Source organism: Cyrtonyx montezumae, unplaced genomic scaffold (genome assembly GCF_038088225.1).
Source record: "Cyrtonyx montezumae isolate F1298 unplaced genomic scaffold, pur_monq_1.0 scaffold_3, whole genome shotgun sequence".
In the NCBI taxonomy this organism is placed as follows: Eukaryota; Metazoa; Chordata; class Aves; order Galliformes; family Odontophoridae; genus Cyrtonyx; species Cyrtonyx montezumae.
Window position 1 is genome coordinate 43429011 of NW_027072034.1, and position 1138830 is coordinate 44567840.

Genomic DNA, 1138830 nt, shown 5'->3' on the forward strand with positions numbered 1-1138830 from the left:
AATCATCTTTGTATTCTTCTATTAGATTCTTACCTGCATGTCCAAGTATCACTTATACTATATTCCCAGAATGAGACCCAGTACTCCAGGTGTGGCCTCACCACTGATGAGTAGAGAGGAAGGATCACTTCTCTTGACCTGCTGTTGATGCTTTGCCTAGTGTAGCCTAGTAGCATAGAATCACAGAATCATAGATTGGCTTAGGTTGGAAGGGACCTCAAAGCCCACTTAGTTCCAACTCCCAGCCATGGGTAGGGTTGCCAGTCACTAGATCAGTCTACCCAGGTCTCCATCCAACCCAGTCTTGAATGTTTCCAGGGATGGGGCATCCACATTCTTAGCCTTCTTCATGGCAAGGGTACGTTTCTTGTCTCATGTTCACCTTGGTGTCCACCAGGACTCCCAGATCTTTTTGTAGCCAGGTGGCCCGGGTTTGGAACCAGAAGCATTACAGGGAAGGTTTGCTGTTACCAGTTTTATGAATGGTGGCCTATACTGCAGCAGGGCCATCTTGAATTTTCTTCCATGGCTGTGTTCCTTTCAGTTTTGGGGGCTACTCCAGTGTTTGAATGCTAGTCAAGAGCCAGGCAGAAAATTGTAATAACACTGAGGGCAGAGATTGAACTGCTGGAGTAGAACTGCTGTGACAGCAGAGAAATTTCCTTATAAGCTGTTGTCAAGTCTAGACATCTCAGAGAGCATTTATCAGCTACTCAGACTCATTAACTGACCAATCTTATACTGTATATCTTATACTGTAAGAATTAAGGAGTACAGTGACTTGGGGATCTGTTAAAAATGTAAATAGCAAGAGCACTTGACCTGACATTGACAGGATAGTCGTTTCCATCACATGGTGATTCTAATAGAAAGTAGGAAATTAGATACTGACCTCTATTTCTTGCATTGCTCTGCACGAAGTATATATATGTAACATCTAAATGCATGGCTCTGTTAAACTGATGCAAAATTGTATGAAGAATATTATTTTGCAAATGTGTTATTTTTGTGCTGCTCTACTGATTTAGAGATAATCCAAAATAAATCACCCCTAAAGCTGTTGGCTAATTATTAACCATCTAGAGCATTTAATGTATTACAATTTCCCTTTGATAAGAGAAAGTCATATTAAACACTGTTTAATTTGTAGCAGTTTTTCAACTATAATGCAAGATCTTTGGATTAAAACAAATCCTACTTAGGTTTAGCTCTCGTATAATCTGAATTCAAAATTTGTTTTACTTAAGTTTTCTGAGACAGGAAATGACAGGCTAAGAAAGCAAAGCAGAGAGAACTAGAAACATCTTAAACTGGCCAAGAAAGTGTATACTGGAGTTGGTCTTCTGGAATAAATGTCATCGCTCATCCAGATTTAGATGTGATTAATCACCTTCTTCTTTTGTGCCTGCTGCCTCACTGTGTGTGAATACAAGTTAATGAATTAATAGTTAGCAGCCCCTCTGAAGACTTTCCCCACTGGGTTATGGACTAGTATTCCTTTTGCCAGGTCTGTACACTTAGAATGCATCAGCGATGTATACAGTTGAGGTGATCACTCTTCGGTGGCTGTTATAGCCATTGGAAAAGAGCATTAATACTTTTAAAGTAGTGCTCATATCTGATGTCTGTTGGATATTTACTTTGGGATTAAGTAAATCACACCTCAAAAGTGCTTATTTCTTCCACTGACTTTCAAAAAAGCCTGACATGGTTCTCACAAGGTTCTGGTGTTGCAGCTGTTTATGTTTAGCCATGTAAATCCCTTTGAGAAAAACTATGAAAGTGCAAAAAGTTAAATTTGGTGATTGTGATTATTACCATTTTACAATGCTGTAACCAAAAGATGGCAGCATTGTAAAATGGTAATACACAACCTTCTGCTTTATGCAGCAGTGCTGGGATCTCAACTGTTTTCTCTGATGGAGTAAAAGATTTGCTAAGTAGGCAGGTGTGTAGCTCTGTCTTGCTAAAATATGCTGTCTTCTTTTAGCTTCAGATGGCACAAGGTCCCTCTTTTTCTTGAAGGCTAGCAAGGGGACCTGTGCCATCCATATTTTCAGAGCCTGAAAGACAAAAATGAACTGAGCACTTAGTTCTTAAATTTCTATTTCTGGAGCCGTAACACTGGAACATTTGGCATAGCAGCTTCTGATGATTTAGATCAGAATTTTATGTGTTAATTTTATGCACACAATAAAACACTGTAACATTACATTTTATAGTTGATTCAAATTTTATCCTGATGGTCTTTGGTCATCAGGTCTATTTTATGTGTCTTTGTTAATCTTTCCATTATTATACAACAGCAGCATATAATGATTTTAATTAGGAAGAGCAGATGACATTGTGCTGTTTCTTCTGTACAGAAAAAATATATATATTATTTCACATGTCATCAGTTACTTTTCTTTCAGAAAACCCTCTAGTGACATTTTAAATGTCCAATCAGTGCCTTGATTGGATCAGGGGAGAATTGTACAGCTGGATGGCTGTGACTACAGTGGTGAGGGAAGGTACTGAGTCTGCTGTATGGTTTTAAACTGAGAGAGGGGAGATTTAGATTGGATATAAGGAAGATGTTGTTTATGATGAGGACAATGAGATGCTGGAACAGTCTGCTCAGAAAAGCTGTGAATTCTGTATCACTGCAAGTGTTCAGGGCCATGGTTTGTTGGACTAGATAATCTTAGTAGTCTTTCCAACTTCAATGGTTCTATGAAATAATTACTGAATAATATTCAGCATTTTAGTGTAGACTTTTTATTTTTTTCTCCGCTTTGACAAATATTGCATAACAGAGATACAGCTAAGTTCTAAAAGTAAATTTTGTGCTTTTGCTGCTTTTATTTGTGTGTTGAATTCCTTCATTGGTCTCTGAAATATGATTAATTGCCTAGGAGGTACGGGTACAAAATTTCTACCAAAATTAATAGGTTCTATGTCTGGAAAGTGTTTGTGGAAATCCTACAACTTGGGATCAGGTTTATTTTACATATTTGAATTTCTTCCTAACCTTAATAATCAACTTTTGAATAGTCTACCTTTGATTTACTAAAGATTAGTCATAGAAGTGTTGAATAACATTTGAAATTCAGTTAGAGACAGTTACAGACTTTGTCAGGCCTTGTAGCTGCTTGATTTATTATCATTGCCTTACACCATCTTTCTTCTTTTCTTCCTTTCTTCCTCTGTTATTTTTTGGGCCTACCTGTTGTGCCTATGGTTCTTTAAGCTGGCTGTTTGTAAGCCACAGCTGTCTTTCAGCTGTTAATGCAGGCTGCCTCACTGATGATGCTTCCATGACCTTTTGAATTTCCACAACTATAAATGGTTGTTGTGCACAGTACAGTAGGTGAAAATAATTATGCCCATAGCTGCATCTACATCCCAAGACAGACTGTAGAAAGTATTAACTGATCTTTCTGCTGAAAGAGGGCTTTGAGGAAGCAAAAGTCTTTGTCTGTGTTCCCTCTGTCCTCTGTTACAATTTCTTTGAACTGAGGCTAGAAGTGCACTGAGGAGCAGTGCAGAATATAGAACAGGTGTGTACATATGTTGACCTATATGTCCATATGTCCCAAACAAGAGAAGTTTGCCTGATCCTTCAAACGCATTGCTTTGTCTCTGTATGATTGAGAATTGTGAGAGAAGAACTGCAGAAATTTCTGTGCACTGCAGAAAGTTCAATGTGCAAAGGCAAGAGATGGCAATGAATCCATGCTGGGTCAGAGTCGAGCTAGGTGCATGAGTGGATTAACCCCAGCAACATTGCAAAGTCACTTTCCGTTGCTTCTTTCAGCAGCCAAGAATTTAGACACCCCACCAGCTGTATGACCAGTACAAACCTGCTGTAAGACGTCTGTCTTTGATGGCAGGGCCACATCTGGACCATTCACAAATCTCTAATGGTTCAGGAGCAACACATGGTTCTTTTGTTCCTTAGGGGTTAAAGTAAGTCTGTGAAACTCATGACTGACTCAGGAGTGGACTAAAAGAGGGAAGAGGAAAAAAGGGTGGTAAAGAAGGGTGTAAGTTCATGACTCTTAGATGGTTAATGCACAAGACAGGATCTGAAGCTGAAAGCTGTGTCTGGCATTTTCTTTTCAACTGAGGAAGACATTTGGATGCTCCAGAATAGTTATCTGAAAATATCTGTACTGGCACCTGTGTTTGTTTTACCAACTTTATGCATCCAGGTGAAGAATCCATACTTCCATTAGGCTCAGTGAAGACATGGAAGCTCTCTGAAAATATCTGCCCCCATTGACATTAGAGACCAGAGAGAATCTTAGGTATTTCTGCTATGTAGTCTAGGGAAGGCAAAAAGATGGAGAAATCATAATGTGAAGACATCTTTACCTGTAACTGTTCTGTCAGAAAATGATGCATGTCTTTCTTGTTTTAGGTGGCAATGAAAAGTCTTGATGAATGTGCTCCCTCCCTTTGAATGCTGAGTACATCACTTAGAAAGTGAGAGCTTGGGTTAAATTATCTCCTAAACCTCAGGGGCTTAATACTTTACCTTCAGGAGAACAAACAAACCACTTACCTCTCACTGACCTTGAAAGCCTGACCTCTGTTTATAGGCCACCATCAAAATTTTATTTTTCATTGCCGTGTTTATGTTTCCACAGACATAACTTGGCAAGCCATTCAGCTGGCTTTGCTGGAGATATTGCTATGTTCAGCACGCAAGTATTTTGGCCAATGTAAAGAAAGAAAAAAAAAAAGGCAGTCAGAATGACTTGAAATTTAGTGAGACAAAGAAATATTTGTTGCAGTAGGAATGAGTAACCATGAAAAAAGGATTAGGTGGGCCCATAAATTTTGAATATTTTGAGCATCAACAGCTCATTTTATTTGTCTGATCATGAATTGGTCTCAGTTTCTCTGTTTAATTACCATCGTCATGTTAATTCAATGAGAATGCTCTTCTGGATCGAAGTTTTTGTGGAAGCGTTCACTGTTGTTCTCCATGTAGTTTCCTATGGGGGCAGAGGAAGGGAAGCAATTTTCCTCAATTAAGTTTGTGTGAACACTGAGGGAGGTGTCATGTAGTCTTTGCCATTAGTGTATTCTCAGTTCTCACCAATGGGATCTGGCTGTTGGTGATATATCAGAAGCTGATTTCTGCTTCTGAGCAGGAGAGGTAAAATTTGAGTATTGGAATGTCAGACAGAAGTGTCTGTACGTTGTATAGTAAATACAGAGCCAGGTCTGTGCTATTGAAAAATGTAGGACCTACTGCTTATGAGGATATGCATACGTAAAGAAAAACCAACACATCTTGGAGATGGGAGATTTTACTTCTACATAAAATATACTACTTCTTCAGCAACACTGGTCTGGAGGTTGCAGAGCACGTACTGTTGAGATATGTGCAGGCAACAAAGCCTCTGGAACTTATTCCCATATACCAATCCAGAAATCCCACACAAATGGACATAATCCTAAGATCTTCTTGACAGAAAATACCCAAATCAGAAAAAAATGAGTTCTCCAGAGGAACCCAGCAGCATGCAAACCCAGAGAAATGGCCTATATACAACATGTAATTACTGATGGTCTAGGGGATAGAAATTCCTGCAGAGCATCAAATTATGAAAACCTTGCTATTTTTAGTTCCCAGTCCTGGTTTACAAACAGATGTAAGTTGAATAAGAACTTCAGGATATGGCAAACATCAATAATGACTAGTATTGGAAACTCCCAAAATATTTTTGGTAAATTTAAATAAAAAATAGACTTGAATTTAAATGAATCAGTATTTGTACAGAAACTCTCTATGCATCATTGAAAGGAAACATTTTCCTTTGACATTTCATTAATTGTTGCTTCTGGGTTTTGTTATTGCTAGGTTATACTTGACTGAGATATTCTAGCTGGAAGTCTCAGCTAGATTCTGAGAATCCTGAAAGGCACAAAGATGTCAGCTTTGAAGTGAGGTTTTCAAAGAAGCTGGGCACATGTCCTGCTGAGTTGGCTCCTTTGGAGCCTATGTGTTTTTAGGTTTTTTGCCACCTGAATAATTTTGGTGTTGTTTCTTTGCTGTCTTTGATAAACTTCTCATGCAGAGGCTGGGCCTCTCTCAGGATCAGGGCTTCAGTGCCCAGAAGCCTGATATACCCAGCAGCAGGGCTGATCCTGAGCATTCCTTGAATGCCAATTCTCACATTTTCCCAGAGCTCAGACTGTGAGGCTATAATAGCTTTGTAAGAGGTATGTGGAAGGTGAAGCAAGTAGAGGCAGTGTGTGAATCCACATACACCCATGTTCCAGTTTTCTCCTTACTCTGGACCTGTCCTTGAGCTTGAGGTGCCCAGAACCCTCTTCTTGCAGACATGATATTCCACTGCCATCAGGGTCTCTGTTCAGGCATTTAGCTAGCACTCCATTTCCTTTCTTGGCCTCACCTGTGCTCTCTCCTTAGATAGAAGTGCTCTATGTCAATTAAACATTTCATCATCCTTGACAGATGATCCAAATTCCCACTAGATGATCCCCTGCTCAGTTACTTCCTCTTGAAATTTAGGTTTAAGAAAGCAAGTGCCAGTGTGACAATGAATTCTTTGTCCCATGATATTTCCATGTGATGATGACAAAAAAAATAAAGACTAGAAGAGATGACTGGTGCATCCTGACTCCCTCTTTCCTAAAGGTAGCCTGGAGATTGAGAGACAGCCTTAAGTGAGCTGGGCAGATTGCTCTGGTATCTCACAACCTGTTTCTTACTAGTTCTCTCCTGAGGATTCAGCTGTTTTTTCTATCACAAGGCTGCAGTATTTATTCCAGGTGGCATGCTTAGGGCCTTTTTGCTGTGGCTAGAGATATGCACGTGAAGTCCTTAAGTAGACTTGGTGTGAGTGTGCGTAGTCCCACCACGTGGCCAGATGTGATGTGCACACAGTGACCATCAGAGAGGGAAGCCCTTGCTGTGTTCTGAAGTGCTCCATGTGTGTGATTATATGGGTGAGAAGGGTAGTGGCGAGTGGCTGCTGAATGCCTCTGTAACAGGTTATGTGGCATGTACTATGAGAAAGATGGCATCCCTGCACAACTGTCAGCCCTGAAACACCACTGGGATTAGGAATTTCAATCCAACATAAAAACAAGGAGAGAACACAGCCAATGGAGAGAATAGACGTACTCCATAATTGAAGATACAGTCTTTATAAACACAAAACTCACAGCATCAATCTGTTTTTAAACTGTGCATGGAGAGATTCCACAAAGCATCACACAATCCCTTACAGCCAGTCACGCTGAATTCATAGGCACAAACTCTGACAGTTCTGGTTTTTTTTTTTTTTTCCTCAAGATGACAAGCATTTAGTTTATTACTGATGTCATCCTTTGCACAATTTTTAGCTGAGATGTCAGTGCAGGACTAAACACCCGACTTTATCAGTTGTACTGGAATGGACTGGGCCAGCATTCAGTAATGACCCTGAAAAGACTGTAAAAGGCATACAAGTGCACGTACTGCCTTTGCACATACTTGATGATAAATTGAGGTGGCATTCATTCCCAAATCATTAATTATGAATTGTTCATCCATTCTCTGTTAATTTAAATGTTCTTTGTGGTTTTTATCTTCCCAGTTTGGTATTCTATGATTTACAATTGAAGCATCTCCCTGTTCGATGAGAGCTTGCTATTTCCAGGGAGACTCTTTATAGAATGAATAATGAAGCACTTTTTATTAAACGATTCTGCAAAGCAAAATCTCACTACTGCTATTTCCTGAAAGGTTTATCTTACAGGGAGATGCACATGGAGTTGTACCAGCATGGCAAGAAATCTTCAGGAGTAGGGATGATAATCCACTTTTACAAAATGAGAGAAATTCTGGTGTGATAAATAATGTTCACTTGCAAAATCAAATGCAATATTTACTTGTTGAATCTCCCAGGCATGTGTATACACAGAACATTGCCAGACAAGCCAGAAAATATTTAAGTTCTGCTATTTTGTGTTATACTTACTATATGTTGCTTTCTGAGACACAGGACAAGCTGTGGTATTCACTATACAGGTACCAGATACACAAATCAACAAATTTGCTAGCACAGAAATGAATATGAATGCAATCCTATTGTGGGAAAGGAGTCGGAGATTGTTGTTTGTATTGTAAGTAGCTGGAAGGTGTTCAAATGCTCTTGTAATGAATACAATGCGACATAACTGGATAGATACAGAGGTGGTTCCAGAGATTTATTGCTGAGAACATAATTCCTTTCTTATACATCAGTATTTTGTGACACACTCGATAACGACAACAAAAAAGCTTGTACATTTCCATTGTTATTTTAGAGGTTTATGACAGCATTGTAAAATGCTTTAGTAGAGAATTTTTTTTTTGTTGTTGCTATTTTGATATACTATTCCTAGGAAGCAATAATTAATTTATGAGAATAAACACTGAAAATCCTTCTCAGAATCCTTCTGGCCAGCTAAGCTTGTACAGACTTACCAAGGCCTGTAATATTTCTATTTATTTAATGGTGTTAGATTTTCAGAAGAGATTCTCATGAACTATTTGCTAGTTTTTAATATTTTCTTCTGAATGCCTATGACCTGTCATTACCTTGAACAAAAACGGTCCTCATCTAAGAACATTCTAGTTTCCGTAGAGTCTTTGTAGTACTGAGTTTGGCTCTGTCTGAGACAGTAGTTAAGATACCCTGAACTTAGACCAATTACCTCAGTGAAAATGCTCACTTACTTCAGAAATTGTCTGTTCAAGCTAATGCTGAGGTTCAGGCATGAGACAGCAAGAGGAGAGACATGTTACTTGCAAGTGTGACAAAGCAGTGGTGTGACAGCAGTATTTGTAGGGAGGTAGCTACATTTGGTGCATCTGGCACCAAGACTTTGACTGTGTGTCAAGGGTCTGAGTTATGTGAGTATGGGGATAATTGCTAGAACAGTTTGCTTTACCACATGCAGTTGCTGGCTTGAGCATAAATAATTTTTGATGTGTCACTCTAGTGCCAGCCCTGTGGGTTGTTAACAGAATACTGTATGCTCTACATACTTTCATTAACTTCGCATCCAGAGGTTTCAGGAGTTGTGCATCCTCAGGGTACCTCTAATCACTTTGTTGCCTAGAGGAAAGACTGCCATTTGGTGCACTTCCACACTAAGACCAAGGGTTCTTGAGGTGCTGCTCTTACTGCTCACTAGGTGCTTTCTTCCAACCCTTCCCTGATGTTGTGGCTTGCTTTTATAAGTAAAAAGAGGGTTGTATGGCACACAGTAGCATCTGCACACAGTAGCATCTTCTTAAAGGGAAAGTAGATAATCAAAGCAGTCATGGTGAGGAAGCCAACAGGAGAAATAAAAATGTGCAAATCCCACAAAAAAGATGCTTGTGAAAACAAAACAAAACAAAACTTGCAGGCGAAGCTTTGTATCATGAAGATCTAAAAGCTGAACTCCTTTCCCTTTCAGACCATTCCTGTCATTTATCTAATTACCATCCTCATTGCTTAAGAATTTACAGAAATCTGTAATAGGATATTTTTCATTTTGATGTAGGGCTCCTTGCCATTTCTTGGCATCAAAATACTATTCAAAATTCATTGTGTTAGATTGTCTGAGCATGTCTCATAGAATGTTACATTTTTCAAACTCTCAAGACATATAGCTTTCAAATATTTTAGTTTAGGTTAATTTTGGCTCTTTTTATCTTCCTGGAATAGATTTAATGGAGTTCTCAGTGTCTTCATTATCTCTTAACGGTTATGGAAATCATTTAGTATATTTATGCAAGTTAAAGCCTTTGACACATTTAAAAGGTTGTCAGCTAATTAGATGTGGTTTTCACATGTATAATTGTCAACGGTTTACGGGCAGGTTCGGCCCGGTTCCGTAACGATTGGTGCGGGGGACCCACGGACCCACGCCCCAGGAAAGGGGAAGGGAGAAAGGGAAAAGGGAGATGGGCACAAGGGATAATTATGAAACCGCAGCCAGGCAATGTATGGATCACCTGGGCAAAGCAAACTGGGCAACAAGATTTTTGTTTGGCTTTACAATCAGCTACCTCTCCATTCCGAACCTGTCTGATCGGTGTCCCGTTAAATTTTCCATTAGACCTTCCTCTGTTCCGGGGTTACGTGTCCAATCTCACTCGTGAGTCGCTATTTAGAGACACCCCGGCTAATACCATGAGGTGTCTCATACAGCTCTTGAATATGACTTCCCTACGGTTTCCACAGGAATTACAATTGCTTGGGTCAGAAGGGGTACCTGATGCCCAAGAGACATGCATCGGTTTTGCAGGGTTTAGGACAGATGGACAATTAGGGAGGCTTGATGTATGGTGGCGGTTGAACGGAAAGACAAACCCATACTGGGACAAACAAAAGGGGCTCCCCACCGCTTATGAATTAGTTAATCCAAGGGACATATATACATTCTCATGGGAAGGTTCTTATTGTGGATACACAGCAGAGGTAACATGGAACGGTTTCCCAAATAGTATGAACAGGAGTGATGAAGAATGCCATGCATGTGCACCAAGGCAACAGACTTGCATACCAACCACCTGGAGCTGTTGCTGCAATTATACCAGACGGTGGGAGCAATATGGGTGGGGATATCCATACCATCCATACAGTATTAGTGAGGGTCCAAGATACAAAGAAATATTATGGGCAAATGTAAGTAGGGTATTACCCCCGGGAGTGTTCTTGATTTGTGGAGATCAAGCGTGGCAAGGAATTCCAGAAAAGGCGATTGGGGGGCCGTGTTACCTGGAAAAGTTAACTATTCTATCGCCACAGATGAGGGACTGGATGAACATAGCCCAGAGTTTCACACAGCGACGGAGCAGAAGGTCAATGCACACATCGAAGGAGGACTGTGGTGACGAGGTATGACTATGGGGACCTACTGCTCAGATTTTTGCCTCCATTATCACCCCAATTGGCACAGCCCATGCCCCGAAAGAAATTGAGAGACTGGCGTGTTGGTCAGCGAAGCAAGCAAACATCACCTCGCAGCTTCTGACGGATCTTCTAACGGACGTCGACAGTATCAGACATGCCATACTGCAAAACAGAGCTGCAATCGACTTCCTGCTTTTGGCTCAAGGTCATGGTTGTACAGACTTAGAGGGAGTGTGCTGCTTCAATCATAGCGACCACTCAGCATCGTTGCATAAACGGTTGGACTGGTTGAAGCAACACATGCAAAAGATAACAGTTCAAAACGACCCGATTGGGGACTGGCTGAGGAACATCTTTGGGAACTGGGCTAGTTGGTTATCCCCTGTATTCAAGTGGCTAGGAGGCGCCCTCCTGACACTTGCCATATTGTTGCTGATCATTCCATGCATATTCTGATGCACACAGAATTGCTTGCAGAATGCACTAGATCGCGCTTTTGATCAGAGAATAGATTATCATAGGGTCAAAGAAAGCTTGTAGATTAAGGTACAAAGTAGCCATTAGATAAAAGGGTGTAGGATTGGGAAAATTGTGTTTGCGGTGTAACAGGGCAAGGCTTACATGGCTTACTCGAGAGGACAATAGTATGTATAGGTGCAATGCGTAGATTTCGGGTTGTACGCGATAGGGTCCTCTTGAGTTGTATTAGACTTGCTTTGGCAAAAAGGTGGGGAGATGTTGCAGGCACAGCACAAGATCTCGCGAGAAGAGATAATTCCTTGCTTTTGCCAAGTTGCTTCTAGAAAGTTTTAGAAGGTAGAATGCTGCGTCACTTAGGAGTAGTAATGCGCACGCACGATCCTAACTTATATAGGGATGCTACTGCTGACAATAAACGCCATTTGCTGCTCACCACATTGGTGTGAAGTGCAGTCATTTGGCTCCAGCCAGGCAGGTTGGTTGCACAGACGCTAGCAAGGCTGGATCCGTAGGCCACTAACTCCTGGAATGGGCAACAGCTGGCTCATGCCTAGCTGCTTCTCACCCACCAGGACCCCAAGTCCTTCTCTGCAGGGCTGCCCTCGAGGAGTTCTTCCCCCAGTTTCTAAAAATACCTGGGATTGCCCTGGCCCAAGTGCAACACCTTGCACTTGGCTTTGTTGAACCTCATGAGGTTCACCTGGGCCCACTTCTCCAGCCTGTCCAGGTCCCTCTGGATGGCTTCCCTTCCCTACAGTATATTGACTGCACCGCTCAGCTTGGTACCGTCAGGAAACTTGCTGAGAGTACACTCTTTTCACTTCTTAGCCAGGATTTTGGAGTTTATGTTATTTTATTATTTTATTATTGTTATTATTAAATAATATAAATATTTCAGCTCAGCTTTTTCCTCTTGTTCTTCTATCAGCTGCACTCCTGAAGATAAAACGCTCTTATTCTCCTCCACGTCTCACTAGAAAAAGGAGAGTCTTAAGTTGTGACTGAGTAATTTTCACCTCCAGCAGACTTTGAGAGGAAAAGAGAAAAGCTGCTTCCTCTCTAGAGCCCTCCAACACAAGCAAGCTACAACTGTGACCGCAGCAACAGCAAAGGCAGTAGTGCCGATACCTCTCTGCAGGCTCAAGCAGCCGGAACTCGTAAATTGTGACCTCTGTGTGACAGCGCATGAGGATGGCCACCGCGTGGCACAGGAAGGGCTCGAACACACTCTGCTGCATGGACACACTGCAGCGCAGGATGTAGAGGATGTGTGGCACCTGAAAGTAGGGGAGAAGGAACAGCTTGCTGCAGCCTAGACTCCGCAGGACCTCAGCATGGACATACAGCACGTGAGCAATGCTGGCTCCCTTGACAAGCTGCCAAAGCCCAAGACTAAATTTCACGCCAGACACCCTATCAAAGCCCCGGCTCTGCGCTCAGGCTGTGCTTCTTTAGCACAAGAGGCAAACAGCACAAGGCATAATGCAACAGCCAGAAAAAGAAGAGCCCATGTCACGTGGAAGAAAGCCTCTTACGTCCTGACAGATGTCCTTTCCGTGCATCTGCAGAAAGGTGATCAGCCACTTCCCCGTAGCACGCAAACGTGTTCCTGTGGCTTGCTGTAAGGTCTTCCTGATGGCCATCACGAAGTCTATGGTGTCTTCCAAGGGGAAGATTCTGCAAACCATCTGCAGAGAAATGAGAAGCAGGGTAGATCCCATCACCGCTCTGTGGCAGCTCTTCAAAACACATAGCAGTCTCAAGGGCATTCTCAGTTCAGCAGCTTTCCGGTCATTCAGGCAGCAATCATGATGCTCCTACCGTCCGTTCCCCGCTATTTATACATAAGGTGATTGAGCCTTCTCTCAGCTTCTTCTCCCATGGTGTTTGCTTACATGGAAAGCCTACCTCCTGACAGCCGCCATCACACACGCACACACAAACACACATCACGGCATCGGCTCCTTGCGCCAAGCATCTGAAGGCCAGACCTAGCTCAGCACCCCCTGGTACTTGCACGCTATGAGATCCCAACACTGCTTTTTGGGTCCACTTACCCGTGCTATTTTTGACGAGGCCTGGAGCTGAGATATGGTGCTGCAGGAATTCAGCCCCACACACAGGCTCCCAATGTCTCCCATCTCCATGACGCTGTTGGTTGCCTTGGCTGGAAAGAGCACGGGGAGAAAAGGGAAGTCATGCTTCTGGAAACAAGCACTTTCCATTGGGGAGAGACAGTGGACAGGGTGGGAAAAAGAAGAGAGCTGCGCATGGTCCTTCCTGTAAACAGGGCCCGACCCATGGGGTCCTGGTAGTGCTGCAGAGAGCAGAGGACTATCGCACACCCACTCTACTCACCCTGGATTCGGAGAAGGGAGCTCAGACAGGATGCAGCCAGCTGGCGGGATGTGGGCATGGGGTCACAAGTTAGAGGTGCAAGCAATCCCACCAGGAAGCCAAAGTGCTCACAGGTGTGTCCTCTCTGCATGGGTAAGAAGCAGGAAAAAGGCTGAAGGCAGTCCCCAGTTCTCCCTTACTTCTCCCACCTGTGCCTTCCCCACACCATGACAGGGCTCCCAACTCCAGGTGCACAGGTGGGCAGAGCTCCCCTTCCAGCTCAGGGGTGCTGGGGAGGGAGAAGGGGATATGCAATGGGGCTCTTTACTCACTTGAAGCTCTTCAAGAATGGCCAGCAGCTGGAAGCAGACCTGCAGGGCCCTTTTGCGCTCCCACATGTTGTCAGAGGTCATTGAATTCAGAAGGACCTGAGGCAGAGCGTCTGTCTTACCGGAGACATCATTTCTTTCCCTTCCTGTCATCCCTCTCCCTCCTTTCCTGCCATCCCTCTCCCTCTCCCTTCTTTCCTGACACTTGCCCTCAGGCCCTGCCCTGTGGCTCCACAAGGCCCCACACCCCACTGAGCTCCAGCACTGCTGCCCCCATTCTCTGCAGGCAAGCCTGTGTCAAAACCCAGGAGCTGGCTCCTGCCTTTCCCCCTTTTGTCAGCCCATTTCCGAGCTCACAGTGAGCTGGCACATCAGTGGGAGATTTCTCCCCTGCTGCTTGTCCTCTTAAACTCCAGATCTCTGTCCTTGCTATCAACATGAGAGATGCTTTCTCCCTTGCCCTAGACATACTCACATAGATTATGTTCTGGAAGAAGCCACCGGTGGGCTCTATCTCAAGCAGGACTGCCAGGAGCCGGCCCAGAGCTTTCACAGATGTTTGCAGCAACTGGAAGCAGAAGAGGGGATGGAGATGTGGCATTACGGCTGCTGTCAGGGCATAGGTTGTGCTGAGGTAGGGTTGCGACTGAGAGGTGGCCAGGAAAGTTATGGCAGGTTACCTGCAGGTACTGAGCTGCTCGCTGTGACTTCCTGATCTTCAGCATCATCTCTGCTGAAGGGTGTGTCACAATATTCTTCCAGCAAAGATTCAGCAGGCGAAGCATGTCTTTGCTTTCTAAAGAGGGCTTCACCTGGCTAGCAGGAGGAAAAAAGGAAGAGAAAGCAGAAAAGGCCTTTACCAGTGCTCTCAAGCCTGCTTCAGAGGACTTCTGAGTTTTTCCTTATCGACAGCTGCAAAGCCAACACCCTGGCCTGGGAGCTATCCAAACCATCCTGCTTTGCCACCCCAGAGGCTCCCCAGCCTTACCTCAACTGCTCCAGGGCCAGAACCACCTTGAGGGGCACTGGGGATACATAGATGTCAAAGTAATACTCCTGCAGCAAGCCCTGCAAGTCCCAGAGAGATAGTGTCAGAGGAGGCAAGGGGCACAAGAGTGAGAACTCTTCCGCTCAGTCTAGAGACAGACTCAGCTGCCAGATTCTGGCCCCATCACTCCCACATTTCCCACAGAGGCACTGCAGGACACAGCAGCTCCTCAGCTGCCTGCCAGCACCCAAGTTCCCCACCAGCTGGAGACATGTAGCTGAGGGAGACCTGTATGCCTCCAGGGAAGCGAGCCTCACGGCACAGCCCACCGCTCCCCTGCAGACAGCCCTAGCTCTAGGCACTCACTATCAAGATCTTCAGCAGTGTGTGCTTCAAGGAGGTGTTAAAGCAGCCAGAGTCACCCACAGCTTGGAAGGCAGAGCAGAAGTCGGTGATGCTCTGCACAAGCGCAAGCTTGTTCTGCAAGTCCTGAGGCACAAGAGAGAAGAACATTCTTTGAACTGTGGGAAGGGCCAAGGGTTGCGAGGGGAACATGTGGGGACAACCCAAAGGGATGGGCTTGGACCTTCATCTGGGCACAAACCGTTCCTCAAGGGACCTTTGGAAAGACAGGGCCCATCTCAGCAACCCTGCACGTGAAGGGGCTGCAGCTGGACGCTGAGACATGCTGGCACAGCCCGAGCTCTTACCTGGCAGCTGCAGCTGTAGAGCAGCAGGATGTTGTCCACGATGTCCACCTCCAGGCGGGCGAGATGTTCCTTGGAGGCACACAGAGCCAGGCTGCCATGGGCGAGTATGAGAGCGCTGCATTTGGCATGAGCTCTCGTGCTGTCCAGCTCCATCTGTGGAGGGAGAAACGCCTTGAGTCATTGGCTCAATGGCTGCCAGCGCCCCGTGATACACCTGGGCTCCCAAGACAGGAGCTGCCATGAAAATCAAACAAAGGAAAGCCAAGATGAAAACCTGTAACACTTCACCTTCTTGTGTTTGGAAATCATTGCATTCTGGTCTTTGCACATCCTGGACACAAACACGGTGAGTGTGTCCAACACGAGGTGGAAGTTGCTCTCAGCAGCGTGGCTGAGAAGAGAAATCATTTCCTGCACAAAAGAGCAAGGGGCAGTTGGCGCAGGCCTGAACCTTCCGGCGTGACCAGCCACAGTGGCCGGGCCGGACCCGTCCTGAGGGAAACAGCAGCAGCGAGGAGATCGAAAGGCCTGGAGTGGGGCCAGGAGAAGCCCTCTGCCTGAGGGACAGGGCGGGGATGCCTGCAGAAGCAGGATGAGAGGAGGCCTCACCTGGACCTCAGACGACCTCTCTGTGTTTGTTTCCTCCAGGTGTTGCAGCAGCTGCTCTTGGACATGGAGGACATCCTTACAAGCTCCTAAGGCTGTCCCAAGGGCCTTGTAGAGGAAAGACTGCTCGGGAAGAGGAAGGGGAAGAGAAGGAAGAACTTGAGATGTGGCTGCAGCACAACCTGCTAGGAGATGGCTGTGTGGGAAGGACCCCCTCTCCCTTGGAGTTGCTGAGAGCAGCTGCAGGGCTTTAGCTCCCAGGCAGTTGTCAGGGAAAAGCCCTGTGGGGACCACAGGTTGGGAAAGCAGCGTGAGCAGTCCGCATGGGCAGAGCACCAGCCGCAGCCCCAGCCCCAGTTGGGCGTCCGTAGCTGCACTTCTGGGTAGAGCCAGGGGTAACCCACCTTTTCTCCAGAGCTGCTAGGTGATCTGTCCAGCCAGTGGCTCAGCTCACAGCTTAGGCGCTTGGTCCAGGCCTCATCCTCCATGGTCTCCAGCGACGCTCTCAGAAACTGTTGAAGAACAGGAAAAGCCTATGTTCCCTCGCCCTTTGCCTCTTCCCACATTCCCAAGTTGCTGCAGCCTTCTGGGGAGAGCTACCTGGAAGAGCTGTCCCTCTCCCAGCTCCCAGCTTGCCCCACAGCATCCGCTCCCTTAAAGCTGCCTGCCACTTTTCTGCCAAGACCCCCCTTGGGCTTGGGACAAAGAGGAAGAGGCAGTGCCTCGATGGGGTGCGGCCACTCTGCAGTGGCAATAGAGGCTGTTCCTGTCCCATGGTGGCTCATTTGGGAGTGGGGCTCCTTGAGGCAGGCAAGCAGCTCTGTGCACTGTAGCTCCCAGCAGGTCTGTACCTTTAGCAGTCGGTGCTCCCACTCTGCAGAGTCTGTGAAGCTCTCGTCTGTCCCTGTGGAGCAATAGGAAACAAAAGACCATTGCTTGAGATCCATCCACAAAAGATGAGCTGCTGCAAACCAGGCTTGGCGTGCGCACTTGGCACTGCGGGAACAGCAGCAGGGCAAGTGCTGGGCCACAGGTAATGCTTCCCCTCTGCCGCAGTGCAGAGCTGCGTTTTCACTCCCCCCCCACCCTGCTTCCTCCTCTCCCTCCCCACCACTGCTTTACCTTGGAGGCACTGCAGCAGCAGGGGGATCTCAGCAGCCCACATAGCCCCCACAGCTCCGTGGATCTTGCTGTGGAGGTTTTGCATGAGCAGCAAGGCAGCGGCTTGGAGTTCGCTGCCTGCAAAAGGGCTCCCTGCCACTACCTGAGCGAGAGCAAGGAGAACGAGGGTCACTTCTGCAGCTAAAGCAGCAACTTCTCCCAGGAGAGAAGCAGCTTGGCTCTTCCCTGGTGGGCCAGGAGCAGCCAGCAGCATTGCTTGTGGAACTGTAAGCCCGGGAAGAGGCACCGCTTCCTCCTCGGGGCTCATGGCATTGGCCTCTGGAGCATGTACTCACCAACAGGCGCACCAGTAGTGTCTGGGGAGTCAGCAGAGAGCCTGTGGGGAGAAAGAAGTGCTGAGTGAAATGCCAGGACACGGAGTGTGTGCCCTGCCACACACACCTTCGCTGTCCCTTCTGGGTGCTAATACAGGATTGAGCAGAGCTCACTGGAGGAGCTCTGCTCCTACCTTGAAAGAGGGAGCTGAGGAAATGAGGATCCAGTTCTTCTATCTCACACTCTGCCATGCCCTCTCCCTCTGCCAGGGCTTGGATGCAGCGGGAGACTGGGATCAGCATGCCCGTGTACTGGGCTGGCCCCACGTACAGCATCAGCTGCGGCCACAGGAGCTGCAAGGAACGAGGCAGTTGAGCATGTCAGCATTCCTGCCTCAGCTCAGACATGAAGGGGGCTCTGTGCACCTCCCTGAGTCTTGTGTGTTTCAGAGCTCATTGGAGGGGAGAACTGGGGTGCTGGAAGGGGACGAGGAATGTGAGGTGTGAAGGCAGGAAGCGGCAGCAGGTCACAGTGTGACTGACTTACTTTGGTCATCCCTCTCACAGAGACATCCAGTGAGCCCAGGATGTTCATGCACAGCTCCTGGAGAGCTCCTTCTTCCCGGGCTTCCTGGGCAGAAAGATCTCCAGCCGCGGGCAGAACAGAGTGCTGGGGAAACAGCAATTCCTCTCAGTTCTCAGGAGCCTCTCAGGAGGCTCAAGTGTGGCCCCCACGGGTGCTTCTGCAGCAGCCTTTGAGCAGCACGGCTCTCCCAAAGGAAGATGCTGCCCGCTGTCCTTACCCTTCTTCTTGTGGTGCGGCTGAACTCACTGAAGATGTGCCCCACCACGTCCCAGGCTGAGCAGTTCTGGGCGTCAACGCTGAGCAGATCCTTGATGAAATGTAGAAGGGCCTTCCTCACCTGCCAGGGGCCAATTGTGGTTTTGATTATTCTTTATGCTCTTCAAGCACACACAGAAACACCAGGTGCAGAAGAGAAGCTGTGACTCCTGAGGTGAAGGCCAGGCCTTAGCACCAGGCTGTGCGCTTTCCATGCAGTGCACGGGGACCTGCCCACTCCACTCTGCCTGCTCTCCCCAGCAGGAGCCATTGCGAGCAAGTGGGCAATACTTCAGCAACTCCCTGGGCACCTCAGCCCTGCCCGTGCTGGCGGCAGCTTCACCTCTTGCCTGGGGCTCCCAAAAGTCACAAAGGAGCAGGGTAATACTTCTCTAGGTGTCTGAGTCCTTCTGGTACAGCCTCATCAGGCTCTGCCTCAAGGGAAAGGGACTCTCTACTACCCCAACAGCGCTTTCCTTTCTCAAACCAACTCACCTGGATCCTGGGGTCCTTGCACAGTCTCTGCGCAGCCTCCACAACCTGGGGCAGCTTCTCTGTCATTGCGGGCTCTGCAAGAGATGAGCAGAAGCATGTGTGAGGGCACAACCCAGGTGGCAGAAGGGATCCCTGGAAGTCCCAACCCATGGTACTGACCATCAGAGCGAGCCAGAGCACCAAGCAGACCCAGGGCTGCCACACATCTGGCCTCCCGCTCATCACCCAGCTGCGACTGCAGGAACAGGACCACTTCCTCAGGGTGTAATTGGGCTGTGGGGAAGAAATTCCATGCTGTGTTAGCAAGCAACTCATGCCCATTGATGAGGTTTCGAGGAGAGGCTTTTGCCAGGGGACTGCCGGGCATCGCCAGATCTCCTCTCCTTACCCTGCAGCAGGATGCAGTGGGTCAGCTCTGTGCTATCGGCCTCGCTGTGCTGTTTGGTATCATCAGAGAGCTGTGGGAACAAGGTCCATTTGAGAAAATCACATTGGCATTGAGGACTGAAAAGAAACTGTGCTGCTGCCAGCTCTCATCTTCCTTGGCACTCTCGGGAAGAGGATATGCAGGCAAAACACAGCCTGCCCCACAGCGACCCCAGGGAACATACACAGCTCTGCAGCAGCCACGGGCATGCAGGAGCTAAGGCTGAGCAGCCGTCAGAGGCTCGGAGCTCCGCAGTCCAGAGACTTGGCCAAGAGGGAAACTGCTGTGGGTGCAAGGATAGGCTCCCCTTACCTGGTAGAACACGGCACTGGTGATGGCCAGAAACTTGTCCTTGGGGATACCGGGCTGAACTCCTTTCAAGGCCTCCAGGAAGACAATGAGTCTCTGCAAGAGACCAGGAGAGAAAGAAAGAGCTGAAGCCATGTCTAGTCACATGGGAGCAAAGAAACAGTTTCCAGTGACTTGTCTGCTGGGCTCCTGCTCAGGCCTTCTTGTTTGTCTTCCCCTCCCAGCAGCACCAGGAGGGTCTCTCTGCTCTGATAAGCCCTATCTGGGCATGGATTGCAAGCATTTCCCACCCAGCAGCCCTCTTCTCCCTCATCAGGTGCAACTAGATGTGGTCCCCCTGGTTGTTAGCGCAGAGCTCCTCAGGCACTCAGAGCCGCGCAATGGTGGTGGTGAAGCCTCACATCGCCAGGAGATGGGCCCCGGTGATGCTTTGCTCCCTCCTGGCCCTGTCTGGGTTGCTCTTTCCCTGCTTTGGACCTTCTTTGTTTTTTTCTGTGGTTCTTTCTTTGCCCAGGAGCTCCTTGCCTCCTCCCTGCATCCCACTGGGCCCTCGTGGCACTCGCACAGACCCCATGGGGCCTGCACTGAGCCCTGCACAACATCTCACCTTGGTCAGCCCAGAGGTGTCTTGGACCTCTTGATACTGATGCGTGAGCCAGAGGAGCTGCTCCCAGATGTGTTCTCGGTGCAGCTTCTCTTCCAGGAGGACAGACATCATGGCAGTCACAGCCCCGAGGACGGACTGTTTGTCCTGAAGAGGGATGGCAGAGGCCCAGAGTCAGAGACTGAATGAGGGTCTGCCCTTCCTATGGAGAGGGCTTTCTCTTTCCCTTCCACTTCCCCACACCCACCAGGAGATGGGCTCGCTCTGGAGGACAATGAGGTTTTCCACACAGCCTCATCCCCAGCTCTCTCTGCCACAGTGCTGTGACATGAGGCTGCTTCCTGGGAGGGAGATCCAGCCCTGAGCACAGAGCCAGTTTGGGACCCTTTGCAGAGCCAGCCCACTCCCTCTCATCACCCCTCTGCTCTCAGCCCGCTGGGCAAGGGCAGAGCTGACAACGTGGATGTCCCCACTGCCATCCCAGGCTGGGTATGCAGTGGCGCTCACCTCCTCCTTGCAGTCCTGACAGTTCCTCACCACAGAGCAGAAGAACTGGTAAAGGTTCTCGTAGATCTGCTCTTTCTCTGTGGCAGGCCAGGGGCGTTGCTTTCCTGAGGACAAGTGAACCTTGATTCCTTCCAAACATTGTTTCGCAACTGAGAAAAAGAAAAGGAACATACATAAAAATTAAAAAGAAAAGTGCCACGAGAAAAGGGAGGCTGTGAGAGTGTGCAGCCAGGCGAGGTGTGAGGGATGTCCCGAGCCCCCGTGCTCTGGGGCAGGCACTCACCAGCACAAGCGAAGCGCAGGATCCGGCCGCTCCTCACCTGGCTCACCACGCTGCACAGGCTGGCCAGCGTCAGCCACACAAAGGGGATGCACTGCAGAGCTGCAGATGGGAAGGAAAGGGCCACGGTCAGAGCCCCAGCAGCAAGGGAGGCCCTCAGCACAGGTCACAGAGGGGAGAGACCCCTTTCCCTGGTTGTCACAGACGTCAGGAGGCTGAGGGTGCCGTACCGTAGGTGCTGAACAGTCTGCTCAGGGTGATGAGCACAAACTCCTTGAACTCCCCCACGGCCTTCAGGAGGCCCTGGAGCTCGACCATCACCAAGCTGAAGTGCGACTGGGCCAGAGCCACCAGGACGTTGCTGACAGCTCTCTTCACGTTTTCCGCCACGCCCTGAAAAAGAGTCACTGGTGACACAGGGCACAGAAGACTGCCTGAGGCCCTCGGAAGGCCTAAGCCACCGCCGCCCACCGGCAGAACGGCAGCACGGACAGGCGGTTCCGTTTGCCTTCGAGAGTGACCGCTCACCTGGGCCGCCATCAGGTCCTGGGACAGCTCTGCCAGCAGCCGGTTCACCACACCGCAGGGCGGGCAGCTGACCTCTTTGCACAGGACGCTCTCCAGCTCGCAGTACACCTGCGCTCGGTCGCCCTGGAGACAGAGATTGGTCACTCTCACTTTGCCCTTGTTCCCAGGGAGCCACCTGCTGCCACCCATCGGTGTGCTGATGTGCTGCTGGGGCCAGGCAGGCGTGAGGGCGGCACCAAACCTCGGGCTGTGGGCCTGGCACCCACGGCACCATGGCACTGGTCCAGGGTGAGGACTGACAGTTGGATGTCTCCAGCTCACCTCCTTGTCCTGCAGGCGTTGCAGCAGCAAAGACACGGCACAGGGAAGGACAGAGCTTGACACCCTGCCTCTGCCCCCGCGACACATACGTCTGGGCACGCAGCCCACACAGGCAAAGAGATCTGGAAGAAAGGAGCAGAGCAGCTGCTGCTGGTGTTGCTTGGAGCAGGCTCCAAGCCCCATCATGGTGAGCATTGGGCCAGCTCGGGGAGAAATGCTCCTCCAGCTCCACAGCACTGGGTGGGTTGTGCTGGCTCATGTACACTCAGCAGGGAATGGGGAGAGAGTCTTTCCCTTGCTGGGATCTCTGCTGGGGAGCCCACAGTGGGCAGCTGCACTCAGCAGAGCAAGGACAGTGCTGCTGGCACGTCCTAAATAGACCCTTGTGGCACTCATGTGCTTGGGCAGCGTCACAGTGTCCGGAGAGGTGGAGGGTCCTCACCTCGAAGGGCTCTCAGCCACTTCATTGCAGCAGGATAGACACAGTACTCTCTCTGGGTCCTCCTCCTGCGACTGGGCTACCTCTCCCACTGTTGGTCCCAAAAGCGACTGGGCTACCTCTCCAACTGCTACAGCCACTGTGACATCACAGTGAGGAGTTCCATTTCACAGAGGAGCCTCCAGTTGTCCAGTATGGTCTTGAGAGGACTCCTCAGAGAAGATAACATTCTACAGAGTCCGGCTTAAACCTTCTTGTATCCCTCTAGGGATACCCGCCCCCACTGTTTCCCTGCAGTGTCTGTATACCGCACACCGCATGGGGAATAAACAGGAAGGATTAGAAATCTGTGTGTGCTTGATGTGATCTCATTGCGATCACGGAGACATGGTGGGACAGTTCACATGACCTTACTGCTGTCGTGGACAGCACTATGCTCTTTAGGAAAGACAGGCTAGCAAGGCGAGGTGGTGGAGCTGCTCTTTCTATGAGAGAGCAACTAGAATGTATAGAGCTTCACTGGGGGGGGGAATGACGAACAAGTGGATAGCTTGTGGGTAAGAATTAAGGGGCAGGCTAACGTAGCTGATGTTGCTGGGGGCGTGTGCTACTGTCAACGGTTTACGGGCAGGTTCGGCCCGGTTCCGTGACGATTGGTGCGGGGGACCCACGGACTCACGCCCCAGGAAAGGGGAAGCAGAAGGTAGACAAACTTTTTCAAGAAAAGAGGAATGTGACCCTGATTTAAAATGTTAGATAACTTTGGAAGGATGTTGCCAGCTCTTGCTATTGCTATTGAAATAATAGCTTTCTAAGTTATCATCAAATCTCTTGCTACAGATTTTAACAACAACTGAACTTATACAGTGGTTTAATCTCTTTAGGCTGGTCTTCTCACCACAGACTCCTTGTACTTTCCTAAAAATATACATTATAGGCTATTATAGGTGAAAGCCAAAACATCTGACAACTCACAGAGACAAGAGAAACATTTCAGCTGTGATACTAATTCACACAAATTATTGTTTGACCCTGAAGTAAGAATAGTTATAAGATATGTCAGCTGTTGACATAGCATTCACAAGAACAACAGGATTATCATTACCATGCTTTATAACATGACAAATGAGCTGAACTGGAACTACAAGGAATAATGACATCAGAGAAGGACAACTGTAGGAAATTCTTTCTTTTCCAAAGCCTAATAACATTTAACCTTCTATTAAACTGTTTTAAAACGTTGTAATGGGTAGCTAACATTGCAATACCTTTCACCTGAGCCTTTTCTAGGAAATGCCTCAGTATTCTCTCACAAAGAGAAAAAAAAATTTAAGGCAATTTTGCACCTAACTAGTTAGTGGGAAAGTTTCATAAAATACCAGTGGGAACAGCTTTCAGACTGGCTAATGGGAGGAAAACATTTATGCAATCATCATTTCATTCCTTGTGTATCATGCCTTCCGGTTTCCAAAGGGCTTTTTCTGCAGTAAGGATATTATCAAGGCAGAATCAATAAAGTCTATCTGTTTCAGAGCAAACACTGGGAATTTCTCCCTTAAAGGCGCTTTTTTTCCTTTCTTTTTTTTTTTCAGTAATGATATTCAGATTAAGATGGTGTGATTCCTTTTTGTAGATAAAAGCCCATAGCATTTAGAATTTTTTTAGATGATTATGGTTGCTGGCAAAGAAATACTGTGGTTTTATTTTTTTTTTTGTATTTCAGTCAGGTGTAATCAGGCACTGCAGCAAACATTTGCATGATAGTCTGCTCTACAGAAGTAAGATGAGGCAGGAATCCCCCCATCAGAATACTGAGCAACACAACCCGTTTTACTGGTGTTGCCTACAGTAACGGCTACAGCTCATTTAGAAATGCAGTCTGGAAGAGGAGCTACATTGGATATCAAATGCTGAAAAACCTGTGTTATTTCTAAGTACTGCAGTGCAGACTAATTCCTCCGGCTATGGTGTGTCAAGGTCTGTTTTTTACTTTTGTTTATAATGGGTGATTGTTTAAAAGAAAATTGACTCTATGTAAGTATACCACTGCTCCTGAAAAGCTAAAGTTTTTCGCCCAAGGAGGCAATCTACTTCTTAAATATTTGATTTACTTTGGCAAACATTTAAATGCCAATCCCTCTACTTCTACAGCATCTATAGAAAGTGCAAGCAGCTCAGGGCTTGTTTTTCTCTTATGTCCCCTCCTGGATCTGTCCCACTTTTTTATGTGTTCCTACCTTGCTTCTATTAGTAATAATGGCTGGCTCCCCAGAAAATCAGGCTTATTCTTCAGATGCTTCTCCCTGCACGTTAAAGAAGGAAGAGAAGGCACTGTCCAGCACAATATACAGCATCCTCCTGTGCAAAGTGACTTGAGCACAAACTGTCCCCTGCAGTACGGTGACGTTTGAGAACAGAGGTGCTAAGAGCACAACTTAGAGTTTATGTGGGAGTGCAAACACTGACAGGAGTCAAGATCAGGCTCTAGGAAGGAATAAAGCCAATGTCCACAAGTAATTAAGTCCCCACTTTTGAATCTTGTGTTGCCACAGAAGTATGTGTAAGACCTTAGGGTATTGACTTTCTTCTTACCAGTTCTGGTGGAGATGTGGAAATCAGTCAGTTCTTCATTACATTAACATATCAGGTAAGTCATTTTGTTCTCAGGCATTTTTTTTGGCTATGTTTTGTGTTAATTACAATAAGATGAAGATGGTGGGAAAATTTGCCAGAGGTGTTTTTCTCCCTCTCTTTTTCTCATTCTCTTTATTAAGCACATTTCTGCAAATGTAGCATGCTGTATGGTGAATGTTAAACACTCAAGGAAAGGCATATTTAGTATGGGAAATATCAATATAACAGTATTTATGTGTCAGGGTAATGAATGTGTACCTGTTCAATAAACACTTAACCACAGGTCCCAGCTCCATGGGCCAGAGGGATGATGGTAGAGTAACTAAAACTTCAAAAATCAGAAAGACCCTCTGAAGACCTTAAAATAGCTTTTGAAAGTCAAGAATTGTTTTCTCCCCACCTTCCCACAAGAACTCTGAGAATAGTATTAACCTTAATAAAGCATTTCTCTAAAAAAACAGTTTGAGAGAGAATGTGATGAGCTGTGCTTACCCACTGTGCATTTATTTTAATAGTGTTTTAGTTCTCCCAAGAGTACTGAAGTAAATGATTCTTCCTGGCATTGGATTTCATTTTGTCTACAAGAGGGAGTTAAAATTTATCCTAATCACATTCTGACTGGAGGACTTCATATGGAGTCCAAAGTACTTTGTGTTCTCAAGAGCTGATCTGAAATCCAAGTCAGCTAAATGAAATAAAACATAACCGTAAAAATATTCTTGCTTTATTTTTTTGTTTTGTTTTGTTTTTACTTCATTTCTTGTAGTAGGTCTGACCACTTTGCCAGAAATCGTGGAGTTGGGCCCAGCACCAAGTGCAGCCAGTGTCTTGTGCTGTCAGCTGTCAGCATGGGTCTACGAAACTCAGGAATTTCCTGCCCTGTTCAAGGCTCTTTCTTTTGTACATCCAAATCCAAGTTCACCAGTTCTATTCTACTTTGATAGCTTTCTTAGAGATTGTTGAAGTAAGAGAATAATTAATTCTTCTACATCTTTTAAAGCATCTTCAAGACATACTGATGGAGTCTATCTTTAATTCACCAGTGGTATCTTAGTTCCCAATTTATGAGAATGCTGCAAAACTTTTTTTTTTGTTTTGTTTTTCTTCTCTGGTAATGGGAAGGCTGAAAGAAACATCATTTCTTTATGCCATCGTTTGTTAGAAAAACCTTCTATTTAGGCTATCTTTTTTTTAGCACTGATTAGGCCCTTCCATTGCAGGATGAGTTTCCTCTTATAACTTTAAATAAATAATGGCACTCAGTGGCCTATCATTGTTAAACATTCTTCATAGCAGGTCACGAGCTCCATACTGGCCTCATTAGAGCTGTGAAAATTCCATCAGTGCAATGTTTCTGTGTAATGATTTAATTGAATTTTCTTATTGCTGGAACTTGTCATTATGCCAATGATTTTCATGCTGGCCTTCTAAACTCACAGCATTTTTGCTCAAGTCTAAATAATCCAAAATTGTTTTATCAGTATGTAGTCTGCTGGCAATGTACAAGGCTTGAATGAGCAAGCTCTTAATTGGAGGACTGGGGAATTTGCTGAGTTTCCTCTTTTTGCTTAAGTACTTAATTTTCAACTCCTCTTTCCATTTTTTTTCCTCATTTAAATGGAACACACAGTAGACTTTCCAACCTGCAACATAAGGCTTAGGAACATCTTTCTGTGAAAACAAAAGGAGAATATATTCATTAGTATATACTAGGTAAAGCTTATTTTTTTTGAAAGAAAGAAAAAAGAGAAAAGAAAAGAAAAGAAAAGAAAAGAAAAGAAAAGAAAAGAAAAGAAAAGAAAAGAAAAGAAAAGAAAAGAAAAGAAAAGAAAAGAAAAGAAAAGAAAAGAAAAGAAAAGAAAAGAAAAGAAAAGAAAAGAAAAGAAAAGAAAAGAAAAGAAAAGAAAAGAAGAGAAAAGAAAAGAAAAGATGTAACAAGAAGTTAGGCAATGTGGAAATGTTAAGCTCTAATCTAACACTGTTCTGGGTAGGCACAAACCTATTCAAGACACAGTAACTCTTCTACATAAACAGAAGATTGTGGCTGAGAATTTAAATGCTGCAAAGCCTGAGAATTTCCCACAACAATCACATTTCAGGCCTCTGTAGCGCAGAAGATTAATTTTAGTCTGGGCAATGTTTTTGCATGATAAACCCATTAAAAGCTTTGATGAAGAAAGGCAGCCATAAGGTGGATGAATTGCATGACTTGATGGTAACTTCTGAGAAGCAGAGATCACAGGCACAGTATAATGACACTGAGATGTGTATGACTTGGCACAAAATAGGCATTGATGAGGAAATGGGCATGGCTGGGGGGGCAAATAAGTGAGGTTGAAACATCTAGCCAGAAGATATCCCACTTTGTTTTATAACTTGGTGTATCAGCCCCTGTATTTTGACTGGCTCTGCATAATGACCAGTTTTTCATTTTATCCAACTCAGCTGTTTTATACTGCTTCAGACAGCAGTGGTGCCATATAATTGATACAGGAATAAATACTAAATGTGAGTCATCTTATAGTTGTGACTTAATGTTTGTTGGTAATTTACTCTTGTCACGAGCTCATAATTTGAATTTCATGGTTTTGTTACTATAAGTTGTAGCCTTTTCCCTAAAAGTGCACTTGCTAGTTTTTGAGGGTAAAGCATTCATCTCTCAAGTTAAAACACTAAGTGTTAGAAGATTTTGCACAATTCTGCCTAGCCTTTTAGTAGTTAGCTCTTATTGACCTCAAGAGCTGGTGGAAACCTACTCTATTTTGTTAGAATGCCCAAAATAACTCCCTCACATCCAAGTTTGAATGTGAATAAGAATTTTCTCGAGAACTGCACGTATCTTAAAGTCTGTTCTTAATTTTGATTTTTCAGTGAGTAAAAAATAATTCCAAAACACTGGAAAATTCAGAAGATTCTTTGGTCATGGATCATATGGTATCATAACAACGTTCAGTTGAATCATTTATGTTAATTCCCTTCCTATCTCTATGTCAGTGTTTTGTTCATGGCAAGACATTGTGTGAATACCTGTAAAATGCCTTTAAGACAGGAATAATAACCATATCTTTTGTCTGTCTGTCTGTCTCTCCTTGTGTACAAGTCCTGGGGACAGCAGTCCTTCAACCAAGAGGAGAAAAGTTCTAGGAACAATGCAGTGGAAAGCGAATTTAAGAGGACTGATACTGTAAGGTCACATTTTGCATGTTGTTCACCTTGAAGAAAAGGGTTGTGGATCTCATAGTCTTCTCTTTTTGGCATCCCAAACTAAGTGCTCCGAATTATTTTATTATTGGTGCTTGCTGTGGTCAGGCATCTGATTTTGAGATGTTCAGCACTTGTGTTAGGCAAATAAAATAGGCAATTTGAATAGATGTAATTGTGCCAGAGGACTGCAGGGAGAGCAAGTGCCAAATTTAAGACTATATTATACACACAGAATGCTTATTGCTGCTGTCTAGCTCAGCAAGCCAATTTAGAGCCAATCCCTTGAGCCAAAAGTGAACCAGGTCTACTTATTTCTAATTCTGAGTCCAAGCACAGAAGGCAAGTAATTTGTTTTGGACTTGGAATTGCAGACAGGAAAACCAGTGTACTTCATCTGGATGTTTACCTTGCATATTTGTGGTTTTATTTATGGAAAGTCATGGAGTCTGAAAAACCATCTGCTTGCAATACTTGAATTTTATCTGAGTACTGAAGTGTGGGTTTCAGCATGCCCCCTTTTCTGTTTACTTTGTTTTGATTTATTCTATAAGAAGTTCTGTTTGCCTATCCTGTTGAACTGTGCATTTGAAATTGGTTTGGGATACTTTTGGTGTTAACCTTTTGTTTTCTTACTTGTGTACTTCTGAGTTCCAGTGCCATCTGTGGAAGCAAGCTAGTTCCATCAGAATTGAACTGACTTCTTTCTGCCTCCATGTGCTTGACTCTTTTAGGAAACAGGACATAGGTGAAGTGGGAAAGTAAGGTGGAACACATAATAATAACTTCAATGACTTGAACTCCATTTCCCTTCTGAATCCCTTTTAGCCAGATCTCAGATAATCTTTGGGAAAGGCCACATGCTTTTGAGTAAAATGGACACTGTAAGAGAAAGCATCTTTTATGAAACGTGGGAATGCTGCAGTCTGAGCTCAGCTCTAGATTCAGTTCCATGAAGTTGAAACCTGTCTGGAGGTGACAGCTTCAGGTTTTTTTGTATTTCTTTTTCCCTCTGTAGTACTTTCTCTCCTATACAGAACGGTTCAAGCTTTCCAGACCAAAGACTCAGTTTTGGTTCCTGTGTGCAACAGGTCTTTATCCTTGTGCAAATGTTCTTTCACTTTGTAGGTCAGACAAGTCAGCATTTTATTTTCTTGGAGAAAGCAGCAGTGGCATGAGGGTAATTTGGAGCTGCAGCATGAGCTCCATGTGGAAACACAGCCACATGCTTGCAAAGGTGGGCCAGCAGGAGAACCCTCCAAAACCAGAGGGTGCTTCAAAAAGGAAGATACATCTTCTAGAATTGTGAGATTTCATTTTGATACAAGCCAACAACAATTGCATGAATCATACTGGTAGAAGCTGGTTTTTTTTTTTCCTGGTGCAGTCAATTCTTCATTTACATGGGCACAGTATCACTGAAATATGCTGTTAGAAGATGTATCCTATCCAGGAGCCTCTCTGCCAGTTTGAGCTGAAGGTTTGGCACACGGAACTGACAACTGAATTTGCAAGCCTGAATGAAGTGCTAGCATTCAGGCAGCAAAACTTTGAAGGACAAACCAGGTCTCCAAGATAATGAAGACATTATTTTCAAATAGAAGAACTGTATAATGTTTTTTTAAAGGGTTCTCTGTAAAAAACAATCTTTAACAACTTTCTTGATGAAGTTAAAATAAAATCTTGACATTAAAATTTACACTTGAATTATTGCAAAAGAATTTGGGTTGAAACTTGGTGGAATCAATGGCTGAGCATTGTATTGGTTTTAGTACTTTCTATGCAATAATTTGAAACTCAAGGGGAGAGGAGGTTTGTCATGTGGTTACTTGGCTCGGCTGCCTTTCTAATTTGCTGTTGTGGGAACACAGAATTGCTTGTCCAGTATGTCACTCAGTATATAGCAAGTAGCTCGAAATTACTTGTGTTGAAAAAGCAATTACGACTCCTGCAGCAAAAAAGGCATGTATTTACCATGTCTTTTTTTCTAGGAAGGCTGCTTAATGACACAGGACATGCACATAAAAAAGTAATAAGTCTATTTTACAGCTTTGTTACATACTGGACTTTTCACATTTCAAGATTTGTACTCCTGAGGAGCTTTTGCCTGTGTGTGGGTGTATGTGTGTGGGTGTGAGTGAGAATAAAGGGAACACGGTGTCCTTAGCTTTAATAGTTTATTTTATGTTATTGCTTTGTGTTTTGCAGTCCCTCCAGCCTATCTACATTTATGAACTGAAGAGAATAGGAGCCAAGGGCCTAATATTAAACTAAATTAGGTACTGAAATTCTACTCGAGAGATTTAGTTTTGAATTTAGCCTTTTTCCTAACTAGTTAATATACAGAGAGATATAATATTGGGAGTTAGGAGTCTTCCCTCTTTCCTCAGCAACAAGAAGATGGTAGTCAAGGAGCAAGGAAGAATGTTTCCCTTCTAAATAGCCTTTGGTCTGTGCTTTGGAGATGTTTCTCAGGCCTTTATAGGGCTAGCCTTGGACATTCAATGGTCCTGTTGCTATGGCTACTGGGATTTTTAATTATGAATAGAACCTGAACAGAATTTCTGTCCCTAGAGAGAAAGAAAGTGCTGATGTGCTTTTTGGACCCATGTGGAGTAAGCAGCTGTTTATGTTAACAGTTTAAAAAAAACCTATTCTTTGATAATTTTATTTTCTACTGCTGCTGAAAGCAAACTGGGTTAGCAAATGGGAGATGCATAGAATTTACCTTTCCCCATTTCATGAATTATGAGACACTTTGTGTTGGAAATTGATCAGATTAGGCTGCTTCTGTTCCTTTTTCAGTGAATGTATAACATATTTATGGTCCTGAATTTATTCAGATTTCTAGGAATGCTGCATTTTTCAAAGGAAGGAAAATTATACTCTTTGCAGAGGAGTATCAGACTAACACCCAGATTCACTACTCTTGTTTGTTCAGTAATATTATGCATCCAAACTTCAAATATTCACAATAAGTTTTCATGCATATTTCACAAAAAACCTTACAGCTTATTATCTTCTCCACTGCAGTCACCCCTATTTCTGAAGTCTCATCAACAGGAGTTTTAACTGTATGCAGCATACTGGAACTGTAGAACTTGCAGGGGTGATCCATGAGCTTGGTTAAAAAGATACTATGGCCTCATGTAACTGCAGAGGCTTCTGGGTAAGGAACACTGAGGAATACAGCCCAAAGGTGAAAGCTAGCAGCCTTCTTACCTCACATGAGCACAGGTTGCCCGGCTGGGAGATTTCCCCAGGAGCTGCCTAAGAAATCATCCTGGAATTTCAGAGAACATATTGAGCACTGTGGGATATATGGCAATTTCCTTCTTTCTAGTAGGCTTACCTTGGTAAGGCTTTCTGTTATGGTATGTATTTCCCTGTTCTGAAGCCATATTATTTTCTGTTAGCCTCTGTGAACAATGGCATCATATATGAGACTGGCAATCTGAAGGAGTTTCCTCATGGTGATGTTACAGCCACAGTTATTTTAATCAAATATGGAAGGCATCAATAAAATGGACTGAGTTGGTCAGCTGATGCTGAAACTGATGCTTTTTATACTAGATATCAGTATCTCACTGTCAACTCACATGTTTTTATTTATTTTTTTCCATGCAACACCTTCTGTTACCTAAGTTTCTTCTTTTGAAGCAAGAACCATGTTGTTTCATTATGTGCATGGAGGTTTTATTTCTCCTACTCAACAGGCTGTTTAAATTGTCATAAGATTATAAATCTGTTGTCATACCTGAAAATTAATGCCATATATTTCAGTAAAACTGAGGAAATAAATTACCTGGTGAGAATCGTCTTGACTGCAGCTGAAAAGTACTGGGGCTTTGTAGTGAATTCTTTACTCTGGGGTAAAACATAAACCATCTTCACATATTTTTGCAAAGAAGGTAAGCTATATGCTGAGCTGCTTTTAAGTTGAATGTGGCCAGAAGTTGTTATCCCCCTCTACTCAGCATTAGTGATGCTGCCACTACAACACTGTATTTATTTTCAGACCTCTCTAGTTTAGGATGGGTTTATACAAACTGAAGAAGGTCAGTGAAAAGGTCACCAAGATGGGTGGGAGCTGAAGCATGTGCTACATGAGGTGAAACTAAGAAGGTATCAAATAGTGGTCAGCAGCTTGCAGTGCTATACCAAGTGGTAAGAGCCACAAGGTATGACAGTAGACATTCAGGTTGGACATTAGGAAGAGCTAGGAGGGCAGAGCAGCACAGAACAAATAGATTTTACAGTATTGATCCTTGGAAGTTTTTAAGAAACAGGACAAAGTTGTGGATGACCTGAATGAGTGTCAAGCAGGAGGTGCATGGGATGACTTCCAGGTCTCTTTGAGTCAACACTTTTGCAGATCTCTGACTTTGCATCTATATTTACATTCTGGCAAGGATCTAATCCTGAAAACCCAGCATACTCTTTAAACCTAGTACCTGACATTCACAATGTACTGTAATGCCAGGCTGTCTGCAAGGATAGTCTGTCTTGGGACAGTTGACTTCTGAGACTTTGTATGGAGACCCTCTCTTCTGCCTGACATTGGCCATATGAAACCTCTGAAAAGGCAGAAGGAGTCTGTAAATGGTGTGCCAGAGTCTGCTCAAGTTGCAGAGAATTACAGTGCTAACTGAAATCATGGGGAGTATTTGGGTTCTCTTTTCAATGGATATCAGCTGGATGGCTCACCCACAAAGGTCACAGAGAACATTAACTAGAATTATCAGACGCATGAAACTTCTGTATGACTACACAGAGGCGAATATTCAGCCTGAAAAAGATAAGACTATAATCTTTGGAGAGAAGATGGAAGTCCATAACATCTAAGCGTCATGGGTAAGGTGAACATGTAATTAATGCCTCCTGTTTTATGATGTTGGCTCATGACATCAGAGGCAGGTGGTGGTATGACAATAGAGGTTGAATTTCCCACCAATATCCCGTTACATGTTGTTGCTGTGTGACAGATGGCAGCAGAGGGGCACTCTGACAAAATGGCATCTGACATGGAAGTGTGGATGAAATGAAGGGGTGGAGAAAATGGTGCTCAATGACATTCATAGATACTTGCTGAATGTTGATGGAGACCAAGCAGTGTATGTGAGCACAATTGGTGTTGAGTGGTGTGTTTTAGCAGCAGTGACAGTGACAGTGGCAGTGAGTCACCTTCAATGGAGCAGATTTTTATGAGTGCAACATGCAGGCTCTTGTTCATTGCTGGTGAAAATGCATAGCATAGGTGACTACATTGAAAAATAGTGTTTTGTAGCTGAGAATTTGCTCAGTTGAACAACATTATTATGCTCTTTGTATCAATTGTAGTCTTCATTGGAATAAATAGGAGGCATTACTTTCAGAGCGACCCTGTGATAATTCCTGTTCACTCTGTGTGGCCCAGGAAAGCCAAAAGGTTGGACACTTATACTATAAGCTGTTCTACAGGCACAGGAAGTTACAAAGCTGAGGAAAGGGATGTAGAAACTTAAGTATATGCATTGAATAATGGATGGGTTGATACTTGAACAACAACATTCAATAAAATAAGCTTCTAGGTGTTTATATGACTACTCATTGCTTATGAGGAAAGGAAGGAAGAAGAGAGCCAGAGTGATCCCAGTGCTGCATCTCTAGTGATGATGCTATTTCAGTGAGTAGAATGTGAGGGAAATTGAACAACTCTTTTTTAAGCAGAGGAATGGCTGTGGAGGCTCTGCTGACTGTTCAAGACTCAAATGTAAGTATATGCACTGCCTTAATAGCTTCTGTAGTTTTGAATGCAGCCTGAATCAAACACCTATTGCAGCATTTTACTCACTCACTATCCCTGACATTGTTTCATTAGCTTTTTAATTCAGCTGAGATGAACCAGCTCATCCAAGATGTCAGTGGACTGAGACCAACCCCATTCTGAGCAGGCAGACTGTCTAATTTTCTGCTTGTATTGGTGAATTCAGGAAGATTTTCCAGGTTTGTACCAACCTCTCCCCACTCAAACCACTCAGTCCTTCTGTGGAAGTGTGACGAACTCTGAATGGTAAGGTATAACTTGTACTGACATAACCTGCGAAAGTAAATTCATAAGAAGAAAGAAATTGTTCCCACAGAAGTCCTTCTCCCACGATCAGTTTTGGAGGAAGCTGAAGCCTGTCCCTGAGACAAGCAGCTGAAGACATGTATGCACCTCTTGCAGTAGAGTAGCACCACTGCACTGCTCTCTCACTCCCCCTTCTCAGCAGGACAAAGCAAGAAAATGCAATGAAAAAATCCTCATGAGCTGAGATAAGGACAGGGAGACCACTTTCCAGTTGGAAGCAAAATGGATTCAGCATGGATTCATGTAACTTATTGTGCAGGGAAATGGGGAATGGGGGCTCCAGTCAGCCCTTAATGCTTCATCTCTGCTGCTCCTCCACAGGCTGTGCCTTCTGCTGGCCTCATGCACCACTGCCCCATGGGCTCCTCTGTGGATACATGTGCAGATCTCCTCTGCACAGTGCCCATGGGCTGCAGAGGAAAGGCCTGCTCCTCCACGGGCCTCTCCCGGGATGCAGGGATCTGCTGCACCTGCCTGGAGCATCTCCTGCCCTCCTGCTGCGTTGACCTTGATGTCTGCAGAGCTGCTTCTCTCACATCTCTCCCTCCTCTCTCTCTCAGCTGCTGTTGCACAGAAGTATTTTTCTTCCTTAAATCTTCTCTCCCAGAGGCACAACAAGCCACTAGTCCCTTTTGGAGCAGACAAAGCTGGCTCTGTGGCCCTCCACCTTGTCATGTAATGCCAGTACAGAAGCCAAACTCTGCATCCATGCTGCTTCTCTCAGCCAGAGGGTGGCAAGGGACACCACTGGAGGACAAAGATTTCTAAATGGAAGGACTGCATCAAATTATCCAAATAGCCCTCAGTAGTGACCAGGAGTTTTGAAGGACAGTCTTAACTGGACAGTTCAGAAAGAGATGAAACCTGGGGCACATTTGTTAGATCTTCACAGAGGAGTGGTGAGAGGAAAATAAAAAAAAGTATTGAACTCCTCAGAGCTGCCTAATTTTATTCCAGACATAAACACAGGGGCAGACACAAACTAGTTGCTTTTTTGAATCTCACTCTGGGAGGCACTCATCTGTGCATGGCTGCCTTGTATGGCTTTCTTTTAATTTTTTATGTCATTTAAATATTTGTGTTTTAGTTCATTACAATTCTTAAAGCATGTTTTATAAAGAAAAAAGAGCTGTTCTTTTTTTTTTTTTTTTGATGACCTAAAATATATATTTTTGCTGTCTGTCAAGACATTTTGTTTATTAAATTAATGATTAGAATAGCCCAGTAATGAAAACGTTTCATAAAATAGAAGATGATAATTTCTGAAAAATTCAGACCAAAGATGCTTACACTGCTACTCAGGAACAAAGAGGCCATTTGTGTTGTGGGCTGCACTGATTTCAATCACTGTGCATAGTGCATCCACCCTGTAAGCCTGCTTGTTGCTTCTGCAGCTGTACGACTCCTGTGTGTGGATCCTGCTGACTGCTGTGGGAGAGGACCACCACTGGCCTCTGTCTCTCCTCCTGTGCCCTGTCAGAGTATGTCTGCATCTTCCAACCCTCCCTGGCCCTGAGATGAAGGAAACAGTGGGTTATGTTCATGCACAGGCCCACAGGGGATGGATGCAGCAATGCTGGAAGGCAGCAGCTTTTCTACCAGCATGAGCTCTGGCTCACTCTGCAACAAACGGGTTTCCTCTGGCCCCTGGCGGAGTGCTGCATATGCTTGGGCACGCTCCCAGCACCTCTGCTTGGAGTGGTCCAAGGCCATCTGTGCTGTTTCTGTGCTGTTAAGGGTTCTGCAGCCGGCCATGTCAGCTGTGTCTGCTCTAATAAATGAAGTGGTGCCAGGGCACATCACTGGACTTGATTATTTATATTGTTAAATTATTGAAATGCCCCCTGGCTTGCTTTTGGCCAAATAGTACTCTCCCAGATGATTCCAAGGCACAGCTTAGAAGTTAGCCTAGGCCAGGGATTGTTCCCAAGCGTGGTGTAGCTGCAGCTGCCTTATGTTATAGGCTAAGGGAGTGTAATAGTACGAGCACAAACTGTTCCATGACACTTGGCCCCAGTGTCAGGGAGCAGCTTTGGGAATGCTTCATTCAGGCATAGCTTTTGGGTCGAAACCTCATTCATGCCATCACAATGGCATGAGATTAAAAATCCAGTCCTGAAAAATAAATCCATCTCATACAAACAACTGCATTTTTGTCTTCTGCTTTGCCTGTTGCTCAAATATGTGTTCTGTTCACTGTTGGAACATGCTCTTTTTTAAAAAAATTATTTCTCTAGGCGTTCATGTTATGCTTTTTCTAAGAGTCACACAGAGGCATTAGATTTTAATCTCAATGCTTTAGAGGACCGCTTCTTGGAGAGAAAAGGAAGGGCTAAAGCTGAAAAAAAGATGTTATGCATCTTTACCCAGTTTGGTAGAAGATCTCATAGCGTGCTCCAAACACATTATGTATCTGTACACCCGCATCAGGTATACATGCACACCACACAACAATCAATAATTTATTTTCCTTTAAAGATGAAAAACATCTAATGATATCAGTATTGCAATGAGCACCTTAATGTTCTTACAAATTGTCACAGCTCTGAGTTTTTCATGGATTTCCTCCTGGTTTTTTTTTTTTTTTTCCACTGTTAATTTCTTTTTCCAGTGGATTAAAGATTTCTGAGCAACACAGACTTTTTAATGAACATTAAATTTAATTTATTCTCAGTGGAAATAACCCAAATATCCAAGCTTTGCTTTTTTTGGTTACCGTTTCAAGTGTAATATTAACTGTGAAAACAGAAGACTTAACACCTGCTGTTTCTTGGACCAACTTATTATCTTCCTGTATTCTGATCCAGGGACTACAAAGTAAGAGAAAGCTGCTCTGTTTGTATGCTTACTCCCAGCTGGAGTCCCAAAAAGCATGAATTTCATGGCTGTAAGCATTTTGATGGGAATTTATCCTTATTTTAGGCATCCATTTAAAAAACATTCAGCATCAGGAGACTCAAACCATATCATACAATGCTGTAGGTATTCCTGTCTTCCTCCTTCTGCCCCGTCTCCCAAAAATGTTTTGTATCAAAAGTACCAATGGAACCAGCAAATGACAAGCTCAGTTCCACTTTGCTACATTCCCACAGAAGAAAGATGGGTCTGAATAACAACCATGAGATAGAAAAAGACACTTTGTTATTCGCTTGTATTTTACCAGGGTTCTGATTAGAAGAGAAAGGCTTTTGAACCTACGCTCTTACTCTTTGAGTTCACCAGCAGCTAGCAGTAAGGGTTTCCAACTTTGTCATGAAGAATTATGATGTCATACATCATACTTTCATGATGACACTAATGTATGAAAACTTCAGGAATTACTCAGCCCTGTAGACATGGACTTCTCTCACAGTGCTGCTGCTTTTGGCAGTGGTAGTGGTGGAGGGCCACATGAAGGGGAAGATGAGAGATTTTGGCAGCAGTGTTGAGCTCGAGAAGCAGGTTCCATGCAGCTTACAAGAAAAAAATGAAGATACAATTCTCCTTTATAGTGCACCAGAGAAGGACAAAAAATATATAATGAAACAAGACAGAGCTTACATTTGAACAAGCAGCTGGGTATATAATGGAGTGATGGGGAAAAAAAAACAACAGAAGTTCACTGCAAATTTTAATTCAGATTGAAGAAAAAAGATGTGTATTGACAAAGGATAGGAAAAAGGCATAAGGCAGAACAGAGTGTTAGAAGGAAGTCATGCTTAACAGAAACCAGTGAAGTCAAATCACAGAGTAAATTTCATGTTATCTTTAGATGGTCTGAAAAACTTCACTTCTGAAAGCTGTCTAATACACTTAGTTATTGCCTCAGCTGCAAACAGGGTGAAGAGTTTCATAATCTAACAAAGGTTTGATTCTACGGTCTCTAGAACACTTAGTTTAGCTGCAACCAATTAACATCTTCTGAGCTCAGTGAAAATTAAAGTTCACAGTAAAAAATATTTTAACTTTTTTAGCAATGAGAAAGAGAAGTGTTTTTTTACCTAATGTATGATATTTCAGAATTTTATCTTTTAATCAAGAGCATAGCCTCCCTTACCTTGATAACAAAAATACATGCATTACATTAGTTTATCTTATAAGAAAAATATAATGAAAAAAAATATAACTGAAGTTTATTGGAAATGATGGAAAGACAAAGAAAGTTAAACTGGTAGATTAAAAACAGAAAAGTAGTTAGGTTTTGCTGATGCTGCATAGCAAGGCATTATGTTACCTGCTCCCTGTCCAGTCCACTCCAATCCTGTCAAATCCATCCAGCTAGTCCACCCCAGTGGTCATGGGTAGGCAAATCTCAGTCTGTGGTCGTCAATGTCTAAAAAATGTTATTTTAAGCACTGTTGTAACGATGAACTCCCTGACCTTCATTCTCTTCTGAACTCCCTGTGGCCATGTAGGTCTTGCTTTTGAGCTCCTGGTTATGAATACCTGCCTGAGGTACCCCCTGACTCCTAGCTAGTGTGGTACATATGCAGCTCAGACATAGCCAGTGTGAGTGGTGTGGTTATTAGAGGGGGTCACATAAGGGTTTAGACACAACATATTTTATAGAACTGGTGGGATAGCAGCCATTTCTCTCTTTCCTCTACTCTGAGTTTCATTAAAATGAATAGTGAAAGGATCAAGGTGGATTGAAGTGTGATCAGAGGGATGCTGACACCTTCATTAGCAGAGTTACTCTCCACTATGTGATGGAGGATGGCCAAAGTGTTCTCACAATCCTTATTCAAGTAGTGACTGCAGCCAGAGTTGACTCAAGACTTTCAGTTCTACGGAGAAAGCTTGGTTCTAGGACTTCAACATTTGCACTGCGGGCTCCAGGAGGGTAAAGAGAAGAGAAGGAGAAAGAGGAAATACTGCAACTTTAGGTAATGCTGAATGCGTCCAGATATATGGATAATGTAGATTTGGAGAAAGCAGTAGAGTTTTGGGGAGACTTAGAGAAAAAACTGTAGTCTTGAAATGCAGAGGTGAAGGCAGAAGCCTGTGGTTTCTTTTCCCCTTCTCCCATTTACGCCTGGGATATGGGACTTCCATCACCCGAGTCATGTCAGGCAGCAGAGGATCCCCTTACATCATGGAGGTGACCTGTTTCCCCTCCAGCCTCCTTGGAGGCAGCTTGCACTACTTGTGTTTCTATGACCTTGGTCCTCTGGAGTGGGAAATGTTGGGACCAAGGAGAGATTCTAGAGGTGGGATCAGGAAATCAAGGGTTTTTTGTTCCATCTCCTCACCCCTAACTCTTCCCAGAGCGTCATCGGGGATGTTTAACCTGCAGCAACTCCATGCCAATTTCCCTGCCAGCAGCTGAGTCATTGTTGTCTCTGGCAAAATCTACCACCTCTCTATGGTTCTTTTTTTTTGTCCATCAGCAAGAGTTTGGCTGTAGTTTAGTGCTCAGGTGTTAACGATTTATTTTTCTCTTTGAATAATTAGATACAAGTTTCAGAAAAAAGCAGAATATGTACAACAGAAAACATTGTGCTTATTTCTTAAGGATCAGCAGAAGTAACTTACCAGGGTGCTTTTGAGACTTGGAGTCATTTTTCTGTCCACAGAAAAATGAAAGAACATGTTGGCAGTACCAGAAGCCAGAGAATGTACTGCTTTTCACTGCTTCCCTTATTGCTTTTCTTTTACTGTAAATTTTTACTGCTTCCCTCTTTTGTATTTGTAAGATGACAGAAACTATGACTCTTGGAGACAATGACCTAACACAGTTAGCCTTGCATCAAAGACAAGATAAAGCTTCTAATGGTATTTCTAGCCCCTGCAACATGGATCTGGAAATCCTTTGTATTTGATTTGACAGATAGCTAGAAAATAATTCATCACTCTGTGCACAAAATGTGCCCACCCTAATATAGTTTTGACTCTTGAAATTCTGACTTCAGCATTATTGCTATCTTTAGGTAAAATGCCATTTTCCAATTGTCTTTAATAGCTTCCAAGACTCCAGCATCACAAAAGATGCCTGTTTGGTCATTGCTCATGGGGCCACTTTGATTTCTGTTATGACAAAGGACCTCCTGGTAGTAAGCTACACAATTAAAGGTAATATGAGGCAGTAATTTGTCATGTAGTATTTCTAAGCTTCTACAGAATACATAGCTGCCCTTCTTGCCATTTGGTTCTGCTTCTCTGCTGAAAGAAGTAACATTATTTCATTTGTTCTTTAACAGGATTCTGAAACTCTTTCATCTGAGATCTAAGAGCCACATTGTTATTGGTATCAGAAACGGACCAAGGTCCCTTTGTGCACGATGAGTTGCAGAGACACACAAGCTCCTGCTCCCAAAAGTTTATAACCCAAGCATAACAGGAAGGACAACATTTTAGTTGATTCTGTACTTTCATAAGGCACACAAAGTTGTAGCTTCCTAATCAACTATTGTAATGAGTTGTTAAGGAAATTAAACCTTTAACTGAATCTGGCTTTTGATTGCATAATGGCTTCACAGAGTACAGTGTGTTGTGCACTTATGCCATGTGATTAAGGCTGCATTTGTTGTTTAACTGAAACAGAAAGTATTTCAGAGTGATAACTACATTTTTCTCTCAATTAGTACTCTTAGTACAACCTGTAACACAAAAGGAAGCACAATTTAACAGATCACTCAGGTAAGATAATGCAAGATATAGCCTACTCGTACAAGATTTGTTCATTTGAATTTTTTCAGGATGGTCTATGCATAAATGATCTTTGATAAAAAGCTGCTGTTTGTTACATATTAACCTCTGACAACATAAATGTGAACTGAAGAGTAACAGTCACATATTCAGGGCGGCAAAAGAAGACATCAGCTATTTTTCAGAGAAAGGCAATGGCCAGGCTGATTTCTCTAAGGCATAATTATGACAAAGACATCATAGTCAATCACATTAGTTGGCTGAGTGTTCATTGCTGTTTGTAGTTTTGGTAAAATTCCCTTAAGAATTATGTCATCTGCTCTGGCTTGGCACTTAGCTTGTGCTGCATGCTTCAGGTACTTGCAGACCAAAAGTAGCCAAAGATAATAAATGCACAACAGCTGCAATGCATGCATGGCAAAATGAAATCTTATACCCTCTAATAACTAGCAAATATGACTCCTGTGGGGAAGTATCCGAGAACCAAAATAAAATGCTTTAAACAACAACAGATTGTAACATTTTAATTTGATGGTCTAGGAAAAAAGTCCGGCATAAATGTAAAAAGATTTGTGATAGATATCCTATAAAGTTTCTATTAACTGGAGGGAAAGGAATGATTTTGTGCTTATATAGATTTAGTGGCAAACTTAGAGTGATGTTTTCAATGAAACACACAACTGTTTAAGCATGATCAAAGAAAATAGACATAACCCTAGTATTTTTGTGTACGTAGTGATTTTTGTTAGCATAGTTATGGGGTTGACACCTCTCAAATTAAAGATCCTGAATAAATTACCCAGGTCTATGGAAATGATGTCCAAATAGCAACATTTTTAGCTTTATTTTTCTTTATCTGAAACTTTTTGGAAGCAAACAATAATTTTTGAGAGCTTGAGTTTGTCCTGAATAAAGCCTGTATTGTAACAGAACAAAGAAACGCTGTGAGTTTGTACTGATGGTGTTTTGTCAGACATGTACATAACATGGTGACCAATTAATGCTGCAACACACATTAGAGCTATAAAAAATAGGATATTTGAGCTCAAGACACAAGATTTGGTTAATTGTCACTATGGTTTTTTTGGAGAATAGAAGTCATAAAAGCAAGGGGAAAACTATTTATGAGTGTGTAGATACTCAGATTTGCTAATTAGCCTGGGTGTATTCTAGTTGCTGCGCTTGTCTTGCGATTTACAGAAACAAGAGGAACAGCAGGCAGATTTCATGCTTTCTATTCCATAGAATCATAGAATGGCTTATGTTGGAGGGGAATTTGAAGGCTATCCAGTTCCAACCCCCTGCCATGGACAGAGCTGCCACCCACTAGATCAGACTATGCAGGGCCCCACATAACCCGGCCTTGAATTTGCATGCTTCCATTTTCACGTTATGAGCAGAGACTATGAAGAAAATATAGTTCACTGATATTTTTGGGGACATATCACAACTGAAACAAAAATCAACAAGAAACCAAATCTCCTCTGTGCCTTTGGTCTGTGTGGTGCTTTTGAAGAGCGGAGAGGAAAGATTTTATGTCTGAACAGTCAGCTGTGTGTTACTCAATGCTGCAGATCTGAAGCCTTCACTGAAGGAGACTTCAGAGAGAAAAAGGGAAGCACCAATAATTTATGAATCAAGACTGAAGAACACTACCCAGAGTGCTTATAAAAATATGCTTATTCAGTTCCTTACCAGGGGAGCTCTTATTTTGGGTCAAGACCTTAGAGAATTCCAGTTCACTTAAACTTCTGAAATTCTGTGTCACTATACATCAGAACAAGACAGTCATTGGAGTTCTTTATTGTAGGGAATGGCTTGAGGAAAGCTCTAACAGAGACAAAAGTCCAGTGATTTGTCTCTTCATTTCAGATGTGCCAGCTCCATGTAAGTTAATCTGGATGCATTCTGACCTGTTCAGAAGTGTTCACAGCAATGACTTCAGCTGTTGGTGAGTGCTTATTCCTGAGGCTGGTGTCTCTGAAATGCTTCAATGGGAAATCCCATCCTGGTCTAAAAAAATACTTCTGTGAAATTCCCATGTTGACTGTGTTCTGCAAAGACTTGACTTTGCTTAACACTCCTCAAATTGATGGCAAGAAATATGGGTTTCCCGAACAGGTTCCCTTCTTCTGATAACTTTCTATCTGTATGGTAAAAGTGTTCTCCCGAGGGCATAGAGTGTGAAATCTACTCTACTGAACTGAACTGGATAAGGTACCTGAAAGTACATGACACACAGATGTTCCCTGCATCCTTCAGTAGCTGGTGTTGAAGCACTCATTTATCTAGGAATGAACTAAATAAGAAACAAGAGTGAATCTTTGCTCATTACTTTATAGCAGTTGAAGCTCACTTTACTAATAAATTAAATCTGATTAAGTGTTAATAGTTTACAAGGAAGGCAAGAGCAGAGAATGACAAGCAACTGTGAAGGCTAGTGAGGAAATGTGTTTACCTACTGAAAGTGGAATGGAACAGCCAAAATCTACTGTGGAAAAATTTGTGACTTTAAGGCAACAGTCTCTTTTGTCTGTGCGAACTCTTCTATATAAACTATATCATCCTCTTTGAATACTCCTCTTGACTTTTTAAAAATCAGAACATGTGTTCCTCTTCCCTCAGCAAGTCAGTCCCAGCCAAAATGAAATGATGCAAGAGGCAACATCCCTTAATACTTTCCTTTGAGAAATACTGTGGTTAGAGAATTTCTCCCCCTCAGTTCCTGCTTTTCCCACCAGATCTCTCAGACAGTTCACTGTGGTCCCCAGCCCCTGGATCCACACAACCGAGGGGCTGCATGGCACAGAGGGTGTAGGATTTCATTACAGTGCTATTTGTCCCAGTGGTCTGTAAAACTCAAAGTCTTAGTTCCCTCAGTCCCCTTTCTTAGGGTATCTGGCACTTGAAAGAATACTGAAGAGCTCTGCCTGGGATAGAGGTTAAAGTTCAATACCACTTTTATTCGTTATTCTTTCAGGCTGTCTGCAACTTCAGTGTTGTACTTGGTACTGTCTATTTGCAGTGTCCTGGCTGCTCAGGAATGCCTCAGGTCTCCTTTATGCTTATGTCTTAATGTCTACTTCATGCTCACTTCAGAAACACAGCTGTCGGAGGGCTCAGTGGAGAGCTGAGATGTCCATGAGCCTCATCTTAGACCGAGTGAAATACAGACATGAAGGATGTGTATAGAAGCGGTGTACCACATCACAGACCCATAACACAGATTGAATGTCCATTACATTTAATTAAACCAAATTTGAAAGATAGGTCTAATTAGGAAAGCTCTCAATTAAATCTATTTACGATTCTAGTCTGCTCCTTAGTAGATGTGATATATAAGAATTCTAGAATTCCCCAGATTACATTTGGAGACAGGTGTGCCTGGTATCTCTCTGGACTTAGCTGTCTGCTTCTAGAACTATTTACCAAGAAAATCTTTTCATAGTAGTTTGTGGGTAGTTAAGACATTCTGCAGCTGAGAAATATGAAAAGGAGCATGTGACCTTTCAAATACATAAATACATGTGTACATACATATATAAAAAGATCATACATATATATATCCATAATGATGTAAATGATGCAACTGCAGGGAATGAGTGAAGAACAGTTAAATGAGTGCCAGGAAGAAGATAATTTAAAGCACGTGAACTTAGGGACAATAAGTAATAGATGCTTATTATTTTGTTTGTGATCTCTTCATCTTGGTAAGAAATGATTTCAGAGTCTCTGTTGCCTTTTTTTCCTAGATATCCAGAAAAAGGCTCTGCATATTTTTTATGCTAAAATGACAACTGAAGAAGATGTCAGAAAAGTTAATAACTCTCTTCAGATTTTTGGTAGACATTTAAAAGTCTTTAGTTGAAGGATAAATAGAAGAAAATGCCAAGACCTATAATATGAGCTTTACATTTCAGTTGTCTTAATAGTTGCCTGAAAGAGAGGATTTCTGATTATAAAGAAGCTTTTTTAATGTGAACGGTTCCAGCGCGGACATAATTGGTTGATTTGGAGCAATACCAATATTAAGAATAAAATTTGGACATTTCCATTGATATAGGTGTTATACTTAGCAATTCTGGTATTAACAATAGCATTATTGTAGTACTAAAACACATGATAAGCTCTTTGTGTTCATGCTACAGCATCTGATGTGGAGATTGTCCTTGTAAAGGCAAAAGTAAAAATTTAAATACTGACAAGGCAATTTGACTAATATGACCGAAGAGATGGATATACCTTTTGCAGTAGATGTAAGTGTTTACTAACAAACAATATAAAATACTCTTTAAATTGAGGTATGTTTGTAAAAATTTGTACAACAGTAAGCAATCTCTGCTCCCATCCTAAATCTACTGGATTATTTTTACCAGTGGAAGAATGAATGCTTTATAACTGCACTTAAAATTATCTCTGTAAAAATTCATTTACGATATGCTAAAGAACTGAACATGCTTTATAATGTTAAAAAGTTTTTTTTTCTTTTAAGAGTATATAATTTTAGAAGTTGTCTATGGTATTTCTAGTTGTACTTTTGTTACTGTTATTTTTTGTGTGTGTGTGTGGACATTGGTGTAACCTAGTCAGATTTCCCCATTTTTTGGTCATTAACAAAAGGAGGACATAAGTGTTATTTTTTCAATTTCTCATGGCTTGAGAGGTATGAAAATGGTAGCAAAGACAAAAAAAAAAAAAAAAAAAAAAAAAAAGGTTGCTGTAGAAATGTATTCCTTACAAGAATTAGATTTGGGTACTGATTTGACTTATGCACACAGGAAAGAAAGATTCTTTCTAGCAAAGAAAGAATCAACTGGATGCTGTAGCATAAGACTACCCATTTTTTTCTTGATGTAGATGCAGCCTAAGTAACCATCTTCTATATATGAAGAAGTACAATGTCAACCTGTTACTGAAGTAAGCGCAAATGCTATCTCAAGATAATAAGTAAGCAAATTTTGAGAAAAAGTAGAGTGCAAATGTCTATAAATTCAAATGTCTATAAATTTTAGATATCTATGTGAAAAAGGATGGTCTGTTCCTCACATAATCATATTCTGTTATAATGTAATATAACTCTAAAATGTAGAATATAAGCCAGTTATAATGGAAAGAACAAAAAGTTCTATAAAATATGTTTGTAAGAATAAAGATGCAGCAATAAGAAAAGCAGACAATTTTAGTATATAAGAATTGCCTGTTTTTTACTAATATACTGTATGTACCTCTTATGTACCTCTTATCATGAAACTGATACAGTATAATGCTAGCCACGTGTGTCTTTGGCTTACAATATGGATAGATTTCTTTCAGTAGAAGATCCAAAACTGTTCTTCAGAAAGCCTTAAACGTGCATACCATAAATTCTACATTTCAGATCTTTTCTCTATGTGCATTTTCTCATTCAAATATCCAGGGCATTTTTGTTTGTGGAAGCAGAGCTGATGTAGATAAGTTGAGATGAAAGAGCAGGAACTGGAAGGGAAAATAACTTCAAATATTTAAATTCACATTAATATCAAGAAGGGGAAATAAATATGACATTGTCTATTGCTTTAGAACACGTGAAGAATCTCCAGATATTACAGAAATAAATTGCTGCAGTGTAATTTGTCACAATTTCTGACCTTCCTTTTCCTCTGCAATTAATAAACTTAGGAAGAAGAAAAGGGTCCCAGAGAAGGCAATTTCTCCATCTTTGAAAACTGTTAAACTGAAGAGTCCTGTTAGACACATTTTAAGGGATTTTCCTTCTTGAAAATCTGCTTTGTAAGCTGACAAAACTTTGATAGCTAGGAAGATTAGGAATATGTTTAAACTAAGGGTCAGTGGTATTTTCTATTGTAAACCCCTGTATTTGTTCAGTACTGGCTTTTTTTTTCTTTCTCTGTTTCCCTATGCAAATGTGGTCATCTTACCCACAAAACTAATCATCAACTCCCAGCTTAAAACCTGCAGGGCACCAGAGGGCCATGATGCAGCACCAGAGATGTTTACACTAACAAAACAAAAAAGAAGGAGATAGTTTTCAAAAATCTCTACATGTCTCTGTACTGAAAACACCTATCTGAAGGATATCATTAGTGGCATCAGCAACAATTTCCTACTGTATGTCTCTCTAGATTTTTTTTTTATCTACTGACCTGTCCCGGGGGGAGTAGATGGTACTCACGTGAGATTTATTGCTCACATGAGCTCTATTTATGGTGTGGACTTCATATAGTTTTGAAGAGAGCATTGGGAAAACAGAGCTTCTGAACATTGGTCACACCAAGAGATGGATTCACTGGGGATAGCATGATGCTGTGAGGGCTTATGAGAGAAAAATCAGAGGTTGTTGTGAGGGGAAAAATGCACACTGAGCAGGCAAGCATAACTGTAATTTACCATAATTCAGAAAAGGAGGCTAGATGGTATGAAACTGTGGCAGCCATGACTGTAGGGTAAATGGGGCAAGGGAGCAAAGCACTCTAGGAAGAGTTCTGAGAGACTTAACAGGGGAAGGACACTAAGGAAAAATATTAGTGTTACTTGTGAAAATAAGATAGGCTAAATAATGTTTGTAGATGAAGGAAAATGCTAATGGAGCCACTGAAATTAAATTATTTGAATACATGAGCCTTAGGTTCCTTTCTGAGGGAGACCCCTCTTGTCTACTTTTGGTTGTGGTAGTGAATCTTAGCAGTAACAAACTCACATATGCTCTAAACAAATACAAAAATAATTGTGGTGAAGGATCAGAATTTCATTTTGTGAGTTTCACTCACTAGGAAATAGAAGAGGAAATAGAAGGCACAAAATGCTACTGTTCTCTGCAGTATGCTTTCCTCTATAAGGACGAAGAATTTGGTAGATCTGAACTGTAAAGATGGCATGTGCCTGAAATAACACTTTGTTGTCAGACCCATGTATCTCTTGTCTGCTGGTAATCACAAACGCAGAAAGCAAAAGAGGTGTGTAAGAAATGGGAGTGGCTTGGCTAAGAAAAGGCATTACTTTACAAGGAAACAGAGGAATTTCTTTCTCGTTTCGAGAAAGGAATTATTTTTGAGGTATAGTTGATACTGTATGTCACAGTTGTCCCTTCAAACTCTGACTCTGTTAGAGTATAACATGTAGAAACTAAGACATTGTAGGTGGTACTGCTATTCCAGAGTGTCTGAAAACCCAGTGGTGTTTCTCCAGCATGAACTCTCACTTTGATTTAGTCACAAATTTTTGTCACTGTGACCTCTCCTGATGTACAACTCTGGTGTGAGCTTTAATGGCTGAAACAGCTCTTATGTTAAGCTCCTCTTCCATTTCAAATATTTATACAACATCTCTTGGATGAATTTGTTCATGCTGTCTCAGGCAGCATCTCTAGCTCATCAGCAATGGCTGTCTATGAAAAGTCTCTCCTTGGGGAAGAATCCCCAATGCTGAGGAGCTCCCACTGCAGATTTTACTTCATTTATTACATGGATTTGATCCCTCTCCTGTGCAATGGCTGTCGTGATCAGGAATGCCTTTGTGAATACTTTTCATGCTGAGCTGTTTTATCTGATTCTTCCTTGGGGAGTGCTTCTGCTGCTCCTCTGAGCTATATTCACTCTGACAGTCTTGCCAGTACCGTACCTTGGGGAATGTTAATTTTCAATTGCCTTGATAATGTGTTTATGTGTTAATTCCTTGAGCATTTCCTCTTGTAGATCCTTGTCCTTCTCACGTAGCGTATGCACCCAGCAAAGAACCAAGATTTGCATCATGTGCCAGAAAAAAATCTCAGAAGAACTGCAAAAACTTACACATTCTAAAATCCCCCTTCAAACCCTGCTCACCCACCTCCCAAATCCACATAGGCTCTGCTGCTGCTCCAAATACTCCAAAAGAAATCAGCAGAGCAGTCTCCAGATGAGATACGAAGAAACAGACTCTGCTTTCAGATGAAGTCTCCTGGAGAAAAAAGGATAGTTATTACTTGAAAATACTTATGATCATTAAAAAAGCAGTGGGGGCAACTTGAGTCTGGATTGCACTGAGCAACCATTAAAGGGCTGATTTTGATAACAGGACAAGAATTACAGAGCAGATGCAGGACAGGTTCCTTTGTGTCTGTAGAAGGAGTAAAGGGTGTGTGAACCTAATGTGTTGTAAAATCTTGGACAGTGACTTTCTGATACTGTATTAACTTTTAGCCTCTAAAACGTTTACTTGAGCTTTCATTGTCAGTGGAGGAAACATTTAGGAAAACTGAATCAAGAGTTCAAACTATAAATGTCCAAGACCTGGATGAATCCCACTTTCTGTAACTGTGCAAGAAGCTGGAACAATTTTTGGCTCAAAGCTCTTCTCCGATAATTGGATTGATACAAACTATTACCTGAAGAGAGTTTACCTTTGTCTAAAAAATAAAAAGCTCATCCTAACAATGAAATAACCCATGTATCTTTATCTCTGTAAAGAACTGAGAGAATGAATCTGTTCCCTGGATTTTTATTGTCACTTTTGTGCATGAATAGTCATCTGCCAAACTTTGAGTGATTACTCAAGCATTTAAAAGAACAGTTTATGGAAAATGAGATGCTCAGAGGAAGAATACCCTCAGGTTAGAGAACTGACATATTCAAAGTGAGCAGGCAGCCTGCATCAGATTTATCAAGCTGTTCTGGCCCCATTTGACCCTACAGGGCTGTGAAACTTGGGGTCAAGATACCTACGGCCTTGGGTTGCTAACCAAGCCTAAATGAAGGGGAAATGGTGTGTAAGAACCAGGAGTCCAATTAACTATAACAGATTTGCTACTGATACATGCACAGGATTCAAGGGTTTGTTCAGACCCACTTTCACTCATTTTCCAAACTTGAACATTAGGCTGAAATCTTAGTTCCTTAACACTTTACCCTTTGCTATTATTGACTCCCATTTTGCTCACCTTTCTTTCTTTGTCCCTCAGCTCGCCATTTCCTTACCCTGGTACAGATAGGTCATGGTGGAGTAGAACAGATGGAAATAGTCTCAGCTTCTCTTGTCTGTTCACTCCTTTCATGGCTTACAAAAACTGGTTGTTAGATTTCTTGAGCTGACATAGAGCGCTCATCAAAGCCAGGTTAATCTTGAAGTTCAGGTAGACCCCTGACTACACCTCTCTGCTCATACCAAACCCTGCAATGTGTTGGATATCCACCTGTGAACTGTCTGCTCCCAACACAGGATGTTTGTGCCAAGTAGCCACGGGATCCTGTGCTCACACATCTTGCCTTTCTACAGTCTCCACTGCTGGACACAGCCTTGGCAGATGTCACAAGAGTGATTATCAAGTAATCTCTATTTGTGGTTGTCCAAGTTAAAACTGTCACCTTTGGTATAGCTGTCAAAATTCAGCAGATGATGAGAAGACAACAACGACTGCCTTAAACATAATGGGACAAACCCATAAGATGATTTTTCATTTCCTTAAAATTTTTTTTTTTTATTTTTGTCTTTTTCATTTCTCTAAGTGAACGTAGTGGAAACTTTAGTCAATCTGTATTTTTTAAAACCAGGTAACTTTATTTTAGCCTGTAGACACACAAGCTTAAAAACTTGGCCTCATAGTGTGAATTATCTACCTTTCTGCATTCAATAAAATGATCTCACTGACTTCTTTTTTTAAGATAATTTATGAAAGTATGAGATACGTATAAAAGCCATACTGAAGTTAAAATTGTTATATAAAAACTTCATGCAGCACGGGGAGTTACTTTAGAAAAATCATCCTGCGTTTTATTGGATTTGAATAAGCTCAAGGAAAGTGAATTTTCTCCACTTTGGGAGACATAGCCTAGTAGATGTTAGCTTCAGGCAATCTTTTCTTTGTATTTTTCTTGATTTTCTTGCTTCTTTCTGTGTAACTCCTCTTTAAACTGTTCTGTCTTTTTGTAGTCCTCTTGATCTTTAATACATTTTAATGTAAAAATATTGTTTGGTCTGATCTCAAGAAACACATATCTTAAAAAAAATTTCCAGTGCTTGTCAAGATATTCTCAAAATCGTATCTCCATATATAACACACACTTGCTGCTTCCTTCCTTTCAATATTGTTCCTTCCCTCTGGAGCTCTAATCCTTTTTGACCTGTTTCTCTGAATAACCTCTCATTTCACGAACTTTTCTCTGTAATAAAATGGATGCTACTGAAAGCTGAGAGATGCTGGAAGACAAAACCCTACCCCTGCCGCACTGAGGCATAGTTCAGAATTATTCTACCTATTTTTGCTGCTGCTTGTTCTTACATCAAATTCAAATCCCCTGAATGACAGAAATCTGCTGATGATTTCTGTGCTTTACCTTTCCCAGGACAGTTCCATTCTGGATGTTATTTCCCCACAGATTTACATTTCTAAGATACAAGAGCTGATCCCTTATGGTATCTGCAGCATCAACACTGGGAGAAAGCTCTATCTGACTTTGCTCAGGTGCTTTCCACTCTCATCTTTCCTACCTTGCATTGTTTTGCAGCTCTCCTCTGCTGCTGACTTGGAAACATACTACCTTTTTTCATCCATAGCAAGAAAGGGGAACAGAAGTGATTAGCTCAGTTGGCTGAAGTTTGATTCCTCTTAAGTACAGAGGGAAAAACACTGCTCTGCTTGAAAGGAAAGTGCTTAAAATTTGCCCCTTAATAGGCTGGAGGGATTCAGCTGACCAAATAATGTCTTCAGCGCTTCTCTAATCTTCTTTTATGGCCAAGAGAGAAAAACAGGCAATTGTCCTAGCCCTAAAGGAAGAATCTGAAAGAGGTGATGAAGAGCACTGAGTATAACCTGTGCTGATATATGGAGTTAGGTGAGATTATCTCATCTCACTGTCCTGATCCATCTTACAGAGGAGCTGCATCTTATAGGAGAGTGTTTTTAAACATAACTTCAGCAGCATTTTCCAGATGTAAATTCATTCTCTGTGTTGCTCACCATCCAGAAGAGGTTTTTGCTTCTCCTCCCCATGCATAAAGTTCATTTCCCTAGCCCTCACTGTGAACTTCGTCCATATCAAATAAGAGTGCTATCTGCTTCAGGCTCAACATCCACGGTTCCTCTGGGAATGGTCAAAGTTTGCTCAAAATGTGACACTTCAGAAATTCTTACAGAAATTACCAAACTAGTATGAGGCACTTGCCTCTAGGTTAAAACTTAAAGCTCGTGTTATATCAGAGTCTTTCAGACAGTTGCTTCCATGTAATGATGTTTGCTGAGGAGGGCATCAGAGGCACCAGAGGAGGGAAGGAGCTGAACCACAATCTCCCCTGATGGACTAAGAAGTGCCATTGATTTCATATGATTTTAGCAGGGCTTAACTGAATGCTGCAGGCAGTAGCGTGTTCCCCAAGTGGATAAGTAAAATCGGGTTCAGCTCTCCCTTTTTTAGATGAAGAGACAGTAGGAATAAACTATAATGATTGGAGGGAAAAGAAAACACATGCAAACATTGGTTATACTTTTGCCTCAGAAGTTGAAGCAAGGCACTCTGTGTTTGTCATTCCTATTGCTCAGAGTCCCCTGTAATTAATCTGCTGTCATAGAAATCCATTTTTCTGTTGCTAGGCACAAAGAGCATCTATAGGGAGCCACTAAAGTAGCACCTGTGTTCCCGGCAAAGATTGGAGCCGGCAAGAAATACATCTTGCAACTCATCTGCTGACGTTCTGGGCACCCATGGGGAAATGGAGCTGAAGAGAGGTTAAGAAGGGATAAAAAACATTTGCAAAGAATTTGAGAGCAGTGTTAATGCTAATTGTTTGCAGGCTGCTAGATGACCTGTGTCTTTGTCTGCCTCCTGCTCTCAGCCTGTCACTGCATTGTGGGTGATTGTCTTAGTTTCATCTGAGACAGAATTGTTTTCTTCGGAGTGTCTGGTATGATGATCTGTTTTGGTTATTCTAGGAGAAAAAAAATGACAATAAGGCACCAATGCCTATAGGTGCTGCTAAGCAGTGCTGTACAGAGCCAAGGCCATTTGTGGTGGAGGACCCAAGGAGCTGTGAGAGAACAGAATTAGGACAAATGACTTAAAGCAAAGGGATATTCCATGACACATAGCATCAAGCAGATGGAGTATTGAGGGGAGTGGGCGTTAATCTCTCTCTCTTCCACCCGCTGGGGGCCAGCTGGACATCACTTGATATATACATTCACATATATTTATACATACTGCCATAACTATTATTCTTTTCTCTATCTTAGTAAGTAGTTTTGTCTCAGCTCACAGAGTTCTACTTTTTTCACTGCTGAGCACTATAGGTCTATTCTTTTTTTTTTCTGGCAGGAATTAGGAGGAGTTGTATATTTTATCATATTGCCACATATGTGGTAGTTCCAGACACATTATCCTGCAAACACAGGATGGCTGTACTTGTGCAGAGGCAGCAAAGCCAGCACTGCAGAAGACTTCAGGCACAGCCATCAGGCACAAGCTGTGAGGCTGCTGGGCCTAAAATCCCCACCTCCTAAGGCATAGTTCACTGTGTATCCACAGATCATCTATATAATAGCAAAGACACTGTGAACAGACTACCATTGCAGATGTCATCCTCAGCTATGTTACCTGAGGTACTGTCCTCAGAACAGGATGCACTGAAGCACCTCTTCTCACTCATAATTTGAGCATTCTTATTTCTAGAAACTACAGGGTGGCAATTAGCATTGTTAACAGTACTGTGTGTGGTCTGGAATACATGGATATTTACATTGGAATACAGATTCCAGTGGAATTACTGATGGTATTTGTCCAGTTTGCTCACCTGCCTTGTATGGGTAAGTATTTCTCCCCTCCCCTCCCCTCCCCTCCCCTCCCCTCCCCTCCCCTCCCCTCCCCTCCCCTCCCCTCCCCTCCCCTCCCCTCCCCTCCCCTCCCCTCCCCTCCCCTCCCCTCCCCTCCCCTCCCCTCCCCTCCCCTCCCCTCCCCTCCCCTCCCCTCCCCTCCCCTCCCCTCCCCTTTGTGTTGGTAAAACTTATAATGTTAGTTTTTGGAAAATCTTAGCACCTTCACACTTGTTTTAATTCAGAATCAAACAAAAAAGTCACTGGTAAGCTTCCCACAGAATGCAAAAAAAAAATTTTTTTGAACCATTTAATTGTTTCATTCTGATAACATCTAGATATAATAGAAAATATATTATTGCAACATAATAGAATGGTAGTTTGCATGTATTATACAGCTAAGCAAAGTGAGTCAACACAAAGCAAACTTGATTTTAATCATGTTTGAAACAATATTCTCTAACATCAGAAAGTAATGGAAAACTAAAATGATTCAAAGTAATTTATGCTTTTCCCCATCAGATTATTTTAATTGGCATATTTTTCCCCCATTAATTCCATTCTAGTTAAATTGCCTTTCTTAATGTAAATTCTGACCAGTGACAACAAGTTCCTTATTGACTGGCAGAATTAATTGCAGTGAAAGTCACATGACAGTCAGCCCCTTTCTTTGTAATCTTTTGTCACAGGCTATATGTAAAGGCCAATTTAAGTCATCTCTCTAGACTTGTTCCCATCTACTAAGATTTTTTTTCAGGGATTTTAAGCCCTGGAGGTATTTAATGAATGTTTAGACATTGTGCTGAGGAATGTGGTTTAGTAAGAACAATTGGTGATAGGTGGGCAGTTGGACTGGATGATCTTGTAGGTCTTTTCCAATGCTGGTGATTCTATGATTTTATGAAAATCAATGATGACATGCAATAAATAAAGATTCCAGAGCATGGTCTAGACAACATATGTGCAGTGCGTCCATCCTTGCAGCAAAGCTGTACTACACACAACTTATCTACAATAAATATAATTGTTTATGAAAATGTTGGCAGAACCACACAGGGCTATCTAGCATGCATGCATCTATTTTCTATGACAAATTCTGATTTTATCATAGCTTGGGTGGTCTGTAGCCATCTCCAGCATTTCCTGCTTGAGACACTCATCACATCAGACATACAGAAAGCAGATCAAATGCCTTCACACTGGTTTTTAGGACCATTCAACATGGTCCAGCATGTATGAGACGTTCATAGGGTCTGGCAGATATAGCATAGGACACATGGGAGATCTTTGTCCATCCAAGAAAACAGCTGGAGGACATATGGGATACCTCAGGATGGCTAAAATACCAATAGACACCTACAAGAAGTGACAGAAAACATTTCCATCAGGAACACAAGTGTTTATATATGTATAAATATAAATTCATGTATATATATGTATATACACCTATGTATGTATTTATACCTCTATCTATGTATACCTATACGTAAGTATAGTTGTATAGGTAGCTATAAATATTTAAGTACATATGGAATTTAAATCTGCTGTGACAAAACTTCTGGGGAAAAATAGGATAATATCTGGGGAAAGGAAAATGTGTGGGTCTAAAGGATATGCGCTTAAATATTCTGGAAAACATGTGAGTTGTTCTTTCTATATTTTTCCTTTAGATGACAAAATCTCAACAGAAATACCGGCTCTCCTAGTTTCCAAAGATGTAACATGTCAGAATACCACTCTGGGAAATTTCTAGAGACCTATCTACTTTTCAGTGAGAGGATCCAGAACAGTCAGATGGTTTTAGGACTGTGTAAATCCAGATTAGCTGGGGATTCGAATTGTGCTTTAAGTTAACAAAGGTCCAGATTCAAAAAAACCCAAATCCTTGCACTTTGTGTCACCTCTTTTAGTGATCACGGATCATAGCATACCAGACTAAGCACAGTGCTAAAACGTTATGTTGCTTGTTGTCTCCATAACATTAATTACTGAAAACCCTTAATGTTTTATTGCTCCTCTAAATTTAGGTTACTGTTTCCAACTGACACTAGGATGTTGGATGACTGTTGCAATAGAACATGTAGGTTGTTACCCAAATCTACTACTGATTTTTGTCTGAGCATTTTAATGGCTTATCTTGAAAGACAATAAATTCTCACAGCAATTAGTTGCTGGAAAAGTTCATTAATGAATCAAGACAGTAATGTCTATAGTATGTGAGCAACTGAGAAAAGCCTGACAGAAGGTCTCATTTTATGCAGTGCTGAGGTTCTGTGCTTTTATCAGTATTATGATTTAAAATTTTTACTGTCTAGTGAAACCTAGTGGTACAAAGCTGCCATCACACATTGCTATAAAATACCCCTGTACATCATTATGTGTTTGAATCACTCTCTGGACACTTTTGAAAATGAATAAAAAATAAATAAATTAGTAGCTAAAGATTTGATAGAGTTTGGGTGTTAGGAAGAATGCTGTAGAAGTCCAAAATTCAAAAAGATTTATCTAAATGTTGCCCAAAGAGAAAGTTTTAAAGCATCATTACCTGCTAATCTGGTGTTTTGCCATAAAAGCCACAATGAGACCTTTTCAGGTGCCAAAGCAACTTCAAGGACTTGGAGCCTTATTGTTCACAGGGCACAGCAGTAAAGTTGGCAAAGGCAACTTGAGACCTGTAGTAGTTATTTCTGAGAACTGCTGGAAGTTGAGGAGGCTCTCAAAAAGTCACCAACAGCACCTCTGTCTTCAGAAAATGTAGCAACAGGCTGGCTGGTTTAACCTTCTTCTTGGGGATAAGCACTTAACTTGGTCATATCTTGTTCTTGTAATAGACTTATAAAGAAACTAGGACACTCAGAATTAGCTAAAACTACTGTAAAGTTCTTCAGTGTCTTGATTCTTTGCATGTTTTCATTAATGTCTTAATGAGAGAAAAGAATAGAAATGAAACAAGTGAAAGAAAAGGTATACTTAGCAGGTACAGCAATCACAGTGAAGCATAGAATCAAAATTATCTTAACGAATTAAGGAAAGGACCCCAAAAATGCATGGTGAATCTGATTGTAAAAATTACAGTGCTTCTAAAACTTAAAAAATATGCCCCATAATTTTGGTAGGAAAATTCATTTGAATAAATGCAATGTGGTGGAACACTTTGAACTCTATAAAGTTTAGATGGGAAACACTAATGTAGAAAATGACCTAGAAATGTAGTGTCTTATATGGTGAAAACAAGTTAGCAAGGCTTTTCAGCTGTGAACAAGATTAGATATTATATATATTATTTATATATATATATATATATAAAGAATACAGTCTGAGATACATAATTCTGTTCATTCAACACAGTGCTGATCCTTAGCTTAGTAACCAATACCAATTCTTAGCACTCTGCTTCAGGTAAGACTTCTGCATGGAGATAACTTTACTAGCTGATCTCCAGAGGCCCCTTCCAACTGCTACAAAAGCAATGGCTGAAATACCTTGGACATAAAATATTCAGGGAATATTGAAGGAATACAGATTATACATTTATGGAAGAAAAATAAGGATTACAACTTTCAAGCATATGAAAGGTATTACCTAAAAAGGAAGGGAACAAACTCTCAACAGCACTTAGTTAATTGCACAATTGTAATTGTAATATGTTGCTGTGAAATCTCCATCACTGGCATTTCTCAAAAAGATGCTGGACATATGTCTGAATGAAAGACTTGTGATCTTGATTTTTGGAGTAGTTTTGGACCAGACTGGATGATACCTTGAGGTATTGTCATGCCCTGTTTTTCTTCTGGCTTCTGTGAATTCCACTTGATACCAACTGAGGATAATGAGTGTTCACTGTGTAAATGAGTAACATGAGTGTAAATCCTTCAAGGGAAATGTTTCTCCTTAAAGGAAAAATAAACAAAAATGAAACTGTAGGGAGGCCAACACTCAAACGTTTAAAAACATCCAGCTTGGGGTCCTGGAATCTGCAGCAGAAACATTTTGTACATTATCTTCAGGCAGCAGAGAGGAATTTGAACATGTAACATTTAGACTATGTTCTCTGTCTGTGGATCTGCTGGTCAGAGAACACAAATGATCGCACCTGTGAGAAGTCACAGACCAGATTTTGTGCCCTGATTTGGGCAGTACTGTTAGTTGAGAGCTGAAGAACTTAGCATGGAGTCTTTGCTGGAAGTTCTGGATGGAGCTCAGCTCATGGGTTAAGGGAGAAGAACTTCCCTCCCAGGCAGGGTTTAGCACAGGGGTAATGTGCTAGCTGTGTTTTCTGTAGTTTTCAGAGTGTGGGAGACCCAAGGTATGCCTAATAAGGATGAGGTTTTGATGAAATTTTTCTCATTTTGTGGTGAAATATAAAATATCAAAAATAATTCTTCTCTCTCTGGTGCTTTAAGAAGGGCAGGTTTGCTTAAGAAGTGGTTCTAGAATATTTAAAATGTCAGTAATGATGGAGTTTAAAATACTTAGAATTTTAAATTCAAAGTTCTAGAAGATTTCTGTATTACCATCTTTCAACAGCAAAAATTTCATTATCAGAGTGCTTCGGAGTCAGCTCTTTCAGTACTTCTAATGAAACCTCTCATGTCAGAATAGTCAAACATGAGTAAATTTATTTATTTATTTATTTTCTGGAAGGAGAACTGTAGCAACTTCACAGATGTACAGTTTTTAATCCCCCCTACTCTGCCCTGGTGAGGTCACATCTGGAGCACTGTACCCAGTTCCAGGCTCCCCAGTTCAAGAAAGACAGGGAACTTCAGGAGAGAACCCCGTCGAGAGCCACAGGGATAATGAGGGGGCTGGAGCATCTCCTGTGTGAGGAAAGGCTGAGAGACCTGGGGCTGAGGGGGAGTCTGATCAATGCTTATAATTGCCTGAAGTGCAGGAGCCAAATTGCTGGGACCAGGCTTATTTCAGTGGTTGGAACAAGGGAAAAAGGGCAGTGGACATAAACTGGAACACAGGATTTTCCATGTGAACATGAGGAAGAAATTCTTGACTGTGAGGGTGACGGTGCAGAGAGGCTGTGGAGTCTCCTCTAGAGATATTCAAGACTCATTTGGATGTGGATGCTCTTTAGAAAAGAGCTGGAATAGATGATCTCCAAAAGTTCCTTCCAACTCCTCAGATTCTGTGAATATTGCAGTGAAATGCCCATGCAGGAGAATAAAACTTCACTTGTACAAAGGGCTATCTCAGTGCAATGAACATTATATTAAACAAAAAATGTATTTGTGGACTCATCAATGTAACTCATCCAGATGGAGTGCGCTTTCCAAAAGTGTTACATGGAGGCTTTTGATGCTGCAGACTTGGAATAAGTTGGGCAGTGTGCTTTGAGGGGAATCAAAACATGAACATGAAACAACAGCAAATGTTTGAAGACAAAGGACATAATTTATTCCAGATGATACCCTATTGGCTTCAAAACTCATTCTGACGTATTCTGATATAGAGGTGGGAGTAGGCATGGACAGATTGCAGGATGCTTTACTGAGATAGGGACCTTCTGCGGGCTGTTTACTCTTTCATTGTGGAGTCCCTCTGTGAACACTGGCAGGTTTTTCATGGTAATAAATGATTGAATTTTCTCTCTTTTAATTCTCTAGAATATTGTAACAATTTCTGTGTGACAGGATTTTCAAAAGCAAATATGTAGTTACTCAAATACAAAAAGACTGGGATATAATAGAATCATAGAATCCTCAGAGTTGGAAGAGACCTCTGAAGGTCATCTTGTCCAACTCCCCTGCAATGAACAGGGACATCCACAGCTATATCAGGTTGCTCAGGGACTGATTAAGCCTCGCCTTCAGTGTCACCAGGAACTGGGCATCAGCCACAACTCTGGTCAATCTTTTCCAGTGACTTACCTTACCTTCACTGTAAAAAACTTGTTCCTTGTATTTAACATAAATCCATCCTCTTTAATCTTGAAATCATTTCCCCTTACTCTACTACAACAGATTCTGCTAAAGGGTCTCTCCCCTTTGTTCCTGTAGCTCCACTTTAGATACTGAGAGGCTGCTATCTAGTCTTGGAACCTTCTATTTTCCAGGCTGAACAGCCCAACTCTCTCAGCCTGTCCTCGCAGGAGAGGTGCTACATCCCTTAGATCATTTTTGTGACCCTCATCTGGATGTGCTCCAACAGGTCCGTGTCTCTTCTATACTGAGGACTCCATATCTGGACACAGTACTTCAGGTGAGGTGTCACCAGTGCAGAGTAGAGGGCAAGATCACCTCCCTCATCCTGCTGGCCACGCTTCTTTGGATGCAGCCCAGGATATGGTTGGCTCTCTCGGCTGCAAGGGCACATTGCTAGCTCATGTTCAGCTTCCCATCCACTAGTAGTCCCAGGTCCTTTTTGGTAGCGCTGTGCTCAATCCTTTCATTCCCCAGGTTGTATTGTTAGTGGATTGGTAGTGGATGCTGCCTCAACCCAGGAGCCAGACCATGCAGTTGGCTTTGCTGAACCTCACAAAATTCTCCCAGGCCTGCCAGCGAAGCCTGTCTAGGTCCCTCTGGATCGCATACTGTCCCTCTGGTGTGCTGACCACACCTCACAGCTTGGTGTCATCTGCAGACTTGCTGAGGGTGCACTTGACCCTACTGTCAATGTAATTAGTGATGATATTAAAGAGTATTGATCTGAGGACTCACCCCTGGGTGACACCACTCATCACTGATTTCCATCCAGATCCTGAGCCTTTGACCAACACTCTTTGGACTTGATCCTTCAGCCAATTCCTTGTCCATCAAACAGTCTACCCATCAAAGCCTTATCTTTTCAGTTTGTACAGAAGGATTTTGTGGGATAGCATGTCAAAGGCCTTACTGAAGTCAGACAGACGTCATCAGTGACTCTTCCCATGTCCACTGATGGAGTGACATCATCATAAAAGACCTCTAGGTTGGTCAAGCATGATTTTTCCTTGATGAAGCCCTGCTGGTACTCCCATATCACTTCCCTTTCTTCCACATTCCTTAGCATAATTTCCAGGAGGATTTGTTCCATGAACTTTCTCAGCATAGATGTGAGACTGAGAAGTTCCTTCCTGGAAGTTCCTGGAATATTTCTGGGGTCATTCTTTTTACCCTTATAAAAAATGAGTGCAACACCTTTTTTCCTGTCATCAGGGACCTGCTTGCCACGACTTTTCAAATGTTATTGAGATTACTTCGGTAACTACATCATCTGAATCCCACGGGACTCTGGGATGCACCTCATTGGGACCCATGGACCCAAGGATGTTAAGGTGCCTCAGGTGGTCGTGAATCTGATCTTCACTTACAATAGGAGGGACATTGCTTCCCCAGTCCCTTCTTACCAAACTGAACATTTGAGGGCTGTGTGTTGAGCAGCTATTGGAGAAGACAGAGGCAAAAAAAGGTGTTAAGTACCTCAGACTTCTCCTTGTCTGTTGTTAACAAATAGCCTGTGTCACTCACCAGTGGGGGTACAACTTCCTGGCTTATTATCAGAGGTTATTATCAGATATATTATACTATGTTTACTTCCATTTCATTTTTTAATGGTTTAGACATATTTTTACTGTCATGTTTTGTAGGTTTATTCAGAAACACTTTGCACCTCATAGATATGTGAAATTATATAGATTAATTATATATGAATATTTAAATAATTTAAACTGTTACAAAATGTCATTAAAAAGGAGGGGAAAATGTGTAAACCACTAATGAAAAGCATGAAAAAAAAGAAAAAAAAAAAACATCTCTGCTATCTTTCCAGTGTTCTTTGATTCATATATGTTCTAGGTTCAGCAAGCAAAAGAAACAGCAAGGTAAATACACGGGCACTGTTTTAAGCTATCTCTGCTCTTCCAGCATCATTAAGATGCCAGGTATTCCCCTCATGGTAAAGCAGGGAATTATACATTTTATGTATATGGTGGGTTTTGTGGGTTCTTAGCAGGCAATTTTGTGTCTTTTACATGTATTTTGCAATTCAGTGATGCAAACAGAGTTCGAAGTCTTGTGAGTATGAGCTCACAGAATATTTATCTAAAGAATATACAAGTAGGTGAACGCCCATAGAGATTTTCTGCCAAATAGAATGGAGAGATTTCCCTTTCCAGTTAATCACTGCTGTTTTCCAGCAATTTCCATCTACTGCTTGATAGTGCCGGTATCTCCCTATTCATTTCCATAATTAGAACTTTATTTCTAACTGATCCATCTGAAATCTAACTGTCACCACCTATGTGCATGCTATGGATGATTTTTTTTATGATTTTCCAACATGAAATTATTTCCTTCTGAGAGATTGCATGTTTCAGTCTCTGTATATCTGAATACATTGTGGATCTTGTAACGTGGTCAAAAAGCACTTCTGATATTACAAAAAAAATGTCTTTAAACCAGCATCTTTCATACTATAGAAGACACTGATGAATTTTGGATGCAGTATAGTAAAAATGTTTCACTTCAAGAACTGAACTTGAATCCACTGGAAAATGCAGTACAAATATTTCTAAATTTGTAAAAATGAAAAGTTATGTTTTTGCTGAGTTATTGGGTAATTTTAAGCTCTATTCAGTGTCTCTGACAAGGCACATAAACTAAAAGTAAAATATAATTCCCAAAGGAAACATGATTTCCCAAGGTTGTCAGAAATATTTATATCTATAAAGAGGAATGTGCAGAGACCGAAGTTTTCCAGAGTGAGAATTAAATCCATACATTTCAAAGAATTCTGTGATTGCATGACATGCTCTTCCACATTATGAGAAAGACTATTTGTTTTGGAAAGCTGCCTCTGAGGACTTTTTTCTGTGGAAGTGATGATGTTGCTTGGGTTGACTCAACGTCCCATACTGGTTGAACTGTAGAAATAGTATCATGTGAGTCATTTAAGATGAACTGCCATGATTTAGTGGTTACTGTTAAGAAACTATGCTTGCATCCATCATGCTTTGAAAGTAATTGCTTACTTTACATAAATATTAATGCTAATTATATTTCTGAAGTTAACATGACAAGCTATTTGTTACTCTTGCAGATATGAAGAGGAAAGTTCAGTACACTGAGTGGTAGCATTTTCTGATGTACTTGACAAAGGCAGCAATTCTTGATTTATCTTCACAATTCTGTAGATGATTTAGGTAGCATTTTGCTTCTTAGTATTTTGGCATGACCTTTGATGGTTGAAGCATGTTCAAGTATTAGGTAATGAACAATGAATAGAGTGCCTTCATTAGAAGCCTGTATTGTTTAACTCCTTTATTAAGTTTGATTTTCAGTGAGATTAGATTTGTTTTGTTCTCACTTCACTTTCAAAGACACAGTTGCTCCTGAAACTGAAAGCAAATTCCATAAAACGATAGTGTCCGCAATTTCCCCATTTTCAGTGAAGTTTTATATAGAAAAAATGCTTAGACTTTGAAGCTTTGTGATGACTGATCTATTAGCCACAAATTAATTCCATTCTATAGAATTAAACAGCAGTTCCTGTTCCTTTTTCTCCTTTTCATGGCTAACTTGCTAAATGTACTTATGCATATCTGCATATATGGTTTAAAGCCAGTCATGGTATGCCTCTGCAGGACTGATGTGAAGACTGGAGATTTAGAACATATGGGAATCTTTATTGCCTCGAACTCCAGAGGCTGAATTCTCTGCACGTCACTTTGTTTACAGTGAACAGATGGTGCTTTGGGATGTAAGGTTCTCATATGAATGTGCCAGACATAGGAAAGAAATTTGAGAGCATAATATTATAATGCCAGTGTGAGTAATATCCATGACTCTACAAGTAATGCTAGGAAATAATCTGTTTATAAAAAAGCTAAGGTAGTCTATAAAAGTGAATGCAGTCCTAGTCAACTAGTTTCTCCAGTTTTCTAAATATCAGAGAGATTCAAATTATTCTTAAGGAGATTAATGATCTTGTGGGAAATAAGAATGGCTCCGAAGCCTGGATGCATGTTGACAATCATTGAGATTACAGATAGAAAAGTTTCAAAGCCCTCTGATAACAGATGTATATGACTGCACACGAGATCATATGAAACACACATCTGATGGCAAAAATAGGTTCATAGGTTCATAGGTTCATAAGGTTGGAAAGGACCTACAAGATCATCTAGTCCAACCATCCTCCTATCACTATCCCTACCCAACTACTACTAAATCAAATCCCTTAGCACCTCATCTAAACGCTTCTTGAACAGCGCTAGGGATGGTGCCTCAACCACCTCCCTAGGCAGGCCATTCCAGTGCCTGACCACTCTTTCAGAGAAAAAATGTTTCCTCAGGTCTAATCTAAATCTTCCCCGGCACAACTTGTGGCCATTCCCTCTCGTCCTGTCATTATTATCAGGGAGAAGAGGCCCACCCCCTCCTCATCACAACCCCCCTTCAGGAAGTGGTAGAGTGCAATAAGGTCTCCTCTGAGCCTCCTCTTCTCCAGACTAAACAATCCCAGCTCCCTCAGCCTCTCCTCATAAGACTTGTGCTCCAGACCCCTCACCAGTTTTGTTGCCCTTCTCTGAACACGCTCCAGGGCCTCAATGTCCTTCTTGTAGTGAGGGGCCCAAAACTGAACACAGTACTTGAAGTGCAGCTGTACCAGAGCTGAGTACAGGGGGATGATCACCTCCCTGCTCCTGCTGGCTACACTATTTCTAATATAGGCCAGGATGCTGTTGGCCTTCTTAGCCACCTGGGCACACTGCCGGCTCATGTTAAGCTGAGCATCAACCAACACCCCCAGGTCCTTTTCCTCTCTACATTCTTCAAGCCATTCTGCCCCAAGCCTATAGCATTGCATGGGGTTATTGTGGCCAAAGTGCAGGACCCGGCACTTGGTCTTATTGAACCTCATCCCATTGAGCTCAGCCCAGCTGTTCAGCCTATCCAAATCCCTCTGAAGGGCCTCCCTACCCTCAGGCAGTTTGACACAGTATGTGACCAAAGAAAAATTTCCAGCATCTGTAGAATTATATTTATTTTTTCTATTCACTCATTGGAATATGTGTATATTTATGCATATTTATATATATATATAAAATACCTCTCATCTTAAAGCACATCTTTACTAAAATATATTGTAAGGAATAATGCAGATTTGGCCTCTCTTAAGTTTAAACAATCAACCTAGGGCAGTTCAGCTGGAAAAAATTCATATTTTGATCTAAAACATAGTGAAGCACCTATCACAGACTGCTCGCTGCAATGTATGTCATTGCAGTGGGTTCAGTCCTGAAATTGTAAATAGGTTTTTCATTTTTATTTTTATTTTTTAATCAGAACAGCACCTTGTTGTGAAATTGGTTATTGGCTTCAGTGAAAATATAGACTTTTCACAAAAAGTCTTTTAGCAGCTGATTTCATTGTATAGCAAACATAATGCTATGCTGTTTTGCACCTTTCTATACTGGCCAGATGACTTATGTGAAATGGGAAAATTTCAGTGCCACAAAAGTATTTGTATTATATACCTTTTAGAGCACTGTATCTCCAAACTGTACCCTCAATATGCCAAGTCTACGCAGGCCAATAAATAAATAAATAAATAAATAAATAAATAAATAAATAAATAGAAGAGACAAAGTAGATGTCATTCTTATTTTAGAGACATTTCAAGTGGCCTTCAATTTTGTTTTGGGCTAAGAAATGCAGGTGCAACTCCCTACATTAGCTCCCTGAAATCAAGCAGAACCAGTGAACCCGGTGTCCACTGAAATGTCTGTACCAAAATCAGTGGTGGCCTATTGGTACTGTCTACCACATGAACTGGAAAAATGCTCTGCAAGAGCTTCACACTGTGTATGGCCAATTATAAAGTAAAACCTCCAGAAGCTCTGAATTTGTCGAGCACTGTTCTGGTATGCTGCAGAAGGAGCTGAGTCAGTGTACAGTGTCTATTAACAGTGAACAAAGGAACATATTCCAATAAGAGTGCTATGAGAACTACTGAAGAAATGATATTGCATCCAGCAGCTTTTTAAAGTTTTAATTTTAATATTATTTCATGTAATGACATATGCTATTAAGTTATTTTAGGATATTGGTTGTGATGGCAGCTGGCACTGTATGTCACATTATATCACATCAGGTGGCAACATAAGGTAAATGCTTAGTTTGAGCTTTGTTTTCAATTTCAGCAGTTAGGGCTATCCAGGTAAATGAAGTGAAAAGGGTAAGAAATGAACAAACCACCAAGTGCCTATCAAAAATGTAGCAAACTCAACAGCCATTGAGGGTTAGATGCTTCCCCTGCACCTTCTGGCAATGTCCCAGCACTTTCACCACATTCCTTTTAGGTCTGGGCTTTGTACCAGTTAAGTGTAATTCTAACTCTCTCCCAAGATAAAACCAACTTTACTTTCCTCTGGGGAGCTTTTCTGGAAGTTAGGAACCCTTTTGCTCTGGGGAAGAAAAGTCAAGTTGTGCTTTGAGCTTTGGAGGCTGAAAACTCAGTATAGCCCCTTCCTATCCCCCAGTTATGGGCACTGCATCTCATTTGGATGGGTTCAGCAATTTTTGGCACCCATGTCTGGGGGTGGGAGCTTGCTCGGAAGCCTGGGACTTAAGGAGAAAAGCATCCTTACCTTACTTGTATTCTGGTTAGAGAATGGCAAAAGGGCGAATTTGGTCTTCAATACCAGGGTATTTCTCAGAATCACAGAATGGCTAAGGTTGGGAGAAAACATGCTCAGGCTGCCCAGGGCCCCATACAACCTGGCCTTGAGTGCCTCCAGGGATAGGGCACCACAGTTTCTCTGGGGAACTGTGCCAGCACCTCACGGCCCTCTGAGTAAAAAATTTCCCCCTTAACATCTAACCTGAATCTCCCTTCTACTAGTTTAGAGCAGTTCTCTCTTGTCTATTTCACCATCTGCACATGTAAAAAGTCAATCTCCCTCCTGTTTATATAAGCTCCCCTCAAATACTGGAAGGTTGTAATGAGGTCTCCCCTGAGCCTTCTCCAGGCTGAACAAGTCCAGCCCCCTCAGCATTTCTTCGTAAGAGAAGTGCTCCAGTCCTCTGTTCATCTTTGTGAGCCTCCTCTGGACCCACTCCAATAGCTCCACATCTTTCTTGTGCTGGGGATGCCAGAGATGCCCTAATAACTAACACAGGCACAAAGTGGGAAGTAGATTTGGGAGTCCAGTATTGCTCCTTCACTGGTCAGGTTCCCTCTCACCTGTATACTTTGCTGCTTCTGACTATTTGATTTCTTGTCTGTTCAGCTTCCTACTTCCAGCCACTGGGTGAGCAACTACTTATCTTTATGCTCTCCTTCCTGAGCAGGCACTGACAGTCTGGCTACAAGGAACTTTCCTGGAATAATTGCTAAGGCTCCAACCATGCTTGACATAGCTTAAATTTAAAAAATAAAAAATTCATTCCCTTGGTGGCCAAATGCTCTAGGCTCTATCCTGCCATGCAGGAGCAACAAAAACTTCATAAAAACAGCAACAAAGATATTAAGCAGGTTTAAACTTAAAGAAGTACAGGAATTTTGCTTCTCTGATTGAGTTCCTATACCTTTAACTAAGAGGAGCAGACTATCACTTTGGTGGCCTGAGTTACCTTCTGTATATCTTCACAGGTACCTAAAGCTCTTTGTTTCCTTTACAAGAAGATAAAGATTTTTTCCCCCGTTTATATATATTATTTATTTACCAAATAATCCTCTAACTGCTCTCAATGCCTAATTTAAACTCAGTAGATATATATGAGGTTTTGAATGGACAAGTAGTGAAACAGTGGCAAGAGGTGAAATATCTCATTTCCTAGGTCATCAGCTGAGTAAGAAAGAGGTCCTTGTTTCTGACTGCGTTCCCAGTTTACTAACTTGCTTTCTCTTCAGCACTTGGTGACTTGTTTTAGTCAAGACATGCCATTCTTGCCCATCTATCAGGCAACCCATATATATTGCAGTCAGCCATATAGAAGAAATGATATTCAGATCAAATAAGTGACAGAAAACTGATCCACCATTCTGTCCTAGCTGGGAGACAAAACCAGAGTCTCTGCAGTCCTTCAGTCTCTGCAGCCTCCTGCATTTTTTTAATTCTGTATTCCTCGTGTCAGACCTAGCTGAAGTCAGAACTGCCACACTGTTGTCCAGGCAGATGAATTTCTGTTAATGCAAAAGAGCTGAAGGAGGGACAGACCCTGAGCAAGTGATCAGGTTTATTAAATCTCTGAGAAAACATACTCTGGATTTCAGCTGCAGTTAAATGCTTCTACCAAGACTCCTCAGCTCATGCACTCTTCAGTTTATGTCTCCATGTAGGTCTCTGGAGATCAGGTACAAGGTATATCACTGACATTACCATCGATGCCATATGTGAAATGTTTTGCTTGCAGATGATGACGTGGATCTGCCAATGGCTCCCCAGATAGAAGCAAAAGACTTTTTGTTTCCAAGCTGCTAACAGTCACAACTCTCAGTGCTGACATTTTCATTCCTGTGTATACAGGATCTATGAGTAAATGTAGGCTTGCAATTAGGCAGCAATCAGAGGCAGAGGCCCTGCAACAGCACTGCAATAAGAATAATGTGAGTGAATGAGCTAATTGCTTCTCAGATGGATCACAGCAGGAAAAGGGTTTGGTTACTGTGATCAGTGTATTTCCTTCTAGTGCTGTGTTTCCTTCTCTGAGAGGGAAAGAGATTTTTGCCAATTCTCATTTTTAAAACTATTTGTGTCTCATGAGTTCTCAGTGCAATGTTTATGTTATAGACTGTCAAAATCCTCCCATCCTTAGTTTTCACCTAAGTGTGCCGATGCTTCCTATTTAGTTTAATCTGCCCAGTTGGGCTCAGATGCCACTTTCATTTATATTGGCTAAGTTGCTTTCAAGAGCTAATGGTCCACTAATGCCATCCTATAATTTCCTCTATGAGTCCAGAAAGATGAATGTGTTCCCAAACTGTCCTGACTGAAAGATCAGAGTAGCTCAGCATAATGTGGCATTAAGAACCACAGGAGCTGTCCACAGATCTAAAAAGATACATGAATAAGCGGAGTACCAGAGAAAGTCCATTAAATTAATTGTGACTTTGTAGTGTGATTAAAATCTCTTGGACAAGGATAATCCATCTACGCTGATGCAAGATAACTATTCCTGTGAGTTAATGGTGTGTTAAAGAACATGCAGCATTTTCGTCTTCTAAGAACATAAGAACATTTCGTTCAGACAAAAGGGCTGTCTACTTCTGTACGTTGCCTTTGACAGCATCCAGCAGTGGTTACATAGGACAAGGAGAAAGAAGGATCCTGGGCTTGCCCCAGGGGTAAGAACTTTAGCTGTTGTCATAGGAAGTGTGGATATCTCTGGTGAACCAAAGAGAGAAACAGCTGAGCTGAGTTCCAGTATTCAAGTTAATGGGGAATGCAGATTTCCATGGGACTGGGATTTCAAAATAAATTTTCTCCCTTTGAATTTTTCACAGCATATATGTCTGTTTCTATTAGATCCATGAGAATCAAAAGCTACTTATTTTTATCCTGCTAGGCTTTGCTCTCCTATTAAGAAAAGCACCGGTGCCAGTAGTGCCAAGACTGTACAGATCTATGGGCTCAAGATGTCAGTATATAAAACAGCCTGAAGCTATTAGTGCCACTGTGGTGGGGTGACCTGCTGATCACCAAGTGCCCACTGAGTTTCCCTCTCCTTCCCCCTGCTCAGCAGTAGAAATAGTGTGAGAAAGCTCTTGGGTTGAGATAAGTACAGGTAGATGGCTCACCGCCACAGGAAAAAACGACTAACCATAAGAGAGATAATGAAATCTATTGCCTACTGATAACAGAATAGGGCAGTGAGAATTAAAAGCAAACTAAAAACACCTTCCTTTCCCACCTGCTTTCTTCTAACACTTCCTCGTGAGCAGAACAGGGAAATAGGCAATGGGGGCTGTGGTCAGTCTGTAATGCTCTGTTTCTGTTGTTGTACATGACCACTCAGCCCGTGCTCCACATGGGTCCCTTTCACAACAGCATCCTTCCCAAACCAGTCTCCATTTGTGGGGACCAAATTGTGAAGAATAAACACTTCAGCAGAGGTTGAGGTGAAACATTATATTCAATGGCATCATTAATTCTTTCCATCTACTGTATTGCCTGGATTAATGTTTATAATAATATCTGTGGCTTCAATTCCTTTTGAAAAGCATGACAGTCTTCACCATCAAACTAGTCCTAGATCATAATCAGGCTTCTGATCTGATTCTCCAGTGGCTGACACATATATTTAGGGTTAAAATATGCATCAGTCTTTACATATCAAGGTACAGTGGGTGGTGTTGGGCTGCATTCACAGTGCATGGAACTGTTTGTTTATTTTATTTAACAAAGTATGTTATTAATTTTATTAATAAAACAATTTGTTTTATATAATGTGTGTTCACCTTATGGGTAGGCAATTCTACCATGCTGTACCTTTTGCAGGCAGTAATAGTTACAGGTAAAGATGAAAAATGAATGAGTACATCTAAGCGACAATATATCTAACTCAGCTGACAAATGGAAGGATTCTGTATCTCTTCAGCCCAACACATGCTGAATGGAGGAACAAAAAAAGGTACAGTTCTGTGATTCTATATGTTCTGTAATTCATACTTGTATCTTCATGCCGAGTACCTGTAAGATCAATATTGCAGGAGGGTGAAATATGAACAAAGGTTTCTTTTTTTGTACCATTAAATACAAACTTTGTCTTTTACCATCTGTATTCCAACTCATTAGCTACTCATGTAAAAAAGAGTGACTCAGAAGCAGATTTTACGGATTTTTTCCTGTTTCATATTTAGATAAGGGATATTTGGACCTACCAGAGGAGAAGGCAGTTCTTTTATCTAGCTGTGAAAAAAATCTTTGTATCTATATTTTTTACTTTGTCCACATCAGAACTATTGGTGATTAATGTGGGTGATGCTTTCAGACCATGTCTTTAATAACATTACATACCAGAGAGATCTTAAAGCAAGAAAGAAGAAGAGAATGGCTCATTATAGATTGTTACACAAGTGTTCTTGGGGAAGGGAGATGGTAATGATTTACCAGCACAAAGGCAGGCACAGAACTCTCATTATAATTTCTAAAATTTTCAAGGTCTTTACAGACTTCTCGCATTGCCTATAACTAGAATAAACAAAAAACATGCTGAGGGTTGTTGTAATCTACAATGTGGTAATATCTTACTGGCATAGACTGAGACAATAAGTTTCCAGCATTTCCTAAGTAGTAAAACAAAACAAAATCGAGGCTGAAAAATAGAAGAGGAATGCTTTGTGTTGAAAAGAAGGCTTTTTACCTTGGTTTGTCTTCCATGGCTTTCAGAAATAAATAATGCTTGTTAATTTGGGCAACAATGTAGTCAAAACACTTGTACCTAAATGCGAGACTCTGAAATGCAGCAACTTGATGCACACTGAACCATTCTCAAGCTAGTAAGTGTTTCCAAACAAAGAGCATCAGATTAGCTTCACATATGCAGAATTTAAATTCTGAAATTGCCATTCAGCAAGACCTGGACAGGCTGGAGAGTTGGGCAGAAAGGAAATGGTTGAGGTTTAACAAGAATAAGTGTAGGGAGGAATAACCACATGCACCGGTACAGGCTGGGGGATGACCTGCTGGAGAGGAGCTCTGAGGAGAGGGACCTGGGTGTCCTGGTGGATGACAGGTTGACCAGAAGCCAGCAGTGTGCCTTGGTGTTCAAGAAGACCAGCAGTATCCTGGGGTGCATTAAGAAGAGCATAGTCAGCAGGTGGAGGGAGGTGAGCTTCCCCCTCTATTCTGCCCTGGTGAGGCCTCATCTGGAGTATGGTGTCCATTTTTGGGCTCCCCAATACAAAAAGACAGGGTTCTCCTCGAAAGAGTCCAGTGGAGGGCTACAGAGATGATAAAGTGCATGGAAAAACTCCCTTATGAGGAAAGGCTGAGAGAACTGGGTGTGTTCACTCTTGAGAAAAGAGGACTCAGAGGGGATCTGATCCACATCTGTAAATATCTAAAGAGTGGGAGGCAAAGGGATGAGACTGGACTCTTCTCTGCAGTGTGTGGTGATAGAATGAGGGGAAATAACTACAAACTGAAATATAGGAAGTTCTGCACAAATGTGTGTGGGAACTTCTTCACAGTGCAGTGGCAGAGCAGTGGCACAGCTGCACAGAGAGGTGGTGGAGTCTCCTCTGGAGATGTTCAAGACCCACCTGGACGCCTACCTGTGCAACCTGGGCTAGGGAGCTGCTTTGGCAGGGGGTTGGACTCGATGATCTCTAGAGGTCCCTTCCAACCCCTACAGTTCTGTGATTCTGTGAACTTGCACTTTGGGGCCTGAGAGAGATCCTGAGACACCTGCATGTCCAAGATGACAACAAAAGTGGGAGGCAATTGAAACAGAGTTCGAAAAGTCTCAGTCAAATTAAAAATGCTGAATGGAAATGAATGGTTGTATTTCTGAGGACCAACCTTCAGGTTAAATGCATAGTAACCGCCTTCAGTTTGAAGAATTCAAAGTTGTTTTTTATACTCTGCAGTGTAAGATCTTTTATAACCATTGGTTATACTTGTAACTTCTGAAGAGCATTGGGCCAGTTCTGGCCCTGGTTAGACTGAATACAGAAGTCTGACTTAGGTGGGAGTTTCATTCTTTTTCCCCAAAAGATTTAAAATTACTGTTTAATATGCTTTCTGACATTTTAGACTCTTCTGTCCTGTAAAAGCAAGAGGATCCATACATCAGAGAGCCTTCCCAGCCCTGGCGTGCCCCAGTGATCACTTTCTACCATGCTCATTCATTGGTATCTAGGGAATAATATGCCTCTATGTAGTAGGTAGATTTGATTTTCCAAAATAAAACATTACAGATTCAGATGTGGGAAGAAATAAGGAGGCATTTATTATTGATGGCTTTTTGAAAATATTTATGAAGAGCCATAACTTTGGCTGGTATTTTAAGTATAGTAGTTAGAAATTTATTTATCTTTCACTTCTTTTGGAGTATTAATACAGATGTACTTTCATGGGCTTTGAGTTAGCTGTCTTAACTCCACATTAGCATCAATTACATTTCTCCAGAGTAAATTTGGGGCATGATTCAGCTGGACATTTACATCTTTTTGTAACATGGTGCGTTGCTATGATGAGATCTAATGAACCTCTGGGTATTGCACATGTTTCCAGCTGGTTCAGGTCAAGGCTTCCTAAGGATACAGTTCTCCACATCTTCTTTTACCAAACAAACATAATGATAATACCAAGTAATAAAAGGCAATGAAGTAGAGTTTCAAATTTTGTTAAGCATTCTCGTTATTTCACAGTATCCTTTTGCTTATACAGGCAGAGCAGTCTGTAGAGTCTGTGAGATATTCAGCTACCCAGATACAGGATGAACTGAACTACTCTTCAGGCTCCAGTTGTCTTGATTAGGTCTATGCAGAGTGTAATGTGAGCTTAGCTCATATTTGGAAAGTATAGAACGCAAGCCAAACCCACTCAAAATGTTCAATGTTATCTTTCAGAACTGGCTTGGGTGCTCACACATAGGTGTCAGGTATAACGTGCAGTTTGAAATATCCCATGTTGTGATATTTAAGAACAGCAGCCATTACAGAAAGGTAGAATACTTTTAGAGGTCCTGTTCTGTATCATTCAGCCATTGTTCTTATGGCATTAGATGCCTGCATTCAGATACACAAATTCTGCTTTCAAACTCTCTGCTTATTATGCAGCTTTGGCAGCATATCTCCTTGAAGTAGATGCTGCTCTTCAATTACTCAACACAGAATAAATATGTACATTATATTTGGCAGCATTTTCATAATAAATAACTTCCTACTAAAGTATGTCTGATTTTTCATAGTTTGTCTTATGGGTCACTTAATAATGTATTCACTTTGAACCTGTTCCTGCCTTCACTGTTTGGTGTTTTCCTTCACTTTATATATATCATGGCTATTTGTTTTGTAACTAATAGCAGGAGCATATTTCTAAAACCAGGCACAAGATATGTTCATTTTATTTTATTTTTTATAACCATTAATCTTTGAAATGTGTTTGGGTTTTGTGCCAATTTTACTATAGCTGTTTACTTAGCATGATGCATTTCATTCCAGTAATAACCACTCTCTTACAAGATGAGCTAATTTTGCATAAATGAGTGTGTAATTATGGATTCTCTTCAAAAACAGGGAAAATCGCTTCACTTTTAGAAAAGTTATTAAACTGTGTTGATTGCTTACATTTTATGCATAAAATGTAATTGGACTATTCATATTTATTATTCCAGGGCAGCAGAACAGACAGAAAATTATTGTAATTATCCAGTAGTATAAAGTAAGTCCACAGTTTCTTTTAGCTTTGGTGCAGAACTTCTTGTAAGTTTTTGGGGTGAGGACACTATCACTTATTTCTCAGGAACTTTTCTGAAGGACATGGAGGAAAATTTCTATTATGGCAGAATTTTATCTAGTCTCTCATGATCTAAAAGAACTACATGTATTTCCTTAATATCTGAGAATTATGTATCTCCCTGTTATGATTTTCATACGCACTGTTATCTTCCTTTAATCTGAATATTATTTAGGTGCCTGATACAAGTTTTCCTGATGGATCTGTTTTTGTTGGATTATTTCTCTTGCACATAACCAGCCACTGCTGTTATGATCAGCTTTGTGCATGACCTGTTGATTCAGTCCTTCTAAAATGCATACTAAGTCAGTTTTTTCCATGGGTCATTGATGGCATTTTGGAGAACAACACAGCTGACTGATTGTTCTGTAGTGTGAGACTGCTAACTTCAGTCACAAGAAGATTATCTCTCATACACAAGAGAAACAGTGTTTGTTGTGGATTAGGCTTTACTTACATTTAGTGGAGAAGAGCACAGGCCTTATGTGGAGCGGCTGAGGGAGCTGGGATTGTTAAGTCTGGAGGAGAGGAGGCTCAGAGAAGACTTTATTGCTCTCTATAACTACCTGAAGGGAGGTTGTAGTGAGCTGGAGGTTGGTCTCCTTTCTCTTGTAACTAGTTGATAGGATGAGAGGGAATGGCTTCAAGTTGTGCCAGGGGAGATTCAGACTGGATGTTAGGAAATACTCCTCTGAAAGAGTGGTAAAGCACTGGAATGGGCTGCCCAGGGAGGTGATGGACTCATCGACCCTTGAGGTATTCAAGGAGTGTTTAGACATTATGTTGAGGAACATGGATTAGTGAGAACTATTGGTAATAGGTGGACCATTGGACTGGATGATCCTGTAGGTCTTTTCCAACCATGGTGATTCTAAGATGTGCTGGGGTCAATAGTAAGCATTCTGGAAATGGTGATTATAACAAAAGGCTGAATTTAAAGCACTGTGATATTTTGTTCTCAAATTTCATAGGTCATTGAGGAACAATTTCTCCCATATACTGGATTCAAACTCATCTCATTTTCTTTAGCAAGAACTCCAAGTCGAATAGAAGATACCTCATCATTAAAAACATTGCTTCTTCTTTAATGATCTAATTAGTTTTTCCTGCCAGGGTCAGCATCATTGGTTTTGATTAAAAGAAAAAGAAAAGACCTGTCAGGTGACCTACTTCTCAAGGTACTTGATAAGATCAGGGTTGGAGCAGCAAAATATTTTAATGAGCATATTTCTGTTTGCCATAAGTATAGCTATTACTAATTTCATATTTCTCTGAAAAAGAAGAGACAAATTATGCTAGAGGATATTTCATGTTTTGTCTTTAACAAATCAACAAAACCTAGAGTGACCTGCTTTTTTTCTCTTGTATTTACACTTGAAACAGATTAGATCATTAGGGAAACAGTAATGATCTAATTATTCAGACCACTCTTAATTCAAATTGTAGAAGTAGATGAACTTGCCTAACGATAAATAATAAAATGCCTTTATCTACATAATAGGAGAATATATACAAGGAGTCAAACTATGGCCAAGAACAGTATTATTAATTTATATATCACTTCACAAGTACCATCTAACAGTAGATTGAATGGGAATACCAGAATTCAGAAAAAAAATATCTTTCAGGTCAGACTTAGTAATAAGTGAACTCTTTTCTCTTTGAAGGGAGATAAACCACCAAATCCTTTCAAATGATGCGTGATGAGCATCACAATTTCTGAAATGGTTGTCTAAAGGTCATCTTGAAGGTCTGTTAAGCAAACAACACTTGTTGCTTGGACAGATACTGCAATAAGGATTGTTTTTGTGACAGCTACATCTATACAGTAAAACAGAAGAAGTTGCAAGTGACTCTGAGCACTGGACCCCTATTTGCTTTGGACCATTCCAACTGGCTCTTTCTGAGACCAAATTTCTGTAGGTGTTTGCAGTGTGGCTATGAGCTACCCACTGATATTTGGTATTGGTAGCTGCAATTGTACCTTAACCTTTTCTAGTAGGGACATGGTCAGCTGGCTTACAATTGGAGCCCAGGCTTACTAAAAAAGCACTATAATTTTCTCACCAATAGACTGTTCTTGCTTCACTGTCATAGCAGTGTCAGTAGAGGGCAACAATGAATTTTTTGGATAAGGAGCTTTGGGGCTAAGCTTATAGCCCCTGTATGGTGATCAGCTCAGTCGTTGCTGGGAACTTTCTTATGTTTCTAGTTTCATTAAACTAAAGGCTGCTTGCCTCAGTGAGCTTAGTGTAATAGTTTAATAGAGGAATGCATGTTACTCTATGCTGGTGATTTTCTAGCCTTTAAATGCATTATTTTTCTATTTTTACCTTGAGCTTTTTGTAAGTCCTCTAGCACGATATCATTAGCCTTAACCAAGAAGCTTGTATTGTACTGCATCAGAGGCCCCTGAAAGGCACCTACTGTATTCCTTTCTGAAGTGTAGAAACAGGTTTTATTTTTTTCTAATTCTTGCTTGTAAGACTAGCTGCCTAAAATGACTGAAGTAATCTTATTTAGGTAGCCAAACAATCATGCTTTGAATGACTATTTTGCAGGAAAAATCTAATCTGTTTCTGATGATAAATGCTAGTAAATTTCCCACCATTTATTTGTATTTGTATAAAGTACTATATTTTGTCAGGCTTTCCACTTCAGCTCTTATATGTGGCTTTACAGGTCCCTAATGGTTTTACACATTTTATTAAGTCTTTCCTACATCCATTTCAGTTCAGCTGCAAAAATCTCAAGCAAACTTTTAATGCAGTATTTCTTCTTGTAAGTTACTCAGAAATCTGTTCAGACACTGTTTTGATTGCAAAACCTTCACATTTTTTGTTACAGTGCTGCAGCCAGGGTTAGACCAATGACTTGGTAATTATAAAGCTGAATTTTTAAGATTATACTTCGTTGGATCAGTCTGATAAACTCACTTTCACCGGAGCAAAAGAAAGCAGTTGTGTCAATGAACAAGAGAGAACTTACCTTTTTTTTTTTTTGGTTTTTACACCAGTAATGACAAATGGTAGCTTACCGATGCCTCTTGTTACTGTATGCTCCAAAAATCTATGTGTATGACTGCAGTATCAGTTACAAAATAGGCTAGGCAGATGCCCTGCACTTCATTTTTTTTTGAGATGTGAGATCTAGTTAGGCAACTTTGATAACAGTCATGGAAAATTAGTGCATTTTAAAGTCAGATGGCTAGTACTTTTTGGTGGACATCTTGAGTTTCTGCTTAATAAATAAAATAAAAGAAAAGAAAAAACAACTTCATAAAATAAAGCCTAGTATTCAAAGCACATATGCTGTGGTTTCTACAGTAAGACACTAAATTTCTACAGTAACCATGGTATCTATTAGGATGGTGTTAACATGCTGGTGCACCTATATTGATAATTGCTGGTGTAGCTGTCTGCATCAGGTGTTTAGTAACTGAGGGCTGTTTCCTACATGGAATACTAGCAAGGAAGCTCTAACAGCTCTTGTATGGGAACTCACTGAAGAACTCACAAGGAATTTGAAAAAAAGACAGGAACAATTAGCTGCAAAAGAAAAGGAATAATTAGATGCAAATAGCCTAAAAAATAATGTAATCTACTTAGCAATCTACTCAGTAATCTACTCAGTAACACAATAAAAAATATGAATGGTACAATAATTGGCAAAAAGAAAAACCTCTTCTGCAATTGCTGTTCATGTCCAGGATGGCTTCTTCACTTCTTGTGAAGTGCAAAAATTTTTGTCCTTAAAGGGACAGTAGATATTTTGAAATTTTTGACTAGCTATTCTTCACTGTGCCATTCTCCTGTATACTGTTTGCTACCAGCCTGTGTCAGTGTGCCAATGCGTGACAATGAGCTAAGTCAAAGAAGTAGACTTATTCTCAACGAGCGTTTAATTTTACATTTACAGCTCATATTTTAAGTTCCTTCTGGGACTTAAAATTAACCCCTCATGAAGTATTTTAACAGTTCAGGACCTATTTGTTAGCCCAATGAAATGTCTTTATTTCAAGTTCATAAAATGAATACTACAATTAAAGTTCACACTGTGGCTATATATTGTCATTTTGCTATGATTCAAATAACAACTCCTCTTAGAACTTCTGAGGGGTCTTAAACGTGTACACAGGTAAACATCAGATTGAACTGAATATGAAGTAGTTATCACATTCTTGTAAGAAGACTCTGAACATTCCTTTCTTAATGTTGAATAGTTTAACGATGCCCTGTATGTGAAACTTTAGGGCCACATTCTGGAACCCGAGGTGATAAATATAGTTGCTCCTGTCTTCCTGCTACTGTTACTGTCTTTGCTGTAGGAAAGCAGTTTGCCATGCCCACCAAAATCTCTCTCTATAGTATGTGCTTGTCTTGGAACCCATGTTGTCATGGAAGTAGATCGGTAGGGAGCACTTCCAAAGTAGGAACATTCAGTATTTGGGTATGGATTGTAGCAGAGAAGAGATTTCTCTCCTTTTATTCCCTCAACAACATGAGGGATGTGAAAAGCTCCAGGGAATGCTGTCTGGTTGAGTGTTTGGCTTTCAGTTGTTTCTATTTTTCTATCTATCACAGAACTCTGCAGCAACTTATTCATCCCTTCCTTCAACTCTTTCACCCAGAAAATGCAACAGAACCTTATAACACTACAAAATAGCCCATCTGTAGCACTGTTCCACTGCCCTCCCTACAAAACAGTGTGAGGAGTTCACAAGCTTACATAGAAAATAGATCCTATGTGCAGGTGAGGTGGTTTGTGTAAAGGCACAGCATCACTGAGAGATTTGATCCCAGGCAGAGAGGAGAGTAGGGTTGTGGGAAACTGCTTGGGCACAGGGGAATGGCCTGTCTGCCCAGCACAAGCTACTGAGGATTCTGACTGGAGCTAGGTGGTCAGCCCTGAGCTCAGGACTAGTCTAGGAAACCTCAGAACGTTGAGGAAACAAAAGTTGGGATCAAAATAGATGGACACAGAATGGGATAAAAACAAAAACAAAAACAAAACAACAACAACAACAAAAACAAAAAAGCCACGGATCTTCTGCTGGGTTTGGTTCTCAGCTCTCCCAAAAGTGAGAACCAAAGCACAGATTCACCAGATCCTCAGAAACTGCACAGTTCATTTTGGACATGCAAAGGTCCTTGGGCTTACCCCAATAGGCTTCACTGGTCATTGTTCACCTACATGAAAGGTGGTATCCAGCTCCTGTAGGAGCTCCTTTTAGGGTCCTTTTGTTCCCCACTTATCTTTCCTGGAAGTAGTGTGGGCTGACTAGAAATGAGATCTGTAACTGATTTCTAAACAATAAGCTAGTTCTCTTTTAACAAAGCTAAAATATTAGAAGAATGTTGACAAAAACATTTGAACAGTGTTTGTTTTTCTTAGGTAGCATAGAACAATGGGAGAAGAGATTAATAAAATCATCTTTAAATTATTTCAACTTACACTGTGATCAATATTAATTCTCTTATGGCTATGTGCTTCTTGCAGCTTAATGAATGCCGGTGGTCAGATTTATCCTTGTCAAGCCATGCCATTCAATTATCATTAGAGTTTCCAAACTTTTCACCACCTTTCTGACACCTTCATGAGCTTGGTTTCTCCATTATCTGCTAGTACTAGCATTCATTATATTAAAACCTCATTTCACCTTTCCATAAACAACAGTAGACAGAAATATAACTTTATTTCTGATGGCAGATGACAATTTGCTAGAGTCCTCAAGTCACATCACTTTTGGTTTTCAGCGTCTAACTGAAGTAAAATGATTTATTTTTTATTTGCAACTGGAGGAAAAAGTACTCCATCAAATTGTGTCTTTCAACAACAAAAATTAAGATATCTACACTTTTTAATTTTAACATTTAAAGCCTGAGAGTTTGAAGTTATCTTTCAGCAGAAGTCAGGTTCTCATTTAGCCAACTACACTCTGAGTCAGTCTTTTCCTGGACAAGATCTGTGATGTAAAAAGGGATGGCATTGTTTCAGGTTCAGCTATTTCTGGAATATCTATTTTATGGCAATCTATTTTTTTTCTTCATTAGTTCTGTGGCTATGGAAGTTAGTAGCTCATGATCAGACTGTAAACCAGGATGGTAAAGTACCTAAAATGCCGGCTGTGAAACCTAGTTCAGTGAAGAGAATAACTAATCTTTTTGACTACTACAGAACATGATGAATTTCCTGAAAAAATGAGGATACAAAATAAGATTCAGTAGCACATAGACTGGGCTTGCTGCTGTACAATCAGAATTTATAATTTATAAATAAAACTGCATAAATTGACCATGTTTTTTATTTGACTTATGAAGATGAAATGTGTTATCCAAACTTCTCAAGACATTTTCCGAGTCTTCTAGGTGATTTGATTTTTACCAGATAAACAACATCAAGCCATTTTTGTCTTTAAAAATATACTGACTTTTTTTATCAACATGATGTTTACTTCATCAGAGTAGAAGTTAATTACATTTTTGATAAACAGATTCAGTGAAATACACTCAGACAAGCATGGAATTACCATTCTGAATATGTGGTTTACAAAAGTTTATGCGAATACTTTCATTGTCAGGAAAGTCATTGCTTTGCTGATTCAGCTTGCAAATTAAATCTCACATCACAAATAAATGATTAGAGTGATCTCTTCTTGCACCTGCTGGAACATTGTCAGCCATTGTACTTTTGAATTTCTTCTAACTTTCCTTGGGAAAATGATCAGTTTGAACAAAAGTTGTTTAGAAATTCCAGTCACACAAGTGGAGGTTGGAAGGTAGGTGCCGACATCAATTCCATTAGTTTTGCAATTTGAATGGCATGTCAGTGTCATTCATAAGTCTCATATTCAGAGACTGCACATGAGATTGAATAGCTGAGGAAAGGAACACTAATTTCATAGTTTGTGCCATCAGTTGCAGAAAGCAGCACTTCTTTTGTCTACTCTTCAAAACCTTGTTTTTTAATGTGTGCTGCCAACAAGAGGTGAATACTCTTCAATTTTTCTTCCAACAATTGTTTCTTGTACCTCTCCAGAATTTGTATATGGTGGAATATATTTTGTTAATCATGCAGTCAATAGACAAGTGAGTATGTCCACCCCTTTCAATTCTTCTTGGTCACTTAACAGACAAACAAGTCTTCTGTGTTTTATTGTCAGCAGTTGTGCCATTATTAAAAATGTACTTACACTGTTTTTCAGATCAGTAATTTGGGAGTTCATGCAGTGTGAAGTGTTGATTATAGTGCATGACATCTTCATTATCTAGCCCTGTATTCAGCCAAGTTAGTTCTTGATTTGTACTTTGGTTTCTGCCTCCTTTTCTTTTCTTGTATTTGTGTATACAATAGGAAGATGAAGAATGTTAGGTCTTAATGATCAAAATTATGCAGATTTTATTTTTCTAGTAGATAGAATTACACATGAAATAGTCTCACCCAGTGCTTTTGGCAATCCTAGTGGCTTTATCTATGAATACTTTTATGTATGTTCAGAGGTGTAGATGTGTATGGAGGACTTAGAGCATTATGTATATGAGGGCCTAGAACTATTCCCAGGCTAGTGCTTGACAGATCCATGAGATAACAAGAAAGCTGTAGTGTGAGGTTCTTGTCTGGGGAATGTATGGTAGTGGATGTAGATAGATGGTGAGTCTTAAGGCAAAAGTCAATATCTGACCATTGCATGCCTCTGTTCAACTTGGTACTGAAAGAAAATCAGTTATGCATATGTGCTCTTTGCACTTGTAGAGAAGAGATGTCTGATACTGAGAGTGTGAAAACAATGGCACAGACAGAGGGAGAGGGGTGCCTCTATCAAAGAATGAAACTTGCTGGAGGCAGTTTTGGAAACCAGGAGTATATTTAATAGTTGCATGGAGGGGGTTAGGATTACTTCCAGCTCAGCTGTGACTACAGCTAAGGAGATTATGGAGGCTACCCGTTTTCTCCTTTCTTAGTTAATCCCTTTGAGTCAGTCCTGGTAATTTGGTTGGGTGTTTACACTGCTGCTGTTTCAACCCTACTTTGTATGTGGGAAAAGTTTCTATATTTACTCTGGATCTAATATATGAACAGCAGGACCTCTCCAAATGACAATGTACCCTGAGAACACGGAGGAGCTCAGTGGCTCTGTTCATACTGATAAATAAAGGAAACTGAGACAAATCATGATTTCATGAAATGTCCAGCATTCATATGGCTTAGAGTTTGTCCCTCATGGATGAACCAGCTGTAAACAAGCATACCTCAGATTTCCTCTGGGAGACAGTGAATGTCCATGAAATATAATAAATATTTTGTATGTGGGAAGGTGGGTTTCAGTTCAAAATTTCTGAAACAGTGTGAAGTTTGTCTTGTAGTTGGATAGAATGGAAATCTTTCAGCATGAAACTGAAGATATATCTGGTGTGATTTGGAATATAGCATAAGCTGTGTATTCTAAGGTGCCAAACTAGTTGAAAAAATATTAGTGGAGGTTGGAGGAGCCCACATGTGGAAAGTCTGGAAGAAGGTTCAGGAAACAGAGATAAATGGCCCCTCATGTCCTCTTGTTGATTTTCCAGACCATGATTGCCCCTTTTTATGTCCCTTCTTTTTCCCACTACTAGAGACATCTTAAACATCCAGTCCTTCCCAGTACGCATTCACATGTATTATTCAATAGCTTCTATAGGAGAATTTGAGCTCCATCTGAAATTTCAGCTATGCTCTTATTTTTTTTTTAAAGCCCTTCCTCCAAAGCCCTTGGTAGAGAAGATTGCATCAAAACATTTGTCTTTCTTTCTTCAGCTTTCAAAGGCTGGGTGTGAATTGATGATAGCAGGATAAGAGGTAGTTGCACTGAATGCTGATCAGACTCAGAGTCAACACAGTTCCTATAAAAGACCTCACATTCAAATGTTTGAATGACCTTTCATCTTCACAGTATGAGTTTAAAGTGTGATCTCTTCCATTAGTGAGCACTGGTGAGAATTGTGTTTTCTCTTTTCCCTCTGGGTGTTGGTGACATAAAAGCCACACAGTTCTAACAAACAAAAAAAAAGTTAAAATTGCTTTAGAGATAGTGACCCATGGGTTAATCTCAGATGCAAGCAAAACAAATGGGTCACACTTGACAATTTAAAGAAAAGCATTTTGGTTTTCCTTGAATTTGTTATTTTTTTTCCTGCCGAAAGTCATGTTTGCTTTGTTCAGATACACCCAGATCTGAAACACTGATCCTAGTCACACATTCATGTAAATTTTAAAACACTTAGATGAGGAGGGACAGCGAGTGCACTTTTAATTCCAGTACAAATAGCACTCAGCTGTAAAATTAAGCAGGAAAGAGGGTTATTGGAAGTACACCTTACTTTTAGTACAGATATTCTTCTCAATCCAGGACACTTCTAAATAGATTTTAATAGATTTCTTATCAAAATTATGACAACATATTAATTAAGAAACTTTTGTTTAATCAATCTCGGAATCCTTTAAACAATTAAAACCCTCTTTAATGAGTTCTTTTTCTGTCTCAAAATATCTTTGTTGGCTTGTTTCAAGGATGCAGACCTGGCTAGTATGAAGGTAGGAGGCCAGATCTCTCAGCATCTGCATAGCTGCAGCTTCTTACAGCCAGGGCAGATCCTAAACCTGCTGTGGGGAACTGCCTGTCACAGCCACATCTCCTATTCCAATCTCTCTCTGTCTGCTATGGTAAATTATCTCTATGTATTTATGTGTTCAACATGCTCTCACCTTGAATTTCATGCCCGTGTAAACAAAGTTGAAGGAAGTCGCTACCATCGATGGCAGCATTAACACTTAAGACTCTCGATGTTGTGGCAAAGCACCTACTTTTACAGCAGTCAGAGAGATGTCTGGTGACTCTAACAACTACTTTATAAGCACAAGAGATACAGCATTGATATTCCTCCCATATGCAGTCATGGATAAAAGAAATCATTCAGTTGATAACCAACTAACCCCAGGTACTTTTTCAGTAGTGTAAAACAGCAACAGTGTTGGAATATGGATATATTCACATTAAATACAGGTTATATTCTGTTCTCTCTTTTACAGGAAGAAGTGTCATTTGATTGTAACACAGTGATATGCTTCAACTGAAATATCCTAGATAGCGACTGCTGAAATAGGGCTGCATTCATTATATTTATCCAGGGACCTTGCTACCCTATACACATAATTAAGAGTTGCAGTGCCAGGCCTTTGGGAGGAAAGCTGGGAGGCAAGACAGGAATGCATTTAATAAAGAAGATAAGCTACCAGAAATAGGTTTTTCATCTTGCATAGTACATGAGATTTTTTTTCTGTGGGCAGTGAAGGACACCATCTTACAGCTTCCTTAGTATTTTTCCCATATATTGCTTTATATTACATTGAAATAGATTGCATTATTTTACATTCTTTTAGGGAAATGACATGTTGGATTTCATTTGGCATGATCCACTGAAAACTGTACCTGATAGATGGCAGATTTCACATTTTCAAAAGGCTTCAAGGTTTTAAAAGAGGACTGTTGGTGTATTCAGCTTCAGAGAACAAATTACTCGTAGTATAATTACAAAGACATTAAAATGTGCTGGATCACCTGTTTCCCTTAAATTCCTTTTTTATGTACTGGGCCTTCCTGTTATCATGTTAAAGTTTATATTCCTGCCACATTTGAAAGGATTTTAAGGAGATACCATACCAAGTAGGACAGTCCAAGATTTCAGCCACCTGGAGTTCTGCTTCAAAGCCCATCTCCAGACATCGTATAATTGGGTTAACAAAACTTATTTTCTTCATCTGCTTGTGTATTTCTTCACAACTAAATCTATGCTATTACACAGAAAAAGAACTTTTATCCTTTCTTTCCATTTTCCCAGGAAACATTAGAGAAAATCACATGTAGCTGTTATAAAGCTCTGAAAGGAGAGAAGCACTACAGAACAATTAACGCTCAAACATTTATTTTTAGTGTAACAAATCAAATCACAAAGTATAGGACTCTTTTTTAAGTTACCTTACATACAAAGGAAGCAAGCAGAGGTATTATTTTGAGAACTCTCTCCACAATGCTAGCGTTTGGATGAATCATACAGAACAAACATCACCTGTGACACCTGCATTACTAATGTGACTTTTCAGTGGGATTTTTCAATTCTTTTATTTTGCCTCATTCCTTAGGCTGTGAGGTGACCTAGTGGATAATATAAATCATATGATTCTTCAGAAGTGAGAACGTAATGCCTTGCAGCCAGATTAAGTTTTGCCATATGAATATTCAAAAGACCTGAGTCCTGTTACCCAGATGATCTGAACCTACCTGCTCCTCATGGCTTGTTCTCTTCCTCGCATCTTTTCTTGTCCTTTTGTTTTCTCTCACAGAGGAAAACCCAATTGGAACTTCCATCTTGACCAGGGACAGATTATAAACCAGCAACTTATAGGGAAAAAAAATTACAGGAAGACTATGATTACCCATCTATTTTCGGATTAAGTAAAACTCATTCTGAAAACAGCTGGCTTTTAGCTTGATTTCTGAAGGAAATAAAGCCTGTAAAGTTACATGCTATACCTATATTCCTGTGCCTGTCAGTACCCCTATTAACTTTTGAACAATGTTTTGCCAATTTCAACCAGATTGACAAAAACTGGAAAAAGCAATGTACTGAATTACTGTGAATGCCATACGATTCTGTAACATGCAGAAGGGTACAGACCCACTCAGTGTTACTGCAGGGAGGAAACTGATCATCTTTCATTAGACAGTAGAGAACCACAGAGTGGTTTTGTTGTAAGGTGCAAATCAGTTAGAAACTGGATAGACTGCTGCTTCTGCTGCCTAAAAAAGTATTTTTTTTCTTACTCTTTTTTTTTTTTTTTTCCCTCTTATATATGCATGGATTTGTTGGAAACAACTTGGGTAGATTAATCTGCAGTCTTTTTTACATTTAACAGACTTTAAGATACTTTTCTACAGCTCATCCTGGAGGAAACCACCTGGAGGAGAGTGCAGAACTTTACTGCAGCTCCTGGTTACCACATGACCACATGAATGTGCTCTCCTTCTCTAGTCATTTCCTCTCTTTTTCTTTTTGTTATGTACATAAAATGTATATCTTTATGTTTCTAAATGGATTTTATTGGCTCTCGGGTTTATTAATCATCATTTGTTGTTGTTGTTGTTGTTTAGCATTGGCTAAAGGCAAATTCATCGTTATCTTCTGAGAACTGCCTTCTCTTAGATACCTCCCACCTCTTCTACTTGGAGATTTTGAAACTCTCTTCATATAACAAAAAAAGAAGAGGAAAATTACATTATTGAAAATGGTAAGTGTCCTTGGTCTGGAAATTGTTATGTCGTTCACTGATCTCAGTTAAAAAAGATACTCTGTGCTATGGGAAATAATGGGCAAAAACGCATACAACCATAGAGGTAGGTGACTTCAGAAATATCTGACCTTAGAGAGAAGACAGGTAACTAAGGGGGTGGGAGTCTGCTTTTGCTTGAAAGCAGTCAAGTTTGTGGCAACCAGCAGAGAAATACCAGGGAAATAATCCCTCTGTGGGAAGCAAATTCGTTAGGGGATTGTTGTGATAAAATCCTACATCTGCTGCATATAAGGATTCAGTTATGTGTCTTAGCTGTAAACGAGTAGTAATACAGGTGAAAAGTAGGAACATTCCCTTCTCAACACCCAAACAGAAGAGATGTAACTTTTCTTTTTATATTTTTTTCTTCTCTTTGATTGGATTAGTGATTCTTCTCTTATATTAAATAGTGATGAAAGTAGCTGGCCATCTTGGGGACAGAAAGCAGACAAGCACATCAATAGTGTGAGTAACTTTGAGACATTCCCAATATTTAAACAGAACCAGAACAAGTTAGGCAACTTTCAAATTCTGTGTCTTTGAATCAATGTTGCTCAAGTGTTACTTCTCTTCCCACACAAGCCTGAACAAACCAACATATGGCTCCCTCTCCCTCAGACCCCATTTCTAAAATGGAAGAACCTCTGTTCCTGGATGCAGGTAACCCCCATTGGTTTCAGTAATAACTGCCTATGTATGTTTCTGGGAAGTACCTGGCTCCTAATGAGAACACAGTGAAGCAGATCATGTCTGTTCTCCTCTCTGACTCAGTGGCTAAAATATACAGAGTTTTCCAATTTGCTATGTACCTTACCAAGTGATTTTCTTAGAATATGAAGAAGAATCTCTCAAAAATAATCTTGTCTGCTTCTGTGAGCTGTTGCAGTGAATGAATGAAAGTATTTCAGTTATCTTGAGTGGAAAAGTACTTGCTATTACCAAATTTGATTGGATGGAAAATCCACAGAGCAAATTGTCGTACATTTTATTTTAACATATGAGTTTATCAAAGAAGAAACAGTCTGCGTGTGTTGGAAGAATGCAAACGACCATTTGCTGTGTCTGACTTTTTGTATAATCACATCCAGTTTATCTGCTGTCTATGCTCAAGCAGTACCATCTGTCAGAGCAGCAATGAGGCATGTGTTTATATCACAACAGAGATATCATTATAGTTTTTCTTTAATCTTAAACAAAATGGAGAGAAAAAAAAACAGCTTATTGCTTGTCTTATCATCCTGTCTAAGCCAAAAAAGGCCTATCATCTCTGTCTAACTGTCCCTTCCCAAGTGCCAGACCTTAGCTTGGGGAGTCTGTCCTAAAGCATCACAATTTCCACTGTTTCTCCAGAAATTGTGGAACTCAAATAATGTTTAGCAGCTTTGTTATCATCTTTCAGAACAAATAGGTATCCAAGACAGTCTTTATTTTGAATAACAGCTTCTGAGCTCTCCTTTCCTTTGAGTGATGAGAGCTAGGAACTGATGCATGTAGTGGGACCAGCCCTCCTGGTAGCTTCTGACACCACCTGGGCTGTGGTGGGTGATCAAATTATAATATATAACACTGAGCACTGAGCTTTCAGAGCCATAACTAAATTAATTCCTGATTTTTTTTTTTTTGCATCCCTGTTATTCAGACCCAAGATTACTTGCCCACATGAACTGCATGGTTTGAGTTTAATTTAATTATTTGTTACTGAATATATATTTACTAAATCTGTCAAGATATTTTCCTTCTTACCCCTTTGGCCTTCTGGAGAAAGATCTTCTATGTCATAAGAAGCTGAAAAATTTTCTTCCTAAGGGTCTTCCCTGGCAGATGAGGAGTTCAAAATTAGAGCTGGACTGATACAATTTGTTAAATTCATCACTAGGCTCACAATCTGGAAATAATAGAACTGTATGTTGCAGTATCTTGTTCGGATCATAAGCTTACAAAAACATTTTATTGCCTAAGCTTAAGATCTTTTCCATGGCTGCTTCTAGAACAAGATTGCTGCAGGGAACAAAGGGATAACTGCTTCTGATAATATACAGAGAAAAAGCTCCAGAGTGGCAGGAAGAATGAGGCATGCATAGGGGCACTGGCACATTAAATAGGTAGAGTACTACACTGTATTTAGGATCACAGGGTCTTTCTGTGTCTCAATCAGATGAATTTTCAGCAGAAGGAAGAATATTTCCACACCTTATTATTCAGTAAAATGCTACAAAGTATTTTGGAGAATGGTGAAGCACAAAAGTTTTCTGCAAGGAAATGATCATCAATAAAACATCAAATCCTTTTGGCTACATTGAAACTGCTCAGTTAAAAAGTCTTTCAGTTCGTAATGCATGATATGAAAAGCTAGTCCAAGGCATGTGAGACAGAAACCACATGATGTGGCAGACAGAGCATCATCTTCTCCCTCGCCATTTGCTTCCCTCTGGTCTTTGCCTTTGGTGAGTTCAGCTGGCTGATGGAGAGGCAAGCAGATAGCATAGCTCTTTCTCCTAAAAGTAATGGGGTCACTGCAGCTGTGTCCAAAGCCACCAGAGAGCTGGAGGAGGCCCTCCTCCCACCCACAAGTACCTCCTGCAACCACCTGTGTAATCACCACCCTCTGGTAACAATGGAGTGTGCAGCAGGCCTCCTGTTCTCCCAGGAAAGTCATCAGTAACTGCCATGCTGGTGTTTAGTCTCTCTAGTGGGACTGTGAAATGGCATCAGTCAGCAGCCTTTTCTGTGATAATGCTGAGCACGCAGGCTAGTCTTCCCCTCAAGACTTCCTGTTTCTACTACTGCTCTTACAGTTTCACTGTAAGAACACGGCTCCTGCTCACTCTAGCTGGCAACTTCTTTCTCAAGGCTTTTGAAGACGTTCTACGTTTCAGTTGCATTGCCTTGCAAAAGGCGTACTGGACTTTAACAAAATTTTATTGAACTGTGTTTTTTCATAATTATGTAAGTCAGGCACATTCCAGCTACATTCCAGTCACTTCTTAACATCACAGTGAAGAACTCCTGAGACCTTAAAATTGCAGAAACATTTTGCAAAACTATTTTCTGTGTTGACTGAGTTGTGGCTACCTTGGGAAAAATCTCTGAAACCTTGAAAAGAAGCAGTTTATTGTCAGCTCAACGTGACACTTTTAAAAAGACTATTAGGAAATTATTTCATTAAAAAGGTAAAGAAGTTTAACTGAAACTTTAAGATATGTCAAATCCCTATTGACAAGACCTTTCACTTAGTACAAACGAGTTAAATGAAAACATCGATGTCATTAGGTAAGCAACTAAACTGAAAGAGTGTGAAGAGTCAAAGGACCTACTGGGAACAGAAGAACATTTCTTCAGTGGGCTGAAGAAATGAAGAACATTCTTCAAATGGACACTTAATTAGAATCTTAAAAGGCCAGGCCTTTATGCTGTTATAATTTATGCATATCTCCTGCTAGTAGGACAAAATGATATAGAAAACTTAGTCATGTTTTGCTAGAGGAATAGAAGACTCAGCCTCTTATGTGTAAAAACTCAAAATAATTTTACCTTGATTGCCTAATGTTATCAAATATGAATAAGTGGACAGAGGTGCACAGTTTAGAATTGGAAGTGTCCTTACTAATTAGCAGTAGCAGCAGAAACTCAAAAATCCCATCTAAAATTAGCACGTGGCCTTGTGTTTCTTAGCATCCTATAAAGAGGAAAGCATAAAGATGAAGTTTTCAACATCTTCCTTCCTGTGGGGGGTCCGAAGTAATTTTTATCTGGTCTCTTCAGCTTTTCTTTCAATTTCAATTATCACACACATAATATCATCATGATTAATGAAGACATCATCATGCACTAAAAATGTTTCACTTGACAAGCGCTCTAGTTAATGCATCAAATGCTATGCTCAATTCAAATTCCCTAAACCTATGAAGTTCACTCAAAAGCAAAATCCTTCTTTTGGGTAATGTTCCCAGCTTTCATAGAACTTTCATGCTCACTTTAATGTAGAGGAGAATCAATCACCCCACAGCTGCCGTATATATGGAAACAAGAAAACGTACTTTTAGATTTATTGTGCAATACTGGTGACGTCTGATTAGTGTCTAATCTAATCCTGAACTCATTTCCCTGTCTGATATCCCAAAGAATGAATGGACTGTTGACAGGCCATGCTGAAAATTATATTGGAAGACCAAGTTGCCATTGGGCTGCAGTACAAATTCTGTTTTCCTGTTTTTACCGAGTTTTAAACTACGACTCCATGTGTTGGTAATAGAAACTGTGACCATTTGTGATTGCAAATCACTCATGTGAAACTTAAAGCACATGATCTTGTCATTTGCTTTATTGCTTTTTTCTAGGTTTTGAAATACATGGAAAAGATAGACGATGAACACAGGCAATGTTAGTTCTCAGCCAACATTTTCACAATCTTCTTTCTTCTGTGTTCTTACCAATATGCCAATTTTGTCCTTGGCTTACTGCCAGCCATTCATGTAGCTGCTCTCTTACTACTTCCCTCAAGTATGGAGGGAAAAAGCTTGGAGAGAACATGGAGAGAAAAAGCTTGTGGGTCAAGGTAAGGGTGAGGAGATCGCTCATCAGTTAGCACACAGGGCAAGACAGTCCTAAATTGGGGAAGAGTAGTTTAATTTACTGATGATTAAAAAAATAGAGTAGGATGGTGAGAAACAAAGACAAAACTAAAAATATCCTCCTATAACCCTTCACCAGCTTCTTCCCAGGATCAACTTAATTCCTGTAGTTCTACTGTTTCTATCTCTTCCTCTCTGTGTGGCTTGAGGCATGGGAATGATAGTTGTAGCGAGTTCATAACATTTTGACTCTGCTGCTCCTTCCTCATTCTTCCCTTGCTTCAGTGTAGGATTGCTCCCATGACATACAGTTCTTCATGAGCAACTCCAAGATGGGTCTTTCACATAGGCTGTATTTTTTTAAGAATTATTCCTTTCTATTTCTAATACTCTTACAGACCCCTCTTGCTACCAAAACCTTGCCACATAAGCCCAATACAACATGTAAAATGTTATATAAGGGGTCTGAAAATCTTACTGTATATGCTAATACTGAAAACCTGATGCTGTCAATACAAAATTCTTCTTAATGTTAGTAGAACACGTGACTAATTTTCCCTTCACTTATCTCAAATTCTTTATGTATTGCTTTGTTATGAAGAACCATATTATTGTCTCTGTATTCTTAATGCATGCAGTCACTTGTGTTTTCAATCGTAACTTAACCCAAGCTCAATTACAATCACATAAGTAGTAACAGTGGGAAGCTAGAATATACCCCCTTCTAAGAGATATGTATAGCTAATAATGGTGATAAATGTAAACACACTTGTGCTTGTGCCCTGTGATGATTTCTGGCCTTATTTTTCCTGCAGGTTCTGGTAATTTGGATAGGCCTTCCTCAGTTGTGTCTGGGTGTAGGTTAGAAAAAAGTATTCTGTATCTGATGGTTACTGAGAGTGTTTAATTCTGGAGGTTCTTGAACGTTATGGTGCTCTTCAAGTCTGTGTTGGCGTCTGCGAGAAAGACTCTTTCCATACAGCATGACTATGAGCATTCCCAATTTTCTAGGCTTTCCCAGTGCTTGCTGAATGAAAGCCCCTCTGTGAATTTGCCTATTTGCTCACTGCTCACAAGAGTGGAGGGCCTTTTTGCATGTCATCTCATTCAGAGTGGGCTTTTTAACAGATGAGATGTAGGGATCACTTGGCTTTACTCTGTCAAGTGAAAAGAAGGTTTTTGCAATTTTAAAAACAAAACACAGAACAATAAAATTAATTATTATCAGTGCTCTTATATTTTGACTCATACTTCTGTCAGGTGTTCTTGAGACATAATTTGCCAATTGGTCTGAGGGTAAACCTTTGCATCCTTGTCCATTTGTGCAAGCCTCTGAAAATCTCTTTGTTTAGTCTATGACCTTTATTTATTTCCTTCATGCCTTCTTGGATTTTCTCTCCTGTCCCTTCTACCTCAATTTTTAATCAATAGGAATACTTTTTTTTTTTTTAATTTTAATGAACAATGGGACATGGGGAATCCATCTCTTGGTTCCTAAACTCAGCTACTTTGCCTGGCTCATTCTGAATGTATAAATTAAAACATATATACTAAAACTGATGAGTCTGCTGATGAGTTTCAGTGATCAAGTTTTCCCATTCTTTTCTCAGTATAGTGCATTTGTTCATTCCGTGATATCAGCTTCACTATAAGCTACTGCAACGTGTTTTTGCTGCCCAGCTTGTCAGAGACACTTCTGCTCAACCCAGGTAGCATTATAAGCCATGTGCTAATTCAGCAAGGTTTTTTGTTGCCTAGCTGCACTAATATTATGCTTTATAATCCTTTCTGAATAATATAAATATGAAAAATTAACTACACAGTGACATCTGTACACTGAGCCTGAGAATTCTCCCCTATCCTTTGTATTTTCACTTAGCATACACAGCAATAGAGAACAATTTGTCAGAAGGGTTGAATCCACACCTTTCTTTTTCTGTTCTACAAGTGGCAGGCTAGAATTTTTTGCTATTAGAGTGCAAGCCTCTAAGTAGAACTAACATTTATTTATATTCCAATTACGATCAAAGAGGCACAACAGCCTCCTCTAATATTGCTTCCAACATAGCTGTATAGATTGTCACTAGAAACAGCATTTCAGCAGTCATCAGAAAAAAAAAATGCTTCGTATTCTTAAGAGTTTGTTTTACAAGTGAAAATTGTGTGGAAATAGAATTGCATATGCAAAGGACAGCAGTAGATGTGATGATTTTATTATTTATTGTTCTGCTTGAAGATAAATTGGGTTCAGGTCTAGCTTTTGCGTGTTTTCAGCAGCCATGAAGTAGTGAGTGAGGGTGGAGGTCAAGATGTGTCTGGTGCTTCTCCTTCTGATGCAGGGCCCAGATTCTAAAGACAGTGATGGAAATTGTGTCTACATTAATAAATGTAAGTGGGCTGGGCCTCTCTCAGCTTCTGGGGCCAATGGCAGGGCTTGTGCACATGTGCTGAAGTCTCTGTCGAAATGCAGTGGCCTCACCCATGTGGTTTGCTAGCTATGATGTGGATAGGAGCTCTCTTGTGTCCTTGCTTTCCTGTGAAAAATTCTTGGGTACTTTATCTAGGTGGGAGCTAGCTGATGCAGGACAAATCTTTGTCAGATGTGTTTTCAAGTTCCTTCTATGGGCATAGCCCCTGGGACTTGCAATGACCCCCCAGACTTTTTGTGGTATTGGCAAGGGAGGAGGGATGGGGAGCACAAGCATGGAGTCAGTGGCCTTTGTGCTGTAAATGCTGGATAAGCATCACTGAATGAATAGTACCCTCTTGAATACAGGTTGAAGATGATTGAAAAGCTTTCCTTGCCCAACTCAGTTAATTCTGAATATTCTCTTACTGAAGAGAACAATAAGAAATACAAACATTGCAGGAAACCTCGACAATTCACGGGTGTGCCAGCCAAGACAGGATGCAGCAATGTGGCCTCACAGTGGGGGTGCAAAGGGTAATGAAGTAGCTAGCCATGAGAAGACAGGTTACACTTTGCCACTTAATCAGTCTTTTTCCTTCCTGCTGCTCTGAGTGGCACTGGGCTGTGGGCCTCGTTTGTTTACCCTGGGGAGATAGATCATTTAATGCAGAGAGATCAGCAGAGCCCTTTCTCTAGCAGAGTTGTGTGAGCAAATGTTTAATTTTCTTTGTTTGGAAATATGAATTTGTATCCCCAGCCGCCTTGGTGGTTAGCTTCCTCTATAATTAACAAGTGTTTATATTTTCCCCATGGGGTGCAAGTACAAGTCAATCTTGACTGCCTTTCCAGTACGTGGAGTATATTTTTTGCCAAGGCTGAAATGCTTTTTAATGCAGTACATTCCATCTTTTTCCTAAAATCAATGTTTCAAAACACAATTAGCAGTTCTGTAATAGATCACAAAATATCGCAAAGGAGCTGTGAGCTAGAGGGCTCCAAGATACCACTAATAGCCTAGATAAGAATATGTCAGCTCTACTGTTGGAGAAATAAGATGAATTCTGAGCTTTTCATCATTCAGTCAGATAAAGGATCTCAAATACTATATACTATATGAATTGTTTACATAATTACTACTGCCATGGACCTAAGCTGCTTTTTCACATTGTCAAAAGAAAATATATTAACCTTGATGATATAAAAATATTTTTCTTTCCCTTCTAAAAGAAATATTTGTCTGTTTTATTTGAATGCAAGTAATTTATTTCAGAAATTTTAGTTCTATCTTATAAACTTTTATGACCTTTAGTAAGTAAAAAAAAAAAAGCAAAAATAGGTGCTACTGACTGCAGAAAAGGTTTCTGTCAACTGTCAAAAAGATTCTAGTACATTTAATCTGATGACATTGTAGGCTGTTTGCTTCCCAGTTTCTTCCATGAGCCCTACATCACAGGTTTGGCAGAAAGTCTAATAAAAATGCTAGTATGATAGAGATGGCAAGGGAACTGCAAGCCTCCTCCTAGGTCATATGAAAATGCCTATCATCTCTCACTTACATCTTAGAGAAAGGGGCGTAGAGCATCTTAGGAGTCACACTGTGAAAATCCCGTCCAGGTTCATGAGGTGCCTTTCAGGGGACTGGAACTCTGCAGTTCTAAATGGCAAAAGGATGTGTACGTTGTTAATTAAACAAGTCTACCTTCTGCTAATATTCTTAGCTCCTAAATCCATATGCCTAATAATAGGCTACCTGGATTTAAAGTAAAAATTGAACAAAAATGAAAACCCAGAATACTTAGAAACTCTTTTTTTATTTCACAGTAGCTGCAGAATATGCAGACCTTTCACTAGCAATGCTATGCATCAGGATATGGCTATAAAAGCAGAAATATGGCATCTATTTGAAAAAAAAAAAGAAAGAAAAAAAATGTGGTGAGAAAGCTTTGTGCATATTTTGCTAGATTTTCTAGACACTCCTGCCAATGTAATAAACCACCAAAATAATCCTGACAATTCACTGAAGTTGCCAAGAATCTAAGTCACTATTGATTTTTTTCTTTAAATAACTTTCATAAAAATATTTCTAATTTGCTATGAGCAATGAAATGGAATCACCACCTTGCAAAGGCAGAAACCTCTCTCCTATAGCTGGGGTATTGCTAAAAAGCAAAAGAAGAATCGCAACAGTCCATTGATTTCAGGGAGCTGTTAGAAAAACTTGTGATTGCTGTAGTAAGGTAGATTAATGCCAGACAGTTCATAAATTTTCTCACCTTCCCTTTATCAGCACTTTAAACATAACCCTCTATCCTTACTCTGAAAAAATAATGAAGTTAACTAATTCAGGAAATTGTACATGTGCAAGCAAATATTTGCAAATGCAATTTAGGAACACTGTATTCAGTTTGTATATTTGAGAAGGAAAGACCACATATATTAATAGCTTACAGCTCATAAACTGAGCTTACAATAACAGCTATGGAATTGGATGTATGGCTTTTCCTTTGTGCTTGACAAGCTTGTATATTTTAGTATTGTTTGATACATATTGTAAAGAGTTCTGGTCCTGCTGAGAAGCCCCCGTGTGCTGCTGTCATCCAAATGGATCACTGTAATGTGGTATACATCTTCAGTCATCCATAGGAAACACGAGTGAGTAGTCCAAAAGTCACGCATCAGTCACATCAAGTAGTGATGTGAATAAAGTATACTCACTTCGAGCAAATTTCCCTGTAAGGTTCCCCAGATACTGCTGTAAACTTCTATAAGATGTGTCCTTTTCTGAACATTAGGCTATTTTCTTTTTTCTGAATGATTTAAACTGCTGTGGCTTTCCTCAGTGCCCAAACCTTTGCAGTGCTTAGGGGCTTTGCTTTGCAACTCCGCAGCCCTCCTTTTGTACTATTGCTGGCTGCCTTTCACTTGTGGCTGGGTGAGCTGTCACAGCAGGGCTGCGACAACAGAGCTTTTCCTTCTCTCTTCTTGAGCTAATATTTGTCATCTTGAATCTGAAGATCCTGGAGTGCTGTTATGTGAAGGTAACCTTAACCACTGGAGGACTCTACACCTCTATCTGCTATGGATGCAAATAAATCTTTAAGTCCATCATAGTATTTTTTAAGAAACAGAAATTGAATCAAAATAGATATTTGCCTTTAATAAAATAATTAACTGATGGAGTTTTTGAACAAAGCATTGTTTGGGTCAAGTGTTTGAAAATCTATACAGAAGACAGATGAAAAATAGTGCTGTCCACACAGCTGCAAAATAAGATTTCTAAAAGAGAACATGAACATGAAACAACAATTTTCAGTGTAGGCTTAGGCAGTGGTTTCTTCAGTGATTTTTTTTTTTCATTACTGTTCATTATGGAGTTTCTCTGAAGATATTGCTCCTGGCAAGTACAAGAAAGAAAATACTAAAATGATAATTTCATAGAAAATGTTACAATAGAAAACAAAAATGAGACTGAATTGCAAAATTCAAAACGGGATCAAAACTATGAGAACATGGTTGTTTATGTGGTCTTCATTAAACACAAATTGCATTTACCCTAATTGCAGAGGTGAATGTTCTAATAAGTAAATGAAGTTGCCATTGTCTCTTGGGTTCAGAGAATCTTGAAGCACTTTCACAGGAATAGTTAACTTTGCCAAATGTCAAGAGAAAGCTTCTTCATAAAGGCAATTAAAAACAGCCATTTATAAAACTTTTTAAGTAATACAAGACCGATCTTAAAATGTCTGCTCTGGGAGGGCCTTTAACCTGATAGTCAAGTGTTGGCAGGATGATGAGAATTATAAGGGTATAATTAGATATTAAAACATGGAGGGATGTTTCTCACCTTTTTTTTACTGGACAGGAACCTAGAGTGCTGAAACTTCTTTTTATAGATTCCCACTATGAAGTAACTCAGCTTATTTATGACATAGCTGCCTGCTTCTTTTTTGAAGAGATTAAGTCTTCCATGTGAACGTGATCCTGAAGGCTTCTGTGAGTTGTGGGATGTTTTCAGTTACCCATTACTTCAATAGGGCTTGACTGCATTGAACACCTCATAGGAGCTGTTTCCATTGCATCAGTTCTCGTAGTTACAGAGTGCAGAAAGTGGTAACAGAGCACCATGAAGTGTTGACAACTGGCTCAATTATATACCAGCATTTGAGTGTGCAATGGATTAGGCACTCTTGTTTTCACTGAATCTTAAAAGAACTGGATAAAAAACACTGCTTCTACATAGTCACTCATTTATGTTACAAGGACGAGTTGCCTCGCTTTGAGTTAATTAATAGACATTTATGTAGCATTTTTCACATCAACGAAAGTAAAATAGTTGAGTGATATTCCGTAAACCCTGAGGGAATCCAGAATAAGAGGTATAAACAAACAAAACAGTCTATCCATGGTTGAAATATAAAAGCAATTAGATGAGCAAAATGCAAACCAAGGTTAAATTTTAAAAAGACAAGTTAGAATTCTTCACACTACTAGGGTGAAAATAGCATAGCCAATTATTTCTGAAGAAGCTAGATCTTCAGTGGTTATAATAGTTAATAAAAGGTAATTTGGCACCATCACATTGTGAAGCATTAACAGTAATGCGGGCTTTCCAGTAATAAAGCACAGCTGATAATAAGCATTGGTGTTACAGCTGTGGTCATTCATTTCTATCCAATTCTTCTGTCTCAGTGCCTGAAGCTGTTCAGCAAAACTGAAACATTAGCCTCTTTATTATTTATAACTTTTTTTTTCTTTTTCCTGATAAAACCACAATACCGTAAACACTGTTTCCATGGAAACTCAAGCAGGAGCTAATTACCATGGGTATTTGTGATTTATACCTCTAGGAATGTATGTATCCAAAGTTTCAACCTGTCTCTGATAACGAGAAAATACAGAAGTAAATGATATTTTTAATTACTGGATAATATTGGATAAGTTGGGGAATATCTTGACTTGCAGTGTAGTGTGCCATAATCATGCTATCCAATTGCATGTCATGCTTTTCATTGAATTTATTTTCTCTGAAAACTGTTCTTTAGAAAATGCAATTAATAAGAGTTCCTTCTTTCTCTAGACTTTGGTAATGCTAAATTGTGCATTGCATTTATATGCTGTAGAGTAATAGCCTTTAAGGACTCAGCAAGCAAAAGTGTCTGGGTTTTGTAATGCAGATGGAGAAATCTGAGGCTGTATGAGAAAGGAAAAAAAAAAGGAAGTGAAGTGAGCAGTGGAGGTCATCCACAGGTTACCTAAGGTGTAAATGAAAAGGAAAATATTTCCTTTGAGTTAATAGCTGGCTAGAAGTGTGAAGAACTTCATAGGAATTTCAGTGTCCCTTTGCTTCATTTTGAATTACTTGATCAAACCATGGGCTCTGTAATTCTGTAGTCTAATATACAAACATAAAAAGGGCCAAAAGAACAGTTGTAGCAATACCAGAAAGTAGTAGGTAAAGATGTCTGCTCCCATTTTATGCAGAATATCAGATAACTCTAAGTCTGCCTTTTTCCCATTGTCCAAAACCAAAACTTCCGAAGGACTGGATGATCAACTCTGATCACTCATATGATAGAGTTAAGTGTTTTAAGGGACGTGATGCAGATTAATGGGTAAAACAAACAATCTGTTTTTCAAAAAACAAACCATGATGGACTAGAAACATGGATGGACTAGTCGACAGCAATTGCACAAGACCTTTAATTATTTATGCAAGGTGGAATATTAAAAAGAGAGACTAAGAGCACTGCACTTTGTTGTAGATTTTGTTAATTTATTTTGTTTTACACAACATACTTTCCATTCTGTTATGTCTTTTGAAAACAAATCAAACATATACAAGACTGGGATCCAGTTTCCTAAACAAAGGAGTCTAGCATTGTTTTTGATGGTCTGGGATATCTGAAACATCCTCATAGTTTTAGTAGATATACTGAAGAATGTATAGGAGGCCAGTGCTCTTCTGGATTAGCAACTGAGTCTGTGCTGTCTGTATGGCGTATGACCAGTCTGCAACGTGATCTGTACAACTCTTTCTCATTCACTCACTAAATGAGATGCACAGAGTGTTAGGAAAGGAAAGGAAAGGAAAGGAAAGGAAAGGAAAGGGAAGGGAAGGGAAGGGAAGGGAAGGGAAGGGAAGGGAAGGGAAGGGAAGGGAAGGGAAGGGAAGGGAAGGGAAGGGAAGGGAAGGGAAGGGAAGGGAAGGGAAGGGAAGGGAAGGGAAGGGAAGGGAAGGGAAGGGAAGGGAAGGGAAGGGAAGGGAAGGGAAGGGAAGGGAAGGGAAGGGAAGGGAAGGGAAGGGAAGGGAAGGGAAGGGAAGGGAAGGGAAGGGAAGGGAAGGGAAGGGAAGGGAAGGGAAGGGAAGGGAAGGGAAGGGAAGGGAAGGGAAAGGAAAGGAAAGGAAAGGAAAGGAAAGGAAAGGAAAGGAAAGGAAAGGAAAGGAAAGGAAAGGAAAGGAAAGGAAAGGAAAGGAAAGGAAAGGAAAGGAAAGGAAAGGAAAGGAAAGGAAAGGAAAGGAAAGGAAAAGAAGCAATGTGTCTATGGGCTGTGACATTATGTGATAAGGTCAAAAATTCTATATATGGTAGATAAAGACTGCAGTACCACTTCTAATTTTTGGGAATGAACCTTAGAAATACACGCATAATCCTCATACTGGAATTGCTCTATTACTACTAAACCAATATGCCTAGGACTCTCCTCCAGCCCTGGGGCTAACTGGTGTGCAAAAATTCCTGTTCATGCTGATGAAGACTTTCAGTTGCTTGCAAAATGTAGGTACACACAACTGTTCATTGACAATATATGCAGGTGTGTGCTGTCTTCCCAGATGTGCCCATGAATGATTTGTCAGACTGCTAGCTAGAACAGTTCAAAACTATGACAAGGGCTGTTCTAATAGCTGAGATGACCTAGTTCAGCTCTCCAGAAACATTCCCTGCAATTGTGTTGCTTACTGGCATAAATGTAGCCTAGGATTTCATCAACCCATTCCTATGTTCAAGTTAAATCAGAAAATAATTCAAGAGCAAAGGGACTTCTGAAGTCCACATGGCCCAATCTCCCTTTCAGAGTCACCTCCAAGATTAGAACAATGTGCCTGGAGCCTTCTTCATTAAACTTCTGAAAATATCTGAGTGGAGACTTCAGACTTTGTATGGCCAACCTGATCCAGTGCTTGATAACTCACAGTGAATGTCCAAGTAGGTACAGGTCACTTTTGTCTTTTATGCATCCTACGGATTCTTTGAGACGTCCCTCTCCAAGCAATTCACTGTTGCAAATTATTGCCTGAATTTTGCATTGTGGAGGTATAGTTATGATTTACTGTTTTTTGTAGGAGTAGGGCTATGCATGTTATCTCAACCCAGCCCAGCTGAGATAGGTTAGACCAGGTAGACCAGAGAGGTTAGACCTGATAGACTTAAGCACTGCTAATGGGGAATAACACAAAGGCGAATAGAACAAAAATCTGGGGACTCTCCCAAGCCTTTCTGTTTCCTTCCTTTCTGTATCCCTTTATTTTTTCTTCTTCTTCTTCTTTTTTTTTTTTTAGCTTGTAGCTATTTGCATTGCATCATTGCATACCTTTGGCATTTTTTCATGACTTCTCAGACATGGGAGAGACATTTGCTAAAGTCTGGGAAAGAAATAACCTGAAACAAATAACCTGACAAACTAGCGAAGAAGTGTGGATGAAGGTCTCCTTGTTTCACACTACAGCCGTGTTCAGGAAAGCAACCTTGATATACATCATTCTGTGTTAAGCTGACATGTTGTGGCAGATCACTCCAGCAAGTCTTACATTCTTTGTTTTTTAATTCTCACTTTTAATCATGTATGCTTTATTGTCATCTTGCCATCAAATCATGAGCTGGATACTGAAAAGAGGGTTTCTTCCATTACCTTCTGTGAAAACAAATTTCTTTTAGAGGAAGGAATTTCATAAACATCAGGCTGTGCAATAAGCTGGATTGCATTGCTGCTGCTCAGTAAGCTGGACTGCATTGTTTCCAGCAAACAGAAACAGAGGATTTTAATCACTTCCTCATTTGATTACATTAGAAAAAAGACTAATGAAGGAAATCTCAGTCCAGCCTTATCATTTCAGCTCCTTGTTCCTTCATACTCACCATCCATCCCTGCACCAGCAGCCCCATTAAGGCCCCAGCAGTGGCAGGGAGGAGGTCATGTTGAAGTGAAGCCAGGTGTTGGGTCAGGGGTCATGGCTCCGGGCTTTGACAGGCTCCAGGCTCAGGCAGATGCTGAAGCACATTTCTTGGTGGTGGCAGGGGCATCCTGGGGTGGCTTTCTCCACAGTGCTGCCTCAGCCTTGAGGCTCTGGGCAGTGAACTCAGTGCCATTGGGCCTGGTGTGGCATTGCACTGCTGCCGTCTATATGCCGTCTATATTCTTTGATGTTCTCCGTCCTCTGCACTAGGTCCCCTCACAAGCACACATAGTGCCAAGTTCCCTCCAAAGAGGCAGCAGTGCCCACAGAAACAAAAAAAGTGAAAGAACCACTCTTACACAGAAAATGTGCATATGCAAAAAGACAGCTTGCCATTAATTTATTTGTGATGCATCATGTTTTCACTCCCTAATATTTCCTTTCTATAGCAATGGCTTCTTTGGTTTCATGTTAATGTGGTTTCAGATATCTCTGTGGAAATGATTTAAATGTTTTTCTATCCATAGAGAAGGTCAAAGAGTAGCTTCATTGCCTGTTATTTTGTTTTGTTTCATTTTTAGGCTGCTCAATAAAGCTTTATGTTACAAGATTAAATCATACTGGAGATTATGATACCTCATTGTGTTAGCCTTCATTATTCAGATTAAATAAAATATTATGTGACTAGGGATTGTTTTGTTTTCCATAAATTGATTTTCATTTATACTGTGTATCCTCTAACTTGTTATATTTCAGTACTTCTCTATTTATACGCGGTGAATAATATGTTACTTCCTACGGGAGAATGAAGTTAGAGGTAGGATAGTAAAAGTATTTAAGTAATATTTTGAGATATTCAAAGAAGTTGCAGAGAGAAAAAAAAAGGTGAATTCTTTCTCATAACATTGCTTAAAATTTAAAATCCTCAAGATTTTATGGAATTTTTAGACAGTTATGACAAATCATTTTGATATACAAATTATCATTTACTTCTTGTCATCTTGTTCCCTTATTACAGATAAAACAAGACAGTTTTCAGTGAAAAGACACCTGATGGATTTAGTACACATCTTGAGGATGGTCTGTATAGTATTATTTCATTTAAGCCATTAAATTTTCTCACAGCTTTCAGAATCTTTTCAGAATGTGGAATCTCCTTCTCTGGAGATATTCAAGACCTGCCTAGATGCCTACCTGTGCAACGTGGTGTAGGGAACCTGCTTTGGCAAGGGGTTGGACTTGATGGTCTCTTGAGGTCCCTTCCAACCCCTATGATTCTATGATTCTATGATATACAACTATAAATATTACTGAATAAATAGCATAGCACTTCCAAAAAGGTATGATCAACTGGCAAATATTTAAAGAAGAACCAGAGATCTGGTTGAAATTATGGTATATGTTCCACATAAAGATTGTCTTAGTATTCTAGGTCTTTCCAACATGTAAAATAGGTTACTGCTATATATCTTTAATCGCAAAACATAGAAGGCCTCAAGTCAAGGTAAAAAAAAAAACACTGCCCAAAATAAATCAAGTAAGGTGTCTCTTTTGGGCAACAGATAGACTTGGAGAACTCTTTGCTAAGGCATTCTACAGTTCTGAACAGTTTGCAAAGGAAACTGAGGATAAATAAACTAATAACTCTCATACATCATTCAGGAAATGCCTGGGCTGAACATACCAGGAAACTGGTAGAGTCAGTGAAATTCTGATGTGTACTTGATCTGTTCTTATTCTCCCACAGGCATTTGTTATACCTACTGTAGAAGATAATATTTACAGTCAGATAAATCTTGGATCTGCTCAGTACAGGCATTCTTATCTTCCCAGTTACAGGTCTTGTGAATTGGTCATTCTTTATTTTCTCAAGTGTCCTTGTATGGCAGAATGAATGACTAGGGTTGCTTTGGTCACAGTATCTCAAGATTATTAAATACATAGTTCTATTTTTTTTCTGAACATGTGTGAAAATTATATATTTTCTTTACCCCAACTAAATTTTGTCACACTTTTCTTTTGCCTCTGCTTCTGGTACTCTTATAAAACCTGAAATTAATTTCTGAAATGCTTTCTCTATGACAAATAAGGAAGCTTTATAATCTGGGCAGCACTACTGTCAGGGAAAAGCTTTCCTTACATTCTTTTTCTGTAATTGCTTTTCTCCTTGTTTTCACACAGCTTCCCTCCCAGCTCTCCTTTATTCAGGATTCTTGAGGTGTGCAAAAGTCCTTAAATAATGTGCACAGAGTGCACCCCTCTTTATTCCATCCTACTCCACTGTGGATAGCTTGAGTCTTTGAGGGTCATCCTATCTGCCTTGCGTTGAATTGCTGTTACAGTAGACTTGTATGTTCAGTGTGATATGATTCAAAGAGGCTGAACAGTGCTGCCAGCATTTTATAGGCTCTAGATAGTTAGCATGCATGATGGACGGGAAGCCTTCCTGTTTCATTGACCCCAAATACACATAGGGTAGAAACAGGTCTCGTGTCAGCTGTGTAAAAGGCAGTGATTTTTCCACCTGTAATCTGAGGGTCCCTGGAGGTGAGTGAAAAATTGAAGAAAGAAGTGTAAATTCATAACACAGAGTAATACCCTTTCCAGTAAAACAGGGCTTCACAGTTTCTAGACAAGTTGAGAATCACTGAAATGGTCAGTCTGTGGTTGGAAGTGAGTTTCCCACAGCCCGCCCAGGCATATGCACTTCTAGGACTCTTTCACAGCATTCTTCTGTCCTTTCATACCCTTTGAGAACTTCTTTGCAGGGAAATGTGAGAAGGACCAGAAAAAATGAAGAAAATTAGTGTACATTAAATAAATAGTGGAAGCAGAGATCTTTGTTGAGAAGGGAAATATATATCTTGTTGATTTAGATTATGTTTAATGACATTTGGTTATTCAAAATTCAGGAGAGTAGAATTTAGAATAAAATATGTTTTATATTCATTATCATGACATCTGTCTTCCCCTCCCTGCTTCCCCTTTGAGGCCGTATGCACTTTGTTTAATAATAGAAATTTTGATAAGTTTTCTGGGAGAGCAAAGCCACTGAGAGCACAGTTCATTCATAGCTATAACTGCTCTCTGAGTGCAGTGCTTTTTATTAATTCTTTGAAGCAGCAATCAATTATTGAGTCTTCAGATGTCTTTCCTCTTTGTCAAAGGGCCATTGGAAGGCAGTGTATAAAGCGTCCCCTCTAACAATAAAGATATCTGAGCCACTCTATCAGAAGGGTTCTGTATCCAATTACTTGTAACCTCCTTGCAGACAAGATTCTGTGGAGTAAATGGAAACATACTTCACTCATTCTCTGAGCTGATAGTAATTTAATAAAAATAAAAAGCGATTGATTTTTTTGTTAACTGTGCTAAAAGGCCACTGTAATATTGGCTTCAGTCTGCTGGTGGCAGAGCATACACCTTGTAGATTTTTTACTTTTCCTGGAGCACCATATATTAAATGCCTTCTTAATGTGTAAAGATGATTAGTTTAGCTGAAGTGGGCTAAGATTTATAATACCTTCCTGTTATTTAACTTCTCTTAGTCAGTTCAGATTTTAGCAGCATTTGCAGAGATTTATCTTCTGTACTTTGCAATTTTTTTTTCCCTTCAATTTCTTAAGCCAAATGGTTCACTGAAATTCCTCAGCCAGGACTTTGTGGGCTGTATCTACTTTTGATATAAAAAATAATATCCTACTTGTTGACTGTTATTGTAATAACAACTCTGGGATGCTAATATCTATCTTGGGTGGGAGAGGAATGTCACTTAGACTGTATTTTAAACCTCAACTCGAATAAGAGATGAAATCGGTAAAGGTGGATTAATGTAACATGATTTTATCTGTTTAAATGTGTGGCTCTACTGCCAACTAGCTACTACTCTCCTACAATTATTTGAAAGATTCTGAGCTGCTACTCAGGATCAGAGAGTCCATCTTTATTTCCATCCAAGATATATTTTCCAAAGCTATAATTAGAGAGGAAGTCCACAGCTGACCTAGGCGTCTGGACTCCTATTGTAGTCAATGAAAGTTTAGCTGCTAAAATCTACAGAGACCAAAACTGTAACTGTTTACTTCAGAGTGGGTGAAATTCCGCTTCGGACTCCACTGACTAGATCTGCCTGACTATACTGAAAACTTAGATACACATCTCTTTTGTAAGTAGATACAGTGTGATTCTGTACTGTATCTAGCAACCTTTAACACATTAGTTACACTCACATGGAAATGGCAGAAAATACATGCATTATTTATGCAGAATACAGAATCACAGAATCACAAGTGTGAGAAAGACCTCCATGATCATTCAGTCCAACTGTCCACTGACCACCAACACTACCCACCAAACCATATCCCCAAGTACCATATCCATCCCTCCCTTAAACACATCCATGGATGGTGACTCCACCACTTCCCTGGGCAGCCTGTTCCAATGCTAACCACTCCCTCTTAGAAGAAATTCCTCCCAATATCCAGTCTGAATCTGCCCTGTCACAACCTGAGGACACTCCCTCCTGTCCTATGGCTGTTACTTGGGAGATGAGACTGACATTCACCTTGTCACAACCTCCATTAAGGGAATTGTAGAGATCAATAACATCTCCCTGTGCAGAGCCCTACACATTGGCCCCAGGCCATCAACCCAGCCCATCCAAATCCCTCTGCTGGACCTTTCCACCCTCAAGCTGATTGACACTTCCCCAAGCTTGGTGCCATCTGCAAATTTACCGAGTTTGCACTCAATTCCTTTGTCCAAATCATCAATGAAGATATTAAACAGGATGGGCCCCAATACTGACTCCTTGTGGACACCACTCATGACCAGTTACCAGCTGGATTTAAGTCCATTCACCACTACTCGGGGCCTTGCCTTCCAGCCAGTTCTTTACCTAGTACAGAGTGCATCTGTCCAAGTCATGGACTACCAGCTTTTCCATGAGAATACTATGAGAGACAGTGTCAAAGGCTTTGTTGAAGGCTAGGTCGACTACACCAGCAGCCTTTCCCTCATCTGTCAAGCAGATCACTAGAACATAGAAGGAGATGAGGTTGGTCACCTTTGTGATCCCATGCAGGCTGGGCCTGATCCCCCAGTTATCTCACATATGTCATGTGATTGCACTCAAGATGATCTGTTCCATAACCTTCCCTAGGACCATGTTCATGTTGACAGACCTGTAGTTCCCCAGATCCTCCTTACAATACTTCATAGAGACTCGTGTCACATTACCAAGTCTCCAGTCACCTCTCTGGTTGACCAGGGCCACTGCTGGATGGCAGAAGGTGGCTTGGCAACCACTTTTACCATCTCTCTCAGTGCCCTTGGGTGGATCCTATCTGTCCCAATGGACTTGTGGCAGTCCAGATGGAGTAGTAGGTCTCTGTTTCCACCTGAATCGTTGGAGTTTTATTCTTTTCACTCCAGACTTCCAGATCAGGAGACCAAGTTGTCCAAGGTTAACTGGTCTGACTATTAAAGACAGATATAAAGAAGGCATTGAGAACCTCAGCCTTTTTCTTACCCTCTGTGGTCACATTCCTTGCTTGTTCATCCAGTAAAGGACGGAGATTCTCCTCAGTTCTCCTCTTACTGTTAATATATATATAAGAACTTTTTTTTGTTGTTGTTGATGTCTTTTACTACAGTGGCCAGGTTGAACTTGGGCTCTAGCCCACGACAATGCTCACGTAACTCAATTATATTCTGAATTGAGATGAATATAAGTAGAAAAAAATCAAATTAAAAATATATCTTGCTTGTGTTTTTTGAGAACTACTAATTTATGTGATTTTACTGGCAATGATCCAAAGTTTTCTGAGCCACCTCTGCACTAGGAATACTCATTACCAAAGCAACACAGTGAGGCAGCATTACAATAATCTGATGCACTTTGATGGTTCTTAGCAGATGCATTTTGTCTGTGAAGTTCTCGTGGCAAAGGTAGAGACATTTGGAGTAAACCCTTGGCCTCCAAATGCCCAAATGTGTCAAATGTGTCTGCAAGAGAAGTGGATGACGTAATTTGGTGTTTGTGTCTTAGTGAGATCCTGTCCAGGGGTATGGTAAAATAATGCAGGTGCAATAAAAATGCAGAAGTGATAGTAAAACTAGACCATCCCTAATGATTAAGAGGATAACAGTCCTACTATAAATGAAGAATTAAGGAAGATTATAAGAGTATGTAACTGAATTTCTTCATACATAAAACTGGAAATAGTGACAGGTCTCAGCATTACCCTGCACAGCTCCAGCAGAGGCAGGATATGTAGTTGTTTTTGCTGCTCAGACAGTGAAGAAATAGCTCCAGTTATAATAGCTGATTCACAGTTGACATTTCTATCTGTCTTCTTGCACATGTTTAAGGAACTGTATATACTAAGTTGATGGGGAACTGCATTGTTCGCTGAGGCAGAAAGAAGTCTCTCAACTGTAACTAAAAATGTGCCAGTAAATCCTAGAGTAGCTATAAAATTATTTTGTGTTGATATTGAACCCAGCAGCAAATGGCAAAGGTCACATCTACAGTGTCACATGATAGATCTGAAGGCAGACCTTCCAAATTGGGTCTACTTCAGTGCAGCCGCTGCCCTCACAGCTGAGTCTGACACATCTCACTAATCAACAGTCCGTAGAATTTCAAGCAAAGGAATAGGTACATCTAGTAAGATCAAGGAAATGTATCCAGTCATCCCATCATAATCAGGAAGCATCTGGTCATCTCTGGCTCCACTGTTTCCCTGTCCAACTGTGGCATAGCAGTTTGCTGTGACAATTACTGTGATGAGTTACATAAATTCCTATATTTAGGAGGACCTGAATTGACATCACCCATGTAGCCACTCATATTCCTCTATTGAGAAATGTGACACGCCCAACATCATATGGTTGTCAAAAACCCCATCCACTGTTCTCTGAAAGAAGCCAAAAGTATTGTACTCATAAAAAGTACCTTTATTGTCAGCATTTGGAATATGAGCAATCACAATGCAATTTATGCACACAGAAAATGGACATGCATATCATGTCTGTACATTTTAGAAGCTGGACATTTTCCTCCAGAAACTTAGGAGCACCCATTTCCAACTGTGTTATTGATAGCAGTGGAGCAAATGTGTACATACAATTCTGCCAGGGTGTGTATATCCTATGATGACTGCATCCCCAACAAAAAGTTCAGTTATAGCTCAGTTCCAGGTAGTTATCCATAAATACATCCCATAGTTTCACCCCTCTTACAGAAGTAAGGATACTGTTGTGACACATGGAAAGCAGTCCAAGGGCTAGTTGCTATGGGTGTTGCTAGAGAACAGAAGGATCTGATGGACAGTCAAAAATGTTGGAAGAGATGAGAATCATTTGTTCTGACAGTAAAATGATATGAACACCATTCTCAGCTTTTCTGGAGAAAAACAATACAAAACAAGAGCCACCAGCATACCAGATAAATTTTGTACCAGAATCAGAAATAGTGCAATATTTTGCAGGTACGGTGATTCAATATCAAGTTATGCTCTGGCCCTTCTACTGTCATATAGATCTAAGTATGGGTCACATTTGCTATTTTTTACTCCCTTTAACATTGCCAGTTTTAAGGAAGAAAAACAGTGAAGGTTTTCATAAATAATACGCCAGTGTTCAAATAATAAACTTTATACTCACTTTGATCAAAAACACAACCGCTTTTGTAAAGAGCAACTTTGATCCCTAAAAATGCTTTAAAAATATAAGAAGTGGTTAGAACCTTTCCTGAGGCATTTTAAATAGAAAGCAGCATTTTCTTTTAACTCACTTATTTCTGCTGTCTGTTTGTTGAGGCAGGATACAGTTTTTATGAATGACATATAAATAAGCATCCGTGATCGCTACTGTTCAGTAGTAATGGTATGACAGCTTTTTGTTTTGCCTTCTTACCATGAGAAAAACTGTGAGAACCATCAAATTGGTAATGAATGATATACTTTCCAGCAGCCTGTAACTGTGAAAAGAAAGCCTTTCCAATTACTGCTCAAATTCACTGTCTATCTTTGCTTCAACTTAATTTTCTTATTACTCTGGTCCTTCTTGCTGCACAGTGTATTTTTATAGCTCATCCCTAGCTGGGAGAGTGCTTGTGTCTTACCCTGACCTTCTTTACTGTTCAATGTTTTTCTCAGCAATTTTCCTTTGATTGCATCCAGTAATCTGCCAGCAGCACCCTGCTTTGGTCTATTCTCCTTTCATTGCATGCACCTATTATGTAGCCTAAAGGCTTTTAAAATAAAAAGCTTAGTTATTGTTCAAACTTCATTCAAGTTCTACTTATTAGCTTTTAGCTGTAATCAGGATAGATCGCTATTGCAAAATTTCTGACCCAAAAGTAAATGCTGTATTTTGATAACCAGTCACTGAAAGCAAGTCATACCCCTTTAGAGAATGTATTAAGAATGTTTGCTTTGTTTAGAGTATCTCACTTTTATTTAAAACTATATAATCTGGTGAATATTATTTTTTCACTATTAATGAAACAATTTATGCTATTTTTACACCCTTCTCCTCAGAATGAGAAGGAGCCTAACTATGTTTCAGAAGTGTAGTTAACTAGATCAAAGGTCTCCCCATACATCTCCCATCAAACTCTATGGTGAGAAATAGGCTCATCTGACTTATTTTAGGCTTCTCCTTCGGAATAGAGTGAATCACATTGAAGTGGCTCTTTCTCCATGTTGATTACAAAAGACACTTAGAGCAACTTGCTTAGTCAAATTTGATCTTCCTATCCATGTTGAGCTTTATAGGCAGTTGGCACGATTATAATTTACCACTAACTCAACATCTGAACTCAGCATTTGACTGCCAGTGTCCAAAATGGAAGAGTGGAGAAAAATTTAGCTTAATGTTTTTGTTTCTGAATACACAGATAAGACAATTAGCTTTAACATGGATAATTATATCTTTAAACATAAACGTTCTTTTATATACATTAAGCAGCTATACATCCTTCAGAAATCATAAGGAAGTGCACATGACCAATAGCTTTGATAATTGGATCATATATTTGTAGACATAGATGTTAGAGTAGTAGATGAACAAAACACTGCATCTTGAAAATCATAACAAGATTTTTCATTAGCAATTAACTAAAAAGGAAAAAAAAAGACTATGTTGAGGGCACTCAATAGAAAAAAGAAAGATATTTCCTTCTTGGAACAATCTTGAAGTGTTTTGCACCTAGAAAGACAATATTGGGAAAATTAGTCAAAGTTCTGAAACATTTTTTTCTCCAGTGAAATTTAGTGGCTGTTGAGCTTCAAGAAAGCAAAATGGATAGAAAATGCCTGCACTGTTGCTAAAGATGCAAGAGTAAATTATACATTTTTAGAATGAGCCATATTAGCAAATTTTACCTGGCTTTGGAGTTGAAAGAAAACATATAATCTGCCCTTCCGTGAAGTAAAATATTTTTGTGCAATCACAGACTCTCTTTATTAATTTGTTTAATTTTAAAATATAAATCATAAACAGGGAGAGAAACTCCCAAATCATATGTGATAACTGTTAGTTCAGAGATCATTGCAGTGATCTTGAAATATAAAGAACATGACAGAATTTCACAGTACAGAGGACATATCAGTGATCAAGATTTCCCATAAATGTTTCTCAAAATGCATAAAGAATCTTGTTCAAACAGAGCAATAACAAATCTGAAAGGTTTATTATGCAGTCTTCTAGCCCTAGGCGCTGACATACTGGCCAGTTTATTCAGCAACTCATTTCTAAACATAGGCAGGTTATAGACATGAAAAATTCATTTGGGATAGTGTCAGTGAAAGTGCCTGTGGTTGTTGCACACAGGCATAATTCACTTTTTAGTCGTTACTGTGCTCAGTGGCCATTGCATGAAATGGCAACACTTCTTGTGAACCTAGTTTCTGCTTCAGTTAGTCAAGTATAATTCTTTTGTGGATGGTTCTACTTGGAAAATTATAATGCTAAACACTCATCTTAGTGCTACTGTTCTCCTGATTCCATATTGCTTCTCCTGCCTCCACATCTCTTTCCACACAGATTACTACTGGCTTCTTTGACTAGAAATCTGGATGAAGAACTGGCTGCAGGACTGAGTCCGGAGAGAGTTGGTCAAAGGCTCAACATCAGAGACAGGTGGTGTCACTGTCCCAGTGCTGAGACTGATACTCTTTAATATCTTCATAACTGACATTGACAGCGGGGTTGAGTGTACCTTCAGCAAGTTTGTGGATGACACCAAGCTGTGGGGTGTGGTCAGCACACCAATGGGATGGAATGCCATCCAGAGGGACCTAGTAAGGCTTGAGCAGTGAGCCCAGGAAAACCTCATGAGATTCAACAAAGCCACGTGCAAGGTCTTGAACCTGATTTGAAGCAACATCCACTACCTATTCGAGCTGGGGACAGCACTGATGAAAAAGACCTTGGAGTGCTGGTGAATGGGAAGCTGAAAATGATTCAGATCAGAAAGCCCAACCAGAAAGCCAACTGTACACTGGGCTGCATCAAAAGTATTGTGGCCAGCAAGTTGAGGGAGCTGATCCTCTCCCTCTACTCTGCACTGGTGAGACCTCACCTAGAGTACTGTGTTTAGATCTAGAGTCCTCAGTACAGGAGAGATGCAGACCTAGAGAGAGGATCCAGAGGAGGGCCACAAAAATGACCCAAGGTCTGAAACACATCTCCTGCGAGGACAGGTTGAAAGAGCTGGGGCTGCTCAGCCTGGAGAAGAGAAGGCTCTGATGTGACCTGATAGTGGTCTTTCAATTTCTAAATGGGAGCTACAGGAAGAAAGGGGAGAAACTCTTTAGCAGGGTCTGTTGTGATAGGACAAAGGGAAATGGTTTCAAGCTTAAAGAGAATGGATTTAGGTAAGATACAAGGAAAAAGTTACTTACAGTGAAGGTGGGTTAAGGCACTGGAAAAGATTGCCCAGAGATGTGGTTGATGCCATGTCCCCGGTGACTTTCAAGGAGAGGTGCTGGATGAAGCCCTGGGCAACCTGATCTAGCTGTAGATATCCCTCATCATTGCAGGGGATTTGGACTATATTACCTATAAAGGTCCATCCCAACTCTAAGGATTCTATGATTCTATTATAAAAGACACTATACACACTCTCTTTCTTGGCTTTGATTTCTGCCTCTTGCCATCGATCCTTTTTTCTTTCCTCCCGTCACTTATATAAACATCTAATTTGTTTTTCTCTATTTTGTTTCCAAATAATCTTCCAGTATATTTGGATGGCTTTTTTGACCTCAGTTTGCCCTGTTTCTTACAATGAGGAAGCCCACCCATGTCCCCTCCTTCCCACTATCCTTCTAACGTCTTCGCAGGCATTACTTTCTTGCCATTCCTAAACTTATTGGTATTCTAAACTCTCATCTGATTTCATCAAGTCTACAATCCTCCATCCTCCATCCTTGACATATCTCTAAAATTTCTCTCACTGAAGTCTTTGATGACTGCAGCTGAATCTCAGATCCACATCAGTTGGATTATCTTTTTCAAATTATCAGACACCTGCCTCACATTTAGCCAGACTTTGCTTACTGAATTCCTGCTCTTCTTCAGAGATTCTCTCTGAGCTTTTCTCATTATTCTTTAACAGTTTTTTTCCTTTTTTTTTTTTCCTTTTTTTTTTGTTTGTTTGTTTTTTTGTTTATTTTGGGGGGTTGGGGAGTAGAAGCAAGATAATTCCTTTAACTTCCTATGGGTTTTGGATAAATGCTTTATGATTCTATCTGCATGCAATATCTTTGGATAATTTTGTCAGAAAACAAAGTCAACTCCAGATTCTAAAAAGACATAGGCAGAGAAGCAGATTAAAACTTGTTTTTCTCTCTTTGGCACTCTCTTCCAAACATTCAACAGTCTACTCTGTTTAGCTGTGACTAAAGGTAAACTCATTTTCTCTTGTCCACCTGGCAGCTTCATGTCCTGTTTGTTCAGTCCTTAGTCACTGAGGTTATGCCCTGCGACTAGAGTGCTGCAGCAGTGTAATGACTGGAATAACAAACAGTCACTGAGTTGAATTAGATAGAAATAAGTCAGTTTTGAAATGAATGTCACATTAGCTTGGAGAACACTTACATGAGGATTTATTGTCATTAAAAAACTGTTCAGCATTTGCATGGTGCAAGGCCTGAATTCAGTGCTCTGGAAAAGTTTCTGTTCTTTGGCATATAGGAGGTCTGGATCCTGTTCTTCGCTGCCCTGGTAATTCTTGGTTCTGCTGGAACATCTCTTGTGCCTGGAGCTGGCTCTCCATCTAGCTCCATCTAGATCTTCAGATGATGTTCACATTGTTCTCACTAATGTTAAATGACTGTTTACTATCTGAAGAGCTGAATAACATTAATGATAAGGAAAAATATTCAACAAATATGCTCCAAATAGCAATTTGGAACATCAATGTTTTTGTGTTCTGTTTAGAAAAATAAGCATAAAGAAAAAAGGTTTTGGTGATGTGACATGAAAATAAACTGCACAAATATAGACCAGCAGTAACAGAAGATATACATGCTAGGTGTTGAATATGACTTGGAAACCAAACTACTGAGTAAGTCTTATTTTGTTTGATTTATTTTTGCTATTCTCCTGGAGAATCAGGAAGCCTGTAGATGTAAATCAGAGATACATCACAGGGATACTGAATCAAGGTGATGAACATGTATCTAATTGTTTTTTTCATAATTACAATAATTAATTGATATTAACATGATGATTACTCTCTTCCTAGCTTAATGTATATTAACACTAAATTTGAAAATGGCATACTAATAAATAGGGCTTGTAAAAGTGTGTTGGTAAAACTGTACTTTTATCTACTTGTTTTTTGTTGTAATGTCAATATACTGAAAACATTTGTAAATGGTCAAGTAATTGTGAGGGGATAAAACAACATATGAGGTTCTAATGACCATGTTAGGTAAAACATAGCATTATCGGTCTTCATTGTTGTTTTTTTTCCTTCCAATTACTTGATAGTCCAGGAAATTTTTCACAGCTGAGCCATTATGTTTTCTTTGGAAGTTAGAAATAAGATTGGCAGATTTATGTCCGTACCCAGTCATGCAGTTAAGTACTGGAAGAAGAACTGCATTATTTCATCCCACTCTTCTGTGATTTTCTATTATTTACCATGTAAGAACAGCTTCTTGGTAATGTCTTCCCTGTAGAAAAATGACATATTTATCTTTATTGCCAACCTCTGATTTCCAGTGTATGCTGGAAATAGTTGATGGATGAAGGAATGCTGGCTGGTTTTATGCTAAAAATAAAAGCCTCCACTAGTTCACATTTAGTAAAGTACACTTTTCTTTGGTAGATGGTCTGTTGGTTTCTCAGATCTTCTTACATAACATGAAGGAACACTTTGTTGTTTGAATTTCTGTAGCTGCCTATTTCCTGTGTGCAAAGGAATAGATTCCCTTAAATATGGTATATTTTTAATTGGATAATATAATTCAGTGTAATAACATAAAAACAAGCTTCTGTGTTGGTGATTTGAAATAAAGTTTTTTATTCATTAGAAATATTATAAATGTAATAATACAATTTGGTATGTAGTTCTTATCTGAATAGTAAATGTTGAGTAGAAAAGAAAATTTCACTTACGTTTAATTGCATGTTTTAAACAAGTTTTAATAACATATCCGCCATTTTAAATATCTCTCAATACTGTATGCTATTATTGTCCTTAGAACCACTGGATGTCCTTGTTTTTCTGGTTCAAAGCCTGTGAAAAGTCTTTATGTGGAAGAATATAACAACTGAGATTTTTTATTTGTATATGATAACACATTAAATTCTATCACCTTTAATTAACTTGATGTCATAATTCACTGCTACAGATCTTAATATAAAGATTGCTGGGGCAATGCTTTCAGGGCCAAAACTTCATCTAGACTGTTATGTGTTTTGAAGGAATTACGCAGATACTTAATATTTGAGGGTCTAGCTTTTGGCTGTCATCTTATAAAGTCATTACTTTCTGTGGACTTCCTGGCATTCACCTTAATCAAGAGTTGGTAAGAGATAAAAGCACTTCGCTGATCTCATATCTGCTATTTTCTTCAGCAGTGTTTTATCTCTGTAGTAACTATCATCTTTACTCAAACACTGTAAAATAATTTCATTCATGCTGATTAAAATGATGCAATAATATGTCAACTTTTGGAAGGTCATAGAATCTTAAAATGGCTTAGAAGGGACCTCACAGCCCACCCAGCCCCAACCCATTCCGTGGGCAGGGCTGCCCCCCCACCAGCTCAGGCTGCCCAGGGCCCCATCCAACCTGGCCTTGAGTGCCTCCAGGGATGGGGCACCAGAGCTTCTCCAGGCAGCTGTGCCAGTGCCTCACTGCCCTCTGAGTAAAGAAGTTCTTCTTAACATCTAACCTAAATTTCACATTTTTAAATTTAAAAAGATTTCCCCCTGTCCTATTACAAACAGATTGCAGAAAGTCAGTTCTCTTCCCACTTTGTAAGTTCCCTTCAAGTACTGGAAGGGTGCAATGAGGCCTTCCCAGAGCCTTCTCTTCTCCAAGCTAAACAAGCACAGCTCCCTCCAGCCCTCTGATCATCTCCATGGCCACCTCTGGACCTGCTTCAACAGCTCCATATCCTTACTGTATTGGGAACTCAAGGCCTTTCTTTTGATGCAACCCAGAATGTGGTTGGCCTTCTGGGCTGCAAGTGCACACTGCTGGGTCATGTCCAGCTTTTGGTCCATCAAGATCCCCAAGTCCTTCAATGCAGGACTACTCCCTGTGAGTTCTTCTTCCAGTCTGTAGTTGTACCTGAGATTGCCTTGACTCAGGTGCATCTCCGTGTTGTACCTCATTAGATTCTTGTGGGGCTGATTTTCAAGCATACCCAGGTCCCTCTGGAAGGCATCCTTCTCTTCTATTTTGTCAACTGCACTACTCAGCTTGGTGTCATCAGAAAAAATGCGGAGGGTACACTTGATTCCCCTGTCTACATCATTGATAAAGATGTTGAAGAGCACTAATCCCAAGTTGGACACTTGGGGGGACACCATTTGATCTTTATATGATGTTGTTCGCATTGCCCTCACTAATGTTAAAGATCTATATTCTGTCTGAAGAGCTGAATAAAATTGCAGATATGTAAAAAAAACACACCAATTGCTACAATTATGAGCATCGACATTTTTGTGTTCCAATCAGTTTTTTAGAGAGAATAATGTAGCAACGTAAAGCTACAAAGCACAGAGGAAACAGTCTTTCAGTGTTTTGCTGTTGACTTATACCACACTTTAGCTCTCACAGTTCTAAATCTAGAACATTTTTTTTTTTGTGTGTGTCATCAGGCACGAAGCAGGTAGAATCAGGTAGTATCATCAGATCCCATGTGTCTTTTTTTTTTTTTAACCTGGTAGAGATATTTTGAAGAGCTCGTAGCCATAGTAACCAAATACGTCTTAAAGGCTGCAAAAGGTTCAGCTGTCTGTAGAACTGACAAAATGGCATGCTGCAGACAGCAGCAAAATGAATTGTATGCCTTTTGGGACTGCTACATGGAAGGATGGACAGTTTTTGTTTCAGACACTTTCAAGCATGAATATGGAAATATTTTTTTCTTCTAGATGTGAGTATGAAATAAAGTGTCTCTAATAGTAAAACTAAATGACTGCTGCTGTGAATGACATTGTAAACAATATTGTGAGCCTTAGTTTTGAATTACTGTGATCTTTGCTTTGGATGTGTTTGAGCTGTCAGGGAGAGTGTGCTCAGATAGGTGGAGACCACCCTGAAAACAGCTTGCTCTCCCACTAGCAAGGGTGCAATTGCATCTCACAGGTTGCACAGATGAGTTCAGACCATGAATGCACACAGTGTTCCTTGCACTCACTGGTTGGCTGTTACTGGAGGAGCTGGGTGCAGTACATATTGTCTTTCTTTTTGTTCCACCTACAATGTATTTAGATATGTTATGAATGTGAGTGATCAGTAAACCCTAACTCCTTGAGGTATTGTGATCCTGAGATTTTCTGGTCTGCAAATTTCCATGATTGCTTTTATCTACTTGAATGGGAGTATTTCAGGGAGAGTTTTAAGTCTAGTTGGTCTTCTTTCCCTTTTCCTGGCTAGTATTTGTATTTTTCCTAATATCCTAACTAAAATCCAATATTTCTACCATATTTTTCCTTTTCTTTATTTTGGATTAACTCCTCTTTTTGACTGTAGTTCACCAATGAAAACTTCCCTGGAAGCACAGAGGCGGGTTTAAGTTCTGGGTCACTGAGCCCACTTTGTTTCTGGTGAAATAGCATATGGTAAATGTAGTGTTGCAATCAAAAGATGCTTAATAAAAGTCTGTTTGGTCCATTGCTTTCATGTCCAAAGGGAATCTCATCCTTATTTTATTTTATATCTCAGGCTAAAAATCAGATTCTCTTCTTGCTTGCAGAAACCAGAAGGAAAGTGGAGGTGCAAGAAAATTAATATAATACCTACATTGTCAATTAACCCTCCTCAGCTTTTTCTCAATTCCACTCTTACCCCCAAGTAACAGTGTGTAGAGGGCAATATGTTTTCAAGTGTAAGAGGTTGAGTGCCCCACAAGATTTGTGTTCATATGTCATTTGTAGATGGGGCCTGTGTGGGTTGAACATACCGCAGTCTAGGTTCCCAGCAGACACTGTGAGCTCAGCTCTTCCCTGGCCTGTTAGGGCTGCAGTGGACCCAATTTCATGTTGGATAAAACTCAGCGTCCTGACTGAGAAGTGCCCAGGACATGAAAACAGTATGCTTACATGTACTTCTGAAGTTGGTAGTTTATATATATGTAACTTAACTTATAAGTATATATAACTAAGATTTTCCAGCACATGTTCACTGTAGTTGGGAATTATTTGGGACAAACACAAAAGCCTGGCAAACTGTAGCATTGTGGAATAAAGAGAAATCCTGCAGTAGACCAACTGAAACAGAGGCAACTAAGCAAAGAATGAATCACTTTATTGTACTTTTCTATCATTCGTTTTCTTGAAATCAAGAAGAAAGAACTAAAGAAAAGAATTAAGGATGAACATCATTAAAATATCACTAAGAATTTCTGTTCTAAAAGTAACCTAGAGAAGGAGTCAATAAGTACTTACGGTTAGAGGAATGTGGAATCCTGATCTATTTTTCTTGAGTATATTCAACAGTTTATTTAAATAAGAAATTGACATAATCTCTGTGTTTATGCTTGTGTGTGCATAGAAGTATATTTGGAGATGCTCAGATAGTAGAAAATGGTGGGCCAGTAACTCAACCCCTCCATTATAGCAAGAAAGAATTTTAGAACATCCCTATATATTAATATATATAACATTTTATATTATATATAATATTATAATTATATATATAATAGGAATAGTTCCTAGTCAAAAATGGATTTTTTTGCTCGTCAATCCTTTCAAGTATTCAATTCAATATATGCATTTGTATGTATATAAATGTAAATATAGATAGTTGCAGGTACTTCTGTCTCAGCTCAGGATTGAGGACTCTATGTCCATAAGGCTTCCAAAAGTTGATGCAGGTGATCTTTTCCCTCACTGTCATCCCACTGCCTGCTCTTCCTTAGGTTTGCAGCTCTACTCCACGTTTACAACAGGAGTGTACTCTCATGGACTTGGAGCTCATCCAAAAAAATCTGGGCTGGAATATAAACATAAGATACAAGCTATCTTAACATAGTAGGTACAGCAAATACAATCTATGCAAATACATTCCGGCTGCGTTCTTAGAAGTTTTAGTCTTTCATTATTGTCTACTTTTGCTTCAATCCTGTCTGCAATGGCTTTGTACCAGCTATTTGCCATTCAGCTGACTTCTTGCAAAACACCCTAGTATCCTGATAGTACTGATGAAATCAAGGCTGTTCTCAGAAGATAGATCAATTGCCTGCCACCTATTCATAATTAGTTCTTGAGTCTACAACTGCCTGCAAGCATAAGGAGAGCACAAGAGGACATTAAAAGAAGTGGATTTTAACAGCCACAGACAGAGCAATAAATTTCTCTGGTCTGGTGTCAACAGATGGAACATTCATTACAAGCTGAAGAAAATCCTGCAAAACTGTGTGGAACAAACTGAGAGCGCAGCAAATTAAATGGATGCATCAATATCAGATGAATGTATGTATTTCTCAAAATTTCCATCTTTTTATATAATAATATAGATGGCTATGCTTACCATGTCTTTAGTACACTTCAAATACTTTGATTCCAATATGTTCTGACATTCTTGTCAGAGCCAACTAGGAGTACAAATCACCTCACTTGACATTAAACCCGTAACAGTTAAGTGTGAAGTTTAAGCTGGCTGCAGATCAGGTTTGTCTGCTATGGACATTATTAGTGCATTTACAGAGGAAGCTTAATTTTTCCCATCCCAGATAGCTGTCTTAAAAAGGGATGGATTGCTATCCTTAATCACTCTTTCCTCTTTCCTGAATGTATAGGTAATCTAAATATTGATTTAAGATGATACATCTGATTTTTAGATGTCTGATTCTAGAGAAGAGGAATTCTGCTTCAGAGAGGCACACAAATCCTTCCATGTGGTACTGTTCTAATAGATATCTTGTAGTTAATAGTGTGTAGCTCTTCTAGGCCTGGGATGTAGGTATTTTATGTATTCTGAGGAAGATAACAATTTAACTGCTCTGTCCTGTAGTCTTGGTGTATCTGCTTGGTGCTTTGGGGGTACTAGTCCCTTAGGATCCCAGCATGAAAAGTACTTAGTGTCTATAAGGTATCATTTGAAATGCTGTTTATTAGATCCAATGCTACGAGGATGGAATAATACATAACTAATTTCCCTTTAGATGCACACTAATTTATGCAGCATGGAAGGAGCCTCTGATCCGTGCACAGAATTGTGCAGACTCCCTCATTTGAAGAGTTACTCCCATTTTGATAATTTCTCAACATGCCAACTTTTTGCTGTACTTCTAGATAAAGGCGAGGTCACTCAAGTGGCATAATCACTGGTACCAAATGGGAACTGCCTGCAGGCTCCTCTGGTACAGTGAAGCAGCTGAGTTCATCCTATGGACAAGGATTTGTGCAAAACAGCACAGACTGAAGGCCAGGTGGGACATGTAGCACAAGAATGTCCCATGAAGTTTAACTGTTGAGTGGATCACTAACTGCTCATGCATAATGATCTTCCAGTCAGGACTGTGACTGTATTTTCAGAGCATTTTTTTAACAGGTAGTCTAATCTGCTTTTTGAGGAAGCTTTGTGAAGTTCATTAGCCACAAACGTGCATTATTCAAGAGCACTTCTGTTCAAGCTCCTCATTCCCTTGCTGTATGTCCTAGGCTCCTTACTTAACAGTTGCTTTTCTGCAACAAGTCAGTGCCTCCTAAACTGAGGCATTACTGAAGCCCCAAACATGGAGTTTTTATGAAGGAAACTTAAAACACTGCAATACTGAATCAACAGGTGAGAGTGATGGACAGAGCAGAGATCCACGACCATTCAAGCATAGCATAGCATAAAAAAATCATGTTCACTTGTAACCTCTAATGTCAGGAAAGGAATTCAGCACTGAGCTGTGTACACTCTGCTTACCTGAGAGTCTCAGTGTCACTTATTGAGTCAAGCTGACATCTCTTCCTGGAAGGCAGGTTCCATCTTAGATGCTTTTGTGGCTCACACACTCCAGATTACACTCATGCACACTGAAAGGTTGTGAATGAATGACTCTGGGTTTTTTGGAATGCTACTTTCCTACCTATCTACTTCAACAAGTAAATAGTTTTGTGTCAAATGAAAGATCAGATTGCATTATTATACATGATTGTATCTGTGGCTTGGAGACAATCATTATGGCAGATTTCCTGCTCTGAAGAGTACTGCTATGGCATTTATCTAAGAAACAGAAATTTTATTGAAAAAACAGTCCTCTTTTGTTACTGAGGCTTATTGTATAGAAGTGCTTTTTTGGGAGAGCAATTTAAAGGAAATCATCCTGAGGTCTCTAGACATTTCTCACTGTAGACAGAGCTGTGTGGATCTGTTTTTGACCAACACAGAGCCAACAAGAAAGCTACTGCACCTCTGAAAGTGTCTCACTTACCGATGATGGGGCAAGGCCAGGAGCCTAATCCCTAATCCCTGTCAAGGAAGAAGTAGTGCTGCACTTGTATTTTCCAGAAGAGGTGAGAGGCTTTGGCAGTGTGACATCTGGGATGCCAGCAAGTCATCAAGTCAGGCTGGCCCTAAGTAAAAGCGAAAAAATAATCTGGATGTAAATATTGCCTTCAGAATCTGGGATTCCCTTATTGCATCTGTTTGCAGAAGGACTGGGCTTTTTCTTGGTGATAGGATGATAAGCTAGTGAAGAAGATTCAGTATAGATCAGTTAGATGTATTTGGAACTGCAGGTCTCAGCAGCAGTTTGAAAGGCCTAGACAGTGTCATCCTATGAACTCAGAAGGCCTAGGATACATTACAGTCATACATGAATTCATGGAGTACTGTAAAAGGCTCACAGTAGGGGTTGCATAGTCAAGGTATTTAGCTTTTGGTCTCAAATGTGCTGCATTTAACACATTATTCAAACTGATAGCTTGGGGCCAAAGCAGTGAAAACCTGTGCCCTAATATGCAATTAAGTCATACTATAGGCCTTGCAAACAAATTTAATGTAAATAGAAAGATCACAGTTCCCCTTCTCCTACTAGAAGCTGTTAATTGACAAGGAAACAAGGCTTAAAATCATACTTTTTTTTTTTGTTTGTTATTCAGAAGAGAATATCAGTGTACAGCATGGCAAATGCAGCTGAACCAAAGGATTTTCATTTGTTATTGGCTTGAAGTTAATTGCTCTTCTACTAGGATTTAATCTCTACCAAGATTTAATAGTAATCAGGGGTCTGAGGAACTGAGGAGGCTGCCTATGCTCTTTAGTTGGAGTAGCATGTGCAGCTACTATTTATTGTAGGTACAATCTGTGTCCTCTATCTCAAAGCCCTGGGCATTGCCCTGCCTTTAAACTACATTTCTGGCTTTTCATCTGATATTCCTACCCTACATATCCTTGATGTTATCTCAGTAATCCATTTTGGCTTGAAACATTATTCTGGACTAGGAACTTTAATCTCTTACTAGGTTTACAAGAAGGAAAGCATGGTTTTAAGGTTGCTCAAAGAACGCTTGGTGGTGATTATGTCAGGGCATTTTAGAACTCAAAGTTTTAATTACATCTCTGATTCTGTTTTCTGTATCGTTTGCCATCTCTGTCTTGATGTTTGGTGGCACAGTTAACTTCATCTCCATAGAGTCAGCCACTCATTCATAATTTTAATGCTTGCCTGAATCTCAACTGTATTTAGTCCTCTCTATGCTTTACCCTCAGATTTGGTCATTCCTTCCTCCTTTTTTTCTATACATTTATTAAATTGCAAACTTTTCCATGTAGTCCTTGTTTTCCCTTGGTGCCGACAGTACAATCTCTGCTTCATACTGAGTTGATGAGATTTCTTGCCACACTGATTCCATTTGAACCAGAATTTTCTTGTTGTTTATGGGATTTTTAAAACTTTCCCAAGTATGCTTTTCAAGTGATTCCATTCTCTTGAGGTTACCTTTGCAAGATCAAGGTTCTCAGAATTCTTTTGTGCCTATTCATTATGGATAAGAAATAATATTTTGCAGCTGTAAACTGAATACATGCTCAGATTGCTAAATAAACATACTACAGCAAATGGCAAGGAGGCTAAGCCTTTAAAATCACCTTCATTTGCTGTGATTTGTGGCTTTTTTATTTTATTTTTGGAGTTTCATAGGACTTGAAACTAACCCACTTATCCCATGTCATTTGCTCAGATGTTGTACAGTTCAGAGCAGGTATGCATTTGCACATTTGAGATTTGATGTAGTTTGAGTCTAGCTTTAATATATTGATTCAGTGTATGAAAAACTGATTCAACCTTGATCTTATTATTAAACTGCGTTAGATGAAGACCTTGACTGCAGGTTGCCCAGCTATGAACCTGGTCTTCGTGAACACTAGGTGCTACCCCTGGAAAGCTGATAAAAAAAAAACTTATATCGAGGAGTCTGTTAAATTAACTAATTTTTAGCAGACTGACTTGCTTAAATACAAAAGTCTTCATTATTCTATGGAAAATGCCTTTCAGAATTGAGGAAGGGTGTGTGAAAAGGAAATACAAGTAAAATTTGGGTTTCCTTTTACTATGGGATACTGAGAACAATGTAGCAATTACAGTTTGTATGATAGTAATGTAAAATAAGATGAATTTTCTTTTTTATATCAGAAATGATATAGATGTTATTGTGAAATAGAATAGTGACTGTGAGTGACATGCTTTTTTACCCACACAACAAGCAGAAAAAGATTCTCTATTATTTAGAATATTTCAAATAGAATGAGAAAAAAACATTTTACGTAAGCAAGAATGAATTTGCTATTCCAAGCGCTATCATTCATTATGGAAAAGTCTCAGTGCTCGTGTACCATAGAAATTGACAGGGGTACTTACAAATACATGCACTTAGGTACAAGACATAAGAATAATATTTGCAAACTAATGAAGATCACTTAGTTCAGACACTGAAACCTAGCAAAAAGCTATTAAATAAACCTTAATGAAATAAAATAACCCCACAGTTATCAACAGTCAGGATTCGAATAGGCTTTAATAACAAGTCTTTGTCTTGGATACCAAACATATTTGGAAAATACAGATGAGGGGCTATCTGTCTCATTTTGTGAGGACAGTCAAAATGTGCTATGAAAAGAAATATCCTCCTGTAGGACCTGATGCACTGAAGTCCAAGCTGCACTTCATTTCAGATGTGTTGCTAAGCTTGTTAATGGCATATTGAGTCAGCTTTTCACTATCTGAAACTGATCATTAATGATACAAAAGGTCCAAATAACTTTCATTGCTTTCAAATACCTGTATACTGAGCAAACTCAATTATATAGATTTGAATTCTCTTTATTCTTTACAAATAATCTGATAGGGAAATGCTTGAGTTAGCTAAAATGATCCCCTTCACCCCTGCTAGTGTAGGTGTTACTATCCACATTTCTTAAATAATATCAGATTTCTGTAAATTTAATGGTTATTCAGGATAAGACAGCTTTTAAATCCCTCAAACTAGCTCATACTGCACTGTATACCTAAACATTTTCGAAACATTGCCCGTATCTCTGCTGACAGCACTTCCATATCTTCAAGATTAGCCTTCTATTGAGAACAGTGGTACCATGGTTTTCATATTACTTTACCTCAATCTATGCAAATCTGATTGCTAATGGGTCCTTCCTTGTGTAGGTTTGATTTCACACATTTGTATCTGCCTGTATTAACTTGTATAAAATCTTTTGCTTGGAGAGTAATGACTTTACCTCATAAAGAACAGAAATATTCCTTCCTTCCTTCCTCCCTCCCTCCCTCCCTCCCTCAGTTACTTCTTTGGCTTATTTGGAAATGCAAAACTCCTAGAGATCTTATTTCAAGTGTTTCAAATGTTCTCTACAATACTTGTCATTAATTTATGTTATTGCTTTTTTGCCCATATTCTATTTATTATAAGGAGCTGGCCTCAGTACGAACCTTGAGAGATTGCCATCCAGAAGCATTAAAGAGATTTATATCCCTTAATGTTCAATGCTTTAAAAACTATTTTATGATATGGCAATTAAAAATGACATGCAGAGGAGAGTAACAGGATCCCACAGAGTATGTTACAGGTATGGCTCAGCAGAAAATGAACAGTATGTCCAATATTTCCCCTTGGCCTCCCCTTATCTCATAAAAATTAGAACTTTCAGAAGATAAAGGAAGCAATACAGATCTCTACCAGGTTGAAGGATGATATTTTGTTGCAGGATGGAAAGCTACAAGTTATTAGAAAACAATGACCATTGAAAGTGGTCTATTTCTGGTGCAGGAAATTTAATTTCTGGGACTCTGTGTGTGTGTGCGAATGTTCTCGCTTCCTAATTCCTGATAATAGGGCTACAAACTTAAACAGTACTGCTAGGTCTGTCATAATTGATCTCAAAGTTCAGATCTTCTTTCTGACTTGTTTGTATAGTTCATTTGAGATAGTTATAGCAATGATCATGGCATTCTGTTTGGGAGGAAGGGCAGCAGCTGCAGCAGGTGAAGGACAAGAGAAAATGGGACAGCTTTTGCCCCCTTGCTACTTTGTTCTCTACCGCATGGAGAATTGCTTAATGCATTTCCCTTACCAGTTGGTCTAAAACTCTGATTAAATGGAATAGAAATTTGAAGGAAAATATAGAAGCTGATGTTCTCTGGGCAAGCATACATGCCAAATTCACCTCTAGCAGAAAGAGATGTGATTTCTTAGAACTCCAGAGAGATGTACCTGCATATATACTACAGGTATATTTGATGAGCTTGCATTCCCCTTCTGTTGAATCAAACATCTGGGCTAAGAAGGGTGTTAACATGTAGGGAAAGAAGAAAATAGAACACGGTCCCATTAATGCTTACTTGGGAAATGTTAGGTCTCTCTAAAAGTACAATTCAGCCATGAACCTTTTTGGCCAAAAGAAAAAAAAAAAGAACAAAACAAACACCACTGCAGAACTAGATATTCTCCATGTATTTACTTGTATCTAGTGCCAGAAATAGATGATGGCAATTGTATTTAATTTATATCATCAATATACAGTTAACAAGTGAGCAGCTGACATACAAATGAGTCTTCTTATTTTGGAATGTTTTCATATATTTCTTGTTCATCTTTAAATATTAAAGATTTATAATAGTTACAAATTGCATCTATCTTTCTTCATCATCAAGGAATATTATTCCAATAGCTATTAAGCTGTTGCAAATTGATCTTATCTGAGCTCTGCTTTATATATATATATATTTAAATCTGAACTGCATTTTATGCATTTATTTATGTATCTCTTATTTTTACCTTGCCTCAAGTTGGAAAGCACTTTAAGAAAACAATCTAAAAAAACCTCTCCATATCTCTATTTAGTATGAATGCTCACCTCAGTTTGAATTGTAGTGAGTGCATATCTTCAGTTCATCTGTATTGGATAACATGGCAGAATGGCTTTGCTCTTTCCAAAAACAGTATGCCCTTTCAGAAAGCACTTCACTGACAGTTGAAGTTGTTCCTGTTTTTTCAAATGTGAGGGGCTAAGAAATGCCACGTGGAAGCTGCAGCTGTGTGGATTGCATCTCCTCTGCTGTCTGGGGGAACATCTGATAAAACTGCCCATCTTGCACCTTATCTGTGTCTCCAGTGGAATGTGTAGCAAGGCAGAAGCAGAAGTCTTGAACTTTGCAGTTGGGAAAAAGAAACAGAAAACAAGACAATCACTCACAGATTGAGATAAAAGTGACAGATGTGAATAATAAAAAACTCAACGTAATATCTAACCTTTTTCCTCAGAGATTCACTGTTAGGCTGCTTCAGACACTGATCTCATGTTATCACACAACTGAAGCAACAACTGTGTTTTCTTACTGCTTAAAGGGAGTCTGCTGGGGTAAATGTGTGCAAGAAGAGTTCATATGTTTACTTCTAGTGTACAAGAAGAGTTAGCAGTTTTCAAATGCACTGTGATATAGGATGAGTTCAAGGGAACAGACTTGCTGGGGGGGGGCAGATTTATTTACAGCTCTATAGGAAACCTGAGATCTTAGTGCAGAGCTCTATACTAAAACTTCTGTAGTAAAATCTGTACCAGAGGTAAATACTTCCAGTTTCTGATTTTTGTGAAGTTTTTTACTCCCTACTAATGAAATTAAAAATTGTATTATTGAAAATTATATGTTTGATTATTTTGTTCCAACTAAACTAGTTTTAATATTTACATTCCTGACTACCCAGACACTTGAGTAATTTTTATTTGCTACAATATCATGTAGCTCCTCCCTTTAACATACAGACTGGTGTAGGTTATTATCAACTTGATAGTAGGAGAAATAGGTAGTGCACATATTTTTTTCCTATTCTACATTATTTCATATTTGGGCTGCTGCTTGGGATCTGCTTGGGAGCACAGGTTATCTTAGATACTTATGATCCTGAAAGATGAAAGTAAGAATGAAAATAGTGTGGATTTTAACATTATCTGTTGGGTAATCAAGGAGATAAAAAAAGATCTGAAATATTTTAAGGAAGACTGATTAGTAGGGATCACATTGGTTGCAGTGTATCTTCTTCCCTTCACACATCGAATTTGTTAATACAGAAAGGATACTTTAATATCATGGGAAGGTGATCAATTTCAACTAAACCGTATCTTTACAGACTTTTTTCTCTTTTCATGAAGTCATTTAAAATGTTTTACAGAAGACTGCAACATTTAAGAGGAAGTGTGAGATTCAATTTCCAGTTAATTACTTTCCTAAACATAGGTATCTTTAGGTAGGTGTCCATGTGGGACCTAGGAACTTGACTTGGTTTCCCACACAAAAGTACCTGATGACAGTTGAGATGCCCTAAGGTGCTACTTTTTTCTTGCTGCTGGTACAAATGAGTCACTGAAGCTGCTTGACACATTCAATAAACAAATAGGCCCAGAACAAAGAGAGGGACTTCCATTCCAGGCAGATTCTGCTGATGAAATGCTCATCATAGAGCTATCTCATGCTCACCAGTGAGAAAACGTCCACAGGAGCAGAGTTGAAAGCCTCATGGCCAGGGACTTTCCCTGAAAGGGATATAATGTGGCTTCAATTCTTACTCTGAAAACTCAACAATTTATTTAATTATTATTTGTAGTAGAAGCAGCTACGTAGGCTTACAACCTGTAGAGGCTCCAGGAATGCCTTCTGTTTATACGATTTTTTTTTCTCCTCAATCTCTGAATGGCTTCTTCATTTGTTCACATAAGGAAAAAAGAACAGGAGTAGTAAGGTGTGAATTGAGCATGTGTATGTACTTCTACATCCTCTTTCTCCCATTCTCAAAGCCCTGTGCTTAGCATGCTCTATCAGGAGGTAGGTGACCTGGGTGTAAACTATAAGGCTATGGGGGAAACTCAGATACATCCCTTCTCCCTGGAAAGTACTCTATCTGTAGATTTTGCAGGAAGAATAAGAGGCATAAACATTGCCTTCAGAAATAATACTTCAAACATTTCTTGACATCACTGTTTCCTGGTTGTAAGTGAGACTGGGAGAAAAAGTCTTTTTTTTTTTTTTTGGTAGAACATAAATGCAATGACTTAATGAAATCAAATGAAAGAGTTTTCTGCAGTGGAAGAATACGTCTTTTTGCTGAAGACTGTTTAAAATATCTTGAGCCAGCAACATTCTCCTATCTGTTTAGTTTTACACAAATTCACAAATTAATTTGTTCTAAGTCTCCAAAGAATGTAAGATCCTGGCCAAAAGGAACAGCTGTGCACTGCAGTAGAACTTATTTATCCATAAAGATAGAGACCCGGGGAACTACAGGCCTGTCAGCCTGACCTCGGTATCAGGGAAAGTTATGGAACAGATGATCTTGAGGGAAATCACACAACACGTGCATGGCAATAAAGGGATCAGACCCAGCCAGCACGGGTTCACCAGGGGCAGGTCGTGCTTGTCCAACCTCATCTCCTTCTATGACTGGGTGACCAGACAGGTAGATGAGGGAAAGGCTGTTGATGTAGTCTACCTGGACTTCAGCAAGGCCTTTGACACGGTCTCCCACAGTATTCTCCTAAGGAAACTGGCAGCCCGTGGTGTGGACAGGTTCACTCTTCTTTGGGTGGAGAACTGGCTGGAGGGCCGTGCCCAGAGGGTAGTGGTTAATGGAGTTAAGTCCAGCTGGCATCCTGTTACGAGTGGTGTCCCCCAAGGGTCAGTTTTGGGGCCCATCTTGTTTAATATCTTTATTGATGACCTAGACGAGGGAATTGAGTGTACCCTCAGTAAGTTTGCAGATGACACAAAGTTGGGAGGATGTGTCAAACTGCCTGAGGGTAGGGAGGCCCTTCAGAGGGATTTGGATAGGCTGAACAGCTGGGCTGAGCTCAATGGGATGAGGTTCAATAAGACCAAGTGCCGGGTCCTGCACTTTGGCCACAATAACCCCATGCAATGCTATAGGCTTGGGGCAGAATGGCTTGAAGAATGTAGAGAGGAAAAGGACCTGGGGGTGTTGGTTGATGCTCGGCTCAACATGAGCCGGCAGTGTGCCCAGGTGGCCAAGAAGGCCAACAGCATCCTGGCCTGTATTAGAAATAGTGTAGCCAGCAGGAGCAGGGAGGTGATCATCCCCCTGTACTCAGCTCTGGTACGGCCACACCTCGAGTACTGTGTTCAGTTTTGGGCCCCTCACTACAAGAAGGACATTGAGGCCCTGGAGCGTGTTCAGAGAAGGGCAACAAAACTGGTGAGGGGTCTGGAGCACAAGTGTTATGAGGAGCGGCTGAGGGAGCTGGGATTGTTTAGTCTGGAGAAGAGGAGGCTCAGAGGAGACCTTATTGCACTCTACCACTTCCTGAAGGGGGGTTGTGGTGAGGAGGGGGTGGGCCTCTTCTCCCTGATAAATAACGACAGGACGAGAGGGAATGGCCACAAGTTGATCCGGGGAAGATTTAGATTAGACCTGAGGAAGCATTTCTTTTCTGAAAGAGTGGTCAGGCACTGGAATGGCCTGCCTAGGGAGGTGGTTGAGGCACCATCCCTAGCGCTGTTCAAGAAGCGTTTAGATGAGGTGCTAAAGGATTTAATTTAGTAGTTGGGTAGAGATAGTGATAGGAGGATGGTTGGACTAGATGATCTTATAGGTTTTTTCCAACCTTATGAACCTATGAACTTATGAACTTATAAATCCAGATTTCTCACCTAAAAAACTAGAACAGACAAATGCACTTCAGAAACTTCTAAGTGAAGTAAGAGAGCCCTATAACATCCAATTCTCCAAATTTACTATTTGCATAATTAGTCTCTAGACTACTGTTTCTAGAATGCCAACAATAATAATTAGAGATCTGTACTACAACTGATGAGGCAAGGTGTAGCAATTCATCAGACAGAAGCCACTCTTCTGTCAGAGGTGGATTGTATCCCATCTGTAAGAGAAGAAGATATATTAAGCCGGTTAGTTTAATCAGAATGTCAGTGGTTAAAAAGATGCTTTTCAAGGTTTCCCTGAACAGAACTGTGAATGGGAGATATATATGAACTCAGAAATATTTAAGAATACAAAGGATATATTAGGATTTGATGTGTACAAAGCATCACTAAAATGTTATTTCTAGTATTTTATGTTCTCATATTGGGACAAACTTTGAGTTCAGAGTTTCACTGCTAACTGTAATGTCAGAACCTTGAGAAACATATAAGGACTCAATAAATTATCAATAGAATTATGCTCTTTTTTAATATAGCTCTCTCTCCTCCTTCATGATATCAGAGAAGGGACAGTACGTATTAGTGCTTAATCGGTAGGTTCTCCGACTTGGTCTTGAAGTCTCAGTTCTTAATCTTCCTTACCTTGTAAAATGAAGATATTGGAATTTGATATAATACCTTTGTATGAGAGGTATAGTCCTACTCTCAGTATCTGCCCCAGGAGATGCTTGCTCATCAATCACAGCGTAGCGTATTTACATTATCCTGACAGAAGACTCAAAGGTAAATTCAGAAGTTTTCTGTTCATTTTCTTCAACTTTAAATACATTAATTGTCATTCATTTAACTTAAACCTGGGTTTCAAGAAAATGTCACCAATAAAACCTAGTTAGGAGAAACACGTGAAGAAATCTTTCATGATGTCTCTGCTAAAAATTTTCAAATTATAAAGGTGAATGAAATCCTACATTTTTGAACTTCTGTCAGAAATATCTAAGCATTTTCCTCCCTACCCCAATATACCTTAACTCAGAGATGGCAGTTAAGCATTTGATATCATACAAAAAGATGTTGTGTATGAACTGAGAAATCTGTCAATTTCTAATGACATTTCTGTAAGCCTTGTGGTGAAAGCGGTTAACACAGATGAAAGGCAAGTAGGCTGATATATTAAATGATCATTCTTCACATCAAGTAGCAATTTCATGCACTTTGGATCCAAGTATTAGAGCCTCCTCTTGTTTTGTAACTTGCTTATGGCACAGTAATTCCTAAGCTAATTTCTTAAAAGGCTCATCTGTAGTCTTAGCTGACTGTCCTCCTACAGTGAAATTTTCAGGATGGAAAGCAGCAGCAAATATACACCACTGATCTAAGTGAGGGTTTGATTTGGAAATGTCTTGGCCTGATGCAAGTGAAAAAATCAGGAAATAATTTTTGCTACTGTATCTTCAGTTAATGAGCAGGTGTAGCTTGTGAGCTCACAAGGCCTAATCAGATAGCATTCAGGAAAAGCAGCATTTCCTTTAGAGTGAGGCTGGAACCACTGATGTGATTAAGTTCTTAAGTATGGTGTAAACTTCTTAAAGTAAACTCGAAATTGAATGAATATATCTTTACATAAAAACAAACAAACAAACAGAAAAGATGCTTAATTGCTTATAACAACAGTCTTGAAAAATAAAGCTCTCTTGATGTTAGATTCTTATAGTCTATTAGGGAAAGAAATGGTGTGATTACTAATGATTAGATTTGGGAGCATCCAAAGGTATAAAAAGAATAATTTCAGATAATTTCAATTGGAATCACAGAATCAGTGATTCTGGAAGGGCATCTTTGGAGATTTTCTAGTTCAGTGCTTTCTCAGTAGGGTAAGCTGTAGCAGATTGCTCAGAGCTATGTCCAGTTGGGCTTGAGCACCTCCAGAAATGCCATCACCTCTCTGGGCAATCTATTCCAGTGTTTGACTACCCTTGGAGTAAAACTGTTGTTTTTTTTCCTGTTCATATAGACTTTCACATGTGTTCACTTTGTGTCCATCACTTCTTAACCTGTCACTGGGCAGAATCTGGCTCCCTCTTCTTCATTCCTTTCTATTCAGGTATTTATATCCATCAACAAGATCCCCCTAAGCCTCTTCTTTTCCAGGCTGAACTGTCTCAGTTCTTTCAGCTTCTCTTTCATGTCAGATAATCCACTTCCTTTGTTATTTTTTTGCCCTCTCACTGAATTTACTCCAGTAGCTCCCTGTCTCATACCAGTAAGCTCAGAGCTCCAGATGTATCACACCAGGACTGAGTACAGGAGAAGGAACTCCTTTGCTGACCTGATGTCAATATTTTGCCTAACACAACTCTGGAGGCTGTTGACCTTCTTTGCTATGAAGGCACATTGCTGGCATGTGGTCAGCTTTTTGTCCTTCAGAACCCAGATTCCCTTTTGTAGTGCTGCTTTCCATCCTCTTGTTTGTTCTCAGCATGTACTGGTACCTGGGAGTCATTCCTTGACAGACACAGGACTTTGCATTTCTCCTTGCTGGATATCACAGGATATCTTTCAGCCCAATTCTGTAGTCAATCCAGATCCTCCTGAGTGGCAGCACACTCAACTGGTGCATCAACAGCAATGTTGTACCAACTTCAAACTTGATGAAAGTGCATTTTGTCCAAACATTCAGGTCGTTAATGAAGATAGACAATATTGACCCTCATATTGCCCCCCTGGCACACCTGTTGTGGTTTTATGATTTCTGTTACTGGTATTCCACATCATAACATCATGTAGTGCACAGGGAGTCAATGCTTTAGTTCTGTGGACTGTTGATAGTTCCTGGTACATTTCACAGAAAGAGCAAGCTGCATCTTGTGGAAGACTTTGCTGTTCCATTTCCATTTTCTGCTTAGAGGGAAAGATAATATCGTTTGGGAACTCATGAGACTTCCTTTTCTGCTTGTCTCTGTGATATGTGGACCCTAGCTGTCTCACCTTCATCATTAGAGTAAGGCCTTTGGTTTTAAAACTGTCTCTTGTGTATTTGATTAATTAGCTTAAATACCAATTATATTGTATTATGTTGTATTATCTTGCATTCTGTTGTCATATTTAGTAAATTAGTTTTTTTCCCTTAGCTTATCACTGATGTTTTGTTTTTAGGCCCATTTCAGGGAGTGGGTCTGTGGGTCTCCCTTCCCCATTTAGTCACGAAACCAGGCAGAACCAGGCCAGAACTGTGACATTGCTTTATCTACATAAATATGTAAGAGACACTTAGTAAACTAAGTAGGACTCCTGCTCCACCATACATTTTCCTTGAGTTTGTAATATAGTGTTGATTTTATTGAAATGGAGCTTAATTGTAACTTTCCTAAAATCAGAATGCTGCAATGTCACAATTCCAAAGATGTTCTTTGTATAGTTCCCATTTACAAGTATTTATAACTGACCTACTGTTACTGAACCCTAGATAATTTGGTATTTATTCTTAAAAATGTACAACTGTTAGGTGAGAAGATGAAAAATTTATTGTACTCTGCAGAGAAGAAAGAACATTTTTTTTTGTATGAATGACAGAAGAGCACCATGGCAAGATTTGTAGGGTGAAGTAATACCTTTTTCTGGACTAACTGAAAAAGCATAGAGAAGACATGAAATCTCCTTGCAGTTCTGAAACAGACAGGGGATGCGTGGCAGAATAATTAATATTGACCTTCAAAGGTAAATACAGACTGAGAGTAATTGTAATAACTGCAACTGCACAATGTTACCCAGTTAAGGAAAAATTTAATGTGATGCAGTGGAGAAAAGGGGAAAGAAATGAAGCTTTACCGCTCAGATCATACTGAGCCAATATTTTCCGTGTATCACGTGTGAAATGCTTCTGCCAAGTGAAAAAGTATCATTGATTTTACCCAAACAGACTAACGGCAGACATGAGAAGAAGCACCATAAATTTCTACCAAACAGTATGCTCTCTTCATCACATTTTTCTTCACTCTCAGTCAAGGCTAGTGAGCCAAAAATCCTCAACAAGGAAAAATCCAGGGCAAAAGTACTAAAAGAATCTGCTAGGAAAAGGTGAAAGGGAATTGGATAGTGCTGTCTACAAGAGTGGATGTGATGATGCCCTGTGTAACTACAAACAATGTATTTTGAGTTTGATGTTGGCAGCAATATTTTCTTTGTGTCACCCACTCCATGGTATGAGTGGTGAGAGGCAGTCGGAAAGCTCATCTGGCTGCCTGCTAAGCAGGGATCACAAGGAACCTCTATTTAAATGGAGAAAAAACTGGTAAATATGTGATGTCTGATACCAGTCAGTTTGGCTATATGATTTTTTGGGAAGAATGATGGAACTGCAGAGACAGCTGTTCATTAGAGAATCTGGCCTTCTAGTTGTACCTGAAAAGGAGCTTATGCTACCATGGCACTGACTGCTCTATGACTCAAATATGTGGAATGAAACACTCTGGAAAGGGAGAAGCTTCCTGCTTTGATTCCTCAGAAGTAGTAGTTGGATACTCATGCAAATGTTACTGCAATTTATATTAAAATTATCTGTTCAACACTTAAAGATCAAAGGCATTCCCTCCATGCAGTCAAATAGTCTCAAGGGGGAAGAGGCAGCAATGTCAAGCTGAGGAGGAAGAATGATAAAGAGGACGGAAATAATTTCACTGTCTAGGACAGGAACCCTAGAGTTAGATGTCTCTAAAATGGAGCGAGTGTTCTTATGAAGATTGTAAGAGTATGGGCAGAGGAAGAAGATACTGATGGGTACACAGAATGGGTACAATAATACTGGCGAGAGCAGCCAGAAAGCAAAGGAGAAATGGAGAGAGGAATCTGAATAAATAAGGCACAGAAAACTATAAAAAAAATGAGAGATTCATTCTCTCTGTCAACATGGTGCTAGCAGGATCCATTGCTTTGGTGGTCATTTACATCCCTTAATGCCCATGTCACAAAAGCAGTCAGCAAAGCACCAAGGCACACTGATATTGATGATGTCTTGAGAAGAAAGGGAATCCTGGCACACTTTGTGTGACTGATTTCTCAGTACTGGTATGCTTTCTTTCATGTTTTGGTCTTTTCCTTTTGTAGAAATTACTGACCTTCACACAATTATTCACCCATATTCTATTCTCATAAAAGTTAATATAACCACAAGCTTTAGGCTTCTTTTTAGCTTTACTGTTTCTCGTGTATCATAGATGAGCTGCATTTAAGCTACAGCCAACAGTATCTCCTTCCAGGTCCATGTACTGGAGAAAATAGAAATAGTCCATGCACTGGTCCTTTCTGGGACAAAGGAGAACAAAGATGCAAGGGAATGACAGAGCTGAAAAGAAGTACAATAATAGAGTTTGGCAAACTTTTTTCATAGGACAATAATCACTTTTCTCTCTTCTATTTATGAATCTTCTGGAAGTGGGCTTTGCTGCAGTGTTTGCTGTCTCTGAGTTGCTTTTGAATTAATTTCTATAACTGTAAGACTTACTATTAATATGTGATGTGTAATAATCCAAATCACCTGTGTTATATCCTCTCTTTGGTTCAAAGATTCATTAATTCCACAAATGGCGTTCAAGATAAATGTGAATACATGTTTATGTGACTTTCTGTTCACAAATTCATGTTCAGAGAAAGGAAGTAGCCCTATCTTTAATTTACTTTTTATTTATTTTTTATTTATTTTATTTTATTTTATTTTTGTGCTTAAAGCTGCCACAGAGTTCACATAACATGAAGAAAAATGAACAATTTATTGAAGGAGCATTTACAGATATACAAATATCACTGTGCAATACTCACTTTTCGCTAACTGTCAAAATTTTACACAGGATGTTTTCTAAAAGCTTTACAACTGACTGGGAAATAAGTCCTCAGTTAGATGGAACCTGACCTTTGAAAACCAAAATATTGGTTAAAGTAAAGCAAAATAACAGTATGCAATAATGCAACAGTAATTAAATAACTTTTCTGGGGGGAAGATTTCATAAAGTATTTTTCATCGGCTCACAACTGTTCAAGAAGAGTCCATTCCGTAAAATAGAGCTTGGATAATTTCAGTACTTTCAGCTGAAGATATATATCATAAATTTGAAATGCCAGGAGGTGCCTTATGATACCATCTACTCCATCAGTGCCTAGCAAGACATGATAAACCAGAAATATATCATTCTTTACCACTGTTGGTCTAACTTGTTATTGAAACTCTCAGATGATGGAGATCCCATCTGTTGAACCAACAGCGCATTTATCATCTCTGCCTTATTTTTCATCATGTTTGCTTGGATTCTTCTATGCATCAGTTTAAACCATGTTTTGTTTTATTGTCTATGTATTTATGTAATATTTATACATATGTATGATGCCATGGGCTTCTCCTGCCCTATTCCCTACCAGACTTTCTTCTCTCTGCTGTATAAACCAGTTGTGAAGATTCTCTTTAAATTCTAATGATTATTATTTTTCTTTTTCATCCTTATTATTTTGTCAGTCTTCAAGAAACTGAGAAAATGACAACATGGCATAGAACTAGTGGCTTAAACTCTCTTCTAACAGCTGTCACTAAAACAGTCAGCTGTACAGTATCTGAAACAATTCCTGAATGTTCATCTTTCTCCATTTTTTGTCTTAGAACAGATGATGGCTGTACCAGGAGATACAATGGACCTGAACACCTGTGTACAAGGAAAGATGAATTGAAGTTCACACTTCTTTGGGCACTGTGAACAATGCAAGGCAAAAAGCTATTACCGTCCCAAAGGCCCTTTGTTGGACACACCACTGATGAATCATCAAATATCCAGTGTGGAATCCTGCAGATATCAATAAGGCATGCCAATTAACAGAGTAATGAAGTTCTTAATCATAATAACCCATTAATTTACTGGAAACTCATAATACAAATAAGACAGTAGCTATCCAAGGATCCCAATCACCTAAGTTTCATGTAGTAGTTTCCCTCTGAAGATTTTCTTCCCACTGGGCAATTATCCTCATGGGTTTTTGTAAAACCACTTTTCTTGTCTTTCATAGCCTCTCTGCTTCCATTCATTTTTCTAGCCTTCTTCCCATGTTTCTTCTGAGAATGTCAATAGGAAAAATAGAGCAACAATAAAGCCAACAAGACTTTTTGCTTCCCTATGAAAAACAAAGAATAACAGATGCAGAAAATCCCTCTTACCTATCCCCGAAGAATAAAACTGTAGATCCAAAGTTAGATGAAAGGTTGCTTTCCTCAGTTCCTCTTAAAAAAAAGGTAAAATATACAAAGCATTAGTGATAGAGTCCCACTTGGCCACTTAATGCATTCTCAAAATCATGCTATTGTTGCTAGGTGTAATATAGCCCCTGTGGATTTTGTAACAACTGTATCCTTGAGAAGACTCCTCCAGGGGCATCCCAAGCAGATATTAATGCAAAGAATAGAAGTACTGGACGCAGAATATCACATGTGCTGCAGAGTTTACAACCACATAGTACTACAGGCAAAGACATGAAGAAAGAAATACAGCAAATGTAGAAGTTTCTTGTGAGATTTGGAAGTGGCAGGGGTGAGGTGTAGACAGACTCAAATGTTACTTCAGGCCTTTCTTTGGGTACATACTGACTGACCATCATGTGTTTCTGCAGAGCAAAAATGTCAGGCTCTGAGATTTGTCTATGCATGTAGAAGCCCAGCCAGAGTAGAAATGAGGATCCTGTTGCAAAGATAAGATAAAACACCTGTAATCCTCATCTCCTCTTTTACCAGACCACCACTAGATTAATTCCGATGTCTTGCTGACAGGTTTACAAATTACCTCATTAGTTCCTGTGAGTTCTTTCACTCAGCATGTGAGAATGAATGAGCAAAGGCAAAAGCAAAAACAAAAATCACAGCAGGCTGGAATTCCTACACAAAGTACATGTCAGGCAACACAGCAATTTGATAAACAGAATTCTAATGACAAAACTAAACCAAACCCAAACCCAATAAAAAATGCCTTGGTGAAGAAGTTTAGCCAGCCATAGAAAGAAGTTTTCTGGTTCAGCTTGTCATTGGAGTAATATATTGATGAGCCTTATCATTTTCCTGGAACTCAGCACTCAAACTTTACCCACAGACCTTCTGTGTTGCTGCTAGCTGCCCCTGAAATGCTTTTTTATTTTTCTGTCAGAATTTTCTGTCAGAATTTTGTTTCTACTAACAAACTCCAGCATTATACAAACATTTTAGTAAGTAGTATATCGTAGATACATATATATATAATATATTTTAAATTTAAAACAATGAGCATAATTATGCATGTGTTTTCAAAGTGATAAAATTGACCCTTTTCATTTATAGAAATATTTGAATATTACCTATTTATTGACTACTTATTTCTAGGTGAACAAAACTGTTTTTGGAATGAGTTGTTGTATGTGTCTTTTTGAAAAGCTAGAAACTATTCAGTGCTTCATTAAGTCATACAAGTCTTACAGTCCATGCTTGCAGTATCTATCTAGTTTTGAGACATATGGTTTTTAAAGCTCAACTCCTTAATGCCAAGTATGTGCCAAGTTTTCAGCTTGGCTTCCAGACTAGGATTCTCTGCAAAGCAATGTGCACAAAAGCTCTGTTTGTTCCTTTTTTGCTTTTATTTTTGTTTGATTTTCTTTGTTCTGCCAGATATGAATGGCTAAAGTCCTAGCAAAATGTCTGAAGAATTCGTTTCCAATAGCAGTTAGCCACTCACATGGAAATCAGTGGACACTTGTGAAATACACAGACCACTTTTTAAGAGTTTAACTTGGCTTTTTCGGCTTTTTTCTTCTTCTCTCTCTCTCTCTCTCTCTTTCTTTCTTTTCTTTTATTTGAGGGTACAGACTTGAACTGGAAGTCCAAGAGATAAAGTGGGTGAAGTAAGACTAAAAAAGACTGTGCCCAGCTTAGAAATTAGGTGGAAGGCAGATTTTAGGACTCTACTAACAGTACCCAAATTACATAGGAATGGTGGAGAATAGAAACTCATGGAACAGAGGCTGAATAAACTACAGAAAATATCAGATGCTCTAACTGTAATAAGATGCGTATGTGTGGAAATTTCAGGACTAAATAAGTAAGCAGTGCATGAAAGCCATGTGACCGAATGCCTCTTCATCCAAGTGATACCAGTGACTGTGGAGAGCCAGTGACCATGAGATGCTACCACACAACAATCTGATTGGAAGGGGGATTCAGGAGGTCTCTGTCCCATCATAGGAGCAGCTCTGAGGTCAGGCCAGGTTGTTCAGGGATTTGTTCATCTGAGTCTGTAAAGCCACAAATGATAGAGATAACAACACAAGTCAGGGCAATCTGCTCCACTTCTACAGGATAATTGAGAGGCCTTGCCATGAGCCTCTCTACGTGTATCCCATCAAGTTCCTTGGGCTCAGGTCCTGTTTCGTCCAAATGCATCCTAACCTGATTGTCCTCTGCTAATGATAAGTCTTGTTTTTTGGCTTCAGATATTCCCTCTAGTCTCAGGAATCAGGAATTCCTAAACACCAGTCTTACCAGGAAAGGCTGAAGTAAGAAAGGCAGTGAATACCTCAGACTTTTCAGTGTTTTTCAGAGGGTTCCTTCGTCATTCAGCATTGGGCCCATATTTTCCTTAAATTTAATTTTTCTGGCTGTATACCTGTAGAAATGTTTCCTGTTGCCTTTTATGTCCCTCACCAGATTCACCTCCAGGTAGGTTTTGGTTTGAATAATGACTCTGTATTTGTCCTAGGTCACCTGTTGCTGTTTATGTTTGAGTTTAGTCAGGATGTCTACACTTGATCTCTTGATCACCTGTGTTGGGATCATCAGTGCACTCCAGAATTATTTGTGCTAGATGACATTGTCTCTTTAGCAGATATCAGGGTGTGCAAACAAGAAGTTTCTTCCAGTTATCTAATAGGCTGTAATTATGTGAGTTATTCCACTGCATTCTGATGAAGTCATAGCCCTTCTACTGCATACAGGCCTCAATTTTCTCCTCTTGTTCCAATGATGTAGGCACTATTATAGAGCACTTCAGCTTTAAGTCACCCAGATGTGCTGATTCCCCAGAAAGGATGTGAAAGCCTCCCCTGTGTGCTGAGGAGACCTTTTCAATGGACTGAGGTAAAGAAGAAAACAGATCAATAGTATCAGGTATTTGTAACTTCCCTAGTCCATTTTTAATTCAGAAAAGTTATATTACTATGATGTACCTGATATTTATTCAAATAGCATTACTTCTACTCCTTAGAGCACATTGTCCTGCAGTCAAAAAAACAGCTCCTGATTTAATTATATAATCACGTAATTGTTTGAGTTGGAAGGGACCTTTGAAGGACATCTTGTCCAACACCCCTGCAATGAGCAGGGATATCTACAGATAGATCAGATGCTCAGTGCCCCATCCAGCCCAACTTTGAATGTCTACACGGGTGGGGCATCTACCACCTCTCTGGGCATCACCTTCCAGTGCCATACTATCTTTATTGTAAAAAGCTTTTTCCTTATATGCAACGTATATATCTCCTTTTAGTTTAAAACCATTTCCCCTTGTCCTATCAAAATAGACTCTCTAAAGAATCTGTCCTCTTCTTTCTTATTGATACTGAAAGGCCACTACCTGTTGTCCCTGGAGCCTTGACTTGCTGAGAGTGTACTTGATTCCACTGTTGATGTAACTGATAGTAACCCGAGGGACACCACTTGTCACTGATCTCCATCCAGACACTGAGCCGTTGACCACCACTCTATGAGTACAATCTCACATCCAGTTCCTCATGCATCGAACAGTCCATTCATCAAATCTGTATCTAACCAGTTTGGAGAGAAGGTTGTTTTGGTGGATGTGAAGTCCACATAGATGACATCAGTGGCTTTCTGTTCTCCGCTGACGCAGTTACACTGTCATAGAAGGCCACTGGTCAGGAAGGACCTACCCTTGGTGAAGCCCTGATGGTTCTCCTGTATCCCAGTCTTCCATGTGCCTTAGCAAAGTTTATAGGAAGATCTATTTCATGATCTTCCCCACTACAGAAAAGAGGCTGACTATGGTTAATGTACAAGGACCAATGCCAAAACTGGCATGGTGTGGCCTTGAAGTGAAAAAAAACCAACAACTGAAAACTGTTGCTAAGAGCATAAAAACATTGCAAACAGCATAGAGATTGCTTGCTGGCTCAAACTAATCTGTTCTGACAGAGTTAATTTGTACCACAAACTGATATTTTAGAATAAGTTTATCATAAATCAGAAAAAATCTCGATCTTCAAAAAGAAAAATCATATGTTAAAAGAACAGATGAAACGAGGATTCTGAACGTCTGCTCAGATGAAGAAAGTAGAAATAAACATGAACACTGGGAAGTTAAATGTTAATTCATAGCAAAGAAAGCCAAAGAGTTATTGATGAGAAAATTGCTAAAAACATATAAATTATTGATAATAAAAAGATTTTAAAAAGCACACTGGACACAGGAAGGCTCCCAGAGACACATAGTGCTGATACCTGGCTTAAGTATTGAAAAATTACTCAAGGGCAATAAAACCTGAGGGGAAAAATGCATGAATTGTCTTCATAAGTTTCTGTTATTTGAATAGTCAGGAGTATTCCTAAACTGCTTATATTATTTATTGGGAAGAACTAATATCAATGGCATATGCTTTAAAAATGTGAGAAATATTAGTAAAATATTGCTTGAACAACATGATATTTATTTACACAGTATTTTGGAAGAAGTTCAGATACAGAATAGCTGGATTTCAGTGGATAGCAGTATATTACCTCCAGCCAAATAATCTTTTGTAACTGACTAATGAGGGACAAAAATGGTAGTAGTATGCTTATAAAGGGTCTAAGAATGTTCTAAAGAATTATTTATTTGAAAAGAAGATGCTTATGTCTATTAGCTTAGTAAAACCGATAGCAAAAAAATGCATAGGCAAATATAAATATAATGATGAGAACTGAGAATTTTGTACAATAATGTAATGTTTTTCAAAATCTTCAGAGCTTTGGAAAACTTAAGAGGTACAACAAAAAAAGATGGTCTGGTTTATCTACTACTGCCTGTGAAAGTTTTTGCATAGTCTGCTTCAAGAGGCTCTTAAAGAAATGAAATAGAAAGAGAGGGAAATGAGCTAAGAAGTGCTAAAAATCAAGAAAACAATGAAAAAATAAATAAATGGGTAACTTTCTGAGGAAAAAGAAAGGTGGAGTATTAGGTTCCACTCTGATCAGTCCCACTTAACATTTTTATAAATGACTGGAAAAAGGCCACGAGGATGTGAGAAAATCTGATGGCAGTATAAAACTTTTCAGCATAACAAAAATTATTACAGCTGAATTACCTTGCAACACTGGGATTTGCAATGATACAGTGTTAGATAATATGTCTGTGCAAAGAGGCTGATGAGAATGGCAGTTAGTCCTATTATCAGTTTAATCATGCTAATTATTAGTTAATTAATAGTTAATTTGTCTTGTCATAAATTTAAAGATGAATCAGACTGAACATTAGGAATCCTTCTGTGTTCCTTACCTGTATTATGCTAGCACTTTTACTCAGTGGAGCACTGTGGAAACCAACCAAGAAAAGAATATTCTTTCTTTCTTTCCAGTAACTATAAATTAAAGACCAATCAATCAATTTGTTTTGCTATTCTTGGGATATTTGTTGCCAAATTAGATGATTGTTATCTGGACCTGGATCCGTGTTTGATTTTTATCTATTTGTTGTTGTTGTTGTTTTTGGTTTCTTTTTTTTTCCTTGAAAGCATCAGTTTGTGAGCTCTTCTGTGAGAATTTTCCCTTCTCGTAGCAAGCTGGGGGGAATTTTCTTGCCCTTCTCAAAACTCACTGGCCCTGAAGTGTGATAGCTATGGGCTGGAGTATCATCTGGCATGCTTGGGTCAGTATAGATTCTACTTTACTGAGCATAAATGTTAGCATCCTTGATGAAGGAGGAAGGCATCTGCCTGGAGGCATGTACTGATACAAATAAAAAGTTCACTCTTACAAAACCTTTGACATTACGGATAACCTGAAAATGGCTTTCATTGACATCTGAGAGCAACATGCCAGAAAAATGCAGACTTGGCATTCATGGAGAAAGAAAAAATCAGGTATAGTTCTTTTTCATAATATCCAAACATTCCCGTGTCTTTTCCTCTAGCACCAACAAAACTGGTTTAGCATATTCACATCAGCAGTAAGTTTCATTAGGTAAGTTTAATAATGTTTAAGAACCTTATGGCACAGTATTATCAAACTGTATTTCACATATCAGAGACTTTCAATAAAATTAAAATATAATAACCATTTCTTTTGTCAGTCTAGCAGCTAGCACATAGTTACTGTTTACCTTTTCTACATGAAGGGAGACATGTCTGTGAAGAGATTAGTTGTCTTCAAATGCTTTTTAGCAGCAGGTGACATAGAGCGTTCAGGGATTAAGCAAGTACTCTTGTCCAAAAAAACCTAATGGCCTTGCTATGTTCTGCCCTCAGAATGGATGTATACCTGTTCTGCAAAGTGGAAGGCTGCACTGGAGTTCTCAAAACAGCTTTGCAACTGTCATTTGTCAAAAACCACCGATCCCTAAGAAGCTGATAAAGCAAAGTTGAAAGTTAATTCTATTGCTTTGTCTCTGTCTGAATTATACATACTCTGTTTACATATAAAACTGGTAAATTTCACAGACATAGCTATCTTATAGAGGGTATGAGGACTTTGGGGAGCCAGATTTGTAATGTTATGACCTGACAGATGGGAAAAATTCTACCAATTTATTTAAATAATAGACATAATTATCTATTATGTCCATCCCAGGAAACCAAACTTTGTGTGATATTAAGCTTTCAACAACACTAAAATTACATTTGAACTATAGTTTGTTGCCAGTTGTGTGGACTTCTCATTTAATGTCACTTTTGATACTACTAGAAAGCAACCACCCTTTATCTCTGGGTTTTGAGCAGGGAGCCAGGACAGTACCTTCTTGATTTGTGTATACACATTTCAGACCATGGATGAATGCTCTGTAATAGTCATAACAATTACTAAAAGGAACAGAAGAGAGCTAAATTCTCACTTTTTGTCACACAGAATACCATCTGACATTGCTGATTTAGTGCCTTTCAGAAATGTTGTTTACTAGGATCCCTGCCTTATTTGCAATTTTATCCTTGCTTCTTATATCCCAATATTGTGGGTATTTTGAGATGTAGAAATGTAGAAATGCACCACCAGACTAAACTCAGGTCACCACAAAGTGGCCCAACCCAGATCAAGAGTGGCATCCAAATTTGTCATTTAAGAGTAGATGTTTGAACATGGTAGGAGTAATAAGGGAATCTTAGACAACCTGGGCAGTTTTTGTAGGGTTTCCTTTTACAGAGAGACATCTCCTGTCTTTCTGTATCTTCTCTGGGAATGTGCTCTGCGTGAATCTAAATGAGGCTAGTTTGGTCCAAAGGGGAAATAGAAAAAAATTACCTTTCATGCATAGTCTAGCTCTTAATATATGTAAGAATACAGGAAGAAATTCTAAATATTTCAAGAATCCATGAAGGAAAAGGAAGCAATCAAATTTTATCTACTGTCAGAATAGCAGCAAATAACAGAATGTCTCTATCCCTACATTTTCCTACCTCTGACTATCTAATCTACTGAAAAGAGCAGTGATATAGCTTTAAACATAACCTTAGAGACAAGGCCTAACTGGAGATTAAACTCAGGATATTATTACAATGAAACTGAGCAACAGTGAGAACTCTAAAGAGGGATTCTTTGAGGAAACAATTTTAAAGATTAATTTGTAAAATGATGGCATAATTTCTGAAGCTCTCACTAAAAATTCCCAAAATAAAACAGAACATAAAAAACAACAACCAAACATAAACAAAAAATAGCAACAAAGAACACGCAAAAAAAAAGCCACCTAGTGAAGATGCTGAAAATAAAAATAAAGGAGTTTTGTTTCCAGCTGAGGGAATATCTGGGGAGAAACATTTGCTAGTTGTTACCTGAAACATATGCACTTATTTGTGCAGATTAAAAAAAGAAATGGGAGGATCTGTGGATTTCACCACTCAGAGAGCTTATCTGTAATGAAACTTCTGAATATTTATATCCTATTTGTAATGCTGAGGAAATGATCTTCATTATCTTTAACTTGATTTAGTGCCTGATAGTGTTTGGGAACTCTGTGGCATGGGGGTTAGAACTAGAGCATCTCTGAGGTCCCTTCCAACCCAAACCATTCTGTGATTCTGTGACTATGAAAACAGGACATTCAGGATTCTTCTAAACAGGTGAATAAGATTGGATTAGAGAACTAGCTAGGAAGAAGAATTACTGTACTTTGAGGGTCCAGTTTTCTCCAGACTTAAAACTACTCAAAGCTAGAAAAAATTATTTTGCCTTTAATGAGATTTAAATGGTATGAAACAGGTCACAGTTTCACTCAAAGTAAAACTAGACATGCAGGAGTTGAAATGGTCTTCTGAATAGTACTAAGTCCTACCACCATCTCAAAGAAGTACACCAATACTTTTGTGTCTGCCAGGCATTACAATAGGACGCAATCAAGAACTGGTGTTCACACACTGGTACATCTGTATTTACATATCTCATGTCTGTGTGTCCAGTGGGATCACAGCTGTCACACAGAATGAGAGTATCAAAGCTGATTTAGGTTTAGGTTGGATTTGTTCTACTCCCACTCATACTGTGGTACATTTTGGGAGATGTGCCTTAGTGAAGTCCCTTAACTTGTAAGAAACACAATTTTTTTTCTCAGTTAGTTTGGATGAAGAGCTAATTGAGCATGATATTATTCAGCAGAAGCAAGCGTGGCAGAATCTGTCCATGATATGTTATAAGGACATTGTGTCCTTTTTTTTTTATTATTATTATTTTCTCCTTTTGAGAAGTACAACAGAATAAGCAGGGAAATTGAGACTGATAATTATCGGCCTGGTGAGTTATTGAGACATCAGCTCACTAATTAGAACTCCTTACACTTGTTTTGTGTTTTGTTCCTGTGCTCACAGTTCTGTGAAGTGTTTGATATATTCTGTAGAATGGAAGAATAAAATAGTGTAGTGACCGTGATTACCATTAAGAGTAATTAAGTTACACTCAGGGATCTCTGGCATTAATCATCCCCTCAAAATTCCCCTTTCCTGACAATTTAAGGGGCCACTGGAGTAGTGTCATTATTCTTAGCGATTTACATAGGAACAGAGCTAGCCCCTTGTTTTCTTTTCAAGGAGGTTCCTTTCCCACTAGCTCTGTGCAGATGCAGATAAGTGTGGGGAGCAGTCTAGGGAAAATATAAGGCTAAGAAATTGGTTGTTCCTCCCTGATTCAGAGTTGTTAAGCTAATCTGGCAGAGTGGCCTATAGAGAACCCTATTACATAGAAAAAACTAATCTTAGAAAATTTACATCTTGAGCAGCAGAAGCATATCTCAGCTTCCCTTTCTTTCATCCACATATTGCCTCCAGGATTCCCAGGGCTTTTCACTGGTACTTCAGGCATATGGAAGGAGATGAAATACCTTCTCACAAGTTTCTGCTGCTGTAGTATTTTTCTAAGCAGAAACCTGCATTGAAGTTTTCTGGTTTCTCTGAGCCCATATTGTATGTTCAAGAGGTAGAGAAATATCAGTAGATATATAAATACAGGAAATTAAGGCTTTTACCATATTATTTTTTTCAAGATTTTGTTTTATTCTTTCTTTGTTTAAACGTGGATATATGTTAGATTTAAAAAAAACCTAAGTTTCGATGTACAAAGGTAAAAGTGGCAGATCATGTCCTGGTTGCGAAAAGCTATGAGAGGTGCTGAGTATTTCACATTACTCTAACAAATCTGGGACTTTTCTCTCCCATTCCTGTGCCTTACTTGAGTGATGCTTTAGTTTTCCTGTTTTGAACTTCTAAGAGTGGTCCACAGTTGCTTAAATAAAAATGAGGTCTGATTAACTGAGCCATTACTAACAACTGGAATCAAAAATGCTTTTTCCTCATGATGGACACGTCAGTCTTGATCTTTCTTTCCATCCCACAGCCTCTCTGGCCCTGTGCCTTCCTACAGATTAGCAGCCTTCCTCTTCCAGCAATCAGATACTGACCTCACAATGTTGTTCTTTTGCCTAAGCTGGTTACCTTTCTGGTCTCATTCACTTTGCACCCTTCCTCTTCTTCAGCTCTTGATTGCCTCTTCTGCTTCTGCTGAGGTTTTATGCTGTGGAGAAAATGACATGCTTGAGGCTGTTTCTGTCCCCTGTGCTTGGGAGGAACTGTGCTGTTACATGTGGTACCTGCAGCTGCTAAGGTGGTTATCCAGGGACATAAGAGTAAATAGGGCTGTGTCAGAAGGCATAGCATTAAGTGTCTGATCACAGAGAAGCTGTGGTGCCCCATCCCTGCAGGTGCTCAAGGCCAGGTTGGAAGGGGCCCTGGGCAGCCTGAGCTGGTGGGGGGCAGCCCTGCCCATGGCAGGTCTGGAGCTGGGTGGGCTTTGAGGTTCTCTCCAACCCAAACCATTCTGTGATTCTGTGATTATATGATTCCAGCTTCCAGTTTCCAACATCTCTACTATTCATGGGTTTCCAGTAGTGGAAGAGTGACAACAGAACTTCCTCTTTCTTTTCTGTGGTCATAAACTCTTGCTATATGTGCCCAAGGTTTCGAGACTCCTTTCCTTCAAGTGTGGGACTGGGAGGCTGGCTTTGGCAGGGCAACACAACAAAATTCTTGTCTGTATACCAGTAGAGGTGGGAACAAGGGACATAGCTGTTATAACTGCATAAAATAAAACAGAACAAAACTAAAGCTACTTCTGTGCCAGATAAATGTCACAGAGATCACATTTTTTTTACTGCTTTAAGACTGTACTATCCCACTACAGTGTAAAACAAATACCCTTGTGGGCCTGTGAATCAATCTTGCCCTTATTTCAATATAGGGGTTTGTACTTATGTATCTGAGTGTAATAACTTGTCCTTGACTGAAGGAGCTCTGTGATTTTTCTTGCTCTTTGTTAAATTTATTTCTGTGTGGAACACTTGCTGCTATTTTGATGCTTTTATGTGTCTGCAAATTCTTTTTTTAGCATTGTGCTGAATTCAACCTGATACCAGTGAGAGCCCTAGGCAGAAGACACTAATTTTATGATTGTATGGTAGGCTTATGACACCTGAGTAGAATTTCCTAATTTGCTATTGCTAGTGCCATACACTGCTTCAAATGAGCAGAAGTACTTTGGATGTTTATTGTGAAGTCTTATTAATAAGATCTTCCTGCATCTGAGCCCTTGCAAATCATACAGTTATCAGTAGGATATAAAAGGAAATATCAGAAAGGCATATTCTTATGTAAGATCTATGAGGTTATAAGAAGTTTACTCACTAAGAAGACAGACCATACATTTGGTAAATTACTAGGTTTTTTTTTTCCCCGTGTTCAAAAGTTTTTATTAAAAATAAACAAAATAAACCTGAAGACAAACAGCAAAGAGAGTACTCTTCTTTCCCACTGGAGATAGTTCATCTTTTGATTATCACTTTTCAAATATTGCTAGCCATGGCCATGGCAAAAAGTCAGAATCCTACACTGCACACATTAATGAAAAACCTATGGAAAAGTCTGGTGATTATGTGCAGTGATGAAAGTAACTGCTGCCAGAACTAGGCCCCAGGTATGTCCCCTATTTTCATCTTGTGGGCACTGTTAATTTGTGAAGGCAACCACAAGCATGGGTTTCTCCTTCAGGTGCATACTAGAACCAGAGAATTATATAGGATGTAAGGGACCTATGGAGGTCATAATCTAATGTCTTATTTGAAGTCAGCTATAGGTTAAATCTGGTTGCTCAAGACCTTAGCCAGTCAAATTCTGAGAATCTTCAAGGATGGATGTATCACAACCTTTATGAAAGAACCTGTTCTAGATTTTGATTGCAGTTTCTTTTACAAGACTTTTTTTTCTAATATAATTCCCCTCTTCAACCAGAGTCTCTTGTCCTTCATCTTTTTCACTATCTATCTTCAAGAAGTGATGGCTCCACTGTTCTTGTAGCCTACCGCAAGCCAATTCAAGATACGATCTGGCCTCCCTCCATCTTTTTAGTCTCTCATCTCAACACTGAACAAACAGTTATGTCAACTTTTCCTCCATGTAGACAATGACATAAAAAATAAAAGGGATTTTGAAAATATGGTGGAAGGAAGAAAGGTCATTGATGGGCTGTCGAATATTAGATGAGATACAACCATAAATAGTATTTTCTCAGACACTAAAAATGTAAACAACTGTGGAGTGCAGGTTTAATTTTTCATTTGTTAAAAGTCTGTATAAAAGAGAGGCCAAAGTGTAACCCAAATGGAATACATATTTTCATGTCTCCTAGTGTGTGTTCTTATCTTACAGGTACAAAGACAGGGGAGAATTAATAGATCACATTAATGGTTTTCTGCTCTCAGCAGCTTTTTACATAACAGAACCATCAAATCACCTCCTCTTCTTTTGTCTTCTCAAAAATTCTTCATAGGCATATCCTTCATAGACATTTCTTTTGCAGAAATGTTTGGATATGTGTGCAATTTGGTAGCTGGTTTTTGTCATCATGATATACAGATGATTTGAACCTTTCAGTATGTGATGAGGCTACCTGTTCCCACAATCACAGTGTCTATGTATCGATATTGCACTGCAATCAGATTGTTACTTTCATCTTCAGGCACAAATTTGAATATTTTAACCCTACATATTTTAAATATTCCACAAAAGTGAATAGTTATGTTTTGAATTATTCTCCCTACAGACATCAGTTTACATATTAAAAATCTAACCTCTTTTTGCTTTCATTTCTCAATCTTCTAGATTCCTTTTCCTTCTATTTCATTAGTGACTACAATGCTTTCTATTTGAACAGAACTTGCAGCATGCTATTGACTCTTTCATTAAGTTATGGAAGACGTCAAACAATTGCACAGGTTTTTTTGTACTCAACAAGAATATGCCTTTGCACTGTACTGTTCTATAATGTTATCCTTCCAATAATCCTCCTCTCTGCTTATAGCCCTTCACTTAGTTCATTATTGTTCTAATCTGCTATTCCTTGCAAAACAAACTTAAATAAATTTCACTCTTCAACTATTAACCTGTATTCTTACAGAGAGAAACTTTTTGAACTGCATCCTACAGGAACTCATATAGATTAAGAATAGCATATCAGCAGAAATGAGCTCATAAAAGTATAAGGAAATATTCTCAAGAAGCTAGGAATTAATGTTAAAGCATTAAATCTACTCTCCAGATTGATGCAGCTATATCACACTTTAAGCATCAGCACAGCATATGAAAAACACCATCTTCAAATAACTTGTTTATACATATATATATACATATATATATATATATTCATGCATATATAAAATATCTTAATAAGCTCAGCCATTTCTATCTTTGCTCTGAATGCTTTTGAGAAATATATGTAATTTTCCATAGTATGATGAATACCTTTTCAAATTAAGAGTCCATAAAAAGGTAGATTCACCAAAGAAGGGCCATCAAATGCTATCCAGACAAAATGGTGAATGACTGCATTTCTTTGTACATGTTACTTCTTTCCTGTTTTTCAAGATACCTTGCTGTCTGTTTAAAAAACCCACAAGAATAGTTTTTTTTTTTTTTCTGGTAAACAAAAAGAAACATCCATACTGGATTGGACAGAAGATGCCTCAGGGCTAAGTCTTTATCATCTTTTCAGGGAAGCTTTAAAGCTACCTTACAGTCAGTGCACTACTCCACATGGGCTTGTTCGTGCTCAGCCACAGGCACCTCACACATCAGCCTTTCTGGGACATGCAAACAAACTGCTAGCATGCCTCTGATACTACTCACTAATTTAGAACAGGCTTTGGGATCTAAAGATGTGTAAAGCAATTGGTATCCCATCTCTTACACAGTTGGATGTTAGATGCTTCAAAGGAAGGTTCCTGACTACTAATGGTGAAGAGATTTGAAATCAATTAGAATCACTGAATAATTTAGATTGAAAGAGACCTCTGTACCAAATATTCAACAACTCCAAGGCTGGAGATCCCAAGAGCTGTCTGAACACATTCCAGTATTTGACTACCCTTATAATAAAAATATTTTCCTTATATCTGATTTGAATTTCCCATGTTCCAAATTGTGCCCACAGCCTTTTTCCCCTGTTGTTCTGCACATCTGTTATGAATTTGGCTCAGCCTGGATCCACCTGTTCTGAATCTTCTGTGCAGGAACCAACTTGGTTGTTCCTCCTAATCTAGTGTTGTCCTCAGATTTGATGAAAAAGCATATTGTCCTGCCATATATCCCTGCCATGGGGAAAATAATGAAGACATTAAACAGTATGAACTTCAGTGTAAGTTTGTAAGTTCAGGGAGCATACAAACCTCATAGACAATATATGCAGATAAATAAAAAATACCACAGATTTATTGGCTCTAAAAGCAAATTGGGTTAGCAAATTAATGGACTTGAAACTATTTCTTTCAATTGTTGCTCCTGAATATCAGCCAGTATCAGTTTCTAGACGTTATACTTCTCACTAACACATCTTTATTAGGTCCCTACCGAATACCTTGTGATCTTCTCTCATCTTGCCAAATGAAATAATTTCCAGCCATCTGCAAGATTAATTGACTGACTGACTCACTGTTAACATTTTTTTCTCAATGATTGTACTCGTACAAAACACATGGGATTCTATCAGACATTGGTCCTATCATGTTCCCTGAGATGTTTTAAAAGACTGTTCTTAAAATACTATTTTTATAAAATTTTTACAAGATTAATTGATATTGAAATAGAACTCTGTGATCTGTGATTCTTTAGTTCCCCACCTCTTTCTTTCTTTCTTTCTTTCTTTCTTTCTTTCTTTCTTTCTTTCTTTCTTTCTTTCTTTCTTTCTTTCTTTCTTTCTTTCTTTCTTTCTTTCTTTCTTTCTTTCTTTCTTTCTTTCTTTCTTTCTTTCTTTCTTTCTTTCTTTCTTTCTTTCTTTCTTTCTTTCTTTCTTTCTTTCTTTCTTTCTTTCTTTTCTTTCTTTCTTTCTTTCTATAGCTGGAACAGTTGTTACACTGCAGGTCTCTAGGGTAGCAGCTGATTTTAAGCAGAGATGTCATATTTTGATAGCTGTTAAGTCCTTTCTCTCTTTCAGCACCTGCAGAGCTTTTGGATAAGTACCAGCTAGTTCTAGTGAGTGGCTGTTCAATTTGCCAGTTTATACCGCCCTTTATCTTGTACTTTTCATCTTTAGTCTCTAATTGTGGCCTATCTTCTTTACTTGAAATTACTGATCCTGGATTAGTGAATGTATAGTTCTGTTGTGACATAGTGGGTCGGGATTATTCAAAGAATTCTTTATTTACATTTTTATTGTCTTTTAGTTTGTGCAATTATTCCCCAAATCCCCACTTCTATCTTCTTTTCTGCATACTGTCATTGACGATTTTCCATTTTCTTGTTGATTTCTCTTGGGTCAATTTTCTTTCTTCTGAATGAGACTATGAGACAAGAATGAGTTAAAATAAAAATTAAGAATTGGCAAAAGGGGGGAAAGGAACAGACCTTGTGCAAGAAAAATAAGGAGTGCGCTGATAGTGAGAAACACCCTGATAGATCACTGCACTGGAACAAGCTGATACCAGAGAACTGAAGATATCAACCAGAAGAAGCTGGAGCAGCATCTCCAACTGCAGCATGGTGAAAAGCTCACAGTGAGGAAGATCTGTGGCCTTCATCTTCAGGACACCTGCCCACAAGCACTGAGAGACACTTCACATGTTCAAACCAAAGAAATTCAAGGTCAGGCTTATGAAAATGACTTCTTGGAGTTAATTGTACTAATCTGCCTCAGTTCTCAGAGGTGTAATGAATATCACAGAATCACAGAATTGTAGGGGTTGGAAAGGACCTCTAGAGAACATCGAGTCCAACCCCCTGCCAAAGCAGCTCTCTAGCCCAGGTTGCACAGGTAGGCGTCCAGGTGGGTCTTGAATGTCTCCAGAGGTGGAGACTCCACCACCTCTCTGTGCAGCCTGTGCCAGTACTCTGTCACCCTCCCTGTGAAGAAGTTCCCACACACATTTGTGCAGAAATTCCTATGCATCAGTTTGTGGCCATTTTCCCTCGTCCTATTGCCACACACCACTGTGAAGAGTCCAGCCTTGTCCCTTTGCTACCCACTTTTTAGGTATTTATAGACATGGATCAGATCTGCTCTGAGTCTTCTTTTTTCAAGGCTGAACAGACCCAGGTCTCTCAGCCTTTCCTCATAAGGAAGGTGTTTCATGCACTTTATCATCTCTGTAGCCCTCCACTGGACTCTTTCAGTGTCTTTGATGAAGATGTTGAACAGAACCAGACCCAGCACCAACTCCTGAGGAACACCGCTAGGTACAGGCCTCCAACAGGACTCTGTACCACAACCCTTTGAGCTCTGCCAGTCAGTCAGTTCTCAACCCATCTTACTGTCCACTCATCTATTCCACACTTTCTCAACTTTGTTATAAAAATGTTGTGGGATACAGTGCCAAATGCCTTGCTGAAATCACGGTAGACTTCTCACATCCACCCAGCCAGTAATGACATCATAGAAGGCCATCAGGTTGATCAAGCATGACCTCTCCCTGGTGAACCCATGTTGACTACTCCTGAGAACTCTCTTCTCTTCCAACTGCCTGGAGGCAGCATCCAGGACAAACTGTTCCAACACCTTTCCAAGGATGGAGGTGAGGCTGACTGGTCTCACAAATCCTCCTTCTTGCCCTTTTTGAAGACTGGAGTGACAATGGCTATCCTCCAGCCTTCAGGCACTTCTCTTGTTTTTCAAGACCTCTCAAAGATGATAGAGAGCAGTTCTGCAATCAACTCTGCCAACTCCTGCAGTATACACGGATGCATCCCATCTGGACCCATGAGTCTATGTACATTGATGTTGCCTAGACACTTTCAGATCATCTCCTCCCTCACCAAAGGGGACCTTTCCATTCCCCAGACCACTTATCCCCACAGTCCAGGAGTCCCGAGGGGGAGTTCCCACAGTGAAGACAGAAGCAAAGAAGGCATTCAGTATCTCTGCCTTCTCTATATCCCCTGATATTAGAACACCCCCCTCATTTAGTAGGGGACCCACATTTTCTCTAGTCTTTCTTTTACTGTTGACATACTTAAAAAAACCTTTCTTATTATCTTTTATCTCCTTAGCCAAATTCAATTCCTGGTTGGCTTTGACCTTCCTTGAATATGTATGCTTTATGCTCTTAAAAATGTAGTTGCTTCTCCCTTCAGTTTGCAAACTAGCCAGGGCTACCCCGCTTGCACCTGACATGTGTCCACAGCACCAAATAAACACGCCTGCTTTATAACTGAACTCTGGGTTATAGAGTTTTTTTCCGCAAGTCAACTATGTGCACTTCAGTAGATTTTTAACTTTTTTTACTTATCTAGTCAATTTCCTCAGCTATTGGCTTATACTCTATATTAATCTTTCTTTTATATATAAATCTATCTATATATATAATTCATTGCATCATTTTTCCCATAAGGTAAAACTTCTAAGATGCTTTCATTATTACACAAAAAATTCACCTTTAAATAATGTTCAGTGGAAAACCCAACTAATCATGAAATCTTTAGCTGTCAAGAAACCATGTTGCTCAGTCCAATAAAATTACCTCTGTTAATTAAGGATCAGTATTCACTTCATCAATGGAGTCTGTAGTTTAAATGTCAAAAGATGAGGAAATTAGAGATTTCCAGCAAGAAAAATTTAAAGCAGTAACCCTGAAGTCAGCTTTAAAAATACCTAGAGACAGCAAAAATTTCAAAGCACTTGACAGTGGACTATAAGGTGAAGGATGAATAATGAGGGAGGAAAAAACAAACCACACACATGTAAAAACAGGTTTTGGATTTATAGATTGCTACAGGGTACTAAAGGTGCTTATGTTCTTCAATTTCTATAAATCTTTCTGTGAACTTGTTCATCCAGATGGAGATTCATTGAAGGTACTGATTTTGCAATCTGTAGAGTTGTAGATTACTTTCCTAAAGATTACTTATGAACTTTTGTTGTAAATTCACAGAGAAACCCATATATTCGTGATTTCCCAAGAGAGCCAAGGGAGATGAAAGCTGGCAGCAATACAGTTTCTTTTCAGTTTTCAATGACAATGTAGTTTTCTCAAATGGATCTTGTTCCCACAGCTCTCTGATGACACCAAAATGATCAGCGAGGCTGATCATGCAGACCTGATGCACTGTATCCCGCTGCAGGGTAAGGAGAGGAGATTTGTAATGTTTGGTGGAGCCCTGGCCAAAACCTCTACCCCAAACCTCAGGAATGGGCATGGTTTGCCTGCTAACACAGAGTAGGATTTTCTTCCCACAGTCTGAAACTACCCAGAGGAAATGGTTTTGTTCCTGCAGTCTCAGCTGGGTGATGAGAGAAAGGCCAGATGCATGACAACCCTGGATCTGCTCGGTGCTCTGGCTCACTCTGACAGTCAGAGTGGGTTGGGACTTTCAGGGATCCATCTGGGTTGTGCCTCCTCACGTGCTTCTGCGCATCTCTTGCAGAGCCTGAGATGACAGAGAAGCTGCCCCAGGTTACAAAGACTGTGCAGTGTCTGTACATGGACCCCAGGATCCAGGTGAGCTCGTTTGGGAAGACACCACACTGTTGGGGTGGTAGAGCAGCCCTTTCCCTCAAGGCAGAGCCTGGTGAGGCTGTACTGAAAGATTCAGACCTAGAGAAGTTTTTCCTTGCTCCTCTGTGTCTTCCAGGAGCCTGGTGGCAAGAGATGCCGCAGCTGCCAGCACAGGCAAGGATGGGGCCCAGGGAGGTGATGGCACACTGCCCACTAGGTTGTGACATCTCCTGGGGAGAGCAGGCAGAGTAAAGCAGGCAGGTTCCCAGGAGGTGCATGGAAAGCACACAACCTGGCCTGGCCTTCACCCCAGAAATCAAGGCTTCTCCTTTGCTCTCAGTACCTCTGTGCATGCCCAAAGGGAGAAAAAATAACAACAAACAAACAAAAAAGAAACACAACTGACCCCTGGCAGGTGAGGAGCGCCCTTCTACATCTCCTCACGGATCTGCTCAGTGCTGATGCCTGGAGCTGCTCAGCCTGGGATGTGGTGGGGCACGTTTTCAGTGAGTTCAGCATTACCATGAGAAGAAGGATAAGGACAGTGGGCAGCATCTTCCTTTGGGAGACCCGTGCTGCTCAGAGGCTGCCACAGAAGTACTGGTGGGGCCACACCTGAGCCTCTTGAGAGGCTCCTGGGAACTGAGAGTAACCAGCATTGCCCAAAATTGTTGTGCAGGCAGCCAGAGACCTTTCTGCCCAGGAAGCACAGGAAGAAGGAGCTCTCTAAGAGCTGTGCAAAGACATCCTGAGGTCAATGGATGTCTCTGTGAGAGGCATGACTAAAGGAAAGCTAATTTACTAAATAAGATACCAGAATGCAAAATGACACAGTGTAATACATTATAATTGGAATTGAAAGTAATAGATAAGATGAGAGAGAGGGTGTCCAAAAACTGGAAGCCTTACACTAATGCTGAAGGTGAGATGACTAGCGAGCACAAACACTGCTGGGACAAGCAGAAAGGGAAAAGAGCAGTTGTCTCATGACATGCAAACAGTTTTATATTTCCCTCTGAATGAAAAATGGAAATGCTAAGTCCTCTGGGGTATGTTGTCCTTCTTCTCTTCTGAGACAGGTATACCCAGAATTATTGACAATCCAGGGAGCTGGAGCATTAACTCCTTAACTCCCACTGAACTATATGATATTATGGTGTGGAATGCCAATAACAAAAATCATAAAACCATGACAACTATCCTACAACAGTTTCAAGTACGTAACAAGTAAGCCAGACTTAGGAAGGAAATGCATTTACAATGAAATGAAATTGCCAATAGAGTTCTGAAAACTAAACAAGCAATCACTTTCTTTCTTTCCCCAGTTCCATCACAGTATGATGAATCATAAATCAAGTTATCTTTAAATTCTTTTGGAAAAGCTTTTTGCAGCTACAAAAGCAAGTGCCTATAACATGAAGACAGCTCATTCCTCCTACTAGTCTTTAATTCAGTTGACACCTATGCCACTGGGTCTCACATAAAAAATATATTTTTGTAGTGAAAATTACAGAGATCTTGTCCATTTCTAACTTACCAATAAAAATTAACTTTTTACACTAATAATCATCAGTGAATGAGCTTTTTTGTCCATTTGCTTTCTTTTTAGTCAGTCAGAATTCTGAAATGCTGTAGATTTTCAACAAGCAGTGTCACTCATTAAATGCTTTGAACGTGCCATGAACCACAGCTTGGGCCTCAGGGCTTTACCTAGCTGTGTTCTGGTGTGCAGTTTTCCCAACATATCCATACTATGCTGACACTGGCCAATGTTAGACTATAGTACACCTGTAATGCCCTGGTCTGCAAAAGTGAGTAGAGTAGGAGCTAAATCCTTTCACAGGAAGTCAGAATGGCTGCTGCTCAGAAAGAATGAAAACTCCAATACTCATCATGTTGTATCCTGAGTCCTCATCACATTTGTGCAAGATGCCATCTGTACTCATGAGAACATAGAGGCTCTGTGAGTATCCAGACACTGTCCATGATTCACAGTGTGGGAACCTACTTTCCACTCTGGGTCCCTTGGATAGATCCTTTCCCTCTGGAAAGTGTTTTTTCTAATGACAGTTTTGCTTATTCTAGAGCAAGTAGAAATGGAGACACAATCAAAAAGAGAATCCAGGTAGTGCTTTTTTTTTTTTTCTTTTCAAAATAAAATTGGAAAATTTCCTGTAGAACTGTTTTCACCAGTTTTCTTGCTGATGTTTTTAGAATGATATTGGCCACAAGTGTGAGTCAATTCTGATAAGTTTTCACACTGGAAGAAGTGTTTCAATAAAAGTTTATAATAGAAGCCTTCCTGCTTCTACATTTCAAAATGAAAAATTACATTATTCATTTTGTAATAGCAGTAGCTTATGCATGAACATTAAAAGTGCAATCTGAATGAGAATCTTCAGTTTGTTTTTTTTTTCCCCAAATTACTGGCTCATTGAAATTATGCATTTTGAGCTTTTCTTATTTCCAATCAAGAAACAACTCACGTTTCTTTCCAGATATCTTATTTCTTCTCTTTTATTGGTGGAATCACACAGCTCTCCTTTCCAGCCTCTGCAGTCTGATATGTGCATGAGAGAACAAGCAGAACATTTTCTATGCTTCAGATAAAATTACTAGGATGGCTGAAATGAATGATGATTACTAGGATTTTCGTTGTGAAGTCAAACGAGCAGAAAATACTACAGTAGCAAGAATCCTTCAAGCTAACCCGAGTGCTGGAACCATAGCTTTTAAAGGTGCCTCTTTTATTTTCTAATTATGCAACCACAGCAGTAATAACATTTTTTATGGATTTAATGGTCTAAGGCTGTGAAATGCTAAAAGGTACCTATGAAATATCTTTTAGTGTGTCTTAAATAACTAATTCAGAACCATGTTTCTTCAGAAACAGCATGGTGTTCCTATGCAGTGTAACATCACCGGAGACCTGAAGTAACTGTAGTCAAGTGGAAGAACAGTCAGCTGAGATTTTTGTGGAAAGAAGAGATGAGGAAATGAGCCTGCTAGAGCAGGCAGATGCCGCGTCCTTCTACAAGCATTCGTTGAATGAGCATATGTTTCTTCATTAAAACCTTCCAGACTCTGAATATTTTTTATCAGACACGTACTGTCTATTTTTTTAATTATTTATTTTTAAATATTTCCATAAAGTATTTCAAATCAGCTTGTCTTTGTGTCTATGACTCAGTAAGGGCTATATACATGCCAGCTTTGAGTATAAAATGAAGGCTTTCATACCATTCTTAAAGGGGACATTCAAAAAAAGAAGGGAAATATTTTAAAGTATTCTTAGTGCTTCATAGCTTTAATTTTGAAAATTAAAAATGATTATTAATTAATTAATTAATTAATCTCCTATTAAAAATGGCTATTTAGTTTTTAATTTGGAAAATTTGTAACTGGAGATGAGTGAAGTCAAGATCCCTCCCCTCCAAAGGCATTTTCCCCATGGCATTTAATTGCAGGCATTTCTACTGTAGACTTGTTCTGACGACTTGTCTTCTGAATGACCAAAATTAGCAGGCTAGTTCACATTACCATCTGTTGTTTAAGATGCTGTGTCCACTCCTCCTAAGAAACAGGGTAGCTAGTACAGTCTGTCAGGAGGAATTCCCCAGACTCTTACATGCATCTTGAAAATTGATTATTTTATTGATTCATCATTCCCTGAATGTGAAACACTTTCTGCAAAGGGCAAAAAGCAGAATATACTATTATCTCTTGGAAGTTAGAGGGAATTTCCTGCCATATAGTATTTACTCATTCACCCCAAATAATTTATAAGCCTCAAAGTGAAAACATTTATGACAGTGATGATTGAAGTTTCTCTGATGATATTTATGATAAATAGGATTAAAGTGAATCACATGTGCTAGAAATATTATTGTTGTTTTACCAATGTTTTATTACTTTCCATCTTTTGATTCCAGAGGTTTTGAATTCAGAAGCTGTAGCGCCTTTTACTTTTTCTGCCTCACCACTCTTATTGAGAAGAAATGTCTCCTGTTATTCAAAATGAACCTCCCCTGGTGCAACTTGAGGCCATTCCCTCTTGTCCTATCACTGTTACCTGGGAGAAAGGTCTGACTCCCACCTTGCCACAGTGTTCTTTTAGATGTGGTATAGATAAGAAATCTGCAAGTAAAAGACCTCAGTAGTGATATCCTGGCCTTCTTGTATTTTCATTGATGTAATTTAACAAAAATCTCATCCTGACTTACAGTGAATTCTGGCTAACATTTTAAAACAACACAACAACAAACCTTAAAAAAAAAAAAGGATGAATCTTAAGAAAAAATAGAAGGTTTGGTCTGAGCTGGCATTGCATGCTGAATCTTCTTTTCAGAGAAAATGATGCTAGCCAAAAGAAAGCTGACATAGTTGCTAGTTATTTGCTTTTTCTACAAAATGGATCAACCTGCACATACAGAAATGAAGCCAAAAACATTAACAAACCTGTACTGAGCCATTCTACCCATTTCAAATTCCAAATGTTTTCCTATTTAGTAAAAATCATCATAGAGAACATGCTATTAAAAATCAAGTCAAAATTAATGCTGATAAATGTGTGATCAGAGAAAGACAGAGTCCCCAGATAAAAAATTAATATGGCTGAATGCTCTTAACATATTTTCTTTGATTCATGGGAGCATGGCAATAGCACAGGGAAATGCCATTGCTTTCAGATGAAACAAATGGCTCTGTATTGACTACTGAAAGCAACAGATGTTCTGCAAACCAGTACTTCCACAAAGGGACAGTCTTGGAACTATTTTGTAAACAACCTAGCTTAAATTTAATACATGCACTTTGAGGATGGCTATGTGACAGAAGCTTGTACAGATGGGTCCAGGAAGCTGTGCAATGCAAAGGGCATCAAAATGAATTTGGAAGGCCTCAAGCAGCCTCATTTGTTGTTTGAAAGTCTGAGTGCACTTGGCTATGCTTGTATATTTGCATATGTGTGCAATTCTCTCTAGCTCTTTCTCTTTCTCCACATGAGAAAATGAAATTTTTTCTTCAAAATATTTGAAAATAGCAGTTATTGATTAGTGTGTACATATAAATTCATATATATGTGCTCTATACTTTCTGAAACATTTTTCTCCATTTGACTGTGTTTATTTACATTAAGATATATATTTATGAATGGGTATTTAAAGAAAACATGGTTGAAAAGCAGCTGGAAAACTCCACTGTGCAAAGGATGGAAACTGATTTCCTTTCTTTTGTCTCAAAGCTTGCGTTGTAAGGCCTTTTCTGGTGATAAGACTCTGGCTGATAACTGCTGATTATCTAGATGGGTGTAATGGTGCTTCTTGTCTCTGCTTATGGTTGTAAAGATAAGCAAAAATAGGGGCAAATAGTCTTTTCTGGGGGGAGTATGGCTTGGAGAAGCTGACCACCACAAAAAGACAACAATGCTTCTACATGGCAATGAAGGTGACATCCACTTCTGGCTTATCTGTTGGACCAGACATGTCACACAAACAAAGAGAAGAAAAAAAACCTGAGAAATGGGGAATAAAAAGGCCTTCACCGAACCAAGAACTCACAAAGAAAAGATCTTTGACAGAGAACTCTTGAAGAGGAAAAACCTTTGGCGGAGAATTCCCTGAGGGGAAATCTCTTTGGAAGAACCCCTTGGTCTGGTTGCTGCGTTCTCTCATCCCCTGCGGTGACCAGACAAGTTCCTGAAATCAAGGGATCTAATATGAACCTCGCTGGATCCACGGTTGTGATTATATCTCTCTTGCTTTCTGCAAAGACTCCTTGCTTTTTATCTCTTTTCTATCTCTCACCTTCCCTTCCCCATATCTCTAAGCAACTAGTATTTGTAATAAACTGGTTGGACTAACATTTGACCCGTTGTGTCTTAATTACATGCCGGGTATACACATAATCAAAGAACCTCGTCTCTCTCCTTTATATTGGAGCATGACACAGTGGTACTGTGAAGCCATTTGTATCAATGTCCTCAGCATCTGTCACTCAGCTGTACTTCCCACCCTCTGCAGCTTGCTAAGATGCATCAAAGCATCACAAGATCCTTTCCAAGTGAGCATTTTCTGATAGCTCATAATGAGAACTGAAAGAGGGGTGCTATTTCAGAGAAAATAGCTTTGAAGAATGGATGTCCAGTATGCAACAGATATACGTGCATCTGAGGCACCTTCTTGCCAGCTCTGCTTGCTTGCTTTCAGGGTACCAAGAGGACTGTCTGACTCCAGAGCAATGGGAAGCTGAATGTGCAAAGCTCTCAATGGTAGTGGACAACCCTACAGGGTCTACAGCAGGTTGGGCAGAGCCAGGTGCTGGTAACAGGGTCATCAAGACAATGAGCCAGGACCAGGATCCAGCCATCAGCAAAAGGAGATGGGATCAGAGACAGAGCTGGAGGCTGTCACTGCAGTGACATCACAGGAGCATGGATGAACAGCTCTGAGTTGAGGTGAAAAGGGAGCTCATGGGGGTGGTGGCAGTGATGGAGAACAGGTACTAAGGCCTTGCTGGTGTCTTCAGGGCCCTGAATTTAGCAGTACCACCATTTGCTTTTGGAAATCCAAGAGTTGTAACAAGATGGTTGTTGACTAACAGAAATCAGTATCACTGGACATACTTCTAATATGTTCTCTTAGAATTTTAAAACTGTGATCAGAACTGTAAATAAATTTGTAGTGAAGCTTCTACATTTTTTCCTTTCTCCATTCTCTTACCTGTGCAGAGTGGAAAAGGCCCCAGCCTATGCTGCAGCAAGACCACATTCCCTTTAAGTCTGCTGAAGTACACATCCCTCAGGCTGCTGAGTTAGTAGGGCATACTGGCATGTCCCCAGGAGAGCTGGCAACTTCATATCTTAAGGATCTTAGCGACTACTTATCTTATGTATCATAAGTCATTATCATTCAGAAGAATTTCCACCTGGCATAGAGCATTAAGAGGAAAAATGTTTAAACCCTTTTAAGATACCTTTTTCCAAAATCTATCCCAGTGAAGAATACAATAAATCTCTTCTGGAGAAGGCAGCTATTTTTTGTGTACTTTTCAGATTTTGTTTTGACTTTTCATTTGCAAGGGTAAAGATCAGAGAAAGGCTGAATGTTCTGAAGTTTTACAAAGACTATTTCTCCTTTTGTGAAACAAAAAAAAATATTGGCTTTTAAAGACAGTCTTTGAATTTGCTTATTTCAGCAGTTAGCATCACGGAGAGTCACAGTTTCAGACAATATCTGCTTTTCTGGGACAAATATGACCCAGGTCAACATTTAGCAGTGGTTTTAGACCAGTTTTAATGAGAAATAGTCCGTTAATTGAGACTATATGAAAATATATGCATTTATCTAGACTTGGAGTTAATGCTTTCTTTAATAACATAAATAATACTTTTAATTTCACTGAATAAGTGGGATTTAAGAAGGTACCTATGTGTCTTTTCAGATCTCCCCAGAGCAAAAGCCTTTAAGAATTAATGTTACTGACTTAGAGCCCCAGAAAAAGGCAAAGTCCTATTTATCTGTCACTTCAGAGGTAGGTGGATGAAAAACACCTAGCTGTTTTAGGGAACAATTAAATTTCCGCAGTGAAAGTAGGATGTATGAAAAATTGATTGTTTACCATTATAAAAATGGTTGTTGATGTGAACCTGGCTATGATCTCATACGACACTGATTGAAAGGCAGCAAAGTAATGTACAGGTTAAAAAAACACACAGAACAAAAAGGAGAAAGTTAGATCAATGCTGTAAAATATTTTTCATATTTCCAGATAATTTTTGAAGTATATTTGTGTGGATCAAGAAAGGTACTGCCATAGCCCCTAGGTAACACGTGCATAACCTCCAGGGAGAGTTCTAACAGTTTCTGTGCTAGAGACCATCTCTTTCAAAGGCAATAGTTTGCATTGGATTTATATAAGGTTGCATCCTAAATGCAAATATGACCATAAAGGAAGGGACAGACATAGCGGTTCACTAGTATAGCTATACTGTAAAATTCATTAGGTTTAGAGGGAGGTCCTGACATATATAGCTTGTCATCTTGAATAGCACTAATGACAAAAAAGAGGACAAAAAGTCATTGATAAACTGTTGCCACCCCAATGCCCTTGCAATACATTAGCCTGAAATAGCACATTGACAGTATATAAACCTGTGTGGTTACAATGGAGAAAGAGAAAGGATACAAAAGCATATCCAAGGGCATTTCCATTATGCAACACATTACTGTGAGTCAATAGACGTTATACATTATGCCACTGTCTGATAATTAAAAGGGAAGGGTTACTAAAGATTTTTGACTTCATTGATTTATCAAGGAGTCAATGGAAACATTAGCATATTAAGAGTTCTGAGACAAAGAATTACTCATCTTAACACAGCAATGGTTCAGTTTTGCAGACTGTTCCAGATTCTGTTGAAATCAATGTCAAAATTCCTGCAGATTCTCTAGAGAGCTTTCGTGGGATGACATTGAGGTTGGCATCATTACCTACTTGTTTCCTCTCCTAAGGATGAACGACCTTAATTCTGGGCTGGGAATTCTAGCACTCATCCAAACAATGCTTCTAGCCACTACCCTAAATCTTGCCCAATAGCTTCAAGAAGAGCCCTTGTCTTTGTCCTGGTAATTCCTGGTACCAGGACTCCTTGTAGTGCCCATCAACATTATCCTTGCCCAGCCTGGGGATCTGCTTTGAGCTCACTGACCAGTATGAATCTAAATCTTAATTCTGTGAGTGAGAAGCTTGGACTTATGCCATCCACAGCCACTTAAGGAAGGCACTGCTGTCATCAAAGCTGCTTTTGATGGCCTGGTCTGCTTTAGTGATTTCTTCAGCAGGCATGAACATGAGGTCTAGATTTGGCTGTGGTTGCTGCCAGCCTTTTGAAGTGAATGGAGAATGAGCAGACTGTGGAGGCAATGAGCTCAACAGCAGGCCTTGGTGCCAGGTTGATGTGGGGTTTTGGCTTGAGCAATCTGAGAGTTTGGTATGAGTAAGAAATTAGCTGCAGGCCCTAGCAGATATCATGTATTTTATTAATAGCAGTTAAAATTAGTAATGGTAAATATAGCAGCTTTAGTATTAAACATTTTAAATTTTAAACTAAAATGAAATTTAGTTTAAAATAAAATCCTACAGAAGCTAATGAGCTTTTATACAACTAATTAAGTAATTCTGTAAGAACAAGGACTTACAAATGCAGCCTCAAGAGCACACTTAATTCAGTGTTTTCTGTGTGTTATTTGTTTTCCCTCTGGGTACATGTAATTAGTAGCTCTGTAACACCGAGAATCTGATTTTCCTAATTTAATAATTATTATTTATTTTTATTTTTTTAGCTGCCATGTATCTTTCACTCTATAGCTCTGACCAAGAACATACTGCACAGGATGAGCTGTGATAGTAGGCAAACGCTGGGGCTGACTTTGTTTGTCATTTATGCCTCTGTTGTTTTTGTTTTTCCTTCAGTAACAGAAGGCCTGTTCTGGCACATCTTGATAGTTTGGGCAGTATCCCAGTGGAATTTCACTAGTTGCGTAACCGAAGTGGACACCATTTGGTTCAGTCAAATGCATGTGTGCATTCAACATTAAATCTAAAAGTTCACCATTACAGTATATGCCTGACCTTAAAAGTTCTGGGAACTGAGACAATGAGCTCTCCAGCCTATTCTGTGTTTTGCATCAGCTTGCATTCACAACTTTGCTAGTTCTGAGTAAGGAAACATCTTGGAATAGTATCAACTTCATAGACAGCATCAGCTTTCCTTATTCTTCTCTTGAACTGGGTTGTCCTGCCAACAGCAATAAAAGAATCCACGTAACAGACAGTTTTCTAAGTGTGTTCTTGCTAATGCTCACAAATGAATACAGATCAAGTCAGACAGACATTCTAAAACTCATTGAATGCCGTGCCATCACTATGCGGAAGTGAGATATACAAAATGCAAGCTGAAAAACAAAGGGTTAATCCTACTGATTTACACAAGAGCTTACTTAAGAAAGTTCAGAATCATCCATATTCAGAGACAGTGAAACTTTTTTGTCTAAGGGCATCCAAATTCTTTTTCTTTGAAGTCAGTTAAAATTGTATCATAACTTTTCTCTGCTGAAGCTGTAACTCATTTTAATATCAGTATTTCACTTTTCTATGTGTCCCCTCCTCTTCTATCAGCACTTGCTTTTCTCATGTTTTATGGACATGGCTTTTCTACTCCTGTTCTACATTTCATTTCAGACCCTCCATGTGCATAATGATTGCTGAAACTTCTTCACAGAATATGGACAGAAGTCATTCAGAACTGTAAGACGCAGAACTGTGAAGACTTCACCATCCATAGTGCTATACGTTGCAACAAGAGGTCTCAAATGGTTTCTCTGTTTCCGGCCCCTATGAGAGATTGACAACTGTTCAGTGTGCTCCTCACTTCTTTAACATGAGGTCAGGGAGAAAGGAGAGGCAGATATTCTCCAGTTTCAGAACAGTTAAGTATGACAAATTCAGTGTGTCTCCAGGAAGGTGGACTTCTGCTTCTTTTTCTAAAACACATTCCAAACAAATAAAGCATTTTCTATTTAATGATGATTCTATGTCCAACACTATTCTATGTTATATTTCAATTTTCAGATGAATTGATCACCTTGTGGCAGAAGCTGCCATTGTTGGATGCTTTCTGGCAGACCAAGCAGCACCAGCCATCATGGAAAACAATTGCTTATGATAGTTCTGAAAGAGGGACTGAATGCATGGCCTCAAATTATTGCATGGAGATCTGTGGATGTTTTCAAGGAGAAGATGAGGCCTAGAAGTGGAAAGCTGACTTCAGGAAGTAGGTTTAGAGAAAGAATGAAAGGGAGAAGTAGTCTGTTACAAACTTGCAAGTGGAGATCAACATGAGTTTTGTCATTCAGTGGAGAGTCAAGGTGTGATAGGAGAGAAGGTATTGCAGGAGGAGAGGCGCTCAGAAAGACTCCTTTACCACAGGACAAGGCAAGGACAAGAGGAGGCACAAAAAAAAACAGCTCTCTGAAGAGCTAGGTTTCTAAACACTAACCTTCATGATCCACGAGATTTGATTTGTCTGGCTTCCTTTAGAAAACGGAAAGAGGACCAGTACAGACGAAACATGGAGAAAAATAGGGCCTATTAATTTGTTACAGACATGTAGTGCTGAGGAATAGTTTGCAAAGGAGCACCACAAGAGCTCAGCAGGACAAAGCCCTCTGGCCCTTGGGGCATGATATCTCTACTATAGTTATGCACAGATGCTTTCCCTGGCATTCAGGCTGGAAAAGTCAGACAGCAGGCCTGGCATATGTACAAGCACCCGTGCTCTGTTTATTTAAATATATACTTAGAGATGTTTTGTGTACTGAAGGATGCAAACCTACTCTGTGCTACCACGGTGTTTGGAATCATCTTGTCAATATCCCAGTGTACTTGCAGGCTTGCTATGCCCCTGGGAGCTCTGCAGATGGCCCTTCTCATCTGTGAGGACACAAACCAGCTCCCAAGCACAAACGTAATGCTGGCTCTGTCTTTTCCCTGGGATGCTGAGTTCCTGATGGGGAGCAGGTTCAGTATGGTTCAGTTGTCATGAGATTTTGCAGCTCATTTAAACCAAGAGACTGCATGCATGTACAGGGGCCTAGATGTTGAATTTCTCTTCTTTTTAGCTCACCAATCTGTCTAAAATAGAGGAGTCACTATGCTTTTATGCTTTACATTCCTGTGCATACAGCTATGCTTGCAAATGTATTCATGCCTATAATGGACAGAAAATACAGCTTAGAGGTAATTATTCTTGCTGGCCTTCATTTAATTAAGAGGAAGAATATACATTAAATGACAAAATGTGTGGAAAATAAAGTAGGATTCTATGATGAAAATACCACTCTCAAGGAAGAAGCACTGCAGTTATCGTATGCAATATTTCATAATCCAGAAGAAACTCACAGATCTCAGTTTATCCTTCATCTCTCAAAATATTGTACATGTAAATCATCTGCTTGAGATATGTGTTGAACTTGTTCCTTACCTTGTCACTTGCAGTATGGACAGATTCCAGAGAAACAAATATATTCCAAAGCAGATATTCCACAAATAGTCAGACTCTGATGTGCTGAAATTTGACATTATTTCTACTGTTTATAAGAATAAGCATAGAAAGCACATTCTATATATGTCAATCAGACATCAACTCCTGAACGACTAAGTCTTCTTTGATGCATCTCATAAGCATGTTTCATTTGAAACGGCGTGTTGCACAACTTGAGCAAACAAGCAGACTGAGTTTTGATTCTGAAAAAAAAAAAAACCAACAAAACAAACAAAACAACAACAACAAAAAAAACCCCGAATAAATGGATTTCAGCCATCACTTTGGGATTAGAATTTCAAACCAAGACTTTATGTGATTTTGCAGAAGTCCTCCTTGACTGAGGATTAGAGACCATGACATTGAATCTGTTCTCTTGACAATGCAAGAACTTTCTCTGTGGTCAGAAAGCTGTTAACTATATTGAGAACATGGTAGAAACCATATTACTTGGAAAGCATCTGCCATATCCTATTACGAGTACTTATAAATTGAGCATTTGGGATCAAGCTGAAAGGCAGAACAGTAATCAAAATAAATCTTGAGATAGTGAATTTATATGTAGATCATCTTATTTCTTGCATTTCAAAGAATACGTGCTTGAGAAATGTATGATTACAAAAGTCAGTTGGAGGAGTGGGAAGTGGGGAGCAGGCAGATCTTCCCTAACCAAGTATCCCCTTGAGCATATGCATGATTCTTTGCTTAAGCTATTTTGAGGAATACAAAGCTCCAGGTACTATAATGTGTCTTTCTAAACAAATAACCTGAGAAAATCTATCAGTATTGTAGGATCCTGGGAGTGTAAGTGTGCATTCCTGTATGAGAATTTCTGTTTGTTTGTCAAAAATATGCATAAGGATTATCAAGACTATGAAAGAGAACAAAGATCATCTTTCATCTATGCAAATTGATTTCAATTAATCCAATTAATTTGTATATCCCATTGTTTCTGGCAGTAATGAATACAAAATTATGCCAAGAGTGTACTATGAATCTGATGCAAAAAGATTTGGCAGCTTCACATTCAATAATTCACAGCAACATGCTGAACCCCAAGAATATGATGTTGTGGTGTAAATTAAAAAGATAAACTGGCATTAACTGGATTGGATAAATGAGTCCATTACTGATGGTTTAGTTCACTGTCGTTTTGAGATGACAATTAGACAAAAGATCTGTACTTTATTTGATATTAGGAATAAGTCATCATTCCAGAACTTTACAAGCAGATTTGCCTTTTGAATGAATTATTTCCTCATTCCCATTTCCTTAGGGAAACACTTTACAAACTGTTATCAACAGAGGCACAAAGAAAGAGGATGCCTGTGATGTGGAAGGAGTTCATCACAAGGTCTTGACTATCCATAAATACTCCCTTCCGATTTATTTCTTTATTTGTCTAGAAAGACTATTTGTGTAGAATCCACAGAATTAATAATAGATTATCTTTAAGGTCTCTTCCAACCCTAACATGTGACATTCAACAAATCATATAAGGAAGGTTTTCAAAAATGGGTGTCACTATGCCATCATCACCTTGTTACGTATCAGAGATATATAGAAAAATCTTATCATCTCCTTCATTTTCATGTCAGCAATTGCTATTCAGATGGTCTGTGACCAAACATGAAGGGTTCATGCCTCGTGGAAATCCACTGTGAAAATGTTATGTTAGCTGGGATTAAAAGAAATATCTGAACTTCTCCTCCGGAGGGAGCCTAAGTCCTGAGTCACGGGTTTATTTGTTTGTTTTGTTTTTTTTCTAGTGAAAGAGAGGCCAGTCTTTCTAATTACCTAATTCCCAGGATAATTTCTGGAATCAAAAAGGAAAAACTACTCTTAAGCTGACCAAGGCAGTGTTGCCTGACTTAAACACATCAGATACTCAATTTCCAAGGCAGCTGTCAATATGCACACTGTCTCTCAACACCATGGACACACACAGACTCAAAGCTGTTACAATTGATGGGTGAGCAAGAGCACCTCAAACAATAAAATGATTGCACTGCAGATGGGGAAAGAAGAACAAATTCTTCAAATGGAAGAAACTACCAGCATATGCAGCCATATAACATGTAGGGTCCCTGGAATTCACTGTAAAATCTCTGATTACTTACCACAGTGAAGAGTTCCTCACCTTTCATGTATCTTTATATAGTTTATCGTCAAACTTGGATGGAGCAGTTGTATCTCATCTTTTTTTAATCATCAGTATTGAAAAATTTCCAAAGGATAATTAAATTTTAACTACTCATTTTTTCCAGGTCTCATGGGCTCTTTTTTTTTGGATGTTTCTCAGAATGCTCATTAAATCTTTTGACCCTGAATCATCTTTCTAAAAACCAATGGTAGCCAGGACTATACCTGAGCTGCAGGCATTGTGACTGAACCTTTAATCCACACATTCCACAGCTACAGCAGAGTTCAAGAACACACTTGAAATTCACCTCCAATGTGCTCCCATGACTCCCTATAAACAAATCAATCACCTGCTTACCTTTCCCTTGAAACTGCAGTCGCTACTGAAAGAAAAAGAGTGTGCATAGATTAGATGTTTTTTGGAGCTTGGTTTTATTATCCTGACAAGAACATACTGTTTCAGGCTGTCATTTCTTGCACATTCAGCTGTAGATGTATTTCCTAAAGGTCAAGTTATCTCATCCCAAACAATATCAGAATGGATTGAAAAGCATATAATAGTGTAACTGGTGCAGTTCTCAAGTGAGACAACAAGGCTGACTGAAGCAGAATTCAGAGGTCATTTTCTTCTGGTCACAAAAGTATATTAAAGCAGAAACCTGTAAAGCAATGATATGGTGCAAGGCACTAATCCTTCCACAGTGTTATGCACTGGAATTAGGTTCTGGATAAATTGCTAAGTTCAGAGAGAAATACAGCAGTGTTCAGCAGAAATCATGGAGGATCCTTGTCTCAGTTTTGTATCTCTAACAGAACATCTGCTCGAGTGTACCTGCAACTATGGTTCTTCAAAGCTCTGTTATCACTGAGCATCTATCTATTCCCACTTTTTGCAGAACTGCAAAGAAACAAGATTTTGCTGCTTGTTATCTATATCCTTACACAAGAGCATAATGAGGCTGAACGCACATGTTCAGCCACTATTGATGGAAGTTTTTTCAAACCTTCAGAGAGTGCTATAGTCCCTGAAGAATAAGCATCCAAGTGGCACTAGGAAGTGGAAAAGTTTGTTTTTTGTATATGCTTCTAATATGGACTTACTATCACTGACTCCACACAAAAAGGTATGTAATATCTCCATACATCACTACTACCTCTGAGATCTGAAAGCTCTCTTTGACAGATCAAGATATATTGTTCTAAGAATCATAGATCAACTCAATTGTCTATGTTCAAGCCCTAAATGAGAAGTTTTGTCTACTTGAAAGGTGATCAGCAAAAGAAATATTTCTAATTGTACAACTATAGTCAGTGGAAACAGCCAGCTTCTGAGAGAGATCTTTGAAGTTCACAAGTGGGAATAAAAAGCAATGATGATGAAGAAAAGTATGTAAATAAACATTTGCCCCAGAATTCAACCCACTCTGCTGCTTTTTTGTTCTATCAATACAAAGAAGAATTCTCACAGGTAGTACAATCATTGTATTATGTTCTCCATTGGTTTCTGTCAGTACTGTCTTTGACCTAAGAGCATGTCAGATAATGGGCTGAACGAAGATGTTACTGAGCTGCAGACTGTTCTGGCTCCTGTTACCTGTGAAGAAAACCATAAGGAGATGACATTCACAGATGTCAGTGTTCTGTCCATGTTAGGGATGCCCAAGAGTTCAGCAAGAATATCTTCTCATTTTTCTCCAAGACTAAAGGGCAGCAAACAATCTTGTTTTTCACAGGAAACCTCTCAGCTCTCTGTGTTGACTATCCAACACGCAGCAGGACATAAGACAAATTCAAAGGTTCTGGGAATCTTGGAAGAATCTGGCATTTAAAAAGAGCATGGAACCTGCCTGATTGTTCTTCCAATAATGATTTATTGAAGATTATTTTAGGTATAGATTCTATGTAGCTATGACCACATTCTTCCTCTTAGGCAATTGACCATCATGAGTCATTTGACATTAAGATGTCTAAATCTATCAATCTATTTTGTTTATACTGGATGATTCTCCAATAATTATACCAAATTCTGTGTAAAACCATAAATGTATAATTTCTCTATATAATGTTGTACAATGTATTATTTACCCTTTGCACTTCTTTTGTTGCTGTTTGTTTTTATCCCACACAACAATTTAAAGCTGTGAAACAGGAAATTCTTGCTTTCTTCTTTCAGGAGTTCAGCAGTGATTCAGTGGTGGACCAAATAAATGAAGATTAAGTCCCCTGAGCAAATGATAACAAGTTGTCACTGTATATGGTACAACAGCAATTAAGCTACAAAGCAAAATCCAAGACTGTTTTCAAAGCAGGAAAGGCTGCATAGAAAGGAAAATACTTTCTTTTTCAAAGTGTTTTGAAATGATATATTAGAGTATTTAGATTTTAAGTAAAGATAAAAACCAAGAAATTTAGTAATTATTATATTATTGTAAGAAAGTCAGGATCACAGAAAACAAACTCCCATTTTATAAAAGGCTATTCAGAAACCTTGTCTGGAGTAAAGCCTTTCGGAGTAGCAGCTGGTGTCTAGACTGCCTCTGCTCTCTCATACCTTTCTGTTGAATATTGGAACCTTATTGATATAACTCCTCCTAGGCTGATTTACTTAGGAGAGCTGAAAAGAGAATTTTGTCAAGTTCATATTTTTACAGATTTCTATGATCCAGAGGTCAGTAGGCCTGAAGGTAAACTTGTGATAGCATCATTTTTTTTTCTGAACTAAGGCTGATGAAACCACATACTATGGTTAGTTTCCAACTTCTGTCAATTTTACCTGCATTTTTAAACCTAAAATACAGTCTGTAACAACATTCCATAAATGCCAGATAGCTGCCAGGCTGTACCACGTTATGCAACTTTCTGTCTGCAAACAAGCACAGAATATGTTTTGGGAATCATTTGGGACAAGTTTCATACAGATTTAATTGAAAGTGCATGTTCCTCCACAGACAACAGGTTTGATATTTGTTACTCATCATTCTTTAGCTTAATATCTTGGAATAAGAACAATACCTTATGAATCAGGTTATCTGCCAGATGACAGAAGCTGTCAATCATGTTGGAACACCATTTGAGAGAACTCAGTTCTAAACTTTATGAAAATCTGGCTTAAATAAGCAAATCCTTAACTCTGAAGGGATCTGTCCTATTTTCATGCTTTATGTATTTCTGAAAGGCTGTTCTACTCCATGATCTAATGTAAGACTTAAACGATCTTAATCTCTTTGGATGATGCATATCTGAAAAAGAGCACAGAGAAGCAAGGCACTTGCAGTATGTTGAGAAAAACCTGCCCTAGTCCTGCAGGATCATCCAGCATGTTACATATTCTATGCGACTGATTAGACAAAAGGCTAATGAGTACTTAAATACTTTTTTAAGTCTCTTCTTCGTCATAGTGCTCTTGGATGCAAATGGAACTTTAGAATAAGGGCAGATTACTTTTGCACGCTTTTTAAAGAAAATTAAACCCTATGAGAAATTGAAAGTGTCAAGCACCCTTCAGATTTTGCTTCCCTTCCATGTTCTTTCTCCTGTTTCTCATTGTCACTTTAGCCTTAAGACAACAAATTTATGCAGTTCCATGTACAGATCATTTAATAAGTTTAGAAATCCACAAAGGAAATTGCAAAGGGCCCAGAAAATTCAGAGATCAGTAAAATAACAGTAGCGCTCTTGTATAACTCATGTTGTAGCACAGCAGGGAGTGCAGTCACATGAAACCCAAGTTCTTTGGAATGATGATGGAAGACAGGTTTTATCATGTGCATTCTTCTCAAATGCAAATACAGATCTCCATAATTCATAGCTTAGTGTTCTTTTAAGATTTATTTTTTACTCTCTGTACAGTTGTGCAGACATGCTGTCTGAGTAATTGCAACAGTGGAGCTTGTGTTTGGAAAAGACATCTGCATTATTCTGTGAGGGTTCTAATAAGCGTTGCACACTGTGAGCATTTCAACTGCTTCCATTTCCAATCACCACATGGAGAACTTTCATAAACAACTTATTTCCCAAAATCAAACACCTTAGATAGCTGTCGTATTTTTTTATTCACACCAAGGATGGGCAAATCTGCTTAAGCAAAAGAAAGATCTGCAAGAAGTGTATATCAGATAATCTCAGTCAGCTCAGCATATAACCAGTTGAGAGATAGAAGAATGTCAGTCCTTCCAGTAAAATTGCTTATGAATACCTCATAAATCAAATGTGGAAGAAAGCTGTGGCCATTAAATGGGACCAGGCTGTTTTAGCCACATACTGGAACAAGAAATTTGAAGAAAGAAATACTTCAGGATAAGTGCTCTCAGAAAAATGCTGGTGATCTCAGAAAATGAAGTCAGTAGGAAAATCACACAAAACTTCTTCTTGTGACACTATCCATGGGATTTCTAAGAAAAAAAAGCACCTTTTGAAAGCATGTAAAACTGAAGAATTATACTGCAAATTTGTGGGAGGGATTTTTTTTACAATAAAATGAGTATCTCTTTCTTGCCTTTCTTAGTAGCATAGAACAAGTCAGATGGAAATTCATTTTCTTTCATTAGAGCTACTATTCTCTTGCAGCCCCAATAATCTACCTTTCTGTCTATAAGTAATGTGGGGAGTGAGTGTAATGTGAGTAATGTTTATCTCTTGAGTGATAAATAAATCCACCTTCTCTGCAGGGTCGTGTACACTTCCTTGTGATAACAAATCTTTTCTTTGGAAAGGAGAATACTGTTTGACGAAGAAATGCCTCTCAGAAACAATGATGTGAAATAAAAGCTGACCTTGAAACTAACAAGAACATTTACAGTTTCCAATGATGAGACAGTACATGAAAGTTGGAGAGGGTGCCATGAAAAATGTCAATATGTTATGGAATGGCTCATACATCCTCTCTGGAAAGCAGTTCTTGAAGGCTAGCAGCTCACTTGAATTTTGGAGGGGTATGGAACTGTTCAAAAGCCTCTTTAGACATTCATTGTGTTGGAAAAGATTTTCTATTTATGTGTGGCCCCTGGTTCACATTTGGCTATGATGCATGGATTAGTTCACTATGAGGAAGACATCAAGACTTCCTTGACCCTCATCCCAGCTTTTTACAGCCCTCAGGGGCCGCCATCATCATGAACTTGATGTGCTATGATCAGGAAAGCCTTTTCCTGAATAATTCATTTACAAGATATGTTCTACTTTTGACTTCAGTGGTAGACATGGAGGGGCAGTGGAATCCATTTCAAGAGAGTAGCTTCAGCATTTTAGGGAGGCAACCACAGTGGTTTGGTCTATTCAAGAAAAAATTGGTAGTCTTCAGAGGCAGACAGTGCCCCTGCCAAATGTCCTGTGCCTCTACCTCCACTACCTTCATGTCTTAGAAGTACTGGGAGAATACAAAACAACAGGTATCCCACTGAGCTGTCAGTGCACACATTTACTCAAGACACCTGATGACTTGACCCGAGGAGAAACAGAACCTCATTATCTTTTTGAAAGACTTAAGCTGGCTATGATTACATATCTCTACTGACAATTCTTGCTGCAGTTTGAGGGGAACTGATGACTATCTCTGCCCATGTCCCTGTCAGACAGACCCCTGATCTGAGCTGATCTGGGAGGAACACTCACCATGAGCTCAGCTGTCATTTGACTCCACATGCTATTACCATTTCCAGCATTATTTGCTATCTTCTTTCCCAATGGCTCATGTATTAAAGAAGATAACTTGGCATTGCTGGAATAAATATAGTGCACAGCACTCCTGTCAGGGTGCTTACTTCATTAGTCAAAGTAAAAAAAATTTCTTATAGTCTTGCTCCTTGTAATTTTCCTGGAAGTTTTTCTGCTGGAGGCCTTGTATATGTAGTCAGCCATAATACATTTTGTCTAAAACAATTTTTGAGCTCTCTGTAAGTAACCCTTTCAGCCACATTACTTATTTCAAGAGAAGAAAGGAGTGATATAGTTCTCTACAAGTGCCTGAAAGGAGACTGTGGAAAGGTGAGGGTCAGCCTCTTCTCCCGGGTAGCAGCTATAGGACAAAAAGAAACGGCCTCCAGTTGTACCAGGGGAGGTTCAGGTTGGATATAAGGAAAAATTTATTCTCAGAGTGTAGAGGCATTGGAACAGGATGCCGAGGGAGGTGGTAGAGTCACCATCCCAGGTGATAGATGTTCAAGAACCACAAAGATGTAGCACTGAGAGACATGATTAGTAGGCATTATTGTGATGAGTTGGACTAGATGTTTTTAGTGGTATTTTCCAACCTTCATGGTTCTACAGTTCTATGATATTAGGAGGATTGACAGCTGAATGGTGCATGGTCCTTCCACACAGTGTTCAGTTGGAAGGACATTCACATAAGATTTTGAGTTAGCTGACTGAATTTTGGGTGCAGAAATAATGCAACAGGATTCAGACAACAATCTTTCTTTCTTCCTCTCTTCCTTTCTGTCCCATTTTCATTTCCCACTAGAAATATAGACATTGTCTACCCTTCTTTTCCCAGAGAATTCTACAGATGACTGAAGAATTAACGAGTATATATCATCATAAACACAAAAGCAGTGAAAAGTGAGAAATAAAGAGCACAAGGCTTATAGGTAGGTTGCATATAACTCTTTCTCTCATCTTTATTTTTTTTTTGGCTACTCTTTATTAAACAGCTTCCAGACAAAGCATGAGAAAACTCCAAAAACTCCACAAGCTGCTTTCATAGTAATCTAAGAACACAGAAATAAATAAGGAATGAAATAAATCTAATCCATGTTCTCCACTTTTTTATACAGAGTTAAGTGGAAAGCAACAGAACAACCTCTTTTTCTTTTTTTCTTTTTTTTTTCTTTCTTTTCCTTTTATTTTTCTTTTATTTTTCTTCTCTTTTTCTTTTTCTTTTTCTTTTTCTTTTTCTTTTTCTTTTTCTTTTTCTTTTTCTTTTTCTTTTTCTTTTTCTTTTTCTTTTTCTTTTTCTTTTTCTTTTTCTTTTTCTTTTTCTTTTTCTTTTTCTTTTTCTTTTTCTTTTTCTTTTTCTTTTTCTTTTTCTTTTTCTTTTTCTTTTTCTTTTTCTTTTTCCTTTCCTTTTTCTTTTTCTTTTTCTTTTTTCTTTTTCTTTTTTCTTTTTCTTTTTCTTTTTCTTTTTCTTTTTCTTTTTCTTTTTCTTTTTCTTTTTCTTTTTCTTTTTCTTTTTCTTTTTCTTTTTCTTTTTCTTTTTCTTTTTCTTTTTCTTTTTCTTTTTCTTTTTCTTTTTCTTTTTTTTTCCTCTTCTTTTTATGGATAAACTGTAATTTGTGATCAGTGTCCTACATATCATGCTTAACCAGCTGTTCTATCTCTTCTAAATAAGTCTTAAAATGTCCTTTCTTTCTCCTGTTCTGGGAGGTTTGGCCTGTCTCTGTTTGAATGGTTGATTTCTGAGCCCAGACAAAGAAATTTTCTTGATGCTAATGGAAGAGGGCAGAAGATAGTACAAGAATCCAATTTGGAGGATAATGAGTTTGCTCTCCACTTCCCAGAGCTGGCAGGCTGTTTTCAAATAGAGTATACACTTTGCCAAATGGTACAGATTGCAAGAGGTCTGGGACATATCCAGGGCGTTGGAGTAGGTGTCAGGTGGAATTTTCTCTCACAGTAGATAACATTGCCAGAGGAGAGGAGAGAAGAGGAGAGGAGAGGAAAGGAAAAAGATGAAACATCTATCTTGTTTTCTTTTTTTTTTCTTTTCTGTTATTGAGTGCCCCACAGTCAGCTTCATGGGAAGTTTAGCATAGATTTTTTTGAGCTAAACTCTGCATTCATATCTGGTTTGCTGCCAGTTCATATTCTGTCACAAGTCTGTCCCCCATATAGCAATCAAGTTCTATTTTTGTTCAGTTTCCAGCAACTCTTTCAGAGATTAGTCTAGCAAATTGCTGGGTATCCAAGGATGTAACGGATGTATTTGATTAACTTCTTATGTGAAAAACTAGATGTTCACATTACAGACTGCTGACATACAATTGGCTTTGTGCATTACTTACACTAAGATGTCACAACACTTGCTGTGCCAAATAATTAGTTATGCTTTTTATTCAGCTCCACCTGACTGAGCTGTGATAACATGTAGCAGGGACTACTGGTAAAAGGAGAATATGTAGATTAAGGAGATGCTGAGGTTTGAAAACATATATAAACAGTGATGGTTAGAAAAGCCCTCAAAAGCCCTCAGAAGCCCTGAGTTAAGTAGGCAACTTGTTTGAAAATTCAGGAAACATTGACTTCTCCCTTGTGGAGTAACAGCTTAAAAACACTCATAAAAAGGCAAAAATGTACTACCAAACAAAGCGTAGTTTTATGAGGAGAATCAGGGTAGCTTTTTCTGTCATTGTGATTATGACTGCAAAAAGAGCTCTGTGCTCTGATTTCTCACTTCACAGGGGGGAAATACTTGTTCTCATGGCAGATATGATCTGTGATCTAAGGAGGAACTGGAAGGTTTGTTAACATTGGACTGAAGGATAAAGAAGACATCTTATGTCTTCTCTCCTCATGGGGTAATGCAATGTGCTCTGCAAATCTTTGCTAGTGCCAGTTCTGTGACAATCATACTCCTGTAAATGGACATCTTGTGGAGAGCCATAGATGTCTGTTCTTTGCTGTAGGACTAGAATTGATGTGAGGCTTTGAGGCATCTTCACATCTGAGGTTCCAGCAGAGTGGGTTACCAAGTGGATTCTCTCTTTAATTAGAAAGCATTTCCTTACATGGAGGAACTTCAGAGGAAGTTGTGTAAAGCTGAGTTCTCCTGACATAAAATGTTCTCCTACTCCTGTTTGAGGCATGTCAACACCCCAGTGGAGAAGTCACAGAATGGGTTAAATCAAAAAGTCTGAGTAGCTGTGCATGCAAGGAGAGCAGTGTTCCAACTCAGGCAGTGAAGCTCTTTGAAGTTAGGTAGGGACAACAGCCTTTCAACTCTCTTTCTAAGAAGGAATTTCTTCATGTCTGCATGTGCTTCTATAGCAATATTATTCTAAAGCAATATAATACTAAATGTAACACTTGGAATTATGTGAACATATATAATTGCAGAATTACCAAGGTTGGAAAAGACCTCCATGATCACCCAGTCCAACCATCCACCTATCACCAGTATTTTCCACTAAACCATGTAACTCACAACAATGTCTAAATGTAACTTGAACACCTTCAAGGCCACTGACTCCACAGCCTCCCTGGGCAGCCCATTCCAGTGCCTGACCACACTTTCAGGGAAGTTTTTCCTGACATCTAACCTGAATCTCCCCTGGTGCAACTTGAGGCCATTCCCTCCAGTCCTGATGCTAGTTACGTGAGCAAGAGGTTGACCCCCACCTCACAACAACCTCCTTTCAAGAAGTTGTAGAGAACAACAAGGGTTCCCCTGATCCGGTTTATTACAAATACTAGTTGCTTAGGGATATGGGGAAAGAAAGGTGGGCGATAGAAAAGAGATGCAAAGCAAGGAGTCTTGGCAGAAAGCAAGAGAGATATAATCACTACTGTGGATCCAGCAAGGTTTGTAGTAGGTCTGTTGATCTCAGTAACATGTCTGGTCACCGCAGGGGATGGGAGATGGCAGCAAGCAGGCCTCAGGGTCCGTCCTAAGTCTCTTCGGGAGTTCTCCTCAAAGATTTTTTCTTTGGGAGTTCTTCTCCAAAGTTCAATTCTGAAAGTTCTTCTCCCCAAAATCCTTAGTTCAGTGAAGGCCTTTTATCCCCCATTTCTCAGGTGTTTTTTCCTTTTCTCTTTGTTTGTGTGACATGTCTGGCCCAACAGATAAGCCAGCAGCGGTTGTCACCTTCATTGCCATGTAGAAGCACTGTTGTCTTTTCTGTGGTGGTCAGTTTCTCCAAGCCATACCCCCCCAGAAAAGACTATTTGCCCCTATTTCTGCTTATCTTTACAACCATAAGCAGAGACAAGAGGGACCATGACACCCATCTAGATAACTGGCAGTTATCAGTCAAAGTCTTTACACCAGAAAAGGCCTTATGAAGCAAACTTTGAGACAAAAGAAAAGGAAAACAGTTTCTGTCTTTCATAGGGTGCACTCAATGCCCTCATCCAGGTCACCAATAAAGATAATGAAGAAGACAGGTCTCTCTACTGACCCATATGGAACACCACTCGTGATGGGTTGCCAACTGGATTGATTTAACTCAGCTCACCACCACCTTCTGGGCCCGGCCCTCCAGCCAGTTCCTTACCCAGCAAAGAGTGCACCTGTCCAAGCCATGGGCTGCCAGCTTCTCCAGGAGAATTTCAAAGGCTTTGCTGAAGTCTAGGTAGACCACATCAACAGGCTTTCCCTCATCTACCAGATGAGTGTCTAGATCGTAGAATAAGATAAGGCTGTCAGGCAGGACCTGCCCTTCACAAACCCATGCAGGCTAGGCCTGATCCCCCAGTCATCCTGCACATGCCATGTCATATCTCTCAAGACAAACTTCTCCGTAACTTTCCCTGGCATTGAGGTCAGGCTAACAGGCCAGTAGTTCTCCGGATGCTCCTTACAGCCCTTCTTGTATATGGGAGTCACTTTGGCAAGCCTCCAGTCTTCTAGGACCTCACCAGTCAACTAGGAGCACTGATAGATGATGGAAAGTGGCTTGGCTATCACCTCCATCCTTCAGCACTCTCAGGTGAATCTCATTTGGCCTCATGTACTTATATAGTATATATCTCGTATAACTAGAAGTATAACTAGGTATAGCTAGAATATACAAGTATACTAGTACAACTAGGTATAGCTAGAAGTGGTAGCTGCAAAAAAATGAGGTGAATTAGTGGGGGATTTCAGCAAGAATTATTAAATCAGAAATGGATAGTTCTAGACAGCTGATGAAAGGTTTCAACAAACAATCCACCTCATCTCATGTTTAATGGTTGGGCTCTGGAGGTAGCATAAATTTTCTTTCTATGTCTAACAATTATTTTATTAATACTGAGATCATATTGCAGTCATGTTTCTGAATCTTCCATCCAAATCCTTGTTTAATATCATAGGCAGGGTTTCAGCCAGGTTTTCTCAAGAGAGCAGATCTATTTTGTGAAACAATTAAATTTAAATTTGCTTGGTGACCTAAAAGTCCTCAACTGCATTTCAAGCTTATAAACACAGTGGGAAGAAAATGATTCCTGAGAAATGAGAACAGTCAAGTTGGGGATAAATACACTAAATTGTAATCTTGGCCACAAATCCTGTTTCAGGAGCAGATAGAATGCAGGCAGGGTGGTGATACAGACTGACAAGAAATGAAGCTGGCAGTAGTGGTTTATGAAAACTAGTGCAAGTTAATCAAAGTCAGTGAAGGAAAATAGGAATTGCTGGACTAAAGTGATAAAAACAGATAGCAAAATCTGATTTGCTAAAACTATCTGTAAGAGGCAAAAATTCATCGTAGGGAGCAAGCTCAAAAAAAGATGTAGGGTCCTGTACTCACACTGAAGCAAAGAACTGTGTAACAGTAAGTGATAAAATCAATACTATATAGGAATAAACAAAAAGAATATGTGCCAGCAATGAGTCCTTTCATTCTGTTTGAACTCCAGAAAACTGTGGGGACTGCACTGGAATTTGAATGCTAATTGCATTACAACTCTTTTCAGTTTAAACATAGGGATCACTACTAGACTCACTGTCTGATATTCCCATTACATTCACATCAGTGCATACAAAAGCAATTATGCAAGATAAGAGATGCCTGAATCACAGGAACATATAGTCATTAAAAGGTTTGGAAAAGACCACTAGAATTATCTAGTCCAACCATTCACCTACCACCAGTTAAACTATTTTTGCATATTATGTTTTAGAAGAGCCTTAGTCAATGTCTTACTAGTTCGTACTTGCCTTCTGCAACACTTTTTGAACAAAAAGTTTAATAAAACATTCTGATGATCAGATATAGCTCTAGTCTTCTCTGGAACTACATCTGACATTTTTCTTAACTTGCTAGCAATACCTTGCTCCCATCTCTTATACTTACCCTACCAGGCTTTCTCCCTCCTCTGATCCAAAGCATTTTCTGTCGTACGTGGCCCAAATCTTGGTCTTCAGCAAAACCTGTATTTCTGTGTAAATGCTCACTGTTCTAATTGGCCAGTTCGATGGAAAGGATGACTAGGTTCAACTGAAAACAGATTTATATATTTTTTTATATGTCATATTCTGGCCCATGGAAAGGACAGAACAAGATAGGTTTGCTCTCGGTGCAGATCCACTGCCACACTTCTGCTGCTCTGGAGTTGTATCAGCGGAGAGATGCTGCCACAGTGAGGCCAGGTGTGAAGGGCACTTGCCAATGCAGTGGTTGCTTCCTGAATGCAGATCCTGTGAAGATGGGAAAAAGATTGAGAAGGATCAGACCTGACTGTGAATTCTTCTTCTATTATTATTTTCTATCTGCTATAACTTTTATTTTTGGATGTAAATGTTCTTACTAAAACCACTGTCAGGAAACAATTGACAGCTTTAGGTAAGTGGTAATACTTGGCTGAGAGTATAAAAGGGAAAACCTAACATCAGCTAGAGAAAGCAGGAAGCCTGGGACAGGGAGGCAGGGGAGCACCAAAGATTTTCCTGTTGGAATTAGCAGGCTTCATGCACTTCTCTTTCTGCTCCCTTTTCATTGAATGGGAGGCAGAGAACCTCTCCCCAGATATCCTTTGGTGCCTTCTGACATGTCCTGTGCATCACCTCTGAAATATGGCAGTCCCTGCAGATGGGGAGGGTTGTCCTTCCATGCTTTCCTGGGGATGTTTGAGCAGATTGCATTCTTCAGGGTGGTTAGCTTTTGTCCTCAATTACAGAGAACAGCTTTACAAGGTTACTCAGACAGTGGTCTATCCAGATGAAATCATGTGTAACTTGTGACCTGATGGCATTGTGACTGACTCAAATAGATTTTGAATGTTCACATATGGTGTTACTGAATCTGGCTTTTGTTGTCCAATACAGTTTCATTTCAACATGGGCAGAGTGTTGAAATGTTTCTTCAGTACACTGCATCAGTAACATCACACAGGAAAACAAGAACATTATAGCTCCCCTGTTCAAATTCATGACAATGATTTAAATATCACAAAAAAAAAAAAAAAAACCATCAAAAGAAGCAGGATTTTTTTTTCTTATATAGATATAAAAAAGTTTTTTTGTCCCTGTTTACAGCCTTTAAATTTATGACTACCGTGGGTTGACTCCAAGTGACAGTTAAGTCCCCGCTCAGTTTCTTGCTCCTTACCTGCAATACTTGGGAGGAAAAAAATGGAAGAGCAAGAAAAGATGGTGGCTCAGGACAAGGAGAAAATATTGGAAAAGCAAGAGTAAGAAAGGATTGTGGTTCAAGGCAAAAACAGTGTATGTATCCCTAGCTTTTATGATTGAGAATAACACCATATGATATGGAATATCCTTTTGGTCAACTGGGGTCAGCTGTTCTCTCCCAGCTTCTTGTGCAGCCACAGCATCCTCACTGGCAGGGAAGTATAGGATGTTAAAAGTCCATGACTTGGTGTAAGCACTGCTCAGCAGCAATCAAAACATCGATGTGCTATCAATATTATTTTCATCCCAAATTCAAAACACAGCACCACCCCAACTACTATGAAGAATATTAATTCTATGCTAGCTGAAACCAGAACACCTCCCAACCTTTTAGTGTCTCTCCAGACTTCTTTCTCTGGGTCCAGAAAGATCAAAAAAACAAGATATATACTGTGCAAGTGTTGCTCAGCAAAAGCTAAAACACTAGTTTGTTATCACTACTCTCTTGGCCACCTTTTTAAAGCAGAGCCCCATAGGGACTATTATGAATTCCACCCTAGACAGAGTCAGTGCAATCTCTGTCCCCTATTCCAAGCCATTTACATCACAGCCAGTAATGCCCCGCTGCCTAATACCTCCTTGTTAACCGTATCTCTCAACCTCAACATTGGTACATCTACGCATATATAGTATCTTGTAAAACATCTGTACATATGTACAGCAAACATGCACTGAGTTCATTTAGGTCATTACTTATTTCTCCATCTGTTATGACTGTTGCTAAGGACAGGAAAAAACATGTATTTTGAGAAGTCATTCAGTACTAAAGCCAAGTCAGGCCAAGTCACTGTGGCACTGGCATGGTTCCTTGCAAAGCTTGTCCTTCAGTGATGTGGGTGTTTCTGATTCAGTATTTCTATTCAGATTATAAAGATGTAAAAATTACCATGAGACTAATGATGAGCTTTCTAGGTATTTCACAGGGCTGGAATGCCTGGGCCCTCAGGGCACCCCCAGGCCTGCCCATCCATGGCCACTCCAGGGTCTTCCCTGACCTGCCCATGCCCAGACCCCCACACCATCCCGGGGCTACTAGTCACTTCCCCAGCAAGACTAGAGCAGGGCCATGTAGAGTAGACCATGTAGACTAGAGCAGGGCCAACCATACCAGGCCATGACCTTTGCCCAGCTGAGCCTGCTTGTGGGCCCAAACCCATCCCATCTTTGGCCAGTCCCCAACCCAAGGAGACTTACTATCCCAGGTCTGCACCGTCCCTGATTGCCTTCCCATGGCTGGGAACATAGGATGGGATCAGGTTGCCAGGGCTTATCCTGTGCTCTCCATGTGCAGCCCCCAACACTCTTGTCTCACAGGGTACCCCCGGCCCATCTTCCCATGCCATGTCACTGTTTGGTTGAGGCTTCTTTCATGCTTTTCTTTTTTTAGTATTTCAGCTTTTGCTTGTTTTCTACTTTCTACATCCAAGCTGCGTTTCTCTTGCCCTAACATGAACCTTTGAGATGGATCTTTCAAAACAATAGAAAATAAAACCATACTTCATAGCAGAATTGTGTTTACACTTATGAATATGTTGACAAAAAGGCCAACTTTCAAGAAAGGAAGAAATTGAAGGAAACACAAAAGACACAGGAAGAGTATTTAGAGAGAAATATGGAATATATTTATGTGTGAATGGGAAAATACTTATTCTAAGTATTATCTATTCAGTCTGAGCTGAATGTTGCTCAGTTTTCTTACTGCTATTAACAGACAAGAAGCATGCTCTGTTTCTCATTTGAATTAACTATTAAAGAAGGGGCATTCTCTTCCTACTGATGGCAAACAAATCCAAAGAGAAAGATACAATAGAATTGACAAAGCAGAATGAAGTAGGAAGAAAGAGAGCTCTGACACCGATGACACAAAACTAGGAAATACTCCAGATTTTAAAGCAAACATAATTTGAAAACTGGTGAAATCATAGGAGTATATTTGCACATTCAGCAAAAAATACAGTTCTTGACAAGCTGGTGATTCAATGGATACTTGATTAGTATTACCTGCATTCATAGTGGTACATAGCTTGAGGAAATGAATTTCAAAGTACAAAGCTAAATGTTTTCATAATTTGCTATTATAGGATTAATGTAGTACAACATGAGATCTAGAAAATTAGTCCTCCAGAAACACAGTCCATCACTTCTCTTACATTTTGGCTCATTGAAGAATACAGGTAAGATTATATGTTTCAATGATCACAGGAGCACATATTTTACATAAAATGTCTATTTAAATTTAAAAAATATTTTAGTAGTTTTTTCAGCACGGGCTTCATATGAAAAGATATTATACTGTTTTGTGGATATCATTTATTCACACTTTTATATGCCACTGATTTCAATTCCTAAGTGTATTAATTCTCTCTTTAGCAGCTTCATCTGCAGGAAAGAAAGTCCTGCACAAGAGCCATCCTATTTGCAGATTTTGCAAAGAACAAAATTTGTAGAGTAAATTCTGGAACACATTTTAATACAGTTTTCCTTGCGCAACATCCAGTATTACTAAAGGCAGTGTTTTCCTCCTATTTCTAGAGATCCATTTACAGTATCAAGGAAACAACAGCTACACTTTCTATCCCTTGTAATTTTTATTCCTTAATTGAAGTTGCTGTTATATAGCTTTGCTTCTCCTGGAAGCTGTCAGCACTGTCTCTGGTCTCCACCAACATAATGATTTGGAAGGTATGACATTTTTGGCTTAATCAAATGAAAGTACATGTAGGACACTTCTATATAATGACAGTATTTGGTTACAGGATGGCACCCTTTGGCACAGAGCAGATGGGTATGATTTAGAAAGAATTATGCTGAGGCATCTCCAGACAGTGTGGGAAATTCAGTTCACAAAAGGGCTTAGAAACGAAGGATGTGTATTACCATTTCCTTTTACTGTTGCTTTGCTTTTTCTTGGCAATGTGTAAGTATGAAACAGTTAATGAAAAAAAAAACAACCTGCAGATAATGTTCCTGCAAACAAAGTATGCTCATGTTAGTCATGAAATTTTCACCTTGGAAATCAATAAGTAGAATTCTGGCGCTTATGCATGAATGTCTAGTACTATTTTAGATGCCTTGGGTCACCTGAAACATTTAAAGGCTTGCAGACAAGCCATGGATCCTACAGAAGATATGTATCTTTTTGAAGAGAAAGTTGTAGGCACAGAGGAAAGCAAGGGAGGCTTAATTGCTCTGTGTTTATTTGAAAGATGCCTATCTACTTTGCTTCTCAAGTGAGTGCACTGTGTCTGAAAGGAAAGGGCAGAGAGTAGAGAAGGGAGATTCATAGGTTCATAGGTTCATTAGGTTGGAAAGGGCCTACAAGATCATCTAGTCCAACCATCCTCCTATCACTATCCCTACCCAACTACTAAATCAAATCCCTTAGCACCTCATCTAAACGCTTCTTGAACAGCGCTAGGGATGGTGCCTCAACCACCTCCCTAGGCAGGCCATTCCAGTGCCTGACCACTCTTTCAGAAAAAAAATGTTTCCTCAGGTCTAATCTAAATCTTCCCCGGCGCAACTTGTGGCCATTCCCTCTCGTCCTGTCATTATTTATCAGGGAGAAGAGGCCCACCCCCTCCTCACCACAACCCCCCTTCAGGAAGTGGTAGAGTGCAATAAGGTCTCCTCTGAGCCTCCTCTTCTCCAGACTGAACAATCCCAGCTCCCTCAGCCGCTCCTCATAAGACTTGTGCTCCAGACCCCTCACCAGTTTTGTTGCCCTTCTCTGAACACGCTTCAGGGCCTCAATGTCCTTCTTGTAGTGAGGGGCCCAAAACTGAACACAGTAAAATACATGTATATGTATTATAGAACATAGACTGTAGATAAGTTGGCTCTTATCTCTACCACCACTGCTAATAAGAGAACTCATTTTGCTTCATATAGCATCGTATGACTGTGTCTTTCAGCACATGTATTATTCTTACCATGATTGTTCTGAAATCTAGCCCCTTGCCTACATGACAAGGAGAAGAAGATTGAGCTCATAATGGCACCAGTACTTGGTTTGTGAGCTCGTATATAGGTAAATGTTAGCTTTCAGAACTGCTGGGCATTATTTTCCCAGGTCAAGAGGTATTGCTTAAAATAGAGATTGTTTATGTTACCTGAAAGCAAGTAAACTGTGTTACAAATATTGATGAAATGATTTAATCTTGTTTATTCATAAAAATACAGTAAAACACATTTTTCTCTACTCTTCCCTCTAATTTTCACACAGACACAGAGTCAATGGGACACTGGTTATTCTGGGGTTTGCTATCTGATAGAAAAAACAACAACAAAAAGGAATTATTCATTACAGAATGGTTTACGGTCAATTAAGTTTTTATTACCTCATCTCTTATAGCTGTATGATATTCTCATGAGAAAATTCAAGTGCATCCATTTTATTTCTCTTTAGGGAATAAAAAAAGTTGTTGCAGTTTTTGTTTGGACATGTGCTAAGTTTTCTTCCCGATCTAGGACAACATGGTTTGGAAATGGCTTTTACAGAGTGCTCTGGGAACTGTTCCCAACTAATGAACGCTATTAGGTAGCCAGATCTAGTTCAAGGATGATGGCTTTGGTAATTCTGTGTAGAGCAACATGCTGGTTTTGCTTTGCAGTATAATTAGTCTCTGGATGAGGCACACCTGCTTTTATTTTAAATGTAAAATATATGCACAGTTTATGAAAACCAAACATCTGCCACAGAGACACTAAAATATATTCCTTAAAATATCTTCTGCTAATATACTGCTAAGTACCCTAAGGCAAATTAACAGCAATCCAAACTGATGTTTTAACACTGAAATTACAGTTATCTGTCACTTAAATCATATCTCTTCTCAGTAACTATATTTCTGATATACAGAATTTACTTGCTTTAAAAATAAATATTCTGTAGTTCTGAGTCGCCTTTTTGTCTGTTGACCACAGGACTTGCTTCACTTTCAGAATGAGCAGATCTCATATATTTATCTGCTTAATTGTACTTGGATTTATTCCTTTTTATTATTGCTTAATGATGCTTATCCTAGAAAAATGTGGGATCAGTTTATCACCTGTCAAATGCTAGCAGAATAAGAGACACTGATGGAACGATGACTTAAATCTCCCCACATATGCTAAAACTGCCTGGTGTTTGCAAGAAAACAATACTAAAATATATCAATAAAGAAAGTGATGATGAAGGGCAGACTGACTTCTCTGCTGATGGTTTTCACTACAAAAAACTTAACTCCCCAACTGGTAATACCTTTTACTAATGAAAAGCATCATTATCCAATGTCTCTCCTAACAGCATATTAAGCTTACTTGAAGTTTTAGCTTTCTCTCTGCTACTAATTGAGACTAGAAAACACAGTAAATACAATGACAAGTTACTTCATGGAAACTCTGTTATACTACTTCAGCTTGTGTTAAAACCAGCGACCTGCTGAGGAAAGTTGGTATATTTTCATCATTCTGTTGTAAAAAGGGCAAACTTGGAAAAAAACTAAAACACGCATGGTGGCTTTCTGTCACTGAATAGAATTTAGTAAAAAGCTGAATGCTTACACAGATTTAAAGTTTTGAAGAACAGAAAGCTTTGAGGTTTTGAAAGAGAGGGAGGCAGGTTTTCCAAAGTTGGCACTAAAATTCTCTGGTAAGGGCTGCACTTAAAGACATGGCCGTTGAAAACAGAAATTATTTCTTTTAGAAGTCAGAGTTGTAGTTCATGGGGGGAACTACTTTTAAAATCATCTGCTGCCTGAATAGTGCTTGGATAGCTGGATAAGTTAATGGTACAAATTAAGTTTCTGCATTTACAATTCAGTTTTATTTATGTATTTATTTACTTACTTACTTAGTATGCTTTTCAGGGAGGAAAATGCAGTAGGACAAGAATAGCTGTCTTAACATCAGTCTATGAAAAATAACCACCAAATTATTGCAATAAAGTGTTCATCTTGCCCACTGAGCAGCACTATGGAATCAGAAAATATATATTCTTAAATCCAGAGCATTTCCCAAGGATAACTTTAAGAAAGCTTGGAAAATAAGTTTGTTCCAACTTCATTTAGAATAAAAAATGTGTGCATTTTTTTATGCTACATATTAATGGTAAACTTGAATTGCACACAGAATTAACATACTTGCATATGTATAATAAGACACTGTGCAAATAAATCAACTTTTTAAAAATAAATAGATTAATTTTCACTGAGGGGACTCTGAGTCTTCATTCTGTGGAAAATTATGGCCCTCATTTCAGATTTTAATTGTAAAGTCTCTTCCAGAAGAAAAACAATGAACTGTTTGACAGTAGATGAAGTTCTGTGACAGATGGAGTTGTTACCTAGAAAGGGAAATATTCTATAACCTTAGAAGTCTAGTTTCCTTCTGTTCACATATTTGGAAGCTTTAAATAAAAGGCATTAACCAGTAGTGTTAAACTCCAGAAGCCAGTGGTTCTGCCTGATACAATACAGTTCTAATGTTAAAAAAGAGATGGAGAGAGAAAAAAGATTAATCAAGGACAAGCTGTTCATTTTTGCTATCCTACTGCCTCTTTTAGTGCATAAATTAAAACATAGTTCTATTTTGTCTTAGCCATTTGTCAAGCAAAGAGGAAAAGTTTATACTTGTGCTTCTTATTCTTGAAAAAGCAGCAAGCAACTAGTGCATGATGTAGTAACCTTTTCATCTAAGCAGCATTTCAGTGCTTGTGTATGTTTGCAGAAAATAACACTTTTTTTTTCCTAGCATCTGTCTGTAATGCCATCTGCTACTATGCTTCAGGCAGCTTCGACTGTGTAAACTTAGCTTTCCAGTTTGCCAAATGTAGAGCTTCTGAAGTTGTATCCTCATTCATCCCCTACTAAGATCTTCAGTGGTGTTCAGCAGAAGCAGTGCAGAATGTACAAACTTCAGCTATACTTACACCTTGCTTCCTTGCTTGTGACTTCACACATCTCCGACAGCAGTATGAGCACTGGGGACAGATAACAGTATTCTGCCTGTCACTGCATATTTAAATTAAATGTACACGCATAATCTCTTTTAATTCCATTATTGAGTATACCACCTGGTTCTACAATATAACATCTTTTTGTTGTTACTTAATTTTGTCATCACTACTGAAAGATAAGTTAGTCCCATAATAACAAGATCCACAGTTGCCAACAACCACACATTCTTCTATGTTATATTGATCTGAGAAAAATTGTTTTGCCTTTTTCTGAACTACTATGTAACCATTTGTTAAGCTGTACTTGTATTTTTGTGTGTCTGTTCCTCTGTTAAATAACTTAGACTTAATCATGTAAATTATCCCCTGCCTGTTGCCATTACTACTTGCACTATGTATGGAGTCAGCCTGCCTGTACCCATGTGATACTTGATAGGCTGTTGTGCAGAATCAGTACTTCTGGGCTGTATTCCTAGGTGTTTAATGATACACACAGCTGAGTCTTTCTGAGAATTTTCATGGTATGTTCTTGGCAAATTCTTTTTATCCATCTTTCTTCTTAAAACAATAACAACAACAAAAAACTACTCCCAGGTCAGAACATCCATCTTAAAAACATTTTTTAGCCCAATATCATTACTTTATTTACATGCACCTTATTTTGATATGCTTGTACCACTCTTAATGTCCTCAGAGACTGAACCAGACCAGTCATGCCAGTCAGCCATGTGAAGTTGTGTAAATATCGTGTTATTGAAAGACTTTAGGGTTTTATGGAGGCAAAGTTTGATAATATTGGCCAAAACACCAGGAGTTTTGGACACATCACTGCCTCCTGAGTTCTGAATGGAACAGCATCATACTTCATACTTCACAAAGAATGAAGTAAACTTCATTCTTCAAGCTAAGAGCAATCTGGCAAAGATTGAATTTAAGTAAACTATGTAAATCCAGAATAAAATTTGAGAGGAAAAGATGATTAATACCTTTGGAATGCTGAGTGATTTTAGAAAGGGAAGAAAATTTGAGAATTTTAAGTCATTATGACATAGTAATTATCACCAATGGAAGTGAGAGTTTACCAAAGACGAGAGTAGAAGTAAAGAGTAGCACACCAAAATAATCTTTTTATGTCTGTCATTTTCTGTATCCATTGAAATTCTGAACTGTTTCCATTTTCATCCTCTGGGGCTTAATTGTCAGCTGTTCTTGTGACTCAGAAGTGAAAAATGAGAGACTGGCCAGTTTTGAAAAGCATTTCCTCTCATTAGTAGCTTGGGAATATGGCACTTCACTGGTCATATGAGTTCATCCTCATGAGTATAATGTCCTTATTACCATGACCAAAGAAGGTATCTTCAACTAGCACAGTTCCATATTGGATAAAAGACAAGTGGCAGCAGAAGTGCTTACATACCTAGGAAGCCAAACATGGCCAGTAGCCCAGGTGTCACCAATCCTGACAAATGAGCATAACGTTTTTCGTCTGGATGGGAAGGTGGGAAGAATTTGAATGTGAGTTTTCTGAAATGCAGATTTATTCCTAATGTGAAAACTAGCAACTTATCTTTCTACTTTGTACCTTCATAGAACACAGAAGTGTCTTTTCTTGGCTCACAGCATGTGTCAAGTCTGTTACTATACTGGTCTAAGTATTCTGCAAATATATAAATAAAATTTGTGCTGTAAGAGCTTCCCAAGAATGGTGTAAATCACAAGACATCTTGTTGTGGCAATTTCAGTGTATTTCAGACTTTCTTCTGATATGACAAAGAAAAAAATTTAGTATATTCCCATTTCAGAGAGTCTGATTTATGCACTTTTAGTTGCTACTATGAAAAACAATGGAGAAGATGTGAAAGTGAGAAAAGATCTAGGAGCTGATGGAATCAATACATAGATTGGAGTGTAGAAAAGCTCATTTAACTCTGATGAGTGAACATGATTTTAAATTTAGATGTTTTTGAATCTTAATAAAGCACCAAATTTCAGCTTTTGAGAGAGGAGCAAAATAAATATGTACATACATATTGATGCAAAATGGATCTTTTAAAAGTCTGTAATGAATTCCATGGGAAAAGGGAAGTTACCAAAAATTTGCCATTTGAAAGAGATAGCTCAAGTGTAAAAAGAGGGAACACAAGAATTCTTGTTAGCACTAAGAGCTATGGTAGCTGACGTTAGTGTTTCCTTGGACCTGTTGTTCCTGGGAACAATTGCACTGGATGTCTTGAAGCATTGTTCTATACAGAGAGGAAAAATCACAAGTTCTGATCAAATGGAGCTGGATGTGTCCTTCAGAGGTGATTGTATAGCCTGAGACAGCTGAGTGAAAGGAATGGTAATCTCACATAACCAAAGAATTAAATTCCTTTCAAACCTGACCACAATACTATTACTCTAAACACTGGTAGGAGGAATTGCCACTTTTCATCATGGAGAGTTCTAATCTTGCTCTGGATTAAAAATGTGAAATGAAGTATTATGGCATAGTCAGACATTAATACTCTAATTTCAGGAAGCCTTTCCAATCGGCTGTTAAATGACTACATTTGCTAGAGTTTTACAATATCATATAGAAGTAATTTTGAATTTCTGATCCTTCAGTGCACTGTGGAGGAAGGATCTGTTACCATACATGCAGAATATTAGTAACACATCAGAACTTTTAATGAGTATAACTAATGGAGAAAAACTACCCACAGCCATATACATATATGAAGAACATGGCTGAAGCTGCAGTGCATGGCTAGGAAGACAAGGTAGCAGCAATTCATTTTCTGTATCAGAACAGATGGGTTCTAAGTATAAAATACAAATCCTCTCTTAGGTAGAGCTACAACAATAACAGCTGTCAATATGAGGCATGAGAGACATTGGATTGGAAGGTAGATACTGATTCAGCTCAGTTTAGCTTTAAATGTGAAGAAAATTTCCTGGAGTTGTCGAGCAAAACTTGCCTTTGGTGTTAGAGAAGCAGAAACATAGAAGGACTTCTAAGAATAAACAAGCCTCTAACGGTCCTGGTACCTCCATGGAAACTTGTCTCCTGGGAGTTTCAGTTTCTCTGGGAGCTGTTCTTAGCACATGCACACTTCATTTCATGTCCCTGAATAAACAGTCCTCTGCTGTTTTTAGAAAAAAAAAGTTTATTCTATAATGTTAGGAGAGCCCAGACACAAAAGGCAGGAATTCAGTGATTTTCTGTGTTTCCAGATAATGATGGGACTGACTTGGAGTCCTTTATGTTGGATTGGGAGGTGAGGGGACTAGGGCAAATTTTCTTATATTTTCCCCATGTTAATTGAAGATTCTACTTGGAAATTTGCAGATTGAAAAGTAAAACATGAAATAATTAGAGGTACATCTAACTCTGAGATACAGTCTCATACCATAAAGTAGAGGGATCAGATTTCACATTAGCTTAAAAACATTAAATGGTGCTCTTGTCTGAAAGGGATTAAGCAGCATTTCCATATATACAAAAGTATGACATCTGGGTATCAACTTAATGGATTACTCTTTTCTGGAAATTAAAGGAACTGCAGTTGGAAGAATGTAGGACTATAGATATTCAAGATCAAAGTCACCATTTATCCAACATCACTAGAATAATCTACCTTCTGCTTGATCATGCCAGAATGTCACAAAGCATTCTGAATTATCCTGGAGGTAGAAGCAGCAGATGGTGCCATGCACAGAGCTGGCAGTTGGACCTCTGGTCCTTCTGTAATGGATGGGATCTGGACTTGCTTCTCATTCCCAAAGGCATGTACCATCTCAGTTGAGAACTTGGACTTTTTAAAACGGAAAATCAAAATATTTTCTTCTCAAAGTTACTGGCTTCTTTCTCCTGCAGTCAGACTGTTTCTACTCTTACGCATTTAACTAGTCTTTTATTGTGATAAAGAATAACATCTCCTCCTTATAATTACAGATTTTAGAAGCTAAGAAGTATGAAGGCTTATAGGTTAATTCAAGCTCATAGAGGTGTTTTATCAGTAAAGAATTAGTGCAACAGATGCTCTGTGATCCCTTTTGTACTTAATGGTTTTTGACACTTATGGAACTGTCCTTGCTGTTGATGACCACATCAGCCCTTCTAGTGCTGAGTTCCTGTGAGTTTCACTGGGATGTAGCTCATGGCAACAGAGTGAATAACTTGGATAAAAAAATATTTTAATGTGCATTATCTGTGATGACTTACACCATTCCTTTTCTTTCCAAAGAAGAAATCCTGTATCAAATTGATATACTTGTGTAAATTTTTATTTGATTCCATTAGAGTTAATAACATCCTAATCTAGCATCATATTTACTGATGTTATTTATCCATGATTCTCTTCAGTTTTGGTGATAATTTAGAACCAACCATTGTTTTTCAAAGTGAAATATTCTTCAGAGTCACCTGTGTTGTAGGTTATAAGAATGAATTATATTGAATCATCGTTATGATAAATTCTCCCTCTTATATTTATTTAAAACTCACTCTTCTTCCAACACAGAACAAATTAAATGATTTCCCTTGGTATGAAACCCAGATTAGTCAGATGTGAGAACAAAGAAGAGATCTTCAGGATAACTGCTAGAAGTTATGTCCAGCTGTTCAGTATTTACCAGGAACATTAAAGCTATGCCAAGTGAATTCTAGCTATCTGGCTAATTGTAGTCGAGGTAGCAGTTGCAATTGACACAAATCACTGTATTAAATGAAACTAGTTGGATGCCTCTGTGGTCAGCACAGTCGACATAATATTTTAGAAGATGTCTGAAATGTAGAGGAGTCAAAATCTTACTGGATTTAGAGATTATCTCCTGATTAAAGATAGGTATGTTCTTGGCAGAATTTTACAAGAGAGAGTAAAGTAAAATTCTCTTCTAACCATGGATCCATGAAGCTGCTGACCTTCAATACAGATAAGAGAATACTGAGAAATATGTCATTTATACTGATCAAAGATGGCTTCAGAGATTAGTTCAGCTGCGATATAGGATGATTTATCCTTTTATCTTCCAGATTCTCCATATCAGGAAGAGTGGTCTTGTTTTTGAGTTAAATACAACAAAACTAATGGGTAGAAAAAAAAAACCTAAATGTAAATGCAAGATAATTCTAGTGTGCACTGTTAAACTATGTAACTTTGGTAGCTGCTGCATTTTGTGTAAAATGGTCAGCAAAAACTTAAACGTGACTGAATTTATTCAGATCAAAGAAAATGGATTAATGCCTTATTCTTCTGACTTTGGACACTTCCCTGCCTAGGTAACCTCTGTACGTAATGTGATCTATGTTTTAGTTACCTCAAAGGATCTCTACCAGTCCTGGTTAATCTTGTTCATTCCTAGCCCCTTGAGTCTCTGTAAAATTTTAGACCTCTCAGTTTTTTTAATAAAAGCCTCCTCATCTGAGCTACCATTTATGTGAAAATTAACCATTCACTCCCTCTATGCCATAGTTGTGTATATTCCACTCAGATATCCTATTATATGCTGAAGAAATCTAACTTAAAAAATCTTTTTCATGTACTAACTATTGCATATTTTTGATCACTCTTCTCAAAAGGCACCCCTTTACGTGATGGACCTGGAGAAAGACCAGGACTGTGCACCAAGGACACCATGCAAGTACAAAGAGGCAAGCTAGTGTCTTTTCCTCCCTCCCTCCCTCCCTCCCTCCCTCCCTCCCTCCCTCCCTCCTTCTCTCCCTCTCTCCCTCTCTCCCTCCCTCCTTCTCTCCCTCTCTCCCTCTCTCCCTCCTTCCCTCTCTCCCTTCTTCCCTCCCTCCCTCTTTCCCTCCTTCCCTCTCTCCCTCCTTCCCTCTCTCCCTCCTTCCCTCTCTCTCCCTCTCACAGGCATCTCTTGAGTATAGAATTCAGTACACTGAATTTCATTTACTATTTTATTTGCCATCACTTTATTTTATAAGATTCTTTGTCCAATCTCGACATTTAATGCAAATCTTTGGCAACACTGACCAGTCTTTGTAAATTTTTGTTATATCTGCTTAGAGTGTGTTAATGGGTGCCCATGTTTGGTGTCAAACAGTGGTAGCTGGGTAGTAGGTGCCCTTTAGAAAAAGGCATTTCACAGTGGATGAAAGTATGTGGCAGAGCAGTGCCAAATTTCTTCCCACGCTTGGCTGGGTGTTGTCACTTTTTGTATGATAACCAGTCAGTTTCTCTGCCTGTGATGGTGAAAGCTGGGTTGGAGATTAAAGATCTGGTGAAATTCTGTTGCCCTACTGTGCTCAGGAAACAGAGGCTGTTGCAGGAAAAGTGTCTCTACCTGTTTACAGTGTTCTGAAATTCTTCCTTCTGTTTGCTTGTTTTCATCATCGTGACTAAGCTCTGGAAAGGTGCTGTAAGTGAATTTAAGGACCTTTGATTTCAACACATCCAAGAATCAATAGGTCCTTGAACATTAAGTGATTTCTTTGCATTTTTTTCGCAAACATTTTAATACCCATTACTGTAGCTATCACGGAGAAGATAAGACAGAAAAATAACCTTCCAAATGGCAAATCAACATGCTCATGTTTCAGCCTTAAATATTCATGAATATTATCCCCCTTGCTTCTTTGAAGAGTTTTGACATTTACTTAAGTAATTACTGTCACTTCTAAATAGCTGCCCATATTTTGTCCTTTTGTAAATCCTTCTCCTGTTTTATTTATGCCTTTGTTTCGTCTTAGCTCTTTGAGCCAAGCTTTATCAGGTCTGCCAGGTGTACTGTGCACACATATTCTGAATTAATCTCTCTACTCTGTAAGAGTGTAAGGAAGTTCATTTATTCAAAGGAGATGAGAGGAATGAGGGGAATTCAGCCTGAAATACTCTGGTCTTCGTTGTCTTTGTAAGTTCCTCACACTGAGCAAAATGCTACTTCCTATGAGAACAGTAAAAATAATGTTAAACTTGAGCAGCCTGAAGTAAAATCCTTTGCCATCCATGTGCCTCAAAACAGGATGACTGATTCTTCAAAATCTTTTATTCCAAGAGCTTTACTGCACTATATACGTGGCCATCATGTAAATCCCATAGCAATGTTCTTTCCCATCTCAAGTCAAATGGAAGCCCTGTTACTGCAGCTAGGCACTTTGGTCTGCAACCCATCTAATATCTGCATAAGAAATGTTTCCTGAAGGAAATGTAATGTCTGGTTTCCACACTTGGATAAGCAGATCTGTGGGTACAAAATGATGCTTTCCTTTGTAGGGATGGTGCTACAATTATGTTCTGCAACTCCAACTGTCTGGAAAAGATTGAGGGTGTCATGCGGAAACTAAGGATATCGCTGATTAACTGGGAACTCACCCCTGACACACTGATGTTAAGCATTTGATATTCATATTTAAAAAATCAAGAGCATGGAATAAAGTTGACAAGGTGATGAAAGGAAAATTGGAAATTCTTTCAATCCAAGGCAGACTCATCCACATTCAGTGACTATCCAGGTGATTTGGAAGAAACTGGCTATTAAATTAGAACAAAGAGTGCCTCTGAGTGACTTTTTTCTACCTGGAAACGAGAGGCAAAAACAACCAGGAGGGAACCAATTATGAGTTCATGCTGAATAAACCTAAGTTACTGCTTCAGTTTAAAAACTGTTGAAGAAATTTGTGAACCAAAACTGCTTGCACAAACTGTTGAAGACAATCCTGAACAGATTTCATCAGTTCACTGTTGAGGCTGTATAAAATACCTTAAATCCTGCTGATAAAGGAAGTCTGTGGAAATTCTTCAACAGTGGCTAATAAATACAGTCAGAAATCAGCAACTTGGAGATGCTAGGAAAGCCCTAGGAAGTGCTGAGAAGAATCACCCTGGATATCCATTATCACAGGCTTCATCTTTGGCCAAAGCATGGCCAGAGATGGAAGCCTGTTTAAAGATAATAATAATAATAAAGTTACTTCTTATTTTTTGTGATGACAAAGATTATTCAAGTTAGCTGTTAAAAAGTTTATCTCTTCTTCCTTGTTGATGCTAGGCCACTCTATCAGATTCTCAGTTGAGAAAATAAACAGAACAGTGATCGTGGAGAAATGAATGAGTAAACTTGTGACAAGTCAAAGTTCCCATTTATTAAAAGCTGTATATGAGTCACATTGTTCCTAAAAGTCTGTAAAATGATGTGTCTAACCTTTTAATGCCAATCTGTAGCTTTGTAATACCTGTTTACAAGAAAATAGTTTTGTTATTTCTTACACTCTTAAATTCCTAGTCTGCTTGCTGGACGAAGTTGACTTGGTGAGTTTTATTCTGTGTTTATGCTTTGAGTTTTGCCTTTCTGCTTGTGTCTCTGCAAATTTTATGTTTTCAGAGTGACTGGAAAGCTGTGCAGAGGAAAAGGATCTGGGGGTGTTAGTTGATAGCTGACTGAACACAAGCTAGTGGTGTGCCCAGGTGGCCAAGAAATACTGCTGCCAGCAGTGGCAGGGAGTCAGTCATCCCTCTGTACTCAGCACTAGTGAGGCCACACCTCAAGGACTGCGTTCAGTTTTGGGCTCCTCACTACAAGAAATATATTAAGGCCTTGTAGCGTGTCCAGAGAAGGGTAGCTAAGCTGGTGGGGAGTCTGGAACACAAGTCCTAGTGGGGCAGCTAAAGGAATTAGAATTGTTCAGTCTGGAAAAGGGGAGTCTTAGGGGAGATCTTGTCATTCTCTACTACTACCTGAAAAGAGGTTGTGGTGAGGTGGGTGTAGCCTATTCTTTCAGGTAACAGTAATAGGATGAGAAAAAATGGCCTCAAGTTGCTCCAGGGTAGGTCCAGGTTAGATATTAGAAAAAAAAATTCTCGAAAAGCATTGTGAGTGATTAGAACAGATTGCCCAGGGAGGTGGTAGAGTCACTGTCTCTGCATGTGTTCAAGAACTGTGTAGATGTGTCACTGAGGGACATGGCTAGTGGGCATGGTGTGATGGACTGATGGCTGGACTAGATGATCTTTGTAGTCTTCTCCAAACTAAATCATTCTGTGACTCTGACCTCAGTGAGACTCCTGCCTGGTCTACTGGCAGGCAGTGCTGCAGACTCTGAGCCACCTTAGTGCTTGAGGATTGATCTGAGATCATGAGGTCTCGGTGTGCTGGTTTTGCTGTGCTCCCTTCTAAAAGAGAAGAGCAGCCTGGCCTCAACTGTCTGGCCTGGGGCAGAAAGAAGGATGAAAAGTGAATATTGTCACAAGAGAAAACCTTGAACAACTCCCTGGTGTTGAACTGATGGCAAAAATATCTATAGGCCTGTGGAGCAAGAGAAAAGATTTATTTCTATTTATACATGCAATACAAAGAAAACAAGTTACATGAGTAAGTAACATAGCATAGTCCCTGGGAAAGACACTGTGCAACTTTTGTTTTTTCTCTGCAAATTGCAACAGAGAAAATCATTTAAAAATTTCCCAGTATTCTTGTATTACCAGTGGTGAATCTATGCATCTCATTTTCCACCTTGCAATTGTCAGTATTTTCCTTGTTCTTCGTTTCCTATTGTGAATAGCAAACTTGCATTTAGAAAATACAGAAAGAAAATTATAGCTTGATTTCTTCTGTTGTGGTGCCTGAATACATTGAGTAGGTGTAAGTTAATTCCTTTATTTATTTTTTAATATTTTCCTACCGCGTGCCTTCAAGTAGGTCATGGGAAGGTACTGAAGGAAATAAACTAATACAAGTATATACTGAGATCTCTTGGTTCTGAATTTGTAATTCCTGAAAAAAAAATCTTCTAATCTTTTTGTTTTCCCTTCCTGTAGATACACTTAATTATTTTTTTTCTGTCATAGGCATTTATAGAAAATGAAATTAAAACATACTTGCTTAAGCATTCACTTAAAGCAGTTTTAAACTCTCTCTCCGTAAGCAATTTTCTCATCAGATAATCATCAAGCTTGGCATCTCTGTTCCCTGAAATGTTATGATCTGTTGACTCATAAGCCTGCCCCCATGGCACAACTGTGCTCAGACCTCTGGGTTTATTTACCAAACAGACTGAACACAGATTTCCTTCTTTATGCTGCAGAGTTCATATCTGATCCCATACAGCAAGTTAACAGATATTGTGTGCAAGAAGAGAGAGGACTGTTTTTATATTTTGCTATTCTATGTTAAGGACATGCAGCTGCTGCCATCTTCAAAAGATCAAGGCAATTTGTGAGCTAATAGACCAGACATGATTGCACTAAAGCAATTTCAGTCTGAGTTTATGGAAGTAAGCTGTAGTGGCAGGTTTATGAATCAACAGATCATAAAGTTGCAGCGAACGGAGGTTGAAAGCTTGGTATTTCTGTGCTGAGAAAATTAGCCAGCTTCCAGAGGAACAGATTATATATATTATATCCATGACACCTTTGTTGCTTTTGTTATGCATGTTCTTCTCACTGACGTAGGCCCTGAGTCTTTAGGGTTCATAGATAGAAGTGCCTTTAAATATTTGCTGTGTCAGTTTTGGACTGGGCCATGCCTTAGAGAAAAAATAGCCTAATTCCACTCCCTCTCCTCAATTTTGTATGCAGTGCACAGCAGTGGAAGAGCCTCTCCAGAGAACTTGATCATGTTGTAGGCTCTTGATCTGTGCATAAGAAGCAACCAAAAAATGTGCCAGAACATTCAGGTACATCTCATGGTGCTACCATAATAACTAAGTGCTGTTCCTGGGCCACCAACTGGACCTCTGCTTTTTCTTCATGCTTTCCTGCAAAATACAGCAAAACATATGGCCTTTGTATGTGAATAAAACAATTATACTCTGGGGTACTGTGTCCAGTTCTGGGCTCCCCAGTACAAAAAAGACAGGTATCTCTTGGAAAGAGTCTAGCGCAGGGCCACAAAGATGGTGAAGGGCCTGGAGGATCTCCCCTATGAAGAAAGGCTAAGTGAACTGGGTCTCTTTAGCCTTGAGAAAAGAAGACTGAGAGGGGACCTGATCCAGGTTTATAAATATCTGAGGTGTGGGGGACAAAGTGGCGAGGCCAGACTCTTTTCAACAGTGTGTGGAGACAGGACAAGGGGGAACGGACAGAAGCTGCAGCACAGGAGGTTCTGCACGAATGTGCGCAAGAATTTCCTTATGGTGAGGGTGACGGAGCACTGGCACAGGCTGCACATGTGGGTTATGGAGTCTCCTTCTCTGGAGATATTCAAGACCCGCCTGGACACCTACCTGTGTGACCTGGTGTAGGGAACCTGCTTTGGCAGGGGGTTGGACTCGATGATCTCTTGAGGTCCCTTCCAACCCCTATGATTCTATGATTCTATGATTCTGTGATTCTATGACTCTATGATTCTATGATTCTATGGCTCTGCTCCAGTGTGAGAAATGCTACTTGCTGGGGCTATCTTTTGAATTTATTCTGTCTTCATAATGTTCTGGTGAGGACAAACACCTGCAAGCCTGTCTAATCAAGCATGGCCAGCAGCTGCTTTGTGATTCTGGAAGACTGTAAACCAACTGGATCTGGCTAGAGACTGAAGCATACTAGCTGTGAGAGATGCATGGTCATGCATCCTAATTCCACCCTTAGATGTGTACCCCATCTGCTTCTGGTGAGGGCAGTCTCTTCCACCCTCTGTCTATATGTGGTGTTCTGCATGTAAACATGCTCCTGGCAACTTCCAAAGTTAGAGTAAGGGCCAGGGAGAAAGCAACAGAGTGTGAATGTTGGACATATTTGTGTCTTCTTGGTTAGTGTGATGCTGCTTAAAGTCTTCTTAATACACACAACTGTAATACAACTCCTAGCTGTGATAGCTATAGCTCTGTTCTTACCATGCCTGCTTTTAGTTATTCTTTCATTGCTGGTGTAAAAAAGTTGCACTTAGGAAGGTAATGGGCTACTGTGGTTACTTGTTTATCTTGGTCTACACTTATTTCTATAATTGTTGATATACATTTCAGTCTGTTTCCAAAATAATGCAGATTTAGAAGTGTTGACATTTTTTTCAAGCAAAAATTTCACTTTTACACACACACACATACACACACACAAATCATGATAAGAGATCTGAACTTTTCAAACTGAAAGTAACTCCATAATGTCTCATGGAGGTTGCAGTTTGGTTTCTTCAATATCTATTTCTCCATTTTCTGGTTAAATATATCCACAAACAAGAGTTAACCCTCTGTGAGAAAAGGTCATCATGGATACTGATGACTCTAAGACAAAGTTGAATGAGTGAAGGTGGCCAGTGAGGGAGAATGTGGCAGGAGACAATTGGAATACAATTTTCAGATTGCTCAGCACAAATATCTAAAAGAAAATAAGTGTAATCAGTAGAGCTCTCTCAGTATTTGTTAGATTGTTGAATGATTGTTTTAAATAAGATAGAAATTTAAAAATAAGCATTTCAGGTACTGCTAATCATTATTTTCATGTCTTTGAGAGAGAAGTTCAGTGAAAAAAAGATTATGCTTTAAAACTGTCAAATATTTAATATTAAATAACCTGTATCAAGCACAAGCATTATAAATTAGCTATCATTTCCTAATTTGTAAACTCCTAAATATTTCTGAATTTGCTGCCAAGATTAGTAGAGCTTATGCTAGGAGATAAATATCTCTTCGTCCATCTGAGCTGTCAACAGAGATATTTCTGAATTTTGAATTAGTGTCAGCCACTCATTGAGGAACCACCTACAGCTTAAACATGGTTCAGATTCTCTCAGTGGTACTTATGCTTGACTCCACAACTGAGGAGCCTCCAAATTTAAGGCATCTACAGCAACTACATTTGATGATCTAAATTAAGGTACCTAAATCTAGAGCTGAACTTCACAGCTACTGGTTTGAAAGACTAAAAAGTATTTTTTCCTACAGGAAATCCAAAATGAGCCTCTTGAGCCATTAAGATGCTTTCAATGGAAGTCTCAGTTTCTTTTGTAGAAATAAATTGAAGCAAAAAGAAAAAAAAAACTGGTATTTCAGTGGATAAGCTGCGGCAGTTCCTAACCTAACACACAATATGGAAAACCCTCCTTAGGTTTTTCATTTCTTTCACTGTTGTTTTGTGCAGAACTGTCTGCATCCAAATAACATGAAGTAGATGAGATGAAGGGGGTCTGAGAATTACGTACAATGAACTAGGCAAAGTAATAAAACCAACATTGTATTTCTGATTTCTGCTGTTTAATTTCTGGCAGTATTCAGCATGGAGTTATCTCCACCAGAAGAAGAAAAAATCATTCCAGCCTCTCCTCAACTTCATGATGGAGTTTCTGAAAGGAATCAGGAACCTTAAGGGTCCCTCCAGTCACATCACTACATTTATATTTATCTTGACAATATTTAAACTTCTGATTTGTATGGATTTATGATTCCGAAAGATGCCAAAGGGAGTTAATGTCACATGGAAGCAAAATTTTAAAATGTACATCTGTAAGTTTGAGACATAATTTTTTGACTCAGATACAGGTTGCACTTACAGAACTTCTGAAGCCTCTTTAAATGTCATTGTGTTATATGTGATATCCTTTACAGACTGTGACTGCCTGCCTTAAATGATTTCATTTTATCATGCTGTGAAGCATTTGCTGACAAAAGAGCCTCAGAATTACTTTTGGCAGTAGCTTGCATGAGAAATTCTTGATGCTACACTTCACTGGGAACTTTTATTCTTAATCTGTGTTTTCATGGCTCTTCAGTGAGTTGTAAAAGTAGCTATAGTTATAGTAACTATGATATAGTTAAAAGAAAGGTGAATGGACAAAGCCAAAGGAATTAATTTATGAGGAACTGTAAAAATTGTAGAGGTATAAACAAAGAAAAAAGCAAGGAAAATATTTATTTTTTCTTTTTATCCTGCTACTTTTCAGCACTTAATACCATAAGCACCTAACAGACAGACTTCTAAGTATTTGCTACCTCCTTTGAGGGATATATCTTCAATAAAACACTCAGAGGTGTCATGGTTTTATGATTTTTGTTATTAGTATTCTACATCATAACATCATTTAAGGCACAGGGAGTTAAAGAGTTAATGCTCCAGTTCTGTAGGCTGCCAAATTTCTGGGGACCTGGCTCTCAGAAGAGAAGAACCCAGAAGACTTAGTGTTCAGATTTCCTGAACTCTGAATGTGAGGAGATGCTATAATTTTTCTAAATAGTTATCTGAATCTGGGATTTCAAAGAAAATTTGAAGGACTTATTACAAGTAGAAAACAAAATGAAGTGAAGTGAATTATTTAGATGAATTTTAGATATGCATTATTTGTCCCTACTGTATGAAAAAATGGGCACAAAAATAAAAGCTGGCCAAATACTTCGACACTTCACAATTACTTTGAAATTTTGTAGTAATTCAAACTCAGTTAAAGGCAGTAGTAGAGACAAGACTTTATATCACCTGTATTCCTATGAAAGAATAACTACATTTAGAAACATAATATTGTTTTATTTGGCACAAATTCTTCCAAAATGAATGGAAGAAATTTAAAAGGAAGCATACAGTAAATCATTTTATTTAGATAATGATAACTCCAGGCAAGCTTGGAATCAGTCTTCTCATTCACCAATCTTGTCCTTTCTGCTATTACACAGTAGACCATATTTGATGATAATGTGAAATATGTAGTTTTGCTGAGTGCTGTTTGCTGACTCATCTTTGAGTTTGACTTTACAACCCCCTGAGGAGCGGTTGGTATAAGATGGGTGTGTGCAGGGCTGTAGAAGTGTAGGACAGGCTGAGAAGGAGGAGGAATGGCCTCATCCTTATTCCAGGTGGCTGTCACACTGCTGGCTTGCTTTCAAGCACAGGAACTCTGTTTTTGTGTGTTCATCTTTACAGATTTAAAATTCCTCAAGGCAAAAGGTCTTTGTCTTCTTTATGGCCCTTTTTACTCTATGCTGTTTCATATGGAGCCAGTAAATCTGGAAAGAAATGTGATCATCTTACTCTGCCTATGACCAAAGAGAGGAGAAAGTATTCTGGTCAGACCTACTGGGTCTGTGAAATATAGAAGTGTTTTTTTGGTGTTGTTAGCCTCAGAAATTAACAGAGGAGAGAAAGGCCAGGTCTTAAGGGCCAAGTTTCTTCCTGTGGTGGGTATCTACTAAAATTCTCCACAGCAGCCCAGAACATGTCTTCATTAGTGTGGCCTTTCAGCCATTTTATGTCTTCCAAATAATTCTGAAAAGTGTGTGATGACATTATATACATTCACATATAAGAGAGCTGCTCCAAAGGTAGTGTCTCCTATTTTACGCTGTTGGCCCACGATGTCAGAGGTTGGCTGGGGATATGGAAGTGGAGGGAGGCTGAACTTTCCCACCAATATCTCATTACACTTTCCTGACATGTGACAGATGGCAGCTGTGGGCAGTCTGACAAAAGGGCATCTGACATGGAAGGGTGGATGAAGCAAAGGTTTATCATTAAATTCCTCCATGAAGAAAAAATGGCACTCACTGATGCTTGCTGCATGTTGATGGAGACTAAACAGTGGATGCAAACACAGTGAGGCAGTGGGTTGCAGTGGCAACTGTGACAGCATGTCACCTCTACTGCTGTAGATTTTTAGAAGTGGGCCATGCAGGCTTTTGCTCATCACTGGCAAAAATGCATAGTTCATGGTGGTGAGTATGTTGAAAAATTGTGTTTCATAGCTGAGAATTTGCTCTATCAAATAGTGTTATTGGTTTGTCTAGAGTCAAATAAATTATGTTTGTCTTAGGAAAGAATTCTGAGTTTCTGGGTTTCTGGGTTTAGTTCTAGTCTAACAGGTCTTCCTATAATGCTCCCTTTTGTCCGCTAGACTTTGTTTTCAAACTTTCTGTTCTTATTATGAGAAATGGCTGATAAAATGGTTTGCTTGAACCAAACTTGCTTGAGTCTTGGAAGTGTTCATTAGGATGAATACTGGCACTTTCATTTGAGAGATGAAAGTGTACATTAATCCTCATTTCATCATGGTAAGGAGAATGGGTTCAATCCAGGTTCAAGAATACAGGTACTACCCATAAACATCTGCCTTTTGCCTTCTTTGATTCTTGAGGAGCAAGAGGAGGAACAATGATTTGAAAAGTAGGAGATCTGATTTTAGTCATATTTGCAATACAAATGCTTAAGGATGATTCTGTGTGTGAGAAAAGGCTACTCTTGGATATTAATTTATCAATACTTTCAAAAACAACAAAAACTACAACAACAGCAAAGAAAACATGGCACATTTTTTTCTTTCTGTAGCACACTAGGATATGGGAACTAAAGGAAAGATATAAGTAATCCATCTAAGGCTTCTCAGCACAGAATTTCACAATGACAATTGCCCAGTATAGAAGGAAGAAGAGCTCTTTGAAGGCTGAAATATCAATGTTTAGCACATGGGTTAAATCTATAGGATCTTCTTTCTCCTGCAAAAAAACTGTGCTACAAAAAATTGAATTTCTTTGTTGATTTTAAATAAGCCTTTGAGTCATCTGCTGGTGACAAAAGGCTGCCTGTTTAGGTGAACAAGCAATATTTTGTAATAGAGAGAAAGAGGAGTGCAGACACTTGCTCTGCCATCCTGATGTAATCTGAGGACCAGGCTGCTACATAAATAACTCAGAAAAGCAGGGATATTACTGTTGTTTTGAGCTGCCTGTCATCAGATACAAAGAATTATTCTGATAGATATGCAGCTACAGTACGATGACAGCTCCTACACTTCTTGCTGAAGGAAGGGTATGGGAGATCCTTGTGGTCCATAGATCTTCAGCTGCACAGTTAATTGGGCTTCCTGGAGAAATAGCATGTGTGTTAGAGAGAGAGCAATTAGGAACTCCTATAGATTATATGATTTATAGATTTAGAGTTTTAGTGTCAATGTACAGTAGTTTAAAACCTCCCCAGCAAATTCTGTGTGGAAAAAAAGAACTTATCATGCAGTTATCTGAAAGCAATGGCTATTGATCAACAGCTTCTGTTTGTTCTTTTTAAGAGCTCTCTCTCCAATAAATGTCTCTGAAAACTCCTCTTTCCTCTATTTCACCAGCTAAACATATTCAGCTTCAGTAATTAGAAAAATACAATTAGAAATACAAGCCACATTCCACTTGAATTTTCTGTCAGCAAGTTGGATATTTCTCTTTGAGACAACAGAAAGATATATCACCTAGTGGCTTTGAGTGCTCAGCCATTATATGGTCAGTTTGAGTACTGACAAAGATGAAAAAATCTAGGTCAAAACACCACTGAGTTAAAATAACTTTATGAGGAAAATACTTCCATGGAAATGAGATTCTGGAGCAGAAGCTCTTCTGGGGGAACTATCACTGAACAAGCAATCTCCTACGATCTGACCTGAGTGGGGTCTTTTCTTTAGGTGATTGCATTTTTCCATATGATGTCATCCTTCTTCCCATCTGTAGCTTGAGCTTTTCTTGCCAAAACCTGAAAAGAATATTAAATTTTTAGCATTAGGAGTTTCCTTTGAATGGAAAATGCTTTTGCTATGAAGGAGCATGCCTTGGACTGCAGTAAATGCAAAGTAGGCATTGCAGTAATGACATAAATGCTTGAAAATAACCTAAAGGGGACTCCAAATTTGCCTTTAAGCTAAGGCACTATGGAAATGTTGTGTAGGCTATAACAAGCAGGTCTGTGAACTACATAGAGAGTGCTTGCTATAGCTAAGCTGCCACATGATAAAATGAAGCATTCAGTTTCCACCTCCCACTTGGGAAAAGCATCTGCAATTAGACTTTCACAAAGTGACTGAGATAACAGAAGGCAACTTTTTGAAGTATGATGCTGATGGTGTTCGAACAGCATGAGAGTCTGAAAACTCAGCCCAAGGTTGGGGACTGATAATGCAGAACAAAGGGGTTAGTGTCTTAGCAAGTCAAAAGGAAGGTGAAACAAGTGAGAGTGCTGTGGGTCAGGTAGATGGCTGTCTGCCTACTTATCAGAGTTAATTTGTCATAGCAGCTTGCTGTTTCAGTCTTTATTGCAGATAAAGGCTTATGCTGTCCTTAAATTATCTTTTTTTTGTGTGAAAGGATGGTGTGTTTAGCAGTCAAAAAGCTTTTTTCTCTATCTTTCTCTTTTTTCCTATAGATAATATCTTTTAATCCAAATCATGTTTAATAGCAACCCCTAGAATATGCAAAATCAGGGAGCCCTGAGGCTGTATCAAACTCTAGTTAGCCTGAAAAGCACATATATCTATTGTGCTACAGGCTGAGGATTCTTTCAGTTAAGTTGATTAAACGGAACCTTTCTGTTTGAAACTGTTTGTATCTTCTGTGATATGACTTAATGGGACATGCCTGAGTGGACAAGGTCGTGAAGGGTTGATGGTTGGACTGGACAATCTTAGTGGTCTTTTCCAGCCTTAAGGATTATATGATGAAAATTAAGCATGTTGTACTGTAGTATCAAAACAATATAGTAGGAGATCCTGATATTGCTACTCTGTAGTGCAATGCAAAGAAATCTGCTAGAGAAAACTGCAGGAATACCTGTTTTTATTGTAATGAGAATTGGACTGGGTAGTGGTATTGTTTGCAGTCTGTTGAAATTTTAATGTGACATTGTGAGTACACGTGGAATATACATATGTGTAAATTCACAGCAGGAAAAATCTTAACAGTTGTGGGAATAGCACTGAAATGAATCAATGGATTTCAGAATAATTTTAATTCAAAATCCTTCATTTATTCAAAATGTCACTTTATTTCTTTTTAGCACATCCAGATCAGGATTGTGCTGTTGTGTTGTTCTGGCACGTGTAGGGTATGTGTGCTTCGGCTTCTGTATAAGGCACAAAGAAGAACCTTTTTCTTAGCAAGAAACCAATTTAAGAAAAGAAAGTATGAGCTGATAAAAGTAAGGCTGTTCAAGCAAGATGTTACTTAGAGGAGGATTATTGATATGCTCAGCTGACCACACTGGGTCTGTTCAGGAACAGAGAAGTTCTAAGAAATGCACCCTGATCATGAAAACCCTTTATTTCTTACTGTTCATCTTTGCTTTCCCTTAGAGTGCAGAGATTTGCATAATGTGTGGCTGCCAGCTAGAAATGAACGATAGGTGCAGGCAGACAACTTACTAACTCATCCAGATGGAAGCAAACGTGTCTTTTGTAAATCAGATGGCAATGGTGTGCTGTAAGCCAATTTTATGAAAAATGGTGAACTCCCACTCCTAGAAACATTCCCTTCCTCTGGCACAAGCGAAAACCCATTATAGAAATGAATTCCTCCAAATGTCCTGTTGGTCAAGAAGCTAATCAGCTCATGGCTGGCCACATCTGGGAGATGATCTGAACAATATATGAAACTGTCACTGAGAAAATTCACTCCAAGTATTTTATGGTGGTGCAGAAGGCTGAAGGTAGAGTGTAATTAACAGGAAATGGAGAGGAGACTACTTCTCAAAATTATGTATTTTAATAGGATAAACAGGTGTGAATGCATGGTTCTGCAATGTGGTATTTCTCAAACCAATCAGGGTCAAAGGTGTGAGGAGTCTATGAAGCTTATGAAGTAAAGTGTTTGCTGGATTATTGTCTCAATCCCAGATTATGATCATAGAATCATAGAATCATAGGGGTTGGAAGGGACCTAAAGAGGTCATTTAGTCCAACCCCCCTGCCAAAGCAGGTTCCCTACATCAGGTAGGGATAATGATAGAGGAAGTTTTATTTAGCAGGATGGTATTCAATTAAAAGAAGAACTGAGTGCTTCTCTCCTAATGGGTAAATATTGGTTACTCTTTTTTTTTTTTTTATTCTGCTGCAAATAACAAATACATGAGAATTATTTCCTTAGAAATAACCAAGAGGGAAGAAAATATGCAATAGATCTATATAGGTTGCTCTGCAAGTAATTTCTTCCATTTATTTCCATGGAAATTGCAACAGATACAAAGAACACAACAACACTATTTCATAGAGCAAATTCCCAGCTACAAAAAAGGTTTTTCAACATAGTCACCACCATGAGCTATGCATTTTTGCCAGTGATGAACAAGAGCCTGCAGCAGCAGAGGTGACACACTGTTGCTGTTGCCATTGCAACCCAATGCCTTATTGTGTTTGCATCCACTGTTTGAGCTCCATCAGTGTCCAGCAAGCATGAATGAATGTCACTGTATGCTAATTTTATCTCTTGGAGGAATTTAATGATACCCCTTTGCTTCATCCACCCTTCCATGTCAGACACCATTGTCTCAGACTGCCCCTCTGCTGCCGCTTGTCACACTGCAGCAAAATAGGTTCATAGGTTCATAGGTTCATAAGGTTGGAAAGGACCTACAAGATCATCTAGTCCAACCATCCTCCTATCACTATCCCTACCCAACTACTAAATCAAATCCCTTAGCACCTCATCTAAACGCTTCTTGAACAGCACTAGGGATGGTGCCTCAACCACCTCCCTAGGCAGGCCGTTCCAGTGCCTGACCACTCTTTCAGAAAAAAAATGTTTCCTCAGGTCTAATCTAAATCTTCCCCGGCGCAACTTGTGGCCATTCCCTCTCGTCCTGTCATTACTTATCAGGGAGAAGAGGCCCACCCCCTCCTCACCACAACCCCCCTTCAGGAAGTGGTAGAGTGCAATAAGGTCTCCTCTGAGCCTCCTCTTCTCCAGACTAAACAATCCCAGCTCCCTCAGCCGCTCCTCATAAGACTTGTGCTCCAGACCCCTCACCAGTTTTGTTGCCCTTCTCTGAACACGCTCCAGGGCCTCAATGTCCTTCTTGTAGTGAGGGGCCCAAAACTGAACACAGTACTCGAGGTGCGGCCGTACCAGAGCTGAGTACAGGGGGATGATCACCTCCCTGCTCCTGCTGGCTACACTATTTCTAATACAGGCCAGGATGCTGTTGGCCTTCTTGGCCACCTGGGCACACTGCCGGCTCATGTTAAGTTGAGCATCAACCAACACCCCCAGGTCCTTTTCCTCTCTACATTCTTCAAGCCATTCTGCCCCAAGCCTATAGTATTTCATGGGGTTATTGTGGCCAAAGTGCAGGACCCGGCACTTGGTCTTATTGAACCTCATCCCATTGAGCTCAGCCCAGCTGTTCAGCCTATCCAAATCCCTCTGAAGGGCCTCCCTACCCTCAGGCAGTTTGACACATCCTCCCAACTTGGTGTCATCTGCAAACTTACTGAGGGTACACTCAATTCCCTCATCTAGGTCATCAATAAAGATATTAAACAAGATGGGCCCCAAAACTGACCCTTGGGGGACACCACTCGTAACAGGACGCCAGCTGGACTTAACTCCATTAACCACTACCCTCTGGGCACGGCCCTCCAGCCAGTTCTCCACCCAGAGAAGAGTGAACCTGTCCACACCACGGGCTGCCAGTTTCTTCAGGAGAATACTGTGGGAGGCCATGTCGAAGGCCTTGCTGAAGTCCAGGTAGACTACATCAACAGCCTTTCCCTCATCTACCTGTCTGGTCACCCAGTCATAGAAGGAGATGAGGTTGGAATGGGATATTGGTGGGAGGGTTCAGCCTCTACTGCCTTGCTACCAACATCCATCTCTGACATTGGTGGCCAACATCATAAAACAGGTGGCATTACTTTCAGAGCAACTCTCATAATTCTCAGTATCTGACAGTGGAATGTGTATGGAGTGAGATTCACCCAGGTAAGCAGTGCTGTTGTCTACTATGGAATTGATGGTTCAACTAGCATAAATCAGGCTTAATGAGCCTTGGGAAAATGAACTGCAGAGGTGCAGGAACAATGCATTTTGAAGAACAAAAAAGGAAATTGCTTCCACACAGGGAATTTAAATCTTCTTTATCCACAGAGATGTTACTAATGTCTTCCATGTTCAACACATCAAATTCTAGATGTGTTATGAGTATACTCAGTGATTGATAACCAAGCTAACAAGAAGTGTGATATTTCCTTAAAAACATGTTAATATATAGAACGTACATGTGTAATACTTTAGGTCTAGTGGCTCACCCCTTATTTGCTGTTATTTAAAGCAGCAGTTCTGGAAACAAACTTCGTATGCTTGTCTTCACCACTGTCATATCCAGTTCGTTCATATGTGGGAAAGCCAAGGATTAATGCTACAGAGAGTTCAGGCCATTTGACATTACGTGTAACTCATGGCAGATCGAGCACTCATTACCACATTTTTATTCTAAGATACATACTTTAATAACTGATGCAAAGTATGCACTGCTACCACAGTTCACTGTTTAATTACTTTTCTGATCAAACACTTTAATAAAGGAAAGACTAATAAATCATGCAAGAGCACAATGAAGCACTCAGTTAATATGTGTTTTATTGATTAATGGTAATATAAAACCCCAGTGATCTTGAAACAGTGATTGTATGCCACCATGTACAATTACAAGGGCACCTTCAAATAAATCTCTTAAAAACAAAAAAGAAAAGCAACATGAGATTCTCTTAAAAGTGAATTCCTGGAACATTTTTTAATTTGGTTTGAGTTCCAGGTTGCAGCTAGAATGAATTAGTTATTTTAAAATCCTAGTAAATACTAGATTTCTTTGGCTACATGATTGTGGAGTGGTGGGATGGAGACTCCATAGGACATTCCTCTCAGTAGTCAGGAATTTTGTGGTGAGAGTAGTTGTCAATTTTGATAATGGGAGATTTTATATCTCTTCCTGCTCTTGGAGTGTATATCATGAACCGTAATTTTACTAGCCCCTATTGTTACTACTATTCAATTGATCATTCTGAGCTTAGAGTCTCCTGGATGTTTTGTGATACTATCAAAATACCGTGATTGGAAGCAAAAGTTTAAAGTAAAAGTGAACAACAATAACATAAAAACAACATGAAGGAGTGAATGTAAAAATTATGGGCAGGTGATCAACAATGAGGCCATCACCACTTATATACACTGGGTTCAGTGCTTGTGAAGTGGGAAAACAAGACTTCTTGAGCATGGAGGGGCATATTGAGATATTAATTTAGCTTCAGTATTCAACTTATAAGTAACAGAATCACAGAACCAGAATTGTAGGGGTTAGAAGGGACCTCTAGAGATCATTGGGTCCAACCTCCCTGCCAAAGAAGCTCCCTAGCCCAGGTTGCACAGGTAGGCGTCCAGGCGGGTCTTGAACATCTCCATAGAAGGACACTCCACCTACACTTCACTACACTCTGTGCAGCCTGTGCCAGTACTCCGTCATTGCACTGTGAAGAAGTTCACACACACTTCCATGCAGAACTTCCTATGCTTCAGTTTGTGGCCATTACCCCTTGTCCTATCACCATGCACTGCTGAAAAGAGTCCAGCCTCATTCCTTTGACCCCTGCATCTTAGATATTTATAGAAGTGGATCAGATACCCTCTGAGTCTTCATTTTTCAAGTCTGAACAGACCCAGATCTCTCAGACTTTCTTCGTAAAAGAGGTATTCCAGACCCCTTATCATCTTTGTAGCCCTCTACTGGACTCTTTTGAGGAGATCCGTGTCTTTGTTTTGTACCAGGGAGCCCAGAACTGAAGACACTGATATCTACTCAAGAACCACATTTCTTCTTGTGCTGATCCCTCCCTCACTCCTTGCGGTGACTGATAGTACTTCTTGAAATCTTCTCAATCCATCTTCTCATGCCACAGCACACAAAGTTTGTGGTAATGGGCTCAGAAGAGGAACATGATGGAGAAAGCTACTTTGCAGGAGCTGCTGCAGTTTTCCCAGTTGCCTGGACTCTACATCAAAGGAAGGTTTCTAAGACCAGCTCTTTCATGCTTGACTCAGGGCATTTCTGGGTACCTAATGGTCAGATAATCAGTCCAATTTGCAAGCACTGAGGTACTAGAAGAACCACATGGGTGCTTCATATCTGCTTACTGGAAATCCCTAAGTTGTTCCAGTGTTTTTTTTATAATTCCACTGGCCTCTGATTTCATCTTTATGTGCTGAAATAGTTGGAACAATTTTGCACTACACAGCTTCCTCCATGTCCCACTGCTGGGGTGTGTTACAGCAAAAGCTCTTCCTCAGCCCACACTCACCAGCAATACAAACCTTTGCCTTGACTTTGTTTGCATTTTATCCCTAAGGGCTTACATCCTGAAATAGATGCTTTCTTTCCCTTTCCTTGTATGGCATCAGTGGAGATTCCCCCACAAACTGCTATGATTATTGCATACACAAACAGATTCCTCCCAGAGAACCATTCCTTTTGATTTCTGAACACACAACAGAAAAAGAATGGAACAAGTTGTTCACCTGCCAGAGGAACTGAGGGAGCTGACCTGGTTTCCCTCCGATACAGTCGTAACTGTGAAGGAGAGAGGCATCAAGAATATGAGTTTGGTTGGCTGAGCCTTCACAAACATTTAATTCATGCTTTGCTAGCTTCAGTACCTTCCAGCTAAGAGAAAAGTAAGGTTACAGTTTTCTTCTGGCAGAACATCTTCCTATGCATCCTAAAGGAACTTCTCTGCAATAGCTCCTTTGAAGCTGATATCTCATGAGAAGAAACCAATTGTTTAAAAGATCTGTGGACAGGGCAAGAAGCCCAAATTAGATTCAGGATCCTGTTGCTGGATCATCTCCAAACAGGGAATTTCATAGTCACATTATCAAATATAAGATGTTTTGAGATGCTTAAAAATGCTCATGGGTAGTAGAGGAAAATCAGAAAAGAGTGAAGACAATCGTTCTAGACTGGATATAATTGACTGAGTATATTTTAATGAGGTAGGACAGAACAGATCTAATAATCTTTTGATTGACAAGGATGACAATCTTTCTCATTTGAAGAATGAAAGTTAAAACATGCAGCCTGACAAAATTACATAATGAGAGAGGAAAAGAACAGGGCATGCTGGAAAGGAAATTGAAGAAATTCCATAAGCAGATCATTTTTAGCTTTGTGTTCAAGTTTATATTTATTACATTTGGTAGGATTTCTCTTTTAGAAAACATCTTGTAATTAAATAGAGACTGACTTGGAAATAGTAACAGACTGGTTCTTTGCTAGCTGAATCAGCTGATCTGCATTCTTATCTTCTTATAGCTACTAGAGACCTTTCCTTTGCAAATGTTATTGAGAATAGGCTTAGAACATTAATTTCTAGCTTCATGTTGTCATTGCAGGTTGAGTCATTGTTTAGATTTAATGGAGATAAAAGACATCACATTCCTCAGAAATGAACAGAAATGAACAGGAGCAGTAATGAGATGCAGAAATAGAATGAGGGAGTTTTTACTTTAGTGTATTTTAGCAGTGACTTTTGGTTGAGTAACAAAAAATAAACCAAGTAAAACTAAATGGCTTAGATCTTCTGTCTGTAGTCCCAGACTGACTAGGATGCAAATAACATCACACAAGACATGGACAGACGAGGGAGCTGAGCAAAGAGGAATTGGATGAGATTCATCAAGAACCTGGAGAGGAATAACCACATGCATCAGTACAAGTTAGGTTCTGACCTTCTGGAGCTCTGCAGGGAAAGACTTGGGTGTCCTTGTGGACAACAGGGTGACCATGAGCCAGCAATGTGCCTTTGTGGCCAAGAAGGCCAAAAGTGTCTTGGGATCCATTAGAAAGAGTATGTCTAGCAGGTTGAGGAAGGTGGTCCTCCCACTCTGCTATGCACTGGTAAGGCTACATCTGGAGTGGTGTGTCCAATTCTGAGCTCCTCTGACCAAAAAAGACAGGTATCTCCTAGAAAGAGTCCAGCAGAGAGCCACAAAAATGATTAAGGGCCTGGAATAGCTCCCATATGAGGAAAGGTTGAGAGACACAGGATTCTTCAGTCTAGAGAAGGGAAAACTGAGAGGGGATCTCGTAACTTTTTATAAATATGTAAAGTGCGGGAGTCAAATTGTTGGAGGCAGATTCTTTTTGGTAGCAAGTGACAATAGAACAAGGGGCAATAGGGAGAAGCTAGAAAACAGAAAGGAAGAACTTCTTTACTATCAGAGGGATGCTGCATTGGAACAAGCTGCCTAGAGAGGTTGTGCAGACTCCTTTGAAGATATTCAAGACCCACCTGGATGCTTTCCTCTACAGAACTCACATTAGCAAGAGTTTGAACCAGATGACCTCTAGAGAACTCTTCCAACCTCTACAATTCCATGATTCTGCGACCTCAGATTACCTTTTTTTCCTGAGATGGTGAAATAATTTTAAATATGTTTCCTTTAAATATATAAAGTAGTAACTGCAATTCAAGGAGAAAGATTAATTCTGATTGGTTAATAATATTAGAGAGGCTTTGGTCACATTCAAAAACAGAATTTTCAGAGATGTTTTCCTCAATTAATCAAGTGAGAAGCAGAGTTTTATTCCCTTTCTACAACAAACCCTTCAGTCTGAGGTCTGAGAAGAAATCCTTGCATCAACACTTCTTCCTTCATGGTCACAAAAATATGCGTATAGAAATGTCTCATGAGAAGTGGTGCAAAGAAACAGATGTCTGTGGAAATTGTTTTCCACTGCTTTTACTAGTTTTACTCATTATTTCCACACCTTCATTAACTAAAAGGTTGTCTTCTTGTTTATTTTTGTCTCAAAAGCCTTTCTGGGACCTTACTCCATCCTTAATCACAAAGGTACCAGATTACTCTGTGGTCAAGTCACCAATTTATATATCAATTAGGAAAAAAATGAAGTGTGTACAGGGAGAGTTCAGTGTGAAGTTCAATGGAGTCTGAAAAATTAATGGCTGTGTTATAAACAAGCAAATAAAAGCACTTGCTAGAGGTACAAGGTCTGAACAAAAGACAAATACAGCTTGTGAGAACAGGGTCCAAGTCACCCATCTCCCAGTCTACGCATATCATGTCTGAGTAGGACATGATATGTCTGAGTAGGACATGATATGCTCTTAGGAGCAATTGCTCTTAGGAGCAATTCCAACAGGTGGTTGTTGTTAAGGTACATTCCTGCTCACCCACCTTAAGTGATGGGAACAGCTTCCTGTGCCTTCAGCTCCTACATGGTTTGAGGTGAGCTCTGCGAGAGATGAATGGAGAGAATGTTACCCCCTGAACAGGAGACAGTTTCTCTTTTTTCATAATGGAAGATGATTGTCCAAAAACCTTGTTTTGCTTACACACCATCAAAAGGATTGCTTGAACAGTCTTCCTGAAGACTGAGGCACCACAGAGTGTGCATGTTTCTTGTGTACAGGGGTCTTAGATCTCTTAGTAAATACAGTATGTCATGAGATACCATGAGATATGAAATCTATTGCAGTCAGATATCTGAGTTGTGATTTCAACAATGACTGTTCCTTATTCTTCACCTATTTTATTAAACTTGGGAGGTACAGTCATACAAGAGAGTCGTGGTACGTGATGGTTTCTTACTAGATTATAGGTGGTGACATCTGATGTATACTGCTTGGATAAAAGACAACAGAGAACTCTTGCAAACTTCAGCTGTTTGCTCCTGTCTGACTGGAGCAATAAAGAGCTGATACACTGCAGACTCTTGAAATAAATTTTAAAAATACAGATTATGATTCAACACATGCATTGTTTTGGGACACCTCAATAACTATGTATATAAAACACCTTGAGATTATTATAAGCAACAACTGAAAAAATTAATTTAATATGCTATAAGGCTAAAACAGGACCTGGCCTAATGCCCACAGGGTGAAAGAAACTGGAGAAGGTCACACTTCATTATTTTCTCTGACACTCCCTCCAGTCCTTGCTTCAAAGTCTAGCATATCCAAAGCTAGTTCAAGCCCTTGCTATGTGGTCTGTAAGCTGAGTGATGTGCGACTCTCAGAAGAGATCAAGCAGAGTTTTGCTGTCACAGGGACTATGTCTGGCTGTATGATAGGTCCTACATGCAGAGCAAATGGAGTTGCCTGCTAAGATGAGCAAAGAGGGATTGCAATGCTTGCAAATAAATTAGAAAGTGTAATCCATGAGAAATTAATAGCACAATGATCCCAGAGTTAGTGTATGTTTCAAGCAAGGCAACCCTGAACAGTGCATAAAGTGACACTGCTATAAATATGAAAAGGAGTAAACCAGAGATCAGCTCTCACATGAAGTAATGCTTTTAAATCAAAGTCTATGTGGATGAGCTACAAAATCTTGTGTTTAACTGTCTGGGTAGACTGCACATTCGACTACAGCTCTAACCACTATTACCAACTTATTTCTGCACGAAGTAAAACTTTTTTGATGCTCATCACCTTCACTTAAACTGGATTTGTTTTGTGCATATTCAGATCAAGTATGGTAATGACGTAGTTATATGTGAACCTTTTGTCTTGTTTTTTTTTTTTTTTTTTTTTATGGCCCTTCCATTTATGTTAGCCTCAGTATCTATAGGCTATTTATCTCCTCACTCTCAGACAGAGTGAGGGATCTACAGAGGTGTACCAAAGATGCCATATTTTGTGGATGCTTTTCAGTGACTGAATGTTCCAAAGCTTTTATTGTGGTATCAGTCCTTTAGTTGTATGATAATCTTCATTTCAATATTTTTTCTCCAAGGACTTGAAAGAATTTCACCTGCAGTGAACTGAGGATTTCTTTTTTTTGAGAATTGTACAAGCATAGCAAGTACTGTCATTGGCTTGTTATCAGTGGGAAGGCAGCAGCATCAGTTCCAAGTAATGGAACTGCTGTCTGAACCCCACTGCTGTTCTCATATGTACTTCTCCATAGTGCTTAGATCTGCCCTCTTTCTGGGATAAAAAGACGAAGTTAAGATTATTTGATGGTAATCTTTAGGGTTTCAAATTCTGCAAGTTGTGAGGATCTCTTTTGTTTGAGATTCTCTAATCAATAAATGCAGGTCATCTTGTGTCCAGCAGTGCTGGTCTGGCTCATGGAAATGAATTTATCAGCTTTTGACTTAAAGATCAAGGACTGTATTTGTTAAGATGTTATGCTTTTACCTGGAATGATGATACTGAACACTGACTTATCATCTTTGTCCTAACACAAAAATCACATTAGGAAAAACAGTATAGCAAAACAAACAAACAAACAAACAAAACTTAAAATGGGATTAGACTCTCATCACAGTATGAACAAAATCCATCTTGATTATACAAAAGTTTCCAGATTTTAAAGACAAATTTATAGTGCCACAGCACTGATGAATACAAACACATAAGTAAACATCACTATCCCTATCACAGCCAGTAAGGAAAAGATATACAGATACTAGTGATGAATATTTATGGAATATTTGTAAATGTGCTGGCTGCATTTTATTTTGAATAGAAAAAAACATTAGAAGAATCTGACCAAAGAGGGATAATTATATACTGTTATTGTTAATTGAAAAACCTTTGAAGAAAGAGTTTTCTGGCCATGCAAAGAGTTTTCTGGCCATGCACACACACTCACAGGGTACATACACACACATGTATACAGTGCTGACAATATAGCATTATCATAAAGCAGTACATTATATAGCATAATAAAAAAACACTGGGAAAAATCATCTAGGATTGGAAGGGACCCACAAGAATTATCAAATCCAACTCTTGGCTCCACTCAGGACTACCTAAAAATTCAACCATATGTCTGAGAGCATTGTTCAAGTGCTGGCAGGCCCTAGGGAGCCTTCTCTGTAAAGGATTTTTTCCTAAAATCCACTCTGAACTTCTTATGCAGCTTCATTCTTCTCCCTTTGATCCTAATGTTAATGTTTAACTTCTGTTTCAACATGGCTGAAAACTTTTGTTTTGATGACAACAGAAGATTAGTGTTTGACTAGTTTGTTGTATTATAATGGTTACACCCAGTAGACTACACATTAGTGGTGTGGTGACATCCTCTTCACTACCAGAGACGAGACAGGGATGAGCTCTTTGGGGACTTTTCCATTGCTTCATGACAAGAAAAGTGTGCTACAGCTGCTGGATTATCCTCATCCACAATTTTGCCAGGAATCTGCTGTCCTAGTTTAGCATTCAGTATGTTGAATACTGTGTATTGTTACTTGAGGTCATCAGAATGAATTGCTTCAGTCTTATCAGAAGACATTTGGGGCTGTATACTTTACTGGCTGTGTTATGATATCAGATCTTCTATTTCAAGACTCATTTAGCAATTCCAAAAGATTTTGTCCTGCAAATGAACTTTCATCAGAAATCAGACTTGCTAGTCAGTGTGATAATTCACCTGGTTTTTCCTGTAGAATAATTCCTATAGAAAATGATTACATGGACTGTGGCTAAACTTACCCCTCTTGGTGCACTCTGTCCCCACTACTTCCTTCTCTCCTTCCACGCAAATACACTGACATATTGCATTTAACTCAACACTCCTTCCAAAAAGTCTGACTTTTTAAAAATTGGTGAATAGATCCACTTCAGCTTAAGAGAGTGCTGTTTATTTGTAAAAGCAAAGATTCTGCTCTACCAGGATTAGCCTCTGGGGTGATTTTTCTCATACGTTATGTAAAATTATGAAATTAAAAGTGAAATTAATTTCTTGCTCTATGATCGTTACAGTGGATGAAATCCAACTTGGTCACAGCATAAAATATACAATTAAATACTTTGTTAATAAATCTGATGTATTTCAGGATTATGTAAGTAGCCATAAGTAAAACAAAACTGAAACAGAGCAAAGGAACAAAACCCATATCCCAATCAAAGCCAATTTTGAAAAGCCTGCAGATTTACTTATTTTCATATAGATGCAAGTACTTCACTGCAGACTGACATTTTTGTTAAGGGTTGTGGCTGGAACTTTCCTGAATAATACTCTGAATTATGCTGCCAACAGCAAATTTAAATGTTGTTTGCATATGGCACATTAACATTTGTTTGTGCTTTGTTCCATTCTCAAATCACACTGCAGACACTAAGGCAAGCTGTCATGCTGCAGGAACTAAAATAAATGTAACAGGCAACAAACTCATGCTATGTCTTACTAAGGTGTCTTTAGGGCAATTTGCAATAAAGCTTAAAATCATTTAAACACTTACTCCAAACAAGGGGTTTCAGTGGTATTTCTTTTTCCAGCAGATCATTATAGACAGACCTTTTTTTATTCAATACTAAAATTGTCTGAAGAGATGAAAGGATGAATTGTTTGGTCTGGTTACCTGTTCTTGCTTGGTCTTGGAAAAGAGACATTGCTGCTGCTTGTAGCCATCTAAGGCATAGCAGCTTTCATTAACTGGACACAGATTTATGCAAAAGCATGTATACTGTTTCCAAATCCAAGCTAGTAAATCTGAGTGGATCTACACTATGGGGATCACAGCTGAGGTTACTGCTCATAAGTTCTCAAGTTCCCTTCTGTGTAGAACCTGACATAGTTCACAGGTTGATACCTAGTAGTGGGCTGCTGCTTTTGAGCTCAGAAATTGCGCTATCAGTGGGAAATCTTGAGTATCTAAGACACATATACACACAGAAAGAGTTTACTTAAAAATAATAATAATAATTAAAAAAAAGAAAAAAGGAAGAGTTTAGTTTAAATTCAGATAAATGGGTGGGAAAATGGTGAGAAACCATTGCAACAAGAGAACAATGGTTCCATAGCATCCAGAGATCTTCTGGGCAATGTGAGATTCTGGGAAATGAGTTTTGTTCATTACCTGTCCCTTCTGCACCACTTGGTACATAATCCTAAAAATAATAATAGGATAAAAATTGCCCAAAAATGAGCCTCAACTCGATTAAGTAGAAGAAATAAATTAATTGGGAAAGCAGTGAGGATATGAAACAGAGTGGCAAGTGAGGCATGGCAGTATGAAATAGAGAATCTTTACTGTGTTAGTACTTACAATGAGAATTTTGTTGTAGAGCACATGGACAGGGAGAAGAGTGTAAGGCTGCTTAGTTATCCTATGCTGGCTGGCACAGCCTGGTCAAAATTTGAAGTTGTTGGAGAGAAGAATCCGTTTCCCTTAAGAGCTGCTGGCCTGATTCAGTTGAAAGAAGATTTCAGAGCCAACATGAGGTAGGTAGGTTTGGAAAAGGAAGAGTTGACAGTAAACCTGCAGCATGGACACATATTATAAGAAAGAAACACTTTAGATGTTTTCTATAGGGAATGGACTGATGGACAGGCCTCAAAGATTGTGGAAGAAAGAGATTTGGATGCCAGAGAAGCCATAAAATTTTTACTGGTTGGGAAAACAGGATTAGAGAGAAGGATCTTTCCTCTGTGAGCTGGCTGTAGACTTGTCTGCAAATTTTAGGGTTTGAATTTTCCACTTTCAAGGGGCATCTGGTCATAAACTTCTGTGGATCTCGCATGCCTTGTCGGATGCTCTGAAGAGACAGTTTTTCTACTCCAGAGCTCTGGTATCAGAGAAAATCAGACTGGTTTCAGTATCAGGAGAAAAACTCACACTCTTTCTAAAATGATGACAGGTTAGTTCAGTAAAATTCAATAAAATTAGTTCAATAAAATATGCAGTTGCTATATTCTGGATGAAGATGAATGTTGTGATCTTGGGGCTATGGCCATGGTGTTATTCATTAATTAAGGAGGTAGGTTAAGTGGATTTGGACGTGATTCACTCTGAATACTTGCTGCTTTGATTTCAGTACTAGAGATGTTTTTTAGTAGTAGAGATCATGATATATCTGAGTGTAGGAAAACAAACAACTCCCTACTCGCTTGTGGAAAAAAATTAATAGGACAGCCTGTTACATCCTTGAAAAACATTAGAGCTGAGGTTTGAAAATAGGAATGTAATTAAAGCATGAGCCATTTGATCATTTTCTCGGTTAGCCAGAGAAAAGGCATAACTGCCAAGCAGTTTGCCAGACCATCTGTGTATTTTTGGTTTACGAAAATCTCAATACTTTTCACACTCAGTGCTTTTATGAGACTGCTGCTTTTCAGTTCTTAAATAAAAAAGTGTTAATTGTGTTATTTTAAAAATTGATCATTCTAGTTCATCAAATATCAGTAAAGTAGGACAGAAAATGTAGTAACACGTAGGATTTTAATGCCTAAAAGTGTTAGATGGAAGCATGGTCTTTCAGTCAGAACAGAGCTACGACTGCAACCTGGTCCTGAGAGTTTTAGCCAAGCTGCATACCTATGTGACACTGCTCATACACAGTTGTATGAGACTGAGGCCTTTGGATAGCCTCTTGTACTACCAGGCTGTCTGCTGCTGGACACTGACAATAGATACAGGAGCATTGCTCTCTGTCATTCACAAGACTAGATTCAAGTTACAATGACTTTCATGACTGTCTGAACTTTCTCACCAAGAGCAGGATCTCCTTGCAATTAGCTGCCTTCACACCTGTTGGGATAGAGCTTTCACATACCTGTGAAAGAGGCTCTACCCCAACAACCTGGAAATCTTATTAAAGGGAGAGAGATGGGGTGACTGTTCAAGGGTATGCTTCATATTGGAGGAAGACGTGAAAAGAATTAAATCTTTCTGTTCCTGAGCTCTGAACACTACACTAGGTGCCCAGGCCTACTTGTTGAATCTTACTGTGTGCAGTTTTGGTCACCACAGTATGACCAATAGTACATAAAACTATTAGAGAGTGTCCAAAGGAAGGCTACAAAGATAGTGAAGGGTCTAGAGGGCAAGATGTAGGAGGAGCAGTTCAAGTCCTTTGTTTTCATAGAATAATAGAATCATTTGAGATGGAAGGGGTCTTTAAAAAAGTCATCTAATCCAACTCAGTGTATTGAACAGGGGCACCTACAGATAGATCATGGTGCTCAGAGTCTTGTCCAGCCTAGCCTTGAATGTCTTCAGGGATAGGGCACATCTTCCCTGGGCAACCTATTCCAGTGCCTCACCACTCTTATTATAAAAAAACTTATTCCTTATTTCCAATCTAAATATCCACTCTTTTAGTTTGGAGCCATTTCTCCTTTTTCTATCACAACAGACCCTGCTAAATAGTCTGTCCCCTTCCTTCTCATAGCCCTCCTTTACTGACAGGTCACTCTCCTGTCCCCTCAGAGCCTTCTCTTTTCAAGGTTGAACAGCCTCAGCTCTGACAGTCTGTCAACAAAGGGGAGGTTTCCATCCCTTAGATCACTTTTGTGACCCTGCTCTGGACGAGCTCCAACAGCTCCATATCTCTCCTGTACTGAGGACTCTACATCTGGATGTAGCACTCCTAGCAAGGTCTCATCAGCCCAGGTGATGCTTCATCAGCACAGATTGGAGGAGCAGTATCACCTCCCTTGATCTGTTGTCTATGCTTCTTTTTATGCAGCCCAGGATACTGCTAGCCTTCAACGTGGTGATGGCACATCATTGGCTCATGTCAAGCTTACCATGCACCAGGACCCCCAGGTCTTCTTTGGTAGGGCTGTTGTCAGTCCTTTCATCCTACATCTTGTATTGATAGCAGGGGTTGCCATGACCCAAGTGCAAGATCTTGCACTTGGCTTTGTTGAATCTCATGAGGTTCTCTTGGGCCCACTGTTTGAGCTGGTGTAGGTCTCTGAATGGCATCCCATTCCTTGGGTGTCTTGACTGCAACACACAGCTTGGTGTCATTCACAAATGTGCTGAGGGTGCAATTGATCCTACTGTCAATGTCACTGATGAAGATGTTAAGGAGCACTGGTCCAAGTACCAGTCCCTAAGGAACACCACTTGTCACTGATCTCCATCCAGATATTGAGCAATAGACTATGACTCTCTGGGTACAATCTCTCAACCAGTTCCTCTTCCAAAGAACAGTCCACCTATCAAATCCATTTCATTCCCATTTAGAAAGAAGGATTTTACAGGGACTATGTCAAAGGCCTCACTGAAGTGCAGATAGATGATTGATTTGTTCAGCCCAGGGAAGAGGAGGCTGAGGGGAGGCCTCATGAGGGCCTGCAGCTGAGGGGAGGAGTAGTGCTGAGTTCTGCTATCTGGTGACAGTAACATAATCCGAGGGAACAGCAGGGAGCTGTGTCAGAGAGGGTCAGGTTGGGGGTTAGGAAAAAATTCTTCCCCAAAGGGTGGTGGGTGTGGAACAGGCTGCCCAAGGCGATGGGCACAGCTCCAAGTGCCTGAGTTTGGGGTGTGTTTGGAAAACACTAGCAGATGTAGGGTTTCATTTGGGATGGTGCTATGTGGAGCCAGGGTTTGGACTTGATGATCGTTGTGGGTCCCTTCCAACTCAGGATAGTCTACGACACTATGATTGCAGGGAAAGAGGTAAAATATCATAGACAAAGGGGATCCAGAGGGCTTTGGGCAGGGTGCTAAGTCATCAGGGAATTGCTCTTGGAGCAAATTCCACACTCACATCAGCTCTGTTAACAGCAAGGAGTCCAGAAGTTAAAATGCAGAGCAGTTCCACATCTTTGTACAATAGTCCTATCAAAAACTTCTAGGAGTCTATGTGAAACAGCAGTGCAGAGAAGGAATAATCTTTCCTGTTGTATGCGTACTGTAGTGAAAACAGATGGCAATGTACCAGTTTATGAGGATTATGAAGTAGCAATTAATCTGTCCTCAGACACGGATGAATGCCTCCTTCACTCAGTGCATTGCAGGAGGACAGGTGCTCACCGAGCTCAGTACCTGCTTACCAGAAGGTGGTGCTGGCAGGTCACCCTGCCTGCCATCAGTAATTAAAAGGATTAGTCCAGGTTAACTTGTAGTCTTGGGATGCAATATTGCAGCAATTTATTATTATATTATTATATCCCAAATACCTGTACCGCAGCTGCTGCACAGTACTGTTCAAATAGCATTCTAGTGACTGGAAAAAAAGAGCAGTACTTGAAAGCTAGAAATCATATTAAGCCAAATGTCCAGTTTTATGTTAAAAGTGAGAAAAACCTACAAGTGTTTGCAGACAAATGTAAATTATTTCAGAGGAAGAGTTGATGCTGATGGAACTCAGCTGCTTAAATTGGAAATACAAATGATAGATCTAGCACAAGCTGGAAACTCTCTTGACATTGCTGCAATGTGAGGGACAAGTCATTTCGTGCTTCCTTGCTCCTACAAAATGTGTAAGCAAATTGTTACTGAAAGGTAAGATACTGGGGTGGTCATGTGAATGCCAGAAGGCATTTATTTGTAGTTAATGTATGGCACAACATTTCCCTTTGTACCTCTAATATGAACTCAGATGTAAAGTGTCAGTAGTGGAAAGAAGTTTGTTTTTGTCAATAGACAATCTATACAAGGGATTTTTTTTCTCAGTAGAAATCTTAAAATCAGTAGAACATTAAATACAGTGAGTTATGCAGGCTGTGCTTATACTGGGCATCTTTCCCAGAAGAACAAATTGTGTTCCTTGTAGTATAAGGCAGAAGAAATTTATTCTGAGGGTAAGTAGAGAAAATCCTTGAGACAAGAGACCACTGGTCAGTAAACTGACATTTTTTAAATTTCTTGAAATAGCTTGCCTCTGTAGAACTCAAACTAATAATTTTCATCCGCAGAACAACATTCTTTCTATTAGTGACACAAAGAAAAGTTTTAATTATTAAGTAGCAGCATGGCATTATTTGGACAACAAGCAGTAGATTCTTCATCTAAAAAATCTCAGCATTTAGAAAATAACACAGATAAAAAATATAAATCCATTGAAACTGAAATTCATTATGGCATTTTTTAGAATTCACTGATAATTATGCCATCCATAATTGTACCCTTTTCTACATGTTTTTTTTTAATACATTTTTGTCTGTATGTGTGAAACTTTCATAATTAGAAAACTAAGGAGGCCTGTGGTGTTAATCATCTTTTCTAGCTTGTTGTTCAATTTAATTATTGTGCATTTAATTTGATAAATTAGAAAACATTATTAAATGCTTACATACTCTAAACAAACTAAATTTATATGCTCCAGTCATTCTTGATCTCATATATTGCAGATATCCTTTGAATTCCAGAACTGTATTTCTAGAAATACTTTTTTTTCCACTTTCTGTTTGGTATAAAGTTTATAGGGGCAGGTGACTAGCAAACAAAATCTGACTACTTATGAAAAAGACATACAAATATAATGAAATACAAAGAAAACATTTAAACTGAAAGAGAATCAAGGAATATATGATTTCCTTAAAAAAAAAAGTAAAGTCACGAAATATTTTGTACTAAGTAAACAACAGGTAAGAAACAGACAAGATCTTATCAGCTTTCATCCACCTTATCAAAGACTAACCTTTGTATCTACGCTATCGAAAGATTTTCACAGGAATTGAGAACCTGGAAAAACAAGACCAGTCTTTGAAGACCAGGCACCAAGATCCTCCTTTTTTTTTTTCATCTACATATGTTCTTTGCTGTATTCTCTGTTCTTCATCTAGCAGCTACTTTTAGAGCCTGTTTTTGGTGCTCTTTCTCACCTTCAGAAGCTGGTGAGAAACAAGTGTTGAACTGCCCTTTCCATGTAAACTCAGTGTTTCTTTTGCATGGTGCTTCTTTTCCTTGCATTTAGGAAGGTTTGAATGGTTCAAGACCATAAGAAAGTTTACAATTACAAAAATAATTTTAAAAAGCAACTATAATGAAATGTCTTCAATTAAGCAAGTTTTATTTGGCCAACCCATGCACAGCATTATTTCTGTTATCCAAGCCTGGTGTAATACTCTGAATCATTTTGTCTTGTTTCAGAAGTTTGTTGCATTTGTTTTCAGACAGTTTACAGTACATCATTACCATGTACATTTCTTTCTGAAACAGCTCCAGTTTTGCTGTGAAACATCTGTCCTTCAGTCCTGTTTTCCATAATCTTGAACAGTTTCATCTCCTTGGCTCACAAGTGTGAGTCTAACCACAGTGTGCTGATATTACCACAGTCCCATTAAAAGTAATTGCAGGCAGTGATGCAGACAATTATTTCTGACTGACCAATTTTTTGATCTTTTCAGTTCAAAAATATAAAACGAAGATCTTCTGTCCTTTTTTTCCTATCTTGTCCTGTTAAATTGACTGGCCAGTGTTACAATTTATTGCAGATTGCAATATCTTGTCAGAAAATGTTTTGAATTCTGAATATGTTCTTATGTTTTTTGCTGCAAAGGTTAATTAACACTTCTTTTTGCTAATATCAGAAACAGAAATGTGAAGGAAATAAGAAACTGGCATAAATGGAAATATGCCAGTTATACTCTGCAAACGTGATGCTAAATATTGTTTGGTAAAAAAAAAAAGAAATTTATCATCTGTTTGTAGAAAATGTTTTCCCACATTTCAAGTCAGTATGTATTGGTAAATCCTAAGCATAATATTTCTTTACCTCTCTTTTTTCAGTACAGAAGTCATTTTCACCTTTTCAGGTATCCACAATTCTTATTTTCCTGTTATTTCTGTTTTATATTGGTAATGCTTCCCTGAAATGCTTCTAGTGTATGCTCCTTTTATTTTCCAATATTCTGCCTCTGTGAAAGCCCTCATCTTTCCTTAATGATATCTCATCCATGTTATGGCAATTATTTTTGTGGTCTTCCTAAGTTCCTCTAAGTTTTCAAACAGAAAATCTACCTTCAAATAACTCCAGAAGATCCATATTTATATCAAGAACCAATTAAAAAGTCAATTTCCATAAAATTCATTCACATCCTCCCACTATCCCTTCCTGCAACTTCCCATGAGAAAAAGAAGTGCTTTAGAGGCCTTTTTGAATCCATACTATGCATGGAGGTAAGTGTGAGTTCCCAAAAAACCATCTATAATAGTGTAATAGTGGATGCCCCCCATTGTAGTTGGCTCAAGGCAGAAGGTCATACTGGTTGAGCAAGCGCTTCTCCTCCATATTTTTCCCCAAGGGTTTCAAGCAGGATAACTTTTTAGTATAACCCAGAATTGAGCTAAGAAGAGAAAATCATGGGAAGGATACAGAGGTCATCATTCCTTATCTCCACTGTGTTTGTGTCAGTCTTTCTCTCTTGACTTCCTCTCTATAAAATAGTTTTATGAATTGAAATCTGTTTTCCCTCCCAAACTGAATTGTTCTCTGATTTTATGTCATTTCTCTTCTCTACCTATGTAAGCCCCAACATGGCTGTAGGACCAGTTTCCCAAGTGAAAAGTTAATTTTATGTAAGTGAGGCATTCCACAAACTCTTATTTAGACTTGGAGTATGGGAGCACTCTCAAAAGACATCCTTGAGGGAAACACATTGTTCATGGTTCACTAAGGAGAGGCAAATTGTGAGAACTTCATAGTCGTATATGTTCTATTAAAAGGTATGTACTTAAAAAAAAATAAAAGAAAAGAGAATAAAACAACAGGGAAATATGTTGCTAGGAAAGAGGGAAATGACGAGAAATGAGTCTACAGGAGTCAGGTTTCAGGAGGAAGAACTGGGACCTAAAATCAAGATCATATTTGTAGAAACTGTAGAAAATCAACAATTTTATCTTTGGTATGAACTTTAGTCTAATATGAGAAAGGTTGCAGGCAACTCTCCTCAATTTAGTAATTTCATCCTCGTCCCAGACAGACCTTTTTTATTTTTACAGAATACCCTCGATGTACTCTTCCTTGAACAAACCAGAATGTAGGAAAAAATATTTAATTTCCTTTAGAACTTATTGCTCTTTCTGGCATGTAAAATGGGGAAATATCTTTTTCTTTAATGCTTACAGTGAACCTTATCTATTTTTTTTTTTAAACTAAACATAGATACTGCACCAAATTGGGATCTATTAGAGCAGGGTATGATAGGTTAATTGGGTCATTACTGTAGGATGATACAATGCAATTATCACCACTGATTCTGAGATAATATGGAAGTTTAGGCTCACAGTATATTACAACTTGCTGTAAAATCTCATGACTGGTATGAAATTATCTATATTCAACATTTTAATTAGCAATAAATAAATATATCTTAGTAGCACTAGTGCTGGCACACCTCCAGTTCCTCAAAAATATCAAAACTGTGCCTCATAAATTCAGTATTCTGCAAAATAAAAGTAAACACATTCCAGTTGAATCTATTTGGGAGTGAATTATAATTTAACAAAAGATAGAATATTAATGATAGGACTACTCTGAAGAGCTACTCCAATACACATCAAACTTGGAAACAGAAAATTCTGAAATTACATTATTGGTAACGATTTCAATAAAGTACAGGAAACAATAGCAGTTTAAAGAAATCTAAATGCATTAAGATGGCCATCAAACACTTGAAAGGAAGAAAGATCAATCCCTTTCTGAAAGACTAGATAGAAAGTTTTCAATTTTGTCATTTTTAACTGACATTTACTTTGCTTACAGCCAAATCCAAGCCATTACAATTCTTAACTTGAGAAGTAAAATGAAAAGCTTAAATTCCTAAGTAATCTTTAACCCACACAGATATTATCCAACTAGAAAAAATTCTCATACACTTTCTGTTCTTATTACAAGGCTGAAAATCCCCATAGTTGAACACCCACTTTCCACAGTGTTCTTAGTATTTACCCTACATACATTATTAAAAGGAACTGGAAGACAGTAAGGAAACCTTTTTGGGTGTTTCATGGCAGCTTTGTGTACTATTGTCAAGTCTCCCAAGTTACAAACTACAATCTAGCTGACCAATAAGCTTGTTGTAATTACTGGTCACATTTTTTGCTTGTGTGGAGAAAAGTTACACAGCTAAGACAAAACCTGTATCATCTCTATTGGATGTAATCACATTTAATGCTTTGGACAGGGGAAGCTAGGAGAGTTCCTGGAGTACTTTCTGTCAGGTGCATGCAGGTCTGATCAGTGTTTGAAACTCCTTTAGCCATTCTTATTAATCAAGCAAAATGTCTGGAAACTAGGAATTCCCCAGAATGCCAGCTGTTACATAAAATAAATTGCTAATAAATATTTATTGGAAATGGGGCTGCAGGAGACAAGGGAGAGACAAAACACATCTATAAACTTGTTACTAAAAAGCTGTAATGCTTTGGGAACATAATTCACTGGTCACTGAATCTACTTGCTGGGGATGTGGTCTTTGGTTTAAAGATACAGACACTGTGAGATTTATTCAGAAAAACAATTAACCCCAACTACACTGATTTCAAACACAGTTTCCACAGATTGTTTGATTCCTACCAATCTCACAATAGCTCTTCGATAATTTTTCTGTGTGTATCTGTGTCTAGTGCCGTTCCTCCAGACATTAATCTGAAAATGCGTGTATGTATCCACATATAAGGATTATGAAAGATGTCTGTTCTTTTGGCGGAAGGGGCAGTGGGATTTCAGTTACTAGAGATTCAGGATTAAAACAGAAGGAGATGGAGTAATGATCATAGAAAAGACAACACAAATCATGATGAATACTTCTGTCTTCCAGAAAGAGCAAATAATTAGTGTCCTGAGGGATTTGAGCAACGTGAGGAAATCTGTTCCTGCATCCAAATACACTTATTAGCAACTTTTTCATGAAGTCCAAACCAAAAACTTCTTTGATGTAATTTAAGCCAATTACATTTTGTTCTGACTCCAAGGCTTATAATGAAGAGGTAATTTGTTTTTGGAGCTACCTTTTCTATAGATGAAAACAGCTGTACATCTTGATCTCCTTTTTCCTACACTAAAACCTGCATTTATTCAGTCTACAGATGTCTCGACATTTGATCACGCTTCCTAGAATCACAGAAGCATAGAATCACAGAATCTTAAAATATTTTCTATTGGACCTTTAAACATCTAGTTCAATCCACTTCTGCCATGGGAAGGTACCCACTCCACTGGATCAGGTTACCCAAACCACACCTCCAGGGATGAGACACCCTCAGCTTCTCTGGGTCACCTGTTCTACTACCTCACCATCCTCACAGTGATGAAATTCTTCCTCATATCTAAATCTACCTCCTTTCAGTTTAAACCCATTACCTCTTGTCCTGTTACTATACTCTCCAATAGAGTCTCTCCTCATCTTTACTGTGAGCCCCTTTTAAATATTAGAAGGCCCCAATCAGGTTTCCCTGGAGTCTTTTTTACTCAGCCTGAACAACCCCAAATTTCTCAATCCATTTTTATAGGAGAGGTACTCCAGCCTTCTGATTATCTTTGCGGTTGCCCTTTGGATTTTCTCCAGTAGCACCACATCTTTCTTGTGCTAGGTGACCCAGAGCTAAATGCAATACTCCAGAAAGGCAGAAGAGAGGGTGAGAATCATCACTGTCAGCCTGCTAGCCATGTTTCCTATTCAGCCCAGGATATGATTACATTTCTCAGCTGCAAGTGCATGCTGCTGGCTCATGTCCAATTTTCATCCATCAGTATCCCTAAGTCCTTCTCCCTGTAGCTGCTCTCTCATTCCACAGTCTGTACAGAGATGGGATTGCCCAGGTTGTTTCCTTTGGACCTTCTCATTAGTTTGCAGACCTCAGAAAAACAATGCTCCAGCCTGGACCCAGCCTTTCAGGGGAGCACTTGCCAGTGCTGAACAGAATGGAATGATCATTTCAGCTTTTTAGCAATGAGGTTCCTCTTTGTAGTTCATGATAGAATTTTACCTTTTTAGAAACATCATAGTATCAGTGAAACAACTTTTCCTTGTTAGCCTTTTGAAGTGCTGTCCTCATTTTGAAAGACTATAAGTATTTTTTTTATTAGCACAATGCAGTTATTATATCTTTTGGTGAGATACATCTCTCAGCAGCAGCAGTCAGAAATTAGAGGAAATGGATGGAATTCTGTGGTACTCAGAAGGGCCATGTTTCAGAGAAAAATGTGATCATGGACTGTCATATATGACTCCATGTCCTAGTTAAATATATGGCCTTGTCTGAAGGGGAAGCAGCATATTTGTAGCCATATAATAATATCTTAGCATGTATTTTCAGTTAATTGTTGGAAATGCTGAATGTTGTTTTGTCATGTTTTCAGAAAGAAAAGCAAACTATTTTAAATAACTTAATCAATGCAGGGAATTCAAAGGAAAATGAGGTTCCTGTAACAGGTTGGATTTCATTATTATTTACAGTACTTTTATGCTGCAATTTTCATGTTTCATGGAGCTAAACAAAATAATTAATAGTAATATTCTAAGGGATATCTAGAAATAATGAGGAAGTCTTGAAATTTTCCTTTCCCTCCTAAGAAAATGCTACCACTTAAATGAGTGCTTCTAGGAATGCCTCAGGAATACTATACAGAGAATGGTTTAAAGTAATGATGCCTCATGGAAAACTTCTTTAGCTCTTTCTACTTCAAACTGTGTTAAAAACAGTAAAATATTGGCTTTCAAATCTATTAGTAGTCATTGGATGCTTTCCTCCATGCGTAAAACTGAGACCAGGGGGAATTGTGAGGCCAGGCTGCAAGAAATCTATGTCAGAACTGGCCACATATAATGAATTCTGGTCTGAAAGGAGTACAGCTATTATTCGGCCAAAGAAGTGAAGGACAGAAAGTGATTAAAAAGCTAACTGAAACATGCCACACAATATTATGTTTGGGCACATGCTGTTACTAAGGTGTACAGATGAAGTAAGCTATGTGAAGAATGGGAAAGTCGTCAAATGGCCCGAGTGCAGGTATTGTGCACATCCTACTGAAATGTGAGGCAGAAGTACAGATTCCATCTTATGATGGTCCTCAGAGTCCTTGATTATATTACTGCCAGCTCTCACTTTCATGGACTACTGGGCATTCTTTGTCTCAAACTTTTAAATGAGAACACTTCTTTTTTGTGTCTGTTTCACAGACACCACTGGGCTGTGGATTGAAATTGTGTAGTCATTCATAGAGACTTAATCACAAAGATCTTGCTGTTTCTTATGTGTATAGAAGGCCAACTAAAATTTTTATCTGAACAAATGTGCTGAAATGTTGGCGTTTTCCAGTATCTGTGCCAGCAGTTTGGATAAGATAATTTCCAGGACTTATGACCAAATAAAATGGGTGTTATAACTGTAGTTTAGTTTATGTTATTGAGGTTTATTTTATTTGTGCACAGAAATAAATACTGATCATTCCAAGCTGTAAGATCCAAAATCTAGTGCAAATGATTTTTTTTTTTACCTCCTGAGTGTTGACTGATTCATATGACCAGCTCTGACCAGCTCTTCCTGCAGTGTTAAGCACTTAGCAGTTAGAGAGCATTTCTGGGTCCAGGTGAAAGAAGGGCCAGCATTCTGATATCAGGTGTCTGATTCTGAGCTATGCTCATGGGGAGAGTAAGCCAGCAATTGCTACTGGGGATTATCTCTGAGATGCAATTGGATTGGCCAAAGAGAAAAGAGGGGAAAAGAGAGAGCCCAGGAGCCAGGAGGTGAAGCTGAATGCCTCACCCAAAGAAGACCTTAGAGGGAACATCACAGCAAATTGGTGTGCAGGTGGGGGACATACTAAAACACCTCATCAGGACAGTCATCTTCTCTTCTTTGATTTCATTCCTTGATGTTGTTTATTGACAGAGAATGATATTTGGTCTTTAAGTTAGTATTTTGAGAATGTGGATTTGGCAATGTCATTAGCCAAATACATATGCAGATTGATCAAGTAGTGGGCATGGAACAGAAGAAAAAAGGAGCACAAAACCCATCAGAAATGAAATGCTGGTATACCTAGTATTCTGATTTTGAAAAATGAACATTATTCTTTGAGAAACAGAAAGCTTTAATGTATTAACACTGCCATGCTACTTTTTAAACACACACACACTTATATGTATATATCATCCACTGGTTTAAAAAATTCACCTGTGCTGAATGTGGAAATTCCATCTTTCATTAAATAAAGTATGGAGCTACAAAGCTGCTTAATTTATCTCTCTTATATGAAGCCAGATGCCTATTGCTTATTGTTTTCCTCACTGCCTCTACAGTTCTTTTTATATTCTAATGAAAAACAGGTATGTGATCTACGTGGCCTATGATTCCCAGACAGAATTGAGGTTTGCTTTGCTGTTGTAGAGATATCGTGAAGAGCCAAAAAAAAAAAAATCATTTGATGGGTGAAATCATTGTTGACAAGTTGTAATATTACTGATTATATAGCCCTCCCCTTTTTGAAAGTATTGTAAGGATCACTGAGATGTCTGCCTGAAACTAGATAGACTACATATGAAATTTTGCAGCTTGCTTCCTGTTTTCTTTCAGAATAATGAGTGCTAATCTTTAAAAATGAAAATGAGGTTCTATGGAGCAGGAAAAATAATGTTCTCTTTAATAATCAGCGATCTAAATTCTCTTTAATTATCTACAATGTTCACATGGAACCTTGCCACCTCCTGCTCCGAAGGCAGTATTAAATCCCCCCTCTCCAATTCTAAGAGACACTTTATTAAATGATGTTAAACTGAACAAAGTAGAACAGGCAAATACCTCCAAAATATTGCCAGTATATGTCAGCTTCTGTAAAAAAAAAATAAAAGCACTATGAATAAAAAATTGATTAAGCTTTAAAAGAATGTTTTATTTTTATAACTCTATAGAAAATTCAACAAATCTAGAATCTATTTTATGTTATGTATCATTTTTCATCTCATTCCTATCATTTCCATGGAGACTTAGACCTGCATTTCACTGTTAGTCAGAGTGAATGAGTTAGGTAGTTGACTCAGGGAATCATAGCTGATAACCTAGAAGGACAGAAGACCCAGAAAGACATGTTAGACTAACTTTAGATCCTAGAGAAGTCTTAGATAAGATTATTCTGGGTGGTATTGACATAAAAAAGCTATAATCAGGAACAGTCAGCAAAGTCAACAAAAGAAAGTCCTTTCTTAGTAACTTGATAACCTTCTATGATAAGGTCAGTTGCTCAGTAGATGAGGGAAAGGTGGTGGATGTGATCTTTTCTGGACTTTAGTAAGGCCTTTGATATTGTTTCTCACAATATCCTTCTGGACAAACAGTTCAGCTGCAAGTTGAAGAGATATATGATGTGCTGGAAGAAGAACAGGAGGAAAGGCAGAACTCAAAGTATGGCAGTGAATGGGGTTATACTTGTCTGGTGGCTAATCACAAGCAATATTCTTAGGTCTCAGTCGTTGGACCTGTTCTGTTCACACCTTCATCAGTGATCTGGATGCAGGAATGGGATGCATATTTCATAAGTTTCCTGATGACATTAAACTGGGAGGTGCTTTTGGCTTCCTGAAGGGATAATAAGCTTTGAAGAGGCATCTAGATACATCAGAGCATTGGGCAATCAACAGTATAACATTCAGCAAAGATTACTGCTGGGTGCTGAACTGGGGATGGAACAAAGCTGGGCACAGGAATAGACTGGGAGACATGTGGCTGGACAAAAATGCACCTGGATTTGCTGGTGACAGAAGGCTCATCAGCAGGCAGGAGTGTGTCCTGTCAGGCAAGTGAAAAACCACATTTTGGGGTGACTTAAATACAGCACAGCCATCCAGTTAAAGCAGATGATGTTCCTGCTATATTTAGTGTTGATACAGCCTCACTTTGAGTACTGTGTGCAGTTCTGGGCTCTAAAATATAACAAGACATTAAGGTCCTTGAAAGTATCCTAAGAGCAAAAAAGCTGGTAGCAGGGCTGAAGACATGTCCTGTGAGAAGAGGTTGAGGACTTTGTGCTGCTCAGTTTGGAGGAGGGGAGGCTGAGAGGTACCTCACTGCTTTCTGCAGTACCTTGAGGAGGGGAAGCAAATGGAGGTGCCATGTTCTGCTCCTGGGAACTGATAGCAGGGTGGGAATGGCACAGAGCTGCCAAGGGAAGATCAGACTGGCCAATAGAAGATCCTTTTTTATCATGAGGGAGGTCAGAGACTGGAACAGGCTTCCTAGAGAGGTGGTTGATGCCCCATGCCTGTCAGAGCTTAGGAATAATTTGGTCAATGCCATCAGTGCCGTGCTCTGGTAATTTTTGGTTAGCCCTGATGTGGTCAGGCTGTTGGACTTTGTGATCTTTAAAGATCTCTTCCTCTGAACTTTTCTAATTCTCTTTCTTCAGATGTCTCCAGTGACTTGAGTGTATTCCTCACATAAGTGAAATTCTAATGGGAATGACTACAGGTGGACTGTCAGTTATTCAATACAACATGTAATCTATTAATATAGTGATAAAGGAGAGGTATTTCATCAGTCCCACAAGATGAAGATACACGGGATATTGTAGTTGTAGCTAAGTTTAAAATGATGTGTGGGAGAAAGAAAATCCAGAATATGTCTGAAATAAAACCAGGCATTTCTAAACAACAACAACAAAATATTTCCTTTGTTTTCTCTTTAGTTCTAGAAGCTGATTATTAAGAATAATTCCCAACAAGTGAGACTCACAGCTGGGGATATTAATGGGCTCCAAAATCTCTGCATGTTCTTCTGGTGCCAGGCTAATATGAACTTTGATTGTCTAATAATTGAGCACCTTGTTTTTTCCTGTGCAATCAGAACAGCTATTGAGAATGTCATACTGTAGTGGCTATGATATTGTATAGTTTTTAGGTGACACATGAAAGCTTTGTGTGATGCAAATACATGATTACAAATGTCTGGATTCTTGAACCTCTTGATCGTCTGGAATCATACAAAAGGTATTATTTTTGTATGCCTAACTTTGTTTCATACATATGTGATATGAGATTATATATAACTTTGCCAAGCAGCTCTAGACAACAGATTCTCAAAATGAGGATCAATAGATTTATTGATCAATATATCAAAAGAATTATTATGGGAATCAGCCACATCCTCTGTCAAGTATTGATGATCTTGTTCTACTGAGTGATATCTAGGAATATTCTGAATTTGTCCATTTAAGAGTGAAATGTTCTCCAGTTCCTCCTGCTCTTCAGCTTGTTTAACAAAGATGATGGACATGCTGCTTGCTAGCTTTTCAGTTGCACTACTGTAATAAGTACTCTTGGTAACACCCTCTACATCCATGTGCATTTAGTACAAGGTAGGAATGCATGAAAGAGGGGGACATAGTAGTACCTATTCCCTGTTTAAAATGCATTTCTTTTGACCTACAAGAAAAGGTGAAATGCAGCTTTACTGGTTTAAAAAGAGAAACATAGCTTTTATCAGATGGTTATCAGATAGTTTGTTGTTGTTTGTTTTCCTCTGGAAGGAATGCTCAACAGGGAGATAATGTGGGTTTTTTTTGTTTTTTTTTTTTAATAACTTTAGGTGAACTTTCAGGGTTCAGAGTCAGCTCTATAGTAACTGAAGGGACTTCAGTGACTCTCAAACATTACGGACACAAGTTTGGATTTTTCAGTATTCCCAGGCAGCTGCCCTAGAGTAAGATTTGTGTTAGAGACAAATAGCCCTGAAGCCTTACTTATCAGTTGATTTTTTTGCTCAAAATTAGCAATGACATCACATGAATAATACTTGCAGACGATTAATACAAGTATTTATCTATGCCTACATGATGTACTGCATAAAAATGATACTAAAATACTATCTGAACAGGAATACTCCCTTCTAGCCTAGATACTGTCTTCATTTATCATCTTTATATTTTCTTCTAGAATATGTCTGGGTTTGTCTTCATGGAGAGTCATCCTAAAACATATCTTGTAGTTCTGCACTGGGCAAAGGATGTTTTTTTCAGATATTAAAAATATCTGCCATTTGTTGATATCACTTGTTGATATCACAATTCAGTAATTCTTAAATTTTTTAGTGGGGCAGGTAACTAAGATGAAGTTTGTGGGCATGCAGTAATTGGGTTATCTTTCCTGTTAAGTAAGCAGTTTATTTCAGGGAGCAGTGCTTTTTTGGGGACTGAACTATTGTTTAACATGTGACAAAGTGGAAAGTTACTTTGAGGATGTACATTAAAAAATGAAAGCAAATAAATAACATGTAAGAGACTAAAGTGCTCTGTGAATTTTTTTGCAGAAGATTGGTAATATCATGAAAAATGTTTCATCACAAGAAAGGAAATTAAAGGAAGGAAGAATTTGCTCTAAAGAAGATGCAGGACAAAACGATGATTGCTAAATCGAAAATACTAGCATTTATATGCAGAGAAATACCACTTTTACATTTCTAAATCACTGCTTCAAAAACAGTCATGATAATAAAGGAAGCAAATGCCTGAATTCTTTCTTTCCATTATCTGTGTAGTTTTTCAGTCTTTCCCAATGAACATGTGTTCTAAATGAAGTCAGAAAACACACTTTGGTGGCTGTAGGAGGTAAATAAAATATTAAATGGTCATAATTCCTGTTGATATCAATATGAGTTCTATGTGAAGACATGTAGAAATCAGTGAAGCAGATCAGGGAAGAGAATTTAGATTTAACATTGAGTAAATATAAAATTTTAAATACATTCTTTATAACCTTTTTTAAGTACTACTGATATACACCAACATTGCCAAGCTGAGTACATCACTGAACGTAAGTGCGTATTGTCAGTTAATAGTTAATAGGGAAGATGGTTCTTTAATTATGCAGTAATTGCCATTTGTCTTCACTTACTGATTCTTTTTTTTCCAGTTAGTTCATGTTATCTCTACTATTGATACTGGAGGACATCCCCACATTAATGGTTCCAAGTAATCATACAGGAAGACATCAGCATCTTCACAACATTTTCCTCGGGGTTGGTCTCTTCTCACTGGTGACAGGTAACAGGACTAGGGGAAATGGCCTCAAGTTGCTACAGGGGAGGTTTTCATTGGATATCAGGAAAAACATTAAAGAAAGGGCAGTTGAGCGCTGGAATAGACTTCCCAGGGGGGTGATTTAATCACCATCCATGAATGTGTTTAAAATCCATTTGCATGTGGTGCTAAGGGACATGATATAGTGGTGGATTGTTAGAGTTAGCTTAGTATGGTTAGGTTGAGGTTTGTCTCGATGATCTTGAATGCCATTTCCAACCTGAGCAATTCTGATTCGGTGCTTCTTTAAGAAGAGAAGGAACAGGCAGTTAACTGAAATAAACCAGCATTTGGTTTTGTTCAAAGACATGAATTGATTTCTCAGTAAATAATGTGTGTTTCCAGTTCTATAGCTCCAAGATAGTGATTATCTGTAGAAGACATACAGATTTGGTTGAGTTTTCTACATTCTGGATTGCACAATAATTCACATCAGATAGCTGGAATTCACTGTTTTCAATGGCTTATGTGGGAGAAAGTGAGAGATTGATGTTGGGTCATGAAGATTATTTGGAAGATTATCTCCAGGTGCTCGGAGGGTTCACATGAAAATAAATTGTAATTTTGTCCTTAAATACTGTGAAAATCGACACATGCATAACCATCGCCTTCAGTTTCTTCTGAAGGAAATGTTAGGTAAGATCTACAGATACGCTGTGCTGATGATATTTCATCAGTGTTTTTAGTAAAAAGTCTCTTTTTCTTGACTGCTCCTAATTTTAGATAGGCATCCAAAAGAGCAGAGAGAGAACTGCTGAAGAGATACTGAAGTATAAGGTCTCGTGGCCAACTATGGGAGCTACCCTGGTTCCCTCCACAGGTGGGAGTTTAAAAGAAGGAAAATAGCTGTGACCTCTTCCTAGGTGATATCTTGTTGCTTTACAAGCCTCAGTGAAAACTTCACAGGCTTTGAAGTTTTATTGCAGCTGGTTTAGCCAGATCAAGTTCAGAGGACATCCTGCACTCAATTTAATCATGTAATAGGAAGGATTTTACTAAAAAGACAGGAAATTATCCAGGTTGAGTAATTTTTTTTTTCAATGGTATCTTCTTCTCTGTGTTATTAACAAAATGGAAACTTACAGTCTTTTTTTTTTTTTTCTAAAAATCTTTTCACATTTCTTTAAAACCCTTTGTGTGATTGAAGCACTCATGCAGAAAAATTCATATTCTCACTCATCAGACTTCAAATCCAAAGGAAAAGGACCAAACATTTGAGATGCTGGTGATTCCAGGTTTGTATGTCCAAGTAGAACATGAAAACAGTCTGAGTGCATCACTAGTAAACTGTCTCTCTGCTTTCTGTGCTGATTACGGGAGATCTCTTTTTGCTTAAGTAAACTTGCAGGCTGTCTTTCTATACTGATGTCAGTCTTTCTCCTGCTATTGGATTTAATTCTGAGCTAAAAAAAACAGTCCTGTTCTTGTCTTTGTTTAATGTGCATATTAACAGTTGCCAGACAATCTTGTTCAGTTTTTAAGATTCTGTTTTTAAGATGAGTTTAGTTTGAGTCTGTGTGTTCTGTTGTATATTAACAATTGTTGAAGCAGCAAAAGCTGAACACTCCAGTTTTGCCAAAGTGAATTCCTTTATGAATGTGCAGATTCTGGGATGTTGTTGTTAGGATACACCACCACTCAGATGATTTTAAAAGTGGCATTAACTACCTGACTATAAAATGTAGCTGCGGAAAAGACTGAAGCCTTGGCATAAGCCGGCATTACAGAGTGCACTTGAAAAAGCAGGCTTATTTATTTGCAAGTGCTTTGAAACAAACCTGGTTAACAAGCCAAATACTTACAATGTCTGAAAGCTCCAATGAAACTCCAGTTGACTTTAATTTGGCTCATACTTTGGCAGAAAAGGAGAAAAGCCTGGGAGAAATGACCTTTGCTTATTCCCTAGAGTGTAAACAATTAAAAGATAGATATGAACAGATCCACATTCTCTGCAGGAGCATTTTCTCCTCTTGGTACATACTGTGTAATGAATGTATAACTCACACTGGCGTCGATAGTAATTATGCACATGCACTGAGAGGGATCAGAAGTTTTAAACTGGAGCCTTTCATAAAATCTTATTACCACTGCTCCACAGGCCACTGTTCAATACAGTGAGTTAATAAGCATTTGTCAAATTCCTTTTGGGCAGTAGCAATAATATAGGTAAAATGTTTAATATAAATTTGTTACTTAATTACTTTTTAAAGAGAAAAGAATTTAGCTAAAAGACATGCTTTGTGATAGATTTTCCTTCCATTCTCTCTGCATTGCTCAGCACTGTTTTTGCCAGTGAATACCATCAGAGGTGAGAAGAGTAGTCAACTTTAATAATTTGCATTCTGAATATGTATTTTTTATTTCATACAAAATGTAATGTGAAAGAATACAAACCTTCATGGTTAAGCATTCCAGTCAGAAAAGGTATGGGCAATCTTCATTTTACCCCATGATGAATAATGCATTATGTTACATTGCTTAATTATGTGTTTATATATCACTTCTCAAATAATTTTTTTTTCTAACAAGCTTAAATACTAGTTTATGCAGTTTTCTAGTACTATGTATTATTCAGTGTATGCTAGGAAGAATTCATGAAAACCTTTAATATAAATTCACATAGCATGCTGATGTTACTCAAATTTATAAATAAATCACAGTTTCTGGAACACCATTCATCTTTAGATCTCAGGCAGCCTTACAGAAGGGCTGTAAGTCAGTCACCTAAAGAAAGGTGACTGAGGCAGAGCTCAGCAGCACTTTGATTCCTCCAGGTCAAGGTATCTGACCTCACCGCAGGACATATTCCTGTCATAAACAAATAAATGCTTTAAAATTAAGAGCTAATCATAGCTCTAATATTGCTGACGACTTAAAGGCCACATAAAGGACACCTTGCAGATCACCACTACCAATAAAGAAGACTAATTATGAAAGTGCATACCAATAACAGGCAGACTGTGAGTCTCAAGGCGACATGTCTCCTAGGGCCTTTCCCCTGCTTTTCGAGTTAAAACAGGCTCTATCTCACAGGAATGCTCATATTCTGCCTGCAGAGCGAACAGCAGGTCTCTGGGATGCAAAAACTGAGATCCCTTCCTCTCAATGTTGTTCTGAGAAACCAAAGAGGTTGTAAGAGAAGGTAGAAGTGCTTTCTTTCCCAGTATCTAGAATCATGGAGAAGATAGAGGAAAGGCATTTATACACCCACGCTTTCACACGCTTGCTCTTGATACTCCTCTCTAGTAAAAGCTAGAGGAAAAATAGAAATAAGAGACATTTGTGGTGTGGAAAATGACAAAACAGACTTCTCAGAGCACACAGCAATATCTGTTTTGTCGTGTTGCTACCCTACTGCATACTGTCTGCTTTTGTCACAACATTCATTTTTACTGTTTGAATTTTGTACTGTAAATGCCATAGGTAGGTGTCCAAATATCACATGTGAAAAAATGATTTTATGTTTCTATTTTATTTTTTTATTTGTTTTATTTTCGTAGTTTTTCAAACACTTTTATTATCCTTAACAGTATTGAAAATGGCTATGTGTTTACATTTCGGATGTGCTAGGGGATGGCTAATCAGCACAAACAGTACAAACATGATTATCTAAATCATTTGTATTTTGCACTATGAATACTTTTATCATGCTCTTTGCCAGGCATATAAAATTAAAAGATCAGTTTAGAGTAACTCTTCTAATCCATTTATAAATAAATTAAGCTTTACAGCTTTCGTCATTTTGCCCATATGATTACACTGTTCTGGATCTTAACATCCTTATGCTTAGATCAGATGCTATATTGTAAAGTCTATTTAAAAATGTTATTTTGAATAAGCTTGATAAGCGTTACATGGGGTAAAAAATTGTTTTGTTGCAAGCCAAGAAGAATGCACACTTGATTAAATATCAAAGACCAAAATTTATAAAATAATACCATCAGAACAGAAGCAAATTCAGCCTACAAGTATTAAGAGAAGACATGATTAAACTGATTATGATGTGAAGCATTACTCATTGCTGCTATATAATTCTGATGCCTGCTGAAGTCCCTGTTTCACAGTAGAAGTAACATATTTTGTTCACCAAGCTAACATATAACATCTGGAACAAAATTATTGCTGCAAATGAAATCAAGAACCATGACAGAACTTTTATGTATCTATAGATTGGAAGCAAGTATTCGCTGGATAAATCATTTAAATAGCATGGTTTAACAGTGCTCTTTGCTAGTCATGCTACCAGACGTACATGGAACAATACTTTCTTGCTACCTGTCCCCATAAGAAATTAAAAAATTGAAGTATTATGTCTGAATGAATGTTCATCAGACAAAGAGTGAAGCCCCAAAATTCTAAGAAATGAGTGGTGTGTTGATTTCCTACTAATACTTATTTTTCATGGCTGCAGTTAACTCAGGTAAAGTAAACAGAGGATGTTGGCAGGACAGTGTATTTACAGTAATCTTGTTGCATATAGATTAATGCATAGCAAATGCAAAAATAATTTAGTTCACGTCATTGATCTTTCATTTTAGTGCCTCCACAGAGTAATCCCAGTTTGCATTTTGTAAAAAATTTAACCGAGGATGTTTCAATTCAAGTGAGATTAAAACAGAAATGTATGGGAAATGTTTTAAACTGTTTTCCTGTAGCAGGGATGTGTTAGCAGTGGCAGTTCGAAGCACAGACACATGCAAAGGAAGAAGAACTTACCTTGCAAACTCATTTAACTATACTTTGGATGTAAGCATATAAACTATGTTATTTGCTGGTTTATTTTTTATTTTTATTTTTTTCCTGGATTCTATAAAAAGGCAGATGATGGATAGCAAGTTTGGCCACTTCCTCTACACCCTGGCACAGTGCAGAGGGAGAAATTCACTGCTGGAATGAGCCTAGAACAGCCTCTGGCTACTGAAGTTCCCTCTACTAAGCCATCGGGTATTTCCAAGTAAAGAGATTCTAATTTCACAGGCAAAGATTTTTAATTCAAGGCACCAGTATGAAGTTTAAGACTGATTTTTAGTCATTAGTAGAGTTTGCCTTTGGTATGGCTGGGTTCTCTGAATACTTTCTTTATGCCTGTGGTATATAATATATGTATGTAATTTAAGCTAATAAATGACATCTAAAAGCTATCAGCGATTCAGAGTCATATCTAAGTTGCCAGGAGGAAGTATGAAATATAGGAGAAGATCAGTGTTGTGAAGTTTCAGAATAACATTTTTTATTCCTGTTAGGACTTCTGCCAATACATCCCAGAATGAACTACAAGAAAAGGTCAAGGACTGAATGAGTAGCTCATGTTAACCTTCCTTCCTCCTCCTACTCTCCAAGGTAAGATCTGGATTGGGTAATGTATATATAACTGTATTTATATCCGTCTTTATTTCAAATGCTATTCTACTCCAAATATTAGATGTTGTCATTTTATTTATATGAAATATTCTTGTATACTGTAATGGCTTCACTGGTACAATGCTAGAAGCAAGGTATTATCAAACACTTAATCAGGCTTTGTAGCATAGAAAGTTATTGGGAAAAGCAGGAATTTGATGGTAATGCAAAAATATATATATATATATAAGAGCTGAATCCACTTGAGCTGACTGGTAAGACTAATGTAAATCCCCATCTAATGACACTGTTAAACTGTCACACCTTAAAGAGAGGAGAGAACAAGTTTTCAAATGAGACCTGGTGCATTCTATCTTTACTACCTTTACAGTACAAGAAAAATCACACCAAGGAACTGATATGGATAGGATAGGATAGGATAGGATAGGATAGGATAGGATAGGATAGGATAGGATAGGATAGGATAGGATAGGATAGGATAGGTTTCAGTTGGAAGAGAGATACATATTGAGTCCAGCTGTCAGAGTACTTTAGGGATGTCTCAAAGTTAAAATGTAAATGCCCCCTGAACACTGGCAGGCATAGGACATCAGCCACATCTCTAGGAAGCCTGTTTCACTGTGTAACCACCCTCATGCTAAAGAAATATCTTCTAACACCCAGTCTGACTCTCCCCCAACAGCTCTTTGCTGTTTCCAACTTGCCATCAGTTCCCAGGAGCACAGCCTGGCACCTCCCTCTTCTTCCCTTCAGCAGGGCTCTGCAGGGATCAGAGAGGTCACCAAGCCATCCTCCAGTCCAGTGCCCTCAGCTTCTCCTTGCAGGATCTGCCTTTAGCCCTGTTGCCAGCTCTGTTGCCATCTTCTGGATGTTTCCAGGGACCTAAACGTTCTTTTGGTATTGTGGGGAGCAGAACTCCACACAGTAATTCAGGAGAGCATGCACCACTTTTAAATGTGTTCTTGTCGAAGTTCATACCATTGCTGATGGGTCAAAGCTCCAGTGTCTCTAAGTCTTTATGTAAGACCCCTTGTCCATCCAGAGAGTCAGTAGTACCTCCCAGTTTAATATTGTAAGAATATTTTACTAAAGATGAATTCCACTCCTGTACCCATACCATTGATAAAAATATTGAACAGAACTGGCTTGAAGAGTGAGACATAGGGAACATTGCTAGTGACTGGTCACCAACCAAGTGTAGCCGCATTCACATCATACTTTGAGCTCTGCCATTCAGCTTGTTCTTCCCCTAGCGTAGTGTGAACCTGTTCATCTCAGTTAGACGATTTGTCCAGACAGCTTCTGATAAAATCCTGAAAAACTACATCCACCACATTCCCTTCTTCCATTAATCAGGTGATCCTATCATGGAAGGATATAACATTAGTATACAAATATGTTTATTTATTATATATCAGACATAGGTAAAACTTTCAGAAAGAAAAATTCAGGTAAGGGAAATGTACTCAGTACAAGATTGTCTGTATTATACATAATTCAATATAAGATAAATTTACTATAATCTCTTTCTAGCAATGCTTTATGTCATTTAAAAGGAAAAAAATGTAATAGATAACAATAAGAACTTTGTACTTTTTGAAAAGTTTAATGACACTGAGATAATTAGCAAGAAAAAAAAAAGAGTCAAAGATGTGAAAATACTTAAAGTATATGCAAATAACGAACTGTATTAACAAGTACTTTGTTATCATAGAATCATAGGGGTTGGAAGAGACCTCAAGAGATCATTGAGTCCAACCCCCTGCCAAAGCAGGTTCCCTACACCAGGTCGCACATGTAGGCGTCCAGGCGGGTCTTGAATATCTCCAGAGAAGGACTGTACTGGTGCATGCAATTATTCCTCCCTAGGTGCAAGACTCTATACTTGCTTATGTTAAATTTCATCCAGTTTCTGACTGCCCATCTCTCCAACCTGTCCAGGTCTTGCTGAATGGCAGCACAACCTTCAGGTGTGTTAGCCAATCCTCCCAACTTTGTATCATCAGCAAACTTGCTGAGGGCAGCCACTATCCCCTCATCAAGGTCATTGATGAAGATGTTGAACAAGATTGGACCCAGCACGTATTATTAAGATGTCATGGGGGACAGTATCAAATGCCTTGCTGAAATCAAGGTAGACTACATACACTGTTCTCCCCCTATCCACCCAGCCAGTGACAAAATCATAGAAGGCTACCAGGTTGGTCAAGCATGACCTCCCCTTGGTGAACCCATGCTGGCTACTCCTGATAACCTCCTTTTCTTCCACTTGTCTGGAGATGGCATTCAGAACAAACAGTTCCATCACCTTCCCAGGTACGGAGGTGAGGCTGGCTATCCTAAAATTAACAGGATCTTCCTTCTTGCCCTTTTTGAAGACTGGAGTGACATTGGCTGTCCTCCAGTCATCAGGCACATCCCCCATTGTCCAAGACCTCTCAAAGATAATAAGAGAGCAGTTCAGCAATCACCTCTGCCAGCTCCCTCATCACCCCATCGGATCCCATAGTATATCTGTTAATATCAGATATAAAAATATTTGAAATACATTATTATATATCATATTGTGCATCTGAAAACCCAGCTATTGTATTGTCCCAACATAGCTAATGGTATTACCCCACTTATTGGCAAGAGACTTCTTAATAACAGTAATAACAATAATTCTTTCTTAAAGAAAAACAGAATTTACTACTTTTTTTTTAAATTCATTATAATTTATTATAATACAGTTAAAAAAAGAGGCAGTCCAGTTGGTTTCTGCTCACTAGTTCATCATGTGGTCAAGTTGTATTACCTTCAGGGCTTTTTTGTTTGTTAGTTTTACCCCAACTATAGCTGGACCTTTTACATTTTCTGTACTCTATATATTCTTTTATGTTTGGCAGTATTTTTGAATTACACTTGATCTTGTTAACAAACATCCATCAATTATCATAATCTGACATGCCAAAAGTCATATTGAATTTTCTCTTCTTATGGACACTAATTACATATTTTAAGTGATGGATTTCATTTATTCGGAGGTGTGCTCCTTTATAAATTATTTATCATAATTTGTGGAAGTGGTATGACCTTATTTCTTCCATTTCTCTGAGTTTCCAGAAGTGCATACACAATGCAAATGTAAATCACGTGCCATCAACTAAATGTTTTAAAAATATTTACATAGAAACAGGGTGATTCTGTCCTATTTTCTGATTAGCAGTTAGTGCTTAAGAAAATCAGATAGAATAGAGAGATGACTGAATTAGTTCATGTTTGACATAATATATCATATTTAGTACCCTTATTAATCTTTGGTATCTGCCTGGGGAACTGTGAGGATACATTATTTAGTCTCTTTACTGGAAGAAGAGTATTTTTCTCTCATCTTCCTCCCACATCATTTTACTACAAGCCCCCCTACTTCATCTTGTACAGGAGTCTGTGGCTCCTATCCATTTGTCACACTTTCATTGTCAAAAATGTGTTGTGAGAGATAACAGATGAATGACACTGAAAATACTGACATCTGTGTAGTAGAACCTACACAGCTCATACACAAACTTGTATTTTGATGTCTGTGCCACTTACAGCTCCCATTCCTGAATATGAAGGGGATGTGAGAGAGCTGTGGACACCCAGGTACATTGCCTCCAAATGATTTCCCCTGACCTACAGCTTGTTCCTCACAATTGGCCATGCATTCTATAGACAGAGTTTGACTGTGGATGATTTACAAATAAGAGACTTCAGAGGCTTCCAACAGGAAGAACAATTATAAAAATGAATAAACAAATGGGCAGAGAGTGATGAGAGGCTGCTGAAATAAAATCTGAAAGACTTTCTTCACACTTGCCATTTCACAGAAAGTGAGTGAAGGATGCAGCAAAATCATCCTGCTAAAATAAAGATGGAAATGAAACCTAGAGCCCTCTGGTAAGAAAAAAATAGCTAGTCTGAGGTCTGAGAGTTTTGAGAATAGAGTTATTCAAGTGAAAGATGTAGTTCACACAATCACAGAGAGGCTGGGGTCATAAGGTACCTCTATATCCACCAGGCCCAGCCCCTGACCTAGCAGGGACATGCAGAATAGAGTGCCAGGCCCAGATCGGGTGACTTCTGGAGATCTCCAAGGAGAAGACTGCACAGCCCATTCCAGTGCTTCCTGATGCTTAGGAGAAACTTCCTGCATTCCAGTTTGTGCCCACTGCCTTTTGCCCCAGCAACGGGAACTATTAAAAAGAACTTGGCTTCATCCCCTCTGCACCCTTCTTTCAGGTATTTATTGCTGTGGAAACCAACTTCAAGGCAGGTAAGACTGCACTGGACCAGAGATCTAAAGCTAAAAAGGCTGACCACAGGATGGTGGAGTTCAAGATCTTGAGTGGAAGAAGCAAACCAAAAAGTAGGATTGCTACCTTGGACTTCAAGAGAGACGACTTCGATCTCTTCTGGGACCTTCTTTGGGCTATCCCATGGGCTAGAGTGTTAGAAGGCAAGGGGGCCTGTGAGAGCTGGTCAGCATTTAAACATAAGTTCATAAGTTCATAAGTTCATAAGGTTGGAAAGGACCTATAAGATCATCTAGTCCAACCATCCTCCTATCACTATCTCTACCCAACTACTAAATTAAGTCCTTTAGCACCTCATCTAAACGCTTCTTGAACAGCGCTAGGGATGGTGCCTCAACCACCTCCCTAGGCAGGCCATTCCAGTGCCTGACCACTCTTTCAGAAAAGAAATGCTTCCTCAGGTCTAATCTAAATCTTCCCTGGCGCAACTTGTGGCCATTCCCTCTCGTCCTGTCATTACTTATCAGGGAGAAGAGGCCTACCCCCTCCTCACCACAACCCCCCTTCAGGAAGTGGTAGAGTGCAATAAGGTCTCCTCTGAGCCTCCTCTTCTCCAGACTGAACAATCCCAGCTCCCTCAGCCGCTCCTCATAACACTTGTGCTCCAGGCCCCTCACCAGTTTTGTTGCCCTTCTCTGAACACGCTCCAGGGCCTCAATGTCCTTCTTGTAGTGAGGGGCCCAAAACTGAACACAGTACTCGAGGTGCGGCCGTACCAGAGCTGAGTACAGGGGGATGATCACCCCCCTGCTCCTGCTGGCTACACTATTTCTAATACAGGCCAGGATGCTGTTGGCCTTCTTAGCCACCTGGGCACACTGCCGGCTCATGTTGAGCCGAGCATCAACCAACACCCCCAGGTCCTTTTCCTCTCTACATTCTTCAAGCCATTCTGCCCCAAGCCTATAGCATTGCATGGGGTTATTGTGGCCAAAGTGCAGGACCCGGCACTTGGTCTTATTGAACCTCATCCCATTTTGCTCAGCCCAGCTGTTCAGCCTATCCAAATCCCTCTGAAGGGCCTCCCTACCCTCAGGCAGTTTGACACATCCTCCCAGCTTTGTGTCATCTGCAAACTTACTGAGGGTACACTCAATTCCCTCGTCTAGGTCATCAATAAAGATATTAAACAAGATGGGCCCCAAAACTGACCCTTGGGGGACACCACTCGTTACAGGACGCCAGCTGGACTTAACTCCATTAACCACTACCCTCTGGGCACGGCCCTCCAGCCAGTTCTCCACCCAGAGAAGAGTGAACCTGTCCACACCACGGGCTGCCAGTTTCCTTAGGAGAATACTGTGGGAGACCGTGTCAAAGGCCTTGCTGAAGTCCAGGTAGACTACATCAACAGCCTTTCCCTCATCTACCTGTCTGGTCACCCAGTCATAGAAGGAGATGAGGTTGGACAAGCACGACCTGCCCCTGGTGAACCCGTGCTGGCTGGGTCTGATCCCTTTATTGCCATGCACGTGTCGTGTGATCTCCCTCAATATCATCTGTTCCATAACTTTCCCTGATACCGAGGTCAGGCTGACAGGCCTGTAGTTCCCCGGGTCTTCCTTACGGCCTTTCTTGAAGATGGGAGTCACATCGGCAAGCCTCCAATCTTGTGGGACCTCTCCAGATAACCAGGAATGCTGATAGATGGCAGAAAGTGGCTCGGCAATCACCTCTGCTAGCTCCCTCAGAACCCTTGGGTGGATCCCATCTGGCCCCATGGACTTGTGGCAGTTCAGATGGAGGAGAAGATCTCTGACCGTCTCTGCTTGAATCACAGGGGGTGCATTATGCACCCCGTCCCGGACTTCCAGGTCAGGGCAAGTACCATTTGGATAACTGTCCTGTCTATTAAAGACAGATGTGAAGAAGGCATTGAGAACCTCAGCCTTTTCCTTATCATCTATGGTTATATTGCCTGCCTCGTTGAGTAAAGGAGGGAAATTTTCCTTAGTTTTTCTCCTGCTGTTAATATATTTGTAAAAGGGTTTCCTGTTCTCCTTTACAGCAGTAGCCAGCCTAATTTCAAGCTGGGCTTTAGCATTTCTAATTTTCTGCCTGCAGATCTTGGCCAGTTCTCTGTAGTCACCCCAAGTAGCCTGACCCATCTTCCAGAGGACATAGACTCTCCTTTTCTCTCGGAGTCTCAACAAAAGATCCCGGTTCATCCACACTGGTCTTTTGCTCCTCCGGCTTGACTTACAGGACTCCGGGACTGCCTGCTCCTGTGCCTTTAAGATTTCCATCTTGAAGAGCATCCAGGCTTCCTGGACCCCTTTACCCTTCAGGAGCAAGTCCCAAGGGACCCTTGCAACAAGTGTCCCGAACAGGTCAAAGTCTGCCCTCTGGAAGTCCAAGGTAATAGTTTTGCTAGTCACCCTCTTGACGGCACCCAGAATAGCAAACTCCACCATTTCATGGTCACTCTGGCCAAGACAATCTCCAACCTTCACATCCCCTACTAGTCCTTCCCTGTTAGTGAAAAGTAGGTCAAGCAAGGCATCTCCCCTGGTAGGCTCTTGCACCAGCTGAGTCAGGAAGCAATCATCCACACATTCTAGAAATCTCAAGGACTGCTTCCTCTGCGCAGTATTGTATTTCCAGCATATATCAGGGAAGTTGAAGTCCCCCATGAGAACGAGTGCTGGCCATCGTGCAACATCTACGAGTTGTTTATAGAACATCTCATCTATTTCTTCATCCTGACTAGGTGGTCTGTAACAGACCCCCACCACGATGTCACTCCTAAGGACTATCCCCCTGATCCTTATCCATAGACACTCTACTTTGTCATTTCCAACCACTAGTTCTTCAACATCAAAACACTCTTTGATATAGAGAGCTATGCCACCACCCTTTCTTCCCTGTCTATCCCTTCTGAAGAGCTTGTAGCCATCAATCCCAGTATTCCAGTCATGGGAGAGGTCCCACCATGTTTCTGTAATAGCTACAAGGTCATAGTTAGCCTGCCTCACAATGGCTTCAAGCTCTTCTTGTTTATTGCCCATGCTGCGTGCATTGGTATAGATGCACTTCAGCTGAGATATCTGCCTCGCCCCTTTTTCCAGCACAGCCTCCTTAGGCTCTTTACTGGAGAGCCCTGTTTTATCCCCTTCCCCCGTCACTTCTTCCAAGCAGGGAGGAATGGTTGACATGCTGGAAGGCTGTGCTGCCATTGAGTGAGATCTGGACAGGCTGGAGAGTAGGGCAGAAAGGAAATGAATGAGGTATAACAAGAGCAAGTGTAGAGTCTTGCACCTAGGGAGGAATAACCACATGCACCAGTATAGGTTGGGGCATGACCTGCTGGAGAAGAGTTCTGAGGAGGGGGACCTGGGTGTCCTGGTGGATGACAGGCTGTCCATGAGCCAGCAGTGTGCCCTGGTGGCCAAGAAGGCCAATGGGATCTTAGGGTGCATTAAAAAGAATGTGGCCAGCAGGTCGAGGGAGGTGATCCTCCCCCTCTACTCTGCCCTGGTGAGGCCTCACCCGGAGTATTGTGTCCAGTTCTGGGCTCCTTGGTACAAAAAAGACAGGGATCTCTCGGAAAGAATCCATTGGTGGGCTACAAAGATGATAAAGTACATGGAACACCTCCCTTACAAAGAAAGGCTGAGAAATCTGGGTCTGTTCAGCCTTGAAGAAAGACGACTCAGAGGGAATCTGATCCACATCTATAAATATCTAAGGAGTGGGAGGCAAAGGGATGAGGCTGGACTCCTAGTGGGAGGCAAAGGGATGAGGCTGGATTCCTCTCAGCAGTGTTTGTTGATACAACACAGGGAAATGGCCACAAACTGAAGCATAGAAGTTCCACAAAAATGTGCGTGAGAACTTCCTCATAGTGCAGACGACAGAGCACTGGCACAGGCTGCCCAGAGAGGTTATGCAGGCTCCACCTCTGGAGATTTTCAAGATCCACCTGGATGCCTACCTGTGCAACCAGGGCTAGGGAGCTGCTTTAGCATGATGATCTCTAGCGGTCCTTTGAATTCTCTAAAATTCTGTGTTTCTGTGACATCAATAAGATTCCCCTAAGCCTTCTTCTTCTCCAGGCTGAGCAGTTTGTGCCTGAAGTCTGTATCAGTAGATCAGTGTTTTCAAGAGTTTAAGTTTTGTTTGGCATTTCCAAATAACCACTGTGATGATTAATGTTACTGAAGTCTCTGGGCTCTGGGGGGTGTTAGGAATGATGAAGCAGATACCCCAAATTCTTATTATTGCATCTCCTGTCATGTTTTTACAAGCCTCATGCCAATTATAGGCAGGCTATTTTAAAGCACTTCCTGCTTTTTTTTTTCTTTTCTTTTCTTTTTTTTTTAAAGCTCTGAATTGTAGTTATTTAGCATTTCAAACAGCTGTGAAAGTGCAGGAAATGGCTTCTAGCAGCTAAATTTTGGAAGGTAGACTTTCAAGAAGATTTTCCCTAGTTAGAAAACTTCTAAAATGTTTAGTTACATCTTTTTTTTTTTTTTTTTTTCCCAACAAGGAAGGTAATGAACATTTATAGACCTTTAAAAGCATGTAATATCACAAAATCCATGTGAACAGCATCATCTGAAAGATACCTGCTGTGATTTCTGCACTGGGAGCTGTGCAAGCGTTCCTGAGATTCCCCACACTTTTAAGCAGGTGGCAGTGTCGGTTAAAAAGACATAGTTTTTCCTGCAGCACATAGAAATTGTTGCTTTCCAATATCTCCATTTATCTTAATGAAAGGTAACAATGTATAGCACTTTTATTGGGTTCCTACCTAGATAAGGATAGGAAAAAATTTGAAAAGTATGTCTTAGTTGACTCGAAACTCTTTTGTTGTTTCCAGATGTAGCTTTGTGAGCTTTATTCTTCAGAATGAGAGACTGCATTAAAATACATAACTTTTCTTTAATACCATGTTAGCATGAAGAACTATCTTCCAGTGAGGCTGGAGGATGTTGTAGTGCCATGAGTCAGCACCAGCTCCCACTACTTACCACAAATTCTTCATAGTTTCAATAAATACAAAGGCTGTGGCCTTTCTTCTGTTGGATCTCTCACTGTGCTACTGACATAGACTGAGCACGCAAGGCAGTAAGGATTTGATGTAGGTTCACGTTTGGAATTTTCCTAGTAATTTCTTCTTCCTTTGTTTTCATGTGCTTGAGATATGACAGCTACTATTTGCACCTATGAATAGTTAGTGAGGTGTGCTTTTTTCAGACATATCCTATTGTATTAAGCTAAAACAAACAAAATGCATTCACAGAGTTTCATTTAATGTGATTTTGATCTCTTGCTAATGTAGGAACACAACAAATACTGTTCAGAAGACATCTTTGGATATTGCTACGAATGTGACAAGGATCTCCATTGTGTAGTGACAGTTTTTTTGCAGGGAGATAAGAAAATGTGTGTGAGTGTTGGGGCGGGGAGGAGACTGCTTTTTTTGGTCTGAATTGGATTTCAGACTACTGAAACAGACTTGATTCTGATTTTCACAGTTATTTTCCAACAGAAACCAACTAAACCAGTGTGGAAGCATCCAGCTTCTTGTCAGGGTGACCAGACAGAACAGGTGGTGGATGGAGTAGAAACCATGAGGGTGGCAGATGGAAGCACTTTGTTCGCTGAAATTCACTAGATGAGATTCTCCATTAAAACCATGTTAACAAAATGCTTTAAGGGCTGAGCGGAGTTTCTACCCATCACCATACGTGCTTCAGAGCTGACAAGCCTTCCTTCAAAAAGTGTGACACCCCAGCGTCAGTCTGGGTCAACATGAGGAGTGGTTGGTGAGCAGTGAAGGCTGTGGGAAGCGCTGTGTGAAGGACAAGGGATGGGGACACCGGGGAGCAGGAGTGTACTGTGGAACCTCAGGTAACCATGGCCCTTGTTTCAACTGCATTGCTGAAACTGCATCGCTGAAACTGCATCGCTTCAGTTCCTTATGTGTCAAAAGAAAGGCATTATGCTTCTAGCATGCTAGGGTGTGGAGACAGAGCCACCTCCAAGAAAGCTCAATGCTTTCTTCTCTGCACCACGGGGAAGAGAACAACACCCAGCAAATAGACACCCCAGAGCGCATTCACCCTTGCTGCCTGCTCTGCTCTTTCCAGATCCCGCAGTGCCCAAAGTGCCGGGGGGCTGCTCTCCCCCAGTTACTGGGTTGGGGCTCTGGTCACACTCCTCCCCCTCACACACATCTCTCACAAGCACCCCCCAACGCAGCCTCTTCACCCCACTCAGGTACACCCACGTGCACAAAACACACCACACGCCCTCCCCGCACACGTACACCCCACGCCACCACCCTTCCCACGCACCCTCTGGGCGCGCGACCCCACGCGCGCGCACATATACCACACTCGCGCACACACACGCGCGCCTCACCCCTCCCATTCACCGGACTCCAGGCGCATGCGCAGCGGCGGGCGCGGAGCTGTCCGAGTGCTGAATTTATAGCGCGGTGCGCTCCCGCCCGCCTCATTCCAGCACAGGCGCTGGGGTTCCCCGCAGCCCCCGCCGCCCGCTCGCTCCCTCACGGCAGCCCCGACACCTCCCTGCCAACAGGGAAGTGGAACAGAGCGAGCCAGTAGCCCACCCACCCTTTCTAATACTACTTTTCAAAGCAAAAGGGGAATAAAACACACTGGCTGCAGACTGCTTGCTCTCAACGCTACTCCCCTTTGGGTGATGCTCTTTGGGTAGTAGGGTTTTCCCTTCTTTTTCTTTCCTTTTTTTTTTTTCCTTCCTTCATTTTTTTCTTTCTTTTTCTTCTCTCTCTCTCTCTTTTTTTTTCTTTTCCCCCCTTTATTTATTTATTTATTTGTTTATTCCCATTACCCAGTAAAACCAAGGTGGGGAACAACCAGATCTGATGCTTTGTCTCTTTTGAGTTGGCTGCTGGAGATGAGCCTAGGCTTGACCTGACCATGATTCCAAGGACTGGCATTTCTTTTTTACCCCCAGTTTGTAGAGATCCAGACCTTCTCTTCCTGATTGTCAAGAAAAATAAATTATTGCCGAATTTGGGAATCTAGACAGCATCAGCATACTTTCTCCGTGCATCTCTCTGGAATCGTTTCTGGGATATTTTCCAAATCAACACAGAAAGCAGGAGGAATGAACCGGCAGCTAGTGAAAATTCTGACAACCTTGTTTGCATTTTTCTTAGAGACAAACCACTTCAGGTAGGTAATATGGCTCTTTGTGATTATATTTTTCAAAGGTTGTAGAAATCATAACTGTAAAGAAACTATGTCTCATTAACCTAGTTTGTTTGTTATATTTGAGAGTGTTTTGTGTTCATTCTGTATAGACTTTCCTTTTTACACTCAGAGACTCGTTGCTTGGTAACTAACACAAAAAATATTCAAGTTTGGGTGATAATTTTCCATTTCTCTGATTCAAAGACATGCTTTGCTACTGAGTATCAATATAGCTGAAAACAGTTTCCTCAGTATTACTTCCAAATGCAATTTAATCTTTGTGCTCCCTCCAGAGCTTATGTAGGAAGTTGCTTTGGTTCCCTCCTCTTTAGGCTCTGGAAATGATCAACCAGATTTGTCAGAGATGTGGTTATTTGACATTAGAGATCCAATCATCTGATTTTGAAAAAATGCTGAATTAGACCAGTAGTATGCTCATTTAAAGTATCAGTACATTGGATTTTTGCTTCTAATTTTTATTTCCTCTTTTTGTTTTATTTCTAATGCTTGATGAGCTTTTGCTTCAGCTACTGACTTGCGATAAAAGGCAAAGAAGTCATTGCTATTAAGCAAAACACAATTTGAACTGAGATTCCTTATTTTCATGTACACAGCAGTGTATATACATGTAAACATACAAAATGCTTTTGTATATGTAATTATGTATACATACAGTGTTAGAGTGTAATAATGTTTGTATTCATGAGTTTGCACACATTAGATGATAACACAACTTATCATTAGTGGACACTTGAAGGGAAACAGAAGTAGACTGTATAGGATCATCCAAAATGAACAGACTGGATTAGTTTTCAAGTTTTTATTACCTTAACTGAATATTTCTACTATTTAAGTGGGAAATGTATCTATTTTATATTAAAAATTAGAGATGTAGAAGTGTAATGTCAACAACAAAAGCAACTACCCCCCATACATGAAAACTGAAAAAGTGGAGAATTTACTATCACATTGTCATTTATCAGTTCCAGTATTTTGATAAAGAAATAAATAATTTAATATTTACTTCTGATTTCAGATGATCACATGTGTATCTTTGTTTTTTTTTTTTTTTACTTCCATGCAAATGCACAAAAAAGAACAAGAAAGACCCCTGAAACAAAGTGATTCCCTTTGGGCAGATATTTAAATAGAGAGTAGTTAAGAAAACAGTATTTTTATTGCTTTTAGTATAACTCAGTGACTATATTGAAGCACAGATACTATGATATTGGTTACTTAGGAATCAAGATAATGCTGCTTATGATGAAATCTGTGCCTCTGCGCAGCAAATATGACTATTTCATTCTTGTTTGTTTTCTCTAGAGCCTGAATGAATTCAAATTCTTTTTGTCTGAAATACTTAATATGCTCAAAATATGCAATTTGTTCTCTATATAGTTTCATATGCATGGTCCTGTACAAGAAGTTTGCTCTTAAAACCTGAAAACAGACATATGTTCAGGAGCTTGCATATAAATACAACTGGTAATAACACTGATCATTTTTAAAACAAAACAAATCACAAGATCAGATATGACTGACTCTGAAATCTTCTTTGCTCTCGTGATGAAGAAGCCATTCACCAACGTGATTTCAATCTTCTTTGAGTGGCATCTATGAAGTACTTTTTTTTTTTTTTTTAATCTATCTCCTTTCTAACATTAACAAAACCAATGTATACCAGTTCTGCTTGATGAGTGATGAACACTATTGTTTGGAAGTTTACATCCACTGTGAATCAGTGCTAACATGCATAAATTTAACAGAATACTTTTAATTAAATCAGTTTTACAAAATAGATATCAAAGGCCCTATAAGATTTCTTTACACAATTAAAAAAAAAGTAGACTGAATCTTATAAATTTTAAAGCTCAAATAAATGTATTTTTAGAGCTGAGGGTTTCATCTATCTATCTATCTATCTATCTATCTATCTATCTATCTATCTATCTATCTATCTATCTATTATTTAGAACAGCAAAAAGTGTCCATGCTTGCTAACTAGAATTCATTTTTATTGATAGCATAAAGTTTTCTGATGAAAAATAGATAATATAATTCTATAAAAGTATTAATTGCTGCATTCAGTGAGTAGAGACTATTTTATTTATTGCTATAATTTTTTCATGACTTGAATGAAATACTAGCTAAATATTAGCTAATGGTGGCTAATAATTTATTTAGGACGACTTTCTGTAAAGAACATGATTCAAGATCTGGAAAATCCCCCTCACAGACCCTGTCTCCTTCAGATTTTTTGGACAAATTGATGGGAAGGACATCGGGGTATGATGCTAGAATCAGACCAAATTTTAAAGGTAAGTTTTTTAAGACTGTTGATAAATTAATGATTCTGTTTGTTTGTTTTGTTTAAGGATATTACATCTGAGTTCTTATTCTTTTTACAATAACTTCATCTTTCTAGTGTGCTACTGTCATCAAGATAAGTTGTTCCAAGGGGAGGACTAAAGGAACAGTGTAGGTAGTAAGCATACAGAGCTCTGTACTTTTCTACAGAAATTCATATTTACCTATATAGGATAATAACATGTAGCTGTAAGATGTTGTCTCTGAAGACCTCTATAGTTCCAAGAAGTAAACAAGATTTCTCTGTAAAAGTAACTGAGATTACTTGCTCCTGAAATTTTTAAGCCATAAGAAAACTTTCAACACTTCCATGCTGAATTGTGGTTTCCCTTATAGCGATGTCTGAAGATGGGAGAGAGTACTCTAGGTAGGCACTAAGTAGACTGTATTCTGCTCATGTTGACTGAATTATAAGAATCAATTTCCCCTGATCCTTAAAACAAATAAAAATATATTGTTTGACATTTCTATGATTTTCCCCTTTTCTTCCAAAATTTGAACCAAGTTGTGGAGAATCACCACCACTTTTATAGCACTAAGAGGCTGCGAACTGCCTTCTTTTGCAATCATTACTATCAGAGCAAGTTTTCCTTGCTATAAATCTTTAAATTCTGATGGAAATGAACACAAATATCTTTTGGCTTCAAATGAAGAGAGTTGTAAGAGAAGTTTTCATTGTAAATAAATATTTAGCTGTTTTGAAAAGTTCTCTAATTCCAACAAAACTGGCCCTTCAAGCCAATTCAAAGCTTGGAATGTAGTTCTACTTTAAAAATTAGTAAAACTCTTCCTTTGTAAACAACTCTGATGCTAATGTACATTTGCATTAATATCTATTGGCTTTGTTGACTAAAATGCATAATTTTTGATTCTGTTCCTTGTTAGTGGTGCTGTGAAAGCTGATAACGAGTGGAACAAACAATCATTTTTTAGCCAGCAAATGAACTGTTAGGAAAAAAAAAAGGCATTTATATGTCAATGAGAAAAGTGTTTAATTAAATTAGATCAAAGATCATTTTCTTCTCTCTGTTTCACAAGTACAAATTACAAGACATGGAATGAAATGTCTTTTTTGACTACTTACTATGCCTAAGAGAGGAGAAACCTAATTTGATTTTCAGATCCAAAGGTCTTAAAGTTAATAAAACTCTAGTCAGAGTTTTAATTTCAGAAGAGTTTACAAAATGCTTACTAATTTCCTGAACTGGAGCCCATGTTACTTTGTAGTGCTATTGTGTTAGGCTTTTGCATTCATTTGATGTGTTTGCATGAATATCAGAGAAGTTTTAGAGAATGCAAATAAAGACAGAAATTGCCTGAATTGATTGAGGGTAGCAACTGTTTAAAAACTTATTTGTGTCCTTTATGTTGAAGGGACAGTAAAAGTGCTTCAACTCTTGTAGCTCAGGTAAAATCAGTTAAGAATAGCAGTCCCCGTCTATACAACAACACAGAGACAACTCTACTTCTCCTCACTATATGTCTAAAACCATTTGTTGATAAAGGCATAAGGAGACAGATTCATAGTTTTGTGGTTAGAGCAGGTATGGTGTGCACAATATAAGGTACATGCTGAGGTGTCTGAAAGACACTACTTCCCTCCAAGCCTCATGGTTTCTTCCCAGTGTGAAACTGCTGCCTGTTGGCATGTGAGCTCCAAAGAATCCTTTTTATTCTTTTTTTTTTTTTTTTTAATGAAGCCGCATTTCAGAGCAGCAGTGTGAATTTACAGCAGATCTTCAGGATTACTTCGTAACTTCATATCTCGGATCTCTCAGAGGTTTTCTTATGGACTAGAGAATTAAGACATGTAGCTTTGAATTTCACTGCACCTGTGAAAGCCTTTTCAGCTGATAACCATTTTTATTCATCATTAGGATGCATAACCATGTTTCAGTTTCCCAAATCTTGTTAAAATTTTGAAAGAATGGAAAGAGGTTATTGTTCTATATAACATCTCTTTTCCTTTTAAAGGACTGGAGGACAGATGCAACGAGGTTGTAATAAATTTACCTTCATTGGAATGAAATCTCTTAAAGATTTCCTTTTTACTTTTTTGCAATTAATCTTTTTTGTGACCTCAATACAAATTGTTTCAATTTCTGACATTTATTAATCGGTGAGATTCTTTTTAATGATACAGTCTATTGCATAGTACTGATATTTTAAGTCATATGACTGTACTGATATATAAAATGTTGAATGACAACCTACTTCAGAATAGTTTTTATATTTTAAGGCAAGAATTTTTAAGTATAAAAGATGTCCCCAGGAAGAACTGTTTAAACTAGAGATCAGCTACCTGGATTTACACATAGTCTGGAGTTAACGTTTCTTTCCCGTGTTACAAAATTTAGTGTGGGTGAAGGTATTTGGACCACTACTTATGTATTTCTGTTTTCTTTTTTTCTGCTTTAGATCAGTTACTTAGCTTTCTTGTAGTTCACTAGGCATTTTAAAATGCTAGAAAATTCTGATATTCTTGGAAAGGCAGTTGAGTAAAACCCCTTTATCTTATACAGATAATTATACAATAATTAAATGTATTTATATGACTAGTCTGAATTAGTGGAAAACAGCAACTATTTGATGAATTTGTGGAATAAAGGCTAAAAAGTGAGGAAAATGATACTTACTGAAACAAGGTGTTTTATCCAGATAAAGAATTTCATCATTAGTTACGTGCTTTTCCCTGACTCTTGCAAAATAGAACATTCAGGAAGATACTGGGAGTGCAACAGGTGAATACATAAGTGCTTAGACATCAGTTCCAAGTAGGTTGGTTGTTTTTTTTATCTTATTTTTTTTTCAGTATACTGAAAGATCCTTCCTTTTCTGATCTGTCTCTCTTATACAGTCATTGGAATATAGAAGGGAATATTTCTGATTGTTGCTGATGCAACCAGTGATCAGATACAAAATGACCAGGCACTTAGAGAGAAAGCCCCCCCAACTATCAGCTTGAGTGACAGCTCTCAAAATTGCCTTTCTTTAATCACTTTGTCAGATACTTAATGCACACTTTTCCACCTCACACTTATCTCATATTGAATTTGAACAGCCTAATAATTTATGTAAGAACACGGAGGGGAATACTTCTAAATGTAAATATGAAGACTACAATCTAATACTAATTGAAGTCCCTGAGAGTACTTCTGTTGACAGCAAACATACGCTTGGGATCCTGTGACTTGATTTGCTGTTTCTTTTTCAATTATAACATCAGTTAAGAGTAGCTTCTGTAAAATAACAAAATGTAAACCTGTACGATTTTTTCTGTGATTAATATTAACAACATATATTTTTAATGATGAAAAGCAACAAAAATAACAAAAAGAAAGAGTGAAGGCTTGTACTTTCTCCATCAATCACCTTGATTCCTCAGAAAAGCCAGAATAGTGCTGGGCAACTGCGTTATAAAACGAGATAAAAATGTAGTTTTGTTCTGGTAGAAGTCAGAAATGGTGAAGTGGTATCATAGATTACTTTGTATTCACCTCAGGATTCCACAAGAGCACAATAAGCAACACCATGGTACACAAGATCTACTTACAGCTTCATCAGAACATGAGATGTGAGGCTGATGGAAAGTCAGCTTGAATTTCAAATTCCTTGGCAGGTTTTTACCTTCAGAATTTACTAAACTACTTTGACGTTTTAAGATCTTCATCTTCTAAAACCACTCACAATCTAAAATAACTGGAACTGATCAGATAGAGAAGACTATTTATCGATAGACATGACTGTATTATTTATGCTTTAAGAAGTATATGGTTATCACACACTGAATAGAGAGAAGGGGGATTTGACCCCACACCTCCAGGACTGTGTTATATTTAGGTACAGAAAATGTTAACAATCAAGAGTAATTTTATTTTGTACTGAATTTAGTTCTATGATTTCAGTGCATTCTTTCCCATTGAGTCACCATTTGCTAAAAAGCACACTGAATTTTATAAAGTTGCATGGAGATTTTCAGCAACCATGTGTCAGTGTTACCTTCAACAGTGGTTGATGGAATGCAGTGTGAAAACAACCTGCTCACAAGATGCTGCTTCTGAACTCAGAGAAGACTTGTTACAGGGATGCAGTTTGGGCATGGAGTGGCTGTTGCTGTATAAGATTAGTCTATGACTATGGCAGTGTAATGCCATTTTCATGTGGAGTCAGTGGGTTTACATCTGAATAATAAACACATGGAATAAGGCATTTACTGAAAATTAGCCCGACAACTGTTACAGGAAATGGCTAATGCACTTTAATACTATAACCCCTTAGTACCAAGGGTCAGTTTTTCCCATGTTATTCAAGCCCACTGCTTACATATTTGGCCCCTGAGTTGACCAGCAGTGAACTGCTTAAAAAGGCACAAATGGAAACTACTGAATGTCACACAGAGGTAAAATGAATGGCATCAGACTTAATACATAACAGCAACTTCTATGTGCATGCTAAAAGGCACTGTCTGTAGATGTCTGCCTTAATCTAGACTTGACACTTCACAATAAGTACCTGTTGTAAAAATAAGAAATAAATGTATTTAAAAGTTGAATAGTATATGTGATGGAACTGATCATGGAACTGATGTGGTTAATTCTCTGGGTGGTTAACAACCTTCCCAAATCAGACTTCAGTCAGTAACAACCACTACCCATAGGTTCATAGGTTCATAAGGTTGGAAAGGACCTACAAGATCATCTATCACTATCCCTACCCAACTACTAAATCAAATCCCTTAGCACCTCATCTAAACGCTTCTTGAACAGCGCTAGGGATGGTGCCTCAACCACCTCCCTAGGCAGGCCATTCCAGTGCCTGACCACTCTTTCAGAAAAGAAATGCTTCCTCAGGTCTAATCTAAATCTTCCCCGGCACAACTTGTGGCCATTCCCTCTCGTCCTGTCGTTATTTATGAGGGAGAAGAGGCCCAACCCCTCCTCACCACAACCCCCCTTCAGGAAGTGGTAGAGTGCAATAAGGTCTCCTCTGAGCCTCCTCTTCTCCAGACTAAACAATCCCAGCTCCCTCAGCCGTTCCTCATAAGACTTGTGCTCCAGACCCCTCACCAGTTTTGTTGCCCTTCTCTGAACATGCTCCAGGGCCTCAATGTCCTTCTTGTAGTGAGGGGCCCAAAACTGAACACAGTCAGTATTATGCATTGGGCTATTTTCCATAGAGTTTGAGACTCAAAAGAGGATATTTTTTCCAGTAGGCACTGAGATCCCATTCAAGCTAGACAGCATGTAGTAACAAACTATTGCACATCATAGGTAGAGAATGCATAGAAGAATTATTGTAGGAGCAGGGAATCTATGTGGCCAGTTTTTTTAGAAGTAACTAGGCTGTCATACTCCCTAGACACAGGTGTCTTGAAATGTGCACATACCCATTATTTGGCATGTATTCATCTGATTTACTTTTTTCCTTGAAATAGCCAACTCACTGCAAAGGTATGCGCTACATGAGGATAAATTATACACATTATATTGTCTGGGATTTTTTTTTGTCTGTTTGCTTTTGTTTGGTTTTGTTTTGTGTTTGGTTAGTTAGTTTGTTTTATTTTTCTTTGACTACAAAAATGTAGCTAAGAAACTGATGTCCTGCTCATGTCTTGCCTAGATGTACATGTTCTCATGCAATTTCACTGCAATTATGCAAGAAACTTTTATACTGTGTTTTAAAATTGATGGAAAAAAGGGCTATGGAACATGTCTTTCTCACCATCACTCTTTCATTTTAGTTTCTTACTCAGAACATCAACAGACTAGGGGAACTTCATGCCCAGTTATGTCATGTCTAGTCTTCTAGACAAGTGGGGCCAGACTGCAAGCTCAGGTAAACTCCCTGACTACCTACACTGCTCCTCTGTTTTTCATTTTGTGGATCTCTTTCTGAGCTTCCTCCAAACAGATCCCTACAAAGCAAGTCAGAAAGGCTTTGAGCTTGCAGAAGTGTAAACACAACTGCTGTTTGGCTTTGTCTGTCCCTGGTCTTCTTTTATAATTACAAAGTTAGCCACAATGATCCATGTCATGTTGGAGTGTTGCTTTTATTCAGAACCAGTGATTTAATTAAGATATATCAATGCATTTGGCTCTTGTCACGGAATATTGGTCTGCTGCTGCATAAACTGCCAAGGGAATTTACAAAGAACAAATGCCAAAGCAGATCCAAAGTCTTTTGATATCAAAGCAGGAGACTCTATTGTTCTGACCATGCTCTAATTTAATTGTTATTCTCATTATATTCAGTGTCATGTTTAGATTTAAATATTTTATACAGTTAAAGCCAGTGCCCTGGGGTCACTCATTAAGTGTCTTGTTATGTTTCGGCTGTCTTAGGAAACATGCAATTTATATACAGAATATATAAAAACACGTGCATTTAGTTTACTATAAGCATAATATTTATCAACTGAAAACCTATTACATATGGTTATAGAGCAACAAGGAATATGTATACATAAAGCAGAATGTGCAGTTTTATTACACAGATTCATTATCTCTTTTTCCTCCCTCTGGAAATATGAATATAAATCTCTGATTAAGTCATCAGAAAATGTATGTTTGATGCTTCAGCTTCCAAATACGCAATTCACAGTCTTTCACAGAAATGAGTGATTTTAAGAGCCCCCTAAATTATGCAGACAGGTTGGCACAGGGTATAACATCTCTCAAATTAGAGGTGCACAATGTCTGGCATGAATAGTGATCTTCCAGTCTCATTAAAACCAAGTCCATGGTATACAATGGAAAATATATAGAAATATAAGGGCTAAGATTCTGGAAAGCGTGAAGATCAACTATTCAGTTACCATACCAGCTACTAGCAATCCTTGAGTATTACAAGGGCATGAAGACACACTGATTACTCCTTTTGCCTCAACAACATGATGGTAGCATTAAAGTGGAAGCAAAAAACTTCTGAGTGTGCTTACAAGTGCACTGGCTAGAAACTACCTTAAACCTAAACCAAATTCAGGCTCTCTGACAAGGCATTCCTCCACCTCCAATACCTTATAGGGACCAGGTATCTCCAAACAAGCATTATATTGAAGAGTGAAGGTATTCCTCTCAGGGTGAATCTGAGATCACTTTAAAAAATACAAGAAGGAGGAACAGTGACTACAGAAGGCCCACCATTCTTTAGACAATTTTTTTTTGTCCTGCTCACTGTCAACTAAAAGGTTGTTATTTGATCCAAAGGAGTATAATGACTCTGAATGGCCCATTTTTCATCAATGAATTCAGTCTTTAGTAGGGCAGACAGAAGATACAAGGAGAACATGGGTTTTTAACCATGTGATGTAGCTGATTGTATAAGAGGCTTTTAGTCTTGACCATTTTGACATAGTGCACAGATGTGAATATTGCAGAGATTGCATGCTAGGGCCAGATTATGTACCTGCTGAAGAAAAAGATCTAAGTCAGGGATTTAGGAACCAGCACTTCTTGCATTCATGCTGGTATGTCCTCTAACTGCCAAGATATAAACTTTTGTGAATGCAATGTCTCTGTCCTCCAACTATTGTATCCTAAGTGTAGAATAACAAGATGAGTTCACAGTCCATCTACCTACTAACTGCGAGGGCTGCTCCAAAAGTAATACCTCATATTTTATTGTGTAGGTCAACAATGCCAGGGGCAGATGTTGATGGTCTAGTGGTAGAGATTGAACCTTCCTGACAATATTCTGTCATATATTGTTGCCATATGACAGATGGCAGCAGAGGGGCAATCTAACAGAATGACATCTGACACGGGAATGTGGATGAAGGATAGGAGTGGAATTGAATTCCTCCATTTGGAAAAAATGAAACCCACTGATATCCATCAATACATCTAGATGTTTATGGAGAGTAACCAGTGGATATAAGCAGAGTGTGGCAGTGGATGGAGCATTCCAGCAGGGGTGACATCAACAGTGATGACCACTCACTTCCTCTGGTGCAGATTTTTCTGAGCGTTGCATGCAAGCTCTTATTCATCACTGCTGAAGGTGTATAGCTCATGGTGGTGACTATCCTGAAAAATAATTTTTTGTAGCTGAGAATTTGTTCTATCAAAAGTGTTATTGTGCTTTTTTACGTTTGAATTTCGCTGGAAAAATATAGGAGGCATCACTTTCGGAGCAAATTACATATTTTAAAAAGAGACCACAGCTGCACTTTAGGATGAAACCTATCTCCTCCTAATACGAAATGACAGATTTTGAGATTTCCCTCCCCAGTTCCCAAGTAAGTCATAGCTGAGAAGGTGTAAGTTTGCATCCCTTGCATGTATGGAATAACCTAGAAAGGACTCTTTCTACATAGAATTTCTCAGTGTTTTGTTATCAACTGCAAATCTTGTTGTGTTTTAGAGGAAATACTAAAATTTTGGTTTGTACTTGCTTGTATTTTATGTGTTCCAGGAAATTTCTCAGAATTGTGTATACTGAACAATGAAACTGAGAAGCAAAGGGTCAGATGGCCTCTCAATGCAAATATTACAGCTGCTTCTACCTGTCACAGATTTTGTTGCACACAGAAAACAATCGTTGGTCCAGAGAAACACAGCAGTGCTATGATTCTCTTATCTGAAAGTTATTATCCGTTCCTGGTTGTTTCTGTCTTTCTGAAACCCTGGAAACTCCAAAACTAGATGGAAACTATTGGGCACAACTAAGGCTAGCTGTTTTCAGCACTTTCCCTTGAAGAACAGCAAGTGATACTCAATTGATAATTTTTCTGCCCCAGGAACATGTTGTATGTTATCTCCTTTGTACCTGAGGACATACAGCTGAGAAGAGGCTTTATGCTTTCCTTAAACAAGCATAGTTAGGGGAAACAGGATTAACATTTACTGAATAGATACTCATTATGTTAGGCTGCCTCAGATGACTAAACTCCCAATGTATGCTGCCTTTATGTCCTCATCTCAGGTTACAAAACTGTCTTATAAAGGCTATTCTTTCTTCTTATTTTGTCCAGTGTGTTTAATAGAGAATAAATCCCAAATAATAAGTACAATAATAGTAACTCTTTGTCAGGAATGCAGCTGTAACATCTCACACTAGTGTCAAAAGCAGTATCTCACTCTTTTGAAGAGATGCATGCAAATGACATGCATGGGTCTAAACCAGTAGTGTATATAAAACCTACTTTTTTTTGCTGGATGTGAATTAAGCCCATTGCTTTTGCATAAATGCATGTGCAAACTCTCCCATGTGCCCCAAAAAATGCAGATGTGGCCTCTTCACATAACAACTTCACACTGCAGCAATTTTTCTTTGAAGACAGTGGTGTCCTATCAAATATAGCTGTCTGAGGTTGGCCATTCTGGTTATAGGAACCATCCTAAAAATAAGCACCTAGGAAAATTTTGCACCTATTTGGCTCCATACTCCTGAGAATAATTTCACAATTCTTCAGCTCCATACTCCTGAGAATCAATTTTTTTTCTCACAATTCTGATGTGAGTTTTGTGTAGGGTAAAGAGCACACTATTAGTTAAAAATATATGGAAAATTCTGTAGTAGACTTCCACTCATCATGGCTATTGGTGGCAGAAAAAGACTGTATGCCCTCACCCTGCAGAGATTTGGTTGAGCTTAGAGCCCATGTGAAATCCATGTGATGTTTCTCTCAGCAGTGCACTGAACATCTTGCATCAAAGACCTCATAATTTCCTTACAACAGGTGATTTGATACTCACAAAAAGCTAAGCCAGTTAGTCTATAAGATGCTATTTTGTATAAGTTCTCATTTCCTCTCCCATTTTATATATGGAGAGACATTATAATGGAAAAACTTGGCAGTGAAAGACAGCCAAGAAGTGTCTTATGGATATATTATAAGTAAAAGAGGGATTATTTTTGGTATTCAGGATATGGGAGACCATATAGCAGGCTTCCAGAAGAAGAGGAGATTTGTAACGGGAGAGAATGGCAGACTGGGCTAAATGTACAACAGAACAGCTGATGGATCAAGAGGGAGGAATTCATTTCAGAGTAATATTATGCATAGACAGTATAGAAATGAGCTGAACTATAAGGAGGCCCAAAATGGGAAGCTCCCAACAGCTGAAACGGGTAAAAATAGAAAGAAAAATGTTAGTGCTACATGTGGTGAATATGTGTTTGTGTTCCCGACCATTTGCAGATTGTTGTCTATATCAGCTTCTGACCTTTTCTGTTGTTGCTTGTCCCTATGCCAGAGCCATCCCATTTGTCTAAATCCCATTGTTCATATGTATCCTATATATCATCTGGTGTATAATTCCCTAGCAGTCATTAATCTCTGTCTGGCCAGTAATATTAGTCACCCAAACTGCTAAACTGCTCTTTTTCTTGAACTCTTGCATATGCCTGAAAGGACAGTAAAGCAAGGAACATTGTGGAGGCATTAAAGAAAAAGATGACAGAACTGGGAAATAAAGTAATATCCAAAGCCCAGAGAAAGATGAAGAGTTAAAATATATTCTGAGATCTCTCTGTGGCCACAATGAGAAGTATTGACCAAGTTTTATTTTTGAGACAGTATCTATTGACACTCAGCTTCCACCAGTTTCTGTGGTTCAAGATCAAAATCACAGAAAAGGAACAAAGTAAGAAATATATAGAGAAAAAGGAATAAGGCATCATTTCTGGATTTTTTTTTTTTTTGAAAGTAAGTGTTATGAGTATGCAGCGCAGAACAAAGCAGTTTATTCTGACTGAAAATAAAAGCCTAGACTGACCCAACAGAATTTCAGTATTATTATTAATACTATTTTTATTTTTCATTAAGTAGATTTTCCCCGACTACTCCTTTTGGTGCACGTTTTTAATCTTGTGGTTCCATGTGGTCTCCTAGATGAGATGTCTACACTGAGTTTATAAAATATTATTAAAAATAAGATTACCCAGAAGGAGGTTGACTGGCCCTATGCTGGAGTGCAGGCCTCATAACTAGAAATATAATACCATATTTTATTTAAACACATTGAAGTATGTCCTAGACATGCTAAGCAGTTCATATGCTGATCATCAGCAAAGAACTCTGCCTTCATTAATGCAAAGCAACCAGTTTCTCAGAATCATGTGCAATGAGCATCTCTGCTACCTGCTCCCATTGAGCCTGAGAGCCTGTGCCTTTCCATTTGCTCACTTTGGTGAATATTAGTTGGTGATTAAAACAAACAAACAAACAAACAAACAAAAAACAACAACCAAATAGGGCCTGGATCTTTTCATGTCATAAGAAAAGCTGACAATTCAATTCCACCAAATACTACTGACTGTCTTCTGGCATTGGAGGGAGTAAGATTTCGGATAGAAATGCCTTGCGGTGAAGTACTTGTCATTGCTTGAAATGGAAAGATATGAAAGAAGAGAGGAGTGCTCAGACAAAAAAAAAATGAAATAGTTTGATGAAAATGAGAAAATTTAAGGCATTTATTTGAATACTTTCAAATTTGGCATAGCTGCTAGGTAACTTTATACTGTAGCTTCCAGTTACAATAGGAAACTTTTTCGGATTGAAGACTTCTGATTCAATGCAGTGTTTTGTTTTTTTCTTTTTTTTTAATTTAATTCCACAAGCTCATTTGCTCGTGCAAGGCTTTAGTTTTGGGGCTGGCTGCACTCTCCCACAAGGTATGACTGAGGCTTGTGCAGAATCATCTCAGCTAGATTTCAAGTAATTTGCTCAGAGGTTCTTTGTGCAGCACAGAGACAATATAGAGCTCAGCAGGAACTGTAACACCAGGCAATTTCAACCTGCAATGACTACACTGGTAGCAGATCTCAAACCACCTACATGAGAGCAGCTCCAGTGCTTTTATACAGTCATTAGCTACATATTCTTTGTAGATTACCTCATGTTAGCTGGGTAAATCAGGACCATCTCAACTGTCTAAAGGACTTCCCATTTCCAAGCTCCTGGTTTGAGGTTTGAAATTAAATAGTGCCTGAAAACTATTCTTGTACAGTGTTAGATAAACCTGTGTGGAAATATCTCACTGCACCCCGGAGCTGACGGCAATACATGTTTCTGTTATCATCCTTAGCAGAAAGAGGCAGGGATGAATGAACACATTGTATGGACTAAACTGTAACGCTAAATGCAGAGCTGAAGAGGTTTTGTAGAATGAAGCTCACCTTCCTCTTCCAGTGTTCAGTCTGAGGACAGAGGCACTTGCTGAATGTGAGGCATACCAATCCAACAATTTTCACAGGCACTTTCAGGCACACAAAGTGCATCTTAGCACTCCTGTGAAGCACTGATAGGATTTCAACAGCATGACTCTTGTTACATTCAGCAACAGTCCCACAGCTGAAAACTCACACACCACTTCAGAATCTTATTACTCATTGTTTGACCGCAAACTGTGTTGATGCATATATAGGTGGCTTTAGCTGTACTTACCCCAGAGACTTTTTCTTTCTCTGACTCATTCTACAGTCACCTGGATATGACAATCATTGGAGTACGTGGCTTGTAAGTCTCCAGTGGTACATTGCAGAAGAAAGGATTTCAATTTTGGAATTTTTTTATATCCAGGTCATATCCTAACATTGTGTTTTTGCTTTCTGAAGTTAAACAAATGAAGGAAGCAGCTTAAATCTTGGTGTAAAAAATAACTTTTCTTAATGACAGTTTGTTTATTTATACTCATATGTGTGTCTGCAAGTGAACTTCAGGAAATAGGAAGAACCAAGAAAACTAGGGGAAAAGTTAACTATAATGCTTTCCTGCTGATAGTGTTCAGTGTCACCTCCTTTGTGCAGAGCAGTCTACAAACATCCTTGCTATAGAATACTCAAGTAGATTCCTTAGCTACTTGATAATATTTGGGCTCAGTGATATCCATGGGAATGAGATTTAGACATAGGATTTAGACAGCTAAAATCTCTGCAGATTTGGTTCTGGCTCTGAGTGCCTTTGTGGCTCTTAGCCTTATTCTGCTGTTCATAAATATATATTGACATCATAGAATATGATTCTGAGTATCAGATGGAACAGTGAGCACCCAAACCTGTTGCTACGTTCCCGTGTAGAGATACAGCATTCTCAGCAAGCTAAGTTATTGTATATGACAGATGAACTTTATGGGTATGTTCATTTTAGCTTGATGAAGCAGAACAATAATTTCAGCTTTATTTGACTTTTTTTTTTCCCCAGTAAGTTGCATCAGTGCAAAGTACCATACAAATGCATACCTGTTTTTCAGAGGTTCAGGAGATCTCTGCCCTTATGAGATTCCCTTTTTATTATTTTTTAATAGATTCAATTACCATAAATGGATAATAAAAGTGATGAAAACATTGCAAAGTTGGATTATGGTGAATACTTCTAAAGAACAAGGAATTTCCAGTGTACTGAGCATAGTCACATATAGAGAGTTAGAATGATGTTCCTCAGAAATCTCATAGAAAAGCAGTGTCCTGAATGAAAGGCATCACTCCCCAACAGGAAGTATCACCTGGATTTTCAAGCCTTAGTGTGACTGCATTGTCCTGGTGTCATTTATTTTGCCTCCCGTGACTGACAAATTTCATTTGTTGAGACATACATGGGATGATGATGGAGGAAAAACAGAGTAAAAAGTCCATTTTGCCTAAAGGCAGAAAAAAAGGTGAAGGAGAAGGCTCACCTAGATACAAGCAATAAGGACTACCTGTGCTCTGGATCCTGCTTTCTTACCAGTACTTTAAACAAACTTCTTTGGATGACTCATTTAGACACTAAAAAACAAGTGTACAAGTTGCACTGTTTCCAGCATAGCTGGAGGACTCCTGTGCCTCAGAGGAAATTTTCCAGAGCATCAAAGCCCCCTTTCTTTCCGAGGTCCTACATCCATGGTCCCTCAGCACAGAACTGGCTCAGATAGCATTTGATAGCACTTCTCCAGCCCTTATCCTTCTTGTCTCACTCTGAAGAGGGAGGAAGCTAGCAGAATAAATAACTTACTTCTGTTTAATGATCATAGCAGCAGCTATGGTGAGTCAACAGTAGTTCAGGGATGTGCCTGCAGGGACATGAAGAGATGCAATAGCAAGCTCCTGAAGTGGTAATTTGGGTAGATGTGGTACTGTAGCTTAAAAAGTAGAGTCCTCTATGGGACACAGCTGTGTCAGGTCTCATTAGAACTGTGTTGGATGTTGGAGGTTGTTTGGTTTGTTGAAGAACAAATGGATGCTCATTTACCTCCAGAATTTGCAACCTAGAATACTATCTTCACCAAATTCTGGTGCCCTACCCTCCTGTTCTGGGATCTGTGTTATCAGCATTCAGGTCAGTGGGCAAATCCTCATCCTGCCTTCACTTACATTTCACTGCCATCTGTCATTTAAACCTAGGTGAGAAATCCCCACTCCACAGATGAGGGGATGCCCAGTTCTTAATGGGATCACTGTCCTCTCACTTTGCCCTGTGGTCTTCTGTGCTGTTCCCAGCCTGCCATCGATTCCTAGAAGCAGCACCTCCTTCTGCTTTCCCTTCTCAGGGTACTGCAGGGAGCAGTGAGGTACCTCTTGGCTTCCTCTTTTCCAAACTAGACAGTAAAGTGCCCGCAGCCCCTCCTGACATTATCTGACTTCAGCACCATTACCAGCTCTGTTGCCATCCTCTGAATGCTTCCAAGGACTGTAACATTCTTTTTGTGTTGTGGGGAACAGAACTTCACACAATACCCAGTGCAAGACTGCACCAACACTAAATATAGCAGGTGCATCACCTCTTGACTAGTAGGCTATGCTATGATGGATGCTTCCCAAAATGCATTTTTCCAAATGAAATATTTTTATAACATTCCTACTTTTCAGCTATATGGTTGAAATGAATATGAACAGAAAAAGGGTGCCAGGTGCAGCCTGGACACAGTGTCCCAAAACCACAGAGCTGAGATAGATATGAGAATACAGATACGATTAATTGCAGTTAGAATGATCTCCAGTGCAAAAGTACAAGTGAATCTTTTCATGAGCTTGCCAAATGAAGGAAGCTTTGGGGCCACATGTTATAAGAACTGGAGATTACTAATCAAAAACTGCAGTTAACAGCTGGGTTGAGTTCAGCATTCATCTTTCAGCGTTTACCGCTCAGCATGGGGACTCCCTCAGATGTTGAGATGGATTCATCCTCTCTGGCAGCTGACAAGGAAAAGACTAACTTTTGTCTCAGATTCAGATAGGAAGGAATGGATTTGATAGAGTGCCTGATAAGACACTATGTTTTGGTTCCAGGAGAAAAAAAATGCTGATAGCACACCGATGCTTACAGTTTTTGCTGAGAAATGTTGTACAGAGCCAAGACCATCTGCAGCAAAGGGTCCAAGGAGCTGGGAGGGAGCAGAATTAGGACAGCTGCCTTAAACTGGCCAGAGGGATATTCCACACCATATGACATAATGCAGATAGAGTTTTTAAAGGGGGTGGGAGTTCATCTTCCTTCTGCTCACTGGGGGCTACCTGAGCACTGGCTGGAGGGTGGAGAGCAATTGCTTGCGCATCACATATTATATACATTCATATATATTTATACAGATATGTAATGTCATAATTACTCTCTTTTTTGTTTTCTCTATCTTAGTAAATAGTTTTATCTCAGCCCACAAGTTCTACTTTATTTATTTATTTCCAATTCTCTCCCCAGTCCCACAGGGAATTGGGAAGGAGGGAAGAGAGGGAGTAAGCAAATGACTGCTGCTGAGCCACCTGTTGGGTTAAACCATAACTCTCCAGCCAGAAAGTCATAGCTGCGCACCTTTGGTGCAGGAGCTATGAGATAGTATGACAAAGCAAATATAAGGGAGTATTCTGTATACTCAGGGCTCCTTGCAAATGAGAACTGAGAACTTCCTGTGAGCGTTAAGTGCCTCAAAGTCACAGGAGATATATGTCAGGCCTGTTTAAGAAGACAGTCTATCAGAGTGTTCCACTGGCAGCCACAGCAACAGACTCTATGAAGAACCAGGGAGAAGCAAGATGCAGGGAACATAAATGATATCTTGATTGCTATTCAGAATATTGAACACCTATTTTCTAGTGGATTTGTGCATTAGCTACTTGAATTTTTGTTTAATTTCCTTTTATTTTTATTTAATTATTTAATTTTAAATAGTTTTGACCTAAGTATATTCAAGAAACAGGCATATTCCTCATGACCTAAAAATGACTGGCAGTCTCAGATGTGCTTGAAAGGCGCCTGGACTGCCTACTTTTTCATTCTTGGTGAAAAAATCATTTGATTATAAGTAATTCATTCTTAAATTTCTAGAGATAATATTAACTTTTTTAAGATTTAGGCAATAAAATCAAAGTAAATGCAATCTAAACCTTTGAATAGTTTTAGATTATGTTCACAAACCTTGGCTATACTTCATAGAAGTTTACTGCTTCTATTTTAAATGGACTAATAGATTAGAAAAATCTGGTAGAATGAAGCATGAGTATGTGAAATGTTTCACTGAAAAAAAGCAATAGGGTGTGCATGCCTTTTTTAAACAATCCTTCTTTAATATTTTTAATACCTACACAATTCCTTTCCTGGAATAATGACATCAACTTCTGCAGGACAGTAAGTCAATAGAAAAAAAAAAAAAAGAATAAAATTGTTGCAAACTTTGATGCTCAGTTGGTTACCTTTTATTTTCTGCTACAATTGGCTCATATTTCCCATATATATTTACTAACCTCATCACTAGCAGACTGACTTTAAGATAAAATTGGATTCTTTGCTCGGAATCAATACATTATATGAAGTGTAGGCTTTTAAGATCTTTTGTTAACACCTTCTGTTTTCATATGCTTATAACCCTCCTATTACACCTTTGATATTTAAAAAAATATATAAATAATCAGGAAAAAAATAGTGGTAACTTACTTTTTCAAGTTAACACTGAAGAGATGAAGAGAGTGGGATAGTCATGGAAAGGTAATCTCTCCAATTGTAAGTCTGAGAAGAAAGAGAGATAGGAGTGGCTGTAATGTTAAAGTGACTGTATCTTGTAGTGATGCTGTAGATTTAGAGTTTCTACATCCATACATTCATACAACACTTCTCCTAAACTTTGGAACGATGCAGTCCAAGGTATTTATTTAACAACTTCCACTGAGACCAGAGTAGCTAATTCAGTATTGGTAATGTTTTTCCTTTTGATAGATGTTTACACAATCTGTTTGGGAAAACTCACTTTCTGCTTGTTTTCAGCCACATCTGTACCAGATTGTACGGAGGCTGAGGGATCTGTACTTGTGTTTCAATGTATATTGCAACATTTTTATTGCATTCCACAGGTCCTCCAGTAAACGTTACTTGCAATATTTTTATCAACAGTTTTGGATCAGTCACAGAAACCACAATGGTAAGTGCTATGATGCCATTGGCAAGAGAACAACAATACTTAATATATGTCATGAACACAACCTGTCAATTTTTCTATTTATTGTTCAACTTGCAGGTCCTCCTGTAAATGTTACCTGCAACATATTTATCAACAGCTTTGGTTCAATAGCAGAAACTACAATGGTGAGTGGGACTGGTCATTGAAGCCATCTTGTGAAGGAGTGGGATGTAATGTAGAGTAGAGATGCTCAAGATGTGGGGACATTTAATAAGTTCTTAAATTCACTAATTTCAGCTACATTAAAATAAAAGATGTATAAAATAACTTTATTTATATAAACCTACTGAACTCAACTATCAAATCTTAATATATATCTGTAGTTGCCATGCCATAGTATTGACTGTGATGGCAGTAACTACAAGCATGTCCAAGGCAGTTTTCCCAGGTGCTATTAGCACTGCAAAGGCAGAGAAGTGGCTGAGTACTGTTGTGAGTCTGCATGCCAAGAGCTCAATATTTTGAGTGAGTCTTACAGTCCTTGCTGAATTATTTGCTGCTGCAGACTGGGTAGACAGAAGTACCAGAATTGTCTCATTTAACTCAGCTAAATCTCTGAATTTGGAAGTCCCATTGGTAACTCAAGTGCACAAAACAGCTATGAGTGGACTTGATTATTTTCAGGGCCAAAATCATGCTAGAAATGGTTGGGATCGCAGATGACCCAAATTTTTATTTTGACTGAATTCAAAGAACACTGTCAGCTAGTACCAAACTCAGAAATTAATTTTAATATCTAAAAAGTTAAATAGTTTGAATTATCATTTCAATATCAGATTGCTTTTCTTAAAAAAATTGCTAAGGTTTAGGATTAAAGAAATAATAAGAAAAAGAATGGAAATGACAATTGTCATTTAATTTTCCTTTTTAGTCAAAGCAAAAAATGTTAAACATTCATTTTCTTTAATACTTGCTGAGGAAAAAAAAATTTGAGTGCATGTTTAGGTTTTTAAACTCATTTTACAAACAGCGAATTAAAAAGAGTGATTAGTTATTCAAGCATACATGCACCTGAATACTAGGAAATTTTTTTATGGTTTTCAAATAATGTGACAAAGCTACAATAAGTACCAGGTGCATGTGTATGTGGGTTAAATCCATTCTCTGGAAGACCTTGAGACAGATCCCAGTTTTACTTTATATTCTTTAAGTTTCCTCTTCCATAAGGTAATCTAAAAAGACTGTTCTCACCTTCTCTGAAATTTTGTGAGAGTTATGCACATTGCCTCAGGGTACAGTGTTCAGCTATAGACACTTCTGAAACAATTGCAATGGTTTTTCACTACTCTGTTTTGTGACTATTCCTACACAGTGCCCAAGTCTTTTTTCTTCTTTTTTATTTTTTATTTATTTATGTATTTATTTTTGACATTTAAAACCAGAGTCAATAAAGGTAGGACTGCAGAACTGATTTCTTAAAGAAAAATAAACTCATTGCCTACAATCTTAAGTTACAGCAAAGAGCTGTTTTCTATTATAAAATAGATATTGGCTTGAAATAATTGTCTTCTGAAGGAAGATATTTTGTCGAACCTAAAAACTTTATTTAATATTAAAATACTTTATTCACATGTAATTTCTTGAAAAATTATCTACAACATTTATTTAATATTTTCTAGAAGCAGAAGGCAAATAGTTACTAAAACAGGTTGCTTTCTTAAATAGTGTAGGAAAGATTCTTCTATAATTGACACAACTACAAAAGATAGTTAAAAGTAAACATAGAACAGGGTTTTAGAATACATATCTGTAATCTTTTAAAAACAAGTTAAAATAGATCTAAAACCAAGTTAAGTTTTCTATGAAAACTCCCTAATCATAACATAATATAATTATCAACAGACCACATTTTGAAAACTTTGCTTGCCTGTGTTTAAAGAGTTTGAACAGATAGATACAGATTTTTTATCCAGCTGTGTCTGTTGATCATAAGATGTAGAGACATTAGCATAGCTTTAAGAAGCAAAAAATCCTGCACGTCACTGGCTTTACAAGATGGCATTCAATGAAAATATTTGCACGACCTAATGCTGATTGCATTAATTAGACTCCTTCATTGCTTTGATTAAATCCCCTCATTGCATTTTACCGTCTATCAAATATGTTAATGTGCACCTTTTCAATGTTCATTAACACATTCTGCTGAAAACAGCTAAACATTCAAGTTGATAAAAACAAAGACTGTTGGCTTTCTTATTTTGCTTTGTTCGTAATGCCAGAAATTATGGAAAAAGTTCTCTTAGATGCAGTTCAGTGGTTTGATATTGACTTTCTTAATGCTGTAACTACTTTAGTGACTAGTGTAACTAGTTTTAGGATGCTTAAAAACTTCTATGAGAGGCAGACATCAATTGCTTTCCATCTACTTTGTTTTTCTGTAATAAATACAATTATGTGGTAAAAATGTTGGCATCCTTGTGATAAATAATGAGCTTTGTTTGACTCCTAGGATTCTTTTTCCCTACAAAATGCTCTTGATCATTTTGACCAATAAATAAAAAAATAATTTTAAACCCTGGATTGTAAGTCAAAAAGAGACATTCCCATTTCAGAGGACAGGGTTGCTTAATGAAATCACGTATGTATACTGAAGGGATGTTGTCAAGATATAACTTTGAAGAGCTGCAATAGCTCACTGTAAACCTTGGGAGATGAAAACTTGTTTAGAGAGGCTTTCAGCAGGAGGAACATGACAAACAGGATTACAGTCCCAGAACTACTAAATTCAATAAGTTCTCAATAATGTTAGCTGAAGTACATTGCTGTTTTTTGTTGTTGTTGTTGTTGTTAGCATAGACACCAGGAATACATTTATTCCTGTGTGAACAGCTAGAACAACTCATGCATTTTCTTCTAAAAGCTAAAACCCATTAATTGAGAAAAGAAACAGAGTCGTGTGCTGACTCTCCTAAAAGATCTCCACTGTTTTCATGAGTTTGGCTTCCAAAGATTTACAGAAACAAAGGGCAAATGTGTGAGACTCTCTGCGCTATTATGTACACAAAGGACAGCACCATGACTTATTTTACTTTGTTCCAAAAGCAAGTTTCTTCCACATTAAAATGATGTATATTATACCAAACTAAAATATTTTAAAAGGCCAGACCAGAATTAAGATGGTTGGTTATTTTCTTCACCTATCCACTTGTCATCATTTAAAATCTAATTTGCAGAAAAGAGCAAAAGACATTCCTGTGTAACAGAATAAAGTGGTTATGCCAGTGAGCTTTATATCTATGTTTAGAAGCATTCATAAATGCAGTATTCAGCAGAAAATTCACTGCTGTTGAATATCACAGATGAGTAATCTACATCAGGCTGGGCATAGTCCCAAAACATTCAGATGTTCAGTGTTACTAATGACCAGGATATTTTAGCTATCAGCTCTAGGAGAAGCTAAGAGCAGTTTGTACGTTGATGAGCTAATTGTTAATTACAGAAATGACTAACTGTGGGGACATTATTATTGTGGTTACGCCCTATAATCAATGACTGACTACGCTGCAGGTTCTTTATTGCGACAAATGCATCAAACTCTAGTTATGTTTTGAGTACTTGAGTTAGGAGAAAAAGAACTGCCATTCTTTCATATATTTTAGGGAGAACAGATCTTGGCTGTGGCTGTGAGGATGATATTCCACTAGAAAACGTACACTGCAAATCAATTTGTAAGATCCCAATTTGAGCAAATGAGCAATTTAAATACACAGTTTAAACTGCACAAAGAACTCGCACTGCAGTCACTGGGGATACCTTGCATACTTAAGTTTCTAGTTAAACAAGCTCCTTTCTGTTATAGCTTTGAAATAAATGATTAGAACACTATTTTTCAGTTAGCATTCATGTTTAGCACTCGGAGAGAAGTCGTCTCTCTGGTCAGCCACTACTGCGTCTGCAAGACCAGCTAAGTCTGCTGTTAGCATCAGACATCTGACTTAACACATGGGATACTAATGTTATTGGAAGGGAAGACAGGAAGAAAGATAGATCTAAGAGGAGGAAGTCCAAAGCATATCTGGAGTCAAAAAATAGAACTGAAAAGGGATTGGGGCTCCCCAGCACCCCCTGCCACAGCAGCATCTGAAACCAACGGGCCACAGAGTTTTGCTGAAGGGACAGAGGGAAAACCTGCAAGCTGCAGAACTGATATCTCTGACTTTGCCCAGCCTGAGGGGAATTAGAAAAATGTTTCTCTCTAGATTCCTGTAACAGAAACTTAGTGTCTGTGGATTGAGTCCCTAAATCTTCATATAAATCTAATAAAACTGCTCAGAAGAACATTTCTTCGGTGTATTAGCATTGCCCTGGTCTTATGGCTTGAGAATAGAGGAAAACTCCTTATCTGAGTTGCCTTGAGCTATCACTGGCATCAGTATTGCAACTGAGATTGAAAATTCAGGTCCACGCTTCTCATTCAGAGCAGTGGTGCTGTCAGAAAGAATTTGTGGAGCAGGTGTACTTGTGGTAGTGTAGGAGTGCATTACTACAGTCCTCCCACACCTACCCTCAGGAACTCACAAAACACACTCTGCAGGCTGCCTGAGTTCCATGTTGAGATATCATCCTCAGGAGAGTTTTTCTCTGGGAGATAGTCTCAATGTTAGCATAGGAAAAGTAAATTCAAGATTCTACACGATTACATCTAACTGTGTAAACGCAGGTCCCTCTTGTCTGCTTGTTCCACAAGCAGAGGAGGAAGAATATAATTATGGCTTTATTATGTGAAAGTTATATTATACTTCCATTTTTATTTCTTACTAATATTTCTTTATATTTACATAAATAAACATGCATTTATAGATAAGATAGTGAAGACAGTTAGAGAGAAACAAAGGTTTCAGCCCTGTTTTGTATCTATTAGCACAGTCTGTAGTGAAAAACCTCTTTAAAGTGTATTGATGTGATGGCTCCATTTAACATATTTAAAATATTTAACGTATTTATGAAGGTACATGCTAAAAAAGATTGCATAACCCTATTGACATTATTTATGGTTTTGGTATAATATATATCATCATATGTAAGCTCTTCGATGAATAAGCATTTTCCAGACTCACTTTTGTTTGCTAAATCACCAACTGCTGAAGTTCATAAAAGAACATTTCTTTTTAGATATTTCTTAGCAATTTGCTGACCTGACTGATTTATGATTTCTGTGTAATGAGTGAAGAAATACCTCTGCTTTCCATGGATTTTGTTACATAACTTATTTCAAATTAACATGAAAGAGAATTACACAACTAGTTATAGTGATTATGTAGTATTATTTCATTCTCTGATAACAGCTCTTGCATTCTTTTAAGTAGAGAAAATCAAGTATTCCTGCCTTTAAAACTGAAACTGTCTTATACCAACTTGTAAGACAGTTTCTAAGATCAGGACACAAAGGAAAATGTGTTTAGGGTTGGTGAATTCTTGCAAGATTTGATATTTTTTAAGCTGAGTACAGTAACAATTTTATTTTCAACTGTGTGGAACAATACAATCATAAAAAGTGCAATGGCTTGTGACAAATAGATCCAAGCTTTTGCAGGATCTTTAAAAAGTGCCCATTCTTAGGCTGCTGTCTGTTTTGTCTTGCTCTGGTTAGATGTTTCGATTCACATCTACCCAACAACAAAAAAGAAATAATAAAACAAGCAAGAGAATACACATTACTAGTGAAATTGTGAAACATCATCCCATAGGTCTCAAAAACTGTGTTAGTTTACATGTTAGAAATATTCTCCCAGGGCAGCAGCATACTTTGTCATGAATCTACCAGCTGAATGGTAGGAACTCTAAAGGCTGGTGGGGCTCATTCCACAACTCTAATCAGAGTGAGAATTTTTGTTTACATTTCGAGGATGATAAATTCTTCAGACTGTACAGTTCAGTGGCCTATATAAACCCATGCTGGCTCACACATTTTCCAAGTGAAAAGCGTGGTTTTGCCATTTTAACATACTGCAGCTACCACAAAACAAATCCTAAATGTGAGGCTTTGTACAACAGGCTGAATTATTTGCTAATGTAATTTTTCAGGTAATATAACCTATATAAATACTACTAAATATTTTACCTTTGGAGTAACAGTAGGTGCATTTTTAAGAGAGTATTCACAGAATATCTAACTGTAGTAAGTTAAGGTTAATATATCCTACAATTGTAAGGAAAGATAGGAGAGATTATGCTCTTACTTGCTGACTTTGGAAATTCAGGATGAGGAGAATGGGCACCAGTAGCTTTCCGTTCCCTCCATTGGATTCTGGATTAGACACTAAAAGCACTTCTCACACACCCTTTTAATAGCCAGTTCTCGACGTGGTGCTAATTCTGGTTCTAAATCAACCTCTACATAATTGCTGTCTTCCCAGTTGTGACTAACAGACCACTGAGCAGAAGAATGCAATTAGAACAATTTTAAGGGATGCAGAGAGGGAGGAGTGAATGAAAGAACAGAGAGAGAAAAGCATATGGTAGATGGAAAAAGGATACAGACAGAAAATAAGAAATACTGATTTAATTTCTTCTGTACAAATGTGGCTTCACTGAAATTAGCAACTATTCATGAGTACATTAAAAATAATTGATTTACATATTGGAAATTATTTATTTAAATTAGCAGTGTTATAACAAATTCATTGAAACTGTGTATAGCTAACCACAGTGCTTTTTAACTTTCTAAATACCACTGAGATAATCCATAGTATTTGAAAGAGGGTTATATTTAACACTGGAAGTCGCAGTTGGTATTTTCTTCATAATTGAAGTAATTTTGATTTGGAAAATGTACCAGTTGTGTTTGTTTGTTTCAGTTTGACATTTAGACAGCCTTATTTTCAAATGACAACTTTTGCATCCAAAGGATAGAACAAATGTTTGCCATAATGCTGATATAAGTCTTAAAGCATAAAGAAAACTAAAGTGGATTTCCAGTTTTGCTAAGTGGCTTAATAATCTTTTTACATGGCATTTCTGTAGGACTACAGAGTGAACATTTTTTTGAGACAGCAGTGGAATGATTCACGCCTGGCTTACAGCGAATATCCTGATGATTCCCTGGATTTGGATCCCTCCATGCTGGACTCTATTTGGAAACCAGATTTATTCTTTGCCAATGAAAAGGGAGCAAACTTCCATGATGTCACAACAGACAATAAGCTGCTAAGGATTTCTAAGACTGGAAAAGTGTTGTACAGTATCAGGTAAACCAGTTAACTTTATTTTTTTGTTCTTCATCCCATTCCTTCCTCTTACTCCCTGTATTTTTCTGGATGTAGCTAGGCTTGAAGGACATAATTTACATATCTAATTTTTTATTGTCCTATGTGTATAACTGAAATGAGATTTAATCACAGCAGGATAGAAGGAAACTTTGCCTATATTCCTTTGCTAAGCTTTTAGTCCTCACAAGATACTAAGTGGCACAGCGGTACTTTCTAGCTTTGCTGGAAACTTAAAGTTGTCTCCTACTTTACTGATTTGCCTCAGTAATTCCCATCAGCATTATTAGCTCAAGTCACTCCTCTTACAAGTTTTAAAAAATAAAATCAGGTCTTCTGTTGTTTGTGGACTGCAATTAAAAAGTAAAGAGGAGTGTTATTTCAGACGGCTCCTGAAAACCTGAAGTAAAAATAGGCATGAAACACAACAAATTTGACATACGAATCTCAGGGTAATTGGATGTATCTATTCACAGATAAAAATAATTGGAATTATGCAAAGCCTTTTTTTAATGCTAAGTGCACTGAAGTGTGTGCTGCGATTGGATTTATGCTGAATGGATAAATGCAGTTTGACAAAATACAACTGGATATGATCTGATGAAACTGGACACATGTAGAGAATCAATTGTTTTGCATAGGCATAAAAAACAGCAAATGTGCAGTATTTGTTTAACATCCAGCTTACTGTGCGCTGTTAATTTGGTATAAAAAGTCAAGGTGAAAAACACTGCATTATTACAACAGTTTAGAAAGATAATATTGTGTTGTGTGTTTTCCTAGTATGCTTCTCAGTTAGTTTCCTGCGTTGTAATAATTAAAAATGGTAGTATCTGTTTAACAGATCCACTTAGTGAATTTACTCACTAGTAAGGAAAGTCGGCTCAGGAAACAGTAGTTTCTGACCAGAAATTCTGTTTACAACTAGAATTTTCACTGAGGATATATTATTGATCCAGGTTAAGGACAACTGAGTTCTCTAGGATGCTAAATTAATAAACAGTAACAGGACATTTCCTCCATTTACTTAATTCCTTTGGAAATTCCTTGATAAGACCCTAACTATGTTTGGATGGATTAACCAGGATGGAACATAAGTGTTTATTGAGCAAGGTTTCAAATTACCACACCTGAATAGTCTGAGAAAAATAGTAGCACAGAACAGTGAGTCTAGCGCTAGCAGAGTGATAAATATGCTGTCACTTAACAAATATTTCTTGTTTCACTCTGGGAAGGAAATGAATGCAACTGTTTGTTTGAATGACATCAGACACCAACTTATTGGAGGCAACAGTGCAGCTGAATGCTGTTCTGAATACAGATGGATAATTTCTCTGACATTAGTCCATGCAGGAAAAGTAATATTTCAAGCTGTCATACCACATTTGTAAGCAGTATACCAATGAAGGTCTAAGAAAAACAGTCTTACCTGGTGCTTCTAACATGGTATATAATTTTGAATAGTGTTTTACAGTGAAGAAAACTTTCTCTAGTACTGAACTTTAAGTTTAGAAGTAATTAGAAAAACTCGTTCTCTATATGCTGTTTGCCAATTGCTTTTAGTTGTGCTATGCTGAAACAAACAATATTTCAGTGATTTCTTTCAGTGCACTGAGGATGGTAAAACACTGTCATTTTCACTAGCCAACAAGATATAGCCTGACATAATGGTATTTATCTTTTGCCATTTAGAATTCTCCAAATGATTGAAACACTTTTAAAACACATCTGAGAAGTAATATTGTGGTCTGTTTTGTCATATTTCCAAATTTAGTAAAAGCAAGGGCAAATTTGTGTCATATACAAGTTAATTACTGTCTCTACTAAATGAGTTTAGAACAGCTCCCAGTAATAAACATGTAAGTAGTAAGGTGTGTGTACTGTACAACAGCTCCATTCATCCTCCCTTTAGATTTCATCTGAACATGGAAATACACTATGCTTGAGGCATGTGTGGCTGATGCTGTTAAATGCCCTGAGAGGCAAATCCTGAAAAGATTTTCTTTCTGAAAAGAATTTGGACCAAACATCACGGTCCTCTTTTTACTAAAAAGGGACATTTGGTGCAGGATATATGTGGTCAGGTAATTTACTACAGGATCACTGAGGGTCTAGGCCTGTGTTCCCCCACCACAAAGTATGGTTCTTGGAATTATTTTGTAGAATCAGAATCATTAAGGTTGAAAAAGACCACTAAGATCATCAACTTTCAACCCATCACCACCACGCCCACTAACCTATGTCACTCATGTCATCCCAGAATAAGCACGAGTCATTTGCCTTCCTTTTAGTGTGGGATAAGCAATCTTTTATTCACCGGTGATGGTAGGCATGACATAGATTTCTGTCATTGTTTTCCTTACAGTAATTAGCTATCATGCTCATGCTTGCAGACTACTAAATCTATATCTCTGGGAGTTGTTACAGAAAATAAAGCCAGAGTGGCTGATGTACTCACCTATGAATCATATAAGTAAGTTTAGGATTCTAGACCTATTTTTAGGTATTTTCTGTATGCTCAGATGACTACTTTGGTATTTGTTTTAATCTCAGATATCATGGTATATATGCTATATAAAGCCTGAGGCAAGATTGGTAAGAAGAAAGAGCTTCTGAGCCTAGAATACTTGGAAACAGTTTGTTAAGGGATATTTAGAAAATGAAGGATATGGAGCTATAGTGATTTAGGTCCATTTTCACAATAAAATCTTCATTATTTTGAAGAATGTTTGAAGTTTTAAAGTGGGGGATGATACTTTTGCTCTAGTTCTGGAAGCTAAATAGCACACAGCCTATGTCTTTAGAGAAAATTGGTCTAAATCTTTGGGTATTGCAGAGCAACCAAAAACCTTAGGGAGGGAACCCAGTATTGCTCAACATCATAGATATACACTTTTGTCCCTGGTGAGGTGACAACACCTCTTAGAGGTGCATGTATTTCAAAAGTCAGCAGTTACAGTAAAGTTATATTCAGCAAACAACTGCACTTCAGTCAAGATCAGTCTCAGTGGCACACTTTGAGCTGCAAAGCACTGTTAAATAACTATAGTTTTTGTTTCAAAGCTCTCTGCAGAGAGCACTCAAGAACAGGGGTTCATTATAGCAGTGCTCAATATAATTGGCTTATGTTGTGTATATATTGTATGCTGAAAAACAATGAGACTTTAAATCTCAGCCCACACAATGTCACCCTCCAGATGCCTGTGACTCATCCCTCTGAGCTCACAACCCTTGAATGATCTCTGCATGGGTTGGATTTTGTAGAAGGACTATAAACTCAGAAAGAATGGCAGAGCTGTGTGATGACACTGACAGTCCTGTTCTTGACACTCATATTCTGTATGACACCTGGATTTTGTACTGTGTACACCGCTGAACTGATTTTATGTTCCAGGGGCAAGGATCGTATCTTCCTTGTCCTACTGTGGACAGCTGTGAAACCAGCAAAATGCTAAATAACCTCACAGGAGGCTTTGCCTTCCTTTTGAGCCACATATTCGTGGCACCTGATTCCCACCAACTCATTTCAGGCTGCCAGAACATTAGCATCTGCTGAAAAGCTTATTTTAGCAAAGTGATGGAAAGTGGAAGGTATTTTTTTCCTCTTCTGTTATATATTAATTGCCTCCCTCTCCATTTAATATTTTCAGTGCATCTTAGTCATATGATCTTGATGCAGAAGGCAATATAATTCTACTGTAGCATTGATCGATAGCATTGCACCTGGAATATACTGTCCAGGAAGGTAAAGAGGCTGGAAATTATTTTTTTTCTACCAGCTGTTCCAGTAAGTGCCTTCTATTCCCAATAGTCTGATAAAGGAGAGTCTGTTATCTGAAATGTAGGGCTACTGCATTTAGCTGGAAAGAATTACAAAGCAGATTATTTCACATTTTTAAAATATGTAAAGAATTTAGAAAGTGTTGCACAGTTCAACAAGAGAATCATGTGGAACTTTAGGGAGTAGATCCGAACATATTCACAAATTATTTTTCTTCCTTATATTCCAAGAACAAATAAATACCTAGGAAGAAATTCCTCAAGTCTTTAAGAGTGCCTTTCTTTTTTTTTTTTTTTTTTTTTGTCTACATTTATCTTCACACCACATTAAATTTTTGCAGTAATTTAGGAAATTGCTTCACTATGGTTTCAACTCTTGACCCAGATTTAGTAGTTAAATGTTACTATTGATGAAAGCATTATCTACTAGAGAGCAGCACTGTTTGGTTGAACACCATGAAGCAGGAAATACAAGCTGTTGTGCAGCTGTGCTGGGGGTGATCTCTGGACCTCCAGGTGACAACAAGTAGCTGAAGGGATGAACTGGTACATCCAACAGCTCTCTCTTGCTTATATAACCAAGTAGAGGTATCCCTGAAACCAACACATTTATTTGCAATACCATCTCTTGTGCCACATTACTATAAGTAACCAAAATTGAACCTTTGTTATGTGGCAGTAGTGCCAACTGACAAAACACTATGTCTAACCTCCTTGGATCCCCACTACCCTACACAACATTTTAGGCTATATTAAAAGTTATGGTCACCACTCCTCTCATGTAAATCATCAGAAATAATACGTAGCACTTTCATAATTCAGCTTTTCTGAGCAAAAGTCCTGTGCTTTCTAGTCTCTCTGTTTCCTGTGGAATAGAAAATTCCTCCCCTTCTCCTTTGGGAGGTTCAGGTTGGATATTAGGAAAAACAGTTGGATATTAGGAAAAACTCTCATAAGGAGTGGTCAGACACTGGAACAGGCCATCCAGGGAGCTAGTGGAATCACTGTCCCTAGAGGCATTCAAGAAATGTAGTCAGAAAATTGCTGGTGGTAGGTGGACAGTTGGACTAAATGATCTTGGAGGTCTTTTCCAATCTATGATACTAAGAAATGCATAGCAAATTTAAAAGAAACATAAATAACATGGGATTTCTCTCCACAATAGACTATTTGTGCGGGAAAAAAATCCATAATATTCTTGAGAAAAAAAAATAAAGTATGATAATTTCTTAGATTTTTAGTGATACTGAAAAATATTTTGCCTTGTTACAGTGAATTCAGGCAAGGGTCATGTGCAATAATTTCAGAGTACTGCCCATACCAGCTACCCAAAAAGGCATCTCCATTTACACCTAATGACATTGTTGTGTGCAAACCACAGTATGGCACAGTCTAGCCTAACAGAGTGGTAGAAAATGTTATGCTCCACAGTACTGAATGCATCCTGTGCTTAAATTTGATGACTTCAGTTTTATTTTGCAATCTAGTGTTGGGATTTAAGAGGATTTGGACTTTACTATCAGCATTGTCTTTCCATGTGACAGATTAGCAGAGAGGGAGAAGAGAGGCTGTTACCATGATTGATATGTCTGTTTGCTAGGTAGGTACCCCTCTCCTAGCTCACATTCATATTTATTACCTCAACCCCTATCCAATAGCATTAACATCGATGAGGTGGGGCATTTCCCTTGGAAGTAAATCTGAATTAGCACAGGAACATTTTCATAGAACATTATTTATTACACCAATGGCAAAATAAATCCATGCTCATTTCTCTAATTTTCTAAAAGCAAAATAAAATAAAATAAAATAAAATCTTCATATGCATTAAAATAAGTTCTTCATACTTAAGAAAATATGAGTGCTGCTCCAAAAGTAATGTCTTCTGTTTAATTATATTGGCCCACAGTGTCGGAGGCAGAAGTTGGTGGTATGGCAGTAGAGACTAAATTGCCCTGCCAATATTCTGGTACATTTCTGTTGCCACATTACAGATGGCAGCAGAAGGGCAATTAGATTCCTTCATAAAGTAAATATGGCACCCACTGACATTCATCGACACTTGCTGAATGATTCTAGAGACCAACTAGTGGATGTGAGCACAGTGAGGAGTGGGTGCATGCATTTCAGCTATGCTGACAGGAACAGTGAAGGACCTCTGCTGGGACAGGCTGTTACAAGCACAGTGTGCAGGTTCCTGTTTATTGCTGGTGACAATGCCCATGTAAGTGACTATGCTGAAAAATACTGTTTTTTATCTAAGAATTTGCTCTGTCAAACAAAGTTATTGCACTCTTTTTAGCTGTTGTAATTTCCATGGAAATAAATAGGAGGCGTTACTTTTTGAGTGACCTACACATATAAAAAAGGGTTTAATAATAAGCAGTTCTGAACTACTAACTGAAATAGAGCACATATATACAGAAGTTTTGGGTTTGGTTGCTAAAGTGTATTACAGGCAGAAGCTAGAGTCAGTAGACTTAACTGAACTGCAGACTGGAACACAGTGACTTCCCAAATTGCTATGTGCATGCTATATGAACACAGTGAGTTTAACAAATTTGTTTTCCCATGGGCACAATTACAATAAAAACAATGGTTTCGGAGGCTAAAATAATGCACCTTTTACAGGACAACCAACCATTCTTGTTACAGCTGAACTCTATGTCTGTGAATTATTATCTGCACACTTTTCACTCATTCTTTTTCTTCTTGCCCTTTCTCTTCCCTCTCCTTCCACCACATTTCTTCTTTTTGTGGTGTTTTAATTACATATGCTGAGATGCTTCTCATTCTTCAGGATGGTTTCCCAACACCTTCTTACCTGTGCCCTCCCATCACCCACTCTCATCTCTCATTTCCTCCCAGCCTACATACCAATCCATACTGAGGATCTAGCACTGTATTTCCAATACCTTTATTTTTTCTGATGTGCCTAAAGTACTTGTTTTGCATAACAAATAATAAAACCTCCTAAATAAATAATAAAGCCTAATGCAGGTATATTGTTATGCAACTAGCACAGCTATTGTCAAAATCCCATTGATCATCTTGCTTAAGGAAAGAATAATTTACATTTTAATGACACAAAATTAGTTGCATTTTCAGTTCATCAGGCATTTAAAGCAAAGTAGGGATATGAACATTATACTTGAACATGCATTGCCTCACTAATTTCTCTAATGCTGTGCATGTCCCTAGCTGACACACAAAACACTGGGTGTGAAGTAAACACGAACACAACAGAAGAGCTACATAAACTGAAAGAAATGCCGCCAGGATGACTGGCATCAACAAATAGCTCTAAACTGACTGCAAGGAAATTTAAACTGGAAGTTATAGTTGTTTCCAGTCATCTGTACTTTGAATTCCCAAACAGTATTCCAGCAGAAATAGTAGTGGGCATAGAGAAGAGCAAGGTATTGACAGAATTAAAAAAAAAAGTTATTGGCAGGGGTTACTTTTGGATCCAATGGGATTTCGTAGCCAAGACGCACATCTGCATACCTGCTCTCCTCATGGGTAATGGTGATGTCTGTCTTTGACTGCTGGTGACCATTTACCTATTGAACTTATATTAGAGCGATTAAATGTTTGACAGAAAAGGATGTAGGTGCAGGAGCTATTTCTAATTGAATGCCATAAAAAAAAGTGTATTTTCCTGGAACATGCTCACAGGGTTGGAGGTATTTTGCCAATTGCATTATAATATATGACTTAAACAGGGATGTCATCATGCCAGAGGGAAAGGAATGGCATGCTAAACACACACTACAGGAAAATTAATACAGAAAATAGCAGAGTGGAAGGAGAGATTAAACTGTATTTTTAATGGAAAGGAAACAGGTGGTTACAGAATTTAGCTATGTTACATGAAATCATACTTGAATTTAATTCCTCGGATTTGCTTGAACAAAAATTGGGAAACAATTTGCTGGCAACTCATGTACTGGCATTGAGTATCTACAGACAATGCTGGCATTATAATGAGAAGTGGGATACCCATAATGAGAATCCACCACTGTTCATTTTGTGCCAGCTTCCGTTTTAAGCAGTACACGTAGCAAAGCAAAGTACTGGTGGGAGAGACAGCACGTACCTAAACAGCAGTACTGTTACTCCAGCCTTTTTACCTTACCTTTCTCTTTTTACCTTAGCAGCCAAGGCTCCACATCTCCTCTAAGCTCAACTTCAGCCCATTTCCATCTGACAGAAATGAAACTGCAGAACATGACAAACATTAGAGAGGGATTCCAGGGCTCCTCAAAAATAAGGGAAAAAGCAGACAGTCTGACTGTTCCATTTAACAGGACAAAGACTGTAGGCTGTGAAAATTACCAGAATTGACATTCAAAATGATGAGTCAGGTCTCTGAAAAAATAATGAGAAGGACTACAAAATGAAAAGCCCTTTATAAGAGGAATGTCACTGGATTATTATTATTTTTTTTGTCTTTCTGATGTATGAACAGTGTGTGTGCTCTCTTTTCAGGCACAGATCAAGATCCCCAGGAGAGGGGGATGGGAGGGATATAAAGAGATTTTACATTCTCCTGCCTATTTCCGTGCCACTAGTCTGAATGGCATTTGCTCCCGTGTCATGCAATGCTGTCACGGTTGCTGTGCAACTCCATCTCCCCTGCCAGTTAATGGGGAACTTTGCCTGCTTGTGCTTAGGCAATATTTTTATGTTATTTCAACAGTTGGAAGGATCAAAAATCTAATCTTATGAAGGAAAAAAAAAACGAAGCAAAGATGTTGTTTGTAACATCTCCTGTCCCACCAACTAAGCTGCAGAGGGGTGTCACTTGAAAGAATGAAGGGATAGGAATAGAAGCAAAAAGTTATTTTTGATATCATATCCACTCATGGTGAGGCTTTTGCTGCTTTTCATGTTTGTGAGGAGCCAATAATGCTTTTTTAGGAGACAGGAAGGACTTGTGCCCTGATCTCTAGCACTATTTAAAATTCCAGCAGTACCTCTGTAATTTAGGAGACTGACCCCAGTATTTTCTTGTTAGTAAAAATGTTATGAGGCGGCTGGTGTGCCATAGCTCGCTCACAAATGGCCACACTTGCAGGTTTGTTCGTGAAAATGTCATTCCTCTTCTTGTCAGATACCTGGTGCTCAGAGATCCAGATTCTCTTGTGGGATGCAGGCTTTCTTCCTGGGGGAGAGCTATCGCCTAGATCAAGTGAGGTTCTGGGGGAGTCACAGCACACCAGCTGTTAGCTGCTTGTAAGCATGAAGTGTGTTGGAGTACAGTTTAATTTTTGCTGTGGATCAGGCAATTGTAGCCCGATGAGATGAGATGCTTTATTACATTTCTGAAAAATAGACGTAAATATTGAATTATGTAACATGTAAACCTAGTTCCCTAAGGGCTTAACCCAGTACTAGCAGTTCTTTAGTTCAGTTTTACATTTCTGACCATTCACAATATGTTTATATACATAACATTCTGAAGTGTTTTTCTAGCATTTTGGAATTATCAGAAGTAATACTTGTGGCTGGAGCCAGAGATAATCAATATTATGGTGATAAGCATTAGTATTCAAAAACTCGAAGAAAGAGATTGGAGATGATGTTGACAATAATAATCTGCTCACAAATATTGGACAACTGTTGATTTATCTTATTTATTTGTTCAGTGCTATGAAAGGAGTCTGTTCCTGAGAAATCTCCACTGATGGTGCTACTTTGGTGATTATGTTTCAACACATGGACTGACCCCATGTTTTAGTACTCCAGAGAGAGGTGGGATTTTTGCAGGAACTGGGATAAAAACAGGACAAGGAGAAAGGGAAAGGGAAAACACAGTTACAGGTGGAGTGGGTAAAGTGTGTCCTGGAATAAGAGAAAGGGTAGGATGAGGAAGATGAAAAGGATGAAAAGTGAGCACAGAATGCTGCTGAACTTCATTGCAGTGCACATGAATACTTCTGTGTTCTCTCGGCTGCATGTGTGTGTCACCCCCTCTTCACTGGCTTTTCCTTTTCCTTTTCCTGGCCCACATGAGGGCCAGCTAGTTCCTTTCTGGAGAAAATATTGGCGTCACAAAACATAACGTTCAGGTGTTAAAGATCACTGGCATGGACATTTGTTATTAATAACATGCTGTCAGGATGTTTAACTTTTCCTGCAGGATCCATTATTCTGGCTTCTATAGTAACATAAAGCATGGCTTTCCCAACTGCTGTCCCCCTGCTTGCAGAAGTAGGAAACAGAGACCTTTGAACAATGCTAATAAGGTATCTTTCTGAGGTGATCAGAAATGAAAGATGATGAACTGGGGTGGGAAGAGAGATAAGCCCAAAGCCAAGGTCTGAACAATTTCTCAGCATGTTCTGGTGAAACATGGGGATGAAAGAGAGAACGTTGAGTGCAGTGCTGGGTGAAGAAATCCTAGCAGTGCCCTTTGTACCTTGAAGGCATTATAGGAATCAAGAGATGCTGCTCAGAAGGACAGATCTAGTGGATGAAAGAAACCTCAGGAAGTAGGTCCCTAGAGTATTTGAGATACAGTCCTGCCTCTTCCACAGCATCACTCAGTAGTTATTTCGTTATTATTGTTATTTTGTCACAGTTCTGGCTAATTTTTCACTTTCTGCTTTCTGGCTCTGCTTCTGCATTTTGCTCTGTTCAAATTCCAGGGCTCAGTTCTCCCTTGACAATGGGATGGATGAGGGAAAGCAGGGAGTCACTTGTCTTCACCTCCAGGGTGTTCTGCTGGCTTTGGCACTGTGTCTGATGTGCACAGAGGGATCCCCAGCTCTGCAACTGTCTCCTGGTCCCTGTCTGCGCTGTCAAGCCCCAGAGCTCTCTCCCCAAGCTATCTGTGTAACCTAAGCCTAAGTAGGAGGGGATGGTTACAAAACACATTATTTGTACATCTCAACTGCCTTGATAGCAGGGTGCTGAAAAATAATTGTTCTACAGCAGTTTCTTCTGATGTATTAATGATTACAGCATTCATCAATGTAATTGCCAGTTAAAATTGCACTTTGTACCAAATCTCCAGGGGTTCCTCTTGAATTTGCTAAGTAAGTGTGATACATTCATGATTTTTTTTAACATTTTCTATCAATGATGTTGTTATAGGCATTGTGGTACCTATACCCACCTAACCATTTCTGATCCTGTTTCCCTATTAGAGTAAATGTACAAGTAATGCCATGGCACTGGATTTGGAAAAAAAAAAAAAAAAAAAAAGCAAGATCAAGTTTTAACTTAAAAAAGATTCAACTGCTATAAACTGACCCACCTCCATCATTTAAAATACTTCAGACTCCAATAGCTGAACATTTAGCTTGTAGTAATCTTGCTGAAAATCAGTAGGTTTATAGACAATACCAGGCAAAAAGTGCTGAGTTCAATACTTGTGTTAGTTGTGATAAAGGGGATTACAGAAGCAAAGATGCCAACTATGAGTGACTACTCTGCTGTGATGAAGAACAAATAGAGGCACAGTTAAAAGGGCATGATCTCTTGTGCTAGCCTCAAAAATCATTGAATACAAGTTATTTTTCAGTTATGAGGGTAAGCAGAGAATAGTTTAGTCTTTCTGAAAGACACTGCTGCTTAGGGAGAGAAAGATGTTGACCTTCATGTGAAACAGCATAATGTTCATTTTCTCAACTCACCTCCAGATGAATTATTGACATATCCATCTAACCACCAGAGGAGACAGATCATTTTATTCCTGGGAGGCTTGGAAGCACTTGATTACTCATGAGTTTCATACTAAACTAATAGATTCAACGCTCCTGCCCATGCATATAGTTAAACCCTCAGATATCTTGAGGGTTCTGGGGAGGAGAAAGAGGTGAAGGGGAGAGGAAATATGGTGAATGTACAGACCATGACTGATTGTCATTGAAGTCTAGATATTGTATAGGTCATATCTTCTTCAGTGAAAACAAGATGCTATATTTTGCAGCCATTTAGGAAATCATTTGCATAAAGATGAGTTTGAAATGAACTTCAGAAATCTAACCCATTTTAAGAATATGACTGAAAAGGAGGAAGAAAATTTGGTATATCAACATTTAAAAAAACAACAAACAAAAAACACAGAAGCAGTCTTTTGTCAGTACTGGGGATTAGCAATTTTAATAGTTCAATCTTTAATCCAGGAAATTACCTATTAAAATGAGACTAATTAGCATTTGCAGGACACTTAATATATTAATGTAGTAAGGGGCATGTTTTCAAAGGCAGTCATATTTCTATGAAATGTGCTTTTTTTCCCCTAGTTGCCTTATATTGTTAATGCTTTTGCTATTTGCTCTCAAAGGTTAAGTAATAGTTTATTTACTGTGTTGGTGTAGAGAAGGACTAGTGGGTAATTTTCTTCACCTCAGTGCACTTCAGTGCTATTGACAACCAATTTCTTATTTCCTGAAATTAACATCCTGCACACTGAACCCTGTGTCAACAGGACAAGAACAGTAAATTCTCTAGGTAGCCCATGGTTAAGCGAAAGTACAGTGATGATGAGTAGGGTTTTTGATCAAAATAATCGCATTTTGATTATAATTACCTACATATCATCTTTTTATCATGGTGATTTGATTGCAGGATGTTAGGATTAAGAAGACTAGTCAGACCATCCCAAAAAATTCACTTGATGAAGAAACAGACTGAAAGAAGTTGAGTAAGCTATATATACTGAGAAACACAAATGACTTGAGGAGCACAAAATCACCATGGGAGACAGAGTTAAGTGAAATATGTCTCCATATAAATTACATTTGTCTTTGTGACAACACAATTTCTAGGTTAGTAGCTGGCCCATTGTTCACTGGCATAATTAAAAATGTACTCCCATTGCAACATATTAGTGCTTCAGTGTACCTTCAAGTGAGATGATTTAGTTCTTGGAGTTGATGGCAAGTGAACACGGAGGTTTTTATTTGTTTTCTTTGTGTTGAAGTGTTGAAGGTAATCTGAAATAATAAGTATACTCATATTATATAACTTAAACCAAACTCTTTTTTTTTTCTGTTCTGTTTTCAGAGAAGATAGATGGTTGTAATTCTGTCAACATAATATCTTATTAAAAGCATTTTCTTCTCCCCATGGTAACAAGAAAAAAACAGTGGAGATGAATCCTTGAAACACAGATTTCAATCAAATGTAGTAAACTAAACAAAAAATCATGAGAGTGAGAAAAATAAGAAAAGAAAGAAACAATAAGCATATTCCTGTCCAAGTAAAATTATACCATATCTGGGACAAAACAGCTGAAAAATTAAGAGAAATTTAGTTTGTATGATAATGTTCCTTTAGGCTTACTTTCTTGTTCCTGCGCTCTTTATCTTTTAATGCAATGTGATGCTAGCTTTTACTGTATTGTTTGTTTGTTGTCTTTTTCTTCTTTTAATGGCTAAAGAGTAAGAATGAAGGGTTGGAAATAGCTCATACACAATAAAGCACTCGCTGTTGAAGAAACCCCTTGATTTTTATATTTTCTTCCTTTACTGTTGCAAAACAAACCCTAAAAATGTGTGTCTCATGGTCAGCCATTTTAGGTTTTGCATTATCTAAGTTCACTGTTAAATGTAAAACATTCACTGATACATTAGTGGGGAGCATCTCTTGCTGTCTTGTTGTTCATTCCTCTGCCTCTGTTCTGTTCATCTAGTGCAGCCAGTGAGAGCCTGTTTCGCTTACACGTTCTAACTTCACAGGCTCTTATGTCCATAAAACCTAAGAGGGGATGGGCAGTCCATATTCCAAGGCTCTAAGATTCGGCCTTGATCCTTGAAATACAAATATGAGGCTTTGGATAAAATCTGTATATATCTAACAAGTGTTTTGTTTATTTCTTTTTCCTTTCTTTCCCAAAATTTTAGGCTTACTTTAACCTTATCATGTCCCATGGACTTGAAGAATTTTCCTATGGATGTACAGACATGCACAATGCAACTAGAGAGCTGTGAGTGTCCAACTGCTTTACCTAGTAAAAAAAACCACTACCAACAAGATTTTGCCATAATTTTGATGGTTTGATAATATTTACATTGCTTTATTTGTGTGGTCAGACACAATATTCCTCTTTTGTAAGGGATAGTCCTGGAGGAAGAGTGCTTTAACTGAAATGTTGTTCCTTACTCACTATGCTGTTCCACTTTCTTTCTTCATTCTCCCACCTCTCCCATCAGGGCTATGTCACTTCCAGGAATAACCACAGCAGTGCCATACCTGAGAAATCAAATTTCAGGAAAGTAAGAACAAGTAGGTCACAGCCAGAGATGGGTTATGTCTGATCAAGACGAGTTAGTCTTTTGAAAAATGCAGCAACATACTGCATGAAGCAGAGGCCTGTGATTCCACAGAATCATAGAATGATTGGAAGGGATCTTGGTGTTCAAATAATACAACAAAAGAGCAGGGTGCCAGGCCTGTGTCCAGTGGCTTTTGGAAATCTCCAAGGAGGATACTCCACTGTCTTTCTGGGAAGCCTGTGCCAGTGCTCCATCACTTTCACAATACAGAAGTACTGCCTGGTGTTCAGAGGGAACCCCATGCATGCAAACGTTATGCCCGCTGCCTCTTGTACTTTGCATGGAATTAGTATGAGCCAGTATGTGTCAAGCCATCTTGGTTTTTTAATTTTTAGTTTGGTTTTGTTTTGTATTGTTTCATATTGTGGGGATGAGATAATGAGTTTATACAAGTATGAGCTGCAGGTTATATCTTTGAGTCTGGACACTGGCCATAGCTTATTTTGTTTCTTCGTGGTTGTGTGGCCACTGCAGTTGGAAAAAAAGATTTCAGAGCCCAAGCTTGTCTCTAATACTATCACACCTCTCTGGTACATCACAGGTTTACAAAAGCTACAGTCCCATTATGACATAGTCTGGAATTCTTGGATTTGTTCTGCTAACAACTACGTAATCAAAGAATGACAAAAAGTAGCAAAATGCTGGCTGATACGTAGACATACAAAAACATCAATTCATTTGTAAATAGCATCTTTCACAGGCCACAAGAATTGTTCTTAGTGGCAAACCAAGGCAGTATTTCAGAAGATAATTGCCACTTATTTGTTGCTCTTAACATAGAAGTAATCCAATATTAGTAATAAGCAACTAATTGCAACTGTGCTATTGCTAATCAGATGGCTTAAAATTAAATCTAACATTTACTGGAATAGCTGACATATTTCTGAGCCTTAGTAATACTTGTTTTCAAGGTTTCCAGTTAGTTACTATGTAATGATCTCTGATTTCTTTGTTGTAGTTGGCTACACTATGAATGATTTGATATTTGAGTGGTTGAGTGATGGACCTGTGCAAGTTGCAGAAGGTTTAACCTTGCCACAATTCATTTTGAAAGAAGATAAAGAGCTTGGCTATTGCACAAAACATTACAACACTGGTGAGCATTATTCCATTGTGGTTTTTTTTCTTTATTAATTGATCTGGTAATACCAATACAATCATATTTGTTGTCAAAGTGAAATGGATAAAGATGGGTGAAATGAAAAAAAGAAAGCTATTTTTAAATTAAAATCGGATTCAGCCATAAATATTTTAAATCTCAAAAATACCTCATTTTTATTTTTGTTTGCTTGTAAATATTTTTTTCCCCAGATCTCCTTAAACATCATTAAGGATACTCTAATATTCTAAAATATTTAAAATCATTATGGTTTTGAAATCTTAATGGAAAAATCTTGTCAGTTTGATTTAATCAAAACGAAGCTTTTATAACTTTTTTCTTAAATATTGGTCAATCAGTTTTAAAGTACTGATTCTTGAGCTTGATTTACTTTTTCATTATATCAAAATGCCAATGAGGTAAAACATCATTTTTTCACCAGAGTGAAAAATTCATCTCAAATTCATCAGAGATGTATTTGAGATGGCAATGCTTTCACTGCTGATCTGAATAGAGTCCAAACATAAAATGTTGGAAAGTTGCTTAATAATCTACTTTTTTTCCTAGTTCACCTTTTTTAAAATTTCAAATATGTTTTCTGTCTTTAGCTTCACAAGCAGGGAGAGGGCTGTTAAAATTTGGATTTATCTGCTTGGAGTCTAATTAATAAGGACAGCATTCAGAGAACAGTTTTCTGGATGCTTCCTGGGATTAGATATAATCCCTGTCATCTAATATAGGTTGTTTCTTTGTTTGTTTGTTTGTTTGTTTTTTCATTATTTCAGCATAAGAACCAATCTGCTTACATCAAAGACATTTGTTTCACTCAACGAAATAACAAATGAGATATTCTTCCTCTGTCAGAAATAAAGTCACATTCCTTTCTTATGAAAAGAAAATTACTGTCTTTAGTTTTTATAAATGCCACTTCTTATTTTTGGGACCAAAATGCAAAGGAAGAATTTTTTTTAATTCCACAGCCCAAGTTATGTGGAAATCAGAACCGTTATTACTGATGGATTTTTTTTTTATATACATTAAAGGGATAATCAGGAGAAAATTCCAATCAACATAATTTGAGTACTTGTAATGTTGCCATTTCAAACTTCAGCTATCTCCTGCCCCATGACTCAAGCTCTGAGCAGATCTGCTTTTCAACTTGCTGACTCACAGGAAGCCATTTTGCAGAGTTAAATAAGTAAGAGAGGAAGGGGAGTATGGGCAATAGTCTTCTTGTGTACTCATTGAGATGACCCACAAATAATAAAAATGCCAATTAGTAGCTCCCACTTCATGTATTTGAACAAAATATCTGTGTAACTACCAAAAGTTCAAAGTATGTACCCTTGGAAAGGGAAATGAAAAGCAGGATTCATGCAAAAGAAAACTTCACCTACAAACATTTACATTGCTGTCTTCCCTGAGGAATGCTCCTTCAGGTTTGGGGTGAAGTCAAAATATGGATGAAAGCTGCAATATTCAGCCTTCTCCTCACACCCATGCTGCAAGGAGTTCTGCCCAGGTTGTCCCATTGGAATGTGGAGAGTTAGCTACTCTAACACCATCACCACCACAGGTAGAATCCCATCTTTTAAAAACCCACAATCTTTCTGTTTTGGCACAGTCCTGATGTATCACTGTACAGGTCTCAGAGTCTGAGTCTGTCTTTGGTATGACAAGTCAGGTCACTGGTATCACAGCTTCTGTCTTGTCAGATTATTCAGTTTTTCTCTCCTCAATTTGCCACACTGCCACTATGTTGTACTTTGTGCCAACTCTCACATCTATCTGAACCTGCCATTCGGCTTTGTAGAAAAGCAGAAAAGTATGTGTTTATCACACAGAATAAGAAAAGATCTCCTTTCGCCCACAAAGAATGTGGAAGGAACAGTGCATCTTTTGACCAACAAACATGTCAGAGGGTCTTCGAAACAGATAGTATGATGTTCCACAAATGACAGGCATTCTTGTATTTGGGTTAGTCAGCCTGGAGTGAGTGTCTTCACGTATTCAAATCCCCAGCCAAGGTACACCAATTTGTAGAGCTGCAAAAAGTGATTGACTCAATGGCTGGCAAGGTGTTGCAGATCAGGGCATTGCATTCCCCATGCCATGGCTATCTGTACTGCCTTAGCTTCTGTCCTCCTCTACCAGTGCAGAGTAGGTATTTATTGCTTGAAGAATCACTTACATCCCACGAGATATTGTTGGGGAATTCATGGAGTTTGATTTTTGGTGAAAGTAAGCTTTGAATTGATTCTGGAATGAGAAGTAACCTACAGACACAAGTAAACAATGTGATCAGAATGAAAGGGAGTTTAATCCACCATAGGACTTTAAGACGAACATTTTACAGTGTGTCTAATTACATATTTGCTTTACTTAATGTAATTAAAAGAGCAGAATGCTGTCATCTTTTAACATTAAACTTTGTATTTGAGCAAAACAAAATCTTTTTAAATTCTGAGAAGAAAAACAGCATTATATTTTCTTTTTGTACAAATACTTTTTTCAGTTAAAGTAAAGAACTGAGTACAGTCTGTTTCAGGGACTCCATGTGCTTCCCACTCTCGAGCACAACAAGTGGCTGACTTGTAGCTCTAGGTTATAAAACAGGCTTCGCATGTAGTTAATATTCAGAAAGCAAGATAAAACTGCAAAAAGCATTTATGAAAGTAATTTCATGTTCTAGGAAAGTTTACATGCATTGAAGTCAAGTTTCATTTGGAGCGTCAGATGGGATACTATTTAATCCAGATGTACATTCCTAGCCTGCTGATTGTCATTTTGTCCTGGGTTTCTTTCTGGATCAACATGGATGCTGCTCCAGCAAGAGTTGCACTGGGTATCACTACAGTTTTGACAATGACCACTCAAAGTTCAGGATCAAGAGCTTCCCTTCCAAAAGTAAGTGAGGAAATTGTTTTGTACCACTGGTTTGTTATTACAAAGAAAAACTATAGTACTTCTGAAGTTTTTAAAGATCTATATAAGAATGTGTCTAGTGAGAATTACTGAGAAAGTGGTATCAGTGTGATGCTAAACTATTGCAATACTCTTGCATTTGGATTAGAGTTTTCTGTTGGTTTATGGGATTACCAGAGTGCTCAAAGCTATGGATTTTAATGAGTTACAGCTAGCTTTGACACTTAGACATCAGCATGGAGAGTATAGACTTTCTGAAGTATTTAGGTACCTGACTGGATTTCTGAAACCACTTTTCTGAAAACTGGACATTTTATCTGGCTGAGGACTTTATAAACTCTGCCTTGTCTTTTCTGGACTCCCAGGTATCATGACATGGCTTGATATGATTCTCAATCAGATGGATATATATACATACATATGTATAAAATACATATATGTGACATATATACTCCTAGAAGTTATCTGTGGAGAATTTTTTCAGAGAAGATGTGCTGACATCTGTTTCTGCTTCATGGTAGAATCAGTCCATGTTCTTATTCAAGTGATGCCTGATGTCCTTTATCCAATCTACCCACAAAAAAATCCTCTCACTTGAATTTTGTGGTCTTTTTAACCCAGAGAAGCTGCTGTAGATGGAAATAAAGATTACAGAGTATATTATTGGATTAGACAACATGAAAACACTTTTCAGCATGGGGACATCTTTAATGGTTCTGTTAATAGCATTCCCAGCAGAATTTATTTTGCATGCTCAGGTTTTCTGGAAGAGAACTTGGAGGTAGATTGGTTAACAATGGTCTGTGGAGTCATGAGATATAATCCCTGTAAAATCCTCATTACAGCTTCCCAGAATCACAAGGACTGGGATCATAAAACTGTGCTAACAGCAACAAAAGCACAAATGTTGAATGTTTATGTAGTATATGATCCATTCCAAAAGGCATGTTGTGTTTTGTTCTGCTTTACCCTCAGTATCATATCTAGTCTCACTTCAAATACTGTAATTGGTTGAAATTGAGCATATAGAGAGCGACTTTAAAAACTGCACAGATTGTGTTACTCTTCTGTTGGTAATGAGAAAGTATCACTTAAAAATCTAGTGACTACAACAGTTGGTTCAGCTTCACTTGTTCACTTGGAACTGTGTATAATTTTCCATGAAAACTAAAAATATTTCATATATTAACACAGAATTTCAAATGGATAATTTCTTAACATTTCTTCAGTCAATATTACCAAGCGAACACTCAGAGAAGAAAGTCAACAAAGAGATAATCTTGGCAAGGGCCTTGCAGGCTCTGTAGATAGTAAGCTCTTAGTCACTGAAGACTGTGTCTACATGGCATAACGCAGTTCCATGCTGATGTATTCCAGCTTTCTTCCAATTTAACTGACTTGAGAATTAGAAGTGGTACAGTCGCTGTAGTAAAGCTTTCCACCCACATTTCCAGCAGAGCAAACATACCCTGCCAAGAAGCTCTGCAATGATAGCATGTTCATAAAGATAATGCTTTAGAAAGACTAAATGCCTTTAGATGCCTTTGATCCAGATGTAATATTTATCCTTTCTGAATTCTGCCTTTTTTGGTTTGAAAAGCACTTGCTTGATAAGTTTCAGGGCTTCTGCTGAGTAGAAGAAATGCAAAGATCCAGAATATGTTGACTGTAGCAGTTTGATTACTGGAGAGGTTCTTCTCTAGCTTCAAGATTAAATAGATTTATCTTACCCGTCAGAGGTGACACTCTGGCCCTATCCCATCCTCTCCTAGGATCCTCTGCTGTCCCTTTGTCAGAAAACAGACACTAAGAACATGTTCCCCACCAGAGAGCCCAGCACATTTATCAGCGAGGCTGCACTTTGTTGCATTGCCACTGTGTGAATTTAACCTAGCTGTGTCTGAAGAAACCTGGGGACTGACACGAACCAATATGCTTCAAAACAGGCTTTCTGTGCATATTTAAGCAGTATACTCATGTTTGTACATAGGTCCCTGTCAGCAGTATCCCATTCCTTACAAAAAGAAGAAAGTTTTTCTTGCTTTTGCTATTGTAAGAACACATCAATTTTAAAACCCCATCCTTAGCTTAGTATAAAAATTGTATTTCTTAATAAAACCTGTCCAGCTGAAATGCATTTAGAAATAAAAATATGAAAATAATTGCTTCAAATCAGTGCTGAACCTGAAGTCCCAAAATGGCTCTTTAAAAGCAGTGTTTATCTAAGTCCTGTCTACATATTGCCAAGATGCAGGAAGTTAGGCTGTCAATAAAACATTCATTTTAAAATTGCTCCAAGCATGAATATCTAAGAGAATCAGACATGACAGGAGGGTTATTTTTGCAGGAGTACTGAAAAAACAGATGCAGATGTGCTTTGTTAGAACAGCGTTAGATTTGAATACAGGAGTTGTGTTTTTCTCCATCCTTCCATGTGCCCAATTCTTATTGACACAATTAACAAATATTCATAGAACTTACATTTTTCTTTAATTTATCCACTGGCTCATGCCAAGTGGATAAATTAAGGGTATTCTTTCTTCTTTATTCTTAGCTATTTTATTAGAACTTTAACAAAAACAAATAAGCAAATAAATAAAACAAAAGCAAAGAATCAACATCTACAAATTTTGATGAGGAATAATTCCTTTTCATACAGAAAATAAAATAAAATAAAATAAAATAAAATAAAATAAAATAAAATAAAATAAAATAAAATAAAATAAAATAAAATAAAATAAAATAAAATAAAAAAGAAAAATTGTGCAGAGAGGAATCCTAGTTAGGGTTGGTTGTTTTTTTTTTATCAGTTTCCAAGTTACTATCTAAATGATGCAAGTGGTTCATTTTAGAAGTAATTGCCTACATACTGTTCTCAACCTTCACATGAGACGACATGATAAGTTCTATTTGCTTGAAATCACTATTTTCCATATTAAAAACCAATATTCATTTTGATGCACAGTTTGTCATAATGGTAGGCCACAGCAACACTGACTTTAGGCTTTCAGATACTGAAAATAAACATGAATTCAAGACTGATGAGAAGAAAGAAACTAAAAAAAAAATGAGAGAATGAAAATACAGGATGGTTCCAAAAGTAATGCCTCCTGCTTTATTATGTTGAACTACAACATCAGAGGCAGATGTTGTTGGTATGAAAGTACAGGCTGGGATTTCCCAGCAATATCCCATTGCATGTTGTTGCCATGTGATAAATGGCAGCAGAGAGGCAGTCTGATAGGACAGCATCTGACATGGAAGCAAAGGTGCATCGTTGAAATCTTCCATGAAGACAATTGACACCCATTGACATTCACTGATATTTGCTGAATGTTTCTGGAGTCCAACCAGCGGATGTGAGCATAGTGAGGGGTGGGTGGTGTGTTTCAGCAGTGCTGACAGTGACAGTGGGTCACCTCCAATGGTGCAAATCATTACAGACATGGCATGACAGCTCTTGTTCATCAGTGGTGAAAATGCATAGCTTATGGTGGTGATTATGTTGAAAAATAGTGTTTTGTATATGAGAATTTTCCTTGTCAAATAGCACTATTGTACTCTTTTCAGCTGTTGTACTTCCCATGAAAATAAATTGGAGGCATTAATATTACAGAAACTTATGTAATTCCAGCTGGTGTTTGTGTTTGCTACACTTAAGAGAAATATCTAGATAGCTTCTTTCAAAAGAAATGTGATTATATTTCTCCAGTAAATTTTCATAGTCTTGCTGTGGAGTTATTATCTTCAAAGTATTTGTAATTCTGCCTACATATACAGGGTCAAATTCTGATAAAAACGGAACACTAGTGAAGAAATCAGTATGTTGTTTGTTTTTTTTTTTTTGGTTTTTTTTTCATTTACTTCTCTACAAAGTTGACTTCTTTCTTACAAAAAACAGAAATAAATCATCCAAGAGTTTAGAGCCCCAACATAGCTGCTGATGTAGGAGGCAACAGCTGCAGTGCATGTTTCAGAAAACATAAATGTTCTTTTCTACTCTTTATCATAAATTGAACAATGTCAAGTCCTGCTTCCTCCATAGGGATGAAATATTGATCTTCTATACAAGGAATAGCTGCAGAGAAGTATTTACCATGGTCTCAAACTCTGTTATAGAAACCAGGTTATTCTGTCTTTATTACAGAAAGCTGGTGAGTTTTCACGTGGCCAGTTACCATCACTGAACATGCTAGAGGGTGATAAATTAATCCAGAAAGCAGAAGGTTAAGTATCTTCCCTCCAATTGATCAATCCAATGCTGAGAAAACCAGGAACACTGATCAAAAGTGACGTGGTTCCTCCAATCAATTCCTCTTCCTCCAAATTCACATTTATAAGCCTTTCTCATATCTGATAGTCTGTGTCTGGATTCCTCTGTTCACACCATCATTTTCCACTGCAAAATCTGGCTAGATTAACGTTTCTGCAGTAACTTTTGCTGATTGACCAGATGAGTAGAACTCCTGGATGGTGGTTATCAACTTGGCTGTGTGTTCACAATGAGGCCCTAGAGAAAGTCCAAGCTTTGTATGCAAATCCTGTGTATGATCCCTGGAATTACCTTGCATCTAAGCTCTGACTGGATTTCATCTCTGCAAAGAAATCTGCCACACATCCATGCAATATTCTGCACATGCTTGAATACCATGTTTTCTGGAAGTACCTGACTCACTGCATAAACACAGGGGCCTGAATTTTTCAGAGCATGATCTGAATAACTTCTGGGCATCACAAAAGAGATTAAGAATAAGCTCTTGCATTTTTTTGTACTCCCAGAAGTGTATAAGCTCTCTGAGTAACGGGGAGCACATTTGTATAGTAAGAATAAAATTGGTGAGAAATATGAGAAAGTATCTTCTTTGTTCAGAGCATTGGGTAACTATTCTCTTTCTATTCTGTTTATTTTTAAGCAGCTTCCCTTTTGTTGAGTCAACAGATTCAAGAATTTTAAACAATTTCATTTAAAAAGCATTGGGAAGAATAAGTTCTCTGCAATGCTAGTAATTGGATATTTTTCAAATTGCTTTCTTCTTAAAACACATATATAAACCAACAGTAGCAACAACAGTCCAAGAAAGTGAATTACTTTTTATGCCAAAAAGCAAAACATCTGAGGATACTTTAAGTCAAGTAAATGAAAGCAGCTTCATTTAATGAAGTTGTATCATGTTTGCATTGTGTTACTTTAATAAGTAGTACTTTATGAATGCATGTTCCTTCCCTAGGCAGCAATCGGTGTAGAACAAAATATCATTCAAAACTCTCTGAAACCACTGGGAGGCCTTCCATTCACTTCTTTTTGCTTCAGATCACTGAGTGCATTACCAATTGTAATAAAAGCACTGTATTCTAATAGGTGCAGAGACCTGTGAAACCAAAGGCAATGAAGTCCATTACCTTTGGCAGTAAATTGTTGCTTTATACGTTGTTCACTATTCCTGGCATTTCTGGAGTCTTTGGAGTCTTTTCAAGACTCTCTGGCTTCTGGCAGATGAGTCTCAGAAAGTAACCTCTCCTTTGTTGAATGCCAGAAGTTATCAAGTAAAGAAATTCCAAGAGTACATCACTTCTTCTATTTTGAAGTAAAGTTAAAATAATGACTTAATAGAAAAAGAAAAAAAAGAAAAAAAAAAAGGTGGGGGAACAAATTAGGAGAATTAACAGTAAAGAAAAAGGAATGGATGCTCTTCTTAGAAATTATATTATTCTGTTCTGTTGCAGTCTATGGGGATAGCTTACATTTTCATGTAAAAAAAAACAACAACACGTTTTGGTGCAGCAGTATATTAAGAAACAATAATAAACTGAATGGAAGTGGCTTTTAACAGGTCGTTTTTCTCTAGTTTCAGGATCTGAGGAGGAAATTCAGGAGTAATTAAATGATCATGAGATATGTTAATTGGTTCTTGGCTCATATGAGTGTCTGAGTGCTTGACTTACAGCTTAAACAATTAAGCCAACCTTATTAGTTATTTACTCAATCCTGTTGGATGCCTGATAGTCTTAAAACAGTGCCATGGTATTTAATTTGCCTGCTTTATGTCACATATTTATTGTTACTGATGGGGAAACTGCAAACAAATTTCCACTTTTGAGAAATTTGTTTGAGGATCTTGAGTGGATTTAGAAAGAAGTTCTCAGAGGACAAAGAATCATAGAATGGTTTGGGTTGCAAGGAAAATTTAGGATCATCTAGTTCCAAACACTCTGTGATAGGCAGGGATACCTCCCACTAAACCATATTGCTCAAAGCCCCATCCAGCCTGGCCTTGAATGCTTCCAGGGTGGGATCATCCACAACCTCCTGGGTAACCTGTTCCAGTGCTTCACGACCCTCACAGTAGGAATTTCTTTCTATTATCTAGTCTAACAATCTAATGGCTGTCAGTTTTCTTCCCTGCAATAAAATGTTTCATGCTATCTAAGTTCTTTGGAAGTCAGGCTGCATAGTCAGCTAAAAATGAGGATCTGCTCTTCAATCATGTGTCTACATGGAAATCACTTAACTTGTTCATTTGCAATGTTCTTTTACAACTTTCTGTTCTCTCTCCATTATAGCCTTACTGTATAATATATATTCTTCCTTCTTTTATGTATATTAAGAGAATCATAAAAGCTTCTTTAGCTATCCTTCTTTTTTTCTTTTTCTTTTTTTTCCAAGCTAGGCAAAACTGGATGAAATTAAATCTTGTATTCAGACAGTATTTTCAATATCCTTTGTTATTCCATACAGTATTTGAATTTGGATGCAAAGATGTATTCTGTACTATTTAACAAAAGAACTCACATAGACTGAAGCTCTTTTTCATCAAAATAAATGTTCAAAAGTAAAACAACAGCCATACAATAGTATGTGTTCGCTTGCTGTGACTTATAGTCCCTAAAATACAGTCCTGTGTACAAAAAAAGTAAATCCTACAGAATACTATAAATTCCTGTCAAATTGTTTAAAAAGACCTACTCACACCTTGTGGCTCAAAAGAAGTGTTTTCTGATACTCTCCTACATTTTCATGTCATTTTTCTTTCTTCTTTCCACTTATATTTTCATATCAATAGTTTCTTTCTCAATATATATTTGTTTGTGCTTGAATGCAAGAGGAAGTGTGAACTGCAGGGGAAGATGTGATACAAGGAGGTGATATACCAGAAAGTGGACATGCTAATCTCAGATTGATAATAACTCCTTGGGTCTGATGAAAATTCTCTGCTTCTTCCACCCATGTCAGTTTGTAAAGGACACTATCCCTTCCTCCAAAACTTGCTCCTTTGAGATCCAGGTAGATACTTACATGGTCAGCCTATGAAGTTGCAACTTCACTGGGAGAAGTACCTCAATTAAAGCTACAGGTGGATGAGTGTTGGCACAGATACGTGTGCTGTGATCATGCATTCTTCATTGGAAGAAAATTTTTGTTCCATTCCACAGCGATTTCCAATTCTGTGAAACCAAAGACTGGGGACTTCTGCAAGGCTAAGAAGACAAAAACAGCAGCACTTGTGTTTCTTGTGAGAGTAGCATGAGGAAGAAGGATCTAGATGTTACCCAGAGCACCTGGAAAAAAACACATAACTCTCTTTCTCTTGGCCACAGAGAAAAGATGTACTGGTCAATCCCTAGGTCTTGAAGTGCTTATATATCATTTCTAGTAAAGTTTGTGTGGCCTATGATTCTGGGCAAAGGCAGACATGGAGATACTGACTGAATAAATATTAATGCATTAAGTTCAATAACAGATTTTACTCTGTGAAGGTCAAAAATAAAAGACTGATTAAATCAGTCACTTTTTCCTTTGTACTAATCTAAACTTCATAATTTACTTTCCTGTATTGTGAAGACAGCGGTATTTACTGTACTACAAAAACAGGAGTTACCAACATGCGTGACAGAAAGAAATATGCAATGTGTTAGAATACCTCTGGGATATAGTTTGAGTACTCCTGGCACTTCCTGGGGAGGTTTTATAATGCAGTCATCTGGGAGGGCTGGTGTTGAGCAGTGCCAGTTTCATGCATCAGAGAAGAGCTGGAGTTGCTGCGTGCATCACTCTGCTGGTTGTTTCATAACCTTGGTATGGAGCAGGGGCTCTCCAGCTTTGTTCCTGTACCCCCCAGGACCTTCTAGCAGCTTTTAGCAACTCTCTGAGGAGTGTACAGTGCTGCTCTTTCACACAGATAAGCACTGCAAGCCTGCTCTGAGGCAGTGACATGCACAACTGTGGTTCATTCATTTCAGATCACCTCAAGCCTTAACTCTATTAGATCATCTAGAAGTACTGCTTATGAAAATCTTCTGTTAGAATTCAATTTGAAACAGTGTTGTTGGTCTCCTGGACCCTGTGTACCATTCAGTCTGAACATGACCTCAAACTACATGCTGCTGTATTTTTGCTGGGCCATTGACTTCTTAGTCTCCCAAAGTTTTCTTCTATTGTAGTGTGACTGTAAAAGCTCGAATGAAAGGTCAATCTTTCCTTTGGGAAATGTTTCTATTTGAAAAAAAAACCAAAACATTAGGACATTAGGAAACATTTCTTCTCCAAAAGAGTGGTGAGGCAGTGGCACAGGCTGCCCAGGGAGATGGTGGAGTCACTGTCCCTGGGGGTGTTCAAGAACTATGTAGATGTGGCACTGAGGGACATAGTGAACGCAGTGGTAAGGATGGACTGATGTTTGGACTAGATGACCTTAGAGATCTTTTCCAACCTCAATGAGGCTATGATTCTACTTCACGGATGCGAAAAACCTCTGCAGGAGTGGGGGATTAAATGACTTAGTGTCTTCTTTTTACACCTGTGATATATGAGACTATGACTTTAATTTGCAAGTAGTGAGGTACACTATTCTTTGTCATGGTAATATCAGCTTTTGAAATGAAACAATTTTAAACTAGCCACTGGCAAGGGAAGTGTATAATTTGTTTTTAAAGCATAGAAATACAGTTTTGCATGCTAGAATACGTCATTATTCACAGATCCTTAGTAGTAAAGTTAAAAACCTTGATGAGGTAGCCTCTTCTCCTTATTTCTTCTTACTAGAAGCCTAGAAGGGTTAATTGGAATGTCTTATCTCAAAGACCAGAGAGTGTGAGAGCAGAGCTTTTATCCACAGTAGCTTTACCCAGCGTTAGACATACCTGTTTGTGAGAAGTAGGTAGTGTTTTGTTTCTCCCTATCCTACCAAAGTTAGGAAGAAGAGACAGCATATAATGAATGTTTGTCTCTACATGTTCTCATAGCAGTAATAGTGCAGGTTATATTATAAATAATTATCAATAAGGACACTATTATAATGAAAACATATCAGTATCTGTCAAATGCAGGAGAAAACATTTATGAAAAATGGTCTGCTAAGACATTAAAAAATCATTTAAAGTTTTTAATTGATATAAATGATTTCATTTTTTAATCTCTGTTCTGCAGAAGAACATGATCTTTTTTGTGTTTAATGGCAATCAATAAATCATAAAATGTATGGACTTTTGTACTTAAATATGATGAACAGAGCTACATTTAAAATGTATCTGCAGTCAGGAGGTACCGATGCCTGTCTATTTATGGGGCATAAGCAACTTATAAACACCTCTTAATTTTCCATGTTGAAGTTCACTAACAGCAATGAGAGTAACATATTCCTGATCTTTGTTGACTGAGTGTGCTCTGTGAATCAAAAAGCGGATTAAATTTTAAGATTGGGAAGGAAAAAAACACAGTTAAGGAACTTAAGAAATCCAAATGTCAGGATTATGATAAAAACTCTTAGAGTAGGACAGTGCATTTTGCTGCTTTCCCAAACAATCAAATTGTTTGGATGCTTTTGAAAGAAGCTGTAGTTGTCTGACAGGATTTATTTTACAAGATGTTGGCTGTTCCACTCTCTCCCGAATCTCCTTGCAGAATCAGAATCAGAATGAAAACGAAATGCTGTCATTGAGAATGACTTTAATTGAAACATTTAGAAACTCAGATATTACTGCTGCTGTTATTTCTTACCAAGGCTCCCCAAAGTCAAAGATGACTTTGAGGGTTATGCCTCAAAGAAAACAGCACAGAGCAAATTACGTATGCATATATATCTATCCCTGGATATGAAAGCAAAGATAACCTTGCTTTTATGTTTCACAAAATAGCAATGTGGTCTTTTTTACATCTTGTTTTCTTCATCTGTCCCATCTAGCAACTGGGAAGAATAATGCATAACTATTCTCTTAATTGGTTAATTAATCTCACTAAATTATTCTCTCTAAAGTTGGTATCTTTTTCATTGACTAATAATGGTGCAGTGTTGATTTACAAGTAACATTATCTTTTTGATAAAGAAGTGATATGTTTTTACTTCTTACAGTACTCCAGTGCTCCATTAGAAAGGGAATAAACCTGACATTGTTTGAACTAGAAGTATTATATGCCAAATACCATGTTTAGAGGTGACCTCTTATCTCTTTCTACATCAACTGGAACAAGAGACAGATGTTTTGCAACCAGTCAGAAAGTTTTTGCTAACACATGAGGAAGACACAGCAAGACTGTATATTTGTGAAGGATTTCATGTTGAATTTTTTGAAGGTAAAGAGGTCTCAGTGAGTGCAGTGGTAAGAGTTGATTAGCTTCTTACATCTGTGAGTAAAAGCCTTTCCAAAATTGAAATACACATCTAATTAAAATATGGGTGATTGCCTGAACGTGAGCAATGCACCTTGTGGAAAGCCATTTGACCAGTTTCGTTCATGATTTCCACAATGATGCTTGACTTATTCCAGATGTGCTTCCATCTTATTTAAGAAAAGGCAGCCTGAAATGCAGCTTCTGATCACAGAATGCAAACTTCTCTAGTCCGGATCCTTTTTCTGTCATCTCTGAAACAGGCTTTTAAAATATGTTCTTGCCTGTGCTATACATTGGCCTCATGAATTTTTTTTTTAATTCATAATTGTCTGAGAAGTCATTCTAAAAGACAACTGAAATTCACCTTGAAGAGAGAATGAAAATGAATTTTCAGTGATAATATCTTTAGCTAAAACTAAATTGAGATATTTTCACCTTCAAGAAAACATACCTATCTTCCCTGTTCCTCTTTGTCTATGTCGTATACATTGTATTAGGTCTGTGCTCCAGCAGTGATATGCATTTTAGATGGGATTGGGCATATTCTCAGTGGAACTGACTTCTGTTTAAATATATATATGTATATCCCTTGAAGCTATGCTGAAGGTACTTAAAAGTTTTCCAAGTGATTGCTGCTGACTTCCAATGACCACTGCTGGATTTATCCACAGCATATTTTTTTCATTTTGAAACTGCCTTGTTACTTGGAAATCAAAAACTTACCAATCTAAAAATATCACATAAGTGTGACATGAGCATGGAAATGATGAAAGTGGTTCAGCTGATGTAGCTTAATAAAACAAAATTTGTGATTTGTGACTTTTTTTACATTTTCATTTTTATTCTAATTCAGAAGACGTTTCTAAAATCTTAAAAATCCCAAGGAAGGGAAAACCACATTCATTCAGATCTATCATTTTGTAAGATACTGGTAGGCACTTTTCAAGTTTATTTAGTAATATTAATTAATATTAAGGCTTCAGAAGAAAACTGCTCTAATTAAAACTTTACTTCAGCCATAGCAGTAGGCTCATGTACTGACATGTTCTGAACAATATCACTCTGCCTGTTAGTGATCTTCTGCCATGCCTGCTGTAGCCAGTATGTGAAACTACAAGTTACCAGTTGTTTCTGTTTAGATATGGTTTATGGAGTTCTAGAAATCACGTTTTTTTCATTTCCAAGTTCAGAAGGTAAAAGTGACAGAACAACCATCTAAGATAACCATTTAGGTGTGTGTGTTTTTTTGAAATATAATTGCTGGGTTCTACAAATGCTGTATACTTGGCTCAAGGATATTTTAAAGAATGGAGCCCAGCCTTGTTTTGAAAATGATGCTTGGATGTTTATTTTCAGCCACTGGGGAGCCACTGTTTAAGATAAATATATTTAGAGACTGTGGATGCTCTTGCTTTACCTTCGAGAGAGTGTTTCTTGCTGTGCATTTCTGTTTTGGTCTACAAAGTCTTCTCAGACCCAATGTCTGTTCTCATTTAAGATGAAAGTGAGCAATCTTGTGTTATCTTTTGTTTGTTTGTTTGTTTGTTTGATAAATCATATAGACTGAGTTTCTTATGTCTCTCACTTGTAAAATGTTTTCTTCAGCTTTCAACCTTGCTTCTTCTTCATTGTGACAACATATAATATTAAATATAGCAACCATAACTACACTACTGTGGAAGCCCTTAATATAGCTTTCCTCCTCCTCCCTGTTCTGTTTATAGACTGAACAGTCATATTCACCTTTTACTAACAGTTTTGCATATCTGATGCTCTGTTGTCATTCCCCTTTTCAGAACCACTTTTGGAGTGAGGCACAGTCACTCCACTTACATGTGAATGATCTAGTACTGTGCTTTCTTCAGAAGCATTTCGTTTGAAAGTACCCAGTAGTCCTAATTATACTCTCGTTGTCATTGTTCATAGTTCTACCACCGTTTCATCCGTATGACACTTTTCTTTGTGTTTCCTGGATTGGTGTTCATTTTCCTTCAAGGTACCTGCCTTCTAAGTACACTTTTTTCAATTGTAATGATTTTTTCCATTCCATCTTTAATGCCATAGAGGGTATTTATAAAACGAATTTGTCTTGTTTAATAGTTGAGGTATTGCAAATATAAAAATTGTTAGCTTTTGTATGATTGTAGCATACTTAGTGATAGCAAAAAAGAGAGCATCTGTTATAGCCTGTGTTTGTTTCATATAAAGTAGGCCAAGTTACTGCTTTTTGGAAACCCAACTGATTCTAGATGGTTAATACTCAGTGGAAGGATGCTTACAGAGAACTTGCAAAGAAATATAAGAATGTAAATATGGACAAAAAACAGGTCTCTGAAAGCTTCCATGGCTGTGGAATAAGGAGGTATGCTGAGAACTAAATTGAATTTGAAATGGAAATGTGAGATGAAATTGAGTGGTAACATATGAGTACTACAGGAATATATGGTGAAAAATGGCCTATCCATTTGGACAGTTAAATAGTGATATAGTCTAAGGAAGCTCAGAGAAGCACAATTGTTTAAGTGCTTTAGAACCCCAATCATGCAAATTTTTGGTGGTTTAGTTGTAATGGGTAAAGTGAAATAAAAATTCTTAAAAAGTCACAACTCTGTAGCACCAAAAATGAAGAATGTGGATTAAGATAGAACACATAAAAGATAAGTTTATGAGTTTAATTAATTATGAGACCTCAGAGTGCCAGTGGCAACATTAACTTCAAGGGGGAAACGTTCTTCATAAGCAAAGCCTGGAATGCAGTCATTTATGGCATCAATTAAAGTAAACAACCTTGAAAATAGTAAATACATCTAAAGACGTCGATTTGATTTTGCATTTGAGAAACTGTAATAATAAAAATGTTCCTTTTCCCACCACGTAAGATAAAAAGTACAGGAAATGAAAAAAAAATACTTGTTATATGGAGGCAGGGCAAGCAGAGAGGAGGAAAAAGATCACAAGATATTGCTTAAAATCTACTAGTGATATATATACACTGAAATTATCCATATGTAGTTCTGTGCAATTAATATAAATAAAGAAGTATTTTCAGCTTTGATTTATGATAGCAGATTGAGGAAATAATAAAACAAATCATAATGGAATTATGTCCTGGTTCCTGCATTTCTAAAATTTTCCAGAGAAAAACAGTACAATTTTTTCCACTTAGGGTAACCATGACTACTTTATTATTCACATCTGTATTTCACAACCAGTTTTAAATCAGAACAAAAATATTGTAAACCCCAAAGTGAGATTCATCTGTCCAGACTTAGGTAGGTGAAAGTTATTTTAGGCTGCCTTTCTAGTCAACAGAGAGAAAGGGACACCTCCACAAGGTTCTTCTGGCGCACAGGCAGGTACACAGGGTAGGTCAGATAAATTGCTTATTACAAATACCTCTTTCTGCAAATTGACAAGGGGAGTCAAAGTGACCAGCATGAAAGTCAGATGTCTGAATTTATTCAATGGAAATCCCATTGCAGACACACAGAGTGAAAAATTGTAAAATGTGTATCATCATTTAAAAATATTTGACACATTAGGCCTTTTAAAAATTATTATTATTCTTTTTTTCCCCAAGAGAAGTGGCTATATATATAAACAGTCTTAACTATGTCTACTGTTTGAGTATGATCAAGGTCAAATCTGTTGCATTTAGGAAAATAAATAACTTTTTTTCCTCATTCTTTTTCACATGCAATGTGTACGTGGACTCGGGTGAAGAAACTGTGAATGAGGTTTATGATAACAAAACTGTTACTTCCTTGCAGAGCATTACATATCTGTTAAACTTTAAGACAAATAGATTACAGGAGGTGATTCTAAGAGCCTACATAGAGCTAGTGGAGCTGACCACAGGGCATAATTTGGTATGCAGTACTGTTATCATGGGTACATTCTTAAAGACACTAACTCTGAAGCTGTAAATTTGAAAAGAAAATTCAATGGATACAAAGTAAGAGTAAACGAAAGAGTAGACACGTTACTTCAGAGTGAATTAAAAAAAATCAATTATCAGCATAATTTGTGCACAGTTTTCTAAGAGAAAATTTTTCTTCTTCTAAGAGAAAATTCAAGGAAAGGGCTTATATTTCACATTTCTTCAGTGCAAGTATTTCTAGATAACAATGATTAAGCATGTCAAGAATGTATTGTCATGATCTAATCCTTTCAAATTCATCTGTATATAAGTTGGTGTCATTGCACGCTAACTGGAGCTGATATTGATTTCTTATATCATTCAAGTGATATACTACTGGCACTGTTCCATTTATGCACAGATCTGGCAGGCACAGGCGGTTTATATGACATTTCTTACTCTATGAGCGTTCTGAGTTACATTTATACCTGTTTTAGATGTTTGTGGATTTCACTGTTATTTCATGTATTTGAAGGAAGGAGAGGTAAATGCACGGCAGATGTTGGTCTCCAGCTCAGGATGTATCTCCTTCTGTGCTGGAGTCCAGAGCTTGAGACTACTCCATACTGCTAGAGCTACTTTCCACAGGGATCAGAATGTACTTGCTGTTTTTGTATAAACACATTTAGAGTTCAGTACATGAATAAGGTTACAAGTGTGTTTCAGAATCTAATATGAAGCATTTAATGGAGTCCTTTGCTTTAGTGCACCCAACAGGCTATTTAGAGAGATTTCAGATTCTTTCAGTGAATGAAAAGCTGAACCTTCCTTGATAAGTTCTTTAGTATCTTCAGATTCATGGATCTCCCTTGTGCACGATTCAAGCTCTCTCTATGTATCTGAGATCTGTTCTATAAAGAGGAAGCTAAATCTATTCCTTTAAACTGACCAGAATCCTCTGGCTAATTTACATTTATTTTGATTAAAGAATATTTCCTTTTCTATATTATTAATCACATCTGCAGATAAAATTTTTAATGGAAAATTTAGAGATCTTTTTTCTTCAGTAGAATCAAAATCAAAACATCCAAGTAAAGCTTGAAGTGTTACCATTTGGATACATTTATTGCAATTGCTTCTGGAAAGTTGGGAATCACGTTGAATCATACTCCTCTTTCTTAAGTATCCTTTCCTTACATACTTGATGTTTTATGGTCTCCTGTAATGCACTACATCCTCATTCCAAGAGAATGGATCACATGAAATATAGTCTAAGCTGAGAGAAAGATCCATGGAAATTGTAGGAGAACAAGGAAATAAACCATACCCCAGCAAATATGCAGCAGCACTTCCTCATTGAATTATTTTGTTTTATTCCAAATTGAAAAGTTGGCATAAGTATGCTTTTGTGTGAGCTGTTATTAGTTCCAGTGCTATGTGATCACTAAAGAGTTGTTGCAGCATTTCAACGTAATTCGCCTGAACTCCTCCTTATGTGTTTTATTATGTCCTTAAAATGTTCTGTCTTGGTTATTCTAGACTCTGAACATAATGGGAAGCTAAATCAACAGGAATTTCTGCTGATTAAGGAAAGTGATACTATGAAACTCCAACTAGTTTCTGATATAACCCACTATGTGAAAATCTTTGCTTTTTTAGATATGCTTCAGTGGATTATTTTTATTTTTTTATCTCTAAAACTAGCAGTGATCTACAAACCATTGCACCTTACTTTTCAGATGCAATTATTTAAATGTTAAGGCATCATTTTTTTCTATGAATTTGGTTTTAAATCAGAATATTTATAATTTAGACTCTCAAAATGAATTAAAGTGCAAGAATTGCACTGTGATGAGAATAAATCAAGAGTGAAATTGCTTTTTGCAAATAAGCACATGCTTTGCTAACTGTAGAGAGTGTTCTTCTCTGAGAATTTTATCAAGGTGTTGAACAGGTTTGCTTCATCACAAGAAGGATGAGGACCTGAGCTATTCCACCTTTGCTACTCATAGTCAGTAATAAGTGGTCTATATAACAGAATATATATGAGTGATGCAACTAGGATTTGAGTTGTGGATGCCCCATCCCTAGAGACACTCAAGGTCAGGCTGCACCTCTGAGCACCCTGATGTGGCTGTAGGCATCCCTGTTCATTGCAGAGGAGTAGGACTAGATGGCCTTTAAGGGTCCTTTCCAACTCAAACTATCCTATGACTCTATAGTTCTGAGCATTAGAATGGAATTTGAGGAAAGAATCTTGCAAACTTCCTCCTTTAACTGTTATTTCTGATGCTGTTAATTTGTAATCTGTGTATTGGTGAATTCACACAAAAACAAAGCCTCACTGAAAAGAAAAACGGTACAAATAAATCCATCCTTGTACTATTTATGGCACTTGTAGGAAGGAACTTGAAATGAACATATTTATACAAATCCTTTCAGTCAAACACATCCTTCACCCTCCTACCTCTTTTCCCACACATGTAGGCACTCTTCATCTGGAGTTGCCAGGATGCTGTGAAAAACATTCTCTCAGGGCTTCCTTCTGCGACCAGAAAAGGAGGTGTGATTGCTTTGGAAAAGGCTTCTCTTCATGGGATATTCATACCTCCTTAACAGGCTAGGCAGATAAGCAGGGTTTAAACACACAAGAGGCAAGGTAAGGGAGGCAATTCCTTTAGCTCTTTCTGAGAGATGCACAGGAATACACCGAACATGTGCCTCTCGAGACGGTCACCTTATAGTGTGTTTGTCTCAGTTAACTTGCTAAGCTTACTTGGCATTTATGGCTCTTGGAGAAGCAGAAAGAAGGTGCTGACATGAACTACTCTTTACCCTCCAGCATTGCACAGGTGTCCAAGTGATACTCTGGATTCATCAACGTAGCCAAATGCCTAAGCTCTCTGTTGAAGGATTAGTTATGGATGGATTTTTAGCACAGCCTTAATTTTTTCTTGAAAATACCAATTCATCAAATTCAGGAAAGTTTTCTAAGGTCAGGATGACACTTTGTGATTACAGTGTAACTAGCAAAGTGAAGCAAAAACTTTGGAAATTTGGATCACCGGGTCTCTAAGTGGGGGTAAACTAAACCAACTGAATATAAATGAATCAAATAGATGAGCTGAATTACACCCCATAGATGTCTGACCCTCTTCACTTATTGTGTAAATAACAAGCCGAATGTATAGCTCAAAAAGATGCTGCAGTTATATGAAATTACCCCCTGTCATCATACGTATTTGTAGCTAGTACACTAACCACAGTTTTGCTGGCTATTTTAATTTATGATCTTCTTCTTCTACAGTGTCTTATCAAAATATAGAGAGATCGCCATTGTGTTTTAAAATAGTAGAAAACTAACAAAAATATCAAATTCCAAATATTTCCAAAATAGAATTTTTAGTTTCAGTCAATCACACCTATATGGATTGCATTTAAGGAAATGTGTTTTGAAAAGCAGCATCTCCCAAAAGAATTATAGCAGACAAACAATCATGCATGAACTATAGATAGATCCTGTGCAAAGGGACTGATTCTGCCCATGGATGTGCCAATAGTGAATGAGAATGGAAAGACTATTTTACCATATACCTGTTCTGTTTGTATACTGGGATTATACAGTCAGTGGTGCAGATCACAGACCTAGCAACACAGTCGAGCGACCTCTAAATTATAGGTGAAAACTTTCACCACTGAATTCCTATCTCATGTGTTTAAGAATACGTGTTTCGCAGTGATGACAAGCGACCAGATGTGGGAAAAGTGTACTGGCAAATCAACAAAGAGTTCATTTACATTTCTGCAAAGATATCCTCATTACCACATCAACATATTCTAAATTTCATAGTGATATCTGAAAACCAAATGCAAATGGTTCACGCTATTTAGGGGACCACACGCATTGTTACTGGCAATGTCATAGAGAAAAACCTGTTTCCCTCTCTTCTTTTTCTCCTCCTGATCCTATCTCCTACAGTAGGCAGTCACTCTCAAGTCTCAAGTCTGCTCTTGGCTGATACATATTTATTCCTGAATCACGTAGAACATGGCTTTATACCTGCTTAACACTTGCTGTGCAACCTTTATGTCTCAGCCTTCACCTACTCTGGTCAATAACACAAGCGTACAGAATCACACCTGGCTGTTAATTCCGGAGAACAGCAGAATTCTTCAGTGGCAGTGGGCAACACTGCTGAGCATGAACCATAGGTTGGGGACTCCTCAACCTCTGACTGTTTCCAGGTACTCTCAGTGCTGACAAAAAATTGAATGATCTAAATCCAAAGGTGGATTGATCGTTTCTACTCCAAGTGTAAACAGATAGGTGTCTTTTTGCTTCCCTGTGCATCTCATTGCTGAATAGTTTTGTTGTACCTCAGCTTGATTTCTGAAGATCTCCTGCTTTCAAGCCTGGCTTTTCTCAGGAAGTGGAAAGACGTGAAGATAGAACAGGAAACCCTTTGACTCAGGGCACTCTAAGAAATACAGAGTGAATCTTCACACACAGGCTAACAGCCTGCTTCCCTCTCCCATATTTCTTTCTGTAGAAAGACAGAAAGTTTAGTAGAAATGTACTAGAAATGTAGTGTAGCATAATCTCAATGAAACCATTTCAAGATCAGTCTATCCCTTGATGTTTTGTTCTATGATTGGTTTATGCCTCATTTCTGTTGTTGCCATTTCAGCCTTTGCATGGAATGGAATTGCAGCTTATACAAAGTGTTAATTACCATTGTTATTGTTACATCCTCATGGCCGTGCCCAGGTCTGCAGGAGTCCTGAACTTCACTAGGAATATGGCTGATGGATTCTTGGAGCTGTTTTAGGTTATTCGTCATGGAAGGTAGCTTCAAAACTCCGTACAAGTGAAATAATGCTCAGTTCTCTGCTCTACCCTGGCCATCCTGCTGTTGCAAGATCATCATCAAAAAAATCTGTTGTTTCTTTTAACATGTTGTGATAGTTGGGCAAAAGTTATGAAGACACCTTCTCCTTGGATGATAAACCTATTATGGTATCCCCAATTTGCTAAATCTGTAGTCCTTTTTAGTGAAGTATGGGTTAATCCTCTCCTGTAAGATGCAGACTCCTGTAGTCTGTGTCTGGGAGGTCCCTGACAGACATCTCTCAGCATTCTCTGAGTCTGTGGATGGGTCCAAAGCACTCCCTACTGTCTCCTGTCTGCTAGGATGCAATCCTGCCTGAAGGACATGAAGTTATGATGGGGTCCTTTGCTCCCTTGGATTATGCATCCATTTCAGAGTCAGCCAAATGTGGCCCAGACAGAGAAGCTGGCTGGTACATCAAGTGACAGGGTTTTCTGGAGGCACTGAATCATTTCACTGTGCTGTTTGTGTGAGTGTTGTGCAGGTATGCTCTGCAGTTAGAAACCATGATATCTATATATTCACAGCCATGGTTTAATTAATCCTCTTACAGATAGAACCTTCCATGGCATTATGAGAGCAAATATTTTTAGCCTGCATAAGAAGTCAGTCCTGCCTACTCACATGAAATACCTTATAATACAACTTATCTACTGCAAGTAGCTAAGATGACAACAAAAAACAAGGTTTAGATTATAGTAATTAAAATTTACTGAGAAAATGAGGCTTTGTGTGAACGGACAAGTATAATAGGTGACATCATCTGTTAGAGAAAAGGAGCAAGTATTTTATTACACACCTGTCCTCCTTCCTGTCCACAGGGCAGAAGTCTTTCTGCTTTTGATTGTGACTTTTATAAAGGTGTGAAAAAAGGCAATTTAGCTGATGCATTCCTAAGTCTGAGACATGATGGAAGCTAATTCCAAGAACTGAGGAAGAAAACAGCATAAGAGAGGCAGGATCTTATGCACGTATTAGGAGCAGCACCACTCACATTTATTCTGCTTGTCAGACAGATTTGTGCCTTCTCAGACCCATTAGGACAATGGCATATATAAATTTTTATAAATGCACTAGTCCTAATGAGCACTGAAAAGTAAAAGTTACACTCTGCCCCCTCTCAAGGAAATGGCAAAATCAAATGATGCCTGCTTCTTTCTTGGCTCTCTGTTAATGAATTAAGAATAGAAAAGACGTATAAGTACATTTGAGTATTTCTTCCCGACTACAGATAATAACCTTAGCAACAGTTCGTAGTTTTTCTTACACACTTAGAAACAAATATTTAGCATGGAGTTTATATTTTGGTTTCCAGAACTCTGTCAACTTTCTGGAAGAAAGAGCTTGAATGCTGCATGTGTCAGTGCAGAAGCTGGGTACACAGTAGGAGTGACAGACTTTCGGATTTCAAGGGGAGTACTGGGCCGTAGCAGAATCATAGAATCACTGGGGTAGAAAAAAAACCAATGAGAACATCATTTCCAGCCATCACCTAAGACTAACAGTTTCATCTCTAACCATGTCCCTCAGTGCCACATTTACACATTTCTTGAACATCTACAGGGAAAGGACTCCAACGCTTCATGAGGCAGCCTGTTCCAATGCCTCGCCACTCTGAAATGTCAACTGAGCTGAAACTCTTTCTAATTGAAAGCTAAAGCTATACTGGGGAAGGCATAGGATCGCTGACTCTTTTGCCATATGACAAAGATTCAGGAGAAGCACAAGCTCCTGTACCTTAGTGTAACTTTCATCCTTGTGACTTCCTCCATGCCTTCCCCTTCACGAGCGCAGAGAATTAGCTGAGAGCTGAGCTGGTGAAACTGCCTCTGAGATGTGTACCAGAGTCCCATATGGGTCGGACCTATGGGCAGGAGGGGCAGAGAGTAAAGAGTCACCTCAAAGAAAGGGAGAAAGGCTTAACAGTCTCCTTTATTGTGCTTTAGCTTATTCTATGGGTTGTGATGTTTTCTATCAGAATTATGCTCATAAATGGTCTCTGATCCCCCAAATGAATTATTCTCAGAAACACCAACTTCTCTGAAAAGACAGAACTCGCCTCCTCAAACCATGTTGCTTTTGAGTCTGTAGCCCATCATGGCTGCAGCAACGCCTCTGCTGTTATTTATTTGTGTTCTGCTGAGTTGCAGTGGATTTCAGGTCTTGACTGCTAAAAACAGTGCTAGGAATCTTGGTTGTGTGACTGTCCTCACCATTGGCTGGGGTCCTGCTGCATTACATTGAAATCATATCCTCAAGCAGCTCTGACCAAACCTCTACCTCAAGTGCAGGTTTTGTATTACAGAACTGTGCAGCCAAGGCAACTTTTCAGTAGGCTGTACAGTCAGTCTGATCACTCTGTCTCAGAAGAGTAACTTCACATTTCAGTACATGTGTTGTAGACTTTTTGTACTATCTCTGTGAGACAGAGTTTTTAATTGTTCTGTGTTGAATAACAGTTAAGTATTAAAATACATGAAAAATCCTTCATAAGTGTTGGGAATTCACTTATGGAAATTTAAAAAATATGCATCTCTAGTTAGTGCTGAGTAAAACATCAAACATCTGCTGCATGTTGCTATGGAAAGAGAAGCCAAATGAGAATGGCAAGTGTGTACTCTCAGCTGCAGGAGCTGAAAGGAGATGGTGTGTAATGCCATTTGGAGGAATTCCTGCTCACTCTGAATTGCTCCTTGGAAAGTCAGGAGCTTTTTTCTGGACTGTTCAGCTTCTGAACAGAGTCTCAGCACAGCAGTGAATCAGTAAATGGGCAGAGACTGGGAAAGGGACCTGACTGTGAATAGCAGAAGAAAAGGAAATAGAGGTAGTTAAGTGATCAGGGATCGGACAGTGAGAGGCAGGATGGATTCCAGGTTGATTCAGCTTTCTCCCCACTGCAGGTATTAATCAGTTGGGAAGGAGAGAAGGAAGGCTCAATGGATGTATCTCAGCACAGATCAGGCAGTGGGGAACAAATGTTTCTACTGGAATGGCTCTGAAACCAGCAGTCTGCATGCTGGGGGCTGATGGGTGTTCACAGTAAATCCCTATCAAAATTCACTACTTCTTCTGGTCTTTCTTGTTCAGGAATTGAAGTAATGTATTGTTACTGCTAATTAAGGACATCTCTTTAGTGTGAGGTATGAAACAAAAATAGCTTCCCATGAATGAGGAGTATCAGAATTTCTTGGGCTAAATGTTTTCAGATGCAGGGTCTATTCCTAGCTTCTCTGAGGTTGTAAAGGATGGTTCAAGTCCAGAACGAGACAGATTACAATAGGCAACAGAGGCAATGTCAGACCTAATTAGTACATCGGAGACAGCTGGGTGAGGGCATCTCCTGACCATGGGTAGGCTGTAAACTTCCATATAAAATCTGCTGTGTCTGCTGAAAAGTCATCCATATGTCTGAGACCAGCAATATGTGTTGCAGGCCAAACGATTCTGTTCAAGTCACTGGACTCTATACTCTTTGGTTTTCAAGCTTCAAATTAGAGATGAGTAGGTCAATCACATTTCACTTCAAACATGAGGCTTCTTCATTTCCTGTTCTCCATGTGCTTCTTACACTGCAGAACCTAAAGCTTGCAGTCCCTTGGAGCTGAGGCCTATATCATGGCAGAGATGGTCATCCTGCCTTGTAACTCTTTAAGTTCTCAAGCCTGGAGTGATGTTGTGATGCTTTGTTGTATCTGCCATGTATCACTAACAATGTCTTGTATGCAAGAACTCTCTGATAGAAAACGTACTCCATACGTTCTTGTCTGCGTTTTGGCCTCCCCTGTTAACAAAGACTAGACATATGTCTCAGATACTGTGGACATTTTCCCACCACATGGTCCAAGATATGTGGATTTGTGTGATGGTCCAGAAGAAAGTTATGAAACTGGATTAAATCCATTCAAACACAGAGGTACAGCCAGGATGCAAAAAAAAAAAAAAAAAAAAAAAAAAGTGTTATTTCACTTGGGATTGTTTATACTAATTGTGGAGCTAGGAGAGGTTTGGTTTGAAAAGAGCATTATTTGGACAAAGGGCTGGGTTCTCTGTGCAGTACCTAGTCATGGTGAGATCTCTAAAGTATTTTTCTGTTAAATGGAAAAATCAGATGAATAATTATGCCCAAAAGAACACAGTGAGCATATTTGATATTGTTCCTCATCATCTTGCACAAGAACTTCTTTACGGTGAGGGTGACAGAGCACTGGCACAGGCTGCACAGGGGGGTTGTGGAGTCTCCTTCTCTGGAGATATTCAAGACCCGCCTGGACGCCTACCTGTGCGACCTGGTGTAGGGAACCTGCTTTGGCAGGGGGTTGGACTCGATGATCTCTTGAAGTCCCTTCCAACCCCTATGATTCTATGATTCTATGATCCTGTACTCTCACAATCAGAAGTATTCTCAGCTCACAAGGCTTCTTGAATCTGAGGAAGTTTGTGCTCCTGGTGTTAAATTGGTTTACTGGTGTTAAACACCAGTGGACAAGTTTTGTTTGGTCTAATCTGCTTGCAGACAGGAATAGTATGGAAATATGGAACAAGGTATTGTAGATTTTTATAACATTATAAGACAGAAAGGTCAGAAAAAGTCTGACTTCTCAAATGTCTATGGACATGCAAAATATACATATACTTCTCTTAAAATATGGTTGACACACACGAATACATAGAAGGGCTAATTCATGTTTCCTCATATGCTTTCTTTTATATTTAGGACCATTTTCCACTACAGAGTTATGAAATCTGACAGATATGGTAGAAAGATCACCCTTGTTTTATGTTTCTCTCCTGTGTATTCATACATCTAAGAACTGATAAGATTAAAAATAAATTTTTGAATACCATATTCTGGCAACTAAAGAAATCAGAGTTGATTAGATCATGTTTTGTATAGAAATTAAAGCATAAATATTTGGAAACTTTTCTTGGAACCCTTCTTCTTTCACCAGTTTATGATTTAGCTATATGCAGAATGTTGTTTTTTAACCTCAAGAATTAAAAGAAATATATATATATATAATAGTCATATCTCAAACATGAAAGCAAAGTAACTATAGAGAAAGAAGGGATAGGAGATGCCTTCAACATCCAGAGGTGTAGCAGCAAAGACAGTGCATTGAAGTCCTGGAAAATCCCCTTCAAGCCCAGGTCTGCACAGCGTAGCGAGCACAAGCACCTACACAATATCATGATTTCACACTGTCATGTTTCACTAATATGCATTACCCCTTGCAGCTAGTGATTTGAAAATACTTGAAATGCATATGCACTGTATTTATCCTCCTTATTTTTACATCAGGGAAGTGTCACCTTTTTACTCAGATTACAGCTAGAGGTGATAAGAGAGCCATGGAAATACTGCAAAATTTTGGAGGGATTTTTTAGGAATTTTTCTTTGCAGTTGGCACTATCTAAAAACAAATATGTAATTGTTAGTGGTATGGTGATGGAAGCCTAGAAAATTTCTTCCCTCTTATTATTCTGTGATGCAGAACAGATTGGAAGGATTCTTCAAAAGAAGCAAGCTTCATGCTATTATGTGAACAATAGAATGAAGACTGTCCATTCAGTGGTATTCAGTTTGTTTTATTTTAACAATCTGAATCACTCTTCATATAGCTTTGGATGATGAGCTAGAAGTATGTTTGAGTCTTTACTATTTTTAGATGTAAACAGAGATTTTAAGTCTTAGGTTTTTGGATTATTTTTTTTTTTGGGGGGGGGGGGTCCTGTTATTTATTTATTTGTTTGTTTTTGAGAGAGTCTCCTATAAGAAAATCAGTTTCAAATGGTCTTCCTATCTCTCTTCCATATCTGCAGTGTTGGATTTACTCAGAATGGATTGTCCTGTCCAGGCCAGATATACTTATGAGCTAGCTGAGCTATACATGTGCTGGTTGGCAAGCCAGGGAGTTGAAGGCTTTCTATGCTTCCTGTACAACTGTCCTTTGGAGGGCAAACAAATCTAGGTCTTTTCTGATTCAATAACTTTGGGGATTTGATTTTTCCCCCTGCTGTCAAATTGCTTGATTTCTTTGAGGTTCTTTGATGAGAACTAGCAAAGAGATATATGCATAGAGCAGCAGAGTGGACATGTACAGCAATGCAGAAACCTTTCTCTTATTAACCAGGCTAAAATAAATAAATAAATTGAAATATAGAATAGCTCTTTACAGGTGGTTTTTATTTTTTATTTTTTTTGTGACAGAAACTGGGATTTTAAATTGTTGCAGTGGGTAATGCTCTTCTTTGCCATAATTCCCGTTCAGACATGTTGCATATTTTCACTGTATATTCGGTAGTGTGCTGATTAGGCTGGCCTTGAATAAATTTTAGTCAGTCTGCAAGCTTTTGACACGCAAAGGACAGATAGGAGAAAGATGTCAGACTGTAGTAAACTGGATTCCATTTTAAGGAAGTATGTAAATCAAGTGTGCATGTCACCGAAGATGGAGATGGAAGGTGATCTTCTGTCAGGGTGGTGTTAATGAGAATGACTTCTAAATGTTGTCTTGCTTCTAAATGTTGTATTTTATGAAAATGAACATGAGACATAGCTGCGTGACCAATTCTGATCTTCTGAAATTTAGCTCATAGTAATCCTTGCACATACACACTTCCATTGTGTGACTGTCTACAATTTTCTTAAAACTCACTCCAGAAAGTGGAAATAAATAAGTGCGATAATTAGCAAAATTACAGCAGATTACCATGTGCATGTGTTGGTATTGCTTTGCTTTAATTTCAGCATCAGGGTAAAAATGTCATGATTTAAATAAGGATTCCAGATATACAGACATTTTTCATAGAATTAAAAGCACTGAATCAGGCTTGTGAAGAGTGAATAAGGTGCTTTTCTCAAGATACGAGTAATTAATATTGGTCTGTTACTCTTATTTTTGTATGAAAATAATGGTGCTGATATACTCATCCTCTTTTCTCAACTCAGCCACATTGAAAACATGGGTCATGTTAAAATTCCTGCACTAAATGTAGCAAACATCTCACAAAGCCATATGCAAATTATGCAGCAATACCATCACAATTGATCTTACGTTCCAGCATGTCATTCTGTAAAAAACTAAAGATCTAGAAGGCCTGCTATGAATCTTAATGTGATTACCCTTTTGTTGAAGAAACTGAAAGAATGCTTTTATTTTGCCTGTGAACCTTGATATTTCAAAGGTACTTTAATGTGAATGCTGTAAATTTACCAGGCTTAAAAAAAAAAAAACTTCTGCAAGGGCACTTTTCATTCTATTGTCCTCATAATAAAATGAGGCTTGCTTCTTTGGAAGAATCCTTCTAAAATGTGAGTTTAATAATGCAGACAGAAAAAAGTTTAAATGAGGAACTATACGCTGTACTTTAGAAAATAAAATGGCTGATATCTCTGATGTTCGAGCTTGTCTTGCACTGCTGAAGAATGCAAGGGAAGGAGTTTTCCAGACTTCCATCACTATTCCACTAAAACTTACAGATCTGGTTTTCAAACATTGCCAAAGGCAAATAATAATCCCTCAGAAAACCACTTGTGACACTGAGCAGCCAATTTGCCCATTTCCAAGTGACACCATTGCTCTCCCATTTGCCTGATCAGTTTGATGCTGCACAAAAGAGAAAGGCAGAAGGCTGAGGTGGGACATGCACAGCTATGCCCATACACCTGTAAGTTTTGATGCTCAAAAAAAATTCTGTCCTGTGATGAGAGAAAGCGCCACAGATCCGTGCTTGGGTTGATGTATTGATGAAGATGGCTGGTGATTTTCTAGTATTTCCATCACACTGCTCCTGTCACCTCTACCTGTAACCACAGTACAATGATGACATACTTCCCTGATGTGAAAACGAGGAGAATAAACACAATGGAAATTCATTTCAGATATTTTCTAGTCACTAGCCACAAGGGAAAATGCATGTTTCTCAAACACGCCAGTGTGAAATTGTGATATTGTGTAGGTACTTCTGCTTGTTGTGCAGAACAGACCTAGTCTTGAAGGAGATTTTACAGACAGTTTAACACATTGTCTTTCCCTTCTACACCTCTGGATGTTGAAGAGTTTAGAGTACTGCAACTTATAAGAACCTTAATTTACTCCATGTTCTTGGTCTTTTTGACAGAGAAAAGGGTGAAGAGGGTGTTCACAGTCAGTGGCCATGTGTGAAAAGATCATGCGCTTTGCCCTCCTGTTTGATTTGCATGGAGGAGGCTGGATGTGCACCTTTTCAGACTGTGTTTCGTTATGTCCCTTTCTACCCAGATGGAATGACCTGCATGTCAGTAGTTTAGTCTGGATTGATAACCTGTGCTTCCAGTGCACCATATCTATGCATTGGTTTTTTGGAGTGATAAGAAGACCTTTGATGATGGTCACGGGAGTTCTACTTTACTTAGTCATGCAAGTTTGGGGATGGCCATATAGACATATGGACAGTTCCCATGTCTGAGAGACTAGATGGTTGTCCCCGTTCCACTGGGTCTCAATTCGAGGAGTACAAAGTAAATCAAAGTTTTCCTATAACCCATTAAGTCATAATACATATATGCAGCATATAGGGTCTTGGAATATAATCTGCAGTTCTGGTGAAACACACAGTTTGATTAAATGCTTTAGCATTTACTCCTGCTGGCCAAATATACATTAAGAGGGGTTCGAGCTCTTCATAACTCATTTTGGCAGAGTAATTACATGTTTTACAAGGGAAATATATTCGTTTGAAATTGCATATATATATACAACTTTCAATTAAAATTCTCAGAATGTCATTACTTATTGAAAACATAAAATGATACTGCAGAGAAAACTACAGTTACATACACATCTTAGAAGTCACCTTGCTCTCTCTGTTGAGGATTTCTCTTGTCAGGTGCTTAGTACTCCTGCTTCATCCTGATTTAACAATGTTTGTTTCTTTGGAGCACATGAATGGTGAAGCTGGAGTCCTACAGTACAACTGGGCACTGACTAAAGGTTTCAATGAATGTTTTTGTGGAGGTTGCATATTGCTGGAGACTATGTTTTGTTCCCACATGCTGCAGATAAAGGGGCTTTCTAAGAATGCTCCATGCAACAAGTTATAATAGCATCGGTCTTTCTCAGATGCCAAGGTAGCATTATGTTGTTTCACTTGTCTTGGCAGGACCAAAGAATTGATGCACATATTATGTTATATTTGTCAGTGTAGGCAATTGTGGTCTGGTATGAAACATTCACTACCCACAAATCATGGGTGTCATGACATTACCTAAGGGTAGAAATAGAGAGAGGAGATTCTTATATTGCTCATGAATGAAGATGAGCCTAGAAATGGCAGTGATGTTGATCAAAAGTGAACTTCAGTGAGTTATTCACTGGAAAACATAAGATAAGGTAAAGAAACCACAGTAGATTCTTAAAAGTTTCAGTTAAGGCATTTTTCCACACATGTATTTTGTATCAGGCTCATGAAACCAAAGGGAAAAATCTCTGCTGAGCAGGAGCAGGAGTTCAGTGGAAAAGTAAAACAAAAAGTTTCTATCTGACAGTAGAAGCTTCTGTCACCATAAGGTAACTGGAAAACAGTAATGACTGAAAACAGCCCTTTTGGAGGGACTGCTTATATTCCACCCAAATTTATGATAGAAAAAATACATCTAGACAATGTTCATATTCCTAATGTACTGGTAATGTTACATTTTGTGCTATTGTTCAAATGCTCAAAAAAAGCAAAGATTATACACTATATAAATTATCATCCCTACTCCTTGTATGCTTTGTGTTAGGGGAACCCATTAGTTCATCCTGACTACCATTCTTTTTTCCCTTCCCCAGTCAAACTTATTCAGTATATAGCATATAAGTGTTGGGATGCTCTTATTTTGAACAGCATAATACAGGAATCTGATACTTAGAGGTAATAATTTGAAGACCAGAATTACTGAAGTGGCTTGGAATACTAAAATAAAATTCCCAAAACTGTAAATTTGTTCTCAACTTTCCAGGTGTTTGTTCTGGATTACTGGGAATAAATATGTTCCCTTACAACAACCTCGGCAACAACAACAATATTAGAAGCAGAGAAGACTATTATTCTAGTAAGCAGAGGTTCATTCACTCATTGTTTGTGATTGTAGAAAGCTGGGGCACATGAGTAGAATGATGGAGCCACCTATATTGAAAGAGAAAATCAGAAATTTACCCAAATAAGCCTTCTGTCCTCTCATTCCTACCTGTATTGAAAGGCCAGAGAGCCTCAAGAAAAACAGATCTGTTACCCAAAGCCATAGCAACACAAAAGTCTGGGGAGACTACCCAAGCTGTTTCTGATGTAGAGCATTTGCTCTCATGTAGGTCTTGTGAAGTGTGATATTTCTGGGTAGATCTAAATGGGAAGAATGCCTTGAAGTTTCATAACGTTGTATTGTCAGCTTTTATCTACCATGTCTTGAGTGATTATGAATTTATTACCTTCGTGTCTTTGCTCATCAGGTTTGATAAGTTAAAACAAGATCATGTATAAATTAACACCCAAAATGAAGGTTTCAGTGTACTTGAGATTCCCCAGAATCACTATCTGAAAGCTCTGTAGCTTTCGTACTGCTGCTAGCAAGATACTATTACACACTAATTGTCTTCAGAGACAAATCCAAATCCATTGCAATGTGAAAGACCCACAAAAAAAATGATATATCATAAATGACTATGATAGTAGCAATAATAGCACAATGATATCTGCTAGGGAGCAGTTTAATTTTGTCTGCTGCATGAGGGAGAATAAGCCAGGGGACAAAGGCCACCTACAGCACTGACTGTGTCATGCTTTCTTCAAACAGACAGTTCTGCAGGCTGGGGTGATGGCAATGGCATGCAACAATGACAGTCCCAGCTGAGATGAGGTAATGAACAAGGGCTGGGATTCACTTGGGAGGAGAGAAAGAACTGAAGGCAAGGAAGAGATCCCAGATTCTTCCAAGGTTCACACAAGAAGCACAGACAATCAGTCTGGACAACTGGAAGCAGAGCTGGCTGTAGGACTAACTGTAACACAAGCTGAAGGTCCAGGCAGAAGACTTGGCTGAGCACAGTCTACCTATAATACAGCCTAAACTAAGGGACACACTGGATCCCACACAGTATTCTGGGCTCATGGGTAGAGGAAGCCTGTCTGGGCGTCCAAGTGAGGGTGGTCAGGGCTACCAAGACTTGTTGGAGCCTCCACGGTCTTGACAGTCTTTGGTTTCTGTACCACATTTGCTAGTGCTCTTGTTTAATAAGAAGCTTTGCATAACACTGGAAATAATGACCCAACATTCAGATATAACCAAACCTTATTTGAACTTTTCTTCAGTAAACATTGTTTCTGGAATAATAAATGCCAAGGAACAAGAGTAAACAAACAGCACCCTTAGCCTTTTCCTCAATGTCACTAAGGTTTGTCACAATTTGATTCTATGATGTCAGTAGCTGATTAAAAAAGCCTTTCTAGTGAGCTCTGTAACTTAAAAAAATCTGAGGCAATTCACTGAAAGTATCAATGTTACAATTAAACTAAGAAGAATTATCATTCAAATGAGAAATATGAGTCACGTATGACTGTGGAGTCATGGCATACTGTGCATATCATGGCCAAAGCTACTGAATAATACTTGACATTTGTCTTCCCATATCTTTCTCTCTTTCCCTTTCTTGTGCTTTTGGTTCAAATCATTGTGAATTTGGTATTTCAGTGCCCAGAATTAATCATTAGAGCAGAAAAATATCAATGTATTTTTGTTTTCTGTTTCAAAATGCATCACAGCTACCAGTGAACTATATGACAATGAATGCAACATCTGAGGAAGTATTATATTTCAAAATGTTGCATTTGAGTGTATGTGTAGGAGGTGGCTTTGAAATTCAGATTGCTCTGGTAGAACAAAATGTCTGAGTAATTCATGCTATTTCATTTTATTTTTTGCCTTTTTTTCTTGTCACTGTTTTTATATTTCAGGGCAATTAGCATGAAGGGACTGAATTCCAACTTAGTGTGCAAAATTGATGAGGTTCTACCTGTGGAACCATTTCAATGAATTGTGCAAAGAAGGCTGAAATACAGTGCTATTAAAACAGGAAGAGATCGTGTAGGCCTTATGTCCAAAGTTAATAACAAATCCTGTCAAATTAAAGCATATTCAAGCCTTGCAAATAGTTTTTACTCCAGAAAAATATTCCAGCCTTTAGTTTCAGCAAATATTTGCCACTTAAGCAACATTATTTTGGATGTTAAGATTTATTTAAGTGAAAATTAGAGTGGTAAGGCTACATTCAAAAGGGAAAATCAATTGAATAAATGGCATTAACATATGCAGCTGCATTGTGGTACATACGATTGTACTAAACATTCTTGCAATGGAAAGCCATGGGCCTGGAACAGCTTGGCTTTCTAAGCTGATAACATTTTAGTGAGAAAATAACTTTAATAATCCATTTGAACACCCTATTCATGCACAAATTATTAGATTAGGCTGTTCTAGTTATTTGGTTGCTACAAGGCTTCTGCAGGAATCACACCCAAGCTACAGGAAAACACTGATTAAAAAATCCCCAGGCCTAAACACAGTATAATTACCATATGGAATTCAGTGATTGAACAGTAATATTTAAAATAAATTACAGTGTTGAAGATTTTTTCTAAACTATGTTTTGACCACATTTATCTCTGTCAAGCCTTGAAATTTACTAGACTAACTAGATTAAAACAAGAGAATTATTCAAACTATTAGGACATTGCATCGAGAAAGAGGATGGAACCAGTCAAGGAACCTTATGTTTTTGCAGTTTCTAGGTTAAAGTCCAAATTAGCTTAATTACATTCTTCTGCACTATATTCCTAGCTTACCATCCCACCCCAGAATCCTGACAATGGTTTTTCAGATTTATTTGTCCGGTGGTTATCCTATATCTTTGTTCCCTCTTCAGTGGACAGAAATTGATACCTCTAGAGAGAAAATTCATTCCTACAGACAATAAACAGCTCATGTAGATGGGTTGAAGTCTGCCCAGGGTCTATCTGTCTGTCCTGATGGTGAGCAGAATCCTACCTTCATCATTCATTGCTGGGGACAGTTCTTCTGGACATAAATAACAATATCATAATTTCAAAATGGATAGAGAAATAACTTACTAACATGATAAGGCACTTCTTCATGGACATTAAATGTCAACAAATCATATCTAACTGATAGCTCCTTTTTTTTCTTTTCCTCACTACAGTATCTGTGAATCTTGCTTTCCTTTCTGTGTCAAATTGGAGCTTTAAATCCTTTTGTCTTCCCAACCTAGTTCAGGGGCTGATGTTGATACCATAGGAAGTGGAAGAGGTATATCAGTATCCTCTCAGGCTTGGGAAGGTATGGAAGATGTATTCTCTTCTTTGATTAGTGCTTGTACCACAAATCTTCCTATGGAAATGTTGGCTACACTTTAAAATTCCTGCAGTTGTCAAGGTCCTTTGTAAAACATCTGAAATTGTCAGCGTGTGTTAGGTGGACTCTGAATAAGTGCCCAGTACACTCTCCCAGTATGCTCTCACTACAGCCCCTAAATAACATTTGGACCCAGGTTAGAGTTAGATGCCTCTTTGTGCACGCCAGGAGCTATCTGGGCATGAGCAAAACTCATCTGCCTAGAAGATTTTGAAATCAAGTAAAGAAGGACCTACTGAATTTAGGTTATCTCCAAAGTTAAACAGCAGCTGAGCAGAAGGAAATTATTTGAACTTGGTTTTGGATGTAAGAGCACAAATCTCTTAAGTATTTATGATAAAAGGGATATTGGACAGAGTGGAAAGATGAACACTCATCATTAGATAATTTTTATTACTTTGTATAGTCATCAGAAAAAAGTAAAAACTTAGGGGAACTGGATTGTTAAGAAAGGTAGAGAGGTGAATGCTGAGTCAGTTGAAAGAAAGAACACTGGAGGAGAAGGAAAGCAGTTTCACAGGCACTCAGACTTAATGCAGTCATGAAAATCCACCTGCCCTGTGAAAAAGGAGACATTTCCCACAAGAATGAGATTATGAGCTTTTATTGTAGCAACAGAAAATCAGTGTAAATGTACCTGCTGCATTGCAATGCCAATGCCAACGGGAACACTGGCCTGAAGAGTTTCTGAAGACATGTTGAGGATTTCTCTAAAACTAACACCCCTCAGAAAAGAATGCAAATGGCTCTCCAAGAGCTTAGACACCCTGTGCAGAAGCTGCTGGTAAACATGCTAGGGAGTAATGAAAATATTCGTTAAGGATAAGAAGCCTTTGGCAAAGGGTACTGTGCACACATCTCCTGGTGCTGAAAGCACGTTAGTATCAGTTGGGTGGGAATGTTTGGTGGGATGTGCATGAGAGGGATATTGAAAACATGTTAGCTGGAGAACTAGACCTTGTGGCTTTTTCCAACCTCTTCTGCAGTTTGTTGGCAGAAAGCACATGCAGATTTGTCAGAAATAGGAGGCTTTAACGGCTTTTTTCTTTAGTTCATCTCCCACTTTAACACCTCTTATTCTAACATTTGTGCCTATGGCATGTGGAATTATGGCTAAAAATCTGTACTCCCCTTCACCCTTTCTGCCCCAATGAGGCTGTGGCTGCACTGCTTCACAAGAGACATGTTAAAGAGATAGCCTTTATGTTTTAATTTCCATACTTTTAAGTGATTCTGTGTAGGAGTTTTCTGCACTTAAGTTTCCTGATGTGCAATCAATCAAAGCTGCTGGAATAACATGAAGTTGAAGGTACCCTTCAGGCAGCAAAGGTGTTGCAAACTTGACAAATATGTTTACAAAATAAACATTGTATTAGAAACCGAAGCAATATCTCTCTTCCAGCTGCAAATACCAGGAAAAGAAAGCTGCTTTAACTCTGATTCTAACATACACTAAAGAAAGAAACAATTATTTTTTAACTTCTATTCACTGCTTCTTATGTCCAAAACATACGGCCTTCAACAATCAAAAAGGAGTGGACATTATTAATCTACAGTTTTTCTCTATCATTCTCTCATTCTTTTCCTGATGCGCTCAACAGTGATTCAAATAAATATCTTTGGCAAAATCCAATTTGCAAAGTGATGGTAAAACCAAGTCATCTCTGGAAGGTGCCTGTGTATCTAGACAGTTCTGTGGGGTGACTAGAGGGTAGATTCCTCTCAAAGGCAAGTGGGAAGGGTGATCTTGACTCCAAGGCACAAACTCTAAGCCAAAAGATCTGTATTTTGTTCACATCTCTACCACTGACTCCTACAGAGGCAGTATGGCTCTGTATGCACACTTTAATTTTCCTATGACATTTAAGACACTTCATTAAGATCTTCCAGGGTAAAAAAAAAAAGCAGAAAAATACTGAGAATATCTTTCCAGTCTTTGAGTCTTGTTACATACAATCTACTCTCTGCAGACATGTATTGTTCCATAAAGAACACTTGTCTGATTTTTCTGTTTGTTTGTTTGTTTTCTATTTCATTTCAAACTTAATGACAAGTGAGTAAATGTCAGTACATGTGAGAAATATTTACCAGGGTTCACTAGCTAGGCAAATACTTCTTCACAGTTCTAATTACTAATGATAGTACAAGTGTTACTGAAATTTCTGGCATGTATTAATAACTTATCATATATAAAGATAGCTCTTAAATATAAAATGAAGTGTGTCTCTGCCTTTCTAGCCATGTGTCACTTTTCTCAGAAACTTGTTGGTGGGGTCAGTGTTTAAGAGAGAAGGACTTTCCAAAAGATACAGTTATTAATGTTGAGTGCAAACATTGCGTCACAGCAGAGCAGCACAGTCTGGGCTTCTATACAGGACTATTCTTTTGACCTAAAAGTGTTAATTTTGCCGAGTCATAGAATAATAGAAATTGAGCTTGTAATAACCACACAGATATAAAGGATGTGGGTGTGTGCTCCTAGTGTACTCACTTATCCTAGTAGAAGGAAAAGACTCATGATACAATAGTCTGTAGCACTGTAGCCTGGAAAGAAACTATCTTATCTACTATCTTAGACTTAACAAAAAGACAGATGCTTGCAAAATAATTTAGTGATAGAATCATAGAATGGCATGTGTTGAAAAGTGGCCCTAAAGCCCACCCAGTTACAGCCCCCTACAGTGGGCAGGGCTGCCTCTCACTAGATCAGGCTGCTCGGGGTCTTAACTAAGATATTTCTTCATTCCCAATTGTGTAATTTACACAGCTATCAGTTCATTACAATCTTCTGAAAGAGTTAAAATTTGACCCTTGCCTTCATGACTTTGAATTATGACCAATGTGTTTTCTAAACTTCCTTATAGCATTCAGAAAAAAAGAAAAAAGAAAAAAGAGACAAAGAGACAGAAATTCAGTTAACATGACTCAGTTCAAAGCTTTGTTCATCTCTACTTTGTTATAGAACTGACAGGAAAAGTTATATAGGTTGTTATTTATATATAGGTTGTTGTCTTCCCTTGCGTGGGCTGGCTCAGCTTTGCAGCTTCTTTTAAGTTGTACCAAGCCACATGACTCATCCAAGCAGGTCAGAATTGCCCCCAAATTAGAAAAGCTGTTTCTTTTCTCTCTTGCCTTTGACACGTGCTCTGCTTGACCTGGAAAACTTTGGCCTGTGCAATGCTCATGTTGGATGGCCCCATTGTCAGAAGGGGAGTGGAAAATGTACTCTACAGCATCCAGATCTGTGACTTCTGCAAAAGGAACAATCCCTGTGAGAGCCCCCTGAGCTGCCTGGAAATTCCTTTATGGGGGCATTGCAGGGCAGCAGCAAATTATGCTCTTGGTGAACAAGCTGGTTTTTGCTTCTTGCTCTGAAGCCCTGGGAGTGCAGAGAGAAGTACCAGAGGAAACGCCCTCTAACTCAGTGCCTGACACATGAAAGGCTGGGCAGTCTGCTGAAAGGCACTGAGCATCTTTGTTTTGTGAAATATTGCCTGTGTCAAGACACTGAATCAGCCCAAGCATTGGGGTGAATGTACCTTTATCTTATGCTCATAATGAAATGCCCTGAGAAATTAAATTTTTTTCTGAACTTCAGAATTCCTCATGGTTCCTTAACCATCTTTCAAGAGTAGATTAAGATAACTTCATTCTCTTTTCTTTTTTTCTCTTTTCTTTTCTTTTCTTTTCTTTTCTTTTCTTTTCTTTTCTTTTCTTTTCTTTTCTTTTCTTTTCTTTTCTTTTCTTTTCTTTTCTTTTCTTTTCTTTTCTTTTCTTTTCTTTTCTTTTCTTTTCTTTTCTTTTCTTTTCTTTTCTTTTCGCTTCTTTTCTTTTCGCTTCTTTTCTTTTCTTTTCTTTTCTTTTCTTTTCTTTTCTTTTCTTTTCTTTTCTTTTCTTTTCTTTTCTTTTCTTTTCTTTTCTTTTCTTTTCTTTTCTTTTCTTTTCTTTTCTTTTCTTTTCTTTTCTTTTCTTTTCTTTTCGCTTCTTTTCTTTTCTTTTCTTTTCTTTTCTTTTCTTTTCGCTTCTTTTCTTTTCGCTTCTTTTCTTTTCTTTTCTTTTCTTTTCTTTTCTTTTCTTTTCTTTTCTTTTCTTTTCTTTTCTTTTCTTTTCTTTTCTTTTCTTTTCTTTTCTTTTCTTTTCTTTTCTTTTCTTTTCTTTTCTTTTCTTTTCTTTTCTTTTCGCTTCTTTTCTTTTCTTTTCTTTTCTTTTCGCTTCTTTTCTTTTCTTTTCTTTTCTTTTCTTTTCTTTTCTTTTCTTTTCTTTTCTTTTCTTTTCTTTTCTTTTCTTTTCTTTTCTTTTCTTTTCTTTTCTTTTCTTTTCTTTTCTTTTCTTTTCTTTTCGCTTCTTTTCGCTTCTTTTCTTTTCGCTTCTTTTCGCTTCTTTTCTTTTCGCTTCTTTTCTTTTCTTTTCTTTTCTTTTCTTTTCTTTTCTTTTCTTTTCTTTTCTTTTCTTTTCTTTTCTTTTCTTTTCTTTTCTTTTCTTTTCTTTTCTTTTCTTTTCTTTTCTTTTCTTTTCTTTTCTTTTCTTTTCTTTTCTTTTCTTTTCTTTTCTTTTCTTTTCTTTTCTTTTCTTTTCTTTTCTTTTCTTTTCTTTTCTTTTCTTTTCTTTTCTTTTTTTTTTTTTTCTTTTCTTTTCTTTTCTTTTCTTTTCTTTTCTTTTCTTTTCTTTTCTTTTCTTTTCTTTTCTTTTCTTTTCTTTTCTTTTCTTTTCTTTTCTTTTCTTTTCTTTTCTTTTTCTTTTTCTTTTTCTTTTTCTTTTCTTTCTTTTCTTTCTCTCCTCTCCCTTTCCTCTTTTCTTAAAACTCTAAACAACTACAAAAGACTGAGAATAACTTGATGGCATTATATTACACTGTGCACTGGTGTTTGCTAGAACCTCATATTTCTGTGGTTCTGTTGTGACAATCCATTGAATCCACATAATCCAATAAACCTAACTGTTCCTCTATTCCACCTGGCAGGAAGAAGGGCCTCTCTTGTCCTGGTTATTGTATTTGTCACTCACTTTTCATAAATACAAACCAAAAAGCTTATTGTCAACCTCAGAAATAGCATCAGACCATCTTCTCTGATTTAGAGACCGCCCACTGGAAATGGAACTGCTGTTTTCTTGGAAGAATTCCCTTTTCTCAATTGTTCTTCCTTGCAACTCATACCTGTGCCTCTAGGATTGAAGTAGATTTTCCATCGCATTTACTCATATCCCCTCTATGGTCATGCATAATTCCCTCATATTCTGAATACCTTTCTCCATGGTGATCCACTTGGCCGGGAAACATGCCAGATCTTTCTTGAAGGAATATCGTTCCTTCATGACTCACAAGAGTCACCTCCACAGGATGAAGCCTTTTGTCCCTTTTCCAATTGCTTTCTCCTAGAAAGGGATCCTAACTCTCATGATCTTGAGCATACTTTTCCTGTTATTCCAGCATCAGGGCAGCAAGGTGACACTATGCTCACCTGGATGATGGCTGAAATCATTTCATGTATCTCACAGCTAGTTGAGAGTTAAGTGTTGGATGATTATGAGTTCTGACTCTTCCTCCTCCACCCTTGTGATGACCCTATTTTATCCTCTTCTTCTCCCATCCTCATATTATTAGGAATGTCTGTCCTTTATAAATGAACTGAGTTTTGCAGTCATTTTTTTGTCTTGTGTACAGGGGTAAATGAAACTGACACTGATTGGTTCTCTGGTTGAACTGCAAGGCCTGTTGAAAGGGTGCAGCAACTGCAGGGTCTGTTGCACTGTCATCAAATCTAGAGACTTCTTTTGCTTTAAAGTGCTGAATACCATTGAACCAAGCTTGTTGGGCATGGGCTGGGCCCCAGCACATTGCAATAATTTGTGCTTCTATAATTGCCAGGGTGACTGAACATCTTTTCCAAATATTCCACAAGTTTTTCATTATTCTACAGTAGTTTGGGGGTGAAGTTCCAAAACGCTGGAGGTGCCCACTGTTCTAGGTGCCTGGCCATATCATCCCACATCTCCTGACACTCAGAACTATCCAGCCTTGGAGAAAAAAATTCTGAAAATTGAAGAAAACATTGTGACCAGCAATGATTAATTACTGTAACACCGATTACAATTTTGTTATAACCTGTTTGATCAGATTTGTTGTTATATTAACACTTTGGGCCCCACATTGAGCCCTGTCAAGTGGCATGGCCCTGGGTGTGCTCTCGTTGCTCAGAAACAACCAAACATTGGTGTGCTGTCAACACTGTCTCCATTGAAAACAGGATGACACATTTTTGGTCCCCTCTGGGCAATAGGAAATTATCCATCATCTCTGAGGTGTGTCTGTCTTCTCAGTGCAGTTTCTCCAGATCCCAAATCATTAGGCCTTTCAAAGCTTCTCTGTTTGAACATGATTCCTGAGGATCTCCCCTCCTTCCAGGTGTTTCTACCTCTACCATTCAATGTTCTGCAGATACTGCATGTGATACAAACCAGGAACACATAAAACCATGGAGTAAAGGGACTAACACCTTTCATTTTAGTGCCATACTTTCAGAAAGGACATGACCCGATACATGCTATGCAAACAGAAATTACAGAACCAGAAATGATACTTTCCCTACCTTCTACAAAGATGAACTGTCTTCACTGTGAATATTCACTGGGCAGGGGCGATATGCTCAGCAGACATGGAAATTCTCACTCTTTCCAGGATTTCTCCAAGCTGTTTTTCAGATGAATCAATACCATGATGTCTCTCTGTAAGCAGCTGGAAAGATTTTCCTCACAATGAGACAACTGACTTCAACAACTTTTGAGTGTGTGGCATCAGAGTGACATGAAAACCATTCCTCTTACTTGTCCAGGTGGTCTTTCTGAGAGGTGTCTGCATGATCCTGCTTAGAGCTCTCCATCCATACTCTAGGCTATCTCAGCCATTAGCGCTGAGTGCTGTGGCACTTCTAGTGCTCAGCCGTGTGCAGTTCTGGTTTCCTGTTCCTCAGAGAGTTTTTAAATGCTTTAACAGTAGCTGCAGATAGTGCAGAACAAATGCACCTACTCTGGCATTAGAAAATGGATTAGGAACAAAGAGGTTTTTGTAGGAGTAAACACTGGATTTTAGGGCAAGCAATAAATAACTTTCAGAAAAAGGAGTCACCTGTTATGAAATTCCAGTACTTGCCTCAGACCTAAACCAGGAAGTGAAAAGAGATGCGCCCCAAACACAAAAACGCTTGGCTAGAAGGCTTCTGCAACAACATCTTTCAGTGAGAAGCGGTGATGTGCCTTTCCCTTGTTTTTTAAAAATATGTATTTGCACTAGATTTCTAACTGTGTAATATATGTTGTGGCTGAAAATTACTTCACTCAGCCTAGCTGTGTGATGGCAAGTTTCTGAACAAAGCTTTTCATATTACAGTCCTGGAGACAATCTAGTGTTACAGTATGATTCAGAAAGAATGTGGATTTATAGCTCAAGTGAAAATGAAATTCTATGAAAACACAATAGCTGAAAACAAAACATGACTCTGCTTGGAAGGAAAGTCTGAAAATTTGGAGGCCCAATCGTTACTATAAATCAACAAAATATTTTTTCTCTTGAATTGCTGAGGAGACAATTTTATTCTGATTTACAATGTTGTCAGCAGATCATCAGTAAGCTATTGCAAATAATCAGTAGCAGAAAGCAAGCATGAAATGTGGCAATGTCTCTTCTGAAGCTTGATAGGCTGGAGAAGTGGATAAACAAAAACCTTATTAAGTTTAACAAGGTGAAGGGCAGTGTCCTGCAGCTTGGGAGGAACCACTCCAGGAACCAGGACATGCTGGGAGTCAACCAAATGGAAAGAAGTTCTGCAGAAAAGGACCTACAAGTCCTTGAGGACACCAAGCTGAACATGAGTAAGCAATGTACCCTTGCCACTGAGAAGGCTACACTAGTCAAAGTAACACCAGCAGGTCAAGGGTGGTTATCCTGTCCCTCAGCTCTGGTGAGGCCACAGCTGGAGCACTGTGTTGAGCTCTGGGCAGACCAGTAAAAAAGAGACATGAGGCCACTAAGGTGATCAAAGGTTTGGAATATAATCTCCTTTGAGGAGAGATTGGGGGCTGGGGTATTTCAACCTGGAGAAGAGGAGGTTCAGGATGTGGGGGAGAAATCTCATCAGTGTGTATAAGCACCTGAATGCAGGGTACAAAGAGAATCGAGCCAGGTATTTTTTGTCAGTGCCAGTTCCAGGACAAGAGGCAAACTGGACATAGGAGGTTCCATCAGGATTCTGTGCTTATATAATCTGGTGAGTCCTCACAAGTGGTTCCAGAAAAACTCAATCTGGTGGTTCCAGAAAAACTCAAAGGGGAGCCTACAGTGATGATTCTGGTTTTTCCTGATTTTTCATTCCATATCTGGTCTTTTCCAACTGGATAAATACTATAATTCGGAAGATGGCTGGTCAGACATCTCAGAATAGAGAGGACTGATAAATATTGATCAGGAAAGTGAATGAAAGGATCACTAAATTGTGAAGAATGAGAAAAGGGAAAAACAAGGAATAAGGTAATAGTCAGTAGCTTCAAACCTTCTGTGTGGGCTGGGTTTCTTTTATCACAAAACTTTATATAATGTAAGCCTTCAGATATGATTTTTTCTTCTGAATACATAGGGTAGGTTGCCTGGAGGATCCCTAACTCCTGTCTGGTGCTAGCAGTGTGTGTCAAACAAGTCCTCCTTGGAGGATTCCATGAGAAAAAATTAAAGCTACAATTTAGAAAAAATAAATTGTCTGAAACTTTCTAGATGCTGCTGTTCATCCTCTTTTATTTGAACTCCTCCTCCTTTAACCTGACTTTTTTATCCCATTTTCTTTCTTTCTACTTATTAATACGTAGACCATCAATTTCTTTCTGCACACATTTTCACCTTTGCCATATTCTATTATTCCCATTGTACATCCTTTTTCAATGCTACCCTTCCTTAAGTGCTTTACTATACATGAATGAGTCACTTCCACTTACAGTTGGAATTGGGCTGTGTTATCTTTCTTGAGCCTATGTTTTCTTCGACGTCAGCTTTGAGATCTATATTTAGAGATACTTATTTTTAATTTAAAATCCCTTTTTCCTTAAAAAAAATAGAAAAAAAAGAAAAAAAGAAAAAGAAAAAAAGTGAATAGAAAAATTGTAACAGGAATTAAATAATTTGGTGAACTGTATATATACATATATATATATGTTGATTTGTGGCACCGTTTTTAGTTACATATTGCTTAAATTATCCACACACACAAAAAATATCTGCTCTCCATTTCAGTTTAATCAGATGAATGTAGAAATGCAGAATACAGAGTCTGAAGATTCATTAAGAATGATATGTGGCTCAGGAACAGTAAGTAACTGATCAAGAAACAGTCAAGAAAGAAGCATATGTAGATACTGAGTAATGCATTAAACCATGCCATTCTCAGTTGTATTAGTCTGATGTATTTAGTACTGATAAGTCAATTTTCTCTAACTAAAGGATTTGTTTAATTTACCCACCTCTAATCTGGAGAGACTGACTGTTGCATAAATAAACAAATGCCTTTGTCCACCAGATTACACTGCTCATATGCCTAAAAAACCCAGAATTTAGGAATAGAATCTTAGGGAAGAATTATAAAAATCAACTCCATTCACAGTAGCAGAGTAAGATTTAAAGAGTAAAGACATATTGCCCTAGGCATCCTTTAATTTTCAGTTATTGTTTTTTGGTTCAGTGAAAAGGATAACTTCTAATGTTTCAATTAGCTGTGACTACAGTAGGAAATACAGCATGCGGGGGATGTTGTAAAATGTTCTGCAGTTGCTTCAGCATTAAAATAATTTCTGTGGTATCCGATTAAAAAATAATAGCTACAGATGCACAGGTGCCTATGTTCTGTGATCACGGTAGTCACAGTGCCACCAATCAGCTGTGTAGTTCTTACCTGGTTTATGTGAAAGGAAGGGATTCCTTCTTCTTGCTTCAAAAATAACATAGTGAATATTATTTGATAACAGTCAGGTACTGAGTCAGTGAGTCAGTTAACTCTTCAGAGGTCAAAGAATAATGGAATTTGGTGCAATTCTTCCTAATCGGGTGGTAGATGTAACGACTGCATGTGAAACAACTGTAGCTGAGCTGAATGATGATTATTTTCCACCCAAGGTGACTGAGGCAATTTGAGATCTACAGTGGAAATAGAAAGGGTTTTCTGAAGCTGAGTTAATACTCTATTTGTGAAAAACAAACAGACAAAAAGCCTTTCAGAAAAGTGCAATTGCAACGGAGAACCTGGCATTACGGAAGGAGATACTCTGGCTGTATTCAGATACACACCACTTCATCTTCTTATTTCAGATGAATCTCAAATGTAAATATTCCTTTGGTATGTGTCAGCATTGAACTCTTTTAATGAACTTGATGACTTTGTTTCAGAATCCCACAAGCAGCTCTTGCCAGCTATGATGCATACATGGTTTTCTGTCATCACTTTAATCTTCCTCAGTTTTTCCCTTGGCAATTGTTCTTATTCATGCTTGCATGCACTAGAGAATTTACCATGTGGAATCCAAGTAGTCAAGTGAGCATTTAATGATATTAAATAAATATTTTCTATTGATTTAACCTGGAAGGAAGAGCTTGAAGCTTTTATTGAAAATGTGAACCAAGACCAACATTGTCATGTATCTACCTTCATTTGTATTTGCCCATGTCTCAACCCAGACACATATAGTTCTCAATTTGCACTGATCCAGCCTGTTATGGGTTGTGTGTGTGATAAATTTCCTTCAATTACTTAGAAATAAGAGGCTGCTTTCTTGTAGCAGAGACATCAATCCTTATTTGTCACCTTCATAAACTGATCACCACTGCTCCACTGATCTGTTAGTTAGTTTCTTGTCCATACACAAGAAATGTCACAAATATTGATAATATTTACATTATCTACAACAACATAAAATTTGCCCTTTGATTTTTACTTATTCATAAGCCAAGACTGAAGGTATAATATATGGGGCACTGAGTTGCTGTAGCAATCTGTGGGAAGTCCATGGATGCAGAGTCGCAGATATTTTGGTGGAGACAGGAAGGTTTGCCTTTTGTTTCAAGAAAGCTTTATTGTAAAACTGATTGCTTTGGAAAGAAAAAGGCTTAGTCATATAGCTGAGTTCTGATTCAATATTGTCTTCCTGATGACAGAAGAAAAGCAAAACGTATGTAACAAGACTGAGGAAGAGCAGGGTTTGTGCAGGATGTCAGTGGGTACAGCTTATCCTTGATGTTGCATGCCTGTTTGTGTGGCAGCTCAGGCTCAGACTGTGGATCTTACTGGCTTGTCTGAGATCTGACAAAACTATATCACTTCTAGCTGTGACACTGGGGTGGGAGTTAGCTGCCTTTTGTTCTACAGCCCTGCTACCAAAGCACATTATTTTTGGCCAGTTAAACCAGAAGCCTTTTTACCAAGAGAGCAGAGTGAGACAACCAGGCTGGAGAGTAACAAGAGCCACAATTTCCTTTTTTCATGTAGTGTTCCGGATGTGACTGAGCTGGTGGAAGAGGCAGAACACCCTGACTTGTTCTTGCTCAGTGTCTTTGTCAAAACTGGGGCAATGAGAAGAATGAGCAATACCCTGGTGGATACTGAAGTCCTAATAAATGATGAACAGACGAAACTCTACTTTTGTTTCTCTTTCATGGATTGTTTCCCCCCTAAAGCCTCTTTTTCCAAGTGCCTGAAAAGAGAGGATCAGACAGAAGTAACCAGTCCTGGTCCACCCATGTCTGTACTTTGCAGACAATGATGTGGATCTGCTCACTCTCACTTCTACTCTGCCTTTGTTGAGGAGGCATAAACTCAACACAGCAGGGTCACCAGAACCTCTTGTTTCCAAAATAACTCTTTTTTTCTCCCAAAATTAACTTTTCAGCTAACTATTTCTTTAGTAGCCTGAGCTGGCCTTAATGTAACTGACATTTCCAACTTAGTGTAATCTTAATGACAAATGACACAACACAAAGTTGGCTACTTTTTTTTGCAAGATTGGGCTTTTGACCACAATCAGAATTCTTATGAGAGTCTTGCTTCATTCCCAGTGGGAGAGGCCAGACAGTTCCCTCATCATCACTGCATAATAAAACCACCAGTTTACTCCCAAACTGACTGCCAACACTGTTATCTGTGAATACCACAATCCTCTGTTTTCTCAGCTGCAAACTCTTGAGTTTGAAAAAACACCTTAAGCTGTTGCTTGGGGTTTTTGTTTTGTTTTGTTTTGGTATAATTTTGTATATTTTTCTTTCTCTCTGAAAAAAATAGTCACACTATTTTCAAGGAAGCAAAGAATCTTTGAAGTGGAAATGGTGCATCTTGTCTAAAATTCCTGTACAGAAAGAATGAATTGTTGGGAATGGGAAATAGAGGGAACTACACCATAAGATCGCAGAAAATGACACATGATGAATATGCCAATACTTCACATGCCCTTGGGGAAGAAAAACAAACAATCTTGCTTGACTGGGCTGATAACTGATTCTATATTTATGGAATTACATTTTTCAAAGGTGGAAATATGCTGTTTGAAAAGAAAGATCATACAATATGTACAGACACAACTCATACTAAAAAGAAATATTTTATTGCCTCTCTAGAATAGCTTGTCTTTACCTGGAACACTAGTTTACTTTTTAGAAATATGTCATGTAAAACATAGCTACACAGTTTAAAGAAATAAGAGTCTCCAGTGTGCAGTTGCTGTTCTGTGCTCCCTTTATCACTTCTAGCTGATACACTGTACTATAATACAATCTCATGTAATCTGAATCAAGTGCAAACCCTATGCTGCAGAGGTTTACAGTGTGTCAAATACCTGTGGTGTCTCAGCAGCCAATACCACTCCCACAGAAGGTGGAAAGCACCTTGCTTGCTCTCTTCAAGGGGAGTAGGATAGAACTGGTATAGTGGTGTCAGTTACCACTCACAAGCACAGACAGTGTCTGTGGCTCTTTGGGATTGTGAGCAGCACTAAAAGCTATTTGCCATATTACTGATTTTTTTTGTTTATCTGTGATTGCCTCCTCTGCCCCCTGCCCAGCATCTTAGTAAATACCTTAACTCCCTTGCCATCTTTAAAAAAACAAACCATAAGTGGTATACATACTTTTTGTGTCTTGAGCACAGTCAACATTTAGTTCTGCATCAATGGTAGGTGGGAAGCTTAGCATCTCATGACTTGGCAGAACCTGTGACAGAAATAGAGAAAAAAATAAAAATAAAAAATTGGATGAATTGAATTCACCAAAGGAAGGCAATTCTGGGTGACTGGAACAACTTGTGAATTCCTGATTACTTTGGTGGATAGTTTCAGATGGAATTTGAATAATGGAGAGAGGGCATAAAGTTCATTTCGAGATTTTTAAATTAAATATTTCTTGTTTGCTTATGATTTTGTTTTCAACGTTTTCCGCATTTCATTTCAATATGGAAGGTGAGGTAGATGTTTCTGGAAAAAAAAAAGAATTGAACAAAATATTCAGTTAAAAAAATAGAGGTTTTTTTTTGTTAAAATAACTGGGAGAAGAATATTTCACATTAAATTATTATTGCCACTTTTTCATTCATCCAGCAAGCCAACCCAACCACTTCTGTGAACATCTCTGAGCAGGCATTTTACTCTGAGAGTAGTAGCTGGCTTCTTGAGTGGGACATCTGGGACTTGATTTTAATCCCATTTCACATAAGCAAAAAGAAAAAGAAGAAAAACACAACAGAAAAAAAACAAGCGACAAAAAAAAACAATTGCTGACCACCCTCTGACAGTCATTCAGGCAGTCCCTGAGCAATGAGAGCCTTACAGACTCCTCCCTCAGCATTTATTTCTGAGCATAATATTGGGCAGTACAGAATGTCCCTTTGACCAGCTTGTGTCAGCTGTACTGGTGCTACCCCTTCCTAACTTTTGTGCACCACCAGCTCCCTCACTGGCAAGGCAGTGTAAGAAGCTTAGAAGTCACTGACTCATTGTAAGCACTGATCAGTAATATTGGAAGCATCAATGTGTTATCAATACTTTTCATCACAGATCTGAAATATAATACCATGCAAGCTACTGTGAAGAAAATTAACTCTATCCCAGCCAGAACCAGCACAGAGATCTACAATTTCCACAGGGTTCATTCATCAGCAAACCTGTTAAGACCAGGCCCACAGTATGAGTGTTTATTTTCTGTTCTGATAGCTGAAAGCTTCTCACTACAAGGTACATAAGTGAATGCTGAAGTCTTGAAGATGAAAACAAACATTTACCACAGTCTCAGTTCTATAGATGACAAATTTATTAACATTGACTTCTCTTCCTTTGTCTACACTTCTGAGGGTCTTTGCAGTACTCCTTACTGCAGTATGTTAATGTTAATTTGTTAATTTGATTCTTGATTAGTGTGTCATAGTGGGTATAAGCAACACAAAGATGGCCTCATCCTCTCCCTGCTACTGATCTCTTCTCACCTTCTGGCTTATTTTTGGTGAAGTAGAAGGGGTCAAACAGATTCTGCAGCTCATGTACTCACCCCCAAGACCAGGCAGAGCTCCAATTCCTAACTCAAGTTACTCTCTGGGTTAGAGCCAAAGACTGAGCAAGCCAAAGCAAGAAAAATTGGCCTAGTTTTTATCACCCTCTGAACATAGTTGTTCTACAGAGAAGGTAAATATAGGAAGGAACATTATTTTGATCTGGAGAACTTTTCCTGGATTTCCAGGGATGCCTGTGTACCACTGAATATGGAAGAGGGAGATCCCTGCAGCAAAACTTGTACTGATGTTCTGTCTTCTTACTGTCCTCCAGAAACCCATGCCTTTGAGAACAGGCCTGAAAGGCAGCCATGATGGTTAGTTGCCTCATTTGTCTTGCTTGAATGTTTCATGAAGATTTTCCTACAGGGAGGTCTATCCCATTGATTTTGAAGTTGGTAGAACTCTTATTCCATACTGTCCGCTAAGTTAGAAATTCTTACTGATCTGATCAGACAATATATTGAATGTTGACTATGATCTTTCAAATTTGCAGAGTGTGAAGGATATTTAATTGGAAAGCATTGCAACAACAGAACAGTACAAAATTCCTGAAATTTTAGGATTGGAAAAGTGATTTGCATTTTCTGAAATGAATTTGTTTCAGCATGATGGTACTTCATAGTAGTGAAACATTTGCATGAAGATCCATAAAAACAGTGAAACAAAAAGAAGATACAGACAGCATGTTCTTCATTTAGAAACCTTCTGTACAATGTAGCAAAAACAGGGCTGGTGCTTCCAGCTTCAGCTATATAAAGCTGACATGCTGGAAAGAGTTATCAATTTCTATATCAGTGCAAGTTTTATAGTAACAGAATTTCATATAAGTGCTTTCGTTTGAAAAAGTAGAATGAAATTTAATGCAACAACAATGTCTAGTACTGGAAGGAATTTTTACTTAACTCTTGTTTCAGTTTTTCTTTAAAACAGTACTTTCTTCTCTTTCTACGTCTTTAATCTGAAAACTTCTTTGGCACTTTTTCCCAATAACTTCTTCTAATGCATAGAATAAATGTATTTCAAATTTTTAAATTTTCCAGTAGCAAAAAAAAATTCTTATTTGAAAAATCACAGAATCATAGAATTATTTAAGTTGAAAGGGACATTAAAAGGCCATCTAGTCCAATCCCCTGCAATGAACAGGGACACCTACAGCTATGTCAGGGTGTCCAGAGCCCCATCCAGCCTGACCTTGAGTGCCTCCAGAGATGGGGAATCCACCACCTCTCTGGGCAACCAGTTCCAGTGACTCAACACCCATACCGTAAAAATCTTCCTTATATCCAATCTGAGTACCCTGTCTTTTAGTTTGAAATCATTTCCCCTTGTCCTATCACAACAGACCCTGCTAAAGAGTCTGTCTCCTTCCTTAGAGCCCCTCTTTTGATACTGAAAGGCCACTATCAGGTCTCCCTGGAGCCTCCTCTTCTTCACACTGAACAACCCCAGCTCTTTCAGCCCGTCCTCATAGGAGAGCTGTTCTATCCCTTGGATCTTTTTTCTGGCCCCCCTCTGGACCTGTTCCATCAGGTCCATGTCCCTCCCGTACTGAGCAATCCACATCTGGATGCAGTAGTCCAGGTGAGGTGTCACCAGTGCAGAGTAGAGGGGCAGGATCACCTCCCTCTACCAGCTGGCCATGCTTCCTTGGATGCAGCTCAGGATATGGCTAGCTTTCTCATCTGTGAGGGCAGGGAGAGACTGGAAATCTCTCTGGGAGAGTGGAAGTGTCTTTATTCCTGTTTTACACCTGTTAAACTGGATCAGAGAGATAAAGCGATTGTCCCTAGAGGTGTCTGCTGTACCAGAAATAGAGCTCGCATTTGGGTTGACTCACAAATGTCAACAAATGACAGCTGTTGAATTGCAGGACCCATGACCATGTTTTCCCTCAGCTTCTCTCCACAAAAGAGTGCTTCATTCTGATTTTGACATGTAATTATATCTGGAAAAATATAGAAAAGATGTGAGAGATTCGCAGCATTACAATTACAGGTCCTGGAAGAGTAGAAGATTTAATCTTTACAAGACCTTCATGAACAATGTAATCCTCCTTTGACTTTTGTTTCTAGGAACTTCAGTGAGGTCATTGGTGATGCAGCAGTGCTGTACAGAACACCAGCTGTTCTTTTATTTACACAGTGAACAGAATTGACATTAAAAATACACAGAATAAGAAATGTGCAAAAAACGTGAAGGGAAAGGTGTCTCTTTGTCACATTTACTGTGCTAAGTCTCATGTGCTCATGATGCAGACAGATTCACTCTGAAAAATTTCTCTCAGCATCTGACCCTAAAATATTTAGAGCAACTGATTGAATTGAAAATTGAAATATTTTATGTTTTTATTAGCAGGAGCCATTAAATCCCTAACTAACCACATCTTCCTAAAATAAATAAACAAATAAATAAATAAAAAGAAAAACAGAAGTAAACAGAGCAGCTATTTAAAGAAAGAGAAGGGCAAGGAAGTCTTAATGTCCTTTATGAACATGATAATGCCGAATGACACAAATATTTTAAACAACCACTTATAAAATTACTGCAAAGTAAATGGAGCCAGTGTACATCAAGATACGTCAAGATACTACCCAACAAAAGTGATTCAAGTTTTTCTTGCCATTGTAGTTCTGTATCAAGCAGATAGTTAAGGAAGCTGGAGATACAGTATTGTTCAGTGAGGTTCTTACTGTAGCACATGATGTTAGCCTTTTGGTTGGGCAGACATACAAGTTTTCAAGCTAGACTGTAATCTGGGAAAAATTATAGCTGCTAACAGTGTGCTAACGCTCTTTGGACTTGCTGGAAAAACCTGCCAAAGCAATGAAAGTGCCTGTGATATCACAAAGCACCTGACTGTGCTCACCCCAGCTCCTAAGACTGTGTCACTCAGCAATATTTTTAACTGAAAATTAGATGTGAAAAGTTCCCTCCACAGTGCAAAGTAGAAATAAGCATCTAGGAGTGAGATACACTGTAGAACCTGCTGAGTTCAGTTTCCTGTGGAGATAAATGGGAAATACTGAGGAGCTCCAAGACAATGGCATTTCATTCACACGCAAGATGCCACAGTGAGAAGCTGCAGCATCTGGAAGGCAAGTGGTTATAGCGTTCACCTGGAGTGCATAGATCAAATTCACAACCTTTCTGTGCTCATATCCCTGAGGAAATTGTTCAGCCACCATGAAATTCTCTGATAGGGCCCTCTCAGTCTGTGCATGTGTTTGGAACACAGAGAAAGAGAATGAGGTTAAGATTTACATCTGGGAAGAGAAAGTTCTGTTTCCAGTCCCTAAACCAATGTATTTCCATGCATTCTCATACAAAGTGGAGCAACTTTAGCAGGGGTGGCTGGGAGAAGCCCACTTCAGGGCAGTCTGTGGTCTGGTGGCTGTGGCCCTTTCCAGCTTGAAGACAGATGACATTCAGCTGGAGCGGAGACCCTGAATTCTACAGATTTTTTACTTTTTTCAAATTGTTTTAGATACCAAAGTGCTGACTCTAAATCTGGTAACCAGTTTTGATGCTTCCCTGGAAATGTGTACCAGAGGAAGGTGTCCTTGATGTAAAAGATCCACACAGTTTTCCAGGCACAGGAGTTGCTAGAAACAAGTCTTGCTTCACAATGTTGCATAGGCTTGTTGGCCTTTAGCAGAATTTTGGTATATACAAAAAAAAATTATATAAAATAATTCAAATCAAGGGAGTTTCACTTCTAGAATTTTTCATATTTTTATTTTTATTGTGGTGCGGCAATGACTAAATAGAACAAGCTACATACCTGTCAACTATACTGCTATCCCAGCCCAGCAGCCTGGAGTTAAAATAATCCACCTAGCTCAGCAATGTGGATGCCATTTATGGCAGTGCTATGTCAGAGGCTGGAAGTCTAATTCAGGGTCTCCTTTATTATTTTGCCATCACTGCTATGAGCTCACTAGGATGGGATTTGCACAGTCACAAGTGCTGATTGCTGTGGCTTCGGCTCCCTGCATTATGCTGTCTCTGGCAGCACAGTCCAGCTGTTTATGCAGGTCTATAGTGTCTCCTCGGGGCATTTGTAAAAGAAAGCAAGCTGCCACTTCGAGGAAGGTAACAAACAACCTAAACTCAGCTGCATTTTACAGAAATTACAGTGAGTTGTTTCCTACTGAGCTTCAGCCTGTGGCATAGAATGCCTTGGATACTGAAGATTTCACTGGGTTTCACAGCTGCTCAGTAAGGAAGTAACTTGTATGATTTTTCTTGCACTTGTGAGAAAGAACTGAATGCCTGCGGTGAATCTAATTGAAAGGCATAGATCCTTGGTATCACCTTCACCTGCTAAATGCTCTTTATCTCACACAGGGTATGTGGTCCTGTGAACCTTGCAGTGGTTGCCCACCACAGTGTGGAGATGGACTATAGTCTTGGCAGCAGCATGTGATTCTCTAATGCAGGATGAATAGCAGTTCTTGAATCCTCTGAAATATCCTGCTCCGTGTCCATGATCTCCAAAATGGAGCTCTGTAGCTTTCCTGCAAGGTTTTAAATGTTAGTTCCTCCTCTCATATTGATTGCTGGAGCACGTAGTGCAGTGCATTTCATTATGTGTTAACAAAAATTGTTCAATAGGCTTTAAAAATACAGTGCCATTTAAGCACATGGTGATCGTGGCAAAAATTGACAGAAATAGGTGTACTTCCCTTCATCATAAAATAGTAGCCATGAGCATGAAAGCAAGATCATTTTTAATAGTATGTGCAAAACATCCTACGGTTAGTCTCCATCCTCCACTGGAGACTGTCTACTAAAAATTGAACTCAAAATTCAGGACATGTTGTTCTCTTCTGTCTTTTCTGACTCCTGTGTATATTGACTGCATTGAACTGTTTACTTTGCAGAGTACTATTCTGACATTATATACCTGTTAATTATAATTTTTCATAGTTTGGGTGCAGTCCATCTTTCTTATCTCAGTAAGTGTGATGATGACATTTGAGATGCTGTTGGGTATGTGAGCCAGCTCCAGAGGACCAGCTTGTGTAATAACAGATTTGTGCTCTGCTGGGTTACGAGATGATAACTAAGTTCCTGATGGCAGTATGTGATACTTTATGCAGTTAGACAACTGCATAAAGCCCCACACATCTATGCTAACATCATGAGGCTCTAAGTTTCTATATGCAGACCTGAAGACAAAAAAGTGCTACTAGTTGTTAGTCATCTCATCCTAAAGTAGACATCTAAAACAGCTCAGATGCTTTTCATCCTATAAATGCCTACTATTCTTCATTCCTTATTTATTTATATCAAAGGAGTTTAGGCATATAGCTCACGTATACTTCACAGACACAAAAGTCAGATAATTATAGTTCCACCCTGGATAGAATAACTGATAAACAGAAGAGATATCCTGCTGTTTCCTAATCACTGGATCTTTGCTTAAAAACTGTAAGACTAAAAAGAAAGACAGAGACCAAACGTAGCTGTGGAGGCCAGTGTACCTTTGATATGGATAGTGTGCAGCTCATTAACTGGCTGATATTTGGCCTGCTGTGTGAGTAATGTGATAAAAATCTTGTGGCATTACAGTACTTAATACCTCTGGTTTTTTTTTGTTTTTTTTTTTTGCGGACACGGCAAATCTGAATAGGCTTTCAGTAGAACAAAGACATGTACTATTTGAATATTTCTACTAGATAATGTCTGTGAAGATTTATTTTTACTTACAGAGCTGTTGGATAAAGATCAAGGGATTGTGGCTGAATGTTTAATAACACATATATCAGTAAAGTTAGATCAATCATTAGGATACAGTACCCTGAGTTTACTTTCAGGTTATGGATAGCAAATGAAGCTAATTCATGAATATACTTGTTTCATGAAAGAGGAAAAAAAAAGGTAATAAATGTAACTTTTCTAGGGTAATTTTTCAGTAGGTTTTATATTCATATTCTTTCTGATAAACTGGGGTTTTGAGTATATAAGAGGAATCGTGTTTTATTAGACAAATCCTGATTCTCTTGTTCAAGGCAATCACTCATAACTTGTGTATTCTTTGCACATGTGAACACGCACTTCCATGAATAGTTGAATAATTGTATTTTTAGAGGTTAATAAGGCAACAAACCAAAACAAACAGAAGAAACCAAAACAAAAAAACCCACATCATTGAACAATTGAATCTAATGCTGTGGATATGTTTTCTTCATTCCAGCTTATGAGGAAGTTTGGAATATAATATGCTGTGTCCTTTTCCTTTCTAGGTTTCCTACGTAAAAGCTATTGACATCTGGATGGCCGTGTGCCTTCTCTTTGTCTTTGCTGCATTACTTGAATATGCAGCAGTCAATTTTGTTTCACGACAACACAAGGAGTTTCTGAGGCTCCGGAGAAGGCAAAGAAGACAAAACAAGGTATAGTTGTCCATTACTTGAGGTGCCCAACTTTACCCTGACAGCATACTTGACATAGAGGTTTGTTTCTCACCTCAGCTCTCACCCTCAATGAACAGTCTCATTTTAATGTTGCCTTTTTTTTTTTTTTTTTTTTTTTGTGATTTACTCAATGAGAAAGGGTTGAAAATTATCTGCTGGCTTTATTTACAGTTCATAAAGATAGCAATAAATGTCAATAGACTGGTTATTGATTCCAAGAATTTTATTCTCTTCTTAAAATTACTGAAGCAGCTGTGCCTTTACCCATACATTTATTAGACATTTAGGCTAAAGAGACCTCAGATTTTCTTTTAATCCAGAAATATGTTATTATGTGGTACCAACTAACAAATAAGGAACAATGATACAGACAGCATACTAACATTATTATTTCTCTGAATTCATCCAGACATGCTAACACAAGGATATGCTTAAGACCTGTCTTTTCTACTGTCTTTTCCTCCTAAAATTGGAGATTCTTTAACAAAGCTCCCTGTGATCAGCAGCTTTGTCCTCACTACTAAACCACCAATGGTCGGTTTATTTCCCTGCTGAAACCAGTAAACATGATCAGTGAAAAAAAGAAAAGGATTAGAACAATTTCAAAATTTATTTATGATAGTAACTTCAGTTTTTTAACAAAGGGACGTTTTGTGAATATTATAATTATATAATTTTATACTAGCAACTGAAATGTAGAAGAGAGGCTTGTTTTTAATGTAGATGTCAGCCTGGAAATATTTTTAGGAAGTCTGTCAATCTTTCCTGATTTCTCATTTGTTAAATGAAAAGGCTCTCGCCTTTTCATATAAGAATAGACATTAAACTGAAATTTAGTCAATTTATGATCAGTTCCCATAATTGTAGCATCTACATCCTTCCTGTATTTCTATCATTGGAACTCAGTATCAGCAGAAACATTTAAGTTTGCTTCTCCGTAAAAACATTTGCTAGGCAAAGTAAGTATTCATTGGAGTCACATGAAGTTTTCAAGTTTCTAATAATGGTTTCCTTCCTTACTTGAGGAATAACAAGAATGGCATAGGGCATTTGTGTTTTGACAGGTCTGTCTAATGATTATTCTGTAGCTAATGGAATATTTGATGGATGCTCTGGGAAGCAATCCAGTACTGTCCTCTGGTTTAATGCTGTTGTCAGATGAATTGAGATTCTCATTCAGATTCAGAGAGGGAACAGAAATGCTTGTCCATCTGCAGGCACACATAGCAGATACACTGCCACCAGAAACCTTTGTTTCCAGTAACAACATTGCCACAGCAGAAGCTGCTGTATGAAGTCTGTAATTTCAGTTTTGGGAATGATTTCATCTTCTGACGTGAACTAGTTGCCAAGCCACTACTGGTAAATAATAGTATGGCAGTGATGTCACTTGAAAATTATGAGATTCTGGCTACAGAAATGGTCATTCATCTGCTGTCAGAATGGTTATTTTGGTGACTATTAAGGGAAAGGCACTTGAAAACTAATCATCAGAAGAAACCACTCAAGCAAGTCAGTTGATTCTACACAAAATGTGCAATTCCCTAATTAAATGCTGCATAACACTCAGGTGATGTAAGAGTGACATCCATTTGCACAGGGTTTCTATTACTTTGAATCTGGTTGCACAAATTTCAAAATAGAGAATGATGACACTGAGGCCAGCTCTTTATGAGACATTTTCTGCATCTCTTCACTTCAGTTTGTATCTCATGATTTTCTCTGTTTTGCCTTGAAAATGGTTCACATTCTTTTGCATGATGGTCTTCTCTAACTGAGCCATTCTTCTCTTTGCGTGTTATGTATGTGTTGTTGTGTTGCCACTGTGCTGTTCTCATTCTTGCTGCTGCTATGTATGCTGACACTCTGGGGACAGGCACAGACTATGACTGTTGGGAATGAAAGCGTCGATTCCATGAGGCGCATGAATGGCTTGCAGAGAAAAGAGTCATCAGCTTACGGGACAGTGAATCAGATCGGCAATTCAAGTTTGAGGGTAAAAATGTAGAGGGAAAGAGAAAGCAAGAGGGAGCTTCAATATGTGCAATGATGTCATAAATCAGCAGAATGGATGATTTTCATGGCATCGCTAGTAGCCTCTTGCACTCTCTTTGCTAAATGTCCCCACAAAATATAGAGTACTGTCCCCAGCATGAACAGCAGTTTCATGTTGCATGTTCCTCTGGCCCTTCTTTACGATTGCTATTTTCCACGGTTGGATTGTGCTGTTCCTTCTCCAAACCTAAGGAAAATATATGTGCATTCAGTACCCTGGTCTTGTACATATATATGGGGGAGGATGGGAGTTAGGGGATTGGGTGTGATGCAGGAGCATAGGAAGTGCTTTGCCATAGAAAATCCCACACTGTGTCATCTTTCAGATGACTGCATCCCAACCACATTAGGTACATATAATGAAATGCATTTTACTGGTATGACATTTATTCCTGAACTGTCAACCTGCGATGTTTCTTCTTGTCATGTCCTAAATGTTGCCTAGTGGAGTATGAATACCTATGAAGGAAAAAAAAAATGTATTTCACTGTTTTCTTTCTACTTGTTTTGAGAAGAGCCATGGGGCTGAAATTTTTTACACAGTGTGATGTGTAGTAGATCTAAAGCAATATGATAACAGCTGATAGATCCAGATTACGGGGTGAGTTGTGGAAGTAATAAAATCAGTGATGGAGAGAGAAACAAGCTTAGTGTTCAGCTCATTGCTTGCTACTGGTGTCTGAGAAATGAAATCCATTCGTTCAAATAAAAGAGGACTAGAATTTAGATTATTCAGGACCTGGTCTTCCAGAACAAAAACACTGATGCCCAAATAGCTTTTGAGCTGTAATTGGCCTCTTTCTTTGATCAAGGTCTGTAAAGTTATGTCATGATAAGATGTAGATGATTTTAGTGGATTTTGTTCACTGTAAGGGAAATTACTGGCTTTCAAAATCAAAGCAAATAACACAGATCCTGTTACACTGCAAAATTATGTTAGAGGGCTTGCAATGCAATAAATCAATCACTTAAAGAGCAACAATAGCAAACAGTAGAAGAGTCTTCATTTCTGTATTCTTTCTACTGTAGAAATAATATCATTTGCCCATACACAAAAATGAACATAAGCACAAAGGTTTTAGGTGCATAACCAATATTACTGTGCTGCCAATGGAAAGCTGATGTGATAACTCTACAAAAGCAGTCCAAACAAAAACTTAGTGTTGTCTGTCTTATCAGTCATATAGTGCTAGTAGTCCAGCTAGGTTCATCTAAAACCCAGCTACTCTCTGACTGCAGAAAACTCGCAGAAATATATAATCTACACCACAAAAGTGATTTGCTCTACTGAGGTGGAGGTTTCTGGAGCAGTGCAGTCATAGTTGAAGCTTGGTACTTTTCTGATCAAGAGAAGGAGGAAATAATGTAGCCTTTGGTACCACAAGAAACCTCACAAGCAGAGTGTGTGGCTCACTGAGTTATTGCTCACTGAGCTGAGGGCTTCTGGTGAATGCAATCCCTAAAGTCACAGGAGAATGACTGAGATATAGTCAAGAAGAGACAGTGAAAAAGTGACATTGTTTAGTACTGACACTGCATAGTAACAGAGTTAGTTTGAAGAAATAGACACCAAGCTATGCCTGGTCAAGATTCTTGGATTAAGCAGATTGGTCCTCAGAACAGTTATCAGTTTTGTAAGCCTACATCCCTGTTTTCATTGTTTACTTCTGTGTTGTGTTCCTCACAGTGGTGTGACCTTCTGAGCATTTTATGACAGCACAAGAAATCCGAGACCGTCAGAAGTCAGGAAAGTTAATGTTTCTCCAGGAAAGTTTAGGTTTTACTGATGACTGTCCAAAACTTGTAATTACAACTGAACAATTGACCCACCCCTGTATTAGAAACTGAACTATCAGGACCTGTTGCCAACTCCTGTAAGGAATGAAACTCCATATCCTCAGCTACACAACCCTTCAACCTGTCTGCATTCTCCACACAGTTTCTCTTGGAGGAAATATTCAATCTTGTCCTAAAGATTTATTTAGTATTCCTGCTCACAATGAAATGCATCCAACAGTATCCATATCTCCTTGCTTAGAGAAATGGTTGCTTATTTGCTGTACAATATGATATTACTTTTTTGTATAGGGAGAGTACAGGATGAAAAAGCTGTGAGTCTGATGGCATGAAGGAAATAATACAGTTTCATCATACTGAAATCTAAATTTGCTAAGTGCCAGATCACCTGAAGAAAAACAACTTCTTAAAATATTATCTGTAATAATCACAGAAGATTTGGTTATTTTTCAAAATGATGGGTTTCCAAAAAGCAGAGCTATGTTTACATAGGATCAATCATATCTTTTGGAAAACAGTAATTATTGTGTCATATGATCAGTAGTCAAAATGAGTCACAGTACACTAGTATTCATACCAGTGTCTCAAAGATGACTTTCTAAATCACACTGTGTCCAAGAATAGGGGTTAAATCTGGGAGTGTTAGAGTTAAACTAATACTGTAATACTTCACAGCCTGAACAAAAAAATTGTGCAGCTGGAGGCTGTGACAGAATTTAATCTCGTGTAGGGAACATGGAGCAATACAAATAACAGTGCTGCAACCAGGGGGGCTTAGATGCATGCAGATTAGCAGAGGGAGGCACAAATGGTGTTTTCAAATGACAGAGCTGGGAATGAGACTCAGTGATTACAGCAGCAAAGGATAACTCTGCTAAGCAAAGGAGGCAGCACCCGGCCGAATGCTTGGGAGAACTGCTGATCTCTGGATAGAGCTGCCCATGAGCAGGCAGGTACCCACCAAAATAATGCCACCACATCAGGATGATCAGATATTTCCATCTTAACAAAGGAGAATGCATGCATAATAATTTTCAAAGGCTGTCTGCTGTTTTAATAGCACTGAAATCCCTCTGTCAGAAACCCAGATGATTTTCTATTTCCTAGACCTGTCAGCTAAAAAAAAAAATCACAGCCTGCTTTTGCCTTTAAAACACTTGGTACTATTGTCCCCAATGGAAATTTTTGTCCGCTAGCATCTGTGTGTACAGCACTCGGTGGGATAACGTGCAGGGCGTGTGTTATGTAAGATGCCGCATCATGTGAATAATGGAAGTGCTCAAGGAAAGCCCTTCTTGCTGAGCTATTTTTGGTGCACGCATAGCGAGCTCTAACACATGAGCTTCATTGTGAAAAATAGGAATCTGAGCCTGAATGGCTTTTTCTCTCTCTGACATCTTGCTTACTTAGCGGATTAAAGAGTGGGTAGCTTTTGCTGTAGATAAACACCCTCAAGATATTGCAGTTACTTCTCTTTCTCCAGGGCAATTGCATTATCACTTTAGTGTAAATGCACAGAAAAAAAATCCATTGGAAGATAAATAAACCGAGATGATAATTTAGCTTGAAGAAGTACTCTGTACAACTGCACAGAACCAGTTAAATAATAGGCAGAATACATTTCAACATGTTGCTGTGTCACCTTGCAGCTTCATCTGAATGTCCTTGTTTGCCTTTTTACTGTGAGCATGAATAGGCTAGCAATGGCCCTAGTTAACATCAAAGTATCTTTATTATTTATTGAGTAGATTTGCTGTAAACATTTAAGCAAAAGCATTGTTTTGAACTAGAAGAACACCTTGATAGAAATCCTTAGCCTGGCTCTAGGCACAGGCCAGAAGGCTCATGTAACAGTGAGTCCTAAAACGAAGAGTAATCTGTAGGGAAAGAAGGTGTTCAGCCATGGGGGTGGAATCTGCTGTGTAATGATCAGAACAGACTAAGCTTACTGGAAATGCGGATTTTTCCAGCAAAAATACAAGCATAGACAAAGAGGTAAAGTGGAAGAGAGAACTTGTTTACTTGTTTGTAAGGCACTGCTTATAAGTGTTGTGAAAAATGGAATTTGTTTTTCTTACAATAGTGTAGGAGGATGGAAGCTAGGAGAACTCATAATCAACAAGTATTTGTGACTAATGGGTAACATAGTTTCAGATTATATATGATGATATGTGATGATGAACTGTGGTTTTGTTGTTGTTGTTGTTTCACTTGAAGCAAAGACATAGAAGAAGAAAAGGACAGTCATATTTTCAAGGAGAGAACTCTGAAACCAAAATAAAAATATTGGGTGCATTAAACATTCTATAATTAAAGGCAGACTATAGGTAGTGGACGCCAGACAAATGGAGAACCAATAAGGATTTGGTAAGATTGCAAAGTGGTGAACCTTACTATCTACTGAAATGACCAGAATGGAGCAACACAGTATCCTGTGGGAGAAAGGGAAAGATAATCACACTGTAGGGACCAGATGCTGCTCCGAAACAGCAGCTGGGACATCACACACCATAAAGACTTACACTGACTAGCCCAAAAGTACATCGTTCCTTAATTTTAAGATATGAACAGGATGTAAGGTTCAGAGAACTAAGTTTAAAGGGGCTGCAGAATAATAAAGTCACAAGATTTCGGATCTGGAGCTATGAAATAGCTGTATGCTGTGCCACCTGGGACAGATAAGACTAGAGAAGCCTGAAGGTGTACCTGATAGAGTTTAATTGTTTGCTTGGTAGTGTTACTCTTGCTTCAGAAGCTACAAGTCCTCTCTCATGCCTACCCAGCATGCAGTGGCTGAAAGGACCATCTTGGAATTGACAAGCCTTGGGGACTGAAGTTTGCAGTTCACTGGAGTGAGTTTGTCCTGGTAGTTATTCAAGAACAGCAGGAAATATGCCAGAAATGAACTCTGCAGTTTTCAAGCTCATGAAAGGTACTCCCCAGCTGGGTGCAAATGTCTCATTTTTTATTATACCTAGGGGAGAGTGCAAACCAAAAATAGGGCAGGGGAAGCTAAAAAGAGCCAGGAATCAGTGTTCTCATTTTTGATGCTTTAAAGCAACAAGAAGTATTTTTTTCAAGGATCACCTGACACAGGCACAAACTTGTGTTTTCTGAATTATTTTAGATACAGTGATTCTTTCATTGAATATGTTCTGGCCTACCTTATTTCATGAAAAATTTTGTGAAAAAAATTTTTTTAGAAAAAACTTTTGATGATTAAAACTGAAGAAGACTTCAGGACTTAGCTTAAAATGTCCCTTCCTAAGACTCCATAAAGACAGTAAAAATACACTGTAGTTCCAAGATTATGGTCATGAAAAGAGGTTTTCAAGCATGGGGTCAAACTTTGTCCCATGTTTCCTACTTTGTTCATCCCACATAGGTAGCTTATATTTAGTCTTTTCCTGCCCAGAATCTGGACCAAACAAGGCCTCAGTCTCAGGGTTTCCTGACACAGGTATTGTCAGTTCTTTTTCCTGAGATGGAGGTAAAGATATCAGGGAGGGGAAAAACTTCTGATCCCACGCTGATCACAACACTTTGTATCAGTTCTGAATTCCATCCTAAGTTTTATATTCAACAGAATTCCAATGTGAATAAATACAAATTAGTCTTTCTGCAAGGGAATGAAAGGGTCATACTTTTACAGCCAAACATAATATTGGCTAAGAATATCAGTATTGCTGTATCAGTTTATTTCCAACGTAACTTGCAACTGTGCTTGCTCTGTGCATCTCCAGAGCATAGCACACCAGTTGCAACAAATTACATGGTAAATTGGTGAGATGGGCAAGTGTTCAGTAGGATCCATGAAACGCATATTTACATCTGACCCAATTAATCCTGTTCTCCGCTGGGGATAGAAGCTGCTATTTGAATGTAATTAATTGTGAAGCATTCTGTAATGATGTTGTCCAAATGACATTGTGCAAAACCAAATTGTATTAAATAGACTGTTGAAACCTCATGCTGTTTCAAGGTCTGAAAATCTTAATGGGTTCTGGTAAAATCCAGTTTTTAGAGTGCTTCGAAAAAGGTGGTGTTGAAGTATATTGTTTCTCTCTCTCTCTCTCTCGCACACACACACACACACACACTCTTTTTTTCTTCTTCAACTAGAGTGTAATTCCTTTTTAAAGGTAATAATCAGTACTTATAGAAAACTGATTGCTCAGACACAGTTACTGACAATTTTGGTTTGATGAAGTGATTAGAGATATTAATATCACTTGATCCACTGCTAGAGAAAAATGTTTTTTGGTGTAAACATAGTTATCTGTATTTGAGTACTGCTCACAAAGGGTTGTTGTTGTTGTTGTTGTTGTTGTTTGTTTGTTTTCTCCCCAATAATAATAATCTCTCATCTTGCAGAGAAGTAATTGACTAGGAGTGGATGGTAGGAAATGAGATTTTCTTTTCTACTGCATGAAGAAGGGTCTGGGAAGAGATACAGTGAAAGGCTCAAATAGTCTGAGTGCTTGCTGTCTTCTCGAAATCCTCATCCATTTCAAACTGGAAGCATTTGAAAACTCCTTGCCAGGTCATGCCACAGCTCACTAAGAATTTACCCATTTCCAGTCACTATAACTGGGATGTTCTCATGACATTTCAGAGCTGGCACAGCCCTTGTTCTGTCCACCCAAAATTTATTTAATTCAAGATCAGTGCCAAGAAGGACTGCTGGTGTTCTTGGTGCTCTTCTTGGTAAGCTCAGTTTTTCAGTGTTTGGTTTTGTTTATCTGGCATATTGAGTGCCAAACCAGTTTTCAGCTCTTGGATTAACAGCTTGGAAAGGTCAGAAAAGGCTGTTGTGGTTACCTAAACATATGGACCAACAGAAGTCCGCAATTACAGCTTTGAATTTCTGCATCAAGCCTGGAACTTCTATCTGAGGGGTTGCATAGCTCTTTGAATCATTACACTTCTATACTGTACGTATAATTTTGAAATCACGCAAACACTGTGCATTCATTTGTACATACACACATACAATCCTCTTGCAGCATGCCAAGTTTTTAATTTCTCTGTGATATCACGACACAAATCCCAGGAGGCAGGAAGTCTTTATTTTCTCTTTACTATCTTTGCCTTGCTCTCTGCAGTTTTCTGAGGTGATTCTTTCTGCTAGTCACGTGGAAGTGCTCTGTCTGTAACTGACTTATTCAGTTTCTGTTAAGCCTTCCCAGGCTGGCTGGTGGTGGAGACTTGCCTTCGGGTGCTCTGTAATCTTCATCTGTCAAAAGAATAGCTAATTAAGAGTGGAGATCACAAACTGTGTTCATTAGGGATTATCTGAGTTGCACAACTGTGAGCTCTTAAACTTCATTCCAGGAAAGCAAGTTGTGTGTTTCCTTTTCAGCCTCACGTTGGTATCTGTGTGGAGGTAGCCCTGGTACTCTCTAGCACACACTCTCCAAGATATGCATTTATATACTTTCTGTTAACTTTTGCTAACTTTATCACAGGCAAAAACTTTAAAATAGATATGTCTGCAAAAAATAAAGTTTGGCCACATTCGTGGTTTTGAGATCCAATACTATTGATGTTGAATGCTAATTTTTTAACCATCATGTTCCTAATTGCATTAATTTGGTTGTATATGTATGCATTTAATTGCATATGCAATTAGGCTGCTAACAATGCATTAGTATTTCACCTAAACTGATGGGTTGATGACCCTGCCTTTGTCATAGGACATCCCATGTGAAACTCAGGCAGAATTCTTGTGTTTACAGGTATTTATACCAATGAGTGAGTACTCAAGTCTTCAGAGAATGACTTTCTGCTGTGGTTTATAACATTTTCAGCTCCATCAATAAGCAGTATAGGTATTTTCAATAGCCATCCTGAGGCTTTCACAGAAGAAAATTGCCTTTCTTCAAGTTTTGCAAGTACTTGTCCTATCATTTACAGAGGGACAGTGGAAAATTAGATAGCAATTCAACTGCTGTTTACTTATTAGACCATAAAGTCCGATAGTATTCTAGCAGACAGATCCTTCCACAGGCATTTGTGTATATAAGTGCTTGTGTCTAAAGGGAAAAAGCAGAGGTGGCATAACACGCTTTAGATATTATTCTTCCTTTCATTGTGATTCCTGCACAGGTCACTGCATCTCATTTATGCCTGTCTACCTAGTAATTTCCAGTTTTCCCCAGGCTCTCATATGCTGGTGTGTCCTGTCATGCCTGGGCTTCAGATTGCCTCAGTTTATTCATTATAGTCCTCTCTCTGAGCCTCTTCTCTTAGCCTCTCACTCTAGCCAGGGAGCCTCACCAGCACTGCTATTAATGATTTTACAAATAAAACTGATGTGGATTTGTTGTTTCTTTTCTTTTTTTTTCTGCTACCTGCTTTTTTCCTAATTATCGTAGCATACATTGTTTGATTGTTTGTTTTGCTTTTTAAATTACTTCTCAGGCCTGGCCTACCAAAGTTAGCTTAGTTGATCACCCTACTCAGTTTTCAAATCTGCTTTTTGGCTTTTCATCCTAGTCAGTGTGTACTTCATTGTAGCACTTGTTTTCTGCTTACCCTTTCAACTTGGCGATAGTCAAGCCTCTTATCACCCCACAAAAATCTGTTTTCTGAGTGAGAAAAGGGTAGGAATAATACATCTTTATTAGAGATAAGGGAGCTGTATAGCAAACAGCTGTTTCTCTTCTCTGTGGCGAGATCCATCCAGAGATGGTATAACCCAAGAAAGACACCTTGTGTTAGGACATGGCTCTGTCTAACACAGGGAGGTTTCTGTGAGGGCTGCTGAAGGAGGAGACCCTGATGTCAGTGCAGGAGGACAAGTACACAGATACATGTCCTCAATACATCTTCCTGGGCTGTAGGACTTTGCAACTCAAGGTCTTTCTGAGCCAGAGGAGGTATTTTTGTGATGAGTAGCCTTTGCTGTTTATGGATAGAGTACTCAGTTCAATGTGATGATTTATGAATTATTAAAACACTTTTTTTTAAACTTGCTATGAGTTGTTAGTGTTAGCTCCTCAGCATTTGTGCAACTAGGAGTACATGTGGCCATTGGAAGAGACAGGATTGTGTGGAGTAAAAAAGGGTATTGGCAGTGGAGAAATAACTTTTTTGAGATTAATGAAGAAATAGAAATAACCAAAGCTACATATTAGATGACAGGAAATAGGAAAACTAATGATTTTGCAAATTGCAATCCATATTCACGGGATACAGTTGGTATTTATTATGTACAAAGTAATACAGAGTTCAGTGACTGTGCCTGTAAGCAAAGTGGGGCTGAAAGAAAAAGGAGGAGAGCTAGTTATGTGAGGCATATTCTGTATTTGAATTTTTTTCCTGCTCTGATGTATTTGTGTTCATACAGCGATACAAACAAGAGCAGGAATGATTTTAACATACTTAAGGACTTCAGCATAAGCCCTGCTACATCTTGCCATTCCACATTTCTCAGATAGTGTTTCGTGAGCCTTAGTCCATCCAAGGATGGAAGCAAATACAATGGTGAAAAACAAGATTATGTGCTCTCATAATTAAAAAATATATAATATGAAACATTAATTCATTTCTTTTGTACCATGCCTTTACCTCCTATGTTGGGTTCAGCAGAAAAGCAGATTTATTAACTAGTTGTAATTCGTTCTTTTTTAATGTTTTTGAGCACTGTCACTTTGTTCCTTATTTTAGAGATGTCCTAGATTTGTCTATCATGAGCTACAGTGGAGTCAGTTCTGTATTTTTCACTAATGGGTTGGTCTTTTATTATTCTGCCCTTACTGTTACTGGTGCTGAATACTCACATTGTGGAGATATTGATGTACTTTTTCATAGGAAACGCACAGGAGTGTGAGAGAGACTATTAAAAATTCCAGGGAGGGTAGTTTTTGCAGACGCAGAAAATGTTGTCTTACTCTCTAACTGTAAATAAAGTCTCTTTATTTTTTATTTTTTTAAGTCTGAACACGGGATGTTTTTCTCAAAAAACACAACAACTCATTTAAGATGTTATGGGGGGGAGGGAGGGGTGGGGTTTGCTTGTGTTGTCTGTCTCTAATTTGCTCTTCGTTCTATGTTCATTTTCCCTTGTGGTTTATACTGTCTTACCTTGTAGAAATAATGTCTTAGATTTTTTTTTTTCTGACTAGTGTGGACTAATGGTTTTGTCAATCTTCTTTCTTCAGTTACTGCTTCCTCCATTTTTTAGAGGAGGAGAACTCCTTTTTGAGTTATCCTATGGGCATTTGCATAGCTGGGGTTGAATATCTGACTTGTATCATGACATGTCTTTTTCATCACTGGGTTTGATGCAACAGCTGTTATTTCCCAAATATTTTTCCCACACCATGTGATGCTAATAGATGATTTCATTTCATGTGGCATCTCAACCAGTGCTCTCAGACTCAGTTTTCTCTTGTCACCACTGCATGTTCCTTGCTGCCTAACCCAGCTCTCATGAGTCTGTCAAATACCTCCTTGAGCTATGAAACTGAAACTAGCTCACCCATAGAGAGGTACTATCCATCAGAGGGGAAGTAGAAAGAAAGGTTTGGGGTTTAGCATTCTTTATCTCTTGTATAAACTGAGACGATGCCTGTAATCCCAAGGTGGGTCACTTCAGAGTGATTGGCAGGACATGTGCAATGTGAATTTTGGCCTTTCCTTCCCTACAAGTAAAGCATTACAGTAAAGCATTACAGTGTAGAGTAAGCTGTGTAGGCTGGCCAGTTATTGGTTCTTCTTCCACTGTTTAACTACACAGACAGAACTGGAGGATGGCAGAGGACAGGAGCCAGAGGGGTCCTTGAGAGCCAGCTGGCACAGCCAGCACCACGCAGGATGCTGGGAGATTTACAATGGCTGAAAATATTAATCAGTGCTTTTAAATAGTTCCTTCTGTAATGTGACCAATATATTAGGCAGGAGTTTAAGAGAGATTTGTGAGGGATTGTTCCACAGGGAGACTGTGAGCAGAATTATATCTCTTGGTGAATGTGCTGACCTATAACTGAGTATTTCTGATTTACACCCTGTAATTCTCTTTGACTCACAAGCACTCCTTGAACAAAGGTCAGTAAAAAAGACTCTGAACAATTATTTACCCTTCTGGACAGGAATGACAATAGGTTCTTTCTGTCCCAAGGCTCTGCAGTTCCCCTTCCCTCATCAGCAGCACAGCTGCAGATAATGCTGCTGAAATACAGCTACACAAGTTCGTATGTTGTAACGTGTGCTGATCTCCTGCTGAGCTGTCTACTCTCTGAGTATCTGCTCTCATCCTTTCCTGTCCCAGAACTGCCCTTCATCCTCCAGCCCCCTTTTTTATAGAGGTCACTTCTAATTTTAAGTTCTGCCTGGATTGAGGAAACATTTTTTCAAAACTCTCACGAAGAGCCCAAATTAATCTAACACTTCTTTTGCGAGATGTAAAACTAATAAATGCGTGGTACAGTCTAAAAACAATCTGTCTATATAATTAGCTCAGTGATCAGACATAAAAACTGTGGCAGAAGAGCAGAGCTATGGATTAAGATGCACAATGCTTTTCTTTATTTAATAGAAAAGAATGCAAAATTTTAATTACAATCGGTAGATTATACATTTACTGCAAGTGCTCATGTGGATTGCAAATGTGACAACTGGGTTTTGACAGGAAAGGACCACACAAGCCAAGACTTGAAAACTGGCAGGAAGGAACACAGCAAGTGTTTCATTTGGGGCCCTGCAAGAGAAAATTCATCTGAGATGAATATGTGAGAAGTGGGGAGTATCGGATTTCTGCACGAGGAGTTGACAAGCCAGACAAACAGCAGACATACATTAACTGTGACAGCGGAAAGATCACATCATTTGCAACCTTTGAAGCAAGAGGAAAACCAAATGTAACATCATCTTGTAATGATCTAAGAGAAAGCTGTCTCTCTTTTTTTTTCTTCCTGGTTATATATAGCTGTTAGAGAGGGCCCCACTGAGCAGAAAATGGGACATATGATCAAGGGCAGTCCAACGAGTCAATTTACTAATACCATAGATTATTATGCCAAACATATTGTACCAGCAGCACACAGTAATGAAGCCTTGTTTATTTCTTTGCCTGTAAATTAAAACGTAGATGTGATTGGAATTGTCAAACCTCGGATATATGAGCCAGATTCTCTTAATCATCCAAAACAAATAGCCTTATTTTTTATACTGATGTTTATTTTAGGAGCCACTCCAAGGCTGACAAGCTGAAACCATCTATTAAAATGCAGCAAACACATTTAAAATATCTGCTAGACAGCTGTCCCCTCAGGAGGTGCTTCAGTGGTCTCATTCTTTGAAAGACTCGCTTCTCTCAGACCCAAAGAGGGCTAACTCAGCCCTTTATCTGATGATGAGAAATCATTCACCACCATATCATGCAAAGACACTGCATATGAGCAAGCTTCTGTATCTTCAGTAAACCATCCCACCACAATACTGATGGAGACTTGTAGAAACCCCAGATGGTTGTCGAACGGAGCATGCAAAGCCCAGCCTTCTGTCTTCCCATCCTTCAGTGTTTCAGTAACTAAGTTTGAGGAGGAGGATGTTTCCAGTGTCGTGCAGGCTCCATGGTCTTTTTCTGTTATTTCTGTGTCTTTCCAGATTATTGGGAAGAACATTTATTGCAGGTATCTTTATGTTGCTGATCAGTAAGGTAATATAATAAATATAGTATCATTAAGGTAATATAATAATTATTTTCTATAATGCCAAGTTGCATGACATCTGAAGAGAAGGTGCAGTTAAACTTGCTTGTTACAACAAAGATTCCTCTCTACATTATATTATTTCTCTATATTATTTATAATAGAGCTAGAATACAGGGTTCTTCTATTTTCTTGCTGTCCAGACTCCAGATGGAAGTCTCACCATCTTTCAGTATGTCAGATATTCTTGAAATTCTAGTCAGACCTGAATGAAAAATAATTTAGGGAAATAGCACTTTAATCACAAGTAATTTTTTATCAGAGATTAAAAAAAAAAGCATATTATCAATGTTACTGATCTTTAAACTCTTTTCTATAAGAAGAGAGCTGAAAGCAATTGGAGAGACATTTACAAGTACTGTTTGCTAAAGATAAATTACAAAGACCAAATATTACTTATCTGTTGAGTATAACTTTCTGTAGGTGGTGTGTAAATTGATACAGAAATTAACACAGTGCTATGAATTTAGGACATATAAGGAAAGCAGATGGTACTGCTGTGATTGGACATGTCATTGGAGTATTCTAGAGCATGCCAAATCTCTAATCTATTGCTATACAAACACTTTACCCCATTACTGAGTTTTTGGGAGACTGGAGCAACCTGTGAAATGCACGAATGATAACTTGTTTTGCTGAATGAAAGGAAAATCCTACTTTTGGATTTTTATGAAATTATTGTATTCATTTTCCAAAGCCTCCCTTCGATTCCTGTTGCAAGCTCTGGGCAGTCTGAACAAAGGCATGGAAAGCTCCTTGGTATAACTCCCTCAAGCAATCTTCAGGTTTCCACACTGCTATCAGGGCTTGTGGTGTATCGTGAACAGTAGTATGAATGCATAGTGTTACATACCAAAATTCTTTGTGGTACTGGAAATTCTCTGAGCAATTAGAAGCCCTGTGGATATACATAGGGGGTAGCAAGCTATTTTTAAAAAGTAAACCATTTTCTGATTATTTTTAAAAGGTTGAATAAAACCTCTCAAGTCAGAAGTGGTGTTGGCAAGGTGGAACTCTATTTTAATGATTTGTCTTTTCTTTCAAGGAAGAGAATTTAGTTGCAGAGCCCAGAAAGGTCTGCAGAGGCCAGAGCAGACAGGGGTTGAGGAAAGAAGAGAATTTTGCAAGTAGAAGGTGGAGGTCACATGTTCAAAAATCAGCAAGGGTGAAAGCATCGAAGAGGAGGTAGGCAGTAGCAGAGACAGGAATTAATGATGAAAAATGTACAGTAGAAAAAAAGTGGAAAAGGAATCACAGAGAAGAGACAGTCTGAGATTGGCTATAAAAACCATTTCCTTAGTTTATTTGCTTGTATTTCTCATTTGTGGATTTAAGATACCATCCAAGTTTTCAGCTCAGAGGACAAACAAGCCAGGTTGATGTCCACTCATTGTGAACAAGCCATCATGTTGCTTGATCCTGGTAAGGGCATTCCTGCCTGTTATTCATGAGGGTGTTGGAGGTCCGGTGAGGTAGAAACCCGTGCTGCCAGCTCTCCTTTGGTCCAGGGGGTCTCCTGCACTACTTTGTGCTCTGACCTAAGAGCACATTTTCTGTACAAAACCCTTCCTCCCCCAGGTGTTAGACTTTGAAGCTGATATCGAAAGTAGCACATTTATATCAAATGGCCATAGCCCCTCAAAATGAGTCCTTATCTCTTCATTAGACCCAAAGACAGTCACTGGAAATGCTGATTTAGAATTCATTATTCAGAACACACAGAAGGTGAAGCATGCAATATACATGTCTGGGGAAGCAGCTTGAATAACAGGTTTTAGTGATATCATTTATTTGTTTATCTTTGGAGAGTGATGTTATTGTTACACTCTTTCTTCTAAATGAATTAATTGGGCACTTCTTGCATTTTTTCTTAGTCATCTTGAGTAAGACTTAAGTTCAGATGGGCATCTGAGATCCTCTCCCAAGAATACCTTTTCCTCAATCTGTAGCCATTCTTTCACATTTCACCTGCTCTTGACTTTTATATACTATCATATCTATTATTCCAGGTTATCTTTTAATCAGTTTTTCCAAGTAATTAAAGGCTACTATCATGCAGTCTATTGCTTAGCTACTGGTCTGGGCAGATGGTCCTTCTGGAGAGGTGCCAGCACCCCACCAGTGAGCCTGTTCATGGCAGCGAGGATTAGGAAGGTTTATTGACCCTTGGTTGTGTATCCTGTATCTCTGCTCCTGAGGACCACGGTCACATTTGAAGGGTAAAAAGCTAGCAGAAAAGTTAGCAAAATGGAGGTTGCATCTTGAGAAATGCTGTGGTGAGAGCTCCTAACTTGAAGTTGAAAAATATTAACTCTTGCTACCTGCGTTTCTCACTAATAGATTCCTTTAGCCAATGCAAAAAGCATTAGAGTACTAAATTAAGTGGGATGCACACATGCATTTATATGTACTCATACCTACAGAATGTGTGCGTGTGTATATGTAATTCTGTATTATATATAAAATCTCTAAACAGCAGAAGACAAAATATCTACCTCATTTTAAATGAAATCTTATTTCCTTTCTTTTGGATGAATATTTTCAATGACCTTGTAGGATTTGTAGATTTATTACTTATTAGATGAGTAAAAAATAAACCATCTGTGTAAAGATTGTACTATCATGTAGCTGTAGTATTGAATGCCATTGATTTTTACCTCATGATGAATGTTTATTTTGCTTTGAATAAATAATATCAGACCTTTATATAATAACCCTCAAAGAAGAAAATCAAAATGAAACTATGAAAGTGGATTTATGTAGTAAATTTCTAATATATTCAAACAGTCAAGATGTTTCTAAGATGGAACAATTTAATTTCAGTAACAAAGTCTGGAGAGCAGGTAGCTGGCAAGTGCTTTGTTTAACCCAGTCACGCTTCTGAGCTATGTGAAAACAGCTAGAGAAATACAGATTGAGATCTTGGCTAACAAGAACAAAATTATATGCAAATCCAGGATGGATAATTTGTGTAATGAAAGATAAGAAAAGAAAACCAACTCCAAAAACATTTATTATTAGGGGCCCGTACTAAGAACAGATAAGCAGGAAAGGAAGGCATTGATTTATCACTTGGTTTGTCTTCTCAGCAAAAAAAATAACAAAACTTATAAAATTTGCATGTGAACATTTCAAGATGATGCAGATATTCCTGACTATTTTTAGCTATGGAATTTAAATTATTAATATAATTTGCAATATTTAATTTGTTTTGTGCGGCATTTGCATAAATTAAAAGCACAAAATCTGTCTGAGAAATCACCGGCAATCCCTCTAAGTGTTTCCTCGGGTTTGTGCTGGTGGCTCAAAGGAAAGAATGCATCCTCAGAGAGCAAAAAAGGCCTCTATCCTCTTCCACTGTCTTTCCCCTCCTCCTTCCCTTTCCCTTTCTATATCCCTTTCCTTTTTCTTCTTTCCTTCCTGTTACCCTTATCCACCTCATGCAGGGCTGCAGATGTGCAAAAGGAGCCTCTCCTCCCTTTTCCCCTGCACATTCCCGCAGATGCTCTTCACTCATCATGCACCAAATCAGATGCTGCTGGCCCTCAGTATTAGGCACAAGTGGTATCACTTTGTCCCTAGCACCAGCCCAGTCTGGGAGGGTGGAGCACGCTGTCCCTGCAGCAGGCTGCAGGCTGACCCTATCTGCCCGTCCTCAAGACATGGGGAGCTGCAGGATTTGAAATCAAAGCCTGAAGAAGTTACTGGCAGCATTTCGTTCTGGAGGGTAACCTGCATGAATCAGACCACTTAAGCATCATTTCTAGGCTGTGTACACACATATACACTTATTTATTTTTTTCATTTTTTTCTTAATTTTGTCTGTTCAATAAATAACACACTGAGATGCTGAGGTCAGGGCACAGGGGTGCTCTAAAAAAGTAATTTAAAAAGTATTTCAACTGAGGCAGACAGCAATGAGATATTTCCCAGAAGTGCAATAGAAACCATCAACTTCCCTCCTAAATATTTAAATCTGCTTGGAGAAAAACACCAGGAAACCCCCCGGGGAAACTCCTGGGGAGGCATTCTCTCTGGTATCCCCCAACTCACGACTAGGGATTGTGAGCGCAGCTCTCCTGTGTGCTGTGGTAGGAAAGGCAATGGCTGCTTGGTGCTTCTTTTCTATCCCCCTTTCCATCCAACAGTCCCCATGCTTTCCCTGACTCACAGACCCTGCTACCTTCCCTCCTGTGCTCTGCTGGGTCTATCCCACAGCTGGGTAAAGTGTCAGAGCAGCTTTGCATTTGAACACTGGCTTTGCAGTCGATGGCTTGTGCATTGACAGGATGACAAACTGGTTGCCCTGTATCCACCTGACTTCTGGTCAAAGCAGATTATCCTAAAATCTAGGTCATTACTATGCATTTGTCTGATGTAAAACAGACTGATGTGACATTCCCACTGCTGAACCAGTCAGCCTTTGCTGTCATTAGAGAGGGCTTGGCAGGAGAGCCAACTTAGAGCAGCCTTCAAATGCCTCAGAGGATTTAGTATGCAGGCTGTACAACACAAAGCACTGAGGCTGGACACTGATGTTTAAAAAAGAGGGAAACAGAGGCACAGCTTTTCTATGTTAAGAATAGCTCTTCTCTTATTTAGGAGATACAACTCTCTATCACAACTTCTACGATGCTTTGCAAAACAGCAAGTTTTAATTCTCCCTCCCTTCCTCAAAATTAAAATATTTATCATATTATATATAAAACATGAAGTTGAATAAGAAATTTATATTAAATGCATTTAGAAAATTGAGAGAAACGAGGCTTGCTTTACTAAAGAAGGAAAATCTTTCTTTTTTTCTTAATGATAAACTTTTCACCCTAATTGGCTAATCTCTATTATTAAAGAATTTCTTGAAAAACTTAAATACTACTTAGAGACATTCCAAGGCAGGAATATATTTTTGCTCCACAACATGTTTAAGTTATGTTACTCTTTCAGCTGGATAATGTTCAGGGCGAAGCCACATTAACTACCATTTCATTATTCTATTAACAACAGTTCACTTGCTGTTCTAACAGAAAGAGTAAGTAAATCAGTCATGCTTCATAGATTCTTTTGCTGTTTATTGGAGATAGGAGGTATGCTTAGGCATAGTTTTCTAAAGCAAATCTAAATTTGTCAATTGCAAACCCTTACTGAAGACAGTGGCCAATTTCTCGTCTATTAATTAAAATGATGCCAATTACTATAAAATGCCTAGATTACTTAGATTTTATAAGACATGACTGTCCAAATGGGAGAAAAAACAAACCTCACTGAACAGGAAAAATTGGTATTGAGAGGGGTAGAAAAAGGGCCACCACTGCGATAGCCACCATTATGGCATACAGAATGCTGGCAGGGCGATGTCGCTCTGTAGTATCAGTCAAAGAACACTTATGTTTCTGATGAAACACATAAGTGAATATTTAGGAAAAAGAATACTTAGGGCAATTTTGGGGCCCTGTTTGACCTGTACTTTGGGCAGGACCGAGTTGAGAAAGTGACAATTTTACATCACTTTCTGTAACATCGAAGCCTGAAGGATTGGAAATGGCATCTGGGAACTGAGGGGAACTGAGATCGTGCAGTTTTAAGGAATGAATAAACCAGAGAAATCTGTTGATGACATCTTTACTACCAAATGCCAGCAGGACTTGCTCCATCCTTATTTCCCCCCATGCCCTCTAAGGAACTGCAGCACATAGGTTTGCTAGGCGAGTGTCATCTTTTTCTGCATCAGCAAGAGTTAGCCTCAAGGCACAACCATGTGAAGAGAAAAAAAAAAAAACAAACAACACTCAAAGTACTACAGATCAGTAGAAATGCAGGACATTTCAAGACTAGCTCCAGCTCCCAGTATATTACTAAGAGATGGAAGATCTGAATTCTAAGCCATTCATACAGGGTGAAAATGAATGGCTTCTTCTCCAGGATCCTAAGGTTACACATTCAATATCTACACACTAACTTATATTTAATGAATCTGTGCCATTGTTCTGTTTTCATCCCCTGAAACATTTCAGGCAATGATTTACACAGGTAAATGAAATACAGCTTCCTTCTGAAAAATAATTCCTCCCTTTCTCCTTTATTGTGTCACTGTCTTCCTATTTTCTGCTCAGGAGAGAAGAAAGAAAATAAAATAATTACCTTACCTTATTCATTTTCTCTCCATTTATTAATTTTCACTATGATTTTATGACCTCTGTGACTTTCCTCCATCCCTAAAACACGGCTTTTCTGCCGTGATCTCAGCGACTTTGCATTTCCTCATGCATAAGAAGTGTTTTATTACTGCTGCTCCTCTTGGCACTTCAACTAAGTCTGTCATGATTTTCCTGTTCTTGAATGATCAGAAATGCTCCTCCTATTCAAAAACAGGTCACAACATGAGTGTATAAGCTGGCAATGATTTTCTGATTTGTTTGCCTGTTGCCCTACTTCTACTTAGCAGTGGACTAATGTTTTCAGTTGCCTCTGCGGTAATTACCACTGCTATCAATCAAGAAGGACATTGAGGCCCTGGAGCGTGTTCAGAGAAGGGCAACAAAACTGGTGAGGGGCCTGGAGCACAAGTCTTATGAGGAGCGGCTGAGGGAGCTGGGATTGTTTAGTCTGGAGAAGAGGAGGCTCAGAGGAGACCTTATTGCACTCTACCACTTCCTGAAGGGGGGTTGTGGTGAGGAGGGGGTAGGCCTCTTCTCCCTGATAAGTAATGACAGGACGAGAGGGAATGGCCACAAGTTGCGCCAGGGAAGATTTAGATTAGACCTCAGGAAGCATTTCTTTTCTGAAAGAGTGGTCAGGCACTGGAATGGCCTGCCTAGGGAGGTGGTTGAGGCACCATCCCTAGCGCTGTTCAAGAAGCGTTTAGATGAGGTGCTTAAGGACTTAATTTAGTAGTTGGGTAGAGATAGTGATAGGAGGATGGTTGGACTAGATGATCTTATAGGTCCTTTCCAACCTTATGAACTTATGAACTTATGAACTTATAAGAAGGAACCAATTTTGAGCAGATTACCTTCTATGTCTAAATAGTTTTTTCTGCAATGCACTTTAGCTTGCACTTCATCTACTACAATTTTGTTACATAGTCACTTAGCATTCGGTATCCTTCTGTTTGGCTGAGATTTGTCCATTCTGAATAGCCTTTTTTTTTTCTCCTGCCTGCCTTCACTTGGCAACCTTTCCCTCAGATTATTTAAAAATCCCTTCCATGTTGCTTACTCTAGTGCAGATGCTTAGAGAAGCCTCTCCAGAAAATTCCTCAGTTATGAAACTGATCTTTTATTCCTGAACTCCATTATTGCTTTTTAAACAGTTCATCCGTGGAAGGACCTTCCTTCTTGTCTTCAGACAATTTAGTTTTGTTAGAGTCTTGAGTGGGAACTAACAAGGATTTGAAAATCCAGCTATGCTTCTCAGTTGGATTACCTTCCTCCAAAGTAAGCAAGACTGTCTTTGCAAACCTGCCCTGTGAGTTTTGTACGGTACTAAGAGATGAGAGATGTTAGAAAATCAGAAAGATGAGTTAGGAATGAAGTCTCCAAGTTATTCTGCTGTTTGATTTCTGTTCAATCCATTTTGCATTCAAGTCTAAATTTATTGTTTTCTAACTTTGTGCATATGAATGCCAAAATGAAATTTTCCCTGATGTTTCCAACCCTACGCCTAAAACTAATCTCCTATGTCCTTGATATTTAATTAAACTATATAGTTGTTTAAATCGTTTGCCCACCATATGTTGGAAAAAGAGTAGCAAAATTAAAAGAATAAATCATATCAGAGAGTAAATTAAATACAGTTTGAAGCCAGCCTCTCTCTCATTTTCCTCATTGTTAAGACTAAGTCAGTGTGAGAAATATGTTTAAAAGCGGTCTGGACAAAGAACTTCAGAATACCTTGTAGAGAAAGTTGTGAACACAAGGCAGGGAATTGACTGATTTTCTAAACTACTATTCCCATTCTTGGTTGGTTTGGCCTGAATTTGATGGTATGAATTACATTCTGGACTTGATGGAGTATAAATTATAGATTTATAAAGATGAAAGATGAATAAAGGAAAACATAAAAAACACTACCCCTTTGATTTCGATGTTGTCCATTGTAAAGGATAGATGAGAATCTAATGCCATTGCATTGTAGAGCAAATAAAATGATTAAATTTATACAAGGAAATTAAAAATTTGGAAAAAAATGTCTCGCTTGATAAAAATTGTTTAAAGGCAACATCTAAATATGTTCAGTATGACACCATAAGATAATACACATAACTCTATTTAAGAAACTAAGTGGTGTTGAAAATGTGTTTGTAGAAAGCATTTGCCCTGTTCTCAGGAAATGTTCTTAGTTTTTCAGAGGATAACTGTAAAATCCTCAGGAATGTGAACATCCAAGAGAACAGTAAATGAACCCTTTCATTTTACTATTTATTTCTTTTCTATTTTCCATCCAAGCTCTTTTCCCCATGTCTTTATCAAGGGCAGATTGAGTTGTGGGTATATATGATGCAAGAGTACTTCACATCCCTTAGACGGATTAAGTAAGTCAATCTAATGGCAGAGGATTTTGCCACTCTGGTTCTAGTGGCTTCTAACTGCTCTTTGATTTTAGTTTCAAAATATGTAAAAACAGGAATAACCTGGAAGTGAAGCAAGCAAGAGCTTGTTTTGTTTAAAATGAATGCAAGTTTTCTGTGTAGACTGATGAAAACAAAGATAGAAATGTTTGCAGAGTGGTTTGTACTTTTACCAGTGACTGAAACAGTGACAAATAGAAACAGAAAACTGTTTTGGATGAGACTACACTGTAGGACATGTGAGCTGGTGCAAACTGAACCTTGGGAATGAAGAGTGCAGCCATGTTAGAAAGAACCTGAGGTAGAATGCCCAGTAGTTCCCCAAGACTCCAGGTGAAAGGAGGCTTTTAAGACAAAGTGCCTGAGGTCAGTTCTTGATCTCACACACTGAAATATGAGACCAAGGGTTCTGTTTGTCAAAGAAACTAAACTTGGTATCCTATATCTGTGACTTTTCCAAAATGTTTTATATTTAATAGAATATTGGAAGATAGTCTGAGATGTCACATGATAGCTTTGCAGTAATATTAAAGTGCTTTAAATATAGTCTCTTTAACCATGATTGTATTGCTAAAATAAAGCACATTGGGGATTTAATTGTTCCTGAGGCCATGAGGTATCACCACATGGCTAATGACCACAGTGTGTAGTGCCAGGCTCCAGTGGAGCAGTTATATCTTGGAGAAAAGTTGCCCATGTGATTTGGTGCAGTAGGCGTGGAGGAAGAAAACCTGTAAGGAAGCTCTCTTTCTTTCAGAAGCATAGTGGAAGCTTTTCATTCCTTACTGTTTATTTTGGGCAGAGCAGGTTCGAGGGCTTAGGGACCAACAGGACATACATCTGATTGCAGCATCACTGGAAACATATCCTCCTACCACAGACACATGGGTCTTAATATCCATGGGAGATTCAGTTTTCGTGTTTTACCTATTTTATGAAAGAGGGCAGAGACACCACTACTTTGAGGTCTTCAAGGTGATGCCTGGTCAGACGGGAGAGCAGTGATGCTAACAGGCACTGTCAGTGAGACTGCAGATGCTGGTGGTGCTTAGAGGGCTGGTGGGCGCCAGACTCCAAAGCCGCTTCAACTCCTGGAGGGACTTACTGTTGAAAACCATGGGCATGGAGCTGAGGGCCACCAGCTATGCTGTGTAAGGGCTGTGGCTTTATTTGCTGACAGAAGGACATAGATCACAGAATCACAGCATGTTTGAGGTTGGAAGGGACATTTGGAGGTAATCTCATCCAACCCTCTGCTCAAGAGGAGTCTTAGGTATTACTAATCTTAGGCATTACTAGTGCTAATTTTTTGTTGGAAAAAAAAGTGGCCGAATAGAAACTCAGTACTATTCTCTTTATTAGTTATTTAGGCTTTGTAATGAGTTTTCCTGGTAAACATAAAAGCTACCAAAATGCACAATTTTTGCAACCAGCAAACACCACCACGTTGGGAGAGCTGGTAACGAGCAAGCTAATTCAAACTTTCATCAGGGAGAAGGAAATTGAAATCTGCTCAAGCAGAGGAAGCAGCTGAGTGCATGTTCCTCATATCCCAAAACAATACTATACCTCTTGTATCCAATGTAAATTGTCATCTATGAAAGTCCTAAATAGAGAGATAGCATGGGAAAACTTTCCTCTGGGTTTTATGAGAAGGAACTGGTACAGCCAACTGTCTGGTGGGGGGGAAATGTAAGGCTCAGAAAATTGTTGGGATGGCTCCTTACTACTAAAGGTTTCGTGCTGAAGAACTGGTAGAATGCAATTTAAAGGTTTTCCCTAATCTTAGATGGCTTCTCATGAGGGTTACAATAATGTAAGCTCAAAAAAAGGTCTGTAATCCTGAAGATAAATTGCTCAGCTCCTCAAAACAAAGCTGCAGTACATCAGGGCATGCAAGTCTGGGCTTTCCAAGTCCTGCATGAGGTTCAGTACATTTTACTTCCCCCCATAGATCCCTTGCTAGTAACAGAAATTAAACTTTGAAGAAATGAATGAATTACATATGGTAACACAGCTGCTCAAAATCTGTTATCCCTTTAAATCACTTTTCATCTCCCGGGCATGCATTTTATCTTTCAAATTCAGTAAAAAGGAAAAGTGCAATGGAGGCAGCTCCCTGTAATACTGGAGGACTTTGGGTGTTGTTGAGTCATGCAAGACAAGTCTTGCATAAGACTATCCAGAACTTAGGTCAAAATGGCTTTATCTTTAAAATAGTCTATATATTTATAAACACTAAGACAAGCAGAACTTGGAGTTTTTAACAGAGGAACTGCAAACTGTATATAGATAAAATCAAGTCTAAACTCCTTTTCCTTAATGATGGTGATCTTTGGAGATTAAAGAGGTATAAATCCTGGATAGGTGCTCAAACAGCCTTACAGTAACACAATTATCCACCTGTTCATGGGTAAACTGTAGAACAGTCTTCAGCCTGAAGCGACAGGGTCTCAAAAGCAGTGTTTATTGCTTATTCACCTTCCATAAGCACTCAATTCACCTCAGAGTTACTATTTCTCATTTGATGTTTTAGGATCTCACCTCTGGTTATTCTCATTTGCATGTTAGCTCCAAGGTAAAGAGAGCAAGCCTGATGATATAGCCAAATTCAGTGCTGTAGATGAGGAATGCTATTACTGAAAGCAGCGCTGCCATGAAGGAGCAATGATTTACATTCTGATTTGGAGTAAATTATTGTCATTCCCTACCCTAAATTCAGAAAGCATGCTCTTTATTCAATATCTTCTAGCTCCAATGTTTTTTCTTGCAGTTTCTTTTTCTCTGTTAAGATCAGAAAGCTGTGAGTTAGTGAGAAATATGAGGGAGTATTCCCTGAGTGAGTGAGCTGCTTGTGATCTCAAGGAAGAGGTCATTTAAATTCAACAATGAAATATTTGTCAGCCAAGGATAAAGTGTTTAGAGCATGCTGTTGGATCTACATTTCATCACTGCCAGAATAAAAAAGAATAAAACTGTTTTTGTATCCTTTCAGTGACTGATAACTCTGTGCTATCAGACAGGAAAAGTGGCTGTGAGATTTTACCAGCATAAATAGCCTCAAACTTTTCATCGCATGGCCGTGATGATAAAGTTGAGTGGTAGATATTCATCTTTCCAAAACCAAATAGTACTCACTTAGACAAGAGAAAGAATGGAATTCTGTAAGATGGTGCTATGTTGGCTCACAATATTGCACCTAACTTCCTTTTACCACTAAATTCAACCATTCAGTGTCCTTTGAAGTATTGATTCTCAGGGCATTCTTATGAGCACAGGGTGAAACATGACCAACCCTTGTTTTGTAGATCTGGGATGGAGGTGCAATGCTGCAGTTAGACTGGGCTAAAGATACTCTCTTCCATGAAGTTTGCTGCCAACATTTGAAGGTCTGCTTGCTGCAACAAGTCCAAGGGAAAGAGAAATCTGTAAAGTCAGATCTCTTACGTGGCTGGAATACAACTGGTTACTCATTTGGTTTGGTTGGTTTGGTCATAGAGACAAGCTCAGCTTCACAAACATTGGCAGTCACCTAATTTCTTTGTCTTATTGCTTGAGTTTTAATTACTTCTCTTTAAAATCTGGATTTTGTATAATAACTTCAGCAGATAGTTTATTTAGGTGCATTGGAGGGCGGCATCTCCACTACTCATGTGTACAGCATGCAGGTGACTGTGGTGACTGTGTCTCTTACTTGTCTTCTTTCTCTCCCAGGAAGATGAGGTTGCTCGTGACAGTCGATTCAATTTCAGTGGCTATGGCATGGGTCACTGTCTCCAAGTCAAAGATGGCACAGCAGTCAAGGCTACTCCACCAAACCCACCTCCAGCACCACCAAAGGATTCAGACTCCATCAAAAAGAAGTTTGTTGACCGTGCAAAAAGGATTGATACAATATCCCGTGCTGCATTCCCACTCGCCTTCCTCATTTTCAACATCTTTTACTGGATTACATACAAAATTATACGGCATGAGGACATTCACAAGAAGTAGGAAGCTGGTTTGCCAGGACTTGTCAGCCAAAGTGATCCACGTGTAAATAAACAGAGATATGTCTTTCTGTCATTTGGATAAAGGGTTTCTTTTTCCCCTCAGAACTCTGAAGAGAAAATGAAAAAGGAAAAGAATTATAGAAAGAAGAGTGATTGCATGAAACAATATGCCTGAGACTGGTCAATGAGGGTTCCCCTTATGTACTCTCAGTGTTCTTCTTCCAGATTCAGCATTGACCAGATATCTGTAAAAGGGGCCAAATTTTACTCAACTTTATCACCAAGATATTATTGTTTGAAAAATAAGAGAATCAGAAAACAAACAGTGCTCCTAAAACATCTACCAAGAGACTGTGATGGCTACAGTACAGTGAGTTATAAGAGGACCAAACTTTTCCGGATAATGTTGCCTTTCTATTTGAAACAAGTCTACTGAGCTACATTCCATGACCATGTCTGTAGTTAGTGGTTTCACCAAGGAGTCCTTTTGTGGGTTGTAAATTATTTCTACTGACAAAGGAGAGGAAAAACAAAAACAAACAGGTTTATACTTTACTATCCTTGTGGGTGTGCATTTTAATATTATCTTGCTTTACTAGAATTGTAATTTTGGGGTTGAACTTGTGTGTTGTGTGATTTATTTGATAGCTGACACTTCAAAACCAGTGAAACTGCCCAGTTTATTTTTTGTTGGAAGACAGTGCACTTACTTCATTTTATTTCTGCTGATTTTACATGCAACTTGAGGTGCCAAATTGTATTTTACCTATTGTGCTACCCCATACCACACTACGTAGTAAGAACTTGGTTCCTCAAAGGTGTAGCTCAGTTTAGCATTGAGTTTCTATTATTGCTCTCATTGTAGCTGCGATCAATAGTTCTATAGGTAAACACAACTTGTTTACAGACTTCTAATTTATATCTTTACTCAAAGTGGCTATCATTTTAAATATCATAATTAACCTAAGAATTTTAAAACTGTACTGTGATTTTCAGAACCTGTTACCTTTTGGTGCCGGATCTGCATTATTCAAATCCTTGCTACATGTTTTAAAGTAGAAAATAAAATTTAAAAAAATAATTAAAAAAAAAGATGGTATTTTTGCTTACACAGAAGAAGACAACCTGTAACATAAAATGAATCTAACATTCAAATTTTACACTTGCTGTAAAAGGGTTTATTAAAAAAAAAAAGTATTTGTTCAATTCCAATAAAGCTAAATGTGCTACTATCATTTCCTACACTCTTTCCTTCATTTACCGTAGAGCTGTTCCCATTGGTGCCCAGCTCTTCCACTGTTCCAGTGCTCTGTCAAGAAAAAGATGGTTAAATGCAACATTCTGCTGTTCTGGTTTTGCATGCCTATTTTTGTATCAGTCCTAGAGTTAAAGAGGTGTTGTTGCTCCTGGGATTATGTCAACAGATGTCTTAAAAGTGCAGCTAGAATGCGACATATTCCAGAAGTCAGGCAAGGCTTTGCCCAACCTGAGCAGCTTCCACCAACTGCATCTCCCACCAGAGAGGGAATCTAGAGGTCTTAGGCTAATTCCCAAGCAGTTATGTGAATTAGTGGCAGAAAGACAAAGTTGTATATATCATCCTTACTCATCCCATTTTTGCAAACACCCCTGTTGCTTACATTTGTGACTGAACTGCAATAGTCTGCTTCACATCTTTGAGATTGTGGATCCAGATGCATCCTTTGTAGTGCATGCCTATAAGCACTGACTAAATAGTTTAGTTTGAGTAAATGCATTCTCCTGATCAAGTTTGAGGCATGCTGATAACATTCATCATGATACAGAAGAGTTCTTGACATGCTGTGCAATGATCCTGTGAAATATTCCACCCAGAGGACGTTTGATATCAGGCTGACATCGAAGAACCTTCCCTCAAAGAGCATGTCTGACACCAGGAAGATGTAAACTGCCTTCAGATAAGAAGTCAAATAACTGTGATAGGTCACCTTGCAGAAGGACACAGCTTCCCTAAATGAATGTCTGTGACGGGGGAAGGGGATAAAACAGGGCTCTCCAGTAAAGAGCCTAAGGAGGCTGTGCTGGAAAAAGGGGTGAGGCAGATATCTCAGCTGAAGTGCATCTATACCAATGCACGCAGCATGGGCAATAAACAAGAAGAGCTTGAAGCCATTGTGAGGCAGGCTAACTATGATCTTGTAGCTATTACAGAAACATGGTGGGACCTCTCCCATGACTGGAATACTGGGATTGATGGCTACAAGCTCTTCAGAAGGGATAGACAGGGAAGAAAGGGTGGTGGCATAGCTCTCTATATCAAAGAGTGTTTTGATGTTGAAGAACTAGTGGTTGGAAATGACAAAGTAGAGTGTCTATGGATAAGGATCAGGGGGATAGTCCTTAGGAGTGACATCGTGGTGGGGGTCTGTTACAGACCACCTAGTCAGGATGAAGAAATAGATGAGATGTTCTATAAACAACTCGTAGATGTTGCACGATGGCCAGCACTCGTTCTCATGGGGGACTTCAACTTCCCTGATATATGCTGGAAATACAATACTGCGCAGAGGAAGCAGTCCATGAGATTTCTAGAATGTGTGGATGATTGCTTCCTGACTCAGCTGGTGCAAGAGCCTACCAGGGGAGATGCCTTGCTTGACCTACTTTTCACTAACAGGGAAGGACTAGTAGGGGATGTGAAGGTTGGAGATTGTCTTGGCCAGAGTGACCATGAAATGGTGGAGTTTGCTATTCTGGGTGCCGTCAAGAGGGTGACTAGCAAAACTATTACCTTGGACTTCCAGAGGGCAGACTTTGACCTGTTCAGGACACTTGTTGCAAGGGTCCCTTGGGACTTGCTCCTGAAGGGTAAAGGGGTCCAGGAAGCCTGGATGCTCTTCAAGATGGAAATCTTAAAGGCACAGGAGCAGGCAGTCCCGGAGTCCTGTAAGTCAAGCCAGAGGAGCAAAAGACCAGTGTGGATGAACCGGGATCTTTTGTTGAGACTCCGAGAGAAAAGGAGAGTCTATGTCCTCTGGAAGATGGGTCAGGCTACTTGGGGTGACTACAGAGAACTGGCCAAGATCTGCAGGCAGAAAATTAGAAATGCTAAAGCCCAGCTTGAAATTAGGCTGGCTACTGCTGTAAAGGAGAACAGGAAACCCTTTTACAAATATATTAACAGCAGGAGAAAAACTAAGGAAAATTTCCCTCCTTTACTCAACGAGGCAGGCAATATAACCACAGATGATAAGGAAAAGGCTGAGGTTCTCAATGCCTTCTTCACATCTGTCTTTAATAGACAGGACAGTTATCCAAATGGTACTTGCTCTGACCTGGAAGTCCGGGACGGGGTGCATAATGCACCCCCTGTTATTCAAGCAGAGACGATCAGAGATCTTCTCCTCCATCTGAACTGCCACAAGTCCATGGGGCCAGATGGGATCCACCCAAGGGTGCTGAGGGAGCTAGCAGAGGTGATTGCCGAGCCACTTTCTGCCATCTATCAGCATTCCTGGTTATCTGGAGAGGTCCCACAAGATTGGAGGCTTGCCGATGTGACTCCCATCTTCAAGAAAGGCCGTAAGGAAGACCCGGGGAACTACAGGCCTGTCAGCCTGACCTCGGTATCAGGGAAAGTTATGGAACAGATGATATTGAGGGAGATCACACGACACGTGCATGGCAATAAAGGGATCAGACCCAGCCAGCACGGGTTCACCAGGGGCAGGTCGTGCTTGTCCAACCTCATCTCCTTCTATGACTGGGTGACCAGACAGGTAGATGAGGGAAAGGCTGTTGATGTAGTCTACCTGGACTTCAGCAAGGCCTTTGACACGGTCTCCCACAGTATTCTCCTAAGGAAACTGGCAGCCCGTGGTGTGGACAGGTTCACTCTTCTCTGGGTGGAGAACTGGCTGGAGGGCCGTGCCCAGAGGGTAGTGGTTAATGGAGTTAAGTCCAGCTGGCGTCCTGTAACGAGTGGTGTCCCCCAAGGGTCAGTTTTGGGGCCCATCTTGTTTAATATCTTTATTGATGACCTAGACGAGGGAATTGAGTGTACCCTCAGTAAGTTTGCAGATGACACAAAGCTGGGAGGATGTGTCAAACTGCCTGAGGGTAGGGAGGCCCTTCAGAGGGATTTGGATAGGCTGAACAGCTGGGCTGAGCAAAATGGGATGAGGTTCAATAAGACCAAGTGCCGGGTCCTGCACTTTGGCCACAATAACCCCATGCAATGCTATAGGCTTGGGGCAGAATGGCTTGAAGAATGTAGAGAGGAAAAGGACCTGGGGGTGTTGGTTGATGCTCGGCTCAACATGAGCCGGCAGTGTGCCCAGGTGGCCAAGAAGGCCAACAGCATCCTGGCCTGTATTAGAAATAGTGTAGCCAGCAGGAGCAGGGAGGTGATCATCCCCCTGTACTCAGCTCTGGTACGGCCGCACCTCGAGTACTGTGTTCAGTTTTGGGCCCCTCACTACAAGAAGGACATTGAGGCCCTGGAGCGTGTTCAGAGAAGGGCAACAAAACTGGTGAGGGGCCTGGAGCACAAGTCTTATGAGGAGCGGCTGAGGGAGCTGGGATTGTTTAGTCTGGAGAAGAGGAGGCTCAGAGGAGACCTTATTGCACTCTACCACTTCCTGAAGGGGGGTTGTGGTGAGGAGGGGGTAGGCCTCTTCTCCCTGATAAGTAATGACAGGACGAGAGGGAATGGCCACAAGTTGCGCCAGGGAAGATTTAGATTAGACCTGAGGAAGCATTTCTTTTCTGAAAGAGTGGTCAGGCACTGGAATGGCCTGCCTAGGGAGGTGGTTGAGGCACCATCCCTAGCGCTGTTCAAGAAGCGTTTAGATGAGGTGCTAAAGGACTTAATTTAGTAGTTGGGTAGAGATAGTGATAGGAGGATGGTTGGACTAGATGATCTTATAGGTCCTTTCCAACCTTATGAACTTATGAACTTATGAACTTATGAATACTCAGTAGTTACCAGAGAACTGAAATGAGAACTGAAACTGAAGTGAGAACTGAAAAAAGCAGTCATATCACACTCAGAGAAAGAGTAGATTAGAACAGTGGAGTAGTTCTATATCGAGACACTAATGTGAGAGGAAAAAAAAATGGCTTAGAAATTAAGTCCCAAACAAATAGACTCAGTGAAGTAGGAGGCACAGCAGGATGGAAGGAAGGTGATCCAGGATTAATTCTGAAGAGTATCCAGATGTATTGGCAAAGCAAGCAGTACAAAATTCTAGCTAGTAAGACGAAAGGAAGCCCTGAGGCATTTAAACTACTTACGTTTAGCTGTAAAACAATTATAATGACTTCTATTTTATCAAGAGAGCATGACTTTAAAGCAGGTCTTCAAGAGCATAGCATCAGGTCAGGTATTTGGCCTCCTGTTGTGACTGGTTGGACCTGGATAGATGCTGTCATACTCTATGATGAAGCCAACCAACAAAAAGAATTTTTAAGAAAAATCTCATTGCCATAGGAGGAAAGTGTCAAAAATGTGCAATATGAGAGATCTCTTTTTCCTTCTCTGTATTTTTTCTCCATATTTTTTCAGGCTACAGAGCCATCGCTTATAATGGTCTGAATCATAGGTCATAGGTGTTACGGTAATAGAAGCTTTTAGAGTCTTACATGAGTTACTGACAATTTATAACTGTTGGGGGGGGGGGGGAATCCAGGGATATATGGTGCCTCTGGGGACATATTTTTTTTTCCTGCTGCAGAATTGAGGAGTAAAGGCCAACCCCACTCCTCCACAGGCATTGTGATTTCCTTGCCCTGCTTCACTTCTTCCCCAGCATGAGATGCAGTAGGAAATAGGCAACAGGAAAGAACTGATGGGAAAATTATATTTAGCTACTGCAGGCTCAACTGCTAGAGCCCTTCATCTTTCTTCAAACCTCTTATTGACATTGGTGGCCCAGGAGCTGCTGAGCAAAGGTGAGGCAGCAGCCAAAACTTACAGCCTTAAATAAGTGATGTTACTGAAAACATTCTGCAGAAATGTGGAAGTAATCTGTGAGATTGCAGACACTGGCATTTCCTGCAAAGTACTCTCACTGCTGAAGTGGTATCCTAATCTCAGTGACAGATTTCTGCATCACCTGAAGTCACATCTTTTCAGTATCTAAAGAGAGGCTGCAAGGAAGAAGGGGACGGGCTTTTTCGCAGGTTCTATGGTGATAAGACAATGGGAAATGGTTTCAAATAAAAGAGGGATAGTTTAGTTTGGATACAAGGAAGAAGTTTTTTTATGATAAGATTGGTGAGGCACTGGCACAGGTTGTCCAGAGAGACTGTGGGTGCCCCATCCCTGGAGACACTCAAGGCCAGGCTGGCTGGGGCTCTGAGCACCTGATGTAGCTGTAGGTGTCCCTGTTCATTGCAGGGGAGTCGGGCTAGGTGATCTTCAAGGGTTCCTTCCACCTGGAAGATTCTACGATTCTATGATTCATTAATGTATTCAAAAGATCTGACTCAGCACAATATTGATATTTCTATGTTAAGAAATATTTTTCTAAATACAGAGAAATAAATTTAATGTGCGAACATGAAGAGAATATGTAGAGCTTCCTAATCGCTGTTCTTTAAAATCAGAAAACAGCAAGGTACAAAGAAACAAAAGCCGTAGGATGAGATCTGCATTACACAAAGTAGTATGAAAATATTTTAATTAATCTATTCATTTTCATTATCTATAATACAATATCTTAAAAAACGACAGCTTCTTCCAGGCCTTCAAGATAATTTATTCTAATACATTTTGACATAGAAGTTCGCGTCTTAAACTTTTTTTGAGAACTGGAAAGCCAAAACCAAGGCTGCCTGAAGGAACTCCTGCCTAGAAGAGTAATCTGAGCAGTCACGCTTTCTCCATAAATGCCCCCTACAGATTTTACTTTAAAAATTAATCTTCTCTGGCTTGACAGGAAGAGAAAAGGAAGATATTTATGCAATTTGAAGACACTTCTCCTACTTCTGCATGGAAAATGTGAAATGTCATCACATTTAGGGCTAAGCTGCAGAACTTTTAAGAGCAGTTTCACCAGTTCCAGATGAACTTATATAGCCATTTTGCTTCTAATTCCAATGCAGTGCTCACTGAAATCAGAAGGAAAAAGAAGAAGAAGGAAAAAAAAGTGCTTCATTGACTCCACCAGCTTCTAGATTAGTCCCTAATGAAAGATAAGTTTGCAGTGCTAAGCAGCAGAAATAATGTGGGAGGGAAAATATTCAGGGTGGATTAGTTCTCTTCAGTATCCTCTAAGGAAGAATAGAAATTTGAGTCAAAATAAACATCTCAGATAATAATTAAGAAAACTGACTTTGTGAAAAGTACACATTCAGTTCTTAAGTTCCCTCAGAAACTAATGTGCTGAATTAATATTCTTGCTCAGGAGAAAGCCTGTGAGGCAGTATTAATGAAAAAGAAGTGAATTCTGGGGATCCTGACAGCATTTTACTTGTGCTAAACACTATGTTTTTACTGAGACAAATGATGCGATATGCTCTCTAGTCATCTGAACAGCTTTATTACTGATTCAAAGCCACAGTTTTTTTCAGCTAATTAGAAGATCTGAATCTGACTTCTAGTGAAGTGTGTCCCTTTTGCTGGGGCCTGGGGGCTGTGGGCAGGGTGTGCTGGGCTAGAAAGACAGTAACTGGAGCCATTGCTCCTCTCCACTAGTGTTTGGTGTGGGAGGAGGGCCACGTGTACAAGGGTCATTTCCCTGGTGCTTCTTAGGACCAAACCTAGGACATGCCTTTCAGAAGGCCCTCTGAAGCTCACAGCATATTCTGAATCTAAGCATGCTGTGGGTGACTGCTCAAAAATCACTTTAGCAGCGCACTCAGCCTATCCCACCCCCAGGTGTTTACTGGGGAGCTCCAGAGTGCTGTCAATGAGCAGGTTGGGGAGAGTCAGCCAGTGCACGTATCATCTCAGCACTGTGTTCATGAGCAAGGCCAGTCAAGGGAAATGGGAGAAAGGCAACTCTTGGGGATGAGAAATGGACAAGAAAAAGCCAAAAGCAGGGCAGTGGTGGGGCCAGGAGCAGAATCCACTCCAAATAAGACTAATGGCAAGGAGGAAAACTCATCAAAGAGCAGATTCTAAAATACATACTTAAAAATATTTTCACTCTTGTCTCCTGGGTACAGTCCTGCTAATAAAACCCAAGATCCTACCACAAAATGCCTGATAGGACACAAGCTCCAAATAAGAATGTTGCATGTAGAGCCAGAGAGAGCCTTTTGCAAGCATTTTACACTCAGAAAATGAGAGCAGTAGACATTTATATCACACTGGAGACACTACTTCCTCCTCTCTGCACCGGCAGGCAGAAACGTTACTAAGAATCTTGAGAGTCTGTAGGAAGACTGCCACTGTGTGGGGAAAGGTGTCCTCCAAACCACTGCATGGAGTATGAAGGACAGATGTGGACTGATGCATTTGGGGGAGGCCAACAAGAACAGAATTAACAAATATCTGTGATGAGATGGCTAACTTTTGAAAAAGGAGAGTGAATATATTTTTCCTGTAATAAGCTACTGGAATACATCTTCTGAGAGAAGTGTGGGACCTAACTGTACTTGCCAATGATGCTCTTCAGAGGAGAGTTGAGGAGAAGGGCTACATTACCAAGGCATTAGCTTTAGAAAGCTATTATCTGGAAGAGCTGCCTGTTACAGGAAAATTGGGTTCCCCTTTCCTGTGCATCATATGCAATGCTACAGGACCCTGAAAGAATGTTCCCTGCTTTGAAGAATATCAGAATTTCCCACTAACTCATGAAAGGAGCAAAGCATATATATCTGTATGTGTGTGTGTGTTTATTTCTTGATATTTTCTTATTCCAACTCAAGTAAAAACTTCTGTACTGTACTGACTTTTGTGCTGACATAATCCTAACCATTATAGTTTGAAGGTGAAAAATCCTTTAGAAAGCTTTGTTGTGGGCAAGATCACAGCTGCATCTCAGCTTTCTACTGTTACAGCATATTTGCTTTTCATACTGGAGTCCAGTGACTTTTTTCCTTGAATTACTGTAATGGAGATTTCACTACTTGCCCTCCTGGTGTTGCAAGTGCAGTAAGTGAGCACAAAAATGAAAAAAATTCCTGAATACATTTTAATACTTCAGTCAAACTTTTCTCTCATCAGAATCTGTTTGTAGAATAGTACTTTAGAAGCCTTACCAATGGGGACTGGTAGAGGCTAGAGAGCTTTTTAATATTTCCTTTGATTTATTACCTTTAGCTCATTTTTTTATTTGCAGAAGATTGTCCCACTAATATCCACTGTCACATTTTACACTGGATATCCTAAATGTATTTTAAAGGTACTAATTCACCTTTGTTTGCTGACTGTATTTCAAGCATTACAAGCCTCAAAATTAAGGATTTCCCATTGGTTTTGAACAGCTGTGTTGCTATTCTAGCTCCAGCTTTCTCTATCAGTATCAGTGGGCAGGACCAATTTTACAGTGCTAAGGAAATAGAAAAGGATATTTTAGCATAAAGCACATTTGCATATCCACTACTGCAACAGCAGAGACAATTTCAGTAGTAATTAATGGTTTCTTCAAATTGAAAAGCTCAAATTGCATTTGTGCATACATGCAGATACACACAGACTCAACTGACTTTGCTTCCCTTAATCTAATCGCAGTATCTCTTTGGCTCATGTCCCTGAATATTTCACCTGCTGCCCAGTGCTTGCTTGTGTTGTGGCACATAACAATCTACCATATTTATCTCTGACCCAGTTGTGGAAAAGATCCAAAAGTTACCTTCAGCCTGATTAATCTAAGTCTGATCTGCTAATATACTGCCATGGATTAAATACATATGTCACCTGAAATAGCCGAGGCATGGATCAGATATCCTGCAAATGGCAACACTCAGATGTATCAGCGGTGAGTTTTGCTAAGCAGGTATTCTACCCAGTGCTCTCTAATAAGGTTTCTGGGCCACATTTGAAGGGTCTGGCATAAAATGTGATTGGAAGTACTACTGAGGTATCTTTCTTCTGCAAATTAATCTGAGCTGCTATTAACAAAACAGAAGGGAAAAACAAATGAAGAGCTCTTCAGCCTCTCCCTGCACCTTGTGCTGGCAGTGACAGAGAGGTTCCAAAAACCCCAGGCATGGCTGAGGAGGTTATCTGTGGCTCCAATACCTGTAAAAGCCCAGGCTTCCTAGCAAGCACAAGAAGTCTTGCCTTGCAGCAACACACAGGTCCAGGAGTATCTACATTAAACTGAACAATGCTGGTCCTTGGAGTAGTTCAAGATGAGATACATTACAACTGTTTGAATACTGTTACCATAGCTTGCACAAATCACTTTTGAGAGGTTTCTAGATCCTTTGTGTTTACAGTGGTGTTTTCTAACTGTGGTTAAATGGCCACATGGCCAAGCACTAATGGCTTTTGTGACCTCTGTGCCTACCTCACCTCTGGCCACTGCAACCTGCTGGGTTTACTAGCTGCCATCAGTTTCACTAGCAATTCTCCTCTAGGCTAAATGGAAGAACTGAGTCAGGACCCTTGTAAAATCACAGAATCGTAGGGGTTGGGAGGGACCTCAAGAGATCATGGAGTCCAACCCCCTGCCAAAGCAGCTCCCTAGCCCAGGATGCACAGGTAGGCGTCCAGGCGGGTCTGGAACGTCTCCAGAGAAGGAGACTCCACCACCTCTCTGTGCAGCCTATAAAAATAAAGTAATCGAGATGGAAAAACTTAATCATCGGCACTGAGTTGCACATGGTGCTGCTCCCCATCTCAGCCATGTGAGCTTGGGAGGCTTCCTAGAGCAAGGCTGAGGGTGAATTTGTTTGCAGTCTGTGCACAGACATAATGTAACTGAGAAGCAAAGAGAAGCAGGCTTTGGAGAGACCTTAAGCAGAGACATCAGAGAAGTGCTAATTACAAAAAGAGAACTGAAAACAGGACATGGAAAGTTGACCTCCTGTTGTTCATGCCAGCAGTGCACTGAGGAAGACAAGTAGGACTCCACCAATGATATTGCACTGGACATCTGTCACCAATGGCTCTTTTTAATGGAAATCACTTGGCAGAACCCCAGTATCAGCTACTCAATCAGAGGGGCATTTCTATTATTAGGATAGTCATCTGGGAGAATAGCCAAGGTTTATATTTTTTCCATTTCTGGCTAGCTCTGGCTAGCTTTAATGAGTACTGGAGAACATCTCTGTTTTTTTTTTTTTTTTTTTTTGGAAATATAATTTCATGCATTGGATAACCCTGCAATGTTCCTCTGTTTTAAGGTCATCCTCTTTTTCTTCCCACAAAGAAATCCTCCCTACCCTCCCCCTGAAAAAAAAAAAAAAAAAAAAAACAGTAAAAAAATAAAGAAGTTTGGGCTATGATCATGGAAAATCCAAGTGGGGATAACTTTAAGAGGTCATACAGCCTACCTCGTCCCAAAGAGGCTGGGCTGGAGAAGGAACACTGGGAGTATATCGGATCTTCAAAGGAGTCTGTGGAGGCATTTGTAGGACTCGTGGGAGGTTGTGTCAATTTTTCTCCGCCCCAGTTGCTCCCTTTCTCCTCAAAGCTGTCCATGGTGAGGATTCAGGTTGTGCAACCAAGAGAGCTTCTCCCATGACCACAGGATGTTCTCTTGCTTCTACTCCATCATCTTACTTTTCAGCCAAGAGGCTTTTCCTAATGCTGTGCCCCAGGACCTGGAATAACAACCAGGACATGGAGATGCAGGCATCAGCAGACAAACTGACAGAAAACTTTCTGTAATGCACAGTATTTTCTAATTTATACATCCCACCCCTCATGAGAAAAGTTTGATTCTTCCTCCCATGTTTTGTGGCTTCATTAGTAACTTTTCTCATGTTGTGGTGTTTTACAAATGCCATTGTTCCATTTCAAATTAGTGATGTAGATCAGCAAAGAAACAGTATGCTACAGAGAGCAACCTTCACCATTTTATTGTATGTGTTTATCCAAGTTATAGTGCTCCTTGAGAAGCCATTGCTCCTGTTAATTCCTGGAGGACTGTTATTTCCTGAACTGCTGCGTTGCTGTTCCAGGGTGGTGGCTTATTGGGAGATTTTTTTCTTTTTTAATTATACCTTTCCAACTCTACTCACTGGGCTTCAAGGACACGGGATTTTTTTTGTTATTATTTTCATGCATCATTGGAGCACCTAAGCAGCCTCCTACAGATTCAGAAAATCAGGCTGCCTGTAGTGAATAAATCCTTCAAAAACAGTGATATTATTAGCTCTTCTGTGTCACTGAACAGACGAGCTAAATGCTAAAACCAGAAATTTCATTAAAGATTAAAGAAATATCATTTCATGTTTCACCTGCTCCATTAATATCAAATAGGAATTCCATCTTTCATGACACAACTGAAGTGTGGTGTACGATTTCAGATACATCGTTATTTAATCTCTCTTTCAGAGAAAGAAAAAGAAATGTTTAAAATCCTTGAAGAGCTGTGTCTCAGCATGACAATATGCTTTGTCTGACCATTGTAAGTTGTTGTAGAACATCTTGGCCTTGTGATTTTCAATAGCTCCCCTTCTTCATGCACCACTTGAAATACGTTAACGGAGACATAATTTTCAGGAAATGCCAAGCACTTATTCTCTGAACATAAGGCCTCAAAGATTTCTCACAAGTGAGGCACGCAAATTATTAAGTGCTTTTGTAAATCTCAGCCTTACGTATTACAGTCAGACCAACCCCTTCACCTGGAATTTTTCCCGGTCACTGACTTATAACTCTGAATCCTTTTTCTCACAGATGGCAATTCCTAGCCTTATCCCAAGAGTGTAAAGACCCTGAGTACATAGCAGGTTGCACCTTGTGTCTCTGCAGTGGGAAACTTTTAAGGGACTTTAGAGTTCACCTTAACAGGAAAACACAAAAAAAAAAAATAAAGCGTAGGGGCAAGCTGTCCCTACATGCTCCCAACAGATGCTGGGGTGGTTCGGGAGGTGCTGCCAAACACATACTGACAGGTCATTGGGTCCCGATGGATGTTAATGCTGTGTATACTGTTCACCCCAGAGTGCCACATGGGCTGCAAGCTGTTTCTTCTCAGCTGAGGGCACAGCAGGACATAAACCAAGTTCCTGGCCAGCTGGGACCTCTTCCTCAACCTGTGACCAAGCAGCACAGCAACATGGGTTTCCTTTCATAGCAGGAAAATCCCTGCAGAGATCGCATCAGCTTTATCTCGACTCTTCACAAGAATCTCTTTCCCAATGCTACAGTTTTCAAAGAAAAGATCTCAAATATGAAGCCTTGAAAACACACAGATCTCATCCTCTTGGCTTTGCAAGGAGTGCTGCTTTTGTTGGACAGTCACAAATCAATACAGATCATCTTTTATCAGCAAATAATCCCCATACTCTGACATTTGCTTCCATTCTAATTCTCCTTGCTGACCTTCAAATCCTTGTCCAAAGACTCCTGTTCTCCTCTTTGCTGAGCCTGGTGAAGGCTGGGCAAGCCAAGCGCAAAGAGAGCTCAAATGAAGTTGGATTCCTCATCCATCCTGAGTCACTTCTGAACCCACATACTGCTCAGCAGTGCAAACCAGTGAAAAACTAACAGCTTCTATTGGAGGGAGTGCTTCCAACATACCTAAATTACTTGGGAAAGAAAGCCCTTTAGAATCTCCCATTTTCATCTTAGATGGAAAGAAAGCTGAAGATTTGTAATGAAAGCAAAGACTCCCCAGTGATTTCTACAGTAATTCAAAATCTTGAGTTTGAGATTATGCTGAAACCATTTCAGAATCCTGAACATAATTTTTCAAATCTTCCTACAAACTTAATACTATCCTCCTAGAAGGTATCAGCAAAAGATTTTATTTGATTAGCGATGAAATCTTTTAGAAGCAATAAATTTAATCTTCAGAAGTATTACAGTTTTCATTAAAGACAAATGAATTCATATTTTAGTAGCTCAAAAATGTCACAATAGAGACTTTTGGTTTAAAACTTTTTAACCTGATGTTGTGGCAAAGTCATCTGATAGGAAACTTAATAGGAGCAATTTTGTCAAACACCTGAATCCCCAGGTGTTCTCAGAAGTCACCTCCTTCTTGAGCAACAAGCAAATTCAAATAGTCACAGTTTAAACTGTTATCCTTACTTTCTAGTGCCAGTGTCTGGGACGATGTCCTCTTCTTCACAGGTTTGAGGCTGGTGGAGAAGCTTCCAGAAATGACTGTACCTTCAGAGCCTCTTTAGAAGCCCCCTCCATTCCTGTTGCATTTCGTGTTGGCATGAACAGGAAAAGATGAGAAGAGTGCAGTTGGGAAGGTATAAAAAGTATTTATAAGCACACGCTTAATGCAAACATTCATTTCAGCTTAAAATCCAAATTGATCCTATCTTCACTCCAAGAGCATCACTCCAGTCTATGTTTCAATGAGATACCATGTTGGAAAGGGTCCAGAAAGTAAGTGATGCTTTCTGTCCTTTGGGGAATTGTTAGAAGGACAAACGCACTAAATTACTATTGGATGACTTCTTTGGAGACACTATCAGAGAATACATTTCCATCATTGATCTACGAGAGAGAGTTCCTTCTATTATTACTTGAATCCATATAATCATCTGTGGATCTGGCCAAATTTAACTTTGGTAATTACATTTTCCAGAAGCAGGGTAGGCTTAAATCAATAATTAAACTAAATTGATTAGCACTTTTTATTTGAATTGTATTTTTGAACGTAGTCTTACTGAAAGCCGACATAATTTATAGACATCTTCAAGCATGTTCAGTCTAAACTATAATTTAAATGAACTGGAAAAAAAATTACTTCCATAAGTTGAATCAATATGTCATGAATTGACATACTGCATTAAGCAGGGCAAATAAAATTGGATAGAGCAATTATACATCCTAGACTACAAGGTGACTGCTGAGTTCTCTGAACCTCAACATTTGCAGCTTAATGAATGCTGAAGAGCTGAATGAGTCTGAGTAATTCAGTGGTCTGCCTCTATTTTCCAAAGTGAAAAAGCACCCTTACTTTGTATCCCCGCTGCCTAGGAGTGGGATGAACTTTATTTAAAAAATACAGCACTTTTTCTCTCCGGAGAAATATTTTTTCATGGGTTTGGACATTTGTTCTACTTCCAAGTTAATATTTTTAACTCATTTTTGTTTTAATTTGGAGAGAATAACTTTATTCTGGTTTGCTCTAATGATCTTGATAAAGTAATAACATAGAATCCTCATGTTTTTCACTTAGCTGTGTCTTACTAAGATCAGGCACAGCTGTGCCTGGGAAAATTAAATCACAATTTGTCTAATTGATTATCAGTGCTCACATCTGATTCCTGACTATGATATAGTCAGGAAAAGACAAATAGATATATTTTACTCTTAAATCATGCTGTTACTTGTATCTGTGATGAAACTAAAGGTGTGGGCTGTAGCACACAAATCAGATAGCTTCACTTGTCTTGACAGGTATGATGATAACAGTGCACCTGACATCTTCAAGGTGTCCAAGACATCTGAGGCCCTGGCTGCCCAGGTAACTTCATGGAGATGAAGGCTCCTTGGTTATAATTTCACTACTGTTGCTTCAGAGATTGAGCTTGTAGTGTTATTGAATTGCTTGATCTTGCTATTATAATTGAATTAGAGAGGTTAAGCCTGCTCTAATATGCCAACATATACAACAATTACATCTCTGGCTGCTGTGTAGACATGACCTTTGTGGATTCAGCAGTAGTAATCTGCAATTATTTTTCTTCTGAACATTATGCACATAGCCACTGTCTTGACAACATGGTGAATGCCTTTCTACATTTTCCACGCTGGGCAAGCCCAGGTCCCAGGTTCTCATACGCACTATGGGACGTCCTGACCTATTCTTATCTCTATCCTTTTTTTAGGCAGCATTAAATTTTCCCAAAATCCCAGTGGTAAATGATGGCTATGAAGTCCACTAGCACCGGAGGGTGCCAGTGTGCATAAAGGCAGAAGAAAAATTCCTGGTGATGCTGCATTAACAGAAAAATCACAAGGCAGGAGCTGATTTCTTTAACAAGGTATCCCTGTCCTACAGAAAAAAAAAAATATATATATATATATTTTAAGAGTGCAGCAGCAAAGAGATAGCTCTTTTTTTCAGGTATCAGAGTGTTATCAGAGTGTTAACAGTGCTGTGAACTCAGGGGTGTAAGCAGTTTCTCACCAATCACACATATCCTTATGAGCTAGGATAGCCACAAGGAACATTTCAGCCCCACACCTAGCCTCCAAGCCCTGCTTTGTATCTAGACTTTCTTTTATGAAGGGGATCTTAAAAGGTATTTGAAAGAAAGTAATAGGAGGTTTGCCTAATAAATACTTTGCAGCATAGATAGAACACAAATGCTGCTATTTTCTAACTTTTGAGTGATTGAATTATCACCCTCATAACATCCTCTTGATCTGGTTAGTGAATGTAATCATATTGCAGAGGCTGACTTAAAACATCATCACAACTGCATCACAAGTAGAGATGCTCAGCTTAATGGTCCCTAATTACATCTCTCTATATATTTCAGCTAGGAATGCTTTAATTCAGGATGCTTTAATTCAGGATCTCTTCATAATATCCACTGTTGTACTAATCCATTTTCTGAGAGATAGCTCTGATATTCTGCTACTGACAGCAAAAATGGCTATGTTTGTACATGATTGTCAGCAATAGGAGAATGTCAAGAGAAAGAGATGGAGGGCAAAAGACAAGATGAAGGTGAAGAAAGAGGAAATGTAGAAGCCCCTTGGTGACCCTCATTTCTTACTTTCCTTCTTAAGGATATTTGATTAAATAATTGGCTAAGCCATTATGTCCAATGGGACAGCAAAAAAACGCCAAGAAATTCTGGAGTCAAAACTTTTACAAGATAGAAGTGGAATGAGGACCATCAAAGAGATCTGTCTTCTCCCAACAAGACATACTTACTCTTGACATGCATAAAACACTCCAGGCTAAGAAGAGCCAGCCTCCATGGTTCATCAGCTCCTCATACCTGTTAAGAATGAAATTAACATTATTTTCAAGTGTAAATTACTTGCAATTTTTGCATTATTTGCAAAGTGGGAAGAAGACGTACCACGAGTGGCTGGATGTATTACGTGTAGGGCACAGAATAACCAAAGAGCAAAGAAGATAACAACTCAAATGTAATTAGGATGTACCCATTCTCTTTCTTGTCTATACAGGGTATTAACTTCTTCATACAGTATGTTTACATCTTCTCATTCATCTCTGCAACTAATGCATAAGTAGATGAGTGATACTGCTGAGTCTGAGTCACAGTAGAAGAAACATCCCTAGATCATCTACTGGATATTTTTTAAGCTTGATGTCCTAAAAAATAGCGCTTATGAACTTTGAACATACTGGCTAACTGCAATCAAATCTGATAGGAAGGTACATGCTCAAAATATTGTATGAGATACATAAAAGTCAAGATCTCAGTAATTATTATTTTTAAGCAACAAAAAACAGGCCAAAAAATATTTTCATCTCCCTAGCAGATAGGTAAATTTCAGATATTGCATTTGCACCAATTGCTTCCGATTCCTATTTAACAAAGAAGCAAGCACTTTAAGTAAGTCTGCGTTGTTCTGTATGCCTTTCAACACCTAAGATGCAAGGTAGAGAATCAGGAAGTCCTAACAGACTCTTGGATTCAAGTCTTGCAAAGAAAACTACAGGATTCCCAGGAAGGTCTCTCATTGGGATGTTAGGGCAGGTATCAGCCTTACTGCGGAGGTGGGAATGACAGATGGTATCCTAAGTCTGTATTTCTCTAGTACCAAGACAGCTGTTTCTGAATGGGCTTAACCCTGATGCCTTAGCCATTCAGACCTCTTCCCAGGTGAGCTGTGCAAAATGGAGAAAAGGAAAACCAAAGAAGAGTAATTTAAGCAAGACTGCCATTACAGAGATGCTGCATTACCTTCAATCCATGAGGCGTTTACTCAAAGTGTTTGTAGTTGAGGTTGCATTTCAAAGGGAGCCAAATGCTTTTAGGAATGAAAACATACATCTGAGGTTTGTAAATAGCCTAAAGTCTACCCTGCAGTGACACCTTGAGGGGAAAACATTAAAAATAAATAACCATTACATACATTTCAAATAAATGCTAAAGGAGCAGGAACCACAAGATTACCTGGATAGACAGCTGCCTGGTTTCCTGGAGTAACTCATGACCGTGTTGGGTTTTATAGCACCATTCCTGCCAAGCAGTTTCTGCTGGCACAACCCATACATCTATGTCACATTTTCCTGCCTCTTTTTCTTTTCCCTCAGAAAAGATACAGCAAGATCTTAAGATTTTCAAAGCAATGTTTCTGATCAATACTCATTTATATCCCTATTATTTCTGCATTTGAAAATTACCTTCCAATGAAAATCTGCTCTTTTTTTAGAAGAGTCAGCCTCTAATTCCTTGTGTTAGGAGTAATTGCTGAGGCTCCTGGAGCACAAGGAGAGGACCCAAGGTGATGCAGAGGTGGGATCACCAAAGAAGTTCCTTCTGGTAGATTTCTTTGAGGTCATCTACATGCAGTCACAGAAGGTTTGCTGTCATCACTATTGACATTACCAGGTTTTTCTTTTGCAAGCTTTCTGCTGCACATCAAGTGCCGGTGGTGCATCCAAGCTCTTACAGAGGTTTTCTATAGTCATGACTCAGGAATGGCAGCAGAAACATGCTCCTGGAAATGGACAAAATTCAGAGCTGCATGGCCTTGTCTCTGGTGAGAGAAGATAGATATTTGAGGAAAGGGGTTAACCACTGTCCCACTGTCTCCAGGGTTACAGGTTGTGAGTGACTATTGCTCCTTCCAAAGGACAGGCAACATAGGAAAATACCACATCAAGAAGGTTTCTGCATATTTGATGTGTATTGGAAGAGTCTCTGCATTGTGCTGTCAAATTCTTTACAATCCCACCAACAGAGTTTTGATTCAGTATATAGGAGATAGGTAATGTGGCAATGTTTGAGGAGCTCACAGCCTTCCTGTTTTCCAACTAAAATGGGATCATCAGGGAGGTGGAAGAACGAGCACTTTCGTAATGTTGCTGCTCTGTAGAAAGCAGAAGATATAGCTCTATGTGCTTCTGCCAGGGAAATAAAGGGCACCAAAAAGAATTTGTACTCTGGATGTTACGTGCTCTGGCATACTAATATGAATTAATTTTAATCTGTAATCAGTGTGTTTAATTTGTGAAGCCTTCGAAAACGCAGTTGGTGTCATTTGGGAAAGACAAGAAAAAGAATCTTAGATTTAAGATCAAATTTCATTTTAATCCCGCCTGTGGAACTACTCCTAACCTTTATAATTAAGCTATCTCTAATGCCTAAAATTATTTTAAAACATGACTACAGTGATGGTTCATAAGCTCTGCCAAATAATGTAGTCAATGCATCATTTCCTTCTGCATGTATGAAACACAATAAATTTAATTCAGAACAGATGGTGTCGCTGCAGCAGTCATATATGTCCCATATGTGCTGGCAGCAGGGGAATAAAATACTTTTCTATTCACTGAAACATTAGTCTCAATTACCTTGAAATAAATCTATGAAAAAAATATATGTATTTCTTCTTGATTTACAGTTTCCAAACACAAGAAGAAAAAAAAAAAAAACACATAAGGGATTAATTAATATTTACTGACCACTACGGTATTCAACAGGTCAACATTTTGCTGATAGACCCCTCTTAGTAAACTCCACGGAACACAAACAATGGACATCATTCTTATCTTTCTATGCCAGCAATATCCTCTGATTAGCTAATCAGTCTTCTCTGAAAGTTTATAGGAGGACATCTTATCTCATTCCCAACTTAACCGTTCCTTGACACCAGCAATGGCAAGAGCTGCCCCCCTTAGAGGCAGCTCACATGGAGCCATGTTCATTAGATATTTACATGACCATACCATTTCCAAGCTTGCCATGGAAAGTTCTGTTTCAGGTAGGTGTGCAGCTCAGACCCAACCTGGCAACCTTAAGCTCCCCCCACACAATATCTATGGTAAAGCATTGCAGGGACATACTATCCTACTCCAGCTTGCCTGGCATGCAGCTTGACTGATTACACCTGGCCCCTTGTGTCTAATTCAATGAAAATCAGTGGGACAAAACTTGATGTAAGATACTGGGAAAGGAAGAGGTGACATTTCTTTACAAACAGCTTCAGGAACATCAGTTTTACCTGTTCACAGCCACTCTGTCACGTTACACACTTAAGTGTGCTGAGACATCTGTGGCCAGGTCCGGCTTGGATTGCTTGTGATGACAGCAAGGATAAGAGTTATCAGCTGTCAGGTCCCCCATTTTTCACTGAGGTTCATCCTGAGAACTGCAAAAAAGCATTTTTTACTAATCTCTTGTGTCCTTTGGCAGCCATCAGCTCCTGTGAGGTGGTCCATAACTCCTAGGTTAGGTTGCTGACCATTACTTATTTTTTTTGGAAAATACTAGAGTTGGACCTGATGGTCCTTGTATGTCCTTTCTAACTTAAGATACTCTATGTCTATATTGCCCATGGTCTGACAGGAAAAGGCATATGTTGTGCGTTGTATGTGATACATCACCATCCTCTTGTTGGAGGATGTGCTGGAGAGTCAGCTGGGCTGGGGCTGTTCATAGCACAGGGTGTTGGCTTGGTGTAACAACCTGTGCCTCCATTTTACTGCTGGGTGAAGGTTTCTTAACAGAGATATCCCCTCACTGTCTCCTCCCCAGAAGGAGAAGCTGGCCATGAAAGCCACATGACTACCTTTGCCCTTTCAAACTGATGCAGCCAGTTGCTCACTATGCTTAACTATGACCTTGTGGCTATTACAGAAACATGGTGGGACCTCTCCCATGACTGGAATACTGGGATTGATGGCTACAAGCTCTTCAGAAGGGATAGACAGGGAAGAAAGGGTGGTGGCATAGCTCTCTATATCAAAGAGTGTTTTGATGTTGAAGAACTAGTGGTTGGAAATGACAAAGTAGAGTGTCTATGGATAAGGATCAGGGGGATAGTCTTTAGGAGTGACATCGTGGTGGGGGTCTGTTATAGACCACCTAGTCAGGATGAAGAAATAGATGAGATGTTCTATAAACAACTCGTAGATGTTGCACGATGGCCAGCACTCGTTCTCATGGGGGACTTCAACTTCCCTGATATATGCTGGAAATACAATACTGCGCAGAGGAAGCAGTCCTTGAGATTTCTAGAATGTGTGGATGATTGCTTCCTGACACAGCTGGTGCAAGAGCCTACCAGGGGAGATGCCTTGCTTGACCTACTTTTCACTAACAGGGAAGGACTAGTAGGGGATGTGAAGGTTGGAGATTGTCTTGGCCAGAGTGACCATGAAATGGTGGAGTTTGCTATTCTGGGTGCCGTCAAGAGGGTGACTAGCAAAACTATTACCTTGGACTTCCAGAGGGCAGACTTTGACCTGTTCAGGACACTTGTTGCAAGGGTCCCTTGGGACTTGCTCCTGAAGGGTAAAGGGGTCCAGGAAGCCTGGATGCTCCTCAAGATGGAAATCTTAAAGGCACAGGAGCAGGCAGTCCCGGAGTCCTGTAAGTCAAGCCGGAGGAGCAAAAGACCAGTGTGGATGAACCGGGATCTTTTGTTGAGACTCCGAGAGAAAAAGAGAGTCTATGTCCTCTGGAAGATGGGTCAGGCTACTTGGGGTGACTACAGAGAACTGGCCAAGATCTGCAGGCAGAAAATTAGAAATGCTAAAGCCCAGCTTGAAATTAGGCTGGCTACTGCTGTAAAGGAGAACAGGAAACCCTTTTACAAATATATTAACAGCAGGAGAAAAACTAAGGAAAATTTCCCTCCTTTACTCAACGAGGCAGGCAATATAACCACAGATGATAAGGAAAAGGCTGAGGTTCTCAATGCCTTCTTCACATCTGTCTTTAATAGACAGGACAGTTATCCACATGGTACTTGCCCTGACCTGGAAGTCCGGGATGGGGTGCATAATGCACCCCCTGTGATTCAAGCAGAGACGGTCAGAGATCTTCTCCTCCATCTGAACTGCCACAAGTCCATGGGGCCAGATGGGATCCACCCAAGGGTGCTGAGGGAGCTAGCAGAGGTGATTGCCGAGCCACTTTCTGCCATCTATCAGCATTCCTGGTTATCTGGAGAGGTCCCATAAGATTGGAGGCTTGCCGATGTGACTCCCATCTTCAAGAAAGGCCGTAAGGAAGACCCGGGGAACTACAGGCCTGTCAGCCTGACCTCGGTATCAGGGAAAGTTATGGAACAGATGATATTGAGGGAGATTACACGACACGTGCATGGCAATAAAGGGATCAGACCCAGCCAGCACGGGTTCACCAGGGGCAGGTCGTGCTTGTCCAACCTCATCTCCTTCTATGACTGGGTGACCAGACAGGTAGATGAGGGAAAGGCTGTTGATGTAGTCTACCTGGACTTCAGCAAGGCCTTTGACACGGTCTCCCACAGTATTCTCCTAAGGAAACTGGCAGCCCATGGTGTGGACAGGTTCACTCTTCTCTGGGTGGAGAACTGGCTGGAGGGCCGTGCCCAGAGGGTAGTGGTTAATGGAGTTAAGTCCAGCTGGCGTCCTGTAACGAGTGGTGTCCCCCAAGGGTCAGTTTTGGGGCCCATCTTGTTTAATATCTTTATTGATGACCTAGATGAGGGAATTGAGTGTATGCTCAGTAAGTTTGCAGATGACACAAAGCTGGGAGGATGTGTCAAACTGCCTGAGGGTAGGGAGGCCCTTCAGAGGGATTTGGATAGGCTGAACAGCTGGGCTGAGCTCAATGGGATGAGGTTCAATAAGACCAAGTGCCGGGTCCTGCACTTTGGCCACAATAACCCCATGCAATGCTATAGGCTTGGGGCAGAATGGCTTGAAGAATGTAGAGAGGAAAAGGACCTGGGGGTGTTGGTTGATGCTCGGCTCAACATGAGCCGGCAGTGTGCCCAGGTGGCCAAGAAGGCCAACGGCATCCTGGCCTGTATTAGAAATAGTGTAGCCAGCAGGAGCAGGGAGGTGATCATCCCCCTGTACTCAGCTCTGGTACGGCCGCACCTCGAGTACTGTGTTCAGTTTTGGGCCCCTCACTACAAGAAGGACATTGAGGCCCTGGAGCGTGTTCAGAGAAGGGCAACAAAACTGGTGAGGGGTCTGGAGCACAAGTCTTATGAGGAGCGGCTGAGGGAGCTGGGATTGTTCAGTCTGGAGAAGAGGAGGCTCAGAGGAGACCTTATTGCACTCTACCACTTCCTGAAGGGGGGTTGTGGTGAGGAGGGGGTAGGCCTCTTCTCCCTGATAAGTAATGACAGGACGAGAGGGAATGGCCACAAGTTGTGCCGGGGAAGATTTAGATTAGACCTGAGGAAGCATTTCTTTTCTGAAAGAGTGGTCAGGCACTGGAATGGCCTGCCTAGGGAGGTGGTTGAGGCACCATCCCTAGCGCTGTTCAAGAAGCGTTTAGATGAGGTGCTAAAGGACTTAATTTAGTAGTTGGGTAGAGATAGTGATAGGAGGATGGTTGGACTAGATGATCTTATAGGTCCTTTCCAACCTTATGAACTTATGAACTTATGAACTCACCAGCTGTTTTTATCTATGGCCAGGGTGGCTGCTTTCTGGTCATTTTAATGCCTTGCCTGGAGTAAGCTCACAGCAATTCATCCTGGGTTAAGAGCCAGTGTTCACCCTGAGGTAAAAGGCTGAATGAAGCCCAGAGCGTGATTTGCTGTGGCTTCATTTGGAGAGAGAGAAAACTTACCTCTATCCAATTGGTGTTTATGCATGCATGTGGTACCCTGAAACTCCATAAAGCTGTAGCATCTGCAATGCCTGGAGATCTGCGATTTTCATTGCACAGCTCAGCTGTGTATTACTGGATGAATGGAGATCCAACATGCAGTAGCTAGCATTTACAGTTTTCCTTTGAGTAAAGACCACGGGGTAGGCCTTTTAAGAAGGGGTGAAAAACAGCTTTGAATTGTACAAATTGCAAGAAATAACAGCTAGCTGTATGTGTGCCAGTTTATGCCACGGGGAAGATGGATAATATAAATGCTCTGGGATTCCACTTCATCCTCTTATAGTAGCTTTTTTCCTCGCCACTTCATCCTCTCCAGTAATGGCATTAAATAATACATATGTAATTTTGTTGCTTTACGCTGTGTTTTACTTCTAACACTGGCCTGGGACCATGTTTCCCTTCCTCCCCTTAAATTCATGATGGAGAATATGGAGATTCTGCTGTTTGTTTCTGAAGCTTTTGAAGAATTAGAAAATATTGTCTGGAGCTCACACTGCTTTTTCATCAGCACCTCCTGGCTTAATCAGATGGCCAGGCACTGTCATGCCATCTGTAGTAAGCTCTGCAGGTTGACGTGCCATGCCAAGTGCTTTTGGTTGGCAGCCTTTATTTATCAAATTACCAAATGATGGACCTTCCTGTTTCTGGTTAATTATCAGCTTCCAAATTTGCTGGGTGAGATAAGCTCCTTTATAAATGATGATTGAATCCTTTAAAAAGGATATATTTTTTTCCTTCTTTATCTTTTTACTGAATTGTTTAAGACCAGCAGTTTTAATCAAAATAGCCTTTCAGTTTTGTACATAGAGGTCCTCACAATAATAAAATAAAATAAAATAAAATAAAATAAAATAAAATAAAATAAAATAAAATAAAATAAAATAAAATAAAATAAAATAAAATAAAATACAGAAATTGTCAAAAAACACATAAATACACATGTACTATGCTGGTCAGCTTTAATAAATTCTGTTTCTGCTCCAGTGCATTCACATAATTAAAATGAAAAGCCAAAAGCCAAAACGTTTCCTCCTCCAGTGACACCAGAGGAAACTGCATAAAGAATTTAGCCATAAGAACCTTTTTTTTTTCCTTGCTTTTCCATGTGAATATAATTGTGTAAATAAAAAAAAATTCTTGAACAATCATCTATTTATCTTTTGAAAGTCATGTTTTCTTTAGTTGAGGAGTTTATGCCTTTCAAGTCAGGCACTCTTTTCTTTGGGTCTGGAGACCATCTGTTGCATTCTGAATATTGGGTTATTTTCAGAAGGTCTTACTTTTGCTTATGATCTTTACCATTCAGATCTCAATTTCATACAAAGGTGGGTGAACAAGTCCCTTTCTTGAAAAAGTTCTGAGGGTCAGCACAAGAAGAATGAATGCAGAGCAATAGGAAATCACATCAGGAACTGTGTGTGATGCATCAAGAGCGACCAAGCAAGCAAACATACAAGTTTAACCAGGTACAGTTCATAGAATCAAATCTCATGCAAGGACAAGGTTAAAAACAATAATTTACCTGGAGAGGCACTGGATTTGTTAGTGTTGCATCAGTCACGCAGAGCGCATTATATTTGTATTTCAGGTTAGGTCAAGGCAAGTATTAAGTCGTGAAGTGTCATAGGAAGCTACATAAAAGAAGAAAAGTTACACTATCTGCCTCATCAACACAGCATGCTGATGGGCACAGCTCACAAAGGGAGGTTCAGGACCTTGCAGGCCTGGTAGGCTCCCACACTGCTCCCCATGAAGGCAGATACCACAACCATGGGGTGAGGCCTGTGGGAGATACTCCTAGCCTCTGAGTACCATCAAGCAGTACTTAACCAGCTATGAACATGCAGAGCTTAATGGTATGGTAGCCCGTGAAAGGAGAGTCGCTGGTATGAAATTATACCAGGGAAAGCAAAGAAGTTCATCTCAGTAAAACAGGTTCTGCATTCATTCTGCAAACAGAATGCACAACGTTAGGAAAAACTGAGTATTTTTATAACACAAAAAATAACCAAGAAATATACCAACAGAAACACCGTGGTTTCTCACAAAAATATTTGGTGTGGCTATTCAGGAGTGTCAAAATGTGACTTGTGGAGGAAATAAAACAAATACAATATGCTAGCCAGCTGGATATCCCACAAAATGCTCACTATGTATATTGTGTATATAAACAATAGTCAGCTTCGAATGAGAAATGTTGCATTTGGGGAAAATGCATCTCACCACAATTAACTGATTCTTTGCAAATGCATAATGCTCTGATTATGGGATTAAAGATTGAATAACTTACAGTTAACATAGATAAGACTTGTATAACAGAATTATTGAATCACAATGATAAATTTGATCTCTAAGAATTATTCTAGTGGAAGTTTCTCTCATGCTTTGGAGTTGCGATTATGGGCAATTCCGGCTTTAATCGCTAGGTGGCATTTGGCCGTGGTGGAAGAGTGCTATTTTGAACGCAAAATGAAACGTAGTGTTGCATCTTACACAGTGTAATGAGACGTAGCGTGAGTTCGGTGACAGAAATGACAATGTGGATGGATTCCCAGTTTATGTTCAAGAAAATTCTATAATAAATATATAAAATATGTCATTAAAATCCTTTCAAGACTAATCTCTGTTTATTTTTGAGAGAATAGTAACTATTTATCTTGTGACAATGTTATGCAAGATCCAGCAAGATCAGAGAAAACAGGTTCTGTTAGTTGGGTATCAGCTGGGTAACAAGTCTGTTTTATATAAATCTCTACAAAAAATATTTTGGAGAGAAAGACTACATTTTATCTGCCTATTGGAAGGAGTTAAGAGATGATTACAAACTCTCTTCTTAACTTTGCAGCTGGTTTTCCAGGATCTCATACCATAGCCATGAACTAGTTATCCCTGTAATAGTTTCTATATACTTGATCTGCTTCTAGACCTTGACTAACTGGGCATGTGCAGGGGGCTGTGAATTTTTTAAGTGCAAAATCGGCGGTGCGCACAGTTAATAACACACATACATAAGCATTTTTTATAATGATACTGTGAAACAGAAGAGAAAAATGATAAGGTAAATAAAATGCTGTGAAGTAAATTAATATTTTCCAACACAGAAATACGCTGAGCCCATCCTCCATCTCTAACATGAAAGCCTCTTGAAGAAGAAAAGCAGAAAAGTACCAGCAAAGACATCAAAGTGTTTAGCTCGTGCCAATTGTTTCCCCATACAGTCTTTTCTTGACATATGACTATTGAGATGCTCCCTTTCCTAATAATTGCAAAAATACCTGAAGCAAATCGATAAACTGATGTGTGAAATATAATAAGTCACAATGTATTTATTCACCTGAACAACTACTCAACTTTATTAGTGCGCTTTGAGAGAGCTGAATATCAGAAATATTATCTTCACCATGCACACGTTATAAAGAAGCACATTTTATATCTAATGGGGAGGCAGCTTCTCAGAAGTCCAAGTCGCTAATTTTTATTGAGGAATTTATTTCCTATGCCCCCTTTAACATTCCAGCTCGTGAAGGCTCACAAGCACCACCAGGACCACAAACATTAACTGCTGATGTAGTAGCAAAATTGCAATAACTTGCTACATTCTGCTTTGTGTCCTCCATACTGGCTTCCTTCAGAGAGACCACTAGCAAAAACCAGGATTTGATACCTCTAAAGGTGAGACAGCTGTTCAAGAATTAGGCATTAACCCATTCACTGCAGAATAACTCCTCACCTGCAGCCTTATTGTCACATATACTGCCAAGCTCCAGGCACAGGGACAGAAACTGTGTGAAGAGTGACAGAAGAGTGTGTTTACTCTTTAGCTGGCCATCTGCATCCACCCACCAGCAGCACAGTGACTCTGTCACTTCATGCTGGCAAAAAAGTCACACTGTGGTGCCTTGTCTTAAAACCAGACATGGTGATGTCTATTTCGCAGCATCGCAAAGTGGCATCTAACTGCCTGGCTCATAAAAAATGATTTTGCTTCAGGTTTGAGTCATGAACCTGTTTAGCAGGATCATTCCCAGTCAAGCAGCAGCTGAAAAACACAACTGTGCTCTTATTTCAGCACTACACGTAGATGCTGATGTCCACGTCATTGCAGGCTGGGACATGGAGGCAACCAAGGCCTGCACAGCCTCAGGCCTACAAAGCACCACCAAGTCCTGTGTCACAGAGAGGGTCTTTCAGGGCATGGTGTGCAATTAGATGTGGGCTAATGGAGGCCCAGTCCAGCCAGCCCCTCCACTCCACTGTCTGAGGTCATAGTTCTGCAATGACTTTTCTGGAATTCATCTCTTTGACTTCATTCTGTGTGAGATCAAATCAACTTTATCTACACCATTGATAAACACTTCCAGAAAACACTCTTCAAAACCCTCCATGCAGTTTTAATACAAGATGAGTAAAGTCAAGCCTATCTTTTTTTTCTTCCTGTGGCAAATAAAAATTTGTAAGTGGTTTCCTAATTGCAGTTCGGTGCAAACAGAAGCTCAGTACAGTTTACAAGATAAGATTTGCTCAGATTCAGAAAAGATTGATAAGGGATTCTAGGATAAAGGTGATGTAAATCAATGCACATCACCTGCAATAAGACAAGTATAAGAGTTGTAAACTGACAGGGGAAAAGATAAAGCCTGTTCAGATGCATGAGAACTTACATGTTTTTTTCTTTTCTATTCCCCTCAGGAAGTGATAAGATAAAAATGTTGCTCAGCACATATCTTTGAAGCATTGTATCAGGACATGTTATCTTGTAAAAGCTTCTTAAGATAAATTAATTATTATTTATTTTTTGCTAACATTGCTATCAACAAAAGAGCATATCAAAGAAAGCAAGCCCTACAGTGTTTCTCACAAATCACCTCAATAAACCCAGAGAATTCTACAACCATCTCACTGCCAACCTTGTCTTCCCTCCCTGCATTGTTTCAAACTCTTAAGAGAAACAGCTTAACAAATTTAGTTGATCTAATATCACTTTCCATATAATAGCACCTGTCACAGGGATGTTGGACAGTTTTTGAGTAGGAGGGTGATAGCTGTAAAGCTTCGTATGTTTTGATGGACCCACTCAAAACAATTGAATAAATCCTTTTGGAAATGTTTAGTCAAGTATCAGTAAGGACAATTTAGCTTTTGAGTTGATTTTTATGTCTCTCAAACATGTTAGAAGCTAGAAATAAAAACTTCTGAGCATATCTTTATCCCCTTATTGTGATGTAAAGAGAACTAAAACCTAAAAGAAAATGTAATTTCTACTATATCTTGAAAAAAATAATGATGTTACCCTGCCCTGCAATATGTAACCTTAGCAATTTCTCATAGCTCATTGCTGAAGACTGGCTTTTTTAAATTTCTGATATTCACAGCAAGTGCATTCTAGTGTGTGTTCATTCATCCCCCAAAATGTGCAGTTTTACATGAATATTTGCAGTCTAAAATATTGTTAGCAATTACTTCAACAAGATGTGCTATTGCATTTTTCACAATGGGAAAATTATTGGCCAGCTTTAGTACAAACAATTTCAAATAAAATTGAGGCACCGTGTCTGTTGCCTGCGTAAATAAAAGAGTAAGAGCAGGGACTCAAAAATAAACAATAGTTAACTGCAAAATAAATACAGGCCTGAACATGTATTATTTATTATTCCTGCCTTCAATTTGGGATGTTCAGCCTGTATCTGCTTGAAAATTACGCTAACTACTGATAAAAGTCCAGGCAAAGGGATAGAATATTTTGGTATCTGGGTCTAAGAAATCCTCCTGGCTCCAGCACTGAACTTTGAGATGAAATAAAAAGCAAATTCTGAATCACTTTGTGGATGTCTAGAGCCTGGAAGCCCCTAGAAAGATTACTTGGATGAGGCTAGGATTTAAACCAAAGATTTCACCAAGTCTAAGAAAGAGTTTAAGATGAAGAAAGGGTAAGCAGGGGAGAAAAGGAGAGACTGCAATGGATCCCCAAAGATTTAAAAGTTGACATTCATAAATGGAGAATGGTTATAGGTGTGTACAAATTGCCACCTCCTAGCCCTGTGAAAATGAAACGCTGACATGTCAAAGATTTTGCAATTTTGAAAGCAAGGATTGTTGTTTTTTAAGCACACAGCAAAAATTAAATTTCACAACTGAAACACTGTCATGAGAGGTACATAAGAGAAGTTTAACAACCAATGCAAGAGACATCAGAAATAGCACTGGGTATTATGACAATCCTTGAAGTGAGTTTTTCCCAGGTTTGTTGTATCACTGAGGTAGATTTGTATGCATATGAGCTCTCTTATGTGTCACAAATTCCAGTAAGTTAAGACAACAACAACACTTCAGATGCTGTTAAAGTAATTATATCTGCAAAGTATCCTCAGCCACTTTCAAAACATTCAAATTATGCATCATTGATATTGCTAATGTGATACAGTTCAGACACGCTACTAATTTCTAGAAGGCTACTGTGGATTTTTGAAGTGTCTTATTCACTCCAAGAGTTTTCAGGAGTCAGTAAAAAGAAATACTGAGTACAGAAAGACTTCACTTCAAAATGACAGGACTCTTCTGTTATTCATCCTCATTTTGCCTACAATGTGTCAATTTATCCAGAAAATACACCCATTTAGGAAAATTCATATATCTTTGTTAGGAAAACAGAGTAAGGATTTATATCATCTGCAAGCCCTTTTTTTTTCTTTCTTTCTATCTTTCTTTCTTTTTTTAAATTTTATTTATATTTTTTCTTTTTCTTTCCTAGAGAAGATCATATTGTTTATGGTATTTCAGTGGAACATTTAGTTATAACTTTAGAAGAGAATATATTCAAATTTTGGAGAAATAAAATACAAAAGGATCATTTATTCATCTTATCTGATTATTTCTGTCAACTCTATTTCATTGTTCAGCCCTAAAAAGGGCATAAATTATTAAATCTTCGATTTCCTTCACAAATAAAATACCTCAGCAAGAACGTATATATATTCCGAATTCCGGGTGAAATTTATCAGTCATTCATAGAAAGTTATTACACGCAGTCAGAGTACATTAAAAACAACAACAAAAAAGTTAATTTTTTTCAAATAAACTAACTTATATTAGTTCCATAAGACTGTTAAATGTTGATCTTTACCTTAAAAATACCACAAGCTTACCAAGAAAGCTTGCGTAGTAGTGAGGTACTTTGCACTGGAATAATCTGGTTAGTTTTGCAGAGAGATGGATAAACAAAGATATGATCTGAAGAATATAATGGTTCATTATTCATTTACACAGGTGCTCCCCAGGACAAGAGGCAGGTAAATTATGCCACAATGCACGTGAGTCAAAACCATATGGAACAAACAAATTTTGAATTTGAGTTGTAGTTAATAAAGCACAATTGAAATGCCATGTTTAAGTAGTTAAATATGAATCATGTACATAGAGAAATTTAAGGACGCCACTAGGGAAAAATATCACAGAATAATCACCAGTATTAAAAAGGTGATGATTTTCCTCCACCTGAAACTGTGATTTGAGCTTTCTACAAGTCCTCTGAAGAGGTGACAATGATTGATATACAGAGTATGGTTTTTGCTTTCATTGTCATGCCATTAATACACAAACAGTCTTTTTATGGGATGGTGAAAGATGACACTTTCATGCAACATAGCAATTACAATGACCAGAGTGGGGAAGAATATAATCTAACAAACGTGATCGCAAATCGGGTTTGTGGCTGGACTCAGTCATCTTGAAGGTGGCCACTTACAGAACAGGTGGTTCTATGAAATATATGTCGATTCTTACTCTTAGGCTGTTTCAGCATGAAAGTTCATGGTCTCTTCAAGTCCAACAGCTGCTTTTGGTGGTGAAACTATGTGTTTAAAAAAGCTGATCAACAGTGAAAAGTACTGAACTAGTTTGACTGCTTCTGTTACTGCCTCTTCCCACTGCACTGAAAAACTATCCATAGCTAAAATGTTACATGACTTCCTCTGATTTCTGTAATACAATTTCATCATACCCAACTGATTTATGATGGCTGAAGAAGTCTGTATATGTTTTCTGCATTAGGTCAGCTAGATAATTCTGCTAAAAAAAAAAAAAGGAAACAAACAAAAAACAAAATTCATTCCTCTTTGGATTTCCACAAAAATTATATATTAAAAAATTAGCACCCAAATGTAGATTTAAAAAGCTGTAGTAGTATAGCAACATATCTAAGTTTTTTTAAATGATATTAGAAGGTAAAATTAAAGTGAAGTCTTTAAATGATTATTGATACCATTGAAATCCACTGCCAGACAATAGAGCTGAATGAACTACAATTACAGAAAGCTTATATAAAAAAAAGATCCAACTACTTATTCTCATCATCTGTCCTCAAGCACTCTGCTGGGGGTGTCAGAGATGTGGTGAGGAAATGTTTTCTATGTGTTATATAATGTCTTGCTTTAGTGTGCCAGGCACCTGAAAGCTTTGTCAGTGTGTGCATTGCATTGGGGACATGACCTTTATCTGCAGGTTATCTGACTTAGCAAGTTATATCCTTTGGAAAAGAGAATATACCTGTTCCTGACATGACAAAGCTTTGCAAAGTTAATTATTGCATTTCTAAAGTGACTTTTTTTTTCAGTCCTTGACATTTAATCATCACGGTAAGAGGGAAAGGGAAGAAGGAAGGCTCTCAAAGTAGTGTGTTGGTAGAGCCTGGAGGGTGGGAGCAGTACAGACGGTACAGAATTAGTAGAGCCCCACCATCCAATGTCTGCATTTTGGAAGATTTTGCAGCTTCTGTTTTTCCCCTAGCGCTTGAGAACATTTCAAAAGCAGGATCATAAAAGATATCACACGTTTAGCTCAAAAATGCAACTAGGGTTCTAAGGAGAGAGAAAGGGGCAGGTACAGAGGCAGCACATGCAGTTCTGAAGGACTCATTACAAAGCACTTTTCTTTATACCTTTCTGCATAGGTAAGGATTGCAGCTGGGTGGATGATTCATCACCTCACCACTTAGACAACGAGGAGAAGAATTAGTTAACCTGAGACTTCTTTACCAAGCTGCAGACCTGACCTAAATACCACAGTTAAGCAACAGGGATTTGTGAATGTGGGATTTCAAGCAGGAACTGGACTAATGCAGACCTGACCCTTTGGCAGTCTTTGTTCTAACCTAATAAGTATCAGCTGCTGTTGCACACCTGTAAATTATTTATTTCTCAATGCACTAGAGGGGTAAGGTTGTCACATACTAGAAACCTGAGGTCACAGAAAATACCAAAGTAGTATCACCTTGAACCAGTAATTATAGAGTGGTATTGAACCTCCTTCTCATTTGCCTTTCCTCTGGGAGTATTTGATATAGTGTTTACCTTAGGGAAAAACTTCAACTGATCCAAGATGATCACTTTGTTCCCACCTTGGGGGATGTCTAAAATACAGAGACATAAGGAGTACTGGGAAAAAATAAACAAAAAACTCCAGATGCATACACATATATACATACACACCCCAAAATCAAAACAACTGCCACACACTCATGCCTTTATTGTTGCATCCACGCTTACCTTCTACTCCTGAAGTTCAGTTCTCCCAGGAAAAAAGGGAAGGGAGAAGAAAACTACCATTATTTGGATACTCCTCATGCTGACCCCATCATCTTTGTTAATAGCCTTTAATGATAACTCACTCATGGATAAGCAGGCTAGCATTATTTTATCGTCTTTCTTCTTTCTTTTCGTCAGCATGATTCAGAAGTCATAAGACTGTCACAGTTTCCAAATTTTCAAAAGCTGTGGGAAAACAGTTAATTATTAGCTGAGAGAGAAGGCTTAGCTCTCATTACCACAAAAAAATCCAGCAGCCTGTTGGTTGACATAAAACATGTATGTACGTACACACCCACTTAAAAAGGAACTATTCTTATCCAACAGAGATTACTCTAGACCAGACTCATTTCCCCTCGCTGAGAGTTCTGAGAACAACAGAGAAAATCGCTGTAACAATTAGTTTTGTTTATTATACCAAGGAAAACAGTCCTTTGACACACAAAGCCTTGCCTTACAGCCTTAAATCATGCTGACTTTAGTGTTAAGACAGACATAAGTATGCAATTAGGTATGAAAGCTCATACTTCCTGTACAAGGATTCCCTTTCACATCAACCCTCTCCAAACAGCTAGTAGTGAACCACTGCATATTGACCACAGCCCTGATCAGAGACAGAACTACAGATACCTGCTAGAAATCAGATGCCTGCTGGCTTTCAGAAATTAAAAACTATGTTTTCTAGACTTTTTGGGGGGTCTAGACAAGTTGCATCTGAGCATAATTTAATGATCTTACCAAACGTTTATGTGTGAAAAAAAAACAAAACCACAAGCCTGCTGCCTGTGAACACCGCCACAACCCACACTTCTATCAACAGCAGGTTGCATAAATTGGACCTTGCACAAGCAAGCAGCGGTTGCTATGTGAAGACAAAAACACTGCAGGGTTATTCATACGCACCTGACAAAAAAAAAAAAAGGGTCCTCTGGAGACTTTCCAAACTACCTACCTCAAAGTTCTTAGGATCTGGGACAGGCCTCCCAGTAGTTGCTCCTAATGGGTAATTATGTGTAAGCAAAAGCGTTGTGTGAATAGTTATCATAATACAGAAGTCCAGAAAATGGGCTAGAAACAAAGGGAACCAATCTAAGTGATTCTCTTAGTGCAATTTGGATTTTACACTTCAGCAGCTCACACTCAGATATTAATCATCATGCTAGAGAAACAGAATTCCAAAATCTCTATTGCTTTTGCTTTTGAAAGACAAGTTCAGATCAAACATCTCTAAAACAATGCTGCCATTTCATGAGAAGATACTGAAGAACTTGAAACGGTTTTGCTCAGAATAGCTGTACTTTTTGCATGGTTCCTGCCTCAAAAGTTTACCAGCAGAAACCTTCCAGGCATTTCTAGCAGATATTTAGATTTTGGGACAGTAAAGCACCTCTCGTGCACACACATTACGTTTACCAATTGCATCACTACCAATGGAAGTTGTGCAATGCCATTACTAGAGAGTTGGGAAACTCCCAGGAATCTTAGAGGTCTCTTAGGAAAGCTTACAGTGACTTCATCCGATGATCCAAAAACTAAGCATTCATGCCTCTGGAAGGACTCATTAATAGAGACACGTTGTTGCATAAGTTATTATTCTGCTAAGGAAGAGTCATGTAATTATGTGATTTAACTATGTGCTGCCTTTAAACAACAATAGGTGTCAATCTCATGGAATTAGAAATTGGCAATTGCTGTCAACTCTGTTAGTTCTGCACAGTGATGGATGGGAGTAGAAACAAAAATTTCTTTTTAGAGAGACACACGTACTGATGTCACTATGGGAAACCTTGCTTCCTCCTAATAACCAATGGCTGAACTGTTTCCACAGCTTTGCATAAGCTCCTTCAAGTACCTGAAGATGAATAATAGCTTTGTTGTTCTGAAAGTTCCTTCTCAGCTGGTTTACCAAGGTGCTTCCTTTAACTGCAAGCTGGGTTTCAAGGCTGCTTCCTGAAACTGCTTAAAATTAGGAATGTTACTTGGGGAATTCCAGTGACAACTGCTTGCCAAGTCCTGACATTGAGCTCTTAGCTCCGACTGCAGGCGAAACATAAACGAAGCTTAAGAAAAAGGTATTTTTGTGTTTGGTGGTTTGTTTTTTTCGAATTATTCTGTTTTGTCCAGTGGGTACAGAGTGTGATTTCTTATGGGTTGTCCTGGTCTCGGTTAAGATAATTATCTTCTCTGTGGCTGGGATGATGCCATGTTTTGAACTTAGGAGAAAAAACAAGTTGAACATTGGTGCTGAGCGGTATTTAATGCTAAAGCAAGCACATTTCAGCTTCCTACATCGTCCTGCAAGTAAGTGGGATGGAGATGAGCAAGGGTTGGGAGGGAACAGAACCAGAAGAGGTGACCCAAATTGGCCAGAGGAACATTTCACAGCATATGTCACCAAGCAGAACAATAAAAGGAGGAGTTGCCTGGGGAGACTGCTACAGCTTGGGAACCAGCTGGGCATAAGTCAGCAGGTGATGAGCAATTGTCCCGTGCATCACTTGTTTTGCAGGGCTACCTGTCTCATTATTTTCCCTTTCTTTTCTGTCTTACTGTCATTACCCCAATCCACTAGTTATACTTTCTTTAAATTATATCTCCCCATCCCACCCACTGGGTGGGAGTAAAAGAAATGTTCTGTTGTGCTTAGCTGCTTTCTGAGTTAAACCATGGTTTAAATTCTTTACAAAAAAAAAAAAATCTTGAGGAACGTTCTCCTGAATAGATAGATCTTTCATTTTTCAAGCCTAATGCTTACAGCCAAGAGTACACACTGCAGCTGTTGTTAACTACTAAGACTTAATTTGCAGCAAACTGTTTGACAACTTTTGAAAAACAAAAAAAAAAGGTGACAAAAACTACAATTTTGCTTGCATGAAGCAGAGATAAAAGCAAACAAAGTATTACGATTTGCCATTTTCCAAGCCTCCTGTCACATGCAAAGCTGAAAAGAATCATAACTACAGAAGAAAAAAAAAGTAACTACAGTTGCGAGAAGTACACGCAAGATCACAGGCAGCTCTCTTCTGGGATTCACACATACTATCTTTTTCCAGCCAGAAATGAAGTGCAACAGGCAAGGACATGCTTGTTACTTATAGTAGTTGAGAACAGGACAGAAGTACTGATATCTAATTATCTAACTAATATCAAGAGACAAGCATTTATAACTCAGGAAACAAACAAACAAATATTCCATCTTTGAAACTGGATTGAAGTTCTAAGGAAAGAGTTTTGGCCAGGATTTGACAAACAAATGAACCTTTCCATGGGCTTGTCAGTGAGGCTGGACCCCTCAAAAGTATTACATTACAGGATGAATGTTCAAGACTTCATGAAAATTTGTAGAAGGCTTGATTTAGTTTCTCTGGCAACAACGCATACCCTAAGATGTCTCAAAACCAAAGGCAGCCACTATAAAACTGGGCTGCAAAGTACAGGCAGGGCTTTCCTCCCTCAGATTTAACAACTGGCGTGCAGATTTAACAAATATTATTTAAAAGGCATGACACATCATGAAAATAGGCTGCTACTGCTTTGAATTTGTCAAACAATTTTAATCCATAACTTGACTGTAAGGTTTAACTTAAGATACTTCCTACAGCTTTGTGTTAAGATTAGTGTTAAGATTAAAAAAAAGCAAGCAGTGTTCTCTGTTAATAGTTCTAGTATAAATTTAATAGAACTATTTTTTTCCTGATGTATTTCATTTAAAGATTAAGAATTATAACTTCCAAATAATATTAGAGAAATACCTTAAAATACATTTTTCTAAAATGTAACATTTTTAATACTCATTTTTGCTGAACTAGAAGTCATCAACCAAAATACAGTGATTTATCTGTACAAATCTCTGAACTATAGAATAAAAAGTGATGTATATATGAATATTTTATATTACAATTTTATTAAAATTTTATTCAAAATAAACTTAAGAGAAGTTTTTAGGACTTGCTCAGTCTCCACACCATCATATCAGAACTGAGCTGAGCTTCTGCTACTTTCAAAGCCATTTCCTGGTAAAGGAAACCATCCATCGTTTCATTCATGCTTAGCACACACTCTTCCCGTTCATTTTGAAGCTTCTTTCTGAATTGCTGAACTCCATCCTCACTGCCCAGTAAGGAAGCCACAGGAGGATCATTGATTTTCTTGCCAGGCTCATTCCACCTTGATATGTTGTTTTCAGCTTTACTTTGTTTTGAAGAGAGGAAACTTCTTGAGGCGAGCATTTCTTTTTCCAAAGCCAGTGCTAACTGCTCAGTAAGCACATTTTTGCTTCCACATCTCAGGAGTTTTACATCACAGCTTGGTGGGAGAGCTCTAGTAAGGCTATGAAGACACTGGAACATGACAGTCAGACTTCTGCAAAATGAGAGTGCTATTATTAAAGATATATTGTGTGTTCAAAATTCACAGTAGTAAATTCAAACAGTAGTAAATATTATAAAACTGCTTTAAATTAAACAGATGAAAACTTAGGATGTTTATAGTCTTTAGTGTATACACTACACATGACTGCCAGCAAGGACTTCCTAATGGAATGTGGACTAGCTGCTGTATATCAAAAGATCTGCTGATTCAGTAACAAATCTTCAGCATTAAAATATATAACCACTTACGTGGGCATCATTTCTTTCTTTAAGAAAAAGTTCATTGCACATAAAAACTACACATGACAACACAAAGTTGCTTAGTATGCATTTAGGGGCAGAAGAAAGACGCATTCATATAACGTCACCATCAATATGCACTGTAGAACTACTAGGTGGCTAACTACCAGTCTTTTTTGAACACCCACTTGTGCTTAAAAACAATTAGACATTCAAAAGTAATGGATAAAATAGTGCTGGTATTCATCACAGGGAACCTATTTCCCCAGAAACCAACATGATGCAGTGATAGACAAACATTCATCCTGAGAGGAATGCAGAGTTTGTCCAAAGTCATTTTTATTGTGTTTGGCCAGATGAGCTCCTCAGATGATGTCTTTCAAAGGAAAAATTATAAAAATTATGTCAGAAAAAAGAAAAAAAAAAAGCATCCTGTCCTGGCTTTGTCAGTATTCCGTATCATTGTATCATATGGCAGCCTGCCTAATGCTTAAGCACAGCACTGGTTGTGCTTCCTGTGTGCTGAGCTTCTATCAGACTCAGCTATCTCACACAAGTTCCAGTCCTGGCAGACATGATCTTCCAGTTATGGGTGAGGGGGGAATTTCTCATCTCCTCTAGGAGGCCAGCTGGTGAAGGCCTGCCAATAAGCACTTGGCTTCTTCACTCTCTCCCCTCTAGTTCGTTTTTGGTTCATTTGATTTATTATTCTTAATTATTCTGTATTATCTCACATTCCTTTTAATAAATTAGGTTTCTCCTATCTCAACTGGGTTTCTTCTTCCTTCCCCCTTCTCTTAAGGGGAGGGAGAGGCATCACACGTTTAACTCTTTGAACCGTAACACATCCCTAAGTAGCTTTCTCACACTGATCAGTAAAGCTGTTTCCCTTAAGTGAATTGCAATAGAACAGCTTTATCTTAATTTTCCACTACTTATGAGATAATTTGCATCTGTTGTGTCAGAATGGCTGTGAAAAAAAAAATTGTCAGTGCCTTCAATCTGTCAAGAGAAATATTCTGCTAGAAAAAGATCGATCCAAAGAACAGGGAAAAAAACAACACTGAAAATATAAGCATAAACATGCAGCTCATTAAGTACTGATATTAAGTTGGATTGAAAATGAATAGCATCAAGTAAACTAAGTTTTCAAGTCTTGAAATCAAAAGTCTTGATTTTTAAAAACATTACTTTGCTCTTACATGAAAGGTAACCAACTCCTAATTGAATGAAGTTTTCTCATTTACTATTCCTAACAGATGTGCCCTTACTTTATTTTAGCTTTCATTGTTTGAGCTTGAACTCTTCAGAAAAGAAAAGTTTGTCAGTACTTGAAAATTATTTTCCATAGTGTGAGCCTTATCCAGATAAATCATAGATGATGGAAGTATTACTAACTTGTTTACCTGATGTACATCATTTTATCACAATAGTTTAACAATCTACGTAAGGAAATCACTGAGGTTCTTCAGATTATTTCCTCTTCAAAATAATGGTAGACAGAAAATAAAGTATATCAGAAAAACATACCAGTTAGAATAAGTTTATGTAACCTTACTAAACTAAAAAAAGACAAAGAATACAGTTTAAATTGTCCAGTTTGTTTCTGATAAAAACAAACATTCCCTTATGATTAAGGAAATTAAAAAAAAATCAACATATATTGAAAAAATATATATTTTATTAAGAAAAAATGAATATAAAATTACTATGCATTGAAATGAACTGAAGAAATGGTATTGAGTGCCTATTAAAGGGACTAGAACTATCTGGAATTCAGTGTACCAGCACAAAATCAAATCATACAATTCAGGCTCTGAAATTTTCATATCAGAACTACGGCTGTTGGCTGTGATGCCAGTCATAGACAATGTGAAGATAAAAGTACGTGCATAAGATTAATACACTGTAAAACTTTTGACCAATTTTACCTGCAAAATAGCGTTAGAACTCCTTCAAAAGGACTTTTCAGTGTCCAACTAAAAACTGTTCCATACATATTTCCTGCTTTATGAGAGAATACCATGTCATAGCATTCCTTAAACGGTACGCATTTCATTTCTCCAAGTAACCACGAATTTACCCGAGTCAGCGTGCAGTCAGAAGACACAATCTGAAAGGAAAATCTGATAGATGCTGCAAGGATAGCAAGTATGTCTTCCATGGAACCTGCAAGAAAATACAGAAAAAAAGATACTTAACCTAAATAATTTGATCAGGTTTCATGTAGTAGATGTGAGTAAATTTTTGCTTCACTCTCCCAGTTTTACATGCAGAGTGTGCACCTGTATTCCATGTTCTTTGAAAACTTCCTTCTCTCCAATATTCTCAACACCTATTTCTGTCAAGCAAAATGGTTACCTGATTAACAAAGCTGTAACTACATAATAAGAGGGCTCTAAAGATAAATGTCACCTTGCCAAGGGAACACTATTAATAGTCTCCTGTGATATTAAGATGGCACTCTGGTGTTAGCTGATGATATGGCATTAAAGGCAGAAATTAAAATTCATAGCAAATGATCAAAAAGCCATTTCACGACATTAGCAGAAGCCCAGTTCAGTATCAGTTCAATGAGGAACTTGGAAAAATAGATGTGCAGATGAGGAAAAAGCTTCAATTACCTTCATATTACTTAAAAGATAGAAATCCATACTTTTTCCTGACGTAGTATCCAATCAACAGTAAATATTTTATTTGTAGGGAAAAAAAAAGGCTACAGATGTATTCACATTTATCTTCAAAATTAATCTTTCTTGACTCTTCAGCACCAGTGTTGTAAAACCTTACAGCAAGTTTCAATTTTTTTATAATTAAAAAACAAACTATTTCACACAGCTTTTAATTCAAAAGTCTGTATATTTTGAGTTTGAAGAAAGAAACATAATGGTACCCTGAAAATTTAGCTTGCTTTTTCTGGGTTAAGAGTAATCAACCACATCTTTATGAATCCAAACTATTGATCCATTTACCTGTGCAACAACTATTATCCCTTAGCATATTTACTGAATATTTTCCATTTGAAATATCTTCCAGACTTAGCAAAATTTTCCCACAGAGTAAAGTTATCCTTTTGCTCTTCGGTAAATCACCATTCCAATGTTTTTGTTTCTTTGCATGTAGTAGAACTGCACAACAAACATGATGAAATGCCAGTAGTGGTGAAAGGCTGGTAACAGCAGTGACTGTATTTGCTTTATCCAGTTGAGTCCTAGAATATTTCTTATGAAATCCTTTTTTCATTTCATTCTTACAATGCAAATCCAATTTCATCTTCTTTTGAGGAGGCTCATTTTGACACAAGGAGACAGATAATGCTGAGAAAACTTGGTTCACCTTAAGGATTTTATTCTGACATTCAATAATTGGAGAAATCAAAGAGGAGTCTTGATCCATCACTAATGATAAACTGGTATCACCCACTGACCTGTAAAATTACGTATAAGATGACTGCATTATTACTTTTGCTAAATAGCAGATAGCCAGTACTTTACAACCTTTAAGACTACTACAAACTCCAATATCATTCCAAGTTAATTCAGAGACTATGCAGTGTGTAAGTACTTATAATCTTAGGCAAAATAGTCAGTTGAATTAAGAGCTTCTAGGAGTTAGACCCTTCAAATTAACTGAAATAATCTGGACACTTAATTCACTCAGAAAATGTTGAGCATTCAACATAACCCTAGCAGATACTCTATAATGCTTGCACTTCTATTTCTACTAAAAGAAAATTAAGTCTTTAAAAATAACAACAAAAAAAGGAATAGAGAAAGTATAAATTCTGCCCCCTTGAGAACTAAAAAAAGCTCTTGTAATATTTTACATTATTTTTAGGTATTCAAACAAAAGTACACATATACACATACCACAACAGCAATACTGGCAAAATGTACTTTAAACACTTTATACACAGATGTTCAAAGTAGAAAAGTCAAATCTCAAAAATCCATTCTTACTAATGCAGGGCTTTACTTGCAATCTCAATTTCTATAAAACTACAAAATGAAATTATTTGATTTATATACTTACAAACAAAATGATTCAGTTAGTTTTACTCCAACTACCAAATTGTCATCCACAACACGATGCCACAATTTCTCTATGAAATGATCTTGAAGTTTAGGAGTCAATGATGGCTCTTTACTAACAGAAAGTGGTTTTTCTATATCATCCCAGAGACAGACAAGGCCTTCCTTACCGAAAAAAATGTTTGTTTAGATAAATATAGTGCAGATATTAGTTCTACTACTACTGCATTACTTTATGTTCTACTATAAAATCTACTACATAAAATGAAATCTTTACAAACTAGTAAATCTATTCCAGAGAATAAAAAAGATAGCAATCTACTTTTGTAAAACAAAAGCTATCATGACAAACACAACTCATACTCTCCTTGTACACATCATCTTCCAATAAAGACATCAGAAGTTACGTTATTAACATTAACTGCTTAAAATTTTGCCATCTAAACCTGCTTGACTTGAAGGAGACTACAATATTAACTGAAAGATTAGGTAGATTTCAAGTAATTGAGTCTTAGTTTGAGAAGCATGCAAATATAACATTTGCCCAAACTGTCACCTTTTCAGCTCACAGTTCACTCATGTTACTTTATTGTAAAATAAATTCTGCATACAGAAATCACAGCTCATTCTTCATATCATATTGGATCAGAAACAGGTATTTGATATACAGGCAACTGTGCCAAGTAAGAATATACAGTCCTACTGTTTGTCATTAACTCATTGGGTAAGTTTATTCCTCAGTAGAAACCAGTCACCAGGAGGTATTGCGCAGATCAATTTCAAGGTAAAAATTAAATTTAACTCTTAACAACATAAATTGTCAGGTTAAGATAATGAATCAGACTTTACTTGAAGCAAATTAATAAATTTTTATAATAGCAAATTTGACTGGTAAAATTAGCAAGTGTTTGAAGGAAGAGCCTACAAATGGCTCAGCAGAAATCAGAAGTGATCTGTGTGTTCTTCTGTATTTTACCTTTTTTGCACTTGGAAGAACATGGCTTCTTCCATCAACAAGATCTATTAGTGCTCTGCATGATTCAAGAATAACCCTCATTTTGAGACCTAAATGCTGCTGCAGCTCTCGAACAGAGGTTAGCCCAGCCTGTAAAATATAAAAATGGTCATTAGACACAGCGTCTAGTCTACTACAAATAAGGATTGGTATCAAGGCTACCAGGATAACCTTCAGCTATCCATTTCACGTAAGCATCATAATCCAAGTTCTGATGTTCCTGAAGTAATGCTTCTAAAAATTGCCCAAGTGTGCTTACTCTGTTGTCAAAATACAAATCTAAGAATCTTGTTCTCTCAATATTAAATTCAGTTTTTCTTAATTTGAAAATATTTACGTTAGATGTTTAAGTAGACATTCAACTCTTTCATTATTGTTTTTGCTTTACTTTTGTATTAACATCATTTGTTGTTTTTGTTTTGTCAAGACATATTGATTATTGTTCAAGTAAACGTACTGAAACATAGACAGTTTCGCAAACAAATGAAGTTCTAAGCATAAGGTTATTATACTTTAAAAAAATTCTTCAAAAAGTATTCTCTGTGAAGTAAGCTCCTAAGAAGTCTGTTACTGTCAACAAGAAGAGAGAGGAGAGCAAAGTCTATCATTGGAAAGGAGAAACAACCTCTAAACAAAAAGACATCAGATTCAGTCGTCACAAACAGACAAGTTTGAATGAAAAGCACTCCAAGTAAGAGGAGTGATGCCACTCGCTCATGATGCAAGAGCAAAAGGCATTTAGAGCAAATAGAACCAACCATGATAAATTCTCTAGCAAAATAATTTGCCACCTATCAAAACAAGAATCACAAATACCAGATTCCATGTAATAATCCAGTGCCAGACTTGCCAGGGGGAAGAAAAGGAAAAGTTAAGAACAAAGGTGGGGAGGGACTTTTTATGAGAGGAGGTAGCAACAGGATGAGGGGAAATAGTTTGAAACTAGAAAACAATTAGTTTAGAGTAGATATTAGAAGACATTCTTTATATGAGGGTGGTGAGACACTGGAACAGGTAGCCCAGTGATGCTGTGAATGTGCCCTCCCTTAAAGCATTCACAGCCAGGCTGGATGGGGCAGTGAGCAGCCTGGTCTAGAGGGAGGCGTCCCTGCCTATAGCAGTGTTGGAACTACATGATCTTAAAGGTCTCTTCCAACCGAAACCATTTTATGATTATATTATTTTGTTTCTACAGTCGTTTCCTAACTGCAGTCAACAGCGTATCAAACCATTACTTGCTCCTATTTTTAACTCCCAAGTAAGAAACTGAGATACAGAAGAAAAAACAAACAAACATAGGGTCTACACAGGGAGAAAGTCAAAAATAGCCAAAAATCTACTGATCCAATTGCTGTCCAGTGTGATTTTTGAAAGCATTTTTCCCTCCCTTTGTAAAGCAACACAAGAATAAGAACTGAAATTTATCACACAGCAAAAACTAGAGAAATAATTTATCACTGTTTCTGGAACAAGGAAAATGTACATCCTTAGACCCATACCCAAGATCTACTTAGTAACAAGAACCAGTAGAAGTCTTAATTTTTGCACCGTGAAACAGAAAATGAAAGCGAATCATTTTAAAAAACAGAAAATAAACATCCACTCAAAAGCATTGTAGTATAGAGCTACAACAAACAAACAAAGCTGATAGAAAATTCAGTACAACAGATGAATCACTGTCAGAAAGCAAAGTAAATTAAGCAGAGGCTTAGTTGTAAGTAGGACAGTGCTTTGACACACTGCAATTAAACTTACAATATTCATAAATAAAATAATACCCATACATACAAAGCTAAAAATACTAAGCCAAGAACTTTTTGCAAAGGGCACAAAATAGAAAGGAAGATTCACAATAGATAGGACTAGAACTACCAATAAAAAGCAAAGGTGAAACATTAAAAGTAGACAAAATGCTAGAGGGAAACATAATTCAGAAATCTAGAGTTTGAAGCTGCTCTTTTATTAAATAAGAGTCTCTGTGGTTTCCAAGCAACTGAAATCTTATGAAAAGATATCAAAAAAGCTCAATCTACAGCAAAGGTCATAAAGAAAACAACTACTTGTTAGTATTTCTAATCTAAGTTTTAGAAATAAAATGTACAGAACATTTCTTGAATAACTTCCCACCCACTATCAAAACAACACTGTCAGAATGGGAGCAAACATATTCTCAATTCAATAAATAAAAAGAATGGGGAAGAAAAAAGCATATACATGAACCAGAACTCCCCAAAAATAATCTCTAAACAAAAACCAAACGCAGCGCCCTAAAACAGGCAAGCCAAGCAAAAGGAAAAGAACTCATCAAGAGCCTGGCGCTATAATCCTTACAAAGCTGTTCACTAGTTGGTGTTGAAAAGTCCTGTATTCAAGTCAGAATGGACAAGCAAATTCAAGAGAAAGGCTGTGACCAACGATACAGTGTAGCTGCACTACTTAGCTGAAGGAAGTCCTCTTCAAAAGACAGCGTAATGGGTGTTAAAGGAAACAAAATCTTTAGAGGCATACAGGCTGCATGCAGGCCCTAAAGACCGGATACATGACAAACACAGAGCAGTTCCAAAAATACACAGAGATTTTTCAGTTTCACTATCTGCAACATGCAACTTATACATATTACAGTGTACGACTTAAATGCTGCGTATTTCAATGTAGTGGAGTATAACACCGACCAAAGTTTTCATGTGGCTAGAAAACAGCAACACAGGGATAAAATATCTAGGGGTAGGAACAGAGGTATGAAAAAAGGCTGCATGTGCTATTTCTCTTTGCCCTAAAATAGAAGATACCACAGAGAGATTGTTAACACATTAATTGATTGGAAGTTTCTAGAAAACTTGAATTTTGGTGACAAAGTAATAACTTGGAAATCTCCAAGCTAAGCAGAATTCCATGCATTATTGCATCAATACAATCATCCTTGGAATTCACTTGCATCACGTAACAAAAAAAAAAAACACAACAAAAACAGCAACAGTACTTTATTATTTAGGGGAACACAGAACAACAGCAAGGAAGCAACATTAAGGCTAAAGCTGTTTCGCCACCACCTACTTCCAAATTCATTGCCATGGCAATATCAAAGATTTCAAGCATTAAAAAAATAAGAGGATTTTCAATTTTCTTGCAGTGCCTGTGCCAGCATGTGACTTGGAAAATTAGAGATCTACTACGTCTAAAAGAAATCTAGAAAAAAAAGCTTTATGAAAGATTCTGTGCCTCTGTCAGAAGGACTTTATCAGAAGATGATATATAAGATCTCCAGGCAGTGGCTTACTTCTATCAAAACCAATAGAATGTGCAATACAAAGTATTCATTTGATCCTAACACAGATTCACAAAGTTGTAAAGCAGAAAGCCAGCCGGTGTATAAAAAGAGAAATGTCAAAAGACAAGTTACATAAAACATTCAGAAGTCAGTGGCAGGGTAGACAATCTTCACAACAAAAGTGGAAGGAGCAAAAAAAACAAGAAATGGAAACTAATGTCTGTTTGAAGGATAAAGTAATGTAATGAGTAAGGAAAAAATACAGAAGCAAATAATTCATGCTTAGAGTATATCACTACCCAAGTCATGGGTAGAAACTAATGTATTTGTGAAGGAAACTTGCAGTTCTGTATGTAAAAACCAACAGACCTCTAGTGAGCAAGGCAAAGAGCTGTTAAAGAAGAAAAAAACAAACAGGGCTGCAAGGGACCTAGAGGTTCTCAAAATCAGTCCAACTGCCTTCTCACTTCCAGGAAAGATAGAACTATTGTTCTCTGTTCTCTAAATAACAGCTTCTATCTTTCAGAAGATGTTGTCCTTGTAATTAAAAGAAAACGTTTTTCTGTCTTTTTTAGGTTTTAGCTAATGGACCATAGTCGTCTTTCTCTTTTAGTAATAAACTAAACTTCTGCTGGCCAAATCCCTCCTCTTAAAGGCTACAAATGAAACAACCACCACACACTAAAGTTTTCATTAATTCCCAAATGAACAGAATAATTACCTCCTATTTCACACTTAAGGCACAAGTAAACTAACAACATTCTTACACTGACTTAATCCATGATTTATCCTTTCTTCAGATGCTGTTAGTGTTTTGTTTGTTTTTAATAGCTTTCTTATTTGATCACTTACTAATAACTTACTTTAGACCAAGGTGACCACACACAATTCTGCCAAAGAATGTTTAGGAGAACATTCTGTACACTAACAGAACTTAAACTAGAAAGCTGAATCTTCAGGTTTCACTAGCAGATGATATATTCACACTACTTGCCTGTGTTCTAGCATGTATTATTCCCCAGCATACTTTATATGAAGGTGATTAAAAGAAGGATGAACATTTTAACTGCATTCACTCTACACCGTAATATTATGACAATTAAAATGCTAGTATTAGGAAGAAAAACAACAGCAGGTGGTGTAATAACAATGGTCACTAATCTGGTCACTAATGGTCAGGCAGTTGTTAAAGTCAACTTAGCTGGCAAAGAAACAGTTAATTCTTCCAGGAACAGCTGCTGCTCATCAGCACTCTGGAAACCTGGCATCTCAAAGTGTGCAATGCTGAGTGAAAGAAGTAAACACTCTGATATTATGAAATTAGCATTTAAGCATCTATGAGTAAAATGACTGTTGCAAAGCTTTTATAATATGGCTTCAGCATTATCATCAAAATTTAATTAAAATTAAATTAGATCCTTCTAATTAACTAAATGCACTTATAACAACTGAATGAACTAAAACAGACTACCACCAATTCAAGAATGGATACATAACACTAATTTCTCCCTGAAACACTTTTCCAATAAAAATACTATTATTAACCTCACCCTTTAGACTAATGATACAGAAAATTAATTTGGAGAAAACACGAGGGCAGATTTAGTTAGCACAAACCTGTAATCTTGTTTCAAGAGCTTGGATGGTAAGCAAACCATTCTCTTGTAATCCTTCTGCAGCAGGCACATCATCTTTATAAATAATACCACTCTAAAAAAAAAAAAAGGCAAAAATAATATACAAAAAGATGAACGTAAGGTACAGGCTATTACACATCATTAATTAAAAAAAATAATAAAAATGAGGATACCAGAAGAATAGCTGCATTCATTTTAAAAGAAAAATCTCATCTTCTGAAAGCAATTAAAGATTGATAATACATAAAACACAATTATGAGATAGCAATTAACGTGCACCACCACCTTAATTTTCTCAACTAAAAGATAAGCATTAGAGAAGATCTGTTACATCTGAAGCATCTTCTATCATATTCCCTAAAGAATGCTGATACTATCCACAAAGTAGAATAATCTCTCCAGATAACTTAAATCATTACTCAAACAGAGAGTATTACATGTAATTATATTCGAACTTCAGGGCATTTCACAACAAACATCCAATTTCACTTTGCACCACTGCTTCAATTATTTCTCAGTGTTTTTTTCAAGCACAGATTGAACAGCTCAGAAAAGGCAAACTGAACTTACTTCATAGTTGACCTTTCCAAAATCCGTTATTTTAAACATATTTAACACATCTGTATTGGAGTCATCATTGAAAAGCAGCAGCAGTTGCTCAGTTCCAGAACCAACGAAATCATCTACCAGAACAGACTTCACCTTCTGCCACTTAGTAGTAACCTGCAGTAGAAGAGGTTTGAAAACACATGTATTTGGAATCTTATATGTGATTCTGTTTTGATGAAGCTTACCTTTCAGGTAAGACAAGATTTCATTTCCATTCAGACTTCTTGGTGGAGCATTTAAAAAACCTAGTAAGTTAATTATATCTCTATAGATCTAGGGAAAAAATAAAGCAAAGATCTCCTTGTCATTTATGGGAAACAACATTTTATCGTGCTGGGAAGGAAAACTCAAAAAGCTCATCAATTCCAAGAAGTTGATGCTTTAAAATAGTAACCATTTACTATGATTTTGACCTAAATTTTGGAAGCACTTCCATAGCTGTCTTAAACTTTAAATTGCCATACTATAGATTTTGTTTCCAACAGAACCTATGCATCAGACCCATAAAATGTAATACTAATGTCAGAAACCAGGATTTATTTTCAAATATATAAGAAGGCAATGAACATTTTAAAAAAGTGAATACTTAAGCCAAGTTATTTTAACAGAAGTGACAGGAAAGACAAAAAGCAATAAACCTTAAACACATAGTTTCTCACTTCAAATAGAATTATGTATATGAAAAAGATGCAGTAGGAAAAGTAGGAGCCAGGAAAAGTCAGAGTAGGAAAAGGGAGCTACTTAAGGCCACAAATACCTGCAAGTTCTCTCTCCGTACAACACATGTATTCCCAGATGAAAAAGACACAATAAATAGCAAATCATTGCTACTGGTTACGGCAGTTTTTATTGAACATGGCTTCTCATAAGGAAGCTCACAAACGCCTTTAGGAACACCATCCTGGAACCAGATCATTTGGTTCTTGTGTGTGATGGCAACAGCTGATATTTTGAGCTGTTTCTTCAGTATCTCACTCTTGCAGACACAGACAGAAGATACCACTCTGCTGTAAGCATGAGGCATGAAGTGCGTGCCAGTCAGCATTTTTTGCCTTTCAATTGTGTAACCAAAGAACTCACTGCCCCAGATGGCTCTATCTGAAGTGGAAAACTCATCCCCATCTTCACTCTCTGGCAGGCAAGCAGTTCTGATCCCTAACACAACAGTGCCTTCACCCTCAATTTCACCCGTCCACACAATGGAAGAGAGTTGAACAGGAGCGCTCAGGACCGTGCAGGTGTCAGAAGAGATGTAAAACAGCTTGTTGGCATGCCTCCACAAAACCGAGGGGCCACTAAACAACCTGACGTCCTCCTTCAGCTCATAATCCAACTTAAAACGACAGCACTGCTCAAACTGATCGGAGCTGTGAAGCGACAGCAAGACGTGCTCGACAACACCGTCGTGCTTTTTCGTTCTCATCAAAACACAGGGAAGAACAATCCCCGTTTTGGAGTGCGTGGCGCAGTCACAACAAACGATTTCAGCATCTAAGCGTTTCGCCCGCACGCTAAACGCTCCAGAAGATTTCTGAGCGAATAGCTTAGTGCCTCTGTCAAATGCCATCCGCCTGACGTGCAGCTCCACTGCTTTGCCAGCTGCTCCCTCCCCGTGCTTTGCTTTGGACAGCTGAAACACGAGGAGCTCCCCAATGTAGGGCAACACGCGTTGCTGGCTGCTCCCAAGCATCTTCACGTGCCTTCCTGCGCATCCCTCTATAAGGAAACCGTACGCCTCTCCATTTTTGTCAGGGTCGGCCCGGCTCTGAGCCCTCCACCTGCAAAACGAAAGCAGAGCAAAAAGCTAAGCATTCTCGCGCGCTAAATCTTAAGGAAAACCCCGAATCGCAAAGCGACGACGCGGAATTAATTGAGAACCCTAACGGGGGCTCGAAGAACACGGATGAGAACGGCGGAAGGCAACGGCGCGCAACCCAAGCGCCCCAACCACGTAACAACCGACGGGTGAAGTTAACAGCCCGCCAGCGGCCCGGAGACAAAAAAAGCACCGACCCCGCGTGAGCTTCACCCACCTGCCCGCACCGCAGAGCCGAACGGGGCGAGACGGGTCGGGGAGAAGGGAGCAGCACGGGCCGGAAGCGACAACACCACACACCGCTCCGAAACTCGCGCCACGCAGCGCACGACGGGAGAGGAAGTGGGGGGGGGGAGGCGGGGCCACGCCAAAATAGGGGCGGGGCTACCGAGCGCCCCGCTCTCTGTTTGGCCACGCCCACCCCTCGTGGCCACGCCCCCTGGGTCACGCGGCGCCTCCATCGCCGCTGCTTCCTGCCCCCCTGCATTTGCCGCGGCCGTTGCGGGCGGCCCCGCCGCACTATGGCTGACGTGAGTGGTCCTGTCGCGCTCTCCCCCGCTTCCCAGCGGGCCTCGCGCGGGTGGGGTGGGGAGGACGGGGCGGTGAGGCCGGCTCTGCGATGGGGGGTGTGGGGGGGGGTCGTGCGGGGCCTTTTCACGTCCCACCGCTTTCTCGTTCGCAGCGCCAGGACAAGGCCGCGCTGATCGCCGAGACGAGAAGGCGCTTCGAGGCGGAGTACCTGGCAGGTGAGCGGCCGGGTTTGTTCGCAGAACGAATTGGTTTTCTTTTTTTTTTGGGGGGGGGGAGGGGGCTGCTTGCTTTTCGCATTCGCGCTGTCCGTAGTGGGAAGCTTTTAGGCTTCCAGGTGGAAGGTGCTAAAGATCCTCAGCAGAGGGATGAGTGGCAGGAGCCTGGAGGGCTTTCATTTCAATTCTTACTTGATTTGCATTGCTTATGATAGAAAACTATGTAGTAGTACAGTATGCTAACAACTGGAGCTAGCAGGATGCTTTATTACACCTCTGTAAAGGTTTTCTATTAAAAACATGCTCTTTAATTTCTAATGCAAATACCCTACTAACCCAGTAGTTCAGGAGTTGCACGTATCTCCTGTAACGTCAGCCTCAGTTCTGCAAACACCTGCTTTGCATTGATGTGCCTGATCAGAGTTATTAGAGTTACTGACTGCTTTTACATGAGGGTTTTGCTCGCCTATGAGTTTTCTGTGGTTGGCTATAGCACTTATCTTTATAACTTTTGGAGGGCCCTTACTGCTGCATGACTTTGTTTTGTATGTTTGCCCTGCAAATAATCCTAAAGAAATGACTGGCCATTGTTTAGTCACTGCATGATGATGTTATTAGAATAGCACCTTGAAGGACAGAACGACTTTATTTTACCTTTTCATATTTCTGTGTGTTTAAAGTTGCCTTTGGCAGTTATAAAACAAGAGAATGAAGAATCATTTTCTATGAATTCGTCTTGTTACCAATGTTTCCAGTTAATTCATTGTTTATGTGTGTGTTTTATGGTAGACGTATCTATTTCTTAGTGTTACACTTGCTGTTTTGTTTTTTTTTTTTTCTTAATTGTAGAATTATAGAATGGCTTGGGTTGGAGGGGACATCAAGGCCACTCAGCCCCAACCCCCACTATGGGCAAAGCTCCCCCCCACCAGCTCAGGTTGCCCAGGGCCCCATCCAACCTGGCCCTGAGGTTGTCCAGGGATGGGGCACCACAGCTTCTCTGGGCAGCTCTGCAAGTGCCTCACTACCCACTGAGTAAAGAATCTCTTCCTAACATCTAACCTAAACTTCCAGACTTTTAGTCTGAAGCCATTCCCCTTTGTTCTATAACTATATGCCCATGTAAAAAAAATCAGTCTCTTTCCTGTTCATAAGCTCCCTTCAAATACCAAAAGACTGTAGTGAGGAGGTCTCCTTGGAGCCAAGCCCAGCTCCCTCAACCTGTCTTCATAAAAGTGCTCCAGCCCTTTCTTAAGAAGAAACTACTTAGCCTTCAACTGCTTTAAGACAGTTGCTTCTGAAAGGGAGTGTTCCATCTTAGTTTGAGCTGCCTCTTAGAAACCTGTAACTCCACAAACTACTGTAGCTGTAATGAAGTCTCTGTTGGACTGGTTGTTAGTGTCCTTAAAATAACGTGTTACTGTTGCATGGGAAACTATAATCCTCTGCAGTGTTTTGAGCAGATGTTTCCTCAGTAGGCCCTTTTTGGGTTATGGTTTAGGGCTTTCAACCCTTCTGAGAAGATGGGATTCATTTTATTTATTTTTTTAATCCCTACCTAACATTTAGGAATGGCACAAGGGAATTAATATTGTGACACCCATTTAAAGTGTGAGAAACCACAAGGTTTTAGTGTGTTTATGTTCCTCTTGCCTTTTTTTGTGTTCTAAAATATATGATTTTTTTAATGTCTCCTCTTAGTTGATAAAAAGTGTGAAGGGGCTTAGATATATGCAACTTTCTGTGTTATAAAGGTGCAAATGATTGGTTGCAGCAAATTTAGTCTCCTTGAAAAAGTAAAGGTGCTGTCAAGGTATACTGAGAAATTGATACTTTCCCAGGAAGTTTGGTGTCATTGTAGAACTGTAAGCCTCAATAGAGTGAACCTAATTCCATCTACAGATGAGCTGCAAGTGTTGAAACAAGAGAAAAATTTTGAGGATGCTTCTATTTCTAGGAGGTTGTGGCTTCAACTGTTGTATCCTCCCTCCGAGGAAAGCAGTGATCCTGATTATTCATGAGACTCTGTAATTGCATTATAATAGGCAAGAGTCACTTCATGAAACTTGTAGTTCCTGGATTTTCCTCAAGCAAGCAGATTTTCTAATTAATACGTATGGGAAGTTTCTTGCTGACATTGCTGAACTCGTGGCCGTTGAGAGGATCTAGAAGGAAAACCTGGACATGGTGAATCTTACTTCAGAACAGTATTTTATGTGAACTGAAAATTTCTGTTACACGATTGTTTGCTTTTTTTTTTCTCCTGTTGTCCATGGTGAACTTTGTCTGTATTTGGGAGGCAAAACTTCAGAGCATGTAAAGAATGTTTTTCCAAGTAATTAAAGCCCTTGCCTTTCAGCATGTGAAAGTTCCTCTCAGTGCTGTCTGTGGTAGGTGGACAGTGCCCTATTCTGCCAGATCAGGGCCCAGTTTCTCTTCTGTCTGTTTGGATTCTTTGTGAGAGCTGATATATGTAAATGATATGGATGGTGACAGGAACAATGAAAAAAGATTATTATCCAGTACTGGCTGGTACTGGCAGTGTTTTCTAGCAAACAGTCTTCTCTCATTCTTCAGTGACTTTCAGTTGTTAAAGGATTTCTGAAACTACTTTTTCTTACTGGACTATTAATTTCCATTTTAATGTTCGACAGAAATTATTTGTGATAAAATATTGGTAGGGTTTTTTTTTAGTCAAGAAGTCTGTTTTTTCCATTCTTCTTGTGTACTTCTTTGTCTGTATTCCTTGTCCCTCCCTATTTGCATCTTCTTCATTTTTACTTTAAATAAAGCTTAATTTTCAGGGGAAAAAAAATTGTAAGAGATGTTTCCCACAGCAGCTTAAATGGTAAATTTCATCGTGACTTCAAGCCAGTGGCAAAATGTGTTCTGTTAAGTCAAAATGGTCAAATGTAAATACAGTTTTAAGTGTCTGTGCTATCCTCCAAACAGCATGGTGATATGACTTGTTGAAAACTGCTAGGATAATGTTTTGAGTACCTTCTTTTCTTTATGCTCTGAAAAATTTGTTGTCAGAGAATCTTGGCTTTAAGACTGCGAAGTCTTGGAAGGGTAAGACAGGAATCTTGTATGGACAGGTTAGCTAACAGACTTGTGTAGAAAACAGCAATACTGACCTTTTGTTTTTTGTTTGACCTTTCTCTTGAAAGTAAATTTTATGATCACTGAGATTTTCAGCAAAAGTGTACAGTTTAAACTTATCATTTCTTGTGGAGGTAGATGTTTTATGTATATCTTATGCTCTTATTTTGTTGAATCGGAACAACTTCTTGTTGGGTGGGAGTGATTTTGTTTTCCTTATACCTGTCCCTGTATAGCTACAGACATTCTTAAACTGCTTTTAGCCTTGCAAGTATCCTCACTTAAAAATTGAAGGCACAGATCTGTGTGGTTAAAGTACTTAACATGTTAGAAGTCTAAAATCAGTTATGATGGGTTTCCCCCTCCTGATCATGGCCAGAGGAATAATAATGGGAGTTTCAGACAAAGGACTTCTTGACTGAAATATCACTTAGAACAGCATTATTTAAACTGGAAGACTTGTTTAATGCTTGACATGATCTGAGAAATTGCTTATTCCAATTCTTTTGTGTAACAAAGTGCTGTTTGTTTTTGTAGGTATGTAGTTGCATTCCCTATTTCTTGGCTTTATATATGACTTTTATTCTGTAACATCTTTTCTAGATAGAGTTCTTCCCAAAGGGAGGAGTCATTATTAGAGATTGTAAATTATTAACTTCTCTAGGATATCTTAGTGTGGAGCTTAACTGTACTGCATCTTCATCTTATCCAGTCTCGTATTTTCCAGTCTTGTATTTTTTCTGTTCTTGTTGAATCTTGTGAAATTTCTATTACTTCTCCTAAAAATACCTGAAGAAAACTTTATGAGGTTCTATCTCCTGTTAATGTAGATGAAACTGACACACACACAAAAAAAAAGAGAAAGTTGTGGAAGAACTTGTTTGGTTTTGCATGGTTTTTGGAGTTTATTTCTGAGTGGTTTTGTGTTCACAGTCCACAGGGGTTGGAAAGGACCTCAAGAGATCTGAGTCCAAGTCCCTGCTGAAGCAGGTACTCAATAATAGGTTGCACAGGTTGCTGTTATAGTGTTGAGTCTTCTGTCTTGGAAGATGATTATTAAGTCATAATTTCGCCTAAGGTTTTGTCTTCAGTGGAGAAAACTATTAATAGAGCAAGATGTGTCCCACAAACAATGTAAATCAGAACACTGCGCTTAGATGAGAAAAAGGAAGCTGAATAATGTGAAGCAATGGCTGGTCAAAATGAGTTTTTCTTCTCTCCTGTTGCCTCAAATGTTCAATGAAAATGGAAGTAATTCTAAGTCATCTTTTTTAAAATTTTAAATAAGATGATGAAGCTTGAAACCTGAAAAGTTGTATGTGGGATCTGGTCCTTCTTTATACTCTTTCAGTTCTCTGAAGGCTTGTTAGTTGTGAAAATGAGGAGAGCTAGTTTTGGCTTCCTCTCCTTGCTTTTGTGACTGTTGTATAATATAGTCAAACCAAACTTATATATATGTATGTATATATATACATATGTAATTTGTTTTGAGTGCTTTCTGGTAAAAATCCAATTTGCTAAGCAGTATGTGCTCTCTTGCTTTTCTGGATCTGAGGCTTGATTAGTTACTACACAACTCAGGAAGAGATTCTTGCCACATCCCAGGTTTGCCTCTTCTGCAGACTGTGGGGGCTCCTCTGCAGGATAGTAGGGGGATAACTCTTAAGCAGGAGGAAAAACCTGGCTTTCATGCTTATAGACTGCTTTCTTAACTATGAAATGTTTGACAAAAGCTTGTTACTGAATTTGCAGCTTTTGCTAACTGAACAGAAGGAGCTGTGAACATTGTTGCTTGGAACACTCCTCACTTCCCCTGAGATTAAATAAAATTACTTTAGGAAATGTTGATTGTGGACTGAACTATAGACACATGCCTATCTTCCCAAGTACAGAATGACTAAACTCGGTGGTGGTAGCTCTGCAGGTATGAGAAGAAAAGTGTTTCACTTCTACTAGGGGTAGGGGGAAAAATAATTAATTAATTAAAACCTTAAATAGGTATTGACAGGTATCTTGTGTGGTTGGGCTTGGAGATTGTGTCTGAAGATACTTCAGTTTATAGTTCCATTTGAATTTCCATTCCAGTGTCCCTCCACTTCTGTTTCATTTTGTCCTATTAGCTTTTGCGGTGCAGTGTGTGTAAACTAAATGTTAAGAACTAGAAAGATCTGCTTTCTTTCAATTTATTCTGTTTTAAATCTAGTGATTTCTAATAAACCAGTAACTGCATTAAATGTTGCATGATTAACTTGAATTTAGAAGCACTCTGATTATTTCACAGCATTGTTTGAAAGTAAGTTTCCAAATGCCTGTAGAGTTATGTAGAATGCACAGATTTGAAGAGCAATTCCTCCTTTAAAGTGATGTACTTTCAATGATTGGATTACTGGAACAACTTCAAATCACTGTTTTATGTGTAATATACTTCATTTTTGTTTTGGTTTCACAACCTCATGCTAAATTTTATTTATTTTGTAGCAAGGATTGGATAGATCAGGTAAGGTTAAAATAGTAGTCAGTACTCATGTTGTTCTATCAAGTCTTGCTGTGCTTCCCTGATTGAATTAAAGGTGTTCTGCAAGTGCATGCAGAGGCAGAATTTGACTGTTTGCTCTTGTTCTGGAGTTAAATTCATACCGTGTGCCACTTTGTTGAGTTCAGTTGCTGAAGAGGGTGGGAGGGAGCTAATTTTTCTGCTTCTCTTATTTCTCAATCCAGCTTTCTTTACCTTTTTGATTTTGAAAGTTTGTAAACAATCTTTTCTACGTTCCTTTTTTGTTTTTGTAAAGCATGGATTAAGTTAAATTCAATATTATCTAAGTTCAAAGTTTGGTAAAATCTGTTAGTGTTCCAGAAATTAGTATTCTGAGGCACCTTCCACATAATATACAGACATATTTAAATTATTATTTGATACAAGATGAACAGTTCTGTCATTCTTTTAATAGTTGTATTCCCAAATATATAATGAATGCAGAAAGAGCCTCAGAAAACAGTGTGAATCCTTTTAGTTTCTGCTTTGTGGTGTGTATTCTTTGTTCTTTATTTACACAATAATTACACCCTATTTGTATAAGGAATTTATATGGAATGGGTCTTGGGCAAGTGTTTTGCTTAATAGCAGTCGACCTTAGTTGTAAGCTACTGCACTAGACATGTAATGCTGATATGAACTAAGTGTTTGGTATGTCAGAGGCCTAGTTTGCTGTGGCAACGAGTAGTCATAAATGGTATGGATAGCCAGGGTGGCATATTGAATAAGCCCAAGCTGGAGGGATAGCTAGTGCTCCAAGGCTAAGAGAAGCCAGTACTTCCTTTACTGTAGCTCTCTTGTGGATCTGGCAGCTTAGTTACTGTATATCATAGTATCTTTGAAAGAGATTTGAATTGAATGCATGTTATACCAGAAGATGATGTAGAGTCTTTTACCTTTTGACTTTTCAAAACTTGACTTAGTGACCTGTTTGAATTTGCAGAATAGCCATGGTGTGAGCAGGCATTGGTTTACAGGTCACCTCTATCCTCTCTGTTATTTTTTTTTTATTCTAACTTGAAACTAGATACTATTAATCTTTCTCTGGCAAAACTCTCCAAATCATAAATCACTTCAGTATTAATAAAATTCCGCATGAGCAGTTCAGACTTTGCAGAACTAAATCTTTGCAACTTTTTCTACCTGTGGCTGACCTAGATCAACAGAGAAGTTAAACAGCATTTCAGTCTTTTATGTGTTGAATAGTCAGATCTGTGCTTAGTCAGTAAGTCATCTGATGAGATTATGGAAATGATCAGAGAAGGAACTAAAAAAGCTGTTGGCGAGAGGCTGTGGGCAGGAAGGAGCAGGAAGGGAACTAAGGCAGTGGGATTTCACTCTAGGCTTCTCTAAGGAGTAGGGTAAGGTGGTAGGATGGGGTCAAGGGAAGCAAAAATTTGAAGCATTATGAAGAAGAGGAAACTGAGCAAATAATGTATGTGAAAAGCAGTTAGATGTGAAGAGGTGCACTGGGGGAAATGCAGCTGAAGTCTGACTGGATGGATGCATTTAAAATTCTTACATATTCTTGTATTTTAAACTGATTGCGTGACAGGAAACTGAGAATATAAATTAAAGATATTGCCTTCTTTACTGATACTTTACATGTAGCTCAGTGGAACTAAAAATATTGGCAGAATGTAACATGCTTTTCTTAGCCTGTTCCTCTGAGTTAAATTTTCTGGTCGAAGTAGGTATCCCAAAACCATCCACTAGCAGTTATAAATGCGTAATTCAATTGTGATGACTCTGCCAACAGGTAGTTTCTTAGAACTGATTGCTGCTGAAAAGCAGTTTTCAAATATATGCAAAAGTAACATCTAATGTGCCTTCTTATGTGTTAACTAGAGAAACTTGTTTTTATCATTGAAAAACTGTACTTTTCTCCCTGTTCTCCCCTATCTTCTATATTTCTGATGTTTTTTAATTTGAATAAGAATCACAGATTTTTCTAGTAAGAGTAATCTGGTAGTGCTTCTAAATATCTTCATAGTAGATAATGTAAGAAATAATTGAAAACTTCCTTGTCTGCTAAATTTTAAGACTGAAAGAAATCCTTTAATATATTTAGCAGTATTGAAATGTTACAAATCTCCTTTTCATATACTCATTGCCAGTGCTGTGTTCTTACAGTAGTTGTTTTATTTGCTAGATAAATCAGATAAATATGATTCTAGAGATGTGGAAAGACTTCAGCAAGATGATAAATGGGTTGAAAATTACCTGATTTGGCGTCACGATGTTGTGGATGATACATTAAAGATGATTGACGAAAGCTTTCAGTGGAGGAAAGAATATACTGTTAATGGTAAGCTGTGTTATATAATTCTTGTGATGGTGTATGTTGCTTTCCTTTTGAACTGCGTCTGACCTCTATCTCTAGTTTCTCTAAGCTTCTTGCTGTTAAAGGTTGTATAAATACCATGGAGTGCTAAGCAGTAACTTTTTTTTAACCCAGTTTAGAAAAATAAATGGAAAAAAAAAACCCCAAATTTAGCTGCTTTTACCTGTACTTCCTTGTATCTTGCAAGGGGAAGAAGTAGCTATATTTTGTTTTTTGTGTAGTCACTGAAATGGACCTCAAAATAATAATAAACAGGAATAACATTGAGGTTTCTGATGTCTTGCTACTGTCAACAATGGGTGGATAGGTAGAATGGGTGTGATTTTTTGTTTCATAAGAGTGTTTTGAAGATGAACTTGACAAGAATGTACATCTGATTTAAGAAAGAGTAGAGCAAGTAGGGCTGTAGAAATGAGCCAATAACTAAACATTCGCAATATTTTCTTCCTACGAAGTCTTATTTGTATCTCTACCTAAACCCTGCTGTGCAGCTTAAGAGGAAGAATGTAGTAAACTTCTTGAATTAGCTCAATCTTTTTTTATTTAATTTGCAAGTGCCTTGGCTGCTTACATAGATACATTTGTATTTTGATGATGGATTTTGCATTTGTAGCAGAAATTTGATTAATCTGATATCTGAAATAATCTTTCATTTGGCTTTGCAGATTTGACCGAATCTGTCCTTCCAAAGTGGTTGTTTGAAAGTGGTGCTCTGTTTCTGCATGGATATGATAAAGAAGGCTATAAATTATGTAAGTTACACAAAAAGCAGTATTCAGTCAGCCTTCATTACTTTTTTCTCAGCATTTTAGCAGCATCTGTTTTGGAAAATAAACAATTTAAAAATAGAAGGAGGTAGGTACTGACAGCTGTCTTTACTAAAACTGATGAGAAATTGATGATGTTCAGTATCAGTTTGGGTTGCAGAAGTGAACACTGTTTCAGCAATTTTCAGGAATTATTAACCTTTAATCCTAATTGACAAAGAAATTTTTACCTTCTCTGTTGAAGCACTTTTTTCTGTATCTATTCTAGTGCATATATTAATAGAATAAGCGTTGATAATTGCAGTGCTTTAGTTATGGTTGCTTTTCTGACTGCCCACGTTCTTGCATACTTGCAATTGTTTACAAATTTCTTTTGTGTTATGACATAGGAATATTCAGTAATAATGTGAGCACCTGAAAATTTTTGGAGGATGAACTCCTGAATTGTATGACTAACTGAGCAATAAGAAATAAGATGTGTAGAGAAGCAGTAGATATTTCCTGAAGTACTCCTGAGTTTTATTGTGTGGTAGATGGGCAATATAATTTTCTGTTAATGAATGTGGTACATCATCTCACACAATTAAAAATAAATAACCTTAAAAACTATAAAAAAAATGCTTTTAGACAAATCACCTATTAGACTGTCTAAGCAACAGTCTTGAACCAAGGAGTGGAGGAAAATACATCTTCCTTTGCTATGTTGTTATGCTTCATGATTTTCTTACAGCCTTCCAAGGTAACTAATCAAGGGTAAGTAGTAATGATATGTTTTTGTAGTATTTACTTAGAAAGCTGAACATGATTATACTAGTTGGTTCAATTCAGTGAGACTGGAAAGTGAAGTAGTAAGATGCAGTATCTTAGTATCTTAAATATCTTAAGAGTGGGAGATAAAGGGATATGACCAACCTACTTTCAGTGGCAAGACAAGGGGAAACAGCCATAAAGTGGAGCATAGGAAGTTTCATAGCAATATGCAAAAGAACTTCTTCACAGTTCAGGTGACAGAGCAGTGGCACAGGCTGTACAGAGGGGCTGTGGAGTCTCCTTCTCTGGAGACATTCAAGACACATTTGTACACTTACCTATGCAACCTGGTCTAGCGAGCTGCTGTGGCAGGGGGTTGGACGAGATGATCTCTAGAGGTCCCTTCCAGCCCCTACAGTTCTGTGATTCTGCAGCTTATTTTGGTGGTTGGAATGAGAAAACTCTGGAACTGTTTCACAAGAATATGCAAATCAGACCATTGAATAACAATTTTTTATTTTATTGTAACTGGTAATTAATGTCTCAGTTTCCCATTTCCAAGTGTTTCTTCCAGGAATGTTACTGGTTGAGACTATCTCAGCATGCAAATTCAGGTTCTGTAGTTACTTGTGAGTTAACACTTGAGAAATGTTTATTGTGCTATATGCTCAATTTTCACTATTATGAAAAATAGATATCTTAAACCATGTAGAAATTGTTTGAAAACTACTTGTTACTTTCAAGAGTTTTGTGTTTTGAATATTGTTCTGAAATTAGAGAATCCAGTTAATATGTTACACTTAAAAATAAAGAGATAATGATTGCCAGTGCACAGAGTGGAAAACTTTCTTCCATGTAATTCATAGAATGAACTCAAAATAAGGAAGTAAAAGACATTGATGGGAGAAGAAATATTACTTTAAGTAAAACTTCTCTAGGTTTTAGGGAGAAATGTAAGGGCATCTACAGTTATTTCTAGGACTTGTCTATTTTTATGTTGAAAAACTACCAAAAATGAATGCTTTTCTTCACATTGAAGACCTTGAATACTTTTATCACTTCATTGTATGACCAGTCATTTGGTTTCATGCATTCTTAAGAAGCCTATTACTTGGAAACCTGCTTCTTACATGAGGTACTTGTCTGTGTGTGATTCATTTATTATTCCAGAAGGATATATATTAGGCTTTTATTTAAGTAATGTTACTCATCTTCTGTATTTCTTGATTTTATTTTAGGGAGGTCTTTTGCTTTTTATATAATGTATAATGTGTGTTTAGTTTTGTTCACGAAGTGCCAACTTCAGAAGTATAGAAAATTTAAGCATAAAAAGTTGTGTAAATGTCAACCACAGCGATACGCAGAATAAATACAGATCACAGTAGCTGAGAACTACATGAATTTAATTTTAAATAATGAATTAATTTTCTTGATAAGTAGTAGAAGTCTTTAAAAAATGCGTGTTTTTCTTCTCTACTGTTTCTTGTCTTCTGTAATTCTTGGTTTTTATCTTTTTTTTAATAAAAAGATGCAGAGAAGACAGGGTAAGAATTATGTAGAGTATAAGCACTGAGGCATTGGTAAATTTCTCAGTGCATCCCTGTATTTATACAAATAATGGCTTCTGTTAATTTTGCTTCCTTGTTTCATTCTTTTATGTGCTTCTTTTTCCTTTCTTCTCACCAGTTTGGTTCAAAGTGAAACTTCATGTAAGAGACCAAAAACAGCAACTTGATAAAAAGAAACTTGTAGCTTTCTGGCTAGAACATTATGCCAAGAGAGATCATGGAAAGCCCTTAACAGTGGTATTTGACATGGCTGAAACTGGAATCAGTCACATAGTAAGTATGTTTATCGTTTAATTTTCTGCTTGCTTTCTGAATTATTTAATCTATTGTAGGATATCTGCTTTAGCAGGGGCGTAGGACTTGATTTCTTGAGGTACCTTCTAAATGCTGCAGTTCTGTGTTTCTATGCAGTAGAAGAGGATTCTCTGTGCAGTCATTTGAACCTAAGTAACATAAAAGTTACTCAGAGCAGTAATATCTAGGGCTTGTTCCCATTATATAAGCAATTTTTGAAATTCTTTATTACATATTCAAGTTTGTTCAATATTATGTGCTCCAGCATATAATACACTCAGTGCACCACACTGAAAACTTTTAATTTGATAAATGACTGAGCCAAAATGATTCCTGTGCAGTAGTTACCTACCAGCTTGGTTTGTCAGTTGTTACGGATGACAGTAGTGGAACTTAATTTTTAAGCACCCAAAAAGCAATAGGCTGAGCCCTCTTTTATTGTACATATAGTTGCTGCTTTGTTCTCAATAGTTCAGGCTTCGTTGTTTTCTTTTCTCAACAAAGCAACATGTGTCAAGAGCGAGGGATTGATAAATACGGTAGGGTAATGGTGAAGTACTCAGACCTGTAGGTGCAATAGCTGAGAACTTTGAGAATGATATCTCTTCTGAAAATGCCATTTGTGTAACTGCCAGTGGAGTTCTACATTGTTCTCTTCAGCTAAATTCAGCAGAGGAATTGGTTTTCTAGAACTCACTTTACAATCTAAGATAGTTTAGATTCTTAAGTTGGAGATTTTGCCTAACATTTGTTTGAATGTCATCTTCCTTTTGTTATGCAGAAGAAGTGCCTGATAAAATGAGCAAAACCCAGTGTTGCATTAGGACTTTGAAGTCATGTGATATAGGGCCACAGACATTTGAGAAGACAAGTTTCACAAATAAGTATGGGATAGTTCAATTTTGCAGTTTGGAGTTAGTATTTTTTTTCTTTCCTGTGAGTTGAGAACTATCTATCCATACCCTAAAGATACTAAAGATACTAGTGCATCAATGTTTTTTTTTTAATATAACAAAAATAGAAGAGTATACTATTCCCCTTACATTAAAATAATAATAAAAATCACAGTCTCCTTGATTTTTTTTTTAATTTCTGGAATATATTATATTGAATATTATAATAACATGAGTATTATATGTTCAGTCTCAGCAAGTGCTGCTTGTAAGTCTTCTGGTACAGTCTCTCTTTGCTAGGGTCTTTTTTTTTAATGTCAGCTGGTAGCCACATAGAGTATCTGATTAATTTTATCCTAAAAGAGGTTTTAATCTATTTTCCAGAGCGTGTTTCATTTGTTGGTTCCATTGTTGATACTAGCATCATCTTGTATGTCAGCTACTCTTATTAATATGCAGACAAGTAATTCTGATAGTTCTTGTCTTGTTGCAGCGTTTCAGGTAACTAGAGTTGATGTGGTTATTAAATTGTCTGCTCACATCTAAATTCTTACTTGTGGACTTTTATCACAATAATGGATCCCAGCTGATAGCATTGCTTTTGGGTACACAGCAGAAATAAGAGCAGCGTGCTAGTTTAATGCACAGGAGACTCTAATCATTGCTTGGAAATCTATCACTGTGTTTATGCTGTTAAGTGATAGATGCTGTTTTGGTACAAGCAACTACCAGTTGAGATAAATACTTCTGCAAAACACTATCTTTTGTCTCCAGAGATATTTAAGGCTGTCAGTTACTTTATAATTACCGAAGATACTAATTAGGCTTTCAGTTCGTTGACAGTCCTCTTTACAGTTTGTTTTTTTATTGCTTTATCAGTAAACATTGTAGTAGTGTGTTTATATCACTTCAGAAGTTGGTTCTCCGTGGTATTCTACCGTTCCTATGAGAGGCTTTTTAGGTTCTCTATCAATAATATATTTTATTCTGCTTCTGGAAGTCTCCTTCGTAGTAGTGGTCATTTCTGTTAGAATTACTGGGGAAAATATAAGTACTTAACGGCTTTCCACCTCACCAAAGTATCGGAGTAAGGTATTCCTCACAGTATCTGTTTCATACAATGTCTTTTTTGCCTTATGCTTTATTACAAACTCCTGCTGTAATAGCAGTGAAACAGTTGCACTGTTTCTGCCCTGTTTCTCATTGGATAGGAGCATCCTTAAAATGGGTGGCATGTAAGCAGCTTTGTTGTGTGCTGTCTCTGCCTGTAATTTCTCTTGTAGATTCTGACCACAGTTATAGATTGAACGTGTAACTTAAAGTTATTCAGTAGACATTTTATTGTATTTAGCTCTGAATTGTAAGGCTTTGAATCTATCAAGCTTCTCTAGTGCTAAAGGTTTATTTTTCTGGTTTCCTGTACTTTAAATTTTGTTGATACTCCGTGGTAGTTTAGACAACTCATTATTGTGCTGATAATAAGCCTGCTAACTTCTTCCTTGTATCATAAAGCTAAGCCTGTTTGTCCATAATCTTGCAAAAATTTAACGAGGTGCAAAGCATTGCACTGAGAATTTGGATAATGTTTGTAATATACATAAAACTCGAGTACAGATTACTAAAATATATTTATTATCTTATTCAAGTGCTTTATCTTAACTAAGTATACACTGTAATATTTTGATTTGTTACTTACTCTGTTTTTATTTTAGGACTTGGACTTTGTTCGTTTTATTGTCAACTGCTTTACAGACTATTATCCAAACTTCCTTAGTAAGTATTTTATGTTAGATATTGTGTTAGACTTGTATAATAAGAGCATTTAAGAATATCATTAGTGTTGGGGGGGAGTTTTTTCTTTTTTTTTCTTTTTGTTTTTTTAGTATTTTTGCATCCACTTTATCTAGTTTTCAGAAATAAACAAAAGATTTTTCCTTGGAATTTAGTGTTTCAACTATAACAGAAGATTAGATTTTTGGATAAAGCTGAACTGCGTGAAATGTTTTGACACTATAGATTGAGGTTATGTTTGTGCTTGTAAGAATCAGCACAACTTTAAATCTGAAGTTCATTTACAAAATCGAAAAGTCAGATGGCTTTTCATGGCATACAAGGAGTATGTTGTGTATTTATTTATGCACATAGAATTGAATTAACCTTTTTATCCCTTGGTTCCTTGTTATCTGGAAAGCTTTGGAAACCTGTATAATAATTGGTGTCCTTTAAGAGGCTTCAGGAAATATAAGACTGACTATATGAAATCCTCAGTAGCCATGGTGTGCTTGCTCAGAGCAGGATTAAGGCATGTTTGTATGTGCACTTGGAAAAAATCTCCATATGTGCCAGCTAATTTCTTATGGATAGATGGAAAATGAATCATTTTTGCAAGTTCATTGTGAGTTATAAAACTTATGTGAAGATATCTGTGGGGTTTGAAGCTGTGTAACAGTTAATGCTTAAACTTTGGAAATTAGATTTCAATTTGCTGCCAAAAGTTTGATCTTTGACTGAATTGTGATGTAATGTTTTTGTTTTATTTTTGACATTTAAGAATATTTGGGGATGTTTTTTTGAGTCAAAATGCTAACTTTCTGGCTTCTGTCCTAAAACAAGGATGTCTGAGAACAAGTGTAGACTTGTAAAGATTCTTGCTGATTCTTTGGGAAGAAGCAATGCTTAATACACCTGTTAATGTTTTCTCTTTTCCATTGAGCAGTTACTTTTCTAGATCAGGATAAATTCTTACCTTTCGTGGCCTTAGTTGTTACAATTACTTCCTAGTAATTATATGTTAGGAAAGTAGTAAGCCAGAGAAGTTTGTAGATTGTGGAACTCTACCTTTTCTTATGTCTTCCACTTAAAACACTTTGTCTTTGTATAGTAATTGATACTGGTTTTTACATGCAGAAGTAATTTGTTAGGAAGTAAACATGACACTTTCAAAAAAAGAAAAAAGAGTATTCCTCTTTCTACAAGACTATTATTGTTGCATTTCATATTAAACAGAGAGATACATATATTTGGTATTCAGATTATTTCCTTTTCTTTACCTTTCCAGCAAAGATAGTGATCTTTGAAATGCCATGGATAATGAATGGTAAGTCAGATTTATTTTCTTCCAAGGTGGTAGCTTAAACCTAGAGTAAACAAGAAGCATTTTCCAGCTTTCTGTTTTAGCTGAATGCTGAATTTGTTAAACATCATTTTTAAACCTATTACGTAATACACACTAGTGACTTTCTGTCTAGCATTGTGTTTTGGGTTATCCTTTAAATGGAGTTCATATTTATCTTGTTACCTTTAAAAGTTGGGAGTCTTTGATAAACATTTGTTGAATGTTTCCAACTGTAATCCTTTCAAAGTTAAGTTCATGATTTCAGATTACTATAATCATTGACAAACACTTTATACAAGTTAAACAAAATAAGTTGAACAATTTCAGGCAGACGTGTGACCCTGGACACTGCAGTTGTTGTGTGTGTTGATTTGTGTTTCAATACATTTCTTAACCATACTGCATGTAAGAAGTAGCTTATTTTATCTATGCCATGCAGATACATTTTTGTTAGCTCCATACATTTTCCAGTGTATCTGTATTTTACCATCAGTGAAGTAACTAACATGTTCAAAACCACTCCAAATCTAAATGAGAGCCATTTAAAGCAGAAAAATATTTCAGCTGTGAAGTGTGTGTGTGTATATACATATATGTGTGGGTGTGTGTACTTATATATATGTATAGAGCTACTTCTTGAATCTCCCTCAGTCAGACTTGAAAACACAATTGTTTTACACCTCTCCCCCATGCCACTCTCTTCTTCCTGGACTAATTTCCACAACAAGGCAATGGTCACTGGCTAAATCAAAGATCTTCCATTGAAAATTTGTCATCTGTGTGTATTCCACTATAGAAAAATGTATTTTCATATTTTCCTTACAATGAAAATGTATTTTCATATTTTCCTTCCTTTTCTTTTCATTATCCCCACATTATATTTTTTGAACAGGTACTGCCCTATTTTATGGGGTATAGTGTACTTCATTTATAAGATTTACCAATACACTGCAAAAATAAAAAATCTAACAATACCTTTCTTGACAACTTACAGATATCTTTTTTTTCCCCTTTAAAGCTGCTTTTAAAATCGTGAAGGGTTGGCTTGGCCCAGATGCAATAAGCATGTTAAAATTCACAAACAAGAGTGATGTACAGGAATACATCAGCGGAGAATATCTGCCACCTCACATGGGTGGAACTGTAAGTAATTAACATTCCATCCTCTTTTTGTGTTAGGTTGAGACATGTTTATTTAAATAACATATGTGGTGTTACAATCTGGCACATCATGGATGTGAATTTTCTTGATTCTGTCAGAATGATAGTTTGTAGATTACATGAGTAAAAATGGATTAATTTTATGATAATTTTTATTTTTAATTTTGCAGTTATATTCTTTTTCCTCTAAGCCACAGTTCTGTTTTTTTCTACTGTTATACCTGATAGTTAATTCCCTCTTTGAAGAGAGAAGCTTGTGGCTTTGCTAAATCTTTCCCTGAAGTGTTCATATGAAGCGTGCAGACTTGGTTATCCTTTACCCTGCCTCAATCCTGAAATGTTTCAGTGCTAGCTAGTGATAGGAACTAAACTGGCTCCATGTTGCCCAACTTGTAGGAATGTCAGTAAGTTCCAGAATGTTAGAGGTTGTTTGCCTAAACTACTGATCTGTGGTAATATGTTACAGTGACAGTAATAAATTAGAAGAATAGGATTGTACTTGTGTGACGAGGACTCCAAGTGCATTTACAATTTCAGAATAATGTATGCATGCTTTTTAAAAGCCATTTGTTTTGAACCTGCAGGTGTTTTGTCTAACTACTGTCTTTGATATTTAACCTGCTAGATGGATGTTAAGAACTTCTTTCTGCAGAACTGTTGAGCATTGTTAACAGGTATTATGTTAGGCTCCGACATCTTTTCTGAGAAGGCAGTTTTTCTTGGTGTGATCAACCTTGCCTCCTCATGAGTCAACCTGAAATCTGATGTGGGAGTTCACCTACTGTTATTAGCGTTGACAGGACTGTGGGGTTTTAAGGTACTATTGGATTTGTAAAAATAATTCCTTCTGCTTTCCTCTGAAATATGTTTTTTCCTTTTCTTCCCCTCTTTCTTTTCATCCTCTTGGATTGCTATCCATGTAGGAATAGATGGTCAGTTTAGGATGTACAGCATAGTACAGTTGAAGAGTATGGTATATCTGTTTATCCTTTGCTTATTCAATACTGCAGCCAAAGTAGATAGACTCTCCTTTCTGCTCTGCTCTCTAATGGTATCTATCCTGGAAGAGACGGATTTTACTGTTTACTTTGGGGAAGTGCAGAGAAAGTACATGCTGTGGTGCCCAGGTGTCCCAAAGGAATTTTTTGAGACCACTTGGGGATTAAAAACAAAACAAAACAAATTCTATTGACAAAGTGATACAGAGTGTTGAACTTGAAGTTACCAATTTCTCCTCTCAGTCAAGGGAACTATTCTTTGTCTCCATCTTTCAGTTTGTCTTCAAATATATCTTCAAATATACTTTGTTTTTGTATTGGTATGGATCACTGACAAGTGAGCCTATCTTTAGCATAAAAATCTTTAAATCATTTGTAACCCTCTGATGAAGGAGGAGGATGACCTCTGTAATTATTATTATTATTATTTTTTTTTTTTACAATTAGTGGACTAAGGTGGCTTCTACATTTGCCCATTTTGTTAGAAGTGAGCAGTTAAGCCTTGTTAATTCAAAGCTGTCTACACTAGTGCCAGGATTGAGCAGCATTTTTAACTAGAATACTGTGCTCTTCACTTTGTTATCTGAATTGATAGCCCATAGCTTGTTTTCTTGAAGAACCCTTTTTAGGTCAGTATTTAATTTATGACAATTAAGACATCACTGGGCCTTCTGCATGTGATTTCATGGCTGCTGTGTACACCTAATCTTAGAAAATATCACTACCTTGATTAAAAACTGTATGGCTCTTGCCAACATGGTCCATCTCCCATAATAGAAAACTATCATTTTTTGGAATGGATGCATTGAACTTGAAATAAATTTGCCTTGTTTATCTGTCTGAGACTTCAACCCACTTAGTAGATAAGCCAATGTCACTGAAACTGATGGATTGTGACTGGAAAGTGTGCGACTTAGTTATCACAATGATGAGATGCTTTTCAGCTACTGACATTACCCAGCATTGTGGATTATTGTGGCCAAGTCAGATAGGCAGCAAATTTAGCATCTGTTAAGGCCACTTTGTCATATGTTCTCCACGGAATGCTGGAAGGGAGTGAAAAGGCTCTGTAATGCTTTGGCTAAAGGGAATACTCTGCAAGGATAATATTCTGCAAGCTTTCCGTGGTATTTCTGTCTGTCTGGAATCTTTTAACAGTTAATTAGTCTGTTAGAGATACTCAAACTTATTCACCAGGCCCTTGAACAGATAACTCCTTGAGCTGGTCAGTATCTCTTCCTTTCATCTTTCAGCTGAAGGTCTGCAACTGTTACTTCAGCCTGAAGGATAGGAAATCTTTATACCTTGACTAAAGATAAGCAGGAAATATGTGGTTTTATCTGAGTTTTCTTTAGATGGCTGTCTGTCTAAATTTCTTTCATAGGATGGCATCTTTTTTTTTTTTCTGTTTTACAGGGAAAACAAACCTGCTTTTTTCTTTATTTCATCTCTGATGGTAGCATAATTTGGGATCTGTGGGCGTGGCTTAAATCTGTCTCAAAGAAATCAAAGCTATGATATTGACCGGTTCAGTTTACTGGGGAGTTTAAAGTTGCAGTAGGAACAGAGGACCTTATTTAAACGTATTGTTTCTAACGTTGGAAACTACCTTCTCAAATTAGTTTTCAAATGTTAAAGAGCATTTCTAGTTAACGAAATCTAATTTCTACTAGTCTTCTTTGTTATGGAAACATTAAGAACCTTTGTATGGTGTTTCTATTTAGTTGTCCTGAAGATGATCTTTAAATGGATTTGGCATGCAAAAGTGTGACCTGCAGAATATGTTAAAAAATCCACACCATTAATTGAAATTAAATGATTTAAGTATTACTTCTAAATTGTGACTGTTGCACAATTAAAAATGCAAAAATCTTCCTCTGTTACTTGGACTGTTCTTTATAAACATATCATCTAGCTTGGAAAAGACCTTCAAGATCACGAAGTCCAACTATGAGCCTGGAGCCCCGTTGTTAAACAGTGTCCCTTAGTGTTATGTCTACACATCTCTTAAGTAATTCCAAGAGTGGCCTAGACAGCCTGTTTCAATTCTGGATCACTTTCTCTGTGAATAAATTCTTCCTACCCTGGCACAGCTTGAGAATATTTTCCTCATATCCTAAGCTGTCGTAGTTATAGTGGAAGTGCTTCTAAACCAAACAACAAAACTAAGACTTAGTATGCTGCTAATCAACAGAGTAGACTATACAGTTTTATGATGAATCTATAAGTAACTGTTATGGCTTATTAGTTTTATTAGATGACTGCCTTTATTAATGATGATCATAATATTGCTTGGATTGGAAGGGACTTCAAAGATCATCTAGTTCCAAACCCTGTGTTGTGAGCAGGGTTGCTGGCTGTTAGATCGAGCACAGGACCTGGACCCCAACTCTCCTTTAGCCTTGAGCACCTCCAAGGATGGGGCATTCATGACCTCACTTGGCATCCTGTTCCTGCACTTCACCATTCTCTCAGTGAAAACCTTCCCCCTGACATCTAATCTAAAGCTCCCTTCCTTTAACTTAAAACTATTTCTCCTTGCCCTACTAATGGCTTCCGGTGTAAAAAGTTGATTTCCCTCCTTTTTATAATCTCTTTAAATATTGGAAGGCAGCAATGAGGTCTCCCTGGACCCTTCTCTTCTCCAGGCTGTACAAGCCCAAGTCCTTCAGCTTGTCTCCACAGGAGAGTTGCTCCAGCCCTCTGATCGTCCTTGTGACCTTCATCTGGACCCTCACCAGAAGTACTACATCTTTTCTGAGTTGGGGGCACCAGGCCTGGACACAGTACTCAAGATGAAGCATCGGGCGGGCAGAGTAGGCAGGGACAATCACCTCCATTTCCCTGCAGGCCACCCTACTTTTGATCCAGCCCAGGATACTCTTGGCCTCCTGAACTGCAAGTGTGTGCTGCTGGCAGTGATACAGTTGATGATAAAGCTGAACTATTGGTAGCATAAGTTTTCTGAACAAGGAACCGGTGTAAAATGGATAACTGAAATGAGGTCCTTTATAAATCTCCTTTTTCTTCTTAGGATTCTTTCAAGTACAGTTATCCTCCATTGGTAGATGATGATTTTCAAACACCTTTATGTGAAAATGGGCCTATCACTAGTGAAGATGAACACGAGAGTAAAGAAGAGATAGATACTGATACCAAGGAGCCTGGAGATATGATTGAAGAACAAAATCTTAATCAGAAAAAGGTATCTAGCTCTGAAAACTGAAACAACTAATTATATGGTTACAAAGCAGGATAAGAGGCATGCAATTTCTGTTTCTTGCCAGGTTTTCATTTTGTATTTTCTCATTTTGGAAGAAGTAAGCAGTGAAATGGAACATTAAAATTACTGTTTTCACCTTGATTCTTAGTTTGAGCAGATTTCACTGTTAAGACTTGCTTCTAAATGAATAAAATTCGAACTTAGTACTTAATATCTCTTGAGTATAGCAAATTATGTAGTAAAAATAAGATTTGTTATGTTTAAAACTTGTCTTTCTAACTAGTGAACTTTTAATCTTAGGTTATCTTGAACGTATTAAAAAATCTACTTTTTTAAGATGCTTACATTTGTAAATGCTTGAGAAAATAACACAAATAGTGAAATTTTTCTGTATGCCAACTTTTAAAAATCGTAAGTCATCACTTACCTCAGGAGAAATTACATTCCTAATGCATCATCTTGAGTTTAAAATATAATTTTCCTGCAGTGATGCTTATCCAGAAATAAAAAGGCATTGCTTTACATAGAATAGTTATACCTCAGAATATTCAATCATAGTCAGCGAGGATATTGTTTTTTAAAATGGCAGGGGTGGCAAAGAAAGAAAAACACAAATGTGAAATTAATTCACCACTACCACACTTAATTTTGTAATGTGCAAAACTCTTGTTTAAGGCACTGGAACACTAACGTTACAGTTCTGGTTTTGTTTATTGTTTTAAATTTTCATCAGAATAATTTGAAACAAGGCTGACTTTACATTGCTCGTTTTCAACTTGGCCATCTCTTATATAATAAACATATAGAAATTATATATAAATTTATATATATATATATATTTCACTGAGTTTAAGGTCAGAAGGAAGCATTACATATAGTTATTCTAGCTTCACAGCAAGCTGACTAACTTGTTTTGGTTGTAGCACATCTGCTAAGATGTGATTCTCAGAAGAGAACAGAAAAGATTCCTTGTTTTGCATGACAGTTATCAAGGTGATTCAGCACTAAAGCTATTTGATTACTTGTTTTACTTCAGATTTATATTTACTGTATTTTTCTCTTTTTCAGTATTTAAAAATAATGGTTTATTATTTTATTGGTTTATATTTTCTACTTCCCTACAGCATGATCAAGCTACTGCTTAATCTTTTGAATTAAGCCCATTATTTATACTTGAACATCAGTTAAATGCATGTTTAAAACCCTGCTGTTAACAGAATCCTAACATTCTGGCTGTATCCCATTGTTGGCGCTCAGTTATTGTCTTGTTTCAGTGCGCTGTTCTGTTCACATGTAAACAACACTTGCTATTACTAAGGCAAGTAGTATGTCAGTGTTTGACCATTCAGTGTTGAGCTTCTTCCAGAATGTTTTTCAGAAGCTGTTCCTTATTCGATGAAAGGTTGGCATTTTATGTAATTTTGTATTTAACTGTTCATAAATATAACTTAAAAATATTTTTGAATAAGGCCAGCTTCTGAAGTGACAGGTTTCAAGTGACCTGTGAGATTTCATTATTTACTGTGTTACTAGTGTTTCTTTGCTTATCTGCAGAGTCTTGTAATCACCAAGAATTCATCTGATCTATTTTTATGTATGCCTCCTCTTATCTCATAGAAGTACCTTTTTCTTTCCAGAGTAGAGGGAACCATGAGCAATAAACTTAATTGTAAGTGCCTTTTCTGTAGACACCTGTATTTGGCACGTGAGATTCTGCCTTCAGTGTGTACTATTATTTTATTACTTTTTTTCTGTTAATTTAAATTAGAGTTGACTATACACTGTATTTATACAACAATATTTTAAAACAACTATAGTTTGAGAAATTTTAAATTACTATGTTTAAGGTGCTATGCTCTTCATATCTTCTGTCACTATTTAAGTGGAGTAAACACAGTGCTAAACAAACTGTTTAGCTTGCTGATCTTCCAAGTCATCATGCCACTAATTTTTACAATTCTCTGTATTTTTCCCCTATTTTACATTTTATTGAGAATAAAGAACTCCATAGAACTATGAGGTGGACATCTAGTGGGCCTGTTGTTGTGTATGTAGGTTTTTAATGTAACCAAGGAAGAACCTTAGAACCTAAGTTCTGTTATTTGAGCCCTCAAGTCCTTCAGAGATCAGTTTTAAAAAAATACATTGAGCAAGTTTTTAATGCAATGAAATTTGAAGCTGTTACAAGGTTTTCTATTCAGTGTTGTGATGATTATTATCAGGGTGTTTCTTTTGAGAACTTTTGCAGTGGAAGTGTCACATCAGTACTTTCTAAACTGGTATTTGAAGTCCCTCAACTTACTTATCTGCTGTCTTGCAAAAGCAACCAACTTGGGCATCAGGAAAATACACAAAAGGGAAGAAAAAAACCAAACCAAAACAAAAAAAAAGTGTGCGTCTTACATCCTTATTATATAACATATCTTATGATACAACTTTTTTAACGTGATGGGCTTCCAGAATCTTCAAGGAATGAATACTCATTAAATTACATCTGTGAAATGTGAACTGTTGAAATAAGCCTCCTCGTATTCTTTGAAATACCTGCATGAATCTGTAGTATGTGTAACCCAGACTTCTAGTTAATCATTGTAACCATCATTTTTACTCAGATGAATTCTGTAGAACAAATTTCCAAGTCAGAGGAAAATGACAAAACAGAGGTCAAACCAAAGAATGCAAAGAAAGCACTAACCACTTTTAAAGGACCTTTGTTACATATCAGGTAATAATAATAATTTTCTTTTCAACAATGTGCCTTGGACACTTGAGTAATTAGTTTTAAAAATAAACTGGATTTTTTTCAGAGTATTAAAAAGCAGTAGTTATAAACAAATAAGAATAATTTATATGATTTTTCTGCTTCTATGCATTTTCAGTGAATCTTTGTATCCATTGGCATGCTTTTTTCTACTTAATTGTGTATGTGTATATATATATATATGTATGCATATATATGTATATCAGTGTGTATCTGTAATAAGAACAGTTAGTAGTTTGACACTATTTCTTGCCCCAGTTAAATCATCAACAATTTTTCTGCTAACAACTTTCTCTGTTAAATCTTGCTTTAATGGTTTTTATCTTGAGGGTGGTATTTACATAATCTGTGCCAGTAACTTGAACCATTTTGAATGGGTGCAATTCTTCATGCAGGAAGTGCTGTATAATATACATATCTGCTTAAAATATGTTGTTATCTGAGATTCTTACATCTGGAAGTTAATCTGCTTTTCATCACAAAATGTCAAGTAAAATCAATTAGTCTCTTTTTCCTCACTCCTTTTCAGGTTAAGATGCTTGCTCAGAAAATGATGTAGATATTAAGTTCTATTTTCATTTAGAGTTTGCTATTAGACAAATGAAGAAAATACCTAATTTATAGGTAATTCCTTAGCTAATTTTGTAACTGCTGTACTGAATTAGATTTGGAATGGATTTGAATAATGACTTATTCATTAGCAACTAAACATTTGTATGTCAAATTTTCCTAATGTTTGAAATGAAAATTAGCTTTTTGCATATAAATAACTATGTGAAGTCCTACTTTCTTGGTTGGTAACACAAAGGCTAGACTGTGGAATTGTTATCTTGAAGGGATTTATAAAATCCAGGAACATCTACTTAAGATTTTGCATGAAGAGAATTCAGAGGAAATATTTTGTTCTTTCTGACAAAAGAATTTGAGTCCATCCATCTGCTTAAAGAGAAAAGAAAATTAAAAAATATAAGTTTAAGAGGAAAAGCCATTTTTTTCCTGCTGATGGAGTAGACGTCTTACAGATTATGTAAATATCAAGAAGAATAAATGTTATGAGTTTTAGGACCTCTATATTTGATTGCCTTGCTGTCATGGAAAATAAAAATAATGATATCCCCCTTGGTCCTGCTGTTTTTTCCTCCAGTGAACTCTTGAAAGCATACACTTTCTTGTTGCTCATTGTTAAATTATAGATATTAGACCTGCTTACAGTTTCCCTGACCTCTTTCTCAGAGCATTGAACTGTCATTACATATTGCAATATACAAAGTTCCTGCTCACGAGTATCTGTCTCACACACGAGGCATGAATAAGCGCTCTGATTGTAGGGTTAGCTTTTGTTTCCTGGTCCCAGTGTTGCTGTCTTGGCATGAGGGCAGCATGGAGCCTGAAGTGGAAGTTGAGTCGCAGTAGTGCTGGTACTATGAAGTCACTAAGACTCAGTAGCCATTTTGTGCCAGCTACTTCTGCAGAGGACTTCCTGTATGGGTATTTCTTACCTACTGCTGTCTGCCACTTGTTTTCTGTGGCGTATGACTGAAGCAGAACTGGCAAACGTGCTTATGCATATAGTCATGGTTGCAAGTAATTTTTCTCTTCCTGGTTAGAATCACTATTGCATTTCCCTTGCCCACCTTCCTAGGAACGGTTGACCTTTATTGGCCTTTCTGATGAGTAAGTTGTTATATTTGAGAAGGTTAAAAACAAAGAAGCAGTATCTGTTTACTCATGTTTTCTAGCAGATTTGCTCATAGTGTGCTCATAGTGTTTACAGATCAGACTTTTGAATATGATATTAACTGTTTATTCCCCCTCATCTCAGATAGTAAAAAAAAATAGTGTGAGAAGGCTTAGGTACTTACAATATCACCTCCATCCCATGCTATCGAACTATTTGACTTGACAGGTAGTAAGTGTTCAGAGCTGGCTTTCAAGTGTTTTGCTGTGGGTTTTTTTTGTCAGTTGCCTCAGCTGGTGGTACAGCATGAAGAATGGGGCTATGGCACAGTATTCTCTTTGCCTGTTAGACACTAGTTTATGCTTTCCAAACCCATTTATGATTTACCTTGCAATTTCTGTAAAATTCACATCTACAGTAGCTCAGTATTAATGTAACTGAAATGCCTTGTAGCTAAAACCTTTTCTTTACTGCTGTTGATTACTTAACTAGAGAATTTGTGCATGGGAATAAAAAAGCTCAGAGAAGGAAGTACAGTTAATTTCTTTCTCACACGCATCAGTTTCTGTCTTGATTAGCATAGTTCCTTCCCCCTGTCAAGGATGTTTTTAATGTGGATTGTCTAGTGTACTGCAAAACAGAGGCGCCTTCCTTCCACACAATCACCACTGAACTCTTGTTCTAGCGTAGGAGTTCAGGCTTGCCATCCAGCGCCAAGATTTTTTTTCTCTTGGCGAATGTACTGATGGGTTAAAATGAGAGAGAATAAAGTATTGGTATTAAATGAGATTGAGAAAGAGGTCAAACGTAGCATTCTAGAAAGAGGCAAAGGGGGGAAGAAAGCAGAAGTAACTCATTTTTGAAAAAGAATATCCGGTTCCGTATTACTGCGTGCTATGGGAGTTCTTTGCGTAATCGTCACATGGCACATAAGAAGGAAGAAGTTTTTCATTGTTACTTGAATTTCCTCTCAACTTGTAAATGAGCATGCCCTACTTTTGGCCTCACAGTGTTCATTTGAATTCGTAATCCGAAGCTAATTGTAGTAGTCGGACGTGGTTTTAAAAGATTTTATGCGTGACCCTTAATTGAGCAAGATATTAAAATAAGCAAAACCTTATATTTATTTACATGTCTCCAGAAGTATGTGAAGACTCATAATGACTCATAAGTACAAATGAATTTAGCAGTAGTGATTGTAATGTTTGCCTCTTACAGATACCTGCCTATTCCTCTTATGTGTGCACTATGGCCATAAACAAGGGCAGATTTATGAGGTAGAAATTGCTCCCTCCCTGTGACAGCTTATAGCCTTTCATAATAGAACTAAAATGGATGAAATTTTCCCTTAATGTACCATCAGAAAATGCAGTGGCTGAAGGGACTGTATGTATCTGCTGACTATCCCTGCTTTTGCAGGTGGTCATGCTCATTCAGGTAGAACAATTCAAGGGCAGTAGTCAACTCAACTAATGTAGCTAGGTCCATTTGTGGTCATGAGTTAACCATAAGCTTCAGTACAAAACTTCTGTGCCTTTTTCAACATTTTTTTTTATGCAAAGCTGTTTTTAGCAACTGTAGCTGAAAGGTTGAAAGTATTTTATTTTCTTGTAGATGCGGTCAGGTTTTTTTATATCATATGCAATGAAGACAATTTGAATAAACCAACCCTCCTGTATTTTTTACCAGCCCTGCAGAAGAACTGTATTTTGGATCCAAAGAAACTGGAGAGAAAAAGTGTTTGATTGTTCTGACAAACGTCACTAAAAACGTAGTAGCTTTTAAGGTAAATATATTAAGCATGGTTTGATTTACGTTATTAAATGTTTAACTTCTTCTGAATAGTTTTGATAAGGAGGATGAAAAGCTATTAAGTTCCTTTCCAAGGGCTTTATTTCTTTTTAATATTGTTGGGGTGTTTGAAGCAGATCAAGGAAATATTTTGGCTGAATTTGTTCATATGGTATGCTATCCCAAAAGACAATGAATAGTACTAATCTTTGGAGCATTGACTGAAAAAGACCTACAGGGATGGTTGGTTCTTTGGTGATAGAATAGTACTTAACTATATAACAAACTACAAGAAAGTGTTGGGGTTTGGAAATGGATGTCCTGAGAACTTTTGCCTTTTAAAATCTTGTCTGGGAATAAGTTTGAAATGCTCCATAGTGACGCAGCTCCATCTGCAGATGTCGCTATCAAAGAAATGAATGCAGTTTTGTTTGCTTCAAAAATTCTGAGTTGTTTTGCATCTTGATTCTGTTTTCCAACAGTTAGTATTCTCTTCACACACAAGTAACTAAAGTGTCCATACTTTGTAGAACTTCGTCAGATATTCCATTTGCTATATACATATAGTAAAGATGGTAATAGCATATGCCAGGCAGGAGAGAATAAAAGTGATTGAGATGAAAAAAATGATGTAGTGTGGTTACTCCCACAGAGTAAAGTATTTTAAAGATACACATCACTCTGTCTTAATTAGTATTTAATGATTTTGGCATTATTAGTGACTACAAAATCAGAATATGAAAAGGTCATCATCTGTGTATTTACTATATACCTGCTTATATTTTTTTCTTGTATTTAGGTAAGAACAACTGCTCCTGAAAAATACAGAGTTAAACCCAGTAACAGCAGCTGTGAGCCTGGCACATCATTAGACATAATAGTCTCTCTTCACGGTGGTAAGTAAAATCCTATGCAGAATTTTTTAGAAAGCCTGGATGATAACATCAAGGCTGACAAGATACGAACATTGGTTGGTAGTATGGCTGGGTGAAACCGATGTCTACTCGATTGGTGTATGACAGTATTACCATTTATAAGAGAGCATGTCTGTCACACAGCATTTGAATAACTGCCTATACTGATTTACTACTCCATATAGGCATAAGCAGATGTTGTCTGCAACTGAGTCTTGTCTTAAAAAAGTACGTTCCTTACCGGGTTGCGGGTTGCCATTGAATTGCTCAGATGAAACTAATTCTGTTAAAAAGAAACCAAAGAAATTTAGAAAAACGATGATGAAAATTGTTGAGCATAAGAAGGATTTCATCATTTTTGTTTCCAGTACATCAGTCTCTGATGTCCTGCACAAGTTCTCATTTTAAAACACTTCTGCTCAAAAGTGCTCCATATGCATTGTAATGCTATTATTGTATCCAAGCATTTTCATTTTCATTTTTATTTTTATTTTCAATTTTATTTTTATTTTTTCCTTTGAGGGCAGGTTTTTCAGCTTCTCTGCAGGATCGTTTCCTTATAATGGCAGCAGAAATGGACCAGTCTTCTGGATCAGGTGTACCAGAACTGGCACAGTTTTGGAAAGAAGTTCCTAGGACCAAGGTGATGGAACATAGGTGAGTATAGGGTTTTCTGCAGATAGGTTTTTTTAGCCAATGTAATTTATCCTATTTATAGCACTTGCATTATTATAATCAGTAAATGATTCTTCAAACTCAGTTGTGTGCTTGCTGACTGAAGTATATCTGTTTTTTAAATGATGATTTTTTTAATATGTAATACACCATGCATGATATTCTCAACACATGTTTCTCTTTTTATTGTTGCTTCATTGTAATGCTTAAGATTTAAGAGGAAAAAATATGAATAGATCTGAAAATACACCGGTGCAGTGTATCTGTGTGTGTGTGTGTGTGTGTGTGTGTGTGTGTGTGTATACATAACATAGATAAATACATACTTAAAATTTTAAACAAAATTTATTGATTTTTTTTAATATTCCCCTTGTGATATACAAGCAAGGAGAGAATTAACAATACAAAAATGTTTTCTAGGAATTATTAGAAAATACTCCCTATTTGCTAGGGAAAAATAATGGTAAGAAAATCTCTGTAAAACTCAATGTGAATGCCTGTGTTTTCCTTACATAACGGTGAAAATATACCACTACAAAAATACATACCCCAATACACGATTTCAAATATACCTGTTTTTACTTTCTTATGTTTGTTCACATCTAGTAGAATCACTGCACATCTCTAGGAAAAGTATTCATTTTACCAGAGGAGATTCTACTGTATTTTATAAATCTGTGTAGGATTCCACTACCTCTAATAGAGGCTTGAAACTCTGGTCCTGCAGATTCATAAGTTCATAAGTTCATAAGGTTGGAAAGGACCTATAAGATCATCTAGTCCAACCATCCTCCTATCACTATCTCTACCCAACTACTAAATTAAGTCCTTAAGCACCTCATCTAAACGCTTCTTGAACAGCACTAGGGATGGTGCCTCAACCACCTCCCTAGGCAGGCCATTCCAGTGCCTGACCACTCTTTCAGAAAAGAAATGCTTCCTGAGGTCTAATCTAAATCTTCCCTGGCGCAACTTGTGGCCATTCCCTCTTGTCCTGTCATTACTTATCAGGGAGAAGAGGCCTACCCCCTCCTCACCACAACCCCCCTTCAGGAAGTGGTAGAGTGCAATAAGGTCTCCTCTGAGCCTCCTCTTCTCCAGACTAAACAATCCCAGCTCCCTCAGCCGCTCCTCATAAGACTTGTGCTCCAGGCCCCTCACCAGTTTCGTTGCCCTTCTCTGAACACGCTCCAGGGCCTCAATGTCCTTCTTGTAGTGAGGGGCCCAAAACTGAACACAGTACTCGAGGTGCGGCCGTACCAGAGCTGAGTACAGGGGAATGATCACCTCCCTGCTCCTGCTGGCTACACTATTTCTAATACAGGCCAGGATGCTGTTGGCCTTCTTAGCCACCTGGGCACACTGCCGGCTCATGTTGAGCCGAGCATCAACCAACACCCCCAGGTCCTTTTCCTCTCTACATTCTTCAAGCCATTCTGCCCCAAGCCTATAGCATTGCATGGGGTTATTGTGGCCAAAGTGCAGGACCCGGCACTTGGTCTTATTGAACCTCATCCCATTTTGCTCAGCCCAGCTGTTCAGCCTATCCAAATCCCTCTGAAGGGCCTCCCTACCCTCAGGCAGTTTGACACATCCTCCCAGCTTTGTGTCATCTGCAAACTTACTGAGGGTACACTCAATTCCCTCATCTAGGTCATCAATAAAGATATTAAACAAGATGGGCCCCAAAACTGACCCTTGGGGGACACCACTCGTAACAGGACGCCAGCTGGACTTAACTCCATTAACCACTACCCTCTGGGCACGGCCCTCCAGCCAGTTCTCCACCCAGAGAAGAGTGAACCTGTCCACACCACGGGCTGCCAGTTTCCTTAGGAGAATACTGTGGGAGACCGTGTCAAAGGCCTTGCTGAAGTCCAGATAGACTACATCAACAGCCTTTCCCTCATCTACCTGTCTGGTCACCCAGTCATAGAAGGAGATGAGGTTGGACAAGCACGACCTGCCCCTGGTGAACCCGTGCTGGCTGGGTCTGATCCCTTTATTGCCATGCACGTGTCGTGTGATCTCCCTCAATAACATCTGTTCCATAACTTTCCCTGATACCGAGGTCAGGCTGACAGGCCTGTAGTTCCCCGGGTCTTCCTTACGGCCTTTCTTGAAGATGGGAGTCACATCGGCAAGCCTCCAATCTTGTGGGACCTCTCCAGATAACCAGGAATGCTGATAGATGGCAGAAAGTGGCTCGGCAATCACCTCTGCTAGCTCCCTCAGCACCCTTGGGTGGATCCCATCTGGCCCCATGGACTTGTGGGAGTTCAGATGGAGGAGAAGATCTCTGACCGTCTCTGCTTGAATCACAGGGGGTGCATTATGCACCCCGTCCCAGACTTCCAGATTCAACTCTGTGAGAGAGGCAAAGGACTTGAAAAATAATGTTACTAAGGTTTAAAATGGAAACAAAACCTTTAGATTTTGTTTGCTGCAATTCTGGTAGTAAGCATTTGATTGAGTAAATCCAGTATTATAAATTTCAAATGATTAAGGTATATTTTATCTGTGCTTACAGATCATTTTTATCTGTCTTTATATCAAAAGCTGTCAAAATATAATTGATGAAGCTTTTTCGGATTATCATTACAATAGTTACTTATAAAATTAATCAACCTGAATAGATGATATAAATATAAACATATAAATAACAGCTATTTGGACAGTTTACTTTCCCTATTTAATTTTTCTGTTATGATTTTTGCTGTGCATATTTTTTTAACAGGCTCAGGTGTCATGTCATAGAAAGCAGTAAGCCTTCTACTCTGACATTAAAAGAAAATGCACTAAATATTCCAGCAAAAACCAATGAAGATTTACACGTGCAGGTAATAGTGTATTCCGTCGTGCTAAATCTTGAACAAGCGTACTGTAAGAGGATTTGTTTTGTACTAAATGTCCTTGATACTTTGTAAATTAGACGGTTTGAAAAGCTTAGAGCTCAAAAGTAACTAAATGAGTGACAGTAATTTAATTATTTTACTCTATTGAGTGCTAACCGTTTAATAAAAGTCACTTCCAGTGCACTTTATTCATTCGTCTTGTTTTATGACACATCTCAGATGTGAATGAGACTTAGCAGTGTCTATTGGTTCCTAGCTGGAGATGTCTGCTGCCTGATACAGACAAGACCAATTATCCATAATCTGTGAAGTTCTAAGCTTCTTTAGAAGAACAGTTCCTCAAAGGATGTAGCGATAGAAAAGGCATCACTAAGAGAAGTTGTGTTTTTGATGTGCTTAAATTTTTGTGGCTGAATAGCTCTACAATAACAGGTTGCTTTCATTTGTGGTAATTTAAAATTATTGAAATGTTTTTTCTATTTTCAGCTAACTCACTTACTGCAAATTAATAAAAGACTTCAAGAGCAGATTGATCGCTGCCTTTGGTTCCAGCAGTTGTCAGTTGTTTTATCATCATTATTGGTTACTATTGTTGCCTTCTGCTTCTACCTGGCATATAGCCAGAGAAGCTAAAATGAACCGCTTTGCGCTAAAGATGCTGCCTATCCTGGTTGCCTGGAGTGGAAACGATTGCTGTTCTACACTCAGATCCTGGAACTGCCAAAATGAGGTTTGTGAGTCCACAACAACGGATGTGTTCGCTGAACGATGAAGTGAACGACCAACAAAGGAAGTTAGTGAAACTTGACACTTAGAACAGCGCAGGAAGATGATAGAGCTAGGAGTTATTTCCACTACACAACTTAATAAATAATACTGAACTGGAAGAAGAAAACCAAATGCAACAACATCATTTAAAACTATAGTTGCTTTTTTCCTCTACTCAAGAACTTTAAATACAGTATTTCAATTATGTTCATCATTCCTACGTTGAAAATTACTCCCACAGAAGGTGTAAGCAGTCTGCTAGATGTATTCTAACGTTTCGCCTGTTCTTTCAGGAAAATTTACAGAAATTATATACTATGGGCAAATTTTTTGTATAATCTATGTACAGTCTGGTATAAAGAAAGATATTTGCTAGTGATTATTTTGGTACCTCAGAGCCATCGTTTTCTTTCTTTGTTAAATTCCATTATTTTTTTTTCCTTTTCCTGAATGCAAGCGTACTGTAAATATTTTCTACCAAATAACATGCACACAGCCATACTGACAAGCAAAGTAATCTTGACTTGATTCCAAAAATAGTAATGAAATAGTCATGCTGAGATACTGTTCCTATTCCCTCCCTGTTTGTTATTTTTATGATTTTTTTTGGAAGCAGCTCTAAGTGAAATTGCAGGAGGAGTGTGACAGTTGGCTTTTGATGACCTAGTTATGCTTCCTAAAAAGACTAATAAATAGCGTAAGGACTTACTGTGAGATGTGCAACGTGCTTAAATCACAGATGAATTTATGAAAAATGTCAAGTCAGGAAGATTAAGTATTATTGAAGGCCATATAAAAGTGTTATATCTACCATTTCTCAGAAAATATTGCAAAAGTGGTGTATGAAGCTAGCATTACTTTATTCTAACAAGAATTCTTTGTATTCATGGCTGTAAATATGTACATTAAAATGCTAAACACCTTAAAGGAGACTGATGGTATCTTTCATAAATTTAATTTTTTAACTGTAGATGATGTCTAAATTGTCTACTAGAATTATTTTTTGCTACAAGTTAGATTTGTAATAGATTTAGCTATGGTTTGTTGACTTCAGTAGATAATAAGAGATTAATGGGGAAAAGTAATGGTCATAATCTGCTTCTGTCTTTTTGGTGATGGTATCTCTCCAGTGTGTTGTAGATGTAGCATCATTTCGAGGGAATAGAAAAGGACAGTTTAGAAAATGTGCTAGTAAACTGATTAATTAATAAGGCAGGAATGGTTCAAAATGATTACTAAAAACTACTGAGTAAAAGGCAAATAGTGAGAATTGCTTGGTGCATGGTCTTCTGTCCTTTATTTATACCTTATTTTACCCTATCTGCGTGTTCTGGATTTGTCATTGATCTAATTTCTGTATATTTTCCTTCTCAACATTTGTTTTCTGAATGAATTCACGACTTCTATTGTTCACTAACTATTGAATGTTTAAGTTATTTTCATGTGCACAAAATTCAAATGCTTTGCTTCCAACAAAATGGATTGCTGTCTTGTTGAGAAAAGTAACAAAGCGATTTGTACCTTTCAGGTAGTGATTACTAACCATGCTATTAAAATGCTGATTCCTTAATTTGAGTGGATTGAATAGCACTTTACTGTAAAATTGTGAGAAATATATTCTTACAGTCTTTGCCAATATGAATATTTTAATGTTTTGGTGCTTTGATAAATATTTTCTGTATTTTATTACTATGTTGGTATTTTCTTTGTATGTTGAATCAGATGAGCGTTTTTTTCTATTTTAATATGTTCCAGAAAAATATAGTTACAAAATAAATTTGAGGAAATACACAGGTTTTAACGTTTAGTCTTTTAAAAATAGCTATATCTTCTTAGATTTTGATTCTGTTGTTAGTCTGCAGATGCTTAACACGATATTACAACAGTCAGTAGTGCAATGGCTCGTTGTCTGCAGTGTGACAGAAGTACTGGTGATACTGAAGTTAGAGTGTTCAGCAGTCAAATTTCTTGACATCTCACCCAAAACTGAGCTAAAAGACTATTGAACTCTCTTTCTAGTTAGACTGGCAGAGTAAGACTGTGTCCAAACACAAAGTCCAGTCGTAGCAATCTTCAGCACAGTCCAAAGAATAGCAGTAGCCTGCTCAAAGGACTGCTAAATTCTTCCTTATGCCTATTCAGGGTCTCCTGATAGGAATACTTCCTCTCACGCACTGTTAATTCTTTCCGTATCAGGTGTTTTAGCACTGCACTAGAGTTGGTGGACATCTGGGAAATCTTGAATGCGAAAAACATGCCTGTAGCTTCTCTTTATTTATCTTTTATTTTCTTAGGTCCACATTAGAATGTATTCACTATTTTACTGCCACTTGGGTTTTTCTTCACTAAATATTTTTGTCAGTATTGCCTCTTGCTAAAAATACCTTCTTAGATGAATGGTAAATTATGCCTTTTGTTCATCTTGATGAGTCCATGAGATACACCAGCAGAAACAGTGATATCCTTGAAATGTGTTTCAAAGGCATTATGTTGCTGTATGTCTTTCCTTTGGTCTCGTTCAGACCTTACTCCTGAAATAATTATGTGTCTGTGCAAGCTTATTTTATTGAGGAGTGAAAGACTTCATCTGTTAGAACTTAGCAGAAGGAAACCATAGTGTAACAGGTACTTTCTGCTGTAGAGCTAAGTAAAAAATGTTGCATCTACTCCTGTTATTCCAGTACTTTCATACGTTCCAGTACATTCCTGTATGCCAGGAAGTAGCCAGACCAGTAAACTAGCATTGCTGCGTTAAGAGAAAAGTGGAAAAGGTTCTGCCCATCTTACCCGTTTCATTTAGAAAGCCAGGAATACGGAGTGGAGCAGTGCTACACAGTGCATTCTGTGGCTGTGATCTCCCTAGAGCAAGCTTTGCCTTACTCTGGGGTCCAGGAGGGAACAAAAGCAATTCTGATTTATTTTTCTGTTCAGATCCAATGTAGTTTCCTTTAATTTACAAATAAATCCTGGTCTCCACTATCTGTCTGACCACGGCCACCATCTCATTTTGTGATTATGATGAAATCTGAATTAAGATATCCTATGGATAATGATGATGCAGTTTAGCAAACCCTATGTGGTGTTGAATTGTTGTACGACTTCCTTGTTTTTCCTGTGCCCTGTATCTGTTAAAATCATTGCCAGTATCATTTTTCAATAGCTCGGAGCTGTGTCTGAACACCTGTTATTCAAACCCCAAAGAGTTAGAAACAAGAAGCATCATTCCAATAAATACAGATGACAACAATAGCGTGAAAAGGAAGCATAAACAGAATTTGTTACACTTTTGCATTCTAGAATGTGACAAATGAGAAATTCCTGAAAGGAAAAGCAAATCTGGGCAGCCACCATGGGTGCTTCATTAATCTAATTAGCAACTAACACAGATTGATGCTTTACCTACTGCCATGAGTGAATGACAGTAATCCCCACATCCTGTGCATTTTCATGTACACAAGTAACATTTTCCTTATTTTCCTTTCTCTTATGCTTTTTCTTTTATTATTTCTAAATGTAAACTTGCACCTGATGGCGATGACTCAAGAAAATATACTGTAGTGCTTTTCAGAGTATAGTGGTATTTTCCTCTTGAGGAATTCACAGTCCAGCAGGCTTTCTTCTGAAAAGAGGATGTAGAATCATGAGTTCTCAGTCTAGCCTGGAAAGCAGTGGGAAACCTTAGAAAAGCAATGTTCACTTGTGCTAGTCCATTGCATTATATGATAAAAGTACCATTTTAAGATACTATCCTGAGCAAGTGTATATTGACATGTATGTACTCCCAGACACTGGTGTTCTAGCAGGCATCGTGGTTGGCACAGTGCTTCCTCCTTTCCCTCACACTGGATGCATGGTGGGATATGTAGTAGGTGCTAAGTAATTTTCTTCCAACCTGTATAGTAACTCCAATATTCCTGTACTGGTGTACGGATGGGGAATATGGGGATCTGGTGCAGTCTGAGTGCGTCTCCCAAATTGAGGAGAAATGGCAAATGCATCTGTGGAGCATCTCTCCACTACTTTTGGTGGGTACATCTTCTAGAAAACTTGAGAAGTGCTACACAAAAAGTAAGAGGCAAAATAATCAAGGAAGGAGCTGCATCTTGATTTTGTCTGCTCTTTGGAAAATCATGGCAGCCAGGTTACGTTTGCACTCCATTCATTCCCAGTGTGATTTACCTTCCATTAGCCATCTCAGTTGGGAAACATGTCTGAAGTTCCTTAGTCTCACAGATGCTGTCTCAGAGCAGACAGTAATTGAAATGTTGGTCTTCTGAAAACTCAAGAAACCTGTGTTCGCAGGAGATTCACGAACAAGAGGAAACATGCTCATTCTGTATTGTTTCTTTAGATTTGTCCGTTTGTCTTTGTTGCTGTCATTCTACTGTTTCAGCACTTCACTGTCCCTATCGTGTAACTGTCATAACAGAAATTTTGAAAAATACATTGGTCCAATTGCCATTAAACATGGGGAAAATTAAGGTCCAAAAAGGTCAAATTAGCCTCTCCGTCTGTAATGATTATTTTCTGCTTAAAGCACACAACGAAGTGTCTTACATGTCAGAATTTTGCCAGCTTTTGGGCCATGCACATTTAATTAGTTTATTTTAATCTACTTGCAGATCAAAATAGAGCTGGGACAAATAAGTAGAGAAGAGAGGAGCTTTGCTCTTTTGACAAAACAAGAACATTCGCAACTCAGAAGCACTTTATCTCCTTGAGTGTCACTTTGAATGAGTCAGAGAGGATAATGAGCTGGTGCTGGAGAATGTGTGATGTGATGTGATGTCTTTTCATGTGCTCCTCAGTTCTACCAAGGTGAGTTACTGGTGTGTAGAACTGAAAAACTACAGTACATGGCATGACACAGGCTGAATGTCAGGTGCCATTTGTGTTTTTTTGCATAGGTTGCCGCACTTCACTTGTGTAATACATAGTAAAACTAGTTTGTATTTATTTCCAATAATGTCTTAAGAAATATAACTCAGATCTTCAGGAACAGACTAAGAGATCAAGTTCTGCATTAATGTTGCAAAGGAACCTTCATTCCATAAAAAATTTTAAACGGAATATATAGTTCCTACTACCACTCCAATATTGACAGCTGTACAAGGCTAATAAAACCAGCTAATTAAGGCATTTGTATCTTTAGAACTTTAACAGCTCTGTAAGAAGGAGAGCTTTTAAGACTATTGCCAACCTCACAGATAAATGCACTGTTTTCCAGCATCTATTTTGCACAATGAGTGGATGAATTAAAAAATAATAGGGTGAATTAACACAGACAAAGCAGTGATTCCAGCTATGAGGGCCCTTTAAGAGACAGAATTCATAGGATTTTGTAACATCTTCTCTAAAGGAAGGGCAAGGGGAAGAGGATTCTTCTATAACCTGCTGCTGTTTTTCTTAAGAGTAGTGCATAAATATGAAACAATTTACATCATCTTCACATACTCTCATTGCTTTGACATAGCAGTGCGTCAGTGGCTCTGATAGCATGCAAGATCTTAAGCCTGCCTTACAACTCACACTGCTGCAGCAGGGAGAACCTTGTGACATCTGTTTTTCTTCATATAATTTAACAGTAGAAATGTGGAATTGGAAAACTGTGTAATGAAAAATCTTGCAAGCAAGCTGAAGCAAGGAAAGACATCACTGAGCCAGCTGGGATTTAGAACATGAATTATAATTTTCACCCATTCAGGCTCGATCATCATCATCTTTTTTCCCAAGCCTAATTTCCAAATCTCAGCATCCAGGTTGTATCCCACCAGCACATGGGAAACACACAAGATCTGAAGCAGGGCTGTCTGATTAGCGGTGTGATGCATGATCCTCTGGTTTGTCAGAGCTGAAAGTTTCAGCAGAACAGGCGGAAGTGAAGCCATCTCGTTTTGCTATTGCTAACTGATCAGGTACCATTCCTCAGCAAAAATGTGTTCTCAGTCCTCAGCCCCTCGTCACTCTAGGAAATAATGCTGGTTGACATCAAGCTGGATTTTGTAAGCAGCTACAGATCAAGTCAAAGATAGTTTAATGAATTGTGTATATCAGGCTAAATCATCTTACAAGTGCTGGTGACTCAGTATCCGTACCTTCATCCCAACTGTTTGGATGTCAGCCACCTTTCTTTTCCACACCAGGAGTTGCTCAACACTGTGGTTCAGGTCCTCTTTTTTTAAACACATCTGAATTTGCAAAGAACAAAGGAAGAATGCAGTCATCTTCCAGTTGGATTAGATGCTACCTGTCAGATGAAAACCTCATAGCTGGCTTACAATCTATGAGAAGGCAATCAGTTTTTGAAGGGTTCTTTTGAAGTGTTCCCATCGCTGAAACTGAGGGAGCTCCTTATCTGTTTACCAAATGATATGTTTCTTTGATAGAGTTTTCTAGATGTGAGTCATGCTTTAGCAAAACAGGATTTCAGACTCCTAATAAAGCATTCTGGTGTTTTGCATAGGTTGATGCCTATGAACAATCAAGAATGGGAAAGATGTAAAGACTGGACTCTGAAGAAAACAAAAAGCTGAACTCGTTACATGTCACTCTTTAGGTCAGGTTTTTGAAGTACGCCTGCAGTGCATGCTCTCGCTTGAAGACAGCCTGCACTGAACTGCCTGGAGGAATGAAACCTTCCTGTCCTTCCTTTTCTCAGTGTGCTCTGAAAGATGGTATGGGGGGACATCCGGTCTCTCAGATCTAAATACCTTCCTGTGATAGTACTTTAAGTTCATTCTTAGCTGAGGAAACTCTGATCCTTAATGAAATATATGTCACTATCTCAAAGGAAACATGATTGCAATTTCTGTTTCTTCCAACAGCACAGAGGCCATTCTAGACATTTGCAACCCTGTAAGTTCGTCAGTTTCATCAGTTCTGATCTTTTCTTCATTTTTTGTTGCACCAACTGTATCTCACCCTAGGGTAGTGGTTGCTTCACTTCTCATTTTTCTCCCTGGTCCATGCGGACAGCTGAGATCCAGGCACTCAAAAACCCTACACAGATGTGCACTCTGCTGTTCTAGCTGGTTCCAGGCATATAAGGATATAAACATTAAAATGATGCGGTTCTATCCATATTTGTTACCAAAAAGCAATCTCAATCATCTTTGATCTGGTGACCAAAACTGTAAGTGTGTGATAATTCAACTTGTTTCATTTAATGATTAGGGTAAATCAGAATTTATTACAAGTTGTTGAGTAAGCGTGATTTTTTTTTCCTCCAGGAAATGTAAGGACTTCTATAACATGAAAATGGGTTGAAAAGTCTCTATCTAGAGACGTACCTCTGTGCCACATATTTTCTTCAAAGCTACAGATACGTTCTGGTGTTACTTATGCTAGGGTTTCCATCCAGAACTCATCTGAAATCTCACAGCAAACCGATGGAAGCTGTGGGAGAAACTGATAAATAATTCCCAGTATGATCTGTGACATAGTGCTGCAGGACAATGAAGTCAAAATGTTATTGAATTAGAGAAAACATTTGATTGGTGTAAGTGAGACCTGTGGAAAGCTGGATAAAGGTGATATCACAGTAGTTTTGAAGAATTGGGGAATGTTTTAAAAATAATTCTGTTTATTGAATACAAAGGACTTAATGCTATCTAAAAAGTGAATAAAAATATTAAGCACCTTTCTCAAATGACTCCCAGTCACGGTGGTGCTGAAGAGGAGGTGGCACCAGGGCTGGCATGCATGCTGCAGGCTGCTGAGGGGGGCAGGAGTGAATGGCAGCGGTGCCACATTTGCAGGCCACGTCTATATCTCAAGAGGTGGAAGGTGGTGTAGAGCACAGAGCCCAGCAGAAACCTGACAGAGTTTTGCCTGTGGTCTTTTTTCTAATAGGTCTGCTTCAAACTTACATAAATTTCACTGTAATTGCTAGTTATGACAGTCTTCAAATGCTGAAGGTGATCAAAGGCATCAGCTTAAAAATACAAGGCTGACATTACAAGGAAGTGATTTATCCTCCCTCAGGAGGCAGGTGTGTATTGGGAACAGGGAGAGGTTCATTGCTTCTGGCGTCTAAATTGCAGCTGTTGAGAAAAGCAGCAATTTGTCCAACTCTGTGATGAAAATCCTTCTGAACTGTCCTAACATATCTGCTTTGTAACCAGATGGTACAGGGAAAGAATAATTTTAAAAAGAATTGCGATTCAATAAATGATATAAAAATTATATTGTGCTCTGTTGGTAATGCATCTAAATAAACTTTATATATATTTAATGCATACAGCCATTTTATTGCCACAAAAGAGAAGACTTTAGGAGTGGAAATGTTTCCAAGCAGTGAGGTTGGGCAGCCCATGCCACTGCTCCTCAGCATCCCTGCCCAACAGCCTGCTGAGTGATGGGCACTGGGCTTACATGTGCACTCATAATACTACAATGCTGAGCAGCCTGCCAGCACAAATCAAGGATTTCTTGGCTGTGAATTAGCACCATTAATAATTAATAATGACCATGATGCTGATGAATGCAGACCTGCTTATTCTTTGGTGTGATGCTAAAAGCCCCGGTGTGCCGCTGGGTGTCCTGCTCAGTGCTCTGACACAGCTGAAGAACCAGGGAAATCTCTTGAGGGCATGACAGTGAGTAATACTATTTAACTGGATTTATCTAAATTAGATGAGATTGGCACAGATGGGGTACCCTGCATCATTGGCAAAAGTGACAGAGTTGCTTTGCTGGAAACGCTTAAAAACTCCAAATGAAGAGAACCCTTGCAACATCCATCAGGAGTTTCCTTGTGCCAAGCAAGAAAGCTTCACCTGTGTTTTAAATAATGCTCACAGCTCACAACAGAGTCTGTGTGAAGGCATCACACTGCAGAGATATTGGTAATTTAGTAGAAGTGACAAGCAGGGAAAGAGAGTGCTCTGCTGCAACTTTTGTTTGTCTGTCAAACAAAAAATCCGTCAGAAAGTTTAGAAAACCAGTGCTGGAGTTTCTGATGGTGAGTGAATTCACTGAGGGCCACAAGTTGCTTGGTGATGAGGAGGGGATAAGCAGCCTGGCTTTCCTGGCAGTTATTCGTGTCTTTATGAGCTCAGCAGGAGTCTCCAGGGGAAAGAATCCATCTCTGCTCTACTGAAAAGAAATGTTTCATGTAGCAGGGTGGGGGTATGAACTGCTCTTGTGTGAGCCACGGGGACATGAAGGACATGGGGCCTACGTGGCAGGAGCTGTCCTCCCACCCACAACCTAGCAGAGGCACATGCACCTTCTGGACTGCGCCCTTCTTTGCTCTATTTCAGCTTTTGGGAACACAGCATGCCCTTACCCACAGGCTGCTTTTTACTTCTTGAGAGAAGCTTTTTTTATTTTTATTTTTTAGTAACTGCCCATCATCTTGTCCTCCTCTTTCACGGTGTAGGCATTCATATAGGTTTTCTATGCAACATCCATAAAGACAGACCATTGCAAACAATATCATTCCTTGGTTTCTGTTTGTCCTTATTTCTCTAAATTTGTCCTTCTGGCTAAGTTTAGAAAAAGTATTGTTTCACTGTCCAGCTGAAATATGTGAAACTTCGGACCTGATTTTAGAAATCATAGAATAACCCAATCTGGAAGGGACCCACAAGGACCACGGTGTCCAACCCCTGGCTCCACACAGCACCACCCCAGATCCAACCCTACGTCTGAGAGCGCTGTGCAGACGCTCCTTGAACTCCGGCACTCGGGGCCGTGCCCCCTGCCCTGTGCATCCTGTGCCATGCCCACCGCCCTGTGGTGCAGCACTGTCCCTAACCCCCAGCCGCCCCTCCCCTGACACAGCTCCATGCCGTTCCCTCGGGCCCTGTCGCTGTCACACAGAGCAGAGCTCAGCGCTGCCCCTCCGCTCCCTGGGAGAGCTGCAGCCGCCAGCAGGCCTCCCCTCAGCTCCTCTGCTCTGCGCTCAGCACACACAGGGGCCTTCACAGCTCCTCATCTGTCTTCCCCTCCACACCATCTTTGTAGCCCTCCTTTGGATGCTAAACATTTCATGTCTTTCATATATTGTGGCACCCCAAGTCACAAACAAAGCAGGCCAAGACCGGCAGTTCTCCAGGCAATAGCAGGATAAAGTATGTGTCTGGAAAAAAAATCTGGAGGAAAAAAATGTCCAAGAGGAAAAATGGCCCAGGAAAATAATAGAGTAGGGCTGGACAGGCTTTGGACACAATGTCTGACCTTCCTCAGAGGTTCACACTAGTCATCACAGGAGTTGCTGGGAAACTCAATGCAGAAAAACGTTTGTTACATATTTTTTACTTCTCATCTGCTTTTCAAATACTGATTTTGCTTGAACTTCATCTTCCAAAGGATTTTTTGTGAAATGATAACTGCAAATGCGTTGAAGCCGATGTTTTCCATCTCATACTGATTCCAGACACCTCAGGTACCGTATAGAAACTTCCAACCATATGTATCACAAAAGCATTACACACATTGTTCCTGTACTGATGTGACTTGAAACAAACTGCCAAGGGAGGTGCTGGAGTCACTGTCCCTGGTGGTTTTCAGGAAACATGTAGGTGTGGCAGTGAGGGACGTGGTTAGCGGTCATGGTGTCTTGGGTTGGTAGTTGGACTAAGTGATCTTAGTGGTCTTTTCCAATCTTATCAATTGGACAACATCATTCCAACCAGAATCTATTTCTTAACAATTCTATCATTATACTATTTCCAAAGCATATCTAGCACAGTGGGAATCCACAGGACTCTAAGCCCTTTTAAATAGCAGGAGCATTGCAAAAAGAAGTGGACCACTTCCACAACATGAACATCAATTTGAATGCTGCATACAGAGAAATAATTCCAGTATATTACACTATGTGCTGGTCTTGTAGTCATTTGCAAGATGATTTGGGGGAGACTGCTCAGTGTTGCTGCATTGAAATAGCATTTACTTTCAGTATGAATAAAGACAGACTAGGGATATTTTGTGTGTGTGTAGACTCCTTCCTTAAACAAGGCAACAACATCCTGCAGGTTCTTTTCCATCCCACCCATAGCAGAACATAAGATGGCAAGTTCAGCCCACTGTGGAAAGGGTAAACTTGTCAGGTATGAGACAGTGCCGAATAAAGGCATGAGTCGTATGATGACAGAGTAGGCAAAAAAAAAATTCATTTTAAAGCTTCAGAGGGAAAGATGGTTCATAGTCAATTGTTAGTAATAGTATTGTAATATAGAAACAAATCTACAATAAAATGTAACAGCCCAGAAGTTTCCTCTTGAGCCCACCGAGATGGGGGAGTCATCTCCATCCTTCGACAGCAGGGGTAAAGATGCAAGAGGCCTCCAGCCTCAGCTGCAGGTCCTGTGCATTCCATGAGACTCAGACTGAAAGATCTATTCAACCTTCTCCAAAATCTTGGACCACTCCAAGCTCTCATGTCACAGACTGTACTGCAGGCATTCTTAAAAGAATCTTAACTGTATACAGGTAAAAATATAAAAATCTTTGCCAGTGGCTTCCCGAAAGAAGAAAAAATGTGTCCACTTGCCACACATTGCATTAACTCACTTTAAAAATAGCAAGTCAATGCTTCTCTAGGGTTTTTGGTTGATTTCTTTTTTTTCATTTTGGTAAAATAAGAAAAATATTGTAGAAAAATTGAGAAGCAGAAGGATAACTAAAGTATAGACTGTCAGATTGGCATAAAGGTCAGGCTTGCCTGACCATCCATCCAGTCATCCATCCGGTCATCCATCTGGTCATCCATCCATCCATCTGGTCATCCATCCATCTGGTCATCCATCCATCCATCTGGTCATCCATCCATCCATCCATCCATCCAACCATCCATCCATCCATCCATTTTATTGTTTCTCTTTCCTCATCCCCTCTAGTAATGACCACTGTTCTCTCATTTGATGCTATACCCAGCCCCCTGTCACTCTGCTGAAGTAAGAGAGCAGTCCCGTAGGAGCTTTGTCTCAGGACAGGTCACTGTCACTTTCCTGTCTCATGAAGACCAGAGTATCTCAATGAGTGTGAGGGCCTCAGGTGTCGAGGAGGAGATTCAGATGACCAGTGTCTCTATGGCTAGGCAGAAGGTGCTTATGCTGGTGTGGCCCTCCCAGGTCCAGGCAGGGAGAGTAGTCAGGAATGCTGTGCTCTGGGATGGGTTCAGTATTGTGGCATCTTCCCTTTTCTTCCACCACAGAAACCAAGAAGTCTGCCATGGCCATGCAGAAGGTGGCAGTGGCAATTCAGCCAGACTTATGTGTCCTCAGTAGATCAGACTGATGGAGAAATCAGTGATGAGAAGAAAAAACTTTATGGCTAAAAAATCACTGGCACACAGGGGACAAGAGCATGCATAATGCTTTCTTTCCACTGACGGAACTAAAAACCATTACATGGAATCTGAAGAGAAGGCATCAAGTTCAAATACCATATGAAGAAAGGTTTGAGTCATAGACAGCCTCTTCACATTAGTATGTATTACAAATACTACTGAACATCTCTCAGTAATTCTGTCTCATTTGAGAGGGGCTTCAAATTCCCTTATTTCAATACCTCAAACATGACACTTATATGAGCTGATTTCTTTCCAGCTGCATGGATTCATTTATAATTTACGTTTTCATCAAATTGAAATATCATCCAAGTTCATATGAATTTAATAAAAGCATGAAGGCAAAATAAATATCAAAGCATTGAGAAAGGGCAATACTGTGGTTCTAGGGGTTATGTTCTCCTCTCTGACAACTTGACATCATTATTTGCAAAGCTGTGCACATCCTATTATCTGAATGCATTTGGATGCCATGGTTACTTGACAGTTCTAGTCAAACATAGGTGGCTCCAAGCAGTAACTGCAAACAGATATAAAAACAGTCAGCCAAGCAAAGAAGACCAGCCTGTTTTTCCCATAATCTGTAACACATGAGTAAAAGAACATCTGCTTAAAAAAAAAACAAACAACAATGTATATCTATATAAACATATTAATAACACATTAATATATTGACTACATTTTGCCATTTTTTCTCTTATTCTGGATTGTCTTAGTCTTTTTTTTTTTTTAATTTATTTTATTTTATTTTTAATGAGAAAGCTGAAATAAGAAGGTCAGGACAAAAGTGGCGCCTGTTGCTTACAGAAGCCCAGTGCTTTTTTCATATGGTCATGCATAACAGTGGGAGACACATGACAGACTACCAGAAAGTCTCCCACATAGGTCACACCAAAGCCAGTTTCTGAAGGTAGTTACTCAGTTTGTGTTTTCTAGAAATAACCACATCTGCAGGTCAAAAATGATGCCTGCTTGTGTGTTTTCTCCTTCTGAAACTTTAGCAAGCCAGGCAATTCAGAGTAAATTGTCTGAAATACAAAAGGGAAGACCAGCCAGAGCTTGACTGCAGCACTGAGTACCAAAGCATAAAACAATGAATTTATTTTTAGATCTTGAATCTAGATACAGACATGCGTTGATTGACAAAATGTAAAATAGTGGATTTATTATTTTATTTTGTACTTTGAATTGAAATATAGATGTAGAAATGCATTTAGAGGCAGGCCAGTGGTCAACAAAACAGGAGAGAAACTGAAAAGATGATTGAAAGTGGCCAGAAGTCAGGGCAGGTACAGGGTTTGAGGAGCCCTGGTCTTCTGCAGAGGACCTCTGGGCACTGGATTGCTTTTTACGGTGTCTCACTGCCAGAGATTGGTTGAGTCAGCCTCCGTAAGTAAATCCATGAGCATCCAATGGAAGGACTGAGTAGTTAGCCATGTGAGCTGATAGCACCTGGCCACGTGTCTCTAGGACCCCTGTCCTAGAGATACATAAAGCCAAAGCCTTTAAAGTTGAGAGGAGACGATGCTGGGGGAAAGTACTCTGCTTTCCTGCTCCAGCAGAGATGAGTGGTGAACCCGTCAAGTGTCAAGCTTGCTTTTTTATGCTTTCCTCCTCCTCTCTCCTTTGTCAGTGCAGCAGTAAGAAGACTTTGTATGTTGGGAATGTACTAGGAGCGTATGCATGGCCTCTTCCAAACCTCTCTGCAAGATTTATAATCCAGAATGCCAAAATCTGATACCATAATTGGTTGCTTTCAGTTAGCACTGCTTAAATTGCCATTATACCGCAGCTTCCTCTTCCTGGATTAAAATTCTAGCACTGCAGTCAGCAGAAATTACTGAGGGAATACAAACAGAACAGATGCATGCAGAAACAAATATTACCTGAGTTTTCTCCATTGCATCAGAAAAGCAAGAAAGCTCAAAACATCTTTTGGAAGGCTTTCAAGTACTGCCTCCTAGACACACAGCTGTCAAGGCAGGACAGATGACATGTGATGTCTCCCTAGCAAAGGAATGACCCTGACAAGGGTCAGTGGAGATGTAGCAGCCAGAAAAGCCAAATCTCATAAAAGTCACTCTGATATCTGTAGATCTAAGAACGTGCAACAGTAGTTCTCCCTTTTAAATGAAGCAGGAACTCATGCCATGTATACTGCTTATTTTTATTCTGCTAACAGGAATTGAGATTTACTTTTCCAAAGGTTCCATATGCTCCATATGCCTCAAATATGTGTATTTATATCAGGGATGCCCCATTCTAGTTACACTTTGATGACGTTCGTTACAATATAAAATCCATTACTTTTTCCAAGCTGGAACTTGATAGATCAAGTTGCTTCAGCAACATTTTTTTTGGGGGGGAAACATATTTTTCAACAGCAGATAGTGAATTTTATTCAAATATATTTAGAAAAGTGTGGCATGGCTGGCTGTGTCTTGCTGAAATAGGCTCACATCTTTTCTCACTCTCATTGTACTGTGAAGTTTTGCACCTGGATGGCAAGTATGATACTTTGAGAAGAGTATTATACAGACATCCTAAATACAAGCTCTTATTTCCTCCACATCCTTGTGCATTGTCTGCTTGAGTATGTATATTCAAGATTGTTTATTAAGTAGATGAGTTTATAACAGCACAATGATCCCATCTAATCCTGGCACAGGATGAGAAAATTATAATAGAATCCTTTATGCTGATACCTGGAAATTATTAGACTTTGTTGTTCTAGTGGATTTTTTATCACTTGGAAATTCATAAACATGAAGTTTATTTTCTTTAGTAATTACTTGTCCTTTAGGAATTATTGTCAGCTGTTTGCTGCTGCCAAGCAATGTTTAATCTTTGCTAAACAGGCTTTTTCTTTTGAGCTAGAGTTCACAAGATCTTGCTCCTACTAAGGAACATCCATCTACTTACTCTTGTTTTAAAAATCTTTATAGCTTTTCAGTGAGGTTTTTTTCTTTTCCTCTTTATACACTGTAATAATAAACGTTCTGACTCATAGCACTTTTTGGTGAAATTAATGACCACAATATATTTTTTGTGTGTGGCTTCTGCCTACAATCCCATTACAATGCTCTGGGTGAGGTAGTTGTTTGATTATAGAATCATAGAAACATTAAGGTTGGAAAAGACCAGTAAGATCATCAACTCCAACCATATGCAGACTATCACTATAAACAACAGTTTCCTCCTAAAGTGGGGATTTACAGGGAAATTGAGTGCATTAAATATTTGAAATGAACACAAAACGCCTGTCAATCGAAGGGCTAGTTTGGGGTTTTTTTTTTATGTTAGAGGACTGCAGCAGTGCCATTGCAGGTTTGTATCCAGTGTCATACTGAGATACAGGCTCAGCTGCTTGGGGAGGACATTTCGTTGCATTCCCCATTGCCATATGAACCAATATGAGAGAAGGAAGGAGTCACAAGAAATGTGCAAAGTCATTTGAGATTAAACAAGTTTAATTGGAAAACACTTTAACTACTGATGAAAATGAAACAGAAATATAGCATCTAGGGCAGCTGAGGTTGCAGAAAGGTAATAGAGATGGCCAGAGTGTGTCTCCATTACTCACTGTGTGGGAGCGAGATAGACACCTCACAGAGCAGCCATCAATGAACTGGTTCCCTGTGGGTCTGGATGCTGTATTCACGATGGCTTCCTCCTCTTGTCTGCATTTAACACTCAATTTTTTTTTATAGTGGAAATGAAATAGGGGTGTTAAATGGGTTCCAATTTAGTTGTCATAACAGAAGTGTGAGACTTCAAAGGAGCCATTAAAAGCACTGCTAAAAACAGTGTCTGGTTGATAGGAAAAGAACAGGAAAGAAATACAAAAGGTGTGTGTGGGGAGGTGGGGGGGTGGGAAGCACTTCTGAATGACAACTGTCAAATGCGGTGGGGACAAAGAGAGTGCTGATATTCATTATGTTGTTAGAATTTGCTGTTGATAAGTTGATGAGCAAATGTTTAATTTTTATTCAGACATATTTCCCACCAACACATGAATTAATTGACCTTATCTGTAATGAAGCTTTTAATGGTCTTTCAGTATTTGTATTGACTGGCTGCCAGCCTCTGATTTGTATTTACACAATTGATTAAATCCGGTATTGTATTGCCTTTCTTCAGGGTCTATAACTTGCTCAGGAAGAAATAACAGATACCAGGAGATATTAACAAGCCAGTAGCTGAAGGCATTAAAATTATCTTAAAACAGTGCCTCAAAAATAAATAAACTGATTTAAATATTGTTATACAATTTCTTAATGGCTTTGGGTGAAATTCTGAAAAATACCATATCTTTATGCATACAACTCATACTTCAGATATCTCAAAGCCTTTTCAAAGTACTGGTTTTGTAGTAAGCTGTCAGGTAATAAATATAAAATCAGAGATTCATAATATGAAAAAGGGGATAACAGTAGGACAAGAGGGGCTCTAGAATAAACTTATTGTCACGTGGACATGAGTACAATCCTCTCTGGTCATGAAAATTAGGGGAAAAGTGCAGATGAACTATAAACTACATGTGTGAAAATATGATAAAATGACAGAACAGTTTATGAACAAATAATTATGTGCAAAATTAGAGAAGGATTTGGACACAAATGGTTTACAAGGCTCACATTTGTGCTGGCATTGTTAGCACAGATACCATTATAAGTTGAGGCAACACTACTCATATAAATAGTTAAAATAGTTCTACATATCGTTTAAAAATATATTGGTGGAAAAATGAGGAAAAAAACTCTTTGGTTATGGGGTAAAATTCTTCCTGTAAAACAAGGAATAGTTATCAGGAAAGCTTTGTCTTGTGTTCCTATCTTAATTTTGATTTGTGTTGGATATGATAGCTTTCAATTTCAGAAAAGAAGGAACTCAGAGGCCACTTTTAAGATGACATCAGATCAAGAAAGATGAAGGAAATGTCATCAAGAGATCAGACCAAAGGGCTGCACATAGGAGCCTCTGAATCTATTAATGTGTGTCCTTGTTAGACCTGCTGAGGTTATTTCCTCTCTGTGTTCCAGTTCCCACCTTTCCCAGATCACCTCTGTCACAAGATTTTTTGATACCTTTTGGAAAGTGCAAAACTTAAATCGATTGAAACTTTAACAGATAAGAACTGCTGTCTTTAAGGAAATGCAGCTGTGAGGATGGGGTAGTCAGGTCTTCTCATGATAAGAAAGAGCAAGCACTCTGTCAAGATAGTCCAAAGAAGGGTTATTTCAGGTTGCTGAGAATTACAAAAGAAAGCCCCAAATTCGTGGGGTACCAGAGACAGTAAATTGCCTTGTCATACCTGAAGAATCTTTCTTTAGCTGTAGTACAAAAATAGAGGGCAAATATCTCCAAAGGCCTCACCAGCATCTTTATTCTTTAAGCACTGAAATGGGCTCTTCACCTGAGTTCTTCAGGAAGGACTGGGTTTTGGGCTCTACTCTACCAACTTCTCGGGCACTTTACAGTCATTTATGATTTTCAGATTTACAAGCTTGACATACAAGAGTAAATTAAAGCTGAAGTCCACTTTCACTGTACAACTGAAGGTGATTCTCCCAACCTGTTCTAATGGTTCCAGTCTCATTCACCCCCCTGTTGTTATGAAGGGGTGAGGAACAAACAAATACAATAATTGTGCAAGATATTATTGTGATATTCTAAAATCTTTGGGATTAAAATAACTTCAAAACTTCAATGTGTAGGAACATTGAGAATTATGAACTACGGCAACAATTCAGCCTTCCATCAATGAATATGCATCTGACCACTTACAGATATATTGGCTCCAGGTTCCTCTTCACTGAATTGCGTGGAATACCAGGCAACCATTGCCTGTTATGGTTAATCCAGATAACTCATTTTTTTGGTGTTTTCTACAATGACAACACAAAAGGTAGACTTACAATCTGAAAACACAGACAAATACCCAGCGTCACCTCTTTCATTTCAGAATGCATAGAAATGCAAGTTTCAAAGTTCAAACTTTTACCTTCTGTTTATTGTCTGCATTGTGAAAAATGCCATCATTTTTTCTCTGTATTTTTTACACGTTGTGACTTCTTGTTTGAAGATATCAGCTGTCCTACGTGAATCACTGTTTACTGATGACACAATAAATCTCCGACAGTATTGCAAACCAAATAACTGTGTTTGTTATTATCAAAGGATATTAATTTTTATAGTACAGTGAGATGACAAAGGAGCAGGCTAATCTGTGCTGCTGTGGAGTTATCTAGCTCACAAGCCATAAACGGTATCACAAGTGAAAACCTCCTGGAGCAGAAACAGTGCATGAGGTACAGAACAAAAATTACAACCTGTATTCATTACAACCATGCAATCTCTTCAGGGGAGGGAATGTATTTCCTGATGAAAGTTGTTTCCTAATGGAATTTTTTACAGAGTGGAATTTCGTAATGCAGGTGGTGAGGTGCTTGCACAACTCTTGAACAAGGTAATTAGTTTTTTTAATCACAAAGGATGGGAGACATGCTGGTTGTTTTGGAGAGTATAATCCCCTCTCCTTGACAACTGAACATAAATAAATTGATATAATAGCATTGTTTTATTACATAACTAGTAATAAGAGCACTAAATAACCCATAGTAATGTAAACAAAAATGTTGCTACATCCCACCTTTCAGCTGTCACGCAGTTTTAACTCTTATCTGTGAAAATCTGTTTATTGCCTGAAGGGAAGACAGATTTTGACACTAGCAATAGAAGTTGCATTTCACAATAATATCCACTTGAGATGCTTGACCTTAAAACTGTCAATAACTGTCCTCAGGTATAATATCAAGATTAGTTAAATTTGCCATCTCAACTGCTTTTCTCCCCCCTAAGAAGTCTTTCTTTGTCTTAGATTGGAGGGTGCAGTTGACAGACATCCTTGACATTGATCGTGGAGTTGATTTATATTAACAGGATCAGAGAGAGAGTTTCCTAGGCAGTTCCCTGGGGGATATGTCATTGACTTTTGTAACAACAACTGCTATCATTTTTAGAAGCTGTTTTCACCAGGCTTACAGCAAAGATGGTAAATGACAATGGCTGTGCGATGTAACGCCAATGTTTCTTGAGTTCTGGTCCTTGTCATCATAAAACTATGCCTGCAAAAAGCTTTAATGACATCATAGAATCATAGAATCATAGAATCATAGAAGCATAGAATCATAGAATCATAGAATGGCCTGGGTTGAAAGGGACCTCAAAGATCATCTAGTTTCAACCTGCTGTGGGCAGAGTTGCCAAGCACTAGGCCAGGCTGCCCAGAGCCACATCAATGAAAACACCTTCAAGTATCTTTGCCCAGAGGATAAAGAAAAGTAGACAGAGAGAGAAGAACAAACTTTATGAAAATTTGGGTTAGATTAATGAGCTTGTCAATGACTCATGTGTAATATCAAAGAACTTACATTAATTTCATTTATAATGTCAAATATTGGAAACTGCATGAACTGCTCATCACATTACTGTGCATCTAAGTGCTAAGCATAATAAATTGTTTAAATATCGACCTCATTGAAAAAAAAATCCAGAAAGTCATTACATGAACTTAATTTGAGGATGGAAAGAGAAATATTTCACCTATTCCTTTCTCTTTAATATTCCTGAAAGGTAAATTTGGTGTTAAACGAACTCCAAGAAGTATTAAAGGCTTTTGATCTTGAGGGATCTGACAGTTCATTGGTAGCATGCAGTGCATATTCTGTGTCTCATGGAAGTGATACCTGATACGTAAAACCAAGCACAAGAAAATTTTCTTAATTATTTCCATCAACAACACGAAGTTATGAAATCAGTGTAAGAAAGGGAGGCAGCATACAAGAGAATGAAATGTTGGGTATGATAAAATTGAAGTCCTGATACAACAGGGAACTCAACCAGTAACAACATAAAAGCAAGTGGTAAAGATGTATTTAAGATTTTGAAAAATATTTATAGAACATTTTTAAAAGTATCTATGCAACTGAATTGTAATTGCCTTTAAGAAAATGGGTCTAAAAAGACTTCCCTGTACACATAAACCATCACAACTCTAATTACACTATTGCTGCTTTTTTGTTTTTTTGTTTCTTTTTGCGGGGGGGGTGTTCATGTTTATTATAATGACGATGCTTCAATTTGTGTTGTGAAGTGTTACAGGAATCTTCACTTTCCTCTCTTTATTTTTCTCTTCATCTGCCTTGGAGAGTTGGCAGTAAGCTGGGTTGTGTAATACCTTCTCAAGCACAGAAAATGTACTGAACATGTCAACTATAAGAACTCCAGTGAGTTCTCTTAGTCATTGAAAAGGTCATTGAAACATTTTATCATCTTAAAAGGACCATATTGAGTGGAGTCCTTAATTTTAACATCATCTGTGAAGTTTTGGTCAATCTCATCTAAGTCATTTCAATGCAGAATTTGGCCTCTGCATGGTGAGAATGGTGCATTAACGGAAAATGTCTAAGCCAGAGTGCAGACAGTTTGTGACTTGTTGACTAAATGACGGTAGTTAATATGGTAATAATGCCTTCTGGTAATTCTTTACAATAAGTAGCAAAAACATCCCTAATTTCTCTTCTGTGGTCTAACAGTTGCATTAGTCACAATTAATTACATGGTTGTTCCCCTGAGTGTCAGATTTATATTAATTGTGTAATGATTTATTTGGCTTCCCACCATACAGTAGCTGAGGTGCTGTGCAGTAGTTTAAAACCACCAGCAGGAAAAGGCACTACAGTTTGGCTGTGAAGTTATTTTGTCGCACATAGAGAGATTTTTACCTCTGTGAGGCTTTGGCTTCTGCCAACAAGCAACAGTCTTATCATCCACATGCACCAGCGTGGGGAATCCACTATGGAGTGGACACACATTGCACCGTGGCAGGGTAAATCCTGTCCTCCAGAGAGATTTCCTCTAGCTCACTTTTCAGCAAGCAGGATTGTCTCCCATGTTAAATGCAAAGAACAAAATGCAGCTGTTGCTTCAGAGTCTGAATATTAGAAACAAGAAGAAAGTGCAAAGCATCTTTGGGGAAGAAAAGACATTCACCTGGAACCCTCGAATGGGAGCGTGAGTTGATGTCTGCCTTGTATTTCATTTGCAGCCTGCAATGAGAGCTGTCATTTGAAAGATGCAGTACACTGCAAAGCAGTCTCCTTTTGGTACTATGCACAGTATTTTAATACTTAAGGGTACAGTGCATTCCAGCTGTTGCTATCCACCACATCTCTAGTCCAGAGGGGAATTGTGCCTTCAGAAGTTGTATTTCAGTCCAAAGTGAGAGCTTGTAAAGAGCTTTTCCCTGATTATTATCCACATCAGCTGTGCAGCAGTCATTTGTCCCAAATGACTAGATAGAAAAGATGAAAATTAGAGTTCTCTTTTACTAAACCGTATGTTTACTGATTTGTCATATTCATGAAATATTCATCAATGAAGTACCCTGTGCATGGCATTTTTCCTTCTGCAGCTTGGTTCACTGCTGTTGGAAGCAGCTTCCACACGGTTCATTGAACTGCCTTACCATTTTTGGCCTCTTTCACTCTCTCTTCACATGAGGTTAGAGTAACCAGCTCTTTGTTACGAGGGATATTTGAAACCCTATGCCTTTTCCCACCTGTCTTTAGGCCAGGTGAACAATGATTCAACTTCTTATTCACCTGGGAAATGAGCATCTAGTTTAGATAACTGAAGCAGCACTAATCCATCACAACCTTATTAAAATCTTTGAACTTACTCCCCATCAGCTGGTAGTGAAAGGGACTTCTAAGCCATTAAATAATAAGATTCTTACAGCAGAATCCCCAAATCTATTCCTGCTTTGGTCCTAGGGGACAGAGTATAGATAGATCTCTGTAGTGTAAATTGTGTATTGGGAAAGTAGTACAGAAATTAATGATTTTGGTGTTGATTATTCATGTAGAGTAAAGAAATGAGGGTTTTCAAAGTGATGTAATGAGAAGAAGACAGCAGACCTTTAGTGGTGTTTAAGATTCAGCTGTTACTGAAAGGGGATACAGAAACAAATTTAATGTACTCTTTGGAAAGGATGATTGTTCTAGGGAATCCAGTCTACGTTTTGCTCCAGTCTTCATCTGAAATCTTCTCATCTTTAATGTGATTTAGCATTACTTTTTTCCCTCTTCATTCTCTCCGCTTCCTGAATATGAATTAACTCACAGACCACTTTGCCAGCTGCAGACATCTCATGTTGGTTGGATTACTACATCTGAACAGAATGTGCAGCAAGGTTTATACAGCTTCTCTTTCAAAGCTTCCCTCCCCTTTCTGTCATGGAAAAAGGGTTGCTGTTTCCATAGTAATGTGACCAGCTCTCTTCCAGTTTTTGCATCCTGGAAATTCAAACTGGCAGTATCTCACATTTTGGATTTAAGCGCAAAACAAAAAGGCACTGGAGCCTAAATGGGGGCCAGGAGTTTTTCTGATTTCTAATTTATATAGAAGATAGAAGGCTCTGAGGCTATTTCTAAACATGGTGTTATTACTAATCTGAACATCCTGGACTCCTCTCCGTCTGCATTCATATGATGAAGGAGAGAAATGAGGAGCAAAGAATTTTTGTGAAAATCTAGATTTGTTATGAAATCCTGATGTTTCCAGCACAGCACACATGGATCTTTTGTGTATGTGAGATGGATTTAGGTTTAGGGTTGTCATTAGTGTTGACCTTAACAGTAGCAGATGACCAATGTGTTTAGGAAGTCTTATAAAGCCAGAGTGTGGTTAGGTATAGGAATGGCTGATGGATACCTTATCAGACAGGGATCTGTAGGGCACTTGTGTCTGAATAATGATCTGGGAGAAGAGCTAAATTTAGGATAGGAAGGAATAAGAGCTGGAGTGGTTTCTTTACAAGAAGGGAGGGAGTAAGCTGTAAGGGAAGAGGAATTTGAAGAGTAAGTATTATTGCTTTAATAGACCACACTGGCAGTTCTTCTGGACAGCAATTAATGTCAGGGTTAGGGTTAGCATTCCAGACTTTATCAGGGCATTTTGTGGTATATTGCTAGGAAGGATGGGTACAATATCTTGAGCCTAAGACTCAAATAAAAACCTAACTGCATAACTGGATTTCAGGTATTACTAGGATATCAAAACAGTGTTCATCCTTGCAAATGCTAGCTTTTAATCTTAACTTAGGGGACTAGGTAATGCCACAAAAACTACTGATGCATCCTTCACAAACCAAACCCTCTTTATCCTAAAACAGTGCTTCTGTTATGAACAATAGAAACTAACCAACTAACTGTGCTGGTCAACTTTGAACAATCAGAATTTGAACAACCTCCTATGTGTACTTTCTTGAAGTATGTTCTTAGCAATAGCCTTCAGCTATAGGCTAAGGACACAGATGTACCTAAGTACCATGTTACTTAACTCTTCTTCCCCAGTTTCTAGTCTTGCAATATTACTACTTTCAGTTTTACCTAACAAACTACAGCCTAACACTCTTCTACTTGTTATATTGCCAGAATTTATGGAGAGTCACCAAGGAAATTGTTCCTTGAATGCTTTTAACTGGAATACTGATCAAAATCCCACAAAAATCAGACATATTTCCCATGCCTTCTGACAGCAGCACTTGTTTCAAATGATTTCAATAAGAAAAAGAAGTGCTAGAATATCAGTGGGATGAACTGAGAAATGTACCCATAAATCACCAAAGGCTTATTGCCCACTATCTCTGAAACACTACTGAAAAAAATAAGCTACCACCATAGCTCAACCAACCTTCAGAATTCAGCCAAAAATGAAATAACAAACAAATAAAAAAATCTCTCAGACTAAGATGTTTTCAGAAGCTTCAATACTTTAAGTCTTACGGTAAGCCTGTGGATACCCTGAGTAAAGATCTAGTGTGATTCCAGACTGCAGTGAGAAATAAGTTGGGAAGGATTGCATACTTTGATTAGCAACATCCCAGAATTAGACAGACAGGAAGTGTTATTTGGGATTATAGCCTGTATGAGGTCTAAGGGGTGCAGCACACACTAAAACACATTGCTTTTCAATCTCAGTTGTCATGAGACAACTCCTAACTCCAATGAATACTCAAGGGTCTCCTACCAACAATAAAACTGAATTTAACCTTTTTTTTTTTTAGTTCCTGAATGCTAAAACTAATGTTAAAACTGTAGTACAGCAACTCCCACAGGTGCAAAATTATTGCTACACCTGTTGATCCTGCTGGAGTTAGTACTCATTTTATCTCCATGGCCTTCATATCACAATCCAGTGGCCTCATTCAGACTCGAGATGTTGATTCATCTCACTGTCATCAACATATAGCACCCAGTTTTGCCCCATAGTTCTTGCTGCGTTGTGGATAGAAATCTTACCCTGAGCCTGGCTGTATTTTTGACTGTGCTTTTAACTCTTAGCTTGTTCATAGTATGGACGAAGACAAAAAAAAAAAAACCTCCTGAATGATCATAAGCCTTTTTGCTGTGCCTAGCCCTTCAGGGTCAAATATGAGTCTGCCTTTTCAGAAAATTTGGTCCCGCAGAAGGATTCCAGGCTAGTATCATAAATGTGCAATCATTAGTAACCAGAAAATTAACCATAAATCTCAATTTCTGATATTTTCTACCTCCTAGCCATGCCACGTGTCAGATGCAGCAATAAAACTCATCAATAAAGTCTTCGCCTAAGCATCTCTAACCAATATTGGTGCTTTTGATACAGTACAAATCAAAATACATGCCATTCTCTATTTTAAGAGCACATTTTGCTAGTACAGAGGGCAATCCAGGATCTTCACATTCTTCTTTCCTACACCCTAAGCCCTGCTTCAATCATGCCTCAGCATCATAGTGCAGCATCTTTGGTTTGCCCAGCCTTTGCTCCATGCTGAGCCCTCACTCTGGCCATGTGAAACTGGGAACATCATGTCACTCATGTGACTTCAGCAGCCTTTCTTCTGATGAATCTTCACCCTTAACCAAACTTATAACACTGTACTCTGGTGACTATCATTAGTGTTAAATAGATGCCATTTTCCCTTCCATTGTCTGCTGCTCTAGGTAACAGTAGTAATCTTGTTTCTCAACTCTTGTTCTCCAAAAACCACTCTTCTCTTCTACCACCATATGATTACTTCTTTTGATACATATTCACCTTGAAAGATCCTCACTGCACTTCATCACTTCTCCTGGATTGAGTTATAAATTGCATTCTTCAATTTCTGCTGTCCCAAACCTCTACTTTTAAAGCTAAATCTAACATTCCCTCTAACATCACAGTCCAGTAATTCTTGTGAAAAATGAAAGTAACATTACGTCATAAAATTTTATCACAGCCAGACATTCTATTGGACAATGTTGAGTCCAGAAATCATCTCTTCATCTCTTGCCCTTGCCATTAAAAATTCTCCCTTTAGTCTCAACTTTAAATGTAGAGATATGAGCCTGACCTTTCATTAAACTAACCTAACAGAAACCTCCTTGCCAACATCATCTGTCACTAGAAGACTGTTCTAGCACCTCAAGCCTATTATCACTACACATGCTACTAAAAGCACTCTCTGACCTTGACTCCTATTAATACCATTTCATTTTCTTGCACCAGACCTCATCCTAGCTTTGCTAACCTTTCATTAGCTTTGCTAATCCAGCTTTGCTAACTTGTAAGTTCCTGCAGCCCAGAGGCGAATGCAGTTCCTAATAAAAACCTACCCTTAGAATTAGAGACCAGTGACACTCAGATCCAAAAACCTGAGTCATTCAATCACATTGGCCCAGCCTGCTGCTAAAACTCTCTTCAGACTTCTGCTGCCCAGAAACTCATGTTGGTGTAACACCAGCTCCAGTTTTATACATCTTGGAACAAACCAAATGTCACTTGTAATTGCCACTATCTGTCTTCACCATAGGCCTTGCAAAATTTTCTGGCCCTGTCACCCCTAACTCTAAACTAACCTGAATCCTAATTCAAACTCCTCTGACTCCAGCATTACTCCTATAATATGCATGACTTCACCAGATATCTAAACATGTCATTTATTGTTCTTGGAAAAACAAAATCCCTTTCAAACATACTGAGCTTCTGTTGACTAGTCAATAAACCAATAAAGCAAATTCAGGTCACAGTGTGGTAGCAGTAACAAGTAGCATGATACCAAGAACATCAGATCTAACCTTATGGAAGTGATCCAGACACTGACCATCAGTTATGAGAAATGGTATCTTCCTACAATGATGCCAAAACCCTTCTTGCCAATATGCAGGCATGTGTGCATGCTTGAGTGACCACCTGTGACAGTCAGGTTCCCAGCATCCAGAACTGATGAAAGTAGAATAAGTGACAAGATGCAAAATCTGTGTTAGCAATGATCTTTTGCATATATCCTTGTGACTACATGATTTATCCAGGGAAGAAATGTTATGACCGTTATCCTTAACCAAAGCAGACTTTGATCTCACACCCAAATGTTCACCCTCTGGACTTTGGGATGCTGGGACAGTGGGCAATCTATACAGACAGCTATCAGGCAGAAAGGGCTGGAAGGATACTGAGGCCAGAATGATAGATGGGTGGTTTTGTATGTGAGTGTGTGTGTATATGCTCATGTCACAGAAATGGCAATTAAAGGAGTGCATTTGGGGCCCTTTGGAAAGCTTCTTGGGGCCCAGGTGCCTAAATTTTCCCTAAAGCTCACTGTAGGGGAAAATTACATTGTGAGCCTGAAGTGATGTTTCTTATCACACTAGAAAAACAGTTTTATATCCTTTTTATCAGCATTGCAGTATCGTCTCCCAGCAGTCCTGAGCTGACACATTCATTTTCACCTTTTCTTCCTTGGGACTGCAGAAGCTTTGTTGCCATATGCCAAGTGTCAACGCGCATCACCCCCATCCTGAGGAGGATACGTATTTGAGCTGTCGTTGGGCTCAAGTAATTTCTGTGTCATGGCTTTGATATGTCACCTGTCAGACAATGCTCCTTAATGAAGACCATTCATTCTTGCCAAATGGGCCACTGAGGCAGACAACAGCCTCTTCTACAGATGTTCAAGGCCAGTGATCATCTGGGAGAAGAGGGATTTTTAATATCTGAGAATAAATAAAGTGGCTAAGCTCAGCTCTTGCTGTTGCCCATGGCAGTCAGCAATGACCCTGGAGTCTGGACTGGAACAAGTGCTATTACCTTTTCTGAAAAAAAAAAAAAAAAAAAAAGTCATTCAATCAGTTTTAGGAAACTCTGAAACTCATGAAAATGAAATAGTGCTGTGGAAATAAGGGATTTTGGTCTTGATGACAGCAGGTAGCTACTATTGAATGATGGAGATATTTTCTGGGGTGAAGTGGGTTATTTTTATCATAACTCTCTTTCCATTAGTACATTCCCTGCTGGCTTGGAGGATTATATCTATTTTGGCTTGGAGGATTATACCAATTTGTTTTGCTACAAAATCAATAAAAATAAAAGCTAAAATGACAATTAAATCCAAGAAATCCCAGCTGGAAAGCAAGCAAAATTCCTCTTCTCTAATTAAAGTCTGTGCAAACCACAGCTTTACCAAGGCATTAGGGAGGGAGGGAGGGAACAAAAGCAGTCTGTTCCCACTAACACATTTACTGTAACTGCCTTTTGGATCAACCAAAATACTGCAGAACATTAACCCAATAGTACAACAAGCAGCAAGGCCTGCCAGGTCTCCCTCCTCATTTTGGAAAGGAGAGCAGAAAAGTGAGGCTGAGTATATAGGGGGCATGTGTACAACATCTCTTGTTGTCAAGTGTGAAAACCTTTTCATGTGCCTGAAAAGTTCAGTAGGGTTTGCAGGATCTGACTTCAGTGAGCTTTGGATGATGTCTGTAAAATGATTAGTGTATGCCAATCAGTGCCTCTCTCTTTATTCTTGGCAGCAGCAGCAGCTGGCTGCTAGAAGTGCAGTTTTGGGGCCAACGTACAGAAAAGTGGACACATGAATAGGAAAAAAAGATAACGGCTTTCAGTGAACACAGTATGTCAGGCTTCTGCTGTCATCTTCTCATGTTGTTTCCCTTCAAGCCACAGAGGAAAGATGCTAGTACTCTTAAAAGGACAAGCAAACAAAGAAAACCTCCAGCCACAACAAAGCCAAAGGAATCTCACAGCATAAGATACCAAAATACAGACAGATACAGCCAAGAAACAGGGAGAGGACAAAAAATGTGATGTGTGAAAAACAGAGTGAAGCATGTAGACTGAAATTTCAGTTACTGCAAATTAAACCTGAAAGCAGAAAGATGTAAGGAGAATATGTGACACATATTCTTGTGGAAATAATTGCAATACTGAATCTACAGATAAAATACACCACAAGCCATCCTCCCTTATCAGTTATCTTCTACTTGATACTGATGCAGGAATGAACAATGTCAGATCGCTTTGCCTTACCTTAAACCCAACTGTAACTCTTGTTTCAGCATCACGGCATGCCTTGACCAGTGGCTATCACCAGTGTTATATAATAAGAAGACAGTTATTATTCTAAAGCACTACTAGTAAAGCAAATGTTCACTTCTAATGGACAGGGGGAAGGAGATGCAGTTTCCATATGGTTGCTGACCTTTATATAAGCTAATAGGTGCCAGACTGGAGCTGTAAGAAATTAGTTGAATGTATAAGACCTATCTGTTAAGCTGCCACCCTTTGAATAGTGGAAGTATTTTACCAGTGAAATGAATGGCTTCATCCAAATGTTGGCCCCACAGATTGCAGTTTTTTCCTCAGTTACTGAGGGATTTTGCACCAGGCATTTTTCAATGGAAATGTTCTAGTTGGAGAGCAAACAATTAATTCATGCTGGAAACCTTAAATCTTGATATCTTCTAAAAACCAGGATTTAGGCCTCTTTCACTCAAACATGAGCTACTAAGCCACATGTGCTGACACCACAACAGCTGACTGCTTGGACCTGAAGACAAGTGAGCAGAAGAGAAGCCCATTCTGAAAGGCTGCAGTCTTTTCTCCTTGCCACATCCTCGCCAGTGGACATGCAGATCCACAGTGTAGTGTGGTCTCGGCAGACATGAGAGACCCCAGAACCGGTGCCTGGGCAAAGCTGTCTCTTAGAACAACGTTATTCCATCTGACAGAAGTACTCTTCTGGCAGTGTAATTGTATATATACCAGGAGGGTTGCCAGCATGGCTGTCATGATGAGGAGAAGGAAGATGGTCCATTTCCACTGTTTTCATTGATACTGAGCTGTTGGCAAATTTCACAGTGATGACCGCATTTAAGACAGCAAGACTGTATTTTGCTTGAGAGAGTCACAAAAATTAATGCCTCCAGCATAATATTGGGATTGATGCTGATTAGCTGGTCTAGACAAAAATTATGACGAACCTTGTGTATTCCAATAGAGCGCATTGTCTGGTTGTCCTTCTTTAATAATGTCCTGGCAGAAACCATGTCTCTCTAATCCAGTATTCTGCTCTACGCATAACTCCAGTAGTTAACCTTGATCGTCTGAAAAACATGGCTTTAAATTTGATATTGTGTTCATTTCTATCCTTTGCTGTCGAAAAATATTAAATCTTCCCTCAGCCACTTGCTTTGCACGCTGAAAGACAGATGGTTGTGCTGGATCACTCCACAGCAGAACAGATGTTGTAATCGAGGACCTAAGAATTCTGCCAAATTAATTAGACTCTTCCAGTGATCTGGATAAAAAGAGCAGTGCGCAGGCGTTCTAAAGGGGTCACAGTTCTAATTTATACCACCCTGTCCAGTCAGCTCTTGTGAAGAGCTACAGCATTGTATCAGATAGCGTTCAAACAGGGTAGAAAGGTGGTAGGGAGACAGAAACTGTTTAATACAACAACCCAAAATCTGTACAGAAATCTAATCTTGAACTTTTATAGTAAAAAGATCCTCAAAATACATGTGACCATATATTTTTATTTTTATTTTGTTACTATTATTATTATTTCCTTTATTTTTTATTTTTTTATCATGAAGTATCTATTACTTCAGCTTCTTTGTCAGCTAAAATTTCCACACACAAATCCACCAAATATAAAATGTGTACGATATTTGCATCATATCAGACCATATTCATAATGCCCATAACAAGTGCTCAGGGTTTGTATACCTTTCTTCCTTACTTGGAGTTCATCTTCTCGATTCTCGATATAAGGGGAATGAATGTGTGTGGAACTTAGCAAGTTTTAAAGGAGTTTTTGGATTGCAGTCAGAAAAGTGCAGACAGGAATCATGGTATACCATGGTCCAACACCAAAGCAAATTTTCTCTGCAAAGCCAGTATACAAAGGAAGATACTAATATAGCTTGAAGAAATAACAGTTCTGAAAATGTAACTCTCCAATGAGAAGTTCACAGAATCCCTATGTTTTCTTGTCACTTGTTCCTTGCACTGCTACAAAGCATCTCTGTAATTAATTTTAAAATGTATCCATAACAGAAAAAAGAAAGACTTCACTGTAGAATTGGATTTGCATATCTTCTTAACCTTATTTTATTTCCTTAAATTTTAGATAGCTACCTTGATTCCTATGTGAAAAAAGAAAAAAAAATACATTGTTTAGTACTATCACATTGTTTAATGCTAGAATACAGATATAATGCTGGCTATTCTATAAAATACTTTTTTTTCCTGATTATATTCTCCTAAAATACTAAAAATCAATAAGTAAAAAGCCCGTGGCTGACAGTTTTTGTATCACAGCATTGCTCTCTCTGTTTAGAAACTGAAATTAATGGGCTACATCTTCAGCTGCTGCAAAGTGGTGCAGCTCCATTAATTTTAATAGAGAGAAGTCGATTTATACAAACTAAAACCTGACACTGTGGCTCTTTGTCAAGTTGCATAAAGGTCTAAGTATGCCTGTAATCATGGCAGCTGGTGCTTTGGTGATTTCAGAAGCTGTGGAGACAAAGACAAGTCTAGGAAAAGCAGAAGCTTGTATTGTTAGATCTGCCAACATTCACAAACTTTACCAATTTCTATGATGCTCTTGCTTTTTAATTTTTTTTTTTTTGTTATTCAGTGCATATGTCATGGGGAATTATCTTGGGAAGGTAACAGCAGTCTGATATTTCTTTGAGGAAATGCATTAGTTAGCAAAAACTATCCTTTCCCTCAAGCATAACTATAATGCAGGGATGGTTTCCTTGCTCCCCAGTTCATAGCCAGCCTTTGCTTGGAAGAGCTTCACCATCCCATCTCCTTTGGGCACTCCCATCAATTCTTGCTTATCCTCCAGGTTCCTTGCACATGACTTTATCCATTCAGTTCCCAAACCTAAACTTGCAGCTGATGCTGAAGGAAGTTCCTTCTCTTTTCCCTAAGGCACTTTGTGCTTACACCTGTGTAACTGCATTGGTGTTCTTCAGTACAGAATCCAAAATGGAAAAAAATATTTATTTATTTATTTATTTATTTCCTCAATTCAGCCAATGGGAAAGCTTCCAACATCTTCTGTCTAAGACCCACTATAGCCCAAGCATGAAGATACACAGCCGCCTTTGGCTAAAGCCTTCTGGATTCCCATGCCGTTTATTTGAGCAACCATGTGTTGTCAAAAGCAGGGTTCAATTCTCTGCTGATGTTCCAGCAGCCTGGATAGATGTACTGTGCAACGTTTTCTTCAACAGTGAAGAAACCTCTGCTGACTGTGAGTTTGGACTTTACCTCCAATCGTAAGCGTTAGTTAAATTGGACTCTGAATCCACAGCTGCTTTGTATTCTTCTGACATAGCACTAATCAGTTATTATTTGGAGTCCTGGAGCAGGTCTATTGCCTTTCAAAGAGCAAAAACTCTCACAAGACAAGGACATGCAGTGTAAGCTGCTAAATGGGGTTAGTGATTGAATTATTCTCCTATCCTCCCTCTGGTAAAAATGCCACGTACCAGCCATCAGCCAGTAAGCTGCTGCAAATGTGAGGAATCCTAGCATCTTTTTTTGTTGGTTCCTCGCAGCATAAAGGCACTTGCCATGTCCCAGTCCTCAGGGAACATGTGCCTTGAAAATCACCTCCAGCATGAAGGAAGAGAGACAGACTTGAGCCTTGAAGAGGCATATTTTTTATCTTCTTGAGAAAGTAGGCCGGAGCCTAACTCTCTGTACTGTTCCTCAGGTTATTCCTCAGCAGCATGAGATCAGCATGTAGGCCAACACAGGCTATGTCTAGATGAGATAACAATTTCCCAGCAACTTGTTATGTGTCTTAGTCAGCCACTAACACAACTCTCTGGGCAGCTGAGCGGTCTCCTTTACAATGTTTCTGTGCTAACTCTTCATGGGGAGCAATGTCGGCAATGGTTCTATATCTTAAGTCCTTACTTTGCTATAAAAAAGATGAGAACAATGCCAGCTCAGGGCCATAACATGTTTCTTCCCTGACTCAGCTTTGGAGTACTAAAATTGTACCTCCAGGGAAGCTGGCAGCTTCTGGAGACTTACTAAAAATGGAAGCTTGCTTTAAATATATATCAGAAGATATCAGCATGGTGTGAGTGTCTTTCTTCCTCCCATACTTTCACTTGCAACTTTCACATCCTGGTACTGTATTTTGGAGTAATTTATCACACCTTCATTTTCATAATGAGAAATCTGCTCTTAAGCACCAGTGACTTGCAGTACTAATCCATTATCAGAATGCCATTGGTCTGATAATGCCCTGGTGTTGATGCATAATCCATCACTGGGACACATGCACTGTCAAAGTGCTTCTACATACTTCCTGAATAAGCAGAGAGGATTTCTGCCTTCCAAAAGCAAACCAATTTTGCATTTTGTAAGAAAATGTGATTTTTACTGAAATTATAAAAAAATAAAAAAATAAAAAAATAAAAAATCAGCTAGATGCAGAGTTCAAATTTATGTATTTCTATATTTTTATTTTATGAGATAATTTCAAATTCATTTGAAAATGTTCTATTCCAAAATCCAGCTCTGGCATTAAAGGTAAGCATAAATATTTCAAAAAATGATAATTAAAAAAGCTGAAGAAAATGTTGGAGCTTCATATAGTGATAGATGTGAAAATCTGCGTTCTCTATTTCCCTTATTCCACATATTATTATCTTCATCTGTATGCCCAAGAACATAGAAATTTTCAGGCCAACCATAGTCCTGTGTTGTGGGGATTATTAGTCCTACTTTATTCTTTTTTCTTTTTTTAAACTTTCTAGGTCAGAAGAAACTCTGGCAGATACTTTAAAACGCATGCCCTAAAGACTAGTGTGTTTTAAATTATCATTCACTCCATATTCATATATAAAAAGGAGCAAAAAAATAATAATAATCAAGCCTTGAATCCCAGCTCAGAGAAAAGCTCCTTTCCCCTTAGACACTGGTGCTGTGACAGTGCCAAGTAAGAGGATCTTCCAGCTGGCTTTGAGTAAGGTCCCTTCTGGCCAATTTGCTCTGCTAGGAGGAGCTGCACCCAGCATCCCAGCCTGCCTGCGTTTTTCTGCATTGCACTGAGTCCCTTACTAGTTTTTACACCTGACTCATCTGCTCGCTCCCTCATTTGGTGAGTCAGGCTGTTTTGCATTCTGTGGTTGATTTTGCTTATGCTGGTTTTATGCAGATGCAGTTCAGTTGACTTCTGTGGCATTACTCCTGGGGCTAACGAGGGACAAAGATAAAGGCATCTTTGCTTCAAGTTGAATGCCAGATATGGATCCACAGCTTCCTAATAAGGCAGCTGTAGAAATGTAATAAATTAGGCTGACTACTCTCAAACCATATTTACAAAAAATGCTGAGGTACCTATAATCAGTGTGTGGTTCCTTGACTACTTAAGAAGAAAGATGTACCCATAGAGGTGCTCTACTTCCCTGGGTAACTTCAATTAAACAGAGTACCCAGATGCTCCACATTCCTACCACTGACGCATAATTATGAAGACTGCTTAGCTGAGGCTCCTTGCACATCTGGGTTAAAAGGCTCCTGCAAGTACAAAGGTTTCTGTTTGCCTGTGGGGTTTTTGAGCTGGTGGAAACAATGTCTGCATTTCTGCTGTGTCTAAATTAGAGAGCGCTAATTTGCATGGAAGCCGAAGCTCCCCAAGCCTTTAGCACTGATGAGCAGATCCTAAACCCTGCTATGTTAGTAGATTCCTGAGCATAGAGACCTGCTAGTTCCTGTGCAAAATGAAAAAAGGAAACAGATGTGTCAACGCAAGCTTGTGTCTGTCAGGAGAATGAAGAAGGGTGCAGTAAGCCCTGGTCTGGAGGCTGTCAGGGCATGTGGAGGCAGGTATGAAGGTGTGCCTCATCAGATATGATGCTGTGCTTCTGTAATACTTGAACTGATCAAGGTCCCTGGGGCTGGAAACAGGAGCTGTTCTTTTTGCTGAACATTGAACTGACATGTCAGAGTCTGTTCCAACCCAGAGGAAATCCCTGCTGGAGGTGAACTGAAGACAGACTGCAAGACGTAAAGGTTGGGATGGGGTCAAGGAGGGACCCTGTGGCACAGCCTGAACTAGGACTTGAATGATCTGAATTACTGTCCCCATTTTGTGAGGCAAATGCTCATCGTGAGACTTCTATACAGAGGACATTTCAGCACAAAGCTGAAAAACAGCAGTTTGCCTATTCTTCCGCTAAAACACTTGACAGCATTAGAAATATTCATTGCTTGTATTATAACAGGTAACACTCTGCCACTCCGCCAAAATAATTGTCTGCTGATTTTTAAGAAAAAAAAAACCAAAAACTTTTCTGATCTTGTGACAGAGTTAGAAACTGAAGATTACTACTCAGCAAGTACTGAATTTACTTTTTTTCTTCTTTTTTCTTTTTTCTTTTTTTCCTATAGGTCTAATAAGAGCTTGCAATAATCGAAAGTGCATTTTATCACTCATTATATGTTCCCTCAGAAAAGGAGAGAAGTCATGTGTGCTTCCTGAACAAGATTTACTGGGTATACATTCACACACAAGAGTATAGAAACCAGTTCATCAATGTACCGTACAAGGGAAATGCAAATGCTGCTTGTGTTTTTGTTGTTGTTGTTGTTTTATTGTGGGTTATTACTTTTTTAATAAAATAATCCTATATGTATTTTTATAGGACTCTGAATACGCTTAATTTAATTATATCTAACTGAATTTCTTTTATGAATCCACCTATCCATCTTGAGGGCTGCTGTACAGTGTACAGATAGCTAGACTAGTAATGTGTCAGCTATGTCCAGTACAGCAGTTTAGCCACTGGAACAAACTGCAGCACAAATTACCCTTCTGAAAGGCTGAGTGAGCAGGTTCATGTTGCACTGAAGTTCACTTCAGGGATACTTCTTTTCCTGTCATCTGTCTTTCACAGTTCACTTTGGTTCTGCTTTGTCAGATCTCATTAGCTGTTACTGTAGAAATCACATTAATTTATGCTGAAATTTAGATGCTTGTAGAGCCAGAACTTCCCAGCACCAAGTGCATTAAACCTCCAGCAATACTGAAATTGCCTGCAAGCATAACTCAAAACAACATTTTTCTGTGTGCACAACTAGATCTAGATAGGTCAAATAAGTCAGACGCGGAGGTTTTAGAGGCATGTTAACATAGGGTGAATCCTCTTGTGTGTCAATAGAATACATAAACCATTCAGTTTTTTTTCCCTGAAAAAAGCTCTGCTGGACCTATGTGACTAGAGTTAGAGAGTGTTCGTAATGAATGTTCTTAATTTGAAGATGAAATACCTTTGATCATACAACAAAATGAGATCTTCAAAGATGAAAGAGCTCTCTGCTGCTAGATAAGCTTCGAAGTCTATAAAAATAATGATCACTTGCATCCAGCCACAGAAAAGAGATTACAAGTCTGGACTTAATGAACAACTATACCATCCATAACGTTCACACAAATGCCTCCAACACCTTCTGTGATTTCCAACGTGGAGTATCTTTTGGAGAATAGTTGGCACAAAGGGTAGGTAGAAAGAACCTCCCTGCAAACACTTGGCTAGGTGGGCATGTCAGAGTCAATGGGAGGCAGGCTGAGGGGGGAGCAGAAAACCCAAGTAGCATCTCACAGGGGACTGAGGTTCCAGAATTTGCCTCCTTGTTGGGTCAGCAATGAGTGTCCAAAGGAGATGGTGAAGACTGTATGAGGAGCAGCTGAGCCCCCCGTGTTTGCTGAGCGCAGAGCAGAGGAGCTGAGGGGAGGCCTGCTGGCGGCTGCAGCTCTCCCAGGGAGCGGAGGGGCAGCGCTGAGCTCTGCTCTGTGTGACAGCGACAGGGCCCGAGGGAACGGCATGGAGCTGTGTCAGGGGAGGGGCGGCTGGGGGTTAGGGACAGTGCTGCACCACAGCGCGGTGGGCATGGCACAGGATGCACAGGGGCCAGAGTTCAAGGAGCATCTGGACAATGCTCTCAGACGTAGGGTTGGATTTGGGGTGGTGCTGTGTGATGCCAGGGATTGGATTCTAATGGTAAGGTAGTTAGACATTCAACTTGTATATCTTCTAGTATCACCGCCATCTGGAAAATATCTCTGTGGTTCTGCTTGGCAAACCTCCCCTCCTTGCATGAATGCACCATCTTCCCCCTTAGTGCCTCTTGGTGAAGGGAGTCTGTTAGTGAAGCAGGAGCATTAGCTAGCACATAGGATGTTGATATAAATTAGTATAGGCAGGACCAGCTGTATGATTCCAGAAGAGCACTGCTGTCCAGCACACTGAGGGCACGGAGTGCTCAAGGATGGTAGGGTTCACCTTCTGGGTGTGCCTTGCTGCACTGGGAGCAGAACTGAAGAAGACATGACTGGCACTAGTGTTTTGACGTCTATGTCAAATAATTGGCTGATTTATATCCCGCTCCATCTTATCTCCACGTGAACTGTCAGCAGTTCATCCCTGAGGCTGTCAGCTAGCAAGGACAAATACAGCCCAGGATGAGCAACAAAGACAATGACTGCTGAATTCCCACACAGAAAAGTGACACGTGGTCACAACATCCCACATGTGGTGGGATTCCTGAAGCTCTTAACAGAGCTGTGCCATGGAAACAGTGCTGTGAACTCGAAACTACTTACAATGAAAATATCTTCATACTTCTAATGCAACAACCTTGGTTTTCCTCTCTTGCACTGTCATTTCTGTGAAAAGCCCTCTCCAGAGCTGGTAGAACTGTGTCACAGAGATGCTTGTGACCACAGCAGGATTTTATTGTACCCAAATGGGAGACATTTTTCTGAAAATTCATTCATTCCTTTTGTTTACTCCTCTGTCATCATAATCCTTCATGTATAATCTTTTTGTTTTCCTCTGATGTGCCCAGCACAGAACGCGTCGTTCATGAATATGAATATGAATAAATAAATAAATAAATGGAAAAAATCTTGAGCACTTGAACCAGATAGGTGACCCACTCTTTGACAACTATGAGTTTTCTCTTGGCATTGTTTTGGTAACCTCCAGGGTCCTGTAGGCTGTCACTCCTTTCCTCTAACCTGCAGGAAGCTCCAGCTCCACTGTGTGGTCTGCAAGGATGCCTTGTGAAGGCAGATTTACTGGCATCTTTCGCATTTGCTGCACTGGACAAGTTTACCCTGGGATAAACCAAAGGTTTTACAATATTTTTACAGTCTCCAGTCCATTTGCTGTCAGATCAAATATAGTGTAAATCTAATGCTAGCTACCCAGAATAGTAATGGAAAAATGCAGAAGGCCTATAAAGGAAAAGGCCTTCTTGTCCTGAAAAAACCCTTGTTGTTTATGTAAGAAAGAGAGAAACAGAAAGCTGTAGAGAAGCTGAAAGGATGGTCAATTTCTGAGTTTCCATTACCCCTCCCTAAAAAGACAGATGCACTGCAGCTCCTTCTTCTGTCTGTCAGAGTAAAATGGTTTTTAGTATTGCTCTTGTGTCCCTTCAGTATCCTGTGGATCCACACACACTGTATGATTATCCCTCTATCTGCATACATACACATATATATAATATGGAGTTCAGTATGGTATGCAGACAGTACTCAAAATCAGATATGCCTGAGGAGTGGCACAAGGGATTTCTTCCCAGGACCTAGGCCCTGGTGCTGATGAAGTCTCTGCCATCCCAGGGTGGCTTAGAGTGGGAACTCTGCCCACAGCCTCTTGCTGAAGGATCAAAAGCTTAGAGTGAATACTTTGTTTGCTATCAACACAAGATGTTTTTGATAATGACTTTCTTCTCACCCAGCAACATTTTATTTAGTAGTTGCAGTCCCTCTTGCTTTAATATAAGCAATCCCAACAAATGAATCATGAGTCTCCACATGAATATATTTATCATTCCTGGTCTTGAATAGTTAAAAATAGATGGGCATCTTTTGTATTCTACAGGCATGGAGCAGGTAGATGATGACTGAGTGCAGCTGGGAATTCATCTTACCTAGTTCAAGCAAGATGCATTATTCATATGTAGTCAGTGAGAAGGATGACTAGTCAAGCTTGAGAGTCCATTAAAAAAAACAAATGCAGATCCATGCAGGCTCAATTGGTTGGCACTACTTTGTGGTTTTCCAGACTGTGGTTAAAATGAGTAGCTCTGACTGAAATCAGAACTTGTGATCATCCTGGGCAGCCTTTGGGACTGGAAGTCTGGTAACAATGGGAGAAGGAGAGTCCTTGCACAAAGCAAAAACTGTAAAGAGTAAGGCACGAATGCCCATGGTTGCCTCAAGCCATTAAATTTAAATGAAGTGTAAATAAAGCTAAACTTAAAGGATTAAAGAAGGTCAAGAACTGTCAATTTAATACTGGCAACAGAGCAGACGTGTTCAGGCAGTGTCAGGTTTTGAAGCTGACTGAAGATCAGAAGTCACAGAAAATTCACATCAGCAGACTTTTTCTTCTCTTTGGCTTTAGCTGAGATTCATTCTGCACAAGTCACAGATTTCTTGTCATCTCTGACAAGTGTCCATTGGCACAGAGACACAGACAGTGATGTATCTTCCAGGCCCTGGTGTAGGGGACAGTGTCTCCTTCCCTGCCAGAAGGGTTTGTAGGAGTCCAGTATGAGGCTGGGTCAAGGCCTGACATCTCTCTGGCATGGCCAGCACTAACACAGAATGAGGTTCTCCATATTTGCCTTCAACTGCCTAAATGTGGAACATTCCGGGCTCAGTTTCACAGAATCACAGAACAACAGATTGGCCACACCTGAGCCAGTGTTGGCTGCCTGGATGTATCACTGTGGATAACCACTCACATGTGGCACCGATGTGTAGATATCCACACAGTAAATGCTGGGATCCATGAGTTGTATGTGATCCAAGGTGAGATTCAGCTGCCTGCACTGAAGTGCCCTAATGCTAGCCAAGGTTATGCAGGATGTCCTGACTGACCTCTGGCTGTTGCATCAGCTCCCAGGGTGTGCTAGACATAAAATCTGAACACAGGATGGGTTGTGTGTGGTGGGTGCCATATACAGGGGCTGGACAGATCCATAAAGGATCAGCTTCTCCAGCTGAAGTGCAGTTTTCACCCAATTCACATGTTGCACAATGGGGACACATTTTCTGGGAATTACAAGGAAGCATAGCAAACCCAGGAAGACATGTCAGGAAGGTTTTAAGCTTTTCTGTATCCTTGATATACAATGGTCAGAGCTGGATTTCACTGTGGGTTAATTCCCATGTTAATTTTTTTGAGGAGAGAGTTTATTTTGAGCACAGGTCTGGCAGATGGATGCATATTGTCATCAGTCTGCTTTAATGATTACGCTAAGCTTAGCAGAGGAAAAAAAAATCCCTTTCTGGTTTGTTCAAAGACCTGAAATATCTTAATTATGTGATAGCTCTCTGTATATTTTTCTATCAGCAGTTAATATTTTCCCTCTCCTCCCCTCTTCAAAAAAATTACAAATCCTAGATAGACATCTGGACCAGGAGTCACCCTGTGTCAGTACAACTGACCTGTGTAGGAAACATAATTGGATTCACTTTACACTCCCTTGAGGATGTAGAAAAATCAGAATATCATTAAACTGAATTAATCTGTTTGGTATTAATGGCATTAGATTTAGTTTTAGCTGACACAGGATGTTATGTCTCATCATATAGAGTCTAGGCTGTCTCATATCAGCCACCTGTTGTGCTCAGTAAATGACAGACTGTGAAATCAGTAGTAGGCTGGATGCTGTGATTAGGACACCATTCGAGGACGAGGGACACACTTTTCACAGTGCATCAGTGACGGTGGTGAAGCAGGCACAAATACTGTGCCTCATGCCAGCTCATTGCTACAGAACTTTTACCCTTCTAGCCACAAACAGCAACACAGTTACTACCCATGTTCCCTTTATCCAGGCACCTTTACAAGGAAAAAGGCACAACCACACCACTGACAGAAAATAAGAAGAAGAGGTTTTCAGTGCAGCAGCAAGAATCCAGCTCCCCAGTGAATTTTGAACATCTGTATGTTGGCAACTGGATGGGGTCCAGCATCAAGCTGTGCAAGGACTGGAGATATGATGGGTGTGAAGAAGAGACTGAGAGAAATAGGTTTGTGTAGTCTGAAAAAGAGTGGTCTGAGGAGAGAACTAGTTGCAGATTTCTGCTGCTGGAAGGAGGATGTTGGCTCTGCATATTCTAAAGGAAACAGCTAGAGAGTTACAATAAGAGAAAGCCCTGCTCAGGAATGAGGAAAGTAGGGCTTTACAGTGGCTTAGCACTGTGACAGTTTACAGAGGAGGCTGTGTAATCTCCATACCTGGAGACCTGCAGATCTCACTTGAACAAGGCCCTGAGCAGCACAGTATAGCTTTGAAGCTGTCCCTGCATAAAGTAGGCAGTTGGACTTGTTTAACTTGAGAGGCTACTTCCAAAATTAATCTTTCTGTAATTTTATGGTTTATTTATTCACACCTAGACTTACATTCAGTGAAACTGCTGCATATATTCTAAATGATTTCACTGAGTGATTGATGATTTATTGCATAGCGAGGTCTTAAATGCCTACCCACCTATATAATCACCCATCTCCTCATCATTTTTGCTACTCCTAGAGCTATACCAGTTAGAAATCAATCTCTGATATTACTAGTAAGTTGCAAAAACATATATGGCCATCTGCAGAGCTGTCTTGACTCAGCTTTTAGTTTGTCATAAGCCGCTGGCATCAGCAGTATCCAGTTCTGCTCCATATTAATCAGCTCAGTTGAGCGGTGGCAGCAATCAGCCTCTCTGTTACTCATCACATACCAACTTGGTCATCAGCATGCACAGATGCAAAGCACAAACATGTCGCTGAAAAGGGCTCAGTCAGCTGTTCTGTGAAGGACTGGAAAGGAGCAGGCATTGTGAGATTTGCCATTTACTTCAGTAGCACTATTAGGTGACCACAGTGCTCAAGTGGTAAAATTCTTAGGGAAGACTCACTCTTTGGCCTCATTTGCTAGCTGAGACAGATTTTGTCACTGTGAATAGTTACCTATAAAATATTTATCTACTTGGAGTTTTGAGAGATAGAGCAGGTTCAGGTTACAGTTTCCCACTTGCTTTGTGTGTGTTAATAATGAAATTTCAAGGTGATTGTCTGCTAGCAGATGCTAACAATTAAAAATATAGAGTCTGATCTGTTCATGAAATAGAGAAAATGCGTATGGATGTTTCTGAGGCAACTGCATGGATCCAGTAAAAAGCTTGCTCAATAGGAATAACAAAACAACTCAAGTGTCTGTTCATCCACTTGAGAACATGAAGTAATGTAGAGTGATACAGCGATTTTCCTTTTTATTTATTTATTTTTCCCCTGGATATAATTGTTAAGTATAAAATGCCTAGGTGAAACATTAGATTTCCTAAAATGAAAGAAGAAAATAATGGCTATGTATTTCTTATTTGTAAAGTGGATGAATATGAGAGGGGAAGTTTTTTTGATTTTTTTTATTCTTCTTCCTTATGTAATGCAGGTACTAACTCAAAGGAAAGTAAGACCACAGCAGTCTACCTATTAAGGCTAAAGGTACAAAAAGGCTTTTCATTTTGAAGCAAAGTCTGATAAACAAGGCATTATCTGACTTTCTTCTGTTGAGCAGAGTTCTACTGATGAAACACAGGACATTTGATCCTCTCTGATTGCTCACTGAATTTAGGAAAATTAAGAAATGAGGATCAAACGAGGAAGTGTTGAGACAGGAACTGGCAACACTTAAGTGTAGGATCTCATTTTCATCAGAATAAAAACTGCTTAAATATGTATATTGCTATTCTTAGAAAGAAAGAGCAGTCAATACAGAAAATTAATCCCAGCAAGCTAATTTACTTCCAGGGAAAAAAAGGAATTGCTGAATTTCTAGTGCAGAGACATCATTTTTCAAGAAATTTTTCTGGATAAAAATTATATTCTGTTGTTGACCTGTAGTCTGATCACTAGCCCTATTCTCCAGTCTCACGAGCCCAGCTAACACCTCCAGTGTTTGTCTTTCATCAGTCCTTTGGAAGTTCTATTATTATCTTTTGCTCAACATGGCTAAGATCAGCCTCTGTCTTCCTCCTCCATAACTCCTTTTCTCAGGTAACATGTGGATGGCTAACAGCCCTGTTACTTGCTAACTGCACCAAGCCACTTTCTCACTTGAGGTTCTCACTCCCACTTTCATTTCACATCATAGGCTCTGCTTGCAGAATCTTTCTGAATGTGTCTCCTGCTCTTCTTTCTCAGCACCTACAATAATGTTCCTTTTGCTCTTGCACTCACAGTCTTGCTGTGACTGTATACACATAGAAATGCTGTTGCAAAAATATTTTTTCCCATGTTTGATGTTGTTGCCCACCATTTGTATCTGCCAGGTTGCCGAGCTCTAAGGTGAAGATGGGGCATCGTGCTGCTGCCTACTGGGCTTGGGAATGACCTGGAGCTGAAATGTAGCTCCTGAACAAGGGACCCTACCCAAAGGTAGAAAATGGCATTTTAGACCACAATTTCAAGGTTACTTTTGGCCTTCCTCACTCCTGTGTTACCTCTCACTGAGAATTCAGAAATTTCTTTAATTCTTATTATGTTTTCAAATGATACTCTTTACCTATGTGACCTGTACTTGGGATGCTCACTGCATCAAGTCACACCATATTCACTTAAAAATTCCTCCTTGATTTTCTCTTGTGCTTGATGTATACAGAAGTGTTCGATGGATTCTAGGTTACCATTATGCCAGCATTACTGCCTGATAAGCTATCTGATATTGATTTATTTTTTCTTACTATTCTCCAGACTATCTATATTTCTATATTATCACTTGTCACATGTTACAAAGTCCTTGGGCTAGATCTCAGCACTTTTCTATCTTTGTTTGTATGACATTTATCACCATAGAGGCTTCCTGTGTGATTAGTGGTCTTAAACACCTGGGCTATATAAATAAATAATGCCTTGTTGCAAATTCTAGCAAAGCAGCTCTTTGAATGGAAACTTGAAATACATCCTCAGTGATCCAGCTCTGACTTCTAGCTTTCCCATTTCAAACAGGTAATGTTCAGACGTGGATTATATGCCTGTGATTCTTCAAAATGACACAACTGTGGTGATTTATGCACCTCTTACTCCTACTTTTCTTCCAGTCTGATAATCATGGTGCAGCAGCTGAAAACATTGATAGCACTTGGGAAGCAGAGCTGAGATTGAGTCAAGTGTCAAATAAATACACTGGAAGAAATTCTAATGTTTACAAGTCACTGAAAATGTTATAATTGAGTACAGTGAAAATGAAATTTCACTCACAGAGATTCAAGCCAAAAAACACCAAGAAAAATTACAGATGAGAAAGAATTAATTACCAAAGGTGTCACCAAGAAGAAGATTATATCGATTGCCCTTTTGGAACCTAATTAGAAAAAATACATTTACAAATGCCTTGTGCCAAGGAGTGCTTTGAAGCCATTTGGAGGCTAGTGGCTGAAGTAGAGTAATGGGGCAAAATGTGTTTGAAAGTATCGGTGTTCAATTCAAGTCTCATTTTGCAAAAGCTCAGGTCATTGGATGCCTGTCTCTCGTTGGCATCTTGAGGAGTCAGAAGCACGGACACTTTTGGAAATATTGTCTGGTGCCTATTAAAAACTTAACCCTTCGCTAGACAACTCTCAGTGAAAACCTCTCTTACAGCACTTTGGAAAAATTCTCCTTAAGTTTCTTTAAACCTAAAAACATGTCTGGAGGGGAATATACAGAGGATTACTGTGAGGGTTATTTAGCACAGCTATTCAGAGATCAGTGCTAATGGTCACAGAATTATACACCTGAGAACTGCCAAAAGGACTCCAGTTCACCACCTGCCCTGACCAGGTCTGCATGAGTGCAGGGAAAGTTATTCTGGAAGTCAAATGTTGGTGTTCCTGGCTGTGGATGGCACACAGATCCATTGTTGGCTGCATTTACCCACTATATTATTTCATTGATAATTCTTTCTTGATGTTAATACAGTCAGTTCACTTTAAAATTCCTTGTGGTGTAAAATCCAGATGGATGTTGTGCAGTAATGAGAGATCTTTAAAGGTAATTGCACACTCCACCATGTTCTGGAATTACTGTCACGGGGCTTCCCAATCATTCTACAGTATTTAAGTACAGTATTTATTATAGTATTTAGTTTAAAATAAGACACTAATAGGTTGCATAGGTTTCATTAAAGAACTGATGAAGGTTTTAGGGGAAAAAAACAGGTTTGAAGATCTGAAGGGTTATTAATATTTAAGATCTTCAGATACTCTCTTGCTGGATCATGAAAATGTCAGGGAAACTCATCATCTCACTCTGGTATTCATTTCCTTGATAGGAATTCATCTCTGAATAAAGGCTAGCTAGAAACTGAGAAAAGCCTGAAACGATCCCTCTCATTTTAGATTTAGGCACTGTAGACAAGTCTCCAAGAGTAAGCAATTGGGGAAACCCTTGGTAAAATCTAAATCTCCTTGCTGTGCTGGGTTCCCAGGCAGGCCAAAGCCCCCTGGCACCATCAGGCCCTGTGGGTTCTGGCCATGGGGCAGGGGTCCCAAGCACTGGGGTCGCCTGGGAGAGGTGAGCTGCTGCCAGGCATGGATGAGTGTCTGGCAGGGCAGGAGCTTTCATAAGGTCTGCTCTGAACATCCCTTGAGAGCTTCTAGTACTGAGTTAACTTGCTTGGCTATTTGTATTAAAAGGCTTTTTACACTATTTTTATTAAAATACTTGTTTCTTGCTACTGAACATCAAAAACCTGCTGCAGGCTCTTTCTTCTGCCTTTATAAGAAGGAAAAGCCCTGGGCTCACTGAGTGGAGCTGTTTTAACTGGCTGCTGCCCTAATCCCTCATTTTCCTTCTCCAGCAGCTTCAGATTCCAGGCAGAGCTGAGGCACAGAGCAGCCATTGTCTGTGTCCACAGGTACCAGGAAATCATTACAGGTTTTCTGACTGCCTCAGCTTCTTGGCCTTGTTGTGCCTGGGGAAGAAAATATGGCAGAAAAAGTGATGAGTGTGTATGTGGCTTTGAACTAGAAAGCCAAAGGTATCCTTGCATTTGCTGCTGCTCTAATTTATCACCTTCTCCCTGCACGGCAGCAAATACACTTCTAGTCATTCACAGCTGGGCTACAGATGCACCTGGTATGGAAGGCTTAACATTTATTCAAACAAACCCCACTTTCCACTGCCTCTTCACTACAGACACTCTCATCAATGAGATTGGGTAGACTTACGCCTGAAGTACTGACCAGATGATACCCCATCAGAAATTGAACCGTGTCCAATGACAGCTGGTTATTTCTTATTTGTATCTGCTTTTTAACTTGTTTGCGGTTTGTTTTTTGGCTCACCTGAATTATTTCAGCTTTCCTTTCTCTGGAGAAATATCCATTGACAGCGGTGACATCTTGTATGAAGGAAGGTGGTACTGAACAGAAATTACAGCTGCTGTAAGGAGAGGTATGTTACTGTGCCCAGCAGCTGTTTGCAGCCGAAGAGCTATTTCTGAGGTTTCTTATTTTAGACCAATGGGAACCTGTGATTATCAAAGAAACTGAGAGAACCTTTTGAATTCCCCATCCCAGGAAGTGTTTAAAGACAGGTTGGATGGGGCCCTGGAAAACATAGTCTAGTGGAAGGTGTCCTTGTCCCTGGCTAGGTGACCTTTAAAGATTCCTTTGAACACAAAGCATTCCGTGATTCTATGAATTTAGCCACTGCTGGGAGATGTAAAAACTTCACCAGGAGTACAAAATTGCCATGAAAAGATCTATGTTATTTTCTAACCTCCTAACCTGAAGTTACTGTGCATGCATTTAACCACTGTGTATTTCTGCATGCATATTGTGAGGTCTGGAGGAAAAACCTCCAATTGCAGAGAAAGCCTTTCAAAGGAAGTTAGACAAGATCAAGTAACCGTGCTTTGGCTTTGGGCATAGAACATGAAGAGTTCCCACAGCTGAAACGGTTTCTGTGACAAGTGTGAGTTTTGTGAATTTGAGTTTAATTTTCATACTATCTTACAACCTTTTGAGATGAGATTATTTTAAATCAAATTTCTTCTATATTGGTATTTTTTTATACGTATATATTTATAATAATGTTAGGGTCCTAGAAATTTGCAGCAGACTTTGTACGTGGTTTTATTTTTTGTATTATCTCCATACTATTGTCATACTACTGTGGGTTGGATGTTTGTAGACGTTGCTGGCTGAATTGCTTGAAGAGTCATTTTCACTCTACAGTGCTGAACGGTGAACTGTAGGCATTATATTCTGTACAGGATAACAGGATTCATCCTGTTCTACAAAATAGATATAAATCACTTCTTGCTTGGGAGTTAAACAGTGTGAAATAAAGCAGGGTACTGGACATTTTTGTACTAAATTCTAACATTCATGTCAACAATTTCCATTCACTTCCATTTTTATGCTTTTTTTTTTTTTTAAGTCCAGAGATCAGTCTCTAGGTACCTTACTGTGTTATCCCAGAGAAATCCCCCATGAATAAACTGTTAGGACAATTTAACTATATATTATAAATTTTAATCTTTTAAGGCTAAGGATAAAAATAAATTGATATTATAAGAAATTTATTTAATCATTCCTATAGCATATGTCTAAAGACAAATTCCTGCACAGAACAGATGGTTCATCTGTGTTTAAATTCAGGCTTCCTCTTAATCAGGTGGATTAATTTAACCTCTAGAGCTGCCTGTTTCTCTTTGCTGGCTACAAAGACCCTTCTAACTGAGGTGCCAAAACTTGGGGTGAATGTGTCAATGTTGGTCCTCAATTACTGAAGACTTTGCCTTCCTTTACCTACACATAGGGATAGCAGAGACCAATTTGGCAAGCTGGAACCAGGAGCTTGTCTGGGACGCAGGGAGGCTCAGTAGGCTTCCCTGCAGGAGAGGATGCAAAGTTAAGGGAGTGAGATGTGGAGGAGACCCTAGAAAGCAGTGCTTGGAGGGTGTCATAACTGCAAGTTTATTTGCATGTGGTGAACACGGATAAACCTGCATATTTAGGTTGGACTTACCCAGTTGCACCTGGAAAAGGAGGTAAAATAAAGCATTCAAATAGAAGAGCTTTCTCACAGACCAGACTTTTGTGCTTTTATTAAATTTTATTTCCCTTTATCATGTTTATAACAGTAGGAAAAATGATGGTTGATATAAGATGCCCTAGGAACCTGGCAAATTAATGAATGCAGAGAATGCGATTTTATGTATTTGGGTGTTTTTAATTTTAAGCTAAGTGCTGCTAGGTTCACCCACATGTAATTAGGTAATCTTTAGCTTCAAGATTTTGCATTTTACTTTGATAAATCATGAATAGTAATCGAGATAGAACAGTAACCTTTCATTGTAGTAATGGGCTCAAGGTGAGACTGAGCAAGAAAGTGGAAGATTTATATAACATAAGCTGCAGAGCTCATACAGTCCAAACCTTGGAAGGTTCATCAGTGGCAGAAATAACTTTACAAACCCAAGAGGGTTGTCTGCAGATGGGTAGTACATCAATCCTGTGTACCAGATAGTGCACTGGGTAATATGAAAGTCACAACTGCTCTCTAAAATTCTGTGCATTCACAAGCTACCCCTCATTAATATTTATACTAGAGTCTGATAAGACCTGCAAATATTTAAGGTTTAATTAGGAGACATTTTAATTAAGGAAATGTGTTTTCAAGAGCTATTTTGAGTTCAACTGGTATATACTGGACAGAAGTTGAGGTTTCTAATTATTCAGCCTGAAAAAGCACATTGATTCATGAAGAATTTCAGGAGTGCAGTATAAATCCAGCTGATTTCTTATTATTGCTAGTAGAGGAATGTCATGCACAACTGTCATATTAAACCTTTTTTGTACTTAGAATTTGGATGTTATTATGGTATCAATGTTCCAGTATCCACTTGAGCCTGAGAAAAAGGAGTTTGAAATCATCTTTGTCTTTTGCATGGCAGCAACTAATCAAGTTTTGAAGGTACATTTTGCAAGGTAAAGTCTATCCAAAGTGCAGTTTCTAAGATCAACTTCAAATTCACTAGTGCTAACAACTTTTAAGAGACATGGGTCATTGGCAAGCCTATAATAAGGTAATAGCAATTACCTCTGTGTGGCAGTCCTCCTAGTGCCTTAAATTACCAGTACTGCCCTTGACAAGAAATAACAGCACCTGTAGGAACAGGGTTTGTGGAGCTGACTGAGAAGAGAATGGCTTTGAGCTTTGATTTTGGAGAAATCTGAGATGAAGACTCACCATGCTAATGGTATCTTTCATGTCTAACTCTGGACATTGTAGGATTGCCACTACACACTTCTCCTCAAATACCCAGGTGTAGAATTCAGATCCATAAAAATAATAATAAAAAAGTAGTGAAATCCTATTTCATTCTCTGTTCCTTGGTTAAAGGAATGGAAGTTAGAGTATAAATATCTTCTGAGAATCTTGTCTGGATCTTCTCAGATGTATTGAATGTGTTAGAAAGCACATTAGAAAAGAAGAATCATATTCCTTCTAGTTAATTCCCTTGGTAACTATGTAGCCAAAATTACATTTACTAGATTCAGTAAGAAAAATCATCTTATCCATTTGCATCACTTTAAGTTGCAATAGAAAGCTTATAAGAAGTGTTAATATCTGCAATTTTCCAGAGGCTAAACCAGAAGCAATTAGGGACCTTCTATGATACCTACTACCAGCATATTATTGCTCTGTTGTTTCCTAGAGCTCCTATTTGAAATCTGGTAGAATATCCAATGACCTGATTAAGCTGATCATAAGAATATAAATCTCAAAGACTTCTGTCTTGTATAAACATTCCTACTGAGAAATGAAGGTTAGACGCATGCCGTGAAATAAAATACTGTCACAGGTAGGAGTAGCTCTTTCAGCGAAGCCCATCACTCAGTAAGAACTGATGGAAATCACTATTGCTTTTTAAGGTAAAGCAGGTGGTCTTTGTAGAAGCCATGTGTCATACTCCCAGGCAACAAACAGGACCTGAGGAAATGGCCACAATTTGTATCAGAGGAGGTTTAGATCGGACATCAGGAAAAACTTTTTCTCTCAGCGTGTGGCCAGGCGCAGGAGCAGGCAGTCCCGGAGTCCTGTAAGTCAAGCCGGAGGAGCAAAAGACCAGTGTGGATGAACCGGGATCTTTTGTTGAGACTCCGAGAGAAAAGGAGAGTCTATGTCCTCTGGAAGATGGGTCAGGCTACTTGGGGTGACTACAGAGAACTGGCCAAGATCTGCAGGCAGAAAATTAGAAATGCTAAAGCCCAGCTTGAAATTAGGCTGGCTACTGCTGTAAAGGAGAACAGGAAACCCTTTTACAAATATATTAACAGCAGGAGAAAAACTAAGGAAAATTTCCCTCCTTTACTCAACGAGGCAGGCAATATAACCACAGATGATAAGGAAAAGGCTGAGGTTCTCAATGCCTTCTTCACATCTGTCTTTAATAGACAGGACAGTTATCCAAATGATACTTGCCCTGACCTGGAAGTCCGGGACGGGGTGCATAATGCACCCCCTGTGATTCAAGCAGAGACGGTCAGAGATCTTCTCCTCCATCTGAACTGCCACAAGTCCATGGGGCCAGATGGGATCCACCCAAGGGTGCTGAGGGAGCTAGCAGAGGTGATTGCCGAGCCACTTTCTGCCATCTATCAGCATTCCTGGTTATCTGGAGAGGTCCCACAAGATTGGAGGCTTGCCGATGTGACTCCCATCTTCAAGAAAGGCCGTAAGGAAGACCCGGGGAACTACAGGCCTGTCAGCCTGACCTCGGTATCAGGGAAAGTTATGGAACAGATGATATTGAGGGAGATCACACGACACGTGCATGGCAATAAAGGGATCAGACCCAGCCAGCACGGGTTCACCAGGGGCAGGTCGTGCTTGTCCAACCTCATCTCCTTCTATGACTGGGTGACCAGACAGGTAGATGAGGGAAAGGCTGTTGATGTAGTCTACCTGGACTTCAGCAAGGCCTTTGACACGGTCTCCCACAGTATTCTCCTAAGGAAACTGGCAGCCCGTGGTGTGGACAGGTTCACTCTTCTCTGGGTGGAGAACTGGCTGGAGGGCCGTGCCCAGAGGGTAGTGGTTAATGGAGTTAAGTCCAGCTGGCGTCCTGTAACGAGTGGTGTCCTCCAAGGGTCAGTTTTGGGGCCCATCTTGTTTAATATCTTTATCGATGACCTAGATGAGGGAATTGAGTGTACCCTCAGTAAGTTTGCAGATGACACAAAGCTGGGAGGATGTGTCAAACTGCCTGAGGGTAGGGAGGCCCTTCAGAGGGATTTGGATAGGCTGAACAGCTGGGCTGAGCAAAATGGGATGAGGTTCAATAAGACCAAGTGCCGGGTCCTGCACTTTGGCCACAATAACCCCTGCCATCAGAATGGTTCCAAAGAATGTTTATCAATCAGGTGATAGGCGCTTTATATAAAAAAATATAAATATAAATATATATATTAAAAAAAGCATGCAATGCTATAGGCTTGGGGCAGAATGGCTTGAAGAATGTAGAGAGGAAAAGGACCTGGGGGTGTTGGTTGATGCTCGGCTCAACATGAGCCGGCAGTGTGCACAGGTGGCTAAGAAGGCCAACAGCATCCTGGCCTGTATTAGAAATAGTGTAGCCAGCAGGAGCAGGGAGGTGATCATCCCCCTGTACTCAGCTCTGGTGCGGCCGCACCTCGAGTACTGTGTTCAGTTTTGGGCCCCTCACTACAAGAAGGACATTGAGGCCCTGGAGCGTGTTCAGAGAAGGGCAACAAAACTGGTGAGGGGCCTGGAGCACAAGTCTTATGAGGAGCGGCTGAGGGAGCTGGGATTGTTTAGTCTGGAGAAGAGGAGGCTCAGAGGAGACCTTATAGCACTCTACCACTTCCTGAAGGGGGGTTGTGGTGAGGAGGGGGTAGGCCTCTTCTCCCTGATAAGTAATGACAGGACGAGAGGGAATGGCCACAAGTTGCGCCAGGGAAGATTTAGATTAGACCTCAGGAAGCATTTCTTTTCTGAAAGAGTGGTCAGGCACTGGAATGGCCTGCCTAGGGAGGTGGTTGAGGCACCATCCCTAGCGCTGTTCAAGAAGCGTTTAGATGAGGTGCTTAAGGATTTAATTTAGTAGTTGGGTAGAGATAGTGATAGGAGGATGGTTGGACTAGATGATCTTTTAGGTCCTTTCCAACCTTATGAACTTATGAACTTATGAACTTATGGAATGGCCTGCCCAGGGAGGTGGTGAAGTGGCTCCCCCTGGCAGCGTTCAAGAGGTGTCTGGATGAAGAGCTACAAGATATGATTTAGTAGCATGTGGTAGCAATGGTAATCAGTGGATGGTTGGACTAGATGATCTTGTAGGTCCTTTCCAACCTTGTGATTCTATGATTCTATGCCGTGCTGCTATCTTTTACACTGTTGTAATGGAAGACTCTTGTTTCACTCACTGCAACTCACCCTTTGTATTTAAAGGCAAGGAAATTAAGCTTCCAACAAATCACTTTTTGGTCATGACTGCTCTTTCACCTGAAAAACATAGGACATTTTCTCCCTTTCAGAAAAATGCCAGGGACTCCCCTTCCTACTGAGCAGTAAGGCGAGAGGTTTTATTTGCAAATCCTTTCTGAGTCCTGTGGCATGCCTTTGGTATAGAAGAGGAGACCTTACTGATCATCTGTGAAACGTGACCTTACAAATCAAATCCCAACATAAACTTCAACACTGTACTGCTTATGTAATCAGAAGCAGATAGCCACGAGTGATTATCTGAGCTCTGCACTTCCAGCTGGTAAGCTACCTTCAGGAAAAGATGTTCTAGTAGAGATCTGCATGAAAGATAGGGAACTAGAATGAAGACATACAGTTACTTGTTGTTCCACAGATGGTTGCAATAAAATTTAGTTATTGGCTAATGAGCCATATGTACATGTGCTAACAAACAATAGGTTTTCTGCATTCTGTAGCTTTACATTTCCTGGGTCTGAAGCCATGAGAGCCATCATTTCATCATTTGGCTGCGCTAATGTAGCATACACAGGTAACAAATGCTGCTTTCTCATAAAGACTTGACTCTTAACTTTAATGGATTTTTTTTGTTTTTCCTCCATCAGGTATAAGTTACTTGGGCATAGGCAAATGCTTTTTTGAGCATGAAAAAATATACTGGCAAGAAAGAACATTCTTACTGGAGAGTGAGTGCTTGCACATTGCCAGTGATACAGATTTAGTGGTAACATGACACAGAGAAGGAACTTGGAATTAGTATAAAGTAATCCCTTGGAAGACTGAGGCTATTTTAGAGGTCATGCCAATATTTTCACCTTCAGCGGGGCACAAGGCTGTTCATTAACCACTCTATTATTACAGAAATGGCAGTCGTGATAAATTCTATTTAATGCCCATCTACTTCCTAGATTTATGTGATTTAAACTTTCATTCCGCCACCAGAGTCTCACAGGTGCCTCAAAGGTATGTTATATATTCAGCAGCCCTACAGAGTTTACATGTTTAATGCATGAAATTGCCCATGTCCCATCCCTCCTGTTTTATTATCAAGACATTAAGTAATGATAGTAGAAGTACCCATCTAGGAAAGGTGAGATCTGGGGTCCAAGCCTGCCTAAGATAAATATTTCATAAGATTCATATTCATTAATAATATCATAATAGTATAGCCGTTAAAGGATAGAGAGACTTTAGTCTCTCATGTTCAGTCTTCAAGCAGTCAGACTTCAGGGTCTGCACTCTCCTCTATAGAACAGTTAACTATTTCCACAGCACTGATTTCTCATTACCATGGAAAGTTTTGGACTAGCCCACCTGGAATGCCTAGCTGCTTGGAATGTAGCTATACTGACAAAATGAACAGGGTCAGTGAGTGTGCTTAGCGGTCATCATACTCCCGTTTTTGGACAGGGTCAGCCAGCACAGACCTCAGTAACACCTGGACACAGTCTGAATGTTAACACCCTTCCAAGTCATCTTCTGTTGGCAGTCTGGAAGTTACATCCCATCTTTGGAAATGTTAGAGAGCGTGGCTATGACATATATTAAGCACTCTCAGCATTTGTTCAGAATGATCTGAGGGTAGCTGGTGTCTTTACATGTACAAGTTGTGGACACATAATGCCGTATAGCAGACTGACTGTGTGTCATCAAGAGGAAGGGCTGACTTTAAGTAACACTACAGGAGAAGAGAAACAAAACAGAACCAAATGAGTAATTTTTAGGAAAGAAAACTGTATTTTCTGGTGTACTCAAAGTTTCACAAACTCTGTCTTAAAAATCTTGTCATTAAATAGTTTCCTTTTTACAATTGGAGATAAGGATTTACAGTTGATAATTATGATTTATGATCCATAATGTCAAGTAGTAAAGAAATGAGAATGTTTCTGAACTCTTAATCTTTTTAGCCATTAGATTTGGGAGTTTTTGTAACACATAATATTGATTGATGTTGTTTATCTATGTGACGATTAACTCCTGAAATCAATTTGGAGTTGCCTTGCTCCAAATTGGTTTTATAAGTAGATCAAAGGAGGATTTCAGAATGACTTTCTCATGTTTTCTGTTGTGCTTGTCTAATGATCAGAATGAAGAGGATTTTATAAGATGAGGGTGCTTTAAAGTGGATCATTGGTAAGATACTACCCTACATGCAGATCTAATAGATAACAAATGAACTGATACTACATTTCACTTGGGCTATGAGGAAGAGATCCCTTTTCATCCTAGATTCTACATGTAACAGAAAGACAGACCTGATATCACTGGCAGAAACTGCACTGCTTCTAACCCGTGGGATTCTTCTTTTCTATTTCTGAAGAGCTGGAAGAAAAAAATAGTGATAATTGTAATTTAAAATGAAATAGACAGCAATAATGACATTACACAATTAGAGAGCAGTGGTTTTCCAGGCAAAAGTGCATTTAGAATTATGCAGTGGTTGTAATTATATGGACCCTTTTCCTAATGCAGTGCTCCCGCTATCCTAACTTCATTAAACACTGACATGGTTAATGAATGTCGCTATTGCACACACAAACTGCCACTTTGATGCTGAACCTCGTGGAATTGGCTTGAAAACTTGCCTCTGTGTGGTTTGAATGATCTTGAAAGGAAGGGAGGGACCATGCCCTGGTATGATTAGAAGGAGGCCATCTGTCAGTCCAAACTTTGAGGCACTGGTTGTTGCAAGCTGGGAGTGTAGTGGAAGGTGATAAACCTGTGTTTGTATTTCAGATGACAATTTTACATAAAAGAAACACCTATAAATAGTTTATGGAGGGTTAATTAATGTTACCAGCATGTCACAGACATAAATAGGTAGATACAAGCACCCCAACAGAAGGCAGTGGGTGGGGATGAGCTATTGTTTCAGACAGGCTGTTCAGCTGATGGACTTAATCCAGCTGGCTACAGCAATTTATTAAAATGTCTATTAATAATAGAGATAGATGTAAGCTAAATTTATATACTCCGTGTGACTGTGGCATTTCCTACAGAGATCTGGGTATATGTTTGGATCATCTCAGCATGAGCTGGGAGTAAATGTCACATTCCCTGACAAGAGGTGCCTGGGCTGCTGCTGTAAAAGTGGATGGTGAGCGCAGGTACTTTATTGGAAGAACAGGCTGTAAAGCTCAGCTATATGCATACAAAGGTCTTTCATGCCCTTCTCTGCAGTGAGTCTGCTGAGGTGCCTAACAGATGCAAGGTGGCTGAGGTTAGAAGGCACTGCTCAGGGTCATCTGGTTCAACTTTCTGACTACCACATCAGCTCAGCAGTTGTGCTACTTGACATGAAGTCACTTCTCTAGATTAAATTCAGTTCCCTTGGTCTAAAACTGTACTCATTTCCTACATGTTTGAGATAAAAGAGGCTTGCAAACAAGGTGTCCTTGCAAACAAGTTGCGCAGAGGTTTGCAAATTCCTCTCTGCTTGACAGTTGCACTTTATAAACTCTCACCAAACATGGCTTACCAGGAAGAAGAACTAGTTGAATCTCTCACCAAATGAGGCTCATCAGGAAGAAGAACCAGCTGAAACCAAAAGAAATTATGATGGTCGATGGACAACTTGAAATTATGAACTTTAGATTTACTGCTCAGGCTTAATAGGCTAATTCATATTAACTTCTCCACCCTGGGCAGTATGAAGTTAGCGTTAATTGCACATGCGATATATGATACATAGGTGTTCATATAGAAGGAGGAACATTTATTAAGTGGACTGCAAAGTCTGTAACCTCCAAGTATTTCAGCCTATAAGGAAAGGAGGAGGGACACTGAGGTAGGGAAGTAGGGATAAAAAAAGAGGCTGTGACCTCCGACGTGTTGAGATACTCTACAGGGAGATAATCCCAGTAAACTTTCCCTTTATTCAAGCAAAGAAAGCTAGACTCTCCTCCATCTCATATGGCATAAAGATAATTCAACAAGCATATTTGATCAAAAACAAAAAAACAAACAAAAAATCCCAACATATTACAATGCAGGTTTAAGAGTTACAGGACAAGCAGAGATGGACATTGTGTATGGGGGAGAGAGGGCAGCAGAATGCAAACAGAGAAAAGCAGGCTGTATCAGCCTGGGTCAGCATTATGCCTCCCTGAAAAAACACCCAACAGTGCTTGATTCTCCAACTTTCCAGCAAAGCTTAGGTGAGCGTGTTTAGAAATGCTTTTTCTAATTGAGAAGCGAGTAACTGGAAAAAGTATACTTTTAAATGAATAAGACAATTTCACTTTTTCACATAAGCATTTTTCTGAATCTTGTTATAAGTGATCCTGTAATGCCTACCTACATAATTAACCTCTTGCCCACTTAGAGTTTTCCTTTTGTAAGCCTGCATCTGCTGCTGATACACGAGTAAGATTAATCCCATTAAAAACGTTACACTAATTAGAATTTGCCATTGACCTTTCATTTTCATATAGACCCGTGGTTTGCAGGAATCTCTTTCACTTATTTTGTAATGATTCTTCTGCTTAGTGATTGCTGCATTGTTTTCTTTGATGAAACAACTGAAAAGTTGCCTTTAATTTTTGAGAGATACACTTGGGTTCCTGCTCTAAGGAGCTCCCATTATTTCCTGAGGATTCCATATGGACTGGAGACCAGACTTTCTTGGGTATAGTTTTGTTGGGTTTTTTTGACATGCTAATCTGTAAGACACGAATGCAAAGGAATGAATCCAAACCACAAACACATTTGGCATCAACTCACTCCCTATCCTGTCTTGCACGTGACACCCTCCCTATTTTTGCTCCTGGAGCATCTCTATGGCTTATATGAGTGGACTTCTTCCTGACAAAACTTAAAGCTCCACCTACAGTATACGGTTGGATTTACAATGGAAATTTACAGCAGAAATTGCACAAAAAGGCCCACTGGCAGAGGAAAAATGCAGGGGCCAGGAGCATAAAAGAGGTTTTATTATCGTTATTATTTCTTTCCTTCAGGAATAAAATGGAGGTGCCATTATTTTAAAATGAGGATCATCAGACAAGTTAGCAGTCAGTACACTGTAAAGAAAACAAGAAGTGTTAAAGCACAACAAATGAAAGAACAGGCACTTTCCAGAGAAGCAAGTAAGTTACTGTGGAGTATCTCTGTAGAAATGTAGTCCATAAAGTGTAAGTGACTGCTCCTTAAAAAAAAACAGCAGGAATTTTTATCTTCTTTATACTGCACACTGCTTCACCGGGTGCTATACTACTTTGTTTTTATTACACATTGTCTGTGTGTGGGAGTTCATTCTTGTGGGGAGCTTGTACCATTAGACCAGACATGACTGGCTGGTGAAAGATACTTTGCTAGCACAAATAAAAATAGAGACAGATCTGCTTTAGGGGGAAAACATGGGAAGGAAAGTATCATATTTTCAAGAAAAAAATAAAAGTCCAATAAACCAGATTTCGGGATACAATTACTAGGAACCAGATTTTGATCTTGTCATGGTTTTATGATTTTTGTTATATTGATATTCCACAGATCTCATCATCAACAATGTGATATGGAAATAACAGCAGTGGTTTAAATAATAAACCCTGATGATGTTGAAGAGTTACTGCAGATTTCTGTGCCAACGCTACTGAGATCATAAATTGACCATTTATTTTAAAATCTGTTCTTAGGAACAAAGTCAGGAGAAGTCCTGCTTCTCTTCACAACAGCAGTGGGTGTCCTGCCCAGCCAGACTGTACTCGTTAAGGAAGAGAGCCCTTGTGATAAAGATTTCAGACAAGTTGTTTTGGGTTGATCATAGACAATGCAGATCTTGTTCTCTAGCAAAGACATGCCTATTTAACTTTACCAGTGTATGCAGTCTGTAAGTACAGCAACTTCTTTCTCTTCAAAGCATAACAAATCACTACACCCATTTGAGCATTAGGCAGAGCATGGCAAACTTTGACTTTTTTCTGATTATCTAGAAACTCATTACCCTCAAAAGAGACGTTAAGAGTTTCTCTGGCCAGATTCAGAAATAGTATAGAGTCAGACAGAGCAAATAGTGATACAGAAAAACCTATGCTTTAGACATAATAATTAATGTTTTGCAATTCACTCTGTACTTAAGATTTTGCGGAGAGCTCTCAGAGACAGTGAAGCATTCTACACACTAAGTAGCCAATACTGCACATGCTCATTGTTATTCTAATTCTCAATTTCATTTCATTTTTAATCGCTAACAAAACAATTTGGTCCATCTTCTGTGTACTGCTGGTGCAATCCTCAGTGATTTCCAGAATTATTCCATTTGCATCAATGTAAATGTGTAGACTTTGACAGTTATCATCTCAAAATTTATGGCAATTAATTCAGCTGCCACCAACTGGTATTACTTGATGGAACCAATTCAGGAGTGTGTGCACATATTATTTCCATAGGTTCATAGGTTCATAAGGTTGAAAAGGACCTACAAGATCATCTAGTCCAACCATCCTCCTATCACTATCCCTATCCAACTACTAAATCAAATCCCTTAGCACCTCATCTAAACGCTTCTTGAACAGCGCTAGGGATGGTGCCTCAACCACCTCCCTAGGCAGGCCATTCCAGTGCCTGACCACTCTTTCAGAAAAAAAATGTTTCCTCAGGTCTAACCTAAATCTTCCCCGGCACAACTTGTGGCCATTCCCTCTCGTCCTGTCATTATTTATCAGGGAGAAGAGGCCCACCCCCTCCTCACCACAACCCCCCTTCAGGAAGTGGTAGAGTGCAATAAGGTCTCCTCTGAGCCTCCTCTTCTCCAGACTAAACAATCCCAGCTCCCTCAGCCGCTCCTCATAAGACTTGTGCTCCAGACCCCTCACCAGTTTTGTTGCCCTTCTCTGAACACGCTCCAGGGCCTCAATGTCCTTCTTGTAGTGAGGGGCCCAAAACTGAACACAGTACTCGAGGTGCGGCCGTACCAGAGCTGAGTACAGGGGGATGATCACCTCCCTGCTCCTGCTGGCTACACTATTTCTAATACAGGCCAGGATGCTGTTGGCCTTCTTGGCCACCTGGGCACACTGCCGGCTCATGTTAGGCTGAGCATCAACCAACACCCCCAGGTCCTTTTCCTCTCTACATTCTTCAAGCCATTCTGCCCCAAGCCTATAGCATTGCATGGGGTTATTGTGGCCAAAGTGCAGGACCCGGCACTTGGCCTTATTGAACCTCATCCCATTGAGCTCAACCCATCTATTCAGCCTATCCAGATCCCTCTGTAGGTCCTCCCTACCCTCCGTCAGATTGACACATCCTCCCAACTTGGTGTCATCTGCAAACTTACTGAGGGTACACTCAATCCCCTCGTCTAGGTCATCAATAAAGATATTAAACAAGATGGGCCCCAATACTGACCCTTGGGGGACGCCACTCATAACAGGACGCCAGCTGGACTTAACTCCATTAACCACTACCCTCTGGGCACGGCCCTCCAGCCAGTTCTCCACCCAGAGAAGAGTGAACCTGTCCACACCACGGGCTGCCAGTTTCCCCAGTAAAATACTGTGGGAGACCGTGTCAAAGGCTTTGCTGAAGTCCAGGTAGACTACATCAACAGCCTTTCCCTCATCTACCTGTCTGGTCACCCAGTCATAGAAGGAGATGAGGTTGGACAAGCACGACCTGCCCTTTGTGAACCCATGCTGGCTGGGTCTGATCCCCTGGTTGCCATGCACGTGCTGTGTGATCTCCCTCAAGATCATCTGCTCCATAACTTTCCCTGATACTGAGGTCAGGCTGACAGACCTGTAGTTCCCCGGGTCTTCCTTATGGCCTTTCTTGAAGATGGGAGTCACATCGGCAAGCCTCCAATCATGTGGGGCCTCTCCAGATAACCAGAAATGCTGATAGATGGTAGAAAGCAGCTTGGCAACCACCTCTGCCAGCTCCCTCAGCACCCTTGGGTGGATCCCATCTGGTCCCATGGACTTGTGGCAGTTCAGATGGAGGAGCAGGTCTCTGATTGTCTCTGCTTGGATCACAGGGGGTGCATTATGCGCCCCATCCCGGACTTCCAGGTCAGGGCAAGTACCCTGAGGATAACTGCTCTGTCTATTAAAGACAGATGTGAAGAAGGCATTGAGAACCTCAGCCTTTTCCTTATCCTCCGTGGTTACATTCCCTGCCTCATCAAGTAAAGGAGAGAAATTCTCCTTAGTTCTTCTGTTGCTGTTAATATATTTTTAAAAGGATTTTCTGTTCTCCTTTACTGCAGTCTAAGTTTGAGCTGGGCTTTTACATTTCTAACTTTCTGCCTGCATATCTTGTCAAGTTCTCTGTAGTCTCCCCAGGTAGCCTGTCCCATCTTCCAGAGGAGATTCTTCCATGAATGCTTGGATTTTCAGACCCTACATTTCCTTATTTGCAAATATTAACATTGTATATCAGATAAATATACTACTTCCATCTTTTATTGTACCTACATCTCATTGCATGTTATGGCAGTGTTTCTTAAAACAGAAGCAAGAATTCCACTCTTGGTAGCAGAAGTGTTGTAAGGTGTCTCTTGTTTTGATTCCACGGAGTTGAATTAGACGCTCTGAATAAAATGTGTAAAGGTGTCTGTACAGCTCATGAGTTAACATCTCACTTACCTAAAAATAAATAAATAAATAAATAAATAAATTTGGACCTTTGGGATGTGTCCTGTGACATTCATGTAGTCACTCTGAAAATTTTACCTCAGGTTATTTCGCTGACAGACCTTTGTGGTATTTGAAGTCTAGTGAAAAAGGGGCATAGGACAGAATTGAAAATACTGTCAAAAATACTGAGGAGTCCAATGAAGACAAAAGTCAGATTCACACCATCTCTGACAATCAGGACTGCTATTTCCTAGCTGGCTGAAACAGGGAGGGCGGAGTATTCAGAAAGTGGAAAATAAAAAAAAAAAAGCTTTTAGTGGGTGAGACTTTCTCTCACAAAACGATCTGTGATATGAAGTAGCAGAAGATGCACTGTGTGGCCCAGCAGCACCACCTTGTGTGTAAGAGCTTACTTGGCCTTGTGTATTGCCAGTACCTGCGTAGCTTAGTGTTTTTAGCACTGCAGCAGCACATCGTATCATGCGTGTAGAAAAAATGTTTGTCCTAGAACTGATGAACTTCCCGTAGCCAGTAACATGCACATCAACTTGTGCCTTTTTCACACTGTCTTCAGGCAACAGGCTGCTCTTCTCAGCCAAAAAGCTTTTCTCAGGGGGAGTATGAGCACCTCTGAAGAGTTCTGCAAAATACGTACAATATTTACAATGGATTTAAAACTACTTTTGTTGAGAGTCTGTTATCACCAAAATGTAAGTTTTATTCCTAAATAATTCACAAATCACTGTGTAAAACATAGCCAGATTTCAGTGAGGCTGGAGTAACTTACCCCATGAGGGCAGGACTAAGTGAAGATGAAGGCTGGAAGCTGCTTCTAGGTCAAGACTTGAACAAAATACAGTGCTCCTTTGCTTTTTCTGTTTTCAGTACTCATCTAGCCCAGCTCGCACTCTGAATCTTCAAAAAGCTGGACTAAAAGTGTCAACTGAGGACCAAGGATATACCTTAAGGCTCTGTAAAAACAGAAGGGCCTAAAGGTGCCCAGTCTGGGCTCACAAATCATGTTGAGAACTTGTATGTATTCAAACTGAGAAAAATCTGGTTCCCATTTCTGCTTAATATATGCTTAATTACTTATTATTGTAGTGTTTTTCCACTTTGGTAGTTCCCAGGGACTGAGTTCTGACTTGACAGGGACATACCTCAGTCTGCCGAAATGCAGGAGATATAACATATTTCTGAGCTTGACTTCCCTTATGGCTACCAGTATGAAAATTCTTAGAAGTTTCTGGCTTGTAGGTTTTGTAACTTTGCAAAAGCCTCCACTTACATTTAAGAACAGCAGGGTAACAGAGGTACTTAATGTATGTTTTCTAAAATATTTTGTCATACAAAAATATATACTTCTAAATGTTGCACCACTTTATTTTGACACTCAGAATTAGTGGTACTGAATGTGCCCTGTGTACGTGTCCCTGTTGTCTGGGACAAATGCAAAAAACCACAGCATAAATGAATTAAGAATCATAGAGATATAATAGGCATGATGGGAAGCCCTGCTGCTTACAACTAGTCCATACCAAGGTCTACACAGCCACACTGCTGTCTTCACCTGACTTTAGAAGAGGTAAATGTTAGCTCTGGTATGGTTGTGCCAGCTGTAGTCAGAGGGCTGACTGCTGAAAAAACATACCTTAGCCAATGTAAGTTTAACATTTATCCAATGAAACTGTCAGCTTCCTACTAATTCTCCTGTCAGCGAATTCAAGAATTAAATGTAGAAACTATGCAAAGTTATTCCATTTTGTCCTTCCTGTTATTAAATAAACTCATTAGTGTTGGCCCTGCAAGGAAAATAAAACCACTTTCTATTAAGGAAAGGGATGAAATCTACATTAGTCATTGGAGAGGTGAACGTTCATGTCTGAAAGCTAGTGCTAGTCAATTAAAGTGAGGGACAGGTGGTTACCATGAATTTGCAAAAGCTGACTCCTTTCATGTCAGTATAAACCTGTATTTCTTCTCCTTTTCTGAGTTACACTGTTGGCTAGAGCTGAAAATGGGCAGTTGTCAGTGACAGATTTAAATTACTGTTCTTTCTGTATTGACACTAAAGACTTTTGACAGGATAGATTAGATCATCAGTGCTGTTTCTCTGATCAAAAATAAAGTCAATAGCAAGAAAATATGTACATCCTTGATTCTCTGTTATCACTCAAGGCCTAACTCATGCTGTTTACTTATGCCCATTTAAACACAGCAAATCATACCCTCTTGCACTGAAGGCATGTCTGGCTGCCTACAGGCCGCACCACACTTTATATGAGGAAATTAAGCATCCACTGTAATCAAAAGTTATTCAGAGTCAGCTACAGAAGATAAAATCACTCAGGAGGCTGTGGGAGGCGGGTATACTTTTGCTAATGCCATACATGTCAAGAAGCCTGCCTAGCAGGTGCTACTGCATTTCTTGCATTGGGTTTCTGTTTTGCCTGCACTACTGAACCACTAACTGCTACCTCCCATCTTGGGTTGGCCTTAACAAACTTTCAGGTTAAATATAATCTGACTGTTATTCATGTTTCACATGTTGCACAAGGAAACTTGAAAGCATCTATACCTGCAAGATTTTCTAGCTAATTTTCAGAGTCCACTTGATGGTGTCGCATAAGGAAATATGAAATGTTGTTGCAAGTGTTGGAAGAGGACTGACTTATGGTGAGTCAAGAACTCTATAAATGGCACATCTCTGGAAGCATTCAAGGCAAGGCTGGATGTGGCTCTGGGCAGCCTTGTCTAGTAGCTGACAAACTTGCCCATGCCAAGGGGTAGAAACTAGATTATCTTTGAAGTCCTTTTCAACCCAGGCCATTCTATGATTCTATGATTCTATGACTCTGTGATTCTATGAATAGCCGTAACTCCGTGGCAGTTGTAGTGCACTTGGCAAAATCAGGTTTGTAGTTCTGTTTCTGTAATCTCACTCTTCCAGGCAGAATTGCTGGATGTGGAACCATTTCCTTCTGTAATTCTTCCAAAATTTGAAAGTCAGGAAGGTGACTGGGAGTAGTTAGTATGGATTTATGAAAGAAAACTCATACTCGACCAACATGATTACCTTATATGACAAAATGGCTATAGTTTTGTGGAAGAATGGAGTGGATACTGTATATATAGATCTAGCAAGGCTTTCAATGCTGTTTCCTGTAACGTCTTCATAGGCAAACCAGTGAAGTACAGATTAGAAAAATGGGCAGTGAGGCAGGCTGAAAACTGGCTGACCTACTGAGCTCTGAAGTTTGTGATCAGAGGCACAATATCCAAACACAGTCCAGTCACTCCAGTACCTGCCAGGTATTGATACTGAAGCCTATACTGCTCAGTATCTTCATTAATGTCCTAGATTAACAGAGACAGTGTCATGGTTTTAAAAAAATCATAAAACCATGACAGACAGTTAACCTGGGACAGACCTGGGACACAGTGGACCTTCAGCAAGTTTGCAGATGATACAAAATTGTGAAGAGTAGTCAATCCACCAGCTGGGAGTACTACCATTCAAATGGAACTTGACAGGTTGGAGGACTAACCAGAGAGGAATCTTGTGAAATTCAGCAAAGGCAAATGGCAAATCCTGCACCCAGGGAGAAATATTCCAGGCACATACTAAATGCTTATCAGCTGCAATGCAATTTTGCAGAAAAAGGTTCTGGGGATGCTTGTGGAGATCAAGCTGACCATGAACAGTCAATATGCTCATGCAGGAGTTTCACCAGGGAGAGAATGAAACTCTTCACTGCTAATGCGTCTTCTTTGCATTAACTTCATGTGTACTTTTGTGCATATGGGAAAAGCCTGAGTTCATTCCAGAGCATCTGTTTTAAGATTAAACAGTGAAAGACATGTCAAGGCCACATCTTAATTTTTTTTTCATTTCCCAGTTTTCTGTTTGTTCTCTTATATACACATTTCTATGGCAAATTACTAACTGGCATCTGATACTGGTCTCTCTCTTTCAGAAGTAAAATAAAGATAGAAATATTCTTCCAGGGACCTCAATAGGTGGCTCAAATTCTTGGTAGTATAAGTGGATGTAAGCAGCTACACTTCTACTTCATGTTTGCACAAAGGCAGTCTTAATTTGAATAAATACTCGCAGTGGGGGTGCACAGTCCTGGAAGTCTAGCTGTGACTTGCTTTGTTTCTGTAAATATTGCAGGACAGATGTGTTAGTTATTGACAGTGGTTGTCGCAAGAAGGATAAATTAGGAACTGCCACCAGGACACTCTGCCTACCCACAGTCCTTGGTTTTCCTGAATTGGGATCAGGAACTATAAACAAAATAAACCAATTGTCTTGTAGCCTGTGTGCCATAGGGTCACAGACTCAGTGTTCTTGTAGTAGATCAAGACAAGAGGCGAGACTGAGGAATAGATGATCAGTCCTTTCTGTGTAACGCACTAGTTTGGTCAAATGGGAAGAAGGGTGATAAAGAAACCTGAGAGTGGGATTTGGCTTGTACTTAAAGAAACTACATATGTACGTCTACATATGTAATGAGTTTTGTGTCTAAGCTTCCATTTTAGTTCACTGGGAATAATTTGAATGTAATTCTTTAGAGCTAGTTGGTCAGTAGTCCATTTCTGCCTGAGCATCCAGAAGGGCATGAGTCACCCCTGCTGTCATACCTACATCTGTGATAGCCTAGATCTCTGGAGACACTAGATGTTTGCATTTTGTTGCTATATTGCTTTCTGGGCACAGAACACAGCAGGAGTAGAGTGAGATGTTCAACCAAGCCAGTGCCTAGTAGGGCCAGAGGAGTAAACCAGCTGCTCCCAAGCAAGATATGGTACTAACTAAGATGTCCTTGGGTGTCTGAGACACCTGCACAAGCTGTCATGTTTGTTGCAGGGCCTATGGAAGATCTGCACAATTTCCTAGGAGGAGAAATGAAACAGATGTGGTAGACTCCAGGGCATCTCAAACAGCATAGCATGTATGGGCAATTGGATTGTACTCCCAGTACTGCTCTCAGAGAGAAAATTTTATCAGCAAGCACACACTTGGTTGCACAATGGAAAATAGCTTCCTTTTTCTCTACTGTAATCCTTTTTCTGCTAGGGGCATCTATCGGTAATATTTGCATAAACAAATCCTTCAGTGCATCTACAAAATCTTTGCTTTATCTCTTCCCTCATGTCATTTTTCATTTCCCAGATCTTCTGGGAATGAAAAGAAGGAGCAGAAAGCAGAGCAAAGTTTTGCGTTGATGGCGTAAGTTGCCAGATGAAGAAACATGCATTCTGGAACTGAAGAAAGATGTGGTATTTGCTGATCAACACCTTATGGCTGAACACATGAATGCTGCTAGTAACTCAAATGGAAACTGGGACTTACAGTAGAAGGAAAAATAATTACAAAAAATAATAATAATAATGGAAAAAAGAGTTCCACCCCTCCGTGAGCAGTGCAAAAGGAAGCATGGATGCAGAACATCACTCTGAGCAGCACAGTGCTCCCCTAAAACTTTCTGTGCTGCATCAATAAAGTCATGCTCATCAGTACGTTGGAGATTTGTATTTTTATCATTTATTTCTGTCAGCTTCAAATATTAGGAGGAGGCACTTCCCATAGAGGTGTTGCTTTATGGAAAAGTCAGAAATTTCAGAAAATGAACATCTGAGTGCCCAAAACATGCATGCAGAAATCAGTGTCCTCATGTCTTCTATTCAAGCTATCTCTATTTCATCTGTAACACATAGTTTGCTAGCTCTCGTTTTCACTTTCAGGCTCTCTTGTCCCAACATAACGTCATGATAAAAACAGTATTTTTTTATCTACTTAAATGGTATTTAAAATACGTATATTGCTCTTTTTTAAGGAAAAAGGAACTAATTTTTTGGTCAAAACTATTACAATGATGCTATCTTAATCTAGGGAACTGCCATCTACTATAATTTACTTTGTGCTTTGACACTGCTTTCACTGTGAAACTGTTTTCATTGCCAAAAGTAAGATATCATGAAATACTTATACTTCTCTTGTATTCTTTCTTTTTTAACTAAATTTTGCATTCAATTTAGATTCATGCTACACTGATGTTTCAAAGTGGAAGATGTTTGAAGATTGGTTTTAGTACTACAGCTGTAATTTACTTGAGATGGTGTTATAGTCGCTCCATGTCAGCAGTTCAATTTCCAGAGAACACTTTAGGGCTTATTTGTCTGCTCTGTGGATGGATGTTAAGCTTCATGTCCATGCAAGAGTTACCTACACCTTTGAGACTCCACACTCAGTAGGAGATGTGCATTTACTGCTTGGGAGACTGCTTACAACCACAAGTCTTGCTGTTTGGCATGAGAACATTTTGCTTGTTTCTTTGTTTTTGTAATTCACCTCATGGTTTCTATTGTTTCAAACCTTCACATAAGCTGTGCTCAGATCCCGAGAAGAAAAAACAGCAGCAAAAACTCATTTACAGCTCAAAGAAAAGGATTTTTTCTCTCCTCAAGTTATGGTAGAGCTGAGGAAAAAAAAAGGTATTGATATTTAGCCTCAGGAGCCACTCGGTCTTACTGCTGACCTTACTGCTGCTTGCAGATTTGTGCTGCACAAAACCCTGCTGGCTACTTTTGTTCTTTGTTGGCATAAAAAAATGCTGAGGAGGTTTTTTACTTCCATGTCATTTGTCATCTCCCTCCTCCTTTCCAACTCCTGAAATTCATCCCTTCCCTCTGTCCAAACCAGTAAAATGCCTATTCATCTCTTATTTCAAGAGCATTATATTTTCAAGCCAGCCATTTTCTGCATTCCCCTAGATCTGGATGAAAACAAGAAACTTAAATTAACTGAAAAGAACGAAATTTCTCCATTTATTTCATTCCACATTTGAATGAATAAAAAATGTGCAGGGGAAGAACCTGAAGGTGGCATGTTAGGGTACTAACCCTGCAAGAAGTATAGGCATCTTCTCTGGAAGATTCCACCTGCTTGATTGCATTAGATGCTTACGCTATAGGAAAAGACTTGTTGGAGTGCTGGAAACTGGTAGGACTGAGTTTGGGTATTTGTTAGTTAATAAGTTTGTTAGTGTTGGTTTTCCAGCTGAGTGGAGGAAGCTGAAGGAGGTTTGTCTTTGTGCCTTAAGTTAAATGGAATGAAACTAGGCCACACGCTAGGTTAGATAAATAGTTTTGGGAAAGAGGTCAGTCTGTTGTGTTTGAGCGCTACCTAACAACGTACTAAAATCTTGTGCAATCTTTATAAGTGCTCTGGAAGCACAGATTTAAAAAAAAAACCAACAAAACAAAACAAAACAAAAACAGAATGCACACAAATCCTGACATAAACATACCATACTTGGGTTTTGAGGTAACACACTCTGGGGTACATACAGCACAGTATCTAAGAAGCAATTTTAATCTGCTTTACACTACAAACATTGAAGACAACCTTCCTAGCCTTTCATTACATGCTCTTACATCCACAGCCAAAAGCATACAATTCTCCTCACACGTGTCTAAATCACTACTGATTTGTGATGTATATGATATGGAGTGTCTACATAAGCAATATAAACTTTCCTTTAATTGTGATTTCTCAAATCAGCAAGGCATCTTCCACTCAAAGTTCAAATTTTTTTTTAGTACACTGATCTGTATAAGCATTTCTGCTAACAGAAGATGAGCTGGCGAATTAGATTTATCTTCACATTAATCAGGAATATTTATAAAGGTGAGGTGCACTGCTCATTGCATTCATGGGATGTTTGGCAGCATACCATATATGACATGATAGCACTACTTATATCACTCCGCACAGTTGCCATCTTGTCTTCAAGGCACAAACTTCCCAAATCCCCTTTCACTGACTGTTTGCTCTCCCAATCAGTCTTTGAACATAGTCAGAAAGGTGAGTTTCCACAACAGGATATTTTTCATCCCTGAAATGAGAACATTCACTTTTGCAGTAACATAGAAGAGCTCTTGTCCAACCTTTCCTTTAGAAGGCTGAACATTCCCTGTCGTCTACCTCTCTGACTTCGCAAATGCAGCAGTGAGATTTTTAGGGTCATTATCTCAGTCTCTTCTTCCTGGAGACTTAATGTATTTGATTATTGAATTGCTAGTACAACAGAGAACATTAATTGTCTTATCTTCTCTTTTCTTCATAAGGTGTCTCATACACTAATTCCACATTGGAAACCAATGTGACTTTTTAAGGAGCAGGTCCTCTAGTAGAAAGCCAGACTACAAGATAAAGACTTGATTGCAACAAGCTGCATGCCACTGAGAGATATTGCACTGGAGGTACAATCGTGTACATTTACAGTATTTCCTTGTCCCAACAAAGTAAGATGAAATAACTTCAGTTGGAGAAATTTAATCTTGATTAGACTACGATGTATCCTAATGCTTAAGGTACTAGAATGTGAAGAACTGTAAATGATTTAAATTCTCTCTAGTAGAAGAGGAATTCTACTGAAGTATCTCAGACATGCTGGATACATTATCCACTGCGTAATGAAACAAAAATATGATTGCATTGCTACTTCGTGAATGAGATTCAGTTTCCTCAGTTTAAATTTCTGACACTGTATCTCAGGTAGCAGAGGAGAAAAGTCCAGGTCTCCCAGAGATCCTTTTTCAAATTTGGTCCCATGTGGATGTCTTACATAGCACTGGACACATCAAAGGGAACTGGTGCCACTATTGAGTCAGAATATCTTCTGGTCTTCCGAGTTAAAGCTTTTGTAGTTATTTAATAACAGCAGAATGTTCACATTATATGTAAGAGTGGAGGAAAGTTCCTTAACAGGATGAGGAAGGAAACAGCCTTGTTGAAGAACTTAGCATCTGAATTGTTGACTTTTGGTTACAAAAATTTAACTTGGAGCTGGGATTTTAATTGAGTAATAGATTATATAATTTTAAGGATAGGTGTTGTGCAGTCTTCCAATGTGTAAATAAAGCAAGTCTGAACTGGACATAAAACAATCCCCAAGATGGCAGGTAAAACTGATTATTCCTATTGATGCCTATTAATTTTTGCCTGTTGCATTTATTTAAGGACAAATAATGCCTGCTTATACACGTATCATCTATCTAGGCAAGCACACTGAGATGCACAATCAGGGATCTGTTATTGATGGAAGGTTGAACATAAGGTACAGCCTTATTGTTTCCAATGAAAAAATGTTTCTTTCTTTTTTTTTTTCTAGTGCTTGACTTCTTTTACTTTCTCATGTTAATTTTTTAGGACAACAGGACTAATTCTGAGCACATTAAAGGAGAAGTAAATGAGAAATAATTTTGCTGGGTTTCATTTTGTTTCACTTACACATCAAAGTCATGATTTCTTCTGAAGATCTTACTGGGAGCTTCACATTCAATTAAACACATGTAGCTTTGAAATACAGAGGAGCTGAAGAAGGCTTTTAAGCAAATCCAAAAATTAGTGAAAGGGTCATTAGCCCATAATTGTACTTAGAATTTCCTTTTCTTTCTTCTTCTTTTTTTTTTTTCTTCTTTCTTTCTTTATTTTTTTTCATAAATGAAAGTGAATTGTAAATTGCTGAAATTAATACAAGATGTTCACAGGCTTCTCTAGTCACGACATAATGAGTCATATACCAGCAACTCACTTGGTGTGTCTTAGTTAACTGCCCTTCATTATGGTGATACTGTTATTACATATCATTGTAGAAAGACAGCCAAATTGGCATCAGTGTTTGTACAGATAAGAATTTCAGCTGATCGGTTAGATATGCTTCAAAGAGCATAACTGCTGCCCTTGGGTTACTTTAATCTCCACATTTTTTTCTGTATGTGAAATATGCCATAGCTGTCTTCTCAGTTCTGCTGTGTGAAAACTCTAAGTTGTTTCAGTCTTAGGGTACACTTATGTATATGTGATTTATGTGCTTCTGAAATGTCACAACTTTGAATTGAAACATGTTCTAATCAGCCAGTCACTGTCTGAGCCTGATTCTAAGTTCTTCACCATAATTTGCAGGTTATGTTAGCCCTTTGAGAAAGGGATGGAAGAGGTATGGGCAGGGGCTCACTACCTCCTGATTTCTTTTATATTCCTCAAAGATGAGAATAGCACTGCAGTTATGTCAGATAGATAGCACATAAGTGGTAACCAGATGGGGAGGAGATATAAAAAAGCTTGGATTTGGCCACTTTTCTTTGGGGGGTTGGGGGGCTGGGGGTGACACTAAGAAGACTTAAAAAAGAAGAAAAAGGAGATGGTACAGAAGCCTGCTCTGCTGGAGCAAGCAAGTGAGAGCCACCTTGGCATAGATGCACGTCAAGTGCCAGGAGACCCAGGAGCATCTCTCATTCTCACTTACCTATTGTCTAAAATTAATTACTTCTTGCCACAGCTAGGTCTGGGTGTGAGCACAGGGTAGAGATAAAATTCACAAGCTACGTGGATGCTTAACTCACTGTGGACCATAATACTGAGCCCAAGAAAGAGAAGTGGGAGACGGAACTTCTGTTTATTAATACAAAGACTACTGAAAGAAGAAACAGAAAAAAGTGTTTGGGGGAAAAAAAGTGAGATATGATGGTTTTACAGGAAGTGAGAAAAAGCAAAGAGAGACCAGAAAAAAAAATTACAAGCACTTATGTACAAGATTTGTGATGAATCTTCAAAGCTGGACTGCAACTTACTTCCTACTGATAACACAGTTAAATATCAAAATTCTAATTGCTTCACTGAGATGAGTTAGCGTGGTACATGGTAAACATACTACTCTTCCTCCATCGCACAGTGGAGAAAGTAGAGGTATACACCATTTTTAAGACTAGTGTTTTCTTGACATGGTCACCCTACAGAAGTCTGAACTAAACTGGAAAGAAAAAATTATTTTCCCTGTGTGTAATGGGTCATTATGGCAACTTGTTACTTGACTTACAACAGTAGCTTTCTGTCACAGGAATGCAAACAAGCCCATATTCATTTATAGACATCAACATAAAGGTTGTTTTAGAGACTGAGCCTGTGGTACGTTTGTAGGTTTTCACTAATTTCACTGAGTCATTTGTGCACCTCCAGCTCTGTAGGTACAGGGAAATGCAGAAAATATATTTTTGCTTCATCTGTCATAGGGGTTTAACTAGTGTTTTCATTCATGACTTTTCTGACAAACGTAACGAGTCTCAGGGGACTACTGGAATAACCAACTAACCCTTCCTTGGACAGTTAGCAAGATGATTATACAGAAATATGAAAGCTATAGCAACAGACCAAATCTTATATCAAGTATCAGACTAACCACTCAAGTCTGGAACTTAGCTCTACTGGAGACTTTCCCTGTATTCAGAGGGATTATTGCAAGATTCATACATAAGTGTTAACAGACTCGATTTTCAAACAGTTTTCTGCCATGAGGCACTTTGCTTGAGGGCATCATTTCAGTACGGAATCATATGGCAGACAAGAGACAAACAGATTTTCATGAAGCTGATTTTGATTCATTTTTTTTCTAATATACATAAAATGAAAGCAATTTGACTGAGTGTAGAACTGCTAATTACCTCTCAATATGTTATCTGCTTTCTCAGAGCAAAACAAATATGTTTTATTTTTAGTGAGAAACGCAGATGTAGGCCCACAATAGTAACATTAAGTGGGATTTGGGTTTGGAGAAAGTCATGGTTCTTTTATAAATATCCTAAATTTCAGGCTGTGATCAGAGTACACAGAATTATCTCTAAAAATTAGAATATAAAGAATTAAGAGAAAACTTGAAAGGTTTTGAATCCTGAGTTTTCCAAGTTCTATTTAACCTCGCTGTCTGGGGATGACATGCACAATGCAGCAAGAAGACTGCTGTAGTCCCCTTCCAGTGGGATCATACAGCTTCTTATCACCTGTCTGGATGGTCCAACACCACTTTGGAGGTTTCCTGTGATAATTTCAGTGTGTCCATCCCTGTGGGATAAAGGAACTCTGGAACCTTCCTATTGTAAGCTGTACTCCTGTCATGTAGCAAAAAAAGTTCCAATTCTCAAATCTTCTAGGAAAAACAAACAAAGCAAACTAGGAAACAAACAAAGAAACAGACACTGGAAAAACTAACAACACTAAAAGCAACAAAAAACAAACGAACAAAAAAACCCAACCACACAGAATAACATGAACAAGCAATGCAAAGAAAAAGAAGTTATCTATGTTTTTTTGGTCACCTTGCTCTGTATCTGTTCTGATTAGTACAGATACTTGTTCAAGTATCTGTAGTTGTTTAATTATTTTCCCATATTCATTTTTATTTATTTGTTGCCTACCCATCATTGGCCCGTGTTGTCTATCCAGGTTCACTGATGAGTTGTCTCAAGGGTCTTTACCTTCATCTGCATAAGTGCCTCCAGGGCTTTAACTTCCAACAGAGACTAGTAGAGACATTTCTCTGCTACATTACACAGCAATAAATGCTGAAAAACCCAATTTAACATTATTTTGACTGACCCTTAAATGCAGAGACTGCCTTTGCTTTATAGGAGATGAAAAGTGAATTGTCTGAAATAAATGACTTGAAGGAAAAGGTTTGGAACAGATGAGACCATTTGTGGCATTTTTTATCCCAAGGGATATCTGTCAGTTGCCATCTTACAGACAACATGTTTCTAGAAAGCAAAAGATATCTGGCACTAAGCCTCAAGAAGACTGAGATGAAAAAAATTTCAACAGCAGGAAAAACATTAAAAAATTACGGGTTGCAAAACCTGTGAATTAATTACAGCAAGAAAAGAACACTATGAGCACAAAGCCTTCTCTCCTGCTACTGTGTTACAGAAGGCACTAATGGAAGACTGCTCAGATGAATGGGGGGAACAGACTTTACTCTGTGTTTGTGAATAACTGGCACACAGGGTTTGATTCTGGCACATTTTCCTAGTCCTCTGATTTTCCATATCAAGGGACTAGTGGAACTCATTTTAACATTCTTCATCCACGTGCCAGGATTTTTTTCCCATGGAAGTGTAGGTGCAAAGAGGTAAGAAAGATGAGTGGGAAAATGGTATGGGATTTGTATAAACCCTGGGCATTCTTTGGCACCGCTGGTCAATTCCAGTATACACACAGTAATACAGATATCCACAGAATATGAAGTGAGAGAAGTGTGACTTTCCAATGCCATAAATTAAATGGGCATTAAGTAATTAAAATATCAGAGATATTAAAAAAGTTACTCTAGAATTCGGTACATTACTCCATGAAAGTGATGTAATGTCAGGCTGTCATTCTGGCAGTGCTTGTAAATGGCCTGCAGGGATGGGAGGCTGGTGGGACACAGACATTGTTAAAGCAACAGAAGGTGAGTAAAACCCATCTGCCAAACATGAAGTATTGAGAACACTGCCACTCCTGTGGTGGCAAGTGTCACATACTTTTCAAGAGGGATTCTGAAAAGCCATAGGTTAGAGCAGTGGTTAATCACGGCCTGTCTTCAATCTGGTACTATTTAGCATTTTTACTGCTGACCTAGATGGTGAAACACAATACACTCATTTAACCTACAGATGGCACCAACCTGTTAGGGACGGTAAGTGAAGGGATGGGCAGGTCAGACTGACATTTTCTCTGTAGTCACCACCTTGCTTCATCGTGCAGTGTTTCTACCATAAGGATGCAGAGAGCCTGAGGCAGGCTTCAGCCACTCACTGGCAGCAGCAGAGATAGTAGGCAGTACAATTGGCTGGGTACTAACAGGGTCATGGCTGCTATTGCCCTTTATATCTTGGAAAGTCATAGGGACTTGCAAAGTAGGGCGCTTAGAGACAGCATATGTGTATGTATATAAGGTCATCTTTGCAAAGGCTTGGTCATCTGAAAGATGTGCGGTGTACAAGTAAACCACAAACTGTGGTGTACACATGAAGTTTCCAAGCTCAGATATGACCTGCAAGGCCTTCCACAGCACTTCAGCACTTTTGAATTTGTTTTGTTAAACTCACTAAAGTGTGCGATAACTCACTCCAAGAATGATGGAAAAAAGTTTAATTGGCTGAGTTGTTTCTTACTTTTATGTCTCCTGGAAATGTCTAGAAAGCAATGAAACGGATGCTTTAAAATAGTGTGGAAATTTATGAAAACAACAGGATTTCATTTCCTAATATAATTGCTGAATTGATTTGCGTATGCAGCAAACTGCTGTGATTTTCTTAGTGGCAATAATAAAGTAGTGTCTGCAGTAATTTAGCAGGTGTTCACAGCTATTTCAAGTGGATGTAAAAGGTTACCACTTTGATTTAAAAGGTTCATTCAAACTCTTCTTTCTCTTCACAGAAGTCTAATGGAAGATGAAAGGTTCAAGGTAATGAGAACAAAGCACATTTGAATCCTGGAGGTATTTTCTTTCTGGAGAGGCTGAGGTGCTTTTTATGTCCCCAGGACATTTGATAACAGCTTTTGTCTTTTTTTTTTTTTTTTCCCATATCGAAATTTGCCTGGGTTGAAAACAAATTCACATTTATGACTATAGTATTTCTTAACTGCATAATGCCTACATCTTATTTTTCACAAGAGAAACAAATTTTGCTAACTTCAGCATAGACTAGTTATTGAATTGCATTATTTCCCTTTTTAACTAATTCTAAGGGCAGGGATATGTAGGTGAATGAAGCTGCTAAGCTCCATATTTCTTGTTAGAATAAGACATGCTTTTTTCCTGCATCTCGAGGGCATGATTTATGATAATACAGTGAGTCATACTGAAGGCAAATGAGAGGGAGAGCTAGATAGAGACAACTCTCCTCAGACTTGTCTGGGATTTCTCTCTGATGAACGGTTAAAATCCTTGCAGTGAGAGCTGTGTGAAATGCTTCTGGCAAGCCTCACTTCTTGGTTAAAGATTTTGTGACTTTCTTAAATTTTAGCCCATGGTTATTAATGCAGGGAGAAGATGCTTCACAGAGGTGACAGGCAGGAAATGTCCTTCCAGCAACCTTCTCCCTCTTCACAGCAGAAACATAGGCTATTTTATCTCCATTTCCATGCCTTCAGGATAGAAAGGGGCAAATGTTGGCAGAGAAGGGCATATAATATGAGTTAGAAACAGTAAAAGAGCGATTACTAAGAAATCCTTGAAGGTGCGGTTTTCCTTAGGAAGGACACGTTTTGGTTAAGAACTCTACCAGACATTTAGGTTCCCGAAGCTGGCTTCTGGGACTGCTGAGGGCTTCTTGTATGACACTGGAAAAGACTCTTAGGTCTAGACTCTATTTGGTTTCCTAATTTCTCATTCACTGCGAGGAAGTACCTTTCAAAGAATCCTTTTGATGGGACATTTACTTTTTGTGCTTCATTTTCCATTTTTGTAAAACTGGCAGCAGCTAATCCTGCCTGCTTTTACAGGAATGCTGTGCAGTTAATGCCTTGCATTTCTATGAAGTGCTTATATATGACAAGGAGAGCTATTACAGGTAGCAAAAAAGAGAGGACACTGAAGTCACTTTGGTCCATCAACTGCTAAATATGTCTCAGAGATCTTATTGTTGTGTACATTAAAGCTTTAGAAGTAAATTTTCTCTTTGTTTGCTGAGCACAGTATACGTGACGGAGATGTGAGTCTATGAATTTCATTCTTCAAACACACAACTTGCTCTACTGAGTCTTGAATAATTTGCCTTCCGCAATCTGCTGGGTAATTCTCATTTTATGAGCTAATTGAATCACTCAAGTTAAAAGCAGTCATGTAATTCTGTTCCAAACGCAGTTATTGCTCCTTCATTTTCTTTCTACAAGCTAAGACAGTGGACTCCCATTTTGGTGTTTCACAGGGAATCAAACCTTGCTGTGCATTCTGTTCTGCTGGCTTTTGAGGAATAAAAGTGAAGAAAGTACCATACCAAGAGGTCACCACAGGGAGAGACAGGAGAAGGGATTAAATGTATGCGGTCTGAAAAGGGATGAGACGAAGTTTGTGGAACAGCTGTCATGACCATGGAGTAAGTAGTAACATCATGGAATAGGATGCTGGGGGCCTTCATATGGCCAAGGATCCTGAGTGCAAAAACGCATTTGTTACATCATACACGTGGGCTGCTCCAAAAGTAATGCATCCTATTTTATTATATTAGCCCAGGACATCAGAGGCAGATGTTGGTGGTATGGCAGAAGGAATTGAAACTCAACATCAATATTACGTGTTCTCACCACGCAAAAGGTGGCAGCAGAGGGGCAGTCTGACAAAATGGTATATGACATGGAGTAGTGGGTGAAGTGCATGTGTCAAGAAATTCCTTCACATGGAAAAAATTGCACCCATTGACATTGATGTTTGCTGAACCTTGATGGAGATCAAACAGTGAATGTGAACATAGTGAGGGTTGGGTGGTGCATTTCAGCAGTGACGGCAATGTGAAAGCCAAACCATGCTCCAGATGGCCAAGCAGATTTTTACAAGTACAACATGCAGGCGTTTGTATGTTGCTGGCAAAAATGCACAGCCAGTGGTGATGACTGTGTTGAAAAATACTGTACTATAGCTTAGAATTTTTTCTATCAAGTTGTGTGATTGAGCTCTTTGTACCTGTTGTAATTTCCAAGCAAATAAATGAGAGGCATTACTTTTGGAGCAACCTAAGGTTGGAGGGGACCTCAAAGCCCATCCAGCCCCAGCCCTGCCATGGACAAGTGTCAGTGGCTGTCAAAACTGTGACAGGAATTCAGTGCATTTGCACTCCTGCTGGCTCATGTGGAGCTGTGATTTGTGATTCCTCATATAGTGATACTATTTGGTTTCAGTGAAAGGTTTCTCCATTAATGAAGATTGTCATCAGTCTTGGAGAGAGAAGGATGTATTGATTTAGTATGGTTGCTTACTGCTTGCTAATTTATTTATTTATTCATTCATTCATTCATTCATTTTATTTATTTCCCCAGGCCTCTTTCCTTTAAAAGGATCTTAGACCTAAAACAAGATCAGATCCAACTGTGAAACTGTTTTGTTAACTTTAGCTTTTGACCAGGTGAATAGTTTGCAGGGTCACAGGCTGATTTTCTTTTAAGCTTTTAGCTGAATAGTAGATATGGTCTGTGCTTTTTGTCTTCAGGCCGCATTCATGGGTGTGCTGAAACTTTTAATGCAATGTAGCTTTTTAGGTATTTTGAGACTAGCAATTCATTTGTACTTCATTACACCTTGTGATGTTACTGAGCCTGATTTTGTCTTTATTCACAAAACTAGATGATATATTTGCAATGAGAATTTCTTTGAAGATTTTAAATCACCTCCGCATTCACTGGAACTTGGTCCCTGTGATCCCTGGATTATTGAAGTAGTCTTCAAAAGAGGTGCTTTATTTGTTTTGCAGCTTTTCTTGAACCATAAACTGTTTCATTCTAGCAGGCAGATTTCTGGCACATTACTTATTGCTTCAGAAACATAAGCTTTGTCTATAACAAAACAGTTTTGTCGTAGAGAGGATATACTGCTACTCTGAAATATAGAGCACAGAGCAAATGATCTTTCTTCTGATATGTCTCCTTATATGGCCAGTGTTGTCATGACAACTGCAGAGGAGAATTGCTTCTTGAGTTGCAGACACATGACATTGTCTTTCTGATGAATATGTCCGTAATTTTCAGCCTCTCTGCTGTACAACACACGGATACCATCCTGCTCAATATATTCCTACTCACAGAACTTAGTATGTAAACAGCTCATTACTTATAGGCAGGGTAAACTTTTGACTCTACAAGCACTCAGAAGCCCGGGAGATTTGTAGATGTTGTGTGTGTGCAGAAATAGCAGTGAAGGGAGGAGCAAATGAACTGCCCACCTTCTTGTCCCTTGTGTGATACAGCAGACACGAAAGCACTCAGCACCTATGGGTTGAAGGAATATTGTCCTTTTAGATTCTCAACTTTTAGACAATACCTCGCAGACAGGTAGTGTGAGTAAAAAATAGATGTACAAAGTTACAGAAATACAAGTCCAGAGATATAGGTTATTTCCTAATCTCAAAGAGTGAACTTATGTCTAGTGCCCATTTACTTTGTGTTTCAGTGGTGTCACTTTAAGGCTCAGAACAATATACCTTCCTCATTCTCACAGATACCACAATCAATATTTTATTGATGTCTGCGAGATGTTCCTCCTGTGAAAAGAAGCACAGAATGGAATAAACATTAGCTGGTAACAGAGAAGGAACAGGGAATGAACTTATCCTGCATTTAGCTGAGCTAGTGTGACATCCTGCTTTAAGAGACAAGGGTTAGAGTGCTCTGACACTGTGCTGGGGGAAATGAGATGTTTACAAGCTCATGAGTGACATGCTTCTGGATTGCTAGTGGACTCACATTAGAGGCTGCTCCTTTGGATAAATATGATAGGATCTCTCAAATTCCCTTAGATGTCCTAGCCTACAACAGGATAAACAGCATACACGTTTTCTGCAGCTCAAATGGTAATGTAACACCTAGGACAGAGAGAAACCACTGAATAGGTTAACCTCAACACATGCCTTCACCAGATTGATAACATTAGTATCTTAAAATGAGACTAGTAGTCTTTGGGATCTTTTTCTAATCTACCTCTGATTGAGAAGCATGAAATCTTGGATAACGCAGCTAAATATCTGATTTTTCCAGTTATTTCAGAATTGCCTAGTGTTGCAGTGCAATATTATGCTCTGTCCTCACTACTAAGAAACAGAGCTTGAAATAAGGTAGTATCTTTCCAGGGAATGGAATGCAAACAGACAAATATATTAAGGGTTCCTCTGAAAATAGGGTTTTGTAACATTATTCATGAAACTGATCTCTATTCTCTGTTGCATCACCTATTATAGTAGGATTCAATAGTCTATGTTGCTCTGGGTACCTGTGTAATGTATATAAAAACACATGCTCAGAAATAGGTTTCAGGCCGCTGTCCCACAAAGCCATTTTCTGTTCCAGTTTCCTGGTAGCATGTTCAATACTGCAAAATGACAATGATGATTACTACTGTAAAATCTTTTCGAACAGCATTCTAGAAACTTCTAAAGCATGTAGTCTCTGCTGAGTCTCAACTGTCATTGCATGTGACTTCACTTTAATTGCATTTTTGGTACATTTTTGCTTTTGATATTAGCAAGTGCAGGTGCCTGCTCCTGAGACTGCTATGTTAGGCTGCTTTAAGCATCAAGGGCACCACATACATGAGATTAACTCAACTCATCATGTCACACTGCCACAAAGGAAAGGATCTGGGCAAGAGCTGCTAAGGTAGGAGAAGCGAAGAGCTATGTCAGACAAAATCTGTATGTGCTCACCATTTATTTAAATAAAGGTTGAACTTTCAGATTTGCCACTCAAAAAAAAAAATCTCTGCAAAAGTGAGTATTTTATTCAGTATCATTTGGAATAGGTTCCTCATTTTCCTAATGCTTCCTCTGCAGCTTTCTGTCTGGAAAGCATTAGCTTAAGTAATTATATGAAGTACACAACTGAGGTAGGTGTGCCAAGGACTGAAGCCTTTCTTGGCTTGTCTGAACACAAGGCTAGGATTGCACTGGACACTACTGAATAGAGCCTGGCCCTGTCTTCTTGATATCCATTCCCCCTTTAGATATTTGTAAGCATTAATAAGATCCTTCCTCAGCCTTCTCTTCTCCAAGCTGAATAGCCCTGGGTCTCTTGGCCCTTCTCATAAGACATTTGCCAGGCCACTAGTTATTTTTGTGGCCCTCCACTGGACTCTCTCTAGGAGATCCCTCTATTTCTGGGGAAAAACTGGGGAGTCCAGAACTGGACACATTATTCCAGATGTGGCCTCACCTCCCTCACTCGGCTGGCCACACTCTTTTTAATGCATCCCAGGATACCATTGGCCTCCTTGGCCACAAGGACACACTGCTGGCTCAGGATCACCATGTTGTCTAAAAGGACACCCAAGTTCTTCTCTGAAGAGAAGAACCCACCCTTCTCTGCATAGCTCCTTTCGAGCTGGTCAGCCCCTAACCTGTACTGGTGCGTATGGATGGAATACCTTTGAGATAATTCATATTGTCATGTTGATTTATATACCTGTCATAAACTACAAGAAGAAATATGTCTAAGCTTATAGCTTTACAAAAATACTTCCAGAATCCTCCTTAAAATTGTATGTAGAATAAAAAGGATATTTTGGACTTGCTATTTGATAATGTGATCATTCAATCGTGTTGCAATAAATAAACAAAACATTGTTTGTCCACTCCAGGAAACTAGCCCTACACTTTTCAGTGCTTGAAAAGCTCCACACTGTTGAGTGCTTATGTCAGATGTGTGGGCTTCTACAGGACTAGCTGTCTCTTTTCCGCTTTCCCAGCTGGTCTGACAAGATTTCTGAGGAGAGATGAAATGCAAACTCTGAAGAATCATGACCTTAGCTTTTTACTCAGGCAACGTTTTTTTTCAGCAGTGCTTTGGATTTGTGGCTTGACTTCTAATGCTCTCCACTCACTGATCAACCATTGCTGCCCCTGGATACTTAATTAACATGCTGCTGGGGAACATGTACACCTAGCAGGTTTGCATCCAGATGGATCAGAGCTGTGGCAGCCCCACAGTGCTGAAATGGCATTAAATGGCTCTTCCTTCAGCTGCACTGTGAGGGCTGCAACACCCTGTGGCACAGCAACAATGGCAGTGCACCTTCAAGAGGCTCAAGTATCTGCTTTCTGCCAGTGTTACCAGTAAGAGGCACTAATGTGGATCCTTTGACTTGCTCTGTTGTTGTAGGATGAAAATAAATAGGGATGAATTGCTCACTTTCCCACAAGCTATGACAGTCTCGCTTCTGATTGCTTTGCCTCCCTAGGATGGAGGCTGTAAGCTGCACAGGTGGCCCTTGCCAACACAAAAGATGCTTCTTTATACCCCGGCTGGCTGCGGTGTCCTGCCCTGTCACCACAGAAGCAGCTGCCATGCCAAGGCCTGCAGGCTGCATCTCGGCCTTCCTCCTTCTCACAGCCCTCCTTTCTGAAGGTCCTGAAACATAAGACACTTTGCTGCGGGGACACTGCCCAGCAGAAAGCACAGGGGTGACCTTATCAGATGCCAGGCCTCCTCACCCTCCTTATTTCTGAGACTGAGAGGGCCCTGTCTGCCTCAGCTTGCACACCTGATGGGCCCTACATTGCTGGTGAGCAGCTGAGCTCTGGGTATGCTTGGGAGAAAAGTTGATATCCAGGAAGCAGCTATAATTAGAGGCTTTCCCAGTCTGTGTAGTGCCTTGAGAGCAAATATCTAAAGCTAAGGAATTGTGATTTCAAGTGTCATTGAGACCGTAGGCACTACTTATGCAGGGTGATCACATGGAAAAAGCTGTTTCAGTGTGCCAGGAGTTCTAATATGCAATTAACAGAACAAATTAGGTATGCAGGTTTGAAAGTGGAAACAGGCTAAAATCTGCTCTCACACTGTATTATCTCTTCCCCCTCTCAACTACCTTTTCCTCCTCAATATTAATGAGAAACACACTGGCGTGGGAAAGCAGTGATGGAAGCAAAACTTGGATCAAAACTCCAGTTTTGCTGTAGGACTTCAAGGAAATCAGATGGCCCATATAAATGAAGAGTTCAAGAAACACCCACTTTTGCAATCTTCTCTCTGCCTGAATTGGCTATGTTTATCTTGTAAACTTATGAATCAAAAGCCTGAAGACTCTGGCACCCACCGATAAGTGACACTGCTACTTCTCATCAGGTAAGTCTTAGGAGGTCAGTTACATGGTAGGAGTCTTGGTTACAGCGTGTTTCCTGACTTAATGGAAAACAGCTGCAGAGGCAAACCTGCCAAAGCTGAGTATGATAGCAGTGAATCTGCACTATAATTGCATATAGGATAATTATTCACTTATAGAGGAAACTAACAAACAGAAAAACACATCCTTAAATGCTCTCAGGGCCTTAAAGAAAATGATGTAACCTTGAAAGCTGACTGGAGTTTCCAATCCCACCTCCTCTAGCGCAAGCCCTGAAGACAAAACAGTTTTTCAGGTGTGAGTCTATGGGCTATGTTATTTTCATTGCAGCAATACACTCCAGGTGCGAATTCTCCCACTGAGCTACACAGAGTGAAACAGCCCTGTTACTGAGGCATTAATCTCAAGCAGAGGAACAGCAGGAAGTACACAAGGAGATGATGTGATCAAAACTTAATCATCTACAGCTATCAGGAATCATCTGTGAGTGTCTTTGTGCCAGCTGCATCTGCTCAGGGGCCTGGAAATGGGAGTCACTGCAGGGTGTTTGGCTAGTTTGCCTGAGTGGAAGTTGCTGCTTGACAGTAGAAGATGTGGAGATGGAGACAGTGGGGAAGACCAGCTGGAGCAGCATGCTATCCCTGTGAACAATTCACGAGATGTTGCAAGAGGGAACAGTAGGGAGAAAGAAGATACAAGTTTATCCACTTAATGTATTAGAAAACCTTTACAATTTTCAGCGGGTGGTAGGCATATCAGCTCTTATTCCTCTACCACCAGAATTTTTTTCTCTCAAAGGTAATACTCTGATTCAATGAATATGGTTGCACCATGTCCCATATGCTCGTGTCATCCTGATCAGAGAGTGTCAGTTGTTCCTGTGCTCCTTCTCTGTGTGTGAGCACTGCACAAAGACTGCGCTGATAGTGCACCCTGCAGCAGACGTGGAACTCATTTTGTCCTCAGTACTGTACATCAGGCAGTTGTGTAGGAAGCAAAAAGATGAATTTAAAGGAATTTTCTTTCTTTGTTCTCCTGATACTGTAGAGAAATATCTGTGGGATCCAATTTTCTCCCCATAAGTTAGTGCTGTTCACCCAAACCAAATTCTTTTCCAACTTTGCTTCAGAAACAGTGACAATCTGTTCTGTATGTTTTAGGTGATATATCTCAGTGTTCAGGCATGGGGCAGCAGATACTGTGTGCAGGAACACCTGCAGGCACCCAGATTGGCAGGGTGACTGTAATCTCCTGCTTGAATCTACTGCAGATCTCTTCTACCAAACTGCCTGTGTAGTGATTGAGAAAAGACTGGGGTACAGAGTTGAAGGGAGTTCTCACTTAGCCCACATGTTCACTTTGCACTTTCAAGTGGTAACCAAAAGAGAAAAAAGCCAAATAAAGCTCCTCTGAGCAGCACTAACCAACTGATGCACAGTGGTCTATAATTTCCTGCTGATTTCACAGCCCAGAGGAGGATCCAGGGCCCAGGAGAGCTCTGGGCTTCCCTCTGAAATGATAAAGGGAGAGGATGGACTCTACCACCTTCCGTGACTCTTTCTTTCCCATGAGAATTCAGATAAGGGAAGAAAATCTGTTTTAATATTAATTCTGTGGAAACAGGCAGTCCTTTCTTAATATCATCTTTCACGTTAAATGGAATGTATATTTCAACCAAGATATAAAGAATTATACCTTTATATTTGCTCCAAATGAAATATTATAGAAACTCTTTTTATACATTTGTTTAATGATGAATAACTATACAATACCATGACATAATGACATCAATTATATCCACAGTTTATATCCCAGAATAGATGAAGTTATCTGTCAAGGCAGTGCAGACTCTGGCCCATGCAACTGGGTGACCCTTGGTCTTGCCCTAATGGGCAGCTCCCTACCTGCACCCAGACAATGCACATTCAAATTTACAAATATACAAGCACTTTAAGGGATGGTTGCCTCACAGTCTCTGATCGACTATCTTCAGTATAATCAGAAGTCCCTTGTATGCACATATCAGCTCTCCTAAAGTGAGTTTTCCTTGACGATAGGCTTTTCCAATCTGTAGGTAATATTTCTGCACTTTCACAGAATAAAAGTCAGGAGTAGAAGTTAATGAAACTGCTTAGAAGAGCAAGAAAAGATCGTCATATGTCCATGTCAGGAATTGGCTAGATTTCTTTGTTACTTAAGCATAATGTGAATGTGCTTCATTTATGGTGTCATGTAAAATCCTCTTTGTAGTTCCCCCCAGACTTCCATTTATTTTGTGTCATTCATAGAAAGATGGAATATCCACCAAATACAAACTAGCTTAATTGCAAAAAGAAAAATCTAAACAAATATCCAGTCAAAGCCAGGTCTTTGAAGATACCAATGCAATGAATTTTGGGTTTAGATACTTAAATCTCTGCTAATTTTAGTGGAAAGACACCAAGTAGATTTCAGGATAACTTTTCAGATTTGTCTCCATTCTACTTTCTTCTGCAGTATCTCAGAGTACTTTCTATGTTAAAAAGACTGAATTTTCTAGATAAAACCACACAACTAATCAAATATAGTGCACTGCACCCAGAGTTTTAAGAGTTGACATGTGCTCATTGTTTATAATCCAAACTACGTATGATCTCTTCAGACCCAAGGTCCAAATCATCATAATGAAAATAAATAGGTCACATTAGGATACTAAGATTAACTATTCTAATATCAGTAGGCACTTCTTGGTTATCCCTTGTCTGTCCACAGAGAAAATCCAAGTAAGACAGGCACACAGGTGGCAAACTGTGTGTAGATAGATCAGAGAGTAAAGTAGATGTTAAGATACGGCACCTGCTTGCGGTAATATCTAAGGGTAAGTCACGATTTATCTGTTGTTGAGGAAACTGTGGAACATTTCCTAATACGTCCACCAAAGTAGTGTAGACACAGCTAATAGGAAGTGCAAGTATAAAAAATAAATACTAAATATGAATGCAAAAATTACCATTTAAATGAACCTAATGAAATTATCCTGTTGAAGAAAAATTTTTTACCTGTTAGCTATACAATGGCATTTTGAAATTAAATGAGAAAAGAAATGCATACATTTAACTTTTTACTAAACTTGATGTATTTTCACTACTTGATTTTTTTCTCTTGCGTGTCTCTGTGCCAACAAAATAGTTTCTTCCAGTAAAAACAAAGTGACACGAAGTATTCCCTTTCATGCTTCTCTCTCCTATTCATTTTCGAGAATTTCACTTGTATTACAGAAATACTTTCTGTGCTCCAAAAGATAAAGAAAAATAATGTGTTTTTTTTGTTTGTTTGTTGGTTGTTTTTTTGTTGTTGTTGTTTGTGGTTTTTTGGTTTTTTTTTTTATGCTTCAAACACATTCCGAGGTTTCATTTAAGGAACAATTTATGATTTTTCACCAGTGACAGTATTGACATTTATCATTTAAATCTTCAGTGCCTGTGCATGTTGAGCCAACAGCAAATCTTTGTATCAGCCAGACTTGAGAGGGCCTTGAGCAAGCCTGTCTATTCCAGACTGAATCGAGTGAGTCCCAGTTTTAATAGAGAAGTCCATATCTGCCTGCTACTCCTACCCTGACTCAGTTGTTATTTTGCATGGTCCAATGAGTTGCATTGTTGTCTTTGATTCCGTCTTGGTTAGTTTGCACTAGTAAAGAAGAGCCCTCTGGGGAGGAAAGGAAGAGCACACTGTTTTATCAAAGCCTTCTGTAAGGGCTAAAAGCAAAGCCTTTGGTAGGACATATTTGGGAGGGGACTTTGGGATGGGGAAGCATAATCATAATTTCATGACAGATGTGTTTTGAGAGCTCCTCTTGCTGTTTCTGAAGCGTAGTAAGTGCCATGCAGTTTAATATCCAAGCCCTGTTGCAACTTCTGTGCTGGAGAGTGGAAAATAACCTAACTGCCCTAAAGGTAATGCTGGGCTTGTGGCCAAAATGTTAAAAAGTGACAGGAACTCTTTGAGTTGAAATGTTAAAATCAACAGCTTGATTTCAGTTGATGCAAATGAGAATGAAATTGTGGAGTTTGATGGGATGGCTTTATAGTCTGTTAGAGTCCTTTTTGTAGATGTTTTTTGTTTTGAAATGATCACTTAAAATGGTTAAACAGCAAACAAAAAAGTTCAAAAACCCAACTAGCAGACATCTAATTCATACTACTTGCATACAAGTTGTGGTTACTTGTGTTCAGTCATATGCTCAGCTTTTAATCACAAAAGCAAATTGTAATGCAAATAAAGTTGCCTGTAACCAAGAACAGTGTACTTTAAAGAATTTTCTTGGAAGTTACATTGTAGAATACTTTAAGAATATTAATTGTTTTAAAATATTTAAAATATTTAAAAATGTTTTAAAAACATAAATCTGAAGTCTTTGACATTATTGTGTCTGGTCTTGTACTCAAACTCATTACATTTTTAATTCTCTCCCTTTTCTTCAATGCAGAAATAGTTCTGAATTTCCTGTCTCATTGCCATCCAGCAGCTCAGTGCTCGTGAGCTACAAAAATAAACTGATCTGTTCATGTGGCAGAGAGAAAAATATCTGTCGTCCCATATCTTCTACTTTTAAGCTTTCTGAGGAATGAGGAAGAAAGGAAGTGTTATGCCACTTTCTCTTCTGGTTGGTGTAGAAGCTGGACAACAAATAATCTGTCAATTCTGGAATAATTCTGGAATTCTTTCCCTCTGGTTGTGCCATCTGGTTACCTTACAAAGACCACATTATATTTTAATGTAAATGCAAACAAGATAAACTTTGAACAAGCTACCCAATAGTGTTGAATACTTCTGTTAATATACTAATATTTTAAAGATGAGGGAGATCTCAGAAATGGAACTTGCTGGCTCTAGGCACTGTAAGTGTCATTTTTTGAATTTAGAGTTGCTGTGAACAAGGTAAATGACTATAGATGAAGATGACTTATCTTCTCAGTAGTTCTCTTGGATTCATTTTATTGCCACATTGGAAAAAATTAGGCAAATTGGATGTTTAAATATGCCTTAAAATTAACCACTTTTCATATTGCAGAGGGACTTTTACAACTCAAGGTAATTATTCTGTATTTGAGGTTAAGAATAAAAAACATATTTTTTAAACAGGCTCAAGCAAAACCGAGCCCTTAGCATTCTGCAGGGGATGTAGGACTTTACATTAATTCATTAAAGAGGAAGTAAATATTTAGAGCAGTGTTACAATTTGATTGATGTCATTATCTCTGTCTGAAAGTGATGGAGATTAGGTGCCTAGATATCATTTAAGCTTCAAATATGTCACCTAATTTTAAGGGAAGAAATAGCACCTCATGAGCAATAGCTGATGTGACAGTCAGACCCCATTTAGAGATGGTATAACTCGATTCTCTTCTAAATGTGCTTCACGTCAACATCTTTATAAGTTCTCAAGATCTCAAGGCAAGAGTAAGGAAGCAGAGAATATTAACAGCCTCCTTCCACACAGCAGGGAAACTTAACTGCTATGGAAACAAAAGCAGCTTTGTGAAAGGAGAATTTAGTGGCTTCTACAATCTGCTTGACATTTTACAGACGGGAGGGGAAAAGAAGTTAAAAACCATTGAAGTAAGTGTTATTATCTTCTGCATTTATCAGTTGATAGCCTAGTTAGGAATGGGGCTGTGTACAATAAAATGACCTTGGCAGTGTGTTTCTTGGTCTCTTTTTTGTCCCCTTATTATGGAGCAGCACCATTGTGCCAGGTATTGTGCTAGGAGGTCCAGAATTGTCCCAGCCCCAGTTATCTTTCATTTTTAACAAAGTCTGCCTGACATTTAATCAGAAAGAAGAAATAAATAAATAAAAATACTGAGCTTTGTTACTGCGTTTAACTTTTGACTGTGCTTTGGCTTCATCTGCAAGTTTTAAGATAGTACTGTTTCTTCTTTTTCTCCACAGATGATATTGAGAAGCACCAGCCATCTGGAAAGGAACTTCACTGTCATGATTTTGAGAGCAGAGCTGCAGGAATGTTTAAATAACCTTCAGAGAAAAAGTGACCCACCTGCATGTTGCTGTGAATCACATTTCCAAACTCTAAGGTTCGTCACCAGTATTTGGCAAGCTGCATTATTTGTGGACTGGTTATTTCATTATTCACCTCTGCACCATAGCTGCCTCCATCCCTGTACAATGATTTAAAACTAAATAATGCTGTTATGTCTGTTATAGCAAATAGATTTGCAGAGAAAATAATGACAGTTGTTTGGAAGTCTTAAATACTTGTGTTCATGGTCATCATGAGTGATCAGATTTGGTTTTCTGCTCTTCTTTTTGTGCACAATTCTGAAAGAGTAGAAATACACATTCTGCTTTCAATTAACATTTATTAAAATCAGAGCAAAATACCTTCCATAAGGTTTCATAGTGAAGAGAAATAAAAAGTCCTATTTATGGAATGAGGATGAAGTATCAACAAGTTTCATTTTCACTTCAGTAGGCAGTGTAAGTAAGTAGATAGCTCATTTTGTGAGCGGAGGAACATGATTCAGTCTGTTTATAGTATGAGAGAAAATGGGATATCCAGTATAACAGATGAAGTTTCTGGTAAATGAGGATGTGTTGGACACTTCAGTTAGGGCTCAATTCAGGTGCAGAAACACAGTGCGAATATTGTCTGTATTACATTACAGCATCCCAGACATGTTCAGCTTTAGTTAAGTGGCTTTTAGCCATCTAGAGTTAGATGTTTTCTCGGCTTGAAAAGCCAAAGAAACTGAAAACATATGAATTTCTGATAAAATTACATACATATGTGATAGTCAAAGTTCACTATATCTCATGCATTTCCAAGACAGATGAAATTCTCAAGCAATTTATTTTGGGAGATTATGTTCCCTAATTTCTTACATTTCTGTCTAGACACAATGGCTGAAATAATTTGGGGTGCCCCCAAACTTACACGAAGAGTGGATGATTATTACTTGGCTATGTTCTTTCTGTTTGCACAGCCAGCTCTCAGAAAGTTATTTTTAGCCACCTGCTTCTGAAAAATGAGTTGTGTAGTTGGTTCAGAGTAGTTTCCTACTCTGCGATTATCCAAGCACTAAGAAACGAGGCTCCACTGCAGCCTTTGAAAAAGAGCTCTAACTTTACTTCCTTTTAACAAAGTTAGAAACAGAGGCAGAATAGACATTAATTACCTGTCAAATGCAATCTTCAAACTTGAGTTGTATCTGTTGTGAACACTCAGAGGGCTGTCCCTTTTCCTCCACAGATCACTGCTGTTGAGCCCAGAATTTTTCTGGCAACAGTGAAGCTGCTGCCCCATGGATTCTGCTGGCCACTTTGCATATGAGCATTGGCTATTTTCCTTGTGCATCCCACTTGCCTTATGGTGCAATCTTGCCCAGTACTAGCACTATGTGCTTTCTGAGGCAGAGGCTGATTTTGTTTTGTGCTCTTCCAGCAAATAGTACAATAGGACTGTAGTTCGTGGCTTGAGGACTCAGGGGCAAATTATTACAAACAATATTATATATTATATGAATTACATGTTTGGAATAGCTGAGTAGCCCTGAGCACATTGCAAACCTCCCTGTCAAGCCCTGAACTTTGACCACTCTGCTGTATACTTTTCTTAATGACAATCTTACCAGATTATAGAGGGTGATTATATTACATAACTGTTTGGATGTTATTGAGGACATATTTAGTTCACTGGTAATTATCTTCCATGGTCTTTTCACCTAAGTATTATTAAACATTCGCTGCAAAGGATCCACTCTACAGATCCTCAGAAGGGTTTTGTTTCTCTATGGCTAGGCACTGGCTGACATGAACCCAAGAGAATGTAGCTGTCAAGTATGGCTAGTAGGACAAAATATGGAGTCAGAAACTGGACAAATTTGTTTCTTGTCAAGCTTTGGCTGCCCAGTCAAATGTATGTATTTATATATTAATGAGTCACGGAAGAATACTGACTTTGTGATTTGCAATACAGGCTTGAAGGGGTGGGTGATAGACCATAACATAGACCTTTGAGATTAGAGTTTACATGGGTTACTACTATCTTGTCATCAGCCCTGGGCCCAATCCAAATGCCAGGGACAGTACTGCAGGATGTCACATGTGACTTATCCCTGTTTGGGCTGCTTACACACCATCTCAGACACTGAATTGCTTAAGATGACTCCTTACTCAGCACCAAAGATGAAACTGCTGAGATACACAGGCAAACTGAAAATGAGATATATATTCTGGTTTTGCTGTAAAAATATCAAGGCCAGATTCATTTCCCAAGTGTCACTAGAGAAAAGAGATCATGGCTATGACTGCATGATAATATGAGGGAATAAGAGACACATGGTACCTTATTTTGCCATTATGTTTAATAATAAGCCAGATGCCAAATTACTGTGCAAGTATGTGAGAATGTAGAATCTTGTCTTCATCATCCACTCTGATATGCAAGATGGGACCCAATGTAGAAGGGCCTTCCTTTTTGCCTATTAACGTCATAGAATCACAAAGTCATAGAATTATTTGAGTTGGAAGGGGCTTTTAAAGGCTATCTAGGCCTAAATCCCCCACAATGAACAAGGACATGTATAGCTAGATCAGGTTGCTCAGATCCTGGTCCAGCCTGACCTCAAATGTCTCCAGGAACAGGACATCCATCACCTCTCTAAGCAACCTGTTCCAGTGCCTCACCACTGTTATCATAAGATAGTTTTTCCTTTTACCATGTCTAAATCTCCTCCTTTTTGGTTTTAAATAATTTCCCCTTGCCTATCACAAGGGACCCTTCTAAAGAATCTTTCCACTTCCACTAAGAAATATAGCCCCCTTTTAGATACTGAAGGGCCTGTAACAGGTCTCCTTGGAGCCTTTTCTTCTCCGGGATGAAAAGCCCAACTTTCACAGCCTGTCCTTTCAGGGATGCATTTCATCCCTTGGATCATCTCTGTGGCCTTTCTCTAAATGTGCTCCAGCACTATCCTGTGGTGAAGACTCCATATCTGAACACAGAATTCCAAGTGAGGTCTCAGCAGCACAGAATAGAAGGGCAAGATCACCTCCCTTGATCTGCTGGTCATGCTTCTTTGATACAACCCAAGATACGGGTGGCCTTTTGGGCTGTGAGAGCACATTGCTGGCTCATATCTGGCTTGCCAACTACCAGTATCCCAGAGTTGTTTTCAGTAGGCCTGTGCTCAATTCTTGCATCCCCCAGCTTATATTGGTAGTGGAGGTTGCCATGACCCAGGTGGAGGACCTTGCACTTAGCTTTGTTGAATCTCATGAGATTTGTTAGAGCCCATTGCTCTAGCCTTCCTGTCTGTGGATGACACGCCATCTCTCAGGTGTGTTGACTGCACTGCACAGCTCAGTGTCATCTGCAAACTTGCTGAGGGTGCAGTAGATCCCATTGTCAATATAAATGGTGATTATAGAGTCTTGGTCCCAGTACAGATGACTTGGAGGCACCATCTGTCACTGATCTCTATCCAGACATTGCACCTCTCACCATGACTTTCTGAGTACATAATGGCAAGCAGTTCCTTGTCCATCAAACAGTCCACCAACATGACATTTCCTAACATATTTTTAAGCCTGAAAAGAGAGTTGTCAGATCACCTTTGGCTTTGACTCAGTGACCCCTTCAATGAACTTTTTGAAACTATGTCATTGAAAGTACCAAACCACAACAAGACAAGCTACTTTGATAAAGCTGCACAATACAGACATGGACTCAAAACCACCAGTCTGTCTGGAAGGCAGATATGTACACTCAAGATACATTGAAGTGGTACGCTGGCAGTGGTAGTGAGCCTGCTTTGCCTGACCTAAAATCTGACCAAGTCTGTATTGCTTTAATTGGTGTGTTGCTAAGCCCGGGTTTGAGAAGGTTACTGAGAAGCACGAGACATTGCCAGAGGCACAGTGCTAAAAAATCATTTTGGCACAGCACTCTTAGAGCATGGACAGAGCTTGCTCACACTTGCCTGTGGCTTATGTGTGCCAGGCAGACACATGAAGATGGATGGACTACTGAGACAGTGTAAAAAGCTGATTGCGCAGCTTCATTTCTTATGCAACCCAAATATTTGCCTTGTTATATAAATTACTTTCCTTGTCTGCAGTGCTCTACCCTTCTGTGTATTGCCCTTGGTGAGCAGCAAGGTTATAACCATCCAGACTGCACAAAGAATTTTTGTCTCCTATTTCAAAAGTCAAAATTCATGAGAAAACGATGTTCAAATTATGTAAGACAAATTGGAAAATTTCACAATAATTTTAGCGCTTACATTGAGAAGAAAACAGTCTTAAGACCCTGCCCTAGCTTCTTGTTCACTTAAAAATGCTAAAAGTAAAATGAAAGTGTTGCCTTAGTTGAGGATGGTGCTCACATTTTCAAGAGCTATATATGAAGCAGCCCCACTAAGATCTCCTTGTAACTTATGTAGAGAGAATGACTTGCTGAGCTAAATGGAGGTTGGAAGTTCCTGCAGTTAGATTTATTCTCTTCTCAGATACCAACATCAAGCAGCTACTGAGGGAACCTAGGAAAATCAGACCTGGCTGAAGTTAGTCTTAATGAACAATCTCCCATGCCTCCTCAGTCACTCTAACATGGCAAGTAGGCCATGTATACTTCTCTTAGGTCTTGATTCTACTTTTAGGTGGGGGAAGAAAGCAAGGGGTTTATATTAGTGAGGTTTTGACTTTGCTGTAACTCCTGCTTGTCATGTTTTCTCGCTTTACTTCTGTATGGGCAACACTGTGTGCTTGAGCTTTCTGGGATTTAGCCCCAGGAGCAATTGTGCGTAAAATAATGCTTAAGTCTGAGCCAAGTTGGTAGAATATTAATGCAACTGAATAGCTACTACTTAGCAGGTTCATGAGACATTAAGGCATTATACATTAAAGACATTAAGATAAAAATAAATATAACTTGTAGTTGTCAGTAAACACTAGAGAATCTTGACGATACTGTCCTTGTCCTGTGAATAAACTGTTCTTCACTCTCTCCTACAATTACAGAATAAGAATAAATAACTGAGGACAGCACATAATTTTCAACAGAGTTTTTTTTTTTTATAAGTTTAAAATTAATATTAATACTTTATAGTAAAGAACAAAGTAAGGGAAGCTGTGCTTAGCTGTGCACACTGGGTCTCCTGCATGTAAACCCTGTGCCTGGTTTATCAGCTTGCTATGCACCATACTCCTAACATCTGCACTACTGAGGCTAGGCTTATCAGGGCTTCTGTGTGCAGGCTGTGACCTTCACATCCTCTCTCAAGCAAGAAATAAGTAACCCAAAACAAAAAACTCCAGAATGATTGCAGGCCCCTGAGAAACTTGTGTCTCTCATATATCAATGCACACACCTTAGTAGAGACTGATGTGGCATGACATGCTCTCTAACACTGTGCTCTTTTTCTTCCATGGATCTATAAGGGATCCCAAGTGACTTCTGGCTTGCTATTATCTAGATTTTCTTCTGTAACTTTTTACGCTTTCTACACAATAGGACATATTTAGTATTCACTTTCTGTGTCAAAAACTGAAGAATTATTGTCGTGTCTTCTTGACAGAAATACAGGCTTGTATCCTGCTAGTACAGAAGCAATTACACAAGTAAAATAAGTAATATTACATACATATAAAAACTTCTCAGCATCAGGATCATAATTCTAATTTGTCTCGTTTATTTGGTGCATTTTATATTTAAAATCTAACGTAGTTTTGAATATAAATGTACAGAATGAGATTGACAATGTGACAAAAATGAGTGGGACAGGATGATATTCAGAGTTGTCTTGCTTGATATATTGAAATGTAGTTTTGTCACAAGTCTCATATAAAGTGTATTCAAGAATCAGTAAATTTAATTTGTAACTGTTGAAAAATCAGTCTGCTCAGTAAAACTACAGATCAGGCTGGCTACAAGTTTTCAGAGGCAATGGCTATATGTTGTGATGGTCACAGCAGTTGTAGACAAAAGCCGGTCTGACACTCATGTGCCTGAAGAGATACAGATGCAACACAGCTGCACACACCTCAGGCAGAATGAGTCTCAAATAAATTAAGAACTGACAGCTATTTGAGTTAGTGTGATTCTTTCATCTTTCAGACATCTATGAATGGCAGTGTGATGTGTGGAATGCATACATTTTAAGGCAAAAGCTCCTTGTTTGTTTCTGGACTGGATAAATACATTAAATGGTATGAGCTGGTTCCAAGTCAATTGACTCACCAGAATGGAAAGGGAAATATTTGCTGTGAACTGCAGGAGTGGAAAATAAACTTATTGGCTCTGCACCCTGGCCAAAACTACAGAAATATAAAATAGTATAACTTGATTAGGGATGTAAAAAAATAACAAGAAGGGATTCTGTAGGTACAATGGACAGAAGACACAGACTAAGGAGAGTATACCCCTTCTGATAAATGGTAAGGGACAACTGGCTACAGCAGATATGACTGATGTACTTAGTGAGTTCTCTGCTTCAGTATTCACTGTAAATCAGGCTTCCTAAGTCTCTCGTGTCTCTGAACCATTGGGCAGAGGTCAGAGGATTGGAGTTCCTTCTATTAGAGAAGAGTGAGACTGATTGTGTATGAGTCAATGAGGCCAGACAATATACACCTCAGAGTTCTAATGGGACTGGCTAATGTGGTTGCTATGTCACTCTCCATCATATTTGAAAATTCATGGCTGTCAGGTGAAGTTCCTGATTACTGGAGAATGGGAAACATCCACTCTTATTTTCAAGGGTGAAAGAAGTACAGAGCGGTGTCCCTCACATTTGTACCTGAGAAGATCATGTAGTAGATGCTTCTACAAGTTATGTTAAGGCACATGCAAGTTGAGAAGGCAATCCATGAAAGCCAGAATGGCTTCACTAAGGGCAGATTGTACCTGTGCAAGCTGGTGGCCTTCTCTGATGAAGTGACAGCATCAGTGGACTAGGGAGAGCAATTTTTGTCTGCCTGGAATTGTTCAAGGCCTTTGACATGGATCCACATCACATTCCTACCTCTAAAATGGAGAGAAAGGAAGTTCATGTGTGGGCTATTCAATTGATAAAATATTGATTAGATGGTCACAGACAGAGGATTGTGGTCAATAGCTCTATGTCCACATGGAGACCATTAATGAGTGGTGTGCACACCCCACGGGTCTGTCTTGGGCCTTGAGCTTTTCTTTATCAGCTACATAGACAGTGGGATTAGGTCCACCCTCCACAAATTCACAGACAACACCAAGCTGAGTGATGCAGCTGATACAAGAGAAGGAAGGGATGCTATCCAGAGGGACTTGGAAAAGCTTGAAAAGTGAGCCCATGTGAACTGAATGAAATTCAACATGGATAAGTGCAAGGTGTTGCACTCGGGTCATGGCAATCACACATATGTGGACAGAATGGGATAAGAGCGGTGAGGCACTGACATAGGCTGACCAGAGAAGCTGCAGATGCCCCATCCCTGGAGGCATTCAAGTCTGGGTTGGATGGAGCTCTGGGCAGCCTGATCTAGAGCTTGATTTAGTGTCTGGCAACCCTTTTCACAACCAGAAGACTGGAACTAGACCATCTTTAAAGTCCCTTCCATCCCAAGTCATTCTGTGATTCTATGACTCTTTCTTATGTGATTTTATGATTCTATGAATCCGACTTTGGTTTTCTCCTCAAACAGCCCCTGAACCACTGAAATCTAGAAATAAAATGCCTATTTACATTCTTTTTTATTTGACCTCATGGCAAGTGTTTCAGAAGTAAAGTAAGCAGAGGAAACAAGAAGCATTGTTCCCTTCTTTACTGGAAGATAAGCGTCACTGCAAAATTAATGTACGTACTCCCATACTAACACCTGTAGCTGAAGCATCTGGGAGGCGTACTGGTGGGAATTGGTGACCTGAGCATTAATGCTTCAATGAAAATGCCATGGGGCTATTTGTCAACCTGTCTCACTGTTAGAAAGGCTGCAAACATTCAGGCTCTGTAACAGCCGCGCAAGCAGAGCTGCAGAGAGATGCTGGCCTTGACAGGGCTGCCACTGGGGAGGATGACTTCATCACCCATCACTGCCAGGGAACACACTGCAGCAGGTATATTGGCAATAACTTTTACAAGTGGACAGCAGCTGCCATCAGTTTAAATGTGAATCCAAAAAAAAAATAAAATAAAGAAGGAGAAAGAGAGAGAGAGAAAAACTAGTAACACAGGAAACATAAAGAAGAGACAGTTTTTTCAGAACCTTGCAGGTGTATGAAGATTCATGTTTTGCAGGTGCATGAACTTCAAAAAAATATCCTTATATATAGACAGATACTCAGCGTAAAGGAGGAATTTGGTTTTACAGTACTAAATTGGGAATAAATGTGTGAATCTCCCAACTCTTTGTACCTGTGCTAATGATCAGGCAGTGTCCTTATTGCTGTATAAAAGAAAAATAAAAAAAGGAAAAAAGGTAGTTATTTTTCCAACTATTACATAAACTTTTAGAGCACAGCAGCCCAAACAAAATAGCGTGAGGAGAGGAATGGATTTGTCTTATAACATCTGGTACTCTGCATTCACTGTCTGTGAACAGATCTAAGTCCAAAATAGCTTATCTTGTTTCACTGAGCATTTAGCAGCAGTAGAAGACAACAGACTGGGCCCCATAAACTAGTTACCACAGCCTAACTAAAGTGCTCTGGTTCAGCTAAAAAGAAAAAAAAAAAAGCTTGTAGAGCTGTAACTTAGAGCTCAATAATGCAAGGTGTTCAGCAAGATTTAATGGGAGGAAAAATAGATTTCTTTCAGCAATATGAACAAATCTGTATTTGTTGGGAATAAACAAGCCTGCATTCAATTGCCTCCTATCATTTTGCCAAATGGGATGCTCTTTCACAGTGATGTGAATGCCACTAGCAATAGTACTTTTAATACTGAAAAGCAAGACAATAGATCAGCTTTGTGTAAAGTTATAAGCACATCAACTTATAAAACTACCTCTTCCAAATAGAGACTTGATCTTCCCATTTATTAAAAACTAATTTCAGTGCTAGCAATTTCATCCATGTAAAGTTAGTTTATAAGTCCATTTTTTCTTTATGATAAACAAACTCTACAGAGCAGGCTGCATGGGCACTAGTACCCAGCTTCTCCTTAGCATTCATCTGCTTTATAAGAACTCTTAGTTATATGCAAGATATAACTTAGGAATACAGTTTCTTCACACATCCAGAGACACATAATGGAGATGAAAATAAAAGAAATGAAAAATGGGTTCCTCTGCTCCTCCCAGTTTAAATTACTTGTTACTTCTGGTGTGACTAGAGTTTAGTAGGCAACACAGTGTGATAAATAAAAGCTGATGCAAATTTTTAAAAAATCACTGAAGATTTTACTATGTTTCATAAATATTCCTTTGTGTTACTGAAAAGGGCAGTCTTGTTTGAGACACAATTTTTGGTTAAAATCCTCAGCAGACACTTGTCCCTTATGATGGCACTATAATAATATGTGTAATTTAATATTACTGTAACAATTATAATAATGCTTATCCCCTTGCTATTCAATGTGATCTGTTATTTTGTTTTTTTTATGAGTCTCAGTATTTGAGAAAGTGGTCTAAAAACAGACTTATGTAGTGGGTTCAGAATTTGACTGTGGAAAATGACAGCAAGAAAATTCAAGTATACTCCTTGATTAAATAGGAAGATTTAAAAGTTACTTTAGAATAGCTGAGCTCACTTCAGAAGAGCACTTTCTTGCATTAATATTTAAGTCTGTTCCCATCAAAAGCAAAGGCATCTAGCAGCTCATTTAAGTGGCAGAGATGTTAGGGACTGCCTGCATAACCTCTGACTGTGAAATAAGGCATCTTCTGTGCTGAGCCAAATGTGGCTGAAGTTGCTTAGTTTAACAACTGCTTTTCTTTCAAGATCAATGTAAAGGGCACATTTCAGCTGCTCTGTGCAAGCAGGTAGCAAAAATTACAGAAAAACTGTCACAAGCACTGACTTTCATGCCACAAAGGCTGAATGATTTGGATGGGACAATGCAGGCATGTAAGAATTGATTGCTGGAGCTGTGATTACCTGTGATCTGTGACTGAAAGAGGGAAGAGCTCAGCAGTGAGGAAAATGGCAAGAAGCACAAGATACATTAACAGAAGTGGTAGCAGTAGGGGTCTGAGGATGAACAAAGGGATAATTTCTGTGGGAGGCTCAGAGCCAAGAACTTGTGTCTGATTGCTGCTATGGCCTGAGAAAACAGGCCTCTGCACTTTCTTTGCAGCTAGAAATCCTTGATCACATCCGAAATGTCTGGGTTTTCCTCATGGGAGGAACTCCCCACTAAACTTCAGTCATTAATAAGGACAGAAAGGACACAGAACAAGATCCAGGCTTGTTTGGAAATTGCACAGCTTCAGGAACCAAACAACTCTAATAAGCAACAATTTTAAGATAATTCTCTTTAATTTATCAACCTATCCATTACCTTATTATCTTACCATGCAGTTTTCCTAGAGGATTCTGTTTAGTGTGTTTGCATAAAAAACAATGAGCTTTAGCATCTCTTTCTGGAACAGCTACAGCACAGTATGTTTTGTTTTATCGTGAAGTCAAAGCCTCGTGGGTTCGTGTCTGACAGAAAAAAAAGCAATCATTCTGTTAGAGCTACCTTCTGCTTTTGCCTCTCTGAAGGCATCTGGCTTCCTTTCTCAGCTGCTCCTATCTGACAAGACATGCACTGGCAAGCATCTTGTTTGGCAATGTGCTCTCGCTGGAGATTCATCTCTATTTTTAAATGATATTTAAATTGGTAATGGATTGGTACCATTTAGCGACAAGAGTAGATGTATTTCTAAAGCAACCTAGCCATCTCTACAAAGGAAAAATGTTCTACTAGGATAAGAGAACTATAAATATAGAAAGATAATGAGATATTCTGACTTCACAGGGCATCAGATTAATTGTATGAGCTTCACTTCAGGAACACAAGCCAAAATCAACGGAGTCCAAAAGAAAAGCAATATATATAAAAGTATGGCTAAAATGGTCTTAAAACCTGCTCTGGCAAAAGAGGCAAAGATGTTTTCTGAGCTGAACTGAGAGAAATGTCAAGAAAGTGAATGAGTGATCTGAGATTGAATGAAGGAATGCAGATGAACAATGCAAGAGTAATCTGTTAAAGCTCATCCTGTTGTTTCTGGTTAGATTCATCTTCTGCAGTGAAAGCCATAAATTCAGGATTGTGATTGACTAAAAGGGCACTGCTTTTCAATCTTAGGTACTCATCAAGAGTATTGAATGCATAAGGTTTCTTCACATATAAAGATAAAGTTGCCAGGTTCTGAGTTCAGCACAAATGTCTTCTTCCTTCCTTAAGCAATTTAAGGATTGATGCATTCTGCCTTTCATTATATGGATCATCAAAAGGAACATTCATTAGAAATTTAAATACTCTTAAAATATGACCTCAACTTTCTTTCATTATCCAGAGAAGCCTGTACTGTGTCTTGAAGCACTAGCAAAGTCTATCTTTCACCATCATGTTAATTGCAGAGATGGTGAGCTAAGTTTATGCTAAATCCCAATCTTGCTCCATGTCAGCATTTCCAGAAGAAGCATAACTGAAGCAGAGTCTAGCTTTCCCCTGAGGTCCAGCTAAGAGATTTTAGCTCCTCCACCTCTCAGGTGCTTTGTGTAGGAAACATATGTATTGCAGCTAACCCCAGTTCTTTACAGGTGGAGTCCTGGGTAGTAAGTTTAAGATTATGATATCAACCTTTTCAACTCCTGCTAAAAAGATTTCTCCTTAAAGAAGTGCTATGTCTTTCAGTGGAATAGTTACTATGAGTTATTTCTGATGCTACTTAAAAGCAACAAATCCTAAATGTGAGTAACTCCTTTAGTCATCCACAGCTTTCCCATATAATTAAGCTTACAGTTGGACTAGATGACCTTAGTGGTCTTTTCCATCTTTCTGATTCTATGATTCTACCACAGATGTGAATTTAAGATAGCACTGCTTGCAAAAGTCCCTTAAGCATCTTCATCTGGGAGTTGAAGTTAAGCAGAAGATGTATCAGAGAAAGATGTTCATATTTACCATTGATTACCTCCCTTAAATGAATACAAAGAAAAATTGCAGTTCTTGCTCTTTGGCACATTTCACGTTTCTATTGGATCTGTGAATGCTGAACGGCATTTTTCTTAATTACCAAGTGAAACAGAATGAATAGGAAAAAGTTGTCTTTCATCTCAGTGACAGGTATCATATGTGCTTGTCTAACAGGTGATCAATGCTAATGAACATTTAGGGGATATTGCTATCATTGAGCCTATAGCAGCCTGGGAAAGGGCACGCACATGTCTGGAATTCATATTATGCTGCTCTACAAAGCTGTTCTACAAAAAGAACTCTTTTTCACCAGCTTTAATCAATACTTCAAATTCTGACAATAAAAGCAGTCCCTTGTCTGAATGGCATACTGAATGAGACTCTGCAGTGCGCTAGGACAGAGGAAAATTGCAGCATCAGAAACCTGCCCTTCCTAATACTAAGCCATTCTTTCATTTGTATTATGGCTGTAAAATTTTTGGGGAAAAAAAGTCAACTAATATCTGATGCATTGGCTTCTCTTGGGATATGTTCAATCTACTATCATAACAGCACCTATGTGGTTCATCCTGAAGCTCTAAGGATTTTATGTGGGATAAAAGCTGTCAAGGGAGCAGAGTCAATGTGGCCAAATACAAATTCTGTGCTTAGTAGCAGAGCCTGCCACACTGACATCCTGGTTGCAAAGAGGAATACGTTGTCATAAAAACGGATATGCATCTGTCCCCACTGAGCTACACTGCTGTTCAGAAGCCTAACCAAGAGGATGGTGCTCACACTACTGCGCTTCTCCACCCACCCTCCTTTCAGTGCCGTGGTGTCCCATCCATTCTCTGATGCTGACAGAAAAGTCTGAGTATTTTTATATATTCTGAGCACAAGCCCAATTGATTGTGGCTCTGTGCTTTTTGCAGCACAAATTCACATCTTTATTAACCTTACTGATTGGTTCCCTCAGGAGCAACAGCATTTACTGATTCATGAATTTCTGCACTGGGAAGCCCTTGGCTCTGACACTATGCCCATATGCCCCCATGGAAGGTCATCAACCTGGCAAGGCTTCGCAGGGCCTGGGAGTGATAGGGGAAGTCAGCACCTCTGCATGAGGAGGAGAGGCTCAAACACCAGGGAGCTCCACGGAGTGGCAACTGCATTGCAAGGCAGAATACTAAGAAGAAGCTGCATAGAAGAGTCAAGATACAAAAATTGGATCACCCCTATTTCTCTGTGCCATATCATCAGGGCCAGAGGTGGGATTTTCTTCAGAGAGCAAAGGTGGCCTCACTCAGGCACTTGGTTGTTAACAGTATGTGAACAGAGACTGTGTCTCATTTAGTCTCCCCAGATTCACTGTAAGCACTCTGGGGAGGATGGGATGTGTCAGGGAGGCAGAGAAGCTAAGGTGAGCAGTGAGAAAACCAAGCAACAGTCACTAGGGAGGGAGCTTTGCCCTGTGAAAAGGACAGGTATTTTTTGCTTTCTATTTCTGATAGGCTTTGGATATTGCCATTTTTGTAATTGCTGATTTTTATATTCTCAGGCTTTACCAGGAGACAAAAAGAACTTACAAAAACGCAGAGAGCTCTTGATGAGGAGGTTGGGGAATGTCTGAACTCAGATTTCTACCCCATTCCCACTGGGATGGAACACCAGAGAGAGAAGAGTCACAAATACCCTTCTGCTCTCCACTTTCCCTTGACATGAAGGTTAGCTGAGAGGTCCAGGAGAGTAAGTATTTTCCTCTAGTTACTACAGCCGATGACCATGTACAGGCTAGTGATTTGAGATCTGAACTTTTTCTGTTGGTTAAAGTCACTACAGCAAAGTTGAAGACCTAGCAGTATGTTTACACCATTCTTAGTGCATTCTTAGACTGTTTTGTTTCAGTGTAATATTTTATTTTAATCCTAATGAAATATTATATTTTTAAAAATGAGAGATTAAATCACAATAATAGAGGTGTATGAGCTGCATTTCCTTCCTGCTTTGACAACACATGTGGTAAGGCATACTTACTGAAGTGGTACCTGCTTAGCATAGGTTAGTTTACTGTCTCTTCCCTCTGACTTTGAAATGACAAAATTTAAATCTGTTTAATAAGCTGCCTACTGCTTCAGTGTTAGCATACCCTACCAGGACTGCAGAGAGCCTTTGGACAGTGCTGAGGTCCACAGGATGTTCAGAAGATGCTGCCCTAAAATCAGCAGACAGTGATCACTTATATAGTAACTGCACTTGACTTTCAAAGGCATGGGTATCCAACCTTATGGCTTGCCTGGGCTGTGTTTAGTAAATAGAAATTGTCTTGGGCTGTATATATGTAGGTTGCTCTGAAAGTAATGCTCCTAATTATTTTCATGGGAAGAACAACAGATAAAAAGGCACAGATACACTGTATGATTGAGTAAATTCTCAGCTACAAGACAATATTTTTCAACATAATCAGAACCATTATATACACATTTTTGCCAGAGATGAACAAGAGCCTGCACGTTTTGCTCATAACAATCTGACCCACTATCATCACTCCTGAAACATACCACCCACCACCTAACTATACTCACATTCACTGTTTGGTCTCAGTAACAATTAAGAAAGCATCGGTGAATGACAATGCATGCTACTTTTTCCACTCGGAGGAATCAGTTACACAACTCTGCTTCATGGGCTCTTCTGTATCAGATGCCATTGTGTCAGAGTGCCCCCCTGCAGCCATCTGTCACACAGCAATAACTGTAATGGAATATTGGTGGGAAGGTTCAAACTCTACTGCCATACCACCAATATCTGTCTCTGATATTATGGGCAAATATAATGAAAAAAGGTGTTATTTTGGAGCAACCCTCAGAAAATGTACACTACTGTTAATATATAAGTAGCAAAACATTTTAAATATTTTTCTTAAAAGATTAAATAAATATATATATATGTATATTATATATATATATAAGAATATAAACATTAAACTAGTGGGGTATTTGACCTTGTTTTTGTGAAACACACACACCAGCAAAAGCAGTGGTTGCAATTTTTAGTGATGTCTCAAGGTGTTCATCAGAGATTTTCAATGAAATTTTACTCTTTCTGTACTTCATCCTTGACAATAATTGTTCAGAACGTGTGTACTGCCACAGAGTGATGACATGAATAAGGTGTGATGGTAAAGCGAAGGATATTTTTCTCAGTTAAGACAGGGATTATGAAAGACTGGTAAGAAGACATAATCAGATTTTTGAGTTGAATACCTCATTGCAATTCTACACATTCCATTTGAAAATTTGCAGGTCATATATTTATATCAACTGAAAATGGCCTCACAAATGTAAATTGATTGTTTTTTTGGAACCTTGAAACTCCACGCCCAAGGGACAGGATGTCATCCAGAGGACCTGAGACAGGCTTGAGCAGTGGGCCTGGGAGAACCTGGGCTCACTGTTCAAACCTATCTAAATCTCTCTGGACTGGATCCATCCCCCACGTGTTTCAGTTGCATCACAGAGCTTGCTGTCATGCATAAATGTGATGAAGGTGCACTCAATCTCACTGTCAGTGTCATTGATGAAGATGTTAAAGAGCACTGGTATTTCCTTGGACGCAGGTCACAGAAGCTGCTCATGGCATTAAGCCTAGAGGAGATAGCCAGAAGAGAGTATTAAAGGAGGCAATTGAGATGGCAGGTCATTTGATGGAGTTTGATATTTCAGTGAAATAGATTCCTGTAGGTCCAGCTCTTTATTTGGCCCAAGACATCCATTTCACCTGTCCCTTCCTGCTTGTGTATCTGCAAATGAGTTCTGACTACCCCTATTCTCTAAGCAGTGAAAGTCACAGGCAGCTTTGGAAAAACTCTTGGGTTGGTATAAAATAGAATAAGTGAGAGAAAAAAAGTGGATCTGCAGTACATACTCTTTAATGTTCTTTAAACTGGATATTTTATATTAGCTAGAAAAGTAACAGGTAGGTGCTTGCAGTAATTTAAAGTGCTACTCCTGAAAGATTCCATTCAAGTTTAAAGTGTTCTCTAATTAAGATGAATTACAGAGGTTTAAAGTAAGGCACTATAGAATATAGAAAAAATAAAAATCTTCCTGCTAACTTTTGAATTGAAACCACAAGATGAGTGCTCCTTTTTAGAGCACACATAGCTTGATCTATAGCTTTTGGTTGCACAAACTCCTGAAGAAATGAGAGCCTTTCTCTATGACACACAGTGAAATTCATCTGAAAGACTAGGTCCCTAAAGCCAATATAAACCAGCATAAAGCTGAAACATTTGTACTACTCCCTGTGCGTCTATGGAGCTTCTAGGATCACTGAGAGGACCAAAATGTCATCAAAGTGCTCCAGTGTTGCTGTGAGATCAAACATGACACCCAGTGATAACCTGTGTGGGTCTGATGGAACATGAGATGAACCTGCACCAAACAAATGTATGCCCCCAGTAACAGCATCAAGCACTGGCCCATGAGAGAACATTAATTTCAACCACAAACTGATCAACAACCATCTTACAGTGTGTCAACCTGTGTCAAGACAGGCAGTTGTATGTGCATTAGGGTGGACTGGATCCCTGTATTAGGAAAGGCTCAGCTTCCAGCTGTCTCGGTCACTGATTCATGGTGTGAAGGAGTGGACTATATGGCAACTGCTGAATCATGGCCTGAACCACTGATTGAGCACCTGGAGAAAAGACCCAGTCAGCCCTGGGAACACAGGTAAAGGCAATTCAACTCTGGTACTGGTGACTGGGAACTCTTAGACCTCATTTAAGGGTTGACTGTCCCTGAAGAAGGATCTCCTGTTGGAGATCTCTCCTTTGTGGAGTTTTTCCTGTGAGCCTAGGCCCTAAGAGACAGGTGAGCATTCTTCTTTTTTTGGTAACATATTGTCATTGTGCCAGTCCCTCTGCTGTTACAACTCTGCTGTGAAACATGACAGATCTTAAAGTGAAAATGGGCCTCCAGAATTTGTGAAAAAGTGATTTGATAACAAGGCTGGTCAAGTCTAGACTCTCCAAGGCTCAGTGTTACTCCTACATGGTGGGCTATGTCAGACATACTCTGTTACAGCTTGAGCTCTTGACATTATCAGTAATAATTATGAGAGCTCTCATTAAAAAAAAAGTAGGACACACAAGCAACCAAATGGTCTTGTTTTCAATCAATGAATAACTGAACTTCTGAACCAAGAATCACGTTTTTATGGTTGAATCTCAGGGCTCAGTGAAAAAATTGTCAAAAGCAAAGCCTATAAATGTTCAATCTCTTTCCATTTAAATATGTGATTTGCAGAATCCTTGAGGTAACTAGAATAAAAAAGGGGTTTTTAGTGTACCAGTTCTTCCTTCATTGATTTCTTTCACTTTATAGACAGTTTCAATTAAAGAATTCAGAATTTCCACTTTATTGTGAAAAGTGATTTCGTATAATACAATGATGTAAAAGGAGCTTGCCTCTATATTTCTGTGGACATCTTTAGTGAGCACTGAATATTTAAAAACTTATAAATAGAAGCAGGATCCATATGGCAAGATAATAAATATTCATAAAGGTATGAATAGTCTAATTCTGACTCATTTTTACTATTGCAGTGCCGTAGGGAACAAATATACTGTTCTTCCTTTCCGGTGTTAGATAAGACATCAGTCCCCCTTCCAGTTCAATATAGGCATCTTTGTAAGATATTTTTTCCCCTCACTGCATCTCACAAATAATACCTTTTATCATTCATTTTTTGAATATTAAGCTATAAAAACTTGTGGTTCCTTGATCGAATGTGATTGCAGGTGTAATGGATAGCTTGGAAGAAATATTCCTTGCAAGTTGCTTGAAGAATGTACTGCATTAAAATTATCATTTTTCCATGGCAGACAGAAGAAAAGGCTCAGTGGTGAGTTTCAGCTGGTCTCTGCAAAAATAATAATTTCTCAGGAATTTTATTTCCAAGTGGACATGTTAACTACACACAAACTCCAGCACAATATTAATTGCTGCACTTGTTTAAACTCTCAATTCGTGAACAAGTTTTTTCTTTAAGAGTGCACTCTGTGAGGTGCCAGGAGGCTTGTAGTATATAACCCTTGCCATAAGACAGGCAGTGCCCTTTAGACCAAAGAGACATCAGCAGTGCTCAGAGCATGCTGATTCTTGGGCTATAGAACAGTGCTCATCCACCAGTTTACACCCTCATGTCTCAGATTAAAGAGGAGTAATTAGGTATTTGCTGTTTTTGCTAGATTTGTCCATCTTAAATTAGGACTGGAGTCCACAGATCCAACTCAGCAAAAAAGGACTTATGGGGGAAGGCTTCCTGCTCAGGCAAGGTTTTCAAGATAAAGGCAGGTCATAACTATTAACATCCCAGAAACAGTTCTTTGTAATCATCTTCACAAATCCTTAAAAATGTTTTCATCTCATATTTTATGTATTTTACTCATCTTCCAAGTGGTGTTTCTAAATTCATCAGGCTGCCTGCTTACTGGCTGTTCACATTATTCATTTGCATCTACATCAAATCCATTTCTACCCTAAGTGTTTTATCATCGTGTTTGTGTTATTACAGTATAATTACGTCCAATATTATTAATGAGAAAGCAGGAGTTTTAATATCATAGATTATTACATCTTTACTTTTCTAATGGATAACCTCAGAAAATCTGCTTCTGAGTAAACAGCTTGTTACTGCATATGTTTCATACTCATAATTCTTTTGCTGATGCTAGGCAAATATTTTCACCTTAAATTTTTCCTGCATACATTTTAACAGCATTACTGAGTCCTGAGGATCCATAGCCTTCTATTATTAACCATTAAGGACCAAGGAATAATTGTTTCCCTTTTTTTGTAATTCACTTGTTAATAGGATGCTTGCTACCACTTTCTCAGTCCACCCAAGATACGTTAAGATGTATTTTCACCACTTTAATTTATTTTTAATGTCTATTTATATTACAAAAGTATGTTGCCAGTAAAGTCTTTTCTGTTATTACATGACACAGTTATTCATCTTTTCAACTAAGTAGTAGTATAAGCAACCTGTTTGAACAGGAATGATATTCCAGTTACGTATTTTCATTGCTCCTTTTTGGAAAACTTTCTCACTGGCATCAGGTAATTTTCTAGCATTCTTCTCACTGCCATGGGTAAGGGACTAAAATTAATTGCAATATGTATCATTTTTATGCACTAATTCAAACTAAGCCCCTTTCTCTTTTAAATTGAAGATGCATGCATTGGTACAACTGGAAGACAATGTTCATCTTTTTTCTTCCCTTCATTTCACACTGTTTTTGACACAGGAAGCATAAAGTCTTGGAAATCAAACATTTCACTTTCTGTGTTGCTGTGTTTGGTTGTTTTTTTTTTAATCCAAATTTGTGGGGAAAAAAACAAACAATAAAAGATTCCTTTTTTAAATCTATTTTTGGAAGTGAAATAGAAAAGGGAATTGTAAAGATACGTATATTTAGATACAATTTAGACATAAAATTCCTACAGAATCCACTTTATTTTATGCTTGTTAAAGTCTCTGTCTCACTTATATTTAGATGAATAGCACCTTGTTTTTAACCAGTCTATTAGAGTGAGTAGAAAGACTTTTGCAAATATCCAGTACGGATCTTCATCTTTTTCTCTTCCATTTTCTCTTCCACTTCCTTGCAGGGGAATGGGTCTCAACAGCCACCAAAAAGCTTCTGATTAATTGCAGGAAAAGGGCAGAAATGTTTTAGTGCATTTTTTTTCTCCTACACACTGATACCAAAAGAACAGGAACACAGGTTAGAAAGCAAATGAAAAAGTTTAGGAAAGACTTAGTAAATTTGCACTTTTTTCAGCCCAGCTACATCTGATGAAAATTATTGTAGGATAGTTAAAGAATGGGCTAAAATAATTTCAGAACAAAGAGTTGTCTTTGAGAACACCTGCTGAGGACAGGTGATATTTCAGAAAAAAAAAGGAACAATTATGGCACTAATCTTGAAACATGAGACATAGGAATTCCTGAGGTGCTAGAAAATAATCTCTTCAACTTCAGAGCCAGGAACGCTTTTGGAATGAACTACTCAACAAAAAATTGGAAATGCTAGCAAAACAGCAAGAGTTCAAGAAAGAGCTAAGTTTAATTTGTAAATAACACTTCGTGAAACTATTCATTTCTTTCCTTGATAGCGTAACAAGTCTTAAGAAAAAGGGAAAATACAGTGTCATAGCATAACTATAATCTATGAACAGTTTTGCCTAACTTTCTTGTAAGCTAATTAAGAAACCTGGTCTAGATGAATCTAAGAGGATTCACAACTTCTTGCTTGCTGTTGTTGCACAGCATACTTAGGAAGTAGATGTTGACAGGCCACCACAACAATAAATAGTGTATTGGGCAGGGTTCTACAAGAACAAATGGAAAAAAAGTACTGAGAGTGAAATAGAAAACATTTTTCTTAAGCTTTAAGAGGACCTACTAGCTTTATTTTGAAGTAGAAGATTAGAATTTTAAATAATATCGAGTGGTTGGAATTATGTCCCAAATATACTTTGAGAAATTCAATTCTGGCTTAGGCTGGAATAACAATCTGCGCGAGGATAACAGAACACTGGAACAGGCTGCCCAGGGTGGCTGTGGATTCTGGAGATTCAAGGCCCATCTAGATGCCAACCTATGCAGCCTGCTGTAGGAAGCCTGCTTTGCAGGGGGTTGGACTTGATGGTCTCTATAAGTTCCTTCCAACTCCTATGATTCTGTGATTCTTCTAATATCTTGTGATACTAAAGCATCCACTGAGGAGAAAAATTAAAACAAAAATTAAAAAAAAAAAGCAGGGCAATGGCCAGAACTTATGCTAAAGGTTTCACTGCTCACCCCCACTTTCACTAGGGCTCACACTTCTATTTCACCTGCCTCCCAGAGCACTAACATGTGATAGTTACAACTTAAATGAACTTAAAAACTTGAATACCATTTTGGACAGGCATAATAGAAACAGGAATTGGCATGTTTAATGAGAATTGATGAAATAGAATAGGTTAAGAAGGCAAAAATGGGTGAGGCAATCATGTGAAGGTTCTCTTTTTCTTCTGGTCCCTAAAATATTATCATTTCACAGTCTGTATTAATATATTTCTTGATATATTTTGATGATTATAATCATTTTTAATGTTATGTTCTGAGTTTTATGAAGGCCTGGTAGATGTGATAGTTCTTCTGTGGCCATCACAGACCATTGCTATTCTTATTTTCTAGCATTTTCTTTATCTAAGTTGGAATCTGTGTATACTCGGATGGAGAAAAAACCTCTGTCACCATCAAGTACTTCTTTGATGTCAATGAAGAAAAACACAGGAAAAAGAGGTCATTTTATACACGGTTATTTTTAGTTAGATGATCAAATTCAATTAATCAAACCTATTTTCAGTTAGTCCTTAAAAAACAGCATGAAATCATTTCTGACATAATCACCCAACAGCTATTTATACTATTAAAGCTATCTTGTTTATAAACAAATAATTTATTTGTGTTCTGCTGCTGATAGTTGTTTTTTATTTTTTTAATTTACTCATTATTAGATTTGCCAAATGCATTTGCTGTAAGTGATCATGACCTTGTAGAGTAAGAAAGACTTAACTGGAAAGGAAAGCGTATACCAAGTAGGGCAAAGCAGAGGGACAAGGTCATAGTGATCTTTGTAACACAAAGATGTGCATTTTCACCCCAAAACTAGTTAGTTGCAAGATCTGAATGCAACCTTTGAGAAAGTGGGAGCCAGCCACACATGACAAATCCCCATACTTTGCATCAATCAGTTTTTAAACTGTGTCTCTTCAATGACTGTAGTGGGACCAGGGATGGGCACTACACCAATGAAACAGCTGCACCACTTAACTAAACATTGGCAATGCTACTTGAGACTAAAATTGTTAGGAGCCACAGCTGCTCTGGATGTTGCATTATGAATTTTGTATTCCCTCTCTTCCCCTTGCGCAGAGCTTACCCCTGTCCTGAATCATAAGGACCTTCTGCATTCCTGTCCTGCTCCATTCCCTCCCCACGCTCTCTGTGCAGTCAAAATAGAGATGCCTGCATGTACTCCCTGCTCCAACTGCTCCTTTCCTACAGCTGCACAGGGGAAAGGACACCAAATGGGCTACAGTTCCCTTCAAACTGGCTGGTAGCTCTCCTGAAATCACTGAGCTAAGTTTATTTTCCCTATAACAACTCATGTGAAGATGTCTACCACAAGAAGACATACCACAAGGACACTATCTGCCTTTTTGTCCTGTCAGCATAACTGGGGAACTTGGGACTACTGAAGCAGTGGAAAGACAGTCAGTCCCGTGAAACTCTGGCCAGAAGTTCAATAAGATGCTGGGTGGTACGTTGATGCTTTTTTTTTTTTTTTTTGAGTTAGTAGTGTGGTAGGAAATTTAGACTATATTTACTTTTTAAACTACCTAGAAAATAGAGCAGACCACATTGTCTGCTTCTCACCCATGACTAAATAATGTCTACAGATAAAAATCTTACAATTTAAACAAATAACTGGTACATGAGGGTTGATTCTGGTTTCATGGCTCCAAAAAGTGCTCACAAATTAATTACTGGTGGAATAATAGTCTATCAACTATATATTAGTTCTGGACTATCAGTTTTTCAGATTATAGTTGCCTAGAAAGTCAGGTGCAGCACAGGTGGGTTAACATTCTTCCTGAACTAGAAAGTAACTGCCATAAAGCAGTCAGCATCAGCTGTTTGAAACCATACATATCCATATCACTATGAGAATGTTGGTGTGATTCTGCTGATTAATGCTACTTATAGATTGCTTTGTTGCTCTTCGGCACATCACCCAAGAGAGACTTGATTAAGGAAGTCAGGTTGAACCACTGATGCAGACTTGCACCCTATCTTCCCATCAAATGAACAGGGAAGATCCTCCTACAACACTGGATTACTGAGAGGCTAAAAAGCACTAAGATAGCCTAATTCAGGCATGTCTCACTGTAGCCCTCAGGACACCCTTGGCCCAGCTCAGCCCATCCTACAGCTGCCCCCAGCCCTGCAACATTATGGCAGCATCTCTGCCCCATGGAGAGCCCCTGCCCAGTCCCAGGTGCACACCCATCACTCAGCACCAACTGCATGCTGGTGTAGAGTAGTCACTGTCTGGACTCAAATCAGGGCATAGGCAATGCAGTGCTAACTCTAGTTATGGCAAGTAACTTTATGCATTTTGATTCATTATCTAAACACAGTCCTATGAATAGCAAAAAAAACTCAAAACACAGCCTTACTTATTGATCTCATAAAGGAATTTGAGAAAAGGCTTCAAATTTTTGGAAAAAAAACCCTTTTTTTGTATATTTACAACTCTATTTCCTGTTGACATAAACACATAACCCGTGAATTTGAGATGGAATGTGTAGAGTTGTAATCAGATATTCAATTCGGAGAAAAAATGTTTCTTCACTAGACTTCTGCAAGTCCTGTCTTACCAAAAATATCCTTCACTTCGCAGCCACAGCTTATTAATTTTATCACTTTTGGTGCTATGTACATTTATGAACAAACTGTTTTCAAGGGTAAAATACAGGAAGAATAAAATTTCATCAGAAATCTGACAAACTTGAGAACTCACCAACAGTTGCAGCCACAGATATCATCTCCTAGATGCAAAAAATTCACATGGCCAAGAGAAATGAGGTCATGCAGACTGACTGCCCAGCTCTCCAGTAGATCTCACTGCAAGATCTCTTCATCCTCCATTCAGTCAACAGCTCCTCCCAATTTAGTATCATCAACAAGCTTGTACAAAAACACCTTGAAGTCTTACATGGAAATCATTTATAACAACATTACAGAGAACTGGCCCTAAAATGGAGCTTCAGGGAACCCCACTAGTGAGCGACTGTTAGCCTGATGCAACCTCCATTTACTATAACCCTTTGGGCCCAACCCATCACCCAACTGCTCACATACTGCATTGTGTTTTTGTCTAGCTGTATGCTGAGCATTCTGTCCACAAGCATTCTGTGAGAAACAGAACTGAAACCTTCAATGAAACTGAAAAAATACCATCAGCTGGCTTCCCTTGGTCAATTAGATGGGTGACCTTATCATAAAAGGAAATTAAGTTCGTTAAACAGGACCTTCCCTTAATGAATCTGTATTAACTGTGACCAGTGATCACGCTGTCTTTCAGATGCTTATCAGTAACTCCCAGCATAATTACCTCCATAATTTTACCAGACACTGAAGTGAGACTGATAGGCCTATAATTACTAGAATCTTCTTTCTTAGCTTTCTTGAAAACTGAAACAGTATTTGCCAGCTTCCAGTCAACTAGGACCTCTCCACATTCCCAAGACTGTTGAAAAGTCATTCAGAGAGGTTTCATTATGAAACACAGCTCTGAGCATCCTAGATTAATTTCGTTGGTTAACCTGAACTTACATGTATCCAGGCAGAGCAACAAATCCCACACAAATCGTGGGTTGGCCACACCTACAAGACCTTCTCTGTTCACATGCAAAAGAACTAGAAGGGCACCTTCCCTCAGTAGCATGCAGGTTGTGTGTTCTAGCCGTTATGTAGTCATTTACTGAAATGATTTTTTACTCTAGGAAGAAGAAAATCCTGTACTATTTATGCCGCTAAAGCAATTAGCTGACAAAATGGAACAAGATGTCTAGATGTCTGGTTAGCAGAGCTCAGGTCACATTCAGTAACGTGGAATCTTGTTGGAGATCCAAAGTTAGATGGTATTCCCCAGGGGATTGGTACTGGTTCTGGTCCTGATCAGTACATTCATTAATGACACAGATAAAGATAAAAACACCCTCAGCAAATTCACTAATGATAAGAATCTGGGAAACTTCCAAGACAGTAGATAAGACATTAACTGATGCAGGAATCAGTCTTTGCCAGTTCACAATTTATGAGGTAGCCTCACCTGTTGAACCAGGTATCTTCAAACAGTTTTTTCAGCACTCTGTTTGAGCCAATTTTGTGGTTGTTAATTGGAGGTACTTCTTTTTTTTTTTTTTTTTTTAGTTTATTTATTTTTTTTTAAAAAAAAAGGTGTTTTGTGTAAGGTTTAGTAAGTGGAGTTAAGTTTGAGTGTGGAACTGGTTTGTTCTGGTGTGCCTGTCTATTTTACTATGTTCTGATGTTTCTTTATGACGATTTCCATAAAAGAGAAGGAGAGTAAGCTTTCAAAATGTACATCAAATGGGCAATGGAAGAGGAAGCACTGAGTGCTGCTGTAATTTGTTGTGACTATTGGTGTTTTCCAGTAGCTGTTCTCATTGGAATATATTTTCAGCTGTGGGGTGATGCAAATATGTAAGCAAAAAGCCTTGGTATTTTTCCTAAGCAATCATATTGTAATGATAATGTTCTTTTGTGAACTGAGGTGGTATACAAGAGTTTATAAGCCGTTCCTGGCTACATGTAGATTGTGTAGGTCATTTTTATTTCACTGAAAGGTGAAAAATATGTGCATTCTGTGAAGGTGTGATTCAGTAACAATTCATTTTCCTCTTTGACTCTGGTTTTTGATAAGTTCTGAATGCTTCAGACCATTCTTCTTAGACCTTTTCACTGTGTCCAGTTTCATTCTGAAGGCAAATAGTAGAATTCCTTCATTTTTTTCTTTACATTCTAAACTAGAATAGAAAGCTACTGTTTGCTAATGCAATAATCATTGAGAAATAATGTTGTAGTGATGTCCAAAAGAGGAAATGATGAAGCTAATATCTTACTAAAGCAAACTGTCGAGTTTCATCGGGAATTTCATGAATGCATTAAGAACTGATGCATTGGGTTCTTTTATATGCAAAACTTTTCTGCTTAGCCTAAGTCCATAAGTAAGCTCATTTTGATTTTCCTCCATATACTCAAAGTACTATAGAGGTCTATGGCCACAACACAAAGCAAAAAATCTCAACAATTTTTATAAGCAGAATAAATAGTGCACATGTTTATAGAAACACAGAAGTAAGTACAAATATTTACTTTATGAGTTATGTAGATGAGATGCCCATGACAAATACTCCAGTTCCCTGCATATTTTTTCAAACAACCCTGGAGGCTATAGTGATAATGCTAAACAATGTTTACATTACTCCAATACTACAGTCATCAATAACTTTTGGGAAAAATAAATATGTTTACATTTTTGAAACTTATGTATGTAGTTATGAAGTCTGCAATTGTTTAACCTTATTCTTTATGAGTTAAAAATTAAGATATAAAAATTTTTATTCTTAAAGATAAAAAAAGAAATCAGAACATCTGCAATATCAATGTTAACAGTAAGAAATTTACATATAGTTAAAATGACAAAACTTCCAATGCATACTCATGTTAGAAAATTAACTGTTCATTTTATAAAAGATGAAACACTAGCTTTGCTTGACTTCATTTGACTAGAAGAAACCTCTGTGGTAAGTCATACAATTTTCAGAGCTGTGAAAAGAAGAATGTGGTGCCTGTTAAAGAATGAGAGTGGTTATTTTGTAAGTATTGTTTCTGCAGTTTTTCTTATGTCATAAACTCTACTACTTCATTAAGATGAAGATTCTATGGCCTTCATTTAAATAAAGATTTGAAAATCACAATACAATTAACAAAACGCCCATTAGTATATTCATTCAGTTTTTCAATGTTAAAATAGTGCAGCATGTGACATTTTGATGTGCTGTGGGCAGATTCCTCAAATGCATAAAATGTAACATTATTGCCTATAGTAAATTCGTTTTACACAAAATGATGAGGAGCCAAAATACCAAATATGCCCATAGCTGTATACTTAAGCTTACTTTAGCTTTGTCCCAGCATACATTTTTAAATTGTGCAGTTTGACTGTAACTGTGGGTTGAACAAACATCTCCTGACTGCACAAGCTGGACATAAAGTTTCATCTATATTGCTGGACAGCAAAGAGGTGGGGAAGTGCAATTTAACCCTAACAACATGGCTTTTGTGTGAGCAAAGTTAAAGCATGCTGTGGTATCAGAATGACCTCTACTGAAATCAGTGAACATTAAGAACTGAAAAAGCTTCTGGGATTGGGTACACAACTTTAATTGCAGAGAGCTGGCCATCTCCGTTTGCCAAGGTCTGAATGCTTTGCTGGGGAAGGACTTCAACATAACTGTAAAGGTAACCTGGAAAATATCTTACACGGCATGGAGATAATCAAGAGTTAAGTTAAAATTGAGAATGATTCTGATATTTCAAAGTTACTTTTTGCATAAAGTAAATTAATGCTATTTTCTTCATGAATTATGTTCGTGTTTATGCCACACACTTTCTGATTCTTTTTGTCTTCCTTGCAATCCAAACTATTAAACAGACAGCAATGCATTTCTAGGATTTCTCTCCAATTTTTGGTTCATGTCTTGTAATGTGATCTAAGAAAAAATGGAGAGTATTCAGGAGTTTAGTTATAATTGAAGAAGGAGTTAAAAATTAGTCCCTTATGAGTTTTGGTTAATTATATTTTTGATAATATAAATTGAAACCTAGGGTATGGATTTCCTTGTAAGAACTACCAGTGCTGCTCCTCCTGTTTTATTATGTAGGCCTGTGATGTATGAGGCAGATGTTGGTGATATAGCACTACAGTTTGAATCTTCCTGCCATTACATTTTATTGCCATGTGACACATGTCAGCAGAGGGGCACTCTGACAAAATAGCATCTGACATGGAAGTGTGGATGAAGCAAAAGTGTGTTGCTGAATTCCTCTACATGGAGAAAATGGCACTCATTGACATTTGTGAACACTTGCTGAATGTTTATGGAGACCAAACTGTGAATGTGAGCACAGTGAGGAGTGGGTGGTTTCAGCAGTAGCAACGATGACAGTGGGTCACACCCACTGGTGCAGATTTTTATGAGTGTAGCATGCAGACTGTTTTTCACAGCTGGTGCAGATGCAGAGCTAATGGTGGTGACTATATTGAAAAGTAGTGTTTTTGTAGCCGAGAATTTGCTCTATTAAGTAGTGTTGCCAAGCTCTTTGTATCTATTGTAGTTTCCAATTAAATAGGTAAGAGACATTACTTTCCAAGTGACCTATGTATATGTAGCCCAAGACAATACTTCTTCACTTAATGTGACCCAAGCAAGCCAAGAGGTTGGACATCCATATAATAGGTCCATACGGTTTTCTGGCAAGGCCATAACTTAGTACTTAGCTAGATGTAGTCATGCCTAATTGGTATAATAAACTGAGCAATTGTGGAAGGCTTTTGAAATTTAGTTCGTATTTATAAGAAAAGAGACAGAAACAAAATTGAAAGAGCTTTTTCCCTTTACTAGTGGCTTATTTTTATCCATACTTTTTGCTCCAGTGTTACTGCTTCAATTATGCAGTATCATGCATTATACAATGCTTCTCAACATATGAGGTCAGCCTGTAAATGGAGAGCATTAATTCTCGATGTCAGATAATGGGCACTTCCTTCTTCAGAAATGGTCTCATCAGAAGTATCATGAGACGTGGGAGGCATTTGTTATGGGACAGTAATGATGGTGTTGCTATGTGCTGGCTGCTCTGTGTCAATACATGTAAAGGTATCACTTCCCAGAGAGAAGCTTTTTTGTATTCAGCTGCTTCTATTAGATTTAAAAAATTCAGCAACCACGGCTAGCTCCTACCAGTAAATATCTACATTCAAGTAGAATATTTGAAATAACAAATAAGTGCAACTCCTACAGCCAACCATACAAGTATGTGTTTATTTACAGTATGCTTCATGCTAAAGGAAAAATGTGTATGTGTATTTTCAGTGAGAGTAAAGATTAGGAGGACAAAACATAAGATATATTTTCATGCAAGGGAAATATTGATACTTCAACTAGATTGAACACATCAGCTTTACTTTGACCTTTTCTTGTGATCAGTGATTTTTCTGCTAAGCTAAGCATCTAGGTAAAAATATGAAAGCATGACATGAACAAAGAAAATGACCTTAGAAATCAAATATCAAATATGTAGGGTTTATTTTTCTTTTTATTTTTTTATTTTTTGAGACTTGTAATTATCTTCAGTGTTTAAACATCCTGCCTAGTAGCAGTATACTCTTATCTATTTGTAAATCTTAAATAACAATATCAATTGAAATTTAAAATTAAAAAAAAAAAAGATGAAAATCTTACATCTATAGGAAAGATTAAGCATTTGACTAAAAAATGAGATGTATTCTTTACCAGAAATTTTTTTTTTCTGTTTTTGCTTCCACTCAAGTTCTCTCACACAAGGCTGGCATGCATACCTGCTACTGAAATTTATTGCTTGGGGTGTGTTCCATAGTTGAGCATAGATTAATTTGTCTTAACAGTGTGCGAGTTGACTAGAGTGTGAAAAAAGAGCTGCCAAAGACATGTAATAAATTGAGCAAGAATTACTCTTGATGCCTACATTTTATTTGATAATAGATGTGCATTATACACTCTTTGTGGAAAAATAAAGGGCTTTTGTTCTGTAATGAATTATCAGATAGATTTTCAATGATAGTGAGGTAATAAATTAAAAAGTATATAAACCGTTTTTCAAATAATTTTTGTTCTACTCACCAGATTTGTATATAGTGGGAAGAAGATGAGGGAGATATCTTTGCAGTATTTAATCAAAGGCAACCTGTTGGTCTCTTGGTCACAATTCACTGTGACCGAAGTACAGTTTACTGGCTGTATCAAACTAGAATTAGAATTATTAAAACAATTCCTTTGTGAGAGACCTACAAGGATCATAAGTCTAACTTCTGATCATGTAAAGGCTAAGCAAAATAAAAGTGTATTTGTGAGGGCATTGTCCAAATGTCTCTTGAACACTAACAGGCATGAGGCATCAACCACCTCACTAGGAAACCTGTTCAGTGTTTGACCAGAGTAAAGAAATTTAACTTGTTGAACAGGACTGGCCCTCAAATTGAGCCAAGTAACTTCTCTTGTGACCAGTTATCAGCCAGATGTAGCTCTACAACACTTTGAACTCTTTCATCAATTTTTCACGTGGAAACTATTAGTCAAATTCATGTTCTAAGTCATGTACCTAATGAGCTTAATGGTATGGATAATATACCCCCAGAGTACTAAAAACAAGGTAGCAGTCCTCCAGACAGCTGTCACCACTGTTCTTAGGAGGGATGGGAAGATATGCTCTTTGTTTCCATCCTTTGGATAGCAGCATGCCTGTATGGGCAAAGTGTAAAAGCAAATTTCAGCCCTCCTACCAGATACTGAGTTCCTGTTTGAAAAGCACAGGTGAGTCAGACTGACATTTCCACTTAACCTTGTAACACAGAATGGATTTTCTCTTCATTGGCATTTAAGCAGGGATACTATCTGTGACCTCTTCTGTAGCTGTGGCATAGTTATATAAACCATCAAAAGACTGAAATCCCCATCAGTTTCCAGACTTCTCCTATTTTTACATGATGAGATTTCCTTTAGGTAGGTGGAAGCACTCACAGTCTGTCCTGGCACCCCTGCCACAGCTACAGAGGTTGCTGTGGGCAGAGACCAGCTGCTGGCAGGTATTGTCCAGCTCCAAATCTCTCATACTAACACCGAGCTTGGCAAGGAGAGGGCATTGCAAACCTTGTGAATATGAAGGACTTAGAGGAGGTCATTGGAGAGTGCTAACAGTCACATTATCCAGTGTAAAAATAAGCTATTTGTTGGACTAAAAATGTTAATTTCCCTAAGGTAAATGTTTATGTTTTTTTTTTTTTAACTATAGATTACATACAAAAAATAGCACCCAAACCAACGGAACATGAGATAGCAGTCTCCTGTTTATGCATAAATATTTTTCTTCTGCATGAAAAAAAAGGCTCTGTTTCTCTGATATGTTGAGTTTGTAAGGGATCAGCACTCTTAGCTTCAGTTCTTGCCATAGGCATATGCAGTCCACTCAGTGGATTGTCATGCGTTTCAAATAAACTATACAAACAAGCTGTTGTTTGGTTTTTTTTTCATTTACTGCCTACTAAAAATCAGTGGTAAAATTAACCTTTTGGTCAGCAAATGATTTCAGTGATCTTAACTGAAAGAAGAGTTAAAGGCCGCATATTTGTTACTCAACAATGTTTATTCCTAACATCATGTCATTTATTTTGAGCTATTTTAACTTCAGGAATTTTCTTGACAAAAACATTCTAGAAAACAAACAAACAACAAACAAACTCATTTTAGACTATAAAATGTTTTTTTATAATTTTTGAAAGTACTGAAGTTTACTGTTTTGGTATCTGTAAACCTTAATGAAGGAGTTTTATTTGCAGGGGAGAAATGCTTAGTCAACTCACTTTTTCCTACTTTAATACTATGCCAGACTTTAAAGAGATATTAAAGCAATTTACATTCTGTATAATACGCATAAGGGAATTTTCCAAAAGAAATGAATTTTTGGAAGGAATTTGAAGGAAAAAAATGTGGATTAGTAACCAGATTTGCTTTCCAAATATGATTATAATACATTTGCAATACATTTATCTTGATAGCTATTTCTAAGTTTTTTAATGACCTCATAGGATGTGCTGAAGGGATTTCATAATCCAAAAGTCTAGAAGCAGGTTATGCAGACTAGAAAAGCCAGACTTGTGTCCTCCCTCCCTTTTCTCTCCTGCCACATGCAGGATCATCCAGAGCCATCTCCGAACATTCACTGCTCGCTCAGATTGGTATTACAGGAAGCATATCTCTGGTAAGTGATGAACCATCAGTAATTACCTGATGATAATGGCTAAAAAAGTTTCTATGTCTCTTTTTTTCCTTAATGACTTCAAGCTTAATTGTTATGTTCTCTAGAATCTGCAAATGTGATTTTATGCATATTAAAAATTGCATGATTCACTTATCTGTTTCCAAGATGTGTCTGTATTACAGTTCTGTTTTGTTCAACAAAGAATTGCAGCAGTACAATTTTGACATCTGTCAAGGTGTTGATCAGTAGGAATTAAAGTTGCTGTTAAAACTGTCCTGTACCTGGAATGATCCCTTGCTCCTCTCTTTGAAGTGGGAAACATGAAAGAAGGGACATCAGACCTTGAATACCTATCTATCATGGGCTGCTGGTACATTACAGCTGAAAGGAGACCCATCTGGGCAGCAGGATCTAGTACCTTAGTGTGTCCCACTACCAGACCTTCTCCATCCTCACCCAGAGAGTGAGTGCTTGCTGTTCTCATTAAATGTGTATCCAGATCTCTGGGAGAAAGGAGCAAGTTGGGCCATACAGTACTGCACACTGATACCCAATCAGACTGGAGGTAACCTGAAGCCTGGAAGAAACTTTTGTGATGACATGTCCTTCTTGAATTAACTTGCTGGTTTTCAGGCCACACATCCGCTGTGGTTATCGCACTGCTAGCCTTCTCCTTCACAGCTTGGCCAGCCATCTCTGTCTGGTACAAGACATGGTGCTCTGTCAACACGGTGTTTAAGACCAGCAGGTGCTCACCATTTCCAGTTTTCACTGATAGTTCTAATCCCTCTCCTGCAAGCTTCTCTCCTACGGGTAGTGTTGTATCTCTGATGTCACATCTCTCACAATATTCTGTCATCTGTTTTGTTTCATAAAATCTACTTCCTAAGTAAGACACAAACACTGGGGGAGGATCTGTGTTTATCTGAGAACAGTAAGATTTTTCTTTCATGTGACTGAGGATAAAAGTTTGAAAAATGGCCCAAGAGAAACCCCAAGGCCCAAAACCATCCAAAGAACCCAGCTGAGCCTGTGATTTTTAAACACAAAGACAAGTTGGTACTTATCGACTGAAAAGTTCAATTTTACAGGCTCTGCTCTGCCACAGCAAAAGGAGACCACCTCCCATTGTGTGATGTAAGTACAAACTTTCATTGATAATGAAATGCATGCTGCTTTGGTGTGCTTAAGGACAAAGGCCTGGCCAGAACAAAGTGACTTATTGCTGCGCTTCTCGTAATTAAGGTTCAGAATGAGTACATAAATCAGACTGAAAATTGTATTGATTTTTATCTTGGAGATAACTGCAGTGTTCCTAGGCACTTCTAACATGCCAGACAGACTTCATACTGCTGATGTGATGTGCTGGTCCATCTCCCCAGCTCACAGTTCCTCCACTACTTTGGGGACCTTTCAAGCCTTTTTCCCCATACATTGCTTCATCTCTTCAGAAACAAACAACACCAAGTCCTTAATCCTTGCAGACTGCAGAAACTCAGAAACCATCCTGTCTGATGCAGCAGTACTAGTCCCTTTCTACTTCCAGGGTGGTAACTTCTTACTTACATCTCTTCCCAAAAGCTCACCAGGCAAAACAAGAAGGCTGGAGGGCCGGGCCCAGAGTGTGGTAGTGAATGGAGTTAAATCCAGCTGCCAACTGGTCATGAGTGGTGTTCCCCAGGGGTTGGTACTGGGGCCTGTCCTCTTCAATGTCCTTATTGATGACCTGGATGAGGGCATTGAGTGCACCCTCAGTAAGTTTTCAGATGACACCCACTTGGCAGGAAGTGTCAATCTGCCTGAGGGCAGCAAGGCCCTACAGAGGTATCTGGACAGTCTGGGTCACTGGGCTGAAGCCAATCGGATGAGGTTCAACAAGACCAAGTGCCGGGTCCTTCACTTTGACCGCAGCAATTCCAGGCAACACTACAGGCTTGGGGCAGAGTGGCTGAAAGACTGTGTAGAGGAAATAGACCTGGAGGTATTGATTGATGCTTGGCAGAACATGAACCAGCAGTGTGCCCAGGTGGCCAAGGCCAATGGCATCCTGGCTTGTATCAGAAATAGTGTTACCAGCAGGAACAGGGAAGTAATTGTCCCTCTGTACTCAGCTCTGCTGAGGCTGCACCTTGAGTACTTAATTCACTTTTGGGCCCCTCGCTGCAAGATAGACATTGAGACCCTGGAGCATGTTCAGAGAAGGGCAACTAAGCTCATGAGGGGTCTGAAGCTCAGGCCTTATGAGGAGCGGCTGAGGGAGCTGGGATTGTTCAGTCTGGAGAAGAGGAGGCTCAGGAGAGACCTTATCACTCTCTATAGAATCATGGAATCATAGGATTGCTTGGGTTGGAAAAGACCTTCAAGATCATCATGTCCAACTGCAAACTAACCATACTACCGTAACAACCCACCACTAAATTGTGTCTCTGAGCGCCACATCCAGATGGTTTTTAAACTCATTCAGGGATGGTGACTTCACCACCTCCCTGGGTAGCCTATTTTAGTGCTTAACAACCCTTTTTGTGAAGAAGTTTTTCCTTATATCCAACCTAAACCTCCCCTGGCACAACTTGAGGCTATTTCCCTTTGTTCTGTCACCTGTCACCAGTGAGAAAGAAGAGAGCAATAAGGTCTACCCTCAGCCTCCTCTTCCCCAGAACTACCTGAAACAAGATTGTAGTGAGCTGGGGGTCAGCCTCTTCTCTCGTATATCTAGTGATACAACTAGAGGGAATGGCCTCAAGTTGTGCGAGGGGAGATTCAGACTGGACGTTAGGAAATACTACTTTTCAAAAAGAACAGTTGAGGGCTGGCATGAGCTGCCTATGGAGGTGCTGGAGTCACTGACCCTGGAGGTGTTCACATTGTGTTGAGGGACGTGGTTTAGTGAGATCTATTGGTTGTAAGTGGACAATTGGACTGGACGACCTTGTAGGTCTCTTCCAACCTTGGTGATCCTATGATTCTGTGATTCTAAGAAGGCTGGACTGTGTTTTCCAGCATTTTCTAAAATATTCCACTATTTTTTTCTGAACTGAATAAATTTAACAAACCTACATTTCAGCTGTTATAAGCATATGAAACAGCTTTCTCATGCTGAAAGGAAATCTTTTGGTGCAAACTTTTTACAGTAAATCTTAAAGTCTCTGTTCAGATCTTCTGGTGAGGAGAATGGCAGTCTTATTATAGGGTTCTTCCTTTCACAGTCAAATCAATAATAATTTGCCTGACTGTTTCTTAGTTTTGCATCTTGCTATCTACTCATTCTTCTAGAGTCCTATCTCATCTACATTCATAATAGGGAAAATCAGACCAAAAATAAAGATGTCAGATTCCTTGAACTGCAATTTATGTACTGGATTGAAAATCTGAGGGGTTTTAAAAATCTAAATAATACCAAACCAATTGTTCTTCACAGTTTATCAAGACATTTCATGCAGTTTTATTACGCTCACTTAGATTTTACATTGTTTATAAACCAGAGCAGGATACATACTTGGAAAACTGAACAAGTAGGCAGTATAAAATGTTTTCCAAATTTCCAGTCACGTTAGCTGAGACTGTAAACCATTTCCTCAAATGCCTATCCTTGATCTTCTTTGTTGTAAGAAAAGAAGACTGTGAGCTCTTCAGGCAAAGGACTCTGCAGGTCCATGTGCAGGGGGGCAATAACCTCTTGCAGCTCATGCAGCCTGAAGCTTCAGAACAAGGAGAAAAACACAGCAGGATCTGAACATGGGAAGTACTGGGAGTGTTCACTGTATTGTGCTAATAATGTAATTTATGAAAGATCTCACAGAAAGTACATAGAAGAGACAGAAAAGTATCTTCTTATCAGTTGCTCACATTTCATTCTAATACGTAGCTGCTGCTGTTTCCCCTTATGTTGCAGTTGATCTTGGCAAATTGATTTGTTAGTACTTGCACCTTGTTTCTTTTGTCTTCCACTTTCTCACAGAAAGGTTCAGTTCATATGGAAACTTTTGACTTAGAGCTGGTGTTTTAAGTAGAATTAAAACAGTTGCTGCTGCTTCTCGTATTGCACTAAGGAAAAATTCCCCAACAAGGACAGGCTGAGAGAGCTGCAGGTGTTAAGCCTGAAGAAGAGAAGGCTCCAGGAAGACCTGATAGTGGCCTTTCAGTATCTAATGGGAGGCTATAAGAAGGAGGGGTCAGACTGTTTAGGAGGCTCTGCTGTGACAGGACAAAGGGAAATGGTTTCAAACAAAAAAAAAAAAAAAAAAGATTTAGGCTGGACGCAAGGAAGAAGTTTTTTCAGTGAGGGCGATGAGGCACTGGCACACGCCTAGAGAGGTGGTGGATGCCCCATCCCTGGAGACACTCCAGATCAGGCTGGACAGGGCTCTGAGCACTTGATGTAGCTATAGGTGTCCCTGTTCATTGCATGGAACTTGGAATAAATGGCCTTTGAAGGTCTCTTCCAACTCAAACCATTCAATGTTTCTATAAAATTGCCACAGACAGGAGTGAAAAAAAAAACATATGTAGATACTAACTGGCTCTTTAGTAGTACTGTAAAAGAAAATCCCTAAATCTATATGTACGTTCATACATCTTATAGTCTGAGGCAAGGAAAAAGCTCTGCCTCTTTCTGCCTACATCTCCAGAAATTCTTGCTGAAGAAGAAACTGCATGATGGATGAACAGAGAAAACCTAAACAAAAGAATCTGTATGTGTGTGTGTTTTATATGTGCTTAGTCTTACACTCTTGAAGCTTGGTCAGTGACCGTGTAAAACTGAACTTACCTGTTTGTGTAGATAAAAGAGGAGCACTGCAGCAGACTCTGCATGTGCTCAGCTCATGAGATGCTGCAATGCTCTGCAAGTAACTGGAGGATTTTTATCTCAGTCTTCTGCCATGTGCTGCTCCTGCTGTCACCTCATCTATAGTAGAAGGGATTCAAGTGAGTTTTGGCTTCTGTTTTCTCTCTGAAAAATTTGGCAGAAGTTTAGTTCCTCAAGCTCAAACACTATAGAAAGGACATAGCCTGACTGCACACACAAGAGAAGCGAGAACATTAGACTGTGTAAGTACTAGGCATATAGATGAAGGAATACTTTCAGTTGACCCTCGTTGGATTGCTGATGGCAGCTATCCCAAGATGGTCTAAACATTCAGCTTTAAAATTCATGTTTTGACACTCAGATGCCTTCAACAAATGCCTTTGTTTGAGGCTTAGAAGACAACATTGATGTCGTCAGTGCAGGTGTAGGAAAGGACTGGCCAACCTGGAGACATGTGAATCATCTACAAAAATATTCATTGGGCCTAATCATAATATGCAGAAATGAGGCTAATGGGGCTACCTGATATTCAAGCAGCTGAGATTGAAGAGGGAGCTTGGTACAAGTCCTGGAAGAGCTGTGAAAACAGTCAGGGCTGCAGGCTGAGTCCTAGCCTGTGCTCAATATAGGAAACCACAGACTTATTTGGAAGAGGATACCTGAAAATGGGATTAGTTATCAAGTAGAGCTAGAAGAAAACAGTGAAATGACAGGACCTAGGACCTACTTGCAAAACCACGAAGTGTGGAGAGGACCACCCTTGTTTGAGTGTGTTGAGTAGGAGATGTGCTTCTAAGCACCCATTCACTGCCAAAACCCTGAAGTAAAGGTAGAAAGTGTCTCCCTTCCTTGTTATTAATAGATGATAAGATTGGAGAAGAAGCCTCTGTGACATTCTGCCCTAGATCATAATGCCGAAGTATCACTCAACCTGCAAGTATCCATATGTCTCTAGTATACCGTGAAACTCAACATTGCAGAGACTCCCTGTACACAAGATGAATTAAATTCATACTCTGTGGGAAGCTGGATACCTACTGTTTTTGAGAGGGGGCACAAAGTGCAGTAAGACCTGAAAATCTTTGCGAATAGAAAGCCTGTTTTGGTGTAAATATAAGAGGCTGCATGGGGTTTTGTTGTTTTGCACACCATCATGTAATTCACTGCTGCACATGTTTTGTTTTGCCCTATTGTGAGCTGCCCATAGGCTGCCATTGGAGGTGACATGGGTGGGAGCTGCTGGAAGCTCCATTCACTGCAGATCTCATGTTATGAACTCTTCCACTGTGGCCATAATAACCTCTTTAAAATCAAGCATTAAATGATCTGATAATGAGTGTTTCACTGTTTGTGAAATACACTAATGACAACAGGACTACCACTGACTGCACTGAAAAATTCTGAAAAACCTCATAGCTGGAGATGAGGTCGTCTTGGAGAAAGCAATGGAAAATGTTTCAAGAGTAATGAACGTGTCATTGCGGCCTTAAAAGCTGTTTCTCAGGTAATAGGCTTTCAAAGTGGAAATGCCAAATACCTCTCTGCCACAACAGCTGAAACACAAAGAGAATCAATGTTGATTGCTGTGGGTTTGAAGACTTGGTAATTAAATATAGCCTCAGAACATAGCTTTATTAGAAGTGAATGAGTGCTCTCTTGAATTTCAATGTTTTGACTTAGCCGAAATAATTGGTCATATTTGCATACTTTTCAGCAAGTTGGGTATAATACATAAATTTTCAGAGATTATTTTTCAGAAAACAAAATGAAAAAAGAAAAAAAACTAATCATCTGAGCTGGTTAAACTACCTACACAATGCATCTTCACATCTTTTCCATGCCCAGACAGAGCACAGGAAAAAGCACGTTCCATTTGCTTGCTGTACACTTAGCAGAAAACCATCGTTTTACTAGGAGTGGTTTATAAGTTGTATAAGTTAAAGACCATGTGTCAGAGAGGCAGCTGAAAGATCCTGGATGAAAGCTAAGTAAATGCCAAGCCTGCTCAACAGATGTGAAATTGTTCTATTGCTTTCAAATTATTTTATCTGCAGATAGTTCTAATGTTTTTGAAATGTAGTTATTTGCAGAGAAGTGGTATTTTGTGTCATAGAGCAGAATCTGGAGTTTAACTATAAAAGATGAAAACAGTTCAACAAAGCTTTCTCCTTGCTTTTACACTTTTTATTGAGAATGAAAAAGACCAGAACCTCCTAAAATACTGTTGGTCATGCAGAAAACAGCTCTTCCTTTGTTTCTTTCTACTGTCATGTCCCCTAATTATGACACAAGAGAGAGGAAGATAAAAGTTTTGGAAAGCACCTTACTCCTGCAGAAGCCTGAAGATGTGCTGGGAGCATGCACCCCACTGACTGCCCAGCAGCCGAGCTGTGACAAGACACAGTGGTGAAAGAGGCTTTCACAAGACAATGGCTTGTGGTGTAGAAAGCACATGCTGCCCCAGATGGTGCTTAAGGAGAGCTGTAAAAGTCCCTCTGAATAGTTGTGATTTTGCTTTTACTGAACACATATGGGTGCCTGACCCTTTTTTCTGAAGGAAAAAAAAAATTCAGTGAAAATGGGATAAGGAATTGCATTTTTTCCAGAAATCATGGTGTGTTAAAAGTAAACCCAGGAGCCATTTCTTTAGCTCTGCTGAGGAATGGTTCTCATTAAAACAGGTTCTTCATAAAATGCATTATTATATGAAAATATACTAATTGTATATGTCAGGTAGGTTATCCCATTCCTAGTCAATACTCCATTCCATGGTTCATCAGTGATTTTGTCCCTACAAATGTCTAAAGCACTGTCTGCAAAGTCCCCATTATCAAACCACGGGGACTTTGCTTCTTCTTCAGACTGCTCGAGCTCTTGTAGAGCAAGAGCATTTCAGTAGTGCTCTCTGGGTAGTGTTGCTTACCAACTGTTTTCTGAGATATAAGTCTTTGGGGTGTTAGTTGACTGCTGGCTGAACATGATCCAGCCATGTGCCAAGGTGACCAAGAAGGACAAAAACATCGTGGCTTGTCACATATCAAGTACTGTGTTCAGTTTTGGACTTCTCAATACAAGAAAGAAATCGAGGCCCTGGAGTGTGTCCAGAGAAGGGCAGCTAAACTGGTGAGGGTTCTGGAGCACAAGTATTATGGGTAACAGCTGAGGGAGCTGGGACTGTTTATTCTGGAGAAGAGGAGGCTCAGGGGAGAGTCTCTACAACTGCCAGAAGGGAGGCTGTGGTGCGGTAGGGTCAGCCTATTCTTCCAGGTAATAGTGATAGGATGAGAGGTAGTATATTTAAGTTGCATGTTTTCAAGCATATATTGTCTGTCTGTAGTGCTGCAGCAGAAAGAGTCATCAGGACTGCTCATATCGGTGTGGCAGATGGCAAAAATGGGAAAAGTTTTCCCACAGAATTCCATTCATTCTGTTAACTCCTTATTTATTGGTTTGTTTGTTTGTTTGTTTGTTTTTTCCTCCACTGTTGCTTTGATTTGCTTTTCTGTGTAAAAGGTGAGAAGGGTGAGGTAGGGAGTGAGTAGACTAGGGTACAATGTGTGTGCATCGGTAATGGATAACTTTTTTCTGCTATTCTTACACTGTGCAGATGTTTTCTATTTCTATTTTTCATTACATATTAGTTAGACGGTCCTATATTTGATATATTGTTTGCAAACTGATTTTATCTGTGAACTATGCGTTGTATTCCTTGTATAACGTGGAAGTATCTAATGTAGCTGAAACCATTTTGGCTTAGAAAGAAAATGTTTAAAAACCATTTTTCACATACGTACCTCATAGGCTTTTAGAAAGTGACCTTCAAATGTAAGGTCTCTTACACTTAAAGATTTTACTAAGAAGTGATAAAAGCTCTGAGATAAATGCAGCTGTGAATTTGGAGGATTATTACAAATGTAGGCCTCTAAAATTGTTTGGGTAATGGATGAGCAGTTTCAGGAAGACTTTCCATAGGCAGACTTTGATTTGCAAAAGAATTGGTTGCAATGATTTTGAAAAGAAGCTTGAAAAGGACTCGGTGATTGTATGGAAATAGACTTCATCTAGCTGTGATGCATGAAATATTCAAGAAGTGCAGGTAGGAATTTTTATTAGTGTGCCTTCATTCCTGGTTTCTTGCTGCTGTGGAAGGGCCCAGCTGTGTGATCTAGTGGGGAAAGAGTATGTTAATCTTCCCAGCTTTCATAATTAAGAGACCCATGGCTGACACAGCATCAGTTAAACACTTTGAAAGAGGGGATATCAAAGGAAGGACACGTTGTTTCAAGAGATTATTAATTATGTTTAAACTAGGGCTCAAATAATCAACAATATTTTGATGAGTTTCTGTTTAGATGACTAAATGTCTTTGAGGGAATTAAACTTGTGTAATTCCAAGATCACAGCATCATGTTGTTCAGCTGAAAATGGTAATGCCTTGCCAGGGAACTGAATGAGGTGCTGAGGAACACTAGCAATGCTAACAGCCATTTCTTTTAATAGAAAGCTCTTATCATGCAAGTTAAATCAGTGAAGGAAAGGATCCATATCTTTATGCTAGTTGTGTTGCCTTCTTCTTCAAATAAACCTCCAAACATAAGGAACATCTTAGAGGTGGGTCAGGTTTATTCCAGAAGCATAGTCAGCAGCAGAAGGCCAACTCTGTTCCAGATAAGGGGTAGGCCATGTTTTAAGTCTCAGCCTTAAAGCTGGAGGTCTCCAAGAGGTGTCCCAAGATTACTGCTACAAGCAGATTTGTCTTCCGCTTAAATTTAGTGAAGCATTCAGAAGCTGCAGACTTCTACACACCTGCACAACAGTTGTAGCACTGGGTCAGTTAGAAAGCTGCCCAACCCACCCCTGTTGTAGAAGAAAGGGCCATGAGAGATTTGAGGAAAGATCAAATGTGTGTTAAAGTGCTAAGGCTGCTTCTCTGACTCAAGCTCTTTGTACACTGCCAAAACCCCTCGGTACTGGAAAGTCAACACCAATCTGCCTATGGAAAGTTTTCCTAAAACTGCTTCTCTGTTACTCATCTGTTTGAGGTGCAAAGAAAGACTGCAGAGGGAAATTAATCACAGTATTACAGAGTTGTAGAGGTTGGGAGGGACCTCTAGAGTCTATCGAGTCCAACCCCCCTGCCAAAGCAGCTCCAGGTTGCACAGGTAGGCGGGTCTTGAACGTCTTCAGAGAAGGAGACTCCACCACCTCTCTGTGCAGCTGTGCCAGTGCTCCATCACTGCACTGGGAAGAGGTTCACACACACATTTGTGCAGAACTTCCTGTGCATCAGTTTGTAGCCATTTCCCCTTGTCCTATCACCACGCACTGCTGAGAAGAGTCCAGCCTTGTCTCTTATGCCCAGTTATCCTTCTGAGAAAGGGAACACCTTTCACCTCCTCTTGCATTTTACTAGCCAAAACCTACAATGATTCTCTGCAGTCTCCAGTCCCTTCATGTCTTCCTGCCTGGAAGCTCTTTGGGCAGTGTGAATTTCAAACTTGGTTTGAATTCCTTTCATTTTTATTTTAAATCTTTAATCCCCACAATGGCCACGTATTATTTCTGAAACAACAACAAGGTTTAAAATTAAAGTGAACTTTAATATCATTTTTCTTTTTATATCTTTTTTATTTTCTGACTGACATGAACAACCTTATGCAATCTCAAATTTGTAAGCATAATTGATGTAGGGATATAAGCAAACAACTCCAAAACTTGCCTTGTTATATGAAAGACACCAAGTTAATTAGAGAGATATTCTAGTTAGTGGTGGTTCGTTAAATTTATGCAACTGAAATGTTTATTTTAGTAAAAGTTATCCAAGGGACTCAGATTAGTACTTACATGTTTAATTGATATGGTTCTTGTTATTTATTTGTTTGTTTTTAAGTTAGACACTTTTTTAGCAGAAATAATACCAAAGTTGCAGTGATTTCCACTAAACTTTTAAGAGTTTAACCACAGAAAGTTAGATTCCCAGATGGTATTACTACTGCCATTATATTGCCATTCCGAAGATGCATTTGTTCCTGCTCAAATTGCACAGCTACCTTTTAAAGGGTATTATTTTGCAGCCTGTGATTATCAAGGCAAGGTGCTTCATAAGAAATACTGTGGAGTAAATCAGGAATAGAGATGAGAAAGTCAGTGGGCACAGAGGCAAGGAACTGTTAATTGAATTTTTCACGAGGTTTGTGTGGTTTATGGACACAGAAAAAGAAGCTGAGAAGGCTGGGTCTGCACAGACTTAAGAAGCAAAGGCTCAGGGGAGATCTTGAAGCATCCTGATGGGAAAGCTTGAGAAAGACCGGGTCAGACTCTCCTTAGAGATGGACAATAATGGGATGAGAGATGATGCTATAGTCCCTGCCTTTTTCTGACAGTGTTTAAATATCGGATTCCTAAATGTGCAGTCAACAAGGCTGAGAATAACATCAGCCCAATGGAAAATCCTGGAAAATAACAGCAAAAGGCAATTAACTTTTCTTTATTAAAACTCACAAATTCAGGAGCAATTATACCATTTTGGTCCCTGTGGCTTTGGAAAAAGATTGGCAAAGCCTAAGAAAGCACTCTTAATGTAGTATCACATGCAATGTCTGCTGTAATGAGGTTCAATTGTCCTGCAAGCATACTTCTAGTGGCTTACAACTCTGCTGCTGAATAAGAAAAATCAAACCAAATAAGCCATGGATTCAGCATCTGTCTTCAAGGATTGCCTCATTTTCTGTTTTCTTCTGAAATATACATTAAAAGAGGAGTTTATTAACAGTAAAAAAAAAAATTAAATAGTTTGTCAGTATTCCATCACTCAGCTCTTAAGATGTATGTTATCACCATACTCTGATGACAGGATTCAGCAGAAGCAGACGTTGCATATGACTGTGTTAAGAGCAAGTAGAGGCAAAGAATAGGTCCAACTTCCATCTTTAATGGATGTTTTTAATAGTTTCAGAGGCTAAAGAGAGAATACTTTAACTAACACTTCTATATCATTTAATAGGATACAAGTCTGAAGGACAGGAAACTGCCCCAAAGGAAAGACTTGTATCCCAATGGAATATTTCCCCTTCCATTGGAAAAACTGTGATCTAATGAAGTAACAGATACAGAATGAACCCAGGATCTGCAATTAGCAAAGTGGAATTTATGTTTGTTTCCAACTTGAAACAAACTGGATTTTGTTTGTTTTGTTGTTTTGGTTTTATTTCCTTTTCTTTTTTCTTTTTTTTCTTTTCCTCCTCTTTTCTTCTGTAATGCTTGCCTTCTGCTCTTGCTTACCTGGAAAGACTTTCTCGGAAAAGCTGAATAAGGTGTCTTAGGGGATCACGGTGAGGGGAGGACACATTCCTGGATGGTGAACTCAGATGGAGCCTCCCAGGTGGTTCTGAAAGCTCTTAGTACTTTGGCATATATTGTTGATTGAGTCTGGGAGGAAAATTCCTGGCAGGGTGATTTAAGAGGCCCACCCCCATCTTCCCTCTTGAGTCTTGGCACTATCCTGCCTTCTGCCAGTGGGATAATAGCAAAAGCTAGGCTTTCAAGGCAGATTTGCAGTGCTCAGCCCCCAAAGAAGGGCAGATGACTGCAGACCTGTGTGCTGCTGCTGGCACTGCCCTGGGGATATTACAAGTGTTTGCATGGTCCTTGGGGAGTGCTGGTGAGGACTCTCAAGGCTAGCACACCCCCGGTTTTCCTTTTTTCTTTTCTGTCTTATTCATTGCCAAAAGCACTTTTCCCCAAGTCCCCAAATGCAGTGTTTACCTGTGGGCAGGAGCTTGGCTCGTGCACTCTCTGAGTGCCTTATCTTCTGCTGTGACAACCCTACCTGAATGCACTCCCTGTAATGGCCCGATAACACAACCAACATGGGGATTAGCTGGTTAAATCCCACTAAGCCCTGGGTAATGGTGCACTGGGGAATCAGACAACATAAACTTTTACTTAACCGTTATCGCTCTCTGTGCGCCTTATGTGGCAGTCCAAGGATTACATTTGCTTTTATCTGCAAGAATATTTTTGCAACAGCCAACCTTGGGCACTGAACTGAAACTAGCAGCTGAAGAAATTATTTGCCAATAGAGAAAAAAGCTATTTCTACACCACTTGTTAGCAAAGGAATTGATTCAGCCAGGCTGGAAAAAGTTTTCACATACTGGCATCAGAAGGTAAAGCTTCAGCCTCCTCTAGTATTTTTCCACTAAGACTTCTGAACTCAGAGAATTCCATTTGCTGATCATTTTACCAGAAAATTATCACTTCTGAAGGAAAGTTATTTACTGTGACTGTTGTACGAGCAGCTGCAGCAGGTACCAGGTGTGCACAAGAGCTATGAAAGAGTGCCATCTCCTGGGCCCCGCTCTGCCAAGGGACATCTCTGTGCACCTTGGCACGCACACATGCACCCAGAACAGCTGTGCTGAAGCTATTGTACAATTTATGGATAATGCCAATTCCAGGAGTGAAAGCAGGGAAATTTATTAGTGCCACCATTTAATAGCGTATTAGCTGGGTAGATAAGCTCTAAGATTGTTTCATTTAGAAAATACAAAACAGTGTGTTAATACTGCATAAGCTTGAAGAATTGCATCTGATATAATATTCACGCTGCAGAGCTACACTGAACTGCAGGTGTGAGGAGTGGTTTTCATCTAATCCAGCAACCCACAAACACTGTGAAATGCTCTCAGCACCGACACAGAGAAGCCAAATGCCTTGGAGCTTCCTTTGGGGCTTTTGGTTTGGGGTTTTTCTGGAGCAACACTCCTTGCATTTCTACTAGTTGGTCACTCCAACTAGTGGATCTGCTGCCCTATGCATTTGCCCACATTGCTGTACTGCTGTAAAACAGCTGACATTGTAACCTCAGCCTGGAAGGATAATAAAAATAAATGTAACATATATATTGAGTCACAGTTCTAGTTTGTGAGCCACTGAATATCCAGGACAGCAAAGCTGTATTTTGCCTTGACTGTAGCTCATCCACTTTAGTTTGATGGGAATGAGCTGTTTCCTGCCCCCATCATTCCTAAATGAGCTTCCCCTCATTGGAGTTAGTTAAGTAATTATGACAAACTACCATTACCTGCATAAACTGCATCAGATGTCCAGTTAAGTACAGTTACTTATGTTTTATGCCTCAAAATCCATTTCCATCACAGTGGGAACAGCTGGTTGTTTTTGTTTTTGTTTTAATTTCCTTGGATTCAATTTTCTCTTTTCTTTATCTACCTTTGCAACTGAGAAAGTACGTAGGAGATTTCAGTTTTGCTTTCTTCTGTCTTTGAATTTTCCAAGACATGCCCCTTACAAATGATGAAATATCTTTATTTACTTGTCTTCACTTTTTTTTTTCTGCCTCTGTTTGTTCCCCTTCTCAGACTTTTCCTATACTTTAAGATGAATGAAGTAGAAAATAATCTGATAAGAGTTGTGTATGTGATAGGTTTGATAGCATGTTTCTTCCAAATGACTTTCTGAAGTCATTCTGTCTCTCAATTAGAGCTGATTTCTCACTACGCTTATCAGCTCATGTACTCAGTGCTGTTAAATTTGGTACTCTGCAGGTAAATACCACTAAAACAAATCATAGAATATTTTATTCTTAGAGTGTGGAGATAAGCTGTCATTGAAATATTGTCTTTCAAATACATTGTAATGTCTAGAAGTAATATATGTTTATGTAGAATCATAGAATGGCTTGGGTTGGAAGAGACATTACAGCCCACCTAACCTCTACCGCTGCCATGGGCAGGGCTGCCACCCACCAGCTCAGGCTGCCCATGGCCCCATCCAACCTGGCCTTGAGTGTTTCCATGGATGGGGCATCCATAATTTCTCTGGGCAACCTGTTCCAGTGCCTCACCACCCTCTATATAAAGATTTTTTTTTGCTAACATCTAATCTAAACTTCCCATTTTTTTGTTTAAAGCCATTCCTGCTTGTTCTATCATGATTAGACCATGTAAAAAGTTGTTTATCCTCCTGCTCATAAGCTCCTTTCAAGTACTGAAAGGCCACAATGAGGTCTTCCTGGAGCCTTCTCCAAGCAAAACAGGCTCAAATTCCTCAGCCTTTTTTCTGAGATAATGCAGCCCTCTGATCATCATAGTGGACCTCTTCTGGACCCACTCCAACAGCTCTGCATTCCTCCTGTACTGGGGGCCCCAGGTCTGGACACAGTACTTCAGAAGAGATCCCTGCTGCCATCCCTCTTTTTGATGTAGCCCAGGATACTGTTGGCCTTCTGGGCTTCAAGAGTACACTGATAGCTCACATCCAGCCATCAGGGCCCCCATGTCCTTCTCCTCAGGACTGTTCTCAAACAGTTATTCTCTCAGCCTGTATTCGTACCTGGTATTGCCTCAACCCGAGTGCAACATCCAGCACTTGCCCTTGCTACGCCTCATGAGGTTCATGTGGGCACGACCAGGTCATTTTGGATGGAAACCCTCCCTTCAGTGGTGTCATCAGCAAACTTGCAATTGAGTGCACTCAGTCCCATCATCTGTGTCACTAATAAAGATGCTTAAGAGTACTGATCCCAAGATGGACTCCTGGGGAGCACCACTCGTGACTAACCTCAGCCTGGACATACATCCATTGACAACAACACTCTCGCTATGACCATCAAACCAATTCTTTATCCGCCAAACAATCCAGCCTTCAAATCTGTATATCTCCTTAGAGAAAAGGATGTGTAGCAAGACCATGTCAAAGGCCTTGCACAAATCCAGGTAGATGGTATCAGTTGCCTCTCCTTTGTTCACCAAAGTTGTCATTCCATCATAGAAAGCAACCAGATTGGGTGAAGCTACACTGTTAGTCACAGATCACCTCCTCATTTTGCATGTGCCTTAACATCTTTTCAAAGAGGATCTGGTCCGCGATCTTCCCAGGAACAGATGTGAGGCTGACTGGCCTGTAGTTCATCTGTACATATTGGATATACAGTTTTAGTATGGTCTGATTGAAATTTGCCTGGACAGATGTAAAATATTAAATTTTTAATACTGAAAGTAGCCTCCAAAAAACTTAGTAATTAAGAGTACATCCTCTTCCTGACAAAACACCTGGCAGGATCCTTGATTTAAACAAGACAATATTTTAGTTCATTCCTGAACTACACTAAGAGGTCACATTATTTACTATTCAAACCAAAGCGTCGCAACGTTCTGTTCCTAGCAAAATCTATTTGGGCTTCTCAGTTTAAGACCTCTCATATACTGTCCATTCTTGCAGTACTATGTTATGTGAACATGCTCCCATCATTTTATTCTTATGAGAGTTAGTCAAATAACTGGATGAAATAATACAGGGAATTATCTAATCCTGGTGAAACACATTAGAGATAGGTTCCTAAAAGCCTATTAGGACATAAAACACATGGTGTTATGTAATGTACAATCCCTGTCTTAATTTATCTCTAAAACTTATTGCTCCATAGATATATTAGTCATCTTTTTAGTGAGTTTTTAGAGGTTTGTAACAAATGCAGTAAGATTGCTGTAAAAGTGAAAAGTTTTCTGTTTAGGCAGTAGAAAAACAAGGTTTTGTAAGAAGTTCTGTGAAGAAGTAGGCAGTCTAGAAGCACTGAGATTTCTGGAAGCTTTCAACCTTCTCTAATTTCCTTCCTATGTAGCCACCTGAGGTCTTCAGCTTTGCACTTCTATGTTCAAGTTTGTTTCAAAAGTAAACACTTTCTCAGAATTAATTTCTATATCCTTCTAATGTCACATTTCTAAAAAGAGAATGTTTTCCAGTTCAGAACGAAGTGTCAACAAAAGGTCTGCCTTTTAACTATCGCCAGCTAGAGATGTCAAGCAGCCTAACCACATTCACATGCTAGCAGTGGCTGACAGAATGGTTTTGTTACTGCCATATCATGATACTATTGATGTAAGTGGGAACAAAAGATTAGTTCTCATTAATTTTTCATCAAGGTAGGTTACTTTCTATTGCATCCTTGTGCTGTGTCCCCACAGAGTTGTCCTATTCATTCCTTTCTGTGATTCATTCACACTCTGTACGAAGATCAGTATGTTGGCAGTATTGACTACTTTGCCTAAAACAAAGTTGTTTCCTTTGAACACCAAATCAATATATATGTATATATATATATATATATATATATATATATATATATAGTGGGCTCATAGAAAACTTAGGAAAGTTGAGTCAAATTAATAGTAATTGTAAAATTAAATTGAAATTTAAGTTGGCTGAGTGTAATCAGCCCGTCTCATACTGGGGTGATGCCCTCATTCCCCACTATGGAAATGAAGCAATTACTGCAATGAAGCAAATCTTCAGAGCTTGAGGACTGCAGAGCTAAACTTCATTAAATACCAATTGAGACTTTTTCTTAAATAAAGAGGGTACATCTCTCTCTTCAAAGTAATGCCACATGGAGTGCTTCAGCTAGGCTCATAAATCAGAAGCTATATTGCTACACTCCTACAGTCTTTTGTCTGTGCTAAGGGACACTGTTTCTCCGTGAAGCTGCCTCTGGGGCAGAACACCATATGATATGATTACACATCCTCCAGCACTCAAGTTAGCTTGGATACCCTGTGTTGCCTACGGTGCTGGCAGACTGAAAGTAGAATTAATTTATTTTAGTAAAATACATTTTGAAAGTGACTTAACTAAGTCCATTGTGACCACTTTCATCATGAAAGAATAATATTTGCATGGAGATTTACTGAAACTTAAATGAATTTCCTTGAACTACTGAGAAAAAAATGTCTTAGGTGATATCTGCTAAAGAATAATAATACATGTCCTTTTCTTTGGAATGAAAAAAGATGGAAAAATGTGATGTAAAATGTGCAGCCTCTACACGTCTGTCTGCTTCCAACTCCCAAGTCCCTTCACGGCCAGGGAAAAAAATTGAGAGACTTTCTAAGATGAAAACATGTCTGGTGCAATGAAAGAGAAAAATGTTCAGGGCTCTCAGGTTTAGCAGTTCACGCCTTTGACAAGAATGTACCTTCTGTAGTTCAGGTTGCACATTATATATATATAGCTTTATTTTGCCTCTGGGAACAAAGGATGCAGTTGACGTTGAGGACTGAGGGAGGCAGAAGGCAGGAATTTATAGACGTGACCAAGAGAGCAGCCACTGATCCCCACAGAATGCCGGATGTGTTCCTTCTAGTCCTCCTCCTCCATTTAATTAACTATCCCAGGCACCAAGCTTTGTACAGAGATTTGAAACAAGTGCACAGGGCTGTGCAGTGGGAAAGGAGGAAGGGAAGGTACAGGGGGCTCAGGCTGCCACCTGGAGGTTCGGAGCCGTTTTACAAACCCTCACAATTTCACAGCTAGTGCTTAAGGAAAAATGGGGGAGGGGGAGCAGTACTAAAATACCTAGGCAAGAATTTCAGATTTGCACAAAAGCAGTTCTGTAAGCAATATTTTTTCTCTAACAAAGTTTGCCTTTCAGTTTTGGCAAATGAATCCTCACTTTTTCTTTCCTGTGAAGACTTCCTGTGTTGAGAGGAAAGCAAAGGAGAAGGCAAAAAGGATCAGCATGAAGCTAATAAAGGTGGAATTCATTGTGTGAGCAGTGAATAAAAATAAAGATGCCCTCCTGGTAGGAGCTAGAGGCCATTTCCTTCCTGTCTACAAAGGACTGGGGTGGAGGGTTAGTGATACTGCGTATTGACCTAGGGAAAAAAGTCCCCTCCAGATATCACAAACTTATGTTTCTCCTGCAAGGAGCAGATAACAAGAAAAATGCAGTGCTCCAATAACCCCTGAAATGATGCCAGTTATAATCCCTTTTGCCCTTTTGCTGTTACCAATGGAACGAATTGTTTGGAATTTTGGTGATAAAAATATTCTGACTAGATTGAGTTCTCTGTAAAAGTTCACAAAACAATTTACAACTAACTTCAGCTACAAAGTGAAAACACATGTTTCTTTCATCTTGCATCACCTTTTCCTCTTCCTCTCTGCCTCTCTGGGCATACTGGTGGGATATCTAGAGCGAATTTGTATATCCTCAAGCTCAATCACGTCCATTGGCTGAACTGGGCTTGTCCAGAGATCCAAACAGTACAAAAATAACCAGTGATTTGTGGAGGAGTGATGTGATGCAGTAAAGATGCATAATCAAGTGATGTAATCAGTATGAACACCAAATGAAGGGAGGGGATTAAAAGGCTTATTATACTGAAAGATGAAGCTAGGAGATGGAATTACTAATGGTTGATTCTTTTTCAGTTTCTACATTGTTCAATGTACATCAAAAAGAGGAAGCTGGATTGCTTTTGCTAAAGGATTTGGCTCCAAAAAGGAGTTATATTTCAAACAGGAAGTGTGCAGTATGCAAACTTGGTGAAGTGTTTTGCTAGAATGTCTTTTCATCAGGAAACATTTGGATTTTGCTTATAAGTTAATGTTTTAATGAAAAAAATACTAATCAAAGTAAACTGTCATTGGTAAACTAGTTGGGATCCAGCTTATAAGAGGAGAGATTCCCTCCCAGCAGTTTCCTGATCAGAGAGGAGACCTATGTGATGATACTTGGTAATATTGTGTTTCCTGCCACTCTCCTGTACCTTAAGGGAGGGCCCCTTCCTCTGACCCTCTTTTGGGGTAGAATTCCTCAGTTGTTTGTCTTTTTTGTGTGTGTCTGAACAGTTACCTCATTCCCTGGGGCACAGACTTAAAGAGTCTCACAGAAACTAGATTAAATTGAATCACAAGCAATTGTGTGGGTTTTGTTTGTTTGTTTTTAATTGTAACAGCTGCAGTACCTTAACATAGCCTAAGAGGCAATTTAAACGCTTCTTGCTCCCATTTTGGATCATGCTAGCTGAAGTAGAAACCTGTTTGTTCCATGCAGATTCAAAGGTTTCTATCCCTCTTTTCAAACATGGGGGTTTGCTCCTCTCATTTTACAGCAGCAAGGTTAGTTCTTGGCTATTTCAAGGCTACCACACAATCCTCTCTCCCTTCCTTTTAAAACCCGACCATCGTCTGTGTACTTACTGAACAGCACCATCAAGAGGGATATGTAGGGCATGGGAGTCCATTCTTATATAAACGTGCCTTATTCACCCATCACTGAATTCCATCTCCCAAATCATTCAGCCAAAGATTGCAATATAAATGATCTCCTTCATCCATGAAAAACTCTGCCTGTACATATTGCGTTGTGCTATGCACCATAATCATATCTCCCACTGACAACCATCGTTTTCATAACCTGATAAAACATTTTGCATTTGTTCTGACAGTGTGCCCTGGCCAAAACTAAGTGTTGCCAGCCTTGGAAGCTACCCTGACCAGACAAAACAAGTGTTAGGACAGGAGTCTGGGAGCACACCTTGTGTTTCCTACACCAGAGGGGATGAAGTTAGTGATCCAGATTGGAAATGGAAGCTGGAATAACTTGTCAAATGCTTATCCTCCAGCAGAAAGATCTCCTCCATCTAATTATGTGAACCAGTTGCTGATTTCTGAATGCAATTCTAGGTAGATGAACTCTCAGGTATGTGCAAAATTTTTCTTTGCTGGTTTCTGATGAATTAAAAACACATGCACAGAGAAACTGTGGATGCTTCATACCTGGAGGTGCTCAAGGCCAGGTTGGATAGGGCCCCAGGCAGCCTGATACAGTGGATGGCATTCAGCCCATGGCAGTGGGATAGAACTGGATAGTCTGTAAAGTCCTTCTAACCTAAGCCATTCTATGATTCTGTTATGTATATATATGTAAAATTCCCTTCTCTGCCTTTTTGTTGACCCTCCTGCTTCTCCTTCCCCCTGACCACTATGGAGAAACTTCTCGTATATATATACAGATAGATAGATTTATAAACTTGTGTTCTCTGTGCCAGAGCCTATGGCAAGTGAGCAGTACGTTGCTGAGATAAGGAAGCTTAGACTTAAGTCTTTATGGTGAACCCCCTGATTTATCACTTTTAACTCATCCTCCGCAAGCTCCGAGGAATCAGGTGTAACCTTTCTTCCTTGGTAGACCAAGTGATAGTATTTAACACGAGATATTGAAGGAAATTGAATATAAAAGCTATTGCTCTATAGCAGTATGAGTAAATTAACAATTTTACCTACTGAAGGGAAGCATCAACCAAGCTTCACTATACCAAAGGTGGTCACAAGGTAACTATATTATGGAAAAGTAATACAGTGATTAAACCACATTATTTGTGGACAGTAGATTACAAAGAATATTCTGAATGTCAAAGAAGAATGATTTTTTCTCTTTACAGATAAAGAGAAAATGTCTTTATCATATCCCACTGTTTTATAAAAATGTTTCCTGAAATAATGAAAGAGAGATCCAAAACCAAATTTCTGAGACCTTTGAAACTTACTCTCTGAAGTTATGTGGATCACTTCAAAATTAATGCATTCTGTTTATTTCCATGGAAACTACAACAGATACAAAGAGCACAATAACACTATTTCGTAGAGCATATTCTCAGATTCACAATGTTATTTTTCAACATAGTCACCACTGTTAGCCAGTTCATGCAGATGAGCTGATGGAGGTGCTCTTCATTTCATAGTGTGACAGTCATACATGGCCCTCCAGAACATGGCTTATCTTTCACGTCTCTGTTGCCACTGCTGAAATGCATCACCCATTGCCTCACTGTGCTCACATCCACTCTTCAGTCTCCAGAAATGTTCAGAATGTGTTGAAGAGTGTTACTAAGTGCCATCTTTTCCTCATGGAGTAATTCAATGACACACCTTTGTTTCATCCATACTTTTGTGTCAGACACCATTGTGTCAGAGTGCCCCTCTGCTGACATCTGTCACACAGCAACAACATGGATATTGGTGGGAAGGTTCAACCTCTACTGCCATACCATCAGCATCCTCCTCTGATCGTGTGGGCCAACATGATAAAATAGGAGGCATTAATTTCAGAGCAGCACTTGGAAATAAGAGGCATAGTATTTCTGTCCTAATAGTTATTTTCTTCTTTTGCATTTCTTCAAAATATTGTGCATCTTTGTTTTTATATATCTACATTTTTCCCTTAGAATAACTTTCCATCACTGCTTTCAAAACATTTTCTACGTATCATTGTAGCATACAAATTCCCCAAATCGTACCACTGTTGTGTTATTTCTCATTAATTCTTTGAATGGCATGACTAGACTGCAAATATATATATATATTTTTCACATGAAGGCTAGTCTTCATGTCACTAATATTTGGGGGTCAGCACAGAACTAGTATGCTCCTAAATCTGAAAATTATATGGATAATAAAATCATTTCTCTTCATGAGTGTTCTTCCAGGTGAGATTGTTCTGGTTATGAACATCTTTATTTACATATTTTACTACTTACCAATGAAACTTAAGCACTATTTGGAACAATTATTATGTTATTACTCAAGAATTATTTCATACCTGCAATGGGAATACAACTGGGAAGTTTAAAAAATCTTTTCTAAGACTGTATTTTCTACTTTAACACATGGGTATGATCACTGAACTGTTCAGAGCTGAATGAATAGAAACACACACCAGAGGAGTGAAGAAAAATTAGAACAGAAAGGTATAAACTAATTTTTAAAAATTCCATTAGGAAAGCAATTGAGGAAAAGCCAGAGGCTTTAGTTGTCAGTGATGAGAAGAAATAAGTATATTGAAAACAAGACAGATTACATAGTAGAAGGAAGACAGGCAGCTTGAGGGGTAGGAAACTCATTTATTTGATAACAAATGTGCAATGATTATAAAATATGAGCACGATTATTTTTTTCCAATAAACTATGTACATAACTTTATGTGAATCCCAGATCATTTAAAATATCACACCGCTTAAATTCACAGAAGCTGAAATCTTTCATACTTTTCACTAGTGCTCTTGTAAGTCAGCATTCAGGACAGCTGCAAAATAGACTTTAGCTAAGATGAGAAGAGTATGTAACTGATGCACACACATGTACTCATGAACACTTATAACTACGGCAAGTTTTTACAGCAGTCCTGGCTTTTAATTAAGAATGAAGAACTCTTGAGAGATTGGCTCACAATTTGCCTGTCACATCAATTTCTTAACCTGATTGTCAACATACCAAATACTAGCCAGAAGTACTAAGGAGGCAAAACCTGACTCCTCATGCTGTCTGTGCTGAATTTTCAAAGAGATACAAAATAAGAACAATATAAAAATTGTTTTCAGCTGCTTCCCAGGAAGAAATTACATTTCAGAAAAATCACTGAGTTGAGTCACATACCAGTGACTCAGTGCTGCTTGAAAATGATCAGCACAAGGTGAACTTGTCTTCTGGTCAACTTGTTACCACTGGTAGTCATTGTCACAATTAGCCAGAAGGTATAAGCTAGAGGGGAACATGAAGAAACCATTTCTCAAAAGAGGCATGTACATTACTCCAAATCATTTGATATGGTAAATGAGAGAATCTCAACAGAAAGAGCAAATTTGTTTACAAGATAGCTGCTCCAAAAGTAGATGGAGATTGATGATGAGATAAAAAAGAGATGGATGTTGGTGACAGAGGTCGAACCTCAGTAGCAGTTGGACCTTTCCACCAACATGCCATTACATTTTGTTGTCGTGCAACAGATGGCAGCAGAGGGGCACTCTGACAAAATGGTGTTTGCCATGGAAGTGTGGATGAAGCAAAGGTGTGTCAATGAATTCCTCTGCACAGAAAAAAAAATCATCCATTGATATGTGTCAATGGTTGCTGAATATTTACAGAGAGCAAAGAGAGGATGTGAGCACAGTGAGGCGGTTAGAGGTGCATTTCAGCAGTGGTGACAGTGATGTGAAAGACAAACCTAGTTCTAGATGGCCTTGCATAGCTGTCACACTACGAAATGAAAAGCATCTCCACCTGCTCATCTGCATTAATTGGCTAACCGTGGTGACTATGTTGAAAAATAGCAATTTGTAGCTGAAAATTTGCTCTATGAAATAGTGTTATTGTGCTCTTTGTATCTGTTGTAGTTTCCATGGAAATAAATAGGAGGAATTAATTGTGGAGTTACCCACGTCTTGTTATGTTACCGACGTGTTTTGTTATGATTTGTTTTTGTTTTGTTTTGCTTTACACAAATGTGATGAAGTAAATAACACGCTACTTTAATCCAATACTTACCCATTTTGCTGGAGTAAGCCTAGTGGTAAATGTCATGTTGAAATTAAGAATAAGGGTTTTAAAATGATTTAGATGGCCTTAGGATCATTTGTTCCTGGGGAAGGAAGTATCTATTTCCAGAAAACTGCAAACATCTTCATTAAGCATCTCTTTCACTATACCGCTGCTCATACAGTGATCAGAAAGTGGGAATGTTATGTCAGATAATGGGAGGCCGTGCTCTCTTTGCTCTTCAGTGGTACCAGGTTTTGAGTGGACATCTTATAAACCTGGTTACACCTATGCACTGACAAGCATTGTGTTTCAGTGTATGGGAAAGACTGAAATTTCAAGGAAAACTTCTTCAAACCTTCTACTATGACTTATGGAAACCAGGGGAAATGTCACTTTTTACTGATTTCCACGAGGAAAAGATGAAAAGGAGCTATCAGAAGAAAGGTCTCAGTTTTGTTTCTAAATAGTTTGTCCTTCAAAAGTTGTTATAGATTCACCATAGCAAAAACAATAACTTCAGCTTGAACCACTTTGAAGTATTTATCACAAAATATTTATTTAATAGCAATATATTTTTCATTATTGTTGACCTAAGCAAAGACATCTGTATAGACACTACACTGAAATTTGTTTAGGTCAAGTTTCATGGTGTCTCCTGTTAATCTCCCACATAAAATAACTTCAAGTGAGTCGGAGATAGAACCAGAGTCATTTACAGCCAGCTTTTTCAGTTGAATTCAGCTGTTTCCAGGAGGACTTTTATTAATTCTAAAGGTATTGTAGCTTTCATGAAACTTAGAAAGCCTTTCTAAAAAGTCCTTTTAACTAAAGTAACATCATAAAGTAAATAAAAGCATTTTGGAGCAGCAATCTGAAAGTGATGGTGTTAAAAGATTTGCAAGCAATTATCACATCTGAAGGAATATCACACTGTAAATCAGAATGAGATGAGTATTGTAGTAAAATCATTTAAATAACAGATTCAGTGACTGTATTTTCTTCCATTTTAATGTAGAAGCCTATAAAAACTATATGCTCTTCAGTATGTAATGAATTTTTACTGCATCATAACACTTTCTAATCGATTGAGGCTGCATGATTTATCTATTTGATATGCCTTGCATTGTTTTTCATAACAGAGTAGTTCCTTAAAATAACATGAAACAATGCAAACTACCTGTCTACTTATATTCTATTTAGGAATCTTCTTTCTCTGTGTTTCCCTCCCCATCCCTCACTCCCATGCATTCACAGTCTAAAAGAGTTTATTTACATGAGTTTGTGGAAGAGTGGGCTTTGAAAGATATTTTGTTACATTTAATTTATACTCTTAAAAAATAACAGTCTTGCACAGGAATTTTTTTATTAAAATTCAGTTCTCCGGATGATATGTGTATGAAGCTCCATGTGTCTACACTATGTAATATCTCTGCATCTATAGTGGACAATACCACAATCACCTGACAGTAACATCTATATTTAAAAGTGCAGGGGATTTCCCCTCAAATATGGTCCCAGCGACATTCTTAAAGTGCAGTAGAGACAAGACACACTGCAGACAAGATTAGCATTCAAGAAAATGAAGACAGAGGATGGTGCTTAGTTTTTTTTTTTACATCTACATACTATACTTAGAATGATTAATGGGAAATCATGCTGACCTTTAAATATATTGCCTTCTGATCTTCATTTCACCAGAGAATAAGCAGCTAATTTCACCAAATGACTTGGTAATAGAACCACAGCGGTCTTTTATCCCAAGTGGGATCTTATGGCAAATCTTGGCTAAGCAGGTATTTGGAGAGAGGAATGGAGAAGAGTGTTCACTGTGCTAATCAGGGGCTTATTGCCAAGGTGCCTGCACCCACACTCGCATGAGGCTCAAGACTTATTTCTATTGTCTTTACTTCCAAGTTATGACATTAAACATCTCATTGTTCAGCAACATAGGTCCTGAATACCCCTTTCTGAGACTTTTTATTTATCCACTCTGCTTTGTATAGAAGTAGAACCCATCCTGGTATCTAAAAATTCAGTTACCATGACATGCTGCCCCATAGTATCCTCATTTTTTTCATAATTTTCATTTTTGGCATTTTCATAAGATGGAAACTGAGATGGAAATATAAACTGCATTGACCCATGACCTTGGAGACAATGTGAAGGTCATCTAATAAAACATAATCTCTAATGAACACAGACTTACAAAGCATTAGTCTACTGAGATTGTTTAAATGGATGAGGAAGAGATAAGAATGGACATTTCTGAATCTAAAAAAAGAGAAACAAACAAACAACAAACAGAAAGGTTATCCCCTTGTGGTTAAAAAAAAAAAAAAGAGAGAGGGAAAGAGAAAGAGAAAATAGACTTGATCATTAAGATGACAACATAAAAAGTAGAAACCTCCTTTCAAATTCAGTACACATTTCCAGGCACTTTTAAAGATCTTCTATGTCTGTGTGCTCATAGCCAAAGGAACCACTGAGGCAGAATACAAAACAGATGGTGTGGTGTGGAAGGAGAGAGAAGGGAGATAGCAGTACATGGTGGCATCTGCTGAGTTATCAACAGGTAAATTACCTGCTGTCTGCCCAGAGACTTCTGATCCTTTTGAACAAAAAGCTCAGGAGAACTACTCATAATGAACATAGGGCAGCTCTTACCTGGAGAAAACCCTTGCTAAAACCCCCTGGAGTATCTGCCAGGTGCTGATAGCACACATGCAAATATCAAGGACAACTCCCTGAACTGGAACTGGGTTTCATATGTACCCACTCAGGGCAACAGGTGCAGTGAGGGCAAGACATGTGCTTTACATGATGCAGCATGGCTGGTGTCACAAGGCACTAATTGCCTTGGAGACTGGAAAGCAGTGTTTTGCTCTCTGAGCAGCAATTGCTCAACATTGTTTCCATGTAATGCTCTTTGGTGGTGGGAAAGAGAAGAGAATCAAAAAAGAAAGAGGTTCAAACAGCTCCATGTCCATCATCTTCTGCCAAGCTTTTCCAACTGATAGGCAGCTGAAATTAATTCACACATGGATTCATTCTCTTAAAGCAAGCAGCTCTCTGTGCTCTTTCACTGGGTATTACTGAGGGCAGATTGTCGGATAATGAATACAGTGTAACAAGGCAAGGGAGAGGCTCACTGTGACTCAGAGTGAAAATCCCATCCCCCGATCAAAAGAGAAGAGGGTTTTTTTTGATAGTCTGACTGCAGGTCAGCCCTTGATGTATCTGAAATACAGACATCCCTGCTGGGAGCTGTGCTGTGGAAAGGACCAAATTTGGGCTCCAAAGCAAACTTGCTAATGCTGACACAAAAAGCTGCCTGCAGTTAGCTTGGTCCAGACAATCCACATCTGGAGCTCCCACACTGATGTGAGCCGCAAAGGCCTCGCAACACTGTTTGGGGCAATCTCAGGTACGAGTATAGCCTGGGAGAAGAACTCTTTGAGAGCAGCTCTGAGGGGAAGGGGGTCCTGATGGATGAAAAGCTGGACATGAGCCAGCTGTGTGCTCTTGCAGCCTGGAAAATCAACAGTGTCCTGCACTGCATCAGAAGACACGTGACCAGCAGGGAGCAGGAGGGGATTTTCTCTTTCTGCTCTACCTTTGTGAAGCCCCACCTGGCCTACTGCATCCAGGTCTGAGGCCCCTGGTGCAACATGATGTGGAGCTGCTGGAGCAGGTGCCTTAGTGATGCTCACCTGTAAAAGCAAGGCTGGGCAGAGCACCAAAAACTTAGAACTGCAATTCACAAAATGGTTTTAGTGTAATTGTCCGGAGAAGGTCTTGTAGCTAAGGCTGCAGTTTGGTGTGCCAACCCTGAAATCAGAGGTTGCTTCCCTTCCAAGTGCATGCTGTTGATCGCCCCTTATCCCCATCATTTTCAGCATCTTACATGAGTGTTTTGCATCAGCTACTGAAATAATAATCGGTAGTTTCTGGAAAAGGGTGGGTTGCCTAAGGAAAACATTACTCTGGAAGCAGAAACTAGGCAAATTTAACTTGAAACTAGTGTGCAATTAATCATGAGTGCGGCACTGTAGCAACTCAGCTAGAGAAGTGGCAAATTCTCTGATGTTTGAGATCTTTTTCCTTGCAGGAATTTTTGAGCAAATGTTTGATATGATTTGTAAAGACAAATTACCATAGAATTTTGTTTATTAACTTAAAAACAATTCTTTTTTTGGAAAACAATGCATGACATGCCTCCTAAAATTCCCTTTTCTAATCAGAGTGGCATGTTAGTAAGGGGATATTTTTCCACCAGTGCTGAGCACGATGAGAATGCAGTCAATGAGTTAAAAATTACAACCATGGATGTGTAACGAATCCTAGGTACTTGTGCACTCTTGCTTCACTTGTTAGCTAAATATGGTTTTCAGCCTTTATTGATCGGCTGACCCCTAAATACTTCTGAGTAAGCCTCTAGCTAGTGTACCTCTGCTTTCTGAGAAATGGTATGATGCTCTTCATTGCCATTTCTGTATGCTATGGAAATAGACCTGGGAATGTATTTATGGACCTGAGAGTCCTAACAAACCACTGCATTGAAGGGCTTCTTCCTGATCCCATGGCTGTTCTGAGTTCACACACTTTTATCCTCTTGCCACTCTTATTAGTCTTCAGCACACATCCACCTACCTACTACAAATTTTATCCAAATCCTGTTGGTTTCTCTGAAGTCCCAAAGCATTACTCACATCACATAGAATGATTTGTTCAGAGAGAAAAAGATACAATGTTCAAACTAGTCAAAAGAAACAAAGATCAGTTCATTTTATCCAAGGTAGAGGGAAGATACATGCTGTTAACTCTGCTTGTTGCATTTCATATGTCTCATTCCCTAACTCTCAGAAAGACCTAGTTTTATTGTTACCTTGTCTGATGCAAACAAAAATACACTCACTAATGACTTTTCTGTTTTAGTGTAGACCCTGCCAGGAGCAGGAGACTCCCCCACTGTCCTCTGCCTTATGCCTGGTTACTTATATCTGTGTGGTTTGTTGGTACTCAGGGTGACCAAGATGCAGTAGAAGCATAAAGCAATTAAAGCAAGCGTATGGTGTCTCTCCTAGGTTTGTCCACGTAGCCAGTATTTAATAAAGCTTAGTGTTATCTGTCAGCACTTCCACGTTCTGCTAATTAACTTGCAGCACTTTGAACAAACCCTTTGAACACTGCGGTGCTGCCTGTGAATGCAGTGCTTTGCTTGCCCCTTCAGAAGACGCTGACCTTTTTGGTGTGGCTGTGAGGCCAGTTTGTTAGTTTCTTTCTCCATTAATTGCTCTCTTCTTTGGAAGCAGCACTGCAGCTTTTCCATAACTAGCAAGTAGATCATACTTTTATAGGAAGACATAGCAGTGTAGTTTATATTCTCCAGAATTCAGAATATTAATGAGTGATTCTATCAACCAGAATTCCTTGTTTTCACCAACTACGAGTCACATTTTTCCCTTCCAAAGAATGGGCAAAATAACATGGAATATCTTCAAAACCAAGCTGGAGTCTCTGAGAGCCTCTGTTTTCTCAAATACATGCTCCTCTCCCTCCAATGACAATCGTTTGGATGATTCTTTGTGAGATGCCTGACAGAAAAACATTAATTCCTTCTGTGAAGGGTAAGCTCACTAATTATTGACCAAAATGTCAAATGTCGTATTTTTTAAGTCCTGTTTTAGCTCACACAGATAATGACAATGGGCAAATACAATGCAAGTTGTGTTCTCTTTCTACCTTTCACTCCTCATTTTCTATCATGGACAGCTGATACAGCTAAGGAGATAAAGCTGAATAATTTGCATCCGCTGAGATGGGAGAGTGAGGCCAGGTCACCCTTATCCTCAAAGATGGCTGTAAGTGCATGTTATGCTGAACACCATTGAAGAGCCTTTATCCCCGCTTCACCATATTCTATATATAAAAATCCTCCCCCTTAATGGAAGGATAATTTAGATGAAACTACACCAAAAGAGTGTCCTCTGCAGAAAAATCAATTTTCTTCTCCTTTTCAGTAGGTTTTTCTCTTTGAACTTTGTGTATGGAATAGAGAGAATAAAAGCAAACATGATGAGGAGATGCAATGTTACTGATTTTCACCAGATGAAGACTATGCTCATTCTTAGCAATTTTTTTTTTTTTAAGTAAAAATTGATTAGCATTGTACACATACCTGAGAAAATGTGAATCCCCAAGTAGCTACATACTCTCCCAATATGTGCTACTTGCTGTGGTGACAGATGAGGCTGACTGTAAAATGACTTTTTGCTTCATTACTTGTTAACTATCAGTTATCATCCATGACTGCCTTCAATAATGCTTAAAAAAGAGCCTCAAAGCAAATTATAATGTAGCATTAAAGGAACCATGGTGATAGCTCCTGCATAGTTGCCCGAAATCACATTGACAACGCAATTACCGTTGCAACAATACTTTAGTGTTTTGTCAGCCCATGACCCATTAATATTCAGGATAGCCCTGTAGCTTATTGCACATGCACTGTAAAAACCCTTCACAGACCTTTGCATGTTCTTTCTGCAGTTCTTCCTGTCTCATATTAGGACATTAGTTAATAACCCAAGCTTGTACTTTGCCTAAGGTATCCTGTAGAGCAATTCATCCTACCTCGTCAGCTCCACTTGGTGCTGGAAAACTCAAATTCAGTTCTTGATGATATAGGTTATAGCTTGCTCAGAGGTTTGTTTTGTTCTGATAACAGTTAAAATGTGAACCGCTTGAAGACAAGATTTTTCACAGAAGTGCAGTAGCTAGATTTCATAGGTTGGAGTACCTATTCAAACAAGGGTGCAGAAAGTGTACTATCAACATAATAATGATCAAAAAATTCATAATTGGGGTGCTTCTATGTGCTGTGAAAGAATCGGATCATACCTTCCACAAATACTACATGCTATTACAGAGTTAAAAAAAGGTTGGGAGCAGAGAAGAAACTGGAAATTTGGACATTAGGCTGGGGAAACTAGCATATTAGCCTGATTCCTTGACACCATCAAGCAGAGTAAACTTGAATCACAGAATCACATCGTGGTTTCTGGGCCCTCTGGGTCCATTATGCTCCAGACTCTGCCCTAGCAGGGACAACCAGAACAGGGTGCCAGGCCCAAATCCAGGCAGCTCCTGAAAATCCCCAAAGAGGAGAGTCCACAGCCTCAGGGCAGCCTGTGTGTGTGTTCTATCATCTACACAGCATAGAAGTCCTGCCTGGATTTCACAGGAATCTCCTGTGCTCCATTGCTTCTTCCATTCAGGTACTGATACACACTGATAAGATTCCCTGGGTCTCCCCCTTCGGTGTCCTACCTCTCAGGCAATGGGAAGTCTGGGAAAAGTTTCTTCTCCTTTTCCCTTTGATGTCCCTGGCTAGATTTAATTCTGTCTGGGTTTTAGCTTTCTTGACCTGATTCCTGGCCACTCAGAGAACTGCTTTGTAGTCCTCCCAGATAACCTGCTCCTGGTTCCACTTCCAATAGACTTTCATTCTGAGCTTAAATAAGTCCAGGAGCTCCTTGTTGATCCACTGATGCTTGGCATTCTTGCTTGCCTTCCTTTTTCTTGGGATGCACTGCTTCTGGACTTGGAGGATATGATCCTTGAATACCAACCAACTTTCTTGGGCCCCTCCTCCTCCAGGGCTTTATTCCATGTCATCCTGCCAGTCAGTTCCCTGAAGAGTTCAAAGCCTGCTCTTTTGAAGTCCGGAATAGCAAGCTTGCTGCACACCCTCTTTGACAACCTGAGGATTTTGTAGTCCCTCTTGATATTCCTGAGTTTGCTGGTGGTTGTGTCACTAGTGCCAGCATTATCACCAGTCCACTAAGGATGCCTGGGAAAAAGAATATAAAATCAACAGTCATTGGATTGTTCCCTCATTTTTAACCATATTAACAAAGCCAAAAAAGAGCAAGTCAGTGTCTTGTTTGATTTCACAGAAGACCCTTGACTGAGCACAGAAAAGCCAACAGCTGACTACATTTTGTGACAGACAGACATACTGACTGTGCTAGAATGCTGAATATACCTCGTGATTGCATTATATTGTTATATTATATTATTATTGTTATATTATATTATTTTGGTTGCAGTAGTATTATGTTTTGGGTTGTTGTGGGTGTGGGTGGTGAGTGATATCAGTTCTTGGATCCGTTAAACTTCACACCTGAGTTCTGACTTTTCACAAGTCATCCTGGCTTACTGACAACTCCCTGCACCTTTTTGACCTCTTATTTCACCCCTTTACATCAAACTGAATATGATTTGCATGTAACTCCTCTGTGGTGTATCTAACTTCCTAATAAGCTGGGAAGTGAACCAAGGGACCCATCTAATATCTGTCAGACATGGTCACAAAAGAAACCTATCATAAGGCCTTTGCAACATGATGTTACTGATGATTTTCAGTGTCAGGATTGTTGATTGTAACACCGGTCCAGGAGTTCCATACAAAACATGGTTGTTGGAAAGTGTCTACACCTATTATGGTTCATATTGTGGAGCATCCTACACACACTATCCTGTGAAACTCTTATATATTATAACAATACTTGAACTTGCTAAAAAAAAAACCAAACAAACAGCATTTGAATTGCTTTGAAGATGCTCAAATGGAAAATTCTATTCATATTTAACCTTGGAGCAATATGCAGTTTTGCAGTGCAGTATAGTAATACCTTCACTCTGCCTGAATAGAGTGTTCAGCTTTGATAACTACAGGACAGAGAATCTCTATGATACTGAAGCCGTGAACACAGACAGAGTAACTTGACATGCCAATGAGTTATGTCAAGCAGATATTCCCTTTATTTACATTGCTGGATGTATGGGGATTGCTCATCAATCATGCACACCAAAGAGAGATACAACTACATAATTAAAGGCATAGCACATGCATATTCATTACATTTCAAGGACATGGGCAGAAATTCCAAGAAATGATTTACATCTCTGGTGGTCATAGGATTAAAGCTAATAGTCATTTTTGCTGTAAATTTCCAGCCTTTAAAGAGGGGTAGTCCAAACTGGTTCTTGCTGATGTTACATTGAGCTGAAGCATGTGTTTTGCCATTTTATCTTCAAAAACCAGGACATTTCTTCTACTTTCTTATCTTCACTTGACAACAAGTTTTGTGTCCTCTGCATTTTGTTCTTGAGCTGGCATTTATGCAAGCCTCCTGTCCTTCAGCTTATATCTGCTCAAGTTGTTCTCAGTATTGTCTCATGATTCATCATTACTGCTTGCTTCCCCTCCAAGTGGATATACTAGTAAGGGAGTTTGGGGCTGTTTGGCCTCAGGCTGTGGATTTAGAAGCTCTGTTTGAGTGAAAGCACTGATCACGACTGGGGTCAGTGGCACATACCGCTCTGCCAGAGCTGCAGCCTTAGCTTGGAGTGGAGTGCTTACCAGTCTGCATGGAGGATCACTTGGAATTAGTGCCCTTTGCTCCTGAAGCTGGCAAAACCTGAGTGCCCTGTCATGCTAGCTACTGTTCTGGCTGTTACAGCACATGGCATGCGTACAGGTGACACCCACACTGTGTGTGGCTGGGGCCTTCCATGAGCCTCCTGAGAGGCTCCTGAAAACTGAGAGTAACCAGCATTTCCCCAACACTGTTGTGTTATACAAGTACATATATATATATATATATACATATATATAAAATTATGTTAATAAGCTCAATCTATGCTATGAATGCTTTTGAGAAAGCATATGTGATTTTCCATGGTATGATGAATACCTTTTCAAATTAAGAGATCATAAAAAAAATGTGGATTCACCAAAGGGCCATCAAATGCTGTCCAGACAAAATGCTGAATGACCACAATTCTTTGTGCATTATACTTCTTTTCCCTTTTTTCAAGATACCTTGCTGTTTGTTTAAAAATCCCATGAAAAGAGTTTTTCTGGTAAACAGACCGAAACAGCCATATTAGATTGGACAGAAGATGCCTTAGGGCCAAGCCTTTACTGTCTTTTCAGGGAAGCTTTAAAGCTACCTTACAGTCAGTGCACTACTCCACATGGGCTTGTTCGTGCTCAGCCACAGGCACCTCACACATCAGCCTTTCTGGGACATGCAAACAAACTGCTAGCATGCCTCTGCTACTACTCACTAATTTAGAACAGGCTTTGGGATCTAAAGATGTGTAAAGCAATTGGTGTCCCATCTCTTACACAGTTGGATGTTGGATGCTTCAAAGGAAGGTTCTTGACTACTAATGGTGAAGAGTGTTGAAATCAACTAGAATCATAGAATCATTGAATAATTTAAGTTGAAGGAGACCTCTTGATGTCATCTAACCCAATCCATTGCTGAAAGAGGGTCTAATTGTATACATTTGCTCAGGAATGTTTCTAATCAAATATTCAACAACTCCAAGGCTGGAGATCTCAAAAGCTGCCTGAACACATTCCAGTGTTTGACTACTCTTGCAATAAAAATATTTTCCTTGTATCTAATTGGCATTTCCTATGTTCCAAATTGTGCCCACAGCCTTTTTCCCCTACTGTGCTGCACATTTGTTATGAATTTGGCTCTGCCTGGATCCACCTACTCTGAAACTTCAGGTACCAACTTGGTTGTTCCTCCTAATCTAGTGTTGTCCACAGACTTGCTGAGAAAGCATATTGTCCTGCCATTGGGGTTAGTAATGAAGACATTAAACAGCGTGAACTTCAATGACAGCCCTTGAGGGATGACCACAACATTTTGCCCTATTATCTTCCCAGGGACTGAACAGAGGCTGATTGGCCTTTAAGTGACCTGGATCCTGTGTCTGCAATCCTTGAAGATGGATGGAGACTTACTACAAATGTAATTTCCCTGTAGGCTCCAGTGGTTAATGATTATTTTATTCCTTATACATAAGAACTTAGAAACTTCAGAGATAGTATATGCAGACTTCCATTAAATAAAAAAATACCACCGATTTCTTGGCTCTGAAAGCAAATTGGGTTAGCAAATTCATGGGGAGGAAACCATTGCTTCCAATTGTTGTTCCTGAATATCAGCCAGTACCAATTTTTAGACGTTATACTTCTCACTAACACATCTTTATTAGGTCCCTACCGAATACCTTGTGATCTTATCTCATCTTGCCAAATGAAATAATTTCCAGCCATCTGCAAGATTAATTGACTGACTCACTCACTGTTAACATTTTTTTCTCAATGATTGTACTTGTACAAAATACATGGGGTTCCATCAGACATTGGTCCTATCATGTTCCCTGAGATGTTTTAAAAGACTATTCTTAAAAAACTATTTTTATTAAATTTTTACAGATTAACTGATATTGAAATAAAACTCTGTGATCTGTGATTCTCCAGTTCCCTACCTTTTCTTTCTTTCTTTTTTTTTTTTTTAATAGCTGGAACAGTTGTTACCCTGCAGATCTCCAGAGTAGCTGCTGACTTTAACCAGAGATTGCATATTTTGATAGCTGTTAAGTCCTTTCTGTCTTCAGCACCTGCAGAGCTTTTGGATAAGTACCAGCTAGTTCTAGTGAGTGGCTGTTCAATTCGCCAGTTTGTTCCAGCTTCTTTTCCCATGCTTTTCATCTTCAGCCTCTATTCTTGGCCTATCTTCTTTACTTGAAATTACTGATTTTGGAGTGGTGAATGTATAGTTTTGTTGTGACATGGTGGGTCGAATTCTTAAGAATTCTAAGAATTCTTTATTTACATTTTTATTGTCTTTTAGTTAGCCTGTCTTGGGCTTGGGGTTAACTAACTCACTTCTGACATCCTGCTTCTGTAACACCTGGAAAGTTCCATTGGGTTTGTTATATCCCTTGCAATTATTCTCCAAATCCCCACTTCTATCTTCTTTTCTGCATACTGTCACTGATGATTTTCCATTTTCCTGTTGACTTCTCTTGGGTCAAATTTCTTTCTTCTGAATGAGACTAATTGCACTTTAGTAGATCTTTGACTTTTTTTACTTACCTAGTCAATTTCCTCAGCTACTGGCTTAGATTTTTTATTCGTCTTTCTCATGTATATATATATTATTCATTGCATCATGTTTCACATGAAGTAAAACTTCTAAGATGCTTTCATTATTACGCAGAAAATCCAGCTTTAAATAATGGTCTGTGGAAAACACAACTGATCATGAAATCTTTAGCTGTCAAAAAACCATGTTGCTCAGTACAGTAAAGTTACTTCCGTTAATTAAGGATCATTATTCACTTCATCAATGGAGACTGTAGTGGAAATGTCAAGAGATGGGGAAATGAGAGATTTTCCATCAAGAAAAGTTTAAAGCAGTAATCCTGAAGTCAGCTTTAACAGTACCTGGAGACAGAAAAAATTTCAAAGCACTTGACAATAGCCTTTAAGGTGAAGGGTGAATACTGAGGGGGGGGGGGGGGGGGGGGAAACAAACCACACACATATAAAAACAGGTTTGGGATTTATAGATTGCTACAGGGTACTAGAGGTATTGCTTATGTTCTTCAATTTCTATGAATCTTTCTGTGTGAACTTGTTTATCCAGACGAAGATTCACTAATAGCACTGATACTGCAGCCTGCACCGTAGAGTTGTAGATTACTTTCCTAAAGATTACTTATGAACTTGCTCTTGTGAAATCTCATCAGGTTCCTCTCTGCCCAGCTCTCTAATCTGTCCAGATCTTGTTGAACGATAGTACAGCCTTCTGGTATGTCAGCCACTCCTCCAAGCTTTGAATCCTCAGCAAATTTGAACTCTATCCCTTTGTCTAGGTTGTTGATGAAGATGTTGAACAAGACCAGATCCAGTGCCAACTCCTGGGGAGCACCACTAGTTACAGACCTCCAACCAGACTCTGCCACTGACAACAACCTTCTGAGCTCTGCCAGTCAACCAGTTGTCAATCCACCTCACCATCTACTCATCTAGCCTCACTTTCTACGTTTCATAATGAGGATGGTGGGGAATACAGTGTCAAATGCCTTGTTGAAGTCAAGGCACGCAACATGCACCGCTCTCTGCCCGTCTACCCAGCCAATGATGACATCATAGAAGGCTACCACTTTCGTCAAGCATGACTTGGTGGATACATGTTGACTACGTCTGATAACCTTTTTCTCTTAGAGAAGTTATCCAGAACAAGTTGTTCCATCACGTTTCCAGGGATGGAGGTGAAGCTGACTAGCTTACTGTTACTCAGATCTGCTTTATTGCCCTTATAAAGACTGGAATGACAGTGGCTATCCTTCAGTCTTCAGGCATCTCTCCCATTTGTTGATGATAGAGAGTGGTTCAGTGGTGCATCCCATTGGGGCCCATGGATTTGTGTGCATTAATTTTGGCTAGACGCTCTCTGGTCTGATTCTCCTTGAACAAGGGGAGGCCTTCCCCTTCCCAGACTCTGTCTTACCTGCAGGGTCTGGGATTCCTGAGGGGTAGTCTTAGCAATTAAGACTGAAGCAATGAAGGCATTCAGAATCTCCACCTTCTCAGCATTCCCTGTTACCAAGGCACCCACCCCATTTAGCAGAGGTCTCATGTGCTCCCTAGTCTTCCTTTTACTGTTGACATACTTAAAAAAAGTTTTAATTCCAACAAGGCCTTAGCCTTCCTCATTGCACCCCTACAGGCCCTGACAATATTCCTATGTCCTTCCCAGGTGAACAGGCCCTTCTTCCACTATTCTTGGACCTTCTTCTTTCCTTTTAGTTTATCTGTAAGTTTCTTGCTCATCCCCACAGGCCTCTTGCCAACATTCCCCACTTCCTTACATGCACTGATCTTAAGCTCGGAAGTGAAATTTAAGGGCCAACCTGCTCTCATGGGCCCCCTTACCTTCTAATGCTCCTAGCCCATGGGATACCACCAAGTATGTCTTTGAAGAGGTCAAAGTTGGCTCTCCTGAAGTCCAGGGTAACACTCCTACTTACTGCTTTGATTCTTCCACACAAGATCTTGAACTCCACCATCTCATGATCACTGCATCCCAAGCTACCCACAACCTTTAAATCTCCTACCAGCCCTTCCCTGTTAGTAAAACCAAAGTAACACAGCCCTCATTATCTCCTCCACCACCTGTGTCAGAAAGTTATCATCAACACAATGCCTTCCCTCCCTCTCCCTCTCCTCCATGTAATGTTTTCAAAGATGATTTAATGTTTTGCTAGGATTGCAGATGGAGCAAATATATTTTTAATACTGAGTTATGAGACTACACTGAGAACAACTTGAGCAGATATAAGCTGAAGGACAGGAGGCTTGCATAAATGCCAGCTCAAGAACAAAATGCAGAGGCCGCAAAACTTGTTGTCAAGTGAAGATAAGAAAGTAGAAGAAATGTCCTGGTTTTGAAGATAAAATGGCAAAACACATGCTTCAGCTCAATGTAACATCAGCGAGAACCAGTTTGGACTACCCCTCTTTAAAGGCTGGAAATTTACAGCAAAAATGACTATTAGCTTTAATCCTGTGACCACCAGAGATGTAAATCATTTCTTGGACTCATGTCTTTGAAATGTAATGAATATGCATGTGCTATGTCTTTAAATATGTAGTTGTTTTTCTCTTTGGTGTGCATGTTTGGTAAGCAATCCCTATGCACCCAGTGCTATAAATTAAGGTAATATCTGCTTGACATAACTCATTGGCATGTCAATACTTTGTTGACTTTCTCAGTTTCAAAGCTATGGGAAACATTTTCAGTTTGTTTAGATTTTCTTTTTCCATTCTCCACAAACATTTTTGTCATTTTCCCACCTTTTCTCTAGCAGAAGCTCCAGTACTTCTATGCTGCACTTCTTCTCATGAAACAAACCAGCCAAATTTCCTGGATTCCTTAATGAAGTTGGCCCTCTTTCCTTGTCTGTCTAGACAAACTTTGGACTCTTTATGTATATAAGGACTCTTTATATAAATAAGACCTTTCAAGAACATCCTGAGATTCTCAGCTCTTCTGAGGAAAACAAACATCTGTAATCTAACTGAACTGGTACTTTTCAGGCCTGGATACACATGAAACATCATTCTGCCCATGTGGTGGTTGAAATTTAGGTAGACCCTGCCTCTGCTTTGCTCCTGTGGAAATATAACGTTTCTGCAGAGGAACAAGATAAGAATTTAGTTAATGGTCTCTGTGGCCATCTAGCATCACAGAGATTAGAAGCAAAGATTGTAAGTTGATTAGGAATGTAAGGTATAGCTAGTAACAATTTATGTTTAGCCAGTATGAATATAGATGTAATATTTTGTCTCAAGACAGACCCAAGGAGGTGAGGGAAAGTTGGAACTTGTCTATCTGAAGAGGCATCCTGAAGACCTGACACCCCCCAGTGCTCTTTGTTTATCAAAAGAAACGTCCCTTGGACAAAAGGGAAGAGGCCTTAGAGAGAATCACCATGTAGATACAAAGAGTTCTGAGACATATTGGAAGCAACAGGATGGTGACTGGCTGGCGCAAGGCAAGATAGAGTAAGAATCAGAATGTAATTTACAAATGTAAACCTTTGCTGGCACAAGGAGAATATGAATTAACAAGACGCAGAATGTAATTAAAGAATGTAAATCTGGTAAGACTGTGAACCTGGGATATCCAGTTAATGGGAAAACAGGGCTGGGATAAGTTTATGGCAAAAAAGTATAAAAGCTGTAATGGTGTTCCCACAGATGCACTCCTGTTGGCAGGATGCCCTCCACTGCAATCACAAATTAAAAATTTCTTCACCAGAGATCCTGAATCCTAAAAATTATCTCAGATGTTTCTGACATTCCCTTCTTCCTCTTCATGGGAGAGACATCCAGTAACAGTCTCTGAACGATGCAAAAGGACTCCAGTCTGTTGGCAATAGGTAGAGAAGTACTCAGGATGGTTCAAGTAAAATTTGTGTACTGTGGCACCTAAATAGCTTTAAGGATCTTCATGTTGAGGGAAGTTGTGTGATTATGTTGTTCGGAGTGTAATAATTACCAGAACTACAGAAGTCTATTTTCTATTTTTAACGTTGATTGGATTTGGTTGCAAATGTGGCTTTGAGCCAATGTAATATTCTAATCATTTCTCTTTTAATCTGCCTTTTGGACTCTCAGAAATACTTTCCAAATCCCTCAGAAGTGTTCACATTCACGCCTCATACTTGTAGGACTTTAAAACTACTAATGTTAATGGTCACCTTTCATGAGTCTAAGGGAAAAGAAATGTCTCTTAAGTAACTACAAAATGATGCAAAGTACTCCCTCAAACGAATATTTCTTTGGAGATTCAACAGCTGATATTCTACTGAACTTGTTTTGCCCATGGGCAATCATAATAGCACTCAAAAAAGGTTTGAGCTGTAAAGCAGAAAGCTGGAGGAAATTAGGTTTATTTTGCTGTTAATGGAAGGAGGTAAAATCATACAGTAACTAACTGGTTTTCTTTTTTAAATGATCGAAAGATATTAATAAAACTATAGAGACTGAATGATCTTGCATTTGCTATGAACATGAAAGGGCGCTGCATACTAACAGTACATTTCTGGGATAATAATAAGACAGAATTTAATGAAATTACTTCAGAGAAATGCAGCAATAAATATATGTAATGAGCCAGCAAAAGGAGTCAGGAGACAACGTGCTCCCATAGATATGAGTCAATAAGTGCATTAGTGAAAGGAAGAATACGATCTTAGAGAGAAAACTGTTTACAGTGATCAGAAAAGAGAACAGAAATCATTTGCAAAAAATTAGACCAAGGGATATTTTTCTCCCTAACTGTACTAGAATATCTGCACTTCTATAGAGGCCAAAAATGGTAGTTAAAACACTATGCTCTTACTGCAAGATGAAGGAGCTGTGAAGGCTGATGTGTGCTATGAAATGAGGTTGTTCACCTGCATGTGCTCCATTATCCACCAGCACACAAAGATCAGTGCAGCTTCAGGATGGCCATAGCTGGAGCTTAATGTTAAAATATGCATCACTTCAAATGAAGTCCGGACTAAATGAACCAGAAACTCCTCTGTTCTTACATATGTGTGTTGAATAGTTTCTGCCCATCTGGTTACAACTCTCCTCCTCTCATGGTCTCAGGCTGCAAGGGTGATTTCTGATAAAGCAAACTCAGATGCATGCAGGTAATAGAGAGCAGAGCAGAGCGCAGCTCTTGCCTCTTTTCTTTTTAGGCTTCTGTGGAGACAAAATAAACTGCTGACAGAGATGTACTTCCTACATACTCCAGCCATGTGCAGTCTGCACAAACACTGTGTGGTTGATGCCTTTCCTGCCCTCTATGTCTTTTTCTCACCAATATTTGAAATATTCTAGGCACCTCCTATATACGGTTCAGGGAAATGAGGGCACTATTTAACTGTCTCAATTTGCAGGCAGTCACTTGTATGTCCTGCTAAATTGCCTTGGCCAGAAGGATAAGTGAAGATCTGCCATGCTAACTTACACCAAGTAAATGTATATTACATTTAAAATGCCTAGCCTACATGTAATCAGTATGTGAAGGCATCTATTTCTAAGACATGAATCTAAACTATATCCTCATCTGCAATGTACACACATCCTGGGAAATAAACTCTGGAAAACAGTGCAAATTAAGCACTGTAGAGAGAACATGGGAAGAAGACACTCCCCTGAAATCAGACACTACATGGCATGGAGCAAAGATATGATGAGTTCTGCCTATGACAACAAATGGACCTGGACTGGATGTGTTTTAGGAGCAGACTACAAGGAGCACTCTTGCAGAAAATAAATGAGAAGGACTCTTGCCTAGAGCTGCTGTCTAGGAAGCATTAACAGGCAGGCTATGAAATTAGGAAGCTGGCAACTGGAATTATTTCCTTAGAGCAGAAAAGGGTCTCTGAATGATACTGTACTTCTGTAAGCACTCATTCTGAACACTGAGGCAGATTTGAGTGTCTAATTTGTTAATTATATGAAATTTCAGTAGGAAAGGATGCTCCATTTAGTCTTCTCTGGTTCTTAAATTTTTCTCTCAAGTGTTAATGGATTTTGGTGGAAAAATATATTTAGAAAAATGCTACATTAAAAATGATATTGACCTTTCAAGGACTGGGAGTTCTGTGGGCTACCTCGAATTGCCAGATCCTTGACCATGCCTGAGCATCCACCTTCATTTTTTCCAAGAGCTGCCTGTTTTTTCCTTCACAGCATCTGTGAATGGTAGAAGTCTTCACCATAAAGTAAATATGAAGCAGAGATAGTTTATCAGTTCAGGAGGTGTATGCATGATGCTGAATCGCACATCATTAGGTGTAGAAGAGCTGGGAAATGATAGGAAAGGAAAAGATAGGTAGATAGGTAGATAGATAGATAGACAGACAGACAGACAGACAGGGTAGGTAGGTAGGTAGGTAGGTAGATGGGTTTAAAAAAATGCCGTGTACCAGCATTGCCACCTACTGGCTCAAGATGAACTGTTGGCAGCAGCCAGCAAAAGCCATCAGTCCATGTCTCAGCTGCAAAGAAATATATGAGAAGCACTACAAGGGCATGCAAGTAAAGCAGCCAGCAGACAGTACTGGCTATTTTTTGTGAGAGTGTTGGAAGGATACTTTATTTACTAATACAATCACAGTATTTTTGTCACACAGCTTCTGGGTGGCTGAAAGTCTTTGGCCTGTGGGAAGGAGGATATCTCAGCAGGATGACAGAGAACAATCAAGGGGATACCAAGGAGAGAACAAGGAACAATCGCTTCCCTGTACAGTACAAGAGTTAGTGACTATAGGATAAAGTTAGCTGGAGACTCCTGCAGAACAAATGCGAGGGATTAGCCATACATAGAACGTGCAGCAGTGCTACAGCTCTCTTTTAAAAAGTCCAGCAGATGCTGAAAATTCACATGGCTACCAAGATGTCTGGGCAAAAGCCCTCCCTTGTCACTCCCAGAGCCATCAGCCAAAGGCCCTGTTCTGAGCACCTACTCGTATGCTCTTACATATCAAGGCACTATCATTGAGAAACTTTCAGTGATCTCAAGTTTTGCTGGATAAGCTGGGGGAGAGAGAAAGGTTTGGATTCACAAGTAAATGAGAAGGATCTATTTCACCTGGGTGAGCAAAGACAGAGGTTGGATGTATTATTTACCATGAAGGAATTTGAATTTGTCTCTATCACCACTAAAAAAAAATTATGTATCAATATCCAGGAATAGCTGCATCCCAATAATTCCCCCAGTGATTATATATGGTGATTATTCACTTGGATTGAACAGTTTGGGGTTGTTTTCATTTACTTTCATGTTCCAGAATTAGGAAAATTAATTGTAGCTCAGAAGAAAGAAAATTTGTTTTCTCATCTTTGCTTTTTCGGAAAGGTTTAGGGAAGAATGGCTCTCTGGCTAAAAGTTGTCTGAGAGTTAGGAGCACAGAAACTGTCTCCTGCTTTCTTCCTCCAGTGGTCAGCAAGCAAAGAGCAGGATGCTCCCTGGGCCTGAGGTGTGCTTTGCCATCTTTTTGAGAAGAATTAATAGGCTTAAATCCAAGGAAGCTGGGATATGCATGCACCTTGCACTCACTACTACTAATTAGCTCCGGAGCAGAAGTGTATTTGTTGCTGATTCCAAACCCATGAAAGTGAAAGCAATTATTACTGAAGCCTGTAGTTCTTGAAGAGACTCAGAAAGACAGATGTGCCACCCAACAGCTTATAGAAAAAGTATGTAAAACAGTTGGAAGGAATAAAAGGTTTGCCAGCCTCAGTCCTGGCACTCACTGGAGTGGCAACTATGCAGACATGCACAAGGGCAATTCATCACAGCAGCAATAGGGGCAGCAAATGGGTGCTGGAGAATTTAATCCAAGCACCGTTTTGCAGCACAGACAACTCTTGTGCAGGGACAATTAGATCATCAAGACAAAACAACACAACTGTCACTCTCCAAAATAAGTTAATAAAATGTGCACTACAATCCTATATTTATCATGTTTATAATATTTTACAGGGTCTGTATGAACCCTCGGGATTCAGTCAGCATGTTTTCATGTGACAAAGAGCTACTCTGTGACTGCTGCATTTTTCAGGCCTTAGAAAGGAAAGCTCTAGGGATTTTAAAAACCCCAGAGCCAGCAGAGATTCCACAGCTGAATTTGTGAAGTGAGACAGCTGACCAAATATAAACTCAATTTTACTTAGCAAATGAGAAAGCCACGAGTCTAAGCTTCTTTGTCTCATTGGTGATGATCAGTGATTTTCAAGCCCTTTACAAATATGAATAGTGCTAGATCGGAAAGTAAAGGCTTCATCTGACCTAGAAAAGAAACCAAATCTTACTGCTCGGTTACACAGACCAGGTGTGATCTGGCTGTGCTATCCGAACACTCACTGAGAGTTATAGTAAGTGTTACCCTGCCAAGTGGGGATATGTGGAACATTTGTCCTTGCAGCAACAGTTCACTGCTGTCATTTTAAAGAAAAGTAGACCCCCAAAACATCCTTTTGCTTCAAATGTTGCCTGTGTGTGTGAAAAGTGCTCCATCCCTTGCAGCAGTGGGATGAGCAATGTATCAAAGAATGACAAATAATCACACAACATGCAGAGAAATAGCTCCCAGGAACATTTATTCAAAGCCAGTAGGGTATTGGCTGTGAGCGCAGGGCAAGGCAGTCTCTGTTTTGACAGAGACTCTGTATGAATTAATCAAGAAAAAATGGCTTCAGCAGCATCCAGTCCTGGACTTGGGGTGCTAAGGGGCATGAGTGCTGAGGGGAATTTAGTACATCCCATGTTTCAGGATAAAAGCTTTTTCTGTTGTCTCTATTCTAGCACTGCTAATCTGCTGTTTTGCAGTGAGTCAGTCCTATTTTGCTGAACTAGTAAATTAAAATGTCATCTTGAAAAGACATAATGTCAGTAGAGACTCAAAAAGACCGAATCACAGAACCACAGAATAGTTAAGTGACAGGAGCAGGGGGAATGGTTTCAAACTAAAAATAAGTTCTTCCTACTGTCTGATCTAAATCTAACCTCTTTTAGTTTAAAACCATACCCCCTGGTCCTGTCACTATCAGACTGTGTAAAAAGTTGTTCTCCATCTTTTTTATAAGTCTTTAAATACCTAAAAGCTGTAATGTGGCCTTCGCGGAATCACAAAATCATAGAGATTTGAAGGGACCTCTGGAGATCATGTAGTCCAGTATCCCTGCTAATGCATGTTTGTGTAATCCACAATTTTATTGTGGGTGCACTCTAACTCATCCTTTAGATCATTAATGAACATGATAAATAGGAGTAGACCCAGTACTGGTCCCTGCATTACAGGCCTTCAACTAGACTTTGCACCACTGACTATTACTCTCAGGTTCCAACTATTCAGACAGTCCTTGATCCTCTTCACTGTCTTTTGGGCAATAGTGTCAAAGGCCTTACTGACATCCAGGAAGATTATATCTACTGCTCTTCACCAATCCATCAGGCTGGTGATTTCTTTACAGAAGCTTATCAGGATGGCCAGACATTATTGCCCCTTGGTGAATGCATGCTGGCTAATCCGGATGAATTTTTTCTCTTCCATGTGCCTATGGATGGTATCCATGATGAACTGTTCCATCACCTTCTCAAGGTGAGGCTGCCTCACCTGTAGTTCCCTGGATCCTCCCTCTTTTCATTATTCAAGACAGGAGCAACATTGCCTTTCTTCAGTCTTTAGGATTATAAGATTGTGTGTGACCTCACAATCACATCTGCGAACTTCCTCAGGACTCATGGGTGCATTCCATTGCAGCCCATAGTCTTGTGAATGTCCAGTTTGCTCAAGTATTCCCTGACCTGCTCTTTTCTTTCAAAGACACATCCTCCCATCTCCAGCCATTCAGCCTGGGCTCTGGGATTCCTGAAGGCCAGCCTTACTGCTAAAAGCTGGGGCAAAGAAGGCATTCACTTCCTAGACCTTTCTACTTTCTTGGGTAACTAAGTCTCCCCTTTTCTTCAGGAGAGGGCCCATATTTCTCGTAGACTTCATTCTGCAATTGAGGTGCTTTTAGAACCCCTTATTGATGTCCATTATATCCTTGAACCTGATAAATTCTATCTGGGCTCTAGCTTGATAACTTGATCCATGGATGCTAGGATAGTGCCTCTGTATTCCTCCCATGTTACCTGTCCTTGCTTCCACCCTCTGCTTTCTTCTTGTGTTCCTTCTTGTGTTTGAATTTGATCAGAAGATTCTTGTTCATCTGTGTAGGCCTTCTGGCATTTATGCCTGACTTCTTTTTTTTTTTTGTTGGGATGCATCACTCCTGAGCTAGAAGGAGATGATCCTTGAATACTGTCAAGCTTTCTTGGTACCCTCTTCCCTCTAGGGCTTTTCCCCATGACATTCTCTGCATACACTCTGAAGTTTTATATTACATACACAAAATTAAGATGTCTGCAGTTTCCAGTTAAGAGAAAAAAAAAAAAGACAGAGCTAAAAATGGGCTAGGAAACTGTGGACCTTTTCACACAACTGCAGAAAAAAAAACAGGTTGTATTATGCGGCTGCTCCACCTACTGACTGCTGGAGAACCAAAGCAATGTTACAACTAGTATTCTTGATTAAATTAGTTGTCTTATTTTATGAAGGTGTTTACTTAATACAACAATTTTCCTAAGGGGTGAAACAGCATATTGTAAAGCCAATTGCTTGCATTGTCATCTCTCTTTAAGCTGGTCTCTGGAGCCATACCGGGAGACACAATGAAAGAAGAGGGAATCACTACCCTCCCACCCCTCTCCAGTCTCACTCAGTACTAACAGACACCTCTTGGATGTCAGGCTGTAGAGGGATTTCCACGTGATTTCTTACGGTAAATAACTCTTCTGTTGTGTGGGCACACACAATGGCACCCTGATCCTTACATGTGCCTCTCGCCTAGGAGACAGAGGAAACAATCTGAAGTAAGTCATTAAAAAAAGCAAACTGAAGATGGCGACCATCTTAAGTTACATCTTTTCCTTCTCTAGGAAATCTCATACTGCTATTCAGTAACCCTCAAATGAATAGAAGAGTAATTGCAAGAGTCAAATTCTACCTTCAAATACCAGCAAAGGGTGAGATTTGAAAAGTTCCTACATCTTTGTCTCATCTACATGTCTATTTAGAAAAAGCACTCTATATACTACTACCCTATAGACAGCATCACAGACAATCTGAGTTAAATCCAAAGATCCATATTATCAGGCCTTATTCATTCTATCATTTAATAAAGAAAACAAGAATGAAAATCAAAACAGAAAATAGATGATTTATTTTTTAACGAATGTCCTATACAATTGTGTGTTGATAACTGTTAACTGCCAGCAAAATAATAGCAAAAAATTCTGATAGAATATATTCATGGCAGTCTTTCAAATTCTGCACATTATTTGGTTTCAAATACAGAAAAAAACATCCAGATCTCACCTATGTAGCTTATTGGTTTGAATCTTGTACAGCTTTTACAGTTTAAAACTGGATAAGTGTTGATGCATAAAGATGTAATTCACCAGTGTTGATCACAACTTATATTAAAATAAATAAGCAAATATACTGAGATGATACAAACTCAGCAAAAAGAATTCATCCCAATTATGCATGATCTGAGGGATTCAAGGAAGGAAAGTTAAGGTATGAAATTTCCAGATGAAAAACAGTCTAGAAGCAATATTCTCACTACCTTCTCTGATCAGTTTTATCCTGGTGTTAACATTACTCTGACCACGTAACAAAATAAGATGTTTAAAGGTAACTGATGAAACTAGTAGGTAAAAAACAAAAACAAACAAACAAAAAAGATCTTATCTAAAATATAATAATGAGATAGATTTTCAGTTTTCAAGTGAGTCATCAAAGTAGGGTTTCTTCATCCTTAACATTAACCTTCAAAAATTTAAGCACTAGGTTAGCTGTCTGTCCCATGCCTGTTCAACAGAGATTCAGCTTATGCAAGATATACTCATTTTAAAAGGATTTATCCATAATAGACTCTTTTTTTTCAGGATATATAGACAAATGTCTATTTTTCTCATTCAGTAGAAGGGAAAGAGTAGAGACAGACATTTTTAAGCAGACAACGAATGTTTATATAGCTCAGATAATGTGTGATGAACTGAGTCAGGTCAGTGAAGATTTCTAGGGGTCTGTATCCCATAACAAGGAAACTTAAGGACCTATTTGTGCTTGTCATTTAGTATTCCACATACTAATAGAACTGCTCTTTCTATGTCTGATCAGCACAAAAATTAACCTCTCATACCAGACTTGCATCCAGCTGTTGTGTTGTCCAGCTTTGCAAGTAGGCTTACTTGAGTTCCCTTTCCTTACTCTTACATGTGTGGATACAGCCCCCACAGATGACTGCACAAAGTCTGCTTGCTGAAAAAGTGCAGCTATCCTTACACAAAGTGCCACTCATGCTGTGCTGGGATATGTGTTTTCTTTGTAAAGTTTTGTCAGTCATGAGCCCTCTGAAACGGTGCAGGAATTCAGAGAATTAAGACTATCTCAAGAGGTTGTGCTCATTTCCTCCCCTTTCTAGGAGGCTCTTGAGACACATTTCTATGCTCTACAGTACAGCCAAACAAAATAGCTCCTTCTCAAGTCACTATTTGGCTTGGGGTGGTGCTGAGGACTCAGCAAGTTGGTTGTTCCCACGTTTCTCAGATCCAAGGCTTTACCAGGGACCAATAGCTATCACAAGTTAACATTTCAGGTGTTGGCAACACTACTGGTGAGAAACTTTTCTTCAACAAACCTTGATCTGCTATTAAGGCACCATTATGTACTTGAAAGGCTTAAACATGAAGAAGAAAATGTTTCAGCTCTTCGGGGAGGAGAAGGTCAGTTATTTTCTGATGCTGCTTGTGTCCAAAGCACTTCCTGATGCATAAACGACAGAGTTGCATCAAGGACAGTGGCCCTGGGGAGAGACAGGAGACATGTTACACATATGGCATTATTGCCTCAAGGCCCACCATGGATGTGCAGCCCCCAGCACACTTGGTAGTGGAAAGCCAGGCCTACGTCCACCAAAGGACGTCAACCCACCACTTGGTTTAAGCCTCATTACTCTGCCATTACACAGCCGTAATTATCATCAACAGCAACATTCCTTCCCTTTTAACTTGCACAAGTGTTAAACAGCTTGTTTGTGGAAGAGGTGACTGATGCTTTCTTCAGAGTCTTCCTTATGCAGACATTCATTGAGATACAGGATTGCAGCCCACTTGTTGAGACTTATTTCATAAAAGTGACATGTAGCAAAGGAAATACTACATAATCCTGTATTTAAACCTTCCTGATTAACCAGTTTTATGCTGATAAATACAAGCCATGCTGAAAAGTCTAGTGCTTTTTTCCCCCCCTTTTATTTAAGTATAATGGCATTAAGGGCTTATTTGGGAGGCTCATCCCTTTCACAAAAGAGTAGATGCTGTGCAGTGCCATTAATGGCAGCACCTGTCATTGTTCAGACCCCAGCCTACTACTTGCACAACCCTGTGTCACATATGGGGTTGACCAGCACTGAGGGCAGTGAAGACTTTCTGGAGGAGGGGAGATGAGAAGAGCAGATCACACAACCATAGAACGGCTTTGGTTGGAAGGGACCTTACAGAGCATTGAGCTTCAAACCCCCTGCCATGGGCAGAGTTGCAAATGCAAGCAAGCAGTGAGCACAGATGAAGGGTTGCATGCCATGCATGTAGCGGAGACGAGAGTGTAGAAAGCAAGAGTGAGATGAGAGGGGACAGCATCAGTACCAGCAGCCATGAGTGAGTGGATAAGATAGTGGTAAGCAGAGAAGCTGAGGTGGAGAAATAAAGTGAGGCGAGGAGAGAATTCAGGCAGCAGCACAAAAAGCAGGTGAAAGCAAGCTCTTCAAAACCATTCAGAAGTAGTATTTGGGTGGTTGGCTAGCCCCCTGCTGCACAAATTGGACCCTGCTGCAATGCCAGCATGACATCAGATGGTGTGCACAGGGAGAGGGGCACAAGCTGTGTGTGTCAGACCTATGAGGCCTGTAGGGAGCTATCGGGTCTGTGAGGAGCTATGGAGCCTGCAAGGAGTTATGGGGCCCATTAGGAGATTCTGAGTGCTCTGAAACCAGAGGATGCAATGTGCACACCCCTCTCCCAGGTTGCAGCCATTCAGCAGCCACAGGAGTCAGACATCAGCTGCCCATCAGATATCACCCTACTCAGGAAAAGAGATTTTGGAGAACATCATACAAACACCAGTCAGTTGCAAAATACCCTTCAGGCATTCATCGTTTCTAACTTTCTTAACAAAATTGCTGAATTTTGCTTAGGAGAGATCCTTTTTGCCCAAGCTCTTAGCTCAGCCATGACAGTTTCTCATGCCAGCTCCACAGGGTGTGCCTGGGATGTTTTTTTATCTCAAATAAACAGGACACATGCGGTGCCTGAGGAGTCACGAGGCACACGTAGCAGGGATTTGATTTTGAAAAGATCAACACTCTGTGCACCATAGATTAGGCTGGGAAACCAAGTGTCTGCTGCACATATATAATACGCACAGCACAGTTGTTTCCACATTATTATTTTCATATTAAAATTCCACAAAGGGCCTGATTCGTTACTTTATTATTCCACGTCTACCTTGGTGTAAATCTGTTTCTGACAACAACCATATCTACACATAGTAGAATTGTGGGTCATTAATTTGTTTAAAATAATAAAAATCCAGATTATTCTTTATTAGTTTGTGTAGTTTACTGTCCAAATGAGAACCTAAGAACTCCAACACTAAAGAATTTATTCTAATTTCCCTTAAGAATAGTAAGTAAAATGTATTTCCCTCATTCATTAAATTATTTGTAACCAGTCAAACAACACAGACCTGGAACGATTTCATTGATGTGCTAAATAAGCACTTCCTAAGCTTGATACTTTGGGATTATACAGCACATAACATTGGCATTCAAGAAAATCTGGTGTATATATATATATATATCTTTGCATTCACTATATCATTCTTCTGTTGTTTCCTTAATTCCCACAAAAGAATGAATATAGTCTCATTTTAAAGATACTTTTGCATCTATACAAACTTTTGTCCCCAGAATTAAAGTAAATTCCAATCAACTAGAAGATTGGTGTTGTAATTTTTAACATATGCAGTATTTGGCATGTGCCTAAAGTTTGGCGCACTGTAAAAATTGAGGATCCTAGTCCTAGTGTTCACCAGATAAACACAACTCTCATCAGAGCTGTTGGCATGTTCCAGACAACAGTTCTGGCTTTGCTCGCATCCCAGGTTCAAGGGAATTTTTTTACCCTAAGCTCTGTGTTGCATCATACTGAAAGCTCAGTATTGTTTCTGTCTGATTTACAGATCGGTAGGTCAAAAAATGGGTAGTCAACACTGTTATATTCTGACACAGAAGAAAACAGTGTCCAAATAACTGAAGTAATCTTAGTTATTCTGTTTTGTAGAACTAAGAGCATGGAATCCTAAAGCCTCGTGTAGCACTTTGTTTTTCCCTACAGTGTCCCAAGTAAAGGAATAAAACAAGTGCTAAGAGACACCTTCTTTCTGCAGGAACAGTTGACCCAAAGGGCTGCCAGGTAGAACCAGCTCCATTGGCCTTTTGCTTTCAGCATTCTTTGCCCAGATGTCTGCTCCGAAGTCAATCAGCAGCATCACCAGCTCTGCACTGCAACTCCTGGCAGCCACGTGCAGTGGGGACTCCAGGCCCTTGCCACTGTTCACGTTTGCTCCTGAATATGAAGAGATTACAAAGAATAATGACTACACCAGCGCTTATTTCCACTTTCCTGCACTAGCTAATCTTTCACTGAACAATCCATAAATACTGTAACATTCACCTAGAGGTGGATTCCTGTCCTTTAGGCCTTGGTGCCACAATTTGCGTATGCACTACTTGTACTGGCTGTGATGCAGTGGAGTTCTGAAAATGACCCCAAAGGAACAGTGCAGAAGGAAGTCTTTCACACACAGCCCAGCCCACAGACTTCTTGAAGCCTGACAAAAGCATAGTTGCACCTACTGCTCTCCTTTGCTCTCCATTCCTTTAAAATGCATGCAAAGTTTCAAGCTGCTCCATACCAGAGGCTTAAGCTGATTTCCAGGTGCTGTGATACCCAGTCTGCTCAGGAAAAAAATACGAGGATGGAAAAGTTTGGAGGCCCTTAATTGTAGAGAATGTAAGCACTGTCTGATTCCCAAGTTCTCCCCAGTCTGTTATTCTGAGCTAATGTCTCACAAAACAAAATGCGTGAGCTGCAGAACCAATTCAAAACTATTTATAACATTTTTAAAGTACGTATTTCTACACATAGAAAACAGCAAAGAAAAAAGGCAGAAAACAGAAAATAGTAGGCAAAAGTGAATTCTTGGAGTAATTTGTATTTGATTTATTTAGAAAAGATTGCTGTGCTAAACGATGCATTAATGTCATCTAGAATATGTCTTTTTTCAAAGGACTTTGGTTGGTCCACCATTTTTGTATGAGCTATGTGGCTACATTTTGTTAGAAGAGATGCACTGCCATAGGTAAGCCTTGTGTAGTTATCCAAGTGGTAAGATTTGTAGTTGGGCTTGTGTGAGGAAAAGCAAACGGTGCTGGATGTTTTTACTCCATGTTGGAAATGTTTCAGACATTTTATGAACTTACTAAGAATTAAAATATTTGCAGAAAAAGTATGTAAAATTATTTTGTCATTTATTTTGGGTAAAGAGTGTGGAAGAAAAAAGGAAGTTTCTTGCTACTCTCTTCAAATAGCTACAGTAGCACATATAAATGGACACTAGAAAGGATGGTGTTCTAGGCACCACTGGCAACACGAAATCCAGGATGACCCATCATTTTATTGGGAGTTGTAATGCTCATCTCCTGATCAAGAAGGCCCTGTTTACTCTGTTGCCCTCTTTAACACAGGACTGCCATCAAGTTAAAAACCTCTCCCGGTTTCAGAGCAGGAATTCCTCTAAATCTTCTGTGCAAAGAGAATCCAAAGACAGACATTACAGGGAAGGAAAATAGACCATCCTTTATTTTTCCTTTTACCTGACTCAAGTAGCTTCCTGGCACAGTCCACTTGCTGGTTCTCACAAGCTACATAAAGCGGAGTACCCAGATGCTTGATGTTGTGATCTATATTCACCCCGTGGGATGTGAGGAGCTCAACACATTGCACATGACCTTAAAAGGGATAAAGGCAGAGGCAACTCACAGAGATCAGGCATTTTGCAACAGTCCAAATTCTCTGATGCAGAAGTGTAATTTGGCAAAGATTCATTGTTTTGTCAAAGAGGTGACAGTGTAATACTTTGATCTGCTCTCTTTACTCCAGTGTTTTCAATCAGAAAAACAGGAACTGCAAATCCAGTTTGAAAACATGCTAAAGCCCCCACATTATATCTGACTCATTACAGACATCTGTTGAAGATGAGATGAATCATGCTGTATTTCTCTCCCGCTTTTGAAGATGGCCAGACAACTCTCTTGAATCTCTATGTAACAGGCAGCTGATTTGGACAATGCATCCCCTTCCAGGTGGCACCACATGAACCCAGAGGCCCAGAGGCCCAGAGACCCTGAGAGCAGCAATGAATGGCCCTTGGTGAGCACCAGGGTGGAAGCAACTGCAATACTTGTGATGAGAGCAAGTAGAAAGGAACAATTCCTGGCCTAAATCATGAAGATCTTCTTTACCTCTTTTTTTCACTTCCCCAAACTTCTAGTAAGATATAAAACAGTGCTGACACCCATGAGGTTACCTCTCTTAGCAGCTTCATGGATGGGGGATGCCAAGTCACAGGGCGGGTGCAGGTTGGCCCCATGTTGCAGCAGTAAATTCAAACAAGCCACACTGCCACTGACACAAGCACTGAACAAAGGAGTGTGCCAGTCAACAGTAACCCCATTCACCTGGGGGAAGAATAAAAACAACACTGGAACAGGTTGCCCGGAGAAGGTGTGGATGTTCCATCACTGGAGGTGTTCAAGGCCAGGTTGGACGAGGCTTTTGGCAACTTGGTCTGGTGGGAAGTGTGCCAACCCACAGCAGGGGGGTTGAAACTGGACGATCTTTAAGGTCCCTTCCAACCCAAACCATTTTGTGCATTAAATTGTCATAATACAACATGTTAACATTGGAGACAGTAACATGTCCATTATATGCTTACCTTAGCACCATGTTTTAACAGGAAACTGGCACAAGCAGCATGACCACCTAGGCAGGCTTCATGGAGAGGAGACACATGGTCTGCAGTAATAAGATTAACATCACTCCCCTGATGAAAGAAAATATCATTTTAACCAACTACAAAACAAACAACAACAAAAGCAAAAACCCACCACTCTTCCATAATGATCATTAAAGATTTATTTAATCACAATTTTCTCAATTGCTTGGAGTTACTAGGTAAGCAAGAAAAGAGGCTGTGGTGGTTTAGCTGGAACAGATACAGGCACAGCACACCAGAGGTCATGCCTTCTACACATCACTAATCAATACAGGAAGCTGTGGGCAGCAAACTGTCCAGCGGAATAATACAGACACCCTTCTAGGCATTTTGCTTTGTTTTACTTCTACTACAACACAGCTAGCAAACCCAGAAGTGCTTCTGATATACACATTTGATATATTTTCTTTGCAGCATGGCACTTTTTGAAGAAAAATTAGCCCCTTCATCAGAAACTGTTGGATTGAGTCTACCACAGGACCTTTCCTTTCAATCAATCTTCATGATCCAAAAGTTTAAGCTGGAAGAGTTTCCAATTAGTATTTTCTTTCCTCTGTATGCTAAATCCCAAATTTTTGAGGGAACGAAGCAGTGAGGTTCAGAATTTTCTTCTCCCCAGCTGTGCCCTTCTTTGGGTGGAGCAGGGCCTTCAAGCACTTCAGAGTGCACCAGACAGATGTCTGGGTGCATGAATTGAAGTCTCAACTGCATGCAGTCTTGTCTGTATTTAGAGTTGCCCCCACCAAAGGCATCAAGTGCTGGTCACGGACACAGGAGCTGCAGAAAGAGCCCTGCAGCTTCCCAGAGGGGTAGCAGCTGTTACCTGCAACCCAAGTACAGGTCTTCAGCTTAGTGCACAGAGTTTGTGTGAGGCAAAGAACTGTAGAAAAAATATGTTATGCATAGACTTCACTGCATTTTGGTCAACATGATTTCTTCACTATGGATGTTTTAGAGTAAAACAAAGACTGCATTCAGCAACTGAACAAACCCAGTAGAGATCATATCAACTTGGCAGAGAGATACCTGGCTGATGAGTTTCTTCAGAGCAAGCAGACGCCCATGGATAGAGGCATCATGTAAAGGAGACCAGTCTGAAATGAAGTCTGCATAAAGAGAAAGACAAGAAAATATCTAACAATTCCATGGACTGTTTGATCAGTGTATTCTACTTCAACTGTGTGACCACAGTAATCCTCTCTTCTAATTTATTACTTGAACTGACAAGCTTTTCTTGGAGCAGACACAGGGAGGGAGTGAAAAAACAGGATGGGTTCACTCTGGGTGTGTTTTTAATTCATCCCATGTTAGTGCTGAGCAGCTGTGTTCCCATTAGAGGACAAGAGAATGATTTACAGAACACCACCTTGTTCTGACTGAGCTTGTCTCTTGGTTTGAATCATTTCCAGTGCTTTTGTTTTCACAAGCTCATTACGTTTTAACAATTAGCTCAAAAGGAGCATGCTTTGAAAAGGGTACAGCTGCTCAGTCATTCACCCCTGCTCAGAGATGGGCTCCAGTCAACAATATGTAACTAGAGACAGTACCAAAGTACAGGGAGACAAATTGTGTTACCTGTTGATTTTGTTTCTCGGTTTTCAGTCTAGTGTTAGCCTCTGCAGTGGTGCATGTTAAATAATAGCTGTATTCTCTGCAGAGTGGAAGCCATAACAGCAAACACAGAGGGAAGCTAAAAAAAAGGGTCTGCCTTAGATTTTAGTTTTCATGCTTGAACATTTAGTGGAGGAAAGAAAGCACTCAGCTTTAGGTGAAGCAGACTTGGTGAAAAACACTGTATTTCCACAAAGGGTTTATTTTTCTGTTTTGTTTTTAAGAAAGAGATATTATTTCACCCCTGTGTGATCTCTTGTTGCTCTGCCTCATTGGGCCAAGGCAAAAGAGCAAGAGCAAGAAAATTTGCAAAGTGACAAGCTCCCTTTTGCTGAAGCAAATGAGATTCCACAGCAGTATGGGAACACCTGCTGTGACCCTCACATCTACTCGTGCCTTAGCACATGATCCCTCAATTTCTCCAAGGGACAGTGCAGGGTATGGGATACCCACTGAATGATAGTAAGGACGCAAGTCCAGGTCAGTAAAGGAGTAATTTTGCTTAAATATGTCTTAAGGAAAGTACTCCTACGACTGTGTTAAAAGCACTAATATTATAAGTGCCTAAAGTACCTGATATTTTAAGTGTATAAAACCAAAAGATTCATATTTGCTCTCATCAGGTCTTATGCAAAAGATTGACATAAGTTCACTCTGACAGATGGTTCAGGAAGCAAAAAAAAAAAAGCTTGCATCAGAAGCAGAATTCTAACTCCTATTTTGAGGTAATCTTGATATTTCAAAACTGATGTTCAGAGAAATTCCACATGCCAAAAATAATTTCTGGAAATGAGTCAGCATAGTTCTGGTTGAATGAAGGAGGTGTGGGAGGGAACCTTTATGATTAAATTTGGTAACAAACCTGTCAAGTCACGTAGAGTGCTTTTTTGAAAGATTTATTTGACAGGCAAAAACATTATTTGATGCCTTTTACAGGACAAGCCTTTCCTCAATTTGCAGCTTAATATAAAGCTCTGAGGAAGCACTTTACACTTCATTTCCATAGTTGCTATATCTGGTCTTTGTTATACACAGTGAAACAAACTAATGCAGTACTGAGGGCCATCCAAATCTTAACAGAGAGGCTCTAGAGTATTACAAGTTTATGGCTCAAAACCAACAGAGAATTCTAATCCCTCTGGGAGAGATTTACCTCCTTTCATATTAGTCACCTCAAAACTCAATGTCTGGTCTCTGTTAACGGCCCCGGTACTCCTGGGAAGGAGAACAAGCATTTCCAGAGGGCATTTTTCACCCACCTTCTGCCTGCCTCATCCTGAGTTCCATGGGCTATGTACCACAACATGTACTTGCAGAATCATTCTTTGGCCTTAGCAAGTAGACAGCAATTTTCAGAAGCTATGGTTCTAGTCTCATAAGGATATGTCATCTGATAATGATAGCAAAACCATGGTACCGTTATTAAAGCACAGCATTAATTGATTAAAATAGTGTTTGATCTCTCTTTGGTCAAACAAATACGTGTAGCATTTTGTTCGAACTACAATGCTGTTATATCAGTGTGTCACTGTTTTGGTGTCAATGAGGGAGGTGCATGGTCATGCTGCTATATCCACATGCAGCCCTTATCCAAATCAATGCTTTCTTGAGAAGAAACAAGTTTCCATTAAGACTCCAAACCAGATCATAGTTATCTGTGGAATGGTCATTAACTTCTAATTTCACAAATTCTCAACAGTAAATTAGAAGACTGACTAGAAAAAGAGGTAAAAGATAAGCGTCAGTGGAAAATAAAAGGGTATATGCAAAGATGACCTAGCCTAGTTGGGCATCCTGTACTAAGTGGGACTAAGTCCTTTATTCTGAATGGAAGTGGAGGCTTAAGGTAGCTTTAAGCTCATCTTGGGTGCATTGTAAACAGAGGGTGAAAGGTTCTGACTGTATGGCAAAGTATATAAATATCAGTAATATCAGTTATCACTATTATTGCCATATACAGGCATCTGATTAAAGCCTAAGTAAGTGCTGATGCTAACTAGCCTGAGATTTCTTAAATTCTCAAATAGTGACATTTGAGAAAGTCCTTAAAATACTTTGCCCACGAAGGAGAAAGGCCAGTGTATGCAGTCGGCACAGTTACATTCACTGCATGTCCTGCCACAGCACAACGCAGATTTCTGCTTCCCAAAAATATGTACAATTGCTCTCTCACGGAGAAACGAGCCTGTTATTCCAAATTCGAAATTTGCCCACACCTTGATCCACAAGCAGGCTTTGTCTGGCCTCATGACTTTCAGCATCCAAAACTCACTGGCTTTCTGTGGCATGGGGCCATCCAGCTCACCTTTCACTGCTGAAAACTGCAGCCAACACAGAGGTTACATGAAACCGCTGGGCATACTTCATTGCACTGCATCCACCTGGGCCCTTGAATGCTGGCAGGGCAGGTACAGTGGGAGCCTTATACCAGTAACTGCATGAACAACTAAGCTCTGGCTGCTGACTGTGGATGTGCTTGCAGCACGTTTCTAGAAGAACATTCATTTTGTGGTGATGGCTGAAAGCATCTTTTTCCAGCCTGTGATCACGAGGAGAGTGTCACACCCTCAGTGCCTATCCCTACACTCGGTGCAGCTCACAAGGGGTTCTGAAATCCTTTCAGCTGAGGCATGCTCTTTTGAATACATATTTACATACACATAAACCTATGGCATTATGTATCACAATACTATGAATGGTATTTTTCATATTTAAAGGCTTTCACATAACACCTGTGATATAGGTAGCAAATATATTCCTGTTGCAAGCCACCAGCAGAGTTTATTGACTCTGCTAAGAGCCAGACAAGTGCAAGAGGAACATGCTGAGCTCCAGCACCCAGCAGACCAACCCACGTATGTGCAACAGGGCTGACAGTAGTCTCCCTCCCAGACTCCATTACAGCACAGCTCATCTCCCATGTGAAATGGGTTCGGTTCACACCATGTAATAGATTCATAGATTCATAGATTCATAGATACATTAGGTTGGAAAGGACCTACAAGATCATCTAGTCCAACCATCCTCCTATCACCATCCCTACCCACTAAACTACTATGGCATCGACGTCCCTTCCCTCCCACCCTAGCCTCAGTGCATGCTTATACATGCACACACACAAGGAGCAGCAGACAACACAGCCAACATACTGTTCATCTTTATGCTGTAGTTTGCTTATTTCTCAGTGTCCTATTTTTCTATTTGGTAAGAATATAAGTGTTCTCAATAGCTCTGGAAAAGAGGAAGGACACTGTGAAGTCATATTATCTTAATTTCCCTCTATAATCCCACTTCACTGACCATGAACTGAAGGAAGAATTTCTCAGAAAATGGAGGGGGTGGAGGGGGCAGGGAACGTAACTAGCTAAGCTGCTATGTGAAGATAAATTCTTTGTCCTTGGTAGATCGCTACATCATATTTTCAATGGCACTGGGCCACAGAGCAGCAACCAGAGTGAGGCCATTTATTTGAATGACTTTGCCACTGCCCACAACAGCATTGGTCACAGCTGATCATAGTGCTCTAGCCATTGTGGAAGAACCTGCATGGGCAAGTGACTGGACATGGGCAAAGGCATTTGGGATTGCTGAGTGGAAAGAATAAGAAAGTTAAGACGAATTAAAACAAGAGTAAAGAGAAAATAATAATTAAAAGCAAAAGCAGATAAAAATAATAAAATAACATATAATAAAAGAGAGAAATGAAAAGCAGATAAAAAACAGAGGAAGCAAAGAGGGGAAGGAAAGGGGAAGGAAAGAGGAAGGAAAGAAAAAGAAAAGAGGAACTGAGCCAGTGCTAAGCTGGCACCAATCTAAGTTCAACAAGCCACACTGCAATCTCTTTTTCAGTTTGCTGTAGATCAATTACAGCATTTCATTCTGCTTGCATGAACTACACTACAGAACCTGACACTTTTCTGTGATGCACCAGGAAAAAAAAAAAAAAAGAAAGAAAGAAAAAAAAACAGAAATCAGTATCGAGTATGAATATCTTATTGAAATCCCTTCTGAAGTGCAAGAGCATGGGGTCACGGCTGCAGATCTGCACTGAAGTGTAACTTCGACAGAAGCATGCCTTTGCAGCCTGACCCTGCCCGCTCCTGCTGCCAGCAGACGTGAGGGCAAAGGCAGGAGCCTTACTCACCCCTCATCAGCACCTCTGATGAAGACGTTGCAGGCACCTGGCCTCCTGCTCCTTGCGGCTTGCTGCCGTTTTGATTCATTCCCTCCTCATCCATCTCAGCCCCGGCTGTCCAGTTTCTGTTTTCCCACTTCACGGTCCTCTAAGGAGTTCAAATTCCGCCGGTCACGGCGAGCCCCATCGCGCAGGAGCGATCTGCCGAGCAGATGTGTGGAGCAGAACCGGCCGCACGCTGGGACCCGGTGCTGCACCGCTTTGTGCAGAAACTTAAGTACCTGGGCTGGGAGTTAGGGAAACACCTCCCTGGCCGTGCTGGTAAGCAGCCAGTGATCAGTCAGACCACACTGCACGAAGCGAGAGATGTGCCTGATGTCATATCCTCCCCAACCCCGCGCCCAATCGGGGAGCCGGCCGGCTGTTTTTATCAGGAAGGAAATTCTTGGTTTGCCAAAAAAACAAGAGAGAAAGAGCCAGTTCAACTAGTTGAGCAAACTCTGCCTGAGGGGGATTTGCAGAGAAAAGCCAGGGAGACAACGGTGCGATCCTCACCACTCCCAAGCGAGCGGTATGCAGGCACTGTGCTCTGCTCTATCCTCTACCAGCGCTGCCCCGTGTGAGCCCACCGCCCCATCCGAGCAGCCGGGACCCCAGCAAGGAGTGAGCACTGAATTCCTGCCACGCGGTGGGGGTCACATATTGGAACCACATGTTCACCGAGCCGCGCTCTCCACTGGAAGCTCCTTATTGTCTCCATGGCATGGAAAGCGCAGTGCTGGGCGGGCTGCTTTCCTTCTCCCCGGTTCAAACAGTTTCCCTGGCACAGTCGTATAACGGGGGGTTTCACATCTGATCACCGTCCTTTTATTTTAAATCAATGTCTTGGTCTAAAACCAGAATCACAAAACTACCCATGAACAAATCGACCACTGATTTTCTAGAGGACCTCTATTTCATTTCTCTGGGTCTGTGTGCATAAATCCTGATCTCGTGGATCATCTCTATTTGCACAGTTTTCTTGCCAAAATGAGTACAATTTACAAGTGCAAATTTATTTTAACATCACAGAGTATATAATCACTTGAGCACAGGTGAAAGTAGGCAGAATTTCCACATGAAAATCTCACTCGTGTTGATAAAATTTGCCTAGGAGAGCGGAATTTGTGTGTGTGTATCTGAAAGTCCAAATTGTCAGTGATAGGACAAGGGGGGACAGTTGTAATCTAAATGAGGGGATATTTAGGTTCAGTGCTAGGCAGAAATTCTTTACTCGGAGGGTTGTGAGGCTCTGGCACAGCTGCCCAGAGAAGCTGTGGTGCCCCATCCCTGAAGGCACTCAAGACCAGGTTGGATGGGGCTCTGGGCAGCCTGAGCTGGGGGGGGGGGGAGCAGCCCTGCCCATGGCACAGGTTGGGGTTGGGTGGTCTTTGAGGTCCCTTCCTTCCAACCCAAAACATTCTGTGATACTTTGATAATCCAAATTCTAACTGGGCTAATCCCAAGAAACAGGGTTTCATTCCTAGCGCATGCAAGATATTTGGAATAATTTTGAGGTTTTTCCTTCTATCTTGAAAAACAAAACAGAACAGAACAAAACAAAACAAAACAACAAAAGAAGAAAACACTGAAAGCATTTCTATTTGAAGACATGAACAGCATGAGCATCAACCACAAGCCCTGCTGGTGGGGAGCCTGAGAAAGCAATCTGGGCACATGCTGGTTCACAACTGCCAATGAAATATGGAAGAAGTCTGTCTCTTCCAGGTCTGACCCTTCTCAATGCTCTCCTGGCTTCGGAGTCTGGCCCCACTGGCTAGTAAATGAAGAATCACAATCTGTGACCTTTAAATTCAACACTAGTAAAGAGCCTCCAAGACAGAAGTATTTTAGTCCCCAGTAACAAATGGATAGGGAGACTTGGGTCATTTGATCCTCTGATCTGCTCAGTTATAGAGTAATCATTTGTATAATATGGTATTAGTTACACTTATTTAGTCATGATTTGTTATATTAATCCCTGCCTTGAAGGAGGAGCTGCAGTCTGCTTATTCTTGAAGCTGATGGGGCCCCAGATAGCACCTAGCAGGACTGATGAGCCTGTAACACTCCCTGTGGTTGCACGAAGCCTCTGTCTGTTTCTCCATCCATCATCATTTATGAAAGAGGCTTCTGAGGTCCCCATAGCAGACTGGTAGACCACAGACATGTTTACTAGTTTGTTGGCATCCTGATACATGTGTATTGATATCTCATTTTGCAGATAGATGTAGGTCTCATAAAAGAAGCTTCTAGTTTGATCATGATTGTCTTCTGGGCAAAGACACACTGCAGGATCCAGCTACAATGCACATTCCTCAGAAATGGGGCTTCCTTTGGGGCTACAGGATTACACGCTGACATGTCACTTTGTGGGCAAGATTCCTCCTTAGAGAATCTTAGTATATTCCCACACAACCAGAATCCTGTTCCCTGGGCTGTCCCGAAGCCTTTGCTTAGGCAGAGTAATGCATCTCCTTGTCTTCGTTCCAGCCTGGAGATATCTGACATTACAAAACACTGCTTGCTACAGAGTTTGATGTCCTCTGAGCCCTGCTTGACCCCACCACAATTACTGTCTTATGCATCAGTCTTAGTGGGGTTAGGGCAGTGCAAGGAGAGTCCAGCAAAAGTCCATAAATATTCTTCTTTATGTTCATGAAAGTGCAGATTCCTGACTCTCCTTGTTCTGTGTGGTTTCTCCCCACAGGCTCTCTCCAGTGCATGCGCACCTCAAATAATTCATGTGTGGCCAGATCTCAACTGTGGAGATTTTCTGTGTAACATACATTAACAAGTTTGGTACTTCTTACAGTTATGAAGAGTCCAGCTTTAAATTCCACTACTTCAATTTGTAGTAGAAGCAGAATGACTAAAAGGCTGAATTGGCAACAAAGAAAACAGAGTGAAAGACAAAGATTCTCTGCTTCTCCTCACAGTTGCATTGCAAAACTGTTATTTTCTCTTTGTTGCAGTGTTCCCCTCTACTATGCGGTCAGCCACGAAATCAGCATGCAAAGTCCATGGAAATAAATAGGAAGTATTACTTTTGGAGAAACCTGCATACAATACCCCTAAATTAGGGGGTTTCTATAGGGTCTAGAGAGCCTTGCTGGGAGCCAAGGCTTATGTAAGAAAGCTTTGACAAGTTTAACTACCTCTGTTTCAAATCTTCTTTAGATGTAAGCATAAAATTGTCCAACAACAAAGAAACGTTTTAATATCAACCTGAATCTCATGATAAACAGTACACAACTTCAAATACAGACCTGAAACAGCTTGCACAACACTAAGCTTTTAGTTATTACAATGCTATTTTCCATTTAAATAGCTCTACAGCTCCAAGTTCTACATAAAAAGCTAGCTACAAAAATCACTGCATCGTAATTCAAATGCAATGTTCCTGCATGGATAGAAGTGCATAGTAAAGCTGAGCATATGACACTCAGTATTACTTTTTGTGTCCACAGAGTATCTTGTAAACTGAGTCTTTTTTTCTCCTTCAAATATTCAAACTGCTGACAGCAAGTCATTCAAGTGTTCTACTATCTATTTCTCCTCCCACTTGTTAATCAGTTTTAAAATTTGCACATTAATCATCACAGAAAAGACTTTTTTATTATTTACTATTTGGGGCATGTACAGTAAGTTTTTTGTATCATTAAAGCTAATGTTTGCTGCAGCAGTGAAAATGCACTCCTAGTAGATCCACCTTGGCATGCAAATTCAGCACTGGTTTCTGAGGAAGCAAGCCATAGAAATACAAAAGATATTTGGAAAGCAATGTATTTGTTCAATTTATCTTCAGAGTCCAAGTCAGATATCCTAGTTTTGCTTCAGAGCTAATGAAGATAAATATGTATTATAACATCATGATTCATCTGACCTATTTTAGATCTCTGCTTGGAAAGGACATGAACTGAGTCTTGAGAATCAGCTTTCGCTGACTCTGAACAAGAAGCTGAGGTGCATACGTGTGGTTACCCAAAACCCACTTTAGGAGCATGGTTGAATTCATAGCCAATGGCAGTCCAGAGTTGAGCAATGACTGAGCCACCAAACCTTGCCTATGGGGTACCTACACTTCAGAGGGAAGGGTTCTGATCCTTCCTGGGCAGTTGCGGCTGCAGAGGCCCAATATGTTCCTGCCTGCCTCATTCTCCACTTTCAGTGTAGGTTACTCATGCCCTTAGAATGGATGGAAGAACTGACAACAAACTGAGGCCTCAGTTGTTCTGTATATAGTCCATTATATTAGCTCAAAACCCAATAAAAGCTGTTTTATAATTCAGCCTGTAAACTTGAGTTCAGAGACAATAGTGTATGTTGCATTCTGCTGCCTCTCCTTCAAGGCTATAAATTCCAGCTAGTGAGCAAGGGAAACATCTGTGACATTCATGTTTTAAATCACAGTAGTTAAATTTATCCTCAGAGGTACTAAACCACCAGTGCCATTTCCAGTGGCAGCTGAGTTTTCTTTGCAAAGCTGCTGTAAAATCTCTTAAGTGGGCACAGGATGAAGAGGTTCTCCTTTGATGAAATTCATAATATCATCCTGTGGAGGTTCAGCGAGGGAACACAGCGAGCCAACCAATATGTTTGATAAGCATGGTTCACTTTATTCTACTTCGTGTCTTACAGATATACCTTTTCCTAACAGCAGCTAGAGTACATGTCGCAAAGTGATTGGATGTAGATGTTAGCAGCACATACATGATTGGTTAGTGATACCCTGAGAAAGTTCCACCCTAAGCAAGCTAGCTACATGCCTTTGTGCCTCACTCTCACCAATTGTTCCTTTTCACATCCTGCATGTTGCTACGTGCTGTCCTTGCAGAGGGTACAGCGCTCAGCATTTTGCCACAGCTCATAAGGCCCCCATTGATTCATGGCCTTGCTTAGCTAGCCATTCCCCAGCATCATCCAGTTCTTGTATCCTTCTTTTTCTTTCCTTTTTCAGGGGCTTCCCTTTTTTTCACATTTGTTCTGAGCATGTCAAGTTTTCATGTTTCCTTCCTCTCACCCTCACAGAAACTTCCCTTGGCAAACATCGCACCGTCCTGGTTGGGGACCACACAGACTTGTGCAAGCAATTTTTCTATTAGGCAGGCTGGTAGTTTTACTTAACAAGAAAATCTCACAAATTCCCATCTAAATCAAAGCCAACAAATCCAGAAAGAAGCAACAAATACGCCTTGGTATCACGAGCACCTGGATTTGTGTTTTAATTCATCGCAGATGTTCGGAAGCACCACAGTATCCCAAAGAGGACAAACAGTATAAGTTTGCTGTATCTTCTTTGTGGCAAGGAGGGGATTAGAGCATCTTCCCCACAGAGAGACAAGCAGTAACACTCCATTTTTCACCATCTGGTGCCAAACATCTCTCAGTGAACACCTACATAAGTTTTTGTACTTTTGTACTGCAAAATAAATCTTGTCACTGCTTTCTGAACTGGCTTTAAAACGAGTGCACTACAAACCATGCCAGAAGAACCCAAACCCTGAAAGCTTTTTTTTTTTCCCCAAGTCATAGTGATTCCAAGCCATTTTCAGGATTTTGTTTTGCTTGTCTTGTGTGTTATAACTATAGATTATCAATCATACAGGTTATTAATGTGATGAAATGTGATGAAATGTTCTCATGTGGCAAGTACACACCAGTAAGCAGACGGTAGGTGTAATCACAGTAGAAACCTCAACCAAGTGCATGAAAGCTGTGCTGGTGTTTTTAACACAGTCTACTAGAATTTCAGCAACTGTAAGGTGGTCTTGTCCAATACTAAAGGTAAGAAAAATCCAAATCCAGGCATAAATCAGATTTCAGTTTCTTTCTTGCCTTCTTTTCTAGCTTCTTGATAAGGTCTCCTCTGAACCTCCTCTTCTCCAGTCTAAACAATCCCAGCTCCCTCAGCCGCTCCTCATAAGACTTGTGCTCCAGACCCCTCACCGGTTTTGTTGCCCTTCTCTGAACACGCTCCAGGGCCTCAATGTCCTTCTTGTAGTGAGGGGCCCAAAACTGAACAAAACTGAACATTGCCAACAAAAATTTCTTTCCTCTAGAAATGTCTCTAATGTGACATATCTTCCCACACTTCTGCCTGCAATGGGAATGGCCAGCATGCTCCAGCTATTCTCACACAACCTCCCACGGATTTTCAATGGTGCCCCAAAGTTACTGCACCTTGTCACTACTGAAAAATGCAATTAATGGACTTTCACAATAAAACAGGCTGTAATCTTTTAATTCTTGTCCTGAACTGAGCCTTCTGTTGGCTTCCAAATATGTCCTGCAGAAAGTTATATTACCAACTCAACTGCTTGGACGATAAAGTCAAAGAGGGAAAACATCCATGGACCTATCATGTGATTCTGTTCTTTTCAGCATATCGCTAGCATGGCAGGTGATGATGTTTTCTTTTGGCAAACGTTATTGACAAATGAATGCTGATTCATAAAGCTTATATTGTAGAAATAAGAGTATCCCTTCCCAAAGAATTATGAACTGAGTACAGTGAAAAATATACAGATTTCTCCTAGTTATGACTCATCCAGTGTGGCCACTTAACTTAATATCTGATGTCAAGGCTGTAGGGACTTCTGGAGACTGAAGTACAGGGTGCAGAGCTTACCAAAGCTGAAGTTTAAAGACCAAGGTGTGTGGTAGGACCAGCTGTCCCTCCCTTTCTCCCATATGCCATGCACAGCAAGCTCCAACAGACCTCTTCCAAAGCTGAACCTAACTTAGCACTCCACATAAGTTCTTGGTATTGTCCCCTTTATCCTATATCAGGATTGGTGGTGCCTCCCCAGGATCCTGGCTGCCCTTGGCTGGTGACAGGGTGGAAAATGTTTGTGCTCACCTGCCACCTTGATAGTGATGCAGTGGTGGAGGCCAGACCCATGTACTCCTGGATTTCCTCACATCACTTGTATGGGCCAGATCTCCATGCCTCCTGCCTCTTTGATGCAGATCTGGAAGTTATCTTCCACAGATGACAAAATGAGAGTTGTCTGAATCCTTTTCCATTTTGAAATGGTGAGAACATTGCAGCCAGATTTTATTTTCTCATCCCCTCTACATTGGGGCAGACATCTAAAAATCTGGAGTAACCTCCTCTTAACATCCTCACTCACCATTTCTTGCAATGACGAAGTTTGCTGGAGACTTGTGCTAGCAAAAGAGAACTATCTGTTGAAATATTTCAATGTTAGCATAAGCCTTTTTAGCTGTTATATCTGAGTCACATAAAAATATAAACAAACAAACAAACAAACAAATAAACAAACAAAAAGAAGAGTCCCTAATGAGATTTCATGGTCAGTGGTAAAAACATACTTGTTTCCAAGCTGCTACAAGCATGAAAAACCTAGGTATTTATCTTCCATGTACAATGAGTGAGGAGCAGACAGGGAAATCTTCTGCAGAGAATGAGTCACATCAGCTCAAAGGCCTTAATAAATGTCAGACAAGCTGCTGTCTGTGGACACTTGATAAAGCAGCTGTTTGCCTTACTACCAAGCCTATCCTTAGTGGGTGAATGGGAAACGCTTCAGGGGCAGAACTGGAAAGCTCTAACTCCTATCCAAAAAAACAACACTGGGTTCATAATGGAATTTCTTCTATCTAAACCAACAGCCCATGGGAAAGTGCTTTTGGAAACAAATTGGTGTTACGTGGCATTGTTTCTGTGGAAACTTTTCACTGAAGCCTTCGCAAACTTTGACCCAAAAATCTGTTCCTTAGTAACTGTAGTTATTCGGGACCCTGTTCCACACATATATGTCTCGCTGTAGATCTGTAGCAACACTGAAAGCATTGGTAGCAAATTAAGATTATCTTATGCATTAATTTTAGCTCACTTGGATATTAGGGGTTGACTGGTTCTTGACAGGGAATCAGAGACAAAAGGCACAAAGCTCATGGGACAAAGCCAGAGTCTTTACATGAATCTCAGGCTTATTATCATTTATAATTGTTTGTTCGTTCTTATTGGAATAAAGCATCTGTTGTAAGCAAAGTGTAAAAAGCAATGATTTTTAGCATTCTAGCTCTCAAGTAGATTTCTCTGGAATTTAGTAAGTTCATACATTATCCCTTTTCAAATACAAAGTATAATGCAAGTTCCTCACCACCGTAGGAAAGTTGGGATTAATGTTAGTGAAGTTGGTAGAGAATGATGTGGCATACTCAAAATGAGTAAGTCATGAGGCCTATGGAGCTTTAAATTCTTTTCTTCCTATGAGAAAAAAAAAACCAAAACCACAACATATTTTTACTTACAAAGACTCCTAGACCAGATAGCAGAAGTAATAACAAGTTTTCTTTGGAATTCTCTAACTCTCCCTCCCTTCCCATCTTGTCTAATTTCTATGTTGTTACAGCACGTTAAGCTCTATAGCTATCAGGCAGACTGGAAAAATAAGGAATTATCTACTACAGCAATATACTCTTAGCAAAGCACAGGTAATACATGGCTGAATATTTGTAGGATGTGGCAAAATTCACCTATTATGTGCCAAAAAAACCCAGAATGTGGTATAGATTTTTTTGTCATTACTCATCTAATGTATCCTCTTATATTTTTAAAGTTTGCATTACCAGAATCTGAGCTATGAACCCTGCTAGCCTTGGCCGTACAGCACCTCCAGCACGACCTCAGATGGTCACACTGGCAGCACCAGGCTCTGGACAAGAATGAATTCATGTAAAGGAGGAGGTAGCCTCCCATCTTCATCCTCTCCTGGTGTGGGATGGCAGCAGCTGTGGAGGTGTGAGGTAGGAAGCTCTCTGTGCCTCCAAGTTTTCTAAAGCGTGCTATAGCTCAGGGCAGAGTCTGGATTAACGCAATTGCTGGGTGAGGTTCTGCGGCTTGTGTTATGGAGGAGTTCAGATGAAATAGCCATGGCCTCCAGGCCTGAAAAGATATTATAGGATAGAACACTTCTTCTTTATCTTCAGAACTTTTCTACTGAATCTCTACACGTGGGAGAAAGTATGAAACTATAGAACAAGCTACTGGATTCTTTCAGTAAGGCATGGGTTTAAACGCAGTCCAAACTCTGCCTTGCCCTCAAGGAATTGCTTGGGAGTCTCATTTTTATCCTATCTCTAGTCACCACAGAGTCTGGTACATCTTACAGTTAAAAATATTAAATATATTATTACTACACATACCAAATTCACTTTACTTGTTTTCTTCTTTTTTACATGTCTGGAACATAATTTTATTTCTCAGACCTCGATTTTGTACTTGAATGAGGGTGAGCCAAGTTAGGGCTTGTGATTCTGGAAAGCAAAATATCAGACTAGGCATGTAATGACAAAAAATTGCTAGACTGACTGTGTGCTGGGTTTTGGCATTTACAATATTTTTGTTCAAATTGCCATGAGAAGTTCTTCATATTTAAGTCTAATTCACTTTAAAAGTAAAATGAAAAGGGAATCCCCTACACATGTGAGACTTCATCCATGGCTGGTAAATATGCAGCCATTAGTTGGAATGGTTTGCTGATAATGTGTTACTTGTTAAACAAAATCCTAGAATGACATACCCTGACAGTTCATATCGCTCCCACTTCCCAGACATAATTCTCAGCCGAATATGCAAAGTTATATTTTCTTCCGCAATTCTTGATACCTTTTACTGAACATCTTTGAAGTCCAAAACTGATAGTTTTCCCTTCACTTGCAATGTGCATCAAGAGTTTTTGCAAATGTTATGAAATCTAAGGATAAAGGAATTTTCAAGAAATAGAAATCAAATTGTGTAGAAGTTCTTTGTGGAATAATCTGTATTTGACAATAACAAAGCTTATACCTCTTGAAGAAAAATAAAACAAACAAACAAACAAACAAAAACACAACAACAAAGAGGAGCAATTGGTTTCTGCAAAGTATTAATTACTTGGAAAAAATATATACAATGACATCATAAACTGTCAGCCCAGAACACAGGTCAGCCTTATTTTTCTGTCAACGCCATGAATATGTTTCATTTCATTAGTATCAGTCCAAATATCCAGTCTTGCCCTAATAACCTGCTGGGGCACCACCAGTGGTCTTCACCCAGTGAATATCAGAGGGCTGATAAGTGCCAACAGCAGAGTTGTGCTGCAGGAGATGGAGGTCAGAATTGAATGTGTTGGGCAGTTTTCTCAAGGATTTGCACATGGTCAGCACAATATTAACATGTAACTCAAGTGGTAAGCAAATGTCTAAAAGCAGAATGCTCTAACATGGATGTTGACCAGGCTGTAGTTCCTGGTAAAAGATGGAGTTGGGAAGAGATGATCCCCAGTACCACCATCCAAAGAGGCACAAGCATGTCCCATACCAAGAAGAGGGGTGAACAGCCAAACTCTAAGCCAGCATCTGCCCAGGAAGGAAGGATGTCCACACCTCAAGGCTGATTTGGGGAGGTTCAGCTCCTGCAGAATGTCCACCCTTGGAGCAGCTTAGCATTTTCCTCCCTTTTTAATTTCACTTTAAGAGTGGGAGATTCAGTTGTACAGAAGAAAATCAGGGATGGAAAGAAATGATATGCAAATCTGAGACCTAGAGACGCTTTCTTGGAAGCTACTTGAACCCTATAGGTTTGTCAGGACAGCAAAATGTGAACCTTAAAGGGACTGAATTAGAATGTGACATGCACAGAGAACATCCAGTGCATCAAAATGCTCTGGATTTGCTTGAAGAGGGTGTCTAGTGCAGGCATGTTCTTGAAAGGACACGGCAGCTGAGGAGCCTGCAAGCCTACCTGCCAAGTGCAGGCGCTGAGGGGTGATGCCTCTACCACCATCAGCGCCATACTGCAGAGCAAAAAATTACTGAAGTATGCAGATGTGGAGTGAGGGGCGCAAACATAGCAGCCCCGTGAGTTAGGGAAAATGCATCTGACAAGGAGATGGGCTCACTAAAATGGCTGCTGCTGAAGTGGTATACTGCTCAATGAGGAAACTAAAAATGATATTCCTAGAGTCAGAAAACAAATACATGAATTCAGAATAAAGTTGTTGAGGAAGGATACAGTTATGAACAAGAGCTTAGTGGTGTGAAAAAAGATACAGTAAAGACAAAAAGGACTGTAAAAATGCTTCAAGTCATGGAAATGCACCCTTCACTTATCAGAACATAGATATGAAGGCTGTTTATTTTGGAGTACAAATTAAGATGGGGCTGATGCAAAACTGTATTAACTTTGTTTTGCTTAGGATGACAATAACAGGCATAATGAGTGATAAATGATTGCTTGAGGTCAACATCTAATTAGTTTGATGTCTGTTGGATTCAATGATCCTCATGGGTCCTTTATACCTCAAGGTGTATTCCATGATTCTATGAGGTCCATATCACCAACATTTCTGAGTCCACATTTTTGGCTTCCATAACATATGAATAATAAAACAGAAAAGAGGCTCAATAGTTTGGGGACAATCAAAGGAAATCTTTTCGATTTACACTGTTCATCACTAACTTTTTAGAAGCATTTCTACAAAATACAATGGGGATAAAGGTATATAGTTGGTGAGCGTCCATAGCTGAAAATCCTGCTTTAAAGCTGAAAATTAGAGTCTTAGAGTCTGTACTTAGAATGGCTGTGTGGCTTGAAAAAACAAAACAAAACAATACAAAAAAAAAAAAAAAAAAAAAAAAAAAACCCAACACTTTTCCACTTACCAAAATACTGTGAAACTCTTTCTGTTGAGATTGAGATATGCTTCACTTTTCTCTGAAGCAGACAGTACTGGAAGTTTTTTGGGGGTAAAGTCATACAGCTGTGGTATAAAAGCAGACATTGCAACACAGAAATACTGCTACTTTCTCAGAAAAGTTGTATTTCACCCAAATAACAGGTTTCTGTACACAGTCATGGAATGGCATGGAAGATGCCAACCGTTTTGAAGAAAAGAGTCTTTGTAAGATTAGTTAGCTGTCGCCTGCTCAGGGAAAAGAAGCTCCGTCAACTTCTGACAGATATTTTTCAAACTCATTTTGAAAAATCACCCAATAAGATTTAGCGAACTCCTAGCATAATAACTAGTGTTTCCCTATCTTCACGAGATGGCAAATTTACAAAAAAAAAAAAAAAAAGAAAATCACATACAGCCTCCAGCTACTTCCTTGGTAATATTTCCATGCATTGTTGTAACACAAAGCACAGTCAATGAAAATTAAATGGGTAATTTTTAGTCTGAACCGTGCTTGTGATAAGAACAAAAAAGTCTACGTAAAGTTTTTAATGAGATTGCTTAACATGAGGACTTCTGAACTGCTCTCTTGATTTATTAAAGCTCTGTTCCACTTGAATCTCTGATATATGGAATTTCAAGAAGAATGATGTCTCTGGGAGGATGCAAAGGTGATGGGATTTTTTGATGGGAAGCTAATATTAGCAGTAAAATAGGGTTGCTTCTGCTGCTTCATAACATAAACCTTCCTGAGAGGCTGAGTGGGCTTTGCATCTCCTTAATGAAGATACATTTTTTCAATTTAAAATCCTATGCAAGTGAAATACTGCTTTCACTGATGATTGCAGAAGGAAATCAATTCAATATTACGTTCTGAAATAGATCCCATAAATTGTCTTCACTCCTTGATTGCAATAAAAGCCTGACAACCCACACAGCTGAGGCCCTGTCTCCCTTTTTGGACAGCAGATGGTATTCAGACTACCAGCAGAGTGAGCTGGAAGTAAGGAGAAGCCTGAGAGAGATCTACTGACATCAGATTAATATAGACATTTCTTCTTTCATAGTATCTGATTTTCAGAAGCTCTTGAGAATTTAGAGTTCAGATCTCTGAGATACATGATATACTGTACTGTACAAGGTCATTCATGTCACAGAAAACTTTATGGGCAATAGTTCTCGCTGTCAGAGAGCATTCAATATGTGCAGACACAGGGTACTTCACAAGCTAAAAATGACATTTGTTTTGGGTTGTGACACTGCAGGCCTAGTCTCACAAACTGCTGGGAGCACAATTTATCTTACTTGCACAGAATGATTCATAGGGAAGTACAGGAAAGGTGAGTCCTCTGTCTCAAAGAGGAAAACTGGCATGGTGAAATTAAGGGGTTAGCACGGGATCAGAGGCTGATTCTGCTGGAATGGTAACAGTAGCTCAGCAGCTGCTGGAAAAGTGTCCATAACACTATACCCTGCAAGGTTCATTTCCTCTGACTTTGAATGTCTGCGCAGTGAAAACTGGTACCAGCATGCATAGCTCATTAAAAAATCGCTACATCTCTTAGCAGGAAAATGAACCAGACTCAGGCCCACAAGCTGGGCTACATGTAGGCAGACTGTCCTTTAACCTCTGTGTCTTGCTGTACTAGTGATACACCATTGCCCATTTTGTGGTTGAAGTTTATCAACTTTCAGCTCTACAGCTTTAACTCTGCTGCATCCAAGCTACAGAACCTGACAAGATTTAAACTACTATCACAGCAACTGGAATCTCCTTTAAAATTCCCTTCTCCCAAGGAGGTGATGAAAGACTCTACAGCAGGTGATGAGGAAGCAGATGCCCTGCCAACTCGTTCTCCCAGTGGGCAGTAACCAAGAAGCAGAAGGTCTGAGTGATGCACAGCTATCCTCAGGGATCCTTACCCTCTCTTGTTCTACGGTTTTAGGACTTATCTTGAGAAACATCAAAGTGTAAAGACAATAAGGAGAGAAGCAACTCATTCCTCTGGCTGTTATTAACTTTGCAAAGACAGACACTGAAAGTTGGCCTACTATGTCTATGAAAACATTTGCTGTTCTCAAATTAAGCTAACAAAAATTATTTATATAGCAAACAGACAGATCTCAGGTAAGAGAGATTCAGGGGATTTTTTTTTTAGAAGAGACAAGTTTTGGGTTTTTTTTTTAACTTACAAATAATTTTGTGGTCTTACTCCAAGCCCCTAGATCTGGTTTTGACTCTCATCTTGGAGCAGAACATGGATTAGCTCTGAGGGCAGCTGGGCTCAGGTGATGGACCATCTGGGCAGCCAGAGCCTCCTGGAAGTCACTACAACTCTAACTAGAGCATGGGAAAGAACTGTCAGAAAGCAAAGTCAAAGAGGACAAATGATATTCAGTATATAAATATACCTAACATTGATAGCTGAAGGTTTTCGTTCCCACAGTAGAGGAAGAATAACAGCCTTGATTTTGACAGTGATCTTTTTAGAAGTAAGAGGAAGAAGCTGCACAGATATTAAAGGAAAAGAAAATCACCTACAATCATTAGACAACATTAAATGCAGGGGAAATTTTGTGTGGATGTCTGTGGGTGGATGTCCACATGTCTGTCTACAAACACATCGACTGAGTTGTTCAGATATTACAACGTCTCAGTTTAGTATACAGTAGATACGGCAATAAACTGTGTGGGAGCTCTATCTACGCCATTCAGTGCCTGTGAAAAGGTGGCTTCAATTTTTATGCAATCAGCAGCAATGTTTGGTATCCAGAGTAGACAGTAAATGATGTCTTTGATTTTTTCTTTGATATAATAATTTTGGAGTACACAACCATTTGTTCCTCTTTCTTTTCCAGTGTAAAGGTAATCACAGGCTTATCGGTGTAGGAGGAAGTTCTCAAGCGGCTCAGGCAGGTGCAGCTTATGGACTGCATATAGGCACGACCGACCCAAATGCTTTCTGATACACAGTCGGCACAGCTGGGCAAGGCTGGAGGGGCCTGGAAGAAAAGAAATAAAAGAAAGAGCAAGCATCCTCATACCCGGTAAAAGTTAGAAGGTAACAAACAGCAGCAAGATTTGAAAATCAAACTGAGCACTACACAATCACTTTCATAAGTTAAGGATGCACTGCTGACTTATTTTGTAAAAATTGTTTAATCGTCTTGAAGCCAATGAACACTAAAAACATTTTTATGCATGCACAGCAAGGCTTTTCTGAATCTTTTCTTGAGCAAATACTGAAAATGCTATATAGTAGTCCACTGCAGACAGAGTGCCAGGACTCATAGCTCTTGTGTGGGGTTTGGCCCTTGCCAAGCCCTGAGGAAAATGTTGTGTACTGTGACAATATCTTATTAGATATTGGAGAGCCTACTGGCAGGAAAGTTGTCTGAGGACTCATTTGGTAGGTGCTTCCATGTCACTGCAGATCATGGTGCTGTCCCCAGTGGAGTGCCCAGGATGGGGCTTCCAGCCCCAGGAGGGATTCACCAAAGTCTGCTTTTACTACAGAAAAATGCAGGCACCTAAACAGGTTGCTAATTCCCCTCTAAGAATAATTTTACAGAAATCTGTGGGATTTGTGGATGAGTACTTGCACTACCATCGCTGAAGTGAGAACAGAAGCTATGACCTCCCAGAGCAATTAGGAAAATGGAAACATTTTCACATCAAATAATAGCCAGGAAGTGGAACATTTAAAAGGAGAGTAAGTATGGAAGAAAAGTCAGGGGAAATAAAGAAATCTCTTAAAGATAATTCCCTGGGGTGCTTCTTTCAAACAGAAGGACCTCAGAAAACACAAATGAGGTGAGGAAATTGTATATGTTAGATACAGAAAAGTGCAAATAAGACTGAAGGAGTGTATGTTATATCAGGTACTGAAGAAACCTCATTTCTGAGAAGGGAAGAGCCAGCAGTATCTGAATAACCTTATGGCCCACTTGACTGGGAGGGAGGATAGGAGGACAACTTGAAAGAGAAAATCGAGCAGAGGTTCAGGAAGGGATGAGATTTTTGATAGTGACATTATTTACCTACAGAAGCTCTCAATTACACAAGGCAACTGGAGTGAGACACTTGCTCAGGTCTGAACACCTCAAACATGACAACAGAAGTCACAAGAAATAAGAAGCATTCAGTGAAGGTCCTCTAGGAAGTTTTTAAACGTGACAATGATAGAACCCGAGGCAATGTGTTAAGGAGCTGCATCAGGGGAGGGCCAGGCTGGGCGTTAGGGATTGGTGGGCATGGAACAGGCTGCCCAGAGCAGTGGGCAGAGCCCTGAGTGCCCAAGTTCAAGGAGTGTCTGCACAACGCTCTCAGATACATAGTTCAAATTTGAGGTGGTCCTGTGTGGAGCTGGGAGTTGGAGTTGATGATCCTTGTGGGTCTCTTCCAACTCATGTAATTCTACAACCTTTCTATGACATTCTAGAACAAATTAAAGCACCACGTGAAATGTCATGGAGAAAGAGAGTGGGACAGAAAAATATTAAAACAGTATTTCACTTCCTCCATAAAACTCATCTGCCTTCAGTGGTGAACACAAAGCTTTATGCACCCCATTGACATTAAGTACCATCCAGCTCTTGAGTTCTCTGTTCACATTACATTTGCTCTCCATTGGCAGGGAGTGAGTTGTGACCAGGAAGGCAGAGCCCTGGGGGGCACAGACCAGCTAACAGGGCACAAGTGAGCTGGGAAACATGGAGATTAGAAGACAGGGGGATTTAACAAAGCACATCCCTCCTCCAGGGATATTGCTGTTGGACGCACAAAGTTTTGGCTATGTGTGGCACAGGAGAAAATGACATGAGAAGTATTAGATTCATTTCTGCTCAAAAGTTTATCCAAGTAGATTGAGAAGATAACTAGAAATACTGGATAGCTTGCATGTAAGCCACAAATGACACTGCAGTCCCACAAACGTTCATTTTTAATTTTTTTTCAGGAACAAGGTCATTGAGCCATAGTGTTTGTCTGAACACAAAGATGATGCTACTAAAATAGCTGTGATAATATCAGTGAGTAAACTCTCATGGCAGGTTTTAAGCCTCAGTCCTTAGAGTCTTGACTTGCAAATAAGGATAATTTAGCTTTGATAAATGGAAAACAAAGGCACAGAATATCTAGCCAATTTGCTCACTAAAACTATAATACTTGGCAGCAGATCTAGCAACAAAACAGAGACTGCTTGCTCATTTATGTGTAGTGTGATTCAGGCTTGAAATTAATAGAGAACTTACAGAGGATTAAATCAATTAAGAGAAAGGTTTTAGGTAAAAGAAATAAATACTGATCTACTTTGAAGTGGCAAAAGGGAAAGGGCAAAGGGGAAAGAGCAAAAGAAACCTTTACCTTCCCGAAGTAAAAGTGCCTGCTCCACTTTGCTGTTGGGTATTGCAAGATCCAGGGCACATTTGAATTCAGCATTTCTGCATTTCAGGTTGGCACCATAGTCTGCCAGTAAGATGACTATTTCTGCACTGGATTTCCTTGCTGCTGCATGGAGCGGAGTGTCTAGTCGCTTCCCCACGTTAACATTGGCTCCTTGGGAGAAGAAGAGTGCAGGGTTAGCACCAGGAAAAAGCAAGAAATATCTGATCTTGTACCACATAATTTGGGTATCCACTGGTAGCCTCAATAAATGAAGGGGATGGATGGCACCTAGGCCTCTATCACCACTCTGTGACATCAGTGCAAACCTCAGATCAAATTCTCTTTGTATAAGCACCTACTGAGCCACTGAATCCTCTCTACAAAAGGCAAAGCTGGTCAACCATTGAAATTCTTAGACTATCAACCCAATAGATGATCAAAACCTGTCACAAATTTGTTAGTATCATTCAAAATCTATCTTAGATTATGTTAGTTTAATTACAGGGAGGAAAACACCCTTTAAGTGACTGTAATAACTCTGGGAGCACAGCAAGCAAAATGCTTGCCTTGAGCTTCCCATATTTTCAGCAAGTGTCATAAGCAGAAATTCACACTAGCTTATAAATTGTGGCTGGGCCTACAGAGATCATTCTTTCAAACATCTTTACTCTTATTTTCACCATTAGCTGAAAAGAAAATGAGGTTAATGCTTAGCATGGCAGTTTAATTTTTCATAATCAAAAGACTTGATTTCGGTCATCAATATTAGCTGATATTTTCTGTTTTCTGACATTGTTTTGGAAAACTAAAACTCTGGTTTACTTTCATATTCAAGTGGTCTCAGGTAAATTAGAATTAGAATTTTCCAGCAGGGAGATTCTAATTTCAATAATCATAGAATCATTATGGTTGGGAAAGCCCACTAAGATCATTAAGTCCAACTGTCAGCCCATCCCCACCATGCCCACCAACTGTGTTCTGCGAGCACTGTATCTATATGGTACTTGAACGTTTCCAAGGATGGTGACTCCACCACCTCCCTGGGCATGTATTCTTCATGAATACAAGAGGAATTTTAATTATCTCACAGATTCAGGCTGTTCAAGCTTCTCTTGCAGAAATATTTCAAAATGTTTATGACAGAGGAGCAACTTGGATGGAACTGGGCTGTCTTACACTACCCCAGCTCTCTCCCAGCTCCTTTTCCAGGCATACCAAGTTCCAACAGCTTCTTGACACAGTCTGTCTTCTGGTACATGCAAGCCACATACAGAAGGGTCCCGTACTGCAGGTCTTCTTGGTCAATGTCAACCCCATGGGCCAGAAGGACCTCCATGCACTCTCGGTGTCCTGTGCAGCGAAGGAGAACTATCACTTAATTTTAGTGACACAGAGCAGAATACATCCAGGTACAATCTATGAGGCGTAAGAGCTGAGAATAAGCCAAGCATGTTTATTTCTGCTGTATAAGCTTTTTTTCTGGGGGAAATGTTTTGAAGACAATAAGAGATGCATTGCTAATTTAGTTGTTGTTAGCTTCACGTACAGACTGAATGTTACCTCTCTTGACTGCCTCATGAATGGGTGAAGCAAGGTGGTTCCCAACTTGTGGCTTGGCTCCAAATTCGAGCAGCATGTTGACACAAGCCACAGAGCCACTGCAGCAGGCATTAAACAGAGGAGTGATCCCATCGATGGTGACTGCGTTGACCTGAAACAGCAGGACATGCTCAGAACAATCCAATATAAGAGGAACGCCCCGGCAGCATGTGTCATGTGCTCAACAAAAGTGCATCAGAATGCTTTATCTTGTTTAGTGTCAGAGTTGATTTGGTTTTTAACTTTCAAAGTGGAGGACAACACATATAACATTCGCCTTTGAGCTCTGTTCTTTCCCAGACACTTAGTGCCATAAGGCAGCATCATTGCTTGTTATAAGTGATCCTCCTAGTGTTGCTCAGGACATGCAGATTATTTCTTTTTAAACACAGAGAACCTGAATGTTTCCCCATCTATTTTGCACCAGCTCAAATCCATTTCATGCTCAGACAACTCTGACTTTTAATGAAAATAGAGTTCATGTTTAATATATTCATTTGAAAACACATTACCAGCAGAAGACATATTCACAGAAACACTGTTGTAAACCCAAACAGAAAAGGATGTCAAAAGGGTTTGTGTTCATCCACATATGTGTATGTAAGAGAGAAAGCATTTCCTTGACCTCCAACACAGATATCAGGCAAGAGCCATCATCTGTTGTTCTCAACTGGGAGAACACAGTCCTGTGCTGTGCTGTGCTAGAGCAGCGGCAAGGTCTGACTGCCTAGCAAGCCCTCAGAGGCAATGCATGCAGCAAACCCGCATGCTTTTATTGTATTTTATTGTATTTTATTGTATTTTATTGTATTGTATTGTATTGTATTGTATTTTATTTCATTTTATTTCATTTCATTTCATTTCATTTAAGCAAGATGGAAAAGAGCAATGGATTCTGCAGACATACAGACCACACTTCATGTGGTTTTCCAAATCAAGAAAAAGAAAGAGACAAGTGATAAAGGCTAGGCTCTGGCCGAAGCCTGTAGCATTGCCTGGGGCTGTTGTGGCCAAAGTGCAGTTCTTGTTGAACTAAAAGTTGAACATCAAAGTGGAACATTTTCTCCCAGAAGTTAGAAAACATCTTGTTGGCTTTATTTATGAACACAGAGAGGGGAAAAGAAAAAAAAATAAAGGAGAAGAAAACCAAGAGGTTTCATATACCAGGAAAAGGTTGCTTTCATAGGTCAGCGGCAGGTAGTTCAGAGATTATTCAACTAATTAAAAAAAGGTAATGCCACTTGCATAGCAAAATCAAGTAAAACCGAGCAGAAAGGGTGTCTCCTTAATCTTTTAAAGAGAATGAAATTATAGTATGGTACAGGAAGTTAATAAATGTACTTTCTTTTGGAAGAGATAGCCTGATTTCCTGTTTTGGTGTTGCTCAGTTTCTTGTCATGTAAACAGTGCTTGAATAGTCTATAACCCAGCCAAATGAAATGTGTTTTCATATATCTCATCCTATTTGTGTATCTCCATTTTTATTGTGTATCATACCTGAGGTGCAGCTGGGGAAATTACTTTAATAACAGATAAACCGTTTCATTTATTTAAGCACATCTATTTTTACTTTCATGATATTTCCAAAATATTCATCAGAAAACCAGAGGTAATTCTAATGATGACTATGAAAAAAAAGAAAAGAAAAAGAAAAAGAAACATATATAACTTTCTGTGGGGTGATTACCACCACCCCAAGACTCACGTGTGCTCCGTTCTCCAGCAGCAGCTTTGCGCAGGCCACATGGCCGCCCAGACAGGCTTCATGAAGAGCTGAGACTCGATCTGTTGTCACCAGGTTCACATTGAAACCCTACAAGGCAGAGAATAGGGCATGAGGAGAGAGCCTGGACCAGCCCGGTGGCAGTCATGAGGCACAAGTAGTGGCTGGCTCTTCACAGAGAGTTAGGTAGGGGCTAGGGATGCACATGGGTCCTGTTACTGCTGTCTAGTTCTTGTCCCCAGGGGGTAATGGTTATAGTTCAGAGTTTGGTTGGACTCTTGGGATCCGTTAGTGGGGAGGAAATGGGTACCCTTAGGATCTGATTTGGTGTATCTCAAAGTAGCTGTAGGTCAGATGGGTTCCATCCTAGAAATACACCCACTGACTATATGGAGTACCCAGTGTAGTTCTTAGAATCATAGAATTGTAGGATGGTAGAATCATAGATCGGTTGGGTTGGAAGAGGTTTTACACTGGAAGAAAAGAAATGGAGTCACAGTGTTTCATTGCCAGCATTTCCCTAAATGACAGTTCTTATTTCTCTTCCCGCAGAAACAGACATCAAATTTATTCACAAGAAAGAAAGAAACTGCCATGCACACTGTCCCCAAAATGCAGCTGAATCTCTTCATTAGATTTCACAGCCTCAGGTGAGAGCAGGCCTTGAAGTCCGCCGGAGTGCCTTCTATAGCACCATTTCCCCCCTGTTCAAGGTGCTGTAGACCAGGCAGCTCACGAGATGGCAGTAGCGCACTGTTTAGTATGCAGCAACAAAGGCTCTCAGTAAGCATTAATATCAGTAAGCAGTATAACACTGTAAAAGTCACCAATCCTGCTGCAATAAGCATTAAAAACAGCCTCTGTAATTACTTTAACATAGAAATTCAATGATAGGAAAACAATCATTTTTCAGCAATGTGAAAGCATTATTCATGCAAAGGCTGTAGCTAAAATTTTCCTGCACATTACATCAGTGCATAGGAGCAGATAAAATCTTTTTAAAATGTTGAGACTATTCCATTTTATCATTGTATAGATGTCTCAAATGTACTGATGAGTACAGTCCTTCAAGAGGAATGTTTTCTAGAGGCTTCTGATAAGGAGAGAGCTATCCTTATTTGTTATTCAGATAGAAATATAACAAATAAATAAAAATGCTTTGCAAACGAATGAATAAGCACTGATACATTGGATAAAACAGCAATCTCCTCCATTACTAAATGGAGACCAAAAATCTGAAAAACAAGATGCTTCTCTCGATGCTGGACCAGCCCTTTCTGAGTCCTTGAGCTTTTTTAAAACTTCAGTGCTCCATCTCCTCCCAGGCACAAACAGCTCCTAATGTTAAGGCAACCTCTGGGGAACAGAAGCCTTTCTGACTATCTGAAGAGCTGTAATCCAAAGGTAGAGACTTTTGAGTGTCCCATACATACCTAAAGTATAGCTCTGCATTTTATTTTAGGCTGTAAGTATAGCTATAGAAGAAATGAGCAACATCTCTGGTGCTCCATGAGGAGCTTTACTCTACATTTATTAAACTACTGTGACTCATCACCATTTCAGCCTCTGCAGACCTTACTGCCTCAGTCTCTTTCCATCAGGAAGGAGCCTCATTATTCACTCCTGAAATTAATGTCTTCAGGAGCAGGAGAAAGGGTAGATTAGCTAAAAAATGTATAGCCACAACACCCGGTGCTTTTCCTGTACATAACCACAAGTGGTGAAGAACCGAGGCCTCCACTGTTAAACCACAACACCAGGTGCCATCCATGAACAGGATGGTGTAAAGACAGCATAAATAAAGATAGAGGGGATCAGAAAGGCAGTAATACCCTGAATGAATGTGCTCTCTTTCTTATTACCCAGATTCTCCATCACTTCCTTTTCCATAAAGCGGCTTTGCAGAAGGACCTAGGTGGGGGAGAGCACTGGGAAATCAGCAACAGCTTGGGGAGATTACTCATTTTTGCCAGACTGAGGAGCTGGGTTCAAAGAAAGGTGATAAGGAGAACAGGTGGTAAAGTGCAATTGTGACCTCTTTACAGCTGTTTATATTCATACCCAACTTCTTGTCCCTTCTCATAAGTTCTTTCCTCCTCTCTTTCTTTTGTCTGAACTCACAGTTGCTGTTGGAACAGAGTTTGAGGCTGACAGATCTCCCTTTAGGTGCTTTTGTTTGCTGTTTTATAAAGAGAGATGTGTTTTTACAGATTTTTATTGTTGAGGTTGTGGGTTTTTTCCTCTCAAAAAGCTGATGTATATATTATTCCTGTTCGCCCCAAGCCCAGTCTGCACAATTTATCATTGAAAAAAAGGGCACAAAGATCAGTGTTTATCATACTGCAAGCTACAAGCAATAGCAGTCTTTGTCCTGGACTTGTCCTCAGCATCTTAACTAAGCATCCAATCCACATCCAAGGGCACACACGGGTTTATATTATTTATATGACTGTATTTCTTATGCCTGTTGCAGTCAGTTACCAGCTCACTGACTCATATACAGTTCAAGAGAAACCACGCTGCTTCTCAACCCTGTCTTTCTTTACCTGCAGGCTTTTACCTGTGCAATCAAGGTTTTCAAAGACAGGAGGCGTCCTTGGAAGGCAGCATCGTGCAGAGGAGATCTGTCCGCCCAGCTGCCTGTAACAGCAAAATTCAGAGAAGTTAATTCAGGTATGCAACAGGTATTTCCCCTAGGAGGATAGGGGAAGTGCAGCTGCAAGGAAATGCACAATGGGCTTCAAATCAATGCGATGTCAGCAGTGAAACTGTAGATAAACTGATTTCAGAGGAGCAGCTGAGGGCTCAACACTCCAGAGAAGCTTGGCCACTGGGTAAGGTGCCTCAACACCAGCTCGGTGGCAGAAGTTTGAAAAATAGCTAAGAACACACTTCAGCAAAGATCACAGCTTTAATGCTGCTGGGTACTCATTCAGAGCCCTGGAGCACTCATGTTGTAAAAGATATCAGATTCCATCTGTTTTAAGGAGTGTTTTGTCACAAGTTGTACTCCAGCTGCCCTTCACTTTATTAAGGGTCTCATGGAAAAGAGACACTGGGATGCACTGACAATGAAATGAATTCTAGCATGACTCTGTCTGCTTTATTTCCCAAATTGACAATTTCACAAATGACTTCTCCAGCTCAGACAGGCAGGTAACAGGTTTCATCCTCCTCCTCACTAAAAGTTTTCAGAACAGACATGAGAAAAAAATAGATTCTGCCTGAGGTTTCACTTTCTTTCCTTAATAATTTTCAGCTGTAGAACTGTGCAGACTTCTTGCAGGTTTTTTCTTTTCCTTACTCTAATCTATTTTTGTGCCATGACATAAGTCCTTAGCCTAGCTGCTACCTACACTCAAGCAGAGTGCATTTACCCTGCCAAAGGACAGAAGCAATACGAGTGTTTGCATTTGTGCTCTATTGTACAATAGCCCAACAAGCATAGTGCTTGAAATCCATGTCCTATTAAGTATCTTCACTACACAGCGCAACAGATAGAAAGGAAAAGGTGATACATCTCCATTTCTGATGTTATCTGAGGCAAAGAAATCTCAGTGAGAGGCACAGGAACATCCCTGGGGATTTCAGGCCAAGGACACAGCAGAGGTTTCAGCTTTGGCCAAGGCAGCCTTCATCATGAGCCCACTCCACAACGCCCATGAAACACAAGCATCCCAAGGGCACTCAGTGGGCCATTATGATCACACACCTGTGGCTACCCACAGAGCTGCAGGAGGAGGAGAGGAGGTGGGCATAAGGCCCATATCACCCTCTAGTTTAAAAAGTTTAAATTGGTTTGAAGGGTTGCAGGCAGCCCTTAGCATTCTTGCAGTGTGTTTTCATTACCTTAGCAATTCACCTTTGTGGTCGTGTTACAGTTTTAAATAGTGTTTTCACTTTTCTCTCCATTTACTTAAGTAGCTGTCCCTGTGCTCCAAGGGCAGGAGGATGGTGTAAAAGGTTGTAGAACAGCAAGCAAAGCATGCAGCCAGGCTCCTAAGGGCCAAGTAGGGGTCACCAAGCAAAAAGATGGAAATAGGTAGGGAAAGAGAAAGATTTGCCTGAAAACATCCAAAAAAATCCCAGCTCCCTCCTCATGCCTGTGACCTAAATTGGCAAGCTCAGTTCAGGAAGATAGAAAACTAATGACACTGCAAGGGACAAAAGGTAGAGGCCTTGCCCACGAGGAGAGTTCAGAGGAAACAATGAGCTACAGTGCTTTATTAAAAACTCATATGCATATTGTAGAGTATGTGTAAGCAGTTTTCACATGCATTGTAAAGGCATGTGTATACACACACATGCTTCATGAAAACACATGCTGCTGTATACTTCCATGCTAGCCACGGCAACCTACCTCCCTGAAATGTATGGCAAATATAGTTCCCATACAGGGCACTTCTTCCTTCCATGGCTGTGAGCGACATGTTGGAAAGCAGTGTCTTTTCTAAGTCAAGGATAAGTTAACTTAAAGATAAGTTAAGGAGCACTGCTGTTGCGTTACACTGCAAAGATGAGAGGCTGTGAAACTGCCTGTAACCCAATCCACTGCCCCAGCAACAGTGTCACGTGGTCCTATATTTTGAAAGATTATCCTTAATGGCTCTTTACAAATGACGATTTGCAGATAAAAAATATGTTGTAGTCTGCTAAATTTCAAGGCATTTTGCTAAGAACCTGTACAAAGGAAAGACTGATGTTTGTCACACGTCTGACTGCAATTGTATGAATGCACCAGGAAAAAAAATGGCAGCAATAAATAATTGGGCTTATATTCTAGAGAAAATGTGTAAGCTAATAACCCAGAGACAGACATTCCTGTGTGTAAACACTCTGTAAGAAATGTTTTGCTGCCATATTTCTCTTGGACAGCAATGCTTTGGGTGACCACCTTGTCCCACTCACTTTCCTGTACCTGTTTATGGCAGCTCAGTTCATCTGGAAGCAAGTGTCCAAAACTGAGCCACATAAAGGCCTAAAATGCTGGCAACGCTGAAAGAAATCTTTAGGCAGGAAAACATGCTTTCATTAGTAGTAAATTTAAAATACTGTGTCATTTTAATCAGGTGTTTGCACATCCAATAATTCCTCTATCTATACATTTTTTTTGTATAGATATATACATAAGGAGTAATGCAATGGAAAGAAACAACAAAAAAAATTGTGAAATGGCATAGTAAAGACAACAAAATCCTGCAACATATATTTTTCAGAACAATTTCAGATGTATTAATTTTTATGGCCTGACTTAACGGGGATTGTAGACATAAATGCATAAAGTATTAATTATATCTTCCTAGTACTTCCTTTCAGGAAATCAACACAATAGAACTTTTCCCTAAATTTTCTCTGTTGGTAAAGCTAGCAAAGCCATCTGTAACCCCAACCAAAGAATGCCATGCTTCCTACAAGAATCTTTTTATCTATGGTAGTGCCTTGAGCAAATGTCGTCCTCATTCGAGCTGAGTAGCTGTTGCAGTCTCAAATTTTGCACACCTAACGCATGCCAACACATACTGACATCACAAAGACCTCAGAAGTAGAAGGCACATCAGGTTAAAGCATTCACCCTATGCATTTAGCAGCAAACTCTTTGCTTTATGGAAACTCAATGATTTAAATTTCAAAGTTATAAATATGTAGCAAATAGATATCTGACTGTTAAGAGTGTCTATATTTTTACTTTACCTGGGACTATTCCATAGATCTCTTCTGCTATCCTGGCAGCCTCTTTTCTGTTGCCTTTAACAATATAGAAATGAGTCAGCAGAGCCAAGGAAATCTTAATTAAAAGTTTGAAGCAAAACAAAGCAAAAATGGCAAAATAAATGTTAGTGAAAGCCTGGAGTATTGAACTGCCCTCCATTTTGCTTTGAATAGTTTTTCAGGTCTGCTAAGTTGCACCGGGCTATTATTGGTATCAGATGTCATCTATTTTAAACTCCCCAGAACTTGCTGTTCCTCGGTTACCAAAAATACATCAGTTTTTATTTGGTGCAGCTATTTGATACTAAATAACAATACCAAGTATAAAATAGTCTGAAAATCCCACACCGTACAGGAAACAAATGGAAAAAATGTTTCCCAAACCTGCACGGATATTAGAAGACATTTTCAGATTGAAGCTCTCCATACCACTGGAAGACTACACATCCACATTACATTTATTCTTTGACTGAAGAGTTGGGTTAACAAAGGCTGCATAGGCAAAGTTGCAGAAATAGTACGGAGATACTGCAAGAACACTACTCTTCTGTCTTTCCCATCTTGGTAATAGGCCTTGCTGGAACTCAAGTACAGAACAAAGGGATAAAAGAAAAGTGTTACTATGAAAGAATATGAAATAAAACCATGTATTTTCAAAGCCAGGACTGAGAAGTCAAAGTTATTCTATGAGTGAAAAAATTCATTAAGTGTGAAATCAGAAACATATGATAAAAAACTGGTATTTTCCATCATTCACATAAAGAATGGTGTTCATTAATGTACCTTGCAACCAGCATCTCTGTCTTTCAAAAAAACAGGAACATTTATTTTTACCTTATCTGTCACTGATTCCAAGACATTATTTGAAACTTAAGATGCACCCTTTTAATTTCTTTTTTTATTTAGTTCATAAGTTCATAAGTTCATAAGGTTGGAAAGGACCTATAAGATCATCTAGTCCAACCATCCTCCTATCACTATCTCTACCCAACTACTAAATTAAGTCCTTAAGCACCTCATCTAAACGCTTCTTGAACAGCGCTAGGGATGGTGCCTCAACCACCTCCCTAGGCAGGCCATTCCAGTGCCTGACCACTCTTTCAGAAAAGAAATGCTTCCTGAGGTCTAATCTAAATCTTCCCTGGCGCAACTTGTGGCCATTCCCTCTCGTCCTGTCATTACTTATCAGGGAGAAGAGGCCTACCCCCTCCTCACCACAACCCCCCTTCAGGAAGTGGTAGAGTGCTATAAGGTCTCCTCTGAGCCTCCTCTTCTCCAGACTAAACAATCCCAGCTCCCTCAGCCGCTCCTCATAAGACTTGTGCTCCAGGCCCCTCACCAGTTTTGTTGCCCTTCTCTGAACACGCTCCAGGGCCTCAATGTCCTTCTTGTAGTGAGGGGCCCAAAACTGAACACAGTACTCGAGGTGCGGCCGCACCAGAGCTGAGTACAGGGGGATGATCACCTCCCTGCTCCTGCTGGCTACACTATTTTTTTTTTCTGAGAACAAATGGCTTCCACAGAGAACAGTATTTTTTCTGCATGTAATTAACTGAACCTCAGTGGATTTGCCCTTTTTTTTTTTCATTTAAATATTTATTTATCACTATTTTCCTATAGGTACAGTCAGAGGGAGATTTATTTTTTTTTGCATCCTCTCTTTTTTTCAGGTTCTTCCACACTTAAAACTCACACACCTGTGAAGGGAAAGAGCAGGACATCCCAGAGTTGGTGGATATGTAGAATGAAATTTTACAGCAAATTATTTTCCTGGACATTTAGATTCAATTTGTTTTGTAGCAAAATTACTTACCTTGTACTTAGTACTACAGTTCTCTGCCCTTCACATGCAAATATGCATGGACAGATTGGAAAAAAACACTGCAAAGTGTGAATTTCTTACATAAATATTAAGCATTTTTTTTCCTTTCCCAGTAATATAATGTGCTGGTAGAAACAGTAACTCATATCAATCCAAGAAAGGAAAATCACCAATTGTTTAAATCCAGTTTGCCAAAGGACAAGACAGCTGAATATAATGATTACATGGGATTAAGTTTACTCAGTTCAGAAGGAGAAAAAGGATAAATTAAAAAAAAAAAAAGAATAAAGAAAAAAAAAGATGACGAGAGAAGACAGAGGAATGGAATAATAGGATATACAGAAAGAGAAGAAAACAAAGCAAAATGAAAAACAGGGCAGGGAGGAAGAAAGAAAAAAAGTAGTTAAATAATACAGTTACAATGAAAAGGTCAGCCTAAATAATAGAAAAATCTTTCTCATGTGAGATCCACAAAACTGCCCTTCAATAGAATGTAAGCAAGAATGTATCTTCCTCACTGCTTTTGGTGGTGTCACTGTGTTTTGGATGGGATGGATTGTGCAAATTACTGCTAGGCTTCAGGACTGAACTGAGCGAGTCAGCACTTGCTAGGAATAACATGCCTCGTTGAGCACTTCAGCACGATGCCTAACCCACCATGGTTCTCTATTGGAGTGATTACCCAATTGGCAAATCAAAATAACCAGAAGATATGTTAATCCTTCAATACGGCTGTAATGATGTGGTGACTGAATAGTTTAGCTAGATCCCTTGAAGAACTAGAAAGTTAATTTCTTTTATGTAAAAGCCTGCATGGAAAGAGCACAAAAGAAAAAACAGTCTGACTCAGAAAAAAAAACATTTTCATTGCGGGTCACCTTAACTTCTGTAAGAAGTATGTCAGACATGACCTGAAGAATGTGGGAAGGAAGTAAAGATTAGAGAGGAACCTAATGTGTTTAATTGAGAGCTGGAGTAACATTTTCAATTTAATAATTAAAAACAAACAAAAGGACACAAATGCATTATTTGTAAGGGAATAGACCAGAACAAGAATACGTGGCAGAGAACCTAGCTATTTCTTTTCTATCAGTTTGATCTAATAAATGATATTACTTCCCATGCAACCATTGTGTTATTTGCATCCTTAGATAGCACAGTTACAACACTCCAGCTTTTAAAAAGGGTTGTTATGTAGTGACTCGCTGTTTGCTCTCATCAAGCAGATGTAGGATTTGTCTCACCTACCCATAGCACCACATATATTCTGGTTATCTTCTACTGTCTGGGCAGGATGACAAGGAGTTCCAGCTGGTAATTAATATCCTCCTATCCGTCTCCAGCACCTAAGCTAGCACAGGGTGACTCACGCTCCAGATGCATTCCGCCAGTCAGGCCTGATTAAATGAGCTTAAGTAACCAGTTTATACGTGGTAATGTTCAATAAATCCCACACAAGCATCATGTCCAGAGTTATGCCAGTGTTGAAACAAGTCAGAACATGAAAATAACCCTCTTAGATTCACAAGAAAAATGCATCATTTCAGTACAAAGATAGATTCAGGTGTAGAACAGCATCTTGCTCTCAGTCTTGTTCTTCAACAAAACATATACGCCTTTCATCCAAGTGACTGTGTCAGTGCGAGAATAAATAGAAAAACTATAGATGTCAGTGTACTTCTGGGTGACGTGAAAGATACAGAGCAAATATGACACGAGTAGCTTAATGACAGCAAGTCAAGCAATATATTGAAAATATTCAAAAATGAACTTTAAAAAATTGTGAAACCCTTTTAAGATGGGTTGCTCTTATGTTTGTTTACAGTGAGCTTGTATGTAACTGAAGCATCATAAAAAGATGCAGTTTTACAATTTATGAGTATGTATGAATAAAAGGACTAGCAAGACAACATAAATATCAAAAGGAAAAAAAATAAATTTATTTGTTAAAGAAGCAGAAAAGCTCCACCACAAGAAATAAGCTCATTACAGTGCAGCTATCTTCTTACAGAACTATCCATCTCCTCTAAAACGCAGTCCAAAAGGCAAATCTTATAGTCATTCTTCACTTGGTACTTGCTCTGGTTTAGCATACAATCTTCAACTATCAACTTCTTCCCAGGGCAGTGACAGAGCAGTGGCACAGCTGCATAGAGAGGTGGTGGAGTCTCCTTCTCTGGAGACGTTCCAGACCCGCCTGGACGCCTACCTGTGCAACCTGGGCTAGGGAGCTGCTTTGGCAGGGGGCTGGACTCCATCTCTAGAGGTCCCTTCCAACCCCTACAACTCTGTGAACATGCAGTCTGTACTTCACAGTGTCTGGTTATAATGTACTGAAAACACAACTTCTTGTATCTGTGGGCTAGCATTTTAACACAGATCAGTGCAAAGTTTTCATCACTACAACAAAGCAGTTCAAAACACTTCTGGGTGCACTATGTCATCCCTTCTATGAAGGGGGGCAATTAAGTTTCTATATAAAAGGCCTTGGGGTGCTCCCTCTTCCTCCACACAGGGGGCTTTGCTCTATGCAAGATGTTATTCAGCATCACTCCCTATTTGGTAACATTTTCGCAGTATTTCACAATGCTCAAATGTTACCCATCACCGCATGACCAAAACATTTCCGTTTTATTAAATTGTATTTTAGGAATACATGTTTAGAAATGAATAAAATAACCATCTCCGCTCAATTTCTTATTATCATGATCACTTTATTTAAAATTTTCCATTTCACTCACTGCTGCTTTTTAAAACTGTAAAGGGCTGAGTGACAGTGACATCATCCCTTGTTCAACTGCACGAGATACGCAAGTGAATGAGTCCTCCAAAGAGTTACAAGCAATTGGGAAACAGTGTATGTGTAGTAAAACCAGTTATGGCTTGAATATTTTTTCCTTGTGCAAATTGTTTTTTAGTCATCATTGTAAGTCCATCCACCAATGATGGCAAGCAGCAGTATGCAGTATATTTCCATACTTTTTCATTAATGGAAACATACAATTAGAAATACCCATTCTCTATTGAAAAAGAAACATTTAGATAAACTGTTTTATTACGTTATTCATAAGTACACAATGTTCCACCAAAGAAAAAAAATAGAATTATTTTTAATAGATACTCATACTCCTATTGAAAATTACATCTGCTTTCGTAGCTGTTGTGGGAAACAAAAAGAAATAAACCAGAATCAATAAAATATTATTAAAAATAATACCATGACATCTTCCTGGAATGATAATCAGTGTTTTTAAAAAGTTGCTACAAACCTAGAACATTGTTATAAAAAAAATAATGTTTTACTTAAAGTTATCTCCACCCATTTATGCATAACACATGGCACCATTTTAGCTGAACTCCACCGTTAACGCAGAGTCTGAAAGATTCAAGTTGTAAGACAACACATATTTTACATCACGTATCAAAAGCTAGAAATCCTGTTAAAAGAAAATACTTTGCATATAGCATGTGTTTCACATAAACTTCCCACCTTTTGTGAAACTGTGGTCAACGATTATCAAATGTCAGTTAGGGAACATCATCACTAGAGAAACGAGATGACACTGACAGCTGAGTTTCAAATACTACCCTTCAAGGGTTTGAAAACAGTATTTTCATATTGCACAGTTTTAATACTAATACAGTGTCCAACACTACCTAATACTGAGGGCCAAAAAAAAAAATCATCATTTTTTAAATTGAAACTAGGTTTTAATTTTTTCAATGCATTAGGCAGGGGGTAGTTTGATGGTTGTCTGGCATCAATGAGAAGTTTGCCTCCTCTCATATCTGCACATTCTGCTGTTCCAAGTAAAAATTACTCCACAGCTAACAGGTGCAAGGAACTATATATATATATATTTTTTTTTTTTTTTTTCAAGAAAAGCTTATCCATTGGTTACTCCCATTGAAGGGAAGCCTTCTCTAGATTTAACTTGCAGAACCTGTCTGACAGTGCCTCTGGTGTGGTCTCAGGTGAAACCACACAATGTCCCTCCCAGAGATCCAGAGATGGACTGCAATGCTTACATAAAAGGCAGAATAAAAAATTAAAGAGTAGGATGGTGTTTGTTAAGGCTTGTTAAGTTCTCACAGATGTCTCTCTCTCATTCATACACACACACACACACACACACACACACACATTAATTTATGCTTTGGCATAGTCTGCTGGAGGTGTTTTCAGGCCTGAGCTGGTTCTGAAGGCTATAATATTTATGCTAATCTCTAAACAATATCAGTCCTTCACCTTTGTAGTTTTAAAAAAGCCACCAATGTGCTTTAAGGAAAAAATAAAAAAAAAGGCATAAGCTTTACCTCACTTTCTTATATGCAAGTTAGGGGGACATATTCAGGAATTCTGAAAATATCAGAAATTCATTATGGAGTTTTAAAAACAAGATAATCTAGTTTTCTAAATTTATGAAAAGACTTCAAAATTACAAGACTGTGGAGGCAAAACACTGTCACTGGGACACAGCTGCTAGAACTAAGTCTCTGAAATTTCCATGACAATAATGAATTCAAAGTAAATTCATTATCACTCTGAAATTATGAGGAATTTCAAGTGCCATTTTCATCTCAGGAAAGAAAAGGTATGTTTTGTTTAGATAGGTCTCAAAAATGACAGTAACTGTAAGGAACTGTGAGAGATTACTGTAAACTAATAAGTTTTGTTTTCTGCTTTTCAAAATACCACAAAAGCTTATACTCACTGTCTGTAATATTCCATTTCTAGAGGAAAATAATATTTTTTGTCACAAAGGCTCTTGTCATGTAAAAATCCATGTTCTCTCTCAGCTTTAAGTGCAAAAGTGATGTTTGTATTCTTTCAAGAACTCAAAACTAAATTAAAACATAATCCTAAATTGAGGTAGTACACAATCGAGTTTCTTTCTAAGAACTCCAGAAAGAAACTGAAGACGTTAAGAAGTAATGCCTATCAGCAAGCCTTAAAACCTCTAGGGACTGGTGCATTTTTTCTTTCCATCTGAGCACTTCCGGAGCTTGGAGGTTCTTCTTTAACTCTTTCCCTTTTCCCCAAAAAACAGTGTTTAGTCCATGCACCATTAGGACCTGTGGCATCTATTGCAACATCAATAACAGAATCTGGAGTCATCCACCTCAGAAACAACAAGAAAAGGAAGCTCAGAACAGCAAAAAGAGCAAAAATATACCCAGTCACTGGGCCACAGTGAGATATTAGTCTGTCAAGTCTCTCATCCATTGGTAAAACCACTTCATCTGCAACCCTCTCATACACCTAAGAGAAGAAAAGACAGAGACCCTGTAAGTAAACCAGAACAGAATACTGAAATTTAATTAAAGAAACATTACTATGATAAAGTTCAATTAATGTGAAAAGTAAATACATGCTACTAATGACAAAATATAAAGTCATATAATATACGGTTAATTCTGTGTTTCATATAATAGTTTGTGTTGGAAGGGACCCTTAGAGACCACCCAGTTCACTTCCTCTGCAACAAACAGGGACACCTACTGCTACGTCAGGGTGCTCAAAGCCTTCTCCAACCCAACTTTGAATGTCTTCAGGAATAAGACATCCAGCACTTCCGTGGGCAACCCAGCGCTTCACTATCCTTACCATAAAAATATATATTTTTTATTTAATATACATATAGAGATGTAAAAAACTGTAATTTCATAGACCAGAAAAATGTTTTCACAGCCCTACTATATACAACTCAAGTCTCAAATCATGCAAAAGAGCTTTGTGGTTGAGAACTTTGCAGGCTTCATCCTACAAATGCATTAGCAATGAGATAACGAACAACTGTCCTTTGTGCAGCTTAAGTTCTATGTGTCCTTCTCCCAGTTATGATAACATTTCCATTCACAGTTTGGTTTCACGTCTTAAGGAAGGACTACAGAAGTAGCTGAAACCTAGGCTGTCTTCAATAAAAACTTAGCAATTGAAGTGTTGTTTGCAGTTAAAAAAAAAAAAAAAAAGAAAATCATAAGTTGTACTGACAGTATTTGAAAAAGATCAGATAAAGACATTGTATTTGACACTTCTTCAAGGAGGCTTATAAGAAAGATATTTATCTAAGTAACAGGACAAAGTAATTAAGACATATGTGTTCCATCTACTCTGTTGTCCAAAACATAGGGTCTGAAGTCAGAAGTGACAGATCTTCATAGGAGTTAATAAATTATTGCAGTTAATATTCTTCACTAACAACTGAGTTTTCACACTGAAGCACAATTCCGATTCTAAAATACGATTTCAAAAGCATGGTAATTTATTTTCATTACATCCATAGCTCATGTACATTCAAATGTCTGCTGACATTAAACTACTTCTCATTTTAAACCACTTGTTATCATATCACAGACAAAACTATGTCATGAACTCTTTTCCTTTTCATAAATCTTATCCAGCATGCTTGCTAGTTATGCTAGAAGAGTTGCTTATTGTGAAAACTCTGGAAAAAATATATGAGTAGGAATGTAGCTGAAGATCTAAGCTATTCTTCAGAATATTTATTAGCATTATGTCATAGAAAATAAATACAAGTAGAGAGAAAAAAAAATCCTATTTGGGAAAAGAGAAGTATTTTCTGAACCTTCATAAACCACCTGTGTTTGATGGAAAAAATGCTCAGAAATTAAACTGAGAGATGCACATAGTTTCAAAGAAGACACTTTTCAGAAATGTACTTTTTTGAGAAAAAAAAAAAAAAGGAGAAAGTGGTTATACATACTTTTTCAGTTCTCTCTGCTACGTTCCTCCATGTATAAAATGTCTTTACTTTATTATGAACACTTTCTGGAGATGGCAGTTTTCCTGATCTGAGCTGGGCAATTGCCTTTTCTAGTCCATCACACAAAGACTTCACGGAAGGTTCACATAAAATAATGAGATCTTCTGGAAGCACCTCAGGAATCCCACCGACTCTTGTACTCACAACCTGTGAAAGAAACAAAAGAATTACTACATATGCTGTGTAACAATAAAGTACAGCAACGATTGTGCTGTTTCACTGTTTAGGTGCAACATTTAACATGAAGCTGAAGAGAGAAAAAAAAACACAATACAACAACTGGTTGCCATGAAGGCAAAGTCTGATGCCTTATTTTGGGAGTTTTTCCTGCATGAGAACTAAAGGCCCTAGAGAAGACCTACAACAGTAAATTATGTTTAATGATGTTTAGAATGATTATTTGATAACATGGTAAGATGGAAGATGGTCCAGTGAGTGATTTAGGAGACATTTTTCCTAAAGGTGTTTCTCACAGTACAAAACTAGGTCTGTGCAACTAGATTTTGAACCTTTCCTCCATAGTCCCTCACAAAAACTGTTGTCTGTACTTGTAGATAATAGTTTTACCACATCTTCCTTCAGTTTATGGTTTCTAGGCTGAATATTTAAAACAATTTTTCTAGAAGTTCAGTAATCTGATTTATTATTTTTAAAGGGAAATCAGAAAGTACTAAGACTTGCATTTTCTAACCATCTCTAGCAGAGAACTGTAAGAAAACCACAGAACTTTCCCACCCCTAAAGAGGAAAACAGATGACTAGGGAATGAATGCCACAGGTTAGTACTATTACTATGAAAAAACATTGGGTTGGAGGAAGGTAGAAGTCCCTCATATTTTCTGCACTTCTTGTATACTAATGTCCTAGTTCCAGTTGAGATAGAGTTAATTTATCTACTACTCGCTGGTATGGTGTCATGCTTGGATTTAGGAGGAAAAAAAGTAACACTGATAACACACAAGTTGTTTCTGAGCAGTGTTTACACTAAGCCGAGAACTCTTCAGCTTCTGTTGCTGCCCTACCAACAAGCAAGGGGGAGGGGAAGGGAAAGGGGTGTACACAAGAAGATAGGAGAGGATGAAACCAAGACAGCTGACCCAAAAATGGCCAAATATATTTGATATTCCATACCATATAACACCATCCTAAACATAGGGAGCTGGTGCAGGGGGCAATCATTGCTACAGGACAGGCTGGTCAGACAGTTGGTGGTAAGCACTTGCATTGTACATCACCTGTGTATTTTCTTTTCCCCTTTTTCTTCCTCATTCAACAAGCTTTATCTTCACTCAGAAGTTTTACTTTCTTTCCCCCCCGTCCATTTTTTCCCCCCACCCCACTGGGGCTTAGCTACCTTCTGGGCCAAATCATTACATACTTAATCAGTCTATCTTTAAAAACTTTCTTCAGGTTTTAATATGAGGGCCTCATTTCTCTATAGCTGTTGATTAACTTTTTCTTTTAGTTCTCAATCTGTAAATTGAGCTGTCTGTTCGTCAGAAAAAGCATTTAATGTGGTTGCTCCAGTGTCTCCTCACTCTTCCTCTTATCTTGAATCCCTGAATTCAGCTGAAGTAAGATCTTAGTTCAGAAGGAAAATAGTCATCAAACAACAGTTTTGTTTGGTAGCTTACTATATCCAACTGACCAGTCACCTATGGTCATAAGACTTTTTCATGAGCTCTTCTTTTTCATGAGCTCTCTCAGCTACCCTTCAATCTGTAAAGTAATATATAAACAATAACAGTGTGAAGGTCTATTTAGTTCAAACTGAAAGTCAGCAGATCCACCTGTATTCCCAACTCTGTACAAGTTTCATTAACTTTGATTAAAATGGATACATGCATTCTGTGTAGTTGAAATTTTTGTTTGCTTGTTAGTTTTACCTGCAAACCACAGCTTGCTGCTTCCACAATTGCCATACAAAAGGCTTCAGTGAGGGAAGTGTTGAGAAATATGTGACCCTGGACTAGAACATCTCTAACATCCTGGTGCTCCAAGGCTCCTAGGAGACGTACCCTGTATATAAGAAAAAATACAAGATAAACACAAGATTCGTACTGTAATAATGCTGTATAACATTCAACGTTGCTGTGATTTAACCTGGCAGGTGGCTGAGTACCCTACAGTCATTTGCTCACTCTCCCAAATCACAGTGGGATGTGGGAGAGAATTAAAAAACCACAAAAGCAGAACTTGTGGATTGAGGTAAAACTAAGAGAGAGAAAAGAGAAAGGATAGAAGTTATGACTGTGTATATATATAACACATACAAATGTATATGGCAAAGTGATGCACAATCAATTGGTTTTCACCCCCAAATCAATGCCCAGCTAGCCTTCAAAATTTCATCTGCATGATGTCACATGGCATGGAAATCCCTTTGGCCAGTTTAAGTCAGCTGTCCTAATTCTCTTCCATCAGAGCTCGAGCCCTTCACTGACAATGGCCTTGGCTCTGTACAACACTGCTCTGAAGCACCTACAAACATCAGTGTGTTAAAAGCATTGTTTTTCCTCCTAGAAACAAAACACAGCATGATACCAGACACTGAAGAAAACAACTCCGTCCCAGCTGAAACTAAGACATACATACAGGAAAACGATTTCCAATGGTACACACATAGAGAGAGAAGCAACACAGACACCTTCGTTCCATTTCCTCTAAATCCTGATCAACAATGAAGAAATACAAGACTCTCTTGCTCTTTTTCCAGACAACATTGGTGGAGAAGGAGTTGCCCCATTTTGTTTTAAGGGCAACCACCTTCAAAATACTACTGGCTGATCTTTCTACCTCACTAAAATAACACAGCTTCATGGAATTCATAATAGCTGCATTATCTGAATTTTCAGTGATCAATGGCAAAGTCTGAGGTAAAAAAAAAATTTTAGAATATCAACGATCAGAGCCTATCACTTTGAAGAGTTGCTGGGAAACCAGAAGAAAGAAAAACACAACTAACAAACAAAATTATCCTTCATACCAGAAAGTAGCAAATGGAAGAATTACTGACTGAAGTACAGTACAGGCATTGGAAAATTAAGAACCCGGTACTTGCTCGATAAAAAACTACTTCTCAACAACAACAAAAAAAATGTTCACAGACATCACAAAAACATTTGGTAACATTTGATCCAAGGAACATGTCTGTAGCACCACAGGAAGACACACTAAATAAGACCTGGTCTTAAGAGTTTCATACTGAAATTAAAACAGTTGAACAAAATAAAGCAGAGCAACGGCAAAGAGGAAGCTTCAAGAATTAGTAGCAGTCATTCTCATAAACAGCAGCAACATAAAGTGTCTATCTGTCAGTTCATGCCACACAGTAACATTGCAGGTACACTAATAGTGTGATAAATTCATATTTTCTCTGACTCAAGCAAAGGTTCACACCAGGTCAACTTGTGAGATCTAAGTCCAGCTCTGGAAACTCTCAGTTAGTGCTTGGTCTTTCTGCCTTGCCTTCAGTAGCTCCCATCTTCCCTTCTGTCAAGTTTTTGAAGGAAGGAGGCAGGGAGCAAGGGTGTTGCTATCTTCCCCACCTCTTGAGTATAGTGAGGGATTATAGACACGTGCAGAACAAACCTGTCATGTAGCTGGTATCTTTCCCGGACTTCTTCAAGTACAATTCGTTTTGGTCCTTCTCCTCCAACTAGGAAATGTAACTCTGGGTACTTCTGACAGAGCTCAGGAATTATACCACTAAGCAAATCTATACCTAAGAACATAAAATTTAAGGCAAGCTGTTAGTGCATTGGATATTATAAGTTACACCACTCAGCGTATCTATACCTAAGAGCACAAAATGCAGGACAAGACATTACCGTATTTGGTGTTAGCACTTATCACGACGTAGCCTGTTGCTACATTCCCCTTTGTCTTATTACTATTTGCCCATGTTAAAAGATGCTCTTCCTCTAGTTTATAAGCTCCTCTCAAGTACTGCAAGGTTGCAGTGAGGTCTCCCTACGGCCTTCTCTTCTCCAGGTTGAAGAAGCACAACTCCCTCAGCCTTTCTTCACAGGAGAGATACTCCAGCTCTTTGAGCATCCTCATGGTCTCTCCTGGATCCAACCCAAAAGCTACACATCCTTCCTGTGCTGGGGGCCCCAGGCCTGGATGCAGTAAGGTAGCAAAGTAATATAAGGCAAGCTTTCCACTTTGCAAATTTTAATTCACATATCTTCAGTATTAAAAAAGAAATAAACTTCTAAATCCAACATGTGCAAACAGTAGGGAAGAGTTCTTCTTAAATGCAAACACAAAAACCCAGAACTTTCACTGTGTGAAATTCCCATTTCAAATTCAATCCACTCCACAACTGAAACATGACTACAGAATCACAGAATCACTCAGGTTGGAAAAGACATTAAAGATCATCAAGTCCAACCACAGCCCAACCAAACTACCCTAACTCTAACAACCCTCTTCTAAATCATATCACAGAGCACCACATCCAAATGGCTCTTAAACACATCCAGGGACAGTGACTCAACCGCCTGCCTGGGGAGCCTATTCCAGTGTTTAACAACCTTTTCTGTAAAGAAGTGTTTCCTAATGTCCAACCTAAACTTACCCTGGCGCAACTTAAAGCCATTTCCCCTCATCCTGTCACCTGCGAGAAGAGACCTGCCCTGCTCTCACTGTAAGCACCTTTCAAATATTAAGAGAGCAATAGGGTCTCCCCTCAGCCTCCTTTTACCCAGACTGAACAGCCCCAGCTCCCTCAGCCTCTCCTCATAGGGCCGATTCTCCAAGCCCTTCACAAGCTTTGTTGTCCTTCTTTGGGCCTGCTCCAGCACCTCCACATCCTTTGTACTGAGGTGCCCCAAACTGAACACAGTACTTGAGGTGAAACCTCACCAGTGCCAAATACAGAGGCAGGATGACTTCCCTAGTTTTGCTCACCACACCATTTCCAATACAAGCCAGGATGCCACTGGCCTTCTTGGCCACCTGGGCACACTGCTGGCTAATATTCAGACTACCTAACCAAGCCCTCTCTTACCATACCCTAGAGAGAAAGAAGAGCAAAACAGATATCTTTTGCTATCGTTACCTTTTCTGTAAACAAGCCTGCTGACCACCACGATCGTTACGGTGCTGTCATCCCTCCTAGATGGGTCTGGGGTGAAGTCTGTGGGATCCACAGCATTGGGGATGACGGAGACGATGCGCGGGTCCAATGCCGCTCGCAGCACCGTGTTCTCCTTACTGGTGTAGGAGACGCAGATGATGTGGTTCGTATCACACAGGGACACGGTCAGAAGTTTGTTGGTGAGCACCGAGCTGACATCAGCAAACCCAAAGAGCGAGTGGTCTGTGAACACGGTGCGCAGCCCCATGGTCTTGGCGTGGAAGAGCGCGTCGTGCGCCATGGCCGAGAAGGAGCTGTGCGCATGGACAATGGTGACGCGCTCCCGCACGAAGATGTACCTGAGCAGAGGCAGGCTGTGGAAGAGCGTGGTGGCGGTGGACTGGTTGTACATCACCCTGAGGGGCAGGTAGTACACCTTCAGCCCGTTGGTCAGGTAGCGGATGCCCTTACGGCCGCCGTAGGCGTGGGTGACCACCAGCACCTTGTGGCCGCGCTCGATGAGGCACTGCGACAGCTGGTAGATGTGGCTCTCCACGCCGCCCATGTTGGGGTAGAAGAAGTCCGACACCATGCACACACTCTGCGCTCTCCCTGCCGCCATCCTCCCGCCGGGACAACGACAAGGCGCCATCACTCCCTGCCGGCCGCCTGCCGGGGCCCCTCGCCGTCGCTGGGCCCGGCCATGTCCCCCGCGCGGCCCGCTCTCCCAGCGGGGCGAGAGGCCGCCGCGGGCCCTTTAAGAGCGCGCTCACGTCGAGCAGCCGGCAGCCGTCTTGCAGCGGAGCGCGCGCACGTACCTGCCGCCCGCCGCCGCTCGCTGGGCCGCCTTTCCATTTCCGGGAACGGCCGCGTCACCACGGTAACCACGCGGCTGTCGCGCCCAGCTCCCGCCTCCGAGCCAATCGCCGCCCGCCGCCGCGTCACGCGGGAAAAGAAGCGACCAATCGCGGAGCGCTCCGAGAGTCCGGAGGGGAAGGGCTGCGGTATAGGCGGCGCGGGTTTCGTTCCTTCTCTCTGGGCGTTGGTCACCTTTGTGTGGGGAATTACCGCCCCGCGGTATTCGTACTGCGCTCTGCTGCTTCTCACGCAGTCGTCCCTCGTATCCAGAGGTGCCCTGGGGCAGATCGGTTGCTCTGTGAGATGCGGAGGGAAGGACGTGGAGCTGCAGGCCTCCCCTCAGCCGTTCTCGTTGTAGATGGGCAGTGGGATGCTGCATCCGCTCTCCTAAAACGACGTGGTTTGCTGCACTGGGAGGTCTCCCCTAATTACTGTTAGAAAAGCTTGTGTGCTATAAGGCAAGCCAATGGAAAAGAAGTGAACTGCAGGCTGCAAAACAAGGAGCTACCTTAAAGCCCCGAAGGCCTTACCCCATCCCCAAGTGGAGGATCTTCTGATTCACTTTCCGTCTTTGTCAGTCATGGCAGGAACTCCCAAAATGTTCTCAAGTCTTGCTGCAGGTGCTGTTTGTAAATGTAAATAAAAACTTTGTTAGAAGCAGTCCAGAAATAGTCCAGTTTGGGAAGCAACTGAGCAGCGTGATGTGCTCTGATCCTCTGAGCTGACATCACTAGGCTGTGCCTTTCTTATCTTCTTAATGAGCTTTGGAATCAGTGGTTACCAGTTCCAGCTTGCTTATTGCTGGCTGCCAAGATTTGTATGCTACTCTAGCAAGCTCGAGTTGTCTGTGACTTTGTTGTATGTTCCCAGTATTTTGGTTGGCAGCTGCTTCTCCTTGTAAAGATTTCTGGTATGAATTTTGTTGGATTCGATTCTATCATCACTCCTATGCAAATATCTATGGCATGAGCTGACCTAGGCCACAGTACTGGTTGGATTTCAGGTTGTGTTAAAGCTTGGACAGACATAGTTTGGAGGTGCTAATTGCAGGAAAGAACGAGGAAGAAATGAGGTACTTTATTCTGAGACTAGAAGGGTTGAAAGGTGTTGGTCCATTGAATAAGAAACCATTGCTCATTGTTTGAGTTTTTTCTAGCGTTGAGAAATGTCAGGCTGGTGTTGGTACATCTGACCTCATCATCAGGTGATCCTCCTGGGTGGAACGCCTGGTGGGAACCTGAATTTCAAGATATCGTCATGCTGTGTAAAGAACCAGGGGAGCTGGAGGCTGTAGAGATCCTAGTTCTCAGCAGAAACTGGAGCCTGGATGTAAGAAGTTTGCCTTAAGTTAAGTCTAGGAAAAAAAACCACAAAGTCATCCCAGAACAAGGAGGAAAGCAGTTTGAGGTCCTCAGGTGCAGCACCTGATGTGATCACATGTATGATGTGATTCCTGGTAAATTATGGTGGTAACCTCCTTTGGGGTCAAGTTGCCCTGAAGAATTGAGCTGTACTGCTCGCTGCCATTCTAGTTAGAGAAACTACTTTTTTTAACTATTTGGCAAACAACTTTTTTTTTTTCTTTCTAGACCAGCTATTGTTAAAATCAAACTCCTTTTATCCTCTATAAAGACAATGTACTTCTTGATATACAACTCAGAAATTCCAAAGATGAATTGTAACTGATGTACGACACAGCAGCCCCCCTCACCAGCAGAAGTGGAGTCTGATGTAGCTCAGAAGCCAATGCTGACCACTGTGCAAATCAAGAATATTGATACTGACCTGCAAAACCTTCCACGGGATACACCCACTTCTTCTCAGAAACCTCATTTTATGCCATAGCAGCTATGATTTTTTTGGCCCTCTGTTCATCTGAAGTTTGGAGAGGATTCAGTGCTTTCTCAGCAACTGGCCATAAACTTTGGAATGCCTTTCTGAAGGTCAGGAACAGTGTTATGGTGAAGGTTCACTGCCTCTGCCCTTGTGTGTTAACTCTGATGTTCTGACATCTGTGTTCTGCATTAAACATCTAGCTGTGTTTAGTATTGTATCTTCATTTGAGTTCTGTCCCCCTGTACCAGCAAGGTCCTCCCACTGTCATATTCAAACAATCCTGAAAAAACTGTCTACCAGCAAGCCTGGAAAAAATACATAATGGAAAGGAAAGAATGCCACTGATAAAAACACTGCTAATTTTTATGTCCACAACTGTTTCTTGAGGATAGGGCACCACATACTTTTCAGTGGCAGGTTGCTGCATTGATTATTCATCACTGATCTTGGGCATATCCAGAGTCCAGCCTGCTCTAATCTGAGGTGGAGGGACCAGCACCTGGAGAAGAAATCATGTTTCCTTCTTTTCTTAGTGCCTAAACTTGGTGCATTCACACTCACATTTAAAGTACAAACAGGATCAGGGTACATCTGGAACCTGAAAGTGAAGGCAGTGAGAGCAGACAGTAAAAAACAGTGACAGCAGAGTAATTACTGCTTACAAACCTAGTCCTTGAATGCTCCCTGAAGTACCTTCCTAAGTTGGGTTAATGAAGAGAGAAGACGGAGGAGACTTAAAGAGACTCGTGTGGTATTGTTCTGGCAGCAGATGTAATTGTGCCTCAAGGAGATCACTTCAGTGTTCTTGAAAACACAGAAGAACTTTTTTCCAGGTAGTGTGCTACTTCATCTCCCTCTCAGATTCCTCTCATGCTGAGTCTGTCTCTCTGCCCCTAGCCTGATGCATAACATTGCTTCCATCAAAAGTCTTTCTTGAGCACAAAATGGCCATTTGGTGGCAGGCTTTTGCTGTGTGTAATAAGCTGGTGTATTAAATTAACACATTTGTTAATACTGAATGTGTCTAAAGCATGCAGCTTTATTATTTCAAAGCATCAGTAATTGGTAAGAGCAAAGGATTTGTTGTTCACAGACTAATTCACAAAAGAACGATGCTGTTCCAGATCCTGATAGTAATGCAAGGGAGCACTAGTGCTCCTGGAAAAAAACCAAAAACCAAACAACAGAACAAGGACTAGTGCTCTGAGAGCACACAACTGGGTCATAGTGCAGGAAGATTTCTTTTCTTGGATTCAGGAAAGCAGACACTACTTGAAGACCCAAACGGAGAACGTTCATGAAAAATAATACTGTCAAATGGTAATTGTGTCATTGGAGCAAGCGTGGAGCAAGACTGATAAGGGAATCCAAGTAAGATATCTGGAAGCAGCCCAACACTGCTGGAATTACGTGTGGTCCAAAATGAGGAAAGCAGTATATGGAATCTTTGTCTTGAAGGAAAGGATGAAGTGTCCTGCTTTTCTTTGTTTTCATATGATAAATTGGGAGTGCTTGTCACTTCTCCTAAGACTCCAGTGGAATGAGGGCCCAACTGTTTACCTCAGCAGTTATTTACTGTCATTGGAATTTGAAAAGGATTTAACAGGTTTCTATATTAACTTAAAGAAAATTGTGCATGGTTTCTACTGTATGTAGCCAGTCCCCTACCTAACTACCATACCACCCATGAAACAGCCAAGAAAATACATGGCTTTCTCATTCAAGCACCACCGTATTCTTGCAGTCCAATATTCTTGAAACTCTGCTGCATCCAGACAAGGTGACATACCGATTCACTTTTTCAAGTATAAGTTTCAAGTCAAAAGTTTAGTAAGGTGCAGTGTAGTTCATGAAGGGAATGGCCATTGACTACAAACTGTAAAACAAGGCTGCTTCTCTAGGCCAGATTTCTCTCTTAGGTGTCAGAAAAGTACATTTGTTTTCCATTTGGCAGGCACATCTCCCTTCCAAGCAGCACACATAAGGCTGGTGAATTAATTTGGTAATAGAAATGAGAAGTTGATCAGCAGCTCTATGTCTGTTAGGTCTTACATCTATGCTCTGAAAGTACATCCCAAAGTCTTGATTTCTCAGTAGCTTTCTGTGTACTTAGTACACAGCAAGCACTTACTTTCTGTCTGCTTTCTGCCTTCGCAGCTGAGCCAGTGACCAGTGTAAGGGTTCCTCATATGGGACAGAGAAATTCCTGGACAAACAATGTAAGTGATGACTGGGTTCCCTGTGGCAGTTCAAATCAGTCAGAAATATGGGTTAGCCTTGTACCAATAGACCTTACAGATATCTCCTACAGCCAGCATACAACTGGCATCAGCTCTCTTGACAAGTAATCTGACTAATGCGACAGAAATTCAGCCATGTGATGGATCTGGGTCGAATATGGTATACTATCTGATATTAACATTTACAAAGCCACAACCTGTTGACTAGACTAGACTTGGTTTTCTTTTTTTTTATTAGTTTTGCTAATCTATACAGTCTATATAATTGCAGATCTGAATTACCCTTCCTGCAGCCTTAAGGTCAAGTGCTCTAGCATTTGTACATCAGGTGTTTAAGAAGGCCTGTCTTCTTTTTGTACCTTTAAGTTAGGACTTGACACCCAATAAAAAAAAATGCTGGGAATGTATGATTAAATAGTCAATAAAAACTGGAATGCCAGAACTCTTACCTGGTTCCAGTATTAAAATGCTAATAAGATGCTTTTAATTGAAAGGTCGGTAAGTCTAAGGACTCAATAGAGGAAAAATAGTGCAGTAACAACAGCAGGTGGAGCTATTGGAAACTTAAAGCATTGGTGCTGGTGAAGATGCAAAATACTCTGTGCAAAATTGAAGACCGTGCACATGATGTGTTTTATTTCCTAGTACTAATGCTCCTACCATAAGTGTGCTCTAGAGTGTTGTCAGCACTGTTCTTTGTGTTTATGGTGCCCATTACTGTAGTACCTGCCTGCTTTCTATGTAGTTTGAAATAAAACTTTTTTCCTTAAAAATAAAGCAAAAATATTTTTATACTTGATATCCTATAAACCTTAACTGACTGATAAACCTTAAACTATAAAGTAAATATAATTTGTTGTGGACATACTTTAAAATCTACCAAATTAAACAGACTGTTGGTACCAAATGTTGGTAGCACTACTCGAATATTTTAAGACAAAAACAAGGCAAACACTCTGGAGGAAGCAGTAATTTTTATTTGACCCTTAACGGTGGGCAAATTCAGAGCAGTTTTCAGGCACACAAACTCTTCATGAGGTTTGAAATGAAAACTACAGGCTTCAAGCTTTGTGCAGATTGGAAACAACTGCTGTGGGTGCAATTTAATTTATGTGGAGCAGAGCAAGGTGATAAGGTGATTGGCCTTCAGGGGACAGGTAGGAAGGATAATCAGTTATTAGCTGTGAAAGCTTTAGGAGTGAGCTGTGAGTGGTTTTCGAATGGTGTGCACAGTAAAATGCCAGAAGAGAGAGAAACAAGATGACTTTAAAGAGATTTTCACAATGTGCCTTTGTAATTGAGTTACAGGAAAATATCGCGGCTTCTTCTGGGATCAGTATTGATAAGAAGTTTTGCATAGTTCTTGTGAATATGTTGAGCTTTTCCTTGTGTTTCATGCCTTGTGTTGTTTTATTCTAAACAGTGAAGCTAAATTAGGGCAATGCAACCACATTTCGGCATTCAGACACGAACCTGAACAGTTAGCTCATTCTTTGAGAGTAAAAGCTTTCCCAAGGAAGAAAGAAGAACAAAGGAGGCACATGAGTCTGCTCAGACAGCCGGATCAGGGATCAAGGGAAAATTCTGCTTCAATACTTTACCATTGAGTCACTTAGCAGAGTGTGATGGGTTAGTCTGGTTGGGTTAGTCTGGTTATCCTGCACCAGTTTCAGCTGAAACGGTGAAATTAAGCCACATGCTAGCAATGCAGTGCTCATCAATTAAAAATTCAATTTTGCAGACATGCTCAGGGATATGATTTAGTGGAGGTTTGTTTGTTAGGGTAGTGTGGTTAGGTCATGGTTGGACTCAGTGATCTTTAAGGTCTTTTCCAACCTGAGTGATTCTATGATAAGACTAGGTGATATTCATCCTACTTTGTTGCTGTTTAGTCACTTAATTTGTAATTATGCTTAATCTGATATTTTGATATTATAATTCATATATATTTAAATACGTAGCGTATGCCAATGGGGACTAGAATAAAATTCTTCAGTCATAAATATGCTAAAGGTAGCCTAAGTCGTGAATTGTCAATGCTCTCAACCTGGGAGAACCTTTCACTTTGAACTGTATTGTAAATTATGATAAAATTGAAAATAAAAAAGTGACTGTTAAGGGAATGGAAGTCAACATACAGACCAAGCCACAACAGCATCTTTTGTATTTTGCTAAAGCAGTCATTTCCTTCTGAGTTAATTTAAAACAGACTTTCTCCCCCCTGGAGTGAAGAGGTTTTATTGAAGTTTTGAGTAAATGCTGATGTTGGAGTCTGACAGAAATAAAGCAAATGGCAATACATCATTTATAACCCCTGACTTGTTTCTTTTTTTAATGAATAGTGTAATAAAGGAGAACATAGATTCACTTGTCCTGGTAACCACCTCATACTTCCCCCAAGGCTGATTCATTCAGTGAGCCCAAAATTAGAAGGTGACAGTGTTTTTCATATTTTAAAATTGAAAAGCATTTATCAGTTATTTAGAAAATATAAATGGAACTGGCAGCTAAAGGAGCTTCCTCAAAATTGGTTGTTTTTTTTACTGTTTTGTTTTGCATTTTGGTTTTCCTTTTCCTATTGATTTAAATAGCCTAAGTCCTGGCTTGAAGATGTACATGAAAACAAAAAACAGACTCTTTTTAGCACACAAAATGTGCAGACAGGGAAGCACTAGAGAGCCACAGGACGAGTAAAAGCACTCGTGGGAAGAATGGCTGGAAAACAGGAAAGGACTTTTAAGAGTCAGCTGGACCTGATGCCCAAAGGATACTTATAAAAGTATCTGTTTGCAGTGTCTGTGAGTGAGATGGGAAATATATATGGCCTGCCAAGCTTCATATGTATAATGCTTGCTATAAGCAATGTCAGTAAATGACATACGACAAATTCCAAAGTAAATGGGGGCAGGGCTTTCAGATTTTCTTGAGATTCTTCAGTATCACCAACGTTTTGTGTGATCACTCATACCTCTGTCCTTGTAGAGGTCAAGTAGAGTTTTTACAAACAGAAAAATTCTCCTGACTCTTCCAAATACAGTGGGTATATTTTGCTCATTCATTCTTTTTTCTTGTCCCTTCCCAGCAAAAAGCACATGTAAGCTTGAAAGCTAGCTACTCATAAAAACTTTGTGTTTAGAAACTTCATACGCTTTTGATTCAGAATTAACCATCATTATTTAAGTATTCCCATCCCTATTATACAAATGGAGGCCATAATCCAAATGTTGCATTAAAGACATCCCTCATTATGTAAAAATTAAGACGCGCCATAACAGGAAATGTTAGCTTTATTATTCTGGCTATGAAACCTGTAAATCATGTCCATATGTTTAAAAGGCAAGTCATGCTGAACACAGTAATAAAAGGCATTTCAAACTTCAAACAGAATGTTTCTGTTCAATAACCTTCCCTCTGAGAAGGTCATTTAGTCATAAGTTAAAAGCTAATGACATCAGTCAAAAACCAGATCTGCCATGAATTTTACATGCCCCATTAAGGCCTTCTGAATTGTTGTATTAAATCTCTGCTATTAAATTCTGATGTATTGATATGAGAGATAACATGAAGCATTTCTGTTTTCAAGTTTATTGAATATTTTGGAATGGATTGACTCCAGAAATTCTGAAATCAAATGACACTGTGAGTTTTTCTAAAGCCTCATCAAATTCTAATTATCTCCTTGTGCTTCCATCTACACAGAGAGCCTCCTTTTAGTCATCGCTTTCCATGTAAAGATTTACACCCTTTAAATGTGCCATGGTATTAGTAACACGCAGATATTCTTTGGTCTGTGACAGTGATGACCATCACTCCAGGTAGGCATTCACAGCATTATGTTGAAACTTCTGAGCTTTCCCTCATAATATTTGTGTGAAAGTTATAAACAAACAGCGCATGCTCCAACTGTGGTCTTTTTCTCATCAAAGAGGAGAGCAAGATGGATAAATGCAGCACCCAGCAAAGCAGAGACTGGCACAGGCCTTTCAAGCAGATGATCTGCCAGAATCAAAATTTATTGGAAAAGAAAGAAAGAAGCTGGAGGATCCCTGTGCTGCCAACTCAGTAGTGCACTGGTGCCTTCCAAAAAGTAGGTGAGTCAAGGCTTTGGAAGATGGAAGAACCTTTCTAAATCCTTCCTTCTCCAGAAGCCCACAGGAGGGGAAAGATGAACAATGCTCATATTCCAAGGCATTAACTTTTGAATTAGAAAAAGGAATTCTCGTGTTCTAAATGTGAAGCTGCCTAATTCAGAGCACTTGGATGCCTCTGCTTTGCTACCTGGTGTAGTGCCATATGTTATGTGAAAGGTTGCATCCATCCTGCTGATTTTCAAGGGAAGGCTGCAGGGCTTTTGAACATAGTTTCTAGCTCCTTAGTGATTGCTTTATTTAAGAGCCTTCTGGAACTGGAGCAGATTTATTTGCTTCTCAGGTTGACACAGTTCTGTTTTGTAAAAAAAAAAAACAACAACAAAAACAAAAGTAACAGTATTCACTGTGCAGATCAGAAAGCTGAGAATGCTCTACAGATCAGCATTGACAAGATTCAGGCATAATTAATACAGGATTCCAACTGCTAAATTTCTCTCTCTTTCCAGATGTCACTTAAAGTCAGAGCCCTACACACCCAGAGGGCATCTTCTCATCCTGTCTTTTTATGCTCTACTCACTTCAGGAATTACTCATTTGTAAGGCTAGCAGGTCTCCATTCAGATCTAGCCTGTGGAAAAGCATTCATTTTCCAACTGCTGTGTTGTTATGTGACACTACAAACTACTGCCCATGGGCAATGAGGCTGTAGTAGAGGAATATATATTAGCTTTCTTGATGTTTAAGAATTCAGCTTGATGTATAGTTTTGGACTAAGTTGCATTTTTGCTCCATATGCCACTAGTGCCATCAGTTAAATATCTGTGTCTGTTTGAGCATGAGGTGCCTAGGCTTTCAAAGCATCATGCCTCTGCAGCTCTTTGTTTGAGGAATGTGCTAATGGTGCAACCAGCCACAGGCTCAACACCCTCAACTGTGAGTGAGGCGAAAAGTGATGGGGTGGTTTGTTTTTTCTAAACATCTTTGTGTAGCTTGGAGGCTTCACCCACCATGAATATGTGTCTGAAAGTAGAGCCTCCCTGAGGAGCAAAGAGTGAGCTTCTACTACGGCCCGACTGGCTTGCCTTGATTTGCACGGGGGTCCCAAACTCCTTGTCTGTGCCCAGAGCAGATCAGTTGCACAGTGACATATGCTGTGGAGGAATCTCTACTGAGCAGTCTACTGCATACAAGGAGGTAACCCTGCTGCAGGGCTTCACCTGGTGCAGTCACAGGTCAGACTGCATTGTTTGGTTAGAGGATCCCAAGCCACTTCCCAGCATGGTTAACAAAACCAGCCTGCTGGTATATTTGTACAGACCTAGATCTCAAGATGAATTGGAGGGCACTTGAAGCAGTCATTCAGTGTCCCCTTTAAATGCCTTACTTAGAGGAAAGGTATATTACATTGTAGTGCTTTCTCCAACAATTTAGACCGCCTTACATGGCCGGGCTCTAATTTTATTTAAAAAAAATCTGTTTTTCCCTAAATAAATTTAAAAAAGGCATCAAAGGTCATTTTCCTTTCCACATGTTGCATCAACGTTTCTATCTCTGTTGCACTTGTTTCATTTCCTCTCTTCCCTCTGTTCAAACTACAGTATAGAGTTGGAGAATTCAGCAAGGGGACAAAAATGATTCCAGTCATCAAGAGCATCACTTGCAGTTCAATATTTCATCTCAAACCATATTTCAGAGGTCCAGAAAATAATACTGACCTTATGCTTGATTTATTTAAAACATTGTTATTCAGGCCTCACACCTGTGAAAAGCATTTCAGTGCAAAGGACTTCTTTTCATACCATGGTAAACTAAAGGAAAAAAACATCTTTTCCTTCAGAAAATTGCTGAACGGTTAGTACCAGTGTGGCTGTTATCCCCGTAGGGAGATTAACACGCTACAACAGGAACAAATAAATAAATCACACATGGCTGTCAGGCAGACGTGGGAAAAATGGTTCTTCTTTACTGAAATTATTGGACTTAGTGACCTTGTGTATACTAGTGTTTGGGTAGGAGCCAGTCCCAGTGGGACAAGCATAGAAAAGCTGTACTTGAGGTGGCTTTTGGTTTTTGCTTAATTACTTTTTGTTTGGCAGAGTTTTAAAATAACAGAGAAATAAAAACAAAAACCCCCAAACATTTGAATAACTGATGTATTTATTTTCTTATATACAATTAAATATGGCACATCTGACAGTAGTTGTACAATAAATTCAAAATGATAATTAAAGCTGGACAGTAGATCAAATAACTCAGTGCTGACCCTATTAGAAGCCAAATCCTGCACACTGAATTTCTGAAGAAAGTTTTACCCTAGAGTTGCAGTAGCTAAGGATTCAGAAGCTAAGATTATCTAGTCTCAATTTCTGAAAGGCTGGCTGTTGACTGTGACTCTGTTACCAATATACCAGCTTCATCTTCCGTAGCATGACATTGAACTGGCTCCTTCTGCTCTTTCTTCCACATAGACAGAATTTCATCAGTTGTTTTTATCTGTTAGAGAACAATTATCAATGCCCCAGAGGTCTGACCTGCAGTTAATGATTACTCTAATAAATAGAAGCAGAATGGATTCATTCTTCTGCTGTTAATGTGGAAGGTGTTCATGTTTACTACTGTTTGAAAGTCAGTGACAGCTACTTTGCAAAGCAGTGGATTTCTGGAGAACTGGAGAAGCTGAGTCAAGGATTTTCTTTGCTTTGAAACCCATGAGAATTTCTCTTCTCTTTTGGACATCGACAATGCCTGGGACATGTTGGTTTTACAGTTGGGCACGTTCTGGGTTGAGATGGACATTTGTCCTCACAGCTGTTGGACAAAGGAGAAATAAAAACAAAGCAGAGAGAAGTATTTTAACATGATAATTCTTCACTATTACATTCCTCAATTTTTTGATAATTGGATACTGCAGTGTTCTCACATAGAATACATTTAGAAAAATGCTGAGACCCTACAATACATGGAGAAGACTTTGCTGCTGGATAGTGCTTGTCCTCAAGTTTTATGAAGTACCCTAGTTCATTGACGCTTCAGCTTTTGTTCTCCAGAACCACCAGGCATAAAAATATGGCATAAAAGTTCTGTGGCCAGATTACAATCATTTCTGGAGTCTAAACTCCTGTAAGCAAGTAATGGCATTGAATATCCTTCTACATCCAAAATTCATAAATGACCATGTCTTGATGATGTTTGAACTCTGCTAATTCTTGTAGCTATTTTTGTAGTTGTTGCCAACTATTTTATGCCTGTCTCTTTTTTTTTTTTTTGTCTTTTTTTTTTTCAGAGCTCAGTCTAAAGATGCAAGTGTTACTTCTTCCACAGCTTCCTCTCCTTGAATGAATCTAAGGGGTCTGTGAGAATGGACTGTATGGGTGGCCGTTCAGCAAACTGCAGTTCTATTCAAGTAACAGTGAAACTCAATTCTTGAGTTTCTATATATAAGCTTTCAGACTGCATGCTTGCATGCTCTTTGGTCTGTACATGTGACAAGGGCTCTCTCAGAAAAAAAAAACAAAAAACCAACCCTAAATAAATAAAGTACTCTATGAAAAAGTGTAATTCAGAAGTAAATTTTCTATTTATGTTTTGCCAAAGAATCCTCAAAACTAGTTACTCAAAAGGATTAGGGAAATGGCATGGAAGGTAACAGCCCCAGAACAATTTACCTGCTTCCCCGTGCTATTGGAGTCAGTTGAATGGCTTTCTACATGTACAGAATTTCATTAGCTCTAGTAAATCATTTGAGGACAAACCTAGTGAATAATGAGCTACGTGGTGTGAGTGTTAATTTAGGGTACCTTTGTCCCTAGAAAGCCCTTGAGACTGCATTGGGCTGTCACAAAGAACACAGACTGGGTTTGGACTCCCTAGAAATACAAGACTCACTATATCACCATAAATCACCTTTTAACATAACAATTTAAAATGTTACTCAATTTTAGCAGTCATTCCCTTAAAATTAGGGGAAAAAATAAATACAGGAAGTTGAATAGCATCCTTGTTCATATTTGTCAAAACATGTTAATTAAATATACCTTACTAAATATAAATATGCCTTCTATCTCCCTATCTCTTCTATCTCTGTTATTATTATTATATCCATAATTGCAGCAAGTGATTCTATACTGGATGGCAACGCTAGCTAATTCAGCACTTGCACCTCCAGCATCTATGCAGGCTAATTCAGATCTTGCAGCATGGCCACTGAATGACAAGAAACACATACCTACAGGTTTCAGCATGAAATATCTTGTGTTTCTGAGCACAGCTTTCCTGGCTCTCCCTACACAAATAGCAGCTGCAGTTCTCTTTACTTTGAAAGAAGTCTGTGGGACACTTCTGCCTACAGATGCATTCGCAGTTTTCTTCATCAAATTCCATATATTGTCCACACATAGCCAGCTCAGCGAGAGGAGGGAGCCCTGCAATAGCAAGTACAATTTTTAGCAATAAGCTTTACATGGTTAAATTCTGCTCTGGAAGAGGCTGACTCTTTCACTGCAGTCAAAAAATCTTGTGTACTCTCTGATTTATTGTGGTCTTCAGAATTTCTGTTGTAACCCACAGTGCAAAAAAGGACTTTTCAACTTTTTCAAGACAAGAGTGGGCTGATGGTTTCACTAATTCCAATACTGTTATTTCTTGTGGGTTGAACCATGCATAAAAGTACTTTGTTTTGGGGGATGTATATTAGAAGTGCCAAATATTAGGTTTTGGAATACACAAATCTTCAGAATACAGCAGATCACAGAAGAAAAATCCCAGGATTTAGCATATACCCATCTCAAAGCTGCATATCCACACAAACCAGCATAATCACTGTTCAGTGTACTTCACTATCCCTACAGTTTGGAAATTTCTGCAGAAGTAATACTGTGTCTACTAAGATATAATCCAGTCTAGCACTTTGATAAGCAACATATTTATACTTGTCAGTTAAAGGAAGAAGAAAATACTCTGTTTCAAAAACAAACCCCAGCCAAGCAAACACACTGTCTAATACCTCATCTGTCTTCCTTCAGAATACACATCTGGACTACAATATGAGGTTAATCCTAGAAAAAAGGGTATCTATTTTCTGAAAGCCATATTAAAATGCTGGCAGCACATCCCTGGCTAAAGGTCATGGCTTGTAATGTGTCACTGGAAAGATAATTTCCTGTAATTTTACAATTAACTATTGGATTCAACATATGGAATGTGGAATGTAACCTGTGACCATGACCTCTGCAACCTGAGCTCTGATCTTAGTGACCAGAACGGGCCTGTACACTACTTGAAAGAAACTTTCATTATTATTTGCTTAATGCTGGAAAACTAATATCCAGAAAATTGAAAAGAAAGAAGAGGGAAAGGAATCTGCTACAAATTCTTGGAAAACAAACCACTTCCTTGGGGTGATAAAGCTTGGCATGTATAAGTGTTTCAGCCTCGCTTCATTTCAACATCAAAGGCAGATGTTATGTTATTTTGCCCTAGCCACAGCCAAATCCATTGTGCTTCATAGAATGATATTTTATCTGAGGAAGTATTGAGTTTATGTCAACAAAAGCTATAATTTAACAAGCCACAAATTCTAATCTCCAAGCTGACCTTACAAAAGGCTAAGAGCAAAGAGGACTTTGGCTATTCGTTGTCCTTTGGACATACTCTGATATATGGAGTACTAATTCTTTCTTGAGTGGAAAGCCTAACTTGAGCCTAACAACTTTACTTGATGGACAAATGATCTGATTCAGAATGAGAACAGATCCTACAGAGGAAACAAACAAACAAACAACAACAACAAAAAAAAACCCAACCACGAAACCTATCTATTAGCCTTAGGACATCTTAATCAACAGAGTACTTTATTAAACTGTTAGATCTTCCTTTTGCTTGCTTGCCATCTTGTTTTTATGATTGTCTTGGTTGGTTTATTCTTTTGCTTGCTGAATGTAGTTAAACCAGAGAGTCAAGGCTTCCTTCTGTGTCCATCTGCTCTACTACTGTCACAGTTTTATTTGACAAATACAGTTTCCTAAGAAAATCTTGGTATTTTTTGTTGTTTGTTGTTCACTTGTTTGTTTTTAATCTTATATAGGCCTTGGGGAAATTTTAACTTACTGCCAGTAGGTGTCTTTACACTTACAGTTCCCTCACAGAAAGTTTCCTGCAAATTTATTTGACAAAGTTCTCCAGGAAAACAGAGAAAGAAGTACTGAACACTTGTATTAATTTTACCTTCTTCCATTTCCATCTACAGACTTGACAAGGTATACTTGCATACTCCTGAGTATGTATAGTATATCAGTTTGAAAGTGACCTAAATACCTTCATTTAGTCATAAAAGATAATCAAATAACTTCAGAGGTCATATAATCTTTTGCAATGACTACAGCTAATAGGAGGGATGGCTTTTACTTAATTCCTGGTATGTCTGTTTTTGAGAATGTCCCATAGAGAAGATTCAAGACTTTCCCCGCAATATATTCCAGGGGATAAATCTTCCTACAGTTAAAAGGTTTTTCATAATGTCCATTATACAATTTAAGGTTAATATAAGATAAAAAATAAATAAATTCAAAAATGCCTACTTCACTACATTCACAACATTCCTATTTCTTATTCAGGTTGCTACTAGAGATTAAATAAAATGTCTAAGGGAAAAATATGATATAAGTGTTCATTTTCAGGTGATTTTCTAAACTGTAAACAAGACCTGTCTAAGCATGTAGAATCAAAATGGTGGCCCTCACAACAAAAAGTGGAACAAAACCTAAATGGAACACAAACATTATCTAGATAATAAGCAGAAGTGTCCATTGTTAATTTAATTTTACCTTCCCGTCTGTTTGGGTGCTGTACGTCTGCAACACATTCACATTTATCACTATCCCAGACCCATCCATTATGGCAAAGTTTGTTTGTAAAGGGACAGCTAGAAAGAAAAAAAAAGAGATGGAAATTAAAAAAGTAAATATAAAGAGCAGCAGTTATTTGTTGGAATTAACCTACTGTTGTTTTGGCACTTGTACTATGTGGCTTCTGTGTGCATTATTGCTGCAAAGAGAAAACCTTGTCTTTGGATGTTTTTTTCTGGTAGGGCTGGATATCTGCAACTAGGAGTGGTAGATTTGGCATATATTTCAGACTACATGCTAGGGAAGGAAATGGCTATAGTTCTGCAGCTCTGCTTTTGTTTTTTACCCTGCTCTACCCAGGTAGTCTTAGTCTCAATATTCTTGCCATCTATCTGTATGCTCACATACAAGGATAGACGGACACATTGGAGCTAATATTAACTAACCTTTTAGATGTGTTTCTAGAGTGTTTGTTGAGTTGATTTAGCCAGTTCTCATCAGGATTATAGCTACGCTATACCATACATTGGAGTGTGCTGTGAAATCAGTTTTGTCCAAGCACTGAGCCTGGCAGATGCAAACCAAGGCTGGATGAGAATTGAAAAGCCGTGGTTTCTGTTGTTTCTGACCCAAGGTGTCATGAAGTAGAGTGGAGTAATTTATGCTGACCTCAGCACTCATTGTATGCCTTGGCTGGTTAATGTGTGAGCGTGTGTCAAGTTGAAAAATCTATGCGCACATACCCAAGTAGCTCCAGTGGAGTGTAGTGATAATATTTGCACTTTGAGTCCTGTCTCAAGCATCTTCATATCTTAATGACTCCAGATCCTGCTGTACTAGCCTTCTGCTTTTTGGATTCCAGTTTAATTTGGTATTATTAACCAGATTCAATCAAAGCTTTATAACCCTGAGTGATAATCAAGATAATGGGAAAAATGTTTGGGATAATAGACAGTGAAGGCAACTTTACAATGACTAAATCAGAGCAAAGCCATTTTCTTACTTCAGACTGCATGTAGTATTTTGTAAATGTGTCAACTTACCCATCTTCTTCTGGATACTGCACAGATCTTCGTATGATGGTGTACTGGTGACGCTGGGTATTCGACAGACACTTACAACCAGTGTGATTGGCAATTTTGATTGGCACAGGCTCTGGAACACTTGTCAAAGGAACCGAGATCTCAAAGAGCTAGGTGGGTGAAAGAACAATTTCTTTTTCAGCTTCCATTTTACGGTTAATATGTGAAGTCTTAAATCAGAACTTTTTATCCTTTGCCACCATTTGCCTCATCATTGTTCTTTTCTAGCAATAGTTACCACAGCTATAAATAAGCAGGTGGCCACTAAGTGTTCTGAAGTGAGGGATGAACTACATCCACCAAAGTAAAAGCTTGCCAAAATGATCATACTGGTGCTACATACCCAAGATTGTCACTCATTCTTCACATGGACACTCAAATGCCTCTTGTGTATTGCTAGGGCAAGATGAAAAATACATGGGCATTGGGAACGTTATTCTTATATTCTTATATTATCATCTGCTGAATCTTAACCACTTATAGGGACATTAACTATCCTAGGGTACTCACACCTTGCATCTTTAGATCCCTAACTTAATCTCCATTGCCTCCTCAGACAAGGAGGAAACAGGAGTAAATAAAGGATACTTTAATTGAGTTCCTACAGGGAATTATCCTGGGAACATCTCTCTTTATAGGAGAGCCTAAAGAAACAAGAAGCCTAACTTCAGTGTATGCAAATTAATGTGATCTCAGAGTGAAAGCCCTGGTTCCTCGGGTAGCAATGTGTACGAGGTATTGAAATTGTACACACTCCCTCTGCCCTCACAGGATAACTTCCTTCAAGTGGAAAGTAAGGCACAGGGTATGTTTATGCATGCCAGCTTAGTACTGCATCTGTATTCAGCATCTGGGAAATATTCCTAGATCTTACTGTTTATATTTTAAAATTTTAGTGTCACAGTGTCTAACTTCAGCGGTAGGAATATCCTTCAGTGGATATTTACACAAGGAAAAAAAAAAAAACTCACATATATAGGAGTAATTCTGTTGATATTAGAGAAATAATTCTGAGCTGATGGTGGTGTATCCAGGAGTGGAAATTAGATGGAAGCTTTTGAGGGAACGGTTATATTGAAGGGCACTAAAGAAATGCAGAACTGCAGCTTTTTAACAAACTTAGAAACTACTGCTCAAAAACCAAGTAAATAAATACTTTTTAACCCAGCTCCCTGAGCTGATCAAATGTCTGTCTTTTTGTGTGAAGCCAACAGCCCATAAGCCCTTTCTGGTATGGAATTAAAGCAATTAATGAACACTGACACAAGAGGGATAGGCCCTGATTTATTTTAATCTAACTATATTCCAGTGCAGCCAGACACAAAGAAATTACATTCCAAAAAAGCTGAAACAATATGTAAGTGAATCAGGCCTGCTGCCTTCAAATTTTTCCCCATAAGGACTTAAATCTTTTTTAAACGGCTTCCTGAATCTTGGCTCTGACTTAAAGAAAACCCTTTTTGATAACTAGAATTTAATATATTATTCCAAGTGCAAAAGGATTTAAAAGTAGGGATGCCCAAGATGAAGAACCTAGGAAGACCAGTCCCCTGATATTCATATGGATTCAAATGTAGAGCTTGGAGCTGTGCTCAGTCTCCCATTGGAGCAAGATATCTCTGTAGATAGATGCTGAAAGTAGTCTACTGAAAGATGCTCTCCGGATACTCTTTATGTTCACATTTTGGCAGTGGTCATTAAAACTCAAACTTTTGTTGCTACTGACTTAGGCCTCTCTTTTCCAAATGGACTTGTGATTTGCGATATTCAGATCCCAAGACATTCATTTGGAGAGCATCTGGCCTCTTCTGCTGAAAATGTCTCATTTTTAGGCTTGCAAATCCAAAACTATCAGCCAGCCTTGTGGAATTGATGTCAGTTTTTAAAATACAGCTTTCAGGCTCATGGCCCCACGTAACCAAATTTCCCAATCTCTCCTAATCCTTTGGATTTTCACAAGCCAATGTTCTCAAGGGTCCCAGATCCAAGTAGCAATATGTTAAATAAGGATTAAACACCTCAATGTCACATGAGCCTGCAATCACTTTCTCAGGGCCTGATTTTCCATCCCTCCGCATACAGAGACATTTTTAATAATTCAACATGAGTGAGAAATGTTATTGCACATGCCTGCATTCACTCCACGTGGATAAAAAATTAATTTTTCTGTTTGTTATGATAGTGCAGACAGATCTTTCATAACAGGATTTCAGAAACCAAACATCCTCTTTCCCCTCTGTTTTTTGAGAGCCAGGTCAGAAAGAGAACTCAAGAACTAGTCTCATTTACCGTTTTTGACACGTAAGTTGTACTCGTATTCATGCAGCTCAGACTCTCCTCATTGCAGCAGCCTCCACATCTGAATACGTTCACGCAGGGTGGCTTGAAGAACTTGTTGGTTGTTGTACCCAGCTCTTTGGCAACTTCCACACAGGTTTCCCTTGGCACGCATTGAGTCTTCTGCCATTCTTCATCTATGACTAGAAAGCACCATTTTTATTGAGCAATTGTGGCAAAGTAGATCTCTGATTAGTGAGGTATTATATAAATAAAAGTGAAGTGCTGACAGGCCATCTGCACTTACTTGGATCAATTTAAGGACCAGAGTGCGGCAGAGTACAAAATTATCCCAGTAACTTACACCAGCTGCCCTGGCAAAGAGGTGGCTACATTTATCTGCCTTCAGTTTTCAACAGGGGTGACCATAATGTCCCTTAATGTCTACAAGCTAAGTAGGGCTGATTTGCAGTCAGTGGATCTATGTCCAGGTGGAAGCTAGTCAGTAGTGGTGCCCCCAGGGGTCCATCTTGGGACAAATGTTCTTCAGTGTCTTTATAAATGACAGAGACAGTGGGATTGAATGTACCCTCAGCAAGTTTGCTGATGACACCAAGCTGAGTGGTGCAGTTGACACAATAGAAGGAAGGGATGCCAACCAGAGGGACGTGGGCAAACCTGAGAAGTAGGCCCACACGAACCTAATAAGGTTCAGTAAGGCTAAATGCAAGGTGCTACATTTGGGTTGCAGCAATCCCACATATATGTACAGAATGGGTGAAGAACTCTTTGCGAGCAGCCCTGTGGAGGACTTGTGCGTACTGGTGGACGAAAAGCTGAAAATGAGTCAGCTATGACCAAGTTCCTGGGCTGCATCAAAAGAAAGGTAGCCATGAAGGACAAGGAGGTCATTGCCCTGATGTGTTCTGCCCTTGTAAGGCCCCCTCTGGAGTACTGCATCCAGGTCTGGGGCCTCCAACACAAGAAAGATGGGGAGCTGTTGGAGTGGGTCCAGAGGGCTGGAGCACCTTTCCTGTAATGACAGGCTGGAAGAATTGGGCTTGTTTAGCTTGGAAAAGAAAGCTCCAGGGAGACCTCATAGCAGCCTTTCAGTATTTGAGGGAAGCTTATAAACAGGAGGGCAACCAACTTTTTACACAATTGGATAGTGAAAGGGCAAGGGGGAATGGTTTTAAACTCAAAGATGGAGATTTAAGTTAAACATCAGGAAGAAATTCTCAGCGAGTGGTGAGGCGCTAGCACTGGCTACCCAGAGAAGCAGTGGATGCCCCAATCCTAATGGCCTTGTATAGAGCCCTGGGCAGCCTGATCTGGTGAGTATAAGCCCTGTCCATGGCAGGAAATTGAAATTGTGTGGGCATTAAGGTCCCTTCCAACCTAAGACATTCTATGATTCTGTGATTACTGCTGGCAGAGAATGAGATCCCAGTGCCCACCCATCAGCACAGGCAGTCCCCAGCTCCTTCTATCCTGCAGGACCATCTCAAGTTGCAATCCGAGCATCTCACCACCCTTACCTCTCAGCAGGCATGCAGAGCCCAGACCTGTCTGGAAATGCACATTAATGATTAACAGACTCTGGTCAGAGAGTATTAGTGCTCCCACTGGATGACAGCCAGCCAGCACTGTCTCTGAGCTGATGAGTGAAATCCAAGACAAACACTCACAACTAAGTACCCTCAGGGTATTCAAGTTGGAATAACAGGAATATGAATTCAAGCATGTTTTATCTATTCAAAACACTGTGGCATCTTTCAAATACTGAATTGGTGTAGGCCAGTAATTTATTTCAGGCACATCTATCAAATACTGGCTAAGTGAAGGAATAATGCATTCACTGGCTGAAGCAGTGAGAGAAAAATCTTAATGTAATACCATCTCAGTGCTTCTTAAAAGTGGCTGTGGATTTGGGTTTTTTTCATTTTTGTTGAAGTTGATAGTTATCAGTGCTTACACTTTAAGTCTTTCTTAAAATTAAGGATTTTTTTCCTGCCTGCCTCCGTTCATCAGGTTTGTGAAGGACAAGGAGCAACTTCTGTCAATAAAATTGCTTTCACTACTGTTGTAGCCTGTCTTCCTGCTATTATGCAAAAAATGTGTGCATTTACAGAGAAGTTCTAAAAAAAAAAAATTAAAAAATCTGAAATATTTTTAATCTAATTGTTATACTTTTCTTCAGATGAGCCTTTATTTTTCCCCTTCCTGGCTGATTTTCCTTTTATTAGTTTTATTTCTTTCTTCAGCTGACTGTGTACATTTAATTCAGGTTGTTTATTCCTGCAAAGTCTTTCCTCAGGGTTGATTCATGCCACTTTCCAGTCATGCAAAAAGTACAAAAAATAAGAGTTTGGGACCTGGATTCTGATTTTATTTCCTACAGCATAAATTAAGAGCAAAATCACTACAATCAATAGAATACTCTGGAGTAATTGAGTCAGTCAAAACAGCAATCTAATCTTAAGCCTCAAAATAGAAAATAAAGTGTTTGCCAAACTTATTACAGTACATGTATGTAATCACTTCAGATGTCATTTCAGTGAGTGTAAGCAGTGACCTTTCCATCCGTACATATCCTCCCTTTATTAACCACTTTTTTTAACGGAAGGGATATTCTAGAAAGGTCTGATCAAAGAACTGGATGCCACATTTTGTTGTGAAACACTGTGGTCACTCTGATCTTTTCTGCTGCAAAATTTGGATACAATGAGATGCACTCAAAGCCTGAAAGTGCTGCTGTTGTAGGTGAGCTGAGTGGCTTTGGGGGTACTGTGGTGGCATGGGGTGAGGTAAGCTGTCAGTGAGTTCATCACTAAAGCTTTAGAAAGGAGGAACAAAGTCCTGAATTCACAGAATCACAGAACCACAGCATTGTGGAGGTTAGAAGGGACCTCTGCAGAACAACTAGTCCACCTCCCCCGCTCTGGGCAGCCTGTTCCAGTGCTGTCACCCTCAAAGTAAAGTTCTTCCTCATGCTTATATGGAACTTCATGTGTTTCAGTTTATGTCTATTGCCCATTGTCCTGCTACTTGGCACCACCTTTCCATCAGGTCAGCCCCTAACCTGTACTAATGTATGTGGTTATTCCTCCCCAGGTGTAGGACTGTGTTTCCCATGCTGAACTTCATAAGGTCCCTCTCTGCTCAGCTCTCCAGCCAGTCCAGGTCTTGATGAATGGCAGCACAGCCTTCTGGTATGTCATATGTCACTCACTCCTTCCAGCTTCATATGATCAGCAAACTTGCTAAGAGTGCACTCTAACCCTTCATCCAAGTCACTGATGAAGATATTGAGCAAGACTGGACCCGGTACCAATACATGGGGAACACCACTAGCTACAGGCCTCCAACCAGACTGTGTTGCTGATCACAGCCCTCTGGGCTCTGACAGTCAGCTAGCTCTCAATCCACCTAACTGTCCACTCATCTATCCCACACTCCCTAAGCTTACCTACCAGGATGATATGGGAGGCAGTGTCAAAAGCCTTGCTGAAATCATGGCAGACAACATCTGCTACTCTCTACTCATCTACCCAGCCAGTCATGACATCATAGGCTACCAGATTGATTTCCCCTTGGTGAACCCATGTTAACTACTCCTAATCTTTTTTCTGCTTGCTTGGAAACAACATCCAAAATAAGCTTTTCCAACACCTTCCAAGGGACAGAGGTGAGCTGACTGTCCTGTAGTTTCCTGGCTCTTCCTTCTTGCCCTTTCTGAAGACTGCAGTGACACTGGCTTTCCTCCAGTTCTCTCCCATTCTCTTTGACCCTCCAAAGATGATAGAGCAGCTTGGCAATCACTTCTGCCAGCTCCCTCAGCACTCATGTGTGCATTCCATTGGGGCTCATGGATTTGTGTGCATCAAATTTGTGTGGATAACCTCTGAGCAGATCCTCCTTGACCAAGAGGAAGTCTTCCTTTCCCTAGACTTTCTCTAATCTCCCAGGTCTGAGGTTCCCAAGAAGCAGTCTTAGCAGTAAAGACCAAAACAAAGGTGTTCATTAACTCAGCTTTCTCAGCGTCCTCCATTACCAGGGCTCCCACCTCATTCAGCAACAGGTCCACATTTTCTCAAGTCTTCTTGTTGCTATTGACATACTTAAGAAAGCCTTTCTTGTTGTTCTTGACCTCCCTCACCCAGTTGTAGTCCTGGGTGCTATGGGAGATGGTATAATAGTGAAGCAGTGAATAGCCTAGTCCCAGACTTCTCATCATAATGCTTTACTAAAACAAAGCAGATGCCCTTGGCAAAAGGGTCAATGCTTACTGACTGGAAAGAGTGTGAGAAAGAAATAAATGTTTATAGGCTTGGTTGTCTTTTTTTTTTTTTTTTAAGGAGCTTTAGTACCTTGAATATATTAACATACTAAACAAAGATGTTTCTGTCCTGGAATAATTCCACCTTGGATGGAAGAATGGAGAAGATGACCCAATTAGGCTGACATCTCTGTGTCTAAAGGTAGATATTTAAAAAGAAAGTAGGAAGTGACCTAACAGCTATGCCACGAAGTTATAAAAGAGTTATGTCTGTACGCCTACAGGCGTCTGTCATTACCTAAACAGTAATATTATTCAGCCATTGAAAAAAGCCTATTACAACATCCTTTGTTTTTTCACTGTATTGAGAAAAGGATTTATTGATTGATTTATTTATTTTTCAGAAATGCTGATGCTCACTAAATGAGCAACAGTGAATAGAGAAAAACTGCATTTGACCATTGATGCCACTTCTAACAACTACACAGGCTCCTAATGTTTCTATATAGACTTGTAAAGGTGTTAAAATGAAAAGTGTGTCATTGATTAAAGTCCTTTTGATGATTCTTCCTTTGTATATTGGATGATGTTTTGTTCTGTTGTGGAGTTTGTTTGTTTGTTTTGTGTGTGTGTGTGTATGTGTGGGCGTTTTTTTTCAGTACAAATATTCTATGAGAAGTTTAAAGCCATGCCTGTCTTATGAAAGCCATTTTCAGATTGGCATTCATCTCCATATTTCTGTGTCATGTCTTAGAGAAGCAAACTAAGGCCTTTGCTTGTTCATAAATTAACTGAAATGTAGAAGTAATAGATATGAAAGTGAGAGTAATGGTGTGCAACTGTGGCTGTGGTTATTGTAAAAGTGATGTTAGAACAGACAGTAATATCTGATCTCCCCAAAAGGAAATGATATGGTCATATCACTTCAGATTCAAAACTGAAAAAAAATAGCTTTGTCAGTACTTGGCTAGGCTATAGTGTAGCTTTGCTGTGGGATATCCACCTCCTTGATGGAAGCATAGCAATTGATCCTTTATTGTACACCAATGAGCATATGATGGCCCTCATGTCTCTCACATAGAGGGAACAGCATTCATTATTGCTTCAAGAGAGGGAACAGATTGTGATTCTCTGTAGTTAGGTGCTGGCTGGCAGTTTCAAAGCCTGCTTTTTCTCTCCAGAGAGATTTCCTCAGACATAGCAAGAAAATTAGGACAATACCTTCTTCCTGCAGTTCCCATTCAGACACTGGTGCTGATGCAGTGCCTTAGATCAGAGTGCACCTCATAAAAAATGGAATTTCAGTGCCTGTGTGTAAAGCTCATTTGGTTCTGCCTGCAAGCAAATTTCTGGATCTGGCATAACACTGCTGGCAAGCCCCTCAGCCCGTCATTCCAGACCACTCTTTGAATGCTTACATCCCGTCTGTCTTTGGATTGACAGATTCATACATAATAGAACTTTCCTTTGGATGGTATACAGTACAATAAGCCTGATTTGGCCATAAAAAGGGAGATGTACTCATGCTGTTGCCTGACATTTTTCCATACAATGTTATTTTCCATGAATTCCCTGCTGTTTCCAGTACAGGTGTCTTCTAGGAAACCCCTGGTACTTAACCCATTACTGTGTAGGAAACAGAAGTCCTGAAGCTGCAACTAGGCTCAGATGCAATCCTGCACCTACCTTTCAGTGTATCGATATCATAGAAAGCAGCAGCAAATCTGGTGGAGCGATGTGATGCAGAGCGGGTGTCTAAACTGGCCAGGCTTTTGAGTTTTAGCCTGCATTTCCACAGCTTCCAGTCCTCGGCATGAGTGATTCGAAGGAGCTCTTCCAGGCTGGATGCTCTCCTGATCTGTTGCTCTGACCGCTCCAATGCTGACAGAGATGTCCTCTGGAAGGAAAGGGGGAAATCAAAAAGCCAGTACATATACAGAGCTTCTGGACAGTCTTGCACGAGAGGCAGCACATTGCTGAGAACAGCTGAGAATAGCTGGTAAAACAGCTACCTGTTTCTGATGGTACCTGAAGTCAGACTGATTTGCAAGATTTGTGCCCATGTAATTTGGGAAGAGGAGATACCCACACCCCAACCCTTTCTGTCCCAGCCATTAGAGCTGATTCACCACTGTGGGCCATACTTTCTGTGTTCCTGCTCCCCAGGAAACCTGCCTGGGGAGTCTTTTCAGCCTCTTCTGTGCCTGTGCTGGCATGTCACACCAGCACTGGATCTCCTTCACAACCTGAGTGACTCCAGCTGGTGAGGACAACCCACACAGCTTTGCAACAAGTCACCTTAGGTGCCAAAACTAGTGCCTATCAGGAGACATCACTGCAAGAGAAGGTGACAGAGATGGAAACTGCCCTAAGTATGAGGGCCTAACCACCCTGTGGGCAAACACAACATTCAACGTACTGCAAAGTGCAAGATGCGTATTCTATTTCTCACCCTACCATTTTGCTCATGCGCAAGGCAGTCAAGGTGGCCTCAGTTCCAGTCTCCATGTTTGACTGTGCAGCATTGTTAGCTCAGTCGTTGCATTTTCCACCTTCTTTATGTATGTGACCATTCTCCAGTCCTATGGTAGAACACTCCCTACAAAGGCTTACCACATTAGTTTAAAGTTGCTAATCATTACTTTTTTAACGTAAACTTAATGCATAGCACCCCACAGCAGTACTTGTTTATTTGGCTGCTGCCTTCTGGCATCTGTGTTTGCCCCTTTACCAAGACACTCACTGCCTATTTATTTCCACTGACTCGCTGGGTCTGCTGAAAACTACTGCCTCCAACCCAAGCAAAGGTTATCATTGAACATGACTGTGTTGCACTGGGCTGGTGCTCTCAGTTATGCTCTCTGGTCGTGCTGTTGACTGTACTTTCTGACTTGCAAATTAAGGGCTGTTCTGCCAGCTCTTATAAATAATGTACCACATCTTAAAGGCAAAGCTGAAAGTTAGGAGCTGGTGATGAGGTAGGCAGTAGCCTGCAGTCCCAACCAGTAGCCAGCTAATACTCAGTGTAAGGATGGAGAGAAGGTGAGAGAAACAGTTACCTACAAGAGGAAGATTTTTAGATGAGATTTAAAACCTAGGCACTAATCACATCTGTTATTTGTTATTAAAACATCTGTGGCATTTATGTTGCAATGATACAGATGCTAACTTGTACACACTGGCCAAGATCATTTTTGCATAATTATCTTCCACTGACCTAAAAATCCCTAAGCAGTTAACTCAGAGTAAATTATTTGCTCTTCTTTTATGTCTGCATGGAACAATGTATTGTGCTCTAGAAAGCTGCCATGTTTCATTACAAAGGTGGCTGTTCTTCGTAGGTTTATGATTTCACATACATTTCATATGTGATGAAAACTGGAAAGCCCATCTCAGTAAACATGGCTGAGACAAAATATGTATGGAAAAGGAAATAAGTTTTATTAATAGAATTCAATTTAATACCCCAAATGCATATCCAATAGGTTTTGAACAGTGGTAATTACAAAACAGTACTTTTGATATTTGATGCATTATAGTGGTGTTGACAAAGTCTATCTATGTATGCAGTTTTATTCCTTTTTTTTCTGTTATTGGAAATTGGAGATGTACAGACAAAGAACATGTAAAAAACAATGCATGTTACCAGATTCTCTTGGTAATCGTTAGAAACTAATCCTAGTTAACTACACTGTATTCATCCAAAATTCTCATGGAATCCATGAAACCGAGTTATCATTTCTCTGTCAACTCAAACTTTGCTCAGTGTGGCCAAGGCTATTCAACCCTGAAGTGTATCAGCTGCTTTTACCCTTTTAATTTCCTTAGAAGCACCCAAGCTCTTTGGTTAATGGGATAGTCAATTGCCTCCCAGCACTGTGCCATAATAGCTGTGTTTCTTCTTCTTCTAGTTGACTTCTTACTGGAGGGAACTGAATTTACAGCTGATTTTATAACTTTCACAGGAGACCAATACAGAATTCACTATGTCCTTTCCCATAACAGCAGCAGTACTGAGATAAAGTGCTGTCTCTTGCTGTGATCACTAGAGATACTAGGCATGGCAGTGAATGGAAGACACAGATAGATTTTGAATGAGTACTGAACTCAAGGAATTATATATTTATACAGTGTGAACATCTATTGAGTCTGTGGCCTAGTTGCTCTCAGCTCCAGAGCCAGTACAGAGTAATAGAAATACTTGTAAAGCGTGATTCATTTGGAATTGCGTTTTAAATGACCAGCAGGCAAAGGCTCACCAGACCACAAGAGTTATCAGTGTTGCTGATCTGTGGTCAAACAAGTACCATTGAAACTATCTGGGATATAAAACGTTTGAAGAAAAACATCACATTTTGTTCCAATCTACCTAGTTGCCAGAGCAGGTGCAATAAATACTGCCTTACTTATTTGTTTTGACTTCATTGAGACCATTACAATGCATTAATCTAATATATTCTTTTAAACTCTTGCTAGAGCATGGACAGACTGTTCATTGTTTTGAATGTCTCCCATCTTTATACACTTAGACTATAGAGGTAGCTGTCCACACTAGCAGAACACGACACTATAGTCTCAGATGGAACATCTCTTGTCATGGCACAGTGACAATGAATAATATATGGTCACAAAATATTTCCCAAGCAAACATTTATAGTCAGCTTGTTTTGAAAAGGACATCATCAAAAGGAAAACAGAACATTTTATGGCCTCAGGTAGTACGATAGATGGCGTACGGTATGTTTGTTGGTACCACACAGATGTAACACTTCTTTCATATATAACAGTTTGAAATCAGTCCCTGTTTAGTTATAGACAAACATACTCCACCTGTGTGAAAACAAATGAACAAACAAAAAATGCACTTTGTGCGTAGATGAATAAATGTTTTAAAATATAAAATTGGAAGAAGGTGTTAGATTTGACAGCTTGCTAAATCTACCCCAAATGTGATGATTAAAGACTTTGTTCCCTCTCACAGTGATCTTGAATGGACAGCATGCAAAAGTGCCAAATCTCCTCTGACATTTTTGTGATGTCTGGATCCTGAGAAACAGCAAGAGGAACAGAGCCACTTTGCTTCTCATGACTGCAGCAATCTGCACATGCTATTTCAGACTTTTCAGAGACCTCTAAATCCCTCTTTTTGCTTTCTTTGATAATTACAGCTCTTCCTTCTAGATTTTTCTCCCTGTCATGGTGCTATCTACCTCACCTCTATCCTCCTCAGTTACTTTCCACCCCTAACTTTTGCCACTCTGCTTTTTTTTGTCTTGTACTGCTTGGATCCCACTGTCCTTTAATGTTGTTTATTTTTACTTTCTTTCCCTAAAGCCCTAAGAAATTAGTCAGGTGCATGTTTAATGAGACCAAACTCACTGAGTTGTTCAACCTTGTGGTGTAAAGGGACATTCATTTTTCTCCCTGCCATGTTCTCAATCTCTTTCTCTTAGGTCACAGATCTTGGTTGTTAGCTGAGATGAGCCATCGCCATCATCATGGTTATTGGTTGTGATGGCTGAAATCTAGCTGTGGAACAGGACTTCACTGCACTTGGCATTGCTCATATAGTTAGAAAAATGGTAATCTCTGGCCCTAAAAATGTGAAAATTTCCATTAAGTCTTGGGAGAGAGAAAGTAAAGAGGGAGACATTGATAAAAAGTCAAGACAATGTATATTACATGATCCCAAGAAGAAAAAATATCTTTGGAGCCATCACACTGGAAATATCAAACATCATCAATTTTTAGTACCCATAAATGTATATCCTGTAGTCAATCTGTGAAATATTAGAGTTGCTCTGAAAGTAGTACCTCCTATTTTACGATTTTGTCCCACAGTGACAGCAGTGGATGTTGGTGGTTTGGCAGTAGAGGTTGAACCTTCCTACCAATATCTCATTGCATTTTGTTGCTGTGTGACAGGTGGCAGCAGAGGGACAGACTGACAAAATAATATCTGACATGGAAGTGTGGATAAAGCAAAGGAGTGGAATTGAATTCCTCCATGTGGAAAGAGATGATGTTCATCTACCTGCTGATGTTCATCTACACTTGCTGAATGTCTATGGAGACCAAACAGTAGATGTGAGCCCAGTGAGGCAGTAGGTGATATGTTTTACCTATGGCTTTCCCAGTGAAGTAAAGTTCAAGATGCAGTCATCAGTGTGTAAAATGATGTGCACTGTCTTTTGGGACAGGAAGAAGTTGATCCTACTGGATTTCATAGAACTTGGATGAACCATCAGCTCTTACTGCTACATGGTGACTCAGTGTAAGCTGAAGTCTCAAATTTCCAGAGTCAGAACAGAGGATAAGAGAACCTTTGTCTTGCAACATGATAGCACCAGATCCCAAACCAATTTGAAGGCCGTGGAACTCACTGTCAGTATTGGCTGGACTGTTCTACCACACTCAATATAGTCTGGATTTGGTGCCTTCTGGCTTCTGTCTATTCAGGTCGATGAAAGATAACCTGCGTGGGCGACATTTTCCTAGCCAAGATGCTAACATAGCAGCTGTGAAACAGTGGGTCATTTCCACTGGTGTAGATTTTTATGGGCTCAGAATACTGTGTCTTTCCAATTGCTGGCAAAAATACAGAGCTAATGGTGGTAATTGTATTAAAAAATAGTGTTTGAAGCTGAGAATTTGCTCTATCAGATAGTGTTACTGTGCTCTTTGTATCTGCTGTAGTTCCCATGGAGATAAATAGGAAGCATTACTTTCAGAGTGACATATGAACATAATGTTATTGGCTACAATAAATATTTTCTTCAAGTTCATCAATAAGAGATATCAAATTAAAGTAAAAGTAGTAGGTTTAAGTATTTCATTCTTGCCTATAGAGCTCATCAATAAGGTATCAAATTAAAGCAAACCTACTAGATTTTCAAAGCATCAGAATCAATCTCATACCCAGAGCTAAAGGTCTGATTTGTACTCAGATGAAGTTTTCTGGCTTTCATAACAGTAACCTCCCATATATGCCAAAACTTTGTTCAGTTCATAAAGGAATATCTGTTTTCCTGTATTTGGGCAATGAGCAATGTCACTGACATCAGGAAATGATAACTAGGGTTAGTATTGTGATTTTTGGATAATTACAACTTCTGCTCTTCCAAAAGAAACTATAATGGACTATCTATCTTCTTCCTAGCAATCTAAGATGCCAGAAAAACCCTAAAAGTAGTTAGTCTTGGAAAGAAACAAAAGGGCACTGATGCATTCAGTGGCCTTTACCACTTTGGAAGCTATCTTAAATCGGATGCCGAGTTCATTAACCCTTTGATTTATGACAGTCAAACATCTGTTTTATTTTTCTGTGTCATGTTGTACATGTACAGAATTTCATAGTCTGCACTGCTCAAACAGTGCTTTTTGTTGAGAATTAGCATTAAAAATCTCCTTTCCATGGTACAAATCAGCAGTTTGCACTATGCTTTTCTCCACTCTTGGCAATATAGTTTCTTGCCTAAGAAAATGCACCCTACCCTTTTAAATTAATGTCTGAATGAGCCAGCAGAATACAAGTAATACATTTTCACATGTTCCACCCTTTCTGGCATGTCACAGATAATCTTTGCATTAATTATGTGTTTAGCCCATTCAAGATTTCCTGGAGGTATTTTGAACTAAGAAGGAAAGATGTGTGGAATGCATTTTAAACGAAAGGCCCACTGAAGTCCTGCATTTCTTAAGAACCTATACCCCAAACACATTTGCGACCCAGAATTCATTCTTTTCAAGTTCAGTAACTATCAGTATTTTTATTTAAGGAAACAGATGCATGGTGAATAATATTTTGTATGTGTGAACAGGCGAAAATAAAGGCAATCAAAATTCATGAATAAATGGAAGAAGAACATCCCAAATGCTTACACAATGTCAAAACTACTTTCTTTAAACCCCCATATAAACACTCCTTATCCAATGCAGAACATAAAACTTTGCTCAAAGCTATAATTGTGTGTAACAACTGTTCTGAAAAGGAATGTTTTTTTTCTGATGTATGGTCACAGATTCTGTTGTGTCAAGCACTGCACAAATACCAATGGGAAGCTTCAACATTATCATTGCATTGGGAGCCAGGACAAATGATTGAAGAACCTCTCAGTAATGTTGCACTGTTTTATGATCCATCCTCCCAACAGTTAAACAATAAAAAGGAGGTAACAGTTTTATCTCGCCAAGGAAAGCAGATTTTAGCTGCACAGCAAAGTCATGGTTCTCTTAATGCTATTTTATTACAAACATGGCCAAACATAGTTAAGCTAAGTTTGAACTAAATCGTTCAAAATTAGCTAGTTTGGTCAGGAAGTTTCGTCACAAACTGAGGGCACTTGGACATTGACAAAGAGTACTGGCAGCAAGTGAGAACATTTCAAAGTGTATGTGGGTGTGGTGTGCATGATGCAGCAGTAGCAGCCACATTCAGGTCAAGAGAAGTCATGTAGAAGACAAACACAGAAGAGTTTTTTGAGAGATAATGCTCCCCCCATGACAGTGCTGCCTGGTGTGTGTGATTCATAGCCACATAAAAATAAAAAGGAACTTTGCTGTTACACATGCTATACCATAAAATAACCTCTTATTTTTTTCCTCTGATGCATTCCCAAAAATGTTTTCATGTCAGTGTATGACATCATCAATGTTACAGGCTCATCTTGCAGAGATATATTTATTACTGTTACCTGCCAACCCAGCCAACTCACTATAATTAAGAAAATATGATCTTACAGGTGTCATTCACCTGACTGAATACATGAACTTGTTTGATATTCTTACAATAGTGAAGTGAGAAAAATAGGTGTTGGGAGGCACATTCATTTCATTCTAAAGCATGTCCAAACTGCCTCTTTCTCCCCACTCTCTCTCTAGGAGTCAGTCACTAGCTCAGCAGCCGCATGAGATGAAGTCCTCTCTCCTTACCCAAAGCATATCTGCTGTTGAGGCACAGTGGTTACTTTTTCTTAAGGACACAAAGATAAACTGACAGGACCTGCAACTGCAACAAAGCCTGGAAGACCTGGAAATGGATGAAGACAAGGGCTGGCAGTTGCCTGGGTGGAGGAATGCACTTAATTCCCAACCTCAAAGCCATGGGGTAATGCCTCAGTCATGCTGTAGCTCGTAGTATCATCTGTGATGTGGCCAGGGAATCTCTACATTGCAAGAGAATTCTTGTGGAAAAGTTTAGATCTCTCTTTGCAGGAAAACAGGCCAGCTCCTGCCATTCTGGAGTCAACACAAAGATCTACATGATGCCTGAAGGTATTGCATGGCCATTTGCCTGGTGAAGATTTTAAACTTCCATGGAATCTATGTAGTAAGAGGAACTCCTATTGATGATTTGCATCATTACTATTATTTCCAGCAGTATTGTGGCTCCCAGGAGTAAGTGATCAGGTACAAAAACAAAATAATTAGACAATCTCTAATCAGGTGTCTACAACCAAAGTAGAAGATGAGAAAACAGAAAATGGCATTCATCCAAAGGGAGTATTAAGAAAACACAGAAAATATTGCTTAGATTGATAGGCTTTGGTTTTGAGATAGCAGTAGTCAAGTTTTATCATAACAAATATTGTCTATAATACAGCACCTTGTTTCCTTTGAGTGTTACATAATTGATATTAAAATTGTGAGAGTCTTCTGTACCTTTCTGGATCAGACTTTGAACTTACAATCTTGTATACGAGAAACTTCATCAGCTTTTAAATATCTAACACGAAAACTAACTTTACCATGTCTGACACTTACCAGCTTCCACTAATTTTATCATCTCTGTTTGATTTCATTTCTGAGGAGAAAAATATATCTTCACTTCCAATAACTCCACTAAAATCAGAATTTGGATTCTCTATCATCTATGAATTTCTGATCTATCTTGTCCCATCCCTGACTTTCTCCTCTTTGGGTGCATGATTTTTATGCATTACTAGTACACAGAAATACACTAGTATTTTTACTCATAATAATTGTGACATCAGAGAGGCAAAACAATGAGATATTTTGACTTCCTAGAAATATTCTTCTCTACCTTATCAAATATATATATATATTTAGCATGGATGAATCTTCAAGAGTTTGCTCTTTTGGATTTTAGAAAAACTTTATTCTAATGCTCAGAAGAAAAATTGATCTCTCACAGTTCACTGACTTATCCAAACTGGATCACTTGGGCCATTATCACAGTCACAGTATTAATAATCAGGACATTCTCTTGGTAGATTGTGGGTCCAGTGAGGCAGATCCTTAGCTTTCACTTTTTAAAAAGGATCTCTGATGCTTTCTCCTGTTAAAATTGGAATGAAAATTTACATCTATATTCCATCTGTATCTGATAGAAATGTTCTCCTAAGACTATACCCAAATATAAAATTATCAAGGACTGAATTACAGTTGAGAAACCCTAGGGCTGCATCAGACGTAGTTATAGGATAGTCAAAGAAGTCGTTTTGTGAGGAAAGTACCAGATCAACACTTAATTCTTCTCCACAGTCCTCTCAGAAAATTGAGGCCTCAATGTGTCTGCTAATTCTTTCAGCATTCCAGGTGTATCCACTGCCGTAGCATTTGCTCCATCAGTGAGGGACTCCATACAACTCCCACAAACAAAAATTTGAAAGTTTCAGAGATGTATATTTAGGCCTCAAAGTTCAGACAGCTGAGAATCAGTAAACTGTACTCTGGGTGGAAAGCCTAAAGGTCACCTCTCCACCTTTATCAGTCCCTACTAGAGCTCAAAGTTTGAAGAGCAAGCAAAGGAAATAAAACTTTCGCTTTCCTCACCCAAAGCCTAGGAGAGACCTAGCATTAACACTCTTTAACTCTAGAGGCAGACCTCTGCTGTCTGCCTCCAGTGTTAAAGAGCGTTTCCCTTGCTTCCTTTCAGTGAAGGGTGAACACATTGATAGAACCTCATCCTGTGTGCCAGTGCTGCTGAAAGAGAAATGGCACATTGCCCTGTAAGAAGAGCAGCAGCAAATGACCAGAACACATAAAGAAGGACAGACAGATGCATTATGAATGTGAAGTGATAAAATGAGTAGTTTCATCTGATGTTGTATGAGGGTGCAGGGTCTGAGAGGTTTGTATTTCTCATTGACAGAGACATGATGTTTGAGAATTTCCTTTGGTAAATCTTTGTCAACGTATCATTTGACCAAGACCCAAAAATGGAGAAGGAGCAACTTCTAGACTGCTTCATCTTTGTTATTCAGCATAGTAAATGTTCCCTCCAGCCTCTTATCTTCCAGGCTCCATCCTTGTTCCCAGTGAATGCAAGAGACTGAATTACCTGTTTTTTAATGTCAGTAGTTCAGGCAGTGACAAACAGTTTCTAATTTATCTGAAGATCATATTCTTTAACAAGTAAATTATATTAGATACCCAGTGTCTTCAAGAGAACAGCTGTTTTGTATTTTGAATGGTTTGTTTTTTTTCAACTAGAACAGATCTTTTGTGGTGCTATGGCAAACAGAGCAGACTTCTTGCACTTTAGTAGCATGGTTACATTATCAAAATCCTCAGAGATGAGACATTTTGGTTGTTCTTTGTACATTTGGTTTGAATGAATCAAAATATCAAAGCAAAGAAATGAAAAAAGCAGAATGTTACATGATTTGGAAATGAAAGCATGATTATTTCATTTACTTTTGACATGTCTCTAAAGAGACAGATAAAATTTTATCAAAGTATCTCCCACTTATAGCCAGATAAATCTTTTAACTCCAATAAGTGGGGTTTTTTGGTTCGTTTTTCGTTTTTTTTTTTTTTTTTTCCTCAGCTAGTAAATATTTTGAGAACCAACTAAAACTCTCATTACAGCCAGATCTTTTACTCTCATGGGAAACATCCTCACAGCAACTAGAGAGTTCTTTTGAAGGGAACAGCATTCACTGTGCTTCATTTTGTGGACAATGATGGAAAACTGAGCCAAATAAATGGATCAAAAGAATAAGTCTACTACGGTGTGGAGTTTCTTCGTTTTCAAGCCTAGTCATTTATGCAGAGAATTTGCCTTTGAGCCTCTCCCTATGATAAACATGCAAAGTACATTTGTGTAGTCAATGAAAGGACAGATACAGATTGTCTTAAATGCCTATGGCAGTAACTTGCTTGTACGTCCCAGATAGTACTGACAGCTATGGGAATCCAACAGTATGTTTTATCAAGCTCTCTTTCTGTCTTTGGTTGTATCATCTGGCACAGAAGCAACATGTTCAGGCAGACATGATGTTCAGCATAAAATACAACTTGAGACATTACACAGCACTTGCTTCATCGTACACAATGCTAGGTGCTAATGATATGACAGAATACACATTAAAAATTGCATATTATATGCTTTTACAAATAACATATCCAGAACATAGTCACTTTCTTTTGATATTTGTCCATTCTTTCAAAATCACTGAGGTTTGGACAACAAATTTTGGAATGTCTCAGTAATAGAGAATTGAATAAAATCAGATGACTGTATGTTCTTTCAGTATTTGAAAATGTTTTTAATGTGATTAAGGTTCCTTCAGTTACTGCTTCCATAGGTTCTGTTTTTGCCCCAAGACACTTGACAAATGTTTTGGAAGTGTGATTAGCCAGTTGAACTGCCGGATTTCCAAATGTCACTTCACAAAGCTGAGCCACTGCCAATGCTGAGTGAACTTATGTTACCTCAATCACATGCACACATTTTCCTGGAACTGTAATTTTTCTTAAGTAATATTTCCCTAGCAGTTCAGGAAAATATCCTGACATGATTTCTGAGTCACATTGCCAACCGAAGTGAAAAGTTTTGCCTGCTAGTATGGCACACACTCTACATGCAATGTAACATACGGTAGAATCATAGAAAGGTTTGGGTTGGAAGGGACCTTTAAGATCACCTAGGTCCAACCCCCTGCTATAGGCAGGGACACCCCCCACTAGACCAGGTTGCTCACTAGACCAGGTTGCTACAGCAACATGATGCAACTTTTTTGCAGCTTAACATCACTCAGAAATGATTCCCTCTTTGACTGCATGCAAATAGTGACTCCTCCATATTCAGCAGCAACGAGATCTCAAAACTACCCCAGCATGCTTTTGATCTAAAAACACAGATTTGACAAAGCCATCCTGACTCAATAACAAGAACAATCACTGCTATTTAAACCCGTGTGGTGCCCACACTGGATTGCTATATCTCATGTGTTCAAATAGTTACCCAATATACTGTAATACTGTACTCAATTGTTCTGCACTTCATTGGTACAGAAGCCCACATACACTTCTTTCACAATGAAAAGTACAAATTCTGTTTGGTCTTTCTGTGAGCAAATGGAGTCTCTGCAGCTGTTGTACAAACACAAAAAGTTTTGTTTCCGTTCCCCTCAAGTCTCAACGAGAATTATGAAGATTTGCAAAATGTACTGGGGGAATAAGGAGCAGGTGGAGAGTTACACAAGAGACTGGCAAATAGTGGGAGGGATAAGGGTTTCCTCCTTGCAGCAAAATATGTTGAATCATTTTTCCCCACAGGCAATGTAGTAAGTTTGGGATTACATCTCAAAGTGAAACCCAGGAAGCAGTAGTGTCCAGTTTTGTAATTGGACTTTCCCTGTGAGAAAGGTCTAAAGGAAACACAGATACCAATCACCTAATTGTAATTATAAAAACTACTGTACAAGATTTTTAATGAATAGAAATAAATGAGTTATCACCTATAACAACAGTATCTCTTTTTCCCAAGCAGACACACAGAGACAAGACATCAGCAAACCTTAGTCAAATCTGGAGTGGGAACTGCAGTGACTGGAACAGAACTTGCAGTCACCACAATTCTCACAAGCCAGAGTCTGCACCATTTTTTCAGGCAGACTGTTCCTCTCCTAGCTCTGTTTGCCTACTGTGGGAGCTGCATCAAAACCACCACATCAGTAGTTAGAAACAAACAAACCCCTCTGGGGCAGAAAGCGCAAGCAGGCTGCAGCAACCCACCCTCAGACAAGCAACACTTGCAGAGCCTGAGCTTATTGCTTGTTTTGGTTGCTTTGTGATCATGAATTAACAGAAAGTTGCTCCACTGCCCTCTGTCTCTACAAAGCTCCAGAAGTGATTCATGACTGATTTCAAATTTTAATTAGCGCTTTTTCAACGGCTGAATAATGGAATGAATTTCTCATTCTCATCTGATCAATCTTAACATCATGATGTGCTTTTCAGCACTCTGCTACATACTCAGGCATTACAATCGCAGCTGAGGTGGACCAGACTGGAAGACCAGTTGAGAGAGATATCTTGCTATTCCTCTTGGGTGTGAACTGCTTTTGGTAAAGCAGCAGTGTGTCAGTAGTTTCCAAACTGATAAGAGCCAAGGACAGATGCTGTGTGGCATGGCAACAATGCAAAATTGTTCCCTTATTCCACACTGTAGCATCGAAAAATTAGAGTAAAATGGCTTTCTTCACAACCTCCATGATAGCTTCCCACTCCTGAAGGAAAAGCACAGCCAAAAATTTCTGCAGGACTGCTGCAAGTACATTTCTACACGTTTTTGGTTCATTGGACATCCTATCGGAGATTGTAATCATGGAGAATCAAGAGCAGCAGTGACAAAACTGAGATAATAAAACAGTTCTGAAAACCACAGTTTCATAATCTTTACTCCAAAGTGTCTAGTAACTTTGAAAGGAAGCTGGACATAAGGAAAAAAAAGTCTAATTTGAAGAAAGAAATTGTTTCCAACAGCCTTCTGTGTTTTTTTCCCTAGCTATTGAGCAGTTGGCTGTATTTTCAGGAGCTGCCTTTCAGGAAGAGAACCTATGAGACAGAAAATCTGTTAGATTATCTCTTTTCTAAAAAATCAGCAACATTTGCAAGCAGTTAGCAGAGTGCTATGGAGATCTGACTGTCTGAAAAACAGCATCATTGATACTTGGAGAGATGGGAGCTTACTTCCAGTTCTGCTAAGACTTGCTCAGGGTTCTTTGTAGAGTTCTATTAGTTGGAGACTACAGCTGGCTCCAGGAAGAGAGAAATGCAAAGAGCTTTGTAACTTTCTTGCTCATGGTGTGATGGCTCACCAGCATCTCCATGCCTACCCAAGAGCAAGGCACTTGTCATTTAGGTGCTGAGAATCATGGGTAAAGGCTCTTTCACTCCCACCTTCAGCAGAGCAGGTCAGTGGACAGCTGTGTTTGGCAGCTGGCTTCTAATTCTGTCCTGCTGACAATGTCAATATGAGATTGTTGAATTTAAGATCTGCTGGAATGAAAATGTCCACTTAAGCTTGTATCAATATGTTTTGAGAGAATGGCAAGGAGCTGTGTCAGGGGAGGGGCAGCTGGGGGTTAGGGACAGTGCTGCACCACAGGGCGGTGGGCATGGCACAGGATGCACAGGGCAGGGGGCACTGCCCTGAGTGCCAGAGTTCAAGGAGTGTTTGGACAGTAGTCTCAGACGTAGGGCTGGATTTGGGGTGGTGCTGTGTGGAGCCACAGATTGGACTTGATGATGATCTCTGTGGGTCCCTTCCAATTTGGGATGTTCTATGATTCCAGAAATATTTGGTGTAGAGGTTAAAAAAAGAGTTAAGCTGGGGAAAAATATGCATGTAGCAGAGAATTGCCATGTTCACCTCCAGGTCTCAGCTCACCTGATCCACTGTCTTCTGATACTTTTCAGGCCTACTAACAGTGAGATTCTCAGTTAAAAAAAAATAAAAAAAATAAGAAAAAGAAAGTTTGTATAAGTGAGAAGACCTGCAAAAGAAAATGAAAGCTCCGAGTATGTTATAACTTGGTCTTGTCTTCCCCTCAATACATAGAAAAAGGGGAAGAACAGGGCAAGGAGCCTTGAGTTTCAGACTCAGAGATCAGGACCTGGAACCTCATTAGAGAGGCAGTTTGTGTGGCAAGACAGAAGTAGCTCTGACAGACAGTTGGCTTTTACTGGCAAAAGTCACCTCAGCTTTGATGAATAGAGGACATACCTCTGTATCTAATTAAAAATTCCAGAAAAAGTAGCTTATGTCTGTCATTGATCTAGGAGAGGAAAAACGGTGAGGGTGAAGGGGGAGACAGGAAAGAGACAGTGAAGTTTGCGGTTCTCCAGCTGAGGTATTCGAAAATGTAAGAGGCTGTCAGGACAACACTTTGACAAGGAATTTTTTAAGCATTTCCTTATGAAAAACATAAATGCTCAGTCTTCAAAAAAAACCATGTGGAAATCTAATTGTTCACTGAGGATTTAGTATGTCAGACTGGCACCCTGAATCCAATAACCAGAGTGTGAAATAGAAGGATTACTGCCAACCTTGACATGAGTTCAGTTGAGGAGGCGTGTCGGATACCTGCCCCAGACTGAGGTTGCCTACCACTTCCCATGTTAAGATTGTTTCCAGTTGTTTATAACATTGCCAGATGTTCAGTGTTCAGGCTGAAACTTTTCATGCCAGATGTCTGCTTCTAAATGATTTTAATAACTTCTGATTTAGTGGAACATGTCCCTGCCCATGGCAGGGGGGTTGGAACTAGCTGTTCCTTATGGTCCTTTCCAACCCAAACCATTCTCTGATTCTGTGATTATAGGATGTGTTGTCTCAGTCAAAATAGTTCAACCACAGTTGAGGATGAATCTCCTTCATTATCCATGCAAAAACCTTTTCCGTCTATCTTGTCTTTGTAAATGTCTAGCATTACCTTGTGGCCAACCACAAATGTGAAGTTTTGACACCTGAGGAACATTTATTGGCATGATATGCCTCCTGATATCTCTGTAAAAATCCACACAAATGTAACAGCAGCAGCTCACAGATGCTCAGCAGTGACTTAATGGGACTTAGCAGTAAAAGTCTCTGCAGATGTGGCTTGTGCTGACCACACTGCAGCCTGGAGCTGAGCAGAAGTACATGCTTTATCTCCTTCAGGATCTTTCAGGGGTCAGTCAACATGGAAAAGGAGGGTGTCAGTTCTGACTGTGGAAGGGAAAGAAGACAAATATTGGCAGAGGTATGCAAAACCTAGCCAAGGAACCTGAGTGTGTTTGGGAAGACCCAAACTGGAAACTGGGGTAAGAAGAAACATCAGCTTGTGAATGGTGAGCAGGTAAAGGCAAAGCTAGAGCTTGGGATGGAGGAGGGGAATGTGTTCATACATAGCTGGAAAACAGGGAAATTGAGGCCATCATCTTAGGGTCAGAGATAGGAGCAGGTTATCCCAGACCAGGATAGGTTCATAGGTTCATAAGGTTGGAAAGGACCTACAAGATCATCTAGTCCAACCATCCTCCTATCACTATCCCTACCCAACTACTAAATCAAATCCCTTAGCACCTCATCTAAACGCTTCTTGAACAGCGCTAGGGATGGTGCCTCAACCACCTCCCTAGGCAGGCCATTCCAGTGCCTGACCACTCTTTCAGAAAAGAAATGTTTCCTCAGGTCTAATCTAAATCTTCCCTGGCGCAACTTGTGGCCATTCCCTCTCGTCCTGTCATTACTTATCAGGGAGAAGAGGACCACCCCCTCCTCACCACAACCCCCCTTCAGGAAGTGGTAGAGTGCAATAAGGTCTCCTCTGAGCCTCCTCTTCTCCAGACTAAACAATCCCAGCTCCCTCAGCTGCTCCTCATAAGACATATAGGATAGGTGAGTGGGAGGAGCGTGGCACATGGAGAGTGCAAAAAGGATCATGGTGGGGGAACCTATCCAAAGCCTGAGAGGCATAAGAGCACAGGCTGGGGAGCCAGTGGTGCTAGGACAGGGATAGGACAGAAATGGGGACAGGAGGACCTGGGACTGGCAGGCAGGGAATTACTGGGCTGGGTATGCAGATGGGGAGCAAAAAATAATCCAGTACGCATATGTCATGGTTTTATGAGAAGGGTGGTGCTAGGAAAAGTCAAGCACAACAGAGATGCTTGAGCAACTTATAAGGTTTTTAACTTTCATAGTATTGTTAAGGATCATTGTGGAGAGGGTAAATATGCTACTTAAATACTTAGTCCCTGAAACTCTTCACATGATACCACACTGACACCAGCTGATGGTTAAGATCATGAACAGGTTTAAAGCTTGAAGTAACCTGGGCTGAGCTTACTTCAGTTGCTGTAACAATGGGTAAAGGGAGGAAGCTGCCTGTCTGCAGCCCTTAACTGTGTCCCATTAACTGTGTTACCTACAGCCTGACGTGGTTCATATCCCAGCAGAATTGCTGTTGATCTGAAAGAACTTTTAGAAAATGTTATAGGTGACTATAATGCACTATTTATTGCTCTACAAGTAAAATCTGAGGTGCAGTTTTTAAGAATATGTATAATCCTGTGTACCATTGAACACTGTAACGTGAAGGATTGCCTGTGGGGTATGTCCACGTATGCATGCACACGAAAGTCCACAACAATAAATGCCAAAGCAACCCAGAAATCTGATACACTATGTCAAGCATTAGAACAAAAATAATCAATTGTTTAGCCCAAAATCTTTGTCTATACAGAAAGAGCAAGAACAAGCAGCGTAAAAAAATAAACAGTCTTTTCCTTTTGGTAAACATCAACCAACATATGTGAAACACAGCCCTTTAAGGCGTGATCTATACCATATCTTCTGATAGTCTTGTAAACTTAACAGTGACTTGTCAGGCAGTGCAATGTATAGAAAAATGAAGGTAATGTGTAGCAGAATGATTACAATGTTCTTACTGCCTCCAAAGACCTGATTGTTAAGGTTGTAAATTAAAAGCTTGTGAATAGTGAGCAGGCAAAGGGGTGAGCCATTAATCTTCCTGAAAGGACATCACTCACTGCTGCTAACTTCTTGTGCTGGCAACAGAAATCTGCAATTAAGCACATAACTGAGCCTTTCTTTTCAAAACCACAGGTCAACATGCAGTGCAGTTCACAGGCTGGTGTGTGGTCATCCCTTGCAAGCGGGAGGTTTTTTGAAGTGAAAACAGAAGTATTAGCTTGTTTTGCTTTGTCAGTGAGAAACAAATAATTTGTTCTGGACCACACACTGAATTAATCATTTTTGGACACACTACACATGCGGAATCCTGTTCCAGTTTTTGTTCTTGTTTTTCTACATGATTGTCCTGGCTGTTTTCACATTGTCTGAGAAAATCAGATCTGAAAAATCTTGCTATCAAGGTGAGACTTCAGCTTAAATTTTCCTGCATGTATTACATTCAGTAGAAAGATCACTTCCCAGTCAGTATGTCCTGTTGTTACTGGTTGTGGCTTATTGTAAAGTCTTGGACAACGTCACCTACTGAAACAAAAGAAGAATTTTTCTGGCAAACAAGTGAGCAACTGGTGAACAAGTGTTTGTAGAGGAAGATTTGCAACACCATGATACTTATTCCTGAAATTATAAATAGCTGAAATAAAAATAAGTGCATTTGGAAAGTTTTCTAAGTACTCTGACTTGTGTTTTGTTTTGTATTTTGCTTTTATCTTGCATGACTGATACAAGGAGTTCAATTAAAGAACAAAATGTTTAACAAACAAGTAAAAATAACTAATAAAAGGAGATAAAACACTAAATAGAGAATATGTATTTAACTTCTTTATAGATTCTCTTTCCTCTGTAGCTATTAAACATCAGTGCAACAATCACCAAAACCAAAATAAAATAAACACAAACTATCCCCTCACCAAAACAGCTAGAAACCCACCACCCTGCACATGAGGTTTATATAATTATGGCAATGTGGATTCTTAACATTATCAATAAATGAACATCACTTACCTTCACAGATCTATTCTCATAGTCAGATCCTTGCAGCAAATGCAGAAAAGAAATCATGAAAATATTCACAGTAACCCACGTTTTGTTCATTCTGATGTTTAAATCCGCAGGTCACTACACAGTTGTTGTCATACAGCTGGAGGCGTCTCTTTTGAAATGCATTTCTCTATCACCACGACAGACAAGAAGAGCTTCCAGATTTCTGTTATAAATTCACAAAATGATTCCAGCGTGCAAGAGTAAAAATCTGGCTCTTCACTCTTCTAAGCAATTATTTCGAACAATTCACCTAGAGACTAATTTCTTAGAGTAGATTTTAGATACATTTGAATGAAAATCATGATAAGGCTTTAAACAGATTTGTATCTGTATGCATGCAGCTACACTCTTATAAGTGATCAGGTATGGATTCCAGTTAATGAAGTTACTATATCTTCCATCAGGGCACAAAGAGGTATTCAAAATCCATCTGTGGTCCAGAAGATTTAAGCGATCTGCTCTGTTCTGTGCTCCGTGTTACAGCAGCTTCTTCAGATGGTAGCGTAATGACCAATGTTTTGAGCTAGAGAGCTGTAATCCAACTCTGTATAAAAACTTCTTTTCACAACCTTTGTGGAAGCTTGCAGAAGCATGTGTCTTAAATCTGATACAGAGTTTGGCAGCAACGCAGTCAAATTTTGGCTTTAATCCCATTTTGCCCCAACCAATAGCATAGCAGTTTTTAAACTAACTGATGCAATCTAGACTCCCATTATTTTAAAGAAGATTACCTGAAACATGAAACTTCAGCACACGTTCTTACACAGCACACATTTTTTAAGTTACTTCTTTTAGAAAAGAGGGGGAGAGAACAGAAAAGAAAAAGGATGACTATTTTCTTTTATGCGTTCTTATGTGGAGCAGGGTTTTCTGGATAGATTTTAAAAAGGAAAATTAAAAATGATCTTTAGCAACAAACAGTATTTTAATTTTTTAATGAAAGTTCATGAAGTTACAGATATAAAAGGGATACATCTATTTTTCTTTGCAGCTAAATGAAATGTTATTTATGTCCCAAGATATAATAAAGGTCTGCATGCATTTGGACTGTATATTTTCACTGCTTAACACCAAAGTGGAGACCTAATATTTTAATTTATAACATAGACAAAGGCCCTGATAATTATGCATGTTAAATCCATATTGCTATACTCCTGTGTAATATTTTATATCCACAACAATTTTCTCCACTCTCACATGACTTAAGGTTTGTGGAATCAGATCCTACAGTTGTTACCATAAAACAATATGTTAACTAAGATTTCAGAGCACTCATTTCCTACCTCTGACTTCCAAGCAGTAGCTCTCTTATACACGTTTAAGTCCCGACTGTGTAACAGCTATCTTGCATAATTTCTTCCTAAGTATTCTTTACAAATGTAGAGTGGAGAGAAGATTATTTGAATCCATTTCTTCCAGCTGTTACCAGTTAACTGAGCTATTACATCTTAAAAACATGGATGTAACTGCATTATTTTTAGCCTTGCCTTTTGCTATTTGTTTTTTGAAAGCAATCTATTCCCTCTGTTTTCTAGCTGGTGGCTTCCCCCATCCACTCTGCAGTGGTTCATGTAAGGACAGCAGGAGTTCCCACTGCTAAGCTGGGTGAGCCCACTTGCCCTGAATACCTGCTTCTCCCCTCCTGCCTTGCCCACAGCCACATTGCTGTCCACGTTCACACTCCTTCACTGGCCCCACACCAACGAGGACATTCTATGTAAATGCTCATTGAAATACATCAACTATTTAACTTATCATTTTAAATGAACGTGTTATCTCTTGCTTATTCATGGTCACTTTGAGCTCTTTCCGTTTCTGCTTCCCTTCTGACATTGGTAGCTGTCTGCTTGCAGGAACTGAAACCCTGTGGAACTCAAGCAATGCTTCTTAGCCTCAAGTGTACTGCTTCAGCAGAAGGAACCAAGTGAAATAATAGCCACTATATCCTCAGAACCGCATGATAATAGCTCTCTATTGACCCACAATTAACCAGAAGAGATACCTGGCCATCAGTATCTCTCATTTATGGGGACCATTAATTGCACACAGACTCAGATTCCCAAGACAGGCAGGAAGCAGTCCCCCATGCCCTGAAGCCTGGTCACTAAGCGTTACTTACACAGCCCATCTCCAGCATGGTTCAGGAATGAACCTCTTGGTTTCTTTGGGCGGGTCCATGCAAAATCCCACCATTGAGAGGGAAAAGGTTTTCTGGTGGTGACCTCTGCAAATCAATGAGCAGGGCACACGTCTAAGAACTGGAGCATAGTTCAGCAATCTGCTCTAAATCAGGTTGAAAAAATATGCAAGCCCAAGGACTCACACCCTTAGCCTCATGGTGAGAGCTGCAGTGGTCTTTCCACCCCTGTGGGACCCACAGAGCTACCTCAGGGACTCCTAGCAATCTAGCACGAGAAAATCAACACTGTTTGTTTTGGAAACGCTGGAGGGAAACACCTCAATAATGTTTTGTTTGTGTTTTAGTTCATCACTGCTGTTTACCAAATTAAACTCTGAATTTCAAATACGTTTGGAAAGACTAAACTTATATCTTTCTGGAAGCAAAATGTTTATTAGAAAAGGCTGTCCAGCTCTGGCTCCTGTGGGCTTTTTGGCATGAATGCTGAACTGAACCTCTGGCAATGAATCAAACCCATTTACAAGAGCAAGTTAGATGCTGAAGGCAGAAGATAAAAAATATTAATCTCCCTCTTAGGACTCAGATGCAAAGACTAGAACAGGAGGGGGAAAATAAAACTTCTCTTAACTGCAGTGAACTTCAAATCTAGCTCAAAGCTGTTAGCAAAAGCATTGACAAAACCAGAGAAATCAAGTGATAAGACAACAAAACTAATTCTGATGATGGCCTTTTGGGAACAGCCTCCTTTCCCATTTCTTTCACTATTTCTCATGTCTCCTTACAATTCAGGATATGAACAGGGGCTCCAACTCCCTCCAGAACCATCTCAAGCCCACACAGCTTTTTAACAGTTTTTCCGGCCTACCACTGCACTGATAATGATTTAAATAGTTCTAGAGTGGAGGTAAAAACTCAGAATTATTTTGAGATTATGCTTATAGATTGCCTGCAACAACAGTGAACAAATTTGCTGAGCAATCAAACATCTTCAAGGGCTATACCCATGTTTTCTTTTAATATCCAAACACAATACTGACAGCACTCCATTTTCTTTTACCTCCATTTTCTCTGTTCTGTGCAGGCTCTGATTGTTTGCTTGTTTGTTTTTAATTTTTAACTTCTAATTTATTTATTTATTTTAAATCTAGCACTGTATGAAGAAACACTGCGATAAAATTCACCAGTATTAGAATGATTCCACTTTGGTATCTGAATGTGCACTTCCATTGACACCAGCAATGCTAAATTTTCTTAAACAAAATAAAACTTCCAAGTTTATCACTTGTGGATAAGTGATATTGTGACTTGTTGGTCAGAAGGTCTTAGCAGGAAGAACTTCAAAAATCGGCTTAGTCTTTTCCAAATACTAATCAGCATGGAAGACTCAAATGGACAAGCAATACAAGTAAAAACAAGTTTAAACATCTATCTGCAAACATTATGGGTAATTTTTAAAACATTATCGTAAGTTTATGAGTCTTTAGTCTAAAGCAACAGCCTCACATACACTGCATAGAAATCCTGATTCATATAAACCATTTGTGTAATGAAAGATTACAGACAAGTAAACCTGAAATTTGTAGATATGCCAAAGAACAGATTAATCATATTTTATTTATACTTTCCTCAGTTTTGTAAGATAGAATTCATAGGTCAAGTACATCTTATTTGCTAGGACTGCTTACCAATTTGTATTGCAGTTTCTATTTTAGGGGCTCACGATAAGTAAAGAGAAAAGAGATTGATACTGACGAATGGAACACACAAAAAACAGCACTGTATTTGACTTATACATTTCTTGCATACATACACACCCAAGGAATGGAAGAAATTCTTGACAACACTGGACAACCCATGTTCTTCAACTGAAATTCTTTCATCTGATAAAATAAATTCCTCTGATTATCTGAAAATAACACATACCCACAGATAGGTCCAGACCTGTGTCTCTATTTGCAAAGCAACAGTAATACAGAAACACCCGAGAAACGTCTTTGCAGGAAGAAATGTAGCAAAACATAGAAGGAAAACACTTCAGATCTTTTAATACAAGTGTAAGCCATAAATCAATAGACTACTCAAATGACAGAGTGTGAGCATATGTTCTAAACAAACTCCATTCAATTGACCAGTCTCAGACTGAAATGTTAACATTCAATATCAGTAAAGAAAATGATGTGCCTTTACTTCAGCGCGTTATTCCGTCAGATACTTTGCATTTGAGAACTCTGCACAATTTCAGGCCTCAGCATAGAGCAGTGTTCAGGGAACTAATGTAAATCCCGGTGAAGGTTGTCAAGTGTTTGTAAGATGATTCTATGTGTAGATCTGTGCAGTATCTCTAAATAATCTGCACGCAGAGAATTTTTTGTTTCCTTGGAAATAGAAAAAGAAAAATTGGATCAATCATATGAAATATTACCAACAAGAATTTTATCAGATTTAATATGACACTCGAGAGAAAGCCATATTAGGTCGCTCAGTCAATAACATTACTTATTAAGTAGTTATAAAAAATATTTTTGAATAAATAAAAGTTTATTGTAACAGCTACTGAGACCACAGATTTCTGCCAAATAGCAGAATGTTTAGAAGACCACACTAGCTGACAAGCTGGATTGACAAAACTAATGAAAAAAAAACCACTCAAAATCTGGTGGCCAGGTTTGTGGCAAGGTGCTGCAAAAGCTGTGCTGGTGTGGAGGTGGGGAAGTGCCCACCAGCCTGCCCCAGGACCATCCCTGCACACCAGGAGCCTACTGCTGCATCTTGTGAGGCTGAAAACCCACCTGAAAAGCAGGCCAGATGCCTGGGTGTTGGGCCTCCACTGTGCTCCAGGATGAGGTGGCTGAACTGATGTCAGTAACCAATCTAGCTACATTAAAAGTCGTTGGGGAATGCCTGTCCAAGCCACAAACACACCCACTGCTGAAGGGCAGAGGCTCTCAGCTTTAACAAAAGTGAGCTACAATATCCACAGGTTCGCCTCCCCACCATGCTGTGTTAAAGCCTAGTTTGGAGAAGGAATGCTGCTGCTAAATGCAAGCAGCACCAGAAAAGCTGTCAACAACAGGCAGATAAAAACCACAGACATGTTGGGTTGAGTGATGGGCACACCTTTGCATTTCTCTGTCTTTGAGAGGCTCTGTCTCAATCTCACAAAGGGCACAGCTGCCCCATTACCCTTGTCTAGTTCGTGTTTGTTACTCTCTGTGCCTGAAAAGATGGAAAACCGATGTGAGGAAGGCTGCTGAGAAAAGTGAAAGCTTCAGCTAGCTCAAGTATGAAGAAACTGGTATTTCTTCGGTTTTAGTGCTTCCTTGGTGTCTTTGTGTAACTCTCGCTTCTGAGGAATCTAGAGTACATTGACCCTAACCCAGAAAGCAGGACAGAACTTATCTCTGTATTCCTGCAACTGACATACAATGGAAGCTCTATATATTGGCTTGTCTTCACATCCACCTGTATTTACACAGATTTTTATGAGGGTACCACTGAAACAACAATCAAACTTTAATTGCAAAGGCGTGTAATGGCATTCAAAACCCTTCACCTGTGACTTTTATAAGTTGTTTTGTTGGTATTTTTTTTTTTTACAGAGAAGTGAGGCAAATTAAACTGGAAGATAAAAGTGTTTTTAACATTAAGGATGAGTAAGAAAAGGGGGAGGGAGAAGGGCAGGGAGAGGTAATAAGAGAGAGAGAGAGAGAGCTCTGACTATGGAGCAGATGCCATGTACCACACCTGTTAAAATAAGGGCTATGCCTCCAAATTGCCTGTCAAATGTTCACTGACTGCTGTTTGAGTACATCAGAGGATCCCGAACTGCTCAAGTAAGGTAGGTGACTGTCTGAAAAAGCTCACAAGGCAGTGAAGGAGGTAGATACCAACAGGATAAATTCAAAGTCAATAGTTCAATCTGTAATCTGATGTAACAGGCAAGGGAGGTGTAACTGCAAAGCACAGTGAGCATTTAGACCACTTAATACTGGCTGGGTAGAGAGCACTCCCTCTCCCCGCGCAGATATGTTCACAAATAAAAGCAACTAATAGATGAGAGAGTACATGCAGAGAAGTAGAAGCACAGAAGTTCAGAGGGGGGAAAATGTGGTACAAACTGAAATCAGTTTGTGGGAGGTATGACAAAAAGAGAATGGCAATAGAACTGTTTATACATTTATTTTCAACAAGTGTTTTCCCATCTTACTCTGTAACAATTCTGAAGCAATATCCTTGGAATAATATATGCACTTATAACAGATGGTCTGAGAAAAAGTACAGGGATCATCATAATTGACTTTGCAGTGAACACCCTGAGAACATGCACATAGGGGTTTATTATGACAGCAGAACCCTGCAAGTTAATCTCAGGATTCATATCAATTTGAGGACATTTTGCAATCACAACTTGGTAATCTGAAAATTAAACCCATCTGGTGCAACTTTAAGTTTGGAGATGGCATGTTTATTATTTATTTTGCTTTCACTCTCTTAATATTCATAAACATTCAGCCAATGAAAGGATAAATCAGCTAACTGATGTCAGCTGGGGAGAATTATTATTTTCTCTCTCAAGGATGTTTAGAGAAGTAAATATGCACTGTAAAGTGTATATATGACGAAGTTCGTCTCTGAATCTTATAGGATGATTTTTAGAGCCTTAATACATTAAAGCATTTCTGTCCTTTTCCATAAAAAAACATGCTTCCTGTCTTTAAATGCAGAGGAAAATATGCTCCATAAAGCATGCCATTTTATCTTGGGCTACTTATGTAAAAGAAATGATCAGCCTGGGTGAAACTGTTCATGCTGATGTAAATGCAATGATCCCCTTTCCATTGCTGACTTCAAAATTAATGCAGAGGTTGAGGAATTTACATATATCATGAAAATTAAGAAAACATTGAGCAATGAGTAATAGTAAGAAGAATAAATTCATAAATGTATTTACTAAAGGCTGCAGAAAAGTGTAAGAAGGGTGATGAACCACAGTTATGGTTTATGACAACAATATCAACAATTCCTCTCTTAGTTGTATCAAGAACCATTCTTCAGACTGCAATTTTTAGGGCAGAGGTACCTAGTTCTCAAACTAGACAGTCACCATCCATCAACACACCACATGATGAAGTTCTGTTTTTTCTTCAACATTTTCAGGACCTTTGAATAAAACAGTCAAATATGAAAACAAATTATAAGAACTTGACTTGTAAATTCTGAAAGTATTTTTTTCAAACACTTCTGAAAATGATTTTGCTCAGAAATACACATAATTCATAAGCAATTTTAAGTACTAATAGGATCTTATTCTCAAATATATTCAAATCAACTGTTTCTCAAAGTCAACCCGAAATGTTTCAATAATGAAAAAATAGCCATTTTTCCTCTGTTTTCAAGCCACTTCTGTGCAGCCAGCCTTTCCTCCAAGAGTGAAAAAGAGTGTTAAAGAATCTTTTCTTTCGCAAGAATTTTTGTTGTTGAAGGGACTATGGTTAGAAATGCCTGAAATACTCTGATACAAATACAAAGGCATGGTCCAAAGGAGAAAAGAAGAGGCTGTAAGAATTGGACAGTCCTGTTCAGGTACGACCTTACATTCTCTAGACATGTTGTCAGCACAGAACGATCTCACAGTGTCCTCACTGTTACTCTGGATTCATTTAAAACAAATTGAATACCCATTTTCAAAGCGACGTACATGATTTTATGTGTAAATCTGCAGTTTAGATACATTAGAAGTGCTCACTTAATGAAGAACATCCTGGACAATTTATTTTCTCAGATAACTGCAAAGAATTCTGGTTTAAACATCACTAGAACCAGTTTGCAAAAAAAAAAAAAAAAAAAAAAGGCCTATGCCTTATGCCTTTCCTTTCCTCATTCTTCTATGAGATACATGAAAACACCAATATGGTGTCGTGAAAGATCATTACAAATTACATATAAATCTGTTTCCTACAGCCTGTTGCTGATGTGTTCATCTCTGGCTTCATGGTTTAATGGCAGAGCTTTGAGTACATCCTGAGACATTTAAGATTTTTATATTACTGCAAAAAACCCCACATAGCTATACAAGGCTAGATTATACATGTAAAATACACTGCTATTTATACATAAAATGTTTATAGAAGAGTTGCAGAGACAATTGTATAGGTGTTCACAGGCTATTTTTCTGATATTTTACAAATGTGATAACTGTAAATCAAAGAGGTTTTGAAAGACAAAATACATTTTACATGTTTTTCACTTATAAATGCAGCCAAATCAGATAAGAAATATTTTCCATTGCTAACCTGTGCCAAGTATGCTAACTAACAGTACAGTTCATAGAGGCCTTAACTGAAAATAGCTGTTCTAAATATGTGATTAGATTACAGTGTTAAAACATCTGCAAAAGCAGGGTGAAATCTACCTGGAAAGGCTGCCTTTCATTTGAAATCATCGTGTTTTCTTACAGTATCACATTTACTGGTTACTGCTTCCACTTCCCATTGGGTCTGCTTCCTTTCTTCCAGCACTGAGGATTAAGTAGTAATTCCCAGCATTTTGAAGCATATAGACCAGACCAATTTAATTGCAGCATACATATTAAAACTCTGACTACTGCTTCTTGGTTGGAAATACTGAGTGGACTTACAGATTGCCCAACATCTCTTAGCAAGAATGAAGTACACAAACAGGGAAAACCTACATCCCTGTGTTTGAATCATCCTGGTCATTCATTTGCTGAACAGACAAGTAGAAAGCACTGCTTCTCCTCATGCACACGAGTAAGAAATGTAATCACAGATATCCTTGCTGTGAACCACACTGCCTCACTGCACTCCGGTAGGTATATCTGCAGAGGGAAACTGCAGCACCAAGAGGAGCACAGGATAACTCCCATTCTCATCTCTAAAACAAAGAGTCAGAAACGAGACAGGAATTCTCCATGCCAACTCAGTTGCTACCCTCTGTGGCACTCGAGAAAGCTTACAGCACTGCAATCAGCATCTGCAATACTTTCCACCGCAGGCTGAGGAAACCACACCGTTAGTTGCAATTCACAGCTAAAATCACCACCTGCAAGCAACTGATTGTTGTCAAATAGCTACTCAGTGGGATGCTCTCACACACCACTGAGGCCATTTGGCTGGGAAGCTGCTTACTGAGACCTTCTGACTTTTCTCCTCTAGGTTTCTCTCCTGGGGTGGTCCTGCAATGGTGTGTGGGCAGGGGCACTGCCGAGATGAAAGAGGGCAGCGTGGTGGGTCCAAAATCGGCTCCAGCAGGTGGTAAAACAGATCTGATCGATGACATGGATCATTTAAATAATCTCTTGATGCAACCTTTTTTTTTGTACATGTTTTTGTTTAGAACTCAGCAGTATCAACAGTGCTCAGAGGCTGAGGAGGAAATGAAAGCAGTGAGCTGTCAATCCACCAACACATTGTTCTGTTCAACCACAGGCTGTTTTTATTAAAAGCAGCATCTTACATATTTGCAAATCTTGTCATCTTGTCTTTTTTCAGAACATCATGTTTGAAAAACTGAACAGAAACTTTGGGGAGAGCATCACACTGAGAGTTACCAACATACACGCTGCCATGGTGTGAGCACTGGTATAGTGAGATGTAAGAATCAAGGTTACTGTATAGAGTTTTGAAATATTATAGGATGGTTATCACTAGAGTGAGCTGATTTGTTTCACAGACTTAGACAATGAGCTGCCCAAGTATGGGTGGCCTCTGGTTACTATCTGCAAGCCCTTGTGTGCAGCTGCCATGCAAGTGATGAAGAGTAATAGATTTGCAAAGGTGACTTTTTTCTCATTCCTAACATCATAGACAAATACATGGTATAACAGACTGAAAAAATTCTGAATGCTGCCTTATAACACACTTGCACTGAGCAGGATAATTTTTCTACTGACCAGTTTTCCCAGGAGAGCACAAGGTTGCTAAAGGAACATTTGTGTGACAGCCGCAGCTCTATTCACTATTTCTTCTCACTTTTGTGCATAATAGTGTTTGTGTACCTGTGAAATCCAGCTTATCCTCTGAAACTATTTTCACTGAGCCCAATCACATTGTATTCACAGGAATTATTGGTACCTATGATTGGATTCATTTAATCTAACTTTGGGCTTTTCTAAAAAAGTACACAGGTTTTTATCCAGTCACTCTGAACTCCCTTTCCAGTCAATGGAGAGGAACAGAAGGCTTCAGGATGCTATTTACCTGACCAGCAGGGGGGTTGGAACTAGATGATCTTTGAGGTCCCGTCCAATTCAAGCCATTCTGTGATCCTATGGCTGTGCCCTAAACAACTAATTTCCCTTCACTGACTCTAACTTTTGTGGGACCATCTGAAATGCTGCCTCTACTTCTGCAAGTATCTCCTTCAGATATTTAGCCCTGGAGTAGCATCAGAGTATTTTCCAGGTACGTCTTTCTTCTTTTCTGTTCTGTCTGAAAAATGTCTGTTCCCTAGAAACATTTTAAATTATTATAACCCAACAGATCACTTGTCACTTCTGAAAGAATCCATAAAATATCCCATCTGGACTTGTTCCTTCATCTGAATTGAAATATTTCAACCCTATGCTCTTCTTTCCCCAAGGCAAAATGAAGTCTTCCAAAATTTTCTGTAGGTCTCTTATGATTTTAGACATGTTGTCTGTTTCTTAAGTAACTTTCAATAATTCTCTAACTCAGTTCTGATATCAGTTTTTTTGTTTGTTGGTGTATTGTTTGTTTGTTATTTAAATAACAGAATCACATGTAAATATCCTCAGAATAGAAATGCTTAAATCAATGCTAACAGTTTCTTCTCATAGTAGATATTTGACAGTTTCCTTTCCCGACTGTAAAATATAATTGCCACAGTTCTATGCACTTTATTGCTTTTCACACAGTGATTCTATTGTATTAGTGCTAGAGCTTGCTTGGTTTTCTCTGTTAGGATCACATTTTTCCCACCTATAATGATACCTTCATTTGTGAAATGCATTAAATAACATAAGACAGGTCTCTTGTTGTCAAAGTTTGAATACATGTAACTCAATGCACCCTTGTTTTCCAAGATTTCCCACCCAGCTCTGCCTCTTCTGAGAACTATCACGAAGCACTGACCTCTAGCAAAGGTTTTCCCTGTAGATCAGTTTACTTCCTATTTGATTCAGTCTCTTTTCTTTTGGCAAAAAACACTGCTTTCATCCTTAGAAGCTTCCCTCCATCATTAATTCTGCTTGGTCCCCAGTCACATCTTATCCATGCAGGCTGTGATGGGAATTATTTTAAAGTGAGAAAACAGCTTTTGTTCTATATTGAAGTACACTGCTGTACTGATGGGAGAAGCAATTACATATAATAGAAGCTGTGGTTTGCTATTTGAAGTGTAGTCTCAATGGAGATAATATACTGACTCTCACATGCAGATCTGTTACATGACAAAACTCTACAACTGGTGCATGCCTTCTAATGTTAGAAAGCTTTAGAGGTTTTTCTTTTCAATTAATCAAATTCTTGTGTGGTATGTTTCCTGCACATTGAACTATGCTTTACACTTCAGTGCAGCCAAGTTAATATTGCTATCAAAAGTCTAACTTTTCACCAAAGGGATTTTTGGTACGTCAAATTTTCAATCAGTGCTACAGTGAGAAACATTCATGTGTTTATCCTAAGCATATATTCACTAGATAATAACAAGCTAACCAACACCGCATTTCCTTTTTGCAGGGCACTTCTGTATCAGAAGAAAATTTGCATTAAATCAGCTCATAGGAATCCCACCAAATTACAATGACCATGTTTATCACATTCCATCCATGTTTTGCATTGATTTCCTAGTGATCATATCTGAAAATGGACAATGGAGGTACCTCAGTAATTTTCTTCCATCTTCTCTCCAGCTCCAATACATTAAAACCTAGGAAAAAAAATACGTTTGGAGCCACCGTGACCCTTTCAGAATAATTGATTCCCACCAACCAAGTCATGGTCTAATTCCTAAGTATTGCTGCAGACCCTAAACCCCTCACACAGGACACCTCCTTTATGAACATCTGTCTATACCAATTCTAACCAACTTCTGTTCTTATGCATTGATTTTGGATGCTAGTCAGTCTCCTCGAGCCAAACTACAGACTGTTGGCTTTGGCTCAGTACCACTGGCTGATACAGCTCTCCAGCATGTCCTAGAAGTGTTAAGACAGTTCAGATCTCCAAAGATGGTATTATCACAGAGAAGAGTACAACATCCTCCCAGAGCATTTACTCTTAAAAAGCTACTTCAGGTTAAAGAAACTTCTTACATCTTCCCTGTCAGATGAGCAGCCATGTTGATTATGAGAATGGAAAGGACTTGATGTATTTATGTGGAGTTGGTTAATGGCATTGCATTTTCCCCTCTTTGAGCAATCAAAATAAATCAGCCTTCTTCAGTTTTGCTTATATCACTGTTTTTGTTGTTCACAATTTTATATCATCATCATTTAAATGAGCACTGGGATATTTTGGCTATAAAATGTAGGAAAGCCTGATTTTTTTTAATTACGGGAGCACTTTCAGCACTTTTAGGTTTAGAATATATATATTTTTAAAACTCCTCAAATGCTGGAAGTAGATTTGGCAGGACGCTGTTCACTGAAGAGTGGCTGTGGCAAATAAAATGAAAAATGCTTCTCCCCATCAGTATACTACGTCCATGAGCAATGCAGCAAAGACACTGAAAGTACTGCATCCATGAAAAACTTAGAAGAAATTGAAAGAACAATTACTGTGCTGTGAAGTCACAATATGAAAAACCACTGAGATTCAGTTTCTTTACAAAATATTTTGCAAACAAAATAAAAATAGTTTTAGTTGGTATGTGCAAAAGAATCTCAGAAAGAAACAATCAGCTAAAATCTGACTATCTTTTTAGGTGTCCCTAAGGATATCTCATTGCACTATTTTTTTTTTTTTTAAGTGTCTGTCTTAATACAAATAAGGTAATGGGCAGAGGAAGAAGCAACTCAAGGCATTTAATCAAATGAGGTCTATCTACTTGGTATGAAGTTCAAAGTGGTAATGACATCGAATTTGCCTCAAAAGCAACAGGTCGAAATTAACATACTTTATAACAACGACCCTACCTCCACTTATTGTATTTGTACCTTCACAGACAGCTGGGTTAGAAACTACACTTCTGTGTACTAACAAGCAAGGAAACTCCATTATGTAAGAAGACAAGTAAGTATATTTGTGATATAAGGGATCTGCTAAGGGATTCACTTCCTAACTCACGCATAACCAGGAGGTCATTCAAGAACAGCGAAGTTACTCTGACTCTTTGCTATATTCAGAATAGTTGATTACTAGGTTACTGTTGCTTCATATGCCACCACCACCTCCAGTCTATTCTGCTAGCTAAGATCTGGTACACAGATTACAGCAACTGAATACAGACCTGACCACTCGCCTACAGGTCTATTCATACACACCTGTCTGATGCATATAAAACATAATTTGAGGTGATTCACTTCCCACCTTTATTTTTGTTCTTATATGTAATTTGTGACCTATGCCCATAAACGCAAAAGGGTTCGCTAGTGGTATTACACAGCTGTAATTTTGATATCATCTTTTTCCTCACCTATGTAAATGAAGCTAACAATTGTATCTTGTACTGGAAATAAGTCTGATTTCTTATGCAAATTGAAAACCACTCCAGTGGATAACAGTGAATTCCCTTTTATGCAACTAGCAGGGAAAAACATGTTTCAAATGTGAAAGAATTATGTAGTGCTGAGATTCTGCTAATGCTGAGGGCAGCCTTTTACTGACATGACTATGCATAGTGTGTGGAGACTTGCTCCCAGGAGAGGAGCTATCAGATGCATGAGGGCTGCAGGATGTGGCCCCAGCTTCTTTCCAAACCACGTGGGATGTACTGCTTCCAAACCCACAGCCTTGTTTCAGCTACTTCATACTGTGCAAAAACATCTGTTTTCGGCGACAGCACAGGCCCTGACCAGATGCTTAACTTAGAGTGCCTATTTTAAATGAATCATCCATAAAATTAAATCAACTAGTTCCCTGAAAAGTTATATCTAGTGGGTCTGTGACACACTCTTTATTTCTTGTCTCCATTCACTCTTGTATGAATTCTCTAATGTTGATGAAATGCAAATGCTATCTGCATATATAATTACTTCAGACATACACTGCAAACCTACAGTGTTTCTGTTTTGAAGTCTGCCTGTATTAGGTTTATACATGAATATCTCTGATTTCCTCTAGCATCTGTAATTAATCTGCCAATTGCAGTCTGGAAATTAACAAATCTACAAAAGCTAAATAAAGAAGGAACAATGCATCAACGCATCTGAAATATAAGAATAATGGTATTGTTTGAGCTGTCTGTTTTTAATTCCTTCTCTCAAATACTGACTCAATCATCTGCCTTCAAATTGATGCAGCAGATATGTAAGGTATGCAGATATACCACTCCACTTCTGAGCTTATAAAGAAAAGCTTCACTTTTCCTTCTGTTTTTTGTCTTCCACTAAGTGGATGGGTTGGGCTGGTGGTTGAATTAGATGATCATAGTGGTCTTTTCCAACCTTAAGGATTCTATGATTCTATGTCACCAAGGAAGAAGCAGGAAAGAAAAATATTGCTTATATACATGGAAGCTATTTTTAACATGGTATACTGAACTGGTAAGACATGAAAATAATTTTTTAAATGTCACTCATCAGAACTTGAAGAAATAATGAGTTATATACTAGTCAGGTTCTACAAATATATTTCCTCAATGACAATCTGAGTCAATTTTTGTATTAAGTGTGTTTTGAAGAGCTTTATAGATATACATTGTTCTGTTACAGAATTAAATAACAAATACATTAGTGATAAAAAGTGGAGATTAGAGGCACAGAGTTCTATTTACATCAGAGATTAAACACATGGAGAGGTACAGGCTAGCTACTCTGCTGCATGCAATATCTACAGAGAAATGTCTTTTTTTGTAGAGAAAAGGGGCAGTTTGGGAGAACGTAGAAGAGCTTGAAGTCACTCTCTCTTAATTGTAATGTACCTACTAAAATACACATAGCAATGAACGTTGTTGTGATACAAACTGACTAGCTTGTAAAAAGATGTGTAGGACCACTGTTGAAAGCCACTTCATTTTCCTTTGCTCCTCAGAAGTAATATCCTACAGAAACAGAAGAGCAGTTGAAGATTTCCACATTAGTAGCATTATGTCTGTGTTAATAGTAACTACAATGGCAGCTGCATAAACAGAATGTGGGAATGGAGAAAAAGAAAAGTTCATAGTAAAACAGGAAGCCAAGGCATCAAACAGAAAAAAACAGATGGGAATTCTGGCTGAGGTAGAGAAGTTTGAGGTTTATATTTAAAACATATCCTCACTCTGCATGTTTTAAAGGTGTCCTTTTCCTTCAGATGGGTACTCGAAGCAGAAGTATGTAACACACCTACAAGGGAGGAAGCTCGTGGACAGCGGTTGTCTCTCCTTTCTGCTTAACAGCTGCATAGTATCATTTTTCTCTGTGCTCTCAAAGTATTTATGTACCTTTGAACTCTTCAAAAGTAAACAGGGAATTTGAAACAGGACAGAAACTACTAGCATCTGTGGAGACACGATTTGTTGCTATCACATTGTGAAGAAAATTAAGGAATACTTTGAAGAATTATAATTTTAGGCCCTGTTTCAAATCACAGGATATACACTTGAGTTCACAAATTACAAGCAAATTACAGGAGTCACCACCCTTGGCCTGATACTCATTGGCAAGTGACTGTATTCAACAAGTTACCTCACACAGTTTTATACAAAGAAAATTATTTGCAGAAAGCAATAGTATTTATGAAACCTCTTCCATGCCAGTGATGTGATAAGAACTTGAATAAATAAAACCAATGAAAGAATCCACTAAGAATAGAAAAGCTGTAAAATAGTTTTTCCACTGGGTGTTTACTTGGCTTACTCTTATTTGGAAGTATATCTAGTTAAGAGGCAATTCCAGATGTACAAAAGAAAAGATTTTCATTTCCTCCCCACCCTTCCACCCCCCGCCAAATAAAAAGACATTGTAAGTAAAAAACATTGTAAGTACATTTAAGTTAGATGCCTTTGTTTTCCAAAATATACATCTGTCTTCAGGAAAAAAAAGACAGTGAAGGTTCTTCAGAACTTCTTGATGTAATGTATAACAGCCCTGAGGTGCTCTTAAATTCATCTCTCTACCATGAAATACAAGAAGCCCAGCTTAGTCCTGTGAGGGACTCTCACAGTATTAAGCCATTCAGCTGTAATGAACAGAGTTAAGAGGTCAGCAGAAACTGGCCAAGGCTTAAATGCTGGCGGAAATTTTCCACCACCTCTGTGGATTTCTGCTACTGGATTTGATCAACCTGCAATTTTGGTAGAGTATTCTTTTTTTCAAAGTCAACAATTTAGGGATTATTCCTGGTAAATTTGCTGCTGAGCTCATGTGCTTTTTTGCACGTCAACTGATTTAACAGACAAAGCAAAAGCAAAAACAAAGCTTTGTGTTTAACTGACCTTAATAGAGAATCACATTTCTTCTTCAAGAATCCTGAATTGCTCTAAAAGCTATTCAAAGCTAATGCAACATTTGAAGTGAATTCACTACTGTTAAGTCTTTAACAAGTAGTTATTATTTCATCCCCATGCTATCCAACAATGTATTTTCCTCACTGGATTCCTCGTAGGTCACAGGAGGCTTCACCACACTTGTGCAGTGTTCGTATACAGGCCACAAATGCCTTGACAATAGTGAAGGAGCACTGCTTCTTCTTCCTGTGCTAACACAGCCTACTCAAATGTTTCACGTGATCATAGATGTGATCTTTCCTGATCTCTGCAGAATGATTTCAGCTACTTAAGTTGACCATCCTTAACCAGAAAGCATGGAGCTCCATGGGTAATCGGCTACACTGATTATTTGCTAAAGAATTTAAACAGTGACCCTGTTCTGTCTGAACAGTACATCATGGACCCTCTAGACAAACAATGACAAGTTCCAGAACTAAGTTATGCACTTTAACATGTTGCAGTTACTTATACTTGTCATTTTAATAAAATATGTTATCCAAATACTGCAGAAATAATTTTACAGAAATTACAAAACCAAAACACCAAAGCACTGCGTATAGATAACTTATTGTAGACCTTTGTAGCAGCGAAGTCTTTATTCATAAACATTTATTAAAAATAAGAATTTCGAGTCCAGATATTTTGAGTACCCTGACGATGGAGACTCCATTGCCTCTCTGGACTACTTGCTTCAGTTCATACAATGATCATTACACCAAGGCATCATAATCACAGAATCATTAAGGTTGGAAAAGATCTCTAAGATCATCAAATCCAGCCCATCCCTGCCATGCCCAGTGACCATGTCTCTCAGTGCCACATCTCCATGTTGCTTGAACACCTTCAGCGGTGATAACTGCACCACCTCCCTTGTCAGCCTGTTCCAATGCCTCACTACTCTTTCTGAGAAGAATTTTTCCCTAATATCCATGCCTGATGGAAGTCCTTACTCCAGCAGCATCTTACTTTGCTTTGCCCAAGCTGCATGCCTTCTCTAGCTTGCAGCTGAGGCCTGGAAGCTTGCTTATGTCTTACCTCACCCAAGCAAGAGACCACCACAAGAGTTAACCTACTCCTACCAGGCAGCTTTTGCTCCCTAGGTTCAGTTTATCATGGGCAGTTATTGAGGATGGCACTGTCGCACCACACAAATGCAGTGCCCAACTCCAAAGACACAACACTCAGCACATGCCTTGGAAACCCAAACCCTGTTCTCTCCAATTGCACTTGTGTCACCTTGCTTGTTCTGGCATTAGCAGGAAGGGGAAAAAAATAAGGAGCCACCTGCTTTGCATCCCCCCTGCTATTTTGGATGTGGCTGCATGACTATCACCCTGGAAAACACGGGAAAGGGGAGTGCACAACCATGCCACTCACAGAACCCTGGAGACCTGAAGATATTTAGACAAAGGGTATTTATGGAGAATTTGCTTACTGAATCTAAGCAAGCATCTGTCCTTGTTAAAGTCAGTATAGAGTAGCTCCTAAGCTTGGAAAGACAGGCATCTGAGATTACAAAAAAATACCAAGTTTGGGAAAATGTCAGAAGTTGTCTGACATTTCATTATATTTCCCTTAGAAAGAACTGTTAGATTCTGTGACCTTATTAACCTATTTTCCATTACATGTGACAATCATTAAAATTAGTGTACAATTATAATCCATACTTAGAAAATGCCTATTTGGGTTATTTAATGCACGTATAGCCTATTAAGCTCTACATTGTTTGCTGCTTAATGCATTTTATTATATACCTGAAGACTTAATTCTACATATGGATCAAAGAAAGGAAGATGATTTTCAGGAGTGAAAATATATAGAGAGAAAACACTAAAAATGAAGCTGTAGTCTTACAGATTTGTGTTCATGCAGAGGCAGGTTTTCTTTTCCTATGGCTCACACAGACTTCCCACACCATTTATTTTGGGATGGGGAAGACTGAAAGGTTTTTCACTACTAATAAACCCCTTTGCTCTGCCTTGGTCTTGGGGTATCACTACGAACTGTAGAACCTGCCAGGGAACAGAGGAGTCCACAGAGCACCCTTGGTCCAGGCAGGCAATAAGCAAACTGCCTAACTCCTTGAAAATCATTAAATAAGATTGCACCTCAGCAAGCAGTAGCAGCCTTGCATAGTGACTAAATACAGAAAATACACTAACCAGAATTCAACTAGACTTCTAAAGTATATTTCTGAAATGAAGAATTAACTATGTTGTATGCTTTTCAAAGTGTTTCCATTTAGAAGTCTTTAACTGTGTCTCCCCTGACATTCTTACCTTCCTCTCCTGGGTTTTATTGATAAATGTGTTCTTGATTATAAGAAGACACTGACACTCATAAGCAAAGCAGCCTATTTTAATCGCAGCTGTGCCAACAGGGAAACACAGGAGTTCCTAGCACAAATATGAGACACTAGTGTGTGTGCATCCAAACTAAATTCTTCTTCTGCAAATCAGAACTGATTACCAACCCTTTTCAGTATGTTCCTTTTATTGACAAACAATATTGAGTCAAAATAAAAGTCTAAAAGTGAAATAAGAGAGGATAAATGAAATGGGGTCCACATACTAGAGCAGTTGTACTTTTTTTAACAAGTGGCTTCAAATATAAAATAACAACTTAACAATCATATTTTAAAGACATTTTTATTAAATATTTTTCTTCAAACTTGTTCTATTTTTTAACTTCTATGATGTATTATGTCTAATTTCCTGACCCAATTATAATTTGCAACAAAGGTATGAAACACCAGGTCTTCTAACGTTATAAAAAATGATTTAGACTTCCTCCCAAAGGTTTTGTACCTAGTAACACACATTTCCTGGCAGAATCAAGAAACTAAGTCATTCTAATACAGTATCTGGATATTAATAAGTCATTCATAATTCCATGAACATATAAGCTGCTCAAAGAGATTTCTGGATAGAAATGAGCTAAAATTTTCTCCATTTTTACTTCAGTAAAAGCAACCTGGCAACACAAGTTTTTGTGGAGAGATTTGTTTGGTAACATAGATTCCCCTCAATATCGTTCATAAGAAACAAGAATGAATTTTAAAATGTTGCACCAGAATATAATTAAACATAAAGTGGAAAAAGAAGGAAAGGCAGGAAAAAATAAAAAATGGCCAAGGTAACTCTCCATTTTATTCATGTTTGTTTTTGCTTCTCCTAACACAGGAAATAATTGTAACCATTATTCCCTGTTTATCATTCTCCTGCTTACTGCTCTCTGCTTTTTCAACAGATGTCATTTCTGCCTGTCTCACAGACTATCAGTTGTATCTGAAAGACCAAAACTCCTCTCTGAACATTGAAGCCCCTTCAATTCAACGTAATTTCATGAGTTTCTTCCTATGTACATACAAACACAAAATTGTAACCTTTGATAATAGACATTTTCAGGTAGGGATCACAGTTGTATGATTCTGTGAAGTGCAGAAAACAACAGCTAAAAATCTTCTCAAAAAATAAATAAACAAACAAACAAATAAATAAAATAAATGCTCTGTGGAACAGTATTTGAGTACCGTGAGCCAGTGGCATGATAGTGAGGAGACTGAGAAGGAAAAAAAATCTGTTTATTAAGAGCACTAACAACATCCAAGTCAATTATTTCCTGGCAGTTAACCACCAGATGGATTAAGACCTCCTCCAGATGGCCATTAACTGCCAGGAAATAGCCAACTCATTGGCCATTAGTACTTTAAACACCATTTGGATACTGCTTTTCATTAGTCATATTCACATGATGTTACTATGCACTGAGCATCTGAATACAACAAAAAGCCTTATTTTCAAAAGGCAATAGAGGAATAGAGTGCAGATACAAAAAGAGCACAAAGAGATGTGTTTCACTTGTGCAGAACTGTATTGTTGCTAGAACCATAAGAATGTGATGATTATGGAAATCACTGAAGAGACAGTCATCACTTCCACACACTAATCCAATTACGTTCCTTCTCTTATGTCCTGACTGGACCACCCCAAGGGGTGAAAGGTTAGTCTCCAAGTCAAATCAGCTCATGATTTCCCTGCTAAGATGTTCAAAAAAGTATGAGACTACTGAGATTAGGTTACTCAATCAACATTAACAGGACTAAGACAAAAATTCCAAAGCACAGAAAGAGCAATCGTATAGTCTTTGGGTACACACACACCAACACATTCAAAGAAAGTCTAAAATATTTCTTCCAAGCAGTCTCTAGACATAGAGAACTACAAGTATATATATATTATGTGCCATATATACATATAAATACTTCTATTACTGTTGATGAAAAAATTATGCAGTAAGACCAACTGGCCAACCCATCATTAATCTGAATTCGATTTATCATAAAGTCTCCAAAGTTGTAAATAGATCACTGATCTATATTTGAAAATATTTATTGTATTCTCCTTAAAAATACATATGCTAACAAACTTAGTAGCATCTATGAAGTGAAAAGTGATCTACTTGTGATGTTATAAATAAAACGGTAGTGGGAAAAAAAATCTGTTAATGTTATTTATGGAAGATAAAGCTAATGAAGAACATAGAAAATTTCCTGCAAAATTAAACATAACTTATTGTGCACTTGGTGATTGAAGTGCATTCCATTGTAACACACTAATCTGAAGCTGAATAACCCATTGTGAGAAATCTGCTACATAACACTATGGGAGATAAAATTATAACAACACCCAGGTTCTCTTTAGGTCCTTGGTGCCAGCAAGGCCTCCTTAACAAGCTCTCACACACTGCATATTTCATTTTCCTGAGTGCTGTGTCCCAAATATGCCAAAACTAGTTTTCATCACATGCTGCAGATGTGTTAAATTTTTGGAGAGGTCTTGTTTACACCATGGCAAAGCTGTTCTCTTGGAAAGGAATAGAGGATTTTCTTATTACTTTCTTCCTTTTTATTTTCTGCATTACATTACTACAGTAGATTATATCTTTAATATATTTGCTGAGATCTTCATAGCAGGGAGATGCAATCAAAAATAAGCCAATTTATTTTTTGTTGTTGTTTATAGTTGTGAAATGCGTAACTCAAAAACTGCCAGAGATTCTATGGTGCTTTCTGAAATGCAGAAAATCATAGAGAAATCCAGCTCCCCAGAAGGAATAATTTTAGCAGTGCCTGAAAACAGATGATTTAGGAAGGAGGGGAGAAGAAACCTTTAGTAACGTCAACATGAAAAAAATTAGCAATTGAGGATACAGCTATTCTGGGCTATTAAATTGATCCAGCAATGAAGTGGGAGGGCTATTCAGGGTGTACACAAACAACCAAGGCTGGCAACAGATTGAGTAGCCAGGAAGTATAGTCCTAACACCTTAGTATCACTTCTGTCATGCTGCCTATCTTTACAGACCTGATACACCCATATCAAAGCACACTATCACAGATCAGCATTCTACTGACACAGTTCAACTCCCAGCTGGCACTTACCTGTCTGTGATGAAAGGTGGAGTACAGGCTGCATCTTCCGTACAGAGAGATGCTCCTAGACACATGAGAGAAGACCATGGATGATATGAGGAGGGCAAAATGCCACAGTCAGAAAGGGCAGGATTCCTTTTAACCCACACGCTCTGCAGTGGCGTGCTAATGTGAGAGTAATTTCATATATCAGATGCTCAAAACAGGCTTCTTAAAGTAGTATATAGCAACAACTTATGACTCCCAGAAATACTATATAATTTTTCATCTAGTTACTTGATCTAGTGACTTTTAAGTTTTTGTTCTTTATATTCCCTGCTAGGCCTGCTCTGGTGAGCAATCAGCTGGTTTACTCAAAGCTTGATTACCTCATCTGTTTTTTAGCAAACAAGAGTCCCTGCCAATTATGGGGTGCAGATGTCTTCCAAAGAAGTAGAAAATGCTCCTCTGTGCACAGGCAAGGGACATGCCAGAAACTTTATTTTTATAATGAGAAACCATGACTTAGAGTTCCAACTTTGAATAATTTAGACATAATGCAGTCAAGCTATATCTGAATCTCACCTGCCTCAGGCAGACAGTACATAGAGAGTATTCTCTTTCTTCATCTGAGGATGCCAAAATATCTACTGACCTCAGTATGGCCGTAATTTCACTCCGGTGTTTCTCAGGTAAAGTGAACTATATACTTGGAATACTAAGATGAGGAAAACATGACAATTATATTTTCACAGTTAATTTTATTGACAGTAACACGAACATTATTTTATGTATATTTTTGCTCAGTGACTGAGTATTCATTTAAAGAAGCCTATATGAGGATACTTTACAAAGCAACAATCTGCAGTGCTATTGCAGTGAAAGAGTGGTAGTGAACAGGGCACTGTGGACAACAGAGTGGGAGATTGGGCTTTATATCCAGTCCTTTTAGTAAGTATCGAGCTTGGTGGACCCTTCCTATTCTATAAACAGACCTCATAACTGGTGGAACGTTCCTTGTTTTCCCCCCATTTTGTGATACTTTTCAAGCATCTTTACCCATTACTGTATGTTAAAGACAAACAAACAGTGAAAAAATAAAAATAAAAAAAGGTTTTTTTGTTCTCAGTTTTTTTGGGTTTTTTTTGGGGTTTTTTTTTTTTGTTAGAGAGGAGGAAAAGAAAAAAAATAACAAAGATCTACCACATGGACTTACTACATTCCTGCCAGAGGGCAGTAAATGTCAACACTGCCATAAACTTCCTGTTTCAAAAATGAACTGCTTTTAATTCAGATCTATTAAACTTCACAGCACTGGTAACCCCTTCCTGTGTGTTGTCTTTCCTTTAGGTCACTCTCTTAAATCATTTGATTCTGCTCCCCTACATGTTAGAAACTGAACACTCGACCAATGAAACTACCCCTGAAGTCAGATTTCTGCTATAAGGCTATGCTTTGATCAGAGCCTTCTTTCACCCACAGGATGAATGAAACTAATAAAAATGTATATCCTGCCCAAATGTTCATTTGCACTCATTTATTTGATCCTTAATCCTAATAGCAAGATCATCGAACAAATAAACTACTGAGCCTGGTATAAATACCCATTCTTCAGTGGCCATTTGTCAAAGGTGATTGAGGCCATACCACAATTCATGTAGGCTGGGCAGCTGCTGTTTATCTTGTGTTGCTTCAAATACATCTATTGAGAACAAGCATCTGGTCTTATAGACAGAGCAGGGACACAAATTCTGAGTAGTATGAGAAGATCTAAGTCTAGGATTTAATTCTATCTTTATTTACCTATAGATACTTCTGTGTTCTGCCCCAGCATAGACTGTAAAATCCTTATTGAAAATGTAGCTATGTTTGTAGATACAACTGCCAACCAGCAGTGTTATTATTCAACAGATACATGAATTAAGTTCTGGTAGTGCAGACTCCTACCTTCTTTTGTATCCCACTCATCAACATCCAGGAAACAAGACAGCAGAAGGTCATCTATATAAGAGTTTATTGCAAAATCATGGTATTTTTCTCTATTTTATTATATAAAGCAATAGGTAGAGTTGGGTGGACCATGTCTGCGTAGAGAGGTAGGCAGCCATGATGCTTTTCCTCGAAGTTGAAACAAACTAGTAAAGAATATAGAAGGTAGCCACTAAGGGTTCAACGTACTGTAGCTGCACGTAGGTGCTTTCACCTGCTAAGACAAAATGAACCTCATCCCTGTCTTGGAAATAAAGAAATAAATGACTGTAAAAGCACAGACATAGCAAATACAGTGCAAATAAATTCATGTTATCTTTGTAGCCTAGCTGAATAACATATATTTTTAAAAGATACTAAAATATTAAAAGTGATAACTTTTTTAAGAGCTCTTTACATAAATCTTTAAAGAGCAGGAAACTCTTTCTGTATAGTACCTGCCTTACACAAACAGCAAAATCTTCTGAGGTTTCTATGCAGAAATTCAATTAAAAATAATAGTAAATATGCTGGGCTGCATTAAAAAAGGGATGGTCAGCAGGGAGAGAGAGGGAGGTGATTTTCCCCCTCTACTCAGTTCTTGTGAGGCCCCATCTGGAGTACTGCATCCAGGCCTGGGGGCCCAGCACAAGAAGACAGAACTCTTGAGACTTGCCCAGAGGAGGGCCATTATAATGATCAGAGGGCTGAAGAACCTCTCCTATGAGGAAAGGTTGAGGGAACTGGACTTGTTTAGTCTGGGGAAGATAAGGGTCTGGGGAGACCGCACAGTGGCTTTCCAATATCTGAAGGGAGCATATAAATGGGAAGGGGGGTGACAGTTTACACAGGTTGATAGTGATAGGACAAGGGGGAAGGGTTTTAAACTAATACAGAGGAGATTTAGGTTAGATATTAGGAAAAAGCTTTTCACTCTGAGGGTGGTGATGCACTGGAACAGGTTGCGCAGAGAGGTTGTGGATGCCCCATCCCTGGAGGCATTCAAGGCAAGGCTGGATGTGGCTCTGGGCAGCCTGCTCTAGTGGTTGGTTACCCTGCCTTTGATAGGGGGGGCTGAACCTAGATCGTCTTTCAACCCAGGCCATTCTATGATTCTGTAATTCTAAATAACTGCCAACAGTCTTTCGCTTTGGTCATAAAACATTTAAAGTAGCTTACAGAATGGGTGATCAGAACTCTCAGTTACAGCAGAAAAGTTGTCAGTATCATCTAGCCACCATCACATCCAGGAACGCACTGCTAGCTTGAACAAAAACATAAAGAAGCCTGAAATCTTCCCATACCTTATATATCTTTCCCACTGGTAAGGGAAGCATGATTGCTGCAGAATAATGAGAAGCTTTGTGTTCAACTGTCACATGTAAGAGAATCCATGGAAAACTGAAAGGCATTTAATTAATGTTAGTGGTAAACATGTTATTTCAGTATGCATTCATCTTCCCTTCCCCCATAGAGGTTATTCTTAATAAAGAGAGTGAAGCCACAAAGTTGTGTATCTCTGCAAAGTAAATAAACAGGGTGAAAATGAAGGAGCTGTCTATAATTGCCTTTTTTCATGCAGCAAGGGTGCCAGGAATGAGCTTACATCAGAGGCAATGCAATTTTCAATTTCAGAAAGTTATTAATTATTGATGACAAGTTAATAAACACTAATTTGGTAATTCTGCTGAGTTGGAAGTAAAAATTGCAATGGCCTTATCAAGTATGAAAAATGCAAAAAGCCATGTGCACTTTTACAAAGAGAATCAAAGCAACAATTACTTTCTGGCACTCCTGACACTTTTACTGAAAATACTGGCTGACTTAATTTGGAAACAAATAGTTGACTCATCTTGATTTGTTTAAATTTTTATAAGTTCTAGGACACATCTCTGTGGCCTCTAACAAAAATGTCAGAGCGGACAGAAAACAATAATCTTTATTTTAAATGGAAAAAATGGCATTCAAAATTTGTCTTAAAAAAAAAATCAGGAAGTTCTCATGTCCTGAAAAGCCTAAAGAGATAGTTCTCACGTCCTACTGCCTTCAGAAGGGAAGGAGGTGAAGAAGGCAGCATTCTTCTCCTTGATGATGATGCTGTGTCTTCAAACACATTTTTAGCAGCATCCAGCAAATCAACATAAAGACTGGGAGTTCTTAAGCTTATGAGCCATCTTCATGAGAAATATTTCTAACTATATTCATAGCAGGGGCAGCTGCAGCTCCAGTTCTATGTCAGTAACTCTGAAAGTGTGTGGGAAAACAGGTTTCCATCCTTACCTGAAAAGCAGATGTGAAGGAGGATGAGGGAGGCCCCTCCAGGCCAGACACCATGCCTCATCACAGGAACATATGTTTGACTATAGTTCATCTCCTGTGTGAAATGTGATAGGATGAATTGGCTTGGGAAGCACTTTGATAGCTTCAATAACAGCATCAACTGAAATACAATTGTGGAAAGTGATCGATGGAAAACTAGGTCTTGGTCCTAAGAACTGCAAGCCTGCCTGTTCTCTCTGCCTGCCCTGGCATAGCATGGGGTAAAAGAGACAACTAAAAGCCCCCTCTCTAATGGCATCAGAAAACAGCTTCATTTGATCAGAAGCAGACAACTGCAGCCAAGCTGCTTCCTGAGGTCACCAGATCTCATTCTTCTTGAGCAGCAAATGAGACCTTTAAAATGGGGTGAAAATTTCCAAAAATCTTTTGTACAGCATCAAGCTCAGAACTGTCCCGGGAAACACCCATCTGTGAGCTTTGAAACATTCTCCCCTTTTCTGCAAACATATACGTGCTCCATTTGGCACGAGGAACCATAAATCACCTCAGCCTCTCCTGGCTATTTTGGCATATTTGCAGTAGCTCACACAGACAGCATATTTATACAGATGACAGAAGGAAAATAGTTCTGTATGCATTAAATGGAAGCATCAGCTACAAACTGTGTTTCTACTGTATTGCTCTGAGTTGGCCTGGTTCTGTACATCTTGAACTTGGCTGCACCTTCAGACCTCCAGCATTATGCGCATTGTTTCTTCTCGACTGCCTTCTGTCAGAAGTGCAAGATCTGTGGATGAGAAGAATGCAGCTAATATCACTCTTGAGTTATAGCAAATCCTTCATCCTCTGTCTTACAAAATCTCACTTGCAAAATTAATGTGAACTGGCGAGCATTAAAAATGTCACAGAGACTGAAAAATGACATGAACAGAAACCTAGGACAATGATAAATGGCTAAGTAAAGAGGCCATGGGAGACAGATAATGGAGGGTTTAGTGATTAATGTAAATCTGGTTTTATTTAAAGTACACATTTAGGATCAGGGAAAGTAGGAGGATATAAGACTCATGTGATTCACCTTTGATCAAAAGCAAAGGATGAGAGCTTGGTGAAACCACACCATGGAGATTATACAATCTGTATTGCTTTATTTTGTTTGTTTTGCTTTCTTTAAGTAACTTTCTTTCAACACACTTCTGGAGAAATGTTTGTATGCAAATCCTGTGTCTAGTCAGTAATTGATGGAAACTGGAGGCACAGCTTTGGAAAAAGCCAACTTGGAATTTGGGAATTTGTAGCCTCCAAGAAGATGGAATCATGCAGAAAGTTGGGAATCGTGCAACATTAGAAATCCCACGACACAGAAGACATGAGAACAAGTTGCAGTATATCCCACACTGCCTGGGCTTGTCAGTCTGATTTTCCACCTCTGGTCTCCTGCAACAGGAGGGTGGCTGTGTAGATACTGGCAGGTGTATCACAGCCTTACAGGACTTTGACCTTACAGGTCATGGGCTGTCATGGTTTGCAACTACAGAGGATGCTATTAACTACCCACTGACATGGCCAATGTGGAGGCAGAGATGGGCTATTAGAGTCAACAGAAGGGAAGCCTGTTTCAACCACATGAACACGTATACTGCAATTCATAGGATTTAAAAGCCACAAAAATGCTAAGAAGAATTTGAGGAGTAAGTTTGCACCTGAGCCTTCTACCTGAAATCCATGGTCTGAGAGATCAAGTTAATTATTAAAGCCTTTTATGCTCCACGTTAAATTGTTCTCATCTTTTTTCTCATTAGTAAGAAATTCCTTCAAAAGGCAGTTGGAGATCTACGAGATAACAATCAAACACTCCTCAGGAATTTATGAGGAAAAAAATAAGAAGCTGAAGAAAATTCAGGCAGACATCTCGATTTTGCACTGCTCTAGGCTTTGAATTTGGGATGTGCTCTGCTTTTTCTTTTGTTGCCTGTGTACAGCAAAGACCAACGTGCTAACAGGAACATCACATGCTAGGCATTACATACGTGTCCTCAAAAGGAAAAGGGCTTAAAGCTTTTGCCTTGAACTGTTTTAGGAATCATTTTAAATAGATGTACGTGACAATTATGCAAGGCATAGAGATACAAGGAAAAAGAATTACTGAATAAATCAGTCCAGCTTCTATCCAATTGAACAGCATCTCAGTATCTTTTTTTCTTTCTTTTTTTTAAGCAGCAACAAGCTTTATGTAATTCAGAGGAAAAGTGTGAAATCCCACATCAGACAGAGGAATTGTCTTTCTGCTTTATAATAGAGACTCTCTGATATGCAGAATAATGCAGAAAGTAATATTTTAAGAGGATTCTGAACCACAGAATTTTAAACCAATAGCCACTACAGCCCTGAATATTCTTAATAATAATTCTTAATAATTCTGTCATATGACTCATGAATCTTATCACATTCTGAGCATCAACAACTGCCTATGGCAATGAGTTCCAAAGCCTAAAAATATTTTTGGTAGAGAAAGCATCAGCTTTCATCAAATTGTAAACTTTTCATTCACACTTGAGTGTCCCCTTCTTGTCTCTTAACATCAGAAAAACAATTGCTCCTGAATCTGCTCATGTCCCAGTATTCTATTTCAAAAAACAAGTTTTCCCCCTTTGAATAATTCTGTACGTGGTTTATTAAGCCTCTATGTCTCCATGTGTATGAAAAAAATTCAAATTTATTTTTATCTTTCACTAACTAACTTTCCCTTTTGTTGAAATTGAATGAAACACTTAGTGTGATATCTGGGAAATGTCTGTGGTATTAAACAACCAAAAGCTGTACCTGAGCAATTCCATTTGCAAAAAAAAGTTAAAAGTCATAAGTTAAAATATAATCTAAACACAGTGGGTTTTTGTGTCCCAACATGTGCTGTCATTCAGAGACACTCCCAGCATCTGGAATTTCTCTTTTGTTGAAAAAGAGGTTTTGGCAAGCAGACATTCATCTATCTGTCTAGCACTCTGAATGTAGCAACAGACCCAGATCCCATAATTTGCCTTTTTAGCTAACATTTGTCTAATGCCTCAACTAATTTACCGATCTTTACATATTCTCTGCGTCTCTGTAAAATTCATTTAACTACTCGGAATTTTAAATCTGACTACTTGTTACTGCTCTTTTAAAGAGAGGACATGTCATTATGAAAAAAGAAAAAAAAAAGGTTAAATTTTGAAAATTGCATTTGAAGATTGCTGTTTACAAGCTTTAATTCTATCAGACCTTTGATTTACATCCTTCTACCAGGCAAAAACAAATGACTGCTGGACTTATTGTTTGGTACAATGAATATGCAGTTAAAAACGTCAAGGCCCCAAGGTTTACCAAAGCATTTATACTGGTGGGAAGGTTCAGCCTCTACTGCCATGCCACTAACATCCAATTTTAACATCATGGGCCAACATAATAAAATAGGAGGCACTACTTTCAAGGCAGCCTTCATACCATAGTCCCTTTAGATTTTCTTAAATGGCTTTAGAACTTAAAAGTACTTTCACATTATACCAGCAAAAACTGTGCTACACAATTGATCTGTTTTGGTTATCACCAATTGCTTGAATTGTTCATCTGCTCAGTCTATTCAATACCTCTTGCACTGAAACTGCTGCTTCAGAAAGGGTGTAATTAAGTATATGTTATTAAGCATGATTCTATCAACAGCCAAATTTGTTTTGCAGAAAACATACAGATGTGGACTGGCAGCACTTCTTGGGTGACTGCCTATTCAAAAAAATCTTGATCTTTTCTGAATGTTCTAATATCTCTCTGATTGAATCATCTGTGGTTAAATGAATCTATTTCATTTACCTTCTAGTACATCAGAAGACATAAAGAAGTCCCTTCACTGAGCTTACTTATTTCTAAAGGCATCATTTTTGCAATAAAAAAATAAAAAAATCAATTGCAGCATTTCATACAGCTTCCATATGTGCAAGTCACAAACCTGAAGATGCTAAAGAATACCAGTCCCAAGACCAGCTTCTGGTATTCTGATGGATTAACCTTACTACAAAATCATTTTTGTTGTAGCTCCAGATACAAATATCTCCACATTTGTAGCAGATATCAGGCTACTTTTGTTACCTCTAGCATTTCTGAATATGCTCCAGTTAGGTAAATATTCTGCTTGGAACTCAGAAAACAAACAAACAGACAAAAATTTAGTCCTGGTAAACCAAATTTTGTCTGAGAATTGTATCCCAAGTACCTCTCTATCTAACAGTTCTGCACATGGAGGAATTTCTAGCTTCACTGTTTTTATAGTTGTAGAATGATGCACATTAGTATTAAAAATAATTTTTCTGAGGTTAGGCCAGCCTTGCTACATTGCTTGATTGTTGAATAACATGAGCCCTGTGCTCTGAAGCAGTGCCCAAGAATTCCCAGGTTCTGTTTGTAGTGATGGTACTCACACGTTGTTGAGTTGGTTTGAAATTACTGGACCTCAAGATAAAGGTGTGCTATTCGGACAGCATCCACCAGCAGACAGAAAGAGGACTAAAGAGCAAATAAATAAAAGAAAAAAAATACAAATTTGTGAAAGGCAGCCCAGGAGATACCTCAATCATAAGATGAATGCCTCTGATGGGATTCCTAGCACTTCCTTTAAAGCTATTCCAAAACAGTCCCTTCTGTCATTATTAATACCCTTCATGTCCACTGGAAAAAGCCTGTATATTCTATTTACTTATTTTGTATTGCCTTGCTTGCTTTGTTTTAAAGTTGGGGTTTTTTAGTTTTGGTTTGGTTTTGCTTTGAGCATGTTCTTACTATGCCTCATGGACAGCTTGAAAAGATTTTCTGTGCCAGACTATAGCTTGCAACAGAAAAATTGGATTCCTTCTGCTCTGCAGTCCCTAGCATCCTTTTTCATATCCGTCTATCAGAAACAGATTAACAGAGCAAAAAAAATTAAAAAAATAAACATGCTTGAAACTGTTGATGCTTTTTATTCTCTTCATTTATCTGTCCACAGTTCCAGATGGAACCCATTATCTCCCACTTCCTCAGTTAGGAAAAGGTTCCCCTCTACATCTTGTACTGCTGCTCAGACACTCTGGGCATATTTATGCAGCCAGTGACAAATGAATTTTGTCCCTGCTGCAAGGGAGTGAGCCAACTAGGGACGAGATGCTGCATGGACAAAGTCATGGATACCAGCAAGTAAGACTGGTGAAAAGCAGGTTACCTGAACCTCAACACAGCACTGTGCTCCACAGGGAGGCTACCCTGCTCCAGACCTGTTTTGACTATCCTGGATAGACCACTGTGTAGATCTGGCCCTCTGTATCATTCACTTGTAAGCAGAAACTTGTTAGAAGAGATCATTACATGGCCATGTTACTTACATGTGTGTAATTTACTTCTCCATACACTGCACTGTTTACAATGGGATTCATCCAGCTGGGCCATGAGACTGCTAAAACTACATGTCATGTCTAAAACTTGCTTTTAACTTAGTTTTGCTGCCTACATTTCTGTAAAGGCAGTGAAAAGAAGCATCTGGATGGTAACTTTATTCTCCCTGAAGAACAGGCATAAAGCAGATGATGGTACATCTTTTTTCCATCAATTTCCTTCAGTCCTCAGATGTTCAGCTGATTTCTACAGATCCCTACATGCTTTACAGGAAACATATAAAACTACAAGTACAAAATTACTTTCTGACAAAATAATAAAAAAAATAGTGCAGCCTGTAGACATCATTTGTCATTATTACCCTGCAGGCTCTTTCCTCTAAAGTCATTCCTTGACTGGATTAGTAGCTGAACCCACTTTGGGTTGAGGACAGAGAAATAGTCATGCACTTCAGACAGAGACACTTGCAGGCTCTTAATTTGCTACAGAGACGTTTGTAAGGCTGGAGGGAGGAGATGGATACAGCTGAAGCTGGGAGCAGGCTAGTGGTCACCCCAGATCCCTGTATGGGTACTGGGAACTCATCTTACTTGCTGTGCTGCTTGTTTTTAGCTTCTAATCTCTGATGAAAACATTCTGGTGGTTTACAGAACAGACAAAAGCTCAATTTTCTTTGACAAGCCACATTCCTATAGATGACAAAGGCACTTTTATCTAAACCTTGTATCTGAGAAACCTACCTCTTCCACCTCTTTGCAATCAAATTCTAATAAAAATTTACATTACAACACCAAAATTATGAGTGAAAGTAAGCAACTCTCCTCATGCCTGTTCAATACCTCTTTCAATTGCTTCAAAGACATGAAAAGATTGAATTATATCTTTATTTTAATATTTTGAAACAGAATGTTAATCACAAAACAGTTTTCATTTTCTTTTCATTCTTTGAAAGCAAGGCACACTTTGCTACAGAAGAATTACTAGGATAATAAATTACATGTGGGAGAAGTTACAGAGTATTTTTGTTCTTCCATTTAGATTTTACCACTTCATTCTAAACTCGTACTCTACAAAAATAGTTCCAAAACATGTTCTTATTTGACCAGACATTTGGAAAAATATGTGCTGTTTTGTTTTTTTTTTTTTCTATTTTTAACTAATATGAATCTTGAGACTGTCTACAGAAAACTTTTAACTTTACTTTCTAAGGAAAGCAAAGGTACATAAAGAAATGTGAGAGGAGTATTGGACAGCAGAGGGTCATGCTGCCACCCAGAGGGACCTGGACAGGCTAAAGAAATCAAAGAGCCATAGAATCATTAAGGTTGGAAAAGACCTCTAACACTATGAAGCCCAACCATCAGAATGCTGGCAGGAATCTCATGAAGCTCATCAAAGGAAGAGGAACAACCTTAGGAGGGAAGACAGCTTTGTAGAGACAGATGTGGGGATCCTAGTGGACACTAGGTTGAATGTGAGCCTTGCGTATAATCAATTGCATGGTCTGACTAAGCACAACCCAAGCAGTGTGCTGCACATGACCCTGCTCTGTGCAAGGGGAGTTGGGCTGAACAGTTTCCAGTAGGGCCTTCCTACATAAACCATTTTCTAATTCTGTAAGGGGCAGAGTACCATGCTGTTATCTACAACAAAACATCAAACATGAAGTCACATACAACTGGATTTGCATTAGTGTAAAAACTGAGGTGATCAGTCTTGTCTTCACAGGTGGTACGAATAACTTGTTGACCAGAAGGAAAAAATACACGTGCCAAGCTGAAGTGATTAAGGGCAGCATGCCTTAAAGCAGATTATTGCAATGTTTCTCTTCATATGGCAATGTCAGATGGCCAGAAGCCATTGTAACACTACCAGCAAGCCATTGCCTTCCTCTGCACTTCCTAATGGCCTTTGCCATCACTCTTGCACATGGAAAAGGACCAAAAGACCATCATTCTGCCCCTTTCATTTAGATCTAATTGTCTGTTTCAGCTGGGCTGAAATTATTTTCTTCAGAGTAGCTGGTATGATACTATGTTTTGGTTCTAGGAGAAAAACAACGTTGATTAAACTCTGATGTTTATAGATGCCACTAAGCAGTGTTGTACAGAGCCAATGCCACTCTCAGTGAAGAGCCCAAGAAGCTGTGAGGGAACAGAATTAGGACAGCTTATTTAAACTGGCTAAAGGGGTTTCCATACAGTATGGCATCATAAGGATGGAGTTTTGAAGGGGTTGGGAGCTCATCTTGATCTCATTCACTGGTTGGGGACTAGCTGCACATCAGCTGGGAGGTAGTGAACAATTAGTTGTGTGTCACTTGCTATATACATGCATAAATATTTTTGTTCATATACTGTTATAACTATTACCCTTTTTTCTATCTTAGTAAACAATTTTATCTCAGTCCATGAGTTCTACTTTGTATTTTCTTTTTTTACCAGTACTCTCTCCTATCCCACTGGGAAGTGTGGGAGTGAGCAAATGTGTGCCACCTGCCAGGTTAAACCACAACAGTGACAACATAAAGCATAAAGGACAAACAAACAAAGCACAAGACACTGCACTCTAGGATCAGAACTACGCAGTGAAGAAATGAGTTTTCGAGGAACAAGGGCACACTGAAGCATTTTCATACTGCCTACACTGACTTGGTTGTTCCTACTGTTCTTCCCCAAAACTGTAAAGCCCACCCCATAAAAAGCTACACGAGCAGGACCCTTTATCAGGAAGACTGGACCCCTAAAAAGGATGGGTTGTTTCAAAGAAATGCTTGTAGTCATTATTATTGTTAGGATCTCCAATCTGACATTAACTAGCCCACAGATGGGCATCTACAGTGGATTTGAACTGTTCATGCAAGTTGTAGTTGTACAGACAAGCCCTGTGCAATGAAACATTGATGATATTCTTCCAATTACAACACATAAGCATAATGTTTATTTTCATTCTGAGTGGAGAACAGTGTCACAAACATGATTTATAGCGTATCATATGAAGGAATGATTGCAATGAAATGAAGCATTACAAGAAATATATCTTGCTAATTAGAAATGACAAGATGGAACGTTTACTGCATACATGCAATTCACTGAATTTATTTATAAATTTCAGAGAATCTTGATTCTTAAAGTATAAGGAAGCTGAGAAAAGAGTTATATTAGAACTAGTCTACTGATGTATGATAAAGTTCCACAGCACACAAATCACATGAATGTATTTACCAGCTGCTCCAGTGCTCTGAAGGCTTTACCTGTGCTCCCAGCTCCTCTTCTGAAGTGATAGATGGGACTCCATGATTACAGGGATTTGACATTGTTTCGGTTTCATTTCACAATGTTAGGTCTTACTGTTTTCTCTAATCTTCTCAAATTGCTTTAGCTTTGCAGACTGTGGTCAAGTTTCTCTAAATAAGACATCTCTGACTGAAGACCTGTCCATCTCACCCACCAAAGAAAAAAAATGCTGACAGCTGATGTTGGAAGTCGGCCACCGAATTTTAAAACCCAGGACTATAAAAGCACAGTAATCCCACAAAACATTTCCCAATGTAAAAAAGATTCACAGCAAAAGACTAGAAGACAAAATACTGAGTGACAGAAATGGAAAACACACAGTATGAAGGGCATCCTAATTATCCTGTGCTCCTTCAAGAGGAGAGACTATGTTAGAGAAAGCATGGATGGGAAAAAACAAATGACAGAATTGTCATTATGGGATGAACTAATATGGCAGAAGCTCGCATCTGATTTGAAGATAAATTAGGTAAACCACCACTTCGTAACTATTTTATCTGTTGTTTTTCTATGTTGAAATGTTACATGGAAAAATGCCACTCAAATGTTAATCAGCTTTAGCAGACCGAGAAAGCGCAACCATTCACTGCCGGTGGACATTTAAGCAGCTCAAATGTAAATATTCTCAGTAAAGCATGGCATGTTGAGAATTTATCTGGAATGTAAACGTGCTACATGTGAAGGCAGAGTACAACACTTTGGCTGACTTCAGCCGCTGGTTGCAACATAATGGAGAGATGGAGCAACAATGTAGAAATTCTGGGATACAGCTTTCCCCAGTTCACAGAAGAAGGCGGAAGATTCTTAAATAGCAAGCACTCCTGTCTGTGAAAATTGTCCTAGCTGTAAATAGCCTGGCTTCAGTTTACTTACATGATCAAGAAATCATCACAAATCACAAGTCTCTATTTACTGGATATTCTACCTTGAAGAACAGGGGATACAGAATAATGCAACAAATTCTAGCTACGCTGAAAGTATATACAAACCTAAAATCTTTACGCTAAAAATAAAAACGCACGCTCTAAGAAGAGAATACTACATTCCACTTCAGCAAACAACTGATGTGTGGCTTTCATGCCTGCTGTGAAACTTACAATTCATCTTTGTTTTATTCATTCTTCTCTTTTCCTCATATTTTTTATTCTTTCTACTTTTCCTGCCTTCTTTTATTTTTTTTCCCTTCGCTTCTTCCTTTTCTAAGGCAGCAAAAAGAGCAGAATAAATAAACTAAGACTTAAAGTTATACACCACAGGTTTTGCTGCAATGGTTAATGCAAATAAACATATTTCACTAAGACTATAATAAATGAGGAAACCAGGAGAAAATGCCACAGTGTTTTTTCCTACAACAACACATAAAGGAAAGCATTGCCAGGAAACCTGCAGATGTCTTGTGCAGACCCAGCTATTTCTATAAGCTCATAATGCTTGCTTTGAGGTTTTCAAAGAACTGAAAATTAAATCTGAGTGAAGCAGCTGCTGAACTGCCTGGTTGGCTGCAAGTAACTGCTGAGGCCAGAAGGAATACCTTCTACTGGCTGAGCACCTCTTAGCCTCAAATACTGTTAGCTGCTAGCAATGTCTAGGCTACAACACTTCCCTACCTGCTTTTACTTACCTCAGTTGAGCCCCAACATCAAAACATCAAAGCTACAAGATGATGCTGTTGCTCACCATTTCCAAAAAGAGTTGCAGTTTGAGCAGAGCTTCAGCGAAGCTATTTACATGACAGAGAGCTGGCAGCTAAATACTACATGTGGGCATCTAAAATAAACAGCCAATTAAATCAAATGTGATCAAATGAAGCCTCGGTACAGCCCCCTTTAAGCATTTATAAATTACAAGTCAGGCCTTCATAAATCATATTGCTTTGTAAATATATATGTATATTTAAAGATTGTCTACTATATCCATTCCCCCTCCCAGCAAAGACACCTCCTAAATTCAGTATGTGAGCAAACACTTCGAACTTCAAGAGTTACTATGGAAAGGAGACAGTAAACAACATCTTTTTTCTATATGAAGGAAGATCTATCCATCCATTGTACCAAAGTTCCCTGCACCAGGCATGTGGATGTTTTAGCCACCACCTCCTATCTAGTCTTTTCTGTATTGCCTGTCCCTTGGGTCTTCTCTATGTCTCTTCCTAGGCCATCCCCTCTGTTTCCTCTTTTTATCTATACATTCACATTACACCCATCCAGGCCTATCACAACTTCAGAAAACAGACTTCTTCTTAAAAAAAAAAATGAACAAACAAGTCTCAGATGTCTATAAGAGAGAAAATAAGATGGCAGCCATTTTGCTCCCTTCTAACTCTACTGACAGAGATGGAAAGCTGAATGAGGAAATAAAATCCCAGGAGATGGAAGGCAGGAATAAAGAGATGAAATTGAAGGGATGAATCTATGTATCACAACACAAAATTCACAGCCAAACATCACGAAGAATATTGATATGCTCACTTATGCTGTGAGTGAATTTATTCACAGAAATTGTGCAGAAAATGTTTTATATCTATGGAGATGAAGGAGAGAAAAAAATAAAATAAAATAAAATAAAATAAAATAAAATAAAATAAAATAAAATAAAATAAAATAAAATAAAATAAAATAAAATAAAATAAAATAAAATAAAAGAGGGGGTGTTCAAAATGTTAAAAAGCCTTTTTTTTTTTTTTTTTTCCTGCAGGATTTCTGCACAAATTAGCACCACTTTGACAAAAACATCTGCATTTCTTTGCAGCCATGGATCCCTTTACATGCTACAGTGAGACAGTATTTTATAAAGCTATGACTTCCTTTCAAGATTTGCATAAAGAGATTGCTGAAAATCAAATTTTAAGGACAGCTAATCAATCTCCGGAATTATACCCACATTAATATCCTAACTCAACTCATGTATGAAGTTAAATGCTCTCCATTTTTCATCAAAGAGCTTCAAACCACATTACTTCTAACATTTATCCTAGATATATAACAAGCTACTTCAACGTATAACTCAATTACAGGAGATCTGCTAACATTTATATCTTTCTAAAGTTAGATTTTTGCGGTTTATGATGTTTGTACTAAGCAATGTGTCAAGTGAAGTGCAGTTTCTGGAATACATTTGTTATTTTACTCAGAATCTGGTGATTTCCATCTAACCCTCCTGCTATTTTCCATATACTCCAGCCCTTCACCCTTAACTTCTGGAATTACACATTAAGACCTAAAATTATTTCAAAACAAAAATGTATGATTATCATTTTCCAGTTAACACTTTGAACAACAACAATTTCCAGTAGGAATTATAATCTGAAATTGCATCTTTATTCAGTGTTACCCTAGTAATCCAACTGCAGCATTTCTTCACTGTATTCCACATCTTCATTCAGACAACTTTACATGCCTTGTCTACTCCCCTCTATAAAAAAAAGCTTGCCTTCCCTTAAATTTTCTGTCAATTTAAGTTAATATATTCTTCTTCTGACATTTGGATGGCTTAATCAACAGTACCTAACTAAAGGCTATGTCTTGTTATTTCCACTCAGACATGAGTTGTTCTTTTAAAAAGAATAGAGCAAATACTGTCATGTTTAGTTTTATGCCACTGGAACTTCTCAGGTTAAAAAAAGTCAGCAGTGCTACATTACTACAAAACTGATGTTGAATCAAGCCATTGAACTGAGACCTATAAGAGAAAAGTTTTACAGATAAATACATGCTGAGTACTTTCATACAGGTTATGTTTCACCCTTTCATTCCATTATATTATGAAAAGGCCCAAAACATTACAAGCTACCTTAGACTTTTATAAAACCTTCACACAGCCTTTTCTTTAAAAGACCTAACTTGTATTTTGTTAAACCTACCTATCCATCTACAGATACAGTGCATAAATTCAAAAGAAAGCAAGTGTCAGATGTCTCAGCTATGGGAAGACCTTGCATCAATTCTTTCAGGTGAGTTTCAAAGAGCTGTCACTGACAGGAAGACCCCTCATCTGAGCATGAAAGCTACCAGAAGTACAGAAAAAAGAGAAGTATAATGCCTCTGTACAGATGACTCTGAATCTCTTGCTGAAATAAAAAACTGCTGAGATAAAACACAGGTGAAGACAACTAACAGTGTGAAGCAAGTACTACCTGTGATTCAGCGGAGACCCTCAAAACTTAGGTTTTTTTTTGATGAAGAAGACATCAAACACCCATTGCTCCTCCGTGATTATCTCCATAGAAGCATTTCTACTGGCTGTACTCGGGCCATCTAAAATGCAGTGTACAAGTAGAAAAATTCACAGATGTTATTAGTGAAGTGTATGTAAGGCATCTTCCATTTCTAAGGAATGTGCCACGTAAAGTTCATCACATAGAGCTAATTCTTCTTCTAGAAAGAGTACTTGCTTTTAATTTTAGCACTAACTTCAGTGAATGGGAGTTCAATATCAAAAGAGAGCTTATCATACAGAAATAACTGAAGAAGGTTTTGCATACTAATTTGTTTCATAATAGCCAAGTCTGACACAAATATGATAGCAGTGTCTCCAGCAACTCAGATACAGAGCAGTGTCCCTACAACAACATTCATAGATTTAACTGGATCACCATTTGTGTTGTAAGAGATTGTGCCAAAATAAAAAGAGAGAGAAGGGAGAACAAAAATCACTTTAATAGTAACTAAAAAATGAAGACTGCTTGTGCCAATGGAACATATTTATTTGGGGCTATGTTAAGAAAAGAAAAAAAAAACAAAAGCCCTAAGTCTTTTAACATAATTTGAAACCAGACTCTCCCCTCAGGAATAGAAAGAAAAAAAGCTGTTTATTGTCTTGAGACCAGGGATGAAGACACACCGCAATATTACTGGCTAAAGGTCACTGCCCCCATACCAATCCTCCCACAGATGCACAGTGTTACTCCAAAGCAGCACAGGACTCAGGGTACAAAGGAAATGAGAGTGCTTTGTTAGAATTATTTTTATGTAGGGGAATCCAGCAAATGCATCTAACAATTATACTCCTTTGACATTATTTTCCTTATAGAAAGCCCAGTTGGAGGTGGAGACAAAAAATAGGAGCCAGCAGGATTAGAGAGACTTTTCTGATAATAGCCAATAAGCAAAAGCTGGAAGCATTTCTACCACCTGAAGATGGAAAAGCAGGAGGCAATCATGAAGCTCAACTAGAATGATATACTAGAATAAAAGTAATACTTTATTTACTAATTTGCAATACTTTAACAAAATTGTTGATTCAAAATAATCAAAACTTTGGCTGAGAAGAATAATTTAAGTCAGCAAACAAACACAAGCAATGAAGCTGGCCAGTATCTGGCAGGTGTGGTTTTCTATAAGCCTGTCACCTCCATTCCCAGCTTGCCTGTTCCTTTGATCCTTATGCTTCCTTTAAATAAACTGAAAGAAGGAGGTAGGTAGGCAGCAACTGGCTACAGAGGTCTATTTCAGTTCCCTCCAAAAGTGTTTTATTCTGTCTCAATCTTTGGTGGGTGTAGTTGACTTATTTGTTTTCTTTACTGGCAATTCTGGCATCTGAAGATCTGATCTCATTCCCATCTCCTCCCTTCTCAGCTTCTTACTATTGACCCTGCATCCCAATTCCTTGCCTGCATCATGAAAATGTGCTTTCTTCTTAGCACATATCAATGAGTTTATAGCACAGACCACAAACAATTATGTTAGCACAACTGAGAGAGTTGCAGGAATAGGAAGGAGCAGCCAGGAGAATGGAAAGGGCAAGAACTTTTTGTCTCCAAAGAAAACACACTACAGAACAGCCTCCCAAGAGCTCAGCCAGCTTCAGCCAGGCTTCTGTCTCTCCAGAAATACACCCAAAGCCTTGGCCCAGCACATCTGCTCCCTCTCCTCATCAGCTGCATTTGCCACATTAATGAGAATTTCACAATATTAGGCATTTTGTGGTAGCCTTTCTGCTATGGAATCAAGAGAATTTCAACTTTCCTATGTCTATTCCTATATAATATGAACGCAACTCAAAAACAGAGGTGCTTTTCTCTATAAACATACACAAATGACCACAATTAAGCAGAAGATTACAAAATTCAGAGAGAAGTCACTGGCTTTATCCATGCCTAACAGAATACACAATCAAAATGAGGGAGGGAGGGAGGAAGGAAGGAAGGAAGGAAGGAAAGAAGGAAGGAAGGAAAAGTTCTAAAAAATGCAAAGATTAGGTTTTTGTAGAAATATAATTACCATACACACATTTCTCAAAATAATATATTATTATTTTCCTGAAGATTGATATTATATTTGTTTGCTCTCTCCATTTACTTCTTCCAATCAGTATAATGAGAGGTTTAGTTGAACATGTATTTAGTAGAGCATTTAGAATCCTGAAGTAGAACACTTTTCCTTCATCCTTGAATAAAACCAGGACCTTTCTAATTCTTCCTCAGACAACATAAAACTTTGTTGTCAAGGTTTACATGCAATGGGGCACATACCACCAGAAGTATATAGAACCACTATGATATGGCACAGAGTACCAGTTTCCATTGGCCTTTGAAGTACCTAAATCCAAGTCTGAAGGCATCTTCTCCAGCGCACAGCCACCAAGGATCTTCAAGAGCACCCAAGCCTGCTCTGCTCAAGGTACAGGTATTTCTTTTATAACCTTCTCTGGTTCCCCACACAGACATGAGCTCAGATGAGGAACCAGGGCTGAAAAGATGTGAGACCTCCACATGAGATGGAGAAGTTTGGGGATGGCAAGGACTGGACCTCTTTTTGCTTGGCATGAGTCAAGCAGTAGGAAAATAAGGTGATAACAACTTTGGGGCCCTGGATGCAAGTGAGATGATACAAGAGGTACAGCAGAACACAGAATAAAGAATAATTGATGGTAACAACAATAGCAATGAATTTTGAGAACATCTGCTATTCTTTCCCATGTTCTTGCACCAGCACTGCTGATAAAGCAGTTTCATGAAACATGGTGAATTACTATAAAAGATTGCTTTCACCAGCTGCACGCTGCCTGTTGCCTTGATGTGCCAGTTTTTTATGTGTGTTGCTGTTCAGGTTTCTCCACAAGCCACTGTAACTTTTGCAATGCACATAAACTACCTGGAAAAAAAAAAAGAAAATAGTTCTGCTGTATTTTTAGTGGGTCAGAGCAGTTTGGCAGGAGGTTCAGTGAGCACCAGAGCTGACACAAAGGAGAAAGCAAATTACAAGCCTGAAAGGTGTCAGAGAGAAGAAGTGAAGCCATGGATCAACTGCCTCAGTCAAGGAGAAAGCATTTTGAGTGACTGATTAATTTCTCCTCTACCTCAGCTTTCTTCTTGTAAAGAGACTCATGCAGTAAATGGCATGTCATTGCAAGTGGTGCTGTTCTTCCTAATGATCATGAACTTCATCAATTTTTTTCAGCCTGACTTCTGTTTTCCTTGATTTTGAGTTGTCCTGTGGTTAATCAGAAGACAATTAAGTGTCAATTGGAGGAGAAACACAAAAGCGTGTTTATCGGTTTCCCCTCAGCAATATGCTCACTCTCCATGACTAGCAGCAAGCTCCTCCAGTGTGGAAGGATCTAGTTGATATTGCATAGCCACTCACTCCAGAGGCATTTCAGACTCAGCACAGCTGACTGCAGTTCTTCCAAGACAGAGTTACTTCATTGCTGTGGAAACACGTGAAAGGTTTGTGTGAAGCACTGCTCCATATTAGAAATCATAAGATTAAAGACAGGTTATGTGCAGGAGAAGAATCCAGCTCTTGGTCTTGATTAAATGGAAAGCCCGATACAGTAAGAAAAATCTCAATTGAAAAAAAAAATCCTGAGAAGCTTTTCAATCTCTACAAAGTAATATCAGAATCCCTGGTAGCTATGACTAAGGCTATTCCCTTTCTGCAAAGTTGTTGTATATGTTTCCAGGAGGCATAGGCATCAGAAGTTGTTGAGATCCATCCAAAATAAAGACTTATCATTCCATAGACTCTTGTTTTCATCTCCTAAGTGAAAAAAAAAATCCTTTGAAGTGGAATCTGTAAACTTTAGAAAGAAGTATCAAAGAGATAGTATTTTTGTTCTGTAAGAATTGTTATTTTAAAAACTTATCCATATGTTATCCTTGTGAAAAGATTGCTTAAGTCTAATATAGTTTCCACTAGTTAAGAACAAACCCAAGCAACTCTTGCAATATTTTTTTCTTGCTATTGTCTCTGAATCTTAACATTCAACATTTAGCCTTTCTTCAGCCTTTCCCATAAAGCAGACATATCTGAATAACAAAAACTCTCTTGGACAGAAAGAATGCAAGGCCTGATGGGTTTGCCCATTGTTCATCTGCCCAGAACTCCACAATTCTATGTCCTCAAGTTTCAGATTTGGCATAGAATATGTCTTAAAGGTTCTTATTATCTTAAGCACTAACTCTGTGTACTTAAGATTTTGATTGGAACATCCGCAATGCAGAACATGCCAGGATTCCCTTCAGAGGATGATTTTACGAATGCAAACAAAATTATGGTTTGAGAAAAACATTAGGTGACTTAATCTCAATTCACGAACACATTTTAATTCAAGTAAGCCAGCTAAAGGGATGATAAACTTTCTCTTAAACCCTGTCAGCAATGTGTGGTGTTCTGTAGTTTAAATTCACATGAGGTTCAACAGATTTCCTTGTCTTATATCGGCTTTAAATGGGTTTATACTTAATAAGCCTCATGTGAAGTTTGAGCCTTATGGCAGAACTGCCACAGAATGAAACTCCATATATTATGCAAACATATAGTGAGGAGCTGGTTGTGAGGCAAACTAATGAAACCACCAACGCCAACAAATGGCTACAAATAAACAAGAAGGAAAACTTAAATGTCATTTGTTTAAAACATTTATAACACTCTGCTTGATATTTGGCAGTGTTTTAGAGAAAGGACACTGTGATGTAGTCCAGAGACAGGAAACAAGAATGATAAAATTTGATGGTTGACATGCACAGAAAGTCTGGAAAAACATGAATACCATGAAATGAAATCAAAGGTTTTAAACTTTTTGAAAGGTGTTTCACGAGCAGAATCACTCCAATGGGAAGACAGCCCTTTTTACAGAACAATAGCAGAGATGTTCTTGAACTTACTGTGGTTTTAGGAGGAAAAGTTCTGTTAACCTGCCTTTGTAGTCATACATTGCGTAGCACTTAGGAAATCCCAACCCTAGCCTGAGCTTCTTGGGCATTTTTACCAAGATGAAGTCAGCATTCAATTATTTATTGTATGTAATCATACCGAAAAAATATTACAGTTACTATTCAGATAATACGAATATTCTGACCTTTCTAAGCTCAGGTGTAGAAGTTCAGCTGAGTAAACAGAAAAAAAAAATCAAAGCTCTTTTAACTAATTTGTTGTGTCACATGTTTTAAAGATCAACAGCCATAGGTAAGTGAAAGGACCAATCACAATTTTAATTCTTCTAGAAAGAGCATCTGCTGCCCACACACGCTCCCATAATCACATGAGAGTGGGAAGACCATAGGAAGAACTTATGTGTTTACAGTCACTGTGTTTCCTGTGCTTTGCATCACATTTCTAAGGATGTACGCTATTTCTCCTCCTCCTTTTCTGTCCTCACTCTGGAATATATTCAATGGCACTATTTTAATATGAAATGGAATTATATTGAAAAGAACCATATGCTATTCTGCATGACTCTTTGCTGTGACTGGGTTCTGGTGTCAGAATATTTGATTATCAGACTGAGACAAACGTACTTCCCAAAATTCCAACACTCTTGGGGCAAAGAGCTCCATAGCTCATCATCTGCTTGCAGCTGACCTGACAGACTCTACCCGCCTGATGAAGCTCTACTGAAATGCTCTGTCCGTCTCCTTTTGGCCTTACTTTCTGGCTGCTGTACCACATCTGAGGCTCTACATTTCCACTAACACATTTAGCCATCTCTGTTTCGAAACCTCACCTTGTCTGCTAACTTCAGGAAATGCTCAACATTGAGAAGAAAAAGAGCAGTTCTTTTTATTCAGAATGGAAGCATGAGTGAAATATAAGGAAAAAAAATAAGATGATTGAGTGCATCCTTTCACTACGTAATGGAGTATGGCACAGAGATCTAATATGGTACTAACCTGCAACAAATGAGCTCCAGAATAAGCAGCAATGTAATTACTCCAGCATCACACCATTTGTGAGTTGTTTAGTCTTGTTGAGAAGTACCACATTAATGCTATTACAGTGCTGCCAAGACTTAAGATCCCTAGTTTTATGGATTAATTGAAATACAAACTCATTTGTATAAAAGTTTGAGTTAAAGGTTTTGTGTCCTTGAAGCAAGGGTGGAGACCCATTACATCCATCCTTTTCAACCAGTTCCAGTAGCCATAAACATGCTGATCACTGGCCACAGGGAAAGAGACTGAACCTGTGATGGTGATTAAGGAATTCTTTGGGGAGGTTTTGGTTTCACCTCTTAATCCAGTAAATATTGCAGAGGAGCAGTTTCAAAGACCAGAGCAAACCACACCAACTCCCCTGAAGCCTACACCAAAACAAATTCCACAGGAAACAAAGGGCTGTGGTTCAAATTCCTCTCCCAAATCTGGCAAAGACACTACTTGAAGAAAGGTGTTCATTCTCCTCCTTCCCTTCTGAATGGATCTTTGACCACTCTGCTATAAAGGGAAGGTTTCTGACAATAGCACTGAGTCCTGCAAATATTGTTTTGAGCTTATTTTAAAGAATTTTCATTGAATTCAAACCACAATGACCATTAGTCAATCAAACACTCATTTCTGATAACTCAGTTTGTCCCTCTTGGATATCCACACAAATATATTGCTAATTCACCACACTAAGCACCTTCAAGCTATTCAGTTTGATCAGCACCTTTGGCCTTAATTAGCAAAGAAATGACATTCAGTGCTAAGAAGTTTAACATTAAAAAGATTTTAGGCTGGATACTAAGAAAATTCTCTTCTTGGAAAGAGTGGTGAGGCAGTGTCACAGGCTGCTCAGGGAGGCAGTGCTGTCACCATCCCTGGAGGTGTTCAAGAGCCATGTAGGTGTGGCACTGAGGAAATGGTCAGTGGGCATGGTGTGATGGGTTGGTATTTGGACTAGGCAACTTTAGTGATCTTTTCCAACTTTAATGATTCTATGATTCTATGACTCTGTAAGTAAGCTTTCATTCCAAGCACTCAACTAAAATTTCTAATCTGACAGTAATCATAAAGCTTTCGGGTGCAAACAGTAATCAGCTTATAAAAACTGTTTATTTTACATAGCCTCTACTTTCCTTTAGCTCCTCCTAAGATTTAAGGTAATGCATACATAAAAGCTGACTAGAGCTATGAAAATCTTTCAGGTGCACATTCATTTGTATCAGCACATATATTGTATTCAGATGCACCTGAGCACAGTATATTACAATTGCTCACTTTCTCATCTATGTTTACCAATGCAAATCCTACTTAACCAGAGGTCTTTTGCATCAACAAGAATAGTTAAGCTTGTATTTGTTTTAATATATTCATAGCTTGTACCACAGGACGGTATCACCAACAGCATAATACATCAACAATGAAATGAGATGGAACCTAATCATCTCTAAGAGCCATTTCTGTTCACATTAAGGAGTTCACAAACACAGTACAGCATGCTCCCTGCAGCTGTATTTCCCAAGGGCACAGACACTCACCAGAAATGCAGTGCAAGGCTAAACCTGTAAACAGCTGGGTCCCAAATGACTCTTCCTAGAGGCCATGTCCTGGTCCCATTGCTGACTGGCAATGTGTCTTCTGAAGGCCAAATTCCAACAAACTCACACATGTACATGAGGTCATGGGACTACCTACCTACGAGATACCTATAAGATTCGCCTTAGCAGGTCAGTGTCCCTCTCATCAGCAGGGCAGAGCCAGGGGACAACACCATTAATCTATGGGGCAGACTTTACACCAGGAAAGCATAAAAGAGTATATTATCAGTACCTTGCCTGAACACACAAATCAGATCACTAGCACAAAAAAAGAACACTTTAATTTACTCTTTCGAAGACTCCTGACTGAAGTCGTAGTGGTTCTAATTAAACCTCGTTTCCTAAATTGACAGGAATTTTAGTATTTAACCCAGGAAGAAGCACAACTCACGGCCGTGTACTGATTTGTTTCCACTGTTAAACGGTGCCATCTTCTGGTTCTCCGGAGAAAGGGCAGAACAATGAGAGTTCAAAAAGTACGGTGTACTTCAGACGTTGACAGGGACTTATAGAGATCATTCTGTCCACCGTTGTAGGGAAAAGGTTGTCCTAAGATTAGGCAACCTGAAGTCCTACATATTCTGACTAAATATTGATTATCTCCAGCTAAGAAGATTCCACTGAATCGTAGAATGGCTTAGGTTGGAGGGAATCTCAATGCCCCCCCAGCCCCAACCCCTGCCGTGGGCAGGGCTGCCCCCAGCAGCTCAGGCTGCCCAGGGCCCCATCCAACCTGGCCTTGAGTGCTTCCAGGGATGGAGTGTCACAGCTTCTCTGGGCAGCTGTGCCATGTTATGAACTATTTACTCTTGGTAAACCTGTCTTGGTTTGTCCCAGGCATGTTCTTGTCCTATACACAAGCTGATAGTTTTCATGAGGACATGTGACCATTTTTCCCTGGTTTGCTGACTGGTCTGCAGTTTCCTGTTTCTTTTTATAGATGGAGATAAAACTTGTCATTCTCCTGTCGTCTGAAACCTTCCTTTGACCTTTTGTAATTGATAGAGTGGCTTTGCAATGACATCAGCAAGCTCTCTTAGCACCCTCAAATATGTCCCAGAAATCCCACAGACTTCTCTCTGATGTGTACAGTCTCTACCTGACTTGATATTATTCTTGGGAGTGCATTTTTTCATTCTCTGTTTTTGGCACGTAACTAGTGCTGTTGGCTATGCAAATACATATGTCTGTCATAAATACTTTGTTTAAAATGTATAGAACAATGCCAAGATATTTGGTGTTTTACTTAAATCTTCAGCTACTGAAATCAAGCATGTATGTGAAAATAACTGCTTCTAATTGAAGATATTACTAGCATCTAAGCATGTGGTAAAAGACTTAGAGTGATCTGTCATTTGATACCTAACAGATATTTCCTGATTTCTTAGCAATATGAAACTATTGTCTATATGAAACTATTTTCTATGTTATTTTATACTTGATACATGTACCACAAATCTATATAATTTGTGTTATATAATTGATGTCCTGACAACATCAACCATGATGTGATTTTATGAGTATATCTTATCAAAAGCAAGTCAGCTGTTATGTTATAAACAAGCAACTAATAGTAAGAATAAAGGAAATGTACATATTCAGTTTCAGTGACTATGTTACAGGACTTGAGGCTGTAGCTTACTAATATCCCTTTTATAAACAACAAGTAGTTGTGACATGCTTCCCCCAAAGTAGTTTTGTTTATATATCCTATGAACACATGATTCTGAACCTCAGTCATTTCCAACTGTACAGCAAAAGGATTTGGTGAACAAGAAGGCTTCTGGTTGGAGCAGATAGGTTTGCTGTGTGTAATGAAATTAGACTGCCACTTAACATAATAACACAAATATTTCATGTCTCCTTTAGTTTGAGGAAAATTACTCAAGACCATACAGATCACTTTCACTGAAAAGTGAGGAATACATGCAGGATAATTTAGACCATCATTTTAAATTAATTTTTAAAATTAGAAGGCAGAAATGCTTGATACTTAGAACTAATTTCCATATGCACTTGAGTTATCACCTCTACTGATTTTCATTACACCAGGACCAGGAAACAGTTCCATTCTTTAGCCTAAATATAACTTGCTAAAATAAGTGCCAAGAGGATGCATCATAAATATCTGAATTTACATAATATCATGTCTTCATTGAATTCTTTACTGTTTTTATATTTACATTCTTATTAAACATAAATTGCTTGTCTCACTGCAATTTTCTTTACTGTTTATGTTAGAGTCACCTTAATCATAAATTGTCAACACCAAGGTAGTGTTTTTCAAGAGGTTTAATTAACTATAATGTCTTTCAAGTGTGGTGGATCAGAGAAAGGTCAGTTTACAAAAACATTCAAATTTAAGAACCTGATGATTCACTAGCAAGGCTGATGTAAATGGTAAGAGATGACTGTTTTTGCATGTCATACATACACATTGTAAGTTTGGTTTTAGTAGTTACCACCCTCTACATCTACTTTACTTGGAAGAGGAAATTTTATATTATTCAAATCCTTTGTTGTTTCAGAGCTTCAAATGAACAACTTACTCAGCTGAAGTAGCCATTATGAAGGAAAGGACTCACTCTGAACCTGCAGAAAGACTGTAAAATGTACAATATTTGTGCAAACTGAAGTGGTACTTTTCCACCTTTTTACGGAGTGAATCCCAGCAAAGCTTGCTGCCCCATGGTGGGTCTGAGGAGTGTGAGAGTGCTGACACCATGTTCCTTAGTGACTAACAGCTCCAGACAGCATGTGTTCCTGTTCACAGAACCACATGGACCTCATGGCTAAGGCTGGATCTGTCAGGTGCAGCCCCTGCCCCAGCAGGATGCCTGGATCAGAGTACCAGGCCCACATCCAGGCAGCTCTTGGAGATCTCCAGTGACACACAATCTCTGAGCAGACCGTGCCAGTGCTCCTTCCTTTTCTGACACATGGAGAGAGACAGAAGCCAGAGCCTGGGAAAAATACAGAATCACTTTACTATTAAGTTTTTAAGTAAGTTGTTTTACTTCATCCAGGGAAAAATGATACATTTCTACTTGGCTGGGAGTCAGAAAATCCACTTTGCCATCATTTCTGTGCCAGGAACCATACTTCAGTGAGCCTGTTTCCGCAACCAGCGAAGCCAACTTCTTCTCCAAACTTGTTCTGTCACTTTGTCCTTTCCCTCTTAATTATTCAGCTGCTTACTTTTCTCTGCTGAAGATAAAACATTGAAAGAACAGTAGCAGTGGCTGAGACAGAGTACTCTGAGCCTTGTGTACTGCATTAAAGCTTACCATTAGAAAATACTTTTCAATGACCACAATGTCCTAATTACCTCTCAGGAAAAGGAAACAGAAAAATGCATGCTAGAGCATATTACTCTGTCCTCCAGTATATCCTCACCCTTTTTGCTAATTTATTGCTGAATCCAGTTCTGACAATTTCTCAAAACAGCCTTCTGAGAAACATTGTGGTTTCTATGACTTTAAAATATTGAGATAACTTTTTTTTTACATTTGTGACTATGTTGTAGAAAGCAAAGTAAATGCAAGAGCACAAGACATATAGGGAGCACCTGAGGGAACTGGGATTGTTCAGTCTGGAGGAGAGGAGGCTTCGGGGAGATTTTACAGCTCTCTACAGCTTCTGAAAGGAGGTTGTGGTGAGGTAGGTATTGGTCTCTTCTCCCAGGTAAGAGCAATAGAGTGAAAAGGTATGGCCTCAAGTTGCACCAGGGGAGTTTCAGATTGGACATAAGACAAAATTTCTTCTTGGAAAGAGTGGTGAGGCAGTGGCACAGGCTGCCCAGGGAGGTGATAGAGTCAGTCATTGGAGGTGTTCAATAAACATGTAGATGTGGTACTGAGGGATGTGGTTACTGGGCACGGTAGGGATGGGCTGATGGTTGTACTAGATGATCTTAGTGGTCTTTTCCAACTTTAATGATTCTATGATTATATGCACAAGCACAACTCCTTTTAACACAAAGCAGCAAATTTAGAGCATGAAAATATAATCAAAGATCCACAAATCCTTCACACCTCTTCAACCCATACAGAAAAATCATCTATGTCTAATCTCATACAGATTTTTCGTTCATTAGATTTCACAGTTGAAAGAAATGAGTTCTATCCATCAAAAAAGGGAGGACACCACAGCTGACATTTATCTCAGCAGGCAGAGGCTTACACATAGCACTGACCACTCTGGTCACTTTCTTTCTCAAAGCATTCCCCTTTGGGATGACGGAGTGCTTAGTGCAAGCAAGTTGTAGCTCAGCACAAGAGTCTGCTCACAGAGGAGGGGCAGCCTGGGTAGGGAAAAGGAGGATCAACATGTTCATTATTCCATCAGTAACAGTAACATTATTCCTTCAGTAACAGTCATGTTTAAAAATATATTAAATGTTTTATTTGGCATAATTTCAGTTATTGTGATTTCTCTTCCACAAGTAGAAATAGAAGAGCATTGTGCAGTGGATCCAGACAGGAAGTCATTTAGCTGTCAAGACTTTCTTTTAGAGTTTAAAATTGTTTTCTATCTCAGATTGTAATGAGAAATCAGAATCTGGAAAAAAATATATACATTTTAAGTAAAGCCAAGGCACTCTGGTAAGGAAATGACTTGTAGATATTGGAATGTAAGCAGCTGTCTCCTCAAAAGTTGAATACTCAATATTCCAGGTTAAAGAAACCGAAGAATATAACCAAAAAATGTTTCAGGTTTTATAGGTGTTTTTCTTCACCTATACCTTTAATTTTTAATTGCATTCTTAGAACTACATCATCAGCTTGCTATAGGTCTGCAGACAAGAAGATGGAAGTCATATTTATTTTGCTGGAAATGGCCAAGGCCATTGAGTTCTTAAGTTTAACAGATTGTTACTTTCAGCTGATGACTATAAAAAACAATATTTTTTTAATAACAAGAAATCATAACTGTTGCTATTATAAATACTTGTGTTTATTGAACTATTAACAAACTTTTACAACTTTATAGTTTTTATTTTATATATATATGTGTATAGTTATATACACACTGTATTATATAGTACTATTTATTACTATTATTGTATTTTTAGCACTGTTTGCTTTCAAATAGATACAGCAAGATACAGTTAAAAGAATACTAATATTGCAGTGGAATTACGTGTTCTGATAAATCCTTTTGCCTCTACTCATTTCTTGGTATTCAGTCGTGGCACAGATTTCTCAAAACCAAAGGTAGTTTTCTTAGCATTTCTACAAATAGCAGTGGAAATATTTGGCCTTTTTTCTAAGCCACACCAAGTTACATCATATGGCTGTAGTCACCTCATACAGATTTGAGTGACATTCTTTGGGCTTCCAGTGGTCATAGTGTTTTAACCAGAGTGAATTAGACTTGTCTCACATAAACAATGTTATGAGTCCTGGGAGTTCAGGAAATGGTTCAGATTAATTCAAGCAGCAGCAGTTAAGAAATTTTATAAAGATCATACATCTAGAAAAATGATCTGTAAACAATGGTTTAAAATAAGTGAGCTAAAATTCCATCTAACTTATCCTTTTTTTCTTTTTTTTTTTCTTTTTTTTTTTTGGTGGGGGGGCGGGGCAGGAAGCTAAAGTATCTTTGTGAGCTCCATGAACTTCAGTGGGTTGGAGCTCAAGATTAGATGTTTCCCAGTATAAGGATGAGATGGCATGGAGTTAAAGAAGCAGTTCTTACTGTGGAAATGACAAAGTTTTTATGCCTTCCATCCAACCTAATATTTTAATTGCAAAGACAGCTTCCCTAAGCTACACCAAACTAGCATGTAGCTTTACACTACTTACTTCTATAATCAGGGCAGATATCTCCCTTATAACATCACAAAAATTCCCAAAGTTAGAGTGAGTTCTCCTCCTTTTCTCCACCACTTTTTGATTTACCCCAACCTTATAGCTCCTTCTGATGTCATACATCAGGTTGACTTTACGCTGACCCACCAGGATCACTAGTATGTGTTGCCTGTCCAAATGGGAGCTGATAGAAAGTGCTTGTAGGCATTCTGTCCACAGGGAGAGCAGCCAAGAGTGTGGAGCTGTGCCTCATAAAGCCCCCCTTTTTCTCTTCAGAATGTTCCTGGTAGATACTTACTGGTTTCTGGGCTCAGTTAGGTTTCAGTGGATAAATCATGTGGGTGTGATGAACATATGCAAATATTCTCTTTCTGCTGTGTTCTTTGTGGTGAACAACAGCGCAATGAAGTGTGTAGCTTAGTAGAACACTTTCTTTCGAGCTCCAGAACATACAGGGCAAAGGATATTTGGCCTTTATACTTGGGTAAGTTAATCGGAAACCATATTAAGCTTGTAGAAATATTGTAGATTTCATCCTTCCTAGTATTGTATGATTATCAAGGTTAAGAAAAAATACATCCATGCATGTATATATATATATATGTATATATATATACTTACATTTGGTGCCAGAAGATTTTTACTTACCGATCTTTTCTATGTGTCACCATTCCATAAATGTGCATTTGTTACAGCTGAAAGAAAGAAATGGGAAATTTCCAGTTCAGGGAACAAACTTGTCAGCACTAGGTCTGTTTTGCTTTTCTGCAAATAGAAGGGTTTTCTTTGTTGTTGTTGATCTCTGCTGCTGTAATGACTTCCGTAATATGCTGCAGATGTAATACATTTGTGCATAAAGTAGACTGTGCTCTTTGCCAGAAGGCGTGCATGGCTTTAGGAGAGATACTCAGACAGTGAAGTAACAGAAGTGCCTTATTTAGAAGTACAGTATATATCTATCTTCATTTTCCTGTAACATGATTGTTTCCCCTGAAGAATAAGTTCATCAACCTCATTTGTTTATGCAGTGTTAAACACACGCTTTGTAACCATGTATTACTATAAAATTTCAAAACACATACAGAAGACAATGACTCAATATATTCTTTATTGTGGTTTCTACAGTTGCTGTTGTCATGTTTATTAATAGTGATAATAAAAGTTACCATTATATTCTTTTAGGGAAATAAAATGGAGAAAAAGACAATTCTAGAAGAACTGCTTTTAAAGAAGTCACAGCAGAAGAGAAAAATGTCACCAGCTAATTACAAGAAAAGGTTGTTTGTTCTGACAAAAACAAGCCTTTCTTATTATGAATATGGCAAAGAGGTAAAAACTCACTTTCTTAATAAACTGTTTAAAGATGTTCCAACCATCACCTCATTCTTCTGGTGTGAAACTTGCTTAGAAGCAATGCATTAGTAAAATAGGTGTACTTTGTTTTGAGTAAAATTAAAAAATTAGAGGTTAACAAATTCTATTTTCAGTTCAGGAAGTCACTTGCCTGCAGGCTTAAGGGTGTCTTTTTTCAGAACAGCCCTTACAGCTATGTTTGCCATTAAGCATCTGTTTGCGTCCTTTGCGAGACAGCAGAACTTAAGCAAGTAATTAACAGTGGCATATGTTTACATATTGTCTTGAATAGGGATGTTTTCCTCGTTCAGGCCTCCCTCTGAAGTGATGTAAATAAGTGGCTTCAGAAATTACTTGTGTGAGGCGTAATTAGTTCCCAGTCTTATCCCTCATTCATATAAAGCAGATGGTTAAGCTATCGATTTCTAGAGACTGACTGTGCATCACACAAGGGTAGGTTTCACTCAGAAGATCTCCTGTTGGGAAAGCAAATGCCTGACCCCAGCAACTTAGTTCAAAGTTTTTGCTCCTTCGGTACATTTGGACCCCCCCCCGTGAGTTATGTTTTATTAGGATCCTGCATTGAAACCCATTGAGAATAGGCTTCTGCACATGAGAAATAATAAAAAAGCCTCAGCTAGGCTTCTGGTTTGTAGTTAAGGTGTCTTGCACTTAATTCCTCCTCCTTCTTTCTCCCCTCATTCCCCTTCTGCAGCTGTACTCTTACGATTGCAGCAGATGTTTTCTCAAATTTGGGCCACGTCCTGTAATTTGTAAATGACTTTAAAAGGAATTTGATTGATGTATACATGTGGTTCAGGCACCAAAAAGGTTTTTTATTACTTTTAAAATTTAACAGCAATGAAGCTATGGCTTATCCAGCTTGAGACATGAAATTGCACAGAACAGTAAAATTAGAATACTCCATTCTGAGTTAACATTAGTTTACGATCTGCTTTGTTTTCTCCTAGAAAAGAGGAAGGAAAAAAGGGTCTATTGAGATTGAGAAAATCCGATGTGTTGAGACGGTGAATCTTGAGGAATCAACACCTCCTGCAAGACAATATCCTTTTCAGGTTAGTCAAGAAGTTTGTTTTATATTCATTTCATATGAAACATTCAAATCATTCTAGGGTTATAGTGATCAGTCCTGTCCCACATGCCAATCACAGAATCACAGAATCACAGAATTGTAGGGAGTGGAAGGGACCTGCAGAGATCATCGAGTCCAACCCCCCTGCCAAAGCAGCTCCCTAGCCCATGTTCAATATCTGTTATGGCTGAGTGCCACAGATATTTACAAAAATAGAAAATCTGTCTTTATTACTGAAGTTGTGACCTTGTTTTTACTTGGATCTAGAATTTTTTCTCTTATGTTCACCTTTATATCATATTAGCATTACTACATAGGTCAATACACTTACATGATTATGACATTTTTAAGGCAGAATTAGGGACTTAAAAAATCTCATTTTAATTCTCACTATCTCCACCCCTATCTTTTTGCCCAATGCCAAGTGCAGGATTTGACCCAAGACTGCCCGATTACTATTCTTCTATTAGGCCTCTGTTAGTGTATTTAAGGCTATGTTTTGTGCATGTGCCAGAAGATGAAGCTGCACAAAGTACTGTTCAGGAATTAAATAAAGATACCATAACTTCAAATCTGCTGCCTTTCATCTCTCCACAGCACGATCTCCCCAGACCCTCCATCAATATTAGTTCTGTGAGCACAGGCAGGCTGTAGATCCCCTTGAAGTGCCACCTGGAGCAGCACAGCCACTAGCAGCAGGCTGCTTGATAGTGTGTTGATCCATGACCCTGCAAAAATTGCCATGGCCAAAGGCACCCTCATGAGAAATGCTTAGTTTTTCACTTTCTACTCACTCCTAAGTGTCATTCCTTTCTTCCTTTCCCTTCTCCCTCCCCACTTTTGTGGCAGTGAATGGCGCTCTTGTGCTAAATCACTGTGTTTATCTCAGGAGTTTACAACTCAGATAAGTGGGAAGAATACACATACAATAGGGAGTTCAGTTCTTGGGATCCTGATAGCTGATTCTCGTCAATTCCAGTGTGATGCTGTGGCCAAAGGAGCTAATGGCATCTTTGTACATTGACAGAGGCACACATTGAATAAAAGCAGGAAGACTATACTGGTTTTGTTTTGATACTACTGTGATCTGCAGGAGAATATTGAGTCTAGTTCTGGTGACTCTAATTCAAGAAAATGTTGTACACTGAAGGGAGGTCAGAAGGGAGGCTTGAGAGTGTGTAATGGATTGGATAACATGCCTTAAAGAGGAAAGCTTACAGAGCTCCACCATTTAACTAAATGAAGAGACAGAAAATGGATTGATCAGCCTGGTATGTTTACGAGAGGGAGTATGCATTTAATAACAAGTGCTCTTCAGTGTAACAAACAAAGCAATAAAGTGATACTTGAAATTCACTGCAGATGACTGAAAAGCAGTGTACACAAGGGAAATGAAGCCCAGGACTTAACACACGCACACAGTTTGCTTATACTAAGCATGACTCAAACAGCAAAGCAGATGTTAGTAATTCTTAGGTAAGCATCAAATGGGACTAGCAGAAGGTGGGTTGAATATAAGAAAAATAAGCTGATTGTTCATATTTTATAGCTATGTTATAGGACTACTTACTGTGGGAAGTTGTAGATTCTAGTTACTTTCAAAGGCAACTGAACTAATTTGCAGAATAAAAACATCTATCCAAGGCAACAGAGAATGAATGCATTACCTTTGGATGAGAATTCCTTGATCCAAAACTGCCCCAAGCTTATGCTCTGCCTCAATATTTGTTAGTGAATACTTGAAGACAGGCACTGGCCTGTGTAGCAACAGCCAGAAGCTGGAAGAGGAGTCTGGAAAAACTAAAGTGGAAAAAATGAGTTTCTTAGTGAATTGTAAGGTCTTTTGTATATAGAAGACAGGTCTATCTATAAATATTCTATGCTGCTCCTTATTTCTTCAGTGGTTCTTTTGGACATGATCCACCATGGTTAAGGCAGTGTACACAAGGCTTATGAGTACTACATATGACCTCCAAAAAACATTACTAAACTCTAGAAGTTTGATATCAGTGAATCTTCAAAGCGTAATTTTGACTCTCAAGTTTTGGCATGAAGGCTTTGGGTAGCACATGCTCATCATGCTGGCAACCTCTTCCAGATTGTGTACAAGGATGGCCTGCTTTATGTCTATGCAGCTGATGAAGAGAGACGGAGCAAGTGGCTTGCAGCTTTGCATAGAGGTAACACTAGCCCTTTGTGTGCCACTGTATCCAAATAACCAGATAACTTCAGGTGAGATAGAGAAGCGCTCTGCTCTATCATTTTATGCAATTCATTGTCATCTGTTTTTAGTCTTTTTCATACTTGAAATCTGAGTGTTTTAAGTGCACTGTTATTTTCAAGAATGAGTTAGAAATTTTGAATTGAAAGCTTATTTTGGTATTACTGAACTTTTTAAAATTTCCTAATTTTCGTCACATGTTCTTTCACAACCAGTGAAAGTTAATAGAGAACAATCATTTCTGATTTGGGTAGTATAGTTCCTACCTGCATAAATCTGCTTTGAAAACCCATGCTGCTAGTGTTTTATACCTGTCTTCCCAAGCAAATTTCTATTGTTTTCAGTGAAGCAAATGCATAGGCATGTAAATCATATTAGGCAAGAAACTGTCTTTCCACTGAAGGCAGAAACCTCACACTGAATAGGGCAGCCCTCACACCTGCTGGCTGTTGCAAGAACAATAGGCAATCTGTAGTGCAATATGAATAAACAGCCTCCCAAATTTTAATACTAAGCCCAAGTGTGAGATACCTGTCTCTTTGTGACTCCTGTTGCATACACAGAAGCGAGAAGATGTAAATTAATTTGGCAATGTTTTGAAAAATCTGAAACAGGAGAAGAATGGGAAAAGTCAACTATATTGAACCTTCTAGAAAAAAAAAAAAAAAAGAAAAAGATTTTGCCAAGAAATAATTGAGGAAATTTTGGTATACTGAAGTAAAATCTTTTAAAATAAAATTTGCGAAGAGTAAGACTTTGATACATTTTGTAATGATCATAAGGCAAATAATAGCAAAACCATTTCAGTTGCCTACAGTCCTTTTAATAAGTGTATAAAAATACTGGTCACCAAAAGTTGTATTGATCCTTTCTGTCCTCTGTTGCATGTTCAGGAATTTAGGGTTAAAAATGGGTCACCGCAGGAGATCTGAAAGGGTTTTGAATCAATCAATGTCCTGAAGGGTTTTGAATCAATCAATGAATGAATGAATCAGTTTTTAAAGTCTTTCTCTACTCATTCTGCATTTCTTGTTGCTGCCTTCTGAAGCCAAAAATGCTGTTATGTCTTGCAGAACTAACGTATCACTAGTACAGTAATTTCACTGGGACTAGTTTTGTAAAGCAATGTTTGGATTTTAAATTAAATGCTTCTTTGGTGTTATTCCCCTTCAGTGTTACTTAGATATATTTTAGCAGATAAACAGATTGGATTTGCCATTTCATGTACTGGGTATCTGATACTGAGTATTATGGAGCATCATTTTCTTACAGTAGAGAGAGTTCCAGGAAGATATTCTGTATATTTTAGTATACAAAAATATTTTATTATTTTTATTACTGATTGTGAAATGTTTGTAAGATACTTGATCTGGAATCATAGCTGTTGGATCCTACTTTGTCTACTGATTGTTTTAAAGGATATAAAACAACACAACACCTAATACAACACTTCGCTGTGTCTTTCTTGATACACAGGTGTTAAAAAAGAGGTAGCTGGTGAGTGTGGAATTCAGACTTGTGCATGTATAAAAAAAATATGATATAGAGGACAAAATAGTATGTAGGATGAAATGTGACCAGGATGTAAGTCTAGGGCTAGGAGTCAGTAAGCACCGAGAGGTCTCACATGTGGGTGCAGCAGATTCTATTAAAGAGAAAGAATGATTCAGTGGTGCACTTTTTCATGTTTTCTTTCTGCTTTTCTTTTCTTTATGCTTTCCAGAAATTAAAGAAAATACTAATTTACTGAGCAAATATCATAAAAGATTCTTCACCAATGGGAGGTTTCTCTGTTGCAATCAGACTTGTAAAGCAGCTCCTGGATGTACAACTTGGGAGAAATGTAATGTCTTCTTTTATTTTTATTTACCTAATCTCAGTGATGCTTTTTAATGTATGACATATCAGAACGGGAGAACTAATACTGAATCTTTTCCATTCTTTCTGAAAGGGGGGCTACAAGCAAGAAGTCAGACTCTTTAGTAGAATCTGTTGTGATAGGACAAGGGGAAATGGTTTCAAACTAAAAGAGGAGAGATTTAGATTGGATATAAGGAAGACGTTATTTACAATAAGGGCAGTGAAGCACTAGCACAGGTTGCTCAGAGAGGTGATGGATACCCTGTCCCTGGAGACATCCAAGGTGAGGATGGATGGGGCTCTGAGCACCCTGATCTAGCTGTCAGTGTCCCTGTTCATTGCAGGGAAGTTGGACTAGACAGCCTTGAACTCAAATAATTCTATGATTCTATGAATACGTAAATGATATCTGTTGTATCTGATAAAAGATCATGGTGACATTTTTACCTACAAAATAATCAAAATGGAAATATTTTTTTTCCTTATGCTTAACATCTCTAGATAGGGTGTAGCATTATGCTCTAAAACTCCTCAGTTGATGATGTTCCCACAGACAGGTAGAAACAATGTGATTTAACTTGCAAAATACATATATTTTTCTTCTAATATTCTTTTCTAAAGTATTTTTATAGGACATAGTTGTAATTATTGAGTTTTTCTATGTTTTATCTATGAAAGCTGAGAGAGGAAAATATATTAAATAGCACCCTCCCAAATTCCACATTGTCAAAAAGGAATTCCCTCATGCTTGTGTACATGCTTAATAAGAAATCCATCCCATGTTAAGAAAACAGAGCAGTGAATTATGGATATTTAGTTTCAGACTTTTAAAACTGGATTGTTTGGAATGTAGGGCACTCATAGATTTACTAATTTCAATCACTATCAAAACTTGGTCCTGAGCATTTAATGTCACAATCAAAAATGTAAGAACCCGAAATTAAAAGACAAATTAAAAACTGTTGGTGTGCATAGTTTGGAACCTGATTTGTATCTGTGACACTCCCAGTAACACTGAAGTATTTGCTTTTGAAAATTGAAATTAATGACATAGGCTTATCTGCTCTTAATACAGTTTTCATGATTATGGAACATTGACTAATGTAAAGAGCTGTCAGCTGTTTTGTAACAGTAATTTAAAAAGCTTCATGTAGCTTCTAAACCATTTGTTACATGAGCCAATAAGACTGTGAATCCCCCTGTCAGTTGTAAGGACAAGGAAATACCTCATTGTCAGCCGTGGATGACTTATCCTAGAGAAGTTTCAAGGAATATTTTGGTACATTGAATGCTTCATTTCTGCCAGAGATAATAATGCGTGCAAGATATTGTGCTGTGTCTACTATTTGTTCCTAAATGAGTTCCTGAAGCTGTTGGTGGAGACATGCAGAGCATAAGAAGAGACTGCCTCTGTAGGGGAAACTCCAGACAACCAGAATCTTCTGGCTACTGGGTAATTGAAAGCAGTATTCTTAATCTCCACTTCATAGACTACAAGTGCCTATTTCAGAAATAGATGAGAACAATGGTTTATGGACTTCTAAAATATATTAAGATGAATATGAGAAAGTTGGAAATTACAGAATTAAAACAGTTCTATATCACAGGGAAAATAAATGTCAGTGCTGTTGCTGCCACTGCATAGCTCTGCAAGTGAGAAAGCATCAAGAGATAAATTCTTACTGAAGTTCATGGCGTTTTTTTTAATCCTTATCTTCCAGATGTAACTCTGTGTTGCACAACCTGGTCTGTGAAACCACTGCCTCCAGTCCCTCAAACACTGGTAGGTTGAACTTCTGAGTAGAGAAGGACCTGTAGAGAAGGACTCAATGTACTGATGATCAGGAATGCTATAAATGAGAGAATTGCAGGTTGTCACTGAAAGTTTATCTCAATCTCTAATGTATGGTCAAGGTACCACAACCTGGTGTCCAGCAGAATGTCAAGAGAAAGGACATAACTTGGTCTTCAGTGTGCTGAAAATGGCAAACTCAGGAAGCCTCAGCTACTCCCAGTTCACTTAACAAGCTGGTGGTAGTAGACACTACAGCCTTTTTAGTGACATCTTTTAGTGAATGACATCAAAATTAGTTCTCTAGAGCATAGGAAGTCCCTATTCTTACAGATGTCCCAAACTCCACTCTAGCACACTTCCCAGTGAAAATGGTGCTCATAGTATTCAGAGAAAACATAGTAACTGAAGTTGTGGATGAACATATTGAGGTTTTGTGGGCATTATGGTGATGGGTTGATGGTTGGACTCCAACCGTAATGATTCTATGATTCTATAACTTTGTTTAGTTGAGAAATGGTGGATGAACTGCGCTTACTTCAGGCAACTCCCAAGTTATACTGCTCCAGCAGGCTGGGTCAGTAGTACAGATGCCTCTTTAGGAATATCTGTTTAGCTCTACTTGACAGAAAACACACTCTAAGTTAATGAATTGGGAAGTTCTTCTGAGATATATACGTACTCCTGCCTATGTCTTGACTTTATACCAGACAGTATCCCAGAAGTGTGTGCCTTAATGTCCATCTGCCAAAACTAAGCAAACAGACTCAAAGGACAAACATGACATACAGAATGCCACAGTTTACCAAGATGCTGGATAAAAAAGTAAAAAGCTGGAAGGGATAAGAATAAAGCAAAGACTGGAAGATCTGTTTCTATGTTTATTTCCTCTTCTGTGAGTGCTGCTCTGAAAGTAATGCTTCCTGTTTTGTTATGTTGACTCATGTCAGAGACAGTTGTTGGCTGTATGGCAGTAGAGGCTGCACCTTCTTACCAATATACTGTGACAAATGGCAGCAGAGGGGCAGCATGACAAAATGGTATCTGACATGGAAGTATCACTATCAAATAATGTTATTGTGTTCTTTGTATCTGTTGTAGATTTCATGAAAATAAATAGGAGGTATTACTTTCAGAGCAACCTATGTTTCTCCTCTTATACAAATGTAAAGGTAATACTACTATCTTTGACCTTAATTTCACTGCTCAGTCTAGTTACTAAGTTCTGTGAGGTGAAGGTAGAGATGCCAAGGAAATAGAATAATGTTGTTTGAGTTATGACATTTTAATCTAATTAGATAAAGGACTAGAAGAATGGTCTGTGTGTTCTCAGATCACTAGTCCAACCTCCTCCAAAAGTAAACTAGATTAAAATCATGAGATTTAAAAATCCTCATATCTCCTGCCCTATTTTCATTTTTCTACTGGTTTGTGGTTTGTATCTTTAGGGTACACTATGGGCCCATTTCCTTGCTTCTTTTTGTTGATCAGAAAGAAACTTAAAAAAATAAAAAAAATAATAAAAGAAGAAAAGCTTGAATTCTTATGTATACAATTAACATAACAACTAGGGCTTTAAGAACTGCATAGAGTATAAAGGAGCAGAAGACAAAACCATGAGCAATAAAATGGAGCTCCAAAAATAATAATTAAGCCTTGAAAAAGCCTATGATCAAAGAAGCTTTTAACATGTTTTTTCTGTTAATGATATTTGAAAGTAATGGCATTGTGAATATGCAGCAGCATAACTTGTTTTGAATTCTGCGGTCTGCTTTGCATGGCTTCCATCAAGAGATGCTTTGTCTATCTGGAGAGATCAGTCATGCAAATGTTCTGCTGAACAGACTGGTTTCTGCTAGGCCTTTATGATTTATTTTCATTATCTGATTGATTTCAGAGATGTTATTTTGGAAGGGAAATTTAAAATGCAGGAAGGTGACAGTATTAAGGTTGATACTTCTAAAACAGTTTCAGTAAATGCAGATATAATAAGTACCACATCTGGTTAGAACAACTTGACTTCATTTATCCAGGCTGTATCATACTGATCAGGTTTAGAAGGCTAATACTGAGTTTTCATGGTGAGGAGCAGTCAGCAGACTATATTTAGCTCCAGAGCTACTTCTATAAGCTTTCAGCACATTCTACTTTGTTGTTTCATCTACTCAAACTAGTCATCAAAGGTACAACTGAGCTGCCAATCTTCCTTCCATCTGCCTCCCATTTCATATCCTTCACCTTTCCAGACCCTGCAAGTCTTATTCCTTTCCTCTTTCTTCAACTGACCAGAGGTACTAGTTTTTCTCTTCACAGCTTGCACCTTTGATGTCTCTGTCCCTTTCATCAGTTGAGCATTACACCATTGCCAAAGAAGAGCTGGCTCCTAAAGGGTGATGCTATTACAGAGAATACAATTGACAACCATGCCTTCAGAAGAAACAGTGGGCATTTCCTCTGTGCTTTGATAAGCAGGAGCTCCCTGTCTTAGAAGCACTTTCATCTCTGCTGGTGTCTGGCAGGCACTGTCTTTGCAGTGTCAAATATTTTCTGTAGGTCAGGTAGAAGTCTACTGTGTGCACATGCATATCTCCTCGTGATAATTTTTTGGATGAGTTTTTTGGAAGAGTAAATGAAGAAGTACATACCTCCAATTGTACCATGGGAGCATGTTTTTGCTGCTAGTAGGCATCCCTCATTTGCCCATCACACCTGAATCTCAGCTTGTCACCTAAAGCTCTCTCTAGATGGTGGTGATAAAGCCATCAATATGGAAATCACAATAATACCATTGCTAGCATAAGGGAATTAACAAGGTGTGTTCGATTACTATTAGGAAAGTAAAGGCTTTAGGGCTTTCAACGAGTGCTGAATATGGAAAGTAATACGTAAGGACACAAAGGAAAATATTAATCTGTTCCAGGTTGTACAGAAATCTATCCAGAAATGTTGCGAAAGACAAGTACAAATCCATCAGTAAAAACCAAGGAGATAGCAAATCTGATGTGCTCATCTTTGGTTGGATATTTCCCCTGGCAGTTTGGGCAAAACAAAATGCCTTTCTTTGATCATAGTTATTTCTGACATTTACTTTGGCCAATTCTTTGCACTTTCTTCTGTTTGCACTAGAAGATGAAAGCTCCCTCAAAGCATGACCATTCCATAAGCAAAATGGGAAATTAAGAATGAACAATTTAATCTAAAAAAAAAATACCAAAGCCAGATTTCAATGCAGATCAGTCCATAAATACATTTACGAGATATTTATTTGCTCTAATATTCCTAGATGCTTTTATAAAAATGCAGCTAAATCTCTGCATTATAATTTTCTTCATCTTTCTGATAGCTGTCGGCCACTCTTTCTGTCATCCACAAAACAAATAGAAAACCTAAGGCTTGGATCATGCTTAACAAAGGCCTTCAAGCTAAATGTTCCCTTCCACTGAAGTCAGACATGGCCAACAGGAACTAGTCTTCCTGTGCTCAAGCAGTAATGCTTGATGAATAGCAAGTCTAAGTCTAGGCAAATGAGGATTCTGTTCTTTACAAAAGAGCATCATCATAGGAACTTAGTGAGATCAGATTGAGACTCAGTGTGTTTACTGGAAAAGATCCTGTGTATCTTTCGGCTCCTTGGAGTCAATTAATTGGCTTCTTGATTTCTCCTTGCTTAAATTAAGTAAAGAAATATCAATAAAGATGAAACAAGCAAACAGTGTCATGGTTGCTAGGATTTGACTTAAAGGAATCACAGCCTGCTTCAGAACACTTGGCATTTCTACCTGGTATTGCATTACAGTGCTTTTCAATTATAAAATGATTGCATAAGATAAATAGTTGGCACTTGGAGCCTCTTATCTCAAATCTGTTATTTCCTGCCATCTTTTTCTGTCAGTGTTTCACATGTAGTTTCCCCTGCTCTTACAGAATTGGGATGCCTCAATTTTCTCAGTTATGAGATTTCTCCAATTTCTAAACACATTTCAGTGCCTAAATTTTAGATGTCTTTTTGCCTATGGTTAGATTCTTGTAATCTAAATTTAATGTCATGCTTCCCATCCAAGTTATTTGCGTAGACCTCCTAAACAAATAATGGTGGTAGGTAGAAACTTCTGTAGTTTCACATTTCACCTGAAGACAAGGGTCAAAGATGAATTCTATAGTTACATACGTATACTTGTTTAAATCTGCATAGAGGAAGTTCATCACCAAGTAGGCTTTCTAATATCTAATAGACTTAGCAAAGAGACATATAAGTTGGTCAATAAAAGATGGTAGGGAAAGGGGACAATTTGGAATCATGTAGCTTTTCCTTTCAGTGATTACTGGTAATGACTGATGAATGTCTCTTGTGCTTTACAGTAATTATTACTATTGATATAAAAATAATAAATATACATATTATATATATATATAAACATATGTGTGTGTATATATATATATATATAAAACTTATATAAGATGTATATATATGTCATACATATATATATATATAAGTTACAGTACTGTGATGATGTGATGGAGTTTTCTGGTACAACAGTAAATAATTGCACTTGTTTATAGAGTATATAACTATTTGCTCACATGGTGTCTAATGCATATGAATTACAATTGCTCCGTAAACTGTATCAGATTCAGATGATGTTAGGCTTTTGATATGAGTGCAGTCTATTATGTCATCTTGTTAATGAGAGCTTCCTATTACAGTTGTGTCAGCCTGCTGTGTAATGCTTCTGGTGTCATTATGATGGAACTTGGCTCTGTTTTTACCTGTCTCACAAATATGGATTTTTCTGGAATGTTCTACTTCTACATGAATGAGAAAAAATGGTGTTTGCCTGTGCCCATCTTCTTAGCTTTGATTAATTTGCTTAATATCATTATCTGTTTTGAAGATATATGTGATCATGTATGTTGCTTATCTTTTCTTACTGTACTCTGCATTGTATCTCTTCGACATTTTATTTCTTCTGTCTTCAAAAGCTGAGACGTAGAAGCCTGCCTCAGGTTGTGTCATCAAACAAGGGAATTCTAAATATGGCTGTGGCCCAATGCAACTATCAACCCTCAGCAAATTCATCTATCCATCTTGTCAAAAGCAATAAATACCATGTATTGCAAGAGGAAGATTTTGCCTGGTGGAAAGTAAGAGATTTGGAAGGGTAAGTATGTGCTGCACCACATCTTTTTTCCATGATCACGATCTTCCACATATCTCATCCTCATAGACAGCACTGCAGGCAGTCCTGATACCTTACAGGTCTAGAGCTAGTCTTAGCTTGGAACTATATTAGTAGCTTTTAAACCTTTAGGAAGAATCCTCATTGTGTTCTGTACAACTCCATTTTCGTTATCATCCTTGGCTGCCAGTGTGGGTGAGATTTACTATAGTCATTGCCTGTGCACCAGCTAAAATAGTATCCAGTGGCTTTAATTTTGACATGTTCCTGAAGAAGAGCTTGTGCACTCTGAAGCTGGTTATCTATTTCCAACTGTTTAGTTTCAGGGAATAAAAAGATAACATCTCTTCTTACAGACTTTGCCTCTCACATATGCACAAATCATCTTTAGACCAACACCGTTGCTATTCCAATAGCAGTGACAGCACAGGAGACCAATGAGAACTGCTGAAACAGTTACATCCAGCATAGAACAGAAGCATTAAATTATTCTCTTTGAGGTTCACAACTGGAAGAATCCCCTCTGACTACTTTAAATACAACATTTTTCATTAACATCCAGCTGGAGCAGAAAAGAAAATTGCTTCCCAAGTCATTAAATAAGAAACAGCTTTCAGAGCATGCTGGAGACAAAGAGAATGCAACAAACAGGAGCTGCCTGGAAGAGATATGACTTTTTGTCTTTCTCATGATGGATACTCTTTGAGTTTGATTTCATGTACATGACAGAAATGTGGAAGGGAAGAATTTTTAAGCAAGGAGATATCCAAACTGTTTTGGAACAGAATGGAATTACTTGATCCACTCATAATTCATTGATTAAGTTTACATCTGCAAGTAAGCAAATAAATAAATCAACACGAAGTTAAAGTGTCTGTGTTTTATAACTGACAGGATTGGCATACTGTTTGGATTAAGAAAGCAGCATACAACCCCAGAAATGCAAAGACAATAATAAATCAGTAAGCTAAGATTCACTGCTAAATGTCATCACTGGAAAGTTGATAGCTATGCAGAAATGTATGATATAGGCAGCTCTGCTAATGGAGCCTGAGCAGAGGGCTCTGGGTGAAGGAGCAAAAAGAAACCAAAAGAAAGGGGGGCATTTATAGTTCTTTTCTTTGGCTTGTGAAACTGAGGCTTTTGCAGCATTGATTCTGCAAGGACAAACTCCACATACAGCACAACAAAACCTCAAAGTTCTGCTTGGAAAATTCAAAGATCTTGGTGTTTTCAGTGTAGTAGGAACAAACAGCTGGCCTGTTTCAGATTTCATTCATTCTCTTGCATGCAATTTCTTCTCGCTCTACTGAGATCTGTGGTGAAGAAACCCTTCCTTTCTGTCTCCATTCATATTCAAACATACCTCTTACTCCCCTTGTTTATCTTTCTGGTGGGCACAGCATACAGCCCACCCCCTTACCGCTACAGGTGACTATGGATCCCCATAACTTAGTCCAACATGCCATGCTGCCTGCTGATTCATGTGCTAGCTCAGCTGCTCATACTCACTTAGCTGAGCTTCTCAACTGCATCTGGCACTGTTTAAGGAAGAGTGCTGAGCCTACCTGCTGACTTTCTGTATCTGGCTTCAGATACTCTGCTGGCATCTGTTAATCACTGGCATACTTCATCACACCAATGGAGACGGCATGTAATGATATCGTTGAACAGCTGCTCCAATCTTCCATATGATGATGCCAGTCACTGAAAAAGAAGCCATTTCAGTGACTAGTGAGAAGCGTAATTCATTGTAATATAGTCTTCTAAAACAAATTACCTCTGAATTTTCTCCATGTCACGTAAAAAAGCAGAAATGCTTTAACCATGAGCATTTCTGTTAGTGGCATTCTAAAATGTGTCTGGCTAATCCATTTTCCTATTTAAAGTGACCAATTTTAAGATGCAATCATATATGGTAGCTGAACTGTGAACTGTTTATTTTGCAGGAATGAAGGTTTTGTACCAAGCACTTATTTGAGAAAGTTATTCCTGAATGATGATGAGCCAAGGTGAATCAGTATGCATCCATCCATTGCTTAAATGTTCTCCTCACGACTCTAGAAAAAAATCAGGCAATATTTTTGGAATGTTTATCTTCTTAAATAACCTTCTGAGTACTAAGCATATAATTTACAACAAGGTGTAGAATCAAATGCAATTTGTCTTCCTGACTCATATGTTAATGCAAAAAACATAAGTTTTTCCCCCATCACCTGTTTTAATTTAAATCAATAGGGTTTTGCCACTGTGTTCAATATGCTGGGATTTCAGTCTTTGTACTCTCATTTCAGTGTTAAAATGTCAGCCTTGCTAGCATGCTCATGCATTTATATGTATGCAAACATTCCAGTACAAGATAAGATGTACAGTTTTGGAAATCTTCTGTGTAAATTTTGAAGTGGTAGATGCAATCTCTTTGTAAACTCCGTAAAGGCATGTGTAGTTTCATTGCTTGCTACAGCATGCACAGAGCATATTTGTCTTTCCAACATATTGTTCAGTGATGGAGAAAGGTTCTGTAAGTGTTTAGAAAGTCTGAAAAAAATCTGGAGAATTAAATATGTTTCAATTTTTTAAATATTCACCTTGGAACATGGCACAATAGAAACAGTTACTCAAAAATATACACAGTGTGACGTTTCACCTGAGAAAAACAATTTTCTTGATTGGTTTTCTATCATTTCAGTACATTGTTTTGTCTTTGTAGGGAAAACTCAAGTGTCAATGAGCACACATCAGCAGAAGAACAGATCATGGCTCAGCATGAGTGAGTATGTAGGATATATCTTCATGAGAACAGGAAGATTCTTAGGCAGAGAATGTATTTCCATTCTATATGTACAGAGAACAATGTCATTCCATGTACTTACGTTATATACATAGTGATAATTAAATTTATAAAATCATAGAATCATTAAAGGTCACCTAGTCCAACTCCCCTGCAATGAACAGGGACACCTACAGCCAGATCAGGGTTCTCAGAGCCCTCTCCATCCTGACCTTGGATGTCTCCAAGGACAGGGCATCCACCACCTCATTGAGTCATCAGCTTTGAGGTCATCAGTAGTATCACTTCTCACAGGCTTCTGACAACAGGAATGTATTTGGTTTTGGACAGGAAAAAAACCAAACAAACAAAAAAAACAAAAAACAACAACAACAAAAAAAAAACCAAACAAAAACCCCAAGTGTTTAGACAAATCAGTCTCTTACACTAATAAAAGGATCCTTCATAAAATGAATTTTTGTTAAAAAGGCTTTAAATGAGTTCCCCAGAATGATCTGACATAGCATGTTTGGCTTGTTTCCTCCAGGGGGGATCTCTCACTTTGCTCACATATTGTGAAAAACAGAAGATTAGAGGAGAAATTATGTAACTCACAGCTGTTAGGGAGATCAACCTGTCCAGGTTCAGGACAAATCAAACTACTTCTGATAGACCTACTGACAGAGCATTAGGACTGCAGGATCCTCCTGTAAGGATTTACTGTAAAAAGCTAGAATCAGAGTATGGGCCCAGATATCTCAAGTTATAGAAGTCTATTGGAAGCTGATAGGAATTAGTGGTTTCTGTTTTATCATGGCCTAAAATTAAACATGCAGTTCAAGTCTCAACTTTAGTTTTTAAAAGCATTTTTGAAAATATTTACCATGTATGGCATTTTTCATGAGTTTGCTGTGCCTCACCCAGAAATCAGCCTATCAGTAATGTGCCTAATGCTTCTTTTGCAGTTGGTATGCTGCTAGTATCTCCCGCGCCCATTCTGAGCAGCTGCTCCATCAGAAGGTACAACGTAACTGTTACTGCTTGTGTACTAACAACTGTAGAAAAGTTTCTGTGTCTTTGCTACACTGTGTAGCTAGAGGATGCTGATGCTCTTCAAATAGCTGTTGCATAACTCAGTGCTAGAAACTCTTGTACTCCCTTAGTATTGATAAACGGATCTCCAAAAATATCTGAATGCATTGTTGCTCTTGCACAGATAAGCAGATTATACACTTCAAAATTGAATTCCGAAATACAGAATATCTAACCCAGTGTAGTAAGCTGTTAACAGAAGTAAAAGTAAGTAGTGAAAGTTTGGATTGGAATATCATAAAATACATATATATATATATATTCCAAATATATTAATATGCAGAGAAAATCTTTTTAGTTATTACACCATTCAGAAATACTCTGGCAAGAGAAAATGACATCAAATTAATGTATTACACGAAGCTACTGAGTATGGCAGAGAAGGTGCTTATTCAAATGGGAGGTGTGGGGTAGTGTCTGGTCACATAACACATAATGTATCTGGAAGGGACAGGAGGGAGGAGAATCTTTATCTGCTATCTACCCTGCAGAAAACCTGTGCTAGCATCAAATCAAAATGACATACTACTTGTTTCATGGCTGGGCTGGGGTACAACTCACCCAATTTTAAACATCTACATTGGAATACCACAAGCAGTTATCTAGCCCCCCTTTTTAAGAAGAGAAATCAATATTTCTGAGGCATAGTTTGTCTTGTCTTAAGGTATTCTTAAAGGACAGATGAGTCATATCTCCTCTTATCTGTGGACATTCCAGTGTAAAAGTCTAAAGCCCACTGGAGCGAATCCCAGCCTCGTAGATTTTCCTAATTTTATTATATTTTTCTTTTTATTATTTATTTATTTATTTACTTACTTACTTACTTATTTTTAGGGGAAAGAAGGAGCTTTTATGGTGCGGAAATCTAGCCAGGCAGGAATTTATACTGTGTCTGTACTCAGCACATTTAATGAGTGAGTATCCAAGAATCCAAGTATCCAAGTGAGTATCCAAGTATCCTTTCTATGAGCGTGCAATGGAAATTATACTTGGTGTGACTCATCTCCAGCAAAATCTCTGCATTGTGTTGAAGGTGAACCTCGGACACTTTCAGGTCATACTGGTTATTTGAACTGGCTTTTGGAAGGGAGGGGAAAGGAAGAGAAGGATTTGGTAGAAGTTAAAAAGCAGAAGAAAATGTGGAAATGTTGATTTCTGGAGCAGACTAGAGCTAGATTTAACTGTGTTCCTTTTATTCATAGGTGCTCAGAGTTAGATGTAGAGCCATTGCAAGGGTAGTACATGAAAGCTATTGGCTCTGGATGTAAATGTTGGGAGACAAATATAGGCTACATTGGAGTATAAATCAAAACTCTGTAATGTGCTTCAGTCTGTTCTAAATAGTCAACTGGTGTACAGTGTGAATAAATCTGACTGAGGAAAATGTAACAGTCTCCCTGATCAGATCTGCTATATATTTAGTTATTTGATTGGTTGGAGTGCTGTAACTTGTCCCTCAGCTAACTTATCTATTAATGCATGGGCTGGAAGGTACTTTGCAAGGCTTTAACACACACAGTATTTTGTTGTGTTTTTCAGAAGTGAAAAAGGAACAGTCAAACATTACCATGTGCAAAAAAACCTTGAGAATAAGTATTACCTCACTGAAAATCACTGTTTTGAATCCATTCCCAAACTTATACACTACCACCAGCACAATTCAGCAGGTAATCCTATGTGTTCTTTCTACTTGATTGGCTCTGATGTAGTCTTCCTCACTACTCAGAGTTGACACAAACAACTTCCAATGCTGAATGTTCTAAATTTTGTGGCATCTTTTGTGAGAATTTAGGTGGAACTTGATCTACTGTATTCACAATCAAAATAGTTGCTTTGCTTTGCTGTACGGTACTTCTTGATATTTTACTGCCTCTTCCTGCAGTGCCACTGCTGGAGGTATTGCAAAGAAAAAATTGTTAAAAAAATGTTCAGAAAACCCTTAAGCACAGAAAATACTTGGTCTTGTGAAGTGATGAAGCTGCTAAAAATTGTTGTCTTTACCTGGGTGGTTGTAATATGGTGTGTGTGTTTGTGTTTATGCATTCATTCCCTGTATGTTATTTGATTCAGAGTACTTATTTTTATATTGAGACCTTTAATGGGTTTCATTTGTAGGTATCGTGACAAGACTCCAGCATGTGGTTTCTACACAAATAAATAAAGTCCCAGCGACAGCTTCATTGGGAAATGGTAGGAAAATAATTTTATAGTGTCAGTCTTGGCCACGAATAAAAACAAGACCAGAAAATCATTATTTACTTCTTTCCAGCTTTTGGAAAGTTGCAGAATCTTTGAGCTTATCATTTTGAGGCTATTTTACTTTGCCAACATTCCATTGCCAACTTCCATGTTATGTCTTTTTAAGACACTCTATGTCAAATGTTATATTGAACATGAAACATCATGTGAGTTTCCTTTCCCATTTTTTTCCCTCTGCACTATTAACTGGCACAGTCATACTTGTTTTCCAATCTCCTGCAGGGATATTTATAATTTGATGCATAAAACATTCTCAAAACTGCTTGTACAGATTAAACCTAAGCAGAAGCTAACAATACTCATAGGAAGTTTAGTGTTCTTCAGACATGAAGCTGGGATTAGAGATAGGTATGTTACATCAGTGCAGCAGGATTTTGTAGCCCTTCAGAGAAAACAACAGCATTGCACATGACAGACATGGAGCTTACATTTGTTATTTTTTTGCTTAAGGGAATTTCTTTGTCATGCTAGGAATCTGGGAGCTGAAGCGAGAAGAAATTGTCCCGTTGAGAGAGCTGGGAAGTGGTCAGTTTGGAACAGTGCATCTGGGAAAGTGGAAGGGACAATATGATGTGGCTGTAAAGATGATTAAAGAGGGAGTCATGTCAGAAGATGAATTCATAGAAGAAGCTGAGACCATGATGTAAGCTTTGCTTACGTATTTGGAAACAATGATTTCTCCAAACCTTAATCAGTAATGCAAAGCAGACACTGGAAAAAGAATTTCCTCTTAAAAACAGCGTTAAATAATGTTGATAAATGATTAGAAGGCCGTTCTTGCCATCCTGCAGGTGGGAAATACAACTGGGAAATATCAACAATATAAAGATACTTTTGATTGAAGCATTAATCTCTGAGTCCAAAGAGATAATCATGTTAGAATCTCCAGTGAAATTCCATGAAATGATATTAAGCACATGAATTCAAGAACATTTCTATTATCTCATGTCTTGAAGGCATGCACTACCTTCCTGGCAACTAGCTGATATGAACACCATTCTGAATCTGAAAATGTTGCTTCATGGTTTTAGCAGAAAATTTATAGAGACCACCCTTCCCGCTCAGTTACATTTTCTTCCACCAATAAGGCTGCACATTTTCTCTACTAAATGTTATTTTACATTTTTTTCAGACTATGAACTTGACACTTTATCAATACTTCTTTTGGTTGTCATCAATACTGAGATTCACAGTAATGAGCAGAAGGAGTCTCAGTGCCTTTTGAAACTGAATACTTTGAGGTCTAAGATAATACTAGATTCATTTTCAAGAATTTCTCAAAGAATGCTGCATTAATATTTGAAGAAATAAACTTACAGAAATGCTCGATCACATATATTCATTCTCTTACTGTTTTATTTGCTTTTATTTCAGGAAACTTAATCATCCCAAACTTGTTAGACTGTATGGAGTATGTTCAAAATTGCATCCCATCTATCTAGTGATGGAATATATGCCAAATGGCAGTTTGCTCAGCTACCTACAGAGACATGGGAAGGAGTTACAGCCCCTTCAGCTTCTGGAAATCTGCTATGATGTTTGTGATGCTATGGCATTTCTGGAGAGCTGTCAGCTCATACATAGAGACTTGGTAAGTTATCCCACAGAAGTGAAACAGGAAAGGCAGAGGCAGTTCTGTCCTAAAGTTCAGTCACAGCTGCTCTGGCTCTCCTGGTACTCACCCAAAAAGTGTCATGGTCTGCAGAGCAGAGACACCTGGCTGGCTCAGAACAAAGTACCTCTGGGTTAGGAGCTTTATAGCCACATATAAACAGCACTGCCCACAAGCTAACCTCTCTGCTTCAGATCTGGGTGGGCTAGCAGGGCCCCAGCACTGCATACTGTGTTGCCTGCATGTATGGACCGTAGGCTCAGGGATTTATGCAGCACTTTGCAGCACAATTGTAGCATCAGTAAACCAAAATATTCAATCTGAACTGGTGACTTAGTCCTCCAGGAGAAGGAGGTGCAGCATTAAAGATGTGGGGCACTATTTTTAGGGCTAAATCCCTAATTTATCTAATTGGAAACTTCTAACAAGTATGGATGCTGTTAGGATAAATGGGAGTTCATTCTTGTGCATTGCAAGCAGGAACAGAACTTGAAAGTCTGCAGTTGCCTTCTCTTTTGAATGCTTTTATAAGGCACTGTTTTCAAGAATGTATTTCAAGTTGCTCTCAGTGTGAGGGTCAGTCATTTCATGGTCCTGAACCCAAACTTTATGCAAAACATATCTATAAACAGTAGTAGCATGAGTCTTTGGGGAAATAAGCAGTTATTTTTGGACCTGTTAAAGGTAAACGTACACAAATTTCAGAGCCAGTAGCAGTATTTTGCCTTCTAACTCCAGACAGAAATATATTGGAATATTTGTTAATGATTTATGTTATGGACTTGATATGGATTTTCCAACATGGATCCCACCTCCTCAGGTACCATTTTATATGCTGCCTTGTTGATGCCTTCAAAGATTCATTTCTATTTGCAAACAAAGTAGTTCGATCCATATGTCACTAATTTTTACACTCTCCTTCAGGAATGAGGAATGACAGACAATATGGATAGCAGTGTTCAAGTATCAAATACAGAGTCCATTTCTGAAAACTGTCTGTACACCATGGGAAGAGAGAGATAAAATTTGAGCTTGATTTCTAGCTGTAGATTCAAACTGTATCACAAAAAAATTAATGAGCATGCAGAGGCAGAAAATACAACTTTAGACAAGTGTTCTCTGGTGATCATTTGTAGAACTGTATTCTTACTGAAACTTTAATAAATCAGAGTGTTTATATCAATTTTTATTGTTTCATGCTGTTTTTAATGCATTGTGGATAATCAAATCAATGTTTTCCTTCTTGCTTTTGATGCCTTGATAAATTCGGAGACTACAAAAAAGGACCCTGCAGCAGGATGCGCTTTGATAAACAGTTTAGTTTTTAGATCTGTTGCTGTCTTTCTAGCTGAATGTGGGTTTGCTCATCCTCCAATGTCCTCATTTGTAAAGCTGAGGTAATGATAAAGAATGTTTTTCAATAGCAAAATGAGAGAACTTCTTACTAATGCCTTAGAATTTCCAGCTGCTTCAGTCAAAAATTTCACTGTTTTTGAAATGTTAGTGGATAGATGTGGAAGATGTGATATCATTTCCTCCACTTCAGTCTTCTTCTACTCATCTATTTCCTCATTTTTCTACTAAAGGGTGCAAGAAACTGTTTGGTTGACAGCAACCTTACTGTGAAACTATCTGACTTTGGGATGACAAGGTAAGTATAAGGATTGGGAGCCTTGTGAAGCTATGATATTAGTGTATTTATGGTTTACTGGTATTGATGAGCAAATAACAGGCAATTAGTAAAGTTAAACCACAATGTGTTACAGCTTTTTGCGTCTCTTATCCCTTAATGGACCCTAAACCATTATAGGGTTAGAATAAAGACACTCTTCTGTCTCAGAAAGTTAATGCTTAAAGGCTAGATGCAGCTGAGAGATTTCACTACTCATGTTTGTTAAGGAAATCTCAGTTTGCTTTTTTCCAGACCATATTCACTTAATCCATGGGCTAACCATATTCACTTAATCCATGGGCTAACCACCTGCATCAGCAGCTTCAGTGGAGGGCAGTGGGAGAAAATGGGCAGCCTCAAGTCCTCCAAGGGGAGACTGAGGGGACAGGGGCTGCTTAGTCTGATGAAGATGAGGAGGATAAGGGATGCCTAAAAGCTGTCTATGGCTCCTTGCAGTTGCAAAGCTGATGGAGCAAAGTAAATCTTAGCAGTGCCTGATATTATAACCATGGGCACTGGTCACATACTGCAGCTCAGAAAGCTTGAAGAACATAAGGTGTTTCACAAGGTGACAGTGCAACAGGAAGCATTGGGACATAGCAGAACACCCCCACAGTAGAGGGGTTGAAACTAGATAATCTTGAGATTCCTTCCAATCCAAGCCATTCTATAGTTCTATGATTCTGTGATTATTTCTCTAACACACTGATAGCAATTATCTGATCTACTGTTTACAGCTAATGTTTCTACCACTTACCTTTCTACCAGTTTGGGATTCTGTCGGATTTTCCTGGGCAAAATTTCCCTTCAACCAGCACAACCAAATTCATTTCTTCCATTTTAGGTACGTCCTGGGTGATCTGTATGTAAGTTCACTTGGAACCAAGTTTCCAGTGAAGTGGTCAGCACCAGAAGTTTTTCTTAACACCAAATTTAGTAGCAAGTCAGATGTATGGGCCTTTGGTATGTATAGAATTATGCATATACATACATATCTGTATATGTTACCATGTTTGAATTTCTTAATCTTAGTATATGAAATTACTAGACACATGTTGAGATAATGTAAAAAGCAATTACAGCTTATACTCTCATTTAATATTTTTATGAATCAAAATAGGAATTTTTGGAATTTTTAGCCCAATCTTTTTTCATCTAGGCACTCAGAAAGTTGACCACTCCTCAGTTGCTTTACATGTATTCAATATGTTAAATGTTGACACTGAAGATCAGACAGTGACTTTGACTGCGGAACGTAAACCTGAGCTGCCCAAATCTAAGAGCTGTTCTATTAGTCTATGTGGTCAGAATGGACTCTGTGCATGAGTCAGGTGTGCCAGAGAACCTGGAACACTGCATCTTGGAAAAAATTAAAATGCATTTGAAGATCATTTTCTATGCAGGAATTTCAAACATTTGAACTTATACTTCAGTGGTTTTCAAGCAATTTAAAAATCCCTGGAGTCTGTTCAGTGTTACTGAAAGTCTGAAAAAAGCAGCAAAGAAAGGGGAGCCACTTGTGAGTGGGCTTAAATTCACTTACGTGGATTTGCTCCTGCAGTAGGAGCAAATAGTAGTGCTGTTAGCAGCGGACGATTTGATGAAAGTTTGGCAACCCATTGTACTTGAGGTTGAACATTGATGAATAAAACAGATGAAAGTGCTTCCAAATGCGATACTTCTTTTTTATCTTTAACTTCAACTAGTCTCCCAAAATTGTTAATGTCTGGCAGATAAACAGCTCAATTGTTACCTTTGCAATGTTTTTATAATATATGCAATTACATCAAAAGATGGATTTTCTGGTGATAAATTTTCTTTTTGTTTTAATGGATGAAATCCTGACTCCAAGCATTGTTATCATTAACTTCTATATCAGCATTAATTTCAATGGAGAACACTATTTCCCATCATTTTGCCATTATCCACTGATACAGTGGAAGCAAGGGAAGAGCTAAATCTGCCAGTCCTGGTTTGACTGCTTTAAAATAGTGAGTCTTTGAAGGGCTGAAGAACTGAACCAAAGTAGTCACATGCCAAAAGCAGATGTTGGAGGACAAACAGTCTTGGCTGTTTCGTGCTCTCATGAGGGAAAGGTGAGATTTGGGTATCATTTTACTCTAATCTCACTGTGACACTGTAAAGCTCCAATCTTCAAGCTGGAGGGAAGTTGAAGATCCAATACATTACCCTTTGGAAAAATAAATAATTACAGTATTAATAACAAATTTGAATGTTAGGAAAAAATTATTCTTAGAAAGAGTGGTGAGGAAGTGGCACAGGCTGCCCAGGGAGGTGGTGGAGTCACCATACCTGGAGGAATTTTAGAACAGTGTGGCTGTGGCACTGAGAGTTGTGGTTAGTGGGCATGGTGTGATGGGTTGGTGGTTGCACTAGGTGATCTTCTTGGTCTTTTCAAACCTTAATGATTCTATATTGTGAATAAATAAATATTTCACTTTATCACATATGTTTAGTTTCAACAGAAGTAGTTTCTAGTGAAGCAGTCTTTCATGAATTAATGATTATTATATTTTCCAGTGTTTCTATTGCTTCAGTAAAATCCAATTTTTATATTTATGTGTAGTAGAGATCACAAAGCATTTGGGAATCTTTCTGATACCAAAGAAGTTTATGTCTTGCTTGCTTCAAAAGATCATTAAAAATGTTGTTATATTTATTCTATAAAAACTGTATAACTGTAACTGTAACTATCATTTTCTTTTTCCTTCTCTAATGCTGTATCTGCCTGTGTACATATACACATTTATATAAGGGAATATTTGTATGTATTTTGAACATTACTCTCCATGGAGTCTGATCAGTTGCATAAAAGGGAAAGAAGGATTCTCTTACATTTTTTGGTTGTCATTACTTGTCTTCCATTTCTTGCCTACCATTGCTGTGAACACTTCTGCAGGTATCTTAATGTGGGAGGTGTTCACTTTGGGAAAGCAGCCCTATGAGTTGTATGATAACATGCAGGTGATTGAGAAAGTTTCTCAAGGATACAGACTTTATAGACCGCAACTAGTTTCAGACATCACCTACCAGATAATGTACAACTGCTGGCATGAGGTATGTGTATCTGTGTGTACATTAAAATACTTTTCAATGTCAATGTAATACACAGGGTAAAATTCTTCTCACTAATTTATTGGTTTAAAATTTGAGTTCTGAAAATTAAATTCCTATGGTTACAGGATGACTAGTTGTACTTCCCCACAACCATTTTTCCCTTATATTTTAACCATCGCAGCATATGTGTTATTTCTATTCATGTACAAGTATCTTAACTTAGAGGAGACCTCTTCCTTTTTAGATAGCTAAAGTTGCATGAAATAACACCACCCTTAGAATGATGGAGTGGGTTTTCACATCTGTGAGTCTTCTAGGAGTCAAATGCTGATTATGCTGATGTTATCTTGAGAGATGTGTCTTCTGTGCCAAGAATTACTCTGATGTATTGTTTCTCCTCAAGTAAATTTTAGTCCATTGTCTGTTCTTCACATGCAGCAAAGAACCATTTGGCATATTGTTGGTGATACCATGAAATGACAGAGACGATAGTCTTTTTAAATATTATTGTCAGAAAATTGAGAGAAATGTTAATGCAAAGAAAGAAGAAAAAATTATCACAACAGAATAAAAATATAAAAAATAAATTTAATTTTTTTTGTGCCATGAGCACCACTGTCTCTCTGAATTTCTGCATGCATTTAAAACTAAATAACTTTATCCATCATCTTTGCTTCATTCAGCTGCCAGAAAAGCGTCCTGCCTTTCATCAGCTCCTATCATTTTTTGAGGTGCTGAGAGAAGACAGCAGGCCTTGAAAAAGAAGATTCACATACAGATGACTGTGCATGCTGGTTCCATACCACCTGTCTTCTGTAAGAGTGTTAAACCTGAACTCTTCCTGACATGAGCCACCTCTGTTATACTGCATATTAGTCTTCTAATTTAATTAGGGATTTGACCAAAAAGTATATGAAGAAAGACTTTATGATACTCTGCAGGTGACTGTATCTTAAAAGATGCTGTGAAAGTGTGTAATTCATTCTGTCAGCCTTGGACTTCTCAGACACTGAGATGTATAGCAACTGTATACACTCCTTCCATGTTTCCAAGCTGTCAATGTTTGGCTTCAGCTGGAAATGTAAATGAGGAAATACATGCTTGTTAGGCTTTCTGATTATCACATCTCATCTGAATGCAGTTTTCCTTTGTAATTCCCTGAAGCTGATGCCTGAGGTCAAATGTAGAACTGCTGCAAGTAACAACATAAGTAGTTATCATTTCACTTTCAATTACGTAGAAATTGCTATTGGTAAAATATTACATCAGTTTGTTTACTAGCAGTATTGATTTTAATTTTGGCCCTCAGGGTGTATGTCTGATTTTGAATTTATTCTAAGCTGCCTAACTAAAATATTTGCAACTCTGCTACATATAGGAAGTTCCTTAGGGACTTATTGATTCTTTCCATACTTTTTTTTTTTCTTTCATTTTTTATGAGGTCATGGCAATAATAAATGGTACATTTTGGTGATCTATATAAAACTTGAAAAGTAAAAATTTGAAAAAAATTAAAACACTATAATTGCTTAGTCAAATATTTTACTACTGAGCAGCAGAAAATTCTCTCCTGATATTAATACTGAATTGTTAAATAAAAACACCCAACTTTCAAACATTCATAGAGTTATACTAATGAAGGGCAACGTCATTCCATCTAGAAATACCAAATACATCTGAAGTTTCATCACTGTAACAGAGAATCTGAAGTTGCATACTGACATTTGTAAAATGCTCACCTAATATATACAAAATATGAAGAGATTGTGAAATAAAGAAGTTTCTGAAAAGCTTCTCTCCTTTGAAATGAATGCTTAGAAACTCTTCCATGAAGTGGAGTTCTTATTTTCTGCCCAGCTCCAGGGCTGGTTTCTCTTACTTCTGTATATGTTTATATACATGAGCACATGCCTATACACACACACATACATTAAAAAATATAAACTCCCCAAACTGTTATATAAAATTATGTCAGCATTTCATGACCCTTTTGCATCTCTTCCAATTCAGTACATTTTATGCTGCTATGATGTCTGTGAAATACTTATGTGTAATAATATTATTGCTATAGTGCAAAAGATAGTGAATTATAATATATTGTAAATATGGTGAATTTACTATAGTAAGTAATAGTATTTATGTAGTTGTACAATTCATATTTGTAATATGCTGTATTTGTAATGCAGTATTTTGTATCACAGAAGCAATAGCTGACTTACTAATCATTTATTATTAAGGAAATTTATTTCATGTTTTGATAAGGACATAGCACAGATTATTTACTCATTTATTTATTTATTTACCAGAGAGCATATGCTATTTGGTCTGTACAACACTTACCCAGCAAACAGTTAAAAAAATAACTTATATTACAGCCTCCTAACAATGTTCCAGTGCTTGCTAGTTATCATTCAGCATCCATTTTACATTGACATAGATTCCTGAAGGTGCAAAAATTGCTCTTAATTCATACCAGACTGAGTCCATTACTAAGATTCTTCTGGTGGACTTTTTTTTTTTTTCTCTCTATTACACACACTTTTGAGCTCTCCTCCTGGAAAGATATTCCTCAGGCATCACAAGTATGTGAGTTACTCTCATCTGTCTTTAGCTATACACAGCTCTATACTTCCAAGATTTTCTATCTCATTACAGAGGAAACAAAGATAAATGAGATATAGCACATCTATGAAAAGAAGCACAGAGAGTGTGTAATATGATGAATATAATTCATAGAAAAGCCACATGACATAAAAGTCTTGCTTTTTTTTGTTTGTTTGCATGTTTTCTAGGTACCACATAAACAGCAGATTCAGTTACTGTTACCCATCCGAAGGCATTGTGTCTGATGACATCCATAGTTTTTTGGTCCTTGCTAGACACCACTCTTACAAGTGAAATGAAAAACAAAACAAAAAAAAAAGACAAGCTAACACATCTTCTAAAAGGATGTTTGTGTCTCTTCAGATAGCTCAAAACCCTTGTTGCTTCTTCCATCTTCATCATAAGGGTTCACTTCACAGTTTGATCCTGCTTTATTCCTTCTTTTTCTTGCTTTCCTGTAATACAAAAATTCTTTTTGTATTACAAGACCTCGTGCTATTCAAGTCCTTCTGGATCCCTAGAACAGGCTATTGTATATAATACTGTTCTTAACTGGGAATACTTATACCAAAAGAGAGTTTGTGTTGGTTTTAAGGGAAACTGTAGCAAGCCAACTACCATTAAGGGTGAGATGAAAAAACAACCCAAATATGCTGGTGTCGATGCAGTAATTTTTAAGGGAAATGGCATCCGTGCTAAAATTCCAGTAACATCTCTGAAGACTGCAGGTGCTGATGAATGTGAGCACACCCTGCTGCTGAAGCAGGCACTGTGCTCCAAGCAGGCTCTCCACCAGCCTCGCACCAAGGCTGGCAGAAGAACAGCTATGCCACAGCTCTACAGCCACAGCATGTCTAGCTGCCATGGTTAAAGTGCTGATGAAAGGAAACTTGCACTAAGTTGCCAAAGCTGTCAAGTGTTCATCAGGGAGCTGAAATGCTGATGGAAAGGGCAGGGCTCATCTATAAGCACCCTGATGATTTAGCCATCTGGGACTTCTCCCAGATCATAGTATCAAAACTACCACTCACCTTCTATCTCTCTGACCAGTGATGATCAAGACAATAACTCCAATGACAATCAGGCTCATGACCACCCCAAATATAATTAACCAGACGGTGACTGGTGGTTCGTAAGGTGTGGCCAGGGTTGGTACTATGCCCTCAAACTCCAGCGTGTTGTCATCCAGTTTGAAAGCCTCATTGATTCGTCCCCGAGACATCCTGCCATCAAGAGCACATTACAAGTTTGTTTGAAGGAAATAAACATTTTTCAGTTCCTTTATAGTTCTCCAGTATGCCAAGCTCCCACTGAACTGATCAGGTGATGGCAGGAGGTACTGCTAAGCCCCCTACTCTTTCTGTCACAGCTTGGTGGATAACAAACACGGCAGCTTAAGTAACATGTTCAGACACTGTCTAAGCTCTTAAAGCCAGATTGAACAGCTTATCAAAATGAGGCAAGCAGCTTTCTAATCTCATTCGCTATTTGTGTTTTGCTTCTCGTTCTCTATACCCGTTACTAACTTGGTTATATGACAGAAAATCGCAGCTTTGACTTCGTCCTACCTATTTCCCTCCTACAGCCTTTCACAACCACAATCCATGATATTTCTTGCCCTGAACACTTTTCTCATTGTCTTTTTTGTGTCTTTCCCTGAACTTTTACTTCTGTGAGTTCAATCTGGACAATATTTCCATGGTTGTACTCTCCCTTGATTCACTCTTTCCTCTAACTACTTTTTCAATGTCATCTTATATTGTTGCTACTTTTATATCTGTGCCCTCTTCTTATTCCACTGTATTTTATCCATGACCAGCTGCAGTCTTGTAGTTTTACTTATCATTTTTACAGCAGTGACTTACTGTGGTGTCAAACTGTGCTATAAAAGAGCTGTTCATTGACCCATGAGTGGGAACTAGCTCCTGCCCTGATCTCTTCATTTCTCTCTGATCAAATACATTTGGATTTCTTTCTAATGCATCACTTTAGTCCCTGCTAACAATAAACTTTGCACTGATTTTTCAATAACAAGAGGAAGAAACACTCATTTGTGCATGCACACATTACTACCATGCCCCATTATTTCAGAATATAGGATAGTTCCCGTTAGAAATTGAGCAATGACATTTCCTGGCAAAGTATGATGCAATTAGGTGTGTTATGGCAGTTTTACAAGCCCCTTGAAGCATTTTACATTGGCTTCTGTCCAAGATACCATGAGATAGACAGATTGTTTTTCTCCTGTCACACAGTTTCTCTTATCCTAATCCATGTAAACTGCAGAACTGAATTTCTTATCAGACTTCCTATTTCATCAAGCTTAAGCTTCGTTTTTCCTTGTAACCTTTCATTCTTTTTTTTCCCCCAGAAATAAAAATCTCACCTGATGGCATTTTCCACGTCAGCTCTGGGCACAATATCACCAACATTACCTGGCATGCTGACTGTAAGGTAGAAGGAGATCCTTGGTGTCTCTTTCCCAATGTGAATGTCTGCAACCCTGAGTGAGAAACAGAAGATAAAGATTTCTCATCTGTTGAGATGACATTATCTTTAAATTTAGGTAATGGAATGGTTGCATTAGACAGGCAATGCTGAGTGAATGCTTCCTAGTGACCTCAGCTTGGAAATGAAAAGAATTACACTGTAATAATTTCATTTTCTATGTGCTAAGGAGTACCTTTAGATGGAGAGAATCTATTCCAAACCTGGGACAATCCTTGGTGTAATTTCCCAAAGCACATAATCAGCTACAGAACAAGAATACTTGGGCCTCTTGAGTATTTGGGATGGGTCTTGTAAGAAAGGTGATGTATGGAATACCAAGTGTAAAAAAGTCCTTCTCATATTCTGCTAGGGATAGATCCTAGGCATCACATGACTGGTGTTCTATACAGTAGTACTAAACAGTTGCATAAGTAAAGAGCATCTGAAAGTTTTTCATGAGACTAGGATAAAGGGAGATTTTTCTTACCGAAATCAGTCTGAGATGATAGATTTTACGTTCATAAGTAAACTCAGATAAGATTCATAAGTCTGCATAGAATTCTAATGCATTATGTTCAACAAGCTTATCTTTCCTTGACCCAAAACTTCTCAGATATTCAATATCATAAACATACATTGTTGAAAAATTTTTTAAATCAGTATCTCTTCCATGATCTATCTATATTGCCCAGAAATTCTCAAGGCTCACTTCTCCATCTGATAAGCAGCCTAACTTCAGCACTCTGCTTCTGAATTTCAGACTTGTCAGGAAGAGAAGGAACAGCATGTAACGAAGCTGGCACCTTGCCTTTTACAACCAGCTGATGTTTGACATGGTTGCTATCACCTCTCCTCTTTGTATTCAACAGAAATAATAATGACTTTCACCAACTCATACTGCTTGCAAGCCAGAAGCAATACAGACACAGCCAGCAGGGGTATGAAAACCACTCACTGGAAGTCAACATTTTGATTCTTCACATCTTTAAAGTATTTCCTCATGGCATAGGCAATGGACGACTTGAACAAGAAGAGCTCATCTGCATCCCACACATACTGCAAAGAGAGCACAAGAAACCATCAGAGGTGATAGTTGTACTGCAAGTTATAAATAGTAATTGCAATGCTTGGCATGCACTTCTGTTTTATTTACTTGTGTCATGATAGCATTGCAGGAAGTCATTTTAGCTCCATTAATCTGAGTGCTTTGCAGAAAAATAACCAGGAAGGTATTCCCCGCTGCCACACACTCCATCACATTGTCCCTCTGCAATTCCTAGTATCTATGTGGGGTGCTGAAGCTGTTGCAGCCCCAGGCATCTCCCTGGGGCTTCCCACTAATTATTGTGCATCTGAGTTGAAGTCTAATGATTTCACCTTTGATTTTAATGACCTTGTTTTGACCCCATCATTTCATCTGTAGACCTGTCCTTTTAAGGCAGAGGAACAACCTTTGAGTGCTGCCTCTCTGCAGCAGCACCTGGGAGCTGCGAAGGGAACACAAATCTCTGCAAGCACCAGCACCCTACCCAGCCCACTGGGCAATGCCACGTGTGAATGAAAGGAAAAATTCTACTGAACTCTACGATAAGTTTCTTTGTCCCTCCCTGGATTTGGCTGCATTGCAGGAATATCTATAAACACCATCCATAACAGCTTTACACCATTCCTGATAGATACTTTCTTGAGTGACATTCAAGAAGGTACAGTAGAAGTAGGATATAGTTCATGGGCATGGTGTGACGGGTTGCTGGTTGCACTACATGATCTTTGTGGACTTTTCAACCTTAACAATTCGATGATTTCATGTGAGAAGTGACCACACACAGGCTGACCTTGGGCATCTCAAAAATCCCACCTGGTACCCACTGTTTACCACAGAGGCTGCTTTGCTTTCAAAGTCAAACGATCTCCCTGTGTTTCCCGCAACACATCATAAGCATCTGAAAAGGCAGTGCACACCTGGCCTCTTTCTTTCCTTTTCTTTTCCATGGAAAAATGCACCCATGTGCCAGCAGAATGACTGCTTTCCATTTCAACGTTTTATGTAATAAGATCACACATGTAACAGTCGCAGTGGGGAACTGTGAACAGTTTTGTTTTCAAATGGTGGCAAGGTTATTACCATTCACGAAAGTTTTATTTTAGGTAAGACAGACAGAGTGACTCAGCAAGGGACTTGTAACAGCCTTCCTTGTGAGGGCACTTGCACAACACACAGCTACAGCAAAGCTGAATGTTTCTGCTTCATCAGCTACACTGATGGTGCTGTGGCTGCAGCTTTAATTAGACCAGCCTAAGAAAAATTAGAAGGGTAATTGCAGCAGAACACACTCTGGCATAGCTGGCTCAAGGCCATCCATGAGCCACAGTGCTTGATTTGACAGCACTTTGTGCTTCTGAACCTTCTGTGCTGGTGCCATTCAGGGCAGTCACTAGGAGCAGCAGGACTGCCTGGTGGAGATGCAGCTGCCCCTTATCCTCCAGTAACTCCGCATACTCACATCTTTTGCTGTTCTGATCACAGGATCATAGAATTGTTAAGGTTGGAAAAGACTTGTAAGATCATCTAGTCCAACCAGCAGCCCATCTCCACCATGCCTATGAACTATGTCCCTCAGTGCCACATCTACACCTCCATGGAAGTGACTCCACCACTTCTTTTAACTGTGCAAGACACCTCCAAATACTTAAACAAGCACTTACACCATATTCCCAGTTTCTGTGTGCTGTGAACCACTAGAAGGGGCAAAGTAAAAAGTTCCCAAATGAGAAGGTTTCTCACACAATAGTGATGGGGACTAGTTTTGGGAGGAAAATTCGTGGCTTGCGTATCAGAGCTTAGGAACCTACTGTCCACACAATAATTCAAATTAAGTAATCTGTATGAAATTGTTTTACAGCTGCTCAATTGCACAACAAAAGCTATGATGGCAAAAGGCAGGCATAAAAATGGAATTAAGATAAACATTAACCATAATGACTAATAAATGTGTTGTAATATGGAACCTATTCATGCTGCTGATATCAGCGCTGAATTGTATCTAACTCGACTCAGCAGTCTGGGAAGCAATAAAGCAGCAGTGAGGCATGCGTGCGAGAGAGTGATAGAAGCAAGAGCATTAATTCCTATCAAAAATGAACCCATAGTACTGCAGCCCTGCCAGTCCAATGGGCTCTGGTGCACAGGTCTAAATGACCAGCTGATGACACACGCATTCTTGGAAAATTACTAATGATCTACAAGGTGAACACAGCTATTAGCACAAGCAAGAGTATGTGTTCTGAAGCTTCTTAGGCTGCCTCTGTGAGACTGACATCAAGAGATAGAGCTAGCATGAAGAGCAAATTTTCAGCCAGGTGGCTGTGCTAAACAGATGGGCTAAGCCAACACTGTGTAAAATCTTAAAATGCCATCTTTTGCTTAGCTGAGTGTTTTTAGCTGCTGTTCAGTTTTATAGGCCCACCTGGTGTCATCAGGAAGAGCAGGCACACTTGTGGGAACAAAAGACCCTTTTCTTCCTGTGCTGCCCAGCACAAATGGGCTCTACAGTGAACGGGCAAACAGACATTCAGAAGTGTTGCAGCAGGAAAATATTTGATAATATTCAGTAGGATTCAGCCTCTCTCTTTTAGCTCCATATTTAATGTTAAGTAGCTAATTTAATTTCTGAAGGCAGCTACTGCAGCCATGATGGAAGAAAATAGGATAAAGTCTTCGTTTTTACTTAGACACACACCAGCATAGCTGGGTAAAATATGGCAGTTTTTAAGTACACAGTTCCTCCTGTGCTTCAGGTAGAAAATGATTGGTATCTCCACAGAATAACTCCGCCCATCCAGCTGAGATGTATTCCTTAACATGAGTGAGGCTGATCCCTGAAGAGGTGCCTCCAGTAACTCAAAATGCAGTGTAGATGACAAACCCAGACAAGACATCTTCTGTGTGATAGCCCTTCATCTCTGCTGACGCTACTCTTCAGACACAAAATCAGTTCAAACCTGCCTTGCTTCCTGAGAGCAGCCCACACAGCACTTCTGTTGCCTAAGCAATACAGTGCCCCAGTGCAAGTACACTTACCGCATCTTCTCCCAGGGCTGCTTTCAAGCTGATGCGCACCTTGATGGCATTGTCAGAATCTGATTTAAAAAGAAACAAGGACTGTGTCAGAGCTGAAGTGACATAAAGCTAGTGGGAAATGCTGGGACAGCTTGACTTTCCTTGCAGCTTCACCTGCTTTCCCAGGCCAACTTGGTGGGATTTATATTGTTTCCCTTTAACCACCTCCATCTGCACCTGAGCCGTCAGCCATGACATTGTCAAGCCCTGCTTTGTAGTGGACTGAAAGAAGGAGTATGTCCAGAGAGTAGTTCTCTGGCCTTATTCAGACATGTCCTGAAGGAAACACCTCTTTTGCTGCAATGGAAGGAATGGGAAGCTCATATGCAGGTGCTGGGGTTTGGCATGGTGAATCCCACTATGAGGGACAGGCTAAAGGTTACAGGGCTCTCCAGTACTGACAATGATTGCAAGTAAATAGTCTGGATGGTTCAACACTCAACATCATCAGAACAGGATGAAAAACGCATTTTTCCTCTCTCTCTTCCTCCCCCAAGTTCCCTTCTTTGAATTGCACATGACAGCAAACCAAAAAAGTAACTTTTCTGACTCTGGTTTGCCTTGACATGAGTGAAACTTAGTATAATCTCCCATACCTCATCTCCATAAAGAGAGAAGCCTTCAACAGCTATTGAGAGACAAGGACTTTGCTGGTCAAGGTCTATGTGGACTAATGAACGTTCTAAATTCACCCACAAGAAGTACATACATGGAGTCCAGTCTGTATTCCAGCCAACGGATCTGCCAGAATTGTTCTTTTGCAGCCAGTTAAATAAAGGCTCAAAGTAGTGGAGCAGGGGTGTTGCATTCATGTATTTCTCTCCTGTTGCACTTTCCAGCGCTTGAGTCCAGGGCTTGGATTTGCCCAATTCAAGCAATTGTCTGTGTAAATGGAGAGAGAGGTAATATGTTACTAACATGTTCTTGTTTAGACATCTAGCAAAACAATCTGCAATCAATATCAAAGCTTTTATTAACAAAACTATATTATTTTCTCATTAACAGGTAATTCAACCTTTGATGTTTACATCCTCAGCTGATAAAAATTTATTCAAATTGTAAAAATTAACTGAGAAGATTAATGCTAAATTTTCAAGCAAAATAAATTCTTGATGCAATGTGGAAGCTGTCAAGGATGACTTAGACTTTGCTATGCCCTTACAAATTGACTTACAAATGTGAAAAACTGGCTTTGTTACCTCAAATTCCCACCAGCTGCTGTAGAATTGGTGATGTCACATTTGTGAAGAGGGCCAGCATGGTTGGCTGCCTTGCAAAGTGCCTCCTGAAACTGGAACTGGTAAATTGTCCGGGTGTAATACCTAAAGGAAGGCAGGGAGCATGAAGGCATACATTCTATTAGCTGTCTGTCATGGAAACCCAGAGCCCTCAGAGACTGGGATGTTTCGCAGCCTTCTCCCTTTTCTGGCTTGGGAAGCTGCAGTACAGGGAGGGAGGCAGATGGTATTTACAGGCTGTGCTAATTATGGTGTAATGATCCAGCACAGAAATGTCCCTGTCTACGACAGTTGTACTAGATAATCTTGGAGGTCTTTTCCAACTTTGGGATTCTATGATTCTATAACTCAGGAGCAAGGAATGTCTTTAAGACCTGGCTCTCTGATCTAACAGAGCATCCTGAGACAAGGTGACTGGGGCACAAATGGACATCCAGAGTTAGGTGCTTCATGGCTGCATGCACCACCAAGTGATCGTGGTATGAGGCATGCTGGCTTCCAGGAGGCAGGAACATTGTAAAGATTTGCCCCCAATGAGGGCTGAACAAATCTGCCTTACTTGGCAAGAAGCGCATCAGCTTCCTGGCCTATCAGAGAATGCTACTGAGAAGCCCATGATGTCCACAGAAAATTCCCACTGAAATCAATAGTCTTCAGTAAAACAGAGTAAGGTGGTATTGTAAGAATCTACTGTAGGTATTTTAGGTAATAAATCTTGTTCTGTAAATGTATGCCTACCTTATGAAGGAGTAATCATTGGCCACGTGAAACAGTGTGGCAGGGTCACAGTACGTCTCATCATGAGGGACTGGTTCGACAACACCAACTATCTCTCTCCTGGGGATGGAGGAAGGGAAAAAACACAAGATTTCCATTAATAGTTAATAAGAAAGTAGGTATCTGATTCTGCTCTTCTCCTGTGTTGTCTGATACACACGGGCATCTCTTCCTTCCAAACACAAGAGGTACATACAGCTCTCAGTATCCTCAACTGCTCCACAGCTGGAGATGACATAGATGCTGCTTTGAAACCGATGGCACAAGGATAGTGCTTGTATTATAGCAAGGCATACAGGGAGTAATTGGTGATGTGAAATAAGCTAGAAGACACAGATTTCAAGCACACATCATGCCCTGTGACATCCCAAGTTTGGATACTAACACTTGTGGTTTCATGCTGGGTGAAAACAAATAGAGACTGAGTGACCCAAGTGGGGGTATGACCTGCTGTCCCACTGTCCTGGAGAGGAGGCTTTTATTATTTTTTTTCTGAGAGCATTTTTCTGGATCAGTACTATGGCAACAAACTCATGCCCAATTTCTGAAAAGAGTAAAAAGCTTACATGGAAATATTTTTCATAAATCGGTGTGACAAGGTCTTGTTCCAGCACAGAGCTTTGCAGTGTCTCTACAACAGATGTGATAAGCTTCCCTGAACAATTTGTCATTCTCCATTTTTCTGACATCTTTGCTACTTTTGAATAAATCAAAGGTGACTGATTTTTACAGTGGGTCAGGAGGCTTGCTGACATCAGGTTTTATCACAGAGTTTCTTTTATGATGGTGGCTTTATGTTTGCATTTCTGTTAGGGTGTAGACTCCATTTTCATTGTGGTGCTTGTTTGGTTTCTTTGAGTTATTCTGACTCCATGTTAACCATCTCAGCAAACATTTCCAGCCTGAATGAAGATGCTATTTCATCTTGAACTACAGAGTGGTGGAAGTAGTTTGGCCGGTGAGGATAATACAAAGAGGCTCCTCTGACTGCTTCTTCCCAAGGGAACTGAATTTTCTTAACTGAGAAAGGTAGTAGTTAGCAGGAATAGTAATACATAGTTGAGGAAAGAAACAGTCTGGGTTCTTTTGGACAATTTACATCCAAAACCACCGTAAATTGGAGAGGAAAATCTAAGGAGAAAATCATGCCAATATATTTGTTAGACTGAGATCTGCATGCTTCTCAGGTTGGCAAGTGTGATGAACTCCATCCTCCACTAGTTCGTAAAAGGTAGGAAGCAAACCAGAGCGTGTACCAGTTAGACTCAGCAAAGGACTGTGCTCGAGCTATGAAGATGTGCTGGGGCTTGCATCAGGGGAACACCAATGCTGATCCTGGAATCTGGAACATCCTGTGCAAAGGCCACAGGCTGTATTCATCAGAGAAGCTGATGTTAGAAATGAGAAAATCTGCAGGAAGGTAAGTTATCTGTGGCTGAACACAGAGCTAATGGGGATATTCTGTCTGCGACACCTTATCTGCACCACATCAGGAATTTCCACCTGGCACCCTACTGGGCTTTGCAGAAACACCCCAAGAAACAGATCCTGCACAGGGAGATGCAGGCATCTCCACACACCGAGGAACTAGGAACGGACAGTTTTCAAAGTTATTTGCAAAAAGTTCTCATTTCTCAAACTTACTTCATCTCCCACCACCGCTTTGTCCATTCCTGCTTTGCAATCTCACCATTAAACACCATCCACCTCCACTTCTCCAGCATGTAAGTAAAAGGCATTGTTCCGACAATCGTTAGTGCTTGTTTGAGCAGAAAGTTGATTTCAGTTTCTGAAGAGATAAGCAGTTAAGGTAATGGTTATGGTAGCAGTTAGTATCTAATTAGGCACCTACAGTTCCTTTCTTTTATAGCTAATGCTTACATCTGGTTTTAGTTATAGGTTTTCACTAAGGAAAAAGTGGAAGAAAGAATACTGCTGAAAAAAACATGAGGAAAAAAATTACTTGAATTTTGTATATGTATATTTTGTATATGTATTGCATCTTATTTATTTTTTTCACCCCTACTTCTTCAGTAACCTAACTCTTAGGCATTTACATGCTATTTTTCCCTGGTGGAAAACCTCCCAGGGAATTCTAGATTGAAGATTTTAGTAAGTAATAGTCAGAGAAGCCAAGCAATCTATATTAAAGTGAGGTTTTACCTCACCTACATTGTCCACTCAGTATTCACATAAAGGGGAATGTAAATTTCAAGGCTTTAGTTTCACCTGATCTGATAAATGAATACCTTGATAGAGAAAGTTATGGCTTTATATATCAAAATTTTCAAGAAAATAGTCTTGAAGAAAAGAATATTGAAGACTCATCTAGGTGGACTGTGAACTCCTGTGAGTGTTTTTAGTTAAACACATAGTATTTATGGATTTATTCACCTTCATCCTCTTGGAAAGTTGGCTCTAGGAGGTCTAGAGATTTCAAATGCTGTGGTGTCGCTGCAGAGAGTGACATGATTTCACCTACTGCTTCATGGAAGCCCTCATTGGCCCCATCCCGCAACAGGAAGGGCTGCACGGAGTACGCCATGTCATACTCAATGTGGCCCATCTCATGGTGAGCCGTCAAGAAGTCGTCCATTGTCACCTTGGTGCACATCTTGATTCTGTGAGCCAGAGAAGAGCATTTCTGGTTAGAGATGGTGCCCGGGCTGGCTGCTGCCTGAGCCCTGCCTGCATCCTGAGCAGCCCTAGTATGTTCTCTTACAAGGGTGGGGCTTGGAGGAAAATCCTGCAGTTTCATTCGTCTTGAAATTGCACTGGGAGCATAAGAAAAAGTTTTATATGAAGTATCTTCTCCCTGAAACTTAGTGATAAGCTCATGGCATGTATAAGAGCAGCATTCATTTCTAAGCAGATGGTAGTGCCAAAAAACCCTTGTGTCGGTCACTCCTGCCATTTCATCTTTATGCAGGTACCACTTAAAGGACAGAACTCATCCCAGGAGACCTTATTTGTGTGAGAATGTGCTGTCCCTCTCCTTTCCCAAGTGTTAAGGAAACTGATGTTTTTTCATGAAGCTCTGGGAATCTGCCTACCAGTTCCGATACATCTGCTAAAGGCAGCAGGTGGTATCTCAGAGACTTGTGTCATTGCTGTAGAACGTGTATATGTCCATAAAACCTATTAATATAAAATAGAACCTACATTTATACTTCTTAAGCCCTCAAACATAGTCATTACCTTTCTAATTCATATAATAGTCACTGCTCTGCTCAAATTTGAGAACAGTCCTTAGATCTTCACAGGAGGAACATACAGTAAGTTTTACAACCCCACAGAATCCCTGTTCCCTTTTTCTCTTTTTCTCCTTTATCACTCAGAAAAAAAGAAGAAAAAAGTGATGAATAAAGAAAAATGAAATAAAAAACAGCATGGTGCATCTTTAGTGTAAAAATGAATGTTCAAGGAGATGCTATGAGTAAGGGTCACAGTAACTACAGTACCTGTAGTCATTCTTCCCCATATCCCATGCTGTAGGATGGCATACAACCTTCCTGTCATCAGTGGGCTCTGTGAGCATGGAGTTTGTCCAGAAGCCTGCAGTCATGTTGTAGAGACCAATAGAGACGAAAAAGTCCTCAGCAGTTTTGAATATTTTCATTTCATCCCAGTTCTGGAACAGACAATGTCACGTTTGACCATTCCTTCTGCATGAAGCTTGTTCTCAAATGTTGACTTAAAGCAGAACAGCTGATTTCACATTGGCCTATCCATGAATTCAGGTCATCATCCAACTTACTGCAAGTCAGCTGGCAGCATTCACTTTTGGGCACTTTGTAAATTCTGCTGGGAACTGGAATTCATTGTTTTCCCCACAAACAAAGCAGGCTGCTGCAGTCAGAGTCAGCAGATATCTCCCGACCCAGACAAGAGAAGCCCTAAGTCAAAGATAAGGTTGTGGAGATAAATGAAGGCTCAGCAACATGCCAGGTGTTGGGTCTGATTCTTCAGCTACTTCAGAAGGGGACAATTTGCAGGAGGCAGTGAAGCCATGATCATAGTAAACATGTGAGTGGAGGGCTCAGCCAGAACTTTAAAGGTTGCAAATAGATCTGTATGAGCTGCCTGTAATATTGCAACTGAATGTCCAGGAAATGCCACAAGAACTCTGAGTTGACTGCACTGAGTTTTTACAGATTTATGTGGCAGATGGCTAAGTCAGATACCAGTCCTAAATTAGGCACATCCACAAACAAAGATAAGCCCAGATTTCATCCCTGCAGCTCTGTAAGCAAGGCATCCTTTCCTCACAGTGGTGCTTCACAATACGTAAATTTAAGACTACAGGGTATTCAGTGCTAGAAAATATGGGTGTGATTTATTAGCTATCCATTCTCTTGCCAGTATAACATTTGAATAGAGCAGTTCCTATTTGTGGAAGGTAGATATACGGTAAATTATCACATTTCAAAAAACAAATTCCACTCAACTCCCCCTTTTTTATTAGAAGTGGCAGGGTTCAGTACAGAGAGTTATCTTCACCCATATTCTCGGTCTGGCAAAAGAGTCATGGTTGTTAACACTGCACAACTCAAACACAGACCTTATGGTGCTATGCAGTTATCAACAGATAAGAGGCAGGTAGCATTTCAGTTTCCTAGCTGCACCCAAATAAACAGGACTGGCAAAAAAAAAAAAAAAAATCCTGTTATATACAAATTATTTGATTATGGTAATGGCTTGCATATCTCATATTTGATACCAGCCAGCTCCATGAGTCCTACAATATTTATATTTACAAAATATATATCTTAATGGATAAGTATCTCAGGAAATAGAGCTGAGATTAAGCCAGGTCAAAGAAACTGGAGAACAAAGAGAGAGAATAGCTAAGGGAAAAGTTACTGTAGGAAATGAATGAATACATTAAGGTGAAGAGCAGAAAGCAATTATTTGCTGATGGTGTGACTGCCTTAGGACAGTTATTGTTTTCTACATAGTGTGTAACTTTTTTGACATCTAAATTCATACCATAAAGAACTTTGAATAAAGATTTTATCATGTTTTACCTTTTGGACCATTGCAGAAGTTACATCAATATTTGGTTTGTCTGGATAGGGAACAGTCAAGTCATACAGATTTGTCCAAAATCTACCCCACATATCACCTTCAAAAGAGGAAAAAAACAAACAAACATAGAAGAACCTTACATGATTGAGTAGGTATTGTTCAAAGATGTCATACAATTCTATAAGTTGTTCAGTATTAGAAACAGGCACTTTTATATGCCTACACTGGGTTGATCCAGACACAAAGTAGAGGGCAGTAGTTCCAGGAAGTCATAAATGTATCAAAGTCTGATCAATAATTCTTTTTATTCTATTCCCCAAAATTAGCCATTCAGTGAGCATGCAGTACAGTTCCAGGACTGATTACCTTCCTAAAGGTCTACTCAAAGCTGAATGCACGTGTTGCCCCGCCACGTGATTGACACTGTTGTGCTCGTATACATTACAGGTATGGCAGCTTGATGCTGCATGCTTTGAAAGGAAAGTCATGAAATGCTCTGGAGAAGATTTGAAAGGGCAAATCATAAACCTCTATGAAAGTCTCAAGTGCTGCTGAGGGGAGGGAAATGTCCCAGTGCAGCGCTGGAATTTCAAGTTGGGTGCCCATGGCTCCAGCATGGATGGAGACATTTGCCTTCCCACATGCCTCTGCTGCTGAGCAACTGTGCCATCTCTGCCAGGGACATTTCATTTCCCCTCTCTCCTTCTCTTATCTGTACCCTGTTTGTTAATATTAAACAGGCAGATTACTCTGTTCCCTTGTGCCTTGAAGGTGGTCATCCCGCGTACAAGGTCAGGCTTGCGCGAACCGGCCACGCTGTCGTACCCAGCAAGTGAGCAGGGAGGCATCCAGTGGGGTTGATGAGCTCAGAGCCATAGGCTTGCTCCAAACGGTGCCTCACGTAGGCATGCAGCTGCTGGTACAGAGGTTTTATCTGGAGGCAGAGGAGGAGAAGGAAGCCAATTAATTTCTCTTGGCTCTATCCAACTTGTCCCTTTGGAACAGAGGTATTTGATGGAATTCCCCCTACAGGTAAATGCACACCATGCTTGTGGTTGAGCTCTGTCCCCATCTTGGAGCTTAAGCACAAAGGCCATACTCTAGCCCAAGATGTCCTCTTCAGCTATAAGTCAGGGAGCATTTCCAGCTTTAGACATGGAGTGACCAGGCTGCTATTTACCCTCACAGTCTCTACTTGGAAGAGATAAAGACCTGAAACCTTTGGCAGGGCAAAATCTGTGGGACCAAGATGCACCATATCCACATGTGGCAACTGTTGGAGAACTGTGGGAAGGGGTACCTTTTAGAATTCCTTTTAGAGGCTGGTACAAAGTCTTTGCAATGAAAAGATCAAGAGGAAAACGTTACTCCAGAAAAAGATACAGGCCTATATGGTCCCTACTTCTTCCTTTTGGGCTTGTCCTTGAATGGCTGCAGAGCAAAAAATGCCATCAATGATCCCCAACAGCTATTAAATCCAAGTAGACTAAGACTGGCTAGTCTAGAGCAGGTCTATAGTCTTCCTTCACAACATCAGTACATGAGCCAAAGTACAGTTCAAGAGCCCCATAAAGGATTCTTCCTGCCCTTACCTGCTCAAATGTCTTCTCCACATCTTGAACCAGCTGGTCACGGCTGTATTTATACTCCTCTGGATAATCAGTTTCATAATTTGCTCTCCAGTAGTCTCCATAGTCATTATAATCTGAAAAGCAGGAGGTGTCACCCCAGGATAAAACACAGTTCAGCCACCAACAGCAGTGCAGCTCCCTGCTGACGTCATGCAGACCAGCAACAGCCTTTCAATTGCACTGCATCTCAGTTCACCAAGTTCCATCAAGCTTGGAGATGGAAAGGCTCATAGCTGAAGTCTTTTCCCTAGTGCTATGGAGGAGGGTCATAATGATGTCTCCAACTGGTTAAAACTTTTCATCAAAATCAGCTTTTTTTTCCACTTGTATCACTATTTGTCCCATAGCTGATTTCTAGCTCCAGACTGACAGTTTTCAGGGAACAAAATATATAGGATAGTAGGTGATACAGCAGTAGGCTTGTTCCTTGAGAAGAGAATTCCCTGCAATTTATGGGGAGACTCTGATGGAAGCACATATCCATTAATGCAAAGTTCTTTTCAAGCACCTTGCTACGTTTGCTGCCCTCAACCTACAAAACCTGATAATTCCAACTGGGACAGAATGCTTAAAAGTGCATTACTGCTTAAGGCTGATGCAGGAAGGCTGGGAGGAAAGAAGAAATATTTAGAAAGATTTAGAAAGAAAGATTTTTAGCTTGGGCATGCTTGCCCTCAAGGCACAAGCAGCACAGTTCAAGAAAAGGCAGTATCTAGTGAAGGGAAATATTACGACATTTGAGAAGAGTGCCAACAAAGATATCTCCCTTATGTTCCATGCTCAAGTCATAATTCTGACTTGGTCTTTGGTGCATGTCTGCATTCCATTTTAATTTTGCATCGTGCACACTGAGAGCAAATGCATACAAAAAGCCCATCATCAAAGTGTAAAATGATCTGGTTTGTAAAGTCTGTGAAAATTGTGCAAAATTAAGCTCAAGAGAAGTCAGGAAAAAAAAAAAAAGAAAGAGAATGAGAGAAAGAAAGACAACACAACTTACTATTAAGCCTTGCAGCCTCGTTTTTAAGTTCAACATACTCTTCATATAATGGTCTCATCATCCTGCCAATATCAGCTCTCCAGCCTTCCCAGGCCCACAGTCGCTCATGATAATCTGTACTCTTGGCCATAATATCATCCAGACCTGTCAGAACAACAGCAAAAAATAAGTACCAGGCTTCAAAAAAGCAGAATCTCTTTCTTTCGCAGCAGGCAAATGAGCCAAAGCAAAAGGAATGCCATGACCTAAGAAGATAACTTGATACCTTAAAAAATCCCATTATTTTATTGCATCTTCTTTTTTGGTTTAAAGTTTTTCCTTTCTTATCTTTAAGAGACACAAAACAGACCATGAGTCAGTTAAATTGGTTACGCTCTTTTCCTGCCTCAGCATCCCTTGACTTGGTAGTGCTCTTGGAACTGTCCTCTCCCTGCTGCCACCCCTCTTTTGATGCAGCCCAGGCGTTGGCCTTCCAGGATGCAAGAGCACACTGCTGGCTCATGTCCAGTATTTTGTCCCCAAGGTCCCTGAGCTGCAAGCTGCAGTGAAACTTTGACTGTTTTAGATAGTGGGATATAACTATGGGTATATCTGGGAGAATTCCAGCCTGTTTTCTCACAGTCAGGAGGCTCTCACGGGGTCCTCTCACTTTTTGAACTCATGCTACAAAGGGTACCATAGGAACACTTGTTAATGCCACACCTGGCTCCAGCACCAAACAGTTGAACGGTTCGGTGGCTTTGCAGACAGTCCCAGTGCTGTAGATGGTACTCATTGAGTTCATCACGGAGCTCAGCTGCAAATTAATGTGAGATATCCCATTAGAAACACACTGTGCAAAATAACAGCTAGATACGCTGATTCCTTAAGAGCTCTATTCAACACTTCACCCACCAGCTTAACACTTAAGCCTATATCTAAGCTCAGTAGAGATTAATGAAAGAATTTGCCTGGACACATTACTGAAGCAGGGCCTAACTGGAAGAGACACATAATCTCTTGAATATATGACGTAATCTACAGGTCCTTAATATCCAGTCAGCAGAGCTCTGCATTAAATGAACTTGAACTGTCAATAGACAGTTGCAATAAAGCAATAAAGTTTATCAACATGCTCCCATGAACATGGATCTATCTGTAGCCTCCTGGTACCTCATAGTTTGGAGCAACAGTGAGAAGGGCCCCCTCTGTGCAGGCTGTCAGGCTGAACTCATTGCATCCTTGCACATGCCTGCTCAAAGCCCACCACTGTGAAGTTGCTGTCCATATCTTGGGTCCAGATGCATCCAGAATCATGGAATCATTCAGATCAGAATCTGTGCTATGCAACTCAATCTCTTTTTTTTTTCCAATTATTTTTATTTTTATTTTTTTCTTTTCAAGCTTTCATGTCTTGTGAAAAACAGACACTACCTTTTCCTTCAGGACTAGTTTTATTTTCTCCATTTAAGCTTTAAACCAGAACGATTTAGAGCCGTCAGTGGGAGGAGACATTGATGACTAGCTCCAACTTTATCACAGTCGGCATTAAAATGAAGATCCCAAGAAATTTTTGTGTCAGTTTAAAATATTTAAATATTCCTACAGAATGCTATCAGCCTGCAGAAAGTCACTTTTCATGCAAAAATCAATCATTTCAGCCCAAAGACTATTTATCTAGGAACCTGGATGTGTCTAAATATAGAAGATACTGAAGAAAATACCTCCTCAAGAGAGACAGCACTACTATTAGTGCACTGCTTGCTCCAAAATAAATATATATTTCCATAAACCTTCAGCATTCCCAGCAAGGCAATATATCTTTCTAGAGACACATCTCATTTGGACCAGACAGGAAGCCCAGCCAGTCTGCTGCATTTCATGCATTGTGGCTAACTCTGCTGGTCTTAGCAAAAAAACCTCACTATCCCTCCATAGAACCACAGAACGTAGAATACCCTAAGTCAGAATTGACCCACAAGGATCAAGACCAATTCCTGGCTCCTCAATAAGTAGGACTGTTGGATCCCCTGTTACAGTGTTATCTTACATTTCTACCTCCAGCCGTAAGGTGCTAACTGAACCCTTGAGTGGGTGTCTGTGGAGCTCACTGCATTGTTCACTGTAATTGCACATATAGTTGCTATCATAAACACGTGTTTTACATGAACCCATCAGTGAAAATTCAAACCTCACTCTGAATCTTGCTAAAAGTTGGCTTCAACTTCTTGCTGAAGAAAGGCTCTCTCTGTCTCCACCTGCCTGATCCCCTGAGCATTCTTTCACCCAAGTCCTGCTTATTACCCTTACTATGCATATATCTGCACACTCAGCATGGGTCCTCCTTTCCCATGTGACTAATCTGTCCACTTGTGCAAGGGCAACTCTGAGGCGGGTGCAAGTTTGCAGTTTATTGCATGGATTACATGACAAACTGCTGATATGAGTGGGAAGCCAGACACCCCTTGTATTTCTAAGGTCACCTGGTGCAGGTATATGCTCCTGTAAAAATCACAGTCACAAGCCAAGTGGAGTGGTGACAGCTCCATACCCTCACTCATGTTGCACGAATGAGCTATGCTCAGCAACTTACTTACCCTGCTGTATTTTTCCGATGACAGCACAGAGGATCCCCTATCCTGCAGAGACTGGATCTGGAGCCTCGTGACAGCATCCTGGATGTCAGCTAGTGGGAAGCGGCTAGCATTCCTGGAGGCTTCCTCGTAAAATGCCGCCCACCTGGCTCCCGCCTCACTCTGCAAGGGGTTCACACAAGCACTGTGTTACTCCACTGAGAGTGCAGCAGCTTGGAAGGGACCTCAAAAACCACCCCATCCCCAACCCGTGCCATGGGCAGGGCTGCCCCCACCAGCTCAGGCTGCCCAGGGCTCCATCCAGTCCGGCCTTGAGCACCTCCAGGGATGGGGCACCACAGCTTCTCTGGGCAGCTGTGCCAGTTGAAGTTAAATATGCATGAAACTCCCAAATGTTAGTGCATGAATATGAAAATTACTTAGTCTTGAAGTCATATTTAAAAAATCATTTTTTTCCTTTTTTTTTTTTCAAATATGTTTGAACAGGGAGATTAGCGCATCAGCACCTGTCCAAAATGGCAACAAGAGCAGTATTAATTAACCTCAGCCCTTGGGACAGTTTAATTAATTGCACTCGTGACAACTACCTGGGCTGTGAAGATGGTGCTTGTAAAACCTTTTACATCTTGCTGCTGAAGGATGCAATAAATGCATCCAAGGCTTTCTTGAGGGCAGTGAACAGATTGCTCCTTCTGGGCAGCAACAGACTTAAGAGGCCTACACAGCCCCTGGCGATCTTTCCAAACACTCCTCTTTTATGAGAGCAAAGCAAACAGGTTTGTCCATTTCTCAGCAGCTTGCAAAACTGGTCAAGAGCTTGACAAGCACCCAGAGGAAGAGAGTCACTGTGCAAATCCCCAGCTGTAGAAAGAGAGGTGTGATAGAGGTGACAGGGCAGGAGAGGGGTTCTGTGGTTACAGAAGCATTAAGCTTGCTGTCTGTTTTTTCCCCAATTAAAGAAACTCGTTGATAAGTCAGAGGAACAGTTATGACTTCTGTGACCCAATTTAGAAGAAAAATGAAGGGGAAGGAGTCAAAAGGGACAGTATTCATTAACTCTCCCATTAGCTCCTCCCACACAAAGGGAGGATGGGAAGCAGTGGGTTTATTACCAGCACTACCAAAGAGATCAAGCAAGAGAAAATATCCTCTCTGAACACTGGACTAATTGGTTCTTATTGCTGGTATCTCCTCACGTATTTTTTTTATCACCTCGTTAATGCTGGAAGTGCTATATGGGACTTTCATTTTATGTGTTTGGAAACGTTACAGTTTAAGTACCTGGTACCTTGGAAAACATTCCAGATTGACAATGATTAGTCATTAGGATTTCTTCCAGCAACCAGTCTCCTTGCTTTAATTAAGAAATTCTATAATTAAACCATGTTTTAATTAAGCTATAAGACAGAGTGGAAAACTTATGCTATTGCACCAAAGTAGACATAGGATATTCAGCTCCATTTTTATGCTCTGAATTGTTTTTCTCTAAAATTTGAGTTAAATTTAAAAGGCAGGTAGCTACAAATCTCTAGGTGTTTTTGTTCATTTTTAATGGCTTCAAGGTTATGAGATGCTAGGCTGCAGCATGGCAGTATCAGGAACTGTCAGAGCATGGCTGACTGCTCTTGCAAACACAAGCATTTGCCAAGAGACCCAGTTGAATAGAACAGCAAGATGTTGATGTTGGAAAGCAGGGAAGCTGCTTGAAATATCCTGCAAGTACAAATACTATGGTTACTTTCAAATGGAAGTTCTAAACCACTACACTACAAATTCCACTGTTGGTTTTTTGGAAATCTGATCTAACTTCATTTTTCCCAGTTTAATACCTCCAGCCAGACTACTAACAGCTAGAATTATGAGATAAATTTGCTGGGAAGGTCTCCTGATGCATAAAGACTACAGAATACTGTATAAGATCACCAGCAAGCATTTAAAAAATGTTTGCATTCAGAAAATGTGAATTTTTTGCTGAGACACACCATTGTGGGTGAGCTTGGAACAGCAGTGAATGTGGAGGAAGGTTTCTCTCCATCCAAGCATTTAGCAATCCCTTGTCTTTTCCCTCCACTCACTGGGGTGACTCGGTGGTGGCTGGGAGTGAGTCCATCCTCCAGCCAACCCCATGCAGTGTGTGGGCAGCCCAGGCACCAGCCGAAGCTGTAGGGGTTGTCAGTGACCTGGGCACTCCAGTGAAGCATTACTACGTTAATGCAAGCCCCTAAAGCAGAACTCAAATTTCTGTCCACCTTAGTGGGACCAAAACAAACTGGGAAGTAATCAATGGATTCCCAGAACACTAGTAAAATCCAAGGAATGGAGCGCTTACCATTTTCCTGGCTGTCTCCTCAGTAATGTTGGTGTTGTAGTTCCACGAAGCAAGTGAGTTTTCATAGCTGATGTCTTCTGCTCTTGCATTGAACTCTGCCAGAAATATTTGGGCTTCCTGTGTGACACCCTGAGGGGTCACAACAGCGCTCAGACCACAGAGAAGCCAGAAGTGAACCAACATATTCATGAGTGGACTGGGAACCTCTGGGTGAAGTAGGTTTCCTCGGGTGAGCTTCCGTGCCTTCTTCTCATCAGCCCTTATTCATAGCAAGTGTGAACTAAAGAGGCTGAACTCAATTTTCCAGGCCTTTTATAGGTTTTATCCATTGTAGGGAAGAAAGGTAAAAGTTTTTGTAAAAAGCCAAATAAACAAAAGTCAATGATTAACTTTGGAAGAACATTATTACTCCTACCATTTTATGGCCTTCTTATAAAAAGCTTTTACTTTTAGTTAATGTTTCCCAAGTGTGCTGTCAATGATACTGCTGCTCACTTTATCTATAGCCTGCCAGTGTCTTTGGTAGCTCAGAATCTTTGAATCTTTTAACAGGTTGGTGATAAGCTGTAAAAATATTTAGAAAATTCACTGCAACGCCAAGCCATGACCTTATTTCCAAGGCAGAAAGAAATTCCCCAACCAGAGCACCTGGTTGGATGTTCAGGTCCATGTTTTAAAAGGCTTTGAAACTCGTTTTCAAAATGAGTAGAGCATACAAAACTAAATTTTTAAAGGTGAATTACCAAAAAGAAGCAAGGGGCATAGTGGCATCATAGGTAGTGATCTAACCTTAACTATAAAACAACTGATTTAAGTACTAAGATTGCTAAGATGATTTCACCTAAATATCTTTGGTAATCTAGCTAGGAACTGAGTACTTACTGCAAATCAATGGGAAAATCAATGTATGAATTAGTTCTGGAAATGAAGCTTGGGTTGAGTGTTATCGATCAGACTATACATCAGTACTTTATAATCTAGACCATTTCTGCTCAGGATAACGCAGAGGGGGGGGGGGTGGGAATGCTTCTTGAGATGTGGCTGCAGCCACATCCATGGGGTTGGTTTCTAGTTCCCAGCAGAGCTTTGAAAACACTGCAAGCCTGTAACATGGAGAAGAGGCAACCAGCCCCTTCACTGCCAAATCCCTTCTGTCTGCATGGGGCTGAGAACAGCGTGGCCTCAGTTGAGCCACCACCAAAGGCCCCATCAAGCAGAACCTCAAGGAATCAGCCCACCCAGAAGTTTGCTCAGAACATGGATTATTCCTGAATACTCCTTTTAGACTGTTACCTTAACCTTATCTCACAGACCTATGACAAAGAGGAACTCATTGCTTCTCTTGGGTGATTCATTCCAATGTCTGCTGGCAGCTTAGTTTCTTTCCTTTTTAATCTATATCTCCTGATACCTGTGTCCCTTGCACCGGGGATAAGAGATCTCTGTTATCTGTGTGGAATCTTCCAAGAATCTTCTTTTCCCAAAGGAATGACAGCAACATTCCTGCAACCCTTCCTCAGAGGTCACACTCTTTGCATTGCATGTTATTCTTGCTGGTGCCATCCAGGCCCTCCACAACTTGTGCTTCTTCAGAAATGATCATAACTGAAACCTTATCAGTCATCAGTACAAGGGTTGCTGTCTGTGTCTTACACACTGCACCTTGCTGATATACCCTTCCTTTCTGGAAACATAAGCCAAAATTGACTCATATTCAGACTGAGAATTACTTTCTAGTAGCACTACTCTCTGTCCAGCCCATCCTCCTTTTCTCTCTGTACACCTGGCACTAGGGTGGCACTAATTAGAGCCTTTCAGATTTGGCTGAAGTTCATCATGATGATTTCAGATCATTTTTCCAATTTTTTACAACCAATTGGAACTGTAACCTTTCAAAAGACTCAGGTTGGCAATGCCTGCAAACCTATTACCAGGTTTTCTATTCTCACATCCAGATCATACAGAATACGGCAAGACCTAGAAGAGCTACCAATTAAAACAGCCCATCTCTTGACTGATGGGCTGGAGTCTATTTTTTAAGTAATTATGTGCCTTTTGTGATTCTTGTATAGCTTATCTTTCCTCAATTTGCTTGTGAGACTGTCAGGTGGTGAAGTGTTGACAGTTCTTTTTTTATACCATTTTTGGCTGCAGTTTCTCCTTTGTCCATGAGCCCTGTTGTCTGTTAGAGCAAAGAATAATGTAAATTACCTTGATGTGATTTCTTCTTTTCAAATAGAAAACAGGGACTACGATGACTGTTGCTTTAAACTTTTTTTTTTCTCTTTTACACTGGCAAAGTCATTTTGGTATGCTAAAACTAGCCTTTATGCTAAAAAAATCCTGTTTTACATGCAGGTGCTGTATTTGGATGCAGGACCATTTGTGACACACCAAAAAGAAACAGGAATCTGAGAAAATGAAGTTCAGTAGGGGCTGTGAGGCAGCAGCCATTAGAAGAAAACAAACAGTGTTAAGATTTGGTCTCAACCAGAGCTGTTGTTATACACAGTTGTGGCTGGTCTGGTTGGCTTGTACTGAGACTGAGATAGTTTGTCACCACTGCAGTGCAGAGGGTGAGGTTGCCCTGATGTAACAGCATGTGCTCACTCTCCAGTTTGCCAGTCCTCCCCTCCATTCTGAAGTCTGCAATGAGAACTGTGGACCCTAGCTGCACTCAGTCCTCTTAAAGAGCTTCCCACCAATGTTTGATGTACCTTGGCTCCGACAGAGCCGCTTCTGCCTCATTATTCACAGTGCTGACTGAGCTGTGCTGTGAAATGAGGGCTGCAATAAGAGAGAATTGCATTTAGGGCATGCTTCAATAAGAAAGCTGTGCATTGTGCATTGGCCACCACACCCTTAAAATACCATAAAATACCATTATCAGGACAGTTTTTCCAGACAGGAGTACTGCTTAAGCTCGCTGCTATACTTCATCATTCATCATTCTGCCTTTCTTCTCAGTGCATAAGAGACAGACAAGTATTGCTCGGTGGACGATTTGCAGAGAGTGGCTCAGTAAGGATGCAGCTGCAGGATGCCTGGCTTGAAGCATCCAGGAGGACCAAAAGCTAGCCCACTGCCTGCACAGGGCTGGAGCTGCCCTGCTTCTCTGCTGTTTACCAAAGAGTGGTTCATGTCAGTTAAATACCTGGCAGATCCTTGCTCTGACGGCTCCTCGTAAAGTGGCTCTGCAGAGGCAGCGAAGGCCCAGAGGTTGTGCATCGCTCTGATGCAGTTCTGAGAGAGGGCTGCACTGCCTCAACAGCTCCTGGGCATCGCTGGGGGCAATCCTAGAGCCTCTCCCTCATCCTCACGCTCAGAATGGGGGCTGGGCAAACAGTCCTTCTAATCCCCAGAACAGCCTATTTCCCACATGAGTGACTCTTAGGCATGTGTGGTGTCTGACATTTCTCAGACATAGCCCCTGCAGCTGAGCCAGAGGCAGGATGCTGCACGGCCACATTCCAATGACTGCCCAAAGCTAGTGTCTCAGGTAACTGACCATACCTGCAGCCTCCTGTCCCAGGGCAGTTGCTGATGCCTGAAGCATCAGGAAATGGAACTGTTTTTGCAAGGTCCATAATGAATCCTTACAGTTTGCCCATTTTGAAAAGCCACTTTGCCCCAGCAACTGAGGGAAAGGTATTGATCTCATGATACGCAGCTTTTCCTCCAGGCAACCAGCATTTCTTGTTCCATGATCACTAAGGAGGCAGCAAGTGGTCTCATTTCATTTTCAAACAGCCATGTGTCCACACATCAGCCTCTGCAGCGTTGTTCAGATTGTGGAGGAACATAAGTCCAAAGTCTAGAATTCCTGCTGGTCCACAACTGATAAAGACAGCATACAGTAATTTGTAGCAATTAAGATCTCAAAGATAGGAGAGCAGTAGAAGCTGATAGAGGGATAATGCCAGAACAAAGCGAAGCTCATGTCATTTCTCAAGAAACTAAATGTACTCTGTTTAGCCATTGCTGAAGCTAGTAAGATGTTCTGACAGCTTCAAGTTGTCATCTCTAAGGGAAAGAAAAACACAGCAGGAAGAAAGAGATCTGAGTAGCAAGATCAGACTCTTTTTTTAAGATCCTGAGCAAAATCCAGTTCCTATCGAAGCTGCTGAATTTGCTGAGAACAAGGTTGAAGCCCTGCTATAAAGCTGTAATTCCTCCACATCATTTTGGGCAGAATTGCCAACATCAATCCAGCCACAGAACATCCAGCTGTAAATGCAGATGCATTATGGTAAGTGCATCCGCAGTGCTTAGTGTATTCAAAAAACTGAATATACTGACAGATTTGTGCCAGCCAGCGTGTGTCACTGACCGCTGTCAATGTATTTCAGCTTTATGTGATATGAAAACTACCAAGTTTAGCCCTTCAAACCAGGCAACAGTGCAAACTTTTCCTTAGCAACTGCCTGGTAGCTTAGGAAGCTGCAGTGTCACTCCACTGCACACAACTCTTCTTACACGCCACATTAAAGGGAAACAAAAACCGTGAGAGACCAAAAGGAACCACTCACGGAAAACCAAGCACAGATTGTTCATTGCTAATGGGTCGCGGGCAGTTGATCAATGTATTTTCTATAAAAACCTGGCACACTTCAAACAGCTAATTTCATACATCACAGGTTACGAACTGACCAAATGTCTGAGGTATATTTTTATCTAGAAATATAAGTACTCTCTTTTTATTGGGAGTTATTTTCAGTATTTATTACACTTCTTTCCTTAGCTTTAATGTAGGTATTTTCTTTTATTTTACCACATATGGGAGGTTACACTTGAAAAACTCTTCAAGATGTGGTAATGTTCCTGGCTAAGTCAAAAATAACATGAAGTATCAAACCAGAAGTTCTTACGATAATACAGTGATTGCATTTGTTGGAGAATCATTCTGTTCCAAGGTGATGAAAGAACAAGATCTGAATTTTACCCTAAGGCTCCTTGTGCCCATTTCACCTTTCTTGTTTGTGAACAACAGCAGAAGCAGTGAAGTGCTTTCAGATGTATCTTCCCTCAAAATGCAGAGCAAATGAAGCCCTTTGTGAGGGTGCAGCCCTCTTTATGGAGGTCAGTGTGACAAAAATAGTATTTTACCTGGATGAACAAATAGGAGCACATGGCTGCAAGAGGGGTATGGGGTAACATCCCCAGGATCTTCAGCGCAGATGGAGCCTCAAGGGGAATATTCAGTTCAGGTCTATTACCAGACTTAAAGAGGGAATATATTTAGAGGAGAGTGCTGCAGACAGGCCACTCCTCCTAGGTCTTTGTTCTGGAGGAGAAACAAATGCTGATGTGACAGCGCAGTTTTGTCCAACATAGAGTGACATCAGTTTACAGAACGGAGTTAGATTGCCTTAAAGCAGGAGGCAGAATGTGCCCAATAACGTCTTTAGCATCTGCCCAGTTTGTCATCTTCCCTAAATAACAAAGTTATAAGGGCTACTAATTTAATTTATACAACCATCCTGCAGTCAATGCAACACTCAAGGTTCTGCACAGAAAGTGGTTGTGTCAAAATCTATTCAGTCTATAATTTAAGGGCAGTATTTTAAAGTTCCCGATGTTCTCCAGTGCTTCAAGAGTGTAGATACTGAGCAGCAGTGTAAACAACTCACTCGTGCATGGTTTGTGCTTACTCTAACCCAGTCATCAATACCCTCCTCACAAGAATGCAGAATGGAAATGCAGCATCCTTCCTGAAATGCTGACTCACTGGGAATGTGGAGCTGGTGATAAATGTTGCAGATCTTCAAACAGAACTTCTCTGTTTTTGCTGCTCTGTTTAGTTGAATTTTCTTCTTTTCTCTCTCTTTTCTCAAATGCAGCTCCTGAAAATAAAACAGTTCTGTCTCGAGCACACCATGTTCCTTTGCTGAAATTGACCTGCTCAGCACAAATACAATTGACTCATTGTATTAGGGAGTACTTTATTGTATATTCTGTCACTTATTTCTCACTTTCCTGTTATTATCAGGTCTTTTGATGACAGGTGGTTTAGAGAAAATAAAAATTACAAATGGTGAAAGTTACATAAAACATCTGGCCAGATCCTCGACAGATATAAATTGTCTTTGTAACATTTGCAGGTGCTGAAGAACAGGCTTTACCAAATCAAAGTGTTCTTTGTTTTCTAATAGGTTTCCGCTACACAGAGAGACTGGAAAAGAGATTTATTTCTTCTGTAGCACCATGCCCTTGATTAACCTCATTTGCAGCAGCTATTTCAATTAAAGAGCTAACACCAACACTGACTTCTAAGCGTTGCTAAGTGTGATACCTGTCTGCTCATGTATCATTTACTTCTCTCAAGCCATTTTCTGTCAGTGCAGAGGCAAGCAAGATGTATGCTGTGGGTGAATTCCATATCATCATTAGCAGAAAATTACACCAAACTGCTGTAAAGTAATTACATTGCTGAGAGGTGAGCCGGGAGGAAGTCAGTGATTAAATACGTGCCACCGGTGCTAGCCCACACCACACAGTGTTTTGCTCAGAGGCTTTCAATCTATTTTCCAATTGCTGGCCAGTGCCACAAGCTGAATCACAGCTTCACTCAGGCCATGGAAGTATGCTCAGCCCTTTGTCATACTGCATGAGTTTTATTCCGGTCTCATGCAGCAGAATACAGAACAACGGTAGTTTTCATACAATAGCTTGGGGTTGTTCTTGCACCACTGAGCTCTTCATACTGAAATCTTTCACAGACTCTTGCACAGGTGCTGCTGCTAGGGCAATCCATTGTGGTCACACTGCAGTGTAGCTATCTGTCATATAAAGAATGTTAAGAGTGCAAAGGTTTAGAAATGATGTGATCAGAATTACCTACATAAAACTCTCACTGAGTGAGAGACCTCGGAGCAAGGACTGAGGAAGCAATAATAAGACTGTACTCTGTATCTTCCCTCCAAATAATCTTAAACAATGGTAAACTTAACCTTTGACATGCCTGTGAGAAATATGTCTCCATGTAGTTGAAGGCAATTTGAAGCAATGAGATGTTATCGTCAATAACTGAGAAGTGAGCAGTGCACCCTCCAGAACATGGAGGAGTCACATTCTTTGTCCAGAGGGGCCCACCACTAGGACACAAAAGAAGACCAAGTGAGGCAAACACTGGTGGGACCACAGTTTTATTTCAAATTTTGCACTCCTCTCCCTCACCCTCACCCAGCTGCACACTCCACTTGCTCAGTCTCCCTGCTTCACCCTGCTGTTTCCCCATCCCCCTCCCCATTCTGCTCATCCCATTTCCAAGAGCCAGAGCCAAGACAAATGGACAGCCAAAGATGCCCAATATAGCCAAAATGGTAATGAATTTGTACCTGAGGGCATGAGAAGCCTCCTTAACTTACAGGACACTGGAGGGTCCTTTACAAAGAGCTTTTATCCCGATTTAACCTGTTTCTATGGGTGAAGGATCCAAAATGCACATAATAAGCAAATGAATTTTCTAATAGTACCTCCAAACATGCCACTGAAAATGGGATGCTAGTGGTCAGAACCTACCTCTAGTGGTGAGGTTGTTGACCACAGATACCATTTGTTGACCACAGATACCCTATTTTACTTCAACACATTTACATCCTCTGTCTGCCATTACCCACACAAGAAACTCTACTCAGGCCTAGTTTTTCTCAAATCAGCAAGAAATGTATCACTGGGTTAAACAGGGAGAGGATTAAGGCACAGATAGCTTAGTCTGTATGTATGGCTGATGGCAAAGTAATCCAGCAATGCAGCTTAGTTCCTGGTATCATTTGGCGCCCTCAGCTTCCAGCCACATACATAGGAAACCCAGGTCTGAATGCTCTCTGCCTACTTACCTCAGCCAGGCAGGATGCATGAAAAACAGCAGCTGGTGTTTCAAGAGCTGAACCTTTTCAGAAGCTATCCTCCAGCCATGTGAAGATTTCAGCTGCGTTCACTATATCACTTTGAAATCTGCTTTAGATTTTTATTTGGAAATGTAGGAAAAATTTTTCACGCAACTGCAATATGCTCTCAGAAAGTTAATGGGAGCTGGGCCACTAGCCACAGGAGAAGGCACCTTTAGAAAATCTCCCTTTTCTTTTGACCTTTAATTAAAAAAAAAAATAAGGATTTCACAATTTTTAATTTCCAGGTCATGTAATTTTTGACTTTGTTATGTGAAAAACAGGTTTAGTACCAAATCTTTGCTACTTCTTAATGCTATAGACAGCCCAGCCACTTTTTAACCTGCTCTTATAGAGGCTATGAGAGCTTTTTTCCTCCAGATAAACTAAAACATTCATGCACTGATCATTATTCCATCCAAAAGCATACAGTGTATCAGCAAACAGAAGTCAACTTACAGAGAAAACTTCTGCATATGGCTTAAAAGGAAGCCCAGATAGAATTGACAATGATAGATGAAATCCCCTGTAACAGGAATAATGCAGTTTCACATTTATATCAGGGAAAAACAACAATAGACATTTAAATAATCATTTAAAATTAAATGCCTGACACAAGGCAGGTTTCAGCTCTGCTCCGTCACACATCTTTCTGAAATCTTCAATGACTATAATGTGAGGTCTCATTTGCTTTGCTCATGGACAAAAACGCTGTAATGGAAGCTCCAGTGTATGTGTTATCAGTATAAGGTTCTCTCTAGGGAAATTAAGTGAAAGGACATTTTTCTTGACTTCATGTTTGACATTCAGGAGTAGTGACGAGATAAGGTAGGCACAGGAGTCTTTCAAAAGAGCACCAGATAGCAGTGGCAGCATTTCATAAGGACGTGAACCGTTCATCATCTGCTGCAAAGACTCCATTAACGTGGCCTGCTTTTAAATCCAGTGCTTCGCAAGGAATCCCATTGTCCATTGTTATTGTCACTTCGCCTTTCTCTTCTAAATTTTCTCTCTCTGTTGACTCTTTATTCTTTCTAAAAACAAGGAAGAGAAAATTGTCTTATTCTACTGACCTGCAGCACTCCACAGAGATTTCACAGAGAGAAAACTGCACTCTTAGTCAGAAGTTCACTGTAGGTTATATACTGAAAGGCATAATCTGTTGCAGAGTCTTCCCAGAATCACTTGCTCTTATACTGACTTTAGCCGCATTAACTCACAACCACCTACAAGTGCAAAAGCAGGCAGCCACACTCACAGCCTCTTTGCTGTTATAAATGCACCAGTGAAGGTGGGAGGCTTTCCTTTCCTGGGGCTGGAAACTCGGTTTTAGTGGTTTAAGGTCAGGATTGGGAATCAGAAAACCTGGAGTAAAACTGTTATAAGCATGTTGTACATATCATTTTGGCTCCTTGTTCTGCTAAATAACAGGAGAGTACAGTAGGAAAAGTTGGTGTAGGAGAAAAATGAAAAAAAGCTCTTAATCCCTTTTTCCTTGAAGTCATAAAGGAATGCCCTATACATCTAGTCTGTTCCATATGTCATAGATTTCACCCAATTGATTTGGATAAATTAAGATATACTTTTTAGAAACAAAGATCAGCTTTTTACTAAAGCCTCCAGTGATGGAGGCACCTTCAGGCTCCTTGATCTTCTCCAGAAGTCAGGCACTCTTAGCACTGTAAATATGCACTCCTAGTTCTAACTTCATTAATAGCCACCTTCCAACTCAGAATCTTATTATACTTCTGTTTTCTGGATTAAACAATTGCATTGCTTTCATTTTTCCAGGCCACAGTTCTCACAAAAACCATATTAAAATAATAAATAAAATTATCTGAAATGAAAGCCACACGAAGGCATTATACAGAAGTATCAGTCAACATGTCACAGTGTTCCTTTAATTCTAGATTTATTCTAACCTTCAGATCTACTATGGAAAAATGTTCTGTACTTTACAGCCTGCAGCATCAGCGGTTTCAGAGGATAAGAAACTCAAAGGTCAGCTCTACCGCTTCTTCCTATCCTGCAAAACATACTGTAACAATCTGACTCAGGACAATCATAACAACCTGACTCAGTATAATTGCTAATAACAGTGGTATTAAGAATAATAAAATTTTATTGGCCTTTGGGAAATTCTTGGCATTACAAGCCTGCTAAAAATAAACTGTAAGAGTAGTGGTGGAAGCCTCTGTCCTCTGTCAGATGATGAAAGGAGAGTTCTTCAACAGAAAAAGAGTGGGCAAGGAACATAGAGATAATACTAAGGCAGAGATTTGAAAGAAAAAAGAAGAGCAGATGTGTGGAACTTGTTGCTGTAGAAATTCAGAGAACTTAAAAATTGCTGAGTTCAAGGGAAGACTCAACAAGTCAAGGGAAATGAAAACATTATGGGCTATTCAAGGCATATATATATAAAATCCAGCTCAGGAAGGCCTTCAACTGCAAAATATGTGCATGGAGAGTAATAGGGGGAAGCATTTGTGTGCTCACCCTAGTTTTACTCTTCCCAAGGCAAATATGTATGGTCCCTGCTGAAAATGGGAAGTAGGGGGTAGGGGTATACCTCAGTCTAACCCAGCATAGTAAAGGAGAAAGAGTAGAGTAGAATAGAATAGTTGGAAGGGACCTACAAAGATCATAGATTTCAACTGCCTGACCACTTTGGGACTGACCCAAAATATAGTCCTGCTTCGGATGTGTGCCAAATGCTTTTGTAGAGAGAGAGATGTCATATTGCAGCTGTTAAAGGAGAGCAAACATAAAGTTGGGAGATAGTGTATCTGATCTAACTCACTGTAAAGCCAACGGCTATAATCACATGGAACTCTGCTAATGACTTCAAGCTGCAAGTTGCTGGGGTCTGGATTTTCACGTCGGCAGTGATGCACAGTGAAAACCTAATTAAAATCTTCCAGTTCAAGAAATGACGCACAAGTCTAACTCATTACTGATACTCCGAGGTCTATCATGTGCTTCCTTGCTACTTGACTATGAGCAGGCTGCAGTGCATCCCTTTGTGCTTATTTGAATTGAGGTATTTAACTGATATTTCAAAGGCCAGTAAAGACAAAATGCCAGATTTACAACAAATCAACACTGTTCTTCAGGCCAGATTTCCAATAGCAGCTTACTAGGCAACATAGCTGTCAGCTCTGGTCAGGTTTCCAGGAAAACTCATCAACAATATGCTGAAGACTTTTCACAACTTATCACATACTTTGGTACCTGAAGAAGAGATGAGCACTTTTGAAATTCTCTTCTATCAAAAAGTCATATAGACCAGACCATCTCTTTTAAGTCCTGTATTTCCAAGAGTAGAAAGAACAAATACGTACTTGTTTTGCCCTCTTACTCCCTCAGCTCTGCCTGTAGATGCCATTGATTTGAAAGGAGTGTTAGAAATCAATCATGGATTACTCTGCCTAGAGGAAGGACTATGCATAAAGACAAGAGTAGGGAAACAGGGGAGTGAAAGGAGTGTAACAGAACTGTTCAAGCTCAGTTGAGCTACATTGAAAACAGAAAGGGAAAATGCTGTCTTTCAGCCTGATATAACGCACAAAGGATTATTTTAGCCAGAAAAAAATCATGGCTATCTAATGTAATTATTTATATTATACTCGTGAAATGTTCAAAGACCTCCTTTGAGCTAGACACTGCACAGTCACACAGCCACGATACTACACAGGCACACAGAGGGTGGGTATGGGCTTCAGGAAGAAACATTATCCTCCAGTTTTACAGACAAGGTTACCCAGATTCAGGGGATGAAATAACTGAGGCCATGCAACATGGAAGGCTGCAACAGGAATTAAAATATACATAGATCTCAAGTACTTGTCCACACTCTTTCTGCAACAGCATTTCTCATCTACTGTTTGTTGAATTTTCATTTTGATAACAGAAAGGTTATTCACAAATTCATGGAGCTCTTCCAAATGCAAAATATAATTGAAAGGACTCAGCCTACATATCTCTTTCTGAGCACTACTTATCCCTCACAAGAAGCACTGTTCTTCTGAAATCTTTTTTCAGAAAACATTGTTTTTCAGGATGATAATGAGGCAGAAAGGAAAAATCTCAGCAGCATGTTGTTTTTCACATGTAACTCCTTTGCCCTGATATATCTGGGGATACAGTCTGCAATGCATTCAATAATTTTAGTACCATCTAGTTTTCTTTAAAAGAAAAACAAAATTGGCTGAGGGAGCTAGGACTGTTTAGTCTGGAGAAGAGAAGGCTCGGGGGAGACCTCATTGCACTCTACAACTTCCTGAAGTGAGGTTCTGATGAGGAGGGGTTTGGCCTCTTCTCCCAGGCAACAAACAAGACCCAAGGAAATGGCCACAAGTTGTATCAGAGGAGGTTTTTTTTAATGTTGCATTAATCTGACCTTCATGGCAGCCTAAGACATGGTAGATGACTGTTCACTCAGTAGAGAAGTAGCTCAACTACTACTCACTCCCAAAGCAGGATCTCAGTTCAGGTGAGAAATTTCCACTCCTTATTCACAGATCTTATCCAACAGAGATGAAAGTATCAAAATATCACCTAATGACCTCTGGCCTGCTCCAACCTGCTCACAACAGGTTGGATTCACATTCACAAAAGGCATGAATGACTTTTTCCGTTTTGCCAGCACTCTCACAGGGCAGAAACTGAAAAGAAAATAATGAGTCACTCTTTCCTACTCTATGGCCAAACAGCAAACGCTTAGGCTCACAGTGAGATTTGGTCATGCACCTGTGAAGGTTCCTTAGGCTCATCAGTGAGTGGTAGCTGAAATGATGCTTCATTTCACTGTGTAGGCTTTCCTCAGCCATACCTCAATCATTATTGTGTCTTCTACTTAGACTTCTCAAACTGCAGCAGCATTACGTTAGCCCTGCCAGGTTTTGACACTACAGCCTCGGAAAGGGCACAGTCACTGACAGCCTGCTTTCCTTTGGTAGCTATTTTGCTAGTCTGTGAGAAGAGATTCACCTACACTAAGTCATTCACAGTCGACACTAAGAAACACGACAGCAAAAGTCTTTGAAAAGCTACTGTCTCTACTTAGATGGCTGCTAGGATCAGGTTTTTATCCTCCTTGTTTTCTCAGTACACTCCAGCACTACTTAGGAATCTAGTTCACAGCTAATAACATTTAAACCTTACCCTCAGCAAAGAGCACAAGGGCTTCTTACCTATGGATGGAGCAGGGATACAGCTATAATTCTTCTGAGGTAGATTAGAAAAGCAAAACCAGCAACCCTGACTTAACTTGCCAGTGTGCAGTTAAACCAGAAGAAGAAAGCTAAGCTGCTTACTTCTTGCGTTGCTGAATCCCTGCAACAATGAGGAAAACTATTCCAGCCACAATGAGAGAAAGAACAACACCAAATACAATAAGCCAGACAGGTGTGGAGGGCTCAAGAGGAGGTGATAAAGTTGTGGATATCTTCAGGAACTGCAGTGTTTTGTCACTCAGTAGGAAGGCGCTGTTGATTCTGTTCCGGTTCATCCTTCATAGAAACACAAAAAAACATCACATCTCTTTACAAAGATATTTTATAAATAAAAAAGATAGAAGAAAAAAAAATCATGTACGTGCTGCAAGTCTGGCAGGGTTAAATTTAATCTAACATGATGTTGGTGGGATTGCATAGGCCTTCACTCTAGCATAGATCCTCAGTAATCCACAGACACTCACAAATGCATACAGGGTTTTGAACATCATGCTGGCATATGTATTTATCTGAAAAACTGGAAAACACTGATAAGATCTGAAATAAAGTTTGTTTCTGGTTTGGACCACATATTGAAGATGGTAATCTGTTAATGGTGACTGTGATGTCTTGTTCATACAGCATTCCACAATTGCATGGCACTGGCAGATCCACCCTGCAATGCTCAGAGGATTTTATCAGTGCCGCCACTTAGTTCCTCAGACTGAACCATCCTGAATGTTATGAGCATGTATATCTGCTCTTGCTTTTGGAGATTTTCTAAGATCCATGAGGCACTGATCATGATTTAGTCCAGAAGAATCCATCCTGATGGCCAAAATGTCCTTCCCTATAGGATGTACCTAAATGGATCTTGCACACTCTTTTCCATTATGAGAAACTGTAAACTTGAGAAATACAGTTTTTCAAATGAGTAGTACAACTGCTACCCTTGAATGGATATCTTCACCCACATTCACTACTTTGAAGCATTTGCAGTAACTTCTGGATCTGAATCTAAGCAGCCTTGAAATGCTTTAGCAATATCTTTCATTAACTTTTCCAAAATGCTTCAAAGTTTTGATAAAATATATTACATATATTGGTCTTGAGAGATTTTGATTGCAGTTATAAAATTCACCCTTTTGTGTATACAATTCAATTAATTTATTGCAGAGCGAGTACTTCCTGAGAAATATTCCCCATAAGACATATGGGGAACAAAGGTAAGATTCTTGCAAATTCCCTTCTTGGAAATCATAACGTTGACTATCTTTTAAGCAGGAAGTTCTTACCCTTAAAAGAAAGCTAGCACTCCTGGAGAGGACTGAAAGCCATGGCATATTATAAGACTCATTATAAGGTAAGCTGCCTGTGATTTAAAGAGATTTTCAACCTTATTAATATAAATGATTCATTGTGAACAGCTGAAGTAAGCATTATTAACCCTCATGTAATGGCCGGAGTTAGAGAATTATGTGCTGAAACACATTTGGGTAACTACAGGTGCAGACTGTTTGTATATTCATAAATATCTCATGTATATTTATGCAAGATCTTGGGACTCATACAGAGCTCTGAGAAGGTTGCTTTCCTCTTTGTTCTTTGTTTCTGAAAGAAACTCATAAAACAAAATCCTGGTCTATGGGTAGCATTCTTATATGATACTGTAGTATAAAGAATTAGAATAATGGTTTAGCATGGAAGCTTGCAATCAGAAGCAATAGAATAAAAAATGCAGCTTTATAGACTCTTTAATTTCTTCTTTCTAAATTAGACAGGAAGTATTTTTGTTTTGTTTTGTTTTTTTAAATAGCATTTTATGGGATGAAAGACCACAGTTAAAAAAACAAACAGGCTATAATAGCATCCAATTTCTCCAGCAAACAGGGCACATAAAAGACTTAAATAAATCAGCTTATGCTTCTGAATGATCAAGGAATAACAGAAATTCATAAAAAGCCCTGCATTCCAACATTCTTAGAGAGCTTCAGTGAATAAATAATCTGCTTCCTCTACTAATGCTATGAAGCTATTGTTTGGTGTCTCTGTAGGAAACAGTTTAATCTACTCATAAGCTTAAAAGTTAATCTTTCCAAAAGAATGCATACTCATTCATCAGGAATTAGGCATTACACCTTCATAGAGGTAACATGAATTTTCAAGACAAAGTACAGAATGTCTAAAAACAGGTCTGTTTTCTACTTCGTGCTTGACAAAGATATGTGAGTTATGCTGCTTGTGGAAGTCATCCCCATAAGCCCCTTCTGTAGCTTTGACAGACCACTGGAGTCAGATTACCTCTTTTTCCCTCTTCAGCTCTATGCTCTCGTCTTTATTGGCGAGAAAATGCAATATTGAATAGAAAGTGAACTGATTTGTATAACATGGTATTTTGTACAAGTAATACTCAGCTACTATAGTGACTGGCATTCCAAAAAATGCTGGTATGACAGCAATGTGAGTATAAGACTATTTAAGCCAATCTGGGACACAGCCAGCTCTTTCCATGAATAGCCCTTCTCATGCAAACATTTATTTCTACATCAAATCTGAAAACTTGTACTTGACAAGCACTAAAGGGAGCCTGTGGTCACTAGCCTTGGTATAGAGGCTCACATGGCATGTGGTGAACATGAAATAACATTAATCCAATCCAAAAAAGCTGGAGTTCTGACATCTAAGGAAGAAGGCTCTCTCTCTGGGAAGTGTAGCAACTGGATGATAGCAGTGTTTCTGCTATGCACGTGCCCAAAAAATTACAGCCCCAGCTTCAGGAAGGGGCTAGCTTTGACCTGAAGCTCCAATATTAAAACACTTTCCAAAGTAACAATCTCAGTGCTCACATACATTGAATTCCATAGAACTGTTATAAATCACGCTAATCATGCATGCTTGAAAGAGTACTAACCCCTTGGAGTTTTAACAAGTTAGATTAGATTGTCCCTAAAGAGGCAGAGTGCTCATTCGTGGCCAGAGAAAAATCATCCTCAGTCAGCAGGGAAGGAGGGGCTGCAGGAGTAGCAACTGTACCTGATGGCTGCTTCTACCTCACTTCCCGGAACAGTTGTTGTGTTTTTGGAGGAATCAGTGACCACAAACCAAAATGACACCCGATCCGTCACATTGCAGAGCAGCACGTTGGAAATTCTGCAGATGGTTGAAACAGAAATTATTGAAATATTTAGTAGCTCTCTAAAGGGGGGAAAGATCATTGAAAAAAGATAACCATTCATGGTGAAGAAATATCACCCACAGCATTTCTCATTTCTCAATACGATTGAAAAAAATTAAGCTTATTGAGACCAAACGTGGTTCTTCAAATGATTTCTGAATCTAATACAAATCTGACTGGTCTTGGACATGCACTTAGTGTAATAAAATGGAAAAAAAACATTTGGATCTTAATCATCTGGGCTGTGAAAAAGGCTGTTGGGCAAATGCACTGATAAAGTAAGTTTGTTATTTGTCAACTAAGGAGCTAGACATGGTTGATGTCCTATACAATTTTTAAGTGAGTGCAGTCCTCCTGTAGGAGACACTTTCATAGAGGAGAGGAAACCAACAGGGAAGAAAGAACAAAGAAATCAACATTATTCTCTTTGACATCCTTCTGCACTGTCAGGCACAAAGTGGAGTCAACAGGCTAAATATAAACATCATACTGGCACTGGCCTGTGCCCCCTGGTTTGTGCTATAACATATTAATCTCAAAATATTAATGTTTCAAAAGAAGATTGCTTAGTTTTATGTGAAGTTAAAAACAGAAGGCCACAGGCAGGAAGCTTCTCATGGCATACTATATAAAAAGTGAGTGGAATATCTTTAAAATGTGTGGTTTTTTTTTTAAATCCTATAAACTTGTAATCTACCACTAATGCTAGTGAAAAATGAAAATATAATTAGAAATACCTCACAGAATCATTGTATTTAGACTAAATAACTGAAGACTACTACATGTATAATATAAATAAATAGTGACTGAGGATAGATGGTGCCCTTGAGTCCTTCTGTCTGTTTCAGTTTCATTCATACAACTAGCAAACCAGTCAAACCAGTGTGATACACAGCAGCTGCCATAAAGACACTGTTTACAGCATGGCAAGGAATATAATACGCATCTCAAAAGGGTATCCAAAGTGTTATGAATTGAAAAACAGAAACCTAGAGCAATAACAATAAAAAAAACCAACAACAACAACAAAAAAATATTCTATATCATTACTAAATAACCCAAAGACTGGCTCAGAATTCAGATTTACTGGCCATATCCAAGTAATGAGCAGATATTCCAGGGAGCAGCCCAAACTTTGTTCCCCTTCGCCTACCAAGTTGCCCCGCCTTGTTATCTTCTAAATAACTACAGGGATGTTTTTAATGCCCAATACCATAATGGATTTCAATGCAATGTTTGACTTGTCCATCGCCAAAATGCAAGTTTTAACATTTCATTTCCACCTTCTGAGACTTCCTGAGGTGACAAATCACCTACTGCAAGCAGTGACCTGCCACAGAGCTCTGTTGTGTAGTGCCATCTGCTGGCTAATTACAAACTTAATTAAATGACGGCTAACAGGACCTCAGCGACGGCTTGAAGAGCAGAAAGCACGAAGCAGGAAAGAATGTAAGGCAGAAAATATTACGCATAGATGCATAGCCTTCACTCAGAATTAAAAAAAAAAAAAAGCAACGAGATAGCTGTTAAGGCAGGACAGTCATTGGCTTGCTCAAAGTAGTTCACTCTTGTTTTGTGGAAATGATTTACTTACTGCTACAAGCTTTTTTGGGTGGTTGTTCAGGTGCCAGCGTATTTGGGAAGGGAAACCTTTCATTTACAGGAAAGGTATATATTCCACAGAGACATCCAATAAAATGGAAAGCAATGATTTTGCAGAGCTGAAATACCCACTTTTACCTCTCTGGAACATCAATTTTGCAAATACAGATAATTTTCCCGGATAAAAGAGGAAAGCCATCCTCTGGGATTTTAAAAGATGTTTGCATCAGTTTTCTGGCAACAGCCAGAAGATAAAAGTAGATTTATTCCTCACAAAATAAAAGCAAAGCACAAAATTTACAGGAGAGGGGAAAAAGAGTCTACTTTTGGCTGGTGGCTGACAAACTCTTGCTGACTTCACAGAATATCTAAAATTGTATCTGTGGAGGAAGTTTTCCATCAGGAGAATTTATAACTGTAGGACCTAAAGCTTCACAGTGCCGCAGTTCTTAATGCTGGAATTCCTGTGGTGCGCTCAAGAAGTGGGCCAAGTAGAAAATAGGGGTTCGTATTCCTCTGTAAGTGTTCTCAAAATGTGGTGAGCAAGCCGAGCTCATTCCCTCAATAGAAAGATACATTTGGTGTATAAGGTGTGGCTGAACATGCTATAGCTCTTAGACCCAAAGGGACTCTTCAGAATGAGGTAATCTCTATAGCTTTCTGTATGACAGAGCAGGTGCTTATCACTGGGGCAGTTTCTCTGGCACCAAAAGGAGCAGAACTGAGCAGCAAGGCTCATGCTAAGATATGGAAATTTCGCCTCCTTTCTGTGAGGAGAGGGCAGGAAACCCTGAAGAATCCTCAACTTGAAACACCCATCATTGATCCTCATGGAGATTTAGATTACTTAGGGATAAGGAGAGCTGCCAGAGACTCAAAGGGCACTGGGTACATATGACAGTCATTAGCTGGTGATGAAGCACTAGCCCTGAGACCCTGGTGTATACCTCTGGCTCTCAGAAAATGCCAAGCCTCTTCCCACCCAGTGCTGCACATCTGCTCTCTCAGATGCACCTTTATTTTCTTCCTTGTTGGGACCAGCAGCCATGAGCTCACCTTGACACAACAGCTTTATCTCTATAAGTTTATTTTATCCTGAGTGGTCAGAATATTAGAATATAATGGTCAGAATATAAGTACCAAGAATACCTATATTAAGAGGGCAGATAACACTGATGAACTTCTGGTCACTCCATGATTAAAACTGCAGCTTTCTTACATACAAACTGGGAGAAGATGTACAAAAGCATATCATTTAAATGTGAGTGATCACATTCTTTCTACTCTAAAGATTAACGAGTTTCAGACTCAAAAGAGATGCATATTATTTCAAATGAGTCACAGATTAGAGAAAGAAGAGTTACCAACAGGCTGTGGACAATCAAGTTTTAACATTGACAGATCAAAGGTTGGCTTAGGTAGGTCCTGAATGCATGTATTGAGAGTGAATCAAAAGGTCAGAGAACAAGAAATAAAGGATCCATATTTCTCAACTGCAAAATAAACTTTTATTTTATCTGCATTAATAATTACTGAGTGATTCAATGGATTGTGTCTTCTTCCTGTTTCACACAACCTTGACAATTCATCAGACCTTTCAAACATTAAACATAGGTCCATGATTTATTAAAGCTTAGTTTAGAAATTAACTTTAGAGAAACTGAGATACAGCGTGCATGATGCTTTTACATCTCATGAAGAAATTTTGCTGGTATTTACCTGTACAAATGTCTGTAACCTAAACACAGTTCCCCTATTAGATTAAAAACTCCACTTAACCAGCAGTGTAGCAGAAAAACTGGTTTGTGACCAAAGGTTTGTGATTTCCCTTGGTGTAAAGCATAGCAAGATTCTTTGGGATCAAGGCTGAGTAGACTCTGGGATTTACCTGCCTTGTGACTATGAGGGGTACTTTCCTCTTCTCTAACCCACTCCTGCTTCTCTCTTCACCATCCTTCCAGCTCCTGCCACTGTTCATACCAGTAATGTGAGAGCGCTGCTGCTCCACTGCGCTCCACAAGCTGCTATTCATTTGCGAATGGCGAGTGCTCCCACACTGCAATTGCCACTGCAAAGGGGTTGGAGATAGACCATGCTCCTTTCTCTGTACCCAGATGCTTCTTGCCAGCCACCATGCTGGGAAAGAGATTTCAGTAATGGAAACAACTGTTATTTGGAGTATAGTGGGAGGTCAACAAGCTCTCTGACACAGAAGGGAGACTCTGAGGTCTCTTGAGTTCTGGGAGAAACCCATGAAAATCTTCAGACTGCTGCCTAATAAGCTTTAGAAGATACCAGAGCAGCATAGCAGTACTTTAGCTGCCTACACATGACCCTGAGGGTATCTAGAAGTCCCAGAAAAGCTATCAGTTTTACCTTCGAGAAACACCCTTGCAAATTATATCCCTTGAAGAAGTCCTGTACTGTGTTAGAAGCACGAAAAGAAGCCCATACCTAACTTGTTGCAAATACTGTACTAACTTCTTCTGTGAAAAATTTAGCAGCAGGAAATTGCTGATGCATGCAGGCTTACCTCCAAAACAGAGTAAGACTGCCATTATCACAGTTGTCCATAGGAAAATTTGTCTTGGGAGGAGCTAAGTGAGCGTAAGTGTTGTGACATCCCAGAGCAGATAAATAAAACATCCATTAAAATTTTAACTCCTGTCATTTGACTTTTTCCCATTCCTACACCAAACTTATTAAAATTAGTTGACTCTGCAGACAGCTGTAATACTTGAAGAGGGTAAAGTTCAGCAGCATCTGACACAGGATTTTGCCATGTAAAAGCATCATAGCTTTGAAGGAGGAGGAACAGAATAATAATTATAGAAGGGGGACCTGGGACTAAAATGAATATATAAAGCAAGCTTTTATGGATCAGAGATTGAATGAAAACACTCCTGAAAACCTTGAAAAAAAGCCAAAACCTCTGCATGATCACCTTTAATTAGCTGGTATCTTGAACTCCTTTTGCAGGTGTGTGGTGGGAACATACTTGACTATTTCTGTTAATTTTGATCTAATGGCTCCTTGCTCTAATGAGACACCTTCCAAGGAATACAAATAAAACAGCAAGGAACCAAACACTTCTGTGACATGGAGCAGGGAGAGCATTTTCTATTTAAGAGAAAATGCAGCAGCCACAGTAATCATCATATGACTAAAAATAACTAATGTCTTTGCAAATATGCAATATGCTTCATCTGATGCAGTGATGGCCTGAAGCAATTTTCTCAGAGAGTAAATTGAAAACCTTATCCTCATTAACCTACCAGAGCCATAAATCTTTCCTTTAAGATTGAAAAACAATGAAAAAATAAGCCTCTAGGAATACACTCACGAGGTTTCTTGTTTAAGAAAGGGAAGAACGTACTGAAGAAACATCCTGCTAAATGGTCTGCTGATCTGGCATCTAATTTCGTAAGTGGCAATGATCAGAAGCCTGAGAAGAATATTCAATGCCTTAGGGTAGGCTTAATCCCAAAACCAATTAATGGCTGATCTATGTCTGAACTGCAACATATGAAACGTCCTGATGTTAGGTAACTCAGCCACTGTAATATTAGACATGGATATCCCTTAGCAGAACTCAGCACCAGGACAGCTATCCACCTTCCAGCCCTCTGGGTCAGCTCATCCTCAGCACACTGCTGAAGATGAACACCAAGTAAACGTGCACCAAAGCTGCTTATTCAAGGATCTGTACCGCATTGCTCAGCCTTGCTGATGGACCCTTTCTCCTCCTCTCAGTATGGTTAACAGAAGGGATCATGTCTTAAAGTCAGATTCTGAGTAAATTGGCACAGCCCCACTGAGAGCAGCAGTAGGGATACTGGTCCAAAGACTGAACACTGCTTAAGATAGAAAGTGCAAAAATTAACACATAACTGATTGCTGAGGAAATACACTGGCACATTCAGCTTTTAGAAGCTGTAAATAACAATTTCTACACCTCAGTACAGCCAAGGATGGTCTGCTACATGCAGCATTAATAGCTATAATGCAAATCAGAGTAGATGCTTACTGAGTTGTACTCTTGCTGGAGTATCTTCTCATTGCAAAAGCCATCATTGCTTTGAAGAGGTACTCTTCATTTGCATCCCAGGCATACTGCAAAGGAAGATGGAAAATCATCAGTTTCATCTCCAGAGCTGGCAGGACAGATGGGGAAAAAAGAGTCGCTGAACTTGAAATGACATAGAGACCAAGAAAATTAATAAATTCACAGGCTGTTGCTGAAAAAAAATCCTACCTAGTATTCAATGTGCTGAAGCAACTTTTTCTAATGTTTGTCGTAAAATGCAATACAAAGTGAAAAGAACTTTTCCAAAAAATGAATGAACTTGCCGAACTGGAAAAGTAAAACTTCTCACATCAAAGACCATACTTTTTACCAGGATTCTCCCAACACAGATTCATAGATTCACAGATACATTAGGTTGGAAAGGACCTAAAAGATCATCTAGTCCAACCATCCTCCTATCACCATCCCTACCCACTAAGCTACTAAATCAAATCCCTTAGCACCTCATCTAAACGCTTCTTGAACAGCGCTAGGGATGGTGCCTCAACCACCTCTCTAGGCAGGCCATTCCAGTGCCTGACCACTCTTTCAGAGAAAAAATGTTTCCTCAGATCTAATCTAAATCTTCCCTGGCGCAACTTGTGGCCATTCCCTCTCGTCCTGTCATTATTTATCAGGGAGAAGAGGCCCACCCCCTCCTCACCACAACCCCCCTTCAGGAAGTGGTAGAGTGCAATAAGGTCTCCTCTGAGCCTCCTCTTCTCCAGACTAAACAATCCCAGCTCCCTCAGCCGCTCCTCATAAGACTTGTGCTCCAGACCCCTCACCAGTTTTGTTGCCCTTCTCTGAACACGCTCCAGGGCCTCAATGTCCTTCTTGTAGTGAGGGGCCCAAAACTGAACACAGTACTCGAGGTGCGGCCGTACCAGAGCTGAGTACAGGGGGATGATCACCTCCCTGCTCCTGCTGGCTACACTATTTCTAATACAGGCCAGGATGCTGTCGGCCTTCTTGGCCACCTGGGCACACTGCCGGCTCATGTTAAGCCGAGCATCAACCAACACCCCCAGGTCCTTTTCTTCTCTACATTCTTCAAGCCTTCTGCCCCAAGCCTATAGCATTGCATAGGGTTATTGTGGCCAAAGTGCAGGACCCGGCACTTGGTCTTATTGAACCTCATCCCATTGAGCTCAGCCCAGCTATTCAGCCTATCCAAATCCCTCTGAAGGGCCTCCCTACCCTCAAGCAGTTTGACACATCCTCCCAACTTGGTGTCATCTGCAAACTTACTGAGGGTACACTCAATCCCCTCGTCTAGGTCATCAATAAAGATATTAAACAAGATGGGCCCCAGTACCAACCTTTGGGGGACACCACTTGTAACGGGACACCAGCTGGACTTAACTCCATTAACCACTATCCTCTGGGCACGGCCCTCCAGCCAGTTCTCCACCCAGAGAAGAGTGAACCTGTCCACACCACGGGCTGCCAGTTTCCCCAGTAAAATACTGTGGGAGACCGTGTCAAAGGCTTTGCTGAAGTCCAGGTAGACTACATCAACAGCCTTTCCTCATCTACCAGTCTGGTCACCCAGTCATAGAAGGAGATGAGGTTGGACAAGCACGACCTGCCCTTTGTGAACCCATGCTGGCTGGGTCTGATCCCCTGGTTGCCATGCACGTGCTGTGTGATCTTCCTCAAGATCATCTGCTCCATAACTTTCCCTGATACCGAGGTCAGGCTGACAGGCCTGTAGTTCCCCGGGTCTTCCTTATGGCCTTTCTTGAAGATGGGAGTCACATCGGCAAGCCTCCAATCACGTGGGACCTCTCCAGATAACCAGAAATGCTGATAGATGGTAGTTTTGCAGCTTGGCAACCACCTCTGCCAGCTCCCTCAGCACCCTTGGGTGGATCCCATCTGGCCCCATGGACTTGTGGCAGTTCAGATGGAGGAGTAGGTCTCTGTCTCTGCTTGGATCACAGGGGGTGTATTATGCGCTCTGTCCCAGACTTCCAGGTCAGGGTGAAAAGTACCCTGTGGACAACTGCTCTGTCTATTAAAGACAGATGTGAAGAAGGCATTGAGAACCTCAGATGTGAAGAAGGCATTGAGAACCTTTTCCTTATCCTCCGTGGTTACATTCCCTGCCACATCAAGTAAAGGAGAGAAATTCTCCTTAGTTCTTCTCTTGCTGTTAATATATTTGTAAAAGGATTTCCTGTTCTCTTTTACTACAGTAGCCAGTCTAAGTTCGAGCTCGGCTTTTGCATTTCATTTTTCATTTTTGCATGCCTGCAAATCTTGGCAAGTTCTCTGTAGTCTCCCCAAGTAGCCTGTCCCATCTTCCAGAGGACATAGACTCTCTTTTTCTCTCGGAGTCTCAACAAAAGTTCCCGGTTCATCCACACTGGTCTTCTTCTCCTCCGGCTCAACTTGCAGGACTCCGGGACAGCCTGCTCCTGTGCCTTTAAGATTTCCATCTTGAGGAGCATCCAGGCTTCCTGGACCTCTTTACCCCTCAGGAGCGAGTCTCAAGGGACCCTTGCAACAAGCATCCTGAACAGGTCAAAGTCTGCCCTCCGGAAGTCCAAGGTAGCAGTTTTGCTAGTCACCCTCTTGACATCACCAAGAATAGCAAACTCCACAATTTCATGGTCACTCTGCCCAAGACAATCCCCAACCTTCACATCTCCTACTAGTCCTTCTCTGTTAGTGAAGAGCAGGTCTAGCAGGGCACCTCCCCTGGTAGGTTCTTGCACCAGCTGTGTCAGGAAGCAATCTTCCGCACACTCTAGAAATCTCATGGTCTGCTTCCTCTGCGCAGTATTATATTTCCAGCATATATCAGGAAAGTTGAAGTCCCCCATGAGAACAAGTGCTGGCCATCGTGCAACATCTACGAGTTGCTTGTAGAACACCTCATCTATTTCTTCATCCTGACTAGGCAGTCTATAACAGACCCCCACCACGATGTCACCCCTACAGACCATCCCCCTGATCCATAGACACTATCATTTCCAACCTCAAGCTCTTCAACATCAAAACACTCTTTGACATAGAGAGCTATGCCACCACCCTTTCTTCCCTGTCTATCCCTTCTGAAGAGCTTGTAGCCATCAATCTCAGTACTCCAGTCATGGGAGGGGTCCCACCATGTTTCTGTAATAGCCACAAGGACATAGTTAGCCTGCCTCACAATGGCTTCAAGCTCCTCTTGTTTGTTGCCCATGCTGCATGCATTGGTGTAGATGCACTTCAGCTGAGATATCTGCCTCACCCCTTGCTCCAGCACAGTCCCCCTGGGCTCTTTACTGGAGAGCCCTGTTTTATCCCCTTCCCCCGTCACAGCTAGTTTAAAGCTCTCTCGATGAGTCCAGCTAGCTCCTGTGCTAGGATTCATTTCCCCCTTTGAGACAGGTGCATTCAACATAACTGCACCTCTGGCTTTGCCTCTTTTGCTGATGAGCTGCACTGAATGTAAAAATCTATTTTAAGATGTTTACATTCAGTTAATTTGTTACTTTAAGTAAGACCTATTCTTGAAGGCCATTTAGTTCTGCCATTAAATAAAAAATATGATGTTGCATGCAGATTCTGGGAGATGGATGGGAGCACAGGAGGAAAAAAAGATTATGAACTTATTGCTGTGTGCTGTTCTTACAATATGAAGACAGGCTCAACTATGAATTACATCAAATTTTAGGCAAGAGAAAGAAAATAGCATCCTTTCTCCTTCAGTAACAAGTAAAATACAGCCTCCCAAAACTCTTCTCTGTTGTCTCAATGAAAAATCGTGTTGCCATCATTTCATGTTTCTGAGAAAGCTTCACTAGGATCCCCCGGGCTTTCATTCCCCTATGCAATTCTAATGACCAGGAAAAACTTCACCTATCACATTTTTATAACAAGAGCCATGACCATGACGTACTGATTGAATTTCCCCTTTTCAGCGGATTACAAAGATTAATAGTTTCTTGGAATGATATTAGTGGAGGTTCGATGCAGTTTTCTTCAGTCAGTCAGAACACAAATCTAATCTTTAACTTTCAGCATTAAAAAAAATCTGCACTGTAATCATCCAAACCAGAAAACCAACATTGTGTATACTTAACCCTGCTGACAACCTGGGACTACTTTTTTATACTTCATAACACTCAAAAAACAGGAATAGACTAACCAAACGCAACTGAAAATGCCAGATCTTAATTCTGCTTTTTAAATTCTGATTTTGGATGTATGGAGCTGCTGCAGCCTTCCTGGAGAAAGAAGGAGGGATCCCACTTCCAGAGACCATAACACATTTTGCTCTGACCTTCTGAGGACTGGGAACCTGAACAGGGAAGCAGGTAGCTGTTTAAAGGGCAAAAAGTCACACCGATCATATTTAGCATCCCTAATCAGATGATGAAAGGTGAAACAGGTAGAGATACAATCAGACAGGGACCACAGAGCTGAGCAATAGACAGCTAGCATTAAAATCCATAGGCACTTCTGGGAATCATGGTTCTGACTCACCACTCCTGTCTTGTGAAGGAAGAGAGGTAATTACATTTTGATGTGTGCCAGTCTGGTAGCTTAAAATGAAAGCAAAAGAGGGACAGTTTGAATAAAAATATTTAAAAGCTTGTATTTTGATCCCACCTCACTAGTGAAAACATGGCAGTAATGTCAGCAATAGTGTTAAAAGAGACAATGTAGTAGAGGAAGAGATATAGATAAGAGCCATAAAACTATTTACCATAATTTTAAATGCATCTGTATTTAAACAAATGGATGATGGACAGTGATGAAGCACACTCCCTTTCATGTTTACATGGTCTCAAATGCAATGCAGCACTATCAAGTCTATGTACGTGGTATGTTTATGTTTAGTGCACTGCATGTATATAAGAGAAATGCATCACACATCACATGTGCTCACTGTGTTATCTTTGGCCTTTTTGAATTAACCATCTACTGTTAATGCTACCAGTGGCTAGCAGCCACTGTAAAAGCTGCTAGTAAATTTAATACCACCCTCAGAGAGACGCAGTCCCATAGATCAACTTCCTTCTGTTTAGATTTACTCCCACTGCATAGCAAGCAATGTCTCTGCTGTGTACACCCATTTACTACCAAGTCACATGAAAACAGCTAGATACTTAATGTATTTTAGCTGTCATTTCCATTCCACTGTGCCAAGAACAATATTAATACACCAGAACTGGCACTCTCTGACTAAAAGTACAGCTCACCTTGTGCACAAATGAAAAAAATGATGCCTGTCGGTATAAGCATCACACAAAATGCATGCTGTGCATTTAATCACGTGGAAAACTATACTAATCTATTGATTGCACTCCTGAACCAGAGTTATCCTGCCAGTCTTACAGTGAAATAGTCATGGTATCAAGTCTTCTGTTCAAGCTATCATCTAGCTTGAAGTGACTTGTAGATGAATGAAACAGAATTAAATAGCAGAGCATCATTCCAAGGTATCCCAAGCTGGCTCTCTCCTGTTGTGATACTATGACAGATTTATGTACCCTTTTATTTGCTAAAAATAAAAATAAAAAAGCAAAGTTTACCAAATTCTTAGATCAAAATGAATTTCAGTTTGATAGCAGTTTTAGTTTTCAGTTTCAGTCATTTGCAAAGAAGACTGTGATGGCTATGAAAAGGATATATTAGATATTAGCTAGTTAATAAATTCTTCAGAATCTGTGGATAATTTTGTATGGCATCATACCTCATCCAACACATTGTTCTAAAATGTTGTTTAAATTTTAGATCGTCTCATTCTCAGGTCTTATGTATATATTATTAAATGAAATGAACTACTGTCTATCTAACAAAAAAAAAAAAAAAAAAAAAAAAACAACAATGAAAGGCTCCACAGTTATTGATTCTTTTTCTGTAATATAAAGTACCTTTACAACTAATTATTTGTATCATACCCTTCTTGTGATGAAAAACAGTAAGACTATAAATGATCAAACATATCTCCCTTATTTTGCTATAGTTGAAGAACTAAAATCCACTAAAAATAGCACTGCTGGGAACAACTGTTTTTATTATTTCCTAAGGTTTTGAACCAAGATTAAAAAAAAGGAAATAGCAGTTATTGTAAGAAGTTCATTAATGATTTGACATATTTTCAGCCATAGGAATACACAATTTTAATAAATTTTTAAACAATGCAGGCTTGCACGATTTTTTAATTAAAATCTCTTGCCCCAGAGGATTGACTTTAAGATCAATTTCCATAGACAAATACTTTATTATGTATCTGGATTATTTCTTCTAAATTTATCTGGTTTATGAAGTTCCCATCGGAATTAGGTCCCTGCTAATGTTAGTTTAAATTTTCTAGTATTTTAAAGTAGTTTTAGAATGGCTTCTGAGGTCAAAGGGAGATTCTTATAGCTCCAGTCTCTTCTAACACCTAATCTATGTCATTTTAGTTTCCAGGACTACTAATAATCAAGCTCTAGACTTCCCGTGCATAGGACTGCCCAAGATATTTCATATCTAATTTTATGCATAGCCCTGTAACACACTGCAGATTTGTGGCAAGCATTCAAAACTGCAAATGAAATACCATGTTCTTCTGTATGTCATAGCACTTTAGAACACGAAGAACCATTTGGCCACCTAATTTCCAAAACTCTTGTGTATTACAGCCCCCTATTACTCATCCTAGCACTTCTACATTACATGAAAGGACTCCAATTAAGACAAAGCAATTCATTCTTTGTGAGACTAACCTGTGCACCACAGGCAAAGAAAGGGCACTATCCAAAACCTACATTAGTAGGGAATTGATCAGATATGCTTGAATGATCGCTACAGATCATGCTTGCCTGACAGCCTGACATAAAATCCCATTTCATAAAGACCTAATAATCTTTTCCAGCTTATCTTCTCAGGCACACTTGACATTACAACTAGAACTCTCAAGCAGAAATGGTTTTCCCAAAATACAGACCTCGATTTATGCAGTGTCTCTCATGCACGAAGTGCAGCATCTCTACTGTTTTTCCAGGAGTGTGGGCATAAAAAAAGGACTTAGATGAAAAATTATCTTTTCTTAAGAAAAGACAAGCTTTACACTCCAATAAAGGATGTCATTTTAAGGAGCGGGCTAGTCAAATGTCATGACTTGAGAAGCTATTACAATTAATACTTCAGAACAAATGGCTTGTGCTGCCTTCAGAAAATGTACAGTGTATATTAGTTCTATTTTGACAGATATTTAGTTAGGAATAAAATGTCCAAGATACTTTACTTACTGCATTATCTCCCAAAGCTGTTTTGATGCTAAGCCGTACTTTGAAAGCATTCTGTGCATCTGACACAAAGAGAAAAAAGGTAAACATATTTATAGTCAGACAAGATAGGATTTTAGATTATTTACTTCTCTAATTTTTTTTACTAACCACAGCTTCTAAAGCTGCCCTAGCAGGTTAACTGGTTAGGATAACCAGAGCTACAGGCATGAAAAAATGCAGCAGCCCTACAGATTTTCAGTCAGGTTTACCATGACCTCATTAGAATAGGTAAGATCAACATCTGCACTTAATTTGCCAACTCAGAGAAGTGAATGCTCAGAGTTGCCATATTCAAACTTGAGGCAACCAGACAGAATAAAAACATGAGAAACTGACTGCTATGCAGGGATACACTCATAGCTAAATTTCCCTCGGGGGGGGGGGGGGGGGGGGGGGTGGAATCATCAGCTCCAAAACTCACCTGGCTTGCAGAGCTCAGCAGAAGCAACAGAAACTACAGAGAAAGCAAGCAGCAAAACTCCTAACATCCTTCCAGTGTGGAAAAGTTGAGGCTAAAAGAAGTAAGTCTCCAGTGTAAAGCACTCTTAAACTTTCTGTGACCCAGGATTAAAGCATCAGCAGCCCAAGTAAGCAACCAAGCAAAAGGTTTAATTATTAACCCCTGTTATTTTAGATAAACAGGCACTAGAAACAAACGTCTTCTGTTCATTACTTACTACCTTCTTCTGTAGTAAAAAACAAAACAAAACAAAAAAGGCTGTAATAGGTTTTTAACTCTCCTTCTCCCATTTTGGAATAATGCAAAGCATTACACAGTGTTATGTTCCTATTTTCTCCCCAGGCACATGCACCCTGAACATCTCAGCCACCCAACACCAGACCAGCCTGCAGCTCTGGTAGCAGACAGCACACGCTACCCACAGCACATGTGATTCAGTTGCCCCCATGTTGTGCTAACAAAATCAGCTTCTGAGACATTGCTTTGAGCTAAAAATCAGTTATATATACAGAGAATTGCTTTCTTCCTGTTGGAAGATCGCAACAGTAACAACTGGAATATGAGAGTGGGAAACAGAAGGACTGCATAGGGAAGCAGGTATGCATAGTTCATAAAGACATATTCTAGTTTTGTTTATTCAGTATGCTGTGTATATGTACATTCACATACGCATGGCAATATACTCATGATGTATATTACATTTTTAACCATACATTTTCAAAGACAAAGAATATGTGCAGCTAAGAAGGAATTCAGCAACTGAAATGTCTCACAAATACTTGAACGGCCTTTCCTATTCAGACAGCAGGTCAGGATTATTTAATTCCACTCTGCTGTTTTATTTCCCCCTTGTAGCCATTCTGATTAATGGCTAGTTCCTAAATTGAAGACTTCTTCAAAATTACTTTCAGTCAGCCCTTTAGCACTGAGAAGTGTGTCTTGAGACTGCAAACCCAAAGACCTTCACAAGAATCACTACTGGTGAGAACATTTTATGTAACAGTGTGACTGAATTTATGGAAAACAATAATGAGTATTTACTACACAAGGTACTTGGACTTTCAGGTAATTGAGAATTTACTGTTTCACTAATTTAATCTTATTTTTAGAAGTCATTGTTAAAGGTACTGATACCCCATTTTTAAAAGTCATTAAATCAAAGTGATTCCTGGCTGGCTGTTTACTCACTCTAGACAACCAGCTCGGAGTACAAAACTATTGGATTTGTTATCTGCTTAGATGTGCAATCAATGTCTATGAAAACAAAAAAGTGACGTACTCATTTTTAATGATGGCTCAAATTAGCATGCACCTAATGGAGACCGCTAAAAAACATACAGATGATGTGGGAAAGACTATCAGTTTTCTGTGGAATTTGTAAGCTAAAAACACAGCGAGCATTATCATTCCCATGCTAAATTCATTGCTTCAATAAAGAGCGTTTGAACTCCATTGTACCTCTGGGGAACATGGTACATGGGAAAACAGAGGAAAAGCAAAGTACTGTTTTCCCACGAGCAAATGAAAATGATTGCAGTAGGGACTCGTCATCACCTCTCCCCACTGGAAATCAGTCCTTATAAACACATGGAGCCAGTGTCAAAGTACATAGTGGGCACAAAGCACTCAGCAGGAACAGCCTTAGAGCATACGTCTGGATTCCTTGGCCATGGCCACTGACTTCCAGGATGGTGGATTTCACTGATTTGTAACGCTGGCATGTAGCAAGATGGATGATTTTCCAGGTGGTCAGGGGGGAATCAGGGATAGGAGCAATGTGATAAACACCCCAGCTCAGAGCTCACGGGGATATCATTCAGCAATTGATAAGTGAGTAGCAACCTGGATGTGTGCCAGAGGCACCCAACTGCCTGCCCATTTAACACTGCCATAAAAAGCACTGTAACTTTTCAGATTACAAATAGAGTATATTAGCACAATATAGAAGACATACGTTTTGCCACTTGTCATGGTTTTATGACTTTTGGTATTGGTATTCCACATCATAACATCATATAGTGCATTGAGAATTAAAGAGTTAATGCTCTTGTTTTCACTTACAATCCTACATGTACGCATAACTTTCTGCCCAGCCTCTTTTCATCCACATGTAGCACTACTTGAGCATGCCTGAATTTGTTTGCGATTGGTTGATCAGTAAGACACCAGTTTGCTTCAACAAATGACAGTCTACATGCTACAGAGTATGTTTTCAACTCACTATTTTGAAGTTCCTGACTTTCAGTAGCTTCTCTTTTAAAAATAACTTTGCTTTTCCAATCTATTAGTGAGCCACAGGCAACAGCCATGGAGAATCATAGAATCATTAAGGCTGGAAAAGTTCACTAAGATCATCTCGTCCAGCCACCAACCCATCACCCCATTCCCACAGACCATATCCCTCAGTGCTACATCCACACAGTTCTTGAACACTTCCAAGGATAGTGACTCCACCACCTTTCTGTGCAGCCTGTGCCACTGCCTCACTGTTCTTCCTGAGAAACTTTTTTTCCTAATATCCAACCTAATCCTCACCTGGCACAGCTTAAAGCAATTACTCCTAGAATCTTATGCACAATCATCAATTTAGAAGTATCACTGAACTACTGCAAAGAACTATTTCTCTTCTTGTACTCAGCAAATTTGCCTGCCTGGATGAAAATAGCAGTATTCTTTTCTTTTTTTTCAATGCTTGTGACCTCCAGAAGTTCATGTGTAGTCTGTATGTGTATACTTAACAGTGTACTGTAATTTGGGCTCCTAAACAAATGAAGAAAGGACTGAAACTTCAAGGACTATCTGACTTGGTAAAACAAAACCCTCCGTCCTCTCAACCTGATTAGCAATATACTTTTCTGCTTCTTTCAATGTCTTCAAAATGGAAAAGTCCCAGGAAGGTAAAATATTGATAGCCATCATATAAGTTAATTAACAGCTATGGCCAAACTTAGCCTCAGTTTTCAAATTTGACAAATTAACAGTTTTAAACTCTGAGGAAGTTAATCTTTAGTCTTAAATAGTTGTGTTCAACTCTTACGAGGAAAGAGTCAATGTGCTACTGTCAGCATTAGTCACTCATGGAAATCTACCTAGAGAAATGTAGGTCTGGTTGTACAAGAGCTTTGCAGTTCTTTGACTGCAATGCTGTGCATCTGCTGAAGATTTCAGAAGCTGGTGAGATGAGCATCTATAGGAATCCTAAACAAAATGTGATTTTTTGAAATATTTGTGTTTTTTCAAGATGTTCATGGATGTATATGCTTCATCAGTTCTAAAATGCACAATACTGCCATCTTCTGTATCTAAAGCTGCAAATTATGTGTTGTTTTACATGTAGATTCTGCAGAAGTAAACAGTAAAAGTAATAGCATTGTCAACTCCATTTTAAAAGGCAATCTACAGTCTGAAACATGGTGAAGTACCCACTAGAAAGGTCATGGTCTGAATATTTCTTGATCAACAGGCAAACAAAGCTGCTGACTACAACAGTCACAATTGCTTTGTGCTTCAGAATAAATAATAAGATACTCGTTTTGCTGTTAATGAAGAGCACAATTAGTCTGCACTGGTATGCTTCACCGTCAGCAGCATGGATTGGCACAGAATCACAGAATCGTTGGGGTTGGAAGGGACCTCTAGAGATCATGGAGTCCAACCCCCCCTTGCCAAAGCAGGTAAATTTTTGTCTATGCAATTATTGTCTATGCCATATAGGATGTAGGACATACAAAGAAACCTCCTGTATTGTGGTCTACAACAATAATTTAAGTATTAATCTTCAATATACATTATTAATGGTTACGCAGAGCATGAGCAAATAAAATTTGTTGCCTCTGAATGCTGCAATGTTTGCCACCAAAGACCTGATTACCGATAACCTGAATGTTTTGGCCCACCTTATCTGTGACTGTCTGCATTATAATTGCTATCCAGGCTCAGGAGCAGAGAGGCTGCTGGAAAACAGCTCTCCAAATACAAGAGCCAGACCAGCTGAAGGTGAGACATGGACTGAGTCAAGCTGGGTATCAGGATAAGGTTCTTCACCAACGTATGGCTGGGCCCTATAACAGGGCACCGGGCACGGCCCCGAGCTGCCGGCGTTCCAGGAGCACCTGGACAACGCTTTCAGACCCGCGGTCCGCTTTCTGGGTGGTCCTGTCTGGGGCCGGGAGTTGGACTGGACAATCCTGCAGGGATATTCTCAGGATAGTCCGTGATTTTGTGTTTGCACACAAGAATGGATCAGGTGGCTCAGGACTAAGAGCAGGAATGTATCAGCGGCGCTAGGTACGTTCATCGCTATCCATGTTCGCCGCGCTCAAGCGCCACTACCGCGCCGCTCGGGTACCGGAACGGATTTTGCGCCCTTCCGCCGCGGGGTCACGTGATATCCCGTCGGTAACGCAAGATGGCGGCGCCCATGTTGCTGCCCGAGTCCCCTCTGGGGAAACCGAGGTGAGGACGGGGTTGAGGCCCGCGCCGGGCCTCCCCATCGCCTCCAGGAGGAAGGGGAAGAGCCCGGGGATGCCTATGGAGGGCCGAGGCCCAATTCTAGCTGAGGCCGCCCGGCTGCGCGGTAGGCCGTGTCGAGGCCGCCTCGCGGCCGGGCCTGGGAGTGGCGCAGCTACGTGCCGCCATGGCTGCCCCGCCGCCGCTGTCGCCGCGCGCTGCGGGTGAACCGGCGGCGCGGCCCGTGAGGGGGGCGGGGGAGGGGGCGCCACTGGGTGGGGGTGGGGCTGGGGTCGGTGTCGGGGCCAGAACCGGGAGTGTGTGGCGGCAGGTGGTGATTGGGCTGCTGTCCATACGCCGCCCTCCCGTTCGCCGGGGAAGGGAAGCTCGGTGGCATGGCAAGCGCCTGAGCTTGGTATGTGCTGGGTTGGCCTCGCCTGGCAGTACTGCTTAGGCTGAGTGGCTTCTTCTGGTGCTTAGCGGTGAGCTCGCAAACTTCGGTGCAGCTGTGCATTAGCAGCGTGGAGCTGCTCTTTCTTGTAATGTTGGCGCAGCAACAGCAGCTGAGAAAGCCTGAGAGCTGGGCAGGAGATGTGTTTATTTATCAGTCGTAGGCATCAGTTTAAGAGGATGAGATACTTCCTGGTGGTAGGCATTATGGGAGATACTGGGCATGTGGAGCCAAGGCAGAAGGCTGAGCATGTAGTGAGGCATCCATCAAGCACTCAGCTTCCTGGATAACCACTACACTACTATGAGTGGCATGCAATGCTGTGCAGGTGGTGAAGTTACAAGTAACCATGAGCAGAAGGGTGAGTCTTTGGTTCTGAGTTACATACCTAGATTATTTTTTTTAATGACATGGTCTGAAATATCAGGCTTTTGGTCTCCTGTCAGTATTTGGCGTGGCAGTGGGAAGAGTTGAAGATCATCCCTCCCATTCTTCCATTGTCAGCTGACTAGAAAGAAGATAGAAAGAAAAGGGACAGAGAGGGGATGTTATGAGAAGATTTTTAGATACATGAAGTGGTATTTAGCACAATGAAAACAAGGTGCTGCTTCTTGGCAGCCACACAAAGCTGTTAGGCAAACTGACAGGCTATGTATGAGTGTGGCCAAGATCCTGTAGTGGAAAAGAGAGTCTGAGAATTATATGGTCAGGCTGTATGGAACTTGGCCGGGCTGGACAGGGCTTTGGGGAACCTGGTTTAGAGGGAGGCGTCCCAGCCTATAGCAGGGGGTTGGAACTACATGATCTTAAAGGTCCTTTCCAACCCAAACCATTCTATGATTATATGATTTCTAGCAGCTGTTGTGTGTGCTTGTGGTATCTCTGCATTAAAACTGCTGTTTGTAGAGAATATGCAGGTAGAAGGGCAAAAATCTGGAATTTCATACCATGCAAAAAGAGCAAAAAACTGACATTTACTGGAAGGCACACCAGAACTGCAAAGTCGGATGTGCCTATTTTTTTTCTGCCAGATCTTATCTGGCGGCCAAGGTTCAGTATCCAGGGGAGCTTTCATGGAGCTGATAATAATGAGTGCTGCAGAGCTCAACAAGAAGATCCTGTGTTGGGTCCACGTGCTGTCATTATTGCTGGCAATGTGCAGCTCTAAGAGCATAGTTGCAGTATTTTTTGCCATGTCAGATATTTCTATGGAGTTATGTTTAATATAAAAATGAGTTTATTTTGTGATGTGGGGTTTTAAAATGCTGATGATGTAATTGAGCACATATATGACACTAAAAGTTCTTTGTTAGCCTGTGGTAGCATGCATAATTTCTCATCTTCAGCCATCAGAAATACAGAGCCATTCTGAAGAAAGAAAAGCGGAAAAAAAAGCGGCAGGCACTCGCCAAACTGAGGGACTCAGGTAAGTGCAAAGAATTTTGTATTTCCAGTGGAACTAGTAGTGTTTTTTTAATAGTAAAGGATATAAATTTGCAAACATTTGGTGACTGTAAGATCCGCTTACTTGGATGTATTTTTTTCTTTGGTTTTTCTCAGAAGCTGCAGAAAAAGATGAATCAGTGTCTGAGGAAGAAGAGGAGGAAGATGAAGAAGAGGAAAAAAAGCTTGAGGCAGAAAGGTGAAAAAGCTAGAAACTAGCATACGTCAAATATGTGTTGATGCTTTGAAAAGTATTAGTATTTTCTCTGTGTGATACAGAATCCTCAATCTATATTCCACATTTCACATGAGTTTTCTACAGTGTGAATGATCCCCAAAGAATTTTCTGTTTTATAGAATATTAGATAAACTGTAAGATAATGCTGAAATAGCAGATTTCAGTTGTATGCACAATGACTGCATCTGTTGTGGACAGTCATTAAGATTTGTCTGAGAGGTATCTGGTTTCATTAAGATTTGTCTGAGAGGTATCTGGTTTCATTGGTAGACAAAAACTGCATGAGCAGTGGTTGCTGAGAGAAGAAAAGGCTCAAGAAGAGTTCAGGCTTAAGAAAGAAAAAGAAGAGGCTGCAAGAAAACGTCAAGAGGAAGAAGAGGTGATATGTAAACTTAGTGTCATGATTGTGTCTGGTAATAAGGTACTAGTAATGATAAATCTGGTAATAATAAATCTGGTGCTGTAATGTACCAACTTTTGTTGATGCCTAAAAAATGTACTCTTTATTTCTTCTTTATTTACTTCTTTATTTCATTCTAGAAGAGTAAAATTAAAAAGATACTGAAACACTCATATAATCGTTTTTCATTAAGGGATATAGTGTCTTATGGTTGAATGATAATGGTCAAGGAGTTAAAATACAGCATGATAGTTTTGAATTTTATTTTAGTGATTGTGAAGTATTTATTTGCTTCCTTAAAAACTGTTTAATTTTTTTTATCATAAAGAGAAAGATCAAAGAAGAATGGGAAGAGCAGCAAAGAAAAGAGAGAGAAGTGGCACAGCAGAAGCAGCAGGAGAAGAGAGAAAGAGAGGTGATTCCTGGCAGTGGGAGGATAAACATACTACATATCCTCTCACATTATCTGATTCACCAGTCTATGCATGTTGAAAAGGGATTTTATTCTAATTATAAGTGCATAAACCTATTACTTCTCTCCGTTCTGAGTTGCTCAAATTATACTTCACTGTTGAAGAGGATGTAGTAACTCCATTTACCTAGAAGGATAAATGATTCTAATGCATCCCTTGTGTACTTTTTTACATCAGGTAAATAGGAGGCATGCGGTGAATGCACTTTCTGGTACTTGCCAGAGGACATTTCACAGTGAAGATAGTCCTTATTTAATGTCCCAGTTGAACATAGTGGTGAAGAAAATTCCCAGTGAGGATATAGTTATAATGCTGCTGTTCCTTAACAGAGTCCTTAATCCAAAGATCTATTACAACTCTTCTTTACCTGACTCATCCAACAAGACGTATCTTTTTTTTCAGAGTTCCTTGAATGGACAAAAAAGTTATGCTGAACATGCTAGTAATTTATAACGTTTCTTTTAAGTATTCATTCTCTTTCAAGTTTCAGAAGTTGAATAACCTGGATGTAAGTTGCCTTGTAGAGAAATAAAAAATGAGGACTGGCCTATCGCCAGTAAAGGGTGATTGCAACTGTGGCATATCAGCTTCTCCACGTTAGGAAAAGATTCAAGTTCAGCACTACTGTCTTGATGCTGTGTCTGGTAACCGCAGTTGGGGAATAGACATGAAGAAGTGGTATTGTCTCCTGCATTTAATAGTTGATTGTTTCACTGGTTACATAACGTATCCATGTTGTAGGAAAAAGAAGAGCGTTGTATTTCCCCTCTGTCTCTCTCTTGTGTTACGTGTCCTTTCCTTGCAGAGCAGGGAGAGAAAATGATGGTCTCATCCTTTATTGAAGGTTGAGATATAGTTCTCTTAAAACTTTGTCATGGTAACAGCAAGGTTTTGTTCCTTCCCTTTTATTGTGCCTACGACTTTATTGGTGTAAGTTTCCTGAACTAGTTGGAAACCTTTTTTTTTTAATTATTATTACTTTTTTTATAATTTCTTTTCTTTCTGGATTACTATTTTACTGGTCTAGTGAGTTATTTTGGCTCAAAGAGGGCACTGACAATCGCCCAGAGGGAAACTGAACGTTGAGCAAGAGTGGAGATAATTTCCACTGTCAAAATGCATTAGTGAATTGATTTGGCCTGTCTCTTCAGATAGGAGTTTGTTCAAATTTTGACTTACTGAGAGATTGAAAAGATGGGTTTTGTTTGTTTGTTTTGCTCCTTAGGATGGGAAAATAGTCTCTGGGTTTGTTAGTTTGTTTTCCTCATGTTGAATTACATTTTTTTCTAACTTTCCGTTCCTCTTTTTTATCTTCCAAATTAGAACAAGACCGGTGTATTTTTCATGTATTGGTTATGTCTAAATGTCTTTGGTATAATTTGTGAGAGCTAATTTCATGTTTGTCTTGGAACATGGCTGTTGCTTTGCTTAGCCCAGCTAGAGGAAAAGAATATTCTCGTTGTTTTACTCTATTTAAAATAAAGACTAGGTACAGCAAAGCATAGTGGGTTTCTGAATTTAACACTTAATAGTTACAGAGTTGGGTTTAACAGGGGCTTACTAAACAGCATGCTTTTCTGTGTTACATAGAAAATCCTAAGTCGGAAAGCACAGTGCAACTAAATGATTATGAATTCAACTGTAACTGAACTAAGTCCTAGATGAAAAGATGAATTCAGATGTTCAGTAGTTCAGTTATAGCTTCAGTAAAGAAAATGAGAATTCTGAAGTTGTTTAGTATTTTGAGTAGGAAATCATCTACATGAAAGTTTAGTATGATGTATTGTTTAACAGCACTGTAGCGTGCAAAATCCTACAAAGCAAAAATAAAACTTATGGTTTTCAAGCAAGCCCCGTCAAACATGCACTGTGCATAATCAGGGGGTATTGTAAATGAGGTTCTTAACTAAAGAAAACAGATGTTTTGCGTGTCCTTGGGGTTTTCACTAGTCCTGTGTTTGCACCATTTATAGGCGGCTGTGCAGAAGATGCTGGATCAAGCTGAAAGCCAGGTATGCTCTGTCTGCTGCAAAAAAGAACTGAAAAATAATTTAATTGCTTTCCCGTGTTCTCCTCGTGGCATGTTGTCCATCTGCTCTCAAGAACTTAATGGCTGTAATAAATTTAATATGTACTGGTTTGCACAAGCTGTAAACAACTATTTACTGGATGGAATAGAATGAAGCGTATTTCTGACTGGTTGATGGCAGTGCAGTTGTGCATGCTCGTCCCTGTTCAGGGGATGTATGTCAAAGATGAATGTGGAAATACTGATGTGTGCTCTATTTTTAAAAACAGCAACATCAAAAACTTGTAACAGTTGTGACAGTGTACTTATGAATTAAAATTCCAAACAAAGCTGTCAGTCCTTCCGTGTTGGAAGACAAACTTGGTTTTTAAACAGATGGCTGACTCTAAATAAACCATTCAGCAGCATAGGAAAGCACAGATCCTGAAGGGGAAAAACCAGTCTGGGGAGAAGCTGACAGCTGGGGTGCCTGGAATGGCGTGCATCTCAATCTGACTGTGTGTAGTAAGGGAAATTCAATCTTAGAGAGTATGAATTTGGTCTTTCCTATTTCCTTAGAAAGTAACGTGACTTTTTATCCCTGCATATAGGGATATAGAATTCAGTACTTATGAATAATCATGTTCTGCTTAAAATTCAGCATAAGTCTGAAATTAAAGTTTTAACCTAGTTACCCATTGAACATGGATTGCCACTGGCTGCTTTGAAGTAGTCCTCAGTTCAGAATCACATTTAAGTGGCTCTTCGGGTAGGCGATCTGACTCTTTATTTTGGAATATGAGTAGAATGCTCTGAGCTATTTTCTGCCCAGCACTGAAGATGTGTTAACAGCTGTTTCTGCAAGGGACTAGTCAGAAATGTGTATTAGAGCCTTTGCATGATATCAGTTCAGACTTCTGTTACTTCTGTGTTGTTGAAGTGATGGTGCTGTTTTGTTGAGAAGAAATTACAGATGAGCGTCACAAGTTGAACTGGTGGTGGGGTCCAGTCCTGCTTGTAAATGAACAGTTTTCACTTGATGTAAAATGACAATTTTTTGGCTAGATGGCTTCTCAAATCTTTTGGCTAAGAAAACAAATATCCATTTCTTAAAACATGTTTTATTGATAGTCAGCCCATGCTTGCAAATTGATTATCCCAATCTGAATTCTAGAAATCTTAATTTGATTGCCTGAAATGAGCAGTATGGAGGCTTTTTGTTCCAGTGCTGTGAATTTAATTGTTTTTAATTCTGGCCTGTGACAGGTTGTTTTTATTTTAGCCTTTCCTAACGGCATAAAAGGTGACAGTGATAACATTTCTGAGCTTTGAGCTGTTACAAAGATAGGCAAGTAAGTAATCCTGTATTTTTATCTGCCAGATGTAAAAAGCGCTGCTCAGTGTATACTGGAGTGAAGCAGCAAACAGGCTTAGCTGAATGCAAAGAACCTGTCAAAATAACCATTATTCTTGTGGATCACAGTTGGAATTGTTGACTGAGGAGCAGATTATTACTACAGTTCTTTGCGTTATAAAATCTTAATAAACTTTGTTTAACAGAAGAAAAGATTTCATAATCTTGTTCTAATTATTTTTTTTTCCACAGCTGGAGAATGGTGTGACCTGGCATAACCCAGAGCCCCCAGAGAACATAGGAACAGAGAAGGATAGAGCAAATTGCCCTTTCTATATCAAAACAGGTTCCTGCCGATTTGGAGACAGGTAATCAATTGAATATTACCAGCACAGTAATCTTTTTTGAGAGGTGAGGGGCAGGCAGCTTCACTAGATTGTGTGCAAACTGAAGAAATCTTGATCTTGCTTTATAAAGGATGACTTTCCTGTGAGGTGATTGTCTCTGCTGTGAATGCATTCCATGCCAAAGCAGGGGATTGCCTCAGCAGGTAGGTGAGGGCCCCTGTCAGAGAGCAGCTGCCAGAGACCATTAGCTCTCCTTGTGGCAGCAACTTTCTGATGTGGAAGGGGCAGGGCTGGGAGCAGTGGGGTCACCTCCCCATGGATACAAAAGCAGCCTCTGGTGAGCACAGCAACCCAGGAGTGCAGCAGACAGGATGGACAAACAGGGCACATTGCATCAGAAGAGGGTTGTGCGGACAGTTTGTGTGTGCAGGTGTGCCCAACTTGATGATCTCTTTGAGCAGCTGACCAGGCTACAGGAGGAAGTCACTGGTATTTAGCAGTATGAGGGAGACTGATGACTGTGGTAGCTCAGGCAGACAGACCTTGGAAAAATTTGGAAAGGATCAGGAGTGCAGGTAGTGTTCTCCTCAATCCTGCCAGTTGGAGACTGGGGCCTGGGAGAAGAACAAATTAGTTGAAAGACTAGCTGCATGGGTGGTGTCACTCTGGAAGCTATGGGTTCCACAACGTAACAGTCTGGCTGGGCTCATCACCAGGGCTTTAAACTAGAGCTGCTATGGGTGTGGGGTGTACTGCTAAGTGACAGAGACAGAGAACACTGTCACTTTAGGAAGCAGCAGAGCACAAGCACATAACTTGTGCAAGACCTTTGACGTAGTCCTTCATCTTTATCTCTGAAGAGGAAAGATATGGATTTGAAAGGTGGACTATTTGGTGGATAAATAATTGGTTGGAAGGCTGCAGACATGGTCAGTGGCTCTATGTCCAGGTGGAGGTTGGTGACAAATGGTGTCCCTCAGGTCTTGGGGCTGGTATCGTGTAACATTTTTATCAATTACATCTACGGTGGGATCGACTGCACCCTCAGCAACATTGCTGATGGCACCGAGCTGAGCAGTACAGTTGATGCTGAAAGGTGGGACCATGTGAACCTAGTGGGTTCAACAAAGCAAAGAGCAAGGTTTTGCACGTGAGTAATCCCAGGTATGTATACAGACTGGGAGAAGAACTCTTTGAGAGTAGCCCTGCAGAGAAGGACATAGAGGTCTGGTAGATGAAAAACTTACTATGAGCTGATAGTGTGCACTTGCAGCCCAGAAGGGCAATGGTACCCTGGGCTGTACCAGAAGAGGGGTGGTCAGCAGGGAGGTAGAGGAAGGTGATTGTTCCCCTCTGCTCTGCTCTTGTGAGTCCCTTTCTGTAGTACTGCATTCAGGTCTGGGACCCCCATCGCATAAAGGATGTGGAGCTTTTTGGAGAGAGTCCAGAGGAGGGCCATGAAGATGACCAGAAGGCTGAAGAGCCTCTCCTGTGAGGGCAGGCTGAAGGAGCTGGACTTCAGTCTGAAGAAGGCTGTGGGAGACTTCACTATGGCCATTCAGTGTTTAAGGACAGATTATAAACAGGAAGGAAATAAACTTTTTACATGTGTAGGTGTGATAAGACAAGGAGGAATGGTTTTAAACTAAAGGAGAGATTTACATTAGATATCAGCAGGAAGTTTTACGCTGAGAGACTGGTGAGGTGCTGGAATATGTTGCCCAGAGAGGTTGTGGATGCTTCATCCCTGCCAATTTGGTTGGGGCCCTGGGCAGCCTGAGCTAGTACTTGATCTAGCAGTTGGGAACCCTGCCTGTGGCAAGGGGTTTGAAATTTGATGATCCTTGAGGTCTTTTCCAATCCAAGCCATTCTGTGATTTTATGATACATTTATGTATTTGGATGGGTTTCTGTTATTCAAGATGGAACTAGACAAAACTGTTGCCTGCCTGGAATTGAAGCGCTAACTGTTATAGCATGTTATTGATGATACATTCAGGTTCTGTTGGTTAAAGTGACCTTTACCTTAGCTCTGGCAGGTGCACAGATATATTTGGACAGAATATGTTTGATTTCTGCTTTTAGTGAAGGTCTGGCATGTCAGAAGTTGCTTTTCATCTTGATTAGTTTACATATGCTGCATCTTTGAAAAATAAAATAAAAACATGTTGTAGCTTCCAGAGTTCTCTTCTTTGTGTACTGTTAAATCTGTGATACTTTCACACAGTATATGCATAGTATGAGGCAAGAACGGAGAAGGACAACAAGATGATCAGAAATGAGGAACAGCTTTGGTGGGAGTGGCTGACTAGACTATTCAAAGAGATGATGGAAAAAGGCTATAGTAAATGGACATTTTGGCTGAACATTGAGCCAGCAGGGTGTCCAAGGTAGCCAGGAAGGCCAGTGGCATCCTGGTTTGCATAAGAAATAGTGTAGCTGGCAGGACTAGGGAGGTGATTGTCACTCTATACTCAGTTCTGTTGAGGGTGCACCTCACGCATTGTCTTCAGTTTTGGGCCTCTCACTACAAGAAAGACACTGAGGCCCTGGAGTGTGTCCAGAGAAGGACAAGGAAGCTGTGAGGGGTCTGAGCATAGGGAAGCTGTGAACCACTGAGGGAACTGGGATGGTTCAGTCTGGAGAAGAGGAGGCTCAGGGGAGACCATACGGCTCTCTATAACTACCTGAAAGGAGACTGTGGCAAGGTGAGGGTCAGCCTCTTCTCCTGCATAATTAGTGGTAGGATGAGAGGGAATGGTCTCAAGTTGCACCAGGAGAGATTCAGGTTGGATATTAGGAAAAATTTTTTCTCCAGATCAGAGGTCAGCTACTGGAATGGGCTTCCTAGGGAGGTGGTTGAGTCACTGTCCCTGGAGGTGTTCAAGGAATGTTTAGATGTGGTACTAAAGGACATGTTTTAGTGGGAAATATCTGTGATAAATGGATAGTTGGACTAGATGATCTTGGATGTCTTTTCCAACCTTGGTAATTTTATGATTCCATGTTTCTGTGACACTGAAGTCAAGAGTAGGATGGGAAAGATCATTTATTTGTTTTTTATTTAACATCTCAATTAGGTTTCCCTGAGTGTTCACCAGCTTTAAAAACAACAAATATCTATCACAGGAAAGGTGAGACATGTTGCTGAAGGACACCAGGAATGTAAGTGGGTTTGTGGAGTACAGATTCATCTGTGACCACTTAAGATGCTGACTCAAATCCAAGGCCTGGCTAGAAAAATCATTGTGTGTGATTTCTGTGTGTGTTAAGGAACAACAATAGCTCAGCAGGGAAAGACTGATACTACATGAATCTCCAGCATAAATGGATTAGGCATTTTACTAACTTGTATCTTAGAAATGTGTGTGCTTACTGTGGATATGTGTGATAATTGAACTCAATGGAAGTTTCAAGTCCATGCCTCCTTTTCTGTTCTGAAATATATGTTGAATTCTCAAATAGAACTTTGGCCAACTATCTTCTTAAAGCTCACTATACCTTAAAAAAGGTAGGACCTTTATTAATTATCACAGTAATTTAAACACACTACTGATTTCCAGCAATACTGGATTTGGGACCATCCTTATAACAAAGCTGAGGAAGTGTGGAATAGATGAGTAGACAGTGAGGTGAGTTGAGAACTGGCTGACTGGAAGAGCTCAGAGGGCTGTGATTGGTGGCGCAGAGTCCAGTTGGAGGCCTGTACTTAGCAGTGTTTCTTAGGGGTTGGTGCTGGGTCTGGTCCTGTTCAACATCTTTCTCCCCTCATCAAGGTCATTGATGGAGTCCGACCTCAGCAAGTTTGCTGGTGATACAAAGCTGGGAGGAATGGCTGACACACTGGTAGGCTGTGCTGCCATTCAGCAAGACCTGGACAAGCTGGAGAGTAGGGCAGAGAGGAAACAGATGAGTTTTAACAAGATCAAGTGTAGAGTCTTGCACCTACGGAGGAATAACCGCATGCACCAGTACAGACTGGGAGATGAGCTGCTGAAAAGGAGCTCTGAGGAGAGGGACCTGGGTATCCCGATGGACAAGTTGGCCAAGAGCAGTGTGCCCTGGTGGCCAGGAAGTCCAGTGGTATCCTGGGATGCATTAAAAAGAGCATGGCCAGCAGGTCGAGGGAGGTGATCCTCTCCCTCTACTCTGCCCTGGTGAGGCCTCACCTGGGGTACTGTGTCCAGTTCTGGGCTCCCCGGTTCAAAAAAGACAGGGATCTCCTTGAAAGAGTCCAGCGGAGGGTCACAAAGATGATAAAGGGCATGGAAAACCTCCCTTGTGAGGAAAGGCTGAGAGATCTGGGTCTGTTCAGCCTTGAGAAAAGAACACTCAGAAGGGGTCTGATCCACATCTATAAATATCTAGGGAGCAGGAGGCAAAGGGACAAGGCTGGACTCTTCTCTGCAGTGTGTGGTGATAGGACAAGGGGAAATGGCCACAAAGTGAAGCATGGGAAGTTCCACACAAATGTGCATGGGAACTCCTTCCCAGTGCAGTGACGGAGCAGTGGCACAGCTGCACAGAGAGGTGGTGGAGTCTCCTTCTCTGGAGACGTTCCAGACCCGCCTGGACGCCTACCTGTGCAACCTGGGCTAGGGAGCTGCTTTGGCAGGGGGTTGGACTCAGTGATCTCTAGAGGTCCCTTCCAACCCCTACAGTTCTGTGATTCTGTGGTTCATTTTTCTCAGCACTGTTTTTGTTATGTGCTATATTCATTTTGTGTATGGGCAATACTGGATGGGTGAGACATTTTGTGTTCTGTAATCCAATTAGAGCAGTAAAATGAGGTTGCTTTCGAAATAAAAAAAGATTAAATTCATCTTCGCTGGGTTGGTTTTTCTTTTTTGCTTGGTTGGTATTGTGATTTTTGTTCGGTTGGTTTTGAACTCTAAATTGTAAATCTGAATATGTAAATCAATTTCTGACTAAGTGCAGAAGGAACCCTACTATCTAAAGTCAAGACCTGGTCTCTCCCTATAGTTTTTCTGTTGCTTTGCCACTGCTAGATATGAGAGTAGCCTAGTCTTGACAGTTGCTTTGATCACGCCATGAAAAGGAGAAATGTGCTGGGGAGCATCTGACCCACTTAGTCTATGAAGTGTTTGAAACAGCAACGATAAAGCACACTGAAATAAACACGGAGGCTACCATCCATGATCTTGAAGGTTTGTAGGGGAGAACTGCATTTCAGTATGTTAGGGAGGTAGCCTGAAGATGATGCACAGTGAGGGAGATCCAGTACTTACATGGCTGCCAAGAAGATGCAAATTTAAGATAGAGCTTGTTTATGATAAGCTTTTTCTTTTTCAGTGGAAAAAGTCAAATCCAACTATAAGTCTTGACATGCTTTTGCTTCCTCACCATTCTCTCCACTTCCCTGTGTGATGAGGACACCACCAGTAAAAGTCCTTATAAATATTTTTTTCAAAATGGCGAGCGTTGAAAGTTTCAGCAAGCACATCTTCTGCCACAAGTGCAAATCTTTTTTTCTTTCTTCTCTGCAATCATCCAGGTGCTCCCGCAAGCATAACTATCCAACGTCCAGTAAGACACTGCTTGTCCGGGGGATGTTCATTACTTTTGGCATGGAGCAGTGTCGAAGGGATGACTACGACACCGATGCGAGTCTCGAGTACAGTGATGAGGAGACCTACCAGCAGTTCCTAGAGTTCTACGAGGACGTGCTCCCTGAGTTTCAGAACGTGGGGAAGGTTGTTCAATTCAAGGTATGCACCTGAGCGTAACAGCTTGTAAAACATACACCATGTCAGATGTGTTTTACTAGCCTTTGGAGAATTCTGTGCAGTATGGCCTAGGTAAATTCCACGTGCTTCAGAGAACTGTACTGCGTCTACTCCAGCTGTGCATCTGTCACGACAGCTGTAAACTTCTTAGTACTTCTGCAGAGCATTCTGGGTGAATCTTTTCTCCCATTCTCCTGAGTTGTTAGAAAAGCTTGTGCTTTTATATTGCCAGATATTCATACAGAATAAGAGTCCACGTACCTCACAATCCCTTCTCTGCTCAGCCTGTGATAAGTCCAGAGGGCCCATGGATCTAGTCTATTACGCTATGTAAAGATATATGGGCTATTGCCACTTGCTGTCACTGTGCCACTTAGGAGTACAACAGAGGTACAATGATAATGTATTTGGAGTATATACCCAAGCAGTGTCATTGTAGAACTGATGAGATGAAATAAATAAGAATGAACTGAAAAGGTAGTAGATATTTCAGCAGCAGGAATTAATTTGACCTGGCCATCTTGTAAAGACGCTGTGTAAATGGTGTTGATGTTTGTCATCCACCCTTAGTTTCTGCATCTCATTTCCTGATTTTTTTTTTCCTATCAAGATGATGATTTCTAATGAGGAAAAATGAGGGACCTGTAAATATAGACCTCGAAATGAATGATGCCTCACTTTACTAATACGTGCAGCTTGGATGGCAGAATCTCCTTGTGACAGAACTTAACAAAGCATCCCTTTCTGCATGCCATTGAAAAGTGATTTTCTGCAGTCATCAGGAGGCATGCAGTGCCTTTTCTCCTTTTGTTTCTCAAACTCCCATTCTTAAGATCATTTACTTGGTTGTGTTACTTGCAGCTGTCTGCTAAGTTGCATGTATTTGGGTCCCTGTGGCTAATAATGAGGTAAGAGCTTCTAGTCTAGGGTTCCTTAGCTTCTGAAGCAATCGTGCAACTCTAATTTGATTTTTCAGAGGTGTTCTTGTTTTATTAGAGATGCTTAGGAATTAGGTGTTGACTGCCAGGTGTTAACTGTGATTGAGTTGAGTCTCTGCTACCATTTAGACTCACGTTAGGCACATCCCTCTTTCAACTGACTTCCATTTCCAATGTGGCCTAAGGTTTTATTCTTACTGTTCTTTCTGGGAAACTAGTCCAGCATCTGGCAGATCTTGACAAGACATGCTTCTTCTCTTTTCCTACACAAACATGCCTATCGTGATATTGTTCTTCCTTGTTCTTCCATTGACATTGTTTTTTATCTTGGATAGTGTGACCGTTTATTCTGTAATATTTAATTATATAACTGCTCATTGTCGTCTGTGAAGCCCTTGCCTCATTCAGCACGCATGGGCGTTACTCTTTGAGGGTCAGTCAGGTACAGAGATGGAAGAAGCTGCCTGTCTCATTTGGAGCAGACACGTGAAGAGGCCTGAAGGCAGAAGAGGCTGGGCCTCGAGACCTGGCAAACTGGGATCTTGGGGCCACTGGTCTAAAAATCCTTAGTAACCAGTAACAGGCTTTGGGGAAGTTAAGTTGTATATTTTTGAATGCTAAATTGTTATGAAAAACTGTGTTTCAGAAATGTGAATGCGAGTGGCTTCAACTTTTCTAATTCATCTCGCAGAGAGGTTGTGAAGGTAGATTGTTCTAAAGATGCTTTTACATAAGGAGCCCCATGTTTGTTCACGGTGATACTGCTAGTTGTTTTCAGAGCAGTATTTGGCTGTTGCAGATTAGGGCTGACCCAGACTTCAGTGCAGGACAGCTGAGTACAAGCTGCGTTGTAGGCTGGAACAGAGGTTGCAATGTCAGTCAGAGTGAAACGCTGCAAACGTACAAAACTAAAGCAGAAGACCTTTTTGTTTTCTAAAGCTTGTACTTAAAACTGTGTTCAGAAGAAAACAATGTGCAAGTTCACATTGATGTGCTGTCATAAATCAGAATAGCTGCCAATTCAGCGTGCATGAGTTGCTGAATAGCACGAGCCTCCCATTGCCCTAACATAATGTTTCAATCTCCTTAGGTCAGCTGCAACTATGAGCCTCACCTACGAGGGAATGTGTATGTCCAGTATCAGACGTGAGTATTCACAGTCTTTCCAAGCTGCAGAACTCAACTGCAAAGCCCGGGAATGAATGAGAGCGGTGTAATCAAAAGGATTTATTCTCATACTGTAATGAGAGCCTAAAACTGGGAAATAATTTCCAAAATAACAGTACGGTGATGTAGTGCTGCATGTTTGGTTATGTTGGGTACTTTTTTTTTCCTTTTTAAAGGGAAAAGGACTGTCAGGCAGCTCTTGCTCTATTCAGTGGCCGATGGTACGCAGGCCGGCAGCTTCATTGTGAATTCTGTCCTGTGACAAGGTGGAAAACTGCTATTTGTGGTGAGTTGCATAAACACTCTGGAAATAGAATGTGTATTATTGGAAGAGTTTGTTTAGAACTGAAAAAGAGGGAGTTAAGCACATGCTTTGATTCACCCAGTGCTTCACTTCACATTCATTTCTATAAAGGCAAATATGCTTATTTGTCTGTGTAGGTTTAGGGAGGGAAGGGAATGTTTGTGCCGTATGATGTAAGTGTTCATATCATCCTGGTAGATTTGCCACGGACTGGAAAAGAAAATTTGGATCCCAGCTTTCAAAACGATAACAATTACACGACGGAAGCGCATAAAATAGCAGTTTATCTCTTTCTAAAGCAACAATACTGTCTTAACCATCAACAGTTCTGAGCAGTTATTATTGCATTAGACTTCTCCGTACGTACGTTCTTTGAAAGTTTAGGTTAATACAATTATTTACAAAATTGTTATAAGCTAAAATATAAGTAGCCACCTTAAACGTGTTAAAAAGGAAATTCCAAGAAAAGTACGTATTATAATCCTGGGTAAAATGAGTGCTCGCATATGTGTTTTTCTGTTTGAAGGAGCAAAATTCAGTTCAGAAAATTCCTTTCCAGTAAGTGCATAGTGAAGTTTTAACAGGTCTGGTTCGTAAAAAAAGCAACCCTTCTGTTGCAGGCTTATTTGAAAGGCAGAAGTGTCCAAGAGGGAAACACTGCAACTTTCTTCACGTATTCAAAAATCCCAACAATGAGTTCTGGGAGGCCAATAGAGACATACGCGCTTCTCCGGAGCGGACTAATCAGTTGTCTAAAAACTCTGAGAGGAGAAACAGGTCGAGCCATCGGGATGACTATTACAGCCGGTCTAGGAGAAGGGGCAGCCCAAGCCCAGATCATTCTTACCGGAAGAACGGGGAATCTGAGAGGAAAAAGAATCGCCACAAAAACAAGAGAAGACGCCGCTCTGGCAGGTCGAGGAGCCGGGAAAGGAGGAGGTCACGCAGCAGAGGGAGAAAGAGGAGAGGCCGCAGTCGCAGCAGAAGTTACAGTCGAACACGGAGTCGGAGCAGAAGCCGCAGTTCCTCTCGATCCAGGAGTAGGGGCAAAAAGAGATCAAGCAGCAGAGGAAGAAATAGCGAAACTCCCAAAACGAAGTGAGAAGTAATTTTAGAAACCGCTAATTGATCAAATGTAGAGCTGACAAAGAAACCTTTCCAATAGGGCGCCAGATACGTCTTGAGTTGCAAATAAAGTGTTCTTGCACATTAAAATGTTTCCTCCTAATAAAGGACCCTAGTTTACTGTGTGCTAAGCTTCAGAAAATTGAAAGTCCTCTGTAAGGTGTAAATGTCAAGTACTCTAGCTACTCTGTCCCTCTGAACTACTGCAGCATTTGGATGCATACCGAGTACAAAATAGAAAGAAGTAAAGCTTTTTTTGGTATATGCTTATGCCTGTGTTACGTGTGTGTTAAGTGTTCACTGTCCCTGTAAGGAAAGGAGTTAGTACAGATCAGCTGGTGTGCTGTAAATTCACACAACAGCATACTGCAAATTAAAGTCTGTGTAAAAGAGAGCCATTTATGTTTACCGAATGTTTATGGGAATTTTTTTCTAGACAAAGTAATATAATCATCTTATGCTTGGAGAAAAGGGATCTAAAAAGACTTCACAGTTTGACTGTACAATAGTCACCCGGTAGGAGCTTTGTGGTCATAAGTGTTGGATTTTTCTCTCCCATGACTGAGCTGCTGAGCTAATTGCCAGTAGGCTATTGCAGTAGACTAAAACCAAGTAGGAAGTACACACACAAAAAAAACCCAACAATAAACTTATTCAGTACCTTAATCCCTAAGTAAGAGGGGAGGCCATGCACTTGTAATCCTGGAGTGAAGACAGAAAATAGTTTGCATACCTCTTAGTCGCATGGTTTGTAGTTGAAAACCTCCTCCCTGACATATGGTGGGGTGGTAGGAGAGGTGTGGATCTGGTCATAAACATGCAAATGTAGTTGTAAAGGCTCAAGGTGACTGCAGAGATGTTGCAGAGTGGCTAAAGAAACTGAAAGGTTTAGACCTGAAATAATACTCCAGTTTTTTTTTTTTTGTTGTTGCTTTTTTGTTTGTTTGTTTGTTTGTTTTGGTTTTTTCCTGAGATGAGGACTTGATTTGAAGCCCTTTTTTATTACAAGCAGGTTAAGGCACCCTACTGCCTAGCTCCCCTACAGCCACAGCAGAGAGCAGGGTACATAAAAATGAAGTTATCAGGATAAAGTTTTCTTGAAGTGACAGCTATGGTAGCCAAGTACTTGCAATTAGCAAAGTCCTTATAAATATTTCTCTTCTAAATGAAAGATTTGTGCTGTTAAATGGATTGCACTTCACCTGGCTTAACTTTCAGTATTTAACTTAGGCACTTACGTATGTACACGGGGAGAGCAGTTCGTGGTACCTAAGGTGCGGGTGCCCTGAACTGTGTGTGCAGAGATTCTTCCCTCTCTTCAGCCTTTCCAGAGAATTTGGGACTCCAGCCTTCAGGGGACAGTTCTCAGTTGGAAGCCTAAAGTCATCATGAAATGCTCCCAAATAGATATTTGTTACAATTCAACCATACAGCATGACGTCCCATCAAAAATCTGCACGTCCAAACTCGCTATAGCATTCCTCACAGCATTTTTTTTCCCCCAGGATGGTTATGAGTGGACGAACGATGCTTCTGGTTCTAATATATACATATGTAATTAATTCTTTCTTTTCTAACCGCATATTGCACCTAGCATGCTGACGATACTTTTTTCTTCTTTCATGTATAACTGTTGTCCGCTGTGGGGTTAAAACAACAAAAGTGCTATGTATTGTTGTTCAGTTCCAAGCCAGCTTTCACTATGTATTGTCATAACCGTAGGCAGAACGGTAGCTTAGTTAATTTGATTAGATGTTTTAGTTATTAACAGATGTAGGAATTGTGATTTAATGGCATAACTTTTGAAGTAACGATAACTTCACCTGCAAGGCATATTTCAACGGACAGCACTACGTTTTAAATTATACTTGAGGTATTTGTGACAGCCGGTTTCTCATAACGTATCTTTTTCTGACTAGACCAGACAGATTTTCCCCAGAGTTTCTATTTATTTTGTCATGGATGCTCACTTGTCTAGTTGGAGGAGCGTGGCGAACTCAAGCAGCTGAACTGGCGTTTCCTGCTTGCTGAGGTGCGCGCTGCACGGGGTCGGTTAGATCCTCTAGGTGAGGTGGTAAAATAAGTGAAGCGGACCTCTGTAGGATTAGAAACCATGCGCCAACTGAGACCCATGTGAGAGTTCCACAGGTTATAAGGCTCCTCGTCCCCACGGTTTTGTAATGGGACCTGGGAAGCTGAGCAGCTGTATTTTTAAAGATAGTTCTTATAATAAAAGAAAAAAAAAATCCTTGCTCAGAGATGCATGTAAAATTCAAGTGTACTTTATTTCTGTTACTCTGATAGCCGACCCTTCAGCTTTTTTTCTTGAGACCTGGATCCGAACTCTCTGGCTGTACCTGTGCGCTGTAGGACTGTAACTATTCGGTGTCACATGGCGCCTGCTTATTGCACCAAAACAAGTGCTGTAGAGCTGACATACTTTTCTCTTCTGTTAGCATGAAACCTGGAATTCAACCAGTTTTCAGACTTCCTATATTACAGTGTTGTTTCCCTACTTCATAAAGTAGTGTGGTATGCATGGTTTTGTTTCCTTATTAGCCGAGTGAGCTATTGATTCTGAAGAGACGAGGCAACTAAAATTCCTGAACATGGAGCTCCTTTTTCCAAAGGGGAAAAGCCCAGAAGAACGCAGGATTTGAATTTGCAAGGAATAGTTTGTTCTCACTTCGTACTGCTCTGCGTAATCCACATAGAAGGACCACATAAAGTGAATTAATGGCGGTCAAGTTTTATGTGTGCTTTTATATTTTGTACAGCTGCTTAAAGCAGTTGCTTTCAAACTTTATTACGGAGTTTCCAAGAATCACTAAAGTGCTTTGGATTGATTATGAAAGCATTATTTACATGAGAGCTGCAAGAAGGGGTTAGAGCAGCAGGGCCAGCCGGCTGAGGAGGTCAGGATGGGGAGCACGTGCTGCTCTGACCATTCTCCTGTGGAAGGAGTGAGGTACCAGAGCAGGAACTCGAATGTGGAAGTCCAGCTTCTTCATAAAAGTCATCTAACTCCAGATGCTTACCCAAAATGTTTCTAGACAGCAAGAGAGCAGGTTTCCTGCAGCAGACAGGAACGCCACTAAGAGAGAGCAGGAACAACCTTAAGCACCAGCAATACGAATACCCAGTGGCACTTGGGTGCCTTCAAGTTTGTGCTGGTGACTGCTCTGAATTTCCCTTCCCAACGCGGTTGTGACGCTGAGTAGCCCTTATCACATGGGTGTCAGGAGGACTTGCTCACGTGCTGAACACAAGGCATGAAGAGGCATCAAGCACAGAGGAACGTCTTTCCCTCGTTGATGGAAGCAGACGGTCTGAAATGTGTTCTACTTTTCCAGCTTTACGTCCTTCCGTAGGATGTCTGTCTTTCTCAGATTCAGCCACGCAGTACCGCATTCGGTGTACTTACATACCCGTAGCAGTAGCAGCATCCTTTGGGTGTGCAAAGTAATGGCTCTCAGAAGAAATGCAAGAGCCTGCTCAGAGATGCTCTTACTTCCTGCCCGGAATCAGCACTTCTTACAAAATCTGAAAGTCTATGATAGTCAAAAAAATTAAATGATACAGGAAAGTAAATTACGCTTCTAAAGAGCGCCACTGATTTTGCTTTCACTGTAAGCTTGTTGTAATTAAAATAACTCCCTATTATTCCATCCATGCTTTTACTCAGCTCTGACGCAGCAGCTGAGCGCAGCATCTGTCACTGGTACTTAGATAATAAATAAATAAAAGGTAACTTTGACAAATAGACGGTTCAGAAAACGATGAGAGCGAGTGGAAGGCAAGCTGTACAGAGCCCACAAGCACAGTAAACTGGCAAAGACAGCCACAGCGTGACTATCGTTGACTCGGAAGGAACAGCAGACATTTAGGACGGTGTCTTCAACTTAAAGACGAAGATCCCATGAGAACACTGAAGACGTTCAAGTCAACAACCCCTAACCTAAGCATCCTAGAAATCTGAAGCCAGGACTGTAAGGTTGTGAACACTGCATGGCCACGTTTGTAATCCCATGGGAGGAACTGAGTAGTGAGGTGGTATCACCTGGAACCCTCTGTCCATCTGTACATGGTTTAATTTCAAATGGGGTGGGACCAACGCATCGCTTCACCATCCCCTTCCAACAGATTCCACCTTCAATGCGATCAGCCTTCCAAAGAGCTTGCTGATTTACTGCTTTCTGTAGGATTTAAATGGATGTAAATAACTAATCTTGGACACGGTATTCTCACACATTTTTAATAAAGTGCTCAAGAGCAGGTTAAGCACTGTAATAAAATCTCCCTTTTTTTTAAGCTAGCACCGAGTGGCCTTTTTTTTTCCCCGTTCTACAGAAAATCAGAACTAATTACATGTAAGCACAAAACAGGGGTGTAAAAATGGACATTTATTACAACTAAACCAATGGGACAGTACGACAAAGGTCAAACAAGTTTATTTGTCACAATCACAACAAAGCTTAACCCAGCCAAGCACATACAAGTGACAGTGTAAACTTCAAAAAATGTTTAATACATAGGAAATCGCTTCAGGTTGGACTTAGGGTAATTTCACAACTTCAGCCTCACATTCTAACACCGCTTGAACCTCATCTATCCCTGCCATTGCACACTGGGAAAATGCAAACAGCTTTTGTGTGCCTTCAGTTAAACGTGGTCTCTAGTAGTCTGGTATATTTAAATCCCAGAAATGGCTTAAATGGACAAAATTTGCATGCTTCAAGTTCTTAGGCCCCACTCTGGCACAGCTACTGAAGCGTGCAGCCCCAAAGCCAGCCCCCCTCTGCCCTGGCCAGCCCCTCTGCACCTCTACCAGGATCTGGATCAGGGAACGAGTGTCAGAGCCAACCCTTTGCTGGTGGGTTACGTTTAGCATAGATCAGATTGAGCCACCAGTCTAGCTCTCCAGCTGGCTGTGTAACTGCTTGTGCTAGCACCACACGACTGCTTCCAGCAACAATGCCAAAGCTAAGTCTTACGCAAACACGTATGGCGCCACTTGAATTCTACAGTGAAGTTCCTAGGATGGGAAGAGAAAGAAACAAAGCTGAGCATTCTCAGGGACTGTGCACGCACACAGTAGCGCTCTGCTACTCCGAAGGGTGCCACTACCTTCTCAGATCTCAAAAGCATACATCAAACAAATTTCAAGTGAAACAGTTGTAACGTACAACTTCTGAGAAACGTCAAACTATTACTTCGTATCGCTTTACCCAATTTGCAATGAACGTAGTATACAAAGTTCTCACTGCAAATTAGTTGCTTCTACTGCACAGTTTTTAAGGGATGTGTCACATGTGAAAGGTGTAAGTCAAGAAAAGCCATCAAAATTAAGCTGACACATTTTCTTAAAGGTGCTCATGCACCCAATTAAAGCGTAACTACAAAACACGAATAAATACAAATTAATTTGCAGAGTTCAAAAGAAATGCATAAAAACTCCCTTTTGTAAAGCTCCCATGTTCAAAAGTATCCCATTTTCATTACGCACCTCTCTATGCAGTCAAAAAGGTTACTTCCTTTGTTGTGTTCAAGTTCAGAGCAAGCCAGCACTGGTTTAAAAATGCCTTCCCTATTTTCACATATTTTTTCCTTTTTAACTACATGCATTCCCTTTTTGATACAGTAACTTGCACAGTTTTGATCAAGATAATTACATGTAAATACACTTTCACTGCTAGTAAATGATCAGCTTGCAGTTTTCTTGCAAAAAGCAATGTCGCCTTAACAGTTTTTACCAGTTGGATATGCAGATCCGAACAGGATTCTTTGGTATAATGGCAAATTCAGAAGTAAACAGTTATTTCCAATTGTAATGCATTAACTGAAAAAAGCAGAAGTACCGCAGCTACTGACTAAAAATGCAGATGAACAAAAAGTCTTTGGTTGCATAAACACAATTTCTACAACATCTCATACTTGAAGGTGTCCATGTATTCTTTTCATTTAGATATGCTATGTCAATGGTACATTTATTTCCTGAAGTCATTTGCTTATAAAAACAGTACACTTATTGAAATCAAATGCTTTGTTGTTTTGTTTTGTTTTTTTTTTCCTATAAATGCAGTGAGAAGAGACACTGAGTCAAATTTAATTCTAATTCCCTTTCATTTATGATTTTTTGGCCTTTAATTTCTCGTTCCCTTTTCAAAGGAAGATTTCCCTTGTAGGCCTGAATGAAGCAGCTTAGCAAAACAGTAATACTGACAAACAGCATCTTACACCATTAGCTAAACATTACAATGAAGGCAGTGAACATTTACAGTATGAAACACTGAGATGTCATCAGCTGAAGTGAAGACTTATGTCAATCCAATTTCTTCAAGTACACTACGTGGGGTCTCTGCTTCCTATGGAGGGAAAATTTGAGATAGTGGTGAATGGATCCTGCACGTCTACTGAACAGTACCGTACATGAGAGTTAGTATGAAAGATGCTTAATTAAAAAAGAAAAGTTGAAAGACATGAAAGTAGAAAAGCACCGCGGTTTGCAAACATGGCATTAGCTGCACTTTTCAAAGTGCTGTTAATTAGATTGTCATGGTTCACGGGAATAGCTGGCAGATTTTATTGCCCTTAAGCATAATAAAGAGAAGCAATTCAGATGCACCAGCAGGGAACAAATCACAACCCAGTAATAGAGACACGAACGGGGGAAGGATGGGGAAGCATCTTGCAGTGGAGTTTCTCAGTTATGTTTGTGGTAAATTGTTTTGTGGGTCTCTGCTAGGGAAGAACGAACAAATGGATGAATGAAATGACTGACACTACTTAGATACAGTATCCATCAAGCTCTTCATAAAGAGCCAAGACTTTTTATGCTGGTCCTGTGCTTCCTTTACACAAAATCAAGTCAAGGTACCTTGGTACAGCTGGTGCCAATAAAGTGGAGGAATCACTAGGATTGGAATTGAATTCTTCTATACCAGGTGGAATACAAAATTTTTGGTCTTGGAAAGCTTTGTCTATAGACAGAGTAAGTTTTATACAAAATTCCAGCGTTATCATCAGTTTTGTATTCATTAACCCTACAGCAGCTTGGAATAAAAGTACTTTGGTATCTTAGATGGCACATTTCAATAATTATTAACAATATGATAGTAATTAAAAAAGGGATACTGTATCTTTATGGAAATGTAAGTAGTTTTAATATCCAGAGTATGAATAAACTTACTTTAGCATCCTAAAACAAGACATGTCATGAAGCAGGAAGAAAGCAGATAACAGTTAAAGCAGCAAACAAATTATGTTTCAACTCTTTACTAAATGTTTTTAACGATGATTTGTCAGTAAAATACATAACTAAAAGCCTTAAATCTTGCAAAACCCAGAACTTGGTCTCTACCAGTTCTGACCCTGTAGCACAATATGATCACATCCACAATCCACATTAAGATCAATTAATGTGTAAGTCTATTTAACGTTGGAGGAAAAGCAATAATACGTTAAAGCAAGTTCACTTGCAGGTAAAGCAGTGCTTGGAAAAGGCCACTACTGAATACTTTGAGGTGGCTCCCATGAAAAAAAAGCAACTTATAACTGGAAACAAAGTACTCAGTATTCAGTATTAAGGATGTAGGGTTTTCTCACTGATGCAATAACTAAATGTTCTTTGAACACAGTGACCTTGATAAAGACAGGCAGTATGGCAGGCTTAAAGATTTACAATCGTATTTTAAAAGAAATCCCCCAGAAGGAGACACTGCTTGAAGAGAAGGCTCTAGTACTGTTTTGCATTCTATTTAAAGGATATTCCTCTCCCCTTTCCAATAATTTCAAGCATTTTGCTTCAAAAAAACTCTAGACTTTTAACCAACAGAATATAAGTGAGGAAAAAAAAAAAAAAGAAGCTACAAAATTTAACTTTGAGAATTTCAGGTCTGGAAAGTATTTGTAATAAAACATTATTTCCAAGTTTTACATTGATTAAACGAGTGAAAATTGACCATTAGCCAGTGGTGAAGCAGTGTATTTACCAAATAACACACACAAAAAAGTTCCTGAATAACTCTGAAGAAATATTGTGCACCACTGCTACTGTCTTTAGAGCAGTTCAGCATTATCGTCCTCGCTTCCTGGCTGAAGTTGCAGGTAATCTTCACCAGGCGCATACTTAAATCAAGATTAAGTTTCTTCAGATAAATCAAGGCCCTCAGCTGACAATGAATTTAAAGCAATGTATTTCAAGGACATTGGCTACATGCCCACAGGTAAACCTCGCTGGTAAAACTCAGTAAGATGTTGCTGTTTCAATACTACAGCACTAGCCTAGAGGCAGACATGCCTTCTTATGCACACATCGACAACATTATCTCAGAGTTAACACCTAAAAGCTGGTGTGTTTTGCTGGAATAATTTCATTAAGACTTTTAAGAAATGAGTTCTATTTTGTCTGTATTACTTGTCTTTAGAAACATCAAACATTTTATGCAATTGTTATGGAATACATTCTACAGTAGTATACCCTATCTGCAGCTCAGAACCACCCAAGGCAAACAATGCAAATTTGAAATATATCGCAACACAGATGAGGAAAAAAGCCATTCACATGAGACAAAAGTGCATGCAATACTTTTATTTCAAACATGCCAGGAAAGCTAATTCATTACCTAGTCATTTAGAAGCAAGCAGCTGTATACAGGTAACAAGAAAAACAGCATCTCATTACAGCTCAGTGCACAGCATTTTAAGCCAACAGGCATGAAATAATGCAGGCTAAAGCAGCATTAACCAGACATTTAGACACATTGTTAATGTCTTAGAAAAAAAGGCAAACTTGGAAATGGAAAACCACCCCTATGACACTGATTTCTGCAATTTCAGAATGCTGCATGTCTAACCCAATCTTTTGTCCCATCCCCTAGATCACCCATCTTTATGTCAGTTTAGCGTTTGAAACGTAGTGCATTACCACATATAGGGTGCAGAGCTAGCTACTTACAGCCAACCTCAGTAGCCACCTCTTTGCTCATTACATTTCAGGAATTTTCAAAAATAGTACTAGTTTTAGGTGACAAAATATTCTCTTCTACTAGGCCAAACAGAGGGTGCAATATATGCTCTCTCTGCTCTGCTCACTCTTTATAACTCAAAGTTAATCATATTTATGCATGTGGCAGTTTGCTAATTCATACTGTACTCTGCATTTAAAACTACAAATATCAACTGATGGAGACATATTTCAAGTATTAAAAACCTTCCCCATCCTAATCACCCGTAAATGAGTGAACTTGGTTATCTCCTTCAGCAACAGCAGTTGTTGGGCTACTGACACCAGTGCTTCCAACACTGAAATACAAATGTAGCTTCCAGATTTACACAAGTCATTTTCACTGCCCTAACAATTCTAATTTCCCTCTCTTGTAGGCTAAGTCACACTGCTATACCAGCTTCAGAAAAGGACACTGGCATGAGCATCTTAATTAAGATGCACAGTCTATGCAGAATTATGTGCACCATTTAATACTTGTGTGTACATATGTATCAGTTCCACTACTACTACTCTTCCTTCACTAATTTTTCTGTAAATATCTACTGATATTAACAGTATGTTTCAATACCACCAATACTCATTTACAAGAATATTGTATGATTCTATGAACACAGGTCAAGTAGTGTTACAGTACAGGTGCTGCAGTATATAGATGTTAAGTTCATACAATTCCACAGAACTTATAAGAATTTAAGCATACACACAATAAAAAAAGTTAAACCATATGCTGACAAGCACAAGTTTTGTTGAAATGAGACGTGAAGAGACAACACTGTAAAACAGAAAGGGAAAAGGAAAAGTACAACAGCAGAGAATGGTTGTGGCATTCTATGAGATGTAAGATGACTGGATTCACCAAGCTGATGATAATGTTCTGTCATGAGTAAGGCACAGGTCTATCTCCTCTGAAATTCTGCATGCATGATGAATGAAGCCATTTAGTACACTGGGACATTAAAGTATTCATGACGTGGCTACAAAAGAAATGTACATATTCTTACACATAACAGAAAGGTAGATAGATATGCAAGGAAAAAAAAAAAGATTCTCTCCTGTATCCCTGACGTGAAAGGACATTTTATACAAAAAAAAAAGTATTTTATTTTTGACAAGTTTAGGGGGGAAAATAATGGTTTTACCCCCCTCCCCCATATGCTGGCAGCATCAACACACAGAACTTCACACTGTAATTACTGTAATGCAAAAGTCCAATGTTTCTTCTCAACCAAAAGTTGTTTTAAGCTGAGATCCAGAGATGGCTGATCCTATGCATCTACTATATGCTAGCCCCAGCAGCAGATACCAATTTCTGGCTGCTATCAGAGGCAGGGCAGCATACTGTAGGAACTTCTGACATCGCCTACACACTGGTATCAGGCCTCCAGATTGCAATTGTGAGAGGCACCACACCAGAGCAATGCAGCAGGGGGGACTAATCCAGATAAAAATCACCGTTCTTTTCAAGATTGCCTGTTTAAAAAATGGGAGGAATTGGAGACACCTATCACAACAGGCAAAGTTCTTTGCTTTTCAATTATGCCACTGAACTTAATACCCCAACTTTATTTTGTCAGCATGAACGTTAGCACACAATTTGTTGAAAGATGAGTTAGAAATCACACAACACTCAATATTTTTGGTACAAAAATCAGTGCCCTGAAGATACTATGCGATCGACAGCTATTGAGAAATGTCTGTTCTGGATATGCCAATTAAGCATCTTCTGGGAGGAAAAGCCTCTCCGCGTATTAGCTACCATCTTTCATTCAGTACCAATTAAAATCTTTGAACTAATGGAGCACCACACCCTGAAAATGAGTCTCAGAAAAAAACCGAGACAGTTCCCGGGACTTGTCAACCTATTTCTTCTGTCTCATGCATTTCAAAGCAATACTGTCATCTCAGTCGATCCACAAAACATATGAGCTCAAATGTTTTGAAGTTATCTCCAATTAAAAAAAAAATCCCCCCAAAGATACACTAGAAGGTTCACAGGATTTATACTGCTTTTTCAGGATCAGAAATTGGAACATTATTTCATAGGAGTTATTTAAAATCATTATGAACAAGCCAGCTACAAATCCAGCAGTTTGCAAGCAACAGTTGCAAACAAGTTATATGAAGTCTCCTGTGACGTGGGGTAGAACTCTGTGTACAGCAGTGAATTACAAATGGAATTTCAACTCTTAAAACCTCTTACGAAAGAGAAGTGACAATTCACAGTAAAAATCAAAATAAAACTTCAAACTGACAGCATACAGTACCAGCCCCAGTGTGCAGGAGCTTTGAGCCACCACAGAGTAACGCTAGAATTGATGAAGTCTCCACAGATAAAACATTCCTAAAGGTTATATTGGAAAAATGTTTTACTCACACCATTAGCATGACATGGATTTGTGAAGGCAAGTGAAATCCAGGCACACTGTAGCAATCTAAATTGCCAAATTGTTACAGTTTTCTATTTTCAGTTTCTACTTGCTATCAGTTTTCACACTGACAACAACAAAGACATGGAAGTGCTCCTTTTCTCTTTGTTTATTCACCTGGTTACTTTCCAGTTTCAGTACTTTTCAAACTACTGCACTGGTTTATTTTGACTGTACTATTCTCCCTCGTGCACCCCCCAGGTGTTCTCCACCCAATTCCTATTTTCCATTGTTTATAGCTTAAAGAATGAAATCTCTTTGATGTGAAAATCCTGGTACACAAAATTAGATGACTGGCTCAAATTACTCTTAGAGGATTAGTGTCTCATCTTGACAGAAATTTATTGTCAGCTGATAAGGCAAGATAGATTGTTAGATAGCAACAGGAAGAAAACGGTCATTTTACTCCTGCCAGTAAAAAGCTGGCAAAAAGCCTACGGAACATGTAAACACCACCTGCAACTAGTCTAGCAATAAGCTGACACTGTAGAGGTGAATCTAAAAGACGAAATGGGAAGGCAACAGTAACTGAGAGATGAAACGATAACAGCAATATCGTGAAACGGAAAGCACTGCAGTTTCACAGAGATCTCTGTATCCCACTGAGGACATCCTTGCACTTTACTACAGAGGGTGTCTGGTGCTGTGGAAGCCTGATAAACAACAAAAAGGAAAAATAGAATTGGCAAACCATTTCCAATCAGAGAAAAGCTTGACACAGCCAGCACTGTGCACTGGCAGCCTAGAAGGCCGACCGCATCCTGGGCTGCATCAAAAGGGAGGTGATTTTTACTGTCTACTCTGCCCTCGTGAGGCCTCATCTGGAGTACTGTATTCAGCCTCGGTGCCCCCAGCACAGGAAGGATGTGGAGCTGTTGGAGCAGGCCCAGAGGAGGCCACAAAGACAATCAGAGGGCTGGAACATCTCTCCTATGAAGAAAAGCTGTAGGAGCTGAGGTGGCTCAGCCTGAAAAGAAGGTGGCTCTGGAGAGACCTCACTGTAACCTTCCAGTACCCTCAAGGGACATACAAGATAGCTGGAGAGGGACTCCATCACAGCCTGTAGTAATAGGACAGAAGATGAGGGAGATTAGATTAGATACTAGGAGGAAATTCTTTACTCAAGAGTGTGATGAGGCTCTAAAGCAGTTACTCAGAGAAGCTGTAGATGCCCCATCCCTGGTAGCATTCAAGGCCAAGTGACATGCAAGTGGATGGTAACCTGGCTGAGGGAAAGGCATCCCTGCCTGCAGCAGGGGGAGGCTGTAACTGGGTAGTCATTAATGTCTCTCCCAGCTCAATCCCATTCTCTGATCCTATGAACTACAAATACCTCACGTGCTTCAGCTATGACCTTTTAAATTTATTACAGCATTCCCTGCCACACAGCCTCCAGAGAAGTGAAGGACTGGATACCAGAAAACCTGCTTGTGTAACCAGCATCTGGGTTATGTTGCCTTTCTTGCACAGACCTCAGGCTACATCTGAGCCTCTGAAGAATGTCCTTAGATCCAGGCAGCTATCTTTTTTAACAACTTTAAGTCTATCTATCTAGCAGCTACAGTTATTTTAAAAATTTGAGTCACATAAATATCTGGCCAGCCCAACTCTATGGACATTTTTCTCAACCAACTTTGTCATGACTAAACCTAATTAAAAATATTAGTCCTACTAAAATTAGTAGGGACTCCACTTAATCCAGTCCTCCAAACGGCATACCCGTAACATTATGCAGAGGTATTTAATCTGTTGAAGGCATCCAGCAATGGAAACTTTTTAATGTCCTCCAGGCAACCTATTCGAATGTTTCATTATCATCATCACCACTGACATTCTTCTAATTTCTACTCTAAATTTATTTTCTAGCCAAAACTTAAAGTTATTTTTTGTCTCTAGTGGACAAGAAAGCACTCCTTCCTTCAGGCAATAAAGTAGCAAGAAATAATTGACACTTCCCCAAGCTCAGTGTTTTGCACTGCTGACAGTTTTTGTGTGAACACTTCACACAGCAAAAGACTTCATGAATACTTGGCATGCTTCCTTTGTCATGTAAAGTTTGCATAAGTTTTACTTTCAGGATTTTTCCAATCAAAACCAGCATAAATCGAATGAAGGTAAGCCGTGCTAACACACAGGCAAAACAATACAGTGGACACCTTTTGATAAAGACTTGGTGATTTGTTGATTTTTTTCCCCCCTACCATCTAAACAAGCAAGAACAACAGACAAATGCATCATGAAACACACTGCAGTTTGGGAATTATTCTGTTTAAAAACACAATGTTCTTACAGTAGGTAGAGATTAATACTGACAAACACTTACTTAGCAATTCTTCAGAAGCAATTACCTTTTCTCACTATCTCTGAGTCTTTATTAAGAAATATTTCTAACAAGAGGCTGCTTCAGAACACTGCTATTGTTCACTTCAAGTTTCAAGGATTTCAAAATAGTAGAGCACCTGTATCCTAAACTTTGCTAGGTATTCAGAAGCTGCAATGACACAGTTATTCAGAAAGGTCTGCTACCCTTTGTAAGTATTTCCTCAGAGAGCCTAGAAAAACCCACAGGATCTTGGAAGTGTTTAACTATTAGGTATGACACTTTTGAAAAACAAAGTACAATACCACACCAGTGTCAACTTCAAGTCATGATCTTGTCTGCAATTTCCTATACACAGAGGATCAAAACAAAAAATGTTTACAACTGATACAAACTAGTCAATACAACACTTAATCTGTAGCAGCTGTCATCATGCAAGCCTTTCTCAGCAAAACGTTCTACAATATGCACTCTATTTGGGCTCCAAAACTTTACCTCAACAGACAGAGAAGGATACAACCTCAGATCAGTGGTGACCTGTCTGCCTCCCTCTGAAAAGCAGGAGTAAAAATACCCACAGAAACTTCATGAACTGTAACTGAGTAAACGTGGCTGCCTTACTTGTTGTGATCCACCGGATCAGAGGTGATAATCGCTCTGGGAGGCAGTGCATTATGTCTGCCAATCAGCCCCTACAAAGTGAGCTACAAAGAATTAACAGTTTAATCTTTAAGGAAGGATGATTCTAAAACATCCACCGCAGGCTCTGCTATCCCAACACAAGAACACAGATGCTTTAAGGAAACACTGCCACTGAATGCTCTGTATTGTGAAGCCAAGTTTTCCTCTTCCAGCGTCTGCATGTTTGGCAGGTTGCCACACTACGCACATTAAGATTCATTAGTGTTTTCTTCCTTTTTCTTCCAGCCTTGCACTGCAGATAGAGACTTACATTACTTATTCCCCTTCGCTTGAGGAAAGCATTTCTTTAAACTGCTGGGCTGAATTTCTGAAGGGATGACCAGAATACATAATCATAAGAGATATGTCACATCCCATATCATCCACATTCCTTGGTAACAGCACTTAAGCAGTTCCACTCCTTCCTGTTCCTGCAGCACTTTTCTTTCTTTGAAAGAATGTTTGCAGGGCTAAGTTGTTAACAAGGAAAACTAAAGCTGCTGACTGTCCACATGTTTTTGTAAATGAACAATTTAAACAGAATCAGTTTGAACTGAAATCCAGTTCTGGTAAAGCCATGTAAATATTTTATTGGGCATATAAGAAATAGGAAGAGAAAGAACAACAGAAAACTCCTCAAGTTCACTGCTGCTGAAGCTCCTTAACATGCTCCCACGACTCAAGCCAATAACAGGGCTGCAGTATTACATAAATACCTAAATTAGAACTTAACTACACAGACTTCATGGTGCACAGCAGACAGTAGTCAAGACAAAACATCTGGGAAACATAGGCCTTTTAAAACACAAATACATAAACTACTGTTGCAAAACGGTTAAATTTAGCCAGACTGTACAGAATAGACTACTTCTGAATATGTCTCATCGTGCTTGCAATAACTTAGTATGGGCAGAATTCAAAACTCTAGTAGATCTCCCTGAAGTAACCCTCAAAACCCAAAGCTTCCTCATTTAGTACATGTTTATGCTTGACAGAGTAATACAGATTAAGTAAAGTGAACCTGCATAACCTCTTAGTTAAGTATCAGGATAATCTGTGCACAGAAGCTTAATGAATCAAAGGCTCCTCTTGCTCGCAGCCAACCTTCTTTATCTCGGGGTATTTTTCTTTACCACTGAACACCCTCAATCTAATATATGAGCAACAGTAACTTTCAGCAGACGAACTATTGCTCTCATTAAGTGCAGTCATCTACCTGTTCACTTCTCCACTCACCACAGCAGACACCATTCCCATCTGCCCAAATTCTGTAGTCACAACAGGCAGAAGTAATGCTTTGTACAGTGACTACTGCTTTAGCTCCTTTCAGGAAAAAGTATTCCATGGGCATCTGCTAACAATGCTGTTTAAATCAACAGGGACAAAGCACATCTGAACAGCTAAAACCATGCCTGTACATAGAATCCAACAAGGACAAAATAAGGCTCAATTCTCCCAGCATTCTATAAGCTTGAGCTTGCATGTTCCAGAATTAGTTCTATAGCAGTCTAAGTCAGCAAAATAGATTAGCACTCCTAAGTAAAAGCTCTATACTCAGTGTAGTCTAAACCAACTTGTCCATACTTTTAGAAGTTCTAATCACAAAAAAAAATTTTTACATTTGCACAATGAAATACTAACCTCACCATGAAAATCACCTTTTATGCATAAACTTCTCATCATGAAGTAGAGGGAAAACAGTAATTGTGCAGAGAAAAATGTGGGAAAAATCAATTTCTATCACTGATGTTCCCTTCTAGTTTCAGATTACGTCCAGATTCATGCAAGTAATTCTATTTTGAATATGGGACTCTTGCTGGCTGTCTTAATTCTACACGTTTCTACACGTCTAATATGTAAGCATATTGGTTACTCCCCATTCCACAACACTGATCAACCACACAGTATATACTAAGTAACTTCTAAATAGTAAAACTATCCATACAACAGTGAATTTGATTTTGAATGTGTTACAAAATATTTGTCTATTACAGCAATTTTCTTTGGTCTGTAAACTAAACCCTGGCATCTATAAAGCTGCATATGAAATTATACATATTACTACATTTCCACATTACAAAAGCCTATATGTTTACTGAACTACTTGTACATCATGGTATCAAAGCAGCAGCAAACTAATTAAGTTTTCCTCCAGCAAATCATTTTCGTGTGTTTTAAACTTGCCTTATTTAAGATAAAATCTTACCTTTATTAGTAGGACTGCCACAGTGTACTCCATCTATGCTTTGGACAAAAATATGTTGCAATGCACTATATATGCAAATAAGCTTTGTTTTGTCATGCAGCATCTGGCACTTGATATACAGTCAACTGCAGCAGCACCCAGTCTTTTTAGGGCCTACTTTCTTTGCACAGCAGATGTAAACAGCTCATTTTCCAGTAAACACGCTTTTGCAAGGATTGATTGTAAGTAAATAAAGCCAAACATCAGTTTAGTTATTAGTTTTGGTATCCATTTCTCTAACTTGCATTATCCCATTAATTATCAACACCAAAAAGAAAGCTAGTAGAAGTCAGATGCTTCAAGTCGATGCAGTTAGTACAAAAAAGGAAAATAAACAGGGAACACTCAAAGCACTCTTCAAAGACCATCATGCAAGTGTTGCAGAAGGTTAAGCCCATCACCCATTTTTGTTTACCCTTGCAAGGATTTAATTACACGTGCAACAGTCTTTGCATAGCACCCATTTAATCCATGCCACCAAAATGGTAAACTTCGTAGTTACCAATCGTCTAGATGGGGGTCAAAAGGGCTAATGTCTTAGATTGCTCTTAATCATAAGATATCCTCAGACAAACCTCCCCAGTCTTCATTCTGGCTCTACAAACACAAAATCAAGCAGTAGTGAAAATATAATACCATCTACTTAAAAATAAATAAATAAATAAAACCTATTTACAGCTTATTTCCATTTAAATTAAAAGTTAGAAAAATATTCTGCAGCATATGCAAAAATGAATTCAGTTAGTTAACTTAGATTTACTTCGGCTATAGTTACTCATTAATGCAATTTTATTAGGTCCTACTAAAAGTCCACTGTTAAGAAAACAAATGCATCAATAAAGAACATATGTTCAAGGATTCCAAGGCGATGCATTAAAAAACTGCATTAGTTTATTTTTCATTTCTTAACAAGCTAAAGGATATAAGTTAGAGCTTATTCTTAAAGATGTTCGTTTAGGAAGGTTCACCTGTGCTTGATGAGAACTTAAAATCAGTTATTAGCGTAACCTTACCAGATCTGAGAACATAATAGCACAGGATAGCAAATTTATGTATTTAATCCAGTGACTGTTTAACACGCTGCTACTAACATTGGCATCCAAGTAAGATATGATCCATAGAAGGAGATAGAAGTTACATTCAATTTATCTACCACACTTCAATGTAAACAACTTAATTCAAGAGCTATGTAATGGCATTTACTCTTCTAGCAGTTACCTCCATTACTTGTCAAGTTGCACGTGATAAGCCAGTCACTTTCACGTGGAAATGACTGGTGCAAGAATTTGAAAGTTTTTACATTAATCCATACATTAATCTAATGTACTTAGTCTGAGAAAGCCTATATATTTTTCAATATAAGATTAGAAATCATACACATACCACATATCTTGATAACCAGTACCAAACGACTACTCTTATCAGACTGGAAAAAGAAAACAGAGCCCCCCCACACACCAGCAACGTACCTAACATTTGTAATGCACACAGATAAAGCCACAAAAATCAGAGCTTAAAAAACTAAACTTTACGGATCCCTCCTGGGGACATTCATACTTTTCTCATGTACTATTCTGCTGAGCTCTAAAAACATCTCCACTGGCTGTAAGAGTTTTAGTGCAGGATAGCAGTACTGCAACATGACACATCATCTCAGATACCAGAGTAAAACAGATTTTTCTTCTCACTAACTCGAGGTTCAAACATTTAGCTTTGCTCATTTCAGCATTCTGAGAGATTTAGGAAACATGTTCTATTAAAATGCAGATTTATGTGACCATTTAAAAGGGGCACTGAATTCTGAAGATAAGATACTCCTTACTGTCAAGAAATGTTGTACAGTTGTTCTTTGAATTTACTGTTTATTGACTGAAAGCATGAGACTAAGCTCCTGAAAACAACTATGGCTTACTCAGCAGAGCTAAAATTTTCATAACACCATGATGCACTGCTTCTATAGAAAAACAAAGAAAACTATTTCTGGAAAAATCTATCAGGAGTTCAGTGTACAGAGATAATAATCACATCCTTAATAGAACTATTAATATCAGTTTGGTACACTGATAATACACCCTTAACAGTTCTGTAAGAATTGCTTATATCAACAAATAATCAACTCCACAGAAAACTGTTAAGTAGATGTTGTTTAATAGTATTGGAATTCATATCAGAGAGCATATTGAGTATCTACCAGAAACAGTAGGAACTCTGTACTATTTTGTCATACTAGTAATTGCTTATAGTGTTTCAATTTGCAAAGCAAACTAAATGCACATCCAACACTTACATGGAAGATGCCCTCCTCACAATAATCTCATCAGCTTTTGATTTAAAAAAATAAAGTTACATCTCATGCGCGAACATGTCAAGAAAAAAAAACATTACGGAGATAGATTTATTAAAGTAAGATCCTAAAGGGCCGTGCAAAAGGTGAAGCGCAGACCAATTTCTATCATTTTCAGTTTGAAGTGAAGGACAGATTAAGGTTTGATCACGTTTCTGGAAAGACAACTGGATTTCTAAAACATTTAGAAATCAAAGCCTGCAAACCTATGCTAGTAAAGTCCTATGCTTCTTGACATCCCAAAAAGGGAGACATTTCCAAGAACATAGCTGCATTTAAATAAAGAAAAGGCAGAGAAAGAAGACAAATCCCACACCCCCCTCATACAAATTATTTAGTGTTGAATTATTTAAAGCAAAAAAAAAAGCAATCTCAAAATGGTAAGGGGGTGAAGTATGACACCTAAGTTGCTCTGAAAGTAATGCCTTCCTTTTATTTCCAATGAAACTGTAATAGATAAAAGAGCATCCTAACACTGTGTGATAGAGCATATTCTCAGTACTTTTCACATTTTTCAATACACTCATCATCATGAGCTATGGATTTTCATCAGCAATGAACAAGAAAGAGCCTGCATTCTACCCTCAGAAAAACCTGCACCAGCAGAGGTGACCCACTGTTGCCACTGCTGAAAAGCACCTCCCACCCCTCACTCACACTGTACTCATATCCATTGGCTGGTCTCCAGAAAAGTTCTGCGAGCATCAACAGGTGTCAGTGGGTGCCATTTTTTCCACACAGAGGAATTCAATTCTACGCCTTTACTTCATATGCATTTCCACGTCAGACACCATTTGTGCCAGACTGCCCCTCTGTTGCCATCTGTTATATGGCAATAAAATGTAATGGAATATTGGTGGTAAAGTTCAACCTCTACTGCCATATCACCACCTGCCTCTGACACCGTGGACCAACATAATAAAAAAGGAGGCATTACTTTCAGAGCAGCCCTTGCACGATGACTTCCTGCATACTCAATGCCACTTTTTCAAGAAGACATTTGAGACTGAAAAAAAAGTGAGGTTAGCTTCCACACCTCTCATTCCTATTTGGGAAAAAAAATCAGAGCTGAAGGTTCTACTATTCATTTTTTGGACAAACCCCTAACGCTTTAAACAAAATGCTATGATTTGGTAAGTATCTGCAAGACAGCCTATTCTATAGCACCAAGTGGACAGCTGAAAACTACGTGTTGTAAGCAAGGAAGCACCTCTGCTATCAAATATTACAGATCTTTCTGATACTATTAAAATAACAGCTAGTAGTTAGAAATCTGTTCATGACCATAAGAATAATCCATAGCACCAATAAATTGATAAGCATATTTTCCTAAGACAAAGTACAAATGAGTTCTCCCTATATGAAGCATATTATACATACAGTAACATATATATATTTGACTAGAGTGCTGTTCTACAATAGTTACTTTCTGAATGAAGTAAACATCTGTTCAACTCACGTGGGAAAGTAAACAAAAAAGCAATTGACCATTTACACATAGTTTTGAGTAATACTTTTAGTGACAAGCTACGCTAGTCTTTAACAACAAGCAAACAAACTTTTTATTCCGAAGACTGTAAAGAAGAATCTGTCAAGGCCAAGGTATCTTAAAAAAAAAAAAAAAAAGTAATTAAAAAAGGCCTTTTTCCACGTGTGCATTTTGTTACCTACTACTTTCAAGCACCTACAATTTAAACAGCACAATTAAGAAAACATGCAATACCTCAAAAAGGTAGGAAATAGGCACATTCCCAAATGAGAACTCTTTCCTAACATCCTTTTCTAAGACACTTATCAACCTATTTCACACGTCTCAAGACGCTGCTCACACAAAACCAGAAAGTGTTTCATTCTAGGTTCTTAAATACTGTCTCTAATAGGCACCATATACAAGATCACTTCTTTTTTGATCAATATATGAGGAGACAAGAACTTTTGTAGAAGCAGACAAGGCACACACTTCATACATAAGACAAAAGATCAAGCAACCTAACCATGCAACTAACTCTGCCCTGCCATAAATCCAGCGTTCTTAGAAAACCTATCAAAATACTACCACATCCTCCTTCAAGAGCTGAGAGATATTCCCAGTCAACACAGACTTCGAGTATTTCCCTATCCTTACATCATCAACTAACAGTATACCTTTTCTCAGACACAATATTTGTCATACAGCACCCTACAAACATCTTTAAAAATGAAATTGGAGACCATTATGTATTTATAAAATCTTTATTTATCTTATCTTTATGTATTCATAAATCTTTACTTATTTATAAAAAATCTTTATGCTCACACCCACTGTGGGTTTGCCAGTGCTAATGCTAACATTCCCACTTTTTTTTTTTTACATTCCAAGAACAAACTAATACACTTCACACTACCTTCAAGTCTACCATTTCCAGTTAACGCATTTCATCCCCAAGAAGAAGGTTTTTCTGACCAAATTTTCAGTGTCAAACCACTCTAATACTACATTCATTCTTATACTAAATGCACATAGCAAGTCTAAGCATCTTTCACAATTCAGCCAATATTAACAGACTAGGCACCACTCTGCGTACAGGATGAGGTAAGGGTTTAAAACAGCTAAGTGAGGCTGATTCATAGCATAACTATCATTCTTCATGTAGAAAGACTAGCAAATGCTATGAGAAGACAAACTGCAAGAGCCTAGCTAAAACATTCACACAGCTCCTACATTTTCAAGTGTTAGTAAAGCAGCGATGAAAAAGCGATCTGCAATTAGATGCACTGACTTTTTAACTGAGATCTTCAAAAGGAATTCTATTCTTTAAAATATTTTAGATGTTCTGCAAACAAGTACTGAAAGCATACCAAAAGACTAATGGCGGAAAAAAAGAGAATTCTGAAATAATTTCGTCAAAAATTATATAGGAAAAACACCAGAAAGAATTTTCACTAATGTTTAGGAACTTGTACCTACTTGAAATGAAGATCAGCAATTTTGTGCAAGTTTGATTTCAAATATAATTACCTGGTTTATATATTAGAATATTACCACTTTACCACAATTCTAAGCATCACTTTGGTTTTGCTTGATGGTCCAAGTAAACACAGCAAATTAACTTATAAATGGAAAAAGAATGGACCCTCTCCATAAAAGCACTGTGTCGAGTTTCATGCATTAAAAACTTTAAACATCATGAAATCATACATGTTTTAGCTCTTCTAAAGATCACACGTATACATTTCATGCACAGATACGCCAGGAGAAGAATTCTACATGAAGAATATAATTGAGTTGACTTCATGAACTACCACCTTTTCAGAACCACCTGTCTCTGTAATCCTTGGTTAAGAATTTAGAATTTCTATAGCAAAAGACAATTATCAAACAAGACACACAACAGCAGTGTTTTCAAAAGATGCATTTCCAGCGACAGATTTCCAATGAAGCATGCAAGCACTGGAATAGTTTTTACTATCACTTACGAGGTAACATCGTCAGCATTAATGACTGACTACTGATAAGTTACATCACGTACTACTGAATGGGAGGTAGGGAACAAATATCTGAACTGGTCCCAGTACTAAGAGCTTACAAGAAACTGAAGGTGAAAAAGGCTTAAGAAGTTAGCAGGTTTCAGTCATGTGAACTCTATCATTAAGCAGACTGAACAGCACCAAGAAACTTAATGATGCATTGAAGTAGGTGCTCAGAAACAGAGGCACATCCTGGAAAAATGCCACAGGAATACAAGTAAGCAAGACTATTAAGAACTGATTCGCTATTCAGCAATTTATGCCTCTGCATTTTCTTTTAACATTACTCAAACAGCCACTTAATGTATTTGTAATGATTTTCCTTTGTATAAGTACTCTGTACAGCTTTTGATCTGTAAGGTGCTTCATACATTAATGTATGCATCATTACTAATTAATAATGCTGTGTATTCAATAATAATTTTCAAATTAGGCAATACAAGTTCTCGGGTCCAAATAAAAGTCCTTTTGTTGCACATAATTATAATGTGACGTGGTCAAAAACAAACACATCACAACCCTGCAAGAAAAGGTTCCCATTTGGAATCAAAATCCATTTCATTCCAGCAGCTTTGAGGTACTCTGGGAAGCAAAATTAAATAGAAATACAAAAAGTCTCCACTTGTGGCAAACTACTATTTTAACAACCTTCTTCTTTAGACTCAGCATGCACATAGTAGCAGTTAATACCAAAAAAAAAAAGTCATCCACAAGAGAAGTCTAACCTTACTGGAAACTCAATTTAAATATCAACTCAAACCTGTACAGTCCTTGTAAACTAAAAAGCATATATATGGAGCAGTTTTATACTTGACTGACAGTCAGTATAACTCTACTAAGAAAGAAAAAAATCAATTAGCTTATTAAAATCGAACATAAGAATACAGTGGATCCATGGTCAACTGTTGGATTCCCATTTATTCAGAAAACAGTTAATAAAGCTTGAGAGAACAAAGAACATCTAGGAGATATGGAAAAGAAGAGTAATGAGTCTCTGAAATAAAGGGCATCTAGGTAATGCTATCATGGCCAGGGAAAAGTCTCCAGTTGAAAAGGTGATACTTCCTTTTGAGTGCACATTTTTAACTTGAAATTATGTTATATAAGTCTAAAAAGAGAATGCTAATTTCTTGGACAATCTCAGTAATTAATTCCTATTTTTGCTTTAGAAGAGCTCTAAGAAAGCGCTGATAATATTCTTACGGGCTTTGAATTTTGAGAAAACAAAGTAATTTCAGTTTATATGTAATCAACTCTGAATTTGCAGGAGACAGATATAATAAGTTAGTTACCTACTCCAATCTGATCTTATACAAAGAACAGCAAAAAATTTTAAGGTAAAAATGATGGTTTTTTTCCACCCTCTGTAAACTGAAACAAGACTTCCAGTTAAGATAATTCCTTCTAAGTGCTGAAAGAGAACTGTGTCTGTAGGACTGTGAAGTATTTCCTTCCTAGAAAAAGATGCTCACAGATTTGTGTAATGCTGGCCCTATTCATAACACTAACTAGCTGCTGATAGATGAGAACTTCAACATGTTCTGGATTTGTCTGTGCTCTGAAAGAATTACAGATGCAACTACAATGATAAAAAACTTTGTGATCCTAATCCCCATCCTAATAATACAATTCAACAAGTTAAAAACAATGTTAACACGAGAATTAAGCAATAAACTGATTAGGCAAGTTAACAAATGGAAGGTTCATCTTAACTGTAATAATAAAGCAGCTAACATTTATATAGTACCTTACGTGAAAAGCTCAGTACATTTAAAATATGATTCATCATCTCTGCCACACAGAAAGACTGATAATTTCACCAGCCTACTAGAATTTCATGAATTTCATTTAGTTATTCAAGGCATTAATGCTGACCTCAAAGCTATAGCAATTAAGTACAAAGAAAAGTACAGGATGGAGAAACAAGAGGGAAATGTTTTGTGTCACTGAACTCCTCCCCATGAATTACTTTTGAAAGAACAAAAAAAAAAAACCCAAAACTGTATTTCCTCAAAGTTAGTAATGAACAAAAGCATTCAAGGTGAAAACACAGATTTTTTACACTTCATTCTATGTGTTTCTGCGACAATACTATTACTGTTTTGTCAACTTTAAAGTTAGAAATGTGCCACAGTAAGCAACCTATAGCGGAAAAGATAGTCTTTAGAATCTAAAGAACTATACCTGAGTGAGTCTCAAAGAAGAGAGTCTAGCTTCTGGATTTCAGCAATGAAACAGTAAAGAAGTGAACATGCATCAGGTATGACAAAAAAAACTAACTGCTGATTAAAAAAAAACAAAAGACATGAACAAAACTAAATTAAAGCTGCACAATCTATAATTATCTAGATATACACATACAACAGCCTCTTAAATTTCTAGCAGAACACAAAATCACAGTAGCTTACAATACATTCATGCCAAACAAGATGGAAAGAGCAGATAATGCAGCAGTATTGCACAATTAGAACAACTAAGCAGTAACTACATGCTAAGCAAGCCAGAAAATACCTTCCAAAAGCCCAAAGAAATGGTAGCTTTTTCTAACCACAGTCTAGCATGCTGATACTTTGCCCAGAGAAGTTTAATTTGCTTACCTCCTGTAGAAGATCTGCCTGTTCAATGGCTTTGAGAACATTTTTCTTGGAAGTCTCCTGGACCTCCCCTCCCAAGAGGAACTCATCCAGAATAAAATAGGCTTTTTCAAAATTGAAGATGATATCAAGTTCACATACCTGAAAAGAACATGAAGTATTACTGCAAAGTGGGAGGATACTCTTAGGATAGTCTCAGAAAACTTACTTCAACAAACTTCACCAAATCAAGACTTTGGCCTCAGGCTATAAGCTTTTAAGTAGGGCAACAACAACAAAATCAACTGAAACCAAGATGATTTTTTTTTTGCTCAGGTTAAACAATTATAGCAGCCTCTTTCAAAAGCTTTCTCACTGTTAAAAGAAATGCTCAATTCACAGTTGTCAGTCTGACATGGCTTCTCATGATGCAAAAGAACAGTTCTCCTTTTCCCTCAGAGGCAGATGATACAATTTTATAGAAAGAAAAACTTAACAATCAATTTCTTATTTATCCTGTGTGTATCCTAGTCAAAAGGAGTAGGAAAGCAGGAGGATGAGCAGTCTTCCTAGAAGTGCAAATGCACACTACTACTGTTCTGTTTGTTTTTGGTATCTGGGAAAGCAGATGTCTTCTTTTCTTACCCTTCTTGCTAGTTCACAACCAACTGCCTCATTTGAAAGCAGACATAAGAAGTGCTGGGGGGAAGGGCAAAGCATACATACACGAGCACTGTCAGAGAGGAGAGCAAGTGGAAGCCTAGACAAAAAGCTAAGGATAAGATTTTATCTAACCTCAAGCAAGACTTCTAAGAAATGAAATAAATACAGGCAATTAACATCAGATTAAGAACCGTTCTCCAAATTCTTAGTTTAGTTTTATATTGTAAGTATTACATAGGCAGCAGTCAGTTTAGTTCAGCCAGGTAAGCAACAGAATAACTATTAAATACACCTCTTCAACAGCTAGCTCATTGTGTTTCTAAAAAGGCTGCATGAGAATGAAACAACATAATACAGACAGTGAATCCATAAAAATCAACCAGAAAGAAGTTACTAACTCACACTGCCAAAATACTTGTCAAGAAGTTCTACATAACGATGAATTATTTCCAAAGTTATTAGCTCATTGTCCTGATCTTCAATGGCACAGCAGAAATAGAGGCTTGCATATCTGTAATAAAGTAATAATTCACGTTAGAAAAAGATGAGCAAAATGAATGCATTTCAGAGGTATTACATTCTCAGTAGTCCTTCAAACTCAAGTTTACAGTACTGTTACTCTATATCAACAGCCATGCAAGTTCCTTCAAAGAACAGATTGGAGACCACCAGACATGCATGTGAGTACAAGCATCAAACAAGACTTCAGTCTTTAACACTCTTTAGTTGTTGGAATTAAATTAGTTTAAGTGGTGGTTGGAAAAGGAAATACATTAAATTCTTTGGCCTCCTGACAGTTTTGAGACAAAATGTTTACTCTACCTGCAACATCCAAGCACAGGTATACTAATCAACAGATAAAATTTTAAAATTTACATCACACAAGTTACATATACAGCTATTAACACCTATTTAAAACATCCTGGGAAAAAATAAACTGAACAAGTAATTTAGGATTTGGTCTTTAAAAGAATACAACTAATGCAAAAAAATTCCAAGGCTATCACTATTAAGTCAACAACTCAATTACTACCAACAGTTCTGGTGTCAGGAGAGGCTATCAGCTAAGTTTCTAGCATTTACTTCCACCTTCGAATACAAGGAGTTATTTACCTCTGATATGATCTTGCACTCCACTTTAACAAAAAGACCAACCCATTCTACTGTACACTACAATACAGTTGTTCCATTTCTGCTTAAAAATAGCTGATGGAAACCAAAACAGAAGGGAAAGTAAAAAAAAAAAACACTCATCCTTTTGAAAAGTGCCAAAACCATATGCCACACAGATACACGCGGCAGAAATGAAATCTCAAGTAAGACCTGCTTTAATTGATAATTTTTTTAAATGAGGAGCTGCTTTGGTTTGCCTGTTTAGAGAGATGGCAGCATTAAATAGAGAAGCCAACCCTGTTTAAAAAAGGTCATTAAGATTTGAATGCCGAGTTTAAGATATGTATTCTTCTGCTGTACATAGAAATTAATACACATTTTTAACACTACACAGAAATTTTACCAGCTGGGACTCTGTAAGCTCCAAAAGAAACTGCCACAAGTTTTGTCTAGAATACTATAAAACAATTTTAATGTGAATGTTTAAACTTGTCTCCCAGTCACTAAGACACTCCATCCATGATAATGCTGCAACTCCCACTCTCTCCTCGTGCCAAGTCAGATTGCCATGGCTTACTTCATCACGAGCACCTCATGAGAAACACTTTCATTCAAAAGTTCTAAATTAAAAACAAAAAACAGCTATTCCACAAAACCTAACTTAGGAGGATAAGGGTGAAAGTATTTCCAGTGAAACACTTCACACCAATTCTCTTGCTTTTCTATATCTTTACCATGGTGACTTGTCAGCTCATCTTAAATCCTATCTGAGAACGGTTCTTCTGATTTTACGCTTCTATGCTATTCCCTCTCATTAATACTTCAAGGACATTTACAGCCATTGTAGCTTACAAGATGTTATCTGTACAAGATATCTTTCAGACAAAACTGTTAAAAAAAATACTGGAGACTTATGCTATAAAGGAAAAGCTTTTCAAGCCTCCTGAGTATTTTTTTTTTTAAGTCTAACTCCAGGCTAGACTATTTGCTTGCTTTGTTGATATTCACATTCGCTATCTGCACCTGGGTCAAATTCCTCTAAACAAAACTTTCTTCACATTCAGATGAGCATGGGTAAACCATTCCCTTCGAGTGCTTAAACAAGCTGAATCACAAACAGATTAACCCACTAAATTTGACCTAAATATTTGATATTTATCCACAAAGGAGACTCCTTTTGTGTTTCTCTAATACTTGAGACTCTCTTTTGATGCGCAGAATTATTTTACGTGAGTACAAAAAAAGAAGGGGAGAGAGAGAAACTTTACTTGGCATAAAACACTTTCCAGGAAAGCTGTCTGCTCTCAGCGTTCTCATTTTAAAGAAAATGAAACATACTTTTGAAAGACTTTATTTGGCAGCTATTAAGTAGAGTACACTTTCAAGCTCTGCCAACTGCAGTTTTGGAGAAAGAATACCAAGAAACAAAAACTACTCATTGTAACAAAATGGATGTTAGAGTATCTATCAAAACACGCAGAGAACATTTTTCAAGGAGGCGTTTGTTGTTTTTTTTTTTAAGTAGTAACTGTCAAATGCAGATTCAATATGCCTACTCTGTAAACACTGTAAGACTTGCACGTCAGCTACCGCTGCTAATATGTTGATAACGCAAACAAAACTATAAGTTTCTTCAGACCCAAATTTTCAAAGGCATTAGTCTGTTGCCATTTTTTTTCCCTTTGTAGCCCATGGCTTCAGGAAAAAAAAGAAAAAAAAAGGGTGTCCAGATATAGTCTAGAGCAGATAAACTAGCTTTTCTGCCAAATGGATAAGCTTACATGAAGTGTAACCATACAAAGCTGAAAAGATTTCTGTACGCAAGCTGAAAATGTTGACTATCCTGCAGAAATATTGTTCCTTCCTAATGAGTCTGTCAGAAAACTCTAAGGTGTACCCAAACAAAGGAAAATTCTGAAAAGAACATAAGCCACACACCACACTGAAGAGCAAATATGACCCAACCTGCAAAAAAATATTCTGCTATTTTCATTCCTATTGCAGTTCATTGGATTTTTCCCCCCATCTCAGTAGACTCCTCAGTCCTAAAAATAAGTTGGTTATACGCGTTTAGGGAAATACTTTATGAAAAACTTTATTAACTCGTCAGAAAAGGGACAGTAATTCAGAAAGTCCCAAACCAGTCTGAAAAAAAAATTACCTGAAAATGTAATACAGAATAGAAGAGGAAAAAGAAACTGCAGGCAATAAAAACACACCAAAATTTCTGCTTTTAGGTAAGTGATTTTGTAGGTGTTTAACTTTTGAGGATAGAATCATTTGCGTGAACACCTCCCAACAGCTACACTAGCTCAATAGTGGGAAGCCTCAAAACTTGCAGGCAATCCTCCAGCCAAGCTCTCCTTTATGCTCACTAATTCTGCTGAGGTATCAGGTTGATATAGGTAGAGCATAGCTTGCAAATCCTGCCATTTAAATGGTGTTCTACTAGATGAGAAAATGCCTGTTCAAGACATCACTGAGAAGTTGGTAAAGCTGCTAGCCCAAAAACATTCAGCATCTAAGTTGTTTTGCAGGTAAATTCTAAGTACAGACATCTAAGGTCCACAGAGCTTGGACGGAACAGAACTCAACTGGCAAGAATATGGACTTGATGGGTAGACCATTCAACAGACAAGGAACCGGTTGTGAGACCATACCTAGAGAGTGGTGGTCAACAGCTCAGTGTCTGAATGGAAATAGTAACGAGTGGTGTCCCTGAGGGGACATGGGACCAATGCTATTTAATATCTTCATCAATAATGTCAACAGTAGAATTGAGTGCAGCCTTGGCAATTTTGGAGATCACAACAGGCTGTGTGGTAAGGCTGACACACCTGGGATACAGGATGCCATTCAGAGAGACCTAGACAAGCTGAAGCAGTGGGCCCAAGAGAACCTCATGAAGTTCAACAAAGCCAAGTGCACGGTCTCACATTAGGGTTGTGGCAACTTCCACTATTAAGACAAGCTAGGATGGGTGGATATAAAGATGGAACACAGCCCTGACAAAAAGGACCAAGGTACTGGTGGAGGGCAAGCTAAAGATGCACCAGCAACATGACCTCACAGCCCAGAACACCAACCATATCCTGGGCTAAATCAAAAGAAGCATGGCCAGCAGTGTGAGGGAGGTGATCTACTCTGAGCTGCTGAAACCTCACTGTGTACTGTGTCCAGATGTGGAGTCCTAAGTTACAGGACAGACATGGACATGCTGGAGTGTGCCCAGAACAGGGCCACAAAAATGATCCAAGGCATAGAACACCCCCTCATGAGGAGAGGCTGAGAACTGGGGCTGTTCAGCCTAGAGAAGGGAAAGCTGCAAGTGACCTGATAGTGGCCTTTCAGTATCTAATGAAGGGACTATAAGAAGAAAGGGGATAGAGTCTTGAGCAGGGTCTGTTGTAATCGGACAAGTGGAAATGGTTTCAAATGAAAACCAGAGAGAGTTTGATTGGATAGAATAAAAAAAAATCATAATAAGGGTAGTGAAGCACTGGAACAGGTTGCGTAGGCATGTGGTGAAAGCCTCGACCATGATGGCCAGGCTGGATGGGGCTCTGAGCACCCTGATGGAGCTGTTTGTGTCCTTGATCAACACATGGAAGTTGGACTAGATGGCCTTTAAACATCCCTCCTAACTCAAACAATTGTATGACTCAGTAACTGAAAGACACCACAACACCACCTTTAACACATAAACAGGTGCTTCAGGCAGCCCAGAGTTTTGGATTTGGTGTCAACACAGTTGACCCAGTGAAAATTCTAATCATTGAAATACTCCTTGGGAAAATATTTTTTTCCCTCTTTTGAAGAAATTACATATTTATTTAACAAAACAGGAAGTTCTGAGATTCTAGGAAAAAGAATCTCTAAGGCAAAGCTGTCACTATTTAATAAGGATACAGAAAAAAGCAACAGTAACAAAGCTACAGGAGATCTATCTTGCAGTTTCCACTTTCAGCATGCTACAACCCCAGCGTGCAAAAAGTTGTTACTGGTAAGCCTCTGTAAGATAAAGCTGCTGCTTCTAGTTGGATGTATGCAGAGGTCCCCCTAGTACCACAAGTACTAGAATACCACACAGAAGACCAAACTACCACACCTAATTAACTATTATCATTGCATTCATTTAGTTTTATAGTCACCTACTCAACCCTATAGTTATATTTTAACAGATTCAGTTGGCAATTAGATTCGCATAAGGAAAGATACGGATCACGTCTCACTGCTGGGTTTGTGTCCCTCACCACATGACAATAACATGGGATCAAAATGCTTTGAGTAGAGATGCACACCACTTGCAGAACATGCTCTTTCTTTGGGAGTAGGAGAAACCAGAGTTTTAAAACTTACTTTTCTATAAAGCTTTAAAGTAACCTATGATTAAGGTTATTCTGCAGTAACAGATGACTGTCACAACATCAAAGGAAGTACAAACCATTACACTTTAAAACCATGTTACAAAAATACAATCCCAAATTGCCATATAGAAGTCACATTTCTTAATCGAGTTACCAATCAATGACAACCAAGTCCTAAAATCTCAGTATACCAAATACTAACAAGAAAAATTTACATCAAGGACTGTTATTCCGCATTTTCTTAGAGTGCAATACAATGCACTATGAAAATAACTAGCACTGTCAGAAGCTAAAGTAGTAAATAAAGTTGAGACCCTTAAAGAAAAAGAAGAAAAATCACATGCTATTTTAACATCTTTTTTCACTAAAATACTAGAAATTATAACATTTAATATTGATTTATCCTCCAAAAGGGGAAAGCTGCATGAATTTCTACATGATATACTACTAGTAGTTTAAAAAAATGACAAAATGAAGAGCAATCATTACCAGTATTTGCTAAGTTTCTAATCAGCTATCTGTAGAAAATCCCCCTCTATTGTCATGAAGTGCAACTGTTAATGGATTCCCATATTTCAATTTTTTTATTCAGCAAGCTACTTCAAATCTGCCCCTTGAAATCAGAAATACAGGTTCTCTTTTAAGTCTTCTGGTGCCTACCAGCCTGAAAATCTAAATCTCTTCCAAACCAACTACAGAACACAACCAACCCAATTCATAAGCTATGTCAAAAACAGGGCACGCTTCCATGCGCATTTTCAGATCTCTAAAGAATTTGTTTCTCTAATGAAAAAAATGAAGGTAACAATGACTGACCTAGTTTTGCAACCATATCAATGCTACATACATGAAGCTAAGAAATAAAAGCAAAATATTCACATGGATTTTAAAGGCCTTTGTAGTTCTATCATCTTGAAGTTTCATCCAGAAAGTATTTCATATGCATTATAAGGATGAAATAAAACAGAGCTTAAGAGGCTAATCAAAATTGTCCAGCCTTCTTGATAAATGTTAAATAGAAGAAAGCAGCAAAAGCTACCAGCTTGTCAACTTTGCATTTGAGCTGATTTTGTTCTTGAAAAAGGGTACATCAATGAGACTCTAGAGTATACCTTTAATAATGCCAACCATTCTTTGAGTTGCAATATCTAGGTCAACTCTCTCTTACACCTGAAAAGTTGACAGTTATTACGCCCTAAAAGCAATCATAGCACAAATTTCAGCAATTTCAGACTCATAACAGCAATGCGTACATACATGTACAACAGCAATATGTACAGCTTCTACTGAAAAAACACTTTCAATGGGAGGCTCAGATATTTCCCAATAATAAACCAGATAAGAACAGATCTTAGGAGAGATGTGCAGGAATCTTTTGTCTGCAAACAAAAGTATGCACCTTGTGCAATTCTACAAACCACGTAAAGTTTCTGCTACATGTCTTGCTCTTTTAGACATCTGCTGTTCAGGAAGCACTGGACCCTGACTACTGTAGCTGTCTTGGTATTACTGTGCACTTCTGAGCTAACAGATCTCTCTTCTCAAAGACATGGTGGTAGTTGGGACTTATCAACTTCAGTTACAGTATGACGATTGCTAAAAGTCTTTCCATAGAAACATTAAAGTAGTTACTGCTAACGGGTATAGGATTTTAAACTCACTATTGCCTCTGCCACCCAGTCATTCCAGTGATGCTTGAGCTTTACGTAACTTGCCAATAAAGCAAAAGTAAAACAGAAACAGAGATGTTAACTGGCTGGATACAAGCTAATCTTAAGCAATTTCATAGGCTAACTGTACCAGATCAGTTTGCAGACAGCAAAATAGCTACTGCAGTCAGCTGTGCCCACCAGCAGCCCAGCAGATGGACTGCAGTCCAGATATCTACAGCAGCCAACTGCTTTATTTTCCTTGACCACAGACTCCACAGCACATTACTGAGATACACAAACATTACAACTTTCAGCAGCCTAAATAGCCATATCCAGATTTCTACCAGCCCCACAGGCTGGAATTAAAAAAAGAAAAAGACACAAGTAGCTGCTAACAGTAGTAAAGCGACAGAGAGAGAGAGAACCACTGTGGAATGAACTTACTGCAAGAAGAGCTACCACTCTACACAAGACTAGGCAGGGTGGGGAACAGGCTTGCCTATGCATTCCCAGTTCTTTTGACCTAGTCCCACAAAAGCCAAGTGATAATATATGCAAGCTCTTTTTCAGCTGAAGGGAGAGCACAAAGCATTTCAGCAACTATGTCTGCATGTATACACAAGGAGTTTTCTAAGGAAATTAAAAGGCAGAAAACACGTATGCTTCCTTAAGCAGTCTTATACACTGTTCCTCCTCTCCCTTCCTCCTAGTGTTCAATAGTTACACTCATCAGACACACTAGCAGTCTTCAGGTGTATGATGTTACACACACAGACATTCTAGGTCCTGGTTTCACACACACATCTAATACTTTTTAATTCTATTCATTTGGCTCATTGCAGAAGTTAGAAACCCTTCGTTACAGCTCCAGTTCTGTCTTTCCTAAAGACAGAACACAGCAATACTGTCGAGCACTGAAATTATTTACTACCTCTAAGAAAATAAGAGCGTATAAATCTTTTTAAGTTTGTAAATAACTAGGGAAGGGAGTTAATTCAAGGTTCCATAGCACTACCTTTACATGGAAGAGATGCAGTCTACAAAACTGCAGTGAGAATTACTGTTATTTGTAGGGACAATTATTTTTATACCTCTTCATTGTCATGCATTCTAAAGACCAGCAAAAAGCTAAGAAAACTCTTGTCACACACTCCAGAATGTTAGTGAACAACTGAGAAAGGAAAATACTGCCAAAGAGAATTATATGGTACTTTCAACATAAGAAAAAAGCTAGCTGTGATTTTTTGAGCTGGGAAAAAATGCTTTTGTGTTCATAGCAAAATAACATTCTACGCACTCGTTGAATCAAGAAAGTTTTTCTTATTTCTGTGAGAGCCTTTAAAAGCAAGTTAAATTTGCAAGTTTACAAAGTCCATGCCTCACATAAACATCTCTAAAATTTAGTTTTTCTTTATTACCTATTAAGTTTTATGTGCTTTATATTGCTATGCCTTTATTTACTGTGGTCTTCCACGCAGAGAACTAAAAACCACCACTCCTCATGAAAGAAGAAGGAAACCTCATCTCTTCAGCACATTTCTAAACGCATGAATGACTTCCTACACATGAATGATTCCTACTTGGTTATCAAATTAGGTTCAAGGGAAGACAGTCTCCTCCATAGCCAGTAGAGAGAAGAAAAAAGATAAATTAAGGAGAAAAAAAATCAACCATCATTATTTTCTTGCTACTTATTACACCGTTTCTGATGTATGTCAATTACGAGGTTAGTGAGAAAGAACAACCTTTTGTAGACAATCTTCAGGTCTCTCCATTCCAGGAAGCTGCACATTTTCGGTTTGCGGGCTAATACTGTTTGAACAAGTTCCCTTGTGATTTTCTTCTTTTCTTTGTCAGATAGTGGGACATACCACTTCTGGAGTCTCAGTTTCCCCTGGCGACTAAAAAGCAACATAAACTGCATCTGTTGAATTAGAAGGGGAAAAAAAGGATTATTCTCAGTCTCTTAGTTCTAGGAAGATTTCTATGAGGAAAACCAAGCAGGAAGCAAGATAGCCATCCAAAAGCCTATCTGCACGGATGTATTTCTACAACGGTGGCAGATGTTACACAAGATCTGGAAGCACCAATAACACAAAGGATTCAGCTGAACAAGGTCAGTCAGAGCAGAGATAGTAGGAAGCACGCACAACTTTCAGACCCGCGAGTCAGAGCCAGCAGGCAGCGGCTACACCCGGCTTTCTGACAAACCACGTCCAGCATCTCTACGCTTACGTTTGCACTTACTACAAAAAAGGACAGAAAGCAGCACACCCATCTCCTCCAACACCCAACCTCGTTTCCAATTAGAGCCTTACAGCACGAGCAATTCGCACTAAAGATCCCTCCGAAAAGCCTTAAAACACTTTAAGAGGCATTAAATCTCCCAGCAGAGTCCTACGGCACCGAGCAGCCTCGCTCCGCACAAAAGGAGTAGAGATTAAGCGCTTTCCCTGCGGTCCTACGTTCCAGGTCTCGCTTCCTCTACAGGAGTGATGTTGCAATTATATCTTAAGAGGAACTTGTCGGCTGTGCTTTCCAGAGGCTGGAGCGTTAATAAAGGAAACGGCTTTCTTCCTTTTTTTTTTTTTCCCTTTTCCTTTTCTCCCTTTTCGCTCCAAGTTGTGACGAAGTTTCCCAGGCGATACGGCAGACGTGAAATCCCACGGAGCTGACGGTCCGGCGCGGGCAGGGGGCGGCAGCCCTGAGCCCCCACAACCCCTCCCCACCTCCAGGGGACCCCTCCCGTATCCCCGGGCGGACACGAAGCTGCGGGCGCAAGGAGCCGCGGGCCCGGCCCGCCCCAACGCGGCCGCGTGAAGGGGGGCGAGCGGTATTGCCGGCGGCAGCCGGCGCGGAGAGTCCCGCAGCGCGGGGCAGAGGCGGACGCCGAGGGAAGGCGAGTCCGTCCCCGCGCGGCGGTGCTCACCGTGCCCCGGAGGGGAGAGCGAAGAGGAGGAAGAGGAGGAGGAGGCGGCGGCACCGCTCCCGAGCCGGCTGCTGCTGCTGCTGTTGCTGCCGCCACGGCCGCCGCGCGGGACTGAGGCGAGAGAAGGGAGACGCCGCCGGCTCGAGCCCGGCGCCAGCGCGCGCGCGCCTCAACGGCCGCCTTCCCCCACTACCCCCCCCCCCCGGCGCCACGCTCGGGCAGGCCGGGGCGGGGCCGGACTCGCGGACGCCGCTCCCGGGCGGGGGGGCGGGGCTAGCGGGGGACGGACACAACTTCGCTCACCGCCTAGAGGGAGGAGCCTGCTCGGGTAGCCCGGCGCATGCGCGGTGAGGGAAGAGTGGAGCTCGCCGCTGGCCAATTGGAGAGCGTGGCGCGGAGGAGGGAGGGAGGAGTGAGGAGCGGCGGGGACCAATGAAAAAGAGGGAAAAGCGCCGAGGGAGGAGCTGCCGGAGGCGGTGGGAGGGACGAGAAAGGGACAACGGCAACAGCCAACCAGAAGGCGCGATGCAGATAGCGGTTCGCAATCCGCCAATAGGCCGGCGCTGGGGTAGTGACATCAGTCAATCAGGTGCCCGGAGACAGAGGCTCCTCCTTCCTGTTCCCGGTCCCCGGGGGCGGCTGTTGGGGGTGCGGAGAAGGGGTGGCGGTGCCGCGCGTGCGCAGTGCTGTGTTTCCTTCTAGCACGTGCGTGCCCCGCGTGGCGGAGGGGCGGGGCGGGGCGGGGCGGGGGCGGGGGTCTGGGGAGGGGTCTGCCCTTCCTCTGAATGCTTTTTCCCCTAGTCACCCAAGTTGCGGGCCCTAAATAAGGCAGTAGGATTAACTGCGGTCGTTTGGGAAGGAGGGATGATGTTGAGTTTTACTGATGGTAGTTGTCAGCGTGCTCTCCTCTGCACCTCTGGTAGGAGGCACTGAGATCGCGTTGGGCTTTTATTACTTTTTATTATTGACTCTTAAAAATAAATCTATATCCTTCTGGCTGCGAAACGGCTGTGGCAGCAGAAACCGGTGCTGGAAAGGCTGTTGTGTAGAGGTGTGGGTAGTCAGGAGAGCCAATTTTCTCTCGTTTCAGGGAACGCTGTCATCTCTTGCACTTGAGGAAAGCTGCAAATACACCACTTTCCCTGTCTTGTAATTGTAAGAGGAAGGAGGCACACATGAAACAAAAGCCACGTGGACGAGTCACAGTGTCACAGAGGGAGCGGGAGCTGCTGTTGTCGGTGCTCAGTCGCATCCTCTGCTTGTTGTGAGGTTGCTGGGTGGCCTGGAGGATCCTGTTTTTCACTAAAGTGCTTCTTTCCTAATTGTAGCATTGCTGCTGTTGAATCTAGCATCCCATATCCCACGAATTCTCTGCACTTTGAGTGTTTTAGGATCATCTGAATCACTGTCTAAGCCGGCAGCCTACTGGTGTTTTTCTTAATCTCAGCCACTTCCAGTGCGCTAGCATCGTGATGGCAATGAGAGCTCAGAAATGTCAGGCGTGGTGGGAGCAGCATCCAGCCAGGCCAGTCCCAGCCTGCTGCTGTCTCATCACCATTCCAGCTGGAGGATGTGATTTTCTTGAGCCTGCTGGGATTGCCGCTTGTGTGATCTGTCTTTAACTCATTTCTCTCAAAATGAGCCAGCTTATTTTAAGCAGCTTAAGGTGCGATTCCACAGCAGCTTCAGATGATCTAAGTCCCAGCATCTCCCACCGCCTCTTCGCGTTCCCAGCTCCACATGTTCCCTGTGCCTGCCATAAGTGCTTGTGCTGCCTCTCGCATCAGCAGCAAGACATTGCCAACAAGGCTTAGTTGGGCTGTACAGGTGAGGATAAAAAAAATGAGTGAGTCTGTCTTGGGGGCCCAGTACCTGTGCAAGGAGGGTGCTGACAAGCCGAGGTAATGCTGTCCTTTCTTGTTGTGCTGTTCCTTTCAAGAACTTCAGACTACTTGCTCTTGGCAGTTTCTTTTCCAGTGTTGTGGTTTGTACTAATTACCCCTCTTTATACTTACTCCATTGTTCATCCCTGTAAGAAATTATCCTGTCACTTAGCCATTGAACTAGCAATATTCTGAGCCAGCTGTAATTAGCAAATTGATAAAGATATATATTATGCTTAAACCAATAATATAATAGCCTCTGTGTTTTCCACAAACCCGTGACAATGCAAATGTCATGCATTCTAATTTTAGACAGACACTGCGTCTTCTGTTCATTAGCCCTTGTTTATTGTCTTACGGCCAGCTTTATCATGACGGATTTTAAAGAATGGACTCAGAATTTTGATTTCTAAGCTGTAAGTGATAACACTCTGCATTATTAATGAATAGATTTTTATAACTGCTGTAGTTGAAAAAATCCTTTGTATTCTGCTTTAGACATAAGGCAGTTCTTCAGGGGATGTGTCCATTGACCATAAAATATTTGGGGTCTCAAGCCAAGACTTTGCTCTCTAGATTATTTCCAGCATGACTGGCAGCACAGAAGAGAACTGCCTGGAGCTGGGGAGAGAGACAGAGAGGGAGAGAGGAAGGAAGCTTACACAAAATAAGATTAAATTTGCTTGATTTTACCTGATACAGTTTATGTCAGTTGTTGAGTTTTTATATTCATTTATTTATAAATTAATTAGAACATCGTGGATTTCTTTGCAATGTGGATCTTGTACCAAAATGAATAAGGTCAGCATCCTGGCATTTGGAGCTTTGTGCAGTGTCGTAGTGCCTAAGCTGAAGTTCCTAATAGCATTTGTTTTGTTTTCTGTGCTTCTGCCAAGACGATGGATAAACCAAGAGGCTTTTAAAACACAAGCTATTTACTAATTCCAATAGATTATTTATTTATTAAATTTTAACAGCTTTTTTTTTTTTTTCTTTTCAGAATTGCAACCTTGTATTTAGAAAAGAAAGACTTTGCATCTGCCTCCCTTTTCAGTGGCTTCATCTTCCTAAAGAGGAGGCAGCATGCTTTAAAAGCACATTCTGTATCTTTTCAGGTCTCCACTAGAGTAGTCAGTGAGACTCATTTTATTGTTAATTTATCTTCTTGATGCACAATATCAGACTCCATTTTCATTGACTGAATAACCGTGGAGTCATTATGAAGGCAATAAGAACTGAGTTACTAGCCTTGGAAGTGATTACTGCTAGATTTTTGCCTCTTAGGCCTCTAAACAGGATGTTGCATTATTACATGCAATTCTCTTCCCTGATGTACTGTCTGAGCATTGGCCAAACTATCATGTACCACTGACTCATACAGAACACTTAATCTCAGTGGATCCAAAGTAAGTATACGTGAGATCATAAATGACAGATTTCATTGCAATGCTTTTTTTTCATATACATAAAGAAGCTCTCTGTCTTGATGAAATACTATTTAGTACCATCTAGTAGCCTGAATGCTGGATGCTAGTAAGTCATCAGATCCTGACTGGAGCACTTATCTGCTTGTTTTTCCAGGTAGGTGTTACAGGTTTGTAAGAGACTTCTCGTCGCTGAAATCCTCTTAAATATGATTAGTTTCAAGCAGCTGTGTATGCTTCTCCCTTAGGAACATGGATATCAGGCCACATGTGTGATAGTCCCAGCCACAGCATAAGCATCAGGGATATTCATCCCTGAAGTTGAATTTCACAGCTGGAGGAGTAGTTTGAAGATGAGGTGATGGTCTTCCAGCACAGTTACGCAAATTATAGAACCTGAATCATGGCTTACACAAGTCATTTTCCTTGGGAAATAAAAACCTGCTTTTGAAAATATCTGAACATGCAGAAATTAGGCAAAGGAATGTGGTAGTTGCCAGTTAGCCAGGGTTTCCCCTCATTTACCATGTTCATCAGCTTGAGCCTGGTGTGAGGCACAGCAGCCATCTGAATACAACATGCATGAGCCAGCTGGCAGCATTGTGTGTGTTGGGCTATTCAGCAGCAGGATTCTCTCTTTTGCTTAGGTGACGCTCTGATCTTTTTTCAATGTTGATATTCAAACAGTTCTCAGAGGCCCTAGAAATGAAGCAAAAATGATCTTCTCCACAGAGATTTATGAGGAAATTGTCACAACTCTTACTGCCCCTTCCTGCTCTGCTGGTACAAACTGTGCCACATAGCAGCAAAGAATTCAATGTTTTCAAAAGCAGGTGCATACAAAAAGCTGGCTTTTCAGCCTCACAAAGAACTTGCCTGGGAGACACAGAAAGATGGAGATGGAGAGTAGGAAAGATGGGGCTGAGATTTGTAAGACTGTATCAGTACTTGAAGGAATCATTGTATCAAGCACCTCACATACATCTTGTTCATCCTTTGGCACTCCTAAGAAATCAGTAGCTGCGGCTGCAGATTGTGAAGTGGCTGATGCTGCAGGTTAAGCAGTGAGTACTTACTGGGTCTGCCTCCTCAGAAGAAGATGTACTTGAGCAGGCTTTTGCAGGCTGCTCAGTTTTGCCCAGGAATAGATTTGTATATATATGTGTGTGTACCACTATTGCTCTGGTATATAAAATGCACTGTATTGGTTTTATGAAAATAGTTTCATCACCCTAAATCCACTGAAGTTCTCATTTAGTCATATATGTCCACCTCTGTCCTCACTATTAGATGCATCCAGCTGATGATCCTGCAAGACCACTTTATCCTGCTCTGCAAGGACCTGGTCTCAGGATAGCTCAAAAGATGCTCCCTTTTGCACCAAGAAGACAGTTAATTTGCCAACTTCTGACATTCCCAGGTTGGCATGCTGCTTTGCACAAACGGGATAGAAGATAGAGGCTTGCACAGCATGTGTCCTAATTATTCAGCAGGTAGAAACATAGATACTGGTCTGAAGCTGAAATGGTAACCCAGAACTAAAGTGTTCAATGTTATAATCAGGCTACTAAGTCTTCCAAGCTTCCGTACTGATCCTACAGTATTATGCTAAGCTTTCATTTCAAATCCTGGATAACTCAGTCTAACTTCCTCCATCAGACTATAAAGAAAATATACCTGCCTAGTTCTTGCCAATAATGTAAGAGGATAACATACGCTGTATGGCCTTCATTTATTGCCATCTTCTTTTTGACTGACCTGTTTAAAGATTACGAAACTGGGGCAGCCAAAGGCCTGTAAACCATTTACTCCTTATTTTGAAGGCTCATGAATGACTTAAATGATGCATGGATTTTGTTATGGCTTTGTCCACATGTTTTACCACGTTTTATCCATGTGGATTATAGCTCATCAAGCTGTTTAAAATCCTCTCTGTTTCCATTACTTACTGGGGCCTAACTTTGTGGTGCCACCCTTGTCCTATCTTAGGCTGTTGAACAGCAATCACAGTAAAAATCTTTGACAGAGGGATGTGTGCATCAACTGTGTCTACCTGTGCTCTCTAGGTTTGAAGGAGGAACTAAAGAGCATAGGAAATGAATGTAATCCAGCTCACTGTGAGATGTTATGAAAGGGAAATGCAGTTTTATGAACAAAATCTCTTTACAGTTGACTATGTCCCATTGTGTTTTCAGACCCACATACCAAGAAGCACCAAAATGTGTCTGTCCAAATTGTTCGGCCAAGGTCACACACAAGAAAGAATGCTCTCAGTTACATTTTCATTGTTTCTCTGAGTTTATTCTTCATTGGCAACATGGACTGATATTGGACTTGCTTTTTTTAATCTCTTGGAGGAGATAATGTTTGGGATTCTGTACCTCACTATTTAAATGCTATATGTTGTATTTATTTGGGTATTTTATGTCTGGGGACTTATTCTTCATCTTGTCTAATGTTCTATCTTTAGGTCATCTTGTTCCTTTTCAGTACATGTTCTGCAGCTGCTTCTGGTGCTTTCACACTCATACATACAGGCACTACCACTCAGACTGTGTCAACACCATTTTTAATATCTGTTAGGAATCACTGCTACTGAACGAAATAGTTCCTCCTTCTCCACCAAACACTTTGTTTCTCAAGTGCAAGCCTCACTTTTTATTTCCATCTCTGCTGTAGCATATGAAATATGATTGTAAGCATGTCCCAGTAAGAACACCCGATTTGCTCTCTGACTTTAGAATTCTGCCCAGTTTCAGTGGGTCATTAGTGGAACAAGGCCAGAAGGAGATTCAATTGTTTGTGCAAGTCTGAAAGGCCAGTGTTTCAAAACTGCAGAGTATGCTATTAACAAAGATTCATCCTTTGGCAATGCATTCTTTCTACTGCAAAATACTAGCTGTGTGGAACCTAAGACCCTTATTACAAATTCATGAATGATTTTAATCCATTCTGGCAGCATTCATAAGCATTGCAATCATCTGGAAGCAAAAAAGATCATTGGATTGTGCGAAATAATACAGCTAAGCTCATATTTGATCTAGCTCACTAGTGAGAAAGGAGTACTTAAACTTTTTTAAAAAATTAATCAAGATAGGTTTCTTCTGTGTTAGATTTAACAAATGTATTTAGAAGTCATGTTCTATAAGACATAGTAACTCAGTGCAGGGCATCAACAAAAGAAAAAAGATTATCTTGATGAAAGGTCCTTGACGTGCTAGAGGAATTGTAAATGTATGTAAAACTTAACTACCAGTTGTCAGAAAGTAACTAATAGGATAATCTGGCTATCAAGACTTTATTTCTGTCATCATCATTTTTAAACACTTTCCCCAAAATGTTACTTTCCCTTTGAGCATTCTTAACCTTGAGGCATTGTTTGCTGCAAAGACAAAACTGTCAGAAAGGAAATCATATTTGAGAGTAAGCAGCTTTTATTTCCCAGGGGCACTATGGTGCAAAACGATAGCAACAGTCAACAAGTAACATTTATTGTAGTAAATGCTTGAAGAAGTATCCAATAGCTGTTCTTTGTAAAATTTTCATATTATTTTTTCTCAGTAAGCACCTGTTGTAGAAACAAACAGGATATTATGTGATCACAAGTCAGAGACAAAGTTTGGGTGGGAGGGATGCATTGAAATGAATGGTATTCCAGAGCTGCTGTGATTCTCTAATACAGTCAACTCTTGAGGTCCCTTCCAACCCCTATGATTCTGATTCTGTGATTCTATGATGTAAGTCCAAAAGTAAAGATTCAACTTTAAAATACCAGCTCTTATTTCTATAGAACACTAAGCACAGCTGAGCTTTAGTGAAGGTTCTTAAATGATATGAAGTCTCTAACTTCCATCAGTAGAACAAGTTTGTCCTGCTTGCTCAGATGTGCAAAAGGAACTCATGTAAGGAAAGATTGTAATTCATCTCTCTTCACAGTCTGTCATGAAGAAATTATGGTTTAACATCTTGCTTTCCCACTGAATAATCAGAATTAGGAATCTTTTCTCTCTATTCAGTCATGAATAATTTGTATTGAGTGGTACCAAGGAACAGTGTAATGAAGTCACCCCCAGGCAACCAAAGAATCTGAAGAAATTAAGCCAGTTCATAAAATACATCTAGGCCAGAAAAGAAGAAACAGCATAAGGGATAAGGAAAAGAAGAAACAGAGTAAAAGAAGAAAAAGAGAAAAATAAAACAAGAAAAAAAAAGGAAAAGAGATTCAGGCCTGAAACAGAGCAGCAAGCCAGGGAATATTTAGATTGGTTTATATTTATTTACAAACATTGGTAGCAGATGGTTACCAACATTTCATCGTTATATCTGTTTAAGCAAACTTAAAAGCTGTAAGAAACAGCACAATTTATATAGCAACTCGCCTTCTTTAGCCCACTCTTAACTTGCGTTACCCAGAACAAATCCCATTACAATTCATCACACAGCTAAGTAGCTAAAAAAAGGAAATAGATGCAAGTGTAAAACCAAGAAAAGTGGCATAGTCGTTCATAACTAGAGATCAGTTGTTTCTCCACCATGGATGCCTGCTTTGACTGACAGTTCTGTACACAAAGGATCATTTTCAGATTTCTTTCCCTCCTAAACATGGAGCGTACCTTGGTTATTAAAGCTTATAGAGGCTATAGAAGCAAACACTGCCTGAGCAGATAGGCCTAATTTATCTCAGTGCTCTCTTTATAAGGGAGCATATTTAGCAGATGAACTGAGCTAGGCCACTCTTGTCCCACATAACCCTTATATTTCCATGCAACATGCAAGCTGCCTGAGATAAGGCGACAACTGAGAGATGATGGTGGCTAGTTAAATGGATGCCTGTCATACTTACTTGTTATAAAATGCTGTATGAAAAAAATAAATTAATAAAAATGGGAGTCTCAAGTGAATTTGTCCAAAAGAATGCCTCACATCTAAGATTTGTCATACTGGGCAAATAATAGCTTTTGTTTAACTTCCTCTGAAACAGTTTTATTCAGCTGGGCTCCATTCTCTCTTGAATATTTAATTCGCTCAAAAATTCAAGAAGAAATATTATATTTTCATGGACAGCTGGAAGGAACTGCTTGTGATACCAAAGTGGTGATGGAAGAAAACATGGATTATATCACCACAAATGAGATGAGCAATATAATGAGCAAACAGTGATTTAAAAATGGAAACATGAATGTTTGCTCTGTAAATATTTAGACTGGAGCTGAATTTCCTGTTCCTGTTCTAACTGGTGGCAAGGGACAGTTGGTTCTAACTGGTGGCAAGGGACAGTCCTCACACCCTGCCTGGGTTCAGAAACCTCTGTTCAGCAAGAGCCCAAATTGCGTGTCTATGTGTGTGAATCTATCTGAAGAAGAATTACACTTATAAACAGAATATAATATATAATAGAATTACACTATACACTTATAAATCAAAAGAATTACTGGATATACTCTTTTGTTCCTTGCTGGGGAAATCCTGTGTACAGTGGCAAAGTAACCTCATAAAAAGTAAGTGGAGTCTTAACTGGAAGGGATTTAGAATATGCTGTTTTAACTGATTACATTAAAAATAATAAGCAGAAGAAAAAAAATACAACCGACTTCCTATCTCATTTATATGTAGTGAATGCTGAAAACAACTTTGATGAGTGAGCATTGACTTAATTAGAAGTGGCGTGCTTTCAAAATATTCTTTCTGCGTGATTCGACAGATCACACAGCAAGTTTCACTTAAGACTAAGACATGCATATTTAGCTGTGATGCTTGCAGGCTATGAGCCTGCTATACTTATTCACCGAGGACCTGCGTCAAGAGTTATGCAGCCCCTGGCTTACGCATTAGCCCAGTGTATGAGCATTTCCATGCCAAGATTTGAACGATGCTCTCGTTCCCTCATTGTTTCTGCACCACTCTTGGGCAGTGGAGCACAGAGCTGGCTGTGCTCTGTTTGCTGCTGTCTGTGCCACCCATGTTAACCCTGGCACATGCAGGGTGGCAGAGATGGGGACAGAGATGCAGGGCTGACAGCACCTTGGTTTGCCTCTGCCCTCACTGCCAGCCAGCCCAGTCCTAGAAACAGATGGCACTAAGTCAGTTTGGGGCTTGGAAGCAATGCCAGGCTGAAACCACCATCCTGAAGAGTAGATGATGGATGGGGGCAGACTAGGAACTGGCTGGGAGCCCTGAATCTCTCTGCAGTTTCAACATCACTGCGCTGGAGCAGACTTTGGCAGCATCTGCGCTTACCTTCCAGCAGGCGCTGAATCATCCTGCTCAGCTGAGCCGAGGCTGTCCTGCAAAGGGACCGTGCCCACCTGGGGCTAGGTCATGCTCTGGGGCTGGCGATGCTCCCTGTTCCCTAGCGCAGTCACAGCCACCCGCTGGAGGCAGATGCATCTAGTTCAACCCTGAGAAACGGACAGATTCACCAGACTCTGGGCCAGCAGATTTATGGAGTTGCTTTTTTCCCCTCTGTGCCATAGAGTGAAGCTGGAACTCTTCCTTTCCTTGGGAAGCAGAAACTCAGGGCCTGGCTGGTGGTGCATGCAACCACTGTCGTTGGACTCATCTTAAAAGTCACTAGTAATGACATACTTAGGCTATAGCAGCTCACATTTTCATTAGTGATGCTGCTTCTGGAGAGGAACGCAGAGTAGTAATCATTATTATTGCTTTAGCAGATTGTATCTGTGCACTGCTGCCACCTGCCACTCTGTACCATGCTGCAGAAGCAGCCCTGGCTTTAAATCCTAGTGGGTGACCTTATTATTAGATCCATGTTTTCAAAACCCACAGGAGGCTGGCCCCAAATTATATGATTTAGAAATAAACGCATTTGAGGAGGCTTCCTTTTCATTGCTGCATAGCTCCTAGGTCTTTAGCATCCACACAGGTCTTTTTTCATTATTCTCTCTGCAGCAGGCTAAGATTTTAAGTGAGAGGAAGAAGAAAGAAGAAGGGAGGGAAGTGCAGATGGATAGGAGGTTAAGGAAGGAGAGAAGAAGCAGATTCCTGAGCTCTAATCCACAGCAGCCCAGCTGATGGACTACCTGAGTGCTGAAGTTTAGTTGAAGTGAGAGTGCTGGGATTTCAGGCTTTTCACTTGAGTGCTCTTTTTGCTTTCTGAGATATTGGAAATGTGGTGCAGAAGGATGGAGTAATTCAGGGCATATGGCTTCCCTTGCTGACTGAGTGTCATAGAGATGATAAATCAGAAGACTATGTATCAAAAGAAGAGTTAAGTTAGAAGGGTACGCAACAATAAATGCTTGGATGGCACTACATACAGAAGTGCAATATGATGGTGGTGTAAGCATAGAGCTTTGGATGGGATTTGGCTCCGAGGCCTATCCAGGCAGTCACCTGGGGCACCACCAAAGACAACATTATTCTGGATTGTTTGAAAGGATCTTTATGCTGTGTAAATCCTTGCGGTCACTGATTCAATAGAGATGTGTAAGTTCACACCATGTCAAGTCTGGCCATAACTTTAATTTATAATTTGAATTTTGTCTCAAATCTGGAGAAGTTGACTCCAAAATGTGATTCTATACATTGTGAACAGTGTCATTTAAATGCGAACTGTGCCTTGGCTGTGGTCAAAGGTTTGTGGCATGCATTGTTTCCCTTTTAAGTATGTGTAGAAAGAAGGAAATTTGTAGCTGAAAGCCTGATAATGCAGTTATCCTTGTTCAATTTTTCAGCACCATCTGTTCTTCCCAAGTAAGAATTCCTGACAAATCATATGAGCAAAAACTTACTTTATTTCTCCATGCAGCAGACGAATCATTAGAGTTACGGAAATCTGGTTGGGCAAAGAAATATGTTTATAAAATGATTGGTTTAAGTCTTTGTTGTCTGAGAAAATGACTTTTTAATGTACTGACAGCTGTCTCCCTCTGGCATGTTTTCAGTTTAACAGTTTATGTTGGAACCAGATCATTTGTTTCATAACTGGCTGCTGCATAACAAACAGCACTTTTAAATCTCCAATCAGCCCACGTATCAGATGAATGCTAGCCGTCTCCATTGGGATACCTTCTCAATCACTACTTTTTCTTAATGGTGCCTGAAAAATACGTAAATAATATGGCCACACCATAATCCTCTTTTAAGTCACACAGATGAGAACGTGACTTGCTTGAAACCTTCAGGTATTTTAATAGGTTGTCATAGTTGAGAGTTGAGGCAGCAACCCAGCACATTAATGCATACTTTTTTGCTAAAATAGTTCTATAGTGCTTATTTAAATCCTATCTAGAAAACAAATGTTATTATTATTTTCTGTTCCCTAGAGCCTGTTTTTAAAACCCACTGTGCTGGGCATGGTGCACGTACAGACTGCATGTTCACAGGCTGTGCTAGGGGTTCATTCAGCTGTCTTCAGACCTCGCTTTCAGATGCAGGGGCTCTGGGCTTCATCTCTCTCCATCTGTGTCCAGCAGTGTCCAGCTGGATGCAGGCTGGCTTTGTGTGCGCGAGGACAAAGCACTGCATGGAGCCTGATATGAGCACGCATATCCAATGTGCGGCACGCAGGACATCTTCACCACTGCTTTGGAGCAGCACCTCTACCTTCAGTTGAGAACTGCAGCCTGAACACAGAAATCAATTTGTAGTGGGTGCAGCTGGAAGTGCCACAGAGGGAAGTTTTCTTCATTTCCATCTAAAATGGTTGTTCCTAACCAAACAGTGAACGATACCCATCCCTGGTGTATTTCCATGGCACGTTCTGTGTCTGTGATCTGTCCTTAGGCTATGTGCACTCTGAACTGAAATATTTGTGTCAAAATAATGTGCTTATGGATCGTGTGAAAACAAAATAAATGTTAAAAACTTCACAAGCTTTACATTACAAATGAATGGATCCACAACAAAAGAAAAATACAAACTTCCTGGAAGAGTAAGCATTCAGATAAAGTATCTGCAGAGGAAAACGTGTCTGGATAATGCCTTTAGAATGAAAAATAAAGAAACCTCATTAAATAAGCAAGTATTCGCTGGCAGGCTGCCTGAAGTTGCAGCCATAGGTGGAAAGGTGTCTTCTGACCTATGGCCTCAAGGATTCTCCCCGTGATCTCTGACAGTACAAGACAATGGGACACAGTGCAACAGGAATGTGAAATATGGAGTTGCGTGGGCAGCATTATCAAGTTTATATTGACAGGACATTGTGCAGCTTCCTTTCCCTATGGTAACTATGGAACCTAAATTAACCCTGATTCAAGCTAAGGCTTGGACATTATGACTGCCTTGGATCCTGGCTGATCCCATTTAACTCAGTATTCATTGGAGCGGGTCACAACGCTAGCACAGGTTGTACCATATTGAGCCATGTGCCCTGTTTTGGGAAAAAAAAAAAAAAAGGAGGGCTGTTTTGGTAGAAGGGATGATGATCAACTTTCGAGCACAGAACTTGCCACGTCAGTTAGGCTGACCTTCAGTGGCAGCCAAAGCTTCATCGTTAGAAGGGAAGTTGTGGAGGCTGTGCAGATACCTTGGATAATCCAGTCTCAGTTTAGAGGAATACTAAGCAAGGGAAGTACTTTTCTGTTTCATCTGTCTGCCTCCTCTATTTACATAACCTTGGAAAGATCCACTCATTCTGGGATCTGAGAAGCCTGCATATATCATATGCTACCCACATCACATATTTTTTGGACATCTATTACTGAAACTCTGGGAGAACCTACATTTAAGCTATTTAAAACTGAAGCTGATCTTTTTATGCCTGTACCTGAATGGAGGAGAGGAAGGAGGTCGGTTCACATTTGGTTCTTGTTCTGATTTGAGTCCCATAGCTCTGGAGCACACCTAGATTTGGTAACAAAGATAAACCTTGGGGAATTTTCAGGTCTAAACTGTTCTGTGGTGAAGTTCCTGCTGTCAGGTGCAAGTGGAAGACCTGGTCCCCAGACCAGATTGGATGGAAAGATCTCAAATCTGGGTCAGTCTTTCTCCCTCTCTGACTGCAGAAGCTCATAGCCATGGTAGGGAAGCAAAGCAGGTATGTCTGCCTTAGTAGTATTCAGTTTTGGGGAGCCAAAAATTCCCCAAGTTCTGGAGTTGCCAGCACAATGGCATTCAAGGTGGCTCTTCTCCAGGTGCAGCAGAGGATAGCAATAGCTGTCCTGGGTGCAAACAGTGCAGAGGGAAAAAGCTGAAATTACTGCAGTAGTAGAAACAAAATATTAATAGTTCTGAGACTAGATTTCTTAGTAATGTTTATTTAAAAAGAAAACCAAAAACCATAAATTCTGTGTTTTAAATTGCTGACCCTCTTACAAGATACTCTCAGCTCTGGAGTGTGTCCTACAGTATATTTTTTGCAGCAATTCAGACAATAGTGAAGTGTCAGGAATACTACATCAGGTGTGTGTAGATATGTAATAGCATTCATAGGCTTCTGTGATGACACAAGCTTTGTTGAAGCTCTCTGACTATAACAGATCTCAAATAAGTGATTGTTCTGAATAAATTGTCTACACCATTGTTTTCATACTGCAAACAGAACAGAGCCATTTTTAAACAGACTGGATAAAAATGACACAGAATTCACTGTGTGAAAGGAAAGGACAATTTCAATTGTATCTTCCCTGCTATTTTCTGAACACTTCTTATATTTAGTTATTTATTTTACTGCACAATTCTTTTGGTTCATAAACAGAAGAGGCTTTGGAAAGTGTCGCCTCCCACTAATAAACATGGGAGTTGCGCACAGTCATTCGCTTAATGTTGTGGAACAAGGAGTCTCTTATACATCTACACAAGGGGCAGAGCTTGGGAAAACTTTGATATGGCATTCCTCCAAGCCACAGCTGAAGAGGGCTGTGCTTTTGTTTCTTAGATTTCAGATGCTAATTGCAGCAGAATACTTGTCCAGTGCATTAGTGAAAGCCTTCAATAAAACAGAAGAGCTGCAGCAGTCAATATTTATGGGTCAGCGATGAGCTGAAGCCTTAGTATTTTGCAAAATGCTGTCTTCCTCATGGGCCCTTGCAGTGGGCTTCTGACCTCTCACAGTCATTCCAGACTCTGTGTCCAATTTTGTGAGAGGGTGGCTGTCAATCCAATGCGGATGATAGCAGCTTGTCTCCCGAAACTCGCACTGCAGTTTCAGCTGAATGCGGCATTTTTGCTGTCTTAGGTCATGATTTACTGAAGGTTTACAGGATATTTTACTTTGGAGGGAGCGGAGCAGTGGCAGTGAAGCAGCAGAGAGCTGGGCAGCATGCCCAAGAGGAGCAGCCTTTGAACAGGCCCTGCTTTGCAAGGTGCTCCCTTCCAAATGCACTGATGCTTTGGGAATGTCATGGTCCACTGCTCCTCCTGGCAGCACATCCTTCAGCCTGCTCGCCCCACTGCCTTGTGTTTGGGGCTGCCCATAGTCCCAGAAGAACTCAGGCCAAGAGGGAGATGTCAGCAGCCTCAGGCTAGAAGGCAAAACACTCATCCCTGCTGTGATCCTCCTGCTAAGTTTAAACCCTGGCTGAGACCTCAGGGCATGGCCACTCAGCCCAGTGCTCTCAGGGAATGGGCACCTCTGGGGTTGGAGAAGGTCCTCACCCTGTGTCAAGTCCTTCCCCTTTGCAGTGTTTTGAGACTAAAAAGGTACTACCTAATAGGGCTCATAAGAAATAAGAGAACTGTCATGTCAAAAGCCTTCTGTTTTAAACAGAAATGTCAGCTGAAATAGGCGTATTTTTTAATTTAGCTTTCATACTATATCAATTCCAGATGCTTACATTTTCCCTGTGGTAATATTACCAAAGTAATTCTTACCTGAATTCACATCACTCTTAGATAACTGGAAACATACCATAAGTATGAGGTGTGTACTGGAATTGCAGAAAACAGTGGCCTCACCCCTGAAAATGACAAAGTATTTTCCTGTTGAGAAAATCAGCCAGACTGCCTTCTAGTGTACTTCTCAAATCTGCTGCAATGATCAGCTTCCTCTTTAAAAACCTCTAAGTGCCCACATTACACTCGTGGTGGGTTCTGATTTTTGCTGTTGTTTAATTATTGCAATTAAAGCATGAGGAAAACATTTCCAACAGGATCCATGAATGGGGGAACCACAGTTAAGGTGGGGTGAGAATATGAGCTCATTACTCCTTGCTTTGCTTCTTCCATTCCACCCCGTACTGGGCAGTGCTGTGAGCTCCTGTTCTGCCCGGAGTGGTTTTGTGTTATCGAGATGCCTACCGCTGCTTCACGTTCCTTTCTGAAATAGTTCTGCATGTTATTGTGAGAGCAAGATGCCATCTAGTGGTCAGATTTTCATCTCACAGGCTTGAGTTTGCCTTTCTGAGCAGCTTGGGGATGCTAAATAACTTAACACAGCGTTTTCAGTTTTCATTATAAACCCAGGTCCTCCACTAATACCCCAAAGCTTTTAAAGTAAAATGGTCTTCTTTTAATCATAGCCCAGAAACCGTCACTTGGAGATCATAATCATTTATGAATTTATGAAAGCAAAATGCTGATATATGCGATTTATTTCTCTAAAGTCAAGCAAACAGATTAATTTTGCAAAGTGTAATGATTTTGTGCAACTGCTTGGAAAAAGGTAGTGCAAGCATTATTGAGGAGAAAGTCTATGATTCCCATAATTTAGGTTGATGTAAATAGCTTTTAAGACTGCCTCATCTGTTTTCCACATTTCCTTATTTCTCAGCCTCAAGTACAAAGCCGAGTGATAAGAATACCAACATGGAACAATGCAAAGATTATGGAATTTGGAAGCACTTAGATGTGGATTTTTCCCTTCTTGGTTTTTCAAAAACGACCTGTGAAATTAAGAATCAAACTATTGTTTCTGATAGACCATTACCAATGATTGGATCCACTTATAATCATAGAATAATAGAATGTCCCAGATTGGAAGGGACATACAGTAATAACTCAGTGCAACTTCTGGCCCCACATGGGACCACCCAAAAACCAAACCCTACACCTGAGAGCACTGTCATGATATTTATTCAACTCTATCAAGGTGCCATGAACACCTCCCTGAGCAATCTGTTCTAGGGCCTGACCACCCTCTGATGAAGAACTTTATTTTGCTATCCAGCTTGCCCTTCCCCTGAACCTCCACTTCCTCAGTCCAGATTCTTCAGGAAATAATGAGGAAGTAAAGAGTGTGACTGCAGAAATATGTTAGCAGTAGAGGATTACTGCCATCAAGGTTCCCTTGCTGGTCTGTCCAACATGCTCTGGTAGAGGACACATTATGGATGGGGCAGCAGAGCCCTGAGAATTTCAGAAATGGCTCCAGCTCCTGAAACAGCTCAAAGGTGAAAGCAATAAAGTGGATATGGTGCTGCTCTCCCTTCCAGTTCTTTGAGGCTGCTTTCAAAAATCAGTGCCTGCATCTGTAGGACCTGCTTTCTGTGTATGGCTGTGTGCGGTCTGCCTACAAGCACTGGATATCTTTGCTGTATTGTCTCACAGCATGCTCCTGTGGCTGTATGTCTATGCTCATGAACTATGTGAGTCCCTCATCCCTGATTGCATGCATAGTGCCTGTGCTGCTCCAGACTTGCTGATCAGTCCATGAACACAAAATGTCTACCCCTAAGCTGCTCCCTGAGCCAAGTTTTGATGGTTTCCAAGAGCAGTGTCCAGGCCAGCCCTATAACAGCTCAATTCAGCTGATTTTACCGTGTCCAAGCTGGTGTCAGTTTGTGGAAGAGCATAATATAGCAAAGGTGTGAGTCCAAGCATGGTATACAGGGAAAAGAAAGCTTCTGTACCATTGCCAATTGATTTTATTTTTTGGCAACACAGAGGCTTTTATTCTCACTGCATCACAATGAGGGCTTAATAGTTCATTTAAGTGCCTCTTTGCCTTTCCATTCACTCAACACTGCAGCTGGCATGCCCAAGAAAGCCAGCTTGCTCTGAACACACATTAAACATCAGCCAACGTCTGCAAAACAGAAGTGTCACGTTGATGTTTCACAGCCAGGAGGCACTGGGATGGCAGAAGAAAGCCGGGGAGGGGGGTTATGTTTCTGCCCCACCTAGTGTATCCTACCTGCAGCAGCAGAGACACAACAGCTAGTGCTGTGGACTCAGACCTGCTCACATGGATGGAGTCGAAGAAAAAGTGCAGCTGCCAGAGGTGGTCATTGAGCTGCAGGTGACCAGCTTCCTTACAGCAGTTTCTGTCTGCAGAGGCAGGATTTCTCTACATCCACATTTATTTTGAGAATTTAAGCAAACAATCATGAAATTCAGCACCAAATGTTGGCTTTTTTTCTTTCTTACTTTTTTATTTTTATTTTTTAATAATCTGTGATGCTGATTGACATTAAGAAAAGAAAAAGCAGGGAAAAATTCAATGAAAGTGATTCGTTTCCCTCCCTCTATCTGCCAGCAATGACAAGCAGCAAATAGAGCAGCACCGCATCCTGCCCTGGGTCAGGTCAGCACCACACGCTGCTGCAGAGTCAGCATGATCAGGAGCCAAAATATCTGTAAATGTCAGGTGTGTCTTGCGCAGGCGGCAGAGGTGAAAGGAACCCCTGTGCTCAGGCACTCTGCTCTTCTGTATAAACAGGATCTGGAGCTGTTCTCTGCAGCTGGATGACAGCCAGCTCAGACAGACAGAATTTCATTTTAAGAGCCTTTGCAATTCCTCTGTTAAAGCTTACCAGATGCTGCTTTCCTTACTTCAAGGAAACTGTGTCCTGTGTGGGAGCTGAGTTTACATACACAGAGTTCTGCTTCCAGCTAGTGAGCATTGGTCACCTGCCACCTGCAGGATGGAGAGCCACGCCTAGAGGCAGCTCACAGTGGGAGAAGATGGGGGACCTGTGCTTGTTGCTCCCCTGTCAGCCCCAACAGAGCTGATGCACAGCACTGGTCAGTGCTGACAATGAGCTGCAACCATAATATTGTCCACCTCCTCCCCGTTACCCATGAACTCATGGCTGTAAAAGCAGCCCCAGTGCCAGAATTTTTTCATCTTCTATCGGAAATGATTGTGAGATCCTTTTGGGAACAAGGTGAAGGACTTGATGCCTCTACAAGCTAAATAACTGATCCCTCTGCATCACAGGAATTCCCTCCCCAGAAAGTCACCATATTTTGTGCTCCCCCTGTGAATTCCCTCCCTTCTGCATCCTCCCTGTACACAGATTATTCTAGCAATGGTGTGACAGCTGCTGCATACAGAGATGAGACTGTTTTCCTGCCCTAGCCCTCATTATTGTGTTGATTTTTCCATGTGATCATCAAGCCCTTCCCTGCTCATCGCTCTCTGTGACCAGCAGTCCACGCCCTCAGCCGACACAGGTCTATGGGTGTGTTTCCAACAGAATGGTTAAAAGTCCTCTAAAGCACTGTCAGGCCCTGAGCACAGGCAGTCTAATCAGTCAAGTCAGATGTTCCCCCTGAAGTTCAAGTTTCTGCTTCTCTCTGAACCCCAATAATCCTTTCTGGATTATGAGTTCAAACTTAAGTGGAGTCTCCTTCTCAGGAGATATTCGAACCCCCTGGACATTTTCCACTGCCACCTACTTAGGGAACTTGCTTTAGCAAGGGGTTGGACTCAATAACCTCCAGAGTTCCCTTCCAAACCCCTGCAGTTCTGTTATTACGTGATATTATGAAAACTTATGTGACCCATATTTAGTTACCTAGGAAGCATTTAGCAGCCCCAAATCAGAAAGAAATACTTAAATCTGGGTGCCACCAGGGCATAGCAGCCTGGAGAACTGCCAGGCTCTGGCACCTAGCCACCAAGCCTAAGGTGAATACCTGTGGCAAAATAATCACCTGAATAAAGTTGCTGAGCTTTTACCAGAGCCAGCTCTGGTCACAGTTTGGTTTTTGGTGTTTATGGTTATTTTGCAACTCTAACAATGTGGGTGATGTGAATAAGAGACTGGCGGAGCATCTCAGTAACTCACTGTGAAATAACACTTGCAGAAAGATTAAAAGATGAATTGAAAACTCATGAGGTCCTCATCATCCTCCCAGGCTAGAACTTGCCTCTTGTTCCTACTAGCTGTATTTCCTGGGTCATCAAAAAATAGTTTTCAGGGTTTATCGCCAAGTGAAATGAAAGATGTTTATTTGAAAAAGAAAAAAAAAAATAAAAAGATATTTCAACAACCTTTGTCTGCAGTATTTAATAACTGCCAAATGTGGGAACAGTTCTGAGAATTGGGGGGAAAAAACTCTTATTTCAATTTACTATATGTTCTGACTAAAAAAATCTGACAGTTTAGAATATCAAATAGGCATCCACTTTCCTGCCTTCAACTCAAAGGTATCGGAAAATATTACCCTGTCAGTTCCACTCAGACCCAACAAGAAGGGATTGCTTCTTGCAGTATCTGCTCGGAGTCCAAGCTAATCCTTCTGTAGCACTTGTCTGTTAATATTTAACAGGCTCCAACGTGCTCTGATTCAGTGGCCAAAACCCTCGCTTATGAAGTAATCCTGTAGTAGGATTCCTATTTACTTTCAAACATTTGATCTTTGCCTCTGTGAAATGCTTTTGATTGCTTAGAATTTCTGACATGACCTTAATACATCTCCAATGGAGAATTACTGCAGAAGTGACAAGTTAATTTCATTGTGCAAAGTATGAAGACAATAGTAATATATTAGCGGTAGAATTTAATCACAAATAGGAAATAATTTTTCTACTAATATCAGCATAATTTTATCTCTTCAGATAGTATTAACTTCTTTAATTTGCAGTTTTTCAGTTGTTTTGTGTGTATTTAATTATTGCATTCCCATAACTGCTGTATTAAGTATAATATATATTTATCTATAAATAAAATATTATCTATATTCATCAATTAAGGGAAAGCAGCACCATTAGGATTATAAATAATTGAACATTAGAATTTATTTCTTACAATAAGCCATGAACTAAAGCTCAGGTAAAGAAAGTCTTAGACTCACTTTTTAATTACAGAGACTTAAAACAGTATATTCCTATCAAGCATGTGTCCTCTTTATTAATTCTCAGTCATCTATCGTAAAAAATGGTAAACTCAGTAAACTCACTTGATAATACTATGCGTATGCATAGTATTATAGTACTATGTTATAGCGTAGGAATTGCTTAGTATTCAAAATGAAGCAACAAAAGCAAATTGCTCTGCTCTTCAGTGCATGTTTTTCAAAAACAGAAGACATATTAGTTTATCTCTGTGTCATTTGTGTCCTATGTTAAAAAAGAAAGGCTAATTAACTATGTGAGACATCTGTCTATAGGCATTTTTATGAAACCAACTTCTGTGAAATATATTTCCCTACTCTGTACCACCACCTTTCACCAATTTTGGAAGTGAGTGAATTGAAGAGGTAATGTAGTTGCGCCTGAATTGCCTTAAGAATAATAGAAGAAAGACTTCAGTGCAAGAATACATTCCCCAACCTGACTGGGAGGGTGAGTTACAGTGTAGCCCCTAAGATGGAGGACATCCACAATACTTGCATATTATCTCTTCTTCTACCCTCCTGTTTTTCACCTGCAGTGTTTATGGATCTTGCGCAAGGTGGGAGAGGTGGGGTTCCTGTTGCAGGATAATTGGGCAACAGAAAAAAGTGGGTTAGATTACATTTGTTGCGAGACCTTTCTTAGTGCCACTGATGCCAGCTCCTGCTGTGGTCCCATCTCTGGTAAACCCCTGTCACTTGGGGATCCTGCCCAATAGCTGTCACTATCAAGGACCACCCTCATCCAAGGAAGATAAGCAAGAGGTGAAGGGCCCTCAGGAAGATGAATGGTAAAATCAAGAGGAGGAAAGCAGCGGAGGAAAGCTTAAATTGCTCAGAATGTACCTGATGCTGCAGAGAGACTCTTGAGGCCAACTGAATCTGGAATCGAGTCCAGGAGACCACTAGCACTGATGTAACAGTGTACACAGTGGATTGGTGGCTGAAGCAATGTGTGCCAAGGATGAAAAAGCGGCTTATATTATGCCTGGAGCTGAATGTTGTGGTTGTCACAACCAGCAGCACAGTGTGCTGCAGTGTGGCATGAGAATCAACAGCCTAATGCTGGGGTAAAGGTGCTTATCATGTTAGGTTAGGTATGAGTTTGAGGAAACTAGATTTTCCTTTCAGTGTGATGAGAAACTGTAGCCTTCTTTCCAAACACCTTTCCCACGTCACCCTCTCTTTCCTTATTTAGCTGAATTAGTAGGAGTTTTTGAAGCAAAATCAGTCAGTTTAGGAAAAATACAAACACCGCTGACAGCTGACACTTGAAACTCAATAGCTGTGCAAAGGTTGCTCAGTAAGAGCAGATATTATGTTGCTCATTATTCTTCTGTGCCCTGGTTCCCTGATCCATTCACGAGGGCAAAAGTTATTTAATACACTAACTAGAACCTCTGCCAGGTTTTGGACTGATATGATTTGTGGCCAATGAACTCTTGTAGTTCATCATTAAAATCCCTAATAGGTTCTTTAACAAGCTGCTGTGGAGGAAAGCTTGCCAAGTCTGAGCTATTTTTGCTCAGGGCTTTTCCATATGCTTCTAAAGCCCTGCATGAAGCCTGAGGGGTTAACAGAGAGACCTCACAAAATACTTTTTTTTTTCTCAGTAGACACCTTCTGCATGGCATCTTCCTGATTTACCTGTGCTCCCTTGCTTGATGAAATTATCAAAAACGTAATGTCCAGCTGATTTGAAATAACCCATGATAGAAGATATTACACACTAAAATTATGAATTGAGGTTAAAAAAAATGCTGTTAGTTACAGCAGTGAATTTTCCAACTTGACTCAAGCTATTTATTTTCTTTTAAATTAGTCTTCGGCTATTAAATCTATTTTATATCAGATTGGGGATTTAAATATTTCTGCACTGAAGTCAGGCAAACTTACATCTTGCTACTATAGCTGGAGGCAAAATATGGGGGATGTGAATAATGACAGAAGTAAATACTTTTCTGTAAACTTTTTCTAGAAATAAAGGGCTATTCACCTAGTGATATTTGTCTAGATGTCTCACGAAAAGTGATAGAAGCAATAATTAGAGAAAACCAAAGTTTCCAAAGGGTGCAGTCATTTGTAGCCTATCTTCTTCTCCTAAGAGAGTTCCTGTAGCTCTGGTCAAATCAGGAGGAGTTTCTGAAGCTGTGGCTTACTGGTCCTTCACTGTTTAATGTCTGTCAGGAAGAATTTAGTCTTGTCTTGATAACATACATGCTTAAAAACAAAACAGCAGGTTAATTTTAGAAATAGGAACAACTGTGTTATTTCATTACAGAAATTGGAACTGGAAACAAAAGAGAAAAAATAAATCTCTGAAGTGCAGTTCTCTGTGATGCTTAGCAACTAGAGTTGGTCCCAAATCTCCAATAACCTGAAGACTTGACAGTGTGATCCCCCCACACCAAAATGAATGCTCCGTGTCTTTATTTTCTCTCCTTTTTCAAACAAAATATTTTCCCTACCTGCCTTGTCAGACAACAGGGTGCCTTAACCATCTTTTCTTTGATTTGACAGCACAGCTTTAGTGTGTCTGTGCCCTTTTATCCCACCTAACAGTGACCATTTGTGATTTTTCCATCCTCCCTCTTCAACAGAGAGCCCCACGCTCCTCTCCCCTGCTTGGAACAGTTCTGATACTCAAGCTACAAAGGCCTTAAATGGGACAGTTCCCATTCCCAGGAGGTCCTATGCACATGAACTGATGTTGCAGCCCTTACTGAGCAGTGCATTTCTAGCTTAAAGAGTCTTCCTGTTTTTCATATTCTTTTCAGAATCTCTACAGAGCTTTATCAGCCCTGTGCTTTAAGGTTCACAGTGCTGATACCTGATTATATCCACCACTTCTGGCTCAGCAGTAATGTCAAGACCACAGGTGACAAACTAATGACCAGGGTGACATACTTGGAACTGAAATGGAAGAACCCTACTTTTCCAGCATGTCCCTTTTCCCCTTCATCTTTTATTGTTTTTCAATCTCCTACTTCTGTTTTATAAATAGACAACACAAGCTCAGCTGTACTAGCTGGACAGAGAGGGACTAGGGCTCTATGGCATTGGAGTTGTGTTTATGCATTGAAATTGCTGCCTGCTGCCAAAATCACTGCTGGGAACAGCTTCTCAGAGGTGCAAAGCCTTGCACTGTCAGAAAGGGGAGTTCCTTTCATCAAGAAAAGCATGATCAGCCAGTCTAGGGAGGTGACTCTTCCCCTCTACTGTGCTCTTGTGATACCCCGTCTGGAGTACTGCAACCAGTTCTGGAGCTCCCAACACAAGAAGGACATGAAGGTGTTGGAGTGGGTCCAAAGGAAGGCCATGAAGGTGATCAGAGAGTTGACGCACCTGTGAGGACAGGCTGAGAGAGCTGGAGCTCCTCAGCCTGGAGAAGGCTCCAAGGAGATCTTATAGTGGACTTCCAGTACCTGAAGAGGGCCTACAGGAAAGCTGGGAAGGGCAGGTAGTGAAAGGACAAGAAAAAAATGGTTTTAAACTGGAAGAGGATATATTTAGATATGAGGAAGAAATTATTTAATGTGAGGATGGTGAGACAGTGGAAAAATTTGCCCAGTGAGGCTGAGGATGCCCCCTCTCTGGAAGGAAAATGTGGCAGTGGATATTGTTCATTCAGGTTGAGGTTTACATTGAGCATATGCTATCTACCTCAAATCTTTCTCAACTTCTGTCAATGAGTGTTCACCTAATTGCCTTCAGCACCAACTAGTGCTCTGGGGAGAGGTTGCCACCTGCCTCTCTTTTGAAAATGTTTGCTCTACAGAGATTAATAAGTAGGAAGAATGCTATATCTGGCAGATACCTATGAAAAGCTGAGGACAAGTTGTGCAAATCTGGTGTCCCCGAACAAATTAGCCAAGAGGAGAGCAGCTGTAAAGTCAGCTGGTCTCACATTGTCAAGATGTCCTGGCAAGATCTGCCAGGGAACACGGCAGCTGCAGAGCAGCAATCCAGCTTTATCCAGCATGGAGGAGAGCTCTGAGGTGGAAGAATATGCAACTTCGACGAGGGGTTAGAAGTCCACTTCTCAGGGGAGAAAAGAATTCACTCTGCCCTCAGTGAATAATTCAACTGAAGAGTTTTGCTTTGGGCAGCTTGTGAAAGTAGCAGAGCTTCATGTATAAAATTGTATTTCAGAAAGCTTTACCCATTAATTTAACATGGCCCAGCTCAGTTTCATCCTTCCTTATGCAATACAGGCTGTCTTCTGCTTTGCTAGTCAGGACTGATGTATTCCTCTGTGATACGAAGTGTGCCAGCTTCATGCAGCAGGCCTCAATAACTCTCTTCCGTGGAAAAGCAAAAGGGGATCTTTAGAACCACAAAGGAAGTCATACAGAATTTCCAGTGTATTCAGCAATTTCTTACTGATTCTCTGCTATGCACCATTCATCTGTGGATAAAGCTTTTATCAGTGCCATTTAAATATATGATTATAATAAATATTCATAACTCCTTTTGTAAGATTTTTAAAAAATATACAGAAAACCAGCAAAGGTGTTTCAGAGTCTCCTTTCTCCATGTAGTTCTAAAGATATTAATGTCTGTGAAAAGCAAGGGTCAGAAGGGACTGAGTAATCATGAGTATGTAACTATGTTATATAGGGCTTGTTCAGAATGGACTTTATGGCTTGTATACCTGAATGCAGAACACATGCTCAAATAAATCAGTTAAAGTTGGGCTTGTGTTTGAAGAAATGTAGTCATTTCTTTAACTAAGTTCAGCATATCATTGTCAAATACACTTCAAACACTTTAGCTTCATTGATTAATACTGTGATCTTCAGTACCAAAACAGGAGAAGACTCACAGGAATCTAATAGAAGAGTAGTTCTAGGAAAAGGACAATGGATTCTGTAAGATACACAACCTATTGCAGCTTTTTGACTGCCGTGGGTTTTATGCTGTGAACCTGCTGCTCTTTGTACATAACTTCAATGCTGAGTGTTGGCAGACTGGTGAGCTCTGTAAGCTTGGTGTGTTCCAGGGGTGGAGGAGTGGGACCTTAGAGGAAAGAAAGTTTCAGTAGAAGTGATCTGGCTCTTTTCAGGACTGAAATCTGAGAACACACTGTTGTCAATACAGTGTAATGGTAGTATTAAATCTTTCAGCCTATTTATCTTAACTAAAAGCAAGTTCAGAGGTGATATGTTTTCTGTGAGTGTTTTCATAAGAGGAAAATGTTAGGCACTAAAGCGGTTCCTTGATCCCTGAAAGATCCAACAGCATATTGTGACAATGTCTTAGGAAGTTGGATTCACATAAAAATAATTTTTGAAAAAGGCAGTGGTGTCAAGAAAGGAAGCACAACAAATTCCTGAAACAAATTTCTTAGGCATACCATCATTTAGATTTCTTTTGACAGCATCTTATCCAGGCTTGCTTGCTCTAAAGTGTCTGCTTTGACCTCTGCAGTATTTTGGGCTTAATTTATTTTCCAGGTGACAGCCTATAGCTAGTCTTATTTAGTAAATTAGGTGTAAAACTTCCTTTTGGACTTTTTAGTGTGTATGCAAAGTGGAAAGGCGATAAGAACAGGATGAAGACTGGAGCTAAACAGAAGGAAAGGAGGGGGGAATAAGGAAAGGGTGAAGAATTAGGAAGGGGAGGGAGCATATGGGAAAGAGGGAGAAGAGCTCAGCTGTGCAGCTGAATTATTAGATCATAAACCAGAGGGAACCCAGGTACACCATGCAGCCTGAGACTTCCCAGAAACCATCATTATTTAAGCTCCTGTTTCTTCTTTTAGAAACAGAAAGGCACCACAGATTAACTTGTTTTTACTGTTTCCAGCAGTTAAGTAGCACCTCATCTATTGGCAGATGTTACCTCAACTGAGGACAAGTAGTTAAGAGAAAGGGATATTGTTTCTCATCATAAGTGCTTAATCCCTTGTTATATGAAGTATTAAGAATGGATATATTGTCTGTAAAAATGCAAAATGAAATGTTAAATTTGCAGCCTATTTGCTAGGTTATTCTATTTTCTTTTCTAAAATATTCCCTTTATGATTTAGAGAAGTAATGAATACTTAAAGAACAGCGAACCTTGTCTTCAGTTTTACTGCCTTGAGCTTTCTATTAAAAGGAAATCAGCAGTAATTTTTTCAGTTTCCTCAAAGCAGGATTCCCTTTCTCAAGGGTTTTTTTCATATTATTTCTTGCATTTGAAGATCCCATTAAAAGAAATAGCCTAAGAAATTCAGTTCCCCAGCACTTCATTTGTGACCATCATTTCTGCACAACTAAGCACATGACATTTCATCCTACCAGTATCAATCTTCAAATCTGTCTTTCCTCTAAAACATCATCTGCACTGACAGGAAATGGCAAATAAATGATGAGACAAATAGTAGACAAGTCAGGTCTGAAACATCAAATATAGGGATGGTACCAGCAGAGGGCAATAAATAGACACCATCCCTGACAGCTGGCCTTACAACAGCCTGGAAACTGGTAGCTCAAAGCTTTCTGGTTTGCCCATCATCTTTTGAAAAGCAGTATTAGATTCCTTCAATAAATTACAAGAACAAAAGTGAAAGAAAAATGGCTTCATTTTCAAAATCTGTTAGACTGTAGCACATTCCTGTGATGAAAAATACTCTTCCTAAAATACTCATAACCAGCCATATTGAAGAAAAATAATGAATATGTAGAATGACATCCATAAACCCAAATGTGCCTGGTTGAAGGCATTCCTGTGTGCTTGTGTGCATGCAATACAATAAATGCTCCATTGGCAGCTCTAGAAAAGCTACTTGTTATCTTGATTTACAGCACTTCCTTTTCCTCTTGATAATAGGTAATGATTTTAGACAATGCCATAAGTAGAAAAGGAGGCTGGATAGAAGTTTGTATTTTCCATCCATTGAGATACAGAAATCTTCGTGGCCTCATGGGCTTGAGTGTATTTCCTTTAAAAATCCTTTTTGTTGAAATTCCTTTTTTTTTTCTTTGTACACAGCATATACTTGTTTTACTCTTCTTTTTTCTCTGGTATGATAATGTCAAGGGACCATTGACAAGTTTTTAGCTTTCAACTTGCACATTTTATTTTTTGTTTAGAAGACATTTGGCAGAATAGGTGAAAAAAATAAAAGAAAAAGTATTTCTGTCTTAATTGTCCTAATGAGGCAGAAAACACTATTGGAGTTCCCTAGGAATCTTGTTAGAAAATTAAGTGCCTTAGGCTAATCGACATCACCAAATGTTTCAGCACTTAAATTATTTACAGGTAGTTAAGACTGAATATTTCACTCACCATCAGCTGGGATGCTGTTTTGTGTGTCTCAAGGCTATTTTGAGGCAGATTCATTAATCTAGCAAGATTTGCAAAGTGAAAAAAATGTACTTCTTTCCCTCGTTCTGGGCCATGCATACCCTGTGGCTTATTCCAACATGGATAATGCAGATAGACCCAGAGCTCATATTCAAGGATGTCAGATGAGAGAAAAATATTTCTGCTCTAAGTGTCCTCCATGAAAATATCATCATTCTCAAACTGACGTGTTAATAATGCAGTTTATTTCACTGATACGTACTCTGACAGCAGAAATAATTTCAGTCATTGCATCTGAACAGCTTTATTGGGTCTTCATTTAGAAGTTTCACAAATTAAGTAACTTTTGAGTCGATGCACATTACGTAATGTTAATAGTGCTCTTCTTTTCAAGGATACAATTTTAGCCATTAGATGAAAATCTAACACCATTCTTGAAAAGTTCTTGTTTAATAAGTGTAGTACAAACACAATCACAAAATCATTGAGGTTGGAAAAAACCTCTAAGATTACTGCTCCAAAAGTAATCCCATCACTACCATGCCTATTAACCATGTTCCTTGGTGCTATACCCACACAAATCTTGGCAACAGGGATTCAGAGTTAGTTAACACTGATTTAGAACTCCATATGGGAGTCAGACTCTCTGGGAAATTGAAGGTATATGCTTGTTACTTAGAAAAAAGAACTACAGTGGTATAGAGTACATGCACAACTTGGCAATGTCATTTCTAAGAACTGTAGCTGTGGGATTATATGGAGCTGAACATTCACTCTGCCTGATCCAGTATTTTGAAGCTTGAAATAGCCAAGCAGTGCTCTCTATGCTCTAAAAGTGCAAGGGCTGAATATGACAGATACCCACAAGTAATGTGGTTTCTTAGGGAGAAAAAGGAAAGGCATTTTCTCACAGACATCTAAGTTTGTGTACATGGTTTACAAAAAAGAGAGAAGTGGGAGAGGGATGTCCTAGCAGCTCATTAGTATTCTGCTCTCTCTCCCTTCTGCTGAAGGAAGAATTAGCCATGTCTCCCTCTCCAAAGGATCACACACTGTGCTGTGTGCCTGTACAAGTACAGGGAATGAGGTATTGCAAAGAAGAACCATTCCACCTCCTGCCTTAAAGAGAAAAAGAAAGCACATTTTTTGGAAAGTCAATAAATAAATAAATAAATAAATAAAAAGCCATTTAAGCACTGGCTGAAATTATTTGCAAGTTTTAGCCAAATTGGCACTTAGGGTACCGGAAAAGCAAAAGGTAGAAACATTATAAGCATTTTTGGCTACTAAAAAACATGCTGATTTTTCATTTCAAAGTGAAATTGTATTTCAACTACATTTAAACGTGATTTCAAAGTGGCTTTAGCACCCTAGAAGCTAAAATAATATGTTTTTTTTTTCTTTCTTTTCAGACCTTTAGATCAGAAAATCTTTGATTCCAGGTGGGGCAAGGCATATTTTGGCAGCTGCTTTCTTTGTTCTCACAATCTAAGACTTCTTATGTTTTAGAATTTGACAGCTCTCTTCGTATTTGCTATCAGAGAGAAACAGGTTTATATTACCGGACAGGTGATGAGAGAAGTGAAAAAGCAAAAGAGTCTAGGAAGAAACTCTGAAATCAGAGTTCAGGGCTTCAATCATAAAATTCAGGAGTTGTATAAATTGTCTGTTCTTCCATCAGCAAAAATCTACAGAAGTCAATTGTGGTATAGCTCTGGGTGTGTGTAAGACAGATCCAATACTGAGCAGTTTAAAACACACTAAACATGGGCAATAAATAATAAATAAATAAACAATGAAAAGTCTGATCACCTCAGAGGTTGCACAAAACTCCCCTGCCTCCATGAGTAAATATGGAGGAGTATAAGCAGGAGGATATAAACAGGATGGGGAACAACTGTTTACGCTGGTGGGTGGTGATATGACATGGGGGAATGGTTTTAAACTAAGACAGGGGATATTTAGGTCAGATATTAGGAGGAAGTTCTTCACTCAGACAGTGGTGATGCACTGGCTCAGGTTGCCCAGGGAGGTTGTGGATGCCCCATCCCTGGAGGCATTCAAGGCAAGGCTGGATGTGGCTCCGGGCGACCTGGTCTAGTGGTTGACAACCCTGCCCACAGCATTGGGGGTTGAAATTAGATGATCTTTGAGGTCCTTTTCAACTCAGGCTATTCTATGATTCTGTGATAAAGGAAACTGTAATAATGGTGCTATTCTGTGTTAGCTGGACATCCAATTCTTTGCATTGCCAGTCTGTTATACACTGAGCCTGCTCCTCAGAAAGCAATCACACTGCAGCAAGTAAGAGTGATACATCCAGCTTCTTAGAAGTTCTTTCTGTGCTAAGCATTCCAAATTATTGCTGTGCAAACAAAGGGTTAGACTAGCTATCAATTTATACTATGCATTCATACCTTACTTCAAGTCTCAGATTTGCAGAGACAATTGAATGAGAGTATGGTATCACACACACTTCTGAAATGTTCAATAAAGGCTGCTTCTTGCTTTTAGGTATCCACATGCCTTTAACAGTCTCCTTCTCAGATGTAACCCTATGCCTTTATACCTCCTCCTCCTTTTCCATACATGTCATTTATCTTTTCATTTTAGGAGGAAAATTCTTCACATCTGCTTCCTGTCCTGGTAGCTCATTATATCCCAAGGTTTGAGAGCTGCTTAGCAAAGTTTTCTTCTCATTTGAGTCTTAACAAAAATTGTTCAAACCCTTAGCCCATTGCTATTTAAGCTGTGTGGGCTGATACCTCTGTCTTTCACAAAGGAAGAACTTCCACTACTCTGATTTTCTTTTTTTGCTCCACGTTGATACCTGTTTTGGTTGTTTTGGTGGGTTTTGTTGTTTGGTTGGTTGTTATTGTTGTTGTCTGGCACCTTGGGGAGCCAGTGGAAACAGAAAGGTCCATGCAGTTGTACGCAAGCCAGAAAGGAGAAGTGGTCTCTTCTTGCCCTTGTGGTTTGTCTCCTGGGCCCATACTGATGCTTTGGACTCAGCAGTCACAGTGGGGACTCAAGATAACCTGGATATAAAAGATGCAGAATGGAGTTACATGAGCCAGCGGTGTGCCCAGGTGGCCAAGAAGGCCAATGACATCCTGGCTTGTATTAGAAATAGCATTTCCAGCAGGAGCAGGGAGGTGATTGTCCCTCTGTACTCAGCCCTGGAGATTCTGGACTTGCGTACAGTGTTCAGTTTTGAGCCCCTCACTGAAAAAAAGATGAGTCCAGAGGAGGGCAATGAAGCTGTGAGGGGTCTGGAGCACAAGTCTTATAGGGAGCAGCTGAGGGAACTGGGATTGTTTAGTCTGAAGAAGAGGAGGCTCAGGGGAGACCTTATTGCTCTCTACAACTGCCTGGAAAGAGATTGTGGTGAGGTGGAGGGTCAGCCTCTGCTCCCAGGTAACAGCAATAGGATGAGTGGGAATGGCCGTAAGTTGCACTAGGGAAAATTTGGGTTGGATATTAGGAAAAATATTCTACAAAAGAGTGGTGAGGCAGTGGCACAGACTGCCCAGGTAGGTGATGAATTCACCATCCCTGGGGGTGTTCTAGAAATACGTAGACTTGACACTGAGGGGCACAGTTAGTAGGCATTATGAGACGGGTTGGAGGTTGGACTGGATGACCTTAGAGGTCTCTTACAACCTTAATGATTCTATGATTCAATGATTCTATCGCTCTCAGGACAGAGTCACTGATGATATGAGAATTCCTGTGCTCCCATTTGCACAATACAGCATGCGTTACTATAAAAAATATGTACCTACTTGACTGCTTTACAAGACTATTCAGGCATTATGCTGTAACAATGACCTAGCACTGCCCTTTTTTGTCACCTGCAAACTCTGTCAGCACTGTATGATTAATGGGCATTTTCATTTTATTTTCCTGCTGTGTGACTCATCAGACTTTATGAAAGGCAAGTTATCAGTGCGCTGTATTTTGGATATGCTAGTGAAATATTTCAAGACAAGACAGGAAGAATATGCCATGTTGCCAGACGAAAGATAAGACTCACAAACTCAGGATACTTTCCCACTTCTAGAAGGGGGCAGGAAAGGAGAAGGAGAAAGGGAAGAGAGGAGGGAAGAGGCAGGATGCCAGTAGTAATAAAAAAATCCCCTTATCCCTAAAGAGATTTAGGCCTCCTGATTTTATGAGGGCTGCTCTGAAATAAATGCCTCCTATTTTATTATGTTGACCCATGATGTCAGAGGGTGATGGTTGTATGGAAGTAGAGGCTGAACCTTCCCACCAATATTCTGCTACATTTGTTGCAGTGCGGCAGATGGCAGCAGAGAGGCAGCCTGACAAAATGACATCTGACATGGAAGGGTGGAGGAGGCAATCTGGTGTCACTGAATTCTTCTATGCAGAAAAAATGGTATGTACTGACATTCACTGATATTTACTGAACATTTGTGGAAACCAAACATTGGATGTGAGCACAGTGAGGCAGTGGGTGGTGGTTTAAGCAGTGGGACAGCGACCATGGGTCACCTCTGCTGGTGCAGATTTTTATGAGCTTAGCATGCAGGATCTTGCTCATCACTGGTAAAAGTGCATGGTTAACAGTGATATCTATATTGAAAAACGGTTTTTTGTAGCTGAGAACTTCCTCTATCTAACAGTATTATTGTACACTTTGTATCTGTTGCAGTTTCTGTGGAAATGAATAGGAGGCATTACTTTTGGAGCAACCTACATATTTATGCCATTTTATACACCAAGGTAATGTGACAGGTCTCAGTGGAATAGCAGTTCTGCACTGCAGTGGATGAAAGAGATGAAACAGGAATTAGGAAAACTACTTGGCAATTTCTGTTTGGGTGCACTGTAGCGAAGAGGAATAGGCATGCTTAGAAGGAACTCATCTCAACCTGAACGACTTTTAGACACTAAATGACAGTAACCTAGAGCAGGTGTCAAAGATCTGAAACGATTAAGCTAGGAGAGGTGGATCCTACTTCTAATGATCAACACACAGATAACCATTTATTGATGATGCCCCATGTTGCAGGTGATGAAGGAGACTTGGTCATACTTAGCATGTTGCTTGGAAAAATTCCAACACAGAGAACATGAAGGCAACCCGTTGGATCCAGAGGAAATATATTCAGCTTTTTTATTTATTTTGCAGGTGTGCTTTTAGTTGCTGCCTGTCGCCTGCAGGAAGGTGCGGTGTGCGCTCTCATACAGGGGTTTCTCCTGAGGCCAAGTGCATGGCAACGTGTGGCCAGGAGAGGGCCACCAAGCCCTGGCAGTTTCAGATTGGTTCGCTCTTTACCAAACGTGCATGTTATGTTTAAGTTAAATTGCAAAGCCATCGGTATTTGTGAACGTCTACCGACAGGGAAACAACTGCATGCTTTCTTATAGGAAAGGAATAAAAGAGGCGTTCCTTCAGATCTGCTGGAAACGTTGCTTTTAGGAGATGGAATTGAAGAAAAGGAGATGAAAAGTTCAATTATAAGCACAGGGGGCTTTGCCTTTCCTCTTTGCCTTCTTTGCCTTTTTGTGATCAAGTGGAATCACACCGTGCTCCTTCCTCTCTGCTTCCCTGCCAAAGGAAGTCCCTTTGCTGCCCTGACTTAGTTCTCCTAATAGAGCACTGTTGGGTACCACTGTTTCCTTTTCAGCATGTCACTGTATAAAGTTGTTCTCATTCCAAGCACTCAGATGGAGAAGCTTCCCTCAGTCCAAGCAGGGTGGAGATGAACCTGATGAGCAGGAAGTAGTGCTCTGAGGGGCTGCTTTTTCCTCTCGTGTACTCACTACTTCCTTCTCAAGATGATGAACTCTGTGTTTAACCTTTGAGCCAGATATAAACAACACTTTCAATCTTTGTTCTTTTCTTATCCTCCAAATTTATCTCATCTTCTGGGTTCTTCTAACGTAATCTTACTTTATGAAGTTTCTAGTTTGTTAAGTTTGTAGCTTGTATGGGATCTGTTCCTTTAAACAATCAAAAAATCTGAAATAGCTCCCTTTTCTACTAATATCCAGCCCATCTTTACCAAAACAGACAAGCTTCTCCATGCTGGTGGAAAAAAAGATAAATGGTAGCTGTGTGCTGTGTTCCACCATGTTTTTGCTGATCCTTCATAGCATGATGACATCATCATAGGGAATCATTCCAAAAAATGATTGACACATTCTTTGTCTTCAGCCTGCCTAATTTACATGTTTATAAATTAGCTAAAGATGATATATAGTATCTCTCACTAAACTTAGTGTCCTATGTTGCTTTGGTTTAATTTCATTTGCATTTACTTTGTGATAGCATTATCTTACAATATATCAAGTATTTTCTAATGAGAGCAACTTGTCTCATTAAATGTCTTACCCATTTTAAGAATTAAAGTAACTTTTCTTTCTACTTAGTCAAAACACATTCTAGCTCTAATAAATTAACAAAGTTTACTGCACTGTACCTTTGTTAGTTAAAAACAAACACAGTCCACATCACGTTAATCTCTCCTTCCTTTGTGTACCCCATGGAGGTTTTAATTAATTAGGCCTTTCATTGCCAAAATTCCTTTCTTACTAATAAAGTAAGATATTACATAGTAAGATGACTGTATGTACAGTCAAAAATTTCTGCCACAGTTTACTACTGTACTATGTGCAGAAAGCAGTTGTTTTACCTTCTCCATGGCACAGTCCGTTGTTAATATTTTATTCTGGAGCTCAAATTTTTTTCATCCTTTTTCTCAGTCCCTCCAAAATCTTGGTTTCACTTTCCAGCACTGTTGTTCACTGTTCTGGGTGAAGTTATTTGTCTGATTTCATCATTCTTCATAGCTCACTCCTGAGTCTAACAGGCCAATTCCCAGAGCCCAGCACAAGGAATATATATTGCAAACACTGTACTTGAGCTACAGGCTAAAATTTCAGAGATTACCCATCTCTGGATTACCTTCTATTCAGAGCATCTTGCAAAGCCATCCTCTTTTCCAAAATTTGTGGATTGTCATTAATGCAGCAGAAAAGGAAGGAGAAAAGAATTATGTCAAGCAATGCCTGCTTCTTCAGCAAAGTGTCCAGATATTCTGAAATACTGCTCACAAAATATTTTGATACCAAGGGACAGACACAGTGTAACATGCTGCAATTAGACTGTCACTCCTGTCAATGCTTACATCAAAGGCAAGCTCCATTGACTGTCTCCAGCAAAAGCTCAGGCTGTTCACAAAAGTCCAAGAAGATGTTAAAGGGCTCCCTTCTACTACCAGCAGCACCATCTCCATTTCCGTATCCTTATCATTCACCAGTACTAAGATTCAGAGCTTTAGTATTTTCCTATTCCACATGGCAGTACACTGTCCCTGGGATAGTATTTAGGCTTTTACTCAAAGAAGCTAGGAAGTCTCAAAGATGCATCTTCCTGGGAGCACCAAAAGAGAGCAGATGTCAAAAGATGCTACTTTAAAATCATATGCCATGATTTTGCATAGCCAGATAACACCATCTGCAGTCAGGACAACCAATAGAATGGGAATGTCATAACTGAAAGTAGGAAAAGATTATGAAAGGTGTTTTCAGAGCTCTTCACATTTTTTTGTTATGAAATCAAGTTATCCATGTTATAAAACAGTTTTTTAAGATGAAGAAAAATATATAGACATCAGCCTAGCCTGCCAATGTGATCTTAGGAGACTGTAATATAATAGCAGTGATTCATCTAATTATTACCTTGAGTATGAGGAGGAGGAGGTGTGAGAGCTGAAAGGAAGATGTTCAGGAATTACTTGCATTGCTGCAGGTATATCCTGCACACCATTTGATAACAGCAAGTCATAGTCAGTGCCAGGCAGAGCGATTCTCCTGTGCCTCTGTCCTACTCATCCAACAATTTTGAAACAGTGAAGAAAGAAAGACTAACTTTTTCATCACAGTCAATAATGTGTTCATGTCAGGTTTTATGCTGGGTGCTCTGCAGGGTGAAGTTGTCATTATGTTCACTCTTGCCACTGTGTTAGCTCAACCCTGCGTAGCCCAATGCCCCAAACCACACAGTTCCCATCAGCTCTGGCCCACGTGGCTTTCTCTTCAGGACAAGGAACATATAGAAGAGTTTGTTGAATCCTTCTTAACTTCTTGGATAATGCTGTCATAGATTTTTATTTATTTCTGATTTAAATTTTAATGTAGACCTTCAGGTTTAGCTACAGCCTGGGACAGAATATATCCCATCACAGAGACAGAGATGTTACATCCATGGGTGCTGGGTCACCTGTGGCACATGTCAGAAGTTTTTGGTACCATCAGACCACACTGCCAAAACTTGTGGATTAGAGATTCCCCAGCTGCAGTACACTTGTAAAAGGAAAGAAAGATATGTATTCTTCATTGATTTTATAAAATAATTTTTTGCAATAAAGAAATGCCCAAATTTCTCTCCTGTCAAGTTCTGTGTTCGTTAAGACACACAAACACAGCAAGTATCAATGACTCCTGAAGTGACGGCAGAAGAAAGGACTGGCAAGAGATCTGTAGAAGTTTTCTTTCCTTCATTGCGTGAACAGAAAGAGAGCAGCATGGGAGTTTCTCTGACCTTTGGGATTAACACCGGTTTGTATACTGGCACCCTGGCAGAGAGCTGTGGGTTGAATTCAGATTACTCAAAACAGTCACTAACCTTCATGCAGAGCGATTTATTTCTGCCTTGCTGGCAGACAAACTGGAAGTGTGACTGATGACTGACAGCTGGCAGGGACTGGAAGCTTTCAGATGCAGTGCATAAAGAGGACAAGAACATCCATTTTTCTCCCACACCCAACACTCGCTCCCTCCCACCTTTCCTTCATCTCCTGTTTACATCCTGCTTAGCCAAAAAGAAAAAAAAGGGCACAGTTCCATCTCTTTCATGGAAGTCCTTTCAGAGTCAGTCATCTAGGACAACTGAGCACAGGCATTAAGATAATTACAGTGCAAAGTTGCTACATCCTGGCCAAGTCTTTTGTTGTGCCTGCCCAGTCTTTCTGAATAGAAATTTCTTGCAAATTTCATCCCCAAACCACACTGTAAATATTCACCTGTGGTGAGACTTCCAAGAGCTTTGATGTGGATGTGTACTAGTCTTTTCCTTAAAGTGAGCAGTTCTGGAAGGAAAATTACTCAGGTGAAAACACACACAGAATATGTGTGACATGGTGCGTGGAAACAACATGGAAGAGAACAGGGGCTGGCTATGGGCTGGCATCTAAATCATGGAATCACAGAATCATTAAAGTTGGTAAAGATCACTGAGTTCATCTAGACCGACCGTCAACTCATCACCACCACATCAAAAGTGCAGGAATCATCACTTGGTCTTGCTGAACCTCACACAGCTGGCCTCAGCCCATCAATCCAGCCTATCCAGATACCTCTGTAGGACCTTCCTACCCTCAATGCAAGGAACACCCAAAAAGTGGGGAAAGATATCAAGAAAACACTGGGCTCATGAAACAGCATAGACAACACTGTACAGAAAATGTACAGCAAGAGTTTTCTGTGCTGAGCAGAGGCTGAAAGCAGATGGTATTTGTGAGGGAATAAACAGCTTTTGTTGGACTGCCCTTGTGTGCAGGAGAGCTCATTGCATGTGCTGCTTCCAGAGCACTTGACTCTGTGATTCATTTCTTTGCCCAAGAGAAATAACATAGATGACCCCATAGCTTGGTTAATCAACTGGGTCAAAAATGAGAGATAATATGCATAATGTAACAATTAGCTTTTGGCAGTGTTTAATATTTTCACCCTGGGAAGGGTTTGTTTAATAGTTCTGATTAATAGAAATGAATGAAATTTTAAGGAGGTTGTCAGCTGTCCTCCCCCTATAAAGCAGAATGATTAATGATAGCAAAATTATAACAGGAACTTAATAATAGCTTGCACTTGCCTTTTTAGATTGGAGGGAACTTTACAAACACTCACTAATTGATTTAAAGCCTCTGTTTATCCTGTGGTTTGAGCGCTGAAAGTGTAAGAATAATGCAGTAACTGGAGAGATTGTGATTCATCACGCTCCCCACACTGAAATCAGTGCTCCATTTCTGTGTTGGAAAAGAAGAATTGGGCCACTATTATGTTGGTATTGGAGTGCAGATATTTCAGCTGCCAGGAACCCAGAAGAAACCACATTGTTCATTGACAAAGCTGACACTCTCCTGGTGAAACTGCCTACAGTTTGTGACAAAAAGCCTAACATTGGCTTGTGTACCTTTAGAAGCGTGCTCAGGTGTGGAAAAGCTAGGCTCTCATAAAGCACAATGGCACTAATAAAACTGGTGCTTAGCACACTTCTGAATAGCCCTCTGTCTGTTGTGAGACCACATCTGAAGTGAAATATCAGTGTGTGCAGGGGGGAGGGATTTAAACTCAGCCTCCTCTTGATAAAAGTACTCATTTCCTGCAAGACGACCCCAGCTGTCTTCAACAGCACTTCCTCACAGTGAAGGAAAGTACGTGGTCTTGGCTCAAGAGAAAGTTCCATTTGGAGTTCACAAAGTAATTGCTGTACTTGAATAGACCAAGTGTGGATACATCTCCTTTTAATCTTCCACTGCATAAATTAGCATTATGGGTTGCATCTCACAGAGGTAGTAGCACTGCTGGGCTGCCTGGCAGCTCTTGCTCCACTTGTGTTATTCTTTTGTAAAGGTCGGTTTCCAGCTTGCAACAGAGCTGGCAATGGAGGCTGCTGGCAAAAAGGCTTTTTTGTAAGGAAGCATAAAGGATTTTAGAAAGGAGCACAACTCTAAATAGCCACTGTGGGCATTTCATGAGGACTGAGTGCTTTAAATTGTTCTTGGCCAAGAAGTGATGTTTTGGGTTTGTTTTTTGGATGTTTTTTTTTATACCACACTTAACATCAGAGTAGTGGAAGACAGAGTAACCGCAAGTACTTCAAATACTAAATGCGGTAAACTCAGAAAGCAGACTGCTGGCAACCACAGTGCAGAGGCACTTGAACTACTTCTGCATGGAGCCAGCTGCTGATTAACAGCAGCACAGCTGTGTTGCACTGCTGAGCTGAGTACAGTCACCAACCCCATGACTTCCAGCTGTGCTGCTGATATACTGCACAGAGTGACAAAGCACGATGGGAACCACCTGGCGTGAGTGAGGTTGGAAATCACTACTCGGGCATTTGTTGTGTGCTGTGAACATCACATGGGCTGAGTATGCTGTACACAAACCATCGCTGGTAGAAAAGCATGCACAGCATTTACTCATATACCCTCAGATACATGTGGCTGCATGGGGTACCAATTTCAATGCATTAAAATAGACATGTTTCATGCCCTGATGACTGTGAGGCTTTGAGCATCGCTTCTCTTCTGCTCCTTAGCATGATCCAGCTGATTCTCCTTGGTGAGCTCCATCCCTCTGGAGGTAGTGCTGTATAATACTGGTAATACTGTAGGGGATGGGAGAGGGGATCAGTGTGCTGATTGTGTAACAGACATGCTGACATGAAATCCATACTGCATACCTTAGCTGGTACTTTGTGTATTTCTTCTAATTGTTCATATGTAGATGTAGATACTGACAAAACAGTGGAAAGCCAATGTGTCCACGTGATGCTTTAAGAAAGAGAGAAGGTTCTTTCAAGGTTCTTTGAGGGTGCTTTTGGATCCCAGAGTCAACAAGCATTTGTCTTCCTTTTCAAGGTGTACTGTCAGCCTCCTTCATGTCCCTGCACAGCTGTTTTTTATAAATGACCTCCACTCCAAGTCTTCCTGTGTTACTTCAAGATAGAGACCTGAATGTTAATGGCACTTCAGTGAATCAAATCTGTGAATAGTTAAGGCATTTTGTGTTTTACTTTACTCCTTTAGTGAGAAAGATTTGTGTTCAGTTTGACTTCAACAAAGTCATAAAGCCCGGCAGTTGAAGCTTCATATCTTTTAAGCTGCGGAGACTAAAGCTATTCAGACACTCATTGAAAAATCTCAAAACAGTAGTTCAACTGAAGATTGTATTCACTAAATCCCATTCTTTGGTGTATTTATGCATAAATTTCTCTTTAATTTTGTTTTAAGTTCTCTAATTTTTATTTGTTTTTGTTCTTATCAAAATTGTGCCAAGGTGCTGCTTTAGTGAATACCATTGATGCTGTAGTCACCTTTATGCTGGTTTAGGGAACTTAAAATAAAGCTACTTTGCTGGCAGCCTGTTTGCATTGTGTACTTCTCTTGCCCTCACTTTTAATGCTTTATCCAGCTTTATTCAAGGGGAGTGGGAGTTTTATATCTATTGCAAATTGAGTTTACTGGAAATGAACTCCTGAGTCCTTATCCCCTCAGCATGTCCAATTCTCTCTTGACTGACTAAAAACCCATGATCATGCCCAGTATTCAAGATAATTTCTCTTGAATGTAAGTACTTTTCCTATGAACAATGTTACTGACCCTTACGACATTTTGACTCAGTCTTATACCTGATGCTTTTAAAAACATTTCTACTGACAGCTCACAGCTTACTAGCAATGAGTGAAAGCACTATGACTGAGTGATGAAAATTCAGTGTGTCTCAGAGAAGTAAATATCAGAACCTTTGGACCTCATATTATATGTAACACTTTAAATACGCTTTCTTCTTCTGTGTCATTTATTATTAATGACTAGAAGCACTACACCTTTGAAAAGAATATCAAAGTGATTATCTAAAATACTAAGCTAGAAAAATGAAGATGTTACTAATTACTGTAAGGTAAATAACTCCCAACGATGGTACTCCACAAGGAGATAGTATAGAGGATGGTATATTTTAAGTAGTTCTATATAAACAGTATACAGATAATACAAAAGAGAAGATGGCTCACCTTTATGATGACAAGGCTCACAGGGGACTCCATGTGGGAGGGATCTCCAAGAAGAGATCCTTCCCTGGTGGTGGTCAGCCCTTAAATGGGGTTTGAGAGAGGTGGAGCCAGGCTCCACCCCTTCCAATCACACAGGTATATCACCTTCACCTGTGCCCCCATAGCTGACTCGGTACTCACCTCAGGTGGCCAATCAGTGGTTCAGGCCGTGATTCAGTAGTTCCCATACAATTACAAAGAAGGGAAGCTCAGTGTGGAAGGGGTTGGAAGCATGGCTCAGAAGTGTTAGTTCTTTTCAATGTTATAAGTCAAAGAAAACATAACTGACTGGAGGAACTATAAAGCAACGAAAGAAAGAGCCTTTCAAATAGGCTGCTTTGTTTGTGTACGAATGAGGGTGCTGTGAAAAATGAACTGCAGACATCATGTGTACCTTAGTTACATCAAAACAACCCTGTAAAGTTTTATCATGTCTGTGAGAAGATGTGTAGGTAATTAAAGCCAATCACTGGCTTCAGATGTTTGCATTTTAGGACATCCACTATCCAGTACTCCCCTTTGTATTTGATGTCTGTAATGTCTTATACTGACTGTAAAGTCTTTTAGGACAGGATTCTCTTTGTAGTTGTACTTACATAAGATTCAACAGTATAAATCGTTCTTGACACTTTGCTTTCAATGATATGGTTTAACCGACAAATAACAGTTTCCCTTTTTACTTTGTTTCAACAACTGAAGATGAACGGTGAAGATTTTGACATGAGTTTGTACAGACATGCATTTTCATTCCATTTCTAAACAACTTGTAACAGAAATGCTTCCACACGTAACAGACATAGAACATGTTTATGATGTCACCATAAATAAAACGAGGCTTACAACCTTATATTTCTATGGACTGTAGTCGAATTATGGACTACATCTGCCAAGTGTCTTCCAGAGTACCTTGACCAGATACCACTTACAAAAGAGTGACAAGACTGTCCATAGAATCATGGAATAGTTTGAGTTGGAAGGATCCCTTAAAGGTCATCTAGTCCACCTCCCCTGCAATGAACAGGGACACCTACAGCCACATCAGGGTGCTCAGAGCCCCATCCAGCCTGAGCTTGAGTGTCTCCAGGGATGGGGTTCCACCACCTCTCTGGGCAAGAGTTCAGAGTGAAAAGTAGACATATTGGGGTTTATGATGCTAATACTTGATATAAGACCAGGGGAAAGGTCACTGCTTAACTTAAATATGATCAACAGCAGAGTGGTATCAGAAGAATGCAGGTCTCAGGCCTGCCTGAAGAACTGTTGAGCCCCTCTGTTCTTAGAACATCCTTTTCTGACTGCAACTCAGATATGGTATTTGTCCAGGAAAAAGAAAGTGAGGAGAAATGAACAAGTAACATGTTTAGGCCTCAGGGAAAAAAAAGTTATTTTGGATTTGCTTTGAGTGAAGTCTTGGAAACTGGTGGCTTGTCTTATGCATTTGATTGTCTGATCTTATTTTATGAATTTTCAGGAAATCGAGCAGTTCTGTGGTTTCTCATTAAATTTTACAGGAAGGAACAAACAAGTACATTAAGATAACTTTAATTTAGATTTTAAATACCCACGGACCTATTAAAAACTTGCAATGAAATTTTTTTTATAACATCTACTGATTTGCCTCCAGAGTCTTGCTTTTCAAGGATAAAAGCTCATTAGCAAACATTTCACGGGATTTCAAGCTCATATATCACTTCTAATATAGCTTTTAAAAATATGTTACACTGGACAGTTAAGAAAGTCTTTTACCCTTCCTCACAGACATGGACGACCTAATCTCAAAAAGGGTTTCATTGTCTTTCATTGGTAACTTCAGTTAAATGTTGAATTAACCTCTCAGTTTATGTGCTGCCACATTGTTTGGCTACCTTTTCTGAAACAAGCACCTAGCTAAAACCCACAAGATGAGAATAGTGATTTAGTATTTGCCTTTATTTGTTGCAAATTTTAATTTATTATTTCATTTCCATTCTATTTTTATAGCACTGTTGTGGGCACAGAATTAGAAATTCCCAAGCCATATAAAAACCACAAACTAAATGGGGATTTTTCTAGAACTGAGTGTTACTAAATGAGATGTTTCATAAATACCTGATCTTAACTTGTGACATAAATGCATAAGTGCATGACTTGTGGTGTACTTCATCATACATTTTTAAAAAATGTTTTCCCCGTTGAAAATAGACCTTTGCAATGCTATTTTAGTCTTTCAATCCTATGCTTGGAAAAAAAAATTAAACTACAAAGCATTCTGATTTGCAGTTGTTCATTACAGCAGTGGTATTTGGTATCTGCTCTTATTTTGGATGTAGTTCATATAGGGAATTTCAGTCAAGGGAGGTTTAGACTGATGAGAGAGTGGTGAGGCGCTGGAACAGGTTTCCCAGAGAGGTTGTGGATGCCCTGTCCCTGGAGCTGTTCAAGACCAGGTTGAATGGGGCCCTGGACAGTCTGATCTAGTACTTGGACTAATGACTGGCATTACCTATGGCAGGGGAGCTGGAACTCCCCTCATCCTATCACCACACACTACTGAAAAGAGTCCAGACTCATACCTTTGCCTCTCACTCCTTAGATATTTATAGACATGGATCATATCCCCTCTGAGTCTTCTATTTTCAAGGATGAACAGACCCAGGTCTCTCAACCTTTCCTCATAAGGGAGGTGTTCCATGCTCTTTATCATCTTTGTAGCCCTCTGCTGGTCTCTTTCCAGGAGAACATGTCTTAGTACACCCTCAGATCCCATTGGCCTTCTTGGCCACCAGAGCACACTGCTGGCTCATGGCCAGCCTGTCATCCACCAGGACACCCAGGACCCTCTCCTCAGAGCTCCTCTCCAGCAAGTCATCCCCAACCTGTACTGGTGTATGAGGTGCAAGACTAGGTGCAAGACTCTACACTTGCTTTTGTTAAACCTCATCTGGTTTCAAACATCTTACAAACTTGGCCTCCATCGAAGCATGATTTTTGTGCAGTTTTTGTTTCATCAGCTTCTGGAGTAGATATATGAGTTCTTTCAGAGTTCTAATGAGAAACTTTGTCCCTTGGCTTTCTTTTAGAACAGATGGTCAGAAAAACTAAACTGAACTAGTGCTATTGCTGGTGGGTTGGTGTAAGTGCTCAGGACCACGACAAAGTCTTCTGGAAAAGTTTACCTTAGGTCTGGAGATGGCTCTGCACTCCACCACGACAAGGGGTAGCCTTCAGTAGGTTTTGTTCTGATAGGACAACAGAAAATTGCTTAGGCTGGATATAAGAAAAGTTTGTTGCTTTATTTTATGATAAGAGTAGTGAGGCACTGGCACAGGTTTCCCAGAGAGTAGGTAGATATATCTAACCCTGGAGACACTTGAGGTAAGACTGGATGTGGCTCTGAGCACCCTGATCTAGCTGTAAGATTCTCTGTTAATTGAAGAGGATTTGAACTAGGTGGCCCTTAAGGACCTCTTCCAATTCATACTATTTTATGATTCTTTAAAATGAAAAAGGAAAAGTGGTTATGTTACAAGAGAGGGGATAAATACACGACAGATTCAGGTACTCGTAGAGTCTTCCAATAGGAAAAGTAGATTAACAAGTATCATTCTCTTCCTTTTAAGGTTCAGGGGATATTTTAGCCACTGCAAGTGGAGAGAAACAATGAATATAAAAATCCACTTGTGATAGTTTTTGATAGGCACATCTACTGGTCTAGTGCTTAATTTACACTTAAAATACTGTAATTTGCCTTGTCAATTTCCTCTTTTCATTGTTCATTTCACTGTGCTAAAATAATTATCATCATACTTCTAAAGAAGATTACTATTATTGGAACTACTGTTTTCATGATAACTTTTTGGTCAATCACTGCAGGCACTCCCATTTCCTTCTACTCTGTGTTACACTTGTAGGTACAGGGAAAATAAATATGAAATGAAATGAAATGAAATGAAATGAAATGAAATAAAATAAAATAAAATAAAATAAAATAAAATAAAATAAAATAAAATAAAATAAAATAAAATAAAATAAAATAAAATAAAATAAAATAAAATAAAATAAAATAAAACAAAACAAAATAAAATAAAATAAATAAAACCACAGGGAAGAGCAGCTGGACAATCTATGTGGTAGCCCTTATATATGCATGATAATTTAATTCTTTCTTGAGTATTGCCATTCCTGGAAATATGCCAGCAGTGAATTCCTTTGAGATATTTCCTTCCCAGACAACTTCTAGAGCAAGCACTCTTGCAGTCAGACTTCAGGTACTTTCATAAAGGAAGAGGCTAACAAATGTTTTTCACTATTCTTTAGGTTTCTGTCTCAACTGAATGATACCATAATGACCAAACGAAAAAAGAAAACCGTATGTTAAGTGTGTCATCTTGTTTTGTCACACCACCAGCCTTTTTTGTATAATGGGCTGCAATGGATATATGGAGCTGGGCTTTAAGAGAGTGGCAACAGATCTCCATTCAGCCTCATAACATCACAGCAGTTCACGGTCTTCCTGAAGCACTGATTCCAGCTGCATCTTAGTGCCAAACTACTGCTGATCCATGTTGTTTATTTATTTATTTATTGTAGTCCGTTGGCTCTCAGAGTTATCTCTATCATTAAATTATCATATTAATGATTTGTGATTTGGGGAAAAACACTTCTGTTTGATTGTTTTAGAGCTCTTGTCTGTTAACTCTATTGAGTGTTCCTAATTCAAAATGTATCATTTTTCTATTCTCCCTTTCTATGATTTTATAGAGCTCATGATATCATTGCTGAGCCATGAACTGAAGGGCACGTTTTTATTTGTGACATATTTAAAGGGCTTTTATTTGCAAAGACTTTTGTGAGATTCTAGGAATAAAGTGTTTTGATTTGAAAATGGTTTATTTTCTTTTCTATGCTTATACCAGAAGAAATCTTTTACTATTAGATGGAGCTACTATTTTAAAATGAAGATTCTAAAGTATCCTTTAACAATAGAATAAAACTATTGCAAGATTCTGTTACTGAACTCCAGTTGAAGAAAAATGAATACCTCTGCTTTATACTGGAACAGAATTTTTTCAAACTTATCTTAGAAACGATTTTCTGGATTAATTTTCTGTTTATTTAGATTGAAATACTGAATATTTAAGCAGTATAATAAAGTTAATTAGTGGGTAGCATCTTTAATTACAGGTTTTTCACTGTTTTTACTGAATGTGATATAATTAAGTGAACAGCCTTTTGAAAACACAGTCAATGTGGTGTGTAACATCTGAGGCTATAACCTATTTTTATTTACACAGAACTGGATCGATTTGTTTAATTATTTAACACCTTAGAAAAGCCTTTGTTGTCTCAGAAAAGCTCATGTACCCCAGGAAACTGCTGAGCCTGCTGTCTTCCCTGGGGTACCTTCCTATCTACTGTTAATTTTCAGGGAAAGCTGTGGAAGGACTTACCATCTGTGAGTTCCTTATTGCTTATGACACACTCGTAAGTGTTTGTAATTTAATTCCATTGTTTGGTAGGAATGGGATCATGTTTACCAGATGATACAACAGAACCCTATAGTCAGGGTTCTGGGGTTTAAACAATACAGCTCTCTTTTCAGCAGATGTGTCTTGAAGAATAATTTACTAGTTTTCGGTTCTCTGTAGACCTTCTCTTACTGCACACTATCAAGAATTGGTTGAATAAAAAATAATTAATATATCTATTAATTCTCATCAAACATGAATTAATTAGCAATTGACATTATGCACATCATTCTCTTCTAAATTTGTTTCAGGCTTATTGCATATTCCTGTAGCTGTTTAGAATACAAATGACCAAGCTCTGCAATTTGATTCTGTTTTCCATGCTAGAAACTTAAAATAGGAAATAAGACTCAGAAACATCTCAATACTAACTCCAACATTTCCACAAAATGTCTGCCTGTTTTCTTTAAAGGTCCATGAATTTTGCATGCACTATTTGCTATATAATCAGTATGAAACAATTTTAGATCTAATTTTATACTCACTGAATACATAGCTGGCTTCAGAGAACTTTTGTCCAGACTTTTGTTGAGATGGCAAAAGATAGGTAAAGTCCTAACGCCAGCCTTGTCACCTTTCTGACAGTGTTTCAGTGCAGCTACCTATAAAATGATTCAAATAAATGTAAGTATTCCCACAGGAGTTTGGGAGGATTCATTAGTATGTGCTTGTAAAAGAGAGAAGCGACAGTTCTAGAAACATCATCATCAGAAGTGTTTATCTTGAGTTTTATTTAGCTCCAAAGAAATGAAATGTTGCTTGTGTTCCTAGATTGTTTTAGCCCACTCTACTCTTACTACAGTAAGTGAAGTTGATACAGCAGAAAACATTTAATCAGATACTCACTTTACACAGTTGAGTTACTATCCTGTGTTTTACTGTTGTTGCTTTTAACAAAATCTCACTCGTAACTACAATTTTTAAATTCACAAGAAAAACTCTGAAAACTCTCTTCAATTTAGTAGGAACCCTTCTCTTGTAGGCAAATATCTTTGGTCTCAAGGAGAAACCTGTAATGGAAACTTCATTTTATTATAGTATGTCAAAAGATATTTTGTCTTCTTTAAATTCAGGGCTGGAAAAAATCTAGATCAGTTTGTTTATTTTTCTGCTAGCTTGGAAGATTTTCCCTGTACTGTACTTGCAGTGATTTATTCATAAAGTGATTTATTAATGAGATGCTTGAGATCAGTACAGCTACAGGCTAACAAGTACCTTTTATACACTTCTGAGCAAAACTGTATTCCCTTGAATGTGGTAATGTTTAGGAGTCCAGACAGTCCAGACTGGTACCTATAAAGCTTCAAAAACATAAATTTTAAGCTGTTTAAAACATCACTGAGAGATAACTCTGCCTATCTGCAGATGGGCAGTCTCTTGGATTCTTACTTTGCACTTTCCTTTTGCCTGCTGCAATTATTATGATCTGAATTGTACATGACATTTCCTTATGAATTTAATAGAAAATTCCATAGATAACTCACAGTTAAACAAAATAATTGAGTCCTGAAAGAATATGACACCCCACATCTGATAAGGCCTATTCATCTTTACCAGTGAAGACTGCAGGCACACTGGACATCAACATCTAAGTTGGACTGACAAAGCTATAAAAAATGAAGATAAATGACTGTTTTGTTTAAACCCATCTACTGATGATGGGCCTAAGAGCAGCATAGCTTCCATGTGGTTTCATAACCATATCTGTCCATAACACTTTCACTTGAAATCATTTTAATACATTTTGCAGCAGTTTTATTAGCATGCTTTGTTTGGTGAATATAGTTTGAGAAAATGATTTGTGAAGGCGTCACATCATTCATGTTAGTGATGGTGCTGATGACTTCTGTGGTACATAAAGGTGACTCCATTATCCTAACAACTGCATGTTGCATCCTAATTTTCCCTGGAGAAACTTGTCAGTTTTTGAAGGTTTGGCAACATGACATTGCAGGCACTTAAATAATGGCTCTTTCAGTGCCTTGTTGAGAAGGGGAGGGAATTTTTATTGTGTGGCTGGAAATACACACCTAGGATAGGCTGGAAATAGAGGGATCCATTGAGAAGCAATATCATCACATGTTGCAGAGATGCTCCTGGGTACTCAACACAATACTAACTCACCATCTGCATTGCACTAAAGGAGTTACGTGTTTCTCCCTGCTGTTCTGGCTGATCAGCCTTGGAGGCCCAAGGACAAGATGGCACATACCCAGCACACTTATCCTTGGCAGATTTGCTGTGACAGCTGCCCAGGTTTCCATTCTGAGCCAGTGACCATATCTGTTATAGCCATTTAGCCAGGAGGAGTAAAACAGATGCACTGCTGCATCTCACTAAGCACTCTGGCAATCATAACCAGTGAGGAGTTCATCTCCAAATCCTTCAAATTAAGGTTGCCTTATGTCCCTAAACCCAGTTGTTATACTTTTCAGGTGAACACTTCTCTTGCCTGCTCATCTATACAATACCCCACTGGTCTTCACCCCTCAGCTATCACATTTTTTTCTGAGAAGAGCATTACACGATCCTGTCACCCTGTAATAAAATGTTATTAGATGGGTGAACCTCATTTACCCTCCCATTTAGTAACTTTATTCTCTCTGGCTTCAAAAGGAGTCATAAATGTTGACTGAAAATTTTTCTAGAGCAAAGCATCACTTAGAAGAAAGGCATTTCAGGCTGACCACTTGCTCCATTGGGTTCCTCCTGACCCCTGACTGCTCCAAGTACTCACATTTCTTGTGTGAGTGCTGCGCTGTTATAAGAGAAAAAAAATTGTGCATTTGGACATCTTCCTGTTTTATACTTCTCCGCCTTACTTTTTTCAGTTTCCATTGAAATGCCAATATAGCATATAAACAATGTAAATCTTAGGATATGCTTAAATCACGCCCACAGTGACTGTGGTAGGTTTTTGTTTTTCTTGGAGATATGAAGCTATGGTAGGACTATTTCAGAGCATTTGCTTCACTGAAAACAAAGCTTGGATATATAGATTAGAAATCCACATCTTGGAAACAGCAAGCAGACAGTGCAGAAGTGATGCAAACAGGGCACAACTTTTCAGAGTGCATCAACTAAGGATTCATGTATTCCAGCTCAAGAGTGATTTAAAGCATACCACAGCTATGTGGGATCTAGTATCTGATGACACAGTTATAGGAAATCTTGAAATGCTCTTAAATTTTCTCTCCAGCCTAGTAAACCATGTAGTGTTGGATGGATATGTGTTAATAAGCTGCAATGTTATAGTTACCTTGGTAGTGACTCAGTGCTGTAATTTCCAATTTGAAATACACAAAATAGAAAGTAGTGGTATAACAATTAAACTAGAAAGAGAAACACAATTTCCTGGAAATTAGTTGCATCCATCCTTTGACTTTCTCTCTTATCTAGGTAGCAAAGTATATTGGGAATTTTAGCAGGCTGAAATGTACTCTATGAAAATACATGGATGATATCAACTTGAACCCATTATTAATGATAGTAATCACGTATAATAAAACCCTTGTGCCTCTAATATTCACCAAATGCAAATTAAATTGTTGTGGCAACAGCTCTTCAAAAAAGATTAAACACCCAACAATATGAGAGAAAACTTCTTAACGTTTGACCTTTTTTCCCCTATTCAGTGAACATATGGAAACAGTGCTGGGAGTGGGTACCTCACCTAGCTCATTTGCCCTTTGTAGGAGCTCCTCACACTACCAAATTTACAGTGGCACTCTGGCCATGGGGGCTGCTTGCGCCCATGACTTTATCTGCCAGCTTGAGTTCACTGTGGTAGGCTGAAAAAGTGTTACCATTGTTAAATGATTTGGGAGGATGGTATGGCAGAGGGAGTGAGACAGATACATTTACATTAAAAAAGTGCAAGCTTTTTGGGTTTCTTGTGGAATATGGATAGATAGAACTGTAAGTGTACGGAGTGAATGCCTTAGGGAGTTATCAAGCCAGTGTATAAATTAAGTTTGTTAGAGATAATGAGTTCATACTCTTAATGTTTGAAATAGCTTGATATTTAATGATATATAAAGGAATGATAGTTAGTTATAATTAACAATTGTTTAATTGAGGATAATTATCTCATGTTGTTTAAATATTTGCAATTTTGCCAAAAGATTACAGGGAGGCCTGCACTTCATCTCACCTGTGATTTCAGCTATCCCTATGCCCATATACAATGTTTTTACATAACAGGTCAGTGTATAACCTGTAAGTTATATTTTGAACTTCAAACTTCATACAAAAACTATTTACAACTGCAGTACTTTTTTAAATATTTACACAAAGACACTTAGATTCTCTGGTAACAATTTTATTCTTACATGGGCCTCAACTTGTATTTAGCAAGCTGAGTCCAACCTGATATTATGTGTAGTTAAAAAAAAATAATGATCAGGGAAAACAGATGATTCCTGGTCCATTTCTCATGGTATGCCCCATGAACTCAAGGCCAGCCCTCACGTATAATAAGAACTCAGAATAAACTGTTAAGTTTCTATATTCTCATTTATTTTCCTTCCTTAACTTTCATTTATTTTTCTTCTTCATTTTCCTTCATTTTCCTCCCTCTCCTCCTCCCCTCTTTCTTCCCTCCCTTCTTTCCTTCATTTCCTTCCTTTCCTTCATTTCCTTACTTCCTTTCTTTCCTTAACTTTCTTCCTTCCTTGCACTCCTCCTTTGTCCTTTCCTCAGTTCCTTTCCCCTACCTTCTCTTCTATTTCCCTCATGTCCATTCCTTTCCTCTCTTCCTCCTTCTCTTTCTCTCTTTCTTCTTTCACTTCAGTTCAGCCTTAGCAAGCCATACAAATTTTTGGGGTATATTTTAATGTTAAATGTTGGATAGAAGAACAGGAGGTAGCTGACTGAGGACATATTTGCAGATATATAGTTCTGGAAGTTTACTTAAGTAAGGAGAATGAACTTTGGATGTTATGGATATATAAAAGCAGTTCTACCCAGAAGATGAATACTAACCTTATTTTTCAATTAGAAAGGAAAACAAAGAAATGTTTTTTGTTCAAATTGTTTTAAATTAATTAAAGAACAAGGTTAAATTGTAATAATAATAATATAGCTATCAGTAACATGATAATAACTATTGATGTAAGTTTGATATAACAGAGTGATTTGTGTTGCCGATAATAATTAGATAGCCTAATGTTTTAATCAATAAGATTAAGAAGTGCTTGGAAACAAGCATGTAATATAAATAAAATGAGACATAAAAGTCAGACTTAAATGGTTGTTCCTTGGCACTGTTCCTAAAATTTTATGTTTCAGGAGACAAAGGTGTCATTCTGGACTTCCAGATGGTGCTGAAGACAAACAAGGTGAACAAGTACAGGTACTGAAGCATCACTTTGCAAAGAGAAGTGCTTGGTTTCAGTTTGGAACAGTATGTGCTCTTCTTGTTGGCTGCTGCTTTTCTAAGTCTCTGGACATTATAAGAATGTCAATCATTAGACAGAGATGGTCCTTTCACAGGTTACGGGTACCACCTCATGCACCCAACCTCAGTATGAGCAAGACTTGAACCATGTTTTACCTTTTTCCTCTTGTAAGAACATGACATGCCCTGAGCCATCCACTGGTTGTCACATTTAAGTTTTCTCTGTCATCTGGGCACAATACAGCTTATTTCAGCAACTAGAAGGGATCTAGGCACTTCTGCATGGTTTCATATGAGTGTGGCTGAAGAGAACAATATCATGAACAAAAAAAACAGGTGGAGATTTTATACCTGCTTTTATACTTGCTTAAAAGCAAATATATTTCAGCAGGTTTTTAAATACATTTCAGCGTTTACTTTTTTATACCAGGCTTTTATACCTGCTTCAATACACTTCAGTGTGAGTATCCTGAATTCTACCTATGGTTGGATCTCCTTAAAAAAATTCTCTTCAAATAAATTAAATTTGGCAAGAGTTTTTAAAATTGGTACTCCCAGGAATACTACTAAAACATGAGAATTCTTGTGAGTTTGGAGTTCAAAAGGTTTGTCTTACTTTGTTTAAATCATGAAAAATATTATGTTTTACTAATAATGTATTCCACAGATATTATATCTGTTTTTTTCCCACTATTTTTCTATGACAGAGTAACATTTTAATAACAAGTCCTTATAACATGCTTGGCAAACCTGGCATGGTCCAAGGTATTCTCTTTTGTAAACAGTCAAAAGTGGACCAAATGCCACACAGAGTTAATTAAAAGAGCAGATTCAAACTAGGTGATGTTTGCAATCAGTCATATAGAGGCTTGCTAATGGCCTGTAGAAAGCAGAACTTCTTGGCCTCAGATAACAGAAAAGATGGTTTCTCAGCTATAGAGAGCATATGTCTTTCACTGCATGATTTAACTGTATTGGCCAATTCTCCCTATGAGAAGTTTTAGAAGTTTTCTGTTTGCATCTTCACTTATAGCTCATCAGTCTCCTGCAAGAGAACTAAGCCATTTGGACACCTTTGTTTAATGACTCTCCATTCCATGGCAAAAGTGCCCTTTGATTTCCCCAGACCTCTCACTAGCATTGGAGCAAGCATCTTCTCTCACCTTTGGATTCACCTTTAATTTGCACTTTCAATAAGTAGTGCTCAATATCCCACCCAAACTGGATCTAGAACTTGAGATTTCTACCTCTCCTCTGCTGGTCTGCACTTTATACTTTTGTTTCTCTCTTGTGATCTCTCTTCTTTCTTATGCGTTCATAAGACAACTGCATATGGTGCATACTTCTGAATCTAGGCTTGCATTGCCAGCAGCTACATACTTGGCACCAACGAGATCCTGCAATGGGCATTAGATATCCAGGCCTAACCAACAGTCCTTCGTGAGCATTGTACTCCTTTAAGAGTCTCACCCTTTTAGCAAAGAGGTACTATGGAAATTGCTAACTATAGGGTGATTCCTGGTGCCTCCCCTGCTGGAGTCACCTAACCTAGACATTTAGAAAGATTTGGAGCTGCAAATTCTTGGGTCCTGCTCACTGAGATTTTCTAAAGTGAGGAAGGTCTGACACATTTTGTTCACTTTGTTCCTCTATGTTAGAAAAGGAGACAAGCACAAAACCTGTGCTTAATTTCCTCCTATGCTAGAGAGGATTCAAACTAAGACTGGCAAGTGGTAAGTGATACCCATGTTCCTAATAAATGCTAATTAGTTTTAAATCAGCAAAAACAGTTATTGAGAAGAGGCCAATGAGAGTAACACCTTGAACCTGTCAGGGATGGGAGAACAGAGTACGGAGTCTATAGCAGAATCTTGCTGAGTCTTGCTCCTCTCTTGCACTTCAGTTTCATGAAGGCATAAGAAGAGGAATGAAAAGAATTTCTGATCTAACATATATTCTCAGTCAGGGTAGATATATCCACGGCTGCGGGTGCATGGATTTGCTGATGCAAATATGAACCCTATAGCTGGACTTTGGCAAAACCCTGTGTGCCATCAGCATTTTTATGCTCAATTGCAGGAACTGTTCCATGGTTTGGCACCATGTGAATACTCTGCTGCATCATTTTTACCACTCCACTATTTGCCTCACTGCTGCTTCACTGAGTTTCTAAAGGGTTTTCATTCTCCCTTTCCCTATGCATTTTTCTCATGTGAGATGTGGACTTAACTATAGCTTATTGTCTAGAGCTGTTCAATGTGTTAGCCTACTAAGTATCACTATTTAATAAAGTTAGGTACTGCATTTATAGGCACAGTTAAGCTAAATTCAACCATTTCTTCCTGTTCCCAAGAGTGCAGTGAACATTTTTACTACAGAGGCTGGAGTTAACACTAGAATAAAGCTCGCTAGCACAGGCTTGGTGATTTAAATGCTCTGAGAATTGCAGTACTATAATAAGGAAAATGTCCTTGTGTAGCAATTTCCAGCTGAATGTTGTAGGAAAAGTTCCCCAGGTGAGGGAGAACCTAATGCTAAAAAAAGATTATTGTGTATTTTCTGCCAATGACAAATTCAAATTTTCTGAGAATTTAGAGTCCCTGCACACTGACAGTGAGAAGTATAGCAGACCAAGACAGGAAAGGAGAATTCATTTTCTTCTGCAAATAAAGTCATCATTCAACTGCTCATCCAAGAAATGATTGGTCAAGAAGCTAACAAGCCTGCTTGTTATGGAATATATTTACATAAATACAATAATAAAATTCCTATAATAGGACTCCACTGGGAGTACAGTTCTGATGCAGATCCTATATGATATCAGATTGTTCGGACAGATTTAAGGCACAGTTCACACAGCACGTATCCACATGTTTTCCAGAGCACAAAAATTATTGTAGAGAAACAAGTTTACATTGTCTGCATTCTACTGATATTTTCATTGTATTAAGGAAGAAGAAATAATTTATATTCTACTGATATTTCTTTATGGCCTGCATCTATTTTTTTCTACTATGTATTTGTCTGCTTCTTCCTACTAAAACCATGTTTAACCACACTGCTATTAGTGGCCATGGATGCTAAGTTACTACTGACTTTCAGCACAGTCTAAGGCTTGTCATCAGAAGAAGGAGATAACTCTTGTTTTTTACTATGGTTGAGTAAAATGATTTCCTGAAGATGAAAGTTGGCTCAGACAATTTCCTATCCCTTAAATCAAACCATGGATTCTCAAGTAGAGAAAACTTGCTAAAAAATTACCTATTTAAAATTTTTCTCCTTGAGTAACCCAGATGATTTCAGAAGAACAGAGCCAGCTTGAGTAAGTGAGCTGTGATTCCATATGAAAATGAACTTCAGCTCAGAGAAAGGTCACAGGGACAGTTTCAGTTATGCATGTTGGGTGATAGCCTTCAGCAGGCAAAAAAGGCATGCATACCAGAGAATAGTGGCTGCCTCCATATAGCTTTTGTGATTCTATTTCCCTTTTAATTTCTCAGGGACAAAGATGATTTTCTTGTTTCTGTGTATCAAATCCTCACCCTTTCCTTGCTTTTCTTTGCCTATCGTTGCTTTGCCTTTTGCCTTACCTCTTCACAATTCACTTTTACAGTTAGTGAAATTGTCATCCAAAAACTTCTAATGTGATTGTTTTGTAAAAATAATACCCAGAAGTTATGTTAATTGTTTCTCAAGAACTCCTCTAAGAAATTAACTCAAATAACAAGTAGTGTATTTGTGTTTTGCTAGCAGCCATCCAACTAAGTGCTTTTCTTGCTTCCAAAAATTTTGATATGAATTTCCTTACTTGCCTATTTTCATTACAGTTTAATGAAGTCTCCACAGACTATGTGAAGCTGTTGTTTGCACTGTGCACTTTTGGCACCTTAAGTAATTTTGCACCTACTTAAGGCAAACCAGAAATTAAAGTATCAATTAAAGCTCTAAGGGTGATTCTGACCCTTGGAAACAAATTAATCTTCTTTTCCATGTATTTTCTTCCAGAGTAGTACAAATGCTTCTCATCTGACATGAGAAAAAATCTTATCACAAAAGAAGGAATTTTACCAATTTTAGTAAATGAATAGAACCATAGAGTCATAGAATGGTTTGAGTTGGAAGGGACCATTAAAGGCCATCTGGTCCAACTCCTATGCAACAAACAGGGACATCTACAGTTAGATCAAGGTGCTCAGAATTCCAGCCAGCATCATCATAAGACTAGCATAGATAGAAAGGAGTTGTTGGGTCATAGCTGTACCTTTTTGGAGCCACAGTAGCTTACAGAGCATAACCAGCCAGGACAAAAAAAAAAAAAGCCAGACCCTGACAAAGCTGTACCTGCAGGGAGAAGGCCAGGACACCCAACACTGCCCTCCCCACGTTTACTCTGACAAACCTCCCCCAAAGTTCACAGATATCTTGGTGCTGTGGCAGAGATGTTCTTGTCTGTCCCCAGAGCCTGGGTGCAGGCCTCTTTGTTCCCTGGTTGGTGGAAGGACACCACACAAGGTGAGAGCTGGCCCAGGCTGTGTGACTTGGACTCAGGTGGTTTGGATCTGGGTACAGCAAATGTTAACAAAAACCCTCTTAAAAAGCCCTAATGTTCTTTCATCTTCTGTGGGACATGGCTCCAGAACCCAGACTTCCTTAGAGGGAGAAAATGGGATTTAGTCAAAGTGAACATAGAAACTCTGAGTATGTCACACTACTCCATAAGTCTTGTTATTTACAGTTGCTGAAAATGCTCTTTAGGTTACAATTAAGATGACAGCAATCCATTTCTTCTTGTTGATGGAAAGAAGCAATTCCTATCTAGAAAGTGAGAACTCATAACTTTGAAGGAAGAAAAAGATTTTTCTTCTCGCTGTAGTAAAGAAAATTAAATTTATTTTCAGCTGTTTACAAGGAAAAGCTTAGAGGCTTAATTGGAATGTTTTACTGTGCTGTGTTGTGTGTTTTTCTCTTTCTTTTTTTTTTTTTTTTTTAATTTTAACTCCTAGCAGTTTTTCTCTTTGTCCTGTTTTACGCTTTTTGATTAATATCTTTTAATGGGCTGAATTCTTCATTCACCCAGGAAGGGATCCATCAAATGAAATTTCTGCTAATCAGATCTAGATTTATTATTTCCCTTTTCTTACACTGCTTCAGATACTTAGAGATAAGGGTGAAAATAAATGGCTTGACTCATATCTAACAGGACAGAGCACTTCGGCCATGGCTGACAAGGGAAGTGACAGCCACAGACAAGATAGACATCACTGTTCTTCTTTTCAAAGGAGGTTTTTGTTCATCTCTAGCATTTCTCTCCTGATAACACATTTTATAGACATCTCACGTGGATTTGATGTACAGTGAGGTCTCTCCATAGACCGAGTTCTTTTTGTGTGAGAATCATATTGTATAAATACAAAACCACTGGACTGGCACTCTGCTTTCTGGATTGCTCCTATTCAGACCTGGGCTTTCTGTGTGCTCTTGAATTTTCAGTCACTCAGAAGAGGGTTCAGATCTTTTTTAAATTTGAATGTCTGAAATGTGGAGGTTGCACCTGAATTACCTTCCAGTGCACAGAGAAAGAGACTCCCAGAGATATATGCTCTGTGGAAAACAACCCCAAGGGACTATGCCTTTCCCCATCCTTATGCAGCCATGCTATGACCTCACAAACAATGCAGTATTTTGATCCCTGGTTACTTGCAGCAGATGCTGTCTGCCACTTCTCCATTTCCAGTCTGTAAAATCATAGTACAGTGCCTCCTTTGCTCAGCAGACACATCAGTTGCCTGTTGGTGAGGGATGTAGAGGCTATGCTAGAGGGCCATTTTTGGGTCTTTCTAGCTTTGGCCTGGAGATGTTGAAGAAAAGGCTTCATCTGAACCCAGCATTTTCAGCTGTGTGATACTCTCGCAGTGTAATCTGGACTTTTGTAGACACAAAAGTCTAACGAAACTTTCCACAGCTAATACAACTGCTTGGTGTGTTGGTACACATTTCTACAGTAGTCATCCACTCAGTGATTTTTTTTCTTGTGATCTGTCACCACTGTTATGGTTTCTTTGGCTATGACTACTCATCACATCTGAAATATCAGTTTTTCAGGACAAAGGTAGAGCATGACCAGAAGAATCACAGGATCACAGAATGGATTAGGATGGAAGAGACCTCAGGATCACCAAATTCCATCTCTCCTGCCACAGGCAGGGTTTCCAACCACTAGATCAGGTTCTAGGTAAGGTTCCCCAGGACCCCAGCCAACCAGGCCTTTAACACCTCCAGGGATAGAGCATCCACAGTCTCTCTGGGCAGCCTGTTCCAGCACTTCACTACCCTCTCAGTGAAAAACCTCCACATCTAATATAAATCTTTCCTCCTTTAGGTTTAAACCATTCCCTTCTGTACTATCATCATCAGATACCCATGTAAAAAAATTGATTTCCCTCCTGTTTACAATCTACCTTTAAATATTGGAAGTTCTTAATGAGGTCTCCCCAGAGTCTTCTCTTCTTCAGACTGGAAAAGCCCAGCTCCTTCAACTTGTCTTCATAAGCGACACATCAGAAACTCTTCTTAGGAATAGACTCCTGAGCAGTCTTGCTTACATAACAGCACAATGTTGATTTATTTATTTGTGCTGATAGTTCTAGAGCAAAACTGTTTCCTGTATGTATTAGTGCTGCACAGATACTTAAATAAGGAATATGTTGTTAACCAAAAATAAATAAACTAAAATCTGCTTGTCTTGCAAGAACATAGACATTCTGTCCAAATCCTATCCCTTTCAGTGATATTAAGTTTCTTGTTTCCAGGATAAGACTGTAAAGTAAGTGAGTATGGTAGAGTAGCTCTAAGGCAGATCAGAGTTTTCCCCTAGAACACTTCCCTCATCTCAGGATTATTTTCTGATGATATCAGGGTATAGTATCTGTTAGTTATGTTTTAAACAAGTTTAAAAATGGCACATAAATGTTACAAAAATCCTCCATGTTATTGTTTGACTGATTTTCAGCAATTGATGGAAATGCCTTCATTTTCTAGTTCTGAAACCATTAATTTCTTCTTCCCAGATGTAGATTTAATTCCTCAGTGACATTTCTAAAATCAAGGTGCTTCCTCTGGGTACTAAACTGGTTTAATTTAAAAGGCTCCAGAGTAAAGTACTGGAAAGCTATTTCATTAGGAAAACTGGTAGCTCAATGAAAAGAAGTCTTGAAAGGAGAGAAGATGTTAAATATTCATGGACATATTTTTAGTTGTCCTTCATGTTCTGACAAAAAAGAAGCCCATTCTTTTTGCCTTAACAGCATTTAGATTTCGAAGTAGATTGCCCACTTAATTATACAAGTAGAATTTATTAGGACAGGAAAACACATTTTTAAAATGTTCTTACCCCTTGTTAAAAGGTATTTGTAAAATCTCATGAACAGTGATTACTCTGATATTAATTCTGAATAGGACTTTCTCATCTAATTTTACTTGACTGTTTAAGAAGTGTTTTTTCTTGGGCAAAGCTTACTTATTACAAGCAAAATGAGCAAAAGTAACACATTTCATAACATTTCAAACTATCATAAATTTGCATCTAGAAGTCATACAGCAACACAAACACATTGGGTATAACTATGGCAGCTCAGTAAAAATTCATAGTGAAGGTTCAGTGTCTGGCTGCCAAGCAACAGCTTGATTTTTGCAATACGTTCACTTAAATGTCATCTAACCTGCATTTCATACATTGATTAGACATACTAGATGATTATTGTTATATAAATACAAGCATGACCTCCCTTTCCAAGGCCTGGATGATTGAATAGAGAAAGAAAACTGTTGTTTTAATGTGACTGGCAGGCTCTCATGAAGGTGTAGCCACAGATGCAGCCACGTCTCTGTCCTCACCAATATAGCAGCAGCTCCTGGAGGAAACTGTCTCTGGAATACAACTGGTATTTCTCCAGTATTATTTCTGAGAGAAGGGGAAAGAAAACAATTAAGCTCTCCTTGACTTTCTTATAGCTCAAAAATCTCCCGAATCTTTCCACTGCTTGGCACATTCACCACCTAACTAGGAAACATCGGCTGGCATTTAAGCCTTATACTCTCCAATCACTTGCAGAACTGTATTTCAAACAAATCTGTTGCATGTGTTGGGGTACAAAAATCTGTATCTAGTGTCTGTACTGAAATCCAAGTTATTCTACCACTGACCACATCTGAGAGTCCTAACTCTTTATTGCTGCCTAATCAGCACATCTTCATCGCATGTCCTACCTCATAGGAAGTTTTGGCAGAGTCATTCAAGAAAGAATTTCAGCAGTCATTTCTCATAGATAATGAAGGTTATGCTGGTTTCTAATTTTAAAGACCAGCTATTACTTAGTGACAGATGAGGCAAAATGTGTCTGACAGTACATTTTCACCTTAATCTAGTGAAAAAAAAACATAAAGTAAGTCCAAGGCTGAAATAAGCCAGAATTTTTCAAGATAAAGTAAATGCTTAATCACTGGTTCACAATGGATTTTCTGCCAGTTGATGATTATCACAGGACTTGTCTGAGCAAATCTTGACAGTACTGTCAAGCAGACTGAGCCAGGCACCTTCCTTTCCCTGGACAAGCAATGTGGGGACAGAGATGTGCTCAGGGAACAGTTTGTGTCATTGCAAGCTGGACAGTGAAAATAGCAATGTGAATTTTATGATGAAAATGTCCATTTTGCCTAGTTGACTGTAAAGGCAGTTTTGACTGACTGCTTCACCTGAGAACTTTTTTTGTCCTGTAGATGTCACAGGTCAGAGGAAATGAATTCCACCCTAATTTTCTTCTTACTATGCTGCTCAAACATACTTGAAGCATGGACTTACAGTGCAGAGACACTGTAAAGCTCTGATCCTGTCATGCAAGAGCTCAAGCTTGATGAAATGATCAAGTGTGATGATCCCAGTTTGTGTCAGGAGAGGATCCAGTTGGATATTAGGAAAAAATTCTTCTCTGAAAAAGTAGTGAGGCAGTGGCACAGACTGCCAGGAAGGTGGTGGAGTCACTGTCCCTGGAGGTGTTCGAGAACCGTTCTGATGTGGCACTGAGGGTTGCTGCTTTGACTAGATGATATCAGAGGTCTATTCCAACCTTAATGTTTCTATGATTCTATGAAGAGTAAACATAAATTATTTAGGAAGCACATCAACTAAAAATAACATCTCAGACCAAAATGTTTCCTTTGGTAAAAAGAAAAAAATACAAACCAAATATTTCTCTTACAATCTTAACATGATTTCATGCACAAACTTCTTGTTCTACGAACTACAAGCATTTTAATTTAATTACCTATCTCAAGAGCAGCCATAGCTGGACTTCCCTTAGTGCACATCTTCTAATTTCAGAATAAGGTTTACTGAACAGGGAAGAAAAAAAACAGGCAGATCTACAAGGCATTTCTTGCAATTAACCTGCGTATTCTGATTTAGGTAGGATCTGTTGAACACTATCACAGTCACATACTTTACTAAAAACATCTATATAACACCAGAGGATAATTGGGAAGCTCATAAAGAGTATAGCAGATCGTGTTCCACTCAGTTTGATGGTTAAAAACTTCTAGTGTTCAGACAAAAATACAAACAGGAATTTTCTGTATTGTACATAAATATTCCCAAGGCTTTATTTTAAATTACATTGTAAGCATCTTGACTGTTACATGTTATTTCTCCACACCGCATAGAGAGAGCCTCCCAGGGACTTTTATAGTAATTTGGCAGCTGAGTTCTGCTACATAACTAGATCTCTCAAAAGACTGAATCATTTTTCCCCGCTAATGATTCTTAATTTTTTCAGAGGAAACAAAATCCACAGTGAAAATCATTCTTTATTAAATGACATTTGTAATAAACTGGGGCACAGAAAATGAGACTGAGCAAAATCTTCTGTATTTTGTTGTTGCAAACAGCTTGTTAACATTCAGGACTCTGAAAATAGTGAACTCTTTCCTATGGTCTCTGCTGTTCCTCATTTGTCACCATTATCTGCTCAAAGCCAAAGGAATAACTCCTACTCATTTCACCCTTTTATTCCCTTTTGCTGAGGGGACTATAAGATGTACTACAAGAGGAAACTGAATTTCTGGACTGTGAAAGCCAGAGGGAAAATAAGAAGGAAATTACCTGGTATGGCTCTGTCTGATCACTGGCAAACCTTTGCAAATGTGATATCTGCGGTGCAGCTCAGGTTCCCTCACCCCTTGTTAAATACAGAAGTGTCACCAAGTTTATGAGTTTATTCTGCTCCCTCAGAAGACCTATAGGCTTCTCCTTCTCCTTTGTGACCTCTTACAGGGCAGCTCAATTCCCTCCTGAGCAGCAGTTTAGGCTAGTATCCTAAATTTCAATAGGACTGTCTTTACAGCAGCATGGCTTATATCCGGAGCAACTCAGTGAACAGTTAGTGCTTGGAGACAGAACAAAAGCTCCACAGAAAAAAAAAAAAGGAACTGATTTCAGGTGAGCAGTGAAGCCCTAGAATCATAGAAGACTCATCGATTTATAGAATAACTTAGGTAGGAAAAGCCCTTCAAGATCAGCAAGTCCAACTTGTTTCATCAGTAAACCGTGTTCCTTAATGCCATGTCCATATATCTCTTGTAATGGGAACTCCACCAATGCCCGGGGCAGCCCATTCTCATCTTCTTTGTGAATCAGGGTCTCCTCTCCATACTTTCATTCCCTTTGCAACAAGTATACCCCCTTCCCACCACCTCCCTGTCCATCCCCCTTGGGATGCACACACCAAAGAGGAGGTGGTGACACCAAGACTTGCTCAGGGTCACTTGGGCACCACTGTCAAGGTGAGCACCATCAGGTCAGTCAGCTGCTGCTGGGCAGAATGATTCCATGCCATGTGCTGTTAGGGAGGAGGCTAATCTGATTTCCCCTCTACCCAGTTGCTGGTTTTCAAGAAGCACTTTGTGTCCTTGAGACTTCCACTCTCCTAAATTTTGTTCCTACCGGGAAGGCTCAGAAGTTACTGGAGGGGGAATGGGGAGAGAGAATGATGGCTAGACCAGCAAAGTATGCAGCTGCAAAATTGAATTTCCTTAGGAAATAAAGGTATTAACAGGAAACAGTGAGTACTTCAGACTAGTGAGGCATTACTCATTCTCCACAAAAGACTGAAGGAATAAGTCTCCTTTATAAAACTTTTTATATTGTAGAAGAGCATCTTCCTTCAGGTCAGAGCCATCCTTTTACAGAGTTTACTTTGGTGTTGGTCCTCCTGAAGATGAACAGCATAAAGTATTCTTTTCTGAGATTATTCCCTCTAATGAAATATCCCTGATAGTCATGCACAGGAAATTGTAGCATGCTTTTTTGAAAACAATGTTAAGATCCTGTGTAGAGCTTACTCTAGGGGGGTATCATTTCACACCAGGTACAAGGTATACTATCTAGAGTCACGCTGGTTTTTATCTTTGATTATAGGTAAGCTGTGTGAATTCTGATGGGAATACATGGTCCTAATTTCTTGGTGCTGAGCAAGATCACTGGGATTTCCTGCAGTGTAACATCTCGACATCGAAGCTCACATCTAAGTATTTACTAAAAGTCAGAGTTTGACAGATTTTTTAATACTCAAGGGGTGTAAGCCATGTGCAAATCTGAAACCCCCACAGCTTATCTGCTGTGTCACCCAGTGATCTTCCTAGTAGATAAACAGTACTCACGCTTCTTCATGGGAGTACACCTGAATTTATACTTCTCTGATGCATTTTTCAGTCCCCAGAATTCTGTGCTTCAGACACCCCTAAACCATAGGCAATGTCTCTATACTTAAGGCTTTAATGCATTTTTCTTCCATCAGGTTGTTTGTGTTTTCAGTCCATTTCAACTTTAGCATTCACAAGGCAACGAGCTTAGCAATGTTATTATGCAGTGCGTGAAGGAGAAGGATTCTCTCCTGATTGTTCTGCATCTCACTGATTTTATTTAATGCCTCCTTCCTTTTACACTGGGGAACACCATGCCATCACTGCCCAGACATCACGTAAGCATCATTCACACTTTTATAAAAAACAGTTGAGTCCACTTCAGTCAACTCTTTAGTCTATGAGAAAAGACTGCTAACTTACAGGGTTTTTCCTTGTATAAAATCTGGTCCATGGCTTTATCACCTTTGTTGTCCATCTCTGACCTTAGACAGACCTATCTGAGGTGAGCAGTTCAGTGTGATAGGGATTGCATGGATGGATTTACGAATTTATGTTAAGTCTTACCACTCAGCTGTCAAACTGAAAATGCATTCTGACACACCATCATTATTAAAATTCAGATAATATACCATTATAATACTGAGACTGAGAACAAAACTTCTGTCAGTTTCATTACTTGCAATATCAATTCATTCAAAAGTTCTTAGTTTCAAAACATAAGAAATACACCTGAGCTATACTTTCATGCAATTTTCTGATGGAAACATAGTGATTAATGCAAAAAAAAAATAACCATTCTTTAATAAATTAATTTAGCAATAAATATTCAGCCTAGTTATTTCAAGTAGTAATGATTATACTACTCCGCTAACACCAGATTCAGCTCATGTTAAAGTCAACTATATATTATTTGTGCTTGAGCAAGTTATCTGAGACTGTATGTGCTATTATAGTTTCAATTGCTGTGCAAATTTGTAGAGAGATTATTCAGCTCATGAGGAAAATTGCTGTTAGTTAGACTTTGAAATGATCAGAAGGCAAGAATTGTATCATCAAGATTGAAGAATTATTCTCCATTTAACTAGAAAACAAGTAACAATGGAGATTTAGGTTAGATGTTAAGAAGAAATCTTTTACTCAGAGGGTGGTTAGGTGCTGGCACAGCTGCCTGGAGGTGCTCAAGTCCAGGTTGGATGGGGCCCTGGGCAGCCTGAGCTGGTGGGGGGCAGCCCTGCCCATGGCAGGGGTTGGGGGTGGCTGGGCTTTGAGGTCCCTTCCACCCAAAACCATTCTATGTAATCTTATCTTCTAAAAGTACATAATTTGGAGATCCTTCATGACTCTGATTACTATGGCTGCTCAGCACTCACAAGTTCACTTGAATTGAAATAGTTTCTTTCAGGTAAATTGAAGGTAACACTACTTTGGCAGAAAGAGTATGGTGAGTGCATTACTGAGGCTTGTGCAGTTAAGGAAATAATACCTTAATTATTCTTAATAAGGTTCTTAAGAAGACACACTAGCTTCATGACATTATTTTAGTACACTGTGTGGCTGTGCCTTCAGTCAATTTAATTAGTGTATGTTCTTTGGCTACTGTGACTCAAACTCTTTCTATTGATTAGCCTGATCCTGTTCCTCAAAACAGTGGACACAAGGCACATGTCAGCTGAAATAACTGCCATTACCTGCTGGCTCTCACTTCTCTCATTTGAAATACTCCTGATTTCAGGTAGCAGAGACAAACCAGGCATCCCTTCTTCACATACATGAATCCAAACACCCTTCTGCAGGTGTTACAGAGAGCTCTTACTGCTGGTGGTCACTGCTTTTTTCGTTCCTCGCATTTCTCAGCCTCTCAGAATAAAAGTAGAGGAAAAGTATAATCAAAAGCTGTTTGAAAGGTGAAGACACCCAGTTATCCTGTAATTCTGTCATTGAAGGCAAGTACATGGACAAAGATGTGCATTTCATTACTGCCCTGTAAGACCATGCCGCATGGTCTCTAGTTTCAAAAACAGTGATGTGATACTTCCATAGATCTTTCTCCCAGAAATTCTCCTTTCATAAATCATAAAAGTCCTGGACTTGGACCACTGAACTTCCATATAGCCAGAAATTCATACTGAGTTTGAAACAGTCCTTCTGACCTCCTGACTAAGATTCAGGATAGCAGCTCTTACAGGAAAGGTGACCCAAATTACACTTTCACTTCTGCTTTTTGACATGTCTTGCACTCTGTTGGCCAGGATGAATTATGTCAAAGTTTTGTAAAAAGTATCAGTGGAGTGTCCCTTTGGCTCTGTCACTGCACAGAAGTGTCCTCTGCTTCAATGCTGGAAACTTAAGATGGTGAGATCTTTGCTTAACATGGCAGAAAAATAGAAAATATATGTTTTATTGGCTTGAACAGTATGAGACAAGCCTGATATTACTAGGAGTAATTTGGCTTTCATTGTGATACAATGTCTATTTTGTATAATCATAACAATATTTCTCTATCTTGAGGTAAAATGTTATGTATTTGCCAACATTCACATTAGAAAGTAGCTCAGGGCAATATGTGTGAATCTGTGAATTCAGACATTAATGCTGATGTCCTGACATCTGTTCTATTATCAGTGTGATAGCCTATTCCCAAAGGGCTGATCCCACGTGTGGGCTGGAGCTGGAACCAGTCATTGGTTCAGACTCTCATGTTCCTATTAGGCACCAGAACTCTGCTGATACCTGACTTGAGCAGAGGCAGAAATCTTGTTCATGTGGAACAAGACCACTTTGAAAATTGAACCAATACACACCGTAAGGGGGCATGATCAGGAAATCTGCCCCAGGATGTCTCCACTGTTCTAGACCCAAGAATTAAATGTAGTCTTGGACCTTCTTTCCCTGTAGGTACCTTCAACATACCCATGCTGCGCTTCTAACAGCGCAGCAGAAGAGAAAGTAAATTCTTACTCTTTGCTTGTAAATCTCCAGTCCATACTCACGTGTTTCCCCAGACACTTCTCTGATATGGCTCCTGTAAGAGTTTTGAGATTGGGGATTTCATTTCTGTGACCAGACCAGCTTACGCTCATCAGCATTCCATTACACAATTTAAAAAACACGCAAAACCACATCCCCAAACAACAACAAAGTGGATAACGAGAAGAATAGTTCATTTAACACTCAATGGTAGCAATGACTCAGCTAAGAGGGAGCTATGAGAGAGTATTTGTTCCTCTCCATTACTGGAATGAGCTAGTATTTGCTCTCTTGACTATGGTGTACTATCATTTTCCAACCACATATCCAATTGATGTTTTCAGCTTAATTCTCAGCTGGGGCACTTTTTTCCCCACCTCCTATTCCTTTTCCTTTCAGTAACATCCAGTTAGCTAATAAAAGAGAACCACCTACACTGAACTGTTTTTTGTCACCCACTCTGCACAGGCGAGATGGCAAGGAGCAGACAACAGGTGATTCAGTGTTAATTAGACCTTTCCCACACAGCAGGTTTCCCAAGTGCTGCAGTTATGAGTAACCTTCTCAAATGAAAGCCCAGGCTGGGGATGCAACCACAAGATAGGAATCTTTTAACCCTGTCTTTTTGTCTTTTTGCTTTTCTCTTCCAAGAGCATACTGTCTTTCACAGTAGCAGGACTGCTCTGATAAAACTCTCCATCCTGAGTTTGGCAAAGGAACCCCTGCTCCAGGATATAAAAACATCCTCTTCCTTCTGTGACCCCTCCACAATTCCTAGTTTCTTCATTTTCTTCCTTACTTCCTAGTAAAGTAACTTATTTCTTGAAGAAAAAAAAAAAAGTAAGACGTGCTGTCTCTGCCTCTGTAATCCAGGCTAAACGGACACGTTTGAATGGGACTTTGTGACCACATTACAAAGTCTATCCACCTCTTCCCATCCATTCAGCATGGAGAAAACTATGGTTTAGTCTTTCTCCGGAGATGTACCCAGAAAAGCATTTGACAGCCTAAATTCTGGCCTGCACAAGGAAATGAGTTCTTCGAGCTGTCCAGTCTCAACAGGTGTCTAAGATTTTTTTCTCATTCACTTAACAGCTTATAGGTCAGTAGGTCAAGCCTTCAGAGAATCCTGCACAGATTTGCTGCCAGTGGCAGCTTGTGACCCAGCTGGGCAGTATCAAGGAGACTGAGGCTGGTTCCAATTCTTTCTTTTTGTGCATTCCTTTCAATGACTATTGCTTTTCCTATGAGATAAGATGCACTGAGTAGAGCCTGACTTCTAAACGTGGGCTGGGTACAGGGTTTTCTTACTGAAATGAGACAAGCCATATGTTACTGATGCAGAGCTGGACTGTCCCAGCCTCATGACAGCTCTCTGCTCAGGTCAGACTGATATATATTAATATTGATTGACAAAATATATTAATATTTTGTAGGTTAACAATGCCCACAGGTCACTCATCCCTACTGTGAGGCTGAGTATTTTAGAAGCCCATCAGGGAGATGTGAGAAAGTAGACTGAATTTAATGCTGCTTCCCAGCTGGCTGTACTGCAGTCAGTATAGGACCACCCAGGTAAAGAAAAATGGGCAAATGCCCCTCACCTCTGAGGACACAGCAAGATCTTGCACAGGGAAACCAGGCAAACAAAAAGGGCATAGAAGCAGTGGTGAACGCTGAACTATTGACTAGCTCACATAGCCATTTTAAAATCTGCTTGATATAAACACTTTATCATGTTTGGTTTCTTTTCACCTTCTCTGTCAGTGATCAGTGTTCTCAATGAGAGGAGTAGGATAGGGATAAAGAGATGGCAAATCATCAAGCTTGCCTCTGTCTCTCTGCAGTCATGGAGAATGGCTCACTGAAACTACACATCCCTACTCTCTTCCACCAACGAACCTACTTCATCCAAGACATCTCCAAACCCATGGGAGTCAGACCTTTACAGCCAGCAGGCTCAAAGCTGTGCAGGGTGCCCCATGCTGCTTAGTGTCCTGTCCTCCAGAAAGGAAGCTGAGCTCTGGTTTGTGAAGCAGTCCCTAACGCATGACACATACCTGAGCCAGCTGGTGAGGCTGATCCCCATGGTGCCACATGGCAGAATTGTCCCCTTAACACACTCCTGTTTTGCAGATATCACACCAAATCTATCTTCCATTTAGTAAATACCCCTCACGAGCTTTGAAAGGAACCCAGCTGGAATTTCATTGTCTGAAGTTAGTGAATCAACTTTTTTCACAAGTCATTCCCCTGTAGTCATCAAGGAAAGATTACTTTGAATTATATTGTTTCCACATGCCTGAATGTATATATATATATTAAAAGCACAAACAAGAACTCTATTACAGTTCCCAGATTGTTTCATGATTTCACTTTAGCACAATTTAACTTTCAAATAAGTCTTGCTGGAGGAGAGAATAGCCTTGGTGTTGCAGAAACAGATCCCTGATGGATGCATTATCATCACGAATGCTTATTCAAGGAGGCAGAATATATATAATCTCAATGATCTCTGGTTTCAACTTGAAAAGAAAAATAATTTGATCTGGGGCTGTGTTCAGAGATGGATGTGTGAGCAGGCTGTGGAAACGGCCGTTATCATTCTAAGCTTTCTCAGATTATCTTTCACTTACACATAGTGCCATTTGTCACCCAGTTTTCATAGGAAGCTGCTATATGTTAATTTCTCCTAAAACAATATTTCATGTGAACTGTCACGTAGTCATTGCTGAAAACAAGTGCTGATTTGTAAAAATGAACTAAGATCTTTCAAGGAAAGAAAAACACAGTAATTGAATAAATATAATCTGAAAATTAAGCAGATTCTGATGTATACAAGTGCAGAGCTTCAATTTTATATGAAATATAAATTTTGTAATACTTCATAAGAAATATGAAGTAATAATTCAAATCTATTGTGAAAGCACATGAAGAATCAAGGCTGTTTCATAATACATTGCTGAGATTACTGTGATAGTGAATATGCAGAGAACATGCTGGAAGTGTTTAGAAGACAAAGGTTGTGGATGAGACTCTCCAGAGGGGGTCACTGAAATGTGTTGGGCAGCAGAAGAGCACAGGCTGCAGCTCCTGATATTAAACACTCATTCCCCATAGCTGTTGACACCTTTTATTCTCTGGTTTCACTCAGATAATTCTGACCTTTCCGTCCTATTCCTGGTTTATCTTGTCTCTCCTTAGATGTTTTTACCCTCACCTTCTTCAAGTCTTTCTCTTCATGCCTTGACTATGGCTTCTCTTCCTCCTTTTGGAAAAGAGCCATTCCCGTTCTCTTGCTCTTTACCCTCACTCTAATCTGTCTGGATTTCTGCTTGTTCCTTATTTTCTCTCTTTACTTTGTCTCACATAAGAAGAGGAGGGTTGAAAAAGCAATATATATTATGGACACCAAGTCATGCGCTAGCTTGTTCTCTAGTTAAGTACTTGTAATCCCAGGGGAGTTGAGAGTAAAGCCAGAGGATAATCCAAAAAGGCCATAGATCAGTGATGTATAACTGACTGCCACAGCAGTGATGAGCAGTGCCTACATCTGGACACACATATGGACCCATCAGTTATTAAAGGCTTTTTTCAGTGACATTTGCTGGAAGTTTTGTGAAATAGCCAAAACAATCCCAGATGAACTGCAGAATTAGTAACATCAGTGACAGACAGTTAAAACTCAGCCAGAGTTAAAGTTTATTCTCATAGAGAAGAAAAAAAGTTAGTGCATGATAGGAATAGATGTTTTCAGAGCAATAAGAAAAATATTTTCAGTGCCTTCAAATTACTTCAGAAATGTCAAATATATTAGTGACACATTAGAAAAGTGAAGTAGGATTTGGGTCAAGGAGTGTATCTGGGCTATGGCGTAGCATATCAGCTTTGTACTGTATTTTTTGTACTGATACATTGATGGTGAACCAGAAGAGCATGTGATATGGCTGCCAGTGGTCTGGAGCCACTGCTGAGGAATTGGCAAAGGTTGGAGAAGATCACAGCAGCAATCCTACCCCACTGGAAACTGTGCTGAGTCACGAGTCAAAATACTATCAATGGACAGGGTTATGAAGATTCAGCCCACTTATTGTTTATGCCAAATGCTAAAAATCCTACAAGCCTTTTCATTAAAATACTTGACAGAAACAGTATCAGATATCTTTTACAATAGATTGACAGAGTGATTCATGAACTGAGGTGTTGAATAGGGTATCAAGGCACTCATTAATCCTGAGCGTTGGAAAGAACAGCAGGGACAGGGATACATGGGAGGGCTGGAAAGACAATAATGTGAGACATTATAATTTCCCAGGTAACAGCAACAGGATGAGAGATAATGGTCTCAAGTTGCACCAGAAGAGGTTCAGGTTGGATATTAGGAAAGATTTCTTCTCAGAAAGTGTAGTGAGGCATTGGAAAAGGCTGCCCAGGGAGTGGTGGAATCACTGTCCCTGGAGGTGTGAAAGAAATGTGTAGATGGGGCTCTGAGAGGCATGGTTAGTGGGCATGGTGTGATGGGTTTGTTGATGGGAATCTTAGGGGTCTTTTCCAACCTTAATGATTCCATGGTTTCTTTTAATGTCTTGTTTCAGGGTATCTCTACATTAGCATTGTAAGTTCAGATCAGGAGTGCACTTTTGAAGCAAATCTTATGATTATCCCTAATTTATCTTTAGTTCGTATTGCATGGTGCCCCCTGGAGAATCTGAACTCAATTCCTTTCAGATGAAACTAAATCAAAGGCTGTCACCCAGGAAGCATATTTCATATACTTCTGGAACTAGTGGCTTTTTGAGAACTTGTCCAGAAATTTTAGCTTGAGGAGCTGAAAGCTGGTCTGTTCTGCACTTCTTGCTGACATGGAAAAGCTTCAGTCACCCACTGAAGTAACATCTGCCATTTTTCACTCTGCATGGAGTAAGCAGTGATCTTAAACTGCAATCAGCTGCAACTGAATTAATGGGAAAAAGACTCCTAATGTTGATCATTTTATATTTTAAAGTTGTTTATCTCAAATTAGAATTTCAAATATTCGAAAAATACCTGTGATGTTAAAGGATGATCATTAAATCATGTCTGGAGGACTTGGCAAGGCTCAGCTGGGTCCATCTTTAAGAAATAAGAAAAGCCAAGAGGCGTGCCAGCAGCACCAGTGTAAGTTCTCACATCACTGCTCCAATCCCTCTGTGAAACATCCTTCCAGCTGCAGTCAGAAAAGATAGGATGTTTATTTAACTTTCTGTCATCACTTAACTTGGAATGGCTGCTTATATTTTGTCCTGCTAATCTTAGGCTGAGTAGCTCAGATTTGAATTAACATTATCATCATGAGAGACATAGAACTCTTTTGTGATTTATCCCTCAACAGTGGCCTTCCTCACCTAGGGGAGAGCATCATTTTAGCAACCTCAATCTAAATCTGACAGAACTCTCCATTGCATTTGAGGGACTGCTTGTGCAGCAACTTGACAGTACAACAACGTATGCTCTAGAGCAGGATGATGTGTTTTGCTGCTCTAAGAAATCTCCCCACCATCTTCCAGGATGCTGAGAGTTGGGTTAGTTTCTGCCACCACAGCTGATCCAAATGATCCTAGGAGCTGCAGCACGATGATGATTCAGCTCCCTGGGAAGGAGAGTGGTCTCCTGCACAGAAAGTATCCACCTGCTCTCATTCCTTCCCCACTCATGCTTAATGCCATATCTTCTGCATGTAGAAAGCTGTGATGCAAATCACAACATAACAGGCAAGCAAGGACACCGGCCTGAAAACAGACCCCTTTGGCAACTGGCCCTTCTGCAGATGTAAAATAGATGACCTCCGCTGAGACAAGTATTTACCAATTTAAATAGAAAATACCGAGGCAACAACTGGTAATTCACTAATTAATGCCTAATATTTTGGTGTTACATATACAGCTGAGAGTTTGTTGCCTGCTTTGTTCAATGAATTAGCCACCAATTAAGGTTGCCAGACTAGAAAAGGCTCACCTTTCCCTCTCTCATGGCCCTACTTGAATCTGTTCAAAAGCTTGGGAGAGAATAAAGGGTAAAAAGCAGAACTGCAAACAGACTCTGAGATTTATAAAACATGACATTTTATTATAAGTAATAAAGTCAACCTGCAAAGCAAAGATAAATGTTAAATGATATAGTTAAGCATTTTTTATCTAGGCAAATATTTTAAACTTTGTCAGCTCTGGCTGAGTCTGTGCAAGTTCTGGCTGATCACCTTCCTCAGTCAAGAGGAGGTATTCTGAGCATAAGCACCATTCACTGTGTGAGTTATCATTTTCAACCATCTCCTTTAGCACATTTTGTTATATCTCTCATGATACTTCAGGTATCTTTTGCTTACTGGTGCATTACACTTCTCTTAAGCCATATACATTAGTTGCCATGATTTTTTTATTTCAAAACTACATTTCATCAGCATTCCAAGCATGTAACATCAGTCCTTTGGCTCATACTGAAAAAAATTCCCATGATACATCTACTTTTCATTGTCCATCAATCTTATTCCCTAAATTTCCATTTCAGCCTTAACAATATTCAAGTGATATATGACTCTGTGTGTGATTGTGTATGTATGTACATATATATAATACATTTCTAAATTCATAATCTGTAACTGTCTGGATTTATTCCCTTGCTTAAGTCTGTACATTTAATAAATGCAAGTCTAGGCTTTGTCTGTAGTAAGGTTTAAGTCAAAATGTTTCTGCTTGCTATCTTCCTTGCTTCACTGCTTCATTTTAGAAATGATGAACATAGCAGCTGAGAGAATATTGAATAGTAATCGCAGATTAACATATTAATATTTCTGCATTTTACAAAGTCAAGATCATGTACTGACATACAGTACTGCAATTGTGGACAGAGGAGGCAGTTACTTGAATGTCTCACTCTAATTTCATGTAGACAACAAAGGTACTGACTTGCAGAAACAAACAATATAATCTGGGGTTAGGTTATAAGGCAGCTATGTTTATTCAACACTACGCACACACGCTGGGTGCAAGGGCTAGCCCTGCCTAACTTGCACAAAGCGGAGGGAGATGTAGTTACATATTTAAGAGCACAAAGCCCTTAAATATTCATTGCATTCCTAAGAGTGGGAAGGACTATTACAATAAGGTCCAATAAATAATTTCCATAGGTACCTCCTCAAATTCCTTTAGGTTGAGCATGTGTAGAGTCTCCTGGTGGTCACGGGCAGGGGTGTTGAAGATGAAGGCCTCACTGTGTACTTTTCACCCCATTTCAGTTCGAGGAAGTAATCCAGTTCCACCTGGTTCTCAGCTAGCCGTAGTTTTGCAGTTTATTGTCTTTGCTCAACCACCACTTGGCCATCTTATTACTCATCTTCCATTAGTTTTGTTCTCCCTATCCCAGGTCGTACCTTTATCAGTGTTGCCTTCATTAATCTCTCTTCTCTTACCCTGAACTGTCCCTAGGTCTCTTGACCCACTCTTACCCTCAATCAGTACCATCAGGAAAGGGGAGGATGGATTCATCCAGTACCAGCATTCACTGGTCATAAAGCATCAGAGTTCAGATTGTTTTCTTGGACACTTGAAAGATGTGGAAGATGTGCTTTGCTTGAGCTGACTTCCATCATAACTCACAGTTTGCATTTCTTTTTCCTATTTGTTAACACAATTGTCTTCTAAGTAATGTAGCAAACTTTATTATTAGCCTCTAATATACCAAATACATACATTATCTTCAGTATCCTCCATTCATAGTCCCTAATGTAAGGACCAGTTTTTATACCTGCATTTTTACAGAACACCGTACTGAGAATTATTGTGTCAGACCATGTATCATATTCATTATGACACAAATAATTTGAAACAGTGACTTTGAAACTAAGCATTATTTATGTTTTGCAGCTAATTACACTAATGTTTCTTTCTGAGCAAATACCTTGGTCATACCCTGACTATGTGGAGGGATGAAGCTTGGGTGCATATTATACTCTTTTTGGAAGTAAATATGGAGACAAGTTCTCAGAACAGCTGCATTATGATCCAAGAGTCTGACAAGGCTGCCTGATTGGAGTTATAAAATGGAATTACCTGAAAGTACAACTTGTATTCATATCTCTTGGAAATCTCAAAATTCATACTCTGACCATTTGATCAATCTGTTGTTTCATTCAATCTCAGTCTACCAGGCTCACTATAGTCTTCTTTTCTAACTTGTGGTAAAAATTACACTAATGCTGCTTGGTTCCTCAAGCTTCTTGCAATAATTTGCAAAATAGATTTTGAATTTGTCCCTAATGTTTTTTTTTTGTTTGTTTGGTTGGGGTTTTTTTGTTTGTTTTTTGTTTGTTTGTTTGTTTGTTTTACTATCTAGAGAGCTATAAACTTTTGCTAACTCCATCATCTTCACATAAACTCTCGTGAAATTTTGTCACTTCCCATCTCTTTGCTGTCCATATTGTCATTGCTTTATTCCAAATATCTTCTTTTTTGCTAAAAGCATATGCAGACATTTCCTAGTCCGCTTTTACACTTATTCTGCAATCAGCTCTATGTAGTCAGATAATCTCAGATAAGATACTCAGAAGTCACAGTCCTGTTGCTATCAATGTTGGACAGGCTAAAATCCTACAAATTCTTCATGACACCTTTTCTCTTCCAATATTCCAGTATTTCTATCTTCTCTGCAGACTGAAAGCATTTCATTGAAAATTTGTACATCTCTAGCTGCAGGAATTCTAAATTCCTAAACTCCTAAAGCACCTACTAAATTTTAGGGACTTTAATTGCCTCAGCCACTTCACTGAACATTGATTCAGCAATAATAACACTTCACAATGTTTTATATTGATAGGAGAATCTTGACAATTACTGTTTATTGTCATTTGTCACCTCTGATTTAATACTGTGAAAGGTTTCTATTGAAGCTAACTCTTCTTTTTGACTCTTACTAATCAAAAACCATAGGAATTGGAAGTGACCTCTGAAGATCATCTAGTTCAACCCCTTGCAGGTTCTGTACTGTAGATCACACAGGAAAGCGGCCAGGTGGATTTTGAATATACCCAGAGAAGAAGATCCATAACATCTCTAGGCAGCTTCTTCCAATGCTCTGTCATTCTCAAGGTAAAATTTTTCTTCATGCTTGTATGGAATTTTCTCTGTTGCAGTTTGTATCCATTGATCTTGTCTTGTCATTGGGCACTACTGAAAAGAGCCTGGCTCCCTCCTTTTGATAACCATCCACCTTCTAAATATTTATAATTTATAATCATTGTTAAGATCCTCTGTCAGCCTGCTCTTTGAGCAGCCCCAGGTCTCTCAGCCTTTCCTCATACAGGAGATCCTTCAAGCCCCTCATCATTTCTGTGGCCCTCTACTGGACTCTATAGAAATTCCCTGTCTTTCTTGAACTGGGAAGTCCAGAACTGGACATAATGACTTAAATGGTGCAGAAAATATTCGGTATTTGAAATGATTGTTAGAACAGTTTTATCTAGACTTATATCGTTCACACCACTAAAATAAGTAGCCTTGTACTTGTCTTTAAAGAATAACACCATTTTTAATTTATAATTTTTAATGATGAACCATTAATATAATTATTTTCTCCACTAAAGTAACTATTTAGCTTGCAGTTAGCCACTCCGTGTCTGAGATTTTCATCAACCTAAGAAACAATGTTTTTGTGAATGAAAATCATATAATGAAATGCTGAATGTTGCAGACACTGTCATACGACCAGCTATAAAATATGACACATCATCTTTAGACACAGCAATGCATATGGAAGCGTAGGTGAGGACAAATGTCCCTTTCAAATGAAATTACTCTATAACCCCATGTAAGCAGATTTGTTTCTATTCTCGTGATCCTTGCTTAGAGACCATGAATAACTTGTTTGTTTGTTTGTTTGTTTGCTGGTTGAATCTGACTCGACTTAGAATAATATACCTGCCCAGCAAGTTGTGGGGAGTCTCTTCTGTTCCTAACTCGACTGATAGATGTACCGAGGAATACACCAACTCTCTGTGTATGATGTAGGTTAGTATATGTGTTTCTTGTCACTGTGCCTGTTAGAGGAAGGAAATATGATGCCTTCCAGGATCAGTTTCACCACACATCTTAAGATCCATGTGCTTTTTTAACTTCCTCCACTTGAGCTGGGTGCCTAAGCTTCCCAGGCAATCAATGGAGAGAAAGGAGCATTTCTAGGGCACAAGTCACTTCATCCTAAAATAGAACACGTAAAATAGGTCAGACATTTTGTCTTTTCTATTGCCTAGAAGAAGTCTGTGTTTTCATCCATTCAGCTGGAGAAAACATTCCACCTCATTCTTTCTGAAGCAATTGTGAACCAAGTTCTGGACCAGCAGCTGTTCAATATTGTATGCAGAAAGGCAGTCACTAACGGCATTTTAGGTGAGAAACAAATTTTGATGGCAACGTGGAGTTGGATACATGCCTTATCATGTGCAGTGGTATGTGCAGCTCATCCAGACCCAGTAATGGGTCAGGCTAGTGAGACCACAAGTCCCTGGAGCCCTGGGCATGTCTTGTAAGTAAATATGCCACTGTGGCTGGAGAAATCCAGAGCTGGTGCAGACATCACTGCCAAGATATATTTTTCATCTTGTACTGAAAAACAACTTCTAGTACAGTGTCCATCTAAGAAATTAGTCATTGTGAAAATGTTAACTTCACAGATTTCACCAAGTTTAATGGAAAATGAAGCTCTCTGGAACGAGTGCAGTGCTGGCACTATCTCTATTTTGTCTACTTCACATCTACAAGTGTGTTCTGAAATGTGAAGAGATACAGTTCATTCGCACAATTGAGATTTCATTACCTCTCTCAGCTGAATGAACTTGTGATGCACTTTGTTACTATGTTAGCAAATGAACTGTTTATAGAACTGAGACACTCTTCTGAAATGTGTTTATAGATGACAGCTTTCTGGTTCGCTTTTTATGAGAACTTTCCTGACTGGAACATCACAGTCAAAGCTTTAAAAAAAAAAACAACAAAAAAAAAAGTCATTTTTCACTCCAGGTTTTTAATAGACATTAACAGGCATGCTTAAATTAACACATACAACTTCTACCACCCGCCTCCATTTGTCCATGCCAAAGATGCATTCAGCTTTTTGTCTTTGTCTCTTGTCAGAAGAAAGAGTAGATGTGAAAATGTATATGTCTGAACAAAATTTTTGAACGCTTCAATAGCTTCAACATGGGTGGATTTCTGAGAAGAAAAGAGAGACTGAAGAATAAAGCAGCCCAGTGAACATCCATGCAGCAGTGAGCTTATCTAGGCCACAAATGAGCAATGCTTCTTTTCTTTCAAAAGGTAGATCAGAAACTGAGGTCATTCAAGATTGAGGCATGCAAATCACCACTGAGAGGTTTCCAAGTGAGGATAAAATGTGGAGACTGAGCCTCTTCAGTTAGGAGAGGGGACTGTGAAGCACCACACAGAAGCCCTACGAGGTTAATTACATTGTGACAAAATGAGAAAGGGGAACCTTAGGGGTGCAGTGCCAAGTGCTTAAAATTTAGGAGCTGCAAAGCTATATCCAACTCCTGGAGTGTTTTCAGCCTGCCCTAGGTCTGTCCATACAGTCTCTAGTACAAATGCCATCCATCCATCAGTGTGAGCCTGTATCGTCACAGCCAGTACTCAGAGCACTCATTCAGCATTTCCTCAGCTGCACAGTACAGCTTTACAGCCCTCCCTGAATGTCATGATGCTGTGACTACTGCTTTGGGAAGCTGAGTTAACTATCATAAACTGGGCTTAGGGATGCATTCTTCTGACTCCATATTCCAAAATAATTCCAGTGTAGACATACCTACCCTTAGTAATCATAATACTGATTTTTGCTGCACACACCTTAGCTTTTTAGTACAGATTTGGCAGGTCTTTGTTGTTGTGTTTTGCTCTCTCTTCTCACTGTTTTGGCTGCATTTTTTACCTCCTGCAGCTTGCTGAAACCACACACTGGAGGCAAAATTAGACATTTCGTCCCATGATGCCCATTGCTTCTGGATCTGTTAAGGATTAGTAGTTTTGTTACATTTCCACCAAATGAGCAGGGCTCCATTTTATAAAGAGAGAGCTGAAGCACAGCTATTAGAGTAAAAAATACTCATTACTTTTGAGTACCCAATTAGAGAAATATCATATTTTTTTCAGAGCATTATATAATTCATTTTAACTCAAGCAAAAGCTCTGAGCATTCAGTGTTTTCATAGATCAGATCCCAGAGTCTCAAATCACCTGTCACAAAAAAAACAAGGCACGTGCCATGGAAGTTTCACCTGCTGCCTTGCCTAGTCTCGCAGAGGAGCATTGCACCAGAGGCAAGGACTTATGTTGATACTCCACAGGGGCACTTAACCACACCACCATCCTTTTTTTCTTCCATGGGCTCCTGCAACTCCAGCCATCTTTAGTAAACGGTGTGAGGTCCTACAAGAAGCTGTCTCCTCCACTGCACACTCCAGATGTACCTCTAAAATAGTTTGATTCAGTCTGCTGCCTCCCATGGGCTTTTACTCAATCCTCTCATCCAGTTAATTCCAACTTCCCTCTGACCTGTCTTTCTCCCCCTTCTATTACTCCCAGCCTTGGCGTTCCCCTGCAGATGTTTCTCACCACTGTCTCTTTCTAGGCTGGGCCAGTACTGTCAGGGGATGAAAAGCTCAGCTGCTCTGCAATGTAGGAGACTAGATACCTGAACATTTGATGGCACAGAAATCATCAGGAGTGACGTTAAAAAGAGAGAAACTTATTAAGTCCCCAGGTCCTCACTGAAGATAAAAAGAGAGGAAATTCCACAGACAGGACATAGCCAAATCTGCATAGATTTCCCCACAGTGACAGTGAGTGCATTTCTGATGGAAAGCCCACAGGTCTCAAGACCACAAGCCCTCTGGCTCAGTTATTGTCTCTCTCTGAAAATGAGATTATGGGGTACTTCTTAACACTGAAAACTAACTGCTTTTTTATTTCTTTCTTTCACTGGTTGTCTTTTTCATTCTTGGAAGTGGCTAATCTGCTTTGCCTGAAATCCTCCAAAACAAAAACAAAAACAAAATATCAGCTCAAGGCAGGTATGTAGCACTAACATGTTCAGCCTGAGGCATGTCTGACATGCATGTCTGACAAAGTTAGAAGCAGCTGAAAACAGGGTCTCATAACAGGAAAATCTGAACAAACTTAATAACAGGAATCTGTACCGTATCTGCCAGTTATAATGAATGACCTAGGGAAGGTAACTCAAAGGACTTTCATTTGCCCTTCTCAGAAGACAGGAACAAGGTAACATTAAACGAAATGAAAAGGCTGAAGGGAAATACTGAGTGCACAGCACAAGAAATACACTGCTGCAAAATAATGTGGAGAACAAGAATTTAGTAATTCACAGAAAAATTGGACACGTATAATATCTACAACCACATTTGATAGGATACATTTGTAGAGGGTATTTTTCTTCATGTTTGAGGACATATGCTAAGTGTAAACTGCCTTCACTTAAAGACTCATTGGCCATTTTCCTTTCCAGATCTGCTTCTCCAAAGCATCTAGCTTTATTATTGAATGTAAATTGACTATATTCATACCCATCAGTCCATTAGTATGCAGATCTAGATAGCCCATTTCTCAGACCTAGAGCTCCTGCTCTTTCAATTTTTCCTTAATACCTGTCTTCCCTATTTTTATAATCTTTTTTGTTTTCTCAGACACTGATGTGGTTGCTTTTTTTCTTTTCTTTTTTTTTTTTTTTTTTTTTGCTTTCTTATTTTTCTACTTGCATCAATTTAAAGAGAGGCCAGTTGGTCTATTTAAAAGACAAAACATTCATACACTGGTGATTTTGGGTCCTCTCATGAATGAAATATTTACAGCTTTAACGTCAACCTTTGCTGCTCCCAGAATATATTGAAACTACAGTTATTTACTTAAAATATAAACTCTTTTCCTGATCCGTATCTCACAAATGGTTTTAAATTGTAATATATCCCATCTCCTGCAGACAGCATGCAGTATAGTATTTCAAAGAAGGAAAAGAAATAATCACCTTTCACAGTAAACACCTAAAAGCAGCACACTCTTTAATTGCCAGCTTACAGCCAGATATATTCTGCTACTTATCTAAAATACTGTTGAATGTTGTCATCAGTGGTACAGATGCCTAGTAATAAAACAAACACAGTTATCTCCCTTGGAAGCTGTTCACTCTGCCTATTCTGATATGATGAAAATATATGGGCATTTTATTTAGAATTTATCCTTTAGCAACATGACTCCTTGTATCTTTTTAACAACGTTCCTTGTATAAACAGAACGCATTACCTTTGAACCATAACAGCCTAACGCACGCTAGATATGAGTTTGAGATAAAATCACTGTTATCAGACTGTGTCATTTACATTTGTGCATATACTTCCCTTTATCTGGTAAATCCCTATCTGCAGCTAACAGCGGCCACAGATATTCTTTAAAAACACATTTGGCATGTGAGTTGGTTTAAATTAGTCTTGATTCAGCAGTTCCAGCTGGCCTGGAAGTATCGTGAGTAATGAGTTTCTCTCATTAGAATATCTTATCATCCCAGTGGGCTTTTAAAATGAATACTTATCTACAACTCAAGGTAGATATAAATTATATAATAGAATCACAGAACCACAGATCATATCCCGAGTTGGAAGTGACCCATGACGATCATTGAGTCCAACTCCTGGCTAGGCTCTGGAGACCTGTATCTGAGAGCGCTGTGCAGACGCTCCTTGAACTCCGGCACTCGGGGCCGTGCCCCCTGCCCTGTGCATCCTGTGCCATGCCCACCGCGCTGTGGTGCAGCACTGTCCCTAACCCCCAGCCGCCCCTCCCCTGACACAGCTCCATGCCGTTCCCTCGGGCCCTGTCGCTGTCACACAGAGCAGAGCTCAGCGCTGCCCCTCCGCTCCCTGGGAGAGCTGCAGCCGCCAGCAGGCCTCCCCTCAGCTCCTCCGCTCTGCGCTCAGCACACACAGGGGGCTCAGCCACTCTTTTCTACCCTCAAGGATTCTGTGATTCTAAATGAGAAAAAAAAAAAAAAAAAAAAAACCCACGAAAACTTTTTACAGTTACTCCTTCCCTCCTTTTATCACGCAACTAAATAAAAATTCATCCTGTAGCCACACTTTCCTGGGGGGTGATGACTTAGATATGACTTAACTCCTATGATGACTTCTGTCTGTTTTTCTTTACTGAATAGTTAGTGCACTAATTCAGTTCACTGAAGCCAACATGAGTGAGTGCAGCAAGGACGATGAGGCTACGAAAAGCTTCTGCAGGCCTATATATTCACCTGAAATATGTGTAATGCTTCTTTGGTGAGAAGCCAATGAAAGTGCAAATAAGCTGGGAGAGAACTGGGCAATCTGATAATTTTCTACTTCACATTACCAAGTCACTTGATATTTTCTTGAACTGGCAGCAAAATAGATAAAATTTTTCAAAGTATTATTATGATGGTATGTTAGAACCATCATAGAACTATAGGATTATCATAGAATTATCATAGAACCATAACATGGTATTTAATTTCTGATTCTGAGTAGATGATCCAAAAGATCTGGAAGAAAAATATACAAAATGAACCTGCACTGCTAATAACTGCCCAATAGAAGGGCAAGTTCTTTCCAATCTATTTGATAGGAAATGAAACAAAACAAAAACAAAAGAAAACAAACAAAAAACAAGAAGTATATTAAGCAATGGGACTGAATAGCTCATTCCATACATATGAGAAGTACCTCTGGCTGCTGCTAGATTTCTATACGCATGTCAGTGAGCCAACATCTGTGCTTATATATGACATATATATGCCTTTATATGTTTATTTCTGTCTATTTTAAGAGTGTATTTATATCTGCATATGTAAGATGTACGGAAACACTGGAAAAATTGTTTGCAAAAACCTCATAAGAACCTCAGTTTTCTTTCTAATTATTAAGAACATATCAAGGATAAATACCTGATACTAAAGTGGTGCCACTGGGAATGCAGAAGTGAGAATTTTCCTCTTCAATTGAAAAATCATGCAGAATGTTAAATATATTTCCATTTTTTCCTGAGGTTCAAGACTGTATGAAGAGATTCTTATCAAGGACTGTTTAGATCTGCTACTACAGAGTAATTTTTTTGCCCTCTTTCAGTTAATGCAGTCCACACGTTTGAGTCTGCAGTGTCAATTACACAAGTGAAATCAACCTAGAAATGACACAGACCGAGTGTAATAAAATTTAACCTAAATAACTCCATCATTCTGGCCTGTACTGAAACAAGGAGTGGAAGTGAGCAGCAGGGTTCATTTGGGCAGCAAGAATGAACAGGAACCATGGGGACCGCTGAGGCTAGATCTACTGATGCATAGATGTACAGAGTTAAGGTGCATAGAACTTAGCCAAATACATAGAAATGGAAGTTTCTGATACTACCTCTCTGTAGCATTTTTGTCACCTTGAAGATTGCTTAGTGCTAACTCCAGCCTTTCTGTGCTGTGGAGTATGTGCACAACTGAAATTGTTAGGCTTTAATCCACCAGGAAAACTGTACTATTACATCATTCCTGATGAAGCTACATGGAACCACAAGATGTCTTGCTGCTACTTCTAATTTTCTATGACTTGCAGCCACCTGCTGCCTGTTTGGTCAGTAATGCTTTAGTATCAGCACATCAGACGGAATAAATAGGCACAAAATCACTCACTTCTGTAGAATCATGCCACTTTGTATTCACCATCTGGCATAATACAGTTATGATATCTCTTATGTCAATAGTTACAGTTTTGGTTCAGTTGCTTTCACTTATCTGTGACATACAAGCTGCTAGACACCACAGCTTGTTTTATTTTTGGTTCTTACTCCATATGGTAAAGTGCCTGCATATTTTGGTATAGTCTGACAAACTATGGAAGTGCCAAATGGTCCAGTCTTAGAGAGCACTACAACTGTTCTACCAGCCAGTCCAGACAGACAATCTTAGTCTATATTTTGCTGTGTATGCTTGATATGTTTTTATTTACTATACGCTACTTAAATTTGGATTTGAACTCTTCTGCTTCCATGTAAGGTCTGTACATGGTTGTATAGCTACATGGAGCAGAGAAGTGTGAAAACATAGGTGGATGTTTTACAGTTTATTCAATGTGCAGAGGATCTCTACCCTCACATAATCCACTTCTCTCAAAGTTAACTCAGCTTTGGGGCATAGGAAGGTCTTTGCTTTTTCTACTCATTGCCATCATTTCCATAATGAGCTGTCATCTTTGGATTTGTAGGTATAATAGCTATTTTATGCTTATTTGTATTGTTTCATTGTAATTTAAGAAAGGGGATAAAACTGACAAATCAATCCCAAAAGAAACAGCCATAAGTCATCTATGTGTAGCCATTGTAGTGTATGCAAATCCACCAGAGGTTTTGAACAATAAAAGTGTGAATAATAAGAAAAACAAGATAAATGCTTTCATTAAGGTAATAATCCTGAAAACAGTTATTGCTTAAAACAGTATTAAAAATGATATTTTGTTTAGAGCTCAGACTAAAGAAATTATTTAGTTTAATACCTATGAGAGTTTTGTTCCTTTGCAATAAACACAGTGCAGTCTGAATCTCTGCCCAGGGAGTTAATGACAAAATGAAGTCTTTCAGCCTGGCTCTCACCAACATTAAAAGCATTTGAACGTTGGCCTGTCTGTCTCGAGAAGCCAAACTTGTGTCAAGCTTAAGAATCAGAAATAAATGTGTACTTCAGAGCATCTGGATGAAGTCCAAAAGGTCTCTGAATGCCGAGTACATTTTAAATGTCTTAGGAGAACTTCACATGACAAGAATAGTGAAAAGGTTCCTTGGAGCAAATGACTGTGAGGTACAGCAGTTTCAGAGTTAAACAGGCTAGCTCCAAAGGTAGAGCTACATCATACTGTTCTTACGAACACACATTCTGGCATTTATCTACTTTCCATCATTAGAGATATTCCTGAGTATCAGAACCAGTGGGAGAGATTCAGACATTGTTAGGGATCACCCCAGCTATCCCTAAGAATTGTGGCTTTGTTACAGAATGCCTTAGCTGCAATAAAAACTCACTGGGTGTAAAACACAACCGGTAATGGAGTTGTTTTTTTTTTCCAGATTTGTGTAGTGTTGTCTGCAAATTAAAGCAATACCAAGGAGTTTTCCAGACTTTGAGCCCTTTATATCCCTAGTGGCAGATTGTTAGATGGGTCCTGGGTATGGTTCTAGTCTGTGATGACCTCAGGCACTATTTGGAAGCTAACATGAATCAAAGTCATCTACAACAGCTGGCAGTTTAGGCAGTGCCATCTCATTTTGGAATATCCTCCAAATGTGTGGACCTAAGCTGTTTCACAGCATTTTGATGTATAAACGTGGACAAGGAGTATGTGTTCAAATGGAAAGGACCTCCTATGCAACATATCATGAAACCTCCTTCCCTCTGTGCTTCTGCTTGATGTCAGTACTTCATAAAAGCAGCCTATGCAGTATCAAATCAAAAATAAGACTACTCCCTTAGAGTTATCAGGCATAATTTTGAAGATGTGATAGAAATACATACTCCTACGCTTTCCCTTATTTGCACTAAGGTCACATACAAGTCTTTAAATTGGATGAACAAATTAAAAGTATGTAAATACATCCCAGGCCCAATTTTACACAATGGAAAATGTGAGGTTATAGAACATTATGAACAACAAGAATTCTGTTAATATTTTTATGAACTACTTTTGTAACACCGAGACCAATTTAGTAAATAAGAGGAAGCCTTTCAAATATCATGGAGGATTAGGATGATCCTGCAAAATCTGTATCTTCTCACTGATTCAACTCTGCTATATTATCGCAGATGTGTAGAGTAGGAAACCTCATAATAAAAAAGAAAATTAAAAAGTAGCCATCTTTCAGCCTCTTTGAGACAGAAACAGCCAGCTTCTCAGGAATGTTTCTAGTGAGCTGTGTTCAAGTAACAGTGATTTAAATTTGTAGTGCCCACATCTTACAATTCCAGAAATAATTAGTATTTAAAACTCATCTTAAGTAGCTGTGTCATCTTCTGAAATAGCATCATTTTTGTCATTGTTACTAACTTCTCTGCTCATATGCAAAAACAGTCAGTTGCATATGTAGTCCGAAATACAAAGAGACTGCATGCCTATAAATGTCAAGCTCTCTTTTATTTACATTTCTGTAGCTCTCAGGACAAGATCCTGAATATTTCACTGCACAATACAAGGAACCACTGTGGAATGAAACTGGTTTTAAAACAGCAATAACCTGCCTGGACTCAACATCCTTCCAGAGAACTGCATCAAAAAGCACAACAAACAAAAAAATCTGACAATATAATAAAGATTCCCCGATTAGTATATTAACATCTCGAAGTCTGGAAGACGTTTCCTATTTTTTTCCAGGAAAACATTGAGTAAGGCTATAGTGCTTAATAGTATTCCTGTTGTATTCTGTAGTCTGAATTAAAAATAAGAAGGCATAATGAAAAGGGTATTCTGTGGTAAATTATTCTCTGCTAAATTATGTATATTATTTTGCATGATGTCTCTTGAATTTTAATCTTGCTTTAATGGTAAAACTTCCATAAGCAGTAATGGGAAGAGGAGGTTGCACTGTGGAGTGCACAGAGACCCCTACTCTAAATTGTCAGTCCAGCTCTGTTAGGCTGCTGCAGTGCTCAGGCTAATAGATGCTGCTGAGAGAGAGAGAATTACTGTCAGCATATCATAGATATAATGCATTTAGTCTGCTCTTTGAGGTAATTTGGAACATCCGTGCAGAGCTGTACAATGCTCAATTTACTGGTGGTAGAGATGTGTCTCAAGTATATGTAAGTATTGACACTGTTGCATAAGTTTGAAGATACAGCCTGACGGAGCACATGTGTGTTCTTGGTATGTGAGCTAGAAAATGTCTTTTAACATTTCTTTTAAGATGGAATTTGTAAACTGGATATGTATATATATATGTGTATATATATATATTTACATATATATGACTCAGAAGCTCTACTGGGCTTCATATTGAGTCCTTAATGAATTTTGCATCCAGTCATGTTATCTCTGTTGATACTCCTTTATCATTTCATGCTAATGTAGTAACATATAATAATTGTCTCCAATGAGAACTCATTTGCTAGCATTCATAAACAACCTTAACAATGGGCCTCTTCATAAAGTGGATTCAAAGGATGATTATTCAAGAGACACTGACAAATGAAGCCTGGCACGTGTTAAGCAGTGCACAGGTTTGAGAGAAAAACCAAAATGTTACTAACACTCAGGATAGACTGTTTCTTTCTCCTCCTGTCATATGCAACTAAGTAATTGCACCCTTAGCTTGCCTCAGCGCAGCCCAACAGCAGCAAACAAAAATGGCGATGGGCTTGGGAGCTGAAGTCTGCTATTCAGGGCAGCTGGTGCACACCAAGTGAGGGTATCAACCCAGATACAGTGTGGTGGCTGTAGCATTAATGCAACTGTCCTAGCAACCGTCCTCTTCAAAGCCCTTCAGAAGAAAGGGTGACTGCAGAAATCTGCATATTCTTCCTGTTGATCTAAAAGCATCACCTTTTTTCTTCCATTAAGGCTTAACCAATACTAAGTCACTATTAACTAAGAACACCCTCCCTTTAAGGTGATTTTTCTTAGAGAAGTAAAGCTATATTGGAAAAAAATATTGCAAGAAAGAGTTTATTCCCTTGTAATCAAAGCACTAACTCTCCCTGAAAGAGCAAGATATGTTATTAAAAAAGCCCAACGTCATCTTTTGCTAAAGCAGTGAAGAGTAGCATGAACACATGTGCCAGATGATTTATATCACTAGAGCATAGTGAAGATTTAACTCTGTCTTACTCCATCTATTCCGAATGTACTCAACTGAACAGCATGTTCCTAACGGTATCATGGAACTTCACTTGAAAACCTGCTTACTCAAGGAAAGTCTAAAAATAGGAGTGTTTCTGGGATATCCATTACAGTTTTCTGGAAATTCTTTAGGAAAAAAAGAGGCATGGAACTAATAGTTTTGATGAAAATTGTACAAATCAGATCCCTCCTTACTGAAGTGTTTCAAAGTTAATTCTACTCTATGTTCTCACATGTCGTACAGCCAACTAGGTATTTACCCTGCCAGAATTTAATGTATCATAAGTTTCTATTAAGAGAAATACAGTCAGTTCTACTCTGCACTGGAAGGATTTGCCAGAGAATTATCCAACTTTTTTTTTCAGGCTGTCTAAATATTCATCAGAATACTGCATTTGCACCTTTTGCTGCACAAGTTTCATTGGTTTCATTTACATTTAATAGTAAGAGTCAGGAAATAAGCACGTAAGAAAAGAAATTAACATGCATAGAACAACAAGTAAGAGACTGTATTTGCTTCTGCTCAGATTTTATTTTTACTGTCCTTCATGTGGGAATGAGAAAGAAAGAAAGAAAATAAATTTTATTTAGTTAATATATATGTCATGTTATATATCATGTTAGTAGTACTTAGTAATGTTGAGCTACTGGGAAGGATATCCTTAATTTTATGTGATTTTTAAAGTGATATTATACTGTGAACTAAGTCTTTTCTGGCTTTGATCTGCATCTTCAGACTGCAAGGTCCTTCTCCTCAATCTTTAGAGTAAGCTTTCCATTTTCAAAGTATGATGTAATCACTAAATCATGCCCTAGACATCCTGGTCTTCAATTGCCTTCTTCCACTTTAAATGCAAAATTGTCAGTCTATTCTACCAAAATTGTCTTTGCATCAGTGTCAAAATTATACCTGTAAATAATCATAACTGTTTATCATCAAGCATCTACTTCTATTTTCTGATGACTGAATCATTACAAATAAAAATAGTAGTAAATTTACTCCTGTTGAGAATTGTTTATGAAATTATTCAATTTTCTACAAACACATTTAAATTCTGTAAGTAGTACCAAGTGTTTTCTCTGAGCATATTTCAACAGATGCTTTTTCCCATTTTTCTGTCTCCTACAACCCTTGATGAACATTGAAGGCAGGTGAATAATGTCTAGCACACTCTAAATGCTTGAAATGCGATATTGGCTTCACAGTGATTCATTAAATTAGGTAAGAATTAATTAAGGTTTTTCTCAAATTTCAGGAAGCTGTCCTACTTTAAATGATAAATATTGTTATGAATGAAATGAAAACTAAATCTTTGCATTTATTCCTCAAAACATTAACAAATCACACACAGTAGTGAGTCAAAATTAAATACCTCTATAGTCTAATGCATTTGGAGTGCTTCAGGTCTACATGTAGAATCACAGAATCATAGAACCTTTTGAGTCGGGAGGGACCCTTAAAGATCATCTAGTCCAGCTTCCCTGCAATGAACAGGTAGATCAAGGTGCTCAGAGCCCCCTCCAGCCTGGAGTGTCTCTAAGGATGGGACACCCACCATATCTCTGGGCAACCTGTTCCAGTGCTTCACTACACTAACTGCAAACATTTTTTCTTATATTCAATCTAAATCTCCCCAGTTTTGGTTTTCCCCTTGTCCTGTCACAACAGACCATGCTGAAGAGTCTGTCCACTTCTTTCTTATAGCCCACTTTTAGCTATTGAAAGGCTGCTATCAGGTCTCCCCAGAGCCTTATCTTCTTCAGGCTGAAAAGCCTGAGCTCTCAGTCTGTCCTTGTAGGAGAGGTGTTCCACTCCTTTGATCATTTTTGTGGCCTTCCTCTGGACATGCTCCAACATGTCCATGTCTCTCCTGTACTGAAAACTCCACCTCTGGACACAGTACTCCAGGTGAGGTCTCACCAGTGCGGGGTAGAGGGTCAAGATCACCCCCCTCACCCTCCTGGCCACGCTTCTTTTGATGGAGCCCAGGATACAGTTTTCTTTCTGGGCTGCAAGTGCACACTGCTGTCCAGCTTGACATCTACCAGTACCTCCAGGTCCTTTTTGTCAGAGCTGTGCTCAATCCTTTCATTCCCCAGCTTATACAGGTAGTGTGGGTTGCCATGACCCTGATGCAAAGATCTTGCACTTGGATTTACTGAACCTCACAAAGTTCTCCTAAGCCCACTGCTTGAACTTGTCTAGGTCTCTATGGATGACATCTCATCCCTTGGGTGCATCATTGCATCTCACAACTTGGTATCATCTGCAAACATGCTGAGGGTGTACTCAAATCCCACCATCAGTATTGTTGATGAAGATGTTAAATTACTGATACCTCAGGGGCACCACCTGCCACTGATCTCCATCCTGACGTTGAACCTTTGACCACTACTCTCTGGGTACAATCTCACAACCAGTTCCCCATTTCTCAAACAGTCCACCCATCAAATCCTTGTACTTCCAATTTGGAGAGTGGGATGTTGTAAAGGATTGTATCAAAGGCCTTACTGAATTCCAGGTAGAATACATCAGTGGCTCTTCCCTTGTCCACTGATGTGGTTATGCCATCAAAGAAGGCTGCTAAGTTGATCAGACAGAGAGAATCATCCTTCCTGTCTGCCACCAATCACTAAGATGAGATCTAAGTCCTTACTAAGCTGTCCTTGTCCAGCATTGTAGTGTATACCAAAAGATTTTAGAAGAGTGTCATTTGCATTTGAGAAAATCCAGTGTGCATTTCCTCTTCTGTCAAAAACACTCCAAGAAACACAATTGCTTGACTTACACTCACACTTGCATCACTGCTGATGGCCAAAGCCTTAGCACCAGGCTTGATTTATTAAATAAACCTGGGATATACAATTTGCAGTGCTGCTGGCCTTCAAATTCCCAGGGATTCTATTTCTGTGGCATGGCACAGATTCCCACACTGCACCTTCATAGAGTGTGAGTCCTGCAGGCATGAGTTGCCTGTCTCTCTTCCTGACACACAAGACATCTCTTTACTGCATTTCCCAACCACACCCCCCTTGAACCACAGAGATGAACTGCCCTTCACTCTCAGATCATCCAGCCAAAGCATAGTGAAGTCCATCCTTGGTGTTCAGTTTGGAGGGTGTTTTTCAGAGCACAAGGAGGGTTTTGTGTAACCAGAAATTCATTCGTATTTTCTCTACGTAGGAAACAACATTTTGCTGTGACTACCATCACTTATAGAGGATCAGTAACATCTCTGATGTCCTAGCATTGCTTAGTGTAGTCACTGCGTAAATAGCCCCCACTCACAGAACACTGGTAAAGGTTTATAGTAAATCCATCAAGACTTCTCCCATCTTCTGCACAGGAAGCCCATGGACAGTAGGAACAGTTTGTAACAACTGTCAGCATGTCAATGTACCATGACTGATAGGTTAACCAGAGAAAATGACATTGGAATGTCTTCCAGGGCTTGCAGTGTGCTTTGAGTAGGTCTATAAAGAATGAAGGTTTTCTTGTCTAAGGTGTACCAGAAAAAAAACAGACATAGTTGCTATAGAGGACTCAAACAATGATTTGCATACAGTGTGTTCAGGTAAAATAAAGAATCCTCTAAAATGTCTCTAATGGAGAATGAACAACTTGACAGATATTTAAATAAAGGCTTTTTATGGTTTTGGTTATGATGTGTTGTTTGTGGCCAAAAGACATTCTTCTCAGTGAAGACAATTTCTTACTTTGTGAGCCGAGCATCCTGGAATCATTAAAATCAATAGATTTTTCTTACACTTTTTCTGTGGCTGGGAAAAACACATTGTGTAAGACACTTAAATACAAAGGTAAAGCTTGGACAAGGGCACACACTTTGGAAAGAGTCAATAATTGTAAGTACCTCCACCTTCGCTGCATGTGGGCAAATAAATGTTGCATGTTGACTCAGAGCAATAGAAGATTTTAAGTTTACATTCAGCCAGGCTCCTTGAATGCAACTGCCAGAAGCTTGAGGCAAAACCCTGCCCTTCACCTCCAGCCTTGCACAGGCACAGCCCTAGAACACCTGGATGCCGGTTCCTACTCACCTCCCATAGCAGCAGATCGTGTTTGATAGAAGTCTAGTTATTGCTTTTACTGAACCATTTCACCTTCTGTATGCCTGTCCTACTTGGGCATGTCATCATCTCGAATATATTTATGAGGTGCTTCTTTTTGTTTTTGTTTTTGTCTTTGTTTTTGTTTTTGGTTTTTTTTCTGTTCATTCTGTTGTCTCTCCTGCTGATGCAAATGTGTCCATTTGGAGATGTAGTAGAGCTGAGTGGTCAAGGAAAGATGATGACTGTAGGGAAGAAACCAATAGTGAGTTTCTGGTGATATTTACAGGGACTCCTGAAAAATGCTGCTAACTGAAAGAGAGCTTTGTCAGAATAATTGACGCCATGAGCTTTGTTAACAATTGTTAAAACAATTAAGAAAATAAATGATATTAAGAAGCAAATTATCATCATGGATTTTTCTGTCTGAAACTGTTACAGCAGTAAAGTAGATCTATGTGGCAATAACTGTACTAAAATTATATTTTTAATGCACTAGTATGCTGAAGATTTTTAACTGCGCTCCTGCTTAGACTTTGAGCAACTTTGCAATCATCCTGGAAGTTCAAAACCAGACATGCACCTCTTAGCATACATCTGAAGCCTAAGAAATCAGTGCATAAATGTAATCTTAATTCTCAGTAATTATTAGACTATTAGTTAGATAAAAGAAACTCATAATTAAGAATATCTCTCTTGCTGTTTTTTCCTGTCATTATCTATCTAAACATCTTAGGAAAATTTGAGCTCTGTGTTTTTTCAGGGGAAATGGCCACAAACTGAAATTTAGGAAGTTCTGCACGAATGTGCATGGGAACTTCTTCCCAGTGCAGTGACGGAGCACTGGCACAGGCTGCACAGAGAGGTGGTGGAGTCTCCTCTGGAGATATTCAAGACCCACTTGGACGCCTACCTGTGCAACCTGGTCTAGGGAGCTGCTTTGGCAGTGAGCTGGACTCGATGATCTCCAGAGGTCCCTTCCAACCCCTACAATTCTGTGATTCTGTGTCATTCTTTCTCTAAAGCACATATTTGGGATTTCTCACTTTCTTATTAAAGTTCTATTGTATCTTCAGATTCAAGTCCTCATTTTTGTAGGTATCTCTGACACAATACAAAGCCAACACATATTGGGACATCAATGCAGCAAAGAGTCAGAAGAGCTCTTGTACCAAGACTTTTGTGTCAAGAATGCCCTTAGAAATAGAAACCTAGTGAAGCTTTGGCAAAGCAAAGAACAAACTGACATAAAAGAAGATGCTTAAGACTGGGCATCACATGGTGAAAGAGTTTGCTTTTAAAATGCATTGTGTCAAAGCCTCAAAGATATGCAGAAAAACAGAAAGAAATTCAAATGGAAAGTGTCACCTAATACACGAAGGGAATGCACAAAGAGCCAACAGGGCTTGAGTGAACCAATGGAAAGGACACATACCAGAAAGAGGACTTGAGAGAGAGCAGGTCAAACAGCTGTTTTTCAAAAAGGAGATTTGGGACAAAGCATTTGCTGAACATCTCCTAATGTGTAACCCAAGAGAAAGGACTGCAGTGCCACTTTAGAAAGGGCAAAAAGAATGGCAATTTTGGGCAATCGTCTAAGGGTGTAATTGCTTTGTATATACTGGATAAAGAAAGTTCTGCATAGGAGCCAAGTTACATAGTGTGGAAGCGGAAGCTTTTAGTATGATTTATAGCTCTGCTTTAGAGGCAGCAGAGCAAAAAAAGCTGTCCTTTAAAAACCTGGTCTTTGTCGGAAGAGTAATTGTGGTTGGACCAGAAACTTCAAGGGATCCTGACATAGAACTCCTGCAGCATGCAGCCCTTAACTCAATACAACTTTCTGATCCCAACCAAATTATGATTAAGTGAAATGGAGATAATGCATAGATAAGTCAGGACAGTGTTTAGCACCCAGGTAAAACATAGCTGCTGAAAACTGATGACAGGGAGAACTGACAAAGAAGATCTGGTAGAGCTCTGAGAAATAGCTCACTGAAGGTGGGTTTCCAGCTGTCCATGATCCACACTACTTGCTACTTGCTGACTAACTCAGAGCATGTGCTCAGGGATGAGTGTTTGATGCTGAATTGCTTCAACTGGTGAGTCTAAAGCTGTAGTCTGTCTCTGCTGCTGGAGCAAAGGCATTTTTATTACCTGGCTTCATTCTTGCAAAACGACTACTTTTCCTGGAAATATATTACCTCAGACCCAGTGCTGTCATTGCTCCCTGTGCTGAATCCTTTGTCCTTCTCCTGTTTCACACCTTTAGCAACAAGGAGGCGTTAGCTCTTTGCAGAATGCAAGTGGCTATTTCCATAGCTCCTGCACTGTGTGAGACAACCTTGCTTTTGAGCAGTCTTGTGCAGTGCTGCTCTCACTGTTGGGAGGAAACTGGTCACACGATTATTTGTCTGAGATAAAAAGTGGTGGTCATATTTTGATTTGCCTGTGGATGTTAATTAGTACAGGCTTTTAAAGGGGAGACTTTGTGCTTCATCCTGCAAGATCCTGAGCACTCTCAAATCTCACTGACCTAACTGAGGAATCATAACCCTTTACATTAAAAAGTACCCATCTTGACCATGTCCAGAAGACAGTCACTGAGAAATGGATGAAAGATAGATCTAGGCAGTCTTTCTTTTTAACCCTGATGTACTATTTACTTGCCTGAAAATGCAACGTATTATGTTTCAGTGTTTTATCTTTGAAAATAACACTAAGCTTAATACTCTACCTCATACAGTGTCAAGAGTTTCTTCTATCTGCAAGTTAGATGCTGATGATGCGTGTAAAAATCAATATCTGATAACATAATTGTTGACTAATATTTGTTCTCATGTTCCAAAGGAGAAATATACCACAGAGTTTGCTGTGATTTTTATTACAAGCATTTGGTTCTAAAAATCCCAGGCTGGTCACGTTACAAATAGTCCTGTGAAAAACACCATTGCAAAAGTTAAGAAAGAGAAATTACCTAGCTGATGCAAAAAACACCTGGGTGATTCATAATTCGAGCTGTCTTCAGAAATATTTTAGCTTTTTAAGATAGAAAAAAGATTCACACACAATCTAACTCTGGTACTACAGTCTCCGCATTTGCCTTTTGTTCATTATTTAAATAATTTAAAGTAATTGGAGACTGCAGTACCACCAGGAGCAGTGTTTTATCTCATGAACAGCCTCATGAGTCTTACATAGTAGAGCTAAAGATGGTGCAGCCTGGTCACAGGTGCAATAATAGCCAAACTAGAAAGAAGTGTCAAACTGTTATTATGCCAGCTTGAAAGTTCTTACTGTTCCCAATCTAACTCTGAACAGAGTCATGTCACACACCTGTGGGATACATAGGCTACTTCAGAGTATCCCTGACTCAGTTATAGATCTTCATAAAGCAGAGCCATTGTTGGAATGGACACAAGTGAATTCACCATTTCCAAGTAGAAATAAATGGCTATTAAAAAAGCTTAATTCTCATTTCACATGTCAACATAAATTTGGTCTCACATAATTCAAATCTAAACACCCGGAGGGAATACAGTTGCACTTGGCATGTAAACAAGAGAAGAAGCTCTCAAAGAGCTGAAGTGGAGTTGCTGAAACATGCATAGGTGAGTTGTTGTTGAGAATAAAACCCAAGTAAGAGATGCACGATCCAGCAGGACAATGTGAGAGCCCTGACAGAGCATGAATTTTGTTAATGTCTTGCAGCTGTTCTTTTTAAGGAGAAAAATCTTCATTTCCAGAGTGGTCAAGAGTTTTATTTATGCTTTTATTCATTTCTTTTCATTGCATAATAACACTTAATATGCATTTACTTCTCAGAATCCCTGAGACAATACGAACTGCTATACTGAACAGGTATATATGTTAAAAGTAACACACCAAAGATTGATAATTGTCTTGCAACGGGATGAGTTAGGCTCTAACTGTCTCAATACATAGTCATCATCTATTTGTCTTTGGTGAAAGGGAAATGAATTGCCACACACTTCACAAGTATTTGCCCCACTGGCCATGAAGCAGCTGAGTTATATTATGGAGTTGCTTATCTGGCTGAGATCGGTATTTCTGTAACATTCTAATAAACATCAGAAATTCCAGAATAAAACCTTTCTCCTGACTCATTTAATAAGAACTGCATTTGTAAGAAAAAATAACTCAGATTTCAGTGCACAACTTGTTATCAAACAGATGTGTACCTCTATCTATAGGCTTTGATGTCTGAGCTTAAAAGGAAGCAACCCCAAAAACAAATTAGATGAAGGACCATCAGTCATACCCTGCATCTTTGCCCATGTTGCAGAACAGCAGCCTGTGGAATCAAACTAAATATCCAAAATGCTTTCATCTATTTCCAATGGGAAAAAAAGGATCTTGAGGAAGGCAAGGAGAGGGATGGTTTTTAAAGTCTTGTCATCTAATACAGAAAGGATGGCAGTCCTTCTTCTCTGATGGGTATCTGCAGAGAGATGGCCAGCATGCCAGTTCCTTTTGATTGAAGCCATTTAGGCCAACTCCAGTGCAAGTGTTAATGGCTCCATTGAATGAAGTACAGGAAGGGTAAGATGATGGAAATTATTACTGATAGGCTGTTTGGAGCAATGACTGCTACACCACAGGATGATGCAGAGCCAAAGGTATTAACAGAGAGTTCAAGGCTCAGGAATGGGAAGAAAATGAAAATCTGGGGTGAGAAACATAAGGATGGCCCATTGCCTTAATGTGTGCTTGCTGTGGGCTCTGATCCTGGGGGTGAAGTGGGAGCCCATGCTCTGCTAACACATGCTTTGTCCCTGAAGACCATAATCCTGCCTGTGCTGAAGTCATTGTGCATTCTACTGCTGATTTCTGTGGATTCAGGTTCTCATCACTCATGGTTCTTTCCAAAATTTAGTGATGATTGTTAATCATTTCCTGGACAGAGGAGAACCGCAGTTTTCAGTGAGGACATAACAAAGTGGCATTGAGGGGTCCTGCAGCTACTGCAGGGACCTGCGTTACTCCTCAGACCTGAGTTGGGTGGACTTGGCCACTTAGGAATTCTGCAGTTTTATGAACCTCACTTGCAGAAATTATGCTTTTCAGATGATATTATAAACGTTTTCAAACATTTATAGTTGTGTGCTGAAACTCAGAGCAAATTTCCTGTACTACTAAGTAACAGTCTTTAAACTCCACAGACAGTTTTTAGAAGAGATTTCTCAGCATGGAAGATTTTTTCTCATAGCTTTGCACTGTGAGTTAGTTTATCTTCATGAAACACTGAATAAGCGCTGTTGGTGTTCATTCTGAGTGAAAGAACAGCTTGGGCAGTGAGTTGAGGGTCCTGCTGTGTTAGCCTAGATAAAAAGAACACTCCAAATTGCCTTTATACGTACAGAGGTCACTGTCAAACAGGTATTTTCATCTACCAGCTACCTCACAGAGATTTCATAAGAACACTGTCTAGATTTTCTGGTCCTTTAGAATCAAATTCATTTCTCAGATGGGAAATGCTGGGTAACTTTCAGCATAAAAGGAACATTTAATTTCCCATTTAGACAAGGTTTTCACAGCTGGAAAAGTACTTTGATTAGTCACTGACACACAACATTCACCTTTCAGCCTACCCACATTAATGGAAAACTTCCTTTTGACTACTCTGAGTTTGAAAAAGACCAACAAAATCCTTGCTGAGTTTTCAGATGTAACTGAAGCTTTATGGTTGAGTTAGGTGAGATCTATCTGATTAGGATTAGGGTTAGAGTTTTATATATTGTTTTATATGCCACAAAGGACATCGTTTTACTTTAATTGCATCACGTTTAACTGGGTTGCTTTCTACAATGCCTAATACCATTTCAAGTGAGTTAAGGTAAGCAGCTAAGAAGTAGTGAAACATTTTCTTAATATTTCTTGTGTGCTTTTTTTTTTTATCTAAGGAATTCAATAGCTTTTAGACTTAGAAGGCAAAGCTTCTAATTATTTCTGTTCTGTATTTACATGGCATTTTTTCACATTATTATATCTATATTTTGGCAAGCTTAAAAGATCAGACAGGATTACCTTAAAAACTTAATCTTACAGAAGGCGATTGAAGGATACTCCTGATCTCAGTTATTGCCTGAGTCCTAGCAAGCACTTGCAGTGGAACAGAATCACTGATGTAGTACAGATGTTGATAGTTCAAGTTCCTCTGACAGCTTCCTTCTTTGAGTCAAATATCCAAGCAGAACAATTATTTTTCAGATAGTGACTGTTCTACTTTGTGATTCTGAAAATGCATAGCTAATGGTTGTGAGAGTGTTGAGAAACAGTGCTTCGTAGCTGAGAGTTTGCTAATTCGTTATTGTGTTCTTTGTAGCTGTTGTAGTTTACATGGAAATAAATAGGAGGAGTTACTTTTGGAGCAACCTACATATTTGGTCATGTTTTTTTCTTAATCTGTAGTGTCTGAAGGTCTGGAATGCAGCCTGCCAGAATAATATTTTTACAATTGGACACCAATATGTAGGTTGCCTTTGGGATGGGGTGGCATAAGAACACTGGATAATATCTAACGGTATCAGACCCATAGAAATAGCATTGGAAGATCTTGTTGGAATAAAAGAGGAAAACTTGATGAAGCCTTAACCAAGATGACTATTGAGAGCAATCCACAGAAACTGCCTTTTTCCACTTTGAGATTGTGTTTTATGTAGCATGGACAGTCAGTGAGCCAAGACCTGAGAATTATGGGAGTGCTAAATCTTTTGTCTGTATAGACATACTTTATATCTCTATTGTTCACTCCATGCATGTGTGACACTTCAGAAGATTTCATGTATGTAATAGTGCAGCCTATTCATTTTGAAGTTCCATTTCTGTCTCTCCTAACATAGTGATCTGGTAGATAATAGGACTATTTCCATGAAATACAGAAAAAGAAGTGGTTATGTTTGTTGCTTTATTGTATTAGAAGCCACTTATTCGAGATTATGATGAGTAAGATGCTTGCTGAAGCACAATGCTATGCTGAGGAAATGACTCCAAATCCTTTATTTCTTACCCACTTGTCTGTCCAGTAAGCTTCTAATTTGTTTCTTCAGATAAATAAGATGGGACACTGACTTGACAAAGCCTAGAAAAGTGTGTTGATATTTGTCAATAAATACCTGAATGCAGTTAGTGTTTTAAAATGACATTGAGTTGATTTTAGATGGAGGTTATATTAATCTTTTTGAAACATCTTTCATTTGGCAGTCATAGTGAGGCATTACAGCCACTGTAAACTCCAGGGATCTCCCATCTGGAGACATCTCTCCCATCCAACAGAGTTGGAAGCAGTGGCCATAGAAGAACTTTATTTTAGTGGAATGATGTTACTGAACTGAGTCTCTTTGTAAATTATATCCATTGGCACATTCTCTACAAATATTTTGTAATCTGATTTTGCATTGAAGTTTAGGAACGTGTTTATGAATGCGTTGTCCAGAGATGGAGTGGAAGCTGCACACTGTGCCTTTCTTATTCACCAAGTGTAGTGAGCTTTCTTCTGATTCGGGGACAGATTTTCCAAGCACATGCATAGTTCTTCACCTCAGTCTTGCCTCCTTCTACAGTTGCTACAAATGCAGAATAGAATTCATTGGGCATCACTTTGTATATATTTATGGTAAATTGGGACAGTAAGCCACTGAGTTCAGGGAAGTTATGCTGTCAGAAAACCAGGATGAGGTCAGAATTGGCTTTCTGTCTCATTGCAAGCCAACCTATGCTCAAAATTATGCAAAACTTGACAAATTTTACACATTTTTCTTCTATACCAATGCAAAATCTATTCTTGGGACAAAAGCTCACCCTTGTAATTCTGTTTCAAAGGTTTCACTTTTCGTCTGCTTTCACTGTACCTAATCTAATTGTGTGCTGCAGATGATTGATTTCCCTCCTTTTTTTCATTGTTATTAGGTCATCATACCTTAGATGCTCAGAAATATCACCAAACGATTCTAAATATTTTTTATCCCTTATGTTTACAGAGGTTGCTTATACAAAGCACTCCTCTGAATGCACCACATTCTCATATAGAATCTTGGAATCACAGAATCACCAAGGTTGAAAATGACCTCCAAGATCATCCAGTCCAGCCATCTACCTACTACCAATATTTACCCACTAATCATGTCCCTAAGTACCAAATATAAACGTTTCTTGAATGCCTCCAGGGACGTTGCTATTGCAGAGGAGAGGGGAATTCTTTAAGCCAGCATTGTCCCCAGACTCTGTGTGAGGGAGATTCTAAAGTGTGTCCTACTTCAGGGAGACCATGAGAAGATGGGTAAGATAAGATCACTTCATTCACCAGCTTGCTGGCCACCCATTGCCGTGCTGGGACTGTTGAACACTTTATTACGCTGACAGGTTCAGCAAGGATATGGAAGGCTTTGCATGTTTATTCAATTGGTTGTAACTCCCAAATTTTTGCTTCTTCTACTTCCTGAAACATCTAAATTCCACGAAATCTCAGATCTCAGTATTTCTTGTTACTTCGTGGTCTTCATTCACTGAAACCAGCAGATATTTAGCTACAAATTCGTTTGAGAGCATTGCTGTCTGATGCATTCATTTAAATCAGTATGGTATGGGACAGTTGTCAAATGTTTCCTTCAACTCTTCATAAACTAGTAAAACAGTAGTTTGTTGCAGGATGCATTTAAATAAGCTGTTCCAAATCGATTTAAGAGTCTGTGCATTTCCATTACATTAGTTACTTTAGCTTATTGTTATTTTTTTCTCAAGGGTTGATGTCTTTATTTAATTTGAGTCTGAATTTCCCTTCAAGAGCAGAATGACTGTGCAGTCTACAGCAGGGATGGAGACAGCACAACATACACAGCAAGCAACAGGAACTCTCATGTTTTCCATAAGAATGTCTGACTGAAAATACAAAACCACACTTCCCATCAGGAAACTTTAAATCAAGGTTTTAATTTTGGATTAGTTCAGACTGGAATCATCAACTTTCCTGAACGGATCAGAAATGCCTCATTCAGAAGCAATTATAGATTTATATTAAGTTACATTCCACACCAATCTTCTGTTATATATAGCCATGATTTATAGTGCTATTTCTTTTATGGATCTAGTTGTATTTTCTGCTGTGGAGAATGCCATAAGATTTGACAATTGACTCCCAAGATAAAGCTTTCACATAGTAATGTCACATCATAGGAAATGCAATGATATATTTGGTTGAATTGAAAATAGTTAATTTGATTTTGTGGAAAAATGCTGAATTGAAAGATTTTTAATTTATGCAAGTAATGAATCTTCAGAAATCTGATTGCATTTTGCTAATTTGAATTAAAAAAAAAAAACCTGGAATTTCATTGAGGGGTACTGAATGTGAGGCTAAAAACTTTTATTCTATCATAGTAATCCATATTTATCTCAAATTTTAGATCCTTTCATTGCCTTTCTGTCAAACTTCATATTAGAATATTTGATAATGTTGGTAGCAGATACTGAATTTTAATTTTTTTTGTAATATTCTGACTTCTTTGGCATATTGCACCTCTAGCTGTCAAGGCAAGCTTCACTGGTGGGCAGACATAGGAACTCTTTTATGTGTCAGCAACATGATGATTACATCAAATACCAATTTTCTCTCCTGAGCCTGAAAATAAGTATTGAGAAAACAGAACATTCATCTGATGTTGGAATATGATGATTTGGGGATATCCTTGACAGTGATAAATTGCTTAGCACATTGGTAGAGCACAGGTCTCTTATCTTGTCTTTATAGCTGAAATACTAGTTTCCACCACAGAATGTAAGCCTTGGCTATGTTAATTAGTACAAGAATGTCACAAGCATCCATACGTTATTTAAAATTAAATCCAGGTTTTATCAGCTCTGTTTATCTATAGCCAGTATCTTCAGATGACTGCATTCACAAAGTATTTAGATACTTAACTCTTAGTGAGGCCACAGTGGAATTTATATTCCTAAATCTTTTTGAGGATCTGGGCCAAAAGCACTTATATGTTTTTGAGATCAGCCTGCAGATGACTTCTGGAGATATGGACAATAATCTCCAGGGTTTTGTTAGCGCATAGCTAGTTTCTCAGCATACAGCAATGTAAATATTTACACTAGGGAATACTAAAAACTAAAGATTGTGAGCCAATGCTTTATCATCACCCAATTTTCTACTGTATTGCATGTGTCCCAACAGCCTGAAGCATTACCATATGAAAACTGCTGGCAAATGCAGATTAAAGCATTTCATGCCATGCAGAGCGGTTTCCATTCCTTAATGCAATTAGTGCTATGATTTGTAAGGGGCAGGAAGCCCAGACACTAAAATGAATGACTCATTCCCTACTTCATCATTCCTTCCTCATTGTTTTTCTTTAGGTCTGTGCGCATCAAGATGATGTTCTCAGAGAATTAATCACTGTGATTCCAAGGTTGCTTTTCTTACTGGAAATGTGTTGGTTAGATTTCATTAGATATGAGTATGATTACTCAAAGTCATGCATTCTCAAATGCTACATTGTGTTTCTTGTAACTCGTTGTCCAGCCACTCAACTCAAAAGCCAAGTTTTCTACCAGTCTCCAATAGGGACAGACCCAATCAGAAAGATGCTATCTACACATACAAAGCCAAAGAGATACACTGTGCCAATGAATGGTGGACATAAGGGAACCTGGCCCACCAAATTAAACCCAGATTTCAATGAAAATGAGACAAGAGTGGAAATGCTGCCCAGTTTCTGCCTCTTCCTCTCACTGCTGTAAAAGTATACTACAAATCAGGGCACGCGTCAGCACAGCCCAGTGCAGCGAAGTGCTTTAATGGCACTTCATTTTCCCATTTTTCTGTGTCCTCCCAGGTGTGCAGTGATATTTTTTCAGCTTTCTGTCCCAGAGAGTGAACTTATTTTTGAGTGCTTGTGTGGGATGCTTTCCAAACACTCTCACAGCCCTAACAGGGTTTTATTTTAGGGTTTTATTTTTCTAACAGGGTTTTATTTGTGATCTTGCTGAAGACTTTCTGTGTCCTCCAGTGTCTGCTCCTTACCAGCTTCTGTCTCCTGCAGGCACACAGATTGCCTGGAAGAGCATTGTCTAGTTAACCTCTCATGTAGTTTCTTTCTGCTTGTGGTCAGATCAAGATTGCTGCCCTGACTGAGAGGGGGACATCCAGCCCTGCACTCCAGGGCATTTCGCTCCATGAGAAAATGTATCCAACAAGGAGTCACACCATGGGAGCACAGTAGCACAGAATCATAGAATCATTAAGGTTGGGAAAGACCATTAAGGTCATCTAGTCAAAGCACCAACCAATCACATCATACCCACTAACCACATCCCTCTGTGCCACATCTACACATTTTTTTATCACCTCCAGGGGCAGTGACACTACCACCTCCCTGGGCAGCCTGGGCTACTGCTTCACTACTCTTTTGGAGAAGATTTTTCCTAATATCCAACCTGAATGTCCCCTGGTGCAACTTGAGGCCATTCCCTCTCACACTACTACTGTTACCTGGGAGAAGAGGCCGACCTCTGCCTCACCACAACCACCCTTCAGGGTCTCCCCTGAGCCTCCCTTTTTCCAGACTGAACAATTCCCACTCCCTCAGCAGCTCCCCATAAGTCTTGAGCTCCAGACCCCTCACAGCTTCGTTGCCCTTCTCTGGACATGCTCCAGGACCTTGATGTCTTTGTCTTTCTCAGTGCCCAACACCGATAACAGTACTTGAGGTACAGCGTCACAAGTGCCAAGCACAGGGGGACAATCATCTTCCTAGAGGTGAAGCATGGATAGCCACCTCCATGTGCTACTACATGGAAGAGGACATGCCAATGAACGTTCAGAAGACATAGAAGACGTACTGATTACCCTGCACTGTGCAGTCCCTACTTATGTACAGATAAGGGTATCTTGTCCCCAGCAGGACCCACCTGCCCGTGTCCCCACTCCATCTTCGGAGCAAATGAGACACACAGCATCACACAGCATCGAGCTTAGTGTAAAGCAAATAGCAAGTCAGAGTACTGCTCAGCAACAAGCACACCTCGCCCGTGTCCTCTAGTGGCAGTACACTCAGTTACTAAGTTACTCTCAACATTTCTGTAAGGATTTGAATTGTTTGGGTTGTTGTTTCTAGGATTTTGTTTGTTTATTTGTTTCTCTTCCTCATAGGAGACTTCTGTCACAGCACAGGGTGCAGGTCTGGGCCAAAAAATGCAAGGCTGATGCTAGGATTCACCCAGGGCTCAACCCAGAGAATTGGCAGTGTCCTCTGTCCTACTTGTCACAACCACAGCTAGTCTCTGCTTAGCTTTGGAGGCAAAATCGCTGTCTTTATCTGAGATCTCTTCTCCTTTACATGAGAGAGAAGATAATAAAAAGCAAATCAGCTACTGCACGTCAAGAAAAACAATTTGCTCAGAGTTATTGTTATTGAATGCCTCTGTGCTCTGCTATTTGCTTCCTGAAACATCCCTCAGGTATAGAGTATGGATGGTAAATTATAATATCACATTGATGTTTTTTCTTTAGTGTATTTCTTGGTGAATTTTGCCAGCTAGCTGTAGAAAAAAGTTTGAACAGCCTTGTTGACAACAAATTTTTTATTTTCTTTTTCCTTCAAATAAGTAGTTTACACTGTGGTGTTTCACTTCTTCCCATCTCTCAGAGTACCCTTTTTATTATTATTAATAACAATATTGCCAACTTTGTCTGTCCTTCTGTTAGCTAGAGAATTGTTCTTTCCCATGGCAACTAAGATTAAAAAAATAATAATTACATATTCAGTACATCTTTCATTACAAAAGGGAAAGAATAGCAGTAATTTATTGCAGCAGCTGCTTTTCAGCATCAGTACTGAAAGTGAAAGCTTCAAGCTGGAAGTGCTCACAGGAGGGCACTAGAAAAGAGATGAAACTGGGGTGAATCCATCAGCACTGCTCAGCTCAGGGTAGGAGCTGCAGGGGCTGACAGGCCATGAACACTAATTCTGCATGCCATGGGTGAGGGAGGAGGTGTCAATCTTAAATCAGCATCTAAAAATGCCTCCAAAGTGAGCCATCCAGAGTTTGATGCTCTCAATTTAAGGCCTCAACATGTATGTATGGCCTTTAGCATTCCTGTACAGCCTTGCAATATTTAAATAAACACTCTACTGACTCTACTGATATCTCACCAAGTAAAATCTGTATTTTAATCTTTCTCCCCTGCCACTGTTCTGAAGTTTCTAGCACCAAAGTGTGTTTTTAATTTTTCAGCTTTACCTAGCCGAGATTGTGTACTATCTTCACACTCCGTGGACAAATAAATGGGATGATAGTTGTGTGTGGGGGGGTGACACAGCTGAGGGATGGAATGCAGTCCCAAGACCTAGGCAGGAGCAGTGAACCCAGATGAATGTCTTGAGGTTCAATAAATCCAAGTGCAGGGTTTTGTGTCACAGTTGTGGCTATCCCTGCTATCAGTAGAAGTTGGCGGACAAAAGATCTGAGTACAGCCCTGATGAAAAGGACCTGAGGGTACTGGTAGATGGGAAGCTGGTCATAAGGCATCACTGTGTCCTCAGCCAGAAAACCAACTGTATCCTGGGCTGCATCAAAAGAAGTGTGGCCAGCAGGGTGAGGGAGGCGATCTTGCCCCTCTTCTCTGCTGATGAGACCTCACCTGGAGTACTGCTTTCAAGTACAGGACAGACATGGACATTTTAGAATGCATCCAGAGTAGGGCCACAGAAACATAAGATTTAGATTGGTTAGGAGAATTTTTTTCTTATGGTAAGTGCACTGAAGCACTGAGACATCTTGACCAGAGGTGGTGGATGCCCCATCCCTGGAGACACTCAAGGTCAGGCTGCAGAGGGCTCTTAATACTCTGATGGAGCTGTATGTGTCCCTGTTCATTGCATGGGAGTTGGACTATTTGGCCTTTAAGAGTCCCTTCCAACCCAAATTATTCTATGATACACTTGCCTGTACACTTGACCCCAAACCTGATTTACTCAACTAGTCTCACTTCTGCCTACTTTTTCCCTTCTGTAGCATCTTTTATGGCTTCTTTTCATCTCCTTTGTATGTCTGCAGAGCTTCAGGATGTTCTTCCCATCATACCCTTCTTCTGCCCTTTGAGACATTCGTATCCACAAACTCATTTATTCTTTAAAAAATGCAGTTGTGCTCTTCCAGTGTGTACGCAGGACAGGTGCGAAGGTCCTTTTCCATATTTTTAGCTCATACCATACTCCTTATGCACCCTTTCCTGCTGCTCTGCTCTTTATAGCATCTCACACGGGTTTTCAAGTCATTTCCCATCCCACATTTACAAAGTACAGGCTGGTTCCTTTCTTCTGCTGCTCCACCACACAATCTCCCTCTCACTTTCTGCATTTTCAGGGGCCATTTTACTTTTGTCTGTTCCACTCTTCAAGCCAGGTAGGAGATTCCTGTATATAAATATCTGCATGCTTTCTCCTTCAAATCTGTCCTTCCCTGTGAGCACATAGGTGCTTCTCAGTTCAGACATCCCCTCTGTTTTTGATGATATTATGTCATGATGAGATGCTGGGAGTGAGTATGTGATATATGAAGTTCAATAACAAGCTGAAGGAGTTGTCTAATTTAGGATGGGTAAGCTTTTTCAAAGGCACAGTGGGAGTGCTTCACATCGTGTGGTTTGCATATTCATCTGCAGCAGGGCTGCTCAATCAAGGAACAAAACTGACACTGCTTCATTTCCATATTTACACGTACAAGGAACCAGCACATGGTATCCACTCAAGGGACTTTGTAACAGAGTTCTATTTCATTTCCTCTCCAGCCCCTCTGACCTCCAGACTGTGCAGAGACGAGCCTGGATCACTGCTTAAAAAATGTATTTTTAATACAATTAACAGTCTATAAAGCTCTGTTGTAAAGGAGATCTCTGGAATGAACTCAGCTAGGAGAGTTTTGTGAACAGTTATTGTTAACTTCAGTGACTGAAACAGAGAGGTGAACCAAGACACGGAATACAATGTGAATGGGTAGTGGTGACAGCAATAAAAATGAAGACTGTACTTGAACAGAGCATAAGAAGGATGTTTTATGTCACCTTGTTCCCTATGAGAGGTGAATAATTTCAGAAGGAGAGTATTTGGATGTCTGGATAATTGGATATGATATTAGTATTTGGATATCATGGTATGAATCAATGGATGCTACACGATGAGCTCAGCAGGGAGCAATCTGCAGCCACTGGAAAGGGGGTTTATCTTTCTCCAAAGAGATGCACAAGAAGCCAGGACAAAGTACAGTCACATGTGGCAAGACAATGCAAGAGACACTCTTGGCAAATAACCATGCCCTTTGTAGGCATGCAGAGTCTTCAGGTGGCCATGGCAGCATCCTCATGGGGCCTCACAGGAGCTGTCATCAGCTTCTGTCCCTGAGGCCTGCAAGGTTTCTCATCTGTCTGGAAAGGGTCCTGCATCTTCATTTCTCAAAGATGCAAACAGTAGGTGAGTGCTGTGCTTCAACTCAGAAAACCTTTGTTGCACTAGATTTCCCCTGCTAAAAAAAAAAAAGCTTATCCATGAAGAACATGAAAAATACATACTCTACATACAAAGAATAAATGATTAGTGTCTTACAAAAGATCTCAGTGCGCTGAGAGTTTGAGCTCTTTGAAAATCTGCCTGTGGCATTCCCTGTGGCAGCTGCAGCTCATTGAGCTCTTTGAAAAACCAGTCCTCATATATTTCCCTCAATGCAGATTACGTTTGTTCTAAAATCTGGCTCCATTTCTAGCTGGTGAGTTCATGAGCAATGTAGAATCCTAAAATCCATTACCTTTCCAGTAGGAGAAACTTAACTTCTTTTGAAAAATTTTACTTACAAAGCTCTGTCACAAATTTACCCCATTGTGCAAAATTAAGGAGAAATAAATTTGCCTCTTTTCAACTCATTCAGAGGCTGGGTAGAAGTTGAGAGCTGAAAAAAGCACCTCTTCAAAGTATCTGTGGAATCTCTCACTGTTCAGCAGAAAAGCATTGCAGTGCAGGAGCAGGAAGACCTGTGTTACTGTATTCATAACAGCCAGTAGTCTGTTAAGCAACTTTGTGCCGACCACTTCTTTTGTCTTGCACATGCACGAAGGTTACCCCTGGTGAAACATGGGCAATGGTGCTTATCTCCCTTTGGAGAGAGTCTCGGGAGCTTGAAGTGAACTCTCTAGCAGAGGTGCCTATGCTCGTAGAAACGCACAAATATTATATGCTTGCTCAGGGAAGGCAAAAGAATTTATAATAAACAAAATGTCTCCATGGGGCCAGATGGGATCCACCCAAGGGTGCTGAGGGAGCTAGCAGAGGTGATTGCCGAGCCACTTTCTGCCATTTATCAGCATTCCTGGTTATCTGGAGAGGTCCCACAAGATTGGAGGCTTGCCGATGTGACTCCCATCTTCAAGAAAGGCCGTAAGGAAGACCCGGGGAACTACAGGCCTGTCAGCCTGACCTCGGTATCAGGGAAAGTTATGGAACAGATGATATTGAGGGAGATCACACGACACGTGCATGGCAATAAAGGGATCAGACCCAGCCAGCACGGGTTCACCAGGGGCAGGTCGTGCTTGTCCAACCTCATCTCCTTCTATGACTGGGTGACCAGACAGGTAGATGAGGGAAAGGCTGTTGATGTAGTCTACCTGGACTTCAGCAAGGCCTTTGACACGGTCTCCCACAGTATTCTCCTAAGGAAACTGGCAGCCCGTGGTGTGGACAGGTTCACTCTTCTCTGGGTGGAGAACTGGCTGGAGGGCCGTGCCCAGAGGGTAGTGGTTAATGGAGTTAAGTCCAGCTGGCGTCCTGTAACGAGTGGTGTCCCCCAAGGGTCAGTTTTGGGGCCCATCTTGTTTAATATCTTTATTGATGACCTAGATGAGGGAATTGAGTGTACCCTCAGTAAGTTTGCAGATGACACAAAGCTGGGAGGATGTGTCAAACTGCCTGAGGGTAGGGAGGCCCTTCAGAGGGATTTGGATAGGCTGAACAGCTGGGCTGAGCAAAATGGGATGAGGTTCAATAAGACCAAGTGCCGGGTCCTGCACTTTGGCCACAATAACCCCATGCAATGCTATAGGCTTGGGGCAGAATGGCTTGAAGAATGTAGAGAGGAAAAGGACCTGGGGGTGTTGGTTGATGCTCGGCTCAACATGAGCCGGCAGTGTGCACAGGTGGCTAAGAAGGCCAACAGCATCCTGGCCTGTATTAGAAATAGTGTAGCCAGCAGGAGCAGGGAGGTGATCATCCCCCTGTACTCAGCTCTGGTGCGGCCGCACCTCGAGTACTGTGTTCAGTTTTGGGCCCCTCACTACAAGAAGGACATTGAGGCCCTGGAGCGTGTTCAGAGAAGGGCAACAAAACTGGTGAGGGACCTGGAGCACAAGTCTTATGAGGAGCGGCTGAGGGAGCTGGGATTGTTTAGTCTGGAGAAGAGGAGGCTCAGAGGAGACCTTATAGCACTCTACCACTTCCTGAAGGGGGGTTGTGGTGAGGAGGGGGTAGGCCTCTTCTCCCTGATAAGTAATGACAGGACGAGAGGGAATGGCCACAAGTTGCGCCAGGGAAGATTTAGATTAGACCTCAGGAAGCATTTCTTTTCTGAAAGAGTGGTCAGGCACTGGAATGGCCTGCCTAGGGAGGTGGTTGAGGCACCATCCCTAGCGCTGTTCAAGAAGCGTTTAGATGAGGTGCTTAAGGACTTAATTTAGTAGTTGGGTAGAGATAGTGATAGGAGGATGGTTGGACTAGATGATCTTATAGGTCCTTTCCAACCTTATGAACTTATGAACTTATGAACTTATTATGAAATATGCATGTGCAAATTATGCAGAGACAAAAACATCTCTGGGATATATCCTCAGTTACTTATGGGAATGTTTGTAGGCTGTCTGAATAAAGCCTGTGTTCTACATGTTGGTAGCAAGCATGTAACTCACAGGCGCCTATTAAGTCTGACATAAACAATGAATGTCTTTATAATTTAAACTATATTCCAGGCTTTACAGGATCTGTTGGGTTTTTTAGGGGTTTAGTTTTTTCCTTTTCTGCACATTGTTTCAATTTCTCATTTTCAATGGCCAAAAATGTTCTAAAACCAGAAACCTGGCTGCAAAAACTAGAAATACGTAACTTTAGACTTGAAAAGCATTCTGAAAAAAAGTAAACCCCATTACAAAGGTGAAGTGAATCCCCCCAAAGGTCACAAGAACATCTTCCATCACTGATGGAGATGCCTGGAATATAGTCTGACCTGCATGCACTCACCTCAAAAGAGAAGCACAAACACCACAGTGTGCTGCAAGATAGCAAGTGGTTCCAGCAGTGCTTTCCCTCTCCTGGCTTTGTTCCCTCCACTGTGTAGCAGTATGAAAGATTTCAGTGTAGAACGATTTAAACAGTGATGAATCATGACTTATTGGCTGTGTTTGAGGGTTTTTGGCAAATGCACCTTTTATTGTCCATCCAGAAGATTAAAGCCTAGCAGTGAGAGCTGGAGCTCTTCAGGCTCTCAGCAACAGATTTACAGATCCCAGGTTGCCATTCATTTTGGGGCAGAAAGGGATTGTAGGAAGATGCCAGACATGAGGATTCATCAAGATTACAACTGCATGGCTTCTCTCTCTGTTCCAGCAGTGTCACTTCTATTTTATCACAAAGCTTGGAAATCAAATTGGAGCTCCTCTGATCAGTCTCTCAACAAACCTGGGGGAGCTGAGAGAGGTATCCCACCACACAACATGGCCAGGCTGCTTTGGGAGCCCCATGACTCATGCCCTGTGCCTTAGGCATGTGTTCTGCTGTGCTGGGCACCACACTGCCTCTAGCTAGGCTCTGCCCTACCTAGCAGCCTGTGCAGAGCTGGTCCCAACCCACCAAAATGCTTTCACCTGTGCATGTGGATCAAGCAACACCGGTGTTTTTTAATGGTGGTACATTTTTTAAAAGAAGGCTTTTGCCTGAAAGGAATAGCAGAAAATCTGGCTTCTCTTCTGTTCCCTTGAGCTCCCAGCACAGCACTCTCTCAGGTTCTCAGTTTGAAAACATATGTTTTCCACCTACTTAAAGTTAAGGGTACACATAAGTCCTTTGTTGACTGAGAGCGAACAGCGGCAAAGCAGCTGAAAACACTGACCTGGGTCACAAGAAAGAGGTAGGAAAACAACTCCCAAAGTCTCCTTCTATGATCCCATTCTGGGACATGGCTCTCAAGTGCCATGATATTTTCCAGATCATATTCTGGAATATTTCTTTCCTCAACAAACTTCTGGTTGACTTCTTTTATTGTTTAATGTCTGATTCAAATCACCTCCTCCCTCACTTCCAAGCCATTCTAGCCATGGATAAATCATTCTTTTGCCTGCAAAGTGAGCAGTTGCACAAGGAAATGTAATGTATGGCTTTATTTAATTCTGCAGGCTGGTTTCCAAATTAACTGTATTTCTCTGCAGTCCTGAAAGTCCTTGTGTATAACCATAAATTGCCTACCTCTTATAAAGCAGTAAGGCAGCAGTGCTGGTTATGTCTCCTTTGAGCTCTAAGCATTTTCAGACTGTTACAAGAAACTTCTCTCTGCGGTGTTACCTATAGCTGTGGGTGTGGTGGGTACCCCATAAACAGTGATAACTGCACTGAATGGCAAACTTTGTCCTTTGTTATTGTTGCCTCCAAATTAAAACATAAACTAAAAGTGTGCTGAGTGTGCCGAGAGTTCAGGCTTCCTTGGCTAACTGCTGGTGCACATCGCTAATACTCATTTGCTTATCTTAACTGTGTTGCTGATTTTATCTTAATTGGCTTTATTCAGTTCATTTACCCTGGGGGATGAATTTGGCTCCATGTCATTACACTCCTTCACTGGAACAATGAATACCAGCGTGCAAAGTGCGATCTCATTTAAGAGGGAGGAATTGCTTTTCCAATCACATCGTCCGCAGTACAAAATAAACGAAGCTTTGGTTGGACCCTCATCTCACGAGGTATCAGAGAGCAGATTTTTTTTTTATTTTTTTTTTTCATCTAAAGAGTTAACGGAGATTTTCTTTCTTTCCCCGCGTTACTCCTACCAGGCAGTGATGGGATCGTCCAGTAGGTGGCTGGCATTCCCCGGCGCTGCCGGCGGCTCCCGCGGAATGATTGCTCTCTCATCAGCCAGCCCGATCTCATCATGGGAAGCCGGGGGGGAATTGACGTCCGGAAGATCCTGCCTATAGGATCCGAGCCGTCGGAGAAGTGTTTTTCCCTCGCTTTAAATCCGGCTGTGGAGTGCAAGTGCTGAGAGCTGGAGGAGTCGGGGAATGCAACGTGACGGCTGCTACCAAAAGTTCTTGCTGGTTGTAATTCCCTCATTCTTCCCTCTGTTCTGCTAGGCAGACCTGAAGCTGGGAATTTAGCTTGGCATTCCTGTTGAAAATGCCTCCCACTGACTGGTCTTTGGGTGTGATAACCGGTCTGCCAGAGCTGAGGAACAGCTAACAGCGAGGCAAGGCAATGAGGAAAAGGCAAGTTTCGGGATTCAAACTCTGCTAGAAGATGTTCTCCTTTCAATTTACAGAAGCAGTACTGCTGAGCAATGTGTGGTGGCTTTTTCTTCTATTTATTTACGACGTGCCACAAGGTGATATGACTTTTAAACTCTTACGACTGTTTAAAGCAACCAAGCGGTGGCAAAATTAAAGGGACAAATATATGTATTTGAGGATTTTCAAACAAAGTCGTCTTCTGAAAAGAGGGAAGTAGGGCAATGGCATCTGGAGAGTGCCTGCTGCTGGACCTGGAAACAGATGACTTTGTCCTCTACAATATCTCTGCCAACCAGAGTGCAAATCTCTCCATCCTCAGCGACGAGTGGTTCTACCCAGCCTTCCTCTATGCCATCCCCACCATTTACGGGATCATCATTTTGATAGGCCTTATTGGTAACATCACTTTGATTAAGATCTTCTGTACTGTGAAATCCATGAGAAACGTCCCCAATTTGTTTATCTCCAGCCTGGCTCTGGGAGACCTGCTGCTGTTAGTGACCTGTGTGCCTGTGGATGCCAGCAGGTACCTTGCTGATGAGTGGCTGTTTGGCAGGATTGGATGTAAGCTCATCCCCTTCATACAGCTCACTTCTGTAGGAGTGTCGGTCTTCACTCTCACTGCTCTCTCAGCTGACAGGTAAGCTCACTGCTGCAGTCTTGATTCTGTAAAATGCACAATTATGAATGTATATTTTCACGTCACGTTGCTCATAGGTGGCATTCCAAAGGTTGGACAAAGAATGACTTCACTTAATTTGTGGTGGTTATGAGCACAAAACTTGAGGAGTTTTGTGAATGCAGGTTACTTTTTCTAGGTTAAACTAAATGTTTGTGCAGTTTAGCAAATAGCTCAACTAAATTAAGCAAACACCAAGAGTGGGTCAAGCCCAGAGAGAGAGAGCAACCATTCATGGAGCTCTTCTAAATGATAGCTCTGCCAAAAAGATAATTGATCCGTATTTCATGAAGTGTAAAGGCACTGGAACAGCAGTTTGAAGTGTAGTTAGAATCAATTATTTCTAGTGTCTTGCTTCCTTAAGGCTAATCAGAAATGAGGCAATATTTCATGAAATATGTTCAAAGTACTCAAGTGAAGATGCCTGAAGTGTGGCATCTCAGTTTGCTGCAGTCAGTACATTTCCCTCTATTAAATGTTTTAACACTTGGTCAGTTATAATTGATCTGCACTGTTGGTTTGGAAACTTTGTCTTCCAATAAAGTTTGGTTAAAATAGCATTCAATAACTATGCTGCTTTCAATTGTATGAGACAAGTTTGACCTCAGCAGGTGATACACTTCTAGTAATCCAGCTCTGTTTTGGATTTCTGTGAGGATTTGTAAAATTATCTCAAAGCACTCAGATTTAAATTCTAAAGACCTTGAATCTGAATATCATTTTAAAGCATTAAGTTTTCCTTTCCAAAACAAATGTAGGTACTCATTGGACTGTTGTCTTTTATAGGAACTTCTGTGCCCATTAGAGAGGCCAGGACATCTTGTTTCTAGTTTTGGTAATTCTGAAGAGACTGTGGAATACATTGTGAGTTTGTTTAACACAGGAAATCTCACAGGGGTACTAATATTTCTGGTGAGAGATCTTTATAGTTTCGTTCTGCTCAGAAAGTTCTGGGGACAGTTTCTGAATCACAGAGAAGTGAAAATAGTCTTGTGTCAGGCAGTGCCTTCTGTGCTGTGCTGTGTCTATCCTCTCAGCCTTCTACATTAAAACAACAGGAACCTTATGCTCAGTTTTCAGGGTAGTCTCAGTATAATGTATGGGGTTTCAGTGGAAGCAGAACACTGTGTTTCAGAGACAGAGAACAGCCAATATGCTTTCTAGCCACAGCAGCTCAAGTCCTCCATGATAACATATAAAAATAATACTCTTTGCCCCAATAGCAGATGACAAACATGCCAACATGCAGATAAAAATCTTCAGAACATTTACTGTAGAAGTGTTGGCAAAATGGGAAAACTGCACAAATTCTATAATAAAGAATCACCTACACTTTGTGACAGCCAGAACCTCACCTGCTCTGAAGAAAATGGTAGGAAAACAGTTAAGTATTTCTCCAAGAAACTCATCAAAGGAGTTCTCTAAGTTGTTCTAAAAAGTGTCAGGAAAAGAGATATTTGTCATATATAAGAATATATTAGAGAGATTTTTTGCTGTCTGTTCACATGTAACCTAATGTAAATATTGCAAACACTTTTACTGAGGAGCACATCAATGGTGGTTTTTACCTAAAACGAGTCAGTAACACAAGAAAGAGCAGCTGTGGAAGTATGGGTCTTGGTGACTTTAAATTCTGAACTTCAGCTTAATCTGAATCCTGTTAACCATCATGCTGCACTGGTAGAAAAAAATAAATAAGTGTTACAGCATTTTTTCATGCCACTTGGCCATAAGAGAGACAGTCATGTGTGAGAAAGAAGACCTTGTTTTCCCAATTTCAAGTGACCATTTTACTATCTTTGAATGCATTTGTTGTCCAGTTTGAAGGAGACAATAAAAATCCTACCTTTATTAGATCTATGAATCTTAACTGTTGTGCACTGAACCACAAATAGGTCTTATCTGTGTTTACTAAAGCCTTTGTTTTGTTATATTTACAGGAGTGCTGGGATAATTTTCTTAAAGAATAATATAGTCTACATTTTGTCAGCTCACATATCACTATTCTATTTTTGTTTTCTGAAAACTCTCACCCTGAACTCTGAGGCCCAATATTAATCATGTCAGAATCATTAAGAAAATAAAATGCACAGGGAAATCTTCCAAGACATGAGTTGGCTGTGAGCAGCATGATGATGCCTGCCTGGGTCCCTGAGGGGACTGCCAGCAAGGAGATGCTGACCCTGGGGCCTGAAGATGTTCCATAGCAGACCACTTCCAATATAAGATGTGGCCTGCCTTGTAAGTGGGGTGCTGGGCAGCTCAGCCCTGCAGGGAAACATCTGCAGAAGCAAACAGATATGGTGGTAAGACTGAAATAGAAGGAGGACTCAAGAGTCCAGCTCGTGACACCGTTCAGACACAGCTCGTTTCCCTTGGCTTTTTCAGTCTGAAGTGAGGACCTCCTTCAGTGTAGTCAGCAACATGTCCCTGGTCCAGGGAGTAAGATACCTTCAGAGGCAAGTTGAACCACTTTGTTGTGATCTCATCCTATCTTCTTGGGTGTAGAGGAAGCTTTCTTTTTAGAATAGATTAAATGCCTGTATGTGAGATAGCTAGAGTCTTGGCATCTTTAAAATCAGAAATGTGTAAAGAAAAGCACTGGGAAGTGATACAACAGTGTTCCCAAGGAGGTGACCTTCAACAGTATGAAAATCAATTAATAGATATGCTGAGCAGATATGCTATGGGGGAGAAGGGTGAGATGAATGTGCTAGATGTTTCCACAATGGCACAAACCATCTCGGTTGCTTTGGCTCCCTTTCTGAAGAAAAGGGGCTCAGTTTTAGTATATTGTACTCAGCCCACACCATGGGGTCAGGGGGTGTACCTTCCTGAGGGAGACTTTTGCTCTTTCCATCTCCACTTCATCACACGTTAGGCAGGGTCAATATCACCAAATCTGTCATCTCCTGGTGACTTCAGAGGCTGAGTTCAGTGCCAGCCTCCATTACAGAGTACCCACAGCTGCTCAGTGGTTTGACCTGCCACAACCCAGAGGTTATGCAGAGGATTGGTTGCTCATTTGCAAATCTTTCTCAATGAAAACTCTGTCTGGTTGAATTTACAGGAGCAGTGGAAGCTGCCTGCAGGGCTTTTCCTTTGAGCCTGACAAATTCACTAAGCAGCCAGGGCAGGGTTAAGGCCTGTGGTGTGCTTACAGCCACCCTCCAGGAGCGATAAGGCAACAAGGCTAAGCAACAAAGCAAAGAAAAAAGAAGTTAAGCTTGTCTATGCAGGTCTCTGTGGTTTAGAAGGGCTCCAGATGATGCTGGCAGGGGAATGACATCTGTCTGGCTTTTCTGCTCTGTCAGGGCAGCAGACTTCTTTAGCTGTTCTTCAGTTCACCCCTGAAAAGAGGGAGCATGAGTTGACTGCCTGGCCTCCTCCTGGATACAAAGGGAGGTACAGAGGTACGCGGGCAGTTACACCTGGGATGCAAGCCCAGGCAGGAAAGCTGGCTCAGCAAGTGGCAGGAAACTAAGGAAAATCTTTGCACAGTGAGAGGAAAAGCAGCCCATTTAATTAGCCTTGCCATTGGGAGATGTCTCTATTTAATTGACTGTTTCTCACATGACTGACAGAGTTTAGGCATTTGCATTTAAATTACCCAAGCTGTCAGGCACTGATCATACTTGCCCACTGTTTCACTGAGATAGTAAAAACATCAAAACACCGCAGTGTTCATGCAGTGAAACCTTCCTGAAGTAATGCTGCCTTTACAAATACACAGCAGCATGTGTAGAGTGTAATTGGAGTTTTCAAGTGGAATCTTTATTTTAAGCACCTCAGGTTATCCAGATTTTAGTGTTGGAAAACTGCAGGAATATCTGCTGCCCCAAGCTGTTACAAACCAGTCAGAGGAGAGAGTGGCATTTAGCAAGGGGAGACACATGAGATGTCATTACAAACTGATGTCAGGTGGCACACCTTGCTGAGACAAGCTGCAGGCAGCAGGAGTTGCAGTAGTGGGGGAGTTCCAAGACCTGGAATGAGGACATCAATAATGACAAACATTTTTGGAAATGTTGGCCTCTGTGATAGGATGCAGGGATGGATGCAGAGTTTCAGTGGTGCTTCCTACTGCCCTGGGTCCTTGGGAGTGGGTCACAACTGCAACCTCCTGATGTTACTCTGAACTCGTGCATCAGTTTATTTATGTAAAAAAAACCAAACAACCATACAACCCTTTCCCTCAAAAAAACAAACGAACTAACAAACAACAACAACAACAACAAAAAATGGTGGAAGGAAGGAAATAGATCCAAGATTTCTAGAGAGATGTTTCTGAATATGCAAAACCTTCACTTGTGGACTCATCTTTTTTCTGCTCTGGATGACTCCAACTCCCACCTTTAATAATTTGTACAAATTCAGAAAAGGATTACTGTCCATACGCAAGGCGATTTCTTCTACTTATATCTCCACAAAAAGGAGATTAAGTGTGCCACCCTAGAATAAAGGTATGGAAAGCCAAACTGATTTCCTGTTATTGATAGGAAGAGAGGCAAAGGCCTTAAGTTGCACCAGGGGAGATTCAGGTTCAATATTAGGAAATAATTCTTCTCAGAAAGAGTGTTGAGGCACTGACACAGGTTGCCCAGAGATGTGGTTGATGCCCCATCCCTGGAGACTTTCAAGGCAAGGCTGGATCAGGCCCTGGGCAACCTGATGTAGCAGTGCATGTCCCTGTTCATTGTGGAGGAGTTGGTCTAGATGGCTTTCAGAGGTCCCTTCCAACTCTAGGGATACTATGATTCTGTTCCATGATTCGATCTCTTTCAACCAATGCAGGAAGTATTAGATAGATCCTGTGTTGCTGGCCACTGTGTCAATACATTATAAACACTGTCAATGCTCTTGGTTTTAGTTCTCATTTCCTAAGCTCCTGCATCCATCTGTACCAAGAGAAACAGATCAACAGCACAAACTTTCTGTGTATCTTGATAAGCCAGAGCAGATGGCTAAAACACAATATATGCAATTCTATAGCCAGGAATTAGAGCTCCCATTCATATCAGTGATCTGGCGCACAAATCTGAGTCAGTAATAATGTGTTGGAGAGTGTCAACATTTAAGCAATCAAGAGGAAGAAAATTTGGATTACCTATTGTTTACATTTCAGTAAAATCTGAAATCCCCAATCAGTTGTCATGGTCTCACAATATGAGGTGCCATAGGCACTATTAGCAAGGAGAGCAACTGGTCGTGGAGAATGTGCCATCAGCTTTCCCATCAGCATAGGCATTTGTACTTGGTGTTCAGAGTTGGACAACAGCCTGGCCAGAAGCAGAAGAGAGTAGAAGAGACTCTACTACAGAACAGTAGAGAAATTCAGCTGAACTTCTCTACTGAGCAGAAGAGAGTTCAGCTGAAAAAGCTGGCCTGTGTAATGAAGTAAAGCATCCTACAGCTGCTTTGCTTGCAGTCAGCTTCTGTAATAACCTATTTTCTTTTTATTTATTTTTAAAAGTGTCTTGAGAGCAAACTCAGGTCCCCCATGGATTATCTCTCACCAGCCCCACACCCAGATGCCTGGTCTGCTCAGACCACATTGGTCACCAGGGGTCATGAGGTCCTGTCCGAATTTCTCTCTGCAGCAGGCTCTTTGCTTTGCCCCTGTATCATCTGATCAATTCAAACAGGGAATTTCAGTGTCCTGAAACCAGCCTGTGCCTTGGGCAGAAATGCAGGTGTTGCCTGGACCCCTGCAGCAGTGGGGCACCAAGAGGCATCTAGTGCTACCCAATTTGTGTGCTGTAGAGAAAGGCAGAAAGCTGGAGTCATTTGCAGGAAATTACCTTCCCAACGCCAGGCAAGAGATCACTTTAACCAGAATGCAGAAGTCTGCCAAGCATCAGAGTGAAAAGCACTGACAGATCTCTGCCCATCCTGTCCTTGCTTGCCCCCTGCCTGCAGACTTTGCAGCTCCGTAGGAAGGCAGGACAGAAAACAACACCATGGCATCCTGAGAACCAAAACTATTTCTTCGTACATCCAAACAGCAATGAAGCATGAGATTTAGACACGGCTGGCCAAATGATGCAGAAGACCCAGAGAGGCAGACGCTGGGCCAGCCCTGATAGCTCCAGCCAACCAGTTCAGCTGCTTTTCTTGCCCCTACTAGCACAGAGAGGCTTCTGCATATATAATAGCATTTGGATAAAAACAGATCATCTCAATGACGCTGTAAAACTTTCTAATTATTCTAACTAAAGGTGCCCTTTCTCTGTCATTGCTCTCCAATATTGCTATCCTCACTGCTTAGAAATTGTCATATTTCAAATATAAATTTGTCTGACCTCTCAGTGTTGTGCCTTTCTCAGTAGGATGAAAATATCCCTTACTCCTGCTTGTTTTCTCACACGAAAATACCTTCATGTGGTGATCAAGGCTCCTTGGGAGCCATCATTCAGCTAGACTAATTTAAACCTGTGTTCCCTAATCCCATCTCTTTTTCACAGACTGTTCAAAATGCTTCCTGGTGTTTGACATAGAAACATAGAATTATAGAATTTTTGAATCACTAAATTACTGAATCATAGAATGCTTTGGATTAAAAGGGACCTTAAAGCCCTGATGGGCTGCCCCATACCAGCTCAGGCTGCCCAGGGCCTCATCCAACCTGGCCTTAAGTGCCTCCAGGGATGGAGCATCCACATTCTTAAAAACATACAATACCACAGAAAGGCCATTCAGTATGATCCTACAGTGCTGGAGGCACCAAAGTCACCGTCATTTCCACTGTACTATTTACAACCCAACTAATAACAGCAGTCAAAGATAGTAGTGGACCATTTGCCCCACCATGGAGCTGGAAGTTCATAAGGTGATGGCCTCCTAAACATTAGTCATTGCCAAGACCACAGAAAGGACATAAGCGTTGTATAAGCATAGCTCAGAGCTTTATATCTCTAGCTTGTGTGCTGATTGCATTAAAGCCTCGACACCATGAGAATGGTGTGGGACACTTCATTTTGTCAGGTGAAAAAGAAGCACTCTAAAATCTTGGTCTTCTCTTGCTCACTTGAGTGTTATATACACTGTTTTGCACTAGTAGGAGTTAAAATGGCTTCTGTTAGAATTTGGCTGTTTATCCCAGTGACTGAAATATTTCTTTTACAGTCTGGTCAACAGCTGTGTCATCTGCAGACTTTCCCAGCAGGGGTTTTATAGTGTGCCCAAGGCATCTGATAAACATAGTAAATAGCACTGCAGCTAGAGCACCTTCTCAAAACTCAGACTAGAAATGGCTGCACTCTCTGTTAACCTTTCTGCTGGCGTATTCGAGGACCCACTGGGATGACTGGGCTCTAGGTCCCCACTGGCTGCAGATCCCCTGACCTCAGCCAGTACATCCATTCTTAACACTTGTTCCATGAAAGAGTGGCAGGGATTGCAAGGGTGTGAGGGACAGCACAATGTAAACCAGTGCTTCAGTTTTTGGAAATTTCTCCAGTTTTGAAAGATTTGTAAAAAGTTTTAGCACCAGTTGCTCACTGGCTCATTCCTTTAATACTCTTACATATAAATTATTCAGGCCTGCTGTTGTGAAATTGTTTTATGCTAGCATATGTTGGCTTATGTCTTCTTTAATACAGCTGGTAACTTTTCTGCTTCACCTATAGTTCTGCACACATGCTGCAAACACCTCCTCCACATTTGGTCTTAAATACCCAGAGATTTCCTCTCACCCTGTCTCTATCAGTGTTTATATCTTCACAATTTAATGATTCTTTTGTTCCTGGTATATTTAAAAATGTGCATTTATCTGTCACACAGTGACCTTTGATATTTTGTTGACTCCTCCAGCTTTCCTTATCAGACACTGACATTTTTAATCTCCAATATTTGCTGTCATTTACTTTTGCTTTTTTTCCCATCTGCTCTATATTTATTTTTTTAATTACTTCTTTGAGGTTTTAGTGCAGCTCCTCTTTTTCTCTCACTCTGAATAGTTTTTTGCCCTTAACAGTTTTCTCAGGGCAATGTAGGGGTGATGAGGATGGCTAGGGGTCAGCTACCAATGTATCATCAGTATTGTCCACTTTTCATTTTCATTCCCAGTCTGTTGTACTGACAACTGCTTTTACAGGCAGGAAGCCTGCTTCTCTCTCTCTTTTTTTTTTTTTTCTTTTTACACAAGAAAAAGATTGGCATACCACTGCTGGTATAGAGTCAGGAACTGTTAATTTGTATAGGTCATTTGTGTGCTCGTCTTTCTGTTAGAACAAGGTGCAGTATTGGTTCATTACGCATCACAAGCAGGACTTCTGGCGTTGAGAAACTGCCATTTTTAGAAACTGCAACGAAGTTCTGTATCAGGAACAGAGAGATATCCAGCAATTACCCCTTTTTCTGTTTGTTTGTTTGTTTGTTTGTTTGTTTTTAAGAGGCTATACTTTAGATTACCATTTATGTTTCTGGGAAAAATAAGGATAACAGTCTCAGCCCTCCCTCAGGTGGTAGGTCTCACATACAATTGCATGCATATAGGCTGGTGCCACTGAAATTTTTGTCTTGGGATCAGAGTTTCATTGGAGACTTGACTGAGGATCACCTGCGGAGAAAATATAACCTAGGTGAAAAGCAGTCTTTCTAAGAAGGACAGCATTGCTCATGGGACACTCACCATTTTCTTCAGTGATCTTTACATCCATTGTTTTCCGTATGTTTTATTAATTTTTGAAATAATTTGTGCTCTAGACTGCTGTGATTAGGAATAACACAGTCATTATTACATGGTTAGCATGTAAGTTTTCCTACCTGCAAGGTGTAGTGAAGTTTAAAGTTCTGTAAAGTACTTCATCCTAATGGAGATCTCCGTCATTCCTGGATTGAGATTCCCATTCATCCAGATTTCAGACTGATGTAGGAGTGTACGGGTACATGGACTGAAATTGGAAGACACACTTAAAAAGAACTACACCACTACCATCACTGCATCTTGTTTCTTTCCATTTAAATGTAATTAATGGGAAAAGAAAATAGATTGTACTTGCCAAAGCATGTAAAACTAATTTATCAGAGGTGTCTTTGTGCCCATGTGCAATGTACAAAAGTTTTTATTAACAGATGTTCACCCAGCAGTCATGCATAATAGTAATAATTTTACAAAATAAACAGAAAAGAGATAGACCCAATATAGGTTGCCAGAGTGTGTTGCTGGGTTGGACAGTCCAAAAATGTTGTGGATTCCTACAGTTATCTAACTGCAGAGCTATAAATATTCATAGAATTCATGGTGGAAACAATAAGAAGGTTTGGGACATTACATTTCTCATAAACTTCTAATAGTTATTAAGACTTTTTCGTTATTTTCCAATTCAAATTTTACTCTCATCAAGGCTCCACATGCTTCATTTATGCAGCTTTTGCATAGTATCAGCTTTTTCTCTTTTGCTTGAGTCATTTTTACATGGTAAGTGAGCCAGTCCTTCATATTATGTGAGCAAATCAATAATGTAATACTAGCAGAACATAATTGCAGATTTTCAATAAGGTTTTCATTCAGTCTATTTGTAAGCCAAGACCAGATCAAGGTGCACATGATAAACTTAAAAATGGGAACAAATTACTGCGAACTGTACAAGTTTTCTTCCTCTTTCATTCAAATTGGGAACAGAAGAAATATGAAGATATGCTGACTAAGCGGTAGATCTTCCATCTTCCATCATTACAATAGGATTTGGTTGCAATTTCAGGAGCTCATTTTGTAGAGTTGGGAAGAACTCAATGTTTTTACTTCAGAGCAATTTACATGGCTATTTTTGTAAGGCTTCAGTCCATTCCAACTAATCCTTGCTTTTTATTGAAGTTTTAGGTTCACATTTGCCTAGCTTCTCAAAATTGAGCTTATTTTATACAGATTCAAAAGTTTGTAAGTGGGTTTCTGCCTTCAGAGAAAAACCTGGAAGTGAGTCTGGAATACAGCAAATCTTTCTGTCAGCACTGTGGTTGGCAATGAAGCAGAAGTGGGCGAGGCTTTTCGAAGTTCATTGGAACAATTTTCAGTGCATTTCTTTCTTAAACTGTGATGAAAATTTAGAAGTAGAAGACAAGAGCTTTTCACAGAAACAATTTGGACAGCGTAATGGGTGATGCTATTTAGAGGAGAAGTTCCCTGACTCTTAGGTACTCTTGCCAACCTGTTTTGGAGCAGCACTGTCCCATACCCCTTTAGGGATATCATTTTCTTTTTATATATTTCTTGCAGGTGTATTTGCAGAGTCACAAAGTCCTGCTGTATGCATTATGATTTCATATTTGCCTTGGAGGGGATGTCATCAGGAACACTTTCTCCAGTCACTCACCTGCATTAAGAGCTGCCTATGCTGTCATGAGGGAGGGAAGTTTCTTTCCCACTACCACTGTCAGCAACTGCAGTCTCACGCTATGTTTAAAGATGCCTCAGAAAGTGACATCTCCAAGCTTTAAAAAAGATGCTTTATTTGCTTCTCATACTTTTGAGGTGTGTAATGAGGGATGTTGTGTGGAACATTGGCACTAGTATTAACTGCTCACATAAGGGAAGTTGGAAAGAAAAAAACATGAATGATGCACTGGAGGAGACAATTTAGGGATAAGATCCTTAATCCTCCAGTGTGACAGAAAAAAGCAGTCCTTCATATCTGCATGATTAGGAAAATGTAGGCACAATGACTTTGAGAGCAAAGGCTATTCATACTTCAGCTAGTGTGCATTTTCTTGTCTCAGCTGTGGAGCACAGAGATGGCTAGCACATTTTGTGCCAGCAGAGAAGCCGTGTCTAGGAAAGCTTAACATCAGTTTGGAACCTTACCTGTCTTTTTCATGATAAAGCTATTTCTGTGTATTTGAAGTTGTGGTGTTGGGACTAACAGTAACGTATTAACCAATGTTTGCATAGTTAAAGTTTCAGAGTACATTACATGGTGTTATCATTGGTAACATTATTACTAACACAAGGATAATGACACGGTATTTCAATTTCTTTGACTTATTAACCTCACTGGGAAGGGTACTTACCACTGAAAAACCTTGTGCAAGTGCCACATTTTGGTGGTTTATTGTAGTCAGTAGTCAGATGTGAGAGAAAAAATGTTCAAAGAGCTCAGAAGAGATCCTAAGAGACATGTATATTTTTCAGCATTGTATGGAGAGGCACACACTGTTACAGTTTTAAATTCTATCTGTTAAAATAAATGCATGGAAGTCAAAAATTGGATTGTTGGGATTAGATTAAGAAGTGATCATGCATTATATGTCATTGAATTCTTGCAATAAGTACACTGTACCAGGCCAGCTTTCACTTCCAAAGTACTACTGATCCAAACCTCTGCCAGTCCTGTTTGGTGGAGATGTCATTTTGCAGTAAGCAGTGATGGATTTGCTCAAGTCCATTCCATAACTTGGGTCACTGCACTGAACCAACCCACTGAATAGACTCCTTCTGGAAGCCTGAAGGCAGACCTGAAGAAAAGAGGTGGCACTAAAGCTGTCCAGTAGTTGAGAGAACTGCACATCTGGGTGTTCTCACAGCACCTCATGGAGTGCTAATGATCTGCTGGAGTCTTATAAACTGATGTTCACCCTGGCCAAAACTCTGACTTACTATTTTTGAGGCTATCCTATTACTGTATTAATTGCACTTCAGAGAGCCTCATGCGTAATTTTTTTGTGTGGGCTGAAACTGAGAGCATGAGACACAGGGACATGCCTACAACCATCCTGAGCAGAATGTCATTGGTACCTCCCGTGCCAGGGAGGCTGCTGCTTAGCAAGCACAGTAGAAAGAGAGAAGTCCAAAGACTGAGCAGTATTAAAGGTCAGCATCTCTTTATTATTTCGTATAAGATCGGCAGCCCAATCGTTTTCACCTGCACTTTTTGACAGCTGGAGAGATTGGAGTTGACATAGATCTTAACTGCCATTTTCCAACCTAATCTTCAGAAGGCATACTTTTCCTTTTAAGTTTTTTCTTTTGTTGCAAGGCATGAGTCATACTTTTGGATTTTAATGTCTTTCAAGAATTATTTTAAAAGTGTGTAAGGAAAAGACTATGCTGAAAAAGAATTGTATCATACATGACCATGACTAGACTTACTGCAGACAAACTGAGATTTTGATTAGATTACTCACATGTTGCATTTTAAGTATGGGAAAATCAAGTACCTCGAACTTACTCCTAGGTATAACCATCTAAAAAGTGATGAAACTGGATATCTTACTGCATGGTCTCTGTTATGGAAAGCAGAAACAAGGGCAACTCCAGGAGTCTTACAACACCATTCCTCTCAGGTACCTATTTCTGAACTGAAGGAATTACCTCCAGAGTTGACTTTTTCTCTCCACTGACTATAGAGGGCACATAGGCTGGTGCCCTGCCCTTGAGCAGCTGTAGTAGTTGATATGGATGGCATCTCCATGGCCTAATGCAGACAGAAATAGATTTGATTCATTCAGCCTCAGTCGACCCTCATACCTCAGCTCCTTACCCTCAGTCTGTTCCTTTATTATGAGACAAAACAGCATGCTATAAGGAGTTAAAAAAGGAAAAGGATCTAGAGGTGTTTGTTGACAGCCAGATGAACACAAGCCAGCGGTGCGCCCAGATGGCCAAGAAAACCAATGACATGTTGGCTTGTAACAGCAATAGTGCAGCCAGCAGGAGCAGGGAGACTATTGTCTCCCTGTGCTTGGCACTGGTAAGGCCAGACCTCAAATTCAGTGTTTTTGGTCCTGAGAAAGACATCAAGGAACACGTCTGGTGAAGGACAACAAAGTGAGTGAGGAGTCTGAAGCACAAGTCTTATGAGGAGTGGCTGAGGGAACTAGGATTGTTCAGTCTGAAGAAGGGGAGGCTCAGGGGAGAGACCTAATCACTCTCTACAACTGCCCAAAAGCTGGTTGTGGTGAGGTGCGTTTCAGCCTCTTCTCCCAGGTAACAGCAATAGGATGAGAAGGAATGGCCTCAAGATGAACTAGAAGAGGTTCAGGTTGGATATTAGGAAACATTTCTTCTCCAAAATGGTAGTGAGGCACGGGCACAGGCTGCCCAGGGAGATGGTGGAGTCACCATCCCTGGAGGCATTCAAGAAAAGTGTAGAAGTGGCACTGAGGTACATGGTTAGTGAACATGGTGTGATTGGTTGGTGCTTTGACTAGATGACGTTGAAGGTCTTTTCCAACCTTAGTGATTCTATAATTCTATGAAAAGACATTTTCTGGGGACGCAAATGGTACGTAATAACTGTTTCTCATGTCTCAAAAGGCACCCTATCTCAGAAAACTGGAAGTGTTTCAGAGATGCTAAGTTCCCAAGATGCTAACCCCAGGTGAACACAGTCTCTGATTTCTGAATAAGTTAGCCCACCATAAAAAATGTCATGGAGATAGTCAGCAAAATCATTTGATTCAATTTTCAGGCTCCTAAGGAAACATGCACCTGTGTTCCTGCATTTGACAACCTACATCTTCAAAACCTGTTTTTTTTCTAGCTTTGTTTTTCCTGTTTCATCTTTTTGTGCTTTTGACCTCATGATTTGCCTCTGCAGAGAGCGCTTTGCAAGTAAAAAGTCTCTCACATCTTCTTTTATATCTGTCATAGCAGGCTTTATAAAATATACTAAATGCCTGATTATCAGTGCCAGCATTCCTAGCCATTTTTAATTATGTTCTTTCAAAATTATATTGTTTGGAAATGACATCGCCAATTAAAATGTACTAACAACTTGAAATGGATCTATTTTCTGTCTCTTCAATCTATTAACGTTAAAAGAAATTTAACAGACTATCTTTCTCTGTATACTTCCTCTCATTGCTACTGGAAATTAATACTGGAAAATATTCTTTCAGCCAGCTATATTATATACAAGAAAATCCCTGAAGTAATTACACTAACATGTCATGTTGGTGAGCATATAATAAACACCTGCAGAAATAGCTTTGAATTAACTGAATTTATGAATATATCATAATTTGTTTCCTTTAGCATTCATTTCTTTAGGCTTTACTGAAGACATTCAGCTAGTGCTTCTGCCAATTTTCTGGTGAAGCAAACTGTAAACTGAGCTGGTTTAGCTGCACTTTTTTACTAATCTGCCTGGCTCATCCATTCTATTACTGCAACATTTGCAACACCGTATTTGTGTATGTGCAGTGGTTTTCTTCGCCTGAGATTATGATCTTGGCCTGGAGGACTGTGCTTTTTAGTATGACACCAGCCTTAGTGTGCAAGATAAAGAGGTGCTAAGCTAGCCTGAAAAATACTGTTTGACTACTGTAGCTGTATAGCTAGTGTAAGGAGGTGGCTTTGAGAAGAAGCATTTAAACAGAAAACTAATGAGGAAAGTGTTTGCAGTTTATTAAAGGAAAAATCATCTAGATGAGACACCTATGGAAATGTATGGAGAAACACTTGCAGGTGACAGGATGTCCAGATAGAAGGGAAAAGGAAAGGGAGAGGGATGATGGAGAGAGAGGGGGATGATGGAGAGAGAGAGAGGGATGAGGGTGAGAGCGAGGGAAAGGGAAAGGGAAAGGGAAAGGGAAAGGAAAAGGGAAAGGGAAAGGGAAAGGAAAAGGGAAAGGGAAAGGGAAAGGGAAAGGGAAAGGGAAAGGGAAAGGGAAAGGGAAAGGGAAAGGGAAAGGGAAAGGGAAAGGGAAAGGGAAAGGGAAAGGGAAAGGGAAAGGGAAAGGGAAAGGGAAAGGGAAAGGGAAAGGGAAAGGGAAAGGGAAAGGGACCTACAAATATTATCAAGTCGAACTGCCTTACTACTTCATGGTTAACCAAAAGTTACAGCATATTAATGAGGGCATTGCATAGATGTCCCTTGAACACTGACAGGCATGGGACATCAACCACCTCAGTGAGAAGTCTGTGCCAGTGTGTGACCATGCACAATGTAAATACCAGTATATGCATTCTTATGTGTGTGTTTGTATATACATAAATATAAATGCATATGTAAACATATGTGTATGACATAAAATACACATACACATATATAAGCACACATACATACAAGTACATACACAGAGGGAAAGTGTAGGTATGTGGAACAGGATTTTGCTTCTAACTAGAAGCTGAATACGTTTGTCCTGTAAATAAGGCAATTACCCAGTTAAATCAGTGCAGAGCATCATACTTGCTAGCTTTGTTACACACCTAGTAGCTTGAGAAAGCATCAGTTTGCTTCCCGAAGGCCAACATATCCACAGATCAGAATGAAATATGTGGCAAAATCTACAAACTCGGAAACCCGTCCAGTTTCCTTCAACAGGAACTTTCAATGTGGTGTAAACTGCAGTAATGCTTTTCAGAAATCTACAGTGGTACATCCTATCTTAACACTGTTTGGACACATACATATTAATGTCATGCAGCATTGTGTTTTGTTGGGTGAATAACAAATTAAATGAACTCAGAACCAATACACATGAAAATGGATGGACCCAGAACAGGTAGCACTGAAAAATGCAATGCTTCAGTTTTATAAATGATCAGTGTTGATGTCAATAAATAATTTCTTTTTTTTTTCTTTTTAGATATAAAGCTATAGTAAGACCAATGGAGATCCAAGCATCCCATGCACTGATGAAAATTTGTGTGAGAGCTGCTATAATCTGGATTGCATCCATGCTGCTTGCCATCCCTGAAGCAGTGTTTTCAGATTTACACCCTTTCCATGACAAAGGGACTAATAAAACCTTCATCAGCTGCGCTCCTTACCCGCATTCTGATGGGCTGCATCCCAAAATCCACTCAATGGCATCATTTCTGATCTTTTACATCATTCCTCTGTCTGTCATTTCAGTATATTATTATTTCATTGCTAAGAATTTGATCCGGAGTGCTTACAACATCCCTGTGGAAGGAAACGTGCACGTAAGGAAACAGGTAGAGACATCATTTTCTTCAAAAATCTACAATTCCCATGAACCCTACAGTAGAGAGAGATCACATAGGGAAATTTACACTAAAACAAACAGCAGCTGCTGTGCTAATTCTAATAGATTTTGGGCCAAAATAATTTAAAAAATTGTCATAAAATATGTCACAACAGTGATCTAATTTTCCTAAGTTCAAAGACAGGGCAGTTAACATGGCACAGCAGAGGATTCATGCCAATATCTGGGAAGGTACTGACTAGAATGCAGAAGGGACAGAGATAGTGGTGTTGTTTTGAAGTTGAAGCTGAGGGGTAACACAGCAGAAAACTCCTCAAAGTTTCTTGTATCAAAAAGAACATAGGAGAAAGATTTGCTCCACAAAGTGGTCCCTCTAAATGTAGAAGGAAATGCTGGGTTTTCAGGACTGGAATGGCATGTTATCTACACTGTGTTGTGCCATGCTGGGGGAAAAGTACAGGTTGGAGATGGATTGGAGGAGTAGAGGCTGGAGAATGGTGACAGATGGAGTGTGATCAAGAGAGAAGAGGGAGCAGGATGGTGAGATATCCTAACAGTTGTGCTGAAGTTACACATCTTGTAGAGGGTGTAATCTTTGCAGTGTTGTGATCCAGACTGAAATCTCAGGAGAAAAAGAGAGGCCCAAATTCTTTCCCTGAAACCTTTCATTTGTTATATTTCTCCTTCTGAAAGTGCTTCTTTTTCTGTGGTCTCCAGAGGAGATTCTTGGTTTGAAAAGCCATCCCACTTATTATATGTCCTCTAATAATCCAGAGTGATCAATCTTCCAGTCCAATAGGTGGTATACTCAACTCTCAGCATAAGGCTGATCTGATTTATCTATGTGCGATACTTGCTGTGGACTAATGCAGACTCTTAAACTTCCCTTTGTGCCCTTGAAATCAGGATTATCTCTGTTACTGTCACTTGCAGTATTTGTTCTATTTTTTAAAATTCCTCAAACTATCCCATTGCAGAGCTCACAGTCAGGCTGGCTCAGCTGCGATGTATTGCAAGTGAGTCTCATGCTCTGGTTGAAAATGTGTTGCTGGATATTTGTGGATCCTGCACACAATGAGGTGACTTCACAAGAATCAGGCCAACTTAAGTCTTGGCTTTCTACTGGAGACTGTTCATTCTTGCCTACTCCTTTTGTAAGTCTCTAGGGAGAAAAGGAGTCATCTCCTGTGGTAAATCCAAGTCCAGCACGAGTGCTTCAGATCACTGCATAACCTGAAACAAATCTATACCTTGGGCTTGTCTAAGCAAGAAAACAACAGCAGGACAACTTGTTTCTGAAAAACTTATTTGCCTTGACAGATGCCCTTCCTTTCAACTGAGGGGTTCTTCAAACAAAGCTAAACTGACACAAGCCATTCTTTTGCTGAACAAGTGTCCACATAATTGCATCAGGCTGACATCTCTACCTCAGAATGACATGAAACAGTCATCTCATCTCATGTAGCCTTCTGGTGCTGAGGTGAAACAAATGTGTTTTCTGCCCATGAGATGATGCGCGATCCCTGAAACCCTTTCCTCTTTTTCTCTTCTGAGCGAGTATAAATCTTTCTTCCCTGCAGATCATTTTTCTGCTGATTTAATGACTGTTTTGATTAGTGACAATAAAGTGAGTAGTAAAAGCAGCCCTTTCTCCCTTTAGTTTTGGGGGAAAGGTCTATAGAAAGTAAAAGGCCAGGCTACAGTTTAGCACCACCAGTCCATCATTCCTGTCTTGCAGTGCACTCAGGAGCTATAGGTCTCCATCTGAAACAACTGGTATTGATTTCTTTATTGCATTGCTTTCTCTCTTTATAGTGCAGATGTGGCCTCTATAGCCCTGTATCAAATTAAGGGTACGTTTAAAAGAATATATGGTTTAGCCATGCAGAGCCTCTTCTCCAATCCTTCTCAAAGGATTTAATTTTCAGCCTGCTCTTTGGAGACATTATCACCTGGTAAATGTCAGTCCTTTTCAAGCACAATGGCTAATTTTCAGTTGCTGCCATTACAGGGGCACAAAATAAAGTCAAAATGGTCACTTCAGGTCCTTCCTGCCTACTCCCTGCTTGCAGCTGTCCTGATCAAAGACAGGCCTCTGTCAGCTGCTGTTTCTGATCTGCTTGTGCAGCTTAGAAGGTGAATGAGGGTGGAGAGTGGCTGGGAGCCTGGCCTGGCTCTGCTGCCTCACCAGGGCAGGAACAAGGGCAGAAGGCGTGTGGTTAGGGAAAGCTTCAGGCCATTCAGGTTATGCTCAGGCACATGGAGCAGGTGGCAGCAAATTCCCTGAAATGGTCTGGGAAGAGGCACAGTAATTACCAGAAAGGAAAGCAAAGCATTATGACCCCTGAAAATCTAGCGATGTCACACCTGCAGATTTCTGGCTGTGCATCCTCTACAAACAGTGTAGTCCAACAGGTGTTTGTCGATAACTCTGTCCATCCTCTCCTTTTGTGTAACCTTTATCATGATTCTCGTGTTCATCAGGAAGAAAAGGGGTTTGTTTTGTTTGTTTGTTTGTTTGCTTGCTTTGTTTGTTTGTTTTTCAGTGGCATTGTTATCTTAGCCTGAAGCACTGATGGACAAAAGATCAAGTACAGTTTACCTCAGCTCCCCTCAGCTGAGCAGATCCTTTGGGTTGCCTGCACATGAAAAGTGTGACTTGTTTGTGTGAAGGTTATACTGCATACTGGCTTGTGTAAATCCAGTTATGTTAAGAGAGGTGATCATCCACCTGCTCACCACCTATATACACCTGCTCCTTTTGGTCCCAGCTCTTCCAACTGAAGGGTTCACATTGCTGCTGCCTCAGTGTTTCTAGAAGTGCCATGTGTCCTCTGTTGACATCTCCAGCTCCTTCAACCTCTGAACACCACACTTGGTCTTCAAGGACTGTGAGCAGTTGGCAACACATTTGTGTACATACACCACATGGCCCCAGAGGAGAAAGTCCTGCCTCTGTGCTCTGTGAAATGTCCCAATCACCTACTCTGTTAATAGCAATACTAAAAATACTAATAACACTAATTGTACCTTTTCTATATATTGCATACATCACATTGTATATATTATATATGATTAACTAGTGCAGGTACCACCTGCTAAGCCCTAAGGTGCAGCACTGGGAAAAAAAGCTACTTGTCCAAACTGGGGATATTTACTAACTTGCATCTCTCTTTCTTTTTCCAGATTGAATCCCGTAAACGCCTGGCCAGGACAGTGCTGGTCTTTGTGTGCCTCTTTGCCTTCTGCTGGCTTCCCACTCATATCATCTATTTATACCGGTCCTACCACTACTCAGAGGTAGACACCTCAGTGCTGCATTTCGTTGCCAGCATCTGTGCTCGGATCCTGGCATTCACTAACTCTTGTGTAAACCCATTTGCACTCTACTTGCTCAGCAAGAGCTTTCGGAAACAGTTCAACAACCAACTGTTCTGCTGCAGAGCTCGCCTCCTTATCCGCTCCCAGAGCATGGCCAGGAGCACCACACGAATGACCTCCCTCAAGAGCACCAACCACTCCCTGGCCACTTTCAGCCTTATCAATGGCAACCATGTCTGCCATGAAGGCTATGTCTAGAACACACAGTCGAGGACACCTGCATGACATACCTAGTGCAGCTGCTTGATTCTGCTCTGTGGGGATAGTGAGTTGTACAGATATCTACACATGCGTGCACACGTGTGCAAGAAAATCTGATGCACTCAGAGAACTCAGATCACACATCTCATCCTGGGCTGCAGCATGTCTGGAGAAGCAGGCCATTAACACCTGCCCACAAGAGCTCTTTGGACAGGCTATGTAGCTTCAAGACCTGATGCTTTTAACAGGAGTGAAGTGGGGGTCTCAAGATCAAATCTAGTTTGCCTCTGATGGTTCTTCAGCTCCTTCTGCTCAGCACCAAACTCAGACATATTTATAGCAGTGACAAAGTCCATACGAGTCCATAAAATTTGTCAGAACAGTTGCATCCAGCAGTTCTTGGCAGGACGTTTTTTGACACCAAAATAAATCTTTTTAACTAAGGTAAACACTTTTACAGAAGAGTTCATTGTAGGTCATTTACAGACTTTTCAAGTATTTATTAATGTTATGAGTACAGTATTAATTAATGGTGTAAAAGATATCAAGAGTTTACTGGGGTGTGTTGGTAGCCCCATCTGAAATGTGCATTGTCTTGCACCACATCAATGTGAAAGCAGTAATGTGAATAAATGTGAGTTGGAATATGTTTACAGTTCTCAAATGTTTTTGCCATGTTACAGGGGAGAGAGTATGCCATTTTCTAGGCTTCACTACTTTGCTCTTCTTGCCTTCAAGATGCAAGATAGTGAACATGTTTCATCACCTGAGATTGTGGCCTTCAAATTCTTGAGGGGAACTTTATAAACAGGAGGAAGAGTGATTTTTTGCATAGACAATTAGTGCTAGGACAAGTTTTAAACTAAAAGAGGGGACGTTGAAATTAGATGTCAGAGGGAGATTTTTCACTGAGATGGCACTGAAGCTCTGGCACAGCTGCCCAGAGAAGCTGTGGTGCCCCATCCCTGGAGGTGCTCAAGGCCAGGTTGGATGGGGCCCTGGGCAGCCTGAGCTGCTGGGGGCAGTCTTGCCCATGGCACGGGTTGGGGCTGGGTGGGCTTTAAGCTCCATTCCAACCCAAGCCATTCTGCAATTCTATGATTATGTACCACATAAAGTTTAGCTGGGCTTGGCTAAGGACAAACAGAAAATGAAGCACAGCCATTTATCATGCAGTAGTGCTTTGTGAAACATTCTAGTTATGCAGTAGAAACCATTAGCAATGCAAGGACTGGTCTCCAACCCATCATTTTTCTCCTTCTATCTTCACAGAAATCTGTGGAGACAGAGGGACAGAGCTGGCTGGCGGCCTGACAAGTCAGGCCTCCTTTTACAGCATGCACCCGTCTGCAGATATTGTGTCAGGCACCAGCCATCCTGGAAACAAGAGCACAGAGTTCTGCTGATAACTCTCAAAGCATGTGGGCTATAGGACAGAGAATGAAGCTGCACGCGTGATAAAGCAAGCTGCTGCAAATGAAGCCATAAAACAATCCCCGTAGTGGAATATTGAGTTTTTAATGGCCCTCATCCTCTTTGACAGTAATCCATCTTTTCTTACCATGGCAAAAGAAAAATGAAATCTGGAAAAAAACTTTGTGTTAGGCTTGAGATGTGAATGTAGAAAAAGTCATACGTGTGCAGTGTGATCATGCTAAGCCTGAGCCCACCTCCCTCCTTGCCTGACTTCACTGGGATGCCTGAGGTCCTCATTAACTGCAATTTTCAGCAGGAGGGTGCTTCCTCGGAGCTTCCATGTGAGGCTTTTGATGGCCGACTCAATCCATGATGGTCAGCCTGACCAGTGCCTGTTTCAGATAGTTCAGTCAAGATCCCAGCTGCTTATGATATTTCCAAATGGGGAGAATGCATCTATCCAGCCTTAGATTTTTTTTACTAATATTTTCTTCAGCCATATAGGAGTCTAATCAAATCAGTGGCATGCTCCACCACAGCGACACTGACAGTGCTGCTTCATGTGCCCTCCTGACCAGGAACAAACAACAGATTACTCTTTATGAGAGACTGCAGAAATTTCAGAAATTTCTGAATTTGTATTTACAAGGGAAAGGATGAAACACGGCTCTGATGAGAACAAATTGGAAACATGGAGGAGAGCATTGGCTGCAGCTCCCTCAGGGCTGCACTCAATGCAACTACAGTGCTTTGAGTACGTCGGTGTTATGAAGACGCAGCACCATGGAATTAAATGGGTGTTGTGGGTTTTAACCTTTTCTTCCTAACAGAGCTAGTGCTTCCTCTGAGGAAATGGAAGAGAAGGTTTTGGCTCTGATCTGGAAAGTGCTTTCCAAAAATGCAGCTGCAAGTGTTCGCACAGATGCGCCATTGCTTCATTTCCTTGGTATTCCTTCACTTTGTTTTCAGAGCTGATAGGCAAAACCTTAGAGGGAGCTTTATGTAAAATATAAACCTCCCACCAGAAGCTAAGATACCTACAATTTCTCTGAATTTCTAGCAGAGTATTCCATAGAGGAAAATTACAATGCACATTTTCATTATATTCTGTTTTACTTAAATCCCACCACAGCTCCAACCCCAATCTCACATCTTTAAGAAAGTTCAGTGATTCTGAGAAAAAAAATAACATGGCAGAATAAATAAATAAATAAATAAATAAATGTATTTTGAAAGGGATTTCACAGCCTTGCACTCTTTTTTTAATATCATGGAAAGAGCAAATCTGAAGTTGGGATTTTTCCTTTGTCATCCCTGTTACAATAACAAAAACACTCCATGCAGTATTTGAGGTCAGGGAAGAGAGACCTCAGTAAAGTTTTCTGAACTACCCTTGCATGAAAACAAAACAGTTGTAGCTGTAATTGGTTTTTCTGCTTCTTGCTACTTGTCTCATTACCTTGGTTTCAAAAACATGATGTACTTTACAGTGCTGCAAAAGCCCAGCTCCTTATCTGGAGCTATTTCAATATTTGCTGGCACATGTGCGGCACCAGCTCTTTGAACCTGGAGCTCTGTCTGCAGCGTTGCTTGTGCTCGATATATTTTCAAAAGCCGCAGATAAAGCCCCTGCCATGGGGCAGGCAACTGTAGAAATGCACACCTGAGTGCTTCCTCCTCCTAAGAAATACCCCTGTCTGGGCTGGGAAGAGCCATCGGGGGTCACACTCTTTGGGAAACATTGCGTTGTAGGGCTCTGAAAACCAGTTTTAACTAAATGCCACTTTCCTTGGAGACTGAGGGATATCGCATAAATGATGTAAACATGAGAAAATCCCCCTGAACCAGATGACTCTTTATTTTGAGGGCAATGAGGTGCTGGCACAGCTGCCCAGAGAAGCTGTGGTGCCCCATCCCTGCAGGCACTCAAGGCCAGGTTAGATGGGGCCTGGGCGGCCTGAGCTGGTGAGGGCAGCCCTGCCCATGGCACGGGTTGGGGCTAGGTGGGCTTTAAGCTCCCTTCCAACCCAAGCCATTTTGTGATTCCATTATTTTCTTGGTCTTCTTTGTCCTATCCTACAAATGGCAACCATGTCACATCCCACCAGCTGCAGTGTGTGGGTGGGTGACAAAAAGTCCCTTGGTCAGGCTGCTGAGTGCAGCATAGTAGGAGTGTTACTATTTACTACAAGGATGTGGGTTTTTCATCTGGGGTCAGAAGTGTTACAGGTCATTAAATACTTGTCTGCCATCACATGAATCAGTATGAAATAACATGGTCATCTTGAGTCACATCACTGCTTTTTCAGGACAGAAATTATAGAGGATTTGCTAAAAGTTTGATTTTTTGAGATTCCCACATTCCCTTGGCTCTCATGGAAAGTAGTGGGAGATGAAGACACTGTAAATCACAGCTTTCAGTTGTTTTGGCTTTATTTCAGGGTTATTCAGTACAGTTTGGCTCTAAAATGATATCTCATCCATTTTGAAAATCAATGCAAATAATCAAAGAGATTACAATCAGAGAATCAAGAAGTACAGAGGTTTTCTAAGATTGACAACAAGTAAAGCATTCAGAATCTTTCAGGTCTGGTTATCTGCGTTGCAGTGTTTCCAAATATTGCCTTTTAGGAAATGGTTAAGTATGAAAATTTCAAATGTTTGTGATTTTCCTTCATGGCTACAATAGTTTTAAACAAGAAAAATGTTGAAAAATAAGAGCTGTAATGATGAACATCTATGTAGGAAAAAACTCAAAATTTTGTGTATGCTAATGAATTTTTCTTTGTCTTAAACAGAAAATAATTTGAAGAGCCTCTAAGAAGAAAACATGTATGTGATCCTGATTCTCCCATTTAGTTTGACTTATATGGGATGAATGTTTCCATTACAAAATTGAATGACTACATTTTTATTCACAGTTAGACAGAAATAATATCCCTTCTTGCTCGTTTTTTAGTTTCTCAGCCTTCTTTAAAGGCAAGAAGTTCAGTGGTGCTTATCTGAGCAGTAAGCAATCCCCTGAATGTTAACTATGTGGCTTATTGTGAGTGCTAGGCACCATGATGATAAGGGGGCAGCTTACCCTCTCCATCCTGGCCAACCATTCTGTGATTCAGTGATATTTCAGTAAATCAATAGAGACCTCTCCTATCACCATATCACCATTTCCAAGAGGAATAAGGCAGCAGAAGGTAGGACACAAAAGAATATTTACAAAACTATATTCAAACCTAAAAGCTTTCTGCACTTGCACTGAAATATTTGTGCCGCACTTAGTCCATTTTATTTCTTTTTTTTTTTTTTATGACAGCATTTTCATACAGGTTGCTATCTTTTCTTGCACAAAGCCTGTACACATTATGCACAGATTAAGCCAGATTGTTCCTTCAAAGCTGATGGCCCTGCACCAGTTGAGTACCCACACATCTCTTCCGGGAAGACCTTTTAGTTCCCAGCCTGTTCCTGTTCCTAGAGGAGGTGATGGTGTTCAGCCTGATCACTCTGCCTGCAAGCAGGGGCTGAAAGCAGTTTCATAGGCAGAACATAAAGACATGAGAGGTGGGTGCAGAATCCTACAGGATCACTGAAAGGAGACCTTCATTGCCAAAACATACTTCAGGCACTCCGAGTGCTGTTGACCAGGGTTAAGGTTACAGAGCTCCAATAATTAACTCCTTCTCTTTATCAGTTTCTTGAGGACACCCAAATTTTTATTGTGCAGACCACCTTGAACGTCTCAGTACCTTGAAATAAGTGGACCTGGATGTGGATTTATGTTTAACCCATGAGTCTCTACCCAGGTAGGGTGTTTATCTAAGTCATGCCACAGATGGGGTAAAAGATGGGAAATCCATCATTTCTGGCTGCCACAATTATATTTATCTGGCTTCTTTGTGCTTCATCATAATCTCTCACTGTACCTGTAAAATCTTTTAAGAATAGAGACTGAACACAACCCTGCTTTATGCTAAGATTACCAGTGAAACCGACACTAGTTTTATCTTAAAATCACAACCAAAGCACATTTCATAGGTGCCTAATTGCTTGTTTCTGGAAATAGGTACTTCAGAAAATTTCTATAATTCGTTTGACTGTTTTACCATAAGTAGATATGAATTAAAGGGAACTGAAATAAAAATCCATTTTAATATGAATTAATTACACTTCATGGTAAAATTCCTATCATATGCCAAACATCTTTTTAGTAAATGCTGCTGTGTTTTTTCAAGAAAAATCAGTTCCTTATGTTCTTACAATATGTTGCTTTGAAACAGATGAACCTGGGCTTTGTACCAGGACATCTAGCTCCATTGTCGGACAGAACATTATTCCAGGTCACATCACCATTCCTCTATGTGTTAGTGGGAGGTGGGTGTGAAACCAGTTTCAACTATGTGGAGGAGAACAGGGATTATAAGATGCCTACTGGACAGGTTTTCTCATCCAAAATGTTGAAAGCATTCTGAGAAAAAAAAAGAAAAAAAAAAGAAGTATGTTTAAGTAAAAGTAGAAATGGCTGACCTACTGGCTCTAAATGTTAATTACAGAGTTAAGCATAACCCCTCTGTGGGCCTGAAAAGTCTGTCACCAACTGCAAAAACCACTCTGTCCTGTTTTGGACACATCTCTTTGCATGAGCCACAGTGCCCTGTCTCTCACCTCACCACACAGACCAACTCTAGGTGACCAGCATAGTCTAGCTGAAAATTATTCAGTGTATGTCTGTCAGCAGATTACATGCTAGTTCACATTCTTCTGAACTTAACAGATGCTGCCTGCAGCATTTCTCCCGTCAGTGTTGTATTGCTCTTAAGAGAAGAGGTAAGCTGTGATGTACAATCTGAGGACTAGAGATTAAGTTGAAAAGTAGTAAACAACTGTAAAACACTTGACTCAGTGGTCAGTCTCAAAGGAGAACCCATCTGTTTTCCAAGAAGCAGATCCCTATGAATAATAGGTGGGCATCAGACTCCAGAAAGGGATTTCTAGCTGAGATTTTTCCTACTGGAGTTAAAATCAGCATGTGCTTCTAAGTGTTCTGAAAGTGCATTCAGGATCAGTTGGTGGCAGTCTAGAAGTCAGGAATCAATTCAGGAAACTTGGCAACCTGCTACCATGACAATGCACTTTAAAAGTATCTTTAAAAGGACTGCACAGTATTTGCTTTCTATAAAAATGGTTGCAGAGAGAACCAGTTTCATATTACAGACCAGTTTTATCAGCAGTTCACTCTGAAGAGAGATGAAGATACAAAAAAAAAATTCATATTTTTTCAAATACATGTGTGGAAAAGTTTAGTTATGAACTACAAAAACGTACATATTTTATAGTGTATTTTTAATATCTTCTCCAAATATTACTTATTGCTTTGTAATGTTTATGCACACTCGGCCATCTGTCTACAATACAAAGGTCTTGAATTACTGTGTACAGAGGTAATGTAGTTTATTTTGCTTGAAATGCACTTTCTTTTCTCTTTTTGAGACGCCATGTAATCTGACATGAAAAATATTGAAAAAAAGAATTCCCTTATCAAATGAGATTTTGCACAAATGTTAATGTTTCATCTCTTTGAAGTAACATTCAGAAGGGAATTCATAAGAAAAAAGCCAAAATGTGAAAGCAAGTATTCTCATTTGATTGATCTTGTTTGATTTTTTTTGTTTGTTTTGTTTTTGCCTTTGTATATATTTTATTATTTTGTTCTCCATGCTTTTCAAAATGCACAAGTGACCTATATAGAAATGCGAACACAAAGTGAACATTCTATCAAAAGGTAAATATTGGATTATACAAAGCTTCTAGCTAATAAAGCATGATAGATGAAACAAGAAGGCTTTTGTTGCTTTCTAGTTAGAAAACATCTCTAGCTTAATATTTATTCACATTCTTTTTGTGTGTGTGAAATTTCAAGCACTAGAAGCAGTTATCTTCCAGAAGCCAAATAGACAAAGGCAGAGATGTCACATAAAATTCAAGGATCTTCATTTCAAGCTGGGTGTACTCAACCTGAATCCAGTTTACACTTGTGGTCAACACAGCACTGACAACCAATGTGCAGACACAAAGAATTTGACAGAGGTTTTCTACATCTTCAGGGCTCCTGTTTCTGCTGCCATTGACATGCAGCAGCAGTGCAAGTGGATGCAGATGGAGCAAGGGACTCAAGAGGGCCACTGCCAGTGAGGCACTGCAGAAAGTATTGCCTGTGAAAATTGTGCTGCAATTATTTGATGTGCCTAACAGCCATGTGCCATGAGACTCAGCTGCCCTAGGTCGATTAATGAATGGAGAAATATAGAGGTGTGTTATGGAAGCTCTCCTGTGCTACACTGACATCAGTGGGCTTTGCATCTGGCCTACTGGGAAGAAACCATGAGTCGTATTTTGTATCATATATCAATTTGCACAGCTATTACACAACAGCTTTAACCATTCAAGAATCAGTTGCAGCTCTCAGATTGATGGAGAAAGTTCTCTTTTTGAGCTTTATTGCATGTAAGATCAACAATCCATTCCACCAAGCCTTTAATATCTTTCCCATCTTTACAGCAAAGACCACTACTAGCTGGATGCAGGTAGCACGTGTCAGTGTGCTGCAGGAAAAGAGGAATGGAATGGAACAGAACAAAATGGAACAGAACTGAACTGAATTGAATAGAATCATAGAATCATAGAATCAGAATCATAGAATCACAGAATCATAGAATCATAGAGTCATAGAATGGTTTGGGTTGGAAGGAACCTTTAAGATCATGTAGTTCCAACCCCCTGCTATAGGCAGGGATGCTTTCCACTAGAACACATTGCTCAAAGCCCCATCCAGCCTGGCTTTGAATACTTCCAGGGAGAGCACGTTCACAACCTCACTGGGCAACCTGTTTCAGTGTCTCACCATCCTCACAGTGAAGCATTTCTTCCTAATATCTAGTCTAAATACACACTTTTCCAGATTAAAACCATTTTCCCTTGTCTTTTCACTATATGTTCTTGTAAAAAGTCCCTTCCCAGCTTTCTGGTAGGCCCTTTCAGGTACTGGAATGCTGCTATGAGGTCTCCTTGGTGCCTTCTCTTCTCCAGGCTGAAGAGCCCCAGCTCTCTCAACCTGTCCTCGTAGGGGAGGGGCTCCAGCCCTCTGATCATATTTGTGGCCTTCCTATGGTCCTGCTCCAACAGCTCCATGTCCTTGTGTTGGGGCTCCAGAACTGGTCACAGTACTCCAGATGGGTTCTCACAAGAGAAAAGTAGAGGGGCAGAATCACCTCCCTCAACCTGCTAAGTAGAATGTTGGAATGGACCTTCAAAGGTCATCAAGTCCAACTCCTGTCCATCTCAGAGTTAACCAGAAGTTGAAGCTTGTTACTGAGGGCATTTCCAAATTCCCTGTGGACACTGACAAGAGCAGGGTATCAACTGCCTCTTTAGGAAGCCTATTCCAGTGTCTGACCACCTTCACACTAAGAAAACATCTCCTAGTGCCCAATCTGACCCTCCTCTTCCAACTCTGTGCCATTCCCATCAGTTCCTAGGAACAGAGCCCAGCACCTCCCTCTCCCCCTCCAGGAATGAGGGATGTTGTTAGTCCGAGTCTTTCATATTGCAGTTTCTTCTGTTTGTTGCTGTGTCATTTAGATTTATGTTTGTGCTCACATTACACCCTGTGTTTGACCTACTATTAACAAGATTATTTAAAGCCTAAACAGTTTTTCTGTTGCATGTTGTCCATTGCTAACATTAATTATGAGTTCACAGTACTTCCATTGGTATGGGAGGTCTTTCAGACTCTATTGAGGAAATATATTTTGGTAGATTGAAATGTTACCTACCACAGACTTTGAGGTTTATTAATATACTAATTAAGAAAATACTTCAAATCTCTACCTCATAACTCCACAGATTATTGGGTTTTATTAAGTTTTCTGCTGCAAGTTTAAAGGATACCCTTATTAGTACATGGAACTTTTCCAGAATCAAAGTGAGTTTATGCAGAAAGTGAAACTTTGCCACATCTGGTTTGCAGTGCATTAGCAATTGAGAAATATGAGGTAAAACATCTTCAGTGTTGGAGAAAAAGTTTTTCAATGGAAAGAAAACACTTCCTATTTGTTCAGTGTAACGTAATTCAACATATCCCATTAACAAGCCTTTCTGAATCCAAGTCTCTAATGGCAAAGTCATCTTAAAATGACTCCTGAGCCAATATGTTTGATACTTTCTCCAGCATCATATTAGTGAATGCAGAGGTAACTCTGTAAAGGTATAGGTGCACCTGCACAAACCTGTGCTTCTCTGCTGCTCACAGAGCAGATGGGGGAAGCTAAGTCAACCCTCAATAATGCTGTGAGAGCCTATAATGTACTGTTATTAATTAAATATGTTATCTCCTATTTGCTTTTCTGAAGTAGGGTTTTGCTTCTTTATGCACAGTGTGGATTGTAAGCATGCTGTGTGTAGAGCACAGGAATGATGGAAAGTTCTCATAAAATAGTCCTTGCCAGTTCTCTCTCACAGCAGATTTCTTAGCAGATTTCTTCTAGATGTCATGTGAAATTGAGGCTTCAGGGAAAATTGCGTAAAAGGACAAGGTGAGACTTTTCAAGCAAGGTAAGATGTTTTTTTGGGGGAAAGCCATGTTGCTGTGCTTGAGGAAATAGTCAAGGAGACCATTACTTGAATAAAGAAGTGATGGAGAACTTGATGGAGAAGGTTGCAAAAGCCAATGTTACTTTCAATGAAAAATCCAATCAGGGTTACCCTACTCTAATAGAGTGACAATAGGCATGGGTTGGACTAGATTAACTTAGTGGTCTTTCCAACTTTAATAATTCTATGATTCTATGACTCTACTCTCTTTTTCAGAGCCAAAATGTATTAGATTTCTCCCCAAGACAATTCTCAAAGCAGAGCAGCCACTGCCATTACCTCCACTGTGGGCACTGAGCTTGAGTTGTGCCTTACCTTACTGTGACTGACCTCTGTTCACCGAATAAAGAGAATCACAGAGACTTTACTCACACCAAGCATTCAAATCCCTGTGCTGACTTCTTTTATGAGTGCAGGACCAGATTTTCACCTGAATACATCTGTTGGCAGAATATGGAGAATGGTGAGTCCAAGATTATTTCTGAAGATAAGCAAAGATGTACGACTGAAAATAAAAATAAGACCTTTCGTTCAAAAGTTTGCTTCTCATTGCAATGAATTTTGTGATTTACAGGATAGATAAAATGCAAATATCAGAAAAACACTGTTTCTTGGATTTCAGAAGAAAAGTTATTATGTGATATTTCTCTTCAAATATCAGAGAAGGTTTAGCTTTATAATAGCATGGAAATAAAAAGCTAATGTTAATAATCATATTTCTAAATTATGAGTTGTAGGAAACCTTGACAGCTCTTCATAAAGTAACCTCTTTGATTAAACATGTGTCAATCTTGATAGTCAATCTAAGTTTCAATAATCTCCCTGCATGCTGTAGCAATTATGAGCTGGATGCACCACAGAGTGTAGCATCACCTCTGACTTGCTTTTGGGATGGATGCTCTGTCAGCTTCAAGATACCATGATGATTCGTTAGACTCTTCTTACAGAGAGATACAGGGTGTTAGACATCATTTTGAACTGAATATAACCTCTAGTACTTAAAGTTATATGAAGTTATAGGAACTGAATATATCCTCTATAGACATGAAGTTCTAAAATGGGGCCTTCTCATGGATAAGTCTGCAATGGTCCTTGCCACCAGTAATTGTTGTCATGCTTGTCTGGTATTTTGAAGGGCAGAGATATATCATTCCACATCAGCAGATCTGTTTGCATTTGACTCCTGCAGGACCTTCTATTCCCCAAAGTTGGTTCTGCAGTGTTCTGTCAGGACACTTTTCCGCAAAAGCTGAAAGGCTGAAGAGAAGGTTAGTCAGAGCAGTGTAGATTTAGAGAGACCAAAAAGAAAAGGATCACATGATAGCTGAGGTTAGCAGACAACTCTGGGTCCATATGGCCCAATGTTCTACCATCGTAGTTTGCTCAAGGTTGGGATTTGTAGAACATTTCCAAATATCTTTGTGGTAAACTTTTTCATCTCACAACACCTCTAGTCTGCTGAGGCAAATGTTGGCATATCTGCTTTCTGTCAATCCTAAATATAGGTGCTAGCTGGAACGAGCCCATCCTAACATTTACCAAACGGGGATCCAAGATCTGATTCTATAGAAATGTGAAGGAATCTTTCCATGGGGAGGTACAAATGCTGCAGCAGTCAGGGTATGGGCATCATGACACCCACCCTTGTACAAGTTCTTTAACCAAGGGACTTGGCTATAAGCAAAAGGTGCGCTGTTCTTCTTCCTATGGGGTCAGCAATCTCATACTTAACCATGGAGACAGAACATGTGTATGCTCTATTCCATCAGACCTCTGTGAACTCACAATTCAGGTTTCCTTTCAGTAACTTGCTTGCATGGTAATTTTTATCAGGAAAAAATAAATACTGGTCACATTGAGAGATTCAAGGACAGTTTTCAATGGGGTCGTGCTTATATCTAAGATTTATAGTACCCTGCATAAAAACATGACATACTGCTTATGACATGGAGTTTTCAATTTCCATGATAATCCAATCTTCTTCAAACCTTGTTAAGAGACGCTTTATTATACCTCTTCAAGTAGATTACAATGCCTGAAATTCCCATTAGATTAATTAAGCAACACTTTGAAGGTAACATTTTTAAGACACTTTGTGAGAGCCCAAGACAAGAAGTATAATTAATTATGACAGCTGCTGTGGTACCACATTCCAAAATGCCCAAGCCTTTCAGGGTGGCTCATCACTCATGTACCATGAATGAGATGTGATAATATATTCCACATCTGTCCTTTATGTCTTTCCAGAAACTTTTCTTGAATCTCTCTAAGCACAAAGTCCATTAATATTTCTATTTTGTTCTGGAATTTGTTAATAATTTGGATTTTTCAGTAATCATGAAAACCTCTGCATTATTGAAAGAGTTTTTTAGTGGTGTAGATATAAAAAAAATAAAATTAAAAATACACAATTTAATCTGTGTTTTGATAATATATGAGGATATAATACAGTACATTATTCAGGAAACTAGGAGATGAGAAACAGCAACAAACAGAGTCCTCAACACAGCTGTAAGAAAAATATTTTGGGTATTTGTAACTTGTTATCATGATTATTTGTCGTAACGTTATCTCTGACAGTTCTGGAAAGAAGTGAGAGGAAAATGTGTTCTGCTATACTTTTGTCTGCCCTGTTCCCCCATCATTCAAAGTGACCCACAGCAGATGGAGGGGTAGACAAAACTTCCCACTCTTGTCATGTGCTGCCAAACTACAAATGCACATTACTTTTGTCCCTCTAGTGGATGTTCGTACTTATGGCATAAGAGGTCTCTACGAATGGACAAAGACGACGAGGCAGAGCCTAATTCATCTCCTTCATCTGTGTCAGCTGAATGGGAACAGACTCTGTAAAAAGGTCTCTAGTGTTCTTTTGACCTGGGAGGTGCAATTTCTTTCCCCCAAAAGCCAGAATAAAGAATAAAAAGCATTCTTCTTCTTTATTTTTTTAACTTTACTTTTTATATTTTGGCCAGCTTCCCTTTGGACAGCTTATGAATCATTCATCATTCAGAATTACCTCTCTCTCTCAGAAATGTTTCCGAGCTAAAATCCAGCCAGCTGGCAATTTATGACATCAGTTTCTGTAGCTGTGCACACTTCCCTGATGCTCCTTTCCAGCTCTCTCTCAGAGGGGGAGAACAGAACTACAGAACAGAACAGAACAGAACAGAACAGAACAGAACAGAACAGAATAGAATAGAATAGAATAGAATAGAATAGAATAGAATAGAATAGAATAGAATAGAATAGAATAGAATAGAATAGAATAGAATAGAATAGAATAGAATAGAATAGAATAGAATAGTTGGAAGAGACCTACAAAGACCATCAGGTCCAACTACCCATTCACTTCAGGGCTAACAAAATACCTAAATGTCTTTTGAATGATGACAGACATGGGCATCAATCACTCTACAGGACATCTGTTTCAATATTTGATCATTCTCACAGAAATTTTTCCTAATGTCCAGACGGAACCTTCCCCAGTGTATCTTCATGCTGTTCCTGCAAGTCCTGTCATCAGTTGCCATAAAAAAAAGACTACTACCAGTAGTGCACACAATACTTGGTGTGAAGCCACACCAGCACTAAATATAGCAGAAACGTCACCTACTTTGACCAGTTGGCTATGCTGTGTTTGGTGTACCCCAAAATGTGGTTTGTCCCTTGGGTGCCAGGACACAGCTCATGGACACACAGCTGATGCTGAGAAGCTGTCATCAGAAACCCCAAATCCCTTCCTGCTGATCTGCAGAAAAGTATATGAACTATGCAATATTTTGTCTGACAACTCTGGCAGTTTGTAGATGTTCTCTGAGCCAAATAAATCAGAGATGTAGAAAATGATGAGGCAGAGCCTAATCCATCTCTTTTATCTGCGTCAGCTGAATGAGAACAGACATGGTATAAAGGTCTCTAGTGCTCTCTTGACCCAAGAGGTACATTTCTTTTTTCCCAAAAGGTAGAAGAAAGAATAAAAACCATTCTCATTGTTATTGTTTTTGTTATTGTTGTTGTTTTTTTCCTTTTTCTTTTTTTCTCTTTTCAAAATATTTTTGTCCAGCTTTCTTTTGGAGAGCTTATGAATCATTCAGCAGTACCTCTCTCTCTCCAAAAAGTTTCCCAGTTAAAAACCAGCCAGCTGGCAATGTCTAACACCAGCTTCTATAACTGCACACACCCCATTCATAAAAGTGCTCAGAGACTGAAGGCAGAGCTTTGCATGCCATTGACTGAAGGTGAGAGAAGAGCTGAGAATAAACCTGAATATACTAAGCACAGGAGCTCACAGTTTAACACAAGGAGCTGCAAACTTTGGAGAGCCAGAGGTGAACTGTGCTAAGGGAGAGAACCCATGGATTTCAGTTATCATAGTGCTGCTGGGCAACCCCACACATCTGGAGCAAACATTTGCTATAGGTTTTTTCAAGGAAAAAGGCTCTGCCTTCAGCAGATATCCCAAGGAAACACTACAAAAATTATCTCAGCTGGAGCGTCCTTCATCTCTTGTATGACACAAGTGCCAAATATGAAGATTTTGGTGGGTAATTATTGACAGTAAATGATGTGAACTCCCAAAGTTTTGCAGAGGGATTTAGGAGAAGCACAGGACCAACAGCACAATGCCCATGTCAGGCCTCAGTCAGTAGCATAAGTATTCTGAAGGCTGCATGGTGACCCTCACTGTTTCCAGTGCACTCCATTCTTTCTGTATCCTTAGGAGGAGCAGCATCCTGCCATGCTGGGTCCCAGCTGCCCCAGTGTGTGTCTAGGCACCATACTGACTGGAATGCAGTGATGAGATCACAATGCAGAACAGTGCTGCTTCATTGCCAGGGAATTGGGCTAGATGACCTTTAAAAGTCCCATCCAACTAAAACCTATGATTCTAATCTTTAATTCTTGTACTCTGATTCCTGGTTGCCATGCAACTTTTTACCTGCAGCAGCCAATGGGATGGGGAGAATCCTGCAGGCAAGAATCTTGCAGTCATTCCTGATCTTTAAATACCACAAGATGGTGACAGAGAAGGAACAAAACCATTAATATCAACCCCCCCCTCCAGCCATCCCAAGGAGAGTGAGAAATCTTGTGGCTGAGAACTCCCATTGAGTATGTTCTCTTTTCTGTGCTGGGAGAGTCTTAGGGGCCAGATGAAGCACACCACTTCTGGACTTCAGTCACAGACATGGCATCATGCCTGGGGGAAAAAAAACAAGAACAAACAAACAAACAAACAAAAAAACATAATGGCTAAGGACTGGCCACAAATGAAAAGAGGAAACTGTGTATGTAAATTTCAAAACAGACGTTAAAGCTGAGATATGGTTGTTAGCACATCAGATCCCTTGTTTAAATACAAAGCTACTCTACACAGTTCAAGAGGCTTGGGAAAAGGAAAATAATACCGACTACCAATTAGCTGTAAAAGAGGCCATCAACATGTTCTTTCTGAAAAGTCCTTCATTATGCAGTCCTTCCTTACCGGTGTTCAGTAGAAAGGGCTGACTTTCATTCTCGGTGGTGGTGAGGATGGAGAAATTCTCATCTTTGCTACAGTGGAGCTAATGAAGCAAACAAAAGAAACAATGTAAAAGCACAATTGATTTTGCAACACACTACTGAAGCACATCGTGGGAAGCCATGACTTAGAGACTTCTCATTCTGTGATAAGTGCAAGTAGAGAGTATAGGATGAAAGAAAAATGTTGTCTGTGGAGCAGATGATGAGAAAGCCTAAAGATGACATGACATGAAAGACCAGAAGCTCCCCACTGAGTGGTAAACAAGATCTGGCCTCGATGCAGAGCAGAATAGATTATTATGCAAAAATAGCATCTATGCAACAGTCACTGAAGTAAAAAAGCAGGATCTTCAGAAACATTTAGTGACATCCTCTTGATATTCTTTCATCTGAGTCCACAGACAACGACTAAAAGCAAAATAAAAAATCTAAAAGTTTATGAAAAATCACAGGGAAAGGAAGAGACCGTGTATTGTCTGCCTATTAAGAAGTGTATTTACCTCATTGTATAACATAAATCATTAGGTTAATAGATGGCCTTTGTACTTTGTAATTCTTCGAAAGAATTCATGCTGGAACTCACGTCATCCTACATAAGTCACATGGAAAAATGAGGTAATTAAATTTGTTGATGATATGTTATTATTTAAGGCAATAAAACAGAATTCAACTGTGAAGTGTTGCAGATGGCTCACAATACTGGCAAAACAAAAAACAAAAACAAAACAACTACAACAAAAAAACAGCAGCTGAGATGCTGATAAATTCAAAGCATTACACTTGGTTAAAACCATTCTTAACCACACATAACGTGATGGGCTCTAAATGAACTATCAGCATGCAGAAAAAGCAATCTTTGAGTTACTGTTGACAATTCCATTAAGATCTCAGTGCTATTCTCAGGGTCCGTCAAAAAGTTAAATAAAACATTAGGAAAACTGAAGAAAGGAACAGAGAACAAGTAGAATAATAATCCTCTGCCAGTCTTCTTTCACTGGCACATGAAGCATGTTTGTATTGCATTATGTGTTGTTCTGATTTTTTCCTCCTCAAGGAAAGAAGTAGAAAATATGCAAAGAAAGCCAAGAGCAATCAAAGCTATGGAATAATTTCTATATGAGGAAAAATGAAAGAGCTCCAAATGTTTCTATCCCTTAGAAAAAAGCTCTGAGAAGGTCACTCATCTATGGTCATGAATGACATGTAGGAGTGAATGGGAACTCACATTCCCCACTTCTCACAACAAAATATTTGAAGGTCCACTGTTGAAATTGTCAGGCAGTGTTTTTAAAACTTTGAAGAAAATTAATGTGAATTTTTAAAGCATGGATTAATCATCTCAGGGTCTTATGAATGTCTGAAGTTTTGATTAAGGCCCGAGGGAACTGCATGGAGCTGCGCCAGGGGAGGTGCAGCTGGGGGTTAGGAACAGGCTCTGCACCACAGGGCAGTGGGCATGGGACATGTTCAACACATATATTTGACTGAAAACACAGTCACTTTCATGAAACTCTGCTATATTAAGACTTCTAAATAAATAAACGAAAATAAATATTATTAATAATTCAAGTATGGGATTTTCTTTGCAACTTATAAATAGAGCAAATCTGGAATATTAACATTTTGATTCATTGTACTTCACCTGAAGACAAAAGGTGATAAATTTATTCTTCTATCTCTCTTTACCTACTTTAGGTGAAGTATTTTTTTATATTTTGAAGCTAGTAAAAATAAACAAACAAACAAATAAATAAATAAATAAATAAACCCCTTGAAATTCTTATTGGTGAGATCGAAACCACATAGGACAGCATTGTGCAAAACAAACTATCAAATGATGGACAGAAAATTATAACCTCCTGTTTTCTCATCCCTGTAGCATCATTTTCATATCCCAGACAGACATAAATTGCAGGTAAAATACCAGTAAAATGAATGTAAGAATTTGATTAAAAAAATTAAATTATAAAAATGTACTTAGTATTGCTCAGCACAATCTTGTGGATAACAAAAATCTTGTCAAGCAAATATGATTTCATTCTTCAATAAGATGACAGATCTAATGATTAAATATAACTGCACTGACATAATAGACACAGTACGTAAAGGCATTTGATTTAGTAACTCATGACATTCTGATAAAAACATAGAATTATAGGAAAGAAAAAAGCGAAGAGAGATTTCAAGTTTCTGTCAGCAGGAAAATTGCTGATTTGTCTTCCTTGTGGATCTTTCCCAATAGTCAACAACTTCATAAAGGAACTGCAAGCAGATATTCAGTCACTTCTGGTAGATCACAGATGTGACAGAAGTTGATAAGGAAGCTGAGGAGCACTAAAGACTGTGGAAATTAAATGTTTGGGGTTACTCAATAAATTCCCACACTGTGGAAACTCTATTGTGTGTAGGAAAGAGAGAAGATAGTTATTCCTCTGAAAGAGAGGTCTGCAACTGGAAAACCAGGGTGTCCATTAGGTGTACTGATCCCTCAGAGGTAAAGAAAACCTATGCAATCTTTACGAATGCTTCGTCAAAAAGGATGCAAAAAATTGTCATTTTGCATAATGAACTGGAAAACACCAATATTTTTTTCTTCCTTGGTACCCTGGCTGTTGGGAGAAAAGAGGAACCAAAACCTGGAGGGAAGGAAGGTAGACTCAGACCTTCCAACTGGGAAATTAAAATGAGGACAGGACTGGAAAGTAGTATCTTGAAAGTTTGTTTTCAGATGCTCTGAAGCATTTGAAAATAAAGTGTGTTTCAGCTTCAGGGAAAAGCTGACAACAGGAGAGTACAGTTGGTTACTTCTGATACTGAGCCACTCAGCTACCTGACTACTCAGCCACTCAGCTAATCTGCCTACAAAGAACTCTGTAAGGTGAGCATGAGTGAGAGTACCTCTTCATATATAAGTGCTCTGCCATCCCCAACTGAAACAGATGAGATAGTACAGCCTCCTGGCTGAAACAAAATCTAGATACTTGTGTTTCACCTTTGCGTATTTCAACAACTAATCTAAATTAGTTATGAGAAAAAATAATGCAAATGAGAAGGCATGATGTACCGCATGAAATGAACTCAGACACTATCTTAAGTTTTCATCATATTTTTTCTTGTAAATGTGTGCAATCTGGAAAGTGCTGAGCTACACGTTTGCACTGTTTGTCTTCTGAATTGAAATGTGATTTGTAGAAATGTTTTGTAGAACTCACACATAACAAAGATCTATGAAATTTCATAAACCAGCTAAAGAGAACTCATGCTGAGACCTTCTCTTGCACTGAGACTTCATTTTATTTATCAGTGCTACAGATGTAATGTTCTCATGCTACATGGAGGGAAAGCAAAGCACTAAATAGGAGCACTAAACATTTCTGCAATGACCAGAAAAGTATAACATTGATTCATCACTGTATTGCTGAAAATGTGATGATAGTGCTTTTTAAATCTGTGTGTGATTACTAATTCATTCAGTGTTCTCATCTTCACAACAGTTATCACAAACAATTTGTGAAGGCGGATGACAGAGGAAGCACTCTTGGCAATGGTGACAATGAAAAGGTGCTTGGCATCATGGCAGTATTAATGACCCAGTGCTGCAAGCCATGAGCAATTGCAGTGCTTTCTGCCTTCAGTGTAAGGCTTAAGATTTCCAAAATTCAGGCTGCACAACAAACTGATCCTGCCAAGACAATTACGTGCTTGTGTCTGAATTATAGGAGCACAGGTTAGCATTAGCTGTGATTGTTCTAAACTGGAACCAATTGGAAATAAAGCTTTAACTTTCTTAGTTTGCGGGAAACGTGGACACATAATGAAGAATGAAACAAACACAGCATTACCTCTTTCATCCAGGCAGCCAGAGCATCAGGAAAAGCAGTCTACAACATTTATTTGAAGTTAATAGCATTAATTATGCTTATTGAAGATGTGCCACTACAGAAACATGTTTTTAAGGTACAGTAGTTGTGTTCCTGATCCTCACTGCATCTGCCCATGTCTCAAAGCCACATCCTTTCAGAGGACCTTCCTTCAGTTCCCAGGCATGAACAATTTCCCTCAGGGTTGTTCTCACATCTCTTGTTATGATCTACATTTCTTGCAGGAGAGGCAGACAGAATTTCTTAACTTACAGGTGACAGTGTCCAAAATGGATTTTATATTTATAGGGGCACAGTAAGTCCCACATGAGGACATGACAGTGAGGTTAGACAGGAAGCAACAAGCAAGTGAAATAATACATTGGACGATACAGGAAGTTGAGTTTCAGATGAAAAGCTCTGCTATGTTTTGATTTCTTTTCCTTCCACCACATGTAAACCTGGGGAGTGAAGGGGGAGGGGGGAAGGGAAGGAAAAAGGAGCACAGAAGGATGTAACTACAGTATCTGGGACTGAGAAACATTCACAAACACATTTGCATCATGAGCTTCCTTCAGGTTTGAATTCTATGTCCAGCGAAAACACAGCATTAAATCCAAATGCTCTGAGTTCTGAAGAAGAGCTACTCCTCCCCCTTTAGATACAGTCTAGAAATGATGTCTTAGAAATGTAAATACAGACTATTAGGAATAATGATGATAGAGATAGACAGAGTATGAGACTGTAATTGCTCTCCACTGACCCTGCAAATTTTCTCTGTGTATTTTTTGTTTAATAAATTATCTCAAAATCCCACTGGAGCACTCAACGCAGAAGAACAGGAATCTATTTTTCCCCAGTGTCATCCTCATACAGTCATTTAGCTATAAGGGTAACAAAGGAGCTTGAAAATATCAATGACAGTTTAGAAGAGGTTCAAATAAGATGCATAAAATTTCACAACAATTTGTTGAATTTAAACAGTAAGTATTTAATTTTCCCTCCCTTTCAAAGGACACAAAGGACTATGAGTGTTGCATCTCTACTCCCCTGGGCACCTCCAGGACATGTAGCGTTCTTTTATTCCCAGCATTTAAGCACTCTCCAACCTGCACCAGACCTGTATTTAGAAAATATCAAGATTTTCTGAACTCTTGAACCTTAGTTGGAGTCCTAGAGAATCAATATGGAGTCTGTTAGTCTTCAGCTGTGTCTGGCAAATGTAACCTCTTCCATTTCTGAGGAAAGGATTCCCCTGTCAGAAACCTTGGCCTTCTCTTGTACCATGACTAGCCATGCAAGGTTACTGTGTGTCTTGAACTTCAAGACATTGAGACAACGTAAAATGCCACATATGCTCTGAGATTATTATTTAGTTTGAAGTTGAAAAAAATTATGGAGAGCTTGCTAGTTCTGCTGTCTGAACTGCAGTTTGATTGGGAACATGAAACATGGTAAAGCAAAAGTTGTATTCTATTTTGGATCAGTGCAAACAGAACTGGAGGTCTTCAGCTTTGTCTTTCAGAAAGGTCCAGCAGCAGCTCCAGAATAAGAAACTTCAGTGAATCCAGCATCCAGGAAAGGAATAGAGCAAGGCACAGATAATCCAGCTGTTCTTTAAACCACAGATCTAAAAGAGCTATCTTGTTCATTCCAATCCATTAGATAAGGGATAGAAAAAAATAATGGCAGTACTTTGTTTTGGACATAGCAATGACTCTTCCTTAGCAAATTTTCAATTAAGGAAATAGTTTTAAAAAAGATTTCAAAGAGTAAAGACAACCATGACCAGCAGATGTGAAAAAATGGGTACAAAGCTTGCTATGTGAGTTTTGTTACTGTTTTTAACAGCCTCCTTAGGGCTTTAAAGTATTCAACAACTTACAGTGGCCACTAACGCGTATATCAGATTGATTTAACCTTTACTTCCTGTAAAATCTCGTTTCTTCCTTGATCTTACTATAGGCATTGTAGTCATGGGGTAGAATTTAACTTCTTGGTCATTTGCACAGATAGGATTGGTTTCTGTTTCTGGATCTGAGAGGCAAAATTCACAAAATATTAATGAAATTTTAAGTCAGCATAACTAGAAAGGAACACCAACCTACTGCACACTGCAGAAGAGATGAGCAGTTTAAAGGGAACAGTTTAATTGTATCCAGCCCTCTGTATCTTTCCTGTAACAACTTTATTTTAGAGTATTCTTACAGAAAATCTCAAGATCAAAGCATTGCTGTTTTCCAAACTGAGCCACAAAGCCTGTAATAATAATAATAAAAAAGCTGAAGTTTAAGAATAAAAGGTCACTGAGACCGATGTATCACATTTCAGCAGAAATAGATAATTGAAAATGTGGGCTTGGGAAAGGAATCAGTACTGATCAAGTGGAATCAGTAAACAGTGAAGGGTCTTGAAACAGGAATGGGTATAGGGTGGATTAGGGTCAACCTCCGAGCTACAAGACAGCTAAAGAAGGACTGAGCCATGATGATGCTCTTGGAGTTTTCAGAGATGCAATCAACAAGAAGTGGGGGAGAGTTCCCAGAGCCCTGGAGCACAGGATCCCAGCAGGGGCTGTCTGAGTAAGACCAAGAAGCTGAACAAGCAAAAGGAGCTGTAGCTCAGCTGAGATGGCCAGTGTATAAATGGAGACAAGAAACCCAGAAAACATACAAGAGAGGAAAGACTACTGCTAGGAAAGAAGTAGTAACAAACCTAACATGAGGCCAAGGCATGTGGGTTGGAACAATCAAATATTTAATTACATTAAAAAACTCAAGAGGAGGAAAAAGCTAAGTCTTAAATATATTTCTTTTTCTGTCTGTTTTTCCAGACATTGCCTTTCTACTTCTCTATGCAGGTCTGGTACATTGGAGTAGTGTACAGCTTATATGATGGTTTCTACTACCATACAGTTACAGTTCCCTTCTGTTCCTTAGGAAAAACCCTTCCAGCACTGATTAAAGGCCATGGACATCTTGTAACAAAAACAAAACAAAACAAAAGTCTATAAATATTAATAACTGCTTCCCCACACAGGCAAATAATGTTTTGCAAATGTCAAATACTGTATGAAACAGCCATGTTAGAAACAATAGGCAGAGAAGTATTCACCTAGGAGAGACTGTGCAGATGAAGACTGCAGCATTTATAAACTTTCCATCATCCTACTGAATCGAATTGGCATTTCTGCCAATCATTTGAGTAATAATCACCAAAGATATCGGCCAATATCATTGCTTCATTTTATTTTGGGATTATATGATAAAACTCTCTGTTTCTGAGATGTGACACTAATAAGTTGTTTTGTTTGTTTGTTTATTTGTTGGTTTTTTTATGACTATAATCTCCAGTTATTTCCCCTTTCTCTAGTCTTCTGTCACTACCATGAACACCATGATGACAAAGCTGCTTTTTTTTTCAGCAAGATGCTGCCCTATCATTGCACAACAACAGTTCATACCCAAGCCCTCATAAAGAGTATATTGCCTATTTCTAAAAATATCAAAGCCTCAGAATGTGACTTTGATGAATTTCAGTTTCTCATTGCATCACCTCATGGTCACCAGTAGACTGCCACACATTTGCCATCATCTCACTGTAGTGTTTCTGTTCTTGTGCCTGAGCTCACTGGTACCATCATCCTCCGGCCATTGTTACATGGCTCTCTCGTAGCTGCCATTTGCTTTTCTGTCTGGTTGTAGCTAGAGTGCAGCACACCCTCTATTTTATGCCCAGGTTGTTTGCTTACTTAGGTATTAGCGCAGTGATTTACCATCAGTGTACAGGCAGTGGGAAACCAGTGCACTACCTCCTCCTTTGTGTAATGCTGTATGCCCTTCTGTAAACCTTCTAGAGAACATCTGGAGCAGTTTCTGATGGTGCACAATAAGGCTATTTTGCAAAGTACTGTGTGCTTAATGAAGAGTAAAGGTACAGGTGACAATTTATTAACAACTTCCTACTCTCGGACTGTACAAAACAAAATTCCAGGCAGAAAAATAAGTCAGAGCTGCCTAAGAGTTTCATCAAAGAAGGGAGTAATACTGCTGACACTTCTTTCTAGACTAAGAAGCACAAGTGGTGATGTGGGTGAACAAGCAATATCTCATGCTTGCCCTCCTGGACACTAACCATAGTTAAACAACTGCTGCTTGTTGTATCTTTGAAAATATACTTCAGAGCCTGCTGAAGAGTAACAATGCTGAAAAGACACTTTTCCTGTTTAGACTGCAAACCATGCTCATGATCAGCTCAGTGGAAATGTTTACCACTCTGTCTGAGAAAAGAGAATGTTTCAACTCCAAATGACAGCCTCCTGAGGGGTCCCTGCAGGAACGAATGCTGGCTAATTTGTAACTAATCTCAATTCCTCTTTCTTATTTTCCATTCTCTGTTTTGGTTTGATTTAAATGATGAAAATCTCCATAACTTTCATTGCCCTTTCCTTTCTGGAAATATCTGACAGAGAATAAACCATGAAAAGTTCAATAGATTTCTATTTTTTGTCTTTCCTTACCTTGTCCTCTTCACCTATGATCTCAGTAGATCTCTTTGTAGCAGTATCTCCCTGTTTATCTCATTAAATGTGTCTTAATAAGGTTATCATAAATCTACAAAGAAGGAAAGACACATCTTCAAAATCAATGAACATTTTTCACTTTTAAGACACTTTTCTCTCTTTAAGTACTGGGAAATGACACTAACTGTACAATTAGTACAATAAATACATACAGAGGTATGTATTTACATTATGGATATCTGCACTGAAGTTGTGACCATGGGTTCTCTGTGTGGTCAATGAAGAGAAAGAGGGATTTCTACAGAGTGATTCACTTCTGTCTGAAGAAGAATTAATCCAGCCTGGAAAAACCTGTTTCTTTCCAATGAGGGAGTATGGATTGTGCTGCTCATATGTTGTTCCAGCTTTTGGCTGGTGAAACTCCAGCAGCAAGGTGAATCTCTAAGCCTAAATACCATCTCATACTACTCAGACACCCAGAATGGTGCAGAATTGTAGACATAAAGTATCCCATCGCTTTCTCCATGCCAGTCTTACCAGCATGCACCTTATTAACTTAAGGAGAATAATACCTAAACTCTTGTCTCTCTAACAGAAATATACAGCATATATTCACTCTGGAGTCATCCTTGTTTAATTCCTCCAAACTTGGTAGACAGATGAAATTGACGTCAAAATGGTACACAGGTGATCTGGGTCCAAAAAAGGAAGGGTTGTTACACATGTGAGTAAGGTTAATTTCTCAAGTAATCAAAGCCTGATGAGCTAAGAGCTCTTCTAAATAACAGTCTGAACAGCAGCTGAGATCCTTTGAGAAGCTCTGATTCCAGTTATAAGTGACGCACACACCAGAAAACTCACCTCGATTTGGCAACAAAGGGTGCGGCTTGGAGCAGCTGTCATTTTCGTTTTCTTCCGCCATAAAAATCTATCAGGCAGTTTCATCTGCGGTGCAAAGGACATGTAAATCAACACACTCAGCTGCTGGTGATGGGTGGAGAATGTGCTCATCAATACAATAGGAAGTTGTGCCAACTGGCACTCACCCACTGTGCTAACATCTCATACATAATGGAGGCAGTTTATCAGAGGGAAGGGATGTAAAACAGGATGGTCTTCTTGTGATTGAAAGGGTGCCAGAGCATAATAATAACAAATAAATAAAGCAGACCCTGACTTGCAGCTATTTTTTTTTGCAGCCCAAGTGCAGGATCAACTAGCATGATGGCCAGCATGGAATTGTCGCAAACACAGAGCGGACTGTTTGCATTTGCATGTGTTCTGTGCAGATTTTTTTTCAAATATTTTTATCAGCATTGCTAATGTAGATTCTTTTTGAAGTTTAATTTTGCACAAGTGTCTTAATGTCCCTCAGTAAGTCAGCTAGTTGGGATCATTTCTTCAAGGTTTGTGCTCAGCTGATTATTCTGCTTGGATATGGTATTCTTAGTCATGTAATAGATATGATGACCATGAGAACCAGTTAGTGCTTTCTCTTGAAAAGAGAGAATGAAGAATGAAATACCTTACCAAGGGCTGCACTATATTAGAAGTGCTGAGGGGAAGGCTTGCTAGCTGTGTTTGCCTGCCTCTAGACAGATCCATTAATCCTCTACTTCAATAACTATCGAACACACTCTAAATTAACAGCAAAACAAATTATCAGTGAGGAACATTGACATTCAGGGAGAGAGAATGAGGGTAAAAGAAAAGGAAATGCATCCTGTGTAATACCAAGATGTTTGTATTCAGCAAGTGGTAATAAGGACACAGAAACTCCAGCTTTCATTAAAGAAACTAATGGATGAGATTCCGGAAAAATAAGGGTTTTTTTTGCAAAGGAAAACTTCCTCCTTTATATATAACAGTGAGAAGCTGTCGATACAGTGTCTGTCAAAACACAAATACATTATGTATCTCACATCTAGAAGAACAAGATACCCTAGAACTCACAGAAGCTGCAGTTTTTCCACATGTGCTTCTGAACAATTTCTGAAAAGTTTCTTCTTTGTGCCCCAGCACAAAGAAGCAGGGGATTTTCCCTTATTAGCAAACAGCAAGTACTGGAAAGCTGCCATGCTGCAGGTACCATGCATGGCCCTGGGCAAAGGGTGCTCAAGTGCATATACTTTTCTTGCAGCAGAAGGGAGGGGAAAACATACCTGTAGATGAAGGGAGCACCCAGGAGTGTGGCTGTCAGTGTGTAGGCAGGGAGCGTGGAGGTGTGTGTAGGGCTGAAGATGGGCTGAGTGGCTTTCTGGGGAAGAGCTGAATGCTCAGTTACCACCAGTGCTCTCAGCAGTTTTGTTAAAAAACACTTCCAGTTTCCATCTGTAAATGAGAATAATTGTGCCATCTCATTGATCAGAAGCTTACAAATGCTGAGGCAATGTTCCGTTAAACAGCATACACCTGGCCAATTTATGTTTGTGCCTGACCTCTGGCTTTAATGTAATTCAGGGATGAGAGAATTTGTTTTGTTTCACTTCTCAAGAATATAATGAGAGGCAGTAGTTCAGCAGACTAGTGGCACCTCTGCATGAGGAGAGGTGTCAGGGGTGCATAAAACCTTCCTCCTGCCTTATCTGCCCTAGCATGTCAGGCAGAAGGCTTGTCCTCACTATGTGACAGGTGAAAAGCTGCTACCAAAAGCAGGACACCTATCAACTCTTTCATCTATATTTTAGCCAAAGATTTTTCCAAGACTTCTTTGAATTTCTGTCATTAAAACTATCTGGCTCTATAACCATGTGTTCATTTGGAAAGGAAACAATTTTTAGCAACAGACAAGATTTTGCTGTCATCACTGGCAAAGAGGGAGAGAAGAATGAAACCAATTAAAAGAGTATTTGGGGATATGAAGTAAACAGAGATCCATTTTCTTCCCTACCTTCTTCACTACAACCACACTCAATCGCCCAGCTCTCTAATTTGCTCTTTTGTATGAGATAAGATTTCAGAGAAGCTATAAGACTAGACACATGCTGTTTAGAATTATCAAAAACTAGATAGAGCTTGGATTTTAGGCAAACAATATGTGCAAGCCTGGTCTTTTGTTCCACAGCTAATTTCAATACACAGTGGGTGATGCAATACCTTACCTGAAGAATAAAGGAGCATATTGCAATTTAGGCTATATTTTGGCCTTATAACCTTAATGCAACTAGAAGATCTTTCCTATTTTCTGCTAACAAACTATCTCATTTGTCCATTTGTTGCCTCTCTGCTGAGATGTCTTGACACCTCTACCAACAAGAAATAATCCGTGCCCCCAAAAGCCTACAGTCTTAATGGCCGAAATGTGGAGAAGAAAAGTGCTGAGGCAAAGATGAGTTAAGGTCATCAGTTTTCAAGCTCAACAAAGCTAACAAGACAAATTGATTTTCTACCCGTAGGAAGTTTTTCATCTCCTTCCAGCTTTCCATCTAAGTGCTGCCTTCTACACAGAGAGGTAGGATGAAGAGATACAGACACAAAGCACAAGTGCGTATTTGTCAGGAGTAGGAAAAGAAGAGTTTTTGACCAGCTCTGATGCATAGACAGAAATCCCTACTCAAAGTGCAACCTGACAGCCGTGTGGTGCTCCTACTGGATCTTTGTTTTGCTCCTGCAAGTATGGGTCACTTTGGTTACAGGTTCATGGCATACAACTGTCACAAGAGTGAAGAAATGCACTGAAAAGGAGATGAAGTCTAAAGAAACCAGAAACCTTCAAGCTATAACAACGAACCACATCCAGATATTAAAAATACTGTTATCTCCATGTTAACCCCTGTTCAATGGCATCTGAGGGATTTGGGCAGGGCTGAACTTTTTTGAGCAATACAAGTGATTAAATTGACCAAATGAATGACATTGTCATTTATATGAAAACTCGTAAATACATATCTTCTTGTCATAGCAAACTCCCTGCTGTTTTTGGTCAAGTTGGCTGTTTCACTGCATACAGGGGCTACCACAAGAGGACATGCCCGCTCAGGCAGCCCCTCAGCAGACATAGCATCATGGAATCACAGAATCACCAAGGTTAGAAAAGACCTCCAAGATCATCCAGTCCAACTTTCCAACTACCACCAAAATTTCCTCACTAAGCCATGTCCCTTAGTACACCCAAACGTTTCTTGAAATATTCAATTCTTTCTTCTGGGCACAGGAATCTGCCATGCAACCATCCCCTCTGCTCTCCCACAAAACCCCTTCCTCTGTCTGAAACACCCTGACACAGAGGCAGTATGGGGTCTTCTGTACCTTCTGTAGTACCTTCTGTAGGAATTGTTTTCCTTTGTGCACATGAACTCTAATTTCCAATTATTTACATGCTTTTTCTCAGACACCTCCTTCTGGGCATCTATCCCAGCCTGGCTACCATGACAGTCTGTAACATTCTTACTTTGATCCAAAATATTGCGATTCCTCATCTGGGTCATTTTTGCCTTCTTATTTAGCCTTAAAATGTATGTTTTCCGTCCTAATATTTACTCCCAATAAGTTTTTAGAAGCAAATCTTAGCTCAGACTTTGTAGTGCAAGGATGAAAAAGAGTAAATCTCTTATTTTGCTTCTGTAAAGGTGTATTCATGATCCTTCAGATTGTTCATACATAGGTCTTATTTTGAGTCTATCATGTTTTGATATCAGAGAATGGAGCTCCACACGAGGTCCACCTAAATCCTGTATTCTGGCACCTTATTTAACTTAATGTGAAAGTCTAGCTGTTATTAGCCATCTAGCTATTCTATTAGCTTATTCCCAACTGAGCCATCCTTATGTGAAACATTTACCACTTAGTCAGAACTCCTCCTTTTGGAAATTAAAATATATTTTAATTGAATTTTTAGAGCTAAACAAAACCATTCAGCCATGGCATTCCATCTCCATCATGTTTCTAATTAGCACAGGGGGAAGTTTTGAAAAATCAATTGGGCCAACAGCTTTCCTCCTTTCCATCTTTCCCCACCCCTGGCAAAGTTCATATGGTTCTGAGACAATGCAGTAAAGACAACTTTGACTCTGAAATTAAAATTAATAATAGAAGAAGTCGTCTGATGAAGCGAAGCAGAAGTATACATCTAATAAGTAACAACTGTTGAGATAATTACTATATTATTAATTTAATGGGGTTTTAGCATTGTTGGGGGAAAAAAAAAGAGAAATGGCAGGCAGAAAATTAAAACTGCAAAATGATGTCAGGATCCATCTTTTGAAGTATCATCATGTCAAAGGATAATTGACTGTATCAGAGAAGAATAGAAAGAAGCAATAAAACAAAGGCTAACTAAAAGTGACTCTCCCATTCTGCAGAGAAGGATCAGATCTACAGATGCTGATAGGTTGTGCAGCCAAATAAGGCCCATAACTGAGGCTGGTTTGTCTTCACCCTTACCTCTTCTGCACACGCTGCCATCTGGACACAAAGATTTTACTATTCTACAATGAAAGCTTTTCACTCTTTTGTTCTGTTCCAGCAAAAGATAAGTCTTCAAAGTATGAAACACCACCAGGCTTCTTCTGACAGACTAAGTGCTAACAAAACTTTGCAGTCAGGACAAACTTTCTGGGCCAAAGAAACTGGAAGTACTTGAATGTGACCAGGCTTTGCATCTTGAAGATGGTCACACACTGAAAACCAGCCAGCAAACAGGATTTGCAAGTTTGAGTTTAAACCAGGTTCCCTGATGACTCAGGTAGGTGATGACTTCATGATGGATAAGTCACAACAGCCAGAATAACTTTTCCATGCTCATTAGCCCATCCCAAATGCAAAATACTCTTTAAACTTTCCCTTAACTTCAAGATGTTTGGCCTTCTGGATTTTACAGAATACATTGAACAGAGGTATCTAAAGTCTTCACTGTTTTAATATCTTTTTGCAGACTATGAACATTAATCAGAAAACAAATTCTTGAAGAAGTCCATTTCATGCTGGACCCCTGGGAAGGCTCCAGCTGTGCAGTTCATGTTCTCACTCCCATCACCATATGAGATACCACTCTTCATTCTGTTAGCTTGCTATAGATCCATGCAGGAGGCTAAAGCCAAGGAAAGAAATAGCAATTAGCCATTTACAGATTTAACTTGTCAAAGTTATACAAGGTATAAGAATTACAGAACTACACATAAGAATTATGCTTATATCTGTTTCGACAATGCAAGAACACAGCATGTAAAAAGTTAAGAAAATAAATACTTCCTTGAAACAGTTGATTTCACAGCAAGTCTTGACAGAAGGCTTTAGATTGGAAATCAGTTGAACTAACAAGTGCCTGCTGCAGACAATGTCAATAAGGAGCACTACTTATAGGCAGCTGACCTTGGAGGACTGTAGATAACATTGTAATGACGTTGAAAAGGCAAAAGTATTGACAGCTTCTTTTTTTGTTCTGTAGAAGAGATAAAAGTGTGTTTGCTATATGGCTTAGTAGATGTTGAGAAAGCTGAAAATATGAGTTATCTAGGAATATTTACATGAAAGCAGTAACTTATTCACTCTTACTGATAAATCCCAACATGAAAGAGAAAAGCTAACTGTAACTTAATTTTTCTTTATTAGCTACTGTTCTTTATTCATGTGGGAAAAGTGGAGGGTGGAGCCCTGCATTTCTTTTCTGTTTCCTGAAACAACACAAGAGCTAGAAAACTGCCCGAATAGATAAGAGGAAGGCTTCCACTCTCCATTGCTGTACTGAAAGCATGCCTGAGCATGCAGCAGTCTGGCCAAGGACAAGGCAGGGTGGGAGTTAGTCTGCAGAATGGCTTTGCCATCCCTCATCTCAACTACACTGAGCATCAACTTTCCAGATGAATTATTGACAACAGTTGTATTATCTTCTGCTTTCTGCAGCTGCTTTGGGAGGAGCTGCATGCCAAGTTTTTTTTGTTTTTGTTTTTTTTTCTCTCAGTAGTTCCTCTCCAAGTGCAAATGAAACGCTTTGCCACTGCTGCTTCACGGTATTTCCAACATGGGTATGGGCCATGTGAAGATATTAAAGCTTGACATGCAAATGAGTGGGCCTGTTCTGATCTGGTATTTCAGTGCTTATCTTCTTTGTTTTCAGATTAACAACATATTAACCATGTGTCACTTCTCTGTGCAAAGATCTGAGCTCTGATTACTGGCAAGCAAATGCTGTGTTGAAAATCAGATGTGTTTGGATTATGATTAGACCATAGTGAAGCAGGGAAAATATAAAAAAATTCCATGACTTCTTGAGATTATTTACATAGGGAAAGGAATTTCAAAGCATTCACGTAAGAATCTCTTCACCCACTGAATTCTAGATAAAACAACAAAGGATATTATTTACATTTCTAATGAATGCTCACTATCCTGAGGAAGTCAAGCAAGCTCTGAGGAAACAGTTCTTTTCTTTTCTTTTGTCTCTTTTGCCTTTGTCCTGAACAGGTATCAAGAGTGGAAATCTCAGAAATATCTCATGAAATAAAAGCAGTAAGTAGTGGTATGATTTAAAACTGTCATGCTCTAGTAAAAGAAACTTCTGCTAGTGAGTCATAATGCATAGCATATATTAAATACTGCTTTGCCTAACACAGTGTTATATATCCCCAAGTGAGCCATCAGTGTAAGGAAGCAAATTGCACTATTCTGTAGATGTTTTTATACTTCCTTCCAGAAAACACAGATTAACTGTCTACACTCAGGAAAGCTGTGCTGCCTTGTAAATGCAGAAGGAAGGACGGCACTCTGGCAGTGTCCCAGCCTGGCAAACAATGCTGAAGTTCTTTCCCCTGCATTTGCCACTACACCCATGTGAATGAATAGTGCTAAGGCATGTCAATAGAAACATGAATTTGTGGGACCTAACTACAGGAACTTATCTCTAAATTCACAACTACAAATTCAGGTCTTATATTCTTGACACTTCTTCAGTTAGGAAAACAAACCAAATGAAAAATAATAATAAAAAAAATGTTGTTTTAGTTTTCCCAGCATACAAGTGAACTTGTCATGGAGCAAGAACTCCTTCCTGTGTTGCCATAATCAAGCAAAAAGAAAAGTAGTAGTAAGTAGTAGTTTTGTCACTAATATAAAAGAAATGACTTTCTGACAAAATGGTTACAGTCTCCTTGGATTTCTCTGCTACCTGACAAAGCACTTCCAACCATGGCAGCTCAAGATGCATGGTGATTTTGCTGGAGATATCAAAAGAGTATTTGAATGCTAATAACTTAGCTCCGAGCAACTGACCAAATGTTGCGTTTTTACGACCTGATCACTCAATTTCACACACAGTTATTCTCAGTCCAACACTTTTGGCTGTCAAGTATGACTCAATTGCAACAGTCAGACTGCTAAAGACCATACACTGAGTGAATCCATGCTTGGAAGATAGCTGCTGAATGTTTACCTGTTCAACAAGACAATCTCTGCATGTTACTTTTCCTTTTTTAAGAAATAGTTCAGCAACAGTAAAAAATTTGAACAATAATTCATACTCCTCAATTTTGAAGTCGTTGTGGATGTGTAATGCTGCACTAATTGGTATGTTGTACCCTGGGATTTCAGTATGAGAACAGAAAGTATATGATTTGCAATCTATAATCACATTCACAAGCTCAAGTCACGCCAGAACTGTATTTTTTTTATCCAGTGAATGTATGTAGCCCTTTTATGTTTTCCAGAAGTTTTCAGTCCTACCAATGAGAATCATCAGTCATCCAGGATTGTCCAATTTATTCTCATAAATTCTCTTTTCTTCTCATTTGCTTCTACAACAATAACATACTGTGAACTCACTAGGGACTTTTCTGTGAGTCTTTCTTATTCAGTCTCTCTTTATTCATGAGTGTCTGTCCTTGGCTTGTTCTTCTCCCCTCTTACGGTCTCTTTAAATAATCTCACCCTTCATTTCACATCAACATCTGCAAGCAGGTTTGCAGAACTGCTCTGTGCTTGCCTACCACATTCAATACAGAGTTCCTGTGGCTGTTCTGCCATCAGGCAGAGGCAATGTTATTTTAGCTGATTTTAATTATTGGTGACAGTAGAAGATACTCTGGGATTCTGGGAACTCAGATAATTCAAGTTAAATTAAATTGAAGGATAAACAAAAGTAAATGTTGTAATTAAGGATTCTAGATTCCAAACGATTTTTTTTTTGAGAAATTAAGGCTTCCAAATGATCATATAGTTAATGGGTATAAGGTAATGAAAGCTACCACTAATAGTTATGGGAAAAAAAATACAAAAACAATTCATGAACTCAAACAGAGAAAACTTGAGTATTTACTCTCAAAAATGCTGAAACAGAAGAGGAAGACAAAAATATTTCTATTTTCTACTAAAATTACAAAATGAGAAGTGGTGTGATGAAAACAGTGGAAAGAATACGACATTTTGAAACAAAGAGAGGAAGAGAAACATAGGAAAGCAGATTAATCACTTGGGCAACAAAAGCAAATATTGCAGCTTCAGTAGCCTGCACAGCTTCAGGGCAAATCTTGACTTTTGGAAAACAGTTAAAGCCAAAGAAGCAAAAGGAAAATCAGATAAACGTAACAATAGCTATCAAAGGTGGCATGTGTCACACAAGATCTCTTCTCAGTAAGAATCTGATTTTCAGAAAAAGATTTCTAAATAATGTGATGGATCTTGTCCATCTGCACTTCCACATTATAGTGACAAGCTCTGCCACATAATTATTCAGCAATAATGCTGAAGCTGGAGAAGAAAAAACAAGTACGAGTACTCCTAGATAATCAATCAGATGGTTTATTTTTTTGTTTCTTTTTCCTTGTTTCTGTTTACTTTTTTGTTGTTGTTATCTTTATATAAGACAGAAAATTATGTCTAATATTGAAAATATCACCTTTTGGCATTTAGGATTTTATCACAGAAGTTTTCAAAAGTGGGGAAAAAAATTGAGATTTCTCTTACCTTGTATTTTCACAACTGATATGACCTATCAAATGAATGTTTTTCAATGAAGTTTACTAATGACAAATGGCAGGGACTATCATTCATTGAGAAAAACTTTTGGAGACCATACAGGAAAAACTGGATAATTGTTCTGGTTTAACCTGGTGGGTTGCTGAGCACCACAGTCATTCGCTCACCCCCCACCACTTCCCAATGGGATGGAGAAGAGAATCAAGAAAACCAATATAGAACTCATGAGTTGAAATAAAACTGTTTACTAAGACAGAGAAAATGAAAATAATTACGACAATGTATATATATGAATGTATATAGCAAATGGGAGTGGGGGAGGACGAGGGGGAGGGAAAAATATATCAAGCAAATTGTTTCCAAAGGAGATATTCTGAGGTCAAGAAACATCTGAAGTGTAGGAGGAAACTTAGCTTCTAGCACGATTACCAAGCTGTAGCTGAGGATCATCTTAACTGAAGAGACATCTTAATAACCCAAGAGATTCCAAGAAAAGAATTGTCCAATAATGAAAACCCTATTCTTACAATCTTCTGTACTCTTTTGTACTGCTCACAGTATCTTCAGTCCCTTTTACAGCTTAAGCCTGGAGCAAAGTTTTGGAGGTGCCAACACACGCAAATGTTGCTTGAAGTTATGCACCAATTTGCACTTTGTACATCCATTTTTAAATTGCTCAGAGGAAGTCATCAGTGGTCTCATCATTGCTTCAACTGTGCAGCTTGTATAGAGCATTGGAGGTCAGATTTAGAGAAGTTGATTAGACTTCATTCAGGGGAACTTGGAAACACTGTGTGGGATGCCAGATCCAGTATTATTCCTCTGCTCTGGTAGCTGCCTCAAATTGGATGGATCACTGCCATAGCAATGGTCAGCAGACCTTAGACTCAGCTAGCATATAGCTTGAGGGAGTCTGTGAACATCCAAAGATCTGTTTTGTTCTCCAGTATAAATTAAACATTTAAAAGAATAGATACTAAGAGCTAATTGTTTGTGTCACTACAGAAAAGGATGGTTTTGCCCAAGAAATGAATAGGCAGGAGGTGTAGTTTAATCAATCCATGGTAAGCATTCAGATTTGTTACCACATAAGTGACTAATGAGATGCCCAATTTGTTTCATGGTTCCATAGAAGACATGAAACACATAATTTTAAACATATATTGAAAAGCTGCCTGTATGCTTTTGAGTCACCACTATGGCCACACAGTTTTGTAACTGTTTAAATCCTTTTTTTCCATTGGGATGAGTGTCAGGATGGTTAAAAAAAAAAAAAAAAGAAGAAAGAAAAAGAAAAGAAAAAAAAAGAAGAAGAAAGAAAAAAGCAAAGAAAAAGAAAATAAGCCTTGAATGGAAGAAAAATTTGAATTTGTGAGGAGGAGGCTAACCAACCTCCTATTTGAAAGAGAAGGCACTCGAGGTCACAGGGACAGATAAATGTAGATAATGTAAACAGGAAAAAATGTTATCAGGACATTTACTTATAAATCATATTTGTGTAAGGCCCTAAAAAAGTTACAGGTTGAGCTGAACTGAAAGATCACTTTATTGTAAAAGAACTAAACAAAAGGACAGCAAAAACCTTTTGAGATAAATTGTGTTATAATCAGATTCTCAAAAATCCATAGCAATGGCCCAGCTATTTCCTTGAAATGCCACAAGTAACTTTGTATGTCCATGGTGGAATAGTGGATCAGCACAGAGAAAGCAACAACCGTGGTCTGAGAAGGAATTATATCTGTGCTAAGGAAAATGTTTTCCCATGGAGGACCTTCTTTTCTCTACTACTGACTACGTAGATGACTGATCAGATACAGGTACCCTGAGAAATGAGGAGCTGTATCTCTGACATGCAGCCAAAAGCATAGATGTGGTATGAGAGCTGCATTTGTCCTTGGGATAATGCAAGAGCTTTACAAAGTATTCAGGTAGTGAGGGCAGAAGTGTCTGGAGGAAAAGCTCTGGCCATTCATGCCCTTCTCATGTCAGAGAAGGGAGCAGAATGAGGAGGAAACAGGAGCTCCTTGAGGTGGGGACCAAAATGGGCTGCAGAAAGAATGATAGCAGAGATAGACATGTGGCTGCTGATTGGAGGGAAAATACAGAAAATGAAAATATATGAGAGAAAGGAGCCAGCAAAAGCCAGTCAGCATCAAGCCATCCTGTCATGGAGTTACACGGAGCTTCCCCTTTTCATTCCAGCTCTGATGGCTCCTGCATGTGAGTACTAGTTTCTTAAGCTGAAGAGAGCCATGGCTGTGTTATTGATGAAAGAGATTTGTTACAGAGGTGTTTACATAATGTTGTGTAGAGCAGAGTATGTCATTTTTAAAGTCTGTGACAGCATCTGCAAATATAAAGCAGAAGCTGGACCTGGACTAAACTTATCACATCATTTGTTTCCAGACACCTACATATAAGCAAAAAAAACAACAAAAAACAAAACAAAACAAAACAAAAAAAACAACAAAAAAAAAATTCAGGAGTGATCTCATGTCTATATCATAAATGGTGAAATTCTGTCATTTTTATATAACTGCTTTCAGAAAAAAAAACATTACTCTGCATTTCTGTCTGAAATGCCACCTGACAGTAACAAAAAGACCAAGTGCTGCCCAAGGACCGAACTGAAATGTCAGATGGTGGCTCACAGCAGCTCTCTGTGATATTATTCCAGCACAGGCTGACTGATAGACTTACCAGCTACCTGGAAGTATCCACCATAGGGATTGACTGTGAAGGTGCTAATAAGAAAGACTTCATTCCTGTTCTGTAGCTTTTAGTACAGAAAACAAATCATAATGTGAGCAATGGAGATTATGAGGTCCATTCCCCTTTGCCATCCGTTCCTTACTGCTGGATTTTGGGCTGTCAACAATAGCCTATCCTCCACGAAGGCACTGCTACAGTCTCTAATTTACCCAGCTGCTTGTTTTCAAGAAACATAGTTTTCTAGTGCGAATTGAAAGTTGCCTACAGTTCAAAAGTTAGCAGAGTGGAACAGTCACACAGACATGTACAGACACGCAGAGGACAAGGAAACATTATTTCCTTTGGGGACCAGGCTTAAAAATAGCTGTAGCAAAGACTTCTCTGACAGATACAAAGAAAATCCATCAATAAAGAGAAAATTGCAACTTAAATAGAACATAATACTGATCTCAGCATTTGTTTCCAAATGCTAAAACAGAATATAGCACTGTAACAATCAGGTGCCTATTGCACCTTCAAGCAAACTGTGGGAGAAAGAAGTCATCATTTCAACAGTTAATGTTGGAATAAATACTCTGAATAATTGGTCTGAAGATCTGATCTCACTCATATGGCAAGCCAGAGCACTAAAACCCACACAAGCACTTAGACTGTGTTTGCATTAAAAGGTCCACAATCTCACAGCAGCACTAGAAACAGTGATGGGGGAGCTAAGGATGCATCATGTATCAGATGTTGATGACTCCCAAAAACTTTCAAGACAAAGCAACAAATGTCATGTCCATCTCATCTCCTACAGATACTGGAGGGCTGCCAAATCCAAATTCCTCAAATACCTATCTTCCTAGAAAAAGTTGATCCTTCCTCCAGGTTCACACGAGGAGGTTCTCACCTGACATGAATGGCTCTGTTGTACTTTTATCATGTTCACCTTCTCCCTTTCCCTGAGAGCAAGGACTGCACTAGAATAAGGATAACAGATTGAACAGGGTCACCCCTTAGGGCTTGTTTTGCCACATTGAGTCCCCTTAATCTCACCCTGAGTTTCTACCTTGGCTAGCTCCCACCACTGGGTCCTGAGGCTGGTCAAGGGCTGAGTTTGCCTCATGCATAGCAGCCCCAGAAAAAGCAAGATGCCCGAGGGAGGACAGACCTTATGCAGTAGTGGGGGCCTGGTAGGTGATTGGAGTGCCTGTCCTCATTGATGGGCAACCTCCCTCAGGTTGAATGGGGATGGAGAAGTGATGGCTGGTGATCCTCCAGGGACAGTGAGTGACTCTACCACCTCTCCAGGCAGTCTGTTCCAATGTATTACCACTCTTAGGGAGAATAAATGTTTGCTAATATTCAACCTGAACCTCCCCTGACACAACTTGTGACCGTTACTTCTTGTCCTATCACAGATTCCGGGGAGAAGTGGTGATGGTGCCTGATGCACACCTCTCCTGGGAGACACCAGTCTGTGCACATTCCAAAAGTGAACAGTGGCCTCTGTGAAGTGTTGAGGGGAACACAGCCAAAAACAGCAGCTGTAGCCTGGCAGGTACACGGTTTAGGAGGTAGGAAATGGATTGAAATTTGCTTTCCTGCATTATATCAGCTTTCCCATGTCCCTGAACACACACTGAGATTTATGTGACTCCTGAGGGGGGCTGTGCTTGCTGGCAGAGATGCTCTGGGCAGACAATTACCCTCAGATCCTCTGCTGCTGTTTAAAACAAGCATCTGGCATGACTACCCACGTCGGGATACAAACCAGACTGCTCATCAATATTCTGCTAACAATACACCTCCATTTCCCTTTCCCAACAGAGAGAACATGAAAAGGACAAAGCTCTTTCCTGGTTTTCTCTCTCTTACTCATCCTCCTTGAGGCAAGGTATACCTGGTCCAGTCATGACAGAATCTACTCTCCATCCCAGTTACCCCATACAGTTCCTACGTGCAATCAAATTCTGCATCTCTGTTTTTGTTTTTTGTTGTTGTTGGTTTTTTTTTAATATATCTTTTAAAGACAATTTAGCTCTCACTGCTTCCCCCTCTGAAGCTGAGACCCCAGGTACTCCTATTGTCTGTGACAAAGCATCATTGGAACAATTCCCTGAACACTTCTGACTCTTCCTGGTGTCTGTTTCTGCACCATCTCTCACATGATAACGCTCCTCAGGACAGGAGATATCCCCAGGTCCTTCAAGCATTGTTGGCAGCCTGGATCTTGCCTAGGCATGGAGATCCAGATACATGATGTTGTTTGATACACATCATAGCTTGATAGGGTGCCAGGAGAGATACTGATTAGCAGAGTGGTGGGCTGCTGTGACACTGATGGTGATGGGATCAAATATGTGCTGAGATTTAATGAAAGCTCATGTTTTGTCCTGTAATAAGATGCTTCCTCAATTGGAATCTGAAGACTGTGTTAAGCCATGGTTTCTCCGAGTCCATGAGGTACAAGGCATACCAGGAGGTTGCCTATCAATGAGTCCATGAGGTACAAGGCATACCAATCTGTGGTATTTGCAATGAGAGCTTCAGGACTCAATGCCTCCATCCATGTTTTGCTTAAAAAATAATAATTAAAAAAAAATTTAAAAAATTATCAGAATTGATTAGTTTAGGGGAGTACATATCTGCAGCTCTTCCTCCAGCCCATCTTGTGTTGGAAGACTACTCATGCTGGTCTAGTCAGGGGAGAACACTGGGCAAACCAGCATAACTCAGAGTCATGTGGGCTGGGGGTTGCCACCAGAGTCTGTGGATGATGATCCGTCTGCCCTCCAGGTGGCTAGCTCAGGAATAAAGTATCCAGAAATGCTATGGAGAAAGCAGAGAACTGGAGACAGTCCTGCTAAAGATTTACAGATGCACCTTCTTATCCCATCCCAGTTTATTGCCCATCCTGTTCCTCCTCTGCTCACAAACAGGAGTTTCAGTTGCAGTGAAGATGAAACCAGGTCAGCAGGAAGTGGTTAATTATTACATGTTTTTTTTCTAGATTTCACAAGGTGTGGCCTAACAGTTCCATTATGTGTGACAAGATATAACACTTAGTGGCACAGATCAAAGTTCAATTATCTTGTTGTTTTTTGTTTTTGTTTTTTCTAATTGCATCCTGTAAATAACCCTCACCTTGTGTTTGTCTGTCTATCCATATGCACTGTCTGCCACAGTGCATCTCTTCTGCTACTTTGCTGCATGTAACTTGTCCATTCTGGTATACCATCATATGTGTTCCCCACTTGGCACATGAAAAAAGTCTGAATGAAAGTGAACAAGGTCTGCCTCAGTAAATTTTGAGTCACTCTAAAGATGCTCATTTAGATAAATGCAATTTATTTTCATTAAACTGAACCCTGCAACACTATGAATATTATTGCATACAATGGAAACATCCTTTTCCAGCCTGACTCCATTTTTTTTCATGTATGATTTTAGTTTTATCTGCAAGTTTTGTTGTTTACTATCGGTGTAGGTTTTTAGAAGCAACAAATCTTTTATTAAAAACACAACCAAAAGCAACACAAGCAACAACCAAGCAGAATTGCAAGATGTGATGCAAACATTTTCATTATCAAATATGCTGGAAGATCCAAAGTGTTGAAATAGACCTCAGTAGAAAATGATCTTAAATATGCTGCTGAGAATTGTACAGTTTATAGATTGATTTTTCTTTTTTTTCTTCTTTTTTTCTTTTTTTTTTTTGCATGTGTGTGTGTGTTTGTTTGTTAGTTTGTTGTTTTGTTTTGTTTTGTTTCCCCCAAGGTTACTGCTGAGTCAGATAGCAACCTTTCATGCACATGTCTCGTTAACAATTGTTGAACACTGCAGCGACAAAATACATAAAGCTGCACAAGGACCTGTCTCAAGCCCTCAACACTGCTAACAACTTGTAACTATAACTTCTTAACAGTTAAGAAGTGAGTTAAGAGTGAGCTGGTAACTGAAAATATTCTGGACATGAAAAAGTATGCCTTATGTATCATGCTGGGGAAGGGAAAAGAAATGTGCAAAGCACTGAGTGACAGCAAGGAAAGGGAAGTCACTGTGCCTGTGCTAAATGCTGTTATTCAAAACCTAAAAGAACCTATTTTGATTTTCAGCAATGAAAAAGACATTCAGTGATATTTGAAACTACTTAGCACAGCAATCAAAACAAGTAAAAACCTGAGAGTGATCTGTGTTAGTTAGCAATATGATTCAATTACAGATTGTCACTTTAAGGGGCTACTATCATTTGCTGTCCCCAGCATGACAAATAGAGAGGTGCATCATCTTCTCAATCCAGCTACCCAGAACAAGATACTGAGGTTCTGTAAAGGGGAATTCAGAACATGCTGGTTTTTCCACCAGACTCATTCACTGTCTTTCATCCTATTAAATTGTGTGCTCAGTTATAATTTTTTTTTAATATCCTTGTAACTCTCCACATCTAGTCAAGGAGTAAAAGAAAATAAACCTCATTGCAAATCAACGTTCTGGATATTATGTGGTCTCTCTAAAAATGCCAATGTTTTCAAGGCAGTTACAGCAAGAAAACAACAAACAAAACAAGAATAAAAAAAACCAGTGGTTTCTACATTTATAAAGTATACTTGTTCTGTACATAATTGCACAAGAAGAACATTTATATCAGATGTCAGGGAAAGTTTTTACTGAGAGTGGTGAGGTGCTGGAACAGGCTGTCCAGAGAGGCTGTGGATTCTCTGTCCCTAGGGGTGTTCAAGGACAGGTTGAATGAGGCCCTGGACAATCTGACTTAGTACTTGATCTAACAGCTGGCAATGGTGCCTGTGGCAGGGGGTTGGAACTTGTTAATTCTTGAGGATCCTTTCAACCCAAGCCGTTCTATAATTCTGTGATTCTATGATTCTAAGATCCCGAGCTGGTAAGGAAAGTCCAGAGAGATATGAAATACTGAGGTTTAGTATAGTCTTGTTTCTCTGCCCCATGACTCCATGCATTTGAAGAGTACATCTTAACACTTCAGTTCCTATCTCTGTTAAGATCAAGCTATACATTGGATGTAAGATTAGTATTCATACATGGGCAGCATTTTACTATTCACACATGGGCAGCATTTACAAAAGGTTCATTTAAAATCTGAAATCCTCCTTTTTCTGGCAGACCAGTCTCTAGTCATGCCTGGAAATGGGGAAAGAGTTTCTGCAATATGTGTCTAGATTCTCAGATGCTGTTGTAGAAGAGGTTTAAAAGTTTAAGGGCATGAAAATCAAGTAGGACTGGCAACCACTTCAAAAGATGCACTTACCTACTGTGGCTTTGTCCCAAAGTAAAAATATTTTATTTCTAGCCTTACTTCTCATGGGTTCTCTATTTTCATGTTTATATCCACTTCCACACTTGCTTGAGAACAAGTAGTTAAGAAGTTCTCAATTTTGACTGTGACAAGTCTTCCCCATCCAATACAATGCATGTTACACAGATAACTGTCCTGGTTTGCTATGTTCATCACAGCATCTCTGCCTTTCTTCCCTAATGCTGTACAGCAACATAACTTGATTGGTCTTCACTGATAAAGTACTTTATGACTGAGGCTTACTCTGTACAGTGTTTCTTATACAATTGATTTGCAATCCCTTTCTTCACACCCTAAATGATGTCAATCTTGACCTCCTATTTATTTTTCATTTCCATCTCAGTGTTTTCTCTTTGTAATCTTTACCTTAAAATTCACTTTATCAGTGTTTTCAGAATGACTTATCTGAACTTTCCTAAAGCCATACTTCTTGATTGCACATGAAACAATATGTAGTAATTAATCTTTTTTAAAATGTGGAATAATACATCTTTGTAACAAAGGACGAAAATTCTTTCCTACCCACACTGTCTAAATCTAATTTTCCTGCTGGTGAGCAAGGCTATGTAATTTTCTTTTTAATACCTTCTGATTGTTACTCTTCATTGAAAATAGTTCAGTAATCATAGCTACAACCTTAAGAAAGCAGTAACCTAACCATGCCTTTTTGTGTAGTTGAACAACATCTGTCACTCAGTGGTAAAGTCTTGAAACTTACAAGGTGATGTAAAACAAAATTATTTCCACTTTTGCGACAGAAAATTAGCTTAGGTGAACTGAGCTGTGGAACTCTCTGTATTTTGTCCCCCAGCTGATAAACAAAACAATACTGGATTTGGTTCCATTTTACTGAAGAAGAAATTGATGCACTCTCATCACCAGTTTTTTCTTATCTAATCTGCCCATCTACTCCCTGACTTTCTGTGCCACACTCAGAGTTTTTAAGATTTTTTAATTGAAATTTAAAAGTGAATGCATATTCTTTTTCTTCTCTTCATTTGTCTTCATCAGGAAGAATGTGAGTACTAAAACCAATGACCTTTCCTACTAACAAAACTGAAATGCCAGCACTGTGCTCTTTACAAATACATAGCAAGACTGGGACAGCAGGAGCTCCAAAAGCTATCAGAAGGGGACAGAGTGGAGCTTGGGGAGATCAGGAGAAATATAAATGCCAACTATGTATTACATGTGGTGTCTGAAAGGTCAAAAGACAGCAAAACACTATGCTATGAAAGATAGCCATACTGAGACCATTGCAGGCATGATTTATAAAGCAGAGAAAGCACATCAAAAAAGTAACTTGAAGGAAAGCAAGGATGGGAAATGTTGCTATTTTTTAGGTAATAGTAGAGATACACCTAAAAAAGAAAATTATATGAATGGGAAGTAATCAAACCCCAGAAAATAAGAAAGGAAACTTGTCCCCACAGCACTTGGTCAGAGAGTTTAGTACAAATGCACTTGTATTTATTGACTGGAAGGACACAGCAGAATGGGAACACTGACACAGAGCAAGGATAGGGGAAGAAAATATGAGAGTATCATAAAGAAATGGGTTGCTCTGTTCCTTTGTACAGAAGACTAAAAGTAAAGGGAGAACATTAGAGCTAAATCCCCAATTCCCTACGTCAGTTATATTACTGGGGCATTTGAGGAAAGTTTCTAAGTATCATCTAGAATTTTCAGATTTGAATGCTAGCAGACTCCTCAGGGAAAAATGACTAAGAAGAAAACATGTAGCTTTCATTTGAAGTGATAGATGCAAATAAAACAGTATTTCTGCAAAACCACTGATATTTGCAAATCAAAATAAGATATATATATATATATTTTTAAATCTCAGAGATTTCTGCTAAGCTTCATTTGTCCATTTGGAGGTAGATATCATCAAGTACAGGATAAAAGGGAAGAAACACCCCTTCTATATATTATTTTGTGCCCTTCTGGCAAGGAGCTGCAAAAAAAAACCAAACCAAAACAAAACAAAACCAAAAAAAAAGCGTATCTATAGTCTCAGAAAAACCAGTATTGTCACAAAGGAAACATAACAAAACCTTGGCTTGTTGTGATCCCTGGAGAAGAAATGGTTGATCCTTATTAGTCATGGCATCTGATAACATGAATAAAACATGAGCTAAGTTCTTTCAATAAAAACCTTTAGAATAAGTCTGTGCAAATCTACTAAGGAGATCAACCAAATAGAGGTGTTTTCTAATTATCAGCAGACTGCAGCTTCCCCGTCTTTGTATTAATCTAGTGCTAAACACACCAGTATGGTAATAAGCCTACATTTACAGCTCTTCTTTATCTCCATTCATGTTGAAATTTTAAGTCATTTTTGATCAGTGTGGGGACACCTTTGTCTACTATCTTTGCATTTGGCTGCAGATTTTACTGACTATTTAGATCTACTAACTTCTGCTTCTTTTGTGTATTTCATGAGGAAGACAGTGTTAAACACAGCATATTTGTTAAGACATAAAAAAAAAGCTCATAATTGGTACTTAGAGGTGATCTGAGAATTTGTACATTACGTTTCTCAATATTGCTGTAATTAGATGGACAATTTTTACGTTAACTTTGCAATATTTCATGATCATTGCTCTGGGCCTCAATCTTCTTCAGTCCAATGAACAGAATAAAGAAGAAACTGATGAACCAGTCCTAGGGGACGTGAAAGAGAAGGCCAAATACTCTCTCTTTCAGAACAAAGATCTCAAGACAGAATAATGAGAAAATCTGTCTGAAACCATTTTTTTTCCTTTCTGAGATGCCTAATAAGTAGACCTACTAAAATTTGTCTTTAAAAGCTACATAAGGTATCTTTTAAGCATAACTCTTATATTTTAACAGTATTGTAGCTCTAGGAAAAAAAATATCACAAATTTCTATCTATACCATGGCTAGACCAGAGACAAGTGCTGAGACCAGTTTTATTAAACATCTTTGTCAATGGTCTGAAGAAGGAAGTCCATTCTGAAATCCCCAAGGGCAACGGCAATCACCTTTAGAAAGACTTTGCAGGCAAAGAAGTGGTAGTCTGGTTCAAGACAAATGAAAAATTATGCAAAAATAGTCTAAAGCATATCTCCAAGATGATGAACTTCAGTCTAGCAGAGAAGAGCTCACAAAATCTCTGAATACAAAATGGCAGCCAGAAAAGCCAATGAAGTATTGAACAACGTCAGAAGTAGAACTAAGAGTAAGAGAAATGTCATCATTTGGATGCTGTATAACACCAAGTGTTTGTCTTGAGTACTGTGGACAGTCCTGGTCTTCATATCTCAAGAAGGATGGATTTAGAAAAAGAGTAGAGAAGGTCAACTGTAAAAATCAAGACTGTGAAACAGCAGTCTTACACAAAGAAGTTTAAAGGGCTGGAGTTTTGTGTTTGAGGTTGAAAAGATCTTCATGGAGGAAAGTAAATTTAACACAGTGAAACTCATAGCACATCTCAACTTTAACATCCCCCATACAAGAGTTTTGGATGCCAGGGAAGTATCAGGGTAATGGACAACTGAAAATTCCAAAGTTTGCATACTTTCTCTGAACGACATCGTTTTTTTTTTTGTTTTTTTTTTTTGTTTTTTTTTTTTTTGTAGCGTTGGAGGCACAATATTCATTTAGATGAGGCTTGTTCTGCTTTGTTGGGATGATTTTTATTTTTATTAGATCTCTACATGAGGGACTGTGAATTACATCTCCCTAGACTTCCCCTGGAAAGCAACAAGCTGATGAAGGAAAGGAAAAAACACAACTTTGCCTTCAGGTATCCTATGAATTTCCACCTAAGTGCCACATTTTCCTAATATGTATAATATGCAGATTAGCAGATCGTGATTATCCTTTCATCAGCAGGGGTTATGACACTGTGCTGATATGAAAGATCATAACTACTATGAAGATTTTTATTATTTCATCCCTTTCTTACCCAGTATTAGAGTGCAGAGTGAAGATATTATATTTTTTGCTTGTTTAGGAAGACAAAAGTTTTTGGTTTTTTGCCCAGCCTCAGATACAGCCTATACTATAAACAATCCATATGAGATAAATAGCCATACTGGTAAAATCTTTCCTCTAGTGAAGTAATAATGATGTTATAATCACAGAGAGAAACCTACTGTTATGTTTAATTTCATATTTGAAGAACCATTAACTTCTGATGTGACTACCAGAGCTTATGTTTAATGAGAAACTGTTTACCCTGACAACTGAATACAGGCTATTGAGCTGAAATATTTGTACTGAGTTAAATGAACAACAAGAAAATCCTTAATGTGCTTCATACCCATTAAGCAGTAATGATACTTACCTAAGGTAGCCTAGTGCTGCAAACGGATCTTATATTCATTAATATGCGATTTTTGCCATTGCTTCCCCTATCTAAACTGGACAAAACCAGTAAGTTGGCTATAAAAGTAATGTTTTCTACCACCACAGTGAAGTTCTGGGGGCGTCTAATGATTGCACACTCACTGAACTCAGATGCTTTGCCCAAGTCATTTGGTAGCTTCCCTGGGTTTGAATGTATGTGGAAATGAATATAATAAATTCTGGAAAACAATTCTTGTATTTCTTTTTAGAAAGTTTGATCTGTCAGCTTCTGAAATATCTGCAAGCACCCTGAGCTAACTTAATCAGTAAACAGTTAATGAGAAAGAGAAGCGGTGCCCAGAAGATTGCCAATATGAAGAGTGTATTAGATCACATTCTTATTTCCTTGATAAATGTATCACACAAGAAGCAAAGAAATCTTCCTGATTCCTGTCAACTTTATCAGGGTAGACCTAATTACCCTGTCTCACCTGAACTGACGCACTTACAAAAAAAACATTTCAGTGAATTCTGCTATGAGAAAACTCATGTGAAAGAGGTTTCAACCTCCCTGGCTTAAGTCTAAGAAAGATGCAGGCCTCTGTGAGTTATCTTGTGATTTATTCCTTTTAGAAGAAATGTTCAGTCTTTGTGAGGATAACATTTATTACTATTGCTATTGTTTTTACTAAGATTTATTGTGACAATAAACAAATAAATGGAAATCACCACTGACAAAAGAATTGACAGCAAGATTTTTGGACAACTGAAAGGGATGGATCAGAAGTGACAACGTCAGTCTGGCAGGTAGCACAGAGAAAATTAAAGAGAGTTTTTTTACTAAACCAAGGGGATAGTATCTCTAGGCAAAGAAGAACAAACATCAGTGGAAGACAGTGCTTGGAGCAGCTGGTTCCAACCACACTAGAATCTACAACAAAGGTTAAACTATTCTTATTAATTTAACAAGAAATAGATTTGTGGTCAATTCAAATATAACTTTATGGCACATTCTTCTTTACCTAATCCTGTCTTCTACTTTTAAAATATATAGTTCTTTTCTTTCCAGATAAAATGTATGCATCAATTTCTCAATATGGTGAAAGCAAACATCATGGATGTGTGAAGATGAAACATACCACGTAAAGATACAGCTATTGTTTATGAGTCTGGTCTGTCAAACAGGAAGGACTAACTAATAATTTGTTTTTAGTGGGTATAAGAAACAGTCACAACATTCACTTGAGTCACTCCTCACTTGCAACAATAGGTAAAACGGTGTGTCTAAACCATCCCAGTGACATGCATGCAAAACTTGTTCTTAAAAACTTCAGCCAGGTACTTAGCCTATTTCAGTGCTTTGTCAACTTTATCGTAGAATGGTGAGGAGAGACAGAAAAGCCATACACATGATAAAAGGAGGAAAGTACATCAAAGAGAGGATGTGAGCCTTTCATCTCCTTAGTGTCGGTATATGATTGTTTCAGAACGTTACTTCCTACCTGGACAAAGCATAAATGGAAAATATGGCAGATACCATATTTGCCGCCTTCTCTAGCATAGATATGGGGAGAGTACATTGTGTGACCATTGTACACAGGATAGGCAAAGCCCTAAAACTCTGACCAATAAATACAACTCTTGTATATCCATCTGGGAACATGTCACCAGCACAACAACAACTGTAAGGAATTGGGTGAAAGCAGCTAAGTTCTGAATTTCTCAGTTTAAAAATACCAAGTTCTATTACAGTGGACCAATAATTTTATAACTGTCCTTTTCTCATAAAGTAAGCTTGCTTTTTTGTTTGTTTGGTTTTTTATTTTGTTTCTCAGTATTTCTACTTGCAAAAGAAAAGTGTCAATACTGCCACTCCAGTAGTTTTTTTTTTATGTACACAAGGCAAGAGTATTTCTGGTTTTCACTTCAGCTCCTCTGAAGCCAGAAGTTTAGTACCAGAACACTTAAAACAGACTGAACATCTCTAGATGTTACACTCCCATGGTTTCTCTCAGACAAAAGAAAGATAACAATTGTTTTCACTGTATAAAAAATAAAAATAAAAGATATATGGTGTTTAGGTGAGTTAAGCACTGAAGAAAGGCAGCTGTTAGATGGTACTCTCTTCGTGTGCACTGCAAGTTCAGCTTTTTCCTTTTAGAATCTTATATTCAAGTAAGCAATATGGTGTGTTGTCTTGCTGCAAAGGAGAAGAAAATAAGGGTGGACCTTGTCTGTGGGAATACTCCATGTAGACAAAGGCAGGTGGACAGAGCTCTCTCTCACAGAGCTAACTTAGATAAAATGTATTTATCATTGAGGTGCAGCTAGCCTAGGGGAACTTGTTCAGAACCTGTCAAGTGCTGAAGGGTAACAGGCTTCCAAGCAGCAAATGATACAAAGAACTGAGTTTCAAAGAGGAATGCTAAGACTGACATTAATATAAAATAATAATTTGATTTGAAAAAGACATGGTCCTGATACCAAAGTTTTCAGTGTATCTGATCTAGACCTCTGTGTATGCCTCTAATTTTAGTTCCTGCTAATTTAACCCCTGCCGTATCTATTCATTTCTATCAATGCCTCAGAGAAATTCTTTTTTGGACTAGATGCAAGTGAGTAACACACAGTAAATCATGTGTTTAGCAGGAACAGGGAATTTTTTTAGTTCGTATTCACAAATAATTTGATTTTTACTTACTTTGTTGCTATGCCAGATAATTTAATGAATGTTTTCTGAAACAAAATGTCAGCCTGTGGCATGATTACAAAGTGTCCAGTGAATGCACTCCTACCTGTATTCATTATTTTTGTAAATTTTCAAACACTGGCTGACCTCCATGACTGATGCAAACAACGTCACAAATTACTTGTGCATCCAATTAAGCTTTTCGTGTATTTAAACCTCAGGAAAGTACTTAAAATACATTCAGCAGGTATATTTAAATGAATATGACACTAACAAAAATGTTTGCAAAAATCAAGCTAGAGACTTGATAACCCCAGTGAAAACCAGTGAGAAGTAGGAGACAAAACTTTCCCTCCAGTGTGTCCAGCACACTGAAGAGATTAATTTCTGGGAGTCCATCTTCTAAATTGGAGATTACCACAATCAATGATACTAGAACTACCCTGATACACTCTGCATTTTTTAGGCAACTTACTACATCTGCTAAAATGTATGGGGAAAATAGCCATAGCATTGGGGTCAGAAGTTTCCTCCCATGTATGGAAATTTAGCGGTATTTAACAAATATAAGCTCCCATGTCCAAGTTTGCTAAGATGAGTTTAAGTGACAGAGAGCAGTACAAAAATATATCTTCATTGGTTTATCACTTTAAATGTCAGGTGCAAAGTGTGTCTGGAGCACAAGTCTTATGTGGAGTAGCTGAGGGAGCTGGGATTGTTGAGTCTGCAGAAGAGAAGACTCAGGGGAGACCTCATCACTCTCTATAACTCCTGAAAGGAGATTGTGGTGAGGTAGGGGTTGCCCTCTTCTCCCAAGTAACTAGCAATAGGATGAGAGAAAATGGCCTCAAGTTGGACAAAGAGAGGTTCAGGTTGAATATTAGGAAAAATTCCACAAAAGAGCGGTGAAGTACTGGAACAGGCTGCCCAGGAAGGTGGTGGACTGGAGGTGCTCCCTGGTCCTTGGAAGTGTTCAAGAAACATGTAGATGTGTCACTGAGGGACATGGTTAGTGGGCACAGTGTGTTGGGTTGATGCTTGGATTAGATGATCTTAGCAACCTTTTCCAACTGTAATGATTCTATGAATCTATGACTTAGATTCTTCAGCTGTAGCAAGAGGTTAGAAGATCAATTCATACATTTTATCTTGAGTTTTAAGAAATATTTTCCATGTTTTCTTTTTTCTTCTTCATCCATCTCTTAAAATTGAACTCTCTGCTCCTAGCTATCCTCAAATGGCACCAGTCCTATGTTGAGTTTCTTCACAGCATCATGGTCACTAGGGTCATCATGTCTTTGCTAAAACAGTTCACCTTAGGAAATCAGGTACTTCAAGAGGTCAATATAAGCATGATTTTTGGATATTATAGATAGATGAGAGAAATTCCATCTGAAGAGAATAGAGACCCATTAATAACAATAAGAGAGGGACCCATAGCCAGGCTAGCCAAGTGAAGGCAGGATGAGTGAAATGTAGTAGGACCAAAAGCAGCAGCACACAGTCCACAGTTATTTATAGCTACAGCCACTTGGCTATGAGTGAATAATCTGTGCCAAACAGGTGAGCTTCAAAAACAAATCAGTCTACAGTTTTGGCATACAAGGGTATGGGCACCATACTTTGCTTTATTTTGTGATACCTTTGTAGATAAATTATCTTCAGCATTTTCTGACTCTTCAGAACCTGGTGCTATTTTCCAAGAAGTTACCTTGCCTAGAAGGCCTGACATCTCAGGTAGTATGGAAGAGAAAAATGTGTAGTAAAACCAATGTCAAATATTGAATTCCAGTATAAGAATGGCAGTAGATGGTTGAAATATGAATTTTAAAACAAAATTTTGGGTATTTTTAGATTTGACTAGTTTAAAGAATGCTAGGGAAAAGGGATAAGTCACATATGCAAAAGGCAGTGCAATATCATAAGCTCAAATCTCTTGTCCCAAGTGTTGTATGTAAAACATACCAGGTAAGATTGTATTGATGTGTGAATGGTGGAGAGAACAGCAGGGAAGAAAAATTGAATGTGCTACCACTTCAAGCAGTAAAATGGATTCTTTCCAAATATACATCACAAATTTTCAACTCGGTAAGATAGCAATTAAAATTACTTGTCTGCAATTAAGTGGCATTGTACAAGCACTATTGCTTACTGCCTTTAAGTAGCATTTTTCTAAGAACAGGTAGTTAAATGGCACATTTCATAAGTGCCACATTTTAGCAAATGTACCTGGAAAGGCTGTTACTTTTGATCTTCATCTCCATTCATTTAAGCAGGAACGATGAAAGAACAGGATGCTTCAGGCAGACTCAGGTTAATAGGTATAAATTGTTCTCTGGAGTGTTGACTCTTTCAAGTCAGTTATTGATTCCCATAAACCAGCCTACATTTAATTATTCTTTATCTTACTGTAGAAAGAGTAAGAAATAATCATATGCATGTAAGGTCGAAGCCTGAAATTAGTATTCAACTTTGGATTGAACATTCATTGAAGCCTCACTTCACCTGAAGACAGCCAGAGATTAATTGGAAACTCTCTTCTGTCCATTGAAGCTTTCACTCTAAAATGCCCACTTCACACTGGAATGCTGTGAAACACACTTGCACAAACTTATGCACACACACACATACACATGGCAGTTTATCCAGGAGTCTGATGGCCAAAGTACTCAGCATGCTGTAGAATGTCATGCAAGCAGAGACTTGAATTTAAATCATCTAGCTTCCAGATAAGTGCATTGACTCTTAGGCTACAGGTCAGTTGATGTGTTTATGTTAATCACTTTTATTTTAACTTGGAATGTCATATTGGACACAAGGAATCTTCCCAATTAAAGTTTTTACAACTGGCATGTTCCTTCCAAAAGTTTCATATCTGAGAAATAATGTTTCATAACGGAGAGGAAAAAAAATCCACTGTTCTCAAGATACCCCATGATCTGTTTTAGAGATATCTAGAATTGCTGTGGTTGGATATCGCTGTACAAAGAGTAGGAGCGGGATTCATCTGCTCAACCTGAAATATCTATAGGGCAGACACTGAATTAGCCACCCTCAAGAATTCATGTGATCACTGGACCGAAACAAATACTTTTAAGGTGGGAGTCATCCCATCCTATCATGGACACCAGGAATAAATCAGATGACTCAAATCCCAATAGTACTTTTTTCATTCTATTGCTACAAGAGATCTTAGCTGTAACAAGCTGAGGTCTAGATTCCTACAGCAAGCTGAGGTAAGTCCCATTCCAAGGGTTCTTGCCCCGAAGAGGTAAGGGCACAGAGAATAGATGCTATTTGCTTATTGTCATGTTCCAGATCTATCACCAGGAGGATCCACACCCCCATTTATCTACCTAGCAGACATTACAGTCAACTTTTCAGATAAAAATCCCATCTGGGACTTTGAGGTCCCAGGTGTTGTGGTATTGATGAGCTAGTGTTTTGGGGTATTAGGGATTGGTGGAAAAATCATTCATTGCATACATAAACTATCTATTAGTATCTGTCAATCATTGTCTATTTCCACATGCATAACGTAGCCTGATTACCTGAAATGTCTTACTGCTAGTAAAGACCTCAGCATGGCTCATGAACCAATACTTCCTCATCAGGAAATACTTAGCAACTAATGTACCATACAATGTAAAACTTTTTATTTTAAGATGCAGATTTAATTAGAACTAAATTACATCCAGCAAAATGAACATTTGCATCTTGAGCATCAAAAATAATACCTCCGCAATTATGGAGCTGCTGTTTTCAACCTGTTCCACTCAGACATATCTCAAATGCGCCATTTATTGTAATAAAAACTTCTTGGGCAGCTATGTTTCTTCTGTGGTTAATTTATTCTGACTTAAGTTCCATGTGTTTGCTCTCCATTACTGGGGCTAGCCTCCATGTCCCTTAGCCTGTGCTCAGGAAATCCTAGCACAAAATATTTGTCTGTCACAAACTTCTGCTGCCTTTCCCAGATCACCACTTCAGTCCTTCTGAAATATTTCAAAAGAGACTGATAAAATCCTTATTCAGACTTGACTCTGACCTTAACCAATGGGTAAATCTAAGGGAACAATACCAATTCAAATCATATTGCCTGGCTGTTAACTGTGAACAGAGACCCCTGAAAAATTTGCAGCAGAGCAACTATCACTGTATTGAAACCAGTAATTCACAAAAGCAAAGAGAGTGCCAGTTTAGATTTAGTGCTCTATCTGAACTTCATTGGACTTGAATATCCCATTATTGGGTTCTAATTTCTATTCGTTTTTGCAACATTTTCTTTGTCCAGCATCTCCAGCAAATATCACCATTCCTCTCTTTGAATGACTTGACTCTGATTGGCCAATTTGTTACTGTATTACAGGGATAACTTATCACAGAAATTCTCTGTCAAGGTTCTGATAGCCAGATGACACAAAACAGTCAGAATCACTGGAATGATAGTTCCTCAATATCTGTCAGAATATGTATATCAGCAAGGTTATGTATACGACAAAGTGCTGGCAGCATCTGTAACTTTCGGTGCATAGTACCAACAATGTGCTGATGAAGTTATAAAAATAAGCTGGCAGCCATTATTTTCACTGCATAATTATGCATTTCGTGGAAAAAAATATTATTTTTTTGTTTGTATTATAGTGGTGGCCTGATAATCGCATAGGGTACCTTTTAGAGCTCATGTAAGAGAAACAATAAATGACTGCTCTTTCATCACGCCTGTGTACTAGCCATTATTTTATGGTTCACTGTCTCAGATATATCTGTTTAATTTTTTCTTCATATGAAAACTGAATTGAGCTTTTGATCATCCTCATTTCCTTTCTCTGCAGCTTCTTTTCTTTCTACTAGGTAATGAGAATTATGACCAAAATTGTAGGCAATATTCAAAATGTATACACAACATGGATTTATACACAGTATAATAAGATTTTCTGGTCTGTTCTGTAGTCCTTTCCTAATCATCATTAACACCCTTTTTGATATGGGGGTTTTGGTTTTTTTCGCCACTGCCAAGACTGAACAATTCTTTACTGAGAATGAAGAGGAATAATCTCTGTTCAGAATGATAATAGCTAATTTTGAGCTCATAAATGTTTAAATACAGTTAGTTTTCCTTGTATGTCCTACTTTGAATCTATCAACACTGAATTTCATTTGCCATTTTCTCTATAAAACAAAATCCTCTATGGCTCTCTTAGATTAGTTACTTTTTTGTTGTTTTTTTAAGTTTTGATAAACTTTGGCACCTTTCTGTCATTCTTCTTTTTATATCAGCACTAATCTCTTCCTACTCTATCAGTCACCTCTCCCTTTTAAAGACTGACTTCGCATTCTTAGCCTTCACTTCTTGTCTTTTATCAGGTTTTCTATCCTGGAAATAAACATTTCTCTTCCAGTCATCTTAACAGTCTCTGGTGCAGGAATGTGAAGGAACATGTCAAAACATCCTCAGAAACCAATATAAGGCCATCTCCTTACTAACTCCTGACAATTCTAACAGGAACTTTACAATTTCTGTTTGAAAAACAGTGGAAATTTGGAAGATACTGATTCTCCTCTATTTCATTATACTTAACTAGGAGCATAGTAATTTTCTTTTGTATTATAATTTCTTCCAGTTGTCTTGGTAAAGAAGGCATTCTAAGGTGTGACCCTCAACAACTTTTTTCACTTGTTCTTTTTTTAAAAAATGATACTACTTGTCTTTTGAACTCTTCTGGTTCATGGAAGAAAGACTGGCTTAAAAGAGGAATACACATCACAAATAATACTTTCCAACTTTCTCATCTGAGTTAATTGAGCATACCGTGAACTGTTTGTTTGTCTCTGTTCTCTTTATAGTATTTTTCTAATATGAGTTCTTCAGCCACTTTATTTTGACATCACTGCTCTAGTCCAAAAGATAAACTTCTCCACTCCTTTTACAAGAAATAGAGAAGTTTTAAATCTGCTCTTTTGGTGTGTGACATATGTTGACATATTTTTTTTTCTGTCAGCCAAATGTTTAAATCACAAGGGATGATTTCCCTAGGAAATTAAAAAGTTTCACTAGTAGGACCAAACATCAGCAATTACCTCAGTTTTATCATATTTGTACTCCAATGCAGAAGCTCAAGAAATCCATTGCTTAAAGTGGGTTTAGCAGTCTGAGATCAGCATAGAGTAGATCAGAGTCTAAAGTACATGAATCCATGGATTGTATTTCTCAGGAAAGTTTTTGTAACTGGGATACACATATCACTTTTGAGTATCAGGCTGATGTGAAAACAAATCATGAGGGGGAATGATTTGGATTATTGACTGCACTACAGGGTGTATGAAGACAGAAAGGAGCACATTAGCATTTACATCCTGCTGAGCTAAACAAGGGTGCCAAATGCTCCCCGCTAAGAAGTATTTGAGCCATGACCTCTAACTAGCAATTTTCATTTTTTCCAACATATTCCTTTTCAGTTTATTACAGATCACTCCTAAGTGGGAGCCTTGCTCTTTGCCTGCTCATTTTTCCATTTGTTTGATTACCTGAAAGCAGTTCAGCTGCTGGAGAAGAGCCTTACGGGTAAAACTGCCACTTTCCACTTTGTGAGATTTTATTCCTCCCATAAAAACTCTATCAAGTATTATAAGGATTCTCAGTCCTTTGTCAAAAGTACAACGCAGCTGCCCAAAGGTTTGAAGGAAGACAACTATATCTGTCAGAAAATGTGGTACAAGCCAGGGCACCTGGAAAGATCCCTTTCAGGGGAGATGTGGGAATGAAAGTTCACCTGGCTTTGAAAGACATCTGCTACCACAGGCAGAAAATGGTGGAGAAGTAGAAAAAAAATCACATTCACTAGAGGAACTTAGCATGGTTCTTCAATACTGCCATGAAAACCGTGGCCTTGACAGATTGTTTCTTCACCCCTGAGATGTTTCCAGGATCAGTTGAAAAGTGTTCACCAGATATCCCACTGAGAGAGCTGGAAAGACAGGAGTAAAAAAAGAAGGATAGTGCTTTTATTTTTATGAGCAAGGGACCCATATTGCTTTTCAGATGGGCATAAAATGCCTTGAATCACTTGAGGGAACAGCTATTTTGGTTTTCTTCTGTTGTTACAATCTCTAAAATAATCTCTTCATGGATTTACTTATGAGACACACTGCCTTGGTAGCAGCCATATTGTGGAAAACAAGTAAAATCAGACCTGATCAAAACTTCAACATGTTTCTGTCACTACATACCAGATCATGATTCCAGTATGATTCAGGAAATTACCAAGAACAAGTGGAAAAAATATCAATTATTTTAATATTCTTTTTTTTTTTCATTATTATTTTAGTGCCATTTATCTTGATTTTCCCCTTGATTTTAGTGCCATTTATCTTGATTTTCCCCCTTGATTTTAGCGTCTCTTATAACTTTTCCCCTTAACTTTGATATTAGCGTCTCTCAGTGGAAATGTGCTTTTAGATAAGTGAGTTAACTCCAGGAGCACCAAATCAGAATGTTTAGCAGCTGTGTTATGCAAGTCAGAAGGACAGGAGTTCCAACACTGTACTTGTCCTTGGGAGCCCCAGCTTCACTTTCTGCCCCTATTCCCTCATACTGTCGATGTGAGTGAATAACTGCTGAACATCTGGATCAAAGGGAGGGGCAATGACAGTGATGTGCATGCAAATGTTTTAGGTTTCTGCAGAGCCACCTGTAAAAGCAGAGGAATTCAATCTGACCCTCCTCATTCCTGGAAGGTAACAGACAATGGGCCAATTTAAATTCTGCTTCTGTCTGCAGTTCTTGCCTTTTTCTTGACCTAGAATCAAGTAAACAAGGACACATGCATTACTTCTCTAAAATACTCCATTCAAAGGATGTTCCAGCCATGACTATAGACTGCTCCACTGATGCAAAGGAATTAACATGTCAAGCACCATTGTTTTCTTTTGAGCTCAGTTTATTTTATTATAAAGACCTGCTAAGTCATCTCTGTCAAATATCACTCTTCTAATGGCTTCATTTATTCTATATTGATGAGTTTGGGTCATGAAAACCAGACAGTAATTTAACAGAATCTGATAAAAGTGTTGATTTGTTGAATAGATGTTCGATGATATCAGAAAATAAAATTTTGGACACTTTTTGTGGAGTCCAGTATTTGTTGCTTAACAGATTTATGGAGCAGAAAATTGCTTCCATGTTCAGATCACAGCTACAGTTATAAGAATATTTTATAGGAATACCCTTAAAGATGGATTTTTTTTCCTTATGTAGTAGTGCAGAGTGTCCTTCTGGAAGGAAAGTAATCAAGTACATTTATAGATGTGATATTTGAAGATAGCAGAATACTGAAAAATATAAATATGCTCCAACATTAGGGGCATGATAATTTGGATGTGATAATTTGTTTCAAAAATAATACAGACACAGCTTGTTCCTCCTATCTATCCTAACTGAACATAAGAGAGAACCATAGCACAATACCATTCTGAATTTGTGGATGATGTTTTTACATCAAAAAATGCTGCTTGGAAAGCAAGCTTTTCAGCAGTAAGATGGAATTTCCCATTTGGATAACTTCATAAAATTATGAAACTGTCTACATACATTATTTCATCAAATGATATAAATAAATCAATGGAACAATTCGGTGAAAGGATTTTCTGTTCTAGAAAACTAACGTGATCTGTTATACTCTTCTCTATTTTTAGACAAAAAATATCAATTCTTACTCTGTTCAGGAGCTTAATTTGACAACATGGCATAAAAATATGTCCTGGACAAATTCAGCAAAAGCCAATTGAGAAACTCTGAGTTGCGTAAGGTAGGCTAAACCCAGTGTTTTCTTCCTCTTCTCTGTTACAGTTTTATACCAAAGTAGTAACCCCAGCAACAAAAGTCCTTCGTAAAATGACCTCCTGATACAGACTGCAGGGCAGTACTTTTGATAACTTGGCATTAGCTTGACATCTGAACTCTTCCACAGAAAAAAGAAATTGGTTACAACACATTGTAACTTGGTGCCCCGGAGCCAAAACCATAGATGCAAGGAGCAGGCTGTGGTAGTGGGTTCATGAGCCAAAGGACCAGAGATGTCTTTTAACACTTCCAAGTTTGTGCCTGGTACAGCTGCATGCCAGGGCTGGTGTTGGGCTCTATTGGAAGCATGACACTGAGCTGAATCACGTGTAAAATTTGGCTGAATGAGCTGACATTGAACATCACAAAAGGTTAGTTTTCAGGCAGGGCAATAATGATGCTCAGACATAAATAATCTGCTGGGCTGAAGCCAGTTAGAAGGAAACTGCAGGTATAATGTAAAAATATATATGATGTACACTAGGTGTACTAAGTGTTGGGGCAAATATCTGCCAAATATATGGATTGCAACATGGAGGACAGGGAAAAGCACAGCCAGAAAAAGTAGTGAAGAAGCATGTCTAGAAAAAGCTAGGGTGCAATTCAGTCAGTGATTCAGGGCTAACCTACACTTCCCTAAACAAAAGAGTCAGCCAAAGGTGGCCCTGGAGAGACACAGCTTGGGGATAGCCCCATTGTTTGGCTTCCCATAGCACACATTTTGACCAGCAGCAGCTGGAAATGAAGCAACTGCAAAAAGGATAGACACTAACACAGTGTTTTCCACTGAGGATTTCACCTTGTGAAATGACTTATCCCCTGGGAAGCCCAGTATCATCACTACCTGTGCCCAAAGACATGCAAGTAGATATTTGGCTGAAATTCCCTTTTTGCTGTGTTGACAGGTTAATCATGGGTCAGCACAAGCCTCACACCTCCTTGTCTATGGGAAAACATTTTCCCTGGCCTGGCACAGCACCCTCAGCATCAACTAGATATCCTCCTCCCAGCCAGTCATCTCATGCCAACAGCCCTGCTCCCTTTCCTTCCCATCCCAAGGCTGTTGAACTTCTCCTCTGAGAGCCTCTTCCAAACACAGTCAATTTATGGGCAGCAACGGGTGACCATGGTTGGGTGTCCATGGGACTGTAGGGCCTGGAATCACCTTCAGGGTCATGACCTTCCTCTAACCTCAGCAGAAAGACTAGGAGTTCTTCTCAGAATTGCTGCTATGTGGAGCAGTTGGTGTCTCAACGTACCAGCAAACCCCCAAAGTAAAGCCCTGAAACACACTGTACCAGTTGTGGATCTGGTGGCATGTCCAAAGCTGGACAGGTTTCCTGAAGCTACAAGATTCAAGTTGGTCACATATTCCATCTTGGCACATAGACATAAATTCTGAAAATGAGAGTTTCAGTATTTTAGATTCAGTATCCCAAGAGAATTCTACCCTTACAGGAAGGAGTAAAAAAAACAATGAGTAACAGACTCAAACAAAGCAGCTGATACAACCAGCTATTTTTCAACCTTACATATTTGAAACCTGCATTAGTAGTATAGCAATATTTTTCCTGATAAACATAAAATAAATGCATCAGATTAATAGCTAACATGATTGTTCATCAGAAGATAACACACTGGAATGTTTGTTTTTTTTTATGTAAGCACAGCAATACACTAAAAAAAAAAGAATCTTTAATTGCAATCTGATGCACGGAGATACTTCAGTTAAATGCTGCTATTACTTTGCTGTTATGTAAACACAAAGAATGATCTCTGGGGATAGTATGTTCTTGTATCTGCAGGGATAACATGGCTTTCTCAGTAAACCAATTTCCATCTCACAATTACATGTGCCTGCCATCAGTGCAGGAATATTCAGTGATGTAAATTCCCTGAGTTCAGAATTTCATTTGAAACAGTCAAATTCACATACGCTAATTGAAGAATGTCTGACATATAACAGCCATATAAATTTGATTGAGTCTGTTTTATCAAAGCATTTTCATAATTATGCAATAGAACGATCAACACCAACAATTTCCAGAATATTTCTTAAGACATAAGGCAGTTACAACACTTTCAAATGTGGAAAATGCATATAAAGCTAGAAATCAGACAAACACGGTCACTTTATGGCCCCAAACAAACTACTCTCTTCTTGTTTTATATTGAATACAACACCAGGGAGACTGCTGAAGCAAGACAGCAGGGCAGGGCAGTGCAAGGAGACTGAAATCAAGGCAAGAGGAGAGACAAAAACTGTGTGCACACATGTATCCTAGCTGCAGAATATTGTATTTGTGATATGTACTTCCCTTCTCTGTTGAAAATATTTGCCAACACTCAAGGCATGTAAGAGGTGGGAATTTTGAAAATAAATCCTTTGGAACATGAATATAGCTTATTTTAATCACAGAACTCACAGCTTATGCTAGCTGCTTTCCCAGTATTAACCTCTTTTTCCATACAGGCAACATTATGCATGTAACAAGTTCTTGCTGCTGAGTTGTTCGGGGTCAGTATTTAGATTGTCACAGAACTCTGACTTGGGGATTGAAGAATTTGCAGATTGCCTGAAACTTGTAGCTGGAAGAAGAGGGAATTTATGAAAAGTATCAGTGAGCAAATAAATTTCTTTAACAAGAACTCCTATAAAAAGTAGAACAGAAATATATTTAAAAAAAAAAAAGGCAACATAAGGCTGAGAAAAGTAATATGCGGAGAAACAAACCTATTGTCTAACAGAGAAAACATTTACCAATCTTTTGCTGTTGTGTAGACTGTTTGCTTTGGTGGTTAGACTATAAACCATGATTTGTCAGCACTTTGTTTATGAATTAAATGTGACGATTTAGGCTGTGGCATGAATAAGAACATTTTAAGGATATTTACTGGCACTGAAATACACAGAAACACATTGTAAAAGAAACTCAGAGATCTGCTTCAGCATTATGTCTATCTTAAGACTTCTACCTACAGGCACACTGCAGCTACAGGGACTCCAAACTCAGATGCCAAAGCATGAAACTTTTGAAGCAACTCTGATCCATAAGAAGTCACTGATTACGTATTTTTCTGTATTTTTCTTACTCTCCCATATTGTGACAACAAGCGAAATTTACGCTGCTGCTTATACATATGTATGTATGTGTGTGTGTATATATACGCAAAATGTTTTCCTGACATTTGCTGTGACAGCAAAAACTGGGTTGTTCTGTTCCGAGTGTTAGGTTATTTCATTAGCAAGCATGTAATAATGTAGTATAGTGAGGGAAGTAAGTAATTTAAAACTTTCAACCTTAAATCAGATAAATTAGTACCCATTTTTTGGTTGTACTGGGCATTCACATACCTGTCACTATCCATCAAAATTAAACACAACGTAAACACTGCCAGTATGTGAAAAATGGCTTTCTATCCAAGAAAGGGTAAGAAGATAAAGACAAAGAGTGAACAAGCAAGTAATAAGAATGATTTAAATTTCTGCCTTTTTATATGTATCATTGTGAAGGACTTCTAAGACAGAGTAGGTTTCTAAGAGAAAGTTGACGCTCAAAAGGGACTAACGCACAAGTATTCTTAATCAAATACTGTGCTCTATTTCAGATTTTCATAGACCCAATGGCTTATGTACAGGCGCAATTAATTTAAAATGTATAAATTCTACTTAAAGAAAGTATTTTTTCCTCAGTTTGAAAGAATTTTTCCACTTTTTTCCACAGAGAGGTGTTCCCTGTAGATTCCTTTTAATGAGTTTAAAGCTGCCATTTTCTTGCTCACTTGGCATACTGCCAGGCTGATGTTAATCATCCCTCCAGTTCCTGGATGTAGAGACTGCAGTATGTAGTGGTTAATGGAGTTAAGTCCAGCTGATGTTCTGTTATGAGTGGTATCCCCCAAGGGTCAGTATTAGGGCCCATCTTGATTAATGTCTTTATTGATGACCTAGATGAGGGGATTGAGTGTACCCTCAGTAAGTTTGCAGATGACACCAAGTTGGGAGGATGTGTCAAACTGCCTGAGGGTAGGGAGGCCCTTCAGAGGGATTTGGATAGGCTGAACATCTGGGCTGAGCTCAATGGGATGAGGTTCAATAAGGCCAAGTGCCGGGTCCTGCACTTTGGCCACAATAACCCCATGCAATGCCATAGGCTTGGGGCAGAATGGCTTGAAGACTGTAGAGAGGAAAAGGACCTGGGGGTGTTGGTTGATGCTCGGCTCAACATGAGCCAGCAGTGTGCCCAGGTGGCCAAGAAGGCCAACAGCATCCTGGCCTGTATTAGAAATAGTGTAGCCAGCAGGAGCAGGGAGGTGATCATCCCCCTGTACTCAGCTCTGGTGCGGCCGCACCTCGAGTACTGTGTTCACTTTTGGGCTCCTCACTACAAGGACATTGAGGCCCTGGAGCGTGTTCAGAGAAGGGCAACAAAACTGGTGAGGGGTCTGGAGCACAAGTCTTATGAGGAGCGGCTGAGGGAGCTGGGATTGTTCAGTCTGGAGAAGAGGAGGCTCAGAGGAGACCTTATTGCACTCTACCACTTCCTGAAGGGGGGTTGTGGTGAGGAGGGGGTGGGCCTCTTCTCCCTGATAAATAATGACAGGATGAGAGGGAATGGCCACAAGTTGTGTCAGGGAAGATTTAGATTAGATTTGAGGAAACATTTTTTCTCTGAAAGAGTGGTCAGGCACTGGAATGGCCTGCCTAGGGAGGTGGTTGAGGCACTGTCCCTAGAGCTGTTCAAGAAGCATTTAGATGAGGTGCTAAGGGATTTGATTTAGTAGCTTAGTGGGTAGGGATGGTGATAGGAGGATGGTTGGACTAGATGATCTTGTAGGTCCTTTCCAACCTAATGTATCTATGAATCTATGAATCTATGTAGAGTTGATTATTGTCCAAGAGCTCTCAGCAAATTATCTGATACTTTTTGAGCTACAGCTTTCTTTTATTCAACTTTTTTTCTGAAAAGTGATTCTTTGAATAAAAACTCTGTATCAGATTAGTTCTTGAATAGAACTGATAGAGTCTGATAGCCCATTTTCTCTCCCAGTCAATGGAATTTCTTACTAACAACCTCAGAAACATTTCTTGTAGCTGAGTTCATTGAGTGATTTGATAATGTACTGCCAAATAACAATTATATCAACTGGAGAATTCAGCTGCCTTCTTTGCACGTTACTCTTTGTGCTATCGCCAAAAAAAAAAAACTTTCAAAAGATAATTAACTAAATATTTTTTAAAGAAATTGAATATAAATCTCTCAAGAGAAATGTATTTCAGGTATTTAAGAAACCACTAAAGTTTGTCTCACTGACATATAATGTAAGGTAGATAACGAGGCTCAACATTTCCTTTAGGACATTTTTCAATCTCTAGAGTTTGGATGCTTTAGAGAATATATATACTGAAATGCTCTTTAAAGTAAAGACTGTGTTTCTTCATAGTAGCATAAAACAGGTAAAGGAGGCCAATCTTTAAAGAATAATTGATACTGGTTTTACAACATCCATAACATTTCTTTCTGTTATGAATTAAAACACCCAAACCTATTTTTCTTTCAGTCAGCTTTTCCCTAGTCAACTGATACTTATTCCCTTGGGATAAAAAGCCTTCCATTCTTGTGCCAGCTGACTATTTATATAAGATGGGTCGTCCAAGACTGTAAGGGGTTGCTGCCTACCTTCCTTTGAAAAAGTAGTTCACAACTGATGCTCTGCTGCAGGTGCTGTATGGCCTCCTTTCATCTTGCTAGTAGAAGGGGTTCAGATAAAACGCTGTAGCCAGGAACCGCTGAGTAATGTGTGTCCTTAAACATGCACCAGTCCTGGTGGAAATACAGCCTCTGGGGTACTAAGGTACTGGGCTTGAGGTCCTAGATTTTTAAAGGATCTCCTCCAGAAGGTATGAAGCAGATAAACCTCAGATCATCGCTTAATGATTACTGTTAAAACACTCTTTCCCAAAATATATAGTCCCCCAAACCAGGCTCATAAAAACAGATTGTAAAACAAACTAAAAGAGAGGAAGGCTAAAGGACCACAGCAGGTATTTCAAGGACAACAGTGTCAGCCCCTTTTGACTCCTAAGGTTTACTTGTGGATGACGGAAAACAGAAACCTCCTGTGACTCTCATTATGAGATCTTAGCCTCCCTTTTCATAAAATATCTAAAAAAAAATGTACATAAAGAAGTTCTAATCTGCAGGCACGTAAGAAAGCAATTGTTATTGGATTTTAATGCACAAGCAAGTTTATTCAGCTATAAAATATGATTTGTCAAGAACAAATTTTATCAAACCAATTTAACCTCTTATGACAGATTAAAAGATTTTGCAGATGGAAGGAGAAGAAGAACTAGATGCTGCATGTGTTTGGACTCTTGAGAAATTAAAAAAAAAACTGCGCTAGCTAGGGTTTATATGAAATACTGGTTAGGAAACAACATTCAGAAAGATGCCATTAATTGACAAAGGAAAACCAAGACTCAGCAGGAATCTTTTTAGATCCAGCTTTGCCCAGTGCTTTCCTTAGTAACTGAGATAGTAGGATAATCTGCATATAAGAAATCTGTAGTCCACACTAATTTAGGCAGTGCTGAAGGATTGTTTGAGGTCTATTGGACTTCTGAATTCTTATGACAAGTTTAGGAAAAAGCCTGGAAAAATGAGACAAAATTCAGTGGTCCAAACTAACTTACTATGTAGGCAGAAATAATCCAGAAGACAGAACAGGAAGCACCTGTCTGGACTGTTTTTCTTCCAATTGTGATCTAGCAGTGGCTGTGAAACAAATGCTGAGCAGTGGGCAGTGTCAGTTTGTGGCCAAATAAAAGTCATCATGCAGAATACAGACTTGTTTAAACAGAAATATCCTACAAAACATACAGAATAATTCCTCTGCTCTACTCAAATCTGCAGCCTCCATCAACATTTTTATCCATCTCTGGATGATTTTTTTTTTTATATAAGATTAGGCAAGCATCTGTTAGAAAGGATGTTAAGTGTAGCTGACCCTATATGGAACAGAGAGACCAGATGATCTCAAAGTCTCTTCAAAAAGTCCTACTTTTCCTTTATTTCCCAAATACAATACAAAACAGTGTTGCTTGGTGTTACAGTTTTTGTTCTTCTTGCCTTTTTTCTCACTCCCCCCCACGTCTCTCATCAGCATGGGAAGTCTAAGTTAAGGGAGCTATTTTCCTCACTCTGAACTCCTCCTTAGGCAGGATATTCTGCTGTCACAATCTACCCTGTTTATCAACCCTATCACATCCTTCACAGTTCACTGCCCAGTTATTTGCTAAGGGTAAATCTGCCTGGATTGGAAAGAAGAGGAAATTTGGAGCAAACCTCAACGTCTATCTTCTGCTACAGGAAACAGGTTAAAATCTATCTAACCCTATGTGGTTTTTTTCTTAACCCATGCAGTATTTTATAACTTCTAATCAGACCATCAGATTGCTGGCTTTTATGGAGTGCACTTTGACACTCAGGCAGCTTTAGAGCAGAAATTGTCAGTATATTTACATTTCTCTTTGAAGCTGTGACATCATTAAGAGTGAGGACTTGCAAGCCTTGCTTTACCCCTGATGAGTTGCTGAGGTTTTCCCCCCTTCTTTTTCCCCTCTTCATATTCACACCAGACTTCTTCATGTTTCCTTCAAGGCTGTCCACAGTAATTCCCACCCATCAAGTTCTCCATAGGTTGTGTCTGAAGCTGTCTCATTCACAGTTACATGGTTATAAACATGATGTTTATGTTCAAAAGTGGTTCAGCTAGCCTTCGGGCACCCAAGTTTGAAAGCAGACAGTCTGTGAAGCTAACTGGCAGAGTTAGAACTATAATTAATATCTCCCTATTCATATATCCTAATTTTATAATTGTCTTGACACTTGCAAAAAGACCTTCAAAACTTGCCTGCCTAAGCCCCATCTCCAGCAATCATCTTTGCACAGTCCTCCTATTTTCAAGTCTCTGGCCATTCTAACAAGCTAGTTTTTATCCTTCTTGTACATCTATGAAGTATTGCTTATTCCAGAACAGGAAAAGCTGGGGAAGAGTGAAACAAGTTTGGTAAAAAGAACTTACGTAAGAGATTTCCCTTCTACAGAGAGATCATCCCAGACTTGTTGTTTTAGCCAAAATCTAGGCAACACTCATTTTCACTTCTGCTAACAGTTTTGGACATTCAGCAGTTTCCACAAACACCTCAGCTGTAAGTAAAATTTCAGTTCACTGCTGTACATTTACAGCCAGTTTCCACACTTACAACAGGTAAGTGACAGATTATCCTGTAGGTCCTTTCCAACCTAGTGTTTCTATGTTTCTAAAGAACGGTTCATGCCTAGCACAGACTGTTTCACACACCTTTGGTGTAAGACTTGGAAGACTACTGTGCTTTTTGTTGTTCCACTCAAGGTATATTTTCCATAGCATGTAATCCCATTTCCGTGCATTTTCCATGTATCCAAAGTAGTGTTTCAAGCTCAGCAAGCAGATCAGTTTGGACATTACCATCATCTTGATAAACAGATATTTCTGTAAGAGTTGAGATATGAATGCTCTATCTATCAGAGAAGTTGTCATTCAGTTTAAGGAGTCTTCCTTGCTTAACATATTCTGCAGCTTCTAGCTCACAGAGGCTGGTAACATCACAGGAAAGTTTTCTAGATGCAGTTGAGACCAAAGTCTGGCCCATTTACAAAACATGATAACTCCCAGTATGTTCTTCATTTCATACTAGAAGAGTTAACTCAAAAGACTGTGAAGACATTTCCAGGTTAAATCACAGTTGAGAGGTCTGCCTTAGATAGCACTTGTGTTTCAAACACATGTTAATAAAATGAATAGATAACTGGGAGATGATCCAGAATGTTACAACAGTGGTTCAGTGTTTGAAGCAGCTGTTCAAAGAAAAATAGCAAAATACCCCTCCTGGATATCTGGTTGTCTGTGGCCAGAAAGGAATGTGATTAATCATAATTTATTATTTCTCAACAAAACAATATCCATGATGAAAAATGAAATAAGTTGCCTTAAAGGTTAATTTTCTCAAGCAATTCTCAGGGCAAAACAATTGTTTAAGAAAACAGTAATAAAAAATTATGAACGGGATGTTACTGTTTGTGAGACAAGGAACATTATCATTTTTATATTTTGTGACATCTCATAAATTATTTGTTGTCAAATAATTTATTTTATTTTACAATGACTGAGGAGATCTCAACTCTCTTATCTACATCTCTAGTTTGTGAAGCTAGGACCTGAGATTTTCCTCTAAATCTCTGAGGAACTTCTAAATCTGCAGATAAAGAATAATCCCGGGTACAATTTGTATGACTAAGACAACTTGATGGTCTCTAAGGGCCTCCCACTGGTCGAACAACAGAACTACACTGATAGCGTCTTAAAATGAGGATCCTTTCACTTTGGAGGTAGATGCAAGAATGCTCTGACTGCTTCTACCAGATGAGATATGCTCAGGTAAGGCCAGGACAGAGACATGGGGAGATCTCCTAGCTGATTTGAAAGATTCTCATTGGGCTAGGTGAAAGGAAGTCAGAGCTTCCAGCTAGAAAGCCACTTTCAATGCCCATTTACCTTCCTAGTTCTCAAGAGAGTTTTCTGAGGATGGGAAACCTGGTTGTGCTCTAAGTTGCTTTTCAAATGAGTAATGGTTTGGTGACAAGAAAAGTATTTTTTAAAAAAGCACTCTGAGAAATGGGGGATTGATGCAACACATATGGAAGAGAAACCAAAGTGAACAAAAAGGTAGAGGGGAAGGTAGTACCCAAATTTGTCCTAAGGCTGCTCCTCTAGCCATGAACTTTTCTCTCTAGAACTAGAGACAGTCTCAACTTGCCCTAGAGCTACAAATTACAGAATCATATTTAAACAGTCTTTACATGGACTAAGAAGCCTGAATGCCTGCTCTCCTAAGCCATGTTGCAAAGTTAAAATCTGGATTCAGCCACGTTAGACTGAAGATGTGAGATGCATCTCACAGATGTGTCCTGTCTCTTCTAAGCCAGACAAGCAGGTAAATCCTAGCTACTCTCAAGCTGCATTTCTGGTTGCCACTATCAGAGGGATCTCTCAGATGTCTTTTGACATCTTCTGAGTTATTCACAAGGGTTGATTTTACTATCATGGATACAGCAGTGACAAAGTTGACACAACACCTGAAAGCAGTTATGTAGGATATAGATAGCCCAGCAGAGCTCAGGCCAAAAGTAGTTAATTAAATTTCATAAGTTTCAGTACCTCAAAACCTGTCTTTCATTCAAACAGAAATATAGATTAAGTGCAAGTTCAAATTGAAACAAAGAGAAACAGACAAAGAAAATATGCTCTTGTGGGTGAATGTGGTTAGATGGGAGATTGCCAAAACCTCCTTGGTAACCAAACAAAAAGTAGGAAACAAGTATTGTGCTCTAAGTTCTCTGCAAATACAGCTGAAAAAGATGGAAACTACAGCAAACACAACCAGCAATTGACAAGTTCCTGTATATTTCTTCTACTAATAGAAACGTATGTATTGTATTTTATTAAATGACCTGATACTGAAAAAGAAGACTCTGCCTGTGTTACCTTTTTATAGTCGTAACTTAAAATGAGCCCCTTTCTCTACCCAGGTCTGTGGCTTCCCTAACCCCAGAAATCTTTATTGGCTTCATGAATCTCACCACATTACTCCGAAGTTCTATCCCTAAATTAAACTTCTACTTTTGCCTCTCTGAGCTAGCCTCTGCCTTCCATCATGAGAGCAGTTCTATCTTACACTACCTATAGACAATCTAGTCATGTACTATAAAGTGGCTGTATATGCCTTTTGACTCATTATAGATGCTAACAAAACACCTAAGGTCCTTGACATTCAATTTACTGTTGTAATAGTGCTGGAAATTATCAAAATGTGGAAATTCATTTCATAGTTCTAGTCCTTGATTATTGGCTGACAGTAATTGCTTATGTCCACTGGTAAAGGGTGGGTGAGATCATGCTTTCCATGTTATTAGAGAAAAATGCAGAACAACTCCATGTGAGAAATAGAAACAAGGCTCAAATTCTCCTTTCAAATTCCAAATCCACGCAGGGGTGCTAGGCATGCCCTGAGAGCAGGCAGTGGCCTGGAGCCTGCCCCTGAGCTGGTGAGCATTGACCCTTGCATACCTATGCCCATCTGTATGGGAACTGTTTAATCAAGGCCTGAACCACTGATTGATCACCTGAGGCAAGCACTGAGGCAGCCGCAGGGGCACAGGTGAAAGTAATGTACCTGTGTGACTGGAAGGGAATCCACCTCCCAGACCCCATTTAAGGGCTGACCACCACCAGGGAAGGGTCTCTTGTTGGAGATTCCTTGATGGACTCCTTCTATCTCTCTGGAGTCATTGGCAAGCCTCAACAACCATAAAAGGTGAACCACCCTTTACTTACCAGTAGTCTGTGTACCACTGATATAAAGCCTTACGGAAATATACCATCCTCTGCAATATCTCCTCTGAATTCCATCCTTTTGAATTATCCGCCCTACACCATCTGGCTTTGGACACAAGGATGAAGCATCTCTTCCACAGATTTATTATGTATTGACAACACACATTCTGCTGGCATTAATCATTCAATGTTCTCACTACTAATCTAGCTTGAAGGAAGTATTACACCATCAATAAATTTTAAAAGAATGAGAAAAGCTCAGTTCCCCATGAAATAGATTGAAATAAAAACCACTCAGAACACCTTCTCTGTGGCAGCCACACAGACTAGACACCACAGCAACGAAAGAATGAGAAACTGAACTAGGGTTGTAACCAGGAAATAAATATTCAAGAAAAGATGCTCAAAAAGGACAGTTCCAATTTTTGCTTAAAAAAAACATTCTCCAGACTAGCAAAAAAGACCACCAGAAAAATAAAAACATTTTAGAGAACTTCTCAGAAATGCATCCTAAATAGCTTTGTCTAGCACAATCTGTTGGGAATCGGGGTTGAAGTCTAACAAAATCTGCCTTTGGATTTAAAGGAGTTTGGGACTGTACTTAAGGCTTCTATTTCTACTGACAGCTGTGATGTTCAGTATAAATGCATGTCCTACAGAAATAACAAAGTCAGAGTTTTACCACCGTGAACTATTCTCATAGCCAAGCTATGTGGTTGCATTTATTCAATTCTGGGAGAGGCAAGCTCAGCTGGAGCAAATGCTGCTCCTGACTTCACATCTATGTATCCTCATGACTTCCTCATGACTGCATGGGTAGTAAAGTATTAATTTATATATATACATAAATAACTGAAAAAAAAAATGCTGACTCTTTCTGGCTAGAGCTGAAGTGGAGAGGGAGCTAAGTAAGAAAGTTTGGGTCTTGAATAGAGTAACTGCAGACCGCAGCTACTTTGCTCCTCTGAAAAAGAGCACGTGTATGCAACTTCCTGATGTGGATGAATGCTGGAGAAAAGCCTTCATGAATTCCAGTATATATTTTCCAACTTAGACTTCGAATTAGAGCAGGACCAATAATTCATTGTGGATAATTTGCTCAATGATTTCACTACTTCCCCTGTTCACAAATCATTCTCAAGTAGACCGTGAGTCTATTCTTCCACTAATTTCTGTAAGTACCAAGGGGAAAAAAATGTGAGAACCCCAGGCCAAACCAGAGCTCATTTACAGGTAAGAACTCTGACACATTGCCATTACCATCAGGAGGCCCACCAGCACCACAAGGCAGAATATCTGACAGCAGAAAATCCTAAAACAAAATGCTAAATAGACTATTGAATCAGTGGGGAGAAAGCCCAACGCAGTCCCACCAAGTAACAGTGAAAGGGAGTAATTACAAGAGCCAGGACAATGCATGCAGATGGCAGAAACAGTCAACTGTGAGGAGCAGTCATGCAGTCAAAAAGGTGTGGAAGAGACAGGCATGTCAAGACACAGATGTTATCAGAATGTCAAGGCTTCACCATTTCCTCACTTGACTGCAGATGACTGCTCCCTGAATTCGTGGGTGGTAGCAGGATTGTAATACTTGTAGTAGTGGCTTTCTGAGAAGGAACCATGTCCCAGAAGGAAACTTCTTACAAAGTGAAAGCCACAAAGTGGCCAAAAAGGACAAAGGAAACCTAAGAAATGTCAGTGAACTGAGTCAGCAGCTTTTGATGTGAAGACCTTGGTCTACTGAAAACCAAGCAGTACCTTTGCTTGTGTCTAAATTGCTGATCACTTGGCATTTAATAAAACACCCATAAGAAAGGAAACATTGACTTAGAGGTTTATCATCAAGAGGATTTTCAGGATAGATCTCTGTATTAAAGTGCATCTTTATGCTCATGTCAAAAATCCTTAAGAATAACACACAATCATGAAATTCTGCAAATGTGTCAGAAGAAAAGAGCCCAAGATGTGTAGTGGAAGATTAAAGATGTTACCAAACCTCTTTTAATGCAGATTTTGCTGTTATAAATAGCCTTGCAGAGAGCACCGCAAAAAGCAGCAAAGAGAGGTAGATGTCACTGCACTGACTTCTCTTGTGGTCATGCCTAGTCAGAAACTTGCCATCATTTCTGGAAGACTGTTGAAATTCACCATTTTGAACCACAGCATTGTGAACAGTTTGTTGTTAACTGAACAAGGTAAAGATTAGGGTTTTTTGGATTGCCATGTTCTGTCACTTGAACAGTGAATTTCATTTTATTTTATTTGCTTTTTTATAGATTCTTGATAAAGTTCAAAGACTATACTATGAATTTTAGTCTTTCTTAAATTAAATCCATATTTTCACTTTAATACCAATATTTGCATGACAGCAGCTCTGTGGAGTAAGACATACAGCACTGAACACACATTCTATAAAGAATAAAGGAAGAATCTGAGTTTCAAGTAGGTGAGGTTGTGCTTCAACTTTTCTAGTGCTATGAATGAATGCCTGTATAAAACTCTCTTGTCTTCACTCAGTGCTGTGCCAAACTATTTTCATTTCCTCGTTTTTCAGTAAGCAAAGGAAAATAACTATTTCCTCTTAAATTCAGCTGCTAGTTTCAATTATTTCAATAACTGCACAGATTGAGTCTCTGAACTTGCTCTGTCTAGGATGCAAACGTTCCTGTACATGATTCTCCTTAAATCAGTGCTGAAATTTGTCCTTTTAAATAATAGCACATATTTTTACTAAGTATATGTTTACTGTGCTGAGTTCAGAATTAGTTTGAAACTATTAGCACTCATATAGTGCATTCTGTTTTCACCCATACAGAGAGCAGAATTACTCATTATGATGGGCCCTTGTGGCCAAGAAGGCCAATGATATCCTTGAGTGCATTAAAAAGAACATGGCCAGTAGACCGAGGAAGATGATCATCCCCCTTTCCTCTGCCCTGGTGAAGCCACATCTGGAGTGCTGAGTCCAGTTCTGGGCTCCTCAGTTCAAAAAAGACAGAACTTCTGGAGAGAGCTGAGCAGAGGGCAACACAAATGATGAGGGGCCTGGAGTATCTCCTGTATAAGGGAAGGCTGAGAGACCTGGGGCTGTTCAGCCTGGAGAAGAGCACGCTGACAGGGGAGGGGGTTGAACAGATGGATACAGATGTCCCCTCCAATCTCAACCATTCTATGATTCCATGATTTCATAACAAAGCTATTTTTGTTTCTAGTTATGTTTGTGATGAGATAGGAAATTGCACTGTTTTCTTCTGAGTGTACTTCATGCCATCCATCATACTAAAGCACAGGGTTGATTCATCACTGTTGTTCCAGTTGAAAAGTCAGTCTGTGACATCTGTTAAAGCAGAGGCATGCCTACATGGATCCATTTTTAACTAAAAATCAGTATTATAGAAAAACAGTTGTCAAATAAGCCTATTGTAATGTCGATTGTACTATCACATTAAACCCACACAAACAGGGCATTAAAAATAGGTAGAGATCATGAAAGCATTAGTTTTTCTCTATTGACTCATTCCAGCCAAGATTAGCTGTTAATATGTCTAATCAACTGGGCTGCAATCCCTTGCAGTCTTGGTAGGAAAGGACATATTGGTGATGCTGATGGAAAAAAAAATAGCACCACTGCTCACATTGTGACTAATCTATAATCCTCCTTATCAATTATCTATTCTGGTAATTAGATGAAAGGTCATTGCTTCCATTCAGCAACGAACCAGAAACCAGGAACCTAATGTTCTCATGTATAAGGCAGTTTTTCTGACTTTCAAACCACATAATGTTAGCTATAAAATCACTGTAAAATACAGCATGATTTAAAAGATACAGTTCTTCAACATTGTTCAAAATAACTCAAATATAATTTTCCAAATACAATGATGTCAGACTTTATCAGCAAGAATCTACTATTAAAGAATTTCTTCTTAAACATATACAGTTTGATCTTTGTTATTCAGTTTTCTAATAATCCAGTTCTACTACATACTCCTGTACTTTTAAAGCCAGATCAGAATTAAATTTAAGTGAATAATGCATTCCAAATAAATGAGTTTTCTATCACTTCAGGTAAGAATTCAACAAAATTAAAGGTGAAACTTAGGATATGTTTATAAAATATCTATAACAATATTGGAATTTTCAGAAGATTATTAATCTTACTCTCTAAAAGGACAATATCAGGGATAAAACTCCAAGGATCCCATGGATCCCATTCTTACACTTTTCTTCATGCATGTGGTTCCTAGAGATTCTTTGGAGAATTCCTATTTTCCAGTGTTAATCTTAGGTGTCTCATCTTCAGCAGTCAGGGCTTTAAAAGAAAACATCCTACAGATTTTCAATAAGACTTGAGTTTACATAAATTTTTGGAATTAAATTAAAAAAGAAAACCCTAAAGATACTAAAACCTTTTTTTCATGTGAATTTTATTGTTTTGTGAGGGGTTTCTTGTTTTGCCTTTTAGTTTATTATTTGGCAATATTCTAATAAGCAAAGAGCTGCAAGATAATGTTGTGAATTATTATGATTATCCTTCAACATCTCTCTCACTACGTTTTTTCACCCATTGTTTGAATTTAAGCTACTTCCATATTCAATAGGACTTCTGACATGTTCACACTCATTTTCCTCCTGCTTCACACCACTTTCCACATCATGAAACAAGCTACAGGCTCTCTGATGGCTTAAGGTTTATGGCAGGAGAGTTATTTTGCCATATGAACATCACGTTAGTCTCTGGATAATTTAAAAAATGGTGAACTATCCACCACTTAGCTCCAACTAAGTGAATCTCCTGAAAAATGAAAAGGATTTACCTCTTCACTCTGTGCATGCACATCTGCTTTTACCCAGAGCAGGGCTGGGCTAGAGAGGCCAGTGCAGCACCGGCCCTGTAGGTTGTTCACAAAGAGAGATAAGTCCATGGTGCCATTAGGAGCTCTGCATTGTTTAGCTGTAGCCACAATTTTCTAAAGATACAGTCCAGACAAATGGTATATCTGTGGTCATGTCTTTCATCATATCAACTGAGAAACTAGACAAGCTTTTGGCTGCCCAAAGCTAAATGAAAGTTGACAAAACTATACAGGTTTTCAGTGGATGTATACAAGTTGGTCCACTTAGTAGTGGGTGCTTGATCAGCAAAGGGAGAGATGGTAAGAGATATTCAGCTGATCATCTCCTAGGGATGAGCTACAAAAGTAACTTTTAATACAAAGGGACAAGTAATAAAACCAACCACAAACACAATACCTCTGTTGTAATCACCTTTTTCTTAATATCCTACTAATTTTCATAACTAGTCTTTCAAAATTACATACAGGCTTCCCTGAGGAACAGAGCTGAGAGAGTACACTGAAAAGTATATTTGCAAGAAACATTTCTAAGAGCCCATCGGTTATAGACTGGTTCCAATGACTGTCACACTTCCCAGGGTAGTAATCACACAAGACCTGCAGAGCAGTCTCACAGGCCAGTGCAAAATCCAGAAGAGGGTGAAATAATTTCTGTGCAGCAGTGGAAATGCTGGCAAGACCTGGCACAACATCCTTGCTGCAGGCAGCACAATGTCAACCACGGGGAGTAGCAGAGTTTGTTGAAAGCAAGAGCAGCTGTTTGGCTGGTTGGTTTGACAGCTGAGTTACGTGAGTCAGGGAAGGCAGCCCTTACACTGAGCATTAGACAGACTGGGCACAAACAGTTCACTGCTATCATTAACCTCCCTCTGAATCAATTGCTCCACTCCAATGGGGGGCAGAGCAGAAATAAAACACCAGGAAGCACTAAACTGGTGACAGAGAAGTGCAGATAAAACAAAATTTACTTGGTTTCAGAGTTCTGCTAGCAAGGACGCTACATCAAGATTTCCATCATACAGCACTGAAGGGGAAATGAGAGATCTCAAGGGATCTGCCCTTTCATCTACTGCTGTTACCTGATTCCCACAGCTCATTTTTATCTCAGAGTAGAGTTTCAAGAGATTGAAAAAGGACAAGGAACTTCAGAGGAAGCCAAATAAAACTAGGTGAATGAGCAGTGGCGGTAATGATTTTACAGAAGCAACAAATGAATTCAAGCAGGGATAAAAGCATGAAAATTGGAATATACGCTTTGATGCTTGGTAAGAGACTATAAATGGCAAGTGTTGTTTTGGACAGCTTACTGGAAAACTGCACAACAATAGGTAAAAAAAAGTGCTCTTTGAAAAGCTAGCCTGGCTTTCAGCCCAGGACCTGAGAATGGGTAGAGTGCTGATAAAATGTCAAGAAAAAGAGCACAGATAGAATGCTTTACAGCCTTAAAAGGTATAGATGTATCTATGGCTATAAGCCTGCATCCTCCACAGCCTTCAAAGATGCACATCCACTTTCCCACAAATGTATTCACACATCTTTTGTAATGCTTACTACAGACCTTCATTTGCTTTCAGTTCAGTTGTGAGATCTTGGGTATAAACCTCTGGCTGAGTTTCACTTTGGCTGAAATGTCAGGTGGGTGATGTGGGTGAATAGACACCTGGGTCATTCAGAACAGGGAACCTCTAAGATTTAGTCAACAAATGAACAACAGCAGACTCAGGAATACACCTAAGCTATAAAAATGCGGAGCCTGAAAAAGTAGCTGGAGGGAGGATGGTGCTTTTGGTCACATGCAGGGGCTCAGTGGAACCTCAATAAAATTCCTATGACAATCAGAAAAAGAGAAAAATCAAAATCATCAATTCTTTTTTTCCATGAAATGATATCAGTGGAAGAAGTATCTTATAGGAGATCTATAGATCAATTATTTCACATTACAGTATTTTATGCTGAGCATCTGAGTGACAATGTACGTGATACATTTAATGCTTTCGTTCATAATACTTGGTAATTGATTTTTCAGAGATTTTTGTGAATATTTCTAATTCATTATTCAAGGCAATGCTCTCTATGCCATTTCAACAATCAGATGCCACTTCTATTAAGTCAGGGTATCTGATGCTCACGTTTGTCATACGTGTAAGTACATTTATATAGCAAGTTTGCTATTTCTTTTCCATATCCATTTTCTTTCTTAACTTCATTTCCAGTTATTCATAATTGAAAGAGACACTTAAATTTCCTATTTATGACATTTCAGTTATGATCTCTCCTTCACAGGAATCATTACAGAAGAACAGATTTTTCTCCCCTGAAGTCAGGACTCCACTATATTCCAGCAGTACTGACACCAGCATTATGGTTTCTGCCCTGTTGGCTGCAGGTGGATGACATTTGGACTTGCATTGTTTTTGAAACAAAATGCTGCAGTGGTAGCTGACACACAAAGCAAAAAACAGCCCAAGAATGTCCCATTCTCCAGGAAGATGAATTCAAGTGATTTTGATGCACTGGGATTTGCCATTTTCTGAAAATGGGAAATTCTCTTTGGGAACTGAAGTCACTTTGTGCTCACATTCCTCCCAGAGCTGCTTGTCTACAGGAGAGAAAATGGACAAAGAGTGAAAAAAAGCTGGTCCCTGGAAGACCCTTCCTCAAGCCACTGCTGAGCAAATGGTGGGAAGCCACTGAGTGGGAGAATGGAGCAGATGGGACTGGAATCTAGAGAGCAGCTGAAAGCATGTGGTTCTTTTTTTCCTTTGTATTCACAAGCCAGCAAAACAGGAAGAGTCAAGTGCAAAATGATGGGGGACTCTGAAGCACAGGATATGTTAATCTCCTCAGAAAGCTGACTGCATTTGTAGCACAGGACTGGAGTACTGAGTTCTGTGTAACAGCCAGAATCTGGAATTGCTTTTAATCAGAGAAGAAAGAGGAAAACAACACTGCCTTGCTCAGAGGCTGGATGGTGGGTGTGTCCTGCCCAACAAGAGCTCAGCCACAGCACAACAGTGTAGAGTTACCACACAAAGGACACCCAAGCAATGAATTCTGTCCCGATGATGCATAGGTGAATAATGTCTTGGAACTATTCAAAAGACTCAAAGCAGACGTGCATACGTCGACTTCAGAGCTCTAATCCCAAAGGTACCAATGCACACTCTGAAGCAAGCATCACAAGATGAAGCATTTGAAAGAAGATTAATGAAAGCCATCAGACCATGCACAGGATGGATAAAAACAGACACTGGGGCTGGCACAGAAGAACTCCTCACAGGTGCAGTAACCAAAGCTACACTGCCCTGGGGGAAACCTGTAGTCCAAAGCAAAGTCATCCAAAGTCAGGTACAAATAAAAAGCCGTGCACAGCAATCTAACACTGAAAATAGAGCCATGGGCACAGTAAGTCAGGGGTTTGCAGGCTTCAGAGCTGTAGAAGGAAGCCCACACCCACGAAGAATTGCTGTGGGAGCAAAGCTAAGAATAGTTTGGGATTAATATATCAGTCCTCAACACAGCACCAAGTCGGGACCCGAAAAGGGGCAGGAAGGTGAAGACATCTGCCCTGAGGAGGAGGAGCTGTCAGAGCAGCACTGCTGACAGACTCCACACACCACATGCTTCTACTCCACAGTGAAACAGAGATGTGACTGGAGGGACACAATGCAGAAGCATGGATGTAGTATGGTGCTTCACTGGAAATAGCACAAACTGAGTAGTTTGTATGAATACAGTTCTATGCAAGTATTACAGGACTGACTTTTATTTGGAAAAAAAAATACCTTAAAAAACTCTGCTAAGTTAAAAAAAAAAAAGGCAAATAATGAAGTGAGGTAGTGAGTCAAACCTGCACGGCTTTAGATGTGAGATGTCTAGCCAACTCTAGCCAGGTGTCTTCTGCATCTCATAAGTCCCTGGTGAGACAACACTGAAGGCTTTTAGGAAGCTTCCACGATTAGAACCACTCATACTGCAGATCTATCCTTGAAATCCACAAGCTCATTCATCACACATCCTCCTTTTAAGAACACTAATGGACACCCTCAGCACTAGCCTTTTTAGAGCAGGGCATACCAGGAGGCCAGCCATCAGTTCCTTACGGTTTGGAAAAGTCCAAGTCATTGTAAGAGCACCAGTCTTACAACCCTGTGAGCATGGCAGTTCAGGCAAGACAACATAATTCAGTTTTCCTTACTGCATTCCTCTCTTCAGTTTCCTGCGTTACCAGTTGTGCAGTATGGTGTTAACACACACAATAAAAGCAAGCTTCTGCTACTGTCCTATCCCATTTCTCTTCATCTATTTGGTCCTTAAAGGCTCCTGTGGAAGTCTAGCTCAAGTTTTCTAATCTCAAGATGACTTTTTATACCCAAAACCTCTCTGGAAATGTCTTAGCATCCAAATACCATTCTCACTGCCCTGCTCCTCTCCTCTGAGGAGAGGATGGGACGTATTTTCATTTTAAGAAAGTTAAATTCCATTTATTAAGAGATCAAAGTGTCCTTTTGCTACTAGCTGAAAAAATCTTAGCATTACCCACTTTTGATTTATTTGACTTGACGTTCTTGGTGAGATATTAATGGCATATGTATTTGCTCTCCTGCCACGATCAAACACTGAGAACACAAAAGCCAAGGCCAAGCAGAGAAATGTGTGTTTCAGTATTTACTTTGGAGGTGGCAGAAAATTATTCATGAACAGTTTTCTTCCAATTAATGTTATCACTGCTGTTGCAAACTGTGAATGACAGCAATGTTTTTACCTGCCATAAAACCCGATTCTCTGACAGAAATAAATTAACACTCATGATCAACTCTTAACTTCCATTGCTTCTAAATCATTAGTGTAAAAGTGACAACAAAAAATTTACTAAACCTCCACTAGGTAATGAAACTGTGAGTTATGAGCAGCTTGTGATACTGCTTGTCCTGTCATCTTTATGGCTGTCTGGATGGACTAACAAAATTAGTAGGTAGCAAAAAAGTGGTGGGTGTCATACTTAAATAATGGTAAGGCATTTGATGGTGTGTCAAATAAATATAAATCTCATTCAGATTGATTTGGACGTGAATGCTCTCCTAGGACTTGCAACACAGCTGAGGAACATTGATAATAAATGGAGGGGATACAAAAAATATCAGTAGGTGCTTTCTGAAACACCAGAGGGAACCATGCAAAGTTTTGGGTCATTCACAGCCCTACAGAAGGATGCAGCCACTGGCATGCAATTCATTTCTTGTCTTGGGAAGAGAGAAGGTGCAAGAGGTGCTTCCTTCACTGCCTTGATCTGCTGAGATGATCAGGGGCTCACTCAGGCACTGACTTATGAGGAAGAGGGAAGGAGAAACTGCCTTTAAGCTTAAGTCTTGTCTCACTTTAGTTTTAAACTTTCCTGTATTTTGCCACGAAGTAATAAAGTGAAGTAGGATATTAAGATATTGCTGCCTTTTCAGTCTTTTTTTTCCCTAGAAAATATGTCTGCACAAGTAATAATTAGATGGAAGGAATAAATGGGAGATTTAATTGAAAAGACATTTTATGAAATTTGGCTTAGGAAGTATTCACTGGCCTCACTCAGGTGAGGGTTGTACTTAATAAAGCTTAAGTAAGACAAAATGTTCCCAAATTCTTTGATCTTACACTAAAAATAAATCACCAGAACTGCTATTAAAGATATTAGCATAACCATGGATAAAGTAGTTGTACAGAATATACAGACATTAACAAAACTGCATGCCTATTACATTCATTAGATATTAGGTGACTAATTTATGTGAAAAGCATATTATAGAATTGTAATTTTTCATGATCTGTGCTAATAATCTTTTTTCCCCTTTTTCTACCTCTTGTATAAAGTAGTTTCTTGCACCCACAGCCAAATATACTCCAGTACATTTTTGCTCCCAATAGCAATCGTGGATGTCAGATTAACTGATTAAGAAGCAAGCTTCATGAAACCTCAGATGAGCAGCTGAGAGAGGTGTTTTTACAGTAAATGACAGATATAACAATTTACAATATTATCCTCCCCTAAAACACAACTTCCCTGGACAAGTTAAATGCAGGATTAGTGCTCAAATTACTGTATACTTCATCATTTGCTTTAGTTCTTTGGTATGTTAGCTCACAAAATTACAGACTGTTGAACATCAACTACCAGTTGAATTCACTTTGCATCACATGTGCTTTCCTTTTTGAAATATATCCCTGCCTAAAATCATGCTGAATACTGATTCTGAGAGTGAATGGGCTTTGTCCGGGGCTGAACTGACCATGAAACACTGGCTCATGGGACCCATAAGTAGCCTCGTGCCATCTGACATTCTGAAGATCTTCAGCAGTGCTCTCATATTTTTTAAAAGAAAATAAGCTTTGTTAAAGGCATTGATGATTCAAAGGATAAATATTATCTGATGAGATTCTGAAGTTTAAGAAGATGAGCCATTTCTGCTGTAGAGCACCATAACATGGGTTATCTCTTGAGAATCACAGAATTATTAAGGCTGAAAAAGACCTCAAACATCACCTAATAAAGCCACCAAACCATCACCCCATGTCCACTAACCATGTCCCTCAGTGCCACATCTCCACATTTTTTTATTTCCTCCCTGGGCAGCTTGTTCCAGTTCCTCATCACTTTCTCCAAAAGATGTTTTTCTTAATATCCAACCTGAACTTCCTTAGTGTAACTTGAGGCCATTTCTTCTCATCCTACTACTGTTATGTAGGAGAAGAGACTGACCCTCCCTTCACTACAACCTCCTTCCATGCAGAACAGAGAAAATACATTGAACAACAGATCAACTACTATCATGAGAAATAAAAGTGAGAATTATGTAAAAGTAGAAAACTGTGGAATTATATTGTTTTAGCTGTGGTCATAAGATGTGAAAATATAAAGAGCATTCATGCAACTGAAATACAGCACCTTATGAGAGTCATCTTCAATCTGACAAATGGTACTACATTCCTCAAGATGCTTCTTGTTCAAAGCATGAAGAGAAATTAGGAGATAAAAGAAGTTTATGAATTTGCAGCCTGTAAATTCATAACAATTCTCACATGGGAATAAATGCCATTATCCTGAAAATATTCATAAAGTTGCTGAACTTCACACATGAGAGTCATCCCATATTGTTTGTAAAAACATATTTAGCAGACTGATATATCAGTGGTTGAACTATTCTTTTCTCATACACAGTCTGATGAATTTGAATCTTCCTTTTGTGAATCATCGACGTTCATCATAGAATACATTATCCTGAAGAGTAAGCCAAAAGTTTTGAGCAGTTTTCATTAATTGCCCACTCCCAAGATACTCCTTTCAGGAACCTCTTCTTTGTGGACTGTTACTGAGAGCACACATTTACTAAAATAGTCCCAGTCCTATTCCCTGAATAATTGGCTGCAATGCTTGGAGTGAGAAAGCAGAGAGTGTTGAGCACTCCTGCTTGCTTATAGGTTCATAGGTTCATAAGGTTGGAAAGGACCCACAAGATCATCTAGTCCAACCATCCTCCTATCACTATCCCTACCCAACTACTAAATCAAATCCCTTAGCACCTCATCTAAACGCTTCTTGAACAGCGCTAGGGATGGTGCCTCAACCACCTCCCTAGGCAGGCCATTCCAGTGCCTGACCACTCTTTCAGAAAAAAAAAATTAAAATTTAAAATTTAAATTTAAATTTAAAATTTAAAAATTAAAATTTAAAATTAAATGCTTAGCCACATCAGTAGAAAAACAACAGCTTTTTCAGAATGCAGAGCAAGTAGCAGCAGCTGGGGGGACCAGGAGGCTCTGGTGCCCTGGAATGGGAGGGAGCAAAAGAATATGTGGGATGCTCCCTGCAGTGGTGCTGGCTGACAGTGTTAACAGAAATGAGGAGAAATAGCAAGTGAGTGGCTGTGACAGCCATCCGTCTAGACTTAACCTCTTCACAGACACTATTTGAGTATGGCTTTCTGACTCTAATTTTATTAGCTGCACCAGCTTTTCATAGTTGATCACCATCTGCATAGAGAGAGCAAGCTACTTATTTACTGGTTGTCAACGGTTTGCGGGACGGTTTGACCCGGTACCGTGACAATTGAGGCAGGGGACCCACGGGCCCACACCCCGGGGAAGGGGAAGGGGGAAAAGGGAAAAAGGAGAAGGGAGATGGGCCCAGGAACAGAACAGCGGCAACGATCTGAGGAGGAAAGCTAATTTACTAAATAAGATATCAGAAAGGAAAATAACACAATATAATATAATATAATTGGAATTGAGGCAAATGAATCAAATAAAATGAGCAAGAGAGAGAGTGTCCGATAAACCGAAGGCCTTACGCTAACGCTGAAGGCGGACGGCTGCAACAAACACCCACTGCCGAGCTCGGTCCCGAAGGGAAGAGAGAGTCCCGTGACTGCAGACAGTTTTTATCTTTCCCTCTGAGCGTAAACACGTAAGAACGCAAAGCATCGCAAAGTCCTCTGGGGAATGGAGTTCTTCTCTTCTGAGACAGGCATACCTGGAACTATCGATGGTCCACGGAGCTGGAATATTAACTCCTTAACTCCAAATGCACTGCATGATGTTATGATGTGGAATACCAGTACCAAAATCATAAAACCATAACACTGGTTTTCTGAATCTCCAAGCTGCAAAATAAATAAATAAATAAATAAATAAATTGCCTATTAGCGGATTAATCCCAACTTCTTGAGAATTAAGAAACCAACTCCATTATCATAATATCTTGAGTAAACCTTTCAAATATCTCAAGACTCACTTTTGTTTCCCAAGAAAACCATCCTGCAAGGCCAACTGGATACCAAGTCCAAATTATAGTTATATAAAGACACACTGTATTGTTTATATAAGAGTAAGTTAAAATCCAGCCAAATGTTTAAGGCATATTTATGGTTCACTAACATACTAGTCTGTTGTCTAAGAGAATCAGCAAGTAATTTGGGAGTGGAAAACTCATTAAAGTTGATTTTCTTTGTAACCAGAAACAAGGCTTCCGTTCATCAGAAGCCAGCTGCAAGAGAGCCAAAGTGCTCCAGAATGTTTAATCCAAGAGTTCAACAGCCTCAAGAACTTCTTAGAAAGCAAAGAAGTAAAAACATTTTAATGTGTGATTCTTTCTCCTTCATGAATCTCTAGTTAAAGTGATTCTGATCCTACAGCAACAGAATACTTAAACTGTTTTCAAAAACTGCTGCTTTTAAGTTAATCTTTGAGTTTAACATGGTGTGAACATTCCAAGAATTTAAGTGATGAAGCTTAATCCTGGATGCAGTAACTCTGTATCAAGCTGATGTTCTCTAATGATCAAGAAGCAGCTTGAACATTTACTGAATGAAAACCAGTTGTCCACAGAGAGATCAGTCTGCAACTGGGTTGGCAAGATGGAGAGAAACCTGGTCCTGCAATTATAGCCCATCAGAGGACTCAAATGTCCAGGAGACTTGGGCTTTTCAATTGGTTTTACCCACCCCTTAGCTGAATGCAATATCCTTAGAAACATAGGGACCCTCAGAATTACCTCATTTGATCTGTACTTCACCTTCAAATATAACATTCAAAGTTTACAGGACGCAAAGTGCAAGCTTAAAACAACAGGATGAAAACTACTATTATACAGCCAAAATACTTCCAAAACTTGCACCCTCCAACATCTGAAATATTCCTCCCTTGGGTTGCTATTTGTGGAGAAGAAATCATTTGCTGCTCTTGCTGTATTTCAGAAAAGAGTAAAGCATACTAAGTACTTCTGGACTGTTAAAAATGCATTTTGCTTCTAGAAATAAAAAAAATGATTTTTTATGTTTTTTGGAAAGCTACCACAGTGATTTAAAAGTAAAAAAAAAGGCTTAAAAAATGCCGTTATTCATCAGAAGCTAATGAAGAAAATTTTGCTTGCTAATACAGACTGAAATGCTCAAGGTAAAGAGTGAGGCTGAGTGGGCTTCAGCAGTTAGAGGAGACAGCTTCTAGTGGAAGATCAAACTCTAGAGAGTGGATCACTTCAAGATGTTTGAATATAATATCAGTAATTTTCTTTAAATTCACTTGAAGAATGTGGAGGGGGGAGTAGGGGCAGTGACCACCCACAGAACAGAAGCAACTGATTTTTTGCACAGCTTGAAAGGAAAATCCAGCACAGATCATATGTTCATAGGTTCACAGGTTCATAGGTTCATAGGTTAATTAAGTTGGAAAGGACCTGCAAGATCATCTAGTCCAACCATCCTCCTATCATTATCCCTACCCAACTACTAAATCAAATCCCTTAGCACCTCATCTAAACGCTTCTTGAACAGCGCTAGGGATGGTGCCTCAACCACCTCCCTAGGCAGGCCATTCCAGTGCCTGACCACTCTTTCAGAGAAAAAATGTTTCCTCAAATCTAATCTAAATCTTCCTCAGCACAACTTGTGGCCATTCCCTCTTGTCCTGTCATTATTTATCAGGGAGAAGAGGCCCACCCCCTCCTCACCACAACCCCCCTTCAGAAAGTGGTAGAGTGCAATAAGGTCTCCTCTGAGCCTCCTTTTCTCCAGACTGAACAATCCCAGCTCCCTCAGCCGCTCCTCATAAGACTTGTTCTCCAGACCCCTCACCAGTTTTGTTGCCCTTCTCTGAACACACTCCAGGGCCTCAATGTCCTTCTTGTAGTGAGGGGCCCAAAACTGAACACAGTACTCGAGGTGCGGCCGTACCAGAGCTGAGTACAGGGGGATGATCACCTCCCTGCTCCTGCTGGCTACACTATTTCTAATACAGGCCAGGATGCTGTTGGCCTTCTTGGCCACCTGGGCACACTGCCGGCTCATGTTGAGCCGAGCATCAACCAACACCCCCAGGTCCTTGTCCTCTCTACATTCTTCAAGCCATTCTGCCCCAAGCCTATAGCATTGCATGGGGTTATTGTGGCCAAAGTGCAGGACCCGGCACTTGGTCTTATTGAACCTCATCCCATTGAGCTCAGCCCAGCTGTTCAGCCTATCCAGATCCCTCTAAAGGGCCTCCCTACCCTCAGGCAGTTTGACACATCCTCCCAACTTGGTGTCATCTGCAAACTTACTGAGGGTACACTCAATCCCCTCGATAATACTTCTGAAAGCATCTCTCCTTGTTGCAATACATACTTACGGTATTTCACATCACATTCTCAAAGAGGTTTGGGTTCAAATATATGGATTTACTGCAAAACATGAATGTTATTTTGATCAAAGCAGACTTGAAACATAACATTACACTACAGGAATATATTTGAATTCACCGGAACTGAACAGTAGCAATAAGCAGCAACAGACTTAAAGGATATATGATATGGTTTATTTTGCTTGCTAGCTCTATTAAATTTGGAGTAACTTACACTACAAATCACACAAGAATTTGGAAAAATTAATCATCTTTTAATGAAATCTTAAAAAAAAACAAAAACCAAGAAGCACAAAAATTAGAGCAAGATCTTACATAAGCAGTGGATTATTCTGTTGTTAAAGAACACTCTCCTCAGAACTGGCAAGCAAGAAAAACTCCAATGATATTTGCAGATTTCTCAGTCTTAGCTGTCCTATTAATACATTCCTACAGAAAAGATCAGTTTCACCATCCTGAGACAAAATTCTGCCTCAGTTTTGACTGAAGATCTGCCAGCGTTCTTGTTCTCCAAGAAAATTCTAGCTTTCAGGGTGTCAGTGGATAGAGCCAAAATGTTGGAGAGCTATGACACAAGGTAGTTTTTTCATCACAAACTGATGTTCATGCTTCAGCAGCCACTGCAGAAGAGGGAGAGACCGTCAAGAAGGAAGGGGGTATTTTTGCACATTTTAACATAAGTCATTCAGACTGTTGGACTTGGGGGTGCACTCCGCAGTCATGGTTAGCCACTAAATTTCAAGTAGCCTAGGCAGATTACCTGAATGCAATCAATTTTTCCATCTGCAATGTATGTGAAATATTGCAGTGGAGGAGAAGTGGACTTCACAGTAAAATGTTTAGCAGACCTTGGAAAACTCTAGAAAGTGACTGACAAGTGGAAAATGAGGTTTACTCTGTGTTTACAAAGAGGGCACAGCAAAAAGCACCTGCCTGACAGCAAAGGTGTATAGGGCAGAAGCACAAACATCAGGAGTTGATTGCTTCAGAGATGAAACAAAAAAAGATGACATGAAAGCACAGCACTGTGTCCACACCGTATTCAGGTAGCCAGTGAGCAGGGCAGATTCTTCCTCAGGAAAATCTAGTCAGTCCTGCCAGGCCTGCTTGCTTCGCCTGCAGTTATTGGTGTAAATATGATTTTATGCAAGCCACTATCTCACCTTCTATTCCTTTCTCACTTTGGAAAAATATCCCTTACAAACCTAGGCAAAAATTAAAGGACAACACTGGGATTTTAAAAGGTTGCTTCTCATATGGCCCTGTCTCCATAGTAGGGTGCAAGATGGCATCAAGGTTACCTGTCATTTCTAAAGTAAGCATCAAGGGAAGCTGCTTTTTTACCTCCAAAATATCTGCATTTCCATCAAGAACTGGTGAGGTTAGAGGGTAAGAAGGTGAGTGTGTTGGTCATGTTTTCCTTAGAGGTATGCTGCAGCCCTGCTCTATCATGCTGGAGGATTCAGCAGTGATGGCCATGCAACAAGAAGGAAGATTAAAGCCACAACAGCAATGTATCATTTTGTGCATCAGCATCAGGCTGCTCCAGAGTGTGCCTCCTGAGTGAGAAACACATCAGCCCGGAGGGATTGATAAACTTGAATAGGACAGTTCTTGTGACACAGGAAACAAAGAGGACTGCCAAGCTAGAACAGCATTTTTGCCAGTTTTGGTGATATCCATATATGTAGTAAATACGGTTGAGGATCTCTGTGCAGAACTACTTGACAATGCCTTCCTTGCTTGTTCAAGCCTAGGCAGGATGCCACTGGCTTACATTGCATCCCTCTCTGGGTGTATCAGGGCATGTTATGGGCAAAAAGGAAGTCATAGTCTGAAAAAGGGGCATAACTTATAGGGCCCAAATACACTTCAGGTGCAATATATTTTAACCATGATAGAAATTTCCTGAATAACTCCTTCTGCATCCTCACATATATATAAAATCTGGATTTGTAGAGAAATCTTCATAGAATCATTTAGATGGGAAAAGACCACTAAGATCATCTAGTTTGACCATCAATTCATTACACCATGCCCAGTAACCATGTCCCACAGTGCTACATCTAGACATTTCTTGAAAACCTTCAGGGACAGTGACTCCACCTGAGCAGCCTTTGCAACTGCCTCACCTCTCTTTCTGAGAAGAAATTTGTCTTTAATATTCAACCTGATCCTCCCCTGGCACAACTTGAGGCAATTCCCTCTCATCCTATTGCTGTTACCTTGGAGAAGATGCCAGCTCCCACTTCTCTGCAACCTTCTTTCAGGAAGTTGTAAAGAGTGATAAGGTCTCCCTGAGCCTCCTTTTATCCCGACTGAATAATCCCAGTCACTCTCCACTGGTGTTTGATTATTCTACACAAAAAGGAGGAGCAACCACAGACATGATGTAAAGGTCTGCAAAGACTTGCTCAGTAGTACCACTAACACAACAAGCGGTAGAGGCTAAACAAGCCTGGAAAAGAAACAAGCAAAAGCTTTTGTAAGAAAATGAACACTAGAGTCAGCATTCAGATTGCAGTTTTTTAAAAGACATGAGGCTTCAGAAGGAATGTGTACCTTGAAGAAACCAAGCATTTTGTCACAATATGACATAATGAGCTACACTGGGAATAAACCAGCTGGTTAGATGTCTATAGGGTAGGTCGCCTGGAAATAACACTCACTCAGACACTAGACAAGAAGAATGGACTTACCAAATCTACTGACATCCAATCTCTCAGCCTACCCACAAGGGCATCCTTCTTTCTAAGTGTAATGAAAGATCTGCTACAGGGAAAATATGCCCATAAACTTGCACTGATCTAAAGTTAATGTGCTTGTGAAAAATTGCTATCTAGGGTGTCAGGGTATGTTCTATCAGTGTACTGGGTGCAAATAGAGAAAGTCATTCTGTTGGCATCTCAAAAAAAAAAAAAAAAAAAGAAAAGAAAAAGAAGAGAATATATATAAAAATATGTTTAAGTGATATACTGTATAAATAAGCAATGAAAAATATCTCATGCAGGCTTTCTGATGAAATACCTGGTAAAATGAGAATCTAAGGTCCACAGAGCATTTGTTGAACTGAATGCTAATGTCCCCAAAATGCCCTGAAAACAGATAAGCAACACAAGATAAATTACTTGCAATTCTTTCCCCAGTACATGATAGAAACCACTGTTGCTTTGGTAAATGGATTGAGAGTGGCACTGGAAATTCCTCAAGCACATTTGTGCTCTCCACTGAAGCATTCATTTGTAAAACCCTATCCCAGTGCTTGTTCCCCTGTGATGGGCCTCCAAGCAGGAGTCACACAATTACCTTGAAGAAGTTGGGTCAAATTAGACAGAAACTTTTTTGCTAAGAGCACAAACGCATAGGTGTCCTACTGGGTCACATTGAGCAAATGGGAATCGTCTTGGGCTGTAGACACAAAGGTAGCTCCAAAAGTAATGCTTCCTATTTATTTCCATGGAATTTAAAACAGATGTAAAGAACACAATAACACTGTTTGATAAAGGAAATTCTCAGCTACAAAGCACTGTTTTACAACATAGCCACCACCACCATTAGCTATGTGATTTCACAAGCAATGAACAAAAGCCTGCATGCTGTACTTGTAAAAATCTGCACCAGTGAAGCTGAACCATTGTCATCATTGTTAAAATGCTCCACCCACCCCTCACTGTTTGGTCTCCACAAATGTTCAGAAATCATTTTTTTCTGCATGGAGGCATTCAGTGACACACCCTTCCTTCATCCACACTTCCATGTCAGACGCCATTTTGTCAGACTGCCCCTTTGCTGCCAGCTTTCACACAGCTTCAAAATGTAATGGGTTACTGATGGGAAGGTTCAAGCTCTTCTGCCATATCACCATCTGCCTCTGACGTTGTGGATGAGCATAATCAAACAGGAGGCATTAATTTCAG

General features: G+C 39.4%; 14 protein-coding genes across 24 annotated transcripts; 5 read left to right on the top strand and 9 right to left on the bottom strand.

The window, feature by feature from the left end:
- Positions 1-12293: 12293 nt before the first annotated feature.
- LOC136051785 (maestro heat-like repeat-containing protein family member 2B) lies at positions 12294-22566 on the bottom strand. The gene is made up of 31 exons (XM_065741372.1): positions 22536-22566; positions 22094-22215; positions 21773-21895; positions 21475-21637; positions 21248-21346; positions 20965-21113; positions 20461-20604; positions 19857-19949; positions 19506-19575; positions 19277-19390; positions 19118-19191; positions 18585-18704; positions 18329-18451; positions 17976-18135; positions 17803-17843; positions 17468-17609; positions 17197-17249; positions 16750-16857; positions 16349-16468; positions 16028-16150; positions 15740-15892; positions 15396-15518; positions 15030-15109; positions 14722-14857; positions 14517-14609; positions 14045-14140; positions 13734-13857; positions 13433-13542; positions 12911-13063; positions 12504-12652; positions 12294-12348 (listed from the first exon to the last, which is right to left on the bottom strand). The coding sequence occupies exons 1-31, from the start codon at positions 22558-22560 to the stop codon at positions 12300-12302; spliced, it is 3432 nt and encodes a 1143-aa protein (XP_065597444.1). The 5' UTR covers positions 22561-22566; the 3' UTR covers positions 12294-12299.
- A 234480-nt stretch (positions 22567-257046) lies between these two features.
- GLRA2 (glycine receptor alpha 2) lies at positions 257047-383141 on the top strand. Of its 2 annotated transcripts, none has more exons than XM_065741390.1 (9): positions 257047-257114; positions 259317-259450; positions 276759-276826; positions 283829-284052; positions 297708-297790; positions 299098-299235; positions 301931-302145; positions 355768-355917; positions 382786-383141. In XM_065741390.1, exons 1-9 carry the CDS (start codon positions 257047-257049, stop codon positions 383062-383064), a joined length of 1359 nt encoding a protein of 452 aa, XP_065597462.1. In that variant the 3' UTR covers positions 383065-383141. The 2 variants fall into 2 exon arrangements, with proteins under 2 accessions (XP_065597462.1, XP_065597463.1); XM_065741391.1 differs by lacking the exon at positions 276759-276826 and adding an exon at positions 276923-276990.
- A 37241-nt stretch (positions 383142-420382) lies between these two features.
- Positions 420383-433416, bottom strand: FANCB (FA complementation group B). Of its 2 annotated transcripts, none has more exons than XM_065741333.1 (8): positions 432410-433416; positions 431614-431766; positions 431024-431116; positions 426100-426228; positions 425125-425288; positions 424065-424519; positions 423024-423261; positions 420383-420844 (listed from the first exon to the last, which is right to left on the bottom strand). In XM_065741333.1, the coding sequence occupies exons 1-8, from the start codon at positions 433340-433342 to the stop codon at positions 420424-420426; spliced, it is 2586 nt and encodes an 861-aa protein (XP_065597405.1). In that variant the 5' UTR covers positions 433343-433416; the 3' UTR covers positions 420383-420423. The 2 variants fall into 2 exon arrangements, with proteins under 2 accessions (XP_065597405.1, XP_065597404.1); XM_065741332.1 differs by having other exon boundaries at positions 426049-426228.
- A 501-nt stretch (positions 433417-433917) lies between these two features.
- MOSPD2 (motile sperm domain containing 2) lies at positions 433918-468193 on the top strand. Its single transcript, XM_065741387.1, has 15 exons — positions 433918-433998; positions 434151-434214; positions 442002-442157; positions 442859-442945; positions 445397-445551; positions 448178-448238; positions 449524-449562; positions 450599-450723; positions 454774-454944; positions 457575-457687; positions 461091-461187; positions 461992-462088; positions 462634-462763; positions 465519-465621; positions 466123-468193. Exons 1-15 carry the CDS (start codon positions 433990-433992, stop codon positions 466267-466269), a joined length of 1554 nt encoding a protein of 517 aa, XP_065597459.1. The 5' UTR covers positions 433918-433989; the 3' UTR covers positions 466270-468193.
- On the bottom strand, positions 439488-861782 carry CLTRN (collectrin, amino acid transport regulator). 2 transcript variants are annotated; one of them, XR_010622497.1, is made up of 7 exons: positions 861688-861782; positions 861228-861286; positions 853954-854039; positions 848183-848299; positions 845252-845446; positions 840138-840970; positions 439488-439504 (listed from the first exon to the last, which is right to left on the bottom strand). XR_010622497.1 is itself a non-coding variant. In XM_065741410.1 (6 exons), the coding sequence occupies exons 1-6, from the start codon at positions 861752-861754 to the stop codon at positions 840814-840816; spliced, it is 681 nt and encodes a 226-aa protein (XP_065597482.1). In that variant the 5' UTR covers positions 861755-861782; the 3' UTR covers positions 839626-840813. The 2 variants fall into 2 exon arrangements, 1 of the variants encoding a protein (XP_065597482.1); XM_065741410.1 differs by lacking the exon at positions 439488-439504 and having other exon boundaries at positions 839626-840970.
- On the bottom strand, positions 470569-832322 carry ACE2 (angiotensin converting enzyme 2). 2 transcript variants are annotated; one of them, XM_065741368.1, is made up of 18 exons: positions 832048-832320; positions 829722-829880; positions 827848-827941; positions 827146-827289; positions 826107-826219; positions 825340-825448; positions 824514-824611; positions 822948-823117; positions 821881-822107; positions 821131-821275; positions 819448-819546; positions 818671-818793; positions 818181-818353; positions 817433-817491; positions 814307-814407; positions 813248-813364; positions 811893-812084; positions 810502-811316 (listed from the first exon to the last, which is right to left on the bottom strand). In XM_065741368.1, exons 1-18 carry the CDS (start codon positions 832234-832236, stop codon positions 811199-811201), a joined length of 2430 nt encoding a protein of 809 aa, XP_065597440.1. In that variant the 5' UTR covers positions 832237-832320; the 3' UTR covers positions 810502-811198. The 2 variants fall into 2 exon arrangements, with proteins under 2 accessions (XP_065597441.1, XP_065597440.1); XM_065741369.1 differs by lacking the exons at positions 810502-811316; positions 811893-812084; positions 813248-813364 and adding an exon at positions 470569-470583 and having other exon boundaries at positions 814300-814407; positions 832048-832322.
- On the bottom strand, positions 633015-646857 carry ASB9 (ankyrin repeat and SOCS box containing 9). 3 transcript variants are annotated; one of them, XM_065741409.1, is made up of 8 exons: positions 646518-646841; positions 641789-641868; positions 640703-640810; positions 640295-640445; positions 639582-639716; positions 638080-638271; positions 635286-635450; positions 633015-633424 (listed from the first exon to the last, which is right to left on the bottom strand). In XM_065741409.1, exons 1-7 carry the CDS (start codon positions 646609-646611, stop codon positions 635326-635328), a joined length of 885 nt encoding a protein of 294 aa, XP_065597481.1. In that variant the 5' UTR covers positions 646612-646841; the 3' UTR covers positions 633015-633424; positions 635286-635325. The 3 variants fall into 3 exon arrangements, with proteins under 3 accessions (XP_065597481.1, XP_065597480.1, XP_065597479.1); XM_065741408.1 differs by lacking the exon at positions 633015-633424 and having other exon boundaries at positions 633838-635450; positions 646518-646709; positions 646790-646857; XM_065741407.1 differs by lacking the exon at positions 633015-633424 and having other exon boundaries at positions 633838-635450.
- PIGA (phosphatidylinositol glycan anchor biosynthesis class A) lies at positions 653072-686998 on the bottom strand. The gene is made up of 6 exons (XM_065741388.1): positions 686329-686998; positions 684855-684987; positions 683150-683282; positions 681205-681411; positions 678601-679739; positions 653072-653082 (listed from the first exon to the last, which is right to left on the bottom strand). The coding sequence occupies exons 1-5, from the start codon at positions 686996-686998 to the stop codon at positions 679419-679421; spliced, it is 1464 nt and encodes a 487-aa protein (XP_065597460.1). The 3' UTR covers positions 653072-653082; positions 678601-679418.
- ASB11 (ankyrin repeat and SOCS box containing 11) lies at positions 661032-672879 on the bottom strand. The gene is given in 8 exon segments (XM_065741397.1): positions 661032-661240; positions 663603-663794; positions 664839-664973; positions 665184-665334; positions 666928-667035; positions 669506-669585; positions 672637-672819; positions 672822-672879. Coding segments are annotated over 8 exon segments (1032 nt in total). The 3' UTR covers positions 661032-661115.
- Positions 697511-730188, bottom strand: VEGFD (vascular endothelial growth factor D). The gene is made up of 7 exons (XM_065741396.1): positions 729584-730188; positions 711538-711748; positions 705585-705775; positions 703257-703405; positions 702193-702290; positions 699597-699792; positions 697511-698179 (listed from the first exon to the last, which is right to left on the bottom strand). The coding sequence occupies exons 1-7, from the start codon at positions 729671-729673 to the stop codon at positions 698053-698055; spliced, it is 1062 nt and encodes a 353-aa protein (XP_065597468.1). The 5' UTR covers positions 729674-730188; the 3' UTR covers positions 697511-698052.
- Positions 780052-810319, top strand: BMX (BMX non-receptor tyrosine kinase). Of its 3 annotated transcripts, none has more exons than XM_065741340.1 (19): positions 780052-780149; positions 783461-783607; positions 784603-784707; positions 786823-786904; positions 788669-788788; positions 790527-790588; positions 795578-795756; positions 797724-797786; positions 798485-798544; positions 799510-799564; positions 800471-800550; positions 801176-801303; positions 801752-801826; positions 802367-802538; positions 803270-803486; positions 805094-805158; positions 806024-806142; positions 808100-808257; positions 808941-810319. In XM_065741340.1, the coding sequence occupies exons 2-19, from the start codon at positions 783470-783472 to the stop codon at positions 809013-809015; spliced, it is 1953 nt and encodes a 650-aa protein (XP_065597412.1). In that variant the 5' UTR covers positions 780052-780149; positions 783461-783469; the 3' UTR covers positions 809016-810319. The 3 variants fall into 3 exon arrangements, with proteins under 3 accessions (XP_065597412.1, XP_065597411.1, XP_065597413.1); XM_065741339.1 differs by lacking the exon at positions 780052-780149 and adding an exon at positions 782694-782762; XM_065741341.1 differs by lacking the exons at positions 780052-780149; positions 788669-788788 and adding an exon at positions 782694-782762.
- A 4320-nt stretch (positions 861783-866102) lies between the features above and the next one.
- ZRSR2 (zinc finger CCCH-type, RNA binding motif and serine/arginine rich 2) lies at positions 866103-882440 on the top strand. The gene is made up of 11 exons (XM_065741389.1): positions 866103-866181; positions 867973-868052; positions 868187-868268; positions 868578-868686; positions 869036-869122; positions 871154-871192; positions 872795-872910; positions 878405-878618; positions 880665-880720; positions 880918-881027; positions 881666-882440. Exons 1-11 carry the CDS (start codon positions 866135-866137, stop codon positions 882145-882147), a joined length of 1422 nt encoding a protein of 473 aa, XP_065597461.1. The 5' UTR covers positions 866103-866134; the 3' UTR covers positions 882148-882440.
- A 4118-nt stretch (positions 882441-886558) lies between these two features.
- AP1S2 (adaptor related protein complex 1 subunit sigma 2) lies at positions 886559-918040 on the bottom strand. Of its 3 annotated transcripts, XR_010622498.1 has the most exons (6): positions 917998-918040; positions 916814-916992; positions 908339-908447; positions 907298-907435; positions 899352-899446; positions 886559-888535 (listed from the first exon to the last, which is right to left on the bottom strand). XR_010622498.1 is itself a non-coding variant. In XM_065741416.1 (5 exons), the coding sequence occupies exons 2-5, from the start codon at positions 916990-916992 to the stop codon at positions 888488-888490; spliced, it is 474 nt and encodes a 157-aa protein (XP_065597488.1). In that variant the 5' UTR covers positions 917998-918040; the 3' UTR covers positions 886559-888487. The 3 variants fall into 3 exon arrangements, 2 of the variants coding, with proteins under 2 accessions (XP_065597488.1, XP_065597489.1); XM_065741416.1 differs by lacking the exon at positions 899352-899446; XM_065741417.1 differs by lacking the exons at positions 886559-888535; positions 899352-899446 and adding an exon at positions 891136-892151.
- A 111737-nt stretch (positions 918041-1029777) lies between these two features.
- On the top strand, positions 1029778-1049838 carry GRPR (gastrin releasing peptide receptor). Its single transcript, XM_065743967.1, has 3 exons — positions 1029778-1030196; positions 1045764-1046115; positions 1049313-1049838. Exons 1-3 carry the CDS (start codon positions 1029778-1029780, stop codon positions 1049703-1049705), a joined length of 1164 nt encoding a protein of 387 aa, XP_065600039.1. The 3' UTR covers positions 1049706-1049838.
- The last annotated feature ends 88992 nt before the right edge of the window (positions 1049839-1138830 follow it).

Bases quoted from the DNA above. Each gene is read 5' to 3' on its own strand.
- LOC136051785 (XM_065741372.1), bottom strand. From the start codon at position 22,560: ATGAAGTGGCTGAGAGCCCTTCGAG. The intron at 21,896-22,093 runs GTGAGCTGGAGA...CTCTGTCTCCAG, and splicing joins AACGCCTGCAGGACAAGGAG to GGCGACCGAGCGCAGGTGTA. The intron at 21,114-21,247 runs GTGAGTGCCTGC...TCTTTTTCTCAG, and splicing joins CCTGCGCTTCGCTTGTGCTG to TTGCGAAACAATGTTTGGAA.
- GLRA2 (XM_065741390.1), top strand. From the start codon at position 257,047: ATGAACCGGCAGCTAGTGAAAATTCTGACAACCTTGTTTGCATTTTTC. The intron at 297,791-299,097 runs GTGAGTGTCCAA...TCTTTGTTGTAG, and splicing joins CACAATGCAACTAGAGAGCT to TTGGCTACACTATGAATGAT. The intron at 302,146-355,767 runs GTAAGTGAGGAA...TTTCCTTTCTAG, and splicing joins CAAGAGCTTCCCTTCCAAAA to GTTTCCTACGTAAAAGCTAT.
- FANCB (XM_065741332.1), bottom strand. From the start codon at position 433,342: ATGCTTGGGAGCAGCCAGCAACGCGTGTTGCCCTACATTGGGGAGCTC. The intron at 431,117-431,613 runs GTAAGTTCAGTT...TTTTTTTTTTAG, and splicing joins TTGGAAAGGTCAACTATGAA to AGTGGTATTATTTATAAAGA. The intron at 425,289-426,048 runs GTAGGCTCTTCC...TTTTTCGGTAAG, and splicing joins TGATTTCTGCTGAGCCATTT to GAAGGCCTTGTCTGTCTCTG.
- MOSPD2 (XM_065741387.1), top strand. The intron at 434,215-442,001 runs GTGAGCGGCCGG...TTTATTTGCTAG, and splicing joins CGAGGCGGAGTACCTGGCAG to ATAAATCAGATAAATATGAT. The intron at 462,089-462,633 runs GTAAGTAAAATC...CTTTGAGGGCAG, and splicing joins AATAGTCTCTCTTCACGGTG to GTTTTTCAGCTTCTCTGCAG.
- ASB9 (XM_065741409.1), bottom strand. From the start codon at position 646,611: ATGGATGAGGAGGGAATGAATCAAAACGGCAGCAAGCCGCAAGGAGCA. The intron at 640,811-641,788 runs GTATCTCTCTGC...TTCTTTCATCAG, and splicing joins TGAAGAAACTCATCAGCCAG to GGGAGTGATGTTAATCTTAT. The intron at 638,272-639,581 runs GTAAAAGGAAAA...CTTCATATTCAG, and splicing joins CAGGAAGCTACTTGAGTCAG to GAGCAAACGTGAACAGTGGC.
- PIGA (XM_065741388.1), bottom strand. From the start codon at position 686,998: ATGGCGCCTTGTCGTTGTCCCGGCGGGAGGATGGCGGCAGGGAGAGCG. The intron at 683,283-684,854 runs GTTTGTTCTGCA...TCTTATATACAG, and splicing joins AGATACCAGCTACATGACAG to GGTACGTCTCCTAGGAGCCT. The intron at 681,412-683,149 runs GTAAAACTAACA...TTTCTTTCACAG, and splicing joins CAGCAAGCTGTGGTTTGCAG to GTTGTGAGTACAAGAGTCGG.
- VEGFD (XM_065741396.1), bottom strand. From the start codon at position 729,673: ATGAACAAAACGTGGGTTACTGTGAATATTTTCATGATTTCTTTTCTG. The intron at 711,749-729,583 runs GTAAGTGATGTT...CTTTCCTTCCAG, and splicing joins ATGAGAATAGATCTGTGAAG to AGGACATCTCTGTCAGCATT. The intron at 699,793-702,192 runs GTAAAATTAAAT...TTGCTATTGCAG, and splicing joins GCACCCAAACAGACGGGAAG to GGCTCCCTCCTCTCGCTGAG.
- BMX (XM_065741340.1), top strand. From the start codon at position 783,470: ATGGAGAAAAAGACAATTCTAGAAGAACTGCTTTTAAAGAAGTCACAG. The intron at 799,565-800,470 runs GTACAACGTAAC...ACTTATTTTTAG, and splicing joins AGCAGCTGCTCCATCAGAAG to GGGAAAGAAGGAGCTTTTAT. The intron at 803,487-805,093 runs GTAAGTTATCCC...TTTCTACTAAAG, and splicing joins AGCTCATACATAGAGACTTG to GGTGCAAGAAACTGTTTGGT.
- ACE2 (XM_065741368.1), bottom strand. From the start codon at position 832,236: ATGAATATGTTGGTTCACTTCTGGCTTCTCTGTGGTCTGAGCGCTGTT. The intron at 821,276-821,880 runs GTGAATAAATCC...TTATCTCTTCAG, and splicing joins AACTTTCCAAGAGGATGAAG to AAACTGAAATCAACTTTCTG. The intron at 818,794-819,447 runs GTAGGCATACAT...GCCTTCCTTTAG, and splicing joins AATGATTACTCCTTCATAAG to GTATTACACCCGGACAATTT.
- CLTRN (XM_065741410.1), bottom strand. From the start codon at position 861,754: ATGTTAGGAGTTTTGCTGCTTGCTTTCTCTGTAGTTTCTGTTGCTTCT. The intron at 861,287-861,687 runs GTGAGTTTTGGA...TCTTTGTGTCAG, and splicing joins TGCTGAGCTCTGCAAGCCAG to ATGCACAGAATGCTTTCAAA. The intron at 854,040-861,227 runs GTAAGTAAAGTA...CTTCCTTTGCAG, and splicing joins CAGCTTTGGGAGATAATGCA to TATGCCTGGGATGCAAATGA.
- ZRSR2 (XM_065741389.1), top strand. From the start codon at position 866,135: ATGGCGGCGCCCATGTTGCTGCCCGAGTCCCCTCTGGGGAAACCGAG. The intron at 871,193-872,794 runs GTATGCTCTGTC...TTTTTTCCACAG, and splicing joins TGGATCAAGCTGAAAGCCAG to CTGGAGAATGGTGTGACCTG. The intron at 880,721-880,917 runs GTGAGTATTCAC...TCCTTTTTAAAG, and splicing joins GTGTATGTCCAGTATCAGAC to GGAAAAGGACTGTCAGGCAG.
- AP1S2 (XM_065741416.1), bottom strand. From the start codon at position 916,992: ATGCAGTTTATGTTGCTTTTTAGTCGCCAGGGGAAACTGAGACTCCAG. The intron at 908,448-916,813 runs GTTGTTCTTTCT...ACTTTATTACAG, and splicing joins CTGAAGATTGTCTACAAAAG to ATATGCAAGCCTCTATTTCT. The intron at 888,536-907,297 runs GTAAGCAAATTA...TTCCCTCCATAG, and splicing joins AGGCAGATCTTCTACAGGAG to GAAGCAGAGACCCCACGTAG.
- GRPR (XM_065743967.1), top strand. From the start codon at position 1,029,778: ATGGCATCTGGAGAGTGCCTGCTGCTGGACCTGGAAACAGATGACTTT. The intron at 1,030,197-1,045,763 runs GTAAGCTCACTG...TTTTCTTTTTAG, and splicing joins ACTGCTCTCTCAGCTGACAG to ATATAAAGCTATAGTAAGAC. The intron at 1,046,116-1,049,312 runs GTAGAGACATCA...TTCTTTTTCCAG, and splicing joins ACGTGCACGTAAGGAAACAG to ATTGAATCCCGTAAACGCCT.